This window comes from Puma concolor, chromosome A3 (assembly GCF_028749965.1).
Source record: "Puma concolor isolate L17-30 chromosome A3, mPumCon1.1.hap2, whole genome shotgun sequence".
In the NCBI taxonomy this organism is placed as follows: domain Eukaryota; kingdom Metazoa; phylum Chordata; class Mammalia; order Carnivora; family Felidae; genus Puma; species Puma concolor.
Window position 1 is genome coordinate 22063388 of NC_141669.1, and position 1062024 is coordinate 23125411.

General features: G+C 43.8%; 25 protein-coding genes, 2 long non-coding RNA genes and 1 other non-coding gene across 64 annotated transcripts; 14 read left to right on the plus strand and 14 right to left on the minus strand.

Moving 5' to 3' along the window:
• Nucleotides 1-596: 596 nt before the first annotated feature.
• Nucleotides 597-18772, minus strand: SLC30A3 (solute carrier family 30 member 3). 4 transcript variants are annotated; one of them, XM_086700230.1, is made up of 8 exons: nucleotides 9016-9300; nucleotides 4894-5075; nucleotides 4035-4181; nucleotides 3786-3939; nucleotides 2991-3189; nucleotides 2654-2759; nucleotides 2262-2396; nucleotides 818-1106 (listed from the first exon to the last, which is right to left on the minus strand). In XM_086700230.1, exons 1-8 carry the CDS (start codon nucleotides 9108-9110, stop codon nucleotides 958-960), a joined length of 1167 nt encoding a protein of 388 aa, XP_086556356.1. In that variant the 5' UTR covers nucleotides 9111-9300; the 3' UTR covers nucleotides 818-957. The 4 variants fall into 4 exon arrangements, with proteins under 4 accessions (XP_086556357.1, XP_086556358.1, XP_086556355.1 ...); XM_086700231.1 differs by lacking the exons at nucleotides 3786-3939; nucleotides 9016-9300 and adding an exon at nucleotides 18666-18772 and having other exon boundaries at nucleotides 597-1106; XM_086700232.1 differs by lacking the exons at nucleotides 3786-3939; nucleotides 9016-9300 and adding an exon at nucleotides 10226-10360 and having other exon boundaries at nucleotides 597-1106.
• A 136-nt stretch (nucleotides 18773-18908) lies between these two features.
• On the plus strand, nucleotides 18909-22792 carry DNAJC5G (DnaJ heat shock protein family (Hsp40) member C5 gamma). Of its 4 annotated transcripts, none has more exons than XM_086700237.1 (5): nucleotides 18909-19020; nucleotides 19819-19934; nucleotides 20237-20450; nucleotides 20877-21018; nucleotides 21791-22792. In XM_086700237.1, the coding sequence occupies exons 2-5, from the start codon at nucleotides 19822-19824 to the stop codon at nucleotides 21856-21858; spliced, it is 537 nt and encodes a 178-aa protein (XP_086556363.1). In that variant the 5' UTR covers nucleotides 18909-19020; nucleotides 19819-19821; the 3' UTR covers nucleotides 21859-22792. The 4 variants fall into 4 exon arrangements, with proteins under 4 accessions (XP_086556363.1, XP_086556360.1, XP_086556361.1 ...); XM_086700234.1 differs by having other exon boundaries at nucleotides 20153-20450; nucleotides 21518-21856; XM_086700235.1 differs by having other exon boundaries at nucleotides 20153-20450; nucleotides 20877-21013; nucleotides 21518-21856.
• Nucleotides 22793-23735: 943 nt separating this feature from the next.
• Nucleotides 23736-46176, plus strand: TRIM54 (tripartite motif containing 54). The gene is made up of 9 exons (XM_086700233.1): nucleotides 23736-24248; nucleotides 40515-40687; nucleotides 41209-41380; nucleotides 44205-44300; nucleotides 44739-44972; nucleotides 45247-45269; nucleotides 45382-45506; nucleotides 45636-45728; nucleotides 46022-46176. The coding sequence occupies exons 1-9, from the start codon at nucleotides 24081-24083 to the stop codon at nucleotides 46036-46038; spliced, it is 1101 nt and encodes a 366-aa protein (XP_086556359.1). The 5' UTR covers nucleotides 23736-24080; the 3' UTR covers nucleotides 46039-46176.
• A 344-nt stretch (nucleotides 46177-46520) lies between these two features.
• On the minus strand, nucleotides 46521-48752 carry UCN (urocortin). The gene is made up of 2 exons (XM_086700238.1): nucleotides 47332-48752; nucleotides 46521-47078 (listed from the first exon to the last, which is right to left on the minus strand). Exon 2 carries the CDS (start codon nucleotides 47063-47065, stop codon nucleotides 46685-46687), a length of 381 nt encoding a protein of 126 aa, XP_086556364.1. The 5' UTR covers nucleotides 47066-47078; nucleotides 47332-48752; the 3' UTR covers nucleotides 46521-46684.
• A 129-nt stretch (nucleotides 48753-48881) lies between these two features.
• On the minus strand, nucleotides 48882-58498 carry MPV17 (mitochondrial inner membrane protein MPV17). 3 transcript variants are annotated; one of them, XM_025927264.2, is made up of 8 exons: nucleotides 58407-58492; nucleotides 57833-57907; nucleotides 51232-51347; nucleotides 50919-51011; nucleotides 50729-50824; nucleotides 50439-50471; nucleotides 50148-50200; nucleotides 48882-49158 (listed from the first exon to the last, which is right to left on the minus strand). In XM_025927264.2, the coding sequence occupies exons 2-8, from the start codon at nucleotides 57900-57902 to the stop codon at nucleotides 49089-49091; spliced, it is 531 nt and encodes a 176-aa protein (XP_025783049.1). In that variant the 5' UTR covers nucleotides 57903-57907; nucleotides 58407-58492; the 3' UTR covers nucleotides 48882-49088. The 3 variants fall into 3 exon arrangements, 1 of the variants encoding a protein (XP_025783049.1); XR_015248963.1 differs by lacking the exon at nucleotides 50148-50200 and having other exon boundaries at nucleotides 50262-50471; nucleotides 58407-58498; XR_015248962.1 differs by lacking the exons at nucleotides 48882-49158; nucleotides 50148-50200 and adding an exon at nucleotides 49165-50147 and having other exon boundaries at nucleotides 50262-50471; nucleotides 58407-58498.
• Nucleotides 58499-61162: 2664 nt separating this feature from the next.
• On the minus strand, nucleotides 61163-83995 carry GTF3C2 (general transcription factor IIIC subunit 2). The gene is made up of 19 exons (XM_025927298.2): nucleotides 83898-83995; nucleotides 74788-75058; nucleotides 74303-74624; nucleotides 73428-73713; nucleotides 70678-70772; nucleotides 70187-70264; nucleotides 69967-70065; nucleotides 68661-68888; nucleotides 68376-68487; nucleotides 68062-68170; nucleotides 66948-66973; nucleotides 66635-66764; nucleotides 64354-64498; nucleotides 64087-64248; nucleotides 63798-63885; nucleotides 63419-63547; nucleotides 62766-62915; nucleotides 62508-62615; nucleotides 61163-62209 (listed from the first exon to the last, which is right to left on the minus strand). Exons 2-19 carry the CDS (start codon nucleotides 75032-75034, stop codon nucleotides 61991-61993), a joined length of 2733 nt encoding a protein of 910 aa, XP_025783083.2. The 5' UTR covers nucleotides 75035-75058; nucleotides 83898-83995; the 3' UTR covers nucleotides 61163-61990.
• Nucleotides 83996-89246: 5251 nt separating this feature from the next.
• Nucleotides 89247-94699, minus strand: EIF2B4 (eukaryotic translation initiation factor 2B subunit delta). Of its 6 annotated transcripts, none has more exons than XM_025927419.2 (13): nucleotides 94577-94699; nucleotides 94152-94195; nucleotides 93695-93830; nucleotides 93292-93495; nucleotides 92936-93018; nucleotides 92678-92769; nucleotides 92327-92441; nucleotides 92044-92120; nucleotides 90888-90990; nucleotides 90519-90646; nucleotides 90203-90380; nucleotides 89616-89796; nucleotides 89247-89494 (listed from the first exon to the last, which is right to left on the minus strand). In XM_025927419.2, the coding sequence occupies exons 1-13, from the start codon at nucleotides 94605-94607 to the stop codon at nucleotides 89295-89297; spliced, it is 1572 nt and encodes a 523-aa protein (XP_025783204.1). In that variant the 5' UTR covers nucleotides 94608-94699; the 3' UTR covers nucleotides 89247-89294. The 6 variants fall into 6 exon arrangements, with proteins under 6 accessions (XP_025783204.1, XP_025783203.1, XP_025783200.1 ...); XM_025927418.2 differs by having other exon boundaries at nucleotides 93292-93498; XM_025927415.2 differs by lacking the exon at nucleotides 94577-94699 and having other exon boundaries at nucleotides 94152-94480.
• Nucleotides 94700-94866: 167 nt separating this feature from the next.
• SNX17 (sorting nexin 17) lies at nucleotides 94867-100535 on the plus strand. The gene is made up of 15 exons (XM_086700242.1): nucleotides 94867-95060; nucleotides 95529-95603; nucleotides 96614-96731; nucleotides 97255-97319; nucleotides 97596-97706; nucleotides 97813-97903; nucleotides 98069-98156; nucleotides 98397-98466; nucleotides 98730-98822; nucleotides 98918-99121; nucleotides 99244-99369; nucleotides 99533-99610; nucleotides 99739-99813; nucleotides 99905-99946; nucleotides 100040-100535. Exons 1-15 carry the CDS (start codon nucleotides 94998-95000, stop codon nucleotides 100151-100153), a joined length of 1413 nt encoding a protein of 470 aa, XP_086556368.1. The 5' UTR covers nucleotides 94867-94997; the 3' UTR covers nucleotides 100154-100535.
• A 106-nt stretch (nucleotides 100536-100641) lies between these two features.
• On the minus strand, nucleotides 100642-104434 carry ZNF513 (zinc finger protein 513). 2 transcript variants are annotated; one of them, XM_086700241.1, is made up of 4 exons: nucleotides 104170-104434; nucleotides 103477-103638; nucleotides 101908-102495; nucleotides 100642-101812 (listed from the first exon to the last, which is right to left on the minus strand). In XM_086700241.1, exons 2-4 carry the CDS (start codon nucleotides 103499-103501, stop codon nucleotides 100986-100988), a joined length of 1440 nt encoding a protein of 479 aa, XP_086556367.1. In that variant the 5' UTR covers nucleotides 103502-103638; nucleotides 104170-104434; the 3' UTR covers nucleotides 100642-100985. The 2 variants fall into 2 exon arrangements, with proteins under 2 accessions (XP_086556367.1, XP_086556366.1); XM_086700240.1 differs by lacking the exon at nucleotides 104170-104434 and adding an exon at nucleotides 103881-104121.
• A 310-nt stretch (nucleotides 104435-104744) lies between these two features.
• On the minus strand, nucleotides 104745-124369 carry PPM1G (protein phosphatase, Mg2+/Mn2+ dependent 1G). The gene is made up of 10 exons (XM_025927233.2): nucleotides 124047-124369; nucleotides 110614-110683; nucleotides 110016-110101; nucleotides 109313-109445; nucleotides 108248-108663; nucleotides 107169-107303; nucleotides 106589-106823; nucleotides 106076-106205; nucleotides 105676-105778; nucleotides 104745-105354 (listed from the first exon to the last, which is right to left on the minus strand). Exons 1-10 carry the CDS (start codon nucleotides 124164-124166, stop codon nucleotides 105148-105150), a joined length of 1635 nt encoding a protein of 544 aa, XP_025783018.1. The 5' UTR covers nucleotides 124167-124369; the 3' UTR covers nucleotides 104745-105147.
• A 14805-nt stretch (nucleotides 124370-139174) lies between these two features.
• NRBP1 (nuclear receptor binding protein 1) lies at nucleotides 139175-150188 on the plus strand. 2 transcript variants are annotated; one of them, XM_025927385.2, is made up of 19 exons: nucleotides 139175-139361; nucleotides 142769-142998; nucleotides 143155-143277; nucleotides 143468-143569; nucleotides 143950-144039; nucleotides 144180-144220; nucleotides 144587-144681; nucleotides 145159-145182; nucleotides 146185-146268; nucleotides 146458-146516; nucleotides 146671-146769; nucleotides 147989-148121; nucleotides 148303-148408; nucleotides 148556-148606; nucleotides 148694-148829; nucleotides 149032-149085; nucleotides 149170-149233; nucleotides 149498-149553; nucleotides 149638-150188. In XM_025927385.2, exons 1-19 carry the CDS (start codon nucleotides 139190-139192, stop codon nucleotides 149740-149742), a joined length of 1824 nt encoding a protein of 607 aa, XP_025783170.2. In that variant the 5' UTR covers nucleotides 139175-139189; the 3' UTR covers nucleotides 149743-150188. The 2 variants fall into 2 exon arrangements, with proteins under 2 accessions (XP_025783170.2, XP_025783169.2); XM_025927384.2 differs by lacking the exon at nucleotides 145159-145182.
• A 69-nt stretch (nucleotides 150189-150257) lies between these two features.
• On the plus strand, nucleotides 150258-151893 carry KRTCAP3 (keratinocyte associated protein 3). The gene is made up of 7 exons (XM_086700243.1): nucleotides 150258-150382; nucleotides 150519-150703; nucleotides 150791-150850; nucleotides 151021-151227; nucleotides 151355-151489; nucleotides 151575-151687; nucleotides 151808-151893. The coding sequence occupies exons 1-6, from the start codon at nucleotides 150355-150357 to the stop codon at nucleotides 151680-151682; spliced, it is 723 nt and encodes a 240-aa protein (XP_086556369.1). The 5' UTR covers nucleotides 150258-150354; the 3' UTR covers nucleotides 151683-151687; nucleotides 151808-151893.
• A 77-nt stretch (nucleotides 151894-151970) lies between these two features.
• Nucleotides 151971-186523, minus strand: IFT172 (intraflagellar transport 172). The gene is made up of 48 exons (XM_025927245.2): nucleotides 186329-186523; nucleotides 183704-183847; nucleotides 183345-183457; nucleotides 182865-182904; nucleotides 182507-182572; nucleotides 182219-182298; nucleotides 181919-182006; nucleotides 180799-181013; nucleotides 179772-179895; nucleotides 179276-179371; nucleotides 178226-178387; nucleotides 177806-177859; nucleotides 177460-177563; nucleotides 177199-177284; nucleotides 173219-173331; nucleotides 172214-172381; nucleotides 168022-168158; nucleotides 167679-167786; nucleotides 166235-166319; nucleotides 165839-165931; nucleotides 165265-165342; nucleotides 164791-165039; nucleotides 164533-164611; nucleotides 164215-164335; nucleotides 163914-164058; nucleotides 163102-163191; nucleotides 162412-162509; nucleotides 162106-162241; nucleotides 161904-162020; nucleotides 161440-161582; nucleotides 160276-160369; nucleotides 160098-160162; nucleotides 159722-159902; nucleotides 159378-159487; nucleotides 159139-159268; nucleotides 157052-157150; nucleotides 156775-156884; nucleotides 156588-156651; nucleotides 156382-156468; nucleotides 155975-156091; nucleotides 155031-155141; nucleotides 154509-154628; nucleotides 153902-153997; nucleotides 153621-153680; nucleotides 153438-153536; nucleotides 152961-153114; nucleotides 152336-152427; nucleotides 151971-152128 (listed from the first exon to the last, which is right to left on the minus strand). Exons 1-48 carry the CDS (start codon nucleotides 186365-186367, stop codon nucleotides 152039-152041), a joined length of 5250 nt encoding a protein of 1749 aa, XP_025783030.2. The 5' UTR covers nucleotides 186368-186523; the 3' UTR covers nucleotides 151971-152038.
• Nucleotides 186524-188344: 1821 nt separating this feature from the next.
• FNDC4 (fibronectin type III domain containing 4) lies at nucleotides 188345-191426 on the minus strand. The gene is made up of 7 exons (XM_025927394.2): nucleotides 191031-191426; nucleotides 190706-190850; nucleotides 190513-190628; nucleotides 190079-190283; nucleotides 189538-189627; nucleotides 189119-189243; nucleotides 188345-188955 (listed from the first exon to the last, which is right to left on the minus strand). Exons 2-7 carry the CDS (start codon nucleotides 190824-190826, stop codon nucleotides 188920-188922), a joined length of 693 nt encoding a protein of 230 aa, XP_025783179.1. The 5' UTR covers nucleotides 190827-190850; nucleotides 191031-191426; the 3' UTR covers nucleotides 188345-188919.
• A 1592-nt stretch (nucleotides 191427-193018) lies between these two features.
• GCKR (glucokinase regulator) lies at nucleotides 193019-203874 on the plus strand. The gene is given in 18 exon segments (XM_086700245.1): nucleotides 193019-193127; nucleotides 193461-193481; nucleotides 193483-193617; nucleotides 193808-193875; nucleotides 194510-194579; nucleotides 194881-194957; nucleotides 195313-195379; nucleotides 195559-195612; nucleotides 196590-196684; nucleotides 198962-199067; nucleotide 200148; nucleotides 200257-200362; nucleotides 201030-201140; nucleotides 201394-201491; nucleotides 201876-201952; nucleotides 202326-202422; nucleotides 202615-202712; nucleotides 202812-203874. Coding segments are annotated over 18 exon segments (1482 nt in total). The 5' UTR covers nucleotides 193019-193040; the 3' UTR covers nucleotides 202926-203874.
• A 33445-nt stretch (nucleotides 203875-237319) lies between these two features.
• SPATA31H1 (SPATA31 subfamily H member 1) lies at nucleotides 237320-256780 on the plus strand. The gene is made up of 2 exons (XM_086700246.1): nucleotides 237320-237595; nucleotides 238158-256780. Exons 1-2 carry the CDS (start codon nucleotides 237549-237551, stop codon nucleotides 256477-256479), a joined length of 18369 nt encoding a protein of 6122 aa, XP_086556372.1. The 5' UTR covers nucleotides 237320-237548; the 3' UTR covers nucleotides 256480-256780.
• Nucleotides 256781-256912: 132 nt separating this feature from the next.
• ZNF512 (zinc finger protein 512) lies at nucleotides 256913-291198 on the plus strand. Of its 2 annotated transcripts, none has more exons than XM_025927296.2 (14): nucleotides 256913-257064; nucleotides 257587-257645; nucleotides 267708-267892; nucleotides 269081-269176; nucleotides 269855-269938; nucleotides 270586-270710; nucleotides 271233-271319; nucleotides 271735-271833; nucleotides 272446-272613; nucleotides 275792-275986; nucleotides 282899-283000; nucleotides 283932-283994; nucleotides 285165-285263; nucleotides 289213-291198. In XM_025927296.2, exons 1-14 carry the CDS (start codon nucleotides 257035-257037, stop codon nucleotides 289519-289521), a joined length of 1701 nt encoding a protein of 566 aa, XP_025783081.1. In that variant the 5' UTR covers nucleotides 256913-257034; the 3' UTR covers nucleotides 289522-291198. The 2 variants fall into 2 exon arrangements, with proteins under 2 accessions (XP_025783081.1, XP_086556373.1); XM_086700247.1 differs by having other exon boundaries at nucleotides 267711-267892.
• Nucleotides 291199-294083: 2885 nt separating this feature from the next.
• CCDC121 (coiled-coil domain containing 121) lies at nucleotides 294084-297658 on the minus strand. The gene is made up of 2 exons (XM_086700248.1): nucleotides 297094-297658; nucleotides 294084-296401 (listed from the first exon to the last, which is right to left on the minus strand). Exons 1-2 carry the CDS (start codon nucleotides 297636-297638, stop codon nucleotides 295432-295434), a joined length of 1515 nt encoding a protein of 504 aa, XP_086556374.1. The 5' UTR covers nucleotides 297639-297658; the 3' UTR covers nucleotides 294084-295431.
• Nucleotides 297659-297710: 52 nt separating this feature from the next.
• Nucleotides 297711-319296, plus strand: GPN1 (GPN-loop GTPase 1). 2 transcript variants are annotated; one of them, XM_086700254.1, is made up of 14 exons: nucleotides 297711-297864; nucleotides 298565-298658; nucleotides 300739-300778; nucleotides 302235-302301; nucleotides 303175-303212; nucleotides 305664-305742; nucleotides 305954-306048; nucleotides 306990-307035; nucleotides 307675-307821; nucleotides 308913-308995; nucleotides 310502-310541; nucleotides 311192-311282; nucleotides 315564-315671; nucleotides 317174-319296. In XM_086700254.1, exons 1-14 carry the CDS (start codon nucleotides 297754-297756, stop codon nucleotides 317257-317259), a joined length of 1125 nt encoding a protein of 374 aa, XP_086556380.1. In that variant the 5' UTR covers nucleotides 297711-297753; the 3' UTR covers nucleotides 317260-319296. The 2 variants fall into 2 exon arrangements, with proteins under 2 accessions (XP_086556380.1, XP_025782921.1); XM_025927136.2 differs by lacking the exons at nucleotides 300739-300778; nucleotides 302235-302301 and having other exon boundaries at nucleotides 297712-297864.
• Nucleotides 319297-320785: 1489 nt separating this feature from the next.
• On the minus strand, nucleotides 320786-333909 carry SUPT7L (SPT7 like, STAGA complex subunit gamma). 4 transcript variants are annotated; one of them, XM_086700251.1, is made up of 6 exons: nucleotides 333635-333909; nucleotides 332525-332625; nucleotides 331293-331894; nucleotides 324127-324451; nucleotides 322863-323100; nucleotides 320786-321445 (listed from the first exon to the last, which is right to left on the minus strand). In XM_086700251.1, exons 3-6 carry the CDS (start codon nucleotides 331703-331705, stop codon nucleotides 321183-321185), a joined length of 1239 nt encoding a protein of 412 aa, XP_086556377.1. In that variant the 5' UTR covers nucleotides 331706-331894; nucleotides 332525-332625; nucleotides 333635-333909; the 3' UTR covers nucleotides 320786-321182. The 4 variants fall into 4 exon arrangements, with proteins under 4 accessions (XP_086556377.1, XP_086556376.1, XP_086556378.1 ...); XM_086700250.1 differs by having other exon boundaries at nucleotides 333610-333909; XM_086700252.1 differs by lacking the exon at nucleotides 332525-332625.
• Nucleotides 333910-333973: 64 nt separating this feature from the next.
• SLC4A1AP (solute carrier family 4 member 1 adaptor protein) lies at nucleotides 333974-369577 on the plus strand. 2 transcript variants are annotated; one of them, XR_015248965.1, is made up of 15 exons: nucleotides 333974-334869; nucleotides 335326-335521; nucleotides 337595-337717; nucleotides 339124-339184; nucleotides 339516-339655; nucleotides 345971-346131; nucleotides 346933-347002; nucleotides 347370-347556; nucleotides 351570-351681; nucleotides 353651-353897; nucleotides 357094-357180; nucleotides 358425-358492; nucleotides 360159-360228; nucleotides 362289-362431; nucleotides 363215-369577. XR_015248965.1 is itself a non-coding variant. In XM_025927315.2 (14 exons), the coding sequence occupies exons 1-14, from the start codon at nucleotides 334207-334209 to the stop codon at nucleotides 362336-362338; spliced, it is 2235 nt and encodes a 744-aa protein (XP_025783100.1). In that variant the 5' UTR covers nucleotides 333974-334206; the 3' UTR covers nucleotides 362339-362632. The 2 variants fall into 2 exon arrangements, 1 of the variants encoding a protein (XP_025783100.1); XM_025927315.2 differs by lacking the exon at nucleotides 363215-369577 and having other exon boundaries at nucleotides 362289-362632.
• A 59572-nt stretch (nucleotides 369578-429149) lies between these two features.
• MRPL33 (mitochondrial ribosomal protein L33) lies at nucleotides 429150-440131 on the plus strand. 3 transcript variants are annotated; one of them, XM_025927300.2, is made up of 4 exons: nucleotides 429150-429245; nucleotides 430096-430114; nucleotides 432802-432908; nucleotides 439824-440131. In XM_025927300.2, the coding sequence occupies exons 1-4, from the start codon at nucleotides 429224-429226 to the stop codon at nucleotides 439871-439873; spliced, it is 198 nt and encodes a 65-aa protein (XP_025783085.2). In that variant the 5' UTR covers nucleotides 429150-429223; the 3' UTR covers nucleotides 439874-440131. The 3 variants fall into 3 exon arrangements, with proteins under 3 accessions (XP_025783085.2, XP_086556391.1, XP_086556390.1); XM_086700265.1 differs by lacking the exon at nucleotides 439824-440131 and adding an exon at nucleotides 434429-435876; XM_086700264.1 differs by lacking the exons at nucleotides 429150-429245; nucleotides 439824-440131 and adding exons at nucleotides 429252-429427; nucleotides 434429-435876.
• On the minus strand, nucleotides 434871-533716 carry RBKS (ribokinase). 5 transcript variants are annotated; one of them, XM_086700259.1, is made up of 8 exons: nucleotides 533223-533716; nucleotides 518792-518924; nucleotides 506571-506634; nucleotides 505578-505640; nucleotides 502067-502231; nucleotides 494226-494317; nucleotides 487142-487330; nucleotides 434871-434998 (listed from the first exon to the last, which is right to left on the minus strand). In XM_086700259.1, exons 1-8 carry the CDS (start codon nucleotides 533705-533707, stop codon nucleotides 434969-434971), a joined length of 1221 nt encoding a protein of 406 aa, XP_086556385.1. In that variant the 5' UTR covers nucleotides 533708-533716; the 3' UTR covers nucleotides 434871-434968. The 5 variants fall into 5 exon arrangements, with proteins under 5 accessions (XP_086556385.1, XP_086556381.1, XP_025783142.2 ...); XM_086700255.1 differs by having other exon boundaries at nucleotides 434887-435003; XM_025927357.2 differs by lacking the exon at nucleotides 434871-434998 and adding an exon at nucleotides 442569-442856.
• Nucleotides 529906-933206, plus strand: BABAM2 (BRISC and BRCA1 A complex member 2). Of its 4 annotated transcripts, none has more exons than XM_086700261.1 (12): nucleotides 529906-530016; nucleotides 537108-537259; nucleotides 573236-573312; nucleotides 620294-620388; nucleotides 654590-654784; nucleotides 674853-674927; nucleotides 751005-751114; nucleotides 846004-846103; nucleotides 849399-849469; nucleotides 852019-852101; nucleotides 899518-899671; nucleotides 930262-931278. In XM_086700261.1, the coding sequence occupies exons 2-12, from the start codon at nucleotides 537132-537134 to the stop codon at nucleotides 930449-930451; spliced, it is 1278 nt and encodes a 425-aa protein (XP_086556387.1). In that variant the 5' UTR covers nucleotides 529906-530016; nucleotides 537108-537131; the 3' UTR covers nucleotides 930452-931278. The 4 variants fall into 4 exon arrangements, with proteins under 4 accessions (XP_086556387.1, XP_086556389.1, XP_086556388.1 ...); XM_086700263.1 differs by lacking the exons at nucleotides 529906-530016; nucleotides 930262-931278 and adding exons at nucleotides 533681-533808; nucleotides 932777-933206; XM_086700262.1 differs by lacking the exons at nucleotides 529906-530016; nucleotides 930262-931278 and adding exons at nucleotides 533681-533808; nucleotides 932415-932693.
• Nucleotides 655281-655385, minus strand: LOC112864421 (U6 spliceosomal RNA). The gene has a single exon (XR_003223967.1). It is a non-coding gene; the product is annotated as a U6 spliceosomal RNA (small nuclear RNA).
• A 51588-nt stretch (nucleotides 933207-984794) lies between the features above and the next one.
• FOSL2 (FOS like 2, AP-1 transcription factor subunit) lies at nucleotides 984795-1009041 on the plus strand. 3 transcript variants are annotated; one of them, XM_086700266.1, is made up of 4 exons: nucleotides 984795-985728; nucleotides 995789-996040; nucleotides 1001724-1001831; nucleotides 1004257-1009041. In XM_086700266.1, the coding sequence occupies exons 1-4, from the start codon at nucleotides 985630-985632 to the stop codon at nucleotides 1004773-1004775; spliced, it is 978 nt and encodes a 325-aa protein (XP_086556392.1). In that variant the 5' UTR covers nucleotides 984795-985629; the 3' UTR covers nucleotides 1004776-1009041. The 3 variants fall into 3 exon arrangements, with proteins under 3 accessions (XP_086556392.1, XP_086556393.1, XP_086556394.1); XM_086700267.1 differs by lacking the exon at nucleotides 984795-985728 and adding an exon at nucleotides 985742-986944; XM_086700268.1 differs by lacking the exon at nucleotides 984795-985728 and adding an exon at nucleotides 986968-987690.
• Nucleotides 991804-998765, minus strand: LOC147582316 (uncharacterized). The gene is made up of 2 exons (XR_015248966.1): nucleotides 998391-998765; nucleotides 991804-995863 (listed from the first exon to the last, which is right to left on the minus strand). It is a non-coding gene; the product is annotated as an uncharacterized LOC147582316 (long non-coding RNA).
• Nucleotides 1009042-1021487: 12446 nt separating the features above from the next.
• LOC147582317 (uncharacterized) lies at nucleotides 1021488-1040830 on the plus strand. 5 transcript variants are annotated; one of them, XR_015248969.1, is made up of 4 exons: nucleotides 1021488-1024615; nucleotides 1024753-1026859; nucleotides 1034614-1036747; nucleotides 1038392-1040830. It is a non-coding gene; the product is annotated as an uncharacterized LOC147582317 (long non-coding RNA). The 5 variants fall into 5 exon arrangements; XR_015248970.1 differs by lacking the exon at nucleotides 1038392-1040830 and having other exon boundaries at nucleotides 1034614-1034657; nucleotides 1036459-1037468; XR_015248968.1 differs by lacking the exon at nucleotides 1038392-1040830 and having other exon boundaries at nucleotides 1024753-1024915; nucleotides 1026693-1026859; nucleotides 1034614-1037468.
• Nucleotides 1040831-1062024: the final 21194 nt, after the last annotated feature.

A 1062024-nucleotide genomic window follows, 5' to 3' on the forward strand; every position in this document is an offset into this window, starting at 1 on the left:
GAGTCTCCAAGATCCCTTGGCTCCCTGCCTCCCAACTTTCTCCTGCAACCAAGCCCGTGGTGTGTGGGGCCTCTCCCTGAGCCAGCGACCCAGGCTGTGAAGTCAGGGAAGGTAATAAAAGGACTGGAGGGTTTTAGCCTACATGGGAATGGATATTGGAGGGTAGAGAGGGTGGAGGGGCTGGGTAGGAGGTGGGAGGGCTGTGGAAGGAAGGTCACTGTGGCTTCATGATTCCTTTAACCCCTCCTGAGGAGTCAGTACAAGGGCTGAGAGATGCAGTTAGACACAAGTTTATTGGTGGAGCTGCAGCGGAGTCCTCCCTCTCTCTGGGATAGCCGAGGGCACAGCACCAACAGAGGGATGGACAGACAGACCCCCAGAAGGACACATGGATGGTGCAGACTCAGAGAGACTATAGCACAGCCACATAGGCACAGAGACACACAGGCCACAGCACCAAGAAACACACACACACGGAGACAAAACCACAGGGCTAGAACACACGGACAAAGTGCGGGCTTTGGGGCTCCTGCATAGACAGAGCGAGGGCCACATGGGGAGGGGGCCCCTGCTGACCTCCCCCAGGCATAGGCACACCAACAGCACACAGACAGGCAGATGCCCCCAGCCAGCCAGCCAGCCAGCCAGCCTGCCACACAGACAAATGAACTGCATGGAGAGGACGCTTGTGCTCCCCAGACCATAGAGTGGGGACTGAGGGCCTTCTACACACCCCCACCAATTGATTCCCATTCAGCCTGACTCCTGCCTGCCCCCCACACCCACTTTGGTCTTGCCCACTGGGGCTGGGGGCTGGGGCGCCGGCAGGTGGAAGGAGGGAGAGAGGAAGGGGTATGGGCCCAGTTCTGTCCCTTTTCGGAGAGCGGGGAGGCAGGTACTGAGAGTACCTCAGGGCTGAGCCAGGGCCTGGCAGTGGGGTGAGGGCAGGGCCTCGGCTCAGGCCTGGGGGGGCTCCCGGCAGCGCAGGCACTGGGCCATCTCGGGCTGGTACTGCTCAACCTGCAGGGTACAGCTGGAGAATCCAAACCGGGAGTGGAGCTGGGATGTGGCTTCAGCCAGGACAGCTTCAGGGTCAGCCGTGGAGTCTGTGGGAGAGTGATAAGAGGCAGCAGGTTCCCAGGGGAGTCGGGAATCAGGCAGGGGCCAAGATAAGGCCGGGTGAAGGGGGACCCAATGGCTTGCACAGCATTAAAGCCAGGTTTGAATGAGAAGCTTTATTTTCTTTCTGTATTGTATGAACAGCATAAAAATGCCAAAGAAAAGGTTGGGGAGACTCACCCCCTAATCAACCATGCTACCAGGCTAAAACACCAAACCATTCTTATTTTTCTATTCTCTTCTGCTCTTTGACTATTAACACGCAGCTGTATGTTTCAGCAGCCATAGTACCCGACTTTCCAAGACAATCCAGATGTTAAATATTTTCTCCCATTGTCCCTCTAGAGTTACCATCAACTATCCTACAAAGTATAATATTTTTGGCATCCAAATTGCATGTCTCTGATTGCTTCTTGCATCTGGAAGAAACTCAAAAATCCTTTGTCAGCTTGTGAGTCACCATATATATTTTTAATAGTTGAATCATAATGTAGATATAATTTTACATTCAGCTTTTTTCTCTTAGCTTTATACCATAAACATTTCTCCTAGTTGCCATACAGTGTTCATAATCATCATTTTGAATAGTTCCATGTTACCCTGTTGTCATAACTTACCTAACTGTGCCCCATCACTAGACCTATTGGTACTAGTAATCTGTTTTTTTTTTAAGTTTATGTATTTGTTTTGAGAGAGAGAGAGAGAGAGAGAGAGAGAGAGAGAGAAAATGTGTGTGTGTGTGCATGAGCAGGGAGAGGGGTAGAGAGAAAGGGAGAGAGAATCCCAAGCAGGCTCCATGTTCTCATTGTGGAGCCCCACACAGGGCTCAATCTCAAGAACCGTTAGATCATGACCTGAGCCGAAATCAAGAGTCGGACGCAGAGCCACCCAGGTACTAGTGATCTTTTAAAGGGTTGCTGATTCTCTGCACTACCTCAGACAGGGGGAAACCTCCCCTCCAGAACACCCTGTCCAGGGTTCCTTGTCTCCAACATGCATGTGTGTGTGAGAGAGATCAAGAAAGAGACAGAAACAGCAATTCAGGCTACCTCCCTAGGTTTGGAAGGGGAGTGTGGGGGGTGGGGTTGGGAGATGGGGGACTGTTTCTAGGAGGTAACTGGCTAGGGCCAGTGAGGACTCACCGATAGCCAGGTGTGCGGAGGCAACATGGTAAGTGAGCGTAAGGGACCACAGGTGCAGCTCATGAGTTGCCCGGACTCCTGGCACCGACAACAGTGTGTCCCGCACGGGCTCAAACCCCACACTTCGGGGGGAACCTGCAAACAGCACCCGCCATGCTTACTGCCAGGGCCACTCCTGCCCAAAGGCAGCCCCCCCACCAGACTCTACCTCTCCTACCCTGTACATGCTTACCATTAACCCCCACAATTCCCCCTGTGCCTGAATCCTCCTTCTAGCAATAGGCCCCAGGACCCAGACCTTCTCCCAACATTCTCTTCAGGGAAGAGAGGTGGCTCAGAGCTGGAGGGAGATCAGAGAGGGCCCTGGGCAGGGAGAGTGGCATCTGATTTACCTTCCATAAGGACACGAAGAACATCTCGGAGGGTGGGAGCTGTGGATCCAAGGGCACAGATGGAGAAGAGGAAGGTGCTGATGGGGTCAGCTGCCTTGTACTGAGGCTATAGAGAAAGAGATCTCTAAGCCCAGGAAGCAGGAATATTCCAGTGGAAGATCTAGGGGTGTCTTGGAAAGACAGGACCCGAGAGGCCCCTGAGAGCCCTGCTAAAGGGGAATGGACCGTGACCTGGGGAGCTGGGAGTCGGCGGGGAGGGAGGCCAAGGGTCCTAGGAAGGAGGGGCCGGATGTGGAGCTGGGGAAGGAAGGCTGGGGCAGGCTTGCGTGCACAGTACCTTGAAGTAGATGAGGACAGAGGCGGCCAGTACCCCAAGGCTCTGCAGGAGGTCCCCCAGCACATGCACAAAGGCTGCCCGGACGCTGGTGTTCCCCAGGGGCAGGGGCTCCCCCGGCCCCTCCTCCAGCGGTGCATACTCTGCCCCCCTAGACCCGTGGCTGTGGGGGGGCCCGGCCTGGTGCAGCACAAAGGCCATTCTGAGGGGGAAGCAGAGCAGCTCAGCCCAGGTGGCCTGTTTCTGGCCTCCTCTGCCCTATTTCCATGGCTCTCCAACTCACCTCCCCAGGAGCCCTTTCTCCACCTATTGTCTCCCTGTTTTCCCAACCCGGGGGAAAAAGACAGCATTGGATAAGAGAGACAAATCGTGCAGCCTGGGGGGAAAAATACCGTACATGGTGCAGGAGACAGGGATTCAGATCCTGACCCTGCTACTTGAACAGCTGTGTGGCCTGGGCAAGTCACCCGACCACTTCTTGGGACCTATTTCATTAACTGTACGCTAAGGGCGACACAGTCTACCTCATAGGGTGGTTGTGGGCCTTAAAGGAGACAGTACTGGATGAAACCCCCCCACAGAGCAGCTGGCACACAGTAGGCCCTTCATAAATGTCCGCTGACTCTGACGTCTAGGTCTCTCTCCTGTCTGTTCTCAGGCAGCCCTGGAGCAGACAGTTGAGAACCGTGTGTGTGTGTTGCATGCCTGTTGGGGAGGGGAGAGAGCCAGCTCTCCCACCCTGGAGGAGGACCCCTTGCCCTGAACCCCGCATGGTGCCTGCTCCATGCTGGAACGTACAGCAGATTGGCACAGACTGCGATGCTGGCGGTCAGCAGCATTGCACCCCCCTCGATGTGGTAGTCGCTGTGCAGCAGGCGGATGAAGGCCAGGTACAGGAGGATGCCAGTGACCATCCAGAGGGAGACCACGGAGGCCAAAGCCCCCAGAGTCTCTGCAGGGGGAGACAAGCTATCAGAGACCCGCCCGGGACCCTAGGAGGTACCTTCTGGTAAGATCAGAGGCTCACTGGGCCACGCAGGGCCTTACCTGAGCGGTGCCAGCCAAAGGTCATGGTGCGGGTGGCTGGACGGGTTGAGAGCCAAAGGGAGAAGAGGCTGCCCATCATGCTGCCCACATCCGCCAGGAGGTGGGCTGCATCCGTCATGATGGCCAGGCTGTGCGCCAAATACCCACCTGCAAGGGCAAAGCAATGGACGGTCTGGGTCCAGTTGGAAGATATCATGCTCCGTGGTAGTGTGTGTACAAGCATGGAAAGATACTGCGGGGACGTGCACCAAAATGTGAACCGTGTTTTTCCCTGGGGATGAGATTACAGGGAGTTTTTATTTCCTTCTTTTCACTCACCCACGTTTTCTAGTTTTCCTATAATGACACATTTTGATATCAAGAAAATAGGACTTTTGGGGCGCCTGGGTGGCGCAGTCGGTTAAGCGTCCGACTTCAGCCAGGTCACGATCTCGCGGTCCGTGAGTTCGAGCCCCACGTCAGGCTCTGGGCTGATGGCTCAGAGCCTGGAGCCTGTTTCCGATTCTGTGTCTCCCTCTCTCTCTGCCCCTCCCCCGTTCATGCTCTGTCTCTCTCTGTCCCAAAAATAAATAAAACGTTGAAAAAAAAAAAAAAAGAAAGAAAATAGGACTTTAAAAAGACTAGCTAATGCCGAGAGGCCAGCCCTGGCCCTCTGCCCCCAGACCTCGCCCTAAATACCCCTCGGTGCTATCCCTCACCCTCTCCCACTTCCTGAGCCCCGGGCACCCAACTCCCCACCCCAGCCATCCCTTCCTCTGCTTGTCTACCCAGGAATATTGTTGGGATGCTCTCTCTGGGTGGAGAGCGGCCGAGGCAGGTGTCGAGAGGATGGGGTCGGAGGAGCTGCTCTCCAACTTACCGACCACCTCCCCGGCCATGAAGACGCAGCACACAGCACAGGCCGCACACAGCTGCCTCTGCGCCTGCAGCCTCTCGGGGGTGAGGCCCGGCGGGGGCAGGGGGTCCCTGTGGCAATGGTGGAAGGGCATCTCCTCAGGTTTAGGTTCCTCAGGGAGGGGCTCCGAGGGCTCTGTGAAGAGACTGAGGCAGGCAGCACAATTCAACCTGGGGCTTGGCTACAGTTGAATCTGTTCCTCACTCCCAGGCCCTCGGTCCCCCAGACGGCCTTCATCAGCTATGGCCCCGCACTCCCTCTGTCTGTCCCCAGGCTTGCTCAAACCCGGGAGCCTTGGGGACAGAGGGCCACATGAGAGATGGGGGCTAAGCAAACAGCTCGGATCCCAGCTGCCCTTTTCCTTTCATACGCAGAGCCACAGAATCTCACAGCTGCAAAGCACCACAGAGGTAGTCTAGTCTAACATTTTGTTACAGAAATTACAAGTCTGAGGCTCAGAGAGGGGGAGGACGCATGGAGGCCACACAGCTAGTTCATGGTAGAGAGCCGACTCCACCATAACCAATTGATAGGCACCATAAGGCACACAAAGTCAGCAGGATCATGCTGATCTCTGGGAGCTTTTGGTGAACAAATGTGTACCTAAGTACTATGATATGTAGCTGAAGGTAGCTATCGCCATCAGAGCAGTTAAAACAAAGTGCTATCAGCGCTCAGAGGATAGAGGGGTAGAGGAGTCCAAGAGAAACCAGGGAAACAACTGAAGGAGGCACCAAGAGAAGGGCCTTGAAGGATGGGGAAGGTGTTGATAGAGACAGGGTGAACATGCCAAGCAGAGGCAATATGACCAGGTGGTGTCAAAGTGTGAGGCCAGACGAAGCACGTGATCCTGGTCTGAGTGCCTCTCTCCCAGACCCATCGCCTCGTGCCTTCACTCCAGATCCTTCACCGTCTCTATCTAGACATGCAGCTGAAATGTGGCCACTTAAGAGAGGAGTGGAGGGCCGCCTGGGTGGCTCAGGCGGTTGAGTGTCTGACTTCAGCTCAGGTCATGATCTCACAGTTTGTGAGTTCGAGGCTGTCAGTGTGGAGCCCGCTTTGGATCCCCTCTCCCCCTTTCTCTGCCCCTCCCCTACTCACACTCTCTTTCTCAAAAATAAATAAACATAGAAAGAAAGAAAGAAAGAAAGAAAGAAAGAAAGAAAGAAAGAAAGAAAGAAAGAAAGAAAGAAACAGAGAGGAGGTGGAATGTTGGGACCCAAAAAGTCTGAGGATCCAGGCACAGAGAACTAGTGGCCGGATTCCACACTGAGGTTGTCATGGGGAGGACGAAGGACAGACTTGGGGATGGGGAGGCAGTGGTAGGAGCAGTGGATCTGGAGTCTGCTACATGTTAGCTGGACCTCAGTCTGACCATAAATGCCCAGTGGAGGCCGCCTTAACTGTACTGTGCCATAAGCCTCCCTTGATAAGTGAATGGGGCTGGGTCCTCACCTGGGATGCCAGAGCTTGAGCTCAGGCTGAGTTTTAGGCTCATTCTGGCCCAATTCTCAACCCTAGTACTACCCAACCTGAACCCCAACAAGGCCAGAACCTTCCACAGAACAAAGAACCTAACTGGAAAACACAGTCCTAGAAATACTCATGGAGGTGTGACAAAAATACCCATGAGTGAAAATGAAGGCTCCAGATAGAAATGTGATCACAGCAGTAAAGTGAGGAGGGATGCCTGGGGCCTTCTGGCTAGGGAGAGCTCTGCCAAGTGGGTGAACTGAGGTGTGAGGGAGGTGGGGGGGACATTTGGTGCTTGTAGGGAAAACTCAAGTGCTGGCAGGTAGATTCGTTTCTCGGAATTTTCTTCCAAGACTTAGAATCTTGGTGTGTATGATTCTGGGTGTGTTTCCAGAGGAGACAAGGAGGTGAGGGTGGCTTTGAAATCCATCCTCATTCTTCAATGAGGTAGACTTATAGTTGGGTGCCCAGGACTCAGGTGGCCAGGCAGTGCACACATAGCGAAGCCCAGTCTAGTGGGGGAGATAGATGCGTCACAAATGACTTACTAGGCAAGGAGGGGTTTGGGCCAGGGGGATTTATGAACAAAGGACTTCGGAGCACCAGGCAGGGAATGATGGACTGTAATGGGGGTGAGGAGAACGTCACAGAGGGAGAGATGTCTAACACGAGACCTAGGTGAAGAAGGGGCTCCGGACACATGGAATGCCAATGACAAGATAAGTGGCTGGGAGTTTTAAGCGTCAGGAGCCAGGGCAAGGGCTGAGGAGGAAAGTGAGGGCTCAAAGGAACATCAAGGGAGATATACTGATTGATTTCATATATCCTTCCCTAGCCCTGAGATGACCTTGCTGGTGTATATTAGCCTGGGAGGGAGAGAGGAGAGGAGATGGAAGGATCCAGAATAGATCAAGCCACAGAGCCCCTCCAGAGAACTTTAGGGGAGGGGCAGGTAGGTAGGGAAGAGCCTCTTTCAGAAAATACTGCAGGATTTGGTGACTAATGGTCATATGAGAATGAAAATGAGCTGGGAGTCCAAGATGCGGGTCTGGATAGCAAGCAGAGGCTGCGTGGCTTTGGGGCAGTGGGCAAGATGCCTTTTTTGTAAGGCACAGAGTAGCTAGTCATCAAGGTAGCCACCCATCAACAGGCTGCTCCCTTTTGTTATGCATGAATTGGGGACTAAAGAAGCCTCATTGTTGGGGTGCCTGGCTGGCTCTCTCGTTAGAGCATGCGACTCTTAATCTCAGGGTCATGAGTTCAAGCCCCACATTAGGCGTGGAGCCTACTTAAAAAAAATACATTAAAAAAAAAAAAGAAGCTTCATTGTTGGTGTGGGTGTTGGGGGGGGGGGTTGTCTACATGCTGTTTAGAGAGTAGGAAAGGCAAGGCAGTTTTCTCTTGCTGGCCCTCTGAAACCCCCAACAAACAACAAATAATAGTGGGGTAGAGGGGAGGGTCAGAGGGGGCGGGTGTGGGCAGGGGACAAAGGCCTGAAGCAGAATCAGAAGGATAGGTGAAGAGACGCCAGTGCCTGGGCTGGAGCCCCCACAGCTGCCCACGTCTGCAGGCCCCTGCAGGAAGGAGTCAGACGGGAAGTCTGTCCTCCCTTCTGTTCATCCACTCCCCCACCCACTCAGGTTTATGGCCCCCACCCAGGGAAAGAGCGAGAAACACACAGAGGCATCACATCAGAGACAAAGGGAAAGGTGCTCGGAGGGAAACAGAACGATTATGAGAAATGAAGAAAGAGGAAAAGCCGGAGAGCCTGTCAAATTTCCGAGACAAACGGACGGTCAGCCAACAGACAAAATGGCCAGTGGAGGTGGCCAGGATGGGCCTGGCGCGGCCGCTCTGAGGGACAAGGCGGACAGAGCTGGCGGGCGCCCGGCGCGGGTGGCCGGCGGGACGCGGAGGAGGTTCTCCGGCCGCCCCCGGCCCGCTGTCCCGGCCGCTCCGCGCGCCTCATTTCACACCTCGCCGCCCCCGGCCCCGTCTGTGCGGAGCCGGGAATACCCCCTGCCGCCCAGACCGCACCTGCTCCTTCCCTGCCACCCCCTCGCTTCCCGGCGGCCGCCGCCCCCCAGGGGCCGGGAAGAACCGCCGTGGAGCCCGGGCCCATGGCCCGGGTGCGCACAGCTGGCCATGGCTGGAGGGGGCGCCCCGAGGCGCACGGAGGGAAGGGACAGGGGCCTGCAGCGGGGGCTCCGAAGCCTGGGAGGCGAGGTGCTCCCACTGCCAGGGCCCTGGAGCAATGCAGACATCGGGGCACCTGGCGCGGATTCCAGCCCGACGGAGGAGCAGTTACTCGCGGAGAAGTCAGATGCGGCGAGGGCGGCAGAGAGGTCCGGAGGCTTAGGGGACCGGCCGGGGAGCCGTTTTGCGGGACCGAGAAAAAGAAGGTGGCCGGGAGGAGGCAAAGCAGGCTGCTGGGAGGGTCGGGGGGTGCTGGCTATGTAGCCGGAGAGGACAGAGCCGGGCGCCGAGAAGCTGAGGGAGTTGCGGTGCGCCCGGGCGGCCAGCCGGGGCCGCGCCGAGAAAGAGACAAACGAAATGGACGGATGGCATGAGGGTGGCGCCCCCGGGCCGAGGGCCGGCCCAGGTCTGTCCTACCTCTTCAAGCGCAGGCCGCCACCGGCGCCGCCGCGGTCCCGGGGGCTCACCAGGCGAGTGGTCTCCGAGCCCCCTGTGGCAGGAGAGGGCTCCATGTCACCGCGGCCCCGACCGTCTAGGCCCCACTGAAGAAGCGAGAGGCGGGGCCGGCTCTGCACCAAGTCCGAGCGTCCAGCCGACCCCCGGACTCCCCGCAGGGCCGCGGGGCCACCACAGTGGAGGGAACTGCAGCGGCTGTGGCGCTGGGAGTCCGAACTGCAGATCCCGCGGCCTTTGGAGCCCCGCCCCGCGTGGGGCGAGCTCCCCAAGCCCCGCCTCCAGGCTCCCGGGCCTCTCCCCCAAGCCTAAGCCTCACCCCCCGGAGCCCCGCCCCATTGCCAAGGCCCCATTTCCCGGCGCCAGAGCCAGGTGGGGGCGACGCGAGCCCTCTGCGCCCCCGCAGGGTTCTAGAGAACGCCTTATCTCTATAGCCCCACCCCCTGGGTAAACTAGCCCCGCCCCCACCCAAGCTCCGCCTGCCGGCTCCGAGCGGTGTTCCACAAGCCTAGGCACCTCCAGAACAACCGTCTTCTAAGGAACATCCCCCCTTGCAAGCCTGCACGCGGTCGTCGCTCAGCCCCCCACACGGAGGTAGAAACAGGTGTGGGTCCATTATTACCCAGCTCGAGAGAACCAGAAAGTGTGGGGTGAGCAGTGACACATCCGGGAGAACTCCAGGGACTGCGGCCAGAAACCCCTCTGTGGAGGATGTGGGGTCGGAATTTGTAAGCAAAATCTGCTGCCAAGCACTGTACCGCTCATTATCATTTATTTTTATAGAGACATTGGGTGACAAGCTTCCTGCTCTCCTCCAATCCATTACTATCCCTATTTTTCGGATGAGTAAACTGAGTTGCCGAGGAAGAAGCATCTAAGGTCATGCAGCTGGTGAATAAAAGGCTGGGACTGGAGCCCCCTCCTCTTTCCCTCTCCAGTTCTGGGCGCTGCGCTGGCGACTGAAGAGAGCGCGCGTCACAGTCTTGTCACTCAGGCTGGGGCAACCGGAGGAGGAAGGAGCCATGCCACCTCTCTGGTCACAAGCCACTGTTCTTGGAGGGAAGCTGCAGCTTATCAGCAGGTGATTCTTTACCTCTGAATCCCTAGCACCTGGCTGGGCATTACCTCATTTTGCCTCATTTTAACGGAAGCCCCAGGGGAAGGAGTGACTTACAGCAAAGTGGGTGGCCAAGCCTGGAGTCAAACCTTCAAACGTTCAATGCTCTCTGCCCCTCACACCTGCGGCCACTGTAGGATGAAATGGGGGTGCGGATTGCAGTGTGCCCCCCAAGCTGTGACACTCTGTGAAGAGTCTGGAGGAGGAGGGAGAAAAGTGAGCTTGGAAGGGGAAGCGTGGAGGGTGGGAGTGGTTGGTGAGTCCGGCAGAGAAACCAATTAATCAATGGGCACCCTTCATGAAGAACACACTGGGGGGTCCGTCATGTAGGGTTCTGGGAATAGACACCTAGCCCCGTTATTATCCCAAACATTGCGACCGCGTGTACACCCCCAAATAAACCATCAAACAAACATCAGGAGCACGTGCCAGATAGAGTGGTTGGAAGAGATGGGGTTAACCCGGGAGAGCTTCGCGGAGGAGGTGAGGCTTGAACGGATTAGGCAAGCTGGGCGGCGGGCTGGCTGTTCGGGCGGGGGAGAGTGAGGCCCTTGCCAAGGTTTGCGGGCGGCGTGCGCTAAGGGAGCGTAGTGCTCCGGGGAACGGTGCGGAACGTTAGAATCAAAGGGTCTGCACTAGCCCTCAGCGCCGCGTCTCCACCCACGCCGCGCCGAGGGCCAGAGCATCCTCCCCCAGACTCCCCACGGAAGGCCCAGGCCAAAGCCCACGAGTGAGGGTGGGGGGTCCTTTCTCCCTCCAACCTCCCCTAGAGGAGTGGGGCCTCAGCTCTTTCCTAGGGTCGTGGGGGTGCAAACTGAGATAGCAAGAGGGGAAGCCACCAGCCAAGGTCACCTTGTAGGTCCTTGTTAGAGCGGGGTGGAACTCAAGCCCAGCCCGCCTGGGTCAGGGCCCTGGCACGTCCCTCTTGGCGCCGTCGGTTTTCAAAACTCTGAATCGGGCCTGGGGCTTCCCCATTTCTGAGACACTCCCCCCCCCCCCCCGGAAGTAGGATGCGGAGAGGCCACCGCGCACTCCAGGGCTGGGATGCTGTAGTCTCACCCGAAGCAGCCGGGGCAGGCAAGCTCGAGAATGGAGAGAAACAGCGGACCCCTGGGCGGGGAAGGGGCTTCTTCTAGCCGTGCCTCAGCAGATGACGACAACAGGGGACCTAACAACAATGGCTTCCTCTGGGGGATTTCCCTTCCTGGGCAGCCCACAGTGCGCAGACAGCAGTCCCGGGTTCCCGAGAGGGGGCGCAGACGCCGGCACACGCCCGCCCCGCCACGGGGCAGGGAGCGAGCAGGCGGCGGGGAAAGAAGCGTGGGAGCAGGTGGATTACAGGGCTGCCCTCTGCCGCGCGGCTCCCTAGGTGTTGGGCCTTGGAACGTGCCGCCTCCAGAAACCGAGGGCACCAGCGGGGAGAATACCAACAGTTGCCTGTGCTTGGAAATTTATGCAAGAAAAGCCTGGCAGCGAAAGAGACTGCTTGCACCTGTTTCTCAAAGAGCCACCAAGTGGCCCTATGAAAATCTTTGCAAAGGGTCCTCTTGAATGCCAGGTCTGAGAAAGGCATTCTACACCTGGTTAGGAGCTACGAAAATTATGCAGGAGTAGAAGGGCAGCTTAGGGCTGGCCGTAAGGTACTGAAATCTTGTAAGAACTATTCATTCAACATTTACTGAACACTTATTTCTTGCCATGTACTTTGTTAGGATAACTGAGGAGTCCTGGTGAACAAGATAGGTGCATTTCCTCCCCCTCCTGGCTTTAACGTGATTGCAAGAGATTTCTATTCTGCAGTCTTTGGTTACTGATTTACCCACATGTTCTTAATGTCTGTCCTGTCCTGCCTCAGGTATCAATTTTCTCTAAGGAGATTCCTTAGGCCACTTTGAGTCCCAAAGGGCTGAAGGAGACAGGAACCCCTGGAACTTCCCAGGAGGATAGGTCAGTGGTAGAGCAGAGGGTGGGAGAATGGGTCAGAAGGCGGCTTCAGGGAACCCAGCCTGGACCAGTTCATACTGAGAGAGAAAGAGAGCAAAGTCCAGCCCTGAAGCCAGGATTTAGGCTGGGCTTGAGATCTCAGACGAGATTTGGAATCCAAGCACGCAGGCAAGGGGTTAATTAACACTTGAAAGGTCCAAGCCAGGCTGAAAGGTATGGGCAGAGGTAAAGAGGGCATCCAAATTCTGCTCAGGTGTTACCTCCAGGAAGCCTTTCGGGCTTCCCCACCAGGCTGAGTTATGTGCTGTTTTCTGGTGCTCTCAAGGGCTGCTGTGCTTCTGTGCTGGCAGCACTCAGCACATTGAAACAAAATGATTTTCTCCTCCGTCTCCTCACTAGAATACAAGCTCCCTAAAGGCAGGAATTATCTTTCTCATCACGGTGTCCCAAGCGCCCCCTAGTGGCTGACACACAGTCCTTGATAAAGCCATCCCAGGAAAAAGGAGCTGGTTGTTGGGAGTGGAAGAAAGCTGGAGAAAGCAGGATTTTAGTTGAAGATAGACAGGATGAATGAGGGCTGCAGCTTAAATGTCACCTCCTCCGGGGGGACTTTCCTGACCCCCAGCCTAGGTTAGTTCTCATGTTACACATTCTCACTGCACACTTCGTTTTCTTCCTCAGCATTGATCAGACTGTAATTACATCTTTATTTGGGAATTGTTTCTTCACTTGGCTTCCAGCGTACCCTAATCTGGTTTTTCTCCTATGTCACTGGCTGTTTATTTTCAGTCTCCTTTGCTTGTTCCTCATCTTCTCAACCCTTTAATGCTGGAGTGGTCCAGGACTTGGTCACCCTCTTCTCTTTCTACACTCTCATAGAGATATCTAGTCTCAAGCCTTAAAAATACTATCTAGAAACCACAGAAAGCAATGGTTGTTGAAGCTCAATGGTAGGTAGATGGGGGATCACTGTGCCATTCTGGTTTTTTTTTTTTTTTTTTTTTTTTGAAATTTTCTATTTCAAAGAACTTAAAAAGGGGGCACCTGGGTGTCTCAGTTGGTTGAGCATCAGACTTCAGCTCAGGTCATGATCTCGCCATTCCTGGGTTCAAGCCCCATGTCTGGCTCTGTGCTGACAGCTCAGGGCCTGGAGCCTGTTTTGGATTCTGTATCTCCCTCTCTGTCTCTGCCCCTCCCCTACTCGTGCTCTGTCTCTGTCTCTCTCTGTCTCTCAAAAATAAGTAAACATTAAAGTTTTTAAATTAAAAGACCTTAAAAAAATAAAATGGCATCTATACGATGATCCCCAGATCTCTCATTGAACTTCAAACTCAAATACCCAAATGTCAACTTGACCTTACCTCCTTAACATCTAATAGGCATCTCCAGTTTCATTGGTCTAAAACCAAATTCCTGATTGTCACCCCATCCCAAATCTTTTCTTTCAGCTGTCCTCCCATGTCTGAACATGGTGGCTCTGTCCTTTCATTTGCTTAGGCCAGAAACCTTAGAATCACCGTTGATGCCTCTATTTTCACCCCACATCCAATCTGTCAGCAAATCCTGCACCCACCCTGGTCCAAACCACCATCATCTATCTTCTTGATTATTGCAGTAGCCTCTTTGGTTGTCTTCCTTTTTCCACCTTTATTGCCCTACAATCTAGTCTCAATCCAGTGACTAGGCACCTAGGCCAGATCCATCACCTCCTCACGTCACTCAGTACCAGCCAAAGGTTTTCCAATTGCCTACAAAGCCCTATAGGCCCCTTGTCTCATTTCATATTACTCCCACCTCCCTCCCCAGCCACTGTGGCGTTCACGCAGGTCCTACAATATACCAGGCATTCTTCCACCTCAGGACCTTTGCATTTCCTCATCTATATGTAATGCAATCTGTCAGATGTCTTTATGACCCACCTGAGGACCTGCTTTAGGTCTTGATTCAAATATCACCTTTACCACCTCTCTCTGCTTATCCATTTAAAAACTGCAATCTTGGGGTGCCTGAGTGGCTCAGTCGGTTAAGTGCCTGACTTCGGCTCAGGTCATGATCTCACAGTTCATGAGTTCAAGCCCCGCATCAGCTCTCTGCTGTCAGTGTAAAGCCTGCTTCAGATCCTCTGCCCCCTTTCCCTTCCCCTACCTATGCTCTCTCTCTCTCAAAAATAAAATAAACATTAAAAAAAAAGATTTTATTTTTAAGTAATCTCTACACCCAACATGAGGCTCGAACCTACAACCCCAAGATCAAGAGTTGCCTGCTCCACCGACTGAGCCAGGCAGGCACCGCTGAATTATAGTATTTTAATCAGACTGCTTTCCACCTAGCCCTTAGGGATGAGCTCATTTTATGGAGGTAATAGTTTTTATTAGAAATACTGAAGGAGAAGAAGTGAGACAGATAATTTCAGAGTTCTGACTGTTTAGGGAGCCCTGGCAGGGATATTTTGGATAGTGAGAGGGCATCATGAGGGTACTGCGTAGGGAAACAAGGAAATGGGGTTCTAAGAGGCTGAGAGAAGGATATAGAAAGGGGATAGAATGACAATTTGCAAATCTTCCTAGAGGAAGGATCTTGAGTTTTCCCTTCTTCCCAGAAACAAAATGAAAACCAGCTTCTCTCTTTACAAAATTGGGAGGTGATTAGATGGAAAGGATGATGATGATGGTGGTGACAATGACAACACAGCACTTACCATGTGCCAAGCACTGTTCAAATTAAATATTTAGTCCTCCTAACAACTCTAAGAGGTACACACTACTATCAAAGTTGTAGAGGTGAGGTGGCTGTGCTCTGTCAGTCTGCCCTTAGGTCTGCAGTCTGGGCACAGAGGACAGGGGTATGCAGCAGCCTCTCTGGCTGGAAGCCCTCCACCTCCCACCCCGGGCTGTCTGCCCCAGGGACAACAGGAAAACAAACTGGGCCAATGATGTTTCTGGGCACTTGAAGTGAGCAAGCCTCCAACTGGAGGGAGGTAAAGAAGGACATTACCTGACATCATGAAAGGAGGTGAATGTCAACTACAACTTTGATCTCTCTCTAGACCTCAGTTTTAAAGTGAGAAGGGAGCTGGTGTGTATAAGGAGCAGTCACAGCACAGACACTTAACTTAGAAGACTTAGGTTAGGTCTGGACCTTACTGGTTGACTCTGAGCAAGTCAATCCTTCTCTCTGGGCCACACTTCCCTCAATTACAAAATGAAGGCATTAGATGGGAGTTAAGACTCGAGGTCTTTTCCAGCTCAAAAACTATACAATTCTAGAACCTAGTGGCTGGGTATGACAAATGATGATCTCTCTCTCCCACTGCATATGCTCAAGAGCATGATATTTTGGGTATAAATATGCCAATGTCTGCTGTCTGTCTGTATATGGGTATTCCAGCTATATGACTAAAACTTTAGCTGTTTGTGGGTAAATAAGGGATGGTTCTTGGTTTTCTCCAGGAGAGACCAAATGGCTCTGTGAGATAGTAAACTATAAGATCAGTGACTCAAGGGCAAATGATTCCAGAAAAGGTTTTAGTTTGAAATCATTCTTTAGCATAGTTATTTTTTGTTTTTGTTTTTTCGGTTCTTTTTACAGCAAGTCTAATTTGGTTTTGACATCAACCCTGTGGAGGCACAGGTTTTAACAGAAGAGGGAAAAGAATCTCAGAGATTAAGTAAGTGACTTGTTCAAGATCACACGGCTCACTGGAGCCAGAGCCAAAAGGTCTAAGGCTTCTGATTCTGGGATTGTGTGTTCTTCCTGGTACTGTGCTGGGTGTTAGAAGAGACCATGTGCAGAGAAAAAGAGCCACAAGGGGTCTGTTTCTAGGTGAAGGCAAAGTGAAGAGGCGAAGGATGCCAGGCTGACTTACCTGCTTTATTCCCATTTCTGCAGCCTGCTGGCTGCAGTGTCTTTTCATTCAGAGGAGAGGCTCAGAAGACTTAAAGATAATGGCTATTTCAAGAGCCAGCAAACTATGATTAGAATTAATTAGAATGTCAGAGGGCAATGATAAGAAGTAATAACATTCTGGAGCCTCTGGCAAGATCTGGAAGATATTTACTAACTCTTCTCAGAACCTAATTTGCCCTCTTTCTCCGGGCTCACTTCTACTATGGAGCAGGGATGTGATCACAGCACCTCTCATGGTTGCTGTGAGAATCAAAAGATATTATTAGGTTAAAGTACCTCTGAAAAGACACACAACATTTGCTTATTCATTCAACCTACCGACATTCATTGAGCACCTACAATATCCCAGGAACTGTGTTAGAAACTGGAGGAAGACTAAGACAAACAAGGAGCTCAGAATCACCAATACTATCTCCCCTGCTGCCTTATTTTTCTTAACTCCTTATGTCTCTTCTTGTTCAGGATCATATGAGGAAAAGAGGCACTGAGTCTTCCAATTCCCCAGCTAAGTGCTTCTGCCCTAGGGAATTCTTGCTATGGCTCAACCTCTAGGCCGACATTGCACCAGCAGAGGGCTCCCCCTACTGTAGCTCATCCAACAAATCATTAACTCACTTGCTGTGAACCTTGCATGGCTCTAGGTGCTGGGGAGACAACGGTGAACAAACATAAGGTCCCTGCCTTCATAGAGTTGTATTTTGTACTAGGGAAGGCAGACCTTAAACAAATGAACACACAAATAAACATACATTCACAAATCATGGTGAAGGTATTATGAGGTAGGGAGAGAGAAGTGGAACTCAATTTAGAAGGCCTGAGGATGGCATGCCTGGGTAGCTCAGTCAGTTCAATGTCCGACTATTGATCTCAGCTCAGGTCTTGATCTCAAGAGTTGTGAGTTTAGGCCCAACCAGTTCTGCAATAGGCATGAAGCCTACTTTAAAAAAAAAAGGGGGGTGGGTGGGGGGTGTCTGGGTGGCTCAGTCGGTTAAGTGTCGGACTTCAGCTCAGGTCATGATCTCACAGTCTGTGAGTTCGAGCCCCACGTTGGGCTCTGTGCTGACAGCTCGGAGCCTGGAGCCTGCTTCAGATTCTGTGTCTCCCTCTCTCTCTGCCCCTCCCCTACTCATGCTCTGTCTCTCTCCGTCTCAAAAATAAATAAAAATATTAAAAAAAAAAAAAAAAAAGCCTATCTGAGGATACATGAAGCTGAGATCCTAGAAGGATGAGAACTCAGCTAGCAAATAGCCGGAGGAGGAATCCTCCAGGCAGACTTAGGCCTTGATGTGGGAAGGAACATGGTGCCTTCAAAGAACTGACAGAAAAGCAGTGCAGCAGAGACCAGAGCAAGCACAACAGTGATGCTTAACAGTGCTTACCAGAGCTAGAGTAAGAGGTGGGGGCCAGACCACGCGGGGCCTGGAAAGTAAGTGTTCTGCACTTCTGGTGCCTTCTCCTGTCTCCCCAGTATAAAGAAACAGCCTGGGTTGGTCTGCTAGTCCTGACAACCATGATGGTGATGAAAGGCTGGAAGTTAGCTAGGGAAATGTATCATAGTACGAACCACCAAAAAAAAAAAAAAAATTGTCAGCTTCAGCTCCTTTGCTTTAGGTGATTAACCTATAAACTCCTCTTACCCAGAATCTATCAACTGGGTAACTGGGTGGTTGATGCCAAAGATTTTCATCCCCACCCCATACGCTGATCACAGATCTACAGAAATAAATTTGTTAATTCACTGGTCATTGTGCCTATAGCATATGGACTCCTTAGTTGACTTGGATGGCTCACATCTCTTGGGATGGATACTGATTTACCACTTAAAACCTAGAAGAGGATGTAAATGTGCACAGAAGACCGTATAAAGGGAAGAGAGTGATAAAAGCCACATGAGGTATAACAGAGAAGTATTATTGAAATAACAAAGCTCTTTCAATCACATGTAATGGAAGCCATTGAGTGCTCCTCTGTAAAGAACACCAAAATTAAGAAGTCGTAAATTATAAGTGGTGGAAAGACTGCCTCCTATAGGAGATCACAGGAAGTGAAGTCAGGTGGAGATTGGTGCTCTCAAGCCCTGCCTGTGGGGATGTAAATTGGTACCTGTGGTACCTTTCTGGGAAGAAAGTTGGCAACAAGGACTAAGAGTCTCAAAAAATTTTGCTTTGACCTATTAATTTCCCTTCCAGGAATCCACCTCAAAGGAGCAGGGAAGAGATTTATTTGAAGATTTATAGATAAGAATTTTCATTATAAGGTTTTTACACTAGCAAATGGCTAGGAACAATTTAAGTATCCAAGCTGGATTATATAAATACATTATGGCACATCCTCATGATATAATAGTATTTATAAATGAAGTTTTTGAAGAACAGTAGTGACTTTTGGAAATGTTCAAGCTATCGTTTTAAGGGAACGTGCAAATTAGTAATTACAATACAGTAATTGCTTTGACAGAGCAAGGTGGGAACAACTGGGGGAATGAAGGAAGGATTCCCAGGAATACCGACCTTCAAGTGGGTCTTAAAGGATGTGTAGGAGTTTCCACGTAGAAGGGAAAGAAAGGACGAAGTGGAGGCCCCTAAATTCTGCCAAAAAAGACTGGGAAGTGAATACACCTCTTGAGAAAGGATTGCAGGAGCCATACCTCTCACACAGCCACAGCGAGCAAGCCCATCATCTTAACCGAGTCGTTAAGCTGATCAGGACTGGTGATCCCCTCCCACGGGAGAAGGGATGGCCCTGGAGGCCACGCCCACCGGAAGAACTGGGGGGCGTCGCGGCCCGCGGGGCTGATCCCTACGCCCAGGCTTCCTTGTGAGTGAAATAAGTCCCAGCCTCCACGCAGCCTCACCTTCCAGATTTTCCGGCGGAGTCAAAAAGCGACCCAGAAGGTTGGCGCGGCGCACAAGCGCGGTTGTCCACTGGATTCGGCGGTGTGAAGTTTCACACCCGGATGGAGGTTGTGCGAGGCCTCGCCAGCCGAGGAGGGCGACTCTGAGGTAGAAGTAGAGCGCCAGGCCGGGTACGGAGTCCACACAGAGCCAGAGGGCTCTGGGAACCAGAGCATTACCTTCCGAGCCTGTGGCCTTGGCTGCCTCCCACCCTCTGGGGCCCTGCTCCCTGGTCCCTGTCTGGTCGGCCCCCGCAGCTACTCCTTTCGCTTGGGTCTTCATCCCTGGAGTCACCCCTGTGTTCTCCCCGCTGCCCGCGCTCCGAGGTTTGAGAGGGGAGGCTAGGGAGAAGAAGGCCTCTGGCCTAGCTGCAGCAGCGTCCTCCGGCCTGGCTTTTGGGACACCTGACTGCTCAGGTGGCTCAGGCTTTGGTCTGAATTGTTTCTCTCTTGGGAATTGTGCATCTCCCCGATTCCAGACCCAGCCTGCACGATGACTGGGCTGCCGTGGTCTTTCCAACGCCGCAGTGAGCTTGGACAGGGCGTCTCTTCCGGGACTAGTCGTTCTGGACAAAATCCGCTTCTTCCCGTGGTTTGGGCCTTCCCTTGCTTACACCTCTCCGCGACGCGGGGGTGTCTGGAGGGCTGTGTCGCTGAAGGGAAAGGGCTGTGGCTGGGAAATGTGAGGAGCCGTTTCTTCTTTAAAATTTGAATTTGGATGTCCTTTCTGGTCACCTGCACTCTCCTGCTAGTCACAGAGCCCGCTCACTGTTGTCTTGCGCTTGTCCCTTTGTAGTCATTTTACTTGACTGGCCAATGAAGGCATTGGGTTTCCTGTCACTAGGAGTCTCACTTCTCCGTGGCCTCCCCTGTGGCAGTTCTCACAAATGCATCTCCTCTGACCCAGATCATGGCTCATTTGGATGAAGCGGCCCACCGGCTGTCCAAAAGTGGCACAACCCTCTATGCGGTGCTGGAGCTTAAGAAGGGCGCCTCACCCGAAGACATCAAAAAGGCCTACAGGTTTAGACTTCAGCCTCTTTCTAAGCCCTGGGATTTCCCCCCTTAAACCCTTCTCTTTCTACCTTGCTTTCTGACCCATTTTTAAACCCTCAAGCCCTCACTTTGGGTCAGACAGGGCCATCATCCTTTTCATTGTGGCGTGGGACAGAATTTAGACCTGGGTTGCTTGCCTCCATCCTTGGCACCACATCTCATGCATTCTTTCTTCACATCCAAAGGCCTGTCCCTGTCGTTCATCCTGCCCTCCCTCCCCAGCCATTCCCTAGCCATCCTCTCCCTCCTTTTGCGTATTGCCTGGGTAGGAACCTGGCCTTGAAGTATCATCCAGACAAGAATCCAGGGGACGCTCAAGCAACAGAAATATTCAAAGAGATCAACACAGCCCACTCCATACTGAGTGACCCCAAGAAGCGGAAAATCTACGACCGGCATGGCTCGTTGGGAATATATATATATGATCACTTTGGCGAAGAAGGCGTCACTTACTATTTTACACTGAATAGTTGTTGGTTCAAGGTATACAATTCTTCTAGTCCTTTAAGAATAAGGAAGGGGGCGCCTGGGTGGCTCAGTTGGTTAAGCGTCCGACTTCAGCTCAGGTCACGATCTTACAGTCTGTGAGTTCGAGCCCCGTGTCGGGCTCTGTGCTGACAGCTCAGAGCCTGGAGCCTGCTTCAGATTCTGTGTCTCCCTCTCTCTCTGCCCCTTCCCCACTCATGCTCTGTCTCTCTCTGTCTCAAAAATAAATAAAAACATTAAAAAAAAAAAAAGAATAAGGAAGGAGGGGTGACCCTCCTCTTCTTGGAGAGCTAAGCCTCCTCTCCTAGGACAAATGCTTCTGCTCTCTCTTATTTTCTGGGTGCTGGGGGGATTCAGGGAGGGGAACTGGAATGGAAATCTAGAAGAACTGCTGGGTCAAGGCCATTCTTTCCCACCTTTCAGACACTTGTCCTCCTGTGTGCTCTGCTCACCTGCTGCTGTTGCTGCTGCTGTTGCTGCTTTTGCTGTGGAACACTTAAGCCACCATCTGAGGACGTTGCTGGAAGATATCAGCAGAATGTCCAGAATCAGCCTCTCAGGTCAGGTGAGGACCATAGACAGGGCCTGAGGTAAGAACTGGATTAGGAATGAAAGAATAGTTGGGAGTGAAACCGTGAACCCCTAATATGGGAGACTCAGGTCAGTATTGAGGCAAAGTGAAGAAAGAGAAGGGGATACACCCGGTTTCTGAGGGGCTTTTGCCACCGACTGACAATTTGAATGTAATATCGGCCTCTCATGACCGTTAGGCTAAGGAACTGGGAGTCGGGGGGAGTTAAGGTAAGGAATGGGTGGGAGAGTGCCTAGAAAAGGCAATAGTTGGAGAAGAGCTAGAGGATGAAGTTTACTGCCTTTACTCTAAAGGAAGATGACGTGCCAGATTATCCCCACCCCAAGCAGTTAACTTTGTGTGGCTTGACTGAAGTTTACTGTAGTGCCACCTAGTGATGCTGATGAGTAACTGCAAAGTGATGCTTTTCTCACCCCGGGACTAAAAATTGTTATTAATTGTTGATATATGTGGTTTTCAAATTCCACCATAGGAAACAAGAGAAATTTTAGAAGAGAGGACGATGATAATTAATTTCATGGCTAAAAGATTAAGAGGAATGAGGTACCTATGAAAACTGAAATGCAGCCAGAATCAAGGGATAAGAAAAGAAACATAGCCTAACTTCTGATGAGTCATTAGTAGAAAGTTTATATTTTATACTGTGGATTTCATGTGTTTATATCCTTACCCACAGAGGGCTTGCTTTAAATTCTGGATCATCATTCCTTCTTGTTAGTAAGATGCCAACTTCTTTTGCCCCCAGGTGCTGACCCAGTGAGGGTGCCTTCTGCCACCCAATCCACTGGACACACCGAAGAGAGGAGCAAGTAGCCCTGTCCTGACATTGACCCTGATTTGCCCCCTCTTCTTATAAGAATCCAAACTTCAGAAGCATTGATGGCATCTATCCTAGTGACGATGCCACCTCTGTCCTTGATGGTATCACTGACCCTGGCAATACAGGGTCACCCAGCCACTCTTCTTTTTAGCTCCAGTCCCAATTTTAATCTGTTTAGAGAGCAGCCTTCCCGTCCCTACCCTTATGAGGTCTCAGGCAGTGGTGACAGACTTTTCCCCAGCATTCTTTTTCCTGTGCCTTCCTTGGGATTTGAGCCAATTTCAGCCGGTAGGGTCCCTTAGCTGCTTGCAATATCTCCACCAAGATCCTGATAACTGAGCAGGGTGGATCCTTTCCCAGAGCTACTATAGCAGCTAACCTCCTTTGTTGCACCTCTGCACCAAGAACTCTAACCATCATCCTCATTCCTATGCCAGCACACCTTTCTGGGGCTGGTCTCACGTTCTTCGGGTGCCCATGCACTTGTCGTTGTCAGCCTTATTCCATGCCACCATGAATCAACCCGGGCAAAGTATGAATGCATTTGAGATGTAGGGGTAGTTATCCCACCTTTGGATTCTCCCTGGACTATACCACAGCACAGCATGCCTTAGCATGGGTCCTATGAGTTAGCTGAAGCTCACATATCAGTGCCTGCTTGCCTTCATCCTTTTTACCATGTCTTGTGCAGGCTGATCCTCATATATTTTGTTCTTAAAACAGGGGTGTGAAACATGTGATAGGGAGAAGATTATACTTTTCCAGACCCTTTTACCACTCATGCCTCTTCACACTGCCTGTTTGGTATACTCTCCACACCATTTATTTTCCTGTCCACCCAAGGTCAAAGCTAGTAACTCCTCAAACCTCTCTCCTGACTGGGAGAAGGGGTAAAGAGTGTCAATAAATAAAAGAGCTTTTGTCCAATCCCAGTGCATCTGTTGGGCCTAAGAAAGACTAATTGTGCCTGGGATCGAGCAAAAGGCCCGGGGAGAAAAAGACAGAGGGCCAGTGCTCACATCTGAGACCAGCCTGCCTTGGAGAGGAGGAGGCCAGGACAACTGTAGAGTTGGGGCAGAGACTTCCCGGAGCCTTGTGATTATGATTTTGTCAGTGCTCTAAAATTTCCCCAGACACCAATTCCCCTGGTACCCAAAATAGGTTCCTGGCACTCAGGTCCCTTCTGCTCAGCTCAACTTCTCTCGATTTCCTAACAAATTTAAAGTCCTTGGAGTGGCTCCAGTGATGTGTTCATGGACCAAATTCCCACACTTTTTCAGAGGCACGCTCATGAGGTCGTTCCAGGCCCTGGTGCGACTGCCAGCTCTTGCCTCCTTAGCTTTTTTTTTTCCTAGGGTGGTATAAGAAGGTTCTTTGCAAGAACAACAATGGACCAGAAGTGTTGGACCAGAGCCTTTCTCTCTAGTCGCCAGTGCCCCTGTTCTGATTTATAGGGATCAGCAGAAGAAGGTAAAGGTCACTGGCTATGCCTTGGAGGCAGAAACTTTCACTGACTGTAGGTCTGGTGAGATCTTTCCTGCCACCCTGAGTCATGTATGGCTCCTCTCATCCAGGCCAGTTTAGATTGTGTATCACTGCCATGGAAGAAGAGCCCAAGGCAGAGCATGGGGGTCAGGGGCTCATAGGAGCCTTCTGAGTGTGAGCGCCTGGCACCTTTGCAGACCCACCTTTCACCATAAACAGTGAAGCTCACCCCTGCTCTTGCTTAAGGGAGTCACCCATTCCCGAGTGAGTCAGGGTCACTCACTTGGTGACAGCTGTGGCTCGCCTTACATGAGCTAAATTGGGAGTTGGAATGTCATGCAGATGCCCCTTGTTCCCTACCCCCATGTTAAAATTAATCTCCTCTCTGGGAAGTAAGGGACAAACAGTGCTGCCCATAGAGGGAACAAGAGTCATTTGGGGAACAAAAGAAATTTCCAGGGACAGAGTCATTCAGGGAGGGAGGGATAGATAAAGCTACATGTGTCTGGCTGGGTTACAGAGCAAAGAATAGAGAAGTGTCTGAAAACAGCTATCTGAGGACGAGGTGAATTGTTGGAGGAGGGGACAGGAGAGATAGCAGAGCTATTTCAAGAGTGAGCAGTAGAAGGGAACAAGAATCCACGGACGGTCTAAGCGAGGAAGGGTCCAGAGGCAGTGAGGGAAGGCCAGGACCAGGGCCGAGGCCAGGGCAGGCACGATCGCTGAGGGGATGAACTTCACAGTGGGTTTCAAGCCGCTGCTAGGGGATGCACACAGCATGGACAACCTGGAGAAGCAGCTCATCTGCCCCATCTGCCTGGAGATGTTCTCCAAACCAGTGGTGATCCTGCCCTGCCAGCACAACCTGTGCCGCAAGTGTGCCAACGACGTCTTCCAGGTGGGCCAGGGATGGGGAGGGGGGAGGGCAGGGCCAGGTGACGCAGTGCGGATTTGCGGGAGACTTGTCATCAGGTCAGAGCTGAGACCCCAGAAGGGGATGGGCAGAGTGCTCCGTGAGGTGGGTGCTGGCTGTCCTGGTAGAAGAGCGGAAGATTTGGGGTCCTAGTAGATCACAATGTAAGCATGAGTCAGCAGTGGCTCTGCAGGCTGGCTGACAGCCTGTGTGCACAGACCGCGGCTGGAATGCTGGCATCTGCAGAGGAGAGAAGACCCCCATAGAAACTACAAACTGGGAGGGAGGTGATCCTACACCAGGCTGTGTAATAGTCTGTGCTAGACTCTGCACTCCAGTTTGGAGTTTCAGATTTTGAGAATGGTAGGGAAGATTTGGAGAAAATATCACTGAGATAATGAAACATTAAAAAATAAGCCCTGTGAGAAAAGCTCAGGTTGAAACTATTTGTATTTGAGACAAAGCTCAGCACATCCTCTTTTGGGGCAGAGTTAGTGGGCAGGAGATTGGGAATTCTCCCCAACTAAAAGTTCACACCAGTGCCCCACTCCAGATTGGTTAATAAAAGGGCCTGCTGGTTAGAAAGGATTGTGGTCACTTAAGCAGAAAGAATGCAGAGAAATGCAACCACCTTTGGTTTATGTGAGGTCATGGGGCAAAGCATACGTAGCTAACCGAATTCACAAATGTCATTTTAGCTACTGGTTTCAAAAAGAAAAGCAGCATTTATCAAAATCGTTTATAAACGCGTTTTCTTTCTTGCCTTGTGCCACTGAAACAAGGATCACAAATCGTAAAGAGATCATAAAGGGGAAAGTTGTGTGCTCTTCCACGCACGTGCGCGTGCACATGCACACACACACCTTGCAAGTGAAATAAAATCTTTGAATAGAGCAGAGCTGGCTAGCTTAGTAGGCATGGCAGTGAGAAGGAACATTTGAACACATATCCTTCAACCATATCAGAATTCAGAAGGAAATAATGTTGAACACAAATGCTTTTTAACCTAATCAAGACTTTTTTGGTTCTTTCGGGGTAGTGTGTTTGGGAAAAACCAATGGGCTAAGTCAGCCATTCCACAGCTATGCTCTGTGACCCACCCTTTGCTGTATGCCATCTTCCCATTGAGGCCCATTCTCATCTCCTATTCTGTGTGTCTAAACCTGCCATTACATTATTTGGCCCCAGAGTATCTCAAAGCCAGTGATTGTCTGTCTCTGGGAAAGGCTGACTGCTCTCTGTCTGCTCATCTTGGACATCAAGTCATGTACTAGAGGCTTCGCCTTGCCCACCATCTTAGTTTTCCCCTTGGTCTGAGTACCTTTCCTCCAGGCTGAGATGCCTAGGAGGGAATGGCAACAAGATTTTGCCATCCCTTCTCATTAATTTGTAGTGAAACATCCTGCCATTAAATCTTGAGATACATGAAAGCAAAGAGGAATTTCGAAAGTGAAGGTAATCTGTCCTATGAAAAAAAGTGGTCAGAATACTAAGGTGGGAGGCATATAGTATCAGGCAGAGGGACCCAGAGACAAGTTCCCTATCTATAGGGAGGCTAGATGATGTTTAAGTGACCTCTCTTGTTCAAGTCAGTGCTCTGTACTCAGGCACACTGTTTTGGTTCCTTGAAGCTCTGGAATACCGGGACGCCTGGGTGGCTCAGTCGGTTGAGCGACCGACTTCAGCTCAGGTCATGATCTCATGGTTTGTGAGTTCGAGCCCCATGTTGGGCCCTGTGCTGACAGCTCAGAGCCTGCAGCCTGCTTCTGATTCTGTGTCTCCCTCTCTCTCTGCCCCTCCCCCCACTCATGCTCTGTCTCTCAGAAATAAATAAACATTAAAAAAAAAAAAAAAAGGAGAAGCTCTGGAATACTGATTGGGCCCAGAGAGGAAGGGACTGAGTCAAATCCGATGCAGAATATTTAGGAAACAACAGGATTCCCAGAGGTTTGGGATGGTTCTGTGGATCTGGACTGATGTGTCTCTTTTTAAAGTGCAGAGCACCCCTGGGCACCCCCCCGCCACCACCACCAAGGAGAAGAGTGAACAGCTCATTTCCTTGCTCTGCTTTATTTGGGGCAGCCTGGTGGGAGGCTGACCCAGTTCTTTGGCTGCACTTCTGTATATACATCTCAGTAGATCTCCCTCTGAAAGATGAGCATATTTAGTTTTTTCTCACATTGCCTCCACATTTTGACAACTGTAGGCATAATCAGATTGTCTGTTTTCTAAGTATGGGAACAAGCTTAGGACTTTTGGTAATTCTGTCTTAAAACCACTTAAGAAGAATACCCTGAGAACATTGCCTAGAAAGTTAATAGAACTTATAAAAGTTATACCGGTATCTCTCTCTCTCTCTCTCTCCCTCTCTCTCTCTCTCACACACGCACGCGCGCGCACACACACACACACACACACTTTTCTTTCAAATAGGAGTTTGTATCATGAAAAGTGACAACCCCAGGCCCTCAGTTCCCTTCTCCAAATGGAGGTAGCCATTTCCAACTTTCTTGGGTATCCTTCCAGAAATTTTCCATGGATAGCTACATCCGAGTGTGGGGTGTGTGTGTGTTTAGACTCACTGTCCTACATCTGCCTTTGTTTGCTTTCTCTTGGTGGTTGTTCCATCTCTACACATTCAGATACATTCATTTTTAAATGGCTGAATAGTGCTCTGCTCCATTGTTCTGACTGGACCACAGTCTGTTTCATTGGTCCTCTAAAACATTTAGATGGTGTCCAGTGTTTTGCTGTCTTAACAACTGCTGTGATGAACAACAAACAAGAATTTCAGGGAACTGTGGCGCACCTGGCTGGCTCAGTCTGTGGAGCAGGCGATTCCCGATCCCGGGGTCATAAATTTGAGCAGCAATTTGGGCATAGAGATTACTTAAAAATGTTAAAAAAAAAAAAAAAAAAGAACTTAGGGAATTGTGACTTTATAACATCAGGTTAACTAGAGAGTCAGGAAGCAAATTTGAAAAACTAAAACATGTCATTGAAAACGTTGAATAGTATTAAAGGTTTGGGAGAAAGTCTTCCATTATCGTACTTTCCCAGCACAGTTACTTTTTCCTTTGCATATTACTTTCAAGCCCCTGTTGACATACGTATCTTTACATAGTTGCCATCACAATTTAACTAGTTTCCTTTAGAGCTGTAATACATCTCTCCTTCACCCTGACTTTAAAGAGAAAAGACACCAAAATACCACATTAACCCCCTCTAATTTCTCCCTCCCTCTTTCTCCACACTTGCACCCACTCAACTACCAAGCACTTTGACTAGAGGAAAGCTGTTGGTGTGGGAATTTGACACAAACATCTTCCCATGCGTTTCTGTATTTGTAAACTCTAGTCACTTCTAAACTCCTTTAAGCAGGCCTTCAGTTTATTTTTGTACCTGCCCCCACTTCACTGTGGGCACTCGTTTATGAGCTGCAACCTGTTGTAATTTAACAGACAACCAGAAGGTTGTTGAGGAACAGAGTTTCTGGAGGGTGTCCATTTAGGGAGAGATTTGCAGATACGGGAATATGAAGAAAGGGACCGCCGCCGCCTTCTGTAATAAAGGGCAGTCCAGGAAAGACATGCCCTCTGGTTCACTCCACCTTGAAAGCCAGTTCGTTACCAGTTTGTTGTGAGGACCCGCTGTCAGGCCTGCCTCCTCCACCACTTCCCCTGCTCCCGAGGGACCTCCCCAGCCCAACCATGGGTGGGTCTCCTTTGTGAGAAATTGGTTCACTGCAAGTTTGTGAACGGCATTTACCTTATGGCAGTGTTAGGGGTCTTGCTTACTTGACGGGAGAAACTGGGTTAGTGGAGAGCAAAAACCTAGACCGAGACTCGGCTCCCTAGTTCTAGTCCCACCAGCCTCTTCCTTGATTTGCTGTGTGGTGTCAATCAGGCTATTTTACCTCTTCAAGCCTGTTTACACATACATGGGTTAATAGGATGCTTTAAACTGATCTTTTTTTTTTTAATTTTTATTTTATTATAGAGAGAGAAGCGGGGTGGGGGGGACACAGAGGATCTGAGGCGGGCTCTGCGCTGACAGCAGAGAGCCTGACGTGGGGCTTGAACTCACAAACCATGAGATCGTGACCTTAGCTGAAGTCAGATGCTTAACTGACTGAGCCACCCAGGTACCCCTAAACTGACCTTCAATATCCTTATAATTCTAACAATCTGATTTCACAAATTCAGGAAATTTTACTATGGATTTCCATTTTTTAAGTGTTTTCTATTTTGTTACGTTACCAGTGTTCTGACTTGTCTCACTCTTCTGATTTTTGATCTTCCTTCCAGCCAGTCTCCTGCCACAGACCCCTTGTGCCAGGCTCTTTGCTAAGTTCCGTCAGGCAAAGCTAACCCTCCACTCAGAATCCCTCTCCCACCCACTGGTGGCCAATATCTGGATTCTTCTAAGGTCTTCAACATTTCTCCAAATATCTGATCTTCTGTCTACCGTTTTGCCATGGTTTCTCCAGTATATTGTGAAGGTGTGGCTCAAGGGACGTGCATGGTCTGCTATTCCTCATTGACGAGGTCACCATTTTGGGGGAAATAGCCTCCAGCAACCCTCTTGAACTCACAGAGCGTCTTTCTAGACAGAACATTTCTATTAGATGCTATGGAATATTACAAAGAAAGGAAGCACCATACAGCCTAAAAGAGATAGCTCATGGAATGTATGCCATACAAAAGCCTGGAACATAGCCTAGAATTAAATTCCATTTATTTATTGCATTCCATTGTATCCTCCACAGTGAAGAAGGAACAGTTGTTTCATGACCTGTGGTTCTATGTGGTCATATACTTTTAGGATTGTTAACCATTCTTTGTGAAACGCTCTATAATTTATAAAGTACCTTCACATTCATGATTCCATTTGAGTTAGATAGAATGGATGTTTCTTCCATTTTACAGGGACAACCCAAGAAACAGGTTATAGTCTTACAAAGGGACAGAGTAGGGACATAAATGTAGGTCTTCTGTTTCCTAGAGTGATGGAATTTTCTCTACACATCACCTTATTGGCACATGAAATTTTGCTTTATGGGGCTGGCTTTCTTGTGTAAAGGTAAGATTTAAGGAAAGAACAAAATTTAAGTGTGTAATAAAGCCTGTCAGTTATTTTCAGTTGTATTTTTAGTCTTTTTAAAGTACAGGTCTATTGCCATATGCTTCTACACAATTGTTTACAAAAGCTTGTATCTTAAGATATTAATTCAAAGATGCATTATATACAGTGTAGTTTCATTGAGTTAAGAACAGGCCTATTCCCATATGCTTCTACAACAATTGTCTACAAAAACTTGCATCTTTTTTTAGTGTTTTTTTTTTTAATTCCACTTAGTTAACATACAGTGTTATTTCTTAGTCTTGAAATACAAAGATAGAAGCAGAAGATAGGATTTTGCTATCTGGATATTAGTCAGCTGAGAAATCTTTAGTCCAATGTAGAGACTGTCAGCTATGGAAATGTATTAAGAAAGTTGCCATCTACACCTTAGTGTATAAAATTCCTGTCTGTCATGAGACCATGTAGGACTCACAATCAGGGCAGGAAGTAATCTCTTTTTGGACCATCGACCCCTTTGTCAGTTTGTGAAGCCTGTGGACTCTAAGGGCAATGTGTGTGGTTTATGTGAGAAAAATGCTTTTATTTATTTATATTTTTAATGTTTATTTGTTTCTCTTGCAAGAGCATGAGAGCAGGGAAGGAGCAGAAAGAGAGGGAAAGAGAGAATCTAAAGAGGCTCCATCTCACGAACAGAACTGTGAGATCATGACCTGAGCCGAAATCAAGAGTCAGACGCTTAATCAACTGAGCCACCCAGATGCCCCCCAAAAATGTTTTTAAATGCATATGTACTACAAAAAATTATATGTACTATATATGATTATAAAGAAAACGGATTGCATTAGAACACAGCATGCATTCTCATACATTCTCAACGGGGGTGATATTGCCCCAAGAATATCCATGGTATTAAAATTTTTTATTGTGATTGTATTTTAAAATTTTTATTTAGTTTTTGCTTTCACGTAAAACTTTTTCCCCCAGCTTCACTGAGATATAATTGACAAAAATTAGACATATTTAAGGTGTGCAACGTGATGATTTGATACTGTGAAATGATTACCACGAACTAGTTAACACATCCATCACTTCACGATTACCATTGTGTGCTACTCTCTTAGCAATTGCCAAGTATAAAATATATAACTAACTATTAACTATAGTCACCATACTGGACATCAGCTCCCTAGAATGAACTCATCTTAGAATTGAAAGTTTGTGCCCTTGACCAGCATCTCCTCATTTCCCACACCCCCCACCCCTGGCAACCACCTTTCTACTTTCTGCTTCTATGAGTTTCACTTTTGTCGATTTTGGGTACTTAAGTTTAATGGGGAAGGGATGGCTATTAGGGGCAAAAATGTCTTAAAAGCTTCCTGGAAGGAGCAGTCATGAAAAAAGCCTCAGAAACACTGGAATATAATTACCAAAGTAATTAGAACATGTCTGACAGATCTCTGTCTCTCTCAAATCAATCAATCAGTCAATAATAAAGAACACGTTGGATAGAGTAATGTATGTGCTCCTTGATTAACACATTAAATAATGAGATCAAGCAGTGGGCCTAGTAACTACTATAGTTCAGAAGTAGTGATAAGCGTAAATTATTTTTGGATATTCGATCAACAACAATACTGTGATGTGAAAATACCTGTGATTTCTGTTGGTGGCAAAGTGCTCTAAAATTGTGGTTTGTTGCCTACATGTGTAATTGAGGGAAATGTCCAATTTATGCTATTTAATGAAAATAAAAATAAGATTTTTTTTCCTCATCTGAGTTCACAGAATTCTGGTCATGGATCTTTTGGGGCTGTGGTCCCCAGATTAAATACTTCTTCATTACAGGCACCAGCATCTTCCCAAGCATCCAGGCTTGAAATGCTAGAATAGTCTTTGACTTTCTCCTCTCCCCACAGCCCACCCACATTTAAGTGATTGGCCAGTCCTACTGATTCCACCTCCGGCATCCCCAGTCTTCCCAAGATTTCTGCCACCACCTGACGGCAGGCAGGTGACTTGCACTGACTACTGCACTTGCTTCCCAGTTGATCTGTGCCTTTAACCTCTCTCTCCCCTCCCATCTATGCAAATTACCTGTGAGATTAATATTCACTTTTTTTTTTCATGTTTATTTTTGAGAGAGAGAGAAAGAGAGAGAGCAGGGGAGGGGCAGAGAGAGGGAGACACAGAACTTGAAGAGGGCTTCAGGCTCGGAGCTGTGAGCACAGAGCCTGATGCAGGGCTCGAACTCACAAACTGTGAAATCATGACCTGAGTGAGCAAAAGTTGGACTCTTTGCCACCCAAGCGCCCCGAGATTAATATTTACTCTTTTCTCTCCTAGTTCAGAAACCTTGGCTACAAAATTAAGTTCAGATCCTTACCCTTAAATTCAAAGCCCTCTGTGATTTTACCACAATTAAAAAAAAAAAAATTTAAAAGCCCTTCATGGTAAAACCCACCTTTCTAGCCCCCCCCCCACCCCCCACCATGACTCCCCTATTTGTAACCTAAAATCCTATAGTCTCTCTGGTCTCCTGAAACTCTTTCCTACCTAACTGCCTGCTACCTGTCTACCCTGTCTTCAAATGGTATCTTCTTGGGGGCACCCGAGTGGTTCAGTCAGTTAAACATCCAACTTCAGGTCATGATCTCCCAGTCTGTGGGTTCGAGTCCCACATCAGCCTCTGTGCTGACAGCTCAGAGCCTGGACCCTGCTCAGGATTCTGTGTGTCCCTCCCTGTCTGCCATTTTTTAAAAATGGTATCTTCTTAAACATCCCCTCCTCTGAACTAACAAAGTTTTTTGCCGCACTCCTGCTGGTTTATCTTCCTGGCGTTTATGGCACTCCAGCGCCCCCTCTCCATTTATGTCAGTACTGAGCATTGCAATTTTAAAAGGTAAAGTTTTTTTCCAAACTCCAAAATCTTTGTACAAAATTTGGAATTTATTTAAAAAAAAAAAAGAACCGAAAAATCCAAAATTCTATCAGCCAATGACAGTTACTGCAAAAATATTTAACTTTTATATTTATGCATTTTAAAGGTAATTCAGAGTCTATAGAAATTTGGGAAATGTAAATGACTACAAAGAAAACTTTTAAATTACCTGTGAATCCCATCACCCATTCCTAAATTAGGATCCTACTGTCTATATTGATTTATGTCTTGCTTTTTTTCATCTAAAATCATAACATGAGGGGTCCCTTGGTGGCTCAATTGGTTAAGCTTCCAACTCTTGGTTTCTGCTCAGGTCATGATCTCACAGTTTGTGGGTTCAAGCCCCACATCGGGCTCTCTGCTGTCAGCACGGAGCCCGCTTCAGATCCTCTGTCTCCTGGTCTCTCTGCCCCTACCCTGCTCACACTCTCTTTTTCTCTCTCAAAAATAAACAAACATTAAAAATAATAATGAAATTGTAACATGAGTATCTCTCCATGTTACAAAGAACTCTAAGATAATTACATAATAATTCCATTATAACTCATTTAATTGCTCCTCTGCTGTCAAGCAACCAGAATGTTTCCTATACGAAAAAGAAATTTTATTGTTTATTATGATTACAAAAACAATACAGGTACATTATATAAAATTCAAACCTCATAGATAATGCAAATGATAGAACGTGTAAATCCATCTAAACACCCTAGAACTAGGGGCTCCTAGCAGCTCATTCGGTAATGTGGCTTTTTTTTTTTTTTTTTTTTTAGGTAAATTCCACCCCAAATGTGGGGCTTGAACTCACAGAGCACTTGACTCTTGATCTCAAGGTTGTGAGTTTGAGCCTCATGTGGAATGTGGAGATTACTTAAAAATAAAATCTTTTTAGGGGCATCTGGGTGGCTCGGTTAAGCACCTGGCTCTTGACTGGTTCAGTTCACGATCTCATGGTTCGTGGGTTCGAGCCCCGCATTGGGCTCTGTGTTGGCAGTGCAGAGACTCCTTGGGATTCTCTCTCTCTGCCCCTTCCCCACTTGTGTGTCTGTCTCTCTCGAAGTAAATAAATAAACTTAAAAAAAATAAACTTTTTTAAAATGTAAAAACAAACAAACACACTAGGACTATTTCAGAGATGGGATTTCAGGAACTGTTTATATCAGGCAGGAAGAGGGCGCTCCAGGGCCAGCTGGGGGAGGCACAGACAAGTGAGATACTGAATCACAGGAGTCAAAGTTAAAGAGGGGGATGGTGGCCTACATGGTGTGAGAGGGGAAGGTTGTCATAAAAACCACCAGCTCCCTTGGGGCGCCTGGGTGGCGCAGTCGGTTAAGCGTCTGACTTCAGCCAGGTCACGATCTCGCGGTCCGGGAGTTCGAGCCCCGCGTCGGGCTCTGGGCTGATGGCTCAGAGCCTGGAGCCTGTTTCCGATTCTGTGTCTCCCTCTCTCTCTGCCCCTCCCCCGTTCATGCTCTGTCTCTCTCTGTCCCAAAAATAAATAAACGTTGAAAAAAAAAAAAATTTAAAAAAAAACCACCAGCTCCCTTCCTCGTCCGATTAGGGTGTCTGAAACTCTTACCATATTATATCAGTCAATGCCCATTGCTCACAGAACATCAGCCCTTGAAGGGAGCAAGTGCTAAGTACAGATCCCTCTTTTTAGATCTGAGGAAATTGAGGCCCTGAGAGAAATTATTTTCCTAAGGTCATAAATGGCAAATCCCAAACCAGATCTTCAGATCATTGCTACTTTCCCTATATAGTGCTGCATTAAATGCCTTCTGTTAAAATGCAGAGATATTACCAAGAAGGGGTAACCTTTTTTTTAAATGTTTATTTGTTTGTTTTGAGAGAGAACATGAACAGGGGAAGGGCAGAGAGAGAGGGAGAAAGAATCCCAAGCAGGCCCCACATTCAGCACAAAGCCCATGTGAGGCTTTATCTCATGACCATGAGATCGTGACCTGAGCTGAAATCAGAGTCAGACGTTTAAGTGACTGAGCCAGCCAGGTGCCCCAAGGGGTAACCATTTTATCCACATATCCAGTACAGGTGATTTTCTCAAAGTAGCCACCCAACATTTGCAAAAGGTTTGGGACACAAGACAAATAAGTTTCAATTGAGGAGGGCGTCAGGAAAAGAGAGTGACTCCTCAGACTTCCTCTCATTTAGCCTTCCTGATTTTTGCCATAGCTGGGTACCACCTGTGCAATGGTTGATTATTTCCTTTAAAGGGGCTCACTTTTAAAGCTTAAATATTTACTTTATCTTCATTCTAAATGACATAATCCTTGAAAAATCCCTAGTTATATAGGCTGGTTATTTTTTCTAATACGCATTAAAATCAACACACAAAAATTGAAAAAAAAAATTTTTAATGTTTATTTTTCAGAGAGAGAGAGAGAGACAGAGTGTGAGCAGGCGAGGGGTAGAGAGAGAGGGAGACACAGAATCCAAAGCAGGCTCCGGGCTCCAAGCTTTCAGCACAGAGCCTGACGCAGGGCTCGAACCTACAAATCACAAGATCATGATCTGAGCCAAAGTCGGATGCTTAACCGACTGAGCCACCCAGGTGCCCCAACGCACAAAAATTTTAAATGTCCATCCTCATACCACCTGAAATCATCATGCCTTCATCAGTATGTATACCGTATTTAGGGAGACACTGAGTTAGCTCATGAGGAACACAGAGAGGGCCTCTAAGCAGCATGAGTGCGCCATGAGTTAAAGAGCCTGGGAAATCCAAAAGAAACTTAACTATTTCATTACTAGAAATTTAGCCCTAGTACCAAAGGGCACCTTTGATACATATACCACAGACTGACTAGCAAAGGATATGGGGTGTGGAGTTGGAGGCGGGGGCATGGCTGAAGCAGTCACAGAAAAGAGGGGATGCCCTGGAGGTTAAGAGGAAACCCAGCCAGCCAGAGGTAGGATGTGGCAGAAGGAACTGAGCTTTGGGAGAGGGAGGAGACCATGGGACCAGTGGACGACTGGGAAATCTGCTGTCAGCTGCGGTACCTGCGTCAGCACCAGCCCTTAGCCAAACTGCAAAGAAGGCAGACGTGCAACCCTTCCCTCCCACCTGCCTGCCGGTGTCCTCTCCCCAGAAAGGTGCTCTTCAGACAAAGGATTTAGGGGAGACTGCCTGATACTGCTTGCCTCTCAGACCCCTGGGGCCCAGGAGAATGGCAGTGATTAGCCAATGGGATGAGCTGCTAAAATGTCTTTACCTGGTGAGGAAGTGGTGAAGAGGTAGTGGGCTTCCCGGTCCACCCAAATCTGCTTCCTTGGCCCAGATGTCCCAAGTCATGATTGCTTTTTTTTTTTTTTTTAACTTTTTATATTGTGGTAAAATGCACATAATATAAATTTGTCATCTTAACCATTCTTTTTTTTTTTTTTAAGTTTATTTATTTTGAGACAGCACGAGTTGGGGAGGGGCAGAGAGAGAGGGAGAGAGAATCTCAAGTAGGGTCTGTGCTGCCAGTGCAGAGCCCGACATGGTGCTTGAACTCAAGAAATCACAATATTATGACCTGAGCCAAAACCAAGTCCGATGCTTAACCGATTGAACCACCCAGGCACCCCAATTATCTTAACCATTCTTACGTGTGCAGTTCAGTGTCATTAAGTATATTCACACTGTTGTGTATCCAGAACTTTTCATCATTCCAAATGGAAATTGTGTACCCATTAAATAATAACCTTCCGCTTCCCTGCCCCTCAGCCCCTGGTAACCACCATTCTACTTTTTATCTCTATGAATTTGACTATTTCAGGTACTTCATATAGAGGGATCATACAGTATTTGTACTTTCGCAGCAGGCTAATTTCAGCTAGCACAAAGTCCTCAAGGTTGATCCACGTTGTAGCACGTAGTCCTGATTGCTTTTACCCTGTTATTTTCCACTATGATCTATGTGACTTCCGCCAGTGTCTCCATTCTACTTCCTGCTGTAGTGTCATAAGTGAATTTCGCTTCTATGTTCGTAACATATTTTACTTGATTTCTTAATTCTGCCATTTCCCTTCACTTCTCCCAGCTTTGATCACTTATATCTCTTCTTTAATCAAAGAGACTATGTTTTCTTTCTTTAAAAAAATTTTTTTTTAATGTTTATTTATTTTTGAGAGAGACAGAGACAGGATGTGAGTGGGTTAGGGGCAGAGAGAGAGGGAGACATAGAATCCGAAGCAGGCTCCGGGCTCTGAGCTGTCAGCACAGAGCCCGACGCGGGGCTCGAACCCACAAGCTGTAGATCATGACCCGAGCCGAAGTCGGACGCTCAACCGACTGAACCACCCAGGTGCCCCTGTTTTCTTTAAAAGTGTTAGATTGAAATACTGTGTCTAGAAGCAGTTCTTCTCACAAAGCATATTCTTCGTCTGTCCGTTGCTTGTCATGCTTTCTTTTTCCTTTTTTATTATGTCCGTTTACATCTCCCTTTGGATCCCTTCTGCTTACCATTCCTCTTTGAATCAGGGCAGTTTTATCTGAGGCTGAGGATGAATTCGTTAGTCAACCCCCCGTCTACCTTGGCTTTCTTCCACGGTCCACTTAACTGTAAACTGGCTAGCTGGATGTTCCCATCGGTTTGCATCTCTGTTGCAAGCCCAGTCCTTTGGCTTCTGTGGTGAATTAGACCCAGATTAGCAGGCAGCTGAGTGGCTCAATTTGGTTATATCGCCTCAGTATGTTTTTCACACAGAATCTGGTGAACTAGCTAGTCTGAGGGCATGTGGAGATCCATGGGCGCAGGTCTCCCTGAGATTTGAGCGATTTCCTTTCCTTTTCGCAGAGACACAGGTTATTCTGGTTGCAAGCCGGACCCTTGTATTGCTTCATGGCACAAGGGGTTTTGGGTTGATGGGTCATGTTTTGTTTACCTCAGCTCAAATAACATCAATCCACAGTTGCACAGCTCACTTTTAGGTTGTTGTTTCCTTTGTGAAGGGTTGATGTGTGGCCTTTTACGACTCTAACTAAAATCTGTTTTACCTGCGATTCAGAGGGGCGAATGTTAGCTCTGGGCATCATCCTTCAGGTGGCCTAAATTCTACTCCATCTGACAATGTACTATATTGATTTTTTTTAATGTTTTTTCAATTTTGGGAGACAGAGAGAGACAGAGCACGAGCAGGGGAAGGGCAGAGGAGACACAGAATCCTAAGCAGGCTCCAGGCTCCGAGCTGTCAGCACACGGGGCTCAAACTCACGAACTGTGAGATCATGACCTGAGCTGGTTGGATGCTTAACTGACCAAGCCACCCAGGCACTTCTAGCATATTGATATTTAGAATGGACCCTGGGGTTAGAGTGCCTGAGTTCAAATATTGGTTCTGCCATCTATTATCTGATGACCCCGTACAATTTATTTAACACCTTTGGGCTGCAATTTCGTATCTTTGAAATGGGGCTAATAGTAGTACCTATTTCAAGGGTCGATAAGAGGTTTAAATGAGTTAATACAGATAAAAGAGCTTAGAGAAGAACCTGGCATAAAGTATGTGTCCGGTTAGCCATTGTCACTATACTTCCTGTAGTCTTAGTTAGGGGGTTAATGTTCATGTCCTCCACCATATTTACAAGAAGTTCTTGAGGGTTAAATTCAATAATGTCTGGGAAGCCCATATAGCATGGTGCTTGACACATAATTGGCCCTCAAAACATGAGTTGAATGTTAAATAATGAGTATAGAGGAAGGGGGGGCTGTGAGGGAGGAAGGTGGAGGAGAGAGGCTAACTCAGAAGTTTGTGCTCTGGGCTAAGACTTTAGCCCATTCAAACATTCAAACCCATTTCCACCCATTCAACCATTTCCTGAGCACTTTTATATGCTAGCCACTAGCGAATCAAAGAGAAGTAAGATCCCTCCAGGAGTTTGCAGGCTTGGAGTTCTCCCAACACCTCCTTGCTCACTTGGATTCTAAGTAATGAAAGGTCATTGTATTAAGTAAGCAAAAGCCCAGTGGTCTTACACTTTAACCCACACCCTAAACTCAGCAGGATTTATATACAATTGCAGCTACTGAGAAAGACAAAGGCACAAACGCAGCCTTGGATAATCTCAAAGTAATCGGTTCTGGCCTAATGTGTTAACTTCTTAGGATTCACAAGAAATTCCCCCCAAATGTGAGATTTGTGACATGCCAGTCACTTTCCCCAGTATAGGCTTGCCCACTTCCCAGAGGCCACATTTCCTGCCTTGCCTACATCTGTTGCTTCTAAAGGTTCAAAGAAGACTGCGGACTTGGATGCCCTCTGTGTATCCTGGGTGCTGTTGCACACATAAGGGTCCCTCTGGCTGATGTCCAGCGTGAGGATTTGGAGAATTTCATCAAACTCACCTTCAGGAAATACATCTAAGTTTTCAAAGTCACAGGTGACTATTCTCTTCATTAGTCTCTAGGAGTTCATGGCCTTGCAGCCAGCTAGGACTAAGTTGTGCTTAAGTGACAGAAAACCCAAAATAGTAATGGCTTAAAGAAGGTAAAAAAATGTGTTCTTTCTCTCAAGCCAAAGTATAGGTAGGCAGTCCAGAGACTCCCTCCTTTTATCTTGTTGCCATTCTCATCCTGTGACTACCTCATGGAGCCACATGGCTGCTTCAGCTGGAGCTACTCCATCTTCATTGTAGCCAACAGGAAGGAGAAAAGAGTAGGGCATATGCCCCTTCCATTAAAGATACTTCCTAGAAGTTGCATAAAACATTTCTGTCTACATCCTGTTGGCCAGAATGTAGCCACCTGGTCATACTCAGTCGGAAGGGAGACTTGACACAGAGTCTTGTTTGTTTTATTTATTTATTTATTTATTTTATTTGAGAGTGAGAGTGAGCGAGTGAGAGAGAGCACAAGCAGGGGAGGAACAGGTTGAGAGAAGGACAGAGGATCCAAAGTGGGCTCTATGCTGACAGCAGTGAGTGCAGGGCTTGAACTCAGGAACCGTGAGATCGTGACCTGAGCCGAAGTCGGAAGCTTAACCAGCTAGGCGCCCCAGACGCACAGTCTTTATTCCATGTGTCTTGCTAAAAACTCAGAGGCTCTGTTACTGAAGAAGAGAAGGTGAATACTGAGGAACTTCAAACAGTCTCTGCCAGTTTTTTCTCTCTGCTGCTGTCCACAAGTTGACTTTGTGGTCTTCTCCGAAGACAAGCCTTCCTGTTCATACTTTCTGACCCCTTGGGCTTTCCACTTCCACTTGCACAAGACTGTGTCTTTGCAGTGTCTCCACAATGTCAGCTCTCTGCCCAACTCCACAGGTCTTTTCAGTTTCAGAGCCGCAGGTGGTCTAGCCACCCCCACCTCTGTGTCTCAGTTCTAAATTCCTGGAGAGAAAATGTGATTGGTTCTGCTTGGGTCAGGTGATCACCTCCTCAACTCTGAGCCAGTCATCTGTGGCCTGGCCATAGTGGGGTTCTCCCTTTTAGGATGGGAAGGAGCAAGTTCTCTAAGAGGTATAAGTGATGACCATCTCTCGTACGTCTGCCTTCCAAGCTTGACTCTTGTCATAACCCTGCCTGCCAAATGTAGTTGTCAGTTTGCTTGTCCTTAGGGCAGGGTGGCTTTTGTTCATCTTATCCCCAGAGCCTCGAAATTACCTGGCACCCTCAATATTTGTTGTAGAATGAATAATCCAGTGTAGTCCTTAGTTTTCCAGACATCGAATGCTTGCTCGAATTTACATGGTAGAACAGTATGAAGGGCAGCACAAGAACACAGAACTCCTGGCTCCCAGGCTCTAGAATGGTTTCCTAGGAATTGCCCGGCACGATGTGGCCTGTGTGCCCCATTATTCAGCACTTGTCTGGGCTTCCCTGCTGAGGGTTACAGAGAATCTCCCCTAGCTGTGGTCCGTGAAAGCCCCAGGAGGACATTGGCTGCACCACACAGAGTCCATTTCCAACCTTAACCTTCCTGCCATTGCCAATGTCTCCCCACACCTGCAAGTTGGGCCCCATTAGGGAGACCATCCTGACTGGGCCTTGACCAAAGTTGGGTTCTGGATGCAGGGACACTTAAGGAGTAATGAGTCAAAAGTGGGAAAGAAGATCTCCATGGCCACCCACCGTTTTCAGAGGAGGAGGACCTCCCCAAGGAACGGAGCTGATGCCTCCCCTTCCACCATTCTCCTACATTTTATTTCAGCCCCACAACCTTTCCCCCTGCCTACTCCCCGTTCCTCCATGCCTCACCGTGCGTGTTCTCTCATGCTACTTGTCCCTACAGGCCTCGAACCCTCTGTGGCAATCCCGGGGCTCCACCACTGTGTCTTCCGGAGGCCGTTTCCGTTGCCCATCTTGCAGGCATGAGGTTGTCCTGGACAGACATGGCGTCTATGGCCTGCAGAGAAACCTACTAGTGGAGAACATTATCGACATTTACAAACAAGAGTCTTCCCGGTGAGCTGTCAAGACCTCTTGTCTCTCAAAGGAGCAGGGCCTGGGACACAGAACAGAGAGGGGAACCAATCAGCCAGAAGGGAAGGGCTGAAAGGATCAGCCTCTTTAGTGATTAGAGGACTGGACCCTGGGAGGGGGAGGAATTTGCCCCAGGTCACCCAGCTGAGGCATCTCAGATCCTGGGCAGGGCTTCACCTGCACCCTCTCCACCTGGCGGAGGGGCTGGCAGTCCACCAGCAAGGCCCTTGACAACCTTCTATGGCTTCCTGCCCTGTGGGACTTCCCTGGCCCCCTGGAACAGATGCTGTTCTTGGATCTAGGCCTCCTCTACCCCTTAGCTCTCTGTATTCCTCGAATGAAGGGCACTGTGGAAGTCGCTCACCTGCCCAGCCCAGCTCCAACTGTGATTGGTGGTTGGTGAGGGCTGAAGAGAAGGTGTTCATGGGGACCTGCACTTGTGGGGCCCACCTCCCCCCAGCCTGGCCCCTGACCCTTCCGCCACCCTGCCCACTCCCCTCCAGACCACTGCACTCCAAGGCTGAGCAGCACCTTATGTGCGAGGAGCATGAAGAGGAGAAGATCAATATCTACTGCCTGAGCTGTGAAGTGCCCACCTGCTCTCTCTGTAAGGTCTTCGGTGCCCACAAGGACTGTGAGGTGGCCCCCCTGCCCACCATTTACAAACGCCAGAAGGTATCAAGCAGCAGAGGGAGCAGGCATGTGGGACCAGAGACAGGACAGCCTCTCAGACTTCCATCCTGTCACTCCACTTGGGTTTAAAAGTCACTGCACTTGGTTTTAAAGGCAGGCAGATCAGGGGGCGCCTGGGCGGCTCAGTTGGGCAACTGACTATTGATTTTGGCTTAGGTCATGATCGCAGGGTCACGGGATGGAGTCCTCCCTCATGCAGCCTGCTTGGGATTCTCTCTCTCTCTCTTTCTCCCTCTCTCTCCCTCTCCCTTTCTCCACCCCCTGCTTCTCCCCTATTTGCTCACATGGCACTCAAGCCGTCTCCTCTCTCTCTCAAAAAAAAATTATACACACACACACACACACACATGTAAAGGCAGGCAGATCAGGGCTACAGTCCCAGCTCTATGCATGACTCAGTGTGACCTTAGGTAAGTCACTTGACCTCTCTGGCCCTGACTTTCCTTGCTTGTAAAATGGGGATGAAAATGCCTGCTTCTGAGAGTCGCTGTAAGGACACAATTAGATCATGGAAGATGTGAGCAACTTCAGTTTGGTGGCCTAGATGCTCTCCGGGCCCTCTCACGGACACACAGCTAGATTCGACATAAAACATAATTTAAAAATTATATCAGTGGGCACATAGAAAGTAAAGGAAATCTCCAAGTGGGGGTGGAGTGGGGTGAGGAAGGGGCAGTAAGCTGACCACAGAACCCGGGGTGGTAAGCACAGAAAAGGCCAGACTTCCCACGGGGTAAATGCTGGCAGTATTGCTGAGCCAGAGGGATGAGACTACGTTGGGATGAGACTGTGTCTCCAGACCTCTGTAAGGTGGACACCTGAACTGAAGAAACCCAGGTTAAACTGGAATCCCAGGAACTAAGGTAGTCGGTCATGCCACCTGACTTTTGACAAAAGCGAAAGCAGATTCTGCCTGGAGGAAAACACCCTCAATTTAGGTATTTGGGTTTTCCTTAGATTAAGAACAACAAAATATCAATTCAAAAGTGAAGATACAGAAATAAATGTACCGCATAAGTGCAGGCGGTAGAAACAAAGTACAGATCAGACCCCTGAGGAATTCAGATATTGGAATTATTGTTTTTAATTTTTAAAAATTTTTATTTAAGGGCGCCTGGGTGGCTCAGGGGGCGCCTGGGTGTCTCAGTCGGTTAAGCGTCTGACTTCGGCTCAGGTCGTGATCTCCTGGTTGACAAGTTTGAGCCCTGCATCAGGCTCTGTGCTGACAGCTCGGAGCCTGGAGCCTGCTTCGGATTCTGTGTCTCCCTCTCTTTCTGCCCCTCCCCTGCTCAAGCTCTGTCTCTCTGTGTCTCAAAAATAAACATTAAAAAAAATGGAAAAAAATAGTTAAAAAATTTTTTTTAAATTTATTTTGAGAAAGAGAGAGTGGGGAGGGGCAGAGAGAGAGGAAGAGAGAGAGAATTCCAAGCAAGCTTCACACTGTCAGCTCAGAGCCCAATGCGGGGCTCAAACCCATGAACTGTGAGATTATGCCCTGAGCCGAAATCAAGAGTCAGACGCTTAACTGACTGAGCCACCCAGGCACCCCTCAGATATTGGAATTATTAAAGAATAGAGTATCACTGTGTATAAAATGCTTTTTTAAAAACATGGAATAAAAAGGGTGCCTGGGGTGGCTCAATCGTTTGAGCATCCAACTTTGCCTCGGGTCATGATCTCCCAGTTTGTGGGTTTGAGCCCTGCATCCGGCTCTGTGCTGACAGATCCGAGCCTGGAGCCTCCTTTGGATTCTGTGTCTCCCTCTCTCTCAGCTCCTCCCCTACTCTCTCTCTCAAAAATAAACATTTAAAAAATGGAATAAATAGAACAGGCAATAATAGATTATCAAAAATGCTTATTTAACAAAGAACCAAATAGAGATTTTAAAAATGAAATTCTAGGGGCACATGGGTGGTTCAGCTGTTAAGTGTCCAACTCTTGGTTTCAGCTCAGGTCATGATCTCCTGGTTCGTGGGTTTGAGCCCCATGATGAGCTCCAAGCTAACAGCACAGAGCCTGCTTGGGATTCTCTCTCTCCTTCTCTCGCTCTGCCCCTTTCCTGTTCGCTCTCTCTGTCTCTCAAAATAAATAAAAATATTTTTTTAAAAAGGAATTGCTTTAAGAAATGAAAATATAGGGGTGCCTGGGTGGCTCAGTCAGTTAAGTGTCCAATTCTTGATTTCATCTCAGGTCTTGATCTCACTGTGCATGGGATGGAGCCCCACATCAGGCTCTGTGCTAACAGCATGGAGCTTGCTTGGGATTCTCTCTCTCTCTCTCTCTCTCTCTCTCTTTCAAAATAAATAAATAAACTTAAAAAAATGAAAATATAATTGTTGAAATTTCACTGAAGAGAGAATTAGCAAACAGGAAGAGAGGCCTAAAAAAATAGCCCAGGATGCAACACCGGGAGATGAGGATGAGAAGCTCTGACACATGCCTCCTCAGAGTCACAGAAGGAGAAAATAAAAAGAATGGAGAAGAGGCAATAGTATCCTAACAGATCATTACAAAGAATATTTCCAAATTGATGGAAGACACGAATCTACAGATAAAGCACTTAGCCCGAGGCCTGAATGTTTGGCAAATGTCTGCTCCTTTCTCATTTGGTGGTGGAGGGGCTCCTCTCTCCGCCTCCTTCCAGAACCCATGAATGTGCTTCCACACTTCTTAGATGGTTCCAAGCCATCTAGATCTCTGGAATAGCCCTGATGGTGGGGTGGAGGGGGCGCCCTGGCCGGGATGGGAGGGGTACGGCTCTAGGCAGGGCCCCCCAGTTCTAAGTGCTGGCCTGTGTGTGTGGCAGAGTGAGCTCAGCGATGGAATCGCAATGCTGGTGGCCGGCAACGACCGCGTGCAGGCAGTGATCACACAGATGGAGGAGGTGTGCCAGACCATAGAGGTGAGCCTGGGATGGGAGGAGGGGAGATTTCTGGGTTCCTGGGGGGTGAGTCACAAGTGGTGGGATATGCTTAGCCAAGCTGCTAGGTTTGAGTCCCAGCTGTGCCCCTTGCTAGCTCTGTGACTTTGGCCCAGTCACTTCACTTCTCTGTGCTTTGTAACTATAGTGACGGATGGTAACTAGACTTGTGATCCCTTCACAATATATACAGATGCCGAATCACTACATTGTACACCCGAAACTAATGTAATGTTAAAAGTCAATTATATCTCAATTTTTAAAAATCTTGTAACGGTTATTACTGAGAAGACCCTGCCCTTGGCTGCACCTGTAGGTCTGCTGCTATGTGGGGTACTTTCTTGGCCTCGGTGGCTTCCCTTTGGCGGGGAGTGCTCTCCCGACCAAGAAGGAGGTCTCACCCTTGCTCCCCTCTTTCAGGACAATAGCCGGCGGCAGAAGCAGTTACTAACCCAGAGGTTCGAGGCCCTGTGCGCGGTGCTGGAAGAACGCAAGGCTGAGTTGCTGCAGGCGCTGGCCCGCGAGCAGGAGCAGAAGCTGCAGCGCGTGCGGGGCCTCATCCGCCAGTACGGAGACCACCTGGAGGCTTCCTCTAAGCTCGTGGAGTCGGCCATCCAGTCCATGGAGGAGCCACAGATGGCGCTCTACCTCCAGGTGGGCCCCGGGGGAGGGAGGCAGGCCGCAGAGTGGCTGCCGTGGGGGCCCGGGCACCTGGAGGGCACCACCTGGAGGGCGGGGCTCCCGTCTTACCTCCGGCACCCGTCTGCCCCACTTTGCCTCGGGCGAGTCACCCCCGTCTGAGTCCACCTGCTCCTCAACGAATTGGGATACGCATCCCCGCCCACCCCGCGGGACTGTGGGCACCAGAAACGGGACTTTGCCAGCGCTTGGCACGATGCTTACGCTCCCCCTCCTTTCTTCCCTGCAGCAGGCCAAGGAGCTGATCAATAAGTGAGTAGGCCGAGCGGGAAGGGCAAGGAAGGGGCTGCCGGGGCTCCGCCGCCGCGCGGAGGGGGTTGCGGGTGCGGGGGGCGTTTCCAGCTGAGCGGCTGCCGCGCCGCAGGGTCGGGACAATGTCGAAAGTGGAGCTGGCAGGACGGCCAGAGCCGGGCTATGAAAGCATGGATCAGTTCACCGTGAGCGTGGAGCACGTGGCCGAAATGCTGAGGACCATCGACTTCCAGGCGGGTGAGGGACGCAGGATGGGAGGGGGCGGCAGGCCGCGGGGACCGGGGGTCCAGAGGGGCGCGGTGGGGGGGGGGGGGTCACGACCAGAGAAGCGGGGCTCCCACCTCACCGCGCTTTCCTTGGGGCCAGGCGCTTCCGGGGAGGAAGAGGATGAGGAGGTGGCGTTGGAGGGGGAAGAGGGCAGCGCGGGGCCAGAGGAAGAGCGGCCGGATGGGCCGGAAGGTGAGTGTGGCCTGAAGGGCCTGGCGGGGCTGGCCCTACGCTCCGGTCCCCTCTTCGATGATGGCCTTCCTGTGGCACGGGGATCTCTGGGAGCCTCCCAACCCCGGCAGGAGGGGCGCGCCCCCTAGCGCGCGTGCAGAAGTACACTTTCCCACCAGCCTTTACTCTGGGGCTTGGGAAGACCGAGTTGGGTCGGGAGGTAGAGGAGAAACCCACTGGGGAAAGTGGGTGAGCTGGGGTCCGGAGCCGCCAAGTACCTTCGGAGCGCCTGCCCACCGAGCTTTCTTTCCCAGGCACCGGCGGGCACTGACCCGCCCCCGCTTTGGGGAGCCCGCGCACCTGGGGCCTGGCGCTCGGGTCGCGGAGGACCTGCGCAGAGACCACCGCGCCACACAGCTCGGCGCCCCGCCGCGGGGGAGGGACTCAATAAAGGGCTAACGAGTCCAAACCCGCAGCTCCTTTCACTGCTCACTCTCAGCCTCGGCTTCGGAGGCGACCCCACCATCATCCCGCCCTTCTCCCGATCTGGGATCATTTGGGGGGGCGGAAGTGGAATGACCCCTGTAGGGCACGGGTTCGCTAGCCCAGTGCCAAGGGAGGAGTGTCGGGGTGGTGCGACGGCACCAGGACTTGAGTTCCTGGGGGCGTTGGGGATATGGGGCCCTGGCTGAAAGCCGTTCTGCGGGAGCCCTCATGCAGCATCTGGTTCCCTCCCGCCGGCATAGGAGGCCGCACTTTCCCCCGGGCTCCCATCCTGCCGTGGCTCCCTGCGCCCCACAACCGAGGCCAAAGGCTCTTCAGCACTTTTATTAAAAACTGGTGACGCACAGAGTGCTCAGGGCATCCCTGGGCCGCTATAGCCCGGCGGGACTGGGTCAGTTCCAGTCGCGCACGTCCCGGCCCAGGGGGTGGAGGACGGGGGTCGAGGTTCTCGTGACCGCAGACTCCCCCGAAGATCACTTGCCCACGGACTCGAATATAATGCGGTTCTGCTCGGCGCGCTCCCGCTGACTCTGCGTCCGCGCCAGCTCCAGCAGGGTCCGCAGCAGGTGGAAGGTGAGGTCAATGGATAGCGGAGGGTCGTCCCGTCTCGGCCGCTCTCCCGCAGTCCGGGGTCCCCATCCTCCCGGCCCCGCGCGGCGCGGGAAGCGCTCGGCCAGCAGCAAGAGTAGCGCGCGGGCCCCGCCGTCCTGGTTCCGCGCCCCAGGGCTCCAGCGCAGACTCGGGTCCCGGACCCCCGCGACCGCCGCTTCCGGGCTCCACTGGCTGCTCCCCGGGCGCAGCGCCGCCAGGAGCAGCAGCGCCGCCAGCAGCGCCGCGCGTCCCACCTGCCTCATGGTGCCGCCGGCCCTGGACACACAGGCGTAGCGCAGGGTGAGGTGCGCCCGGGGCAGGTGGCGCCACTCCCCTTCCCGCGCTCATCCAGCTCCCCCGCCGGGCCCCTGCGGCTGCCGCCCGTGCCCACAGCCTTCCCTCCAGCCGCAGCCCAGCCCAGCGCCACCCTGTCCTCCCTCCGTCCCGCTGAGCGAGTCGCGATGGGTGAGCTATGCGACGAGTCCGGGTGCTGAGGGAGTCAGGGCGGATGCTCCTCCGAGCCACTCACAGGTTGCCGGAGAGCGTCTGCACGTTGCAGGACGGCGCTCCAGTCTCTGTCCCCCGGGCGGGCTGAGGGCGCCTTGGGGAACACGGGGTCTGTCCCGGGACCGCCGCCAGCCTTATATAGCTCCCGGACAGCTCCTACTGACGTCAGCGAGGAACATGCACTGATTGTAGAAGCAATGACGGTCGCAGCCTCGAGTCCGGCCGCTTGCGAGACCCGGAGGGGCGCACCTCAGAACCAGAGACTCTGCGTTCTGGCGCCAGGGCTGGAAGCGGCCCCAGATTTAGGAGAGCGAGAAGCCGGTGGGGCTTAACGACTGCGCTGGGAGCCATGAGAGAGAGAGAGAGAGTCCTCTACCTGCCGGCAGGGACTAGGGCGATCCCCAGATCAGACCAGTCAGGTAGCCAGTCTCCCGTGACACACAAAAGAGAGGCTGGACCGCTGGGCTGTCAGTGGCGCCCACCCTGCTGTTTGCCTCTAGAAGGGGCCGGAGGCACTGAGAGGTTGTGCTGCTCAGACCTAGCCCCTAGCCTGGCTAGCAGCTCCACAACCTAAGGCGATCAGGAGCACAGCTGGCTCCCAGCTAGGACTCTGGTTACCACCCCAGAGGCAGCAAGGCAGGCGGGATTCTTGATCTTATTCCAGCCCCGTGGTCTAAATTCTAGAGCAGTCTAGGTGAGGCACCATTAAAAGGAGGGTCTCTGGCCTCTGGGTGCTTTCAGACCACAAAGGTGGGTCCATCTACTGAGTTTGCCCCAAAGTGGTATTTTAGCCATGTGAGTTTTTCTTCTGGGAATCACAGCCACAGTATTACTATACCTTTGACCTCCAGTTAAGATCACTTAGGAAGTCGGGGAACCTGTCTCAGTCTCTTCACATTGCTACAACAAAAATATCAACTCGGCGTCTTATAAACAAACATTTATTTGTCACAGTTCTAGAAGCTGGGAGGTCCAAGCTGACGGCGCTGGTTCTCTAGTGAGAACCCACTTGCTGACCTGCAGAAAAAGTACCTTCTCATTGTGTCCTCACATGGTGGAAGGGGTGAGGGATCTCTCTGGGGCTGCTTTAGAAGGACATTAATCCCTCATGTCCTAATCACCTCCCAAAGGCCCTACCACCTAATGCCATCACTTTGGGCATTAGGTCTTTAACATGAATTTTGGAGGGTATACAAACATTCACCTATAGCATGTGGGTTCAAGTTTCCACTCTGCCACTGGTTGGTGGTACGGACAGGTCACCTCACTTATATGGACCTCGGTGTGCTCATCTGTAAAAGAAGATCAGGGTTGGTGTCTCTAGACTTCTTTCCGGCTCTAGAAATTCTTACTGCCCCATAGGTTTCTGCTGCGTCCTACTCACCGCTTTTGCAGGTTTCAGACTACATATTTAATAGCATACTTCTGGAGGCACCACATAAAGGGTCTGTGGCCCCCAAAGAGCTGGAGTTACTGTAGGGCTGGGAAGGTTAGAGAACAGACGTGTCTCTGAAGAGTGGGGGGTGAGTGGCACTGCTGGGATATGAGTATAAACGAAGGTTGACAAGACCATACAGTACAACGAACGTTTATGGTGGTGGTTGTACAAAACGATTAGAAGGGTTTTAATGGTTTCAAGAGGAGACAGGTGCAAAGCCCATTAAGTTCTGAGTGGCACGGAACCCCAGGAAAGCTGATGTGCCCACTCTGAGGAGGCTGTCTGGTGGCTCCAGGGTCAAGCGGCATCCCCACAAGTGCAGGCAATGGAGTGAGGCGGGCCTAGAGCCGGTGAGCCTTCCAGGACAGGTAGGAATTCCAGAGAACAGCCACACACTGGACAACGGCCAGTCTACGGGACAGGAGGGGCGGCGTGAGGATGGTGAAGAATGGGGAGCAAGGAAGGGGGTGGGGAGAGCTAGGAAAGTGCAACAGAAAAGGAGGGCTTGTCTCTGAGAACGTCCACATTCAGGTCTTCCTTCAGCCCTGGAGGGACGTGTGGCTCAGACCGGAGGACAAGCAGGTTGGGGTCTGGCACTGCCCCAGAGCTCTGTCTGCTGGACAAGAGCCTCAAAGTTGAACACCCTCATCTTGCCAAGTGTGGCTCTGATTCACTCCTGTCCAGGCTCCTTCTGACTACACGTGTCTGTCTGTCTTATACCAGCTGCGATTTTATCTTCCAAAACTGCGCTGCCTGCCATGTAAAGTGGCACCTCCTTCTCCTTATTGTAAATTTACCTTCCTCTAGTTTCAAAGAGTGTTGCAAAGACTCTAATGTTGAGAATCTGCTCCCCAATTCTTCCTTTAAGCTATGCTATTCATGTCAATGTCGACTCTGTCCCCTCTGAAGAGTTCATATTTTTCCCTGTTCCCCAAATCCCTTCATCCCCAATAGTTTCAACTACTCACCTTGAGTTCCACTATATTTTTACTGTGGTTTCAGCAACTACCTTTATTACTAGGGTAAAGTAATACTCTGCAGTGGACTAACCTGGCCAGGTTCCCACTTGGCTCTTCCGTCTACCCTTCTGTCTAACCTAGGCTGTTGCCTCCCACCCCCACCCCAGGCACTGTCCCTGCAGATATGCCATCAAAGGTGGGAGCTCAGGTGGGACGGAGACAGGGCTGTGGAGCAAGAGCCTCTCCAGGAAGATGAAAGAAGGTCAGTGGGCAGGTGCTGGGACAGGCTCTATAATGGATAAGAGGTTCTGAATAAAATGCTTGAGAGTGTGAGGCGCTGCGGCTGGGGCAGTGTTCTGGGAGGCTCTAACGTGATTCGAGGTTGAAAGGAGAATCGCCTTATGCATCTTCTTTGATGGGTGGGGGTAGAACCTGTCTTACCTGTAATGAAGGGGGACCAGGTAGAAGTTGGCTAACTGCACAGCAGGCCAGAGCTAGAAGAGAACGAAGGTAAAGGTTGGGGGGCTGCCTCCATCACCCGACCCCTGGACTCACTGCCTGGTCTCACTCCGACTTCTGCAGACAAGAACAAGGTGAGCAGCTGAGTGAGTGCTTCCCTGAGTGTGGTGCCCACTCATCCCAACGGAGGGGCTTCTATGTCAGGAGGACCCCCATCCCGGGCACGTCTGGACTCAAGAAAGCAGGATGGGCAGGGGCGGTGTCATCGCTTACATAGTAGTTGGTGATGAGGGCATCAGGATAGTCCTGAGGAGACAAAGAAGGAACAAACTGACCCTCGCACTTACTTCCAAGCCGCCCCCGCCTCCTGGTCTGCGTGTCACACCCCACACTGACTTCTGTTCGAGGAAGTCTGTGCCACACCCCTCAGCTCCTCTTCTCCAGAGCCTGGGACTCGGCCCGGACTCGCACCTGGCTCGTCCCCATGAAACCTGCCTCGTTCCCCTGGGACTGGCGGGCTGCCGGCCAGAGACCAGAGGCCGCCCCACACCTGCCCAGCTCACCCGCCGTAGCTTGGCCCAGTTGTCCTGGGCTGACAGTCCGTTGAGTGCTCCTACCAGTGGGAGGAAACAGCCTAGAAAACAAGGGGCAAAGCCCCCCTAGGGGAGAAGAATTAAAGGTCTGTGAGCACCTCAACCCCCGCCCTCCCCCAGCACCGCTCACCCCTCCTGAGCCCCTTCTCCTTCGGCTCACCTGATCCAACAGCATCTTCTTCAGCGCATCTACCTTGGTGGTGCCAGGGACGAGCCGGTCCAAAACCCTGTACCAGCCTCCCACTACGGGGCCCTGAAAGTGAACCCCGGGGAGAAGAGAGGGTGTGCAGTGAGGGAAGCACTTGGCTTTTGCATCACAAAGCTCCTCTCTTCAAGGATTAGAAACCAAATCCCAGTGGAAGCACACACTCAAGGTTGGCTTAGATGGAGAGAGGCCAAGGGAAACTAAAGGATGACATGGAACTAAGGCCACCGTCCGATCCTCCAGCAGCCCGGCTGTGGGCAGAACTTACCACAAAGCCACAGCCCACAGAGACCATGGTCAGGGTCCGGCCAGTCTGGTGTTCCCGCAGACCTTGCCTCTCCACCAGCTGCTGTGAGATAATGTCACCCAGGCCCATCAGGGACCCTGTGCAGGGTACACGGGTATTGTCAGGACACTCCTGGACATGGGCTGCCATTCCAGGTAGGGAAGTGAGTCCCTGAATGAGGCTCTGACACTCTGAGCCCAAGAGACTAATTCTGGGGCAAAGAGCCAGTCGTTCACTGCTGCTTCGAAACTCTCCTCTCCCAAAGATGGTGACATCTCCCCTGTGTCCTGTTAGAAACTGGGACGAGCAGCCTTGATCAGGCCAGGGCCCATGGACTCTGCACAGAGTAATAAAGGGAAGTCCCAGTCAGAGACTGCAGCTAGAGGAAGGAGAATTTAAGGTGCTTGGGGCTGAGAACCAAGGACGATCAGAATTGGAAAGGCCTTCCAGATAATCCCATCCAAACTCCTGCTTTACAAGGTATGGAAATGAAGGCCTGGGACCTCCTATAACCAGTAAGGGGCAGAACCAAGGCAAGAACCAGGTGGCCTGATTCCCTAGACAGTGATTTTTCCAGGACTCCACAATACGAAGAGATCATGTGTAGAATGGTAAGGAACCCTGGTTTCTTCCCCCCAGTCCAAGGCAAGACCCTGGACAATGTCCGTCCCCTGGGTCTTGAGGTCTCTACTTATGGATAACAGCAAAAATAATTCTTTTTCTAAAACATGAGTGTTTAAATGGTCCCATGCGGGAAGATGAGTGGCTGAGCTGGTAAGAGTCCCCACAAGGAGGAGTCCTGGCTACCTCCTAGCACAATCAGGTAAACCCAGGCACCCGCATTCACAACCTCAGACTGAGCTGACAATAGATATTATAGCCATTTCTCTCCCAGGCCTTTGTACCTGCTTCCCCTTCCGGCACTCACACAGACACCCCGCTCCAAGCAGCCTTAGTCAGACACCCACACCCAGAAACTGAGACAGAAATCATCACTGTTTACAGAGCCCCCGTCAGTTATGGTGGCGTGATGGTTCCTAGCGAACACACACACATAGGGTCACTCGGGAGTGACCGTATGACCTCCAGCTTGCCCGTCCATCTCACTGAGTAATGAGGGCCCCCCCTCCAGTCCCATAGCTACCACTGTCCCTGTGCCCTCAATCAGCACTGGGCAAACACATCCTTTAACCCTATTCCTTGGTCCAGAGCTGGCTCTGACGTCCACACCAGCTGCACCCTCACTACTCTTCCTCTGCACCCTCTGCAAAACCCTGCCCCTGAGCAGTGTCGTCAGAGGCAGCTGAAGAAGGCGGAGGGCCGGGGCTGTGATCCGCACTCCACCCCCCATCCCACGGGTGACGGCACTCCCAGGCCCGTGGAGCAGCTCTGGGACCCCCGACAAAACCATCAAGGCAACCTCTCCCAGAAACTCTCAAAGTGGTGGAGGCTCTTCCCAGAACATGGCTAGCCACAACCTCCCAGAGGCCAAGGACAGAATCCTAGACATCTCTGTTCTCTTATCCCCTGCCACACCTAACCAACAGGTCCGCTCTGGGAAAGGCATGAAGAACTCCAAGTGTGAGTGCTCCCCAGAGTAGCCCAGCCCGCAGGACCACGTGTCAGGCTCAAGGTGTGAGGACAGGTGGAACTGAAGGCTTGCTCCCCTCTCCCTGCTCCGCGCAGTTAGCACTTATCTCCCTACGCCCTCGCTCACACCCCCCCAGGGAGGGGTTGCTGCTGTGGCCATGCAGAAAGGGAAGGGGACCCTGAGAAGCCCCGGAGAGGGTGGAACAGAAGGCAGTCACTTCTTAAATGAAGAGAGTAACAGTCTGACCTTCTTGGGCAAGCTGTTTAACTTACAAACGGCTCTCGCATATTCGATCCTCACGAAAGGTCTGGGATGTAGACTCACACCTCCATTTACCATCTTTGAGAGCTGAGGTGATTTGGTAAGGAGCGGAGTTGGGCTGAACCCAGGCCTTCTCTCAAGAAGGAGCAGGAAGCCAGGGAATCACGGCAGGGGCTGAGACTTGGGCTCAGGGGTCAGTGGGTGCCAAGAGGCCCCTTCGGCTGCTCTGCTACTCGCAGGGGGTTCCTGCCCAAACAAGGCCCCAAAGGCTGCACATCAAAGAGACTTCCTAGACTAATGCACTTCCTTTCTGTCTTCTACTCCCCAGGAGCTGACCCTCTCTGTTCCTTGTCCCCTTGTGGGGAGGGCAAGCAGCAATCTTCCTGGGTCACAAGAGCCACAAAGAGATGAAGGTGTGTGTTTCATTCTTCGTGGCTTGTCAACAGTCACCCAACAAGCTAACGGCAGAGCAGGAATGAAAACCACAGTCCTGGGAGCCAGCAGGACTTTGAGAAAGATGGCTTCCAGGCCCCCAGACCACGCTCATGGAACCCGAGGGACTCCTGAGCAAAGGGCAGCGGCGAGAGGCAGTGGGCACGTAGCTCTGTAGCCCATGCCAGCTTTGTCCATTTCAGACAAAAAACCGTGCCCAGCAGTTCCTCCTCTGCCCACACATCAGAAGGACTCTGGGCCTGCAGCAACTCCAGGGAGGTGCAAGGCTTTGGTCTGAGCACAGAACAAGGCCTGGTCTCTGGGCCGAGGGAATTTGAGCAAGAAGAGCTGACATTCAGGTTCCTCATTCCACCTTCCCCAGTGCAGAGCCCAAGCAGGCCCCCACCAGGTTCCGGGAGGCCTCCTGGACATACTTGGTTGATCTAGATCTTTCCGTGCTCTGGCTCCCCTTTCCTTGGATTTATTTCCAGAGGGTCAGGGCAGAGATGTGAAGCCCGAGCCCTGATGGGGCAGGGTGAGGGGCTGCTGGGCAGTGATGCCCCAATGCCAGGCTGGGCGTGGAGCCCAGCAGGCAGACGCTGGCGCAGGTGTGACATCATGCCCCTGGGTAGGTGCCAGTTCTCATGCCGTCACTCACCACCGGATTCAGCGGACTGAGGGGGTTGGGGAGAGGCTGCCTCTGAGCAGAGATCTGTTTGGGACCACCCCCTGCCCACTAGTGGAAAAGCCCCAACTTCTACACCCTCGTCTTAATTCCCCACTTGCCCCACTTTGTACCCCTCCTGACTTTGTGTATGGGGTCTTAGAGGCAAGAAAATAAAGCACTAATGGAAGATGAGAAGGCTAAGTGAGGGGCAGGAAGCTGGAGTGAGGAGCAGGAAACGTGTCCTTGAGCGCAGAAGGCCTGGGGCAGCAGGTAGGGCTCCCGGCATGGGGCCCGAGGTGCTGTAGATTCACTCCTCCCCAGAAGTCTTCCACAATTAAATTGCTGCCTGGGCCAGGGGCTTGGTCTGATAGAGCCCAGAGGCAACTGAAGCTGGGCAGAGAGAGGGGAGAGTGTGTCCTCTGGGACTGGGCTGAATGCTCTCCCCACGCCTGGCCCGAAGCCATCCTACTGCTAGAAAACGAGACAAAATGGAGGGTTCTGCAGCTTTGTCAGGTATGGAAGCCCAGACCAGCTGGGGCTACGCTCCGCAGTCTAAGGCCCCAGCGGTCTTGAGTGCAGAGCACTGCATTGGGAAGCACCTTACGTTCCAATGCCAGCTCTACCACCGGCCATGGGGACCTCGGTGCACATCACCCCTGCCCCCTGCCTGCTCTGTGGTATCAGGGGCTGGACTGGATGCTCCAATGCCTTTTGAGCCCTCACATCCTGGTGGAATTCAGATTCTAGGGAAACCAGGGTCTGTAGAAGCTTGGCTGTCTCCATAGCAGGACTAGAGTGGCCGGAGATGGATGGAGCTGGGCCCCGGGCCCACTGGAGACTGGAAGGGCCCTCCAGAAAGGACGGGAAAAGGCTGACTCAGACTCTGCACAACACGCTTCCCAGGCTGCTCTGTTCGTGACTCTGGCTTGGCCAACGCTGGGGGGTATCAGACACTTCTTTTGAACCATTTCAGATCTTGATTCACTTATCCCTTACTCCGGCCACTACTGCGGCTCAACCTGATCGATCCTGCCTCAGGCCTAAGTCATATCTGGGGCTGTGCTGTTGATGCTTTACCTGGGACCACGCACATGTGATCCGGGGGCACACAGGCGTTGACATCCCGTGTGGCAAACATTTGACCAATGTGGGGTGAGAGCTGGTGGGTAAAGGATTCTTCTTGTCTCCAGAAAAGACTATTCTCCCATATAGTTCTAAGAGGCATTTCAAAGAGCTTCTCGGTCCGTTTTAAGGGATGAGGAGACACACGTCCTAAGCAGTATGCAATATGATCTTTGTACTGGCTCTCCCTCTTCCCCTGCAGGATTAATTGCTACTCCCTTACAAAGTACCTGCATCAAAACCCCAGGCTCTGCTATTTGGAGAGCCAAGGGTAAGATAGTCACCCATGATCAAATTTAAGGCAAATGGAACAAACTCAGCTGAAAAACCACTCTAAAAAGAATAGCTTGTCATTTAGGGTTGACAACACTCACGGAAAGGGCCAAGTCCAGGAGGCTTTATGTCTATTGAACTTTTTTTTTTTTCCTTCAAATTTCTAAAGCCTTTTCACAGAGATAACTCCTACACTGACTCTGTGAGGTCATATAACTAAACTCAATTCCTAAATAAGGAAACCGAGGCTCCAAGAGATTTACTGATTTACTTGCCTGGTTCACGCAGCTACTGAGTGCTATGGCTGAGATTCAAAACCTGGTCTTGGGGCGCCTGGGTGGCTCAGTCGGTTAAGCATCTGGCTTTGGCTCAGGTCATGATCTCACAGTTTGTGGGTTCTAGCCCCACATAGGGCTCTGTGCTGACAGCTCAGAGCCTGGAGCCTGCTTCCGACTCTGTGTCTCTCTCATTGCCCCTCCCTTGCTCACGCTTTCTTTCTCAAAAATAAACATTACCAAAAAAAAAAATTTTTTTTTAAACAAAAACAAAACCTGGTCTTCTAAGTCCAAGTCTGAAATCTCTCTTCTGTCTTCCAGTGTGATGAGCTACCCCATGGGACCTTAGGAAGCACTGTGCAAGGATCTAAAAACAGCTCGATGAGCTAAACCCACCTCTTCCCTTCATTTGTAGTTTGATCCAAACACGTTAGCAGCAGGGAAGGAGATGTCTGAGAAAAGTGCTACCTACAAGGTGCTTCAGGGCTGTGCGGAGACGATGCAGGTATAGAGCCACACACCCAGACGGAGATACAGGGCTCCAGCACCCCAGTCCAGTCACACATATGCACTTGGGCCCCTCTGAACTCTAGCTCCTCCCCTTGTCAATTGCACATCCCTTGGGACGGGAAACACAGGGACTATCCCTCCCTCTCTATTCTTGATGGCCAGGAGGGGGAACCTTCCTTCTGGCCGTTAAGGGCCCTGAGGGAGTCTGAGACTGGCAAAGGGCCCAGCGTGTCAGTCCCCATCACAGCCACACAGTCCAGCATGAGTCACCACGCGCGCAACCAGGTGAGTCATGCAGGCTGACGGACGCTCTGAGGACAGGACATGGGGTGGTTGGGCACAGAGGTTGGAGAAGGGCCCGGGGAGGGGCAAAAGCGTCCAACCCTTGGCCAGTCACCCGGTGAACTTTCTAGTGCTGATGTGGGGCTATTCCAGTAACAAGACTGCTGTTCCTCCCTGGCTTTCATAGCTTGCCACTCCTCCTGACAGTCTTCGTTCCAGAAGCCCATGGTCCTCACTAGAATCCTGTTCCCTTCCTCTAAACATAGGCAAGACCCCATCTTAACCTGCTCACTCTTGCACTGCTCCAAGAGTCATAGACCTTCTAGTCCCCTCCCCCCACCCCCGCCACTATAAAACTTACTTATCTCTGTGCCATCTCTGGATTTCTTAGCTAATGTGCAAAATAAAGATGGTAACAAATGCAGGTTAAGTCACTGGGTTGCCTTTGTGAGGTTGTTATCCAGTCACTGGATTTGGAGTAAACATAAATCCTTGATTAGTATATGGTTTGGGGATATATAAATAGGTAGTAAAACTATAAGAAAAGCAAAAGAGTTGTATAAACAAAACTCATGAAAATTGTCCTCTCGGCTATACAAGTTAGGGATAGGTGCTCAAGGGGTCTCGAGCTGGGTACTGATACAAAAGTAATCAATTTTAATACTATTTAAACTGTACACACGTCTTAACTATTCTTTTGTATGCTAAGATACATTTTACCAAAAAAAAAAAAAAAATACCACAAAGAAAATAAACTGGGGTAAAAGTCCTGATCCCAGCACTTATTAGGTGATTTAATGCAGACTCTCAGATCTTTGTGACGACCCTATGAGATAAATGTGTCTTGAAAGTGTTTTGCACACTGTAAGATGTTAGAGGAGCGTTTGCTATTGTTTTCTAAGTTAAGGCCTCCTGGAGCAATGCCTTTATCCCAAAGGGATGACTCCTCAGCTTTCTGAGGACTTTCAGATCCTACTTTACAACTAGGCATACCCTTTCCTTAAGAACAGCCTTGGGGACCCACCTTCCCAAAGACTGGGGACAACTTGGGATGACAGACAGCTAACCCTTCAAGGGGGCTGAATAGAAGCAACTGAGGGAGGTGTGGTGGGGCGAGCTTTTGCCTCCCAAATCAGCCTGCTCTGGCTCCACTCAGGTCTATTCACTCACCAGCTGTCAGGACCTGTACTTTCCACGGGTGAACAGTCAGGGCTCGCTGGTATGCCCGCCAGAGTGCCATGATTCCTGTCAAACCAAGAGGAGAGGGGGGTTACCCTCATGGCCTCTCCCCACAATTAAAGAGACGCTTGACTTTCCGTTGTGCCCACTCCCTCTCCCCCTCCCGCTTCCAATATGTCCTAGAGGGGCAGAGGCCTCAGGAGAGATGCTTCCTGGACAACTTCCTGTTATAGGGATCGTCTTAGGCAATCAGGTAATAGAGGAGGGCTGTAAGCGGCTACTGAATGTCAGTGGCAGCTACCAGCCACCCCATCCCCCGCCCTGAAGCAAGGCCACCTGGGGACCTCCTTCCGTACCGAGACACGTAAGGACAGTTTGCTCAGGCTTTTACCCAGAGCTTGGTTGGTCCCCTGGGTCACTCTCGGTTGGAACCAGCCCGCATCCTTCCTGAGTCCAACCGGAAATAGGGCCTATCATTCCCTGGCCTGGAAGAGGTCACAGGCGCTTTAGGCGCTCTCAGCACGCGACGCTTTGAGCCCGGGACGGAGGATCACCAGCCACTCACCTGCTCTCGCGTCCAGCCCCTCACGTGACCCGACAGGAGGCGGGACTTCCGCCGCAAGCCACGCCCTTCCGCCCGGCTGGCCTCCAAGCTTAAGCCGGCTCCCGGGGCTGGAGTGGGAGTGGACTGAGCCACAAATACCCGTGGAGAACGGCTCAGCTCTCAGTCTGTGAGCAAACCCTTTTCCAAGTGTGCGCCCGGTCTCGGTGAGGGCCCCTCCTGCCATGCTTCCCACCTGACCTCTGCCTCCTCCTGACCCCTCTCCCCGTGGCCCGGGCTTCTCAACCTGGGTAGACCCTCACTGCTCCCGCGCCCCGGAACTGGCCAAGGTGCTGACGCCTTGCTCAATCTCGGGCATTAGTTTGGAAACATAGTTAAGTGCGTGTGTTATTTTTTCAGTGTCCTTGGGTTCTTCACTAGCCTTGATTGTGAGCTCCTGAATAGGTGAAACTGCGTCGTTTGTATTTGCCATCCTCTTAGCACCTAGTTCAGTTTTTGTCCACGACGGGCCTTTAGAAATGCTGCGCAGGGGCACCTGGGTGGCTCAGTCATTCTGGTCAGGTTGTGATCTCACGGTTGGTGAGTGGTTGGTGAGTTCCAGCCCTGCATGGGGATCTCTGCTGTCAGCGCGAAGCTCTTTGCGGATCATCTGTCCCCTTTCTCTCTGCCCCTCCCCCACCTACACTCTCTCTCAAAAATAAAAAATAAACATTAAAAAAAAAGAAAAAGAAAAAGAAAAGCTGCGCAAAGAGGACTCCTCCCTGGAAAGCACAGGATTCCAGAACCTCAGAAGGTCCTTACTGGTTCCATAACTAGTGGTCTCTGCAGCCTTGGTCAGTACTAGAATGTAAGATTCCTCATCTGTTTAACTGTTTTTCAAACCCCTCAGTTTTAGGGGTTTATAAGGAGACGTTTTGGGGGATATCACCACAGGTTCTTCTTTACCTCAGCTTTTAAAATGTATTTCTAGGAAAAGCCATTTTTAAACAAAGGGGCCCACAACTAAAAGTGTTTGGAAATCAATAGGTTCGGTGATTTCTTAATCCCTTTCCAGCTCTAACATTCTAAAATTTTGTGAATCTAGTGAAACATCCTTTCTAGGGTGGTGGAAACTATGACCAGGTCCCTGGCAGTACATTTGTCAGGCTGGCAGCCTTTAACTATATCCAGGGAGCCCACACTTCAGGGAGCAGCCATACGGGACTCTTTCAGGCTATCTGGCTAGCTCTAGCCCCAGTTTACTCAATTCCTATATGATTAAGGCAGGGAGAATCCTGTCACAGCTACTGGAGAAACACAATGAGGAAGCAAGATAATTGGGTGTCACAAATATTTAACTAAAGGCTCCTATATACAAAACACTGTGCTAGAGTGAATTTACACTGGTAAATATAATAGACCAAATGAGGTTAGGTTGGAAACAATTGTCCTCTGAAGTCAGGCTGTCTACATTCAAATCCCAGCATCACTACTTAGTAAACTGACCTTATTCAGACTGCTCAAACTCCCAATAATAGCAAGTAAAATGGGGCAGTACCTACCTCATATGATTAGGTAACATGCAAAATACCTGAAATAGACCAAGTGCTTAATAAACACTTGTTTATCCTTTTTTCTTCCTTTCCTCTTGAGAACACATGGGAGGGAGAATATTTACTAGAGAAATCTATGAAACTCCTTGATGAAAGGTGAGATTTGCATTGGGACCTTGAAGGATGAATAGGGTTTTTGTGGAGATGATGAAAAAGGATGCTCCTGGAGCGGGGAAGTGTGAGCAAATGCACAAAGAAAGAAAAGCACAGGCATCCATGGATAGTATAAAGTGTACACATTGGGAGGGGAGGTTGAAGTGGAACAGCCTGGGGAGAAGAGGGTTTATGGTGAAGAAAGACAGCAAGGGCTGAAAGCAACCTCCTGATTTTCTTTTGGAGGTGGAGACCAAGGCTAGAGTCCACAGGAGGAGCAAGGCTGCCAGCACCGACCTCTAGCCTCAACAGCAAGGGGCCCCAGGTCCCATCTTTTCTGCCACTGAAAGTGGAATCCCATGAGGCAGTGTTAAGGGGCTGCTGTGTAGAATGAACAAAGCTTCTCTGCAATGGAAGGCATTTCCCTGTCAGCTCAAAAACAAAAGTGGCACAACCAGAGCCCGATCACAATGGGACGGTAGAAGACTGGACTCTTTGCACCGACATGGGTTGTGGTCCCTCTGCTGCTAATAGTCTGGTTGCCTCCAGCTTGTTTCCTCTTCTGTACAGGAAGGAAATTGGAACTGCTTGATTCCTTTCTTCTTCTTGACATACAATAAATTCCCAAATCCAAGAGGCAGAAAGCTATTCACAGATATTTGGCCAACCAGTCTACAGTGCCAGAGGGTTTTGTTCCAGGTAGGTGGTAAACTAATCTCCACTCCCTTCAGTTGGAGCTGGCTGTGTACTTCTTTCTGTCTTCCGAGGTCATCTGACTCCTCCCTCCCCTCCACCCCAAACTTGATTGTACTCCTATACATTCCAAGACTGTGGTTTGCCTATTTCTCATTGCTGGGGTCTGTCTCTGCTTAGGAGGCAGTACTGCAGTCCCTAGGAGTCTGCAGCATCCCACAAGAGGACTCTAACAAGAGGAGATACAACAACACATTACTGTATTTGGGTTCTAAACACCTCCTATCTGGAGAGTTGAAATAAAAGCAGCTAGACATGTTTAATAACTCAATGATATGCCAGGATCATGAAGGACCAAAAATGATGACGTGTAAAGAATGGTTAAAGTAACTGAAGATATTTAATCTAGAGAAGAAAAGACTTGGGAAACACATGATAGCTATTTTTTAAATATTTAAAAGGGCAATCACAGGGAAGAATGACTAGATTTCCTAATAATCATGGTGAAATGTATAGAAGTATACTCTTTGACTTGATATAAAGGAAGATTTTTTTTAAAACATGACTGCCTAGGAGTGTTCGAGTAAGGTCAGACGACCAGTGATTGGGAATATTTCATAAGCAGGAGCAAGTAAGATCTGAGCCACTGTTCTACTGGTAGGGCGTTTGTGGTGTTCCTCAGTTAAAGAAGTACTATAAGCCGCTTCAATCCAATAAATTACTGTCACCCCTCATGGGCCTGTGTGTTGGTTACTTTGAAGAGGAAGTTGAGAAGGCAGTAATACTGGATCCTGGAATATAGTCAGACAGGAGCCTTCATACAGATACCCTTTCCAGTTCTCCAAACACCCACTCACGTGTGGTCTCAAAAACACCCAGTACCTTTACTCAGCTTTACCCACTTCACAATATGCTCAATATGAGCAATTTGACTCCCAAGCCTAGGTCAGGCCTGAGTGTTTCTCATGAGCCATAGTTTTAGGTGGAGGAGCCTTGAGAGTTTGTGGAGGGAGAGCCCCCCTGCCCGCAGGGGCCTGTGATGACAGAGTCTGTGGAAGGAGAGGTATCTAAGGAGTCCTGGCAAGGCAGGTCTAAAGGTCCAGGTCTGGCAGCGTCACTATCCAGGAAGACCCCAGTTCCTATGGCCCTGTGGTTGGGGGCCATTTGTTCCTGGCAGATTTCATTCCAAAGGTCCTGTGTGGACCACGACTAGGGACTGGGCAGAAGGCGATGGCTAGTTGGAGGGAAGCCAGGCCCTTTAATAGGGGAGGACGGCTGGAACATAGCAGTGAAGTGGGCTCGGCTTTCAAGCTGCATACGGTGGCCCAGTGGTGAGGTGAGTCCACGGACAAAATGGATCCGAACCAGCCCTGACTGTCCCCCAGATACCAGCCATCCATAGGAATCCAGGTTTGGGCTGAAGCGGACCTGTGCAGAGAACAGAAAACAAAAGAGAGATGCTCACAGTTGGTGCTTTAGGGTGAGTTGTAGCTGTAAGAGGAGGAAAAAAAAAAGGGCCACAATCTGAAAGGATAAGACCACGATGGGGTAAGAGAGGTAGAAATGAGGAATGTCTATCATGCTTTGCAGAATGAGGTCGCCAGAGCTGTTTTCCCTTCTCAGCTGTCTCTGTTATGTGTTCATTGCCCATTTCATTGATCCTATGTCCAGAGTTGGGACGAAACGAGAGTGAAGAAAGGTGGAGAAGATGAGACCAGGCTTTTACCTTGTGGATAGCCTCCAGCTGCAGCCTGTCCAGGCAGAGCTGCGAATGCCCCTCTCCTTCCTGCATGCGCAGCATTGGCTCTCTGTGGAGCAGATCGTGGAAGGAACCCTGGGGAGGGGAGTACAACAAGAGAGAGAAAGCCAGGGGCTTCTCAGTCTTGCATCTTTGGGCTACAACTCCTTAGAAAGCCCTACTATACCAGGACTAACATTTTCTACTTTTTCAAATGCCACACCCATTCTCTTGGCCTCAATTTACCAAATCTGTGTCTTGAAAGAGCAAGTAGTGATGGCTGACAGTTTCAGCATAAGTTCGAGCCTTGGGAGGGTTGGGGGCCTCCGATGAAGCAGAACGGTCTCGACCTTCAGGGCTGTCCTGATATGGCATCAGATCTGCTTTATATATAGGCTAGAAAGGAGACCCTGACATTAGGTTCCATAATACTGAAGACGGAATAAAAGTAAAAGAGAAAATTGATTTTGGGTAGGAGAGACTTAAAAGATGGAAGAAGGTAGTATGTTTGAACATATGCTCAGATGCACTAAGGTAGAGAAGATTATGTACAACTCTGTGCTGAGATTTCCAGGGACCAGGCACCTGGGTGGCTGAGTCGGTTAAGCATCTGACTTCGGCTCGGGTCATGATCTCACGGCTTGTGAGCTCGAGCCCCGCGTCAGGCTCTGTGCTGACAGCTCAGAGACTGGAGTCTGCTTCAGATTCTGTGTCTCTCCCTCCCCCTCCCCCCCACCTCTCTCAAAAATAAACATTAAAAAAGACTTCCAGAGACAATTTCAGGTCTGGGAGACCTCATACAAATTTGTACCCTATTGTTAATTTATAGTTCTAATTTAGGAGATCACGTGGATGAGGACCCAACAGATGGTGCTGCCATTAAATATTCATATACGTACGAATCTTCGCTCTACAGGTCGCTTGACATTTATTGGGTTCAGTGCCATGTCTGGCAATATAGCTGCAATGAGCTCCCCGGATATATCTCCCGCGGCTATTGTCCCAAGCCAGTCGGATCCTGAAAGACTCTAATAAGAAGAGACAGATGTCTTTCATTCATTCATTCACTCATTGTTTCAGTTCTGTGAACTGGTAACAACTGCACACAGTCTGAGGTGGGCACACACACACATACAAATGAGCTTATGCATAACCCTTATCCCTGATGATACAGTTACCATACATCTCTCTTTTTCTATCCAAAACTACTGCCTCTTCCTGACCACCAGCAGGTGAGTAAAGTAATCGTTTTCCTGTGTAATGAAGACGGGGGCTCACCCAGACAGTGCCTTTTCGAGGAGCAGTGAAATAGGCCTTGAAACCAAGGTAACCAGCATCAATATAATGAATTCCACAGAGTCCATAACTGTAAGAGGAAGAAAAAAACACTTTCCTTTTTCCAAGACTGGATTCATTTCCCTTCCCCAGTTCCTTCCAGAATGCAGATTACCTCAGTGTTTCCTTCAGTGCCCAACTCTGAACTCCCCTCTCCCCACAACAACCTGGCACACTTTGCACCCCAACCCTTAGGGCCTGTCCCAGAGCCCCTATGTGTATCCTGCCGTACGAGGCATAGCAGTTGTCCTGAGCCACAGTGACACCATTGTAGGGGAGCAGCCAGGCCAGCTCTGTACTCAAGAAGCGCTTGATAGAGTTTATGGGTTCATAAGGTCGTCGAAGGTCCCAGAATTTGATTTTGCGGTCACTTCCCGCAGAGACGAGGAAATGACTGTGGAAAGAGGGGAGAAAAGGGAGCAGATCAAATCTGAGCAAGGCTGGGAGCGCCAGCCTGCCCAGGCTTCACCTCCCACGCCACAGCTCTCCTGTCCCGTACCTGTTAGCTTTGCACCACTGAAGGGCACGCACAGCCTGGTCATGGGCTAGGAAACACTGGAAAGGGTAGAGTTTCAAGGAACCGTCAGAGAGCCGTATCCGCTGCAGGGGTGAGCTGGTGGGAAGGTTCCAGAAAACCACCATGCCTGAGGTAGGGATAGAATGTGTAGGTAATAAAGGCAAGTTCTCCCTTCTTTGCTCTAATGTTTTCCTCTGGGTTCCTAGGACCTTTGCCTTTTACCCTCAGATGTGACCCCCTTATGAAAGGATATGTGGATCATGATGATCTAGGCAACATTCCCTCCATGATATTTTAGCTCCAACACTCATCAACAAAAAAATAATAGCTTAGTGTGGCATTGCAGTTGAAAGCTGGACTGAATACACCCAGTAGCCTGGACTCCCTACTAAATAAAAGCAAAGGGCTTTTTAAAAGGCATAAACCCTCTAGGACAAGGGTTGACGAACTACAGCCCTTGGGCCAAATACAGCCTGCTGCCTGCTTTGGTAAATAAAGTCTGACTGGAACACGGTCACACCCATTCGTTTACCTCATGTATGGCTGCCTTCAGTTTTCAATGGCAGAGTTGAGCAGTTCCAACAATGGTCAAACAGCCCACAAGACATAAAATATTCACTATCTGGACCTTTAGAGAAATGTCTGCCAACTCTGCTCTAAGACAAAGAGAATAGGCAAGGAGCCAAAAGCAACAAGATGTGGAGAAACATAAAACAAACGAAGAAATAGAAACCAACTCTGCTGACCCAAAAAGCTGCCCCCGACCGGGCTGGCGGAGGAGGAGGTAATCAAAAGTAGAACTCTGATAAAAAGAAAAGAAATTAAGGAACAGTAAGAATTTAATCAACAAAAGCTGGGGAAAATATTTGTAGCTAAAAACTCAGGAAACGTAGCACCTCTGAACCTTTTTGGAAAAAGCTCATTGGCAGGGGCACCTGGGTGGCTCGGTTCAGCGTCCGGCTTCGGCTCAGGTCATGATCTCATGGTCCGTGAGTTCGAGCCCCACGTCGGGCTCTGTGCTGACAGCTCAGAGCCTGGAGCCTGTTTCAGATTCTGTGTCTCCCTCTCTCTCTGCCCCTCCCCTGTTCATGCTCTGTCTCTCCCTGTCTCAAAAATAAATAAATGTTAAAAAAAAATTTTTTTTAAAAAAGAAAAAGCTCATTGGCAGTGAACTCCAGCCGAGCCGTATCAATAATTTGGCAACAACGGCAGCCTGAGGTGAACGGACGGTGGACACACATGATCATTTCAATACAGAATTAAGGTTAAATAACTGGGAATCAAGACAGCAAAACAGCATCAACAATGACAGCATGCAAATGATGAAAAATCACAGTACCAAAAGAAACACTGAGAAGACCGAGAGGGCCAGGAAGAAGCGTGAGAGTGCTAATTTCCTGACTTCTGTAGGCTGAGGCTACTGATGAGGTCTGACCATGAAATTGTCACCTGATAACTCCAACTACTGGACTGCTCTTTATCATTCTTTCCCCCTCTTTTTAACCTCAAGAGGATCCTAAGGAATGGATGTCTCTGTGGTGAAGGAACATTTATGGGAAGCTTAGCCCATCTTTCAGTTTCCAGTCTTTTTCTTTTATAAAATTAAAGTGTAATTAAATTTCATACATTTTCATTTAAAATAGCTTATAGAGGGGTGCCTGGCTGGCTCAGGGGGTAAAGTGTGTGACTCTTGCTCTCAGGGTTGTGAGTCTGAGCCCCACACTGGGTGTGGAGATTACTTAAAAACAAAATCTTTAAAACAGCTTATATAGGGGGCGCCTGGGTGGCTCAGTCGGTTAAGCGTCCGACTTCAGCTCAGGTCATTGTCTCATGGTTCATGAGCTCAAGACCCACACTGGGATCTCTGTCGTCAGCATGGAGTCCACTTCAGATCCTGTCTCCCTCTCTCTGCCCCTCTGCCACTTGTGCTCTCTTTCTTTGTCTCTCAAATATAAAAAACATTAAAAAATATTTTTAAAATACATAGAATGATCCCACGGTCATAGATTTCTTTCTCTCGCCATCTGATCTTTTTATCTTTATATATGCATACAGAACTCCATGAAATGATCTTCACCGACTCTTAATTATGGTTTTTTGAAAAGAAGATTTCTAGTGACTTTCTTCTTCCTTCTTTGTATTTTTTTTACACTGCTTGAACATAATGCCCAAAACTGAACCAAAAAAGAAACAACCAAAAAACAACAAGCATATATAAACTTTAAATAGCAACATCCCCTTATGTTTTGTTTTGTTTTGTTACCATTATAGTAGCCAGCAGCCAGGTGGTGGTGGGGCCGGGTGGGCATCCAGGCCAGGCTAAGGCACTGACCACACTCAGAGGGGTCCGAAGCTTGCATAGACCCCACCTGAAGGGTCGCCACACATTGTACCTGCAGAGACAGAAGAGCCGGGCCTAGGGTTAGGAATACCTACCATTTGCCACAAAGGCTCAAATCAGTGTTTAATCCAGCAGGATGGGGGTTTTTCAGTGGCAGAAGGAGACTCACTGTGGAATCAGTAAGGGAGGCTCGAGAAGATGGAGCCTTGGCTAAGGTAGCAGATTCCTCACTCACCTTATAGATGGCGGGCTTCACTGCATCTATGAGGGAAGAAGAGCGATGCTCTGAGAACAGAGGACTAAAGTCCTGATCTGCCTTGCTCTTACATCAGCACCCCTAATCTGACAATGACCTTCCCTTACGCTCATTTCTCCACCAGCACATTGATGAATCTACCTCTATCTGGCCCCATCCCCTTCCCCCACCCCCTTATAGTGAGCGTGTCCTTCCTCCTATCAGAATGACTAATTGCTCCACTCTGCTCTCTCCCCACTCTCTCACCTTTTCCAGAACTTTGCTCATCTGGTTATCTTTCGTTTCTCCTGAGCGATCTGCTTTCTCTCCCTAATGGATCGTTCTCATATGCATACGTAAACATGCACTATAGTCTCCTAACTCAATAAAACAAACACACAAACAAAACCTTTCCTTTGCCCCTTATTCGCCTCCAGCCACCACCCTCATCCATGTGTTCCTCTTCACGGCCAACCTACTTGAAAGAATCGTCTACACATCTGTCTTCACTTCCTCACTGCCTATTCCCTCCTCAGCCCACTCCTCCACCAAACCACCAAGTATGGCATTTCTCGGGGCTCAAAACTGGGTGCCCTCTTCTTTAAATACTCGGGACAGTTGAAAATCAAGTTTGACAAATAGGAGATGTCTTTCCCTAACCTCTTCCTCTTCTTGCTCATCTTTAGCTCTATATTCTCTCCCTCTCTTCCCAATGAAGAGAGGGTGTTTATGTGTACACGGAGAGGCAAGCGTTTATGTGAAGAAAGGAGAGGTGAGTACGGGACTGAGGGAAGGAGAAGAGTGTGGCAGAGGAGATCAGGGGAGATCACGCTCAGCACATAAGCTGTGGCAGCAGGAGGGGAGGGCCTGAGGGCACACAGCAGGCAAGGGGGAGAAAGGGGGTATGCTCAAAGAACTCAGTGAGAAGACTGCAGGAGAGAGTACCCCTTTTGCAGACTGCTAAAGAGACAGGTGGAGAACAAAAGGTGTGAAGTCAGAGTGGGTAGGATGCCGAGTAAGGCTTGGTCCTAGAGGCTGGGCCAGGAGGGGCTTCAGGGGAGATGGACAGACCCTGCTGCAGCAGCACCACCCCCTCGCCTGCTGCACTACTCACCTGGGGGCTGTTGAGCCAGCAGGGCCTCCGGATGGGGCAGACTGAACAGCAGCACCTTCCCATCTGAGCAGGCAAGAGCCAAGAGGCCCAATCGGGGCAGAAGAGGAGCCTAGAGGGGGAGCCCAGATCTGTGGGCTCTGAGGGCTTGCTGCCTTCAGAGCCTCTCAGAAAACTTTTGAGGTTTTGGCCCCTGGAAACGATATGGGGTTGCCGGGAAAACTCCATCCACCGCTCTCTGTCCCCTCTGAGAACTCGCAGGGCCTCTCTGTTCTGACTCTGAGTCCTAAAGCATCCCACAACCAACAGGGAGGTACCTTCCGAGGGGTGCCTGGAAGTTCCCATGCTCCACTGGGGCAGAACTTGAGGTCCCAGATGCAGCCATGGTCACAAGCAATCCCATAGACAAAGTGGGCCCTGTTGCCAGGACTGAGGAGAGAAAGCATATGGGGAGAATGGGTAGGGAGAAGGGGCCTGGGGCTGCCAGAGCCTGTGCTCTGCCCCATCTCAACCCAATCCAAGCGCCCCAGCGCCCCTGCCCAGCCCCATCCTTCTCTCCTCCTCAACCACCCTCCCACAGCAGCGTTCCAGCCCCACCTCACCAGCTTTCTTGCTGCAAGGTCCCGAGGCCCCAGAGTTGGAGCAGCCCGGGACCCGAATGAAGCTGGCTCAGTGCGTGTGTCTCATTCATGTCAGGGCTGGAGAAAAGGGCCACATACTGCGAGGCTGATGCCCCCTCTGGCACTGGGCACCAATCCAGAGCCCAGAGGGGTCCCCCTGTGAAGAAGGACACATCCCAGCGCTCTGGGTGTGCTGTGATCGAGCTAAATCTAGAGAAAAGTCAAAGATGGGATGAAGAAAGGAATTAATAAAAGGTAATAAGGACTTCATTAGGTGAGCGGATAAGCATCCAAACAATGGAATATTATATGGCACTAAAAATAAATGAGCTATCAAACAATGAAAAGGCATGGAGGAACCTTAAATGCATGTTTAAGTGAAAGAAACCCACCTGAAAAAGGCTACACGCTGTATGAACCCAACTATGTAGCATTTTGGAAAAGGCAAAACTATACAGTCAAAAGATCAGTGATAGCCAGGGATTAGAGGGGAGGATGAGTAGCTAGAACACATAGGATTTTTAGGGCAGCAAAACTACTCTGTATGATCCCATCATGACAGAGACATGTCATTATACATTTGTCCAAACCCAAAGAATGTACAACACCAAGAGTGAATCCTGACGTACACTATGGACTTTGAGTGATGATGTGTCAATGTAGGCTCATTCATCGTAACAAATGTACCCTCTGGTGGGGGATGTTGATAATGGGGCAGCTGTATATGTATGGGGGCAGGGGAGTATATGGGAGATCTCTGCACCTTCCTCTCAATTTTGAACCTAAAACTGCTCCAAAAAATTAAGCCTTTAAAAAAAAAAAAAAAAAGGTAATGAGGACAGAATGGGAGCTCCACCTGGAGCTGGTATGAACTAGCTTAAGCAAGGGCCAGAATATCAAGAACATTCTACAGGTGACAATAGTCCTTAGCCACCATCTGTCTTCCTCCTTTCCTTCCAAAGCCTGTCTAGCTCTAGTTCACCTTCAAAGATGACAGGCTGTGCATTCTGGTTTACCACAGGGCTCTCCAGGGCCAGTGTGCCCAGGTCTATCTGAGTAGATGTGACCTTGTAAACGGGTTTGACCTTCCATCTCCGTAGCTGCCCTCAGTCTGGCCAGCAGTGATGAGCACTGCAAACTACCTGGGTTGACCAGGTCTAGCAAGGCCTCCCACCCTGGGACCAATTGGAACAGCATCAGGGGAAGAAGAGGGCCAATATGTCATCCCTTTCAACACTCATTTGTCCTGTTTCTATCTCCTAGAACCAGAAAGAGATGCAATCTTCACCTGTTTATTCGGTAGAGTGTGCCATCTTCAGGAAGTCCTTCACGCTGTACAGAGAACAGTGGAGACTTCTCCTGCTGGGGCAGGTAGGGCGCCGCCTCACTGGGGGCAGGCAAAGGAAAGAGCATGAATGTGGAAGACTTTCACCCACCCCAGGATTCCCTGTCCCTCTTCTGATCCCAGGAGTGTCACCCCCTCCTCGGCTTCAGAATGTCTAACTTACAGTTCAGACAACAAGTGCCACTTCCAGGCTAACGGAATCCACTCTGCAAACTCCCAGTACGAGTGCTTCTGTTCTCGGCTGGAGGGACAGAAGCAGCGTTAGTGAAGGAGGAGAGAAATTCTTGGGCAGCTCTGTCCAGTAACCTGTGTGCAGTGATGGGAGGGATCTATTATGTGTGCTGTCCAACGGATACATTAGCCGCTAGCTGTAAGTGGCTATTAAAATGTGGCTAGTGCAGCTGTGAAACTGGACTTTTAATTTCATTTTAATTAATTTGAAATTACATTTAAATGGCCACACACACAGCTAGTGGCTTATGTCAGACAGCATGGCTCTGGAGCTCTTGCCTTTAGAGCGGTACCTTTTAGTTATGAATGTCTTCAGTGTCCTGCCCTGTGAGTGCCTTCCCTCTTTCCCATGGCCCCACTTCTAGAAGGTCCTCTGCACGCCAACACCACCCCCGCATCCCCAGCCCCCTCCTCAAGCCTCACAGGTCCTTGGTGAGATGGAGGCACTTCCAAACTGGAGCCATGATGTGATTTGGTAAGCCGTTGGGAGCCATTCCCCGGCAGTGTGGCTTCTGTTTCTGAGGATCAAATGGAAAAAAAAAAACATAAGCGAGAGAACTTTACAGACTGGAGAAAGTCCCCGGAAGATAGCTTTCCCAGCTTTTACTTTTCTTGGTACTACCTCCTCTCTAGCCTCTGACCTGTCAGTGTCTTAAAAGATTGATGTTTCCACCATTACTAGGACTTCACCTTCTGCAAAACCTGTTATGTATTTTCTTATTTATTTTTTGAAGTTTATTTATTTTGAGAGAGTGGGGGGTGGGGGGGAGAGACAGCATGCACCAGTGTACACGAGGGAGGGGCAGAGAGAGAGGGAGAGAAAGAAAATCCCAAGCAGGCTCTGTGCTATCAGCGCGAAGCCCAACCCCACAAACCGTGAGATCGTGACTGGAGCCGAAATCAAGAATTGGGCCACTCAACCAACTGAGCCACCCAGGTTCCTGGAACCCGTTACGTATTTTCTGTTCACCTTCCTCAGTGTCTCCATGGCATTTGGTTCAGAGGACTCACATTCGCTTCCTCAAACTCCTGCCTTATGGAATAGTGTCTCCTTGTTTCTTCCTGCCTTTCTAATATTCCTCTGCAGGCTCTCCCTCCTCTGACAGGTTTAGTTGATGATGGTATTTCCCCGAGTCCCTCTGTCTTCTCCTCAACCCTCCATACACATACTCCAGGTAATCTCACCCCATGCCCACAGCTTTGACTTCCATCATTATGCCTGATTATCAAGTCTATATCTTAGAAAATGTAAGTTTTACTCAGTTTCAGCTTCTCTACAAATTCTAGACTTTTACAGTGATCCCAAGCCATATTACAGAGCCTAAAGCAAAAGGAAAAATCAGTAATACAGTTCCTGTCTTTTTAAAGCCTTGATATTTTTGTTTATCATAAATCTGTTGCATCAATTTTTATTTTTATTTTTTTTATTAAAAAAATTTTTTTAATGTTCTTATTTATTTTTGAGACAGAGAGAGACAGAGCATGAGCAGGGGAGGGGGAGAGAGAGAGGGAAACACAGAATCCGAAGCAGGCTCCAGGCTCTGAGCTGTCAGCACAGAGCCCGACGCGGGGCTTGAACTCACAGACTGTGAGATCATGACCTGAGCTGAAGTCGGACGCTTAACCGACTGAGCCACCCAGGCACCCCTCAATTTTTATTTTTTAAAATGTTGCATCAAAATATTTTTCTTGATTACTGAGGGTTTGGGACTCCCTTAAATGTTGCACTTGAGACAAGGCAGGCAGTGATCCCACATACATGACTGGCTACCAGACATCTCTAGTAGGATGGCCCATGGCCCACAGGCCAATTCAACATGTCAGAAAGTGAGTTCATCATGGGGGGTTATATGTAAATATGAATCACAATTCCACTCCTGAAATCATTATTATACTATATGTTAACTAACTTGGATTTGAATAAAATTTAAAAATTAAGGGATGCCTGGGTGGTTCAGTTGGTTGGGCATCCGACTTTTGGTTTTGGCTCAGGTCATGATCTCACAGTTCATGGGTTCAAGCCCCATGTTGGGCTCTGTGCTGGCAGTGTGGGGCCTGCTTAGGATTCTGTCTCTCCTCTCTCATTGCCCCTCCCCCAACTCGCGCTCGCTCTTTCTCTCTCTTAAAATAAATTTTGAAAACTTAAAAATAAATTTCAAAAGAAAAGGAAGTGAGCTCATCACCTCACTGCTCCCCCACCCCCCTCCCCCACCCCCACTGCTCCTCTGTCCTGAAGTCCAGCACAAGAAAGCACCATCTAAGTTAGAAACTCCTACTCCTTCCTTTCCTGTGACTGCCAAGTGCTGTTAACTGTCTCAAACGTCTCTTGCATCCGTCCCCCACCTTCGCTTGCTTCATGGCTTGATTCAGACGCTCCCTATTACTACCTGGATACCTGAAGCTGTCTTCTAATTGTCCACTGCTGACTGACCTATTGTCCTAACTAATTATATTTCTACTTAAAAACCTTTGTTGTATAGATTTTCTGTGTGTGATGATGAAAACATTTGGGAAATGGGTGGTGGTGATGGCTGTACAACACCAAGGACAAGCTAACACTACTCAATCGTACATTTTTAAATGGCAAATTTTATGTGGTATATTTTACCACAATTCAACAAACGTACAAACACCTGTGTTGGCTCCCTCCAGTGGTTGTCCGGCCATCCTCCCGAGTTTGATCCCACCACTCTCCCCTAGACCCTCCGAGGTCCCGCTGGGCACTTCTGCACCCTTGGGAACTTGCTGAGAGCTCTCAATAGCCCTGCCTGCTCTAGTGTCCTGTCCCAGGAATTTCTGGGAAAAACAATCCCTCTGGCAAACTGCCACTCACCTCTCAAGACCTAGCCCAACCATCACTTCTCTGGGAAGCCTGAGTAGTTTACTGCCTTCCTCTACACGCCCAAAGAACTGTGTTCAGTCCCGGTGAAGCACCTATCACACTGTGGACTTAGGCAGAATGCTGTTGCAGTCACATGTGTTTCCTAGTGCAGAGTAGATGCTCGGTATCTAAATGAGTAATCTCATGTACTTACACCCGCAGCCCCCCCGTGCCCCAATGTTTTTGAGGGTGTCCCTTTCTTCCTTTACCTACTTTGGCCATCAGTTACTAGGCACCCTGCAGACCCCCTAATAATCCTCCTATTTCCCCACTTTCTTATTCATTCAGTTACCCCGGAAGTGGATCCTCGTGGGGTGCTCCGAGGCACCGCAGGCTCGGGGTCAGATGAGATCTCGCTTGGAGCCTCGCTTTCATTTCCATCTTCAGCCTCAACCTGGAGAACAAAGTCTTCATCCCGTGCAGTGTTATTCTCTTCTTCTCCACCTTGACAGGCTGCCTGTGGCTGGCTTTTATTTGGTTGGGCAGGGCTGCTCACTTTGGGGCTCTCGGGACGGGGCACTGGAGCAGGCAGGGTTGTTGAGAGCTCTTCAGCCAGTTCCTGAAGGTACAGAAGTGCCCTGTGGCACAGGGCAGAGTCAGAGCCATACTCACAGACACTTAACTGAGAGCCCCTTTTCCAGATACTTAGCTGATTCTTATCTCACTGGATCCTCCCAAGGACCCCTGCAAAGCAGCTATTAATTTTCCCTTCCCCTTTGATAAAGAACCAGAGATCCAGGGAAGTTACGGACTTGGCCAAGGTAAGACTCAGATCATGTTTGTGGAATGTGAACCCAGATCTGCCAACTCTAAGTCCAAAAGCACTTTCACTCTACCACAGAGATCAGTAAGAGCCAAGGGAAGAATGGAAGGACACAGAGAGACTGATATATACTGGGTGGTAAAATTGCAACGAAGACCTGGAGGAAACTGAAAAAGGTGACAGGATACAAGGCACAAAAAGCAACCTCCTAGACAGACAACCTTAGCAACAGGTAGAAGTTGCTGCGGTAAGAGCTAGAAGATGGCTCAAGTCCCCAGAACCCAGACGTTACCCCTGCTTACCTGACGCCTCACCACAGCCTCTCAGCTCTCCAACATCTGTCCCACCCTGATTCCCTTCACCCCGGCCCCCCCCTCCACCGAGCTGCGCCCCACAATCCTTACACTTGGGCAGCCCTTCGGCGGGGTCGTTCCCCAGGAGGGGTCTCAAAGTCCTCAGGGGGCCTCTTTGGAGGTGGAGACTCTGGCTGATCTAGGTCTTTGGACAACTTCAGCAGTAGCAGCTCTGCCTTGGACCTTCGACCTCGTTTCTTAGGCATGGGGGCAGATAGAGGGCTGGATTGATCTAAGAGACCAGGAACCAGAGGGGCTGACGGAGGATTAGGTTGTTGGGGCCTTTTGGGGCCTTTCCGTGTCCTACCACCTCTCTTCCGGCCAGGCTTTGAGGCCCTAGGTTTTGAGACCTTTGACATCTCTGAAGAAAGATCTGTAGAGAAGAATATGGGTCTGTGAGACGGGACCAGAGCTCAAATCTCTTTGGCAGAGATTATACCATACCCAGGTTGGTAAGATCCTGTGAGCTCACCCTGCTCTCTGTCATCTGAAGCTAAACATGGGGAGATTAAAAGATTAAAGGACAAGGTACATACCTTGCTGTTCAAGTCTGGAGAAGCTTTCTTGTTCTGGAGGGAGCCTGCTCTCATCAAGAGAATCCTCAAATCCAGGCAAAGGTGGAGGTAAAGACATCTCTATGGAAGCCTCAGCACTGGTTATTTCTGAAGAGGCCGTGACATCAAACTGGTTTAGCACCTCTTGTCCAGGAGAGTCTACCACAGTCATGTTCCTCACGGGGCCGGCCTCCCCCAGGGCAACACAGCCGACCCCGCAGGTATCCATCAGCACCCCCTAAAATGGCTGTCCCTGCACAGAGACATACATGTGAGGAGAAGGCAAAAGCTATTTGCACTGGCTCAGATTTTTCTACTTTCCTGTCTTTTCTCTTCCCATCCCACCCACCGCCTCCCACTTCCCCGGGGGAACTATTTAATAATAATTACTAAACATCTTCTGTGTTAGGCACTATTCTAGGAATTGGGAGTATGACAATAAGCAAGACAGCTAAGGGCCCTGCTCTCATGGAACCTACACACTAGTGGAGCTGGCAATGAACAGATAATAAGAAAGTTACCATTTATTTATTAAATGCTTACTATGTGCCAAGCACTATATTGCTTAGCCAACTTAAAGCTCTTACATTTTCTTGTAAGGATAATGCAGTGAATGAACAATTATCCAACTCCTTTCCCTAAAGCCCAATGAAATAAATCACCCCTTTCCCATCAAAAAATTAAAAAAAAAAAAAAAAAAAAAAAAAGAAAGAAAGAAAGAAATCACCTGTTATGAATCCAGGGAAGGGCCACAACTTCCTAAAACAGACTATAAAGAATAGTTGCCAAATACATAAAATTTAGACCGCATTGAAGGAGGATGCCCAGAGCTAATCCATGTTTGTGAATACTAGTTAAGGAACAAATTTATTTTATAAGTAAGAGTTATCTAGTGGCCTGCCATCAATCTTTCACCTGAATAGGGGAGGCGGATGGCTATGAGACAATTAAGGAACATCCTACTATATTAAGAGACCTTTCCCACATTGAAGAATGGGCTAAAGGTGCTCCTGGCTGGCTCAGTAGGTAAGAGCATGTGACTCTTGCTCTCAGGGGTTGTGAGTTCGAGCCCTATGTTGGGTGTAGAGATTATTTAAGAATAAAATCTTAAAAAAAAAAAAAAGAATGAACTACATAATTGTCACAAATCTTCATTTTTTTTAAACTCAGAAAATCAATTGTGTAACCATGGACCAAAGTAAACTGACAGAGATAAACAAAGCATTGGCCACCAAACCAAAAAGCTGAGCAACACAGAACTCTGCAAGGGCCCAGGTTTTGGTTAGAATAACATACCTTTTTATGACAAAAAGGGAGAAATACCTCAAATCCCAGGAGGAACCCCCCCCATACGTCTGTACGTGCCTTAAGAATAAATAATTCATTGGCCTCAGCTGAAAAGTGTGTTAATACAAAGACCATAGGAAATATACAAATTAAACTTCCCAATTGTCTCTCTTAAAGAAGCTACAGTCTAAACATATTAGAAACATATTAGAAATAGCCAATCCTCTAACTCAGGTGCTAAGGAACACTGTGCTAAAGACACAGTGTTATATCGCCAACGTAAATAGAGGTCAATGAGAATCCATCTACCCTGTTCTTTAGTAAATAGCAAGCCCTGAGAGAACTACTCCATTCAAAATTAGTAATAAAAAGGATCCACACGAAATCTATGCATAGATACTACAGAAAGAATCAAAAGGACACAAACAAATGAAAAAAGATGGAAAGTATCCTTTCGAAGAAAGCCTCCAGAAAACAGAAGAAAATTTGCAACAAAAAATGTCTGTATAATACTTTAAAAAAAAAAAAAAGATACTGTGGAATCCAAGAAGAGATAAAAGAAGACAATGGGGAGGTGGAGACTGAGCAGTCATAAGGAAAGAAACTGAGTAAAATGGATAAGATCATCATGAAATGAAATGAAAACCAGGGGAGAAGCAAAATGTTGAAAACTGTACTGCTATAAAGAGATAAAAGTGATTAGTGAGATGATATAGATGAAAAAGAGGATGGAGGGAGTCAACACATGAATAACTGATGTTCCTAAACAAGAGAGAAGGAAAGGCGAACAGAAGTATTAAAAAAAGAAAGAAAGAAAAGGAAAAAAAAAAAAAAAAAACACTTAACAGAAGAAAATTTCCTGAAATAAAAAATAGAATACTTTCCTGAAATAAATGAAGACCCTGGTCTATCAATCAGAAGAGCTAAGGTGTAAAAGGCAAGTAAAAGTCAATAAAGAATCATCAAGGCCAAGAAATACTTGAGTGAAGATACTAAATTTCTCCCACAAAGAGAAAAGTAAACATCAGGTCAGCCTCAGAGTTCTCGGAAACATTTGATGCCAGAAGATAAAGAAACACAAAGGGGGTCAAGAGATTTCTTTACTTAACTGAGACATCATTCACATAAAGGCAACAGGATGGTATTCTCAATATGCAAGTCTCTAGGAATTATAGTTTTAAAAAAATCAACTTGAAGACCTACTTCAGCCAATGAAAGACAAATCAATACAAAGAACTTTCTAAGGTTTTAAAATTTTTATTTAAGTTTATTTATTTGAGAGAGAGAACACAAGTGGGGGAGAACGGCAGAGAGGGACAGAGAATCGCAAGCAGGCTCCATGCTTAGAGGCAGGGCTCAATTTCACCAACTGTGAGATCATGATCTGAGCCAAAATCAAGAGTCAAATGCTTAACCAACTGAGCTACCCAGGCAACACAACAACTTTCTGATGGAGAAGCTGTGGTATAAAGATTGCAGTAAGCATTTAACCCAGTGACACATTGAGTTTAAACAACTGTGGTAACTACCACTATAAAACAGACTCTAATTTAAAATTTTGAAAGGCCCTGCAATGTAAAAATAAGAATTTTCTGACTGTAGTAGACCAAGACAAAGAAGTATCCTGCTTTTGCTTGTAAGATCGGTAACTGGAGAAGTAAAGGGCTATTAATACCATTTAGATATTTAACAGAACTAAAGGCAGTATACTCTGTTGCTTCCAAAATACCCAGCAGACCACAGAAACCAGAAAAAAAAATTGTTTTAAAGGCTGTACAATAAGAGATTGAAAATAAAAGAAACACAAAAAAGAAAAGAAAAAAAAACCTACAAAGAAGATAAAGATACGTATAACAATGACCAAAAATCAATCCATTCATTTAAAAAAAAAAAAAAAAAGAATAAAGATTTGGATTGATTTTAAAAAGTCAAACTATATGCTTTGAAGGAGTGTCTAACACAGGGCCACCTGAGTGGCTCAGTCAGTTAAGCATTCAACTCTTGATTTCAGCTCAGGTCATGTTCTTGCAGTTTGTGAGTTCCAGACCCGCACTGGGGTCTACGCGGACAGTGCGAAGACTGCTTGGGATTCTCTCTCTCTCCTTTCTCTCTGTCCCTCCCCCACTTGCTCTCTCTTTCTCTCTCTCAAAATAAATAAATAAACTTAACAAAAAAAGATGTCTAATACAAAGGAACTCAAAAGAGCTGTAAGTCAAAAGATACATTAAAATACATAGGGCAAATGTAAGCACAAAGAAAATAGGAGTTTTGGTAATAGCAGAGCTGAGTTCAGGGGGAAAGTATTAAATGAGACAAAGAGGGAATACTTTGTCATAAAACTTCAAATTATATAAAAGATAAATGTCATGAACTGTTAGACGTCAAATGACAGCATTAAAATAAAGCAAAATCTTCAGGAAATACAAGAACTACTTCTTTTAACCATTGACAGATCAAGTAGATAAGGACAGGAAGACATGAATAAAATGATTATTTGACCTCTCTATTGGTCCTGCTTCACCTGCACAGAACAGAATCCTCTCTAGCCAGTTCAGCTAAAAGGAATTCATTATAGGGTATTACATGGTTCACACCAGTGGTTCCTAAATTGTGGTGGTCCAGGCAGCATCAACATCACTTGGAAATTTGTTAGAGTGCAGATTTCCAGTCCTATCCCAGACCTATTGAATCAGAAACTCTGGGATGGGGCCAGCACTTTGCGTCTTCACAAAGCCCTTCAGATTACGAGGAGGCACCCACAAATCACAAAGCTCCTGCCACAGCTGATGGCTCCATGAATTGCCTCTGCAATGATCAGAAAGTGACCTAACTGAACAGGAAAGACCCTTCTCTGGCTCCCAGATCCAGAATCATACCACTGCCACAATCTGAACCAATAATATGTATTGCCTCCTAGCCTGGCTCTCTCCTCTCTAAACTGAAGTTCAAATTTGAGTTCTTCAAGAGCACATTTAATTGGCAAGACCTAAATCATATTCAAAATCTTGGATGGAAAAAAATTCCAGGAAGTGAAATTTCTAGCTTTCCAGGCTCTCAGTGGAGGTTTTTCCTTCTCTCATGTCCCACTTACCCCATAGTAGAAAGTGGGATCAGCGTCTTGTCAATTCGTCTCCAATGCCACTTCTAGACGAAGAGTTCTCCCTGTCTTGTAAAAACTGTTCTTGAAGCTCAGAACATTCAGCTAAACCATTGCTACTCACTTGCTGTCTCACAATGGACCCTGTCATCACACAAAACCTTTTAACCTCCAAAATCACAAAGACATCCCACTATCTGATCACAACCTCCCATCTTTATAGCCAGACTGCTCAACTACAATCTATATCTATTCTCCAACCATATCAAGTCACTATCTATTGATCTCTCCAATTTCTCCCTGTGTTGGCCACATCCTATCTAGCTTAGATTCCTTTATTTGAATCAGATTCTTGTTGATATTGTGAAGTTCCTTTCTTATCTTTTTGCTCTGCAAAATTGGCAAAATTTAAGCCCTGGATGAACCAACCATCCTTCTTTTCCATGTGTGCATCTAAGGTGCCGAGTGCTACCACTTACACGTTCTCTCTAGTCAGCCCCCACATTACCTCTCCCCCAGTATCTGATGCCCTGGTTCTCAGCAGGTATTTTGTCTCTGATTCCCAAAACAAAACCCAGAAAGTCACTATGTGGGAAATACTTCAATGTCTGGTCAAGAAGCCTACTCTCTCCATCTGAACCCTTTATCTACTTTCTAAGCCCAACCTTCCACCTGTGTTCTAGTTCCATCACCCTACCTCCTAGGGACACTGGAATTGTTTATCATTTTCCTTTCCATTGGCTATTGTCCAGTTGGTTGCTTCCTTCCTTCATTTATTTATAAAGATTTTATTTTTAAGTAATCTCTACACCCAACATGGGGCTCAAACTCACAACCCTGAAAACAAGAGTCGCATGCCCCACTGAAACAGCCAGGTGCCTCCCCAACTGCATTTAAATGTCTGTAATTACTGGGATGCCTGGGTGGCTCAGTTAGTTAAGTGTCTGACTTCGGCTCAGGTCCTGATCTCACAGTTCGTGAGTTTGAGCCCCACATTGGGCTCTGTGCTGACAGCTCACAGCCTGGAGCCTGTTTCTGATTCTGTGTCTCCCTCTCTCTCTGTCCCTACCCCACATGCCCATGTGCACTCTCTCTCTCAAAAATAAACATTAAAAAAAGTAATGTCAATAATTCTCATCTTAACACACATACAACTACCCTTTAACCCATATTCCTCCTCCCTCTCACAGTCAAACTTTTAAAGAGTTCTCTGCACGTGATGTTTTAATTACCCTGCTTCATTCTGACTAGGATTTTGCCTTCCAACTCATCACTGAAGCTAAAGCCTCCAATAACTGCTGTCAACTAATTCAGTGGACACTTCTGTTTCCTTTAACTTGATCTCTTAGCAGCACTGATGCTATTGATCACTCCTTTCTTGAAACATTGTCTTTTCTTGAGAAGCAATTCAAGTGCAATAAAGTTTCAGATCTTTACAAAATTTCCTCAGTCTTTTAGAGTTGTCTCACCCACACCCATACGCTTCTTTGTTTCTTTGCAAATGTACCTCTTTTGCCTTTCCCAAGGGATCAACTTAGTTTCCTTTCTTTTCTGAGTTGTCTTTATAATACTTTTAGTTGAAGTAGAATACTTGTAAATATGTGTAGAATATAAAGAATAACAATAAAGCACCTGTTTATCTGCCACATTACAACTTAGTTTTAATAGAAACAGTAATTCTTTCATACTCAAAATCTTTAAAATTTAAATATATATCACAATTATATAAATATAATGACAAATTAACTGACATAAAAAATGTTGAGGACCATCACAATGACTCTTGGCAAGCATTCAACTCCACCAGTGAGAACAGTGACCAGGCCTATAGGAGAAAAGCCTATAGGCTTCAGGTATGCAGAGTGCCATGAACATCAGTTTGTATGCTTTACAGAGGAAATGGGGAATGTCAGTTAACACAGGGAGCTAGTTAAATAGGTATCAGTTGGGGCACCTGGGTGGCTCAGTCGGTTACGCGGCCGACTTCAGCTCAGGTCATGATCTCAGGGTCTGCGAGTTCGAGCCCCGCGTCGGGCTCTGTGCTGACAGCTCGGAGCCTGGAACCTGTTTCAGATTCTGTGTCTCCCTCTCTCTGACCCTCCCCCGTTCATGCTCTGTCTCTCTCTGTCTCAATAAATAAATAAATAAATAAACGTTAAAAAAAATAAAAAAAAAATAGGTATCAGTTAAGAGAACTTCTATGTATGTCTTAAAGAATTTCCACATCAGTGCACAAATACCTATCTCATTCTTCTTAGTTACTATCCAGTGTTCCATAGAATTATAGTTCATTCGGATACTCCCCATTTGATGCACAACTGAATCACAACACTATTACAGACAATACTGCAATAAATATCTAAGTACAGATCTCTTCGTTAATGAGAAATTATTTTCCAGAATAATGATATGAAGTGGAATTATTGTACTGGATTAAAGGATATACACATTTCAAAATTTAATAGATACTGCAAACAGCTCACCAAAACAAAAGTCAATTTGTAATCCCACTAACCATATATCAGTACCCATTTTGCCACACCCTTGCCAATCTGATGGATGAAAGAATTCTTCCCTATTGTATTTATTTGCATTGTCCTGATAATGATTGAGGTTAGCAACTTCTTTTTATATATTGGACATCTATTTTTTTTTTATGAATTGCCTGTACTTATAATTTGCCCATATTTCTACAGTACAAAGCAATCTTTTCCTTATTGATCTGTGAAATTATTTATGTTGCAAATACTGTGTCTCTACTTTTTAAAAAAAACTTTGTTTAGGGGCACCTGGGTGGCTCGGTTGGTGGAGAGTGAAAATCTTGATATCAGGGTTGTGAGTTCAAGCCCCACACTGGATGTGAAGCCTACTTAAAATAAAATAAGTAAAATAAAAATAAAATATATTCTTAAAATGTTTATTTATTTTTGAGAGAGACAGAGCACGAGAGGTGGCAGGTTGGAGACAGAGAGACATAGAATCCAAAACAGGTTCCAGGCTCGGAGCTGCCAGCACAGAGCCCGACGTGGGCTCAAACCCACGAACCCTTAAATTATGACCTGAGGCGAAGTCGGCCGCTTAACCAACTGAGCCACCCAGGTGCCCCATAAAATATTTTTTAAAAAACCTTTGTTTATAATGTTTCTTGCTAAACTGAAATTATATTTACTGAGTTAATTTTTTTCTTTACGACTTTTCCTTTATGACTTGTTTGTGTCTTAAAAAGGCACCTCCTACCCCACTGATATAAACATACCTTATTTTATGTTCTTCTAATACTTTTTCTAGTTTTGAAGCTTAAATGTAGCTCTTTAGTCCATGTGGTATTTTCTTATGATAATAAGAGGTATGGGTATTAACTTACTCCATATGTATCTTCCCTGAAAGTTTCATAAGGATCTTGCCTGATTCACTACTGAATCCAGAACCTGGTACATGGTAAGTGCAATAATTAAACTTTGTTAATTGAATGACCACCTTCTCAAGGTGCAAAAATCCCTTCAAGAATTCATTTCTCTAGAAGGCAGCAGTAGGGTATGGTGGTTAATTTCCATTTATGATTTTATAATACAAATCCTAGACATAAGTAAAGGAAGGGATGTTTAATAAATTTTGCTAGAGTTTATAAAAGTTTACATTTGCACCTCAACTTGTTTGGAATGCTGCTTCAAGGCTGCCAGGATTTCCCTAATCAAGGAAAATGATTAGTTAACACAGTTCCTCAACTATGGAATTACTTTAAACACACTGTTTGGTCTAATACCAAAGTGTTCCTATGGTACAGTTGGTGGTATGCAAGATTATTTTAATGATACAAAAATGAGTTTTATTTTGATTGTGTTTTTAACTTGTATAAAAAACTCTAGTCCATGAAACCCATGGTTTCATCTTTCTTGCTTAGATTGAGACTAAAGCACTTAAATTTTAAAAATAAGCCAATTTTAAAAAACTACTAAGAAAACAATACATTTGATAAGAAGGGATGGCAAAAAGTAACCAAGGCACAGGAATGGCTGAAGTGTGTGTAACGATATGCCACTAGGGCGAAGAGGCTTCGCCAAACACTACACCTCTCTAACAAAGTGAGTTACTAGGGTGGGGCTGAAGTCGCCACCTCTGCCTTCCCCAGCAGTCAGCCAACTTGCTGCGGGATAAAAGGACTAGAAGGGAAACATAACTGGCCCTTGGCTGCGCCAATGGGGTTGCAGCGCGCGGGGCACAACCCCGGGGTTAAAAGAGCCTCATCGAGGAAGATGAGACACAGCCGAATGAGAATGACCCGCTACCACTCTAGGGGTGACCGTCTGCCCTTCCTCAGTCATGGGCGTGAAGGCAGCTTCCATTCCTAGCCTGGGCTGGGGGCGAGCCCTGAGTTTTCTGAGGCCGAGGACTACTGTAGGTTTGCTGAGTCCGAGGAATGCAATGTTACCAACGACGCGGCCAGAGCACAGGATGCCGTGTTACCCGCACCGCGTCGAGAAAGAAGGCAAGAGCCATGGTTAGCAGGGATAAGGGATGTCCGGTTGCACTACAGGGAAGGAGGTGGGGAGCGTGATGGTTTCTGCAGCAGCGCGGGGGCTGGAAATCGCGATGCTGTGCAGAGGGAAGAGAGGAGCCGGGAGCTGGTTCCCATTATCTTAGTGCTATGGGAAAAGGAGGAGGAGGAGGAATCGTGGGGCCCCCGCACACCCCGCTGCGGTACACTCACCCTCACCAAAGTCCTTCCGGAAGTCCAAGTTCGAAGATGGCGCCGCCTGTCTGGTCGCGGTTTTATGACGAAATCTGGTAGCTACTCTTTATTGTCCCCCCTCCCCCTCCCCCTCCCCCCGCCTCCGCCCCTCCGGCCGCCAGTGCACAAGGTAAACACGTGAGCTTGGTGGGGACTTTGTGCCCGAAGACGTTTTCTCAGACTATGTATTCCACAATGCAGTGCGGCGAGAGTCCCGCGCCCTTTCTGAGCGGTTGAAGCTCCTGGGCTTTAGCCGCGCAGGGGACGCTGCGTGGCCTTCTGGGAATTGCAGTGTCAAGAAAGGAAGATTGACGCCTGCGCGGTGATAGTCGTCGCGCCCCGCGGATTCCCAAGGGGCCGGTACTAGAGCCTCGAGTGTGCGGCGCGCCCAGGCCTGGTTGCTGTTCCTGAGCACTGGAAGCCTGCCTAACGGTCAAGGCTGCCTGCCGCGTGGCGAGCCGGGCCAGGCTGGAGTGAAAGTAACTATGCGGCGCAGTCCCAGACGAAGACACAGACTGAGAGATGAGGAATCCCTGCCGCGGCCTGCCAGAGGATGACTGGGGCCTACGCGAAGGGCAGCCACTTGTGAAGTCAAGGATGGGCCCTACTAAAACACATTAAGGGGGACTGGGCAAAGGACAGGGAAGGGGAGCCAGTAGAAAAGTCTGGCGTGGGGACGCTGCTCTCGCCTCAGCCTCAGGCTTGGACCTTGGCCTTGGTTGGGCATAGGCCTTGCCGCATTCCCGGGATGTGGGATGCTGGTAAAGCGCCGCTCTTCGGTTCAGGTCATGATCTCAGGTTTGTGAGTTCAAGGCCCGAAAGAGGCTTTCTGCTGTCAGCAGAGTTGGCTTCAGAACACCTCCCCCCCACGCCCCTATCATGCTTTCTCTCTCAAAAATACACCTTAAAAAAAACAAAAATGGGGGAGGTGGGATGCTGGTGGACAAAGAAAAAAAGGTAACAAATTTCTGCCCTTTCCTGAGACCTTAAAAGCCATATAAACTTAACAGGTCTCCACCTATCAACTGGGGAATTCAAGATTTATAAATAGGGACCAGAAGAGGTGGAGTAAACCAGCCTTTCTCTTCCCCCAAAATCTCACCTATTACATTCCCTTGGTTACACAAAACATTTAAGAAAAACGTGGGAGGAGCTAGCTAAGATTTAAAAGCAGGAGTACAGGGACTCTTATCCCAACCCTCTTAGCATCCTAAAGGCAAAGTAAGGCTGCTCTGTGGCTTAGGACTAACTTTATGAGAACGCAAAATTGGGTGCAGCCAAGGCTACGGTTCCCCGAGTAAATTACATCTGAAATGCTTGTCGGATGGACAGCTCTCAGCTCAACACTTCTGTAATCAACGAATGTCTCTCCACTCCTGTTGCCTCAGTTAGGCTATATTTGACTTTACTGCAAAATCTTTTATATTAGTTGTATTCATTTTTGGAGTAAGATATTCGCATGGCTCAAAATTCAAAGGATACATAGGGTGTAAAGTGAAGGCCTCCACCTGTCTCTACATCCACACAAGCAGTTCCTTGTTACAGATTCAAAATATTTTATATATTCATGCACATATGCAAATGCATATATATCTTTCCCCTTTTAATTCAAACAGCAATTACACACTGTCCTGTATCTGGCTTCTCTTAACTCAGTATACTTTGGAGATTGTTTCATTTCTGTACATAAAACCTTCCTCATTCTTTATCATGACTGCTTAGTAATGATATGAATGTAGTATTATCATTGACCTTGAACACAGGGGTTAGGGGTGCCAACACCAGTGTAGTGGTGGAAAAATCTACATGTTACTTTTTTCTCCCCCCAAAACTTAACTACTAAATAGCCTACTGTTGACTGGAAGTCCATACACCATCAATTAACGTGTATTTTTTTTTTTAATTTTTTTTAATGTTTATTTATTTTTGAGACAGAGAGAGACAGAGCATGAACGGGGGAGGGTCAGAGAGAGAGGGAGACACAGAATCTGAAACAGGCTCCAGGCTCTGAGCAGTCAGCACAGAGCCCGACGCGGGGCTCGAACTCACGGACCATGAGATCATGACCTGAGCCGAAGTCGGACGCTCAACCGACTGAGCCACCCAGGCGCCCCAACTGATGTGTATTTTGTATGTTAATATGTATTATATACTGTATTACAGTAAAGTAAGCTAGAAAAAGGAAAATGTTAAGAAAATCATAAGAAAATCATTTTATAGTTCTGTACTGTAATGAAGAAAACCCATATATAAGTGGACCCACACAGTTCAAAACTGTGTTGTTCAAAGGTCAACTTGCTAATATTATTGGATATTTAGGTGGTTTCTAGTCAATGCTGCTATAAATAACCTTGTTACTTCAAACATGAGCAACTATATGGGTGGGTAGCATAAATTCCTAAAGGCAGAGTTGCTGGACCAAAAGTTTAGGTGCAATTGTAATTTTGATTGACAGGCCATCTTTCAACTGATCTGTTCCTCTACCTCTAATCTCTTATCAGTTACCTTTCTAAAGTACAGAGTTGACCCTGTGGATCTTCTGCTTAATTTTAATGATTAAGATGCTCAATAAGTAAAAAACCCACGAGTTAATAATCCTTTAAAAAAGGGAGAGGAGGGAGACGTAGAGAAAGCCAACTAACCAAAAAGTACTCATTGTATGCCACTGGAAATAGTGATCAATTTTTTGAAACAAGCAAATAAAAGGAAAGAAACATTTGTCTTTCCAAGAACTATAATTCAGGATAACCACTGAGAAGGAATTCTTTTTAGATTACCAGCTAGGAAATATAGAAAGAAGGATAGAATTGGGGGGGAAAGTCATTTTGCAGCCCCTAATGAAATAATTCAGGCAATAACCACCAGTAGATAAAACCACTAAGTGAAAACTTGAGAAATTTTAATATTTAAAACTTTAAAAATGGGGGGTCTCAGTTAAGCGTCCAACTTTGGCTTAGGTCAGGATCTCATGGTTCATGAGTTCAAGCCCCACATCAGACTCTCTTGTTGTCAGTGCAGAGACCGCTTGGGATCCTCTGTTCCCCTCTGTCCCCCCTCCCCCCACCCCCACTCTCTCTCTCACAAAATAAACTTAAAGGGAAAAAAAAAAAGACTAAAACTGGACCTACTCATCACTGAACATGGAACAGCTATTTGCCTCCTGATGTGAGGCAGTATGAAACACAGAACCACTTAAGTATTCTTGCCCAAAAAGTTGAATGGAAATTGAGGGGTTAGAGGAATGAATTAAATGACACCACATGGAAACCAATAGTCAAATCCAGAGTAGGGAATATTTTATAAGATGATCTGATATCTGAACAAGTCAATGTCCTAAGAAGGGAGGTTGAAGAGACTGCTTTTGATTACAAGAAATTGAAGACATAATAACCAAATGTAATGTGTAGATTTGTTTGGATCCTGATTCAAACAAACCAACTGTAAAAAATCCAGTTTTTGAGACAATCAAGGAAATCTGATTATAGACTGGACAATACTAAATAATTCAGTAAGTGTAACAATACCATGGTAAACTTCCATATTTTTTTTAGAGACACATACTGAGGTTTGTAGGAGTGAATCCCAGATACAATATCTGGGATTTTTGACACAATCAAGTTTTTGAGACAATCAAGGAAATCTGATTATAGACTGGACAATACTAAATAATTCAGTAAGTGTAACAATACCATGGTAAACTTCCATATTTTTTTTAGAGACACATACTGAGGTTTGTAGGAGTGAATCCCAGATACAATATCTGGGATTTACTGTAAAGGAACTTCAGCAAGGATAAAAAAGGAAAAAGAAAGCAAATGTGGCAAATCTTGGTAATTGTATCTGGGACGGGGATTCTTAGTATGGTTTACTCTATTGCGGAGCTATCTGAAATTTCTCAATAAAACACATGTACACACAAAATGGGTGACTCTCCATTTTTTTAGGCTAACCACAATGGTTAGGCTCACAATCCGGCCCTAACCCAACCTCCTTTGCAGCTTTATCATTCACTCTCCACATAAACCTCAGGTCTAGCCTCACCACACCACCTGACACATTGGAATTGGCCACGCATTTAAAATTTTTTTTTAGTATTTACTTCTTGGGAGAGAGAGAGACAGAGTGCAAGCAGGGGAGGGGCAGAGAGAGAGGGAGACACAGAATCTGAAGCAGACTCCAGGCTCCGAGCTGTCAGCACAGAACCTGACGCGGGGCTCAAACTCACAAGCCAGGAGATCATGACCTGAGCGCAAGTCAGAAGCCCAACCCACTGAGCCACCCTGGCACCCCTTGGCCACGCATTTTAAAGCCTATTCTGTTTTTGTGTTCAAGCTATTCCCTTTGCTGATCTGCCTTCCCATTGTTTTTCAACTGGGAAACTCCCTACCCTCACAGGTCAGATGCTCCCTGTGAAGTCTTCAACCTTATTAGGTCTCTGGGTGTCATCCATGGTTGCCTCCTAGAAACTCTGTTCATGCAACTAGTAGAATTTCTGTCACACTGCAGATACTGTCTGTCTGCCTCCACCATGAGTGCCCCTCAATGGCAGACAGCATAAAAGTTAGGGGCAGTTTCTCCATCCAGAATGCCTGAAATCACAAGCTGCTTTTGTGTTACCCTGGACAGTAACTTAGCCTCTCTGTGCCTTAGCTATATTGCCTAGGCAGGTAACCTTTCTGTGTCTCAGTTTTCTCACCTATAAAATTTCTCTTCATAGAGCTATCTTAACCTTCCTAAATGGATCATAAAGGATTAGAGCAGTTTCTGACACAGAACAAGTACTCAATGCTGAGAATATGAAATACTTAATATGTAATTATTTAAAACATACTAAAATACTAAAGATAACTCTCTAATCTGTCTCTATATTCCTCCTTATATCTAGTTCAGTGTCTGGCATGTACATGCTTGATAAATGGTTGATGACTTGGATCGGTTTTGGTGTCCATACTGACCTTCACTTTGGCCCCAAACTACTGACCTGGAACTAGTTACTGAAGAGGTTCATAAAGGTCTGAGATTGGTACAGGTCGTAAGAGGGGTTACAGCGGCACCTGCGTGGTTCAGTTGGTTAAGTGTCCAACTCTTGATTTTGGCTCAAATCATGATCTCAAGGTTCAAGGGATTGAGCCCTGCGTCAGGCTCTGCACTGACAGCATGGAGCCTGCCTGGGATTCTGTCCCCCTCTCTCTCTGCCCCTCCCCGACTCACACACATGCTCTTTCTCTCTCAAAATAAATAAATAAAAGAAAATAAAAGAGGGGTTGAAGAGCCTGGACTTCTAACCTAAGTGATGACGATACTAAAATAGATACAAACGCAGCAAAGTTGCTGAATGTAGGGAGCATGTCATTTATTGACCCTGTGTTCCCCCACTCACTGGTCGCTACTCTTGACTCGTAGAACAACAGGTACAGAACTGCAAGGAATCATTCCCAGCTCCGTGATCACCAGATCCACCAGTTCCGGGGGGGTCACATCATAGACTAGATTCAACAACCGTAGGGACGGGTGGTTCTGCCAGTTAGCCAGGGCCACATGTTCTCCTCGCTCACACAGTAGATCGTCAGGGTCATCTGCAATGGGAGATGTATCCATTTATGTCTTTTTAGAGAACAAATCATAGTTCAACCCTCCCTCTCCCTCCCAAGTCTCAAATCTCTAGAATCTTCTCTCCTGCCCTCCTGGGCTCCTTACCTAGCTCATTAGAGACAAAGGCATCAGTCTGCACACGCTCACAGAACTTGTATGTTTCACAGCAGACCAGCACTGGCACATTATGGGCTCGTGCCACCAGGGCCAGCTGGGCTGTCCCTACCCGTGACATCACGGACCCATTGGCCAGGAGTGCATGAGCTCCCAATAGCACCTTAGAAACCTATTTGTTTTGAACAGTGGAGAGGGGGAGAAAATGCGGTAAGTGATTAATGCGGAAAAAGGTTCCCCACTCCTGCCCAGGACAGCAATATTGAGTCAGTAACAAAACTTAGTAATGTTTCTTCTTGGAAAACATCTGACCATTGAGGCATGCACCTCCCACAGGAAAACGAAACTCCAAAGTTACTTTTGTCCTGATTCTTCTTGGTGGCTGCTAGTTTAATATAATGTTCTTACAACAGCTATACTATTAACATGCTGTAGGTGTTTTTCCTATTAAATATAAACAGGGCTATAAAAACAGGGCTAGTATTTTTAAATAATTGTCACCCTAGGAAGATGGGATTAGGTCTATACAACTACACCCTTTTACCTCCAACTTTGGAATCCCTTTCATCTGCCCTCACCTCTGGGAGCACATAGGAGGCTGCAGGAATCAGCAGGTAGGAGGCAGGGACCCCAGCACGGACCAGAGAACGTAGTGTGTGCCTTCCCTCCAGCCGTGGCCGGCTGTCCACCACTACCACCCGAAACCGCCGGCCCCTAGCCCAAGCCTCCTGAAGAATTCGTGATACCAGAGATGAGCTGGAGTGAATGGAGAGGAGGATTCAGTTACAGATTTCACTAACAACCAACCACCTCATTCCTAAAGGGCAAAGGGGCACTCCCTTGTTCAGACTGTTTCACTCCCCAATTTTCTCAGTCATAGGGTCTGGACCATACCATCCATACACAAGGATCACATCTCCGGTATTGATCTTCTCATAAGCAAAGCGGGAAATTGCCTGAGCTGCAAGCACAATCTTCTCTTGCACATACCGGTCAATGGCTGCTTGAAGTTCTGACTTGGCCTAAATGGATTAAGATGTTTAGGGAACAAGAAATGGACATATTTCTTCCTCTGATCATTGTGCTAGATGCTTGAATATGTGTATGATGATGGGTTCCAAGGGAGCCCAAGTCAGACAACCCAACCACTTCCTTAACCCTTGACCAGGGCAGAATGACAGCACTGTTCCTCCTGGGAGTCCTGAATGTCTTTCTCAGCTGGACCCTCAGGTGCATGCCTTGCTCATTCCTCATATTCATCACCTCCTCTTCCCGCTTAGAGCTGCTCACACCCGTGATCTCCTTGTTCAGGAACTTGATGGCGTTGTACATGCTTGCTGACAGGGGACGGCACTGAGTCAGGAAGCTACAAAGATAATACCTCACGTTTATGTGACTTTTTACACCTTACATTCACGTTTAAAAAGAAGACAGAAATAGGAATGCAAACTGGGGCAGCTACTCTAGAAAACAGTGTGGAGGTTCCTCAAAAAATTAAAAATAGAACTGCCCTATAACCCAGTAATTGCACTACTAGGTATTTATCCAAGGGATACAGGTATGCTGTTTGGAAGGGATACATGCTCCCCAATGTTTATAGCAGCACTATCCACAATAGCCAAAAAGCCCACATGTCCACTGGTAGGATGAATGGATAAAGAAGATGTGTTACATAAATTCAATGGAGTATTACTGGGCAATCAAAAAGAACACAAGGAAAGCAAAAAATAATACAAAAACAGGAAGGGGAACAAAATTATCATAAGAGACACTTAGATCCAGAGAACAAACAGAAGGTTGCTGGAGGGGTTGTGTGGGGAGGGGGAGTGGGCTAAATGGGTAAGGGGCTTAAGGAATCTACTCCTTGCACCATGTGCTAACTAACTTGGATGTAAATTATAAAAAAATAAACTGCAGAAAGAAAAAAAGAAAAGAAAGAGAACAAGAGAAGATATAAAAGAAAAAAAAGCAATAAAAGAAAAAAAAGCAATAAAAGAAAAGGGCTTGTCAAGAGGCTTTTGGATGAAAAATAATAATATCAGGACACATGGCTCACTTATTACAATTGTATATGCTTAGGAGACTATGGGCACAGTGTCAGAAATAAGAATTGACCTAAAACATCTCAGATCTGTGATTACTATTTACGATATACAGCTTTGACAAAACACTCAGAACATTAGACTATTATAGTTCAGAGACCAAAGTGTCACTTTACGTAGTATGTTTTTTCTTCTGTATGTTAACAGAGGTCTTATGTCAAAATCCCACAATTTATTTGGTTTATAACATTCCCTTTGCGATTTACTTTACAAAATAAAGGTTGGACAGAAAAATGAAACGAGGTAAAAGAGCAAGAGAAAAGGTACAAGAAGAGGACTTGATGACATGGGAGTGGGCTTATAGTGGTCCTTCTTACCTGAAGTAGGGCTTTAGCTTATTCACTAGGTCCCTTGAGAGTTCTTCATTGGGAGGTGTTGTATAATCCTGAATCACCTACAGGGTACACAGGGTGATCAGCAAAACGTCCCCTAATAAAGGTCTCTGAAGGAGGGGCAGGAGGGGAGGGCAAGCTTCACTGGGGAAAGTGTTCTGAGGATGCAGTCATCCCCTCTGTCCCCCAGAGATTACTTTGGGTGACAGAAGCGAACACAGTGTTGGGGAAGGTGGGATTGGGTCCTAGAGGGGACAGGACAACATACCTGCTGCAAGGCACGAAGCAGGGCAATACACCGGGCATTTGAGCCACTGACCAGGCCCTGGGAGTACTGCAGGCCGAGTCGCACCATGGCTGGGTGGATCACAGAGGATGGGATGCTGATGGGATGGCGGTGTCACACACTTTGCAAGGGAGCCTGAGCACCTACTGCCCACCTGCCCCTGACAAAAAGGAACTTCCTTCACTAGCACAGACATCCCCATTTCCTCGAGAATTTTGCCTTGTGTGCACGCTTCCTCCCACAGACCCCCATCTCAAAGTTTCAGTCACTTTCAATCCTAAGTTACCAAAATTCCTAGAACTTAAAAGTTGTGACAATTTCACAGGATCTTACCTCATATACTGAGTCAAAGAATTCTGTCTGCTATACTGGGGTAGGTGAGAGAAGAGACTGACTTTGGATCCATAATCATTTCGTGTAGGAACCTTGACAAAATAGGGGAACAGGACAGTGGAAAAAAGTAAACAGTGAGGCTACCTTGACCCAAATATCCATTCTTCCCCAGGGTCTCACTTCCACCTGAGGACCTTTTCCCCCTCTTTCCCATCTTCCTTAGGCAATTCCTGGCCACACACCGAGACCACTTCCTACCTGTTGTTGCTCTGGTTTTTTAGCAAGCCTTCTCAGAAGTGTGAGGTCATCAACCTGAGTGTGCTCAGGGAGACGCTTCACTCCTAAAAGATAATGATTATGTCTTCAAGATGCTGTACGTGGTAACGAGAAATCTGCTTTTAAGGTATGAGGCACATCAAGAAAAACTGGACAGGGGGAGGGGAAAAATGGGACAAAAGGATAGATGAAATAGAGACAGGATGAGGTTGAGAGGAAATTTTTGAGCTCTTGGCCCCAAGGCAAAGAATGGGAGAGGAGAGCTGTCTTACCATGGGGAAGCCTGAGCTAACATAAGAATTCGCATCAACAAAGGTCTTGAAATGAAGGGAAGGTACCTGGGAGGGTTTCTCCAGCTGTACTGGGGCAGGCCCTGGGAGGTGGCCCTCCTTGTTCGCCTTTCCTTGCCTGTTTCAGGGCCCGATCCGCCTCCTGCTTAGCCCGCCGTTCAGCACGAAGTTCGGCTTTACTTCGACCAGTTGGAACTTTCCCCCCAGCAGTGGCCTGCTGACTGCCAGGTCCTGCGGGTTCTTTGGTCGGGCCTACTAAAGATAGAATGAAGAGGTGCCCAAGCCCCAGGCAGGTAGTATCTATCTATGCCGCACCCAGTCAAAGCTCCTGTTTATCTAAACTTTTTCGCTCTTCACTTGCTCAAACCAACTTTGTCTTATCTCCCCCTCTTGTCTCCCACACATCCCTCTACCAGTTCCACACCCCAGCCCTTTAAACAAGCTTCGGCACCTTGACACTGGGCTGCAGGTACAGCAGAGCCAGTTTCTGGTTCTGCCCCCTTTTCCTCCTTCCGTTTCTTCTTCTGCTGTTTCTTTTCCTTCCGAAGCTGCAACTTCTCTTCTTGGGTCATCTCCCTTCCTCCTGCCTGAGACACAGACATAGAATATTGCTCTTCCCCAACAATTCCAAAGATGAAAAAACACTACTGGAGTCTTCCAAGATTCCCATAAAGTAAAGCCCCTAATCCTAACTCTAACCAGCTAGCTGTTACAAGTTTTCATCCCATAGGGATCGAAGCTTCTCCTTCAGGATCACAGTCTCATACTGTTAGGGGTTGAAGAATTCTGTAAAATCTGGCTTTCCCGAGAAATAGAGTGAAACGCGGACGGAAGCTGGGTTAGAATGAAGCTGACACAGCCTGCTGCGTAGCGCTTGACAGGGGTTTTGGAAGGGCACTCTCACTTACCCCAGGTCGAGTAGAAAGCTCCGCCTTCATCCTAGACCCCGAGTCTGCATCAGAAAACAGGTCACAAAGTGAGCCAGAGAGGGTCCGGGAGGGTTTGGGGGGACCCGTACTCGGCGCGGCTGGCTGCTGGGTCGGCATGAGCAAGGCTCCGCCGCCAGGCGGGAGGCTAGCCAGGGATCCGCGTGGGGACGCAGTGCGCGGCAGGATCAAAAGGAAGGCGGGGGAGGCGGCCGGGAGGGGCCCCTACCCCTCTCGCCAGAGCCAGCCGGTGCGCGGCGCGGGAATGCGCCCCAGGCAGCGCGCACCAGGGCCCGGAGAGGCGCCGGAACGGAACGACAGGACCCAGAGGGACTCAGGGCTCAGTCGCGGGCGTCCAGCGCCCGGAGGCTCGCGTACCTGTTAGTGCGCCCCCGCCCTTCACTCACCCTCGCGAACAGCCACAGCCACGGCAGCCATCACCCTCCGTTCTAGGCTCCGCCCGCCGCGGTCCCTAGGCCTATAGCGCCACCTGGGCCGACACCCGCGGCGCGCAGCTCCCAGCGGACTACAATCTCCAACGTGCACTGGAGCTCCGCCCTGGGCTACGGGCACCGATGAGGGCCCTCTCACCTCGGGGCGCCCAGTCCTGGCAGTCGGCTCTTGCTCTTTAGACTACAGTTCCCAGCATGCCGGGGGTGCCGCGCCCTAGAGCGGACGTCCCACCACCCTTCCACCTCCGATCCCAGCCCCCCCCCCCCCCAAAATGGCGAGTGAGACAGCGGGGACGCGCTGAGCGGCGGAGGCGAGCGTGTAAAGCCGCTGCAGCCCTGTCAGTCCGGAGCCCGGCTGGGCCCTGCCGCAGGGAACATGCACTTTTCCATTCCTGAAACCGAGTCCCGCAGCGGGGACAGCGGCGGCTCCGCCTACGTGGTGAGGAGCGGCCGGAGCCGGGCCGGGCAGGGGCGGGGATAACGGGCCGGAGCCCTCTCCGAGCGGCCTCTGAGGCCTGGCCGCCACCCTTGGGGCCTGTTCCCAGGCAGCCGACTCCTGACGGCCTCGCTGGGAGCTTATATCCCGTCTCAGATTCGTCCAAAGGTCGCCCCAGCTCCTTCAGGTCTTTTGTTCGCCTGCGTCGCCTCCCCGCTGGCTGGGCCGCGACTGCTCTGGTGGGCGTCACTGGCCTCTTGGGGAGGGAGACTGCGGCACCAGCGCCCCAGTTGCCCTCGGGCTGGTCCTTCTGCTTTGGGACCTGGCCCTGGGGAGAACAGACGAATAAGCCCTCGGAAGATCTCGGTGCGTTACTCAGGCGGAGTTATGCCAGGCAACTTCTGGCCAGGGTTTTCAAGGGGGTCGCCCAGACTGCGACCCTAAAATGCTTGCCTGCTTTTGTGTCCTCAGGCCTATAATATCCACGTGAATGGAGTCCTTCATTGCCGGGTGCGCTACAGCCAGCTCCTGGGGCTGCATGAGCAGGTGGGACCAGCACCCCTGCCTTGAGGCAGCTTTCAAGCCCTTTCCTACAATTGGGCATCAGTGTCTCCGTTTTTCCCCCCTCGTCGCTTCCTCTAGGCCGTGTAGTTCCCCTTTAACTACTGCCACTGGGGAGGATCTGGTGTTTCATCTTATCGATTGACATTTCCGGGGAACTCCCTAAGAAGCTTACTGTCTGTTACTCTAACTGCTCCTCCTTATACTCACATCCGCCTTTTTGCTTCCTTGTGCCCCGTCTTACTTCAGCCTTTGCCTGTGCATGGAAAAACCGACCTCCCCCCTCTGCTGCTGAAGCACATTCCTTCCGTCATCTGAGCTGCAACTTGAAATTCTCTTCCCTGCTCATACAAACCATTCACCAATACCTCCTGTGCTCTTTAACAACTTTCAGTGGGCCTAGCTGTTCAGTTATCCTTATGTATCTGTGACGCAATGTTTCTATGTTCTCCTCACCAGATTGCAAGCTCTTTTCAACTCAGTACAGAGTCCTGATTCCACTGATAACTAACTGTGCAACCCTGACTAAGTTACCTAATTTCTTTGGGCCTTAGTTTCTAAGACTGAAAAATGGAGTTGTTGCTCTGCAAAGTCCCTTTAAGTTCTAAGACATTTTGTGTGCATATTTGGCTATATTTAACCAGGCACATAAATTTTCCTTGTAAAGCCCTTTGCTTCTTGTGAGGGTTCAATGAACAGTCTTGCTAAATAATTAGGGGGCTCCCCAGGCCCCAGACCTATACAAACCGTACCCGCACTGTGAAGGGGCTGACTTGTACATAGCAAGATAGGACACAACTTATATTTAGAACAGAGGAACACAGCTCTGTTGGTATGCTACCTTCACCACAGGAATTATTTCTTGGATGACCAGGCTAAATGGGGGAGCAGGGACTAAGGGAAGGGAAGGGAGACCAAGAGAACATTGTGAGTGTGGATTACCTCTTCTCATTTGCTGTGTTTATGTGAAGGGTTGTATCTCTTTCTCCAAATAGCTTCGGAAAGAGTATGGGGCCAATGTTCTTCCTGCATTTCCCCCAAAGAAGCTTTTCTCTCTGACACCTGCTGAGGTAGAACAGAGGAGAGAGCAGTTAGAGAAGTACATGCAAGCCGGTGAGTGGTTGGAGGGAACTTTAAGCTAACAGTTGAGAACTATGGGAAGAGACCCAAAACAGCTGGTTCTGTAGACTGTCCTGAATTACTTTCTGGATCTGGGGAGCCTTTTGTTTCATCTGTTACTTAATTAAGAAAAGTAAATAGCATACAAGGATGTTGTAGGTATTAACAAAGCAATTTGGTCAATATACTAATACAGTTTGGAAATACTAACATAATGTTAAATAGTCTTAAAGCAGTTCAGATTGGTGGGGAGAGCTTAATTTGTATCTGACGCGCTTTAGATTAACATCATTGTTATTTCCCTAGTTCTATAGACTGGACTCAACTAGATGGCAGCCAAGGGTGGGGCAGGTGAAGAATTTATGCAAACAGTGAGTGAGGTGAGGCCAGCTGGGGGATGTGACAGGCCATCACCAGCCCAGGAAATGGGGTAGGGGGGAAACCTACCAAAAAAAGAACTGGGGGGAGTCAAGAGGGAGCCCAAAGTTACTGCAACATCGTCTTCTTGTCCCCACAGTTCGGCAAGACCCGCTGCTTGGGAGCAGTGAGACCTTCAATAGCTTTCTGCGTCGGGCACAACAGGTGAGGCTCTGGGTGCCACCAAGATTTAAGGGAAGGACTTTTCTGTAGGGCCATGTCATTTTAAGGCAGTGGCTACAAGAGTCATCCAGGCACCTTTTTTTATGAGGTAGGGCTTCTGCTATACTAATGAAATCAAGGAAACTCAGCCTGTAATTAAGCAACTGAGAATAAAGATGCTAGAAGGATCTAGAAATAGAGAGTTTAGGATGGGTCAGAGCTAGACACTGGGCAGGTATTAACGGCAGTGCCTCCATTCTCATGTATATTCACGACCAGGAGACACAGCAGGTCCCCACAGAGGAAGTTTCCTTGGAAGTGCTGCTCAGCAACGGGCAGAAAGTTCTCGTCAATGTGCTAACTTCAGATCAGACTGAAGATGTCCTAGAGGTGAGGCACTTGTGCTGCCCCTCCTCCCCGGCACCTCAGGGTCCCAGGTTTCGGGGTGATTGGAACCAGCCAGTATGATGAGCTGTACTTCCTTCCCTCTCCCAAGGCTGTGGCTGCAAAGCTGGATCTTCCAGATGACTTGATCGGATACTTCAGTCTCTTTCTAGTTCGAGAGAAAGAGGATGGAACCTTTTCTTGTGAGTTTCTGTGGAGTTGACTGCTTCCCTGTGCATCTAGTAGTGAATTTGCCCCCCTAATTCCTCCCAGAATGTAACATTTCCTTACGGTTTCTCTCTTGGCTTTTCTCCCCTTGAGTCTCATGGCATTTTCCTTTTTTTTTTTTTTTTTTTTTAAACCCACAGTCGTACGGAAGTTGCAAGAGTTTGAGCTGCCTTACGTATCTGTCACCAGTCTTCGGAGTCAAGAGTATAAGATTGTGCTAAGGAAGAGGTCAGGGCTGGGTTTGGAGGAGGGGGAAGGGTGCTGGATTAGATTACTGGGCCATGTACTGAGATAGAATAACCTGGACAAGGGAGTAGCGTTGGGTGTTTTCTACCAGGCCTTCCTAGCTTCCTCCCATTGTACCACCATTTGCCCACAAATTCCAGATTGCTCCTGTTTTCTATTCTACCTCTCTTGCCTTACCCCAGCTTAGCCCCATTATCCCCTCTCCACCCCTTGGCCTCACAGTTACTGGGACTCTGCCTATGACGACGATGTCATGGAGAACCGGGTTGGCCTGAACCTGCTTTATGCTCAGGTGAGCTTGGAGCTGCCTCAGAACCCTTCCCCCGAAATGACTACTGGTGTCTCACTCTGCCAAGAAAACTCCGTGTCTTTACTCCCAGTTCACAGGGAAGTTCCTAGAATACTATCAGGGCACCTGGCACAATCTAGTCTCCTTATTTTGTAAGCTGCAAAGAGGTCACTGCTAAGGGTCAGGATGGACAGAAGTAATTGGACACTTTCCTTGGACCTCTGATTGGGAGCCCCGAACCCCCCCACCCCTTGTCTCTACTATAGACGGTATCAGACATTGAGCGTGGGTGGATCCTGGTCACCAAGGAGCAGCACCGGCAGCTCAAATCTCTGCAAGAGAAGGTCTCCAAGAAGGAGGTAAGCCTGCTTCCCTGTTTTATTTCAAGGGGGGTTGTTTTCTGACTCACCCCACTTCCCTTCCTGACCTGCCCCCTGTGGTGACTGGGTTTCAGTTCCTGCGGCTGGCTCAGACACTGCGGCACTATGGCTACTTGCGCTTCGATGCCTGTGTGGCTGACTTCCCAGAGAAGGACTGTCCCGTGGTAGTGAGTGCAGGCAACAGTGAGCTTAGCCTCCAGCTCCGCCTGCCTGGCCAGCAACTCCGAGAAGGCTCCTTCCGGGTCACCCGCATGCGGTGCTGGCGGGTCACCTCCTCTGTGAGTTGGGGTAGGCCTTTGAGATGGTGCTCTGGCAAGCCTTGAGCTTCAGGAATGGGTGGGTCAAGGACGGAGGCAGACTGGTCAGAATGATCTCAGCCTAACTCCCCTTTCTCTCCCAGGTGCCACTGCCCAGTGGAGGCACAAGCAGCCCAGGCCGGGGCCGGGGTGAGGTGCGCCTGGAACTGGCTTTTGAATACCTCATGAGCAAGGACCGGCTACAGTGGGTCACCATCACCAGCCCCCAGGTGTGAGCCCACCCTCATGCCTCCTCTGGAGCCCATTGCACCGCTCTCTTAAATACCCAAGTCTAGGGCTTCCAGGACTCCATGTGAGTGGGAGCCCTTGTCTTACGGGTGCTGGGCTCAGGATGACCACTCTAGTCAGGCTGAGCTCTCTTCTTGCCCTCAGGCTATCATGATGAGTATCTGCTTGCAGTCTATGGTAGATGAACTGATGGTGAAGAAATCTGGTGGCAGCATCAGGAAGGTAAGCGAGAGGTGTGGAGCAAGCAGCTGAGTGGTTATGCTCTCCCTGCCTTTTGTCCTAGGTGGGAGGGAGGGGAAGTGATGGGGATTCCGAAGGGATTCTGCCCTTATCAGCGTCTCCATCCCCAGATGCTGCGTCGGCGAGTAGGGGGCACCCTGAGACGCTCAGACAGCCAGCAAGCAGTGAAGTCCCCACCCCTGCTTGTAAGTATCACTTTCTGATCAGTACCCCACCTCCTAGCCTTGCCATACCTCCCCAGTGAGCTCTCTGACACCTCTGCCTCCTCTTCCCCAGGAGTCACCCGATGCCAGCCGGGAGTCCATGGTCAAACTCTCAGTGAGTTTCCCATGAGGGTTGGTGAGGTTGGTGTTGGTAGGGGAACCTCAGGGAGGCTTGAGCCCTCTGACGCCAACCCTGCCTTTGTTACAGAGCAAGCTGAGTGCCGTGAGCTTGCGGGGGATTGGCAGTCCCAGCACAGATGCCAGTGCCAGTGATGTCCACGGCAATTTTGCCTTCGAGGGCATTGGAGATGAGGATCTGTGATCTCCAGTGCTCAGATGTCTGCCCTCTGCCCCGGAGGAATGTTCAGAAACTTGCCCTGTGCCTGTATCCCCCAAGCCAGGGGGTCTCTTCCTTCCTTCCCTTCTCTCGGCCAGGGGCTTCCTAACCCACCTTCCTTTCCACTCCCCGGGCTGGCTGCACAAAGGATTGTTCTCTCTTTTCAAAGCCGGCCCTTAATGCCAAATTAGCATTTAGTATTTTGCACAAAGTCCAAGGGACCATGGCTACCTGCCTTGGGGAAGAACTACATCTTCCCCTGGGGCTGCTTCTGGCTTCTCGGGGCCATGGGCCAAGGGGATGGGCAGAGGTCTGTGTATCATCTGGCCCAGCTCCCCATCATTAAACTCAGCCTGATTGCTGCCTACCTCTGTTTCCCTTCACTGCCCCTGCTCCCCCATCACAGCACAGACTGCTGTGCTAAGGGTGAGGCGGAGCTGTGCTTGCCACTGCCAACTCAGCATAGACATGGCTTTGTTAGTGTTTCCTTTATTATAAAGCACTGAAATAAGTTAAATAAACAGGTGGGAGGCTGGGCAGTCCCCCAGCCAGTTCCTCTACTGCCCCTGGGAGCAGTGGAGGTGAATACAGGGCCCTTATCACTGAGCTCATGAAGTGCATCAGTCAAGGCAAGGCCCCCTGGTCCATATGGGCCCCCCGCCCACAGGGTTTGGGCTGGTCCATATAGCGCCTAGGTTAGTCTGTGGAGCCCCTGGCCAGCGGGGGAGGAAGTAGAAGGTGGCTTCTGGTCCATCTGTATAAAACGTACAGGACAGTCAGGGCTAATCCGTAGGGCCCTGAGGGAGAAGGACCTGGTTCAGGGTGAGTCTGTATGGAGAGCCCGGCTACCAGCGGCACTCAAAGCTGTCGGACCCCGAGGGCTCAACACAGAGGAGGGGCTGTGCGGTGGGGCCCAGCCCTCAGAGGCAGAGAGGCCAGGCCCTCCTGCCCCACCATGGCCATGCACCTTCTGGTGGCGTTTGTAGTTGTCCCAGTGGCCTGTGGTGTAGGCGCAGGTGGCACAGCGGAAGGGCTTCTCGCCTGTGTGCCGCAGCATGTGGCGTTTGAGGTTCATGCTCTGATTGCAGCTGTAGTTGCAAAGGCTACACCGAAAAGGTTTGTCCCCAGAGTGGATGCGACCGTGACGCTTGAGGTTGGCCAGGTTGCCACAGGCATAAGGGCAGAGGGGGCACTTGTAGGGCTTCTCTCCCGTGTGGACGCGCTGGTGCCGTTTCAGATTATCCAGATGAGCAGAGGCATAGGGACAGCGGGCACAGCGAAAGGGCTTCTCGCCACTGTGCGTCTTCATATGCCGGGCCAGGTGGTTGGGATAATGAGTGGCAAAGGGGCAGAGGCTACAGGCAAAGCCTTTGTCACTGGGGCCCTGGGGCCCCCCACTGGCACCCCCTCCAGCCTCTCCTCGCATGCAGCGCCCACACATGGCAGCTCCCAGCCGACCACCCTCCCCCTCCTCCAGCTCTCGTCCACAGTTCCGGCAGGTCCAAGGGAACAGCAGCTCTGGCAGTGGTTCTGATCCAGTCCCACAAAGACCCTCTCCTTCACCCCGCAGCTGCCCACAGTCTGGCAGGAAACTGGCACCACCTGGTGGCACATGGAGGCTCAAATCTGGAAGCAGCAGAGCATCTGTGGGGACAATGAGGCCTGGTGTATGAATCCCACCAAGTATCCCTAAAGCCACCCACCCATGTCCCAGGTTCTTTTGGTCTCTGGCTTTTTACCTTCAGGTCGCCGGGGCACTGCCCCCTCCTGCTCTGTGGGACTGGGAGGCCGGGTTGGACGTGGAGCACAGCAGCGGAAGCCACAGGTCGGGCAGGGAGGAGTGGGGGGCCCCGCGTGGGTGCGCTGATGCCGCCTCAGGTTGCCCAGGCTGCTGCAGGCAAAGGGGCAGTGGGGACAGCGGTAGGGCTTCTCGCCAGTGTGGGTGCGGGTATGTCGCGTCAGGTTGACGAGCTGGGCTGAGGCGTAGGGGCAGCGGCCACAGCGGAACGGCTTCTCCCCGCTGTGTGTCTGCATGTGCCGCTTCAGGTGGCTCGAGTAGTGGGACACGAAGGCGCAGAGGCGGCATGAGTATAATAGCCGTGGGGGCAGCGGGGGCCCCCCACCCGGCCCTCCTGCCCCACAACACGGCCCCTCACCTGTCGGCCCCCCACACAGCTGGCAGGCTGGGCCTGGCCTCTCACCCCTGGCCTCCCCTGGACCCCTGGCTGGCTCCTCAACTTCACTCTCAGCACTTAGTGGCCGGCCGCCCCCAGACTCGTCATCGCTCAGCCCATAGGGAAGCCCAGGCCTGGCCCCCAGAGAGTCTCCTGGTAAGACAAACGTGAGAAGAAACATCAACATGGAGTACAATCAGGCTCCAAACTTGCTTTCTCACTGGTGTCTCCCCACTTGTTTGGCCCCACTCTTCACTTCAGTGATCCTGAAAATTCAATGTGCATGATCTGCTTCTGAGCCTGGACTAACCTAGTGATGACAGCTGTACCTAATTCCACTGCATGGAAAAGGATCAAAGGCTTACAGTGGACCACAGACTGAAATGAAGAATGTAATTAGGTGATTCTTGGGATAAAAAAAAAAGTAAAAGTACACAAGGCAGAGGCCTGACATCTTATTCTAAGCTCTGTTTTAGTAAGGTCCGTTTTAGTACAGAGCTGATTATAAAATAAAAACTCAAGAGTGAAGCAAAATCTGGAGAGAAGTGAAAACAAAGTAATGTCCCTAAAGGATGAATTATTTTTTACATGGATTCCCCTCAATGACGTTCAGAAACATCCTTAGTATAGGTAGCATTAAGTGGGTAAGTGGTGCAGCAAATTAGGGTGGAGTGATGTTAACATCACAGGGGAAAGGAATGTGCAAGAATACTTGAGGATAGAGACCAAAACCTCAATACAAAAGGTTTATGCTGCAGGTGAAAGGAGTTAGATTAGACATAACTTAATTTGAAATAAGTTGTTTTGCTGAACCTTTTCAAGTGAACTTCACATAAGGAATGTGCTAGGCAGAAGGACAAGGTTATTAAAAGGGCATTAACTTTAACCAGTTGCTCTGTCATCCACTGTGCTATTCATGCCGCCTTTGGACCAGGCCGCAAAACTTCACCTCAACAAAGTGATGGAGCTCATCGAACAACTGGGCAAATGAAATCCAGCTCAAATCTAAACTAAATCATCCCTGGGTTGTGGCACTGTTTCGAGTTTAGCTCACTGGCACTAAATCCTAACCTGGATCCTGAAGGGCCGAGGTTCCAGCGGTCACTAATCTTTAATCAAGTCCCTCAAACCCACCTTCAGAGTCTCTCTCGAAGCCCATGAGCTGGTCGCTGTTGCCGTCACCTTCCTCCTCTTCCTCTTCCTCTTCCTCCTCAAACTCCAGATCTTGGCCTAGTAGTAAGTCACTCTCCAATACCAGGGCCCCGGGTCCTTCGTCGAGGGAGTCTTCGGTATCCACTGAAGAGGGGAGGGGGCTTGTAGATTCTCCCTCAGGAACCGTGCCCATCATCCGCACCCCGGGAGCTAGCCCTGGCAGCCCGTACTTCCCGTACTCTCAGACCCTCTCGGGTTCTCTTAGTAGAAGCTAGGAGTCCAGATCGCCCACCCCATCCCTCAGGAGTCCCCCTCTACCCCGACCTGAACCCACTCCACTGACCCCACCCCCGTTCCTCCCCCCCTTGCGGCCCCTGACCCCTGACCTTTGACCCCCTCGCATTTCACGGGCTGCGGGTGGCTCTGCTTCCTTCGGGGCATCGTGACCGGCTCCAGCCCGACGCGCCTCCGGCCTGCGGCCGCCCGGCCCCGCCCCTCCCAGTCCGGCCCGCCCGCCCTTCCTTTCAGGGCCCGCGGGCCGCCCCCATGCAGCGGCGCGGGCCCCGGGCAGCCCCCGGCCCTGGCCCCGGCGCCCAGCTCAGGCCGCTCCCGCCGCCGCCGCCGCGTCCATTCATGGAGCCCCCTACCCCCCCCCCTACGGAGACCAGCTGGTACCTCCGTCCTCGCTTCCGCTTCCGCTGCCGCAGAGTCACACGGGACGCGTAGTCCGTGGAAAGCAGAAGCGGCGAAAACGTCCATAGCATGACCAGGAAGTGATTGTGACGAAAGAAAGCGGCCGAGCCAATCACAGATCAGATAGAAAGCAGGCCGGTGAGGAGGGCAGGAGAAGCCTCGGCCTTGCTTTCAGTCTTACTTGCCGCCTGGCTTATCCTAACCACCCCCTGCAGTAGCTAGTAAACTATTCCTGACACCAGGAGGGGGTGAGGATGAGCCATGACGCTACGCCAGCCTGCCAGCAGCTCAGGGAGTTGCAATACCTGGGCCCCCTCTGCCCCATATTCTTGGGACGGACAAACGGACGGACACACACACACACACACACACACACACACACACACACACACGGACGTGGGGCACATGCACCGTGGAGGGCGCGCGCACACACACGCACGCACACGAATACGCAGAGGGGCTTGGTAGAGCCATCAATGAGGTCGAGTCTGGGGCTAGGGAACTCTGGGTGGGCCGGACAGAACAGCAGTATTGAAAAAAGGACACCACGGGCACAATTAGGTTTTGGCCTTTAGTCTGAAAAAGTGTTGATTGAAAGTGTACAACAGAGAGCGGGTGCAAGCGGCTGGGGGCCATGGAGCCGCCAATAAAAAAGAATGTCCTTAAATAAAGTTCACAGAGTAAAAACCAGAACCGCCAGTCTTCCCTCCAACACAACAGAGCACAGGCACAGAACCGGTGATGAGCCCCAAGGAGCAAGGAGAAGGCCAGGGAAGACAGCAGAGGCTCCCAGGCTGCTGTGTGGAGGGAGAGCCCTCTTTGGAATGGACTGAGTAAAGCCACCCAGCTCCCCCTGCACACCTCATAACCACTGCTAAGGCTAAAGGAAAAAGACAAAACTCAGTCTCAGGTCCAGAGGGCTCAGAAAACAGTCTAGGTGGGCAGGGGTCTGGACAACCGTTAGTCCCGCTTGGCTTTCTTCTTATTGTCACTGTTGCCATTTTCTTCAGCCCCCTCAGAAGAGAGCACCTCCTCCAGTTTCCGCTTGCCACTCTCTGGCTGAAGTTCTGCTGTGTTTCGGGGCTTGAAGCAAATGATGATGCAGGTCATGTTGTCACACCCTGTACCGTCCCCAGAAGTATCTGGTGCCAGGCACTGATCCAGCAGCTACAAAAGGGACAGGGCAGCTCAGCTTCAGGGTTTGAATACCCTCCTAGGAACCTAAGCCCCCACAAGAGGGCTGACTGTGCTGAGACAGGGTGGCAGAAGGAGGGGAACAGGCAACAGATGTCCCAAAACAGGCCACTTGCTAGCGTAAGAGGCATGAGGATATGTTAGGAAAATGAAGGAAGGTGGAACTTTCTAGTCAGGGTTTGGCATCAGTCGGTAATTAAGGATACTTCCCAGCTCTGGTCTTAGCTCTGGTCCAAAGACAAAACCTTGGCTATGCAGACCAGACACCCTCTTCTCCTCCACCCTGGCACTCACCTCTTCCACAATGGATGACAATAACCGAAGCTCCCCATTTTCATCACGCTGACTGATCTTTGATTGAATAAAGTCTATAACTTCCTGGCTGCTCATCACATTCCTGGGGTCAAAAACAATACTCTTCTTTAGTCCCAACAAAGCAGAATAGAGGAGTGTAGAGAGAGGTGATAGCCCCCCAGGGCCAATGCAAATACCTACAAAGATATCCTTAGCTCTGCCTTAGGCTTGGGGGTTTTGACACCAAGGTGTCTGCCTAGACTCTAATTCTAGAGCAGCTTGAGAAAAGGTGCTGAATGCAGCCATTAGAGGGATGATAAAACCAAACCAGCTCAGAGACCTGTAAGAGAAGTAATGCTGCATAAAAGAGGGAATTTTAGGGCATTCCGCTGGTGCTCACCATATGCCATCACAGGCAATGACCATGAATTCGTGGTCGTCAGTGAGAGTCAGCACCTTGATGTCAGGAAGGGCTGAAATCATCTGTTCCTCAGGTGGCAAGTTCTTATTTCTCTTGTAGAAGTGGTCTCCTGAAGTAAAGGAACGGCTGGTTGATGAGTAGTTTAGGCACTCCCCACAGACCTGTGCTTAGGGCTGGTCAAGCCTTGCCATTCATTTCCCTTCTTGGCAAAGTTCCATAATCTAAGTGAACGAAAAACTGTGTTCCAGTTTTTCTAGTTGCAGCCCTATTTTCAGGTTGCTAAACCTTAGGTAGGCCACTCACCTTTTTCATCATCCAAAAATGACAGCTATCTTACCTATCTCACGGAGATGTTTTAAGGACAGAGGTAATAATAGATACCAAAGTACTTGGCAAGGTACATGGGCCTATTAAGATTAAAGTTTGCTACTAGGTAGTCTGAAAGAGAGAGTAAGACCCCAGAAGTCTTTCCCATGCTTTCCTGGCCCTTACCAATGGCTCTGGAGAGGTTGAGGCCCCCGTTGACTCGCCCATCCATGGTGACCTTGCCACCAGCATTCTTGATGCGTGCTAGCTCCACTTCATCCTCTGGTTTGTGGTCATAGGACATGTCTAAAGCTTTGCCAGCCTCAGACACCACACAACGAGAGTCTCCCGCATTGGCTACAATCAACTGCTTCCCTCGTATCAGGGCCACCACCGCTGTTGTGCCGCTGTCAGAGCCAGGCTTAAGAGGAAGAAAGGAAGCATCATGGGAGATTCTGGACACAAGCTCCTCATTGGTGCTCCCCAACCATTCACTTATGCTTTCTTCTCTCACTGGGACCACCAAGAGAGCTTTAACAAACAGGAGAGGCATGAACTTATAATCTTTCCAAAGACCAGAGCATGCTCTTTCTTTTCTGAGCTAATTTTACCCTGAAGACCTAGTTCCACTTGTAGCATAAATCGCTGCATCACCAGGACTTCAGTACTAAGGCAGCAAGGAGATCCCCTGTCACCAAATAACAATCAGGGGAATTACATTTGCCTCTTGGCTTTTCCAGACTCATTGCTCCCCTTCCCTACACACCTCCTCTTTGCCTTCCATGCCAGGCACCATCATCTCCTCTTCTTCCTCGTCTTCTTCAGCCTCCTCAGTGTCATCCTCATCTTCCTCATTCTCTGCTTCTTCACTGCTGTAGCCATCCTCTTCCTCACTGCATTCCTGCCAGAGGGATGATCCCAGGCTGCTGAGACTGGGATGACCCCCTGCCCCCCTCCCCCCAACTTGTACTCAGAACCAAGAGCCCGGCCTGAACACGGATTCTGAGAACAATGAAAGATGCAACTATATGATCATGATAGAAAAATCCAGGGGAGGGGAGAGGGCCAGATGGGTATAACTGATATCCTAAACTGGGTTCGGAAGTCACGAATAGTAAGTCCTGCAAAAGGCCAGGGCTCTCAGCCAAAAGCGCCTTTCAGGCAACATGGCCAGAAAATAAGTGGCTCAGAGAAGGAAATATCCAAATATCTAAAGTAACAATCCCTACCTTCCTGTTCTCTCTTGGAGACAGACTCTGGGGCGCCTGGGGTGGCTCAGTCGGTTAAGCATCCGACTTCAGCTCAGGTCATGATCTCACGGTTCGTGAGTTTGAGCCCTGCACTGAGCTCTATGCTGACAGCTCAGAGCCTGGAGCCTGCTTCAGATTCTGTGTCTCCCTCTCTCTCCACCCTTCCTCTGCTCGCTCGCTCTCTCTCTCTCTCTCTCTCTCTCTCTCTCAAAAATAAACATTAAAAAAAAATAATAATATAATAAAAGACAGACTCTGAAAAGCTAGAACTAGATCTGTATGTTATAGTATCGACAAAGGAAGAGGTTAGAGGGCTAATGGTTCCTATGTTGGTGGAGATAATGAATTCAAGAAAAACCTGGAATATAGGCCTTGGGGGTTGCTGTAAAAATAGGAGAAGATGGTAGGCACCAAGCTTAGTAGAGCATGCAACTCTTGATCTTGGGGTTGTGAGTTTAAGCCCCACGGTGGGTGTAGCAATTACTTAAAAAAAAAGAGAGAGAGAGAGAGAAGGAAAGGAGTTGAAAGCTATGTATGGTAACCAAACAGGCCTTTTCTGCAAATTCAGTATCTGTCTGCTCCCACTGGCCCTTACCTCACTGTCTTCCTCTTCCTCCTCTGCCTCATCTGACTCATCCTCACTGTCCTCAAAGAACTTGGACTTAGCAATTCGAGGCAGCTTGTCAGAGGCTGAAGAGCAGGAAGGCCCAGCCTCACCAGTGGGAGTGCCAGGTTCGCCACCTTGGCCTGCCTCAGTCCCACGTTCTGAGTTGGAGGAAAGGCCTGTGTGGGCCTTGGCTGTGGGGCCATTTTCCTCTGAAGAAGTTTCCCTAGATGGGTCCTCAGGTCCGGCTTCCCCATTGAGGCCCTGGGACCCTGGTTCCTCGCCTGTCCCAGCTCCAGATTTGCTGTGGGGAGCACCCTTGTGACAGTTCTGCCCGTAGCGTGTGAGCAGCTCTTCAATAGTCATGGTAGCCTCTTCATGCAGCAGCGCAGCTTCCTCATTGTCCACTGCAGGGAAGAGGCTGAATCAGTACCCCCACACCAGACTCTTCATAGGACCAGTCCTTTTTCCTGCCTCCCAGCCTTTGGAGGCCTGAGTTCCAACTTCCCCACTCCCTGGGGTCTCAGAAGACCCCTTTGGTTTCTTCTCAGATAACGTCTGCCTGCATAGACTTCCTTTAGTCTTTGAGTTTCACCCTCTTCTTAGTCAAAGGAACACTAGTTACTATAGTTCTCTTATCACCTCTTATTTTTGAGTGATAAGTAGAAAGCTCATTATGGCTGAGGACCCAGGAAGCCCACAATGCTAGTCTTAGGCCTACAGCCCAGGCTTAAGGACTGGCTGCTGAGGCTAATGACAACTCCTGTCTAGAAAAAAAAGGTCATATAAACATTAACAGGAACCAGAGAGACCCTACCACAATGACAAAATATATATAAAATGCTTACAACTATGGACACTAGGCACACAGGTTAATTTTTTCTCCCTTCATAACCTCATGTAGTGTAGCAGAACATAAGGTTCTCTAATGTGGGGACTCCCCAAGTCCCTATGAAGTCATCCTCTCTTAGAATTGACACTGAAGTAATATATATTAAAGAAGAGTTCTTTAAAATGCAGATTTCCTCTCAAACAAGGGATGCCAGCAACACTCACCATCATCTTCATCAGCTACTTTTTCTTTTTCATCCTCATCCTCAGTGGGTCGCCCTGCAATCTGTGCCAACTCCTTTATGACTTCCTCAGTGGTCAGTTTGGCATCAATAGCCAAGAAGGCATCTTCTAATGCCTGGATGTAAGCAAAAGAGTATAAGGCAAGTGTCAGAAAAAGTACAGGAGGTACAAAATAAATTGCCTATATACAATCTGGGTACAAAAATGGCATGCAAGTTACAGGGTGATCTGCCACATGAGGAGACACTCACATATAAATAAAAACCAGTTCAGAGACCTGGGAATAATGAGGCAACTCTAAGAAGGCTCAAGTGAGGATAAGCTTGTTTGGGGCATAGAATTCTTTAAGAAATGCAGTAAGCAGGGGCGCCTGGGTGGCTCAGTCGGTTGGCGGCTGACTTCGGCTCAGGTCATGATCTCGCGGTCCGTGAGTTCGAGCCCCGCGTCGGACTCTGTGCTGACAGCTCAGAGCCTGGAGCCTGTTTCAGATTCTGTGTCTCCCTCTCTCTGACCCTCCCCCGTTCATGCTCTGTCTCTCTCTGTCTCAAAAATAAATAAACGTTAAAAAAAAAAAAAGAAATGCAGTAAGCAGCAGCTTACCGGCAACAAGAAAGGAAAAACCACAGGACTGGAAAATAAGGGAGAGCCTACAGAAGTAGAGAAGGAGCATTACAATAAGACAGACCTTTTGTAGCTTGCCTTCTTTGTAGGCCTTCTGATCTTTGATGATATCAGGAAGATATTTGGCACAGTACAAGGCAACTTCCTCCCCTAGGAAACAGGTAAGGTCACCCAGAGCACTGCTTCCCACATATAAAGTTATATAATATTTACATGCCATACTGGACTGAATCCCAAGGGTTGAAGAAATGAATATCGTATACAACTGAAAGACAACTACACTTTTAACTTATACAATTTGAAAGACAACTGTTTAGGAAGTTCTGATCCAGAAAATGGATTTCACCATCAACTCTCTCAGGGCTATGTTAATATACCTTTTGTCTTTTCTTACCTGCATACTTAATTCTCAGTGGAAAAAAGATAAATTGTAATATAGGAAGAGGCTTTTCAGATTAAAACAAGGTCTGGTGAGATTATAAACCAATACAATATCCAGTTAGGAAGGTAGAATGACAGAATAGAGAAAAACAGCACTAGGAATGGAAACGATATCTTACAACCAGAACCTTGGAAAGGAAAAGAACAAAGGACCTGTTCTTGCCCTCTAAAGTCTAGAACTAGGGTTCAAGAATGTCACCAATATGATCTGCTACCATTACCTCCATGTCCATCATAGACAGAAAACATTGCTGTCTCACTGTCCAGCTCAGGAATACAGTTGTGAGCATCCTAGGAAAAAGAGAGTATAATTAGCATTTCTCAAGATCAAAGGATGTTCTTCCTTGTGCCACCTCACTCAGGTCATGAGGATTTCCTTCACACCTTAATCTCACTAACCCTTCCCTGGCTGAACTACATGGCCTAGAAATAAGAAAGGAAACGGGATGATAAAATAAGAAAAGAAATACAGGGGAGGGAGAAAGGAAGCAAGGCAAGGGAGGGAAGTAGAGGAGGAAAGGAAGGGAGAGAAATGAATCAGTTCACTTTCTCTGCAGTCTAGCAGCCTCAGCCTAGGAGATCTCGGAGTCCAGATGGCAGAATGTTTGACTGTTGGAACTCTAGACCTGACCCGTTTGGTTTGCGGCAACTATGGGAAGAACCAGAATAAAGGCTTTAAAGTCTCTTCCAGACCCATTCTATGAATCCATGAACTTCAAGGAAGAAAATCCTAGGGAAGATAGCAAAAAGAGACCTGAGGGCATTACCAATCTGAAAAGTTTCTGGGAGAATCCTAAAACAGCCTAAGAGAAAGCACTAGGAATTTGTAAAACTATATACACTTATACTGCCACTTTCCCAAAGCACCATCTAAATAAATTATTCCCTCTTCTAAGTTTAACTCACTCATGAAGTTGCCCTCAGGCTAGGCAGAGGATATATTTACAAAAGAATCTTCCCAATAAATAATATTCTTAAAACTATACTGTGCTTAGATTTTGTTAACTAAAATTTACAATGTCCCATATGATCAGCCTTCCCACCTCCTACCCCCAGATGGAAATGACATATCATTCAACACTGATGGCATAGTACACCTGAAGAGAAGTCTGCAATGGCCCTGCTGCAACAACATCATGGTTGGAAGGCTGGAACTGATCAAATTCTTCTAATCACAAAACTCTGCCACCCCAAACAAATATTCTAGTCTGTGCCATAGTTCAAGCCAAGACCACTGAACCTCGGTGAGCATGTGCTGCAGCTTACTCTGCCCCATCTGGGAAAACAACCCCACCTCTCTTTTAGGTACTTTCTACAAACAAAAAGAATGCAATCAGCTATTTACTTTGATTGATTATCCCTGTGTAAGTCAATGGTTCTCCTCCTCTTTCTGGCATTTAAAATTTTTCTAGTTGTGTCAATACTTAGGAAATCAGTGCAGTGGTTCTTCTGTTGTCCCTGAAATAAGACTATGCCTTCGTTATACAAACCTAGAAAATAAAAGCTACTGTTCTTAAGTTTATTTATTTTAAGAGAGAGAGAGAGGGCATGCGTAGGAGAGGGGCAGAGAGAGAATCCCAAGCAGGCTCTGCGCTGTCAGCACAGAGCCCGATGCGGGAGCTCAAACTCCCAAACCGTGAGATCATGACCTGAGCCGAAATCAAGAGTCAGACACTTAACCGACTGAGCCACCCAGGCACCCTAAAAATAAAAGCTATTTTAAGGTAGTAAATGAGAGAATGGAAAAATAGCTATTTTGTATTTCCCTCTCATTGATTCCAGGAAAAAGTGTCCCAGAATCTAACGGGCTGCCATGGAGGGCACACAATGGCCTATCTAAGGTTGTCAATAACTGCCTCTGAGTCTCATCCCCAGGATCCAGAGAGCACTACCAACCACACATCATCTTCACCCTCTCCCAACCACTCCACCACCAGCCACACTGCCCTCCCTTCCGTCTAAGCCAGGGTTAGACCTTACTGAACCTACTTCTTCTCTCCATCTTTTGACCTACATGACTATCTATTGCTCCAACATCCTCCACCAGTGGTTCTCAGACTTCATTTGTTCATTCACTCATTTCTTCACCAAATATCTGACTATCCGCTATGTGCCAGGATCAGTTCTGGGTATTTGGAATATATCAGTGAATAAAATGAAGATCTGCACTTCATAAAAAACCTTACATTCTCATGAGGGAAATACACATAAACACAATAAATAGGTAAATCATATAGCGTTACGATATAACACTTACAGAAAGAGGATGGTTGCTATGGAATAAAGAAAAGGCAGAACGGAGGAGGACCGGGTTGGATTATAGAAAAGTGACGGGAGAACTGAATTGGCAAAGGCATGAGTGTGTAAAGGCTTGCTAAAGCCATAAGAAACTATACCTCAGCAGTCACTACCTAAGTCGTGCTGTGAGTATCTAATGAGTTTTGGCAAAACAGTTGTGTCATATTGACGTTGACTTTAATTCTGATGATTTTGTAGTATGGTTTGTTGGCATGGAAGTTATGCCCAGTTCTGTTTGTACACATTTAGGTAACATTAAATTAAAATTGTTTTAGTGAAATCTGGAGTTCCACAAGTATTGTTTTCCTTAAAAAAAAAAAAAAAAAAAAAAAAATTCATGGAAGATCTCCAAGATATTTTGTTAAATAAAGAAAACAAAGTGCAGAAGGAAAGCAAGTACAGAATGCTATATTTAGTAAACTGCTTTTGTGTAAGAAGAGGGAGCATGGAATAGATATTTGTCTTCTCACACTGTAATACCATACAGATATACAGAAAACTAAGAAAAGCAGGTTAACTGTGGGATGGGAGCAAGACTGAGCCATGGGAATGGTTAGCTTTTTCAAAAGTAAATTAAATATTTTTAGGAGACTCAATATTTCACTGAAATTTGAGAAATTAGTCCAACTAATTCCACTTTTTTTTTTTTTTAATTTTTTTTTCAACATTTATTTATTTTTGGGACAGAGAGAGACAGAGCATGAACGGGGGAGGGGCAGAGAGAGAGAGGGAGACACAGAATCGGAAACAGGCTCCAGGCTCTGAGCCATCAGCCCAGAGCCTGACGCGGGGCTCGAACTCACGGACCGCGAGATCGTGACCTGGCTGAAGTCGGACGCTTAACCAACTGCGCCACCCAGGCGCCCCCCACTTTTTTGATAGGGGAGGGAAGAGCAGTCTTCTTGTCCACTGCTTCCCAGTGGAATAGGACAATCAATCGGTCTTTCTCTGTCCTGCAATGCCACTCTAAGTCAAAGCTGCACCATCTCTTTTGAACCCACAACTCTATTCAAATTACCTTTTTCACTTCCTCATCTACTTCTCACAAAAGCATTGAAGTAGATCTAATCTCAGTGAACATATGAAAAAATACTTAACCTCAACAGCAAAGAAACGAACATTAAAAACAAGGAAATATCCTTTTGTGCAAATTAAAATAATGGAAAAGATTAATAATAACCAGTGGTAATGAGTGAAGTAGGGGCGCCTGGGTGGCTCAGCTGGTTGAGCGTCCGACTTCAGCTCAGGTCACGATCTCACAGTCTGTGAGTTCAAGCCTCGCATCGGGCTCTGTGCTGACAGCTCAGAGCCTGGAGCCTGCTTCGGATTCTGTGTCTCCCTCTCTCTCTGCCCCTCCCCTGCTCACGCTCTGTCTCTCTCTCTCTCTCTCAAAAATAAACATTAAAAAAAAAAAAGAGTTAAATAAAAACACATTCTCATATCCTGATCAGCAAGAATATAAATAGTACAGCCTTCCTGGAGCACAATTTGGTAATATGTATCAAAATTTCAAATGTGCATGCCCTTTGATACAGTAATTGGACTTCTAAAAGTTTATTTTATGGAAGTAATAAGACAAGGGTACAAGAATATGTATAATAATGTTCATTACAGCATTATTTATAGTAAAGAACAACTATAAACATTGAAATATCCATGAAGAGATTAGATTACAAGTAGTACATCCTTCCAAAAGAATACATGCAGTTATTAGAAACAAATATGCGTTGGGGTGCCTGAGTGGCTCAGTCGGTTAAGCATCCGACTTCAGCTCAGGTCATGATCTCACGGTTTGTGAGTTCGAGCCCCATGTCTGGCTCTGGGCTGACAGCTCAAAGCCTGGAGCCCACTTCGGATTCTGTGTCTCCCTGTCTGCCCCTCTGCTGCTTGCACTCTGTCTCTTGCATTGTTTCAAAAATAAATAAACGTTAGAAATAAATATGCGTTAATTTAGAAATAATTCCACAATATACTAAGTGACAAAAAGACAGGAAAAAAAACACACATATGCTAGAAATCTGGAAGACCACATTATGTATCAAACTGCATGGAGAGTAAGAGTTGGGTAATAATTATTCTGCTTTTCTACATTTAAAATTTTTGTACAATATGCCATATTATTCCAGTTTGAATGCTTATGACAGTAAAACGAACCTATGAACTGTCTTCTAAATTGCCACGCTGCTGAATTGCCACATGATCACTGGCCAGTTATCTCTTGGTGTGCCTCCATTTTCTCTTCAATGATAGAGGAATCATCCATAGATGATGCCCAACATAGATTCACCTTATACCTTGAGGTGTCAGTTCCTAGAACTACTCCACATTACCTTCCCTTCTACTGCCTGGTGAGTCTTTGGATCTATATTATCACCTGGAACTACCTTCTCTAAGCACTTTCATTTCCCCTTTTGCATCTCTGTTCATTGCCTCCATACCTTCACCTACCCTTGCTTTTCTTTCTCTCTGACCCTTTCTGAGCCAGAGCCAAGTATTTCAACACTGTCTCTTAACAATCTAGAAAAACTCATCCAACCTCGTATAACCCGACCAACTGCTTTCTTTACACCTGAAATCAGAGCCACTAAGTATTGCTAGTCATAAAATGTCATGAAATCATGTTGGTTGTTTGTGCACCTACTTCCATCATTCAGCATTTTTTTAGTGTTTTGCATTGACACTTAAATATATTGACTGCAGCCAGTCATAAACCTTTCCCACACTGTTCAAGTTCTCAATGCTCTTCTTTCACTCTTAGCAGATGAGCTAACCTCCTGCTTTACTTAGATCAAGGTCACATATCAAGAACTACTTCATCATCTCTATTCTACCTCAAAATTTTTCTACAGCTTTACTTAACCTCTCCTTCACTTCTGCCTCCAAAGCAGTGCTTCTCCCCCCCTTTTTTTTTTAATTCAACAAAGCATCCATTAAACCATTTATTGGAAACTGGTTAAAATGATCTCTCTTCTTATTTTTTATTTATGTATTTATTTTTTTTTTAAATGATCTTTTTAGATTTACATGCTTAAACTCCTGATCTCAAAACCTTTTCCTTCAAGATCTTACTACACAGAGCAGGCAATAACCATAACAGCAACCCAAATAGCTATTTTGCAGGCTTCATTTTTCCCAACTATTGTATATAATTAAATAGTAAAAACCGTGTCAGCTTTCTTGAAAGTTCTCGTGGGTTCTGTGAAGTTCCAGTTACCTGTTTCTATAGGATGCCTTTCTCCACTTCAAACTTAACATATATAAACAGAAACTCAGCAGTCTTCAAACACTCAGAACTTCCCCTACAGGTCTTATTTCTGTTCATGGAATCTTTCCTAGGCAACACTTAATACCAGACCTCCTTGACTTCCTGGCTCTCTTCCACCATCCATCACCAAGTCCTACTAAGTTTTCCTTCATGACTTTGTTCATGAATTACTTTACTCTTAATAGCATTTTATCTTCTCTCCTGCCTCTACTCTCTGCCCCTGTAGTCCAACCTACATACATCCAGATACCAGATTATACTTCCCAATATTTTACTGCTAGAAGCTTCAGTGGATTCTACTGCATATCAGATTAATTCCACATAACTTACAAGCAGTTAAAGGCACTCCTTTAACTCCTCATCATTCCTACACATCTCTATAACCTAATCTCTTACCTTTCATACCATTCCCCAAAAGAAACTACTCCACTCTTGAACTGATCACCCCAACCTAGCAAGGTAGCAAGCATGCCTCAGTCTTCCCTCTTTCTAATATCCTTCTTCTTCTCCTTCCACTTTCCTCCTTTCCTTTTGTCCCATTTTATAAACTCTCCGTAAGGTCCGGTTAGTCTTACCAGCTCTAAGAAATCTTTCTCAGTCACACCAATACTCTGATCATTCCCCTCTCTAAACTCAGAATATACCATCTTGTATTATTATCCAGCATTCCATGGGGGAAAAGAGACTCTTAGGTCCCAAACTAGATTGTAAACCAGCATGAAAGCAAGGGTGGTCTTAAATGTTTTTTATAGCTTAAAAATAAATAAATAAATAAAAAGTCTTTACAGCTTTTGGGCCTAAAAGTAGGTTCTGCAACATCATAGGACTTCCATGTCTGTTTTTGACAGTGAGTCCCCAGTTGCCTCAGGACAAATACCTTATGGATGCCTCCTCCTTCATTTCCTACTCTAAACCCAGAGATGTATCATAAAACAATAACCACTGATAGTCTGGAGGAAATGACTCAGAACACACAGGTCACCTGAGTCAGGACTCTTAGGCCTTGCCTTACTTAAATCATGTATCACACAGAACCTTTTGACCTTCTAGACAACCAATGGATCTGTATGAATAAAAGCCTGGTTATCCTGCCTGATGTCAATCTCCTAAGGTTATAAATACATCCACAAAAGTTCCTGTTTTCATGGATGACCAGCCATTTAGATTTATGATGCATAAATTTATCTAAATCTTTACAAACTAAGATTAAAAGGTTGAAGGTGGTTGGGAACTACATTTTTGGTTTTAAAAAGTCATGTATTACTATCTGACTTTTAAAATTATATGCATATATTACTTCAGTGCTACAGAATGAATGTTTTGTGTCTCCCTACAATTCCTATGTTGAAATGTAATCCCCAATGTGATGCTGTCTGGAGGTGGGGTGTTTGGGAGGTAATTAGGTCATGAGGGAGGAGCCCTCATGAATGAGATTAGTGCCCTTATAAAGAGACCCCAGAGAGCTCCCTTGCCTTGAAAATACATCTAGAAGGCAGCTATCTAGGAACCTGAAAGTGGGTCCTCAGCAGACACCTTAGTCTTGGATTTTGCAGCAGGATCTTGAAGATGTGTTTGTATATCCATGTTCACAGCAGCTTTATCCCTAATAGCTAAAAGGTAGAAACAACCTAAGTGTCCACCAACAGATGAATGGATAAAGAAAATGTGGTATACTCATACAATGGATACTATTCGGCCCTAAAAAGGAAGGACATTTTGACACATGCTATAACATGGATGAACCTTGAGGACATTATGCTAAGTGAAACAAACCAGTCACAAAATAACAAATGTGTCTTTCTATGAGGTACCTAGGATAGTCAAATTCATAGAAACCGGAAGTAGAATGGTTGCCAGGAGCTGGTGGCAAGGGGAATGGGGAGCTGTTTAACTGGTATAGAGTTTCAGTTTTGCAAGATGAAAACACTTCTGGAGACTGGTTGCCCAACAGTGTGAATACACTTAACACTACTGAACTGTACAATTTTTAAATGGTTAAGATAATAAATGTTGTTATTTTATCACAACTTAACATAAAATAATTAAACACACACACACACACACACACACACACACACACACACACACAAACTTCCCACAAAGAAAAGCCCAGTCTCAGATGGCTTCACTGGTAAATTCTACCAGCTATTTTTTTTTTTAATTTTTTTTTCAATGTTTATTTATTTTTGGGACAGAGAGAGACAGAGCATGAATGGGGGAGGGGCAGAGAGAGAGGGAGACACAGAATCAGAAACAGGCTCCAGGCTCTGAGCCATCCACCCAGAGCCTGACGCGGGGCTCGAACTCACGGACCGCGAGATCGTGACCTGGCTGAAGTCGGACGCTTAACCGACTGCGCCACCCAGGCGCCCCAACTACCAGCTATTTTTAAAAGAATGATACCAACTCTTCACAAACTCTTCCAATGTATAGAAAAGGAGGCAACACTTCCCAACTCATTCTATAAGGCCAGTGTTATCCCGATACCAAAGCCACACAGACATTACAAGAAAACTACAGACTTAATATCGTAAAACGTAGCAATACTCCTCAACTGATTCTACAGATTCAGCACGAGCCCAATCAAAATTCCAAGTGCCTTTTGCACAGAAACTGACAAGCTGATCCTAAATTCATACAGAAATACAAGGGACCCAGAAAAGAAGAAACGATAAAAAGAACAAAGTTGGAAAACTCACACTCCTTAACTTTCCTAACTTCAAAACTTAACACAAAGCAATGGTAACCAAGAGAGTGTGGTACTGGCATAATAAGTAGATAGATCAATGAAACAGAATTAAGAGTCCAGAAATAAATTCCCATTATTTGTAGTCAAATGATCTTAACAATGATGCCAAGATAATTTAATGAGGGAAAAGAATGACTTTTAAAAAATAGTTTATGTTTATTTGTTTTTGAAGAGTGGGGGGAGCAGGCAGGGGCAGATAGAGAGGGGAAGACAGAGAATCTGAAGTAGGCTCTGTGCTGAGTCCAACAAAGGCTTGAACTCACAAACCATGGAATCATGACCTGAGCCAAAGTGGGCCGCTTAACCGACTGGACCACCCCGGCACCCAAAAGAATGACCTTTTTAACAAATGATGCTGGGACAAGTATATATCCATATGCAAAAGCATGAAACTGGACCTCTTCTTTACACCATTCACAAAAATTAATCTAAAATGGATGTAAGAGCTAAAATTATAAAACTCTTAATAGAGAAACTGGACTTCATCAAAATTGAAAGTTATCGTGCTTCAAAGGACACTAACAAGAAAGCAAAAAGGCACCCCACAGGAGAAAATCATATCTGATAAGGAAATTGTATCTAAAATATATAAAGAACTCTTACATCTCAATAAAAAGACAACCCAATAAAAATAGACAAAAGGATCTGAATAAACATTTCTCAAAAGATATATAAGTGGCAATTAAGACAAGAAAAGATGCTCAAACATAATAAGCTACCAGGGAAATACAATAACAACCACAATGAGATACCATTTCACACCCACTAAAATGGCTATAATAAAAAAGATGATAACAAGTGTAGGGAGGATGTAGAGAAATTGACACCCTCCTTCCTAGATTGCTGGTAAAAATGTAAAAGGGTGCAACCACTTTGCCAAAGAGTTAGGTAGGCATCTCCTCAAAATGTTAAACATGGAGTTACTGTATGATGCAGCAATTCCACTCCTAGTATATATTCAAGAGAAATAAAAACTTATTTCCACGCAAAAAAATTGTAAATGTAAGTTCATACCATCATTATTCATCATAGCCAAAATATGAAAATACAAATATCCATCAACTGATGAATGGATAAACAAAATGTCCACACAATGGAATATTATTCAGTAAAAAGAATGAAGTACCGATTCATGATACAACATGGATGACTCTTAGAAATATTGTTTAGTAAAAGAAGGCAGACATAAAAGGAGACATATGCCTAATTCCATTTATGTGAAATGTTAAAAATAGATAAATATATAGAATATCATGTAAATTAGTGGTTGCTAGGGATTAAAGGAAGGGAGATACGGAGTGACTGGTAATAGTTAAATTGTTTCTTCTTGGGGTGATAAAACTGTTCTAAGATTGATAGTGGTAATGGTTGTACAACTCTGAATATATTAACCATTGAAATGTACACTTTAAAGGGATATGGCATGTGAATTACATCTCAATAAGATTCTTAAAAAAGAAGTCTGCATATAATTTTTTAAAGTTTATTTATTTTGAGAGAGCGTGCGTGTGCAAGTGGAGGAAGGGCAGAGAGAGGGAAAGAGAATCCCAAGCAGGATTCTCCACACTGTCAGCGTGGAGCCCCAATGTGGGGCTCAAACTCACACACTGTGAGATCATGACCTAAGCCAAAGTCGAATGCTTAACCAACTGTGCCACCCAGACACCCATATATACATTTTCAAGTACTATATATGATTAAAAGTTGATAGCCTGCATCTTTGAACAGGATCTAAAGGGAAACCAAAAACTCCATTGAAATCAGTACTCCGTTTAAAGCATGTCATTACACATCAGTGATGCTTCAAGTTCAGTTCTAAAGGTTTATGCTTCCAGACAGCACAATTTTAAATAACAGCTCACAATGGCAAGAACTACTGACCAGATCTATTAAACTTCCACACTCGAATTCAAAGCACAGTTCCTTACCTTACCTCTCAAAGTACAATTCCAAGATGATAACCCAATAGAGGATCAGGGTGGAGAAGCAGTAGTAACATCTGCTATGTGATTGGGCGATAGAAATAACTTATGTAAAATATTCTTGAAATCTTGAGGAATAAAATCTGTAACTTCCTGTTGCTTAAGAACTTACAAAGGAATCATATAGTAGAAAACAATTTCTCCATATGCGTGGATATGTATTTGATTTCATGTCATACTATCTCTGAATTGTGAAGAATAGTTACGACATGCTAATCAAATGCCCTTTTACAAAAGTTGCTTAACTGCATCCTAGACAAAGGAATTCTGATCTGGTTCAGTAAATAAAAAGTGCTTTAAGATACAGAGATGAGGCACTAATCTAAGAATCAAACAATACATGTTCTTCAGCCTCAGATACCCTCTCTTAAGTGGAACCCCACAGCATTCTTGTGGTATCCCATTTTATATTTTGTCCCATTAATACAATTATTGAAACAGTCATGTAGGTATCTTAAGAATTTTCTGCTTAACACGCTCTACATTCAATTCTAGGTGACCCCTGTATGACCACTAATAAGCCAGTTTCTATATGGCAATAAACAGCTAGTCTACTCAAAAGTGTATCCTAGGTATTGATAGTGCCTTTTAAAGAAGGCAAATATATTTCACAGAATTAAAAAGAAAAAAATTTAACTCCCCATAGAAAGCAGTTTTGTCACTTCCAGAGAACCTCACAACCCAAAAGTATCCATGTCCCTTAAAACTACATCAACTCAAACTATTTTCAGATTTGATTTCTCATTAGCCACCAAAAACTCAGAGCCTTTCCAAATATATTTCTCAGGCACCCTTCCACAACCTACCTGTTAACCCCCAAAATACATACCTCAACCAGCTTGAGGATCCCTCCAAACCATGAAGAAGGAAGAAGGGAAGGGAACATCAACTGTGGTATTTTGTTTACCCCTCCTCAAAACACCCTGGTTCCACAGCAAGAGGGGCTGGAGAGAGGCAGAAAGTATAAAATGCCAGCTATTGATAGTTGCCATCCTTGCCTCAAGAGAAGGGGTAAAATAGTACTAAGACTGAATCTATTCGTCAATCAGGATTTGAGCAACCTCTTGTAATGTGTATTGGCATGAAAAACTTACCTCAAAGGAATCATTAGGACCAAGCAATTAAGGTCAACATACTTAATAAACTGGTGGAATTGAGTCCTAAAGCTTAAGAGGAACAGGTGTGTACACTTTCTGAAAAGATAAGATTCACTAAGAGGCTACAGGTCATAGTTATTTTCTTGCCATAGCAAAGAAACTATGTTATAGTTTGGACAGAAAGGAATCAAAGTCAGAAGGAAAACTACTGATGTAGCACAAAACTACTTGATATAGCCCCATGCAGGGCTTCAAGAGGGTCTAGTTAAGTATATTTAACCATTCAAACGAAGGTAAATTCAGAAATAGCTTAATAGGAAGATTTTAAAACCCGAACTGGTTACCTCTCAGGAAGACTAGGATCTAAGGAATAGTCTAACAAGATCTCTACAAACCAAACAGCTGGTGATGAAAAAAGTCCTTTTCTAATTACCAGAAGAGAAACCAAAAATAAAGGGAAATACCCTGCAGAGAAACAAACAGCACAGAACCACTGAGCAAACAACTTTGAAAACTAAATATCCAAACAACTCAGTTTGTAAAGAAAACTAGAAAGAAGGGTACCCCCAAAACAGAAAAACTGCAGCAGAGAGTGGAAAACAAGGACTGAGAAACCTGCCAGAAAAGCCTTTTCACAGTAACATGAGAAGAAAGTCACCTCAAATCTTACAATAGTAACAGAAAATGCCATAGAAATGGGACCTCCAGACTAGCAACTAACCCAAACCCCAACCTTACATTAAGGTTTTCCTTTTGAAGCTATATCCAAATATTTCTAACACTCAGACAATTACATTCACCAAGGACCCAGTAAGCTCAATGCTGAGCACCACACTGGAATATGAACGCTATGCTTCCGGTTGACACAGACGATAACAGTGTCCAATAAGTGTCTTGAACAGTTTCATCCCACAGATTCTTTCCACCAAGAAATAAATGTCCTAACTTTTCTGGGCCTCAGTTTCTGAGCTGTAAAATGCGGGAGCCAAATTAGATGAGCTGAACCATAGGATCCCCTTCCTTCTTGAAATGTTATAGCTACTGACAGAATTGTTTAAAGTCTGCTGTGGGTATGAAAGTGGAGTCTGAGAACAAACCATTTAAGTTTATACTGTCATTCCAGAGCTAACCACAGGGAGGAGCGAGGGATTTGAAGACATTCCCGAGGGAGACACTATTAGGCTGTTAAACTGAAGCCCACCTAGTAAGTGGATAAACCCTTAATCCCAGAAATAATTAGAGCATTTCCCTGGCCCTTCTGCCTAGCTCTCACAACACTCTTCACAGAGACATGTCTTACACATGTCTTTCTACCTTTCCTTTCTACCATGGTTTTTCCTGTTCTCCTTGTAGTGTCACATCCATTTTGCCCAATATTACTCCTTTTTATCCAGAAAATTTCCACCTTTCCCTTTTATCCAGAAGAAATTTTCTAGAAAAGAAAAGTCAGTTCTTTACAGGTTAAAGTTCTTTATAGATTATGATGAAATGATTACAAATCAAGGAAACTATAAACTACAGTCAGCACAGGCAAATGACAATTACAGAGTAAGTTTCAGAAAAATCCCGAGGAAAAAAATATCAAGCATAATAAAAAAGTAATGATACCGAATGACAAAACTCAAGTTTTCCAAAGGTCGTAAAAGGCCCTGAAGAGAATACAAACGAGTGACAATTCTTAGGGGTCAGGATGAGCTTCTGAAATTAACATTCGGTGCCCAGAGCCAAGTAACTAGGTGTTGAGAATTTCAAACAGACTACTTGCCTAGGCTTCCTTTCGCTGTCAAACTCCTCGTCTAAAAAGGCCTCTCACATCACATATTTAAGGCGGGGGGGGGGGGGGGGGAGTAGTCATTCCCGTCTATTCTCTTCGTCCTCGCAAAAGTAAATGAATAAATCGTCCCTCTTTTCATCTTAACTCCCACACTACACCTTACACCGTTTATGAGCCCGGAGGGCTGGGCTGGCAGAATAGGATGGCGCGAAGGCACGAGGAGAGGGCGGTCAGTGGGCGGAAGGTGCTTCTCCCCACATGGCCGAGCTCTCGCCGCCAAACTGGCCACCGGCACACGGTCCCCAAGCACCGGCAGTTCCCTCTCGGCCCCGGGCCCACTCTCGCTGCCGCCCGTCAAACTGCCGCCGCAGCCAAAGCTGCACGCTCCCGATAAGGACCCTTCCCTGGGGATGACCCCATCCCCCCGCTCCCTTTCTCCGTCAGGTTCCCGCCCTGCAGCGGCCCGCCTCTGGGCCTCTCCCGCCTCACCTCCATGGAGACGCGCCAGCCTTGCATGGCGGAGAAACCGTAGGGCAGCGGCAGGCGCGAGGCGCCGACCCCGTCCCCAGAGCACTTCACCGTGTTGGGTTGGGAGAGGTAGGCACCCATGGCGGCTGCTGGCCAGCGGCCTCAGGAGCAGGCGAGCGGGACGCGACCCGTGCCGGCGCCGGAGCCCCGGGGGCACGCGTGGCAGGAGCGGGCCCGGCAGTACGGCCGACACAAGGTGCCGGTGAAAGGCGCGAGGCCGGCCAGGAGGCGGTAACGGGACGGGAGCAGAGACGGAGCGGAAGCGGAAACGGCGCCGCTCCAGACCCCGCCCGGCCGGCGCGGCGCGGCACGGCGCGGCGCTGCGGGAAGTCATTTCCTTAGCAACTCGCCCCGCCCGCGGGGACAACGGCCCGCCCAACGGCCGCTCCCGCGAGACTGGCGCGGTCACGCCTACCAACGGTGGCTCAGCCTGCCACCCGCGGTTTCGCCAGAGTTTGGCCCCCCGGAGCTGTCCCCTGCTGTCTCCCGCTATCCCCGCCCCACCTTCGCTGCCCTACCCTGGTCTGTCGCGTGTTTGTCTGAAGCTCTTTTGTGTCGGACCCGGCGCTCCGGATCCATCCTCCAGTGTGTCAGCTCCCTCTCCCCATCGCGGGCTCAGACTCCGCAAACCTGCCGGATTGGGCTCAATTAAAGTTTACTAGCATTTGCTCTGAGCGCTTGAAGTACCTGACCCGGCCTTATGAGAGTCTTTTGTGACAAAAGACAATGAAAACCTCGATTTGTAACACCATTCGAGTTAATACAATGCAGAAATGTTTGGCACAGTCTGCAGGGTGAGAAGAAACCGAAGGAGAGGAGACCGAGCTGTTGCTTGACGTCCTCAGGATGCCCCAGGAGTGCATTATGCGGGGGAGAAGAGAATAATGTTACAAGATTGCAGGGGTGAGAAAAGAATGTAAACTGCATTTGGGAGGATTTTTGAGGAAGCTGACTGGTCTCTTTGGAAAGGGGTTTTAAGTAGTAATGTTACATAGAGTAGAGATGGTCGTAAGCGCCAAGATGGGTGATTTGGGCTTTACTGCTATTCTGGCATAGCATTTTAGGACTTTTGGTGTAGTCTTTGTGTGCAGTGTGGATTGGAGGAAGGAAGTCTGGAGACTAACTGGTTAAAGGGCTCTTAATCTAAGGATGAGATGAGAAGGGCTGGAACTAAGGTGGTGGCAGTGGTAATAGAGATGAACAAATGAGACAATAAGAAATCAGGATTTATTAATAGATTGGGTTCAGAGGATGAAAGAGAAAGGGGAAATTGGCCAAACTATGAGCAGATTGGTTCTTTTAAAATACAAAACTAATTATGCTTCTTTCTGCTCTTCAGGTAGTCCAAATTCCTTAACATAGTTTACCAGACCCTTCATGCTTGAACTGGCATATCTGTCCCACTTTCTCTCCATTTCCACTACTGCTCAAAGCCTCAGTAGTACATCTTTGTGTTCCTCCAAAGCCATGCTTTCTCCTCCTATGCCTTTACCTGTGAAACACACCTCCGCACCCACCCATCTTCATCCTCCTCCAAGACGTCTTCTCTAATATCCATATATTAGCATGGGTTCCCCATTTGTTTCTCCCTTCATAAAGGCAGAAACCTCATCAAACCTAACCATTGTATACCCCAGCATCCCTAGCACAATTCTTGTATTTGTTCAATATTTTTGTTGAGTAACACCAAGGTTTCGACCCTGAATGACAAAAATTGGTGGAGCCATTAATAGAAAATGGTGTGGCATGGGTGGGTGTGTGCTAGTTTGGGGAGAAAATGGTGGGTTCAGTTTAAGGGGACAACTAGATATCTAAACATTGAAAACATTGAAGTTGGACTATGAGGGTAGAGGATGTTAACTAGGCCCATAGGTCATAGTGAACCTAATGAGATCTCTGTACAAGGCAGTGTAACAGGAACACGAAATTGCTCAGCCTCTTTTTTCCCCCCTAAGAATGGAATGTGACATTGAGGGGGGGAAAATGAGTTTTGAAATATATTAACCTATGAGGTCTTTCACAAGTTGTTATTCTCTCTCAGGCTCAGTTCTTCAAGGAAAACATACAATATCTACTTTTTCAGATTGCTTTAAGGATAAGAGGAGCTGAATACAAAGTGCTGAGTTTGCATAAATGCTGTATTATTCAACCACAGACTACATTTATTAAGTATCCATATACACATGCTAAATATGTGATGCAAATGACATTAAGTTATTTGAAACTATTTTTTATTTGGATTAAAAATGATCTGAAACAAAATGAATAACAGACAAGGAAAAAAGTGGAAAAAATATGACTGAAGGAAAAATCAAGGTACTGGGAAGGTGGTGGTGTCTTAGGGGAAATGGAGATCGTAAAGGGTCTCATGGAAAGACCTGGGAAAACAATATGAAGATCATCTTCTCCCTATTCCATCCCCATATCCCCCCAAACCACTAAAGTACACTAAGAAAGACACAAAGATTTTGTGCTCTAATAGGGAGAGGAAAAAATGGTTTTAACTAAAAATTCCACCCAAATGTTATATTAGTAGATTGATCTTCCTGAGTCTCTAACCTATGAGCTTCAGAAATGTGACTAATCGGGGCGCCTGGGTTGCTCAGTCAGTTAAGCGTCAGACCTCAGCTCAGGTCATGATCTCACGGTTAGTGAGTTGGAGCCCTGCTTCAGGCTCTGCACTGACAACTGGAAGCCTGGAGCCTGCTTTGGATTCTGTGTTTCCCTCTCTCTCTGCCCCTCCCCCACCAGCCCTCTGTCTCTTGAAAATAAATGTTTAAAAAAAATTAAATAAAGAAAGAAATGTGACCAATCAAACATAATAACAAGAGCTGAAGATGTACTTTAATGGCTGGCCTAAATGATAAAAACTGTCTCTAAAATATATACCAAGTTTATTCAACAACAAGGGATAAAGGCATGGGATTGATTTGCTGTGGATAGAAAAAAACTCTAAGTATTTGGTAATTCCTACACATATTCACTATTATATGTCCCAGTATCATCTTTGCTTTTTTTTTTTTTAAGTTTATTTTAGTAATCTCTAGGGGCTTGAACCCATGACCCCAAGATCAAGAGTCACAGGCTCTTCTGACTGGGCCAGCCAGATGCCCCACCTTTGCTTTATTTAAAAAATCACTAGATTCCTTGTATTATCTCTCAAATTGGTCAAGCATTGAAGATAAACAAATACTAGTCATTTTTTAAAGTTTTTGTTTCTTTTAGCCTCTCAGCCTCTTTCCAGTTACCTCTCATGAGAGAAAGAAGAGGAGAAGGTGGTTTAAGCCAGTGTTTTTCAAACATGAGAAATTGTGAACCACTGAGACATACTTCTGCAGGTCCCAAGGGATTCAAGGGACCACCCCTGCCCTCCCTTGTCCAAGGCCAGGCAACGTTGCCTTAAAATTAAAAGGCTAACTTCAGAGTATAATGTGACACCAGTTCAATTGTTAAACATAAACTCACGATCACTCAAAATATAAAATGTTAATCCAGATAATCCCAAATAGGTTTAACATGCTTATATTATAAAACTAAAAGCACAAAGCTTTAAAATGCGCAAAGTTTTAAAAATGCATAGTGCCTTGGAAATACAAGACCCCCAGAGGGTAGCAGACCACAGGCTGAGAAACTCAACCTGCATATGGAGGATGTTAAATGAGAGAATGAGAGAAGGGTGAGAAGTTGGGAAGTAGGTCTTCCCGGGCTTCCCTGCCCTTCCCAGGAGCTCCTAACTCTGTTTTTGACTCTTTATGTACTTCCTTCAAATCCTGTTTCTGATTATATTTTACTATTCATAAGATATTGTCTTTAGAAGCTCAGCAGTTTTGATGTAGGATTTTATTTTTAAGTCCTCTCCACAACGAACGTGGGGCTTGCAAACCCAAGATCAAGAGTTGCATGCTATACCAGCTGAGCCAGCCAGTCATCCCAGAAGCTCAGCAGGTTTTTTTTTTTTTTTAACTTTTAAATGTTTTTATTTATTTTTGAGAGACAGAGTGTGAGTGGGGGAGGGGCAGAGAGGGAGACACAGAATCTGAAGCAGGCTCCAGGCTCTGAGCTGGCAGCACAGACCCTGATGTGGGGCTCGAACCCATGAACCATGAGACCAGGACCTGAGCCAAAGTCAGACACTTAACCAACTGAGCCACCCAGGTGCCCCTCAGAAGTTTTGATACATTCTTTCCCATGTGTGATTAAAGCTAGAAGAATGATCCAAGGGAAGGAAAAAAAAAAGTGTGGGCCAAGATTTAGAGCTATGAAAGAAGGAATGAAGATATTTTGAAGTTATTAGAAAAAAGAGGGGAAAGAGTCCATTTCTGAGGTTCTGGGCCAACCCATAGTCCTCTTTGTATTGTTTTAAAAGGTGCCCAATGGGGTGTGTGAGTGGCTCAGTCAGTTGAGGGGACAACTCTGATTTCGGCTCAGGTCATGATCCAAGGGTTGTGGGATCCAGCTCATGCTCAGCATGGAGCCTACTTAAGATTATCTCTCTCTCTTTCTCTCTCTCTCTCTCCCTTTCCCTTGCTTGCACTGTCTCTCTCTAAAATAAAAAATAAAAAGCTGCCCAATAAATGCATTTTTTAATGTCAAAGAAGTGTTATATTTTAAGTTGGAGTCTTATATTTCTAGAAGGCCAGACATAAGTTCATCTTGCAGCTGTCTACCTTTACTCAGGGAAATCACCACAATGAGCCCTCTACACATGCATAAAGGAAATACCTTATCCTAAAGAAAATCCTGTAATGACATTAACCAAAATTCAGATGTTTCAGACTGAGATGCTGGAGTTAATTTATTTATTAGTAATATAAAATGTTTTGCAGGACTATGCCCTTACAGAGAAAAAGAGATTATTTTTCCCCTAAATAAGAATATGGACTGGAATGTCTCTTAAAATCCTTACTTGTTCTTTGGAGACCTATGCATGTTTTTGTCCAACTGTTTGCTCATAGATGATCACAAAACTGGAGCCACTCTGAGGAGTATACAAATCTTACCTCTGCACCTCATATAAGAGGACAGGCTGGCCTGAACCACTGGCGTATCAAAAAATTATGTTAGGGGCGCCCGGGTGGCGCAGTCGGTTAAGCGTCCGACTTCAGCCAGGTCACGATCTCGCGGTCCGTGAGTTCGAGCCCCGCGTCGGGCTCTGGGCTGATGGCTCAGAGCCTGGAGCCTGTTTCCGATTCTGTGTCTACCTCTCTCTCTGCCCCTCCCCCGTTCATGCTCTGTCTCTCTCTGTCCCAAAAATAAATAAACGTTGAAAAAAAAAAATTATGTTATATATACCCAGATTATCCAAAGTCTGGAAAATGTCAGTGGCTCCTGGAATTGTGTTAAGCAGGCCAGCATTGAGCTTTTTCCCCCTAAGGAAAAGGATAGTCCCTCAGTCAAATATTCTAGAGTGGAAATATGCAGGCCTTAAAGTGGAAAAGAATGATTCTCTTTGGACCCATCCCTGTTGCTGGCATTAGGATTCTAGGAAGTGGCATAGCCTGGAGATAACTGCAAGGGGAAATGGGCCAGCTGAGCTGGCTCTGTCTTATCAGGAATCTGAAGAACAGCCACTTCTAGTGGCAGCTGAGGGCTCCTCTTTGTTTCTAATGTCTGACTCTGTGTCTTGTTACATAGTTTGGACTGAGCTAAACTTTAGGGAATAAAGTGAAGAGATCTTCGGTCCAGTGGGTGGAACCACGGGGAGAGCCCAAAGGAGGTGGTGGCAAAGTTCAAGAGCAGCAGTGGTTGGGAGCAGGGACAGCTGGCAAAAGTAGTTTCCAGAGAAGATCTGTGGCACACTTACCCATTCCTTAGGGATTCCTCAAAATCCTTTAGTAAAAGATCTCCTTAGCTATATTGGCTATTGAGAATGGAGGACACAAGTTGAGTCTGACAAATTGGCACGTGAAAACCACAATGTTACTTAGAAAAACCCTGCTGCTTCTTGCAGTCACCATGGGGGTAAACATTCTTAACTGAGGCTCACATGCAAAGAAATGAATGACCTCACATTTGTAATCCCTCGGCTCTACAGTCTGCTAGGGACAGACAGCAGTAATAGGAAACCTGCCAGCTGGAATCCTATCATGTCCACCAAAATGGCTTTCTTTCCACTGGTCTGCCTACTCCTCCCAAATGGTTGTTTCCTCAACCCCGAGAGTTTCCTCATGTATGTTTAGCTCAGTTCACAGACAAAATCTTGAGAGGATTCTTCTACAAAGCTCCGTAGTTATTTCTCTGTGTAACTCCATCCTTTCCGGCTCTCTGCCCTGGAAATGTTAACCACCTTGGCCTCCCTGAACTCTCAACTCTGTCTTCTCAATGCAATGAGATTGTTAGGCTCTGTGTGGGTTTCCTCTCTCCACAATGTGGCCTGAAAACTCTTTCTAGGTAATAAGCTGGGGGTACTCATAGGATTTACTTAATTTGTTTCCCTTCTCTCAGGGGCTATTATCCTGTGCTGCCTGTTATCCAATATCTGAAAACTGTTGCTTTATATATTTGATCCAGTGTTCTAGATTGCTAAGGCAGTGATAAATTTGGTTCCTCTTATACCATCACGGCCATGTTTAAAAATAGGTCTTTCAGTGAGATTGTGTGTGTGGGTTTCTTTTAATCCCTTAACTGTTAACTGTTTCTGGCATATCAAAATGTATTTTGCCTTCACTCTTTAATGACAATTTGGCTGGAGATAAAATTCTAGGTTTATAGGGAAGTGTTTTATCAGCCTTACTGTTGTTCTGTAGGTAATCTGTTTCTTTCTCATATTTCTAATAGCTTTTACATTTTTCTCTGTATCCTTGATATTTTGTAAATATCCCTCTGATATGTCTCCACGTGAGTTTATTTTATTTGTACTAAAAGCTTTTTTTTTTTAAGCATCTGACTCTTTTTTTTTTTTTATGTTTATTTTTGAAGGAGAGAGAGAGAGACAGATGTGAGTGGGGAGGAGCAGAGAGAGAGGGAGACACAGAATCTGAAGCAGGCTCCAGGCTCTGAGCTTTCTTTTTTTTTTTTTTTTTTTTTTAATGTTTATTTATTTTTGGGACAGAGAGAGACAGAGCATGAACGGGGGAGGGGCAGAGAGAGAGGGAGACACAGAATCGGAAACAGGCTCCAGGCTCTGAGCCATCAGCCCAGAGCCTGACGCGGGGCTCGAACTCACAGACCGCGAGATCGTGACCTGGCTGAAGTCGGACGCTTAACCGACTGCGCCACCCAGGCGCCCCAAGGCTCTGAGCTTTCAGCACAGAACCTGATGAGGGGCTCAAACTCACAAACTGTGAGATCATTGCCTGAGCCCAAGTCCGATGTTTAACCAACTGAACCACCCAGGCATCCCAAGGTTGGGTTTTTTTGTTTTCTTTTAGAGTTTATTTTGAGAAAGAGTGAGTGGGGGAGCACATACACACAGGCAGATGAGGGGAAGAGAGAGACAGAATCCCAAGTAGGCTCTGCACTCTTAGCACATAGCCCTACACAGGGCTCGAACTCACAAACTGTGATACTACAACCTGAGCAGAAATCAAGAGTCAGACACTTAACCAACTGAGCACCCAGGAGCCACTAAAAGCTTGGGTTTTTTTTGTTTTGTTTTGTTTTTTGTTTTTTAAAAAATTTTTTTAAAATGTTCTTATTTATTTTTGAGACAGAGAGAGAGAGACAGAGCATGAACAGGGGAGGGGCAGAGAGAGAGGGAGACACAGAATCCCAAACAGGCTCCAGGCTCTGAGATGTCAGCACAGAGCCCAACGATGCGGGGTTCAAACTCGCAGACTGTGAGATCATGACCCCAGCTGAAGTCAGATGCTTAACCGACTTTGCCACCCAGGTGCCCCTGTTTTTTCTTTTTTTTTTTTTTTTAAATTTGAGGACGAATGTCTCATCAAAACTTAAAAATTTTTATGTTTTCTGGAGCACCTGGGTGGCTCAGTTTGTTGAGCGTCCAATATCGGCTCAGGTCATGATCTCACGGTTTGTGGGTTCCAGCCCTGCGTTGGGCTCTGTGCTGACAGCTCAGAGCCTAGAGCCTGCTTCAGATTCTCTCTCTCTCTCTCTCTCTCTCTCTCTCTGCTTCTCCCCACTCGTGCTCTGTCTCTCAAAAATAAATAAATAAATAAACGTTAAAAAAAAATTAATAAAAGGGGCACCTGGGTGGCTTAGTCAGTTGAGCGTCCAACTTCGGCTCAGGTCATGATCTCACAGTCTGTGAGTTCGAGCCCTGCATCGGGCTCTGTGCTGACAGCTCAGAGCCTGGAGCCTGCTTCGGATTCTGTGTCTCCCTCTCTCTCTGCCTCTCCCCTGCACATGCTCTGACTCTCTCTGTCTCAAAAATGAATAAAAACATTAAATAAATTTTTTTTAATTAAAAAAAAATTTATGTTTTCAGGGGCACCTGGGTGGCTCAGTTGGTTAAGTGTCTGAGTTGGGCTCGGGTCATGATCTCATGGTTCATGGATTTGAGTCCCATGTTGGGCTCTGAGCTGATAGCTTGGAACCTGCTTCAGATTCTCTGTCTCCCTCTTTTTCTGCCCCTCTCCTGCTCATGCTGTCTCTCTCAAAAATAAATAAACATTAAAAAAAATTCTTATGTTTTCAAACACTGTTTAACCATCAATCTCATTATATTTTTCTATATTTTTCTAGAACTCTCATCATACGTGTTGGGGCTTTCAATCCAGCCTCCCTCTTTTAATTATATCTGTCTTTGCACTATATTCTGAGTGAATTAACTTATTCTGTCTTCAGTTATACCTGGTTTAGAGCTCTTATTTTTAAAATATTTTATTTATTTATTTATTTATTTATTTATTTATTTATAGCACAAGAAGGAGAGAGAGAGAGAGAGAGAGAGAGAGAGAGAGAGAGAGAGAGAGAGAATCATAAGCAAGCTCCATCCCCGGCACAGACCCTGATGCTGGGTTCCATGTCACTGTCATGAGACCATGACCTGAGTCAAAATTAAGAGTTGGACGCTTACCTGACTGAGCCACCCAGGCACCCCTAGAGCTCTTACTTTTTATTTTCACGATTTTATTTCTTTTAGTCCCAAGCAAATCAAGCCAGGAGTTCCTTTACTTGTTTTTGGAGAAGGTTTCGTCATTCTCTGTTCCAAGCATGCTCCAATAATAAACAAGTGTCCTTATCAGATTCTCTCTCTAGTTTTCTCATTTACTTTCTTAAGAATGTTCTCCCTGGAGAGATTTTTCTTCTTTCCCAGATGTAAGAAACTTTGTAAAAACAAAGGTCAAATTTCAAAGTGAAAAGCCAGAGGTGAGGTAAAGGGGAAAAAAAATAACACTTACATTGGAAATCTTCAACTCATGACTGCTAAAATGTGAGGCAGATGTCACAAAACTTGGAATGGAAAATCATAGGTTTTATGGTCTAATTCATATCTTCTGAGTCTGGAGAGTCAGAGAAAGGGAGAGTTCAGTCTTCTCTGGACTATTCTTCTCTCCTTTAACTCCAAGTTCAACTCCTATTCCTTTTTTTTTTTTTTTTTTAATTTTTTTTTTTTCAACGTTTATTTATTTTTGGGACAGAGAGAGACAGAGCATGAACGGGCGAGGGGCAGAGAGAGAGGGAGACACAGAATCGGAAACAGGCTCCAGGCTCTGAGCCATCAGCCCAGAGCCCGACGCGGGGCTCGAACTCACGGACCGCGAGATCGTGACCTGGCTGAAGTCGGACGCTTAACCGACTGCGCCACCCAGGCGCCCCTCCTTTTTTTTTTTTTTACATTTATTTATTTTTGAGAAACAGAGTGAGACAAAGCGTGACCGCGGAGGGGCAGACAGAGAAGGAGACACAGAATCTGAAGCAGGCTCCAGGTTCTGAGCAAGCGGTCAGCCCACAGCCTGATGCAGGGCTCAAACCCGCAAGCTGTGAGATCATGACCTGAGCCTAAGTCGGATGGATGCTCAACCAACTGAGCCACCCAGGTGCCCCTCCTGTTCCTTCTTTAAAACCCAGGTCAGACAGATATTAGTCTTATTTCTGGGAAACCTTATATTAGTTTCCTATGACTGCCTTAACAAATTACCACAAACTTGGTGACTTAAAACACCACAAATTAATTTACTTACAGTTCTGGAGACCAGATACCTGAAATCAGTTTCACTAGTTTAAAGTTAAGCTATCAGTAATCCTGGTTCCTTCGGGGGACTCTAAGGAAGAATCCATTTCCTTGCCTTTTCTAGCTTCAGGAGGCTGCCTGCCGTTCTTTAGTGTCACTCCAACATCTTGCTTCTGTGGTTACATTTCTTTCAGTTCTGTAGTCACATCTCCTTCTGCCTCCCTCTTTTATGAGCACTCATGATTATTTAGTACCTATCCTGATAATCCAGGATAATTTTCCCATCTCAAAATCCGTAATCACATCTGCAAAGTCCTTTTTGCTATATGAGGTAACATTTGAAAATTCCAGGGATTAGGATGTGGATATCTTTGGGGGCTATTTACTCAGCCTGCCACATCTTCCCAGGTATTTTTCTTCCATGGAGTCAGTCATGTCCTTCTCTCTTCAGCCTGTGGAACTTTATACATATTTCTGTCGTTGCCCTGGTTAAGTGTTATGAACGTTTTTGTTTATGCAGATATCTTTCCAAATAAATAGGAGCTCTTTGAAGACTGGAACTTTGTCTTATTCATTTGTTATCCTACTGCCTAGCATGGTGCCTGGCACATAGTAAGCACTAAATAAATATTTAATTAAATTGAATTTTATTCTCAGATTCAAGCCTGGCAGTACAACTATAAGCTATAAAATAATGGAGTCTTAAACTATCAGCGCTAAAAGGGATGTCAAGTCCTTTCCTTATAGTCTGAATCTATATTTTATCAGGAAATAAGTTTACGTTTAGGAGAGTTGTCTTTTTTACTACAACAAAGATAAAACAAAACAAAACAGAAAAGGTTACATTAGGGTTTTAGCCCAGAAAAAACTATGGAATGACTTGATAATTATTTTATTTTCAAATTTTATTTGTTTTGTAAGAGTGAGTGGGAGGGGCAGAGAGAGAGACAGAGGCAGAATCCCAAGCAGGCAGAGCCCAATTTGGGGCTTGAACTCAGGAGCCATGAGATCATAACCTGAGCCAAAATCAAGAGTCCAACGCTTAACTGACCAAGCCACCCAGGTGCCCCTTGATAATTATTTTAAACTCACAACATTCCTGGGAGATAAGGCAGATAATTACCTTTAGGTCAGTAAAACATGGAGCAAAATATATGACAGATGAATTTGATTTGAGCATAATTGAATACCATTGTGGAAATCAAATAATCTCAGGTGAATTATTAATTTACATGGGATGTCTGGGTTTTTTATTCCCCAGTGCCCCTACTTAATCCATTATGTTTATCTTAGAAGTTGATTCAATTTCTTATGACATGACATAGAGGTAGAGTTAAATAATAATTCCTACTTAATTAGCTCAGAGGCCTAAGTTATGAGGCAATGACCCAAGGAATCATTCCTGGACAGGGATAAGGTTTGAGCTATGGTGATAGTTTTTACCCTTCAGCCTAATGACAGGTCAGGCTACTTGCATCAGAATCACCTGGGAAGATTCTTAAACATACAGATATCCAAATTCTCCTCCTCCCCCCAAATTTGGATCCAGTTGATTCAAGGAAGGTCCTGGGAATGTGTATGTTTTAAAGTACCTCAGATAATTCACAATTATCAAGAAATCTAGGCTTAGTTTTGAGGTCCTTAATTTGAGGTCCTAAAGAAATGTAAATGTCAAGCTTGGAAGAAAGGATCCATATGACCTGAGCCAAAACCAACAGTCGGATGCTTAACCAACAGAGCCAACCAGGCATCCTCAGCCAGGTAGTTTCTTATAAAACTAAAATAATCTTAACAATCCAGAAATTTCACTCCTTGGTATTTATCCAAAGGAGTTGAAAACTTACGTCCACACAAAAATTTGCACACAGATATTTACGGGAGCTTTATTCATAATTGCCAAAAGTTAGAAGCAACCAAGATGTTCTTTGGTAGGTGAACAGATAAAATGAACTGTGGTACATCTAGACCATGGCATATTATTCAGCGCTAAGAAGAAACGAGCTATCAAGTCATGAAAACATACGAAGAATTCTTAAATGCATGTATCATTAAGTTAAAGTAGCCAATCTAAAAAGGCTGCATACTATAGGATTCCACCTACATGACATTCTGGAAAAGGCAAAATTATGGAGACAATATTAGTGGTTTCTTGGGATGGGAAGGCAGAGCACAGAGGATTTTCAGGGTATGCTCTGTATGATATAATGCTCTATATGATATATGCCATTATATGACGATCCAAACCTATAGAATGTAAAATACCAAGAGCAAACCTTAAGGTAAACTATGGATTTGGGGTGATTATGATAGGGCACTCTACACTCATCCTTAATAAAATGTATACAGTTCTGGTGAGTGATGTTGATAATGGGGGAGAGGCTATGCACATGGGGTGCAGTAAATAATACGGGAAATCTCTGTACCTTTTTCTAAATTTTGTTGTAAACCTACAATTGCTCTTAAAAAGTCTTAACTTTACTCCTAACTAAATGTAAATTAAAATATCTTTTTTTTTCTTAATGTATCACCAATGTTGAAAAGATTGATAATATCCAGTGTTAGTAAGACTGTTGGGAAGCAGAAACCTAACATATCTTTTTTATTTTTAACCCTAACATACTCTTGATAGTATTGTTATTTGATATATTTTTGAAGAGTAACTTGGCAATACCTATTCAAGTTAAAATGGTTTTAGCCCTTGACTTAGCAATTCCACTTTTAAGAATGTATAAAAGTATTTTTCACAAATAGCCAAAGATGTGTGCAACAGGATTTTATTATAGCTTTGTTTATAATAATGTTGGAAATAATCCTGATGCCTCCTGGTAGTTATTAATTAAATGTTGGATAATGGAATACTCTATAGTGGTTAAAAAATTAAAGCAGTGCTGTATGAACTATGGAAAAAAGCAACAAAGTAAATTGAAAAAGGTTGTGAAGTATCGGCTTGCTTTCATTTTAAATTACATACTCATATATTAATATATGTATAGAAAAAATGGAGAAATATACATCAAAGTCTTAATTATTTTATTGAAGTAAGATTATTTATTTTTGAGACAGAGAATGAATGGGGGGAGGGTCAGAGAGAGAGGGAGACAGAATCTAAGCAGGCTCCAGGCTCCGAGCTGTCAGCACAGAGCCCGATGCGGGGCTCGAACTCACAAACCGTGAGATCATGACCTGAGCCGAAGTCAGACGCTTAACCGACTGAGCCACCCAGGCGCCCCGAGATTTTCACATTCTATAGCGATTGTTAATTCACAATATTTCATAGGATTCTTGTGAGGATTAAATGAGTTAATATGCCTAAGGCAATTCAAACAGTGGACCATAGCACATAGAAGCTATTAGATAAATATTGTTATGCTAAATACGTTTATTTTTTTAAAGCAGAAAAAAAATAAATGAGGTTGCAAAATGCAGTATTTGAGCATTTCAAACATGAAAAGTTAAAAATAAAATAAAAGCCAGAGGAGGCCAATGGGTTCTCTATGCATATTTGAAAGAAAGAGCTAGTTGAAAAGCAAAGGTGATAATGGTAAGGATCAGACAGAAGAGAATGGTAAACTATAATGATAATATCAATCAATATTTAATGAAAGTTTATAGTGGACCAGGTGCTCCAATTGATTCTGAACCCCCAAGGAAAAAAAGCTAACCTGGACAGGAGGGGGTACATCTTTCCTCTGAAGATCAGAACAAAAAATTTTAACCTCAATTCTTCTGAAATTATATGCTAAATTTGGTGGACAAAATAATTTTTTAAATAACCAAAACAAGATTCATAACTTTCCTCAGATTTCTGAGAGTGTGTGAGCCCTCTCAAAGGTAAAAACAAACAAACAAACAAAAACAAAGAAGGATGAAAGATTGGTTTTAAAAATAAGTTATCTTGAGGGGTGCCTGGGTGCCTCAGTCGGTTAAGCGCTTGACTTCAGCTCAGGTCATGATCTCACAGTTTGTGAGTTCGAGCCCAACAACAGGCTCGATGCTGACAGCTCAGAGCCTGGAGCTGGCTTCTGTCTCCCTCTCTCTGCCACTCGCCCGGTCATGCTCTCTTTCTCTCTCTCAAAAATAAATAAACGTAAAAAAAAAAAAAAAAGTATTTTGAGATGAAGAGATGAGAAAATGAGGCTTTTGCCATATACAGTATTCTTCTTTGTATTAAGATTAGAGATTCCCTTTAAGGACAGTGAAATTTCATGATTATGACATTCCCAAGTTCTGATGATTAATTCATCTTCCTCCCTTCATATTGTACGTACAATGGCAGAGTTAACTTCTTACCGCTCAGATTCAGCGTTTAGTTTTCGAAGATCAATGTGTTCACCCAGAATCTATCCTCTTTTCTTTCCACTTCCTTTAAGTCAATCCAAATTCTTTCCAAACATCTTTTCAAGTAAGTCTTTGATAAATCTTCCTGTTTAGGGATGCTAGATCTGGCCCTTATCAACTTTTAGTGAATAGCTTATGCCTCTGATTCAGGTTTTTTTGTTTGTTTGTTTGTTTTGCATTTGTCAACTAGCATTGGCATTAGTAATTTCAATTTCTTAGGAGGATCAAAGGAGTTATCTGTGAAAACCTCTTGCAAAGTTTGGGCAAATACCAGTGCTATGCAATCACGAAGCGTTAACTATTAATTTTTAGAATGTGTTCAGGGAATTTTTTACGCTTTTTGAAGAACTGATGTCCTGCGCAGTCTCACCCCCAAATAATGAAAGTGGGTGGGCGCTCCTCTCAGATTGAGGCTACGTCTCTCTCTCCTTTTGTCTCTTAGTCGGACTAGAACTGTCATGGCGCCTTCAAGAAGAGAGGGAAGGCCGGCCTTTCGCCTAGCAGAATCATCGGAGGCACCTGGACTGGACGGAGGGGTGGACAGAGAGACCACCCCCAGTTGAGATCCAACACACCGAAGCCTCCAAGAGGTCTCGGCCGGACACGGTGAAGACAAGGAGACCGTGTTGAAGACTGCCTGCGAGCGACCGTCTCCCCAGGGCACCGCCCATCGTGACCGCCTTATCCAATGGAAACCCAACGGCAGTGCGGCACCGCCCATCTGTTGGTCGGGACGCCGCGAGGGCGGGGCCCGCAGTTCGGTTGCGCTGCGGAGCGCAGCTGTGAGGGAGTCTCTCTGGTCCGCGGCCCCGAATCCGAGCTGGAGCTGAAGCACAGGCTGCGGGGAGCGGAGTCGGGAGGTGAGCACCGAGGGGAATGAGCGGGAGGGAGGGGTTCGGCGAGAAGGCGGAAGGGTCGGCCTCCGCGGCGCAGGGCGCTGGGACCCCGGCCGGCGGGTGTCTGGAGGCGGCCCTGCTCGGTCGGCGGCCCAGGCCCGGCCCGCGGGAGCCGAGGGACCACCTCGGCCCCACGGCCCCTGCCCGGCCCTCCCAGCCTGCCCTGAGTGGCGGCGACCCGGAATTCTGCCGGCGCGGGGCGCGAGGCCCTAGCGTTCGTGTCGAACTGGGGCTGACGAGAGGCGGGGCCGGCGGCGGGGGCGGGGGCGGGGGCGGCGGTGGCGGGCCCCGCGGCCTGCGGAAGCGCAGCGTCGGGGCCGCGCCTGCTGGCTGAGGCCGGCGCGCTGACTGCGCGGGGGCGTGGCCTGCGCCCCTGACGGCGCCGCGGGGCTGGCCTTTGATGAGGTGGCCGCCGCTGGCTCCGGGGCCTGCGGGACTGCCCCCGCTCCCTTGCGGACAGCGGGCTGGGCGACCTGTTGGAGCGTGAAGCCATCCCCTGCGCTTGCTTGATGTCTGAAGGGACACTCCTGTAGGTCCCAGAGGCCCTTTGGTCTGAACCGGGTGCGGGCAGCCTAGAGGCCTGTGGCCTGAGATCTTTTGCTGAGGAGTTGAAATGCAGAGGGACTGCAGCCCAATAAATGAAAGTCTCGGAGAGAAACTTTGCGCGACGATCTACCCAACTTGCTCTGAAGTGAACACACTATATTTCTCGGGTGGCTGGAGGTGGCGAGGAGGTTCTCTTTTAGGGGCGTACATGGCCTTTTCCTTCTGTGATCTCTTAAACCTCTGAACGACCCTGAGGCAAAACTCCCAGCAAAGATCTCTTCATCAGTAGGGGAAGTGCTGGGGGATTTTGGGCATTATCTTCATTTTGCCTGCTGGGGAAAGATTGGGAAGGGAGAAGACAAGCACATTCCAAGGACATGCCTATGACTGGTAAAGGTTTGGCTTCTCTTGTGGTGCTCTACTCTCTGTGCCTGGGTCCAGAAATTTCCTTAGAGCCCATTGGCTATATAGGCTTCCTGTATTAAAACTTTACTGGTATTTCCTATTGTAATCTATCTGGAAATTACACTTAGCTGTTCAGGTTCAAGATGCATCCTATAAATGTAGCTGCTCTAGAGAGTAATCCATATGAACTTTATTACCATTTTCTTAGCTACTTTTCAGGGAAACAAAAAGGAAAACAGTCTCTAACTTGTTTTCTGGTATATTACTAAGACATACAGATAGTAGCTTTCTTGGCTGGTTGAATAAAATCTATTGATAGGCAGGACCTAGAAAATAACAGGGAAAGGAGTACCTGAGTGGTTCAGTTGGTTAAGCATCTGACTCTTGATTTTGGCTCAGGTCATACATGATCTCACGGTTCCTGAGTTTGAGCCCCAGGTTGGACTCCGCGCTGACAGTGTGGAGCCTGCTTGGGATTCTCTTTCTCCCTCCCCTTCCCCTGCTTATGCTCTTCTCTCTCTCTCTCTCTCTCTCAAAATAAATAAACATTAAAAAAAAAATAACAGGAAAGAATATCTTGCCAGATTTTCTCTTGTGCTTTGTTGTCCTCTGGTATCGACTAGAATGTCATCTAATAAGAATCTCCTGATTCAGGTTAAACATAGTATAGGTTGAGAGCAGAGATGGGCAGAAGTGGGTATCCAAGAGCTGTAAAATAAGGGCTTTTCAGAGGCTTCTGTATTCTGAACTGACTTAGAGGAGCAAATCTACTTTCCAGGATGTCACTTCTTACTGGAACACCCCCTTGAGCCCAGCACACACAGGTTTCAACTCCTTCCCGCCCTTTGTTTTTAGACACATGGCATAACATTCAGTGACTGTCCTGTGACTGGACATGTTAGTGATGTTTAACTTTTGAGAATTTTTTTCTTCCAAATAGTCATGTGCCTTGAAAAAAATGTTATATAGTACTTTTTCCTGTAACGGCTGTTATCTTGAGTTATTTGTACTTGAGGGAAAATCTCTGTCAGATCTAGTACCTCAGAGGGTGGAGCCTTTGAGCCATGTGAATGAAATGAAAGCTGGAAGCTTAAAGTCCTAGATCTGTTGTTTTTTTTTTTAATTTTTTTAAAGCTTTATTTATTTTTGAGAGAGAGAGAGCGTGAGTGGGGGAGGAACAGAGAGAGAGAGGGAGACACAGAATCCGAAGCAGGCTCCAGGCTCCGAGCTGTCAGCACAGAGTCCAACGTGGGGCTCAAATCCACGAGCTGTGAGATCATGACCTGAGCTGAAGTTGGACACTTAACCAACTGAGCTACTCAGGTGCCCCCTAGATCTGTTTTTAATTTGTGGCTCCATGAATGTGGGCATCTTATTTATTTTATTCACTATTATATCTCAAGTACCTAGCTCAGTACATGTGACATACGGTAAGTGCTTAATAAACATTTGTTGAATGAGTGAATGAAAAAAAAAGTGTTGCTAACCAATACCCATTTGCACGCTTACATCACAGGGAAGGTGAAGTCGTCAGGGATGAAGTCACTAATCACTGCCAGTCACCTGGCCCAAGGGTAGCCTCAGCATGGACTGGCAGACTTGATCTGTGTATAGAAGGGCTGGATAGTGAATGCCAGAATTAGTTCTAGTGATATAAATCAGCTGAGAGTTTCGGCTAGATAAATTGGGTGAGAGTGCTACAGGTCCAGCACTGATTTAGGGCTAAATCAGTAGAACATTTTGGGGTCTGGAGTCATCTGTTCTGAACAGGGCCCATGTAGGTTAGTTCTTGAACACAGTGGAAATAGGGGCAGGTAAGGATTCAAAGGGAAGGCTATTGGGTGAGTATTGCTGAGAAGGAATGGTGTCCCTGATTTTGGGGCGTTCATTTGTTCATTTGGACTTTACCAAGGAGGGGGGTTTCATTGTCCTAAATCTTAGGTTGGCCATTCTTGGGTGGGTCATCTTCAACCAAGATAGCTTCCCTTCTCTAGGGGCACCTGGGTGGCTCTTGTTGGTTAAGCATCCAACTCTTGATTTTGGCTCAGGTCATGATCTCACAGTTTGTGAATTCAAGCCTCATGTCAGGATCCGAGCTGACAGTATGGAGCCTGCTTGAGACTCTCTTTCCCTCTCTCTCTGCCACTCCCCAGCTCGTGTTTGCACACGCACGTTCTCTCTCTCTCTCAAAATAAGTAAGTTTTAAAAAACAAAATATTAAAAAAAAAAAGATACTTTCTCTTCTCTAGATTAAGAGAGTAGTTAATGATTCATTTTTCAGACAGGATTAATTTGATTTTGGATTTAAAAGAAACCTGTTTTATTTTCTTTTTAACCCCAGATGAGGTTATTAGGGTTAAATCTTTGTAGATGTATCCTGACCCACTCTACCTTCTCCAACTTTGCCCCAACCAATGCAGGCCTGAGTGTTCGTTCCAGCATGTCGGAAGGGGAGTCCCAGACAGTAGTCAGCAGTGGCTCAGACCCCAAGGTAGAATCCTCATCATCAGCTCCTGGCCTGACGTCAGTGTCACCTCCTGTGACCTCCACAACCTCAGCTGCTTCCCCAGAGGAAGAAGAAGAAAGTGAAGATGAGTCTGAGATCTTGGAAGAGTCACCATGTGGACGCTGGCAGAAGAGGCGAGAAGAGGTAAGGTGGTGGTAATGTTATTCTTGTGGGAGTGAATTCTGAGAAGTGGAAGGGGAAAGTCTCAGAGGGCAGCCCAAACTTTAACAGATATGTGGAGTATTAAAATGGAGGACTTTTAAGGAAACTTTAATTATTCCTTTTCATTTGAATTCTCAGGTGAATCAGCGGAATGTACCAGGTATTGACAGTGCATACCTGGCCATGGATACAGAGGAGGGTGTAGAGGTTGTGTGGAATGAGGTCCAGTTCTCTGAGCGCAAGAACTACAAGCTGCAGGAGGTAGGTAGTGCTGAAAGGATGTAGCCTGTAGGATGTGACAATGCACGTGTTAAAGAGGGATTGGTGGTGGGAAGCTGCTGAGGAGGAGAGTACGTTGGGGTTAGATCATTTCTGGGGAGGGATAGGAATGCCTTTTCAGGATTACAGTGATTTATGAACCCTGTCATCTGACTGTCTCCCCTGCTTTCAGGAAAAGGTCCGCGCTGTGTTTGATAATCTGATTCAGTTGGAACATCTCAACATTGTTAAGTTTCACAAGTATTGGGCTGACATTAAAGAGAACAAGGCCAGGGTAAGAACTTTTACTTGAGTTTACTGCAGAGAGTCTAGCTACATTTATTGTTCTTTTTACATTTAGAGATGAAAACAAGGTAGTTTTGAAACAAAACTGGAATTAGCTGTTAGGGAGATGAGAGTAGGACATTGCCTACAAACTGTGTCTTTTGTCTTGTTACAGAAGGGGCAGAAATGAGCGAACTTTTGTTTCCTTCCCATAGTTCTAATTGTTCATAGTTTTCTTTGTCTTGTTAAATCTAAGGAAGTGGTACCAACAACCATAGGAGGGAAACTTAAAACAATAGCCACCACCACCCAGCTTCCAATGGTGTCTATGTCACCACATAGGGGATCATTTCTACTGTAAGGCCTTATTTGAGTGCTTTGCCTCTCCAGGTCATTTTTATCACAGAATACATGTCATCTGGGAGTCTTAAGCAATTTCTGAAGAAGACCAAAAAGAACCACAAGACTATGAATGAAAAGGTATGGAGGGAGAGCAGACAAAGCTTTAGGCCGGTTTGGGGGTTTTAAAAAGATTATATTAATTATGAAGCTAATCAGGGGAACTGCTTGGAGGGTTAAGAGAGGGAATTACTGCTGACCTTTTGATCAAACTGTTCCAGGCTTGGAAACGCTGGTGCACGCAAATCCTCTCTGCCCTTAGGTAAGTAGGATCTGGTTAGTGTTTTTCCCCTATTTCCTGATTTAGTTCCTCCAAACAGATTTTAGGGCACTACTCTGCTGTTCTTTTCTGCCTCTGCCCACTTTTTTTGAGTCATATACTTTCAAGATTAGGCCCCTATGGTCTTTTAAAGGGTCTATCCTAATGCCCTAACCACGAAATATCTCCCACCTCTTTCTCCCAGTGCTTATCTGGCTATTTAACTCATCAGGCATAATGGAGATTCAGAGTGTGGGGATTATCTTTGTGGTGACCAGCAGGAGACCAGGCCCTTGCTCCTCTTAACCCTTGGGTTCCCCCTGCCCTTAATTTCCCAGTGGCCCCTCTAACAGCCCAGTGCCCCCACAGCTACCTGCACTCCTGTGACCCCCCCATCATCCATGGGAACCTGACCTGTGACACCATCTTCATCCAGCACAACGGACTCATCAAGATTGGCTCTGGTGAGGGGAGGGAGAGGTTCTGGGCAGGGGAGCCTCGGGAATTTGGGAACCATGGGGGTAAGATGAAAGGAGTGGGGAGAATAGGGCAAAATTCTGAGGTGTGGGCTGGTGGTAAGAGTTAGGACTTTGCTAGGGGTAATTCACAGGGAGAGGCCATTCAATTAGGGGGCAGGGTCTAAGACCTTTTTGGAGGGAAGTGGGTTAATTTAGAGATCTTGATAGGTTGGGAAAGGGCAAGAGATGGGTCTAAGATCTGACTTGAGCCCCTGGGGCCAGACCCTACCAAAGGAGGTTCCAGGCTGTGCCTGCTGTGAGTGCTTTCATTTGCCGTGTATCTGTGTGCAGTGTATAACATTTCTGTGTGCCGTGTCTGTGTGCGGTTTGTGTGTCCATTTGTCTGGGGCTTGGCTGCTCCATCGCTCACAACTTTTCTCTGTTTTCCTCCCTCCCGCTTACGGGCTGCTCTGTTCCCAACAGTCTTTCATAGGATTTTTGCTAATGGTGAGAGCTCCCTGTTGCCCCACTTGGGGCTCTGTTTGTGCTCCCTCTGCTCCCCTTTGCGGCTGCCCAGTGCATGCAGTCGTGGGAGCAAGCCCTGTTGCCTCTCTCCCCTGCCTACTTATGCCTGCTTGGCTTCTCCCTACCAGCCCTCCACCTGCTTGCCCTTCCATAACTTGCTTGTTTCCTGTGGATTCTGCCTGGCTGGCCACTTATGTCCTGGATTCTTATTCCCCTTCATCATCAGGCTGGTTCCCTGAATCATACTGTGCTCCCAGACTCTCTGTGATTTGTAGTCATTGTTTATGACCTGAGTGAGTCCAAACTGGGCCCGGCCCTGGTTCCTCGTTCAGCCCTGTAACAGCAATGTTGAAGAATAAGGGAGTAGAGCAGGAGTCTAAAATTTTGGTAGATCAAAAGTGAGACTGATTCAAGGGTATTGGTTCAACTATGAGCTGTTTTTGAGTTTCAGTCAGCAAAGGTGGGGAAGAAGGAGGTTGTCTAGTTGGTTGTATGTTAATCCTTCTTATTCTTCTTTATCCAAGTTTCTGTATCCAAGGTCTGTAATTGTTGCAGATTAGGAAGAACTGTCTGGGTCTTTATGCTATTTTGCAGGGTGGCTGAAAGAACTAGACCAAACATATTCATGTGTTCAGGGATTAGATATTCCATTCCTGAGCTTTGGGGAAGGTGAACAGGACACAAGCAAAAGTGTTACTTTAGCCTTTATTGCTCTTTCGCCAGCTTCCCCTATATACTCGTTAGTTTAGTCTGGAGTGTTCGTTGGTTCAGAATTCAGGACTTTAAATGAGAAGCGATAGACCTGAGAAAGGCGAAGTAGGTGGTATTCATGTTTAGTCTGTGGTTCATGATGGGAAAGGGACAGTTTTGCGCCTTGAGGGTTAGAGACTTCAGGAGAGAATTTGGCTTTTGGGGACCTCTCTCTGGAGTGAGACTATGCTTTGTTGATGGTGGTCAGATTGTGGGTATCTCCCCTACTCCCAGTGGCTCCTGACACTATCAACAATCATGTGAAGACTTGTCGGGAAGAGCAGAAGAATCTACACTTCTTTGCACCAGAGTACGGAGGTAAGGCATCTCAGTTTTCTCTGCCCTCTCCCTGTTCCCCAGGTTTCCCACCTTATAACCTGAGGCACAGAGGTAATATAACAAACTTCCAGTCCTTCTCTGCTGGCGTACAAAAAGTTTTTAAAAGGTATTTCTGCCACTCCCTACCCCCATCCTTTGATTCACCAGAACCTTCTCTGTTTTCCCTAGAAGTCACTAATGTGACAACGGCAGTAGACATCTACTCCTTTGGCATGTGTGCACTGGAGGTGAGGAAACCACAAGCAGTGGTGATGGAAAGGGATCAAATTAGAAGACAGAAGGGGGTGATGGAGGGATGACAAGTAAGTTCTTGAGGGAGTGATTCTGGAGCGCTGAAGTTCTGAAGTTTCTACTTGTCTTCTCTGTTCCCCCTTGCTGCAGATGGCAGTGCTGGAGATTCAGGGCAATGGAGAGTCCTCATATGTGCCACAAGAAGCTATCAGCAGTGCCATCCAGCTTCTAGAAGACCCATTACAGAGGGTAAGAATCTTCTGGATCACTCCCTCCTTAACAGACTTTGAAACGTCTTTACGTTTTTATTCCGTTTTATTTACTGGTTAATATTTTTTTTTCTAAGAACAAGAGAACAGAAAGCAGAAAGGACAGGCAAAAGCAGTGAATGTTTCCCTAGGTGGTGCCTACTTTGTGTTTTGTATACACACACACACACAGGTTAGGGGTTTAAGATGGGTAGCATTGGGGGTAAAGGTTGTGTGGTAAAGGTTATGTGTTAATTTAGGTGTGTCTGCCTAGAAGTAAACTAACTTAATGTTACCTCAGGTAATTGGTATATGTTCTTCAGACAACCATCTTGATATTTTTAAACAAATTGATCAGTTTTAATTAAATCCATTATCTGGGGTTTTATATTTATATAGTTTTAGATAGGGAAAGTGCCCTAAAAAAACAAGCTAAGGTTTAAAGGGTATAAAGTTATGAATCAGTAGATGGAGTATAGTAAGTAGAGGTTGGACAGGAATGTCCAAAGGATAGTTTGTAAATTATTAGATAGTGTGACAGGAAGACTAGTGTGAAGTCCTGAGGCTAGTGTGGATTGAATTTCTAGTTCAGCGTTAGGTTGGGGCATTCAAGTAACAGATTAGGTATATGACCTTGCTGGCTTTTAAGTTTCTAAGTAGGAAAAGCAGGTTAATTGTCATAGGACCTACAGGAGGTGGGAAGGAGGGGTGAGGCTTGGGGAAAACCAGTGAATTTAATAGATGATTATAGGAGACAAAGGAAATTGTAGGGTTGGGAAATAAAGGAATTTAATAAATGACTAATGAATTTAATAAATATAGGAGATAAGGAAATTGTAGGGCTGGGAAATAAAAAGATGGTGAATATTGTTGATCACAACAGAGAAGGTAACTTTGGTGAGAGTTGAGGAGCGTGTGGGCTAATAAAGCAGAGAAGTAGAAAATAAGGGAAAAGAATTCATAAGTTTGAATAGTAAAAGAAGTTTGTGGTTGGGGAACAGAAAAATAATTAAAACCAAAAAAACAGTGAACAATAGCTTTCATGTTAATACCTTAGAGTTTTCAAAGCCCTTTCATATACATTTAATAGTTTGCCCCCTTAGTCCGTGCAAACCACCTAGTATGTACAAAGTCTGTGCTAAGTATAGTGAGCGAGATAAAGATGAACCCAGTGGACTGGTTGCCAGATGTCTGTTCTACTTCCTTGTTCCTTTTTCTAGGAGTTCATTCAAAAGTGCCTGCATTCTGAGCCTGCTCGCAGACCAACAGCCAGAGAACTTCTGTTCCACCCAGCACTGTTTGAAGTGCCCTCGCTCAAACTCCTTGCTGCCCACTGCATTGTGGGACACCAGCGTGAGTCCCCTTGGCCCTGCTAGGAATTTTCTTCCCATCTGGAGCCTTAATAACTATCACGAGCATGCTCTTTTCTCTTCCACTTCCAAAAGAATTCTTTATCCCCCTGGGACCCCTGTGCCTTTCTATGACATTAATCTGACTATCCTTCTATAACTTCCCATTTCTTTATGCCCTCCAGACATGATCCCAGAGAATGCTCTGGAGGAGATCACCAAAAACATGGATACCAGTGCTGTACTGGCTGAAATCCCTGCAGGACCAGGAAGAGAACCAGTTCAGACTTTGTGAGTAACTAACTGAGAGGGTCTGAAAGGGACAGATTGGTCACTACAACCCTGAGGGTTGTCAACTGTCCATTCTTTGGTAATTGTTGAATCTGCTATTTTGCTTATTTCCTTCCTTTCACCTGCTTTCTCTCTTTTCTCTTGCAGGTACTCTCAGTCACCAGCTCTGGAATTGGATAAATTCCTTGAAGATGTCAGGTGAGAGGAAAGGCTTGCTTGAGGAAGCGGGGGTGGCTGTACTGGGGCATTCACAGAGCCCATGTGACCTGTCTGATCTCCCTCCAGGAATGGGATCTACCCTCTGACAGCCTTTGGGCTACCTAGGCCCCAGCAGCCACAGCAGGAGGAGGTGACATCACCTGTTGTGCCCCCCTCTGTCAAGACTCCAACACCTGAACCAGCTGAGGTGGAGACCCGCAAGGTGGGGCTTTGTGGGTGTGGATGTCTCCATGGTCATGGTAGAAGGGAGAGAGGACATGTCAAATAAGGCTTTGTCCTTTAGAGAAAAGAGGGTGTTTCTGTCTTAGCAGGCTTGTCCTGTGGACTGGAAAGCCTTCCAGCTGTTGGGGGCTTTTTATTGACTGGTGTCTACTATAGGGACCCTCTCTGTGCCCTCTCTCTAGGTGGTGCTGATGCAGTGCAACATCGAGTCAGTGGAGGAGGGAGTCAAACACCATGTAAGGCTCAGGGCCAGGGCTGCATAGGGCTGGGTGGGCAGGAGGTGAAGAAGAGCCTCATTTTTTGACTGTCCTGTTTTTCAGCTGACGCTTCTTCTGAAGCTGGAGGACAAACTCAACCGGCACCTGAGCTGTGACCTGATGCCAAGTGAGTGTCTTCTTTCCCTCAGACGATGAGAGTCTGTGAGCCTCATCCGTGAGAAACCTTCATGGGGGTGGGGAAGGTTACAGGGCAGTAACACATGGGCGCACAGAACGAATATCTTAAATAGCTCCTAATACTAGAGGGTGGATCTGACACCATTGCTTTGTGGTGTTCTTTCCCAGCCGGGGTAACCCAACTGGGGCTGTTGGAAGGGCTCTGGGCCCCTTGCTCCCACACTGTGCTCACCCTCTCCCGTTTCTCTGTCAGATGAGAACATCCCTGAGTTGGCAGCTGAGCTGGTGCAGCTGGGCTTCATTAGCGAGGTGAGGTTTCTGCCTTCAGCTGCTCTGGCTGCCTCCATTCTTCTCTCCTCTCTCGCCCTGTCTCACCGAGCTCTTCTCTCCCAGGCTGACCAGAGCCGACTGACTTCTCTGCTAGAGGAGACCCTGAACAAGTTCAATTTTGCCAGGAACAGCACCCTCAACTCAGCCGCTGTCACCGTCTCCTCTTAGAGCTCACTCGGGCCAGGCCCCTGATCAGAGCTGTGGCCGTCGCTAGATGTGCAACAGCCTTTCTGCCCCTTCCCCCCAGTCAGTATTACCCTGTGAAGCCCCTTCTCTCCTTTATTATTCAGGAGGGCTTTGGGGCTCCCTGGTTCTGAGCATCACCCTCCCCCTTCCCCCCTCTTCCTCCCCTCTGCACTTTGTTTACTTGTTTTGCACAGACGTGGGCCTGGGCCTTCTCAGCAGCCGCCTTCTAGTTGGGGGCTAGTAGCTGATCTGCCGGCTCCCGCCCAGCCTGTGTGGAAGGAGGCCCACGGGCACTGGGGGAGCTGAATTCTACAATCCCGCTGGGGCGGACGGGGCGGGAGAGAAGGGTGGTGCTGCAGTGGTGGCCCTGGGGGGCCATTCGATTCGCCTCAGTTGCTGCTGTAATAAAAGTCTACTTTTTGCTACAAGCGTCGTGTGTGTGTGCGCCTTCCCCGCTAGGGGGAGCGAGCTCGGAGCCCCGCCCGGGGCGTGGGGTTGGGCCTCCAGGTGGCAGCCGGGCGGAACTGGTAGGGAGAGCGAGGGAGGGGCCGGGGCCAGGTAGAGCTGCCCTGCGGCGGGGCGACGAGGGCCGAGATGAGGTGCTGCCGCCTCTGCAGATTCGGTAACTTCCGGCCCCGGTCTCGTTCCCCTGCGTCCGCCGACGACCCTTCCTACAGCCCCCCCGTTCACGGGGCGGCCACGAGGGCCCCTCCGGTTCCTTTCCCGGCTCAGGCCTGCCCCTCCCCCGTGCTTTGCAGACGCGGCCCGCGGCCCCCGGCGGCTTATGCGCGTGGGCCTGGCGCTGATCCTGGTGGGCCACGTGAACCTGCTCCTGGGGGCCGTGCTGCACGGCACCGTCCTGCGACACGTGGCCAATCCCCGCGGCGCCGTCACCCCGGAGTACACCACGGCCAATGTCATCTCCGTGGGCTCGGGGCTGCTGGTGAGCGCGGCGGGGGGCGGGGCCGCGGCTGTGAGGGAGGGGGGCGGGGCGGAGAGAGGCGCGGGCCTCAGGCATTGTATCTTCCAGAGTGTTTCCGTGGGACTTGTGGCCCTCTTGGCATCCAGGAACCTTCTGCGCCCAAGACTGGTGAGGGGATTTTTGGAGCTTTCATGAGGTCTTGAGTCAGGGAAATGAGGACCTGACTCAGCTTCACCTTCAGGTGGGAGGAGGAGCCTCAAATAGAGAAACCAAGGTGTCTTAGCAGTGGGAGAGTCCGCCACTCACAGCTGCTCAGCCTGATCTTCTGCCCCTGCCAGCACTGGGCTCTCCTGGCACTAGCTCTGGTGAACCTCCTCTTGTCTGCTGCCTGCTCCCTGGGCATCCTCCTTGCTGTGTCACTCACTGTGGCCAACGGTGGCCGCCGTCTTATTGCTGACTGCCATCCAGGGCTGCTGGATCCTTTGCTACCGATGGACAAGGGGTCTGGACGCACTGACTGCCCGTTTGACCCTACAAGAATCTATGTGAGTGCATGTTTTTTTCAGCCTTTTTGCAGTCTACAGGGCCTTGGTCCTGCCTTTTCAACCACCCCTACTTGCCACTCCTGCCCTGCTCCCTCTCAGTTCCCCACCCTCCCTCTTCACCTTTTAGGATACAGCCTTGGCTCTCTGGATCCCTTCTTTGGTCATGTCTGCAGGAGAGGCTGCTCTATCTGGTTACTGCTGTGTGGCTGCACTCACCTTACGTGGGGTTGGGCCCTGCAGGAAGGAAGGGCTTCAGGAGCAGGTAAGGAAGAAGAACAGGAAGGGCTCATTCAAAACAGACTGCCTGTAATTCAGGGCAGGAGTACTAACTCCATCCTCCCCTATAGCTGGAGCAACTGACAGAGCTTGAACTTCCTAAGTGTAAAAGACAGGAAAATGAACAGCTACTGGATCAAAATCAAGAAATCCAGGCATCACAGAAAAGCTGGGCTTAGGACAGGTAATCTATGGAGACTGTGGCCTGGGAAGGCGTGGAGGCAGGGAACCACTCTTAGAACTGGGTCATGTCCCCTGCCAGGCTGCTTGCCCTCTGACCCAGGTTCTCCCTTCTGTGGAACAGGTGCTGATCCAGAGGTTCAGTACACAAGGTTTTCCACCTCCCCAGGATGACATAAACAGTTATAATAAAATAACTCTTTTCTTCTACTTGATTATGGTTCCTTTTGGGGGTTAAAGGGCAATGGGCTGATATTGGGGATGACCTTGATCGAAGAACACAATGGTTTGGTCTGTTATCTACAAGTCTTTAATGAGGGAGAGAACCCAATAACTCTTCCTTGAATTCTATCAGTTACTGAAAGGAAAAGCTGGTGCTAGGTAACCCTCCACACCACTGACTAATGAATTTCAGCACATCCTGGCACACTGGGCTGTGGGAGGTCTGTGGACAAACAGAAGAACAGGAGAGGAACTCAGTGCTAAGAAAAAGCATTCCTTCTGTAAGGAAAATCAACCCTATCTTAGTATGGGGAGCAGAGTTCAGGGTTGCACCTGCCTTGTTGACATTCCCACCCACCCTTCTAGTGGTTTCTTATTTTCCTTCAGTGCTATTCTCCCTGCCCCGACCCTTCAAGTCTCCCTCTCTAACCTTGATCGCCATAAGGAACTTATTCCAGTTGTCCTTGTTAGCTGCCTTCCCTGGCCGCTTAAATTCAATTTTGTTCCTCAGAATGGGGTATCCTGTGGGGGAAGAAAAAAAGATGAACTGGCATTTGAGGGGGAAAACAAAGAACAATTTAGGAGCAGGAAGTAGAATGTTCATGGCACCTGGCTGGCTCAATTGGTTGAGCATCTGAGTCTTGATTTTGGTCCAGGTCATGATTTAAGGGTCATGGGGTCGAGCCCCATGTCAGGCTCCATGCTGGCCATGGAGCCTGCTTAAGATTCTCTTTCTCCCTCTCCCTCTGCTCTTCTCCCCTGTGCATACTCTCTCTCAAAGGAAAAAAAAAAAAGTTCTGCCTCCTTTACTGAATCACAATAAGATGTTTTTTTTTTATTTTTTATTTATTTTTTTAACATTTATTCATTTTTTGAAAGACAGAAAGAGACAGAGCACGAGCAGGGGAGGGGCAGAGAGAGGGAGACAAAGAATCCGAAGCAGGCTCCAGGCTCTGAGCTGTCAGCACAGAGTCTGGGAAAACACTTTCTTGAACCTGCTGTTTGCCCCTCCTTTCCACCCACCACAGAACGTTGGGTGCTGTAGGGTTCTGTACCTGTAATGAGGCAGGGTAGTGCCCGAACTCCAGTGCTCGCTGCCACCAGGGAAGCCTCATAGGCACCGCGCTCATCTCGAGGCAGAACCTGCTCCAGCCGCTGGTCCATTGAGACTGTGAGTACCCAGTCTCGAACCTCTTCTCTCTGAGCCTCCTGGGAAGGACAGGGAGCAGCAGCCTCCTCAGCACCAGGTTCCACAGCAGGCAAGTGGAAGGCGGCGAGTTTTACTAAGCTGCTGTCCTGTGCATCATGTTTTACCCATACATGATCCTCCTTGGATGGCGTTCATGACCACCACCTTAGTTTTTTTTCTCTGCTTCTACTTTCGTTGGAGGAACAGTGAGGGCAGAAGCCCTTCCAAAGATGTTGCTAACTCATGGCCATTATAAAGGTTAGGAGGGCCAATATAAAGTGTCCTCCATTCACAACGTCCTAATACCAGTGAGGCCTCCCATTCTCCAATCTTGTGCCCTTACCGGTACGTGCTGCTTGGCTGGGAGTGGCACCTCAAAGGGAATGTCTGTATCCTGAAAGTCACAGTGGTCAAGGGCATCCAGAGTCCCTTCTTCGATTGCCTGTGGAAGAGTGGGCAGCCATGAGATAGACACAACTTGTGACAGGCAAAACTTCCCACCCTCTGGGCACAACTTTATGCTCACATCAGTCAGATCCAGAAAGCGGTTGAGGAAGATGAATGCCATGTTCTCCCAGCCAACTGCCTGCAACAGAGGAAAGTTGCAGGTGGGAGCCAGCAGCTGGGCTTGGATGCTGCTTTTCCAGGATGCAGGGGGAGGAATTCGGGAAGTCACAGGAAAGCGATATCCTCCATAACATCAGCCCCACCCTCAGCTTTGCTCTACCAGAGCACACGGGATAGTCTATCTTCCTTCCTTTTGATTTCCTTAATTCCTTGGCCACACCCTCCCTTGTCCCAGCTCACCTTGGCAGCAATGCCAGCTTCATAGAAGGCCTTGTCTGCAGGTAGTAACTGGGTGTGGCGTAAGAGTGAAACAGAAAGCTGGGCAGCCACAGTTTCCTACAGAGTAAAGTCAAAGCATTATGATCCTGGTATGGAAGGGACTGAGCTACCAGGCCAGTGATCTTATAACTAAGGCAGAACCAGAACCAGAAAACCAACAATCCGTATTAAATTGGTCTGGATCTCAAGTGGTTCTGGGTCTTAGTTTTTTTTCATATGCACAAGAGAACTGGGCCTAGATTATTTCTATTATTCAAGTACACACAATAAATATACAATATACTATCATGAGTAGGCCAAAGGTATGTGTATATTGTAAGAGATCAACACAGAAGTTGTGGGATTTGAATGTTTAAGCATAATGAAGGTGGAACTGTGTGGGTAGAGAGCCCTGAGAAGGTCAAAGGAGGAGTCAGGAAGAAAACCATCTCAGCAAGGGTTAAAGATTTCTTTAAACAAGAGAAAGTAGGAAAGAAGTGGATCAAGCCTGAGAATCCAGAATTTGAATTCATTCAACTTCATGCATCTAAAGATGTGTCCATAAGACTGGGCGCTACCCCCATCTCACCAGCTGTTTGACACTCTGGGCTGCCGAACGAGTGGCATAGTAGTGAGCAATCAACAGCATCGTCTCAAACTCCTCATGGGCTGGAGAATTTGCCTCACTAGACTTCACCAGGTTTTCACACTAGAGTAGGAAGACAGCACAGCCTGGGTCAGGGGTCAGAGGAGTGCCAGAGCCACCTGGACAAAGGTGTAGGCCATCTGAAGGTAAAGGTATATGTTATTTATTTATTTTTTATAAATTTTTTTAACGTTTATTTTTGAGAGAGAAAGCCAGAGTGTGGGCGGGGGAGGGGCAGAGAGAGAGGGAGACAGTATCTGAAGTAGGCTCCAGGCTCTGAGCTGTCAGCACAGAGCCCGACGCAGGGCTCGAACTCACGGACCGCAAGAACATGATGTGAGCCGAAGTCGGTCGCTTAACCGACTGAGCCACCCAGGCGCCCCTAAAGGTATATGTTATAAAAGACGTGAGGACAGGGACAGGCAGAGTCGTTTTTTCACTCTGTTGTAGACCCGACTTCCTCACCAAGTTGAAGAGCACATCCCGAAGATCAGCCCAGTTGTGATAGGCCTCAGCACTGTTGGTCCCTGGTGAGCTCACCATGTCTGTGAAGATCCTTTTGTAGATGTTGAAATTCTAGAGGTAATGGCGAAAGGAGAGCTGAGTGAGAAGGGATAACTAGAAGAGAAAGTACACATGGGCCCAAAAAGGAAACCAGGCTTTAAGTGTGTGGGGGGGAGCGGGGGTGGAGCTAGGGGACAGTGATGAAGAAAGTCGATCATTTTCAGAGAAAAGAAGAAGAAGAAAATGACTTTCTTACCAATTGGTGCTTTGAGTGTGGGCAAACAGGTGAATGTGAATGCAGTCACGGTGTTAATGGGCTGATATTCTAGAGAGCTGGGATGCTCAGACAGGAGAGCAATGTTTAGTCTCTTTAGGAAGTTAATGAGGCCCCAGAGGTGTGTCCAGGATTCATCTCTGAAAGACTGTTCCTGCATTAGCTAATAGTATGAGGATGCTGTTGAATGCTTCCTCAGATGGTAAATCCTGCGAGGCTGTACATTTCAGAAGAGGCTGGCGGGAGAAGGGGGGCTGTCTCTGAGCATGATGCTTTCAAGTTTGTTTGTTTGTTTGTTTTAATGTTTATTTTTGAAAGAGACAGAGACAGCATGCAAGTGGGTTAGGGGCAGAGAGAGAAGGAGACACAGAATCCAAAGCGAGCTCCAGGCTCTGAGCTGTCAGCACAGAGCCCGATGTGGGGCTCGAACTCACGAGCTGTGAGATCATGACCTGAGCCAAAGTCGGGGCGCTCAACCCCTCAACCGACTGAGCCACCCAGGTGCCCCAAGGGCATGACGCTCTCTTAAAAGAATCCTTTGAGAAGACCATTCCTAAGGGAATGGGTGGTTCTGAGGAGAAGGTAACAACTTCCTTGAGGAGAACATTCACCCCAAGAAGCAGGCGGGTACCTGTGGGTTAGCAGGGGCTCCGTGCTGCACATACAGGGCCAGTGCCTGGCCATAGTCACCCTCTCGGATCAGGTGAGTCGCATACAAAGCCACATACTTGTGCAGAATCTTGTAGTTCTGTCCCGGGGATGGAGGAAAAGCATGGGGAAGTTGGGATCAGTAAGAGCAGGCAGTGAGGGTGGGGTGGTGACTTGAGGCCATGGATTTGTTTAGGAGGCCAAGGCATATGCAAGCCAGGCCCAGCTAGGCCTCTGACCCCAGTATCAAGAGTGTGGAAGACTGACTCTCTGATGCTGGTTAGGGATCTCTGGGGTTGGGCTTTGGAGGAATTAAGAGAGAGACAGCTCTGGGCAAGTGGAGCCAAGGGAAATGTCTAGAAGGGCTGGGGATGGGAGAAAGAGCAGTACCTGCTTGGTGGCCGTTTCAATGCACTTGTCCCATTGGCCCTGCTCCACATACAGGTCCAAAGCAGCTACCACATCCACACCCACCAGCTAGGGATCAGTGGAAAAGACAGAGTTAAGAGGCCAGATGACATGAGCGGGGAAAGGAGGGAGAGAATCTCTTGAGTCTCCATGCATTCTCCCTCTTGCTAACTCTCTGCCAGTCTCACCGAGTCCACTTTGCCCTGGTTCTTGAGGAACTCTTTATAATGCTCGTCCACATAGTCTTCGTACCTGTGAAGATGTGCAGAGATCTAGCACTGCATGGTCCCGGGATGCACACCCTTCCCATGAGAACTTCCTCTCTTTACAAAAGGAAGTAAAAGAATTTCCCAGTAGAAGGGGTCAGAAGCTTACCGGGGATCTAACTCCTTGGCCACACGCTTGGCCTTGTTCCACTCCTCACCCTCAATGAAAGCATCGATCGCTTCCTTGACTAAGTCCAAGTTCAGATAGAGCTCTGCAGCCTGCACAGTGGGGAAAATGGAGCTCGGAGACCAGCTTTCTCCTCTGTTTCTGCAGAACTGCATGGGACACTGCCAGGAGCCCACCTCACACACCCTCCTGGGTGTAGCTGGTACTGTTCCACCCCTCTCTGTGGAATCTACTTCTTCAGTCCCAGCACTCTACTTACTGCACTGTACTTTCTGATTCCAGTCAGCTGGGGTCCCACAGCCCGAACTACTTCCAGACTGCGCTGAGGAGGCAGAAACTTGATGGCGAGTTCAGCTGCCTGAGCGGTTGAACGGAAGATGACAATGGGTAGGAGAGACAAATACTGCTGGGCGCCCTCAGCCTGATCTGTTTTTTCCTTCCAGTTGTTGAAGGTCTCTCTAGCACTCGCCTTCACCTTCTACCCTCCTGGGCAAAGCCTGTCTCACGGTCCATCAGAGCCTTTAAATGACCATCAGTGGACCTATTTGTTCCTCTCAGCTCCTGCTCTGTCACATACTCCCTTTGATGTCTGAGGTCACTGCATTTGGTCCTGCCATGTCTGACAAACTGGTTTCTTGAGTTTTGTCACAAACAGAATCTTGGTGGTGCAGGTATAGCGAAAGAAGGAATTCTGCAACTGTTTGTGCTGGGCTTTTCTAAGACTCAGTTTCTTCACCCATAAGAGTGATGGTTGGTCCAGATTGGTATTGTCCAGAACAGAAGCCACTAGTCACATGTGGCTAGTCCCAATTTAGATGTGCTGTCAGCTTAAATACACACTGGGTTTCAAAGACTTAGTATGAAAGAAAGAATGTAAAATATCTCAATAAATTGAGATAAATAAATATCAATAATATAAGCAATCAATAAAATATTGAGTTGAAATGAGTTTAATGTTGAAATGAGTTTAGATATATTTGGTTAGGTAAAATATAATTATTTTCTTGTATTTCTTTTTACTTGAGTATGGCTACTAGGAAATTTTTTTTTTTTAAACTTTATTCACTTTTGAGAGACAGAGTGAGCATGAGAGGGGGAGGGGCAGAGAGAGAGGGGGACACAGAATCCAAAGCAGGCTACAGGCTCTGAGCATTTGGAACAGAGCCTGACGCAGGGCTTGAACCCACAAACCATGAGATCATGACCTGGGCCGAAGTCAGATGCTCAACCGACTGAGCCACCCAGGCGCCCCGGCTACTAGGAAATTTTAAATTTACATGTGTGATTTACCTTTGTGACTTGCATTTTATTTCTATTGGACAGTGATGCTCTAGATGATTGTGGAGACACCTTCCAACCCTAAAACTCAGTAATTCTACAAATCCGAGCGTTCTATACGTTTACTCTATTTCCACTGTGATGCTGACGTCCTCACCAGATTTTAATTTCCATGTACATAGTCCAGTTTTAGGTACAGTCTATGCTAATCCTCCTGGTCTTTCCCCCACCTATATATGCCTCACTTCACCTGCCAAACCCTTCAAAACTTAAAGTGCCCCATCCAGGAAGCTAATTTGCAGAAGGTATAGCCATGCACAGATGCCAATAAACAATGCTCCAGGGTAAAATATAGCAGATGCTTAATAAACACTTGCTGGTTAAATCTGCTAAATTTTGCATAACCAACCATCAGTCCTTTCTACTCCCCCCATCTCCCCCCGCCAACGTCTAGGGGCTATTCAATTACAAGTCCTCAGAAACCAGAGGGAAATTCTGCAGGAGAATCATCACACCAATTTTATTTAGGAAGCTGAATCAATCTCACCCCATTCACAACTCTGAATCTACAATGCATCATTTAAAACTTCACACGTACCCCAATTTCTAAGATATTAAAATGCAATTATATATGTTTTAGAGTTGATGAAACATACTGGTTTGACTTAATCTGCTAGACGCTTCTCTTCAGGAGCTCCTGGGTAGAGGAGGAGCCTCTGCTTTCTTCATGGCCTCCATCCTCCCTCACAGAGCCTACCTGACCCCTCCCAGCCCAGAGGTCCCATCCTTCTCTGAACCCCAACTTGGATCGCACCCTTTAAGTCTTCACTGAGATACACAATTGAGCCGCGTTAGTCTGATTTCCCCAATTTCTGGCCATTAGGGTTCTGCCTTAGAACCCCCCCTTTTACAGCTTTCATTGCTCTAGCATCTCATAAGCACTCAGATCTCTGCTGCTTGAGTAAAAACGAAAGACACAGAAGGAGAAAGAGGAATGTCCGAGGGGGAATGCTGAGTGTGAGGGCGGCCCGGGAAACGGAAGGCCAGGAAGGGTGTAGTAGGTCTTACCTTCATCCAGCACTTTTCCATCAGGCTGCTGCTTCCTGAGTCCCGCACCTTGAGGTAGCAGTCGACGGCACGGCTATACTCTCCAGCCTGTTCCCACTGTCGAGCTTGTTCCACTAGCCCCTCCATACCCCTGATGAGATGAGAATACACATGACCAGGAACAGGACAGGCAGTGTGGCCTACCCTGTGCATACTGTGTGACCCACCCTGCCAACACTTGCTGCCTCCCGCCTTCATACCTGGCCCCCTTCTTGGTAGCTTCCCGCTCATACTCTTCCTGCAGAGCCTCCAGCTGGCCCGGCACATAATCCTTGCAGATCCGCAGGGCATCGCTCCATAATCCAGCCTCCTGCTCAGATTTCCAGGTATCAGGGAAGCAGAGGCAGGCATGACAGCTTCCCACTGCCACACAGGTGCTATGGGCCACTGATCCCTGGGTCCTTGGACCTCTCTTCTCCTTGTCTCCTTCTTCCTCCCCAGTGCTAACTTCCTGGATCTCTCCTAGTAGCAGGGATCGGTGTAGTACTCTCTGGGTTCTCATACCCTCTCCCCTTCCCTCATGGCTCTGAATCCAGTGCCCCACCTTATAAAAATTGAGGGCCAGGCCCGGTCTCTGGGCCCGAAGCAGCAGCCCTTCTGCTTTCTGAAAGTCCTTCTCCTCCAATGCCCCCCGGGCCTGCCCCACGAGCACCTCGGCGACACTGTCTGGATCGTGGGCCTCGGCCACACGCTGTGCTGCCTCCCAATCCTGGTTATGGACAAACCTGCTCCCAGATGAGGACACAGGAGAGGCTAAGTGTAGGACTGAGGCCTCAACAGTGGGAGGCAAACAGCCATGTCACTGAGGGGAGGATAGAAGATTTATCGGTACGCAGTTCAGAGGAAGGTGAAGGGGACCATGCAAGGTCCTGGGACTGCGCCTGGGAGGTCAGGATTAAAGAATTTATGGGGTAACTCACATGAGAACTGCTTCCTTGGGTTTACCAGCCCTGATGAATTCAGCTTCAGCCTCTTCAAATTTACCCTGTAGGGACAGAAGGGCAGCTGTACATGATGAGAAGCAGATTGCCATCACAGGCAGCCACGAGAGGGGAGGAGGTCAGGGTCAAAAGCAATGGAGAGGGATCACATCCATACCTCATCCTCCAGGTACATAGCATATCGGAGATGAATCTCAGGGGTTTTGTGCTTGAGGGCCAGCCGAGAGAGTTCAAAAGCAAATTCAAAGGAGCTGAAATGGAAGGTGCAAATAAGGTCTGCCTACTCAGTACTTCATTTTATAAGAGAAGAAGACAAACAGGGCAAGAGAAAACAGAAAGGGCAAGGATGGGGGGAGGAAAAAGGACAAATGAAGAAAGGTAATCCATATGAAGTGATAGAGAAGCACAGAGAAATGTAAAGGAAGACGTGGATCAGGAGACACTTGGAAAAGCCTGTGTGTCCCGAGACCAGCTGATGTTAGGAGCACGGGACTGGCACGAGGCAGGGGACAGGAGTGAGCTTCACAGCACAACAGCTGCCAGGGTAGCAAGGGCTCCTCGTTCTCCCACCACCTCCTCCCGAGCCACAACTTCATTAGCAGAAAAACAGTCTCTCAAGAATGAGTAAGACGAGGGGCGCCTGGGTGGCGCAGTCGGTTAAGCGTCCGACTTCAGCCAGGTCACGATCTCGCGGTCCGTGAGTTCGAGCCCCGCGTCGGGCTCTGGGCTGATGGCTCGGAGCCTGGAGCCTGTTTCTGATTCTGTGTCTCCCTCTCTCTCTGCCCCTCCCCCGTTCATGCTCTGTGTCTCTCTCTGTCCCAAAAATAAATAAACGTTGAAAAAAAAAAAAAAAATTTAAAAAAAAAAAAAAAAAGAATGAGTAAGACGACCCTCAGCAATCTGATTTGATACAGGATTATTACTGGCCTTCCGTAACATTTGCTTAAGAAAAGCGTTTTGCATTTAATAGAATCATACTTCCATTCCTCAAGTAAATTACTGGCTTAGTGCACTTTAGCTTTAAAAGCTGTTCTCTCTGGGGCACCTGGCTGGCTCAGACAGTAGAGTGAGAGACTCTTGATCTCGGGGTTGTGAGACTGAGCCCCATGTTTAGAACAGTTAAACAAATGCTCATCTGGGCCCCCAAGAAATAGGAGCAGAGCTACCAATTCATTCTTGCCTCTCCATCAAGTTCTACCAAGGATCTCTTCGCTCTTGCCTCAGTTTTTAGAAATGCTTCTCAGTTATACAACAACTTTTCTTGTCTATACAGAGGATCTGACTGGAATGGGGCCAGTGGAGAGAAGACTTTGGGCCTCACCAGTTGTCAGCAGCGTGGTCAATAGCAGCTTCCAGGAGTCCCAGCTTATTAAGCAGTCTAACTGCAGACTCTCCTCCCAGGCTCTTTGCCCACAGATAGGCCACGTGTTTGTGGGCATTAGTGCCTCCATGAGCCTTGGCCACCTGTGAAGCAAAGCCACTTGGCAATCCTCCCATGCAGGGACACATGGCTGCTCCCTGCTCACCTCTGACCTGACTTCAGCTTTGACAAGGATCAAGTATTTCTACTAGAACAGCAGGGAGAGGCCTAAGTTTCAGGGTCTATTAACCTGCTTAGGGTCCAAGGATGAGTTTTAGGTAGTCTACAAACCCTTCATATTACATGTGAAATTTTGCCGACAGGTGTGGACATTTTTCAAAGATACCCACTACTAGTTCAGAATTAGTCACCTGAGAGTGGGAAAGAGGGGTGGCCATATCCCCAATGTGAACTGGACTCCTTACCCGGTAGGCCTCCTCCCAAAGCCCATTGGAGCGGTACATGTTCACTGTTGCCTTCCACTCCTGAGCCTCGAGGTAGTGATACTCAGCCTCCTGCAGTCGGCCTTCAGCCTCCAGCTCCTGGGGAAAGGTAGGTCAGGATGGAGAGAGGGGGCCATGGAGCCTGTTTGGGGGAGATATGGGCAGAGACAAGAGAAGGGCTCACCTTGCCCAGGTGGAGGTGTGTGTCACTGAGGAGATCTGGGTGGTGCTTCCCTACCAGGCGGATCATATCATCATACAACTTGTGCTTTTTGAACATGGTGATGGCAAGATCAGGCTCTTCCACTGTCACGTAGAGCCTGGGGATGGGAGATACACCTGGGGCCTCCTAGACCCAGATTCCTGCCGCCAGAGTCATTCCTAAGAGACCCTGTCACTGCCTTCTAGGCAGAGGGCACTTATCCTCAGACACCTTCCTCCCTGCAGCCCTGAAGCCTCCTCCCACACACGCTCTGGGGCCGCAGCTCACCTTTCAGCCTCACGGTACTTGCCCTGCTTCTCCATCTCCTGAGCCTGGGTGATGTACAGCACTGACACGTCTTCTGGTCTCATGCACTTCATCGCCAGCTGTGCAGACACACAGAGCCAGAGTAGCCTCTGGTGCCAGTTTCCAAGGGAAGCAGAGGGATATGCAGAGCAGCCCGGGAAGCCGGACTCTGGGGCAACGAGTCTTCTCAGGAACTCTGAACTTTCCCAACAACCACAGGAGTTTGGTTACTGTTGCTTTCCTAGTCATTCCAGGGAACTCCAAGTCCATAAGGAGCAAAGTAAGAACTATATTCTGCTCAGGCAGAAGGGTCAGAGATGCCCTGTGCTGGGGGCATCCATCCCCATTCCCATATTCCCACTGTATCCACCGGGTTCAGGAAACAGATGCGAAACAAAGTCGTATCTGTGACCAGGGCTTGGGGAGTGGTGTTTCAGATGCCCCAGCTCCTGAGCCCGTCATGCCCGCTTCAGAATTACAGGTTTGGGAACAAGGGCCTCTTCATCCTTGCCTTTGCCTGTGGCTAGGGATCAAGGTTCTCCAGACTTCATTCTGGTACTCTTTCTCAGCTTTCAGGGAACCCAGTGAAGGAGGAGGAGATCAGAGACCAAAGAAAGTGGCAACAGACGCTGAGAGGTGGGATTCTCTGATGAACGCTACCCCTCCCTCTACCTTGTGGGCTTGCTCCCAGCGGCCAGCCTGAGTGTACATGTCGATTGCATCTTTTGTCCGGTCTCCTTTGATGTAGAGCTCCTCGGCAATCTGTGGTTGAGAGAGGTAGACACAAAAGGCCAAGAGCAACAGAGTTAAAGCAGCCTGCGAGGGAAGGAAAGAACAAGCCTCAGCTGGGATGGAGGAGAGCTGGGGATACTACTATTGTATAGTAACAGAGAAGAAAAGATGACAATGGGGGTCTCACACCTTCTACTGTTTTGAAAAAAAACAAGACTAGCCCAAACCAGAATGGGGAAGATGGGAGCTTAAAGGGCTGTCGGTTAAGCATCCAACTCTTGATTTCAGCTCTGGTCATGATCTCATGGTTCGTGAGATGAGCCCCGCATCCGGCTCTGTGCTCCCAGCACGGAACCTGCTTGGAATTCTCTCTCTTCTCTTTCTGCCCCTCCCCTGCTCTCTGTCTCTCAAAATAAATGAATAAACATTAAAAAAAATAAATAAAAGGGTCTCCCATTTCTGCAATGTAAGGCAATTCTACACTGTAACTATGATGGAGTTACCATGAAGAATCACTCATGCTAGCATAGGAAGAGAGCTGGACACTAGCTTTATATATTTGGGAGAGGAGTCTGTGTCATGATGGAATGAAGGAAGGGCAGTAAACTGCTTTCTTCCCACTCAGGTGGCTGATGCGGCTGGGACCCAGGAAGAAGGACATGGTGAGGTAGCCCCCACTTCCTGTTCTGGGTTCTCTCTTTGTTAATCCCGTACTGCGTTGCCTCAGGCTGAAGGAAGGGACTCTTCCTCACCTCATACTCCTGCAGAGATGCATAGTGCTGGGCCACACGGGGATAGTATTTGGATGCAGTGTTCTGGTCCTGTAGATCTAATATATAAATTGCCTTCTTCCACTGGCGGGCACCCAGGGCAGCCTCAATTGCTTTAATGGAGCACCTGGCATAGTTGGGAAAGGCACACGTATGTATGAGAAAAGAGGAAGACAGATGGAGGTAGGGAGACACCTCAAGCATACTCCAACCTACACTTTGTGATCTCTCTCCTTCTAGGCCCGGGCACCCTTACTTGCCCCATCACCTTGCACCCCTTTACCTGGCTTCAATGTAGTGATTAATGGCTGCATCAAGCTGCTTCTGCTGCACCAAGTGATCCCCCCATGCCTCTTCCAGTCGCACCACTTCCACTGGGAATGCCAATCGAGCCAGCTCCACCGCTGCCAGAGACAGTGTGCTCGGTTAAGACTTCTGGGGATGGGACTCAGGAAAAGAAAGACAGGAAAATGGGGTGTGGAAAACAGGTGAAGTGGAGGAATGGAGAACTGAGCCGGTCAACCTGAACAGATGCACAAAATAGGTGCCAGGGGACTGTCTGAGCAAGTAACACTGAAGACTGGATTGGTGGTGGTAGTACCTTTCATGAATGCATTGCCTTTACAGTAGCACTCCAGGGCCCGCTGTGGATTTCGAATCTTCTCAAAGAGATCACCTGCCTAGTAACACATACCACATTACTACAATGATAGCCCTACCACCCAAAGAATCAAGTATCAGCCCCCAAAGGAGGAGAATCTGCAACCAGTCACAGAGGGCTATGTACTCCAGGACTCCTTGGGTAGGAGGGGGCACTGGGCCCTGGAGATAAGGGACAGGAATGGGAAGCCAGCCATACCCTTTCATACAGTTCCCCCTTGATAAGGGCTGCAGTGATATGTTCTACCAGCTCCGTGTTGGCTAACAGTTCCTCCCGGGTCAGCACCAGTCGAGCAGCTTTGGCAGGGAGCCCAGCTTTGAGGTAGAGGCTGATGGCTGCTAGTCCATCCCCTTGGCTCTCCTGTAGTTCACCTGCTCGCTCCTCTTGCTGAGTGTCCATCAGCCACTGGTAGTAACCCCGGCGCAGCTTCTCCAGGGCTGGGTGCCCCTGGACATGCAACAGAGAGGCAAGAGGAGTCACATCCCTCCTTCCTGCCCTGCTGCTTCCCATGCTTCTACAATCCCACTGTGACAACGGAAATCCTCCTGGTCACCAATGTCCTAACTTCCAGCCCCAACCTTGTTCCAGTTGCTATAGCCTCCTTGATGAGAGGTTTCTGATATTGGTGGAAGTGAGTTGTGGGCACTGTGGAGAAGACACAGTTGGTAGTACCTTGGCCTGAGCCACTGCGATACACTCATCCCAACGATGTAGCTCCTGGTACATGTCCATGGCCTCCTCAACGGCATTCTAGGGGAACCCGGGCAGAGCAAAGAGGGGCACCAGGAAGACATGAGGATCAGAAATAACAGGCTCTCCTTAGCCTCGCTAAGATGCCAGCCCATGTGGATTAAAAGCCTCATCCTCTACTTATGCACAAGTGGAGGTGGGTTTATTATGAAATTAAGAGACGCTTAATGCCTCAGGGCACCTTAGTTGCAGAGCCCCCATTCCCAGGTATTTTTTCTTAAAGAGGGCTCCTCAAATTGTGTAAGCTTCAGGCCCCACAAAACTGGATCTACCTCTGTGCGCTAGAATTGCCAGGACAGGCTCTGGAGTATAGGGGGAGATGGCAGACAGTCAATGAAAGAAAAACGTAATTGTAAGGACTAACGCAGAGGGGTAAGTAAGCATTTAACCGTACAAACCTGTCTAAGTGCTCTCCCCCAGTGCTCTTCCCTCAGTTTGTTTTGCTTCCCCCCGACCCTGGTCCCCTCTTCAATCTGGTCCCCCTTCTCCCCATCACCTGTTCCAAGAAGATCATTTCAGCCAGCTTGTAGTTCTTTTCCAGCATGGCTAGGCGTGCTCGGACCTGGTAGAAGTCTGTTCCTTCTCCACCCTATGGGGAGGAAGAAGGTTCTGGTTATTCTGCTGCTGCAGAAGCCATTCTGTCTGCGTGAGCCTAGACAGGAAGGCTAGAGAGATGAGGAAGCTGAAAGATTTAGAAGCTGAAAAACTTCATGGGGCTTAGTGGAAGAGGTCTGGCAAGCAATTCCAGAGTGGTCCGACTCGAGGGTGGAGGTGGGATGGCCGGCCAGAACAGAGGAAAAGAGCCATGGCTGGAAAGCTAGGGATCAGGGTGCTGAGCATGAAGAGAAATCTCAGCTTGAGAGACTGAATGATTCAGGAGGATAATACTTGCATATTCCCGAGACACTTGATCTGCAATCTCATTGGTCTTGTGCAGGAATCGAGCTTTTGCTACATGGCCCAAAGCAGAAAAGCACCTGTAGTATGGAAGCAATAATGGTAATAAGCAGTATTAGTACAGAATCATCATGAATTCACTGGCTCAGCAGATATATACTGAACATTGATTATGTGCCAGACACTATTTTTGCCACTTGAGACACAAGAGGGTAAGATAGATGAGGGCCTTACTCTCAGGGAATTTAGTTTCTAGTGGAAACAAATAATTAGCAAACAAACAAAGATATTTCAAAGAATGAAAAGGAAAATAAAGTAGTGTGATATCACATATAGACAGTTAAGCTGGTAGTCGGAGAAGGCCTGGGGAGCCGACATTTGAGCTGAGACCTACTATAAGAAAAAGTCAGTCACGGTGAGATGGGGAAAAACTATTCCAGGCAGAGGGAACAGTGAGTGTAAAGGTGCGATGGCCGGAGTGAGTTTGGTGTGCTCAACGGGCGGCTGGAGACTAATGAGCAAATAGGTACCTGGTACAAGAAGGAAGCAGAAGCCATATACTGTTGGGCCTTAGGACACGGCAAAGAGTATGGGTCTTATACTAAGTACAACTGGAAGGTTCTGAGCAAAAAAAAAAAAAAAAGAGATATAATCTAATTTGTGGTTTAAAAAGTCACCTGAGCTCTCATGGGATGATGAACGGATGGTAGGGGTGTAAGAACAGTATCAGTGACACTAATTAAGAGGCGTCTGTGACACTGCAGGTAGGAGAGGTGTGGTCTGTTCTAGGGTGGAGACAGTAGAGCTGGACAGTGAGAGATCCAGGGTATGTTCTGAAGATGCTGGGTCAGAGCCCCTGGGACTAGCTGGCAGCCTAGCTGGGAAAGAAGGGATACAGGACTCCCACACAAAATGGCAGCAACAGACATTTACTGTGCACTTTGCACAGATTCTCTTACTTTCTTCACTGCCACCATGGTTTTCTTTACCACTCAATGAGGTAAATTCTATTATTACCCCCATTTTACATACAGGAAATTGAGAAACCAAGGCTTGGAAAGGATAACTGAACTGCAGGTTATACAAGCTGGTAAATGGAGACAAGACAACTCGAAGTCTGGAGACCCAAGTCTGTCCTACTAACTACACTCCTAATCCATGTTTGTAAATACACAGTGATGCATGGATTGGAGGATATGGGTGTTAAAACTCTGAAAGGGCACCTAGTTACAAGAAGGGGGAGCAAAAGCAGTAAAAGACATACTCTTAGAACCCAGGACAGAAGAATGTTTGGAGTAACTACATGCAAGGGTTCTAGGATGACACTGTTGGCACGGGATGGAAGTGGTGTCTTGGTGCTTGGAGGAGCGGCCCACAGGCAAAATGCCCACTGGCCATCCTTCCTAGTTGCCCAGCACCTCAGTTCTGGTCTACCTCACCTCTCAGCAATGTGGAGCTGCCTTGCCTCTAGTGCCAGTTTGCTCAAGGTTTTCCACATTGCCTCTGTTTCTGGGGTCATTTCCAGAGTCTCCAAGAAGGCTGTTGCCCTGAAGAGAGAAGGAAGCAAAGCAACAGTCCAGGGTCAGCAAGACACAGAAGAAGGCTGGTGAGGGGGCAGAGGGAAAGGGGTAGGGAGGGTCAGGCAATTGTTTGCCCTTTTTGTCTAATCTCCTCCCACCAGGTTCTTTTTAGATGTGGCCGGTTTTACCACCCATTCCAAGTCCTCCTGCCTCAGAACCAGATTCTCCCACCACCTGGCAGGTTATTAGCCCAGACCCTCACCGGGTGTAGTTGCCGTCATCAATGGCTGTTCCAAACTCGATAAGGCCCTCATCCAGTGTGTAGGCGACTGTAGTCACACCTTCAGTCACCATCACCTCGGTCTTCCCCCCGCCTCGCTCCAGGCCTATGACCTCACCCTGTAAAATTTCAACGTTCCCCCCCACCCAATTCCAGGTTGGTGTTTCCACCGCCTCCACTGCAGAACAGACCCACCCTAACCCAACCCCCCTGCTCACACGTCGAGGGAATTACAGTGGCCCTTGTTTGCCTAACATTTAGTTTCTTTAAAGCAGGTAAAAATTCCTGATCTATGGTAATATCCTTGGGTTAAAGTACACTCATAGCTGTGCCAGCACTAATGCCTGGAGGTAAACTGACAAAATGCGCATCCCCTTCTGCTTCTAGCTTGAATCCTCTTGTTAAAATACAACTTCAACCTGGGACATACTTTATAATGCATTAGTTGCTGAGTTCATCTGAAGAAATCACTAGGCATGCTTCCTACCCCATCTCCTACTGGAAGGAAGGAGGGAAAGAAGGAAGGGAACAGGGGAGAAAACAGAGGGAAGGGAAGGAGCAAAGGGAAGAACAGAAAGAAAAGAAGGAAAGAAAAGAAATAAAGAAAGAGATCAGTGTGCTAAAACCTGAGCAGGAAAAAACAGAAGCTGAGCAAGTACAGCTGCCCTGAAGGCACACACTTATGGAGAGAATAAATCATGGGTCCTCCAGCAGGATAGGGAGGCTGAATCTGAGACTCCCTCATGAATACTGGGAGCCTCTCTTCAATAAAGGGAACAAAAGTTATTAATATGCCTGATTCTTGCAGAAGCAAACAAATCATCTCTGCAGGAAAACAAATCCATTTTAGGCCCTTAAGATTCTAAAAGTTTATATTCAACATAACATGAGCTCAATAAAAAAAAGTACCAAAATACAAGTTAGCCACTATAAAGGAGGAAATAGTAACTACAGCAGTTTTGGACCTCCAAGGATTTCTGACATTAAAAATAATAGTCATGATGGGGTGCCTGGGTGGCTCAGTCAGTTAAGCATCCAACTTCGGCTCAGGTCATGATCTTGTGGTTTGTGGGTTCAAGCCTTGAATCAGGCTCTGCACTGACAGCATGGAGCTTGCTTGGGATTCTCTCTGTCCCTCTCTCTCTCTGCCCCTCCCCAACTCGTGTGCATGCATGCTCGCTCTCTCTCAAAATAAATAAAAATTTAAAAACTTGAAAAAAGATAGTTACGGGAAAAAGTTACGGAATATAAAATACGTGTAAAACGTTTAAAGACCTAAAAAATGAAATGATAAGTTAAGCAATAAATAAGAGATTATCAAAAATGGCCATGTTGGGCTCATTTTGGTAGTGTATATACTAAAAAAAAAAATGGCCAGGCAGCCTGGAGAAAGAAACAAATAAAACCTTACGAAAAACTTAATATTTGAAGTAAAAAAACTCAATGGGTGGTTTAAATAGTAAATTAGACAATGATGCAAGTGAATTACTGAACTTTTTTTTTTAAAGTTTATTTATTTGGGGGAGAGAGAGAGTGAGCAGGGGAGGTGCAAAGAGAGAGGGAGAATCCCAAGCTGTCAGCACAGAACCCAACGTGGGACTCAAACCCACAAAACTGTGAGATCATGACTTTAGCTGAAATCAAGAGTTGGATGCTTAACCAACTGAGCCATTCAGGCGCCCCTGAAAGATTTATCTTAAGAAATAATCAGGAATGTAGCCTGGAGTGAGAAAAAGAAAGGGAAATGAAAGAGAGGTTACAGAGGCACAAAGACAGGACACGAAATTGAACATATGCCTAATTAGAGTCCTGAGGGCAAGACTAGACGGAGCAAGAGAAAAAGCAACTTCTGAAGAGATCACGGTTGAGAAACTGCCAAGCTTGATGCAAATACGTGTACTCACAAATATGCCACATACCACACAAATATATGAAGCAGGCTAAGTAAAAGGAAATAGTGAGACATTGTAATGAAACTTCAGAACACTGATGAAAGAAAAGACTTTAAAAGCAACAAGAGAGAAAAGACAGAAAGGGCTATTAATAAACTTCTCAGAAGAAAGGAAATCAGTCAGTGGGATGGTATTTGCCAAAGGCTAAGAAAAACGAACTGTCAATCGGGAATCGGGTACTAAGTCCGAGTATCTTTCAAGAACAGGCCAAATAAATACATTTTCATATAGGGTTGCCTGGGTGGTTGCCCAGGGAATATATCTGAACCCTGGGTTTCAGATCCAGGGTTGCCTTGGATCAAGCATCCAAGTCTTGATCTCAGGGTCTGAGTTCAAGCCCTGTCTTTGGCTCCATGCTGGGTGTGAAGCCTATTAAAAAAAAAAAAAAAAAAAAAAATTCAGGGATGCCTGGGTGGCTCAGTCGGTTAAGTGACTTCAGCTCAGGTCATGATCTCGCAGTTCGTGAGTTTGAGCCCTGCACCAGGCTCTGCACTGGTGAAGAGTATTCTCTCTCTCTCTCAAAATAAACTTAACAAAAAATTTAGATAATTACATTTCAGTAATTTTCAGAAACTGAGCATTTATCTTAAAAACACTTTCTTTCAGGGGCGCCTGGGTGGCTCAGTCGGTTGAGCGTCCAACTTCAGCTCAGGTCACGATCTCGCGGTCCGTGAGTTCGAGCCCCGCGTCGGGCTCTGGGCTGATGGCTCAGAGCCTGGAGCCTGCTTCCGATTCTGTGTCTCCCTCTCTCTCTGCCCCTCCCCTGTTCATGCTCTGTCTCAAAAATAAATAAATGTTAAAAAAAAAAAATTAAAAAAAAAAAACAAAAAACAAGAAACACTTTCTTTCAGGGGCTCCTGGGTGGCTCAGTCAGTTAAGCATCTGACTTCAGCTCAGGTCATGATCTCCCAGTTTATGAGTTCGAGCCCTGCATCAGGCTCTGTGCTGACAGCTCAGAGCCTGGAGCCTGCTCTGGATTCTGTGTCTCCCTCTCTCTCTGCCCCTCCCCCACTCACACTCTGTCTCTCTCAAAAATAAATAAGCATTAAAAAAATAAAAATAGGGGCGCCTGGGTGGCTCAGTCGGTTAAGCGGCCGACTTCGGCTCAGGTCACGATTCCCAGTCCGTGAGTTCGAGCCCCGCGTCGGGCTCTGTGCTGACAGCTCGGAGCCTGGAGCCTGTTTCAGATTCTGTGTCTCCCTCTCTCTCTGCCCCTCCCCTGTTCATGCTCTGTCTCTCTCTGTCTCAAAAATAAATAAATGTTAAAAAAAAAATTAAAAATAAAAATAAAAATAAAACGAAACAAAAGAAAAACCACTGTCTTTCAAGAAGAAGAAAAGTAACTCCAGAGGGAAGATCAGCAATGCAAAAAGAAAAAGTGAACAGAGAAACTGGTGCCATGATGGCAAATCTAAACAAATTACGGCTGTGTTAAACAAAGTAATGTCTAACTTTGGGGATGACAAAATACTGGACAATAATGGCAGAGGGGAGGTAATCAAAGTTAGGGGCCCTGTATTGTTTGCAGGGGGGGTTTAGATGCTAGATAACTTTAGACTGTTAGTTATATAGCCAACTTCTAAGGGTAACCACTATAGGAATAAAATGTATAACCTCCAAAGCAAAACAGTAAAAAACAAGTGTTTAAAAAAGGACAAAACAACCTAAAAAACCCCAAACTTAATTAGTCTAAAACGGCAAGAAAGGAGTAAAAAGAACAAAAGAGTGTTCTATCCATACCTATACCAATCATCCTAGCCTCACACAGGGGCCTCTTTGGTTTTCACAGGTTCCTCCCAGGTGTTGGGATATCACTGGAATGTGTGTGATGCTGGTGGGATAGGAAGGAGGGTCTGATCTTCAGTCTGATAAAAAAGAAGTTCTTCCTGGCTTACAACAGAGAATCAGCACACAGGAACTGCCCAGAACTGCCCCTCTTATTGGGGCTCTTCCAGCTTAAGAGAACTCCTCATTATGACCTGGTGAATTCCCAGGGCTGTAATAGACAGCCATACTCCAAGGACCTCATATAATGTCAGGAATCTGAACAAGGATGGTTTTGGGGCCTGGCCCACTGTGGGGGAGTCTAAGCTTTACTTGCCAACTCCATCACAGAGATTATGGGTGGTGGGCCAGAGAAAACCAAATAACCTTTGGAGCTTCCTCAGGGCTCTAATCAGTCAGTCTGACATTATGCCTGAGGTGTCCTGGTGTCGACATACCCTAATAGAGGACATGGTGACCCTCTCGGGTGCCTCAATGTTGTACCACACACACAAGCTGTTTCGGTTCTGAGCTACCAGCACATCACTTCCTGGGACCCACTGCACGTACGAGCAGAAGTTGAGAATCATTGTCTTAGAGCAACCTTCAATATCATATAGATGTAACTGAAGGAGAAAGAGGTAGACAGCACAATTAGAAGGGGATATGGGGTATCTTCTGACCTTGACCATTTCCCTAATGGTGAAACATGGTGAACTAACCCACCAATCAGGTACATTCTGAATTTCAAAGCATTCTAATCTGCTACCCTTGAAGTTTATATTGACTTGGTACATCATCACTCTGACAAGTAAGAGATTACCAAATGAGCAAAGATCTACACCCAGAAATTTAAGTTAGGTGATGGTTGGACTTTCAATCTTAAGAGTAACTCTGGACCAGAGTTGCCACACTGGATCACAAAAGTGAGGCTATCAGGCAAATTAAATGGCCTGGATATTTGTGGTGTGGCTTTCACATAACAATGGAAATGAAATTAAAAATCACCAGATTGTCTCTTTGCCCCGGATGTTGAACTCTTTGGTGGTACCATATTGAGATTAGAGTCAATAAGGGGTTGAGGGGAGACTATCCTTGAGCCAGTTTCAATGCTGTCAGGTAAGAGTAGCTGAAAAACACTGCAGCAGGTGTGGGTAAAGGTCAGCTAGGCATGCATGGGTGAGGCAGTTTCATGAGGGCATTAGACTTGTAAACAGTAAGAGAAAAAGCAGCTCCCAAATTCCTCTTGACTTTGGTGCCATCATGATACAATCTCATGGGTAATACAGGATGGGCTGTGATATCAGACATAATGTTGATTCTTCTGTGCCTTTTGCTATGTTAATGGCATAGCACCAAGGAACTATGTCCCATCCTGCCCCCCACAATCCCTGGTGGCAGGCAGGCAGCACTACATCCTCTATGGACCACTCAATGGTTAAGGCCTTAGTAAACCTCCTCACACGAAGTTTCCGGTCTCTGAAGAGAAGCTTGTGTCCAGTTTCATTAAGTTCCAGCCAATCCACACGGCTCTCATGGCTGATGGTGCCAATGTTGTAGCCACCAATCAGATCCACTACAAAGCAAAGGAGATAGGGTTAAGCGAATAGATTCCATATAATCCTACACAGGACATGAGGCAGCCTGCAAAGGTCTTGCCTTCACTCGTCTGTTGGGCTTTACGAACGTTGCATCAGCCTAGAATATGAGGAACGCAAATGGCCAATGCAACATAATTTTGCGAAGATGCTTAAGATGCTAGATTCCTTCTAAAATTGTAGAGGTTTTGTTTAACTCTGTGGTTAACTCAAAGGTCTAGATCCATCAAGAAATGTGATTCTTCTCTGGGACTCCTGGAGTTGTCTCCTAGCAGATCAGATCAGAGCAACTGGCTTCCATTACTCACAAAATCCTCTGGAAGGCAGCACTGAGCACATTAAGGAAGAGCCCCAATTCTAGCACCCCAGTGAGGCAAAACTGATGGATGAAATGACCTTGATGATCCTATTTGCTCCAAGGAGTTACCTGCACTTTGAGTGCCTATGATGTAAGAGCACTAAGGGGCAAACAGCAGTGAGGGCACACATACAAACCAGGAGGAACCTCTGACTACAGTTAGGCTGACCACACTGGGGATGGATGTTTGTTCGGTGTGAAGTCTGCAGACAATATGAGAAATGATCACATTTAGCACAGACCACTCAGGATTGACTAGGATGCTTTCAGAGACTCTCCTGAACACAGCCCACTCACAACTCTTATTTATGTATATTAACAACGAGCAACATCCTGTCTTAGTTATACCTGCTGAAGCTAAAGACAAATATCAGCTAATGTCTACAGCTGAGAAGACCAACTTGAAAATGAAATTTGCAGGGGTACCTGGGTGGCTCACTAGGTTAAGTGACAGACTCTTGATTTTGGCTCAGGTCATGATCTCATGGTTCGTGGGTTTGAGCCCCACATTGGACTCTGTGCTGACAGTACAGAGTCTGCTTGGGATTCTCTCTCTCCCTCTCTTTCTACTCCTCCCACATGCATGCTTTGTCTCAAAATAAATAAACTTAAAAAAATGAAATTTCTTTTAATTAAACAAACAGCAAAATCATAAGGCCATGTTTTAATGTCCCAATTTACATGTAAAATCATAGAACGCTAGAGCTGTGGGGGCCCTATGTCGGTGAACACCCTGAAATTATACACAAAATTATGTGTTTATATATATTCTTCTGGGAAAGGATCTATGATTTTAATTAGATACTCAAAGGGGTCAGGGACCAAAAAAGGTTAAGAGAAGAACTCTGTCATTTTATACACATTGAAGATGAGCCCTACGGAGTGCGGTGACTTGTCCAAAGTTTCATGGCTCACAGGCCACTGGACTATATTATTATTTCCATTACAGTTACTTGCATTTCTGAGGTCAATAATCTGATGTGAAATACAAAATTGATGAGATGTAAAAGTCTCCTAAGAACAGACCCATACATTGGGAATGCAAGCTGGTGCAGCCACTCTGGAAAACAGTATGGAGGTTCCTCAAAAAACTAAAAATAGAACTACCTTACGACCCAGCAACTGCACTACTAGGCATTTATCCAAGGGATACAGGTGTGCTGTTTCAAAGGGACACATGCATCCCCATGTTTATAGCAGCACTATCAACAATAGCCTAAGTATGGAAAGAGCCCAAATGTCCATCGATGGATGAATGGATAAAGAAGATGCGGCATATATATATATATATATATAAAATGGAGTATTACTCAGCAATCAAAAAGAAGGAAATCTTGCCATTTGCCATGACGTGGATGGAACTGGAGGGTGTTATGCTAAGTGAAATTAGTCAGTCAGAGAAAGACAAAAATCCTATGACTTCACTCATATGAGGACTTTAAGAGACAAAACAGATGAACATAAGGGAAGGGAAACAAAAATAATATAAAAACAGGGAGGGGGACAAAACAGAAGAGACTCATAAACATGGAGAACAAACTGAGGGTTGCTGGAGGGGTTGTGGGAGGGGGGGTGGGCTAAATGGGTCAGGGGCATTAAGGAATATACTCCTGAAATCATTGCTTCACTATGCTAACTGATTTGGATGTAAATTTTAAAAAATAAAAAATAAAGTTAAAAAAAAAGAACAGACCCATACATATATGGAAACTCAATTTATGAGAAGTGATGGTACAAATTAGTGAGTACAGGATGGACTTCCAATAAGTGGTTAAACATGGAAAAAGTAAAATATGATCTATACCCACATTATGTACAAAAGTTAATTCCAGGTGAAAAGCAAAATATAGGAGGGAGTTAGAACCTTAAAAAATTTTTTTTTTCAATGTTTGTTTATTTTTGAGAGAGAGAAAGACACAGAGCACAAGCAGGGGAGGGGCAGAGAGAGAGGGAGACACAGAATCGGAAGCAGGCTCCAGGCTCTGAGCTGTCAGCACACAGCCCGACATGGGGCTCGAACCCACAAACTGTGACATCATGTCCTGAGCCGAAGTCGGAGGCTTAACTGACTGAGCCACCCAGCGCCCCAGGAGTAAGAAACTTTTTAAATAAGACCTCAAAAATCAACTATTTCTTAAAAAGTGATTAAATGAACTACATTAAAATTAAAGAAGTCTGAACACTAAAAGATGCTGAGACAAAGTATCTACAATACAAATGATAAGGTTATCTACACACATACACAGGACTCCTTCAAGTCAAGGAAAAGACAACCTGATTTTAAAAATAGGCAAGGGATAAGAACTGGCAATATGCAGAAGGAGAAATCCAAACAGCCAATAAACAAATGAACAACAAAAAATTAATACGATGAGATATTATTTCATATAAACAGATTGAGCCAAATTATGGAGTCAGGCAATTTCAAGTATTGGAGAGGATGAAGAACACTGGGACCTCTAACTGCTGGTGGGAATGTAAATTGGTACAATCTCTTTGGAGAGAAATTTGGAAATATTTAGTGAAATTGCAGATGTACCTCTTCTATGATTCAGCAATTCTACTCTAGGTATAAACCTCAGAGAACAGAAACACTGGAGACAGTGAAAAACCAACAACTTAAATGTCCCTCAATAAGACAAGAGATAAAAGATCCAAAGTAAATACAATGAGAGGTCAGGACATGACAGAACTGGGTGTGGGTACACATGTAATAATATTAATAGCTAACATTTATGAAGTGCTTATTATGTGCCAGACACTAGTCTAAGTGCTCTCCATATGAGGTAGGTACTATTCTGATCCCCATTTTGTGGATGAGGAAATATGAGATACAGAAAAGTTATGAAACTTACCTAAGATCACACAGGTACTAGGTACAGAAATGGGGAGGTTTGACTCCAGACCCTTGTTCTTAACAACTATAGTTCTTAACACTATACGGATATGCTATTCTCTATACTTCTTAGGGAATACTATGCTATTCTATACACATTTTCCTATGCTTGAAACATTTTATAATGCAGAGTTAATTATTAATATGTAGAATAAACTTTATGTGAACATTTGTGAAATCCAAATAAAGTCTGTCATCACTAGTTACTAATGACAAAATATGCAGAAAACAAGCCCCCTTCCGGTTCTAATAGTCTATTACCCTATGAAGTCTAGACAGGAAGATTCATAAATTTGCTAATGGTTCGTCTCTACAATTCACAATTTCCAGCCCTAAGATACGTGCCTAGAGAACATGAATAATTATATGGGCAGTACTATATATGTAGCAGTGTATCTGTATGCAGATATCCACATACAGACACACACACACATACACCTGAACATTTCACATATCCTCTGTAAGAGCGGGGTCACACATTTACCTGGTGCCTCTTAGATTCCTATATTCTCCACTGCACACAATCCTGTGATATGGAAGTGTATATAAATATCTATTCTGTTATTAGAATTATGAGAAAGTCTTACTCACCTATAGCGATAGTCTTTATATCAATAAGATAAGCCAATTTCTTATTATCTTCAATTCCTCGTTGACGTCTCTCATTAATACGGACACTGAAACATGAAGGGTGAGGTAAGGCAAAATGGGCTTAGGCCACTGTAATATTTACCAAGGGCCCTGAAGTACCATACAGAATGAAGTTTTTAGATTAACCCGAGGTTATACGAGTTAGACGTCAAAAAGGAATTCTTTGGGGTTTCAAAAATTTAGAGAACCTTGTGGGGTTACCTGATGAGGTGGGGGTTCATGAATTCGGTACGTACAGAACCCAGGGTATCATTACTCCCGTATTCCACCAGGGTTAGCTCTCCAGCATTGAAGATCATGCACACCTGGGGATGAATGGAATTGTCATATGGTGGAAAGTTTGCAAGAAGAAAGGGACAAACAGTAGAGGGAGGTGTACTGTCAGTTCAAAGTGACTCCCACTTTTCTCTTTATTCTGTTCTTCTGCCTATTTCACCCTCCCCCTTTATCTGCTGTCTCCTCAACCCCTTGCCCCTTTCCATCCTTCTGACACAGGAGCTAGAAGGAGGTTTATTGAGATGGTGATGGTTCGTCAAGTTCTACTCACATTTTCATTTTCAAAGAAATACTTCTCATTGCCACCAGATCCCTGCCAAGCTACCTGTCAAGGAGGGAGGAGGGAGAAGACATAAGGAACAACGTGGGTGAGTATCCAAGACCATGCTGAGAGAAAGGGTAGGAGGCAGAGAAATCGAGTTTAGGAAGGCTTTGACATTGCACAAAAGAGGTGCTCAGAAACCCTAGTCTCTAGGTTTCTGAGAGAGAGCATAAGAACGGTCCAAGAGTCCAATAGTGAGGATTCATATTCCAGGATTCTGGACTTCCTGAGTCTCACTCCCGGATTATCAGTTCCCCAGCACCAGAATGGTAGAGCTTTCCCCAGAGATCTTCCCTCTGGGGACCCTGGCTCACCTGAAGTAGCAACTCAAGATGCTCCATTCCCCACCCCTCCATTTTTGGTTCTTACCTCACTAAGGCGATTAGTGTTCAGGTCCCCCAGCAGCAGTGTGTCTGATGTGTGGGCCACCAGGTAACGTTCCTTTCCCAGGATTTTCACCTCTTCCACCTCATAGCCATAGTGTGACTTGAGTACCACTCGGGTCCCCGATGACAGGTTCTTCACAATCACCTTGGTAAGGAACAAGTCTTGGTAAGTAACTGGCCTCTTCCAACCCAAACATGCCGTGCCCTTGGCCCACCTCCAGTGTTAAACAAAGCTAACATCTTATTTCTTCATCTGGCCTAGGATATTGTTGGTAAAAATGAAATCTCACATTCACACAGTGCTTTACTATTTATGAAATGCTTTCATATGTTATCTCTTTAGGTGCTCACAATACCTATGACTCTGTAAGTTCCATGGGGTAAAACCAATCACTCTACGTTCCTGTACCTCTTTGTAAAAACCTCTATGATGACTTCAACCATGGTGTACTATATTGTTGTTTCATGTGTCTGTCTCCCTTGCTAGAATGATCTTCATTAAGGGACAATGTATTACAAATAATTATCTTGGTGTTCTCAATACCTAATAGTGCTCACACACAGAGAATGGAGAGAAAATAAAAGAATGAAGGAACCAATGAATAATAAATGAAAGGAAAAGGGTATAGAGATAGTGAAAAATGAGCTCAGGGACTAGGAAATTAGCTTGTAACGTCATACACGGTGAGTTCAGAGGCCCTGAAGCAATGTGACATACCCGTGTAATCTTATTGATCATATTCCCCAGTTGACAGCATACAGGTAGTAAAGTTTTAAACCAGGAAGATGTAAGTAGCAATCTCTGTACCTCTTAGGCTCTTAGATATGTTGTTTATAAATATTTTCTTGTAATAAGCTGGAAGAACTACAGCATAAAAGTTGCCAAGCAGTTGCCCTGACACATTCTGTTCTCCAGAACAGTTCTGCCAGGGATTAAGGTTGACACTGTGCCTATGTCCAGAAGGCAGGAAAGCATCACAAGGATGAATGAGCGCAGGCAAGACTGCGGTGAGGCAGGCCATCAGCTGCTTACCTGGCTAGGTCCCACATATGTCAACTCAAACTTGTTCTTGTAAATGCTCCTCCGGAGGCAGCAGTCAAACTGTTCCACTCCACCACAGAGTGTGCCCTAGGAGGAAGAATGACAGCATAAAAGGTAACAGGCCTGGGGAGAGTATCTAGAGACACCCTCAAAACCTAGGTTCTAGAATCTAGAGAAGAGTTGGCAGTAAAAGGGCTGGCAGTTTTTGGAAGAACCAGATGGAAAGAGGGCAATCACAGGGCTCAAGGGTATCACACAATGATGGGATGAAAGAGAGAAATCAGCTCTGCCTACAGAACTCTGTCTCTTTTGGCTTCTAATAAAGTGTGAATTTCTCTTTCCTGCCTTTAATGTCATATTTTTAGGTTGGAGTCAAAATGGAAGAGGAGATTCTCTAGTTTCAGGAGAGAGTACTTTAGGTAAAGGCAAGATTTTTCCTAGTTTGGAGAAAGTCACCCATGCAGAAAGGGATTACTAGTAAACACACCGCACAGAGTCGTGAGCCATCCCGTTTCCAGGCCAAGGCAGTGACGGTGTATAAGTTGGCAATCTCCTTTGGCTTTGCCTCTTCCCAGATGCTTCTTCGAGGGCTCCAGTTGAGCACCCGAAGTCTGAAATTAAGTAGGTGGCTTTTAGAACAGAGGGAGGCTGAGCAAAAGAGTGGAAATGGGTGGGTAACTGAAGGAAATGAGTCTTGCTGTATCAGAGAATAAAAGAAGTAAAAAAGAACACACAGTCTAGGGAGTCTTGTAGCAGAGGACAGAAAGGTTCAATGGAAGGAAGTTGGGAAAATCAAGTCAAAAGTAAAGTGGGGTGAGTGATGGGAGTGGAGACAACAAAAGGAGATCGTGGCTGGTGAGCAAAATGAGCTGTCAGTAGCAGAGAAATAAGGAAAAAGGAAAGAGAAATGGTAGGAAACAAAGAAGGAAGAAAGAGATATACATGATATTGGAGGGGATAGAAAGGTAGGACCGACAAAGCTGAGGTTAAAAGTGTTCTAGGGATATGAGGGGACCCAGACCCAGGGTGTTTATTTACTGTTACATCATTCATTCATTCATTCATTCATTCACCAAACATTTAGGCATGTATTATATACTAGATGCTAATCTAAGCACTGGAGATTTAAAAAGAATTTTTTTGAATAGGCTCCTCTTCTCAAGGGCGTTTCAATTTAGCCAGACAGCTACAAATATCAAAGTGTAATATAGTGTGACAAACACTAAGTTGGTCTGAAAAGGGGCAATGGTAACACAAAGAAAGTAGAGATGAATTCTACTGTGGAGTCCCAGGGAGAGGCACAGAGACACAACAAGATGCTGGTGCATTCTGGAACTGCCAGAGTGCCAACGGATGGTGAGAGCAGGAAGAGGGAAGTGTATGAATTAAAACCTAAGGATCTCTTTCAACATACTCTTGATTCTCATCCAGTCTCCCACTCTGGTTGAGAATAACTGGGCTAAAGCAGGGTGTACACGGAAAGTGTGCTGGAGTGCATGTGAAAGGGGACCCACCTGTCATAACTTCCCAGCACAACAGACTGGCCCCCAGGACTTGCTGCAGCTGTGGTGAACTCCCGCTCCTGAGGGTCACGGCTGTAATCAAAAGTTTGTAGCACATGGCCTTCCTTTCCATAGGCCACAATCCTCCGATCACAGCCTGCAGCCACGATGCTGTTGGTTGCCCAAGCCAAGGCATAGGGTGGGCATGGGTGGTTAACCAACTTCCCCTAAGACAGAAGTAGACGGTTTCAATCACTCTGACCCTGACAGCTCCAGCACTCTGACCATCCTACTCTGCATAAATCTTCCTCCCAACATTTTCCCACCCTAATAACATCCTAATCTGGAGGACTTCACAAACTTTCTTTTTTTTTTCCACAAACTGTCTTTCTGTTGTATACTCTCACACACATACATATGACATATATACACACTTACTGACCTCGTGCTCAAGAGGAAACCTCAAAACACTTGTATGTAGGAGGTCTTAAAACACCTAGAAGGCCCTCCAAAGGGAGATGACCTACACATTAATCAACACTGGGTAGGCCCACAGGGAGCATATGACTTTCTTTTTAGGAGATGTAAATTTAATTATTACAAAAGTACAGTAATTCTTTTTTTTTCTTTAAGTTTTAATTACTTAAGTAATCTCTACCTCCAACGTGGGATTTGAACTCATGACTCTGAAATCAAGACTCACATGTTCTATTGATTGAGATAGCCAGGTGTCCCTACACAAGTAATTCTTAACGTAAGTAATTCAAGCAACAGAGAATTATATACAGTAAAATGTGAACATTTCTTTTATCTCCCATCTTTTTCCTTTTCCCTCTTGAGGGTGAACGGCTTTTTTCCCCCTGTGAATTTATACACATAAATATATCTTTTACATAAATGAAAATAATCTCCTTACCCTCAGAATCAATCAACTTGACTCCCCGTTTCCCACAAACACTAAGCTCTGGCCTCCTGAACACAAACCCTGTCTGTGGCTATATCCAAATGCCTCTCTCAGAAGTCTTGCTCCTATAGCCACATCCCTTGGGCATCTCAATCTGAATGTTCCACTTCCTCTGGGACGGATCTTGGGTTTCCTTACCCCCTATCCCAGAGCCTCCTTTAGTTATACCTGTGACTCTCCAGAGCCTTCATCATCAAAGAAATACCTAACAATGGTGCCATCTGCATGACCAGAGAGAATTCCTTTCCCAGAGCAACTAAAAAAGGAGAAAAGGAGGAAAGAAAAGAAATACAGGAAGAGATTATCGTTTCTCACCAAGAAACTCCCCTTCCCTGTCCCACACTACCCTGCCTGGGGTGCCTGCTACCAGTCCTCCCCAGCTTCCATATTATAGTCTCCCAGTCCTGACATCCCCAATGCTTCTTCATACATTTCCAAGCTCTTGGGGTACCGCTCTTCCTTACTCACTTTGTTGTCAGTGATACAACGTAGGAATCTGTCCCATAGATGGTAGATGACTTATTAGTTTTAGTGTTTGCTAAACGAACCTGAAAATGGGAAAATGGACACAAATCTGGTTAGGCTACTTTCAATCTCACCCAGGTCCTAAGGGAAGAAAAAGAAAAAACAAAACACTGGTCTTTCTGTATTCTCCCCCAACACACAACTTGACCTTAAAGGAGAAGTTTAACCATATTTCTCTCTCCAGAACCATTATCCCCACCCACAACCTCTCCTGTGTTTCTCTTCCTTTACCTTCCCTTCAGCCAGCCCAAAGACAATGATGTGCTCTGCTGGCCATTGCAGACAAGTAACAGCACTCTGTAGGAAGCAAATCATGGAAAGGATAACCTTGTCTATGTAGCTCAGCACAATTACAACAACCTGAACCTCCCTGCCACATGCTACCACCCCAGTTGCCTATAAGGAAGGAGAGGACACAACTAGGCTTTACTGGGGAAAGCAGATGGGGATGAGCAGCCTGGCAGCACCATCCTTGCAGTACAAAGACAGATTCAATGTTAAAAAATACAACACTTGGTTACATTTATAAGTAGATATACTGATACACGTTTGTGTGTTCTAATCTCCCAGAGATTGGTCTGAACTTTACCGTCTGGATGAACTTGTTACAGATGACTTTCTTGTCACCCCTGCCAAACAAAAGGAGGGAAAGCATATTAAAAACACTTTCATAAAAATAAATTGCCACACAAGATGCTGGGGGAAGGGAAGAAAGAGCAGATACTTTCCCTGGCCCCGTAGTGTTCCCTACCATTCCACAGGAGCCCTGAAAGGAGGTATAAGAGGGAGCCTGAACAGCTTTGGAACAATAACAAAGATGCTGTATCACCAGGGCTCCCAGGATCTCACAGGGCCTCACGTTGACTTTAGGCTGATTCCTCCAGGGATGTGATGTCAGAACACATGGGGCAAGCAAAGGCAGGAAAGCAACAACAGTCTCTGGAAGGCCTTTGCTTTCCATGTCTCAGCCTGGATCATCATCTTTTCTACTCCCCCTCCCTGGTAAGGCATTTCTTCCTGCCTCCCCCTTCTTTTCCAGGTCACCCCACATCCCAGTCTCTATCCTCACCAATCTTCTCCAATCTTGTAAACATAGATGATGTTGTCGGTCTGTCCTATGGCAATTTTAGTGGAATCAGGAGAAAAAGCCATGCCCTTCACCATATAGCTCTTCCTGCCATACTAAGAGTTCAAAAAAAAAAAAAAAAAAAAAGAAAGAAAGAAAAGGAAAAGAAATAATGAGTACACATGGAAGAGAAAAGAGAAGAAAAGGGGAACACGTGACCATAATGGGCTTGAGGGATTTATCCTGAGAAAAGACGAGGCAGGCCACTTCCCATGCTTATGGCTGGAGAGTCCGTTAGGAAGAATGCCAGGTTTGCAAGGCCCCAGTAACAGGTTAAGGTACACACAGAGTACTCTCTTCACCTTCATGTCAGCTGGTTTGGTGGAGAATTTATCTCTCCGCTCTCCGTGTTCATCATACAGCAACACCACTCGGTCCACTGTGCAGACAGCAAATTTGGCATTGTTCTGGGACCAAGCCATACAGGTCACCTTTGCAGCTCCATCCTGCAGAGGCAGCGGGGGCAAAAACAAACCCAGGCGCTCATTTAGAATGGCAGAAGCATTTCTAGTTCCTTTAGTTCTAGGGTGACTTTGGTCAATTTTCCTCACCATAGTACTTAAAACAAAGAGATGCCTGTGACGCATCCTGGTCTCCAAGGCTATAAAACCCTGGACCAGGAGAACAGGTGCTTCCAGAAACCCATAATGCAAATACACTAAGAGGTGACAATGCTAAATCAATTGTACCAATTTGCCCTGCAATGGCCTTGCTTCCTCATATTCCAGGTCTGCTGCTTAAGTAAATTCAATTGGTCCGATAAGTTTTGGTCTTTAGCCATTTTTTCAATATTTTGTTTGAATACTGAGAAAGGTGCTTGGTCAGGGGCTGAAAAGGAGACAAAGAGCAAAATCTGATTCCTGCCCCAGGCTAAATAATATGGTGCAAAAACAGGAAGAGTCCCATAAAAGCAGCATGTACAAAGCACAATAATAGTTTGGAGAAGTTTGAGATAATTTTATGTTTAAAAGATCAACTTTAAGCTCTGAGGAATGGATCCACAAATGGGGAACTTATGACCAAAGGCAAGTCTAGTCAAGAAACAGTAATTTAATTTAGCTGAAACTATCTTGCAAATAGAATAGAGGAGATAAGGCAAGAAAAACAGAGCAAGGCCAGCTCAGGAAAGGTCTTTGAAGCCTGGCCAAGGAGTGTGGGCTTATTTGGTAGGAAAAGGAGATATGGTGAAAGTTCCAGAATGAGGAGTAAGATAGATAATCAGAGTTGAGACTTAGGATGAACAATGCCACCTGGTTAGTTTTTTGCATTTCTACCCTTCTCCCGTCCCTTAACAGAAGCCCAGGTTAGAAGTGATCATCTCCCAGTGACTTATTCTTGCCACATCTGTCCACCACGAGTGCTGGTCCTCAATGGTTCTGCACTAGGGACTTCCCTCCTTGAAATAAAAAATTTAGTTTCTGCTCCAATTGTGTGATGAATTACTTGGGTTCTAGAAGTCTGGTTTAAAACTTTGGTACTTTTCACTCCTATCCCACCTACTTCCAAAATCAGAGGTAAAGGGTTATAAAAAAAAAAAAAGGCCCCCTTTCATCAAGGTCCTCAAACCAGAGGCAGAAAATAGCCATACCACCACTTTTGCCGCCCTCCAACTCTTGCTTAAATTCGGTTCCAAGGGTGGAGGATGCCTCAACAACCACGGCTCATCATCTTCATCATTTTGCCCAATCCTGGGCCTTTGCCCTTCCCGGCATCATGACATCTTATTCTGAAAGACTGAGGGAGGTTTTCATTTCCAATTATTCCACTAGGCTAAAGGAATTTTTAAATTACAGTTTTGGGGGCAGTTTACTGAGCAATGAGCACCTCTCTCTTTCATCCCAATTTCCTTCTATCCTCCTAATGCCACATCCTCTGTGAAGCCTTCCTGATTCCTTACAGCACCGTCATGAGGATTAAATGGGGCAGGAAACAATAATAATAGCTAACCTTCAACAAGATCTTACCATAGACTAGGCATTTTGACAAGCACCCGATATGCGTTACCTCATTTTACCCCGTAAAGCTGACATAGATGCCATTATTATGCATATTTTACAAATGGGGAACCTGAGGTTCAGAAAGGTTAAGTAATTTGCTCAAGCTTACCTACACAGTTAGTAAGTGGCAGAACCATGATTTAAATCCATGTATGCTGGACTCCACAAACCACAATCCTAACTTAACTTAAGCTGCCTTGCATAATAAACATATTAAACATACACGGTGGCAGGTATTATTATTAGCTTTGTATAATTTTGTTCTTTGAATTTTGAAAGTTCTCCTCTCTTGTCTATCAGTTTTTACACTGCTTTTCGGTTCACAGTGGACTTTGTGTACATTACTTCAACTCTTCCATCATATCCCCTAAGGTTGTTATTATTGTTACTTCCATTTTCCCAATGAAGTCGTTGGGTGAGTGCTCAGAGAGACTGTGGCCTGGGCTAAAGTCAGCGGTATTGGGTCATGTATTAAAAGTACAGCTGCCACTAGGATTTAAATTCTGGTCTCCTAGCTCCAAAACCCAGCCTTTCTTCAGTATGGTTTAGGCTTTCTCCCTCAGTGCCCCGCCTCTTCTGAGTCTGAGATCTGCATCATCAGAAGGAACGTAAGGTCTCCTACACTCCCTCTTTTGGGCCTGCACCTAAAGCGCTGGTTTATTTGGGTGCAGATTTATGTTCGTTGTTTACGTGTGCGCCCAACACAGGGCCCCGTACACAACTGATGTTAAAGGAAACGGAATGAAAGCTACCGAGGTTAGCGGTCCGTCTCGCCTACTGAACACTATCGGCCGCACACAGTCGGGATCATCGCTAGAGCCTTCGGTCTTCCGCATACAGTAGGCGCTCAACATCATTAAATTTCCGTTCCCTCACTTTTCTTGGAACGTGAAGGCGGGTGGGGGTGGGAAGAGGCACGCAACTCCTCACCTGAGGGCTCAGCAGGGTCCTCAGGTGCTTCAACTGCATGACGAACACCTGTCTCTCAGATGCCACCAGTCAGCGACAACTCCCGTGGTTACCTGGACAACCCGCCACGCAGCCGCAGCGACTGCCGCTGACGCAGATGCGACCAGAGCGCCACACACTTCGCAAGGTCACCACGTAGGTTCGCGGCGAAGCAAACAGAACGTGCGCAGGCGCAGTGAGATCTAGGGCGGGACTGCGAGTGGAATTGAATCCTCTCAACCAATCCCGTCGTTGCCTGCAAGTCCAGGCTCAAGCCACGCCCACAAGCCCTCAGCAAGTCGGGGAGCTATGTAATCACAGTCTTTCTCGCGCCTTGATGTGAGTAAGTGTACCTGAATGCATTCTTTTAATCATCATAACCCTGATGGAAAGCAGGGCAATTGCTTTCATAGACGTTTTTGCAGCTGATGGAATTCAGCCCAAATACGTTATGTGACTTGCACGGGATCAAAAGGCTAATAATGATAGCTAACAGTGAATGCTCAGCATGTTATCTGCCAGGTACTGTGCAAAGTGCTGTACATGCATTATCTCATTTAATCTCAAAGACACTTTTTGAAGGCGATGACATTATTAGTCCCATTTTACATAATAGGAGGCTCGGGATTAGAAGGGTCATGGACCCAAACTAACAGCCAGTAAAGGATGTAACTGGGATTCAACCCAGAGCTGGTGCATTTAAACACCCTTTATATCCCTTCTGAACTCCTGTCTCTCCATCTCCATGCCATGCTTCTATACCCTGTGCCACCCCCATCCCAAGAAATGATGTGTCCAGAGTCTGAGAGATGAGTGTTTTGGAACCCGTAGCCAGTGAGAGAGGTAAGGTACCCTACTTCAGAATTGGGGGGCAGTGGATTAAAGACAGCTGCCCAGATCAGGATGCTTCTATGGTTCAAGGTAGAGGGCAAACCGGAGCTTGGCTCACCTGATAGGTTAAGGTTAAGTCTTGTGATACCTGGGGTTGGAGCTTGTTTGAGTAGAAAGGATATTGACTTCTTGATCTCTCTTTGGATTGGGGCCCATTTCAGAATTATTGGTCTAAATTCTTGTAACATACCAGAGAGACTGAGATGCAGAGAAGGAGAGTTATTTATATACCTCTTCTGGAAAGATCCGAAGTTGAGAAGACCTGTACGTCTCCAGAAAATGTAGCATATGCTGTCTACACCAGTTCTGGGTTCTGAATCCTTTCCCCCACAGTGGATGCAAACGTCAACAGCTATTTCTCTCACTGGCACCACACCCCCCCTTGGAATTTAGGAAAGAGTAGAGGACAGCCCCTATTTTCACAGGAAACAAGTCGCCCCAGAGCCCAAAGTAGAAGTCTTTTGACAGGGGGGATTCCAACCCCTCAGTTTTATTTCCATAATCCTCCTCTGAACATAGTGGCGGAGAGTGAATATAAACTCATTTGTACTTTACAGTTATTATTGACTTTCGACAGAATGAACAGAGACAGAGACGGAGACAAAAGGGAAAGTGAGGGCAGGGAAGAATAGGTACAGGAATGCACAGGATAGGAGCATGTGGCACCAAGGGATCCATTAGTGTAGCTGCTCTTTCATTTGTCCCAAGACACTGTTCAGTCCTTTTCTGAAAATCAACTCGGGGTGATGGAGGAATCAGAGGGATAAATGGTGAAGAGCTTGGGTGTCAACGTGGGCAGCGAACATAAAAAGGTTACTGGCCTTCTCGTGTGGTATAACCTTAGTTTCCACTGGTACGGGAGAACTTATATCCCCCTCTTCACCTTCTCCCCCTTCTCACTGAACAAAACAAAAGGAACTAGGGCTTTAGTTTTCTACACCCATTTCTGGCCTCTCTCCACCCATCCCAGGCTAGAGAATCAAAACAAACACCTAAAAATGATAGTGCTCCTGTCGAGTTGGTGGTGGTGTGAGAGGCCCTTATAGTCAGGGGAGAGGCAGTGGGGAAATGTCTTCAGCATACTATACAGTATACCATACAGTCAGCTCCAGTTTGTCCAAGAACCTTTATTGGAAAAATGTCCAAGGGGTGAGGTCACCAGCAGCTGGAGGGGCTACCGGGTGAGAGGGGGAGCACCCGAGGCTCCATGGAAGACATTGGAGTAGTGCAGTGCGGCATCTGCCTCCAGACCCAGACATTTCCTTTTATTTGCTGGGGGAGGGGGATTCCCCAAAGAAACACCCCTCTCTGAGACCCAGAGGCAAGATGTGGGGGCAGCTGGGGATGCCAAGAGTCCTGACGCAGGTGAAATGGGGGTCCCGTTTGGGACCTAATGGGATACAGTTGAGTAAGTGACTCTCCCCTGGACCTGGGGGATGGAAGGACGTATCCCATCTGATAGCCATTCCCCAGGTCCAGGGGTGCAGACCCTAAGACCTACCTTCTGGCCCTGCTCACAGTGGAAAGAGGACGGGTACCAGGCCTGAGGTTGTGGGAGTGTCATTACCCTCTAGGAAACTGGGATCCTTCAGTCTTGGGCAGATCACCAGCTGGGGCTCTCCCTGACCCCATCCCCATCCCCAGGTTGCTAGTGCATCTGTTTTCTGGTTCTGTTTCTTCATTCATACATCGATGGTGTTGATGGATGGGGACTTTTTCTGTAAAAGAAAATGGCTTGAGTCTCTAATTGTGGCAAAGTTGTAGCCTTCTCCATCCCAAATATCCATTCTCCTTCTTTTCCTGCCCCTCCTTGCTCTTCTCCCTTTCCATGGCTGCTCCTAGAAGCAAAATCACCTTTCCCTCCCTCAGACCCCACATCACCTGTCTTGTCCCCACTGGCCTTCCCTGAGGACTCTGTTCCGGCCCCTTTCCCTTCTCCTTGGGGTTGTTGTTGGAGTCATTATCCTTGATGATATCATACTGGCGGCAGAATAGCCCAATTACAGCTGAAACACAACAATACAATCTGAGCCTTGATCTTGACCTCCCCACTCACAGCCTTGAAGGGCAGTGAGATAATCATACAGTTTCTAGAAAATCCTTGAATTTCTGGTGCCCATGTACAAGCATCACCCTCTTAATCTTCCTCTCCTCCAACTTCTGCTCACCTCCCTCAACTAAGTATCTCCCCACTCCATTTCTCTCCCTGCCTTTTCTCCCAACAACCTTTACCATGTCCCGCCTTCACTGAGCTCCCCACCCCCCAATCCTTGGCCCCCCCGGTCCAGCTGCTTACTCACCAGCCCACATGAGCAACACCACCACAATGATGACCACTTCCCCTGTCTGCAGTGGTCGCTCTCCATCCAGACCCTCCACTGTGATGTCACCTAAGAGGGAGGAGATAGACTCCAGGTTATGGGGGAGCAGCTACAGAGTTCTTCTATGATTCTGGACACTAGTGTCAGGGTAGACTTATCACAGGGTTGCCCCCGGTAGCCGCTCTCTAGGAAGCTATTGGTGGGCAGGTAGTTAGCGACCAAAAAGCAGGAGGGCTGCATGCGAGTACTCACGCAGGCTGCTGTGGAGGCTGTGAACTGAGGATGGGTAAAAGGAAGCTTAAAAGCCCTTCCCCCAAACAATTCATTATCAGCCTGTCTATATCCAGTCCCCTGCCAACCTTTTTCCTTCCTTTCTTGGCAGTATGATGAATTAAATCATCCTTTTATTCATCTAAGCTAGAGTGTTGCCGGTTTTGGGGAAATTAACAAGAGGCTAAAGGCCAGGTAAAAAGCCAGAGAATCCAAAGTTTAGGGAATGGAGAATAGCTGAGACCCTCACCTGGGCTTGAGCTGTTTGAGGGTAGCCGGTCAGAACCCTTGAGAGTTCGGAAGTGCACCCGAGGCCCTGGGGGGCTCTCTCCCCGCAGGCCGATGCTCCTGACCTGCACTGTGTAGTCACTGTCTTCGGCCAGGCCCCAGAGGGCACAGGCCCGAGTGGTGGTGTTCACCTCCCGGATCACACGCTGTCCAGGGCCATTCTGTCTCTGCAGGGAGATGATGGGACAGGAAGGCAGTCTCACACCAGTCCCAGGACTCTTGAACATCCAAGCACTCCACGGAGTAGGGTGAAAAAGGCAGCCTGAGACTGAGGGAACACCAGGTCCCAGCTTCCTCCACCATTGGGAGGGGAGCTTAGTTCTGGGGTGGGGGTAACTGAAGGAATGTTCAGAGATCCAAGGACACAGGTTGAGGGAGCAGAAGGGTGATTCATACTTGCTGGGAAATGGAGTAGCCAATGACGATGTTGCCTTCTGGGACGTCCCAGGACACAGTGGCCGAGTTGGCTCTGAGGTGAGTGACTGTCACATTCACAGGAGAGGGAGGCCGGTCTGTGGGTGCCAGTGAGTTAACAGGTTAACAGGTACCATCCACAAGCTCTGGTTAACCCCACGCCCCCTTTACTCACCTGCTCGCACAAAGCCCAGGTCACAACTGACCAGCAGGAGGACCGTGGGGCTTAAATATGGGGAGAGGGGCATCAGCGAAGCCATGGTCCCCACCGAGTCCGCTGGGAGGCACTGGGGCATCCGCTTGACATCCAGGCGGGGCTCCTGGAGGTGGCAGGAGTTGGGGGGGGGGGGTCAAGGACTGCCCAGAACGCACGGTGGCAGCAGCTCTCCCGGGCTCCCCACCGCCCACAGCATCCCGGGAGCCCCCCTTCCCTCCACGTCTTCTCCGCCCCCGCATCACCCGGGCACCCGGGTGCGCGGCTCTGCCCTGCCCACACCCACCTCCGCCGGTCCTCGCGATCGGTCAGGCCTCGGGGGGCTGCTCGGTGCCCAGAGGGCGGCCCATCGCCCGACTCCGTGGCGCTGCCCCTACCCCATCCCGGCGCGGGCCCGGCGCGGGGGGCAGCGCGGGACCGAGCTGCGGGCAGAGGGCGAGCGGAGGCGTAGCGGGAGCCGGCCGCGGGGCTGCGGGGCCCCCAGAGCTCGGACGGGCCGCGTAGTCTGTCCTCGAGCAGGGGGCGGTGCCGGCGCGGCCTGGCCGCTGGCCTGAGTCCGGGTGCGGGAGGCAGTGCGGCTGCTCCGCCGGCCCCTGCAGCGGGATGTGACCGTCCCGGCCAGCCAGCCGCCGCCTTCTGCAGAGCTGGCCCCGCTCGCTCCGCCGCAGCCCGACCGGGACGTGCCGGCCCGCCCCGCCCCGCTGGGGTTCTCGCAGCCGTCATCCCCCTCCTGCCCCCCCCTTCGACCCCGTTCTCCCGGGGCTCCTCCCACGACCCTCCCACTGGCGGCCTCCCGGGTCCCCATCCCTCCGATCCCGGCTCCGGCCCTGGAGCCTGCGGGGGGCGTGGGGAGAGGCGCAGGTGCAAGGGTCTCCTGCACCTGGGAGGGCCCCTCCCTCCCGCGCTGGAATTAGCCTAGTTGGGAGAAGGAATTGCACCTCCCGTGCGGGAGGGATAGCGTGGCGGAGATAATTGTTTTAACAATCTTCTACTTGTAGACTGCGTCAGCTTTTAAATCTCTTCCCCATTCATAATCTGATATTGATTCTCTTCACTCTCTCATTCATTCTTTCACTTATTAAACAAATATTTATTGAGCGTCACCTATGTGTTCTGGCATGTTAAGAGCTGGAGATACAGTGATTATTAAGATTGCTGGGTGTATAGGGGGAAATCTAAAGAGCAGCGAGCGACCTATGGTTCTTGTCTTAGCTCTGCCACTTACTGCTTGGCATGGAGAAATTGGTCACCTAAGTCTCAGGTTTCCTACCTGCAAATCAGAGGGTCCAGAACTTCATAGGGCTGTTGGGAAGATCGAATGAGAAAATGTTGGGAAATGTCTTTATAAATCTTACAACACTATGTGAGTGAGAGATTATCAGTAATTTGTACTTAATCTGTTAGTTACTTCATTCATTCAACAAACATGTAAATCCTTAAGTTATTTCATGAGATCTGGAGTGACAACCTGGGTGTGAGTTCCAATTGTGTCAGCTATGTGATCTTTAGCAAAACACTTATCTGAGCCTCAGTTTCACCATCTGAAAAATGAGGGTGTCAATACAATCTTCTTAGTGTTAATGTATCCAATGAGATAAGATATGTGAAAAGTGCATTGTTCAGTGTAAATAAATGTTGGCTAATGTATTTAGGGCAGATACTTTGGTTTCTAATTCTCATTGCAGCATTTCTATTTCTGTGGCACTTTCTCCTGTAATATCCAGTTCAGTGTGTGTCCCCCTGGGGCTCTGAAGCTTCTGTTGCCTTCCTTCTGAGATGAAAGAGTGAAATGGGGCAAGAGGGAGGACTGGGTGTTCTGAGCATGTGATCAAGCTATGGTCCTGGTCCTCTGACCTCCACTGTCCCTGAAGATCCTGATCTCTGGCCTCCTGATGCATCCTGGTCCCAGAGCACTCTTGCTCAGGGATTCTCACTGCCCTGGGCTTGAGCCTGAGCCTGAGTACTGTCCTGCACTTCCAGCCTCCAGGTCATCCAGAGAAGAGGTCATTGTGTCCAAAGGGCAAAGGTAATGAACCTCAGGTTTCCTCTTTAGGGGCAAAGCAGAGGCTGGGCAGTCTGCATGCATGCAAAGAAGGACCCCAGGAGCTCCCCTGAGGTGACGAGTGGGCTGGGGGCCTACTGACCAGGAAAGGGTGCAGGAAGAGGTGCTCAGAGGGGGTGGTACTCAGAGAGGCCAGGGTACTTGGGTTAATCATCACTGTGGCTCAGATAAGGCCCTGCCAGCTGGAAGCTGAGTTAGTGTGACAGAAAGGTTTGCGTGGCTGAAGAGGCAGGCATGACAGGGTGTCCACAGCGTGCGACCATGCCGGGCACAAAACGTTTTCAACATGTGATTGAGACCCCAGAGCCTGGCAAGTGGGAGGTGAGACCCCCTTCTCCATGTTGGTCTTCTGCATTGATTCCTAGAATCATTTCTTTTCTGGACTTTCCTCCACCCTTGGTTTCTGTTCTCTCCCTCCTCCTTCCCATCTTCCTTCCTGATCTTTTTTCCCTTATAGGCCCAGAGTACCAAGTGCAGGCTAAATCCTTGGGTGATGTGTGTGTGCATGTGTGTGTGTGTGTGTGTGTGTGTGTGTGTGTGTGTGTGTGTGTCCGTGTCCAAGTACTGCGCCTGCTGCCACTCCCACCTCTGGATCAGCAGGCATGAATGAAGCTTCGGCTTCCTGCCTGTATCTTTGTGCCCCCTTCCCTCTAGTTGTCTGGGTATGAGGCAGCCCCTGCCAATCACAGAGAAGTCAAACCCACTGACCCAGGACCTGGACAGAGCAGATGCTGAACAAATTGTTCGATTGCTGGGGCAATGTGATGCTGAGATCTTCCAGGAGAAGGGGCAAGTCATGCCCATGTACCAGGTGACCCAGACCCATTCCCTGGACACTGAAAATAGAGATGCCAACCCCAACTGCACCTTAACCTCTGCTCTCTGAGACCATAGTCCTTAATATTTGAAACCCTGAGAGCCCCTCCACTGCAACATTCATTCTCCCCCACCCCAATCCACTCTCTTTTTCTTGGCTTCTGATTCCTGCGTGTTCCCTATAGTGACTGTATAGTGAATCAGTTCTGACCACCATGGTACAAGTGGCTGGAAAAGTTCAGGAAGTGCTGAACATACTGACTCTTCATCTGCTCCCACCTGAACTTCTGTTCTCTCCACCTTTCTCTTTTTTTTTTGGCCTCCACTTCTCATTTTGCTAGATCTCAGTTCTCCTTTCTCCCAGTCCTCCCCCTGGGATCTTTATTGTCATGTTATTAATCCACAGTAATTAAAATAACTATTATCTGCATAATACTTTATAATTGACCATGTACTTTCACACTCATTACCTTTGCAAAAACCTGTGAAATTAGTGTGATTGTCTCCTTTTTTTTTTCAGATAGGAAAACAAAGAATAATCACAGTAGCTTGCCCAAATATATCCAGCTAATAATTGCTGGCTAGTGCTGCGTTATTGATTGATTGATTGATTGATTGGTTGATGACCAAGCTGCTCGGTCCTTTCTGGAATAAGTAAGGGTTTGAATAAGTAGCTAAGCCAGAGTTAGGAGCAGACTGAAGTTTCTTTCTCAAATCCAGGATTTTTTCTGCCACATTGTACTGCTTATGTTCTGTTTACTTTTGTCATAAGAAGCTTAAGAAGACTCCCTAATTCCTGTTCTGCTACTGACAAAGAAAAGAACATGCTTCCCCCAACCTGAGCTAGGCCATGACGACGTAGGCATTTTTCCTTTCTCAGGAGCCTGGGGGGGGGGGGGGGGGCTGGTGGTGTTGAGTGGAGGGGGCATCTCTGGCAGGATGGCATTCTTCATGTCGGTGAGTGCCCCTATCCCTGATTTTCCTCCCTCTGCCTTCTTGGGGTGACCCTCAGGACCACAAAGCTAATCATAGCTAAGCTCCTAGGTGGACCCCTCTATCCCTGGCTCCCTCTCTTCCAAACTGGATCTCACTCCATATGGAGCCCCATATCTTCTGTCTCTACAGCCCATTCCCCCCACCCCCAATCAATCATCTGCAAGTAGCGTTTTAAGTGCCAGCTTCCAGGCAGTACTGGCTTAAGCACTGGCCTGAGAGAATCCTTACACAGTCTCTACTGTCTAGGTGTCGAAAATCCAAGATAATTGCTCCTTTGCTTTGTCAGAAAGGTTTAGGACAGAAACCTCTTTATACCTACCTCATTGCAGGAGGTGACAGGTAAGCCAAATTGGTCTATGTTGGTCTATGAATATTTTGCTTGGCCTGGATAGTGTTTTTTAGAAATTTAATTTTAAGGCTTTTAGATGGAGAGTGTATCCAGTTTGCTTTGGTCCCCATTGTTTCTTATTGCCTTACACTTATTGCCTTCACATACTTAAATTATATGACTTGCCTTTGTAGGTATTTGAGTTTTTCAGCCCTATAGAGTATCTGTTATGGTGCCAAGCAAATAGTAGGTGTTCAGTCAATGGTAGCTTTCCCTTCATTCCCTTCTCTCAAAGCAGCCTGCCCTAATATACCATAGGCTTCTACTTCCAAACCAGTGCCACTGACCTTGAGTCTGTCCTCTTAGGTCTGTGGTGGCATCTAGGGAGGGGACAGAAGATAGTGCTCTGCACAGGATTGAGGAACTAAAGAAGGTCTGTGTCTTCCACTAAGAGTCAACCAGAGACCTCTGTTCCTTCTCGTGATGACACGAAAGCCCCTATCTAGCCAATGCCCATTCCCTTCCCCAGTCCTGCCCCTGACATTCCCACACGATAGGTTTGCATCCTAGAATCCTCCTGGTGGCACTGCTTCACCCATCCTCCTCTCCTAGGTGGCTGCTGGGAAGAAGAGGGTGATTGTCACTGGTATTTTGGTGAGACTCTTTGTGAGTGTGAAGACAGGCTGGGTGGATCTATCCTATGGGGAGAAAGGAAGTGGGAATAGAATAGCATGGAAAATAGATTGATGAAGTGGGTGCTAGACAACAGAGAGGGTTTGCATAAGGAATTTTGATTTTACTCTCACTAATTAAGATCCAGTTGTATGAATGTGGGACAATGGGAAAAGGATCCTATTTCAGAATACCTGTGTATCAATCTGTTCAATAACCAAGATAGATGGACTAGTCCCAGGGTCAGCAGACTACACTGGCAGGTCAATCCTGCCACTGCTTGTTTTTGTAAGTAAAGTTTTATTGAAACACAGCTGTTTGTGTTTACGTAATATCTATGACTACTTCACCTTACAACGGTAGGGTTGAGTATTGCACAGAGATCATAGGGCCCACAAAGCCTAAAATACTTACTCTCTCACTCTTTATAGAAAGAGCTGACCCCTGGACCAGTCCCTTGCTACTTAAGTATGGTCTTCACACAGCGACATCAGTATCTCCTGGGATTTGCTAGAAATGCAGAATCTCAGGTCCCACCCCAGACCTACTGCATCTGACTCTGCATTTTAACAAGATTCCCAGGTAGCCTGTTTGAGAAGCACTGGACTAGGTGACCCAAATTTTCCCTCACAACTGCAGCTCTGTGATTCTAACAATTCACTAAACAGAAACGAGTTCAGCGATGCCAGATGTGGAAGGAGGCACACAAGGAGGGCAGGACACTGACCTTAAGGAGCATACAATTTAGTTGAGTCGTTTTCAAAATTTACCGTGCAGAGGACATCCTTGGGGGATCTTGTTAAAAATACAGGCCCTGGGCTCTCCCTTCAAATGTGGATCCAGTAGATCTTAACTGGGCCTGGGAATATGCGTTTCTAACAAGCATTCTGGGGGATTCTGATGCACATGGGCCTTGGGCAACACTAGAGTAACCCCTCTCATCATGCCTATTTTTCTCTCCCTACCATCAGGCTCCCTTTGTGGCAGGCCAGATGGACTACTGCATGGATAACCCAACCATCTTCTTGCCAGTCCTGGTCGGTTTCAACCCCGTGAACATGGCCAGGTGAGCCTGCCGTGATGAATGGTGATGATTGGCCAACCCCCCAGGGGGAGGCAGAGAGGAACCCTGCCAAAATCCACAAAGGTGAGGGCACGGTTTTTATGGTCTCATTAATCACATCTCAGAATATTAAAGTAAATATAGACTGTCCCTAAGCTTATGAATTTTGGTTTTTATTTTTGTGTTTTTGGTCAGTTGGTTGATTTATTCTCTTGTTTCAGAAAAGATTAAAAGCAGCTTACAAAGACCACATAAAATTCAATAAAGGATACATTCAAAACAGGGAGGGAAGAGACAAGGAAAACAAGGGCTAGAAGATAGAATAGGGTCAGGGAAATGCGTACCACAAAGTTCTGTACTTTCTTTCAAGTGTCTTTTCAAAGGAGTGTTGGGTACTGACTCCCTTTGCCCAGCTCCCTTATTTTAGCATCCATTCTCTTTTGTCATTCTGGGCACCCCTTCAGTCCCCTCTGGCTACTCAAATCCCTCACCCGGTTCCCCTTTCCTGAGAACTCTGTGCCACCAAATCACCTCCCTCTTATTCTCTAGGTGAATGGTCACTTTGATCTCAGAGAAGGTCAGCATAGGAAACCAATAGTGCTCAGGTGGTTCTGTGAATGTGCTGCCTTGAGAGTGTTAAAGCAATAAGAAAGTAGATTCTTAGCCCCTTGTGTGAGAGCTCTGATGTTGTTGGTTTGGGGTAAGGCCCCGAAATATCTATTTTTTAAAAACATCCCTGGAGATTTTGGTGCACAGGCAGGTTTGGGGAACTCTGTAAATTAACCTTTGGAGTGGACGCCCTGATGAAGCTGAAGGCTTCCTTCTCTGGAGCATTCCAGAGAAGGCTTGTTGATTCCTCAAAAGCAGCTTTGCACATTCAATGGTGGTCTTGGAGGGAGGGACAGCTGGGTTCTTTCTGAGGCCCTTTTCTCAACTCCTAGATTCCAGGCTTGTAGTGTAATTCGTATGAACATATAAATGAGTCTGAGATACTTTTAACCCTGATCCTTTTAATGGAGGACTCTCCTTCACCAAAAATGTATCTGCGGCAAATGATGCTAATTTCAGGCACTGTGACTAAGTGAAATGAAGGATTTCAAACAATGTAGGCGTGGAGATCTTCCAGTTGTTCCTTAAATCAGTGGCTCCCAAACTTGGCTGATCTTCAGAATCGTCTGGGAAGCATTTTAAAAATACAGATTTTTGGGCTCCTCTCCAGAACTCCTGAAGCTGATTCTCAGGGTGGGCGTGGTACTCAGAAATGGGTAGTTTAAAAAACAAACAAACAAAACTCCCCAGGTGATTTTGATGACTAGCCAAGTTTAAGAATCTCGGTTTTAAACCACCCAGTGAACACTGTCTCCTCTCTCTGGGAGAGGAGTTTCAGAAGTAGTTTGAGGACAAATGATAGGAAACACTTAACACAATGGGTATGTAATATGTGAAACTTGTTTGCCCTCGAAGAAATACATATGAAAAAATGTAAAAATAGTTCAAGAACGGGTAGAACTTTTGCAGGGATGGGATGATTAGGGGTGGTTAGGGAGAACTCAAAGGTAACTCTTTGAGCTCCTGCCACAATAGGTGATTTGCTAATTATCCCCTAGCAGAATTGACAAGCAGAGATCAACTACAGAAGATCCCCATTCTTCAGAGATTCCATGGTTACACCTACGCAGCCAACAAGATTGTTACTCTCTTGTCCCATTAGCACATTGTTTTCCTCAGGATTCATTTATTAAAGGTATGTTTGCCAACTGTTAGGTGCTATGCCTCATACCTTGTAATTGGGTTCCTTCAGGAGGAACTGTTGTCTTGTCCCTCATGTAGTGAGGGGTTTGCTATTTGGGGAGATTTCCCTAATATATTTCCGGGAATGGGAAGGGCTTCTGATGGACCCTACGACTGAAAATAAGGTGGCAATTTTGACATTCTGATGATAGGTACTCCTCCAGGGGCCTACAGAGAGTGTGGGTAGTATGGTCATGACAGTGGAACATGTGCAAGGACCAGGATACAAGAAAGTTCTGGTCTCAGGCTGGAGTTTTAGGTTTGAGAGTTGGCTATGCTCTGGGATTAAATCGCTGAATGTTTTACAAACCCTTGTCCTTGGGGTTCAGGGACACAGCGCCCCTAAGAGCTCTAAAGCACACCTCTCTAGGAGGTTGTTGTCCTTGGACCCCAATCTCAATGTGGTCTTTGATCCTGACTCCCATCTGAAGCCCTTCGTTGAGATCCTCACAGATTATCTCCCCACCTCTGTCTCTCTGTGGGCCCCAGAAATGACCCCATTGAAGACTGGCGTTCGACATTCTGACAAGTAGCAGAATGGATGCAGAAACTGCAAGAGAAACAGGAAGCTTTTGTGCTCAATCCTGCAATTGGGGTAGGATCCTCCCCACCCCCACCTAGGGAATGCTTGCCTCTTCCCAAATGCCTCCAATTTTAGGTTGTTACATCTGGTCTGAATTCCTGGCATTGTGTGTCAACTAAAATGTTGTAAAGCAAATCCTATTTTCCCCTTTCCTTGTTCACCTTAAGATGTGTTTCCATCCTGACCCTGCCTCTTAAATCAGTCATCATCAAATACCTAAGCCATCTAGGGCAGTTTCCTGTTTGAAGAACCTCTTCTTCATCTATCAGTAGAAAGAGTTGTTCTTTTGTGTTTTAATTTCAAAGATGGGCTTTAAAAAATATGGCATTCAGTTTCATTCTTCTGCTTTCTAATCTTCTCCAAAACTGAGTGGGCCTTCCAAGCCTCCTGTGCTCCTGTGCCTTTTTCTCTGCATCGAGGATGCATGGCACCGGCATCGTCTATACTCACTTTGACTTGGCAGGAGCCTTGGCTGAATCGCTGTCGCTGCTCCTCCCTGCCTGTGACGGCACGGCTCTTCCTTTGGTGAGATGGGAAGGCAGGAACCCCACGTCACATGTGAGTGCCATATCTTTCATCTCTCAGGAGCTCCCCTCTCCCGCCTGCAGTTGATTGCTTTTAATCTCCTTTTCTCAGACACTGCCTTTGTCCTGCTTTTTGCAATAATCTCTTTATGTTTGGTGTGTGGTGTTACCTACCTGGACCATTACAATGGCTGCTTCATTGATCTGTCCAAAGAACATGAAATGTGGTGTTTGCATTGAAAAACTGCTCTTTAAAAAATGGGGCCTTGAGTGGGGAGAAAGTTCTTGGGGGAAAAAAAGACCCTCAGTGAAAAACGCTTATCTCCAGCTAGCAGGACATCCAGTCCCTGTGGCTTCCTCCTCAGAGTCCTGAATGTACCATAGAAACGACCAGAGGTGGCCCTTACTCTCTCTCTTCTCCTTCTCTCAGTTAAGCCCTCAACCCAGCACTCCTCATAGCATACTGAGCACCACCAGTACTGCCATATGCATGCCGAGTGGCCTCTAACCAGACTGCATTCCCAAGAGTCACCACCTAGACTCCATGCCCAAGGGCCACTAACCAGAGCGCATGCCCGGGAGTCACTAACCAGACTGCGTGCCCAGTGATCACTAACTAGTGAGCTTGGGGATTCTCCTTCCTCCCCAATTCATCCTGGGTGTCATCACCTCCTCAGCCCCGGGCCTCAGTGGCTCATCCTGGACGAAAGGTAGAAACGCTACCAAGATCCTGTTGGAAACCCTGTTACTGGCAGCGCAAAAGACTGTGGACCGGGGGGCATTGCAGCGTCAGAGAGGTAGGGAAGATCTGGACAAGAGAAAGCTCAGAGTCAGGCAGGGAGTGGGATGGTACAGGTTGGGGGGTGGCAGGTCCGGACTCAGAGACTGGTTAGTGGCAGCAAGGGTGAGAGGCGCCAGCAATCCTCCCATGGGAAAAGAGCTGGCCTGGGGATGCCACTGTTCCCACCACGCAGTCCTAGAGTCTCGATTGTTTCCAGTGGACCCTGGATTCCTCAGGGCCTGTCCTCAGGGCCCACTAATCCCTGTGCCCACCTGGAGCACCTAATCCCTGAACCCATCTGGGACATCCAAAACTAACCTAGCTTCGGAGAGTCTGTGACTTAGGGATGATCCAGATCAGGCAGGAAGAGCTCATTCTGCTGGGGGCTTCTTCCCTTACCAGGGTTTCTGGCCTGGCTCCCAGACTCTCCACCTACCTTCTCACCAACTCTGATCCTATCCTTCTCCCATGTCCTTGTCCTTCTGTCTGGCCTTTGTTTTCTGCTCACTGAAACTTTTTCTGCCCTTCTGGAATGCTATCAGGGTCCACTCACTGTACGTCCATGAAGGGCCAGTAGAACTTAGTTTTAAGGGAATTGTGCCTTCCCCTGGGCAGGGGTGATACTCATACTTTCTGAGGGGGCACTGGGCCCACCCTGGGAACTGCTAGCCTTTCTCCCAGATGCCTTCTGGAAATCCTGCGGACATTTGAGCGGGCTCATCAGGTGACCTATAGCCAAAGCCCTAAGAGCGCCACCCTGATGAAGCAAGCCAGCACCAGGTGTGTGGAAATGTGTTTGGAGGGGGGAAGTGGTGTGGATGGGGAATGTCCTTAGAACACATGTTAACATGGTGAGGGTAGCAGATCCGCATGGTGGAGGGTCATGGCAGGCTTTCTGTTGGTTTATTCCTGTGCTCTGACATACGCATCTTTCTCTGATCCCTGGTTTTTCTTTCTTTCTTTCTTTCTTTTTTTTTTTTTTTTTTTTTTTTTACTGTGATCTCTCATGTCTTGACCTCTGGCCCATTCTCAGCCTGGAGAAAAAAGGCTGAGTGTACCTGGTTGGTTGGCAGACCCTTGGCATCATTGCCATCATGGATGGAGTGGAGTGCATCCACACCTTTGGTGCTGGTGGAACCCCAGGCCAGACTCTCTTCCTGGTTCCTCCTGATGCAAACCAGTTGGTCTGCTATCAAAACACTTTCCTACTCCCAACCCATGAGGGTTCCTCATTCAATGTCCATTCTTTTCTATCTGAATAGGCATTTCAGTCAAATACTCTTTCCTTTGAGCCCCTACTCCGGCCTTGGTCCCTCAGTTCCCAGCCCTGCTTTAGTTGTGGCCTCTCATGTGTGCTACACCTCACCCTACACCCCACTTGCCACTTTCCTCCAAGCCCCATTAACATCTGCCCCCCCCAAGTCTGGGACCTTTCTTTCCCATAAAGCCCATTACTCCTCTCTTACTTTCCTTAAACTTACTCCTTAAACTTTCCTTACTCCTTAAACTTTCCAGATTTCCGAGATGTCCGTGGCTTTCTCATTGGTGATCACAGTGATATGTTTAACCAGAAGGCTGAGCTCATCAACCAGGTGGGAGGATGATGGGATGTGGGAGAGGTTGTGAAGGTGACTGGTGAGCAGGGAGTGGGAGGTAAGGAATGGTGGAGACAGGTCGGGGAGTACAACATGGTAGTCATCCAGAGAAGAGAATATGGGTTAGAGGTCAGGAGTCTTTGGGGAAGCACAGGGAGGGTGGAAGGCTCTGGATTCGCCCTCTAAAGCTGGCTCTAGTCCCATGCTCTTCCCTCAACTTGCTGCATCATCTTGGGCAAAACACTACCTCCTTGAACCTTTCATCTATATACAAGAACACTGTATTAAAGGTTCTCTGAGGCTCTCTGCAGTCTCCAAGCCAATGTGCTGGAGTTTTTCATGGGGGGATCTCTCATCTTCCTCTGCGCAGGATCCCCAGTTCTCCTTCTCCCAGGAGGACTTCCTGACTTCCATCTTGCCATCCCTCACAGAAATTGACACTGTGGTCTTCATTTTTACCCTGGATGGTAAGAGGGAAGATGGGAGCAGTGGGGTGAGTAGATGGAGGCAGTGGAGTGACTCAGGAACTGTCGTTTTTCTGGGTCTTAAGGCACTTGCTCAGAGGCAGGGACAGGGGCATATATCCTGACTGGACCCCAGGGTAACAGGAAGAACAGCTGAATAGCCAGCCTTTCAACTCCGGTGCCCTCCCCTTCTAGACAACCTCATGGAGGTGCAGACGCTGGTGGAGCAGGTGAAAGAGAAGACTGCCAACATCCAGGCCTTGGCACACAGCACTGTGGGGCAGTCCCTGCCGGTGAGGGTCCAGCCTTTAGGAGGGAACCTTGGGTGGCAGTTACAGCAAGGCCTTCCTGGAGATCTTCTTCTGTTCCTCTTTCTGTCTCTCTTTCTCCAGACCCCTCTGAAGAAACTCTTCCCCTCCATCATCAGTATCATGGGGCCACTGCTTTTCTTCGAATATGAAGGGCACTTTATCCAGGTATGGAGCATGAGAAAGTATTATCTATAGAAAAGAACTCAGAGGAGGAGGGATTCCAGAAATTAGAAAACTCAAGGCTAGTGGGTAGAAAGCTTTGTTGGACTTCCACAAAGCCAGCTGGGCAAGTTCTTGGGCTACCAGGTCACTGGTCAGAGTTTCCAAGGCAGTGGCTCAGTTTTCTCCAGAAATATGCAAAAAAGAAAAATGCAAAAAAGGCCAGACCACCAATCACTTGACAGATACTCATTGGTCCTTTGTTACAGGTTCACTGTCAATACCATAGTCATCCTCACTATACAAAAGTCTTTATGGTATAGGTTTGCAAGTTTACTATGCTGAATTCACTGCAGGCAATATTACACTGATACGGATCCTGTTTACCAGTAAAATTATAATCTGGTACACCCATGATGATAACCACAGAAATAATAATCACCCTGGGTGCACTTTGCAGTTTAGAGTTTGAAGTGGACATCAGGACATCTGGGTGTCAGTTCAGCTGTGCTTTGTAGCCCAAGAAAGAAAGCAGTTTTATGTCTCTGGCCCTCAGTTTTCTCACTCAACACCTGTTTACCATCCACAGGGCCCAACGAGGGCCCTGAAGGTTTGCCCTAGAGAGCCATGGTCTCATCCATTATTCAGATCACCTCCTCCAGAAAGTTTCCTAACTCGAGCAGACAACAGCTGGAATGTTGCCTTACCTGTACTCAGAGCTCACCAGAAGCCCTTCTCCCCCTGAGCCAGGGGATCCATGCTCCTTCCAACATGTATCTTTATCTTCTTTCCAAATGCTCTTCATTCGTCAAAACTTTACTTTTTGGCATACCTTCCACATTCATTGTCTCCTTTGAGATCTCACATCTTCTAAGAAGTCTTCTCTGATTAAACCCACATTGTCTAGGCTCCTCCTTTATGTGATATACCTCTCCACACTTACAGGGTTTATTATACAGTCATCATACCTAATACACATGTAGGCCTCTGCACTTTGCAAGGTATTTCATTTATAATATCAGTTCTTATAACAGTCTCCTAAAGGATGTATGTTTAATGTCCCCCATATCTCAAATAAGGAAGTTGAAACTAAGAGATTAAGGGATTATAATCATGGCCACACAACTAAAGCAGGAGTCAGGACTGGAACCCCAGCCTTGTGACTCTAAGCCCGTGGTTGATTTTGCTGTAAAATATACACTTTGGCCATACCTGTGAGTTGAGCCAGATTCTTTTATTATTCATTCAACAAATATTTTTTATACACATATCACATGCCAGGTACTATTCCAGGGTTAGGGGATACAGTAGAGAGTGTTAACCTGTGATCTTTTGAAAGATATCTGTATTTTTAAAGAAAATTGTAATTATAATAGCAATATTTTCATTGTAAAAACTTTAGAAAATACAGAAATCAAAAGAAGGAAAAAAGTATCCATAACAGCCTTCTTCCCAAAAACCACTTAGACAAATTATGGAGAATGTCCCTCTAGACTTTTTATGCAAATGTAAGTATATTTATACAAAAATAGGACCATATTTGACATGCTGTTTTTAACTTGCTTCTCTTCATTGAAAATTATGAGCACCTTTCTGCACAATTATATCCACATCATCGTTTTTAATGTTAATGTAGTATCCTGCTGTATGGATGTACCATAATTTGTTCACTTTTCCCTCCATTGTTAGACATTGTAGATAGTTTCGATATCATGGCTTTAATCAAAATACAGCACTGAACATCCTTCTACATGTATTTGACTGTTTCGTGAGGATAAGCCCTGGGATGAACCTCAAAAGTGGAATCACTGGGCCAAAAGGTGTGTAAAATGTTAAGGCTTTTTTTTTAATTAAAAATTTTTTAATGTTTATTTTTTGAGAGAGAGAGAGAGAGCACAAGCAGGGGAGGGGTGGAGAGAGAGAGAGAGAGACAGAATCTGAAGCAGGCATCAGGCACTGACCTGTCAGCACAGGGCCTGACCCCAGGCTTGACTCGGGGCTCCATGGGACTCGAGCTCTTGGACCTCCTCAAGATCATGACCTGAGCCAGGGTCAGATGCATAACCGACTGAGCCACCCAGGTGCTCCAAGGCTTTTGGATACAGGTTGTCAAAGTGATCTAAAAGGTTTGTAAACAAAGTAGAAAATTGCTTGTTCCCCCATACCCTTTGAATACTGGGTAGCATTGTTCTTTTTAATCTTCACTAATCATCAAAGAAAGCGAAACAGAACAAAAAGCACTCAGTGTTGTTTTAATTCATATTCCTTTGATGACTATGGAAAAGTGTGTGATGGGCATTGAAGAGGGCACTTGTTGGGATGAGCACTGGGTGTTGTATGTAAGCCAATTTGACAATAAATTATATTAAAAAAAAAAAGATTAAAGGGCGCCTGGGGGACTCAGTCAGTTGAGCTTCTGAGTCAGAAGCTCAGTCAGTTGAGCTTCTGAGCTGGGGTCATGATCTCATGGTTCTTAGGTGCTAGTTCCGTGTCAGGCTCTGTGCTGCCGGTGGGGATCCTGCTGGGGATCCTGTCTCTCTTTCTCTCTCTTTGTCCTTCCCTGCTTGCTCTCTGTCTCTGTCTCCAAAAAAAAAAAAAAAAAGAGTATATATTGGCCATTGAATTTTTTTCTTTATTGAATTACTTCTTCATACCTTTTGGGAATATTCACCCATTCTTTTAGAAGTGTCTATTTTTCTTACTAATTATAAGAGGGAGTGTATATAGCAAGGATAGCAGCCATTTTTTCCTGTTCTATATTTTCCCCTAGTTTATTACTATTTTTTATTTCTATGTTTTTGATGTAGAGATGATTTACATTTTTCGATAGTCACATCTAGCAATATTTTGTGTGTGTGTCTATGGCTTCTGTCTTTTGCTTGAATCCAGTTTGTATCTTTCTAAATGTATAGCAATTGTTTGAAATAAGGAGGTTTCCATTAGTAAATCTTTAGTTGCAGAAATATTTTTGATGTAAACTCCCACACATTTTTTCCTCCCACACTTTTATTTTGAAAATTTTCCACCCTACAGAAAAATTGCAAAAATAGGACTGTGAACACCCATACACTTTTCCCTAGATTAACCAGTCTTTAACATTTACCACATCTGTTTCATCCCTCTTTTCCTCTGAATTATTTAAAAGATACTTGGAGATATGATGACAATTGACATAAATTACTGTGTCCCCTAAGAACAAGGACATTTGCATACGTAACTGCAATATAATTATCACACTCAGGAAAATGACAGTGAATACTATTATCTAACATGCAGACTGTATTAAAACTTCCCCAATTCTCCCTGTATTATTTTTATTTCCAGGCCTAGGATTCAATCAGAGATAATGCATTGCATTTAGTCATCAGGTCTCTTTAGTTTCCTTTATTCTACGTGAGTTCTTTAGCTGCTTTTTGTGTCCCTTATGACATTGATAGCATAGAAATCTGGACCAATTTGATTTTAGAATGTGCTTCACCTTGGATTTGCCTGATTGTTTCTTCATTATATTCAGGTGAAGTTTTTTGGCAGGAGTACTGCATAGGAGTACTGATATCCTTTATCAGCCTATCACATTAGGAGGCACCTGATATCAGTTAGTCCCTTTATTGGTGATGCTATGTTTGATCAGTTACTCAAGGTAGTATCAGATTTCTTTGTATCCTGTTCCTTAGCAATGTTTCACCCAATGGTTTTAGCATGCACTGGTGGTTCTTGGTTGAATCAATTATTACTATGGTGGTTTTAAAATGGTGATTTTCTATTTCTATCCTTACTTCTACATTCTTCTGGAAAGAAAATCTTTCTCTTCTCTTCCCACTCATCTATATTTGTTTAGACTCTGTATGGACTCATTAATTTTTTGTTGTTGTTAAATGTGTTTTAATCCATTCCTGTCATTATTGATTATAATGTTCAAAATGAGAGTTTATTCAAGCTGGCCCCTGTGTCCTTGTGACATATCCCCATTAGTGTTTGAACACTCTTTGCTGTGTTTTGTTTAAAAAAATTTTTTTGAGAGAGAGAGAGAAAGAGACAGAGTGTGAGCGGGGGAGGGGCAGAGAGAGAGAGGGAGACACAGAATCTGAAGCAGGTTCCAGTCTCTGAGCTATGTCAGCACAGAGCCTGACACGGGGCTCAAACTCAAAGGTCGTGAGATCATGATCTGAGCTGAATTCGGACACTTAACCGACTCAGCCACCCAGGCTCCCCATCTATGTTTCTTTTTGGAAAAAAAAATTACCTTTCTCTTATGCAAAGGGTAGCATATTATAGTCTTCTGTGCCTTGTGTTTTTGCTTAACAAGGCATTTTGGAAATCACTTCAGTTTCTAAATCTCTTAATTATTATTTATGTGTGTGTGTGTATGGACAATTGTGTACCCAATCTATGTAGGAGTACAGAAATGTCCCAGGTTCAGCCTGTACTTTCCTTGGTTCCAGCCCTGGCTGGAATCAGTAATTTTCAAGGAGCCCTGGTGGTTGTCAGTGGGGATTGGTACAGCAGTCCCCCCTTCTCCATGGTTTTGCTTTCCACGGTTTCCTTTGCCCTAATCAAATAGAGTTCAGAAGCAGATGATCCCGCTGACGGATTGCCAGGAGGTCAGTAGTAGCCTAACGCTATGTTACAATGCCTGGGTGATTCCCCTCTCATCTACATCTCATCACGTAGCCATTTTATCATCTCACATTGTCATAAGAAGGGGGAAGGATGAGTATAGTACAGTAAGATATTTTGAGAGAGAGAGGGAGACCACATTCACATAACTTTTATTAGAGTATATTACAATTGTTCTATTTTGTTATTAGTTTTTGTTAATCTCTTACTGTGACTAATGTATAAACTAAATTTTATCATAGGTATGTATGTATAGGAAAAAACATAGTATGCATATGGTTCGGTACTATCCATGGTGTCAGGCATCCACTGGGGGTTCTGGAACTTATCCTGTGGATAAGTGGGTACTGCTGTATTTAGAAACCTAGGTGCTGGGTAGGCTCACTGCTACTGATGACTTTGCCTCTTGGCCTTTTCAGTAGAAAGAACAAGGAAATACAGTTGACCCTTGAACAATGTGGGAGTTAGGGACACTGACACCCCATGCAGTTGAAAATCTCTATATAACTTTTGACTCCTCAGAAACTTTTCACTAATAGCCTACTGTTCACCAGAAACCTTGCTGATGATATAAACAGTCAATTAACCCATATTTTTTATGTTATATGTATTATATACTGTATTCTTATAATAATGTAAGCTAGAGAAAAGAATATTAAGAAAATCATATGGAAAATACATTTACAGTACCACAGTGTATTTAAAGAAAAGAATCTACATATAAGCGGAACTGTGCAGTTCAAACCCTTGTTCAAGGGTTAACTGTATATGTTCTTTTCACATATGTACTTATATATACACATAGGAGAATATACATACGGCCTTCTTCTCCTTCCTGTTTTCCCTTGGTGAGAATGTTGATTTCCAACATCATCAAGCCTAGAGCCTGCCCTTCAGTGAACTGGTGTTTCTGGGCAAGTGAAGTGAAGCTCACGGAGGCTTGTTGGGCTAGCAGCACTTGTGGTGGGAGAAGAGGCCCAATTCCAGGGCCACCCGCAGCCCAGGGTGGGAAAGTTTGGGGGTAGTTCTTGCTTTTGACCCAGTGGTCCCCACTTTCACTGGCATGTTCTGATTCTAGAAATAAAACTAAATGTCTTGTTTTGGAAAGTTAATCTTCCAAGCTCAGTAGATCCGAGTTAATAAATTAGAGGTGGGACAAGATGGGTGGCATGGGTTGGTCTCAAGAGCAGGTTTGTTTCTTTACTTCCCCCTGCCCCCCAAGCCCATTTCATTGGCCACTAATCCAGACCTTACTCCAGCATCTCTGTATCCACCCCCACCCCCAACACACATGTAGGCGCGTATGTGCACGCACACGCACGGACGCGCTGCTCCCGCATAGAATCACACAAACGGGGAGAGGTGGGAATTTAGCTAATTCCAGAGGAAAAGGGAAGAAGTTGTGCCCCCAACATAGGCCACTCAGAAAAAGAGTCCCTGTTAGGCATGACAGGATCTTTGTCACTAGAATGCAAACTACATCCACACATTAGACCCTGAAGTGAGAGTTGCATCCCCTGTCCAAGTTTGTAAGGGCAACGAACATAAGGAACCCTGGGGGTGCTGAACAGCCTTTGGTGGCAGGACGCGACAGACACTGGAAACCTCTGTCTGTCCATTTTACACCTCCGCTGTCATCTGTTTTGACAAATCAAAGGCACCCTTGCTCATCACAGACCCATACCAGCTCTTCAGTGGCTAGACATAAGACTCTGATAGTAGACAGTGGGCTCCCCCTTGTGCCTGAGAAGTACCCAACTAAAACCTCTGAAGCTCACTGGAACTTTCAGGCAGTAAGGTAACTTTTAAGAGCCAGATTTGTTTTTTTTTTTTTTTTAAGTTTATTTATTTTGAGAGAGAGAGAGAGAGCACACACAAATGGGGCAGGAGCAGAGAGAGAGAGAGAGAGAGAATCCGAGCAGCCTCTGCCCTGTCAGCACAGAGCCTGATGCAGGGCTTGAACTCACGCAACTATGAGTCAGACATCTAACCGATTGAGCTACCCACGTGCACCCAGATTTTGGTTTTAGGATAAAGTAATCAACCTTTTAAAGGTAGCCATAAATGCCCTCGAATTATCTGTGGGCCTCTATCTGAGCTCTCTTTTCCTGTTGTACATCGACATGTACCTTGTACCTTAGATCCTTAACCGGTACCGCTTTCCTCAACCACCACTCCCATGGTGCCTTCTCAGCGTCATCCTTTTGGTTTTCATCCTCCACAAATGCTTCTTTCTAAGTCTGCAGCTCAAGATGCGTAAAGTGAGGAAAGGGTCCTTCAGAGGCTCTCTGCTTCTCTTTACCCAGAACTCTCTCCCTTGTGTTTTCATTGGGTAAATTCCTCTCTCTTCTTGGCACCGTGAACAGGATCAAGTCAGAGAAGATACCCTGCTTTTGAGCACTGGAGAGGGCAGAGTACCCCCATGATCCTGTTGATGATGCCAACATGTGCAGTAGCCTCACTCCCACATGTGAAATGGATATGGTGTAAGGTCAGATTTCTCCAAGGTTGGATGCAGGACGGTTCTAGAAGTCCAGAGGTTGTTTTGTTTTGTTTTGTTTTGTTTTGTTTTGTTTTGTTTTACTTGCCAAGTTCTTGGATGGTACAAAGATAGTGAGTGAATTCAATTCTTGTACAGTTGTGTATGATATTCAGCTGTTATGAACAAGGTGGAGGAGAGGCTGGATGCAGTCTGACATTATGGAGGTCACAAAGATGGCTATGGTCTGAATCCCCACCCGCTAGGAATTCACAAGCACATATGAGCAATTCCCAAACAAGACAGAGAGAGTCGAAGTAGATTAGAACAGCAGGCTAGGTACAGATTGCTTCCAGAATTATTTGGGGGGAGATTACAGAGTAGGCCAACAGTTAGGAAAATTTTGGGGAAAAGGAGGTCGGGGTGGGGTGAAGGAACATCCAAAGAAAACCTGGGCATGTTTGGAAACTGGTACTTGTGTGTGGTTCCAGTATCAGAGAGTCAGATCATTGTCAATGGAATATGACCTCAAGGCAGAACTAAAGAGGTTTAAAGATATTTTTTTAGAATTATCCAGATACAGGGGTGCCTGGGTAGCTCAGTCGGTTGAGTATCCGACTTCGGCTCAGGTCATGATCTCACGGTTCATGAGTTGGGGCCCCACATCAGGCTCTGTGCTGACAGCTCAGAGCCTGGAGCCTGCTTCGGATTCTGTGTCTCCCTCTCTCTCTGCCCCTCCACCACACACTCTCTGCCTCTCAAAAATAAAGAAAACTAATAAAAAAAAATTTAGAATTATCCAGAGACAAATGGTTGGGTAACAACACTTACCATTATTTTGGAGAAAGCAAACTTCTGAAGGTAAGAAAGCTAGAGAGTAATCTATTATCAACACAACACAGTAATTCTGTTGAAATGACTAAAGGTCAGTTCAGAAGACGGGGTTGGATTGTGGAAGATGAAGGAAACAATTTCCTGCTACACTCATTTGCTGGATCAAAAGTAAGAGAGAAAGGGTACAAGATATTTGGCTATTGCATGTACTTCAAACTTAATATATTAAAAATTGAAACCCAGGATCTTCCATCCAAATCAGCTGATCTTTCATGAATGGTCTTGAATATTAGACAGGTTGGGTCCGGACACATGGAACAGTAAGGCTGAAGGAAGATGTTGGGACTAGGTAGGAGATAGAGGGGCCCCAAATCTGGCTCCAGGGATGGGCCCTAGGAGTACAGCAAAATGTCTAAGATCCAATCCAGACTCAGCTCTGGTATGGACAAGTGGGTCAAATCCTAGGCACTGCATGCATCTAGGTAGTGGGAAATGCTTCCATCTTGGAAGAGAGAAGAACTGGGCTTACCTGTCAACTAGTAGCTGTGGTGCTACGACTTGGGTGGAAGAGACAGGAAGGGGAGCCGGGAGCATCTTGTAGTGCCAGAAAGTAAAGAAATGCTCGTAAAAACAAAGGGATGAGGTCATATCAAAGGGACACAAGACCCAACCTAAGAGAGCCTCCCAATGGGCAAAGCTGGAACAATTTGAGCACCAGAATAAATAATACAGTATTGGACTGTAACACAAAGTACAAGATAAGTATGCATGAGTTCATTCGGATATAACAAGATAATTGAATAAATAAGAGGAAGAAACAAATCTTCCCTATACAAGAATTCCGAACAATGCATGTCGATATACCCTACTCCGAGAGATGAAGCTTAACACCCCTCACTCCCTCCATCCCCACTGTGGGCTACACATAGGGGCTTGCTTCCAAAGAACAGCATATGGAAAGAGAAAAATAGTAGCAACATGGAATACATGTTGTTACAGGTGGGAGAATCTGTGTTGTATGAATGGAGGTCTTGGTTCTTGGAATCCCCACGAAAGATTTACATGGGGATCTGTGCTTGAATAAAGATAGAAGGAAAGTAGCAAGCACAAAGCAGCGTATCAAGGACAGTACACGCTGAAAGTGGGAGAGCAGGCAGGCCCCCAGGTAGCAACTGCCCTGAGGCTACAGGGATCTTTTCTTTCTATGGGGGGCCAGGGTCTTGGGTCGTGGACAGGGTGAGGTGGTCTCTGAAGGAGGCTGCTTGCAATCTTTTGGGGGACTCTTCCCACAGGTTGGGAGGGGGAGTTTTTGACCCTACAAGGTTTGTACCATAACAGTTAGGGCAGCCTTCCCCTGTGTTTGGGGTGGAGGGAAGGCTAAAACCACAATGCAAATACATTATAATGAGTCTAGGGGTTACCTTGGGGCAGAGGTAGAAGAGGAGAGGGGCCTGTGCTGCACCTGTGGCTCTTGATCTGTTAGCACAGAGGTCTTGGAAGCCACAAAGTCAGGATATTGTTTCTCTAGGTTTCTAATGTGTAACCTATTTATCACAGTCCTTGCCCCTAGCACATGTCTAACTAACTGCCTACTCTATCAATGCTCCAGTTAGAATCTAATTGTTTTAGTGTTTTTTTTTTTAATATTTGAGAGAGAGAGACAGAGAGAGAGAACATGAGTGAGGGAGAGGGGCAGAGGGAGAGAGAATCTCAGGCAAGCTCCATGCTGAGCGCAGAGCCTGACATGGGACTGGATCTCATGAACCTGGGATCATGACCTGAGCTGAAATCAAGAGTCAGACGCTCAACTGACTGAGCACCCAGGTGCCCCCAAAACCTATTTGTTTTAGATGTGTCTCTTGAAAATAACATATATTTAGATTTTGTTTATTTATCCAGTATTAAAACGAAAAGATATAGAAAGGTTGAAGGTAAAAGAATGGGAAAAGATATACTATGCAAATATCAAACAAAAGAAAATTGCTACAGCAATATCAGTATCGGACAAAAGAACTAAAGGCAAAAAGTATTGTTAGAGATAAGGAGGGTCTTCATAGTAATACAAGATTTAATTCACCAGGAATAACTTATGATTTTAAATAACATTTAAAAATATACAAAGCAGGGGCGCCTGGGTGGCTCATTCGGTTAAGCGTCCGACTTCGGCTCAGGTCATCAACTTGCTGTTCATGAGTTTGAGCCCCACGTCTGGCTCTGTGCTGACAGCTCAGAGCCTAGAGCCTGTTTCAGATTCTGTGTCTCCCTCCCTGTTCCTCCCCAGCTCGCACTGTATCTCTCTCAAAAATAAAGAATAAAAAAAAAATTTTTTTTAAATACATAAGGTGAGTATCCTCAGTAGTCACAGGAGAAATAAACAAATCCCCAATCATTATGAGAAATTTTACATACTTAGTAATTGGTGGAAAAAGCAGACAAAAGTTTAGGGAATAATATAGATTTGAACATCAAGATGAGCAGAATTGGGATGCCTGGGTGGCTCAGCCGGTTGAGCAACCAACTTTTGGTTTCAGCTCAGGTCATGATCCCAGTTTTGTGGGATCCAAACCCATGTTGGTCTGGATAAATAAATAAGTAAATAAATAATGTGCAGAATTGATCAGTCATAGAGACACTTCTGCCCAACCCCTCCCCCGACCCGACACAGGTAGAAGGGAAAACTCTGAAAAGACTATTTTTAACACCTGCAGAATATATTTTATGTTTAAGCACATGAAGAATTTTTTAAATTTATTTTTTATAAGCATTTTAAAAAATATTTACTTATTTTTGAGAGAGAGAGACAGAGACAGAGACAGAGACAGAGTGTGAGCAGGAGAAGGCAGAGAAAGAGGGAGACACAGAATCTGAAGAGAGTTCAGGCTCCGAGCTGTCAGCGCAGAGCCTGACGCAGGGCTCGAACCTATGAACCGTGAGATCATGAACTGAGCCAAGGTTGGATGTTTAACCAACTGAGCCACCCAGGTGCCCGAAGAATTTTTTAAAATAGGATTTATTTTTTTTAAGTTAGTTTGTTTATTTACTTATTTATTTTTGAGAGAGAAAAAGAGAGTGTGTATGAGCAGTGGAGGGGCAGAGACAGAGGGAGAGAGAGAGAATCCCAAGCAGGTTCCACTGTCAATGCCAAGCCCGACATGGGGCCCGATCCTATGAACTGTGAGATCGTGACCTGAGTCGAAAACCAGAGTCATAGGCTTAACCAACTGAGCCACCCCTATTTGTTTTGTTTTGTTTTTTTGTTTTTGTTTTTGTTTTTGTTTTCGAGAGACAGCTCAAGCAGGGGAGAGGGGCAGAGGGAGAGAGAGAGTAAGAATCTTGAGTAGGCTCTTACTCTCAAGAGTAAGAATCTTGAGGCGCCCAATGTGGAGCTTGATCCCATAACCCTGGGATCATGATCTGAGCTGAAATCAAGAGTTGGACATTCAACCAACTGAACTACCCAGGCATCTCCACAAATAAGCTTTAAAATATTTTTAAAAGTTTATTTCTTTTGAGAGAGACAGAGAGCATGTGAGTGTAGAAGGGACAGAGAAAGAGGGAGAGAATCCCAAGCAGACTCTGCGCTGTCAGTGCCCCAAGAATTTTTTTAACTGACCAGAAACTAGGAATACTAGGATTTTGTGAACAGTTTGGGCCACAGTGCAACTTTGTTAAATAACTAGAAAATCCCCACGTCTCTGATAAAGGGTTAATATCCAAAATCTGTAAAGAACTTATCAAACTCAACACCCCTCCCCCAAAATAATCCAGTGAAGAATTGGGCAGAAGACATGAATAGACACTTTTCCAAAGAAGACATTCAGATGGCTAACAGACATATGAAGAGATGGTCAAGGGGCACGTAGGTGGCTCAGTTGGTTAAGTGTCCAACTCTTGATTTCGGCTCAGATCATGATCTCATGGTTCGTGGGATCGAGCCCTGAGTCAGGCTCTGTGCTGACAGTGAGAGATTCTCTCTCTGTGCCCCCCACCCTCAAAATAATAAATAAATAAACTTAAAAAAAAAGATGCTCAATATCACTCATCATCAGGGAAATACAAATCAAAACCACCATGAGATACCACCTCACACCTGTCAGAATGGCTAAAATTAACAAACCAGGCAACAACAGATATTGACGAGGATGCAGAGAAAGGGGAACCCTCTTGCACTCTTGGTGGAATGCCAACTGGTGCAGCCACTCTGGAGAACAGTATGAAGGTTTGTCAAAAAGTTAAAACTAGAACTACCCTATGATCTAGCAATTGCACTACTAGGTATTTATTCAAAGGATACAAAATACAGATTTGAAAGGGTACATGCACCCCAATGTTTATAATAGCACTATCAGCAATAGCCAAACTATGGAGAGAGACTGAATGTCTATTGACTGATGAATGGATAAAGAAAACACACACACATACACACACACACACACACACACGCATGCACATGCACACACATGCACAACACAATGGAATATTACTCAGCCATCAAAAAGAATGAAATCTCGCCATTTGCAATGACGTGGATGGAGCTACAGTGTATTATGCGAGGTGAAATAAGTCAGAGAAAGACAAATACTACATGATTTCACTAATATGCAGAATTTTAGAAACAAAACAGATGAACATATGGGAGGAGGGAAAAAAAAGAGAAAGGGAAACAAACCATAAGAGACCTTTAAAGACAGAGAACAAACAGGGTCGATGGAGGGAAGGGGGTGGGAGATGGGCTAGATTAGATGGTTGATGGGTATTAAGGAGGGCACTTGTTGTGATGAGTTCTGGGTGTTTTATGTAAGTGATGAATCACTGAATTCTACTTCTGAAGCCAATATTGCACTGTATGTTAACTGACTAGAATTTAAATAAAAATTTGAAAAGGAAAAAAAAAAAAGAAAATTCCCCATATGTCTTGAAACTTAAAATGAACTACCAAATAACCCATGAATCAAAGAAAAAAATCATCCTGGAAATTAGAAAATAGTTGGAACAGAATGATAAAAATGCTACATATCAGGGGCCGCTGGGTGGCTCAGTCGGTTAAGTGTCCAACTTCGGCTCAGGTCATTATCTCACAGTTTGTGGGTTTGAGCCCTGCGTCAGGCTCTGTGTTGACAGCCCCAGAGTCTGGAGCCTGCTTTGGATTCTGTATCTCCCTCTCTCTCTGTCTCTCCCCTGCTTGTGCTCTGTCTCTCTCTGTCTCTCAAAAATAAATAAACATTAAAAAATTTTTAAAAATTCTACATAACTTGCAGGATGAAACTAAAGTAGTACTTAAGAGGAAATTTATACTTTCAAATGCATATATTAGGGAAAAAGGGTTAAAAGTGCATTTATCTCAGGAAGTTAGAAAAAAAGGCAAAGTAAATCCAAAGAAGGTAGAATTGTCAATTATATCTCAATAAAACTGGGACAAGGGAGAAAGTAGAAGTAAGGAAATAATTAAGGCAAAGGGAGAAATTATTGAAATAGAAAGTAAACATACAGAAAGTTGGCTCTTTGAAATAATTAAAATGGACAAATGTCTAGCAAGATAGATCAAGGATAGGGAAAAAAGGAAAGACGAAAGACAAATAACTAATATAAAAACAAGGAGACAGTACTGCATTTGAGTAATTTTATATTGATAATTTGAAAATGTAGATTAAATGGAAAAATTACTAGAAAATATAACTCACCATAGAAGACTCAAAAAAAATTTACAAATTCTCAATAGTATTATAACCTTCAAATAAATAGAATATTTAGCCAAAAACCTTCACTCAAAGAAAACTCCAGGCTTTTATGGCTTTGGTGACAAGTTGTACCAAATGTTGAAGAATCAGATAGTTCCAATTTTATGCAAACTTTTTCATAACAATAAAAAAAAAAAAGAGGGAACATTCCTCAACTCATGAGTCTAGCATGACCTTGATACCGAAAGCCTGACAAAAAACAAGAGAGAAAAATTACAGGATGGTCTCGCTCATGAAAAGAGGTAACAAAAATCCCCAACAAAATATTAGAAACTGGAATGCAGCATTGTGTCTAAAAACAAAATGCCCAATTAACTTATGAAAATGTGTTCACAAGTTAGTAGTTTAGTAATCAGAGGACTTTAAGTTAAGCAATGAAATACCATTTCCACATATACCAGATTGGCTAAAATTAAACAGCCTGAAAATACCACATGCTGGCATGCAAATGGAACAGGAAGACCTGCCATTCACCACTGGTGGAAATGTTGACGTAACCACTCGGGAAAAAGCAGTTTAGCACTATCTACTAAAGTTTAAGTTACACATGCTCCATAACCTAGCTACTCCACTCCTTGGTAAATGCCCTAGAGCAGAGAACCTTAAAATGTAGTCGTTGGTCCAGCAGCATCAGCAACGTCTGGAAACTAATTAGAAATGCCAAATTCCAGAGTTCTATTCCAAACTTACTCAACAACTCTAGGGATAGAGACAGCAATCTGTGTTTTAACAAGCCCTTCACATGATTCTGATGCATGTTAAAGCTTGAGAACCACTGCCGTAGAGAAATAGGAACAAAGGTGCACCAAGATACATGGACAAGGATGTTTTTAACAGCATTGTTTATAAAAGCCAAACTTGGAAAACAAGCCAAATGTCCATCAATATTGTAATGGATAAATAAGTTATGCAGTGGTTATACAATCCAATGAAATGATAAAAATGAATCTCAGCTGTTGAAAATAGCAGATGACTCAAACATAATGGTGAGTAAATCTTCAAGACACGAAGAACTTTTATGTACATATAGAAAAAGGTGCTTGTAAAACCGTGCAAACGTGTTTTAAGAACCAAATCAGGGGCTCCTGGGTGGCTCAGTCGTTAAGGGTCTGACTTCATCTCAGGTCATGATCTCACAGTTTGTGAGTTCGAGCCCCATGTCGGGCTCTGTGCTAACAGCTCAGAGCCTGGAGCCTGCTTCGGATTGTGTCTCCCTCTCTCTCTGCCCCTCCCCGCTCACACTCTGTCTCTGTCTCTGTCTCTCTCTGTGTCTCAAAAATAAATAAATTAAAAAAAAAATTTTAAAGAAAGAAAGGAAAAAAGGAAAAAAGAACCAAAACAGTATCTCCATCCCTAACCTTAGAACTCTAGGCTGGCATATACTAGCACCTGCCATATAGTATGTGCTCAGCATGACAAGTATAATTCTTTATAATTATGATTTTTATAGTGACTGCAAAGTATTTCATAATATGGACATAGCATGTGTATTTAACCACTTCCTTATTGATGGACTTTTTGAGAATATTACTTTGGCTGCCCCAGTAGACTGAAAATTCTATAAGGTGAGAGACTGAGAGACCATGATTGTCTTTAAAAAAATTTTTTTAAATGTTTTTATTTATTTTTGAGACAGAGAGAGACAGAGCATGAGCGGGGAAGGGGCAGAGAGGGAGGGAGACACAGAATCCGAAACAGGCTCTAGGCTCTGAGCTGTCAGCACAGAGCCTGACGTGGGGCTTGAACTCACAGACTGTGAGATCATGACCTGAGCTGAAGTCAGACGCTTAACTGACTGAGCCACCCAGGTGGCCCGCATGATTGTCTTTTTCTAAAACAGTGTCTTTTATTCAGTAGTTATTTAATTGAATTGATTTTCCAGATTAACTTTCCTATAAGAAAAAAAATGTCCTGGCCAGTTTTATTTCTCTTGATTATAGCACAAGTTAATTCCTTATAAATTTTGTTTACAGTGAATTAACCATAGAGAATCCAGTTAACTCTGGGTGTAATGACATAATATATGTTCTAGACTTGGAAAATGAGACCATGGATTCTGGAATACAGCAATCCTCTAAGGTGATTTAATTTCCCTATGTGACATCTCTTCTCTGTTTCAATGCTATAGCAACTAAGAAATGTGTCAAACCTTGGAGTTGGGAAACCATATATATCAGATTTTCTGAGAGTATCTACTGAAGATATCCTAGATTTCTTAAATGTACTTGACCCTCTATTCTAATTTGTAACTGGGAACATATGACACCATACCTGGACTCTAGGGAATGACTAGTTCCAGAGAAGATGCTTATAGGGCAAGACAGGCCACATGGAAGGCCTTCTTTAAAATTTTGCTTCCATACTCTTTATGCCAAGTTGTCCAGCCCAATCTTAGTGGGATTGTAAAGGAGGTCTTCCCTGAGCATTGGCTGTCAGGACAGAGCCTCTGAGCAGCTGCAAAAAAGGAGCAGCAGATGGGCATGGCTCAGAAGAGACACTTGGGCAGTGTGCACATTGGCTGGGCCCTGTCAGGTTTACCTTGGAATGTCCATTGTGATGTCATATATAGTCACAACCTTGAGGGAGAACACTGTTTGGCTGAGAGGGGCATGGGGTTGAGTAATGGCGCCGATTTGGGGGCTGGCCATCCCACTGCCATCATATGTCAGCCTTCCACTATTATTTGGCTTCCTTGTTTGGGGGCTTTGGGGGCTGTTTTCTTGGAAACAAAGCACAGAGCATGTGGCAGTCAAGGCAGACTCAGAGGTATGTAATGCAACAGTCCCTTGAAATTCACTGCTCCCTGTCCCTGCCCCTGAAGCCGTGGAAACCCCTACGTCTTGGACCATGGGAGGAATTAGGTGGGGGGAAGAGGGGAGTTGAGATAGGGCCTATGGATGTCTTCCTATAAGTCATGCTCAATCCTGTTCCCTTCAGTTTATTTCTTTTTCTTTTAGATATTTATTTATTTTGAGAGAGTGAACACGCATGCATGAGTGGGGGACGGGAAGAGAGAGGGTGAGAGGGAATCCCAAGCAAGCTCTGCGATGTCACTGCAGAGCCCAGTTTGGGACTCCCATCTCACTAACTGTGAGATCATGACCTGAGCCAAGATCAAGAGTCGGATGCTTAATCAGCTGAGCTACCCAGGTGCACCCCCTGCTTCAGTTTATTTCAACAAACCTTGAACACCATTTATATATGGCGGTGTACTAGACATTGAGGAAGAATAAAACACCATCCCCACCTTCTAGGAGCTCGAGGTGAAGTGGGGGAGACAGTCAGTCAGATATGTACATAACACAAGGAAAGAGGAAATGATGAATTAATAGAAGTATAAATATTGCTGAAGAGGTGGGAGGTAAAGAGAGTCTTTTGAAGCAGGGTGATCTATAAAATGCCTCTGGGATAGCTCAGGTTTGAGTTGTGCTTCAGAGGAAGGGTAGGGCTTTGAGGTGGATAGTGTGGATGAAGGAGAGTAGTGAAGACCTTCCAGATGGAAGGAATAGATGGGGGAAAAGCATGGGAAGCTGAAGAGTGTTGGATGTGTTTGAAGAGATGTGCTTGAACTTAAATGGATGGGAGTGTAGAAGTATATATAGGGAGCACAGTGAGAGAAAAGTTTGGAAAATTGATAGCGATGACATTGTGGAGGGCTTTGAATGCCAAGCTGAACACTGAATTAAATATTAATTCTGTATGCAGTGGAAAGATGCCGAAGATCTTAGAGCCGGGTAAAAATGTGCTTAGATCCGTGCTTTAGAGCAGTGCTTCTCAAACTGTTAACGTGCATATGAATCAATCAGCTGGGGGTCTTGTTAAAAAGTAGAATGGGGGGGTGGTGCCCGGCTCTCAGTTAAGCATCTGACTCTGGATTTCGGCTCAGGTCATGCTCTACCGGTTTGTGAATTTGAGCCCCGCATCGGGCTCTGCACTGACAGTATGAAGCCTGCTTGGGATTCTCTCTCTCTCTGCCTCTCTCCTACTCATTCTCTCTCTCTCTCTCTCTCTCTCTCTCTCTCTCTCTCTCTCTCTCTCTCAAAATAAATAAATAAATAAACTTAAATTAAAAAAAAAAGTAGATTCTGATTTAGTAGCTGTGGGGTAGGGATTGAGATTCTGCCTTTGTAACAAGCTCCCAGGTGATGCTACTGCTGTTGGACCAAGGACGACACTTTTTTTCTTTTAAGGAAGAAACATTTTATTTTATTTTATTTTATTTTATTTTATTTTATTTTATTTTATTTTAGTTAGTTTAGTTTAGTTTAGTTTTAAATTTTAATTCCAGTATAGTTAACATACAGTATTATATTAGTTTCAAGTATACAATGTAATGATTCAACAATTTTATACATTACCCAGTGCTCATCATGATAAGCGTACTCTTAATCCCTTTCACCTATTTCACCCATCCCCTCCCCACACCTCCCCTCTGATAATCATCTATTTGTTCTCTATAGTTAAGAGTCTGGGGGGGGGGGGGGCGCCTGGGTGGATCAATCCGTTAAGCATTGGACTTTGGCTCAGGTCATGATCTTGGGGTTCACGAGTTCGAGCTCCATGTGGGGCTGTGTGCTGACAGCTCAGAGCCTGGAGCCTGCTTCAGATTCTGTGTCTCCCTCTCTCTCTGCCTCTCCCCTGCTCACACTCTGTCCCCCCTCTCTCTAAAAAATAAACATTAAAAAAAAAAAACCTCTATACTTGGGTCTGTTTTTTTGGTTTGTCCTTTTTTTTTTTTTTTCCCCAAAATGTTTATTTATTTTTGGGAGCAGGGTGAGGGGCAGAGAGAGGGAGACAGAGGATCTGAAGCAGGCTCTGCGCTGTCAGTACAGAGCCCAATGTGGGGCTTGAACTCACAAACTCTGAGATGATGACCTGAACTGAAGTGGGACGCTTAACCAACTGAGCCACTCAAGTGCCCATGGTTTGTCTTTTTATTTTTCCTTTGTTCTTTTGTTTTGTTTCTTAAGTTCCACATATGAGTGAAATCATGTAGAATTTGTCTTTCTCTGCCTGCTTTATTTCACCTAGCATTATACTCTCTAGATCCATCCATGTTGTTGCAAATGGCATCATTTCATTCTTTTTTATGCCTGAATTCCATTGTATCTGTATACCACATATTCTTTACTGATTCATCTTTCAATGGACACTTGAGCTGCTTTCGTAATTTGCCTATAGTAAATAATGTTGCTATAAACATAGTGTGCATATACCCTTTCAAATTAGCATTTTCATAGTTTTGGGGTAAATACTCAATAGTACAATTACTGGTTTATATGTTAATTCTATTTTTAATTTTTTGAGAGACCTTCATACTGTTTTTCATAGTGGCTGCACCTGTTTGGATTCCCACCATCGGTGCGTGAGAGTTCCTTTTTCTCCACATCCTTGCCAATACTTGTTTCTTGTGTTACTGATTTTAGCCATTCTGACAGGTGTGAAGTGATAGCTCATAGTAGTTTTGATTTTCATTTCCCTGATGATGAGTGATTTTGACCATCTTTTCATGTGTCTACTGGCCATCTGTATGTCATCTTTGGAGAAATGTCTATTCATCTCTTCTGCCCGTTTTTAATTGGATTATTTGTGGGTTTTGGTGTTGCGTTTTGTAAGCTCTTTATGAATTTTAGATACACTTTATCGGATATGTCATTTGCAAATATCTTCTCCCATTCAGTAGGTTGTCTTTTAGTTTCATTGATTGTTTCCTTCACTGTGCAGAAGCTTTTTGTTTTGATGTAGTCCCAATAGTTTATTTTTGCTTTTCTTTCCCTTGCCTCAGGAGACATATCTAGAAAAATGTTGCTGTGGCCAATGTCAAATTACTGCCTGTGCTTTCTTCAAGGATTTTTTTGGTTTCAGGTTTCACATTCAGGTCCTTAATCCATTTTGAGTTTATTTTTGTGTATGGTGTAAGAAAATGGTCCAGTTTCATTCTTTTGCATGTAAATGTCCAGTTTTCCCAACACCATTTGTTTAACAGACTGTCTTTTCCCCACTGCATATTCTTGCCTCCTTTGTTGAAGATTACTTGACCATATAATGATGGGTTTATTTCTGAGCTTTCTATTCTGTTCCTTTGATCTCTGTGTCTGTTTTTGGTGCCAATACCACACTGTTTTGATTACTATAGCTTTTTAGTATATCTTGAAATGTGGAATTGTGGTATCTCTAGATTTGTGGGTATGTGGATGTGTGTGTTTTCAAGATTGCTTTGGCTGTTCGTGGTCTTTTGTGGTTCCATATACATTATATGATTGTTTATTCTAGTTTTGTGAAAAATGCTATTGGTATTTTGATAGGGATTGCATGAAATCTGTAGATTGCTTTGGGTAGTATGGACATTTTAACAATATTTGTTCTTCTGAGCCATGAGCATGGAATGCCTTTCCATTTGTGCCATCTCCAGTTTTTTCATCAGTGTTTTATAGTTTTCTGAGTGCAGGTCTTTGACCTCCTAAGTTTAATCCTAGGTATTCTATTATTTTTGGTGCAATCATAAATGGGATTGTTTTCTTAATTTCTCTTTCTATGGTTCATTATTCGTGTATATAAATGTAGTGGATTTCTGTACGGTGATTTTGTATCCTGTAACCTGACTGACTCAGGACCACATTCTGAGAGGAAAGCTTTAAAATAACTCCAGGAAGCATCTATGGCAGTTGCCTGGGTAGCTAAGCCAATCGGAGGCTCTATTAATGATGTAGTGGGAAGAAGGGGAAAGGGAGTTAAAGAATTAGAGCAGAAAGGTAGGAGAGAGGTCTGGATACATTCCTCAAATGTTTATCACCCACTACCACCATATACAAGGTGCTACTGTAGGCACAATGGATACAGCAGTAAATGCAAGGGACAAAAATCTTTGCCCTCAGGGAGGTATTGTGGTGAAAGTTTGGATGTGGAAAGTAAAGCAGAAAGAGAGAGAAGGGAGTGAATCTTTTTTTCCTGATTGGATCTCAAATCCAACAAAGAGTTAATTATGAATATTATCATTGTTTTCCTACAAGGACCGTACTTATCTTTGTATCCCCTGTGCCTAGTATGCTGCGTGGCATTTAGTAAGTGCTCCCTATATGTTGGTGAAATGAATAAATGACTTCTCAACTTTAACCCTGAGTGAATGGCAAGATGATGGCATTTTGAACGATGTAGGAAACATTAGACAGAAGTTGTGAGTGTGGTAGGAGGCGGAACATGAACTATTACGTTTGAAGTGCTTGTAAAATTTATGTGGAGATATTCATCTAGCCACTCAAATTAATGGTATAGACCTGTGCTTTCCAATCTGGTATCCACTGACCACCTGTGGCCATTTAAATTTAAATTAATCAAATCACATAAAATTTAAAATTCAGTTCCTTCATTGCCCTATTGACATTTCACTATCACATGTGGCTAGAGATTATCATATTGGACAGAGCGGAAATAGAATATGTCCATCATCAGAGAAAAAAATCTATTGGACAGCACTAGCCTACCTTCCAGATCTTGGAGATAGATATAGCTGTCAATGTATTTGGCCACAAAGTCTTTTCAGTTTTTTTTCTCAGAAACATCTCTCAGATAAAACAATCCAGATTATTATTACCTTAACTAGGACTTCATGTATTTACAGTATGCTAGCTTGTCTCCTGCAAACTTTTTCCAGCCTAGTGCATAAAGAGACCCTGACTCTACAAGACAAAAACCGCCTACACAAAACTTCCCGCAGCTGATTGCGTCACTCTGCCAAAAGTAACTAACTAAATGAATAAAATCTCTCAGCATTCTCTGCCTGCAACAACATTTCCCAACCTGGTTTGACCCTCAGACTTCTTTCATTGTCAAAAATTTGTCAACCCCCTTGGGAATTTAAACATCATTTTTATCTCTTTTTCATCATATATGGTAAATGACTTTAGGTAAATAATATTTCATTTTAGACGAGATTGGGCGCGTTCAGGGTGGTATGGCCGTAGACAATAATATTTCATTTTAAAACAGCATGGTTTTTAAAATTGCAAAGTTCACTTTAATACCATCTTTAAGAGAAAGAGAAAAGACAAATGTCCACTTTTTCCCCATGTAACAAGTGATGCATGATATCTAATTGACTTGGACAGGTATGAATTGTTCCACAACAATTAGGTATAAAAAAAAGGGCAAATATATTTCCTTGTCTGTTATCAAGTTTAATCTAGTTTAAACCTCCTATCACCTAGGTTGGCAAAAAAGTCCAGTATCAGTTTTAACTCCCCAACCTTTTTATTGTATAAGAACTTTGGAGTTTGTTTTTGTTTTTAATTTTTTTAAATGTTTGTGTATTTTTGAGAGAGAGAGAGAGAGAGAGAGAGAGAGAGAGAGAGAGAAAACGTGAGTGGGGGAGGGGCAGAGAGAGAGGGAGACACAGAATCTGAAGCAGGTTCCAGACTCTGAGCTGTCAGCACACAGCCTCACTTAGGGCTTGAACTCATGAACCCCAAGACTATGACCTGAGCCAAAGTCTGAAGCTTAACCGACTGAGCCACCCAGGTGCCCTAAGAACTCTGGAGTTTGTGCCATTTGTCCAAAATGGCAGAGGATCAGGTCCTTAAACCATGGGAATAAGTGTTGCTTTTTTCCTTGCCATCTGAAGGCAAAAACTGTGGCTCAACGCCTTTGTGCCAAGCTTGGTCACAGAGATGTTTGCTAAAGTCCTCAGTATACTACATCTGAGATGTTAACACCAGGAGGGCTAAATCCCACCATGCTCAGGGCCTCACTATTCCGGTGTATCAGCAGCCTCAGTGTTGTTTCCATTTCAGGGAGCCAGCTTCCTTTTCTTCTCAACCCTGAAAGCACTAAACACTAAGCCTCTGGCACAATTCAGCTTAAAACCCCCCCACAGATCTAGTCTTAGATGAGGGGTGTCTCTTACATTCCTGCTAATTTTTTCAGCATGTGAAACTTAACTCCCTGCCATGGATTAGGGGAACCAAGACCTTAAGAACAAAGGCCTAGCTGCCCTCTTTGGTGAGGGGAAACAGCAGTTTGTTTCCCAGAAGGATGTAGCAAGAAAACAAAGTGTAGTGTAAATTACTCAGTGTCACCTTGCTACATAATTAATAAACTTTCTTAGTACCTATGTATGTAAGAAAAAGCTTTTTTGTCAAATATACTTTTCAGTCAAGCATGATGATATACAGCAAAATGCACAGATCTTATGTGTACAGTTTGATGAGTTTTGATAAATTTATATACCCATTAACTAGCACCCCAATCAAGCTTATAATATTGCTATAATCATGGAGAGTTCCTTCATGATCTTTTCTAGTCTGTTCTCCTCCCACTCAGAGGCAACCTCTATTCTGATGTCTATGGTCATGGATTAATTTGCCTCTTCTTGAACCTTGTAAAAATAAAATTATACATCTATTGGTACGTGAATGAATCAAGAACATATGTATATACACACTTAACTGACTGAACCACCCCAGACACCCCTGCTATGTTTAATTTTAGTAGATGATAGCAAACAGTTCTCTAAAGTAATTATACCAGTTTATACTTCCATTAATAGAGTATGAGAGTTCTAGTTTTTCCGCATTCTTGTTAACACCAGCCATAAAACCCCCAAAACCTTGCCATTTGCAACAACATGGATGGATCTAGAGAGTATAATACCTAGTGAAATAAGTCAGTGAGAGTGAGGCGCCTGGGTGACCCAGTCGCTTAGGCGTCCGGCTTCAGATCAGGTCATGATCTCGCGGTCTGTGGGTTTGAGCCCTGCATCAGGCTCTGTGCTGACAGGCCAGATCCTGGTGCCTGCTTCGGATTCTGTGTCTCCCTTTTCTCTCTCTCTCTGCCCCTCCCTGCTCACACTCTGTCTCTCAAAAATAAATAAAAATGTTTAATAAAAACAAATTTAAAAAACCAGAGAAAGACAGATACCTTATGATTTCATTCATATGTGGAATTTAAGAAACAAAACAAAGGAACAAAAAAAAAAAAAAAAGAAAAAAGAAAAGAGAGACAAACTGCAAAACAGACTCTTAACCATAGAGAACAAACCCCGAGGGGAGGTGGGAGGGGATAGGTGAAATAGGTGAAGGGTATTAAGAGTATACTACCTTTTGTTTTGTTTTAAGACTCTATTTCTTTTTCTTTCTTTCTTTCTTCCTTTCTTCCTTTCTTTCTTAAGTAATCTCTACACCCAACATGGGGCTTGAACCTACAACCCCAAGATTAAGAGTCGTATACTCTACCTACAGAGCCAGCCATACATCCTAAGAGTATACTATCTTGGTGAGCACTGAATAATATACGGAAGTGTTGAATCTCTATACTGTACACCTGAAAGTAATATAACACTGTATATTAACTACACTGGACTTAAAATTTTTTAAATAAGAATAAAAAATAGAGTAATACAGCATATATTGTTTTGTATCTGGCTTCTTTTGTTGAACATAATGTTTTTGAGATTCACACGTTGTTGACAACAAATTCTTTTTTTTTTCTTTTTCTTTTCTTTTTCTTTAATTTGAGAGAGAGAGATTGAGTATGTGAGTGGGGAAAAGGAGCAGAGGGAGAGAGAGAGAGAATCCCAAGCAGGCCTGACTCAGGACCAATCCCACAACCCTTGGATCATGACCTGAACCAAAACCAAGAGTCAGATGCTCAACTGACTGAGCCACCCAGGCACCCTAGGTGACAACAAATTTAATTTAATTAATTAATTAATTTATTTATTTGACAACAAATTTTAAAGTGACATTAGGTCATGCTTGTTAGTTTGGGACCACAATGTATAAATAAATGTAGAATGAAATTTAACTGCCTGTTGTGGCATAAAAAATAGACAAAAAATTGCCTTTATGACCCAGTGGCTGGCATTCTTGCATACTGCCTTTCAAAAAGTCAGGTATTTTTTATAATTAAAAATGTACATACCTGTATGACAAGATAAAGTCTCAAGATGTTAATTGTAAATGATACATTGTTGGTGTGGAACCCTATTTCTAATAGGATAGGAATTGCTTGGCCATATACTATGTTTAATTAAATTAATTAACTAATTAATTAATTTATAAACTTTATTTATTTTGAGAGAGACAGCATGAGCAGGGGAGGAGCAGAGAGAGAGGGAGAGAGAGAATCCGAAGCAGGCTCTGTGCTGACAGCATGAGGCTCAGCGCAGGGCTCGGTCCCGCAAACCTTGAGATCATGACCTGAGCTGAAATCAAGAGTCCGTCACTTAACTGACTGAACCACCCCAGACGCCCCTGCTGTGTTTAATTTTAGTAGATGATAGCAAACAGTTCTCTAAAGTAATTATACCAGTTTACACTTCCATTAATAGAGTATGAGAGTTCTAGTTTTTCCACATTCTTGTTAACCCTTGACTTTGTCGACCTTATTAATTTTAGACACTCCAGGTATTATGCTTGCGTTGTGGTTTTAATGCACATTTCCCTGATTGCTAATGATATTGAGAAACTTCCTATGTTTTTTGGCCATTTGAAAATCCTCTTTTGTGATCTGCCTGTCCAATTTTTTGCCCATTTTTAATGATTGGGTTGTCAGCCTTTTACTTATTAATTTGTGGGAATTCTTTAAATATTGTAGATATGAGTTGTTTGTCGGCTATAGGTATGAAAAACAAACACTCCCACTCTGTGGCTTATCTTTTCACTCACAATGGTGTATTAATGAACAGAAGTTCTTAATTTTAATGAAATCCAGTGTATCAGTTTTTACTTTTACGGTGAGGCCTTTTTTGTTGTTGTTTCCAATGTAAGAAATCTTTGCCAGTCCCCAGGCTATGATGATAGTCTTCTAGGTTTCTTTCTTTCTTTTTTTTCTTTTACATTAAGGTCTATGATCCATCTCAAGTTACTTTTTGTGTATGGTGTAATTTGTCTATGGTATAATGTATTGAAGTTCTTTTTTTTTTTTTTTTTTAAACTCTAGAGAAATATCCAATTCCTTCAGTGGGGCAGGAAGTAGGGTGAGATGAGTGAGGCATTCGCCTTGGGCACACAATTGAAGGGGCACCAAAAAAAACCCTTAGTAATCAAGGTAATATTTAATACAATGTTATTTACAAATCAAAATTAATGTGGAAAACCTATGATGAACAAAATACCAGAATTTTTAAATCTGACCCTCCACTTGTATGACTCTGCCTCATCAGCCCACTCTAAATCCTAGTACTTTCTCCCAGCAGCATTTATTGAAAATACCATCAATTTTTTTCCTTGCATTGTATTAGTACACATAAATCAGGTAAATGTATACATGTGTGGGTCTGTTTCAGGACTCTTCATTTTGCTACGTTAGTCTATCTTTGCACAATACCTCACTGTATTTATTAATGTGGCTTTGTGGTAAGTCTTGAAATTTGGTTGTGTCTTACCACTTTTATCTTCTTCACAACTGTCTTAGTTATTCTCAGTCATTGGCATTTCTATATAAATGTTTGAATCATCCTGTTAATTGTCACGCAAAAACATGCAGGATTTTGATTGGAATTGCATCAAATTTATGGGTCAGGTTAAAGATAATTGACATACTAAAAATAATGAGTCTTCTGTTCACAAATGTGTGTGTCTCTCCATTTATTTAAGCCTTCCTAATTTCTCTTAATAAAATTTAGTTTTCAATAAAGAGGGTTTTATGAAGCTATAGTAAATGATTCTTTTCATCTTTATTAGGGAAATTTTTAAACAAATCAAAAGCATGTAGAAGTGTATAATGAATAGGGGTGCCTGGGTGGCTTAGTTGGTTGATTGTCTGACTGGATTTCGACTCAGGTCATGATCTCACGGTTTGTAAGTTCAAGCCCCACATCAGGCTTCATGTTGACAACATGGTGCTTGCTTGGGATTCTTTCTCTCCCCATCCCTCTACCCCTCCCCAGCTGATGCTCACATGGTCTCTCAAAATAAATAAATAAACTTAAAAAAAAAGAGAAGTGTATAATGAATTTGATGGAATCATGATCCCATCACCCAGCTTCAACTCTGACATTATTTTCAAGCAAATCTCAGATAATATAATTTTATTCATAATTAAATATGTATACCTAAAAGGTAAGGACTCTTTAAAAAGAAATAATCACAATATTTTAATCACAATGTTATTATTATGTCTAAAAACTTAACAATAATCTTTGAATACCATCAAATATCCATCAGTATTCAAATTCCAATTGTCTCATAAATGATATAAATTATTTTTTATAGTTTGTTTGACTCAAGATCTAAATAAGGTTCACATATTGAGATTGGTTGCTGTGTTTATTATTTTTAAAAATTTTTAAATTTAATTTAATTTAAAATTTAAATTTAAAAACAAATTTATTTATTTTTGAGAGACAGAGAAAGACAGAGCGCGAGAGGGGGAGGGGCAGAGAAAGAGGGAGACACAGAGTCCAAAGCAGGCTCCAGGCTCCCAGCTGTCAACTTAGAGCCTGATGCCAGGCTGGAACCCACGAACCCGTGAGATCATGACCTGAGCCGAAGTCGGAGGTTTAACCAACTGAGGCACTGAGGCACCCCTAGAAAATTTTTTTTTTAATGTTTATTTATTTATTTTGAGAGAGAGAAAAAGAGAGTACAAGCGGGGAGGAGCAGAGAGAGGGAGAGAGAATCCCATCTTACAAAACCCGAGCTGAAATCAAGTCAGATGCTTAACCAACTGAGCCACACAGGTGCCTCTGTCCTCTAGAGTTTTGTAGGCAGATTTTTACTGATTAAATACCCATGTTGTTATTTAACATGTTCCATTGTCTTCTGTATTTCCTGTAGATGGAGAAGTTGGATCTAAGACTTATCAGAATTACTTTTTTTTGGGGGGGGTGGGATTATTTCATAGGTAATGATGATCATCAGGAGGCACATAATGTCGGCTTTGTATGGTATTTTATTTTATTTTATTTATTAAAAAAATTTTTTTTAATGTTTATTTTTGAGAGAGAGAGAGAGAGAAACAGAGCTCGAGAGGGAAAGGGCCAGAGAGAGAGGGAGACACAGAATCTGAAGCAGGCTCCAGGCTCCGAGCTGTCAGCACAGAGCCTGATGCGGGGCTCGAACTCATGAACCACGAGATCATGACCTGAGCCGAAGTTGGACGCTTAACCGACTGAGCCACCCAGGTGCCCCTATGGTATTTTAAATTTTTTTTTTTTTTCAACGTTTATTTATTTTTGGGACAGAGAGAGACAGAGCATGAACGGGGGAGGGGCAGAGAGAGAGGGAGACACAGAATCGGAAACAGGCTCCAGGCTCCGAGCCATCAGCCCGGAGCCCGACGCGGGGCTCGAACTCACGGACCGCAAGATCGTGACCTGGCTGAAGTCGGCTGCTTAACCGACTGCGCCACCCAGGCGCCCCCCCTATGGTATTTTAAATGTCATTTTCTAGGGGCACATGCCTGGCTCACTCATTAGAGCATGTGACTTTTGATTTCAGAGTTGTAAATTCAAGCTCCATGTTGGGTGTAGAGATTACTTAAAAATGAAATCTTTAAATAATAAAAAATGTCATTTGCTAAATAATATCAATAGTTGGAAATAAAATAGATCTTTCGGGGCACCTGGGTGGCTCAGTCAGTTGAGTGTCCAACTCTTGATTTCAGCTTAGGTTATGATTTCCAGGTTGTGGGATGGAGCCCCATGTTGGGCTACACACTGAGGGTGGATCCTGCTTAAGATTCTCTTCTCTCTCTCTCTCTGCCCCTCTGCCTCTCTCCCCCACTCAAGCTCTCTCTCTCTTAAATAAAAAATAAATATTTCTATATTGACCTTTTGCCTAAAAATCTTGCTAAATTTGCTTATCAATCCTAAAAATTTATCAGTAGATGCTTTTCCAAAAGCATACTGTGATATTCTACACAATCATATTGTCTGCATATGATAGCTTTATTCCTTTCTTTCTAAGCCTTATGAATTTTATTTCTTTTCTTTGCTCTATTGTACAGGCTAGGATTCCCAGTACGATGTTCAATGGATAATGGGGATTTTTATCTTCTTCTTTTTTTTTTTTTTTTAACGTAGAGGAAAGTTTTATTTATGTGTAATATTTACTGTGTGGTTTTTGCTAATATTGTTTAGCAGATGAAGGAAGTTCCCTTTTATTTCTGGTTTGCTAAGAATTTTAGCATGAATGCGTATTGGATTTTATCAAGTGCTTTTTCTGCCTCTATTAAGATGTTCAAGGGGTGCCTGGGTGGTTCATTTGGTTAAGTGTCTGACTTCGGCTCAGGTTGTGAGTTCCAGCCCTGCATTGGATTCTCTGCTGTCAGCACAGAGCCTGCTTCAGATCTGTGTCTGTCTCTGTCTGTCTCTCTCTCTCCCCCCTGCCCCTCCCCCACTCACACTGTGTGTGTGTGTGTGTGTGTGTGTGTCTCTCTCTCTCTCTCTCTCAAAAATAAATAAACATTAAAAAAATGTTTGTATGGGGGTACCTGGGTGGCTCAGTCAGTTAAGCATCTGACTCGTGATTTTTGCTCAGGTCATGATCTCCAGGTTTGTGAGATGGGACCTCATGTTGAGCTCTGCTCTGACAGCAATGGCCCTGCTTGGGATTCTCTCTCTCTCCCTCTCTGCCCCTTCCCCCTATCCTGTCTCTCTCTCTCTCTCAAAAATAATTAAACTTCAGAAAAAAAGAGATGTTCCTATGGTTCTTCTTGTTTATTCTATTAAAGTGCTGAATTACAATGAATTTTTAAAATATTAAGGCAACTGTGAATTCCTGAAATAAACATAACAGGTTTGTGATATTGTTCATGATCCTTTTTATATATTGTTTGATTAAGTTTGCTGGTATTAAGTTTAGGATTTTTGCATCTGTGTTCTTGAAAGAGATTGGTCTGTAATTTTCCTTCCTAGTAATGTCTTTATCAGATTTTAGAAGCAAGTTTATTTCAGTTTCCTAAAGTAAAGGGAGAAGTAACCTTTCTACCTCATTAGTATAACCAAGGCATTCCTATCACTCAGGAAATTCCAAGGGTTTTTAAAGCTCTATGTCAGGACTCTGGGACAAACACCAGTTATGTTCTTTACTATAACAGCACACAGAGACACGCATGCACATGAGAGAGAGAGAGGGAGAGAGAGAGAAAAGAGAGAAGAGATTTTGAAGAATTGGCTGATATACTGTGAGAGCTGACAAATCCAAAATCCTTGGGGCAGGCTAGGAACTCAGGCAGGGTTTGTATGTTTTGATCTTTTAAAATAATTAATTAAATTAAATTAAATTAAATTTTAACTGAAGTATAGTTGACACACAATGTTACGTTAGTTTCAGGTATACAGCATAGTTATTCAACATATGTTTCAATCTTGAGGCAGAATTCCTTCCTTTTCAGAAAACCTCACACAATCTGCTCTAAGGCCAACAACTGATTGGAAGATGCCCGCCTACATTATGGAGGGTAATCTGCTTTGCTTAAAGTCTACTGATTTTGGATGTTAATCACATCTAGGGGCTCTTGGCTGGCTCAGTAGGTAGAGCCTATGACTCTTGATCTTGGGGTTGTGAGTCTGAGCCCCATGTTGTGTGTAGAGTTTACTTAAAAATAAAATCTTTATTTTTATTTATTTATTATTATTATTTTTTAATGTTTATTTTTTTTTTTCAATGTTTATTTATTTTTGGGACAGAGAGAGACAGAGCATGAACGGGGGAGGGGCAGAGAGAGAGGGAGACACAGAATCAGAAGCAGGCTCCAGGCTCCGAGCCATCAGCCCAGAGCCTGACGCGGGGCTCGAACTCCCGGACTGCGAGATCGTGACCTGGCTGAAGTCGGACGCTTAACCGACTGCGCCACCCAGGCGCCCCAAAGTTTATTTTTTTTTAATTTTTTTTTTTAATTTTTTTTTCAACGTTTTTATTTATTTTTGGGACAGAGAGAGACAGAGCATAAACGGGGGAGGGGCAGAGAGAGAGGGAGACACAGAATCGGAAACAGGCTCCAGGCTCCGAGCCACCAGCCCAGAGCCCGACGCGGGGCTCGAACTCACGGACCGCGAGATCGTGACCTGGCTGAAGTCGGACGCTTAACCGACTGCGCCACCCAGGCGCCCCTTAATGTTTATTTTTGAGAGACAGAGAGAGACACAGCATGAATGGGGGAGGAACAGAGAGAGAGACAAAGAGTCCAAGCTCCAAGCTTAACTGACTGAGCCACCCAGGCGCCCCTAAAAATAAAATCTTTTAAAAAATGTTAATCGCATCGATGGGGCGCCTTGGTGGCTCAGTTGGTTGAGCGTCCGACTTTGGCTCAGGTCATGATCTCACCGTTTGTGAGTTTGAGCCCCTAATCGGGCTCCGTGCTGACAGCTCAGAGCCTTGGGGCCTGCTTTGGATTCTGGGCCTCCCTCTCCCTCTACCCCTCCCCTGCTCACGCTCTGTCTCTCTCTGTCTCTCAAAAATAAACATCAAAAAAAATGTTAATCACATCTAAAAAATATGTTCATAGCAACATCTAGACTAGTATTTGGCCACAACTGAATACCATAGCCTCGTACATAAAATTAACTACCACAATGTAAAATTAACATAAAACCAATGATCACATCCCTATAAAACTATAGTTTTAGCTCTTTGGTTTAGCTATTTGATACTTTTTGACTTAATTTTTGTATATAATGCGAAATAAGGGTTCAAATTCATTGTTTTGCATGTGGCTATTCAGGTGTCCCAGCACCATTTGTTGAAAAGACTATTCTTTCCCCATTGAATGGTCTTGATACCCATGAAAATCAATTGATTGCAAATTTGAGGATTTATTTCTATTCTCAATTCTATTCCATTGATCTATATGTCTATCCTTATGCTAGTACGCATGATTTTGATTATTGTAGCTTTACCGAAAGTTTTAAAATCAGGAAGTGTGAGTCCTCTAACTTTATTCTTCTTTTTCAGGATTGTTTTTGTTATTCAAGTCCCTTAGAGTTCCATATGAATATTAAGAACAGCTTTTCCATTTCTACAAAAGAGGACATTGGGATTTTGATGGGATTAAACTGAATCTACAAATTGCTTTAGGAATATAACCATCTTAACAACGTTAAATCTTCTAATCCGTTGTTAAGAGATGTCTTCATTTATTTAGGTCTTCTTTAATCTCTTCAACAATGCTTTATAGTTTTTAGGGTACAAGCCTTACATTTCTTTGATTAAATTTATTTCGAAGTAAAACACAATTTATTCCTAAGTATTTTATTCTTTTTGATACTAAAAAAATGGAATTATTTTCTTAAGTTCCTTTTCAGATTATCCACTGTTTGTGTATAGAAATACAACTGATTTTTTATGTGCAGATATTGTATTCTGTAACTTTGCTAAATTCTTTTATTAGCTCTAAAAGAATTGTGTATGTGTGTTTATGTGTATTTTTTAGGATTTTCTGTAAATAAGATTATGTTATCTGTGAAGAGAGATTGTTTAACATTTTCCTTTCCCATTTAGATGACTTTTATTTTTATTATTAATTGCTTTGGCTAGAGTTTCCAGTACAATGTTAAAGAGAAGTAGTGAAAATGAGCATCATTGTCTGTTCCCCACCTTGAAGGGAAACCTTTCAATCTTTTATTATTGAGAATGATATTACTTATGGGTTTTTCATAAATGCCCTTTACTATATTGAAGAAGTTTTCTTCTATCCCTAGTTTTGTTGAGTGTTTTCATTTTTAAAAAAATCATGAATGAGCGTTGGATTTTGCCAATGCTTTTTCTCCATCAATTGAGACAATCATTCAGTTTTTCCCCCTTCATATTATTAATGTGGTATATCTCATTTATTTACTTTCTTATGTTGAACCACTCTAGCATTCTTGGAAGAAATCTTGCTTTCAACACTTCCGTCCAACACTGCTTAGCTGAACCATTTGGCAATACTGTGGATCATATTGTGTATGCTCTTCTAATACACTCTCAGAGACTGATGTCCTGATTCAAAAGGAAGAAATAAAAATCGTTTTATTTGAAATGGTAACAAATGTCATTTATGCCTTTAAAATGACCTGGAACACCCTTGCAAAACAAAACAAAACAAAACAAAACAAAACAAAACAAAACAAAACAACCCCAGGAGTTTACAAACTACTGATTGGGAAATTCTGACCTACAGGATAAAAGAAAAATGCCACTGTTTGGCAAAATCTGGCTTCCATCTACATTTTCAGCTTTGCCTCTCACTACTTAGCAAAAGGGCACCTGACAATCATTACTTTATAATCTTCTTGATGATGTTCCCACTTGTTTGGAATGCTCTTTCTTTATCCAAAAATCTTCTGCTGATTCTTCAAACTCCAGTACAAATGGCAACTTCTTGAGTAATTTTTCCCTTCTCTCGCAGGCAGTTAATTACTGTCCTCTTTATTCCCTAACACTTATATTTCTTTCTTTTTTTTTTTTAGCATTTCTTTTTTGTTTTGTTTATTTATTTATTTTGAAAGGGAGAGAGAGAATGAGTGTGCACATGCACACACACACACACACACACACACACACACACACACACGGGGGAGGGGCAGAGAGAGGGAGAGAATCCCAAGCAGGGTCTGGCTCTGTGCTGTTAGTGTGGAGTCTGGAGCCTGCCTCATGGCTCAATCTCATGAATCATGAGATCATGACCTGAGCTGAAATCAAGAGTCAGATGCTTAACCGACTGAGCCACCTAGGCGCCCCTAACACTTATATTTCTGTTACAGCATTTACCACACAATATTGTAACTTGACTGTTTAGACATCTGTTTTCCCTATTAGTGTGAGTTCTCAGAATACAGGAATTATGTTTATCTTTGTTGTCCCAGCACTGGATATAATACCTAGAACTTAGTAAGTACTCATGAAATGATTCATGAATAAATGAATGGGGTCATAATTGTTGCTGTGGTTATGGATACCCACTGTATTAATATTTGTGTCTATAAGATGGACTGTGCTGTTGATAAATTCTCTAACCTAGAACGTTTTCTGATTTTATTTTTTCTTTTTGTGCCTCTCTAGACTTCAAAGCAGCATAAATTGAAAAAGATCAAGAAATTCACAGGTCAGAAAGATTCTATCCTTTATTCTTCAGCTCAAGGCTCATGACATCAACTGTGGGTCTGCTTTAAGATTCTAGCCTTTAATAGTAGGTGGAGAGAAGGAGGTTGAAAGATTATGTAAATGAAAGAAATGTGCCTATTCTTTCCAACGTCTCTAAAGATGCTAGATTCTTTCTAGCAACTTCCAAAGAGATGTAAACAGCTTTATAATTCTATGCTTCCTTTCCTAATCTCCTTTTGTACACAACTCAAAGCACCAGGAAAGAAATTTGGTGAAATTAGAGAATACAGAAGGGGTAACTACCAAGAGTTTGGTGCAGGAAGTTTCAATACCTTTTTTCCCTGTCATGGACACTGGATAGACTCTCTTGGAGTAAAAGATATGTATTATGAATTTTATTTCCCCTACTCCAACTCCCTACTACCATGATTGTTCCTGCTCATTCCAATGGCTTCCATCTACTACATGGTGAAGGCAACATAGTATAGTTTAAAATAGAAAAACCTGAGACCTAGGTTAAGTCTGAACTCTACCACTAATTAATTTTATGATCCTGGACATCATTTCACCATTGTTTCCTTATTTGTAAAACAAGGGGGCTGAACAAGGTAGTATCAATAATTGTGATGCTGATAGACTCTTTACCCCTACTCCCAGCTTCCCAGTGGGAAGAAAATCTCAGAATGGGTTGCCCTGAAGCTAACCTGACATGGTGAGTAAAGCTGATCTTCACTGTCTATTCTTTCTCTCTTCAGCCTACCCTACTGATAAACTCTGTAAAATTAGGAGTAAGCTAGGACTATTTTACTTCACTCACTATGATAGCTGTTTCCTTTACAAGTTAAGTCACTCTTCTTAATGGTTTCTTTACTAGTACTTTAATATCACTTCAACTACACTGATACACTCTCTTATATCCAGTGTTTCAGCACTCCCTGTGGGATGGGCCCAGGAATATATACTCTGGTCAATGGAGAGAAGTCTTCAACAGATCTTCCAACACCTGGAATGTGCAAGGTCAGGGAAAGTAGTAGTTTCTAGGTGGGAACTGCAGCAGGTGGTAGAGCCCCCCACCCCCTTTTTTTAAGTAAACTCTTTGGGGCTTGAACTCAACCCTGAGATCAACAGTCACATGCTCTACGGACTGAGCCAGTCAGCTGCCCCAAAGGTGGTAAACTTTTAAGAGGGGGGAAGGAAGGAACTGAAGGAGGGAGAGTAGGAGAGAGGGAAGGAGGGAGGGAAAGAGAGAGGGAAACGGAAGATTGCTAGTTGGTTGGTTGGTTAGTTAGTTGGTTTGTTTGTTTGGCAGTGGGGATAAATTCTGGGTCCAAAGGACATTTAAGAACAACTGGTCTGTGGATCATTTCTGAATGGAATGGAGACAAATGCTCCCTTTCCTCCTGGTGGAGGAATTCTTTCCATAAGTAAATGATGTTGGGGAAAGCAGCCTCTTTTGCTGTTGTAGTTCTCCTTCAGGCCAAAATATTTTGCATTTGAAATAGCCATTATTTTTCCCTTTTCCTACTTTTCCTACCTTTTTCTGCTTCAAAGCAAATGGAAACTTTTCTTTATTTCTCAGATCAAGTCTTTTGGAATTGTGTTTGCCTGAACCACAAGATAAGATTTCTTCCTCCACCTCCTCTGTGTTTGTGGCTCAGGAGCCTGTTCTACCCTGTTGTGGCTGTAAGAAGGCAAAACATTCTACTGACCACAGCATCTCCTCTGGATCATTAAGCAACAACTCCAGCCTGTCACACTTTCCTGTCTTTTCTGAAGAAACAACCTGGCAACTCCAGAGCCATAGTTTACCTATTTTACCCAAGAAACAGCCTTCTGTGTTCAGGAGCCAAGGCACATTGCTGTCTACTTTTAGGCTCTCAGAGTTTGGGAAATCAAAACTTTTTCAGAATTTTACAGCACTTTCACCCTTAGGATCTCAAAGTTCTTTTATCAACTCTGTTCTTGAATCCCCAGCTCTCTGCCACCAAGAGAAAACAAAGAATGGCAGGAGGAGCAAGAGTCATTTGACATTGGATCATGGGCCAAATTCTGGCTCCAGGGAGAGACCACGATTCTCAGGGTGGGCTCCAATCCGTCTCTCTCCTTTGGCTAGGTGGGAGTTAGAGGGACATATGGCTTGGAAGGTTTGTACTTTGAGGGAACAAACAGTACCTCTGCCTGTGAAGGAATCGTGGGCAATGCTGAATTATTTAATCGATGCACAAGGAGGAGTCCCTGAACCAGAGAAACCTCAAATCCAGGTATCTATGCCCATTCATCAAAGCAGTAAACAAAGTATCAACAATAAATCCCCAAACTGTCCATCATTTCAGCTCCATGTGAATATTGGAGTGGAATCTAGATTAAAGAGAACAGAAACAAAAATTTCACAGTCACTTATCCCAGGTAAGCAGTCACAACCAGGGGATGGCCCCCAAATTCTTGAATCCAGGCCCTTAGTTACATCACTGGGCACTCCACCTCCCAAAAGTTTAGGAGTTGACATAAATCAAGAGGAAACCACTTTACTGCAGAAGGAGCCAAAACATGTCCTAGAGCTTAGTATAGAGCAGAGAGTCATAGGCCTTCCAGAAAAAAGGATACAGCAGCATAAGACCCAAGTGACTAATGTGGAATTGACCCCAAGGCTACCATACCAAGTTACAGATAACATAAAGGTAACTCCATTGGCATTACTTCAAGTCATGGATTTGATGGGGATGATCCCAGAATCACATTCAGAAGTGATAGAATCTGTGGGTTTGTTCCCACAGCCACCAGATGAAGTTGGGAAACCAATGGAAACCGTGAAAAAAGTGAGAGTAAGCCCCAAACCATCATATCAAGTCACTAAATCAGTGGAGGTAATACCAAGTCCTCAGCATCAAGCTATGGAATCAAAGATGACCTCAAGACCACAGAATCAAGTCACAGATAATGTGAAGGTAACTCCTATAGTATTGCTTCAAGTCATGGATTCTATGGGGATGATTAAAAAATCACATCCACATATCACAGAATCAGTGGGAATAACCCCAAGAACACAATATCAAGCCATGAAGTCAGCAGAAATAAACACATCACTAGACCATCAAGTCATACCACCAGGAAAGATGAGTCCAAAGGCAAAACATGCAGTTGTAGAAACTGTGGAAGTGACTGAAGGGCCACAGCATGAAGTTACTGAATCAGTGGACATAACCTCAAAGCCACAAAGTCAAGTCATAGAACTGTTGAAGTTTCTTCCAGAGCCAATATGTCAAAAAACAAGATCATTGGAAATGATCTCCAGTCCATCTCATCAAGTTATGGATTACATGAAAGTAACTCCAGTGGCACTATTACAAGCTATGGATTTCATGGGGATAATTCCACCAGCACAGCCACATGTTGTAGAACCTGGAAATTCGCAGTCTCAAATCGCAAATTTGACCCCAGGAGCAACTCAGCCAAATGGTTTGACTTCTAGCTCTCCTACTACTATTGGTCCACCTGAGGTTGTAGAATATGTGGGTTTACCCTCAGAGCCATCACCTAAAGTCAAAGAATCAGTAGGGATAGTTCCAATGTCATCACATCAATCCATACATTCTCTAAAGGTAACTCCAATAACACCGGGGTCACCAATTGGAATGATCATAGCACCACAGTCACAAGTTGTAGAAACTCAGGATTTGACCTCAAGGCCAATATCTCAAGTCAAGGAACCTCTTGAGTTGACTCCTGGTTCATGGATTCAAGTGCTAGACCCTGTGGGGATGACTCCACAACCATATCATGAAGGCACAGAAACTATGGCATTAATCCCAGGGCCACCTCATCAAGTCATGGAATCTTCAAGGTTGACTCCATGGCTTCAAACCCTAGAATCTTCAGAGGTGAGCCCAAGGCAAAGCCATCAAATTACAGAAAATATGGGGTTGGCCTCTGACACATGGTTACAAATGAAGAAATCTGTAGAGTTAACACCATCACATCATCAAATAATGGAATCTTTAGGGACAGTCCCAAGGTCGCTGGGTCAAAGTACAGCATCTAAGGGAGTGAGCCAAAAGCCACTGCATCAAGTCACAGAATCTACAGCAAAGACTACTGCATCACTACTTCCAAGTGTAGAGTATTTGGGGGTGCAGCCAATGCCACAACTTAAGGTTGTGGATTCTGTGAAGTTATCCTCAGGATTGCAAAATGCAAAATCTGAGAAACTGACCTTGGGACCAAGAATGCAAAATATAAAATCTATAGATATAACCACAGGTTTAGTCCCACAAGTGGTAAAATATGGAGAGCTGATCCCAACTGTGAATTCTATAGAATTGGTCCCAGAACTTCAACAGCAGACTGTAAAATCTGATGAGTTGGCCCCCATTCCACAGACGAAAAGTAGGAATTCTGTGCAGGTAGCCCCAGGGTCTCAGCTTCAAGGTGTGCAATTTATTCATTTAACCCTAGGAACACAACAACAAAGTAGAAAATCCACTGAGTTAGCCCCAGCACCACAGTTGCAAAATGGGAAATTGAAAGATTTGACCTCCAGTTCACAGTTGCAAGGTCTGGAATATGTTCATTTGGCCCTACCGCCAGAGTTTCCAGATATAAAAGGTGTGGAGTTGACCCTAAGACAATTACAGAAAGATAGGAAATCTGTGGATTTGGCCCCCAAACCATGGTTACAAGATAAAAGATCTGAGGAGATAGTCCCGGTACTATTGCTTAAAGATGTGAAAATTCCTCAAATGGTAGAATGTAGAAGGTTGATTCCTGAAACACAGGTAGAAGATATGAAATATGAGGAACCAATCTCAGGGGCACACATTCAAGCAGTAAAATCTGTAGAGTTGAACCTCAAGCCAAATCATCAAGCCACAGAACCTGAAGGATCTACCCCATGGCATCAAACTTTAGAATCTTTAGGAATGATTGTACAGCCAAGATATCCAGGAACAGAAGCAGAGTTGACTTCTGACAATTGTCACTACAGGAAAGAATCTGTGGAGTTGAAACAGTCATCTTTAGGAAATACTCCAGGACCATTGAGTCAAACTTCAGGATCTATTCAGATGAACTCAGTGCCATTACAAGGTACCCGTGAGACAATGCTCCAGGGTGTAAAAGCCTTGGAGACTCCAGTGTCTCAACACTTAATACAAGAATCTCCAGAGTTGGTATCAGGATCAGAGATGCAAGGTATGAACCCACAAATATTGAACCCAGAGTCCCAAGGTATGAAGTTTGTTCATTTGAATCTAGGACCATATTCAGAATTTACGAACTATAAGGAGTTGATCTCAGAACCACAATTTCAAAGTATGAGATATGTCCCATTGACCCCAGAACCACAGCCCAACAGTACAAAACCTGAGGAGTTGACTCTAGGTCCATTAATGCATGGTAATAAATTTGTGGATTTAACCGCACCACTGGAAGAATCTAGAAGGTTAATTCCTGACACACACTTACATGAAGAATCAAGGAAACTGACCATGGAACCACATTTACAAGCAATTAAATCTGTGGGTCCAACTTCTAGACCATGGCATCAAGACACAGTATCTACAGAGTTAGCTTCTGAGATCTGGCCACAAGAGGAGGAATCAGTGAAGTTAATCCCACAGCAAGTCATGGAAACTGCTGAGATGATGGCCAGGCCACATTTTAAAAAAATTTCAGAGATGACTCCAGGGCCAGGCTATCAAGACACAGAAGCCATGAGGCTGACTTCTGAGGCATTAACACAAAAACCAACAGGTCAAGTTATAGAATCTGCAGGAATGACTCTAAAACCACATCTTCAAGTTACTGAGCCTTCAGAGATACCTCTAAGGTCAGAAAAGACAGAAACTATGGGGTTGGCATCGTTTCAAGTTGAAAACACCCAAGAGACAATGCCATATTTTAAAAAAGGATCTCTGGAATTTACTTTAGGACCAGGGATGCAATATGAGAAATCAGAGCCACCACTACAAAATTTGAAATCTATGAAGTTAACCCCTGAGTCATCCCCATTAGTGGTAGGATCTAAACAATTTATCACAGGACCAAAACCACATGTTATGGAGTTGACCCCAGGGCCACAGCTCCAGGGAGTAAAGTCTATGCAGTTGGATCCAGAGCCACAATTACAAGACATGAAATATGTTAATTTAATCCAACAGCCAGCTACTACTGGAGTGGTAGAATTTGAGGAGCTGGTACAAGAACCAGTACTACAAAGTGTAGTATCAGAGGAATTGACTAAGGGGACCCAGCCTCAAGGTGTGAAATTGACCCTAGGGCCACATTTGCAAAGTGTCAGATTTTCAGAGTTATCCCAAGGGCCACTTCTTCAAGGAGAAAAACCTATAGATTTAATTTCAGGGTCTCCACATCATGGTATGAAATGTGATGAACTGACCCCTGGTTCCCCAGTGCAAGAAATCAAATTATCTATCCCAGGGCCAAAGCATCAAAGTGTTATACCCATAAAATTGACTTCAAAACCACAAACTCCAGGTGTGAAATTTGTGGAACAAAACTCAGGACCATGCTTGCAAGATGTCAAATTTTCTGATTTGACCTCAGAACCAAAGCGTCAAGGTTTCAAACATTTGCAGTGTATACCAGGAACACAGCTTCAAGATATGAAGTCTACAGGATTTGTAACAGAATCATCTTTGCAGTCAAGCCAAAGACCCTTGGGTGAAAATACAAAATCTCTTCTGTCTACTGAAGGACTACAGTTTCCTAGCACGAAATCCAATGAATTAACCTCAGAACTACAGTTGCAAGGTGTGAAATCTCAGGAACTAAACCTAGGGCCAAGGCAGCAAGATGTCAAATTTTCTGAATTGACTTCAGGGCCAAAGCTTCAAGGTGTCAAATTTGGGAAGCAAACCCCAGGATCTAAGTTTCATGGTGTGAATTCTGTGGAGGAGACTCCAGAGTTAGGGTTTCAAGATTCTAAATTAGCAAAGATGTCACCAGGGCTGCAGGGTATAAAACAAGTGGGGCTTAACCCAGGGCCATGTCTACAAGATGTCAAATTTTGTGATCTGATATCAGGAACTCAACCTCAAGGAGCGAAATCTTCAGAGTTAAACTTGGGACCACAACTACAGTGTGTGAATTTTTTTGAGTTGACCCCAAAGCCAAAGATACAAGGAGTAAGATCTATGAGGTTCACCCCACAACCTGGAAAGCAAGTGGTCACGCCTGAGATGTTAGTACCAGAGACACTATTTCAAGGTGTAAAACATTTAGTGATAGACCAAATGTCAAGCTTTGAAGGTAACATTTCTTATAAATTTGTCTCAGAGCCACAGAAACCATATGCAAAACCTATGGAGTTGACTCCCGGGTCACAGTTGCCAAGTGTGAAATATTCTGAGTTGATTAGAAGACCAGAGTTACAAGGTATAAAATCTCCTAAATTGATCCAAGGACCACAGTTGCAAGATATAAAACCTGTGGAGTGGACCCCAATCTCAAAGCTTCGAGGTTTAAAATCTAAGGCACAGCTGGAAGATAGGAAATCTGAGGAGTTAACCCCAGGGCTGCATTTGGGAGGTATGAAATCTATGCAAACACCAAAGCCACAAATGAGAGATGTCAAGTCTATGGTGTTAACCTCCGGGCCACAGGTGGAAGGTGTGAAACCAATGGAGCTGATCCCAGGCTCAAAACTTCAAGGTTTAAAATCTGAGTTGTTAATCTCAGAGTCAGAGCTGAAAGATATGAAATCTGTGGCCTTAATTCCAGGACAGTATCTAAAAGGTATGGAATCCATGTTGCTAACCTCCAGTCCACAGCTGGAAGGTGAGAAATCTGTGGAGATAACCTCAGGGGTTGAAATAGAAGATGTCAAATCTGTGAAAGATACCGCAAATAATAAGCTTCAAGGTGAGAAATCTGAGTTGACTATGCATGCAAGAATTCAAGAATTCAAAACTGTGGAGTTGGTCCCAAGAACACAGCTGCAAGATGTGAAAACTGTGGAATTGAAATTTGGGCCAAAGATGCAAGGTGAGAAATCTGTGTCTTTTGCACAAGGGCCATTGCTCCAAGGATCTGAACTGCAAGTTGTGAAACCTGAGGAATTGACTTTAGAGCCACAAATGCAAGATAAGGAACTTGTTGAGAGTACCCCATGTTTAAAGTATCAAAGTTTAAAATCTGTAGAGGAAACTCCAGATTCAGTGCTGCAATGTATAAAATCTGGGAAGTTGATCCCAAGGCCAAAGAAGCAGGAAGTAAAATCTGCGAATGTGACCAGAAGACCAAAGTTTCAAGGAGTAAAATCTGTGGATTTAGCCCCAAGGCAACACTTTCAAGGGATGGCACTTATGAATTTAACTTCTGGGCCAGAACAGGGTGGCGAGATATCTGTACTCTCACCAAAGCAGCAATGTGTGAATTCAGAGCAATTGAAGAGAGGGTCTAAGTCAGAAGGTGAGATGTCTTTGGAATTAATTCCAGGGCTAAAATTTAAAGATGGAAAATTAGTAGACTTCAATTTTGAGTTACAGTTTGAAGGTATGAAACCATGTGAACTGACTCCAGAATCAAATATCCAAGGTTTAAAACCTAAAGAGTTTAAACCTGAACCACAGTTGCAAAGCATAGTATCTCCTGAGTTGATCCCAGGACCTCAGCTGCACCAAGTGAAACCCTCGACATCAGCTTCAGAGCCACAACTCTGTGTAAAAACTGTTGAGTTAAATCAAGAGCAACTGCTTGAAAGTATGAAATGTATTCAGTGGATACCGGGACCTAAGTTCCAAGCTGTAAAATCTGTAGATTTAAATCTTGGGTCACGATCTCAAGGTGCTAAATCCGGAGGGTTGAAATCTTCAGTACAGTTAAGAGATGTGAAGTCATCTGAATTGACTTTCGGGACAAAAACTCAAGGTGCAACGTATGCAGATTTCAACCGTGGGCCACAGTTGCAGAATGTGAAAACTCCTGAGTTGTTCCCAGGACCACAGCTGCAAAAAGGGAAGACTTTGGCATCAACCTCAGAGCCACAGCTTCAAGATATAAAAACTATGGAGTTTAAACAAGAGCCACAGCTAGAAAGTATGAGATGTGTTCAGTGGGTACCAGGACCTGAATTCCAAGCTGTGAAGTCTGTAGAGTTAAATCTTGGATTACAGTCTCAAGGTGTCAAGTCTGTAGAGTTGAAACCTTTAATACAGTTAAGAGATACAAAGTCATCTGCATTGACTCCAAGGCCAAAGCTCCAAGATACACCATCTTTAGCATCACTCCAGGAACATCAGCCTCAAGGTTTCAATTTGAAACCTTTTCTACAGGTTAGAAGTATGAAATCATGTGACCTGACACCAAGATCAAAGCTCTGTGGTATAAAATCTATGACACTGAAATCTAGGCTTTCCTTGCATGATAGGAAATCTACTAAATTGACTGCAGGACCAAAGCTTCAAGAAGTGAAACCCTTACAGTCATCCCCAGGAGCACAACCTCAAGGTGTCAATTCTCTAGTGCTTACACAAGAGCCACAGCTTCCTGAGGTGAAATCTGGGGTATTAAGCCAAGGGTCACAATTACAAAGTGATAAAACTATAGAGTTGAACGCTCCACTACACTTGAAAAGTAGGAAGTCATCTGAATTGACTCTTCAGACAAAACTTCAAGGTGTGAAATCTGAGAATTTCAACTCTGGGTTACAGTGGCAAGGTCTAAAATCTTCTAAGTTGTCACCTGGGATAAAGTCCCACGATATGACATTTACTGAATTAAATCCAAGTTCACAATTGGAAGGTACAACATTTTCTAAACTGACTGTAGGGACAGAAATTCAAGGTTCCAAATCTACAGATTTCAACCATGGACCATTGTTACAAGGTGTGAATTCTTCTGAAGGGACCTCAAAGACAAAACTTCAAAATGTAAAACGTAAAGAAAGCAGCCCCAGTCCCCAGGTGCAAGTTGTGAAATCTTCTGACCTGATCCTGGGATCAAAGCTTCAAAATGTGAAATTGGTATTCAACCCTGAGCCACAATTTCAAGGAGTGAATTGTTCTAAGTTACTCTCAGAAACAAAGTTTCAAGATGTGGAATCTGCAAAGTTCAAACCTGGGTCACAGTTGAGTGGTGTGAAATCTTCTGAATTGATACTAGGGACAAAGCTTCAAAAAGTGGAATCAGTGGATTTCAAGTCAGGCCCACAGTTTCAAGATACGAAATCTTCTAGGTTGATCATGGGTGTAAAGCTTCCAGATGTAAAATCTACGAATTCCAGGTCTGGGCCACAGTTGCAGGATGTGAAATCTCGAGTGATCACAAGGGAAAAGCTGCAAGGAGTGAAATCTGTAGAATTGAAACCTAGTTCAAAGTTACAAGGTGAGAAATCTTCTGATATGACCCTGGGGAGGAAGTTTTCAGGTGTGAAATCCAGCCCAAAGTTACAAGATATGCAATGTTCAGAGCTGATTATGGGTATAAAGCTTCGAGATATAAAATCTACAGGGTCCAATTCTAGATCACACTTTCAAGGTATGAAATCTTCTGAAATGATCCCGGAGTCAAAGCTTCAAGAAGTGAAATCCTTTGGGTTCAACCATGGTCCAAAGCTACAAGGCGGGAAATCTGATTTAACCCAGAAGAGGAAGCTTCAAGGAGTGAAATCTGTGGAATTCAACCCTAGACCACAGAGACGAGGTGAGAAATCTGATTTGACGCTAGAGTGGAGGCTTCAAGATTTGAAATCTGTTGAGTTAAAACCTGTTCCACAGTTACAAGGTGTGACATCTTCTGAGTTAACACCAGAAACAAAGCTTCAAAGTGGAGGATCTGTGGAATTCATCACCAGGCCCACGTGGCAAGATACGAAATCTCTTGAATTGAATCTAGGTACAAAGGTACAAGATGTGAAATCTTTGGGGTTCAAGTCAGCCCTACAGTTACAAAATAGGAAATTGTCTATGCTGACACCAGGGGCACACTTTCAAGGTATGAAATCTGTGGAATTCAACCCTGGGGCAAAGTTGCAAGGTGCAAAATCTCCTGAGTCCATAAAGCTTCAAATAGTGAAAACTACAGAAGTCAATCATGACCCAGAATTTCGGGTTGCAAACCCCTCTGAGTTAGCCTTGGAATCAAAGATTCACAGTGTGGTATCTTCTGAGTTCAGTGCTGGGAAGCAGTGGCAAGAAGAGAAATCATATAAGGTGAACCCACGGCCAGAGCTTCAAAGTGTAAAATTTATGGTATACAATCCTGGATCACATTTGCAACATAGAAAATCTTCAGAATTATGCAAAGGGACACAGATTCAAGATGTGAAATCTATGGAATTCAATCCTGAGCAACAGTTGCAAGATGTGAAATCTTCTGAGCTGTGCCAGGGAACAAGTGTTCAAGGTATGCAGTCTTTCCAGTTCAATCCTGGGCCACAGTTACAAGTGATAAAATCTGAGTTGTGCAAAGACATGAAGCTTCCATATGAGCAATTTCCGGAATTCAATCATGAGCCTAAATTACAAGGTGGGAAATGCTCTGAGTTGAACCCAGGGCCACAGCTTCAGTGTATAAATGTTATGGCATTCAACACGGGGCCTCAATTGAAAGGTGTAAAATCTTTTGAGTTGAATCCTAGGCCAGAGCTTCAAGGTATAAAATCTAAGTTGTTCTGCCTTGGGCCACATTTGCAGGGTATGAATTCGTCTGCATTTATTTCAAAACCCAACCTTCAGTGTGTAAATGCTGTTGGATGCAGCCCTGAGTCACACTTGCAAGGTGTAAACTCTTCTGAATTAACTTCAGTTTCAAAACTTCAAAGTAGGAAGTCTTCTGAGTTGAATTCAGGGACAGAGTTTCCAAGGGAGACATCTGTAGTGGTCAACCCTGGAATACATTTGCAAGATTTGAAATCTGAACTGATTCCAGGGCCAAAGTTTCTAGGTGTAGCACCTATGGGATGCAACCCTGGGCCACAGATGAACTGTATAAATCCTTCTGAGTTGAATCCAGAGCCAAAATTACAATGTGTAAATTCTGTGGGGTGCAAACTGGGGCCACCTTTGCAAAGTGTACCATCTTTTGAGTTGACTTCAGGGACAAAATGTCAAGGTATGGGATCTGAGGTGAATCCAGGGACCAAGAGTCACAGTGAGACATCTGTGGTGTTCAACCCTGAACCACATTTGCAATGTTTGAAATCTGAATTGATTCCCGGGCCAAAGTTTCTAGGTGTAGCACCTATGGGATGCAAACCTGGGCCACAGACGAACTGTGTAAATTCTTCTGAGTTGAGTCCAGAGGCAAAATTACAATGTGTAAACGCTGTGGAGTACAAATTTGAGCCACCTTTGCAAGGTATACAATCTTTTGGGTTGACTTCAGAGATAAAATGTCAAGGTATGGGATCTTTTGATTTGAATCTGGGGTCAGAATTTCAAGGTATAAAATCTGTTTTGTTCAACCCTGTGCAACATTCACAAAATATGAAATGTGAATTGACTCCAGGGACAAAGTTTCCAGGTGTAACATCACAGGAGTTCAACTGTGGCCCACAGCCGCAAGGTGTGAATTCTTCTGATTTGAATTCAGGGTCAGAATTTCAGTGCATGAATTCTGTAAAGTTTAATCCAGGGCCACAGATGCAAAGCACAAAACCCTCTGAATTGAATCCTGGGTTAGAATCTCAAGGTACAAAATCTATTCTGTTCAACCCTGGACAATATTTGCAAGGTATAAAATCTTCTGAGTTAATACCAGGGGCAAAGTTTCCAGAAATCCAGTTTTGGGAGAATCACTGTGGGTCACAGCAACAAGTTGTGCAGTCAGTGTTCACTGTAGGCTCTCCGTTAAATGGTATGAAATCTGTCTTATTTTTACCAGAGCCATTGCTTGAAGATGTAAAATCTATGAAGATGAGCAAAGAGCCATTGCTTTGTGGTGCAAATTCTGTGAAACGGATTTCAGGCTCTGAGCTGCAGGACTTGAAATGTGAGATGTTTGCACGAGAGCCATGTTTTAAAATAATGAAATCTGTGGATGTAAATTCAGGGCCACATCCTCAAGGTATGAATTCTGAGGAGTTGCCCTCACACCTCAGGCAGCATAATGTGAGATCCGTGGTGTTTTCACCGCATTTTCAAGATGTGAAATCTTTGAAGTCAAACCCATTGCCACAGCCTCAAAGTGCTAATTCTTTAGGGTTGTCATCATGCCTCAGGTCACCATGTGTTAATTCTGAGGTCTTTGCACCAGAGTCATGTTTTCAAGATGTCAAATCCGTGGAGTTGACACCAGGGTCCCAACAGCAAGGTATGAATTGCCAAGAGTTGACTTCAGGATGGCAAGGTATGAAATCAGTGGTGTTGGCACCAGAGCCAGTTAAGAAGTTCATACCAGGACTGATGTTGGCTAGTGTTAAATTTTCAAGTTTGTCTCCAGAATCACAGCAACAAGGTGAGAAATCTTTGGAGTTTACTCCAGAACCAAAGTTGCAAAGTATAAAACATGTGAAATTGTCTTCAGCATCTCTGCAACAAGATATAAAACCTGTAGAGTTACCACCAGGGTCACTGCTTCCAAGAACAAAATCTGAGGAGCTAACTCCAAAAAGAAGGTATCCAATTACAAACTCCTCTGAGATAATCCCTAGGCCAGAGCATCAGTTTGTAGAACATGTGGAGATGATCCCAACGCCAATGCATCAGGTCCCTAAATCTGTGAGTTTGATTTCAATACCAATTTATCACATCACAGAATCTTCAGCAATGGCACAAAGGTTGGCACACCAAGGCAAAGAAACCATAGAAAAATCTGTAGGGTTGACCCCAAAGCCAACAAGTAAAGCCATGGAATCTTCAGGAATGCCTCTAGGGCTAGATCTCCAAGTACCAGAATCTGTTGATGTGACTCCAGTGCTAAGAAATCGAGGCTCTAAATCCTTAGAATTAACCCTAAAGGAAAGCTACCAAATCCCAAAAACTCTGGAGTTGCTCTCTCAGTCACAGACTCAAGTTAAGGATTTGGAGGAATTACATACAAGGCTACTGCAGCAAGCTGTAGGATCTGAAGAGATGACCCCAGAGCCCAAGCATCACACTACAGAAACTATGGGCTTGACCTCCAAGGCAAGGCCAAAAAGGAAGGAATTCCTTGGAATGACCCCAAAGCCAATACGTAAAACCACTGGATATGCAGAGAGATTTCCAAGGCCCTATCCTCAAGCACTAGAATTTGCGGAGGTGATCTCTGAGAAAAGGCTGCAGAGGGAAGACTCTGAAGCATTGATTACACAGTCATTACATCATGTCCCAGGGCCTTCAGAGATGACACCAGGACTAGGATATCAAGTTCCTGAATCTATGGGTTTCACTTCTAAGCAACGGCTTCAAAGGGAGGAATCTTTAGAGTTGCCCCCAAAGCCGACAGATCAAGTTGCAGGATGTGCAGAATCTGTAAAGCTCATACCCGAGACATGGCAGCAAGGGGATGGATCAGTGGGATTATCATTGTCACAGAATCAAAGGATGAAATATTCAGAGATAGGTCCAGGACTACAAGGTCGAATTACAGAATATATGAGGATTAGTCCAAAGCCACCAGATCAGGTCACAGAATCTACAAAGACACAGCTTCATGTTGCTCAAGGGGTAACCCCGGTAGTTCCCCAAAAAGTTATTGACTATGTGAAAGTGACTTCTGGGCCACCACCTCAAGTTGTAAAATCTGTGGCATTAACACCAGGGCCAATCTCTCAAATGGTAGACTGTCTTGAGTTGACTCCAAAACTGCAAGATGTGAGATCTTCTGAGTTTACCTCAGGGCTATGGTTGCAAAATGTGAAATCTAAGAAATTAGCCACAGAGCCAACACACCAAATTTTGGAAACAATGAAGTTGACAGGGTTTCAAATCGTAAAGACTGTGTTAATCCCAGGGCCACCACTTCAAATTGTAAAATCTGAGGAATTAGCACCAGGACCAATTCCTCAGGTTGTAGAACCAATAGGAGTAGCCTTAGGGTCAGCGATTGAAGCACTGGATTGTTTGGATTTATTCCCAAAGCCACAGCTTCAAGAAATGGTAGAACCTGTAGAATTAACTCCAAGGCCAAATACTAAAGTGAAATCTGCAGAATTACTCTCACAGCCAACATCTCCATTTGAGAAACCTACAATGTTCACTCGTGAACAAGGGCTTCAGGCCATGAAATCAGTAGGGACAAAAATAGGGTCTTCTCAAATCAGGGAATCTGAGGATTTGAATCTAGGACAGGTATATCAGATTAGGGAATCTGAGGATTTTACATCAAGAGAGGAGTTACAAATAGATAATTATATCTCTAGATTTCTGCACAACTCTTCAAACTCGCTTATCTCAAGCTCGGCCGAAACATCTGAATTAGGAAGCCTTTGGGATTTTGAGCTGCCGGAAGTATCAAGGACTTTGGATGTAAAAAACCTTGGGACAGATATTTTGGAGCCTGAAGAGTCCTTTATAGACTCTACTATGATACGGTCTTCAACCCTTACCTTGTCCCTTCATAATCAACTGTCTGATAAAATAACTAACATTGTAGAAACCCCACATTTTGAGATCCCAAGAGTGGGTGTCATATCTAAGGAGAGGACTAATAAGAAGCAGGTGGAAGAGCTAGAGAACTTACTCCACGACCTATCCCAACATCCACCACAAAGCTGGAGATCACCATCTAGGACGTTTCAGTCAGGATCGGGAACTCAAAGAGGCCTTACCTGGTCTGTCCTGGGGAGACAACAGAATGTCTGGGAGAATCACTCCTGGAGACAGCGACTACCTAGAAAATATCTCTCCAATATGCTAACGCTGGGGAATGTCTTGGGAGCCACTATGAAAAGGAAGCTCTATTCTCGAACATCTTTAACAGAGAGAGCCACTGCAGATGTCTGTCAGTCTATTCAGAATTTATTTGGGGTTCCAGCTGAACTGATGAAATTTTCCCAGAGTTTGCTAGAGAAGGGTCGAGGTACTATCTCTCAGCCTTCAGTGGTCAAAAACTACATTCAAAGACATACTTCATGTCATGATCATGAGCAAAGAATGGCCTTAAAGATGTGGACACGTGGTTCCATGTCCTCTATAATACAGCAATACTCTGGGACTAGAATGAGAATAAAGAAAGTAAATTCAAAGCTCAATGATATATCCAAGGAAGTCATTCAGCCCATTCCTGCTTCATGTACAGGGGGCCAGCCTCCTGCCCCAGTAAAGTTAGAGTCCTCCTTCGATATAGTTTTCACTAGGAAAGATTCTGTTCCAGTGGAAGAGAGTGAGAACTCACAGAGTAATTCACAGACAAGGATTTTTGAATCCCAACACTCTCTCAAGCCAAGTTTTCTTCCCCAGGCCAAAACTGACTTCTCAGAACAGTTCCAGCTGTTACAAGATCTGCAGCTAAAAATAGCAGCAAAACTGTTAAGGAGTCAAATACCCCCAAATGTTCCTCCACCTCTAACTTCAGGTCTGGTTTTAAAATACCCTATCTGCCTACAGTGTGGCCGATGTGCAGGATTTAGTTGCTGTCATAAATTACAGGGCACTCTTGGGCCTTACCTTCTTATTTATCCACAGCTCCACCTTGTAAGCACTCCTAAAGGCCATGGAGAGATTAGGTTGCATCTTGGCTTTAGGCTGCGAACTGGGAAAAGACCCCAAGTTTCAAAGTATCACAGAAGAGACAGACCCATCACACCAAGGAGTCCTATGTCACCATCACTAAGGAAAGCTAATGTCTACACTCGAGCTTCCAAGAGTCCTACTTCTACGATAGATTTCCAGTCTGGATCTTCCCAGGCTCCTGCTTCTCCTGTACAAGTGCACATCAGGCGAAGGCAGTATAGGAGCCCTGACCTAGTAGGAAAGACAGAAATTAGAGACCCTGGGCAATATGAATTTACTCAAGTTCACTCTTTACCAGATAGTGACTCTGAAGATGTTCAGGATGAAAAATGGGCTAACAGGAGAACCCAAAAGACCCATGATTCAAAATATCCAATGAAAGGAACCAAGGGAGGCAGAACACAAAGCGCAGAGTTCTACACAAATGGTAGAGCCATGACACAGAGTCCTTCTAGGGAATTACCAGCCCAGTTTAGAAGGAAGAGGAATGGAGCATCTCAGACAATGACTGCCTCGTTAAAAAGACAACCTAAGAAATCCTCCCAACCCAAATTCATTCAACTGCTTTTTCAAGGCCTAAGGCAAGCATTCCAGATGGCACACAGAATTATGGCTTTTGTTGGGCAGAAGCCTGAGGACAGATCAAGGCCAGACCATTTGTGGTCAAGCAAAAACCAGCATCCAAAACGAAAAGCCAGAGACTATTACTTATCAAGAGATATCAAAAGTGACGGGATGCCAGTTGTCAAGCTAAAGCCAACAGACCTAACCACTAAGCAGGAGAGCACATTAAGGGAAGAAACAGAGCAACTCAGATCAGTTCAAGAACCAAAATGGGATAGCTCTTTCAAACCCAGACATACCCAACTGCCCAAGCGCATAGTTTCCCAAAGAAGTACCACTTTCAAAACCACTTCAAGCAGACGGTCTATGGGTGTTGTTCAAAATGACAGTAGCAGCAGAGCTAAGAAAAACTTTGGCAGAAGTGAAATCTCCATCCAGGAGTCCAAGAACTCCAAATCGGGAACCAGAGTTCAGGACCGAGGGAGAATTCTACAAGATTCACTTAAGAGAAACTCACACAGTCACTTTAAAGAGAAACTGACACCCAAGAAACGAAACCACAAAAGCTTCTTAAGCCAGAGAACCCCATGTAATTCCTCTGAAAGGAGCCATGGTAGTCCCTCTCAGAGGAGCCATCACAGTCTCTCTCAAAGGGGCCACCAAAGTCCCTCTGAGAGGAGATGTCGTAGCCCTTCCGAGAGGAGCCATCGAAGTCCTTCTCAGAGAAGTCATCACAGTATCTCCGGAAGGAGCCACCAAAGTGCCTCTGAGAGGAGCCACCGAAGTCCTTCTCAGAGGAGCCATCGCAGTCTCTCCGGAAGGAGCCGTCAAAGTCCCTCTGAGAGAAGCCACCGAAGTCCTTCTCAAAGGAGCCATCGCAGTCTCTCCGGAAGGAGCCGTCAAAGTCCCTCTGAGAGGAGCCACCAAAGTCCTTCTCAGAGGAGCCATCGCAGTCTCTCCGGAAGGAGCCGTCAAAGTCCCTCTGAGAGGAGCCACCGAAGTCCTTCTCAGAGGAGCCATCGCAGTCTCTCCGGAAGGAGCCGTCAAAGTCCCTCTGAGAGGAGCCACCGAAGTCCTTCTCAGAGGAGCCATCGCGGTCTCTCCAGAAGGAGCCGTCAAAGTCCCTCTGAGAGGAGCCACCGAAGTCCTTCTCAGAGGAGCCATCGCGGTCTCTCTGGAAGGAGCCATCAAAGTCCCTCTGAGAGGAGCCACCGAAGTCCTTCTCAGAGGAGCCATTGCGGTCTCTCTGGAAGGAGCCATCAAAGTCCCTCTGAGAGGAGCCACCGAAGTCCTTCTCAGAGGAGCCATCACAGTATCTCCAGAAGGAGCCATCAAAGTCCCTCTGAGAGGAGCCACCGAAGTCCTTCTCAGAGAAGCCATCGCGGTCTCTCCGGAAGGAGCCGTCAAAGTCCCTCTGAGAGGAGCCACCGAAGTCCTTCTCAGAGGAACCATCACAGTATCTCTGGAAGGAGCCATCAAAGTCCCTCTGAGAGGAGCCACCAAAGTCCTTCTCAGAGGAGCCATCACAGTATCTCCGGAAAGAGCCATCAAAGTCCCTCTGAGAGGAACCACCAAAGTCCTTCTCAGAGGAGCCATCACAGTATCTCCGGAAAGAGCCATCAAAGTCCCTCTGAGAGGAACCACCGAAGTCCTTCTCAGAGGAGCCATCACAGTATCTCCAGAAGGAGCCACCAAAGTCCTTCTCAGAGGAGTCATTGCAGTATCTCCAGAAGGAGCCATCAGAGTCCCTCTGAGAGGATCCATCGAAGTCCTTCTCAGAAGAGCCATCTCGGTCTCTCTGGAAGGAGCCATTGGAGTCCCTCTGAGAGGAGCCACCAAAGTCCTTCTCAGAGGAGTCATCACAGTATCTCCAGAAGGAGCCACCAAAGTCCTTCTCAGAGGAGTCATTGCAGTATCTCCAGAAGGAGCCATCAGAGTCCCTCTGAGAGGATCCATCGAAGTCCTTCTCAGAAGAGCCATCTCGGTCTCTCTGGAAGGAGCCATTGGAGTCCCTCTGAGAGGAGCCACCAAAGTCCTTCTCAGAGGAGCCATCACAGTATCTCCAGAAGGAGCCACCAAAGTCCTTCTCAGAGGAGTCATTGCAGTATCTCCAGAAGGAGCCATCAGAGTCCCTCTGAGAGGATCCATCGAAGTTCTTCTCAGAGGAGCCATCGCGGTCTCTCTGGAAGGAGACATCAGAGTCCCTCTGAGAGGAGATGTCGCAGTCCCTCTGAGAGGAGACATCACAGTCCTTCTCAGAAGAGCCATCGCAGTCTCTCTGAAAGGAGCAATCAAAGTCCTTCTCAGAGGAGCCATCATAGTGTCTCCAAAAGGAGCTGCCAGAGTCCCTCTGAGAGGAGATGTCGCAGTCCTTCTGAGAGGAGATGTCGCAGTCCCTTTCAGAAAATTCATCACAGTCCCTTAGGGAGGAGAGGACACAGCCCTTTTGGGAGAAGACAGCACAGACCCCCTGTGAGGGGTGGTTGCGGTTCCTCAGAGAGAACTCACTGCAGTTCCTCTGAGAGGAGCAGACACAGTCACTTGGACAGAGCAAACACAGTCATTTTAAGAGGGGTCAACACAGTTGGTCTGAGAAAACCCATCACAGTCCCCCTAAGGAGAGACTCAAGCGCAGCTACCCTAGGGAGAGGCTCAGACATAGTGTGTCTAAAGATTTCAAGGGCTACTCAAACACACAAAATACCCAAAGCTGGGCAAGTTTAGAGTCCTGAAGCTAACAGATGAGAAGAGATCCGCCCCCCTTATTCACTGACTGGCTCAAGTCTTCACCAAGCTGCCCTTTCCTGGCTTCTTTCCTGCTAAGCCACTGCCTCCAATACCTGCGCCCTCAGCAAAGAGCGTCTCTGCCACTCTTCCTGGGGGAGGGAGGGCGGGAATGGGTCTGTAATATCTCTAAGATAAATAAAGGGGCAATAATTGATCTCCATCCAGAAACACCACTCGTCGTGCTGGGTGGGGAATGGAGGGTGGAGGGATATTTGGTGTCGCGCAAAAGGATGGAACGACAGGAAGGGGTTCTGAGGCCGTGTTGAGGTCCAAACCCCACCTACAGCCTCCTGGGGCGGGGTCTCAGAGGAGGGAGGCACGTCATGTGACTCACTCCAGCCGCAGCCCCCTCGGAAGCCGCCAGGCGGAAGTAGACGTTCAGATCTGGACTCGGCGGCGCCGACTCCACATCCGGGAGAGGAGAGGAGAGCGGAAGTGGCGTTGGTCTGGCCGGAGCCCTTGGGTGGATTTGTTAGGCGTGGAGAGGGAGTGATGTCTTCCAGGCTCGGTGCAGTACCCGCCGTGAGTTTCTCGGTTTGACCGTTATGTTTTAGGGGTAGCGCTGTCGAGCCCGCAACACGCGGTCCCTCGCTTTTGTGCCATGCTCAGAGTTGGTTTTATCAGAGCCCATCGTAGGCCCCACCCTTCTAGGTCAGATCTACCTGTCTCCCTTTTTCCCCCCAGTTACCGCTGACTGTTCCCACCTCCTTGGACTCAGTTCTTCGCTAGATTGCCATTAGTTTCTATTTCTTTTATATCCCCAGTACCTCCCATATCCGTTGTCCTCTCTTTTCGCCTCCCTTTTAGAGCCTCTATCTGGGACGGGGCTTTGAGAATGGGGGAGATGAAGGCTATGGTGTTGTCACCTGCCTTGGCTGGGTAGGAAGACAGGACGACACGCTTTTCCAAAAAAGTCTTGCTTTCTTCCGTTGGAGGTGGTTGCCCCGGGAGAGCTTCATTTCTTCTGGGCACAGGGGGATTCGTCTTTTTGTGGTCAAGGTTCAGCGGTCCCTAGCATTCACTCATGTGCTTGCGATTTGCTAGACTCCGGAACCCACATCCTTTAAGCACCAGAGGAGCACGAAGATCGTGGGAGCTAAGAAGTAAGTGAGATTTTCTGGGGTCCATTTATAATTGTGTCGCCAGCGCTGTCCAATGGAACTTTTGTGATGATGAAAATGTTCTGTATTCCCGCTGTAAAGGACCGTAGCCACGTATGGCTTTTGAGCACTTGAAATGTGGCCAGTGTGATTGAGGAACTGAATTTTAAATTGTATTTGATCTTAACTTAAATTTAAATAGCCACCTATAGTTAGTGCCTACCTTGATTGGACAGTGCGGGTCTAAACCTAATGTAGGGGAGAAGAACCTAGCTTGCAAAGAAAAGCACGAATTATATTAAAAATGGAAGGTATGACCTAGTGTAGCCTCGCATATCCTCAGACATCAAGTATGTACTCATGAATACATTGATGAACATGGGAAGGATTGATAAAAATGCCTGGAAGAAATCCTTTTCTTTTCAGACTGCTTGGCTTTAAGACTGGTTTATTACTTTGTAGACCGAATGTGCTAACCTTTTTCATATTTGTTATTACAAAATAGATTCTTATTAACTAGATATTCACTGAAAGTGTTAATTCATTCAGATAACATTTACTAAATATCTGGTATGTGCCAGCTCTGTAGTAGGTTAGATATACAGGCAAGAAAAACACAGAACTAATAATCTAAAAGGGAAGATAGGCAAGTACATCAACATGATACAGTGTAATTAAATATTTTTAAACAGGAATTTAATATAGCATTTAGGGAGGGGGAGTGATAGTTCAGAAGGGAAGAGTTGCCAGAGCAAATCACTTCTAAACAGACTTGAAAGTCAAGAAATAATGCAGTTAGCCATAAGGAAAAGGTATTTTTCATAGAGAACAGAATGTGAACAGGTGAAAGCATTTAATGGAATAACAAGTGGGTAATTGCTAAGAGATATAAAGAATAATAGGCCCTCATCTATTAATCTGAGTCAGAATCATTGGAGTTAGGGTATAGGAATCCTTATTTTTAACTGACTTTGTAGGAGAAAGTTTGAGAACCATTGGGGAGAAGTGAGACTAGAAGAGACTACGGGATGAAACCCTGGAGAATGTCAGCATTTAAGGATTGGGTAGAATGAAGGGAGGCTGCAAAAGAAACTGAGATGAACCAAAATAATTTTCTAATGAAATCTAAGTAGTTGCACCTAGAGAATGAACTACGGTCTTGTAAAAATTTTTGGTAGATCAGAGGGGAGTCAAAAATAGGTTAAACTTTTCTTCCTTGTGATTAGAAGCTGAGACTGAAAAGTAATGCCACAGACAACAAATTATAAAGTACTACAATTATGATCATACTGTTTGAACTTTTTCTTGCCATAGTTATGGTAAGGGAAGTTTGAGATTAATTGGAGTTTTTGCAAGTAACCAAATACCCTCATTGGACAAGTATTGTAAAATACTTGATAATTGGTTTTGGTGAGTCCTCTAAAAATAAAAGAGGCCTAGAGGGAGGGGTTCTCTAACCACATTGACTTAATTCCCAAGATGCTAATCATGCTGATCATGTGCTTGTACTTATTCGTGAGACGGGATATGCGTCTGAGTCCTACGCTGACCGTAAAGAAATTCCTATGAGGACAGTTTACTAAGAGGAGTCACATGGGACTTGACTCTTAATGGCTTGTTGATACTTTCAAGTCTTCCTGGTAGAGATTGGTCCCATTGTTTTGGAGGGTGGGTTTTGGCGCAGAGGACTGCCAATTCTTATTAAAAAAAATTTTTTTTAATACTTTTATTGAGGTATCATTGAAGTACAAGATACCATACATTTACATATTACATACCCACAGTTTACATATTTAAAGTAGACAGTGTGATCAACGTTGACATTTGTAAATAACCGTAACACTGTCAGCACAATCAAGATAACATTTCCATTTCTCCCAGAAGTTTTTGTGTAATCCGTTCCTTCCTCTGCTCCTGTTCTGGACACCACCGACCTTTTTCTGTCACCGTACAGTGGTTTGCATGTATAAATGCAAATCATATAGTATGTTTTTTATATAAATGAAATTTTATATGTTATTTTATATAAATGAAATCATATAGTATGTTTTCTTTTTGCATGATTTCTTTCACTCAATATAATAATTTTTGACTGAAAATTAGTTTTTATTGCTGAATAGAATTCCATTATGGATATACCATGATTTGTTTAGCTATCTACCTTGATGGACATTTGGCTAATTTTATTTTGGGGGTATTAAAGCTGCTGTGAACATCCACATACAAGTCTCTGTGGAAAAATGTTTTTTCTCTCTTGATCAATGCCTACGATGGTATTTATTTACTAAGATATACCATTTTAGGTTGGTTGGGCCATATGTCAGGATTATGTTTACCTTTTTAAGAAATTACCTGTTTTCCAAATTGGTGGTATTATTTTATATACCAGCAGTATATGGGAATAAGCCTTAAATTTTGGCCAATTTTATGGGTGTAGAGTGGTGTTTCATTGTGATTTTGATTTGCATTTTCCTGATGAATAATGATGTAGAACATCTGTTCATGTGCTTATTAGCCATTCATGTATCTTCTGCAAAGTGCCTGTTCGTATCTTTTGCCCATTTAAAAAGTTGAGTTGTTTGTCTTACTATGGAATTGTAGTATTTTTAAAAATTCTGTTCCGAGTACAGTTCCTTTATCTGATAGATGTATCTTGAATATTTCCTTCCAGTCTCTGGTTTGCATTTCATTTTTTAATTGTGTCTTTTGAAGACCAAAAATTATAAATTTATCATTAAAAATGATTAAAATGTGGGGCGCCTGGGTGGAGCAGTCGGTTAAGCATCCGACTTCAGCCAGGTCACGATCTCGCGGTCCGTGAGTTCGAGCCCCGCGTCAGGCTCTGGGCTGATGGCTCAGAGCCTGGAGCCTGTTTCCGATTCTGAGTCTCCCTCTCTCTCTGCCCCTCTCCCGTTCATGCTCTGTCTCTCTCTGTCCCAAAAATAAATAAACGTTGAAAAAAAATTAAAAAAAAAATAAATTAAATAAAAAAAAATGATTAAAATGTTATTATTTTTTCCCTTACCCTTCCTGCTTTTTGTATTCTATTGAGGAAACTTTGCCATCCCTAATTGCAAAGATTTTCTCCTTTGTTTTTTCTAGAAGTTTTCTAGGTTTTACATTTAGGTCTGTGATACATTTAGAGCTAATTTTTTGTGCATGGTGTGTCATAAGAATCAATGTTAATTTCTTTTTATTATTTATCCTGTTGTTAATACTTCCCTTTCCCTATTCAATTACATTGGCACCTTTGTCAGAAATTATTTGAATATATATATGTGTGGGTCTGTTTCTGGACTCCTTATTCTGTTCCACTGATGTATGTATCTATATTTTTGCCAATACTAAAGTGTCTTGTAGGATTAGAGTAAATCTTGAAATTAGAGAAGTCATCTAACTTTATTGTTCTTTTTTAAAATTTTTTTTTAGCTATTCTAGGTTCTTTGTCTTTTTATATAAATTCTAGAGTCAGTTTATCGATTTCTATAAAAAGAAGCATGCTGAAGTATTGATTGGTATTATATGGAATCAGTAGACCAATTGGAGAGAGTTGCCATTTTAACAATACTGAGATTTCTGATTTATGAACATGGTATATTTTTCCGTTTATTTAGATCTTTAACTTCTCTCACCAACATGATACAGTTTTCATTATAAAATCTTGGTTATCTTTTGTTAGATTTGTTCTTAGGTATTTTATGTGTTTTTCATGTTATTATAAATGATACTATTTTTGTAAGTTCATTTCTAGTTTGTTGTTGCTGGTATCTAAGAATACGATTGATTTTATGTGTTAACCTTGTGTCCTGACACTTGCTTAATTCATTTTTAGTTCTAGTAGTTTTTCTATTTTTTGAGATTTTCTTTGTAAACAAACATATAATCTGCAAAAAGGGGCAGTTTTCTTTTCTCCTTTTTTGGTCTTTATGTCTCCTCCTCCCCTTTAAAAAGGTTAAAAGGGTGCCTAGGTGTCTCAGTCGATTAAGTGTCCGGCTGGTGATTTCTGCTCACGTCATGATCTCAGAGGTTCCAGATATTGAGCCCTGAGTTGGGCTCTGTGCTGATAGCAAGGAGCCTGCCTGGGATCCTCTCTCTCACTCTCTCTCTGCTCCCCCCTCCCCCAATAAACAAATAAACTTAAAAAATAAAAAATATATATATAAAGGAAAAAACCTTATTGCAGTGGTATTCAACAGTGGAATCAACCATTCTGGGTCTAGGGGTTTCTTTTTGGGAAATTCTAATGATAAATTAAATTTCTTTAATAGATCTAGAGCTTTTTAGAGTTCCAGTTTCATGTTATGTCAGGCTCGATGCAGGGCTCAACCTCACAAACCGAGATCATGACCTGAGCCAAAATCAAGAGTTGGGTGCTTAACTGACTGAGCGACCCAGGTGCCCCAACAATCTGACTTTAATTGGAGTGTTGAGACCATAAACATTTATTTATTTATTTATCCATCTATTTACTTATTTTTAAAGTTTATTTATTTATTTATTTGAGCAATCTCTACACCCAGTGGTTAGAACTCATGACCCGAAAATCAAGAGTTGCATGCTCTTCTGACTGAGCCAGCCAGGTGTCCTGACCATAAACATTTAAATTAATTATTGATATGGTTAGATTTAGGTTTGTTATTTTATTATTTGTTCTCTGTACCCTATTTTTTTGTTCCTTTATACATTATTTTGTTTTTAATTTTTTTTTTAGTCTTTATTTATTTTTGAGAGAGAGAGAGAGAGAGAGAGAAAGAGAGAGAGAGACAGAGGGCAAGCAGGAGAGGAACAGAGAGAGAAGGAGACACAGAATCTGAAGCAGGCTCCAGGCTCTGAGCTGTCAGCACAGAGCCCAATGCGGGGCTTGAACTCACAAACTGTGAGATCATGACCTGAACCGAAGTCAGATGCTTAACCGACTGAGCCACCCAGGCACCCCTATACCTTATTTTGGATTATTTAAATATTTACTGTCTGATTTTAGTTTATATATTTAATTTTTGCTGTTTTCTTTCTTTTTTCTCTTTCTTTCTCTTGTGTGTAGTACTTGCTTTAGGATTTACAGTATACATACCTGTCGTTTCATAGGCTACTTAGAGTTTGCGTACTACCACCTTGCTTAAATGTAAAGGCCTTATAACCATGTAGATTCCTTGACCCGGTCTGCTGACCATTAAGTTATAGCTGTCATATGTATTACATCTACCTATGTTGAAAACCTTGCCAGATAATGTTAAAGTTTTGTTTTAAAGAGGGTTTTTGGGTTTTTTTTTTTTTTAAATATGTTTACCCATTTCTTTTGTTCTTTCTTCATTCTTAAAAACTTAGCTTTCTGGTATCATTTTCCTTCAGCTAGAATAATCTCCTTTAGCATTTCTCATAGAGCAGGTCTGCTGACAACAAATTTTCTTTTCTTTTTTTTTTTTTTTTCATCTGAAGAAGTATGCCTAAAGGATATTTTCATGGAATACAGAATTTCAGATTGAGAAATTTTTTCTCTCAAGATTTTATTTTTTTTATTTTTTATTTTTTTTATTTTTTTTTAACATTTATTTATTTTTGAGACAGAGAGTGGCAGAGTATGAATGGGGGAGGGTCAGAGAGAGAGGGAGACACAGAATCTGAAACAGGCTCCAGGCTCTGAGCTGTCAGCACAGAGCCCGATGCAGGGCTCGAACTCACGGACCGCGAGATCATGACCTGAGCCGAAGTCGGACACTTAACCCTGAGCCACCCTGGGGCCCCAAGATTTTAAAGATGTTACACTGTTTTCTGTTCTCTTTGGTTTCTTTCTTTTTTTTTTTTTTTTAAGTTAAAAAAAAAATCTTTTTAATGTTTATTTATTTTTGGGAGAGAGAGAGCGCACTAGCAGGGGAGAGGCAGAGGGAGTGGGGGACAGAGTATCAGAAGCAGGCTTTGTACTGACAAGCAGAGAGCCTGATGCAGGGCTTGAACTCACAAACCATGAGATCATGACCTGAGCTGAAGTTGGACACTTAACCAACTGAGCCACTCAGGCGTGCCTGTTCTCTTTGGTTTCTATTCAAAGTTTTGTGGTCATTCAAATCATTGATGTATATATATACACACACATACATATGTATACATATGTACATATGCATATACAGAAATATAATGTTATTTTTTTAAACTGCTTTCTAGATTTTTTTTTAACATTCGGTTTTGAAATTTTTCATTAAGGTGTATCTGGGTGTATTTTTCTTCGAGTTTATTTTCTTGAGTGTTTGTTGAGCTCCTAGGATCTGTAAATTAATGTCTCATTAATTTTGGGTGATTTTCCACCATTATTTTTTTCAAATGTATTTTCATGCCACAGACTTTTTTCCTTTCCTTTTGGGATTATGGCTACACTTAAGTTAGACATTTTGATGTTGACCCACAGGTTGTTGGGGCTCTGCTGAGTGTTTTTCAGTCTTTTTTCTCTTTGTTCTTCGGATCGGTTAATTTCTTTTTTTTTTTTTTTTTTTTTTAAATTTTTTTTTTTTTCAACGTTTATTTATTTTTGGGACAGAGAGAGACAGAGCATGAACGGGGGAGGGGCAGAGAGAGAGGGAGACACAGAATCGGAAACAGGCTCCAGGCTCTGAGCCATCGGCCCAGAGCCCGACGCGGGGCTCGAACTCACGGACCGCGAGATCGTGACCTGGCTGAAGTCGGACGCTTAACCGACTGCGCCACCCAGGCGCCCCCAGATCGGTTAATTTCTATTGATCTGTCTTCAAGTTCACAGGCTCTTTCCTTTTTCATCTCCATTCTGTTATTGAGCCCATTCTGTTTTTATTTCAGATATTGTATTTTTAGTTCTAAAATTTCAGTTTTTTTTTTTTTTTTTTTGGTTTCTGTTTTCTGCTGATAATTCCTATCTTTTCCTTCACTTCAAGTGTGTTTTCCTTTATTTCATGAAACATAGTTATAATAGCGTCTTTAAATCTTTGGTAGTTCTAACTTCTGGATCATCTTGGGGTGACATTTGTTTGTTATCTGTTCCTTTCAGAATTATTCACATTTTACTGGTTCTTTGTGTATTGCATAATTTTGGAATTTATTCCTAATATTGCGAATGTTATTTGTATAGACTTTGGGTCCTTTTAGAATCTTCTGGGAGATCATTGCTGTTTTGTTTTATTGAAAAAAAATTTTTTAATGTTTATTTTTGAGAGAGAGACAGAATACTAGCAGGGGAGGGGCAAAGAGAAAAGGAGACAGAATCCAAAGCAGGCTCCAGGCTCTGAGCTATCAGCACAGAACCCGATGCAGGGCTCGAACTTATGAACTGTGAGACCATGACCTGAGCTGAAGTCGGACACCCGACTAACTGAGTCACCCAGGTGCCCCATCATTGCTGTTTTTATTTTAGCAAGTAACCTGTTTACTGTTCAGACCATAAATTCTGTCTTGTCTTCTGAGGGTATTGGTTCAATCTTAGTTCCATTATTAAAAAAAAAAAATTTTTTTTTAATGTTTAATTTTGAGGGAGGGGAGGGGCAGAGAGAGAGACACACACAAGAATATGAAGCAGGCTCCAGGCTCTGAGCTGTCGGCACAGAGCCTGATGCAGGGCTCAAATTTAAGAACTGTGAAATCATGACCTAAGCCGAAGTTGGACGCTCAACCAACTGAGCCACCCAGGTGCCCCTTAGTTCCACTCTTCTAAGTCTTTGCTATGATAGTTGAAGTCTGTTTTGAATAGTTTAGTGGTTTGTTGGAGACTTTTTCAGGTGTTTCAAGTCTTGTTTCATTTCTCCAAGCTTTTGCTACATTGGATTGGGTCTGTCTTTCACTAGTAGCTCAGGGGTTAGTCTGAGGCTTGTGCAATTTGTTAAAATCTTATTTCACCTTTTGAAGCCTTTGCTAAACTGGCTTGGGTATGCTCCACACATACATGGCTCAGATTAAGCTGTGATTTGTATGAATTCAGACAGAATTATGCGATTACCTTCTTTGCATGTCTCTTCTTCACAGCTCTCTCACACCTTCTGGTCTATAGAGAACCCTTTTCCTGGTTTCACTGGTCAGAAAGATAGTTTTTGTTGGAATGTAGGCCGCCCATGCTACTCTACAAATGGGCCCACCCTTATTGCAGAGCCACCTGTGAGGGAAAACAAAAAAAAAGAGCGGGGGTGGGGTGGGGTGGGGAACACATCCCATGGGAGTCACTTCTCCCAGTTTTGACTTCTCTCCACAATCCACCTGCTTTGTTTTCTTTTCAGAATCTAGGATTTTTAGTTGTAATAAGCAGGAGGGATGGGCTGTAGAGGGCTTATGCACCATGGCTGAATCAAGACTTCGTTGTATTAAATTTGTAATTTTGGATCTCATGTGCAGAGAAGTGAAAATCATTCTTCCCTGCTCAGAGTATACTGACATCATCAGTCCCTATTATTTTTTGTTTTACCTGTTTCCATTTCCATCTCCTTCCAGAGACAACCATGTTAGCAAGTGTGACATCTGTCCTTAAATATTTATGAATCTTTGTAAAATAGCTAGTGCTGTTTACACGTATATTTGTTTTTAATTTACCAAATTGACATTAGTCTTGTTCTGTTTCTTCTGTCATTCAACAGTATGCTTTTTGGTTATGTTCATGTCTCTATGTGTAGAAATGGTTTATTGCTTCTAACAACTACATAGTATTCCATAGTAGACATGTATCACATTTTACTTACATATTTCTTTTTTTTTTTCAACGTTTATTTATTTTTGGGACAGAGAGAGACAGAGCATGAACGGGGGAGGGGCAGAGAGAGAGAGGGAAACACAGAATCGGAAACAGGCTCCAGGCTCTGAGCCATCAGCCCAGAGCCCGACGCGGGGCTCGAACTCACGGACCGCGAGATCGAGACCTGGCTGAAGTCGGACGCTTAACCGACTGCGCCACCCAGGCGCCCCAGACATATTTCTTAAGAATGGTCACCTAGGGGCACCTGGGTGGCTTAGTAGGTTAAGCGGCCAACTCTTGATTTTGGCTGAGGTCATGATCTCACAGTTCACGAGATTGAGCCCCACATCGGTCTCTGTGCTGACGGCGCGCCTGCTTGGGATTCTTTCTCTCCCCCTCTCTCTCAGGACCGCTTTTGTGCCTATGTGCACACTCTCTCTTTCGAAATAAATAAGTAAGCATTTAAAGTATTGTATTGAATCTGCCAATTTACGTCTACTATAAGACCTTAGTTCAAGTCCTTATCATCTCTTATCTATTCTGTTACAATAAACTGCTACCTCTTCTCCCTTTATTCACTTTTCCTCCATGGGTCATCTAATGTATAGCATCCAGAGTGATCTTTCTGAACCATAAGCCTAACACATGCCTCACACAGATCTTTAGCTGGAGAAGGATGTCTCAGAGGTTCTTGGACCACACTTTTGAGAACTGCTGCTCCTCTGTGCATTCTGAGCCTCCTAGAAGATAACTTTGTAATTACTCAGTCATGTTTGTTAACTACATAGTGACTGGTCTTAAATTTGGGAATTTGGATCCAGCTGTGTATCAGACTTGTCTGGCCAGCTTACCTCAGACAAGACAGCACCCTTCCTTTAACTGTGGGAACTAAGAATCATATTGCCTAAATAAGACAGGACAGCCCTGACACCAGGTTTAGGGAGGAGGCTAAGGGAGAGGGAAGATGGAGCAGACTAGAGCCCTACAAACTGTTTTTTTCCTTCTTTATTCTCAGGGGTACTGTTTAGTTACTGTCCCTCTCTCAGAGAAATAGAGGTGCCTGGTTACAGATCCATGGGATCTTCTGAAGGGTTGTAGAACAACCTATTATTTTGACTACTTTCTTTTCTTGGATCAATCTAGGAAAGAATGCCTACTTGGACTGCAGAGTGAGCACTAATGTGTACTGCTTTCTCTTATCACAATAAAGTATAATAATAATTTTATATGTTGCCTTTGGTCAACCATTGTAATTGTTAGATTACAACCTAATCCTGTTTTTATTATCAGGCTTCTTAGGTTTTGCATCGGTTACCAACTTCTTATGATACAAAATAATTAATAGGAACTTTACTCTTGTGGTATATATATTTGTGTCATATTAATAGCAGGACCCAGTGCTCCATAAAGGATAATAGTTTCCAGTACACTATTCCTCACGATGACTCCTTAAGCGGCTCGTCGTCTGCTTCTTCATGTGAGCCAGTGAGTGATTTTCCAGCATCCTTCCGAAAGTCTACCTACTGGATGAAGATGAGAAGGGTCAAGGCAGCTGCTGCTTCGCGTGTTGAAGGTACCAGTATCTCTGCTTTATTTCAAAGACAGAGCATTCTCTAGGTAGCTGTTGTAAATGGTTCTTAAAAGTATTAAGCATCACATATGTTTCTCACATCTGTGTTAGGCTGTCACACACTGTTAAGCTTTGTGAACTGTCCTTTTATTTTATTTTTTTAGTTTATTATTTTTTTTAATTTACATCCAAATTAGTTAGTATATAGTGCAACACTGATTTCAGGAGTAGATTCCTTAGTGCCCCTTATCCATTTAGCCCATCCCCCCTCCCACCACCCCTCCAGTAACCCTCAGTTTGTTCTCCATATTTATGAGTCTCTTCTGTTTTGTCCCCCTCCCTGTTTTTATATGATTTTTGTTTCCCTTCCCTTATGTTCATCTGTTTTGTCTCTTAAAGTCCTCATATGAGTGAAGTCATATGATTTTTGTCTTTCTTTGACTAATTTCACTTAGCATAACACCCTCCAGTTCCATCCACGGAGTTGCATGGCAAGATTTCATTCTTTTTGATTGCCGAGTAAAACTCCATTGTATATATATACCACATCTTCTTTATCCATTCATCCATCGATGGACATTTGGGCTGTTTCCATACTTTGGCTATTGTTGGTAGTGCTGCTATAAACATGGGGGTGCATGTGTCCCTTCGAAACAGCACACCTGTATCCCTTGGATAAATGCCTAGTAGTGCAATTGCTGGGTTGTAGGGTGGTTCTATTTTTAGTTTTTTGAGGAACCTCCATACTGTTTTCCAGAGTGGCTGCACCAGCTTGCATTCCCAACTGTCCTTTTATTTTAGAGTGAAATTCTTACTCCTCTAGGTTATACGGGTATCAGCCTTTCCTCTTCAAATGATTTGAACTTCTTTCCCATTATACCAATCTCATCCTCTGTTGACGTTTAGAGGCCTTTATTATTCATGGGGAACAATTGATCAGTTGGGATGGAGAACAGTAAAAAAATGAAATGGGGAGGTCGAATGAGTTAGTGACGTTTTACCAACTTCCCTAAAACTGTCACAGACACTTCTGTGGGGCTTGTGTTTGCTGATGATCTCTCCTGTGATGACCTTGTGAATGTGTTTTTTTGTTTTTTTTTTTTGGTGAGTGATATTTTGAAGGCTGGCCAGTCTGTTCACTTGTAAGCCATACTGAGGGTTTTGTTTGTTTGTTTTTGTGTGGTATTTCAGGGTCAGGTGGAGTATCAACCAAAGGAAAAAGGAAACCCAGGCAGGAAGAAGATGAAGACTATCGAGAATTTCCTCAGAAGAAGCATAAGCTTTATGGTGAGGGAGTAACTTTGCTAATTCTTTTCCCTTGGGTACCTTGGCTTTATTCTTCAGGGGTAAAAGGGAGAGAGACCTGAGGTTTTGGCCCTTGGAGCACTGCTGAACCCTTTGATTTTTTGGCAAGGAATGGCTTTCATCCTACCTGACTTTTTTGTTTTTTTCCTGTCATAACTTTTTTTTTTTTCACATTTACTCATTTTTGAGAGACAGAGAGAGACAGAGCACAAATGGGGGAGGGGCAGAGAGAGGAGGAGACACAGAATCCGAAGCAGGCTCCAGGCTCCGAGCTATCAGCACAGAGCCCAATGTGGGGCTCGAACCCACGAACTGCGAGATCATGACCTGAGCCGAAGTCGGATGCTTAACTGGCTGAGCCACCCAGGCGCCCCTATTATTTTTATTTTATTTTTTTAAAATATGGAATGCTTATATGTGCTGCCGAAGCGAGCACTTTTTTTTTTAATTTTTTTTTACATTTATTCATTTTTGAGAGACAGAGATAGAGCACAAATGGGGGAGGGGCAGAGAGAGAGGGACCCTGTCATAACTTAAGGGAGACGGTTGGTTGAGGGAGTGGGACATAGGGTGTTGAGAAGAGATGGGAGGAAATTTTGATAGTAACAGATTGGATAGCAAAGGTGATATGTTGGGCTTCAAGTTTCTGTCTTGTGTCAGGGAGGAAGCAACGGCCTAAAACTCAACCTAATCCTAAATCCCAGGCTCGTCGTATTCGGAAGGAACCACCAGCTTACGCAGCAGGTATGTTTTCTGTTGGAAGCTTTGGGGTATCAAGGTCTTGCACTCTGTTTTTTGTTGTTGTTGTTGGTCAAGGAGTGATGTTATAAAGAGTTTCTTTAAGGAGGCAGTTATTAAGGGTATGGGTTTGGAGGCCAGTCAGACCCGCCTTTAAGTTTTGGCTCTTAACTCATTTTCTGGTCTGCCTTCATCTAGTTAACTTCTGCAGGCTTCAGTTACCTTGTCTCTAAATAGGGATAATGAAGGTAGTCAGAATTTTCATGGAGACTAAATGGGGATAAAAACATTTAAGAACATCTCAGACACACAGGAAACAGGAAATTGGCTGTTATATATCTAAGTATCCCATTATTATATGCTGCTGTGAAAATGTTGCCCCATTGTTGGTTATACCTCAGTAAAGCTAGAAAAAAAAATGTTGCCCCGTTCTTTAAGCTGCTGGGCTTTTGAATGGTTCTCAGATGGTTTTGGTCGTGGAGGACTGAGTAGGAGTATCAGAAACTCCTCATTGTCTGAAAAAAAATTACTTCTAGAAAGAGTCTTTTCCCCAGGAAGGAAAAAAAATGATACTTTTACTAAATTCCAGGAATACGTTTTCTGTTTCTAGAGAATTCTGCAAATTATGAAGTGTTTCTTTCTCTGCTTTGTAGGCAGTTTGGAGGAACAATGGTACCTAGAAATTGTGGATAAAGGCAGTGTCTCCTGTCCTACCTGCCAGGCGGTGGGGAGGAAGACCATAGAGGGCTTAAAGAAACACATGGAGACTTGCAAACAGGTTAGAGATTTTGTGGCGTTTCATAAGGGTTATGACCTTTTCCCATACCTCAGACAACTATCGCTGTGTCAGTGTGCTGATTACTGTGGAGAAGCAGCAGCATTGTGTTACAAGGAAAACAGAGGCTTTAGAGTCTGACAGACTTGGGTTTGAATCTTCATTTAGCCACTTACTGGTTGTGTCATTTAGCTTTTTATGTGTGGACCTTGGTTTTCTCATTTATATTACAAATTATACAAATAATTTTATGTAGTCCCTGAGGGGATAAGAAAGAATACATGCTGAGTGCCCACCCCGTTACTCGGCAAATGTTGGCGCTCAGTAAATGGTAATTCTTACTCCTTTAAAAATGAGTTACTTTTACTTCTTTACCCTTGAGGATGTGACACTGAGGTTGTGGGGTTTTGAGGTTCTTTGGGTTTGGAAATAAAGGAGACACAGACGAGAGCATCCGGGTAGGACTTTGTTACATTCTGTTTCTCTGTTGAACAACCTGACACTAAGCAGTATTTCTTCCTGTAGGAAATGTTTACTTGTCATCATTGTGGGAAACAACTTCGTTCACTGGCAGGGATGAAGTATCACGTGATGGCAAATCATAATAGCTTGGTAAGAGTATCTTCTGTCCTGTGTGAGCCTGTGTGTGTTTGGATGTCTTTCGTTAGATGAGTGCGGATAACCCAGTGGAGGTGTCTAAGGCTCTGGGGCTTTATAGGGGTGTGAGTAAGAATACCTTTTTGATAGAAGAGTCATGCACATGAAACCTTTGCGGTGGGTATTTGTGTGTTTAGGTTAGCCCCAAAGGTTCGTCTCCTGGAAGATAGAGGCTCTGAGCTCTTATTTGCATTACATTTGCTTCCTTGTCTGTCTAGGAGAAGATGGAGAAAGCCAGGAGTCAGATAACTAAGCTTCATGGGCATCGGCTTAGGTGCTAGTCCAGTCCTTGATTCTCCTATGATACAATTTTTTTCTGTATCTGTCTTTTCCATGAATCATCTGCTTGTTTGCTTGTCTTGCTTTCTAGCCCATTTTGAAGGCTGGAGATGAAATAGACGAACCAAGTGAGAGAGAACGGCTCCGAACAGTTTTAAAGAGACTGGGAAAGCTCAGGTGCATGCGCGAGGTAAGAGCCCAGGGACAGTGTCTCCTTCTGCCTGGAGTCTTGAATCAATGTCTTTCTGTTATTTTGTTCCATTTCTTCTCTCTTGTAGACCTGGTTCTGTGTCATCGTACAGCGTAAGAGTGGCTCCTGCTTTTCCAGCTGTTTTGAATTCATTAGTAGCTCTTTATTTTCTTTCCCATCTCCATAAACTTATTTCCCCCCTCTTTCCCTTTGTTCAAAGGAGTTTCTTTACCATCCTTTTTTAGTGTGATGAAAAGGATCTTAGTATTCTCACTGTGAGGAGCTTTGCCATTGCTGGGTGTATGATACTGGGGTGGAGTCGAGTCACAGACCAGAGAGGAAGCTCTGCCACAGGGGAGACACACAGATCCAGTTTACTGAATGCCAACTAAACTGGTTGACTGTCACGGTTGGTGGTGGACAGGACAGGCGTTCGGCCAGGCACAAGGGCCAAGGAAAGGTTGTGCCAACGGGAAGTGTTGGAGAGGGTCTAGTGATACCAGAGGATCTATTTACGTGAGGTGGTGGTTGAATGCTTTGTGGCTGTTGAGAAATTGAGAAATCATGTCAAAAGATGTAAGATTATAGTTCAGGCCTTTCTCCTGTGTTCAGAGTTGCTCTAGTAGCTTCACCAGCATCATGGGATATCTGTACCATGTCAGAAAATGTGGCAAAGGGGCTGCAGAGCTGGAGGAGATGACCCTGAAATGTCACCACTGTGGAAAGCCATATAAATCGAAGGCTGGACTTGCGTATCACCTGAGGTCAGAGCATGGGCCTGTGAGTACTGATTACTTTCCAGACCCTGTTTGGGGATCTGTTTTTTGGGGACTCCTTACTCCGACATCTTCCCATACATCCGCTGTTCCTTATTTGTATCCCCTTTTAATCTTTGAATGCTTTTGTTTTCCTTTCCTTATTTTTCCTTGGTTCTCTTATTTCTGCCTTTTGAACATAATTAGGTTAGAGAAATCAAAGTTCAGCGTGTAATCTGTGCAGAAGTAAACTCATTATTACACTTTTAAAGCTTAAGGCATTCCGATTTAGCTAGAAATTTTGTGGAAATTTCTGTCCGGCTGGTTCTTCCATTCCAATTTTTTTGTCTTGATTTTTTTCCCCCTTGATTACATTTCTAGGCTTCCCCCACCTCATGTTTCTTTTTAGAATTCAGTTTCAAGGTATAATTTACATATGATAATTAATGTTCACCCTTTTAATTTTTTAATTTTTTATTTTTTTTAATGTTTATTTTTTGAGAGCGAAGACAGTATGGGGGGGTGGGCGGAGAGAGAGAAGGAGGCACAGAATCCGAAGCAGGCTCCAGGCTCTGAGCTGTCAGCACAGAGCCTGATGCGGGGCTCAAACCGACGAACCGTGAGATCATGACTTGAGCCGAGGTTGGACGCTTAACCGCCTGAGCCACCTAGGCGCCCCAATATTCACCCTTTTTAGTGTGCAGTTACGAGTTTTGACAAATACATAGTCATGTAGTCACCACCACAATCAAGATATAGAACGATTTGACCACTGATTTATTTTCTGTCCCTATAGTTTTGCTTTTTTCACAATGTCCTATAAATGGAGTCATACAATATGTAGCCTTCCTTTTGAGTCTGGCTTCTTTCACTTAGCATAATACATTTGAGACTCATCCATGTGTTGCATGTATCATTAATTTATTTCTTTTTATTTCTGTCTAGGATTCCATTGTATGGATGTTTCACAGTTTCTTTATCCATTCATCAGTTGGAGAACATTTGGGTTGTTCCCATATTTTGGCAATTATGAATAAAGTTACTATAAACATTCACATAAAAGGCTTTTGTGTGAAAATAAATTTTAATTTCTCTTGGGTAAATACTTAGGAATGGGATAGCTAGGTCATATGATAAATGTATGTTTAACTTTATGAGAAACTGCCAAACTCTTTTTCAGAATGGCTGTACCATTTTGCATTCTCACTAATAAAATATGAGAATTCCAGTTGCTTTGTATCCTTGTTAGGATTTGCTATTGTTAATTTCATTTTTTTCTTAGTCCATTCTATTAGGTATGCAGTGGTATTTCACTGAAGTTTAAATTTGCATCTCCCTAGTGACTAATGACATTGACCATCTTTTCATTTGTTTATTGGCAATGTCAGTTGTTAGTGAAGTGTCTTCTTTTTTGAAGTGGCCATTGAAATCCTTTATTACTGGAGTTTTGTTGTCTTACTAGGAAGTTTTGAGAATATTCTGAGTTTTTTATATATTTTGGACAGAAGCCCTTCATCAGATACATGTTTTGCAAATATTTTCTCCCAGTCTATAGTTTGTCTTTTCATTTATTTACAGTGTTCTAAATTTTTTTATAAGTTTATTTATCTTGAGAGGGAGAGAGAGCACCCAAGCAAGGGAGGGGGAGAGGGAGAGAGAGAAGCCCAAGCAGTCTCTGCTTAGTGTGGAGCTTGATGTGGGGCTTGATCTCACAGCTGTGAGATCATGACCTGAGCTGATATCAAGAGTCAGATAGATGCTCAACCGACTGAGACACCCAGGCACCCCTATACTGTTTTTCAAAGAGCATAGTTCTTAAGTTCGATTTATCATTTTTTCCTTTTATGGGTAATGCTTTTTTTGTTGTTGTTTCTAATATCTCTTTGCCCAACCCAGTTTTCTTTTCTTTTCTTTTTTTTTAAAATGTTTTTATTTATTTTTGAGAGAGACAGAGTGTGAGTGGCAGAGGGGCAGAGAGAGAGAGAGAGAGGGAGACACAGAATCTGAAACAAGCTCCAGGCTCTGAGCTGTCAGCACAGGGCCAGATACGGGGCTTGAACTCATGAACTGTGAGATCATGAACTGAGCCACCCAGGCACCCCCCAACCCAATTTTCTATTGCTGCTATAAAAAATCACAAGGGGGCCTGGGTGGCTCAGTCGGTTGAGTGTCTGACTTTGGCTCATGTCATGATCTCACAGTTCTTGGGTTCCAGCCCTGCATCTGAGCTGTCAGCACAGAGCCTGGAGCCTGCTTCTGATTCTGTGTCTTCCTCTCTCTCTGCCCCTTCCCCACTCACACTCTTGTCTCTCTCTCAGAAAATAAAACATTTAAAAAAAATCACCACAGAATTAATGGCCTAAATAACACAACTGTATTGTTTCAGTGTATTAGGCCCGAAGTCCAGGGATAGCACAGCTCAGCTGGCTCCCCTGTGTAGGATCTCACCAGGCTGGCATCAAAATGTCAGTAGGACTGTTCCTTTTTGGAGGCTCAAGGGGAGAATCTGTTTTGAGGCTCATTAAAATTAAGACTTGAGTTCCATGCAGTTAGTTGTAGGACCTCATTTCCTTGCTTGCTGTAGGCCGAGAGTTGTTCTCTGGTTCTGAAGGCCACCTATGTTCCCTGGCTTGTGGCCCCTTCCTCTTCAAGTCAGCAGCAGTATCGAGTCTCTCTCACACTCTGAATCTCTCCTGCCTTTTCTTCTGTCGCACCTCTCTTACTTAAAGTCAACTGATTCTGGACTTTAATTAGATCTACAAAGTACCTTCACAGCAGCACATAGATTAGCGTTTAATTGAATAATTGATGACTGTAGCCTAGCCAGGGTGACACATAAAAAACCATTACACCCAGGATTACAAAAATGTCCTCCTTTGTTTCTTCTAGAAGTTTTATAGTTACATGGTTTACATTTCATTTTGAGTTAATTTTTATATGTAGTATGAGACAGGAATGGGTTGAGGTTCATGTCTTTGCACATGGCTATGTCTTGACCTTTACTTATTAAAATAGAACAGACTTTACCCTAAGAAATTTTTTATATCAGCAAAATACGCATGAAGGTGGTAGAGCTTTATGCTAGTGGTTAGCAAGCAAGTGAAGAGCTTTTGATACTTAGAGCAGGAAGGATAGCCCTTAATCATTGGCTTTGATGGAAGCCACTTCTCAGGCCTGTGTTTTGCTATGTCTCATTCTTGCAGATCTCATTCTTTCCAGAGTCAGGACAGCCAGAGTGCTTAAAGGAGATGAGCCTGGAGCCAAAGAGTGGGGGTCGAGTTCAGAGGCGTTCTGCCAAGATAGCTGTGTACCACCTGCAGGAGCTGGCTTCTGCTGAACTGGCCAAGGAATGGCCTAAGAGGAAGGTGCTTCAGGATTTGGTGCCTGATGATCGGAAGGTAAAGTAGAAACTTGCGTTAATTTTGAACCATGTCTGATGTTGTGCTTAGTACATACGGAAAAGTAAATGCACTTGAGTACGTGATAAACAGTATGTTGCTTTTTTTTAAATTAATTAATTAATTTTATTTTTTAAAAAATATATGAAATTTATCGTCAAATTGGTTTCCATACAACACCCAGTGCATCCCAAAAGATGCCCTCTTCAATACCCATCACCCACCTTCCCCTCCCTCCCACCCCCCATTAGCCCTGTTTGTTCTCATTTTTTTTTTTTTTTTAAATTTTTTTTTCAATGTTTATTTATTTTTGGGACAGAGAGAGACAGAGCATGAACGGGGGAGGGTCAGAGAGAGAGGGAGACACAGAATCGGAAACAGGCTCCAGGCTCTGAGCCATCAGCCCAGAGCCCGACGCGGGGCTCGAACTCACGGACCGCGAGATCGTGACCTGGCTGAAGTCGGACGCTCAACCGACTGCGCCACCCAGGCGCCCCTGTTCTCATTTTTTAAGAGTCTCTTATGCTTTGGCTCTCTCCCACTCTAACCTCTCTTTTTTTTTTTTTTTTTTTCCTTCCCCTCCCCATGGGTTCCTGTTAAGTTTCTCAGGATCCACATAAGAGTGAAAACATATGGTATCTGTCTTTCTCTGTATGGCTTATTTCACTTAGCATCACACTCTCCAGTTCCGTCCACCTTGCTACAAAGGGCCATATTTCATTCTTTCTCATTGCCACATAGTACTCCATTGTGTATATAAACTACAATTTCTTCATCAGTATGTTGCTTCTTAATCCTTAGAGATGGAGTATGTCTGATCCAGCTTCAGTGTTTGGATTCATATGGGTCCTAGAGAGACCGTCTGTTTCAGAAGTTCCTTAAGGAACCCTCTTAATTTTGAACTGCTTCTGGAGGGAATCCGAATTCCCAGATTAGTCTTTTTTGTTAGTCTTTGTTTCCACTTTGTTAGTTTTTTGTTAGTCTTTTGTTAGTCTCTGTTTCCACTTTGTTAATTTGTATGTAGTAGTTTATATTTAGTTTAGATAAATGATTTCAGTTTGTTTTTCTAGCAACAGAACTCCTCTCCTCACCCACTCTTTTTTTCCAAATGAAAATTATATAAAACACCAATATGTAGAATAACTTAAAATAGAGTCGCTGGGGTGCCTAGGTGGCTCAGCTGGGTAAGTGTCCAACTTCAGCCAAGGTCATGATCTTGCAGTTTGTGAGTTTGAGTCCCATGTTGGGCTATCTGCTGATAGCTCAGAGCTTGGAGCTGCTTCGGATTCTGTGTCTCATTCTCTCTCTGCCTCTCCCCTGCTCATGCTCTGTCTCTCTCTCTCTCTCTCTCTCTCTCTCTCTCTCTCAAAAATAAATATTAAAAAAAAATTAAAAATGGAGTTTCTCTATGTAACTAGGGGTAGTGAGCCCAAAACTTTGCCTACTTGGCCTTCTCCTTGATACTTTTATCATTCCTTCCATGGCCCCAAGTGTACTTCTCAGGGTTACAGAATCTAGCTTAGAAGCCTTTGGTTTAAAATAGATCATAGACCAAAGGAACATATTTGGCCAAGAGGAGATAAGGAGTATATGACTATGGGGTAGTCATGGGAAGGGCTTGGGAGGATATATGAGTAAAGATTAAGGTTAGAGCTAAGGACCTATTACTCTCCATGGTATCAAGAAAGATAGTTTAGATTTGGCCTAGGGCTTTGACTCATGAGGGGAATGTCATATATTATAAGAAAATGTCAATTCATGGAAGTGGATACCTTTTATTTGGTCTAAAAATCAGTCCTACTGGTGTCCAAGGAGTTGGATCCTGTTCTTGAGTATCAGAGCATCCTTTTTTGTTTCAGACTCATTGCTACTTTTTTCCTGCCACACAGGCTAAAGTATGTGGTTATCTAAATTCAGTTTAAATGTGAATTTTGTACAGTGGTATGTATCTTACGATATTGTAGTCCGTTTGCTTTCACTGTGTTGATCGGTGGTAGGGAATTAGACATAAATATTTGTTAACTGATTGATAAGGTTTGCTAGTCTTATCTAGCAGATACTCTCCTAAAATCATCAGTTTTATAGTTTGACATTGTGTAGGTTAAAGGTATTATTATTTTGTTTTGTTTTAAACTAAAAATTTAATTGGAATAGATAATATATTCTTGTTCAGAAGTCAAAATGATAATAAACATTGAGATATCTCAGTCTCACCCCATCCTTGTTCTAGCCTGTATCCATGGTAACCATTCTTACTGGTTTCTTGTGTGTCCTTCCAGTGTTTTTTAATGCAAATACAAGCAATATGTTCTAGGAAAAACTCTTGTGTTTTCTTTTACTCACATACTACTACACACTTAACACTTCTGACATCAGATGTGTGGTTTTTTTCCCACACAGACTAATTTTCTAACACCACCTGCGTGTCCTACAATTTAATTCAGTCCTGACACTATCTACCTGGAGTTAGTGTCAGGTCCACAAGTTAAGGGCTCAGTCTCACAGGACTGTTCCAATTTCAGTTGCCAGTCACAAGTCCCAGGTTGTCATCTGTACTTCTGACTGACTGGGCTAAAAATTGGGGTTCCCATGCTCCCCTCCTTGGTTTCGGTAATTTGCTAGCATGGCTCACAGAACTCAGGGCAACGTGTTTACTGGTTTGTTATAAAGGATATAATAAAATCTGCAGATGAACAACCAGATGAAGAAATACAGAGTGAGGTCTAGAAGAGTCCCCAGCATAGGAGCTCCTATCCCTGTGGAGTTGGAGGTGTATCACCCTCTTGGCGCATATATATACTCTCTGAACCCCATAATTTTGGGATTTTTATAGAAGCTTCATCACATAGGCATGATTGATTAACTATCCCTAGCCCCTTTCCCTCTCTAGAGAATGGGGAATGTGTCTGAAAGTTCAAAGCTTCTAATCAAGGCTTGGTTTTGCCAGTGGCTAGCCCACCGAGGAGCCCACAGAGTATTACCTCATCAAAACAAAAGATACTACTCCTATCACCCAGGAAATTCCAAGGGATTTATGAACTCTGTCCAAATACTGGTATTACTCAGAAAATTAGTAGGTGTTTTAGGAACTCTCTATCAGGAACCAGGTTCAGAGACTGAGTATTAGCAGGAACTGAGGGCAGAGACCAATAAATATTTTTTCTTGTTTCACAAATATATATTCCTTTCTTTTAAATGTTTCCATTTATTTTGAGAGAGAGAGCACATAAGCAGGGCAAGGGCAGAGAGAGGGAGAGACAGAATCCAACACAGGGCTCGAACTCACAAACCGTGAGACCATGACCTGAGCTGAAATCAAGAGTCAGAAGCTTAACTGACTGAGCCACCGAGACGCCCCTATATTCCTTTTTCAAAAATCTTTTTATTTGGAAATAATTTTAGACTTACCGAGTCTTTGCAAAATTAGTACAGAGTTCCCATATGCTCTTTACCTGGCTTCCCCTAATGCCAACATCTTACATAACCAATAACATAGGATCCCATCAAGATCTCACATTTAATTCTCTTTACTGTGTCTCCTTAGTCTCCTCCCATCTGTTATCATCCTTCTGGCTTTATTGATCTTTTGTGCTCTTGACACTTTTGAAGAGAACAGGCTCGTTGTTTTGTAGAATATCCCTAATATGGATTTGTCTAGTGCCTGCTCAAGATTAGATTGAAAGTTATGTGTTTTTGTCAAGATTACCACTGAAGCAGTGTTTGCCTTTCTCAATGTACCATATTAGGAGGTATATGATGTTGATGTGTCTTTTTTACCAGTGATCACTTTGATCACTTGATTAGGGTGTATTGTCCAGTTTTCTCCAAGGCAAAATTACAGTTTTCCTCTCTGTAATTAGTGAACATTTTGTGGGGATAGTGACGCTGTGCAACTACCCTGTGTCTTATCATACCTCTGCCCGCTTGCTGTAGCATCCGTCAGTGATTCTTTCCTGCAACAGTTATTATTATGGTTGTTTGCCTAATGATGGTTTGTGTTTCCATTACTGCTTCCATAAATTATTAATTGAAATTCTGTGAGAAAATACGTCTTTTTTTTCTCTTAATCTATTTATATCAGTATGGACTCAAGGATATTTTATTGTAGGTGTATAATCCAGTGCTATTATTATTATTCATTTTTTGGCTCAAATTGTTCCAGATTTGGCCATCAAGAGCTCTTTGCAGTGGGCACCTGTGCCTTTTTGACATGCTTCTATCATTTTTTTGAGTACTCTTTGACAACATAAGGTGCTGTAGAGTCATCTTGTGTATTCCCTTCCCCCGCTCTGGAATCAACCATTTCTCTAAAGAATGCTGGTTTCTTTTATTGGAGAATATACTTAAAAAACAAGATTTGAATGCTGGGTGTACTCATTCCTGCTGGGGTGTCATTGCTTCTGGGCCCTCTTGGTGGCTAGAACTAGGATATATATGTATTTCTACTCGTAGATGAAAACACACACTCTGTGTTCATTTTTATGTCTGTCTGTATACATATTTAAAGCCATGATACCTTCACTTCCAGTCCAACACCACAAGTTTCATTCTTGCCTTCCTTTGTGCTTATTTGTAACTCCTTTCTCTAACAGTAAGAAAACCTAGCTCTCACTGTTTGTAATATATTTATTTATTTGCTTAGTCCTAGTATAACATAAAGTAGTTTTACAATTATTAAGCCATACCCCTGTAAAAACAGGTTTATTAGCTGTAGAAGAATATTTGTATATCGTTCTTTACATCTTCAGCCTTACAGTATATAGTCAAAGTACTGTTTTATTTTATTTTTTTAACTTACCTATTTATTTTGAGAGAGGGAGAGAGAGAGAGAGTGAGGGAGGGGCAGAGAGAGAGGGAGAAAGAGAATTCCAAGCAGGCTCCACACTAACGTGAACTGTGAGATCACGACCTGAGCCAAAGTCAGATGCTCCACTGACTGAGCTTCCCGGGCGTCCCTCAAAGTATTATTTTACGGTTATTTAGATTGGCTTTCTCCCTCGCTCCCGTCATTATGCTTCTCATTTGTAATCCTTAGGTTCATGTGTTACTTTTCTTTACATTTTGAGTTCCCCTACATCCTGTTTAATTGAAACTAGTCATTTCTCTTGGGGGGTATGTGAAACATTACCATAGTTCTAAAAGTCAGACCCCATACAAAAGGTCATCTTATAGAAGGGTCACTGCCCTCTTCCCAGCTTTCCCATTCTGAATACCCTTTTGTTTCCATCCTGTCCCCACCCTGCTCCCTGCAGAGACCACCACACTCAGTTTCTGCTTTGTCCTTCCTGTATTTTTATGGGCTAGATGACCAGATACATGCATATTTTCGTACATCTTTTTCTTTCTCACATAGATACTCTTTTGTAATTTGCTTTATTTCACTTAAAAGTGTATCCTGGAAATCACTCCATATGTGTTCTTAGAGATTATCCTTTCTTTTTTTCACAGCTGCGTAAACATGATAGTTTATTATATGAATATAATAGTTTATGCAAATATTCTCTTATCACTGTAAAAGGATTTTAGATGGACCTGTATACCCTAGCTGCAGAAGAGAGGGGTGCTTATAAATAAAGCCAGCTCTGTGCTCTGATTCCTCTTATAGATTTAGCAGAGTTCCTTTAGGCTGCCTTCCTTATTTCCCCTTACCTCTGGGTTTTGGTTCTGTTTTTCTGTCTCAGAAAGAGCATCAGCTTCTTTTCAGATACTTCCATTTTCCAAGCAGGAGGATTGTTTACTCACTGGAAATACAGCTATTACTTGTGGTGGACTTTGTAAGAACTGTCTCTACAGGTGCTAGCTGTCTCTTTTCTGGAAACTATAGTAGTTGTAAGAAGAGACTAACTTAGGGGCACCTGGCTGGCTCAATTGGTGGAGCATGTAACTCTTGATCTTGGGGTTGTGAGTTCGAGCCCCACGTCGGGCTCTAAATAAATAAATAAATAAATAAATAAATAAATAAATCTAAAGAAAAGAGAGAGAGAGACTAACTTGGGTTAAGCATGTGAAGGCAAGTGTGAGGAATAATTTTGCTTGCGCAGTATAAGTAAAAATCATGTGTTCCATCCCCAAGTTCTCTCACATCTTTGTTTTAGGTTGAACCTTAATTTCTTTGTTTGAGTTTTTTTTAAATGTTTATTTTTGAGAGAGAAAATAGAGAGAGACAGAACATGAGCAGGGGAGGGGCAGAGGGAGACAGAAGGGAGACAGAATACAAAGCAGGCTCCAGGCTCTGATGAGCTGTCAGCACAGAGCCTGATACGGGGCTCGAACTCACAAACCACGAGATCACGACCTGAGCCGAAGTCGGATGCTCAATTGACTGAGCCACCCAGGTGCCCCTGAATTTTTTAAATACCAAAAATTAACATGACACCTTTGAAGAAAAAGGAGAAATGCAGATAAGCAGGGAAAAATCATTAAAGCTACTCAAAATTCTACCACCCAGAGAGGACTACTGTTAACATTTTGATGTATAGCCTTCTAGCTTTTCCCCCATCTACATATATTTCTGTTGCATATGTTGTATATATATGTACCATATTTATAAGTATACCTATATTTTACAGTACATATTTGTATCTTTGTCTTTTTCGTAATGAGTATTTTAACTGTGTAAATGCTCTGTCACTAGCTTTTTAAAACTGTAGATGAAGTGCTATATCTGAAAGTCTCTTCTCCTGCCCTCTGTTAAAAATCAAAACTATTCTAAGATTAAAAAACAGACAGTTATACTTACCAGTTTCAGATAAATTTGTATTTAAAGGGTCTTACATACTACAATATTTTTGGCACATGAAAATATGTTTGTCAGACTCCAGAATTACATAACCTAAAGAGTTGGGTATGAACCTTTTGGGGTATTTTGGTTGGAAGTTGGATTCCTCCAATAAAATATTTCTTGTCTTGTAGTTAAAATATACTCGCCCTGGGCTTCCTACCTTCAGCCAGGAAGTACTACACAAATGGAAGTCAGATATCAAGAAATATCATCGCATTCAGTGCCCTAACCAGGTGGTTCTTTCTCATTCATTTTTTCAGTAAATGTTTATCAAGTTTATCAAACTTCTGTCTCAGTTACTGATTCCTTCATGACAAAGTTATCTGAACCTTAGTGGCTTAAAACATTAGTTATTTTATTTGTTCAGAATTCTGTGAGTCAGTAATTCTGTCAGGGCTCAGAGAGCCTTCTCCCGCTAAACATGGCGTCAGCTGGGATCACTCATGGGTTGTATTCAGCTGCAAGCTCAGATGGGACCTGAACGTCCAAGATAGCTTCTGTGCAGCTAATTGAGCTGGGAGCTTCGCTCTCCACGTGGCCTCTCTGTCCATGAGGTTGTAGTGGGTTACCAGCAGGGTCCATGGCAACTGACTTCTTAGAGTGTTCCAAGAACATGCAGATGGAGGCTGTAGATCTCTCAGGCCTAGCTTCAGAATTTGTTCAGCAATATTTCCATGGCATTCTATTGGTCAAAGGAATCACAGGGTTAACCCAGATTCAAAGGGAGGGTGAATAGACTCCTCTTCTTACAGGGAAGAGTGGCAGAGAATTTCCATTATTTCTTTAATCCACCACAGCTGTATATGCAGTACTTTGGGAAGGAGGATATCTACCAGAAACAGGAGACATATTTATACTGAAGAAGGCAGATTAAAAAAAAAAAAAAAAAATCCAACCATGCAATTTTCTGTTTCTCTAAAAGTCAGAGAAAAAGTATCAGGGAAGGGAATATCTTAAGCCCTTCTTTTTTTAAAAAAATACCTTTTCATGGTTTTCCTTTTTCCTTTTGTGGCTTGTGTGTGAATTTTTTTCTGTTTGGTTTGCAGTACAATTTATTGGGCTTCTTCCTCTAAATGTAGGGTTGGTCAGTGTGAACGGCTAGATTGCTAAGAGAAGGATGAGGTTTGGTATAATCTTCACATTATTTCTTCTTCTCTCTTTCAGGGTTGTGAGGCTGTCTACAGTAGTGTATCAGGCCTTAAGGCTCACCTGGGCTCTTGTACCTTGGTTTGTAACTTTCTGAATGCTTTATCTTAATGTGATCTCTCAAACAAAAGTCTGACATGGAAGAGAATTCAGTTTAGGCGAACAGCTAGTCACCCTGTTTACTGTTAAGTTCAGAGGCTTGTTTAGTTTTTTATGTCCTAAAGATTCTTGATCTGGTATTGGATGGTATTGAATGTCCTGATATGTCCAAGATATAGAAGAAGCCAACATAGCCTTAAGTCTTATCAATTAAAAAAGTTGGAGGAAAAGTATTATTATTAGTTTTGAGTCTATATCAGGGAGGTGACTTTTTCTACCTGAGCCTGTCCTGCCCTGGACCTGCCCTGTTTATTGGGCCTTAAAATTTCTAGAATCAGTTTACATGTGCTTATCTGGATGATGAAGATCCTCTAATCCCACGTGAATTATATAGCCTCTGGGGATGGGAGGTAGACGCTAGCCCTGGGTGTCAGGCAAACAGATATTCACCTCACTGCATCTTTTCTGTGTTGACCCAGGTGCCCTCTGACTCACAGACATGGGGACTGCTGCCACTTTTTAATTCCATTCAGAAATATCTCCTCACACAAAATTAGCACCATGGACACTCAGAGCTTCAGGAGGGAAGAGAAATCTCAGTTCAAAGCAGCAAGGGAGTGTAGGCATCCAACCCAGATCTGGCCACAAGTGCTTAGGAGTTTGTCATCATGATCTTAGTTTCTGAGTCCTTAAACTAGGCATTATGGACAATACACCTCTAATTCTGGATTTGCAAGGCACTCTTTGGAGCAGTGGATTATGGTGGGAAGAATTAATTATACATTGGTGCCTCTGGTGAACTTCAGGAGTTTGATCATGTGGGAAGAGGAACCAAGAGAATCTGGAAGTGAAGTGACAGAAACTAGGGAAGATAGAAAAGGGTGATTTGTTACATAATAAAAGTAGGAATACTTTAGGTTGTGTTGAGGCGGTGGGGGTATTATGTATAGAACTATACTAGGATAGATTTCTAGTGGTAATAGTCTGCCTAAATCTGGTTTTCCCAAGTATATTGCTGTATTGGATTTTCTTCCTTCTTACCTTTGCTGAAGTAAAATCCCCTCTTTTCATCTCTAACAATCCCCACACACGGCCCAGGTACGTGTTCCTGAATTTACCAGTAATTCCCTTTTCTTTCTCTCTTGAAAACAGGGAAACTTTGTGGCTGGAAAATACAAGTGTCTTCTGTGTCAAAAAGAATTTGTGTCAGAGAGTGGTGTCAAGTATCACATCAACTCTGTCCATGCCGAGGTGAGGTCCCTGCTTTTCCCATCATGTTTTTGTAATCCCTGGAACCCATACATGTGCCCCCAAGAAAGGTGGAATTTGTGTGTTGTGTTGGGCTAGGACTGCCAAGGAAAGTAGCTTGAAAGTGGTTACTGGAGACATTGGAGTTAAAATACTTTGTAAAATTAGATGCATAATTATATTTTCTATGAAAGCATTTGTAGTCAGTATAAGTCTGAGCATCCTTGAGCTCTTCTTTTAAATTCAGTTAAATCAGGCATGTGGGCAGTAGGCTGAGTTTACACCTTTGCAATTCTTGTTTCCTAGCGTTCTCCATACTTCCGTTTTCTAGTATTCTAATTAATGTCGTGGAGCAACCTGTTTTTAAGGTTGTTTAAAATACCGCAAAGAGGGGCACCTGGGTGGCTCAGTCGGTTGGGCGACCGACTTCGGCTCAGGTCATGATTTCATGGTCCGTGAGTTGGAGGCCCTCATCGGGCTCTGTGCTGACAGCTCAGAGCCTGGAGCCTGTTTCAGATTCTGTGTCTCCCTCTCTCTCTGACCCTCCCCCGTTCATGCTCTGTCTCTCTCTGTCTCAAAAATAAATAAACGTAAAAAAAAAAAAAATACCGCAAAGAAACAACTATGAAAGACATTAATGAGACAGCTGGAGTCATTGGAATACGACTCTATTAAATAATCGTAATGAGTCGATGTTAATGTTCCCAAATGTGATCATTGTATTGTTTTGCAGGGGAATGCCCTTGTTCTTAGGTAGATATATGCTGAAATTTTTAGGGATGAAATACGCCTGAAAATAAATTGCAAATGGAAGAAGGAAGAAAGGAAAGAGAGGTTAACGATGGTAAATCTAGGGTTCATTGAACTATTATAACTTTTCTGAAGGTTTGTACATTTTGACAATTAAAAAATAAATTCTGTGTAAAAGTGTTCTAAAGTTCAGGGGTGCCTGGGTGGTTCAGTTGGTTGAGTGTCCGACTTCGGCTTAGGTCATGATCTCTCAGTCTGTGAGTTTGGGCCCCACGTCGGGCTCTGTGCTGACAGCTTAGAGCCTGGAGCCTGCTTCAGATTCTGTGTCTCCCTCTCTCTCTGCCCCTCCCCTGCTCACGCTCTCTCTCTCTTTCTATCTCTCTCTCTCTCAAAAATAAACATTTGAAAGAAAAATTTTTAAAAATGCTTTAAAGTTCAGAAAGCTGAATCTTTTTTTTCTCTTAGGGCAAGTTTTTAGTAATATAGGTGAGTAGAGAAATTGTTTCCTGTATAATTAAATACCCGTATTGCAAAAGCTAAAGGAGTAGAGTGCATTCTCTTGGAATATCTGACTGCAGAAACTATTGTTGCCTGATAAGGAAAAATAGCAAACACCTTCAGCTGTTCTCTGCCCTCACATTTAATAGTTTTTAACAATGTGGGCTGTAGTTAGTGTCATCAAATGTTGTTCTTGTTGTTTTACCAGTTTAAGCTTTGGGAGGCCCTTTCCATGTCTGAGATTTCTTCTAGAATGCAGTCCTATCTTTTTTTATAATAATAGTGTACCTTTTTATGCTTCAGGAAGTACTTAAAAGATAATTATCTCGAGGTCCCTGGGTGGCTCAGTTGGTTAAGTGCCTGATTGTTGATTTTGGCTCAGGTCATGATCTCATGGTTCCTTAGTTTGAGACCCGTGTCAGGTTCTACACTGACAGCTCAGAGCCTGAAGCCTGTTTCGGATTCTGTGTCCTCCTCTCTCTCTCTGCCTCTTCCCCGCTTGTGTACGTGCTCTCCCTCTGTCTCAAAAATAAATAAATAAACATTAAAAAAAAAAAATTATCTCCTGACAAAATCTGGCCTTTATGTAGTTAACCAGTTTTCTCCAGTTTCCTCTTAAAAAGTTGGAACCAACAAATTTCACTTAGTTTGGGACTTGTTCCCCAGGCATTTGTTCAATGATTTGTGCCTGTGTTTATGAATTATATGTGGTGGTAAAACATTTTTATTCTGTTCCTCCCTTTCTGCCTCGCATGTTCTTACACTACTTTTTTTTTTAAACAGGAATTTTCAAATACATGAAAACGGACAAAATAGTGTAATGAATAGCATTAACAGATATGAATAGCTTTAACAGATTGGCCAACAAGTTTATGGCCAATCTTGTTTTCGTTTATAACCACACCTACTTCTCTTGTTCCTTAAAGGCTTATTTTTTTTTTTAAGTTTATTTATTTTGAGAGAGAGTGTGCATGTGCACACAAGCGGGGGAGGGGCAGGGAGAGCAAGAGGGAGAGAGAAACCCAAGCAGGCTCCAAGCTGTTAAAGCAGAGCCTGACTCTTGATCCCACCATCCTTGAGATCATGACCTGAGCCAAAATCAATAGTCAGGCACTTAACTGACTGTGCCACCCAGGTGCTCCTTAAAGGCTTATTTTGAACAAATTTCACATACCCTGTCACTGTCACTGCTTCTTTCACTGTGTCTAAAATATAGGGACTTTTAAAAGTATATGACCGCAACCATCATTACACCTAAAAAAAATTAACAATGATTCTTGCATATCATTATATACCTACTTATTATTTAAATTATTTAAATTTCCCTGATTGCCTCATAATTTTTTTTCAGAGTTGGCTTGTTCAAATCAGGAGCAAAAATAAAAAAAGGTCCATATACTGTATGTTTTAATCTAGAGTGCTATCCAATAGAAATGTAATGTGAGTCATGTATGTAATTTAAAATTTTCTAGTAACCACATTTCAAAAGTATAAAGAAGAACAGGTGATATTAATGTTGATAATATATTTTATTTAATCCAGTATACTATCTTTTGAACATGTGGTCAGTAAAAAATTATTGAGATACTTTATATTTTTTCATACTAAATCTTTGAAATTTCATGTCTATTTGTTATATATTGAAAGCGTAACAGGACGCCTGAGTGGCTCAGTCGGTTGAGCGTCCAACTTCAGCTCGGGTCACGATGTCATAGTCTGTGGGTTCGAGCCCCGCGTCGGGCTCTGTGCTGACAGCTCAGAGCCTGGAGCCTGCTTCCGATTCTGTGTCTCCCTCTCTCTCTGCCCCTTCCCCACTCATGCTCTGTCTCTCTCTGTCTCAAAAATAAAAATAAAAACATTAAAAAAAAAATTTAGAAAGCGCATCTCATTTTGGATTAGTCATTTTTCAAGAGCTCATTAGCCACATGTGGCTAGCGACTATCTCATTGGACAATGCAGGTCTAGAAGTTTCCCTTTCCTCTCCCCCCACACCAAATTTATTTGTTGAAGAAACAAGGTCATATATGCACATTTTGGATTTTGTTGATTACATTCCTGTGGTGGTGGTCCTCTAGCAGAGTATTTCCTATAAACTGGTTGTTAGACCTAGAAGACTGATCAGATCACTTGATTTAGATTGAAGTCTTTCTTTCTTTCTTTCTTTCTTTCTTTCTTTCTTTCTTTCTCTCTTTCTTTTTTCCTTTCTTTCTTTTTTTCTGCAAGAATATTTCATAGTTGGAGTCCATGTTCCTTAACTCTTAATTTTTTAAACTGAGTCTTAGAGAAATTAAGTAATTTCCCCATGGTCACAGAGACAGAAACAGAGTTGAGATTTGCACCCAGGTGGTCTGGCTGCATGCAAATACTATCATGAAGTAAAAATCTCCTATGACCCAATGCTTTATATCTCATGAGAGTTTTACAAAGGAGATAGATGAGTGGGATGATGCTAAGTGATCAGACTTTGTGGATCACTTATTGAAGTACCCTAAATCATGTCTTACACAATAAATGCTTATAATGACTGCTCATGATGAATTTCTTCAGTTTCAAGTACAGAGTTCTAAGCTATGGTTCCCTATCTGTTTCCTCCTTACTGTGTTCTGCCCTAACCGTGCCTTTTAGAGATTCTTCCCACACCCATTCTTTATGTTCTCTACTGTGTATTGATTGACTGGATGATTTTTCCATTTTGCCTCTGTAGGACTGGTTCGTTGTAAACCCAACCACAACCAAAAGCTTTGAAAAGCTAATGAAGATAAAGCAGCGGCAGCAAGAAGAAGAAAAGCGGAGGCAGCAGCACAGGAGCAGAAGGTCTCTGCGAAGGCTGCAGCAGCCTGGCATCGAGCTTCCTGAGGCAGAGCTGAGTCTTAGAGTAGGGAAGGATCAGAGGAGGAGTAACGAGGAATTGCTAGTGTCGACCTCCTGTAAGGAACCGGAGCAGGAGCCAGTGCCAGCACAATTCCAGAAAGTAAAGGCCCCAAAGACTAATCATAAACGAGGAAGGAAATAGGCAGGCAGTGTGAAAGCTCCTAGGAAAGCGGACATGACGCCATTGTCACGGGGGCCTGTGCTGGGAGGACTGAGTCACGGGGGCTGAGTGAGGAGAAATGCACTCTCTCAGCTGTTTGTGTAAGGCTGTGACTTTCTCAGCTCCTTCCTCCTGTGTAAATTTCACCGTTCTCCCTATTTATTCACTTTGACCCCCCCCACCCCCTTTTTGGTAGGTTTTCCTGCTATTCCTCATTGGAGTCCTCTTGTTTTTCTCTTATCTTGCCCAAAGAGCTCCCTCTTAAGGCCAACTGTGGGCCCCTCTTGCCCTGTACAAAACTGAGAAACCTGTTTGGTTGTCCTTTTCCTTCCTGGGCTATAGAATGTTCTTGGAAGCTCCACTGATTAGTAGTCATTCCATCATCTTGCTTATAAAACAATTCCAAATTAATTTTTTAAAACCATACTGATTTACCATTTTGTATTTGTGATTTAACAATCCTAGAAGCTAGAACTGTTGTCACTCATGTAAAAAGCTTATCCTGTCTCCTTGGGAAGCAGATTTTATGGAGGCTGTTTGTTCTCTCAATATGTAAGAAAATGGATGTAGGATGAAAAAGCTAGAACCTCGCTACACTGGTTTTACTGGGAAATGTTTTGTTTATCCCAAGTAGCAGTGACTGACTAGACCCACAGGCATGAAAAGCAGCCCAAACATTAAAATGTCGCAAACATTAAGATGATTGGAAAGAAGGAAGTAGAAGAAGCAATAAATACTGCCTCATCTTTCCTGGGGCTTGAGGCCTCATTGGTTGCTATGATCAGTGCCCTCCTAAAGCTTGTTTTCTCCCCCAGTTTTATGGATTGAGAAATACCACATTGCACTTGATGTTTTGACACAGAATCCTAGTGTTCCTGGTAATGCCACTAAGACTGGCAGCCAAGGTGCACATTCCTTCTCCCCTGGACTTGACCTTACCTGTTAGTCTATGCCGTGCTAAGTCTATTCCTCCCTTTAGCCAACCTCTGTCTCTTGGAATTCTCTGAGAATATTGTCCTCTATCCTCTTTTATATGTGGAGTCCTATCCTCTTTATATCTTGAGACTTTGTCACCAGATGTAGATATTTATCTGGAGTTGGAAAGAAAAATTCCTTTTCTGTACCTCATGCCTACCTGCTAATGTCTAGTGGGCTACTTCTCTTCAAGGCTGGCTTTCTCTGGAACATTGTTTAGACCAGCTCTGTTGTTGTGTTTCCACATTCTCTTCCCCTTTTCCATAAATATTGGTCTTATATATTCTTGCCAATTTTTGTGGCATATGCCACATAAAAAGCAAGGACCCTTAACCCTGATATGGATAAACACTACCTTTTCAAATTCTGAAAGGCTGTTACTACTCTTTAACTCTGTATTTTGTGCTGCTCCACATAGCTTTAAAATGTGGGCTTTTGTGAAGACCACTTTCAAACGGGAGCATTGAAACCAGATTTGGAGACTGCCAAAATAGATAGTTGTGAAACAAGTGAAGGACATGGTATGTCCACTCTACATTTTCATTGGCAGTTGCACCCTTAAAACCCTTTCAGTAGATGAGGATTGTCAGGGAGGAGAAATGAAGAAGCTATATTAATTTCTGGTGAGTAAGACTTGGGGAATGTTGGGCAATGACAAAAGAAATAAATGACTGTCGGTTAGAATGATGTTTCCAGTTCATTGACTCCAACCTGCTATTTGACTCCTTGCTGACAAAGTGTATGGGGGTAAGAAAACAGCTGAACGTGGGAGTGGGTTTGAAATAAGTTCCAAATGCGGTGTCTTAGTAGTTCTTTAGCTCCTGAAGTCTGCTGGTTAGTGAATAAATTTGTTTGAGATTAAAGTGAATTAGTGTAGAAAACTTGTCCAGTCTCATCCAGGACCCTCGCAGGCACTTTTAAAATTTTTCCTTCCTGAGGCCAGGTCTCACTCAGCAGGAGTATCCTAATCATACTATTGAGTTTTTAAGTTTTTTAAACAAAATTCATTTGAATAACAAATTTGACAATATCAGGTATAGCCAGGTTGTGTGGAATGTGAACTCTCATGCACGGTTTGGAATTTAAATTGGTATAATTACTTTGGAAACAATTTGGCAGTATCTAGTAGAGCTGAAAATATGCCCCTAAGACTCGACAGTTTTACTCCTGGGTATATACAGAGAAAATCCTCTTGCCCAGGTGTACCAGGAGACATAAACAAGAATGATGTAGCAGAGTCTACTAACTGTCTGCCAAAATCTGCTCTCACTTTGCAGACCCCTAGGATTATAGGACAAATGGCTAAATTATGTTCCCGGCCCTCCAATCCCCTGCCCCTGTAGTGAAGGGTAGCTAACTAACTTCTCTCCAGTAGAATGTGAATGGGAGTGATGTGTGATACCTCCAGGGTAGAAGTTTTAAGAAAGGGCACCTCTGTGCTTTCTTTTCCCTTCATCGGGCCATATGAAGATAATAAAATGGCTTTAGGGGGTGGTAGAGCACAAAATGGAAAATGGTTGATGCCCTGAATCACCCCATGAAGGACTAATTGCTAGCCAGGAACATCTGAGACTATTAAAGAGAAAAAAAAAATCTGTTTTTTGAGACATTATACATGCTTGGGTCTCTTTGTTAGCTTACTCTACTATATAATTTAATTGTCTATCATCAGAAGAGGTAAATACAGTGGAATACTGTATAGCTGTGAAATTAACTAGGGCTTGTATCATGAATACATCTTAAAAATGGGAAAAGCAGGTTACAATACATCAAGCGTACCATTTATGTGAGGTTTAAAAACATGTAAAAATATTCCATATTGTTTATGGAAATGTATATGTTATATAATATATATTTAGTGTACGTTTATAGTTTAATATATATTAATATATATGTGTATATATATATGTACATATATATGTATATATAGCATGAAAGCATGCACAGAAATGATAAACACCATATTTAGGACAGTGCTTCTGGGATTCAGAGGGACTACAGTGAATTTGTAAGTTCTTATTTCTTAAGGTGGATAGTGAGTTTGTTGTAGTTTTCTATATCGTGTGTCTGAAATACTTCATTTTATGTATTTCTTTTGAAAGACTTCATTTGAAAAATCAGCTCTCACAAATTATTGCTCCTCTCCTTTTTAAAAGGGATCACTTTAGAAATTTTACTTGTGCTTCATTCTTTTTTAAAATGTTTATTTATTTGAGAGAGAGGAAGCACAAGTGTGTGGGGGAGGGGCAGAGAGAGAGGGAGAGAGAGAATCCCAACCAGGCTCCAGCACAGATACCAGACTGTGAGTTCATGACCTGAGCCGAAATCAGGAGTCAGATGCTTAACCCACTGAGCCACCCAGGCGCCCCATTTGTGCCTCATTCTTAACCTTTCATTTTCCTCTCCCCTGTAGTCTGCTCTTACCCCTGTCTCCTGTTCACTTTCTATTTCAACCACCCCAGTTCCAACCATCATCACCTCTTGCCTAGACGACAATAGCTTCCTAATTGTTTCCTGCTGATTTTTACTGGCTTGGCTACACTTCCCAGAACAGCTGTAGTGAGTTTTTAAAATTGTCAATCAGACCTCATTCAAGGGCTAAAAGCCTGATAATTTCCCAGTGCTCTTAGAATTCAAGCCACTCCCTTTCCTTGTCCCACAGGGCCTGCCACTCCCACTGCTAACCCGTTTAGCTTCCTCTCCCTCCCCTCCACCTAAATTCTCTGATCATTCCCCAGCTACACCTGAGCCACAATGACCTTTCTCTTCCTGGAGCCTGCTAAGCTCATTCCCATTTTAGGGCCTTTGCACTCACTGTTCCGTTGCCTGAAATGGCTTCTTCCCTGGTTTTTGTCCAGTAGACTTCACTGAATCATTTAGGTCTTAACATAAATTTCCCCTTGGGGGTCTTTTCCATCTAAGTGCACTTTCTGTAACATCACCCTGTTTTAATTTTCTTCATAGCAAAGCAGACAAAAAGTAGACTGACATGGTACCTGGCCAAGCTATGCTCACTTGCAGGTATGGATTTCAAAATACCTTTATCAGATGATTCACCCTCGAAAGTCTTCAAGCCCTTAAGAGAGGCCTCACTCTGAAAGGGACAGCCATAAAGCAATACACCAGATCCGTTATCTGGGATGATAGGAATTAAAAATAAACATAGGAGATGGAAGTTATCCACTTCCCAATTTGATCATCGGAACAGTAAAGGCAGGAGGGAAATTAACAGCAGAGTAAGATTCTAGATCACTCCTACTTTCCCAACCCCTTTTCAGCCTTAGTATATATTTTTCTGTGGTTTTTTGCATCCACAGAGAATAGGGCTTCAAATTTGTCTTGGTTACCATGTTTTTCAAGTTGAGTCTTTCTGTATTTTCAGCTCAAGAACTGAAGTATTCAAGTTAAGGAACCTGCATACTATCTAAAATATTACTCTTCTGTGTTGAAATTGTGGTTTTGTTATGTGCACATTTGTAAGAATAAGACTTGCAGAAGTAGTAGTAAGAGAGAGGAGTGGAGTAGAAAATACATTACATTGGAAAAATAAAAAAGTCAACAGATATATTAATATACATTTTATTTTTAATAACCATACACATTTAACAAAATTGTGAAAGCTAGAGGTAAAAGGCATTGAGGGAGAAAAAATTTTTAAGCCAATTTTAAGTTCATTTTACATAGGAATAAAACAAAATTCATGAAAATTATTTTGTAGTTTCTTATCACTGACAATTTCTAGAAAACATAAGGTTGGATTATATTTCCCCATAGAGGAGTGATGTTAAAATATGGGGTTATATCCCTGTACTAGGATTTAGCATTCAAATAGTCTAATCATAAGTTGTAAGTGTAAAAAATGTTTATTTTATATTTTTTAGTGCAAAAAAATTTCAAAAACTAAACGTCTGTACTAATTAAAAATCTTGTTTCCAGTTCTAAATAGACATAAATACAAGGCACATATTAATTACAAAAGGCATTTCATGTACTATCAAGTGCACACAGAATAAGAAAATGTAATAAGTGACCTAAAATTGAAGTACCTATTATAGTTAACTTAATTAAGTGATCTTGTTATCTTAGAATTTAGAATGTTAGGGAAATAGATATAGAAGACTCTTTAAAAAAAGTCTTCCAAATATTTTAACACTTTTCTTGATATCTTTTCCTAAAACAAGCAGAGGCATTCAGTCACCTCATTAATGCCAGAAGTGTTTCTTCACAGAAAAGACTGTCAAAAGTAGTTGACCGAATATACATCCCCTTTCTGCTCTTCCCTTCTCAATTTACCCAGTTGAGGGGCAGAGCATCAGACAAAAGGTTGTTCTGCCCAGTGCTTTTTTTTCTTCCTAGCTCTTCTCCGACTTGCAGTTTACTTTTTCACTCTTGACAAAACTGGGGGAAGTGCTTGGCCACTGCTTGTGAACTTGAAAAAGCTTAAAAAACACTTTGCCTTTGTGTGGAGCTGGTCAAGAGGCATGAGGATAATTGGTTGTTTAAAGAGCAGAAGGCACTATATAAAGTCAATCTGAAATGCTATTCTTAAAAGGTGTTTTTTATATAAAGAAATCTAATTTAGCTAAATGAAGTCACACAACCCTTTTCCTTTCATTTCCTCAAGGTGGTTTCCTTGAGCTAGTTTGAAGTACAGGTGTTTAGGGAATGGTATCAGGTTATCTGGAGATTTGAGGAACATCCTGTTCATCAACAAGATTAATTAAAGGAAAATCTAATTAAGGCATGCCAGTCACACAAATACCTAGCAGTACTATTGGAAAAAAAAATCTTTCTTTCACACCTAATCTTTCACACTAACACATCATGATGGATGTTTTACCATAGCAGTCAGATCCCAAAGCCTTCCTAACCAGGTCTATATAGCACGTGAGAATTCTTACTCCAGTCCTTATATAATCAGTGTTGTTTTGGGAATTGCTTTGGATTAATATTTGATTTGGTGATTAGGAGAGGTGTTATTGTGGTCTTTGGAGCACCCTGTCCTGGGCACGGGTTATGCCTTCTCTGTAGTCGGTTCCTCCCCCGGACTAAGCAGTCCATATACCACTGTTCCTGCTGGAGCTGCCGCTTTTGATTTTTGAGCCAGCTCCTAATAGCCTCCAACTCCTGGCAGTGCTGAGTTTGCTGCTGTAATTCCTTCTTTAACTGCTCGTTCTCTCTCCTCATGTCATGGTAGAACTCAAAAGTATACTGCTTTGCTCCTGCCTCCAAGGCCTGGGCCTTCCTTTCAAGCTCTTCTCTTTTTCTTTTTCCCAACTGCCTCGGGTCTGGCTCACTCAGTTGTTTTTCCAGTAATGCTTTTTCCTGGACCATCTGGAGCTGGACTTCCAATTTCTTTGCATCGATCTCAGCTTGGGCTTCCTTTTTCTTCTCCTGTAACATCTGTATTTCTCTCTCCTGTTTCTCCTTTACAAGGGAAACATCCCTCAGTGCCTGCAACTGCTGCTTTAAATTGGATTGGAGGTTTTCCTTCTGCAAGAGCTCCCCTTTAAACACTGAGGTTTGTTTTGCATATCTGGAGGCTGATTCTTGTCTCCTTTGTTCAATCTCCTCACTTTTTTGTAAATAATGTTCCCATAGCTCTTCAGGCTTCCTTCTGTACTCCTCAATTTCCTTGTCTAGGTATTCCAGAAAGAATTGGTTTTCAGTCTGGACAAGTAACTTTTCATCGTATAGCTGCTCGGTTTCCTGCATTACTGATTCTTGCTGCATTCGAGTTTGTTTTATTCGGCTGTTCACCTTCCTCAGCTCTGTCATGGTCTTTTCTTTAAAGGTCGTCTCTGACTTTGTTAGCATCTGTGGCTTGAAAATTATATTTATTAAACTAACAGACGGTGCAGTGGAACTCCCAGAGTCCTTGGCAAACCTGGAGGAAGAACAAGTGAGGCATTCTCGTATCAATTCTTTTTGTTTTTAATTTTAATTTATTTTTGAGAGAGAGACAGTGCGAGCGGGGAAGGAACAGAGAGAGAGGGAGACACAGAATCTTGGGCAGGCTCCAGGCTCTGAGCTAGCAGCACAGAGCCGGACGCGGGGCTTGAACTCATGAACCATGAGATCATGCCCTGAGCCGAAGTCGGACCCTTAACCGACTGAGCCACCCAGGCGCCCCTCTCCTATCAATTCTTAATGAAAATTTAGTAAATACAAAATGCACAATTGTACTTTAATTCATACAAGAAAATATTTTTGCGTACCTATTATGTTCCTGACACTATGCACGGCAGGAGGGATACAGTTTATGGTAAAGGTAAATGAGTGTCGTTTACAATTTAAGTACACAGTCACTACAACCCTGTCAGGTATCACCTCCATTTTAAAGAGGAGAAAACCGGTTCAGAGACTTTAAATGACGTGGCTACGATTTACACCGCCAGCAAGTGGCAGAGCGTGGGTGGGAAACCCAACCTTGGGAGTTCCTGAACACTATAGCGGCTACGAGGGGGGCCACAGGCACAGTTGGGGTGGTCGGGAGTAACAATAAATTTCCCGGCTTTTCTACCACCTTTCCTGTTTCATGGACACTTCCGTCGAGGGCAGCGCCCCTTCAGTACCTACTTGCTCTGGGAATCCAAGAGTTCATCTCCAAGGTCCCCGTGTGATTCACAGAGGTTGACTGCCGAGGCGGCAGCGCTAGTAGTGCTAGGGTCCTGCGCCACGCGGAAATGGCGTCCCCTTGCGGAAGGTTTTCCCAATTTCTCTATTTTGTGCTCCTTGGGTCTCGGCGCTGCCCAGCAACTCTGGGGGTCGCACCTCACCACAGCCCCGGCCGGTCCAACCTGGATCGGCTGAACCTTGCCGGTTGCCGAATAAGCCCTAGCTGCCGGTTCCCTTTCGGCTCCCTTCCTCGCTCCTTGGGGGTCCAAAGAGAAATGCACTGTCTTCATTTTCGAATTCCGGGGGCCCCGCTCTGGGGACCTCATTTCGGCTCGCTTTGGGGACAGGAACTCTGCTCTTCCCAGGCCCTTCCCTACAACGGTGAGTGCCTCTCTTTCTGGCCACCTCCTGCCGTCCTCCGAGCCCATCATTTCCCCCCTCCTGTCCCAACTTGGCGCCCAGCCTGGCCGGGAGGGAAGGAATCGCTTGCGCCCGCCCCACCCCATCGCCTTCCCCTTTCGCACTGGTTGGGTTCTAGCCTCTATCTCTGCCCCTCGCGTCACAGAAGCCTTTCTAAGCGCGTAGCGTCACTACGGTAGAGTGGGCGGAGCCAGGAGAAAGATGGCGGAGCCCGTAGGTGAAGCTGAGTCGCAGGCTTCTGGGGGTCTTCGGCCCCCAGTGTGTCTGTTGGTGTTGGGAATGGCGGGATCTGGGAAAACCACCTTTGTACAGGTGACGTACAGGGCGCGGGCGTAATAGGTGCGCGCGAGAGGTTGACAGTGGCAGGCGAAAGGCCAGGGAGAACGGGAGGAAGGTCTCAGGGAGTTGGAGGGGACCCGCGTGCGGCTTTCGAGAACTTGCCAGCAACTCCGGTTCCTTCTTAGGCTAGCCTTTTCGACTCTAGTCTGGTTTAATTAGGGCTAGGGCTCTCATCTGCACACCCTCAGTTCGTGGTTGGTACAACTTACCGCGTTCTGGAATTGTCTTACCGACAAAGTTGTCAGCTCCTCGAAGACAGTCTTACGAGTAACTGGCAATTAATTAATACAGTGCCAACACACGGACTTTTTGTTAAATAATTATTTCTTGCACAGCTGTCATGTTTCAACCACCGCGGACGCAGCGAAATTGAGTTTACTAGGTTCCCGCTTTTTGGAGCTAATGTTTTAGTGGGAGTGCTGGAAAAAAAACACACAAATCAAGTAGATAAGTGATCGAGAGTAGGGGGAGGCTGTTAGGTGGGTGATAAAAGGTAGCGTTTCATCTGAGTTGAATGTTGGAGGTGGATATTGGGGGCGAATATTTCAAGTACTGAGAAGGGTAAGTGCAGAAGTCTTCAGGTATGATCATCCATAAAGGAATGGAAGTTCTCTCTTGGCCCCTATCATTCCCTCTTTGTCTCACTACATCCCTCTCCCCATCACCTCTGCAGAGGCTTACGGGACATCTGCATAGCCAAGGGTCTCCACCTTATGTGATTAATCTGGACCCAGCTGTACATGAAGTACCCTTTCCTGCCAATATTGGTGAGTAAACTGTACCAGAACTGGGTGAAGTCCCTCAGAAAATGGAAAACTTCCAGCTTGCCAGACTTCAATGCTTTCGTTGCTCATTTTTCAAAACTGCCAATTTTCATTTTCTGTGAATTTGCTAGAATCTCTAAACAAGTCTTCTCCCTTATGCACATTCTTTTATTTGTTCCCTAACTAAATTTGCTTCCTTCACACTGTTATCTCTCCCCTCTTTCTGACCCTAGGGTGTCAGGCTATTGTTACTTGGGATAGCGAAATGACAGAAAGTCAGTCCTCTCACTTCCAGGTCACTTCAGCAGGCTCTGGTACATAAACCTGTTTTATTTAGTTTCTTTTATCAAAAGTTGAGAGTTTAAGGGTTCTTGTGTGGTAGTTCATGTACTGATCTATAGGAACCTTGCTTCCACTCCCAACGTTACATGGGAAAATGTGTGTGTGTGTGTATATATATATATATGTGTGTATATACACACATATATATATATATATGCATATACGCATTGCTTTGGAGAGGGGTTTCCAGTTATCATCAGGCTTTCAGAGGAATCTGTGGCTATGAAAAAAATTAAGAGTGGATATGATTCAGTGTCATAATTCTTGATGGGACCTGCAGGTCTCCTGATTTCTAGGCTGTCACTGTGCTAATTTTCTCTCTCCGTGTCTCTTAATCTTGTTAAGCTGCTCGTACCCTAGTTAAACTAATAAAGGAAAACCTTGTATTAAGCAGAGATCATTTTGGGAAGGGTTTGGGAAAAAATTGACATCTTCTCACTTAAAGGATGGACTTCGGTTGATAGATGAATGGTTCGACAAGATACAGTGTATGTGTGTATATATATACATGCACCGTGGAAAATGACTCAACCATAAAATAGAATGAAATCTTACCATTCGTGACAACATGGATGGATCTAGAGGGTGTTATGTTAAGGGAGATAAATCAAGACAGAAAGACAAATACATTATGATTTCACTTATATGTAGAATCTAAAAAACAAAACAAAGGAACAAACAAAACAAAGCAGCAACAGACTCCGATACAGGAAACAAACTGTTGGTTACCAGAGACAGGAGGATTTAGGAGGTGGGTGAAGTAGGTGAAGGGGATTAAGAGGTACAAATGTCCAGTTACACAATAAATTACAGGGATATAACGTACAGCCTAATATAATAACTTTGGTGACAGATGGTAACTGCACTTACTGTGGAGATCATTTTGAAATATGTAAAAATATCTAATCATTATGATATAAACCTGAAACTAAGATACTCTGTCAATTATACTTAAATTTAGAAAAAGATGGAATTCTAATAGTTGGTGGGGTCTACAGGCTGATAGTTAGATTTAGTTAGATATTACTGGATGCATTAATTTTCCCTTTGAAAAATCATGTCTGCATTACCCTGTTACTAGTAGGCAGTAAGAAAACTTTTTGTTGATTTAGCTTTCTTTCTTTCTTGCTTTCTTGCTTTCTTTCTACTTTTAATTCCAGTATGGTTCAAATATAATGTTACATTAGTTTCAGGTGTACAATATAGTAACTCAACAATTTCATATTTTTTTACCTCTCTTTTTCTATGCATATGGTCACTGATAAGGTATTTAAGTTGTACAGAACTTTTCTCCTTATTTCAGACCATGTCTACCTTAACTTCCAAGCTCCTAGTCTTTGTCATGTGTGCCTTGCCAGTTATCCTTTGTAAGGAAGAAAAGCAGTGTGGAGCCGGAGGTTAGTAGAAGAGAACGCAGGCAAGAGAAGCCTGAAAAGCTGCTTTCAGCTTCTTGCTGGTAGAGAAGGTACTTGCAGGGTGCCTTCTCCCTTTTTGTTCTCTTCATGATCTTGCTTTTTTCCCTATCACAGTTCATTGACCTTAGCTTGAAAATTCAGAAAACAGATTTGAAAACTAACTGAGATACCAAGAGAGAAACTTATTTCTTCTCCTCAGAGGAAGCAGAGGTGACCTGAGAGGCCTATTGGCTGAGGCTATGATAGGTGGAGGGTCTCAAACTTATTGTTTCTTATGTGTTAAATTCCAGTGAATTCTTTCCCCCCCTCCTCCCCCCCCCCCCCAGATATTCGTGACACCGTCAAGTATAAAGAAGTCATGAAACAGTATCCTTTTCTGCATCTGCCTCCTGTGCTGACTCATCACTGGATAGTTATTGTCCATATTTTGTGGCTTTGAGAGAGTGTTTTTGTATCTTTGTAAAACAATACTAGCAAAAGCATTTAATTGCTTTAAAGTAATTTTTTAAAAGATTTTTTTAAAGTTTATTTATTTATTTTGAGAGAGAGTGCCCATACGCACATGCAAGCAGGGGAAGGGTGGGAGAGAGGGAGAAACAGAGAATTCCTAGCAAGCTCGGAGCTCAATGTAGGGCTTGAACCCATGAATTGTGAGATAATGACCTGAGTTGAAATCAAGAGTCAGACGCAACTGAGCCACCCAGACTCCCGTTTCAAAGTAATTGAACTAAGAGGATGGAAAGATGAATGTGAGGAAAGGTATTGTAGGTGATTAGAAATACTATTTCAGCTTGTGATTTCAGTTTTCTTACCATTTTCCTAGAATTATAGGCTGTGGTAAGGAGAGAGCACAGAGTGAGAGAGGCTAGCTGGTGCTGTGCCTGGGTTCCACAAAGTAGTATTTCCTTGGAGGCCACTACCTCCTCTGACTGGGAAACTCAGAAATGAGTAGGTTTAGTAGTAGGATCAACTCATAGTACATTGCTGTGTGAAATGTGTACTTTGAGTGTAGGCAGGTCTAAGTGGGTTAACTAATTATAATCAGGTTGCTTGATCAGTAAAGATCAGAGCAAGCAGTGTGATATAGATGGTCTTAATGGCTAATGCCATTAGGCTGTCACTGCCTGATGCATCTGTTACATTTTGGTCTCTTTATTTATGTATTTATGTATTTATTTAAAATGTTTATTTATTTTTGAGAGAAAGAGAGCGTGCAGGGAAGGGGCCGAGAGAGAAGAAGACAGAGGGTGTGAAGCAGGCTCTGTGCTGACTGCAGAGAGCCCGATGTGGAGCTTGAACCCATGAACCATGAGATCATGACCTGAGCCGAAGTTGGATGCTTAACTGACTGAGCCACCCAGGCACCTTTATTTATTTATTTTTAATGTCTGTTTATTTTTGAGGGAGAGAGAATACAAGCAGGGGAGGGGCAGAGAGGGAGACAGAGGATTTGAAGCAGGTTCTGCACTGACAGCAGAGAGCCCGATGCAGGGCTTGGACTCAAGAACTGTGAGATTATGACCTGAGCCAAAGTTGGACGCTTAACTGACTGAGCCATCCAGGTGCCCCACATTTTGGTCACTTTAATTACTTCATTTTGCCTAGCCATCCCTAAAATGACAAATGGATGGGGAAGATGTTGATAATGAATATTTCCTTGTGACGTTAGGGTTGTGTGGTATGTACTAGTCAAGGATTAGCTGCCAGTGTCCATTCATGGAACACTTAGTTATAATGCTGTTTGTGTGAATGATACCCTAAGTATGAACTTCATCATCTAAATTGATCTGTAAGTAATTTAAATCCTCAACTTAGTGTCCAGGTATGGACTTGGGCCCAATGGTGGTATAGTGACTTCACTCAATCTCTTTGCTACCAGATTTGATCAGGTATGTCTGTTTCTACTTTTATGACATGGCTGTGTAAAAACCTGTGACTTCTAAATGCTGTAGCTTGCTCACACTGGGAAAGAAGAGCAATAAGCCTGCGTATGCATATAGAAAATAAGTGTTTTGGTAGACAGAGAAGTGGGTAATGACAATGATCAGTGATGTGAGATGCTTCATAGCCAGTAAAACAAAAATCCAAGAGATGTAGGTTCTTTTCTTGATCATGTCTTGGACGTTACCTTGAGGATGGAGTGGAGGGTTGGGGAGTGGGATGGGCTAGTGGGTGTGGAATGGAAAGATAATGGGGCTTTTTACATGTGACATAATTGTCATTGGTTAGCTTTTTCTCTATTTCTATAAAAGTGTTTTGTAGTTACTAATTAAAAAAAAATTTTTTTAACGTTTATTTGTTATTGAGCGACAGAGCATGAGCATGGGAGGGGCAGAGAGAGGAGGAGACACAGAATCCGACGCAGGCTCCAGGCTCTGAGCTGTCAGCACAGAGCCTGACGCAGGGCTTGAAGTCACGAACCATAAGATCATGACATGAACCAAAGTCGGACGCTTAACTGACTGAGCTACCCAGGTGCCTCATGTAGTTACTAATTTTTTACCCTGATGTCACTCCATGAGACAGGCTATTAATATTTTACCAAAGCACCAAGAGATATGACCTGACAGTGACAGATCATCTTCAGCTTCTCAGGACCTTGCTTGCTGCTGATGTGGCTGTGTTTCTTCAGTTCATTGAGTTCATTAGTTGGTGTCCTAATCGAGAACACAGAGATTGAATAGTTGATAGTGCCTAAAAGGCAGGCCTCCCTGCAGAGGGATTTGTGATTATCTGTTGTAATTGGCATCTTTCTCTTTTAGGTCATGAAATTTATTGAGAAGGCCCAGAACATGTCTAAGTAAGTGATTTCAGTTTAACACCTATTTATTACTCTGTAATTGACACATCTCTAGAATTTCAGGGTACCATCAGGCTCTGAAAGAGTGTAGGTTGGGATAAAACCATTAGAAGTGAAGAAAAAAAGTGGGCTAAAAATCATTAAGATGCTATATAGTGTAAAGCTAAATTTAATAGTATCCTCCCACCGATCACTGTCATATAAGCCCACCACTTCCTAGGAGGCATTGAGACTTTGTCCAAATTCAGTCATCTGCCTGCCTTCTCTTGGGAGACCACACTTGCTGGCATGAAAGTCTCTGAAACACCTTTTTAACTCTCGTTTTAAATGAATATAATTTACGTGATTCAGAGAGAATAATTATTTCTTTAAATTTAAATAGTATCAAAATGTAAAATAAAATAACACTGTTATTATCTACATTTAACTGTCATTAGATCATGATAGGTTCACTTTTTAAAAAAAAAGATGATTCATTATTTTTGTTAAAAAAAAGACTATCTGCTCACTGTAGAGAATTCAAACCACACGTAATATTTAAAAGATGAAACTATCGGGGCGCCTGGGTGGCTCAGTCGGTTGGGCGTCCGACTTTGGCTCAGGTCAGGATCTCGCGGTCCGTGAGTTCGAGCCCTGCGTCAGGCTCTGTGCTGACAGCTCAGAGCCTGGAGCCTGCTCTGGACTCTGTGTCTCCCTCTCTCTCTGCCTCTCCCCTGCTCATGCTCTGTCTCTCTCTGTCTCAAAAATGAATAAACGTTAAAAAAAAATTTAAAAGATGAAACTATCACCCTGATTCCCACTAGAAGTAACTATCATTATTATTAACTATTACATATTATTTTTTAGTATTTATAGTGTATGATACATATAAAACATTATTACATAATATTATATATGTTGTCATTGCTATCAGTGACTATCATTCCACATGTTTCCATGCATATATACATAGAAGGATGGATGGATAAGGTGTTTTTACAGAAATGGGATCGTACTAGAGGTAAAAAATAATGGCTTTATTGAGATACAAATACACAAAGTGCACTCTAATTTTAAAGTATACAATGTGGTGGTTTTCAGTGTATTCGTAATGTTATGCATTGATCACCACTATCTAATTCCAGACCTTTTTCTTCATCCTCAAAAGAAATTCCATACTCAGTAGCAGTTCCTGTTGTTCCCCCTTCCCACCCCCAGCTCCTGGTGGCTGCACCATTTTCCGTTCTCACCAGCACTGTGTGACGGTTCCTTGTCCACGTCCTTGCCAATTCTTGTTGCTGTACTTGTTTTTGTTATAGCCATGTCAGTGGGCGTGAAGTGGCATGTGATTGTGGTATCACATTTGGTTTGTATTTCCTCAATGATTAGTGATGTTGAACATCATTTTATATACATTTTAGCCATTGGTGTATATTTGGAGAAATGTCTATTGAAAATTCTTTGCTCATTTTTAAAAATAGCTTTATTTAGATATGTAATTCATATACCATGTAAAGTGTTCATTTCAGTGGCTTTAACAGAATTATGCAACCATAACTACAGTCAATTTTAGAATATTTCTATCACCTCAAGAAGAAACACTCTATTCTTTAGCTGTCACTTCCTTATCCCTCTATTTCTCCTTCCCCTCCACCTTTACCCCATGGCTACCCCAAGAAACCAGATGGTTTCCCAGGATATTTCCCTTCTGGTTTTGCTTATCTCTCATTTTTTTAAAAGGTTTATTTATTTAGTTTGAGAGAGAGCATACGCGTGAGAGAGAGAGAGCGGTGGAGTAGCAGAGGGAGAGGGAGAATCCCAAGCAGGCTCCGAGCTGTCGGTGTGGAGCCTGACACGGGGCTCAAAATCATGAGCCTGTGAAATCATGACCTGAGCCGAAATCAGGAGTCAGATGCTTATCCAACTGAGCCACCCAGACGCCCCTGCTTCTCTCTTCTTTTAATGCAGTGTGTTTCTAAAACTATCACAGTTTCCTCTGTGATCATTTGCCGCAATTTGAGGACCGCTGCTCCTGCTGCCTGGTAGCGTGAATACTGGACATTGAGCAAAGCCTGGGGGAATGTAGTATGCATTTTAAGGGCAATGGGAGGAAGTTACACTTGATAGTGTGAAGAGGTTATTCCAGTCTTGGATGATCAGATGTTCAGTGTCTTGTGTGATGGAATCTCTTTCAGCATTGCACAAGTGTAATACTTCTTTAATGGTCTTTTTTTTTTTTTTAACTTATTTATTTACTTCAAATGTTTATTAAGAGAGAGAGAGAGCGAGCAGGGGTAGGTGTAGAGAGAGTGGGAGAGACTCCCAAGCAGACCCTGCACTGTCAGAGCAGGCCCTGACACAGGGCTTGATCTCATCAATGGTGAGATTATGACTTGAGCCAAAATCCAGAGTTGGATGCCTAACTGACTGAGCCACCCAGGTGCCCCCCTTTAATGGTCTTTCTTGGCACAGATATGTCTTGATTGACACACCTGGACAGATTGAGGTGTTCACGTGGTCAGCTTCTGGGACAATCATCACTGAGGCCCTGGTGAGTATTCTAGGACTTGTTACTTAGAGTAACTAGAGAACTAGACTGGTTAAGCATCTCTTTATTGCCTGGGACCTTAATGTGGGAGGGAGTCATGGAAGCTCTGTACACCCTGCTTCAAATGACTTTCCCTTGCTAAGGAAGGTTGGGGGGAGTTTGGGGATAGGTTAGGAGCCCTTTGACTAAGGCTGTGGTTATTTTGTGGCTTTAGGCATCTTCATTTCCAACAGTTGTCATTTATGTCATGGACACATCAAGAAGTACCAACCCAGTAACCTTCATGTCCAATATGCTCTATGCCTGCAGGTAATTGATTATTGGTGGGCATGGTATTACAGCAAGGTATGAAGCCTTCTCTCTCTCTCTTTTTTTTTTTTTTTTTTTTTGTATTTGAGTCCTGAGTGCTTACCAACCTGGATTTGTGCTCATCCAAATTTGCCCCTCAGTTTAGTGGTTATGAGTTGGGGAGGGGTTAGAAGGGAAAAGAGGCACATGTGTTGGCATTCTCTACGGGCAACTTATCTTCCTCCCTTGCTTGTTACAGAAATAGGTGGAGTTTCTGGTAGTTGCTCCCAATTGAATGAAAGAAGTCTAAATAGAATAGAGTTCCCTGGTGTAAGTGCTCCTTTTCTGTGTTATGACAGGTAGAGTTAAATTATAATATGAGGGATCATGAACAAAGAGATTCATCTATAATTCCAAAAAGCACAAGTTTGCTCCAGGAATGGTGTCATTAGAGGCAGAAGGACATGCCTCACTCGAGTATGTGAATGCATTAGACATAGGAGCAAGGCCAACCATTATTAAATCTGAGAGAGTTTGATTTTGGGAGTATACAGAAGCCACTGCCAGTATTCATGCCTCCTAATGTGACTAGGGATGTCCCTTCTAGTTAGACACAAGAAATCCTAATCGAAATAGAAATCGGATGACAGTACTTTTTGTTTGCATATTTATTGTTTAAAAGACAATTATTTGGTAAAAACAAACAACCAGGCAAAAAACATACACAAAAACCAAAATCAGTATTAAAGCATTATTACTCCAAGAAAGTGTGTGTGGTGTTTGCTTGATGGTGGTGATGGTTTTTCCTCTTGGGAGAGGAGAATGTGAGTGCTGTGCAAGAGTGGATACCTGTATGTAGAGTCTGAACCCATCCCCCTTCTCTTTACTCCATTCCAACAGAGTGACACAAGGCAAGCAAGAGCTTAAGTGCTTTTACTAATGTCTTGATGTTTGATTTTCAGCATCTTGTACAAAACCAAGCTGCCTTTCATTGTGGTTATGAATAAAGTAAGTGGATCCTTCCTTTTGTGATTCAGTATTTCTTTTTCATCAGAACCTTGTGTTAATGGAAGGTTTGGGTAGGTGAGAAGGATTTTCACATGCTGGAGAACAGATTCAGACTTAGCGGAAACAAAGTCATGAGCACTTCTAGGAAGACGATTCAGTCAGATTATATAAATATATGAATATGTATCACTGACTCTCATCAAAGTAGTTTTAAGCCAGATAGAGTAGCCCCTCAAGCATAGTGTGTGTTATCCCTCAGAATTGTGACTGTGCACGTGGGGGTGGAAGTAGCAATTAAAACAGATACTAAACTTCCCTGTTGTAGGGTTGATGACTAGTATTCAAAAGACCGTATCACTTCAGAGCTTAGAATGTGCTGGCATCCACTGTGGCCATGGTCACTTGGCTGTGGATAGTGGAGGGTCTGCGTCCATCAAGAGAACGCCTATCTTCATTTAATTATTTACAACAGTCTTGGCTCTTTGTGATTTGTTGTAGTGGAGAAGGAAATGGGGGAAACAGAAAGGAACTATATGAATAATTGTTCTTTGTTATTATCACTTAATTAAAATTTTTTTAGCATTGTTTGATGTCTGAACTCATCTCTGGTTGCTGATAGTTGACTTCTTTCTGGTACAGACTGACATCATCGATCACAGCTTTGCAGTGGAATGGATGCAAGATTTTGAGGCTTTCCAAGATGCCCTGAATCAAGAGACTACATACGTCAGTAACCTCACTCGTTCAATGAGCCTGGTGTTAGATGAGTTCTACAGCTCACTTAGGGTAAACTTTCTCTTCTGGTTATACTGACAGTCCCTTCAGACAACCTCTTAACCCATAGGGCTGGCTTTGAACATATCTTAGAAAAGTTCATTACCTTCATAAAAAAAGCATTTAAAGCATTACTTATTGAAAACTGGTGGTTTGAAAGATAAATAAGCCTGGCTGGTTCAATTGGTAGGGCATATGATTCTTAATTTTGGGATCATGAGTTTCAGCCCCATGTTGATTATAGAGATTACTTTTAAAAAAAGAGGAAAAAAGATAAGTGAGGTAAAGACCCTGCCTTCAGAGTTTATGGTCTAGTTTGAAGAGAAGGCTACACACATAATTGAAACATGATATATTGTGGTAAGGACGTTACAAAAGATTAGAGGTTGGGCCTGATGCTGGTGAGGGGCACATCACTCTTGAAATGAGGGATTTTGGAGGATATAGCATTAGAGGTGTGCTTTGAAGGAAGGTTAAGATTTATATAAGCAAAAGAGGGGTAGGTGTGGCAAGCAGTATGGTAATTGTCCAACAAAGACATAATTAACATCAGATAATTAACATGAGATACTAATTTTTGTAGAGAACAGTGGTTGAAATTGACAGGGAATAGTGGAGAAGTCTTCCTACTGTTCCTGCTAATTCTCTTTCTTTTCCAGTCCTCTCTTTTTCATAGACTTATTTCCATGGTTTTTGAGTATGCATGCTGTTTTGCTTTGTTTTAGCTTTACTCTTTGTAAGAGATATCTTGAAGTATCTAAACTTTTGTGAAGATTTTATGACGTTCGAACAAAGTAATGTATACCATTTAAAAATGTACACTTGTGGGGTGCCTGGGTGGCTCCGTTGGTTGAGTGCTGACTTCAGCTCAGATCATGATCTCGCAGTCTGTGAGTTCGAGCTCTGCGTCAGGCTCTGTGCTGACAGGTCAGAGCCTGGAGCCTGCTTCGGATCCTGTGTCTCCCTCTCTCTCTCTGCCCCTCCCCCACTTGTGATGTCCGTCTGTCTGTCTGTCTCTGTCTCTCAAAAATAAAATAAACATAAAAAATGTTTTTTTAAATATACCCTTATTTCCTCAGTGGCATTAATGATGCTTTTGGCAGGTGGTGGGTGTGTCTGCTGTTCTGGGTACAGGCTTAGATGAACTCTTCATGCAAGTCACCAGTGCTGCAGAAGAGTATGAAAGGTGAGGATAAAGGAAAATCCTGTAGATGACATTCTTAGCAACACACAATCTGATACAACAGCAGTTTTACCGGGCAAAGCATTTTGGTTTTCATAGTGTAAGTATTCTATTTACCATGTGTTACGTGTACTGGATCTGTATGTGTACACTTAGGGATAACAAGTTCCATTAACTTTTTTAAAAATAGGAGTATAAGACCTTCACTATATTGAAAGATGAAGAGCAAGAATCATCAGACCTTTTTGTAAAAAGCCAGATAGTAAATATTTTAGGCTTTGTGGGCCATACAATCTTTGTTGCAACTGCTCAGCTGTCACTGTAGGGCAAAGGTGTCCACAGACAGTTTGTAAACAAATGGGTATGGTTGTGTTCCAATAAAGCTTTATTTACAAAAATACGCAGTGGGCTTGATTTGGCCTATTTGCCACATTGGCTGACCCTGGATTAAGAACGTAGACTTTGGAGGGGCACCTGGCTGGCTCAGAGCATGTGACTCTTGATCTCAGGGTCATGAGTTCAAGCCCCCCTCTGGGCGTAGAGCTTACTTAAAAAAAGAATTACGAACATAGACTTTGGAGTCATACAGGCATGGGTTGGATTTCTGTTTCCCCCACTTAATAAATGAGTAGCCTTAGCAAGTTTTCATCATTTGTAGATCAGGGATAATAGCACTTACTGTTAAGGTTGTTGTGAGGATTATTTGTGAAAATACATCTGAAGCACCTAGCACACTTGCTGACACGTAGCAAGCATACTTCATGATAAATGGTTGTTACTACTATTGTGGTAAATACTGGAATTCTGTCTACCTAAAGGAAAGTGTCATCAGAGCACCTTTCCTTGGGCTCCTGGCATGATCATTGGCTGCTTACTAGTATGTTCCTCTTGGCTTCATACTTAGCAAGATTCTAACAACCACATGGTGGTTCTTATATACATTATTTTGATTTTGATTCATCAGACAAGGGGTCTTTTTGTGTGTTATCAAAGCCTCAGGATGAAGTCTTTTCTGTATCCTGTTGTTGCCCAGATTAGCCACATAATTATATATTGGGCTACCTGAGCCCTATAATAGGCCTTCCTTCTTTTATTCATTTCAAATGTTTACCCAAATGAGGCATGAGCTTGGGGCACAAGGCTGGCTCAGTCTGTAGGCATCTGACTCTTGATCTCGGGCTTGTGAGTTTAAGCCCCATGTCAGATGTAGCGATTACTGAAAAAAAAAAAAAAAAAACTTAAAAAAAAAAAGATGAGCTCCTGAGTCATGGATGCCAGAGTTCATCTTTCCAGCCCTGCAGTCAGTCTTTTGTATCTTTGCTGGTTACAGGGTGGAGACAAGCACCTTGACTTTAATTCCAAAGGGTTAGAATCTAAGTGACTGAGACTTGTTACATCTAATGTTCAGTGAGGTCAGATCTTCTGTTATTGTCAGAGACCTAGGAAGATAGAGGAGAGATAGGACAGATTAATAAGCAAAAGAATTAAGAAAGCGTTTTCTCTTTCCAGGGAATATCGTCCTGAATATGAACGTCTGAAGAAATCACTGGTAAGAGAGGAGGGTTAGTGTATATTTTGGGCCACTAAAAAAAATAACTTCAAACCATGTACTAATAATTCTGCCATAAATGCTTTTGTTTTGGCTATCAGGGTATGTTTTAGGTATTTGTTATTTTAAATTAGTAAATGTGTATGTGTGCTGTCTGGATGCAGAAGTGCCCCTTAATTATTTTCCTTCTCTTTATTTGAATTTTTAAAAATCTGATTTTTCTGTTACATTTGCTAAGCACTTCTTATGCCCTACTTCACTTCTCCAAGGCTCATTTAAAGGCTGGTTATAGAATTTTAAGACAAAAGAGGTGGTTCACAGTGTTGATTCCAAATAATTACTTGGCCTGCCCCCTTTGGCTGCACAGGGCCCCTTATCACTGCTGTGTCTGCTTGAGGGTTCTTTTGATGTGTTTTTGTGTCCTATTTCTGAAACCTCTAAATCAGTCTGCAGAGCCCTTCAGTCTGAATTTGTGCTAATCTGGGCCCATGGTATTTAGTGTTTCTGTCCCCGTATCAGCCATCTCTTACCTGCCTCAATGTCTAAATAGTCTTTAGTATTTGTATACTTAATTGTCTCCTGTTAGAAGTCTGGCATCTAACTCGGGGGCTCCTTTTTTAATATGAGGATATTTTTCTCTGTATGTACAGGCCAGTGCACAGAGCCAGCAACAGAAAGAACAACTGGAACGCCTTCGGCAAGATATGGGCTCCGTAGCCTTGGACACAGGGACTGCCACTGGTAATGGGGGGGTCTCTTGGTGTTAGGAACTAAAAGCAGAATGTGCTTATTTCCACTGAGCAGGAAGATACTCACATTTAAGAGAGATAAAGAGAAAAGGATGAACATAATGTGGTGTTTTAGATAGATCAATTGATCTGTCACATTTACTTTGTGTGTATATATATACATAAAATGGTTTGGAAAGATAAACTCCTGAAAGTTGTATATATAACTATACGACTTTGAATTCTTCCTCTTAAGGTAGTTTTTGCTTTACTTTGGCAAGATACTTGATATCTTCTCTATTTTCTTAAATACTTTTCACCCTCTACCCCCCTCTTTTTTTTTTTCCTTTTCTGTTTATTTTGGCCTGATTTCAGATTAACAGAAAAATTGTGTGGTTAGCATAGGAATTGCTATATGCCATTCAACCAGATTCCAAAAATGTTTATGTTCTACCACATTTACTTTATTCTTTCTTTCTCAATAGGTATGCAGTTATATTTCATATAAGCATATAAGTGTATTTGTAAACAAAATGTTTATACATTATATATATATTCCCCCTTTTTGGACTCATTTAAGAATAAGTTACGGATTTACTCTTGAATATTGTTCTTGAATACTTTAACATATATTTCCTAACAATAATATTATTTTATAGAACTCCATTATAGTTAACTAAAAATTAGGAAATTAACACTGATACTGTTGTCTAACGTGTAGTCCTCATTTAGAGGTAGCTGTTTGCCCTGTGTAGCAGGAGAAAATCCTGGATCTGCATTGCATTTAGTTGTCCAGTCTCTTGTTCTCCTTTAATTTGGAATAGTTCTGTAGCCATTTCTTGTATTTCGTGGCAGTGACAATTCTGAAATGTATGGGACAGATGTTTTATAGAATGATGCTCAGTTTGGGTTTGTCTGATGTTCCCTCAGTATTCAATTCAGGTGGCAGAACTTTACACAAGTGAAGTTGAGTTTTTTCCACGCAGAACATCTGGAGGCACACAGTGTAGATTTGTCCCATTACTGGTGATGTTAATTTTGATTACTTGGCTTAAGTTGGTGTCTGCCAGATTTTTTTCATTATAAAGTTATTTTTCCCTTTATGATAAGTATTTTGTTGGGTGATGCTTTGAGACCATATGAATATCCTTTTAATTTTCACATGTTTACTCACTAGTTTTAATACCCATTAATGTAATAGGGGTAATATCCATTTTTCTGTGATGCAAGTTGGAAGTATTTTCTTCCTAGTTGTCAGGTTTTTTTAAAATGTTTATTTATTTTTGACAGAGAGAGAGCGAGTGCGAGGGAGATGGGCAGGGGCACAGAGAGAGAGGGACAGAGGATCTAAAGTAGGCTCTGGCTGAGAGCAGTGAGCCCGATGTGGTGTTTGAACTCACGAACAGTGAGATCATGGCCTGAGCTGAAGTCAGATGCTCAACTGACTGAGCCACCCAGGTGCTCCTTATCAGTTGTTTTTTTTTTTAAATTTTTTTAAATGTTTATTTATTTCTGAGACAGAGAGAGACAGAGCATGAGCGGGGAAGGGGCAGAGAGAGGAGATACAAAATCCGAAGCAGACTCCAGACTCTAAGCTGTCAGCACAGAGCCCGACACGGGGCTCGAACTCACAAACCGCAAGATCATGACCTGAGCCGAAGTGGGTCGCTCAACAGACTGAGCTACCCAGGCGCCCGGTTATCAGTTGTTTTTTGACTTTGTTCATGGTGTTATTTTGCCAGGCGAAAGTTTTTATTTTGTTTTGATATAGTCAAATTTACTTGCTTTCTCTTTTACTGCATCTGGATTTTGTGTCGTAATTGTGAATCCCTTACCCATACTGTGTTAAAGAGGAATTTACTTATGTTTTATTGTAGTTCTTGTATGGTTTCACTGTCTATGTTTACAAAAATTTTTTTAATGTTTATTTTTGAGAGAGAGAGAGAGAGCGAGTGAGCAGGGAAAGGGCAGAGAGAGATGGAGACACAGAATCCAGAGCAGGCTCCAGGCTCTGAGCTGTCAACACAGAGCCCAACGCAGGGCTTGAACTCCCTAGTTGTGAGATCACGACCTGAGCCGAAGTCGGACGCTTAATCGACTTACCCACTCAGGTGCCCCTCAGTGTCTACATTTAGATCCCTGATCCATTTAGTTTATTCCTGGATATAGTGTGAAGTATAGCTCTGTATTACCTTTTTCATAAACAATTGTACCACAGTTTCTTTTTTAAAAAAAAAATTTTTTTTTTTAACATTTATTTTTGAGACAGAGAGAGAGCATGAACAGGGGAGGGTCAGAGAAAGAGGGAGACACAGAATCTGAAACAGGCTCCAGGCTCTGAGCTGTCAGCACAGAGCCCGACGCGGGGCGCGAACCCATGGACTGCGAGATCATGACCTGAGCCGAAGTCGGACGCTTTACCGACTGAGCCACCCAGGCGCCCCCACACTGTTTCTTAAAAAGACTACCTTTGCCTCAGCAATCTGAGATGCCACCTGTATCGTATACTAAAGTTCCATGTGTACTTGGGTATATTTCTGGACTTCTGTTTTATTCTTCTGGATTGTCTGTGTCTTTACCACACTGTTATAATTACGTAGAGCCTGTATAAAATGTTTTAATGTCTGACAGGGCTAGTCCCTTTTCATATTTTTCTTTTGTAGTGTTTCCCTGGCTCTTCCTGTCTGTTTGTTTTTCTGTATGAACTTTAGCGTCAACTTATTTAGCTTGCTAAAACAGCTCTTTGGTGTTTTTATTGACATTGCATTATGTTCTTTAATATAGGGCAAACTGACAACTGTCACGTTGAGTCTTCCTGTCCAAGAGCAAGGAGTGTGTTTATATTTGTCAAATGTAACTTGATTTTTCAGGAGTGTTTTCCTCATGTGGTTTTTGCATAGTTCTTGTTAAAATTTTCTAAGAATTTTATCTTCTTTGTTAGTGTTGAAAATGGGATTTTCTGAACCATATCTTCTAACTGGTTATGTTTGTGTATATGAAGGCTTCTAATTTCCATATGTTAGTCTTTTTATGCTGCTACTTTATTGAATTTTTTATTTTTTGAATTAATGTTGTTATTGATTCTTAGGGGTTTCTAGGTTGGTGCTCATATTTAGAATATATGCACCCCCACCCAACCACACTTTTGAGTGGTATGGACTGGACTGGCCTTTAAAAGATTGAAGTTCTGTTGATGAAAGCTATTGCTGTATCTTTAGTAGAGAACAAAGCCACTTGGAGGAGGAAATGCTGGGTTTACCAGGAAACTGCCTAGGTTTACCATTTCAGTGAACTTGCCTGGCCATCCTTGTTGCACACCTTAGCAACGTAAATTTGTGTGCTGTGCTCCTTTGGAATCGCTCATGAATATGTGAATCAGCAAATGTGAATTAAATCTGCTGCCATATGCTGATAACCTGTTAAAGGTTGGGGACTTTCAAGAAGTTATTTGGGAAAATCCCAAGTATAGTTGGACACAGAATGAAGCATGGACTGTTAGCATGCCACGTTGTCATCCTTTTTCAGGGCCACAGGCCTGTTGAAATTTGTGTCCCTTGATGTTGCTGCTGATGGCCACCTTTATTCCCCAGCTGATTTCTCTGAGACCAAGCTCCTGAAGAGAGTGGTCATGTCCTCCCATAGCTCTATGATACTTAGCATGGTTTTAGGTTCTCATAGAGCCCAACTCTCTCAGGCTGAATCCCCTCACAGGAATTACTTGATTAGACGTTTTCCTGATGATTGGCACTTAGTCCTTATTCAGTTTCCCTGAGTAGGGAATTTGGCTCTAAAAATAGATTCGATTTTCCGTTTTCCTCCCTCCCTCTTTTTCTTGAATCATATCCTGGCTCCTTTACTGTGTCATTTCACCCTCTTGATCTCTTCAGACCCTCTGAACTTAAATTTCCACCAGGAAACTTCCTTAGTGCTGTACACTTTTACCCTGACTCTCCAGCACATGGCATCTGCTTAAATGTCTTTAGTCTTTGTAGGAAAAACTATAGCCTCTTCTAAGCTGGAAGCTAGTAAAAAGGAATGATGTGACTACCAGGAATTTTTCTTAAGCTTAAAAACAGCACCTTTTAGATTCATGAAACATTGTGTGAACTAAACCACTGTAGAAATGTTAAGTGGTATTAACAATACATTTAGAAGAGGTAAGATTCTGCATTTATATTTATTGTGACTACTTTCATCCTGCCAGTTTATAATCCTACTTACTCATGGATTGAAAATCACCTTTTTGAGGAGGCATAGGTTCATTACATGGTACTCACAGGTGTTTTCTCTGTAGACAGCTTATCTCCTGCACTCGACCCTTCTGACTTGATCCTGACTCGGGGAACTTTGGATGAAGAGGATGAGGAAGCAGACAGTGATACTGATGATATTGACCACAGAGGTGAGAGGTGGCCCATGAAAAGAGAACAGCTGCTTATCCTCACATTGTTTGTTCAGGAGCTTTTTGTTATTGAGAGACACCTTATGTATGCAGCCAGTGACAGGGGAGAGAAGAGATGGCACTGGATACAGCAGCAGGCAAGAGTTCAGCATATTGAGAGTTCCTGGCCTTTCTACTGAGTAGTTAATATTGAACTCATTACAGGCTTTTTTATTTATTAATCTCAGGTCTTCTCATCTTTAGGTCGTAACTCTGAGGAATCCAGGATTTTTGTTTGGTTGCAGTTATTGTTTTAAGAATACATGAGAGGAAGGGGCACCTGGGTGGCTCAGTCAGTTAAGGGTCTGACTCTTCATGATTTTGGCTCAGGTCATGATCTCACAGTTTGCGAGATCGAGCCCTACTTCAGGCTCTATCTTGACAGCACGGGGCCTGCTTGAGATTCTCTCTCTCCCTTTCTGCCCCTCCCCCACTCATGTGCATGTGTGTGCACTCTCCCCTTTCTCTTAAATAAACTTAAAAAAATAAAAGACTACCGGGGGGGGGGGGCGGGGGCGGGGGAAACAAAGAGTACATAAGGAGAGGCCTCGGCAGACTGAAACCAGTTAGAAGGGACTGTACCAGAGGATAGAATGGCCCTGGAAACCCAAAAGGGCTCTCCACCTGGCATAGATTTAGGGACTGTGAACAGAATCGATTTCTTGAAACAACTCTTTGAGGTCAAATCAGTGACCAAGAGCAAACCTCTCTTTACCATCCAGTGTACCTCACTGACTCAGATTTATTGAGGTGTAATTTACAAACCATAAAGTCCAACCTTTTTACGTGTCTGGTTTGATGAGTTCTAACAAATATATGTGCACTTGTAACAGGCATCATAATCAAGATACAGAACACTTCCATCACCCCCAAAAGTTCCTTATGCTCGTTTGTTCCTTATTCCTTATTCAGTCCTCTTTCTGAACACTTGGTTTTTGGCAATCAGTAATCTGATTTCTGTTCCTATAATTTTGCTTTTTCCAGAGTGTTGTATAATTGGAATCATAGTATTTAATAGCTTGCTGCATTTGACTTTTTTCAGTCAGTGTAATGCTTTTGGGATCCATCCATGTATCAGAAATACGTTCTTTTATTGCTGAATAATGTTCTATTATGTGGCCATACCACAATTTGTTCATTCATTAGCTGATTGACTTTTGGGTTATTTCCAGATTTTAGTTATTAATAAAGCTGCTATATATATTTCTCTTGGTTAAAAATACCTAGGAATGGGACCTCATTCTAGTTACTTTATGAATGAGGTATTCTCATTTACAGATGAGAGAAATTGTGCATTTGGGCAACATGATAAATAGAGCATGCTTCTGGGAGGTATTTCCTTACTGGGATTAGTGAACACTTAGTTTATTAGAAACAGTACTATTTCTGATGGACTGGTGACAGCAGCTCTAACCACCTATATAATGGGAAAGCTAAAAAGAATTGACCTTTTTTCCTTGCAGTTACGGAGGAAAGCCGTGAAGAGCCAGCATTCCAGAATTTTATGCAAGAATCAATGGCACAATACTGGAAGAGAAACAACAAATAGTTTCTAGAAGTTCAAACGTTTGGAACTCTGTGAAGGAACTATTCTTACCTTTGATTGGGGGCTACCATAAAGGACAATTTTGTTCAGAGTAGCAGAGTTTCTCTAATAGGGAAATTTGACTCAGATGAAGCCAGGGTTAGGAGACTCTTGGACCTGGCAGGTAGATGCCAATTCCCCTTGGCCTTTTCCTTGGATTTATGCAAGGAAGGATATGGACTGTCCTCGGATGCTGATACCCCTTCAAGCCTAAAGCTTCCAGTTTTATTGTTTGAACTTACGTACTTTTGCTGCTGATGGATGAAACAGAACCTAAAATTCACTTCAAATCTCTATTAGGCTGGATCTATACTTTACTTTCCCTGTATCTTGCCCTTGATCCTACACCATGAGTTCCCCTCCTTTTAGCAGAAAGGGAGAGAGAAAACATGAGCTTGCCCACAGTGGCAGTGGAAGTCTCCTTGGCAACCAATCAATGTTGGGTATGAAATGTGTCTCACGTGGGGTAGCTAACATTTTAGGATACCAGTTCGTTGAAGAAATTGAGCAAAACATAAGATTAATGAGTAAGAATCTTGCTTTTGATGGTGACTTGGATAAAGAGTTTTTAATTTTAATTTTGTTGTAACCCTATCATAATTTCAAATAAGAAAATTATATAATTGCACATAGGTTCACTTTTGTTCAACACAGAGGTTTAAAGCCACCTGTGCAAACCGGTCTCAGTAAAGAGGGATGTTTACTAAAGCCTCCTGTGTATACATACCTAGTAACCAGGTACAGAGCCAGGCTGTTTGTATTGTACTTTATTTTTAAAATTTATATATTTTTTAAAGTAGGTTTAGTGCACAGCACGGAGCCCAGTGCGAGGCTTGAACTCCCAACCCAGAGATTAAGACCTGAACTGAGATCAAGAGTAGGACTCTTAACCAGCTGAGCCACCCAGGTGCCCCTGTATTGTACTTTAAACTTAAAGTATCCTTGGTGATTTCATCAAAGGCCATGGATTTGGGTCAGGTGCACATTCCATACATAGTAGCCATGGTAAGGTTTGCCCTGCTTGCACATTCTTCCTATTAATATAAAACATAGTGCATTTCCTTTAAGGAATTTTATCCCTGCCTAATCTGCATTCTGATTCAGTGGTTCTCAAGTGTGGCCAGTGGACCAGAAGCATCAGCATTACCTGGGAAATTGTTAGAAATACAACACTCAAGACCTCAATCAGAAACTGTGGGGGTGGGACCCAGAAATCTGTTTTAATAAGTCCTCCAGGGGATTCCCATGCATTTAAGGTTGAGAACCACTGCTCTAACTCAAATAGCCTGTGACAGTTCTAGGCCAGGAAAATCTCAGGTATCCACAAAATGACCTGCTTTATTAAGAGTACCCTAACCTTGACCATCTGGTGCTTATTCTCCAATTTAAACGTTCTAAAAGTAAAAATATTTTATTTTGCCATTAAGTATCAATTTCAGTATTCTATACCTATAGATTATAGACCTATATAGGTCTATAATTTGAACATAGCAGAACTGCCATCTTCCAGTAATTTTCAAAATGACCAACACAAAGGGAAAGAGGAGTGGTACCTGCCATATGTTCTCTAGGCCTTTTAGAAAGCATGGAGTTGTTCTTTCGCCACATAACATGCAAATCTATGAGAAAGGTGATATTGTGGACCTCAGGGGAATAGGCACTATTCAAAAAGGAACGCCCCACAAATTTTAGCATGGCAAAACTGGAAAAGTCTACAGTGTTGCCCAGTATGCTGCTGCCATTGTTGTAAACAAGGGCAAGGTTCTTGCGAAAGGGGATTGTACATATTAATTCTTCAGAGAGCTTCCTGAAACGTGCGAAGGAAAATGATCAGGAAAAGAAGGAAGCCAAAGAAAAAGGTATTTGGATTCAGCTGAAGTGCCAGCCTGCCCCACCCAGAGAAGTACACTTTGAACCAATGGAAAGAAGCATGAGCTGCTGGAGCCCATTCCCTATGAATTCGTGGCATGATAAATGTAAAAAATAAAACGTTAAAAAATTTTTTTGAACCTGTTCAAGAGGAAAACATTTACAAAGCAAACTGAATGTATTTGGTTTTTCTGCTTAGTGCCTTTGAATACTTCTTTAAAAAATAACTTGTCTGAAAGCTCCATAAGGACAGGGACACAGTCTTACCTCTGTATCTCTTGCACAGGAACCAGTACAGAACAGTTGCTCAATAAATGCCTGCTAATTGAATGGATTAAATACTAGATGGCTACTTTATGGAAACTGCTTGATGTCTACTTTCATAAATAGGGGAAAGTGAAGGTAACTGAGTCTGGAATAGGAGTTTAGATAAGCATGCTAAGGGTTGTACAGTTAGCAAATTTGTAAGTTACCTGATAGTTTATAACCTCATTTTACTGCTGTTGCATTCATTTTTATTCTCAGCACCTGGGACATTTAAGGCATTCAATAATGTATTAATTAAAGCCATGCCTTGGTTTTGGTCCCTATTAAAAGAATGTGGTAAATTTCAAAAGACTGTACCCAAAAAACAAATTTCAGCAGGATTTAACATACCAGCACCCATTACCAAGGCAAAAACCACACATTTGCCAATTACTCCTAATTATTCCAGTGCTAATCATTCACTTAATAAATACTGAGACTTTTAGATGCCAGGCAGGGCAATACTGTGATGGGTGAGTAATAATGTAAAGTTGAGGACATGATGTAAAGGAGAAAGATGTGTATACTATTGTTATTTTGGAGGCTGCACGTCCAGTAGCAACACAATGCAGATGTGGAATTCTGGCAAAGGAAGGACTGCTGTCCTCTGATGGCCAAGTAGATGCAACAAATGGAATCCGTGCAAGTCTGTCCTTGGACAGGTCATGTTTACTTCATTCCCAATAAAGATAAGAAAACAACTGAAAAGTACATGGTGAAATATTTTTAAAAGCTGCATGGAAATGAGAAAATGACAAAAAAAGGATGAGGTAGATGGAGTAAGTCTAAAGAAGGAGAAGGGTGCCTGCTTTTGGTAGAGCATACGACCCGTGATCTTGGGGTCGTGAGTTCGAGCCCCATTTTGGGGGCAGAGATTAAAAGGAAAAAGGAGGGGTACCTGGGTGGCTCAGTCGGTTGAGCATCTGGCTTTGGGTTGGGTCATGATCTTGTGGTTTGTGAGTTCGAGCCCTGTGTTGGGCTCTGTGCTGACAGCTTGGAGCCTGGAGCCTGCTTTGGATTCTGTCTCTCCCCCTCTCTCTGCCCCTTCCATACTCATGCTCTATCTTTCTCTGTCTCTCAATAATAAATAAATGTTAAAAAAATTTTTTTTTCTCTAAAGGAAAAAAAAAAAGCAATGTGGATGAAACACGGCTGCCAAAGAAGCACCACACACCCCTGGGTTCAGGAGACCTCATGGGCAGCAAAAACTGTTCAAAAAAGACCACTAAAAAGGGGATTAGCTATTTTCTCTTAGGTTTTAGTACCGGGTTCCCACTGATTCGACCCCAAAGTGAAGCAAGTTCAGTGAAAAAACTGATATATCAGCATATATTTACTTGTGAGTCTTTGCAAGCACAGCTTGGAGGTCTGATAACAATCTCAATCTGTACAATATCCGTGCAGTACAGGGCCAACCAGTATGTACTTCTTAGCTGTGCAATGGTAAGGATGACAGGGACAGTGCTCTGTCTCCTGATTATCATCCCAGTGTCATGAACGGTCTGTAAAAGATGGCTTCGTTGTGGAAAACTACAAAACTGGATGTAAAAGTAAAATGCAAACTTGTTTCGTTAAATCCATCTCCACTGAAATCCAGAAATGGCTCTGTGGTTGAGAGTAAGAGTCAAATCACCTTTTATGGAAATATTTGAATACATCAAGGTTTTCTGTTGGGTCTTATGGATCTGGACAGAACATCTCCCCTTTTCCTTTTATATTTTCCTCATCCTCTTCTTGCAACGCTGGTTGAAAACAGGGGAGGACCCCATGAGGCTATCAGTGGAGTGGGAACCATAGCTGCTGTCTGAGTCATCGGGGCTCTGGGGGATTCCAGCTTCACTCATCCCGGACATGGGCTCCTCGAAGACATCACTGCCCAGCACACCATGCCCAGAGACGTTGCCTTCTTCACTCTCTTGAGGCTCCATTTTCACATGGGCCAGATTCCAAAGAGGGGAAGCATTTACCTCCGTGCCTAGCAATGGAAGAACACACAACTAGTAGTAAGCCAAGGCTGGAACACAGCAAAACAAATATTTTACCCAGGGCAGCCTTTAAGCTCAGTTTGTACTCTGATTCTGCCTGGCTGGAGAATATGGTTGTTATCTTCTGTTCAAAAAGCTACCAGCTCCAGGGGTGCCTGGGTGGTGGCTTAGTCAGTTAAGTGGCTGACTCTTAATTTTGGCTCAGGTCATGATCTCATGATTTGTGGGTTCGAGCCCCACATTGAGCCTGCTTAGGATTCTCTCTCTCCCTCTCTCTATCCCTCCCCAATCACCTTCTAGCTTGCTCTCTCTCTCAAAAATAAAAGTTAAAAAACAAACTACCAATTCTGAATATTTTCCTTTCCACTTCCTCTACTCTCCTTTACCCCACCTCACCCACCCTCCCATTTCCCCTAAGCCAGGGAAGTAAAACTACACAGGTACAAAGATTCCCTGTCTCATGGCCCAAAGGCAGGCACAATCATGGTTTCTTGTTCAGATTGTTTCTTTCCTTCCTTCTATAAAGCTGTCCTATTTTCCTGCCTTTTGAGTCCCTGGTCCTCTCTCATATTATGAACTTAATGATCACTACAAAATGCTGGCAGCAGTTCCCAGAATGCTGAAGAGACATGGTTCCTAAGTCTGCAACAATTTCTCTTCGGCCCTCCTGTCTGTGTTCTAGCAACACTGTTTGTGGTTATTACTTCTTCCATGGTGAAAGGTTCTCTGCTCAACACTTAAAACGATGTGGCCTAATTCTGTTTAGGATTTGTGCATTGATGAAATGGCCATTTATATTTGTAAAAAAAAAAAACAACAACACTGAGTATCTCGACTAATTTGCAATCTACCTAACTTAAGAATTGCTCATCCTGGTTCCTAAGGTGATCACAGAGTCTGGAAGAAGAAGCAGGCACCTCTAACTGGATAGCCCTATTTCAATCCCTTTCAGCTACAATTTATTGGGAGCACTCTAGCAAGGAAGCCCAACTATTCAAACAGCCTTGAGCAATTAACATTCCTCTATTTAATCTGGGCGTTGTCTAATGAGTAGAAGCATCAGGAAAAAACAGTACAGCATACTAAGTGATAAAGGGGGCATCTGCCCACCCATATGGGTCAGCTAAATTAACTCTGGCAATCAACAGGATAACACATACTGAATCTATATCCTAACTTGGAATGATTTTAAATAATGCCTGTACAGTTGTGTTAGTCCTCCCTTCACTGATTACAAAGAAAAGAATGTTGGTATCACTAGATCAATGAGGCTGTATTTGTTTTTAGACTTTCCAATCTCCTGCCACCCACACTTTTTTTTCCTCTCATCTCCAGAGTTTGATTCCAAAATGTAGAGTGCTGAGATTGGCAGATCTCCCAGAATCAGAGTCGGTTGATTTCTCTTACTTGAAGCCTGTGGCGAAGCCTCGACCTCCAGGTTAGATGGGAAGCGCTCACTCTGTGCCCCGAGGACTCCCATGGGCAGTGACTGGTCTCCAGAAGTAAGGTCAGCCTCCAGCTCCTCACTGACGGGGAAGGTGATGTCACTTACAGGTTCTTCCTTGATCTTTACAGGTTTAGTGTCCTCTGTGGCCTTCTCAGGATTGACAATCCTTTCATACTCCTCAGATAGTTGCTTACTAATCTGTTGGCAAGCAAGAGTCATTTTTCAAAGGAATGTTAAAAGCAAGGTGGATAGTCAGCTTGTGGCATCCCATGGAAAAAACAACATCATGTGAATATGAATAAAGCAACCACTGCCAATGGAAGGAAATTTTTTTTTACTTTTTTTTTTTTTTGAGCATAGTTGGCACATGGAAGGAATTTGTGTAGGGTGTTTGCATTTGTAAATGACAGAGACATGTAAAGAAAAGTTATTTGCAGAGACTTTGTGTGTCATTAATTAAGCTACACAAAGGCAAAAGAGGCTTTGTTAGAGACAAATCAGAATGGGGACAAAAGATTATATTTTTGTCTGTAAAAACTGTTGACATATGCACCCTAGGTGGATAATGAATGGTGTAGGAAATCTGAATCGCTTAGCAAAGACTTTTTTTGTTGGGTGTTAAAAAGTCCTTATCATATTTTAGATTTGGGAAAAACAAAACAGTGAACAAATGACTTAAGGCCACATAGGTTAAAGAGATTAGGTATTTCTGGTTCTAACCCAAAATGGTATCTCTGCCCCCTCTTCCACCCTTGGGCAGTATCATCTCATTCTGTTTGGTTCTGTTTTTCACAGCACTTAACGCCAGCTGAAATTGTTTTGATCATTATTTATTTACTTGTTTTTGTTTCCGTCTCAAGAATACAAGCTGAAAGAACTTGTTCACTGTTGTATCCCACAGTGCCTGACTCAAAATAGGACTCAATAAATATCTGTTGAATAAAGCATGCTAACCACATTCTCTCAGACTCTACATACCCGTGTATAATTTCTTCCAGAGGAAGTGTGATCAATAAATGGAGCCACTCATTGGCTAAAGAAGGCCCCTGGCTCTGGCCAGGTCAGTGATGAGGCCGATGGAACACAGCCAGGGCCAGGAGGAGAGCATGTCAAGTCCACTCTGTTCCAAGACCCTGTACCCTGCTCTCTAGGGTGAGTGTTGTGGGATCCTGCTAACACCCCTACATTACACACTTTTACCCACTTCTCATGGGGTCACCTCACCTGTAGCATGTAACTGTGATAGTCCTTGATGCGGTGCTGCCAGAACTTCTGGAGGGAGAGCACACTGCCAATGCCCACTTCATGGAATACTTGCTCCATAACGTCAGGGAAAGGAGTCTGCCCCAGCCGGGCCTCCCGATCCACAGCGAAGCGCAGCAACTTGGTGAATTTAAGGCAGTACTCGTGTGCCACATCAGTGAGGGTCTCCAGGACACTTTCATTAGCACACTCAAAGCCTGCGTGGGCCAGGATTGTGGCCACTGCCTGGTAAAGGAGCTGCCGACAGGAGTGCCAGCTGAGTTCCGTCACAGGTTCCCCCTTCCCACTGAAAGGGGACATATGGCAATGTTATCAGTGCTCTCGCACAGGGGTCACCTGTCCTGTTTCCCTAGGAGTTTTATAATTTCGGTCAAGCCGCTGGCCCAGCTTTCTAGGGGATTCTATGCAGATTACAGAGCCCAGTTTCATCTTGCTGCGGCCAGCGCAGGTCTCAACAACTCACAGTCATCTCTGAGCTCCTCCAAGTACACAAAGCTTTAATAGGCAATACATGTCTATAACAAACAATATAAAAGAGTGTGAGGTAAATAGGAAGCTTCCTTTTACCATCTTGATATTGATCATTTGTAGGAGATAATAAAATTTAACACTAGAGCTGAGATACTGCTCAGTGGTGCTCTAGTTATTTCCCCACAACATAGTTTCCTCATATGCTGGGTGATAAATGGACTTTCAGAAATTCACAGTCCCAATTAGGAGATTCTTCTACAACTAAAATAGACCATTTGTGAAACTGGCAAAGCAACTCAATTTTATAAAAACAATTTAAAATACAGTCTCCAAAGCATTTTTATCCTACCCTGTGTAAAGAAATGGGTAGGGTCCCTATTATTCCCATTTGGCAGGTGAGGAAATTGAGGTTCAGAGGGGCTGACCTGCCAGAAGTTGTACAGGTATTATCAAGAGGTTGAGCTTCTAACTTCAGATCCTATGTTCTTCATAATACTGTGCTTGCTTTGGCAGCATATAGAATATGTTCTTCATAATACACCATTTTGTCCTAATCACTGCTGTAGAAATCTTTTTTAAATTAAATTAAATTAAGTAATTGTCTGAGAGAGAGAGCGAGACAGCGAGAGCGAGAGCACGAGTGAGGGAGAAGGGCAGGGGGAGAAAGAGAGAATACCAAGCAGCCTACACATTTAGCATGGAGCCCAATGCGGGGCTCGATCCCACGACTCTAGGATCGTGACATGAGTCAAAATCCAGGGTCGGATGCTTCACCCACTGAGCCACCCAGGCACCCCTGTAGAGATCTTAATCTGAAAACAAAACAAAACAAAACAAAACAAAAAAAACAACTTAAAAAAGCTGCCTGGTCTCCTAAAAATAACGTCTAGCAAACTTCTAATTACTTAGAAAAATTTAAAATTCCTGTTTTCTGTCTCCCTCTGACAAAGGAAGTAAATGGATAAAATAAGGTACATACTTGGCATGTGTCCCCATGTGCTGTACAAGGGGGCTTGAGGAGCTATCCACCCACTTTACTATCATCTGCTCAGAAGCAACTACTGCAATCCACATAATAGCTGGAAAATAAAACCAACTGCGAAATAACTTTTCATTTACTATTTCCACCATCATTTCCCATGGCCAGGCTCCCTAGGCCAAAAGCTAAAGGCTCAGAAGGACCTAATAAATAGCTAAACCAGTATTGCTTTATTTGAGTAACGCATGGACTTATTTCAAAGGACAATAATTTTTTTAGCACCCCCATAGCTGATGCAAATTATTTCTGTTAAACAGTTTCTTAAGTATGTATAAAACAAACTAGTTATAAGCTTCTGATGGTTACAGCTCTTCCTAACAATTAAAATCAGAAGTTTGAGATTGGAAGAACAAATATTATTAAAATGCCTATACTACGCTAAGCAAACTACACATTGAATGCAATCAAAATACCACCAGCATTTTTCACAGAGCTAGAACAAAATAATTCTAAAATCCTAAAAAAGACCCTCAATAGCCAAAGCAATCTTCAAAAAGAAAAGCAAAGCCAAGCCAGAGGATCACAATTCCAGACTTCAAGTTATATTACAAAGATGTAGTGATGAAGACAGTATGGTACTGGCACAAAAATGGAAACGGAGATCAATGGAACTGAACAGAAAACCCAGAAATGGATCCACAACTAGATGGTCAACGAATCTTTGACAAAACATGAATGAATATCCAATGGAAAAAAAGACAGTGTCTTCAACAAATGGTGTTGGGAAAACTGGACCACTTTCTTACACCATATACAAAAATAAATTCAAAATGGATGAAAAGACCTAACTGAGACAGGAAACCATCAAAATCCTAAAGGAGAACACAGGCAGTATAACATCTTTGACATTGGCCATAGCAACTTCTTAATAGATACGTCTCCTGAGGCAAAGAAACAAAAGCAAAAATAAACTATTGGGACATCATCAAGATAAAAAGCTGCTGTACAACAACAAGAAACAACAAAACTAAAAGGCAACCTTCAGAATGGGAGAATATTTCAGAATATTGCATATTTGCAAATGACATCTGATAAAGGGTTAGTATCCATCCAAAATCTATATAAAGAACTTATAAAACTCAACACCCAAAAACCAAACAATCCAGTTAAAAATCGGCAGAGGACATGAATAGACATTTTTCCCAAGAAGACATACAGACGGCTAACAGACACATGAAAAGATGCTCAACGTCAGTCATCATCAGGGAAATACAAATCAAAAGTACAATGAGATATCACCTCACACCTGTCAGAACGGCTAAAATTAACAACACAGAAAACAAGAGATGTTGGCGAGGATATGGAGAAAAGGGAACACTCTTAACACTGTTGATGGGAATGCAAACTGGTGCAGCCCGCTTTGGAAGATAGTATAGAGGTTCCTCAGTAAGTTAAAAATAGAATTACCCTACGACCTAGCAATTGCACTACTAGGTATTTACCCAAAGGATACAAAAATACTGATTTGAAGAGTTAAAAGGATACATGCACCCTGATGTTTATAGCAGAATTATCAACAATAGCCAAATTATGGAAAGAGCCCAAATGTCCATTGACTGAGGAATGGATAAAGAAGACATATATATATATATAATCTATAATATATACACATAATATATATGTATTATATACATACATAATATATATATATTACATATCTATAGTGTACTATTTCTCAGCCATAAAAAATGAAATCTTGCCGTTTGCAATGACATGAATAGTACTAGAGAGTATTATGCTGAGCGAAAGAGGTCACAAATACCGTATGATTTCACTCATATGTGGAATTTACGAAACATATAGATGAATATAGGGGAAAAAAAGAGAGGCAAACCAGAAAACAGACTCTTAACTATGGAGAACAAACTGAGGGTTGCTGGAGGAGAGGTGGGCAGGGGGATGGGTTAAATGGGTGATGGGTATTAAGGAGGGCACTTGTGATGAGCACGGGGTGTTGTATGTAAGTGATGAATCACTAAATCCTACACCTGAAACTAATATTACCCTGTATGTTAACTAACTGGAATTTAAATAAAAACTTGAGGGATACCTGGGTGGCTAGTCGGTTAGGCGTCTGACTTTGGCTCAGGTCATGATCTCACGGTTAGTGAGTTCAAGACCCACATTGGGCTCTGGGCTAACAGCTGGGAGCCTGATCCTACTTCGGATTTTGTGTGTCCCTCTCTCTCTGCCTCTCTCTGCTCATACTCTGTCTCTCTCTCAAAACTAAATAAATATTTAAAAATTAAAAAAAAAAAACTTGAAAAAGAAAAAAAAATTAGAAGTTTTACACACAACTACAGAATTCTAAATAATAGCATCGGGCACCTGAGTGGTTCAGTCAGTTGAACATCCGAGTCTTGATTTCAGGTCAGGTCATGGTCTCAGGGGATTGAGTCCTGCATCAGGCTCTGTGCTGAGTGTGGAGCCTATGTGAGATTCTCTATCTCTTTCTCTCTCCCTTTGTCCCACCCCCCTACTCTCTCTCTCTCTCTCTCTCTCTCTCTCTCTCACTCTCTAAATTAAAAAAAAAATGTTAAGTTAAAAATAAGTAACAGCATCAATTTAATAGGATGAACAACATAATTTTGTTAAAGCTAAACTGCCTTCAAAATGTCAATAGGGTACTGATCACCACAGAGCAAGTTTTCTTGTGCCATGCATGTAATGACACAGTTTTCACTATTCCTAGGATTTTAGAACCTTCGATTATACAGTGCCCCAGGACATCATCTGGTCTCCATCTGGCCCAACTGCAACCCTTACTTATTAAGCCTATTTCTGTTCTTTTCTCATTAATTTGGGACAATTAAAATAGTAGTAACTATTATCATCAATAAGCACATGCAATGAATAATATGCAGTATTATTTATGGGGTTGGTTTTTTTTTTTTTTGGCTAAACACATATTTAACCTGAATCTAATCTCGAGGTAATAATCAGCAAATCCAGTGAGTGGGACATTCTATATTCTAAATGACCTGAACTCTTAAAAAAGATTTATATTGTTGTTGTTTTTTTTTTTTAAAGAGGAAGCTATTCTGGTTTAAAAGACACTAAACAACCAAAGGCAGGGGCGCCTGGGTGGCTTGGTCGGTTAAGCGTCCGACTTCGGCTCAGGTCATGATCTCACGGCCCGTGAGTTCGAGCCCCGCGTCGGGCTCTGTGCTGACCGCTCGGAGCCTGCAGCCTGTTTCAGATTCTGTGTCTCCCTCTGTCTCTGCCCCTCCCCTGTTCATGCTCTGTCTCTCTCTGTCTCAAAAATAAATAAACGTTGAAAAAAAAATTTTTTTTAAATAAAAAAAAATAAAAAAAAACAACCAAAGGCAATGCATGAATCTTTGTTAGGTTCTGGATTAGGGAAAAATATATCTACAAAAGGTATTTTGGAGAACTGGAGTAATCTAAACTGGGCTTATATTATTTACTTAGTGTTCATTTGCTTTGGTGTGATAATAGTATTGAAATCACATAGGAAATTTTCCTTATTCTTAGGATAAGGTGAAGAATTTAAAGGTGAAAGAATGCTTAAGAATTAAGGGGTGAAATATTGGGATATGTGCAGCTTTAAAATATTTGACAAAAAAAGTGTGTATGTGTATATGTTACATATATATTTATATGTGTATACACACTTATACATATGTGAGAGAAAATAAATGTAGCAAAATGTTAACAATTGGTAAATCCTGGTAAGGAGTACTTGGGCATTTTTTGTACTATTTAAAATTTTTTTCATGTTTATTTATATTTGAGAGAGGGAGACAGTCAGAGTGTGAGTGGGGGAGGGGCAGAGGGAGAGGGAGACACAAAATCGGAAGCAGGCTCCAGGCTCTGAGCTGTCAGCACAGAGTCTGCTGTGGGGTTCAAACCCACAAACAATGAGATCATGACCTGAGCCGAAGTCGGATGCTTAACCAACTGACCTACCCAGGCACCCCTCCTGTACTATTATTTAAACTTTTCTTTGGTCTGACAAACTTCAAAATGAAAACAAAAAGTAATTACTTCGCGCCAAATGCAAACTTACACACTGAAACCTAGTAGTAGCATTAGGTTATAAGGCAGTCATTCAGAGGACTTGGAATAGGGCTTCTCAAACTTAAATATACACACGAATCTTCTGGAGATCTTGTTAAAATGAAGATTCTGATTCAGCAGGCTATGTAGGCCCTGAGACTCTGAACTTCTAACAAGCTCCCAGGTGATGTTGATGCTGTTAGTCTCTGCCCAGGTTTTGAATAACAAGGATCAAGAACATTTTTATATTATTTCTTAAATGATGTTATCAAAATGAAAATACAGTTGATCCATGAACAATGTGGGAGTTAGGGGTGCCAGCCCCCCCGCCCCCGCCATGAAGTAGAGAATCTGCATATAGCTTTGACTCCCCCAAAAGTTAATGATTAATGGTTTACTATTTTTTTTATATTTGTTTATTAACTTCTTTTTAGTAATCTCTATACCCAACACAGAGTTCAAACTCACGACCCTGAGATCAAGAGTCACATGCTCTTCTGACTAGGCCAACCAGGCACCCCAATGACTAATAGCCTGCTGTTAACTGGAAGCCTTAGTGATAACATAGAGTCAATTAACACATATTTTGTATATGTATTATATACTATGTTCTTACAATAAAGTAAGCTACAGAAAAGAAAATGTTACTAAGAAAACCATAAGGAAGAGAAAATACATCTACAGTACTGTTCTGTAAAAACATCCGCATGTAAGTGGGCCTGCACGGTTCAAACTGGTGTTGTTCAAGGGTCAACTGTACACAATTTAAACATCTTACATAAAACTTAATGGATTTCTGAGAATATGAGAATAAGTCCATGAACCTAAATTTTAAGACACTGAGCTAAATCCATAATATACATTAAAAAAATTTTTTTTTCAACGTTTATTTATTTTTGGGACAGAGAGAGACAGAGCATGAACGGGGGAGGGGCAGAGAGAGAGGGAGACACAGAATTGGAACCAGGCTCCAGGCTCTGAGCCATCAGCCCAGAGCCTGACGCGGGGCTCGAACTCCCGGACTGCGAGATCATGACCTGGCTGAAGTCGGACGCTTAACCGACTGCGCCACCCAGGCGCCCCCATAATATACATTTTAAATGAAATAGAAAGACTACACTCTGTGGATTGTGAGGCCATGGCTTCTTTCACATACCGGGGTAGTTCCTTGCTCCTAGCAAAGTGGTTGGTGTAGAATAAGCACTCAATAAATATTTGTTACCTCAAAAATAAAAGATGCAGGGGAGGCTGTGTGGCTCAGTCGGTTAAACTCAAATTCTTGAATTTGAGCCCCGTTGTCGGGCTCTGTACACTGACTGCATGAAGTCTACCTAGGATTCTCTCTCTGCTCCTCCCCTGCATGTGCTCTGTCTTTCTCAAAATAAATAAATAAATAAACTTAAAAAAAATAAATAAAAGATACAGATTCTGGATTTGAAGATCAGTTCAAGTCTTAGACTTCCTACTAATTACCTGAGCAACTTTGGCCATGTCAATTACTCTTATCCTCAGTTTCTTCACAGGAATGTTATTACATGCTGAACAGTGTTGTGCAGATGTTTTGAGAAAAGTAAGATAGAGCAAAGCCTTGTCTTACCGGTAAAAGTCACTCTCTGGATCACTGTGCCGAATCTGGAATGGTGCATTGGGATTCTTACAGTCTAAAGGCAGGAGGTCATCAGGAATAGGAGGTGACCCAGGGCAAGAGGGAAGAGGTTCATTCTCTTCAGTCTTTACACCTTCTGTCTGCTGCTGACTCTGGGCCTGAGCTGTGGCAATGAGGTTGCGCAGACGTCGGTTGTGCTGGATCAGCTGAATGGTATGGATGGTGAGGCTGCATGGCTCTGAGGGGATGTCCAGCATAGTGGGGGGCTTGGGCTTATTGGCTGAGGGTTGATGCAGGGGTGGGTCATGGACTTCCACAAGACGGAACTCCCGTGGGAGCAAATCAAAGGAACTCCTGTTGGTCTGGCTTGATGAGATTGGTATCTCTCCCCAGTATCTCAACATTTTGGAATAAGAAAGAACTTTCACGTTAAATGTAGTGATAACCGAAACAGTGTTCTTAAATCTCTAGGTTATAGGCTTCTGTGGTGAAAAATATGAAGTCTGGCCAGTTATTGACATAAAAAGTAGGCTGTTTAACACGACTTAGAAAATATCAGTGTCAGCAACGCTGTAGGACCAAAGATATTCTCCCTGAAGAAATTAAGAGAGATACAACTGTTAGATGCCAGTCACCACAGTCACACACAATGACAATTCCTACTGGACTGAGCCATAGGTGGCATTTGGGTCATTAGGAGACTAACAGCTGCAATAGTATTGGCAGCTCTAGTGTCCGTGTTTTCCATCTCACCCCACTAACTCATTACTAGAACTATCATCGTGCCCAATCTTGAGCAATTTGCAAGGCAAGATACTTAAATGACACCTGGAATATTTCTCAGAGTATCTTGACACATCTGTCCTGAATCAGTAGGAGAAAAGGGAGTAAAGATAGGAAGAGGTGGTTCTTATTCTGTGTATGTCAAAAACATGAGCAATATTTCAATGGATCCTGGTGGAAAAATTTATTGACCAGTAATCTAAATGGTCTTAGGCATTGAACTTCTGACATACACAGGGAAGAATCTGAGTGATTTCTGCTGCCTCCTAATTGGCATCCCTTACTCCAGTCTCTCCTTGTGTCTAATCTATTCTCCAGTGCTGCTAGACTTACTCTTATTACAACTCAGATCTAATGGCTTCTCATTGCCTATTGGAAAAAGTCAGCCAGAATTCTTTGGTCTACCATTGATCAAAATTTGCAATCTGACTTCAACCCACCTTTCCAGATTCATTGCCCATATGTCTCTTCAAGTTGAACAAATGTTTACCAAATGCCACACATTATGGAAGAAGACAAAGACCACAGCCAGATCCCCGACCTGAGGTGAAGGAGAGAAATATAAACAGACTATTTCGATACAAAAATGTGCAGAAAGGGCTGCTCTAGAGACACAGACCTGGTGCAGTGGAATAACAAAGAGGGAGCTTCCTGGAGGAAATTACTACCCTAGTTCTAACATACATCATTCTACTCAGTTTCTTGAGAATGCCATGTATTTCCACAAATTGACCCTTTAAGTTGTGATCTGCCAGAAATGCCCTGCCACCCACTACATTCTTGGCAGACTTTTATTCATTCTTAAGTATAGGTTAAGTTACCACTCCCCATCATCTCCCCAGTAAATCTCCCTTTATTATATTCTCACAGCACTTCTGGTGTTTCCATCACAGCATTTACGCATGGATTTAAACTAGTACTTGTCTCAATCAATTTTATTCTTTCATCTATCTCCCACAACCATGATCTTTGTACCGTGTCTGGCACACAGTATACCCGGCATTTAGTGAGCGCTTACTATGTGCCAGGCTATGCCTTTATTGTTTGATTCGGTTTTCCCAACTACCTCAGTTTTTAAAGGTGGAAGCTAAGGCCCACTGTCTTTCCCAATATCACAAATGACCGAGGGAGACAATCCAGATAGTCAGGCTCTTAACCACTACATTATGCAGTCTCAATAACTGGTTTTGGAAAACAAACAAAAGAATGAACAAAGAAACGGATCGATTATGGGGCGCCTGGGTGGCGCAGTCGGTTAAGCGTCCGACTTCAGCCAGGTCACGATCTCGCGGTCCGTGAGTTCGAGCCCCGCGTCGGGCTCTGGGCTGATGGCTCAGAGCCTGGAGCCTGTTTCCGATTCTGTGTCTCCCTCTCTCTCTGCCCCTCCCCCGTTCATGCTCTGTCTCTCTCTGTCCGAAAAATAAATAAAAAACGTTGAAAAAAAAAAATTAAAAAAAAAAAAAAAAAAAAAGGAAACGGATCAATGAGGGGACACACAAAAAATCGCCCTCTTCCTTAATTTCACCGAAAAGAGGACGAAGAACAGGCACCAAGCTCAAGGAACGTCCAGGTCCCTCGGGGCTCCTCGGTCACGGTCAGCAGGCACAGGCGCCAATCACAGGATCCTGGGGTCTCCTGATGCCCGGAGCAGCCGGGAGACGAGGAGGTCTGGACCTGGACGGAGGCACTATTCACTGCCGCTTCGCAGGAGCTGGGCTGCGCGACTATACGACTCGGAAAGGCCCGAGGCGAGGGTCGCGCCAGGCCCGGAAGACTGGCTTTCGGATTAGTGGTCCCAGGCTGCCGGAAGCGCTTCTGCTCAATCTGGCTGTGCCACAGGAAGTCATTACTATCCGGTTGCAACCTCTAAAGATGTCCCCGTGCTGACAGCTCCTCGGCCGCCTTTTACTGTTTTGTTTTTTGTTTTTTGTTTTTGTTTTTCTTATTATGACCTGCCCTTGATATTCATCTCTTCGTAACGTGGCAGGTGGTGAAGGAACAAATCCGCCATCGGGGTTCAGAGAAGCCACCGGGAGCTGGGAGAGCGAGGCGTGGAGAGGAACCTAGAGACCGAAGGGGGAGGTTTCCCAGGAACAGATTCCGAGACCGCACCCGATTGAGGATGGCCGATAGCTCCTTTAAGTCCGAGCCTCAGGCTTTGCAAGAGCTCAATGACGATTTCAAGAAACCAACCCTGCCGGTGCCCCCGGCTGTGCGGGGCAGGGCCCCCGCCACCAGTCCTTCAGACCCTGAGGAGGTGAAGAAGGAAGGGCCCACGGCGCTGCTAGACCCCGATTCCGTGGAGCCTGACGTCCCGCCAGTGCGGCCGGACAGCGGGGACACCAGGAGTCCACCGGAGGAGCAGCCGCGGCCGCCCACAGCGGCTCCATCCCCTGGCGGTCCGGCCCGGGCTCCACCGTACCGAGAGCCGCCGTGGGGCGGCCCCGCCACGGCCCCCTACAGCCTAGAGACACTGAAGAGCGGCACCATCCTTGGCACCTGGAGCTTGAAAGGGACAAGCTACTGCCTTTTCGGGAGGCTGTCTAGCTGCGACGTGTGCCTGGAGCACCCTTCGGTGTCTCGGTACCACGCCGTGCTGCAGCACAGGGTGTCCGGCCTCGAAGGAGAATGCGACGGCCACGGGCCTGGCTTCTACCTTTACGATCTGGGAAGCACCCATGGCACTTTTCTTAACAAAACCCGCATCCCACCCCGCACCTATTGTCGCGTCCACGTCGGGCATGTTCTTCGCTTTGGAGGCAGCACCCGGCTGTTTCTTCTTCAGGTAAGTAGAAAAACCTAGGACTGAAATCTCCGGAGCGCACCGGGCTGGGTTCCAGAGCTCCTTAAGCTTTAGCGGAGGAAGGAGATTCTCCCAGTAAGCGATTACAAAAGTGGGAGAATCTGGCCCCTTTCCAGGCCTCTGTACACATTGCCGTAATTTTTTCTTTTATTTTACTTTAATGTTTATTTATTTTTGCGAGAGAGCGAGAGCTTGAGCAGGGGAGGAGCATAGAGAGAGGGAGACACAGACTCCGAAGCAGGCTCCAGGCTCCGAGCTGTCAGCACACAGCCCCACGCGGGACCCGAAGCCACGAACTGAGAGGTTATGACCTGAGAGGAAGTCGGACGCTTAGTCGACTGAGCCACCCAGGCGCCCCCACATTGCCATATTTCTGAAAGTGAGATATGAATTCAGCGATCCTGAACTCTGAAAGAATTCTTTCTCTTGGTTCATCAGGGACCAGAGGAAGACCGAGAAGCAGAATCCGAGTTGACAGTAACGCAATTGAAAGAATTGCGCAAGCAGCAACAAATGATGTTGGAGAAGAAGATGCTAGGAGAAGACTCGGATGAGGAAGAAGAAATGGATACCAATGAAAGGAAGAGAAATACTAGTAGTCAAGATGATGAAATGGGCTGCACCTGGGGAATGGGTAAGAAATTAAAATTGCTGCCAGAGGTTAATATTTTAAATTCATTACTGGTGGTATCTTTAATTGTTTTCTATCATACACCTTTCATGACTATTTGAGATAGATGGGACAAATACAATTTGCACACGAGACTACCAAAACCCACAGAGATTCATTAACTTTTCTGATGTCAAAAAGGTGAATTACAGGCACTATGGATTTCTTTTCTTTCTTTCTTTTTTTTTTTTTTTTTAAGATTTTACTTTTAAGTAATCTCTACACTCAGAGTGGGCCTCAAACTTACAACCCAGAGATCAAGAGTTGCCTGCTTTGTGGACTGAGCCAGCCAGGAGCCCAGTCTTTTAATGCATTTTACAGTCCACTCCCTTGTTGTAAACTCTTCCTCAGCATACAACTAATTTATTATTTTTACCATTTAAATGGTACTGGCCTTGACTATTATCATTGGAGAGGATGGAACTATATTCAGTCAAGTAACATGGAATGTTCAATATAGGATAGTCCTTCGAATTTTTGTACTTTGTGTAAATTCCCTGAAATGCAAAATAGCTAATCAGGGAAACCTCATCCTTTAGCCAGAGGAATAAATTGAACTTCCCATAATACCAGACATTTTGGACAATGGGTATTCAGGGGCTAGGAATATAAAAAAAAGAATGCCTTAATATGTTGTTGGGAAGACTGGATAAATATTATGAAATTACTTTTGTAAGTGCCAAACAAAAGCTATAGAAACCATAAGTATGCTAGAGTAAGGGTTCAGAGAAGGGAGTGATCACTAAGGACTTAGACCCACACTGTCCAGTATTGTAGCCACTACCCACATGTGGTTATTGAACACTTACAGTCTGGTTGGTCCAAGCTGACTTGTTTTATAAATGTAAAATACTCACTGGATTTCAAAGACTTAGTGTGAAAAAAGAATATAAAATACCACATTCATAGTATTTTTATACTGATTACATGATAATTTTACTGGTTGCTCCTTTTTAATGTGGCTACTAGAAAATGAAAACTTTCATGTATGGCTTTCATTATATTTCTTTTGAGCAACACTGACTTAAAATTTGGGAAAGTTTTTAAGTCTACAAACAGACGGGTCTTGAGTTGGAACTTGAAGGAAAGAAAAATTAGCACTTAGGAAGCTGAATATCGAATATTCAGGGTAGGGATTGATGATTTTATTTATTTATTTATTTATTCATTCATTTATTTATTTTTTTTAATGTTTATTTTTGAGAGAGACAGAGACAGTGTGAACAAGGGAGGGGCAGAGAGAGGGAGACACAATCCGAAACAGGCTCCGGGCTCTGAGCTATCAGCCCAGAGCCCGACGCGGGGCTCGAACTCACAAGCCATGAGGTCATGACCTGAACCGAAGTCAGACACTTAACCGACTGAGCCACCCAGGCGCCCCATATTATTTTTAAATGTTTATTTATATTTGAGATTGAGAGAGAGAGAGAGAGAGAGAAAGAGAGAGAGAGAGGCAGTGCATGAGCAGGGGAGGGGCAGAGAGAGATGGAGACAGAATCCGAAGCAGGTTCTAGGCTCTGAGCTGTCAGCACAGAGCCTAACGTGGGGCTCAAACTTACAAGCTGTGAGATCATGACCTGAGCCAAAGCTGGACTCTTAACTGACTGAGCCACCCAGGTGCCCCTAGAGATTGATGATTTTAAAGGGGTAATGAGAAGGCCAGTCCATCTGGCAGATATGGTAAATATTAAGAAATTATATCGGAGACAGAGTATTAGACCCAGGTGATAGAGAATGAGAATGCCAGGCCAAGAAGCTTAGATTTCTTCCCATGGACAATGTGGTAGGTAATTTTGTTTTTGAAATATAGTGATGGGGGATAAACAAAAGATGCCATGAAAACAAGTTTTAATTTGTCACACGATTTAGGAAAACTAAAGATATTTATATTGGTGGTTTTGTATGCCCCCTTGTCCCCCACCCCCCACCTTTCTTTTCATTGATAACTGTGTCTTTATGCAGGCTAAATGAAAAGTGGGTGTCATTCAGATAGTCTCTTCTTATGTCTGTCTTTTCTTTCTTTACCGTATCCTGTAGGAGAAGATGCTGTAGAGGACGAGGCTGAAGAGAACCCCATTGTCTTAGAGTTTCAGCAGGAAAGGGAGGCCTTCTATATAAAGGATCCAAAAAAGGCTCTCCAAGGTTTTTTTGACCGAGAAGGTATGTAAACAGATTCTGACCCTGCCAGTGGAAGGTTTCCACAGCAGCATTGTCTTGTAGATCTTCAAGGTACTTAGAAATGCTGTGTTTTATCTGCTGCTCTCCTTGCTCAGTTCTTGCCCTTGTGGTCAGTTGCTTCAGGTTTATTTTGAAAACAGTAAAAATCTCGTTAGTCTTTCTTGGAAAGTTGGAAAAAAGGGACTACTTTTTTCCGACTCGTCTGGTCTCATTATTCTCAGAAGATCCTAGACTTGGGGGTGGTGGGGAGATTGACCTAACTTCTTAAAATTCTTTGTTTCTACTTCATCTGATCTTTTATAATTTTTTTTTTTTAATATTTATTTATTTATTTTGAGAGAAAGAGCATGCACACAGGCAGGTGAGGGGCAGAGAGAAGGAGACGCAGAATCCCAAGCTGGCTGTATGCCATCAGCATAGAGCCCAATGCGGGGCTTGAACCCACAAACCACAAGATCATGACCTGAGCTGAGATCAAGAGGCGGAAGCTTAACAAATTGAGCCACCCATGCGCCCCTCATCTTTTGTAATTCTTAACATGGATGTTCACCTTATATAATTTAAAGAATGTTTCCACAGAGGACTGTTTCAGTAGAAATGCTTTGAGAGAACGTGTGTGTGTGTGTGTGTGAATATATATATGAACTGGTTGCATTCTGCCCTTGATATTTGTGCTTCTAAAAATTTTTTTTTAATGTTTATTCATTTTTTGAGAGACAGAGACAAAACATGAGCAGGGGAGGGGGAGAGAGAGAGGGAGACACAGAATCCAAAGCAGGCTCCAGACTCTGAGCTGTCAGCACAGAGCCTGATGTGGGGCTCAAACTCACAAACTGCGAGATCATGACCTGAGCTCAGGTCAGATGCTTAGCCAACTGAGCCACCCAGGCACCCCAATATTTGTGCTTCTAAAAACCAAAGTGACAACTTACATCTGCACTTATAATAAGTGTAAAAGTTGCTATGTAGTGGACAAAGCTATTTATGGCAAGCTGATTGTTCTGGTCTGAGTTTGCTTTTCTTTGCCTCAAGTTCCCCCTTATTTTATTATCAGATAATAATTCCTGGAAATAAGAAGTGAAATGCTTTGAAATTTAGTGTTAAATGAGGTATGGGAACTTGATATTCTATTTTTTTTAAATGTTTATTTATTTTGAGAGAGAGAATCCCAAACAGGGACAGCTCAGAGCCTGATGTGGGGCTCAGTCTCATGAATCGTGGGATCATGACCTGAGCTGACATCAAGAGTCAGACACTTAAACTGACTGAGCCACCCAGGTGCCCTGGAACTTGATATTCTTTTATCAACCTTTCCTCTCTTTTCCCTTTGTCTTAACTAGTAATTTTCATATACTGTTAAAATTGTTTTGTCTTTCTTCCTCCCACAGGAGAAGAATTAGAATATGAATTTGATGAACAGGGGCACAGCACTTGGCTCTGTAGGGTGAGGTATGTTCTGTTCTCATTAATGTCCTTTTGTGAAAAGTGGCCAATTTTAGGTAATAGACAGTAGACCCAAAGAATAACTTTAGTCTTATTTTTAGGCTACTCCTGAATTTGGGCCTTGATAGTTTAATAACATATATCATTGGCAGGTGGGGTGGGATGGGTCAGAGGCATTAGGAAAAGATTTAAGGTCCAACCTTGGCAAGATATAACAAAATGAACGGAGAGATTAAAAAGCCATGTCAAAAGAAATGACTATTTTCACCGCATATTAGTTTTTTTCATGAGAATTGGAGCTTAGTACTATGCTATGATTCACTCCAAACCAATACAGATTACCTGTGGATGATTCAACTGGAAAACAACTGGTAGCTGAGGCCATTCATTCGGGAAAGAAAAAAGAAGCAATGATCCAGTGTTCACTGGAGGCTTGTCGAATCCTTGATACTTTGGGGTTGCTGCGGCAGGAGGCAGGTGAGTATATGGGAACACTTTGTTTTTGGAAGGAAGGAAGGAAGGGACAGAGAGAGAAAAAGGGAGAGAGAAAAAGAGAAAGAAAGAAGAAAGGAAGGAAGAATTTAACACAAAAGGCAACGAAATGACTTTTTTTTTTTTTAATTTTGTTTTTTTTAACGTTTATTTATTTTTGAGACAGAGAGAGACAGAGCATGAACGGGGGAGGGTCAGAGAGAGGGAGACACAGAATCTGAAACAGGCTCCAGGCTCTGAGCTGTCTGCACAGAGCCTGACACGGGGCTCGAACTCAGGGACCGCGAAATCATGACCTGAGCCGAAGTTGGCCGCTTAACCGACTGAGCCACCCAGGCGCCCCATGAAATGACTTTTTAGGGAGAAAATGTAAAATTGCGTGAAATTCTATGAGCTGAAAAGAAAATATTCCATATCTCAGTACCCAAAGGAAGGCATATTTTCTTTTATTAAAAAAAAAAATTTTTTTTTTTATGCATTTTATTTTTTGGAGACAGAGACAGAGCATGAGCAGGGGAGGGGCAGAAAGAGAGGGAGACACAGAATCTGAAGCAGGCTCCAGGCTCCAAGGCATCAGCACGGAGCCAGATGCGGGACTTGAACTCAAGAACCGTGAGATCATGACCGGAGCCAAAGACAGACACTCAACCGACTAAGCCACCCAGGCGCCCCTTAGAAGCCATATTTTCTTAGAAATTTTTTATGAGTATAGATTTGTGTTCGGAACTAGATACTTTAATAAAAAGCAAACTTCATACACAAATGCATTTATTTATATTATACTCTTTCATGACTTAGAATTTTAATGTAAGAATGTATCATGGATATTGTCTATATAATTGCATAAAATTTATCTCTTTTTTTTTTTAATTTTTTTTTCAACGTTTATTTATTTTTGGGACAGAGAGAGACAGAGCATGAACGGGGGAGGGGCAGAGAGAGAGGGAGACACAGAATCGGAAACAGGCTCCAGGCTCTGAGCCATCAGCTCAGAGCCTGACGCGGGGCTCGAACTCCCGGACCGCGAGATCGTGACCTGGCTGAAGTCGGACGCTTAACCGACTGCGCCACCCAGGCGCCCCAAATTTATCTCATTTTTAGAAGCCTGTCAGGGACACCTGGGTGCCTTAGTCAGTTAAGCATCTGACTCTTGATTTCGGTTCAGGTCATGGTCTCATGGTTCTTTATGGGATCAAGCCCCATGTCGGGCTCTGCACTGACAGCATGGAGCCTGCTTGGGATTCTCTCTCACTCTCCATCTCTCTCTGCCCTGCTCCCTTGCGTTCATTCCCTCTCTCTCTCTCTCTTTCAAAAATAAACTTCAAAAATAAATAAAAATAAAAAGCCCTTCTGGCTATATCATTTATTAATAAAGGCTTATGTTATATTTGTGTTTATTCTAAAATTAGTTTGTATTATCGCAAAGTAACTTATGTATTATTTAAAACTACCAAAGGCTTGGGGCACCTGGGTGGTTCAATCAATTGATCATTCGACTTTTGATTTCAGCTCAGGTCATGATCCCAGGGTCATGGGATCAAGCCCCATATTAGGCTGTGCACTAATAGCCTGGAGCCTGCTTGAGATTCTCTCTCCTTCTCTCTCTGCCCTTCCACACTCACGTTCTTTCTCTCTCTTTCTCAAAATAAATAAAAATTAAAAAAAACCCAAAAAACTACCAAAGGCTTACACAAAATATACCTGTTCCTTGCCCTGCCTCTCCCCAGTCTTCAATCTTAGAAGGCTTTTAACTCTTTTAATTATTTTTTCTGGCATTTAAAAATATCCGTATTTCCCAAAAGGAAGAGTATGCTGTTTTATTTTGAATATTTTATTTTATTTTATGACTGAACTTTTTATAAGTTTATTTATTTTGAGAGAGTGCGCAAGCAGGGGAGGAGTAGAGAGAATGGGAATCCCAAGCAGGCTTCTTGCTGTCAGCGTGGAGCCGGATGTGGGACTCAAACCCACTAACCGTGAGATCATGACCTGAACCAAAATCAAGAGTTGGACACTTAACCAACTGAGCCACCCAGGTGCAACTGAATCACTTATTTTAAACATTATGTACTGACTCTGTTAAATCAGTATTTAATATTTACACGATTATGTTTATGCAAATATTAGTTAAACTGAGGAGTTTTTTCTTTTTGTTTTTCCTAAAGTTAATAATTGTTTGTTTTTCATGTGTGTGGATTTTTTGTAGCTCTGTTCATTCTTTCCACATCTTTCAAGAGCCTTTCAGTATATTTTTCCACATGGTCAATCACATCAAGGAATTGATCAGTTCTGATTTTTTTTGGAAACATTTCTCCTGAAGAGCAATGTGCTTTCAGGGCTCACTATTCTCTGAACCTACTGGAGCACTGTCATCTGGGACCTCATTTTGCTGTCATCCTTGACATTTCCTTTGTCTTTCTCCAGGGTTGGATTTTCTGTTTCTTGATTCCCAGATTCTCATGTTTCTTGGTTTATTCCCTTGTTTTAGTGGAGCACATCTTTCTGTAGTTTTGCAGATTAAAAAGCTGGTACAACAATAGAGGTCATGGATGATGATAGTCTCCAGTGGATTTCACTTCTTTCGTTGTTCCTGGTCTACTCTTTCATTTTGGTGGACATGTAGTGAATTCTTGAGAAAGGATGTATAGCAAGTAAACTATATTAAATTCCCCACTCTGAAAATACAATTATTCTAGCTTTACTCTTGGTTAATTGTTTGGCTAGGAATAGAATTCTAAATGGGAAATAATTTTCCTTCACAGCTTTGAAGGTATTACCGTTACCACCTTATATTCAGTGTTGCTCTTGCAGTCCTAACGGGTTCAGAATCCTTATCTAGTGTATGTCATTTCCCATCCCCTACACACACACTAGGAGTTCGTAGGAGCTTCCCTTTGTTCTCAAGCTTCTGAAACTTAACTATGATGTACCTTTCTGTGGGTCTATTTTCATCCATTTTTCTAGGTACTTGTTGGGTCCTTTTGATCTGGAAATCTTTGATAGTTAGAAACATTTCTGGAATTATGCCATTAATCATTTCATCCTTCTGTTTTCTCTTTCTCTCTTGAATTTTGTTATTTTGATATTGAACATCTTAGACTGACCATTTAAGTTTCTTACCCTTTTTTTCTTTCTTTTTTTTTTTTCAACGTTTATTTGTTTTTGAGCCAGAGAGAGACAGAGCATGAACAGGGGAGGGGCAGAGAGAGAGGGAGACACAGAATCTGAAACAGGCTGCAGGCTCTGAGCGGTCAGCACAGAGCCCGATGCGGGGCTCGAACTCACAGGCCGTGAGATCATGACCTGAGCCGAAGTCAGACGCTCAACCGACCAAGCCACCCAGGCGCCCCTCTTTTTTTTAATCTCTATGTCTTTTTATTCTTTCTGGGAGATTTCTGCAGCTTTATCTTTACATTTTGCAATCAAGATTTTAATTTCCAAGACTCATTTTTGTCCTTTGGGTATTCATTTTTAAAATATAATATGCTATTGTTGTTTCCTGGATTTTAAGTATCTCATCTTGCTGCTAATCTCTGCCTTTTCTTTTTTGTGTAGTCTCGGTCCTGCATGTTAGAGGTGTTTCCCAGTTTTTGTGTAGTCCTTGGGTGTAGATTCTTATTTGGGGACAAAAAAGGTGATTGACAGCTTGGAATATATAGGTGGGGCTTATTACCTTTGAGTAACACTATAGATTAATGTGGGCCTTTTGTTGGGGAACTCCTCATGTAAGAATCGTTAGGTTTTTTCCTCTTCTGCTGGCGGGATTCCTCAGAGAGTACTCTTCTGACTTCCTGCATGAAATTCCTGAAATTCTTCCTTCCTGAAATTCTTAGAGCTAAGTGCTGGAAGATGGCTGAGCAGATTCTCAAAATTCAGCTATTTTCAGGACAGTACTATTTTTAGAATAAATAAATACATATTTAATATGTGGAATATAGAACATAAACTGGGCAGTCCACAATGCAAAGACTTTTTATCTTACCCTTTCTAGGGATTAACCTCTGGATTTTTTTCTGGGGATGAGGAGGTAAGTAGTCAGGGAGGAGGATCTTTTTCTCAACCAGCTTTTACTCAGTTCTTTTTATTTTAGCACTACTATCTATCCCCGGTTCCAGATCCTTTTGAGGATTCTGCAGTATCATCAGATTGGTTCTCATCTTTCCCCACTGTTGTTTTAGGATTCATCTTTTTTAGTTCTGCTAAGTTAAGTTTCCACTTGTCTGTCTGTTTTATAATTTCCAAAAAGTAGGTATTGCTATTCCTTCTCCTGTTCTGTCTTTGTAGATTAATGTTTATTTATTTATTTGTTTGTTTGTTTAATTATTTTTAAGTAAGCTCTGTACCTAACATGGGACCCAAACTCACAACCCCAGGATCAAGAGTCCCATGCTGTGCCAGCTAAGCCAGCCAGGTGCCCCAGTAGATTAATGTTTTTAAAACAGATCTCTTTACCACAGCTTTAGTGGGATATGGGGAGAGAGTGAAATTACATATGTATGTTCAGTGTACCATCTTAACCTGGAAATCATGAAGTTTTTTCAATAAGGACTGTTTTGGTTGTAAATAATAGAAACCCAATTCAGACTAGCTTAGGGAGAAAAGTTATTGGCTCCATCTCCACTATTGTCCATCTCTTCTCCAGGTTGAGAAGAATTGCTTACAGGATTGAAGGAGGAACTGTATGAACTAGGACCTTAAGTTCTGGTCCTATCAAACCAGAAGTCTCAGTGTCACAGGACACCATAAAAGCTGTGTGTGTGTATGTGTGTGAGTCTGTCACATGAGCATATGGTTTTATTTTGCAGACAGATTCTTACCCCATGCAAAAGAGCTGGCTGCTCACTGCTTAGATTTGTATCTTCCCTCTTTCATAATCTCATTGGAAAGAGAGCCCTTTTTTGCACGTATCTAAATATAAATATGAGGGAAGGATTCTTACCGATTTGGCTTTGGTCACATGATGGCCCCTAATCCAGATGGAATGGAGGAGGAGTATTCTAGAAGAAAAGGGGTACTTTTAGCATAACAAGAGGAGTAACATGGCATAGGGTGGACAAAAAAGTAATAGCTAACATAGTTCCCTATTGATGGGCTTTCCAGATTTTCACTGTTACAAATAACAGGGCATTGATACCCATAGGATAATTTCCTATAAGTAGAATTGTTAGATCAATTGCATTTGACAGATATTGTGAGGTTGACCATCAAAAAGATTGTGTAACAGGGCACCTGGGTGGCTCAGTCGGTTGAGCATCTGACGTCGGCTCAGGTCATGATCTTGAGGTTAGTGAGTTCGAGCCCCGCATTGGGCTCTGTGCTGACAGCTCAGAGCCTGGAGCCTGCTTCAGATTCTGTGTCCCCCTCTCTCTCCACCTCACCCCTGCTTGTGCTCTGTCTCTCTATGTCTTTCAAAAATGAATAAACATAAAAAAAAAAAGAAGATTGTGTATCAATGTAAATTCCCATCAGATGTTTGAGAGTCCATTTCCCTGTACCCTTGCCAAATTGGGCATTATTAACATCTTATAAAATGTTTTGGCCATTGTATTTCTTTCTCTGTGAACTGCTTTGATTATTCTTTCCCAAATTTTCTTTTAGATTATTGAACTTCTCCTCATTTATCTTTTTCCTTTTTTACTCATTGATTTTTGAGAGCCTTTTGTTCATTAAATAAATTAGCCCTTTGTTTAATTTTTCTTAATGTGGTAAAACATACATATCATAAAATTCACCATTGTGAGCATTAAGTGTATTAAATACATTCACATTGTTGTGCAACCATTGCTATGTCCATCTCATTACTTTCTCATCTTCCCATATTGAAACTTTGTACCCATTAAACACTAATTTCTCATTCTTCCTTCCACTAGTCCCTGATGATTACCATTCTACCTTCTGTTTCTCTGAATTTGACTATTCTAGTTAACTCATGTAAGTGGAATCGTGTGTCTGGCTTATTTCACTTAGCATAATGTCTTCCAGGTTTAACGCTTTGTTGTTGTTGTTTTTAAGTTTGTTCATTTACTTATTTATTTATGAGAGGGAACCAGAGTGCAAGCAGGGGAGGGGAAGAGAGAGAGGGGGAGAGAGAGAATCCCAAGCAGGCTCTGCACTGCCAGCATGGGAGATCATGACCTGTGCTGAAATCAAGAATTGGATGCTTTACCGACTAAGCCACACAGGCACCCTAACCCTTTGTTTTTATATGTAGTTTGACAGCTTGTTGAATCTTTCAATAATTGAAAGATTCTTTTTCTTTTTAACTTATTTCATTACCACTTTTTTTTTATCTCCTTCTAGTATCTCGGAAAAGGAAAGCCAAGAACTGGGAGGATGAAGACTTTTATGATAGTGATGATGACACATTTCTTGATCGGACCGGCCTGGTTGAAAAGAAGCGTCTGAACCGTATGAAGAAGGCTGGGAAGATTGATGAGAAGCCAGAGACGTTTGAATCATTGGCAAGTTTTATTTATAGAAGTAGCTGTGGTAGTTTAATTTTTTAATAAGATAATATATTATTTAAATTTGTTTTATAATTACAATTTTTAAAGCAGTGGTGTTGAAATCTGGTACTCAAGTATAACTTTCTTGATCTGTAAATTTGATAGTAACAAACAACTAGTCTTACACAAGTTGGAGAAAAGTTTGGCTTGCTGCTAGAGACTCTGTCTGCCTCACAGTGGATCTTGATCCATTCATAAGCATTCTTTGGGTATGATGTTAATCTCATAAAAAGAAAGGAAAAAGTTCCAGATTTGGACATTCTGAGGTGAAATCAACTTTAGACTTCTGGCAGTCAAGAATTGTGAAAGGAATTTTGAGGAATGTAGTTTGGTAATAGTCTTAAGTAGTATATCCTTCATGAAATCATTATAAGATAGCATGTCTTTTCACTATAATTAGTAGTATTCAGAGCTTAAAACATTACCCAACATCTGTTGTTTTTTTGTTTTGTTTTGTTTTGCTTTGTTCTTTGATTCATCAGTGAAAAGAAATGACTTGAGTTCTTTCTTCTGAGTAAAGTCAAGTCTATGTTCTGTACTTTCATTCTGTTAAATTCTGAATTCAGAAATTAACTCAGCTTGAATCATATAAACACATGAAAATGTTAACTCCATAAAGAGCACATTTAATTACACTTCTGATTGAATCCTCTTAAACTTGTAACAATAGTGGAAATAAAATGAGGAAAACAGGAAAGCTACCATATTTTGAAAGAAGAAAAACATTTGTTAACCCTGTTAATCTGGGCATTACAGGTTGCAAAGTTAAATGATGCTGAAAGGGAACTCTCTGAAATTTCTGAGAAACTGAAAGCGTCAAGCAAAGGTAAGTTAATGACCCATGAAACAAATATGTATAAGGCATCTCCCATAAGTATTGCACTCTTCCAAGCTAGTTAGTAAGATGTACAGAATATGGAGCCTTTCTAAGGAACAACAGAACATCTTAGAACTATAAGGAACATTATAAATTATTTGGTTTAAACTTTCTATGTAATAGATGAGGGGAATGAAGTGCATTAAGGCAAAGTGATGTCCCAAGGTCTCCAAGCTATAACCTGTTTTCTTATTCCTAATACCAGTAATGTCCTCTGTCCAACTTTAAGTTACTGACTTTTCTACAGAAACTTTGGCTGAGTTTTAAAATATTTGAGGCAATTTTTCTAAACATGTATTATCTTTTTCTTGGACAGCTTTATCAGAGTCACCATCTCAGGACTCCTTAGATGCGTTCATGTCAGAAATGAAATCAGGGAGTGCATTGGATGGTGTGTCCCGGAAGAAACTTCACCTGAGAACTTTTGAACTGAGGAAAGAACTACAGAGACTTAAAGGGTTGATAAAAATTGTAAAACCAGCAGAGATTCCAGAACTAAAAAAGTAAGTCTTAGTTATACTTGAAATTTTAAATAAGCATGTTTGCACAGATAACATTTTGAATTATATCTTTCTTTTTTTTAAATTGTTTTTAAGTTTATTTATTTTGAGAGAGAGAGAAGGTATGAGTGGGGGGTGGGGGCAGAGAACAAGGGAGAGAGAATCCCAAGCAAGGCTCTCTACTGTAAGCGTAGAGCCCGACTCATGGCTTGAACTCACAAGCTGTGAGATCATGACCTGAGCCAAAGTTGGATGCTTACCGACTAAGCTACCCAGGAGTCCCATTATATCTTTATTTTCTTAGATAATCATTACAGAATAAAAATAGACTGTAGGGAACCCTTTAAAGCACAGAAGGCAGTGATTTCATAGAGTAAAAAGCCATTTCATTTGTGAAATATAGACTGCTGTAGGATTTTTAGAGAAAACTATATTGATTCCTTTTTCATTGGAAAGCTCTGATTTTTTTCTTAATTTTTAATGCAGAGTAAACTTCTTTATTTTTTATTTTTTTATTAAAAAGATTTTTTTTTTTAATGTTTATTTTTGAGAAAGAGAGAGAAAGTCAGAGCATGAGAAGGGGAGGGGCAGAGAGAGAGGGAGATAGATTGTGAAGCAGGCTCCAGGCTCCGTGCTGTCAGCACAGAGCCTGACGCAGGACTTGAACTCATGAGCCGTGAGATCATGACCTGAGCTGAAGTCAGATGCTCAACTGGCTGAGCCACCCAGGTGCCCCCAGAGTAAATTTTAAAGAGCAACATGCACAAAAGGCTAATTTCCCTAATCTATAAAGACCTTCCAATAAGTAGACAACCATCTACCAAAGAGAAAAATGGGAAAAGGATATCAACTGACAGGCCACTGAAAAAGAAATACAAATAGCTATATAACTATATAAAATGATGCTCAATCTTGCTCATAAGAGAAAGAGAAAGACAAGTACAACAACGTAATACCATTTTTTTATCTATGATTTTAAAACCACAGATTGTCATTTTAACACCTGATTTGTCATTCCTAAGAACCAGTTGACAATTTTAATGTATTTAAATACTTTTAAAGTGGAATTTCTTCCTTTAAAATGGGGGAAGGCATAATCCCCTAAAGTTGATTTTGGGGAAATTTTTGGAAGAAAATCCATTTGTAGAAATCGAGAAGGTTTTTTAGTAATTTGTGAACAAAATTTTTTTTTTTAAATTTTTTTTTAATTTTTTTTTTTTTTTTAACGTTTATTTATTTTTGAGACAGAGAGAGACAGAGCATGAACCGGGGAGGGTCAGAGAGAGAGGGAGACACAGAATCTGAAACAGGCTCCGGGCTCTGAGCGGTCAGCACAGAGCCCGACGCGGGGCTCAAACTCACGGACCGCGAGATCATGACCTGAGCCGAAGTTGGCCACTTACCTGACTGAGCCACCCCGGCGCCCCTGTGAACAAAATTTTGGGAATAATTTTTCCCAGACTTGACTAGTATTCATGAGTGTATGAATGTGTGTGTGTGTGTGTGTGAGAGAGAGAGAGAGAGAGAGAGAGAGAGAGAGAGAGAGAGAGAATAAGGTCCAGTCTTTCAACTTGACAATATTTTCAAATTTTGTTCTATGTGGTCTCAACAAATTTTGAAAATGTTGAGTAGGTTGTTGTAGAAATAAGCCACTTTAAGTGAGCACAATCCAGGACAATCCAGGTGGGCATCTCAAAAAGTGGCATTGCCCAGATGGGTACACACACTTAAGAAGGTAATTAATTCTAGAAAGTTTCTCATTTTCTTTTGATCTGTGATGTCCTTCCTATATAGCACCCATTAGTCTTATGTGATATTAAAATGAAATGACATTGCAAATTCAGTTCTTCAGACAACTAGCCACAATTTAACTCCTCAGTAGCCACATGTGGATAGTGGCTACTATATTGGACAGTGCAGATGCAGAGCGTTTCCATAATTGCAGAAAATTCTGTTGGACGGCACTGCTTTAGATTGTCAGTATGCGGCGCCTTACCCCTGTGTACAAAACCTGTGACTTGATGCTGGGGGCATTGTATAGATAAACATCTAGGTACTGGGGGACAATTTTTATGTCGAGATGTAAAGATAAAATGTATTTATGTATCTGGAGCCCTTGATTGTACAGAAAATTTGTCCCTAAATTACTAGCAGTTTTGTTAAAAGATTTATGTGTAGTTTGGTTATTTAACGCAGTGATTGATAGGTCAGTCCACAAAGGTTTGTTTGACCCTGGTGGCACTTGATTTACTGATAGTGAGGAGGGGGGTTAGCACTCAAGTTAGACTCCCTGGCTTTCATTCTCAACTCTATCAATTACTTTTTGGGCATTTTGAGGCAAATTATGCAACTTCTTTGACCTTCGCCTTCCTCGTCTGTCAATTAGAAGTACTGGTGATGTTGCAAAGATGACTCGAACAGCACTTGACAAAGTGTCTGTATCATCATTGTGATCATTGTCCTGTTTCTGTTATACCTAGCAGTTATTTGTAACATTGTGTTTGTAGAGAAAGGGTAAAAACTCTGGAGGTATAGCTGAGGGTAAACAAATTAACAGTGAATTTTAATTCCAGCTCTGAAATCCTTTCCCTTGCTAAGTCATCCCTTCCAGAGAAGGTATGCCAGTCTCCTCCACAGCCTCCCTTCCTGCTGTCTGTGTGTCTGCTTAGTTTCTCCTCCCTCTCCTACTTTATATCCTGGACTTCAGATGTGTGTACCTTGTGCTCACTTCAGCAGCACATGTACAGATGTGTGTACCTTCTCCCTCTTCTTCTCACTTTGGTTGACCTTCCAACCTTTCTACCTAACACCCCTCCTGCCCCTGCCCAAGCAGCTCTTGATTGGGATCCCGTCTTCTGCCATTTTGTCTCCTAGGGGTGACTTTGCCCATCTTCCAGACAAGCCAAGCTATTTAATGGAGCTGAAGAATATCTGGGTTGCTCTTGCTTTTGTCTTCTATGCTAGAACCTTCCCGAGACCTGTAGGGAGGGGCTGTGAAGGATAGTATTTGATGAAAAGTCTTTATAGACAAACAGGCAGGATTTTTCTGGTGGCCTTAGCAAGGCAATGGGTCTGTCCATGGTAGAGAGCAAGGTGGTGAGGCTAGGCCCAAGAGCACCACTGAGGGGGTAAGACTTAGGTAGAAGAAGGTAGTAGTGACAAATGGGGCTTCATTATAGAGCAGCAAGGTCATTTTCTCATATGGCTCACTGTGTGTCTTGAGTGCCAGTGCTGTCCCTGTATTCCAGAATGCAGGCCTGCCCTTCCCTATGTCTCCTCATGCTATCTTGTCATCGTCACCTCTGCCTACTCTCTGAATGTCTTGTCAGCTCAACTACATCCTTTTTGTTTTTGCTGTGTCCTTTTTTTTGCCCCTGCTGTTTCCCAATTTCTATAATCTCTTCTTTTTGCTCTTCCTTAGCTTTACCCTGGTGGGCTTAGCTGTTATAACTCTCTCCAGCCAGTGAGATGCTGACAAACTCACCAGTTGTAAGGTCTCTCATTATGTCCTTGTCATTACTCACCACACAGCGTAGCCCCTTCACAGAGGTTTTTTGTTTTTGTTTTTTTAACTTCTGTGATCAGAGCCTTTGTCCATGGTTATGATAAGTGTGGACTCCAGGCAAGACACTGTGGGTCCTCTTGCGAGGTTGGTGGAAAATAGGGCTTTACTTTGTGGACCCGTCTCCTGCCACTTAGTGGGAATGGGATCTTGCCCCATTTGCCAGTGACCTTCGTACTGTTAGCATCATTTTATGAAGGTGAAGTCATGTAGCATGTTGGGACTTACTGAAGTTAAGAACCTCATCTCACCCTTAATAGTCCTGTGTCTGTGACAGTCAGCAGTATCATTGTCCATTCAGACTCTGTTGGCCTTTTCCTGTTGGTATATGCTTAGATATTCATTTTGGGGAAATTTTTGTTTCCCAGAAGTTTCTTTGTCAGAGTTCAGAGTGTTTTTAGATAAAATTTTGGCCTCACTGGAATAGACATGTACAATTACTCTTTCTTCTTAGGACTGAAAGTCAGACTACAGATGTGGAAAACAAAGCTAAAAAGCTTACGTTGCCTCTCTTTGGTGCCATGAAAGGAGGAAGCAAATTCAAATTAAAAACGGGAACAGTAGGGGTAAGTTGTGGGTCACGGTGTTAAACTTTTAGCCCTCAAGTCAATTTGCATATAACTGATTTGTACATTGAACATCAGTGTATTAATTTGTGATGGATGTTGCATTTCAGAAGTGTCTCTTTTCCTGGTGGGACTCAACATTTGTTAGTTATATAGTCACTGCACCCGGCTCTGCCATGTGGTGTTCCTTACTTCATTTAATCCCTTCAACACTTGCTGACTTGTGGGAATTATTACCTCTCGCAGGTGAGGAAACAGGGTCAGAGAAGTTAATTACGGGACACATCATCATCATCATCATTAAGTGACTAGACTGGCAATCAAATCCAGGTCCTCTCTTTTTTGAGTTTTGTGATCTCTCTGTTATCCTCTAACACTTCACTGGTGAATGTTTTTGTTTTATATACATCCCTGTTTACAGGTCCAGCTTTTAGAAGGTTTTCATCACCCCAAAGAGCTGAATCTTGTGTATTAGTGTGCAAGGGCTGCCCTAACCAAATACCACGGACTGAGTGGCTTAGAGGACAGAAATTTATTTTCTTACAGTTCCAAGATCAGCATGCCAGCAGGGTTGGTTTCCCCTGAGGTCTCTTTCCTAGGCTTGGGGATGGCTGCCCTCTTCCTGCATCTTCACGTGGTCACCTGTCTGTGCACTTGCACCTGTGGTGTCTCCCCTCTCCTCCTCCTCTTATAAGAGTACCAGTCATAGTGGGATACCTGGGTGACTCGGTTAAGCGTCTGAATCTAGATTTTGGCTCAGGTCACTATCAAGGTTCGTGAGATCGAGCCCCAGGTGGGGCTGACAGTGCGGAGCCTGCTTGGGAGTCTCTCCCTCCCTCTCTCTCTGCCCCTCCCCTGTTCTTTCGTTCCGTGCATGCTCTCTCTCTCTCTTTCTCTCTCTCACCCTCTCAAAAAAAAACAAAAAACAAAAAACCAGCCACATTGGATTAGGGTCCTACTCTAACTGCTTTGTTTTAACTTACCTCCTTAAAGATTTTATCTCTAAATATGGTTACTTCTGAGGTACTAAGGATTGGGACTTCAACGTATGAATTTTGTGGGGACAGAATTCAGCCCCCAGCACCTTCAATTAGGGTAAACTGCCATCTGGGGGAAGAAGCCTGAAGTCCCAGCCATATGTTGTGAGTGAGTATGTGGTTGACCTGAGATGGAGGTTTTTCTGTGAGGATGGGGGTACTGGAAGTACTTGTGTTTTAGTTAGTGGAAAAACTCTACTTAAAAACTCTCTTTAGGGGTGCCTGGATGGCTCAGTCAGCAGAGCATACAACTCTTAATCTCAGGGTCATAAGTTCAAGGCCCATGTTGGGCGTGGAGCCTACTTAAAATAAAATTAAAAAAATCAAATAAAAAGCTCCCTTGAAAGGATTACTGAATTAAATCCTTTATTTAAAAAATGATATGCCCAACGTACACTTTGGTACTTTCTATTTCTTAAGCTGCAATCAACTTTTTCTAATAATTACTTTTATTGAGAGGTCTTGATCAGAATGTTTGACTTTATTCTTCAAGGAATGTCTTTTCTTCAGGATCTGTTTTACTGATTTACATGTCTTATTTCCTTAAATTGAGTTAAATCTAAAGTGAAAAATCTAGGCAAATAATCTGTTTCTTAGATTTTGTGATGAAGATCCTTTAACCCCCTGAGGGGTAACAGGACAGAATTCCTGCAGCAGGTACTCGCCTGGAATAAATGTTTTCATTCCCTACAAGCTGTTTCAAGTGTTTTGTACTTAATATTCTTTGGACCCTAGAAACTAATAAAGATATGTGTTAAGGGTCCACAGATGGATAAAAGCTCATGTGCAGGTCCTCCTTCCAGCAGACTTCTGCAGGGTTCATCAACCTGGAGGGGTTAGACATTCTCCACATTTAGCTTAACCTCCTTGAGGAGAGTTGTCTCTTTCTCATTATGTGGAACTCTTCATTCATGGTTTTGTTTCCTTTATAGAAGTTACCTCCCAAACGTCCAGAACTCCCTCCAGCTCTAATGAGAATGAAGGATGAGCCTGAAGTAGAAGAGGAGGAGGAAGAAGAAGAAGAAGAAGAAGATGTGGAGAAGGAAAAGGAGGAGGATGAAAAGAAAAAAATGGAGGCTGAGAGCAGTAGGTTACAGGCGGAGATAGAGCCAGAAGAAGCAGTACAGGAAGCGAGGCCTCCCACTGATCTCACATGTTCTAAAGAAACAAAAAACCATGGTAAATCTTTCTTCTCCTTTCTATGCTGTTCAGTGGGGCATTTGCATTAATTGTGCAGAGGTCTAAAAAGCAAAGCCAGTTCTTGCTTGTGCATTTTGACTTTGTGGCACTTTATGATATATAACACAGCTGACTCTGTGGAAACATATTTTCTTGGTCTTTCTTTGACTGTCAGTCATTATTTATCCTCGTTGCAAAATAGGGGCAGGCATTTCCAGTGTATTCCAGAGTTGTGAAACTTTGAAAGCTGTGGAATCTGAAACCACAGTTGCTATGAAATAACCCTGAGCAGCTGCCACTATGTGATTGGAGGGCAGTGGACTAGGTTCATGATGAGGCCTGATTAGGTGGTTTAAGGATAAACCTCCTCTTGCTCATTTTTTTCCCTATCCCTAAAACAGAGGCTAAGCATAATTGTACCCACTGTGCATACTGCTCAGGAAGCATAATGCCTTATTCATCTTTTTGTCCGTGGTACCTAGCAGAACACCTAGCAGAGACCCACCTCAGCAAAGGCCTGATGAAAAAAAGGGAATTGATTGGCTTTTGAATATGTTTTCTTCTGATTATAAGAGGAAGATAAATTCATTTTAGAAACTTCTGATCATACATCAAAGTCCAAAGAAGAAAAGAGAGATCTACTGCAGTCTCACCCCTAGAGATAATTGTTTATCATTTTAGTATCTTTCTCTCCTTGTCCACTGCAGGAGTTACTTTCCTGCAGGGTGGCCAAACTGTCTGGCAATATTAAGACTTCACAGAAAATAGAGAGCTTGACGAAAAACAAAACAAAAACTGACATTAAATATGTGTGGGAAAGTTTGCATGTCTACTTCCAAAACAAACCAGGCTTATCTACATAAAACAACAGGCCTGGTATGTAGACATTCTCTTGAATCATCCTCAGTTGTTTGAGAAAAGAAAAGTTACTGTTTTTTCATCTGTGAGAGATCTTTTGTTTTTGCATTCTCCTTTTGTTTAGTTATTGGCAAAATGCTTAGCCTTTTCAAACAAGGTACGAAATACATGCTTTTTTAATGAGTCTAGTCTCTGATCCATATATTGTGAGGGTGGCATATAAGCAGGCCAGCAGGAAGGGGAGCAATAAGTATTGTATTTTTTCTTTAAAGGAGCAAAGGAAATATGTGTGTGTATAAAAATAGAAGATTTTAAAATTTGGTAAAGATACATTAATTAGTAAATTTGCAGCTGATTAGGGATTACTCTAGGCCTCTTTTTTTTTCACTATTAGGATTATGTTGTACATGCTATTTTATAATCTGTTTTTTTCTCTGTTTTGACATGTTCTTTTATTTTTTTTTTTAAATTTTTTTTTTTTTCAACGTTTATTTATTTTTGGGACAGAGAGAGACAGAGCATGAACGGGGGAGGGGCAGAGAGAGAGGGAGTCACAGAATCGGAAACAGGCTCCAGGCTCTGAGCCATCAGCCCAGAGCCTGACGCGGGGCTCGAACTCACGGACCGCGAGATCGTGACCTGGCTGAAGTCGGACGCTTAACCGACTGCGCCACCCAGGCGCCCCTCTTTTATTTTTTTAATTAATTTTTTTAATTAATTTTTTTGTTTTTAATTTTATTATTAAACAAAATTTTTTTTAAAATTTACATCCAAATTAGTTAGCATATAGTGCAACAATGATTTCAGGAGTAAAGTCCTTTTGTTTTTTTTTTAGTTTTTATTTTTTTAATGTTTGTTTATTTATTTTTTTTTTTTTTAATTTTTTTTTTCAACGTTTATTTATTTTTGGGATAGAGAGACACAGAGCATGAACGGGGGAGGGGCAGAGAGAGAGGGAGACACAGAATCGGAAACAGGCTCCAGGCTCTGAGCCATCAGCCCAGAGCCTGACGCGGGGCTCGAACTCACGGACCGCGAGATCGTGACCTGGCTGAAGTCGGACGCTTAACCGACTGCGCCACCCAGGCGCCCCAATGTTTGTTTATTTTTGAGAGAGACAGAGACAGAATGCGAGTGGGTTGGGGCAGAGAGGGAGACACAGAATCGGAAGCAGGCTCCAGGCTCTGAGCTGTCAGCACAGAGCCCAACGTGGGGTGCAAACTCACGAGCTGCGAGATCATGACCTGAGCTGAAGTCGGATGCTCAACTAACTGAGCCACCCAGGCGCCCCTTCAGGAGTAGATTCCTTAATGCCCCTGACCCATTTAGCCCATCTCCCTCCCATAATCCCTCCAGTAACCCTCTGTTTGTTCTTCATATGTAAGAGTCTCTTATGTTTTGTCCCTCTCCCTGTTTTTATATTATTTTTGCTTCCCTTCCCTTATGTTCATCTGTTTTGTCTCTTAAAGTCCTCATATGAGTGAAATCATATGCTATTTGTCTTTCTCTGACTAATTTCACTTAGCACAATACCCTCCAGTTCCATCCATGTAGCTGCAAATGGCAAGATTTCATTCTTTTTGATTGCCGAGTAATACTCTATTGTATATATATACACCACATCTTCTTTATCCATTCATCTGTCAATGGACATTTGGGCTCTTTCCATACTTTGGCTATTGTTGATAGTGCTGCTATAAACATTGGGGTGCATGTGTCCCTTCGAAACAGCACACCGGTATCCCTTGGATAAATACCTAGTAGTGCAATTGCTGGGTCATAAGGTAGTTCTACTTTTAATTTTTTGAGGAATCTCCATACTGTTTTCCAGAGTGGCTGCACCAGCTTGCATTCCCATGTCTTAAAATGTTCTTTTAAAATGTGACTTCAATAAGCATAGTGGTCCATCATATGCATGTGCCACGATTGATTTAATCAACTCCATATTGTTAGACCTGTACATTATTTGTTAATTTTTGCTATTATAAACATACTGTATGTAATAAATCTTGGTATTCATCTCTGATTATTTTCTTTGAATCTGTTCCTGGAAGTAGAATTTCTAGGCCAAGGAATATGTACATTTTTAAGGGTTTTGGTAAGTACTGCTGAAAAGTTTTAGCTCAGAGTTGGCCAGTTTTTAAAGTGGAAAATTGGTTTCTCTGTTAGACATATGGAGGTACTTTTTTTTGAAAATCTAATTAAGGTTATTGAAGCTAATGATGGTAAGGCTGGATGATTCTGTGTTTACTTAGCTTTTCTTGCTTTTGCCTTTGTTTTCTTGGTTCCCTCCTATGAATTAAATAATAACAGTACACTCTGGTTCTGCATTTTATAGAAAACATGTCTCAACTCAGCCAAGTGCAACAGAATAAAGATTATCAAGAGATTAGTGAAACAGCTGCATCATGTGAGGAACCCTCAGGCAAGTAGTGTAGCCGCCTCCTTAGCTGCTCTGCACATAAGCAACCAGCTGGTGTCAGAGGAGGGGTTGGAGTCGAGCTGAACCAGCACAGAGCGTGGCCTTTCACAGAGCATGCTGGGGGGAGACGCTGCTGGAACATATGAGAGGTTATGTTTGCTGCCATCCCATTTGCCTTTCTTTATTCCTTTTCTGCCTCTTGGGTTCCATTTTCCTGACCTGCAGAATACCTGATGCCTTCACTCTTCCCATGGCCATGCATAGCCCTCCACAATTTTCCATCTCCCAGAGATGAGTCTGTGCCTATCATGGGAGTGATTCCAAAACTATTAAAAGAAATTGGTTGAAAAGTTGGCCTTTTAATAAAAAGGACTGGTTTTCTACTGCCTTTTTTTTTTTTTTTTTTTTTTTAATGTTTATTGGGGTGCCTGGGTGGCTCAGTCGTTTGAGCGTTGACTTCAGCTCAGGTCATCATCTTACCGTTTGTTGTTTTTCATGTTTAATAAACATTAAAAAAAATAAATAAACATTTATTTTAATGTTTATTTATTTTTGAGAGAGAGAAAGAGAGAGAGAACGCATGAGCAGGGGAGGGGCAGAGAGAGGGAGAACAGAGAGGATACCAAGCAGGCTTGACACCAGCCACCCAGCACAGAGCCTGATGTGGGGCTCGAACCCACAAACCGTGAGATCATGACCTGAGCCGAAACCAAGAGTCAGACACTTAACCAGCTGAGCCATCCAGGCACCCCTGCTTTTTTTTTTTAAAAAAAGGTTTATTTATTTATTTTTGAGAGAGTGGGGAAGGGACAGAGAGAGAATTTCAAGCAGGCTCTGCACTAACAGTACAGATATGGGCTCAAACCCACAAACCGGGAGATCATGACTTGAGCCGAAATCAAAAGTTGGATGCTCACTGACTGAGCCACCTAGGCACCCCTCTACTGCTTTTAACTGTAATGGTTGAACTGTAGAATAGTAAAATCAGCCCATTTTCCTTTCCTTTTTCAAATAGTGCGATTATATTCAAGCTCTAGAACAGCGTTTGGATTTGAAAGCTAGGGTTATTAGCAGAGGGAAAATTCTCTCTTTAATAGAATCTTGACAGTAGAGGGAATTTTTAAGAATTTGATTGTTACATGTTTTCTTCAATTTTTTTAATGTTCTCTAAGGAGGAATTTTTCTTTTCTATTTTACTTATTCTGAAATAGCTATTGCCTCTTTTTTTTTTCTTTTTCTCAAATTAGCATCAAAGAATGAATATGAGAAAAACAGAAATGAATTGAAGAAAAAGAAAGCTCCCGGTCCAGGCAAAGTAAGTACCTTAGTCGTAATCTTCACGTCTCTAGGAGTAAAAATGAATCCCCTTGTCATGGACCACATTCAGAAGAGTGAATTTTTAGGGATCACCTTAGCAGAGTTCCCTACTGCGTAATACCTCCTCTTCTAGAAGTCTGGGCTCTCTTATTTTTGAATTTTTGTTTTCTGAATTCTCTGTTGTCTCCATCCACACTGTTCCCTATAACTGTGCATATACCTCTTTTATTAATTTGTGAATCTTTGTTCATATCCTTTTACGCCATACAAAGACATTTGAATAATATATTCTTATTTGACCTTTTATTACAAGAAAAATAGAATGTAATGTACTGCATTGTACATCTTTTTTTTTTTTTTTAACCTATTGTGGAAATCATAATAGGTATTGGTATACCAAGGGCTTCCTACTGTATGGATGTACTATACTTAACCATTTCTCCATAGATTGATGCTGGGTTGTTTCTTTTGTTTTCTTTTTAATTTTTAAAAATGTTTATTTTTGAGAAAGAGATAGAGCACGAGCAGAGAAGGGGCAGAGAGGGAGGGAGGGAGAGAGAGAGAGAGAGAGAGAGAGAGAAGGAGACAGAGAATCCAAAGCAGGCTCCAGGCTCTGAGCTGTCAGCACAGAGCCCGACATGGGGCTCGAATCCACAAACTGTGAGATCATCACCTGAGTCGAAGTCAGACACTCAACCGAATGAGCCACCCAGGCGCCCTGACGCTGGGTTGTTTCTAGTCTTTTATTATAACAGTGCTATAAGGACTAATCTTGTGTGTACAAAATTTTGTATGGATACAGTAAGTTTCCAAAAGTGGGATTGCTAGTTGTGTTAGGAGGTCCGTAAGACCACCCTCAGGCTAGATAATTCATAGGAGGCCTCACAGGACTCAGCATGTAGTTGTACTCACAGCTGTGATTTACTACAGTAAAGGATACCAAGCACAGTCAACAGAGGGAAAAGGCACATGGGGCAAAGTCTGAGGAAACCAGGCTAAGCTTCCAAGAGTCCTTTTTCAGTGGAGTCACACAGGATGTGCTTAATTCCCTTAGCAGTGAGTTGTGACATCTTGTGAAATGTTGCTAACCAGCGAGGCCCATTAGAGACTCAGTGCCCACTGGGGACTGATCATATGGGTACCTCCTGCCTGGCATGTACTCCAGTTTCATTCTCCAAGAAGGAAAGTAGATGTTCAGCATGAACCCTATTGTTTTTTACAGACAGTTTAGGCATAGTGAGCCACTTTTATCAGGGTAGTAGGAACCCTCCTGAAATCCAAGTCCCCAGAAACTAGGCGAGGGCCAACCTTGCAAATAGGCTTTTCAAAGGATAGCAGTCAGGCTTGCTCTGTTAACTCTTTTCTCCACCTAGATCAAAAGACAAATACCAAAATTCCCTGTATGGAGATCATACCATTAGAACTCATATCTCTGTTAACTGCCTCTTTTAAAAAACCTCACTCACTCTCACTGGCTGAAAATCAGCTTGTTGAGGCTTTACAGGAAAAAGTCAAGGTTCAGAGATGTTCTGCCATTTTTTGGTTACTTATGCGAAGGTAATTAATGGAAGCTGCTCTTAGTTTTTGTTTGCTGACAGGCATAGGGATAATAGTTCTTAGAGTTAAAATTATTTTCAGTAAAATAACTTATGTTTTCTTTGCAGCTTCCAGCAACACTTTCCTCCAGATATCCAGAAGATGACCCAGACTACTGTGTATGGGTCCCACCTGAAGGTAGATTGTATTTACTTTTCTTCTCTTCTGAGACTTATTCTCCTTAAGACTTATTTATATTTCTGAGTAGGTAATGTATGTTTAAGGTTCAAAATGTGAAGTTTTTATAAGAGTATGAAGTGGGAAAATTCTCCCTTCTAGGGGAACAGGTAGAGTAAAAGATCTAAAGAGATATATCAACCAAGTATAATTTGTGGATTCTGCTTGGATCCTTATTGGAACAAACCACTATTTTTTTTTTTAATTTTTAACGTTTATTTATTTTTGAGAGACAGAGATAGAGCACAACTAGGGGAGGGACAGGGAGAGAGGGAGACACAGAATCCAAAGCAGGCTCCAGGCTCTGAGCTGTCAGCACAGAGCCTGATGCAGGGACTCAAACTCACGAGCCATGAGGTCATGACCTGAGCCGAAGTCAGACGCTTAACGACTGAGCCACCCAGGCGCCCCTGGAACAAACAACTATTAAAAAAGTTACATACAAGTTGGATAATTTTGCATACTAGCCAGATGTTTGATACTATTAGGAAATTATTAATTATTTCAAAGTGTGAATTATGTTTTTTAGGAAAAGTTCTTCTAGGACTGTGTACAGAATGTTCACAGGTGGAATGATAATTGAGATTTGCCTTAAGATAATGCCTGGGTGGCTCAGTCGGTTAAGTGTCTGACTTTGGCTCAGGTCATGATCTCGTTCATGAGTTTGAGCTCCATGTTGAGCTCTGTGCTGGCAGCTCAGAGCCTGGAGCCTGCTTTGGATTCTGTGTCTCCGCCTCTCTCTGCCCCTCCCTCCCTCCCTCTCTTTCTCTCTCTCTCAAAAATAAATAAACATTAAAAAAAAAAAAGATAATCCAGTAGAAGCAGAGGATGAGGGAGTAGTAGACAAAGCAGGATTTGCCACATATTGATAATTGTTTTAGCTGGGTGATGAGTACATGGAGGTTCATTGTATTTTTCTCTTCTGCATGTATTTTAAAATTTCTTTCAAGTTAAAAAACAACAACTTCTAGTTCTACCTCAGCTACTCAGTATTTTCCATTAAAGCCAACAAAATATCACTTTCTTATGACTTAAAAAAAAAATGTTTATTTACTTATTTTGAGGGAAGGGTAGGGAGAAAGAGAATCCCAAGCAGGCTCCACACTGTCAGCACAGAGCCTGACTCAGGGCTCAATCTCACTGTGAGCTCATGACCTGAGCCGAAATCAAGAGTCAGATGCTTGATAGACAGAGCCACCCAGGAGCCCCTCTGTGGCTTCTTATATGTGTCACGTGAAATGCCTGTGTAAACAATAAAATACATGATATTTCACCACCTTTTTTACACAAATAGAAGCATATTCTGTACCTTTTTGTTTTGTACTTATCACTCTATGGATATCCTTCCATATCTATTTATAGATTTCTTTCTTTCTTTCTTTCTTTCTTTCTTTCTTTCTTTCTTTCTTTCTTTCTTTCTTTCTTTCTTTCTTCTTGTAGCATAGTTCTTTTTTATGGTATAGATATACCTTTACTTATTTAACCAGTTCCCTCAGTGAATATTTGCTGTTTTCCAGTTTTGCTATTATAAACAACTCTGCAGTAAGTAGTCTCTAACATAACATAATTTTGCAAGTGTAGAGTTGTGTGTGTAGAAAAAAAAAGTTGTAAAAGTTAACATACTGGATGAGAGACTATAAACATTTTTGAGATTGTGAATTGCATTCTATAGAGAGTATACAGCTTATGTTCATACACACGCACTTAAGGCAGTATATGAGGTGCTTGCTCCCCATAAGCTTATCACAGGTTGCTTTTTCTATGGATCAAGTTTCTCATACACTAGTAGTTAACAGAAATTTTGGTACTAGAAATGTTTGCTTTTTATCAGCTAATAAATGTGAAGGTAGACATGAAAAGACGACCATGTTTTGAAATCATATGCCAAAGGGCAGAGTTCTGGAATAGAAGAAACCTCTTTGTCTGTTTTACTTTTTCGGACACTAATGTCTGGGTATCTTTTCCCTCCTGAGTTTGGAGAAGTGAATGTATTTCTTTTTTTTCTTTATACTTTGATCTAGGCCAAAGTGGAGATGGCAGGACCCATCTTAATGACAAGTATGGCTATTGACTGCTTCAGAATCCTAAAGGAAGACTTGTGGACCATGTGACATGGGATATTTAGGATAATATATCAAGTTGAATGTCCAGAGAAGGAGTTCAGGTGATCTTTTGTAAAATCTGGTGACTGGCCTTTTCTCCCATTCTGTGGCTCCATAAATTTATCTACTCCTCTGCTTCTTTTGAATTTGGCATTTATGTTTAAAAGTGTTTGTGTATGTATGTAAAGAGAAACCATATATTTTGAGAATTGGTAAAGTGAGAGACATGACTCTATTAAAAGAGAAGGTGAAGATGTCTCATGTTTAAGGCCACAGTGTCTTTCATTCGTTAAGTTTTAGGAACTGTGCTTCTGAGGAATAGGGTGCTTCTGGCAGTTGGGCTCTAGGATTCACTGATATGGCCTCCTCCTCCAATAAGTGTTGAGATAGGAGGTCATGCCATGGTGTGACCCTGGGTGTCCCTGTCATTCCTGGAACTGAAAGTAGACACAGAGGGAGAGCTTCCTACCCCCTCACACTGCCAGGTTTGAGGACAGACCCTGATTTATCAGGATGCAGTCCAGGACCGTGGCACACCTTGTGCACTCAGGCACCAGTCCTGATAAAAACTCAGTCCTTTGAATGTCCTGGACTCAGATCAATCAGATTAGTTTCTCTTCCTCCTGTGGAAAGGTGCAAATAAGGTCATAGAATGGAAAGCTGGGTGTGTTCTGTCCAGTATGGGGCTTCTCACTTCTGTGGAGAGGAGAATAAAAGTTCCTTCCTCTCTGGAAACACAGAGAAATGCGAGAAGATGTCTTCTCTCCCCCAGTGCATCCCCTGCCCCCGACCACCGCCCCCCCCCCCCCCCGCCCCCGACATTAACGAATGCCTCACTTCCACAGGAAGGAAAAGCCTCAGAGTGGAAGCAAGGTGGAGAGTTGGTGGATTAGGCTGGAAGCAGACCCAGTGAGTAGTCAGGAGAAACACTGTGACCGAGCAAGAGAGTGGATGAGGGTGATATTTTCCTTTTTTTATACAGTATATATTATATATTTTGCATTATATGATATGTGTGAGTGAGGCAGGGAGCAGTAACAAGAAACGTCAGTTACCCTGTCAGATGTGGGAAGTCTGGTCTGCTGAAAGTAATGCCTTTCATTTCTTAAAAAACAGTACCTATATTGATATTATGAGAAACTATTCTTTTGGACTTCGTTAAGACCAACAGGGAAGAACTTGATGTAAGAAGTGACAGGAATTTGGGGGCAGAGTGACCTTGCTATCTTGGATTGAAACGGTAAGCAAAGGTCCGAGCCATGTCAGTGGTCTTCAAAGGTGGAACTCTTTATTCATACAATTGTATGTGGGATCCTAATGCTTGAACAGGTAAAAATACACCTGCTCTGGTTTAAGTGAGGGCACGGAGATGGGATCTATAGATATACGCCTACATGCATCCTCTCCCCTGACCTGCATCCTTACCCTCTTACTCTACCCTGACAGTGACCATGACGAATCCTAGGGGCTCTGCAGAGCATAGTCTGTTTAGGAAGGTAGGTTTCTAAATGCTCTGGAGACCCTGACAGCAAATAGGACTCCATATGCCAAAATAAGTCATAAATACGTAACTTGTACAATGAGCATCGGTAATTCAGAAGACATGCACGTGAGTCTTAGCTCCCTCTACTAAATAGGAGACTTAGGGGGACATGACTTAAATCTCCTGAGCCTCAGTTCTGTTATGTGTGAAGCAGGGACAGAAGTGCTTCCTGCTCTTTGAACCTCAGATTTGTCCTAAGAATCAAATGAGAGGGGTGCCTGGGTGGCGCAGTCAGTTAAGCATCTGACTTCGGCTCAGGTCATGATCTCACAGTCTGTGGGTTCAAGCCATGCATTGGACTCTGTGCTGACAGCTCAGAGTCTGGAGCCTGCTTTGGATTCTGTGTCTCCCTCTCTTTCTGCCCCTCCCCTGCTCTCTTTCTCTCTCTCTCTCTTTCTCTCTCTCTCTCTCAAAAATAAATAAATATTAAAAAAAAAAAAAGAGTCAAGTGAGATAATATAGAGGGATGTGCTGTATAGGGCTTTGTAGATATTAGTAGTTGTTACTCATCACAAACAGGAGACAAATCCTGGCCTATAGGCTTGACTCCTCATCTATGAGACAGGAGACTAGATCAAATCAGTGATTCTCAACTGTGGCTGCATATTAGAGTCACTGAGGGAAATTTTTTGTTTCTAAGTTTTTAATATTAGTGCTTAGATTCCACCTCAAATCAGTTTAATCAGAACCTCTGATGTGAGCCCTTTTAAAAAGCACTCCAGGTGACTTTCACGTGCAGCCCAACCTTTGGAGCATAGTCAGCAAAACTTTTCTGTTAACGGCCAGGTACTTTAAGCTGTGCAAGCCATGCAGTCTCTGTCACAAGCATTTGACTCTGCCATTGGAGTGCAGACAGCATAGTCAGGACACAAACGGGTGAGTGTGACTGTGTTCCAGTAAATATTTATGAAAACAGGTGGCAGGCCTGATTTGGCCCTCAGGCCGTTGTTGGCCAACCCCTGCTCTAGGCTAATTCATCTTCAAGGTTCCATCTGGCTCAGGGTGTTCCTTACAGGAAATTTAAGAAGTAAATATCTCAGTTCATGGATATTTGAAGTTTCTATTCGAAAGGCTAGTTATCCCTTCCTGAACTGGGAGGTTGTAGTTTTTTGGTTACTGGGAATCAAGGTGACCCAGTCTCCTTATCATAGAAAGGAAAATAAGGTTATTAGTCATTACAAAAAATACTGTTACAGCAAGGACACAATAGGTTAATTAAAAGCAAAGTATCCCTGGTCAGCTGTCCTGGCCTCCCCAGGAGTTCTGTATCACATCTGCCTTTATATTTAAAAGGCAGCGGGAAGCCATTTGGGTGTTAGTGATGGTGAAATGAGCAGATTTGGGTTTTTATTTTATTATTTTTTTAAATGTTTATTTATTTATTTTTAAGAATAGGAGAGTGAGAGCATGCATGAGAGCAGGTGAGCCGGGGAGGGGCAGAGAGAGAGGGAAAGAGAATCCCAAGCAGGCTCTGTGCTGTTAGCACAAAGCCCGACGCAGAGCTCGAACTCACAATCCATGAGATAATGACTTGAGCAGAAATCAAGAATCTGACACTTAACTAACTGAGCCACTCAGGCACCCCCAGACTTTTTTTTTTTTTTTTTAATGTTTATTTATTTTTTTTTTTTTAATTTTTTTTTTTTTTTTTTAACGTTTATTTATTTTTGGGACAGAGAGAGACAGAGCATGAACGGGGGAGGGGCAGAGAGAGAGGGAGACACAGAATCGGAAACAGGCTCCAGGCTCCGAGCCATCAGCCCAGAGCCCGACGCGGGGCTCGAACTCCCGGACCGCGAGATCGTGACCTGGCTGAAGTCGGACGCTTAACCGACTGCGCCACCCAGGCGCCCCAATGTTTATTTATTTTTGAGAGACACAGAGACAGAGCTTGAGCGGGGCAGGCAGAGAGAGAGGGAGACACAGAATCCGAAGCAGGCTCTAGGCTCTGAGCTGTCAGCACAGAACCCGACGCGGGGCTTGAGCCCACAAACTGTGAGATCATGACCTGAGCCGAAGTCGGGCGCCCAACCTACTGAGCCACCCAGGCACCCCCAGATTTGGGTTTTTAAAAGAACACCCAAGCTACAGTGTGGAGGAAGGAGGGAAGAGATCAAGAGGATGCAGGAAGCCAGGTTAGAAGCCTGCTACAGAACACCAGGGAGAGATTATGGGAGTTTGTACTAAGTAGAGATTGAAATGCAGAGAGGTAAATGGGTCTTAGCAATATTTTGAAAAGTGCAGTAGCTGAGACTGAGTGACGGGTTGCTGGGAGGAGGGGGTAGAGCCAGAGGAGAATAAAAGTTCAGTTTTGGACAAGTTGAGCTTGATGTCCCATTGAGACATCTAAGTAAAGATGTCAGGAAAGTAGTTAGATCTAGAAGTCTGCATCTTAGTAGGAGAGGCTGGAAAACAATTGCAGTCTTCCACTAGATGGACCTAAAAGTCAGGGGGCACCAGCAGCAGGTGGGGTTAAAGACCAGGTGGCAGGTGGGAATTTTGCAGGCAGACCCCAGTCTTGAACAGCGAGTTGCCCTTTCTTTGGTATTGGGAGCACTTTTTTGTGGTATGGGGCCTCACTTATTGGAAGAAAAAGATAAAGTAGTGCCATAGTGAGCAGGATTCTGGAGAGAAAAAAAGGGTATATAGTTAACATTAAAACAAGTCTCTTTCTTTGCTTTAGGAAATTTCTAAGGAGCTTGCCCAGTGCCTGGTACATTCAAATGTTTGTTGAGTGGCTGCTATAAATATTTTCCCTGGAACTTCCCCAATCTAGGATAGGAATTATGAAGCCTCACTGTCTCCTTGTAGCCTAAGCCTTTACCCGTTACCACTTCTGGAACTGGATGGAGTTAGCTCTTTTGGGAAATATGACACAATTCTCAACAAACTTTGAAGCTGTTAGCCAGGGCCTCGGCATCTGTTGCTTTACCATTGAAATGCTGCCACCTTCCGGATATGGTGTGACAAGGAGCCAGCAGCTGTGGCCGGCTTCCTGAGAGTGGGAGCCAGAGGGAAGCCTGCCAGCCCAGCCCCATGGTAGTCAAAAGCAGGAATCCAAGCCCCTTGGGCAGGGGGCGGGGGTGGTATTCCCATACAGGGTTTGATCCAACCCTGTTTGGACCCAACCAGGTTTGACAGACTGCTGGGAAATGACATAAAACTCTCCCTGACCTTTGGGAAGTAGGTCACAGCATCAAACTGGCATGGTCTCTTCTGTGACAGGCTGCTCTTTGATCCTGAGATTCTTCACTTGATGTGGGCATTGAGAATAATTTTCAAGATTTCTTCTCTGGTCTTGGAGTGACTTTGGCCTGCTTGGTCTTAGAGGTTTGGCACAACCATGGTCCAGGGTGGAACTGAGGCTTCCATTCCATGGGAGACCAGAAGTTTCCCTTCTTCCAGTAAGACCTGGTGTTGAGAGGTGGGTTGGAGAGCTCAGCATGGGAGGGGACAAGGGTTCCCACCAAAGGCAGTTCCATTTTCTTCATTCCCCCAAGTCAGTCTTAACAATTTCTGGATGTAGAGGTTTTAAGATTCATCTCTTTGCCCTGACCACTGCCCTGACCCCAGCTCCCCTTACCCCATGACTCTTCACAGAGCTCCCTTCCTCTTATCCCCGTATCACCAAGCTCTCCTTCATACATCTGAGTTATCTTAAAATGCATCCCTGAGCAGAATCCTGTGCTCTGAAATCTCAAATGTTCTTCAGTATCCAAAAGCTGAGGTCTAAATTCATTTGAGGCTTTAAAAACCCTTATTACAGGGTTGGTGTACTTTCTAATCATATACCCCATATGCCCTTATCCCTTCCTTTCTGCCACCTGACCCGGTGTACCTGATACTATAGTAATAATAGACTATTTCCTCAAGTGCACCTTTTGCTTTTATTTCTTCCTATATTTTCTGTCAGTTTTGCTATACATGGTCTTAAGCCTCGGTTTCCTTGTCTATCAAATTGAGAAAATAATGCCTCATAGTCTTGTGGAGATTAAATAACAGATATCTATAAAACCCTTTAGCTGCGCTTGACACATAATCAGCTCCCCCCAGATGTAGCTGTTGTTAGTTTCATTGTGGTTTTCCTTGCTCATGTCTGCTTATGCCCGTCATTTTTATTTTATTTTATTTTTTTAAATTTATTTTTTTTTTAAATTTATTTTATTTTATTTTATTTTTTTTTGAGACAGAGAGAGAGCATGAACAGGGGAGGGTCAGAGAAAGAGGGAGACACAGAATCCGAAACAGGCCCCAGGCTCTGAGCTGTCAGCACAGAGCCTGACACGGGGCTCGAACCCACGGACTGCGAGATCATGACCTGAGCCGAAGTCGGACGCTTAACCAACTGAGCCACCCAGGCGCCCCTATGCCAGTCATTTTTAAAAAGTCCAGCTTGAGTCCAACTTCAGCTCAGGGCATGATCTCATAGTTTGTGAGTTCCAGCCCCGCGTCGGGCCCTGTGCTGACAGCTCAGAGCCTGGAGCCTGCTTCAGACTCTGTGTCTCCCCTCTCTCTCTCTGCCCTTTCCCTGCTTGTACTCTGTCTCTCCTTCTCTCTCAAAAATAAACATTAAAAAAAAAAAAGTCCAGCTTGAGTCTCACTACCTTCAGAAAACCCTGATCCCCATGGTCGTAATGAATCTCTCCTTCCCTCAGCAGCCTTGTACACGACCCTTACTCCAGTGCCCCAGTGTCTGTTAATTATATGTGTGCTTTGAGTTATTTACATGTGTAAGCTTTATGAGCTTTTGAGAACAGGAATTCTCTATTTTATTTTATACCTCCCCCCTCCCCCCAAACCCCGTGGCACCTACTCACGAAATGAGGACTCAGTTATCTGTTGCTTTAAATGAGTGGAGTTTGGAAGTTCTAGTCCTGGCCCTTTCTATTCTTGGATCATCTGGGCAGAGAAGGTGATTCAGAGCTGCCTTCATTTCCAACATCTTGCTTCAGACAAACTGGACAATCTAGGAACTGATGGTTTTAGTAGGGTTAATGCAGACAGACCGCCTGGATTCCTGTCCTGTTTGGGGCAAAACCAGGCAGAACTACCCTTTCCCGTCAAGGAGCTCTGGGTTCCAGCAGCTGGCTTTAATTTGGGCTTTAAGTCCTCTGCTGGCCCTGGAAAATCTTGATCTTGAGGGTTGGCTCTGGTTTCCTCAGGCTGTCACGCACACCCCTTCAAAAGTCAATGCAGCTGTGTCTGAGAACAACCACAAGAGGGCAGTAGAGACCCATTACTATGCAGTCAACTTGCACGCTGGGCAGAAAGCCAGAAGAAAATGTTTCAAAGCAGAAGAAAGAGTACAAATCAGAGAAGAAAATAAAGATTCTGCAAGAGATATGCGCAGTGAGCTGGTTCAGTTCACTAATGTTTTCCTGGGCCCATGATCTGAGAGCAGGAAGTCAGGGATGCTGGTAAGGCTCAAAGGGTGCTCTCCAAATCTCTTCCCCACCTGTCGTTGCTGGTGCTTCACTTCACCTTGAGAAAGTCATTCTCCAGCAAGTGATGCCAATTCTATGGAGGAGTTTGGGCATTGTCTATTTAGTACTTACACGTTATATTACAGCTTTACGGTTTGTTTTTTTTAACAGAGGACTTTTCACACCCGTTTCCCCCATCTTTATTGAAGTATAATTGACAAAATTTGTATATGATTAAGGGGCACAGCTTGATGTTTTGATGTGTTTTAAAAAAAATGAATCTCCTGTTAGTCTTAAGAGGTAAAAAGAAGAGATGTTATCATCTCTGTTTAAGGAAATTGAGGCTCAGAAACAAGAAGTGACTTGCCCAAAGGCATGCCAAGTTCATGGTGGAACCAAATCTAGAGTTTCTCTGATTCTAGATCCTTTGCTTATTCCTTCTAGTTTTCGGTTGTTTATGTTTGTCAGCTCTGAGTTTTTAAGAGCAAGGACCGGGGCGCCTGGGTTTCTCAGTTGGTTAAACATCTGATTTCGGCTCAGGTCATGATCTCATAGTTCGTGGATTTGAGTCCCCCGCCGGGCTCTGTGCTGTCAGCATGCGGGGCCCGCTTCGGATCCTCTATCCCCCTGTCTCTCTGCTACTGCCCAGCTTGTGATCCCTCTCTCTCTCTCTCTCTCAAAAATAAACATTAAAATTTTTTTTTAACAGTCAGGACTACCTCTGATTCATCTTTATGTCTCTGAATGGTGCCCCCTTTCATCTTTAGAGCTGTGACTGGCAGAAGGCCCTGCCCCTTGGGAGTTGGATTCCATGATCTCTTTCTTATCCTCCATGATTTAGTAACTCTGTGATTTTGAGGCATGGCTCTAACAACAGTGTGAGCCCTGAGCCATCCCACTGGTGGGGCACTTCAACAAGGGCAGCCACTTGGCTGCCAGCCTGTGAAGATCCGTCCTTAGTAATGCAAGGTTGATGGAAGACAGTTGGACAGTTTCTCAAAGAGTGCACTGGCATCCCTGGTGTTATCTAGGAGTTGACTTTCGGGGATGAGGATAAAAATGTTTAATTTTAGCAGTTAACACATACAAATATATACATATATTATTTATACATATATACAGGTGCATACATACTGTTGCTTAGAAGGAAGTCCATTTTTTGAGTTTATCTAAAGAAAATTGTTAAGTAAATAATAGTATGGTGGCATGCAATAGCCAAAAAGCATGAAGCAGGTGTACCAATGACTGAAGGTCAAGGAATTGTCATGAGGTGGGAAGATGGAACTAGAGTCATAAAATTCATTTCAAGTCTGGCTCTGTGACCCTCAAGCCATGTAGCCCTGATTAACTTGCCGACCTTAAATGAGTTTTCTCATCTGCAAAGTCGGAGAAGTATTGCTTTCCATAACTCAGATGAGAATAGATGAGAGCACACTGAAGCCTGGGAAACGTCTGTGCAAATGTCCAGTGGTGCTAATATCCCAGTTCCCTGTTTTACTGAGGTTTCTCCAGGACCTTCTGTTGACTACTGTAGAAGATGCTTCCTAACTAGCACCCATTTCCCAGGATCCCAAGGACTGAGTTTAGTTCAGTTAGTTGTCCACACCTAGGGCTGCCATTCTGAAGACTGGGAGGAGGGAGGGGCTGGAGAAGCCTGGAATCAGGGCAGGAACAAGTCCTAACACATGTCACTGTTTGCTTTGTCATCCTGATTCAATGACCTCATACAAGGAAGGGAGGGAGCAGAAGGAGCTGTTCTCTTCCAGATACCTAAGGAGGCTTCTGACATCTACTGTTTTCCTTGGCATGGAAGGAGCAGGCGCCGTGCTGTGATTTTTAAGGTCTGAGCTAATCTTGGAAGTGAAGGAGAACAGCACCTCCCACAGCTGGCCAGACTCTGCTTCTTGGGGAGCTGCCTGGAGTAAAAGGGCAGAAGGGGAATGATCCCAGGGGCCAGGGAGTGTCATCATCCTCACACACTCATACATTCAATGAATACTTTCTGAGTATCTACTATGTACCAGGCCTTCGGGGGAAATGAGGCAGCCATGTGTATCAAAGGGCTGCATAGGACCTTAGGGTCACCTTTTTACCATCCGGACTCCTTTTGTCATCCTAGCCCCATCCCCTCTCCCACCCTAGGCTTAATTAAGGTTTCAATAAATTATGTTGTCAGCCAAAAAAGCCCCTGCATTTATTAATTATTCACTTCTAAGTTTTTGGTAATTGATTATTTATGTAACTGCAAATGAATGCTTTTGATAAACACAAGATAAGAACTAGCATTACGACACCGAGTAGGTATCCAGTCAGACAAAAGCAAAGAAATCAGCATCTCGGCTATCTCGTTTGCCGCGGTTGGGCTTTTTAAAATTTGGGAAGTGGCTAGCAGACTATGTCGGGAGTCAGTTCGTTTTAGAGATGGTGGCATGACTGCTGCATTTGGAAGGATAAGCTAGACTCCCCAAGCAGAGAGAAAGAGGACACTGCAGGCAGAGGGGGCAGGTCAGTGCCACTACTGTGCACCTCCTCCATCCTTGGGCTGATCGGGTGCATCAGGCTGTGGCATGAACTCAGTGGGTGGAAGCTGGGTTTTGGAATGGAGCTAATGAGGGTGGAGGTGAGAACTGGAAATGTTATGGTCGAATGTTCTAGTCTTCCCACATCATGGTCCTGGAGAAACTGAGGCAGGAAATCCCACTGGAGTCCCTTTGGTTCCCAAGGCAGAAGGGAAAAAGACAGCAAAGGATAAGCCAGAACTCTGCCCCAGAGCTGGCCTGAAACCTGTCTCCCACCCTGGCTGCCCCGCCCCTTAGCTCCAAGAGCAGACCATTTTTCTGTGATTTTTTGGCTCATCTCATAAATGTTCCAGTGTCAGAACAGGCTGTGCCATGGCTGAAACAAACTTGTTGAACAAATAAACAAGGCAGGCTGAGGGGCTGGGGAAGGCACCAGAACTGGGCCCCCAACCGGGTCTACGGGTTCTGGCAAGTCTGTCCTGAGTCTGGACCTCTGCTCCTTCCTTCCAACTCGAGAGGTGGGAGCATGGGATTTTTGGGGTCCCTTCCAGCTCTGTGATCTAAGCAAATTGCCCACAGAGGGGTAAATGCCAGAGCTGCAAGTTCAAAAGAAACCTTCCTTTCTGTTACAGGGTGCTGCGAAGGGCTGGGAAAGGGTAGATCTCCTTATGGCAAATATTGAAACCAAGGGATCCCCATCAAACACTAATGGAGATCCAATCTGTGCCGCGTGCTCCACTGCCCCTCACCTCAAGGAGCTTTCAAGGAGTTCTAAATGCTCTCACAGAGGAGAGAATGTCACAGTTCCTTGCCTGCACTGAGTTCTTGCCCACTCAGGGCCTCTGCCCTTGCTGCTCCCACCACTGACTGTCAACCCCTCCCTCTTAGTTCATCAGTCTTAGCTGAAGTGCCATTTCCTCAATAAGGCTTTCCCTAACCCCGCACCCCCATATGCGGTACGGTCCCCCAGTTCTCCTGCCACAACTCCATGACCCCCATAGAATGTATGGCAACGTGTAATTATATGTCTGCCTGTTTTGGTTATTTATTTGCCACCTTTTTGACGACAGTAAAAGCTGTGTAGGGGTAAGAATTCTGCTTGTATTTATCACTTCAGGACCCTTAGCAGCATATACTTGTAGAATATGAGAATAATACATTGGCATGCGCCAGATTTTCATAGACTGCCTCATTTAGTCCTCTCAATAACCCTAAGAGCAAGGCATTATTATTACATACGTTTTGGAGTGAAGAGACAGAGTCAAGGGATTTTAAGTACCTTGCAGTTGGTAGAGCTGGGTTTGAACCTCGTCTCCAAGTCACGGCTCTTTCTACTTCACCATGTAAGGCTCTGTACCTGGCACCCCCCGCCTCTGGCTGTTTTCTCTTTCTTACATTTTATTTTAAAATAATTTCAGCTGATCAAAACCTGCAAGACTAGTACAGAGGACTCCTGTGTACTGTTTTCTCAAGTTCACCGGATGTGAGCATTTGTTTTAATATTCCGTCTTTCTCCTGGCTTGCGTTTTTCCATGTTCATACTGATTTTCTTTTCTTTCTTTCTTTCTTTTTTTTTTTTTTTGAGCGATTTTAGAGTGGGTTGCACACTTTGTACATATTTACCCTTAAATACTTCAGTGTGAATTTCTTTTTTGTTTTTTTTCTTTATTTGAGAGAGAGAGAGAGAGAGAGAGTGTGTGTGTGTGTGTGTGTGCATGCGCAGGTGTGCACGAGCAAGGGAGAGGGAGGGAGAGAGCCCAAACAGGCTCCATGCTGTTAGCGCAGAGCCCAACGTGGGGAACCATGAGATCACAAACCATGAGATCATGACCTGAGCCGAAATCCAGAGTTGGAGGTTTAACTGGCTAAGCCACCCAGGTGCCCCAACTGTGAATTTCCTAAGAACGAGGATATTCTTTTACACAAAATCAAAATCAGGAAATTTACATCAATACTTAAGGTACAATATGTATTAAATTTATCCAATTGTTCCAATAATATTCTTTATAATACTTCTTTAGTTTAAGATCCAACCCAGGATCACACATTCCTCTTTAACTATCATATCCCCTTGGTTTTAAATTCAGAACGGTTCCTCAGCCTTTCTTTCTCTTCCATGACATAGATACTTCTCCAGAGTATAGGCCATTTTGTAGAATGTCCATCAGCTTTGTGTGGTGTGATGTCTTCTCATGATTAGATTCAGGTTAGGTGTTTGTGGACAGGAGTTTCAGAGAAGTGATGCTTTATCCTTCTTAGTGCATCCTACTGGGAACCATGTGATGTCTGCTTGTTCCAGTATTGGTGACATTAACTTCAAAAACTTGGTTAAGGAGGTGTCTGCCAGGTTTCTCCACTGTAAAGTTACTGTTTTTTTCCCTTTATCATTAACAAGTAATGTAAGGAGAGATACTTTAAGCCTGTGAATACACTGCTCTCACCAAACTTTTCCATCCATTGATGTTCTTGACTGAACGAGTGATTAGTATGGTGGCTGCAAGATGGAAGTGTTGGTTCTGATTGTAAGGCTGGTGTCACTATTTCAGGATGACAGGGCAGGATGGAAGGGAGGAGGGAGCTAGAGACAACATCTAATCTTGTAAACAGTTGGCTTCTCAAATGTCTGTTGTGGAAAGTAGAAGGTGACTGGTATTTACTTTCTAACCCTACTAAGAAAAAAACTAAAGAATCAGAGTGGATTTGAAATGATAAAATGTGTTACTTCCTAATAGAATAATGATTTCCATTTAACTAGCACTTAGTAAACTTCAAACACCACGTGAGCCACTTAGCGGACGCTATTTCCCTAGTCCTGTAACAACTCTAGGAGAGGCTGTTGTTCTCTTCAATTTATAGATGAAGAAACTAAGGCTCAGAAAGGTTAAGGTGTTTGCCTGAAGTCATACAGCTAAGAACTGGAACTCTGGATTCCAACTAAGATCTGTTGGGCTGCAAAGCTCTTACTGTTTTTGGTGGGAAGGAGCTCATGACATTCAGCCTCGACATACATTCCAGGCAGGGCCAATTTTCAACTAAATCCCAGCTTACAGCTGCGGTCTGCTCCCAAAGTGGATGTTAAACTCAGGAGTCCGAGTTTTGCAAAGAAGCTGTGAGGCTTCAGTGTAGTTATCTTCCGGCCTCAGCCACTGGTCCTTGAGCACTAGCAGCTCCTTGGCTGGGAGTGGCCTGAGAGACCTCCCAGCCTGCTCAGCTGCCGCCCGCATGAGCCCAGGTGGCAGAGTCGCCCCCAGCCATTGACTCATCAGTTCCCCTCACCCAGCATTGCTGCGTCTCCTGTGCTTAGAAAGGCAGGAAACTGGAGGCCAGTACTTTAGAAAGTCTTACAACAATAAGCTTGATTAAAAGGGGATTTTCCAGTTAACCTTGGAGAATCTCTGTTAACCAATGCCTTATTGTATTCTAGTTCTGTCAAATGTGGTAATCTATGTTCAGTGTGTATTTATGGTAAATCTCATAACCAGACGATTTACTTCAATGGCATTTCCCCCACCATTCAGGATGAACTGAGGAACCACGGAATTACCAAGTTGAAAAGGCTTTGGGGATCATTTAATAGGATCCTTCGTGTACAGATGAGGAAACTGAGGCCCAGACAAAGGAGGTAACTTACCCAAGGTCACACAGCTTCTTACCGACTCAACTGTAACTAGATGCTCCCAGTCCAAAGTGCTTTCTGCCATGTCAAGAATAATTACGATGCAGAAAACCTTTATGTCCAGGGTTACCTACAGGCCGAATTTAGCCTGCGGTGGTGTTGTGTTTGGCTTGCACAGTGTTTTAAAAGTTGGGAAATTTCCCATAAAAATCCACATTTGTTTCTTTTGAAAAGCTGGAAAATCTAGTTATACCTGGCCCAATGGCAATGAAGGAGGACCGAGTAGCAGCCAACCCTCCAACTGGGGACACGGGACCTAGATGCCATCTCCCATCACCCCGTCATTGTATACTTGGCCTGTCTTCATGACCTGCTGGTCCCTCTGGGCATTGGAATTTAGGTTCTCTGCTTTATGGTGAAGGGCATTCCTTGGTTCATAAAAAAGAGGGCTGAAGTGACCCAGACCAAATAGGGGACACACTGAGGAGTCAGAAGCACTCGTGTTAAGTGCCAGGGTGCAAAACCAGGGGTCCTGGCTGGTCCTGGGAGAGCTCAGATCAGGGGCTGAGAAAGAGCTCTAGGGGCTTCCAATTTAGGTGAAAAATGTGAGATGCTAAATAACAATAGGAGAGATACCTGGCAAGATCAGATGCCCTGGCAAAGTGACTGGAACAGGCAAGATGAACTAAAGCAGTTCAGATGGTTGAGAAAGCTATAATGGAGATGGGTCTTGACTCAGAAGTTAACCTACTTAAAAAATTTTTTTTTAATATTTATTTTTGAGAGAGAGACAGAGTGCAAGCAGGGGAGGGGCAGAGAGAGAGAGGGAGACACAGAAATCTGAAGCAGGCTCCAGGCTCTGAGCTGTCAGCCCAGAGCCCGACGTGGGGCTAGAACCCACGAACCGCAAGGTCATGATCTTGCAGACACTTAACCGACTCTGCCACCCAGGTGCCTCAAAGTTGACCTATTTTAAAGAATGGAGAACCTATGGGTAGAAAAAGTAGCCAGGAAGCTACTACAGCCATCAGAGCTGAGAGCTAGTGAACGGAGGTGGGAAAGGGAAGGAAGGGATGGATGCCAGAGAGATCCCAAAGGGATGGACCAGATTTGGCGCTGGTGTGGAGGTGGGAGGAGAAGGCAGAAGAGTCAAAGTTGATGGCACCTTTGTGCCTGGGTGACCAGGGGGATGTCATACCCCAAACAGAAAAGGGAAGCCAGGAGGGGAAAGCTGACTTGGGCGAAGATGAAGAATTCATTTCTAGATGTGTTGATTTTGAGATGACAACGGCAGGTGAAGCTGGGATTGCAACTCAAGCTGGCAGCACAGATGAGATAGCTGAAACCACTAGCATCACTGCCACCAAAGGGCAGAGGGCAAAGGGTGGGGGAACTGATGGCAATGTGATGAGCCCTGGGCATAGCCACCCTCAGAAAGGTGCAGAGGAGAAAGAGAGCCAAGGTAGAGAAAGAGCAATCAGAGAGGCAGAAAGAGAACCGAGTTGGGGTATCGCTGTCGAAGCTCAGGAGAAGAGAGCTTGAGAAGAGCCGTGTCTAATGTCAGGAAACAGGTCCAGAAGTCAAGAGAGCAGGGAACTGAGAAAAGGTCCTTGAACTGGACACTGAGGAGGGCATCACATTGAGAACGCATATTTAGGAAGTAGAGGTGACTCTGGCACTGTAGAGGCATCTCACAGGGCTGGGGGAAGGAACTAAGACAATCGATAGTGGGCACCTTAGGGACCAAGGAAGGGGGGGTAGGGAGGTGGGTCTGTAGGTGGTAGGGAAGGCTTCCGTAGACAGAGGAAGAGAACGAGGGGCCCTTTTAACAGGTGTGGGAAAAGGAGAGCTTCTGAATCCAGAGCCAGATTACAAAGGCTGATTTCCATGTTGGCTGCTCCATTTGCTTGGGGATGGGCTCTTGACTTCTCACTCATCATTCTGGAGCTATCTCACGTCACTTCCTTATTTAGGACTCATTTTTCCCATCGGTATTAAAAACGAAAACAAAAACTTTATTGGGTGCTGCCTACTCTGCAGGGCAGCCAACGAGGTCTGAGTGACTGAGAAGTAAACTGGACCCCGCCCCTCCCTTAACAGAGAAATACCTTTGAGAGCTGCCTCCCTGTGCACCGCCTCACTTAGTCCTGTGAGGGAAACTTTATTAATGGAGTTCCCACTGTGCAAATGAAATGGAGGCTCAGGGACGTCAAGGTACAAAGCTACCAGGTGTTGGATTCCAGTGCAAATCTGCTCAAGTCCAAGTGCCACGTCTCTCCTACCACCACTTAGGACCCAGGAAATAAACTAGACCGGAGATGAGAGGCGAGTCCACTACCCCAAGTAAGCACTTTATAATCTGACCTCCCTTAGCCCATTTGGGGGTGAAATCTTTGCACAGACAAAGCCGCCTTTAAAAACACACCTTGATTAAATATAAAGAAGCAGATCACCGAGGAGGAGAGGAAAGGAAGAAGGGAGAAGTGACTCTGGTTGGGAGGAAACTGGCAAGAGGAGCTGCTCTGTGAGATGCTCTATGGGGGCCTCTGAGCTGGGCTGTTGACCTAGGGTCCTTGGACACCTAGAGTGGCATATAGCACCCTGACATTATGAGAGAATTTCAGGGTCTGTGTGGGGGTGGGGTGGGGGGGGGTGGGGTTGCATTGTGGATACCTTCTGGGGAAAGGGTGCATAGCTTTCATCAGATTCTCAAAGGGGCTTTTGTCCAAAAAAGATTTGAAAACCACCGATTCCCAAGCATCTACCGAGACCCCGTGGCATAATTTATACCTGGTCCCTGTCATTTTTTTCTAAACCCTTGCCTAGAGATCTATTCTAGCGAGCCTTTCATCGGTCCCGGGGTGGGGAGGAGGGGGGTGTAAAGCCCTCCTCATAAAGCCTCCTTTGGGGCCGTTGTGGCTGAGTGACTCCCTGAAGTCCCCGGTGCTGCGCAGCGCGGGGCGCAGGGGTGGCCGCCCAGGGAAGGGTCGCATCGCCGCTTCCAGGGGGCGGGAGGGGGGAGGCTGCGGGAGCCGGAGCGGATGTCACGGCTTACCTCAGAGCCCGAATTAGAAGGCTGAAAAAATCACAGCAGGAAATAATGTGGTGCCTAAAATAGAAGCATCAACTGGGAGAGAGGCCGGGGAGTAGGTGGCATTTGAGGCTCCTGCCGAGTCCTCCCCAGCGGCTGCCTGACTAGTGCGTCGGAGGCGCGTGTGGATGCAATCAGGACAGAAAAGGCCAGAATAGGCCAGAAAGGCCGAGGCTGCCTTTCTGCTGAGGAAGGGGGGCTGCTCAGTAAACAGACACTCAGATGGGACGGCGGGGCCGCCCTTTCTGGCCCGCTTGCCTCCCTGCTGGTTCCTTCTCACCTCCTCCTCCTCCTTCCCTCCCCCCTCTCAATATCCCCTCCCCCACGTTGGTCTCCTGCCTTCCCCGCTGCCTCCAGCCTCCTCCTCCACCCACTGCCTTCCTCTTAACCCTCCCTTTTTCCCCCCTCCCCCTCTGTTTTTTCCCACACGAGCCCCTCCATCGCTCCCCTTTCCCCCAAAGCCCTGCCTGCTTTCCTCCTGGTCTCTGGATTGCCAGCAGCTTGACCTCCACACCGGAAGCTGCCGGGAGGCCCTTAGTGCCTTCCTAGGCAATCCAATCAGAGGTCGTTCTAGGAGCAATAACCCTCAAGGTCAGCCTCCCTGGGCCAGACTGCAAGACCCCCTCCACCACCCCTGACCCAGTCACCACCCCCCATCTCTGTGAGACTGTCAAAGCCTGGCGCCTGCAAAAAGGCCAGCAGGGTGGGTGTTCCTTCACCGGACCACTCTCTCCAGAGGGGTTGAGCGGAAGCAAAAACTCTGCCTACAGATGGGGGCTGGCCCTCCTTCCGTGGACACCTCCACGGATGGGAACCCTCACAGAGGTTCCCTGACTGGCCATAGCGTTGGCCAGGCAGGGGGCCGGCTGCTGCAGTAGGGGCTGAGACACACAGCCACATACAAAAATAGTACCTGGCCAGCCTTTACATATTAACTCTCTTAATCCTCACAACAACCCCCTACTAGAAAAGTAGGTACTTTTATTATCCCCATTTTCCACGTGAGGAAACTGAGACACACAAAAATAAATTAAGTTGGCCATGTTCACAGAGCTAGGCCAGTGGAAGGGCCAGGATTTGGGCCCCCGGTGGTCTGACTGCAGGGTCCCTTCTGCTGAACTTCACCGGCTGTTATTGCCTCTTAGCTTAGTGCCCTTCTACTCAGCTTTTCTTTCTAAAAATGATTTTTGTTTTGTTATTTTTTTTTCCCTGAAAGTAAGCATAAGATATTTGAGATTCTAAGCGTTATGGGTGCCTTGAGATTTCAGTTCTTAAAAAAATCAGATACTCTTAATTTTTACTTCTCTGGGTGTTTTTCCCCCCAGCTGTTGCTCTACTGAAAATAAGTGCTCTCATTTTTGCCATTTGCAAATGCTGTGCGTCCTTGTCACCATCTGGAATGGAATGGGCATTCATTCGTGCTCAAGTGCGCTGCCCACACACGTACATGCGCCTCTGGTTCCCTCCCTCATTATGCCTTTGCACTGCTCCTGGGTTAATGGCTTATGATTTGCCAAACAGAATTCTCAGGAAAGGTATGTGGCTAATGTGGCTTTAAATGGGCTTTGTTCCCTGGGGCCTGGGAGCTAAGTGGGAATAAGTGGTAAGAAGTGTGGCTAAGGTTGTGGGTTAGGGGACTAAAAGACAAGTCAGAATAAAATAATAATATATAGTTAACATTTATTAATACTTACTAAATGCAAGGCATTGTGCTAAGCAGTCTTACAGGGATGATCTCATTGAAGTGACACAATAGCCTATGTTATTAGTAGTGTCACCCTGCGGCATTCATTAATAGTATCACCACCATTTGACAGAAAAGTCAAGGTTGGGTAAGGCTTAGCATGTACTGAACCGGCACTGGTTCAGCAGATTAAAAGGAGGTGCTAGTTTTTGCAAGCTTTTTTCCTCTCCGAAATATCCGGAAAGATCTTTGTCATCATGCTGATTATACAAGTACTATGCTCCCTGTGAAGAATTAAAGCAACAGAGAAGTGTGCAAAGTAAAATATAGAAGTCCTTCCCCATGGCGTGCCTCTGCATAGACTCTGGCACACTTGTACATATCACACTGTCATGCTCTTCAGGGGACATCTTTGTGTGTGTCCCTACACACTTGATTGTCATTTCCAAAAGTCAGCGGGGAGTTGGTGGGCCAGAAGCTTGGAACGCTTATGTTTTGGTCATTCGTTGAAATGGACAAGTTATGATTTCACTTTAAGCCATGATGTGCAATGAAAGGCGAGGATGCAGTGTAAGTAGACCCTTGTGTTAATGAGTACGGTCTTAGAAAAAGCGATTTGTTATTATGTCCTGGGAGACTTACCAATGTTCATGCTTTTTGCCTCAGAGCAATTCCGCTTATGGGAGTGTGTGTCTGACCCAAGCAAATAAATAAGTGAAAAAGTAATATTTAGCATTAGGAGAGTGAAACTTTGGGCGTAACTTAAATGCCTTTCAGTAAAGAAACGGTTACGTAGTAAGTGGGAAAAAATGACGACCATCTTTTTTTTTGAGGGAATATTATATGCTCACTAAAAATGATGGTTATGAAGACTCTAGTAACATGGTGAAAATGCTTAGAAGGTAAAGTCTAATGAAAAAAGTAGTTCGCACAGTTATATGCACGTATGATTACATTTGTCTAAAAAGAAACTGTAAAGAAATAGCAGCAAAATGATACCAATGGTTATATTATAGTGTTGGGATTAATGTGGTTTTCTTTGTCATTCTTTCTGTAATGTGGTTTATTTTTGTAGCAAAAATTATGTTTGTTTAAAGACTGGAAAATGTATGGAAATTGTCAAAGAACTCCGCTTCCTTTCTCCTCCCTGGATTTGAGTTTCAATTTCTGTAAAAGAAGCAGTTAGACTAGAAGGAGAGGACTTCTAACTCCTCCCAGTTCTGATATTGTAGATTCTCTGATATAAGCAGGTGGCTCTTTCTATTACAGACTCAAAGCCAAAATTCAGTCTTCACACTGAAAACGGACAGATCAGACAAGAACCTGTTTTGTAGCAGTTAGCTTAGGCTATGCTTGCGTGTGTAAATGTCTCCATGTTAACTGGGAGAAGAAGAATGTTGTTTAAATCTGTGTAGATGCATCCTTAGGCCGATTGCTTTCATTGGGAGATAGAGGGCCCCAGACTTGGGAGTCCTGGGACTGGATGGTGAGCAGTCATTTCCTGGCTCATCCCAACATTGAGGGGCTGTGTCGGGGCCCAGCTCCCTCATTCCCCCTCCTCTGCAGTGCAGGGCCTGAATGGACACTGTTTCCCCTGCCTGGTAAAGAGGTCCTTTAAGACAAGAACTGGGTTTTTATCCCTGGTATCTGAACTATGAATGAATGAATGAATGAATGAACGAATGAACGAATGAATGAATGGGAGAGAGATAGAGTGAAGAAGGCCCATTATATGGGAGACCCAGGATTTCACTGCAACTTTGAAATAAGTGAGGCTAGCAGTCAGGGGAAGCATGTTATGAGTTCATGTATCTGGAGTAGTGTGTGTGTGTGTGTGTGTGTGTGTGTGTGTGTGTGTGTGTGTGTAGTGTTTGGAAAGGGGCAAGGCTAGAAGAATACCTCTCTGCTGGCACAGCCTTCGTCAGAGCCCTGAAAAGGGCTGAGTGGGCTCTGACTCAGCTCTGTGACTCACTTTCTGCAGTGCTGTCTCCACACTCTGGGCACATCCTCTGGACCATTTCTGCTCAGCCTCGAGTGGAGGAGGGTGAGATTTGGGCCGGTACATTCGGATGACTCATCCTGCTAAGCTGGAAGGAAGGGGCCAAAGCCCCCCTATCCTGCACTCCCATCACCAACCCTGCCTCTCCAGGGGTTCCTCTGAAGCCCAGACCTCATGCATGGGTTATGGCTATTCCACCCAGACACTACGCACCACCCACCCACACCTCCCCGCTTAGATTGCCATAATTTCCTTGGTGCCTTCACTTGGTTGTCCCCTGTGCTTCTTGTGGGCGTCCAAAGTCAGCCTGCAAGGCTCTTCCACACCACCCAACTGCCATTCTGTTCTTTACCTCTCACAAAACTTTCTAGCTCACAAGATAGTTTTACATCCCTCTTCTCACTTGATTCTCTCCAAGACCCTATGAAGCCTGGAAGGGTGACGAGTATCACCACTGTACAGGGAGAGACATTGTAAAAGGATGAGTGAGGGGCATTGAGGGCTGGGGTGGACTGGGGCATGCCGAGGGAGGGGCGGAGCTGGCAAGGGCACTGCCAGGCATTTGGTTGGACAGTGAGCTGGGGAAGAGGGACGGTGCTGGCTGGTTTGTAGTACAACAAGAAATACATCTACATGGGGGCAGAAGATAGACAAGGTATCTTGACTTTATCTTGAGACCAATGGGAAACCCTTGAGAGATTTTAAGCAGGGGACCCTGGTTTTGGTGTGGCAGGGAATTGGAGCAGGGCAGCTAGGAGGCTCTCTCTGCAGTTCAGTTGAGAGCGGATGGTCCGCCTGTGGACAGCAGCTCCTGGGGTGGCGTCACCTCTGAGTAAATTGTTTATGCTAATTCTATGGTAAAGGGGGCCAGAAGTCTTGATAGACAGTGACCGGAGCAGGGCAGTAGATGAGTGGCTCAGGGAAGAGGGAGGCACACTGGGGCCCCCTACATCTGCTGAGCAAAGGCAGGTGCGGCCCCTGCGACAGTAGTCTCACAGGAGGAGGGCATGGTGTAATGTTAGGGCACCTGCCTGCCCGTGACAAGGCCCTGTGAAGGAGACATGTTACTCTTGTCTCACGGAAGTTCACAGGTAAAAGGACCTGAGGGGACCCTTGGGTCTTCCCTCTGTCGTGATCCTTCTGCCACCCAATGCTGGGCTGCACAGGTCGCCACTCAGGAAGTGAGGACACGGTCTTGGAAGTGGCGTCTCAGTAGAGTTCCCAGAGCAGCCAGGGGGCTGTAGCTGCAGGCTCTGGGGAGGGACTGGACTCCCTGAGCCCTTTTAGCCCTGGGGAATTCAGAGAGGGTAATGTTTCCAGGTAAAATATGGGATGCCCAGTTGAATTTGAAAGTCAGAAAAATAACAAATAATTTTTAGTATATCTCAAACATTCCATGGGACATACTTACATTTTAAAAGTATGTGATTCTTATCTGAAATTCAAGTCTAACTGGATGTCTGCCCTATATTTTTATTTGCTAAATTTGGCAACCCTTGGGGTGTCCCACTGCTGCAGCCTACCAGGGCCTGGGGATTTTCCTCTGTCTGAGACCATGTTAAGAACAGTCTCTGCATCCCTCACCCTGCCCTGGGACCTCACCTGGGGCTCAGGTCGCCTGGGGAGATAAGCTCTGTCCCTGATTGCCCTCAGCTTCTGGCTCAGGCCAGCAGGTGTCTAACCCAAGCTAGTGTGGCCTTCCACATGCTAGTGGCTCTCCGCCTGGGTGGGGACAGGCTGCTGCTTCTGATCGTGAGACCTAGCTAATGAGGTACCAGGGCTGTCCTCTGGTCAGCAGCGTCTGCCAGGGTGTCACATCCAGGCCCAGCAGGTAGCCCAAGGGGCCTGGGACTAGAGGACTGGAGGAAAAGGGAGATGTCAGCTCTGCCCTGGGTCTATGAATTAAAGGTAGTTGTTTAAAAATGGCAACACCGTGGGGCACCTGGGGGGTTCAGTCAGTTAAGCGTCCGGTATCGGCTGGGGTCGTGATCTTAGCGGTTTGTGAGTTCGAACCCTGCTGTGCTGACAGCTCAGAGCCTGGAGCCTGCTTTGGATTCTGTGTGTTTCTCTCTCTTTCTCTGCCCCTCCCCTGCTTGTACTCTGTCTCTCTCTCTCTCTCTCTCTCTCAAAAATAAGTAAACATTAAAAAAAAATTTTTTTTTTAAATTTTTTTAACATTTTATTTATTTTTGAGACAGTGAGAGACAGAGCATGAACAGGGAAGGGGCAGAGAGAGGGAGACACAGAATCCGAAACAGGCTCCAGGCTCTGAGCTGTCAGCACAGAGCCCGACGCGGGGCTCGAACTCACAGACTGCGAGATCATGACCTGAGCCGAAGTCGGCCGCTTAACCGACTGAGCCACCCAGGCGCCCCCCAAAAAAAAAAAAAAATTTTTTTTTAAACGGCAATGCCACACCTGGCCTGGGCTTTACAGAGTTCAAGAGGCTTTCACATGTCTGACCTCATTTGACTTTTACCATGTCCTTGTCAAGTGAGCAAGGAGGGTATTTGTAGCCACTTTCTCCTTTGTAGGTGAACAAACAGGCTGAGAAAGTCTGCCCGGAATGCTGAGGCTCCCTGCTAGCCCAGAGCAAGGTGATCAGCCAGGCTGCTGCTCTGAGAAGTATGGGAGTTGGTGCTCTGGGTGAAGTTTCTCCATTCCCACAGCAGGGGGCAGACCTGAGGCCATGCTTTGATGGATGGATGGTTGGGGCCACGGCTCTGCCCCCGGCCACAGGCAGAAGGGGCAGGCAGGCAGCTCTCACTGGAGGAGCTTGGAGAACTTTCTTAGGACACATCTTTTCGGTACCCCTTCCCTGAGCACGGAGTGGACAGCGGAGATGACCTCCCTGGGGCAGCAGAACCCCGGTGCTGAGTGCTGGGAGTGAGGATGTGGGTCAGTCACAGCAGAGTCTCTGTGAATGTTGAACCAGACTTTGAAGGAGGACGACACAGTGGTGGGTGTGGCTGAAATTGTGCATGTGAGGAGTTGAGTTGTATGTGTTTATTCCAGAAATATTTTCTGAGCATCCACTACATGCCAGACAGTATTCTAGATCTGGGGATACTGCAGGATAGAATAGATGTGATGCCTAGAATACACAGATTATCTTCTCTCGCTCGTGAGTTGGCTATTTTGACCCCAGCAAATGCAATGCAAAATTTAGCCCCTTTACCAGCTTCCAGAAAAAAAAAAAAATCCTTTCCTAGCAAATGTAGAGTAGGGGGCTAATTTTACTGAAGATTTCCTGGGATGGGGTGAGAAGCGATGTGGCTCTTCTCGCAGCCTCTCATTCTGTGAATCCTTCTCCCATGTTTCCTTTTGACCCTGCAGTTGTCCTGGGGGCACAGGTCTCTCTCTCCACTCCCAGAGCAGCACTCCCGTCTGGCCAGCCTTTCTCCCGCAGTTTTGCACAGGCTTGGGAGGGAAGGCTTTTTGTCTCATTTCTGTCTCATTGTTTGACCTTGAAGGACACAGCCTTGATCTGCAGGGCTCCTGCTTTCTGACATGGTGGTGTCGTCTCTATCCCATTTCCACTTCTCAGAATTGTTCCAGGGTGAAGTGAGCTCGTATCTGAAAGGACTTTTGCTCAGATCTCTAGCACCATGGGTCATGTCAACCAGAGACACACTTGATGGCGTCTTGCTTTCAGTGTTAGTTCAGGCAGGGGAAGACCAGGCCCTAGAGTTTTACAAACTTGGGAGATGATGTCCCTGTGGGAGTAAAGGTTCCATTTTATTTTATTTTATTTTATTTTATTTTATTTTATTTTATTTTATTTTATTTTATTTTATTTATTTTTAAAGTTTACTCATTTTAAGAGAGAGAGAGTGTGCAAGCAGGAGAGGGGCAAAGAGACAGGCAGAGAGAGAATCCCACCAGGCTCCACACTGTCAGCGCGGAGCCCAATGCAGGGCTTGAACTCAGGGATCATGACCTGAGCTGAAACCAGAAGTCCGACGCTTAATTGACTGAGCCACCCAGGCGCCCCCCTTTTATTTTAGATTGGATATAGTTTAGCACTTTGTTCTCACTCTTGTTAATAAAATAAAACAATAAACACTCGCTACCATCAAAAGAACATTGACAGCCTGTGTTTATGTGTTTGTGTTGTGTCTGTCACTAAAACTGTAACTGCAATGTAGATTTTTAACAAAATGGTTTTCATTCAGTGCTGGGGAGTATGATAATTAAAAACAAAAAGGAGGGCAGATTCTTCTACTGCATCTTTTCAATCCTGCTTTCGCTTCCTTTTCCTCTTTTTCATTTCTCCCTTAAAACAGAGGAGTTGATCCCTCTGTTAACATTGACCTTGGCCATCTCTGACAAGACCAAAGCAGAGAAACTGGGTACTAAGAGTGCCTGTGCTCATTCTGTGAAGAGTCCAAGTAGGAAGCCAGGCAAATGCTCTCCTTCATTCCACTGTTGCCTGTTGCCTGTTGCGGGTGGGTTTGTTTGCTGCTCTGCTCTGCCCTCCCCTCAAAAGTCTGCACTGTGAGCTGGACCGCTGAATGTGGTGCCTCTGGTGAGCGATGTGTGAATGAGGAGAGCAAGGAAAGAGAAGAGGAAAGAAGAGAAAAGGCAAGGAGCAAAGAGAGACTTCTCAGTTGCCTTGTGAGCTCAGGGGCAAAGATGACAGACACAACAGTCATGACACATCTTTTTTTTTTTTTTTTTTTAATTTTTTTTTTTTCAACGTTTATTTATTTTTGGGACAGAGAGAGACAGAGCATGAACGGGGGAGGGGCAGAGAGAGAGGGAGACACAGAATCGGAAACAGGCTCCAGGCTCTGAGCCATCAGCCCAGAGCCCAACGCGGGGCTCGAACTCACGGACCGTGAGATCGTGACCTGGTTGAAGTCGGACGCTTAACCGACTGTGCCACCCAGGCGCCCCTGACACATCTTAATCAGGAGTTCAGTTTATTGGCTGAAAGTAACAGGAACAATTCTAATTAGCTTGAGCCTCCAAGGGGAAAGTGTTGGTCTCATAAGCTGACGGTGGAGACAGCAGAGAGGGAACAACTGGGTTCTGGGAGTGGCCACCCTGGGGACTCACCTTCCCCTCTTGGGTGTTAGTACATCCGCAGCTCTCAGGGCTGTGCCAGAAAGAAGAGAGATCTTCCCACCAGCTTCCAGTAGAAGGCTCTGACAAACAGCAACATACCATTTTTTAGTCGTCAGATTTCAAAAATGTTAGACTTCATTAATCTCAACTATCGGCGAAGGGATGGGAAAATAGCGACCTTAACGCTCTGATACACTGCTGGGGGGTGGGGTAAGTTGTCCCTTTGGAGGAAAATGTGACACTTGTATTATGATTTTAAGTGTGGGTACTATTGATCTGATGGTGCCACTTCTTCTCAAAATCCAGATTAGTAAATCTCACACATGCGCATACAGAAATATAGGCAAAGATGTTATTTGAAATGTTCTTTGTAGAACAAAATTGGGAATCACTTAAATGTTCATCTTTAAACCACGATATGTATATTTTATACTCTGAGTATATGGAAACTGTTAAAAAAATGAAGTATGTACTGACATAAACTCCTAACTTGTCTTGGTAAATGAAAAAAGTAATGTGCAGAATGATGCATACAATATTGCTATTCACTTGAGCATAAACAAAAACAGAAACAAAACCTTGAAATAATCGATATGTCTATGTGTATGTGTATCACATATATTTCAAAGTATATCCAAATGCTTAGAAAAAAATTTGATGAGGGGGGCACCTGGGTGGCTCAGTCCGTTAAATGTCTGACTTCAGCTCAGGTCACGATCTCACCACACCACTTGTGAGTTCGAGCCCCACCTCGGGCTCTGTGCTGACAGCTCAGAGCCTGGAGCCTGCTTCGGATTCTGTGTCTCCCTCTCTCTCTGCCCCTCCCCTGCTCATGCTCTGTCTCTCTCTGTCTTTCAATAATAAACAAACGTTAACAAAAATTAAAAAAAGAAATAAGTTTGATGAGGAATTAAGGAATGGGAATTGAAGGAGACTGTCACGTTTGAATTTTTTTGATGATAACATATCCATGTATGATTTATGTATTTAGATTTAAGATTGAAGAGGAAAAAATAATGGGAGCATTCTGATTGCTTCAACTTGGGTCATGTGACTATTCCTTGGCCATCAGTGACCAAGGGGCTCCCAGGGCTCTGACTGGCCGTGCCTGGGTTACACATTCACCCCTATGAACACTGGAACAATAATCATGATCGGCAGTTCCTTCCATAATTACACGTTGTTGTGGGGAAGGAGCTGTTCCCTCAAAAAAGGGAGGTGCTGTTCTGGGCAGACAAAATGATACATCTCTGTAGTGAAAATATTTGGGCCCGCATCATCTGTATGGGTTTATGTATGTGTCGTCCAAGGCTGAATGCTTTGTTCAATATGTTTTTATTACAGTACAGGATAAGGATTTGTTTTGCTCACTGCTATATCCCCAGAACCCGTGAAGGTTCAGGGTATATAGTAGTTGCTTGGCTTAGCAGATATTGGTTGAATGGAGACACCACTATTTTCATCTATGGTTATTTTAATAGTAATCTACAAATGGGCCTGCTGACAGAGGCAACTCTTCCCAGATGCTCTCAGTAGGGGCAGTACAGAGAAAGGAAGAGGAAGTCGAATCACCAGCTCAGGACTCCTCCCAAGGCCGGGGAGTCACCAGGACCCACACCTGGGACAGTTTGACAATGACTTGGCCGAGGCATGGGGTTGGGCAGGGGGAGTATCTGCAGCCCAGTCTCTCACACTCCTCATGACTAAGTGATTCTTCCTTTCTGGGCTACTCATTTGCAAATGCTCCCTTAGTCCGTGTTATAGACTCACCAGCTGTGGAAGATGGAGCCACAGAGGAAGAGAAGGTGGCAAAATGGGCCAGGTCACCTAGGGTGGGTGACCCTTGGGTGAGTCACCTAAGTCGTCTGAATTCTTTCCTTATCTGTAAAGTGAGAATGATATAAAGAATCTCTCCCTTAGCCAGTGGTGAACATGGCCCTCCATTATCCATTGGTAAACACAGAGATATCAACTAAAACCCTGAGATGGCTCATTTTCCTGAGAGCCTACCACAGAGAAAGAAGTCCCAGTCCCAAGGATTGAGCCTTGGGGGTGCCCCCAGCAGGAAAGGGAGGACTTGTAAAGGGCACAGGGAAGTAAGAATAGGTGGTTTTAGAACAACCAGGAGCTTGAGGTCAGGAAAGCTAACAAGGCAGAGGGTTCCAGGAAGGGGGTCACCAGCAGTGTTAACACTGGTACTGTTGGAAGGAGGCCTATGGGATTCTGGCAAGAGAATGGTTCCAGAAAACGGGTGAGGCTGGAAGCCAGCCTGCAGAAGGGAAAGAAGGAAATAGCCTCCAATTATATTCTCCTCCACACTTCCTGAGAGGGAGTAGTCCTTCCCCCTCTCTCTTCCCCCTCCTGGGTGCTGGCCTCTGCCTGGGGAAAGAGCTGATCTGCCCCACTTCTGCAGGGAGGGAAGGCTTAGCTCCAGGTCCCAGGCCTGACCCAGACCTTGTCACTCCCTCTGGAAAGGAACTGGATTCTGCTTCATCCTGCACTCACCAACACCCCCGCCCCCCTACTCCCAATGGGCTGAGACCCTTCCTGGAAGGGACTGACCACTGGAAGCTTTCTTCCCATGCATGACCTCCCTGGGCCCAGTGGCAGAAGAGATTTCTTTAGCCAGGTCCAGGGTATGTCTGCTCCCAGTCCTCTGTGTCTTGGACCATGCGTTTATCCTCCTTGGGTCTCCCCTACCATGCAGATAACCCCAAGCCCTGTGTCTCCTGTGCTACAGAGTTCCCAGAATGCCTTTCACCTGAGCACATTTACTGAGTGGAGAAATAGGATGTTCTTAAGGCAGCAGACATTATAGCATTATATAAATATATACATAAATGTATAACTTATAAATGGTATAATATAATATACATATTTCTTTTATATTTGGGGGTTGAGGCTTTACTGTAGTGATACAATTTTGTATTCCCTTCCCCCCCCCTTTTTTTTCACAGAATGCCAAATCACAAGCACTCTTCCAGGTCATAAAAAACGTGTGAAGGCATTTTAATTAAGGCCAGGAGAGACCAGCATGGAAATCCGTGTATGTTTGCTGGCAAAGGAGGAGGTGTGAGTGGAGAGAGAGACTCAAAGATGGTACAGGGTGACGGAGGTCAGCCAGGAGCCCAAGTGGGGCCAGGGCCAGGAGTGGGGGGTGGCGCTGGGGCAGTTAGGGCTGGAGGTGTTCTGGATGGGGAGGCAAACTGCCCCTTGCTTTCACTCTCACTCCTGTACTAGCTCCAGTGACCCCCAGAGACCAGGCAGTGAGTCCACATTCTTCAGGTTCAGTGGATTTTCTGGTTGGAGAAATGTGAGAATTTAAATTGTGGGGCACCTGGGTGGCTCAGTCGGTTAAGTGTCCGACTTCAGCTCAGGTCATGACTCATGGTTTGTGGGTTCGAGCCCCGCGTCGGGCTCTGTGCTGACAGCCCGGAGCCTGGAGCCCGCTTCAGATTCTGTCTCCCTCTCTCTCTGCCCCTCTGCCACTCATGCTGTCTTTCTCTCAAAAATAAACATTAAAAAAATTTAAAAAGAAAATTAAATTGTTGCCACCAAACGATCTAGTTGCTGAACCTTTGAACCTTGAGCTGAGTTTGGCCTGACTGAGTCGTCCATGAGAACCCAAGGGGAGCTAGAGGTGTGCGTGTCTGGTGGAGACTAGAAATGCAAGCCGGACAGTTCAAAACCGGAATAGATTCCGGGACACATTTCAGACATCTTTCCTTCACCCCCAGGGCCCTGTCCCCTCATCAGCCCCGTAACCATTGGCCACCTTGACTCCCACCGGCAAATGCCTCCACCCTTTCCTATGGTCATTACCTACCATTTATATTTATTGAGTACCTACTGTGTGCCAGATACTACAAGACACTGATGTTACAAGATATATCCTTGTCCTTAAGAGACTTCCGTGTAACCCGCAGCTTGCTCAGGGGGCCCCAGAGATCCCCAAAACTTTTGTCTGTGTGATAGACCTTTCTGTGAACTGATGACGGCTTTGCACAGCTCCCCAGAAAAACACAGCCTGCGTGGAAATTTGCATACAGTTGAAGGTGGTACCAATTTCCTGGAAGCCCGTTTATGACCTAAGTGTCTGTGTTCCCCAAGTCGCAAATGTTTTATCTAATTTAACCCTCTCATTCTGTAGATCAGGAAACTCAGACCTGAGAGAGAGAAATGACTTGTCCAGGGTCACACAGTGGGTTAGGGACTGAGTCAGACCTTGACACCAGGACTACTGGCTCCCCCAGGCACTGCTCCACCAGGCTTCCTCTGCTTTCCCTGTTGGCTTGGAGAACCTGGCTGAAGAGGGGTCCTGGGCCAGTTCCCTTTTCAGCTGTCAAGTCTGGGGCTGCCCAGCCTACAGGCCTCCTTCTCCACCACCCTACTGTCCCCTCAGGAATGCAGGACCAGTGGTCAGGAGTTCCCTGAACAGTTGCTCTGGCCCTGGCCGCCCCACTGGTTCCCCCCAGACGTCAGGGGAAATGTTCTGTAGAGAACAGGATGTGTTTTCCTGCAAAATCGTTTGTCTCACAAGATGATTTGCATACTGGTAGGGACACAAATGTCATTCCCTGCCCATTTCCTCCCTAGGGAGAAGTGTTCCCATCACAGCTTTCCCCTCAAAGGACAGGCGGCTGTGTGGGCCCAGCCCCAGCCCCAAGGGACAACTTCCTGATAGGAGGGAATCAGATAATAGTGAGGACTCCCAGAAGTAAGGAGCCTCCTTTGTTGCCTTCTCACTTCCAGGGCTTGGCTAGAAGGGGGCTCCAGGCTCCAGCTCTGATAAATGGCCTGCTCCTGTGATCCCCAGGGCTCTGGGCATCTACCTTTATAACACATTCTTGGAGGCAAATTACTGGAAATTCAGCTGCTAGAAGGGAGGCTTGAGGTGCTGTTAGGTGAAAAATAATAACAAATACGTAGTGCTTATTACATGCCAGCATTGCTCTGAGCAACTTACTGTAAATTCATGTAATTCTCACAACATAGTGAGCTCGGTTCTATAATTTTTTTCCATTGTCCATGTGAGAGATCAAGGTTCAGAGAGGTTAAGGGCACAAAGCTGGTAAGCAACACAACCAGAATTTGAACACAGCCAATCTGCCTCCTAAGTTGGGATTTTAAGTACTATATTACAAGAGGGAGAATTAGAAGATTGGAGGTCTAGTCTAACCCTTGGAGGCTGTGCCGTAGTCCAGAAGCATTGGCATGGAATTCAGGTTCCCTTATGATCTGGTCTCAGCCCTACTGCTATCCCTCCTTGCCTCCTACCACCATGATCCACTGCCTCAACAGTCCATGAACATGCCCCAGCTGGTCTGCACATATCTTTCACTCTACCCAGACAGTACTTACCCATTTCTGTCTGAAATGTCTCTTTTTCTACCGAGAACCTCTGAAAAACCCTCCCTGTAGACTGGGGTTAGGCGGGCCTTTCTCTTTTTAAAACTTTTATTATTATTATTACTTACGGTGGCTTTCGTCAGTTTGTCTTCTAATTATTGGCTAATACGTCTCTTTTGCTTCTAGACTTCACTCCTAAGGACTGGATATCTGTCATATCCATTTCAGAATCCTCAGCACTCAATCCAGTACCTTATATGTAGTAAATACTCAGCAGATGTCTGTTATGTACAGTGAACAAAGGATGTTACAAAATAATATGTGCAGTGTGCTAAATATTGTATTATGTATACTATAAATATATCACCACCCAGAACATCCCAAATGTTAACAATTTTCACAGAATTTGGGGGTTACAGGTGATTTTTCTTTCTTTGCATGTCTGCATTTCCCAAAGTTTCCGTAATGATCATGTGTTACTTTTGTAATACAAATGGAAAAATAAATTATTAGAAAACTGGTTTCGAAAGGATAATCACTAATATTTCTTGAGCACTTACCACATAAATTAAGAACTATACACAAAATGAGCTGTATATATACTGTCTCTAATATTCACAACGGTTCTCTTTGATAAATACTATTGACAGAATTACCATTTTACAGATGAGAAAACTGAGGTCCAGAGAGGTCAAATAATTCACTTACAGTGACACAATTAGTAAACAGTGAACTTGAACTTGGAACCCAGGTTGTTGGACTTCAGAACCCGAACTGCCACCTCTTTGCACTCAGCTTCTAGATGGGTAACTGGGTAAGCTTCTCTAAAAATCCAACCTTTTACTTTGAAATATGTTCAAACTCAGAACAGATGCAAGAATAATACCATGGGGGCATCTGGCTGGCTCTGTACGTCAAGCATGTAACTCTTCGTCTCAGGGTTGTGAGTTCAAGCCCCATGTTGGGCATGGAGACTACTGAGAAAAAAAAATACCATGAACTTTTGAATAGCGTTCTCCCAGATTCAGCAGTCATTAATGTTTTGCCACATTTACTCTTATCACTCATTTTCTCTCTCTTTACATGTATACATATTATTATTATTTTTAAGATTTTAGTTTTAAGCAATCTCTTCAGCCAACATGGGCCTCAAACTCAACCCCGACATTAAGAGTCACATACTGCCCCAAATGAGCCAGCTAGGCACTCCTACATATTATTATTTTCGTAACGGTTTTATTGAGGTATAATTTATATCCCATACAATTCACCCATGTAAGTTGTACAAGTCAGTGGCTTTTGCTGTATTCACAGATATATGCAGCCATCACCGCGATTTTAGAATACTTTTATCACCTCAGAAAGGAAGCTCTGTACCCTTTAGCTGTCTCCACCCCCTCAAACCCACTCACCCCAGCCCTAAGAAATCATGAATCTTCTCTGTCTCTATAGATTCATTTGCCTATTCTGGACATAGCATATAAATGGAATCATGTGTGTCATTTCTGTGACTTGCTTTTTTTAAATGTTTATTTATTTTGAGAAAGAGAGAGAGAATCCGAAGCAGGCTCCATGCTGTCAGTGCAGAGCCCCACTCAGAGCTCCAACACATGAACCATGAGATCACGACCCCAGCAGAAATTAAGAGTCAGGCACTCAACCGACTGAGCCAGCCAGGTAACCCTGTGGCTTGCTTCTTTGGCTCAGCATAACCTTTTCAAGACTCATGCATATTGTAGTATATATCAGTACTTCATTCCTTTTTATAGCCAAATAACATTCCAGTATATTAGATACATACTACTTTTTATTTACCCACTTACCACTTGAGAGTTCAGTTTCTACATTGTAGCTATTAGGAATAACGCTGCTGTGAACATTGGTGTACAAGTTTCTGTGTGGACATATGTTTTCATTTCTCTTGGGCATATACCTAGGAGTGGAATCGCTGGGCCTATTCTAACTGTATGTTTTGTTTGAGGAATAATAATGCAATTATTATTATTATTATTATTACTTCTGAACCTTTTGAGAATAAGTTGCAGATATGCCCCTTTATCCCTAAATACTTCAGAGAAAACAAACTAAGGACATTTTTGTTTTCATTTTTTTTCAATACTCAAGTTTAACGCCAATATAACATTACCGTCTATTATTTAAATGTTGCCAATGGGGTCCTTTATGGCAGTTCCCCCCTGCCGGCCCCCTCCCCCCCAACGCTGTCCAGAGTCACCCATTGCATTTAATGATCATTCTCTTTAGTCTCCTCTAGTCTGGAACAGTCCCTCAGCGCTGTTATCTTTCTGTTGCTCTGTAAAGAGCCCTCAGTTTAATTGTATCTGATGTTTGGGTGGATGAGTTTCCACTGTCCCTTTGGTGGGCGCTGAGGTCAAGTCATGTAGCTGCAGAAGGGAGGAGATGTGGCTGGGCACAGACCTGCCCCTTCTGGCCCCGGGGAGGCTCAGGGGCACGCTGAAGCTGAAGTGACCTAGTCAGACCTGGACACTGGGAGGGGGAACCCTGTGGAAAATTCCTCCCCTGGTGGTTCTGCTGGGAAGTAACACTGGAAAGAAAAGAGGCTCTGTGGGGGCTTCTAACTCAGCCTTTTCCAGGAGCAGGAGAGAGAGTGAGGGGTGTGGTTCGGGACCTCGTGCGAACGCGTGGCTTCACCGCGGGCTCCAGAGGGCCCACCAGGCCGAGCTCCCTGCCTGGGAAAGACTGCAGTGAGGGACACCGGCATGGCATGTCCGGGAAAGGGCGGGCGGGGGAGACCAGCAGGCCCAGTGCTAGGAAAGACCTGCCCCTTCTGGGAAGGACCCTGATGCAAGTGCCCACCCCCTTCCCTACCCCCTCAGCCTCGCCCTGCACTCCTGCTTCCGGCAGCCCCAGCTAGATTCTCTGGAAGGCTCTGGGGGAGGAGATTGAGGCCTGATTCTAATCAGAACACGAGATGGAGATCAGGAGCTGGAAGGCAGTTTGCTTCACTTGGCTCTGAGCCTGCTTGCTCCACAAGGACTCCTAGCCAAAGGCCCCACCAACCTTTGCAAGAGGCCTTCTCAAAGCTCTGTCAACATTATCGAGAAGAGCATAATCTTCAATCCTGCCCCACAGCTGCCAAGCAAAATTCTGTCTGAGGCAGCCCTGGCTCTTTCATTTGTGCTTAGTTCATGCATTCACTCATTCATTCATTCACTCATTCATTTGTTTTGTGATTGAAGATCCCTGTTCCTCATCCTTCCCTTTCCCTCTTGGGAAGGAGGCTTGGTGGGGCTTTATAGTGGCCTGAACCCAGCCTGCTTCTGTTGAGAATGTTTGTCCTCTCTCAGCCCCACCCGTGGCCTTGAGTTCAGGCCCCTCCACAGCTGAACTAACCCCGGCTGTTTACAATGTGGGTGACAGACACGACTAGGGGAAAAGCAGAGCCTCAGGGAACCAGGAAGAAAGGAGGAAAACAGGGAGAGGAGGAAGGACACTCATACTTTGAGCACAGTGTGCCGGGAGACCTGTAGGAATGTCATTGCCCTCTGAGTTCGCACTCAGCCTGCAGACATGTTCTGTTCTGTCCTCACAGGCTTTTGAAAATTGGGAAAGTTCACATGAAAATCCAGATTTCTGATTTTACTGACAAATAAAAAGATCTGGCAACCCCGAGCCTGTGTTCCACGTGGCAGCCGTGGCTGAATCAGGAAAACTTGTTGTGGAACTTCTCTTCACTAACAGTTCCATTACCTGCCTGTTCTCCAAGGGCACCTGTGATCTCATTCAGGCCTCCCCAGACTCCTGTGAGGAGCATTAACCCCATTTTATACATGAAAAAAAACAAGGGGAGAGGTCAATGGCCTCTGACCCAGCATCATAGCCAGGGAGAGGCAGAGCTGGGAGTCTCACCCAGCTTTTTCCTCATCAGAGAACCGGTACTCCCAGCAGCAGCTGCATGGACTGCAGATGGAGACAGCAAATGAGAACCTTCTGGCCACCCAGGTCTGGGGCCTCCCAGGCCACTGCAGAGTCCTGAGCTGGGCTAAACAGCTCCTGGCTGAGGCTCTGCAGAGGCAACACTTCAGCAGAGCATGGAGCGATAAGGGGTTGGTCAATGGTCCCACAGAGAATGTGGGCAGGCAGGAGGCCCCAGGTACCTTGGCTTGGGGGCACTGACCTCTCTCTAGTCAGTCTAGGTGGTAGTGTCCTTCCTGGCTTCACTCTCTTCCCTGGAAGCAGGCACCCTCTGGCAGCACTTCGCTGCATTTGGCCTTTCTGCCATGCATGGTGCATCCTGATGGCACAACAGTGCCAGAACCACCGCAGTCTGTAAATCACAGCACAGTCCAGTCCACTCAGGCTTCCTCAAGCAAAGCGCTCTTGCTGCTTCATTGTATGTTCTTCTCTGGAAAGGCTGGCTGACCCTTTTCTTAGACGGGCTTGGCCAGGACTCCCTAGCAGCTTCTAGGAATGAATGGAGGGGCAGCCCCTCAGGGTCACAGGGCATTGGAGGCGGGGTGACTGCTGATAAGAATAGTTCAGCTGCGTATGGCACTCTACAGTTTATAAAAAACCCTTGCACATCCACGTGTATTATTTTTTTCTCATAACTGTATGAGCCAGACAGAGCAGAACTGGCAAATATGGATCATCTAAGAAAAGGGCACGGAATATTGAGTTACATTCTCTATCCTGCCACTTACCTTGGGCAAGTTCACTTCATCTCTTTTAGCTTTTATTTACTCATTGAATAAAAAAGATACTAATCTCTCCCAGGCAAGGCTACTGTGTTTCCTAACTCCAGGGAGTGCTGTCTAGCCACATGGAGGACCAACACGAGGGGTCCCCTTGCCATTGTTCACGGGGTGGAACTCTTCCCGTGTGTGACGTGTGGATGAAATGTCATAATTTGTGTACTAGTAGCACGAGGCCTGGGAGATGGTGATTGTCAATGCTTGTCAATGCTTGTCAAGTGAATGAACTGCTCACTCAGTCATGATGGCTTCTGAGAGGAGCTCGCAGGAAGAAGGAAGTAGTCCTGGCTCCCTGAGGCTGGCGTTGGATTTCCTGCCTATTTTTCTGTGACTCTTGCCAAGTTGCCCTTTGTCCTAGGCCTCTGGGCTCCCAGCCGGCTGGAGGGGCTGGAGGCACAGACTTATCTGTGGGGCCTGGAGAGCTGGGCCTGGGCTGGGTAATGACCAGCCTTCCGCTCACTTGAAGTTTCCGTTGGGGGGCTGGAAGCCACAGCATCCAGATGGCTAATTGCTTTGTGCCTGTTTCTGCAAATCACAGTGATTCACTGTCCCTGCCGAAAACATGCTCTCTTTTCAGAGATTTAATGGTTTCCAAAATTAATTTAGCCTCATCTGTTATCCCCCTGCCCTTGTGCACTGTCCCCTCCTCCCAACACACTCTCCCCACCCCAGGATGGAGCTTTCTGCTCCAGAAAGCCAGCTTTCACCCTGCACGGTATAGTGGAAAGGCTTGGGGAGCACAGAACACTTTCCAGGGTCACCTGAGCACATGCTGAGTGTGGAGTTTTGGGGTAGAAGCCCAGGAGGGAAGGGCTGGTGTGAGGGTCACTTTTCTCATCATCCTCCATGCTTTTGGCCACCCATTCCAGGTATGACTGACACTCTAGGATCAGGAGCTCCGAAAAGCTCCCATTTGCACTGCTTTGCTTATCAAACTCCCAGATACCACTTGTGTTTTACATGTGAGGGACACAGTCAGTTTTGTTTGTTTTAGACAGCTCATTATGGGTCCATGAGATCTTGAAGCCAGAGCCTTGGCTAAGAGACCAAAAGTTGAGGGAGTTTACCTCCAACTGATTCTGACTTGTTTCTTGACCATCTTTGGGCCTTTGTTCTCCTCCGGTAACATAAATCTAATATAATTCCTACCTCTGCCCACTGTTCATTTATTTAATAAACCTTGAGCCTTTTGGGGCAGCTGGGTGGCTCAGTTGGTTATGTGTCTGACTTTGGCTCAGGTCATGATCTCACGGTCTGTGGGTTCAAGGTTTGCGTCAGACTCTGCTGACAGCTCAGAGCCTGGAGCCTGCTTCGGATTCTGTGTCTCCCTTTCTCTCTGCCCCTCCCCTGTTCTCTCTCTCTCTCTCTAATAAACATTAAAAAAAAAAAGTCTTTCTATATATTAGGCATGTACTAGGGACTGGGGGTACAGTGGTTAAAAAGTACCACAACCCTGCCCTTTCAGGAACTCCATTCACAATCTAGATGGAGAAAGGCCCAAGGCCAGCGGGTGAATACACGGTGTTAGGGAATGTCGGGCATCTAAGGAAGCACCCAGTTTGGTGGAGCCAGAAAGGCTGGTGCCTGAGCTGAATCCTAAATGATTAGAAGGAATTATCTTGAAGAAGAAAGAGGAGGAGGAGAAGGAAAAGGAAAGGAAAAGATGAGCAGTGTTCTAGGCAGAGGAAATAACATATGCAAAAGCCCCAAGGCCGGGGACACCATGGTCCGTACTAAGGATCTACAAACCAGTTTAGTGTGACCAGCTTTAAGACAGTGAGAGTGGGAGTGTGGAGAAGGTGGCCAGTGACAAATGTGGGGCCAGAGCAGCAGGGCCTTTTAGCACCTTTTAGCACAGAATCATTGCCGGGTTTTAAGCATGCTCCAGTACATGTTTTAGAGAAATCACTCTGCCTTCAGTATGGAGAATTGATTGCATGAGGGAAGACAGAAATAGGAAGGTCAGGTATGCAATGGCTGCATCTAAGAAGTATTCTGACATTCCGGGTGGGATATTGCTAACCATTTTCTATGAAACAAATGAACAAAATATCTTTATGGATGTGTAAAATTCCCTTGGTAACTTTTGGATTTTATCTATTTCAAGGCTGCATTGTTAAATACATTCAAATTCCCAATTATTTTATCTTCTTGGTGAATTGTTCCTTTTATCAGTGTGAAACGTACCACTTTGACCCTTACAATACTTTTTACCTTAATTTTTATTTTATTTTGCCCTTAAATAAAGGACCACTTGAATCAATTTGGTATATCTACACAATGGAGTACCACGTAGTTGTGAAAAAGAATGAGTGACATCTTCATATGCTTCTATAGAGTGATTTCTAACTTATATTGTTAAGATGAAAAAGCAGACAGGAGGAAATATATATTGTATGCTACTGTTTATCTAAAAAAAATTATGTGTTTGCCTATATTTTAAAAAGCAGAATGAACCATAACATAAAAAAACAAACTAAAAAATAAAATAGTTCTCTCTGGGAGAGAGACTGAGCAGAGGGGTCATTGATAGATGCCAGACTTCTTTGAATAGGTGATTTTATGGACTTTGACTTCAGAGCCATACACATATTTACATACTTATAAAACAATTAAAATAGAAGAAAGCAATTTTTAAAAAAGAAATGATATCATGTATCAAACTGGTCATGAGGCACTTGGGTAGCTCAGTTGGTTAAGCGTCCAACTCTTGATTTCAGCTCGTGTGATGATCTCATGGTTCATGAGTTCAAGCCCTGTGTCGAGTCCATGTTGACAGTGGGAAGTCTGCTTGCGATTCTCTCTCTCTGCCCCTCCCCCGTCTCTCTCTCTCTCTCTCAAAATAAATAAGCCAAATTTAAAAAATTGGTTACAAAACTCAGGGAATTGTTTCAAGAGACCTTAAAGCACAGTAATTTGAGGATGTGACTATAGAAGAATGCACCCTATGAAATAATAAAAGAAAACACTATAACCCTATAAATATTAAACTTTTGCTAATCATATTGTTAGTAATATTAATATTATTATTATTAAACTACTATACCTAGGTAAAATGAAGAAAATAAGTGATTGTGTTAACACTATTAGAATCCAAGATTTTCCAAGTAAGAGAAAGAAGACAGATACAAATATAAAAATCAGACAAATTAAGCAAAAATCCAAAATTTGCATTGGAAATGTAAGTATGGATTTACATTCAATTTGAAATGATCTCCCAGTGGGGTCACCTGAGAAGTCCTAGAAACAATAACCAACCCAGTAACAATGAGTACCTCTACTTCCCAGACTGTGATTTCTAAATACCACATTTTACAAAGACCGGGCCTCCTTGGGGGAAATGGCTGATTATAGGATAGGGATAATGTACAGTGTGGAAAAATTTGTCAAACCAAATAGAAGGAAGCTGTCAAAGACTATTAGGGTCTTGTCAAAAGAGCTGTAGCAACAACTTGAAGAGGCTCCCACTGGCCCCAAATGGGGTAATTTAAGTGTCAATAAGAATGATAACTTCACTAAGTTAAAACACAGGAAATATCTTAAACCCCGAACTAATATTATTATTTAAAAAATAGTCATCTTTGGAGGATGTTATGAGCACAGCTCATAATTCTGAAAACTGGCAAAAGGAAAAGATTAAGCAGTTAGCCTCCTTCCTATATGAACTATCTCAGGCTGACTAAAAGGTTGAAGAAGTATTCCAGCTAATAAAAAAGGAGTAACATTTAGAATATCATCATTTTGAAAAACACTGAGATAGCAATGCCCATTATCAATGGCCAATAAAATCACAGAGAGAGACATCAGATATAACATGAGTCCTGATGGATGTATACAACACAATCTATTATTCTTGCCAAAAGCTGAACCTGAATCAATAAAAATGCTACGTATTTATCAATTCACAGGAAATACAGGGTATAAAGAAAGATGTAAACAACACGTAAGTTTGAAGATCTAACTGGCTTTATTAAGTCTTTCAGTGAATTGGGCAGCATCCCATTTAGCAATTAGAGGAGAGCTTCCAGGAGTTGTACAAAATGGAAGGTTTCTTAATTTTATTTTAAAGTTTATTTATTTATTTTGAGATTGAGAGAGTGAGTGAGTGGGGCAGGGGCAGAGAGAGAAGGAGAGAGAGAGAGAATCCCAAGTCAGACATGGGGCTTGAATTCATGAACCATGAGATCTTGACCTGGAGCCAAAACCAAGAGTCAGACACTTAACCGACTGAGCCGCTCAGGTGCCCCCCATAATGGAAGGTTTTTATAAGGAACATGGGGCAACCAGTTATTAGCAAAAGAAAAGAAAAGCTTGTTTCAGGCAAGGTCACCTTCCCTTAGGGTGAGGTTGGGGAGAGGTCTTATCTTGCACATTACCTCATCTTCCTTTGGAGGATGGACAGGGCCCATGTGACAGATTACCTCATTGGTGCTGACCAGAAAATTCCAGATTGATTGGTTTAAAATTCCACTCCTGGAGAGGTTGAAACTGCAGTAAGTCTTGGTTTGCTGTCCTGGGGGCAAGTTACTCCATCTTGGGCCTGTGGTTTTCTTTCTAACACTACACAGAGGCAATCAGCAAAATCCAGACTATGGGAAATTCTATTAAAAAATGACAGTTTCATATATACATATCATATAAAAATATAATTTAAGATTTTATATTTACTGTATAATATTTAATATGTACAAAGTATATATAAATATTTATATAGAGAATAAAAAGGGAGGGATCATTTAAGTCTTAAATGAGACTTAAAAGATATATCAAGCAAATATGTTATTAAAAAACTGTTAAGAATTTTTAAGTGTGATATGGTAGCCAAGAAGTAGAAGCAACCCAAATGTCCATCAATGGATGAATAATGGATAAACAAAATATGATATATACATACAATGGAACTATTCAGCCTTAAAAAGGAAGGAAATCCTGTCACATGCTATATGGATGAATCTTGAAGACATTATTTTCAGTCAAATATGGCAGTCTCAAAAGGACAAATACTGCATCTAAAGTAGTCAAATTCATAGAAACAGAATGTAGACTGATGGTTACCAGGGACTGGGGTGGGGGTGGGGCAGGAAGCAGAGGTGTTTTAATGAGTATAGAGTTTCGGTTTTGCAAAATGAAAAAGTTTTGGAGATCTGTTTCATAACAGTGTGAATATACATAACACTACTGAACTGTATGCTTAAAAATGGTTAAGATGGTAAATTTTATGTTATGTATTTTTTACCACAATTTAAAAAAATAGGTTCAAGGCAAAAAAAAATTTAAGTGTGATAATGACATTGTGGTTATTTTTAAAGAGAATCTCTTAGCTGTTAGAGACATATACTGAAATATTCACAGTTGAAATGATAAAGAGATCTTGGATTTGCTTCAAAATAATCCAAGACAAAGATGGGGGAATGGGTTGAAATAACATTCCCTAATTATTGAAGTTGAATAATGGCTACAGGGAGTTTCATTATACTATTTTCTCTATTTTGCTATGTTAGAAAATTTCTATAAGGTCAGCTTTTCTGTGTGGATAATTCTCCAAATCTCATTAACAGAATTTAGGGAGGTACTCACTCTCAGGTATGGGACAGTGGCTCAAAGTTCATTTCACATCTCAAGATGCCACAGTTTCTTTTAGCACAGGTTGGTGGCTCTTGTGACAATGCAATTCTTTCAAAACTTTTTTCTTTTTCTTTTTCTTTTTTTTAACTATTTGATTTCAGGAGCTTTGTGTGTTCATAGCTGTACCCATAATTCTTTTGGAGAATTGCCTCCTTCTAGACTTCATTGCAAGTATTTTGAGTTAATCTGCTTCTGTGGAAACCTGTTATACTCTTTTTGTGTTCAATTGAAAGAATTTACTGGGGGCTATCTTATTCTGTTTAGAGGTAGTTGTTTGTTTGTGGGTTTGGTTTTTTTGGTTTTGTTTTTGTTATTTTTTGCCTTTTCTTTTAAACAAGTTAGTTGCTTTAGTGTTGTTTCTTCCTCTCTAACTCTAAATGACTCGGGGGCAGAGGTCATGTTATTTATTGCATGTTTCCAATGTGCTATGTGGCCCATGAGAAGGTCTCAGGAAATACTTGCTGTTGAACTAATGACCAGATAAATGAAAACCTGCTCAGGTAACCAATTTTACCCTTAGATTGTGAATTTTCTTTTAAAATTAAAATATCCTATAGTTAGCTCAGTACTCAGTGAGGTAGGGGAGCACTTCTTAACCCAAGTCTTTGTTTTGCATGGCAATGTTGGTGGAACAAGATGGGTGGGGATGGCAGGGAGATGATTGTGAAAACGTGGTAGCTATTCAGGATGGTCATGTCCAAACCCATGGCTGTTGTCTCCTAGTCCCAGGCACAAAGATTATCTCTGAGTTTGATATCTCCTGGCCTACCTTCCATGTTAGGATTTCATCCACCCATTCATCTCTCTGCCATCCCCACCCCATCCCCATCTGCTGGTTTATTCTGAGACTTCCTATGTGAATAGGTGCTTTGCATCTCTGTAGCTTCTCTTAGTGCTTTGCCTGTGTTCCTCCATGCTCTCTCTATAGGTCTGCCTCAGTTACCAGCATTGCTTCTCACCCTGATGCAGAGCCATGCACTCTGGCACCGTGGAGCAGGAAGCAAAACAGGCAGAGCAGACCATCAACTGGTGTGGTGGGGTCTCCATCTTCCTCATCCTCCATCTTGGCCTATTGGGCCCAGATGTGGCCTTCAACTCAGGTTGAGATCTTGGGGAGTCTCAGAAGGTGGGAGAATGGGTCTGAATACACACTCCTGAACAGTGGCATCAGTTCAGTAGGTGACTTCTGTGACAACTGGGACTCTTCTGTGCCTCCCTTGAGAGAGTAGCTTCTCATGGGGGAGCACACACAGGGCAAGAGCCAGATCCACTGCACACTCTCTTTGGCAGGGTGGGCTCTTGGTCTAGTTCTATTTAGCAGTTTTAACAAAAATGTTTACCCCAAAGCTGTGTTTTAATTGACCTTGTTGCATGCAGCATTTCTCTGCTTTTCCACTGATCTTTCAACCCTGCAAGTCCCTGAATTCTGAATTCCCTGTTAATCTTTCATCCTTTCTTGAAAACCAGCCAATTATTTTCTAAACCTTCTTCCGTCTTGTAGAACATTGTCAAATGCAGGTAGTACTAACCAGGATACACTACTAAAAATTCTGTTTCAAGTCCTCTTCACTTAAGTCTACAAGTTCAGGGGCGCCTGGGTGGCTCAGACAGTTGAGTGTTTGACTTCGGCTCAGGTCATGATCTCATAGTCTGTGAGTTTAGACCCGCATCGGGCTCTGTGCTGACAGCTCAGAGCCTGGAGCCTGCTCTGGGTTCTGTGTCTCCCTCTCTCTCTGCCCCTCCCCTGCTCATGCTCTGTCTCTCTCTGTCTCAAAAATAAGTAAAAACATTAAAAAAAATTAAAAAAAATCTACAAGCTCATTAGGTACCTAAGTCTTTCAAATGATCACACACAAGTTTTTCAAATGTTGCACCACTGCAACACATTGGTCACCATTTTTTCAGCTTCCAGTAAAACTTTCCTCACTACCCTCTGCCCAGCTCCAAAGCCATTACCACATGCTGTACTGTTTTCTTTTTCCTTTCCCTTTTTCCTTTGGTATGGCAGAGCCTCAATTCTATGTAGCAATTTCTGTGTCGGCTTTATTGGAGTAATAAACATACCACACATAATAAAGAACTAAAGAAAAGAAAGCTCAAAATTATGTTTTATTTTACTTTAACTTTGAATTAAAACTAGCTTTTTATTGGTTAATATTTGCTTGGTATATCTTTTTCTGTGTCTTTATTTGCATGTGTTTTATATTATTGTTTCAAAGCTTGTTCCTCTCTTACCGAGTAGCTGGATTTTGATTAAAAGATCTAATTGGAAGTATTAATTTTAATTAATGTATATTTATTAAGATTCATGGTATAGTGATATACTTGGGCTTTTTTTTCCTGACATTTTGTTTTTCTATCCCAGAATTCTCATTATAGGAGTTGTGCTAATTATTTTTTTAATGCTATCTCTTTGATCTTTCTGGCTATGATCTAGGAGACTTCCTCACTCCTATTTTCCAAACCATTAAAGCATACCTAAGACTAGAGCTGCAGAACATGTAACTGCTTAGCCACAGTCTAGAATTGGCCCCTCAACAACAGGTTTCCTACCGCTCATGTTTTAGTCATCCTGACCCTTTGTTTTAGTGTCATCCTTTTTGGTGTCTGGGACAAGGACCATAGGGAACTGGCACCTTTGGCTTCTTTTTGTTTTCTATGTGAGTGATTGTCTAAATCTAAGAGTGGCCCATTATATATATATTTTTTTTATTTATTTTTTATTTTTTTTTTTAAATTTTTTTTTTTCAACGTTTTTTATTTTATTTTTGGGACAGAGAGAAACAGAGCATGAACGGGGGAGGGGCAGAGAGAGAGAGAGAGATACAGCATCGGAAACAGGTTCCAAGCTCCGAGCCATCAGCCCAGAGCCTGACGCGGGGCTCGAACTCACGGACCGCGAGATCGTGACCTGGCTGAAGTCGGACGCTTAACCGACTGCGCCACCCAGGCGCCCCTATATTTTACTGGTTGTATCAGTCAGGCATTTGTCTTGCCTTGTCTTCCTATGCATAGCTTGACACTATCTGTCAATTTCCTCCATGGTAATTAAAGTTATTAGTTTTCTTACATTTTCCTTTCTCCAATGTTCCCATGTAAATGTAATACAATTTAAAAAAATTAAGTCAATAGTCAATGTCTATTTTGACTCTGTAAATTGTATTTACTGCTGAACAATATTATAAATTACATTCCCTCCAACTTTGTGTTTTCCTTGTAGTTAACTGTTGCCATAGTTTTTTTTCTTTTTTTTGCCATAGTTTTTCTTTTGCTTAGTTTCTTTTTTAATAACTATTGCTGACATTTAAAAAAAATGTTTTCTATGCATCTGTTAAACATCTAGTGATGTTTCTTTCCAAATGTCCAAATGTATCAAATAATCTATCACTATCTTTCCTGCCCTCCACCCGTGGAGGCCTCCCTTTTATTCCTTCTTTCATCTTACTTCAATTTGGATGGGTTGCCCTTTATACCTGGGGCTCAGGTGTCATCTTAGTACTTCATTTTATCAGTCTTATCCTTTGGATTGTTTCTCTGTTTTCTGGCATCCCTTTGTTTCTTGTTCTTGGCTTAGTCTTTCATTTCACTGAATCATATCCTTCACTATCTTCCTAAGAAAAGATGTGTGGGAGGAAAAAATTTTGAGTTCTTACATATCTGAAAATATCTTTATTTCACACTTATACTTATCCTTTATTTGGATAAGTATAGAATTATAGGATAGAAATAATTTCCACTCAAAACTTTGGGTGTCCAGCACTACTGTCCTCTCGCATCCTGTACTGCTAAGATGTCTGATGCCACAGCTTTTTACACCTTCACACATGGCATGATTTTTCTCTCTAGAAACTGTTAGGTTATGTCTTTTATCCTGGCATTCTGAAGTGTAAAATTATTGCTTTGGTATTTTCCTTCTGTTCCACTGGACATTCATAGGGTACTTTTAGTTTGGGGATTTATTTCCTTTACTTCTGGGAAATTTTTTTACATTATTATTACTAAAAAATAATGATTTCCTATCTTTTGTTTTCTGAAACTGAATACAGATGTCTGAACACCTTGGATAATTCTCTAAAAGTCTTTCCTCTAAAACTAACTTTCACTGATGTTTTTATTCTACTCTCTTAGATATTTCTTCAACTTTGTTTTTCTGTTATTTTGTTGAATCTTCGAGCTATCACATTTTAAATTTCAAATTGCTCTTGCTCTTCCTTTGATTATTCCTTTTTCAAACCATCCTGTTCTTTCTCATGGAAGTGCATCTTCTTTTAGATCTGAGACCATTAATTAAACAGATACAAAAAATTTTTTTTCTTCATCTCTGTTTCCTTTGAGTTCATTTTCTGTTTTAAATGTTTGTTTTCTTTGGTCTCTCTTTCATGTGGGATACCTTCTGCAAATCTCTGGTGATCCTGGGCTATCCAGTCCTATAAACAATGAGGCATCAATGTGGTTGGCAACTATGTATGTGCAATGTAGAGAGGTAACAGGATTTGACTGGTGAACTTCACTCTCAGGCCATTTCGTTGGGAGATCATGAATAGTCATTGCTTAGAGGATTTCTCTTTGGAGCTAGTACATGTTTTCCAGTGAAGAATCTTCTAATCTTCTACCCAGGGAACATATACCTGACAGTCCCTTTATGGGAATTGGGTAGTGGAAGGTGTCTGGCAGAGGACCCTAATATTAACATGTGAACTTACACTTGATCTCCCTATTTTCAGCCTGTCAACTTCTCCTCTATTGTTGCTGGAATCCCTGAATTTGGAGGTGCTCTGTTTCAATTTCTCTAGAGAAAAAAACTTCTAGTCTCTTGTAGGGACATAGTTGCCTGATTATGGGATTTAGAAGGCATTTGTCCATATATCTTTTTTAAAAATGTTTATTTATTTATTTTGAGAGGAAGGAGGGGCAGAGAGAGAGGAGAGAGAGAATCCCAAGCAGGCTCCATGCTGTTGTTGTGGAGCTGACACAGGACCTGATCCCACAAACCATGAGATCATGACATAAGCTGAAATCAAGGGTCAGATGCTTAACAGATTGAGACACCCAGGGGCCCCTGTCTATATGTCTTTTTCAACCAATTCCCTAGTGTTTAACCCATGCTTCCAACCCATTTCTTGCAACACCCACTGCCTCTGATTTCCCCATCTCTCTGGAATCTATTGGTAGAATCTCTTCTCTCATCACCATCAGTTTCTTCTCCAGGCCCTTCTGAGTCTTAGTTTTACCTACTCTACTAATTCAGTTACCTCTCCTCCAGCCACTTTTAATCATTCCCAAATTGCTTAACTAACTCTCTTGTTCACTAATGTCCTCATTTCTATTCTCTGTATTCCCAGAAAAGTGAGAGAGAGAGAGAGAGAGAGAGAGAGAGAGAGAGAGAGAGAGAAAGAGAAAGAGAGAGAGAGTGTGTGTGAACACAGGGGAGGGGCAGAGAGAGAAGGAGAGAGAGAATCCCAAGCAGGTTCAGCATTGCCAGCGCAGAGCCTGACACAGGGCTTGATCTCATGAATGATGCGATCATGACCTGAGTGAAATGGAGTCAGACGCTTAACTGACTGAACTGCCCAGGTACCCCTATACTTTCAAAAAAATGTTGTGGGCATGTGGAGGGAAAGAAGATAAAGCTATATGATCAATTTTTTGTCTCTAACTAGAAGTTCATACTTACTTAAAAAAAATGTTTCCAAGGGTGCCTTGGTGGCTCAGTTGGTTGAGCATCTAGCTTTGGCTCAGGTCATGGTCTCGCTGCTCATAAGTTCAAGCCCTACATGGGACTCTGTGCTGACAGCTCAGAGCCTGGAGCCTGCTTCAGACTCTGTGTCTCCTTCTCTCTCTGCCCCTCCTTCCCCACTCACACTCAGTCTTTCTCAAAAATAAAACATTAAAAAAATTTTTTTTTAAATGTTTCCAGATTTTATAAACAGTACATTGTAGAAAATTTAAGCAGCACATTAAAGCAAGCACTCATGATCATACTACCCAGAAATAATCAAATATTAACATTTGGGTGCATGATACAATCACCTACTTTTTAAAAAAATAATCCTTTTATTTTAGAATAGTTTTAGATTTACAGAAAAATTGCCGTGATGGGACAGAATTCTCCACACCCAATTTCTCCTATTACTAATATCTTACATTAGTATGATACATAATAAATGAACCAATATTGACTCATTATTATTAACTAAGTGCAAACTTTATTTAGATTTTTTTAGTTTTTCCCTAATGTCCTTTTTCTGTTGCAGGGTCACATCCAGGATACTATATTATTTAGTTGTCATGTCTCCTTAGGTTCCTCAAGGCTGTGACAGTTTCTCAGATTTTCTTTGTTGTTGATGACTTTAATAGTGTCAGAGTATTGGTCAGATATTTTGTAGAATGTGCCTTAGCTGGGATTCATCTGATGCCTTTCTCATAATGAAACTTGAGTTATGGATTTTTTTGGAGGAAGACCACTGAGGTGAAGTGCCATTCTTGTCCCATCATATCAAAGGTGCATACCTATCAACATGACTTATTACTGTTGGTGTCGACCTTGATTACCTGGCTAAGCTGGCATTTGATAGGTATCTGCACTGTAGAGTTACTTCCACCCCCATTCCTTTCCAAATTTTCCTCTTTTTAAGGAAGTCACTATGGGCAGCCCACAAACACCTAAGGAGTAGGGAGTTATACCACATAGCAACATAAATTATTTGGAATTCTTCTGTGAGATTTACCTATTCTTCCTCATTTATTTATTTATTGATATCAGTATAGACTCACAGATATTTATTTTATACTTTGGATTATAATATAATACTACTTTATTTTCTTGCTCAAATTGTTCCAGTTTTGGCCAGTGGGAGCCCTTTCAGTTGGCTCCTGTGTCCCTCTGTGTCCCCCTCTCCCAATCATTGTGAACTTTGGGGGCACTTCCTTATTTTCTGGTACTATTAGATGCTCATGGGTCAGCCTGTATATTTCCTGCCCCAGTTCTAGAATCAACCATTTCTCCAAGGTGGCCTAGTCTTTTCACCGGAGAATGGTGTTAGAAACCAAGATCTGGGTACTAGATGTGCTTGTTTCTAGTGGGATGTCATTCACTCTAGGTCTTTTCTTCTGACATAATAAGGAAATAGTATCTATAAATATTTCCAATATCTATATTTCTATATCTATATGGAAATCTAGATTTCCATATCTATATTAAGTTAAGCATGGGTTCCCATTGATGTCTTCAACTCTAATTTATTAATACAGAGATCATTCTAGCCTTCTCCCCTTCTTTGTAAATATAAACTAAAAGAAAGAAAGAAAGAAAGAAAGAAAGAAAGAAAGAAAGAAAGAAAGAAAGAAAAAGAAAGAAAGAAAGAAAGAAAGAAAGAAAGAAAGAAAGAAAGAAAGAAAGAAATCTGGCTCTCACTATCTGCCAGCCATTGACTTAATCATTCCCAGTATATGTGTATTGTCAATTGCTCACTTTTTAAAGTAGGAATTTGTTTCAATTTTTCTGAAACTGTTTACTTCAAGTGTCTAAAATTCTATGAAGGACTTTATGTCATTTTGTTCTTACAGTCCCTGATCTGTTCCCAGCCTTCGATCTGCCAAACTAAAATGCCAGTTCTCACGTAGATACCCTCTCCAGGCTTTGGGTCATGTTGGTTGTTTTTCTCTAACTTCCCTCCAGTTGAAATATCCTTCTGGAGGTTCGCTGACAAGAAATGTATCCATCTCAGAAAGTCCTTGAGTGACAAACTCTTATTCTGCCAGAATCTGTGGCCTAAACTGTTGAGCAGACAGTGTGTAAAAGGCAGGGCTTGCCTTTGCTGTGGGAGAGGAGTGTGTTCTCCACATATTTCCTCACTCTAGACTCAGTTATCAGAAGCCACTTTGGCTGCAGTGAGAGAGGGAAGTATCCCTTTAATGGTGTGTTCCCATATCACCACACACCACACTGCCCACGGAAACGCTGCTATAAATAGTACTTGGTCTCCTCACCAGTCCACCACAGCCTAGTTAACCCAGATGCAACAGGGACTTGGTGGGATGAGGAGAAAGCAGAAAAACAGATAAAGCAAGGAGAAGAGAAAAAGAAGGATGCCGGGGGGGGGGGGGGGGCGGGGGTGGGGTGGGGGGGGGGAAGGGCGGTGATATTGATAATAATGTTAATAATCATTGATTTTCATAATGACATTTGCAAAGAGCTTCCACACGCATGGTCTCATTTATCCATTAATTATAAAAACTCAAAAAAGTATACACTAACTTAAACTATCGTGGACATTAAATGGGCTTTTGTGGGTTCTAGACTCTAGACACATGACCCGAGCTGGGCCAGTCAGAGTTGGCCTTGGGATTATTGCTAGAACTATTGAAAAAGGAGCATGTTCTCTTTCTATTTGGATTGTAAAATAAGTGTGGGTGGATGTTCAGTATATCTAGTTATTTGTTGATATGCATAGAGGAAGCTCTGAAGGAGTATCCTAAAATGTTAACATCAATTAATTTTTGGTGGTGGGATAACTGGTGATATTTATGGCTTTTACCATTGATGCATTATTTATATTTTCTATAAAGTGGTGTATTACATTTATATTAACATGGATTTTTCTGTTAGAAATGATTGTTTTTAATTATTTTATAATATATTTATGCTATAAAATAATATAAACATATAGTAATATATTTATAATCTTTATATTATTATATAAATAATAGATTAGTGTAATTTTTACACTAATATAAGGCAGAAGTGATTTAACCCCCAAATGGCCCTTTATTCCTGCCTTTGGTTATTGCCTTAAACCCAGTTCTGTATGCCTGGCAGGACATGCATCCCTAATCCTGCGAGGATCCAGTTTCCCAGAACTTTTTTCAAAATACAGTATTTTACCTTATCAAACTATAGTGTTGAGGCAAAAAGAAATTTTTCAAAGGAAAACATTTAGCAATTCAAAGGTACTACTGGTTTTGTCCATATCCCACCAGACCTGGGGGCCCCTCACGGAACAGAGTTGAAAGAAAGGGAGGTTGTGCTCTCACAGAGGGGCTCCTACTCCACTCTGGGTGGGCTGTGGCAGGGGAACTGGGAGGTGGAGGTGCCAGTTTTACATGTCTCTGTGGTCTTTTCAGAAAGAGCTCAGTGGTTTGGGACTGGCTTTGATGGTCTCAATAGCCCTGCCAGAGAGAGGAACAGATCACAACCCGCAACGAAGAGGAACAACCCAGGGCCTGGCTCAGCCCTTTCCTGGGTTCCCTCCTCCCGTGTTTGTGAGGCCTCCTGGGAATCCCACTGGGACTGGGATGCCCTCCCTGCCGACCACCAGCTCAGTCCTCCTCTCTTCTGAAGCCAAGAGGGGTCCCTCCCGCAAGTCCTCAAAGCACAGCTAAGGCCAGGCTACAGCATTTAAGAAAATTCCCTCCTAAACCCTGAAGAGATGCCATTCATTCCGAAGGAAACCTACCCTCTACAATTATGATGCAGGGCCTGTAGCTTCACATTGTTCCGAGTTGCTTTGTCTCATTTCCAGAATAGGTTGAAATTTTATCCTTGCATAACCCAAAGACCTATTAAAATGTTTTCCAAAAAACAAAAGGGATTATTCCCGCCAGAGCAATCTGCATCCACCTCCACAGGAGACAGAGGAACTGGCATAAAAACCCAAACCCATGCAGTTCAGAATAGCAGTTTGTCCCCTTTTCTTGCCATTGCCGGTTTCAGAAACAGCAGCGCCCACTTTCCGGGCACACCGCTGTATGCCTATTTGGAAACAGAAGACTGACTCTAAAAGAGGGGCAGGGATCTGGCTGGCCGGGGACTATGCGAGAGACTCAGGAGAGGGGCAGGAGGTCAGTGAGTGGATAAAGAGACCACCAGTTTCCGAAAGACTGGGGCTTTAAATCTTGGTGGGGAGAGGGCTACGAGGTGTCAGCTGGCCAGGATCTCCAGGATCTCAGGCGGCTCACTTGACTGCTGAGTGTAAAGGAGGAATCTGGAGCAGATGACCTTTCAGGGCTCTACCAGCTCCAAATCTGTCCGTAGTTCAGAGAGGTCAGTGAGGCAAGGGGCTTGCTCCCCAGGTGTAGGTTCCCACTGGGCTCTTCCCGGATTGCGTCAGTGCACCGCCACCGCCAGGGTGCTGTTCTCCCACCCCAAGGGCGCCTGCACCTCCCTCCTCCCCTCCCAAGGCTTCTCAGTTTAAGATAACAGTCTTTTGTTCTCCCAGTGATTCCACACCCAAGGGGAGAGGGAATGAGGAAACCTTCGGAAAGTGCCGCCTATCTGATGAAGGTAAGAGGTTAGAGGCTGCTCCTGTGCTCCTGTGCCTTCCAGGGAAGCTCATTCCCAAGGGCCCGCACCCAGTTCAGGAGGCGTTTCTGGGCTTGGCTTCCTGGCAGAGGAGGCTCAGAGGCACTGGGGGTGCAGAGGAGGGTGGTGAAGTACCTTGGCTCATAAATTTTCATCTTGGGGATACGTTAGGGTTTTTTTTTTTTTTTTTTTCCAAAGAATCCTCCAAGGAGTAGGTGGGTGTCTTCTAGTGGCTTCCCACCAGACCCATGATCAGGTCCAAACTTCTTAGCGCGGCATCCAGGACTCTGCAGAATCTTGCCTCAGCCTTCTTTGCCAATCCCCTCTTCTGCTATCTCTCCCCAGACCTGGCTGGGCTCTAGCTACATAAAACTACTGTTATCGCCCTGAATATGTTATGCATTTTCACGCCTCTGTGACCTCTTTGCATATGCTTTTCCCTCTGCCTGGAGTGCCCCCTGCCATTTCCCTTTCTTAAAGAACTCCTATTTGTTCTTCAAGACCCTATTCAAAAGTCAGATGCCTCTTCAAATCTTGCTTGACTCCCCAGACAGGGTTGGTTGCTCTGTGCTCCAGGCACAGGGTTCCTTCCCTGGCTCATCACCCAGTAAGTAGTTATTAGGATTTGCATGTTTATCTTCCCCTTAGTCGCTCCTCCAGGGCAGGGACTGTGTCAGTCACCTTTGTAAATCCAGTGCAGGGCCCTAATAATTCCCCAGGCAATATTTGTGTAAGAATGAACCCCATTTCTGCTGGATTTGTGGTATTTTTGAGTGGCATTAAAAGAACACGCTGTCACCGTGGGCATTCCCTGGTCCACAGTGCCATCTTTCCAGACAAGGGTAACGTATTTGTGAATCTGTGTTCACACAGCATCAGTACAGCAATCCTCAGGTAGTTTTACATCTGATTTATTTGTTTTCTACATTAATTCTCTGGGTGGTTATTACAGTTACCATCATAAGATGAAGAGACCGAGATGCCAAGACATTAAGTAACACTGTGTTCAAGGTTACAGCACATCCATAGCAAAGATGGGACTTGAACCCAGGTATTCTGGTGCCAAGATAGAAAAGATCTCTGCCTGCACCATCCTCAGTAAGTGGTTTTTGAATCGGCAGATCAACATCACCTGGGATCTTGTTGGAGATGCAAATTATTGGGCCCTGGCCCAGACCTACTGAATCAGAGACTCCTAGGATAGGCCCAGCAATCTGTTTTCAGCAGCCATGAGGGTGAATCTGTTGCAGAGTTCAAGGTTCAAGGTCAAGAACCCGGGCCTAGGCAGTAACTGCTCCAGCAGCCCAGAGCCAGAGGAGGGCGCTCCAAGGCAAACTTTCACCTCTAAGCAGTCTGGGCAGCTGGGATGGGAAGGGGTAGTGGGCAGGGTAGAAGGGAAGAAAAGGCACAGACTGAGTTAGGAGACAGAGTTCTAATCCCACCAGTTCTGCAATTCCTGGCTGAGTGATTTTGAGCACTTCTCTAGTTCTCAGTTTTCTCATCTGCAAAATGAGGATGTTGACTAGCTGATTTCAAATTTCCCTTTATGTTCTGTTATCCAACTCTCCTTCTTTGGAATAATATGTTGTCTATGCAAGGAATGAAATGAAGACAGAGTACCAAGTGCTCGTTTTGAATGGATTTTTCCCATACTTGGAAATTAGCAGCCCCCAATTCCAAATCCTTGGACTAGCTACCTTCTTCCTCATTAGGGGTGAAGAAAGAGAGAAAATATTTGAGTTGACTCGTGAAACTTTGTGAGGTGAGAAAATAAAAAACTGTCTGATAGGATTGGTTTGGATCCTCCCTCCACTGTCTGAGGCTCCTCCTGTCACGTGCTCCTCCACTGTGACTCTGCCCAACCCCCTCGCTCACAGGACCATCTCCCTGTCCTCTCCCTCTGCCCAACTCATAGGCTCTGGCTTATCCAACATTCTTTTGAGGAAGGGTGACGTATGACGTGTCAGGATGACTTACTAGGTGTGCCAGGGGTTACATGGCCTAATGGGGGAGCCCCACAGTCACACTGAAGCCCTATCTTCATGGTTTCATATGGACCTGAGGGCCCTCCCTGGACCCCCCGCATAGCGGGTAGGGCCATACCCATAGGATACCTGGTGGGTACCACAGGTACCAGCATTTACTGGCAGCTGGAAACTGTCTACATCAGGCTGAAAAGAAGATGCTTCTTGCCCCTTTGAGATGATTATGAAAATTTGAGACAAGTAATTACATTAAAAAAGTAGAGCCCTGAATCAGAAAGGTGGTTGGTCAGCGGGAGAACATGGCTGAACTCTCAAGTCCAGAGGGGCTATGAGAAGGTGGGCAGGGCTTTTTTTTTTTTAATGTCTATTTATTTTTGAGAGAGAGAGAGAGAGAGAGAGAGAGAGAGAGAGAGAGAGAAAGGGGAGGGGTATAGAGATAGAGAAACAGAGAATCCCAAGCAGGTGCCACCCTGCCAGCCCAGATCCTGACCTGGGGCTCGAACCCACACACTGTGAGATCATGACCTGAGCTGAAACCAAGAGTCAGACCCTCATCCGACTGAGCTGCCCAGGTGCCCTGAGATGGTGGGCAGTTTAAAAATCAGTCAAATAATATGTCGTCTTCAGCAAAATCACGTGCCACATAAACAGCCCGAGTGTCTATCAAATCAGTATCATGCTCCAAGAGAGACTTTCAGTGCGAGAGCTTAAAATGCAGGACGTCAGGTGTTGCCAGAGCCCTTAGGTTAAAAGCCAAAGAAGGTGGTTATTACGCAGACCACAGAAAGAACAGGCGCTCACCGAGGCTGCCCTCCTCAGCTGCAAGTAGCTCGGGGAAGCTGGCTACCTCAGACTGAGCATCAGTGTAATTACAGGTTAATACAGAATATGTGTGTTCACCAAACTCATCAAGTATACATTAAATATTTTCAGCTTGTTATATGTCAATCATACCTAAATAAAGTATTTTTTTAATGTTTATTTTTGACAGAGAGAGAGAGAGAGAGAGAGCAAGCACGAGCGAGCAAGTGTGAGTGGGGGAGGGGTAGAGAGAGGGGGACAGAGAATGTGAAATAGGCTCTGCACGGACAGCAGTGAGCCTGATGTGGGGCTCGAACTCATGAACCATGAGATCATGACCTGAGCTGAAGTCGGACACTCAACTGACTGAGTCACCCAGGTGCCCCAATAAAGTGTTTGTTTTTTTTTTAAAGAATACATGCATGAATTTGTGTGTGGTTATAGCTTCTAATGTACCCTTTAAATCAGCATACATCATCTGTAGTTACTGATCTCCACCCAATACTCTGGCGTCCCATGTTAATACCTTCTGGTGATGGCTGATCTTTTCGCGAGCTCTGAGCCCTGCCAAAGTCGGCCTCGTAGTTGAAGGGCAACCTGGAATGTGCCAATCTGCCTCAGTGGCCCTGGCCCTTCCCAGGATCCAGGGGGCTTGAGGCCTGGGCAGAGCCAGGCATAGGTTAATCTCACCGAGACTGCTCCAGAATGGGTCCCTCTTCTCCCTCACAATCTCTTTTGCCTGTGCTCAGCCTGATATTGGCCTGTTCTCATGTGAGCTCCCCCCCCCTCCTCTTCTGCATAATGTGCACAATATATGTCAACCTCATTCCTCAGAATCTTCTAAGCATCCTACTTGCCAGTTTATGTGACTTCTGAACATTCATGTCTGGCGCTGTCTTCCATCCGAAGATTGGCCAAGTCTGAACACTGTGGTTCTTTAGCTGTTCCTGAGGTTATGCAGGAGAGAGGAGGTGTGGGCCGTAGTCAGAGCAAGCAGATGCAATCTAGCTGTGGGCCCCCAGCAAATCACGTTACTTCCCCGGGCCTCACTTTGATCGTCTGTGAAAGGAAAGTGTTGATTCAGCTGCCCTATGGAGCCCACCCTGGCTCAAACAGAAGGCTCAGAGATCCTGCCCACGACCCCGCATATGCCCAAGTGGAGGTAGAAGGGAGCCCATGCAGTTTCAGGCCAGTGGGGAGGACTCTGCACCAGTTGAGTACTTTCCCTTCGTGGGCTTAGGTTTAAGGATCACCCGTTGGGTGGGGCCTGGCTGGAAAGAATGAGCCAGCCTCCCCCAGGTTTCCCCCTGCCTGAGTGGTTGCCTCACAGGCTGTTACTTAACCCTCCTCACCACTTCCCAGGGTGGGGAAGGGAAGGGCAGATGGTAGCAGCTGATGCAATAGCCAGACGCAAGCCCGTGTTGTTCTTCGAAGACTAAGCAAAGGTCAGCTGGGCTGGGCTAGCCCGGGCTGCAGCTGCCAGGCCCTGTTCTTTACAGAGTTTTAGCTTCCTCTTCTTCCTTGACTCTTTCTCCTGGAATGGAGTTTACTCTGTGGTCGTCAGAATCAATAGTTGATACTGTTGTGTTAGAACCTGCTCACATCTATTCTCTCGTGGTACCCTAACCTGCAGAGAACATCCTTGCCTGCCAGGAGTGTGCACGATACGGGTGTACACACACACCCAGTGGGGGCATCTGGACATGAGATAGATGTTCTGAGAATGTGCTCCCAGTGCTCCTCTGAGGAAGTGGGTTCAGTCAGAAAGATCAGAGAATGTCAGAAGACCTAGAAATTTCCTGTATAGCCAAAGGCTCAAAATATGGCACAGGGAATGCTATTTCTATTCAAGGCCCCATCTATCAAATATAAATGATGGGCTACTTGCCCATCTCCCAGGGATCTGCATGCCTCAGACATAATATAATTCTTTTAATCTTTAAAGTTAAAACAAAGGCGTGGGAGGGGGAGAAAAGAAGGTGCATCAAGTCCTTTGTCAAGTCCTTGACAAAAGGAAATTGCTAAATATTGCACTCAAACTAGCTTGAAATTTTTTTTTTCAATTTTTTTTTTTTTTTATTTTATTTTTGGGACAGAGAGAGACACAGCATGAACGGGGGAGGGGCAGAGAGAGAGGGAGACACAGAATCAGAAACAGGCTCCAGGCTCCGAGCCATCAGCCCAGAGCCCGACGCGGGGCTCGAACTCACGGACCGCGAGATCGTGACCTGGCTGAAGTCGGACGCTTAACCGACTGCGCCACCCAGGTGCCCCTCAAACTAGCTTGATAATGAGTAACTATACCTTCACGATAAATTGCAAAGAACTTTGTCTTACTAAATTCATGCTTCAAGACTGAACATTCTGTGCAATGGGCTCAAGAAGTAAAGTCCAGGTACAGTTAGGCCCTATGTCACTCATAATCATCAATTTAATTTCCATTTACTATGTGCCAGGCCCTGTGCTAAGTGATATACATGAGTTTTCACATTTTGTCCTCAAATCCTATGAGATAGAGTCTGTTATTATCCCCTTTTACAGATTCAGAAACCGAGGCACAGATGTGTAAGTAACTTGCTTAAGGACATAGAACTAGTAAGTGGTCGAGCTAAGATGTTAGCCTGGTTACCCTGACTCTGAGCTGCTTTCTCTTTTCCTCTTTCTTTCTTTCTTTCTTTCTTTCTTTCTTTCTTTCTTTCTTTCTTTCTTTCTTTCTTTTCTCTTTCTTTCTTCTTCTTCTTCTTCTTCTTCTTCTTCTTCTTCTTCTTCTTCTTCTCCTTCTTCTCCTTCTCCTCCTCCTCCTCCTCCTCCTCCTCCTCCTCCTCCTCCTCCTCCTTCTTCCTCTTCTTCTTCTTCTTCTTTTGGTTAAATGCATCTGACAAACTCACATATACAAACAGAGGATTTAAATGGAATAGAATCCTTCAGATTACAAAAGTTACAAAAGGATTCTCCAGAATGGTCTCTAAACCCCAAATTCCCCTGTAACTTCAGTCAGCAAAATCCATGGTTTTATTTTCTGGGTTGGTTTGATTCCCAAGTTTTAAGGAAAATAGTTTTTGAATATAACAGACTTTTGCTCTTTGGGAAGGGTCACTACTAAACCTCTCATCAAATTAGTTAATTCCAATACGATTAATTCTGGTGCTTGTTAACGATTGACTTATTTTTTTATGGGTATTGAACAGCTAAATGTAGAAAGGAGCTTTGGGCAAGGTAGTTTATAATTTAAGTATGAATTTTATAATTATACATTTGTATATCTTCACACATAATCAAGGTTAATCAAATAGATAGCCTGAAAGAGTGAAATTATAGTGTTATGGTGTAGCAGGAGTTGGGGGCTTTCTTCTTGAATCAGCCATCAACTTGATTTATAGATGTTTTATCTCATTAACCTTTATGTTGTGGAGCTAATTAGTGATGCTGGGAACCGCAAAACACACTTGAAGCAGTCACATAGCTCTTTAACTCCATCGTGCACCCAATTAAGCCGGACCCAATAATTCTGAATCATAGAAGACATCTTTGGAAAGACGTTGCCTCCTTCGTTTCAAATGGCTTACTGAAATGAAAACCCAACTTGATGTAAACCCTGTTTTTCTCTTTTGGCTGCACATCCTTTTGCATCAAATCCTTCTGAAGCCTTCAAAAGCTCTTCCCAGAGGCAAGCACATGCAGATTGTTCTGACTATCCCTGTTTGGGTTAAGTTGTCCCAGGACCCCATGGAAGGTCCTGAGGATTTCACTGCCAGCCTCCCGTGTGCTGGTGAGCACCAGGGCAGCCACATCAGAACCCAGCCCCAGTCAGAAGGCTGCCATCTTGAGGATGGAAAAGGTCCCTCAGGTTCTCACAGTGCTATTGGCATCCTTTTGCTCCTATTCCCCATTCCTACTTCTGGAACTAAGCCCCTGAGGCAGGGGTGGTTACAGTCTTTCTTCCCTTGGCTTCTATGGGAGGATTCTGAGGTTGTTGGCCTTCCATTCTTGTGGCTGGGTTAAGGGGCCAGCTAGAATGGAGGGTTGATGGGAATCAAATAGGCTGCATTGATTTACATAGGAAAAGTGTGGAGCTACTCTCTGGAGAGAGAGAATAGGCTGGGTGTGTAGCTCTTGAGTGTGACTTCGAGAAAAATGGGCACTTCTTCAAGAAGCTTAGCAAAGATTCATATTATGTTTAAGACATTGGGGATCCAACTTGTGTTTCTTTTGAATAGGACGCCACGTGAAGGTGGACCTTCATTAAGGGAGGAAGAAGGCTTACATTTATTCACATTGCATTTCAAGTAATTTTCTGGGTGAGGGAAGTGGTTTGGGTAGAAAAATCTAGGACAATGGCTTACAGTGGGGTTTTCTGAATTTGCATGGTCTTAGGACAGGACTGTGCGGTGTGGGCAGTCGTAGAGAGGGGCCCATGGGAGGTTATATTATCAGGTGGAGGCCCTTCACCTCCCTTAGATTTTCAGGTGAAGCTGAGGTTTCTTTTGGGGTTGATTTCACACGAAGAGTAAACTCCAGTGCTGGAGTAAGGTGACACCAAACTTCAATTTCTTTTCTTAGTTTGCTTTAAAAATGGACTAGATGGTTAACATACAGAAGAATTTTTGTGTGGGTTCTTGCTCCTTAAATGCCAAACTGATGTTCTAATGCCGTTTGACATGTCTCTTGGGTGAATGACTCAGCCCTGGCCTCATGGACCCTCCACAGGCTCTCCCTCCCTCAGGGGTGCAGGTGTGTCCCCACCTCAGTTGGAGGCCAGGAAACTAACCACAATCTCCTGGCTATGAGACTGTAGGCTCCTGCCTTGGAGGCAAAACAGGGTGAAACACAGGCAGGCAGGATCCCAAACCACAGAAGCTCAAGTTAGGTCATCTTTGTGAACATGACAACTTGCTGTCTCTCTTAGTCAACAAAAAGAAACATAGACCCATTCAAAAATGGCTTTAAAAGACAGAATTTGCATGACTGTGGCGACTTGCATTGAGTGCTGTTCCAAAGCGGTGGAGAATGAATTCGCCAATCTTCTTCACAAGCCAAGAAAGGTGCCAGGGTACATTCACACCAGTTTATAGAAGGACCGTTGAGTACAGGGGTTTAAATCATTTGTCTGGTAGCCAGTGAGTATGTTGTCTGATTTCCTGGTCCCTCCTCACATGCAGCTAACAACTTGGGGGACTGTGTGCTGGGCAGGAACCATCTTTCAAAGCCCTTGGAGACATTCATGGGATTGTCCCTCTGTGGGACCAGGCTCATTGGAGCAGTTAGAAATTAGGTTGAGGATCAGGTTAGTGAGGAGGAAGCAGTGACGGAAAATTATTACTCATGGGAACAATAGTTACCAATAACCATGAAAATAGTTATTCGTGGGAACTTTGCCATGATTGGTATGGCCATTAACATGGTCATTTCATTTTGCCTTAAACGTAGGATCTAGTCCAAGGTGGAGGTAGATGAACCCTTAGGAATGCATAGTGACTATTTACCCAGTTTACCTGTGGGAATCAAGCACATGAAATTGCCTGAGTGAAACAACACTGCTTTGAAAAGAATTCTCTCACATTCACAGTGGATTTAAAATAATCAGTAGGAAAAAGGGCCTGGTGTTTTGAGGAATCTATCAGAAATCTTCAGCTCAGTTTGTTCCTAGGGCAGAGTGACAATGGATTTACTTTGCTGAAGTCCTAACTGCTACTGTCAGGGTTATCCAGAAAGTCTAGATAATGCTACACATAGGAAACACAGAAACATTTTCTTTTCTAGACGGGCACCCCTGAAGACTAGAGATAAGAATCACTTTAAATATGAATTATTGATCCATTCCTCTAAGGCTGGGTAATAACGAACACTGTTTGTTCTTTGTAGAATTTAACATCTGCCCAACCCACTTATAGCACATGGAGTTTGGCCTTACCTCACACAGCCATACTGGTTGCTTTTGACCCTGGCATGTATCTTACTGAGATCTATCTTGAGTGGAGGGAAAAGATTAATAGAATTGATTTTGAGTGCACTAAATTCTACCCGTGACAGACATGTTTCAGGCAGCTTCATGGAATTACTCATAGAGACCAAAACAGTTATTTCTGGACCTGGGGCTTCTTTGGTCACCTACTTCCCCACTGGTTGGCCCAGTCCCTGATTCCTATAACAGACCTACTTAGGAAGGCTGGTGTATTTTCTTGGTTGCATTTTTCTGTAGCCTTTTAATCTCCACAGATGAGACAACTTAACATGCTTTTGCCACATGTGGCCAGAGATCTGCTTTGTGACAGCATCAGGACCAATCTTGTCTTGGACAGAGGGCTAGAAAAGACCTTGGACCTAATGTTAGTATCAGGTCATGGTGGTTCCTGGCTCCACCCTGGCTCCAGAAACTGGACTCTTATCTTGTCCGTTCACTTTATAAATGTTGATTGAGCATCTGCTATGTGCCAGGCCCACAAATATGGCAGTAACTAAAATAGATAGAAATCCCTGCCCCTCTTTAACTTCTGTTTCATTTTAAGAAACTACCATTTTGTCCTAAATTTCAATTGTCATTCCCTGGTCAGTAAGTCACTTCTTCTAGAACAGTATTTCTTTTTTCTTTCTTTTTTTTTCAGAGAGAGAGAGGGTGCAAGTGAGGGAGGGGCAGAGAGAGAGAGAGAGAGAGAGAGAGAGAGAGAGAGAGAGAGAGAGAATCCCATGAGGGGCAGAGAGAGAGAGAGAAGCAGGGGTCACCTGAAGCGGGGTTCATGTTCACTTAAAGTGGGACTTGAACTCAGAAACTGTGAGATCATGACCTGAGGCAAAGTCAGATGCTTAACGACTGAGCCACCCAGGTGCCCTAGAACAATATTTCTTAAACTTCAGTGTGCATTCAAATCACTTGGGTAAATGCACATGTTAGATTCTGCACATCTAACAAGCTCCCAAACGATACTGTGAGGATGCTGCCTGGCTTACGTGTTGAGTAGCAAGTATGGGCACCCAGCAGCATTAGCACCACCCATGAATTTGTTAGAAATGCAGATCCTTGGGCCTTGCTTCAGACCTACTGGCTCAGAATCTATCCTTCAACAGGATCCCCAGGAGTTGAGAAACATGTAGAGCACTGATTCCCAAAGCACATGCAACATCAGAAGCTATAGGTGACAGTCACAAAATACCTGTGGGTCTCATTCCCCCTTCCACAGAATTGGATTACCTGGCAGCGAGCACCCCAGGTGATTCTGATGGATACCAGGTCTGAAAACTCACAAGAGCATTTTCGGAGGACAATTTCTGAGCTTTGTGGCACTTCCCCATGGAAATAGCCTTAGAGACGACTTCATGATAGTCATCTGAGATTGTGTGCTCCTCTGAAGTTATCCTCACACGAGTCCCAGATAAGAAACTGAGGCCAGGTTCTTGTCCAGAGTCACATGGTTATAAATGGCGAAGTCTGGCCTGCAACACACGTGCAGTTCTTCCACCACAGTCCTGCTTCCTACCCACCACAGGAATGACTCTCCTTGACTGTGACCCAAATCTTTCCCTCCTCCAGCAGAGTTTCAGCCCATTACCTCTAAGCCTCCACACCCTCACAAATTCTTTACTGCTATCCTCTCCCCACCCACATCACCTACCAGCCAAACCACACATTTAATTGGTTGACTTTCCCCAAAGACTGTTTCTGTCAGCCTTTGATGATCGTGGCTCTTCTTGGGGCAGGTGAAATATGTGGGTGGGAAGGGTGTTGCCCTCTGGACTTCCATCCATCTTTCAGGAAGGCTGTTCAACTTTCTGCTCTTTGTCTTCTGTTCTGGCGTCTCTCTCAATAAGTGTTCTGCAGCCTTCTGGAATGTATGTGAGCACCTCCTCTCTTTGCTCTCAGCTTCAAGAGTTCCTCACTCTTTCAGATTGGCCACTTTCTTCCCTCCCTATCCTATTCGGGGAGGTGCTGCTCACCAGTGAAGTTCAATGGACACACTTGGAACTTACGGTCTAAGATAGGGGTCCTAGCTTGGCAACCACATATTCTAACCCAGTACTTTTCAATCTTGAGTGTACCTTAGAGTCTCTTAGGGAGTTTAAAAAACCCCATGTCATGGGGCGCCTGGGTGGCTCAGTCGGTTAAGCGTCCAACTTCAGCTCAGGTCATGATCTCGTGGTTCGTGAGTTCAAGCCCCGCGTCGGGCTCTGTGCTGACAGCTCGGAGCCTGGAGCCTGTTTCAGATTCTGTGTCTCCCTCTCTCTCTCTCTGACCCTCCCCCGTTCATGCTCTGTCTCTCTCTGTCTCAAAAATAAATAAACGTTAAAAAAAAAAAAAAACCCCGATGTCTGGACTGCACTCAGATTGATTAATTTAAAAACTCATGTGGGAGATAGGCATCAGTGGTTTATAAAGCTCCCCAGGTGGTTCCAATGTGCAGCCAAGGTTGAGGGCCACTGGAAAATCCAGGTAAAATTGCTTCTGGATAAGCATATGTGCACTTCCTGGCAAAGCTAAGCCATAGCTTTTAGCAGATTCTTAAAGGTGTCCATGGCACCTTCCTCCTTCCCTTTCCCCACCTCAAAAAGGGCTCAGTGACTGGTCTAAGATAATAAATAAGCAGGGAAAACTTGCCAATTTTTAAGGAAACACCAAATACATGTGTTAATTAAATAAGTTAGGCATTAGCATGTAGAGCAGAGAAAGTACCTGTTGTTGCTTCTTGGGAATGTTCTGTTTGGTGGGATGGGAGAGTCCCTATCTCTCCCAATTAGCCGGGAAAACTGTGTGATTTCAGATGCTGCCCCTACACAGGTCTGATCACATCACCTAACTGTCCCACGGCTACGGGACCACAACATCCTGGTTTCTTCATGACCTAGCTCCAGCCACCCTTTCTAGCTCATCTCCCTCACTTCTTCACACACTTGAGCCCCAAGAGGATGCTCACTGTTCAGTTTTCACACACCGTGCCTTTGCTGTTATTCTTTCCCAGGCTCCACCTCCTTCCCCAACTCTGCCTGCCTTGGGATGGGCCTAGGAGGGGAGGAAGATAGAAGAGAATGGCTGGAGGTGGGTTCTCTGGGGACAGAAGGTACTCAGTTACATTTGTCAAAGTGAGTAGGGCAGCGACCTCAGGAGTTCCTGCTTGGGGAGTAGGGGGATGATGTACAGAGATTCAGAGAAGTTCTGGCCTTCGAGAGACTAAGATGCCAGTGTCGGGGAGGTGGACCAGTGATTTGAGGAGTGCAGGGAAGCATACTAGGTGCTCTGAGAGGAATATGTGGAGGGGACCTGTGGGGTGGGAGGAGGAGTGGAGGGTCTGGAAAGACTTCATCTAGAAAGGGACTGATTCCCAGTGTCCCAGAAAGGACCCCCGTGGAGAGAGATGGGCCTAATCAGGAGGCTGAGACTAGATTATAGAGGGCATTGAATGCCAACCTGAGGACACTCACCACACGACATACTGAGCCCAGCTGGTGCCCCCAGGTCTTGCCAGCTTTTAGTCTTGCTCCCTCAGGAAGTCTTTGCTATATGAAGCTGTTGAGGCATAGGAGCTAATTTTGAAGCTGTGTCTTCTGCTTAGGGGTGTCTAAACTTGGGAAGGTGCTAGCTTTTTGCAGGGAGCCTCGGCCTTCTGTAGAGTCTCCTTTCCCACACTGCCCATGTTCCCAGGCCCCTAGAACAAGTCAGGGAGCCAGGATCTCTGACCCTATAGATAAGAACAATGACTGTACTTCCCAACCATAAGTCAGGTGGGACATAGGTATGAAAGTGGACTGGAAAATGGGCAGTTAGAGGCCTCTCAGAATAGCAGAGGAGGAGTGGAGTAACCTCCAGATCCTTGGGTTTGAAACCCCGTGCTAAGTGCTGGGAATTCAGTGTTGACTGACACCACACAGACACTGCATCTAAAGCTCTGCAAGAGAAGATGTTCAATAAATGTTGAACATCTGCTTTCCTGGGCTGAGAATCCAGGTTAAACAGTTGTACCTCCCCCCCCCACCTCCCCCTGCAAAGAGGTGGATGCCCCTCCCCTAAGGCCTTCACCCCTTCCACTTGGGCTACCAGGATTCTCTAATTGTTCTACACTTTAATAAGGCACAGAGGGCTCATTATGTATATCCGGGAAATCCTCCCCTCCAATCCAAATCAGGAATTACATCTGTATTAATAAACATTTTAATTAACACTTACCAACTGCCAACAAAGTGTTAGGTGTAAATAACAGGTGGGTGCAGGTTGAAGTAATGAGACTAGACAGTCGCTGCTTCCTTTCTATTCCATTCAGAAATTTCAAGAAATAATTCATATGCTATCTCTTTTTAGAAACAAGCTTATAAATTCTCCTGAACCCCGAAACTATTAATACACAAATACTTATCATTGTTTGCCATTTAAACATAAATATTAATAATTTAACTTTGGCATGGTGCCTCTCATCTCGGATTCATTTATTCTTTCACTCAGCAGACAGTCAAAAGGTGTCGGAGGCACTGTTCTTGGTGCCAGGATACAGCAGTGAGTGAATAAGACAAAGTTCCTGATCTTAAGAAGTTTACATTGTGGTAGGCAAAGACAGATAATAAGGAAGTCAACAAATACACCAAAAAATACTAAATGGTGAGACGTGCGGTAGGAAAATGTAAAGTGGGGTAAGGAGAATAGGGAGGGTGTGTGTGTGTGTGTGTGTGTGTGTGTGTGTGTGTGTGTGTGTTACTTTCTTTCTGTGGCCAGGGAAGGCTTCACTGATTAGGTAACATTCAAATGACACAATTTACTGGTTTATTACATATAGGTCATGAGAGAACGAGGTGTCTGGTTGGCTCCTGGGCTTTTTACTTGAGCAACTGGAAACATGGAATTGCCACATACTGAGATGGGGGATGCCTTACGGGTACAGACCAAGTTCGGGAAGTTGATTTTGGTCATGTGATATCAAGTAGGCAGTTAAATACACCAATCTGGAATCCAGAGGAAAGGTTGAGACTGGAGATATAAATTTGGAAATCTTCAGCTCCTGGGTGTTTCAAAACCCAAGCTAGGTGTGACCACCAAGGGGATAAGTGTGGACAGAGGAGATTCGAGGACTGAGCCCTGGGCATGCCTCCACTGAAGGGTGAAAATGGTGAGGTGAAAATGGAGAAAGAATTGTTGATGAGGAAGGAGGGAAACCAAGAGAGCGGATACCTGGACACCAAGTGAAGATAGTTTTTCACGAGGAGGGAGTGAGCAACTGTGTAAAAACAATACTGATAGATGCTGAGTATAATGAGGCTCAAGAATTGACCATGAGATTTGGTTGTGTAGGGGTCAAGGCCCTCACCAGAACAGGTTCTATGGAGAGGAGGAAGGAGGGGAGGCAAAAGTTTGATGCCAGATTCTGAGGGAGACAGAGATGTTGTCTTAGTCATTGGGTACTGTTTTTGAAGAAACCAGCTATAAAAGACAGTTTGAATATGGACTAGATACTAGGAAACTATTGTTAATCTTTTAGAAGTGAAAATAGTAGTATAGTTATAGTAATCTTAGTCTTGACAGATACCTACTTAAATGTGTAGGGGTGAAGGTTTGTGACGTCTGCAATTTATTTTCACACAGCTTAGCAAAAAAACCATATATAAAAATATATTTATTTATTCAAATAGTATACAGAGAGAGTAGAATGTTAACATTGATTGCATTGGGTATATGATGTGTTCATTGCACTATTCTTTCAACTTTTTGATATGTTTGAAATGCCTCTTTATAGAAAATTTGGGAGAAAATACAGATTCTGGGCCTCACTGGTGGCAAATGGAGCTTTTAAAAGGCCACAGGTGACTCTGCTATACCATCTAGGGATGAGATCCACTGATCCAATGCCCCACTGAGCATAAAACCGAGGTGTAAATAGTTGAAAGACTTTCCAAAGGACAGAACAAAGGCTGAAATTCATGCTTGTTGGCTTCCAGTCCTGTGTTCTTTCTTATATATCCTTTAAAGGAATTTCCTAGATAAGAAACCTTACCCTCTTAAACACCTAAAACTATTTGTCAGCAAACTGCACAAGGTAAGGAAGGATTTGGGCACCTACAGGGTACTCAGTTGTTAAAGTCAGATTATCAAGAGGACTGAAAATTATTAGAGGGTGAAAAAACTATAAGGTACGAAGGGCAAGGGCAGTCCTAATTTTTACAAACTTGAATTGTATTGAAAAGCTAAATTTTCTCTTTTAAATAATTTTATTACTTTTAGTGAATATAATCCATGATATTGAATTTTATTTCAGACATTTGTTAAGATTTAATATATAGACAAAATCATAGATGAGGAAAAAATCTGAAAGTCTTGATTGTTAGTTGGGGAATGGGGTTACAGATGAAGTTCCTAGTGTTGAAGGAGTTCCTTGCAGAGAGAAGTGAAGAACTGAAGATGCAGATTAGGTCCCAATGTTTAGTGGGAAAGGCATGAGTCTTGGCAGTCAGACAAAATCTGGGTTCGAATTCTGACTCTGCCATTTACTAGTTTTGTCACATTAGGCAACGTATGTGAGCACTCCTGATGAGTTATTCAGTCCCTCTTGCAGGCAACTGTGCTGGGTTAACATAAGATACGCAAGGTCGTGCCCTCCTAGAAATCCAACAGATAATTAAGGAACCGGGGATATTCAGGTGGAGGTTCTAACCCTGAAGGGACTAAGAGCAGCTCTTAACCAGGAGGGGATGAAGTTGGGCCGGAAGAAGCAAAAGAAGGCAACATTTTAAGGAAATATGCAGGAGCCTGGTAGTCTGGAGCAGCTGAGAAACACATACATAGCCTGTGGCTTTAATGCAGGTGGCTGCGATTATTTAGTGAAAACAAGTATGGAAAGACCTAACTCTGCCCCGGAAGTAAGAGGCAAGGGTTGGAGCGCGAACCCTGAGCGCTTTTAAACTCCCTCTCTAGTAGAGAAAGGGAGTTCAGCCTCCACCACTACAAAGATAAAACAACTAGCTCATATTGAACACAAGCAAGAGACAGCGTCGGGTCTGGAGGTTTATTTGGGAGGGGTGGGGGGCGGCGTGGGGCGTGGCCTGGAGCAAATCATCACGTTCTCTTCCGGAACAGGCCTGTGCCCCGGAAGAAGTTGCTTGTTGAGTGCTTTTGGGCCGATTTCGGAGACTGTTGGGGGAGTTGTCGCCATGTTCCTGTCCGCGGTCACCTGTAAGTGGGAATGGAGGAGGCGGCAGGGACTGCGGCAAGGGCGGGAGGCCGTGACAGGCAGGCTTCGGGACGGTGCGGGTTTGAGGGCGCGCGCCGGTCGGGAACCTGCCGCTGCGACTTGCCAGGCCTTCAGGACTACAGCGTCCGGCATGCTCCGCGGCACTCCTCCGTGGGGCTTGGAGGTCTCTAGTGCTAGTTCTTCATCCCTTTGCGGTCGCAGGGACGGTCGTGTCTGGTCAGCAGGAGTGGGGTGCTTTCCCTGTCCTTCGTAGGGACGTGTCAGCAGAATCTCTGCACGTCCGAACTGGGGGGGAAAAAAACCCTCAGAATTTTTATTCCACTCGTTTCAAACTCTGAAGACGAGGAAATGGCTTGAGAGAGGCAGTGACTAGGTCAATACAGCTGGGCTGGGAAAGAAGTGTTCTGGCTTCCCAATTCTGCACCAGGCCAACTGTTCGATGAGATTTAGTTTCCCTCCTCCACCTCATGTGGTTGCTGAAATTTGCATGGGTTAACTTGTCAAACCAGAGGCTTGTTCCAGTGCAAATATTTGCACCTAGAAGAGGAACATGTGGAGCAGATCTTAGAGCGATTTGAAAAGTAACCAGCCCCACTGAAAAGGGATTGTGCAAAGCATTACATCCAGAATTGTGTTGGTTTCATTGGATCTTTGTCTTCTTTCCAGAATCTTAGCGAGATCCCTACAAGCTAGGGAGTAGTTACTTGAGTGACAACCCATGGCATACTTCTATAACTTACATTATTTATTACAGACATATGAACTTTGCATAAGAAAGATAATAAATTGATATTTTCTTTTCTCTTTCAACCTTTCCTCTCTGCGAAAAAGTTGCCAAGAGCAAGTCAAAGTAAGTAAGGTTTTTCTTTCTTTTTTTTTTTTTTAACTTGTTTATGTTAGATTTGTTTTTCCAGCCCCTGCCAATACATCCTTATATTAATTAAACTAAGCATTTGGTTTCAATTTTCTGAAAGTTGATTTGAGGATTACTTGGTGAATCGTTTTGGGTCTATGAACGCTTTCAGAAAATATTTTTCCCCCTGCCCAACTGATCTACTTAAGTGAGCCATTCAGATAATTAAAGGAGCTCTTGCTCCCTTGTTCCTGAACAAACCATCAGGGTTCCCATGCTCTCTTTGGAATACTACCATATTTCTGTTTCTTCAAAGTCAGGTCGAAGGGCCATTTGTTTGGAGGCCACTACAGGAATCTAGCTGAACAAGCTGTGATTTGATTGAACTACAGAGTCAGTTTTGATGAGTTGTGTGATCCTTTGCATTCATAGAATAAGCATTTCAAAAATAGCAAAGATTAAAGATTCCATGCTGTACCAGAGAGACTATAAATACCAAACTGGCATCTCAAAATAAAATTTGTAGACAATAACTGCAGTAAGATTTTCTGTGTTAAAAATAGGAGAATTATTTTCCAGAAAAAAAAAAAAAAAAGGAAAATTCTAAAGCAGGCTTTACTTACAACCCAAGACATATCACAAATCTTAAAACTAGGTTTTTGGATTAAAGTTAATGGAAAACATATAAGTTAGTGCTTTCTACCAAATAGCTTTTATTCATACAGCTTTTCCCACAATCCAGTTTATTTATGTTAGAATTCCCACGTCTAGGGCGCCTGGGTGGCGCAGTCGGTTAAGCGTCCGACTTCAGCCAGGTCACGATCTCACGGTCCGTGAGTTCGAGCCCCGCATCAGGCTCTGGGCTGATGGCTCAGAGCCTGGAGCCTGTTTCCCATTCTGTGTCTCCCTCTTTCTCTGCCCCTCCCCCGTTCATGCTCTGTCTCTCTCTGTCCCAAAAATAAATAAACGTTGAAAAAAAAAATTTAAAAAAAAAAAAAAAAAAGAATTCCCACGTCTAAATTATGTAGGAATCTCCAGTGCCTCTGGTTTCTTTAGAAACCCTGCCTCTCACGTTCTTTGTATCCTTCTTATGACATCTGCCAAATATGTCTTACCTTATAGACTTTGTGTTCACCACTCACCTTCCATACTATACTGTTGGTTCCTGGAAGGGGCAGTTGCAGCCTTATAGAGCTTTGCATTTCCCACAGTGCTTTCCACAGAGTAAGCGCTTAATAGGTATTTGTTAAATCTTTTTGAATGAAGGACTAATTATTGTCTTTCTTTTTTTTTTATGTTTATTTTTGAGAAAGAGCGTGAGTGGGGGAGGGGCAGAGCAAGGGAGACACAGAATCTGAAGCAGGTTCCAGGCTCTGAGTTGTTGGCACAGAGCCCGACTTGGGGCTCGAACTCATGAACTGTGAGATCATGACCTGAGCTGAAGTCGGACGCTCAACCGACTGAGCCACCCAGGTGCCCCTATGGCCTTTCTTTTTTTTTTTTTTTTTCAATGTTTATTTATTTTTGGGACAGAGAGAGACAGAGCATGAACAGGGGAGGGGCAGAGAGAGAGGGAGACACAGAATCGGAAACAGGCTCCAGGCTCTGAGCCATCAGCCCAGAGCCTGATGCGGGGCTCGAACTCACGGACCGCGAGATCGTGACCTGGCTGAAGTTGGACGCTTAACCGACTGCGCCACCCAGGCGCCCCCCCATGGCCTTTCTTAATTAACAAATATTGTGTACCTTTTATGTGTGAGGCACTGTGCTAGACATTGAAAGGGATGCAAAGATGTGTACTGTATTTTTTTTTCATTTTACTTTTTTTTTTACATTTATTTATTTTTGAGAGACAGGGAGAGACAGAGTGTGAGCAGGGGAGGGGCAGAGAGAGAGGGAGACACAGAATCAGAAGCAGGCTCCAGGTTCTGAGCTGTCAGCACAGAGCCCGACACGGGGCTTGAATCCACGAACCATGAGATCATGACCTGAGCCAAAGTCGGACACTTAACCGACTGAGCCACCCAGGCGCCCGATGTGTAATGTATTATAGATGCTACAGATTCTCTTTGGAATAGTTAAGAAATAAGATAGCATGGTCTACATAGGGAAGCCAGACACACAAACAAGTAACAGTACAAGGGATTAGAAGGTCTAGTGAGGCAAAACATGAACTTTATGCTTTGGATGACTATAACTTAAACACAATATGAGGGAGAACAAGATTTTGCATGTTAATAGTGTAAAAGTTACCATCCTTTTATTTTGTCCCTGTCTAATTTTACTCCAATTACACACATCCTGGAAGATAGGGCTCTTTTGTGATAGCCAGCTTTATGATTTCTTGACTAGCCAGCTAGAGTTACCAGCACTTTTGTATTCCCCCCCCACCCCTTCCTGACTTCTCCTTCTAAGAGGTGAGTGTCTGAGTCTGTTCCACAACGTGGTTTGATTGTTCTTGTTGCTTGGTTAGTTGATTGCCAAGGTATTCTATAATAGAACAGACCTTGGAAATCAGAACCATTGAAATTGTGATTTATGGAAAATGTAGGCTGTCTTAGAACTGAACCTTTTTGGGTTGATATCCCACAGCTAACACTACAGAGTTCTCAAAAGGTGTCGTCCTCCCACGACTGATTTTAGTTTATTTCCTCAGCTTATAATAGCTTATTTTTAAATCTTAGAACCATTCTGGTGAAAATGCTAAGCCAAGCTGGGACAGGTTACTCCTTCAACACTAAGAGAAGCCGACTACGGGAGAAACTGACTCTCTTACATTATGATCCAATTGGTAAGATTCAGATAAATTACTCCACAGTAAATTCAGATGCTTTCAAGGCCTGTTGCCCTTTCCAGACTGATGCTGAACGTCTTTTGGCCATTTTTGTGGCCCCTCTGACACTGTAGCATTCAGTCAGCAAGTATATGTTGAGTGTTTACTATGGTGCCACTTACTATCCCAAGTGGTGGGATACACCAGGACACCTTCAGGCCCAGTCCCTGCACTCTTGGTACATACAGTCTGTTTTGGAAGGGAGAGAAAAAAAAAAGAAAAAAAAATGACGTTCTGCTGAGTTCTTTGAGAGACACAAGCAGGATGCTGAGATACACGATAAAGTTGGGGAGAGGCAGATTCCACCTTTGTCTTATTCTTGAATAGGATAGATCTGGTAAAGAAACCAGCTATGTAAACAGAATAGGTGATACTGTTCTGGAAACGGAAAGAAAAGAGTGTCTTCAGAAGGGGAGGGAATATTCTCCTGGGATCATTTAACAGTGGCAGGCAGTTAGGTCCCGATTTGAATTAAAGGAGTATGGTATCTATATATTGATGGAGGAAGTTAAGAAATGTCATTTGTACTCTCTGCTAAAATGCCATAATAAATGGTAACTTTAAATAGTCTCGGTAGGTAGAAGTATTTGTCTAGAAGAGACAAGTGTTTCCAAGGCAAGATTGCCTGCTTACAAAAGACAGCAGCTGATTGCTATTGGTAGAAGCCCAGTTTTGTTTTTGGGTTTTGTGAGCAGAGTTATGTGAAGTAAACTAGCAAACCAATGATTTATTTTAAAAATTTTTTTTTTTTTTTAACATTTATTTATTTTTGGGACAGAGAGAGACAGAGCATGAACGGGGGAGGGGCAGAGAGAGAGGGAGACACAGAATTGGAAACAGGCTCCAGGCTCTGAGCCATCAGCCCAGAGCCCGACGCGGGGCCCGAACTCACGGACCGCGAGATCGTGACCTGGCTGAAGTCGGATGCTTAACCAACTGCGCCACCCAGGCGCCCCACCAATGATTTATTTTAAAACTCCAGGCCATTTGCTTAATTTTTGTGCCCTTGATTCTGAACAGCCTCTTTATAAATGTTTCTTAGTAAGAACTGTACTGGAGCTTCTGGGTTGGTGAACACGTATTGACTATGGGAGAGTGACCTGTGCGCCCCTTGCCCACACCTATGCGTCACTTCCATCTGACTGTTCCTGAGTTACTAATAACTGGTAGATCATGTCAGAATTTTCCTTCTTTTTTTAATCATGCTGTATTATCTTTAATTAAGTATAAAGACTTCCAATCATATCACCTACAGACCATTTTATCCACTGCTCTGGCCACCAGTCTCTTGTTTCTCTCTTCAGCAATGGTGAGGCAGACACCCTTTCCAAGGGGGAGAGAAAGCCACGGTTTGTTGCCTTTGCCAATAACAAAGATGTTGGAGAGCCAAGTGGCAAAGCTCTTGCATTGGCATCTTTCACGTCAGCTACATCAAAAGAACCAGGGTGTCTCTCTCTCTCTGTTGGTGATTATACCAATTCTTCCCAGGTTGGCATCCCTGGTCACCACTCACAGATTACCAGTGCCAAACTTGATGAAAGCAGTAACCTTTCCAGTCTCCACCATCAGTCTGAATGGTGTCCTTCACCTTGATGAGGGGATCAGCATAGCAGATGATGCAAGCGTAATGGGTGACCAGGTGAGGGATTCCTTTTGTTCCCACAAAGATCTTTTTCACTTTGCACAACTGATACTTGGCCTCCTCAGGTGCAATATTATGAACAGCAAAGCAGCTCTTGGTGTCACAGATCAGACAGAAATTCTCCCCAGTCTTGTCAATGTTGATGTCATCCATAAAACCAGCAGGGTAGGTTGTTATCAGTTGGGATCTTGCCATCAATCTTGGTAAAATGCTGCATACTGATCTTTACTTTATGTGCTGTGAGGGCATACTCAAGTCTGTTCCTTAGGAAAATGATGAGAGAGAGATATTCTCTCAGCTTATGGGGACCAGTAGATGGACAAGGGGCAAACACATCAGTTTATCCAGCATCCAGTCTTTGGAGCTGCTACGTGCTTCAGATGCTTCTTGGGACCACAAGCCGTGGCTGTACTGGGCATGAAAAGAGAGCAGAATTGAGCTGAATTGTAAGACACCCACTTGGTGATCAAGATTGAATTGGTACCAGAATCTTATTTCCCAAAATTAATCCATTATATAATGAAAGATACTTAACCTCATAATCAACTTTTTCATTAACTAAGAATAAGACTCTCACTTCTGGCCAAGATGGAATAATAGGAATCAAATTTCCCTTCCCACTGGAAACAACAACAAAAGGACAATATTTGCAATAAAAGACCATGAGCCCTGAAAGAAAGGAAACAGACTAGTGCTTGTGAATAACCAGACAAAATGGAAATTTCTGTCTTCTTTGCTTACCTACACAAGTCTCCTATCTTCAGATGTCATGAACACAAGCACCTATACTCTCCAGGCGATCTCCATGTTCTAGATGAAGAATTTTATGCAAAGGATTTTAATCAAGGACACAAAGCTAAAGTACGTTTCAGAACAAAGATTTGAACTGAAGACTCTCTGACTCTAAACCCCGGGCCCTAAATTATTCTGTGTAGGGACCTATGAATGGGAGGTTTTACGGGAGGCTAAAACCTACCTACCATTGCATGACTTCTGGGCAGGCATTAGTGCCAATCCTGACTAGCAGCTACATTCACAGCTGCCTTCAGAGTTTGTACAGAAGGTCTCATGACCGCTGTTGTACCATTCATTATGCTGCATTCATTCATCAATGTCTAAGAAAAATAAAAATAGTATCGCCTGCAAAAAAAACCCACAAGGGCCCTTACCAGTGTGAGGAGCATATAAAAAAGACTCTTGAGAAGCCCAGTTGTCAGCTTAAAATTGGATGATTTCCATTCTTTAACGGAAATAGAATTCTCTGCCGTTTTTACAGTGTTAAAATTTCTGGTCATTCTTTGTCATAATATAAAAGGAGTTCTAGGTTTGTACCTGATGATTGGGAGTCTGAATTCTAGGATGTGACCACATATGGTAGAAAAATTATTACAATGGTAAGGTATGTCTCTTAGTCCTTTTGGGTTGCTATAACAAAATACCACAGACTAGGTGGCTTATAAACAACAGAAATTTATTACTCAGAGTTCTGGGGCCTGGGAAGTCCTAAGTTCAAGGTGCCAGCATGGCTGCTTTCTGGTGAAGGCCCTCTTCCTGGTTCACAGCCTGTGTCGTCATCTTGTCCTCACATGGAGGACAAGGGCAAGCAAGTATTGTGGGGTCTCCTAATAAAGCATTAATCCTGGTCATGAAAACTCTACCCTCATGACCAAAGCACCTACCAGAGGCCTTGCTTCCTAATGCCATTGTATTGGGGGTTTAGGATTTCAACATATGAATTTGAGGGGGGGGGTACACAAATATTCAGACTATAGCTATATGATAGAGTTGGTGTGATTTTTTTTTCTCCTGATTTCTTTGTATCAGCTGGTAAAAGCTCAAAGTGATGAACTTTACAGAAAGTAATTGTTTTTCTAGCATTTAGCTCTTTTAGAATTTATATTTAGGAACATGCACAACATTAATAAATGTTAGTTGAATAACCTTTTATGATATTTTCAGCATGAGAATGTATTGGGATTTTCATCCTTAGTACGGAGGTGTTAGGAACTTATTTGTCAAATTGATTTTAAGTTTTGAGATTGGGAAAGAATACTACAATAAACAGTTCTGATCATAAGTTGAAAGTAGGAGAAAACATCCATAAAAGACTGTTAGAACTTTTCTGATAAGGAATGGTCTAAACCTTCACAGCACAACTTTGTCCTTTTCTGAAGAAGAGAATGTTCCGGGATAGTGGACTGCCTGGCTTTCTGCCCATCTACTGAATGCCCTGCAGGCTAGCATGATGATGTTTGCCTTGGGGCCTGCCCCATTGCCCAAGGTACCAAATAGCTTGGCAGTTCTCCCAACATATTTTACTGCAGTGAATAAATGACTAGTTTAAGGGTAATGTTTTGTTAGTCTGCTTTATAAAGGAAATCAGTAAGGAAACAGAAAAATTCCCAATTATTTGAACATTTCACAGTATACTCTGGCTAGAACCAGCCTGTCTTTTCAGACTCTTTTTCTTCATATAAAACCAGATGCTAATTTCCAAGGAGGAAGGACCAAATGCTGAGGCATAAGCTTATTAAACTTTGTTGAATATATGAAGGCTTATCGTAAAGAAAATGAAAACTTGTCATTTTTGATTCCTTGGATGACTAAACAAGACAATATAGACTTTAATTGAAGCAGAGTTGATTTAGGTTAGACGTAAGGAAAGAACTTGACAGATTCATTCTTCTATGAATTCAGCAGCAAATATTTTGACAGAAAATTAATTTTTGTTTATGATCATGGACAGCAGTGTATTATTTCAGCTCAACTGTGTATCTAGCAGCAACCCTGTGAGGGAGATGGACTTATCCCCCACACAGGGAAGCAAACTGAAAGCAGAACATTTTGAGAAATTTGTCCATGGACTCCCAGCAGATATAAGTGGTAGAGCCAAGGTTGGAACCCAATCTTTCCGACGCCAGGCTCCCTATTTTTTCTAGTACATGGAGCCAAAGTAATCTTCCTAATTTTTTTTTTTTTTTTTAATTAGGATCTTCCACTGGGGTCAGCCTAGCATTCAAGGCTATGGAGCCCTACTGTCCTCTTACCTCTTACCACTGTTCCTTGGTACCAGATGTGTATTCCTTTTGTAGTTCATCCAAAGGCTGCTCTTTCGGGGACCAAACTTTCCCTGTCCGTGAGGTGTTCCCTTACCGGTCCAGTCCCTTTGATCTTTAGGGTCCTACTTCCTGGACACTCAGGGGCTCTGCTCATACTTCTATAAACTCCACATTGCTTAGCACAGTTCTGTGGACTGAAATATTTATTCTTTGGAGTAAGAGAATGAATTCAGTGAGTGAATCCGAAATTTTTCATGAATAAAGCCTTGCTTTACTGATCTTAGTCACTCCTATTCTGGGTAATTTAAATAGTCTCCTGATTGGTTACCAGTGAGATGGGTTCTGGTTTTCTTTTTAGCCATTTTTTTAGTTCCATGTAGAAAAACATGGAAACATTTTCTGCAGTGAATCATATTGTTTGATGGGAAACTATTGTGGTTTACCATTTTATAATGCTTTGTAGTCCCTCTTAGACTTTGAAGGAGCATCAATTTTTAAAATATTAGATATTTTTACTACACTTTACTACTTTTAAAATATTAGATAATTCAGAATATATTAAAAATACCTCTGTACAGTGTAATAATATATTTTGTTTTTTTTTTATTAACATAGATAAAATTCTGTTGACCGGTTAATAGTTTTTTTATTTTTTTATTTTTTAATGTTTGTTTATTTTCTTTTTTTTTAAATTAAAAAAAAATTTTTTTTTAACGTTTTATTTATTTTTGAGACAGAGAGAGACAGAGCATGAACGGGGGAGGGGCAGAGAGAGAGGGAGACACAGAATCGGAAACAGGCTCCAGGCTCCGAGCCATCAGCCCAGAGCCCGACGCGGGGCTCGAACTCACGGACCGCGAGATCGTGACCTGAGCCGAAGTCGGCCGCCCAACCGACTGAGCCACCCAGGCGCCCCAATGTTTGTTTATTTTCGATAGAGAGTGCAAGTGGGGGAGAGGCAGAGAGAGAGGGAGACACAGAATCTGAAGCAGGCTCCAGGTTCTGAACTGTCAGCAGAGTCTGATGCGGGGCTCGAACTCACGAACCGTGAGATCATGACCTGAGCTGAAGACTGACGCTTAACCGACTGAGCCACCCAGGTGCCCCCTGGCTAATAGTTTTTAAATCTGGCTGACCATCAGGATCATCTGAGGTTTTGTAAAAATGTAGATGTTCAGTCCTCACTCTAGATGTATTAGACCAGAATTAGGGTAGGGGTGGAGGTGAGAAGTAGGAACGTATTTTAATTAAGCTCCCTAGCCTATTCTTAATCATAGAGAGCTTGGGAATCTCATGTATACAGTATCCATATTGATTATAGAAGAAGAAGAAAAACCGTAGTGAAATGTCTGTGTGATCGGGATAAGTGAGGGGTGTTGTGTTGTAGTCCTTTGAGTTCCTGGATCTTCCTGGGTGCATTGTTTGCTTTTGGATTTTTGGCCAGGAATAAGTAGGTGGTGAGAGACCGAGAGACAGAGGGAGAGAGATATGTTGGAAGTTAATGGAGTACTATAAAGCATTATTACATGAACAGTGAAAACCTTACTGCCCAGCATCCAGTCTCTAGTCTTTCATCTGGGCAGTTAGTACTTTTGTGTTGGCTTTCTTTCAGAGAACTGTACTGTTTTGATATTTTCAGTAATGAGATTTTGGTTATAATTTTCATTCTTTTACCATACAAGAAAATCAGTTTTTGGGTATATTAAACCATCTCTGGAAAGTACAAGGTTTAATGTATATTTACTCTTCTGGCCAGACTGCCTTTTGCTTGGTCTGCTCAGTTCTTGCTGCTTTTTTTTCCTCAGTCCAGCTCTTAGTCTCTCTCCTGGAAGAGTGTTCATTAATTGGGTGAAGACATTGGATGTTTTCCATTTTTTGCTCCTAGTTTTGTTTGTTAATGTGGATATTTCACATTGAGTGAGATATGACCTTGTGGTGTCCCAGAGATGCCACTGATTGGCTGGCGAACCTTCCCTTGATTTCCTTACCATTTTCTCTAGGTTTCTTTGGCCTCTGGGATTGAGGAACCGAGTTTGCAAATCTGCTCCATCCTCATGTGAAAGGAATAGTAAAATAAGAGAAAAGAGAGTGCTTGTGGTCTGACACATATTTTTATTTAAAAATGATGATGATGCTTTTAGTTTTCTGCTACAACCCATTTTTCTCTTACAGTGAAAACAAAAGTCCTCTTTGTGGAACAGAAAAAAATACGCTCCCTCTAAACAATGGATTGAAAATGAATTTGATTTATAAATGAGAAGACTGAGGGCGGGATACTGATTCAGAAATTCTGCAGCGTGTAATAAAAGAAGAGGAAATGGCACGGAATCACTGCCTCCTGTGATTTGAAGGCCATTGTGAAGGAAAACAATGGACTGAAAGAAAGTTCTTCATATTAGGACATATATCATTGCATCACATTTATTTATCTTTCTGGATATTTTTATAGCCCTTAATAAAAAATATTAAAATAGCGTGTACTATTGTCTCTTAGTGATGTTTTCCCCCACTCTTTGAAATAAAAAAAACAACTACATTACTAAAGAATAAGCATTGTTTCATATAAAAGAAAGTTTCCATAATGAAACTTGTGCAAGACTTTCCAGTCTGCTCGTCTTTGTACTTCATAGGAAAGGCAGAGTCATTCTCCAGAGTGATCTTGAAAAAACTGTGTAATAACAGAGGTGGTAAGGGTGAACAGGAATAAGAAGGGGGCCAGCCTTGTAACATAAAAGGAATCATGAGAACTTTCATTTTGTTTTGTGCTTATATAATTAGGAAAAATGCCATTGGTCCATATTCTCAAACTCTGGTCACTGAAACAGTAGTTAGGAGTTTCTAGGAATGCTTTGGACTCCCTTTATCTCCTAGATTTCCTTTTTAAAAAAAATTATTTGTTTTTATTTGTTTTAATAAGAAAAGCTAGAGTGTATTTCCACAGAGCTATGACTGGGGCTTCTGGGGCTTGGTACCACACAGCTAACCAGCTTGGAAGTTCCACTGATAATCCCTGACATTCACGTAAGGACCCCTGCCCTACCCAGATCCATATACTTTCTCACTCAAGCTATTGTTTCCTACAGATTTTCAGTAAGAAATCTGAGTTGAAATCTGCATTCTTTTCTAGAGATTATTTAGTTTTCTCCTTTATATATCAAATTTCTGACTGTGAGAAGGATCAGCTTTTATTTTGAGCTCTGCTGGTTCATAATCTTACCCCATGTAAAGCATTTATCTAGGAGAATGATAGCGTGCCCACCATGGCCTCAAGCATGACAAAGCCAATGCTATTCCAAAATAACAGGTGTGTCCCCCCCCACCGCCCCCCACCCCCACCATGGCTCAGTCTGTGGAGGACGTGCAGGAGTAGCTTTCTGAAAATGGAATTAGATGTAGACAGTTGTTGAGCCTTCGTGGCTTGTGGCATTAAAGTCAATAAACTATTTTCTGGCATCTTTTGTTAAAACTTTCGTTCAAAGCAATAATAGGTGAGATCTTGGCTATTTGTAGGTTGAAACTATATGTAGTGATTTTGGGTTACAAGAAAAATCCTTCACCTGATCCTAGCTAAGTCAGATGTAAAGGGTCTGTGACATGTATGAATCGCCTTTTTTTTTTAAACCCAAAACAACATAAAATCTGGCTTAACAGATGACTTATCTATTCAGCACATGAGCTGAACACAGGTGGTGAGCTGAACACAGGAGCTGAACACAGGTTCAGCACATGAGCTGAACACAGGCCCACAGGTGGTGTTTACATTTTTAAGTTTTTTTTTGTGAGAGAGAGAGGGTGCAAGTGAGCAAGGGGCAGAGAGAGAGAGAGAGAGAGAGAGAGAATCCCAAGAGAGGCAGAGGGAGAGAGAGAGAGAAGCAGCACTCACTGGAAGCGGGCTCATGCTAACCCCAAGCAGGGCTCGAGTTCACCTGATGTGGGACTCAAACTCACAAATTGTGAGATCATGACCTGAACTGAAGTCAGATGCTTAACGACTGAGCTACCCAGGTGCCCCCATGTTTATGTTTTTTTAAAAGTATGTTTTGTTTTGTTTTTAAGTTTATTTGTTTATTTTGAGAGAGAACAAGTGGGGTAGGGGCAAAGAGAGAGGGGAGAGCGAGAATCCCATGCAGGCTCCGCACCATCAGTACGGAGCCTGATGCGGGGGCTCGAACTCAGAAACTGTGAGACCATGACCTAAGCTGAAATCGACTCAGACGCTTAACCGACTGAGCCACCCAGGCATTCCCCCATGTTTACATTTTTAAAAAAATCAGTTGCTGACCCTTAAACATTGAAAAGATTTCAATAAACATCCAGACTTCTGGCTTCTCTTGCAAAACAGAAGCTTTGACAACTCTAACACTGAATGTCAGCTGTCCTTCTTAGGAACTGCTCGAGGTCCAATTTCTTGTGCCCTCTTCCCTCATGTAACATTCTCTGCTCTGGAGCTTAAGTTCTGGAGAGACAAATGAACAAACAGGTGGGTAATAACTGATACGCACAACAATGAAGCAGGTGGAGAGAAAGAGGGAGTTGTTGGTGTTGGGTAAAGGGTGTCTAAGGGAGGCCTTTGATAGTAACATTTGCACACGTGAGGGAGTAAGGCACATCAACTTGTGGGGAAAGAGTGTTCTAGGCAGAGGGCACAGTAAGTGCGGAGGCCCTGAAGTGGTTTGAGTTGGGTAAGGAGGCCAGTGTGAAATGAACGTAGAGGGGAGAATGGGCGGAAATGGCATGGGAAGGGAGAGGGGTGTAGGATATAGATCACATAGGACCTTGTATACTGACTCTATGCTGACCGTTCGTGGAGCCTGGAGCCTGCTTCAGATTCTGTCTCTCTCTCTCTCCCAAAAATAAACATTAGAAAAATAATTTAAAAATAATGAAAGCTTGAGTATGACTTCATAAATGAACATATTTGCAAAGAACAGAGAAGAGGATATTTTATAGTAAGCTGCTAGCTAAGAGTGGCCACCCCCTCCCCCAAGTACATTTTATTTCCAAGTACATTTATTTTAGGGTTAGTAGCAATCAAAACAGATCAAGTGGCAGGTCTTTTTTGTATGGATAAGATGACTGTGTTCCTGCAGCCTGGACACTGACTGCTGCGATGAAATTGGCTCTCTTGAGCATTTCTTCCAAGGACAGATTGGGGTAGTAAGCCAGGTAGAAGGCCAGAGCCCCCACAAAACTGTCACCAGCACCCTGTAATTAAAAGCATAGTTGTGGAGATAAGCATGTAGTCACCTGTTGCCCAAACTGTATTTTAACAATATTTAAGTACACTTTTTGATGTAGAAGATTTTTAGGTAAAAGGATAGTACAGAGGTTTCCATACGCCCCATATCCAGTTCTGTTGTTTGGTAACATCTAGTATTATGGTACATCTGTCATAATGAATGAAATGGTATTGATATTAGCTGAACTCCATACTTGATTTGGATTTCACTAGTTATGCTTAATGTCCTTTTTCTGTCCCAGGATCTCCTCCAGGGTACCCTATTACATTTAGTTGTCATTTCCTTAGACTCTTGTAGGCTGTGACAGTTTCTTGGACAGTGTTTATTTCTGTTTTGAGTCTCTACTTTCTAGAATTGTTTCTAGTTTGTTTCTGTTTTGAGTTTTGAGGACTGGTCAGATGTTTTGTAGAATATACCTCAGCTGGGACTGGTCTGTTTTTCTTACAGTTAGACTGTGGTTATGGTTTTTGGGAGGAAGACCACAAAGGTGAAGTATCATTCTCTCATCACATTGTATCAAGGGTATATACTGTCAATGTGACTTGCCTCTGATCATGTTAATCTCAATTACTTGGCTAAGGCAGTCTTTGCCAGGTTTCTCCACTGTAAAGTTACTTTCCTCCCTCTTTTCATACTGCACCCTTTGGAAGCAAGTCACTAAGTATAGTCCACATGTAAGGGGTAGGGTAGAGTGTTATTTGGAATGCTTCTCTGTGGGAATTTTGTCTTCTCCCCCCAATTCATTACATAATTATATCTGTATAAAAAACCCATGAACTCATGGGTCTTTTGAAAATTTTTAAAAATTTATTCTTTGGGCTATAATCTAGTATTGCATTACTTCTTTGCTCAAATTGTAAGGGACTCTTTCAGTTGGCTCCTGTGTCCCTTTAACATACCCCATTGTTTTGTCTTTTGGGTGCTTTACTTTCTGATACTATAAGATGCTCCAGGCGCATCTTGTATATTCCCTGCTTTAGTTCTAGAATTAGCCATTTCTCCATTAAATGGATGCAGAAAAGTGGTGAGAGCTATGCAGATATTATTTTCAAACTAAATATAGGGACAAGACATTTTCTTTCCAGTTTCTCTGAAGCTCCAAAGATCTGATTTGGTAAAGTACATTTACGGACCCACAGAAATAGAAAACACCAAAGAAAGTCTTGACTTCCACCTTCAGGCAGGGTAATACCTAGTCATGTGTTCATCTAACAAATGTATTTAAGATAACTTAAATATGATTATACAGTCTCGCTTGGAAAACCATTCTGAAATAGCTTTCAGGGTCATTTCCCAGTTTTTTCCCAGTTTGTTGTTCCTTAACACCCAAGAGTTTTCACGACAGATCTTGAGGCTATACTTCAGCCTTTGTAAAGAGCCTTGGCATGCAAGATTGTTCCAGATGCATATGCCCAGAACAGTGATGGACACTAGTAAAGGGGTAAAATCCACTGTGGATTAAATGCTAAGTAGTGTGGCAGAATCCATAAATGCTATTGGATGCTAAGAAAGAGTGTGAAGAAAGCCTCCCTGAAGAAGGGAGTTCTTATAGATGACACAGATTTATAGAGAAAGAAGGCCTCAAGGAACAAAGACACAGAGGAGGAAGGAACAGAATGAGCTCATGAGACAGTGAATGGCTTTAAGGAGAATGACATTTCCCCTTGTTTACATAGATAAAGCAGGCAGTATTCAACTTGCCAAGCAGTCATAGTAATGCAGGTGTGAATTCGACACTTCCCTTCCTCCCATAAATGTTTTCTGAGTGCCCAAAATGTGTCAGGGGCCATGCTAGACGCTTTGCAATTGTTTATGTCAGTCCTTCCTGACGGAAACAATGGAGAGAGATATGCTTTTTGCCTTCCCTTAGTTTATAGCATAGCAATGCAATGGTGTTGATATTTGGTTTTCTTATTTACAAATAATGGAGGCAGCCTTTATGTAACTTTTATATTATTGCTTAAGCTTATTGTTACAAGCTTATAATATTTTTCCAAAAAAATTTCATGGATAGTTAAGTCATGTTTCTATACCTCCCTCACCTTTAACTTATGTAGCCTGACCAAAGAAAGCAAAGGCACAGGGCTGAGGGGAAACATTCTAGCAACACTGACAGAAATCAGTTATATGTATTCCTGTTGGCTGGTGGGGTATTTAGCTGCAGACCAGATAAGTTTAAGAAAGTATAAAAAGCATTGTTCTTATATCTGAAAAGACTATTGAAATAATTTAAATTGCTTCCCAGTATAAAAAAGCCAGGGAAACACAGTGTCTAGTAGAACCGTGTGTGTTGGAAGCATTATTTAGGTAACAGTGATTTTCAGAACTTGATTTCCTTTCATTCTTAGAGCTACACTGTGTTGGTAGAGACTGCAAAGGTAAGCTGTTCCTGTATTAAAAATAGTTTCCCCACAAAGAAAACTCTCAGCTAGATAGCTTCATTGGGAATTCTAGCAAATGTTTAAGTAAGAAATAACACTAATTCTGTCCAAATTCTTTCAGAAAATAGAAGAGTCAAGGAAACACTTTCCAAGTCATTTTGTAGGGCCAGCATTAGTGTGATACCAAAACCTGACAATGACAATTCAAGAAAAAAAACAAACAAAACAGATCAATACTCTGCAAAACCTTAAAAAATTTTAGTAAACTGTGTGTGTGTGTGTATCTCATGAACAATAGGGTCTATCCCAGGAATGCAAGATTAGTTTGACATTAAAACTACTTACATTTAAAACTAATTAACATTTAAATAATCAGTGTAGTTCACTTTTTAAAAAAAAAAAACTTATAATTTTAGTAGCAGCAGAAGCATTTGACAAAATTATACATCAATTTATAACAGAAATTCAGCAAATTTAGAATAGAAGGTATAACTTGATCTTCTTGGTAAAGGGCATTTATGAAAACTCTATAGTCAACATCATACTTAATGAGAAAGACTGATGCTTTCCCCTTGATATTGGAAACAAATCAAGGATGTCTATATTCATTACTTCTATTCAGCATCATACTGGATTGCCAGCCAGTGCAGTAAGACAAGAAAAAGAAAAGAAAAGGCATGCAGATATGAAAGAAGTAAAACTCTTTCTTAGCAGATGCCATAATCACCTATGTAGAAAATCCTAAGACATCCAGCAAAAAAGTAGATTCAGCAAGGTAACAGGACACAGGATCAATTAAAAAAAATCAACAGTGGGGCGCCCAAGTGGCTCAGTGGTTAAGCGTCCAACTTCGGCTCAGGTCGTGATCTCAGGGTTCATGGGTTCAAGTTCTGTGTCAGGCTTTGCGCTGACAGTTCAGAGCCTGGAGCCTCCTTCAAATTCTGTTTCCCTCTCTTTCTCTGCCCCTCCCCCGCTTGTGCTTTCTGTCTCTCTCAAAAATAAATAAACGTTAAAAAATCAATTGTATTTCTTTCTTTTTTAAAAATTTACATCCAAGTTAGTTAGCATATAGTGCTCTAATGATTTCAGGAGTAGATTCCAGTGATTCATCCCTTACGTATAACACCCAGTTCTCATCCCAACAAGTGTCCTCCTTAATGCCCCTTCCCCATTTAGCGCATCTTCCCACCCACAGCCCCTCCGGCAACCCTCAGTTTGTTCTCTGTGTTTAAGAGTCTCTTCTGTTTTGTCCCCCTCCCTGTTTTAATATTTGTTTTGCTTCCCTTCCCTTATGTTCATCTGTTTTATATCTTAAATTCCTCATATGAGTGAAGTCATATGATATTTGTCTTTCTCTAATTTCACTTAGCATCATACCTTCTAGTTCTAGCCATGTACTTGCAAATGGCAAGATTTCATTCTTCTTGATTGCCGAGTAATACTCCATTATACACACACACACACACACACACACACACACACACACATCTTCTTTATTCATTCAACCATGGATGGACATTGGGTTCTTTCCATAATTTGGCTATTGTTGATAGTCCTGCTGTAAACATTGGGGTGCATGTGCCCCTTCGAAACAGCACACCGGAATCCCTTGGATAAATACCTAGTAGTGCAATTGCACTAGGGTAGTAGGGTAGTTCTATTTTTTATTTTTTGAGGAACCTGCATATTGTTTTCCAGAGTGGCCGCACCAGTTTGCATTCCCATCAGCAGTGCAAAAGAGATCTTCTTTCTTCCTATCCTTGCCAACATCTGTTGTTGCCTGAGTTGTTTATTTTAGCTATTCTGACAGGTGTGAGGTGGTATCTCGTGGTTTTGATTTGTAGTTCCCTGATGATGAGTGATGTTGAGCATTTTTTTCATGTGTCTGTTAGCCATCTGGATGTCTTCTTTGGAGAAGTGTCTATTCCTGTCTTTTGCCCATTTTTTCACTGGATTATTTATTTTTTGGGTGTTGAGTTTGGTAAGTTCTTTATAGATTTTGGATACTAACCCTATATCTGATATGTCTTTTGCAAGTATCTTCTCCCATTCTGTCGGTTGCCTTTTAGTATTGCTGATTTTTTCCTTTGCTGTGCAGAAGCTTTTTATCTTGATGAGGTCCCAATAGTTCATTTTTGCTTTTGTTTCCCTTGACTTTGGGGACATGTTGAGTAAGAAGTTGCTGCGGTCAAGGTCAAAGAGATTTTTGCCTGCTTTCTCCTTGAGGATTTTGATGGCTTCCTGTCTTACATTTAGGTCTTTCATCCATTTTGAGTTTATGTTTGTGTATGGTGTAAGGAAGTGGTCCAGTTTCATTCTTCTGCATGTCGCTGTCCAGTTTTCCTAGCACTATTTGCTGAAGAGACTGTCTTTATTCCATTGGATGTTCTTCCCTGCTTTGTCAAAGATTAGTTGGCCATATGTTTGTGGGTCCATTTCTGGGTTCTCTATTCTGTTCCATTGATCTGAGTGTCTGTTTTTGTGCCAAATTATATTTCTATAGAGTAGCAATGAAGAATAAGGAATTTGAATTATCCAGACATACTACTACAATGGCATAAAAAATATGAAGTAATTAGGGTTAAATGAATCTGTGCAAAATGAATGAATATGTGCAAGATTTATACACTCTTCCTGTCGAAAGCAAAAGAGATTAAAGAAAACAAATGGTGAGATCAACCATGTTCATAAATTGGAAAACTCATCATTGTTAACATGCTAGTCCTTCCTAAAATGATACATAGATTCAGTGTAATTCCAATAAAAATCCCACTTGGCAATTTTTAGAAATTGGTAAACTGATTCTAAAATTTATATGGAAATACAAAGGACTTACAATAGATAAAACAATTTTGAAGAAGAACAAAGTTGGAGGATGTAAACTATCTGATTTCAAGACTTACCATAAGATATAGTATCAGACATATCAGAATAAGATATCAGACAGGGAGATATTGATGCAAAGATAGACATGTAGATGACTTGAACAGAAAAGAGAATCTGTAAACAAACCAGCAACTTATTTTTAACAAGGTAATTCAATGGAGGAGAGGACAGTCTTTTCAACAAATGGTGCTGGAAGAAATGGATATCCATATGGAAAAACATGACACTTCACACAATACACAAAAATTAACTCCAAATGGGCCACAGACCCAAATATAAGAATTAAGCAACAAAACATCTAGAAGTAAATAGAGGAGAAAAATCTTTGTAACCCCGTGTTAGGTAGATTTCTTAGGATACCAAAAGCATAAGACATTTAACAAATTGATAAATTGGACTTTATTAAAATTTAAAACATTTGTCCTTTAAAAGAATACCAAAAGACAAACCCACAGACTGGGAGAAAATATTTTTAAAACATATATGTGATAAAGCATTCTAATATTTCAATAGTACAACCCGAAAAGACAAAAACCCCAATAAAAATGGGCAAAATATTTGAATAGAGACTTTATCAAAGAAGATTCACAGATGGCAAATAAGCATATAAGAAGATGCTCAACATCATTAGACCTAGGGAAATGCAGATTAAAAACACAATGAGGGCGTGCGTGGGTGGCCTCAGTCGGTTAAGTGTCTGACTTTGGCTCAGGTCATGATCTCATGGTTCAAGGGTTCGGTCCCTGCGTCAGGCTCTGTGCTGTCAGCTGTCACAGAGCCTGTTTTGGATTCTCTGTCTGTCTCTCTCTGCCCCTTCCCTCCACCTCCCTCTTTATCAAAAATAATCATTAAAAAACAAAATAAAACACAATGAGATAATACTAAATACCCATTAGAAAGACTACATTAAAAAGACTGAAAATACTGGCTTTAGTTCCAGTACTCTTATTTGTTGTGGGAATTCTTATTTGTTGTGGGAATGAAAAATGATACACTTTGAAAAATAGTTTGGCCATTATTCAACATATACTTATCCTATAGCCTAGCAGTTCTATTCTTAGCTATTGAAGATAAATGAAAGCATATATGCACATAAAGATTTATATGTGACTGTTTATAGCAGCATTATTTATAACTGCTCCATTTGGCAATTTTCCATTTGGAAACAATCCAGATGTCCTTGAACTAATGAATGGGTAAAAAAATTGTGGTACGTCCATGTAGTGGAACACTACTTAGCAACAGAAAGGAGCAAACTGCTAACACAACATGGGAAGAATCTCAGATACATTATCCTAAGTGAAAGAAGCCAGCCACAAAAGACTACATACCATATTGTATGATTTCATTTATATGAAATTCTAGAAAAGGCAAAAGTATACCAACAAAAAGTGGCCAGGGGCTGGAGAATATCACCTCCACAGGGGCTGCACGGGGAACTTTCTGGAGTGTTAGAAGGTTCTATAGTTATGATTGGTGGTTAAATGAGTCTACATTGTCAAAACTCATTGAATCATACACTTAAAATGGGTGAAATCTTATGTATGAAAATGATATTTCAATCAAGTTGATTTTTTAAAAGGCAGGGTTGGGGGAGTGGGGGCACTGAGTCATGCAAGAGTATAACGCAAAGTTTGAAAACTTTGGCAATATTTAAGTGCTCTGGGCTTACTACGGATTTACACTCAAGTGCATGGTTGGGATCATTATTGAGACTTACTGTGGGTCAGGATTAATTAAGTGTTATAATTGGCATATTGGAACCTATGCGGCCTTATACTGTGAGCCCTAATTCTACCTCTGTTCTTTCACTATAAATGTTTCTCTTCTAGTGATATGGCTTTGAAGTCACATAGATTTGTATATGAATCTTGACTTTACCACTTACTAGCTCTGTGACCTTGGGAAAATGAATGTAAATTCTCTGTGACTTAGTTTTCTCATAAATAATGAAATGATTAACATCTCGTAGGGATTTTTTGAGTCTGTCATTCCTTGCCTCTCAGTTTTCTTACCCAATATCAATTTACAGACCTCTCAACACATGTTGCTGCTTTACCTTTCCACCCTAGTCCCCTGACCTCTATGCTCTTCTGCATGCCCATTGTATTTCCCTGCCCTCCCCGCACCCCACTTTGTTCTGCCACATCCCTGTTCCTCTGTGTCTACTTTGAAAGCACAATTGTGCCAGTCTTCTCTATCTTCTCATGGCTTTCTGCAAAACCCCTTTCCTTCCTTTCTTTAGAAGGGCCTGCTCCCTTATGTTTTCTCAGGGTAGCCCATTTTGCCACAGCTACTCAAAAACACCTTGATAACCTATGTGTTCAACCCAAAATCCCCATAAAAATTCAGTTTTCTATTTCCTGTTTGTCTCTGTAAATAGTGAGGTATAGATTAAATGTTCAAGTCCACATCAAAAAAGAAATCTGCTTGCAATTAGGTTGACCCATCCACAAATGCAGAAGTGTATAATTTATAGAAGGGATGGATAATGGATGTTAACGATCACTTGAAAATTTATTAAAGAATCCACGAGTCTATACTGGTTTTATTTTATTTTTAAAAATTTTTTAGTATTTATTTTTTGAGGAGAGAGAGGGGGTGGGAGGGTCAGAGAGAGACGGAGACACAGACTCTGAGGCAGGCTCCAGGCTCTGAGCTGTCAGCACAGAGCCCGACTCAGGGATCGAACTCACGAACTGCAAGATCATGACCTGAGCTGAAGTCAGACGTTTAACTGCCTGAGCCACCCAAGTGCCCCTATACTGATTTTAAACAGATAAATGAAAAAATAAATAATGAAGAAGGGAGAACTTCCTTAAAATAGAATGCCAATTAGTAAATATAGAAGTTTGAAAAATCACCGCTTTGCAACTGTCATAGTAATAACTGATTCAGGCAAGAATCATCAATGGATGCATTAAAACTGCTGGAGTAAGGTTTGATGAGGAATCAATATTTACAAGTTTGAAAGTATCTCCATACAGATTACCTATTAATAACAAATAGCTCTTTAGTGGAGAAACCTGGTGGACGCCACCTTGATGAAGACAGCAACAAACCAATATGACAAACTGCCATCACATACTCCTGAGTGTGGGGCCTCAACAAGGATGTAATGTCACTTGTGCAGTGTTTCTGCCTACAAGATTTACTAACTCGGATCATGGGGAAGTGCTGGATAAACCTATATTGAGAAAAATTCCACAAAACAACGAGCCTGTGCTTTTCAAAACTGATCAACATCATGAAAGACAAGGTTGAGGACCTGTTTCATATTAAAGGAGCCTAAAACAGCATGGCAATTAAATTCCTTAAATAATCTTGGATTGTCTCCTGGACTGAAAAAAAATTATAAAAAACACTACTGAGACATTATTGGATTGTGCATATAGGATTATTTCAGTGTTAAGTGTCTTGACTTTGATAATTATATTGTAGTTTTATTATGTCATTGTTCCAAGGAGATATATCCTGAATTAGTAAGAGGTAAAGAGTCATGATGTCTGCAACTTATTCTCAAATGGTTCATCCAAAAATAAAAAAGCATATTTATGTACTTTGAGAGGCAGCAATAAAACAAATGTGACAAGGGGTGCCTGGGTGGCTCAGTCAGTTGAGCGTCCGACTCTTGATTTCGACTCAGGTCATGATCTCATGGTCATGAGCTCGAGCTCTGTGTCGGGTTCTGTGCTGGGTGTGAAGCCTGCTTAAGATCTCTCTCTCCCTCTCTCTCTGCCCGTCCCCCTCTCACAAGCTCAGTCTCTCAAAAAACAATGACAAAAACAAATGTGACAAAATGCTAATAACTGGTGAAACTCTGTAGAGTATATAGGAGTGCTATAGCTTTTCTGTAAGTAAGCAAACATTTCATTCAAATGTTTGTTTTTTTTTTTTTTAATTTTTTTTTTAACGTTTTTATTTATTTTTGGGACGGAGAGAGACAGAGCATGAACGAGGGAGGGGCAGAGAGAGAGGGAGACACAGAATCGGAAACAGGCTCCAGGCTCCGAGCCATCAGCTCAGAGCCTGACGCGGGGCTCGAACTCCCGGACCGCGAGATCGTGACCTGGCTGAAGTCGGACGCTTAACCGACTGCGCCACCCAGGCGCCCCTCAAATGTTTTTTAAAAAATTTTTTTTTAACGTTTATTTATTTATTTATTTTTTTTTTATTTTTTTTTTTAAATTTTTTTTTTTTCAACATTTATTTATTTTTGGGACAGAGAGAGACAGAGCATGAACGGGGGAGGGGCAGAGAGAGAGGGAGACACAGAATAGGAAGCAGGCTCCAGGCTCTGAGCCATCAGCCCAGAGCCCGACGCGGGGCTCGAACTCACGGACCGCGAGATCGTGACCTGGCTGAAGTCGGACGCTTAACCGACTGCGCCACCCAGGCGCCCCTAACGTTTATTTTTGAGACAGAGAGAGACAGAGCATGAACGGGGGAGGGGCAGAGAGAGAGGGAGACACAGAATCGGAAACAGGCTCCAGGCTCTGAGCCATCAGCACAGAGCCCGACGCGGGGCTCGAACTCACATACCGCGAGATCGTGACCTGAGCCGAAGTCGGACACCCAACCGACTGAGCCATCTGGGCGCCCCAAAATGTTTTTAATAAAATAAATTTTACTAAAGAAGTTTTAAAACTCCACATCAGCCACTCTTTATGAATTTACAAATGAGCCAATTTCAGCCTGTGAATAGTTTCCCTTTTTCTTAATTAAATGGACATCTACTCCAAGCCAGGGTGAACTGAATTGAGAGGTGCTCCTTCCTGTATTGAGAATACTCATCTCATCAAGGCAGTTTCCCTTGCAACTAAGGCCTAGGCAGTGACATCCACCTGAATGCCAAGGGGACTGATAGGAACTTTCTGGCTGTGACAATGGCCGCAGAAAAACTGAGTTCCAAGATGTGAGTGGCAGCACTGTGGTGACAGCATCCAGGGCCTTATCCCAGTACCACAACTGGTCTGTTGTTTTCAACCAAGAACCTTGATTGAGGTGATACCCATATGTTAAAGTCTGATGAGAGGTCAGAAATCTTGTCTAGTTCTTTCCTTGACTCCTCAGAGTTCTATAATCCTTAAAAGCATTATATGCTCAATTAATGACTGCTGATGGGCCAGATCTCAGCTACCTTCTCACCAGAAGGGACATGGCAGGTGTGTGTGTGGGGGGGTGTTTCATGTTCTTCTTTACAAAGAGGGCAGCAGCTGGCTCTCTGTCTCCCCAGACACAAAGAAGGAGGGAAATTCTTGGAGGACAGGGGCCATGAACTCAAAAGACATGAAGACCAGCAAATACTACCTTGAAAATCACGTTATATCCAATGATGGAAAAGCTCTTAGAAATGTAAGCATGAAAGGGGCACAAAAGTGAGTACTACTTAACCTTCACAGAGGAGAAGGGTAGGGAAGGGAGTGATCTTTTATCGTTTGCTCTGCCTCAGGACGCAGCAAAGCTGGGTGCTTCCATACACACACGACTGGCCTCATCTCATCTTTACAACAACAGCCTCCTGCCCCCTGTCACACTTGATGGGACAGAATCTTAGAGACATTAGATAATTTGTCCAGGGTCACACAGCTAGTACGTGGCAGAGTGGCAGCTTACATCCGGCCCCAGTGGACTCCGTGCTCTGTTCCCGTTACACCACAGAGTAACCGTTTGTGGAGGCAGGGAGAGAAGGAAGGAAATCACCAAGTTCAAAAGAATCTCTCTCCCTACTATCTCCTGTTCCTTTGTCCTTCTCTTAGGACACAGTACTGGTGGCTGTTTTGTGTATAGGCCCACAGTCTGGGGCAGTCTGAAAACTCTTTGAGGACAGAGACCACATCGCTGTCCCCTCCGTCTCCCCCACTGCCTCACCCTGTGCTTTGAGTTGACCTGGCCTGTTGGACCTAGTTCCATTGTGTTCTTTTCCTGTGATCTCTTCCAAGGTGGCCAGATGACTCACTGAACTACATGTGACTTTCTTTCGTGTCAGTGAAAATGGAGGTTAGGTTGCCACAGCCCAGAGTTATTTGAGATTCATTCTCATTGTTGAATCTATTTATATCACAAGGCTTTCAAGTGCCAATAAATTCCTCGGCTGTTGATTCACATCTTCAGTATAACTATTTTTATACACTGGTATGATTTTTTTTTTAATGGAAAGTACTTTAAAAGTGGAAGCTGCATTGTATCACTTTGATTTTCCTGTAAGTAAAGTACTTTCCAATCAATCATTCTTGGAATAATGGAACAGTTCTCATTGATACAACATGACGGTTTTAACCTTTTACTGAAAATTATTTTTGTGCTAGAAGGGGTCATGGCATAATTCGTCTTTCTTCAACAAAAATACCCAGGTGGCTACCGTTCGTTGCCTTCTCGCAGCGATTTCCTCCTGAAGAGCTGCTCTTACAGGATGGATGTGGCATTCCGAGGTTCCTGCTCTCCTGAGGGCCTTTGCACTCCTGGGTCTGGAGAAGTCCTGGTCTGTGGTACCCATGGAGGCAGTGCAGTGAAAAGAGAGCCAGACATGACTTGTGGCGCACCCGACCTTCCAGTGGGGTGGGCGGGTGCAGGGGCCCAGGCAATCTGCGGGGCTGGTGGGGTAGGTAGCAGGACACTCCTGAGCAGCTAGTAAGAGGTCCCCAAGTGAGAGGTGGGAGCCAAGGGCGGCACCCCAGAGTTGGGGTGTGGGGTTGGGGTGGGCAGCCTTTGCCCCTAGTGCCTGAGGCGCTGTTGCCTTCAGGAGGTTGCTGCTCATTTCCCTTCTGCTCCCCTTCAGACCATCCTCTCTGTCTGTCTGTCCCAACTCTCTCTTCCCTCCCACTGCCCCTTGCCCACCTGGAGCCCTTGGCTATGACCAAGGGTCTGTTCCCTCACCTACCAGCTCCCATCCAGTCTCTGAGGGCCCTGCACTCCCTCTCTCTCTCTTTTCTTTAATGTTTACTTATTTTGAGAGAGAGTGAGTGAGAGAGTGGAGGAGGGGCAGAGAGAGAGGGAGAGAGAATTCCCGCTGCCAGCGCAGAGCCTGATGCAGGGCTCCGATTCACGAACCCTGAGATCAGGACCTGAGCTGGAATCAAGAGTCGGACTCTCAACTGACTGAGCACCCCGGGGCCCCAGGGCTCTGCTCTCTTGACGAGAGATGGGGGCGGGCTGATAGCTCCAGCTCATGGAGCTGGCAGAAGTGCCTGAAAGTGGCGGATGGTGCCACCACAGCAGAGCACACCCGCATGTTGAGCCACGTCCAGGTGGTCAACGTTAGCTCCTTTGTCCCAAGTTCTGCTCAGTCAGGCTCTTGGCTGTGCGCTGTGCGAATCATTGCCTTTCTTTCACCAGAGCCTGTAGAGAGGTAGGCGTGGTTGGGGCTGCAGTGTATGGTGATGCAAGGTGGCACTACACAAGGGCGTCCAGGTGAGGGGGCGACCATGGGTCCACAGGCCGTGCTCTGCTCATCAAGCTGTGTGCCTGGCCAAAGGGGCACCTTCTAATTTGCACAAAGTGCCATGGAGGTTGGCAGTGACACTGGAGGGTCCTTATTTGAAAACTGAGGAAACTCGGATTCAAGGAGGTTAAATAACTTGCCCAAGGGAAAAATAAAGGTGGTAAAGGGCAGTCAGGAGTTGTTCCAAGGACATCTGTGTGGACATCCAGCAACAGAGCAGGTGCGGAAGCTATTTTGGGAGAGAGAGATTGGGCTTTTGGCTACTGCTTGAATTTTCCTATTTCCCCACGGGAAGGCTTAGGTTTTCTACTGCAGTGAAGAATGACAGGGAGGGGAGAGTGGAGACGGTGAATCTCTAATGACGTCCCTCTGTCTAGGATCCCACTTTCCTCAGTGTTCTTGGGGCAGGAGCCGGTAAGAGAATGGGACCTTGAGTTGCCCTGGGCAGGTGTGGGGGAAAGAATTTCAGGAAAGACCATCTCAGATGAACAACCAGATAGTCTAACCTGGCTAAGGAAGGAGGGGAGGTCAGGAGGGAGTCAGCAGGTCAGAAGAAAACAGAGGGAACTAGGAGGACAGTGAGAACAAGGGCAGGAGAAGAGGTGAGAGAGCTGGTTGTGGTCAGAGCGTGGGACGTGAGGCTTATTCCCACATAATGGGAGTGGTGCAGGTATTGGCCATTTCCTGGGAGTCTCGTGGAGGTGGGAGGCTGGCGTGGAGGTGAAGAGTCACTGGAAGTGAGGGCATCCTCATGGCACTGGAGTCATCTGATAGGATGACTGTAGGATGGGGTGGAGGGAAGAATGGTGATGGAGATGAACGGAATGATCAGGAAAGGAGGTCCAGGCATCGTAAGTAAAGTGCACGGGCCTTGCCGATGCAGTACTCTCTACAGGAGGGTCGAGGAGGGAAGGCTGGAAGCTGCGGCCAACGGGCTTTGGGATCAGGAGCAGCTTTCACCTGCAAAGGCCGAATGGGAGTCAAGGATGTAAAGGAGCTTATTTAGGAGGAATGGCAGCCGTAGGGCTTCCGTGGAAGGTTTAGGAGGGGGAGAAGCACAGGGTGGCAAGGGATCCTCCTGGGTCCCGTGTCTCTCTGACCCTCCCTTGTCTCTGTCATGGGGCCCTTTTCCTTCTCCTGCACTAACAATATTGGTGTTCCCTTGCCTTCTGTCCCCGGCCCGCCATCCCTCTCATTCCCCACAATTTCCAGGGTGCCTCTACTGCTGTGTGGTTAGTTTCAACTGCTATGATCACGATGCGTCCTAAGTCAGTACCTTTAGCGCATCCTCCTCCGTCTCCAGATTCGCATATCTAACTACCCTTGAGTCTGCTTAGCCAGCCTCAGTCCCCTGCAGGCAACTCTAACTCAACAGGCCCAAACTGCGCTCACACCTCTGCCGGAACACAGGCCCCTTCTTGTCTCTTCCGCACTGCCAGTTTGGGGGTCTTCTGCATGTCTCCTCCCATATAACTAATGAGTCACAGGTTGCCAAGTTTAAATCCTAGATGTTTCTCAAGTCTATCCGCTCATCTCCACCCTCTCCTCCCATCATCCTACTTCCTGCTCCCATCACCTCTAGAGGACCACACGACTCCCTGACTAGTCTCCCTGCCTCCAGGCCGGCCCCTTCCAACCCAGCCTCCACACTGCTGTAGTCCTTGGAATGTTTCTCATCTTTCTTAGGATAAAATTTCAGCTCTTCAGCATGGCACGTGAGGTTCTCTAGCACACTTGCCCGGTTTCACGTCTTACACTTTCCTGTTCACCTTTGGCATCTTTGGTCTTCATTCATGGAAATATCTCACTTGGACTCTTCCCTAGATTAACTCCTACTCATCTTCTAAGACTCCGACAAGGTATTAACTTAGTCATCACGTAGTTACTGACTGGCACCACATATACAGCCCTGTGTTTTCCTCCTGCATGCTCCTGCCCTCCTCCTTAGTCTTCATCCCCTCAAACCTCCATCCCCTCAGACCAGCACAATGCGGGTTCACCGCTGAAAAACGTGTTGACCGAATGGAGGACTGTCTGGAGGGCGGGTGCTGAGTGATCAGGCGAGGAACACACACTGTCCCAAGAATGCCCTGTAGGAGGGATGACAATGAGACAGACTTGTGAAAGTCCTGGTTTGCCAAATTCTAGTTGATAGAAAAGTGGACGAGTTAGAAGGCATGACGGCTATTAAGTGTGGTTGGGAAAAAACCCCATGTGATGAAAATCCCCAAGGTACAAACTTGTCAGGCGGCTCCAACAGATCCCAGACAATCTTGCAACAATGATGTCATCACGAGGCTTCATTTGTTAGGAATCCGTACCCACGCTGGATGACTCATCACCCAAACTGCTGAGGGACCCTAACAGTTAAAACCCTCACATTCCTCCTTGATGTCTTAACACATTCCATCTGACAAGTAGATACCACTTTCCTTTCTTTGCAAAACCTCTCCCTACACAAAGCTATTCAAAGCCCACACTGTGGACCCAAATTCCTCAGCCAGGCTTGTGGTTTGAGAGGCCAGGGAAAAGGCAAATGGGATGAACCATGACTAACTCCCAAGTCAATGCACTGTTTCTTCACAAAAACAGAATACTGCAAAGGGTTCAGGAAGGGGAGGGAGAACCGTGTAAACCCACCAGGGTTCCTGTCACCTTCCTCCCCCACACAGACAGGGCTGCACCAAAGCCGAGGTGGCTCCCCCTCGGGCTAGCCTGGCGGCAAGTCTTGCTCTGCTCTTGCTGCCAGGTTCTAAGAATGGGGCTTCTGCCACGTTCCTGTCTGCAGGAGGTTGAGGCATGAACATCTGGTTGGGCCCGGGAAGCAGGCGTCATTCTTTCTCCTGAAAGGGCTCATGGTGCACTGGCAGGAGACACAGTGTCATGACCCTCCAGGAAGCAGCACGGAGGGAACAAACAAACCTGATTTTAAATCCTGCCTTCTCGCCTTTTTATTAGCTGTGTGTCATCTTTTAAATATGGTAAATCCACTATTTTTATACCTATAGTGGAGCCCCTCTGGCCACAGCTGGGAAAAATGTTTTTCTCAACTGGGAACATGCTTTCTCAGCTGGGACAATGCAGTAAATGGTTTGGAACCAGATGGGCCTGATTAAGTCCTGATTTCACCACTCTGGCAAGTGACTCAACCTCTCTGTGTCTATCTGTAAAATGGGAACCTACCCCATAGGGCTCCTGTAAACACTGAATTAGATAACGTACGTGAAAAGGCCCAGTACAGAGCCTGGAGGAGAGCAGGTGCCCAACAAGAGTGGGATGCACTAGATGGTATCATCTCAGAGGCCCCTTCATTTGTGAACGTTTTTGGAAATGAAAGCCCATGACCTAGGTCAGGAGGGACCAGACAAGGGTTCTAAGGAACAAAGAGGGTCGTGATCCTAGGGCATGTCCCTAAGGGTCGTAGGGGAAGGAGTTTATGCTGTGACTGGCTTTATTTTCAGGAATGCTCTCTCAGCCAGAAACAGACAGAAGCCAGTGTCCTGGAGCTCTTAATGACAAGGGAGGCCAGGCTCCAGAGAGTTCTAGAAGTGACCTCCTGTATGTGCTGGGGCCTGGGACAGCCATTCCTCTGTGGGGGCAGGGAGATGCTTTATGAGACCTCTAAAGAGGCTGTGAGTAGGAGATTAAAGAAATGTACAGTGAAGAGTATAAAGGTCCCTCTAGTCAGTGTAAGACTGGGGAAACCTGGTAAATCTTATGCTTTCCTTTGAGCTGAAGGAACACAGGGAGAGCGATGAGTGAGGCTTGTGTGAGTGGCCTGCAGCTGGGAGGGGCTGGAGGACAGCACGGGAAGAGGCTGGCCCGTTGGCGGGGAAAGCTGCGCACATCGGCCCGCACTGCCACTCTGAGGGAGGGCCGTGTTTTCCCTCACGGCCGAGCCAGCCACTGGGCCGAGGGCTGCTCCCCGGGAGGGGGAGGTGGCGGCAGAGTCTGGAGGATGGCAGGCAGGCCGAACAGACGGTGCAGGGACCACCCTGGAGTATGTTCCTCTGGCTGTGCTGGAGTCTGCAGTCGGGGCCCATCCTGCTTAGTGACGGACACTGGGTCACCTAATCCATCTTCCCTATGTGACTGCCCTCACCACTCAAGGTGTGAACAGAAAGAGAGAGGCCCGCCTAGACCCTTCCCTCCATTCGGGGCGTGCATTCTCAACTGGGGCAGTATCTCCCGACAGGGGGGAAATTCCTGCTTGCATGGTGGGGAGGGGTTGTGGTGAAAAATTTTTTTGACATAGTACAATGATATGTGGTTCTCCAAAGGCACAGTATGGAAACGTATCTATCTAGAAAGAGAGAGTATCTGTGGTACTAAAATTTCACAAGGGGAGATGACAAATAGGAAAAAAAAAAATCTTAAAAGGCTCCTTTTAAAGAAAAGAAAGTTGAGAAACCCTGAAGTAGGGCCTGTTGTTCCAAAGAACTGCCAGTGGCCTGACCAGGATCTTCTGGTGCATTAAGAAGCCCTGACCAGCGATCTCCAAGTTCCCTGGCACACGAGGCAGGTGTTGGTAGCTCCCTGCCTTCTTTCTGCTGAGCCAGAAACCCCTGCATCTCCCAGCCAGCTCCTCTCCTGCTGGCCTCAGTCAAGTCTCCATGGCCACCAGTGAGCCATGGATGGGCAAGCCCCGACTCCCGGACTGAGGACTTCACAAGGAGATTAGAACCAGGGTTGCCTGGCCTATCTTCCCAAGGCAGGAAAGTGCAAAGGTTCTCTCCTAGGCAGGCAAGAGTGAGTCTGATAAACATACCACGAGATAGGATGCTGCTTACACAAGAGCCCCGTTTCACAGCTCAAATCTGAATATCCCTATTTTCTCTTATCAGTACATATTGACATCAGAAGGATGAGATCACATCCTTTCCAACCTCAACCTTCTGGCTGCCCTAACCAGATCAGCTTAGGAGCATCATGATGGACAATGAGAATCTAGTTTTCTTATCACTATTGTGTAAGGGCTGCTGATTTTTATTCTAAATAAACCTGTAGGGAACATGGACAAATCATTATGTCAGAAACATCCATGACCGTGGCTTCAACTATTAGCTCTCTTCGTTTATTACATTTAAATTTCAATTATTAGGCTGAGAGTAGTCAGATTTTAAAACACAGTGTGATTAAAAGAAAAAGTAAATATTTCCTGCCTTAATATATTTCAAACGATTATTATTTCCGATTAATCAAGTACGAAACTGCATGCAGCAAAGTACTGATGTGATTTTTGTTCCTGCCTCTCAAATAGGCAGTGTTTTCCCAGCTCTACACTTTATTAGCTATTTGATTTAAAAAAAAAAAAAAAGCAAAAGCTTTTCTTTTTTTTTTTTTAAGTCAACTATAGGCCCAACATGGGGCTCAAACTCACAACCCTGGGACTAAGAGTTGCATACTCCACTGACTGCGCCAGCCAGGTGCCCCTGCCAAAACAGCTTGAGATATAATTCATGTACTATATAATCTGCCCACTTAAAGTATACAATTCGGTGTTCTTTAATATAGTCACAGTGTTGAACAACCATCACCACAGTCTAATGGTAGAAGTTTTTGTCCCCCCTAAAAGAAACCTCCTACCCACTGACAACCACACTTCCTACCTTCCTGAAAAACTCCAGGCTTAGGAACCACTGATTTACTTTTGTCTCTATAGATTTGTTAAATAGGCACATGTTTTTGAGCAAAGTCATTTCATATTCTAATTCCATAATTAACCAACAGCTTATTCTAATCAGACAATAATTTCGTCACATTTAACCAATTAGAGTCATACCTAATCTCTTGATTTTGTGTAAAAAGTGAAGCTGACATTGGCCTACTGAGAACTGCCCTGTGTTACTAAAACTACATTCCCAATGGGCACCGAGGCAACAGATTTAGCTTCTTTCCTGTCCAGATATGTTCACCGAACAGTCAGTAAAGATTCCAAGTGAAATAATAAATATACCAGGAGCTTGCCATTAAAGAATTCCTACGGTGAAGGTGTTTGTAAAGGCTAATCTCTAAGGTAAAATCCGTCTACACTGTCTCCAGCACAGGCACGTTGACTGGTCGGGTTTTTAACTCATGGTTTCTATAGGTTTGGTTTGCTTGAAGAAGTTTCTTTTTGGTCCTCTCTCCAATGATTACCATGTGGCAATGGACACTTAGCTTCCTTCTTGAAGGTCATGACTCCCTTGCATAGGGCCAAAATGGGTGGTTTTAGTACAGACCCTTCCACTGCCAGTATGTGACAAGTTCCAGTCATGAGAGCTTCAGTGCCTATGTACAGAGTCTGTCCTTACCAATCATCACAAAGCTTTCCATAGAAAACAGCGTGTCTGAAAATGGATATATTTTTCTAGACCTTGCAGCCATTTATCGGGCAGTGGTTTTCCTCTCTTAGCACCAGATAAACTGCTAGGCTGAGTTGGCAGAATCTGAGACACATCCACCAAGACGACGAATCAGTCATTATGTAGGAAAAAAGGTGGATCTGGCCAAGGAAATTAGAACTTTTTCCAAGTCTTTGCCCTGGTATAATGCTCATATTACCAGAATCCTGTCTGCAGAATGACAATGACTTTCACTTTTTCATAGTTCTGTCATGAACATGCATTACAGAGCATGTTTGCAGATGTGATTCATTTGAATCTCATTACAATCCTGTGACATAGGTAGGATGGGTCTTTCATTTTCCAGATGAGAAGCCAAGTGTGAGAACTTGGTCAAGGTCAAATAGCTTGGTGGCAGAAGTGGATGCTTCAGTTGAAGGCCAGGGTCTGTTGAAGCAATCCTCTGGAGAGGCCATCCATGTACTCTAACTTCGCTCAAAAAGATTTTGAAAGCTTCTCTTTGGAGTACTTTACAAATCTGCAGCACATCTTTGAATACCCTCAGTGGAGGCAATATTTCATCTTCTATGTCAGTTGTTCTCAAACCAGAGCGAGCATCAGAATTACCTGAGGGGCTTGTCAAAACGCAGATTGCTGGGCTTACCCCCAAAGTTTTGGATCCATTAAATCTGAGGTAGGGCCCAGATGACTCTCCCAGGTGATGGTGATGTAGCTAGTCCAGGGATGCACTTTGAGAACCATTATCCTAAGGAATTTATTTCTGGAAAAGGTGAATCGTTCAAAAACAAGTGTTGTGACCAGAGTGGAGACCAAGCTGGGGAACTCTGCCACTGGCCAAGAACGGTGGACAGCGGGAAAGACCACCACCAGTTCTGAGGGAAATTCGAATAAAGAGAAAGGTGCTACATAATGGCAGTTTGGTTGAACTAAACGTGGAGCTTGTTACTTAGATTTTTTTTTAAGCTTACTTATTTTTGAGAGAGAGAGTGAGCGAGGGAGGGGCAGAGAGAGAGGGAGAGAGGGTATCCCAAGCAGGCTCCATGCTATCAGTGTGGAGCCTGATGTGGGGCTTGAACCCATGAACTGTGAAATCATGACCTGAGCTGAAATCAAGAGTTGGATGCTTAACCGACTGAACCACCCAGGCATTCCAATATGAAGCCTTTTAATATTACTACTTTAAAGGGGATTTCACTCTTTCAGATGTGTGCTAAAGAATTTTTCTCATGCACAGTAGTACATGTATGAGATGTACTCTTTTATTTCCCAGCTTTAGAAAAAGGAAAGAAACCATGGAGGTGACACCCACATTAGGGAGAATCAGTATTAGGAGAGAATTAATAGCTATTTACAGCAGCTGACTAGTCAGGCTGGTAAAGCGGGGGTCCTTTCTAGGCCGAAAGCATGATGGGTGTGGATGATGAGGGGAAAGCTTGGACTCTTCCTAGCCTGGCTGTTCTGTCCAGATTAGAATGGAAAAAGGTGAAAAGATCTAATTTTGGATGCCAAAGATAAACATGCAACATTTTATGGGGAAAGAAAATTCTAGCAGGAAAGAAGAATGAACTACATTAGGTATTTAAGCTGAGAGTCAATCCTTCGTGTCACAGAAGGGGAAAAGAAAAGAGGCGGAGGACTGCCTAAATATTCATTCTAATTTTATTTTCAATTCTACATTACATTAAACTCTCCTTGTACTCTTTAATTTACAGCAACTGCTGACACAAATTGGTGTGCCTTCTCTTCTTTGACATCAGTATTTCTCTTGAATTATGCATTTCCATCTGGAATGAGGTTTATGGGGCTAAAGCCGTCTTTATTTTAGATAGATGAAGACAGAGAGGGATCAATCGGGGGTTGAGCACAAAACCAAAGTAAGGTGAGGCCGATATATGTTCAAGGCAGCATCTCGCTGTAAGTGGTATTTGAAAATGACACCAGTGTTTCAAATTTCAATATATTAAAATTCATCTACTAGTGGGGTGTCTGGGTGGCTCAGTGGTTTAAGCATCCGACTTTGGCTCAGGTCGTGATCTCACGGTTGGTGAGTTCGAGTTCCGCATTGGGCTCTGTGCTGACAGCTCAGAGCCTGGAGCCTGCTTTGGATTCTGTGTCTTCCTCTCTCTGCCCTTCCCTTGCTCTCTCTCTCTCTCTCTCTCTCTCTCTCTCTCTCTGTCTCTATTAAAAATAAATAAACATTAAAAAAAATTCAACTACTAGAGAACAAGAAAAACTCTATCAACCTTCATCCCAGGACTTCCAGATTCTTCATTTATTCGTACCCTACAAGTATTTGGTAGCCATTTCTAAGAGGACGGATGATCATAATAACTGTATCACTTCTATTTGATCTAAAATTGAGTTGAAGGCAAAATAAACCACCAGCCTGATGCCGTGTGTTTCGCTCATATGAGTGTCCACGGTTGTGGTGTTCAACCTCAGAGGTCAGCACCGTGGACTCCACTTTTGGTGATAAATGGCTCCTGGTCCAAGTCAACAATTGGTCCACATTGAAGAGGTCATTTGTTGGTTTCAACTGGGGCCTGACTCAGTGTCCACTCTCAGCTTCTGGTTTGTGAGGGTTCTGGGCTGGCCAGTCATACCAGTATTGAAATGGGGCATTTTGATGAAGCCATTCTGAGTTAGCACTTGCATCAAAATGACTATATGAAACATGCAGACACACTGTCTCATATTACCAAGTAACATACGCAACAGACATCCCTGACCCCACACCCTTTCTGCCACCCATGCCACTCTCAGCCTAAGCCTGGGGTCTACCTGAAAAACAATCCTCAGCCATCTCAGAAAAGTCTCCAGTTTTAATTTTTACCCATCACACATTCCAGCTGAGGAATGGGAATTGGGGATAAAGTGAAGGTCTTTGTTTTGTACACTGCTCGATAGTTCAGAAAAAAGGAGCATTTTATGTTTAATTTTAATAGCTTAATATTCTTGAATCAGTATGGTCACATGAAAACAGCTCGGTCTTAATACTCTTTGGCTAAAACTGGCTGTGCCAAGTAGCCTCGGCATGAAGTCACTTCCTCTCTAGAACAGCCTAATTTGACCAGTGGTTGGCCAGCCTGAAGAACATGTGAGGGTCTGTTGTGAACCTGGGATGTGGCCCTGCTGTGGCAACCTGGAGTGGGTGGGCCACGAGTGCAGGGAGCCAATGGCTGCCCTTGCCCCTCTTCAGGTTCAGGGGCAGGGCCGGCACGTGGTCAGCAGGTGCTGCTGAGTCACAGCCCTCACTGTTCTTCTGTCCGGCTGGCCACAGAGAATGGCCTGTGGAGACTTGCAACTGGTAAAAAAAACAAAAAACCCTTCTGGCCAAAATGTCTGTGGTGGCTTAATTTATTCTATAATTTAAAGAATTCCATTATTGGAAAGGATTAATGAAAGAGAAGTAGAATCCCGACCATGAGCTAAAACTGGAATAAAAAAGGCCCATTCTTCGGGCAATATTAATGGAAGCTTTGTATAAATAACTTTGTATATTGATGAGTAAATGGCACTTAGAACTAAACTGTCTGTTAGTGATTCACTGGGTTCTAAAGGCTGGCCTTGCCTTCTGTGCTCCGCAATCCTTTTTCTTTGTGACTCCGCTCTTCTAGACAGAAAACAGTTAATCCAATAGGATTTAGTCTCTCACAAAAGATTATGCTAGAACATCTTCTGCCAAATGTTCATCTTCTAGCAGCTGCTTTTTCATTTCGGTGAGAGGTACTTGAAATACAATCATTGTTCTCTGGGAAAATTGCACGCTAAATAGTATAGAGCTCCCAGATTATTAAACAGCAAAGACATCTGATAATATTAGCACCAACCACAGGTTCCACTTCTGCTGATGCACAAAATTTTGAGTAGTTAGTCATTGCACAATATCATATTTATATCCTTTTTTGCTTGAGCTGTTAGGCCACAGAATCCGTAGGCAGTTGCTGTTATAAAAGGGTTCTCTGGGTTATTTATAACGTTTCTGGTTCCTTACGAGTTGCTGGTTCACTCTTGGGTCTTGGGTCGGTTGTACACTGGGAGAATGAAGGGTGGAACTGAACCATCTTTCTGGGAATCTCACTGCTGAAGGCTGGTGTGGATGATTCACAACAACCTGTACGCCTGGGCCCGAATACCTGCTTTGTCTACACAACCAAATTCATCACATACTGGCTGATTTGTCACTTCATCAGGGGGGCAGTGTGTAGTTATGTGAAGGCTGTGTTTGCACCTGCAGAAAGCTAGTGTCTCAGGCACAGATGGTAGGGGAGATATCTCAACTAGCATTGTGTTGCAAAAGAGTTTCCTTCACATGCTATTTACTTTAAATGAAGGATACATTTCTGCTCCAAATGCTACTCTGTTGCACAGATCAGTGATTTCCCCGAAATGGGGGTGGCAGGCAGCCAGACATGCCCAATGGAAGGGCGTATAGGGATCACCTGAGCATTTCATTTGATTTTCTGTAAACGACACAGGCATCTTCCTGTGCTATCTGCAGAGAATCACCGATGATATGGATTGTTTCCTTAAAAAAATTTTTTTTTAGTCTTTATTTATTTTTGAGAGAGCAAGTAGGGGAGGAACAGAGAGAGAGGGAGACACAGAATCCGAGGCAGGCTCCAGGTTCTGAGCTGTCAACACAGAGCCCGACGTGGGGCTTGAATCCACGAGCCGTGAGGTCACGACCTGAGTTGAAGTTGGATGCTTAACTGACTGAGCCACCCAGGCGCCCCTGATGTGGATTGTTTCTAATGGGAGTAGGTCTTACTCCTTAGGTGAGTCAAGGCCCCCAAAATGCTGACAACCACCACGACTGAGAGAATGATCTAGTGGTGTTGACCATGAACTAAGCATCTTACTTGGTCCCCCCACCCTTTTATTTTAAAGGAAATGAACTACCATTCTGTCCTCTGAATTCTTGAGTTCCTAAACTCCCTCTCAGTATCCCCACTGCCACCTCCCTAGTCCAGGCTGCCATAATTTGTTACTAGATAGATCAAGACAACAGTCTTTGGGTGGTTCTCCCTGCCTCTGGTATTGTAATCTGCAATTTAGTCTTTATAAGGAGCCATTTAAATTTTTTAATAGAGTACAAATCTGATAAAATCTATTCCTGCTTAAACTCTTCAGTGGCTCCCCATTGCCCTCAGGAGAACATGCAGATTTCCAGTTGTGGCAAATGAAGCCCTTCACAGCCTGTCCCTGTTAGAGCCACACCTCATCCTGTTCTGTTCTTCCTTGTATCATAAACTCCACACAGAACTACTTAAATTAGAGGCACAAACCTGATACACTCTCTTAGTCCTGCACCTTTCATGAGCTGCTGCCTCTGCCTGGGTGACCCTTCCCCAAGCTGACTTATCCTGTAGCTCGCCCTCCCTTGCCCTCTCAAAAGCAGGGTCACGGGCCCCTCAGGCCAGGTGGGCTCCTCATCTGCTCTCCCACCACACCTGTTTTTTCACTGACGCTGGAACAAGAATAAGGTGACAGGGGCCTCCCCATCATGGTACTCCTCATTCTGAACGTGGGTTACAGACTCTTCCAGACTTAAGCTCTTTGTGGCCAGGGACTGTCTTTTAAGTTTATTTATTTTGGGGCACCTGGGTGGCTCAGTCGGTTAAGCGTCTGACTTCAGCTCAGGTCACGATCTCGCGGTCCGTGAGTTCGAGCCCCGCGTCGGGCTCTGGGCTGATGGCTCAGAGCCTGGAGCCTGCTTCCGATTCTATGTCTCCCTCTCTCTCTGCCCCTCCCCCGTTCATGCTCTGTCGCTCTCTGTCTCAAAAAGAAATAAACGTTAAAAAAAAAAATTAAAAAAAAATAAGTTTATTTATTTTGAGAGAGAGCACACGTGCACAAGTGGGGGAGGGGCAGAGGGAGAGAGAGAATCCCCAGCAGGTTCCATGTTCAGCTCGGAGCCTGACCCAGGGCTCAATCTCACAACTGGGGGATCGTGACTCAAACCGAGAGTGGGCTGGCCAACTGACTGAACCACCCAGGCGCCCCGCCAGGGACTATCTTATTACATGAGTGTCCCTAATTATACCAGTGCACAGCTGCTGTTTAGCATGCAGAAAATTAAAATACAGTGTGCTGAATAAACGTATGCTCAGTGGGGTGCTCCTCACCTCCTTTTGCCAGAACTTCCCACAGGGATCTTTTCTGTTTCTTAAAGGACAGTGACTTTCTGTGTTTAAGGACTGTGTTTTCTGTTCTAGAGGTCACTTTTGTTTCATCAACATTGGAACAAGAATAAGGTGACAGGAAGCCTCTGGATTCCAGGCATCTCTCCCTAGCAATTTTATTTTATTTTATTTTTATTTTTTTTTATTTTTTTATTTTTTTTATTTATTTTTGCGACAGAGAGAGACAGAGCATGAACGGGGGAGGGGCAGAGAGAGAGGGAGACACAGAATCGGAAACAGGCTCCAGGCTCTGAGCCATCAGCCCAGAGCCCGACGCGGGGCTCGAACTCACGGACCGCGAGATCGTGACCTGAGCTGAAGTCGGACGCTTAACCGACTGCGCCACCCAGGCGCCCCTCTCCCTAGCAATTTTAAAAGACACAAAGAATAGAAAAGAGAAGGTCAAATATATACCTTATAGGGGTTCTAGAATGAGGGGATTGAGGATGTGGAGGGGAGGCAATAATGACAGAGAGAATGGTTAAGAATTTTTCAGAATTGATGAGAAACACAAATACTGATGTTTATATTTATAGCAGCATTGTTAACAACAGCCCAATTATGGAAACAGCCCAAGTGATGAATGGATAAAGATGTGATGTATATATACAATGGACTATTACTCAGCCATAAAAATAGTGAAATACTGCCATTTGCAATGACCTGGATAGAACTGCAGTGTACTATGGTAAGCGAAATAAGTCAATCAGAGAAAGACAACTACCGTATAGTTCCACTCAAGAAACAAAACAGATGACCATATGGGGGGAAAAAAGAGAGAGAGGCAAACCAGGAAACAGATTCTTAACTACAGAGAACATGGTTACCAGAGGGGAGGTAGGTGGGGGAATGGGTTAAATAGGTGATGGGGAGGGGTGCCCACGTGGCTCAGTCGGTTGAGCATCCGACTTCGGCTCAGGTCATGATCTCGCCATCTGTGAGTTCGAGCCCCACGTTGGGCTCTGTGCTGACAGCTCAGAGCCTGGAGCCTGCTTCGGATTCTGTGTCTCCCTCTCTCTCTCTGCCCCTCCCCCACTCATGCTCTGTCTCTCTCTCTCTCTCTGTCAAAAATAAACAAACATTAAGAATAGGTGATGGGGATTAAGGAGTCCACCTGTTGTGATGAACACTGGTGTTGTAATTAAGTAATGAGTCACTAAATTCTACACCTGAAACTAATATTACACTGCACGTTAACTAACTTGAGTTTCTTTTCTTTTCTTTTCTTTTCTTTTCTTTTCTTTTCTTTTCTCTTTTCTTTTCTTTTCTTTTCCTTTTCTTTTCAATACAAAAGTTTTATTGATGTACTTTAAGGACGGGATATAAAGCTATTTAACTTTTAAAATGTGAGACTAGTCTCATGTGCTTTTAAAAAAATTATTTAACTTATTTTTTAAATTTACATCTAAGCATATGGTACAACAGTGATTTCAGGAGTAGATTCCTTAGTGCCCCTTACCCATTTAGCCCATCCCCCTCCCACGATCCCTCCAGTAACCCTCTGTTTGTTCTCCATATTTAAGAGTCTCTTATGTTTTGTCCCCCTCCCTGTTTTTATATTATTTTTGCTTCCCTTCCTTTATGTTCATCTGTTGTGTCTTTAAGTCCTCATATGAGTGAAGTCATATATCTTTCTCTAATTTCGCTTAGCATCATACCCTCTAGTTCCATCCACGTAGCTGTGAATGGCAAGATTTCATTCTTTTTGATTGCTGAGTAATACTCCATTGTGTGTGTGTCTGTGTGTACATATATGTACACATCTTTATCCATTCATCCATCAATGGACATTTGGGCTCTTTCCATACTTTGGCTATTGTCAATAGTGTTGCTATAAACATTGGGGTGCATGTGCCCCTTTGAAACAGCACACCCGTATCCCTTGGATAAATACCTAGTGGTGCAGTTGCTGGGTCGTAGGGTAGTTGTATTCTTAATTTTTTGAGGAACCTCCATACTGCTTTCCAGAGTGGCTGCACCAGTTTGCATTCTCACCAGCAGTGCAAAAGAGATCCTCTTTCTCCACATCCTCGCCAACATCTGTTGTTGCCTGAGTTGTTCATGTTAGCCATTCTGACAGGTGTGAGGTGGTATCTCATTGTGGTTTCGATTTGTATTTCCCTGATGATGAGTGATGTGGAGCATGTTTTCACGTGTCGGTTGGCCATCTGGATGTCTTTTTTGAAGAAGTGTCTATTCCTGTCTTTTGCCCATTTCTTCACTGGATTATTTGTTTTTTGGGTGTTGAGTTTGATAAGTTCTTTATAGACCTTGGATACTAACCCTATATCTGATATGTCATTTGCAAATATGTTCTCCCATTCTGTTGGTTGCCTTTTAGTTTTGCTGATTGTTTCCTTCGCTGTGCAGAAGCTTTTTATTTTGATGAGGTTAGTTCATTTCTGCTTTTATTTCCCTTGCCTCTGGAGACGTGTTGAGTTAGAGGTTGCTGCAGCCAAGGACAAAGAGGTTTTTGCTTGCTTTCTCCTCTAGGATTTTGATGGCTTCCTGTCTTACATTTAATTAGGTCTTTCATCTACTTTGAGTTTATTTTTGTGTATAGTGTAAGAAAGTGGTCCAGGTTCATTTTTCTGCATGTCACTGTCCAGTTTTCCCAGCACCACTTGCTGAAGAGACTGTCTTTATTCCACTCTTTCCCACTGGATATTGTTTCCTGCTTTGTCAAAGATTAGTTGGCCATACGTCTGTGGGTCCATTTCTGGGTTCTCTATTCTGTTCCATTGATCTGAGTGTCTGTTTTTGTGCCAGTACCATACTGTTTTGATGATTACAGCTTTGTAATACAACTTGAAGTCTGCGATTGTGATGCCTCCTGCTTTGGTTTTCTTTTTCAGGATTGTTTTGCCTATTTGGGGTCTTTTCTGATTCCATACAAATTTTAGGATTGTTTGTTCTAGGTCTGTGAAGAATGCTGGTGTTATTTTGATAGGGATTGCATTGAATATGTAGATTGCTTTGGGTAGTATTGGCATTTTAACAATCTTTGTTCTTCCTAACTAACTTGAATTTTAATAAAAACTTGAAGAAAAAAAATAGAGCATTAGAGTCCCTCCCAGCCCCCCCAAAAAGCTTCAGGAAAAACAGAGTCATGAGCAGTATAAATAAGAATAGGGGCACCTGGGTGGTTCAGTTGGTTAAGTGTCTGACTTTTGATTTCAGCTGAGGTCATGATCTCACCATTCTTGGATACAAGCCCCACATCAGGCTCTGTGCTGACAGTGCAGAGCCTGCTTGGGATTCTCTTTCTCCTTCTCTCTCCGTCCCTCCCCTGCTCACTCTTTCTCTCTCTCTCTCTCAAAATAAATTAAAAAAGTAAAAAAAAAATACATAAGAATAAATTCAGATCTGGGCTCATTGTAGTAAAACTGCAGAATGGCAAAGACCAAGAAAAGTTCTTACAAAATCCTACTGTTTTTCTGTTCAAATGTGTTTTTAAAAGCTAGGTCCTGATATAGGTTGCATCTTCATAGCACTAAGCATCTGAAAGCAAAGAGGTCACACTGTGTTTCTAACGTTTTTACCTCTTAAAAACCACCTGAAGCAAAAATAGCAAAATAACAAATTATCCGGCTCTCTATACTTTTCAGTATAATTGAAATATTTCACAATTTACAAAGAAGGAAGGAAGGGAGGGCGGCAGGCAATCTGACTGGCCTTGGGATGACTGAGGGAAGTTAGTAAATGTAAATATTTGATGCAAATTATATTTCACATACAACTGAATCCACACAATTAGATACCCACATGCTAAAGCAGACTAAGGAAAGGAAGACAGTTTTCTTAACAGGGAACAGGACAGTCACGGGAAGTCACTTAGCAAATATAACCATGATCTTTCTTTCTCTAATTTTCATTTGTTTTGACCAGGGAAAGAAAAGGATATACAATTTTCAGTTTTCAGAGACTCTTTCAGGGGAGATGTGATTCACCTAACCTCTGGACGCCCTCTATCCCCAAATCACATCGCATTTGTAGGGATGTACCACAGTATAGAGCCCTCCTGTAGTTTTAAAAGGAGGAAAGTGTGAATGATGAATCATGCCTTTACCTTCTGTCCCACTGCAGTACATTTTACTGACACGCACATGCATGCATGACATTCATGCCACCAACAATTTATTCACACAGAGCATACGTCCTCAGCACTGAAAATACACAAAGTATCCACACCGTTAAACTACACCACACACGTTTTCACATGAAGGCAGACAGGTGTTTAGCAAGCTATGAACCACACACACCTTCTTCATTTCCTTGTTCACCTCTCTCAGCAGTGATGGGCACTGAGGGCGCTGGGCATGGCTCCAACTCACTGGGCTCTACAGCTTGGCTCCAGATGGTTTCTTCACCTCCTCACAATTTCAGGTCTACCCAAGCAACATCTTCACATACTGGAAGCCACTTTAGAAGCACTATGGTGTAGTCCTGACTGCCACCTCCCAGCCAAGTTATCACCCTGCTATCAAGGACACAAGACACCACGCTGCTCTCCAGGAGCGGGGAGAAGTGGAGGGTAGGGGTAGGACGCGAGAAGTCTTCCTTGTGGCTGGATAAGCAAGCTTATACACCCTGAAATTGCCCCTTCCTACCGGGACAGGGACTGTCTCCTGTCCTTTCAGTCAGGGAGCATCGAGGCCCACAGAACACTCTACATCTAGATTTAGAGTTTGCTCTCTTGACTTTTGCTGATGTTTTAACATTATTTTTTCCTCTACATCTTCCTTCCACCTCCGTGCCCCTGTTCTCCACTACCATTGCTCTTTTCAATCTCTGGCTGTATTTGAGTTCTGAAGCAGGGCCAGGGATCCCAGCTTCCTGCTCGGGAGCCCCTAAGATGTCTGGCACTAGGCACATGTGCATGCGTGTCCAGGTCCAGCCGTGGGACAGGTGGGACAGTACTTTAGGAAAACGGAAAAGACAGCCTCGTAGTTGGCCCTGGTTCAGTTCCTCCAAGTGAAGATGACATTTCTGGTAAGCAGTTACAATTAGATTTTTAGAGCCCTGTGTTTTCAACGGATCCCATGCAGGATTAAGAAAGATAATTTAAAATATTTAATTCTGCCTGATTAGCCAGTAAATGAGGTGATCTGCTGATATGGAAGTAATGTAATAGAGCTAATATGGACCCCCCGGGCGTGACGGATGTCTTGTGCCTTGTCAATCAGTGTCTTTAGCAATTATCTTGTCCTCTGTCCTTTCTTCATATCCAGTCAACTTTTTTTTTTCATTTTCATCTTTTCTGGCAGCCAGAGTTGGCAGAGTGGTTCAGATATCATGCCCATTTATTGATATCATTCCTAAGATTAAGATGGGTATTTGGGAGCCTCACCTGGGTTTTCTGTATTCTATGATGCTGATTTCAGAGATGCCATTTACTTCTGTAACTTCATTTTTTTTTTGGCCTGGCCTTTCTATCCCTGCAGGTAAAATAATCTAAAGATAGGTTTTAAAATGGGCACCTGGGTACTTTGTTTTCATAACATTAGAAAAGAGCATTTGTGTCTGAGATTTATTCTTTCCCTTGACATATTCAAGGTAGAACTTAAGGACTATAAGGAATCCTGTCGATCCTCTAGTCCCCTGAGAACACTCAGTGGCTCAGTGAGACCAAGCGGCCCTAATACACACACTACTTACTTTCCCACAAGGAACTAGAACTCTTTTTTTTTTTTTTAAATTTTTTTTTTTCAACATTTTTTTATTTTTGGGACAGAGAGAGACAGAGCATGAATGGGGGAGGGGCAGAGAGAGAGGGAGACACAGAATCGGAAACAGGCTCCAGGCTCTGAGCCATCAGCCCAGAGCCTGACGCGGGGCTCGAACTCACGGACCGCGAGATCGTGACCTGGCTGAAGTCGGACGCTTAACCGACTGCGCCACCCAGGCGCCCCAAGGAACTAGAACTCTTTCGTTTTTTCAGGAAGGCCTGTTATTATGTGCCAAGCATATAGTAAGCACTGGGATTTCCCAAGAAGAACTCTCTGAGCTGGACCTTGAGGATGGATAGGAGTTTGCTAGGCAGGGAAGGAGTGTTTTTGTCTTTCCTTAAACTAAAGAGCTAGTTTGGGAATGTTAAAAAAGAGGAACTCTATTTTCCCTAGCCTCTCTAGTTAGCAGTTCAGGCCTCTATTTAAAGAAGCCTCACGGAAAGATGATTTGGTTATACTCACTGGGAGTGGTGCACCTCTCCTTCAGAGTTAGTCATTCAATGACAAGAATGAATGGAAGTGATCTATCTGTGCCCAAAACTTTGCAATCTGGACAGGATGATCCTGCCACACACTACTAGCCGTGCAGTCCAGCTCCTTGTATTGTACAGGAAGATGCTGGAACTGAATGGCAGTGGCACTTGGGTTTCTTTTCAGTAACGTACAGAGCCAAGGTTATGTCCACTCTGTGTACTGGAGAGTGATGCAAGCACCTGGCGCATACGTGATCCAGGTTCAATGAACAGACACATGGGGACCTACTAATGAGCACTAAAAGGTACTGAGTGCTCACGTGTGCCAGGAACTGTTCTTAGAGCCATACATGGGTTACTGCGTTTAAAAACTTTTTTACATTTATTTATTTATTTATTTTTGAGAGAGAGAGAGAGAGAGAGAGAGAGAGAGAGAGGAAAGAGAGAGGAGGGGCGGGGGGCAGAGAGAGAAGGAGACATACAATCTGAAGCAGCCTCCAGGCTCTGAGAGAGCTGTCAGCACAGAGCCTGACGCGGGCTGGAACCCACGAACCGTGAGATCATGACCTGAGCCGAAGTCAGATGCTCAACCGACTGAGCCACCCAGGCGCCCCTGGGTTACTGCATTTAAGTGAGGCTGCACCGTACGCAGCAGTGCCTTTGCAGGATCTGGTAGCTCCCGAACATCTAGAGGAATGGAGTGATTACAGAAGCCTGTATCTTAACAAGTGACAAGGAAAGTCAGTGCTGGAAGGTCAACTAGGAGGGACTGAAGGCTAGGCAGACTGCCACAAAATCAAGAGGAAGAGGGGTGCAGTAGAGAGTACGTGGATGTTAGAGTCGGACAGACAGACCGGCAAGCAATTCCTGGCGCTGCCAACTTACCAGCTGTATGACCAGGCAGGCTGTTTGCCTTTGGGAGCATTACCTTCCTCCTGTCTAAAATGGGCATTAACCTTGTCTTGCAGGGTTGTTCTGAGCATATGGAGTCCAGCACAAAGCCCAGCACAGCGTGGTGCCTGGATTCCAGATTAGCCTAAGAATCCTCATGTTCCCAAGAATCTGTAAGAATCATGGAATGTCAGAGGTCTAAGATACCTCAGAGATCACCCACCCCAGACATGTCATGTTTGGACTCACAACCTGAGCCCAAACATAATGAGTCCTTTGCCCAAAGCAGCCTGCTAGTTACTGGCTAGATTAGGGTCTGAGCTCAAGACATCACCTGGCCTTACCCACTGGGACCGATTATTACACTTGAACCATAAGCAAAACACTCAAGATGTTTTTCACCAAGAGGGTGATTTAGGATGATCCTGTTAGTTCAATTCAGATTATTTCCTCCTCACAAAACAGCTGACTTTTCAGTTTTTGCTTTAGATCACTTCTGAAGTACATTCATTTGCTTTCCTGTTAGTCCTGCTTGGGCCACTGTACAAAAAAAGCCACAGGCTGAGTGGCTTGAACAACAGAAATTTACTTCTCACAGTTCTGGAGGCTGGAAGTCCAAGATCAAGGTGCTCACAAGGTAGGTTTCATTCTGAGGCTTCTTCTCCTTGGCTTGCAGGGTGCCACCATCTTTTTTTCTTTTAATTTTTTAAAATTAATTTTTAAAATTTACATCCAAGTTAGCATATAGTGCAACAATGATTTCAGGAGTAGATTCCTTAGTGTCCCTTACCCATTTAGCCCATCCCCCCTCCCACAACCCCGCTAGTAACCCTCTGTTTGTTCTCCATATTTAAGAGTCTCTTATGTTTTGTCCCCCTCCCTGTTTTTGTATTATTTTTGCTTCCCTTCCCTTATGTTCATCTGTTTTGTCTGTTAAAGTCCTCCTATGAGGGAAGTCATAGGATTTTTGTCTTTCTCTGACTAATTTCACTTAGCATAATACCCTCCAGTTCCATCCACGTAGTTGCAAATGGCAAGATTTCATTCTTTTTGACTGCCGAGTCATACTCCATTGTATACATATACCACATCTTCTTTATCTGTTCATCCATCGATGGACATTTGCGCTCTTTCCATACTTTGGCTATTGTTGATAGTGCTGCTATAAACATGGGGGTGCATGTGCCCCTTTGACACAGCACACCCGTATCCCTTGGCTAAATGCCTAGTGGTACAGTTGCTGGGTCGCAGAGTAGTTCTATTTTTAATTTTTTGAGGAACCTCCATCCTGTTTTTCCAGAGTGGCTGCACCAGTTTGCATTCTCACCAGCAATGCAAAAGAGATCCTCTTTCTCCGCATCCTTGCCAACATCTGTTGCTGCCTGAGTTGTTCATGTTAGCCATTCTGACAGGTGTGAGGTGGTATCTCATTGTGGTTTTGATTTGTATTTCCCTGATGATGAGTGATGTGGAGCATGTTTTCATGTGTCGGTTGGCCATCTGGATGTCTTCTTTGGAGACGTGTCTATTCCTGTCTTTTGCCCATTTCTTCACTGGATTATTTGTTTTTTGGGTGTTGAGTCTGGTAAGTTCTTTATAGACTTTGGATACTAACCCTATATCTGATATATCACTTGCAAATATGTTCTCCCATTCTGTTGGTTGCCTTTTAGTTTTGCTGATTGTTTCCTTCACTGTGCAGAAGCTTTTTATTTTGATGAGGTCCCAATAGTTCATTTCTGCTTTTATTTCCTTTGTCTCTGGAGACGTGTTGAGTAAGAGATTGCTGCGGCCAAGGACAAAGAGGTTTTTGCCTGCTTTCTCCTCTAGGATTTTGATGGCTTCCTGTCTTACATTTAGGTCTTTCATCCACTTTGAGTTTATTTTTGTGTATAGTGTAAGAAAGTGGTCCAGGTTCATTTTTCTGCATGTCGCTGTCCAGCTTTCCCAGCACCACTTGCTGAAGAGACTGTCTTTATTCCACTGGATATTGCTTCCTGCTTTGTCAAAGATTAGTTGGCCATACGTCTGTGGGTCCATTTCTGGGTTCTCTATTCTGTTCCATTGATCTGAGTGTCTGTTTTTGTGCCAGTACTATACTGTTTTGATGATTACATCTTTGTAATACAGCTTGAAGTCTGCAATTGTGATGCCTCCTGCTTTGGTTTTCTTTTTCAGGATTGCTTTGGCTATTTGGGGTCTTTTCTGATTCCATACAAATTTTAGGATTGTTTGTTCTAGGTCTGTGAAGAATGCTGGTGTTATTTTGATAGGGATCGCACTGGATATGTAGATTGCTTTGGGTGGTATCGACATTTTAACAATATTTGTTCTTCCTATCCAGGAGCATGGAATCTTTTTCCATTTTTTGTGTCTTCTTCAATTTCTTTCATAAACTTTCTATAGTTTTCAGTGTATAGATTTTTGACCTCTTTGGTTAGATTTACTCCTAGGTATTTTATGGGTTTTGGTGCAATTGTAAATGGGACCGATTCCTTGATTTCTCTTTCTATTGCTTCATTGTTGGCGTATAGGAATGCAACCGATTTCTGTGCATTGATTGTATATCCTACAACTTTGCCGAATTCATGAATCAGTGCTAGCAGTTTTTTGGTGGAATCTTTTGGGTTTTCCATATAGAGTATCATGTCATCTGTGAAGAGTGAAAGTTTGACTTCCTCCTGGCTGATTTGGATGCCTTTTATTTCTTTGCGTTGTCTGATGGCTGAGGCTAAGACTTCTGATACTATGTTGAATAACAGTGGCGAGAGTGGACATCCCTGTCTTGTACCTGACCTTAGGGGGAAAGCTCTCAGTTTTTCCCCAGGATGCCACCATCTTGCTGTGTGCTCTAACCTCTGAGCAGACACAGATAGACAGCAAGCTCTCTGGTGTCTTTTCCTAAAAGAACATTAATCCTATGGGATCTAGGCTCCATCCTTATGACCTCGTTCACCCTTAATTACCTCCTTACTTCAGCATATGAATTTTAGAGGGGACATGCTTCAGTCCAAAGGACTGTGTTACCTATGTTCCTCCTCCCCCCAGGAGCCATTCCACTCAGGTGTGTTTCAAACCGGAGGTACAGGAATGGTGAAGTATGTGAACTATTAAGTACCTAAACATGAGGTATCACCTATGGCCTGGCCCCTTTTACAACTCCTTCAGGTCATCGATTAATAGAGACCAAGAGCTGTGGCAAGGCCAAAGTCTAGATCATTCAACCTATTGTTAATTGTGGGAATAAGGCTTGAAGAGTTTAAGACATGTAAGCAGACACATTCAGAAAGAAAACCTGATGCTGAGTAAAGCTTCTCTGAAGATAGGCTATGCATTTGAGTGAGGAACAGAAAAATGCAGCTTTGACATTTATTCTGTGATTTCCAAAGGAAACTGTATAAACTAACATATTTTTGAGAGAGATTGTTTCTTTAGAAAGATTAAGGGGAAAAAAGCCTGTCAAAAATGTGTAGTGAAATATCTAGACTTAAAGAGGCTCCAGGGCCTGGATGAGAAGGCAATGCAGATCATTTCCTTGGCATCAAGTGTCTATCCATTCAGAAGTTATTTTAAGTCAAAGTGTTACTCAGCCTACTTACACAGAGATCTTGGGATGGTTGAGAGGTTCTTTAGGAGGCCAAGAGTGAACTTGGCCAATTACTGGCTCCTTTGGGAAGGTAGTGGCAAGTTTTTTTTTTTTTTTTTTTAAAGGTTCAGGCCTCTTAAAAAAAAAACAATGACTTTTAAAAATGTTTATTTAGTTGAGACAGAGAGAGAGAGAGAGAGAGAGAGAGAGAGAGATGGAGAGATGGAGAGATGGAGTGTGAGTGGGGTAAGGGTGGAGAGGGAGGGAGGCACCGAATCCAAAGCAGGCTCTGAGCTGCCAGCGCAGAGCCCGACATGGGGCTCAAATGTATGAACCAAGAGATCATGGCCTGAGAAGTCAGACACTCAACTGATTGAACCACCCAGCCCCCCCCCCCCCAGTACACCCTTTGAGAAATGATATCACCTCTCTTATTTGCTAGATGTGGCTCCAAATAGCTTTTTGATGTGTCTCCAAATTGTATTTTCTTCCAAATTTCAAAGTAATGCATGAAAAATAAAGGGTCATGGAAAAACTCAAACAATTCAGAAGAACATGGAGTAGAATGTAGAAGTCCTCCTTTACAACACCTGCCTCCCATCCCCTGGCCCTCCCCATGAGCAATAGTTTGGTGGGTTATTTTTTTCCCAGATTTTTAGAATATGCTATGCTTTTATTTATGGATAGCTACAGTTATTTTTAAATAAATGGCACCATATCATTATAATTTGACTTTCTCCTACTGATGATTATATAGATATGTCTGATCCACTTTTGATTATTACAAAGTTGGAATATTCTTATACAAATATTTGTATATATGAGCAGTTCTGCAAGATAGATTCTTAGAAGAGTTACTGGGCCAAATTTAAAAACTGTTAGTCAAATTTCCCTCTGAAAACATTGCACAAATTTACACTCCTACCAGAATTATATGAAAGCATGTGTTTTCCAATTTATTGGGACTTTGACATTATCAGTCTTTACTTTTTGCCAAACTGATGGGCAGTAAAGGGGGATCTCACTGTTATTTTCATTTAAATATTCTTGATTTCTTGTGAGGTTGAACATTATCACATTTCTTTCTTTTTTTGTCTTTCTTTCCTTTTTTTTTTTTTTTTTTTTTGAGAGAGAGTGCACTCAAGCAAGCAGGGAGGGGCAGAAGTGGGGGTGGGGGGGGGTGAGAATCTTAAGCAGGCTTCATGCCCAGAGCAGAGCCCGAGGTGAGGTTCAATCTCACAACTGTGAGATTATGACCTGAGCTGAAATCAAGAATCAGATGCTTAATAGACTGAGCCACCCAGGTGCCCACACATTTATTTTTTTGCATTTCTTCTTCAGTGAATTGTCCATTTACATTATTCTAGAGAAATGGTTGATATTTTTGAGTTGTAGAGGCTTCCCATAATTACACATATTAATCTCTGCAGGGGCAAATACTCAAATTTTCTGTTAAAAGATATTCAAGAGTGCATGAATTGGTATGGAAAAAAAAAATGGAAGGATTTATATTAAAAGGATAATAGTAGACGGGGTGCCTTGCTGGCTTGGCCGGTAGAGCGTGTGAGTCTTGATCTTGGGGTTATAGGTTTGAGCCCCATGTGGGCTCAAAAAAAAGTCTTATTTAAAAATTACTTAAAAATAAAATCTTTAAAAGGATAACAGTAGTTACATTTGAGTGGTAGACTCATGGGTATTTGACTTTCTTTTTTATACTTTTCTACGTTTTCTGCTTTTTTTCTACTCTTGAACGCTAAGTATGTATTAATTTTATGAATAGAAAGAAAAAACCCAAGTAGACTGGAAAGTAGGGTAAAGGTGCTCTCAAAGCAGTTCCAAAAAAATTTTCCAAGACACTTTGAGTAGCGGCAGTATCAGTAGATATTAATTTTCCTAAGGTCAAAATGTGAAGGAAACAACAATTACTTCTTGCATAATAACTTGATATGGCAGTTGAAGTTAGCCTTATTATGTAATAATTACCTGTTCAGCACCCCCGATTCTATCATTCTTTACCCACAGTGTTTTATTCTCCCAACCCTTCTTCAAGTACTGGCAATCAACAGTGAGGGGAGCTCAAACTATCTTTGGAGCAGGAAATACCTCAGTTTGCCTGGGCTGAGAAACATCTCTTAAGAGCACCTAAATCCATTTGTTCTAATGACATCTGGCAATGTTGGCTTGGCCTTCCACTGGCTAGGGGGTGAGAGTGGGAAGAGGGTGCAGGTGTAGGATGGGGGTGGGGAAGTCATACCACGATGGGAAAAATGGGTTCAAATCTGGGTTTTCAAAGGCTGAACTGTCATTCTGGATGGTGCCTCAGAGGTAAGTTAATGGGAGCCAACCCTTAAGAACAGCCTGGATGGCCGAAGGCCAGGCCCCAGGATGAGGGGAATACACTGAGGAGAAGTGACCTCGGAAAGCTGTGGGTAACCCACCAGCCGCAGCAATCACGGTACCTTTAGGAGTGCTTCCATGCAAACTTGAAAAGAAACTATCACCACTTCCTACTGGTGCAATTTCTAGTTCAGAGCTGAGTCTCCAAGCCCTGAGTCATCTGTTGGGGGCATCCATGCAGCTGGGCTGACATTGCCTAGTGCCACACCTGCAACTTTGAGCACTACAGGACTCAAATATAATGGATAGAAAGAAAGGGGAATAAGGAAGAGGTAAGAGAATCCCCATGCTCCTGGCTTTTGATTACTCTTAGCTTACTTATATACCCTGAATTATAATGACTTATTAGAAGGTGAAGGTTTGGAAAGATGGATTTAGCCTATAGGCTAAATTCTTAAGAGTACCAATGCAGATTCTAGGACTCAACCATTTACGTGTAGAAAAACAATTTCTGTGTCAAGAATTTTATACAGCCTGTAGGCCAAGGATAATTAATGATATATCATAGTAGCACAATAACCTAGAAGATGACAGTGCTTAAATGTGTGTGACTCTCGACTACGGGGTGATTATGTAGTGCAATCGACACAAGACGGCAAAGCCCCCTGACCTTCAGGTTGGAGGACTGCACCGAGGACACGAGTGCCGTGGCATTTTGAGGCTGAGATTCAGGTAACACAGAGATGGGAAGAGCGACACGTCTGTCATGTCTTCCCAACTGAGCCGAGGACATCTGCACTACTGCCACCATCTCACGGTCGTACAGCAGGAAAAATGGATGTACAAATAGAAGCGATACAGCAACTATCAACACGGAGGCAAATGAATGTAGCAGCCTGCGGGAGTACTGATGCGGAGCGGGACTGGCCCCTTCCAGGGCGGGCTGGAAAATGTGCAATCCAATCCAACTAAAGGTGTTTCCACCACCCATGCCATCCCTGACTGACTGATTTTATCTTGGCCAGCTTTGTTGAGGTTAAGGTTGACAAAAATTGTATCCGCTGAGGTTGCACGACATGATTTTTTTTTTTTTTTTTTGAAGGTGTGCCTCGTAAGGGATTAGGAGAAGGGGAAATGTGAGGTCATAAACCTCCTGAGGGCAAGTAATGCCCTCCTGACAGAAAAGTGAAGAAGCCCATTTGTTCAGAAGAAAATGCCTCCCTGGGAGTTCCTCACCTCGCCATGTGAATTATCTCCTCTTTATTAGACCTATGAAGAGGCCGAACAGGTACGTGCAGAACAGGCAAGGATTTTAATAATGAGAGTGCAGGATGAGAGGACAAAGAGCATAAAAAAGGCTGAGGGAGACTTGACCCCCAGAAAATAACCACCCTTGTTTCCCGTGTCACCCCTGCTCCGCTGGGGGATGTTGAGAGCCCATTCAGTAGATTCAGTAGAGCAATGAAGTGGAAGATTCTTTATCACAAGAGTATCCATCCACGGGTGAAGTGCCTAGGTGGATCTTTTTGTTATTATTTGACCTTTGTTTTCTAAATTGATCTAATTCTAACCTACCACAAAACTCACCCTTTAAAAGTGAACAATTCACTGGTTTTCAGGGTATCCACAAGGTTGTCTATGTATCACCACTATCTAATTCCAGAATGTCTTCCTCACCCCAGAGAGGAACCCCCATACCCATTCATTAGTCTCCTGACCCCGTCTCCCCAGCTGCCAGTGGCCATCCATCTACCTTCCATTTCTATAGATTTATCTATTCTGGACATGGCATATACTTGGAAGCATAAAATATGTGGCCTTTAGGTTTGTCTTCTTTCACTTAGCATAATGTTCTGGATGTTCATCCACACTGTTGCCTGTATCAATATTCCATTTTATGGCTGAACAGCAGTCTATTATATGTAGGTGCCTCAATCTGTCTATCCAGTCATCTGCTGTTCAAAGTCAGGTTGTTTCCGATTTGGGGCTATCGGGAACAATGCTGCCAGAAACATTCGTGTACAGGTTTTTGTGTGGGCACGTGTTTTCATTTCTCTTGGGTGGAGACCTAGAAGGACAATTGCTGGGTCCTATGGTAACTAGAAAATTAACTTTTCGCAGCCCTTCCAGACTGTTTCCCAAAACGACTACACTATTTTACCTTCCCACTGGCATCGTTTGAGGGTTCTAATTTTTCCATGTCCTAGGTACGCTTATTATTGTTTTTGATTCTAGCGGGTGACAAGTGGTATCTCATCGTGTTTTGTCATTTAGGAAAAAAATCAAAGCCATCCATATACATAGTGTAAAAAGACAACGCTTAAGAAGTAAACGCCCCATCTCTTGAACCATTTCCATGAGGCAAATACTTTAAATTCCCTTTAAGTTTCTTCTGGTATTCATCTTCTCCCTCTGGTAATATGCTTATACTGCTGTTTTTAAAAATCAGTTTCCGATATTCTCTCTTGACTCCCAACTCTGGAGAAGGAGCATTCAACTCTCTTCTCTTCCCCCAGGTGCACACAGACCACACACTTACTTTATCCTTCCATCTTCAAAACGGGATTCTAATCTCTATTTTTGGTTAAATCAAGAATCGGCACTTGCACTGTTAGGACTATGTCTTTACAGCCACGTGGCGTGCGAATATTTACTTAATCATACTTTTACCCTGAGACTGCAGATGACGTAGAGCAAAAATATTTCCCCCCCTTTTTTTTTTCATTTCCACAGTTTTCAACATAATTAATTGCTACTTCATCCTCAAATTCTGCAAGAAAACTAAAAATCTTTGGTCATATGCCAACACATGGGTATTCTGCTATTTCCTTCTTTGTCCTTTCCTGTTTTTGCTTTTGTTTCTGGGAGTCGCTCCTCCAGGGCTCTCCGCTCTCCTGCTCTCTTGGGGACTGGGACCCGCCTGGTTGCGGGCCTGCTGCATAGGTGCTGCCCTGGGACTTCCCTTCACCACTCCGGCTTCTCTCCTCTGTGGCACCGTCTGCTTCCTGGATCCCTTATCTCCCTCCGGCCTAGTTTTATCCCTCAGTTTACAACAACATAATCTTCCAGTACCTTCTTTATTCCTCCATTCCTGCCCTCTTTTGTGTTAATTTTTTTTTGTTTTTGAGAGAGAGAGAGACAGGGGGGTGGGGAGAGAGAGAGAGAGAGAGAGAGAGCGAGCGAATCCCAGAAGGGGCAGAGAGAGAGGGATTAAGAGAGGGAGAGAGAGAGAAGTGGAGCTCGAGTTCGCCCGATGCAGGGCTTGAACTCACAAACTGTGTGATCATGACCTGAGCAGAAGTCAGATGCTTAACGAATGAGCCAGCCACGTGCCCGTTAAATAGATATTTTGAAGTGTACCATGGTAATTCTTTTGTTTCTTTCAGGTTTAAAAAAAATTTTTTTTTAATGTTTATTTATTTTTGAGAGATAGAGACAGAGAGCAAGCAGGGTATGGGCAGGAGAGAGGGAGACACAGAATCCAAAGCAGTCTCCAGGCTCTGAGCTGTCAGCATAGAACCTGACGCGGGACTTGAATCCATGAACCATGTGATCATGACCTGAGTCGAAGTCTTTCGCTTAACCGACTGAGCCACCCAGGCGCCTTTTTTTTCTTCTTCTTTTTTTAGTGATTGCACTGGTGATTCTGGTTAACATCTTAACTTAAAACAGTCTAGTTTGGATTAATACCAACTTCATTTTGGATAGCATACAAAGTTGTTTATGGCTGCTTTCATGCTACAATGGCAGAGGTGAGCAGTTGTGACAGAGCGTGTATGCATAAGGTCCGTGAAACCTAAAACTTTACTGTCCGGCCCTTGACGGAAAAATTCACTGATCCCAATCCAGTGCCCCGATTTTCGTGATCCCGTGCTCTACCTCCTGCCTCCAAGTGTTTAAGTAATCTTTTCTCCTCTGAGCTCTCACTGTGTTTCAACTTTCCTGAAACCAAAAACTTAAGGGCACAAAACAGTATCAGCAAAGTGTGAAAACCTCCTTGTGCACCCTGCTGTATTTAAGATGCTCAAGACGCAACCCATCACTATCTAGGAAATCCAATCCTTCAACATGAAATGGCTCTGAGGATAATGACTATCGATTCGAATCTGAACATTTCCAAGGCTGGTGTCTTCATCACTTTGTCCCATGCCCAGGCAGGGCATTTCCACATGCGTGTTCTGTGACGTTCCCCATTCCAGGCGGGGCCTGTTTTTGTATGACCAGCATCCACTTCCCATCCTCTGATGAGAGTTCTTTGATTTTTATTTGACACCAGGGATGGAGACACGACATGGGGCACTGTGTGGGCAGACAGCTGCCTGGGACCACTCCCAGGAGTGGGCCCGCCTGAGCTCAAAGCCCAGCACCGCAAGGCAGGCAGAGCCAACAGGGAGGGGGTGAGTGGGCCCCCATGACATGGCTTCACTTCTGCCCTCGGCCGTACCTTCGGACTCTCAGCCAGGTGCACCGAATACATCCCTGTTCCTGTGTAGGCCCATTCCAGTTGTGCTTTGGTGCTTGTGGGCAAAGGAGCTGTGGCTGACACAGACACCCGAAGCAGAGGCTGAGTCTCTTTCGGGGTAGATACGTAGGCCCAGTATCTTCATGAGGGTCCTTCATTTTTAGCAACGGAAGAGTAAACTTTTCTGCTCTAGTTCAGGAGCTGGACTCGTTTTAGTCTCATGCAGGGTCGATTTCAGAACTAAGAAGGAACCTCTCAAGTTCAGGCGACTGTCCGTGACAGAACAGGAAAAAAACTCATGGTTTCCAAAATGACTAACTATGAAGAGAATGACACCACCGAGTGCAACTGATCAAATATCTGATCAGCACATTGTGAAAGGCAATCAGGGTGTGATTTCACGTGATAAAAAGCAGTCCTTGTACTTATCTATCTTTCAGAGCGTATTTGCATCCATGACTTCATTACATTTGCTTAGGCTCCTTTTTGATAAATGACCCACATTTTATTTTATTTATTTTATTTTATTTTATTTTATTTTATTTTATTTATTTAATGACCCACCTTTTAAAGCCTTTTCTAAGCATAAAAACCAAAATATATTTTATAAATAATTACACATTAATTTCTTATAAATAAAAACTCTAAAATGTTTACTCTTCCCCAACTCTAGTTTTAGGCTCCTGGTATTTATCGATTTTGTTCGCTCTTCTCAATTCTAGGTCATAAACAATAATTCTTATTTTCCCAGATTTAGAGGACCTCTGAGCTTTTTTTTCTAGCTTGTCTTCCCTTCCACCCCCTTCTGGGCTGTGACTCGTCTATGTAACCTGCTTGTCCTTAATGCATGCCTTACACAAGAAGTATCTGGAGTTCACAGGCCAAGTTTTGAACCCCCCAGCTCTGTTACTTCCTAGCATTATGGTCCTAAGCAAGTGTCTAAATCTGTAAAATGAAGATAATATAGCTCATGTCATTGTTGTAAAGATCACATGAGATGTATGCCAAAGAGACACAGTAAGCGCATAGTAGATGATAGTGGGCATCATCTGATGGACAAAAGAATGAGTTTTGCCAGCCAGTGATCCTTGCACTTTCATTCCACACAGGAGGCTTGTAAGAACCAGCAGCTGGGCATACTGTCTAAAATCTAAGCCCCATGAGGGCAGAGACTATGTCTTGTTCATCACGATAGCCCCAGAACTTAATAGATGATAGGCATATAACAGGTATTCAATACATATTTACTGGATGAATCAATGAATGAATATAGGTGATACAAGTATAGTTTTACTGATATTCTGTTTTTATGGATGAGGAAACTGAGGCTCAGAGAGGTTAAGTGACTTGTAGAAAGTCCCACAGTGGGTTGGGGAAGGATTAAGATATAGTGCTCCTGCCTGGTTTTTCTTCCCTTCTATCGTATCACCTCCTTGGGCCCTTACCTTATGATCCAAAAACTCAGGTGTAGTATCTTTGTTATAAATGATGATTCTCAAGGGGGGCAGAAATGATTCTGAAATTTTAAAACCTACCGTGGTATCCACAGCCTTGACCTTCTCTGTGGGGATGTGCTTTGGGACAGGTTCTGTCTGTGACAGCATCACACAGCCTTCAGCACCTAAGGTGATGATTACGACCTGGCACCCCCTTTCCAAGAGCACCTGTGCAGCCTTCCCAGTGTCTGCAGGGCTGTTGACCGTGAGGCCAGTTAGGATCTCAGCCTGGAATACAAAAAAGTGAAAGGAAACAGCGGTGAGAAAAGTAAGCTGGGTCTATTTCCAGATTAGATTTGGTTTTCTAGAAAAATGTCCCCCTTCTTTTGCATAACAACCAATGCAGTGGGGAACTTTGATGGATACTGGCTCAGGAAAATAAATTAAAAACCCTATAACAATGACAAAAACTCACTATCAATGACATTTTGGGGACAACAGGGGAAATGTGAATGTGGCCTGGATATTAGATGACAGCACAGAATCACTAATAATTTTCTTAGGTGTGAAAATGGTGTTGTGGCTCCTCTTAGGAGATGCACACTGAAGTATTTAGGGGTGAGGTTTCATGTTATGTGCAGCTTTTTTTGAAATGACTCAACAAAAACAAAAAGAAATACACACAGTGGAGAGGGGAAGCATATAGCAAATGTTAACAACTGTTTAGGTGGAGAGTATGTCACTCTTCGTTGTGTTGCCCTTCCAGCATTTCTGTGTGTATGTATGATAATTTTCATCATAAAGAGTTAGGGGGAACAAAGAATTCTACAAAAGAAAGGAAGAGGGGAGGGAAGAAAGGAGTAAGGGAGGGGCCGCTGCCAATGACTTTGATATATAAGTCGTGTCTGTAAATTTTACCCCTAAGGTTGTATTTCTTCTAGGCTCCTCTTGGGTCATAATGCCTTTCTCTTATTACTGGTTATAGCTTTCCATATTTGCACAACACCCATTTCTTTTGTTTGTTTTTGCTCAAGAAATTGGAAGCAGGGTAGGAGGGACACTGACATGGAGCAGAGAAAGCAACGTGCTGATATATTCAGGAGATGTCCACCATTTACTAACTCTGGGACTTTTTCCAAGTCACGTATAAAATGAGGGGCTTGCACAGGACCACAGTTCTCTCCCAGAATATAAAAAGGGCTCTGGCTGAGGTAGGGATGAAGGGCTGTAGCCCTGCTTCCTCACCCCCTAGGTACCCCTCTAGCTTCTCTGGGGACCCTCTATGGTTCTGAAATTAGTGGCTGAAAATTCACTGGACCAGATGAATTATATGATACTTTATGACTCAAAAAGTTTATAACCAAATTCTGTCTTTTCTATATCCTATTTCTTCCTAAGAATGGGTCTATCTCTTCCTGTGCTTGCTCTGAACATGCCCAGATTAACCCTTTTTGTTGCCTATAAGTCACCCCACAGTGTCTGCTCCTTCTGGGGTTTGGTCTTCCCTGGCAGCAAAGGTTTTGTTAACTTGACCATGTGTCCTTCCTGAACCATCTTTTCCACACCCTGTCTGAGTTGGCTATGCCTTAAGGCCACCTTCTGTTTTCTTTTTATAAGTTTTTCACTGATCTTCATTACTGAGATCACTTACATCTGTTGAGTTAGTTGGGTCTATTTTCAGAAACACTGAATTCTTGTGGTTTCTAAAAACCTGTTAAAAAACGATTCTTTGATGAAAGATCCTGAACGTAAAAATAATGCAATAAACACCCATGTACCTACCACCCACTTTAAAAAAAAAATTTTTTTTTTTACGTTTATTCATTTTTGAAAGACACAGAGAGATAGAGCACAAGCAGGGGTGGGTCGGAGAGAAAGGGGGACACAGAATCCGAAGCAGGCTCCAGGCTCTGAGCTGTCAGCACCAGAGCCTGACATGGGGCTTGAACTCACGAACTGCGAGATCATGACCTGAGCTGGAGTCGGATGCTTAACCGACTGAGCCACCCAGGCACCCCACCTACCACCCACTTTTAATAAGTCTTAACATTTTATTTTATTTGCTTCAGTTATTTTTCTCTAAAGGAGGTAAATGATGTAGTGCCTGGGTGGCTCAGTTGGTTAAGCATTCAACTTTGGCTCAGGTCATGATCTCAGGGTTCGTGGGTTGAGCCCCATGTCAGGCTTTGTGCTGACAGCTCAGAGCCTGGAGCGTGCTTCTGATTCTGTGTCTCCCTCTCGCTCTGCCCCTCCTCTTCTCACGCTCTGTTTATCTCTCTCTCAAAAATAAAATAAACAACGGGGCACCTGGGTGGCTCAGTTGGTTAAGTGTCCAACTTCGGCTCAGGTCATGATCTCACGGTTCATAAGTTCAAGCCCTGCGTCGGGCTCTGTGCTGACAGCTCGGAGCCCGGAGCCTGTTTCAGATTCTGTGTCTCCCCCTCTCTCTGCCCCTCCCATGCTCATGCTCTGTCTCTCAATAATAAATAAACATTAAGAAAACATTAAAAAAAGATAATGTCCTCCATAGATATTATGTATTAATGTGCTTTTCCCCTTAACATTATTTCATTTGTGTTTATATATGTAGCATTCCATATACTGCAAAAATACTGCAAATATATTACAGTTTAAAAAAAATTTATTCTCCTTTTCATGGACACTCATTTTTCCATTTTCCCCTTTTACAAACAATGAAGTATTGGATATTCTTATCATGTATATAAAATCTGTTTTTTTTTTCCTCTGGCCATTTAAAAATATTTTTGTTTTGACTTTGGATTTTATGCAGTTCCACTAAAATGTATGTTAGTAGACAGTTGTATCTTTGTATCTCAAGTGGTACTTTTAATACGCTTTTGACCTGAAGACTTGTGCCTTTCTTCAGTTCTAGAAAACAACTTGCAGTTTTTTCTCCAATATGGCTTCTCTCCAGTTCTCTCCTTTCTCTTCTTTCGCTTCCATTAGATGTATGTTAGAGCCTCTCAACCTATCTTTCTTTTCTCCAATTTCCTCTTTAGTATTAAAAACAAAGTTTCTGTGATATTTCTAGGTGAATTGAGCTTTTCACTTCTGGGTGAATTGATCAAGATTCTTTTTCAATTCACTAATTCTTTGATTCCAGTTTGTTTACCTTCCTAATGAGTATTTTGTAGAAAGATTTTAATTAGTGTTTTTCATCCATTTTGAGTTTGTTTTTTGTGTGTGGTGTAAGAAAGTGGTCCAGGTTCATTCTTCTGCATGTCACCGTCCAGTCTTGCCAACACCATTTGCTGAAGAGACTTTTTTCCATTGGATATTCTTTCTTGCTTTGTCAAAGATTAGTTGGCCATACGTTTGTGGGTCCACTTCTGGGTTCTCTATTCTGTTCCGTTGATTAGAGTGTCTGTTCTTGTGCCACTGCCATACTGTCTTGATGATTATAGCTTTGTAATCTAGCTCAAAGTCTCGAGTTGTAATGCCTCCAGCTTTGGTTTTCTTTTTCAACATTACTTTGGCTATTCAAAGTCTTTTCTGGTTCCATACAAATTTTAGAATTGTTTGTTCTTGCTCTGTGAAGAATGCTGGTGTTATTTTGATAGGGATTGCGTTGAATATGTAGATTGCTTTGGGTAGTATCGACATTTTAACAGTATTTCCTCTTCCAATCCATGAGCATGGAATGTTTTTCCATTTCTTTGTGTCTTCTTCATTTCTTTCATAAGCTTTCTATAGTTTTCAGTGTCATTTTCAAATTTCTAATTGACTGATTTTTATATTCACATATTGTTGCTTTGATTCTGTTTCTCTTTCTCTTTTTTTAATGAATGAGAATCTCAATCATATCTATCTATTTATTGAGAGTGAGTGGGGGGAGGGGAGAGAGAGAGAAGGAGAGTCCTAAGCAACTCCAGGCTCAGCACAGAGCCCAATGTGGGGCTTGATCCCAACAACCCTGGGATCATGACCTGAGCTGAACTCAAGAGTTGGATGCTCAACTGACTGAGCCACCTGGCATCCCTCAATCATTCTTATTTTAATGTCTTTTTTGCACTGCTTCACTATTTGGATTTCACCCTGGGAAAATTCATCTTGGATTGTTGATTTTATTGGATAACTCTTGAGCATTATGTTTTGTCATCTGAAGGCTCACTTTGCTTTCTGAGAGTTGGAGAATCCCACACTTCAGCTCCCGCTAGGCTTCTTCCTGCCTTTCCAGTGGTTTTATGGTTGCATCCATCAGGCCCCAAGGGTCTCTAAACCAGAGCCAGGTGTTATATCGGCAATACGGAGTTCCTGTTCTGCTGTCATTGGCGATATTGCCAATCTCGTCACATTCACGGTCACCACGTTAGCATTGGCTTAATTCATTCCTGATCAGAGGCAGTACCTCTGTCCTCCTATCTCCTCAGTTTGGGAGCCTTACATATGCTGTAGTCCTGGGCAGCAGGCTTAACAGCTTCCTCTAACATTTTTGGTCAGCAAGGGAGCCTTAGCCCAGCATCTCTGGGTTTGAGCAGGGGGCATTGCCGCAGTCTTCCATGAGTGGCACATTTCTAGTGCTCGTTACCCATTAGAGGTCCCTACCACTTACACCTGCCTCTGGGACTGAACTATAGCACACGCAGGGCTGAATGCTCTAGGATTCTGCTCCCTTTCTGATTTGTGGAGTTATCTTGTTTTTGAGCTTGTGAGTACCTTTTCATTGTCTCTTTGTATCTTTATATATCAATGGTTTGTGTATGAGCAGAGAGAGTGTCTTAAAGCATGAATTTACATTATTATCGAGATTAGAAGTCATCCATAAAGGGGCGCCTGGGTGGCTCAGCATCTGACTTTGGCTCAGGTCATGATCTCGTGGTTTGCAAGTTCGAGCCCCACATCGGACTCTGTGCCGACAGCTCGGAGCCTGGAGCCTGCTTCAGATTCTGTGTCTCCCTCTCTCTCTGCCCCTCCTTCACTTGCACTCTCTCTCTCTCTCTCAAAAATAAATAAACATTAAAAAAATTAAGACGTCATCCTTAAGAATGTTAGGTTTTTAAAGCTTTTCTTTTTTCCATTATGTGTTTGAGATCAATTTTCTTAAAGACTAGAGTTTGTTCATTTGTTCATCCATTTAAAAAGCATTTACTAGGTGCCAACTATGTGCCAGGTACAACGTAATAGATGGTAATTTCCAAAGATAACTGTATCAATATTTGTCACAGTGTATATGCTCTTTTCACACTGTGCAATGGCAATCTTCTACTGAGAGGTGGAGTGTGAGGGCAGAGTTTCCTGCCTCAGTCAATAGAATGGGCCAGAAGAAATACTGCGTGACTTCCAAAGCTAAGTCATAAAAGCCAACTCTTCTGCTGGGCTCCCCCTCCCTCTCCCTCTGGATAGTGTTTCTCGGAACCCAGCTTCTACATTGTGAGGAAGCCCGGGTTACAAGGAGAGGCCTTGTGTAAGTCTGGTCAACAGCCAGCATCAACTAGCAGACATGAGTGAAGTAGGCTTCCCATGATTCCAGCTCTCTGCCTTTGAGTCTTCCAGGCCCCAGACATCACCGAGAGAGACAAGCCATGCTGTGCCCCGTCTCAATTCCTGATGCACAGAAACCATGAAGGACAAGAAATAATTACAGCAGGTTCCCTGTATCTGCAGTTTCACTTTCCGTGGTTTTAATTACTCATGGTCAGCCGCAGTCAGTAGGTGATCCTCCTCCTGTCGTATCGTTGGAAGGTTAACAGCAGTTTAACGCTATGTCACGGTGCCTGTGTTGCTGACCTCACTTCATCCCATCACGCAGGCATTTTATCATCTCACACCATCTCGTAGGGGAGGGGTGGGTACAGTACAGCAAGATATTGAGAGAGAGGGAATGTGATCATTCACAAAACTTCTATGACAGTATATTGTTATAACTGCTCTCTTTTATTATTATTGTTGTTAATCTCTTACTGTGCCTACTTTAGGAATACAACAGTGAATAAGACAGATGTCCCTGGCCTCACAAGACTAGTAATTCAATGGAGAAGACAGAAGTACTGAGTAAGTCATTTGAGCTGTGATGAGTGTTTGAAGAATAGTGTTCTGCAAGTATCTAGCAGGGAAATCTACGCCAGTTGGCCGTGGAGGGTAATCTAATTTCTTACTATAAAATGGTTATTACTTCCCACAATTCCTTCCTCCCAGCACAAGGCCTGGCCATAATGGGTGCTCAAAAATACTGCACAGCTTATTGTGATTGGTTAAAATTAGTTTCCTTGCGGCAGTCTTTTTGTTTTTGTTTTAGTTTTTATTTACTTCATGTTCTGAGAGATGAAATTAACAAAAAGGCAGGTCAGGAAATCCTGGAAACATGCATTCAGCCTCTGAACCACATGGAAAATTACTATTACAGTTCTTTAACTACTAACGTTCTCTCTGCATGTTGCATCGTATAGTATGTCTTTGCCTCCCAACATCGAGAGAGAGAGCTCTGGTCTAAAACTGTCTGACCTATATAAGGGAAAAATATTGAAATTTTCTTCCTAAAATGGTTCAGAATGAATGGGACGATCTGAATGTAACTGAGAGATATTTTACTCAGCTCTATACATTAGGACGCTCAGATGGACTGAGAGAGCCCTCTCGTAACAGAGTGGCCCCTGAAGTCCTTCTTGTGGCATCATGGAGAACCTATGTCTGTTCCCTAAGGCAGTCACAGCATCTTCACAAGAGAATGTAGCAAATGTTCCAGGGGTTGCATATTAATTAGGGTCGTTAGACCAGTTGAATTTGAATTTCAGATAAATAACAAACTTTGTAGCATAAGTCCATTTCGTATATTATTTGCTGTTTGTTTGAAATTCAAATTTAACTAGGCATCCTGTATTTTTATTCACTAAATTTGGCAACTCTAATACTAATTATTCCATAGAATGTGGAATAATTAAAAAAGAAAACAAAACACCAATAGTGCGAAGGTAGGGAGGGGACTAAAATTAGCTGAGGTTTGAGAAGTGCCAGATTATGGAGATGACTCAGGGAACCTTTTTCTCCACCTAGGATTCACTAATTTCCTTTTCTCCACACCCCAGTTGGCTGAAAAATGTGTTTTCACGGGGCTCAAGAATTCACATGCAATCAAACTGACACGATTAGTCCTGCCTCTTTGCTTTACCCGTTTGTATGAAAGTCTTTGGTTTCTCACGGAATGAGCAAAACCTTCCATCCTTACCTCAGTTTCATTGCAGCAGAACACATCTGAGAGGGCGTAGAAGCGAGGATCCAGGTCAGCAATGGCAGGAGCTGGATTGAACAATGTTTTCACTGTAAAGGAACGGAAAGGGGCTTCAGTGGTCCTCATTTTTAACACGGTGTGTTGACAGACATTGGGTAAAGGCAATCCCCGAGTGTGACCACTTTCCCCATGAAATGAAAAATCAACTTAGTTACGGGTGTAGAAGTCTAAAATCTCAGTCTCTATGATGGCCTAGTACCAGCCCCTTCTTATTTCTATTTGCTCTATTTTTCACTCTGCAACACTTCAGCTTCAAGGGCAAGCGTCGGTATTACAGTCAAGATGATTACAAAGTTGTGGCAAAGCGCAAGAATATTAAAGAAAATTTTAAGTGCTGTGGCCTGAAAGGACATGCATGAATGTGAACATTCAGGCTGGTGAACATTTTTGTTCCTAAGTCCATTTTCCAGGAAAGAAAAGAAGTTAGAAAAGAAATAATGAAGAGGTCAAAAATTTCCTGGTAAGAATAGTCAAATAGGAAGTTTATGTACATATGCAGGTTTTGAACATCTATGCATGTATTCCAGATATATCACAAGTACTCATGCAAACATAAGCTTTTTTCTAAGATTTTGTTTTTAAGTAATCTCTACACCCAAGGTGGGGCTAGAAACCACAACCCTGAGAGCAGGAGTTACACGCTCCACCGACTAAGCCAGCCAGGCTCCCCAAACATACATTTTCACAGAAGCTTACGTTCTTGGCTTCAGTGAAGAATCTGGGAACATAAAGGAAAGCTTGATTGAGAAAGGAGGAGAAATTCAATCTGAGACTGAGAGCTAGCTCAGACTAGGGACCTACAAGAGAAGGATGGATAGGGATAGCAGAGACAGGGAGAATGAGAATGTCAGAGCTAATACAGCATCAGAAGAATTTCTGCATTTTTCAGAGGAGGAACGTGAACCTCAGAGAGATGAGGTCACAGTCTAAGGTCATATGCTGGGACATGGTTAAGCTGGGTGCCCATGTGGGGGCCTCCAGCTTTAAGTCCAGTATTTGGTCATCTCTCTAGGCCAGGACTCTGTTTATAGCAACACAAGCCTCCATTCCAATTTACAGTGTATTTAAAACAGCCTCTGGTGTGGAACTTGGCAAATAAATTTATTTATTTATTTATTTATTTATTTATTTATTTATTTATTTATTCATTCATTCATTCATTCATTATTTATTTACTATTTTTAAAGAAGTCTTCAGAAATCACAATGACAGGAAGCTTCCCCTTTATCAAAACACTTATCCACCAGAGTACCCAACTAGATTGGCTGGTTTCTTTTTCTCTGCCCAGGTCCAATGACTTATGTGTTTAGTAGCCCCACTGGACCCACAGAGTAAACAACTCTAGCTGCACTTCTCAGAGACCCGTCTAGAACAGTGACCCACAAACTTCCTTGCACATCAGCATCACTAGGAGAGCTCATTAAAGTGCATGACTTCTGGTCTCCCCCTCGAACCCACTCATCAGAATCTCTTGGGGTAGGAACAGGAACGTGCACATTGAGGAGTTCTTCAGGTGGCTCTTCTGTAGCTGTTGTGGCATCGATCCGTTCCACATTCTTGGGGAGATGCTTCTCAGCACGTGGCTAATGGAAACTATCCACTACTTCTGCCTGATAAAGCTAGCTAGTTTGCTTCCATACCTTCCTTGGTCTTAACAGTTTGGTTTGGTCAATGGATCTTGTCCAGTGGTCTACAGACTAATGCTATTCCCACAGTTTCATTATTTTAGAATTCAGAATGTCCACCCACAGAGATCCTATGGTATATTTTTGGCTGCTCATATTTTTGCACAGGTTATTGTGCAGCTTAAGTTAGAAAATGGGTGTAAAAGCCCTATGTAAACTGTAGAGTGTTGTACAAACGTAAGGGATTATTACTGTTATTATATTGTCCTTTACACACAGCTCAACACCCCCGCCCATCCACCCATCTCTTTTGCCTTCTGTTGAAGTTTGTAGCCTGGCAACAGTCTCTCTCATTGGTTTTGTCGCTTCTGCAAGGTCTTAAGAGATGTCAGTTATGCATAAAGGCCCTCAACGCCCAGCATTCCAACACACCCATTTACTTTTTACCGCTGTAGAACAAATATATTGCTCCTTATTTTCCTTGAAGGGTAAATTGCAAAAGCATTGCTCACATATTATGATCTCTAAATCTGCATGCATCTGAGCACAGGTTAGAGGGAAGTACCAGGATGGAACAACAGCTTTGAGCCATTCTTATAAAAGTGCCATTTCATCTCAAAAGATCCCTGACCCAGCAGTTCCTTTTCCAAACCTATCCTACAGAAATACACAGGCAGGCAAAGATGAGGTACAGCGAGGTTCAGGATGTACAGTGATGTACAGCTCTTTTTTTAACAGAAAAAGAGAAAAAGACAAAAAGAAACCTAAGCTTCTATCAGAGAGGACTGGTTAGGAAAAAAAAAACAAAACCTCTAATGGAATGTTCTCCTGCTGTTAAAAAGAACGAAGCAGATTTCTGTTTAGCCACAGAAAGATTTCTATAATTTGTGAGTAAAAAAAAGGAAGTTTTGTAATAAAATCCATAGTATGACCCTCTCTCTCTTTTTTAAATCAAACAAAGCATACTTATATGCGTATTTACATTTATACACTTGCACAGAAGAGAACAAAGTCTGAGAAGTTACTCACTAAACTAATAAGGGATTAGTTCCAAAGGGTGATTGATGGGCATCAATCTGACCACAGATTACCTGCTATACACCAGGCAAAGACATCATTCTTAAAACATGTATAATATCTTACATCAAAAACCAAGTACATTGTAAATGAAATGATATAATGTCTGGCTGTTGCTTCCAAGGTTGCGGGGTGGGGGGAGGTGGGGGAGCAGTGAGTTGGGGTATAGATTCAACAGGATTGGCCATGTGTTGAGAATTATTGAAGCTTAACGACAGTAAATATGGGTTTACTGTACTATTCTCTGTATGTCCAGATAGATTTGAAGTTTTCCATCATAAAAAACAAATTTTAAAGAAACCATTACATTGCGTTTTAAGCAATAAAAAGAGTTGCTGGAATGAGACATTCTACAATTTGATCTGACCATAAATATTGTATAAAAACCAATCCAATCTTATTTGCTTGTATTTTGCTGAAGGAAAGCATTCTTACCAAGGCCGGATGGTAACAGGCTGGATATGTAGGCTTAGAGTCTGACTAGTAACTAAATTTAGGGGAAAAAATGAAAATACCATAAAGCAAAGGACTCTCTTTGGCTCGTGCTACCATGAATTAGCATAAATATTTTACCAGGGTGAAAAAACTGTGAAGAATCAGTAGATGTAGTTAATCAAATAAGAACGCACCTTTGTGATAGTTTAGGTGGGAAAAAATAATGTCATCCCGGAACCACACAAAAGCAGAGGACACAAAATGTACCATGGAGTAACTTGGACCTGGAGGGGTGACTGACAGCCCCCAACATAGACGGGCTAAGCTCCCGGTTGTCTTAACAGCATGCCAGTGGCTGGCACAGTGATGCCAGTGAGGAACGGGTGAGCCCTGTGAGGGGGAACGCATAGGTGCAAAGCCAGGAAAACGAGGGGGAAGCGCTTCATGGTGTCACCATGGAGGGCAGGAGCCAGACAGTTAAGAAGGCCTTAATAACAAGCTTGGGGGTGCCTGGGTGGCTCAGTCGGTTAGGCGTCTGACTTTGGCTCAGGTCATGATCTTGGGGTTCATGAGTTCGAGCCCCACCTAGGACTCTGTGTTGACACCTCAGAGCCTGGAGCCTGCTTCGGGTTCTGTATCTCCCTCTCTGCCCCTCCCCCGCTCACACTCTGTCTCTTTCTCTCTCAAAAATAAACATGAAAAAATTTTGGAAAAAAACAACTAGCCTGGAGAAATAGGAAGAAAGTCACCCTAAGTAAAGAAACTGGGAGAAGGTTGGGGTAACCAAACACTGGCTTGGCGGCCTCCCTCTAGGGGTTGTTTACTGTGAGTTGATCAGCAGAAACGCTCAAAAGTTGGGCTCTGTGCTCGTGGCTGTGAAAGTCAAGGTGGCCGGCCAAGAAGTTTGCTTTGCCAAATGGAAAAGGACTAAAGTGGCATTATAAGATATTTTGTGTCCTACCTAGAATTTAATCTTGGCGATCTTACAATCTCAATTATTTATAATTGTTCCTGTAATGTTCCATTTGCTTTGAAATGGATGTAAAGACCAGACCCGGCATGCCTAATTTCATCCCGAGCAGCTGCAGCACCAGCTCTCTGCTGTGGGCCTGCCTCGCAGCGTCCTGACCCACGGAGGAGGGGGCCGGAGGACGCCACTGGCTCATTTCTGGTGCTGCAGGTGCTGTTTAAGACCAATGCTCTCTTCTTGGTGAAGACACAAAGAGATTTCTGAGATAATCTATTCAAAGATGGAAGGGGGCCTTTTTCCTCTGTATTTTAACAACTATCCCTAATCCAGTTATACAGTGTGTTTAATTCAGAGCTCGTTACTTGTGAGAAGCAAAGATAAGGCGGCTGTGATAAACCCACAGAGAAGGGGGAGGGGGATTTTACCACCTTTCTTGCAGGTGGAATACTGCTGATGACCACACAGGCGATCTCACAGGGCGATGGACAGGACGCCAGGTGCTCACCGCATCTCTAAGACTGCCCGCTCTGCTCTGCCATCAGGACGCTCACACGTCCTGACGTTAAACAACCTTGAGAGCTCTAGGCCCAGTTCTCTTGCTTCACCGAGGAAGAAAGTGAGGCCCAGAACAAAGAGCTGACAGACTTGCATGCGGTCCTCCATTTACTAAGGGATGGATTCTGAATTCAGAGCCAAGCTTCATGACTCCCAAACCAGTGCTCTTTTCATTGTATCGCTCTTTTATGTGAGAAGGAAGACATTAAGTTCACACACACACACACACACACACACCTCATGGTATAGTAGCTAAGCTGCTCTGGCTGGTAATTACCAATCGAGGACCAGCTGAGTTCTGGATAGAGGAGTACGTGTGCACGTGTGCTGGTGTGTTTGTGTTTTGTGGGAGCGCGCAAGGGACGCAGTGCAGAAAGCACTCTGGGATCCGGGAGACGGGAGCAGTGAAAACACTGAGAGCTTAGGCTACAGGATGAACAATGTTACAGTTCGTGGATTTTACTTTTCTTCACAAAGGCTCAGTTCCTTGAAATCAACGGGATGTGCAGTTTCTTTATTTAAGTGTGCTCCAGGACACAGAACTTGGGTCCTGGCATCTGCAATCCGGGTTTCTACGCTGACCTTGGTTGAACTAAGTACTTAACCTCCCCAAGTCTGTCCCCTCACCGCCAATTTGGGAGAACAACGCCTGCCATATCTTTGTCACAGGTTTTCCTGAGGATCAGATATATTTGAAAGTGCTTTATAAACTATACAGTACATAACAAAGGTAAGGCATTACTCCTTCCAAAATCACCATATGGGGAAGACCACGTGGAATTGATCCTTAGGCAGGCTGGCTCTTAGTAAAAATGCCAACTTGGCCAGTGCTCTTTGGCCTGCCGTCACCTACCCCTGCCCGTCCCTGATGCCCCGGGTCCTCCAGCTCCTCAGCGGGCACAGCTGCCAGGCAGGTGACGGAGGAAGCAGTTTTGGACCCCATCCAAATGACATCCTGAGGTCAGGCTGCCCGCCCTTCTAGATAACTCTAGATCCTCCACCGTGGTACCCTTCTCTGCTCCACACACTGGGTAGGTAATGGGGAACCAGAGCAGGACAGAAGAAACCGTGATCCCTGAGAAGCAAGGGAGGGTAGGAACAGAAGGTGCGTGAGGATATGCCTTGACCTATATAAGGAAAGACAGGAGCACGAATGAGGTGGCACGTCGTGTTCACATCACCCGATTCGGATGCGTGGCGTGCAGGCGACGCTTACCACAGGCACGAGACTCTCTCTGTGACACCCCTGAGAAAAGGCAACCAAATGGGTTTTGGCTTGGAATTCTCTCTGACAGCTTCGAGTCCATTAAAAGTACATTAAATGTCAGTGAGAATTTGCCACGGCGTGTTGTTTTGCCAAGAGAAAGATTTGTTAAATCAGGACATACATTTAAAAATTCTCCACAAAAATCATTTCAAGTAACTTACTTTCCATTTACTGCTATTTAAAATGGTGTAGACTTTGGGGAGAAATCACTTATGCAAACACACACACACATACACTTACTGTTCTTTTTCTTCTTTTCTTTTTAGTTTTGTATCTTGATGAGAACGTTTCATGTGGAAAAGTCAATGTAAATCACAGAACTATGGTCACAATATCAAAAGGAAGCTACTGTCTTGGAGTGGCTACTTTTTATTTTGCTATATATATTTTTGACCAAATGGTGCTGAGATCAGGATATGACCCTAAATTTACTTTCAATTAAAAAATTTTTTTTTAATATTTTTATTTTTGAGAGAGCAAGAGTGAGCAGGGGAGGGGCTGAGAGAGAGGGAGACAGAGGATCTGAAGCAGGCTCTGTGCTGACAGCACAGAGCCCTATGTGGGGCTTGAACCCATGAATCGTGAGATCATGACACAACCTGAAGTTGGATGCTTAATCAGCTAAGCCACCCAGATGCCCTGGATATGACCCTGATTTTACTTTATTTATTTAGTTTTTAAAGTATTTATTCATTTTTGAGAGAGAGAAAGAGAGAGCGAGCAAGTGAGCACGAGAGGGGGGGAGGGGCAGAGAGGGAGACAGAATCTGAAGCAGGCCCCAGGCTCTGAGCTGTCAGCACAGTGGGGCTCGAACTCATGAACTGCGAGATCATAACCCGAGCCAAAGTCGGACACTTAACCGACTGAGCCACCCAGGCTCAGCACCCCAATCCTGATTTTACTTTAAAGAGAAAAGTGAAAAGGGGAAGACATTTGGAATTTACTGAGATTCATGACACCAGGCTTGGCATCATGTTTTATTTTATTTTGTTTCATTATTAGAACAATTCTGTCGGGGGGTATTTCTAGATGTGTTTGACAGATAAGGCTCAGAAACATCAGATGGTTCTGGAAAGACCACAAAGCTAACAAGGAACAGACATGGAGTCTAAATAAGAAGATGCTTTGCCTACAAGTCAACGGTGAAACAGAAGCAAACAGAAAGAAACCATTTGGATTTTTAAAGAGTTTGTTCTTGGCTGGGGGTGGAGTGGGGGGAGTGAGCATGAGGGCAGATGAATCAACGTTAGCCATGTGTTGATAACCGCTGAAGCCAAGTGAAGGGTTTCATTATGCAGTTCTCCCTACCTTTGTATGTTTGAAAATTTCCAAAAGCTAAGGTCAAATGAAACCAAAGACTTAAAAGACCTTGACAACATAGAGAATATTACATACAAATAATCTTCTGTTGTTTATAGAACAGGAATGGAGTTTTACGAAAATGAGAAAGAACGAATCTTCAGCTCCTAGAGACGTTTATCAAAATATACCTAGCTGGGCAGTCATCATACAGGACACGCAGCTTGACCTCGCTTCTCGGAAAAGCGATCATTCCACTGTGGGACCATGGGCTGCTTCTGAGGTACTAGTCGCTACTTGTATTATTTCTGCTAACTAGATTGAAGATTTATATCGCTGGATATCAGAAATGCTACTCAGGTTATTTTGTACCCAATTTATAAGCTTTTCTAACCTTTTGAAGAACTATAAGAAGACCGTGAATCTTACAGGCTGGAGAGAGGATATTTTACTACAGGAAAAGTACTGCATTGCTTAACTTGAAAGGTTACCTTTCATTAAAACACGGATAAACGCTTTTCTAGGAAGAAGAATAAATATGTAAAATCACCTCCATTGCTGTGGGCCATGGTCAGGGCTTCCAAAGAAGTTTCTGGAGTTACTTCTAGCTGGCAGATCATTACTTTGGCTCTGCTGATGGCCTTGGCTGCTTCCCTCAGGTCTTCAGTATTCAAAAGTAAATTTGCTCCGGCCACTATTATGATGATATTCTGGCCTATAAAGAATTCCTGCATATTTATATTAAAATCCAAGCAAAGCCAAGCAATGATATTCTGCAATGTTACAATCCCTTACAAAGTCACTATGTTAAACGTGTTGTAAGTATTAATTTTAACATTTCTAGGCAATTTAGGTGAAGTTCTGTATTCCTACTGTATCTTTTTTTACACTATTCCTGCTCTGTGAGATCAATATTATTCTGATAATTTTGAAAAATCTAAAAAATATTTCCCCATTAATATTCTCATATACAAAGAATACTAGCTGGGAAGTGATATATAACATACTTAAAAATGGCTGGTACGATGTATGTGGTAAAGATTCTGAATCCTAGATGACAGATGTGGTAATGATGTGTATAAATAGGAATAAACTTGCCTAACACTAAAAACTAAGGCTCAATAGTATGCAGTCAGTTCATGTACATAACCTAGGGTATCTCCGAAAAGTGATTCTGAAGGTCAAAACATAGTTTATAATAGCTAACAGATGGAAAGCTGTACCAGCTAAGGCAGAGAGAGGATATTTGGCCTATCCAGCACCAGATCAAACAGAAGCAGGGGTAAAGGATCTTGAATACTCATCACTTGGACCCACAGTCTATAATCCCACCTAAATGGGGAAGGGCTGGGGGTGCATTTATGTTAGTGAACTCTCCAGAGCTGTGCTTTCCATGAGTGTAAGCCACAGGTGGCTGTTGAGCACTTGAAATGTGTCTTGTCTAAATTGACACGTGCTTCAATTGTACAATGAATAGCAGATTTTAAAGACTGAGTACAAAGACGAGAAGGTCAAATCTCTTATTACTTTTTAAGAACATTTTGATTCCATGTTGAAAAGATAATATTTGAGAGATAATGGGTTAAGCGAGTATATTAAGATTAATCTTACCTGTTTCTTTTTACTTTTTACTTTGTAAAAAAATTTTTTTCTAATGTTTATTTTTGAGAGAGAGAGACAGAGTGTGAGTGGGGGAGGGGCAGAGAGAAAGAGACACAGAATCCGAAGCAGGCTCCAGGCTCTGAGCTGTCAGCGCAGAGCCCAAAACAGGGCTTGAACCCACGAACCGTGAGATCATGACCCGAGCCGAAGTCGGACACTTAACTGACTGAGCCACCCAGGTGCCCCCTACTTTTAATTTTTTTTAAAGCTTATTTATTTACTTTTTGAGAGAGACAGAGACAGCGTGAGTGGGGGAGGGGCAGAGAGAGAGCACGAGAGAGAATCCCAGGCAGGCTCTGTGCTGTCAGCACGGAGCCTGATGCAGGGCTTGAACTCATGAAACCCTGAGACCATGACCTGAGCCAAAACCGAGAGTTGGATGCTTAACCGACTGAGCCACCCAGGCACCCCTCTTTTTATTTCTTAAAATGTGCCTCATGGAAAACTTAAAATTATGTATGTGGCTTGCATTATATTTCTTTTGGACAGCATGGACCTAGAGAGATGAGTTGTAGCAGCCATTTCTTTGCACTCCAGGCTGCTCGTGCTGATCCTGTATAGACATGACCTAAAATTACCTCTGAACACAGAACACATGCTAGCCTATCATCTTACCACAGATGTGTCTGTTGGCCACAAGGAGGACTTAAAAAAGTGGGGATGGTTCAGCATAAACCCAGTCTTGGGACTGGAAAAATTCAAAGTACCCACACACACTGAGAGACAACATATCTCCTTCCTTTTCTCCTTCGGTGACCTCATTCTCTCTGCTAGCACCAACTGCTGCTTCTGGGTTGCTGACTCCCAAATCTACGTTTCTGGCCTGGCCTTGGCTGATGAGCAGCAGGACTTAGGCTACAGCTGTCTGACAGACACTGCCATTTGGCTGGATCGTTCCGGCCTCAAACTCAACTTGTCAAGACTGCACTCCTGACTTCACCTTGCTATTCATTCCTTCACTTATGGGAGCCGACTGTCCCCTCTCTGGGTATTTGTGTTAGCTCCTCTAAGGCAATCTGTATCCTCAAGGGTATAACCGTATCCTATACGCAAATCTGACAAGTTCTATCATAACAGGCACTCAATACGTCATATAAAACTGTATCTTTGTATGGGAAAGGCAGGAACTTGTTCCATGGATAGGCTAGAAATGGAACTCAAAGATATCCCTAGAACACAAAAGAGAGGTTTAAGACAGAGGTTTAAGACAGGTGGCAATAATTACTTAAGACGTAGCTTAAAGTAATGAACACAGGCTATTGTTAGAATGACAAATTTTATCTTCTTTAAGTGGGATACATTATCTTCTTTAAGTGGGATACATTTTTTCATTGTTATTGCAACTTGGGGATCACTGGAGTAGAGCTGAATATTCTGTATCTTCTGTGAGAAATGATTGTGTGAAACTATCCTACATCAAAGACCTAATTATGACAGGGGCCGGGCATGGGCCTGGGTGGCTCAGTCGGTTGAGTGGCTCTTGATCTCGGCTCAGGTCATGGTCTCACGGTTCATGAGATTGAGCCCCACAATGCACTCTGGGCTAGCAGCAGGGAGCCTGCTTGGGATTCTCTCTCTCCCTCTCTCTACCCATCCCCGCTCCCAACCTTTCTTTCTCTCAAAGTAAATAAACTTTAAACAAAAAAAGGATGTTACTTTGACAAATTCTAATTTCACACAGTGCACACTGCCCGCAATGCACTAGGTTCTGTCCTAGGTGCCCCTTGGAATGCTGGGTCATTCTGAATTCAAGAATCTTATGCAGGTTTTTTTATACTTAAAATAGTGGGAAGAAATTATGAAAACTTTACTTGAGGGTAAAGGGAAGTTACTGTTTTTAAAGACAAATGTTTCAACTGTCGCAAGGCCCTGTGACAGACAGACATGGTTGTATATATAGACTTTTAAGATTTGATTGCCGTTTAAAGAGCAGACAAAATTGAATGCTAATGATAAGTTGGAAGTAATTAGTTGCTGCCATTTGCTCAGTAAATATTCTATAAATATGATTCATCAACTTCCTTGTGCACCTATCTATTTACATTTATTTACCTAGTATAACTGAAATGATGGATGAATACTTAACTGCTTTTAGAGACAAATACCAATTCTGAGTTCACGTGAAGGGTAATGGGACATTATAGGATATAAATATTATTTTGAGGCAACTGTAACACTTCATATGTATTGGATGGACAATTTTATATTTAAATGATCAACCTGGGAAGTATAAATAAAGGGAAACACTCATTTTTTAAACTAGAAAGACCACACTTTAGGCCTTAGACTGGTGGGCATAGTAAGAAATCCATAGGATTAGGGTAAAAACTGATGCTTCAGTTCTAGTTCTGGACACGAACTGCTTCCTGAAATGACACTCTAATATGCGAAACACGTACCTTCATTATTGACAATTATAGAAGCAGTTCCTGTAGCAGCATCTTGAGTCTGATATGTAAATTCTAAAAGAAAAAAGAAATTACAATCATGTATATACAGCCTGGCACGGACAATCTATTTTAGCGATTTCAATGCACCACTAATCGCTGGAAAAGCTTTTTAACCTTTAGCCATCTGGGATGATAAAAGAAATAACTAATTGCCGCTAATTTATACCCATCACCTATACAACAAGGAAGACAGAAGTCTTTACTTTGTCGCACCTTCGTTCTGCATTAGTAACAACCCAGCAGACCCCCCCGCCACTGCCAAATCACCCAAATTACTCATAGCATATCCACATGCATTTTTCTAGACCACCATTTTTTTTTCTTCAGTGAAAGAAATGATAGGCTTCAGATGAGAGATTAAAGTCAAACCTATGCAATGCACTTGTTTGTGTTTCTTCATAAACTTTGTGTCTCATGAAGCATTATGGTCTGGAGCGTAAATGGAAATGTTGATCAGGCAGCCTCTGGCAGCGGCAAAAAGCCTTGAAATGGAGCCAAAGACCTGCATTCTACTCCTGGCTCTAGCTCCAACTAGCTGTGTGCTCTTGGACAAATTGAGAACTGATCTGGCCTTCGTTTCTCTTTTGTGCAACAATGGTATCGGCTTCAGCGGTTTCTAAGATCATTTCCAGCCATGACATTCAATGACCTTTCTCAAAATATCTTTTGTGAACGTAGCACCTGTTTTCTCTTGTCACCTGCTTTAGAAACATTTCCATGAGATGAAGGTTTGTAATCTCCTATCATTTTATTCCCGTCTGGAGGAATGTACATGAAAGAATTAACCAAACGACATTTAAGCAAGATGAGACAGAGCTGTGCATAAAAATTCTCTGGCCACCAGAGGAGGATCTAATAATTCTATTCTATATTCAACTTTTCTTGTAACCAGATCCCAGAGGAAAGTCATAAAAACTAACTTTAAAAAAGATGAAATTTTACCTGTAGAAATATCATTCTGTTTTAAGTTTTCTATATAATCGTTGCCAAAAGAATCTTTGCCAACCTGTACCAAAGAAATGATGAATGTTAGATCTTTTACGTTTAGTAAAATGCTACAATGTAGTTTTTAGAATACTTAGCATTTTAAAAGGGCATATCTGCACAGTACTTTATAAACATTAGCTAATTAATCTTCTTAATGTAAGATGCTAGACTTGATTTCAGCCCAAATAATTGTTATATATTAATGTTCCACTTGCATCCAACCTAAAACGTGAAGCCTTAAATGACTGTCCCAAGTTCAATCACTTTGCTCTCATTTTGATCTGTTCCTGTGGAAATCACCACTGTGCTGTCCACCATCAACGGCCCTCAATATTTATGAAGAATCTCAGTTGTTTGTACTTCACTATAAATGAGGGCATCTTTGTCATGACTTGCCTGGTGTTTTAGAGTCTTCTTTGACACGGGATGGGGGTAGAGAAGGGGGGATTTAAAGGATTTTTTTTTTTTTCAACGTTTATTTATTTTTGCGACAGAGAGAGACAGAGCATGAACGGGGGAGGGGCAGAGAGAGAGGGAGACACAGAATCGGAAACAGGCTCCAGGCTCTGAGCCATCAGCCCAGAGCCTGACGCGGGGCTCGAACTCACGGACCGCGAGATCGTGACCTGGCTGAAGTCGGATGCTTAACCGACTGCGCCACCCAGGCGCCCCGAGAAGGGGGAATTTAAAAAGCTGTCGCTAACTTGGGTAACTTGGTGTAGTGAAAGTCTGTCATTCTTGAGTCCCAGCATGCATTCTTCTAGTGATCCTTCAGTTTTTCCTTGGACACTCACTCCTCTTCCATTCATAGGCAACATAATTAGGGTGGCAGATTTGTTACAACCATTGATCCTATGTTGGCACATCATTATCACCCAAACTCCATAGTTTACATTAGGGTTTGCTCTGGTGTTGTACATTCTATGGGTTCTGACAAATGTATAGACACTTATCCACCATTACAATCTTATCCGGATGGATTCACTGCCCTGAAAACCTTTCGTGCTCTGCCTATTCATCCCTCTCTCCCTCCAAGTCCTTGGCAACCACTGATCTTTCTACTGTCTCCATAATTTTGTCTGTTCCAGAATGCCATATCATTGGAATCATATAATATGTAACCTTTTAAGACGGGCTTCTTTCACTTAGTAAATATATCTGAGTTTCCTGCATGTCTTTTTTATGGCTTGATCACTCATTTCTTTTTAGTGCTGAAAAATATTCCATGGTATGGACGTTCTGCACTTTATCCATTCACCCACCGAAGGACATCTTGGGTTGCTTCCAAATTTTGGTAATTATAAATTTAGGCTCCTGTGAATATTCATGTGCAGGTTTTTGTGTGGATGCCCTCCTATTTTTATAATTTTAATTCCAGTATAGTTGACATACAGTGTTATAGTTGTTTTCTCCTATTGTATTTTAAATTTTAATCAGCTGTCACCATTTAAGTATCAGGAGGCTTCACAAAAACAAGTTTCCAGGAGGTCCTGAAAATTCAGATGTTCTGGTAACGCTGGGCCCACATTCCTGCAAGGGAACCCAGCTGGATCTGCCCCAATGGTGTGTCCATGCTGTCTAGTTGACCACAGTCCCTACCAGGCCTATTGCAATTTATGTTACCTTCTTGGCACCCGTAGGCTTTTAGGCTTCACTCCGGAACTACTTTTTTGTCCTGCAGGTGAGCACTGTGTCATTGGATCATGTATCTGTCTGGGTCTCAGCCACTCCTGGTGAGTTCTGCCTTTCCACAGAAAATTGTTCCCCTCTGGATATATCGATAGAAAGAAACCTAGGAGGTTACTTGGGTCAAGTTCCTCAATGAGTGAAGATACAATTTCCTGGTAAGATTTTGGATGGTCTAGATCAGGGGTTGGAAAATTTTTTTTTCCATAAAAGGCCAGATGGGTAATAGTTCGGACACTGTTGGTCAGACGGTCTCTTTTGCAGCGATTCAGCTCTGCTGTTGCAGTGTGAAAGCAGCCGAAGAAAATCTGTAAACAAATGGATGTAGCTGTGTTCCAGTAAAACTTTATAAAAACACATGGTAGGCAAGATTTGCTCCATGGGCGGTAGTTTGCTGACCCAATTTAAATGCCTCCTTCGAGAGCTTCTTTCTCAAAGAACACTTTTCCCTGTGCTTTTCTGGTAGAAATGCTGAGTAGGCAATAATCTCAAATAATATATAATAATTTCTTATGAGCAGCATTTCTGTCTCTACAAAGAAGAGTGTCCACTATAAAGCACTGCTGTGGGGGAGAGTGCCCAGTGGAGGGAGGTCATTTGTCAAAGGTTTTCTTGGTGGGAGGCTGGCCATTTATCTACCAAAGCATCCCATTTCTTAGGTCAAAGATTCATACCAGAAACAAACTGTTTTCTCATCTGTTTTTAAACATTATTTAACTCTCTCCCATGGGCAATGAAGATGTGATATAGTTGGGAGGGACGCCTGGGTGGCTCAGTCGGTTAAGCATCTAACTCTTGATTTCAGCTCAGGTCATGATCTCACAGTTCATGGGATCGAGCCCTGCGTCAGGCCCTGTGTTGACTGTGAGGAGCCTGCTTGGGATTCTCTCTCTCCCTCTCTCTCTGCTCCTCCCTGCTCTCTGTCTCTAAAGATAAATAAACATTAAAAAAAAAGATGTGATACAATTGGGGAAAGCATCACTACAAGAATATTGTAGGGATTAAAGGAAGGCCATTCCTCAGCATGTGGGGCCCGGTACAAATTAGAGCAAAGAAACTTCTTTCTCCCCTTTCCTATCAGTTTAATACAGGCAAAATCTGTTTAAGGTGAACACCAAAGGCATGTCTGATAAATGGTGGTGATGATATAAACATTTGGAAGTGCAGGGATTAGGGAGAATTGTTGGAGAGGAGGAGGCAACCCCAAAACATTTGGCTTTGCCTTCAAGAAACTGATAATACTGCAGGGAAAAGAAGGCGTACAGAGACACCCGTCACACCAAGTGGAATATCAGGCGCATCTGAGGCATAATGAGGAAGGGACGGCCTGCTCAGACTTGCCGCAGTGGTATTTTAGTGGCTGCAGTAGCTGTCTTCTTCTGCTTGGGGAATCACCTGATGGGCTGCGTCCCTTGCTGACGGTTATGGTTCCAGATTTGTTCCAATAGTGACTTCCTGGCAAACCTGTTGGCTGGTGTTCTAAGCTCTACGTGAGAGGTGAAACAACATACTTTGCTTCTGCCTTCTTCGATATTCCCATGACAAAAATAAAAATCTCGTAACTAAAAAATAATGGAAAAGTAACAGCACTGCTGAGGATTTACAGAAGTCAACCTTAGCCCCGTTAACTTTGCATCTGGGTTGTGGAGATACATTACAAAGTAAAAGGAGTGATAAGAAGCCTGAGAACAGGAAGACGACCTTTGCACTTGTGTCATGGAAGTCAGAAGTGCCCTCACACCTCCTGTGTGGTTTTGGGCAAGCCACATTTTTAAAAAAAAATGTTTATTTTTGAGAGAGAGAGAGAGAGAGAGAGAGAAACAGAGAGAGTGTGAGCTGGGTTGGGGCAGCGAGAGGATGGAGGGGACAGAGGATCCAAAGTGGGCTGTGTGCTGACAGCAGAGAGCCCCATGCAGGACTCGAGCTCACGAATCATTGAGACCATGACCTGAGCCAAAGTTGGACGCTCAACTGACTTAGCCACCGAAGCGCCCCTGGGAAGGTTGCTTTTAACTGCCTCTTGGCCTCAGTTTCCTTATCTGGAAAGTCACAGCACCTGTGAGGATAAAATAACATGCATGAAGTGTGCTTAAAACCGTAAAGGATTAAATAATGGCTTGGTGCTATCACTGTCATTATCATTGTCATCGTCATCCTCATCATCACCATGGCAGTTACTGCTGCTACCAGGGCGGCTTCCCTTGCGGGGAGGGGCAGGGCTCCTGCTTCTTGGATTCAATCTTATAAACTGCTTTCCTGTCCATCTGGTTCTCCCTGATGCTTCCAATTCTTCCTGTTGCTCCCTATTTTCAAACAGAAGAGCACTTGATCATGGAAGCAAGCCTGTGGGTGCATTAAAGTATTTAAAAAATAAGACTGTATTACTATTATTATAATAAAAACGTAACATCTCCATTAATGGTGTAACTAATGCTGTTTAATGTAACCATGTATCCTGTTGCTTCCACAAGAATAACAGAGCCAACTGGGAGGATGTCTGTGTCTTAGACATACATATTACATCGAAATGTAGACAAAAAGGCAACAGAGATCTGAGTCCTTTCTTTCTGCATTACAGAGTCACACAGATGCCTTGTGCTATGTAATACTAAAAGAACGCCATTTTCCTGATTTCCCCATCCTCGAACCTCTTACACAATCATTTATTCTGCTGGATTTCCTTTAAAAAAGGTGGAGCGAAGTGAACACTTTCCCATCCCCTGTGCTTACTTCTGACTCGAATGTAAGCCTCTTCCCCAGTCTCTGGACACTGATAACCAGGAGTCACAGGAACAGAACCCAAGCAGGTGTCCTGCAATGACTACCACTGACAGCTGAGTGAAGCTACCTTGAAAATCACAGTGAATGATGCAAAGGGAAGGTCCTTGAAATAAAAACGACATGAAATAATGTCATAAAGGAACCTTCATAGGTGTCTCTGGAGTCTTCCCTGTTTTCCCGGTCACATCTTGCTTATCAACCTGGCAAGAGAACTTGACGTGTAAGTATCTTGGCTGTGAAGCAAAATAGTGCGTGTGGAAGTCAGGAAACTTGGAATCGAATTTCAGTTTCTGCCATTATCGAGCTAATTAAAATTCTTTATATTTTGCTGCAAATTGTTCCACCTGAGCTAGGTAGGGTGGGACGGGCTGAGTTCTCTCTGGCAAGTAGGAAACCGATAGTTCTCAGCCTTCGCTGTGCATCGGTAGCTCCCGAGGAGTTTACAGACATCCGGGTGCTCGGGTTACAGGCCACATCAATTGAACCAGGCCCTGTGCAGGTGAGACCGAGGCAGGTGCACCAGGTGATTGCAATGACTCCAGCCTCGGCCCGCTGGGACAGTGTGCGTAAAGCTTTGCGTGGAAGAAATGAAAAGGGAGAGCACAGTCCTGCCTGGCGCTGGGGTGGGAAGTCCGCTAAGTGGGAACACGGAGGAGTGTCGCCTACAGAATCTGCTGGGGGCGAGGGGCCCATCGGGGTCCAACACTGGGATCAAGGTATCGTAAAGCTACAAAGATTGCTGCGCTTGTGTTTGCTGACTCTGGTCTCATTTTCACGTGGCTAGGCTCGCTCCCCCTTGCTTTGCTGGCTTCTCTTTCTAACACTCTTATTTGGCAAAAGTAGTTGGATTTCTCTGTTCTACAGAGTGGTCAGTAGAAAAGCACTGTTAACTTGGTATGATCATTTGTGTTAAAACACAAGGTGAATACAATTCAGTCGTGTCTATTTCCTTGCCTTCTGAGAACTTGGAAGTCCTTTCCTCTCTCCACCTAATCAAACCTTACCTGTTTTTCAAGCACAACTTAAAGCCTACCTTCCCTCTTCTAGCCCTTCTTAATGCTCTCATTTCCTAAACTCCTAGAGCATTCCTAATAGATACCATTAAACATTTAATTGAATATCATCTTATGTTGTTTGCCTAAACAATCTCCCTAAAGGTCTAGCCTTCCTAAAGCTTCTTGGAGACTCTAGCTTAGCAAGACTCAAGCCCTGTACGTGAAATGTGTTCATAAGTATTTGGTCATCTTAGTTGCCTGTTTATTTTCTTGGGCCTATTTTATCATTCTTAAAAATTTTTTTAATGTTTGTTTATTTTTGAGAGAGAGAGAGAGAGAGCAGGGGAGGGGTAGAGAGAGAGAGGAAGACACAGAATCCGAAGCAGGCTCTAGGCTCTGAGCTGTGAGCGCAGGCTGACAGTGGGGGAGGCTCAAACTCACGAACCGCAAGATCATGACCTGAGCCGAAGTCAGATGCTTAGCCAACTGAGCCACCCAGGCGCCCCTATCTTATCATTCTTAAAGGGATGTGACCACAGGCACTCAGACTCTCCTAGCAGTGGCTGCCAAAAGGGTCTATAGAAGGTTTTGCTCCTAAACAGCCCTCTTGAAGGCACTCCTACACTCCTACACTATCCTTTCAGATAGTAGCAGTGAAATACTTTCGGGTAAAAGGGTTCTGGGAAAACCACTTTTGGGTGGAAGGATTCTGGGAAAACCATAGTCTGAGGGAGCCTGTTCCAGGTGAAAGAAGCCAGGTCATTGGCAATTATGGACAACTACTTGCACTTATGCTAAGGCAACTCCTAGAACCCGAGAGGCTCTTCAGGAAATCCCAGGCTTAGCTCTACCCTGAAGACTGTAGAGCAATGCAGTTGAATACAACTTTTTGCAAGGATGAAACGTTCTCTAACTGTGCTGCCCAAAACAGGCACTTGAAATGCAGCCAGTATGATTGAGCAACTCAATTTACACTTTTATTTTAATTACATTTAAATCTAGCTGCACGTGGCTAGTGGCTACCATCTTGGATAATGCAGTTATAGGGAGATGTAAATTAGAATCACGGAAAACAAAAGGGCTGGGTGTATCAGGAGCAAGAACATTTCCTCCAGCTAAGGCTACTGAGATACTTCCTTCACTCTTACCACCAAGAAGGCTCTCTGCATTGAGGGAGAGCCAGTCATGGCTTCCATAGTTTAGAACCGGGACCTAATGCTGAGGAAGGTAACTTCAGTTAGCACTACATTTATAACAAACAAACACCCACGTTTCAAAATGGCTGAGAAATGGGCTTCTTGGAACCCTTGAATGGTAGAAAACATCTAGTAATTCTATCCATCAACACATAGTTGAGGAAAATAAAACCTAGAGGACCAAGATACCGTACTCAAGGTCACATGAAGTTGAATATTCTGCTAAGAAATTTATCACATATATTAAAACAGATTGCCAACTTTCAAAGGTAGAGTGCACAAAAACATAATTAACACTCAAGTTGAACACAATTTAATATTTGTGACTCAAGACATTCTGTGACATTGCAGTCCCAAAAGTCCTAATGAACAGCAGGTTAGGGATACTAACATGCATTTGTTGTCCTATGACAAAACCTGGCAGTTGCTTTTTTGAATAGGTCCCTCAGAATATTATTTTTTTTTAACTTGTTACTTGTGGCTTTGCCTAAAAGAGGAAAGAAGAATATATACGATTCCACTTGTTTAAGCTAGCTGGTGGTTTAAATCCTATCTAAATGGGTGTTTAGCTTCATAATGGCCCTTAACATACAAAATTAATGCTACAATCAGTATTGCGAGGCCTGCTTATCCAAGAGTGGAGGTGAGTTGGTGGTAACCCAATTATTTCTTCCATTCTTCCTATACGAGACACACATTATTTGGTTAGGGTCATAGGGTACCCTGTGTTTGGACATGTGGCCAAGCATTCCAATCAATATAACCATTAGTTCTAGCCAGTTGTCCTACAGCAGAGCTCAGGAAAGGATAAATTTCACTTCATTCCTGGAATGGGATTACTTGGAAAGGGATGGTGACTAATTTTTGATCTTTGAAAACTAAATCTTACTGCACAGTTGACTGTCCCACAGTAATCTAACTGACAAGGCACCTTTTTGGTTAAGATGATGAGTACTCTAATATACTGCTTTTCAAACCATCTGTAGTGAAGGCTCAGTTTTTTTTTTCTTTTTTCATTTTCAATCCATTGTGGACTAATAATTCCATAAAATATAACAAATAAAAACAGAAAAAAATCCTACAAAATACAAGGCTTAATTTATTATTACTATTATATTCAACAGCTATAAAATTCCTCTGTAAAATTGCTATAAATATTTCTAATTGCTTATTCTCAATTTCTGTAATGTCCAGACCACTGACAGTTTGCAGAATGCCTGAGGGTCAGACCTTGAATGCGTGGCTCTAATATACTGCTTCTGTCACAGAGCTTAATATCTGCCCATTCCTCAGGGAAAACACACAGCTGTTTTTATTAGTTTTTTTTTTTCTTTTACCTTTTTATTTTCATTAAATTTTTTTTAATATTTATTTTCTTTTTGAGGGAGAGAGAGAGAGCGTGAGTTGGGGAGGGGCAGAGAGAGAGGGAGACACAGGATCTGAAGTAGGCTGTAGGCTCTGAGCTGTCAGCACAGAGCCCGATGTGGGGCTTGAACTCACAAACTGTGAGATCATGACCTGAACTGAAGTCAGCGCTCAACTGACTGAGCTACCCAGGTGCCCTGTCTTTTTTTTTTTTTTTTAAGTAAGCATTATGCCCAATGTGGGGCTTGAAGTCATGACACCAAGATCAAGAGTCACATGCTCTACCAAATCAGCCAGCCAGATGGACCTAGTGAGTTTTGATAATGTCATGTTTGAGGAAAGCAAGACCAGGGTCCTTGAGGGTCCTCCCAGTTGGCTGATTTGAGATCGGGGTTATTTGGGTCCTTGCCTGCTCAGGGTTCCTTTCCACCGCACAAGAAGCAGGGTCTTTGGGCTCATTCCAGGCAACCACAACTTGAACTCTTTATTCTCCCAAGGTCCTCCCTAGCAGCCAGTTTTGGATATCTAGAAACAACTTCCTCCTCCAACATTTATCTTCAATGGAATGGTGGAAGAGGAAACACAAAAATCAGGTATTATGAAAGGTATTCTAACAGACTCTTTGCCCTGCCAAGAAGACTTTCGTTTTCTATGATATCTGCCTAGATTTTTAATCTGAAAATATCATTTCCAGTTATCCTTTGACTGTGGCCTTGGGCCCACGACTCAGTTGAGTACTGACTGTACAACTCTTAACAACTTGAAGTGTTTCATTATTACACGTTGCCCTGGATACATATCGATGGACTCTTGCTTAATAGTCCTCATCACAGTATCTTGGCAAATAATTCCCCTGAGCTCAAAAGAAGATGTTTTGCATGTGCCATCAGTCTTACTTCACCAGAGCTTGAATTTTAGTTTGTTGCAGGGTAGTAGTAGGTAAGTTAATGTCGCTAAGAAAACTGTAGGAAATTTTCTACCTGTTTTTCTTTTGCTCCATCTGTTCATTTTTATCTGGAGTAATGTCATGATTTTGGTTTCCACTTGAAAGTCGTCATCTTTAAAAAACTGCTATACAGCAGGTTGGCTAATTTACTTAATAAGAAAATACTTCAATGGAAAAAAATATCAAGATTAATGGATAATGATACCTTCTATAAAAGATATTTTTCTTAAAAAAATTTTTTTTAATGTTTATTTTTGAGAGAGAGAGAGAGAGACAGACAGACAGACAGACATAGCGTGAGCGGGGAAGGGGCACAGAGACAGGGAGGCACAGAATCTGAAGCAGGCTCCAGGCTCTGAGCTGTCAGCACAGAGCCTGATGTGGGGCTCGAATTCACGAACTGTGAGATTATGACCTGAGCTGAAGTTGGACACTTAACCGACTGAGCCACCCAGGCGCACCAATTTTTCTTAAAAAAAATTTTTTTTAATGTTTGTTTATTTTTAAGAGAAAGAGCACGAGCAGGGGAGGGGCAGAGAGAGAGATGGAGACACAGGGACCAAAGCAGGCTTCAGGCTCTGAGCTGTCAGCACAGAGCTTGAGGAAGGGCTCAAACCCACAAGCTGTGAGATCATGACCTGAGTTGAAGTTGGATGCCCAACCAACTGAGCCACCCAGGCACCCCTAAGATATTTTTCTCTTTAACAGGTCTAAGAATACTGCAAAGTCAGTTAAGTGTCTGACTCTTGGTCTCAGCTCAGGTCTTGATCTCAGAGTTGTGAGTTCAAGCCCCACGTTGGGCTCCACGCTGGGCATGAAATCTACTTAAAAAAATGTCTATATCTATATATATATCTATATCCATATCTATACCTATATGAAATACATCACCTATCTATCTACATATATCTATAGACATCTACAGATATATAAAGAAGTCTAAGAACATTAAGCTAAAGAAATATGTGTCTAAAGGTTCCAGGTTATCTAAGCAAAGGCACCCCGTATGGGTTTTGGCTGAAGCCATGCTTTCTTATCCTCTCTGTACAGATACCCATGCTGAAGCCTTGCACGGGGCTGGACAGCAGATGACTGCATCAGGGGCACAGTAGATACAAAGCACTTTCCAAACTGCACAGGTGTTAACACAAACTGTCATACACGGACTGGAATAAAACAGCACCACTGCTTTATCAAACTCCTAACTGTAACATTTCCCCAAATACAGCCCTCTGCTGTCTATTCCTCTCACATCCACTCCTGATGGTTGCATGATTCACTTCCCAAGTTCACTTCCACAACTCAAATATTTCTATTTTGCGTTTCTCTTTGCCTCAAATTCAACAGACCCAAAATAACACCAATCTCAATCTTCGAGTTGGATGAGATCCCAGGGGACATCCAATTTTGACTTTCATGGCTACATGAATAGCATTTATGAAGCTTCCAAGAGGGGTTCTCTAATCTCTCCTTTTACGGCTCCGCTCTAGGGAACTCCTCTCTTCCCAGAGCAGCCATTTTTGGTACTTTGCTTCCCATACCCACTCTCTGTCCACGTTTTCCCAGCCAGGAAATATTGTCCTCTTTCCAGTTCCCAAGCCCCCGTTAAGTCAGCACCATCTGATGACTCCCCAAACCCTTCATTTCTAATCAAGTACAGGAGAGGTCAGGCCTACAGCTCCCTCTCCTCGCCGCACAATTCCTAGCATGTAATGGGTCATCAATAATTCATGGATGATTGACACTTAAAATCTATCAAGAGTTCAACCTTAGCAAACGAGGGTTTCTTACTTTGAATCCTGCGCTTCATGTGATGTTTTTGACCAAACAGCCAGATGAGAATTATATTGTGTTAATCATAAATTAGAAATAAAACTGCAATTCATTAGCAGATGAAATGATAATTGCTTATCGTTTGTACATCATTTAAAGACTCCCATGGAGAGAAGAGTGCTGTGTGCACTGGGAAGTGACATTTCAGAGACATTTTGGTAAAAATGACCCAGCCTACAGGAGAGGGCTCATTCTTTTAAATTTCTCAGATTCCTCTTATCTTTTACTGTGTAGACCGAGGCTAGCTTTTCTAAAGTAAATTATCTTTTTTGTTACACCAGTGATGCAAGCACCTTAAAATTTCACTAAACATGCAAACATTGAACCTCTGGCAGCCAATTTTGTCTTATTTTCAAATAATTTCAGACAGATGGATAGAAATAGGGGATATTTTACATATCATTTCCTTATATTCCTGCAAAAAGAATTATGCCTAAAAATTAGTTATGGGTAGTTCAGTAAAGCCCAGATTCCTTTCTGATCCAAGGGCTAGCATTAGAAGAAATAACTTAAGAGCTATACGAGTGAATCACAAGTTATTACACCGACTTTCCAAGAGCTGTGTTGCAGCGAAAACTGCTAAAAGCAGGATTAACTTCTGTCGTTCAGAAGCTGGCATACAGAAACTCAGTGGGGCAGGCGAATTCCTCTCACTTCTCATCCTTCACTTGGAAGCCCAGCAAGTGAAAGACGTGCATAATTAAGTTATTTGAGGACTGCTACTTGCCAGAGGACACACTGAGGTAGAAAGCAATCTAAAGGACAAGGAAGATTATCCTCTCCTATTTAAATCTTTAACAAGGAACTACCAAAAAAAAAAGAACAAACCAGATACTCAAAAGCAAGTACATGTAAATGCATGTTTCCAGCAGCATATTCACAATAGTCAAGAAGTGGAAACAGCTCAAGTGTCCATCCACAGACAAATGGATAGACAGATAATGGTATGTACAATGGGATATTATTCCGCCACAAAAGGAAAAAAAAATAGTACAAGCTATAAGGTAGATGGACTTTGAAAATATTACATTAGGTGAAATAAGCCAGACACAAAATGTTGCGTATCCTAGGATTCCATTTCTAGGAAATATCCAAATAGATAAATCCACAGAGACAGATGGTGGTTGTGAGGGTCTGGGGGTGGGAGTGGGGTGGGGGGGGGGATGGGGAGAAACTGCTTAATGGTAAGGAACTTTACTTTGGAATGATAGAATTGTTCTGGAACTAAAGAGAATAGTGGTTGTCCAACAACACTGGGAATGTACCAAATGGCACTGAATTGTTCACTTTCAAACGGTTAAAAAATAAAAACAACTCAAATCTTAAAAACAGACTCTTGCCTCTAGGAGCCTCTCCACTGTAGTCTACACTTACCTTGCATACCATGGATGTCTTTGCTCCGAGCCTAGCAGCTTGGACACACTGGTTGGCACCTTTCCCTCCAAAGCCAATAAAAAACTTATGTCCATGAATGGTTTCACCAGTTTTGGGCAAACGAGAAGTAAGGCTATCATAATTTAAAAAGAGAAGGAAAAAAAAGGCACATTGGTAACTGCAATCACTTTAAGTTCTTCAGAAGAGAGAAGGAAGGTTCTCTGAAGGAGCTCTAGTCTTAGCAATCAGAAGCAGAGATGATCTTTTCCTTTAAGGTAACATTCAGGGCGCCTGGGTGGCTCAGTCGGTTCGGTGTCTGACTTCAGCTCACGTCATGATCTCATGGTTCATGAGTTCAAGACCCACACTGGGTTCTCTGCTGTCAGCGCAGAGCCCGCTTCGGATCCTCTGTCTCCCTCTCTCCCTGCCCCTCCCCTGGCTTGCCCTCCCTCTGTCTTTCCCTCTCAAAAATAAACAAACATAAAAAAGCGATAGCACTCAGTGGTTGGCATCACCTTCTAGAACGCATCTGCTGATGGGATTCTTTACTTCCCTACAGCCCCACAGCCACGCTACTGAAGCTCCACTTCAGATGACAGTTCCTAGTGTCTGTACTGCATCAGGGGTGTTCGTAGGTGCCTTTGTTTTCCATGATGGGGAGCTTTTGGAGGGAGGTAACTTCAGATTCCTGCTTCTCCGTGCCCCCAGCACAGACCTTAATTCACCATGGGACTTGATAAATGAGACCAAGTTAATGTGTGTTTCTGTACAGATTGATCTGGTCACTTTAACAAGAGGTAGGAAGTGTAGCAGGATTCTGGTACCCATGTTCAGGACCTACGGAGAAGGAGGAAGTTCCAATTCTAGGCACTAAGGAATCACACTTGTTTCCTTGCAGGTGGGGTGGGAGTGGGGCATTTCAGTGACAGGATCAGGTGTTAGCCCCAGTCCCTCCTGTTTACCGCCCATTTCATGTACTGACTCAAAAATAGCATCTATTAAAAAAAAACAAACAAAAAACGGAGTCTAAAGAACCTAGTTTAAAATTTTTACTATAGGAAATTTCAAACATACAAAACTAGAGAAAACAGTATATTAACTTCTCTACCCCCATGCACTCATCACCCAGATTCAACTAGTGTCAACTCCTAGCCAATCTTGTTTCCGTCTGCATTTTTAGGGACTTCTCCAAGAGCTAAGGATTTTTTTTACTGACCTGTTACTGCCTAATGAGGGTAGTACTAAAGGAGACAAAAAGTCAGGGTAAAAGGTTTTCTCCAGGATATGATTTTCGTAACATCAAAGTGGAAAATGTGAAGAAACAAATCTTTGAAGGACAGAAGACTTGAGAATGGAAAGAGCCCTTGGTATAAGGGCAAGTGAAGAAGATGGGCACCAGTGGCATGAGGACCGGGTGGCCACAGAGAGGTGGGCTAGACGGACCAGATGGGAGGATGGCAGGTGTGACCAAAAAGGTTAATTAGCTTTCGATGGGAAAGAAAGGCCAAGAGAGCAGTTCACGACAGCAAATCAATTGAGAACCTACTCTGTCCTGGCAGATTTGCAATTTATATTCATTTCCCACCTAGGCTGTGATCTTTCTCAAACCAGTTCTCATTCCTGATTATAGAGTAACAGAACAATGCCAATTCCTACAGGTCACTAACAGCCTGTTTGCAATGGAATGACTGATGGCTAATGCCAAGAACACGTGACTGTGTCGAGAACGACCAAGTTCAACCTGTGCACCTCCTTTATGTGGTTCTAAAAAATCTCAATAAACTGGGCTAAATGACTCCATTCCCAAGCAGTGCAGTGTCAAATATGGTTATTTGAGATTCAAAAGAGACTCATCAATAATTTGAAAACATTCTATTCCACTCCTCCCCTTTCAATTCTATTTTTATCTCCTATTCTAAATGCATTTATAGTACTGATGAAAAAAATCCATCTACAGGGTTCACTTCTGAAAAAGGTACTCAATCAAGAGAAAAATGGTTTTAATGTAATGTTATTATCCTGTCATTTAATTTAGCAATGACAAGTGATGATGAGATTTTGATTTGCATCAGAAATCTTAAACATTTTAGGATTCTGTTATGAACAGGCAATGATGAGTAATCTGTGCGACTGAGTATGTGAATTCTTGGCTTATTGATGCTGCTACAAACAACATCCATAACAACCTCAAAAAGAAAAAAAATATCCAATGTGGCTAAAAACAGGCAAATAACTTAATTAGTAAGACTGTCGGTAAAGAAACTTATGATTTCCACTATATTCATAGTTAGAGCTGGGTCACAATTCACTGGTTTGAATCAGGTATATTTTTTTATTATTGACTGTGGGAAATCATGAAAAATATATCAGCAGATGATTATTGGGATGTATATATATGGGACGGAGGAGTGAAATCGGGGGTACAGTGTGTATGTGTTTGACGTGAGAGCAGATGGCTGGGATTTAAACTCCTTTCTAAACAACTTATATTAACACAAGCACTGTACTAATTTAGCCATCACTGAAATTTCTCACTCCTTTGGAACCCTACCCTTCTCTTTCTGCATCTATGCCCTACTCTTCTTTCTTTCTTCCTTTAACTGTGGACTTTCCCTGTGTGAGGACAAGGACCAAGTCTGTCATGTTCTCCATTTTATCCGGAGGGCTCGCCACTTAGCATGGGGCTGATAAAATATTTGACTTAGTGAATTTTTAAAAGAGTTTTCCCTTGTCTCTGAAGGGTGGCAGGAAATGCCACCCCAAAATACGACTGGGGGACAAGACATGCTGCCCAAATACGCCACTTCGGTATATTGATTATGTTGAGCGGTAGGCACGTGAAAAGTAGCAAATGGAGGGAGAGGCTTTCTCTGAACTGCCCTTATCTGCCTACAGACCAGTCCCCCGAAAGGACTCAATGGCCATGAATCCCCTCCCCAGGAGTTTCATCCACCAGCAAGGATGGACTCCTGTCACAGGAGAGGAGGCTAGAAGTCAACATCACACCCGGATAAACGTTGTCACAAATGTTGTCTTATCTATTTGTTCTACTGAGGGCTAGTTCGTCTTTCCTAAGCCATTTGCTCTCCCCCTAAGAAGCCTCCTTCCTTCCTCCCCCTTTCCTATTAAGAATCCTGAATTCCTAATCGCCTTGGGGAGTTACTCATTTTCCTCTGGGTATTTCCCATGTATACCTGGGGGATGCAGGCCAGTAAACTTGTTTTTCTCCTGTTAATCTTTTATTCCTGGGGTCTCAGCCAAGAACTGAAAAGGGTAGAGGGAAAACTATTTTTCCTCCCCTACATCTCTTTTCTGTCTCCCCTGTGTAGCATCCATTCTTACTTCTGAACTGCGGACGTGGAGGTGTTGATGAAAGGGAAGGAGACCGGCAGGGATGTTCAATTGTCTGGCAATGACAATTTCATGTTCTACCAGACCTCGCCCACTGCATTCCCAATATTAGCAGCCACTCCTGTCCTCTAAGCAGGAACTGTAACTAGAACTCATAGTATCATTCCTTCATTCATGCATTCATTCAACAAATGTTCTATTTAAAAAAAAAAAATCTTTTTTAGATTTATTTATTTTTGAGAGACAGAGCACAAGCGGGGGATGGGCAGAGAGAAAAGGAGACACAGAATCCGAGCTGTCAGCACCAAGCCCGACACGGGGCTCGAACTCATGAACCGCGAGATCATGACCTGAGCTGAAGTCGGAAGCTCAATCGACGGAGCCACCCCGGCACCCCTCAACAAATGTTCTACTGGTATTTTCCAGTATACCTCTACAGGACAAAATCAACTTCCTGACAATGTAGTAAGACCTAACCCTGATGCAAGTAATACATGAGTGAAAACAAACAAACAAAAACCTGTCGGAGCACGAGGTTAGTATGATCTGATTCATGTTTGTTTGTTTTTTTAAGATCGAATTGGCTTTATTAAGCGATTCATGAATCAGGGCAGCATCTAGCAAGTAGAGGGGACCTCCCCAACTCACGATTTTTTAAAATAAAAAGATGTATGCACATGTTCTTACAGGATATGTAAATGCGCAGAAAATGAAATGTTAATGACAAGCATCCATGAAAAGGGTGGAGAGAGGGAGCAAAAGTTCATGTTTTACTTTATATACTTCAACAGAGAGGTATGTGCAACAAGAATATATCTGTGCATTATGGGAGGCCACTGATTACTACTTCAGATTCATCTGGCGTCCCTGCATCCCTGCCACCACTTCTTCCTGGGCTCCCGCTGGCTTCTTGCGGGTGCCACCTGCCCAACTGAGCCTTGCCCAATGCCAGTCTTTCCATTCCAGGGGTTTCTGTTTCTTTGTTATGGTTCCCCAGGCTGTCCCGCAGCATCGAGCGACCGCTTGAACACATCAGGTATCTTTGTATAGGCTTTTCTTGCTCCCTGGATTACAGACCCGCACAGTTTATGTGCACTGAAGCCTTTGTCTTGTGCCCAGACTAAGACAGTTTACTGCTTATTTTTTTAAGGGTAAAGGAACTGGAGTGGAAAGCAGTAGAAAGTTAGTTACAGTTGCCGATAGGCAGAAGCATTTCTGAATTATAAATCCTCATTTACCTTGGATTAGGCTTTCCTCTCTCTTATGAAATATCATGAAATTAAGGTCTGGTTCAAGAAAGGATCTACACAAGGCACCATCCCCTCGATGAAAGCATTGCTATGATTCGCCCCAATTCAAACCTAAGGTTTAGCAGGGCGCCAAAGACAAATTAAATTGCTCAAAGGAAACTAAAGAGGGAGCAGTACTGGTAGTTAGTACACCATTGCTACCATTTAAAAATTAAGAACGGTGTATTTCTGAATGGGGGAGAAAACCCAAACAGAGAAAACCAGTCATAAGAAATATATTTGAATTTAAAACAAATTAGTAGCTTTAAAAATGTCACATTTTGGGGCGCCTGGGTGGCGCAGTCGGCTAAGCGTCCGACTTCAGCCAGGTCACGATCTCGCGGTCCGTGAGTTCGAGCCCCGCGTCGGGCTCTGGGCTGATGGCTCGGAGCCTGGAGCCTGTTTCCGATCCTGTGTCTCCCTCTCTCTCTGCCCCTCCCCCGTTCATGCTCTGTCTCTCTCTGTCCCAAAAATAAATAAACGTTTGGAAAAAAAAAAAATGTCACATTTTAAAGTTGCACAGGAGAAAACACTGCTAACTGTTCAGAGATGGCCCCTCAGTCTTCTGGGCCTTGAGAGGCCATGAGGTTAGAGCCTCGTTGTGCAAGGCAGCAGGCCTGAGCCGCTTACTGATGTATTACCTTTGACAGCTTTTCCCTCTTTGAACCAGCTTCTTCTCTTGCAAAACAGGTTTAATAATACTTGTCAACTCCTTAAATGCCTGGGTTTTGTGCTCTGAGTTATTTCAGTGACAGGTGTTATCAGAACAACTAATCAATTGCTTTTAGCTTCTTGACAATGATGTGTTTGTTAGATTCTCAGAGATGATTCATACCAAGGGAAGGAATGACTTAGTGAAACAGGGATGAGAAGTCTTTTGACCAAAGAGGTCACCCTAGCCGGGCTCCAGCCAAAAGTCAAGGAATATGTCGCTTTTTGGCTTTTTCCGTTCCATCCTTTCGTCTTTTGGCTGCAAGCTTCTGACACACTGGATGCCTATTGTACTATTGTTGCCCAATTAAATAATTGTACTATTATTGCCCAATTAAAATTCATTATTTATTCCTACTGCCTGTATTCTTCAACCGTATCTGTTCTTCTCAGCATTTGTGTGGGTCACATTTACAGAAATGAGAGTCATTTCCAAACCAACTTAGTGATATCTCTTTCCAGCTCTGTAAAAAGAACTTAGCCTCCCAACTAAAACTTCATTATGTGGTTCCCAACCCTAAATTTGCAGACAAAGGGCTTATTTAAGGGAATGAAAGCTGAATTATGCTTGAAACGGTTTTTTTTTTTTTTTTAAACTGATTTTGGCTACTAATCCTATCTTTTCCTGGTAAACCAGTCTGTGGCTAAAAAGTAGTTTTGCCTGAAGATGTAACTATTCTTGAACGTATAGGATACATATGAAGAATATTGGCCACAAGTGGCCAGCCTTCCAGAATGTCATATTCTTGAACCTTATTTATTTAAATTTTGCTGACGTATGACAAAGTGTGCCAGGTACTAGGGGAACCAATGAAGAGAGTATGGTCTCCTGTGTTCTGGTCTTGTGTGGCTTCCTTCCTTCCCATCTCTGCTCAGATGTTTCCTCCTCAGAGAGGTCTTCCCACACCACCTTACAGGAGATGTCCCCATTCCCAATTTTTGTTAAGTACATATTCATTCTGACAAAGAATACTATGTTCCTGGATCAGAGACCCAGCTTTTTAATTACTCACAATTACATTAGTTCTCCGTGTCCCAATCTCCCCCAGGGTGACACGAGAGGAACTTCCAAATGATGAATTATTGGGAGTCTATATAGGAGCCCATACAGCTGCTGTCCCTCCTCCCCCCTGGGGTGGGGGAGGGGGAGAGGGAGAAAACACGACCTAGTGACCTTTGCATTGTAATGTAAATGGATCCTCGCAGGGGGAGCAGGGAGGTCTCTAGATTTACAGTCCCCAGAATGTAAATAAATGTGTCCAAGGGAGAAGTCCCTAAATCTCTCCAGAGGTCTCGGACTTGCAAGGTTTGTTTGCCATTCAAACATTCTTTAATCCTGGCGCTAGAGAGCTTTGCTCAGAAAGTCCCGATCACGCAGAGACGTGAGAACATTTATGGAGCATTGATTTCCAATGATTTTCTTCAGATCAGTATCACTATCTGACATTATAATACTCATTAATTTCTTTCCTCTTTCCCTATCTTGTTTTGGATTAACTGTATTCTACTTCATACTCACTACCGATGTGTTAACTCTCTTTTGTCTATTTTTTAAAAGATTTTAAAGTAATCTTTACACCCAACGTGGGGCTCAAACTTACAACTCTGAGATGCTTAGGAGTTGCATGCTCTCTACCACTTGGGCCAGCCAGGAGCACCCCCCCCCCCGTTTTTCTGTTTTTAAAAGTGACAATGAGCATCTTTTAACTTATCACAGCTTATTTTCATTTTTTTTCTTTCTTTTTTTTTTTTTTAATTTATTTTTGGGACAGAGAGAGACAGAGCATGAACGGGGGAGGGGGCAGAGAGAGAGGGAGACACAGAATCGGAAACAGGCTCCAGGCTCTGAGCCGTCAGCCCAGAGCCCGACGCGGGGCTCGAACTCACGGACCGCGAGATCGCGACCTGGCTGAAGTCGGACGCTTAACTGACTGCGCCACCCAGGCGCCCCATAAAAACATCATTTAAAAATTAAAATGCCATCTGATGTCAAGTAGTCTTTTTGGACAATTACACACAGACCTCCTTACTCCCGGGTGAGCAAAGTTCTGGAGAGAGAATAGAAGCTTGGCTAGAGAGGTACAGAAAGACGTAATCCTGGAGCTAGAACCTGTGAGAGGAGAGGGCAGGAGAACTATGTGTGTGGACGGGGGATTAGTGGGGACGGGACAACTATAGGACGGCGTAAGGTATGTAGGAAAAGCAGGATGCGGAACAACAGAGCAGAAAAGGAACTGGCGAAGCTAAAGCGTTTATCAGAGTTCCTGATGGAAAACATTTTACTTCACTGAAGAAGACAAGCAAAGTATGAATAGTGATAAATAACTACACAACCGGTATTTTGTTTTCTATTTTGCCAATTAGTTATAGTAAACTTTAAATTTCAAAATGACTTCTGTCACCACATTGTAATTATCCAGGCTACTTCTTCCTGCCATCTGCTGGTGTAGGTTAAAGGAATACAAATGGAATTAATTTTATCCTAAGTGAAATATAATTAGAAAGATAAATCAGCGCACAAAAAAAAAAAAATGTATTCTGGAATCAATTATTAAAAATTTTAACTTATCTACTATTTTTGGGTTTTGGTGCTCATGCTTCTCCCACATTCCCATCATCGTGAATAATCAAGAATGGATTATGCTCGAACTTGACAATACATTTGTGAGCTAGGTTAGAATAGGCATTATCCTCCCCTTTGGCAGCAAGTGAGCTATAGGAAGACAAATCTGACCATGTTGTTCCTGTCCTTTGGGCCCTTTGCTAGTTCCCAGGGCCTACAGATAAAAACCCTAGCACTTTAGCATGGCTGATGAGTCCTTTCATCTTTTTTTTTTTTTTTTTAAGTTTATTTATTCTGCGCGTGAGAGAGAGACAGTGGGGAAGGGGCAGAGAGAGAAGGGGAGAATCCCAAGCAGGCTCTGTGCTGACATCAGACAGCCCAATGTGGGGCTTGAACTCATGAACCATGAGATGGCCTGAGCCGAAGTCAGACACTTAGCCAACTGAGCCACCCAGGCGCCCCTACATCAACATCTTACATGTGACTCTTCATAGCCCAGTAGCCGCTGTCCTCAGCACACCCACATATACCCACATCTGTGACTTGACTTCTGTGTGTTATCCCAGCTGGCCAGAATGTACTTAATCCTTTCCTCTTTTTTGCTGGGTTAGAACCTGCTTCTTTTCTTTTTTTTTAAAGTTTATTTTCAGAGAGAAAACACATGTGTCTGTGCACGAGTGGGGGAAGGGCAGAGGAGAGAGTGACTCCCAACCAGGCTCTGGGCTGTCAGCGCAGAGCCCGATGACGGTTCCGTCTCACAAATCGTGAGATTATGATCTGAGCTGCAATCAAAAGCTGGACGCTTAACTGACTGAGCCACCCAGGCGCTCCTGCGTATTTTCTAAAACTTGGCTCAGGAGGCATCCCATCCAGGCGCTTTTCCCTCTGCTCCTGTAGAAGCTGCGGGCACTTAACCACATCACACTACAGTGATCGATCTTTGTGTCTGCCTTCAGGAGCAATGACCATGTTTTACTAATTGCAGTATCCTTAGCACTTAGCACAGTCTCAGTCTTTGAATGCTGTACACAAGTGACCAAACTTCCGGAGCAACATTCGTCATGAAGCCTGCCCGACCTTCCTTTCCCTAGAATACAGACACTAGGGCATGAAGAGCTGACAAAGGAACGGATGACTAAAGGGACTTCTTGGTAATACCACATGGGAGGTGGGCTTGCTTTGTCATATGTAATTTACTTTTTAATGCATGTTTTCCTCGAAGGGACCAGAATTAGCAAATTTCCGATGAAAGATTTATTTTGATGTTAGGGAATTTGGTTGACAGAAACATTTACCAAAATACTAACTTTAAAGTTGGTAACTAATAAGCAACTTTCAAGACCAATTTAAGGAGCAGAAGGAATAATAAAGGATATTCTATTGCTTTAACATTGGACATGCAGGGTATTCCTCAGGCTTTTACTTTACTGAAAATGTGATGCACAGGAGAGTTTTCTGTTCTAAACATGACAGTCAAGAGGCTTCTGGGGGAATGCAGGTTAGAGGTTACTGTAATACGTTAAACACGTGTAACCTTTTCTAGGTATGGCATACATTTTTGGCTTTTTTTTTTTTCCCTAAGTAATACATGTCCAACGTTTCATCCACTTTGGATCAAAAAGCTTCTAAATTCACTTATTCTGCCATCCAATTAAAATCTTTTGAGAATTAAGCAATCATTTCCTGACTTGCCAAGGATTAAATTTAGATGCTTGGTTGAACATGAGCCTTATCTCTCAAGCCATCGCCTTTAATTGGAGCATGTAAAAGGATAACATAGGGTTTTAGTTGACATCATAGTCTATTGCCATGGAAATGTAAACATGGGTTTGTATTCAACTTGTCTCAAAGCAAGTTTTAGGGGTACGGAGAGACTGGGAGACAGGAGATAAATTATGTAAAAAAATGTATGCTCTACATGTTTGAGTGCCCTCGGAGCTCAGACCCTCAGTGATCTCATCCTGCCTCACGGCCTCAAATATCATCAATACACTGATGACTCTCAAATTTGTATTTCCAGCTGGACCTATCCTCTGAACTCCAAACTCCTGTATCTGTCTTGACAGTCTCAGTTGGATGTCTAACAGGCACCTCGAATCTCACACGTCCACCCTGAGCTCCAGATACTGCCCTCTCCGTACCCAGTTGGCTCTGCTCACAATCTTCTGTATCTCGGCAAAGGTCAGCTTCCCTTTCTACTTGCAAAGGCCACAGAACCTGGGAATAATCCTTGACCTATCTCTAGTCCTCAGCAAATCCTGTCAGCTCTGCCTTCAAAATAGAATCAAAAGATGCTCATTTCTTCCCATTGGCACTGCTTTCAAGCTACCATCATTTCTCACCAGGATTCTTCTGACTCTGAACTGGTCTCCTCTTTTCTGCCCTTGCCTTCCTTTGGTTTATTCTCACACAGTCTCCATAGTGATGATATTAAAATGCAAATCATATTAGGTCATCTCTCTGCTCATCCTCCAGTGGCTTTTCATCTTATTCAGGGTATGACCCAACATCCTTTAATCATTAATTGCCCTCTCCCCTCCTGTTTTTCCTTCTTCAGCCACACTGGACTCGTTGTTGGTCACTGATCATAAGAGGCATGCTCCCACCTCAGGACCTTTGCATATGCTCTTCCCCTGAGTATCTGTATGGCTTGCTTCCTTTCCTCTAGGTTTTGACTCAAAACCACCTCCTCAGTGAGGCTTTCTGTGGGCAATGGTCTAGAATAATTACTACTTCCATCTCCCTTTCATGCTTTATTTTCCTCCTTAGCATTTACCTAACATACTATGCATTTTACTTATTTCTATTGATACTGTCTTTTTCATTGGAATGTAAGCTCCATGAGGGGCACATGGCTGGGTTAGTCAGTAGAACATGTAACTCTTAATTTCGGGGTTGTGAGTTCAAGCCCCACATTGGCTGATGGACTGATGGACTGTGGGGCCTACTTAAAAAAAAGAATGTAAGCTCCACAAGGCAGGGGTTTTTGGCTGTGTTTTTCATCCCTGCATCCTCTGCACTTAGGGAAATACCTGACTTAGTATAAAGTCAGGAAGTATTTGTTGAATGCACAATTTAAAAATGGGTGATTCATGTAATAAGAAATAAAGGTTATTAGTGAGAAAGCATGATTAACGAAGATCTCTAAGCTTAATGACTAAAATCATTCATTCGTTACTGGGTTTTCATGGAAATCTGTCTTTGGAGAAACTCTGACTTAATTTTCCACAAGGACAAGCTTGATATCTCTTAACTTTGCATTGTGGAACTTCAGAGATGACTGTTCAAGAAGAGAATAATGATACACATAGGTGGGTATTAAATAATGTTCATTGTTTACCATGTTGGATGAGCTAATGATATTTTAAAATTATTAGTACACAGAACTTACTATTCATAGCAAACTGAAATTAGACATGAAAAAAAAAGTGGCTCATTGATTGAATTAGCAGTGTCTGGCACACAGTAATGTAATATACAAAGTGAGTTGGACTTGGATGCCGTCCAAGAGGGATTAGTTACTGAAGGAGTCTTATTTCCGAAGTGATTCTACGGTATACGCACAGGTGTCTGGGTTGGCTCCAGTTAAACTAAGACATCAAGTAAGGAACTGTCATGAAGATACTATCTTTAGGCCCGAAAATTAAAAATCCTTGGTTGTTCTTCACCCGCTTACAAAGTAAACAATGAATGCAGAGACTACAAGCCTTCGAGTGAACTGCAGATGGAAAGGGCTATCAATATCAGCCAGAATTACAGGCAGAATGATATAATGGAAGGATAAAGCTTGGGAAACATGGGTTCCAGCTTTCACTGTGCCACTAACTGGCTATGTGAGTTGGGGTGAGTCCTCGAAGCTTAGTTACCTCACCTGTTAAATGTGGAGGATGGACTGATGGGCTTCAATGATTCCCCAAGCTCTATTATAAGATTTTTTGACTTTAAGCTTAATCAATGTGGTAGACAGAATAATGTCCCCCCCCCCCCCCCGGTTCCCCTCCCACCTTACCCCAAAGGCATTCACATCCTAAACCCTGAAACTTGTGAATGTTATGTGGCAAGGGAAATTAAGGTTCCTGATAAGCTAACTTAAAATAAGGACATTATCCAGAATTATCCATTTGGGCTCACTATAATCACAAGGGTTCTTACAATGTAGAAGAGGAAGGCAGAAAGTAAGCCTCAGAGTGATGCCATGTGAGAAAGACTTGACTGACCATTGCTTGCTTTGAAGATGTTGGAAGGGGCCATGAGCCAAGGAATGTGGGCAGCCTCTAGAAGCTGGAAAACGCAAGAAAACAGATTTCCCTTAGGGCCTCCAGGAACGCAGCCCTACAGACACCTGGATTTTAGCTCAGTGAGATCTGTGTCAGACTTCTGACTTGGAGAACTGTATTACATTTGTATTATTTAAGCCACTAAGTTTGTTAATTTGTTGCAGCAGCCATAGGAACTAACACAATCATGATAAGTACCATAACTAGCAAAGTTGGAGCCAAGTTATCACAGATGCAGGGTTTAAATGAAAATTCTATACTCAGGTATTTTGTAAAGATCTTCAGAGGCAGGAGTAATCAGAAACCATAAAAAGTTTGCAGAAAAGTCATGAGAATAGTCTCTAAGGGAATAAAATTTTTACTAGTGATTCATGGGAAGGGTAGAAACCTGGTTGTTTTATAAAGGAAAGAAAATGATGAGAGAAATTAGAAAAGTTATACACCACATAAGAGTTTCTTCTCTGGACCTCACTTTACTCTTTTATGAACTGAAGCGCGGGGATAAATAATCTCTAAATTCTTCTAGCACTTAAAAAAGATTTTAAAATCCTGACGGAGGCTAACATGAGATGACAGGTGCCTTTGACACTCCCCCCTCTCCAAAGTATGAAGAGCCCCCATTTTATAAAGTATAATTATCTTTAATATCTGATGGTCAAGCTTCACAGAAAACTCTTAGTTCAAGAAGAAAGTGGCTCTGAATTTTAACCCTGACATTTATTCAGGTCGAGTGCATGGGAAAATTGTTTAGCTTTCTTACTCTTCTGCTACTGCACCTATAAAAGTATTGGCTTTGGGGGGCCCCCAGGTGGCTGATTCGGTTAAGCATCTGACTCTTGGTTTTGGCTGGTCATGATCTCACCATTCGTGAGCTCAAGCCCCACATCAGGCTCTGCACTGATGGTGCAGAGCCTGCTTGGGATTCTCTCCCCCTCTCTCTCTGCCCTTCCTGTACTCTCTCTCTCTCAAAATAAACAAACAACAACATAAAATAAAAGTATGGGTTTTGGCAATCACTACATCTGCCCCTAGCAGTCTCTCCCCCTTTCTACTCTTGGTCTGGAAATTTGATGACCTAGTTTATAAACATTTTAAGCAGTGTAAGACTAAATTGGTTATGTAAAGACCCTAGAACTATTTTCTAAGCAAAACACAGGTTGTGCAGAGATTTGGTGACTTCTTTTGATTGTCCCAAGGCCTTTCTGTTAATTTTCAGGCTCTCTGCTATTGTCTGGAAAAGGAAGGTTGCAGGACAGATGAGGTCTTACTGTTGTATGCGTGACCGTTTTTGATCTTTATAATGTAAAAAATATCATACCTGAAAAGCTATTCACAAAAATGTTAAATGGGAGCAATCTGAATTGGAGGATATTCTTGGGCTATCTGCTTTTTTAAAAACAATGAACATGTAGTGTTTTTAATAATCAGAGGTTGGATTTTTTTTCTCTCTTCCTTCCTTCCTTCCTTTCTTTGAGTAGGTTCTACGCCCAAGGTGAACTTGAACCCACAACCCCAAGATCAAGAGTAGCGTGCTCTAAGCAATAAATTAACCAGGTACTCCGCCATTTTCATTTCAAATAATGAAAAATTAGAAGGCTCTCTCCATCCTATTTTCATTCAGCATATTTTCATGATCTGATCATTGTTTTTTTAAATGGTTGTAAACACTGTGTTTGTAGGTTTTTGGTTCCCATTTGGGCTATCGTAAGGTAACCTATATACTGACACAAATAATACTAAAAGGCAAGGTGTCAATATGAACTGCAGGAATGCCAACGATCAATACGGTGAAAGGTGACTGATGGACTTTTGACCTCTCTGCTCCACTCATTCAAGTTCAGGCGAATAATATCCAACCTGGTTAATGTCACTGTACAGAAAAGACTTTCCTTCACCTAGTCCTTACAAAAACCCTGCGAGATAGGCACGATCTGAGAGATAAAATGACTTAACCATTACTTAGACTAGGCAGGGGACAGGTTCAGCAGCCTGGTCAAGAAAACAGGAGCAGCTCTAAAGTAACAGTAAGAGATTTCATTACGTCCTGGCCTCTATGTTCCCCGACCTAAGAGTTACCTTTACAAACTCAAATTCTGCCTCTTCAGCGTCAGGAAGGCAGGCTGCGGGCTGGGGAAACCTGTAGCTCACTCCAAAAGCGAACACGATCGCCAAAGCCCCTGTGCCACGCACGGTCCGCCCCCTCCCGCGACCTCAGACTCGGTGTCCTGAGCCGGACTAACCTGACCAGGTCGGTCATGCAGGAGCCCACCACTACCACCGCCGCCACCTCCTCCTGCCACTGCCGGCCGGGTTCCCCAGACGCCGCCATGGCAAAAAGGAGGTGCTCTCCAACCAGGAGGCTGACCTTTGCCCTTTGTCCGACCCCGTAACCAGAAACGCCGCTCCTACGCTCCCTAACGACGCGGGCCTTCCAGACGCCCCTGCGGGTCGCCCACCTGACTGCCCGAAATAACCCCAGCCCCCCATCTGCCCTCCGTTCTTTCCGGGATGGTCTCCCTGCACCGCCTCTCGTAACAGGGCGCTTCTGATAGTTCCAGACTCCACGCCACTCGCCACCCACGAGGCCCGCGCGGAGTAAAGACCTTTCAGGCACCGCGGGGACGCCTTTCCGAGTGCCCGGCTCGGTGCGTCCGGGGGCGCGCACGCCTCCCGGCTCGCGGGCGGCAGAGGGGGCGGGGCGGGACGTCCGGGGGCGCGCACGCATCCGGCCCGCGGTGCGCGCGCAGGTCGGTGCGTCAGTCGGGGGCGCGCTCGGGTAACCTGTACCCCACGTAGTCGCCGGTTACCGATCGGACTAAGTTCCAGGTACCTGGACTGGGGCTGGTGCGGGGAGGTTGGATCCCGAGTCGCACAGGTGGCGCTGAGGACCGTGGTTTAAGCATGCCCGGGGCTCGCGGCCTCTTCCTGTAGAGAAGGCCCCCCGTTCTAAAAGATGCCCTGCTCATCCCTATCACGCTGGTCCCCGCAAGAACGCGCCCCCAAGGCCAGAGGCTGCTCTTTTTGCATATTTAGCCCGCCCCTTGGTCCCTCATTAAACTCAGACTCCTTCCTCCTGCCGGCCTGGTGAGGGGATCATACAGTTTGGGAGAGGGAGAGTATCCCTTTTTAGATGGCCCCTAGAATGGGGTGGTCCTTCTTTGGGTCTGAGCCGACTTGTTTTTCTTGAATGTTGCCCCTGGACAAATTGCTTCCCCACTTAACTTCCCTCGTGCGCTGTATGACGTTGAGGTGACGCAGCAGGACGCCACCCCTTTCCGTTCCATGACGTCAGCAGGGCACATGTTTCCGTGTTTGTCATCCCATCTTAATTGCGAGATACTGGACGGTGCTTTAGACGTCTTTGTAGTCTACAGCCTGCCCATCGGAGGACCTTGTGTGACCCTATTTTGGGCAGCAGGCCCTGTAAAAATTGTATTGCTGCATTTTCCTCCTGTCAACATCAGGAAATACACATTGCACAACTAGCGTTCAGAGGAGGCTGGCCACTGTAAATTTTTTGCCTACCTGGGATCTATTATGAGACTATGATGTGAAAAAGCTCATATTGGGGATTATTCCCCATCCATGCTCCTGGCTCAAAAGGATCACACCAAAGAACCATCATCTTTGGCTCTTTGGTGACGTCTGGTTTTGGAGTGTTTATTTCCCTTCTTAGAGAAGTCACTACACCTACGGTTGAAACATTTTAATGCTGCAGGAAATCTTGCACTGTCAAAAAAAAAAAAAGTGGCATTGTAACTGTTCTGAAACAAATTCATTCCTTCAGGTATTAGTCTGAGGTCATGACAGTTGCTGAATTGGGATGCACTGTTGTCACCTTAAGTATAGTTTGGCTTCTGGTGTAGGTTTGTTCCCTGTAGGATTTGACTAGTAGATGACTCAGGCCATCTTCCACAGCTGACCAGCCTGTAGTCAAACCTGTTTCTAGTTGTCAAGCAACCATTAGTTCAAATTCGTGACTTTTTTGTCTGTTCAGATTTTTTAAGGTGTATACTTAAATAGCTCTGATGCTTTTCTCTTGGTGATTGCAATTGTACATTGTTATTTGAGGGGAGATTGGGTATAGTGACTTTGAGGGAGATCTGGATTTGAATTCTGATCTTTATGCTTGCTAGGTTTGTAACTTTGAACAAGTTACTTAGTCTTGCTGAGCCTTAGTTTTCCAATAATAATCAGGGAACAGGGTTGTTGTGGGGCGGTAAATGAGATTACATAGTCGTGGGTAATATAGTGCCTGATGCTCAGCAGAGTTTTCAGCATGTGCTGATTGTTTCCATTTTTCATAGAAATGAGAGGTAAAATAATGATAGGTATTATGGGGAAAAGCATGGAAGAATAATTTTGTAATGTAGGTGAGATCCTTTTGCTTTTTTTCCAGATGAGTATTTCTTTGCTTTGCATATGATCTAGATAAGCATCCTTTCAAGAACTGTGACATCAGTGGGTAGAAGTAACAGTGGAAATGTTGCAAAATAGGAAAAAAATTAAGTGTCAAGATGATAATATGGGTTAGTAGACTGTTCAAGGACAAATCACAGAGGTTATTCCTGTCACCTGCAGAGTGGGGATTCTAATACCTGCCTTCCTGCCCAGGATTGTGAAGATCAACTGTAATAATGTATTTGGAAGCTCCTTACAAGTAGTAGTGTTATAAAAATGTACAACATGATTTTTATGGTTGAAAATAGAGTGCGTTAGATGTTTATTCCTACTTTGTGGGGACATTGAAATGGTGGAGGGAGGTCATCTCCCACCCATAAGTGGCTGGTAGGGGAGCTTGTTTTATATTTGCAGAAAGGATGATTTGAGTACAGAAGTATAAAGCCTTTACTGTCTCAAAGGTACTTCTGGGTGTCATCGCTAAATTAAGGTCACCATGTTACTATTTTTTGAAAGATCACTGCAGTCCTTCCCTTTATTACCATCTGAAGTGATTAAGACAGGTACTGGTTTTCAACATTTATTTTGTCAGAGACCTGTAAGTCCTCATATGGTAAAGCAGATGAAAACTAGAACCAGAACATCATTTCCTTGTAGTTGTAACTTGCAGGAAATTAATTTGCCTTTGATGTGGGATCATCCTTTCAGATAGAGGAAGAAAGTGATTATTTAAATGGACTTATTCACCTCTGAAAGTAGAGGTTCTCATTTAGAAATCTATTTAGAGGAATTCATGCATTCCCTTTCCCTTGCCCCCTGGGTTTCCAAATAATTTAGATATGATTTATTGGTTTTACTTTTGCATTTTCAGGTGTAAGTACTTCTTAGTGCCTGAAAGTCAAAGTCTTTTAGATCCATGTGAGTTTGTGTTGCTTAATATCTGGATAAGTGGATATTTTCGTGATTTAATTGTTAAGTAGCTTTTTGCTGCATATGTTCCTCAGATACATTATCCTCTACCAATTTTTTTGAGGGCATATTCTCTTCTTTCCATGCCTTAATATTTCTCTAGTTTTTATCTCTTCACTCATTTACTTATTAAAAGATTTCTATTGGTGCTTAGCGCATGCCAGGTACTTTTGTTAAACACTGGGGATTCAAGACGGTCCCTGCAGGGGGGAGATCACAAAGCAGGTGGTTAGAACACTGTGGAGGACAGTGGATCAGAAGTAAATAATTTCTAGTAAGTAACAAGTAGGTTATGCTTAGTCACCAATTTTATACAGTTTTATCAAGCCCTTCTTCTCATGGGGACACAGAGGGAGCAATTCCTAACTTAATGGTGTGTACCTTTTGTGTGTCAGGGGAGAGGATTGTCAGTGAAGGCTTCTTAAGGCCTCAACTGAAGTGAGAAGCGGCTGATTGTAAGATAGCTTTAAGGAGTATGTGGCAGTGTAGAAATCAGCTTTGGAAAGGAGGAGGGAATTGGATTTGAAGGCTTGCTTCTGTTCCTGAAAAGCATTGATGTAGTCTCTGCGCTGGGGAAGGGAGCAACAGGGGGTTGGTTTCTTCTGGAGGGTCATTAAAAGAGGCTGCTGTATGACAGGAAATGAAGTATTCATTCAAGAGACTGAATACTGTGTGTACTGTGCCAGTTTTTGGGAAACTTGTTATATCTAGTTCCTTTGGATACCCTGACCGCTGTTCTTTCCTTCTGCTTTCAGTGGTGATTTGCAAATCAAGTTAAAATGTCCCCAGAAGTGGCCTTGAACCGAATTTCTCCAATGCTCTCTCCATTCATATCTAGTGTGGTCCGCAATGGAAAAGTGGGACTGGATGCTACAAACTGTTTGAGGATAACTGACTTGAAATCTGGGTATGTACCAGAACTGATTCAACTAATGTATCAGAACCAGTCCAGCCTTTACCTAATAATAAACTTTTACCACCAGATTCATAAAAATTGAACACCATCAATTCATCAAGTCATGGCCTTATCGCATGTTGATGCAGTTGGTTTTGTCCAGTTCTTGACATTTTATGTTTCAAGTTGTTTTATTTGTGTTGCGGACCATTACTTTATGATCAGAACGTTCATGTCTGGTTTTTTTGTTTGTTTCTTTGTTCTGGGGCATGTCTCTTTGTTAACAGTGTGCCATGTGGTTTTTCATGCATTGACTTGTTTTCTTGTTATGTCTGCTGCAATCCAGAAGGTACTGTAAGAGTTGGGTTTTGGGATTCTGAATATGACATCATTTGATAATCTCTCCTAATAGGAAAATTATAATAGCTAGCTGGCATGAGTCATTTTTCACAGTGGGCTTAGAACAGTTGACTCTCACACCTGGAAATGTTGCATTAAAAAGCCCCAACTTGTTATTTAGAAATAAATTTAGATTTATAGAGAATTTACAAAATAATCACAGAAAATTAGTGGTGCTATAATGCTGTTAGTTGTTCTACAATCCTTGTTTGGATTTTTCCAGTTTTCCCACCTGTGCACGTCCTTTTTTTTGGTCCAGGATCCAATCCAGGATACAAACAATTTAGTTGTCACTTCTTCTTTTTAACCTGTGACTGTCTTTGTCCTTCATGATTTTGACACCTTTGAAGATAGCACTGGCTAGTTGTTTTATAAAATGTTGCTCAGTATGGGTTTGTCTGCTGTTATCCCTTGATTGTGTAATCCCCTTCCTCCCCCGCTCAGGAATACTACAGAATTGTACGATTTTCAGTGCATTAGGTCAGGAAGTACATGATGTTCATATGTGCTGTTACTGGTATGTTAACATTGACCGCTCAGGTAAGGTTGTATCTGCCAAGAGTTTCTCCACTGTAAAGTTAACTTGATCTTCCCTTTGTCATTGGTAAGTATCTTGGGGAGTGATGCCTTGAGACTGTGCACATGTTCACTTCCTCATCATACTTTTGCCACTAATTTCTGTGTCTACTGATGGTTCTTGCCTGCAAACGTTATTACTGTGGTGCTGGTTTAAGAGTGATTTTCTATTTTCTTTACTCCCCCCACATTTATTAATTTGAATTCTGCTGTAAGGAAGCACTATCCCATCTCCCTCACTTACATATTTATTCACTTATTAATTATGTCAGTATGAATTTTTAGGTGTTTATTTTATTCTGTGGGTCATAGCCAAAGATTGTCTTCATTTATTTTGTTCCTCAGTTGTTCTAGCGTTGTCATTGGGAGCTTTGTCAAGTTGACTTTTGTGTCTTTTTGACATACCCCCATCAGTTTTTGTGCACTTTCTCACTAGAAATGTTGCATTCTTGATTCTCTTTAAGCTTTTCTTTTTTGGCCCTTTTACCTTCTCTTAAGTCTTGCTGTCTTTTGAGTAAGCCGAAGACTTAGATACAAGGGTATATACTTACATTCTTCAGTAGTCAGATAAAGAAGACTGAATTGGATACTTTATTGGAACAGTAGGATGCTTTTTAAAAGATCTGGTATTCTCTTCAATTTAATCATTGGGTATGGGGTTTCTTTTGGAAGTGACAAAAATGTCCTAAAATTGGATAGTGTGATGGTTACACAATTCTATAAATATGTGAAAAATGACTGAATTGTGCACCTTATAAGGGCGGTTTTTGTGGTATGTTAATTATAGCTTAGAAAAGCTGTCCTCAAAAGAAGCCAGACCCATGAACCAGAGATGTTTACTGTCCCGAATGGGTAAGACATGGAGATAGGTCTTTCTTCTTCATTTGATCACAAATATTATTTTAGAGGTGGTGAGGACCTGATAGAGGACTGGGGACTGACTTATGTAAGGTGATGTGATCTGAATTTTTTACTCCTTGTGTCAGTATCCTGAGAGAACAGTTGGGTTCATCAACAGAAAGTCACTTTGCTTCTTTTCTGCAGACTCCCTCTCCAGTGCTTCCCAATTACTGAATGTTTAGTTGAGTGTTTAAATGCAAATGGTGGATATGATGATACATTGAAATGAATCCACTAGACCTGGCCTGGTCTGGACTAGCTCTGTGAAAAATATTTGAAATGACATTAATGGCATTTAGTACTTAAGGAATGTACTTTCTTTAGATTTAAACAAGGAATGCAAATACCTCTCCCTACATTAACAAAGTTGCTATGTGTAAAATGATGTGGAAAGCCTTAGTAATCTAGAGCATTAGTGATGCCTTTTATGTAGTACTTGTCTGAAAGATTCATGAAAACTCTTTGGAATCTCGTTAACAATTCTTTCTTCAATACTGACATCAGACTAAGTATGCATTCCTTAAGTTTCCATAGCAGAACAGTGGCAGGGTTTGGGAAGAGAATGGCTTTTTAATTTTTTTTTTAATTTTTTTTTTTTTTTTTAGTGTGTCACTTTATGGCATTTCCCTTTCTTTTAGATCAGCAGCACTCATGGGTACAAGAAATGGGGTACACATTTGTGATTTCTGTGAACTCAAAAGGGTATACCCTGTAGGACACAGCATATGCAAAAGTTATAAAATGAGGAGACTTGATTTCTAGAGGTGACAAGAACTAGTCTTCTATGTATGGCTACTTGCCCTTGAAGAGATGAGGTCTGGGTATCTATATTCTAGATCTGCCTCATAGGAGAAATAGATAGGTAAACACTATTGAAAGTAAGATTTAAAAAAAAAAATAGAAATTCATCTTTATTTCTCTTATGGCACCTAAATCTTTCTACCTAGTGTGTACCTATGTATGTATGTACGTTTCTAAGTTCCATTGCTAGACTGTCACGATCTTAGGACAGGGTTCTTATTGAATTTTTTAGGTCTCCTTAAGGTCTGCCATAGTACCTTTCGCATATAGTGTAGCAAGTAGAGGTTGAATGAGTGAATAAGTAAGATGTTTTCCTAGAGAAGTTGTCTGGTTTGGGGATCATAGTGGTTTGGATTTCTGGTTTGGAAACATGTTTTATTGGTCTGGTAGTTTATTGCTTAAATTTTGTTATACGTAATCCTTTAAAACATCATTCCTTGACAGATAGGTGGACATTTTTGAAATGATAGTAAAGTGTTTTATAGTACTGGGTTTACTCTTCTAGGTAGAGGGGGAAAATTTTTATTTTAGGGACTTATTCCATGAGGCTTCTGGATGTTTATTAGCTCTTTGTTCTGTTACTTTGATCACAAGCATGTGCTATTTGTAAGATGCCATATTTTGTCATTTTTAGTGATTTACTAATCTTGAAGATATCTAAATGTTCAGCGTTCTGGAATGATGCCTGGCAAATGTAAGAGAGAGGAAAGCAGAGGGCTCACTGCAACCTGTGGCAGCCAAGCCTTATTATCTTTTTTCAGCATATCACAGTGACTCAACCTTACTGGCACATGGCTGTGTTTGGGGCATCTGCTATGACATCTCATCCGCCCACAACTACCTGTTGCATTTTTTGTTCATGTTCTGAATTTCATTACTTAATTAAAAATAGATGCTCAGTGTACTTGGTTACTAAATAGAACGATTTTAAAAGATGAGTGCTGTAAGCTTTGAAGACTGATCTCCGTTTGCTGCCTTAGTCCCTCTAGCTGGCAGGCTGAGCCTTTATTATTAGCCTTGTGCCTGGAAGGAAGGTGCTGTGCAGGAGGCATTAGTTTAATTTTGAGGATGGGTGACTTTTAACCATTTAGTATCTGGCTGTTCACTGGGCTTTTCCATTTCACTTTCTTTTCTGTATTCTTTTGTGATCTTTTTCCTTTCTTCATATGCATATCTTTGTACATTCATTATATGAAAATATATCTCTAAACCATATATAGTATTATTTTGTATATTTAAAAGGTTCATACAAATGGTGTCATCCTGTGTGTGTGTGTGTGTGTGTGTGTGCGCGCGCGCGCGCGTAGTTTTTTTTCTTTTTTTCCCCTGCAGCTTGCTTGTTTTGTTTAGTAGGAAGTTCATGAGATTTACCTGTTAATACCTATGGTTCAAGTTCTTCGGACTGCATTGCTGTATCATATTCCATTGCATAAATATGCCTCCCAATTTTTTATTCATTCTCCTGATTGTCTTACATGTTGTTTTAAGTTTCTTTTGTTGAAGAATGCATGCCATAATGAACATTCTCTCCCACCTTTGTGCAAGAAGATATATATGAGAATATTTTCTGGGGCTTCCTTTTTTTGTATTGGGTGTGTTCATCCATTAGTGGTTATAAAATCAGTTGAGTGAGTCATTCCAACATCTAAAAAATGAATGAGAATAGAATGGAAACTACCAGAATGTGTCACACATAATAAAAATAAGCACTGTTTTGTGGATTTTGCTTTCAGTTAAATAAGTAAGTATGTGGGTACTGGGTCACAATGCAAAATATGTGTGTTTTGATAAAAAAAAGTTTGAAAGCAAAAAAAAAAAAAAGTTTGAAAGCAAGCTACCCCTCTAGGGTATATTCCTAGGAATAAAATTGCTGGCTCTTAAGGTATATGCATCTTCCATTTTATTAGATATTGCTAGATTGTATCAATTCCCTTTCACCAGAATTGAATGAGAGTTCCCATTGTTCTGTAGCCTTAACAATACTCTGTGTTGTCAGACTTAAATTTTTGTCAAGCTAATGGGTGTGAAAGAGAATCTCATTATGTTTTTAATTTGTATTTTCATGATTATTAGCGTAGTGAAGAATATTTTGCTAATTCAGGTGTTTTTCTTTTAGGAATATCCTTTACCCATCTTTTAAGTGGGTTGTTTGTAGTTTTATATAGATTTTATTTTATTTTTGAAAAAAAGTTTTTACTAAAAGATTTTTTTCTAATGTTGATTTTTAAGAGAGAGAGAGCGAGAGTGAGAGAGCGTGCACGTAAGTGAGGGAGAGGCAGAGAGAGAGATAGGGAGACTACAGAATTTGAAGCAGGCTCCAGACTCCAATCTGTCAGCACCGAGTTGGACGTGGGGCTTGATCTTATAAACTGTGAGGTCGTGACCTGAGCCAAAATCAAGAGTGAGGTGCTTAACCAACAGAGCCACCCAGGAACCTCTGTATAGATTTTAAATCATTCTTTATGTATTTTGGAAACTAATCTTTTAGCAGTTATATGTATTACAAATATCTTCATGCAGTCTGTGGCTTACATTCTTTTTTAAAAAAGTATATGTTATCTATTTTGAGAGAGAGAGCAAGAGAAAGCGAGAGAGTACGGTAGCGGCAGAGAGAGAGGGAAAGAGAGAAAATCCCAAGCAGGTTGCACCCTGTCAGTGGGGCTCAATCTCATGAACCGTGAGATCGTGACTTGAGCCAAAATCAAGAGTCAGACATTTAACCACCTGACCTACCCAGGCACCCCAGTATTCTTAATTTCATGCTATTGATGTCCAGAAGTTTTAATTTTAATGAAGTCAAATTCATCAGTATTTTCCTTTTTAGATTTGTGCTGTGCGTGTGTGTGTGTGTGTGTGTGTGTGTGTGTGTGTGTATGTTTGTGAAAGAGAGGGAGAATTTCAGGAAATTCTGTCACACTCAAAAGTCATACATCTTCCTCCAAGAATTTTAAAGTTTTCCTTTTTGCTCTTCAAATGGAAATTTATTTTTTTCTATAAAACATGATGTGAGAGATATAGTTTTTTTCTTCAGATGGATAATTGGTTATCCAGCATCATTTATTGAAAAGTCATCCTTTGCCTGTGGATCTACAATGCTACCTCTCTTATTATGTGAAATTTACATCATACATGGATCTGTTTCTAGGCTTTCTGTCAGCCTCATTGTCCTTATGCCAATTGCACACAGTGTTAATGATTACAGTTTTATAGTATGTCATAATATCTGGTAGGAAAACTTTCATCCATCTTGTTCTGATTCTTAAAAATTGCCTTGCTTAACCATATATTCTAGAGACTTTTATGATAACCTCATTTAAATAGTTGCATACTGTTCTATTAGACCATCCCCAAATTCACTTAACAAAGCTCCTCTTCTTAACTCATTGAGAAAAGAAAATAAAGGGAAAATGACCTGGTGAGAAGGGCTAATTGAGAATTAATTGTCGGGAAAGCTCTCTGAGGAAATGGCATTTAAGTTTAATCACGAAAGATAAGAATAATTCGATGTGAAGAGCTGGGGAAGTTGATGTAAAAAGGGAATACTGGGTATAAAGGCAGGAGAAAGCTTTGCATGTTCAAGGATCTGCAAGGCCACTGAAAGTTGAAATGTAGTGAGAAAGTGTAAGAGGGAAATGAGATGAGATTCTAAAGATAGTCGGGGGCCCGATTATGGAGAGCCTGGTGGGCTATATTAGGAAACTTGGGTTTTATTCTGGGTGGAATAAGGAGTTACTGAAGAATTTTAAGCCGAGTGACATGATCTAATTTATATTAAAAAATCATTGGTTGTTATATAGAAAGAGGCTTGTGCAGGATAAGGTAGTCTAGTTAGCTGTCCATTTGTACAATAGACCAGGTGACAGATGATGGAATGTTAAGAATATGGTGGTGGCAGTGGAGATGGAAGGAGGTGAATAGATTATAAGCTGTTTAGAAGGTAAAAACATGAGGATGTTGAATTTGGGATTTGATAGAGAATCAAGAATGACTTCTTCCTTCTAAATTTGAGCTAGTGAGTAAGATGGTTATGCCATCTGCCGAGATGAGAAAGATTGGTGGAGGAACGACTTTAATTTTGATTGATTGTTGTCTATGTCTGCCATGCAGTTATCATTGTAGGTTTCCTTTTGCTTCTTTCCTGTGTTGAATCTCTTATCTTACTTTCTTGTTTTACCCTCTTGTTTTGTTGGAGCGTGCACTTCAGTAGCATACTAAGAAACGGAGAAGAGGAGGTTTATTTTTGAGTTCTTGAAAGTCTGAAAATGTATTTATTCTACGTTTAAACTTGATTGATAATTTGGGCAGGTACAGAAGTCTGTTGTAAATTATCTTCCCTTCAGATTTTGAAGGCCTTGGTCTGTAATGTTGGGAACCCTTGACACATATTGTTGTAGTTTCATGGATGCGGTGTCTTCTCTGTAAGGATATTAATTATTGTTTGTTTTTAAAATTGAGGTATAATTGACCATAGTTTTAAAACAGCATTTTTTCTGTACCTTTCACTATCTCAGTTTTGCTCTCTGTCTTTAGTGTTGGTGGCTTTCCTCAAACTGTTGATTCTTGGCTGTCCATGTCTATTAAGGAGAGAAGAAGAAAAATGTGAATTTGAAGATGTTGTACATGGGTGGACTTCTCAGCTACCGAACTTCACTGTAGCGTGATGAGGCAGCACCCTGGCCTCTTTATTAGCTGATAGTCGGATTCATTATTTGCAGATCTTTTCTCTAGGGCTATAAAAAATAAAAGTTTCTCTATTGGGGCGCCTGGGTGGCTCAGTTGGTTAAGCGGCTGACTTCGGCTCAGGTCATGATCTCACGGTCCATGAGTTCAAGCCTGGTGTCAGGCTCTGTGCTAACAGCTGGGAGCCTGGAGCCTGCTTCAGAATCTGTCTCCCTCTCTCTCTGCCCCTCCTCCGCTCATGCTCTGTTTCTGTCTCTCAAAAAATGAATAAAAACGTTAAAAAAATAAAAAAAAGTGTCTATATGGATGTGTGCCAGCAAAATTCTAACTATTGGGCCAGAGTATGTAAATATTTAGACTTCTGACGTATTTGGTGTATTGTTATATTTATATGTAAGGATATTTAAATATATATATAATTATATGTCTCTTCAGAAATGTATTATCAATATATATTTTCACTAGCAGTATATGAACATGCCAGTTCCTGTACAGTTTTGATAAAATCGGTATTATAAATTCTGTACAGTTATTGCTAATTCAATAGATGCAAATGGTATTTAATTGCTCTTATATTTTGCTTTATTTATTGATATGCGTGTGTGTAAATTACCACTTCATGATGTCTGTCCCCTTTTCTGATGTGGTATTTGTCTTTTTTGATTTATAAAACTTTTATATATATTATGAAGATTAACCCTTTGTCAGAGATGTTATAGATGTTTTTTCCCCAGATTTTCATTGTCTTTCAATTAAATTAACTTATTCAGTATGCAGAAGCTCTTAAATATTGCTCATTTTTTGAAGCAATAATAAATGTACAGCACATAAAAAGTAGAAGGGTGTTAAGTAGAAAATAAGTCACTTTCCTATTCCTTTCTCTTAATTTTATTCTCTGGAGGTAACTACTCTCAGCAGTTTCTTTTCTTTCTTTCTAGGGGTGTTCTTTGTAGATGTAAGCTCCCCCCCACCTTTTTTCCATTTCTGTCTAAATAGTAGATGTGGCAGAGTGTTATGGTAATGGCCCCGAATAAATCATGCCTCTCTTTATCTGGTCTTCTCTGAAGATGATTTTACTCCCCCTTTCATCAACAGGTAGAGAGTCTGTTTCCTCACCCCAGAATCCGGGCTGCCTTTGTGACTTATCGTTACCAGTGGAATGTGGCAAAAATGTCATGTGACTTCTGAGCGTAGGCTCTACCAGGTCTTGTGGTTCTGTTCTCGTGTGGAATACTGCCATCACCATGTTCAGGGGGCTTGGGTCTGGTCTCCTTGAGAGAGACCGGCCCACGGAGCCCAGCTGCCCCGGTTCTGCCTGGCCCCACAGCCAGCCTGTCAGCCAAATGCAGCTGCATGTGCGAGCCATCCAGGGGCTGGCAGAACTGACCAGCCCACTGACGCAGTGATGGGAGATAACAAGTTGTTTCCTGAAGCCATGAAGTGTTGGGGTAGTTTGTTATGCAGCCATAGATAATTGAGAGAGTAGCGTATTATGTATTCATCTGACCTGTATATTTTGAAGACTGTTCTGTATTAGTACTGATATAGCTGCTGCCCCTTTTAAATGTCTGCATAATATTCCAGCATCTGAGCGTACTCTAATTTAATCATTTGTTACTGAGACAGGTTCAGTGTCTATCTTTTGTTATAACGTGGGGCTGTAAAGAATCTCCTTTACATTTATCTTTGATGTGCCAAAATGTTTACTTTTTATGTTGTCATCAAATCTATTTCCTTCGTGAGTTCGTTTAACATTTTGCAAGATTAATGCCTTTTCCACTTTGAGACACCTGTATTTTTTCCTGAGATACCTATGCTTTCTTGTATTGTAGTTTCATTTTTACTTGAAATTAATCTGGAATTTATTTTGGCATATGATACAATGTAGGAATGGGATATTATTTTTCTAAATAATCGTCTGGTTGTCCTAGCACTATTTATAGAATAAATCTTTCACTTATTCACTATTTTGAAATGCCATCTCATGTGCTAAATTCCTGTATTTATTTCTGACTTTATTTTCAGTGATCTGTATTTGCTTTGTGCAGTTATACAGCTTTTCAATTATTATAGCTGCATACTATGTTTAAATCTCATCATCTCACCTGCTGGGAGTTTGAATAGAACCTTTTTGTTTGCAGAGAATGGATGTCTTTACAACAGGGGTCAGCAAACTTTCTGTGGGGTCAGTTTGTATTTTAGGCATGTAAGTCTTACGGTCTATGTTACAACTATTCAGCTCTTGTAGCATGGGATCTATGACAAAACACAAATGAATATGCGTGTTCCAATAAGATTTGATTTACAAAGAGAAGCAAGCAGCCCTTGGATTGTAGTTTTACAATACTGAGTATACCTGCTTTTAATATTGATACCTCTTCAGGAATGTGGTCAGTCTGTCCTATTTATGCCCACTTCTCTGTCTGTCAGTAAAGGTTTGTGTTTTCTTCATTTTGTTCCTGCACATTTACCGTTCACTTTATTCCTAGGTGGTTTATTCTTTGGCTGCTTTCAAGTGGAGATTTTTAGTGGTTTATTGGCATAGATGAAAGCTAATTTAGAAGTTAGATTGAAGTAGAAGGAAAAGATGTATCGGAAAATTTAATAGTTCAATGATCTGTTATCCGAATCACTAAGAATATTTAAGAAGAGTTTGAAGAAAGGAAAAATAGCCAGAACCAGAAGATCTAAAGCAATACTGGGGGAAGGGGCTGGGGTGGCATAAGCCAGAAGTCAAGGTAGACAAAGGATGGAACCCAGTGAGCCGCCTTTAGGGGTGTTGGATGGTAGCATGATATAGTGGTAAGCAGGTATAGGGTTTTTAGTCAGTGAGTGTGAATCCTGATTTTGACATTTAATAGCTTAATAAGCTTTGGCAAATTGCATACCCTTTCTGTGCCTCGGTTTTCTCTTACTTGGGGATATTGATAATTGTCTTATTGAGTAGTTAGGGGGAGGAAAGGATATAACTCAATATAAAGTACTTAGAATATTTGTATTCTAACAATACATTTAGTGTATTGTATGTATGTAATGTAATGTATGTATGCATGTAATGTATGTAATGTAATATAATAATACATTTAGTGTGCAATAAATGGTAGCTATTTTTATCTACGACAATAAAAATGCTATTATCATCATATTATGTGTCTTATATAATATATTTTGCATGGCATCATACATATCATTATTTCACTGTAACTGTTGTTAGGCAGTTGGTAGAATCACTTTGGCATTTCAGAATCAGGGACTCTTTAAAGAGTGAGTGTCCATGCAGGCGGTATAAGGGAGCTGTCTAAATAAGACTAAGGCAAGCAGAGCAAGATAAGAGGTCACACACGTATAACAAAAGTTAGAAATCATAGAGCAGATAAGGACAGGAGAGCCAGAGACTTCTGTTTCTGGGGTAGCTTTCTGTCTTTGTTCATCGCCTTTTGGAGATCCATGGAAGCAGAAAAAAATATCGGTGTAGCTAACTCAGACCCTCAGGTGGATGTACTTTGAAATATTTGAGTAGGTTGAAGAATGAATGGGCTTGGCGATGCCAACTTCTATTTTAGCAGACAGAACCTAACTGTTTTCAGCAGGTGTTTGAGATTGAACATTGGCTGTCTTGAGCAGAGACATGCAGTTCTCTACACAGGGTTGAAGAAGCTTTCCTGCCAGGGCCTCAGAAGATGGTGTACAGACTAATGTGGGGAGCTCTGTGGGAGGGTGGGGAGCTAGTGTGGGCAGTGCGTGGGTGGGGTTGTGGATGTTACAGGGCAGAATTTTGGCTAGGGCTCAAGGTGCTTATCTGGGCACCCGAGCATCTAGAAACACAGTGAATGGTGCATAGTGTTGATATTTTGAGTGGTATTACCATTCCTAGGTTGTCCTCTGGGAATTACTGTGTGTGTGTGTGTGTGTGTGTGTGTGTGTGTGTGTGTGTGTGTGTGTGTGTTTTAACTTGGAGAAACACAAGTTCCCCTACTCCTCGTGCTCTAGGCTTTTCTTCTCTTAGATCTTTGACTTGGGTAGCTGCCTGTCTAGCCTTCTTCTGATTATAATAGTATGATACAGTAATGTAAATTTTCATAGGGTGATACAGTAATGTAAATAATGTCAAACAGTTAAATTTTTTTTTTTTTTTTAACATTTCAGAGGGCTTTCACTTGTTTTATTTTGTACGTAGGATTTTTGGGAGAAGAAGTCAAAGGATGGTATTGGCTTTGGCCCAGTGAACTCTGACATCATTGACCTTAGGAACTTGTGCTAGGGTTTCACAGTCTTCCTACAGAGACTAGGGTGGTCAATGCTGGGAGAAACCTGGGTCTCGAGGTTAATGATTTTGATTATGAATTATGAATCATATGGGCTTTTCATGCCCTACAGTGACTTGATTTCAGAGTGACTTCATTTGGTATGGAAGTTTGGGTAGGGGAAGAGGTAAAGAGAAGTTGCCAGTCTGATGTGTAAAGGAAAGGAGGTAGAAGATTGATTTAATTTATTCCTAACTCTACTTTGTACTGTTCAGGGGAACAAAAAAATCACTCTTACTGTTATCTTTTGTCCCCTCTATTCTGTGCGATTTTAAGATGGTATTTTTTGACTGGTTTCTGTTTCATTAGAATGACAAATTTGCAGAGTTCTTTAGAAGATGAGTGGGACTCTTTTAGTTCACATTCATGGGCACATGATAATAAGTTTGTTTCAAGACTGCAAATTAGGGGCACCTGGGTGGCTGTCAGTTAAGTGGCTGACTTTGGCTCAAGTCATGATCTCGGGGTTCTCAGGTACAAGGCCTGTGTCGGGCTCTGTGCTGACAGCTCAGAGTCTGGAGCCTGCTTCAGATTCTGTGTCTCCCTCTCTCTCTGCCCCTCCCCTTGCACTCTATCTCTCTGACTCTATCTGTCTCTTTAAAAAAAAATTAAAAAAAAGTGCAAATTAACTAGTCCTGTGCTCTCACTTATATGTTAAAGGACTCTAAGGAATCCATGTAGATAGCCCCCTTTTTAACTTACATGATCCCTGAATAATCTTGCTTTCTGGTGCCATATTCTTGAGAAACAATTTTGTAATCTTCCTTTCAGGGCCACATTTCCTGAGTAATTTGGTTATCTTTCTAATGGCATGTTATGAAAGTTGTTTTTCCCATTGACCTTGCTTCTCTTGACTTTTTGAAAAATGTATCCTTTTTTGTTTTCTGAAATAGTTTTCATCTCAACCTTTGCTCTTGCCAACTTATTGATAAGAGCTCTTGAGTCAAGTGGAAGTTTTGGGAGAACGTTTTAAAGTTCCACTGTGAAGTAGGTATAATGCCCTCAGAAGGATTGTTTGTTGTTGTCGTTTTTTTAATCTGTGGACTCCTTAGACTTTTTAATTTAAAAACAGCATTTAAAAATTTTGTGCTTCAGTAAATTCTTTTTTTTTTTTTAATTTTTTTTTTTCAACGTATTTATTTATTTTTGGGACAGAGAGAGAGACAGAGCATGAGCGGGGGAGGGGCAGAGAGAGAGGGAGACACAGAATCGGAAACAGGCTCCAGGCTCCGAGCCATCAGCCCAGAGCCTGACGCGGGGCTCGAACTCACGGACCGCGAGATTGTGACCTGGCTGAAGTCGGACGCTTAACCGACTGCGCCACCCAGGCGCCCCTGCAGTAAATTCTTAATAGGTAAATTCAGTTTGGGGCTTGGCACACACTTTGCTTTTAATGTGTTAAAATATACACACCATTTACCACTTTTCACCGTTTTTATGTGTACAGTTGAGTGGCATTGAGCACAATGTAGTGCAGCGGCCACCGCCACCCCTCTCCAGAGCTTCATCTTCCCAAACTGAAACCCTGTGCCCGTGAAATGATAACTTCCTGTTCCCCTCTGCCTCCATTTTATTTTATTTTCTGTTTATGAATCCGACTGCTTTTGGTACCTCATAGAAGTGGAATTAGGCAGTACTTTTTCCTTTATGAGTGGATTATTTTACTTTGAGTAATGTCTTCAAGGTTTTTCCTGTAGCACAGCTCAAAATTTCCTTCCTTTTTAATAAGGCTGAGTAATATTCCATTGTGTGTATATAACACATTTGTTTATCCACTTATCCATCTAGATCCAACCATTTGACTATTGTGAATAATGCTGCTATAATCATAGGTGTACAGATATCTGTTGGGAGTCCTGTTTTCAGTTCTTTTGGGGGTATACCCAGAAGTGGAATTAAACATATGGTAATTCTACCTTTAATTTTTTCAGGAGTCACCATATCCACTTCCACAGTGGCTGCATCGTTTTATATTGCCATCAGCAATGCGTGGGCTTCCAAATTTTCCACATCCCCACCAGCACTTGCTGTTTGTTAAATTTTTTCTTTGTTTTTAAATTAAAAAAAAATTAGTACTCATCCTAATGGTATATCCTAATGAAGTGGTATATCATTGTGGTTTTGCATTTTCCTGATGACCATTGACATTGAGCATCTTTTCATGTGCTTAGGGGCAAGTTGCATATATGCTTTGGAGAAATGTCTATTCAAGGTTTTTGCCCATTTTTTAATTGTGTTGCTGGTGGTGAGTTGTAGGAGTTCTTTATATATATATTCTAGATTCTTTATATATTCTAGATAATCAATTCCTTATAAGATATATGATTTGAAAATATCTTTTCCCATTCCATAGGTTGCCTTTTGTTTCTGTTCATAGTATCCTTTGATGCACAATGTTTTTACTTTTTTTTTTTCAACGTTTATTTATTTTTGGGACAGAGAGAGACAGAGCATGAACGGGGGAGGGGCAGAGAGAGAGGGAGACACAGAATCGGAAACAGGCTCCAGGCTCCGAGCCATCAGCCCAGAGCCCGACGCGGGGCTCGAACTCACGGACCGCGAGATCGTGACCTGGCTGAAGTCGGACTCTTAACCGACTGCGCCACCCAGGCGCCCCCACAATGTTTTTACTTTTGATGAAGTATATGTGGTATAAGAGTTCGACTTTTTTTTTTTTTTTTTTTTGCGTGTGGATATCCAGTTTTCACAACACTATTTGTTGAAAAGACAATCTTTCCCTCCATTAAATGGGTTTGGCACTATTGCTGAAATTATTTGACCATATATTTGAGGGTTTATTTGTGGGATCTGTATTCTATTCACTTGGTCTGTATGTCTGTCTTTATGCCAGTACCACATTCTTCTGTTTAGCTTTGTAGTAAGTTTTGAAATTGGGAAGTTTGAGACCTCCACCATTGTTCTTTTTTTTGCAAGATTGCTTTGGCTCTTCAGTATTCAGGATCCCTTGAGCTTCCATATGGATTTTAGGATGGCTTTTTCCGTTTCTGCAAAGATTGTTGTAGAGATTTTGATAGGGATTGCTTTGAATTGATAGATTGTTTTTGGGTGGTATCGACATTTGAACAGTATTGAGTCATCAGTGAACACAGGATGTCTTCCCATTTATCTGTGTCCTCTTTAATTTCTTTTGGCAATATTTTGTAGGTTTGAGTACAGTAGTCCCTCCTTTTCTGTGGTTTTGCTTTTCATGGTTTCAGTTACCCATGGTCAAGTATGGTCCAGAAGCAGGTGGTCCTCCTCCTGACACATCATCAGAAGGTCAGTAGTAGCCTAATGCTACCTCATGATGCCTACCTCCTTCACCTCCCTTCATCTCATCGTGCAGGCATTTTATCATCTCCCATGGTCACAAGAAGAGTGAGTACAGTATAGTAAGATACTACGAGAGAGAGAGAGACCACATTCGCATAACTTTTATTATAGTATACCATTACAATTGTTCCATTTACTTAATAGTTGTTGTTGTTAATCTCTTACTGTGCCTACTTTATAAACTAAACTTTATCATAGGTATGTATAGGGAAAAACAGAATATACATAGGGTTTGGTACTGTCTGCGGTTTTAGGCATCTGTTGGGGGTCTTGGAATGTGTTTCCTGTGGATAAGTGGGGGACTGCTATATTCAACCCTTGCCTCCTTCGTTAAGTTTATTCCTAAGTATTTTATTCTTTTTAATACTATTATAAATGGGATTGTTTTTTATAATTTCCTTTCCAGATTGTCCATTGTTAGGGTATAAAAATGCAGCTGATTTTTGCATGATCATGTATCCTGCAATTTTGCTGAACTTATTAGTTCTAATAGTTGTGTGTGCGTGTGTGTGTGTGTGTGTGTGTGTGTGTGTGTGTGTGTAATCTTCAGGATTTTCTATATATAAGATCATGTCCTCTGCAAACATATTTTTTCTTCTTCCTTTTGGATGCCTTTTATTTCTTTTTCTTGCCTCATTGGTCTGGTTAGGAGTTCTAGAACCGTTTTAAGTAGAAATGGTGAAAGCGGGCATTCTTGTCTTATTCCTGACCTTAGAGAAGAGGCTAGCAATCTTTCACATTTGAGTTTTTTTTCCCCCCCAATTCATGCTTTGATTTAAGCCTTTGGCTGAGGAGGCAAACTAGTTAAGTGAGAAAAGTTAAAATAGTACTGCAATTGTGAACTTATTTTTGAACTGTAAATTCTTATGAAATTAGCTTCTGTAAAGGAGGCTGCCCAAAGGTTTAAGCCAGAATAAATGGGTGGAGCACCTTCATGGTTTTAGAAAAAGTTGAGGGTCTTAAAAGTCAAAGAGGTTTTTTTACCTTTTCAGGCCGTGCAAGCACATAGATTTGCATTTACACTTTATTTTTACCCTTATACTGTAAATATATCTGAATATATACTGTTTGGTGTAGGGCTGAGGGAATAGCAGTTGGGGAGAACAGAGGGAACCAATATCTGTAGACAGTTTGGGGTATATGTTAGTTGCTTTTATTGGGCTTCTGCCTGTAAAGTAATCACAATAATGACAGCAGTAACAGCTACTGCACCAGATCCTGCCCCAGCCATATTAGACATATTACCTCCTAAAGCCTCTCATTACTATATGAGGTGTAGTCTTTAGTATCGTCTTGTTACAGGCGAGGAATCAGTCCTCAGAGGTCAAGGTGAGGGTCCTAAGCTATCATGTGGCAGTGCCAGGGTTTGAAACCAAACCTGATTGTATAGCTCTGCAACTTTCCCCTAATTTGTTGTTTTTGTTTTGTTTGTTTGATTTTAATTCTGCAACCATATCTTAAGCTTCTTTATTTTTTAAAGTTTTTTTTAAAGATTATTTATTTTTGAGAGAGAGAGAGAGCGAGAGAGAGCAAGTGCACGTGAGCATGAGGGGGAGGGACAGAGATACAGGAAGAAAGAGAATCCCAAGTAGGCTCCATGCTGTCATCACAGAGCCCGACATGGAGCTTGATCCCATGAACCCTGAGATCGTGACCTGAGCCAAAACCAAGAGTTGGACGCTTTGCTGACTGAGCCATCCAGGCATCCCTTAAGCTCCTTTAAATACGGACCTACAGGTGTCTGGATGGCTCAGTCAGTTGAGCGTCTGACTTAAGCTCAGATCATGATCTCACGGTTCTTGAGTTTGGGCCCTGCGTTGGGCTCTGTGCTGACAGTTCAGAGCCTGGAGCCTGCTTGATTCTGTGTCTCCTTGTCTGTCTTTCTCTCTGCCCCTTCCCCACTCACACTGTTTCTCTGTCTCTTAAAAATAAATAAACGTTAAAAAAATTTAAATATAGGCCTAGACTCATCGTTGTCAGTACAAGGAAAGTGCTGATCATCTAATACATTAAGGTAGAATCCTTCACATATATTTTTTGGTTGGTTAATTTGATCTCTGAGATGCTGATATCACTTCTCTGGCCAGCCTCTCTCTTAGCACCATCTCTTTGTGCTTGATTTTCTTTAAAGGCAAGAGAGGGCTGTGCTGAAATTGAGCCAGGACTTTGTATCATTAACACCCCTTTAAAGGGAGAGGAGAGCCGTTTATGGGTAGATCTTCTACCCAGAGTAGAAGCCTTTTAATTGAGAATTAGTGACCATTAAATATTACTCATTTTTACTATTACTGTGTTAGTGCATAGATCATGCTGACATTTGGTTAACTCAAGCAACTCTATATTAAGCAGTAAGAACAATAATAGTTATTGTCGTGCATAATGCTATCATTGTAATATGATTGCTTTGAAAGATATTATCACATTTGATCCTAAGCAGATGAGATAGCTGAGACTCAAGTAAGTTAAGTGACTTGTTCAGGGTTGCCTTGCTAGACCATTCCATCAAAAGCAGGGCTCTCATGTTTTTCTCCATCTCAGGATCTGTCCTTTTGTCGCATATACATACATACATGCAGATGTATATATTTGTTTGTTTCCTCAAAGAAGGCAGGGGCCCCATCTGACATCACAGCTGTATCTTTAGTGCCTCGCATAGAACCTGGTACATAGTAGAAGCACAGTAAGCATAAAGCTGGGAATCTGGAAGTAGATTGTATGGTTCCAAGTTCAGGGCTGTATCACAGTTGTCTTTTGGGGTTAAAAAAAATTAGAGGGCACCAGGGAAAAAAAGACGTGGTTAGATGTTGCTACTCCCTTAACTTGGACATTAAATGTTTAAACTCATTCATTAAAAACATCTTTTTACGGGGCACGTGGGTGGCTCAGTCATTCAAGCATCTGACTTTGGCTCAGGTCATGATCTCACGGTTTGTGAGTTCCAGCCCTGCGTTGGGTTTGCTGCTGTCAGCCCAGAGCCAGCTTCAGGACCCTCTGCCCGCCCCCTCCCTCCCCTGCTCACACACACTCTCTCAAAGAATAAAAAAATAAAACCGACAAAAACCTCTTTACCTTTTTATTGAAGTAGAGTATATGTTTATTATTTTTTTTAAAGTTTATTTATTTGGGAGAGAGAGAGTGAGCGAGAGAGAGTGCCCAGGTGTGTGCATGTGCACAGGGGAGGGGCAGAGAGAGGGAGAGAAGGAGGCCCAAGTAGGCTCTGCACTGTTAGTGCGCGGAGTCCAACACAGGCCTGAACCCACGAACCCTGTGAGTTCATGACTTGAGCCAAAATCAAGAGTCAGATGCTTAACCGACTGAGCCACCTAGGCGCCTTTGGAAGTATAGTATACATTTAGAAAAGTGCACCCAATCATATGTATATTATTCAGAGGATTTCCAGAAACTGAATCCATTTGTGTAATTGGGACCTAAAAAAACCTGAACGTTATTAGCACCTCACACATCCTCCGGTGCTCTCCCCTTCCCATCACACACGCACAGAGTAACCACCATCCTGCCTTCTAAAAGCAGAAGTTGGGTTTTCCTTTTTAAAAAAAACTTAACATAAGTGGAATTTGTAACCCACAAACTGGCATTTTGTGTCTGGCTTCTTTGGTTCCGGCATTGTGTTTGTGAATTTCTGTATTGTTGCGGATATATTCATTTTCCTGGCTGAGCAAGGACTGTTCCATTATGTGAACATACCAGTTTGTCTGTTGTGCTGTTGAAAGACATTTGGGTAATTCCGACTTTTTGTCTAATATGAACAGTGCTGCTGTGAATATTCTAGTACATGTCTTTTGGTGAATGTTATGTATACGTGTCCGAACCCTCTGGATTTTAAATTAAGAATAGGATAAATAAATATTTAAAAATTATTTTAGTTCCATATTGTAATTAAAGGAGAAAGCTGAGGATGGAAGACAGAAGAGGGTAAAGAGGGATAGAAGGGAGGCAGAAGGACAGTGTGACGGGGAGATACAATTAAGGAAGAAGAAAAGAATATAGAGAAGAAAGGATGAAGAGAAACAGAGGCAAACATACAGCCATTGACAGGGGCCCCTAAATTCAATGTCCTAAAAAACTCTGTCCCAGTCTTGAGGATTGGCTTCAAGGTATTATCATTTCCTGAAATGTGCCTCTCTCTACACCCCATCAGCACCTCTCTGAGGCTCTCTGACTTCCAGTCTACTCATTTACCTCCGTCTGTGCGGTGGACTCAGGTCTCCAAACAGACGACAATTGTATATACTTTGTTCTTTTTTTTTCTTAAAATTTTTAATGTTTATTTTATTTTTGAAAGAGAGACAGAGCATGAGCAGGGGAGGGGCAGAGAGAGAGGGAGACACAGAATCTGAAGCAGGCTCCAGGCTCTAAGCTGTCAGCACAGAGCCGGACGTGGGGCTTGAACCCACGAACCGTGAGATCATGACCCGAGCCGAAGTCGGATGCTTAACTGACTGAGCCACCCAGGCTCCCATGTACTTTTTTCTATAAAGAAATGAGCAGTAAATGAATGTAGCTTTTGTGAATAGTATAAAGCTCTTTTTTCATAGGCTGTCTTTGCCCTTAGTAGATCTGTGAGGAATATTTTTATAACCTCTCCTTAAAAATTGTTTTAAACACATGAGACAACATAAGTCTCAGAGAGACTGAGCATCTCATCCAGGGTTACTTAGCTGACAAGTGGTGGAGGCCAGGACTGGATCCCAGGACTGGATCCCAAGTCTATTCTACCAGACGTTATGTATTTTTTCTAGAGGGCATTGGCCAGGAAAAGATAGGAGTCACTTGTTAATACAGTATACTGTGGAATGGGTTTTCTAGCCATGTTTATGCAACATCTTTAGATACGGACATAAAAAAAGCCTCGGTTACTGGCTAGAATTCAGACAGAAATTTGTTAGGCGATTGAGACTAAAACTTAAACATCAGGAATAGTTCAGTTTTAGAGCTCATTCAGAAAAAGTAGCTATCTAAAATAGCAGTATTTTCTAGGCAATAATTTACTACAAATGGGCTAGATCCCAGATCATTTGACAGGAGTTTGTAGATGCCTGCAAATTAAAGACTGAGGGGGAGGGAATCCAATTTCGTAGTGGGTACTGGGACAGAAATTCAACATGTATTTATTTTATGGTCTCTCACTGAATAACTCTTTGACCTAAATTATCAGACTCCATTTATATATATATTTTTTACATTATTTAAGTCATTGAAGAGTTGGAAGCTTGGATGATGTTGCAAATCTTAACTAAAAGTGTATAATTATTGGCATTGTGGAATAATTTCTTATAGCACATCACTGTGTATTTAATTTTTCCTAAGAATATTACATAATGCTTTTGTGTAATAAAAATATGTTTAGGAATTGTTTATTGGCAGGTTTTTACAAATATATTTATTAAGTCCCTCTTTATACATGTTATGTAAGAAATAAAAGAATATGTAAGTCTGAAGACAATTCTGCTGACCAAAATAGTTCAAATGGAGAATTGAAAGTATAGGGGGGTTGGCAGAATTGCTGAGATAAATTATTTTTAATTTTTTAAAAATTTTTTCAAAGTTTATTTATTTTTGAGAGACAAGAGAGCGAGTGGGGGAGGGGTAGAGAGAGAGAGACACAGAATCTGAAGTAGGCTCCAGGCTCCGATCTGTCATCACAGAGCCTGATGTGGGGCTTGAACCCATGAAGCATGAGATCATGATCTGAGCTGAAGTCGGACACTTAACTGACTGAGCCGCCCAGGTGCCCCTGAGATTGGCAGTCTTTATGCACGAGTGGAGGCCTGGCATTTAAATCTGTGCTGTACTATCTCTAGACTTTCTTAAAAATTATGACTGACTGCCATGGATTATGCCAGCTGTCATGTTGCAAGATTGGGTGACCCCTCCCAACTAGATCATCAAATTAGTTAATATCTTCTTACGAGGAATGAGTCCAAGAACATGTTGGAGCTACATCTGGGTGCAGATGAAGTAGTGTTGCAAATTCTGAGCAGTCAGATAATCTGATGATAAATTTTAAGCAGTGAACTGTGTTGATATTACTGACAATTTAGCAGAGATATCAAAAGAACACTTGAACAAATTAGTAGGGCTTGTTACTGTGATGGGGAAACCAAGGTGAATAGGGAGAATGGGGGACATCAAAGTAAAGCAATTTATCTTCCTATCCAAGGACCTTCAGCATTTAAAGGATCTTTTGAGAAGTTTTCTCAAATCGCCTATGGTGAAAGATAAGAGTTTAAAGATTTTTTGAGTCTGTAACCAACTGATACTTTTGTAAAATATAATAGAAATGAATTACTAGAAAAATGAAGTAAAAAAGACATGAGGTACAAGGCCGGGTTTTTTTTTTTTTTAAATTTTTTTTTTAACGTTTATTTATTTTTTTGGGACAGAGAGAGACAGACCATGAATGGGGGAGGGGCAGAGAGAGAGGGAGACACAGAATCAGAAACAGGCTCCAGGCTCTGAGCCATCAGCCCAGAGCCCGACGCGGGGCTCGAACTCATGGACCGCGAGATCGTGACCTGGCTGAAGTCGGACGCTTAACCGACTGCGCCACCCAGGCGCCCCAAGGCCGGGTTTTAAAATACTGGATTCATCAGACTTAGTACTGGTCTTACATATTGCTGTGAAAGTTTCTTATTCTCAGCTTCTCTGTTTATCTTATTACAGATTACTAACAGTTTATAGTGTAGCACTAGCCCATGAATCCTACTTTGAGCGGCATTGTTCTAGAAGGATTTCTGCATTCTAACAATCCAGAAGTTGGCCTTCGTGGAATTCTGTTTGAGAGTAGAGATAGTTACATTATTTAAGTCATTGAAGACTTAAATAATCACTAGTACATTAGTGATAAGTAATTCCTAACTATACATTAGATAATCTAGGCTATTGCTGTTTTTTTTCTTTTTAAACAAATATGGTAGAACAAATATGGTGGATGGTTGTAAGAATGAAGACTTCTCTCAAAATTACTAAACTTTTCAGTTAGTTGGGACAGTAAAAACTGAGAGAGCATCATTGCTTTGTTTATGTAATTTGCTTGTATTATTTATTTTTGAGAGAGAGAGAGAGAGAGAGAGAGAGAGCACGAGCAGGGGAGGGACAGAGAGAAAGGGAGACACAGAATTGGAAGCAGGCTCCAGGCTCTGAGCTGTCAGCACAGAGCCTGACTTGGGGCTTGAACCCACAAACTGTGAGATCATGACCTGAGCCGAAGTCGGAGGCTTAACTGACTGAACCACCCAGGCGCTCCTATTCACGCACTTTTTAAAGTTCAAACATTGTTTTGCTATTTGCTTATTAGAGTTGTATGTAGATTTATATTTTCTAAGTTGGTGAGCATCTTATATCAGGTCAGTGACTTGGGTGGCATTTCAGTTTTCCTGAAATTGTAACTGATGAAGATTTAGTGACTGTGCTAGGCACATTAGGTCAACTTTTCTTAGGTTGTTTTTGTTAAAATGTTGTCACCTGCCCTTTCAAGTTGGTTTTATGTAGTTCATGGTAGAGTTCATTTCTTTTTAAAAATTTAATAAAGAATTGGTGTTGGCTTTAGAATTCATATTATAGTATAATGTTGTCTTAATCTAGTTGAGGATTATAGAATTTCAGGATTAGAGGCATTAAACTCTAACGACTACCATGTGTTAAATGAACCCCTTTTAGGCTTCCCTGACAAGTGACTGTTGAGGCTGCTCCAGAGTATCTTGTCCCAGGGAAGCCCCCTGAAGCCCAAGGCTGCTCGTTGGGCCACTGATACTGTTAGAAACGGCTTTCCTATGTTGACTGAAACCTTATTGTGTCACTTCTACCTCGTGGTGCGATGTAGAACAAGCTTAATCAATCCCCCTTGTGATAACACTTCAGTAAATAAAGATAGCTATCGTCTTGTATTTTTCTCTTCCGCAGGCTAACATGGAGTCTTTGCTTATAACCATGTAGTTTGTGTCCTTTCAACATCCCTGCTGGCTTCTCAGTGAGATCCAGTCAGTCTCTGTCCTTCTTAAAGTGTAACACCTAGAACTGAATGAAGTGAAAAGAAAGAATAAATAAAAAAGGAGAGGATCTGTATGGTTTACTTGCAGAAATGTTAGTAATCAGAAAAGCAAATAGCAGGCTACTGCGTATATTCTGGAAAAAAAGAATAAAGAACATTTCCCATTACATGCAAAAAAAAAAAATCTAGAATTCTACGTATTTTGTAGAAGATCCCAAGAACAAATTAGATTGAGAGTATCATTTTAAAGAACAATAAGCTTTATGCCAGCTCACCATCACAAAACATTGACCTGCTTCCAGTCTCTTCTTGCCCTGTCTCACACTTGGATAACCCATTGTGATACTATTCTCTTTGTTCTCCTGGGGGTCTCCTGCTCTGTAACATGAGGAGCATTATCAGCTCCATTAGATTTGCTTTAGAACCTAGAAAAATCATTTTACTGCCAGATTCAGTCTCTTATTGGTTGGACTACCTCTGAGAATTTTTGTCTGTGGAATGAAGAAGGTATAGTAGTATGGTGAGGGGGTCAATTGAAGTTCTTTTTGTTTTTTTTTAATATTGGAAATTATTGCCCAAGTGAATTAAGGGTTTCATGAACATAGTATTTGAGATGGACTCTCCATCATATTTTTGACTTTGCAATTTATGCTTTTGAATAATCATAATAGAACGTACTTACTATGTGCTAGGCACTCTTCTAAATACTTTATGTGTACCAAGTCACTGGATCCTTATAACAACTCCATGAAGTGGGGCTGTTACCTCCATTTTGTGGATGAGGAAACCAAAGAAGAGACAATTTATTTGCCTTGCACAAGGCTAGAAAATTCATAGTGTATAACAATAGTATCTCAAGGAGCAATCGAAGAAAAAAATCCCCCCAAACCATTGAAAAACCGAAAATACATGGATACATTTATTTAAAATTTTTTTTTAACGTTTATTTATTTTTGAGACAGAGAGAGACAGAGCATGAACGGGGGAGGGGCAGAGAGAGAGGGAGACACAGAATCGGAAACAGGCTCCAGGCGCTGAGCTGTCAGCACAGAGCCCGACACGGGGCTCGAACTCACGGACCGTGAGATCATGACCTGAGCCGAAGTCAGACGCTTAACCGACCAAGCCACCCAGGCGCCCCGGATACGTTTATTTATCCCATTACCCTGTAGTTCCAGGTATGCTCATGTAGCAGATGTCCTTTCGTAATCACTTAAGTAGAAAAATTTGAGGATTTCAAAAATGTTTCTTCCATCTTTAGACAGCACCTTTCACCAAAAGGAAAGAGAATCTATTAATTCCCTTCTTCCCTTCTTTTCCACTCCTCCATTCTCTCTTTCCCATTTTACCTCCACCTTCTCATGTTTCCACTACAGCTCATTCTTCCACTTTTTTTCTTCTTCTCCCTGTTCTTTCCCTCCACCTCTACCAGTTTTCCATCTACTCTTTTCTGTGCCCTGTGCCTTTGTACTGTTCATATTCACTCGAATATATTTTTCGTAAGAAAAGCATATGCTGATGGGCAGCTTAGTCCATTAAGTGTCTGACTTTGGCTCAGGTCAGGATCTTGCCGTCTGTGGGTTCCAGCCCCGCTTTGGGCTCTGTACTGACAGGTCAGAGCCTGGAGCCTGCTTTGGCCCCTCTCCTGCTTGTGCTCTGTCTCTGTTCCTCAAAAGTAAACATTAAGCAAATTTAAAAAAGGAAAAAAGAAAAGCATACAACTGAGCTTTTAGTGTGAGGCATTGTGGAGGTACAAACATAAATGCAGCAAGTAACATGAAAGCCAGTAAGAGAATGATCACAGCTCTGCTAGTTCATTCCCTTGAGTGTCTGTGCTACATGCCAAGATACTTTCCAGTCCTTCCCTGTAAGGAGCAGGAATTGAGATTGGGATTTAGATATATAATATCTAAATAATATACAAGTGGTATAAAATATAAAGCTCCCAGAATGCACAGATTTGGGAATACATCCATTTAGGATATGTTTTGGGTCAAGGAATGAAAATGGTGACCTAAAAAGTTTACAGGAATATTTTTACGGAACAAATTCAAAGAGTTTAGCATAAAAATTACCTTTTATGAAATTGTGTTTCTCCTTAAATGTATAGAAATAGTATGTAAGTTGGCCTTGTCCTTGGAGATTTCTCATACTATTTATTAATGAAAGAACTAGGGGGCGCTTGGGTGGTTGTTGCTTGGGCGTCCGACTCTTGATTTCGGCGCAGGTCATAATCCCAGGGTCATGGGATCCAGCCCCATGTTGGGCTCTGTGCCACATGTGGAGCCTGCTTAAGATTCTCTCTCTCTACCTCTCTCCCTCTGCCCCTCTCCCCTGCATGCGTGTGCTCTTTCTCTTAAAAAAAAAAAAAAAAAAAAAGTAGTAAGAGTTACCAACATTCCCACAGTTGAGATAGGAATCAGTCCAGAATATTTATGTAATTTGTTTTGACTTTGACATGACCTTGGAGTGTGCTTGTCATCCCCAGCTCCACTTGTTCACCTGTACTATTTATGAGGCAGTTATCAGGTGCTGCTGTGTGCCAGGAGGTGGGCTATGGGGCACTGGATCCAAGGTTTCATATACTCTGTTTCATTACATAGCTTTCAGTCTAGCTGAGTATCTGTCTCCTTGGTTTTTGTCCCCATTTGAGGACAATTGTAGGTAAATATTTTCATTCCCCTACCTACCAGATCTAACTCATTCTTAGAGGCCAGCTGTATTCCAGTGAACCTTCCTTGATTACCCCAGCTAAAAGTGGTTTCTCCGCTCTGGCAACTTCTATTGTGCTTTTTTTCTTTAACCACTAATTTGGCAATTAATCATGTTAATTGCTTTGTGACTTGTATCTATTGTTGTCTTGAATTGTTATTTAAATTGTGCTTATTTGACTTTCATAGGTTTGATTTTTGTCTTCTGATTTATAGTTGCAGGTTCTTAAGAGTAGGGACTCCTTTCTATACTCTTATAGCAGTGATTGCTAAACTTTTTTTGATTATACACTTCAATTTAATTATGAACCCTCAATACATGCATACTTATTTAATTATAACCTATATTTATAGGTTATAAAACATATATAGGATATAAATTAAAAATCATGAGATAAGATAAATAAACAATATTGTAACAGTAATTCTTATTACATATAACAGGGTATTTTCACCTGTCATTCCTGAAAAAGAAATTTGCAAAAATATATGGATACTAATGAAAGAAGTGCAGCATTGACTGTATACACAATGCCACAAGACCAGTTTTTAATTCCACTTGGTCGTGTCAGTTTGATTTTAACCACCCTGATGGGTGTGTGGTGGGGCCTCATCGTAGATTTAAATTGCGTTTCTCTAGTGACTAATTAGGCTAAGCACCTTTTCACTTTTATTGGCCATTTGGATCCCTTTTTATGAAGTATTTCTTCAGGTCTACTAACATGTCTTTTTCCTATCAATTTATAGGAGTTCTTTATATATTTTAATATCAGTGTTATGTGTTGCGAATATCTCGTCTCACCCCATGGTTTGTCTTTTCACTCTTTAATGTTTTTTTTTGTTGTTGTTGAACAGAAAATCTGATAATAATATAATCCGATTACCCATCTTTTCTTTCATAGTAGTACTTTTGGAATTTTCATGGTTTTTTTTTTTAATGTTTATTTTTTATTTTTGAGAGAGAGATATAGTGTGAGTGGGGGAGGAGCAGAGAGAGAGGGAGACACAGAATCTGAAGCAGGCTCCAGGCTCCAGGCTCTGAGCTGTCAGCACAGAGGCTGATGCAGGGCTCGAACTTGAGAACTGTGAGATTATGACCAGAGCCAAAGTTGGACGCTTAACTGACTGAGGCACCCAGGCATCCCTGTCCACCAAGTTCTTGAACATATTCTGTTTACCCAATTAACCCTCCCCCATTTTCTTTTAAAAATATTTTGCTTTTGGGGCGCCTGGGTGGCTCAGTCGGTTGAGCGTCCGACTTCAGCTCAGGTCATGATCTCACGGTTCGTGAGTTCGAGCCCCGCGTCAGGCTCAGGGCTGATGGCTCAGAGCCTGGAGCCTGCTTCTGATTCTGTGTCTCCCTCTCTCTCTCTGCCCCTCCCCCATTCATGCTCTGTCTCTCTCTGTCTCAAAAATAAATAAATAAAAAAAAAAAAAAAAAAAATATTTTGCTTTTGCTTTTCCCCTTCAGAGCTTCAATTCACTTGGACTTGATGTTGTGAATGGTATGAGGTAGGGCTCAGGTTTCATATTTTTCCCATAAGTATGTCTAGTTGACTCAGCACCATTTATTGAAAACAGTTGCCTTTCCTTAGTGCTGTGCAGAGATGCCTCTGTCATAAATTAAGTGTCCAGATGTGTGGGAATCTGTCTCTCAACTCTATTCTTTGTCTATCTTTGTATCAATATTAATATTTTAATTACTAAGATTGATAATAATTTTTGATATTCAGTAGAATAATTTCTCCTATTAAGCTTTTTTCTTACTGTGATAAAATATACATAAAATTTATAATTTTAGCCAACTTTAAGTGTTCATCTCCGGGCATTAAGTCCATTCACATTGTTGTGTAACCATCACCATTTATCTCCAGAACTTTTCCTCTTGCAAAATCGAGACTCTGTACCCCTTAATTACCATTTCTTCCACTGTCCCTTCAGCCCTTGGCAACTACCATTCCACTTTCTGTCTCTGTGAATTTGATAACTCCAGGTACCTCACATGGATGGAATTGTACAGTGCTTGTCCTTTCGTGACCGGCTTATTTCACTTAGCATACTATCTTCACGGTTTATCCATGGTGTAGTGTGCAGCAGAATTTCTTTCTTTTTTAAGGCTATTGAATAATATCCCGTTATACATGTATGTCACATTTTGTTTATCCATTTGTCAGTCTCTGTTGACCCTGGGTTACTACCAGTTTTTGGCTATTGTGTATAATCCTATCAAGCTTTTCTTCTTCAAGAGAATATGGTCTGTTTTTGGTTCTTGGCATTCCATTTACATTTTGAAATCTACTTTCAGGTTCTGTATCAATTAAGGAGAACTGACATCTTTTTCATTATGTATCTTTTCATTTATGAACATACCTATGTTCATTTATTCGTTTTATTTTCTTCTAATAACAATTTTCTACACAGGGATCTTGCACATCTTTTGTGACACTTATTTCTATGTATTTGATAGTTTGATGTTACTTTTGATGGCATCTTTCTAAAAGTTTTTATTTTTTAACTGGCTGTTGATGGTGTGCAGATATATGTATACAGTCTACAGTTGATGTTTGTGTATGTCCTTTGTTTAGCAACTTTGCTAAGCTCACATATTTCCAATAATGCCTATGAAGGTTTCCAAAGCTTTCTGTATGCACAGTCATATTATCTTCATGCAAGTGTAGTTTTATTTCTTCCTTTCCCATATATATCCCCTTATTTCCCCGTGCTACTCTGTACTTGATAGGACTGTTGGTATAATGTTGAATTAAAGTGGTAAGAGTGGGTGTCCTTTCATTCTGTCTCAAAGGGAACAATGTAACATTTTGTTATTAAATGCAATATTGTTGCAGGTTTTTTTGTAGATGGCCTTTATCATAGTAAGGAAGCTACTTTTTATCCTTATTTGCGAAGTTTTTAAAATCATGAATGGATGTTTAATTTTATCAAACACGTATCCAGCACTAATTGAGATAATCCTATTAATTTTCTCTTTTATTCTGTTAACAGAGTGAATTAAAAGCACCTATTAGAAAAGAAGAAAGGTTGAACATTAATAAGCGAAGCATCATCTCAAAATATTAAGATTTCCCCCCCTCCTAGTTAACTGTTGAAAATAGTGGGTGAGCCTATCATTCCTACTGGAATCATATTGTACTTTAAATCACATTTTTTGTTATAGGAACACCTACTAACATTTAAAAATACTTCCTCCTTTAGAGTTGAAATCTGTCATTTACAAATGGAGATACAGCATATAAACTGGGAACAGCAACTGATGCCACATGAACTGGCAAATACATGTTTTTCTGAATATTTTAATTTTATAATTTTTAAAGCATTCTGAGCTGAGTCACATATTTTGGTGATGGCGTTTTGGAATCCTCTGCTAAGAATTGGATCCATCACTTTCTAGTAGGATCTAGAAATAGATTTCAGGCTTTAGAGACGTAGAGTGGTGTATCGGGAACATCATATGTCATCAAGCACATAGTGCCATTCTTCTGAATGATGTAAAAAATCTATCTCAGTGTAACTTTATTGCCTCCTTTTACCAATTTTAATTCATGAGTCTCCTTGTAGAAAGGCCCCAACTTGACCTGGTGAGTTTTGATGTAGTCAACTAGATGGGCCGTAATTCCCTTTTAAGGCGGAGGGTGTAAAAATCTGTGAATCAGAAGGTCACATGCCTTTGTGGATAAAATGCCTATTTTATAGGTTACTTAGTAGCTGTTCACATAGCCTGTGGCAGTCTCCTAGCTTCTTTGCTGCTGCCTTTCAGTCTGTAAACCATGATAATTTTGAAATTGCTTTGGTCTGAGTGGAATCATTGATGATAGGGTTAATTCGGGGAAAATAAATTCTGTATAATGAAAAGGTGGTGAATATGAACTAACAAGAATTCACTCTAACTTATGACTTGAGAGTCATTTACCAGGCAGTTATTGGTCTTTGAGCCTATTTTATTTCACAGTCACCTGTGATTTTAGATTGCCAGAGCTGAAGACTTCCTTCTCAGCTGATGTTGAATATTGTTGGTTAAGCACAAACGTCATTATCAAGAAAACAGGAAGCTATGTAGGAGAACGTGCCAAATGGTAAATTAATAGTGTAAAGGAAACTGACGCAGACTCAGGGAAGGAACCCTGGACTCATCTACTTTGTTCTTTTTAGGTGGCTTGGAGAGTAGAAATGGTTTAAATCATTCTTTTTTAATTTTTTTTTCCCAGAAAGCTGATCAAATAATAGGTTTAGTATTAAATTGCAAAGCATATGCTTTACTTATATTTTGCATGATCTTAAAAATGCTAATGTCTTCAAGGTTGTAGAGTATCTTTGTATAACTTTGTTAATCCAGATTAGTTGGCTGTCACTAAAATCATACAAACTGTAGGGAAATTGTCAACTTTTCCTGTTTATAGTGATACCTTAATAATTGGAGATCTCAGGGGCTATGAGCAAGTAATAAGTTAAAAAGGATTCAAATCCAAATTTACTTTCACTGTTTATTTAAAGAGTTTGCTAAATAAGTCAATAGTGTTACCATTGTAGAGCCTTTTAAAATCAATTTAGGAGGGCCTGTTCCCTCTTTTGCATCATTGATTTACATGTATATAGTTCTTATGCTAATTACTGCTAAATCATTTTCTTTTCACTAAAGCTGGTAGGGGAGAACACTGTTTTTGGCAACAGTTTGTTAGCCTTTACTTTTTATTATTTTGGGTACTTAATAAAATGGCATTTATTGACAGATTTATAATTCACATTTTTTTTTTTTTACTAATTCTGATGGTTTCCCCTTTAAATATTGAGGGATGATTTGGAGTGGTGTTTAAGAAAATGGGCCCTGGAGCCAGACATCCTGGGTTTGGATCCAAGTTCTGTCACTAACTAGCAAGATGCCCATCTTCCCTGTGCCTCAGTTGCCTCATCTGTAAAATGGAAACAATAATAGCATTTATTTCTGAAGATTGCTGTGGGTTTAAATAGTTCAATCTAATTAAATAATTTAGAATAGTACCTGCCACATAGCAAATGCTCAGCAAATGTTAGTGCCTGTTGTTATTATTTATTGTGAAAACAGTAATTTTAGGAAGTGACTTTAAATATAAATTCTGAGTTACATGTACAGCTCTTCAAAGGGAGGACCTCTTACAAATAATCACACTTTTATCTCAGAGGTGAGGATAAGAGTATCTTCTTAATTCCAGTTAAAGCATTAGTTTTTGTCACGAAAAGAGCACAAGACTGGGAGTCAGTTTATGCATTAATTCGGCAAATCTTTATCTCCATACGTAGTTGTTGGAGTATCTGCATCCTGGACACCAGCTATCTATATGCTGGAGATTTGCAGATGATTGAAGGATGCCTGTGTCAGGGAGACCAAGGTGTGGCCAGAGTGCTCTGGGAGTGCTTTCCAGTCCCAGTGCTCTCACTGAGTGACTCTGAGATCCTTGGCCTTCACTGTCATCGTCTGTAAAATGACAGTTGCTGACTTTAGTTTATGACGATAAGTCTGTACTAAAATGTCATCAGTGCTGGATGCTTAGTACTATGCTAGATGCTATACTAGGACATTTAAAAAAGTATAGAACAGTTTTAGCACCCAGAATCTTATGACATGGTTGGGAAGATAAACCACAGTTGGAAACTAGATAAATAATAATCTTGGGAATCACATGATTAGATGTAAGCTAAGAGATGGATGCGAGTATGTGGGGGTTGTTATGCTTAGCGTTTTACTGTGTGTGTAGTTAGCTGGCTATAGTTCTGTAATGAGGCACTACAGTCAACTGCCTGGCCTGATGCCTTCGGGAATTCCGACTTGGTAATTCCCACGTGCATAACCTGCAGAAGGTGGTTGTTTAACTCCCTTTGTTCTCCTGTTTGTTAAACTTTAAAATAGTGCATTCCCAGCACATTGAGGTGATTAGAATTTAGTAAAAGATACATTTTTAAGGCATAGTTCTTCATCTAAAAACTTTTTTTTTCAATATAATGCCAAGATGTTTTTTTTGTTGTTCTCATTACTGCTGTGTTCTGTGCACCTAGCACAGTGCCTGACAAATGGTAAGCACTCAGGAAATACAGTTGAGGGACAAATTTGAAATTACATTTAGTTGCCAACAATTTTTAAATCATTCAAAATTATCTTGTTATTAAAAGATACTCAGTTTGGAATACTGTTTTTTTGTTTTTACGTTTATTTGTGTTGAGGACGAAGCAGGGAGAGAGAGAGAGAGAGAGAGAGAGACAGAGACAGAGAGAGAGACAGAGAGAGCAAGCATGGGGACACAGAGAGAGAATCCCAAGCAGGCTCCACACTGTCAGCGTGGAGCCCAATGTGGGGCTTGAACCCACAGAACCGTGAGATCATGACCTGAGTCCACGTCAAGAGCAGGTCACGCAACTGACTGAGCCACACAGGCACCCCTGGAATTTTGGGTTTTAAACCTCAGATCTAACTGTTAGGACAAGTTGCCATTATAAAAATAGAATTTTAATGAAGCCAGCAGCCTTTTAGTAGCTTTTTCATATTCCTAAAAGGAAATGATTTTCTAGATGAATGAACTTCTCCACTGTATTAGTTATCTGTTACTGACATCTGACTGCAACATCCTGCAGGACTCTATGCAACAGCTGCCTAGCCAGGCCATTCCTAAAACCTGACACAGAGAAACTGTGAGGGATAATAAATATTAGCAGTGTGAAGTTTTGTGATATCATAATATAAAGACTTTCATATCTATTTTACTTGAAGACTGTTCATCAGTAGATACCCTGCAGTTTTTCAAATATAAAAAGGATCTACTTTTTAAAATATTTATGTAATTATAAAATAGTTCATGTTCATCACAAAAATCAAAATAATGCAGAAAGGTAATCAAAGTTGTAAAAATTACTCCAAATCCTGCCACATTTTGGTGTCTCTCCTGAAATCTGTTTCTATGTGTAGACATACATACACATAGGTCTGTCTTTTCCATAAGTGGAAGCATACTATTCATGTGTGTTTTTCCATCTTTTTAAACTCATGCCCTTGTTTGAGTAACAGAAAAGCTAATGCCCTCCTTGAATGCGATTTGAAATTTCATAGTAAATTAAGTAACATGACCAAAACTGATTTTAGACAGAGGTAATTTAAGAAAGGGAAATATTTTTAGTTTAATCTTAAAAGAACTCTCAGGTAACATGACCTTGACTTGTTTTCCATAAAGCTGTTGATCCTAGGTAAGTTGGAAGATAGGGCACAGTAGATATTTTAAATAATTTGCTCAACATTTCGTTGGAGAAACTGAGCACTGTTGAGGAGAGAGGCCTGGTAACGACAGCTTAGTCTTCCCCTGTTGCCTTGAATGGTTAAGTTCTTGGCCCACATTTGTATATTCCTCTTAGCAAAGCAGAAACCCTGCAGTTCACTGGAGATTAACCATTTTAACTTGGGAATGCTCTTTGGGGAGTGTGACCCCTGCCCTCGTCCCCACTCCAAGTAAGTGATTTTTCCGACAATATACAGCACTCTAAAATGAGTTTTGGCAAATTTTTCTTCTGTCTTTTCCGTGATGTTTCCATGGCCCTTATGGATTGGCTAGCCCCCCCCCCCCCCCCCCCCGTTACTCAGGCTGTTTCTGCATATGATTTGGCTGTTGTCTCACACTGTACACTCTCGATTCCCCTTCTTCCTAAACTTGCTCTCCTTCTAGTCGTCCCTAGTCAGTAAATCCATGCCTCCATTGACACCGTGGCTCCCCTAGTCCAAGTATCATCTTTCTTTCCTGAAGTTGGTTTCTGTTTGACTTCTTTACAGTCTCTTTTTCCACACAGTAGACAGGATGATCTCTTAAAAAGCATAGAATCAGATAATATTACTCTTCTTAAAACCCTCCTTTGAGCTTGGAATAAAACCTGAATTAATTGCCACCACCTACAAGGCTCTGCGCGATCTGTCCCTTGCTTACCCCTGTCCTAATCTTTCTCTGTTCTCTCCCTCATTCACTCTGCTCTGGCTGCATCGCCCAGACATGTCAAGATTTCTTCCCCCAGATATATGCAGCTCGTTCCTGCCTTCACGCCTTTGCACCAGCTGCTTCCCCTGCCTGGAGTGCTCTGCCCCAGAACTCGCCTGGGTAGGCCCTAAGCCCGCGGTGTCCTGCAGGTTTCGGATTTCACCTCCTCCGAGGTCTTCCCCAGTCTTCCAGCGTAATGTAGCCCCCGATTCGCTGCCACGCTACTTTATTTCCTTCATAACATGTAGCAGTTTCGAACCATCTTTATATCTTTCTCTCTTGTTTATCGCTTCTTTTTCTTTTGCCAGAATTTTAAGTTCCATGGGACTGTAGATCTTGTCTGCCTTGTCCACCCTGTATTCCTAACACATAGAACAATGCTCAGTAAATCTTACCTAAGTAAAAAAAACAAAACAAAAAAAAAAACAAATGGGGAGGGAATCACTCAGATGGAGAAATGTGCTTTTTAACACCCTAGGGTGGCTGGAGCCAAGCTGTTCACGTAGGAAGGGAAGAAGGAGGGACAGAGCACAAAGCACTGTTTTAGCCCGAGTTAAAGCATAAAGTAAATAATACAAAATGTGGCCCAACAGTGAATGTAACAATTGAGAAACTAATTTCACGTTGAAGAAGGACTAGTTATTCAGACAATCTAGAATCCGATTAATCCTCAGGATTTCCTGTGCTGTTAATAACTTCAGTTGCTAGGCTATATAAGATAATATAAGATATTTTGATCTAATATAAGATAATTTGATCTTCATGCCTCAAAGAGGCATTGATTGTGAATGTTTATTATATTTTGTTATTTATTAAAAAATAATTTTAAGGCATCGTTCATGGAATATGTGCAAGAGAAGAAATTCTTAGTGTTGCTTGTAGGACCAATTCTGTCATTAGACTATATTTTGTAATGCTTTAATTTATGTGTTTTCCATAAGTTTTCAAATAACTGCTGTGCTATGGTCTAGAAAAGATTGTACTGTAAGGGAAATATTTTAGTACCTTTAATAAAATATACTCTGGAGATTTTTTTTTTTTAAATTGAACAGTAAAGGAAAATGTGTTCTTAAAACCTATAAGAAATTAAAATCGTTTTACTCTGCAATTACTAGTTTAGCTTTGTTGTTTAGTTTATAAACTGTTGTTTTTTGTTGTCCCCTAAAGATAAGAGGAGAAATCAACCTAGTGATTTATGATTAAATACATCTGAGTTAAGCTTTCTGTCTGGTTCTTTTCTCTGTTTACATTTTGGGAAAAAGTTATGGTAAATCTAATATGAGATCTGAGTTAGCTTTTTTAGAGTCCACTTTTCTCAAATTTATTTTCACATGACTGTTGCCTTCAAAGTTGCCATCCAGGGAAGTTGTACATTTATTCCAACAATGCTTCCATTCCTTAAAATAACTCTTTTCAGAGATGCTTCATAGTCAGTTTTGGAATTATGAAAGAAACTTAGCATTTTTTGCTTTATTTTATTATTGAAAAACCTCAACTTTTAAAACTAAATGAAGACATATAATTTCCTCAGTTGACTTTGTATTAATATTAATTAATGAAGCCAGTGCTGCTGTCATGCAGTTGAAGTTATGACCTGTGAGATCATGAACGATATCTTGTAAATTTGTTTAAAGAACGAAGAACATTGTTTAACTTTGTGAAGTAATAGATTGAAAAGAAACCAAACACCTGAGTGACCAGTTCACCTCCTTTTAAATTTACACTTTATCTGAAACTGAGGGCAGTGCCTTGTGCCCCTCTGTAGAGGGAAGACAAGGGGGTGCCAAATCTGAGAGGAAGCACCTCCCCTTTGGGGAGAAAGAGGAAATGACCTGGTGTCAGGAAAAAAGGCCAAAGTGGGCTCTTTTTAGTACTGAGTGAAATCTAAGAGTCTATATTTAAAATCTGCCCCTAAAACTACTCTTCTTTTACAATTCTTGGCATCAAAGAGTACAGACCTGTTTTGGAAGATACACCTACTTTGAAAGCCCAGATACACGTATTTGAGAGGAGTAGCTGGAGCTTTGTTGGTGTTTGTTGTTAGAAGGCATTTAAGTTCTACTGTGAGATAAACGGATCATGTGTTTCAGGGCAGGTCTTAATGTCTTGGCCTCTGTGACCATCAAGGGCTTTTATTTTGTTTTATAAGCCAGTGCTTTAATCTTTTATCTATAAAGATCACTTTTTTATTTACTTTATTAAATATCATAAATGTGTGGGTTTTTTATAAAAAAAAATCTTTTCTTATCTTTCTTTTTTTTTTTTTTCTAAAGCTGCACGTCATTGACTCCTGGACCTAACTGTGACCGATTTAAACTGCACATACCATATGCTGGAGAGACATTAAAATGTAAGTAAATGATGACTATTTTATTGAAAATGTACATTACAGTGCTAGTTATCAGACTTTGTGCTTCAGTTTTTATTTCTGGCTATTAGGTATTATCACTAGGATTTACCACTTAAAAAATAATTTTTTTTAATGTTTATTATTTATTTTTGAGAGACGGAGAGACAGTGTGAGCAGGGGAGGGGCAGAGAGAGAGGGAGACACAATCCAAAGCAGGCTCCAGGCTCTGAGCTGGCAGCACAGAGCCCGACACAGGGCTTGAACTCACGAGCTGTTGAGATCACGACCTGAGCTGAAGTCGGATGCTTAACTGACTGAGCCACCCAGGCACTCCTAGGATTTACCACTTTTAAAAAATTTGTCTTTTAATTTGAGTTCTATTCAAAGTAAGGCAGTTGGCAGGGAATAAGCGGTGGTCAAATAGGCATACACTGAAATTCTTAGTTTTTAGGCCTATGCAGTAATTCTTGCATTTTTTTCCCTCTACTGACAGATCTTATGTAATTTGTCAATAAAGAGAGTCCATTGCTTTAAAATACCTGACTATTTAGAAACAGCTTTTAGGTAGGAATGGCTTCTAACTCCCTTCTGGAAGTATTGCTGCCAAGAACCAACTCCTGATTGCCACCTGAGCATCAGAGTCTTCCCTCAGAGACTCTTGGCATAGATTAGGATTGTCAACAGGTTACCTCTTTTATAGCAAGGGTTGGAAATGCAAATGGCTACCGTGGCCAGACTAGTCACAGAAATGAGGGGGACAGGCTAGGTGTGACAATTGGGCACACCTACCGTCTTGAAGGGACTGCCTCTGTTGAGAGGTGGAAATCTGAACTTTTGTATAAATTCTTTCATTTTAGGGTCCCAACTACTTTTTCAAAAATTAGAAACATAGTGTGGGCCAACATAAAGTGGGTCAGACCAAATGTGTGTGGGGCCTGGCTCGAGCTCTTCGACCACTGATTTGTGATCTTGATGAAGAGCAGTCAAGACCTACTGTTGCGTTTAGTCCACCGTCTACAACATCTGCCTACATTGTATCAACCCTTCCCCGCTGTTATTACCAGTGCTGACCCCCTAGTGCAGCATGGAAATGATGGTGGCTTTGGTGGGTTAGTCCCAATCTCATCAGGAATTTTCTCTCTGGAGCCTATTCTTGTGGCAAAGAAGGTATTGAAGTCTCTCTGGTCTTGAACAGAGGAATAAGGAACATAAATGTTAAAGATGGGACAGATGAGTAAATAGTGCCTTTCAGGCTGTGGACTATTTATTTATTTATATGAAATTTATTGTCAGATTGGTTTCCATACAACACCCAGTGCTCATTCCAACAAGTGCCCTCCTCAATGCCCCTCACCCACCCTCCCCTCCCTCCCACCCCCCATCAACCCTCAGTTTGTTCTCAGTTTTTAAGAGTCTCTTATGTTTTGGCTCCCTCCCTCTCTAACTTTTTTTTTTCCTTCCCCTCCCTCATGGTCTTCTGTTAAGTTTCCCAGGATTGTGGACTCTTTTTAAATTATAGGCCACCAGGGGCTACATCTTAATATTCTGTAGCATCACAAATGCAACATTAAGCAAAAAATATAGGACATGCTGACTTGTTAACCTGGCGTTACTATTAGATCATTCTCTGGAAACCATTAAAATACATAAGAATTTCACCTGCCTGAGGTAGTGGGACATTCTAGATTGTTTCTGAAAAAATGATTAACTAAATTTAGAAGAAATGATCAAACTAAATCATTCACGTGGCTAAAAATGTAAAAAAGTCCAGAAATTTTTTACACGTGAAAGCTGTAGTCCTCTGTTAGGTTTCTTCCCAAGCCCGGTCCTGTTTCCCGAGGGAGTCACTTACATTTTTTTTTTTTGTAAAACTGTTTCAGTATGTAGTTCTTCTGGGGCTGCTCTCCATATGTCTAAATAATGTTTATGCCTCTGTTTCTTGACATCAATTGTAGATATTATTATCTTTTGACTCTCTGCTCTGATACATAAAGCATTGGCCTGTCTTCATTGAACTCTGTGTCTTTCTTCTTTCTTCCTCTTCAGTGCAATTATATCGCCACGATTGGTTCCTGTGTTGGTTACTCTGTAGCTTGAACATTTTTCCTTTCTTTCTTAAGGACCACTGTCAGCATTGTATGGCACAGTTAAATGAACAGCTCCTAAAACGTTCGTAGCACGTGCCTGGCACGCAGTTAGCATCTCTGCACACTCGTGACAGCTACTTGGTATACTTTTTTTTACTTTCCCCTTAACCATAGAGAGTGTCTTTTGGCTCCCCACTTTGTGAGATGAAGGTATTAGCTCCTGCCCTTCCCTCCATGCCTCTTCTTTCACCTCCCAAGTTTTGTATTCTTTTCCTTTTGCATCGTCAAAATTAATAACTTATCGTTTGTTCTAAACCTAGAGTTGTCTTCTGTGCTTCGTTTATAAATTGCTTGAATGCTCCTGTACAGTTATCTCTATGGGATTTGCCTGTAGCCTTCTCTTCCTTTTTCTGTAGTGTGTGTATTGAAAATTCTCTCTTTTGGTAGAATTAAAACATAATTGCTGGAACACAGTAAAATACCTTGTTTAGATTCCACTTCTCTCTCTGCTCTCCTCCCTTTGCTGTAGCCCTTCCTGATCAGTTTTATTTACCATAGTCATAACTAGGTATCTTAATTTCGAAGAGCTCTCTCTTGCTTTTGCTTTCTGTTCCTCTTTCACAACATTTTGTTTTTATTTTATGAATATGGTATCTTGAAAGCTTTCAAAGAATGTGGATTTTTAAAAAAGCTTTCTTAATTATTTTAATTTTCCCCAGGGATTGTATTTTTGTTTGTTTATCATCTTTTCCCCTCTTTACTATTCTGGAGTCTTTCCTTAAATAACAGATGGGTTTCAGTTATCTATGTATGTTTATGACAGACAATAAAACATTGAATAGGACTTCTTTATGGGTAAACCGAGCTTACTGAGTGGTGGATTAATCATGGACGAGCTGTTAGTATGAGGAACTCCTATGTGTCATATTATGGAGTTCAGCTGTTCTGGCTATCCCCCAAATTGTCCTATTTTTTTTTAGTAAATCCCCTATCTTTTTTCAAGGGGGCATACACATCTGGCCACCATACCAGTTTTGGGGGATGGGTATCATAGACTCTTCCTCATGGAGCTTGTAGTTAATTTCCCCATCCTTAGCCCCAGTTTTCATTTTTCCCTTTCCTCAAACTCACCCTGGATGACTACAAGTTTTTATGGGTCCACCAGGACAGAGGGCTTCCCTCTCAGCAGTAGCCTCTTCCTCACATTCCTGCAGCCAAAGCTTTCTCTGCCCTGTCTCATCAGTTTCTACTCTTCCATTTGCATTCTGCCTTCTAGGAATTTGCGGAAATTGCTATCTACTGATTGCTATTCTCTTCCCTTCCTCTTCACTTAATGTTGTTTTGAATTCTTATTTTCTGTGTTTCATTATCGTTTAATGGAAGGGTGGGTCTTAGGAGGGAGAAGAAATAAATGTGCATGGTTAGTCCACAGCCTTTTTGCCAAAAATGATGGAACCTCACAAAGATCTTACTAGCTGTATGAGTTTATGCTAGAAAGCATTTACTAATCTATACCCTTTCATTACTATAAGATTTTCCCAGGGAATCTCTTATAATACTGATGATTAGGGTATTTGCCTGGAATACCCCATATAAGTTAATTATGTCCTCTTAAGCTGCTGCTTTATATAATTATTATATACCAGGGACTTAATTTAGGCTGTAGAATGCTCTATAATGAATAAAAAATGAACTTTGTGTATTGAGGTTCTTCCACATTAAGGTGAGTCAAGGTTCTAGCCTGAAACAGCCCACAGCCAAATAAAAGGAAAAGACAATTGATAACGAACTACGTTTATAAAAGTTCATTGAATTTGAAGAATGAGCTTTTTTTTTTTTTCTTCTGCAATTCTTGACATTATTTAGGAAGGCTTTCTGAAGGATGTTGGTCTTATGATCAAGCTAATGTTAGAATCCCTTGCTTTAAAAAAATTATCTGTTAAACTTGAAAAGTGGCATACACTTTGAGGTACCGCAGTATTTCTGCATGGAAGCCAAACTACAAACCTTTTAAAACTTCCAGATGGAAATTGTTTTTTGATAGCTGTTGAAAATGTGATAGAATTGTCAAAAATAAATCAACTACATAAATTATGAAACATAAGTCACTGTTCTCCTGACAGTACAAAAATGGAAAAATTTACACGAAGAAAATCAAAACAAACCTTTTGAGATAGTTAAAACTTAAGTGATGATCAGCAGAACCATCTTTACTGGACTGGTGTTTTGTAAATCTCCCCACATAAATTTGTTCATGTCAGTGATTACACAGCAAGGTTATTTTACTTTCCTTAGTTTGTATAATATTTAGGTTATAGTTAAAGTGTCTTTCTACAAAACAGATGAACATAGGGGAAGTGAAGGAAAAATAAGATAAAAACAGGGAGGGAGGCAAACCATAAGAGACTTTTAAATACAGGGAACAAACTGAGGGTTGCTGGAGGGGACGTGGGTGGGACGATGGGCTAGATGGGTGATGGGCATTAAGGAGGGCACTTGTTGGGATGAGCACTGGGTGTTGTTGTATGTAAGTGATGAATCATTGGGTTCTACTCCTGAAATTAATACTATGCTGTATGTTAACTAACTTGAATTTAAATAAATAAATTTAAAAAAATGAAAAAAGTATCTTTCTTTGTGACTATACTTACTTTAAAATTACAGTATTCCAAAATTAATTGTTTCTAGCTTTTTTTTTTATATATATAAATGTTTCTGAGAGGAGTTTGTTGAGACATGATGTGTTGGTAGAAGTAGTAATGTAGAACACTGAGATATTTTATTAACCTTGATAATTAGTATAGGTTTATTCTGTGTGCTTTGAAGTTCATGGAAATAGATAATTTACTGTATCAACCAAATTTATTGTAAAAGAATAAATCATTCAAAGCAAATCATGAATTTGCAAAGAATCTTTTTCCCTCTTGGAGAACACTAAGATTTTGCATTGCTTTAAAATTAATGTTACACTCCGTTTTCTTTTCTTTCTTTCTTTTTTTTTTTTAACTCCTTCATTTTACTTTTAAAAAACCTGGCAAGGCCAAACACTTTCTACATATGTTTTTACTCCATCCATTTTTATAACCTCAAATATATTATATCCAAGATCAGTAAGGTCATAGTGGTTAGTTATCACAAGACCTGTGATTGAGTTCCACATTCTACAACCAACACAGTGTTCATCTTTACATAATTAGCTATTATTCTGTACAACCAATATTTTAACAAAAGTAGTTTTCTAAAACAAATACATACCACTGAAGAGTTACGTAGTTTAATAGTCCTTGGAAAATAACTGTCATTGCAAACAGAAAAGCTCTTTGCCTTGTTGGGGAAACAGACCCAGAATGAAACTTAATTTCGTGGTAGCAAGAGATGAATAAGTATAGATTTAAATTATATTCTGTGGTAACTACTAAATAAATATTGTTTAACTCATACCTTTATCTTTCTAAGCACAGGGCAATGTCTAACCCAGGGCTTTACAGTCTCAAAGCCATTTGTGTAAACAACTTTATCTGAAGTTTCTCATTAAATCCTATTGAAAACTTGCGGTGGGTGGTTTCAAGAATAATTTTAACCAAGGCTGACTCGAGGTATTTGGAGCTTATAGTGATTTTATTTCATAACTTTAAATTCAGTGAAGTTAGAGATGGACACTGCGTTGTTTATAAATGATATCTCCAGGCCCCAGCATGGTAAAGATACTCAGTTCAATATTTGTTGAAGGAATGGAGTAAATGCATGCATGCAGGAATTAATGAAGCTTAACGTTCAGATTTTTATTGGTTGAAGTATCATGTTATAAAGAATGTGGCATTCTGTCACTTGTATCTGTCTTTTGCCAAAAGAAACTCAGTCTTTAGAAGTTATTGATTATACAAAGAATTTTTAAATTGGAACAGTGCTGTTAACAATTCAGAAAAAAGCGAGGATCATAGAATACTCCGTAGATTTGGAGTCTGTATCAATTTTGTCTTTATATATTTCACTTTGTCCTCAAAGTAGATTAATGAGAAAAGCATGTAACTCAAATTTATATTTCAGAATATTTTATATATTAGAAAACAGTTATTCTATAAATGTTCCCTCTGTGAACAAAGGAAACTGTGCAGTTAATGATAATGAAAGACAAGGGAGAGGACGTATTTCTCCCACGAATTCGTGCATTGATTCCTACAGAATTACCCACATTCAAAATTAAATCACTGAAATAAAAAAGACCAGAAGATGACAGTACATTAGGAGTGGTGTTCTTGTTTCTTCAGCTCTTTTAATGTGAAGAGACAACCGTTGGTCAGTGCAAGAATTGCCAGTTTGTGTAAGATTCTCCTGCAAGATCTCAAAAGATGTCTGAATTAAAGAGAAGTCCTTGAATTTCACGATGGTAGAAGAGACAGCCGGTACTTACTCGAACAGGATTGGAAAAGTGAATCTTCAGTGATCGAGACTGATTTTTTTTTTTTTTAATTTTTTTTTTTCAACGTTTATTTATTTTTGGGACAGAGAGAGACAGAGCATGAACGGGGGAGGGGCAGAGAGAGAGGGAGACACAGAATCGGAAACAGGCTCCAGGCTCCGAGCCATCAGCCCAGAGCCTGACGCGGGGCTCGAACTCACGGACCGTGAGATCGTGACCTGGCTGAAGTCGGACGCTTAACCGACTGCGCCACCCAGGCGCCCCAATTGAGACTGATTTAAATAAAATACAGGTTAAGGGCTAGGATGATGCCACTAAACTGAGTGAAAATCTACCAATTATAACAAAACTCAGAGGAAGATTGATGAGCTTCCTATAAACACATATTTGTAAATATAGCGGCTCTAGTCACTCTGTTTAACACTCTTGAAGAAATTATTGTGTTTGTGTTTTTGTGGACCCAATGAATAGGGCAGGGAGGGAGGCTGTTTTGCTATTTTATTTCCTTTCCTTAGCTTATTGCCTGGCATTTAGAAGGGCTCCTTTAATAGATGTTAGTGGAATGCATTAACTGTGTTCATTCTTTGGATCTGACCACGGTGAGGTTTGATGAAGAAGTGAGAGAACTTTGAAGTATTCTCACTTTTACAAGTTCTTTGAATGGCACTACTTATGTAACTATATAAAGAGATTATTGAAACGTTTTAAGTATATTGAGCAAGTCTGTGGCCAGTACCAAACTGTTTGCTAGCATTGGTTTCAAATTTGAAATTATCTTTTGTTTAAAATTTGTATTTTTCATACTAACAATTTTTTCTTAATCAGGGACTGTTTGCTTATAAGAAACCCATTGAAAGAAACATAAAGAGGGTGTTTGTCTTTATGAGGAATTAAATGAATTCCATGGTGCCCAAGGGCAGGAAGCACAGCCCAGGCCTCAGAGGGGCTGGAACCTGGGACTAGCTGGAGGTGGACACTATAGAGGCAGTCGACATTTGTCCTTGTTTGTCTGTCTGTCTCTCCTGCAACATGCTCTGTTGTCACTTGATTCCCATTATTGTTTTTCCCAAGATTTCTCTGTTTCTCCTCACATCGAGTGGAATGGGCTGAGCCCCCTGTGTGGTGACTCAGTTCAGGGCCACCAGAGACAGCCTATGGTCTTTGAGTCTAAATTCCTGGGAGAGAAGGTTTGATTGGCAGCTTGGACTGGGTGCCCACTCTTGATCCAGTGGTTTGGCCAAGAGTTTTGGGTGATGGTTACCAGGGGACAGTTTTAGCACAAGGGAAGCATGAGCTGGGCAGGTACCCTGAGAGGCATCAATTACATTGTTACAGGAATTCTTTCTAAAGAGGTTCCAAATGAAACTATAGACATTTGCCGTTTGTCTTTAACAATCGGAGCAATACAGTTGTTTATCATTTGAGAGGAATGATGAACTTTTCAAAGCCGTTTGCAACAGAGTGAAGAAGTCATGCCAAAAAATTACCCCCAAAGGTTTTGAACTGGAAAGACTTTCTTAGAGGAAAATCCTTATTTTCAGAGGAGAAAGTGAAAAAAAGGATTATGATTTGGATACTTCATTCTCTCCCATGTCCTCAGAGGAACATTGTAAAATTACTGTTCATTTCCAAGGCTTTCATACGACATCACTGAATTTAAATTTGTATTTTTTGGGGAATGATTGCAATGAAATGAAACCAACCTTAGAACTGCTCTTTCAATGGAATGTTTTATTAAACAGTGGTGAAACATATACAAAGATTTTTGCAGACACGTTGCAAATAGTGTTCCAGAACTTCTACTTCACTGGATCTTGAAACTCAACTTCATTTTTTTTTTTTTTTAATTTTTTTTTCAACGTTTATTTATTTTTGGGACAGAGAGAGACAGAGCATGAACGGGGGAGGGGCAGAGAGAGAGGGAGACACAGAATCGGAAACAGGCTCCAGGTTCTGAGCCATCAGCCCAGAGCCTGACGCGGGGCTCGAACTCACGGACCGCGAGATCGTGACCTGGCTGAAGTCGGATGCTTAACCGACTGCGCCACCCAGGCGCCCCTCAACTTCATTTTTGATTCCATCCCTTTAAGTGGCTTGCATTTACACAGCACTTCTTGCACTGCAGGTCTGTTACATACTGTTTTGTAGCCAGCTGCATTGTAAACTCAGAATGCTCATTTTTTCCTGTTCTTCATCCTATAAGATCTTTCTTATGCAGCACTGTGTAGAGACACTCTGGGTCCTGACACTGATGGCTGTCAAACAGAAACTAAACACCAGAGAGGTAGTACCTGAAGGTCCCAGCGGTGTTGTGGCGAATGTTGCACCAGCTGAGAAAGATATTTAGGTCCTGTTGATTTAATCTTATCTGTAAGAATTTTGCACTTTGTTTGGTTTGGTACTATACCTTGTATTTTGAATTTTTACCAGGAGGTCCAGAAGCTGGCTGCAGTGGCTATAGCTGTTGGCCCTTTTGTTGGGATGGCAGTGTGATTTCTTTCTTACTTTTTTTTTTTTTTCTTTTTAAGTTTATTTATTTATTTTGAGTGTGTGCGTGAGCGCGAGAGAGAAAGAGAGAGAGAGAGAGCGAGCAGGGGAGGGGCAGAGAGAGGGAGAGAGAGAGAGAATCCCAAGCAGCGTAGAGCCTGCCTTGGGGCTTGAACCCACGAACTGTGAGATGATGACCTGAGCCGAAACCAAGAGTTGGATGCCTAACCGACTGAGCCACCCAGGCATCCGTTTTTCTTACACTGACAAAAATAATCGGTTTGGAAAATGTTAACCGAGTAATCTTTCTGTGTTAACCCTGTCCTCCTCCCCTACAGTATTTTAGTGACTGAATCCCTCAGCCTGGCATTCAGGACTGTCAACAGCCTGCCATTACCGCCTCTCTGTACCCCCTTGTTGGAGCTCAGCTGACAGCAATCCAAGTCAAAAGCCTACACAACCAATTTGTTCATTGAACTTCTCAAATACCCCACCTTTCCAGTTTCAGCTTTTGTTCACACAGTTTAGTTTGGCTTTAGTAGGATGGACCAAGGAAATAATAAAGCATCCTGAGTGTTTTTGTGGCATATTTGGTTCTTCATTTGCACTCACAAATCTGCTACTCTACTGGATGCGCTGTCTATGAGTTTCCTTGGCCAGCTCTCTTCTTGCCTCCGAGATCACCTGCAGGGAGAGGAGGCGTTAACCATCTTCATTCTGACTTTTAACAGTTGAGCTAAGTAAAAAGTTGGACACTCTGTCCAGGGACTTAGTATTTTGCATCATGCTGAGGGGCATTATAATTTGCCTTGGTAGCATAGTTCATTTTACTTTTATTTTTATCCTTTTAAGAGATTCATTTACTTAAAGAATATTATTATCTAGCATTCAGGATATTTTTAGAGGCTAATTAGGGAGGCAGGTCACCTTTGATGTAGTGAATGTTCTAAAAAATGCTCATGAAAGGCAAGTAAGAAGTGCTAATTTTGTGGATTAGACATTATCTCTCCCTTAGATTTTGAGGATTCCTTTGTCCTGGTATTTCGGAACATCTTATTTTCTTGGAATTCATGGAATGTTAGAAAAATTTCTGGTTATAGTTTATTAAAAATAGCTGATAGATAGAATTGCTAAAATAACTTATTGAACATTTATTTTGTAGAGCATTTGTTTTGTGGCTTATTTATATATGTGATGTCATTTAATCACATGGCACCTCTGAGGTGGAAATGTATATTCCTTTTTTAAATATTAACTTTATTGAGGTATAACTTACATATAATAAAATGTGCGCACACTTCAACACATTTTGTCAGTTGTAAACACTCGAGTAACTAAACCATAGTCAAGATACAGAACATTTCCATCCCCCCAAGATGTAGAACATTTCATTCCGTCTACAGATTGATCTCCTCCATCACCATCCCCACAAACCCTGAGCCTTCTCTCTGAAACCGTAAACCAGTTGTTCCTGTTTGAGAATTTCATAGAAATGGAATCATATACTATGTAGTTTTTGGTACATGGCTTCTTTCATTAAGCATAATGTTTGGAGAGTCATCCATATTTTCCCTTGTATCAGTACTTTGTTTCTTTTATTGCTGCGTAGTATTGCATTGTATCTGTACAAGTGCCACAGTTTTTTGTATACATTCATCTGTTGAGGACATTTGAGTTTCCAGTTTTTGACTGTTATGAATAAAGCTATCACATTTTTGTACATGTCTTTTGTGGAGATATGTCTTGATTTTCTTGGGTACATAACCTAGGAGTGGTGTTGCTGTGTTGTAAGCTAAGTGTATGTTCATAAATAATTACTAAACTGTTTCCCAAAGTGGTTGTACTGTTTTACATTCCTATTAGCAATTTATGAGCAGTTGAGGTATTCTGTGTTTTTGTCCACACTTGGTATTGTTATTATTTTTAGCTATATTCCTTCTAGTGGATGCGTACTGGTGTCTCATTGTGGTTTTAATTTGCATTTTTGTATGCTTATTGGCTATCCATATATCTTTTGTTGTGAAATACCTATTCACATCTGTTGCTCAACGTTTTGATTGGATTGTTGGGCTTTTTGTTGAGTTGTAGGTAGTCTTTACATAGCCTAGAAAGAAGTTGTTTGTTGCTTTGTCAATATTTTCTTCCAGTCTGTGGCTTCCCTTTTTCTTTTCTTTTTTTTTTTTTCCCTTTTTATTTTCTTAATGATGTCTTTCCAAGAACAGAAGTTTTTAACATTGATGAAGTCCAGTTTGACAGTTTTTTCTTTTATAGTTTATGCTTTTGACTTTTTGTTTACGGAATCTTTTCCTACCTGAAGATCTTGAAGATTTTCTTCTAGAAGTTTTATATTTTTACCTCAGGCATTTTGGTCTATGATTTATTTTGAGTTGATTTTGACCACATATATGTTCATTAACCATTTAAGTGTGAGTCTGTTTCTGGATTTCATATTGTATTCCACTGATATGTCTATCCTCACGTGACTGTAACACCGCCTTTATTATTATAGCTTTAGAGTAAGTCTTTAATCAGTGTTAAGTCCTACAACTTAATTTTTCAAAGCTCTTTTGGCTATTCTAGGTCCTTAGTATATTCATAGAAATTTTAGAATCAGCTTGTCAAATGTCTGCAGAAGTCCTGCTTGGAATTGCATTCAGTCTGAAGATCAGTTTGTAGAGAATTCACATCTTAATATCACTATTAGGTGAAAATGGTAGCCTCTCCATTATTAGGTCTTCTTTAATTTCTTCCAGTATCTTGTAGTTTTTTTTTGTGAACAGGTCTTGACAATTTTTCTTAAATCTATCTCAAAGTATTTCATATTTTTGAGGCTAACTTATAGCATATATAGTTTTTTTTGGAACTTTAATTCTTTGTTGCTGATCTTGTGAAATATCATTGATTTTAGTACCTTGACCTTGTGTGCTTCTGCATCCTTATAGTCACTTACTAGTTCTAGTAACTTTTGTTTAGGTTCCTTGTATATTTTCTTCAGAAACAATCATATCACTCGTGAAAAAGAGTGTTGCTTCCTCCTTTCCAATCTGTCGAATTTATATTTCTTATTCTAGCTTTATTGCACTGAATGGGCTCTGCAGCACAGTGTTTAAGTAGAAGTGATGAAATCAGATATCCTTGCCTTATTTCCAGTCCTAAGGGGAAGGTGTTTAGTGTTTCATCATTAAGCATAATTGTCAACCGTGGTTTCCCTCCGTCAGTTTGAGAAAGTTGCCATCTCTTTAAACGTGCTGAGGGTTTTTATTACGAAAAGAATGTTAATACGTTAGATGCTTTTTCTCTATTAGGATGATCACATGCTTTATCTCTTTTATCCTATTAATATGATGAATAAACTGACGTTCAAATGAACCATGTTGCATTCCTGGGATTAATCCCACTCGATCATTATGTATTATCCTATGTATTATCCTTCTTATATATTGTTGGATTTGGTTCATTAATATTCTTTTAAGGATGTTTGTGTCTATAGTTGTTGCTATTATTTCTGTACTTCTCTCATAGTACACTATACTACAGTATAGTATAATATATATAAAATAGTGTGTGTGTATGTATATATATATACATATATATATATATAATAGTATAATAAATGCTGTATTGCATATTTGAGAAAATACAAAAAGAAAGCCAGTAGTGGCTTTACCCTTCGTATTTCTCTTTTGATACCACTCACATTAATACCGTTAGTAACAACCCCACCAAGATAAAACAAAACAAAACAAAATAAAAAAATCCTTGTTTTTCTTCTGCCTTTGGCTACAGGACTAGGTTGTAAAAGGAAGAGAACAAAATGTTTTAGTAAGATCGTGTCGTTACTGAGGGGGAATTAGAGCCATTAAAAAAAAATAAACAACTTAACCAAAAATATGGCAAAAGAGGAAAGTGGTGGCTAGAGGGCTTAGGACATTCCAGGGAGTTTTGTAGATTTGGGATTTCAGATGAAGACCAGATACCTCTAATTTGTGAGGGGAATGAAGGACCAAGGGACGGAATAGCATTAGCTTGAGGAGAAAGAGAATTGTCTTAAAAAAAATTCTTCTGCAGTCTGAATCAAATTAGTGTTTTTCCCTTGTTTGGGCCTTAGAAATTAGAATCTTCTCCTAGTGCTGTCATGCTATGTGGTAAAGCCTGTTTGATCGTGGTGCTGTAAGCCTAAGTTGATGTGGTTGCGTTCAGTGTATAGAAAAGTTACATACAACTCCTCTCCAGTTAGTTCTTCTCTTGTACTTATGCCGAAACCTCTCCATCTGGAGAAGTGCCAATTTGCCACTAAATTTAAATAAATAAGAACATTTCTCATCAATAGGGGTGGCAAATTTAGCCCCTCTTTAGAGCACTGAGCAATTTATGACCATATGTTAAATACCATAAAACAGCTTTAAAGACTTGGTCCCTGGCCATTGCCAGATTGCACCGTAGGAGTAGAGCCGTGCTGCGAGGGACTGGGAATTCTTCCTCCGGCCCTTGGAGGCCTCAGTAACTCACTGATGTCACAGCCAAAGAGGCCTGTTTTCAAACATTCCCTTTATAAAGGTGAAATACTAAAAGATTCCATTTTGGCATTTGGGTGCAAAGAAGGCAAGACTTCTTTTCGATTCTTAGGGGTCAAAATTAATATGGAAAGTGTTGTGTGGGAGAATGAGTAACTTGGCAGCAGTGAGTCCAGAAGGCAAGTCTAGGAATAGGTAGTAGAGATCCTACTCATTCTTTTTCTTGGAGCATGAACTGGACTTTTATAAGGCATAAGCAAACCAAATATCACATGTTTCGAAATTGTTTTCTTTTCGCCAACTTTTATGGCATTAATATTAATGTTAAAAATGGTTATTAAAATTTCGTCCCATAGGGCTGCCAATAGTAAGTCTTTCTTTTCTTCCAGGAGGATGAGTCATTATTTGGTGAACTCCAAATATTAGTTTTTCTCTTTTCCATCATCACAGGCTGTGAATCATTTATGGCATCCAGGGGGCTCATGGCTGAGGGAATGAAGGGACGTGCGAACATGTGATTTTTTGGTCAAGTAGTGCTGTAGGACCTCAGCTGGACTTTCAGCACATGTTAAACCGCTGGTTCAGGCAGGGGGCAGTGTGATTAAATGGGAGTAGGCATCCCAAAGCTTTGTACGAGATTTTTCTGATTGTTCTCTCTGAAGGATAACTCTTCCTACAGAGGAAGATGATGAAATTTGGCTGTCAGAGGTCCAGGATTCCTAGCCTTCTTGAATGTGTAAGTGCCAGCCTGAAGGCTGATTTCCTGTCAGTTCCTGTGTGGTTTGCACTACATCCTCTTTGCAACAGATCAGTATTTTAGGTCATCTATCGTAACTGCTATCCTGTAAATTCTTGGCAATTTGATCTCAGTTTACAGAAGGCAGCTGGCATACTTCTCTAGGAAGTGCAGCTGGGGAGTCCTGTCTCCCTCTTCCTAAGGCCGGGAAGTGTACCATTGTTATTCGTTTGCTGCTTTCTTCCTTTGAAAGAGCAAAAATCTTCAAAATTTGGCAGATTCTGAAAGTGCCCCGAATGGTTTGAAATTACCTTTTCCATTTCATTGATCTAGGGGAAAAACTTGAGTGACCTTTGACATCATTTGTAAATCTTGTCTCGTTTTTCCATAACACAGATCGGTGTATTAGTTTTCCCCCCACTGCAAATGAAGTCATGCTGAAATCTTCAGAGAGTCACATCAGGGTAATTTGTTTTGTTTTGGGTTTTGATTTTCAAGGGTAGTCTAATTACTTAGGCCATGCTGTTGCCTTAGTTATTTCTTCTGTGTTTCTGTCCCTTAACAGTGGGATTTTTCTGGGGTGCCTGGGTGGCTTAATCGGTTAAGTTCCCGATTTTGGCTCAGGTCACCATCTCGTGGTTCGCGAATTCAAGCCCCTCTTGGGGCTCTGTGCTGACAGCTCAGAGCCTGGAGCATGCCTCGGATTCTGTGTCTCCCTCTCTCTCTGTCCCCCCCACCCCCCGCCAAAAATAAATAAACATTAAAAAAATAAAAAAAATTTAAAAAGAGGGATTTTTTTCTCTTTCTGTAATCAGCAGCCATTAAGACTATTTACTTTGGGTATGACTTGAGTATTTGCATTGGATTTTTAAACCTCATGGAATACAGAGGTATTTCAGTCACATTTCTTCACTCTTTAATATTTTTTTTTTTAATTTTTTTTTTTCAACGTTTATTTATTTTTGGGACAGAGAGAGACAGAGCATGAACAGGCGAGGGGCAGAGAGAGAGGGAGACACAGAATTGGAAACAGGCTCCAGGCTCTGAGCCATCAGCCCAGAGCCTGACGCGGGGCTCGAACTCACGGACCGTGAGATCGTGACCTGGCTGAAGTCGGACGCTTAACCGACTGCGCCACCCAGGCGCCCCATTCACTCTTTAATATTAAGATCAAAGTGTCAGTTTCGCTTTTCCAAGTTATCATGCCAGAGGGTGAACTGTGTTGTAGAATTTAGAAAGGGAGCAATTTTCCTCTTTTCTTATGACTCAGCAGTCACATTTTGGTAATTTGATTTTATGTACGTAGAACAAGAATTCCTTTAGCCCAGTTCTCCCCTTCATCTGGGAGAAGAACCTGTTTGTAAAGAGAATGCAAACTCATGCACGAGGTATTTTCCATGGTACCCTTAACAATCTATTGTGGCACAGATCATTTCTACTACTGATTCTTTTTTCATCTTTATAAAAACCCCATCTTTGGTGAAGTTCAACAACATGGTTAGTGCAGCTCTTGGTTTCCTTTGTGTTCTGGTTCTTAAGATGAATGAAGGGAAAGGAAAGATAAATTGTGCTGCGTTACAGAAAAAAGTGAACGTCGTGAAGATGGAGTTGATGTCCGATTTATGGGCATTAGGCAATATCATCAGAGAAGCAGCCCAGATCCTGCTAGTGCACTGAGGATGGCGTGAAGAAAGAAATTGGGATTCAAGATACGGGAGAATTGGGTATGCAGATAATTTGTGTCAAATCGGATCTGTAGTTCCCGAGCTAGTATATTGTTAAACTCTAGGGGTGGGAATCCCTTTGATCTCTAAGGTCTGTATGACCCATGGAGTAGTTGATCAGGAAATGCTTGCTTATTAAGTGCATAAAACCAGGGCACTGAAAGATTATGTCTTATGGGGAAAGTCTGACTTGGAAGGATACTAATTTTTGCGACCTGTCAGTGGGACAAGGGGATATCTGAAGATCTGAGGAAGAGCAGCATGGCTTCCTTATTGAAGAAAGGGAGAAATAACTATGAAATATTATATAGATCCACCAGGTTGTTACACATATTTAGAAATAACCCGGAAAAAGACTCACAAGAGTAGTTTAGCCCTACTTGGTCTAGAATAGGACTAACCAATTTTACTTTGTAAAGAACAAATCTTAAAAGGTTTATGTCTTATTATAGAAGGGTGAGTATAGTACTAAACCGAGAAGAAACAAATAAGTTGACTCTGTCCCAGGAGTAGCAGGGCTTTTGGTTCTGTCTTTGAAATGGATCCAATAAGCAGATCATGAAATGATTCATTAGACATAAAATGTGTTGCTTGACAGAATGCTCCAAGTGTCACCACTGAAGAATGAATGCTGCTTAAGGTGGAAATCGGAGAATTCGGTCGTCTTAAAGTAGAGCAGTGCAGATGTAGAGCCATTGTAGAGCAATTGTTCTTCTCCAGTTATTTATTTATTTTTAGTGTTCTTATTCTTGCGTTTTTCCTTCCTGTAATTTCAGTATACTTGGGTAAGACCAGTTCCAGGCAATTGTACTCAGACATCAGATTTTTTTTTTTTTTTTTTAACCTGCTTTAGCAGGGTTGGCTGTCTTCCGCAGAAAGGGAAGAAAAGAATCCACAAACGTCAGAACACTTATCACTTCTCCACCCCACCCATCCAGTCGTGGAGCACCTACCCAGTCCAAATTCTGGAGCACGGTATCGCAGGGCCTCCATTGTTTGGCACCATCAAAACCCTTCTGGCATCCTCTCTTCTACCAAATCAGAGTCTTTTGACAGTCTGTTCCCTAACCTTTGTTTTCAACTCTGTCTGCTATTCTCCCTTCTGAACATCTTGTTCCTATCATGCCGTCTACTCGTCGTTCCTGGGGCACATGATTTTCTGCCCCCTAAGTTTTGCTAATTCTTTTACCCTTGCCTGTAATTACCTTCTCCTGTTTCTTTATCTCAGCCTCCTATGGACAGCACAAAGAGTGGACATTTTAAAAAAGAATTGATTAGCCCACACGTGATTTTAGATGAAGTATTCGGTGGAGTAGGAGACTGTGACGGATTGTCCAGAGGTGGCCGCAGCCAAATCTCCTGTCCCACGTGCTCTGCTGTACGGAGTGTGACCTTCCCACTGCCCCTTCAGGAGTTGAGTATAGTTTTCCTCGCCTTGCACCTGGGTGGGCTCGTGACGATTTTGACCAGTAGAGTGTCACGCACATGATGTTGCATGACTTCTGAGGCTGTCCAGCTTCTGACTTCTTAGCAGGAACACCTGTGCGTAGAGCCCTGAGCCTCTGCATGAGGATATGCCCGGCTGCCGTGAGCTTGCCATTCTGCCAGGTAGCTGTGCCACGTGGAGGGGCCACGTGTAGGCATGCGGTTGGCAGTTCTTGGCTTTGAGTTATCTAGCTCAGGTACCAGACACGTGAGTGGAACCATATTGAATCCTGTCCACCAGCTGAATGCCCCTTAGTGCTCTCAGTGCTGTGAGGAGCAACAAAATCACCTGTCTGTGCTCCGCCTGTATCTCTAACCTACAGAATCTGCGAGTATTATAAAATGGATGTTGTTTTTCTAGTTTTGAGGTAGTTTGATAGGTAGCATTAGTAATTAGCACATAGACACTGGAGAACAGGAGTGGAACAGGAGCCCGTAGGAGGGTGGAAGAGATGGCTGTAGGAGCAGACAACTGCTCTGTCTCTGTCTTTCTCAATAATAAATAAATGTTAAAAAAATAAAAAAATTTTTTTTAATGTTTGTTTATCTTTGAGAGACAGAGACAGAATGCCAGCGGGGGAGGGGCAGAGAGAGAGGGAGACACAGAATCTGAAGCAGGCTCCAGGCTTTGAGCTGTCAGTACAGGGCCCGATGTGGGGCTCGAACTCACGAACCGTGAGATCATGACCTGACGAAGTTGGACGCTTCACCGACTGAGCCACCCAGGTGCCCCCTGATGATTAATTAACTATATATATATATATATATATATATGAATATATACTTGAATATATTTGTATTTATTTTTGTATGGAGCTGGGTTGACGTCACCTACCTAGAGGCAGAAGGTCTGGAAAGGGCCTGGTTGCCTGGTAGAGAATGTTGAAGACGATAGATATTATTGGCTTTCAGCTCCTTGCCTTTAGCAAATACTCTTGTGAGGAGAGAGAGAGGTGTGGCATTTTACTGTTATGGTCTCCTTTCCTCAAGAGAGCATAGCATACACCCACAGTGTGAAACACTCTGAGCCCTTCAGAAGAAGTAAAAGTGATTTTTCGCGGACGAGCGCCTCAGACTACCGTGGCTCTCTGTTTATGAGTTCTGAATCTCAACACGACCCTTAAGGGTTCGGGTAACCAAAGCTGCTTGTGGTTTTGGGAAATGGAAGGGTTCCTACCTTTTAGAGTGGGGAGTTTGATAAGTAGCAGCTTTCTTGAGGCGGGAGAGAGAACAAATCTCTAGTTCTAGCTATGGCGCTTCAGAGGGCTTTTACCCACATTGAGGACTCAGCAAGTGTTGTTAATTGAATGGTGGAATGGCTTCTATAAAAGAATTGTTTTCTGGAGCATCCAGGGGTCTGGCCACCAGCCACATGCAAGTCAGTTTGTTTCTGTGAAGGATTACATGCTCCACATCTCAGTGTACTCTGAAGAGTCTGGGAATCCTGCAAATCTCAGATGTTTTTAACCATTTAGTAGAATATCTGATTGGCTGTTGACATCTTTTCGTTGATGCTGTACTGAGGAGAGCTGCTCTCGAACCTCACTGAAATACTGTTACTGGATAAAAGATCACTACTTTCATGACAGGGTAACTGTGACGGACCGAACCTTTCCTTCATGTATTAAAGGCAGAATATAATTAAATTCTATATTACTGCAGAGTTTGTCCTTGTGCTGTAAGAGATTCTACTGTGTTTCACTTGGTCTCTGTTAGATGCTTTTATTTTCCCTTTCCTTAATACTTTATTATTATTATTTTTTTTACTGTGTTGGAGTGACCTTGGCACTTCTGAGCTGTTATGACTTGTATTTTGCGTATTTCTCCACCCCTTCCCTGAAAATTGCGGTACACGTAGATGACTTGCTCTTACAGACGCTGCTTGATTTGTTTCTTTCTGACTTGCGTAATTTTCCTGGCAGGAGCAGGACTGTCTTTGTCCTTTGTTATCACCAACTTACATTTAAATTATCAAACAGAAAAAGTTGCCATTGTGATACCGTTGCTTTTAAAAAACGGCTGATTTGGTGTTGCTTGGGTTTTGATTTTTTTCATATTTTCAGTGAACGTTGGCTAGAGTTTGTGTACCTTTAACTGTTTTCACTCTGGTAGTAGTTTTATTTGTAAAAATTTTTTCATTTACTGTTTCTGAAAAGCATTTTCTGATACCCACTTTTGAAGAAATTTAGTTTATTTACCCTTATTTTTCAGCATCCTCAATTTTCATTCATTTCCATCGATTCCCCCCCCCCCCCGCCCGCCCCCCACTTTAGCTTCTGTGGATTATGGGACTTGCTTTTGTTCATTGTTAGACTTGTTTAGCTCTGTCGTGTGTGAACTCAAAGGATCCTTCATACTTATTTATTTATTTTTTTTAAACATCTTTCTTGGTCCAGCTGCTGGGCATTTCAGAATTACTTGACAGTAGGAAGTATTATTCAGTGTTTTTTTTTTTTTTTTTTTTTGCATGAATTCCGCAGGCTAAAGCTTGGTTTTCACAGAGTTTCTGAAAGTTTATGAGCGGGCTTTTGCACGCTCTTCCAAGCACTGTTTCTGTGGGAGCTGGAGGACCGAGTCTGGTCTGAGATTGTTCTTTGTGCACCAGTTTGATTCTGCTGCTGGTGCTCTGGCTTGTGCCTTGGTCAGCAGAAGTCACATTGTTCAACAATGAACTCAGAATTGAAAGAAAGATTGGTGTGGTTTCTTTCCCCCCATCTTGCATTCTGTGGTTATTTCTCCTGATTTTTTGGCAAGTGTTAACTTGTCTGTGTCAAGCTGTGCCACATCAGCCTTAAATTTCTGCTTTGTATAATTCAGCTAGGAATTAGAAAGAAGTATTTACAGTCGTATAGCTGTCCGTATTTTCCAAAGTATTTTTACTTAAATGATCTCATTCTAAGCTTCCATATAAGGGAGAGCCCATAGAGTCTAAACGACTAAGCAGCCTGAGGTCGCATAACTGGGAAGTCAGGGACTCAGAACTCAAATCCAGGACTTCGGAGTATAAACCCAATGTTTTTCCCACCGTAACATGCTGGGAAATAAATATTGTTCTTTATTACCGTTATAGTAACAATTCGCTTCTCAGCAGAAGCAGGTAAGAGCAAGTCAACAGGAATAATCCGCTGCGCACACTGAGAAAGTTAGGCAGGAAGTAAAAACAAGCAGTGGCATCCCTGAGTAGGAAGTAGACACAACATCAAATGCTACTGCCGTCTGCCCGACATCTCTAGGAAAGGTGGTGGTCCGATGACTAATATCTGATGGGGACATAAACTGACAAACTTCCACTTTTGTGTGCGAATTACCACTTGGACGCTTGAGGAGTAACAACTTGTGGTTGGTTGTTTTTTTCTGAGGGCAGGATTCACAAGAAGTTCATGAAAATAGGGCGAGAAGCGAATCAGGTTTACGAGAGGCAGAGGCTCAGTTTCAGCTTTGAGAGGTAGGGGCTAGTCTTAAATGCTGTATTTTACTGTATGTGTCTTTAAGAGGAGTTAGCCTGTGATCTTAAGTTACCGTGTAGGCCCTGACCTAGTAGCATTGGCTTTATGATTCCGGTTTGTTATCTTGTCTGATGCATCCTTAATTGTCTTAATTGTGTCTTTCTGATATAATACAAGCTATTGTTTAATTTATAGTCAGATTGTAAATTAAACGACATTTTGAACCACTTTGTAAAATCACTTGGATGATTTTTCTTTAATGTGGGAAAGATGAGGGAGGAAAACCTAACGGGCCAGGTAATAAGGTAGATCAGATTATAGAGCTAAATTCTTTGGGCATTTGTGAGCGAAAAAATTGGGTTTTCAGTGAAAAATGTACTTAAAATTTACTTACAAATGAAATTATCAGAGGATTTTAACCTTAGCCTATACTTCAGCATAGAGCCTTAAGTGTCTAGCAGATTAAATAGCCAGTTTTGTTTTTATGAAACAGAAGGGATCTGAAAGAAATTAGATAGGATCAAAAGTAAATGTAATTAAAAGAGAATGTTCTCCCCTCAGCCTGTTAGTCTTGCTACATTTCCTCTTAAGAGACATGGGTTTGTCAGAACGTATGTCATCCTAATAATTAACTGAAGCCAAGGGACTCTAATTTTAGAGCTAAAGAGCCTTTGATGCCCACTACTCTACCACCCGTTGTAGCGGCTTCTTTGGTAGTGTCCTTGGTAAGTGGATAGATAGCCACTGTCGTTAATTCAAATCTTACTATTCATGAGACAACATTACAGTGCTCATTCAAAAGATATTTTTGTTTTAGGGACAAAACAACTTTATTTCCTCATCCACATGATAGTTTCATGGTACCGAGAGGAGAGCTCAGCAGAATTCTTGTTTGGGTTAATTAGCCCATACCCATATTCTTTTTATAGTGGTGATCTTTTTGAAAAATGGAATTGCTAGAATTGCCAAATAGCCATGAAGGTGGAGAAATCGTGGATGGTGGCAGCAGACTACGGATGAAGAAAACCATGGTCCCTGTATTTAAAGAAATGGAAGGAGAGATGTGTTCTTAAAATTACAGTCTAATTTATTCTATTGATGTTGGGTAGGATTCAAGAGCTGATTATTACACAAATGGGTTGAGAGCATTTAAAACATGTTATGTCATCGGTAGCCAACAGATTTACTTGGAAGGAAGTTACGTCAAATTAACCTCATTTCTTTTTGGATGATTGATCAGCTGACATAGCAAATCATTTCAGCAGAAAATCTGATCATTTCTCTGTGTTGTTTGCTGGCTATTTTATGCTTTTGAACCAAAAAATGCTAAATTGATTAATCATTGAAAAGTTTTTAGGGTCATGTGTTTTACTGTGTTTTATTTAGCATGTTTCTGAATAATACGGCCATATGTGTTCAATTTGTGGAAGAGCACACGTTTAAAGACATTGATACTATGGTATGTGACAAAACTTGAATTTATCCCATCGGAGTAGTACATTGGATCAGAAACAACAGGATGAAATTTAACAGGGAAAGTGTAAAGTCCCTTATTTAGATTTTAAAAATTAGTTGCGTAGGTAGAGGAAAGCAGTTACATGAGGAAAGATCTGGGATGTATAGTATGAACCACTAATGTGATCTAGAAAAAACTAACCATCTTGTGCTGTGTTAGAAACATCCTGTCTGCAGATTGGAGTGAGGTTCCTGTGCTGTGCCTGTGGCATAGCAGACCAAATGTGAGTGCTGTGTTGACATTTGTGCACCATGGTGTAGGAGAAACAGTATCAAACTAGTGTGTGCTTGACACATAATTAGTGCTTGAAGAATCCAGGGCTACTAGTTTTTAAAGATAGAAAGGATTGGAAGTGGAGTAAGGATTGGAAGGTTAAGTCAGTTGTCCAAGATGGTATTAACCAATGGCAGATCTAGTTTTCTACTCTTAGTACAGGATTCTTTCTACTCATCACACTTTGCTTTTCCAGAAAGTAAAACCAGGACTACCAGGGAGAGGTGATTAGGGAGCAGCTTTTGACTCTGCACAGAGTTTTTAATAATTGGTGTTGTCCTGGGTACCTGGCTGGCTCAGTTGGTTAAAATTTTGGTTGATTAAAAAAAAAAAGACTGTAGTTAAGAAAAATTGGTGTTGTCCTATAATATAAGGAGCTGCTTTGAGAAATAATGAGTTCTTTGCTATTGGAAGAATTGATATAGATACCATATGACTTCTTTATTGGAGATATTATGTGTTTTAGAGGATAATTCAGAGTTGTCAGGAACTGAGCTGGATATCATATGTATGCACAAAGCAATCAACCATGTTCCTCTTTACATCTCTTGTCCTGGCTAATTGTTAATAATGCCCCCTTTCCCATTCTAAGGTGCCCCAGTTTGGATAATAAATTATATGATTGCCTTCATTGTAAGTTCTCTTCCAACTCTGGAAGTCTGCTGAATGAGAATTATTTTAACATGAATTATCTTGGGGAGCCTGGGTGGCTCAGTTGGTTAAGCGTCCAACTTCGGCTCAGGTCATGATCTCGCGGTTCATGGGTTTGAGCCCTGCATTGGGCTCTGTGCTGACAGCCCAGAGCCTGGAGCCTGCTTTAGATCCTGTGTGTCTCTCTCTCTGCCCTGCTCCTGCTTGCGCTCTGTCTCTGTCTCTCTCTCAAAAAGAAACACTAAAAAAAACCAAACATGTATTATCTTGGTTTGCCATCTGAAATCAAGTCCTGGTGGTATTATGTGGAGTCTCTAAGAAAGTTATCTGAAAAAAAATTTTTAATGGAAAATTTCAAACATTAAAGTAGAGAGAATGGTATATTGAATTCTTAGGTACTTGTCACCCAGCTTCACGATTATCAGCTCATGGTCAATCGTGTTATTTGTGTCCTCTGCCAACTTTTTTCCTGATGATTTTGAAGGCAATCCAAAGTGTCGTAACATCTATAAATATTTCAGTATGTATCACTATGAGAAAATGACTTTCTTTCTCTCTTTCTTTCTCTTTTTAAATTTACATCCAAGTTAGTTAGCATATAGAGCAATAATGATTTCAGGAGTAGATTCCAGTGATTCATCCCCTGTGTGTAACACCCAGTGCTCATCCTAACAGGTGTCTTTCTTAATGCCCCTCACCCACTTAGCCCATCCACCCCACCCAAAACCCCTCCAGCAACCCTCAGTTTGTCCTCTATATTTAAGAGTCTCTTATGTTTGTCCTCTCCCTGTTTTTATATTATTTTTGCTTCCCTTCCCTTATGTTCATCTGTTTTGTATCTTAAATTCCACATATGAGTGAAATCATATGATATTTGTCTTTCTCTGACTGACTTATTTCACTTAGCATAATACCCTCCAGTTCTATCGACGTTGTTGCAAATGGCAAGATTTCATTCTTTTTGATTGCCGAGGAATACTCAGTTGTATATGTATATACCACATCTTCTTTGTCCATTCGTCTGTTGATGGACATTTGGACTCTTTCCATACTTTGGCTGTTGTCGATAGCACTGCTATAAACATGGGGGTGCATGTGCCCCTTCGAAACAGCACACCTGTATCCCCTGGATAAAGACCTAGTAGTGCAATTGCTGGGTCGTAGGGTAGTTTTATTTTTGATTTTTTGAGGAACCTCCATACTGTATTCCAGAGTGGCTGCACCAGTTTGCATTCCCAACAGCAGTGAGAAAGAGATCCTCTTTCTCTGCATCCTTGCCAACATCTGTTGCTGCTTGAGTTGTTAATTTTAGCCATTCTGACTGGTGTGAGGTGGTATCTCATTGTGGTTTTGATTTGTATTTCCCTGATGATGAGCGTTGTTGAACATTTTTTCATGTGTCTGTTAGCCATCTGGATGGGTAGTGACTCTTTTTTAAAACGTAGCTTTAATATCACTGTCACACTTCAGAAGTTAACATTTTTTTTAATGTTTGTTTTTGAGAGAAGGGGGGCGGAGGGGCAGAGAGAGACACACAGAATCCGAAGCGGGCTCCAGGCTCTGAGCTGTCAGCACAGAGCCCAACATGGGGCTGGAACTCACGAACCACGAGATCATGACCTGAGTTGAAGTCGGTGGCCTGAGTCACCTGGGCGCCCCAACACTAATTCTTTTTTTTTTAATTTTTATTATTCTATTTATTAAAAAAAATTTTTTTAATGTTTACTTTTGAGACAGAAACAGCATGAACGGGGGAGGGTCAGAGAGAGAGGGAGACACAGAATCTGAAGCAGGCTCCAGGCTCTGAGCTGTCAGCACCGAGCCCGACGCGGGGCTCGAACTCACGGACCGTGAGATTATGACCTGAGCCGAGGTTGGACGCTTACCCGACTGAGCCACCCAGGTGCCCCCCAACACTAATTCTTAAATCTATCATTACCAGTCAGTGTTCAGAATTCCCTGGTTGACATATACACACACATACACACATACATATGTAAAACGTGTGGGTGCACACGTGTGTGTGTGTGTGTGTGTTTTACAGTGTATTTCAATATGCATAGTGTGTACATTGTAATAGATTGATGTATTACTTAGGTCTCCTATTTATAGTTATCTCAACCCCCTGTGCTCCCTTCTTTTGTTTGAACTTTTCTTTCTACTCTTCTTCCTTTTCCTCCTCATATTCTTTTTCCTCCTTTTCTCCTCTTCCTCCTTCATTCTTTTCTCTCTCCTTTTTCTTCTTTGTTTTCAATTTATTTGGGAAGAAACTGGGCCGTTTGTCCTATAGTGTTTCTCCCAGTTTGAATTTTGATGATTTTCACCCCGTGGCGTGATTTTATATCTTGCATGATATAAATATCCTGTATGGTATTCTGTATAACCTGTATGAATTGGTAATTTGATCTAGAGGCTTAATCAGATTTAGGGTTTTTTTTTTGGCAAGAATATTTCACGGGGTAACATATTCTTCCATTAGGAGGCCTATAATGTCTGGTTGTCTTGATGTAGCAACCTTTAATGGTCCTTGCTGATATCCATTAATTTGTTAAGAGTTACAAAATGGTGATATTCTATTATCCCTTCTTTACTTTTTGGTTGAAATACTTCTGTAAAAAGAAGTTTTTCCGGGCTCCTGGATGGCTCAGTTGGCTAAGCATCTGACTTGATCTTGGCTCAGGTCATGATCTCATGGTTTATGAGATTGAGCCCTGTGTTGGGCTCTGTGCTGACAGTGTGGAGGCTGCTTGGGATTCTCTCTCCCCTGTCTCTGTCCCCCTTTCTCCACTCATGCATGCTCTCACTCTCTCAAAATAAAAAAAATAAACTAAAAAAAAAAAAAAAAAAAAAAAGAAAGGATGTTTTTCCTGATTAACTGTTTGGTAATCCTGAGTACAATTCCTTTAGAAGGAGTGAATGAATGCTTGATTCTTTTTTTTTTTTTTTTTCTGGTTTTCAAAATATTGAGTATGTTTCTTTGCATATTCCAAAGATAACTATTGACTTTTTAGAGTATTGTTGTTAACTCCTGGGTTTAAAATTTGATGTGTTTTAGCCCATCCCACTTACTATTGTTATTGATGTTTGAAGTGACCCATCTTTGGCCAGGGAGCGCCTCTTCCTGATGTTCCGGAGTCTTGTTTGTTGCTCTGACCCCAAAAGCCTTTGATAGCTTTCGTGCTTTCTGGTGTGACCAGATGTTCCTGGCTCATCTTGTGCTTTTTTCATTCTGGGCCTCAGGCCAGCCCCATCAGTCTTCCTCACCCTCCAGGGAACAGGTGGGGAAACAGTTTCTTGTATGACATTGTTGCATTTTGCAAAGTTGTACGTCTGTGTTTAGTGAGTTGCTCAACCAGATTCTCTCAGGTCTCAAGCTAATGCTTTGGTTTGACCAAGTTGGTACATCAGGCAGCTTTAATAGCTTGACCCATTCTCCTCTCTTTGAAATAATTTTGTTTGTTCCATTTTTTCTTCCTTTTTCTTGCCTTTTGGGTGCTATATTTCTTTATTGTTGGTGGGATAGAAATGGGATTACTGAAGGCCCGTCTCGTGACACTGACCTTAAGTGGCCGATACTGAGTGCTGCCGTCTTGTGAGGTCATCGCTGAATGGGCAGAACTGTCAGAGATAAGATTTTGGAAAATCACACACAGCCATGGTTCGATATTAGATGTATCATTTCTTCAGGAGCAGCATTTATTTCTTCATTCAGAAGCCACACTTTTGCGTTAGTTTGGATCCTAAACACAGAGCTTGAGACAAGGATTTGGGTACATACAACTTATTTGGGGGGTGATCCCTGGAAGCACAGTGAGGGAGTAGGTTAGAGAGACAAGGGAGGGAGAAAAGCCAAAAAAGGGTACATCAATGAGTGGGTTATTAATGTGGTCAGAGAGGTTAAACCCTACTTCCGACTTCCCAACTGTGTGTACCTCGTCTCAGGATTGCCTCAAGGAAGGCAAAGAAATGATTTATATGTTCACTCTCATCGTTTGCTCTTAGTGTCATTCACTTTCAGGTCCTCAGGCTCTTTTTCTCCCCGCTCCATGCTGACCAAACTCTTTTAGACCAGGTAGATAAAGTTATTTGAGCTGGGTGGGTGGTCACTGGTTTATAGCTATGGCCAGGATAGGGATGGGGGTGCATAGGGGTGAGGTAGGCTATAGCAGGATGAGGAGTTGAGGTAGGGGAATGGGAATGGGGAGGTTTTGTTGTTCCCCAGAGATCATTTGTCAGTGTCTGGGGAAAGTTTTGTCACAACTGAGGGAGGAGGAGAGTGTTACTGGCTGGTATCTAGCAGGTCGAAGCCAGGGATACTGGTAAACATTGTACAATCCATAGGGCAGCCCCTTGTGACAATTATCCAGTGTCATATGTCAATAGTACTGATTTTGAGAAGCTCTGATGTCCAGGAATCCAAGGCTGCAGACCACTGGGATGGGTGGACCAAGGGAAAATGGCTGGGGCGCCAATGGCATCTGCTGTTCTTCCATAGATATGTTTTATGTCTCCTGCCACTCTGCTTTTGTTCATAATGTTCCCTTCGTATCCTCATTTCTGGTTTTTTAAACATTTTTTTTACTAAAAAAAAATATTTTTTTAAACTGTATTTATTTTTGAGAGAGAGAGAGACAGAGTGTGAGCAGGGGAGGGGCAGATAGAGAGGGAATCGGAAGCAGGCTCCAGGCTCTGAGCTGTCAACAGAGCCCAATGCAGGGCTCGAATTCTGGACTGTGAGATCATGACCTGAGCGGAAGTCGGACACTTAACCGACTGAGCCACCCAGGTACCCCTCTGCTTTTTTTTTTTTTAAATGTTATTTGTTTTGAGAGAGAGAGAGAGGGAGAGAGAAAGAGAGAATGAATCCCAAACAGGCTCCATGCCATCACCGCAGAGCCTGATGTGGTGCTTGATCCCATGAACCATGAGACCTAAGCTAAAAATCGAGTCAGATGCTCAACAGACTGAGCGACCCAGACATGCCTCACATCCTCATTTCTAAATCCTTTTTATTCTTTAATTTTGGGGGGTATATATTCTATATTGTTTCACTTTTTATAAAAGAGTATCAATATATTTTATACAATTTTTTTCTTTCAGAATTGGTTGTGTTGACTAACCCCTAACTCAAGTGCTGCTTCTTTGATGAAGCTGTCTCTTATATTCCTTACTGATTCTTCCATTTTCAGAATTACCATGGCATTTTATTTGTGACATTTCTTGTGGCACTAATCAATTTTTACCTTGTACTATTTTTTCTCTCAAGTTGTTATTTTTAAAAATAACATTTCTCTGATAAAATTTTTGAAAAATTATATATATACCAAGTATCCGTAAACCCATTATCTAGTTTATTGGTTGTTAAAATTTTGCCAGTTTATTTATCTCTCTGTACTCAACACATATGTGCATATGTATGCCGATAGATATTTTTATCCCTATATCAAAATATTTTTGCTGAACCATTTCAAAGTTAGTTGCAAACATTTTGATACTTCACCTTGAATACTTCAGTATATATTTCCCAAGTAAAGAATATTTTTCTTCTGTAGAATCTCAATTCCATTATCACACTCAAGCAATTTAACATTGATAGAATAAGATGATTTAATAAGTGGCCCATATTTATATTTCCACCATTGTCTGTTAATGTCCTTTTAGCACTTTTCCCCTGGTCTGTGATCCGGTGAAAGATCATGCACTGTATTTCCTGTTCATATCTATTGAATTTTCTTTAATCTAGAACAGTTCTCTTAGCCTGTTTTTGGGTGTTGTTTTGTTTTGTCACTCATGGTATCAATGGTTTTGAATGAAGAGTGCAGGCTGTTTTGTAGAATGTCCCACAACTTGTTCTGTCTGATTACCTCTTCTCGATTGTATTTAGGCCAAACATGTCTGTCAAACTTTCTAAATAAGTGATGTTCTGTCCTCTGTGTAGTCAACAGAGGGTCCGTGATGTCCATTTGGTCCATTGTTGGTGCTGCTAAGTTTGACCCTGTGGTGAAATTAAGGTGATATTTGCCAGAGTTCTCCATTGTAAAGATACCTTTTTGTACTGTGGTGATTGTATTATTGTAGTAATACTATTGTAGTAATAATATTTATGTTATTAATAATCTGTCGGGTGATACTTTGAGACTGTAGCCTGCTCCCCAATAACCAAATATTTTTAGTATCCTTTGGCAATTCCTATCCCAAATCAATTATTCATTAGTGCTTGTAGTTATTTTTTATAAATGTCTTACCTCGGGGTGCCCGGGTGGCTCAGCCAGTTAAGTGTCTCCCTCTTGATTTCGGCTCAGGTAATGATCTCAAGGTTGTGGGATCCAGCCCTGCCTTGGGTTCTGTGCTGACAGTGCAGAGGCTGTGTGGGATTCTATTCTCTCTTTCTCTCTCACTCTCTCTCTGCCCTTCACCTGCTTGCATGCTCCCTCCTTCTCTCTCAAAATAAAGAAGTAAACTTAAAAAAAAAAAAAGATGTAAGCTTATAAAAATGTTTTAATAAAAAAATCTAACTGTCTTACCTCTGACATGATATCTCTTAGATGGCAAGCTTTATTGGTGGCAGAATCTCTTCATTCTTTTTCTGTTACTGACACGATGTGGAGTGTTGTATATGCTTCATATTTCCTGAGGTATTGGAAGAATTAATAAGTGAAGATTATCTCTGTATAAAAGGAAAGAAGTCTTCTTTTATCATGTCACCTGAACCCAAATCTTTATAGTCACATACTCCTTTCTGAAGCTTCCTCAAGTGCACAGTAACTGTTACCATTTTGTTTGCATTGCTTCACATTTCCTTTTTCCGCTTTCTGCAGCATCCTCTAAAGGACAGTCTCCTTTTCTTCTCTGTAAATGCAAAGCTGCTTACTCTGTTCACTTAAACCAGCCTTTTTATCCATCTCACTGTCAGTTACTTCCCAGACCGTGAAATGTAAATAAATACATGGCTATCCCTGCATTAATGATGTGTATATGAAAATCAAGCTTATCTGCTGAGTTTTCCTTTCCTACTGTTTTCCCAGTTTCTCATAACTTCTTGACGCTCATCATTACTGATTTGCTTTCAAATTATATTTAGTTCCTAACTACTTTTTAAAACTACAAAAAAAAAAATCACAGGAAGGTTGGGAAAGCTTGCCTTCTTTTTATGGTGTCAGATACATTACAGTCATTAAAAAGGAATTGGTAATAAATTGTATTAATGAAACAGTTTGTGAATATGCATTAGAAAATTATTAAGACTAAAGTTTTCTGCAGTAGAATATTTATTACTCAATAACGTAATGCTAATTCATAGCATTTGGCTTAAAATATTGTTATTTTATGCACTGAAATCAGTATACAAAAATACAAGGTTAAAGGTTCATTTAAAACATATTATAACATCTGAAGATGGGACTTTTATGCCCCTTTCCTAATAAGTCCAGATTTCTAAGTATCAGCAACATGGCAAATTCCCTGGTGTACACTTAAGTCATGTAGCTTAATTTCCTGAGAACTGTCTCTTATTATAAACCACTGAAATAACTGGGGATGTTTAACTTGCAGAAGACTAAAAGAAAGGTCATTTGCAGATGAATCTGAGGACTGCTGTGTAGAATAATGCTTAGGATTAGGACCACCCTTAATAGGTAAAAGTGATTTGTAGGCATATGTTGTTTTCATCATAGAAAAGAGCTTTTCCCATCAACTGTTAATTGCCCAGCCACAGAAAGTGCTGCCCAATGAAGTAGTGAGTGCATTTTTACCAGGAAGGAGCCATGGAGGGTTGCATGACATTTCCTTCATTCTATCTGTGCTCTTCTTTCGTTTGTCCCTCTAGATCTGTGCTGCCTAACATGGTCAGTACTAGCCTCCTGTGGCTATGTAGTAGCTGAAATATGGTGAGTCTGAATTGAGCTGTGCTGTGTGACACATCAGATTCTGAACTCTTCATTCTGAAAATAATTTAAAAAACCTCACTAATTACTTAGATACTGATTACGTGTTGAAATGATGTTATTTTAATCTATTGGCTAAATTAATGTATTAATTACTTTTACATATGATATTTATTAAATATTTACTTATTAAGAATAATGATCAGTTCTAGATAAGAAGATGTAAAGGCTCTCCACCCTATCTATCTCTCAGCAGTTACGGTGGAAAACCCTAGAATACTTAAAGAATACATAGAGCGAATATGTGAGGACTCTTGAAAGCAATACCAGGCATACTAAGAACAAAAATTTGAACTCGAAGCATGACTCATAGAGAGGTTAGTTTTCTGTATTGCCCCTCCCCTTTTTTTTCTTTCATTTCTCCTGGTTTAGACCATAGGGCACCCTAGATCCTGGAACTGTGTAGTAAGCATGGACAGAAAAAGCTGTAGTGAAACCCTTTGTCTTAGGTCAGAAGACCAAAAAGAGGGGGGAGGAGGCTTTAGGATGGAGCTTTTTAAATTTACTCTTGGCCCAAACTCAGCCAAGTTCTGGTGATGCAAATAGACTTCTGCAGCAGCGTCTCAAACTTTTCTTTTGCTATTTTACTGCTAGGTGGGCATAGTTATGGGAAGTGTAGCATGGGGAGGCTAAAACTTCCACCTTCTGGCCAGAATTCCAGGAAAAGACACCCCTGGGAGCCAGAAAATATAGGCAGAAATCCTGGGGAGGAGGGAGCTGGACAAAAGGATCCTTTAATTTGTGTATGAAGTCTCAGGCTTATCCTCAAGCTGCACATGTATGGAACCAGACAGAATCAATGTAGCAAAGGCTTTGAGAATTGATCTGTGGTGTAGCCCAGTGCCAAGATCTCAGACTGGTCCCTGGGTAACATATACTTGGGAAAAATCGGAATAGCCTTAAGCGGCTTTGAAAACTATCCTGACATTTGAATCAAGTTTGCAGAAGATGGCTCAGCATTTTCAGTTTGAACCTAATTGTATGGCAATTCATTCAGCAACTTATTTATTTATTTATTTATTTATTTATTTATTTATTTATTTAATTTAATTTGAGAGAGAGATCAGAGGAGGAGGGGGCAGAGAGAGAGAGAGAGAGAATCTTAAGCTCCACACTCGGTGTGGAGTCTGATGTAGGGCTCGATCCCATGAACCTGGGATCATGACCCGAGCCACAATCAAGAGTCGGCTGCTCTAACTACTGAGCCACCCAGGTGCCCTCATTCTTAATGAAATGGATAAATTCCTTAAAAGACACAAACCGTCACAAGTCTTTCAAGAAGAAACAGATAATCTGAATAGATTTATATCTGTTAGAACAATTGAGTTCATAGTTAAAAACAGGCTTTCAAAAATAAAAATGCTGGCCCATATGATCTCAGATGAATTTTACTAAAGAAAATGGCACCATTTCTATGCAGTCTCTTCCAGAAATTGAAGTGGACACAAAATTTCTGAATGCATTTTACAAGGTCAGCATCCTCCTGCTGTCAAAACCAGTGAAAGAAAGTACCAGAAAAACAAAATAAGCTATAGATAAATATCCGTCATTTGAAGAGAGGAGCAAAACTCTTCAAAAAATATTAAGAAATTGAATCTAAGAGAAAAAAATTCATAGGAAATGCATTATGGCCAAGCAGGTTTTATTCTGGGAATAAACCACAGCTAACCTCATACATGGTAAAAGACTAAATGCTTTCCTCCTAAGATTGAGAACAAGGCAAGGGTGTTCACGTTTATGACTATATCCCATTATACTGGAAGTCATAGATAGTGTACTGTGGCAAGAAAAAGAAATACAAGATATACATGTTGGAAAGGAAGAGATAAAACTGCCTTTATTCACTTACCACATGTTTGTCTACATAGAAAATCCCAAGGAATTTCCAAGAAACTTCCTGACCCATTGAGTCCAAAGGTATAGGATATAAGGTCAGCATAGGAAAATCAATCCTATTTCTTTATACTAGCAAGAACGATCAGAAACAACATTTAAAAGTAGTGCCCTTATAATAGCTACCCTACCAAAAAAAAAAAAAGGGAAAAGAAAAAAATACTCAGTTGTGAATCTATTAAGATATGTTCAGGATCTCTATGTAGGTGAAAGGAATCAAAGACCTCAGTAAATGGAAAGATACCATATTCATGGATTGGAAGACTCAGTATACTTGTTATTTTTTCTAAATTGATCTACAGTTTTAGTGCAATCCCCATCAGGATTCCAATAGGATTTTGTAGATATTAAAAACATTATTTTAAAATTTATTTTAAAAGACGAATCAGAATAGCCAAAAATTTTTGGAAAGAACCAAGTTGGAGGAATCAGACGATTCAGTTTTAAGACTGATTATCAGGGGCAGTGTGGTATTGGCAAAATAATAGATACCACTCAATAAAACAAAATAGTCCAATAATTAAGCCACATAAATATGGTCAATTGATTTTTCACAATTAGGCAAGAGAACTTCGGTGGAAAAAGGATAGTCTTCTCGACAAATAGTGCTAGGACAATTGGGCATTCGTATGCTCTCCCCGCCCCCAAAGAAGGATCTTGACCTATATCTTAAGCAATGTACAAAATATAACTCAAATTACATTCTGAAATGTCAAATTCCAAACTATAAAACTCCGAGAAGAAAACATAGCAGGAAGTCTTGGTGATTTGAGGTAGGCAATGAATTCTTAGATACAACACCAAAAACAGTCCTTAAAAAAAGTTGATGGGGCACCTGGGGTGGCTCAGTCCGTTAAGCCTCCAGCTTCGGCTCAGGTCATGACCTCACAGTCTGTGGGTTCAAGCCCCACGCCAGGCTGTGCTGACAGCTCAGAGCCTGGAGCCTGCTTCGGATTCTGTCTCTTTCTCAAAAGTAAAGAAACGTTAAACAAAAAAAATATATTTTTTTAAGTTGATAAATTGGATTTTTACCAAAATTAAAAACTTTAGTTCTGCAAATGCTTTTGAGACAATGAACAGATAAGACACAGTGGGAGAAAATATTTGCAAATCCCTTATCTGACAGAAGACAAATTTCACCAAAGAAGATATACAGAAAGCAAGTAAGCACATGAAAAGATTTTCACTTCATTGGTCATTAGGGAAATGCAAGTTAAAACCATTGAGAAGCCGTGACATGCCTATTAGAAGGACTAAAAACAACACGGACAGTGACAACAGCTACAAACTGACCACATCAAGTGTTGGTGAGAATGTGTGGCAGTTGAAACTCTCTCTCATGCCTCGTTTGTACTACTGTTAAATAGCCCTTCCGGAAAAGCAGTTTGGTAGTATGTTTTTGGGTGAAAGATACACTTTTTCACATGGCCTACTGATCTCACTTTTAACTATTTGTCTAGAAATTATGATAATAATTTCTGTAGAAATGAACATTTTATGTTCACACAAAACCCTGTACATTGATATTCGTAGTAGCATTGTTCATGATCATCAAAAACTGGAACTATGTCCTTCATTGGGTAAATGGATAAACAAACTGTGTATCCTTAGAATGGAACACTAGTCAGCTATAAAAAGGAACGGACTGTTGATACGTGCACTTAAGTGTATCAGTACATTTGGCCTGATCTCCAATAGCTATGCTAAGTGAAAAACCTTCTAAAAGGTTACAGACTATGTGATTCCTTTGTATAACATTCTGGACAATGTGAAACTGAAGTGACAGAGAACAGATCAGAGGTTGCCAGGGCTGAGGGATGGTGGGAAAGTTTAACTACAAAAGGATAGCACGAGGACATTTTGGAGGATGATAGAATTGTTCTGTATCCTAGTTTTGGTGGTTTACACAGATCTGTGTATGTGAATCTATGCATGTGATAAAAAAAACTCATGTAATTAAACACAAAAAAGGAGAACTGTGCTGTATGTAAAAATTTTTTAAATAGTTTAAAATTTAATTTCACCCTTTTCATGTGGTTACTAATAAGTTAAAATTAGGCACATTGCTTGTATTATATTTCTGTTGTACAGCACAGCTTTAGAAATGCAAAGAAGGATAAGATGTGGTCTCAGTCTAGAGAGAGGGATCTCTAGATAGAAGGAAGTCTCATGAGGAAAGGTGGCCAATTTAAATTACCTGCTCAGGGGTGCCTGGGTGGCTCAGTTGGTTAGGCATCTGACTTAGGCTCAGGTCATGACTTCATGGTTCAAGCCCCATGTCGAGTTCTGTGCTGACAGCTCAGAGCCTGGAGCCTGCAGCCTGCTTCAGATTCTGTGTCTCCCTCTCCCCTGCTCACACTCTGTCTCTCTCTCTCTCTCAAAAATAAATAAACATTAACATTAAGAAAAAAATAAATAAATTACCTGTTTAATCTGTCTCCACTTTCATTGTTTCTTCTACAGGTAGTTTTTGAGGACATGTTTCATGCAAATTATGCCAACTTTTGGATATGATAATTCTTTACATAGTCTCTTTTCCTTGAGGAAAAGAAATTCTACCTCTCAAAACAAAATGTGTGCTATACAATGGAATCATTGACACTGTCTCTGAATTTGTAGGACAAACGGTGTATCTTTGAGGCACTTGATCAATTTTTTCATGATATCCTTGTGCTGAATGTTTAAGCTTATAGTGTTATTGGGTAAATATTATTTAAATGATCGTACCCAAGAGGTACTGATTAATGGAACTGTGGCTGCCAGAGAGGGAGTTTTCCAGAAGCATGCTTATATCTGTTTATAACGCAGAACTGGGAGTGCCAACCCAAAATTGGAATAGAATCTAAGAATATTATAACGGGCTGTAAATAGATAAATCTAACAAGATTGAAATATAATAGGGATAAATTTAAAATCCTGAAATGGATTCCGAAATTCAGCTGTCCAAATTAAGAATGAGAGATATGTGGCTTAGTGTATATATGAAAGTCTTGGGGCTTTTAGTTGTTAAGAAGCATAATACAAGTCAACACTGATGTGGCTGCCAAAAAAAGTTTCAATTTGCAGTGGTATTTATTAATAAAAGCTTATCTGAAATGAAGGCATGGATTTTTTTTTTTTTTTACTTGATTCTGTGTTCTTTAGAACACACTTGTTATCTTATGTGTAGTTCTGGGTTATTATTTTCTAAGAGGGCTATGGACAAACTGATACACATGCAGAGAAGAGAGAGGAGAGGACGATAAAGGAAATTGAAGCCAAGTTATATGAGGAGTAGTGAAAGCAGCTGGGGTATTTAGCCTGGTCAAGAGGTGACTCATGGTGGGGTTGACAGAGAGGTCATAAGAACTGCCTGCAAATAATTGAAGGGCTATGATATTAAAGTGAAACTAGAATTGTTCCATAAATTTTTAAGATCCAGTGGATGAAATTTTTGGAGAGAAAGAGAATTAAATTTAAGTGTAAGGAAACATTATCAAGAGTTGGAGCTAACCGTTGGAAATGAGTCACCTCTCCAAAGTCTTTTGTAAAACTATTGCTTGAACCTACCTTTCTATTGAAAATCTCCATTACCTTGGCATTCCCACAAGACGTGTTTGACTCTTACTTCCTATACTTGGAGTTTCAGTAAATTAGCATTTTATGCAGCAACTGGTAGCAATAATTCTTTGATCATTGACAAAACTCCACTTATTTACCGTTTGAATTGTGTCTTTGGCAACCCAGCATGATACTATTTCAGTGGTTTAAGAATAAGGAAAGGAGCCTGTGGACAAGCTGTGTTCTTTCTGTAACTGGGGAGCAGGACATCTGGTCCACCCTGCAGATCTAAGTAACTGGGCCTTCCGGAGATGGTGCTGATATCTTGTAAAGATTGTCAGCTGCATAGGCATGTGAATAAAAACTGTCTTGCACCTGGAATTTATGTGATTTCATGTATATGTAATATTATGAGCCATGGTAGATAATGTATTTTCAAAGGGAGGAACTTCTGCCCCATTGGTCCCATTAGGGACCAATATGGTAGCCTGGCAATTTTTAGGGAGTCATAAAAATAAGACTTGAAACTACCATTTTGTTGTTAGGTGGTCATAACACTTCTAGCCATTCTGTGTGTTTTGTTTCTTTACTTTGTCCTTCTTTTTTTTAACCTCACCTTGTATCACCTCTGATCCTATTTTTATTTCTTTTTCCTCTTACCTACTCTTCCCCCTTTATGAAAAGTTGAACTAAGCAGTATTCAAGTAATGTGTACTCTGTGTTCGTATCATCTTCTCCAGGGTGAAATAAAGGAAATACAGTGTTATTGCTCTCCTATATGATTTGTGTTGGTCTTTTCTTCACCATCCCAGCCTTGAGGTCAGGTACTATGTTTTCGACTTCCTGTATAACTCCCCAGGTGTCCAATATGTGCATCTGTGCGTGGTGGGTTTTTAATAAAAGTCTTTGACTGATTTACTGACTATTCACCCTAGCAAGAAAACAATGCTGCATTTTATTCCAAAGAGGCTATAGAGTATTGAGGCAGAGTGTTTCATGAGTTCTTTGAGGTCGAAGGTAAAGTGTTTGAGAAATTCTGAAATGTAAGAGTGTGAGATTCTGAAAGATGTTTAAATTACTTCCGTGTTTTGAAAAATATTTGTATAATGTTTTTACTGTATGCAATATAGTAATCTTTCTCTCTCTCTCTCTCAAAAGATTTTCTTTAGTTGAGGGTATGGTAATTTGGTATGCATTGTTTCTTTAAAAAATTATTGTATATTCAAATACTTTTGTCTCTTTAACAATTTTTAAAAATCACCAAAAGTTAAAAAAAAAATCAGTATTCCCCAGTATTTTCCTTTAGAAGGAGACATTTGAGGGGCGCCTGGGTGGCGCAGTCGGTTAAGCGTCCGACTTCAGCCAGGTCACGATCTCGCGGTCTGTGAGTTCGAGCCCCGCATCGGGCTCTGGGCTGATGGCTCAGAGCCTGGAGCCTGTTTCCGATTCTGTGTCTCCCTCTCTCTCTGCCCCTTCCCCGTTCATGCTCTGTCTCTCTCTGTCCCAAAAATAAATAAACGTTGAAAAAAAAAATTTATAGAAGGAGACATTTGGGAAACTTTTTGAAAAATACAGATCTTTGTTAGTACTTACCTTAATAAAAGTATTCTTTGCTTTTAAAAAGGGCTCATTGTAGAGTTACTTTAAATGGAAAACTCCCCAACTACATTTTCAAGATGATTTTATTTATAAAAATTAAATTTACTCATAACCATTGAGTAAACACTTTTTTTTTTAATGTTTATTTATTTTGAGGGAGAGAGAGAGAGGAGTAGGGGGAGGGCAGAGAGAGAAGGAGACACAGAATCCGAAGAAGGCTTCAGGCTCCGAGTTATCAGCACAGAGCCCGATATGGAACTTGAACCCACAAACCGCAAGATCACGACCTGAGCCGAAGTTGGATGCTTAACTGACTGAGCCACCCAGGCGCCCTGAGTAAACACTTTCTAATTTATTTGTGTTTAAGTTAAGATTAAAGTGGAACAGATTTTTACATCAGATTAAAAAACAGCGTTATTGAGATTTAATTCACGTACCATCCAGTTCACTCTTGGAAGTGGATACAATTCATTGGTTTTTAATACATTCACAAGGCTGTACAACCATCAGTATTAATTCTAACATTAATTTTCATCATCACTAAAAGAATCTTTGCACTCATTATCATTAGTGTTCCCTCCCTCTTCCTCTCATCCTGGCCTCTGGTAACTGATAATCTGCTCTCTGTCTCTTTGGATTTACATATTATGGACATTGCATGTAAATGGAATTATACAGTAATCGTATACTATACGTGGCCTTTTGTGTCTGTTTTCATTTAGCATAAAGTTTTCAAGGTCATTCATATTGTAACATATATCAGTGCTTCTTTCTTTGTAGTTGAATGATACTCCATTGTATGTATATACCACATTTTATTTCCACATTGATCAGTTGATGGCCTTTGGGCTGTTCCACTTTTTGGCTGTTTTCCACTGCTGCTGCAAACATTCATGTACAAGCTTTTGTGTGGACATACATTTTCATTTTTCTTAGGTATGTACCTAGCAGTGGAATTGGTGGGTTATAAGTTAACTCTAAATTTAACATTTGGAGGAACTGCCAACCTGCTTTCCAAAGTGATGGCACTGTTTTATATTCCCACCAGCAGAGTGTGAGGGTTCCAGTTTTTCCACATCCTCACCAGCACTTACTTTTTGATTCATACCAATCACAGTTGGTATGAAGGGGTATCAAATTGTGGTTTTGGTTTTCATTTCCTTAATGACTAATGATGTTGAGCATGTTTTCATACACTTATTAATATTAATCTTTTCTGTATCTTCTTTGGAGAAATGTCTATTCAAATATTTTGTCCATTTTCATTTTCAATTACTTAATTTATTAAAGTTAACTTTCTTTCTTTTTTAAAAATTTTAATTCCAGTATAGTTAACATACAGTGTTATATTAGTTTCAGGTGTACAGTGTAGTGATTCAACACCTTGATGCCTCACTCAGTGATCATCTTAAGTGTCCTCTTAATCCCCTTCACCTATTTCACCCATCCCCTACCCACTTTCCCTGTGGTAACCATCTGATTGTTCTCTATGGTTAAGTTCTGTTTTTTGTTTGTCTTCCTTTTCCCCCCTTTGTTTGTTTGTTTTGCTTCTTAAATTCCACATGAGTGAAAGCATATGGTGTTTGTCTTTCCCGACTTATTTCATTTAGCATCATACTCCTCAGCTCCATTCATGTTGTTGCAAATGGCAAGATTCCTTTCTTTTTTATGGCTGAGTAGTATCCCGTTGTATGTATACACTACTTCTTCCTTAGCCATTTATCTGTCACTGGACACTTGGGCTGCTTCCAGAGTTTGGCTATTGTAAATAATGCTGCTTTTGCCCGTTTTTAAATTGGGTTATTTGTCTTTTTATTGTTGAGGTATAAGAGTTCTTTGTATTCTAGATGGAAGTCCTTTATCAGATATATGATTTACCAAATCGTGTATTTCCCCTCTTCAGATTGTCTTTTCACTTTCTAGACAACGAACTTTGAAGGACAAAGTTTAAAATTTTTTGGAGGTTCAGTTTACCTAGTCTTTCTTCTGTTGTGTGGGCTTTTGATTTCATATCTAAGTAAACATTCTTGTTATGAAGGTTTATTCTTATGTTTTCCTCAAAAAGTTTTCTTTTTTTTTTTTTTCAAACGTTTATTTATTTTTGGGACAGAGAGAGACAGAGCATGAACGGGGGAGGGGCAGAGAGAGAGGGAGACACAGAATCGGAAACAGGCTCCAGGCTCTGAGCCATCAGCCCAGAGCCTAACGCGGGGCTCGAACTCACGGACCGCGAGATCGTGACCTGGTTGAAGTCGGACGCTTAACCGACTGTGCCACCCAGGCGCCCCTCAAAAAGTTTTATAGTTTTTTCTCTTACACTTAGGTCTTTGATCCATTTTGAGTTAATTTTTGTGTATGATGTGAATTAGGGACTCATTCATCCTTTTACATGTGGTTATCCAGTTGGCACAGCACCATTTGTTAAAAAAGACCATCTTAGTCTGTTCAGGCTGTTCTAACAAATTACCCTACATTGGATGACTTAAACAACAATATTTCCTACAGTTCTAGAGCTGGGAAGTCTGAGATGAAGGTGCTGTCCTATTCAGTGTCTGGTAGGTCTGCTTCCTGGTTCATGGTCTGTCTTTTTCACTGTAACCTCACATAGCAGAATGGGGCAAGGGAGGTCTCTTGGGTCTTTTTTAAAGGGGATTAATCTCGTTCACGAGGGCTCTGCCCTTATGACCTAATCACCTATCAAAGGCCTTACCTCTGAATACCATCACATTGGGGATTGGGTTTCAACATATGACTTTTAAGGGGGATACATTCAGTCAATAGCAGACTCTTTAATTTAAAAAAATTTTAATTTGTGGTAAAAATAACAAAATTTACCATCTTAATAATTTTTTGTGTATATTTCAGTAGTGTAAACAATATTTAGTTGTACAACTAATCTACATAACTTTTTTCATCTTTAAAAACTGAAATTCTGTATCAATTAAACAGCTCCCAAGTCTCTCCTTCTCCCCCCGCCCTCCTTGCCCCCCAGCTCCTGCTAACCACCATTCTTTCTGTGTCTATGAATTTGACTACTCTTGGTACCTCGTAAAAGTGGACTCATAAACTATTTGTCTTTTTGTGACTGGCTTATTTTCACTTACCATACTATCCTCAAGTTTCATCCATATTATAGCATGTGTCAGAATGTTCTTTTTAAGGGCCGAAGAATATTCCATTGTATGTGTATACCATATTTTGTTTGTCCATTGATGGACACTTGTGTTGTTTCCATTAGGCTATTGTGAATCATGCTGCTGTGAACATGGGTGTACAAATATTTGTTTGAAACACTGATTTCACTTCTTTTAAGTATATACCCCAAAGAGTGGAATTGCTTAGTCATAAGGCAATTCTATTTTTAAATTTTTGAGGTACTGCCATATTGTTTTCCATAGCAGCTGTACCATTTTACATTCTTATCAGTGGTATACAAGGGTTCCCATTTCTCCACACCCTCTCCAACACTTGATATGTTATCTTTCTCTCTTTTTTTTTTATAGTAGTCATCTCTTTTTTTAAATAGTAATACTTTTTATGAGTGTGAGGTGGTGAGAACACTCTTTTTGCCTCACTGAATTCTCTTGGCACTCTTGGCAAAAATCAATTGATTATAATAAAATAAGTCACAGGGATGAAAAGTATAATATAGGCAATACAGTCAATAATATTGTAATACACTTATCGTGGTGAGCATTTTGTAATGTGTGTAATGTATATAGTGATTGTTGAATCACTGTGTTGTACACCTGAAACTAATTTAATATACGTCGAGAATACTTCAATTAAAAATAAAAAAAATCAGTTGACTACAAATGTCAGAGCATTTCCAGACTCTGAATTTTATTCCATTGATCAGTATGTCTGTTCTTATGTCAGTACCACACTGTCTTGATTAGCGTGTCTCCATGATAAGTTTTGAAATTGGGGAGCAGGTCTTCCAACTTGTTTTTTTCCAAGATTGCTTTTGGGCCATCCTGGAACCCTTACATTTCTGTATGACATTTAGGATTGGTTTGTCAATTTCTGCAAAAAAAGAGCCAGGACGGATTTTGACAGGGATTGCATGAAATTTGTGGATTAATTTAGGAAGTATTGTCATCTTAACAATATTGAGGCTTCTGATCCATGAACATGAGATGTCTTTCCATTTATGTAGTCCTTCTTCCATATCTTTCCATTGTTTTATAGTTGTCAGTGTACAAGTTTTGCTGGTTTTGCTAAATTTATTCCTAAGTATATTATTCTTTTTGATGCTGTTGTAAATGGATTTAAGAAAAAATTCATTTCTGGATTTTTCATTGCTAGTGTTATAAAAATGTAATTCTATACATTAATTTTGTCTCTTGCAACCTTGTTGAACTTGTTTATTTTGGTGTGTTTGGATGTGTATTCCTTAGGATTTTCTATATGCAAAATCATGTCATCTGTGTATAGAGATAATGTTTTTTTTTAAAATCTGGATGCCATTCATTTCTTTTTCTTGCCTAATTGCCCTGGCTAGAACCTCCAGTCAAATGTTGAGTAGAATTGGCAAGAGTGGATTTCCTTGGATCAGATTTTTAATGTTTAGTGGTTTGGAAATACGTATTACGGACAGTGATACTTTGGGAACTTGAAAATCCAGCTTTATGTCCTCTTGTAGTAACAAAAGTAGTAAAATCTTTTATTTTAAGTTTATTTATTTTGAGAGCGAGTGGGGAAGGGGCAGAGAGAGAGGGAGAGACAGAATTCTAAGCAGGCTCTGTGCTGCGAGCACAGAGCCCGACACGAGGCTTGAACCCATGAAGTGTGAGATCATGACCTGAGCCAAAATCGGATGCTTAGCCCACTGAGCCACCCAGGTGCCCCAAAACTTCTGTTGGAATTTAGCATGCTGTTTATTTTTTGAATATTAATATGCACAATAGAGTCTAGCTTGGCTTTTTCCAAAACTTCAGTGCCTCTGCTTTGTTAGCCTTATGAATTTGTTTTCTAAATGTCACTGAAGTAGGCCAACTGTGGGACTTCTAAAAACATTATCTCTAATGTATATGTCCTAAGGAATTGTGTGTACTGAGTAGAGTTGAATAAGAATGAGTAATCAGGATGTTCATATTGTCTCTATTAGTGCTACTTAGTCTTAGTTTGGGTTAATAATGCTTTACAGTTAGCACATTTGAAGTAAGTTTATAATTTGTGATAGATACAGTTGACAAGCAGAGATAATGATAGTGGGTAAGGTGATGAGGAGGTAGTGATTATACTACTTTTGATAATTTAATTCTACATCCAACTTCTGAAAAGCATATTTTCCTTTTTAACCCTTTTAAAAAATTCCAGTATAATTAATATGCAGTGTTATATTAGTTTCAGGTGTACAGTGTAATAATTCAATAATTCTATACATTTCTCAGTGCTCATCAAAATAAGTGCATTCTAGGGGCGGCTCGGTGACTCAGTTGGTTAAGTGTTCGACTCTTGATTGTGGCTCAGGTCATGATCTCACAGTTTGTCAGTTTGAGAATCCCTCCTCAGGAGTCTTTCTCCCTCCTTCTCTCTCTGCCCCTCCCCCGTTCATGCACACACACGTGCTTTCTCTCTGTCTCTCTCTCTAAGTAAAAAACTTAAAAAAATAAGTGTACTCTTAATCTCCTTTATCTATTTCCCCCATCTGCCCAGCCACCTCCCCTCTGGCAACCACCAGTTTGTTCTCTAATTTGTTCTCTGTATTTAAGAATGTGGTTTTTTTTTTTTTGTCTCTTTTTTTCTTTGTTTTGTTTCTTAAATTCCACACATAAGTGAAATCATATGATATTTGTCTTTCTCTGACTAACTTATTTCACTTAGCATTATAACGTCTAGGTCTATCCATGTTGTTGCATATCGCATTCTTTTTTATGGCCGAGTCATAATTCATCATGTGTATATACCACATCTTCTTTTTTTTTTTTTTAAAAATTTCTTAACGTTTATTTATTATTGAGGGACAGAGAGAGACAGAGCATGAGCATGGGAGGGGCAGAGAGAGGGGGAGACACAGAATCTGAAGCAGGCTCCAGGTTCTGAGCTGTCAGCACAGAGCCTGATGCGGGGCTCAAACTCACAAACCACGAGATGATGACCTGAGCTGAAGTTGGACGCTTAACCGACTGAGCCACCCAGGTACCCCTATATACCACATCTTCTTTATCCATTTATCTATCGATGGGCACTTGTGTTGCTTCTTTATCTTCGCTTTATAAATAATGCTACAGTAAACATAGGGGTGCATATAGCATTCTGAAGTAGTGTTTTTGTTCTCTTTGAGTAAATATGAAGGGTATATTTTCTTGCTCATATTTATTCTCTATAGAAAGAGGTGGAAGTAACTCTTCTGTACTTTATTCCTTATTATAGATTGTTAGTACTTAGATATCCAATTCAGAAAATAGAATTTTGTTAAATATATTGAACATTTCTTGAATATGTTCTGTATGTTACTCTTTGCCCCATTGGAAACACCAAATAAGTACAAGCCTGTTCATTCTCTGAATGCTTGCAAGATATTTAGGAAAAGCAAATGTTTGTCCTTGTACTGCTCTGTATTTGTGGTTCTCTGTGTATATCCTGTCTCCCTGACTAAATGTAAGCTCCTTGAGGAGAACCATCCTTATATTGACACAGTGTGTATCACAGTGCCTCACATATACCATGTGTTTATTATGAATTTTTGAAATCAGTAGAACAGGAAAAAAACAATATAATACTACAACTAAATACTCAAGTGAATGGTGTCACTAGTCAGTATTGTTGAATGTGAGGCAATGATGATTGGCGTGTACTGGATTTATCAGGAAAGTCTTCATGCAAGGCAGGATTATTAAGTGGACTTATAAAGTCCACTTATAAAGGATAGGTAAGAACTGAGCAAGGCAAAAGGGCATTTCAAGTAGGTGTCATAGTTTGGAGGTCAGTAAGCAGATCATATCGACTGGAATGGAAGGTTGGTATTGGCTTGTAGATAGAAGGGTGAACCAATAAGTAGGATCGTCATATTTCAGAGGCCTTTAAGGCTAGTTTGAAAGATTTGCCCTTTACTCCATTTGACATTAGCAAATCATTGAAGTTTTTGGAGCTAGAAGGTTTTGGGGCAAAGCATTACTTTAAGAATGTTTACTTGGTGATAGCATATATTATGGGCTGGAGGGAAACTTGTACCAGGAGACCACTTAGGAGGGTATGAAAATAATTGAGTTCTTCTAGTCTGTCGATTCTTAAAGAGCAGAGTTTTTTCTTTTATCTTTAGTGGCTAGCATAGTGGCTACAGCAGAATTCAATTTTACTTTTTTTTGTTGGATGCATGAATGCATGAACTAGGTCATCTGGGCCTGGAGAGAGCTGTTAGCAGCAGGAAATACCCATGTGAGAAACATTTTGGAGGGAGAATTGAGGTGACTTGTTTTCTAATAGTATAAAGAGTGCGTAAGGTCAAAGAGGACACTCAAGTCACAGCATGGAGGATTAAGGAATCTCTAGAAATAGGAAAATCAGCTAGGGGAAGTGAGGAGCGAGAAAAGGGAGAGTCAGAGCATGTTTTTAGACTTGCAGAGTTTGAGACTGAAACACATAGTGCGTAGAGGTAGAGAGGCTCAAGTGAGAACTGAAGTCTAAGTGTATTAATTTGGATATTACTATGAAGATCCTGTCTGAGCAGGAAAAATGATTGGACTGATGAAACTCTGTGCGTGGGTACAGAGGTTGTATGCACGTGCACATGCATACACACTCATATGCTAGAACCCGGTACGTGTGTTCAATTGTCCGTACATTAATGTGCTGGTTGGTATTAGCAGAATGATGAGTACTGGTTCTTGGGGTGAGCAGAGGGGCAAAAAAAAAAAAAAATGCTAAAGAAGGAGACAGGAAAGGAACAGAGGTGGAAGAACTTAGCAACACAAATTTGTTAAGGAGACTTTGTAATTTGTCTTGTGTTTCAAGACGGTGTCAGCTAATAAATAATTAGGATACATTGTAGATATAAACCTGACCTTTTTGATTCCAAGCCAAATATTCTTTCCATTATACCAAAAGTTTGCGTGTTTAATTTTTTCAAGGCAAGGTCCTTATCTTTAGAGAAACCGTCTTCAGGAAAGGCTTCTTAATTAGCAGGCAATGATTGGACGGTAACATTTCTTATAGAAAAATCTTCATGTGCTTTGGATGTGGATGCTTCCACTTTTCTGCTTGGGTATTTATATTTGTAGTGTGGTAGGAGACAAAACTTCTGATTGCATGTTGTAGATAGGAATTTAAAAGAGGATATCATTTCTTCCATTTGAAGAATTAATCATTTAGAAGATGCTTTTCAAAAATTTATTCATTTATTTATTTATTTTGAGAGAGAGAGAGAACGCTCGGTAGGGGCAGAGAGAGAGGTGAGAGAGAATCCCAAGCAGAGAGAATCTGACAGCGCAGAGCCTGATGCGAGGCTTGAACTCATGAACCGTGAGATCATGACCTGAATCGGAATCAAGAGTCAGACGCTTAGCTGACAGTCACCCAGGCGTCCCTCAGAATTTTTTCTTTTTGTTAAAGTAAATGTAAACTCCTTTCTTTTTTTTTTCAGAAGTGTTTTTGATGCATTCCTCAGAACATTCATAAATTAGCAAGGAAATACAAAAGGCCTGATGTTTTCTTTTCTTTCAGGGGATATCATTTTCAATGCCCAATACCCAGAGCTGCCCCCTGATTTTATCTTTGGAGAAGATGCTGAATTCCTGCCAGATCCCTCGGCTCTGCATGTGAGTACTGCAGGCTCGTTTTGGATGATCTTTATTTGTTGAAGGAAAATAAAATTAGCTTTTGACAATCGCTTGACAGATAAATTTGCCAAACATGTGGGGTTTTTTCCACCCCTTTTTCCCTCTGTCCTCTGAAATAAGTACAACTCTTCATGTGCCAACATAGTTTAAAGATTTTTTTTTTCATTGCAGTTTTACTTGCAGACTATTTTGAATTAAAATCTGTAGCATATCGGTTAAAATATTTTTACTTCAGCTTAAAGAGACATGTTGAAGAGATTTCTTTATTTTAACTTAATATTTCATGCCTGCAATCAATTTTCTAATGTTTACTAACACTTCATCACAGAGCTTGTTAGGGGAGTGTTTCTTGGCTCTTCAAGAGGCCTTTTTTGTATAGAAGTGAAAGTGGCAAATTTGGACTTGTATCCATATTATCTCAGTATTATTATCAGAAGGGTAAAGATCAGATTAAGTGTTCTTTATTAAGCAAGACCAGAAACTTTGTAGTTAAAGTAAAATATTTCTGGGGTTAAAGCAGGGAAAGGAGCTGTGGTACTTGTCAGAGCACATGTGGTTTACATAAAAAATTGTGTGTTTCACATTGCTCGTGGAGAAAAACATGTGCCATTTTGTTTAAAAGGTCTGACCAGACAAGATGTCTCTTTCTTTCCCTTCTCAAGTTCAGTTTTGCCATGATGCCTATACTATAAGAGGGTTTTATTGTTCAAAACTATGTCCTTTGTTTGGTCTTTTTTGTCTCAAAGTTTTGTAATTAAAAATTTTGATGACTTTGAAATCTTGTGCCCCCCCCTCCCTTTTTAAAAAGGGAAGTGTTAAACAGGAAGTTTTAACCCAAACCTAAAGAATTATCTTAAATTTTGGAACACAGCCGTAAAAATGTGATTGGCAAGAGTAGGCTGGGTTTGTTGCAAAATTTCTAATAATTACACTCAAACTGCTAGTTGATTTTCAAAAATGTGTAGTTTAAGCATGGTCCCTTTGGATGCTACGTGTTACACATTGACCCCATATTGAAGCGGAGGGGCTTACCTGGAGTTAAAGAGTCAGAAGTATCTCTACAGACCTCTTCTGTGTTAAATCTGCCCAGTGGAGGGTAACATATGCGAAATGCCAAAGATGTATTACAGGCTAAGTGCTCCAGGAATTTAAAGAAGGTTGTCAGAAAAGGCTTTGTAGTAGAGGTGACACTTGGACTCACTCTCAAAGAATGGAGCCTAAGTAGGGAGTATGGCAGAGAGAATTTCAAACAGGGGGCATGACATAAGCAAATGAAATGTATAATGTATTGTAGCGCTACAGACAGGCTTGCTGAAGTGTAAGTTAATATAAGGAAGGGCTGGAAAAGGTTAGAGAGGGAAGTTGGGACAAGATTGTGGAGAACATTGAATGCTAGGTTAAGAGCCACTGAAGGAAATGATAATAACAGAATCATTCAGTAGCAATGTGGTCAGTATAATGGATCAAGGAAAGGGTAAGGAGCAGAACTGAGGACTGTTGCCAAAATCTGGGGGAGGGCGAAGAAAGGGGCTTTGAGCTAGGATGATACAAGAGGGAATACCATGAAGGAAAGGATAAGAAATATTTACAACTTCTTTTTTGGGAATTGCCTTTAAAATTTGCAAGGCACATCTTCTATATTGAAAAGTATTGTGAGAGTGTAGAATTTAAAACCCAAAAGGACCTCGAGGTTCAGCTTATTCCACTTTTCTGTTTTATTTTATTTTTTATGGGTTTTGAAATTCTTTTTATTTTAGTATTTTTTGAGAGAGAGAGCGCCTGTGCAAGGGTGAGTGTGCAAGCAGGGGAGGGGCAGAGAGGGAGGGAGAGAGAATCCCAAGCAGACTGCACACCCAGTGCCTAGTGTGAGGTGGGGCTCGATCTCACCACCCTGAGATCATGACCTAAGCCAGAATCCAGAGTCAGATGCTTAACCGACTGAGCCACCCAGGCACCCCGCTATTTTTCTATTCTAATACTGAGAAAATGGACCTAGAATTGTATAATTGTGTCAGAGTTGATACTATAACTCTACTCTTCTTATATTTAGTCCCTGAGTGAAGTTTTTGCAGGTGTTTTTGAGAAATTAGCTGAAGAGGAACAGCCAAAAAAAAAATCAAAGCACTATGTCTAAGAGGACAATTACAAATCTAGGGGAATGCTTTCTTCAGCTATAGTCAATCTGAGGACTCAGGCAGGCTACCCAGTGCTTCTTCCGGCACCAGTGGTTTAGGCAAGTCTAGAAAAGCAACCAAGGGACACCATCTACCAGCTGGTGAGGTCCACCCAGCCCTAGAGGTACTCTGGATGTTCATTGTCATCTGGCTAAAACACTAGGACAGGATAAATGTCAGCAGACGTCTCCCTGAGCATAGCATGCCTCCAAAGGACTTTTCCCTCACCTGTTAACAGGTTATGGTTTAATTCTTCAATTCAGGTCAGCCTTTTTTCCTTCCTTCCTGCAGTGTGCAGAACACAGTCACTAATAACCTGATTAGTCCGTATGAAGTTCTGAATGAAGGAGGGATTACATATTTCATCACCTATGGAGCGGAGAACAGAATGTCTAGAGTTTTTGGATTTTCCCCTTGAAGTACTAATTGCAGGAGGGAATGAATAGGTACCCTTAGATTCTGGGAGTGTAGTCCAAAGTAGTCGCTGTGGCAAATATGGAATTTCCCTGAAGTTACTGGGTTTTATCTTCAAAATTAATAAAAATTATTTTGCGTTTGATTCCATAATATGCTTGTGCTCTTTAATAAAAAGTGTATTAAATTACAAATATTTGAGAAAAAAATGTGTTCCACCTTGAGAAATACAGTTTTTGAGAATATTTTATTTATTCAATTTGTTTAAACTGGCTTCTTTCCATGAAAGGATTTGAAGTAAATTAAATAAAGGATGCACATAAAGTCAATAAAAATATGTGAGGTGCTCTAATCCATCAGATGAAGTCACCTCTTTCCACACTCAAGCTCTTCATTCACAGAGATGAGTTTCATTAAGGACTTTGAGATCCTCAGATGAATGCAAAATACTAGATAGAGATACCAGATCCAGATAAATACTAGATAGACACCAGAGACAAGTATCTCATGGACACCAGAGTCATAAAATCATGGAGTTATAAATGTAGTTGTCCAGTGGTTCCCACTTCTGGCTATCCATTAGAATAATTTAGGAAGCCTGTTAAAAATACAGATTCCTGGATCCCACTGGAATAGCGAATTACACCTGTTAGGGAGCTGAAGAGTCATTAAATTCTCTGGGCCATTTCTATGTATTAGTTTGTGAACTGCTATTGGGAATCACTCATTGAACCCATCTTTTATAGTAACGTCTCCAACAGAAGGTCATTTGTCTTTGCTTGACATTGTTTCCAGTGAGGTATCATTTTCCATTTTGGGGACAGCTTCATTTCTTTTCTTTTCTTTTTTTTTTTAATTACCAGCTTTATTGAGACATAGTTTATGTGCCATGCAATCCGCCCATTTAAAGTGTATAATTCAGTGGTTTTTAGTATATTGACAGAGTTGTGTAACCATTGCCAGAGTTGAATTTACATTTTTAAAAACTGAAGTATAATTGACATTTTAACATTATTTGCTTTCAAGGGTACAACATAATGATTTGATATTTGTATTTATTGCGAAGTGATCACCACAGTGTCTAGTTAACATCTGTTATTATCAAAGTCAAATTTAAACATTAGCAGTCACTTCCCTATCCTCCCCACTCCTACCTGTATCCACTCTAAGCAGTAACTATTCTGCATTCTGTCTCTGTGGATTTGCCTGTTCTGGACAGTTCCTATAAATGGAATCGTACAGTATGTGATCCTTTGTGACTGACCAGTTTCATCAGCATACAGTTTTCAACGTGTCATGTATCACTACTTCATTATTTATTGCTAAATAATATTACATTGTGTGCATATACCACATTTTATGTATCCATCATCAGTTGATAAACATTTGGGTTGTTTTTATGTTTTGGCTATTATAAGGACTGTTTTAATTGTTCTTGGATATATCCCTAGGAGTAGAATTGCTGTGTCAAATGGTGACTATGTTTAGCTTCTTGAGAAACTCCCAGGCTGCTTTCCAAAGTGGCTATACCATTTTACATGCCCACCAGCAGTATATAAGTGTTCCAGTTTCTCCACACCCAAATAACCAAAATTTGTTATTATCTGTGTTTTTGATTATAGCCTGTGAAGTGGTATCTCATTGTGGTTGTGGTTTGTGTTTTGCTGATGGCTAATGGCGTTTTGCATCTTTTCATGTCCTTATTGGCCATTTTTATAACTTCTTTGGAGAAGTGTCTGTTCAAATCCTTTGCCCATTTTTTAAATTGAGTTATTTGCCTTCTGTTGTTGAGGTGTAAGAGTTCATTGTATATTCTGGATATAAGGTATATGACTTGTCACAATTTTCTTCCATTCTGTGGATTGTCTTTTAAGTTTCTAGGTAGCATTGTTTGAAGGACAAAAAATATTTAAGTCTAACTTCTCTGCATTTTATTTTGTTGTGTGTGCTTTCGATTTCACATCTAAGAAACCATTGCCTAGTCCAAGGTTATGAAGTCTTACTATTATCTTTTCCTTAAAAACTTCTGGAATTTTTTTGCTGACATTTAGGTATTTGATCCATTTGGGGTTAATTTTTGTGTATTGTGTGAGATAGGGGCCCTATTTCATTGTTTTATAAGTGGAGATCCAGATGTTTAAATATGATTTATTGGAAAAACTGTTTTTTCCTGTTGAGTTCTTTTGGTATTCTTGTTGAAACTCAGTTGACTATAAATGTGAGGGTATATTTCTGAACTTGCCTTTCTATTGATTTGATCTGTATTTTAACCTTATACAGTACCACACTGTCTTAACTGCTGTGACTTTGTAATAAGTTTTGAAGTGTGAAATATGAGTTTTCCAACTTTGTTCTTCTTTTCCAAGAATCCTTTGACTGTTGTGGGTCCCTTGCATTTCCTAGGATCAGCTTGTCAGTTTCTTCTGAGAGTCCAGCTGGGATTTTGATAGGAATTGCGTTGAATCTAGATTCAGCTAGAGAATTGCTATTCACCGCTTTCATTCATAACTCTCTTCCCCCATTTATCTGAATGGCTTGCTTCCCTCCTATTTTCAAATGTCATTATATCGGAGAGGCCTTTCCTGGTGTCCTTATACAAAGTAGTAGTAACACCCTCCCCATTAGGCTGTCATTTTTATTTTATTTTATTTTATTTTATTTTATTTTATTTTATTTTATTTTAAATTTTTTTAACGTTTATTTATTTTTGAGACAGAGAGATACAGAGCGTGAACAGGGGAGGGGCAGAGAGAGAGGGAGACACAGAATCTGAAACAGGCTCCAGGCTCTGAGCTGTCAAGCACAGAGCCCGACGCGGGGCTCGAGCTCACAGACCATGAGATCATGACCTGAGCCGAAGTCGGACGCTTAACCGACCAGGCCACCCAGGCGCCCCTACGCTGTCATTTTTAAATCATGCTTTGTTTTCTTCTTTGCACTTAACTATTTGATAAATTTTTGGTTGCTGATTTGTTTGGTACCTCTGTCCCAGGGTGACCAATAGCCCTGGTGTGCCTGAGGCTGATGGGTTTTCTGGAATGTAGTGCCTTCAGTGCTGAAACTGGGTAGTCGCGGGCAAATTAGGATAGAGGGTTCCCCTTGTTTCTTCACTGGAATGGAAGCCTCATGAGAGAATGAATTCATTTTCTTCACTGCCGTGTCCTAGTATCTAGAAAAGTGTCTGGTGTGTGGAGGTGCACGATATACGTTTGTTAGATGAACAGGTCTCCCCTAAGTTTGTGTATTTCTTAAGGGACTTGTTGGTTTCCAAGACTCGAAAAGATGTTTTAGACGAAAATTTCAAAATAGAAGAAGAGATTCAGTTTTAGAGAAACTGGGAGATAAAAATCAGTTAGCAGAATCTCTGAGGCAGTGATTTTCAGCCTCAGTTTTGCAATGCCCTGTGGTATGTTTGGCTACCCAGAGGGCATTGTGAAATTCTTTCCCCAAAAGTAATAATGATAATTCCCTTTAATTTAAAATAAAATTGCACCAAGGAGGAAGGGTGGTTCAGAAGTTTAAATGAGAAGGACATGTTGCAATTATAGCAAAAGTGGAAGCCACTGATATCTGACTTCCTAGTTTGAAGAAGGTAAGAGCGGTCTTGGGTTTGGGACAAGCACCTTCACGGTAGGGAATCTAATGTTCTCATTCCTTCACTGATTTTTCTGCTCATATGGAATGTAAGTGTAGAAAGAAGGATTGTGCTCACACCTTGTCACTGCTCCCCTGCTCGCTCTTCACTGTGCCTTCTGAAGGACATCTTTTGAATGTGTCCTTGCAAAACAGTGCCCGTCCCGTGTGTACATGAAATGTATGTGAAGAATGCGCTTTGCTGAGATGGACTGCGTGGCCCATGGCTGCAAAATGCCGTCCAGGTGTGTGGTGCTCCTACGCCGAGACACTTCCCTGTGCCATGGCCTACAGCACATTTTAAAACCGCAATCTCTTTCATTTTTCAAATATTTATTTACTGCCTCATTTGAGACCCTTAAAAGACTCCTCTTTAGCCCTAAGGCTGGACATAATGCTCAAGACAGAGAAGTGAATGAAACTGCAGCCTGAGGCAATAGGTGCAGGGATGGGGGTGTGTGCCCATGATGCCGTGGGGATAATTGGAGGAGTGCTCTACCAGTTCCGAGCACAGGCAGTGTTGAGACTAAGGAACAGATTCTTTGATCATTTATAAAAGATCCACATTTTTATATAACTTATAGAAGAAGGATGTATCTACAGGAGAGTGTGCAAATCACAAGTGTCTTACATGGAGAATTTCCAAAAAATAAACATACCATGTAACCAGCACTTAGATCAGGATCGGTTCGATGCGGGGCTCAAATTCATGAACTATGAGATCGTGACCTGAGCCGAAATCAGGAGTCGGATGCTTAACCTACTGAGCCACCTGGGCGCCCCATCACCCCACATTTATTTGTGAGCTTCACCCCTGTAGTTTGTTATTGTTGTTTGCTCATTCCATTGCATGAGCGCAGAGCAGTTTATTTATTCATTCTAGTATTGATCGACATTTGGATTCTTTTTAGGATTTCGCTGTTGTGAATAGTGCTATCATGAATATCCTTGTGCCTGTCTCAGTGAATATGTGTGTGCATTTCTGAGGGGTATATACGGAAGGGCTATCTTGCTGGGCCACGTGGTGTAGAGGGTTAAGGAGAGGATTAATAAACACGCGTGCGCGCGCACATGTTTAATTTTGAAGGTATGTGTTATAACTAGGCTTTAAAAGCCCAGTTGTAGGAAAACAGAACATCTTGAAAGTACAAACAAGGTACCCTTAAAAGGAAACTTGACCAGTTTATCATTCGGAGTTTAGTCAGGAGCAGAAACCATACCAGTAACTCAAATAGGGAAAATTGAGTAACGAGAATTATTAGCTACTTAAATGGAGTAGAAGAGCACTCTAGAGAATGCAAAGCACAGCGGTTGTAGAAAGCAGCTATTCCGTGGCTGAGAGAGAATACCCAAGAGGGAACAAACTCGGAAGGCTCCTTCCCTGGGTCTCTGTTCCCTGCCCCGGGCTGACATTCTGTCCTCCTTGTTGGAGAGGGTGTGACCGCAGCCCACTGGATTATGGAGATTTGCACTTGGGGGTGCCGCAGACCAGAACTGGTGTGGCCTACTGGGTGCTGGTGGGCGAGGGTGGCGAGTGGAGATGGGCTGGGTGCCGGTTAAACAGGCTGGAGGGTGGCACTACTGGGTCTCCTGCATGCCTCTGGCAGTGGCACCATAGGGGCAACTATGAAAAGTACCTCAGAACTGGGATTAGAAGCTCCTCCCTCTGTTATGCCTTGCGCTGTCCCTCCATCACTTTCTACTGACAAGCTAAACATTGCACCAGCTGGCAAAGAAAAAGTGTTTGCGGGGTCCAGTCCCAGTTTCATAAACAGGACAAACGAGTAGATTGGGAAGAGGAGTGGCAGTAAATGAATAGCACAACTAGACAATGCCAAACTTCTCTTCCAGTGTATTGTTTTCTGTTGTGTCTACTCTACTGTTAAGTCCACTTGATGAGTTCTTATTTTTAGTAATATGTTTTTCAATTCCGCAATGCTTTGGTGAATTTATCTTTTTATCTATAGTTTTGCCATTTTATTGCACATGCTAATCCTATTTATTTTCCAGTCCTGTAAGCCAGTTGTAATATCTGGACTATCCTAGGGCCTAGGGTCTATTTATTTTGCCTGCTTCTTTCTTTAGTTATCAGTCACGTGGTTCTGTATTTGCTGTCTTTCGTAGTTTTGAGTGAATGTCAGACATTCCTGTTTAAAAAAAAAAAAAAAAGCAACCATAGAGGCTTCAGATGATGTGATCATCTTATAGAGAGAGGGTTCATTGTCCCCTCTCCTAGGCAGAGAGTGTTGATTGATCACCTGAAGCTATATAGGACTCTGCTGGGTTGAGGCTGGTCTATGTCTTTGGTAAGGGTCGTCTACCTGTGGTTCACTATGATTTCTGAGGTAGAGTTCTTCAGGGCTTTTTTGTGAAAGTCTGGAGTGGTCAGTGTTCTAAGACACTTCTAAGATCCTTGGCTTATGAAATATTTTAAAGTAGAATTCCACATCATTTACCAAATATTCAAATACCTAGCATGGATCTTTGCCCCAATAGATTTGAAATTCTAAATTTTCGATTATAAGACTGTTGATAGCTCGGCTCTGTTTTTCAGAGGTACTTGCTTAATTTTAGCTTCTTGCCCATGGGCGGCCACAGAATTCATCAAATATCTTGAGGGTAACTGGCTACATGTTTGATGTCTCTAAAGGCTCTGCCAAAAGTTCTAAATGATTTTTCTGAGTCCAGCAGCAGATTTGTGACTGTGCAAAGCCTGGATTCTCAGCCTCCCTCTTGTGCCTGGAATTTGCAAATGTCTCCAGGGTAAAAGCAGAAGTCAGTTGTTTTGCATTTTTGAGAACATATAATTTTACCCTTTACTTTCATAGCAAAAACACACAAAACTTTAGTGGACCATAAAATACTACTCGCTTTGTTGGCAAGAATACAGAATTAATACAAAGTATTAATTAAAAATATTTGACGTTAATAAAAATGTTAAGTAACATTAATTAGTAAAATGTTTGAAAACAGTGTACTTCTTCCTTTTTTATGAAAACCTAGACTTTAAGTTCCAGTAGGTTTTTCTAAGGTAGAAATACGGGTGAATGTTATTTAGAGGTGGCATCTCATGCTCTCTCGAGTTGAATGCAGCTTGGATTCAAAGGATGCATTTATGTATGATCCAAGTGAATACGAGAGAAGTACTAGAAATTTTGATGCAAAATTGGTTTATGTGCTGATGAGTTAAAAACTCAATTTGTACTTCTACCCAATATCACTGTTTTTACTTATCAGCCATGGAAACATTTTATGAGGTAGGAGGGATGTCAATGTTATTCTTTGTAAAATGTACCTCCTAAGGGGAGATGGTGGAAGGCTTTGGTTTAAAAACGTTGATTTGTGGGGCGCCTGGGTGGCGCAGTCGGTTAAGCGTCCGACTTCAGCCAGGTCACGATCTCGTGGTCTGTGAGTTCGAGCCCCGCGTCAGGCTCTGGGCTGATGGCTCAGAGCCTGGAGCCTGTTTCCGATTCTGTGTCTCCCCCTCTCTCTGCCCCTCCCCCGTTCATGCTCTGTCTCTCTCTGTCCCAAAAATAAATAAACATTGAAAAAAAAAATTTTAAAAACGTTGATTTGTGATTTCATCTATTTTTCCAAAGGCATTGCTGTTACAACTAACTGTAGATTAAGGAGTGGAGTATTAACATATACACATGTCTATATACACGTATAATTTTGAAGGCATGTGTTATAAACAGGGCTTTAAAAGCACAGTTGTAGAAAAACAGAGCATCTTGAAAGTACAAACAAGGGACATTTAAGATGTTCACTCTCATAAGACAAATGAAAAAAAAAAAGGCAAACCAAGTTATTTTTTGAAATCCAACGGCAAATATAACATTTAGCAGATGTTACCAGTTTTGATTTACTCGATTGAATTTGCAAAAATGCTTTTGGGAAAATGAGGTACTGAGTTGCATGTGACGCATTTCAGCTTAAGAATTTGCTCTCCCAGAGCAAGAGGAGTTAGTTCATGATCAGTGTTTGGAGATTGCTCATTGTCGTTGGTTGTTTGATTTCCTTTGTTATCCTCTCTTTATCACCTTCTACCCTCTCCAGCATTGTCCTCTGAGAGTTGGGTTTTAAAGTTATGATAACATATTTTTATTATTATTAACATATAAAATATAGGCAAGTGCCAAGAAAACAAATCTATAATTGTGCACAATTTAGAGACGAGTGTTAATGTATAATGAAGTTAATGTCTTTACTCCTAGTGTTTTTCTGCATCTGTGTCACCTGTACGTATGTCCTCCACAGTTGTCAGTGATTTTTACTTTATATATTATCGTAAGCATGTCTCTGATGACATTACAGATTGATCTGAAACATCTTTTAAAATTGGCTTCTATTCTTTTGACCTGTTCTGATGGTTAGTACTTACCCAGGCAAATAAAAGGTGTATCGGAAACCAGTCCTTTTTCTTTAAATTTCTCATAAAAAACTCTGACTGCCTGCCGCTTAAGGCTGTTAACTAAGTGAAATGATAATTTGTGAATTCTTAGTAACTAATAGTAGTTTATGGGTAATAACTTAACTAAAAACAGTCTTAATTCATCGTTGTAAGTCTTATGGCTATGAACAGGGATTCTGCCCATGTTTCTCTTAAGAAAATAAGAGCGGAACGAAAGTTTTAGTGAAACTGCATCAGAATTGTTTCTGGCTAGCATACACACAACATTTAGTTGGAGATGAAGAACTCTGCCTTTCAAGAGGACCTTGGCTTGTTTGGAGAAACAGGACTTAAACTTAAAAAGAGAAATATTATAGCAAATTGTAGTATACTGTCATGGCACCGTAATACTATCTCTGGAGCACTACTATTTTGTCCAGTAATTGTGCGTTTCCATTTTTGTCTTTTCTACCATTCCCTGAGCACCTTGAAGCAGAGACCGTATCTTATTCATCTTTAATTTCTAACACTTACGTGTGGTAAAGGGACTTAGTAAGTACACACCAATACATATATTTTTTTAAATGCATCGATATGCTAAGTACCACATTAATGGCACCGGAGTTCTGATGGGGTAGTGATTGTGGAGTCTGTGGTGATCTGAGGCTTCATGGAGGTAGGAGGGTTTTACCTGGGTCTTCAAGCGGAGGATAGGATTTAGAAAATGCACAGAGGGGATGGCGCTGTGGGCAGGGGGACAGAGCTTCCAGAGAAGCATCACGAACCAAGGATAACATATTGGAAGCACTGAGCAGCAAACCGGTTTTATTGGGGGAGAGTTTGCATGGGCAAATATTAGAAAATACAGTTACAGAGGTAGATTGAGGTGAAATTGTAAGGGGTTTGGAATCCAAAGCTAAAGATTATTCATTACTAGCATAGCCTCTGATTTTAAGGAACTACTGCAGACTTATTAGGTTTTGTTTTCCTTTTTAGAAAAAGACATTGAAGCTTTTGTGAGATGTTCATGATCTAGGTAATTTTTTTCCCCCTGTGGTATTGAGGATTACAGGAATTTTTGATATCTTTACTTTGTAGCCACCTGCTGTTAAGTGCACTTCTGGAAATTGTTATGAACTTCATGTACGCGCATTAGTTTTTCAGAGGAGTCAAATTTTTATTATATATTTTTAAAGAAAAATGTGCGGTTAACTGTTGATTATATTCCTTCAGAATCTTGAAATTGATTATTTCACATTCTCCACTTGTTTCAGAGGCTGGTCTTCCAATTTGCTTGATTTGTGTGCTTTTGGTATACAGGGCCTGATGAGTGAATAAACCCTAACAAACTTTTAATTTTAGAACTTTTAGGATTTTTATGTTTAGATTTACGGAATTATTGCAAAGATAGTGCAGTGTTTCTGCATGCCCCACATTCAGTTTCCTCTGGTGTTATTAACATCTTACATTACTGTGATTCATATGTGAACATTAATGAACCAATATTGATACAGTATTATTAACTAAAGCCCTTACTTTATTCAGATTCTCTTAGTTTTTTGTTTTTTTTTTTGTTTTTTGCTTTTTTTTTTAAATAATGTTCTTTTTCTGTTCAGGATCCCGTCCAAGATGCCACATTACGTTAGTCTTGCATAATCTTCATGTCTGTTTAGGTTGTGGCAGGTTCTCAGACTTGCCTTGTTTTTGATGGCCTTGACAGTTTGGATGAGTACTGGTCAGCTCTGTTGATCACGGGATGGATTATGCTGGCCAAGGCACCTAGTACCTATGCCTATATTTATTGATAAAACTGTTAATATTATTCCCAGTGTCACAAGGCTGTTGTGGGAGTAAGGAAAGTAATATTTGAGTGGAAAAATAGAAATAAAATTGTGGGTGTGGAAACCAAAATGACCAAGGGCAACATAATAATGATAAGTACAGAGAGCTTGGCAAATATTTGTATTTTCAAAGAAGTCCCCTTGTTTCCCTATATAATTGGAAGCAGCTTATTCTGCTTTTTGAGCTTACATTTAAACTCATATAAATGTGAGGTTTTGTACTTTATTTGAAAGTCTTTAGGTTTGGGATTATTTTGCTGTACTTGGGTTATCTATGGGGATGGGAACATTTTAAAAAGGAGAAGAGCCTCATAAATTTGAACCTGGTTCTAATGTATGCTTTCTCCAACATTTTAAAAAAGCTAAAAAAAAAAAAAAAACCAACAAAAAAAAAACCTCTTAGCCATTTAAAAACATTTTTCGGAGAAATTATCTGCATCCGGCTGAGAATTTTATGCCAAACTGCAGCCCCCACACAGGCTTTGGAGAGCCAAGATATTTAAACCTGCAAAGTGCCAGCTCAACCCTTACGCTGGTCTGATGTAATCAGTTAACCACAGAGTGGTTTGTAGCCTTGAACTGACAATGACTCAGTAGACCTTGTATACATTAAAAAATGTTTTTAAGTTATTGGGATTATGAAAATACCATAGAAGCACAATATTATTATAAGCAAAACATTCAACACATTTATAATGTAGTTTCTTGACTGTATTTCAAGAACATTTATGAAGAAGCCATATTGAAAAGTAAAAAGTCTGGATTATTATAGATTTTTTAAAAGAAAGGAAGCAAATTACTTATAGTATCTAAAATTGTCTACCAGAGATCATCACTCATTTGAAATCAAAGGGGTCCTTTAGGAGATTTGAAAAAATTCATCGGTAAGGACTAATATAACAATTGTATATCATTTGTATGTTCAAAGGACATTTTAAAAGGATTTATTTATTTTATTGATTTGGAGGTACTTGGAAGGTTACCATGGACTTTAGCTCAGTAAGCCCCTGTAGGAAGTATTTTAAAAATGCAAAATTTGTCCCAAGGAAGTTTGATTTTAATTTAAAAACTAATATATTAAAAGTGTAAGTTAATCATTTGTTTTACTTTCGACCCTACCTCAGTACTGCTCCTGAGCCCAAATTCACTAAATCCACTCATATTAAGTTAAAAGCATTTTAGAGTCAGGAAAAGATGAAATAACTATTTTAGACATTTGGGTTTGTGTGTTTGTATTGATACATGAATAGAACTGAACAGAAATGACTTTGAGATATTAGCTGTAGATTTATGTTGAAAATGTATCTTTTCTGGGGCGCCTTGGTGGCGTCTGACTTTGCCTCAGGTCATGATCTCATGGTCCCTGAGTTCGAGCCCCACGTCGGGCTGTGTGCTGACAGCTCAGAGCCTGGAGCCTGCTTTGGATTCTGTGTCTCCCTCTCTCTCTGTTCCTCCCCTGCTCATGCTCTGTCTCTCTCTGTCTCAAAAATAAATAAAAACATTAAAAAAATTTTAAAAAACTGTGCCTTTTCTAGCTTAAAGTGAATAAATTGACACCCTTAATATATTTTGAATGAGAAAATCTATTAATAGTAATTTGCAAACTTTGAAGACTAAAAATAAATCCATTAACATGACTTTAACTTCCTGAAGAGAGGCTAGGCACCATTTCTTTTGTTAGTACTTTTTAGACCTTTTTATTTATAATCATTAAAGTTGTAATGTAAATGTGCTGTTTTACAGCATGTCCTGTGAGAATTTTGTTTTCTAAGAAAATAATGCAATAGAAGATGTTTATAAAATCTAAGGTAGGGGCACCTGGGTGGCCCAGTCAGTTACGCATCTGACTCTTGATTTCAGCTTAGGTCATGATCTCACGATTGTGAGATCGACTCCCACGTTGGGCTCCATGCTGAGCATAGAGCCTGCTTGAGACTCTCTCTCTCTCTCTCTCTCTCTCTCTCTCTCTCTCTCTGTCTCTCTCTCTCTCTCTCTCTCTCCCCCTCTCCCTCTCTCTCCCTCTCTCCCTCCCCCCTCCCCTTTCCCTCCCCCTCTCCCCCACCCTCTTTCTCTCTCCCACTCCCTCTCCCTTCCTCTGCTCCTCCCCATGTGCGCTCTCTTTCCACAAAAAAAAAAGAAAGAAATTAAGGAAAAGGATTAATGAGAAGTTTGAAAATTGAGAAACCTTAGTCGATTAAAAAATTAAGATCAGTTTAATGATAGAGCTTTTTAAAATGTTTAACATCAATTTATGACTGTAAATTTGTAACTAGCCATTTTTAGACACAAAAACATAATTCTTAGATAGTTTTTAGAAATCAGAGCGAAACAATATTCTTTGTAACCATAGAATTGATTCATTTTTAAAGACTTTGTATTATGGAGAATTTCAAACATATATAAAAGTAAACAGTATTGTATAATGAGTCTTCATGGCTCTGTCACTTAGCTTCAAGAATTGTCAACTCATATTCTGTCTTGTTTCATCTGTATCTACATTCACTTATCTCTTACCATATTATTTTGAAGCAAATCCCATACATTATGTCATTTCATCTGTAAATACTTTTGTATTTACTCAAAAAGATAAGGAATCTTTGGGGTGCCTGCGTGGCTCAGTCTGTTGAACGTCCGACTTTGGCTCAGGTCATGATCTCATGGTTCGTGAGTTCGAGCCCTGAGTCGGGCTCTGGGCTGACAGCTCAGAGCCTGGAGCCTGCTTCAGATTCTGTGTCTCCCTCTCTCTCTGTCTCTCCCCTCCTTGCACTCTTGTCTCTGTCTCTCTCAAAAATAAATAAACATTAAAAAAAATTAATAAAAAGATAAGGAATCATTATTTATTATAGTTATTATCTTATCATTAACATACCGTGTTTTATTAGTTTCAGGTTAGTTAACATACAGTGTAATATTAGTTTCAGGTGTACAATGTAGTGATTCAACACTTTCATACATCACCCAGTACTCATCACAACAAGTGCACTCCTGAATCCCCATCACCAAATTTAACCTGTCTCCCACCCACCTCATCTCTGGTAGCCATCAGTTTGTGGTTAGACTCTATAATTAAGAGTCTGTTTCTTGGTTTGTTTCTCTTTCTCTTTTTTTTTCTCGCCCTTTGCTTGTTTGCTCTGTTTCTTAAATTCCACATATGAGTGAAATCATACAGTACTCGTCTTTCTCTGACTGACTTATCTCGCTTAGCATAATACTCTCTAGGTCTATCCATGTCATTGCAAATAGCAAGATTTCGTTCTTTTTTATGGCTGAATAATATTCCGTTGTGTGTGTGTATATGTACACACACAGACACACATATGTATACACCACATCTTCTTTATCCGTGCATTCATTCGTTGATGGACACTTGCGCTGCTTTCATAATTGTATTTTCATAAATAATGCTGCTATAAACATAGGGGTGCAGCTATCCCTTTGAATTAGCGTTTCTGTATCATTTGGGTAAATACTCACTAGTGTGATTGCTGGATCATAAGGTAACTCTATTTTTAACTTCCTGAGGAACTTCTGCACAGTCTGCCACAGTGGCTGCGCCAGTTTGCATTCCCACCGGCAGTGCACGAGTGTTTGTTTTTCTCCACATCCTCGCCCACACCTGTTGTGTCTAGTGTTTTTAATTTCAGCCATTCTGACAGGTGTGAGGTGATAAGAAGTCTTTTAAGAGACATAGCCAAAATACTGTTATCTTGCCTAAAAACATTGCCAGGAATTCCCTAGCATCACCAATAACCAGTGTTCAAATTTCAAATTGTTTGAGCCAAAATCTACACGCTGTGATTAATTGTTAGGTCTTTTAGCTGCTAAGTTTCTTTTAGCTGATAAGTTTTCTCCATCTTCATTTTCTCCCACGTGCAGTTTGTGGTTGAAGAAGTAGGGCCATTGTCTTTTGAAATTACCACAGACTGGATTTTGTTGATTGTATGCCTGTGGCATAGTTTAACATGTTCCTTTGTTCCTCTGAATTTCCTGTAAATTGGTAGGTAGATACATGTCTCAGATTTCATGTACCTTTAACCATTTGGTCATAGTCACAAACCAAAAATAAGCCCCACCCCTCAAAAAAATAAGAGGTTCTTAATTTTGTAACAGCCGTCATAGGGACTATGTGCTCTATTTTATACATGAGATATATAAAGGCATTTTAGTTTTTACTTAGGTAATTGTATATAATGCATGACTAAAGATTAAGATTGATAATGACACAGGATATAGCAAAATGAGACAAATATCGTGTATAGTAATTTGAAGAGAACTGTCAGAAACAACAGAAGGATTATAAAGATGCATTATCGTAGAGTTATTTAAAGACAGATAACCCTATTCACTTAACCCCCTACTGATACCATTTTTTTAAAAAGGCAGCATTATAATACATTCTCATAATAATGACCTTGATGCATCAAGAAAGGTGAATTATATTTAATGTGGCTTAGTTTTAAAGAATAACAACAACTAGAGAGTCAACAGTTTGGCACTTCAAGGATTGAAGAATTATAGATCATAGTTGTAAAATGTGATGTGGTTAATCTGTAATCCCTGTTAATAGTACATAATATGTGCACTTTAAATATAGGAGCCATATGTTAAAAATCACAGAAATTCTACTTGATCAAGAATAACTGGGAAATAAGGTATACTGATTAATCAAATATTTAGACTCTAAAAGTTTACTGGATAAGCCATATATGGGTCACCAATTCTTTTAAATTAATTGAATTTTGATAAAATACCCTTTACTCTAAAAGTAGAACATAATGTGATCTTTCTTTAATGATTCAGAAAATTTTAAGGGACTATTTATCACATCAGCATTATTATTATTAACCTTGATTATCATTATGTTGTAGCTGCATAGTAGAATTGATTAATGCAGATTTACAAAGTAATGTTAGTTACCAGAGAATTGTTACTGGATCAAGGAAGTCTGAATGGGCTTTGTGACTGTGGTATTCACAGAGCATCAAATAGAGAGATGTATAGGAATCGGTATGCATGGATATGTATGTGTGACTGCATGTGTGGGTACGTCCAACTGTGTGCACATGTGTACATATTACTATTAAATTTGTAATGTATATTGTTACACACACACACACACACACACACACACACACACACACACACTAACTTGTGACATGTGCAGCCATTACCAGTACTAAGGAAGTTGCAAATTGAAGGAATTTGATCAAAATTTACCAAAAGGAAATTGGCTCCAAGGCATTATGATTTTGGCTAGAGAAGATAGTGATCCTGGCACAGTATACTCTCTATTTCCTTGTGAGAGCTCCAAGATTAAATGAATTAGCTACATAGAGGCAGATGCTTGGTAGTTTTCTGGAAGCGCAATTATAAGGTTTATGAAAAACAGGAAGATCAACATCTCATGCAGGTTTTTTTTTTTTTTTTTTTTTGAACTGGGAACTGATTTAATGTGCTATTTTGTATCCCTTAGACCTTGTCTATTGAGGCATGATAATTTGATTTTGTTTTTATAGCTGTTTTTTTTTTTACGTTCTTATTTTAAGTGTGCTAACCTTTGGAAAGAAATTCTATCTGGAAATGCTTTTAAGATAATATTTTTCAGACTGTTCAAACTTTTAATGATTGATGACTATAATTAGTCATATTGCAATATTGTATTTTCAGAATTGCTGTTCAGTTTCCCTTGTCTACTTCTGCTTATAACCGCAGATTAGTTTAGCTCCCAGTAGCTAGTATCTTTCTGGACCCTGGAAAAGTTTTGAATCCTTTAATATATTTAACGTAGTTTATAATTAATTGAATAGTAGTGATCATTCACTTGACAAATAGTTGGAGTGTCCACGTTGAATAGCCGGTGTCCAGCCCAGCCCTTGCACAAAGAGGAATGGTACCACTGTCCCTGTTCTCATACCGTTTATGGTCTAATAGAGGGAAGGTAATGTGAAGTAACTATATCACCCAGACAGTCATTTGCTTTACAAACATTAGTGGGCACATTGAATAGGAGAATTTTCTTTTTATCTTTCATTTTCAGTGCCTGAGAAACTTTAGCCATTTTTTTTTTCTGTTGCATTTTGCTTACACTAATAAACACCTTATGTATCTACCACAAATGAAGGAACTGTGGAGGGAACTAAAAATATCTTGAGGAAATGCCCTAAAATCTTAATTCAGGTGTTGCAAACTCAGATGCCTAAAGGAGCCAGCCAAGTAATAAAAATGAGTGAAAAAGATAGGTCCAAAGGCACTTGTAATTGGTGGGGATTGTGACCTCTGAAGTGTGTATGCTTTGTCTGAAGGTTTTAAAGTAAAAAATGTGTGTGGCTTGAAGAAAGCATGCCTGCACTCTGAGGCTGCCGATTGCAGCCCCTCTTTGATTCCTTCATATTAATGGAAGCATCACAAAAACATTTAAGGGAAAAGTTGGTGATTTAAAGTTAAATATGTCCAATTTAAGAATGATCATACAATTTAGTAAGCTATTTGGTGCTTTTTTTTCTGGATCATAGGTGACATTAAATTAGGGATGATGGTATTCTAGGAGGAGCCTGGAATATACTATTGATCTAGGCGGGTGAGGGGATCAAGTTTAGAAGAATTATTAGTGCAGGAGAAACAGAAATTAGTAAGAATGATGTTGACTCCTCATTTCTGAAGACTTTTTTTTTCTGGATATAGAGTGCCCTGAATTCCACGTGTTAATTACTAGAGGTAGGCAGAGGTCTGGAGACCATTCTGTTACTACCTGGGAAATGTGTGAGGCAACTTGAATGGAAAACTTTAGTGGATGGAGCATTTTGCCATCATTTAGGCAGTGGATCTTATGTGAAGGCCTAATGAGTTTATGTGAAATTACTTGGGTCTTTGATCTCAGGGAGAGAACTCATCAGAAAGATGATCAGATTTTCTGGTTTCTGCCTTGCATTGGAATGCCTGAATGTGGCTCCAAAAATCACGAAACAAATTTTCTAGGGCCAGGGAGTATGTATCATTCCAGGTCTGCTGAATCAGTGTCTCAGCGGGTAGGACCCAAGAATCTGTCTTTTTCAGATGCCTCCATGGTTACTCTGATGATAACCAGGATGAGAGCTACAGCTGTAGGTAGATATCAGGCTTTCTTGGTCAATGAAGATTGTGTATTGATAGCCCTCTGTTAAAGGAATTTTTAAAAATGGTATTTAGGGGTAAAAAGAGCCTCATTCTGTTGGATGGTAGTGAGCTGTTGGCATTAGAAATTGGTAGCTCTGTATGTTAGGGCTTTGTTAAGATTCTTGAGGCATTTCATTGGAGGGGTACACGTGATTAAATAATTGAGGTCCAGGGATGGCTGTTTGGATGGCACATTTGAAACATGCTTTTCTTTGGTTGGCTGTGAGGGGCACCACAGCTCTGAAAGGACTGATGAGGAATGGCTTTGGGGGCTAGAGAGGGATGGTGAATTTAAGAAAGGGAAAATTGATACAACTGAGTAATTGCTGTGTATTGCTCAGTTTACAAATGGTTCAAAGGCAGTCACTATGGCTGCTTTGTGGGGGCCCTGTTTTTGTGTCTCTGGAGAGAGAACGTGTGCAAAAGATGTCAAGGCTTACTGGTCAAAGGTGCACATTTCAAGCTTGGCACGGAGCCAGCATTCATGAGCTGCCATAGTACAGTTGGTACGTGCTGGTTATGTTTCAGTCAACTGGAGGGAAGGTAGAAATATCTCCTGGGCACAGGACCATGAAGCCAGAGAAGACCTCCTCAGTGCTGAGGAAGTGACATGCTGCTGCTTGTCAGATACAACCTCTGAATACATGTCAGTAACCAGAGCGTCTTTATCTGGTCTAGAACAGTTGCTCATTTTTCTCTTCTATGCCCTTCAGCGGGACTGTTGGCTTCTACAAGAAGTCTCACTTTATTCCCCCCTCCCCCCGCCCCCCCCCCCCCCCAATCCAATACCTGACTGGTGTGTGAAAAGCTCTACCTCAGGTCTATTTTAACTTGATTTCTTTGAATGAGTTGTAATATACAAGGGTAGAGTCTTCCATCTTTCCCTCCTTCCTTCCCTTTTATTATTTTTCCCCTAAGAGAAATGATTGTAATCATTATTGGCTTAGTGGAAATAGATTAAACCCTCTGCATAGATTTTTCTGCAAATAACATAAGGAGCTACTTAACTTTTTTCTCTGGCAGAAAACATCAGACCCAAACTGAGTCAATACTTTGGGGTTAAAGATCTCTTGAATAGTTATATGGCCTCATAAGAGTTCATGTACCTCTTCCTCTGTTCTTTTCTCCTGGAGGAGGTAAGATGGAGATACGGTGTTATGATGTATCAGCTTTCTTTTATTCCTCCCCCCTCTTCTCACTTTTTCCTTCTCTTCTTGCTCTCTCACAGAAAATCTGATTGAAGCTGGCTTAAACAATAAAGGGAATCCATTGGCTTACAGAACTTAAAAGACCAAAGGTGGGCTTCAGATAAGGCTTGGTCCAATGGCTGAAATAATGTAATTTCAGGACCTAGTTTCTTTCTGTTTCTGTTTCTTTTCTGCTCTGCCTTTCACTGTGCTGACTTTATTCTTAGTCTCCATCTCCATCCAGCAGCTCAGTCCCTTCCCTTGTGAATACAGAGTTGTTACTCCGGTTCAGACTTTATATTCTCCTACTGCGGAAGGAAAGAACGCTTTTATTTCTCGGAAGTCTCAACTGATGTCTTCATTTATCTCACTGGGTTTGATTGGATATGTGCCCATAGTTGAATCAAATGTAGGTGCTAAGTGCGTAGGAAATGTTGATAGGGTTAGGCGGTCAGGACCCATGGAGCTTGGAGTGGAGGTTCTTACTCAAAACCCATGCCTGAGAATGGGGAGGAGTGGTTTCCCAAAGGAAACTTGTGTTACCAAAAGGAGGGAAATGGGTGTTGGACATCAAGCAATACATGTCTTCTAAATGTGGATTTAGAACAAGGACATTATATGGACCTGGGGCTAAGAGGTAGAGTTTTTAGGGGGAAGGATAAAGATACTGAAAGCTTCTCCTACCCCATGTATTATATTTTGTGGCTATCTTTTCATTTGGTCGGTGTTACTTTGAATCGTTTTTTTCTTTCTTTTAGCTGCTTGTGGCTGGTATAAGAAGAAGAGCTTGGGGTAGCTTCTTTTTTAGCTGACGTTTCCTCTAGTCTTTTACACAAAAATTGTGTTACTAGGACAACTGGTGACTTTAAGACCACTGGCCAGGAAGGTCCAAGACTGGGATTTTGACTAAGAAGAGGAGTATCTGGCAAGTCCGTAGGTCTGGAATTCAGTCCTGGAAGCTCAACTAAGGTCAGGAGAAACAGTTGTGTAATATAAATCATTGTAGCCCAGAGGCCAAGTCCAGCTAGGGAAATCCTCTAGGGCAGGGGTCAGAAACCAGGTGTCAGAGCCTGCAGGTGTTTCTCTAGTTAAAAATAACTTGGTTGAAGCTCTTTGTTCTGTTTTTGTTCCATACTGCCCATTCCTATGGGTCTCCTTGTGATTATCATAGCTGGAAAGAAATGAGAATTGACCCCGAGGTCTGGTTCTGGCTGAGGCAGGCAAAGGATTACTGTTTTGATTTGGGAGAATGGATAGGACTCCTAGGATATTGTGGCTCACGTATGGGTAAAAAACACAGTGCCACAAAGGATCACTAGGCTTGAATGATCTTTCCCTGTGATGTAAATAATTTGCTTCAAGCTTAAAATCTACAAGCAGAAGTTGGGATTCTTAATCTTCTAAGTTTAAAAGACTCCTGAAGACATTTTCTGATGAAAAACGAAACCCTAACAAAGTGTTTGCTTTAACTAAATGATTGCAGTTAATTTCTTGTAAAGAAACACAGAAGCACACATTAACTTAAAATAAGCTCACACTGTTGTTTCTTGTAGTACAGCCAGGAAAACCAGTAACAAGCTGTCTCCTTCAAAATCACATCCCTGGATGATATTCGAGCAACCTGGACAATTTAAATACATCCCCAGGAAAAACAATTTGAATTAAGTTAGAAATCACATTTGCCAATTTTCTTTCTGCCATTGTGGTGTTGCCTTTTATTCTTAGAATTAAGTAACATCGATTAAGAAGGGGTGTGGTGTTAGTGACTCAGGTAAATAGCAACATTCATTTCAGGGGCACAACTAATTTGGGCCACAGAGGATTGTGTGTGTGTGTGTGTGTGTGTGTGTGAGATTGTTGGGGTCTTGGTGAGCTGGATGTGTGCTCAGCTTAAAGGAATTTAAATTTAAATTCTTTAAAACACTTTGTTGGCCACACAAAAGGATTTTTAGTGCTTAGGGTTTATTTACACTGGCATTTTATGCAAAATTGAACTTAATAATAATATTACTTATTCATACTTTTTTGATCAACAGTGGGTATAAAACTTGAGCATATTAGCTCCCAATAGATTTGATTTTATATTTAAAGGTAGCACCTTGCTAGAGTGGATTTAGTTATTATTCAAGTCCGTATTCTCCAAAGTGCTTCTATTCAGTGATGTTAGTGTTCCCAGTCTTAGCTCTTTATATTCAAGATGTCAGGGAAAAGCTACCATTACTATTCTTTAAGTGATTATACTATTGAGAGAACAAAGGCTGGGAAAGGTTCTGTGGACAGTACTCTGTCCCTTCTTTTCAACTCTATTGCACCTAAGGGGGTTTCTAAGCTAGAAAGGAATCTGCTCTCTGTTTTCTTCCTTTTAATAAAAAGGAAGGCTGGGCCAAGGGATGTGGCTTGAGATTCCTTCCCTCCCCTGTTCCCTCCAACCCTTGTTTCCTATCATCTATCTACCTCCAATTCCAAAGAAACAGTACTTTCTTTCCAAAGAAACAGAACTTAGAAGTGTGTGGGCTGGCCATAGAAACCTATGTGAGGGGATACTTCAACATGACCTGGGCCTGCATGCTGGTCACCTTTTAAGAAAAGTTGACAGGTAATTTTACAGTAATTTCTGATGGGCAAGAAGGGATAATTTTTTGAATTTTCTAAATGGAGCCAAATATCTAATTTTAGATATTTTTGTATATTTTAGATTAAAAGCATGTTTACCTGTGGAAGAAACTAAATAAGTCAAGTGCACCATTTTGACACCCAAGCACAAAATTGGGATGATAGAAAATTCTGGTGTGATGCACTGATAGGTCATTTCGTTGTAGATGTTGGAAGATTCCCCAGACGTCCTCTGTTAATTGGAAGTTTTGCTTACCTATCAACTGTGGGTGGGGCTGCCTACTGAATGGCATTTCAAAGTTCAGATTTAAGATTCCTCGTTTTGTTTTTTTTTTCTATTATGAGTCTGGTAATTCTATCATTGGGGAAATCACATGGAAAAGTGATTTTTCAGCTACTAAGGTTAATTGTGGATTTTGTTCAGGACTTTACCTTTGTCCTTCTTAAAGATACGTATTGGCCCTGTTCTGTACTGATGTACAGTCAGGATCACTTTACCATTAGTAGCCAGGAGGTTTTATTGATTGTAAGCCAGGGAATGGACTGCTGTATTTTATCCTGCAGGGCAACAAAAAAGCCCTTTTAGAAAGATCCTAGGTCACAAAAAGTTAAAAAAAAAAAAAAAAAGAATTCGGGGAAGTTGGATTTTGGTTGAGAGGCAGGTCAGAACCTTGGAGAGCTCTAGAGAAAGCTGAGGGAGAAATCACAGCCAGAAGCTTTCATGGATGACCCAAATAGATTAGAGTTTTTGAGAAGATACCAATTCCATTTTGCTTATTATCAAGATATGTATGGTTTAAGGTGACAAATCCCTAAGCATGAGCTGTGTGTTTGTACATTAATTGAGACCTGGGGCTGCTGTCTTAAACTAGAGAAAATGCTTTTCTTCAGCACCTCTTCTTGTGGGTCCTCCAAGTCATCTAATGGGTCTGGCTTCCCTGGCTTCCTCTTATCAGGGATTCTGGTATCAAGACGAAGATGGTCACAGATAGGAAGGGCAAAAGGAGCATGAGATTTCACTAAAGTATTTACTGTGTATTAGATGAGACCCATTTTCCCAGCAGTATTGTTTTCAGATGATGTCTTAGGTAAAACTTCAACAAAACCAAAGCCAGAGCCAAACCCAACCCAACCCAACCCAACCCAACCAAACAAAAACCAGAATGGCAGCGGTGTTCTGGTTAAAGCAGGATTTAAAAGGTCTGGAGTGCCTTCTCCTCCTCCCTCAGTAGCCCCTGAACACAGGCGGCACCGTCACCTTGTTTCACCAGTGTATATTCAATTTACTTGTCATATACAGTTCCTAAGTAGATAAGAAGATTTAATCTAACTGTTTCTAGGAGTATCTTTTAAAGCTCATATTAACTCCAGAAATGGTCTTATATTGGTTGTCTCCTTACCTGTTCATTTGGGTGTCAGAGATTTGTATCTTTTCAGTTAGCTCTTCTGTACTTCCCAGAACCCATTGAGTTTTCAGAGACCGTCATTAACAACAACTTCAAATATCATGGCAACAATCTCCGATCTCAGACTCAATAGGCCCTGCTTATAAGGATGAAGATAATTATTAGAGTATTTGAAAATAAAGCCACTGAGGATTACAAAATGACTCTATTTAATTTTTTGCCTTACCAATATTTATTTTTGTGGTACCCTACAAATTTTAGTGGAACAGAATGCAACTGCGGGGTACTCTCCCCTACCACCTACCCCATTTTGTTCTTAACGTGTGAATTTTCTCAAAAGATAGAAGTTAAATAGGAACTACAAGTTAACTGTAAGGGATATGCTTGTGAGTGCTGTGTTGTCTTTTTTGTTAGCCGCATGACTATAAATGTGTGGAGGGTAGTTCTGTGCAGGTAGAAGTAGACTTGCTCTGTGTAGTCCCAGAGTTAGCTTCTCTTAATTCAGCTTCCCTGTCACCCACCCTTAAACGTCATGCTATGTTAACTCTACTTTAAGAAGTTGCTGTATTTTAAAAAAAGTATAAAAAAAGTTTAAAATAATTTCATTTAAGTCATTTTAGGTGATGTTTTAGAGGAGCTATTGTACATAGTGTAGACATTCATTTTTGATAATATGTGGTCCTCTTACAAATAGGTCAGTTAGAAGACTTATTTCTATCTTTTGTATCCCCTAGATGAAATGATATTTTAAAAATTCATGCTGTCCAGTTACAGTTCTTGTTAGAAATGTAAAATGTCACCGGTCATTTCCTAAGACTTCCATTCAGAGGAATGTTAACACAAAAGAGTTTTGGTTGAGAGAAGCATAATGAATTCCTACAACTGTTGCCATTACATTATAGCATATTGCAGTAGCTTTCTGGAAATGTTGTGTGAGGTTTGGAATTTAAGAAACAGTTCAAGGTTACTTAAAGCATATTTATCTAGGGTTAAGTGATGCAAGATTTGTTCTCCAGAAGGCTGTGGAACTGGGTAACTTTGAGTTGATAAAAAGAGACAATTGAAGTCTGACCTCATAAAATTTGTAAATGGCAAGTGGATTTTCTTCAACTTGAGATTGGAAGACAGTATGAAATGAGACATTTGAAGTATATTAATCTATTTTTTTTAATGTTTAGTTATTTAATTTGAGTAAGAGAGGGATAGTGAGCAAGCAGGGGAGGAGCAGAGAGAGAGGGAGACAGAGAATAATCCCAAGCAGGCTCTGCACTGTCAGCATGGAGCTTGACGGAAAGCTCGAACCCATGAACCGTGAGATCATGACCTGACCTGGAACCACGAGTCAGACCCCTTAACCGACTGAGCCACGTGGGCGCCCCTACTATTTCAAATTTGTAGTTTTCCAGTATGAAAATACGTGCATGTGTTATTTATGTGCACATACACACATTTATTTATTTTGTTTTTTTATTTTTTTAACGTTTATTTATTAAAAAAAATTTTTTTTAATGTTTATTTATTTTTGAGACAGAGAGAGACAGAGCATGAACAGGGGAGGGGCAGAGAGAGAGGGAGACACAGAATCTGAAACAGGCTCCAGGCTCTGAGCTGTCAGCACAGAGCCTGACGCGGGGCTCGAACTCACGGACCGCGAGATCATGACCTGAGCTGAAGTTGGCAGCTTAACCGACTGAGCCACCAAGGCGCCCCATTTACACACATTTATATAAATTTGGAAAGTATAGAACATTTAGAAGAAGGAAAAAAGAACTCTTCTAAATAGCTCCCAACTGTAGACATCAGTTGTTAACATTTCTTCTAAATAATTTTTTTTATGCACAGGTGGTTTTTGGTGTGTAGGGGCTTAGGAGGGGATGGGGACAATCAAGTCAAGATCTTAATGTATATGTAGTTTTGTATCTGCCTTCATTTAATATTTTGCCAGTATTTAATAGTATTTTCTGTGCTCTTGCACCGTATTTGTAAACATACTGGCTGCGTATTCCTTTGAATGACTATAACAGTTTTTCAACTGTTATTATCAGGCATGTAGGTTATTTGCAGTTGCATGATATTTTAAATGACTGTACATTTTTTGTCTATGATACTTTCCCCTTATTTTTTTTTTTTCTTAGATAGATTCCCAGAAATAGGACTTCTAGGGGGTTTTGAGAATGAAACTGCTTATATCAATTTTCACTCTCATGTGTGAAAGTGTCCATTAAACTGCATCCTCACTAGCATTAGCTGGTTGCTTAAAAAGTGATGGGCTGGCTGAATCATGAGTCCCGTGAGAGAGCAAGAAACACTTTATGGGACCAAGGACCCATCTTGGAGTAAAAGTCAGGCTACTGAGTTCACATTGACACCTGATTCAAGGGAAGCTCGTTGAACCAGGGGAGCTAGGGTATGTAGCCTAAGAGAGTGGGGGAGAAGGTGCAGCGGTAGCAGAGCTAGAGGTGATCTAGAAATACCCAGGAAGGGCCAAATGTTGGTGCCTTACACAGTCCCAGTGTTGCTTTTTCTGGGGGATAAGAGTAGTCTACTTGGGGAATGAGGAAATCTACTTGGGGAAATCTATAAGTTGTGAGGGAGACTTAACTTTTGTTGTTGATACTTTTTTATGCTATTGGAAAAGTGCTGTTTCTTTTACCACGTGTATATATTATTTTTTTCAACGAAAAGTTAGTTAACAAAAAAGAACCCAGGAATATTACATTTCTTTGATTATTAATAAGGTTGCATGCTTTTCATTTGCTGTCAATCAGTTTTGATTTCCATTTTATCTGATTGCCAGACAGCGCAAAATTTTGTAGTATAAAGTGTCAGGTAATTCCTTTATTAATGGAAATTTTTCGTTAATAAGATTTTTGTTTTTAAAGAAAAAAATCCCCCTTCAATTTCTTTTCTCTCCATTATTTGGCAGTGATGGGCCCCAGGGCTCATTTGCTAATTTGCTTATTTTTCTCCTTTATCCCCCCAAAGATATGAACTTTAGTACATCGTTTCCCAACTTTTTTCATTGATTGATGTGTCTAAATTTGCCTCAGTATGGCTGAGAAGCCATGTTTTCAGTGAGATGTGAATTGAGGGTGAGCTAGGCCTCCGAAAACAGTATCCATCACTGTGTTGCTGACATAAGGAAGCTGACAAGGAACTGAGGATTTGTTGGGCATGTTCAAGGTCGTGGAGCCATTGGTTTGGGAGTATACATGTGCGGTGGAGTGTGTTGATGAGAGAGAAATGTGAGATGGTTGAGGGTCCCATGAGCAGGAACATCTCTCACATCTGGCAGCCCCAGCAGGGGAGCCAAAGTAGGGAGTCCAGAATTAGCACCAGGTGTGAGATGGGTCACGGCTATAGACAGGCAGGTGCGAACTGTTTGGTTAGCAGCCGATGTTTCAGGGAACTGAAGAGAGGATTGGCAGATTTACATTCTGCACTGTCGCTGTCCGCCCCTGAGTATTACCAGAGTTAGCCAGCCTCTCTGGTTAACCTGTCTTTAAATTTTTTTTTTTTTAACGTTTTATTTATTTTTGAGACAGAGAGAGACAGAGCATGAACGGGGAAGGGGCAGAGAGAGAGGGAGACACAGAATCAGAAGCAGGCTCCAGGCTCTGAGCCATCAGCCCAGAGCCTGACCCGGGGCACGAACCCACGGACCGCAAGATCGTGACCTGAGCCAAAGTCGGACGCTTAACCGACTGAGCCACCCAGGCGCCCCAACCTGTCTTTAAAAAGAACTGACATCACACCTTCCCTGAGCTGCTTCATCAGTGTTTAGTGAGAGTGAATAAAGTGTCATAATAGTAGTTAATTCTCTGCTTTTGTCTGTTTACTTTCATTGTATTTTATTGCTTTTTTCTAATGGGGTTTTCATTCCTCATTTTTTAAAAGTTTGTTTGTTTGTTTGTTTATTTAGAGCGTGAGCAGGGGAGGGGCATAGAGAGAGGGAGAGAGAGAATCCCAAGCTGGCTCTGTGCTGTCAGCGCACAGGCGGATGTGAGGCTCGAACTACGATGAGATTGTGACCTGAGCCAAAATCAAGAGTTGTTTGTTTAACGGGCTAAGCCACCCAGGCACCCCTCATTCCTCATTTTTGATATCTCTTTTCTCTTTTCTTTGGTAGTATGTGTCCTATGCTTACTCTTCATGACCATCCTCATTTCAGATTTTTTCTTTCATGCATTACCAAAAGTAAGTAGAATAAGAACTTAGTATACATAGAATTATACATATTATATATACATATTATAGATATATATACATATACATATGTATATATATAGACATACCTATTTCTCTTTTTTCTAAAGAGGCCTCTTAATTTATGCCTTGACTGCACCATCCCCCTAGCCCCTGTTCCCAAGTGCTGGCCTGCACACTTCCCTGAAGAAACCTTTGGACATCTAACTTGACTCAAGAGAGTGGAAAGCGCCAACATCTTCCATTGTTAGACCATTTAAAAAATATGTCCTAGAGTTAGGAAGTGATCACAATCTTGTAATATTTTCTGTGTTCTCCTCTTCTAAACAGAGTGGTTCTAACCACAAATTACCTAAGTAAAAATGGTCATATAGCAATAATGGGAGGATTTTTATCTTGTTGAGCCTATCTTTACCTTCCCTGATGAGGATGTTTTTTGGCTAAGTCATTTCACGGTGAAGTATGCACTGAATGGCCAAAGAGGTCAAATGCATTTCCATGCATTGGGAGATTATATTTTAATGGAAAGGGACTTGTTGGCATATCTTTATGCATTTAACAATTAGGTTGAATTACTGGACATGAATTCAAATTGGTAAGAGATGTTTGCCAGTTTAGATGCTTTTAGAATTTTTCTTTCTTTCTTCTTCTTCTTCTTCTTCTTCTTCTTCTTCGTCTTCTTCTTCTTCTTCTTCTCTTCTTTCTTCTTCTTCTTTCTTCTTCTTCTTCTTCATTGTGGGATATAGGCTTGTAACTTGCCAAACAGCTAAAGAAAATGATAGAATTGAAAAAAATAGAAGTTGAAGTAACTGAGGTTTTTTCTTTTTGTCCTTGAATAGGGACTTGACTACTTGACCAAATGGAAGGTTGCATATTTTTCCTATTAATGTTTTATGATAATCTCTGGAGGAAATGCATAGCAAGCTACATACTGATCATTTTAAGTTTTATACTGTGTTGTTTTATCCTATTGGTACTTTGTGTTCCTGAGTAGCTCAAAAGGAATTTTCAGAATCTTGAAGTCAAGAGATTTGCCAGTGAAGACTTTGTACTCTTCTTATCAAATCAGTTCATAGTTAGGGCTGCCTTTCATTCACTGTATGATGCTGAAGATCTTACTTTTCTTCTGTTCATCAAGTCTTTATTTGAACTTCCCTTAAGACCTATCTATCCTGTAAATAAAAGAGCATTTTGTGATTTCCCCATTGTCATTTAGTGCCTGTAAATCAACCCATTTAGTAGACCAGAATAATTGCTATCCATTTAAAGGATGCATTTCTTTACTTTTTGTTTGTTTTCTTTTGATAGACTTTTCTGGTGAGATTAGTTATGGTATTAATGAATGTGACCGTTTGGTATTATATAAATGAAACGTGTCACAGTTTGGAAGATTTACGTAACTCAGTGAATCAGTATTTTCTAAATGACCACATCATGATGGTACAAAATCATATATAAGTAAATGATATGTTTAAAGTGCAGGATAGATGGATGGAATTTGATGTAGGAGTATGAAACATTTATGAATATAGTTTCAGATTCCACATTGTAACTAACCTTTAAGAAACTACCACTTGTTGAGTTTCGGTATAGTATCCAAGAAGAATATATCCAGAATTATTTGTCAAGGCTATTAAAATACTCCTCTCTTTTTAAAGTACATATTTGAGTGAGGTTGGATTTTTTTCATATATTTCAGCCAAAACAACATATCGCAACATTGAATGTAAAAGCAGGTATGAGAATTCAGCTCTTTTATTAAGCCAGACATTAAAGAGATTTGCAAGAATATAAAACAATGCCATGCTCTGTTTTTTTTTTGAAATCATAGTGATTTCACTAAAAATGTTTTTTTATGTTTACATGTAGTAGGTTTGTTATTTTAACATGAATTAATAAACATTTTTAAAATTTCTTGGTTTTCATATTTAATATAGTAAATGTGATCCCTATAACTCATATAACCAAAAGCTCTTTGGTGTTCTCAGGACTTTTTTTTTTTTTTTTTTTTTTAATTTTTTTTTTTTCAACGTTTTTTTTATTTTATTTTTGGGACAGAGAGAGACAGAGCATGAACGGGGGAGGGGCAGAGAGAGAGGGAGACACAGAATCGGAAACAGGCTCCAGGCTCCGAGCCATCAGCCCAGAGCCTGATGCGGGGCTCGAACTCACGGACCGCGAGATCGTGACCTGGCTGAAGTCGGACGCTTAACCGACTGCGCCACCCAGGCGCCCCAGGACTTTTTTTTTAAAGAGTGTAAAAGGTTTCCAAGACCAAAATGTGTAAGGACCTCTGGTATAGTACTTAAGCAGGGACTTGGAGCCAAATTGCTTAAGTTTGAAATTCAACTTGATTTATTGTTTAATAGCTCTTTGACCTTGGACAAGATATTAAACTACTTTTTGCCTCATGTGTAAAGTGGTTAATATAACTTGTAAGGTTGTGATGTGGATTAACTTGAACGTATGAAAAGTTCTTAGAATTTATATAGCACTTGGCAAGCTATATAATTATCACTTATTGAACATTCATAGTATAATATGTATTCTCTTTCTTGATGCTAAATTTCTAGATTTCTGGAGATTGAGTGTTTTGGGGGTATTAACATGGTCTGTTATCAGTAGAGTCCTAGATACCTGCAACCTCTTCTGTAATTCTTTTTCCTCCAAGTCAGTGGTTCTCAGCCTTTCGTGTGCATTCGAATCACCTGGGAAGCTGTAATTAAAACAAACACCCCAATACCCCAGACACACCTCAGATTATCCCACTTGAAACAGAATCTGGAGGTACGGGAGGTGTTTTTCTTGCTCTTCAGTGCTGCTACCAATACCAAGGAAATTTGTAGCATTCCCTTTTCCCCCAATTCCCCAAATATATGATTTAATATTCACATAAATGATTCTTCGAGCCAGGCGCACTCTCGGTAGTACTCCATACCTTGTCAGTACCAGTTAACAGATTCATCTCTGTTCTCCCAGTTGCAACCATCCTATCCTCTGACCATACCTCCCATCCTTCCAGTTCAATCTTTTTAGTGTTTCATCTCCAGCAACTCTTCTATTCTACTCGTTCCTATGTTAGTAGGTATCAAGACCGTTAGTGTTCATTCAGCCAGTAGCACCGGCTGTGGGATTAACTGCCAGTGTTACTGCCGGACACCTACTGATTGACCTAATTGGAGGAGCAAACCTCACCCTAATGAGCACCAGCCTACCAGGCTTTTATTTCATCTGTCATTCTCATTCTGCTTACTGTCCTTGGAGTTGCAGTAGCCCTAGTTCAAGCTTATGTATCTTCCCTATTTATTAGTAAGCCTTTCCCCGTGTGATGATACCTAATGACCCACGAAACGCAGGACCGTTGGTCCTGCCACCCTTTCACTAACCCACCTCCCTTACAGACTTGCTTGGCCTTTTCCTGACTTAACAGCCATGGTCCATAATTGTGATCATTCTTTTGCAAACCCTCTCAGATCTTTTGCCTCTCTTCCTTTCTATTGTGCTTTTCTGGCAAGGTCCCAAGCTTTGTTAAATCCAAATTCCTCTCACTCCACCTTTGCACCCAGGCAACGAAATTTATGCTAATTTGTCTCACTTAAAAACTGTACCTCTAACCCCAGTGGGGCTTTTAGTGCTGTCTGGAATTCCTCCTACATTTTTCCAGTCCATTTATTCTTCTGAATGACTCTTCCAAGTGACTGGTTCACACTTCCTTCTCAAACTTCCAATATCATTTCCTTCTTCCTAACTCCCAGCTGATGACCATCCTTCGTGTTTCAAGGAGAACATATAAGCTCTAAGGAGAGAAGGTGGCCCCAAGCTCCTGTCACCTCACGCAACAACCTACCTGTGCTCCTCCTCCTTCACTAGTCTTTTCCTCCTGTTCCTATGGATGGGCTCTCTGTGCTCATCTCTAAAGCCAGCCCTCTTAGAGATCCCATCCTTATCTACCTGTTGGCTTTCTTTCCTCTTGCTCTTCTGCACCCAGCCCCTTAATGCCCCCCCTCTTTTTCTACATGGACATTCCAGCAGGCTACAAACATCTGAGCAGAACTTTCCCTTGACCCCACACTCCTCCCTAGTTAACCGTTTGAATTGTCTATACTAGCTATGTGCACTTTCTACCCATTCTCTCTTAAATGCTTGACAGTCATGCTTTACCTCACCAAAGAGTGCTTTTTGAGGACGCTGTTGATGGCTGTGTCACTGGACCTAGCAGTCAACTCTCAGACCTCCTTACTCACCGTGTCAACACCATTTCACACAAGCTGATCACCTCTTTCTCCTTGTGCCACTCCCTTCACTAGGCTTCTGAGATACATGCTGTTTGGTCCTCAGTAGCATTTATTACTATCTGATGTAGTTCATTGTTTGTTGCTTATTTTGGCCCTCTACAATGTAAGCTTCTGGGGAGCAAGGGCTTGGTTTGTTTTCTTTACTGCCTAGAACAGTGGCTGAAGCTTAATAATAGGCATCTGATAGCTGTTGTTGAATGAATGAATGAATGAATGAATGTGAGCTTAACAAGGACTGCATGCTTACCAAATCTCTCCCCATTCCCAGCTCCTTTCCTTGTTGTCAGCTCTCACAGCCATTTCCTTCCTCTCTCTCAACCTTGTATGTCCTAACTTATTTTCCCTCTTCCCTACTCCGTTCCTATTATTTCCAGACCAAACCATCATCGGTGTGCTTGTGTTTCTGTGGGGTTCCAGTGTTTACGGAACATTTATTTATATCTGGTATAGGTGCGGATGGTCTATGGATCTGGGTTGAATGATGTTAGCATATAATGCTGAATTTATGTGCAGATTGAAAAAAATTAAAATTGTAAAAGAATAAGAGGAAATAAAGTCTCCCAGGGCTAAAATGATGATCTTCTAGGGTATCAAGTTTTCTCATTTTGTTACTACCCGGCTTCACACTTTACTGTCTCTGCCTCCTTCTAATGGAATTTCTCCTTCATTTTCTGCAAGGATTTTTAGAAGACAAGGAGAAGTCACCAAGCTCAAAAGACCCTTGTCACTTCAATTCTGAGTTTATGGCTAATTAAGAGTAATCTTAGATTTTCATCACGGTTTTCCTCTGTGTCGATGTGCTGATGGGATGCTGGATGTGTATGAAAATGCCTTTTCAGCTGGTCTTTTATTTATGGCTTCTACAGAACCTTGCCTCCTGGAATCCTTCAAATCCTGAATGTCTGTTGCTTGTGGTGAAGGAGCTTGTGCAACAGTATCACCAGTTCCAGTGCAGCCGCCTTCGTGAGAGCTCCCGCCTCATGTTTGAGTATCAGACGTTACTGGAAGAGCCGCAGTATGGAGAGAACATGGAAATTTATGCTGGGAAAAAAAACAACTGGGTAAGGATTTTCGAGAATGGGGGAAAAAAGGCACTTCATCTGTAATAAAATAATCAATTCAGCTATTCATTTATAGTAAACCCCAGCCATTTCCCTAGACAAGCGTGGTTTTAGTTGCCTGTATACTTTCTCATAATTTAGAGTTTGAAGGGACTTGAATGTTCCTCTGGTTCATTGTGTTTCTCAAAAGTCATCTCCTGGGAAGTGTGTAAAATTCCGTCTCCCGTCCTCAGAGCCAGGTGTTCACACATCAGAGGTGGAACTTCAGGACCTGCCTGTATAACAGGCCCCCCTGGATTGGGGTCTGGTGCGGGTCACAGAGGCCACATTTTGAGACACAAGCGTCCCCTCCTTTTCAGTGTAGAACGTGTCAGTATCCCAGTCAGATCAGAGAGGTCAGTAACTCTGGCGGTAGCTAGCTTGTATGGAGCCTTTTATCATCTCTTTTTATAATTTTCCTACTTTGTAGGATCTTTTCATTTTTATATTTAGTTATAAAAATAGGGACCGCTTCAGGAGCTTGTGTCATCCTTGCCCGGGGGCCATGCTAATCTTCTCTGTATCGTTCCGGTTTTAGTGTTTGTGCTGCCCAGGCGTGCCCTGTAGGATCTTTTTAAAATGCAAGTCAGGTCACATCTCTCCTCGGCGCACAACTTTCATCTCTTCTCCCTTTCTCGCGTCGCAAAAGCCCACGTCTTTCCCGTGGACGTGCAGAGGCCCTACGTGCTGCCGTCACCACCGTCCTCTGCCCATCCTTGCTTCTCCCGCTTCGTCTCTCACTCTCCCACCTAAAACTTTCCAAGTCCAGCCACACTGACACCCTTGCTGTGCTGCGCACACGCAGGTGCGCTGCTGCCCTGGGGTCTTTGTGTACTTTTCCCTCCTCTGCCTTCTTTCCCCTGCATGTTCTCACGGCTGAACCCTTCCTTTTCGTTTTTCCCCTTGTGTCCTATTCTCTGCATGCCTGTTTTTTTGAAAAGCAGCTTTCTTGAGGTACAGTTTCCTTAACCATAAATTCACCTGTTTTAAGCGTACAATTCACTGATTTATAATACGTTTACCGAGTTGAGCAACCACGGTCTGGTTTGAGACTGGTTCCTTCACCCCGGTAAGATCCCTCACACCCATTTATGGGTAGTCCTTTTCCTACCCCAACCCCAGGAACCACTAAACTACTTTGTTTCTGTATAGACTTTCTTTTCATACAGTGGGTATCGCACAATATGTAGACTTTTGTGACTGGCTTTTTAGGATGATATGTTTGGGATTCTTCCATATATCACTGGTTCATGTCTGTTTATGGCTAAGTAATTTTCCATTTTAGACATGCCGCGTTATGTTTATCCATTCACCCGTTGATGGACATTTGAGTCGTTGCCACTTTTTGACTGTTATTATTATTATTTTGGATGCAAAAAGGTGGTTGTATTAAAGCATGGGGACAGGACCCGTGGGCAGAAAGAGCTGCTCCACTTTTTGACCATTATGAATAATGCTGCCATAAACATTCACATGCAAGTTTTTGTAACACCCCATTTTTAAATCACATCTCACACACCCCCACCTTTACTCTGCTCTACTTTTTTTTTTTTTGCAACTCTTTTTAACATACCACGTGATTAACATGTTGTGTTAATATATGTTGCTGCATAAAGTAATCGTTCCAGAATTTAGTGGCTTAAAGCAACCTCATTTATTATCGTAGTCTTTGTTTGTCAGGAATCTGTGTAGACCCTGTGCTTCAGGGTCTCTCAGAAGCTGAACCCAAGGTGGTGGTCAGGGCTGCAGTCACCTCGAGGCTCAACTGGAGATGGATCCATTCTGAGTTCACTCATGTGGCCGTTGGTACCATTCAGTTCCTTGCAGGCCGTTGGATTGAGGGTCTCGGTTCAGTGCTGGCTGTTGGCCGGGACCGCCCTCAGTTCCTCACCTCTTCTCAAGGCCTGTCCACAGGGCAGCTCATAAGGTGGCAGCTGGCTTCACTGGAGCAAGCAAGCAGGAGAGATCAAGAGTATGTGAGCAAGACAGACGTCATAGTCTTTATAACCTGATCTTGGAAGTGACATCTTATCATGTTTTCTATGTTCTGTTAAGTCCAGTCCACACACAGGGAAGGAATCACCCGAGAGTGTGAATACCCGGAACCATTGGGAGACACTTAGAAATAGTCTACCGCACTCATTTATTACGCTTATTGTTTGTGCGTCTTTCCCCACCGACATGTAGAATTTCATGAAGGCAAGGATCTTTGCTCTGTTCACTGTTGTATCAGAAACACCTGGAACAGTGCGGACCACATTGTTTACATTCTATAAACATTGTTGAATGAGTGAGTTAATAAAGTCGGTTTAGTTAAGCATAAAATAACTTGCAGGTTCCCTTCTCCGCGTTTGTTCTTTTAGGTTTCACTTAGCCTTCCTTTTCTTATTAAATATGGCTCCTCCCCTTTTATTCTTCAGCCTTTTCTTAAAGGACGTGTTTCCCAAGGTCTTATGCCATGAGTATTACCTTTGAATCAGTAGGTCTAAAATTTATTCTTGTTGCAAACCATCTTTTTTGTTCTGTCCAAAGTTTAATAAAAAACCTATTTTGCTTATTTTATTGTGGTAAAAGACACATCAAATTTAATTTACCATCTTCACCATTTCTAAGTATACGGTTTAACAGTGTGGAGTATATTTGCCTTGTTTTGCAACGGATTTCTAGAACTTTTTCATCTTATAAAACTGAAACTCTGTACTCATTAAGTACCAGTTTCCTTTCCTTCTAGCCCTTGGCAACTGCCTTTCTACTTTCTGTTTCTATCATTCTGAGTCTTTTAGATTCTTTAAATAAGTGGAGTCATGCAGCATGTGTCCTTTTGTGACTGGCTTATTTCATTTAGCATGGTGTCTCTGAGGTTCATGCAGCTTGTAGTATGTTTAAATTGCATCCCTTTTTAAGATCGAATAGTGTTCCATTGTAAGTATGTACACATTTTGTTTATCCATATACCCGTTGATGGACGTTTATGTTGCTTCCACCCCTTGGCTATTGTGAATAAAGCTGTATTGTATAAGGGCGTGCTCATATCTTTTCACTGCTTTGAATTCTTTTGATTATATCCCCAAGGGTGGCATTGCTGGACCATCTTGCTAATGTTATCTTTAAGTCTTGAAAAACCTCCTTACTGTTTTTCATAAAGGCTGCACTGTTTTCAGTTTCCATCAACATTGCGGAGTTTAAGGTTTTAAACTATCGGTTATTTTGAAATTTGAATCTGTTCACGTGGATAGTAAGGAAAACTTTGTTGAAGTTAGTTTATCCTCTAGTCCTAGCATTTCTTCTTATTGAGTAATCATCATATTTCTCTTCTCAAAAACAGATGTTAGGTTAATTTGGCATGACTTCTTGGTGAACCTGTGTTGTCTTTAGTGCTGATAGACTCATTTGAAAATGAGAATCACTTCAGACTTTAGTTTTTTTTAGTCTTTGGTTTTTAGGATTTTCCTTCCCACCCAATTCACCCTTTGAATATTAACGCTGAATTTAAATATATCTAGTTTTATGGCACCTTTTCTGATCCAAAAAGTTTTTAAATTATAGTTGACCTTTAAACAACACGTAGTTAGGGTCACCGTCTTTCTTCCCCTCCCCCCATGCAGTCACAAATCTGTGTGTAACTTTGGACTCCTCCAGAACTTAACTACTAATAGCCTCCTGTTGACCAGAAGCCTCACTGCTAACATAAACAGTCGATTAACACATACTTTGTATGTTATATGTATTATGTACTGTATTCTTACGATGAAGTAAGCTAGAAAAAAGAAGATATTAAGAAAATCATAAGGAAGAGAAAATACATTTATAGTCCTGTACTGTATTTATTGAGAAGTATCTCCATGTAAGTGGACCCATGCAGTTCAAACCTGTGTTCAAGGGTCAACTGTGTATTCACTGGCTCAGCTAATACTCGACTTGTAGTCCATGTAGCTCTTGGAGTTTAAATTCATTTAAAGCAGCTAGACAGTTTGAATTTATAGTGTTTTAAAAACTTTGTATTTAATGTTACTGATTCTCCATTCTTCACTTAAAAAACCTACTACTGCTCTACTCACCGCAGTTTATTTTGATTTATTATTGAGTACTTTGTAAGCATTAGGGCAATGGGTATGGATTTAGGGAAAGTAAAGAAACTGAGAGTCCCATGACAAGGCAAGGTGGGTAGTTAGAGGTCAAGCTTACAGCAGAGCAGACCTAGAGAAGGCCTAGTAGAAGTGGGAGCTGAGACTATAAAATAAATATATAGGCATATGAGTTAGTTACTGGTCAAGGAACAGAATATAAGGTGTCTTGAGGGATGAAACACACTGAAGTTTGGCATACTGGTTCAGGAATGCTTTAAAGGACAGTCTGCTAATGGAATCCAAAACTAGACCAAGAATCTGGACAATAAACACAAGGCCCTGGCAGAAAGAAAGGAACTTGATTTTGAGCCAAGATTTTTTGAATCAGGGATTGTATGAGTTTCCTATTGCTACTGTAAAAAATTTCTATAAACTTGGTGGCTTAAAACTACACAAATGTATTATGTTCTAGTTCTGGAGGTCAAAAATAGGAAATGGGTCTCCATGGGCTAAAGTCAAGGTATTGGCAAGGCTGTGTTCCATTTGGAGATGGAACACAGTCTCTACAGGAGACTGTTTCAGGGTACTTAAGAAACTGGCAGATGTGCTCTCAGAGATATCTCTGAGATACTATGGAGAAGCAGAAAGATCTTAGAAGACTGCAGAAAGAAAAAACATTCTGGTGATTTTTGAAAGAAATGACACTCAGGTCTTTAATGACACTCAGGATGATTTGCAGACATTTACATAAGAACGCGATAGTCCCTTGGAACAAAAGTTGGGTAACCAAGAAATAGTCATGGCAATTTGTTTTACCCTTTTAAGGAAGGTGGATGTCATTGACTTAGATTATCTCATTTTTCTTTTTTTTTTAATTTTTTCAATGTTTGTTTATTTTTAAGAGACAGGGACACAACATGAGTGGGGGAGGGGCAGAGAGAGATGGAGACACAGAATCTGAAGCAGGCTCCAGGCTCTGAGCCCAGCTCGCGGGGCTCGAACTCACAAGCCGTGAGATCATGACCTGAGCCAAAGTCGGACGCTCAACCAAATGAGCCACCCAGGTGCCCTTCATTTTTCATTCTCCCTTAACATTCTACTGACAGTATGTTCCTTTCTTAGGCATTTGAATATGTGGAAGAACTATACCTAAAAGATTGGATATAACTCTTGTCAGCCATCAGGTGTCTTGCGGAATGTCACAGGGATTCTCTTTTGGGCCTATTTTCTCACTGTTTTATTAGGACATTGAGAGGCACGCTTTTCAGGCTTTCTCATAACACAGAGTTTGAAAAGGTGGTTGCTCTGAAAGACTACAGAATCTATTTAAAATTATTTTTAGGCACTGAATGCTGTACTGGCCCCACAAGATGCAATTTTAATAGGGCTAAGCCAGTGCAGGACTGATGTACATTTATGGAAAGTCTGCTCTGCTAGTTTTGGGCTACAAGGGCCGTCTACCAGCCACAGCTTTTGCTCTTGAAGGTGTTAAAATCCAATTGAGAAGGCTCCGTACATATTTGTGAAAAATGAAGGGGCAGTGCCGGGTAGATGGCCTCAAGTGGAAGTAGAGCCTGTGTAAGAATTTAGAAGACCCGACCACTGAGGAGTGGAGTGACTGTGGGAAGCTGTCACTGATGAACTGGAACTGGCCAAGCCCACAAGGGCAGTGGGCACAGCATGATAGGTAGAGGAGGTCAGTGAATGGTTGGAGAACTTAGGGGCATGACATACATGGGGAACAAGAATTGTAAGCACACGTTCTGGTTTACTGGTCAGTAAATCTGATCTATTATCGCTTAGTGCAATACTGAAGCGTGAAGATTTTGTATGAAATACATTGATGTTTATTAATTAAAACATTAATATTAATGTGCTCTCTAAACCACCATAAGATTGATATATTCTTCCTGGCCTAAATGTAAGTCTATTTATTTTGGTTCTCCTGATCCAACTGTCCATCTGATAAGTACCCTCTGTAATGAATCCAAGAGTATATGTAAGTATTTAATACCTTTGGATTACAAGATCCTGTATTCTTTTGAGAGGATGGTGACTGCTTGCCTTCACCGTTGTCATCATTGAATTTTTCTTTCTGCCACATAATTTACATCCTTAACTTTCCATTTCTGTTCTTAAAGTGTGAGGCTCTTAAAAACCTGAGATGCCTCCTCCATTTTATTGTCATCTGGCAAAAAAGAAAATTTCAGTAGCCATGTAGAAGAGGGAGAGGGTTCTAATCTCTCATCAACATTCTGGCAAGTCTGATAATTTGAAATACAGTGTTCCCTCCATATCACCTCAAAGATGGTCTCCCCCCCCCATACTTCCATTCAGAAGGTTTCAGCAAGTGCACACTTGGAAGTAAATATTTGAAAGAAAACCAACAAAAACCCTCTGCTCTTTGCCTTTGTCTTTTTATGAAGCTGTTTCTCTTATTGCCTTGCCCATCTCCTTTAATGAATGAGTAGATGTTAGTTTTGAACATTGCATTCTTTGTCTATGGTGGTTTTGTAATTTTTAGTAAACACTTTTTTTAAATCTGGAGAAAACAGAGGATACATTGGAATGTAAGCTTATGTGTTCAGAATAAACAATTCTTTTTTTAAAAAAGTTTATTTACTTATTAGAGAGAGGGGTGGGGGGAGGGACAGAGAGGATGAGAGAGAGTCCCAAGCAGCTCTGCACTGTCAGCACGGAGCCCAGCGTGGGGCTTGAACTCACAAACCATGAGATCATGACCTGAGCCGATATCAAGAGTCAGATGCTTAACTGACTGAGCCACCCAAGCATCCCCAGAATAAACAACTCTTGTATGTGCCTGCATGGTCAGAGTTTTTTTTAAAGGTTTGTTTGTTTGTTTGTTTATTTATGACTATAAGTTCACAAGAGGGTATAAAATAGTAGAGAGATCTTGCATACCCTTCACTGAGTTTCCTCCAGTGGTTACATTTTACATAATGAGAGTAAAGTATGGAAACTAAGAAATTGACATTGGTACAATGTATGTGTTTGCCATTTTACCACATGCATCATTTCCTGTAACTACCACTGCAGTCCAGAGGCAAAACTATTCCTCACCACAAAGATCTCCCTCTGCTACCTCTTTAAGCAGAGTTAGTGTTAAGATTAGAATTTTAATTTTGATGAATGCCACAACATAAGCCACAGGTATAAAATCATATATACTGTTTTGATACAGTATATCAAAATAAAGGTACATTATACATTTTCTCATTGGGTAAGGCCTAAGGTCTCATTTTAAATTATGTATATTGACTGCCTTGTCAGTATTTCCTGCATGGGTCTGTTGTGTCTAAAGAACCAGTGTTTGTTAACTTTAACAAAGCACCATAAAGAAGTTTGTGAATTTTTCTTTGACTTCTAATTCCCAGAACTCAAAGTTAGTTATCGTACCTCATATTTTTATCAAAGACATTTTTCTTTCCTGCTATGAAATGAATGTTTTGAGATGTTCTGCAACCACTTATTTTCACATAGTTTACATATTAAAGGATACCAGTGGGTGATCTGTGAGATAAAAGTTTTTTGGCAACAGATTTTTTTTCCTTTTGTGGGTATTTTCTTAATAATGGCATATACTTACATAATGGAGAATGTGAAGCAATTATTTTTTTTTTTTTTCGTTATTATAGTTGACCCCAAATGCCAGTAAGATTTTAGGAATCTATGGCTTATAAATTAAACTCTGGCAGCATTTAAAACTACCGTGCAGAAAAGAAAGGAGCTGTTCTAGGAGGAGCTCCTCATTTGAGTTAATGACCTAGGCTTCTGTCATCTCATCCTGCTGTGATGTTACATTTGAAGGGAAAGTATGTGAGCAGTGTTAAAAAATAAACAGGGATATTAAAACTTTTGAGAGTTTATTTGAGTAAACATCAACTCGACGTGGTTAGGAGCATTCTACTGACAAAAGCTAGGGGCAGGGTTTTTGTAGAGAAGACACTGAAGCAAAGCAGGGAATTTGGCTATAGCCTAAGTGCTCGCATTATCTGGGAAAGCCTAGTTGGCTGTTTGTGACTGATTGTTCCTTATAATTTTGAGGCATTTCTAGGAAATGACTGGCTGAGATTTCAGTTTGCTTAAGTCACCTACCAAGGTGTTAGAACCACCTCAGTCTAATGGCCTCCTTGTTTGGTTACTTTTATAGCAGTATGTGTTGGAGTTTCAGGTCCTTCTGGGCAGAGGCCATTTGGAAGTGTGTTGGAGAGAGAGTGATCTGGGAGGTGGGAGCTTCAGATTCTAATCCTGTTGTTAGTTTTGTGTACGTGTGACTATAGATTTTCTCTTTGTCACTTTCCTGGAGTAACTTCCCTGTCACCCAGCCTTGGGACAAAGGTAAATTAGATCCTGTGCGTAGGAAGCAAACAGAATTGAGCAAACATGGGGTTATGTAATACAAAGTATTGTTATTATTAGCCTTCTTTTGTAAATAGTTGAAATGAATTATGATAGTAGGGGCTCAATACATTCTAGGTTAGTGATTGTTCCTGTATTATCTCTGAATACGCTGTTCATCATAAAGTACCATATGTGGACCAGTAGAAGTTGATGCCACTAAGATGCAGGTAAGGAATGGAAAGTAAGGTGAGAGGGAAAATTAGTTTAAAAAAAATTTTTTTTTAACGTTTGTTTATTATCGAGAGACAGAGAGACACAGAGCGTGAGCAGAGGAGGGGCAGAGAGAGGGGGAGACACAGAATCCGAAGCAGGCTCCAGGCTCTGAGCCGTCAGCACAGAGCCCGATGTGGGGCTCGAACTCACAAACTGCGAGATCATGACCTGAGCCGAAGTTGGTCTCTCAACCAACTGAGCCACCCAGGTGCCCCCAAAATTAGTTTTTTTTTTTTTTTAACGTTTTATTTATTTTTTTGGGACAGAGAGAGACAGAGCATGAACGGGGGAGGGGCAGAGAGAGAGGGAGACACAGAATCAGAAACAGGCTCCAGGCTCTGAGCCATCAGCCCAGAGCCCGACGCGGGGCTCGAACTTACGGACCGCAAGATTGTGACCTGGCTGAAGTCGGACGCTTAACCGACTGCGCCACCCAGGCGCCCCCAAAATTAGTTTTTAATAGAGACAGAGGTGCTTATGTTTCCGGGAGCAGTTCTGATGGCATTCGGAGCAGAGGAGAGAGCACATTGCAGGGTGTCAGGAATGCAGGTGGAGAAAACGAAGTAGGGACAGTAGGTTTAGGCAGCATTTGGTGGAGGAAAAAACGAATCATCTGGAAGAGGCAGTGGGGTCCCATGATCACTCCCCACTGACCAGACGACAGGTGTCAGCCTTCCTGTTAGGAACGTTTGGTGGCTCAAGCAGATCTTCAGGTATTTGTGACAGAGAGAATCTAACTTAACGTGGAGGTTAGTATCGGAAAAATGTCTAGAACGGTTTGGCCCAACACAAGAGCTGCCAGCCAGCCATACACATATGGCTGTTGAGCACCTGCAGTGTTTTTCGGAACTGGGATGGAAGCAGATGCAAGGTATAAACCAGAATTTGAAGAATTTCCTACCCCAAAATGATCTCATTACCAATTTTTATATTGATTGCATGTGGAAATGGGAGTATTTTAGATATATTGGGATATGGCATTAAAATTGATCTCGCTTGTTTCTTTACCTTTTTATTTTTATTATTTTATTTTATTTTATTAAAAAAATTTTTTTTAACGTTTATTTATTTTTGAGACAGAGAGAGACAGAGCATGAACGGGGGAGGGTCAGAGAGAGGGAGACACAGAATCCGAAACAGGCTCCAGGCTCTGAGCTGTCAGCACAGAGCCCGACGCGGGGCTCGAACTCACGGAGTGCGAGATCATGACCTGAGCCGAAGTCGGCCGCTTAACCGACTGAGCCACCCAGGCGCCCCTCTCTTACCTTTTTAAATGTGGCTATTAGAAAATACTAAAAATCTTACACATGCATGTGTAGCTTACATTTGTGTGTTATGTCTCCCTTCTCTTGGATAGCACTGGTCTAGAATGGTGGAAGAGGAGGGCCAGAGTGCTCCGAGGGGGATCAAAATATCTGGAGGGTCAGAAAGCGTGTGGCCCTTTTACCTTGGCCATGAGGATGGAGTAGGTGTTCTGGTGATGCTCGTCAGCAGGGGATCCTTCTCTCATAATCGTCTTTCAATTTATTCTGCTTGGGAGTTATGCCCTGGCGGCACTTGACTTGGAGACAGGGATAAACTTGTGCTCCTTTGGAAAGGGTGTGGTGTGGGTATCAGCTGTGTTACACACACTTCTAGGAAGTGACAGATTTGTTTGTTTTTGTTTTTAACCACATGGAACTATTATGAGTTGAACATTATTTAAAATAAATGAACCCATGACCAGGGCTCACATTTTTATTGTTTTTGTAATGGATTTGTTATATCGAATTCTGACCTGGATGTCAGTAGGAGTACTTGGGATCTTGCCCTCAGTAGTGTTCTTGCCCTCTATCTGATCTTGCCCTCAGATTTTGACTTGATTCCTAAGAAGTGGTATGTGTGTGCCTCTAAATTACTTTATACCTGTAGACATTAAAGGTGAGTGTGAATAGCTTTTTCAGTTTTACTGACATTTGAAAGGAATTTTATTTTATTTTTTAAATAATAGAACTGTCAGTAGGAAGTTCACATTTCTTTTAGCAGCAGGATGCATTAAGTGGAGAAAACCTGGTTTTATGGAAGCAGATGAAGCACAGAGGAAATCCTTTCCATTTCCTTTGCCTGTACCTTGGAGAGCAGCGTGTGAGGAAGGACGGGGATCGTGCCACGTGCCTCTGTTTGGGAGGCCACTTGTTTGTTCTGAAATCTTGGGTGCCTTGCCCGTTTCCTAGGTGGCCACTTAGATGTAGGGAGCACCCTTTGCACAGATTTCTCAGCATAAAGGAGTCTGCAGGGGACATCAGAGAACCAGCTGCCCCGGATTTTTTTTTTTTTTTTTTTTTTTTTTTTTGAGTAGGCTTCACGCCCAGCGTGGAGCCCAGCACAGGGCTTGAACTCACAAGGCTGAGATCAAGACCTTGGCTGAGATCAAGGGTACGACGCTTAACTGACTGAGCCACCCAGGCGACCCTTCCCGAGTTTTTAATGCTTTTTTTCCATGTAATAAAAGGGAAAAGGTGAAGGATCCTGTGTTCGAAGTGTTCTGTGAGACAATCCCTCAGATCGTCTTATGGCTTTGGGGGAGAGTGCACATAACTTAATCCCCCCACTCCTAAAAGGTTTCCTAGTTTTTCAGTTATTTCTAGTGAATTTATGGTGTCCCTAGCTGTTTTACTGTGAAGAACTCTGGAGGTAGTGCTGATTAGTTCAGAAGGCACATAAACCAAGCAGAAATCTTGCCTGGGAATGTGGAGATGGCACTGAGAGAGTGAGCTTAGCCTCCTTGTGAGTAACTGGGTGTCACATGTAAATTTTTTCTCATATTATCTAGTCAAAGGAATGAGAAAGTGGTAGTTGGAGAGAAAGATGAAGCACAGAGTAGAGATAAGACCAGGACAAACAGCTCAAGGTGTTCAAGTCTTTCGAACTGAGGCTGGGCTGCGTTTTAGCTTTAGATTCCATGAGAAACCTCAGATCCTTGTAAGAAATTATCTTTCATTTGCTCAGTGAATTTGAAATGGAATTCTGTTACCTAAAATGAGGAGTCCTAACTCCATGACTTCCACAGGATCCAGTGAATATCTGTCAGAACATCACATCGTAATATTTTGTTTGTCTAGTCAAAATAGACTTTAAGCTCCATGAGGACAGAGACTGTATTTTGTCTTAAGATCTCCATCACCTAACCTGGCACTTGGCACAGTAGGTGTTCAGGAAATGTTTGTTGAATGAATGAATGAATGGATGGATGGATGGATGGATGGATGAGTGAAGGCATGAATTAGGAGCATCTCATTATGCACACTTTGGACTGTAAATTTCTTTTTAAAAGTTTTTGAGTGAATAATATATTCATATTGTTGAAACATCAAAATCTGTTAAAAGATATGTAGGGAAAAGTCTCTCTCCCATCATTGTCCAACATCCACCCAAATTAGGACCGTCTTCCTTTCCTTTCCCATCCCACGTAAGCACTGCTATAGCTTTCTTCTAGTGTACCTTTTCAGAGTTCCTTTATGCGCGTAGAAGCAAATACAAATATAGACACTTGTATATATGTGTGTATGTGTGTATATATATGTGTATATATGTGTGTATGTGTGTATATATGTGTGTGTATATATGTGTATATATGTGTGTGTGTGTATATATGTGTGTATATATATGTGTATATATGTGTGTATGTGTGTATATATGTGTGTATATATATGTGTATATATGTGTGTATGTGTGTATATATGGGTGTATATATATGTGTATATACACACACATTCCCCCCTTTCAATGCAAGTGGTAACATGTATCACACACCGTGCTTGGCAGCTTTGCTTTTGACTTGATACAGCTCCGAGTTTCTTTCCTGAATAAGCACACAGAGAGCGCCTTCATCCTTGTACCCGTCATCCTTGTACCTGCCGTTTTGTGTGTGTCCAAGTATGTCTGTAAGATAAATAATTAGAAGAGGAATGGCTGGATCCAGGTTTATGTGTGTTTATAATTTTGTCTGTAAAATGCCCTCCATGCAGTTCATTCTAGTTTATTAACCCAGCAGCAGTACATAACGGTGGTTGTTTCTCCACACTGTTGCCAACAGTGTATTAACATATTCGAAGATTTCTGTCAAGCTCCACTTTGCAGAATGGCCTGGTAGCTCCTCTTGGACTCACCCTTCCACAAGTAGCAGCTGTAAGCTCTGGGCAGAACATAAAGCCATGTGCGTCAAGGTGCTGGGTAGTGATTGAAAGCAGTCAGATACCGGATGGGGGTTGATACTTGGAAGAGGCAAAGGCAGAGCTAACAGGACAAAATCAAAACATCGAACATACATGAATGTGGAGTCCCGGAAGGAGAGGAGAGGAGAAAAAGAGGGAGCAGGGAAATATTTGATGAAATAATGCCTAGGTATATCCAAGTATGGCAAAAGACATACATTTAGAGATTCAAGAATCTCAACAAACCCTAACTAACCAAGACAAATGCAAGTCAGAATACTGAAAACCACACATAAAGGGAAAATCTTAAGTGGTCACAGAAAACTGGCACTTTATTTGTAGGTGAGTAGTTAACTTGAGTCAACGCTGACTTTTCATCAAAAACAGCGGAGGTGAGAACACAGTGCAGCGACATCTATGAAGTGCTGATGGATTTCTGCCAAGCTGTTTGGTAAAAAATGATAATTTGTATTCCTTTTGTTATGAATAAGGGTATGCATTTTTTCATGTTTCAGACTGTATTTCTTTTCTGTATATTCTTTGCTTGTTTTTCTTGGGGTTTTCATCTTTTTTCTTCATTAAGGTCATTAGCTTTTTGTGGTAGAGTCACAAAGACATTTTCCTCCGTCAGTTGTCTTTTGACTTCGCTGATGGTGGTTATTTGCCATCCACGAAATCTTTCTATTCAGGCTGTCAAGCTTATTTGTCTTTTCCCTTTTGGCTTCTGAATTTGGAGTCGGATTTGAAAGGCATTCCCTACTGCAAGGTTATAAAGATACTCATCAGTGTTTTCCTCCTTAAGGTTTCAGCTTTTACACTGAAATTCTTAATCTACTTGGGCTTTATCCTCATATATGATATGAGATGTGGATCTAACTTTATTCCTAGATGGTGATGCAGTTGTCCCACATCACCAATCATAACACTAAATGTATTTGGCTTATTTCTGGACTTATTTTCTGTTTGATTTAGCTACAGTATTACCCTGCTGTAATTACTGTGTTCTCAGTCTCCGGTGTAGTTAGCCCTTCTGCTTTGCTTCTTTGAAGTTTTCCTAGCTGGTATTAATTGCTTATTTTTCTGTGGGGTCTAAGGGCCTGGCTTTCTAAGAGTTCCCTCAGAGTAATGAGCCCCAAAGTGTAGACAGAGTTTTCACAGGTTGTAATTTATAAGAGCATTATTTTGATGAGTTTCTGAGTCGCTCCCTAGATGATAAGCTATAAGAGGGCAGGGGCCATGTCTCTTTTCCTCATTATATTTGCAGTACCTAATATAGGGCCTGACACATTTTAGGCTCTTAACCCATAGTGATGAATGGGGAATGAATCTTGAGCTCTGACTCTTTATTGCTCTCTCAAAGGCTGTAGGCAAGTTTCTTGACTGTTTTAGGCCTAAATTTTCTCATTTCTAAAATAGGAACAAGTGAATTATATCTATAGAACAGGGTTTTGGGATAATTAAATAAGATAGCTTAGAAAACATTTGGTAAAGAATGAGATGTTATGAAATCCTCGTTAGACTGGCTTTGGCTTTCCTTTTCACGTGCAATGAGTAATTACGCATTTGCCAAGGAATAGTCTCCAGACTTAGGCTATTGGTTGTCAGAGTCCATTTGAAGAATCACCATCAGACTGTCATCCTGTTAAAGTTGTAGTCCTTCTCCTCCTCCTCCTCTTCCTCTTCTTCCTCCCTCTCCTCTTCCCCTCCTCCTCCTTCTTCTTGTTTGATGTTTATTTATTTATTTTGAGAGACAGAGAACACAAGCAGGGGAGGAGCAGAGAGAGGGGGAGAGAGAATTTCAAGAAGGATCTGTCCATCAGCGCAGTGCCCGATGCAGGGCTCAATCTCATGACCCATGAGATCATGACCTGAGCTGAAATCAAGAGTTGGGCGCCCAACTGACTGAGCCATCCGGGTGCTCCAAAGTCATAGTCCTTCTTGAGTGTTTCTTAGCTTTTAGCTGTCTAAGTGATAGAAGCAGTCAATTTCAGATGACAGCTTGTTTGTTGACAAAGGAACAACCTCTAAGAAAGGAAGTCAAATTTCCCTTTACATAGCAACCTGGGTTTGGAGCCCATTCTGCACAAGATGTCTGCCTGTCACTACCTGTCACATGACATAGCCGCTATTACCAGAAGAAAAGTTAGATTTAATAAATTGCCAAAACTCAGGGTCTTATTAGTTTAAGTTACTTGCCAGTGTACTACAACTTGAAAAAAAAGGAAGGATGCACATATTTATTGCTAAGCTGGGGAAATTGCCATGAAGGCAGTTGGCAGAACGGCTGACATTTTCACAGTCAGAGGTCAGATAATTTTCTACATCTATCCAAGAGAAGGTTTGACCAAGGACTGACAAAAAAATCAAATTATTCTGTTCACTTGGCTGCATCTAAATGTCTCATTTTCAGCTTACAGGAAAGATTGCTATGGAAGCAATCTTTGACGTGACAACAGCGTGACCGTAAATTGCTTGAATAACTGTTGGAACTTCGAATATAAAAACACAGAAAAAGTCATCTGAGGTAGAACTCAGAAAGGATTTTTCACTTATGGTTTACTCCTTATGTAATTTATGGTTCAAATTTTATATTAAGGTATGTTTTAAATCAGCATTTACTTAGTTACACAGAAAGAGATGACGTCCAGGTCACAAGGAAAATCAGTGGCAGAACTGAAAGCTGAATTCTTGAGTTGTAGTTTCCAGCACTTCCAACACTGTGAGAAACAAGTGCTAAGCTTTCTTTATTCTCTCAATGGCAAAATAAAGACTGTACGGTCAGCTTGAAAGTTGGAGATCAAAAAACACTTCCTGCGGTTTCCGGAGAACCAAATTTCCTTTCACAGTCTTGAGTTTCTCGTGTTACGAGTTTAGTTGTGCAAATCAGCCCATTGCTGATAAACACAAACTCCTCTTAGTCCTTGGATCCACATGCCTTTTATTATTAATTTAGTCGTGTAAATCAGTCTTTTGCCAATAAACATAAATTTATATTAGCTCTGGGATCAACATTTTGAGAGGGGATAAAGTAGGGATTGTCTGAGTGTTTTAAAAGGAATGTTGGTCTAAAATAGCTGGTAGAATAAAAATATATTGTACAAACTAAAATAGGGCAAAAGAGCTAAAATGCAGTGGATGGACTAAAATAACTAGCAGTTCACATGAGTCCAAGTGCTAAATACGTAATTATATTTCCCATTACCTTATATGTACAAGACTTGTTTTAATTTTTAAATCGTACATTTTATTCCTTTCATTGTTTTTTTTCCCCTAAATATAGATGAGCCATTGGGTGTAACAATGAGAACATTTTGAGATCGCCATTTTAACTTGGCTATCGCCATTTTAACAATGGCTATTTATTGATTGGTTTGCCTCTCTAAACTGAAAATGAAGATGAATTGAGTTTGACTTATTATTGTCTATCCAGCCACCTCCCTTCCCCAACCTCTTCTAATCCCTTAGTACTTCTAAAAAACCTCTCTCAGCATCCCCAGAAATGACTTACCCAGTGTTCCACATAGATGAAGTAGTCACTTTAGTGTTCACTAATTTTATGAGCGATTGTTGCACGTCCTACTGGGGTTAGGAAAAGAGAGTTTCTGCATGAGCTTTGATCAGTATTAGTACTTGTTTGCTCCAGTAACATTGTCCTTCTTGTTCTTTCTTGAACATCTAGGGCCGCATCACCCCTTTTTATACTTCCTGTTTCCCTTGCCTGGGATGTTTTTCCCCCACATCCCACATGATTTTCGTCCTCACCTCTTTCACGGCTCTGCTCAGTTGTTACCTTGTCAGATTATTCTATTAAGAAGCTATACTTAACCATCTGAGAGTTTTGAGCAAAGGGGGATCGTGATCTGACTGATGTGTTAAAAGGGTTGCTGTGTGTATGGCGATGGAAGCAGACTGCTGGCAAACAAGGGCTGAGCCAGTTGGGGGTGATTGCAACCGTCTAGGCTAGAGGTAGCTGTGGCTCAGATCACGTGGTTGTGTGGTGGCGAGAAGGGGTTGGGGCTGAGGATCTCTTTTGAAGGTAGAATCAGCAGGATTTGCTGCCACCTTGGATGTAGGACAAGCAAGAAAGAGAGGAGTCAAGATCTTGAGGTTTTTTGGCCTGAGGGATTGAGAGAATGGAATTGCCGTTTACTAAAATGAAGAATAAATATCAAAGGAAGGAAACCAAGGGTTTGGTTTTACTCACGATCGTTGGATACATGAAACAAGTTAGGAAAAGGTCTGGGCAGAGATAGAAAATTTGGGAATCATCAGCATATAAAAGGTATTGAAAATCTTGAGCCTGGATGAGATCGCCAAGGAAGTGTCAAGGAACGGGAGAGATCTTGATCTGAGCTGTGGTGGTGTGCACCAGAGTTCAGAGGCCAGGAGACCGTAGGGGAGGCCAGTGAAGTAAAGAAGAACCAAGAGCGTGGGATCCTGGAAACAAAGGGAAGAATGTAAGGAGTAATAATCAGCTATGTCAAAATGCCGCAGAGAGAACAAGTAATAAAATGAGGACAGAGAGATGACCATTGGGTTTGGCAGTGGGGAGGTCATTGGTGACCCTGATGGGCTGTGGGGGTTGGCTGGTGGGGAGAAAGGGCTGACAGGAGAGGGTTCCAGAGAGCATAGTAAAAGAAGAAATGTGTACGTTGAGTATAGACCAGTTCTTTACAGGAGATTGTTTTGTGAAGTTCAACAGAGAAATGAGATGGGACCTGAAGTGAGGTATGAAGTTAAGAAAGATTTTTTTTTTTTTCAGAGAGAGGGCGCAAGTGAGCAGGGGGCAGAGAGAGGGAGAGAGAATCCCATGAGGGGCAGAGAGAGAGAGAGGGAGAGAGAGAAGCGGGGCTCACCGGAAGCAGGGCTTGGGCTCATCCAGTGCAGGGCCCAAACTCACAAGCTGCGAGACCATGACTGCGAGATCATGATGTTAGCTGAAGTTGGATGCTGAACTGACTGAGCCACCCAGGCACCCCCGGAAAAACTTTTTAAATGATGTTTGCATGCTGGTGGGAGTGAGTGGGTAAAGAGGGGAGAATTGCTTATATAGGAGAAAGAATGGGGATAGTGGTTGGGAATTTGTCTTCTTTGATGAATGTCCCTTACCCTGTGGCACTCTACCAGCACCAAAGGAAGACTTTTCATTCTTCCCATACCCCCAAATTCCCACTGGGCCAGATACCCCTCTAATAAGCTCTCGTAGAAATCTGTAGTGTTACATGTTATCCCTATACTCACCTCTTTCAATGTAGGAGCCCCTGTGCTTAGGTCCAAAGAATCCCACTGACCAGGTGGTATTAATTGTAGAGTCCTCCAGTTGCTTAACAAAACACCAAGACCATACCTTTCTGGTCATCTTGGACTCTGATAAAATGTAAGAGTTTTAATAGGCTCTTTCACAAACCTTTTCCTTTCACCTACTGTGATGCAAGCTGTTTATAGATCCTTAGGTGACTCTTAACTATTCTTTCAAGTAGCCTGCGTGTATTGGCATTGGGTACTGAGGATAGCTGCTCAGCACCAATGATTTTCCTTGTTTCTCACCACTGACATTTCTGGCGGCACAGTGGCTGCTGTGAGTCTATCTGGCTTGCCTCAGCTTTGAGTCTGTCCATTCAGTTCTCTCATTTCTGCTTTTTGTGTCATGGGGTTAGGCTTGTGGCAATGAGGAAGTGCTCCGTCCTTAGCTGGAGGTTGATGTAAGTTAAAAGATGTTATAAGCGGCAAAACAACAACTCCCATGTAGATGGTAGTTATTGCTTTTATCTTTTGAGCTCAAGGTTTATATTTCTGTTTGCATTTTCAAAGTTTTAGGTCAGAGTTTAAAAATTGCACCCAGTTGCTAGGGTCATTATAGAAAGGTGTGGTGACTGATGTGCAGTCTTCTGTAAGAGCTGTGCATGTGTGCTTGTGTGCCTTCATTCACTGATCCATAAAAAAATATTTGTAAGTGCTTGCTATGTCTAAAGATATGTTTTAGTAACCTGAGGTGCTTTTTTTTTTTTTTAAGGGGGAAGGCAGTGGAGACATCGGGAGCTGTTTAGTGTTCACAAAATATAAAAAGGATAGAGACCCACTCTTTAGAGTAGTTCTAGATCATCCCTGGAGTTCTTTGTTCAAACAAGTTGTTATAGTGAAACCCAGTATGTCAAAATCCCAAGCTGAACTGCAGGCGTGTAGTGAGAGAGGTTGAAAGACCCAGGATACCACCAGCTCAGCACCCTTCCTTGTGACCTTTGCACACAGGTTCCTTGGAACCCCGAGGTGTCAGCCCAACTGGAAAGACCCTTCTCCATACTGTGACAAAGTGTTTTTAAAAAAATGTGATGCCTTAGACTTTCCCGTCGTAAACAAAACAAAACAAAACAAACAAACAAAAAACCCAAAAAAGAAAAAAACAACAACTTTGATTTCCCATCATCACACAGTGAGAGGAAAACTTTTTTCTTTTACATGAATTTTTTTTCTTTAAAGAAAAGTAAAAGCTATTTTTAGGCTTGGCTAAATGTTTTAATTCTATAAACCTCTGTACATCTTTCCTATGGAAAGAGAATTGAGAGAATTACTGAAAAGTTATTAGTTGATGATGGATGCTAATAGACTGTCCAGGAGATTAGAATCTTATTTGGGGTACCTACTGATAGATTGCTTTATATTATAAGGGTAGAAGTTTGACCTATGTATGTATTTCCAGACATACTATAAGGCATGGTGATACATGTCAGTCATCTGTGAGTTATAAATCTTAGCGAATTGGTCTGAATGCTTTAGTAAAAAGAAATGAATCAAAGGGACAGGTCTGTCTTTATTGCTTGGATTAAAAAAAATCATATATTCATGTATTTTTTTTTACACTTAAAAAAACCAAAAAGGTAATGCTACCTTATAATTGTATTGCACATGAAAAATGCAGATTTAAAAAATTCTGATTGTGCTTTTAGTAGCTAATAATTTAATAATTCTTTTTGATCTTTCCCTACTTTTCCAACCTTCTTTTCTTGCTTGATGTTAGGAAACCCAAACTGAAAATGCCTCCAGTTTGAACAGTTTGAACTTGTGGCCTTGGTGATAATTGTTACTTTACAATCAATTTTTTATTTTAATCTTATTATTATACCTTTTGTCCTACAGACTGGTGAATTTTCAGCTCGTTTCCTCTTGAAATTGCCAGTGGATTTCAGCAATATTCCCACCTACCTTCTCAAGGTAAAAATATACGATATCAGTGTGAGAATGTAAATGAGCTTTTAAAGTAATTATTTGACTCTGAATATTTGTATGATTGGCTTGCCTGCATTTTGTTCAGATGATGAATTTATTAAAAATATTTACTATACAAAGATTACTGAGTTTGTTATCAAAAAGCTAAAATAGTAGCCCTAAAAGTAATTTCAAAATGAATTTTCCTTACAAAATAAAATCCATAATAAGTAAACTAAATTTGGGGAAAACAATCACTGTTAGTAATCTTATTGGGAGGAGAGACTCTCATGGAAGTTGTCTAAAAGGCATTCTTTGGGTAGGATTGCATATTAATTATTGTGTGCTAAAGGGCATCTCATTTTCCTTATTTATGTCAGTAGTTCATCTTAGGCACCTTCATTGTTGGGCTGTCCAGAATTGATTTAGACCAGTGTATATGGCATTCTTTTTTTTTTTTTTTTAATGTTTTTATTTATTTTTGAGAGACAGAGAGACAGCACAAGTCGGGGAGGGGCAGAGAGAGGGAGACACAGAATCCGAAGCAGGCTCCAGGCTCTGAGCTGTCAGCACAGAGCCCAGTGTGGGGCTAGAATGCGTGAACTGTGAGAACATGACCCGAGCCTAAGTCAGATGCTTAACTGACTGAGCCACCCAGGTGCCCCTATATGGCGTTCTTTAAAATGTGTTGCAGGCAAGGTGTGGCTGGGGGAGAGTCACTTTGGGCTGGGGTCTGCAGATGCTTTGCACATAAGAGGCAGAATCCCAGTGACTAGGCTGTGGTTAGCATGAAAGAAACCAAATGGACCAGGGAGCAGGTTTGAACAGAAAGTCGTAACACAAGGCCTAGGTTCATCACAAATGAGGATCTGGGTTGGGATTTAAGATATAGCTAGCTGCCCTCAGCCCTGTATTTCAACGTGTAGTTGTATAGCTTTAGTCTAATGGAAGAGAAATGTCTGCCTTCCTAATTTGATGTTGTGCAGAGAGTTAATGGTATTTACAATCATTTAGAGAGAAAGAAACCTTGTACAAGTTTCCTGGTATATTGTAGCCATAAATAATACTAGATACTAATCTTGATTGGAAGTATGGTTTGGTGGAATATAAGCTATAGACCATAGAAAAGATTACAGAACACTTTTTATTTTTTATTTTTGAGAGAGAGACAGACTATGAGCAGGGGGTGGGGGCAGGGTGGGCAGGCAGGAGAGAGGGAAACACAGAACCCAAAGCAAGTTCCAGGCTCTGAGCTGTCAGCACATAGCCCTACACGGGACTCGAACTCATGAACTGTGAGATTGTGACCTGAGCTGAAGTCAGATGCTTAACCGACTGAGCCACCCAGGTGCCCCAAGGGAACGCTTTTTAAAATACATTCTACTTGGGGCGCCTGGATGGCTCAGTCAGTTGAGCGTCTGACTTGGGCTCGGGTCACGATTTCATGATTCACGAGTTTCAGCCCTGCGTAGGGCTCTGTGCTGACAGCTCAGAGCCTGGAACCAGCTTTGGATTCTGTGTCTCCCTCTCTGTCTGCCCCCACCTCCCTGCTTGTACTCTGTCTCTCTCTCTCTCAAAAATAAATGAAACATTAAAAAAAATACCTTTCACTCAAGGTGGGGAAATTATTTTCTTTCACCCTAAGTAAAACATGGGAGTTTTGTGCTTCATTAAACTTTTGTTTTTAATTTCTCATTGACTAGTTTTCCACTCTGTGTCTAAGGGTTATGAAGTCCAAGTAAGAATGGAAGTCAGCAATTTATATCAGTTTCTCCACACTCCTGTTGTGGAAAATATGCATATTATATCTGTGATTACCAAGCATAATTAATTTGGTTTTAGCAATTACTATGCTCTATTCGAGTAGCAAGCAGTCTCCTTGGAAACTTAGATCACAGACTCATCGACCTGCGTGGATTCCAGTTAAAACTCTATTTCAGCTCATTTAAAGCCAAATTCAATAGTATATGAGAGAACTTTATTTCTAGAATCACGTCAATCCATTATTTATAGTGACAGTATCTGTTTTGATTTGTTGGGCCTTATCAGTTGGATGGGTTGTCTTGTTTATTTGAATCTAATGTTGCTCCTGCTCATGTTCTTGAGGGTCAAGGCAAAAAATATATCTTGTATTATAATCTAATTTTTTTCTTTTCAAAATCAAATTTCCATATTTTCTACTCCAAGAGTCCTAACTTTGTATTATTATGTCCTTACTTTCCTTGCCAGTCAGATAGGAAAAAGGTGGAAACTATTTGGCAAAACCGGAAAGCTTCCCCCCAACCCCCCACACCCCCAAGGTACTATGAAATGACATTTCTACCATAGATGAAATGCCTACATTGCAGCACTGATGTCTTTCTGGATCTTTAATCCATTCAAAAAGAATAAAGCCACAAGGACAGAAAAAGGAAGGAAAGAAGGAAGGAAGGAAGGAAGAAAAGGAGGGAAGGAAGGAAAGAAAGAAAAAAAAAGAAAGAAAGAAAGAAAAAACTTTCTTGTATAACACAAAACAACCAGGAAAAAAAAATACCTGCCTAGCAGAAGTAATCCAGAATGCCCACTGAAGGTTTTAAAATCTAAGTTCCTAAAGTTTTTGTATCATAACCTTGGGACATTTGGCTGTACTACTCTAAAAACTGAGTTTGCGTTAGGAACTGATTTACATATTATTAGCATTTGGATGTTCCTAATCTGATTACCAGGCTGCTATCTGATAGTCTTAGTCCCAAAATAAAGTCTTCAGATTCTTAGGATGAGGATACTGTTCAGCATCAATGTAGTTTTGCCTCACCATCCCAAAGAAATGAAAAGTGAAGTAGAATTTTAAAAATTGAAATAACATGGAGTTTGACGACGTACTGATTTGCTACAGTGAAATTTCTTTGTACCATGATGAAGCCATCATCCACGTAATAAGTTTATATTTCCAAGCGTACTTCTTTTACCCATGAAAAGAATTTTTTCATGTGAGAATGAAAAATCCATTAAATATTCGATGATATGATTTTACTTAATATACTTTCGGCATATATGGTTCTTACGTGGACTAGAGTGAATTTATTGTGAGAATGAGTCCTGACTTCAATGTCTAAATTTTATCCTTGGATGAGGTAAGTCAGTGGGTCAGATAAATCACTTACATAAAAACTCAGGAAAAAAAATACTTCTGTATTAATTAGGATTCTTTATTTGTGGGTGGTGGAAATCCAGCACAAACTACCAGAAATGAAATGGGAGATGTAGTACAAATCCCGTTTCTGTAGTCCACATAGCAGGATAATCTACAGATAGACATAGATCAGCTTTCCCGTGTCCGTCCCACTTGGGCCAGGTATGCACCCTTGAACTTCTCAACTGGTGTGTTTATGTTGAGAAATTGTGGTCCCAGAATAAAGGGCAGATTACTGAAATGACAAAAGTGTAAGAGTCACTCTAGTTACTAAACCAGAGAAGGTTGTGTTATCTCACTATGGAGTATGGCTTCCCTGAAAAAGAAAAACTGCTTTCCAGCCTCATATACTCAGGTTTAATAATTCTCAGACCCAAGAATAAAGACAAGAACATACACAAGTCAGTTTTCACCACATCCTAAAGGAAATCAAGAGCAGCAACTTCTAATGACTAGGATTCAGCCTCGTGACCTGTTCTTTGAGAAAAAACATACACTAAAAATTCATTTTATGGCAGTTGTGTAAGCGGTTACTGGAGTGTCTCTACACTAGGTTCCATTGAGCCCTAGCCCAGCCCAGAGGTAGTACCATAACCAACTTACTGCGACTGAAGTACTTGGACTTCTGGTTTCGACAGTAATCTTCTCAGCATCATTTAACTTGACACAGTCTGAAGGATTGCTTGCTACAGTAGTTTAGTCCCACTGTGGTGTCTGAATCATAACGCTGTATGGAAATGAATTGAAGGTGAAAAAGCTGCATTGGGCCGTGTGTGTTGGGAGATGAGGTGCTCAACCTTCTTACCCTTCAGAAGCCACCATGGCTGATCAGCCAGGGCACAGTCAGCGCAGGGTAGTGGAACACAGGTCACTCTGCCAAACAGAGGCAGACAGCAGGAATTAAGGTCAGGATATCCAGACAGCTTCCAGGGCCCAGGACAGGTAGAGAGTCTCAGGCAGATATCCAGACTGAAATCCTACATGGTGTAAGAAGGTCATTAACATGGGGGAGAGTCCAAGACTACTTGTGTGGGAAGGAGCTGCCTCCTCAGCCTGACATTGACTGGCGGGTTCACCTGCTTAGCCATCCTTTTCTCTTATCACATGTAGGTTAGCAACTGCAGGTGCTCTCAGGGCCAGGCATGTACTGAGGAGGCATGAATCTGGCTGGATGTATATAACACAGTAAGAAATGGTGAGAGCCGTAGAGAGCCGGCACGTGTGTGCTTCATGTAGAGCAGCAGCTGCTACTCAGCTACAGAGTTGTTGCCTGTGAAAGTGTGGGCCTCCTGCTGCCAGATATACAGATGTTATGAAAAGGAGCCTAGATTCTCAGGGGTTTTTATCTGGAAAAAAATGGCTGCTTTTTAAGTGATGGCAACGGATAAATATTTTTTTTAAACACTGCTGGCCAAACAGAATACTTTGTGTGTTGGCCATGGCAGTCTGATATAGCCAGGTAGGCTGTGGAAGGGTGTTCTGGAGAAAATCTCAGGCAGATAAGGCACCACGCCCCAGGGCATAGGGTGGTCATCCGTTGCCGGACTATGAGAGCAGTAGATGGATTGGCACCACGTTTCGCCTTCAGATGTACAGACACCGATTCTGAACTAGGGAACCATTTTGTGTTTGTCAGTGTTCTCCAGAGAAACAGAAAAAACAGAACACTTATGAGAGGATATTTATTACACGAATTGGTTTACAAGGTCACGGAGGCCAAGAAGTCCACAGTGTGCCGTCTGCAAGCTAGAGAACCAGGGGAGGAGAGGAGGCCCTGGTGTAAATCATGGAGTGTGAAGGCGAGCGAGCCAGGAGTTCTCATGTCAAGGGCAGGAGAAAATGGACTTTCTGGCTCAAGGGAGGAAAGGAAGAAGGGGAAAGGAGGAGAGCAGGAGGAGAGGGGAGGAGACAGAGACAGAGATGGAGACAAAGAGGGAGAGAGAGAATTCATCCTCACCCTTTGTGTTCTGTTGGGGCCCTCAAGGAGTGGACGATGCCCTCCCTCGTTGGTGAGCGTGGATCTTCTTGACGAAGTCTCCTGGTTCAGATGCTAATCTCTTCCCGAAATGCCCTCAAAGAAACACCCAGAGATCGTGTTTCAGGAGCTATCTGGGCACTACTTAGCCCTGTCAAGTTGACACATAGATTTAACCATCACACACGCACCCTGTTCATAAGGCTGGTGAATTTGTGACTGGAGCCACTAACTAAAATATAACTAATGTATAATTTCATAGAGAAAGCAGTTTAGACCTAGAATTTTGGGTATTCTAGGGCATAGAAAGTACATTTTAAAATTATCTCCTGAGGTGTGTATTGTGTTTTCCTTTGGGATATGTGGTACACCAAAATTCTATTGCATATTTATTGGATACTTTTCCACTTTGATTGATATCATACTACATGACAGAGATCCATATGAAGCGGCTTGGTACCCTGAGATTATTTTAGGAGCCTACGGAACCAAAGTAAATTTGGGGAGATTGCATCTGTTCAGCATGGTCTTGTCTGGGAGAACTTATAGAAGTGGGCATGAAGTTCCAAGGGTCCTTGGATTCCATTTAACTCCAGATGATGCCAGTTAGTTTTAGTCAGTGGTTCTCATGCTGGGCTGCACTGATTGCTGGCCCTCCTCAGGCCAATGAAACTGGAATTTTTGGAGGTGAAGCCCAAATATTATATTTTAAAAGTTCCCCAGGTAATCCCGATGTGCACCCAGGGTTAAGAGCTACTGCTCTAAGTAAGAGCTATGGATTTCTATTTTGGCTTAATAGACTCAGACGTAAATGGATTTATTGGCACAGTGATGGCATGACTCCGGCCCTCCTTGGTGCCTCCAGCCTCGTTTATTAATGGGCTGGCAGTGATAAGCTTAGAATGGTGGGAGTGAGGAGAGGGAACCAATTGGTATTGAATAAATACTGTTTGTAAGAACTGGACTAGGTACTTTATATATATGATCTCATTTAATATTCTCACCAACTCTGCAAGGTAACTTTTTCCCTTCATGTTTTTAAATAGATAAGGACTCTGGAGGCAACATTATATAAGTGATCCAGGTAGCAATTTGTGGAACTGGGATTTGGATGCAGGTTCCTTGGCTCTAAAGCCAGTGGTCTTTCCAGCATACCACACTGCAGCAAGAAACACTTTGTATTGCTAGATTATTTTCACTTTAGCTGTCAGAATGGGAAGCTAGGCCTCCTGACATCTGTCTTGCAGTAGAAAGAATAAATGAGACTGAGGAAGGACGCTAAAGTGAGAGCTGCAGTGGTCTGTGTTCCAAGGTAAATCTATCCGGAGTGGTTTTCAGAGGTGAGATGTTGATGTGCTCTGTGAAGCCCTAAAATGGGCAGGACAAAGGAGGAGAGTGACATGGGTGTCCCTGGATAAGATGAAGGTGGGAGATGCAGTGCACAGGGACTCCGGGGACACCATGAAGAAGAGAAAAGGTAGTCAGAAAGGGCTTAAATGGAAGTGACAGTGGAAAAGAGGTGAGACATGGGGGAGCCCAAGACAGCCTTTTGTTCTTTGTGATGTGGAGTTAAGGTGGTTGGAGATCTGACCTGCAGGGATGCTGAAACTCCCTGCCACTGGGGAGAGTTTAATTGTGTTAACACATGAATCATTTTGTTTTAACTCAGGAGGTCAGGCCGACTTGGAAATGGGAATGATGTTGGATCAGGTAGAGTCTGAGAAGTTAGTGAGGAGGAAGAGATGGGATCCAGGCCCTTCTTCTCTTTCCTTGACTTACACCATAGAGTGACGTTAGGGGGATCTTAGTGGGACCCAGCAGGTGACAGAAGGAAGACCTGGAACTGGGGTAGCTCCAGAACCCCTCTACCCTCCTCCCTAGTGTCCTCAGCTGCTTATAACAACTGAAGCAGAGTGTACAGAATGGGCGTGGCTTCACTCTATCTATCTATCTATCTATCCATCCTTCTCTCTGTCTCTCCATCCTGTAACCCTGACCCTGACCCGGACCCTGACCCAGACCATATTGACTTGGCTTGTTTGGTCTTCAGTGCAATACTACTGTGCAGAACCCTGAAGTATTGATTTTGACTTAAAGTGATTTTGATTTAAAGTGATACTGGAATCTGTAGAGGATTAGACAAGCCAAAAAAAAAAAAAAGAAAAAAAAGGAATACAAGGATAATTATGGTTCCCAAATATCTTATACTATAGTTGGTAAAATATAGTTAAAAACATTAATTAAAAAAAATTAAGCACTAAAAAATAAAATAAAAAAATAAGCACTAATTTGCATGCTACATGTACAGTAGGCCTTTAAAGATGTACAGATTGTTACAGGTTGGAATTGTTAGAGTTTAGGCATAAACTAGACCCTGAAAGAGGCATAGCTTTTAAAGACTGGAAAGGGAAGAGAGACAGCTAAGATGTCGTTGATCAAGTCATTCTTGGTGGGACAGTGGGCACACTTGATTTAGGGAGCAGGGAATAATAATCTAGGCTGGAAGAGAAATTTCTTGCAGAGCATGAGAGAGAAAACTGGAAAGATGCCTTGGAAAGATCTTGAATGCTTGAAGAATGATTTCAGACGTCATTAAGCAGGTAGTCCTAATCTCTTTACCCGTGGATTATCATGGTAATGGCTTCCTATTTTATTTCTTTGGCTTCATTCCCTCCCTTGTCCAATTTCTCTGCAATATTACTGCTAGGGTAGTCTCCTTTAATCTTCCCTTGAAACAAATAATGGTTTCTTGGATCCTGCTTCCAGAGCCTAGCCATGCGTGCAGTGCTATTTTATACTATTCCCCAACTGTGCTATTAATCTGAGATGGGAGGCTCCCCTCCTTGTCCTGCCAGTGTTGTGAGAATTCACAGTACTGTCACTTTGCCTATATTCCCCCTCACAGCTCTGAAACCCCTCCTCTAATCTTTTCCTAGGGAATTTACTTAATTGACATAAGAATAAAGTGAGGCCCTAAGAAGTTTCATTTACTTGCCCAAGACTGTTAAGTGTTTATTTGGAGCTGTTGACAGAATATCTAGTCTTCATTATTGACAGCTGGGACTAGAGAGGAGCTAAGTGATCAAAGTAGAGAAGAGGATCATGAAACCAAAATGAGGAAGTGTAACATACAACTATGGGGAAGCCAAGGCCTGAACTTGGAGGGCCCAATGGAAGAGAGTTGTCATCTAGGTGGAAGCCCAGAGTTGTGTAAGCCAAAGATTTAAAAATGTTAAATGAAGAAGGGAATGCTCAAATGCCATTGAATGAACAAGATTAGACCCAAGAAAAAAACATTTGCTTTGCCTGGAGCCATAGGGAGGGTGAGAATAGAGAACACTGCAGGATAATGGTCAGGGAGAGACCAGATTGTTGGTGGTCATGAGAGTGCAGGTGAGTAGGAAATATACCCAGTGGGTATTTGGCAAAATGAGTTTGGGAGATGGGATGGAAACTTGAAAAACTGAAAAGACCAAGTGAAATTGTCAAGAAGAAACAACTGAAATGATAGCATACTAGCCAAAACAGTCATGGAGAAGGCTTTTCAGGCAACAGCTTTAATTCATGACAGACTTGAATATGATAATCTTACTGGTGTTCTCTCTGGAAAGTTTCAAGGGAATATGGCTGGGGAAACCAATTTTAAGTGGTACTCTCGTTCTTTCATATAGTCAGGGAAAATAGGTAATGGCATGCATGTCAAAAAAGTGTGTGTGACAGTCACATTTTGTGACTTATCAAAGATTGGGTTTTAGTAAATTTGCAGTTTTGAAATTTCTCATTCTTCTCACCTTCCCTTAGAAACAGGGGAGGATTTTACATTCTGTGCACCCATAAGAAGAGTTAGACCAATGAATTTCTCTGGGATTTTTTTTTTTTTTTTGATGAATTCTTGCACTGTCCTTTGTTATTTGGAATTGTGTGAAAGTTTATTTAGTTTTACGTATTTTCTGGGAAGGAAACTGATAAGTTCCCCAAAATATTCTCTTTATTTGAAATCCAGCAAGCTTGTTAGGGTGATATATATTGACTATAGTCATTTCTCTGCAAGCATAAGATAGCAAACATTAAAAAGGTTTCTGATCCTGATAAATGACTATAAATTCAAAGGATGACCTCACAAAGATTTTTCTCTAAACCACAGATTAAATGATGCCTCAGAATTTGAGACCTTTTAGTTTAGGGAATTTCTTGGATCCAGTAAAGTCACGCTTTTAGAAATAAAGATTGCTTTAACTCATTCTTGTGAAATCTGGTTTTAAGGCAAAACAGTTGTCTGGTGCTTGAAAGGCCATAAAGAATTCATAGGGAACCCTCATCTTATCTCAAAGGAAACAGTTTCTGTCTAGTCAAATAGGAGAGGGCATTCTTTTATAAAAGTGGGAGTGTGTACCTGGAAGAAAGTACCATAAAAGCAGGGTGCTGTTTATTCTTGTAATGAGTCTGATTTATCATTGCTAAATTTGAGCCAAATTTAGCATTTGAGACTTAATCGCAAAGAAGGTAGTGAGAAGATCTGAAAACTTACTCTTCAGGGAACTTCCCTTTCTTTCTTCATGAAGTAGGGGACCCATGGCTGCTTTTAGTTCATTGTCCTTGTTCCACCTCCCTCCTCTAGAGAGAGAAGCGGGGCTTAGAGAAAAATACACTCTAAATCAGGGGCCCCAAACGTCTTCTCTAAAGGGCAAGATAGTAAAATTTTAGGCTTGCAGGCCATATGGTCTCTTTCACAACTACTCAGTTCTGCTGTCACAGCATGAAAGCAGCTACAGACAATATGTGAATGAATGAGTGTGGCTGGGTTCCAATAAAACTTTATTTTCAACAACAGGCACTGGGCTGGATTTGGCCTGTCGGCAGTTGTTTGCCAATCCCTTTTCTAGACTATGGAGGGGAATATTTCTTCACAAAACCTTGGGGACATCACAGAAAGATAAGTAAAGGGATTTGGTTCAGTGAGGTTGAGTGGTTTTTAATACCATGATCTCTCAGTTTATATTACGAGAATCTTCAGTGCGGTTGAAGACTCCCTCCTCTTCCTTCCTCCTTGTTTCCTTTCCTTCCTTGTTTTCATCCTTCCTTTATTCCATCTACTCTTTTATTTTTAAATAATCTGTTAGTAACATGTACTTTACTAAATTCTCTTCTGAGTCTTAGTCTCCCTGTTAAAATGTGGTCAGGCTCTCCCTCCAATATTATTAATGAGATAATGAATATGATGGTACTTAATATATGTCTGAGCTTGCAGTAGACAAGGAATAGAAATGGTTTTGATTTTATTTAGTCATTTAATTTGTATTTCAAAGTATCGAATTTATTGTGGACCAGGAAGAAAGTAAGTATTCTGTTGAAAGTAAGATAAACTGTATTTGTTGCTTCTTGTTTCTTCTGTCCTGACTTCCCCCATCTAGAATTCAAAGCCCAAATTTACACTTGCCCTAGATTTCCAGATATAATGTATGGTAATTCTGACAGCAATATATTTTCCTACTAAAAATGAAGAACAATCACAGGTAGTTTCTGTGAACTTCCTTTTTTTGGGGTGTTCTTTCATTTTATTTTGCTCTTATTTTTTATGGCATGCTTGTGTTTTCATTTTCTAAGTGAGAATTTTAGAATATAGATGTGTCTCAAATGACGGTTAGCTGACCTGCTTTGCTACGCTGTCCCCGTATATGGTGATAGTCCTTCAAGTACAGTCTGCTCTTCGAAACAGCATGCTTCAATAACATGAAACAATTCGTGCATGATTGGTAGTGGACACATGTCAGTATCATACAAAAGTTACCATGGTTTATAGTTGAGTTTTCCTATCACGTTAATTTTTTTTTTTTAATTTTTTTTTTCAACGTTTATTTATTTTTGGGACAGAGAGAGACAGAGCATGAACGGGGGAGGGACGGAGAGAGAGGGAGACACAGAATCGGAAACAGGCTCCAGGCTCTGAGCCATCAGCCCAGAGCCCGACGCGGGGCTCGAACTCACGGACCGCGAGATCGTGACCTGGCCGAAGTCGGACGCTTAACCGACTGCGCCACCCAGGCGCCCCAGTTAATTTTTGACCATTAAATAACATCAGCTGAATCCAAAGTATACTAATACCAATGAACGTAGCAAGCTGTGGAGGGACATTGTGTTGCACAAAATGTCCATTCATTCACTCCATATCCTTCCATTTGGCTCAGTTTTGCCATACGACTTGTATTTAAATATTTATTGCATGATTTCCCCTGATCTTTGTGAAAAGAAACAAACTCAAGACAATGAGCCAGAGCTATCCCTATTTGGTGTCATTACTTTGTCCCCAGCCTGCTTCTCCACTGTAACTTGTGATGCTGTCCCCTCTCCCCTGCACCCGACTCTTCCCAATAACTCAGCCATCCAACCTCCTTGTAGCACCTTTCATTAAGCTATCTCTGTGTTTTCAGAAGTCTTATATTTACTGTAATAATTCCTTATTTATTAGGAATATGGCATGGCAGTTTAAGTACGTTAATATTTTTAACTGGAGTTACTTTGGTCATTTTGCTAATGCTCTGGTTACAGAGTTATACAGGCCTTACCATATTTTTCTCATAAACCTCTTATTCTTAATATGTAATTTACTAGAATTCAGTTTTTTTTTTTTTAAGGAATGCATATGTCACATTGTAACAGAAACACCTGTATTTTCAACTAGAGATTCTCTTCTTTATAGGTTATGCATTCTTATTCCTTTACACTTTAAATATCTATTATAAGTTTTAAATCCTTCTCTATCCTCATGCTTTTCTTCAAGAAATGTTCCAGATTGCCAGCATCTCTCTTAAACTGTGGTGCCCAGAAATAAGCACAAAACTTCAGATAGGATTGATCAGGTCAGTTTTCCATTAGAACCCTTCACCATTAGTTAGTATACACCGAATTTGTAAACAACCCAACCTCCTTGTTTTACTAATCTTAGTTTGTTTTTAAAGGCAAACTATAGACTAATTCCGTCATGTTGTCTTTTTGAATTTGCCTGCATCTGGGGAGGTATTGCCACCTTTGACCACAAAGTGGGGAGGTAGAGGTTGGAACCAAGTAGCCCAGAGATTATAGGATGTGATCATTATAGGTGACCGTTTCTTAATGTGGAGCTTCTTTTCTCTATGATGACATTTTCTCCACCCACATCATAAAGGCACCACTTGGCACCTGACAGAGGTCAGTTTAGCACTGCCCTCTGTTCTCGTTAAACCGTTTGCATCAATTAGCAAACTTATACTTCAGAATAAAAGTAAAATCCGGTTAGGAGCATAAGATGACTACACAGACAACAGTAATGCAGTTCATAATAAGTCTGGTACCACAAGAGAAGCACCAGGTTCTTTAGTGGGTTGGTGAGAGATTACATCTGGTTAGGAAAGATCTTTATAAAGGAGGTGACATTTGGGATGGGCCCTGGAAGAGTGTTAGTATCGATAGGAGCTAGAGACAAAGAATGAGCATGATTTTGGCTAGCAATAGTAGCACATTTGGAGAACAATAGAACAGTGCAGTTTGTCTAAATCATAGACCGTGTGTACGAAGTAGGAGGAGATAAGTAAGTGAAGGCGTTTTAAAGATACAGTGATACAGGTAGAGCCTTATATATTCAGCTGAGAAGTTTATTGTTTTTAGTAGCGCTATGATTGGGTTTGTATTTAGGAAAAGAAATCTGCCAGGAAACAATATATAAAATGACTGGAGGGAAGAAGAAGGGAAAAGGGTCTGACTGGGTTCAAAGGATGTGAAACCGAATATTAAAGCTCTAGGTGACCCATGTTTCAGACTGGCTGAAGTTTTCACACGTGTAGCTAATGTGCTTGCTCATCTAGCTCAGTGATCAACCTGGGAAAATGAGGGAGAGGAAAGGGGGCAGTCAGAACCTTCTTCTAGTCAGTGCTACCCAAAGTGTATCTCTTCAGTTAATGGTAAGTTCAGAATTGAGAGTCTTCAGAAACATTTAAAGCAGTTTGACAGAATAATCCTATGCCTCTTGTCTTGTATTGATAAAAATATTGGTTTGCATTTTGATGTTGGGCTCTGTGCTGTCAACACAGAGCCTGCTTGGGATTCTCTGTCTCCCTCTCTCTGCCCCTTCCCCACTCATGCGCTGTCTCTCTCTCTCTCTCTCTCTCTCTCAATACATAAATAAATAAATAAATAAATAAATAAATAAATAAATAAAACTAAAAAGCATCTTCAAACAATGAGTTATTAGAAATAGAAAAAAGTTTTTTAAATGCTTATTTATTACTTTGAGAGAGAGAGAGAGAGAATCCTAAGCATGCTTCACCCCCCAGTGTGGGTCTGACATGGGGCTCGATCTCACAACCATGAAATCATGACCTGAGCTGAAATCAAGAGTTGGATGCTAGACCAACTGAGCCACCCAGGTGACCCTCTAATAACTCATTTTTAATGTTTTGTATGAAATCATAAATCTATGAAGGATTAGGAAAAACAAAACCAAAGAAACAGTAACTGCTCTTTCACTGTAGATAGTTTGAAAAGCCATGTTATAGCCTACTCTCTGTTTTCTGTGGCCCCTGGGTGCTGTTGCTTCCCCTATCCTGGAATACAGTAGACTTTTAAGTATCTTTGGGGTTTTTCAGTTTTGTTCTTTTTGCTGAGCTGGGTTTTGTATTCACTGTTACCTTGCCCTTTTTCTTACTATAAATACATTCCTAGGATTTGGAGTAGGGGAAATAACCTGCAGCCCTTGATTAGAATGACATTTAATATAGACCCAGAAGAGAGGGATTTTTCCTTTTAAAAATATTTTAAACATATTTTAGCAACATAGGTATATTTTGATCTAGTTTCATGATAAAATAATGTCACAATCATTTCCATCCTCTTTCTCCCGTTTTTTCTGGACCCACTTCCTTTCTTTTAAAAAATTTTTTTAGGTTTATTTATTTTGAGAGAGAGAGAGTGAGAGAGCAGGAGTGGGGTAGGGGCAGAGAGAGAGAAAGAGAGAGAATTCTAAGCAGGCTCCGTGCTGTCAGCACAGATCCTGATGTGGGACTCAAACTCACAAACCATAAGATCATGACTTGAGCCGAGATCAAGAGTCGGACACTTAACCAACTGAGCCACCCTGGTGCTCCATGACCCCCGACCCCCGCCATTTCGTTTCTTGAATCCACTTGCTATAGCTTTGTTTTTACATTCAGACCATATTGTTGGAAGGGGTGATACCCAGAAGTAACGTTGGTGTCATTGTCTGTTCTAGGGTTGCTCATAAAAGGTTTTAGCTCTCTTGAAACAGGATGAAAGGATGATTTAGGATTTTCAAGCTTTGTGCTAACTCTAAAAGTAGTCTACAATAGCTTGAATGTCTGTTCAGTATGTGGGTACTTCATACACATTAGCATAATAAGGTCCTGGAATACTGCTAATGATGGTATTCTTAATCTCTGTTCCATAGACCAGCGCTTCACAGAGTTTGGTCCTGGCACTCCAGTATGTCCAAGACCCTTTCAGAGTGTCCATAAAGTAAAGACTATTTGCAAAATCAAGTTAAGAGTTTATTTACCTTAGAAGTGAATGGGGGAATTTTCCAGAGGCTACACGGTGTGTTAGTATGTTATCGTCACACTGATAGCCAATCACATGTTTGCTTGTGTGTTCTCATATTTTAGAAATTTCTCACTTTTTACCTTAGTGTGTTCAAGAAGAAACAGATAGCTTGAATAGTCTTCTATTCCTCATAGTTAAATACTTTCCCAGAAAGAAAACTCCTGGCACAGATGACTTCATTGGTAAGTTTTACCAATCCTTTAAGGAAGAAATAATACACAAATCCTACATACATTCTTTGGAAAATCAAAAAAGAGGGAATACTTTTCTGACTGATTCTATGAGGACAGCATTACCTTACACAAAACCCAGACAATTCTAAGAATGCTACAGATGAGTCTCTCTTGAGTATACATGTAAAATTCAAAATGAAGTCTTAACAAATTCAGTACAATATTATATAAAAGGGATGATACTTCATGATGAAGTGGATTTATCTTAGGGATGCAAGGTGACTGAATATTAAAAATCAATATGATTCACCAAATTAACAAATTAAAAGGAAAGATCACATGATCATCTTAATAGACACAGAGAAAACATTTGACACTTGATAAAAACTCTCAGCAAACTAGAACTGGAAAGGAACTTCCTCAACCTGATGACATGCATCTGTGAAAATCCTGTGGCTAATATCATACTTAATGATGAAGACCAGGCTTTATCTCTACGGTTAATAGCTGTTGACTCTCGGGGTGCCTGGGTGGCTCAGTTGGTTGAGTCCGACTTCGGGTCAGGTCGTGATCTCACACTCTGTGAGTTTGAGCCCTGTGTTGGGCTCTGTGCTGACAGCTCAGAGCCTGGAGCCTGCTTCAGATTCTGTGTCTCTCTGTCTGCCTCTCCCCTGCTCATGCTCTGTCTCTCTCTGTCGAAAATAAATAAACATTAAAAAAAAATAGATGTTTACTCTCATCAATTCTATTCAATACTGGAGGTTCTGGCCAGTGCAGTAAGGCAAGAAAAAGGAATAAAAGGCACTCAGAGCAGAAAGAAAGAAGCAAAACTGTTTTTATTCACAGATGGTATAATGATTTATGTAGAAAAGCCCAATGAATCTACAGAAAACCTTTTGGAATTTATAAGTGAGTGTTTTTAATGTTGCAGGATACAAGGTCAATAATTAAAAACAGCTGTATTTTTATATGCTAACAACAAATAATTTGAAATTGAAATTTTAAAAATATCATTTATAATAGCATCAAAAATAGGCAATACTTAGGGATAAGTCTAATAAAAGATATGAAAGACCTGTATGCTAAAAACTACAAAACCTTGCTGAGGGACACTAAAGGAGACCTAAACTGATAGGTATACCATGTTTATTTGTTAGAAGTCTCAATATTGTAAGGCATCAGTTTCTTCCCAAATGGATATATGTATCTGACCCAATCCTAGCAGGTCAAAACTCAGCCAGCTTTTTTTTTTTTTTTCCAGTAGAGATTAATAAAATCTGATTCTAAAATTTATTTTGAAATACCAAGGACCTAGAATAGCCAAAACAATTTTGAAAGAGAAGAACAAAATTAGAAGACTTACAGTGCCTGATTTCAAGACTTATGATGAAACTGCAGTAATTAAGACAGGTGATAATGGTTTTAAAAAGACACATAGATCAGTATATATCAATGTAACAGAATAGAGTATCCAGAAATAGACTTACACCTGCATAGACAACTGATTTTTGACAAATGTGGAAAGATAATTCAGAAGAAAAAGAATGGTCTTTGCAACAAATGGTGCTAGAACAATTGAACATCTATACCAAAAAGGAACTTCAGTCCATACCTTTGAATGATACAAAATTTGACTCCAAATGGATCAACTTAAATGTAAAACCTAAAACTCAGAATTTCTAGAGGAAAACATATGATAAAACCACAAGAAAGCTGCTTTTTTTTTTATCTCAGTTTTAATTTCTGATACATGAAGTATCAAAATAGATAACCTACATAAACAAGAGCTGTTTGGAGTTCTCAATACATGAGAAAAAAGGGTCCTGAGACCAAAATGTTTGAGAGCTGCTGCTATATACTTTATAGCCTGTTGGATTTCCGAGTGGATTCACAGCATAATATAAATATTCTTCATAAAACTTCTGCATTATCAGTCAAGATACTTGTACTAAAAAGTATTATAAGCTCATAGCAATGTAGAGTAAACCTGAGATTGTTGCAAATTGCTCTTTAAAATCAATCCTACACATAAGCTGCCAGCTTCTAGGGTTTAGCAAAAGTATGGTCGATTTAGGTACATTTAATGAATACTCAAGTGTAGAAATCCAGAGTGCTTATCCTCTTAATTTTCTATGTCTGCCATTCTGTGTTATGACTCACAGCCACCTATTTATTCAGAGAGTATGTGGTTTAATGTTACAGTCAGCCTTCAGAGAGGGATTTTGGTCAGAATCTTGCCATTGGTAGAGAGGGCAGTGCTACATATGTTTATATTTAATCCTCCCTGCTTCCATACAAGGTGGCATAGTGGAGATCTGTTGTTATCTGCCTAGCATGTCTCTTCCCCTTCTTGTAATAGTATTCCATGTTCTTCTTTTCCCCGTGCCATCCCTGTGATTCTGGTGGGCTGTACATTATAGTTCCTCTGCTGCCTGGAAGGGATTAGTCCAAGGGGTAGATAAATCATCCATTCTGGCTCAGTCAGAGTCTTCCCTAGAACATTTGAAAATTGAAGTAGGAAGAGGAGAACTTTTTCTGTGCTGTGATGTTTGTAGGCTGGGATGAATTGAGTCCAGAACTGTAGGCAGCCATGTTCCTCCCCATGTGGAAAAGCTCTAGATCAGCACTGCCCAGGAGAAATATAATGCAAGCCACAAATGTGAGCCACATGTAATTTCTAGTAGCTACATTTTAAAAGCTAAGAAGAAACAGGTGAAATTAGTTTTAATGATGTTTTATCTAACTTATTGTATTCAATATGTTTCAATATGTAATAAAAATTAATGAGATCTTATACAGATGCATATTTTTTTGTACCAGAGATATTTTTTATACTAAGTCTTTGATACTGGTGTGTATTTTACTCTGTACCACCTCTCAGTTTAGACTTTTCCTATTTGAAGTGCTCTATAGCCATATTTGGTTAATGGCTACCATGTTGGACAGCACAGCTCTACACAGTGGGAGTGAGGAAAGCCAACACGGAAAAAGAGGTAAAGATGAGAGATGAAGACTTAGAAAGAATGTTGTCAATGGTCAGGTTTTGGTTTCAGTTCTTGAGTTTTGAGGAGGTGTCTTGGCTTTAACTCCTACTATAAGCTGTCTTTTGGAGTCTGAGCTTCTCTCATAGTTTCCCAAGAAATAATCTTTTTAGCTTAAGTGACTATGATTTGGGTTTTTGTCATTTATCATTGGAAAAATCTTGACTCCTACAGGAAGGCATGTTATCTCCATTTTTTCCTTCCTTCCTTCCTTCCTTCCTTCCTTCCTTCCTTCCTTCTTCTTCTTCTTCTTCTTCTTCTTCCTTCCTTCCTTCCTTCCTTCCTTCCTTCCTTCCTTCCTTCCTTCTCCTTCCTTCCTTCCTTCCTTCCTTCCTTCCTTCCTTCCTTCCTTCCTCCCTCCCTCCCTCCCTCCCTCCCTCCCTCCCTCCCTCCTTCCCTCCCTCCCTCCCTTCCTTCCTAAATGAGTTGAGAGAAGTTAAATGTGTCCTGCAGGATTATCTTGACTATGTACAGCAGCACACAGGCTTCAGTACAGGTTTGTCTCTCTCAAAAGCACATGCGCTTTCCACCACAACAGATTGCCGTGGAAGTTAGGTGTAGAGCAGGTCCTTTGCTTTGGGGAAAGGGATGGAACTTTATTCTTACACATGCAGTGCCCAACATAGTTCTTTCTAGCTTCTGGTATAATGGAATTATGAAATTACTTCTTTTTTTGAGAGGAACTTCTTGGTGGGAATGCATAGTAGTCTTGTCAACACATTCTACCTCCACCCGTTTCTAAAAAGTGACTTCAGCAAGTCACTTGGCAGTGAGTGGAACCTACTTCAGCCCTGCATATCCTGTGATCACATCCATGCTGCCTTGTAGATTGGTGGAGTAATACAATCTTGTTTCTTTTGAAATATATTGTAGCCTGTCCAGGAAACTTTATTAGCACCGGTAAATAACTACGTCAATGAAGAGCAGGACATATGAGCCCTGTTAAGGCCAGATCTGTTTTCCACCCTGAATAAAATTAAGCAAGTTTTCATAATAATTTTAGAATGATTCAGTCTTCTCTAGTTGCTATAACTGATGTTGAAAAAAACTGGAAATCAACAAGAGGGTCTTCTTTTCTGTATTTGAGTCATTCTTCCGAATGATTACAATACTCTGATGACTGAGTTAATAGCTGATCCATTTTAGCAAATTGTCACAAACCCATATACTGAGAAGTAACATGACTGAGGCTTGAGGTTTTATGCTAGGACACCCAGGCAATCCATAATTGCAGTAAAAAATTTGTACTTGATAGCACATAGCTAAAAGTTCAAGTTAGTTTATTCGCCTCATTAGCACACTGTCAAATGTTTCGTTATTAGACAATAACATAACGATTCAAGGAAGTTTAACTCAATAGGGCAGCATAACGTAAAGCTGCCCCACATTAAGATCTACAAAGCAAGTGTGTCGCCTGGTCTACAAGGCTGAGGTGTGAGCCTGCCATCTTCCTCACACTTCTCACTCAGACATTCCATCCATGCTTCTTTTATGCCATGTATTAAAAGAAAAAAAAATGATGCCTTCATATTGAGAGTCTTCCCATTCATGATCCTGTTGTACTGTTCTTGCTTCTCACCCACAGTTGCCACAGCTGGCAGCCAGTTCTTCGTGTCCTAGGAAATCTGCTCATGAGGTCCTGCCGTAACAAGAGTCCCCTTCAAAATTGGTTCTCGTTTAGTCTCCGATTTTCTAGGGCTACATAGTCGGTTCTTTCCTTTCTTAGTTGTAGGGCATAGGAAGGGAAACTACATCTCCACATATACCAGTTTGGAGGGGCTTCTAAAATTATTATTTTAAATAATAAAAATAAAAGCAATATATTGATTATAGAGAGTTTTAAGGAATTATATTTTTCTATTTATTTTGCCTTAGTCTTGTCTTTTGCTAAGAAACCCAAGGCTGTGATAGCTGTACTATTGTAAGAAAATATCCTTCAGAGCCATCCTTAGAAGTCCATTCATCCAGCCAACAAATATTTATTGAGTTGTTACTATGAATCAGGGACTGTAATTGATGCCAAAGATATATATGGTGTATATATTTATATTTGGTAAACATGATAAATATGATCTGTGTCCTTACTGTGCTTTTTAATTATGTCAGTGATACCACAAGTTGAAAGGCTATTTATTCTTTAGTATACTGTTTGGGAATATTGTCATGATGATTTATATTTATATCTGAAGCCATCGACATTCTTGGTAGACATTTATTGATAGGTAGCATGGTAGTTATCTACTGCTGCATAATAAATTAACTACAAAAACTTTTAGAGGCTTAGAACAGTAAATATTCCTTATGTCATAGTTTCTCTGGGTGAGGAATTTAGGAGTGACTTAGCTGGGGGCGTTCCAGCTCAGTTTTTCACGTGGTTGTAGTCAGGATATTGGCAGTGACTATGGTCATCTGAAGGTTTAGCTGGGCTGGAGGATCCAAGATGGCTTCCCCTATGGCTGTTGGCAGGAGGGCTTAATTCCTTATCACATGGGCCTTTCTAGAGGCTGCTTGAGTATCCTCAAAACATGGCACCTGACTTTCCAGAGCAAGCAGTCTGGGAGCATGAGTATAAAGGAAGCCGTATTGCTTTTTAAGATCTAGATTCTGAAGGCTTTACACTGCCACTTCCTTTTATTTACTTCGTTAGAAGTGGCTTAAGTCCTGTGCACACTTAAGGGAAAGAGAATTAGGCTTTACTTCTTAAAGGCAGGAGTATCAAAGAATTTGTAGACATATTTTAAAAACCATTACAGGTAGTAAGTAGGTAAATGGGTAGAGAGATAGATAAACACTAGGGTCTAAAAGCTTATGAGCATTATATTGTCTTTGTATCCCTCTCCTTACTAGAAAATTAGTCTAAACATTTCTTACTCTTTCTGGTTTTGTGTCTCCCTCCATCTGGAATACTTTACATTATAATTTCTGTTAAAGTCTTACCCATCATATGTGGCTTTCTACTGCTATCATGTCTGGGGGGAGTGAATATTTGAGGGAAGGCCTAGGGTGGTCAAGTTTGAATTCTGTTCAAGGAAAAACAAGATTGTTGAATAGGGATTGGCAGATTAAAGGACTTGAACTTCATTTAGTTCATAATGAAAAACCACTTGAAGTTTGAAAACAGAGGCAAGATACAGTCAAGATTTCACTGGGGGTGGCACAGGGAGGCAAGGGGCCTAGGTTAAAGGAGACTGCAGTAGTCTAGAAGCGAAATGATACAGATGGAAAGGCTAATGTTTGTAAGAGTTTGAGTTCCTTCTGGCAGAATTAGTCTAATTCACCTCTGAATTTCCCTATGTTGTAGCACAGTGCCCTGAACAGAATACATGCCCAATAAGATTTCACTTGGACTGTGTGTGTGTGTGTGTGTGTGTGTGTGTGTGTGTGTCTGTGGATATAGGACATATAAAATGATTGAATGATAATATGGATGAGTTCTTATATTTTTCAAGCGAGCCCTACTTTTTGAACTGATTTTTAAAAAAGAAACATGGTCCATAATTACAGCCATTAAAATCCCAAATCTAAAGAAAACATAAAAGGAAATACAATTCTAGAAGTCATTCTATTTTTATTCAGAGCCTATATTTTATTTGGTGTGATGAGACTAACCTAATAAAGAATAGAAACAGACTTCTGATTATGTAATAGCCTGCAATTATTTTTATGGCTATTGCATTCCAATCTTCTTATGCAATATTTACAATGTACATGTGTAGCAAGGGCACAAAATACAAGTTCTAACAATCTTAACAGTAAATCAGAATCAAGTCACGCAATGTAACATTTGTGAACTTGCTTGGCTGATGCAGACAACCTTTGTTAAGAGTGCATAAAATACCAAGTTATAACTCTGTGGCAAATTGGAGTTTTAAGTTTTAAGTTCTAAAATTTAATTATCCCCCCACCCCATAATTAATTCTGCCAAGACATTTTGATATTGTTTTAATTGTGAAGATGGGGGAAAACTCACATTTTGAAAAAAAAAAAAAAACAAAATGTTTTAAATATTATATGAATGTGATGAGAATTTCAACAGATTATGGCTACAAAAGATTATGATTCAGCCTGAAAACATAACCTATGGAGAATCATCAACTGTTCAGAATGAGCTCTTCCAGATGACAGATCTTACGAAGAAAACCTGCCAATAAAAGAGAGAATGCTAGAAGAAAAAGAATCCCGTTGACTTTCAACATATGGCCCCGACACTGACATATTTTATAGTTTTTAGTGAATAGCAACCCAAAATAACTAGGTTGATAAAAACCAAAAAAAAAAAAAAAAAAAAAAAAAAAAAAAAAAAAAAAAAATGAATGCGTGAATAAAAAAAATCTGCTCTGATTTTTTTTTTTCACTTTTATTTTAGAGGATGTTTTTAATGGAGTGTGTATGTGTCTGTGTACAGGGTTAATGAAGGGGCACCTCTTAATTATATTTTCACCTTTCAGGATAATAAAGCCTCCTAGCAAACTGAAAATAAAGACAGATATCCATGTAAATTTATGCATTAGTGAGAAAATTGCCATCACTGTCTATTATCCTCATTCTTGGTTCTCTCAGCTACATAGTCCCTGCATTTGTTCATGTCTTCTCCCCTATTCTCTCCAGAGACCCCTCGTCTTATCCCTTTCTTTAGTGAAACCTTTCAACTGCTACTTAGAAAGGGACCACTAGAGATTATCTGGTTTACTTCCTTGGTGTCAGGTAGATTATATAGCATGTCTGCATGCTCTGTGATGTGATCTCATGTGTTCATTTTTACTTTCATTTGATAAATATTGGGTACCTGCTATGTGCCAGGCACTGTACTAGAGAAACTTAGAGTTTACTGTCTGAATCCTGTCTGATGTATTTCCAGATGTCTTTGGAATATAATGGGTCATAGAATTATGGTGAGTGTAATTTGTAGGTCAAGTTTGCAGGTAAAGTTTATTTCTACTATTTCCTTTCCTGAAATGGAACGGATTCAGATAGATGCTCCCTCTTCAGAGCTCTTAGTTTCTCCCAGATTCCCCTAAGATGGCCCCATGGGAACTGTGATGCTAACTTTGAGCAGGATTGGCCAAACAGGGAGACTAACTGCCAAGTAACTGCAAAGCAGCAGATAAATGCAAACACACCAAAATATCACTGCTTACTAGTTCTGTGCCTTGCTTCCTTCATCAGGAAAAAAAAAAAAAAAAAAATGAGCCTTATACCTACCTCTTTCTGAGTGTTCCTGGGAAGATTAAGTGAGTTAATACATGTAACCCGTTAGTCCAGTGACTATCACAGAGCACTCTGTAAATGATACCTGTTATTGTTCCTGTTACCATGATTGTTATCAAAATTAACCTTTAAATTTTTTCTTAATGTTTATTTATTTTTGAGAGTGAGAGAGCGTGAGCAGGGGAGGGGCAGAGGGAGAGGGAGACACAAAATCTGAAGCAAGTTCCAGGCTCTGAGCTGTCAGCACAGAGCCCGATGCGAGGCTTGAACCCACGAACCATGAGATCATGACCTGAGCCGAAATGGGACGCTTAACCGACGGAGCTGCCCAGGTGCCCCCCAAATTAATCCTTAAAATAACAGGACAGGTATATTCTAATTGCCATTACTAATGATTACAATTTACAAAACAAATCCAAGTCTAGATGTTACATGGAATAAACTTAAAAGGGCTGCACTTTAAGGCATGTTTTCAAACAGCTTCATTAAACCTAACATCGTCAAATTACTTTCTTTATTGCTTTAAAAAAATCTTTCAGTTCCCACAAAACTTTTAATGTCTTCTTCTGCCTGGTCTGGGGTGCTCTGCAAGCTTTCCCCTTTGTTAGCTTCTCTGACAGGTTTCATCTACAGGGAGCTCCCATTCTAATTCACCCTCACACGCATCTCTTTTTCTTTGGAGAGGGGCTCCTTCGTCGTCATCTCCCACCTCCAGTGGCCATACCTTAGCTGCCTTCAAAAATCCCAATGGAAGTTTTTATTTTGGTCAGTAGAAAAAGAAAACTAAAGCACTAGATCACGATAAGAAGCGTCATTCCTGATTGTCCTATCCTCAGTTCCAGGAAAGCCTCGCTTACTACTGCAGCCTTTGAAGTACCTTCCTTATCAGTCTTAAGTTGCCAACAAATGGGCTTGGCATGAAGATGTTATCTTAAAGAGATGATGCATTTCTCTCTTTATATGGGCATTTAAAACCATCAGAGCAAAACAGTGTTTCACATATGAAGTTTGTGGAACTTTACACCTATGTAAAGTTACACTCAAGATTTGTGCATTACTTTTTGTGACTTATACCTCAAGGGAAAAAAGGTGTTAAATCTGAGTTAAAATCTGGGTAAGAGCTTGAGCTTGTAGTCAGATTGCTTATGTCTGGACACACCCACCATTTGTTGTGTAGCTTTGGCAAATTACTCAAACCCTCCAAGCCTCAGTTTTCTTAACTATAAAATGAAAAGAGTAATCTCTGCCTAAATGTCACCGTGTCAGTGCTCTCTCTTGACTTCACCTGCCCCATCCTACTCACAGCCACCTTTCTCCCAAAGTCACCACTACCCTGAAAGGTTTTAGAAAGAAACCCTGAGATTTTTTCTAGATTCATCACCCAAGTGTGCATCCCTTAACTATAACTGAGTCTTACCTATTGTTTTAAAATTTGATGTGTCTTTTAAGTATCTTTCCATCTACAGGTCCTTCCTTCCTTCCTTCCTTCCTTCCTTCCTTCCTTCCTTCCTTCCTTCCTTCCTTCCTTCCTTCCTTCCTTCCTTCCTTCCTTCTTTCTTCCCCTTACCATTATATGTTGAAGAACCTGGGTTATTTACTTGAGTTTTCCCTAGTCTAGATTTTGCTGATTGCACACTTATTGTGAAGTTCAGCGTGTTCCTATGTATTTCCTGCTAACTGGCAGCTGAATGGAAAGGCTTAATCAGATCTGGGTTCAGTGCCTTTGGCAAGATTATAGGTAGTGGTGTGTTCTTTGATCACGAGGCAGGTAAATGTCTGGTTGTTGCTCTTTCCATGATGTCAGCAGGCATTGGTGCTTAATGTGCAGATCCCTTAATTCATTGGGAGCTACGAAATGGTGATGCTATAATTTTATCATTCTATTTTTATTTATTGGCTGGGATAATTTTATAAGAAGAGGATTTCTCTCATCTTCTATTTGGTTATTCAGTGGTACGGTACATATAGGAAAGGCAGGATAAATACTTAATTCTTTCCTATTATTTGCCTAGCCTTTAAGATAATGAATTGGTCTGTCACTCTTAGAAGTTGACTAATTAATTGTCTATATTCAAATTCATTTTGAACTCATGACTTTAAATATTTTTGTTGGGTTGAAATTAAAATGGTCCCATCTTTGGTCAGCAGTAACCTTTTCAAGTGGGCTCCTGAGTCCTTTTGATATGACCCTAGTATGATGTAACAAGATGTTTGAAACTCATCTTGAATATTTCCTGACCCACATCTTAAGTCAACCATTTTTTTTTAAGAGACTCTGATTTCATTTAGCGGGAAATATTTCACTCTCGTGTTAGGCTCTTGGGATGTTCATTGCTACGGGGTTGATTGTAGATTTTAGGCCTTTTTGTGTGTGTGTGGTACAGAGCTAAGACATACATATTCAACATGCCTAAGGAAGTTTGGTTATAAAAATTTCAAATGTATACAAAGGTAGAGAGGATACTATATTGCATCATCATGTAACCCATTACCTAGTTTCAATAATCATAAACAGAAAGCTAATCTATTTTAATTATATTTTTCTCCTTTCCTGTCCCCCACATTGGACACAAATTCCATACGTCATGTAATTTTACTTACAAATGCTGTTGAATTCATGTTTGTTTTTTTTCTGGTGTCCTCTGTCTCTCCTTCTCTTCACCTTTCTTACTGACTTGGCTCTGCCACTTAGCAGGTGGGACTTAAACTCTCTAATCTTTCATCTTCTCAGAAAAGCCATGATTTAACTAATGGCCCAGTGCTAAGCATAAGATTGTTTTCATCTTTTTCAGGGTGAGTAAGGGGTGGGACTCTTAGTGCTTCTGTGAAAATCTCTGAACACATGTGCATGTAATCTAATTGCTAATGTAGGATAAAGTCTTAGAAGCTAGCTCAAGGAATAGAGAGAGAGAAAGGGAATCTCTCTATATTTTTAATATTTAATATTTATTTATATTTATATTTACTTTGTATTATATGTGTTTTTTTCTTCCAGAAGATTATATCAATTTACTCTCCCTCTAATTTTTATGATTGGTGCTCTAAGGCATGGTTACACTTGGGAGCAAATTGCTGGGACCATTAGGAGTTGGGACAATTACTAAGAGTAGACATGGACTTATGGGGACAGCTTGCCATTTAGCGTTCTTCAACCCCAGCACTACTGACATTTTTGTCAGACGGTTCTTTTTTGTGAGGGGCTGTCTTACGTATTGTAGGATGTTTAGGGATGTTTAGTAGCCTCCCTGGCCTCCACCCACTGAATGCCAGTAGAACTTTCCTCCTGTCCCCCCCACCCCCACCCCCACCCCTGGTTGTCACAACCAGAAATTTCTGTAGATATTGCCAAATGTCCCCTGGAGGGCAAACTTGCTCCCAGTTGGAAAAACCACTGCAGTCCCCCCCCCCCAATTTTGTTTCTATAATGGAAATCTGTTCGTTAAATTTAATTCATCATCCCTGCATACCAATAATTAAATTCCTATAAAGTAGTTAAGAAGTATTTTCTCTTTTTTGTTACAGTAGATTGAGGGGGGGAAACAGTCTGGGTACAGTTCCTTTGGTAAAACTGTGGGTGTTCTTGCCTTATTCCTTTGACAATAAAGAAAATTTGTGGGAAATGGAATATATTGAAGACTTGCTTGTGAATCACAGTATTTTTTGTTCCATTTTGGTCATTCACACTTTCTCTAACCATGGCAGTGTTGCCCTGCTGTGTCCTGCCCATGCCTTCTCTCTGTGAAGCTGCCTGACAGGGTTTGCCATCCTCCCTGGTCCTTTTTAGTGCACTGAGGACCTGTTTTACCCCAGCGGTGATGGCCCTTTGCTTCTTCTTTATCTGACCATCATTTTGCTTAAGAGTTTAACACCCTCCCCCTCTCCCCTCCCAGTCATAAATGAATTCAAAGTGCATTATCTTGGAACTTTATTTTAGCTTTTAGAAAATTGCATTTGTGGTGTTTCCATTGGAGGTGAAGCTGGTGAGTTTGATAGAGACCAGATCTGAAATGTTGCAGGGAGCAGACTGCATTCTGCCAGTTTTACTTTTTAAACCTGTTTGAAGTAGTATGTAAATAAATCAGAATCATTTGTTAACAGGGCTGTACTTTTGTGACGGGAGCCCTGACAACAGAGCCCTTCTCTGACCCTGATTTCCTCTCCAGGACTCTACCCTCTGCTTTAACTCTGTTCTTTATGTGGGATTTAGGATTGCAAATGCATCTTCTAATGAACAGCCACTTACAGACTCGGGGAGGTGCTTGAACTGGGTGAAAGGCTATGCCTTCAGTCCTATGGTGTTCCCAAATGATCAAGCCCCCTTGACCTTCAGATTCTTCCTTGCACTCACTGTAAGAAAACTTGATAGTCAGCTGTGCTTTGAAGTTTGTGTTTCTCTTTATTGATTTATGCATAAACTCAAATTTAGAACTTTTTGTTATTGTTGTTAGGTTAGCATCTCTTGGTTCACACCGAGTTTTCTCTAGTCTGTTCTAATATCAGATGCCACTGGTATCATTTATATTCCTTCGTTCAGCGGATATAGAGTGCTGTAATTCTCAGAGCAAAGGCTAGGGTTAGGGCTTCTGGAGCAAATCCAGTTAGCCCTTTGTAGCTTCATGTGTATGTTCATGAATAAAACAGGATTTTGGATTTCCTAACTCTTCCTAAGAAACATTGCATTATACTATTGGTAAATCTTCAGGAGACTGATTTCCCTTTCTGTGGACTTTTTAATCCTCTGTTTTCTTTACTTTCTCCTTGTTATTAGTAGGGGTGAGGGAAGATGAAAAGCGTGGAGAACTTACTGGAGGGAATGGTCACCCCAGCCATGGTCACACCTAGTCCCATGGAAGGTACCTGTTCACTGCCCAGAATCTCTCCATTGATTTGGATTAATTTGGAATTTCAGTCTCTTGTTTGAGATGTAAATTTTCCTTGAATAGTAAACTTTTCTTTACACTTTTAGTGTACATTTGACTAAATAGATATTTGAGACCATGCTTCTGTCAAGATTTTTTTGGGGAATAGGAGGTTTGATACAGACCGGGGGAAAGGACAGCAAGTTTTAAAGAAATCCCCCAGGGATCTACCTAAGGCAGTCACAGATTTTCTCAATTCGTGGACTCTTGGGACAACACCTGCATTGAACCCTGAAGATTTTCCACATCACTGAATTAAGAAGCCAGCTGTTGCCTTTGCCTGCGTCCACTTTTAATACAAAGTGCACCCAATACAGCTAATACAAGTTCTAACAAGTAAGCCTTTTTCTTGATCACAACGGAAACTGTTTGGATCTAGCAGAGGATTGCTGGGACAATTGTCTGGATTGGACCACACCTCTGCTTGAAAGCTGAGAGGGCTGTTTTTTTGTTTTTTTGGTTGTTTGTTTTTTTTTTTTTTAAATGCAGATTAACTTGGCCTTCAAGCTCCTAACAAGTCGAAATGGAGCTGTACCATGGTGGGCCCCACCCCTGTAGTAAACAGTGGTTCCGGATTCATAATGGCTTTCCCTTCTAGGCAGGGAAAATTTGTACTTAGTTAAAAAAGGATAAAAGTAAGGTTAAATTTGAAAGAACGTTATACCTTCCTATTACCATTTCAAATTATAGCTACTGTCAAAGACTGCGTGTGTGTGCGTGCATGTGTGCACAGGGTATCTATTTAGGGGCTACCCCCTGCTTTTCTATACTGTACAGGTCTTTGTGTTCTGAAGTTTCTGGCAGGTATGGACAATCCTTTTAACTAATTATTTGAATGTAGGGTACAGTGTTTGCTATTTGTACTTCAGATCTCTAGTAGGCACCTACCTCAAATAGAAAGTTCTTTAGCATTTCTGATTGCTGTAATATGATAAAATCATTATTTTTACTTCATTTGAATAAGACTATTTCCATATCGCCTCATGTACTTTCCCTCATTTACTGTATACATTTTATATTTATATATTTATTTTATGTTGTGTAAATTGTATAATGTAGATTATTAAATATAATTAAATTTATTTGAGGCAGAAAATTTCATCCCTGTTTTTATAAAATTTGAGATTAAAAACGTTTGTGGAGGGGCGCCTGGGTGGCTCAGTCAGTTAAGCGTCTGACTTCGGCTCAGGTAGTGATCAGGCAGTTTGTGGGTTCGAGCCTTGCGTCGGGCTCTGTGCTGACAGCTCAGAGCCTGGAGCCTGCTTCGGATTCTGTGTCTCCCTCTCTCTCTCTGCCCCTCCCCTATTTGCATTCTCTCACTCTCTCTCTCAAAAATAAATAAACATTAAAAAAGTTTTTAAAAATGTTTGTGCAAACAACTCCTGTTTCAGTAATTTAATGTATAGTTTGAGGTCATTTAAATCCTATTTGACCACTTAAACACTTTTTTTTTTTAAAATTTTTTTTTTTTTTTTTTCAACGTTTATTTATTTTTGGGACAGAGAGAGACAGAGCATGAACGGGGGAGGGGCAGAGAGAGAGGGAGACACAGAATCGGAAACAGGCTCCAGGCTCTGAGCCATCAGCCCAGAGCCTGATGCGGGGCTCGAACTCACGGACCGCGAGATCGTGACCTGGCTGAAGTCGGACGCTTAACCGACTGCGCCACCCAGGCGCCCCAGACCACTTAAACACTTTTAATAGAGAGTTTGTCATCTCAAATTTTTTGTTTTGTTTTGTTTTGTTTTTTACTTTGTACGAAGGTTTGCCTATACTATTGAGCTCCTCAAAGACAGATTCAGTGTCTTATTCATCTTTGTATCATCAATACTTAACTTTAGGTGATCAATAATGTTAATCACCTTGACATTTTTTCATTAATTGGAAATTGGTAGTGGGAGAAATGACTTAGCAAATCTCTAAGTATTCTCTCAAATGCTTTCATTTTGAGAGGCTAAGCAGACCACCAAGCCTTTAGGTTTTAGAGACAAACTCTAAAATTATCCAGAGTTTTGCCGACTTACTGGCAATGGAATTAAATATAATTAATGGGGGTGGAGAGACTGGCTAGTTATAAAAGGACATAAATGTTTGTAACAACAAAGCACGACCTTCTATATTTGAATATCTTCTTACAGCATGTGTAAGTAAAGTTTTTCCTCTTTAGGGACTGAAGCTTTAAGAGAAGACTGCTGCTCTTTGTTCCTATGTGTTTTATGAATTTAAAATATTTTTATAGAGTGTATAAGATGCTATTAAAATTGTAGTAACTTTGGGCTTTTATTCCATAGTATAATTATCCTTGATTACAGACTTCAGAAAAGGTAATGTACGGAAGAGCTGTTTATCTCACAAAAAAATTCACATAAGATTCTAGAACTTACATTCTAAGAATAAAGACTGTTCTTTTTGAGGTAATTGAAGCTTTTGGTTTTTTGTTTTTTTGGGTTTTTTTTTTTTTGGACAACAGTCTTTGGTTTTGAAGAATAAATATTCTTTAGCAATTCTTCAGCATGGTTTATTGTGAACACACAGAATGTCTAGTAGTATCTTATTTGATCGTATCACTTCAGTTCCTTTCTTAAGCTCCCTCCCACTCCTTCAACCCCACCCCAAAGCTAGTGCTTAGGAAACACAACAAAGGCACCATATTATGTTATCAGATTTCCTTTCTGTAGTTCTCTAGAGTGCCAATATCTTGGGAAGATAGAACAATGTTAAATGTAGTTTTCAAGAAAGCCATTTCATGTCAAGAAAATTAAATACTAACAGGTTGATGACTTGAGTAACTGGATAGATGGTGGGGCTGTTTACTTAGATGGGGAGGATGGGGACTGGAGAAGGATACGTGTTTGGGATGAGGGAGCAGGTTGAAGGGTTGATCAAGAATTCCAATTTGGACATGTTAACTTGGAGCTATCTGGTAGACATTTAGGTGGAAATGTCCAGTAGATAAGATATGAAAGTCTGCAGTTCAGAAAAGGGTTGATGTAGAAATGTAAACTTGGAAATGTTTATCATGAAGGCATTTTTCATATCCATTGGAATGCCTGAAGTTGCCCGAGGAGAAGGTAGAGAGTGAAGAGCCCCAAGTCCTGGAGGAATATTTATTTATTTAAAAAAAAAATTTTTTTTTTTCAACGTTTATTTATTTTTGGGACAGAGAGAGACAGAGCATGAACGGGGGAGGGGCAGAGAGAGAGGGAGACACAGAATCGGAAACGGGCTCCAGGCTCTGAGCCATCAGCCCAGAGCCCGACGCGGGGCTGGAACTCACGGACCGCGAGATCGTGACCTGGCTGAAGTCGGACGCTTAACCGACTGCGCCACCCAGGCGCCCCATGGAGGAATATTTAGACGTCAGGTAGAGATGAAGCAGTCAGTAAAGGAGCCTGACAAAGATGCTTGTTAAAATAGTATTAAAACCAGGAGAGAGTAGCTTTGCAGAAGCCAAGAGAGATGTTCCAGAAGAGAGCATGGTCAGCTGTGTCTCAGGCTGCTGTGCGCTGAGAGGAAAACAGTGTTAAAAGTGTGGTGGCTAAACTTGTTTTTCTTCATTCGTTCCTTCATTTGTTTGTTCTGTATTAGTTATTCATTAAACAAGTGGTTCTCAGCTTAGATCTTACAGTTAATTAATATTTTGTAGCATGGACCGATTTTTCTCATTTTTATGTCAATTGAATATGCAAATTAAGAGCCTCTCAAATAACTTGGGGGATATTGATTTCAGCTTTTCTAAATAAGAGAAATGTGCAAAGAGGGAAAATATGACAATAAAAAGCATTTCTCAAAAAGCCATCAAGTGTGCCAAATTAGTATCAGAACAGAAATTTCAGGATGGTGGATAATTGGGAAGGGGGTGTAATGCAGTAGGGAACCCACAGACACTTCTTTTGTATTTAATGTATTTCTTTATCTGCATGGTGAATAGGTTGGTATTAATTATATCTGTCTGGACTAAACCTATCTCTTGAGAAAGTTGTCAGAGTTTGATGACTCCAGTGAGAGTGTTTCTTAATTTTCTTTTTGTTGGATTACAAGTAAGGCAGGAATTGGAAAGAGGTAAAATAAAACTCTTTGCTTTCTTTAATAGGAAATGTAGCTTACTACAGAAAGGTTTTATGATTAATTATGGAATTGCAGTATTATTTATGTAAATTTATTCTATGTAGTGAATTAATATATTACTGTTGATAGGTACGGCCACTGTATATGTTTTTAAATAAAATTTTGATCTCTAGGCCCTTGGTTAGGTATTTTTCCTTCAAAATTCTTTTCATGGGAAATTCAGAGTCTCATTATATTATTTGGATTTACAGTGCTTATTATATAGTTCTTTGTAAATGTAAGCATTACCTTTGATTTAAAGTAAAGGTGGGTGGATTTTATTTTATTGATTGAAACAGTGTCTCAAAGTCATTAGAACGTAAACTGTTTACATTTTTGTTCTCAAATGGACCTTTTTTGAAGAAGGCAGAATTATCCTAAAGTTTTATTGATAGTGGGCATAAACAGTAAAAGTTACTTTATACTGTTTTACAAATATGTTATCTAAAAATCAGTCATGAATTCAGGCTTCTAGTGAACTTTTAATGCTACAGATATATTTCCACAGATTTTTTTTTCAAGTTGTTATTTAAATTCCAGTTCCTTAACATACAGTGTAACATTAGTTTCAGGTGCAGAATCTAGTGATTCATCACTTACATACAAAAAAAAAAAAAAAGATGTATTTCTACAAATTTAGTATACATTATTTTGCATAAGGTAAACTATGGGAGCTCATTATTTAAGAAACTGTTCAACCAACCCTTTTATTTATGTACTTTAAAAATTTATTTATTTTGAGAGAGAGAGAGAGAGAGAATGTGCAGGAAAGAGAGCAGGAGAGGGGCAGAGAGAGAGGGAGAGAAGAAAATCTCTGTCAGCACAGAGCCCCATGTGGGACTCGAATTCATGAACCCTGAGATCATGACCTGAGCTGAAATCAAGAGTTGGTCACTTAACTGACTCAGCCACCCAGGTGACCCAGCCAATCCTTTTATAAAGCAAATAACTTGTTGTAAGTTGAAATTTTTAGATTAGATTTTTCAAAGTAGTTAATTTTGGGTATCCTTTATTTGTCCTTAAGTAATGGTGTGACTCCAGAGAAGTTAAGAGACCTCTCTGAGTTTCAGCCTTCTTATCTTTGATTCCAGAATTAGGTTAGCTTAGTCCCTGAGGTTCAGCCTTGAAATTCTGTGATGCTCATCTTAAAAATACCTGTACCATACAGCATTAAAAAAAAAAATGATTAAGGGTTTGTGTATCCTCTAAAGAAAGCAGTATTATTAGACTATTGGGAAATTTTTTTAAAAAGTGGGATTGATCTCAGTCACATAGATTTGTCTGTTGGGCAGACTACTTGAGTAAGGCAGAAGAACCCACAGACCACTTGCCTCAACCTGAGGAGAAAAACATGTCCAGAAATAATGGGGAAGATAGTACCACTTTAGATAAGCTACCCGTCGGCTGATGGGTTTTTTAAAAAATGGTACTAAAAAGCATATAACATAAAATTTACCATCTTAAACCACTTTCAAATGGTGGTTTAAATACATAGACGTTGTTATGCAACCATCACCACCGTCCATCTTCATAACTCTTTACATCTTGTTAAACTGAAACTCTGTACCCATTAATCAACAGCTCCCCATCCTCCCCTCACTCCAGCACCTGGAAACCACCATTGTACTTTCTGTCTATGTGATTTTGATTATTCTAATACGTCATATACATGCAAGCATATAATATTTATCTTTTTGCGATTGGCTTGTGTCACGTAGCATGATGTCATCAGGGTTCATCTGTATTGTAGCATTTGCAGAATTTCCTTTCATTTTAAGGCTGAATAGGATTCCATTATATGCATATATCGTATTTTGCTCATCCATTCATCTGTCGATGGACACTTGGGTTGCCTCCACGTTTTAGTTATTGTGGATAATGCTGCTATAAACATAGGTGTACATGTATCTTCTCAAGACCTTGCTTTCAGTTCTTTTCGATATATACCCAGAAGTGGAATTGCTTTATCATATGGTAATACTGTTTTGAATTTTTTGAGGAACTGTCACACTGTTTTGCACAGTGGCTGTACTGTTTTGCATTCCTGCTAACAGTGTACAAGGGTTTCTAATGGGTAAGAGGTGGTGGTATCTCATTGCTTTGATTGGCATTTCACTAGTGATGAGTGCTTATTGGCCTTTCATAGATCTTTGGAGAAACGTCTATTCATTCAAGTCCTTTGCACGTTTTTGAATTGGGTTGTTAATTTTGTTGTTGCTGAGTTTGGGGAGTTCTTTATATAGTCTAGACATGAACCCCTGAGTAGATGTATGATTTGCAACTATTTTTTTTCCTTCTGTGGGCTGCCTTTTTACTCAGTTGATACTGTCTTTTGATGCACAAAATTTTAAAATTTTTATTAAGTCCAACTTATCTATTTTTGTTGTTGTTGTTGTTGTTACCAGTGCCTTTGGTATCATAGCCAAGAAATCACTGCCAAATCTAACGTTGTAAAGCTTTTGCCCTGTGTTTTCTTCTAAGTTTTATTGAACGGTCTTACATTTATGTCCTTGATCCATGTTGAGTTAACTTTTGTATATGGTATTAGGTAAGGGTCCAGCTTCATTCTTTTGCATGTGAATATCCAATTTCCCCAGCACTTTTTGTGGTGATGGTTGTTGAATACAGTGAACAAAACAAGTAATCATGCTGTGAGAGACCAACCCATGCCCTTAAGTGTTTAGGGCTTTATAGACCACATTGTTCAGAGCATGGTGCAAATAGAAAGAAAGTTGCTTTTAAAAGCATGTAAAATTACCTTGACATTCTCATTTTAAGTAGCCCTCTATAAGCCTATTAATTTCATTGAACTCCTTATTTGATTAACTAGTGACCTGATTTAGTAAACATTTGTCAAGATAAGGCTTCCCTGGAGATATATTAAGCCTGGAGCACGTAAGGCATCTTTTCCCCTTCAGTGTTAAGTTAGGGAGGTATTGCGGTGATACTGTGATTACAATTGTCTAGGAACATTAAGAACCTTAGTCTGGATCTTTTGTAACCATAAAAGGCAATGTGTCATGCTTTCCTGTTTTGCATGGATGAGAAGGGAGTAAAAAACACCAAAAGAATTTTTATTGCATAGAAATATTTCCTTCCTAGCAGTGTGTGAAGCAATAACGAGCCTAAAAAACAATCTTCTATAGTGGTGGGAGAGGAAAGCGGGGAAACACGGTGCAGTCACACTGACTGGAGGGCTGGCCATGCAGCGCCGGATTCCGGCCAGGTTCGCGTCTCCATCTCTGCACAGCACTTTCTCCTGGGCGCGGTGCCGCCAGGTGCTCCTCCTCACGGCCCGCTGAGAGGGGGAGGGCAAGTAATAGCTTCCTCTCTTCTAGAAGAGGAACTTGTCAAAGTCTGTGGTACAGATAATTGGTGAAGACAAGCTACAGCCACACTTCCCTAATTGCCAATCCGTGGCTAAGACCAGAGACATAGCCATTGTGTTGGGATATTTTTGGTGAGGCACATTACTCCGAACAGAAAATGTGGCCTTTAGCGTACCCAGTGGTAACTTGAACATGGTCGACCATCACCGCCACGTAAGGTTGATGCGTCTGCGCTGTGGATTTGAGAACAGCCTACGGTGGTTGTCAAACTTCAGCACATCTTAAGAGCCCACGTTTTCCACCAGCCTAATTTACCTTGGGCCCTCTCACATTTTTAATACCATCCCACCCCTATTTCTTTTCCCAGCAACTCCCTCTGCCATCCCTAAAACAATCTAGATTGCTGAACAGAAATGGAACAGAAACAGAACAGAAACTTTTTAAGCCAGATTAAAAGAGACCCACCATTTCTTTAGTTTGTGTCCCACACCTGCTTCATTCGCTGGTGTGGACATGATACTGCTACCGAAAAGGCACAGCAATATGTTTCATCAAATGCTCTTCTAAAGATGTTTTTACATGCAGTTTCATTTTTAAACTGTTCTGTGCAATGTATAAGAATTAAATTAGTAATGCATAATATGTCTTGTGCTTTTTAGTAATGGGTTAATAGTGACAATGTGGAGACAGCCTAGAGTTGTGCATTTTCTTCAGAGGCGAGGAAACGGATATCGAGACAAAACAACAGCTGCGTGAGATTTCACGATGTGACCGTGGCCCATTGCTGCCGAGGGAAGGAGAACCCAAGCCATTCACTGGGATATCGGTGATCTGAAAGTGAAGGGCAGTTGTTCTTCAGCCAGATGCATTTTTCGTTTTTCGTTTTTCGCTTGTAGGTGAAAAGTGTTGCATTCCTGGGAAGACGCCACAGGGCGTTCTGGGTACAACACAAATGAATGTGTGGCGCTAGGTCTTTGATGTGGTGGAGAATTGGTATTGCATAGCTTTAGATGAAATGATTTAAAGATGAAAGGATGAAGAGCAGAAATGCAGGAGGAGGGAATCCTTTATACCATCTGAAGTCCATCAGTGGTTAAGAATAGGAAGGGCTGGGGCGCCTGGGTGGCGCAGTCGGTTAAGCGTCCGACTTCAGCCAGGTCACGATCTCGCGGTCCGGGAGTTCGAGCCCCGCGTCGGGCTCTGGGCTGATGGCTCAGAGCCTGGAGCCCGTTTCCGATTCTGTGTCTCCCTCTCTCTCTGCCCCTCCCCCGTTCATGCTCTGTCTCTCTCTGTCCCAAAAATAAAATAAATAAACGTTGAAAAAAAAATTTTTTTTTGGGGCGCCTGGGTGGTGCAGTCGGTTAAGCGTCCGACTTCAGCCAGGTCACGATCTCGCGCTCTGTGAGTTCGAGCCCCGCGTCGGGCTCTGGGCTGATGGCCCAGAGCCTGGAGCCTGTTTCCAATTCTGTGTCTCCCTCTCTCTCTGCCCCTCCCCCGTTCATGCTCTGTCTCTCTCTGTCCCAAAAATAAATAAACGTTGAAAAAAAAAATTAAAAAAAAAAAATTTTTTTTTTAAAAAGAATACGAAGGGCTGTCACATCACTGCTAGCTTCCAGTCCCAGCTTTGTCGCCGACTCTGACCTTGGACTGGCGTTTGACTCGTTTATGCCTCAGCATCCTCTTCTCAAAAATGAGTACAACACCTTTCTCATGGTCTAGTGTAAGGATGAAATAAAATAATGCATGTACCATTTCACGCAGTGCCTACTGTTTAATACAAAGGCCTCAGAAAATAATAGCCAAGGAATTTGACAGTGGTCATTTTTGTGGTAGCTTTCAAAGACTTCCAGAGTATTTTACTAATAGTCTCTAAGCTTGATTAATTAATCCAACCAACATTACAGGCGTACTTAAATGCTTTTCTAAAGATGTTTTTATATATAGTTTAATTTTTAAACAATTCTGTACTATGTATAAGAATTAAAGTAACGCGTAATACGTTTTGTGCTTTTTAGTAATGTTGATAATAACAACATGGAGACACCCCAGAGTTGCTTATGTTCTTTGTTAGTTTTTCATTTGGACACATACCTCCTCAGTCTTGAGTCATTTCTCTACTCCTTTATATAGTTTCTTCTCCTGTTCTTAATGAAAATTGGTTCTTCCCTCTTCTGTGAAGGCCTCACCTTTTCCCACTTCTTCCGATTCACTGAGAAAATATGAAAACGTAATCCTTTGTCTGCTTGCATCATGGTCTTCAAGTAAATCATTGCTCTCTCCACCCTAGGACCCATTCTTACTTTACTCGTGACCTTAGTACCTGGGACACACATTTTCTCCATCCCCTGCCCTCCTTACAGATTCTGGGCTGATCCTGCGACTCGAGGGTCCATTCATTACTCTTCAGCCTGCTGGGCTCTTTCCACCTCCATCTCTATTCTCCACCTCCCCCTGGGGGTACCTTGTACTTCATCAGCACTGCTCTGCTTTTTTATTTTTTTTTAATGAAATTTATTGTCAAATTGGTTTCCATACAACACCCAATGTTCATCCCAACAGGTGCCCTCCTCAATACCCATCACCCACCCCCCCATAAACCCTCAGTTCTCAGTTTTTAGGAGTCTCTTTTTAAGATGGCAGTACTCTCCTTTGTTTGCAAAGTCCTGCACTTTGCATCCAGATCTGTGGATCTGGGTCTTTGCCGTGGGCCATTCACTCCTAGACACTGCAGATTCCCTATTCAGCTTGTCCCAAAAACCCGCTGCTTCAGCACCACCTCAGTGGCCCTCCTAACACGCTTGGTCCTCTGCCATAGCCACAACATGCTTTTTCTCTTTTGGCAATCTGATGGTAGGACCTTTTAGAAGAAATTCCTGGAACCATACTGATTTGGTCCACTACAAATTTGTGATTCTGATTGCATTTTAGGCCCTTATTATGACTTAACGGTAGTATCTTATCAGTCCTTTAGCACATTTTCTTTAATGACTAATAAATATTTTCTATTCTCCCTATGCTTCCAGGCCTAACTAGGCCACCCTCCCTCTTGGGAGGTGATCTTCCCTCTTACTTTACTGAGATTAGTGATGTTTTTTGCTGCTGTGCATGTACTTGCGTTGTCCCTGGGAACTTGATGAACAAAATGTTACACAGCAGCACTGTGTCCCTGAGGTCTGATCAAGTTTTTAAGTAACCATATAGTAAGGAAAATAAGAGAGTAAAACACATAGCCCATCCTCTCTGTCTCTGAATTGATAATGAAGGAGACAAACCTACCTAATTTAAGTAAAACCTCATTAATATGCACTTGACTCTCGCCATAAGTTTGGTTACCTTCAAGGTGTCCTCTGCCTTGTGGTGTAGGGTAGAGCAGGATGTGACTTAATGGGCAGCATGGCTGTCTTTTTCTGCTTCCAGGGCTATGATAGAGACGCACTAACAATCATTCAGAATTTGTACACCTGTGCTAAAGAAAGACTCAGAGGGTCTAAAGGCAGGAAAGTAGTAGCAGTTATAAAATTGATTAGAGTAATAGGCCCGGGAAGGCCTCCATAGGGTGTGTTTAGAGGGAAAGCAGAGCCAGGCTCGGAGGGGAGAGGTATCATTTGATGAGGTAGTGTGCAATGAACATCTCAGGGATGCAAGTGGTGATCTTGGCTGCAACAGTCAGAGAGTTGGCCTTGACTCTGACGAGAGATGAGGGAATAGGGCATTTCTCCAGAGTGAAATGTAAATGTCAACCATCATAGAAGATCATGGATACAATTTACCCATCATTTTATTTTTGTGTTGAAGTGTATTTGAAAGTAGAGCTTGGATGGGATCTATAACTCAGGTGACTTCTTTCCTCCTTTTTGTAGTCATGGGTCTTGAAGGAGCCAGTGGGTATGTGGAAGGAAAGAGTTTTATCATGCAAGAGGCCGTGTATGTCTCCTTTTTTGGTAGTTTCCTGAAGAGATAGTGCTGATGCCTTGTACATGTGCTGTAGACATTTTAGTCTGTTGCCAGAGAGAATGATCCTAGAGATTTCATTCATTGGAGGAATCCAGGGGGCCAAGTTGTGGCCTCTGACAGGTCTGGGACAATAGTTTAGGGGCCATGGTCCATGGTCCATCAAAACGTGGCCTGAGAAGCCCTTCTTCCTTCTTATAGATGGTTAGGACATCACAATAAAGAGAGAAACCTAACGTAACCTTAAGTGTTCCTATTTTTTGACACTTCCCCAGTCCCGTGTAATTTACTTAAAAGGTCAGAATGTGCATTCAGGCACTCCCCAGTGTCACTTTACGTAGTGCAGTGTTAGAAGCAAATGGAACTAATTTCTTCTTTATTTTTATTAAAAAAAAAAAAAAAACAGAAAGAAGATTGCTCTTAGAGAATGAAGGATAACAGTAGAAACAATACAAGGAAATATTAACCAATCCATTTTTACAAGAAGTAACACTTTTCAGCCTCTCCCCTTTGTGTGTTTCCTAACTCGAATACTGCTTTTAAATGTCATTTATAATCAGACATAACATAAGGAATGTTTTAAATACCAAATTTCAGAACATTATTTGTGTTGTGTCAACAAATACAGAAATATAAATTGTTTTAAGGTGCATATTAAGCTTTATTGGGCAAAGAGATAAATATTTTGTCTCTGTTATTGCTTAGCTCAAGTAACAGTAAATCTTTTAAGTCCACCAAAACATGAATCATTGCACAATGCATGGTACATTATAAGTGTATTCTTCAGAAGAGATTTATGCATCTGACTTTTATGGCACTGAATTTCAAAACCTCATAAAGAAGTCATTTTAGAGAAATGTCATGCTGACCTGTGTTGAGGGAGAGGTAAAACTTGCCCATGTGACCAACTTCATTCCAACTTGACTTGCAGAGTTATAGATATGGTTGAAAATTTACACACTGCAGATACTCTGTAAATGTTTGCTACATGAATATTTAACACATGATTTGAGTTATGTATTAGCGATTCCTCTAAAATTCTACATTTTTAGTTCCATTGACTGAAACTTTATTTCTTGTGTATCTTGTTATCAATACTTCCTTTTGGGCTACCAAAGAGGACTTTAATTTTTCGAGGACATTGCCCCAGCAGCATCACAAACTACTTGTATTTGCTTTAAAAATTCATATGATAGCATCTTTAATATATGGCAGTTTTAATATTTTGGCATCTCCTACACATTGACTTATCAAGGAAGATTATGTCTTTATTTTACTTTAAATGAAGTACTGTTTTCAGAGATGATTTCCTTAAATCCATCTGCACTGAAAAAATGTAATTAATCTGACATTTTGTAAAGGTTTCATTGAATTATATTCTTGTCTTATGCTGTACAAGGATAAGCACATATACATTTTCAACTAAGATTAGCTTTAGGATGTGTTAAGGGAAAAAGATAACAGTACATATTTTATGATCAATATATTTTAATTAGTCAATTTTCAAATGAGCGTGTCCATCTGTAAATTGTAGATGGGATATGCCCAAGTGCAGAGAAGAAAAAAAAAGATTTAGAGCTTAGACAAATAGAAGAAAGAATTTTGAATCTGTGTAAAAGCTCATATCTAAGAATAGGCTGGTTGGTATGTGACCCACTGTACTAATACATTGACACAGTCCCCAAGTATAGGGAAAAACTTGACTAGGGTTTTGAAACCCTTTTGAGTCTATAGAACAGGTCTTATTTTTTATTAATTAATTTAATTGTTTTATTATTTCTTAACCATAGTGAGTTAATTTAGACCCCAAAGTAAACATGCCTCATGTTGGATAAGTTTATCTATAAATATTTGTTTCATGCATGCGGACATGTGTTTCCAGGTTAATTTTTTTTTTTTTTTTTGATCTAGCATGGCATATCGCTACTTTTGTGGCCAAGTAAGGTGTTCTTTTTCCTAAAAAAAGGAGAATGTTGAAATATGTTTTCAAGGGCCTTATGTATTTTTCTAGTCCTACGATTCTGTTATTTAACTAGTGTAAAACTTCACTTAGAAATAGCAATATAAGAACTTTTTTAAGGTGTATTTTTCCCTCTTCAAATTAATAATTTCAAAAAGGTTCTTAAGATCAGCACAAAAATGTTGCTGTAAGTCTCCAATAAATGTATCTTCCTTGATTAGAAAATAGTTTCCTGAATTGTTTCTAAGGGCTTTCATATATCTTCAAAATATCTGTAAGGGTCAACTCTTAAATCACCTCCCTTCTCAATTAGGAAAAAACAAATGTTTACCTTGACTTGGTTGTCCTCTGCTCTGTCACCATACTTCAGCAGCCTCCTGATAGGTTTTAGTTTTAAGAATACAAAATTAGTGTTTGCTTCGGCAGCATATACACTAAGAATACAAAATTAATCTTAATATCAGTTGAAGCAAATCTTAATTATCAGGGAAGCAACCCTGCTGTTAAAAAAAAACACAACTACTCATATAATTCATTATAGTCTATTGACCTGTTAATTTTTTTCTTCTTTAGTGTGAATCAACAGAAGGTGACTGTGTAGATCGATGGTTTGGATCCTTTCAATATGGAGACTCCTGCCTTTCAGTTCTAGGACATTATCATATATTTTTCCTTTGAAAATTTACTCCGTTCCATTTTCATTGCTCTCTTTCTTTAGAACTCCATTTTGTCTATGATATTGGACTACTGGATTTGATTTTTTTTTCCCTTTGTTTTCTTATATGTCCCCTAGTTCTCTTTGCTTATTGATGCTGCTCTCTGGAATATTTCTTTGACTTTATCTTCAATTTTTCCATTGGATTTTTAAATTTTGCTATCATTTTTAATACATCAACTCAGTTTTTTAATTTTAATTTTTCTCTGTTTTCGAGTTTCTTCTTTTTGTGTGTGTTGGAGGCTTTCCTCAAAAGCCTGATGGTTCTTTTATTTTTATTTATTTATTTATTTATTTATTTTTTTATATATGAAATTTATTGTCAAATTGGTTTCCATACAACACCCAGTGCTCATCCCAAAAGGTGCCCTCCTCAATACCCATCACCCACCCTCTCCTCCCTCCCACCCCCCATCAACCCTTAGTTTGTTCTCAGTTCTCAACAGTCTCTTATGCTTTGGCTCTCTCCCACTCTAACCTCTTTTTTTTTTTTTTTTTCCTTCCCCTCCCCCATGGGTTCCTGTTAAGTTTCTCAGGATCCACATAAGAGTGAAATCATATGGTATCTGTCTTTCTCTGTATGGCTTATTTCACTTAGCATCACACTCTCCAGTTCCATCCACGTTGCTACAAAAGGCCATATTTCATTTTTTCTCATTGCCACGTAGTATTCCATTGTGTATATAAACCACAATTTCTTTATCCATTCATCAGTTGATGGACATTTAGGCTCTTTCCATAATTTGGCTATTGTTGAGAGTGCTGCTATGAACATTGGGGTACAAGTGCCCCTATGCATCAGTACTCCTGTGTCCCTTGGATAAATTCCTAGCAGTGCTATTGCTGGGTCATAGGGTAGGTCTATTTTTAATTTTCTGAGGAACCCTCCACACTGCTTTCCAGAGCGGCTGCACCAATTTGCATTCCCACCAACAGTGCAAGAGGGTTCCCGTTTCTCCACATCCTCTCCAGCATCTATAGTCTCCTGATTTGTTCATTTTGGCCACTCTGACTGGCGTGAGGTGATACCTGAGTGTGGTTTTGATTTGTATTTCCCTGATAAGGAGCGACGAAAAGCCTGATGGTTCTTTTATATCTAGGAGTGAGATACTGAAAGTCTGAATAGAGGCTGCGTGTGCGCACGCGCGTGTGTGTGTGTGATAGAAGGAGCAAGATTGTGTGTTCGTGGAGAATGCTTGTTAACTGAGGGTTTAACTATGGAAAGATTAGGCAGTGAGCTGTCTTTTTCATTGGGAGACCCTCAACTAGCAGTATCAGGTCTTTTGTGGGGGGGAATTCTAAAAGTCTCCAGAGAATAAGTTTTTGGTCTCTTGCCTGGGGGTGGAGAGTGGAGTATAATAAGATATATAGGCCTGGCTGCTTATATCCTAGGAGTGAATTTCTGGCATCAGCTCTGTGATGTGAAGAGCTGGAACAACATAAGTCCCATCCTTACCACAGGAAAACAGCTGGATAGACAGATTTTTGTGAACTCATCAAAGAACTGAAGTCACAGAACAAAAGGGCCATCCCAAAGTCCGGAAAGAGACAGAGGCCCTTAGTGAGACCCATGACATAAGCATTTGCTTACCTGAAATAGAATTGCTGGATGCTTGTAGAAGATTCAACTAGAAGTGTTGGTGAATTGCTGGAGGCCAAGGCTCTTGAGAACATCAGGGGGCTCTCACTCTTTTGTGGTTTATACACACAGAGATCCTGCCCCTCACCTCAACTGCCATGGAACCGAGTACCTCTGTCTTGCCCTTGGTGGCTTTCTCTGTGCGAAAAAGTGAATCGGAACTTCTCATCCATATCCCCTTCTGTGGTTTAATCTGTCATGTAAGCTGGAAGTCTCCATCATGGTATGTTATTACTTGAAAATGGCCCGTGATTAAGGAGAAGACACAGTATGGATCTCCCTTTCTAAAACAAGTATGACTTCCATATACATAGGTCATAGACTGCGTGTGATGTTTTTCTTCTATTTCTATTTAAATTTTTTTCTGAAATGCTACAAATAAATATTTAAGAGAATGCAGCCAACAGAAATATGTACTGTAATTACTCCTACTTTAAAGACTGTCTTTTGTTTGTTTTCTCCTAGCTTGCTCTCCTCTAAGTGTCTAGAATAGTAAACACCTAGCGTTCCAGTGAAACTTGCCATTTGGATGTAGGAGGTGGTGACATCAGTAGTTCTTTATAGCAGGACTCACTGTTAGGGTCCCCTGCTTCACCCCAGGGCTTTCAGTTGAATCACTCTGGAGCTGCAGGTGTGGATGAAGATAGTCCTTGGGCTTGTACACTTATTCTGTTCTCCCGGGTGAGGAGACTTTTGTAGGACAAGGTGGTTACTGAATTCCCAGGAAATTCTGAGCTGCTCTCAACCATGGCTGTACTTGGGGAACTTTAAAAACTCCCGGCACTTAGGTTGCACTCCATGCCAATTAAATCAGAATCTCTGGGGAAGGGACCCAGGCATCTATAGTTTTTAAAACTCTCTAGATGATTACAGCTAATATTTGCAAGTCACTGCTCTAAAGGGCAGATTAAACGTTTTCATTCCTAAGTAGCCATCTGGATGTTCAGGACCAGCCTGAAAAAGTAATCTCTGTGCTTACTGTAATCAGAATGTATACCTTGTGGGATTCTATAGACGCTTTCTGGTCTTTGACTAGCAGGGCACCCTTGTGTGTGCATCTGCCTTAATGGGACAAATCTTAAGTACTAAGAGGAAAAGCAGTCTTTTTCTTTTGTTTATCATTGTATCCCAAGTGTCTAGAACAGTCCCTGATGTTCTAGTAGATTATCAAAAGATATTTGTACAATTAATGACTTCAGCTCTCTTTTTACTGAAAAGGGACAGAGTATTAAATTGTCGAAACGTCATTCCACATTCCTTGCTTTTTAAGAACTCCACCAGCCCCAAGTGTCTGACATTCTTCTTTCCTTTAATGTGTGTATAGAGGATACTCATGGTTTGCACAGGCACTGCGCCTAGATAGACGTAAAGCCTGGAGAGCCATACCTACGGAGAAATCACAAATGTCTCAATACAAAAGTGCAAACCACTGTATTCACTTTTCCATTTCATGCAGGTGGCTTGGCCGGTCACTGTTCTTAGTGCAGGAAGCCCCAAGATGAGTTTCACACATTCCCTGATATTGTGAAGTCATTTTCAAGAACAACTTTAGGGCCTGATTTTCACTTTTTTCACATTTAGATTTTTGGCCGGAGCCCAAGTGATAGATTTCTAGGTATTATAACAGATGACAAAATCCATAATTACATTTGAGGTTTACAGTAAACAACCTGATGGGGAAAAAAAGGGAGAGTTATTTTTATTGCACTTATTTTACAGATGAGGAAACACTTTTAATCACTTTGAGCAGTTTGCTCATAACTGGTAGTCGCTCAGCTGGGACTTTGTTCTGGGTCCTCTGACTTCAAATCTTATGAGTAAGAAGGGTTAATATTCCGCTTGTTAAGTAATGGCGGACTGGGTTGATTTTGTACTTAGTGCCGTGAGGCACTGTTAAAAACTTTAGTCACAATAAATTAGTTTAATGCCATTTTGTTTTAAAGTTACCTGCCAGTTACCATTGTTAAATTAAAAAAAATTTTTTTTAACATGTATTTATTTTTGAGAGACAGAGAGACAGAGCACGAGTGGGGGAGGGGCAGAGAGCGAGGGGGACACAGAATCCAAAGCAGGCTCCAGGCTCTGAGCTGTCAGCACAGAGCCCAATGCGGGGCTTGAACCCCACGAACCGTGAGATCATGACCTGAGTTGAAGTCAGCTCCTTAACTGACTGAGCCACCCAGGCACCCTCTAAACTCTGGGTTTTTAAAATTTGTTTGTTTAATTTTGTTTTTGGTGTGCGTGTATATGTGGGGTGTGTGTGTGTGTGTGTGTGTGTGTGTGTGTGTGTGTGTGTGTGTGTTTAATGGGTTAGCATTATTTTATAGAAAGATATGGGGACTTGGGGCTTAGATGAGTTGGCAGAGCCTCACATATTACACATTAGGCTGGGTTTTTCAGTCTCCAGTTTTCAGATAATCTTAGAATAATTTTTACCTGTCTTTGTTAATAGGAATTATACTTATAGCTTCTCAACTCCTAATGCATGAGTAAAAGGTAGTAATCAAGAGATGGCCAGATGACAGAGTGCTTATTGCTATGTCCTGTACTAAGAACATAGATCCTTGAGAAAAGGAAATTATCTCTTGTAATTCTATTCTAGCTCTTATTTTCATGTCTTTTTTGTCTTTCCTGTGGATATCACCTATCGGGATATTTAATTTTGGGCTTGAAATAGATAGGTTTGCTTCCAGTTCAGGGTCACTCCAAGGGGGTTCTACTTCTTTAAGGTCTCATTTGTTAAGATAGATTTATCTTCTGGTTTACCTCTGGACTTATTCATGTGTAAATTATATGTATAGCCAATCAAAGGGACCATGGCAGAGTAGGGTGATTTTGTTATCTGGAATTATAGGACAGCGTTACAGTCCAGATTTGCCATTTGCCATTAGCTTTCTGAACTTGTTTTCTCACCATGAAAATCAGGGTAGTACAATTTATCTTTCTAGTTTCCTGGGTTTGGAAGGAAGACTCAAATGAGACATGTGTAAAACATATTCTTAACTGCCAAGTGCTTATATAAATAATAGATATCATTGTTTTTTCATTTACCATAATGATGTTATTTTCCTCATTCTTGAGCCTTAATAATATATTTTGCCCTTGTACTACTTTTATAAGTTTAATTTTCCAGCATCATATTTTATGTGAAGATAGGAAAGTCAGTTTATTTTCACATTACCTTTAACATCCATCAGAACCTCTTGTTTTCCAACCCTAAAACAATTAAAATGGAGGCTTATGCCAATCAGGACCTTGCTTTGATTAAAAGTGGTGTGGAAAAAAAATACTAGCTCCTTTAATGCAGAATCTTTTAACCAAATGGATACGTGATGCTTAGATGTTACTGGCTCAGGGTTTCACAGTGTTTCCCATTGAACTTGCGTGGGAAAGTAGGAGTGCCTGTCCTGGTAGGGGTATCCCTGGGGCAGGGAGAGCAGAGTATTTGGATGATTCTAGGATGGGAAGGAGTAGAGATCTCAGTTCCATCTCTGCTTGTGTTGTATATGGTCTGGATGATGTAGGAAAAGTCATTTCTCACTTTGGGGCCTAATGACCCATCTTTTAAAATTTGAAGATGTTAAAATTGATGATCCCCAAAGCTCCTTTCAGCTTTAGACTTCATTGAGTATGTGACTCAGTTCAGGGAAGTGAACTGAAAATAATAATGAACTTGGGGTAGTTTTCCTTCTCAGAATCAGGGAAATAATAAAGATGTAAAAGATAAATATAAATATTTGATGTTTAACACCACCCGAAATAATTACCTCCTTGTCTCTGAAAGGTAAATGATTAGCACCAGGGAATAGGGAGTTAAAGTGAAATATGGCCTAATTTTCTCCTCATGCTAAATAATATTTTGTCAATCAATACTTTGCATATAATGTGCTTATATAATAGTTTCTCCAGTTTTCTTATACATAAAATTTAGCAACCATTCTCTGGGCTGGGCATTTGCAGTATAGACATTGCTAAAATCAGCTATAAATTTCAGCCCATCAGAGTAGTTCAGTAGAACTGATTAGTATGAGGTCAGGATAACTCTAATACCAAACATACCTAGGATAGTGAAAGAATAGAAAATTACAAACCATTATCCCTCATGTATGAACATAGATGTAGAAAGCTTTAATAAAATATTAGCAAATAAAATTGAATGTTATATGTAAAAAGGTAAATAATACATCATGAGCAAGTGGAGTTTTGCCCTGGAATGCAAAGTTGGTTTAATTTTCTTTTAAACTTTATTTTTTGTGTGTTAAAGTTGATTTAATTTTCAAAAATGAATGTAACTACATTAGTAAAAAGGAAAAATCGTATGATCACCTCAGAAGAAATGGGAAAAACATTTGATGAAATTCAACACCCCTACTCACAGTATAAGAAAAGAGAAACTCTAAGCAAACTGTAAATAGAAGTGAATGTTCTCAACTTGATTAAGGGCATCTGCAGTAAACCCAAAATGATCATCGTACATAATGATGACATATTGATCACCTTTTCCCTAAGGTCAGGACAAAGGCAAAGATCTGTCTGCTCTATTTGTATTCCGGGCTGTACTGGATGTGCTAATGAGTGCAGCAGGGCAAGAAAAATAAATAAAAGACAATGATTGGCAAGGAAGAAGTAAAACTGTCTTTACAGACATTATAATTGTATATGTAGAAAATCAAACGAAATCTACTAAAAGGCTATTAGAACAAAGGGTAAATTTTGTATAGGCACAGGATGCAAGGTTACTATTAGAAATAATTTATTATATTTATATATACCAACAGAAAAACTGGAAAATGTAACTAAGAGCAATACCATTTAAAATAGCATCAAAAAACATAAAATATTTAGGAACACATATAATAAAAGATGTGGAAGATCTCTACACTGAAATCTACAATGTATTACTGAGAGAAATTATAGACATAAGTAAATAGATATACCATGGCGTGGAGCCTAGGAATCGTCAGAATACCCCCAGGATGGTTTGAAACAGGGGCCTGGTTAAAGAATAGGATAGAATGGGTTTGTAATTCTCCTGTAGTATTTCATACCTAATTAATCCGTTTGAATAATTATATCAAATATCCCTCCCTCCCTTTTTTCCTTTCCTTCTTTTCTTTTATACACACACACACACACACACACACACACACACACACACACACACAGGACCCTGATCACTTGTTCTTATTTCTGCCACCTTCACTAGACTGTGAGTCCTCTTAGGGACAGGATCATAGGATCACGTCTTTGTGTTCATGTTCTCAACATCTGGCATAGTCTCTGTCTGGCACATGGACACTGAGTAGGCTATATAGGACCATTGCCTTTTTGTGGGTTTTATCTTTGGGTCATTCCTTATGGTTACCATCAAAGTATGAAAAGGTAACTTTGGAGGAACTGACACTTTAGTTAAGATATAATTTTTCCTTATTATATTTTGTCTCATTGAGTTTTAGTCATTAACAAATCTTTGATCCAGATTTGAAGAATAATCAGTCTTGTCCTTTCAATTTGTGTACTGTCACAAAACTCTCATGAAGAGTGTTTTATTTGGTCACCCCAACAATTCCATGTAGTATATATATTTACATATATATATATGTAATATACATATATGTAATATGTGTATATATGTGTATATATATATATATACATACATATACACACACGTATACACACACATATATTTCCCTGCCCCCCCCCTTTCTTAGAGGAGGAAATTGTGTCAGAAATATTAAGCAGCTTGCTCAGGGTCTTATAGCTAGTAAGTAAAGCTGGGGCCTGAACCCCTGTCTTTCTATTTCAATCTTATTTTTCTTTACCACATCACTCACTGCCTTCTTGGTTGAGACGTTTGCCTCTCTTTGGGAGACAGCATGTTATCAGCATAGCGTGGGCATTCTGCCACCACTGTTCTCTGAATGGCCACACCCTGCCTTTGGGGCAAAGAGCTGGCTACCACGTATACTTGTAATGGGAATAAATATAGAACATTAATTTCTTTTTGGTTTCTTTGTTCCTTTTCAGTTTTTAATTTGCCCTTAATTTAGTTTTGTGGTGATTCCTTCGTTCACTTGTTCATTCTTTTATTCCTCTAGCAAGTGTTTATTGACCATCTACTATGAATAAGACTGAATAGGCACTGAATAAGACTGGGACTGAGCTCTCAAAGTGCTCACAGTTAGTGGGGAAACAGATAAGAAATCAGTTATTATGATAATTAAGGCAAAAGTACATACTATCTTGTATGTTTCTCTGTAGTTTCAGAGGGGAGGACTGGAGCTAGTAAGTCAAGACTTAGAGATTTGCAGATTTTGACTCAATTATAATTGAGTCCAAAAGGGAATGCACTGCCTTGTGAAATGTCACAAAAGTTTGGCCTTTGGATTTTCTTCATGAGGAAGACCAAGTCAAGACTTGTGCAGAGTGGGGACCAGCCCAGCTAACACGAGGACTGTACCCCCCTTAAGACAGAGACCTCTTTTCCAGGGAGAGACTACCAGAAGCATAGTGTTGATTTCTTTGAAGTCCATTCCAAGGGATTGCAACATCAGGGAAGAGTTTCTGAGGAAATGCAAGAGATGTTGGAGATAGGGTCAGGTTCTGTGAGTGAAGAATTCAGCACCCCTGTCCATGATTGGAGGTTCAGAGCTAGGTTTTAGTTTCAGGAGCTAATTAGCGTGAGAACCAGTCATACTCTTGGCCACATATGTGAAAGGTTGCACAGAATAAGTATAGTCTGATGCCCATGTGGATATTGAAGGCTGAATCCATATTGAATACTGGATGCAAATAATAAGAACAGTAATTAAGAAAGAATATCACTTATTGAGCATTTATTATATGCTAGGCACTTAATGCTCTCAATAGTCCAAAGAAGTAGATATTAGTGTTCCCTTTTTATAGATAAGGAATCTGTGCATCAAGAAATCAAAATAATTTGTTAGAGTTAGATATCAAGTGGTGGAGTCTGGATTCAAACCCAGATCTGTCCTCTTGCTCTCTGCACTCATTGCCTTTCCCTACATTGTTCACTGCCTGGGGAAGGACCTCCGAATATGCCAGGGCAGGCGCCCATTGATTCAGGCGCCCTGAGTGGGTTTGAACCTTTCCTACCAGGAGAGTATTTGGGCAAACCAGAGGTTGAATGTCTGACATCTGTCAAAAATACCACTGTTTTAAAAATTGCACTGTGCAAATCTTGGAAACCTAATTGATGTAAGTTTAGATACTCGTTTAGAAGCAGGGGACTTACAACAATTTTAAGGTATTGTTGATCTGAAAAAAAAATAAACTGCAGTGGGAAAAAGAAAACCTTTTTCTCCTCGGTGGGGGTGGAGGGAGGGTACAGAAAGACTCCTAGATAGTCTAAGCTTTGGGGTGAGCATGGGGGTTCAGGCAACCAATTTCTAAGGCCTTTCACTTCTAATATTGCTGAACCATTCCTCCAACTGTTTCCATGTACATATGGTTTACATAGTTGCCATTTTAAAGTAGTTCTAGCACATTCCATTATGTTAATTCATGGTTTTATCAGCCATTCTGCTCATAACAGATATTTAAATTCTCTTTCCTTCTTCCCTACTTCCTCTTCCTCCATCTCACTCACTTCTTCTTTCTTCCCTTCCTTTGCTTTCTCTCTCTTATTTTTCATAATACTGCCTTGAACATTTTGTACTAATTTCTGTTATTTTCTTTTGGATTATTTCCTTGGAATAATTCCCAAAAATAGAGTTATTGGGTTAAAGGATAAGCACAGTTTGTTACATATTTCCAGGATACATTCAAGAAAGACTATACCAATCTATAGTATAGATGACCCTTGAACAACATGGCTTTGAACTGTGCAGGTCACTTACATGCAGATGTTTTCCTGATAAATACAGGACAGTACTGTAGATGTATTTTCTTTTCCTTACGATTTTCTCAGTAACATTTTCTTTTCTCTAGCTTACTGTATTATAAGAATACAGTTTGTAAGAGATATATAACATACAAAATACATATTAACTGACTATGTTGTCAGTAGTCTTCTGGTCAACAATAGGTTATTAGTAGTTACTGTTTGGGGGAGTCAAGGTTATACATACATGGATTTTTGACCACGGAAGGGCTTGGCACCCTAACCCCTGTGTGGTTCGAGGGTCAACTGTATTTCTACCAGTGTGGAAATTATCTCCATGATTCATTAAGATTCTGTTTTCTGTGGGATGGGTCAGGCCTTGGAAACTAAACTGATCCATTGGGTGGGATGGTAATCCAGGAGTTTAGCAGTCTCAGGTAACCGCAAGGCATTCAAGGTGGCAGAAAGAGAGACCAGTTACAATAATTGAGCTTTTATTTCATTTCCTGAGAGCATGGGCAAGAGCATGGTAGGGCCATAGATGTACAAGATCTGTGATGCCTGGCAGCAAAGCACCTAGGGACAGGAAAGTAAAACCTCAGATTCACTTACTGGAATGCATAGAAAGTAAATTGTTGATCATGTAACCAGATAAATCTCACAAAAATAACCAGAAAATCTGAAACTAGCTGGGGAGATGGGTGGGATTATTGGAATAGGAGGCAAAGCTTTGTGTACTCCAACCCTGGCCTAATTGGATGTCTGTCATTTTTACTTATTCTTGCTAAGTTAATAGTTACATGATAATGCCTTAGAATGATTTTTCATTGCCTTCTCAAGTTGTACATTTTTCTAGGGTTCATGTTCTTGGACCACTTTTTCAAGTAAAATGTGGTTATTGATTTTTTTTACTTATATGCCATGGATAGTAACATTATATCACATTAACTATTCTGCTCTGTTAGTTATATATTATATTGGTATATTTGATATATTTGGGGTGATAGATGTTTTTTAATATTTGAAAACATCTTGCCTCTGATGATATTCTACCTTTTTTGACTTCCATAGTTGGAATAAATATATTGTCCTATTTTCTTGTATGTATATATCCTCACTCTTTGGCCTGCACGTATGGCATGAGCTTAAACTCTTAATTTATTTTTTTGCATCGCTGTTCACTCTTCAGTTGTTCGCTTGCACTCTTTCTTCAGCAATAAGATTGCTTCTGGCTTATCATGTACTAACACTTTGTATTTATTTATGAATTCTGTTTTGAGTTTCTTCTATTTCAGTCAATACCGTTATCTTTTTTAAAAAGTAATTTTTCTTTCGTTACAATTTAAAATTTGATAGTTTGAAACCAGTGTCATGACTTCATTGTTTTTGGTATTTTTCTACTTTTCACACACTTTTTTTTTTTTAAGCCTTGAGTAGTTGTATATTTCCTTTTGCCAGGATATATGTTTCTCATCACACCATCAAAGCAGGAAATTACAAGGGATGGGGTGAGTTGCCATTTGACTCGAGCACCCTAATTGCTGCGCACACACACGCTTAAAAATGTTGCTCTGAAATTCTCAGTGTTGATTCCATTTCATGCTGATCACGTGATGGCACAGAATTGAAGGCAACTAGAAATTATTGTTTTTCATCATCGCTTTCACACTTCTCTGAGAAACCTTGTGAGACTGTTAAAGAATTAATCTGATGATAATGATGATGGTGGTGGTGATAGTGGTGCTGGTAATAGCTCTCTCCACTTTCTTTTGGATAGAATTCACTATTCAGCATTCAAACATGGAAGTGTATCATTTGTGTTTCTCAAAGGAAGACAATATCAGGTTCTGTAAAATCAGTACTTTATTTAATCTACATAATAATTTAGGGAATGTTGTCATCTTTACTATATTTAGTTTCCCCAGCATGGAGCAAATTCTATTTCTCCATTTATCCATCTTTCTGCCATCAGACTTTATGTCATCTTTGAATAAGCCTCTAATTTTCTGATTTAAATTAATACCCACTTAGAGGATTTTTTGTCAGCATTGTACATGGGGTCTCTTCCACTATATTTCCTAGCTGAGGGCCATAGGCTGGTAGTAGTTTGAAATGGATTTTTATCCTGTGACTTTGCTGAAGTCATTTAATATTAGTTATTGAAAATTGATTTTATGGGGGTGCCTGGGTAGCTCAGTCGGGTAAGTGGCAGACTTTGGCTCAGGTCGTGATCTCCCGGTTCATGAGTTCGAGCCCCACATCAGGCTCTGTCCTGACAGCTCAGAGCCTGGAGCCTGCTTCGGATTCTGTGTCTCCCTCTCTCTCTGTCCCTCCCCTGCTCACGCTCTGTGTCTCTCTCTCTCAAAAAAATGAATACACATTAAAAAAAATTAATTAAAAAAAAAAGAAAATTGATTTTATGGAGTTGTATAAGTATGTAACTTTTTAACTTAATGACATAGAGATATGTCATATATAAAATGTTTTTTTCTGTCCTTTCTGTGGTCATACTTTTTAATTCTTTTCCTTTCAAATACCTGCTGGCCCATTCAGTGAAGGAACGTCTCTTGCTTTCCTAAGAACTAGGTAAAAAGGCAGCCAGATTACCCTGTGAAAGTTGAAGCCAGCACATAATGGCTAAAGATATATATCTATCTATATCTATATATCTATATCTATATCTATATCTATAAAAATATATATCTATCTTAGTTTGTCAGTTTCTTTTTTTTAAGATTTATTTATTATTAAAATTATTATTAAAAACGTTAAATTTTTTTAACGTTTATTCATTTTTGAGAGATAGATAGCGAGCAGGGGAGGAACGGAGAGAGAGAGAGGGAGCCCCACGAGGGCTCGAACACGAGGGCCCCACAGAGCCCCACATGGGGCTCGAACCCATGAACCGTGAGATCATGACCTGAGCTGAAGTCGGATGTTTAACTGACTGAGCCACCGAGACACCCCTAAGATTTATTTATTTTTGAGAGAGAGAGAGAGAAAGAGAGAGAGAGCAAGGGAGGGGCAGAGAGAGAGAGACAGAAGATCTGAAGCAGGCTCTGTGCTGACAGCAGTGAGCCCCATGTGGGCTCACTTGCGAGATCATGACCTGAGCTCAAGTCAAACACTCAATCAACTGAGCCACCGAGGTCCCCCCCATAAATGGCTAAAGATATTATCGTGTGGTTTTCTCTTTGGGAGAGAAAATGGGTCCCAGGTGATTAATATTAGGTCTGTTTGAATGTGCTCATGTACCTGAAGAAAGAAAGTGTCAAACCCAAACCAGGGAAAGAATAGAAGAAAGAATGTTAAAGTTTGTCGGTAGCTATTCCAGCATTACCCAGAATAAAGGATGGGTTAGCCAGTTACAAAGTTATCCCAAGAGTGAGATTGGCATATCAGCCTTTATTAAAATGCACTTCTTCTAACTCCCTTCCTCTGACCCCTTTGCTCACCTAGCAACCCAGGTGGATTGTCCTCATAGAAAGAGAAGGCACAGATCTTAGGGGCTTGGACTAGTCCTTTCCCTGTGACTATGATCTGTCATTATAATGTAATAGACTGACATTATGAGAAAGAATGCACTAACCATCTGAACTTAGAATATTTTAGTACCTAATTAATTTCCCATAGTACACTAATGAGTTAGCATTCTGGTTGTATGTCACCTACCCTTGGGGAGTGGCTGTGCAGTTGGTGTGCACACAGAATTGTTTCTGAGCTCAGAAGGCTCACCAAGAAAGTCAGCTACACTCCTGAGGCCTCTTGGAGAGAGCCTGACAACCTGATTGTAGTGTTTGCATTGCCAAAGGGCTTAACAATGGGAATTTTAGTTTTCTGTTAGCACTTACTGCAATAATAATAATAATAATAATAATAATAATAATAATATTCTTACTACTTCTCCTCTGAAGTATTAGGATGAAGTATTAGTATTAGGATGAATTATATTGTGTTATGTCTAGTCATGCAGTCAAGTATAAATTCTGCCTCTTCATATTGGAAAATTATTTAAATGTGATTTTGTGTTTTATTTATTAAGATTTTTTTTTTTATTTATCAGAGCCATACTTCTAAAAAACCATTTATGGGGGGCACATGGCTGGTTTGGTCGGTGGAGCGTGCAACTCTTGATTTTGGGATTGTGGGTTCAAGCCCTACATTGGGGGATTACTTAAAAATAAAAAATCTTTAAAAAAAACATTGTGAATGTTTGTGTGTTTATGGAAAATAAAACTATATTTGCCTAACAAAGTAGGCAAAGTAGCTTGAAAAGCACAACATTCTTATCTATTTTTGGAAAGTTTAGAAACATTCTTCCAACAAACTTACTGGCTATAGGCATTTTTTAAAAAACAGTAATTCTTAATAAAATAGCATTTCTTTTTGTTGTAAGTTGTTAGTTTAATTTTGCTATTTCCTGATACTTCTCTTTTATTCTCTTATAATTTTGAATTTTTATCTATTTCTGTTTAATTACTAAATTTATTAGCAGACATCTAAAATTTATAATGCCCTAATTTAAAAAAAAACCCTATTTTCTAACTAATAGTTCTGATTTAATAATATAGATTTTTCTCTCTTTTGGATTAGTTGCAGGTGCTAAACTCGTTTGTTATGTTTTTCCTCCTCCTAGTTTTATTTTTTGCCCTTTCTAATTTTAGTTTGATATTGCCTCTTTGCTATTTGTAAAAATTCTTTCAGAGAGATTCTTGATTGTTTTGTTTTTCTTTCCTTAGTAATCTAGGCAGTTGGAAAATCTTTTAAGAGACCTGATTTCCTTAAGATGGCTGCCTGACTTTTAAAAGCCTTATTAGTTATCATTTAAATAAAGATGCTTGCCAAAATATCTTTAAAAAAAAAAAAAAAGGTCCTATTAGTTGAAAACATCTCCTTATGAGGGTATGTGTATGGCTACTCCAGCAGTCAGGAGTAATCATTTGAGTATTGCCTTTTGATCTTCAAACTCGGATGATTTCATGCCGTGAAACTATTTGAATAGTAATCATAGGAAGCACGAGAAGATGCTGGCATGGAGACCGTGCCTGGAAGAGAGAAGCTATTACCTGTTAGGATTTTGTGCCAGCAGAGAAACAGCCAGGAAATTAGTTGCCAAAGGAAAGGGCACATGTTGTCTGTTGGTCTGTGAAGTGTGACACTGAATTCAGAGTCCAGAGGCCGTGTGTAGGCCTGGCCGAGCAGGGTGTGGGTTCTAAGGGGGTGACAGCTGTGGTGCCACTCATTCATCACAGTCAGGAGGGACCAAACGAGAAACTGACTCTGCATAGACAGGTCAGGATTTGCCAACAAAGAGTTCACACACAGAGATGGCAATAGACCGCTACCGTTTCCAGGGAAGTGGGCCAGGCTCAGTGTGCATAGAGAACAGGACACAGGTGGGCTAGATATCCCAAGGTGATGTGAGATTACAGCGACAATAATGGTAGCCCTAGTGACTGCTACCCTTTACACATGTTGTTACTGATACAATAGTTTTATAACGTTTCCCATTTTACAGTTGAGGAAACAGAAGCTCATCCCGGTTTTAAATGATTCACCCAGGCAAGTCGACATAGCGCGTAAGCAGTGGAGCCATGATCCTGACTAGTCTGACTCCAAAGCCTGTGATCTCTCTACTGTACCACATTGCCTGGGATCTAATGTGCAGAAACGCATTCACACATGATTCTCACAACTGCTGCACCTAGGACGGAGCTTATACATTTCCCAGGTCTGGTTTTTCCATACTTTATTTAGTGTGTGTTAACAAGAACTGGCAGGTCTATGTTAGCAGGTCAAGTGAGGCAGGATCTCCCGAATTCCTGTCACTGAGATGATTATAAATCTCATGCTCCTCTGCCTAATTCTCTCACCTGTGCTAGAAGTGATATTTTTTGCAAGCTGATGGAACAGAGTGAGGGCTGGGATAAAGTCTGCCTCCCCAGGCTGTGAATCACGGGGCCTCCCCTGTGGTTGTCCTGCTTGCTCATCCATATGAGGAACCTGTAAGCCTCCTGGAGTGCTCCATGTAGTGAGCAACAGCCTGGGCAGGCAGCCACCGGATTGGGACAAATATTTGTTTTTCTCCCACCCTCTTAGAATTTCTGCAGTTAGCGCGTGTTTCATGATACTCAACAGTTATTAGTGTAGAGGTTCATGTGTAGGGCTTATAAGTAAATCCATACAGACATATTGACTTGGAGCTCAGTGTTTACTGATGGGATGTGGTTTTATTTTATTTTATGTTTTTAATGTTTATTTTTGAGAGAGAGAGAGAGTGTGTGTGAATGGGGGAGGGGCAGAGAAAGAGGGAGGGAGGGGATGTGATTTTAAACATTGGAGATCAGTACTCTAGGGCAATAGACCCCAAAGCTCGCTGGGCAGCTCAGTCTCACGGTATGTTAAAAAAAGCTCAGAATTCCTTGACCCACCCACACTTACTGAAGCCTGATCTCCAGGGGTAGGGTCCAGGAATATGATTTTGAACAAATGTCAGAACTTGAACCACTCTTCTAGGGTATGGTCCCTCAAAACTAGTAGTTGCTGGAACAAATCTTGGGGCCCACTGTTACAAATAGACTTTTGGAAATTGGAAATGCTTTGGCTTATTTGTTTATTAGTCCTGTTGAAAGATAAGCTCCAGGAGGAGGGGCCGCTACCAGCTTGGTCACCACTTGTTCCTAGAATAGTGTCTGACGTACAGAAGTGCTCAGGAAATATTTGTCAAATGAATGAATGAATGAATGAATGAATGGTGAAACCCTTTTGCCACTGTGTTTGGGCAATACATGTCGCTCCTTTCCTCAAGTAGCAAAGAAAGAATTAGTTTCAGCTGTGCTGCTGTAAATGTGAATGCTCTGATGACGTCTTTGGTCATTCCACTGAGCTGACTACAATTGTTTACTGTTCAAAAATTATATTAATTCTCTTACGAATTGTATTTTAATACCATCAGAGAAAGTAGTGGAAGTTGGAAGATGATGTAGAGATCTGCTTGTATTTCATTTCTCATTTCAAGTCCCTGTGTCTTTAAGGAAAGGGCCAAGCTACAACTTGGTCATTCTCCAGGTCCAAGAGGAAATGGATTGTAGCAGTTGTGCCTTTGTAGAGCAGATGTTTTGGTTGGAAAGGCTATCAACCATCTGACTCATAATAAATCTTCAATTCCAGTAAATTCCCAGTTTTTAGTTACAGTAGGTAGGATGCAGGAAAACAACATCTTCCACTTTGGGATCTTTGAACTTGTCTCACACATTACCACTATTCCCCGTGCATCACTCTGTGTGAAAGGATGGAATTCTAGGGGAAGTTAGAGCAATTCCAGGAATAGGCTCTGTCAGTTTTTAGGAGAGACCGTTGGAGGTGAACTAAAGCCACTGCCCTCCTTGACATGGTATCGACGACAAGAAACACAACGGTATTGAGTTTTTCTAGAACTTTTGGTGTTCAAATCATTTCTGAGTTAATTGGAGTAATCTGTAAACAAGCCTATAGTTTTGTTTTGTTCGTTTTATGGAGAGGGTTTCCTTTTTCCTTTTCCCTAAACTTTGAAAGTAATTATAAGGTCCTTGTATGATGTCTTTCATTTTAGAATATTTGTTGTATGGGGAAAATTTACTCAGTACATGTAAACTTCTCAAAATTCTAGCAAGACCTTATGCCCAGTGTTCCATCCAGTCTTATATCAAGTGCTCCAGGTGGATAAATCAGAGTTACAGAAATATTAAATATATCATATTTTGTGTTGTGATCTTGGCTGAGAATGTTCATTATTGACCTGGTAAAGTGCCATCTTACTCTCCTTCCTCTGCCTTTATCTGGTGCTCAGCTTCTTTTTAACCATCATGGAACCATAATCTGCACTGAGATGATTAAAACCTTTGAGGCTTCAGAGGGCAGCAGTTCCACTGCTTCTAGTCAGGGGCCTGGCTCTGATTGTGGAGAGATTCTCAGAGACATGTTCCACCAAGTGGAACATTGGAGGTTTGAGAGTAAGCAGTTCACTGGCCAGTACTCCTAACATTTCCTGGGTTGGTCTTTGGCTTTCTTGTCCAACATCAGATCATTCAGAAATAATACTATTCTCTGTATACTCCTTCTATGTCATTTGTTCTTTCCAATTTTAGTTAATGAAATGGTCAATATATACTCAGTAAGCTCATTTAGCCCAGCACATTAAGAGAGCATCTTTTTACCCTCATATTCTAAGGCACATTTGTACATCTTCAGAATTGCTGTAATGTCTCTTCACTGAGGGAAAAGGTAGAATAAATAGTGTCCCTGAGTTCATCACGTATTACATTCAGTTTGATGAAAACCGCGGTGTAGGAGAGTCGTGGCAGGAGGTGAGAGGTAGAAGATTCCGACTACAGCATAAAAGGGGGAGGGCAGCGGGGCACCTTGGTGGCTCAGTCGGTTGAGCGAACGACTTCGGCTCAGGTCACGATCTCGCGGTCCATGAGTTCGAGCCCTGCGTCGGGCTCTGTGCTGACAGCTCAGAGCCTGGAGCCTGTTTCATATTCTGTGTCTCCCTCTCTCTGACACTCCCCCGTTCATGCTCTGTCTCTCTCTGTCTCAAAAATAAATAAACGTTAAAAAAAAATTTTTTTTTTTTAAAAAGGGGAGGGCAGGAATGGTCGGTTCTCTGAAAATGGGTCTCATTCTCCTTGTCATTCCCAATGGCATGGTGCCATGTGTCTAGGGAGCTCCTGGATCCCAGTGGGAAAAGCATGGGCTTTGAGTTAGGACAGAATTTGTGTCCTAATGCTCCATTTTCTAGTTGAAGACTCTGGATATTCTGCTTAATCTCTTTTAGAAACCTTTAGATCTGCAAAGTGGAGATGATAACAGTGTCTATCTTAAAGGGTTGTTGGTGATGTCAGTTTTGGTGTGATGCACAGCACCCAGACGCAAGCCTTATTAAGACATTTTCTGTAAGGAGCACTGCTAACCTAGGTTCAACTATTTTAGACATCAGATCTCGACTCCAGATCAGGTGGAGGCCAGCCATTCCAGATAGATAGCTGTAGACAAATCTAGCAAGATTCCTTAACTTGGTGAAAATAGTAATACTGGGGGAAGATAGCGGTTTTGGGTGAATTACTAAACCCATGTTATGATTTGAGAATTATGCACATTTTATTACGCAATTAAGTATAAATATGTACCATAAAAATTTGAAGTATATATAATGGGTTTCTGATTTAAAATTCCAGCTTCTCTCTTCCCTTTTGTTCCTGAGTAAGAGAACAGGGTCTTTATATAGTCCAGTCTGGATTTTATCATCTTCTAATTCTTTCCTTTCCTTTTTTTTTTTTTCAATTTTGAAACAATATCAAATTTATAATAGAAATATAAGAACAGTACAAATCTCTTTTTTTAAATCATTTCAGGGTGAGCTGTTGATGTGATGCCCTTCACCTCCAAATACTTTAGTGTCTATTTCTTGTAAGTAAGGACATTCTCTGACAGAATTATAATATTTGCCGTAATTATAATGTAGTCCTACAAATCAGGAAGACATTGCTACGCAACTACTTACCATCCAATTCTGAGACCCCAGTGAAATTTCACCGATTTTTCCAGTGGTTTCCTGATAGCAGACACATTCCATTTGGAATCATGTGTTCCATTCAGTTATAGCTCTTTAGTCTCTAATATTTCCTAGGTTTTCCCTTGATGTTTACAACATTTTTGCAGATTATAGGCAAATTGCCTTATAAAATGTCTCTCAATTTGTGTTTGGCTGATGTTCCATCGTGATTGGATTTTGCTTGTGCGTCTGTGGCGGGAACATCACCGAAGCGATGCTGTCTCTGTCTCATGGCCCCCGAAGGTGGCACAGCCTGTCTGACTCGTCAGTGATGATGTGTTCATGTGCACTGCCTGTTTCAGGAGGTGTCTGTAAGGTTCACTCTGAAGCTACTTTTTCCCCCTTTGTAATTGGTACCTACTTTGTGGGGCAGTCCGTTGATATGAATAAGTATCCCATTTTCATCAAACTTTATGTATTTGTAGCAGTATGGAGTTGTAATTTCTGTATTTAATGGACTATAGTCAGTTGCTATCATTTATTTTGATGTTCAGTATTCTCTCTCTGTCTGTATCTATTGAACAACCATGTTCGTATAGACACCTGCGATTCCAGTTCGGTACCCTGGATTTATTGTTTTTCTCTTCACACATACTTATAACTTCCTTCTCTGACTGCAATAGAGCCAGTTCCCGTTATTTTTAATATTCCTTAATATATTACATATGTTACATGTATTATAATGCACAACATATGTATTATATCCATCCCGCTGCATGTGACCAATCTCCTGTTGTTGCTGCCACCACTCCCCTGTGTGGGCACCCTCCTCACTCTGCTCAGGCTCTGACACCTGCGCCAATTGCCTTTCTATGAGGACATCCTCCTCGCTCTTGTTCTGGACCACTGTAGACCTCCCTGCCCCTCCCCTGCATTCAGCCTTGCCCCTTTCAATCCATCTTTCTCAGGCTATTAGAGTACTCTAAAATGATCTGATTGTGTCATTAACCTGTTTGCAATCCCTTCTCACATTCCTCTTAAAACAAGCTCCTTGCCTTAAACGCATCAGGGTTGTTTATGATTGGGCCTCCAAACCTGTCCAGCCTCATCTTTAACCTCTCCTCACAAGTGCCACTATTTCAGCCTCCTGGAACAGTGCCCTGAATGGGCCACATGCTCTTATTCTTTTATCCTTTCAGTCACTTGGAGTCCTTCCAACGAAAAACATCTTCTGCTTGAAACGTCTTCTGTAACCATGATCAGTTCTGCCTTCTCTTTAGGACCCCTCTGTTATCCTGCCAAAGGTGCTCACCTCTCTTTTAACATACCTCTATTGTAACCATATTAACATAATGGTCAGGTTGCTCATTTATTTTTTTACACTCGACTGTCAAAGTTTTGATGGCTGTTTTTCCTGGTGCCTCCTAGGTGGCACCTAACACGTAGGGGGGTGTTAACGCATGTTTGTAGAATGAATGATTGAATGAATCCCGAGGTTAGTTGCAAAAATACACTCAGTATAGTAGTGAAATGGAAGTAGTTGAAGACAGAAGGAAATTTTTAAAAAATCTGTAGCGTATTTTGTCCACACTGCAGAGGCAGCAGGTCCAGCCATGGCCTGTCTGTTTGGGAGGAAAGCCTAGTTTTATTGAGGCATTGGGTAGTTTTTTTGCTCTTGTTTTGGTTTTTTTAGCATAGTTCATGGAACCTGTTTTGGATAGTTACATTTTCTCGTACATTGCCAACATTTAATTCAGTAAGTAATAGACCCAAGAAACCCAAGGAGGGAAAGGTCCCCAACCCAGTCCACTATCTTAATTGCATTCTTTCATGCTTATTTAGTATAAACTTTTTTCAGTAAGTTGAATCCACATTCCAATGCGAGCTAAAATGTTAAGCTGTTAATAGCTTCCCTGGAGAATTGCAACTTGCTAGAACGCTTCAGTACTTTCATCATCATTTATGCATCGTGAAATGTCACAATTTCTGTTCATAAGCACCAAACTGTAAATGTTCGTTAATTGGTCTGTCGTAAACCTGTTATTAGTTTAGAAATTAAAGAATATTCCTCACTAACTCAAGTCAATGATAAAGGCTAACTCAATTTAGAGTTCCTGTAAATCTGGTCATCAGCACTTCTATAATTAGTAAAGTTCTTACAAAGCCACCTACTCAATAGTTATGCTAAATCCAACATTTATAGTTTTACATTTTGGGAACTTTTAATATAACATATTCTTCCTCATAGGAATCTTTCCACTCTTCATAACTCCCTCCTCTTTGGGATCTTACAGTTCCTTTTTAGTTCACACAAGCTTCATTTAGTAAGTGACAAAGAGTTTTCAAAGCAAATTTGGATATAGCAGAATGACGGAGTGAAAAAAGGCATGATGCACAAATCAGCAGTCATGGGTTTTGGTTTCAGCCCTGTGACTAATTAGCTCTGCACATTAGACAAATCACTTCCCTTATCTCAGTTTCTCCATTTGTAAATCTGTGAGGTGTGGGTGTTGAAATCAAAGGTTACATTTTTAATATGTTGGAAACATTGTTACAAATGCAGTCTTCCTCCCACTGCCCAGTATACAAAACAGAGAATTAGTAGCTGCTCTTCAGACAGAGAGTCTTAAGGTACACACGATCTCTAGTTCTTCCTAGAACACAGAGTAACGACCACTGGAACGTATCTCTAAGGGGCTTTTTACCTTTAATGTTTTCTGATTTGTTTACCGTCCACCCATATCATCATACCTAAGCACATTTTGCCATAATCATTGCCCCAAAGGGACCAGGCTCAGCAGTGCCGGCTCTCTCCTGCATGTGTGGCCAGTATGGATGTGGCCAGTTAGAAGAATGTTTGTACTTTTCAGCTTCTTCTATCATTCATTGTTCCATTTAGCCCTGGGTTTTTGGAATATGTCTAGATACTTTTTTTAAGTCCTAAACTTCGTCTGAGAGACCTTCCATTCTCCTTGTCCAGCGGAAACATCACAGGGTGTGCTCTCCTCCTGTTTAATCACAGGATGGCTCTCTCTGCATTGCTTTTCTGTTCTTCCTTCATCTTCTGATGCATTTTCTTTTCCTTAAGTGCCACTTCCCTTAGCCAGTGCTTCTTAAACTCAAACTGCATAGAAATCACCTAGGAATTTAAGTGTCCCCTAGGTGAAGCTGATGTCCTTGGCCTGAGTGGCAAGGCTCCCTTCATTCAGGCTTCAGCTGCCTGCTGTTCACAAATGTTATGCCTCATCTGCATGTCCGGTGTGGTACTGGCCCTCTGTCCCTATGCATTTTGAACTAGGTAGTTGGAAATATGGGAGAGGGAGAACTGTCTTTGTTGAAAAACATCCAAAGCTGCAGGCTGGGAAAGTTACCACTGAGCCACTTCTAGAAGTTTTGCCTTTTTCCTGTTGGTGTACCCATTACTTTCCTGCTTTCCCTATCTCCTCTCTTGTAAAAGCCTAATGCCAGGAAGGATGGAGTCATTCTTGATACATAGAAACAACTGATGAGTTTTTCTGCCTTTCCTTATAGGGCTTTTGAGGATTAGTCACGCACTACCTTATAGGATCTCTTATTGAAGGAGAAGAAAAAAACTTTTCTTACCTTTGTGTGTTTACATCTGCCTCTTTGAGTGGAGGACTGATTCTTGCAATTCCCCCCCCCCCCCTTATTGTGTTACCAAAGTGTCTTGCACATGCTAAGTACATCACAAATGAGTATTGGCTTAGTGACAGCACACAGTATATTGTTCGGAAATTTATTAGAAATGCCAAAAGTATTTTTCTTGCCTTCTCTGTTCTGTAGAGTTTGATCTCTCTGCTTAGTGTTTGAACTTGAATTTTCCTCTTATTCCTGAGGTGATCCTGAACTCAGCAGTTAACGGCTCATTCTGCCCAAACGTACTTCCACTGATGAATATTGGAAAGTCAAGTTAATAATTATCTACGTAGGCTTTTTGACTAGGGAAATCTACTTGGGAACCCATGTTTGGATCAGTGGCACGCATACGTAGTTACTCTTTCATATATGTATTCATTTGTTCATCAGATATTTATTGGGTGCCTGTTTTTGTGGTATGCACTGTACTAGGCACTGGGAATACAAAAAGGAATGGCAGTCATTGCTCTTAAAGAACTCAATCAGTTAAATAACAGCACATATGTATATAACTTTAAAATACAAAAGAAACAGCAGAATGTTACCATATAAAGGGGGTAGCTTAAAGACCTGTAGGATTTCAGAGGAGAATCCATTACATCGGAGGGTGGGATTAAGGACATCTCAGGGCAGGATATGGCATTCCAATGGGACTTTAAGGAATAGGTAGAGTTGGAAAAGTTGGGAGTTAGAAAAAGGCATCCAGGATCAAGAGGCAGAGGAGAGACAGGATGGAGAGACAGGATGGAGTATGGGCACCCGCTGCAGTTAGGGTGTATCAGCAGGGATGGGGGAAGAGAGCTTGGAGGGGCTTGAATGCCAGGCCACTGTAGACACGAGCCAGCTTTGGAGGCTGGGAGAAGGTGCACCATTTACTCTGCTTCTCAGAGCTCTGCTTCCTCCCTGAACCTTTCCTCTGGCCAGTTCTAGAGGGGTAGGGCTCCAGACTTTTCCCAAGTGTTTTACAGAGCTCCTCTGCCCTTTAGATTCTGTGGATAACACCAATATGCCCATCAGAAGATCTCTGATTACTTCGCCAGTAGGCTCCATTCTCTGTTTTAACACCTGTGGTTTGTGATTGTCTTCAGTTAATGAGGGTGTGGTGCCAGGTGGCTGAAAGAACTTGGAAGTAACCACTTGCCTAGTTGCCATGGGCACCAGGCAGTTTGAGCCAAGTGACTTGCTGGGTGGGTGGGTGCAAAGGTGTTATGCACGTCTAGGGTGTCTTTTCCTTCTGTCTGCTATGCAGAACCACCTGGGAGGAATCTCTAAACCCTATAACTCAAAGCAACTTGGAGAGAGAGGAAGGGGTAGGGTGTAGCTTTAATAGTAGGAAGAATAGCATGGTAATGGTAACGGTAATGGAAATGACATCAGGCCAAGAGTCTGGAAGGAGTAAGGAAAGTGCAAGTAACATTTATTGAGCACCTTCCTCACGCCTCCGTCTGAGCGTGGCACTTCCACATATACTTGCCAAAGCTGTGCAAACCTGTTGCTTTCCATAATGCCTACATTTAGCATATCGTACGGAGAAAACAAAAACATGTAAACTCATTGCAAAAAAATTTTTATTTCTATCGCTAAAAACAGTCACCATTTTTATGTAGTTCAGTTGCCTGCCACACTTGCAAAGCGTTCCATGTATTCAAATGGCAGGCCGCTGTGGATTTTCCGCCTTTAGAATTGGCACGTCCAGTACCTTCTGTTCACTGGTGAGGTCCAGGGGTCTGTAGAGCAGGGAGTGCATGACCCAGGATGGGTTAACGGGACTGTTTCAAGTCCACCAGGATGGGAAGCGTTAAATCCGGAGAAGTAGCCTCACTGCAACCAGAGCCTGGTGCGGCTGGCAGACTGCTGTAGCAGAGCTTTCTTCCGGCATGTATGGAGGCATGCCACTCAGCTTTGTCCTAAGAGGCTTTGTCCTAAGAGGCTTTGTCCTAAAGGGGTTCTGATTAGGGCCTGGCATTCCAAGGTATGTAACAAGCATTCCAATAAGCCAGGGATGAGAGTCTCCTTTTAGCACTTAATTCTGTAGCTATTGATTTGCCCGTGGTTATCATCTATATTAGCTTCATAATTGACAAGAGAAAATGTTAGTTATAAGTCAAGGAAAGCCACTTCAAACCGGCTTAAGGAGATCAGGCAATTTTGTTAGCTTTCCAAAGCTGGAAGAAAGTTGAGTAGCCAAAGCACAGTAGAGCAGGACACAGCTGGACCAAGAGCCTGGGACCTAGGGGTGTGAATACCATGCCAGGACTCTCTTGTCGTTCGTCCCTACTTCTTTCCACACGTTGGCTTTTTTCTCTCACACTGCAGCCTCGCCTCGTCCGCGTACGGGGAACATGACTGCTGACAGCTTCTTTTGCCTCTGCAGAGGGACTGGCCTGCATTTGGCTCCCAAGTTCACAATTTTTTAAAAAAATTTATTTATTTATTTTTGAGAGAGAGAGAGAGACCGAGAGAGAAAGAAAGAAAGTGAACTCAGGGGGGTGGCAGAGAGAGGGAGAGAATCCCAATGCAGGGCTTGATTCCGTGAACCGTGGGATCATGACCTGAGCCTAAATCAAGAGTCAGATGCTTAACCGACTGAGCCATGCAGGTGTCCCCCAGGCTTACAACTCTGGAGACAAGAACCAGACCCTCCCTGGACCCATCAGCTGTTCCAGGGGGTAGGAACAGGCTGCTTGGTCAGGAGCACTAAGGGTTGGTTCTAGAAGAGAGAGGGTCTTCCCAGGAGAAGAGACGGTGCCAGGCAAGCATTATCGTGGATGTCCGCTGTATCAGCTACCACTTTAAATCTGTGCTTCTCTCTCTTAGAAAGAGCTATGTAGAGGCACCTGGGTGGCTCAGTCGGATGAGCGTCCGACTTCGGCTCAGGTAATGATCTTGTGGTCTGTGAGTTCGAGCCCCACGTTGGGCTCTGTGCTGACAGCTCAGAGCCCGGAGCCTGCTTCGGATTCTGTGTCTCCCTCTCTCTCTGCCCCTCCCCTGCTCATGATCTGTCTGTGTCAAAAATAAAGAAACATTAAAAAAAATTAAAAAAAAAGAGCTATGTAACCTATGTAAAAGCTGTATCTACCTTTTCCTTAAGGTATGGAGACATACAGGGGATGTGGTGTTCATATTTGTTCCACACGTGCTTTAGTAAAACTCACTATTATTTTTAACTTGTTTTCTTGGGCTCTTGGATAAAAGTCTGGCACAAGGTTTATATCAGCAGGTGTGTGCAAAATCACAACTCAGGGGATGTTTGAATATGTGGTTCAGTATGATTTGTAAAATAGTTGCAAAAATGGATGTTTATTTAAATGAGCTCAGCTTCTTATTAGGCTCATTAAGAATACAGTTGTGAGGACAACAGAGGAAATCCCATACTCCAGATTCTTTCTCTGAAAATGTTGGTGGGGAGAGAAGGAGGCGGAAGGAAGCAAGGAAACATCGGTTGCTTCAAGTGAGGACCCTGGCTGTCCTGGAGAGGCTCTCCTCCACCTCTGTGGCCTATTCTGGAGAAAAGGCTTTATTTCACACACCTTTTAGAGTGACACTGTGGCTATTCAGAGAAAGTTGGTGGATCTCAAGGCTGTATTTGTTAGGTATAGTAACTGATGGGATGGTACTTGACCAGTGAAATCTTGATCATTATTCTTTTAAAAGAGTCAGGACTTTTTTCTCCCAAAGTTTATTTGTACAACATGTGTTTCAACTTAGCTTTATAAACAGAAGCTATAACCAACATGTTAAGGATAAGTACAGCTTTGCAAGCAGATTCCTGCATAAATGAGAGCAGTGAAATGGTCTTTGTTTATGAAAATAATAAGCAAGATATAAATTAAAAAAAAAAAAAACCCTAACCCCATACTGTATCATGACATCTAGTAGTAATGAACTCAAGATGTCACTTTTAGAAAACATGGGTAGGTGACAGCAGCTCTGTCCTGGTGTCCTGGGCTCACCCTCTACAAGCTGGCTATTTCCAGAACATTGCAGTTTTCCTTTCCTGACCTGACAATCAGCTCTTCCTATTTTCACCGAGTATAGTTAGTTAATCATAGAATGTGCCTAACCATACATAATTGAAGGAAGGTTGATATTATGGCCTAGAAATCCACAGGCCTCATCTGTGTTCTTAGAGAAGGCATCCTTCCTTCTTAACCGGGTCTGTGTAAAGATGTCAAATGAATACATTTTATTTGGCATAGTGACCTTTATAGCTTTTAGTTTTTATCCTCTTAAGGATTTTAATGTCTTGCTCCATAGTTTTTAAAAGTAAACATTAAAACACATAAAGCATATACTCCTTAAATTCTTTAAATGTTTGTTTATTTATTTTGAAAGAGGGAGAGAGTGCATGAGCAGGGAAGGGGCAGAGAGAAGGAATGAGAGAATCCTCGCTGTCAGTGCAGAGCCTGATGTGGGGCTCGATCCCGTGAACCGTGAGATCATGACCTGAGCTGAAATCAAGAGTGGGACACTTAACCAGCTGAGCCACCCAGGTGCCCCTTTCTTAGTTTGTTTTGAATACCCATTATGTGCCTGGTGTAGGTGGGGTAGTCTATTTGGGTAAAAAAGGCATAATGGTTCCTTGAGATGCTCATGTTCTTTTGGAACATACAGGATTTAGACACTAAATAGAGAACAAGTGTTTAGTGGATCTCTGATATCTTTTCTGCATATAGATTTTCGAGTTTTTCATACCTTTCTCTGGGCATTGATACGAGTCCATTCTTTGTGCCCAGCAACATGCCAGGGGGTGTAGCACTGTGATTAAGAGTCCAGGTTTTAAGTCAATAAACACGGGTTCAAAACTCATCTTCTGCATTTAATCTTCCTCAGTCCCAGTTTCTTTATTTGCAAATATATAGTAATAGTACCTACCTTTCAAGGTTGGTATGATGATTATGTGAGGTCATGCATATAAAGTACTAAACAAAATGAGTAATCAATGAATAAATATCAGGTCTTAATATTATGCATAATAGGAAGTGGGAGATCTCTACCCTGCCCTCAGGAAATTCACAATCTATTTGCAAAATAAACTACATGTGGCTTAAATCACATGGGAAGTTCATGAAGCAACCTGGTGAAATTGCCAAGGGCAGACATAGATTACATTGCTGTTGAAAGGATTCTTAATGGAGCAAGTGAATTTACAATGAGAGTTAAATTAAAACTGTGTCAATTAAAAGGAGAGAAAGAGCTTTTCCATAAAGGAATGGCTAATGTCAAAGTGTCAGTCAAGATCTGGTAAAATAGGAGTGCCTGGGCGTCTCAGTCAGTTAAGCAGCCAACTCTTGATTTTGGCTCAGGTCACCATCTCACCGTTTGTTAAGTTCGAGCCCCACGATGGGCTCCATGCTGACTGCATGGAGCCTGCTTGGGATTCTCTCTGCCCCTCTCCTGCTTGCGTGTGTGCGTGCTCTCTCTGTCTCTCAAAATGAATAAATAAACATTAAAAAAAAAGGTTTAATTAAAGATCTGGCAAAATATATGGGAAGTGGCCCAGTTTGACTGGACTATGCAGGGAGAGTCTTTTTACTCCCATTTCCATTTGGAGAAACCAAATCAGAAATAACTCTCTTAAGTGCTACCTTCATCAGAGATATCAAAATATCAAGGGAGTTTTTAGCCAGGAACTCAGAATTTGGTGGAGATAGGCTGTAACGAGGCTCTCAGAACCTCTACCTGGGTTCTGCACCCCCCGCCATCTGGAAAGGAGGAGGCTCAGGCTTGGGAGATACACGAAAGGCCAAAGGGGCAGACATGGCCCCACGTCTTCCTCTTCCTCATCTATTTGGCTTGGCTTCCTCACTCTGGCAACACTAAGACTCTGCGTGGGATTCTCTCTCTTCCCCTCACTTTCTGCCTCTCCCCTGGTTGTGCTCTCTGTCTCTCTCTCTCTTAAAAAGAAATAGGCTGAAAAGAAATAAACTGAACTCAAAATGGTTCTTATCTGGGTTTTGACTTGCTGTATAATGGCTTATTTATAGTCCTTATGACTGCAAACTGGTTTTGCTAGTAATAGTTACAGCTTTGCTTTATGCCTTTTTGAATTGAGAAATGCAGTGGCTTTTTTTACAGTCTTCCTATGTGACGTATAGTTTGTAGTATTTATTGTTCGGCTGATGTCTATCAGCAATAGTTAATTGGTAGTTTGTACCTATACTGACCTTCAACATACAGGGGCTTGTTTCATGGCTGCTAGATTCACTTGGAAATTAGTGCATCAAAGGGGTACCGCATAATGACAAATTGTGCTTGTGTTTACGTTCATTTCCAAGGTGAATTGTTTTTTTTTTCTTCCCCCTTCTGATATTTGCAAAGAGCCCCAGTTGAGAACAGTTATGTGAATAAATCATCATGACCTAAACAAAATGTTAACTCTTATTAGTAGGTGCATCTTTTGCTTAATGTATGGTTCAGATTTGAGTTTTCTTTACCAAAATCTTAAGTAGTCATAGATTTACGGAAAAGTGAGATAAATATTGAGAGTCTAACTAAAAGTACTTTCTATTTAACTCCGTCATTTACTTATTCATCCTTATAGTCTTTCCTGCATTAACTCAGTTTTTTTTCTAACCAGTTTGCCATGTATGTGCAGTTTCCAACATTGGGTATATAAAAACAAATAGGAAGAGCTCCCAGCCTGCGAGGAACTCACTACCTAGTGAATATTCACTATAAGCCATAAGAACCCCTTTCTGTTCTATAGCCAAATGTTGAGCCAAATCTATTGCTAAATCTCAGCAAAATAGCATGGCCATTATTGCCTCGCCATATGTATGTCAGCGCCTGACACGCTTTTATAAAAGGTAGGAGGCAATTCTCTTTTTTGCTTCAGCAGATTTGACATCTTTCCCCCCATTTTAGCCTGCTGCAGATTCAGATGGTACAGATAGAAAGCCCTGAAAGTGTATACTTGTGCATTTTTAAATGTCCCCTACTACACTCTAACCTCCCCCTGCTTTCCAAATGTTGCCATTAGTGGTTACAATAATCATCTGTAATGTTAGCTTCTAAGAACCACAGTACAAGAGCTTCTTTTCTAATTCCCCAGATGGGAAGGAACACATGTACAAGCCTGTTAGAGTTGCAGAAACTAGAAACAGTACTGTGTGGATTTGTATTTTTGGAACTCTTTGGGCTTATTTAAGCACTCCAAGTCAAACTTAGATATCCATTAGGAATCAAATACCAATTCAGGGGAAACTCATGTGGCACACCAAGGCAAGTAAATTATATTAAAAGTAGTCCATAAAAGGAACTCCTGGAAACAACTATTTTCCTATTCAGACTACAGTTTCATGTACTGCTTGCAGGATGCCAGATGATAAATGTTGATTATATAAACCGGGGTCATTCCATTTGTTTAGAGGACTGTCTCCGAGCATTTTTGTTTTTTGCTTAAATAGAGCAGTGAAATGAGAAGTTAGAGAGTAGGAAAGAGAAATAATTATAAATTATCCATAGGTGTATGGAGTGAAGCTGCTAATTAAAAAGGGTTTCAGTTGTCCCTAGTTTTTTGCAGTGTCTTGTTTTGTTTTGTTTTGTTTTGTTTTGTTTTTTAACCAGGTTTTGTGACTTGTAGTTAGAGCCTTGACCTTTAACAGGGAAATGCAGTCACTGAGGGAAGATATCTGACAATCAATGTTAGTTCTTTTTTTATCATCTTACTTTGAGGTGAACAATCTAACTCTAAAGAGAACTACTCGTATACTTAGATCATAAAATGAATGTCTCTCTGAATGTGAATTTTTTCAGCTTCAACTTTAGTTTTAGATATTTTATGAGTTTTAGGGTTGTATTATATAATTACATCATTTCTGTTTGTTGCGACTGTATTTTTTAAAATTTCCATCCTCATTTTACAGAAAGGAGTATTCAAGGTTGAATACTTTATCATCTGTAAAAGAGTAAGTAATGATAGATAATTTCAGATTCCCAATCTTGGTTTTCCTTTTGAAACCACTAGTTCTAGGGACCTCGGTATATTATGGGGGACAGGAGCAGGGAGTCAGTACTGAGTTTCCAGATATCACTGGTGAAACATTTGTAAAGCTGGTTCTTGAAAACCGCTAGGTGTGGAGAATAAAGGTTAGAAGTTAACATTAATTTGTTTACTGCTGTACTCATTTAGCAAACATCGAGTGATTTCTATGTTCTAGGCACTGTGCTAAGGTCCTCCTCTTACATACTTCCTAAGTCATACTACCTAAAACTACATTCCAGAGGTATTACAAATCTACATGTAAAAATACAATGTTAGATGAAATGCTAGGGAAATAGTTATATAACCTCAGAGTTACTGACCAGATTTAACTCTGTAGAAAGCTCAGTTTTCTCAGGGGCGCCTGCGTGGCTTAGTCAGTTAAGCATCTGACTTCAGCTCAGGTCACAATCTCACAGTCTGTGAGTTTGAGCCCCGTGTCGGGCTCGTGCTGACAGCTTGGAGCCTGGAACCTGCTTCAGATTCTGTGTCTCCCCCTCTCTCTCTGCCCCTGCCCCACTCATGCTGTCTCTCTCTGTCTCAAAAATAATAAACATTAAAGAAAAAAATTTAAAAAAAAGAAAGCTATATTTTCTGTGCTGTTGTGAGTCCCTAGACAAAGTAAAATGTCAAAAGCTGGGCTGAGAGAAAATATTTATAACACATGTGATAGACAAGGGTTAACGAACCTAACAGACACCAATAACAAGAAAAGTCCAAGAGTCTTTAAGCAAAATGGGCAAAGGATTTGATCAGAAAAGTTACAGAAGAAATGACCAGTAAGCAAGTAAAAAGTTGCTCATCTTTAGTCATTGAATCTCAGCTGAGCTACCATTTTCTGGCAGTCAGACCGCCAACATTAAATTGAAGAGTGACAACAGCTAGTATTATCAGGTTATTCAGGATGAGCAGAAACAGGTTCTCTCTCTCATGCTGATGCAAATTCCTGGTCCAAATGTAAATTGCTGTACAGTTTTTAGAAAAATAACCCTACACTGTTAAAGTGTAAAATGTTCATAACCTTTGATCCAACAAGCTCGGTTTTAGTTCTTAATTCAGAAATATATGTCCCACTGGAAAAGAATATACGTATCTTTATCCGAGGATATTTATTGTAACACTGTCAAATGGCTAAGAAGTACAGACAACCTGAATGTCTGTTGCTAGGGGAATGGTTAAAAAAAAAAAGAACGAAATCCATGCCATGGAATATTATGTGGCTATTTGGGAAGCAGTTGGTAGAGTGATAGGTGTAATACAATTCCATTAAGGGAAACAAAACAGAAGGTTAAAGAGCTATTTATTTGCACGTGTATGTATGGGTGTATGTTTTTGTGCGCCTAGAAAAAGCTGTTTGAGGCCACATACACAGCTAGTATCGGTCACCTTTAAAAGGGAGGGTAGAAGAGCTTTCTTCTTTCTAAACTTCTGTATGGCTTGACTTGTTACAACAAGCCTAAATTTTGTAATGTAAAACCAAAAAACAACTGGGAAGTAAAAGAGGAAAAAAAAAAAAAGAAGAATGAAAAGGGAGGGGGGCGTGTCACAGAGATAGAAAATCAGGAGAGCATAGTTTCTTACAAGTAAGAAACTGAGTATTTCCAGAGGAAAAGACATCATCCATGTCAAATACTGTTTGGAGATCAAGTAAGATAAGGACAGAGAAGCATTTGCTGTGTTTCGTGGATGCCTTGGTGGGGGCAGTCTTGATGGGCTGGGGGGTGGGGGGAGGTCAGAAGGTTAATCTCATGTGCTAAGGGATGAGTGGGAGGGAAGGGAGTAGAGACCAGGAGTGCAGACCATTCCTTCAAGCGGTCTGTGATGGAGAGGAGAGAGGAGAGAGAGGAGAGAATGCAAGGGGTTGTGTAGAGACCAGCACGGTTCTTTTCTTTCTTTTTTAAAATTCTTATTCTAAATGGGAGAGACTTCTGGTTCTTGTCCCTTTGTATCCCTGCCACACGTGCATACTGTAGGCACAATAAAAGGCAGAGCAAGGATGATGTCAGAGCTGAGCTGGCTGGGTGAGATGACCAGCTCCCCACGATGCAGGAAAGGAAGGGGTAAGGTTAGTTTAGGACCGAAGGAAGGACATCATATCTGAGGTTCTCAATGCTCATGGGCAGTAATTCTTGAAGTCTAGATTGGGACCCTCCTAGGATGGCTGCTGAGCCCTCCAGAGGACCTTGAACCAATCCAGAAATACAGGCCAGTTCTTACCAGTCCTTATGGGTGAAAGATGTGTAATCCTATTAAGTTTTTAAAAAATTTGTATTTGACTTAGAGCCAATACCAACCAAAAGTAAAATTGTCAAGGGTTACTAAAATCTGATATTCACAAAGTAAAACCAGCATGCTACTAGAGTTTATTCTAATTCAGTAGTTTATTCAGAAGTCTGGCAAACACTTGGTGCTTGGCAATAATCGCAAATATGTAAAACCCACAGTTTTGAGTCAGGACACTTCATCAGTGTTGGATTGAGTTGGTTATGACATTCAATTATCACTATTCTTGCTTTTTGATTATAAATTACAGGAAGTTTAGCTTTATCATTATCAGTTTTGTTTATTGTGGGTTGTTAACCTCTCAGTGTTTCTTGGTGCATATTTGGATCAACAGTGTTTTTGTCTTATATTATTCTTATAACCAGGCTTTTAAAATATGCAAGTCTCGTAGTTCATGTATGAATCATCCATAATCGTTTTGCAAAGGAGATGCGTATGTAACCCCTGCCACTTGCTTGTATGGCGGCACAGTTCATAGCGATGTGTTTCTTGGGAACTTTTGCTATTTAAATAACTTACGACATACTATCAAGGTATATACAATAAAATTACTGGGCATTTTAAGATTTTGTTGTGGTCTTATGATATAAATCATGTTCATCACTCCTGTTTTTCCTATAAAAAGAAAATTACAAGCCATCTACGTGTATTGTAGGAATTATGAGCTGTTACACATATTTTTAGCAAAATGTTTACTATGACTTTTTAGCTATGTTTTTGACTAATTCTTGGTTATCACCAGATTCACTTTTCCCCTCTTGGAATGTGGGAACAAATGAGAAGGTGGGAGTCTTTTGCTCACCATGATGGGCTTTGATCAGAAAGGCTGAGAGCCATCACTCTAGGGGAGTGACTGGCACATGGTGAAGGATGTACAAAGCTGCTTAATCCGAATCCAGGTAACCCACACGCTGTGGCCTCGATGCCAGTGGACTGTGAGCTCAGCACCAGGAAGATGTTCCAAGAGTAGGCACTGATGACATCGTGTTTTTCACTCCCTACTCAAGGATGTAAACGAAGACCCTGGAGAAGATGTGGCCCTCCTTTCTGTCAGTTTTGAGGACACTGAAGCCACTCAGGTGTATCCCAAGCTGTACTTGTCACCCCGAATTGAACAGTAAGTATCAATGTCATTAATTTTCTGCAGCCTGGTGTTTCTCCCTGTTAGCCAAACATGTCTCGCTAATTCTTTTGCCCCTTTGGAACTCTTAAAATGATTTCTCTTTACTGACTTCTGTTTCCTTAAACATGACTCGTATCAGGAGGTTAGATTGCAGAGTAAATGTAGTCAGTATCTGCCACTGCAATCTTTGGATGAGTCTTAGTTGTGCAACTTGTGATATGAATACTGTACCTTTGTAGAGAGAGATGAGTAGGCAGACTGAATCCGAAATTGCGACTCCTTCCAAATGTTCCCTGGGTACATATGGTTATAGCCTAAAGAGGACTACTGAACAGCATCCTATCCAGTTTCTTACGTTTTTGTAACTAATATAGTTATTGGTAAAAATGTAACTCGTCTCCCGAAAATATTAAGCAAAAACATATTCAGAAGTTAATAAAGGTAATACTAAAAGCAGATAGCTTAAGAAGATGACACGTTTGAATTACTTTTCTGTGTCTAAATAGCGCTGTGTCATTTTACACAACTTTTAGGCTCTGTGGTACAAGTAGTTTGATAGCACATTTGTGTTTTAACTAAGTAACTTTACTCGTCGGGAATGAATTTTACAAGGACTGGCCTCACAATGTGCTTATTGTTGGCTCACATGCTTCAGAAGCTTATTCTACTTCAAAGGAAGCTGAGGCTCATTGAAAATAGATTGTAAGCAGATTTGGTTGGAAACTTCTGACAGGATAGATTTCTCATCAGCAGAGAGAGTTTTTAACAGACTCTGATTGAAATGTATTATTAAAAGTCAGTCAGGGTTGGCAGATTTCTGTCTGTGAGATGTGGTCGCCATCCAGCATTCATATACTGAGTCATTTTTACCCCTCTGGCCCTCGTTGCTCTACTTCATGAATCATGGCCATCCTATCTTACACACTGATACAAGATACAGGTGTTTCTACTCAAATACGGATGACTGTGAGCATCAGGCATGCTCTCATTTATTTATATACCGCTGAGAGCACCTAAGACAGGATTTTACAGTAGCAGGTGTTCACTGAATGTTTTAACTTGTAATCTAAAATACTAACCCACGTTGGTAAGAGGCCAAAGAATGTTGGAGGCAGTACAGTGAACTGCCAATAGGCAAGGGCTCTCGAGTCAAGCATACCTGCTTTAAACCCAGGTCCTGCCCCTTACCAGTTGTCAGAATATGTCGCACCTTTGAACTTGTCTCAATTTAGGGATGGCGATACCTATTTCAGAGTGATATTTTGAGGATTATATTAAACACTGTTCTTAAGGCATTAATTGCAGTGCCTGGCACTATAGCAAGTGGGAGTTATTAATGTTATTATGATTATCAATACAGTTCACAAGAGAAGAATGAGTGAGTGAGAGTGCGTGGTTAGGACAAGTTGGGGCCGAAAAGGAGAGGATGGGTAATAAATGAGCAGATACCAGCTATAAAGTAGTCACTCTGTATGTACATGCTAAGTTAAATTCAGAAGGTATTTTGGTGATGAGAAAAGAGAGATCTCAATGAAACAATCGCAAGATGTAAGTAATAAGAATCTATCAGTTAAGCTGCAGACAGGAATTTGCCAGCTCAGAAGAATGATTTTCCCAACACCTACATTACTTTTCTTTTAAGTTACTGTACCCGTTTGCAAATAAACTTGCTAATAAAATATTTCTCCCTCTAAAATCTAAGATATGATGTGATGAATTATCAGTGAAGGTTATATTTTAAAAGTTAATTCCTCTAAAATCTAGCTTTCTGCATGTGTGAGTGGGGGAGGGGCAGAGAGAGAGAGAGAGAGAGAGAGAGAGAGAGAGAGAGAGAGAATCCCAAGGAGGCTCTGCACCATCAGTGCACAGCCCGATGTGGGCTCGAACTCACAGAACTGTGAGATCATGACATCGGCCGAAATCGAGAGTCAGACGCTCAACTGACTGAGCCACCCAGGTGCCCCTCACTTGAACTTCTCTTAGCTTACTGTGCACTCCCGGCCATGTGCCTTTGCTAAAGCTATTACCTCCATGTACAGTGTCTTCTCTAACACCCTTTTTCTGTTGAAATAGACCTCTCCAAATGCCGTCTGTACCATTTTTCCTGAGCACCATTGGGCTGCCTTCTCTGGCCATTCCCTGAACTCTTAGAATACTGAATTTATACCCATTAGAATCTGCTCAACACAGATTTAGTTAGTGATGTGTATTTGTTTTCCCATCTTTTGCTAAACTGCAAGTTACTCAAGGGCAGGAACAAGTCTTTTCGTTTCATTAATGGTTTTACAGAAAGGTGGCACATGGGGAACAGTAGCCTGGTTGGCAGTATTTTAAAGGCTCAACACGTAATTCTTACAAGAAAAATGGAAAATGCTACACTGAGAGCTCTTACATTTTTTTCCAGTTGATACATATTAACTTAGTAGAACTGCCTTCGTAATACCATTGAAAACTGCCAAAAGTTCTGACATCCTTGAGTAGAAGTTTTAAAAATGAGTTTTTTAGAAAAAGGTTAAAATGGAAAGTGGTCAAATTGTGGTATGACTTTCTGAGGGCTTCCATAGTTACTTAAAGTTTTTAATATCTTTGGTTAACTCTTGCAGAGTTGAGAGTACACGTAGAACAGAAGTGGTGTCATTTCAGTAAGGCCAGCATCGTAGGATAGATTTTAAGAACTGAACGAGGAGAGGTTGGTACTGGTCTTTGATACTGTGTGAAGCTCTCGTTAGTTTTCCATGGTTCGTACCATCCTGTCAACTCTGAGCCGTCCAAACATGAAGTATGGCCTCGGACTTGGAGAGTGCTCTCAGGAGTCATGAGGAAAGCATCCCGTGTGGACCCGCCCAGAACCGGTGCCAGACGCTCGCCCTGAGCTGAGGTTTGTTACTCCTTTTGGCTGCTGCTATGGTTCTTTCTAGGAAGTCCCAAGCCCCATGCAGTGCATGTGACAGACACGGATCTGGGCAGGACCAGTGGCCTGGTCCACATTAGGTAAAAATTGGCAAGAAGAGACTTGCATTCTTACCACTCTGTGGGCCTGGAAAGATACGTTGAGCCTGGGACATAGTGCCTTTCAGTCTGGCTGATGTCCCTCTGCCCCTGCATGCAATGGGCAGGGACACTGTGCTTACACTAACTAGTCTTAGAAAAGGGAAAGGCCTCTTTGGGTCTTGTCTTCATATGTGCGAAAAGGGATCAGTTTGCTGTACCCTAAAGATTTCTAGGGACATGGTTCCCAAATGTCCCCACATTAGACAATCCCCACAAAAGGGAACATATGTCAGAGACATCGGGTGGAAAACTTCCTGAGTGTATTATAATTAATGAGGCTCTGAAATGCAATCCCGCTTCAGAAGCCTGTCTTTTTGCCCAAGGCCTGGAAGAGAGGTCTGGTGTTTCTGGCAGCACTGGAACATGACTGCACGCCTTTATGGTGTTTAGATGTATGTTGTTTCCTGATCTCCCACCGCGCACGTATATGTTGTTTCCTGATCTCTCACCGCGCACGTATATGGCTTGCAAAAGTAAACCTTCCGAGAACTTCGTGTGCTTCTCGCACACAGGACATTTATGAAATACGCATATTTCAGGCTCTGTATCTATACATTTGTTTTCCCAGGAACCCAGACCAATCAGTTAAATGAGACCCTAAGTACTGTTCCTTAAACAAAACAGAACAAAAAAGCTAGTGGTCAGTTATGCAAGGTAGACTTTGGTTGAAGATGAAGAGAGGGGAAGGAACGTGCTTTCTAAACCAGTTGCCTTTTTTTCCTGGCAGAAAAGCTGGACGTGTGAAGTTACATCCTCAGAGCTGGCACCAGTCTGTTCCACCTTTCCCTCCTCCTCACGCTGCCGGCTCCCAGCAGCGACAGCAAGGGTTAAACGGGCGGCAGAGGCTGCCCGATTCTCTTTGCCGAAAGGTGTGGGCCCATTTTTTGGCTTGAGCCAGTTGGTGGGAGTGGTTTGAAGAAAACCAGCTTGTCACTCCCTGTGCTGTTCCCACTCGGTGCATAAAAAGAGGATTTCAGCCCCTGAGGCAGACCAGGTGGCATCTTTCACAAGTACAGAATTTGTTTTTAGAACTTTTTGTTGTTAAGTTACAGTCCGCCTTAGAAGTAAGTACTCAAAGCTTACCAGCCCACAAACAGTCCCCATTAGGGAGGCCTGTGTGCCTGCAAGGATCCACGCATTGATTCTTTCAGGCCGCGAAAGCACGGTGAGGACTTGACCAGGCGTAAGGCCCTTGGCTGGGTGCTTCAGAGGATACCAAGATAAGTGAGATGTGGCTCGTCCCTTCGTTTGCTTACAGATTATAAGGGAAATAAGAACAAATACGGCAAGTTCCAGCATGTGTTTTAGTAGAAAAGGCACGATGCAATTTGGCATCAGAAGCTCTCGGTTCCTCTACTTACTAGCTGGTGGCCTGGCTCAAGATACTTAGCCTTTTTGAGCCTCACTCATTTCCTCCTCTGCAAAGGCAGGTAACTCCTAACTTTCTGTTTCGTCTCCTCCAAGGGGGCGTGTATGAAAGCAGCTCTCGTAGTGTTGGCACATGGGGGGTGCCCAGGTCATGCTGCTGGAATGTCTAAATACCAGAAATAGAGTTTTTAAGTACTGTGAGAGTCCAAGGCGGGAGGAGGGCACATTTCCATTGGACTTGGTGGAGAGGGGACTTTGTGGAAGATTTTGGGAAGCCTGGCTCTTCTGACGTAATATGGCTTTTCTAGAGGTTAAACACATGCTACTGTAACAATAATAAAAATGTATTTGTTTAGTACTTTAAAATGTTTAAACCACTTTCACTGTACCATCCCATCAGATCCTGATGATAATATTGCTAACGTGTTCTAGAATACATCTCTTTTCCTCTATATTATATTCCTCCATATCCCGTGATTTCATCCCCAGAGCCTTACCTCTCTGTGGATGTTCCCCTAAGTCCCCATTTCTTTCTTTTTTTTTTTTTTTTAAAGTTTATTTATTTTACGAGAGAGTGTGCGCGCAAGCTGGTGAGGAGTAGAGAGAGAGAGGGAGAGAGAGAATCCCGAGCAGGATCCGCACTGCCAGTGCAGAGCCCAACGTGGGGCTCAATCCCATGTACCGTGAGATCATGACCTGAGCCGAGATCAAGAGTTGGATGCTTAACCACCTGAGCCACCCGGACTCCCCTCAGTCCCCATTTCTAATCCCAGCTCTTCTCCCTGTTTGCAGATTTGCCTTCCCAGCCACTTGATAGACATATCTGTCTGTGTGTTCAGTTGACTCTGAAATTGGAAGTGTCTGCAGCCAGACTCCTCATTCCTCCAGTGAACTCAGGTTCCTTCCTCACAGCCCTGCTTCTGTTCAGGACATTCTGTTTCTGAGGTGCCCAGATGCTGCTTCTGAAAGGCATCAGCCAACCCCTGTTTTGTACTGGAAATCCTCTCTCCGTTGTATCTGTCCTTCTTGTCATTCCTACTGGCGTTTCCTAGTTCAGTCCTTCAGTTGCTATGTCTCCTGATGGCCTTTTAACCTTTCTTCCTATGTTAGTTTATCCAGCACAGAGCTGTCACTGTCTTCCTGAAGAAAGTTCTGATAATGTAATGTTCTTTCCTTGCTCATCACCATCAGTGGCCCCTGTCACCAACTGAATTAAGTACACATCTCTCAATTTGACATCCAAAGCATTTTCTGTTGTCATCCCAGCTGACCTTTCTGCCCCAATCTGGGTTCTGTATGTATCCTGTTGTTCAAGCCAAACCGTTTTCTGGGATTTCCTGTGACACACCTTATTTCACTTCCATACCTTTGCTTGGGCTGCTTCTTCTATGAGATCATTGAATTCTATTTCCTCTCCTGTAGAATCTGTCACAGTTTTGTCTATCGTCATATATCTTCTCAGTCCCGAAAGTCACCACCACCTGCCTCCCCAGCAAGACTGCACTTTTCCTTCTTATGTTTTTGCCTCTGTTGTTATATTGTTGCCCTGGACTGTAAACTCCTTAAGGCTGCGTCTCTGCTTCCATCCGTTGAGGGCTGGTGAGCCACAGCCCATGTTCTGCCAAGCTCGCCCTGCCCTCAGGCCATGCCAGAGCTCAGCCACAGTTCCCTCTTACTGGACTCCCTGGTGGGTCAGAAGGCTTTGAACTTGTTGAATCCCTGTGCTACAGATGCGAGTGGTCTCCTAAGGCCATGTGTCTTCTGGCCCAGCCAGCAGGCTTGTTTCCCTTATGGACCCCTGTTTCCTAGAGGTGGAGCTTTATTTCGTAGGAGTGGCTTAACAGCTGAGTCCTGAAGGTGGTAAATGTGCTTTTGATCTTATGTGCCCTGTCATCTACTCCTGTTGTGGCCTTTCCAGCCTCCTTTTTCCCTGCCTTTACCCCACAGTGAGCCTGGCCACAGACATGGTCATTTGGAACATTTGGATAGCTTGGAATCCACAAAGGCTGGGCTAAACTGAAACTTGGCTAAAGGGCCTAGGGAAAGGGTAGGGAAGAGCTGAAAATTACAATACTACTACTTAGAATTATGGGTGACATTTAATGAAATTATGGATTAAATTCAAATAAATCAGGGGGGCCTGGGTGGCTCAGTCGGTTGAGCATCTGACTTTAGATCGGGTTGTGATCTTGCGGTTCGTGGTTTTGGGCCCCACATCAGGCTCTGTGCTGACGACTCAGAGCCTGGGGCCTGCTTTGGATTCTGTGTCTCCCTCTCTCTCTGCCCCTCCCCTGCGTGCGCTCTGTCTCTCTCCGTCTCTCAAAAATAAATAAACGTTAAAAAAAAATGTTTTTTTTTTAACGTTTATTTATTTTTGAGAGACGGAGAGAGACAGAGCATGAATGGGGGAGGGTCAGAGAGAGGGAGACACAGAATCCGAAACAGGCTCCAGGCTCTGAGCCATCAGCCCAGAGCCCGACACGGGGCTCGAACTCACGGACCGTGAGATCGTGACCTGAGCTGAAGTCGGACGCTTAACCGACTGAGCCACCCAGGCGCCCCAAACATTAAAAAATTTTTTAAAAATTCAGATAAATCAGATAAAGTTTTTAGAGCAATGAGCAAATTCAATAATTTGTGATTTTATTTAAATTAAATACTGAATTCAGTATCATAACAGGATGGAAAATTTTTGTTTTAGGTGTTCAAGAGATTTTTTTCTAGAATAATTAGAAAAATTGTGTAACTAAACACAGATTTGAAAGAAGAGATAGTTGCCTTTTTTTTTTTTTTTTAAACCTGTATCAATTGTCTTAATAAATAAGACCCCAAATCTCTTCGGGTGATTTTGTGTCAGGATTTAAGTAATAGAACATCATAGTAAACATGGTTTAATTTAGCCTTACTCATGTTTACTTGAGTCACTGAGATAATCCTATAATAAATATTGTGCTTCTACAGTTTTTTTTTTTTTTCCTTTGATAAATATATAGTCCTGAGTATGCTAAGACAACCAGCTGTCAGGAGAAGATGTGTATTTGGTTTTAGTGGAACGAGCTATCTTAGCCTCTAGGGATTTGAGATGTTCGTTTTACTAGTCTGGGAGCAGGGCCAAAAGGGTTCTTCGTGACTTCGGCTGGAATTCTGAAAAGTAAGTTCAGCAAGTTTTCATTAGTGAGTTTGGCCCTTTGTTTTGCCTGTGCCTCCCAAAAGATCAAGAGCTCAGCCTGCACTTTGAAACATTACCAAAAAGAACCAGAACGGAATTTAGTTGGGGGAGAAAATCAATCAGCCCCCAAATAGCACATTTTTGGAAACATTCTGGTGTAGAACTCCCACCTCCCCAGCTGCCTGAGTTGGTGGTGTATCAATGTTTTTATCTAGCTTTCTTTTTAGGCAGAAAATATACATTTAGAAAGAAGATGTATATAATAAGTCTGTGATAAATCTCACTGGTACATGTTTCTTAAACTTGTTTGACCCTTAAGCTCTAGTCTTGGATTTATTTTGTGTCTGTGGGCAGTTCTGTGCCTTGTTTCTCTTAAGCACTATTCTCCTGACTACAGCATACTGATTAGCTTTCGACTGTAAGATATAATGTGTCTCCGTTTAAAAAAATCAACCTAGCACCTTTCTGCTAAACATCTCGAGGATTATGTGCAGTGTTTTTTCTGCAGTGAAGATGAGAAGTTCATGGTTTTCAGTTTTACCCTATATTTCGGCAGCAAAGCTCTGTGCTATTTTATGCAGTGTTCATTTGTATTTATTCACAAGTAGGAAGATATTCCTCAATGGAAGGTCTGCAATGAAAGAGTGATAGTTAACACAAACATTAGGCTGTATTATAGGTAGGAGCAGAGAAATTAGAAAATGGAAGAGAAGATGTCATAGAATGTTCCAGAACTGATGGAAGATACCAATCCTCAGATAGAGGAAATACAGCAAGTCTCAAACAGGCTAAATAAAAAGAAGTTGACACCTAGTCATATCATCTGAAACTGCAGAACACCAAAAATTAAAATAGCCATAGTTGACACATTATGTTTAAAGGAATAGTCGGTTGACACAGACCTCTTTGGAAATCTGATGACAGCCACGGACCTTCCCCCAGAAAAATATACAGATTTAATATTTATAGAGGAAATTATAATCCAATACTACCCATCTCCCCTTCCCCCAAATCTACCGCTGCCTTGTGTTCTTTATTTTCATTAATTGTTTGACTAGCGTAGTGCCTCCTGGCCATGGAACCTAAGCATACTGTTTTTGACCTTCCTTTGACCATTGTTGCCCATACGTACTCAACTGCTGGTTAATTTTGCCTGCATGGTGTCTCACATTCATCTGCTCACCCTTTCCCTACCCCTGTTTCAAACCTCTGTATTTTACCATTTGCCACATTAATCTTTTGAAAGCAGAGCCGGATCCATGTCAGTCCCTTGCTTAAACACTCTCAGTGTCACTTTTCAAGATGGGGAAGAAAACTGCATGTTATGCTGTCCTGTCTGAGAAGCCTCAGTGCTCAGCACACTCGTAGCCACCTGTATACCATGTATCTAACAACTTTATCCAACATGTTTAAGCGTTTTATAGCAGGAGGACTCTGGGTTATCGCGTTGGTCACATTGTGAGATATGCTGCACTATATCTTGATCGTTTCAGTTTTCTATAAGGATTGACTGTGATTGTAGCTGTTCTTTGAATGATATTCCAGTAATATTCCACTGCATTTTCCTGTTCTTTACCTTTTGTGGTTTTTAGTAAACCTCTCCCTTTGAGATAACTTATCTGAGCTACTGTTGTCTCTCAGCTGGACTATTGAAATACTCTTCTAACTGGTCTCCCACGCCCACTCTTTCCCCTACTCCTTAACTAGTTGCCAAACTGCAGGCAGAGTGGGCTTTCTAAATAAATCGGATCTCATCACTTAAAAAAAATTCATTCCCTTTGATCACCAACGATCACTTACCAGCTTTATCTCACTCAAGGCTTTTTCCTGTATCTCCCAGCATATATATGTATGTGTGTGTGTGTGTGTATGTGTGTGTGTGTGTGTGTGTGTGTGTATATATATATATATATATTATAAAATCTATGTATATACATACATAAACATATGTATATAATACAACCCATTATAGTCTGTCATCAAGTTCTAGCATTTTTTCCTTCATACTGGCTTGAAGTCTGAACTCTTCTAAGTCTCTGTTTCCTCCTATCCTGTTATTTCAGTTTCCTTCCCCTTTAATCCTTATTTTTGTCAAACACTGGGTGGAGGTAGAAACAGATGTGTAAAAAAAGGTGGCCTTCGATGCTCTGGGGTAGTTCTTCCTATCTCTTTCAAGTATGAGGACCAGTTTTCAGTCAAAACCTTTTCTATGAGTGTGGAAGGAGGGCTTGACTACAAGGGGGCAGCACAAGGGGATTTTTTAGGATTATTTTAGAATGATGGAATTGTTCTGTATCATAGTTGTGGTGGTGGATACACAACTCTGCATATTTGTCAAAATTTAGAGAACGGTGCATTGTAAAGAGTACATTTTACCATGGTCAAAAAGTAAATTGAAAAACGTTTCACAGATCCGTACAGATAAAAAATAATACTTTTTAGTATTTCTTGTGAATTAATGATGAATTCACATACCTCTTAAATGAACCTGCATTCTATTAATCACAAGAGCGTGTGCACATATTTGAAAAAATGGATACATATACATGCTTCTCTGTGCTGTAGGTATGTGTATGCATATATGTATACACACGTTCCTGTATCTGTTCTTATATGTATGATATATTACACGCACAACATTTATTTGGTCTTCAGATGCTTGGTATCCAATAAATTAGGAAAGCTGTTATATCATAGTGTCCTGAAGACAGCAGATTGGGAACATTAGTAATAAGGGATGTTTAATAAATGACCATTTTCCCACAAATTCTGTTGTTTATATGTATTGATATTTGTTTAAAGAGCACATTTTAACTTCTTGCTCTCAAAATAGCTAACATAATTACTACGTTTGGAAGCAGTTTTTAACCTTATTGTTTTGTCTCATAGTGGAATGATGGATTCACCAAGAGCCTTGCCATTCTGGCTCTTCTCTGCCCAACACAAACACCTGGGTTTCTTAGTTTAGCTCATGGTGGGGACGGAGGAACTCCAGAAGGAACAAGTCTTCAGGGTATTGAAACCAACACTTGGGAGCTCTCCTCTTGTGCTTGGGCCTTGGCCTGTGTGCAGCTCCCATGGCTCACAGCGCTTCTTTTTCTAGGGCTCCCAGCTCTCAGCTGTTCCATGTTTTTCTCAGACCAGTATGCTAGCTACACAGTGATCTCTGAATTGGTCCATTACATTCAAATAACATCTTCCACTTAGTGTTCAGAGCAGTGTGTGGATGTAGATAGGGAAATAGGGCAGTTGGGTTATAAAAGAAATCATCTTGCCTCATTTTCTTCTTAAAAAAGTGTACGGTTTGTTACGTCCACAACATAACAAAGGGTACTTATTTAGTCCCGAAAGTAATGGCTTGGTTCTTGGCTACAAGTGTTTGGTGTAAGTAGGTAATGACTAAGGCTCTTAATGTATAAAATTCACATATAAAGTGGAACCCCTTATACTGTTGTTGGAGGAAAGGTCCAACAGCAATGATGTTGTCAGATTTTACTGTGTGAAGTTGTATTAAAGAGCATGTAATTTGATCCTGGTATGTCTGATTTTGATTCTCATAATATAGGGCTCATAATTATGTTGGAGTTTTTCTGTACTTGTTAAAATTCAGACACGCTGTCTTTCGCTAATGACTTTAATGAATGGAGAAGCCTTTAGTTTAAAACAAAACAAATGATGAGTTAACATAATATTGTAAATAGGACCATAACAGGGAATGAACATCCTGTCTATGAACATTATCTTTTACAGACAGCTTCAACAAAATAGAGGCCATTCTTGAAAAAGACTAAAATCTGCTACCTTGCCAGATTTTAGCTAAACCAAACCATTAATTTGAAGAACTTATGCATCAGTGGAAAACTTACTTTACTGACAGCCTTTCTCTCTTTTTTTCCTACATGCGAAGAACTTTCCCCTCCTACTTTTTAATCCCTCCCTTCCCTACTCCACCCCAACCTTTAAAAAGAATGATGTAAGATTGGGTTGTTTTGTGCCAAGTTTTCATCCTGGAACAGATTTTTATTGCCATGTTTCTCTGAGAAGAGGAGTTTATGACCAAATGGTGATAACAGTTCCGTGTTTTCATTGCCTCCTCTGACCTAGTACTATTTTCCCAGTTTTGTTGGAGTTTAACGTGATCAATCCAATATGTGTGTTAAAGCCAAAGGAAATTATTTTGAAAGCTTTTAAATTTTCATTAACTATAATATCATATATGATTCTCTGGAAAAAAAACATATTATGGAGCATATGATTATTTTTAAATTTTAGATTTTTCTGTTCATACCATAAGGAAACCCTTCAAAATATTTGTGGATATTATTTGTTTTGGTGACTGATCTTTATTATTCCACTCTGTTAGGGGTATTGACCAGTGGCTGTTCATTTACTCTTGGAATACTCTTCCTCAAAAACACAGATAAACTTGTGCCTGTTTGGTTCTGGTCAGTGGAGAATTTAACTTTGGGAGTCCAAATAGTAGAAACGACTGAAATTATGCTCACTAGGGATATGACTTGAAATGCTTTGGCATAGAATGAAGCTATAAAGAAGTAGATAGATTTCTCTGTTCTCCATGGAAAGGTTTCTGAGTTGAAGAAAAGGGGTAAATATCAGAAAGATGAGCAGAAGTCTACATTTTTATGTTAAAATAAAAAGCTAGGCCTCAACCCTATAGGATATATTTTCTACAGGAGAGAGAGAGAGAGAGAGATTGAGAGAGAGAGAGAGAGAGAGTGTGTGTGTGTGTGCGCGCTGGGTACTAGCAATAGCAAACACTTGATGAGCACTTAAGTCACATGTTTTAAGTACACTCTACCCATTAACTCATTCGGTCCTCACAACAACCCTTTAATCGAAATTGGTTACTACTGTTGTCCCTATTTTATAGATGATGAGGCTGAAATTCAGAGAGGGCCAGAAACTTGCCTGAGTCACTTCCCCAGTGAGTGGTGGCACCGCCATTTGCATCTGGGTGGTTTGACTCCAACAAGATTTAGGGTAGAGATCAAAGGGAACTTTAGCTTCCTGGTAGTGTTTTAATTTTTTTCAGGGTGAATTTAGGCATTTTAATTATGAAATTAAAATTCATAAAAAAATTGAAAAGAATCTGATTGGAAATAAATATCCTGGAGATTTGATGACCTACATACTTTTCGGTGGAACCTGTGTTCTGTGTGTGATAAATGCTATTATTCGTGGGGCTTCTGAACATGTGGTGATTGTCTGATACTATGCTGTAATCCCTCTCATCTACTACAGGGTCTCCCAGCTTTGGCACTGTTGACATTTTGAGCTGGATGGTTCTTTTCTGTAGGGGACTTTCCTGTTCAACATATTTAGCAGCATCCCTGACCTCTACACACAAGATGTCAGTAGTATCCACCAACCCCCCCCCCCCCATCTTGACAGCCAACAATGTCTGTAGTGTCCCCTGGAGAAAAGGTGGCGGGGGATACAAAATCATCCCCAGTTGAGAACCACCTGTCTACTATCAGTGCCCTTCAGGAACCTTCCAGGAGTCTATTTGTACCCGTGCTGCTAAGCTTTAGTAATACCTTTCTTTCATATCGTCAAACTGTTTTCCTTTAGTGTGTGTAATGATTGTCATACCAAGGTCATGCAGAACAATTAGAAGTTGAAATAATGGACCCTTCAGTACTGTTCATATTACCCTATTCCTGCCTTACCCCTAAACTCGTAGCCTCTAGTCTTTCCATATGTCCTGTGTGATGTACAGCCAGCTGACTTTTAGAGTCTCTCCAATTCACTGTCTGCCTCCTATCCTCCCTTAATCTCAGGAAGGAAGGCCACAGCTCTCCACTTGGTACCATATTTAAGGTGTGTTTTTCCATTTGTATCTTTGATTTTTTCCCCTCCTTTCCATTCCACAGATGAGTATTTCCTAGTCAAGTTCTCGGTTTTCTCGCAGACTTTGGTGACAGAGCACTTCTGCATGTTTACACTTTTGGGCTGGTTTTTATAACCTTTTTGGAAGGGTCACTCAGCATCTTAGTTCGAAAGGGCAAATGTATCTCAAAGATCAACAGGACACAAAGCTCAATTCTGCCTTTTGCCCAAATTCCCAACATTCGGGAGATAAATGTAGTGAAGCCAGAAGCAGAGTCTTCACCTCTGTTGTCAATAGCTGCTTTACCCTTCATCCTGGCCCACTAGGCCCTCCCATCAAGATTAAGTATTTAGTGAAATACAGAGGTAGGTATTGGCTAAGAGTACTGCTTCGCAATAAGACAGATTTGGGATTAAGCCTGACTGCCACTCTCTGGTATGTGAGCCAGTGTCAGTTGCTTAACCTGTGTGACAGTTTCTTCATCTATAATCCTCAGAGTTTTTGTCAGGATTGAATGAGAGAATGTGTACAAAGTGCTCAGCATAGTGCCTGGCACTTCATAAACCCCAGACACGTGGTAAGTTGCTGTACTTATTATTACATTGTCATTGTCATCAACATCAACCTCATCTTCCTCCTCCTCCTGAAATGTTCAGAGACCCCAGTTTTTGAAAATTCCACTGTAGGTGCCATGCACCAGGACCTTGAGGTATTGTCAGTCCCCTGAATTCATTTAGGGTAAGCTAGTGGGGAAAACGTAAGAACAGACATCTGAAGTTGGAGACAGAAATGAACTAAAGATTTCTATAAGGGAGCAGCTTTTGACTTTTTTGGGCTACCACCCTCCTCCAAACTTGAGAACCCCATGATAACTATGACAGCCCAGCCTCTGCTACTACAGATAGTTGCACCTATTCTTTTTCTTTTTAATTTTTTTAGTGTTTTTTATTTATTTTTGAGAGACCGAGAGGGACAGAGCACGAGTGGGGCAGAGAGAGAGGGAGACACAGAATCCGAGGCAGGCTCCAGGCTCTGAGCTGTCAGCACAGAGTCCGATGCGGGGCTCGAACCCACAAACCGTGAGATCGTGACCTGAGCCGCTCAGGCACCCCCTAATTTTGCATATTCTTCAGAGGATTCACAGACTTCTTATATACAAGCCCAGGCCCTTTAGGGATCCACTACTCTCAATTAAGAATCCTTTCCCTAAAGTTTCTTCCTGAGATACCATCCAGTGAGATGTCCACTGGCCACTGCAGTGGGTCAGCCGGCTAAGGACAAAAATCAGACAAGAGCAGTCCAGCAGCCCCTGAGCACCGGCTGTGACAGACACCGTGCTGAACACATTGCAAACATTACTTTACTCAATTTGCATGACAGGAATTGCTGGCTCACAATTATACGTGTGGATTTTGAGTCACGGAAGGGTTAAGTAACTGCCAAAGGTCAACAATGAGTATGTGGCGGCAAGACGACTCCAACTCTGATCTGTCATTTTCCACAGCCTTTGCTCATACACCCTACCTACTGCTTCATTAAAGGGGGCCACAGTCCACTGCGGGCGGTGAGTGCTGTGCTTCAGAGTGTGGTCCTCGGAACGCCTGCGTCAGGGAGGTGATGAGTTTGGGAGGTGGTGAGCTTGGGAGTTAGTTAAAATTGGATTCCTGAGGTCACTCACATTCTAAACCTAAGGTCTGGGAGTGGGTTCAGGAACCTGTGCTTTTAGCAAGTACCAGAGGATTCTTATGCCTACGAAATATTTTGGGAGTCACTGGTCATTCTGATGTGATGTGGCTTAGAGTGTTGGACAGAACGGAAATGAAGGACTATGAAGGGCAGACAGAAAGAGCTAAGAGTTTGCCCTGTATGTGCCCATATCTTTGAATACATACTGCTTTTGTTTTAGCTTGACCCTGACTGTTTTAATCTGGACCCATTTAATTGTCAATTAATTTAATCCAGCCTTTCTTTTGCTGGAAGTTTGGCTTCCTACACTAGCTTCTCTTCCTGACTTTTATCACTTCTTTTTTTTTTTTAATGTTTATTATTTTTGAGAGTGAGAGAGCACGTGCAGAGTGGGGGAGGGGCAGGGAGAGAGGGGGACAGAGGATCTGAAGTAGGCTCTGTGCTGATAGCAGAGAGCCCGATGTGGGGCTTGAACTCACAAACCATGATATCATGATCTGAGCCAAAGTCAGATGCTTAACTGACTGAGCCACCCAGGAGCCCCAGGGACTTTCATGACTTCTTAAAAGTTGTGTGTTTCTACCCACTTCTTAATGGTACTTACCTCTCCTAAGGCCCACAGGAGAATGCACCATGACTGAAGCCTGGAAGTGTCACTCTGAGTTTCAGGCATTCTGTCATTCTTTTCTTCTACTTTGCCTTGCTATTTTTAATTTTTTTTTAATTTTTATTTTTTAAAATTTATTTATCTTGAGAGAGAGAGAAAGATAGAGCACACACATGCAAGCTGGGGAGGGGCAGAAAGAGAGGGAGAGACAGAATCTCAAGCAGGCTCTGCACTGTGAGTGCAGAGCTCCACGTGGGGCTTGATCCCACAGACCAGGAGGTCATGACCTGAGCTGAAATCAAGAGTCAGGCACTTAACTGACTAAGCCACCCAGGCACGCCTGCCTGCCTTGCTATTTTTTAAATAACAGCTTTGTTGACATATAATTTATATACCATACAGTTCATCTATTTAAAATACTTAAGCGTTTTTTATTTTTTTTTTTTTTTATTTTTTTATTTTTTTTAAATTTTTTTTTTTTTCAACGTTTATTTATTTTTGGGACAGAGAGAGACAGAGCATGAACAGGGGAGGGGCAGAGAGAGAGGGAGACACAGAATCGGAAACAGGCTCCAGGCTCTGAGCCATCAGCCCAGAGCCCGACGCGGGGCTCGAACTCACGGACCGCGAGATCGTGACCTGGCTGAAGTCGGACGCTTAACCGACTGCGCCACCCAGGCGCCCCTAAGCGTTTTTTAGTATATTTACAGAGCTGTGCAACCATCACCGCAATTTTAGAACATTTTTATCACCTAAAAGAAACTCCATACCTGTTAGCAATTACTCCCCATTTCCCCCAGCCCCCAGCAGCCACCGATCTCCACCAAATCTCTGTAGATTTGCCTCTTCTGGACATTTCATATAAATGGAATCACGTAATATGTGCTGTTTTGTGACTGATTTCTTTCACTTAGCATAATGTCTTCAGGGTTCATCTGTGTTTATCATGTACCAGAACGTCATTCCTTTTTATTGATTAATAACACTCCATTGTATGGACTCATTTTATTTATCCATCCTTCAGTTAATGGGCATTTGGGTTGTATTTACCTTTTGTCTATTATGAGTGATGCTGCTGCAAACATTCGTATTACAAATTTTTGTGTGGACGAATGTTTTTGAACCCCTTGGGAAGAACGTTTACTCAGGTCTTTCCTCCATTTCTTAATTGGGTTATTTTTCTTTTAATTATTGAATTGTAAGAATTCTTTGTATTCTGGATACTAGACCCTTATCAGATGTATGATTTACAAATATTTTCTCCCATTCAGTGGGTTGTCTTTTCACTTTCCTGTTGGTGTCCTTTGAATTCAGCCACTTATTGAAGTTCTTTTGGCTGGTATTTTTATCTATTTCCTACTATAATCGTATTTTATAATTTTCCCATGTGCATATTTTAACCTTTTCTACATTAGATCATTTATTTCCCTGGTTGAAGATCCAAATAGCCATTTCTTCATTTTATAACATTTAAATATATAAATTATAAACCTAAAATAATGGATTTGAGCTTCATATCCAGAATAAGAAACTTAAGAAGAAGATGGGGAAAAAAATCTTATAGAAAAATGGGCAAAAAGCATGAACAGTTACTTCACAGACAAGGAAACATGACTAATAAAATATGAACAGATATCTCATCAGTAGGCCACTGTAGATTGTTGAATGGCTGGAACTATTGAGTGACTCTGGACTTTGCTCAGCCTCTGAGATCTTAAGGCTGAATTGGGCTTTTGGTCAGAATTAAAGGCCTGGAAACTTTTCAATGCTTTAGTGGAGGCATCCTGATCCTGGTTTGGAACCTAATCTTAGGAACTCTTAACATGGATTAAATTCCTAGCTTTTCGAGGAATTTTAAGAAAACCAATATAGGTATTTAAATTCAGTTTTAAAGGTGTTCAGGACCTCCCTGGAGGGAGTTCTAGGATTAAGGAAGCCTTCCCATTTTAGCAGATTGTCTTGGACTTGAAATTGGACCAGCAGCAGAATATAGTAACATCTGAAGGGTCTGCTCATCCCAGACCTAAACATGTTGATCATTTCTGGAGATCTGAAAGGAGGGATTTTGCATTTAATGACTGTCGTTTACATTGTCACTAACTGCTCCTTTGCAAGATAACTAGAAAGTCTCAGTCAGCTGCAGGGTAAAAAGAAGACCTATGTAGACCTTACCCTTGGGACACAGGGTTCTGCAGATTTACCCTACAGAGCTGAGCCCGCCTGGAGCCTCTGCTCCCACCTGTTTTTTGGAGGATTGTCCTTTCTTAGAAATTAAAGTTGCTTTCTTTTTCATTTTAACAAACCATTTAAACATTTTCTTTTATGTCATTTGCTTAAGTTCCCATCTTTGTGATACAACATCCTCATTAAACAGATTAAGAACTTTAAAAATATTATTTTGTTTGCCCGCTCCCTTTTTATTTTTTGTTTTTAAAGAATAAAGACAAGTGGCAGTGCATTAAAAATTGATCATTTTTCCCATTAGGGAATTCTTTTGGTAATAGGACATATTTTCCAACATAAACTCCTTTTGTTGTGTGGTGCTGTCCTGTGCAGCGTAGGCCATTTAATGTTCTTGGTCCCTACGTCCTGCATGAATAATCCCCTCAGTAATGGAGGCCACTTAACACGTTCCCATACATTTCCAAATACCCCCTGAGGGGGTGCTGTCACCCTAGTTGAGAAATAAAATAATAGCTTTTTTCCCTCTGAGTGCCAGATGATAAACTGAACACCTCGATAGGTTGTTTATTTGAGAATCGTATTCCTGTTCTTAGAAGAGATTTCTAGGAATCCCAGAAGTACTTTGCTCTTATTCTGTAGTTGTCTGGCCTGTTGGTTTCAGATCAGGATCTCATTCCTTGGAGCCCAGTTCACTGCAGAAAATGTCACATGGCTCGAGCTGGCTCTTCATGCCCTGGCCGTTCCTCAGTAGAGTGCCCTTCGGATCTGGCTGCATAGACACACCTGCTTTGGTACCTCAGTCAGGTTGTCGGGGCTGTTCTCTAAGCTTACTGAGTTTTCCAAGTGTGGGCAATCCCCCCCTACTAATCAGTTACATTTCAAATTGTACGTGTATGTTGATCATTTAGACTTCGGAATGTGTTTTGCCATGGAAACCATTCAGTACATAGTTAGGTTACCAAGGAAACTGGAGGTACCGAAGGAGTCCTTCAAGCCATAGTGCCTGCCATGTATATCACCACATTTTGAGGGACAGAACCCAGCCCTTTTGCTTTCTCTTCATTGGCTGTCAGTTGTCCAGCTTCCTTGTTGGGGGATGGCAGGGAGCCAGCAGCGATCCAGCCATGGCCGATTGGGCAGGCTTGGTTCACCCAACAGAAGTCCATAGAGCAAGAGGTCCCCAAAGCCCAGGCATATCTTCTTTCTGTAAAGTGTAAGTGCAGAGCAAACAGCACCTGAGCTGTCCCTTGGTTCTGGGTTTCATCTGGAACAGTGCTAAGCAGTTTTCCCTCATTGCTTATGAAACCCACTCCATGTCCGAGAGCCAGGAGAGCTGGAGCCAGAGTGAGCACAGAGTGGGTGGCATACTTTGCTTTTCTTCCTTATGTTTTCCGGTGCCCTTGCAATACACAGTTGTCTCTATGAGTCGCCTGTGTGGACCCTGTGTCACCCAGAGAAGGCCAGCCAGCCTAAACCGGATAGGAGGCCTTTCCACAAATGCTTATTACCCCACGATCTAGGTTCTTGAGGATTAATTGCAAAGCATTTCCCTGTTATATGTCACTTATTATAGTAAAGATAGGAATTGAGAGAACAGTAGGCCCATTGTACTGTTCTAAAGACAGGAATGGGAACAGCATTATTGCTGCTGTGTTCTTACTGTCTTTGTTGAAATGAGGGTGAGTATAACCTAAATGTTAATCGAGCCTGTTTCTCACCTGGCCTGTCCCCTGGCTTGGTGGGTTACCATCGGCCTGCCAAGCACTGGATACGTGGCACTCAGCCTTTCGGTGTTACTTCCTTGGAATTTTCACCCAGTACCCTCCAGGTCAGGGTGATGGCTTCCAGCTCCTGTCTGGTCCTCACCCTTCGGGGGCATCCTTATTTTCATCTTTCCTTGCCCATCTCTGTGTGCTGGTTAGTGGCAGTCATTTAACTTCCATGCCTTTTGCACTCCCTACTTTAGAAGCGTGCCCTCCACTCTTACTTTTGCAAGCTGCGGAGCGCTGGTAACGTCACTCCTGTTTTCCAGGGTTAAAGTCAACGCTCCGGTACCTTACACGCCCTGCCCAGCTCTGGCAGCCCTCCCGGCAGGTCTGCAGCCCAAGCGCAGCCCTGCGCCTGATCTTTCCGTGGCGCCTCACTGCACGCCGCGCCCTGGCTGCCTCCTTTAGCTCTGCTTGTTCTTTGCTGGTGGCTCTCTTCAGACGTCTTTCCCCCCAGTGTGAGCCATCTCTAGCAGAGACCTAAGCTCCCCGCTCTGGCTGTTCCAGTCAGTGTTCTTGGCACTTGGGCCCTAGTCTGCCTCGTACTTCAGCAAATTGGCACCTTAGGACAAGCTCCTGCTGTAGCATATTTATTAGTGAATTGGCACCTTTGCATATTTTATAAAGTGAATTAATGCCTTCAGGTGTTCATCTTGGTGTTTAATAATCATACTTTGTTTTATATAGTGTCTTTTCATCAGAAGCCTGTATTATCTTCCATTATAAGGAAGTTAACTAGTTAAATTGCTTGTCTAAAATCTTAACAGTAACAGCAGAAAAGGGAAGAAGGCAACTAATTTCTCTGAGAAGCTCATGTGAACTAGACACTGTAGTAGGGGCTTTAAATATATGATCTCATTTCATCCTGGCTGTGAGGCAGGTAGTGTGTTTTGCAGGTGAAGAAACCATAGTTCAGACAAGCGGAGTGACTTACACTGCAAATAAAAAGCAGAGGGAATATTAAAATCTGGCCTTCTCTGGTTGCAAGGCTTGTGTTCCATCTGCTTGGCCACACACCTTCCCTTGGGCAAAGAGCACCGTTTGCGAGCCTTATAGTAACAGAGGTGCGCCTTGGACATACGGTGATACGGTGGCAGGGAGAAGCTGAGCTACAGGCCTTTCCTGACCACCGCCAGAAAGGAGCCAACTCCCTCCTTCCTCTTTCCTCTAAAGATCATGGGTCTGTTGACAGATGCTCTCATATAAGTTTGAACTTGTAACTTAGTTGAATAAGGTAAACCAACCGAGGGCAATCTGTAAGTATTTGAGTGGTGGTTAAGGGAGCGCCCTTCATAGACATCACCCATGCTGAGCAGCTAGAAGTTGCTTGGAGAGGCAGTGAGATCCGGGAAGGAGGAGCGGCTGGAAGCAGGGGGTGGGGGTGGGGTGGGGTGGGTGCTGTGTTCTGGCCCCGCTTTTCTGCCTCTAACACTAGCTGTGTGACCTCCCTGGGTTCCAGTTCCTTCACCTGTAAAACAGGGGGACTGAGCACCCAGCAACTGCAGCTTTAGCCTCATCCATGGAAAATTCTTTGTCACGTTAGTAGGAAAACCATCCTTGGAAGACAAGACCGTGAGAATGATGGCAAACTCAGACTGCTCGGTGTCTTTGCCAATTACAGCTCCTGAAAGGGCACCGAGTGTGAATGACTCCTAGAGGTTTGAGTCTTTTAGGGGAAATAGAGGCTGTAGAAGGTAGTGTTGTAATCAGATCGGTGAGTAAGATAGTTATTGATCAGTGAGTGAATGAGTGGTGAATAGCGTTGAAGGTATTTAAAGGTACCTCAGATTTTTTGGTTTTATTGTTGCCTGCATGCTTCAGGCAGATTGGCTGCTTTTGAGGCAATGGCAAATGTTTCCATCATACAGACTTTGCTGTGATAGTACTTAAGTAGTGAGCTCAAGCTAATAACTATATTTATATAATAAAATGAGAAAAACTGTAGTTTAGAGCAAGATAGTTTTAAAATACTTTGATGCAATTTTGTCCCTTCCTTAATACACTAAAATTCTAAACATTTGCTACTTCCATCTACCTCTGGATCTCCCCAGGTAGAGTATTCAATTTAAATCTTTTCTTGGAGAGAGCTTCCAGGTCTTTCTCAGGACACCAGTCCCATTTTCGGTGTCAGTGGTTTTCACACACAGAGTTTTCTCCCTTCTCATGAGCGCTGAACACCTCAAGACAGCGGGCAGGTTTGTGCGGTGTGACGACCAGATTATTTGCACAGCCTGTAAATAAGCGATAAACCTAATCCTTCCAGGGGCTGTTTCTATTTTAAAAGAATGATTTTAGAAGGAGTAACCCAAATGAATCTATCATGCTAGAACATATAAGAGCTTTCTGAGTAGGTGTGTTTTCCTGAAGCATTTTCGCTGTAACATACTGCCCGTGGCATCACTCCTCTGTGTGCTCAGAAGACCCGCACTTACGTACAGCAACTCGCCTCTTAAAGGATTTAAACTTTTGCTTTCAACAGTTTAGATTGAAGATCCATGGGCCCCTAGGGTTTTGACTCCAGCCCCTTTGCCCTGGCATCAAGTCACATGCATAGGGCTTTGGGACTTTCTTGCCATGTTTTTTTTTTTTTTTTTTTTTTTAATTTTTTTTTTTCAACGTTTATTTATTTTTGGGACAGAGAGAGACAGAGCATGAACGGGGGAGGGGCAGAGAGAGAGGGAGACACAGAATTGGAAACAGGCTCCAGGCTCTGAGCCATCAGCCCAGAGCCCGACGCGGGGCTCGAACTCACGGAGCGCGAGATCGTGACCTGGCTGAAGTCGGACGCTTAACCGACTGCGCCACCCAGGCGCCCCTCTTGCCATGTTTTAAGTGCCTCTGAGTGGACCTTTCAGGAACCCCACCGTACACTGGGCAGCTTCCCAGCTCTGGCCAGTGGCCTCGATACCAGCTTCGATTGCTCTTGAGGCCAGCCCTTGCCCAGGGAAGAGCTCTCTCAACTTTAGGGGATCTTCCCCCTTCCCAGTGTCTAGTTTGAGCCTTTTTGTTTGGGGCAAGAAGTGGGAAATTGCAGGAGCTGGATGGTAAGGAGGAACGGGGAGGCTTTACCTGCTTCACAATGAAGGTGTCTGGAGTGAGTGGCTGGGGAAGGCAGGAGTGGGGGCGGGGCAACAGCAGCTGGAGAGAACCGACAATTGGAGAGAGCCCAGGGTGAATGAAGCTGGTCCCCCAGTCTGAAGTCATGCTATTACACCAACAGAAATATCAGTATTTTGGTTTGTGAAAATAGTATGATACCAGAATGCCAAAGACCAGTATTATAATCACTAATAAGTTTCTCTTGCTAGGGTGAGGAAGGGGTGTGATTTGAGCTGCCTTAGACAGTCACCAGCTACTAGTTACTGAGCCCTAATTACAGATCCAGTTGATTTGGCTGGTGGCTATACCAGGAGTTTAGCATAAAGTTTATGCATTATCTTTGCTGATAGTTCAGTCTGTAATTTAGTAGGGGGGTGGGGTGTATAGATAGTTCTGTTGTTCTGCAAAGCCATTCTTTGCTTCATTCAGCTACATCTCTTCTACCCCTACTTGTCTTTGTAATAAAAGCTTCCAGGAATCACTTGAGCAGTTTTGTGTGTTATTCTTAGTGGGTAACACTGTGAAACATTAACACCTCATAACATTTCACTGGGAGTTGTTTTTTTTTTTTTTTCTCCCCCATGACTTTAGCATTTAAGAATGTAAAGACACATTAGGATTTTGGATCCTGTTTCTTGGATGCTCCTCCTTACAGAGGCTTATTCACAAATGGCTTTTTTCCCCCCGTCATGTTTTTCTTTTAATGGGCATTAAACTGGTCCATTGTTAGTCACACCTGTTCCCTAAGCTGCTGGTTGGTGGTTTTGAAAATACAAAGTGTATAACAATCACTTTCGCTATCTAAAAGGTTTTTTTTTTTTTTCTCTGTTCCTTTACACGTGGATTTCTTGATACTGCATTTTTGGAACAGTTTCTCAATTCAGCTTTTTTATTCAAGACTTCAGAGTGAGTGGAATAAATCTTAGCCACTTAAATTGCTGTTTAATTGAAACTGTGTTAAAAAATTGATTGATAGGTTCCACTCTGTGCTGCCATCTTTGAGACTTCTATCTAAATCTTTGTTGAATGTGTTGAATCAGAATTTTGTTGTTTTATCAGATGCCTTTCTGGAACCCCAAAGCAGTGCTTCTCAAGTGTGTGGTCAGCAGACCACCTGCACCAGCCTTGGAACTTGTTAGCAGTGTAGATTCCTTGAACCCATTCCAGACCTACCAAGTCAGAATCTTCAGGCTGAGAAACCTGCATTTTTATGAACTTTATAGGTGGCTATGTGCACACAAAGTTGGAGAACTTCTGCCTTGAAGTTGGCTCAGCACTCACTTATTTGGGATGTACTACCTAAATTTCTTCAAGACATACACGATTGGGTTTTGGTTTTTGTACAGTCTCGCTTTGGTTTGAATTCTATGAAGAACAGTCTTAGGAAGGAGCAGGGTCATCCTTTCCCTGGTATTCAGTAGAGTTGCAGAGATTAGGTTCCAACACTATTGTCAATGCCCAAGTTCAGCTGGACCCTCTTAGACCTATTGTGTGCGGTGGTTTGGAGGTACACAAGAGCAATGGACCTACACGTGATGCTTGGACATCGCCTGCCTGGGCCATAGAGGACTACTTAGTACGTTAGATATTAGACTGTAGCTAATCTAAGTTCTGGAGCCTTATAATAATAGTAATTCACATAATGACCCTTTGTATTTCTCTAGTGCCTTTAAGCTGAAGGCCTTAAAGTGCCATATTAAACACAGTGTACAGCCCGCAACTGAATACAGAAGTTCTGCTTAGACATTTGGATAATGGCACGGCCGACTTGGAGAAATGGGAATGTTTCAAAGGAAACATTTGTGATTTTCATGGGAGGTGAGGTGGTGGTAGTGGTAGGGTGGTAGCTATTTTGACATTCCAGGCTCTGTCCTGGGTGAAAATAACCATTTTTGGTTACTTTAATTAGTGCCTCTAATAATAAGAGGTGTTGAGCTAGAAAACACCATCATTTTTCTTGTTAGCATTTCTGTGCATATTCCTTCTGGCTCCTTCATCTGCCTTTCCTTTCCTTGGCCCTCTTGGTTTTTTAATCATTTGTAAGGTCAGAGAATGTTAAAACAACAACAACAATAACCACCACCGTACAGCCTTCTAGAGGGGACATTAAAGATCTTATCATCAGACCCCTTTATTTTACAGGGCAAGCTAATTAAGACTGGAAAAAATGAAGTGAAAGACTCACCCAAAATGGCCCAGAAAGTGTGGGTAGGAAGATGTGAGCATTTAAGTTCTACTCTCTTAGCAAATTAAAGTTGTGCAATACAGTGTTAACATCTATGCAGCACCGTGGTTTTCATTAGATCCTCAGACCTTACTTATCCTTCAGCGTGAGTCTGGGCCCTTTTACCAGTCTCTCCACATTTCCTCTACCTCTCAGCCCCTGGCACCTTTTTTGGTCTGCTTTCAGAGTTCTTACAAACATTTGTGTGTTTATTTGTGTGTCTTTTCTCAACCGAGCTGGAGTATATATTAAATGAATACAGTTTAAAGTTGAGACTCGGTTTGGGTCTTTTAGAGACCCTGTTTCATTGTTACCATTTTGTCTTTCCATTTTTCTTTCTTTTGTATTCTTTTTTTTTAAAAAAAGTTTATTCATTTTGAGAGTGAGAGAGAGACAGCAGGCACTCACAAGTGGGGAAGGGGCAGAGAGAGAGAGGGAGAGAGAGAGTCTGAAGCAGGATCCACGCTGGTAGCACAGAGCCCACTGTGGGGCTGGATCTCATGAGCTGTGAGATCATGACCTGAGCCCGAATTGAGAGTCGGATGCTTACCCAGACTGAGCCAGCCAGGTGCCCCTATATTCTTTTTTTTTAACCTCCACTTTTGACCCTAGGTATTTCCTTGCTATTACTGCCTTTTAATTTGGCTTACATTTGCTCTTTCTGTATGCTTCCTAATCCTTCTTCTCTCCTTCTGCTTTTCATAAACTAATCCTGTTGGAACCTAGTAATTAAGTATCCCTGAAAAATAAAATTGAATAAGTTTTTAAAAATCCTACAGATCACCATTTTAGAAAAGGCAGACTTAATTAGAAGATAAAGAAAAAGAAACTGGGGCGCCTGGGTGGCGCAGTCGGTTAAGCGTCCGACTTCAGCCAGGTCACAATCTCGCGGTCCGTGAGTTCGAGCCCCGCATCGGGCTCTGGGCTGATGGCTCAGAGCCTGGAGCCTGTTTCTGATTCTGTGTCTCCCTCTCTCTCTGCCCCTCCCCCGTTCATGCTCTGTCTCTCTCTGTCCCAAAAAAAATAAATAAATGTTAAAAAAAAAAAAAAAAAAAAAAAGAAAAAGAAACTGGTAGACTTCTGGAATATTTGAAATTTTTTTTTATACAGACTCCAACAGCTCTATGGAAATAGAGAATTCTTTATTATCACAATCTTCAGCCTCCATTTGCTCAGCCTTAAGTGCATGCATAACCAGCACTGTTCTTATCGGTGGTTTGTGGTGACCTTTGCCTTACAAATAAAATGAAAAACAGTTTCTAAGATAACAGATGAAGAATTCGAGGATAGAAAATTTAATCATTTCTTCATCAAACAATTAATTAATAGAAAGGGATCATCTCCTTATAGGTTACACTGTATCTTAATTCTTAATGCAGGCTGATGAGAATCCTGGTGGTTTATGCGACACTGTTCTTCATAGTAAGATGACTGAGGTAAAGGTACATGTGACAGTGCTGGGGAAGCACTGGAAGATGGAAGGGGCTATACAAAGCCTTGTGATTTCTTATTCAAAACAGCTCAGTTCTGTAAATATTTACCGGGAATCTAGAAAACAACCATTTGTGTACTAAAGGCCAGGTGCTGGAGGTACTGAGCTATAGAGAGAAAGGTCGACACAGTAGGGGAACATAGCATATTCATTCATTTCTCTGGGGAAGAAAAGTAGAGTGACAGAAACACTAACCATGTAGTTCCCCATACTAACCACCAGATGGGGCTGTCAGCCATAGGCAGCTCAGTTGCTCTTCCAGTGGGCTTCCTGTTGGATAATAGAGGAAGGAAGAAGTAGGAAACTGGTTGTTGGATATGTGGGTAATTCATAACATGAGGCACCTGTATGGCTGGCAAAATATTTATTGTTTTTACCCTTCTATCTGAGAAGAAAATTAGAGTAATCAGATTAGATTTGTTTATGAAATGATGCTAGTTACTTTTCTGATATTTACAAATTTAGTTCTGGCGCAAATACAGATACGTTTTTCTGAGTATATGTATCCAGAGTTAAGAGAGCACGAGAAAAGTTATTTTCTATCTTCTCTGCCTGTAATCTTGCCTTTCTAGTTAAGACCTATTCCTTTAAGGCTCAGCTCAAATGTCCTCTCTTCTCCAAAACCTTTCTTGGCAACTTTTTACCAAAAAGAGTAAAGAATGCTCCCTTTTGTACTCCTGCATGGCTGTTTTGCTTTATAACAGTTCTTATCTCATTGAATTATTTTTTTAATGATATTATCTTTGCCACTAATTAGGAGAGTCCTGAGACCATTTATTATTTCTATTTCTATATCCACTGCTGAGTACAAACCTGAGTGCAAAACCTGGCAGGTAGTAGTCACAAAATAACCGGGTTTTAAATATTTGTAAACTATAGTTATTTCAGACCATTTAAAGAATATTAAGCTATTAAGTGTTACTGAGAAGTCTTCCCCAGGATTATAAATAGGCTGTCAGGAGTCAGCTTACAAAATAATTGATTTTAGAAGACTTTTAGAAAGAAGCATTTATCTTCAGAGGGAAAGGGTTAGAGGATTAGTTCTAAGGACCATGCAATACAAAAGGCTAAAAGCAGACTTTTGGGTCTGCTCCTCATGCAGCAGATGTATGGAATTTTAAGACTTATTTGGAATTTTAATTTTGTGGCTTATTTGGAATGCATTTTCTTATTACTTTAATTGAAAAAAAAATAGGTCTTTTCCTTAAATGAGTTTAAGTAGTTCAGGGACATCTTTGAGTGATAGGCCAAATTTGATTCTATATTATAAATTTTTAAGAGGAACTTAATGGGAAAATGTGATTCACTCCAATCAATTCAATTGATACAAATCTGTTTCACAGCCGACTCTTCTTTAAAGTGAACTATGTATTTCTCTTTAGAAAACAAACATATTGGCCTATAATTTTTAGAACTCTGTGAGAATGAAAATAGCTCTTTAACTTAAAGAAAACTGTAAGATTTTTCCTTATAAAAATAACATCCCAATTATTTCCCTGTGTATGGAAAATTTCCATTTCTCTAATCTCGCCTGGAAAAGTTTCTCCAGGGCAATTTAGAAAACTAAAGAAAAAAGTATTTCATCATCTTCAGCAAACATTTATCAAGTGCCTGCTATGGGAAAGTCATATTACCAGTTCCTTGGAAAAACCCCACTATCCAAAGGTGAGACTCCTGGCAATTCCCTGGAAAAGAGCCTTGATCCCTGAGCTCAGAGAAGGGGAGTCTGAGCATCTAGAGAACCTAGCTGAAAAATACACACAGCTGTTTTGTTTTATACTGACCTGGAGACTTGGTTAATCTATTTTTAAACCCATAGTATATACGAAACAACCGCTCAGAAGGTAGGTAGGCTGCTATGGGTAGATATGCTGTGATAACAGCAAAAAGGACGGCTATACGAAGCAAAAACAAACAAACAAACAAAAAACAAAACAAACCCAGAATACAATATGGTAGCTGACAATATGGTTAACTATACGGTAGCCTCAGCAGTGGCTCCACACCATTGATAGAGTTTGTACTAAAATTCCTGAATTCTGTTAAGCAAATTATTTAAGGATGTGGGTTGTGGGACCAGACAGGCCTGGGTTCTAGTCTCAGATACACTACCTATTGATGACACAATCATGAGTAATTTACCCACCATTTGAACCAAGCTTTTCTTCTGTGTCAAAAATATCACAAAACCAATTAACAAACAAACCAGAACGATATCTATTACACATGTAACAAAAGCTAACATTTTTTTGTGTGTAATAATTGGTCAGAAGAACACTCTATCCTTTTGAAAAAGGGTACAGAATAATGCCATTTCGTTTACAAAAGAAGAAATAAAGCAACTAATGAATATGGAACATTCACCCTCATCCAATGACCCAAGAATGCAAAATGTAAAGGACACAATACTTGCATCAGGTTTAAATCAGCAGGACAGTAAAACTATACATTAGCCCTAAATGAAGAAGCTTAGTTGGGAAGAAAAGACAGAGATCCAAAGGAAAAACAAAAATGGCTGCTTGTATAACAGGAAAGTTAACAAATGCTGACATACACACTATTCTCCAAATAAGGTAGCTCCTGCTTTATGGCTCACAGTGGCCCTAAAGCTGTATCTGTAGCAAAGATGGTTCCCGGTAAGGGACTCCCATCACCGTTCTGGATCTCTGTGTTACCACTGTTTGACCCCCATTAAAGCTTCCAGGAGCAGTCCTCTCTCAGGACTGAGAGTCTTCACACTTAGATTTGTGTTCTCCATTTCTTGGACCTTTTTGTTCTATCTCCATTATTCAGAAGCCAAATTCTTACTCCTTCAACCTTATAAAAAGGCAGTAGAACATGGCTTGAGACTTTCACCTCACATCTTGATTCTACTTGCCTAATGTAGCTTTTGCCTGCGTTACTCTTGCCGCATGATTTATACTTTGAATTTTTACATAGGGATCGTGGGAGGTTTTTTAAATGGAAAAAAAAACAAAAGTTGGCAGAGTAGGACACTTTTGTTTATTTTCATTAATGCCTTTGTCATTTCTTGCTCTGTTTCAAGTTATCACCTGTGGCTTAAGCTGTCTGGCAGACTCAGTTCTGTTTTAGTTCATGCCTGGAAATCACACAGGTTTGGAAAGCAATTTGTGGAGCTTTCGAATCATCAGTAAGATTCTCTCTTCACTTGAATGGCTGGAGGAGAAAGCATTTGACCTGAAATTCCTATATTCCGAGGGAATTGATCTGTGTCTGAGCATTTCAGGAGTTTGTTATGAAAAAACGTAAAGTAGAATTCTTCATTCATTCAACCAACATTTTTTGAGTGCCCGTGACATGCCAGGCACTCTCCTAACACTGTTTGGGTGGAGGTAGGGAGCCGTGGAATAAGGATAAAGACGTCCAACCCTCAAGAAGAATGCAGTCTACTGGTAGAGACAAGCACAGGAGTTACTAGCTGGAACAGTGGTGAATTCTGTGCTGGAGGTGTGCCCACAGAACCAGAGGAACCCAGCTGACAGTGCTACTAAAGGGTCTAAGGACTCATACAAGGGGTATTGAAAGAAGAGTAACGTTTTTCCAGGAGGTGAAGGAGAGGACAGGCATTCTAGGCAGAAAGGACCTGTTGAACTAGGCCCAGAGGGAAGCGTGTGCCCACCGTTTGTGGATGTGGTGATTGGAGCAGCGTGGATGTTTAATCATGAGTGATCCTGGCTGTGGTTCAGTCATGTGCTGGAATTTAGTTCAGTAAAAGGTAATGATCCGGAAGGATTTCGTATCATCCAGAAAAACAAAACCCAAACAGAAAGTTGTTGGGTTTTCGTATGCTCTTTGTTGCTGGATCCTGTGCACAGAGCTTACCGTGTGTTTAAGTGACAGTGGCTGCCCCTCTGGGTCCCTCAGCTCCCCCTAGCCAGCTTTGTTCATGTCAACCTTCACGTGTTATATCGAGAACATTTCCCTGTTCCCTCAGCCACCGTGCTGGGCTGCAGAGGCAGCGATTTAAAGGAGCCCGTACCTGTGCACCTCTGTGTGATTACCACCCGCACACAGTCACACAACTGTGCTCTTTTGCCTTTCCTTCCATTATTCCTAATAAAAAGTTGAGCCTGCAAGTCACTCTCTTAAGTATTTGATGGCTTTGGGGGCACAAGCACTAGCATGTAGCGCAAGCAAATATTACAGGCACGTTTATCAAGAGAACTGAATTAAGTGAACGTGGAAAGGGACACAATAAATTGCTTTCTTAAAAAAAAAATGTAGGTAGGTGGGACCTCCTGTGCAACAGTGTGGGCAAGTGAGCAAAGGCTGTGATTCGGTGGGTGTTAGAAAGTGACAGTGGTGAATCAGGGAGTTTGGAAAGTGGGGAGACTTGTGGTCTGAGCGTGTCAGAATTGGGCACATGAAAAATCTCTACCGTCCATGTTTTGTTTTGTTTTTTTCTTTTAATGTAATGTTACTTAGTCAAAGTTTTGGAGACTACTACAAAGTTAAAATTATTAGAGTGGTTCTCTTTGAATTTGTTAATGGTGGTTTATAATCATGATGATCCCCAATTTTCCAGTTGTGAAGAGCCAGAGCCAGCTTTCCAACAGATTCCCATTAGAGGGAAGGCTCATAACTGAGGAATTGTTTCAACCGTCTGGACATCGTCAGGGAATCATGGGTAGGCAGTTTCCTTTTCAAGTGGCTTATAAAGCATTTGAAAAATGCCATTATGGGGCAGAGAGCACACATCCAACCGTTGTCCTTTTTTGGGGAGGGACACTAGTTGGCACATTCTTATTTTAAATCGCCTGACCCCCAGGGCTTCTGTATGTCCCCTCGGGGGCTTGGGATGGCTCCCGGGATCTGGGCTGCTGCTGGAGGAAGCCAGTAATCTTATCAGGGCCTGGAGGTTTAGAGTGCCGGTGACTCTAGAGCTTGGGCATGAGGATGGGGACCAGATTGGGCTGGGGGCCGGTGGAAAGCAGAAATTACATGTAGATCAGATAAGGATGGACCATTTATTTTCTCATTCTCAGGGAGTTTCTGGTTTGGGCCAACCTCCCAAAGTGTCTCGGAGGGCCCTTCCTTTTCTTTTCTGTTTTTCTTTAAAGCTTATTTATTTATTTTTGGGCCGGGGGAGAGAGAAGGAGAGAGAGAAAGCATGAGTGAGGGGAAGAGCAGAAAGCGGGGGGGTAGGGGAGGGGAGGGGGTGGTGGGGAGAGAATCCCAAGCAGGCTCCACATTGCCAGCGCACAGCCTGATGCGAGGCTCGAACTCACGAATCTGGAGTTCATGACCTGAGCCGAAACCAAGAGTCGGACGCTTAACTGACTCAGGCGCCCCAGGCCTTCTTCCTTTAACTCTGGAACTACTTGGCACCCGAACTCTCCTACTTTTCAAACAAGGCTTAGCCAGAGCTCTGCAGCAGACCTGCCCAGGATCTTATCCTGAAGCCCCGTGAGCAGTGCTGAGCCCTGCATTCAGAGTATAAAAGGGAACACAAGTGGGGTGTGTTCTTTTTGGCACTGCTCCCCCTCCAGTTTGCTCTTTTGTGGTCAGAGAACCTTGCACAGCAGTTACACAATGTCAGGCTGGCACAGCTGCGGCGAATTTAACCACGCATCTGTTGAGTGGGGTACTCTTTCCATTTTGCAGTTGAGGTAAACTGAGGGACGAGATCTTTAATTATTTGATTTAAAGCTAGAGATAGACTCCGGTGGAACCAGGACTGCACATTTGGACGTCCTTCCTTTGCTTTCAACTTCAAGCATAGTTCGCTAGATCATTCCGTTTCCTGTACCCTTGATTAGCGTAAATGTAAATTTTAGCTCTTGCGACCATCTCTTCAGGCCAATTACCAATTCCTAAAATGAGTACCAATTCAACTGAGGCCTTTTGAACTTACGGTCAAGTGCCTAGGAGTTGCAGTTGTTTAAAGATAAATTATTTAGAAATGTGAAACGTCATACTTTACCTTTTTTCACGCTCCGTCCGGGAGGTGTTTAGGCCCTGATGAAGAAAGTCCCATCTTTGGGCTGTGAGGGCAGGAGTCACACCTGGCGGGTAAAGATAAAGGGCACAGGAGACCGACTCCACTCTGCAGAAGGACGCACGTGAGAAACGGGAACTTGCATAATGGTTAAAGGATAGGCCTCAGAGCCTGACAGAACCGGCTTTGAATCCCGCCCACCACACTTTTTAGCTGGGTCATAACCGAACACGCTCCTCAAGTTCTCTGTGTGTCAGTTTGTCCCCCGTGAACTGGGCCTGAGGACAGTTGTGAGGATTCAGTGAGTTACTGCTCGTGAAGCCCTGCACGGTGGCCGGCAGGCACTGCTGCACGTGGGACGCACCCAGGGATCGAGCACTCTGCCCGGTGTGGCCTCCTCATGGGCCCAGCTGCTCACCAGGTGCTGGTACGCACACTCCTCATTTTATTTTCCCCACCAGCCAGCCAGGTAATCCTTTTCCTTTCACGGCTAGAACAGTGGTAGTCAAACATGTGATTTTTAAGCATCTTGACTGAATATGACACTGCATTGGTGACATTTTGATAGCTGTCATTGCATGGTTTAGTTCCAGCATCTTTCAGCACATTCAGAAGCATCAACCTTTACATGTTGGGGCTTCTCCAGCAGCAATTATAGCCACAAATGAAGAAAAGCTATACATGTTCCCATCAAATATCATTGAGATTTGTGTCACAGGCCTCTAGTGACAAAGACTTATTTAGCTGCTAGATGTCAGCTCTTTTTTCCTCCAGATAAAATTAAACTGTGGGGTAACCATTCAATCCATGAGAATAAATTGGCTTTTCAATCACAGCTCTGTAGAAAATCAGAGCTGGTACCAAATATCTTTATTTATATACGTGTTTCAAATTGTGAGTATACGGACAGATAGGGTGGGATTGCCCCAAAGAGAAGATGTCCGAATTGTGTTCTTTGACCAGCTGATGGCATTCTCCTGTGGTGAAATCCTTGATCTCACCCGCATGCCTTCTCAGCCCGTGGCTTGCTCTGTTTTCTCAATGACCTTCATCTGAATGTGAAGTTCTGGATGCTGGCACTTGTTCCAGCCAACCCAGTAGGTGGACGAGGATAAGTTTTATAATTAGTTTCCTTAACAGCCCCAACCGGCCACTCTCAAAATAATTCTGTTAAATGTGGCCTCTTGTGTTATATGGGATACGTCAATAGCTGGCTATCTGGGAGGCTTTAGAGATGTAGAGAGGTATAGAAGAAAGCATTTTTCTGGACTTGAGGCAGGTCACAAAAAATGTACATCTGGAAAATAATCACATGTGACTTAGATGATCAAGGCACCCGTTATCTCGACTTAAACCCCTTGTGTAGATCACACAGAGCTAGGAACAGAGGTCTGGGAAAGGCACATAAGGCAGTCACCCCTGCCTGGTAGTTAGTAAAATGCCAGATTTAGACTTTAATGACAGGAGAATAATGAAACACTGAGATGCTGGGCCTTCGAAAGGGAAAAGCAAAGTGAATCAGAGGACAGAGCAAGAGGAATTTTGATCACAGCTACAAAGAAGGATGAAGGGAGTGGCAGAGTCTGTTCCCCGCCCTCCTCCCCCACCCCCAGCCCCACCCCACCCCCACCCCCGATATGGTACACTCCTAGGAGTGGGACTTGGGTTTGGACTGTCTGGGCTGATGGCTCCCAGGCCTCTAAGGTAAGGTGGTCTAGAGCCATGAGAATGAGAATTAAGGCCACCCACCCCTTGGGGATGTTTCCCTCAGGGACACTGCCCATTGAAAATTGCTAGATCATTCCCACCTAGCTTCATCTCCAGGCCCACAGCTGCTCACCTTTGTGCAGTCAGGGAGGCCTGAGATTGGAGCAGAATTTTCCCTGGAGATCTCTTCTTTTTTTTTTTTTTCTTAATGTTTATTTTTGAGAGAGAAAGAGAGAGAGAGGGAGGGAGGGAGGGACAGAGAGAGAGGGAGACACAGAATCCTGAGGCAGGCTCCAGGCTCTGAGCTGTCAGCACAGAGCCCAACAGGGGGCTCAAACTCAGGGACCACAAGACCATGACCTGAGCCGAAGTTGGAAGCTTAACCGACTGAGCCACCCAGGCGCCCCCCTGGAGATCTCTTCTTAACAGAAAGTCCTGGGCTCAGTGACAGATTGCAAGGGCACGTCTGGCACAAGGACGCAGATGCTTTCAAACTATTGTACTTCCTGTCTTATACTAAACATCGTAGGGATGGGACACAAATGCGAATCTCTCTTGATATGACATGTCTGACCACTTTCACGCAAGCAGTAAAAATACAGTGTTGGTGGAAACGTGGGCAAATAGAGCAAGGTGGGTCTGCATGTCTGGACGATTGGTATTTACTCTGCTCCTCTATGTGGTTTTTGTTGTGTCAGACACAGCAGAATGAGGGGTACCTCTCACAGCCCCAACTGGAGTTAGCGCAGTGCACCCTGGCCTAGAATAGGCCTCTTTCTGGGCCACTTTCTGGGCTGCCTGCGCACTGGAAGCACAAATATAAACCTCGGGCACATAAGGACACGCACAGGCCACAGACCCTGTCAAGGGCTCTGTCATGTTCCGAACGAACAGATGTTTATCCCACAACATTTTTCTTCTTGGGGTTTGTCCAATGCATTAAAAAAAAAAAAAACTGTTTACACTAATTATTCCCTTTTGCTGCCTTTGCTTGTTTTGCTTTGCTCTTTTCTTTTTCCCATACATTAAGGACTATTCGTGTGAGGAAATTCTGCCCAGCTGCTTTCTGGAACAGGCCATTCCATAGCTTAAACCAGGAACCCTTTGTTCTTGGATCGGAGTGGAGCTCAGATTGCCTTGTCACATGTAGCTTGGCGTGTCTTTCCTGCAGTTTATAGGCTTTTTAAAATCCATTTCCTTTCTGCCCCAAGATGATCAGCTTCCATAACTTTTCTGAATGTAAGTATCTCCAGATCCCTTCCTTGTTTCAGGTTTTCTCCTCTGGCTCAGTCAGTATCTTAATCAGCTCTTTATTAAGCACATACCAAGTTTCTGAATACATTGGCACTGTACTGGGTATTAAACGAGAAATTAAGGGCACCTGGTGGCTCAGTTGGTTAAGTGTCCAACTCTTGATTTCGGCTCAGGTCATGATTTCATGGTTCGTGAGATCGAGCCCCACTTTGGGATTCTCTCTCTCCCTCTCTATCACCGCTCCCTGCTTATGCTCCCCCCACCTCAAAAGAAATAAGTAAACATTTAGAAAAATAAAAGAGAAATTAAATTCTTTTCTCATTCATTGGTTTGTTTGTATTTCCACTTATTTATTTGTTTCCTTTATTCAAGAAATGTTTTTTTAGCTCCTACTATGTACCAGGTGTGTGCTGGGCACAGAGGAGTCAGCAATGAGCAAAACACACATGGTCCTTGCCTTCAGGGATTAACCAGTATATATAGTGGGGAAGACATGTAAAGAAGTAATTGCAACTCAGGGAGATACATGCTATAAAAGTAGGGTGTTCAAGGTGCTTTGAAGAGTGGGAAGAGTGTGCTTGGCCCTGCCTCAGGCATCAAAAATAACTTCACAGAGTACCTGACATGTGAGAGTGTTCTGGACAGAGAGAGCCGCATGCCCAGAGACAAGGAGATACGAAAGTGTGTTTGGAAAATGATAGTTGGTTCAGCGGGCTCAGTGTCTAGAGTGCAAAAAGAGAGGATAGAGGAGCTGGGGCTGGAAAAGTAACACGGGCAGCCAGGAGGTGCTGAAGGTCATGTGGCATCTAGAGTTTGTCTTACAGAAAATGGGAGCGTTGGGGGATAGTGAAGGCTTTTAAGCAGAGAAACTACATACTTAGTGTTAGGAGTTGAATTGTGTTCACCCCAAATTCATATGTTGAAGACCTAACCCCTAAGATGTCAGAAGGCGACTATATTTGGAAATAGGGTTTTTAAAACAAAGTTTACTTATTTTGTGTGCACATGCGTGTGCAAGAGAGAATGAGCAGGGTGGGTGCAGAGAGAGGGGGAGAGAGAGGATTCCAAGCAGGCTCCATGCTGAAGAGCACAAAGCTCAATCTCATGAAGTGTGAGATCACGACCTGAGCCGAAGTCAAGAGTCAGATGCTTAACTGGCTGAGCCACCCGTGTGCCCTGGAAATAGGGTTTTTAAAGAAGTTAATTCAGTTAAAATGAGGTCCTGAGGGTAGGCCAATCCAATATGACTGTTGTCCTTCTAAAAAAGAGGAGATCGGGACACAGACAACACAGAGGGAAGACCCATGTGAAGACACAGGGAGAGGAAGGCCATCTACCAGCCAAGAAGAGAGGCTTCAGAGACAGCCAGCCGTATGTACGGCATCTTGAGCTCAGACTTCTTTCCTCCAGAACTGTGAGAAAATGAAGTTCTGTTGTTTAAGCCAGTGATTAATGAGATAATTTTAAAGAGAATATTTAAGCTATATCCTTAAGGACCTCAGAAATACATTTGTTTACAAGTAATCTGTGTTATTTAACGACAGGCCACTTTTATCTGTTAACCAGTTTGCTGAGTCCTTTTGGTAGACAGCACTTTGTTGGCTGAGATTCCAAAGTAGTTAAACTGCAGTACCTATAAAATCAAGACGATAATAAGGGGCACCTGGGTGGCTCAGCCAGTTAGGCTTCCGACTTCCGCTCAGGTTATGATCTCCTGGCTCATGAGTTGGAGCCCCGCATCAGGCTCTGTGCTGACAGCTCGGAACCTGGATCCTGCTTCGGATTCCGTGTCTTCCTCTCTCTCCCTCTTCCCCTCCCCTGCTTGCACTCTGTCTCTGTCTCAAAAATAAGTAAACATTAAAAACAAAATTAAAAAAAAGAATAATGTTCAGATGGTTTTTCCTGCACTGTCTCATGTAACCTGCATTTCTGCCCCATGAAGTGGGTACCATTAATAATCTTCCTCATTGCCAATGGTGAAATAGAGACTTAGAGAAGTTGCTAATTTTCTCAAGACCACACGGTTAGTAAACGTCAGAGCCAAATTCTACTATTTATCTGAATAAATGAGAATTTTCATTAATACTTGAAAAGACCTTCTTGGACCCCATTCTAGGGCTTTTTGTTACAGAAGAACTCCAGGAACCCAGTGTGACACGCTTGCATCTAAAAGGTGTGTTTCTGCGGTCTGGACTCAGGAAGATATCTTTAAAGAAGGTCCGAATTAAAAATAATAATAATAAAAAAATAAAGAAGGTCCAGCACAGAGTTGAACCGTTTTATTATAGAGGGCCGGAATTGCCCAGGCAGTATGGATAAAATACATCCTTTCTATCTTTGGCTAGTATAAAAGTTATATCCCTTGTAACAAATTAAATAATTTCACCACAGTCTGATTTCCTTGGAAGGCTGTCGTCAGTCACAGGCATGCATATGTGTAATCAGAGTGCACTTAGTACTTGTATAAGCTGTGGCCTCCTACTTCTGGGAGTCTGCACGTGGTTTGGTGTGGTCCCATGGGAGTTTACCAGTCTGCTTTGTACAGGTAATGATCACCCCTAGCGGCTATGAGTTTTTTCATTTCACTTATTTAAAATTCTCCCACCCCCCTCTTGAGGTTTTGAAAGTTTTGGGGGCATGCATAAATGAAATGGCTTATGGCCCAAGGTTCGTGCTACCTTTTTGTGCAGTGCGTGGTTGAAAATGGTCAGTATGTTTTATGATTCTTAGGATAAGAAGCGTAGTTCTGAACAAGTGTCTAATCTCTGAAGCTAGTATCTTAAACGGATTTGAAGAATTTCTCTAAAAGTTGAATGGTTTCAAGTCAGACCTGAAATGGAGACAGGAAGATGTTAGTATCTTCACGTTTCTTTTCGTTATGTCCTATCTTGGCAGAGACCTGGTAGCTTTCCCTATGGTCCAGGATAGTCTCAGTTTTGCTCCTCAAATCCGTCAATTCAACCAGCCTTTCAGAAAGACAGTGACATTTAGAGTGTACGTTCTGAGCAAACTGATGAAAGATTTAGCTTAACTTCAGTATGTGGGGTTCTAGCCATCTTACTACTCATATTGAAGACCTGCCTAACTGTATTTTATTATGGTTTTATCTTATTTAAAACTTTATTTCTTTTTAAACCCCAGTAAGGATTGTGGGTCATTTTTTAAGGGCTCTTTGGCACAATATTAAATGAAATTTTATTTCAAGCTGTGGTAACAAAGTAAACCTGAAACCTATTACTTTAATTATTATTGTAGATATCTTTGGGTGAGCGGGGAAAATCACTTCTATTTTTCAAGACATTTTTATTTTACTCTAAGTGTGCCCAATATCAATGACATTGTTGCTTGTTACCCATTCTGGAAGATAACTTGACAATATGTGTTAAGAACTTCTAAAAGATACGTACCTATTACTCGAGGATTTCAGTATATTAATAGAATTCTAACCTGGGTGGGCCCTTTTTGGCTTAAGGCATTTAGTCACCTAACTTTATGAGCTCTTCAAAGAAACAGTCTAAATATCCAATAACAAGGGGTCAGAGAATTGTATTATGACATATCAGTATAACAGAATCCTGTCAGCCATTTTTAAAAATAACTAATGGCATGGAGATATATTTATAATACAGGGCATTCCAGAAGTCCTGGTGCAGTGTTAAGCTTTAATAACTTCAGAAGTACAAATGCCTCAAATTTTCAAAAAAGCCATTATTTGAAAATAAGATTCTTCAAATTTCTTTTATGCTTCACTTTGGGAATTTGAAGTGATTTTTATTTTTTTATTTTTATTTTTTATTTGTTTTTTGGTTTCAATTAACATTTGTCAGAGAGGATGAAATAAAAAAATTAAAAATTTATCTGTTTGAAATTTTGTAAGTAATGTATATTTTATAATCATAAGCACAAAAATTATAAAACAAAACATAAGTAGGGTGATAATTTATAAAGCAGACTTTTAATACAGTATGTGCAGCTTAATTCCAGTTTTGTAAAAAAAAATTTACATGTATACATTGGAAATAAAAAAGGAATAAAATTAAAATTAATAGAGGTTTTCTCTGGGGTGGTGGGATAATGAATTGATTTAATTTTCATCTGTGCTTTTCTCTACTTTTCAAGTTTTCTACAACGAACATGCATTACTTTTTATTCAGAAAAATTATTTAAATACTTTAGGCTCTGGGCTGATGGCTCAGAGCCTGGAGCCTGTTTCCGATTCTGTGTCTCCCTCTCTCTCTGCCCCTCCCCCGTTCATGCTCTGTCTCTCTCTGTCCCAAAAATAAATAAACGTTGAAAAAAAAAAATTAAAAAAAAAAATAAATACTTTAAAGAAGAGCCGGTATCTTGACTTTGCTGATACCCAAAGTCTCAGAATTAGTGTGTATAAAAACCTAGGAATATTAAGTCCATCCAATTGCCATTAAAGTAATTAACTTAGCTATTAATACTGAAAATGAAGAACAATTAAAATATAAGAAATATTCCTCCCTATACCTAAAAGTTATGTTTCTGTTTGATAGTATCACATTTTTTAGAAGTTATTTTGAGACGTTTGTAAAGTACAACAGAATCATAAGATCTTCAACAGAATTATATAAATGTAAAAGGGAGATTAGAGGGCTTTTTTGTTATTATTGTTTTGTATTTTATGATTCTAAGCAATTAAACAAAGATTCATGAGTAGAAGTAATAAAAGAATTTAACTTTATAGGAAATTTGATTCTCCCTCACAATTTATTTATTTGTTTATTTTTAAATGTTTATTTATTTATTATGAGAGGGAGAGAGAGAATGCACAAACAGGGGAAGGGCAGAGAGAGAGGGAGAGAGAATCCCAACCAGGCTCTATGCAGAGCCTGATGCAGGGCTCAATCTCACACACCATGAGATCATGACCTGAGCTGAAGTCAGGAGTCAGGAGCTTAACCAACTGAGCCACCCAGGCGCCCCTGTCCCTCACAATTTTAAAACATTGTTAAAAGAAAAACCAGACTGTATATCCATTAAAGGATATATGAATTAGAAAAAAATTAAGTGAAGTAAAAGATATAAAGGGATTTACAATGGAGAGTACATTTGTACAACCCCATATCCCCTAGATTTGTAGTCCCTCACCCCCAAAATAGCCAGTCTCTGTGCCCTTCAGGAATATACAGGGTACACAAATGTACCCTGTTACTTATATGGCATCCAGCTATGCACAGTATACTGTAGCCTTCCCTTTTTCATTAATTGAAAAATATATCGTCATAAAGGTCATATACATGAGATCCACAGCTAATATCATCCTCAATGGGGAAAAAATGAGAGCCTTTCCTCTGTGGTCAGGAACAAGACAAGGATGTCCACTCTCACCATTTGTATTTAACATAGTACTGGAAGTCTCAGCCTCCCACAGTAATCAGACAGCAAAAGGAAATAAAGGGAATACAGATCAGCAAGGAAGAAGTCAGGCTTTCACTATTTGCAGATGGCATGATACTCTATACAGAAAATCTAGAAGATTCCACCAAAGAATTGCTAGAACTAGTTAGATGAATTCAGCAAAGTCGCAGGATATAAAATCAATATGCAGAAATCTCTTACATTTCTATATACCAATAACGAAGCAGCAGTAAAAAGAAATCAAGGAATCAATCCCATTTGCAACTGCACCAAAAATAGTAAGATACCTAGGAATAAACCTAACTAAAGAGGAAGAAGATCCTGTACTCTGAAAACTTAGAAGACTTATAAAGGAAATTGAAGAGGACACAAAGAAATGGAAAAGCATTCCATGCTCATGGATTAGAAGAACAAACATTACTAAAATGTCTGTACTACTCAAAACAATCTACACATTTAATGCAATCCCTGTCAAAATACCACTAGCATTCTTCACAGAGCTAGATCAAACAATTCTAAAATTTGTGTGGAGCCACAAAGACCCCAAATAGCCAAAGGAATACTGAAAAAGAAAAAAAAAACTGGAGGCATCACAAAATTCTGGATTTCAAGTTATATTACAAAGCTGTAGTCATCAAACAATATGGTACTGGCATTAAAACAGGCACATAGATCAATGGAACAGAATAGAAAATGGACCCACAACCATATGGTCAACTCATCTACAACAAAGCAGAAAAGAATATCCAATGGAAAAAGACAGTCTCTTCAACAAATGGTATTGGGAAACTTGGCAGCAATATGCAGAAGAATGAAACTGGATTACTTTCTTACACCATACACAAAAATAAATTCAAAATGGATGAAAGACCTAAATCTGACACAGGAAGCCATCAAAATCCTAGAGGAGAACACAGTCAACAACCTCTTTGACCTTGGCCGGAGCAACTTCTTACTAGACACGTTGTCAAAGGCAAGCAAAATGAAAGCAAACATGAACTATTGAGACCTCATCAAGATAAAAAGCTGCCGCACAGTGAAGGAAACAATCAACAAAACTAAAGGCAGCCTATGGGATGGGAGAAGATATTTGCAAATGACCTATCTGATACAGGGTTAGTATCCAAAATCTGTAATAAAAGAACTTATCAAACTCAACACCCAAAAACAAACAACCCAGTTAAGAAATGGGCAGAAGGCATGAATAGACACTTTTCCAAAGAAGACATCCAATGGCTAACAGACACATAAAACGATGTGCAACATCACTCTTCATTAGGGAAATACAAATCAAAACCATGATGAGATACCACCTCACACCTTCTAGAATAGCTAAAAGTAACAACACAGAAAACAACAGGTGTTGGTGAGAATGTGGAGAAAGGGGAGCCCTCTTCCACTGCTGGTGGGAATGCAAACTGGTACAGCCACTCTGGAGAGCAGTATGGAGGTTCCTCAAAAAACTAAAAATAGAACTACCCTATGATCCAGCAACTGCACTACTAGGTGTTTACCCAAAGGATACAAAAATACAGATTCAGAGGGGTACATGCACCCCAATATTTATAGCAGCATTATCAACAATAGCCAAACTATGGAGAGAGCCTGAATGTCCATTGACTGATGAGTGGATAAAGAAGATGTGATTGATACGTGTGTGTGTGTGTGTGTGTGTGTGTGTGTGTGTGTGTGTGAGAGAGAGAGAGAGAGAGAGAGAGAGAGAGAGAGTTTAGACCTAGGGTTTAGGGCTAGGTCTAGGGGTTAGTGGTTAGAGTTGGGGTTGGGGTTAGGGTTTAGGGTTTAGGATTAGTGGTTAGAGTTAGGGGTTAGGGTTAGTTTAGGTTAGTGGGATGGATACATATACACACATATAAATATGTGTTTACCCTTTATGTATATACACACGTATATATGCAATGGAATATTACTCAGCCATCAAAAGGAATGAAATCTTGCCATTTGCAAGGATTTGGATGGAGTAAAATGTATTATGCTAAGTGAAATAAGTCAGAGAAGACAAATACCATATTATTTCAATCATTGTGGAATTTAAGAAACAAAACAGATGAACCTACGGTAAGGATAGAAAGAAAGGAAAGGGAAACAAACTACAAGATACTCTTAATGATAGAGAACAAACTGAGGGTTCATGGAGGGAGGTGGGGGATGGGCTAGATTGGTGCTGGGTACTAAAGAGGGCACTTGTGATGAGCACTGGATGTTGTATGTAACTGATCAATTACCGAATTCTACTTCTGAAACTAGTATTGCACCATATGGTAACTACCTAAAATTTATGTTAAAGTGTATCATGGAATTGTTTCATATTAAGCCTGGTAGGTCCATTGGATGGTTAGAGCATAAAATATTTAACTCAGTTGTTGGTGATGGATATATGAGTTTTTGTTTCCAGTCTCTTGCCACTGTCACTAGACAGAAATAACTCTGTGCTTACACTGAGGAGTACTATTACAATTGTCACATCTCTCAAATGATCAGAGATGTTGGTGGGCCTCTCAGATTCCTGTAGTGCTTGATAGTTTTTAAAGCTTTTCTTCTGCGTACCTTATTTGCCTCTTTTGTTTGCCTTCACAAATGGTTACTTCTCGCTGTTCGAGGTGATCAACCATCAGAGGCATTTGCAAGGTTGCTGTGGAGACAGAGCCATTCACTTAATGGTCTGGGGTGCCTTGTGGCCAGGGAGCAGAGAGGTGAGACAGTCCATTCCTGCTTTCCTGTCCAATAGGTCTTTCCATAATAAAGGGGTGTGTGTGTGTGTGTGTGTATGTGTGTGTGTGTGTGTGTGTGTGTGTGTGTGTGTATTTTTAGCAGTTTCAGTTTTCTTACTAATACTGACTGAGAATGGGAAAGAGGAGGGAAATCTCATTGTATTCCAGTTTTTTTTTCACATTTCATGCCCTATGCTCATTTTTATTGGACTGCTGTGGTTAAGAATTTATTCACCCCTTGCTTGGGGCGTTTCTCATTTCCCTTTTAATTAATAAATTATGTCATTGATAACATTGCTGGCTTTCCAGGGCTATGTGCAACACACGGACTGTCTACTGATTTTTAAGAGGCATGTCAGGGAAATCTGTAGATTGGGACCTTGTTTTCTTCAGATTTTAGAGTTAATTTCATTTTCTTCTCTTCAGCTTCAGGTAGGAAACAATGGCTACCTGATTTGTTTTGTGTGTCTAATTTTAGAACAAAGGACCTTCTTAACAAGTTATATGCTCTTCAGAGTTTAGTTTAGGAATGTGATCAAAGGGAATGGAAAAGTCAGAGAAACTCAAGGAATGAAACACTGCTAAAAATTACCTACCTTTTCTGTATTTGTTTTATTTTGCTTTGAGGTGCGTGTGCGTGTGTGTGTGTGTGTGTGTGTGTGTGTGTGTATGTGTTTACATTATCCAACATACTATCCTTAATGGAATTGACCATTCCTTTTCTTTCTGGCATCTGATGGTATGATCAGATGAGTACATTTGTTCGGGGCTTTGGAGAACAACATCTGTGATAATATTCATGGATATATTCTATTTTTAGTTGTTTGATATCCATTGCATTAATTTTTCTTATCAAAAAGACAGTAACAGAGGTGCCTACGCGGCTCAGTCACTTAAGTGTCCGACTTTGGCTCAGGTCATGATTTCATGGTTTGTCGGTTTGAGCCCATGTCAGGCTCTGTGCTGACAGCTCAGAGCCTGAAGCTGCTTTGGATTATGTGACTTCCTCTCTCTCTGCCCCTCCCCTGCTCACGCTCTGTCTCTCTCTCTGTCAAAAATAAATAGACATTAAAAAAGAAAGACAAAAACAGGTTTTTATAAGAGTTTGGAGGATCTCCTCTGAATGGTTATAGAACAGGGAAGATGGGTAGTATTTCATGGCCTCCGCCCACATTTAGCCCCAACACACCTACACTGCATGTGTCTGCTTCCCTGTTCTGCTTCGTTGGCTCCTTTGGACAGGAAGAACACTGGAAGGGGACTGGGCCAGAAGTCCGGGGCTGTGGTACTCTGCTTTGACATGTCTTTTTTCCCCAGGACATCTTGGGTCTGTTCTTTCTATCAGCATATACTTCCTTGCAAAGAAAACCTTGTCTCAGCAAGGTGTGGCTGCTCTCAGAGTACTGTGTGTGTGTGTGTGTGTGTGTGTGTGTGTGTGTGTGTGTGTGATGGGGATGGACAAATGTTCCTGTATTCTCGTGTTGAGTAGAAGAAGAAATCAAGTTTAGAGTATTATCAACAGAGCATTCCAACTATGCTTTCTGGGACTTGACAATTTAAATCAACTTTTAAAATCCAAATCTTCATGTATTAGCTCAGGCTGCCATAACAAAATGATACAGAATGGATGCCTTAAACAACAGAAATTAATTTATCACAGTTCTGGAGGCTGGGAAGTCCAAGTTCAGTGCGGTTGGGTCTCTTTCTGGCAAGGACTCTTCTTGACTTGCAGACAGCTACCTTCTTGCCATCTTCCTCACATGACAGAGAACAAGCTCTCCAGATCTCTTTTTTAGGGCACTAATCCCATTGGACCTGGGCTTTGCCCTCATAACTTCATCTCATCAAATTACCTCCCAAAGACCCCATCTCCAAATACCATCACTTTGAGAGTTAGAGCTTCAACCCATGAATTGGAGGGGGACACAGACATTCAGTTCCCCCTTGAGTGAGCTTTGTTTTTCTTGGTACAGGTTACCATGTACATATTACAAGGCCCTAATTGAGCAACAACTAATGATATATAAACATGTGACTCTGTTTACTTTTACCCCCTTTGGTGTGTACATTTCACAAGCCTGTAGGCCTCATAAGACTTCAGGTGAAGAGCAGGTAGAAGACCAGACCCTCCAGATCTAAACAGCCCCAGGAAGGGGTGAGACTTTTTAAAATTAGCTATCTGAGATGTGCTAGTGTTCAGAACAGCAGGAGGGTGTACTTGAGTCATTAAAAGCAGCCACAGTGACCCAGCCCAGCTCTGGTGATCTGCTCCCAGGTCATTGAGTGCAGCAGGGAGCAAGGCTTTCGGGTCACGCTGTGTGGCTTTAATGTGTGCAGACTGACTTCATGCTGAGACCACGGTGTCCCTGGTCTTTTCTTGCTGGTTTTAGATTTTTTAACTCAGGTCTAGCTGTTGGATTGCCGTGATATTGTCATTTCTGTTTGATTTATAAGTGCATCATTTGATGATGTACTGCCAAGAAATCAATCACAGCGCTGTATTGCCAATGAAAATTCTTGGCAGCTGAAAGCATTCTGTGGTGCAGGTTGGTACATGACCTTTGGGTTTGCAAGTCTTGGATATAATCCAGGAGAAACGAAAACTGAGGACAAGATTGAGAAATAGAATTTATAAAGGTTAAGAGAATTGGGAGGATGCAGAGAAAGATGAACAATAAACTCCCTTGCATACAGGTATTTGAGTGAAAAACAAATAAATTATTAAGAAACAGGATCCCTTGCTTTAGATTAGAATGGTACCTTCCAACCAATTTGTCTATGAAGCACATTTCACTAAGGAGTTTTTAATTTTCCCATTAAATCTTCATATTGAAATCAGAAGTGTGGTTTTCCATAGGATTGTATTCTAAGGCCATTTAAAGTCTTGACACTGGATGAGCTTATGTAGCAAGCAAGTGCAAGGTGGAGAAGACTCAATCTGAGCCCTGGAGTTCCCGCATGAACCAGCTCAGAGCAAAAGTGAATGTCTAAGTCAGGGGCCAGCAAACTTTTGCTGTAAAGGACTGTATAGTAAATACTTTATGCTTTGTGAGCCAACTATTCAACTCTGCCAGTGTAGTGCAAAGTAACCGTAGACAATGTATAAACTAATGAACATGCCTATGCTCAGTAAACCTTTACAGATACAGGAAGCAGGCTGGATTTGGCCCATAGGCCATAATTTGTTGACCATTGGTGTATTCCAGAACTTACCTTTGTGCTGAGACTTTTCCTACCTTCTTAGACTGTAGGACTATCTTTTATTCTAGCTGTCTCTTTTGATTAGATAGCCATAGCATGTGATAGAGCCAGTATGTAACCTGATATATTAAATTGGTCTGGCCTGATCCGAGCAGAGAAGTCCTATATTTCAAGATTTTACTTTAAGTTCTGTTTCTTACTATATTGTAACTCACTTATATGGGGAGAATGCATAACAATTACTGGAGATAGGAACACATATAATCAACACAGGTCAGTAAAGAGGCCGGTTTGCAGCAAGATAGATTTAGGTTGAATATAAGTAATAACTTGATGGTCACAGGTGTTAAATATTTTGCCCAAGATAGTTCATGGGATAACTGCCTTAAAAGGTGTTAGTTTTCTTTTGATTTGGGGTTTTTTAAAGGTTATTTCTATAATTTGGGGGTAACTTGTGTGCATTTTATAGTCTGAGGACAAAGGCATAAATACGTGGCACTGAGTTCTCTTTTCAACCATCGATAGCAAGTATCCCTTCACTTAGGAATATGCCTTTAGGTTTCTTCATGTCTTGTCATGGCCTGATCATTTTGTTTTATTGCTAACTAATATTCCATAGTCTGGATGTACTACAGTTTATTTATCCATTCCCATACTTAAGAACGTCTTAGTTGCCTCCAAGTTTTGGCAATTATGAATAAAGCTACTATAGAGAGCTGTGTGCAGGTATTTGTGTGGACACCAGCTTTCAACTCTTTTGGATTAATACCAAGGAGAGTTGCGGGATTGTATGGTTAACAGTATGTTTAGTTTATAAGACATTGCCGAACTCTTTACTAGAATGGCTGTACTATTTTCATTCCCACCAGCAATAGTATTGTCGGTGCTCTAGACTTGGGGTCTTCTAATAGGTATGTAGTGGTGTCCCTTTCTCTGATGACATGTCACATGGAACATCTTTTCATATGCTTATTTTCGGGCTCATCTCTTCTTTGGTGAGGTATCTGTTAAGGTCTTTGGCCCACTTTTTTATTTGAGTGGTTGGTTGGCTGGTTGGTTGGTGGAAAGGGTGGGATCAGGAATGTACTTCCAAAGAATTGTCATTGAAGTATAGAGGAGCCTTGAAACTATCTAAAGAACTTTGAGTAATAGTAATAGATGTTGAGTAGTAGAAGTTTGCTGAGGGCAAAAAGATTCTGTTTATGCAGCCTTGCCTTGTGTCATTTTTGAGAAATTGGTCTGTTAAGATGGCTTTAGCATAACTGTATTTGTCTCTGTGTATTGCTTGTCAGCAAATATGTATCCATTGACAGTTAGTATCTAGATATACTGATGCCAATAATAAAGTTCCCAAGGACTGTGAAGGCCATCTGGGTTGATCTGGGATTCTACTTCTGGCCTCATTATTCTAGGGCCTCAAAAGATTCAGTGATACCAGGAACCTTAGAATCTCTTTTGAACTGTTGGAGAAAGAACCATTGTAAACCTGCTTTGTGTTTTATAACCACTTCCTCACTCCTCCCTTCAGCTTTTTCTGTTTTACCCAGAGCTCCAGCTTTTCTGGAGTGTGGTGCCCCGAGATGTTGTCTCAGGTTCAGAGAGATTGTCCTCCCAGAATCTGTCTCTCTTTGCTTTAGGGGAAGGTAGGATTTGTGGGAGTGTGTCAGAACTGATGGCCTCCCACTTGGGAACAGGGATTCATTCCAGAGTCTGTGTAGAAGCACATTCCAGGGCCCTGGAAGAGTTGGGTGATTATGTTACATTTTAGTAGGGCTTCTCTCCTGGGGGTCTCTAGGTTTCTGCTAAAACATGACACACATCGAATGATGGTTCACAGTGCCATGTGACCCATACGGCACCCTCCTCACCCCCACACAGGTGAGAAAACTCTGGAACAGAAACATCTTTCCTATGTCCAGAGTCACAGTGCATACAAAATGTCAGTGGTAGGACTAGAATTATGGCGAGCCAGTGTCAGAAAGGATTTGGAGCCTCTGTATTTTAGTTCAGGGTTCCCAGCTTTTAAACAGAGGACCAAGTTGAGATAAGGGGATCTGCTATGGAGTTATCACAAAGACTGCAAACTCATACGTACCCCAACTGCTGTTTACAGACTAAATAAATGCCTAACATCTGCGTACCATTACTGTAAAAATCAATGCAGACTCTGCTGTGATTAATAAATTGGAATTTTATTTTCAACCGTCACTGCATCAAAAGTATCTTTTTTATCATTGTATATTTTTAATTGCACACATTCTTAAAATATAACTGCTGTTATTTGATTAGGCTGAGAGAGGTTTTGATGTGTTAAAACGTCCCTTACGCTTGAAAAGGTTGGGAAACGCAAATCTAGCACAACCCTCCAACTTACTTTATGGGCTGGGGCACTGAAATCCAGGGGAAATGGTCAGTAATAAAGTAGGGACCAGATCCTAGTTCTTATAGATCCAAAAGTGAGTGTTGTTTTGGTGGTGGTTTTTTTTATGTTTATTTATTTTTGAAAGAGAGAGAGACAGAGACAGAGGACGAGTTGGGAGGGGCAGAAAGAAGGAGACACAGAATCTGAAGCAGGCTCCAGGCTCCCAGCTGTCAGTGCAGACCCCGACACGGGGCTCGAACCCACGAACTGTGAGATCATGACCTGAGCCAAAGTCAGACGCTCAACCAACTGAGCCACCCTGGCGCCCCATTGTGTTGGTTTTTTAAAAAAGTATGTCATTTATGGTTCCCACTAATCCAAAACATTCCTAAGAACTAGGAAAGTTCCTAAAATACACTTCTTCCCTCAGCAGAAGTGGAGGTCATATAATAAGGCACAAAGCAAGGAAGCAGTAGCAACACATCATGACAAATGATGGTGCCTGGCTTTACTGTAGAGACACTGAACATTTCTCCAGCCCAGCAGCTGCCTTATCATGGAGCCAATCACCGGTTCAGACAGCAGCTAAACAAGCCTGACAGGTGTTTGCTCCGTTATAATTCTTACACGGATTCTGCAGACACACTGTCAACCTGGCCACACAGCTTTTCATGTTACTTTTGGATAGAAGATGCTACACAAAAATAAAGTACATTGATTTGTTTGTGAGAGTTGAGGGTAGATGCCAACATCTGTTAACCAAATGGTGGTGGTGTACAAAATGCGTGCGTGTGTGTGTGTGTGTGTGTGTGTGTGTGTGTGTGTGTGTGTGTTTTAAAGAAAGGATTTGTTTTTCTTGGGAAGGCCTAATCTCAGAGAGTTACAATATAGTTATTTGCTCACAGAGACACACACATAACTCTCTTTCCCTTGTGCTCTTAATCACACAAAACTTAACTCCTAGTCTGTTGAGCCCTGGGTTGCATCTGGGTTCAGGAGATAAGTGCACGCTTGCTCCGTTGAATAGTAACTCCTTTATTCTTTTGTAAATGAAATAAATCTCCGGTTTACTGAGAACCTCAACCAACAATCCAGGGCCATGACTTGTGAAGATTACCTGGACTCACTTCTATTCAATTCATCCCACTCCCCTTATTGTAAGTAGTTTCAAGCTTCATGAAACAATTAGTGTGTAATGTCTTACATATAAGAGACGTTGAATATTCAATCGATCATTCGATGTATTGCACACACTACTTTGTGAGGTGGCTTTGATTAAGTCACTTATTTTCTTAAGACTTTATTTGGATAATTTTCTTTTGTGCTTCATAACGAGTTGGAAGAGATTTATGCCTCTACTGTCCTAAAGCTTTTGTGCTACTCTCTTATGTTTATTTAGGCTGAAAAGGATAAGGCTATTTAAATCATGGGTGACTGACTACAATTCATTTATGTTGAGAAATGGGTCTCAACATTTATGTTGAGAAATAGGATAAAAAAGAACATAAAGACAGGTGTGTAAGGTGCTTGTCAGCTAAAAAGACCCACCCAGTTTAAGATAACATTAATGTATCAAAATTTCATTTCTTATCAGAACATAATTATATTAGAACAAAACTCCAGAGATAAATTCATCTGCCTGCAGACAGAGCCATACACCTGAGCCCCAGGTGGGTGTTTGTGTTTGGGTCTGTTTCTAGGTGCAATGATCTCATGTTCTGCTCTTACCGCAGAATTGTGCAACACTGACACACACCTGTGTTTTGATCTTTAAAATCTGTCGTGGTTACATGTCAAGCAATTTTAAATAGCTTCATGGATGCTCCAGAATGCACGTCTGCCAGAAACCTCATTAGGCACAGTTTTGTAACTGACTTGGGCATATTAAACTTTACGTATTTAAATATGAAACCTGTAATATTAAACTTCAGTTATATTGACAATATAGTCGGTCTCTAATTCCATTCATATGCCTGGGACTTTTGTCTGAATGCATATTGGTACCCAATAATCCCCTGGGCAGGGGTCAGTGCGTGAGGTCTTTCCAGTTATTATTAAAGAGTGGACAAGCTACTTAGGAAGTAAAGCAGATTATGTGGATCACCACATTTCTTGTATTTTCAATACTTAAATATTTGAAGCATTCTTTTGCCCCTTTAAACATATCTTTTTCATAAAACTTATTTTAGAATGGGACAGTATACAGTGCCCACTAGATGAGTCACTCTTACGTGGAATATCACTGATTTCTTTCTTTAAAGGCTAGTACATACCTCAAGGTGGGGTCGTGTGGGAAATGCTAAAGAGGAATGAAAGAGGGAGAGCCCAAGACAGGGCCTCCTTTCTTTCAAAGGGGGTGAGTCATGAATGCAAATTAAGGCATTTCTGTCTTGTCTGCACATCCATGGTTAATTCCTGCCTTAACCTCCCACCATATTTTTAAGGTAAAATGTTGATGTGGTTAAGTGTTTGAAAAATTATCTGTTTTACTTTCACTCTTTTGGGGCAATTTCAAACATATACAAAAGTAGAGTAGTATCATGAACCTCAGGTGCCCGTCAGGCTGCTGCTTCTGTCTGTGGGCAGTCTTGTACCCCACTCACTTCCCAGTCCCAGCTTTCCCTCCCCCACTGGATTCTTTTGAAACAAATCCAAACATGTGTGGTAAAAATGTTTGTCTACAGGAACATTTTGGAAGACATTATTGTCACACAGAGAGAGCAAAAGGGAGATGAGACTGGAGAAAAGAGTGGAAAGAAGAGAGGAAGAGAGGCAGATCAAATTGGAACAGTAGTGAGGAGACGTGGCAGCCTATGTATCCCATTATTCTGTACTATTTATTGTAACATCGTGGATCATGAGGACTTCAACATTTTCAAGATGGGGAAATAGGTTTTGACTGTGCGTGTCACTGGCTCTCTGGTAGGTGAGCCTTGACTGTTGACTGTTTTCCTCTCTCTCATGAGTACACTGCATCTCAGCCCAAGTCCTGCCTAAGAAAGTGGCAGTGCAAAGTTCCTAAAGGCCTGTGGAGAATGGCCACTACACTGGGAATCTTGGGGGCAGGAGCCATGACTGTTTTGTGTGGCACTGTTGTGGCTTCCACAGTGCCTGGAAGGTATCTGTTGAATGAGTGAATTCTTCCATCTGGAGAGCCCTTTCCACATACAGTTCCCCTTTACAATGCTTTAAACACAGCCGAGTCCCAGGAACAGGTTGTGGGATTCTTTGTGCTTTGAGTCTTTTAGTGTAAAGTTCTATCTATCCTATCCATTTATCTGTCTATCTGAAATCTAAAAAAATTCTAGATGATGGCCTCTGGCTTTTACCAACAGTACTGAAACACACATTCATTATATAGTTACAACCATTCTTATAGAACAGGACCATTGGGATTATTTTTAAAGATACTTCTTTACTACTTTTGTAATTTAAAAGGACATCCTTCCTTCCTCCACATCCCTACCCCAGGCAGTAGACATGTATGGATTCTTTGGGATTGAACCTGAAAGTTGCTTGGTAACAGAAATAAAATGCAAATCCACCATTGATCATTCATGTCATTGGGTCCATAAATATCAGCAGATTTTATAATGAGGCTTGGTGGATGTTGAACTAATATTTCTTAATTAACTTAGTGACACTGTTTATTTCTCCCATTTACACCTGTTTATTACTATATATTTGTATTCCTGTTTTGCAGAGAATACTAGATGGGATACCCCTAGCACTCTTTACTGAGCTTGAGTTAGGCAGTGGTCCGTCAGATGCAGCATTACGTGTAACTGCCACAGCCCTTCAGTTACACAGTCTGTTATCTGCAGCTTGTAATGTGGACTGAGATGGTTGACATGGAGAAACTCAGAAAAGTTAAGACTTGCAGAAGACAGTAAATTGCAAACACAGACCAGATTCTAAGTATCTTATTTGCAAATTTGATGTTTTAATCTCTGGACGACACGAACTCTGAGACATAAGTCACTGTAGGGTCCGCAACACAATGCCTGCCTCATATATGTGCTCCTCATGCCTCTCACGCTATCATTTCTGGGCATATATCACTTTCTCCGTTCTACCTACACATCTCTGTAACAGCAGCAAAACATCCCAGTCATCTGACTGGCTTGCCACTCAAAATATACTGTTGATGCCTTCCTTAAACTATCTTCTATTCTTTGTGGTGAATAAGCTTGAAAGTGATTTCTTTGGAGGAGAGAGAGGAACACTACAGTTGGGAGCTTGAAAACAAGTTAGTTACAGTCTTATATTATACTGAAAAATGGTTAGTGCCAGAATCCAGAATCCAATAATGGACCTGAAATCACTGAAAATAATTCTTGGATATGGATAGGTAGAACTTGGCTAGTGTCTTATAAATAGCCGCCTGTATCTTGTAAACAGATTCAATCAAATGCCAACAGCTATTTGCCAGAATTGCACATACCAAGAGACTGAAATGGAAAGTGGACAGAAGCCATCATGGAACTAGGCTTCCCCTACTAACAGGCCCTGGGCTCTTTGACAGTTGCCAGTTAGATCTGTAGGAGACGGTCTCTGTCTTGCTTTCCCTCCTTATGAGCTCCCTAAGGACAGAGAAGCAAATCCACAGTTCCTTGAACTCCTTACTCCCCAGGCTACAGTTGAACACATAAACACATATTTAATATTTGTTTTTTTTAAATTAATTCCGAGTTAGTACTGAATGCAGACAGACTAGAGTTTCAAACAGGTTTTATTTGCTGAACTTTGAGTCCTTTTATTAAAAAAAGATTTCTTTCCTGTTTGTTTATCAATATTCTAAGCATTGTGGATTTACAAATCCAGTTTTTACTGGATTACAGTTTTTACTCCCAAGGGCTTGCAAATTAGATGGACAGATAAGACACAAACAAGAAACAATAAAAGGACACAGCAGCATATGTGATGTTAAGTTGTATGATACAGTCAGAGTAGATGTGCTGGTTAAGTATTACAGTCAGTGAGAGCGAAGGGGGAAGAGATCGTCATGGGCCAGAGTCTTCAGATCCTGGCATACGGTAGTTACACAGAAAATGCCGGATGACAGATGGCCAACAGACATATGGAAAGATGCTCAACGTCACTCATCATCAGGGAAATACAAATCAAAGCCACACTGAGATACCACCTCACACTGGTCAGAGTGGCTAAAATGAACAAATCAGGAAACTACAGATGCTGGTGAGGATGTGGGGAAATGGGAACCGTCTTGCACTGTTGGTGGGAATGCAAACTGGTGCACCGCTCTAGAAAACATTTCCTCAAAAAATTAAAAATAGAACTACCCTACAACCCAGCAATAGCACTACTAGGAATTTACCCTAGGGATACAGGAGTGCTGATGCATAGGGGCATATGTACCCTAATGTTTATAGGAGCGCCTTCAACAATAGCCAAATCATGGAAAGAGCCTAAATGTTCATCAACTGATGAATGGATAAAGATGATGTGGTTTATATATACAATGGCATACTAATTGGCAACGAGAAAGAATGAAATCATGCCATTTGCAGCAACGTGGATGGAACTGGAAGGTATTACGCTGAGTGAAATAAGTCAGTCAGAGAAGGACAGATATCATATGTTTTCACTCATATGTGGATCTTGAGAAACTTAACAGAAGTCCATGGGGGAAGGGAAGGGGAAAAAATAGTTACAAACAGAGAGGGAGGGAGGCAAACCACAAGAGACTCTTAAATACAGAGAACAAACAGAGGGTGGATGAGGGGAAGGTGGGGAGAGGTAAAAATGGGTGATGGGCATTGAGGAGGGCACTGGTTGGGATGAGCACTGGGTGCTGTATGGAAGCCAATTTGACAATAAATCATATATAGAAAATAAATAAAAAGGAAATTAAAAAAAAAGAAAATGCTGGATGAACAGAAGATTCACTAGGAGATTAGAGATAGAACAGAAGGAAAAGTTCACAGCTTTCCTTTGAAAAAGGATCATTTTCATTAATGCCACGTATGATAGCATCAAAAATAGGAAGTGCTCAAGGAGTGTTTGGCAAAAGAGGCACAAAACCCATGTGCCAAAAACTGTACAAGAGAAATGAAAGGAGACCTAAATAAGTGGGGAATATATTGTCCATGGATTATAAGGTTCAATAGGAAGATGTTAGTTCTTTCCCAATTGATCTAGAGTCAAGGCAATCCCAGTCAAAATCTCAGCAGACTTTTTTTTTTAATAGGAATTGACAAGTTCGTCCTAAAATAGGTGTGTAAATGCAACAGACCAAGAATAGCCATAACAGTTTTTAAGAAGTGCATAGTTGGAGTAGGGACTTCCACTACCTGATTCCAAGACTTAGTAGAATGTTATAATAATTGAGGCAGGGTGATATTCATATAAAGAGATAAAAATAGATCAATGGAATAGAACATTGAGTCCAGAAATAGATCCACATATATATGGACAATTGATTTTTGAAAAAGGTGCTATGGTGGTCCAAGAGTGAAAGGGTAATCATTTCAAAAAGTGATGTGGAACAGCTGGATAGCATGAGCAAAAAGATGAAACTCGATCGTTTCCCCATACCATGTGCAGAATTAACTCAAAATAGATTGTAGACCAAAATGTAAGAGTGAAAACTACAGAACATCTAGAAGGAAAAAAACATAGGGAAAAAAAATCTTACAGACTTTGGGCTTGACAAAGATTTCTTGAGTAGGATACACAAAAGTACAAAATGGAAGATAAAAAAAAAATCAATAAATTGGGCTGCACCAGAATGTTTGCTCTTTAAAGGCACTGTTATGAAGACAAAATGGCAAACCAACAGACTCGAGAGAAAACAGTTTCAAAATGTGTATGACAAAACTTTTATCCAGGGTATATAGAGATCTCTTACAACTGAAGAATAAGAAGACAGCTCAATAAAATACAGGCTAAAAAGATCTGAACAGGTATGCAGTCATTAGGGAAATGCAAATTAGAACCACAATAATATAGCACTACCCGCCCACTGTAATGACTGAAATTAAAAAGACAGACCAGACCAAGTGTTGACAAGGATATAGAGGAATTGGAACATTAATGAGAATATAAAATGGTACATCCACTTTGCAAGGCAGTTTGGCAGTTTCTTACAGAATTAAACATACACCTGCCATGTGACCCAGTCATTCTCTTCCCAGGTACTTAGCCAAAATAAATGGAAGCATATGTCCACACAAGTTTTTGCAGATGCATTTTCATAGCAGCTTTATTTATAATAGTCATAGGTGGAAACAATCCAAATGTCCATCCATAGGTGATTGGATAAATAAATTGTGTTATATATATACAGTGGAATACTACTTACTCAGCAATAAAAATGAGAGTATTTTTTTTTTTTCAACGTTTATTTACTTTTGGGACAGAGAGAGACAGAGCATGAACGGGCGAGGGGCAGAGAGAGAGGGAGACACAGAATCGGAAACAGGCTCCAGGCTCTGAGCCATCAGCCCAGAGCCCGACGCGGGGCTCGAACTCACGGACCGTGAGATCGTGACCTGGTTGAAGTCGGACGCTTAACCGACTGCGCCACCCAGGCGCCCCGAGAGTATTTTTGATACACACAACAGTGGATGATTCTCCAAATAATCATGTTGAGGGAAAGAAACTAGACAAAGAAGAGTACATGCCTTTTATATAAAATGTAAAGAATGCAAACTAATCTCTAATGGCAGAAAGCAGATCAGTGGTTGCCTGGGGGTAGGAGTGGTAGAGTTGGTGGAGGGAGAGATGACAAAGTGTAAGAGGAAACTTTTGGGAATGATGGATATGGTCATTATCTTGATTTTGGTGATGGTTTGTTGGGTGTATACATATGTCAAAAGTCATTAACATTGTTCACTTTAAAGATGTGCGGTTTATTGTATGTCAGTTACTCCTCAAAGCTATAAAAAAAAGTATTGATAGCTTATTATGGTCATTTTCATTTGTCTGATAACATCAATCAAAGAGATACTTCCAACAGGAGCTCAATGTCCCATTGATGTTGGCAGCAGATTATACATTAAGCCAGGTACAAAGCTAGAGCAATCACAATTTGTGAGTCGTTGTTAGCTCGACTGTGTTTCTAGTTCCTGTTTTTCACTTGTGTTTGCCTTTGTTTTGAAGAAACTGCTCTAGAGCAATAGTTTTGTTTATGGTACCTGTGGAGAATGAATTAGGCACATAATAAAATTACACTTTGATTAGATTTAATTTGTTCAAGATAGAAGTTAATAATCATGCACTCTTAAGCCCCTGGCCCTCAGGTGTTAGGCAAGAGGCTCTGTGCTAAGTGGATTTATGCCCTGTGCTGAGTGGACCCAAGTCAACTCCTCAGCGAGGAGTCTGAAGGCCTGGTCTCTGGCTCTGGCTCTGCCATTTAAAAAACTAATGACATTGGCAAGTCATGTGTTGCAGAGTCCCGGTTTCCTCATGCGCAAAATGAGGGTACTAATAATGCTTGTCTTGCCTGCCTTCCAGAATTGATATGAGAGTTACATGACCACTCTTTAAAAGCTGTAAAATGGCATAAAAATGCAAAAGGTTTTTGTTACCTCTGTTGTTATCTTGCCTAGGATCTCAATGTCTGCCTATTCATTGCTCAAGGAAACCATATTACATAATCTTTGTAATTAACAAGAAGGAAAAGAATGCTATGTCATAATATATGTTCTGTGTGGAAACAGATGACGTCACTCACACGTATGACACTATTGCAATGGACACTCCACCCTGTTCCTTCAAAAGCAATTCTTTCTCATGTCCCTTTTTTCTCTTCCCTCCTCTGCTTCCTTCGTTTAGTCAACAGATATTTGCTAAGCACCTGCCAGGTGTCAGGTCTTGTAGGCAATTGAAATAAAACAAGGAAGAAAACAGATGAGTCACTGCCTTCAAGAAGCAGACATTCCAGTGAGGGGCTGTGGTGCAGTGTGATGAGTGCTGTGACAGGAAAAACAGGGGGTGCTCAGGAGCACTTGAGAGGACTTCTTACCCAAATCTGGGGAGTCAGGGGAAGGGATGTCTAAGTTGAGACCTGAGGATAAGTGAGGATTAGCCATGCGAAGAATGAGAAGGAGCGCCCTACTCAAAAGGAACAGCATGTGCAAAGGCGTAGGGGAGAACACTGGTGTGAATGGAGATTAGAGGGGAAGGAGGGTGGTCAAGAGATGGAGTCAAGGGCTTCCTGGGGACAGATTGGGTTGGGGCCTGGAAACCCATGGTAAGAGCCGCCGGGAGCCTCCTTCCCGGTCTCTGTGGGAGGCTCCCAGCTCCCAGGTTCCCTGGGAAGTCCTGCTGGTTGGTGCTCCTCAAGATTAAGGAGGCCATGAACCTCTGTCTGGGCGAGGTTTTCTTGGACCAAACTGACTTGTTCACCTTCCAAGAAAACAGAAACCTCCCCAAATAAGTAGTGACTGTTTCTTATACTGGTTACCAAAACATACTTTTCAGGGTTTCCCTCACAATTTGTTGTGTGGTTGCGACAGAGACGTTTTAAATGGGAATTCTCTACCAGAGAGAAAACTGCTCTAGCAGAGAAGACCAGAAAGATTTGAATATAGGGGAAACACTCTGAGGTCAAATGCAATGAGATTTTATTTTAACGGTAGGATGATTAATTCTGTTCCCTTTGCCTCAAATGTCACATTGGCATTTTTAAAACAACTTGGGGAAAGTGTGCTGGCTTTTGCAGGCCTCAGGGATACTATTAAGAATGTGTTGTCTGCAGTTCTTGCTTATTTGGACCTATGTTGGTCTTCCTTTTGTCTTTCTGTTTTATAGCTGTAGGTTTCTTTGGACAAGAACTTTTCAGATTCCTTGGTCTCTTATAGCTAATAATAACATGTAATCTTTGCAGAATTTTCCCCCGGTGCCAGGATAGCTTATTGCTTATTGCTTATTTGTTTTTATATTCAGAAAAAAATCTCTATAACATGAGAATTCCAAAGGACAAAGGGCTTGGGCCCTATTAGCGTGGGAGCACAGTTTCCCTCCTTTTGGGTCGAGGGCGTCCATCAAGAAGGCTGGAGTCTTCAGGGACACCAGTGAATTGTTATTGAACAAAATGTTGGTATCTGTTTAATATATGTGTGTATTTGTGTATATATGCATGTGTGTGTAGAGATACAGACGTGGATAGTACAGTTCAGACGTGAACAGTCTGTGTGTGTAAAAGGGCTGTCATTGGATATAAGGTCTCAGGAAGCATATTTGACACAGGCCATTAGTTAACGTAGCAGCAGAAATGGAAGTGCCAGCTTGAACGTAACACACTTTTTACACAAAATAGTTGAAAATTCAAGTCTGGATTGTATGGAAGTAGCTTTGGGCAAGTCTAACAACACACGTAAAATGTTAGCTTGAGCAAGCGAAAAACAGTATCCCATGTTGTATCCCAAATATACTGCTGGGGCCGCCACTGATGCCTAACGAGTTGGAAGATGGTTCACTGTAAGCTTTCATCCTTTATAGTGTCAGCCTCCACCATGGTGAGCATTGTGCTCCTCACAAGAGCGAATGGTCCAAAATTAAGACATTTTCACACAAAAAGTTTTTAAATTTTTTAAGGTTAAGCATGCTCACTGTCTACTCTGCCATTAACTTGACCAGTGTTTGTGAGGTTGTCATCAGCTATTTTTTTTAACCCCATTTTCTTCATCTCTGAATTAGCTCCAGGGGGACATGAGCTGTATTCTGTACTTCTGAGAAACAGCCTTGTAGATAGAGGAGAAAAAAAAATTTGAGTCACGCTGACTTTTGATTCAAAGCTTCAGTGCATATGGGTCCTTGACCAATTTATTTAGCCTCTCTGAGCTTATGATGTTATTGTAAAAGTACAGCTTATAAAACCTAATTTACTAGGCAGAAAGAAGTAAATAGTGTGTGTGAAATCACAAAACCGAGGACTTTGTGCTTTTCAAGTACCAAAAACACTTGTTATGGAAAACGGGCTTGGTGCATCAGCGTAGAACATTTCTTTTTTACAGTTATTTGCATGCCCTACCCTTAAACCTACACGGGAGGCAAAGATGGGGTAAAAGAGATTAATTAGCTAAGTGCTGTGTTTGTTAGAAGGAATCAGGAAACCATGTCTACTACAGTCATCGTTTTAGAGCACTAGTAACCAAACTTGATTCCATATCAGAATCATGTGAGGAACTTGCTCATGAAAAATGTATGTTCCAACTTCTGTTTCTCTTAGTAGGTAAGATTAAGTACCTAAACAAAAGCTCTGTGACTAAAAACTCTGGAAATGAAGTAAGAGAAAATTAAAGCCAAAAGAAAGTAACACAGCCTCAAAGGCCAGAAATATGTTTAGGCAGGAGTCCAGTGGAATAGGTTAGCACTAAAGTCAGCTTTCAACCCAAAGACATTTACTTAACCATGATGTCCTTGGACTTAGGTTCTGATAACTTACTGGATGTTGAGAACAGAAGCCAAATACAAGGTTTTGCCCAAGGTGAGGAATCTAATAAAAAGAATTCATGTAAAATTGGGACCCTAAAATGCAATACCCTCCATGTAAGGTATAAATTGGAAAGGAAGCTGTACTACAGAAGGGGATGGCAAAGAAACATGCCTGCCTTGACCTTGGTGTTGGGTAGAAGGGAGCAAAAGCTCTCTCCTAAAAATTAATAGCCACAGGCAGCCTTCCAACAAGTGTATAGCCTGCGTTCATACTCTCTGAGAGTCTGAAAACCTTCAACCAGAGTCTTCTTTAGCATAGTTTTGGAATGTCGGTACCCATGCTGACTTTTTGCTCCACATCCAAGCAACTGCCCCCTCCTTACCTTCTTTGCCTTAGTTTTAGTGACTGAATACCAGGAAAGCCAAAGACTGGGTCTTCTTTCTTTCAACCTTCAGTTATTAGAGTTTATAATTGGTTGAAATATTCTTCATTAATACCACTTTTAGCTCGGGCCATTAGGTAAGCAGAGACCCAATACGGCATCCACAATCTTTGTTCTTGACCTACAGAATATGTGTGGGAAGGGGGGAAGAAAAGAACTTTTTAATGCCCTAACTGTATTAAAAATCAATCCTAACCATAATAAGTCCCCCCCCCACCTCCCCAAAAGCAATCCTAAATAAAGCAAGCCCTTTGTGGGCTTTGAAAGTGGAAGTCAGAGGGTGTGGATTAAGAGTGTGGTGATTTTGGCAACAGGACTGAGAGGAGAGCATCTGACCAAGGTGAGACCCATAGGGCAGCCAAAGAGAAAGTAGGTAACTGGGCTGTGGAGTTCCCTACAGGGCCTGTCACACCAAGTACCCTGGGATTGCAGGCTTAGGAAGGCCACTGCTTGGGTAAGATTATTAAAAGGTAGAATTTGTGGTTGGTTGGCTTGAATCTGTGTACCTGTTTCCATAGTTCTGTCCCAGCATATTTTTTAGTGCCTTCCTTGTTTTTGTGCTTCTTGGGTTCATTTTTGTAATGCAATGCTAATCCCTGTGCTGGGTCAGCATCGAGGGCAGACAATTGATTTTGGAATCATTGTGCCAATTGGTGTAATCCCAGAAGCAAGGTGACGTGTGTTACATTACATGCTGAATTGACGTCTTGGCCGACACACAACCCCTGCTCTTTTATTACGCGCTTGTAGCAAGTTGCATGTTTTACGTGCATATTCTTGGCTAGGATGGCACAGATAAGTGTCACCCAGCTCTTCCCTTTCCTGAGCCTGTATTTGCTGTTTGTTTGGCTGTGGGTTTTCCTACTAGATGACAGTCTTCATTTCTAAATTTAAAAATGTCACAAATGACTTTGTTCACTACTACACACCCAACCCCTAGAATTGTGTTTGGCAAATAGTAGATGCTCAGTAAATTTTTTGAATGGATTATTATTTTGTACAGACTATAGTTAACGTCTAGAAGATAAAACTGAGAGTCGGTGTTAGCTAAGAAGAGAAGGAAGGTTAAGCCAAGGTTGTGTAAGCCAAGGTTATAGAAGGGTTCAGGAGTTGTGTTGTCCGTTTAGTTGGCAGTAAAGCAGGTGAGGAGCAGAGAGCTGACTAGTGTGTTGGGTTGGTGTCCACAGACTCGTCTGTAGGAAGGCAGCAGTTGACATTTGAAGAACCTGCAGATCGAGTTTCTGGCCAGGATTTGGGAGCCATCGTCAGTAGGTATAGAACCAGATACCATGGGCTGTAAGACCTAAGTTAAGTGCTCTTGATCTGGGATTGACACGAATGCAGAGTGTGGGTAGAGCCGGACAGTCCCTAACACCCTGTTATTTTGCAAAGGAAATATTAGGAAACTCCTGTTTATTCTATCTGTGTTAATAAAAGCGAACTGCTAATCACAGTTTGCACTGGTATCTTCTCTCCTAAATGTGTGAAATGTGCCTTTTAGGGAAATGCAAAACACATCTCACTCTCTTTGACCTTCATAGTTGATTTAGTATCTACTTTCCAAACAACCTTTCCTAGCTACTGTGCTGTTGACAGTGAGCAATACTTAGAGGAGAAGGCAGGACCAAAGATTGGATCTTCACACTAAATTTCTTACCCTCATTAGTCATCGCTCAGTCTTCTGTATTCCTTTTACATGGATCATCATTGGCCATTGGCCTCTCACTAAGTCCAAGTGTCTCTGTTGAATATGTTTGTACCTTATTACCCTCTACTAATGGAAGGCTAACAAGATTAATTTGTTAGAGAAGTGAACGAAATATAATGTTATCTATAGATATTAACCCTCTTCTTTACTCCTGTTGATAATAGCACTATGTCATTTCAGATGGAAGAAAGCACCACGAGCTTCCCATTTGTGACTATAGTGTGCACACGCTCAGTCAGCCATAGGGTCAAGTGCATGTTCGTAGGCGGCTGGGAGTTTGCTGAAGCAATTAATCAGCCTCGTCATCTATAAATAATAGTTTAAATAACTTCTTCTCTCACTTGACTGAAACATCCCATCAAATTCAAACAATAGATAACATGCTTGACCTTTCCAAAAATAGACTGAGACTACAAAGTTTGTCTTTCCAGATTGAAAACTCTAAGCTGTTTACATGTTTACCAAGTTTGTGGGTTTTTTTTTTTTTTTTTTATGGGACAGGGAGTAGATTTCTGTAATAACCAAGGAGCTATGTCTTATGTCCCAATGAAAAAAAAAAGCAGCATGCTATTTCATATTAAAGTGTCATCTTTTTTTTAAATTTTGTTTTTGAGGATTTAACGATAAGGAAAGAAGTCCTAGTATACAACACGATAGCAGAAATAAACAAGATGCCAGATTTTAGAGATGAATTTGAATTTCATATTCTTTGGTCCTAATATCACATAATGATTGTTTTTACCAAAAAATACCATATGGCTAATGTGGACTTCATCTCCTCAACATTTGTTTGCTGCCTTACGCACACATTTTCATTTATATTGCTTTTTTTTTTTTTTTTTTTTTTTTTTTTAATGTATGGAGCTTCGAATAAGATGCCAAGAGAGATGATATGTTTGCGGAAGCCAGTGCCCACTCAAAGAGGATGTGATGTTGGCCTGGGTGTTACATGGCACTCCGAATCTCTCTGTGCATAAGGAGCAGGCTTTCATTTATGGCTGTAGTTGTCACCAAGAGATCACTGTTAATTTTCCTTAAAAACTCTTCTGTTGCAAATTTTCAATATGAAGAGAAGGAAAAAAAAAATCATCACGGACAAATGTGGCCAAACTTTTAAGATTTGGCTGTATCAGGAATTTCATCTCCAGTTTGTAGCCTCAACTAATCCTCCACAGTTTCTTGCCAGGGATTTCTTAAGTCTTAAGACTTCCAAAGAAGCTGGCAAGCAAGTGCCGTGCATCAGCAGGAACAGGTTGCAAAATGAAGACAAAGCTTCTGGCAAGGCACAGAGGATTGATAGAGGCCAGGCCACAAAATGGAGCTGGAGCCCCGGGTGATGAAAGATCACTGTGGTCACCATACAGATGCAGAGACGGGTTGTCCCTTCATCTGGGTGGTCATGTGGGGTGAGCCGTCATGCCCAGGCGGCCAGGGGAACAATTGGGAACAGCAGGCCAGGGGCATCCTTTGCCAGAGGAAGTGAAAAGCTTTTAGAATTGAGGGTGCTCAGAAGTCTGTGGGTGCAGTTCTCACCTCTGCTCTGATAAGGATTGTAAGACCAGCTGGAAGAGCACTGCAGGGTCAGAAGATGAAAATAAATCCTAGAGAAGAAAACAGGGAGATTTGGATCCATACTACTGTATGGAGTACAATTCGTGACCAGGGTACTTACACTATCCCTAATAATTGGAATAACTACGTTAGCCTTGCTCTGTCAGTAGTCCTCAGCTTGGATCCTCCTCCGTTCATCCCTGTGTCCTCCCTCACACCTGCCCCCTGCTTCCTGGTGCCTCCTCTCCCTCCATCCTTCCCTTTCCCATTTGTGCCCCCTCCTTCCCTTGTCTTCCTCTTCCCTGTCCCCTCTCCCTTCTCCTCTGATTTAAGAAGTAACTTCTCTCAGTAGCTTTATCAAGGACTGCTTATATTCTTGCAAGGCTGAGTACAAAGTTCCTCAGAGGACAGAAAATTCTGCTGTAATTCCAGCATCTGGTTGCATCAAAAACACCAGGGTGAATTGGATTTGTCAAAGCAGGACTTGGTAATGTTGCCCTAGTTTATGTGATGGGACCATTTTAGTTGGGACTTTTGTTAGTTTCATACATGCAGCTGGGAGGAGAGAGAATAGGACGTGCACTAGTTGACTTGCCCATAACATTATGTTTATCTGCCCCCAGAATTGAACATGTGAATACAAATAATCAGGACTTTCATCCTTTCTTAAGATGTGATGAAAAAAGGAGAGCAAGAGAGAAAATAAAAGAAAAAGAATAAAAAGGGACAAATACAGTAAAAAATCTTCAACGGGTAACATATAATAAAGTCTGTGAAACACACAACACAAATATATATGCTGTTAGTGCTTTAAACATGGGAGAAAACTACTCCCATTTTTTATTGCAGTCAATTATGGCAAAGTATCAGCATGTATTTTGTACCTTCACCTCACCCGTGTCCTTACACCCCCACAGAGAGAATACATTCTTATTGATGAATCACTGTGGGACACATCCTGTCTCATGTGTAGGGTAATGATGTGCCAAAATTAACATGTACCAAAATTGGGAAAGTCAGAACGGAATAACAGAGTGAGCTTAGGTGACAGGTAGTACTTTGACCTTTATAACGAATTCACTGAATTTCCCTCTTTTTAAGTCTCTGACTGTGTTCCACCAGGGCTGCCTTATATTTTAGGATCCGGGTTTCTTGCTTTGGAAGATTTATCAATTAATTCTGCACAAAAAGGGCTCACTTCTTCCTTTTAAAGCCTCCTCTGGAGCAATTTTGATCTACTCTGGCAGTTAAACAACAAGGAACAACATCAGTATTTTTTATTTGCTTCGAAGTCTTTTCTGTTTAGATCCCTGTCTAAACAGGGATAGCTTATTTGATCCCATTTGTCTACATACATTAGTTGGTAACTTTAGGAAGAACTTCATGGATGAATAACAACTAATTCCTGCCATTGCTTCTCTACCTTTTTGTGTGGGTGTAAGTATCTGTGGAACCTTGGGGTAGAGACTTCAATTCTTCATACCGGTTAGTTAATAGAGGGCATAATCATCACCACTAGTTGGAGGAAGGCCCTGCTTTTGCTTTTGTCTTTTCTTTCTTCACCTCCCTATCTCTGTTCTGTTTCCATTCTCCTTGATAATGTTGTTGATATGCCCTTAAAAATATATAGTGCTGTTTTGGGGACTTTACATAAGTGATGTTTTTCATTGACATAGATGATGTACTCAGGTTCTCATTCTGTTTCTCACGTTGGCTAGGCTTTATGCTTTTCAGGTCTTTCCTCTATGTACAGAGGTGGTTGAACCTTGTTGCCATGTGGGGTTCCATCCCAGGCATGCATTACATTTTTCTTTTCATTCCCATCGTGATAAACAGCTAAATTGTCTCAGCGTGCTGTGCGAGACACCCTCACAGCACGAACGGATGCCCTTCTGGAAAGGAAGGCCAGTTTAGAATCTCAGTGGAGATGCTTGGGGAGGCTCATTTTCCCAAGTCCCTGCCAACACTTTGCATTATACAAATTTTTCATTTTTGTCAATCTTTATGGCATCGCTAATTTTTATTTCTCTGATAACTAGTAGGCTGCTCATCACTTTATTTGCTTTTACCTATTTAAGTTCCCCCTTCTATGAATTGCCTGTTCATATATTCTGCCCACTTCTACCTTTTTTCTTATTGATTTGCTGGAGTTCCTGATATATGTTAGATATTAATTCCCTGATTTAGTCCTTGCTATTATCTTCTCCTTGTAAGTTACCTGTACGTTCATTTTGTCTGTTATACCCATCTTTGAGCAGAAATCCTATGTATCTACTTAAAATTTTGCAGCTTTTTCAGAAAAAAATTTTTTTGTGTTAGCTTGGAGCTAGCGATTGGCAGTAGATGGTATGAAAATTACAAAGTTGAGGCCAACGTTTAGAGAACTCAAGAACCAGCCTGATCTTTGAGACTGAAGCAGTGTGCAGAGTGCATTCCCCAAGAACTTTCCAGGAAGCATGAGCACGGGGAGTGCTCAGCAGTCACTTACGGTGCACACCAGCATTGAGTCATCTGTGGGGATTCCTGGCTCTTTGGAGTATCTTTCCTCGGCGTACTCAGGAACAGGATCATTTCAAATACCAATATAAGTAAGTACAGAGTGATCAGTCATTAAATTCTAACTCAGACTGAATTTCCACTCTGTAAGAAATTTTTAAATATAAAGATCTTTTGTTCATTGGCCTGGACCATGTAACTACTTCTTGCCAGTCACATATGAGCAGAGTCGACAGTGCCTCTTCCAGGTTGGGTTGGTAAAAAAACAAAAACAAAACCTCTTTTTTTTTCTACCAAATTCTCCCGTGCCTCTCTTCTTCGGTCAACCTGGATCACTGAGCTTTGAAGTGAAGATAGATGTCCGGGACAGTCACTCGTGCATGGAGCCAACTTCCCATGAGCTTTTGCTGCGATAAGACACTAACATGTGCAGATTATAACATGTGCAGCATTTCCTACTTCACCCTAACCAAGTATGGTAATAGTATTATCCCTCACTTTGTAGGTGAAGAAGGCACCAGAAATTAGCTTGTCCAGGTTTCTCACGTAGTCAGTCTCTGACTCCAAAGCTCAACATCTTAGTTTCAGTGCAGTTCTTGTTGTGAAGTGAATGTCTTATTGTGAAATTAATGTGTGCCGAGCACAGTACTCAGTGCTGTCCATACATCATCACCTGACCCTCAGGCTCCCCGTGGGGCAAGTGCTAATACTATCTCTCTAAGTGCAGAATGGGGGCCGAAGCCCATCTTTCTGACTCCAGACCTGAGGGCTGACCCACTATATTAGATCTCCCCTGAGTACTTAAGGATGAAGTAACTCAGAAAACAAAATCGCTGTCCTGTTAGATATCAAGTAAAACAGCAACAACAGCAACAACAACAGATTTTTAAAGCAACAAACGAGCAGGGGATAGCATTAGGCCAGCAGTCTGCCGTGGCAGGTGCTCAGCAAACGTTTCCCATGGTTTGTGCACACTACTATTCTTGAATGCTGGCACTTGAGGCGGGGGAAGAGGTTAAATTAGAGGACAGTGTAAATGTAGCTAAAGATTGTTGTGAACATTCTAATGGTGGTTTCTTGACACTCCCAAGAGAACTTAAGTTTGATGGGATTGTCTGACTGTTAATCAGATCTAATTTCACTTCCTTTTCTGTACCATGAGTATGTGTCTGGTTCATTACTAATTCCTGGTAGGCCTCTCGTCAGTGATTTAGGTCCCTGGTTTCTGCTGCTACTGTTTTGCATTTCTGTTTTGTCTTGTTTCTTTGCTTCACAATGGGACAAGAAGAGAGAATACATTTTTTCCTGAGACAGTTCATCAGAAATTCATCAGTCGGTGAGGGGGAAAGGTGTTTAAGGCCGTGCACACACATCCCTGTGAGAATGGGATCGCTCAGCGGCAGCAGACCTCACTGGGCTGTGATAGGAAGGTACTTGTAGGCAGGTGGTTAGCCCCGGGGACTGCTTCCTGGGGTTAGCGGCAGTCCAGAAGAGCCAGCTGTCATCATCAGTACAAGACTCAGAGTGTGAGAGGGAGTCCGGCTCAAGGTGCCATGTCTGTAGCAGGCCATTTATACTTATGAAACATTTCCTAACTGGGTGTTGCTATTCAAAAAGAAGAAGAAGAAGAAGCAGCAGCAGCAGCAGCTAAATCATTGAATTGGGTTTTTAAGTACTGTAGGGCAATGGTTTTGAGACCTTTAAAAATTTTTGTAAGTTAGCAGAAACACCCCCCTTGGCAATCCCAGGTGGTACAACTTAGAATCAGAAGCCATCTTGGTGGACCTCTGTTTGCTTATTCAGTCTTTCTGACGTCCAGAAGGGGCCCCTGAGGCACCGCCTTGTAGACAAATCTTTCTCTTAGTGTACCTTTCCTACACTTTCGGTTCCTTTTTCTCCTTGTGTACCTGCTTGAGGGCTCTCCCTGTCTCTGATTCTTCAGGCCATTTTCTAAGTTCTTGAGCAGTTCTGTCCAGCCGACGGCTTTCCCCTCTCAGTACTTGCATAGGGTTCGGTAGAACTGCCCGGGTGTGCAGGGCTCTGGGGTGATGGGCTCACAGCCTCTGACCAGGTGTATTAACTGCATCAGCTCCCAATGAACTGATTATTCACTCCTTGTGTTTCTCTTTGCCTCTTGGTCCCCTTTCTTTGCTGGGAGACCAGAAACACAAAGTAGATGGTTCTAGTCACAGCTGCTTTCACTGGCTGTGTTCTCAGGCAGGTCTTTTACTGTGTCTGGCCTCGGTTTCCTGTACAGTGAGGCTAAATTAGGTCTGAGGATCCCTAGTAAGTTCTTTGCAATAAGAAGTTTTGAGATTCAAAGCCAGTTGAGTTGGTCACAGTTTCTGTCACACCCCATGCCCGCAACTCAGAGATTCTTTTCTGGCCCAAAGTGGGCACCAGAGCAAGAAGTCAGCATTCTCTCCTGGCTCTTCCTCAGAGTGGAGGTACGGTTTGCGGGGGGAGGTGGTGGTTACTTTATCTATCTCCGAGACCGTGCTGTTTTCTGTAGTAGCCTCATTGGGTGGAGAAGGTTCTGATTACCTATTAGCAATCTGCTAAGATTGGCATCCCACAAATTGGGGGTGGGGACTTTGCCAATAATAGAAACTTTGGACTTTAGCCGATGTTCAGATTCCTTGTAGAAGGTGTGGCCTGGGGGAAAAGGATTAACTTGATAAGGAACAGTAAAAATTGTTAAGTTTCTAGACACTAAATTATAAGCATTGCCAACTGGGAGAAAGGAGGGAAGGCCTGCCAGATGAATAGAAGATGATGTATGTGCTCTAACTGTATTGTTATTATTGTCACGTTACTCATTGATTCATTCATTCAACATGCATTCACTGAAGAGCCATGTATCGGATACTTGACTAGCCACTACGGGTTCTTTATTCCTTAGGGCCGCTACTGAAGACTGTTCTCAGACTTTTGGCCTAAGTTAGAGTTGCCTGCCATTAGAAGCTAGTGACTTTAAAAAAAAAATTTTTTTTAACATTTATTCATCTTTTGAGAGACAGAGAGAGACAGGGTGTGAGTGGGGGAGGGGCAGAGAGAGAGGGAGACACAGAATCCGATGCAGGCTCCAGGCTCTGAACTGACAGCACAGAGCCCAACGTGGGGCTCGAACTCATGGACCATGAGATCATAACCTGAGCCGAAGTCAGATACTTAACCGACTGAGCCACCCAGGTGCCCCAGAAGCTAGTGACTTTTTTGATCATACTACATAGTCCAGTCCTAGGGGTTGAGATATAGACATAGTTTTCTTGAGGTAAACATTCTGATGTGACTTTCCTTTATAGAAATATAATTATTTCTTAACATAAATTAATCTTAAATTCTAAGGGTACATATCTGTATTTCAAATTAATTGATATAGAGAAATCCAGAAGAAAGCAGAAGTCTCGGTATAATTAATTACCTTCTTCACATACTTTTAACTGTTCTAATTGTTAACCCTGTGGTTTCATTTCTGTAATGTCACCATTCTTTTCTTGTACTCCCTTCCTTAGCTGTAGAAATCTCTGGGCTTATCCATGGCTCACTGGCTCTGCAGCCTCCCACAATGTCATTCCATCTCCTTAACATTAAAGTCTCTTGAAAAAGAAAAGCCTGCAGGGGGAGCTGGGGTAGGGGAAAGCCTGTCTGGTGCTTTCCTGCTTTCCTGTCTTTTATTAATGTATAAGGTATTCAGTACCTAGTACGTGCCTGGGCTGGAGCCAAGTCCTGTAGCTACAAAGATAAATAAGAAAGATGTGTTTCCACCCTTGAGCTGCTCACAGTCTAGGGAGGGAGAACAGCATATGAAATAGTAAATTATACTATACTGTGGAAAGTGCTGGGTCTGAGTTATGAACAAAGTACACTAGAAGAATACAAGAGAGTGCTATGCTAGTAACTTCCCAAAAGGGCGTAGGGGTTTCACCAAGATATGATGATGGTTGAGCTAGGTATCAAAGAAAGCTGTAGAATTTGCCAGGTGGCAAAGGTGGCAGCAGGAGATAGTATTTCACCTTTATACCACAAGGAAACAGAAGGATAGCATATGCTACAGTGACTTTTTTCCCAATAAAAAACGGAATTATTTTGCTTTTTCCCTTAAGAGAGAGAGGGAAGGCAGGGAGGAAGAATGCAAGAGAAAGGAAGAGCAAGGCAAGCAAGCCTCCCTCTTCCTACCAGTGTCAGTTAAAGCTCCTGGATTAGGTGTTCCATGAAACTGAAGTACAGTAGCAAAGCTCAGTCATTAAATAATTTTGGCCAGTCCCTTTGAAATGAATATCTAAAAGGAAAGGAAAAACAAAGAAACTTCCTCAGAGCAGATTTCTTGAAATAATTATGTTTCTTCTAAACAAAGCATTTTAAACATGCAAGCAGAACACTTAGCAGAGATTTTGGATCAGAGATATAAAGTGATTCCATCTCAGTGTTAACTCTTAATTCCTTATACAAATGGAGGACAGTGGTATAAGACAATTCAGGTATTTTTAATCTGTTTTCAGAATGCAGCCTATATCATTTGCAGCTCCAAGTTTACCATGATACGTTTCTTGGATCAATGATAGAATGATTTTGCATCTCCTCAGCATATAGTAGCTAAAACCTTCAAGAGGGTACCACAGACTTTTATGCTAATGTCTTCTGAATTTCCTATTGGTCATCAAAAAGGAGAGTCATCAGATTGGTTCTGGAAACTGCTGTCTTTATGTTGAGTTAGGTTGGGACTTCAAAATACTTTTTTAAGAAAGTTCTCAAGCATACACAAAGCCAGGAAAACATAGTATAATGGACTCCAGATAATCATCCTTCATATTTAACAACATTTTGTTATATACTACATTCATCTATTTCTCTTCAGCATCTTTTGAACCTGCATTCATTTGCATGTTTTTATGCATGTGTGTGTATAGCTCTATGTGATTTTATCTTATGTAGTTTCATGTAACCACCACCACAATCATGAGCCAGGGCTGTTGTATCACTGCAAAACAACGTGTTTGTATGGTCTCTTTGTTTTTGCATTATACTTAGGAAGGTAGGTGGGTTTTCATTTATTTTGAGGGAGTCATTATAAATGGTACCATGCTTTTAATTTTGGTTTGCATATGTTTGTTGCTAGCAGATAGTAATATGATTAATTTTTGTGTGGTGATCTTGTATCCTACAATCTTGCGAAATTGGCCTATTAGTTCTACTGGCTTTTTGTAGTTCCTTGGGATTTTCTACCTAGACTATCATGACATCTGCAAATAAGGACAGTTTTATTTTTTCTTTCTGATATATATGCCTATTATTTTATTTTCTTGCCTTATTGCATTGGCTAGGACTTCTACTTCTATGTTGAATAAGGGTGGTGAGCAGCAACATTCTTGCCTTGTTCCTGATCCTAGGTGGGAAGGCATTCAGTCTTTTACTTCTAAGTATGATGTTAGGATTTTTGTAGATATTCTTTATCAAATTGAGGAGGTTCCCCTTTATTCTTAGTTTTCTAGGAGTTTTTATCATGAATGATTGTTGGACATGGTAAAATATTTTTTCTGCATCTATTGATGTGCTTATTTGGTTTAGCAATTGATATCTGTCCTGAACTGCTGCCTTCCCCAAACACTCATGGCAGGCCCCTTATTGCCAGTGGTAAAATAATCTAAAGAAGAAGAATATTCCAGAGAAAGCAATTTGGGATATGAATGCATGTTACTGATAGATCTACACTGATGAATATCAAAAGGAATTGATCAGATACTTGTTGAAAATCTGGCTTTTGAAGTTCTTTCCTTTCTTAGCATTGCTGTAATATATACTGAGGCAGGTACAGAGCAGAGCAGAGAGGTTAAGAATAAGACTTTGTTCTTTTTTTTTTTTTTTTTTAACTTTATTTTTTATTTTTTAAACTTTACATCCAAATTAGTTAGTATATAGTGAAGCAATGATTTCAGTAGATTCCTTAATGCCCCTTACCCATTTAGCCCATCCCCTCTCCCACAACCCCTCCAGCAGCCCTCAGTTTGTTCTCCATATTTATGAGTCTCTTTTGTTTTGTCCCTCTCCATGTTTTTATATTATTCTTGTTTCCCTTCCCTTATGTTCATCTGCTTTGTCTCTTAAAGTCCTCATATGAGTGAAGTCATATGATTTTTGTCTTTCTCTGACTAATTTCACTTAGCATAATACCCTCCAGTTCTATCCACGTAGTTGCAGATGGCAAGGTTTCATTCTTTTTGATTGCCGAGTAATACTCCATTGTATATATTTACCACATTTTCTTTATCCATTCATCCATCGATGGACATTTGGGCTCTTTCCATACTTCGGCTATGGTGCATAGTGCTGCCATTAACATGGGGGTGCACGTGTCCCTTCGATACAGCACACCCGCATCCCTTATATAAATACCTAGTGGTGCAATTGCTGGGTCGTAGGGTAGTTCTATTCTTAATTTTTTGAGGAACCTCCATCCTGTTTTTCCAGAGTGGCTGCACCAGTTTGCATTCTCACCAGCAATGCAAAAGAGATCCTCTTTCTCCGCATCCTTGCCAACATCTGTTGCTGCCTGAGTTGTTCATGTTAGCCATTCTGACAGGTGTGAGGTGGTGTCTCGTTGTGGTTTTGATTTGTATTTCCCTGATGATGAGTGATGTGGAGCATTTTTTCATGTGTAAGACTTTGTTCTAAAGCGGCCTTCATCATTTACTAACTATATGTGACTTTAAGCAAACCACTTACCTTACCTAAGCCTCAGCTTCCTCATCTGTAAAATAGGGCTGATAACTATCTCATGTTGTTGTGAGGATTAAACAAGATGGCACATATAAAATGCTTAACATGTAATAGGCATTTAATAGGTATCAGCTGCTGCTGTTGTAGTTGTTGCAGTATTCACGTATTTAACAAGAATTTATTAAACTCTCTCACATACAAAGCGTTGTGCTGTATTTTGGTTGAGACACAGTTATATGAAGTGCAGATTCAATCTTAGAAGAATGTGCCATTCAATTTTCACACATCCCATATTGTTTGAGTAAGTGAATGAAAACTTTCCTCTCTTGCACCCATCCAAGACCAGTCAGTCTTTGGTCCTTAACTTCCCACCCCTGCCCCTTGGCGCCTGTCCTGTCTTTCTCACTCTCCCCCTTTTCCTCTCTCCTCCTCACCTCACTGGTTTTTGGTAGCAATCAAGCTGTTTTAGGTGAACCAGTTTCTGTTGCTGACTCTCGTGGGGATTCCTTTTTTCTTTCTCCCTCATTTTACTTTTCCAGTTTTTCAGAGCTTCCCTAATTATGTTTGGGGCCATCTTTCTCTTAAATCTTTCTATTTCCTTAGAGAATCTTGGGACAGCTGAAAACCTCAGGGCAGCCCCTCTTCACAGGTTATTCTTGTATTTCTAAGCCCAAAATGCCCATGATTATGACTAAGCTGAGAGACGCCTGAATCCAAAGTAATAATAATGAAAAAATTAGTGACATTAACCTCTAAAAGCCTTGATGGCGCCCAGAATTCCTTAATAGAATCTGCACTGAATTTCCCACTTCTCTCCTCATTTTATTCTGATTAAACCTTCTTTTCCTCAGATAAGAGCATGAAGATAAATTAAAAGCTCCAACCTAATTTTTGTTTAATTGCTACATTTCAAAAGAACTCACTTCTATTATTTTCTCATTGCAGATCTACAGTATTTCTGCTACTCTGTGGATTTGTAAAAGCTTTAGTGGGTTGGCCTAAGAGTATCACCTCCTTCACAACATTATTTCTAAAGGAAAATGCATCCCCTGAATTCGCAAACAAGCTGACTTTGGGAACCCGCTTTGTTGGTACACGGGGCACTCCCTGTGCTAAGTGTTCCAACTTGTAGAGGGTTGCAGTCCTTTCAGATATTTTAGAGAGCCAAACCAGCCTGTAAGTGCAGCATTTGGTTCATCCTCCTTGGAAAGAAAACCACCTAATTAGGGTTGCCATGACAACTCTGTTTTCCTGCAGTATAACAGACCTATTGACCTGAAGTTAAGGTTGATGGAGCACATGTGCATGTTGATGACAGAAAGCATCATCCAAAATCTAAGAATATTGGCTCCATTTCCCTGCTAGCTTCTTTTGTAATTTATGCCCCTAGCAAGCATTTATTAAGCACCTTTTGTGTGGAGAGCTTATATAAACCCATGAAATATCTACACAAGAAGAAAGAAATGGTAAAAAACCCTCTCATGGAGATTGAATAAAATCCAGACACCTGCCCATCACCTTCATAAGCTGGCCCCTGCCAGCACATTTAGCCCCTCTCCTCCCACCCGCCCCGGAGGCTCTCTGTTTTGGCCACATCGACCTCTTCCTGATCTGCAAGCACTCCAGGCTCATTGCCACCTTTGGGCTTTTGCACGTGCTGTTCCCTCTACCACAAAGATGTTGCTGCCATGTGTTTACTTATTTGGCTCCACTCCACCTTTAGGGTCTATTTGAATATATTTCCCCAAGAGAGGCTTTTCCTGATTGCTGTAAAGTTGCCTCCCACTACCTTCCCACGTAACCTAATTAAGCTCTTTGGCATTATATTTTGTTTCCTTCTTAAGTGCTTTTTGTTCTTTTCGGTTATTTTGTTATCATTTCATTATTGCATTGTCTGTATTTTATTAGAATGTCTCTTATTAGAAACTCTATGAGAGCAAGAATGGTATTTGTCTTGTTTCCTGTCACACCTATTAATATTTGTTGAGTGAATGAAGAGGAGAGTGATGGACCATCATGGTAGTCAAGAACGGCTCCAGATCACCTCTGGTATGCAGCAAGTGAAAGAGCATAGTTGTTTGTTTGTTTTTAATTATCCTTCTCTATTTTTAATAGATTAAGAGCAAATCGCTGGTTTATTATACAGTTCTCTAATGAGCCCCCCCCCCCAAATGAATGCATTACTGAAAAATGCAAACAGAATAAGGTGATTAAAAAGGAAAAAGAAAGAAAAGAAAGACTTCATGGACTGGCACTCATGTAAGTGTTTTGGATGATGGACATGGTTGGGTAGGAACAATGGCCAGAAGGCATTTTATGTGTGAGGAATGCCCTATATTCATAAGTGCTGTGTTGAGGTCAAATAGGCATTAAGATAATCGATAAGAGCATGTTTGAGTGACCAGCTGAACTGTAGGCAAGGCACCACTTGGAGAGGAAGCATGAAAGAAGCAGACACGTGGAATTCAGAATGTTTAGGAAGCGGTTCAGTTGGCCCGAGCGTTACAGGGGCCATCCTGCATTCAGAAAAATAAACAGTGGGCCTGAAGTAGAAAAAACAGAATGTCTACCATGAGGAAGCAATTCTCTATTTGAAGAAACATGTCTAAAGTTGTAGAGTCTCGGGTTGGGGGCGGGCAGGGGGCTGGATAGGGAGAAGGAAAGTTTAAAAGGGCCCTTTAGCTGCCCTTTTACTTTAGCTGTGCTTTAACTTTCGTCCAGGGCAAATTTGTTTCTTAGGTGCATTAAAAGTGTGGCTTTTCAAGCATTTGACAGTAGATACCCACTAAATGAATTTATTTTTTAGTTTGGTTTGAATGTTGATTCTCTTTCTTGTAAGAGAAACAAACGAGTACCTAAGTATTAGAACCCAATGGTAGTAAGAAGTAACATTTAAAACTATGTGTGAGCCACTTGCTAAATACCTCACATAATTCTTTAATTCACTTTTCACAGTAGCCCTGGGAGCTTTGTTATGGTCCCCATTTCATAGATGAGCAAACTGAGGCTCAGGGAAGTTTTAAACAGCTTGTCCCAAGGTCATTATTCTGTGTGGCCAAGTTGGCTCTCAGATGCTCATGGTCCATCTGATTCCAGAGCAAGGGCTCTTAACCACCTCATTTTTCTGGCTCATTCACACTTCAGTCTAGCTTTTGTTATGTTTTTATTTCGTATCATGTTATACATCTCCATGCTTTTATTTGAGATGCTGACCTGTTCAAACTAAATTACTTGATGCTCGTTGCACAGTTATTTATTACTTGCCTACGATACACAAGGTATTATATAGCATATTAATAACATTAATTGAAAAATCACCTAGCCAGTTATATATTGCATTACATTAAAGAAAATTAAACTCATCAAAGTCATATTTTCTTTCCCTGAAATTCTCTTTGTGTGTCATATAGCAGTGGATCAAATATGAGCATAACAATTGAAAGGATAATTATTAGGGCTTCTTGGGTAACTTTCTATGTTGATATTTAAATGGAAGAAGGAAAGTTACAAGAATAGAATGGTGAGCTGCCTTCTATCTTTTACCCAGTTTCACCCATTATTTACATTTTGCCCCATTTGCCTTGTCATTCTGTATAATTTATAGTTGTATATTATGATTATTTTTTAACTCAGCCAGTGAAGAGTTGGGCACACGAGGCACTTTACCCTAACTGCTTCAGAAAGTATTTCCTAAGAGCACGGACATTCTCTCCCACCACTGCGGTGCAGGTCTCAAATCAGGAAATGTATCGGTGACACAGTACGATTATCTAATCCACAATCTGTATTCTAATTCTGTCAATTGTTCCGCTAATATCCCTGTTCGCTATTTTTTACCCTGGTCCAGGACCCAAGCCAGGATCACACATGGTCTTTAGTCGTCGTGTCTATTTTTCTTTAGTCTAGAGCGGTTTCTCATCTTTCTTTATCTTTCTTAACCTTGACACTTTTGAGGAGTTCAGGCCAATTATTTTGTTGCTCAACTTGGGTTCGTTTGATGCTTCCTCATGATTAGATTCAGGTTAATGGATTTTTGGCAGCGGTGCACGTACCTGGTGTGTGTCCCGAGGGCACGTGATGCCAGCGTGATCACTTGGCTAAGGTAGTGTCCACAAGGTTTCTTTAACGTTACTAATTTTCTCTTTGTAATTAATGAAAAACTTATGGGGAGATATGTTGAGACTATTAAAACATCCTCATCAGACTTCTACCCGCTAGTTTTAACATCCATTGATGATTTTTCTAGCTCCTTTCCTTCTACATTTATTAGTTGGCTTTCTATTACAAAGAAGAGCTGCCCTTGTGTGTTTATTTACCCATTTACCTCTTTGTATCAGAAAATTTGTATTTGTCTATTTGTATCTATTTGTATTACTGATTCTGTTTTATTCAGTGGGGCATATGCCATTGCTATCATTATTTTGTTGCATAAAGAAAGATAACCCCGTCTCCAAAAAAAGGATTGTTCTTTGGAGTGCTGTATTAGATTTCTGTTACTGCTGTAACAGATCACTGCAATTTTAGCAGCTTAAAACAACACAGATTTATTGTCCTACAGTTCTGTAGGTCAGAAGTTCAGTGTAAGTTTCACTGGGTTAAAATCAAGGTGGTAGGGAGCCATATTCCTTTCTGGAGAATCTAGTGGAGAATCTGCCCCTGTGTTCACTCGGGTTGTTGGAAGAATCCGGTGTCCTTGCTGGAGATCACCCAATGATCTTTCCCGGCTTCTGTGGGCCGCCTGCCTCCCTTGGCTTGTGGCCATCTTCCTCCATCTTCAGGGCCAGCAACAGATCCCTCTTGCTTCCAGTGTTTCCTGTCTCTTCTGGTGGCACGTCTCTTATTTACTCCTCTGTTTCCTTCTTCTGCTTTTAAGGACTCGTGTGATTAGATCAAGCCCAGCCAGGTAATGCAAGATAATTATGTCAAGGTCTTTAACCTTCTGGGAAGTCCGTTTTACCATGTAAGGTAACATATTCACAGGTTCTGAAGACTATTCTGCCTATTATTCTGCCATTATCCTGCCTGTCACAAATGCCTAACCCTGTTCAAGGCTGGTGCTAGGAACTTGCTTCTGTTTAATCAGAAAAAGACATCAGGCAGAGAATTACAAGCAAAAAAACTGTTCAGTGAGAGATTGTTTCATATTTTGTTAAAAGGAATAGGCTTATAGTCAGGAGCAGGGGCTGAGAAGAACATAGAGTATTAACAGGGCCTCAGTCACAGTTCCTGAAGGGTTGGGCAGGCTGCGGAGAAACCATGCAAGCATGGAGGGCTTAGTGTCCAGGTGTCCCTGTTGCAAACTGAAACTGTGGTAATATTGGCTGTAGAACTTCCATGCATGCAGGGCTGGTGAGAAAGCACATATGGGGGACAGGCATGGCTCAGAGTTCCTACTTCCCGCATGGAGCACCCTCCCTTTTCACAGCACCTAGCACGCCTGTCTCTTAATCATGTGCTTTCACTATTTTTTTAATTTTGTGCCAAGAAAGTTTATGTGCTGAGATTGGATCTCTCAGTTGTTCCAGGATTTCTAAAGCTTTCTTTAATAAGACAGGCTTCTAGGGTTCTGAACCCAAAAAAACTACCTTCCTGTCTACATCACTGCACTAGACCAGGGGATAACGAGAGAACCAAAGGGGATTTGAGAGTGGTTGACCCCATCCTAACTGTGCCTATAAGAAGACAATACCAAGAAAGCTAAGTGATCACTAGAGCCCCCACAGCCAGATGGTCTGTGGTGCGAGGCAGGGTTTCGAGCAATGGTGAAATACATGGCTTCAGGAATTGAATGGTTCGATTCAACCCAGTGTCTTTCATTTACTGGATGAGATAACGGAGTCAGTTACCCAACCTGCCATGCCTTACTGTGTGTATCTGTAGAACATGTCAACCTCATAGGTCTCTTATAAGGAGTAAAGAAAGCTAATGAATGAAAGCTTTCAGTACAATGCCTGGCGCATGGAAAGTGCTCAGTATGTGGTACCTGTCGTTACTGATCTTCTGACGGTAGTAGAATCTAGATCAATAATGTAGAATCCCAAAGCCCTTGGGATTTTAGGGTCCCAACCCTGGAACTAAACTATGTAAATACTCTGCACACCTCTCAGGTACTTCATCCATTTGGTTGGCCATTGCCCTTCCCATTACGCCTTTGCTTACCAAGTTCAACACCTTCTATGCTTTGCATTCACTTATTTTTATACCTTGGCTTCTCTGTCTTTCTTTCTTTTTCTCCCTACTACTGAGGTAGTATGTGCCAGTTATAGCCACCAATACCAATTCCAGTACCACCAAAGAACAAAGTATACAAGGTAAAATGTCTTCATTTTGTCCTACAATAGCTCCCCCTTACCCTGGAAGTTACTCGACGTCATGATCTCCTCATTCCCAAGTGGACAGCGGAATTAAAAACCCCTGTCGGTTGGATTTCCCTCCGTTAATCTAGAATTTCTGTCTCTCCACCACCACTGGTTTGTGTTCTCGCTCTATTGCTCTCTGTCGCCTCTGAGGCCCAAAGAAGGCCTCTGAGATGCTCCGGAAGCCCCTGTTCATTCTGACTCTGTCCCCTTTCTGCCTCTGTGTCTTTCCATTCCTGTCTGGGGGATGTGCTCCCCAGTGATGTGTCCACCCTTCTTCTTCCCCATGCTGGGGCCAACGCTGACCTATGTGGGACCACACTCTTCCTCGGGACAGTGAGCCTCAAGCTTTCACCTCGATGAAAAAGGAGAGGGGAAATATGACTTACTAGGAAATGCACGATATGTGGATGTAGTGTTTTCAAACTGTTGTCCCCATTAGCTCAGCTTGGGGTTTTGTTGTTGCTGTTTTAATTTAGATGTAAAAGTGGTGTCATCTATTACATACCATTCTGCAACTTGCTTCTTCTTTTAACAATATATCATGGTCATTTTTCTAAACCGTGACCTATAGGTCACTGTCATTCTTCCCAGTGGGTACGTTGTACTCCACTGGAAGGTTCTCTCCAATATATTCAGCTCCTCGGTCGGCAGATGTTTCCCTTTGAAACCTGTTTACGTTTGTGATTTGGTTCTACCTGTGTGAACGAGCCATACATTCTCTCTGAGCACTGGCTCAGTCCTCACCCTTCTAAGGAGGCTCCTGTCTCTGAATATGCCCAAGTCATGTGTTGAGTCTGGAGGACAGTTAGAGCGTTTGCTGCTCAGGTGATGAGCATGGCTGCAGCTCGAGTTTGAGGAGGTGATGTGAGTGAGCTTCAGGGCTCCCCCTGCTCTGAAGTGACCCTGAGCCCCTGTTCATTCCTAGCGAAATGAGGAAGCACACACGGAAGTGAGTTGTCCTCCATTTGCCACAGCTCATACTGAGAAAGCTTCTCGGTCTTATTGAGAGAGAGGGACGCTGATGTGAGCCTGGGGCCTTTCCTCTGAGTGGCCGAGTGGCAGGGGTGGACTGCTGAGCCCTGCAGACTTCGATGCTCAGGGTTTGCCAGACGGCCTGGAAGTTGTGGACCCCTCCCTGCCTTTCTCCTCAAAGACTGTAAATGTCCACAGACATCTGTGGGATTATTAGCTGGGGAAAGTACCAGGACTCCTGAGAGTTAAGAGTGTCTGCACCTGCCTCCTTACACCAAGAGGTCTGGTCAGCATGTTCTTCTTCCATGTGAGTCTGGGTGAAATTGCTTCGGGTCCGTCGATGCCAGTGATGCAATTATGCTACAGAGTCAGGACTCGGTGGCTGTGGTTCAGCCACCCAACTTTTTAAGTAAGTTGTGTTTGCATTCCCCTGTCTGCTATTAATATTGCTCTTTTAATAATGTTTCAGTTTTGAAAGCAGAAGAAAATCATAATTCTGCAGCAGTCACGAACGTTTCAATAAACAAATTATTAGGCCAAACTCAATTATATTTGGCCAACTAAGTTGGCGTTCTCCTTGTCTGCGTTTACCAGAACCCATTCCCTGCCTGACTAAACCTTTCTCCTTGTGTTGTGTCTGTGCCACGGGGTTGAAGAAAGCAAACGCACCTGCCTTGTGGGGTAAGCAAGCACCCCACAAGCCCAGACTTCCCAGAGCTGCCTGGGCCCCTGCGTGCCTCCTGGGCCCCCTGCTGCTTCTCCTCAGTCCTGCCCCACAGTCTTGGCCCAGGAGTGTGCAGGCCCTTGTTGACTGGCATGGCTGTTTTGAATAATCTATTTCAGAGAATTTGATAAAAATAGTGCTTAAACCAATGTATATATACATTTTTTTTTTTTTTAAGTGAAAGACACAGGTGAGTAAATTGTGATACTCAGAAACAGGCTCCCGGTTCTGCCAGATGGGTATTAACAGAACTGAACTCCCACTTTCTCCATTAGTACGTAAACAATTTATTTAGTAAGATAAAATGCTTTTTACATGATGAGCATCTACTGAATGCGTGTTGTTTCTGTTAGAATTCCGATGGTGCGCATAGCCTGCTCAACCCTCATGTCTGCAGATTCCCTCCTCCGTCATCTTTTCCGTCCTCCCTGTCCCCAGTGTGCTCCAGAAAATGGCTCCCTCTGCTTCCCAGGTGACTTCCGGAGCCTGCCGCCCTGGGGGCGGGGAGGATGGAGGGTTCTGGGGAGGGGGACAGTACTCCCATCGGGTGTCTGTGTCCTGCTTTGGTGCGCTGGTGACATCCTGTGCGCACACCTGTGGGCATTTCCTGGGGCAGTAGCTGGCAGCGGGGCCAGGCATCTCTGCCGTGGCAGCGGAGTAGAGGGCGTGCTTCTCAGCAAGCAGTGGCCTGCGGTTCCCGCCCCTCTGCATCCACTGCCTTGATTTTATCATACTCTCGGTCACGGCGGGCAGCCGTGGCATTGCGGTGGGGAGGAGGAGCTAGAAAGGCAGCGAGAAAATCGGTGGACGTCCGGAATGACGTGGGTGATTTGGCTCGTAAAGGTGGAGCCGGGGCTGGGCCGGACGCTGCCAGCATTGGAAGACCAATGTGATTTTGCCCGCAAGCTGAGATCTTCCACTCCTAAGGATAGAAGACTTCTCCTTCTGTGTGTTCAGTACAGTGATTCTCATGTTGGGTTGGGGGCAGTTGGCAAATCTGTGCTGTTAGTTCATATCAGAAGCAGCTGCAAGGTGTTTTGTTTTGTTTTATTCAAATCACACATTTCTTCACCCTGAGATTCTAGATTCTAGATTCTACCCTAGAATGGGGATGAGAGAAGAGATATTTTTTTCTTCTCCCCCTTCCCTTCTCCCCAAGAGAATCGCTAGAGGGACACCACAGTATGTGTGTGTGCTGGGGCGGATGAAGGTGGAGAATCACTGCCTACTGGCTTGTCTGTCGACTGTTTATATATGCTGTAGAGGGTGTTCAAGAATAAGCTGATTTCTTGGGGTGTCTGGGTGGCTCAGCTGTTTAAGCATCCAACTCTTGTTGTGGGCACAGGTCATGATCTCAGGGTCGTGGGATCAAGTCCCACATCGGGCTCTGTGCTGACAGCATGGAGCCTGCTTGGGATTCTCTGTCTCCCTCTCTCTCTGCCCCTCCCCCCTCAAAATAAATAAATAAACTTAAAAAAAAAAAAAGGAATAAGCTAATTTCCAACATTAGCCAAAATGGCATGTGCCTTTTCCATGTGAACCAAACCAAAATAACAACCGAAATACTTACTTACCTGCATGCTATGGACAATTTAGTTTACCAAGTTAGTCACAAAAGATAAAATCACTACATGAAAAGTATTCAGCCTCTAACTGGTGTTTTCATTTATGGTGAATATTATTCACCGGCTGTTGTTAAACATTAACTATAACACATATATCCTGAGGGAATGAAATAGTGACTCGCAAAAGTTTTGGAATTGTGGCATCTCATTGTTATCCGTAAATAGTTTATGTGTTGGACACGTGTTTTTAATTACTTAATTGATTTATTTTTAATGTTTATTTATTTTTGAGACAGAGACAGAGTGAGAGCGGGGGAGGGGCAGAGAGCCAGGGAGACACAGAATCCGAAACAGGCTCCAGGCTCCGAGCTGTCAGCACAGAGCCCAACATGGGGCTTGAACTCATGAACCGTGAGCTCATGACCTGAGCCCCAGTCAGATGCTTAACCGACTGAGCCACCCAGGCACCCCACATGTGTTTTTAATTTAAAACAAGAACAAAACAACACTTGAACTTTACACAATCCCTTTTATGATAACTCTGGACGTGAGCGTGTCCCAGAGCCAGACCCAGGAGTTGCTGCCACTCAGCTCAACAGGTCATTTATTTGTTGAGATTGACTATCTTGTTACTTTTTATTCCTAAATCGTAGGTCCATTTCATCTACCCAGACTATTCTCCTGCCTCTCCCTGCCCCCGCCAAATGCCTTTTAAATCCCTGCAGGTGAATTCCATCTAAACTTTGTCTGGCTTACAAAAATTGGGGGTGTTTCATGCTTCAGTCAGTGTACTCGGAGTGGGTGTCCCTCTTGTGATGGCAGAAGCATGCCCATACAATGCCCAAGACGCTGGCTTAGGCCTCTGCCGACAACCCTGAGCTCTCACAAAGCGTTGAAGGTTTGGCCCGCATACCGTCAAGAAGCCAACATCCCCATCCTGAGTACAGGCCAGGCCTAAGGTTAGCAGTAAGACCAGCATTTCATTGCTTCATTTTCCTATTAAGCTCTGGGTTGCTGATGGAAGCAAAATTCCAATGTATTGACACACTACCACATTGTTAACACGATAGGGAGGATTTGATTATGGGAGAACAAGTCCAAAAACGGTAAATTGACAAAAAAAAAAAAAAAATCCGAGGCCTTCCCTCTCCAGGCAGCTTTTGCGGTTGCATTCCTTTATTTGATGTGGTCCCTCCTTCTCGTGTGCCAAACGGTGCAGTGTGTAAAAGTGATGATGTTGCAGAAAAGGGCAAGGGAGGGGCCAGGAGGAGATAGGGAGTGAGCTGTTTAGTAACAAGAGAAAGAAAGCAGAGCTTAGGGATCAAAGACAGAAATACCTGTTTCTCCAAGCAGGAAGAAGAAAGAAACGTGGGATTCCTTGCCCTGTACTTGGGTCCAGACTGAGCCCGCTGTCAGCTGGCACCTCTCGGGCCAACCCAGAGCAGGAGACAGGGAGGCCACAAGCTGCCTGTAGGTGAGAAGAACGGCACAAGTCCGAGCTGAGTGCCGGGGGTTACCAAGGGCAGCAGCGTTAGCCGGGGAGGGCCCCAGGGAAGAGGGGTGGAGAACAAAGGCTGCCTTCCATCATCAGATTATGGGACTGAACACGTTTTAACACCAGCCAACCTTGGAGGCAAGTCCTAAGACAAGCATTGGAATCTAAATGAGGAAAATGTTTCCATGCAAGAACAGGATTTTATTTATTTACAATTTTCAGGCTGGGCAGCTTTTCTAATTGTACGGTTTGTGACTACCCAAAGTGACATTTTCTGAGTTTTAAAATTATCTCTTTTTGCGCTGTGAAAAGAGCATATATGATTCATCTTAATATTTCTGAGGATCAGTCACCAACTAACAGCTAGTATTTTGGGTGGGAGGAAGGCTTTTGTAGGCAGCTTTTTCACCTAGCATAGATGTAGAAAGCACCAGAATATGCCTCAAGCTTCATTTGAGATCATATAAATAGCTCTCTTGCACAGTGTTCCAATCCAGTGTCATTATGAAACTCCCACAGCGCACGAGTTGCTGCTTAACGTCCACCTCACCCTCGCCTGAGAAAGACTAATGCTTGTGGTTTCCCTGCTGGTCGAATATGGTTTGTAAGAGGTTTGACCAAAGGGGCTTCTTTTCAATTTTGCTAACCTGATCCAGGTCTCTTTGGCTCTATTTCTTCTTGGATAGATATACTTCTCCTCAGCACCCCTAGAACTGTCAAATGACCTAGGATCCTAGATCAAGAGTCCGCAAACTACAGCCTACTTTGTCTGGCTCGTGAGCTAAGAAAGATGGTTTACATTTCTAAAATGGCTAGAGAAGCACTTAAAGAATAATATTTTGTACTTTGTAAAAATGGTATGAAATCCACATTTCAGTGGCTCTGAATAATTTCGTTGGAGCACAGCTGCGTCATTCGTTTACAAATTGTCAACGGCTGCTTTCGTGCCGTGGCGTCAGAGTTGAGTAGTTGCAACAGAGATGTTATGGACACAGAGCCGACACCATTTACTGCCTGACCCTTTACTGACCAAGTTTGGCGACCCGTGTCCCGGACCCTTGAAACCTTCCTTTTCATAATGATTATTTCAGAAAATATGTATACGTTTTACTGACTTTTAATGTCCATTTTGGAAATTTGACTCCTGTATCTTTCCCTACATTCATTTGACTTTAATACCACAGATATTTATTGAGTGCCTACTAGGAACTTGGCACTATTCTTTGTTTCTGGTGTAACAGCAGGGACCAAAACAGACCAAAACAGACAGAAGTCCCCATTCTAGTGAAGGGTGGTGGGGGGAGACGGTAAACAGATACAGTATGTAGAACGTTTTATGGACATATAGGTCATAGAGCAGGTAAAATAAAGACGAGGAGATACCCGGGCTGGAGGTGGCTTGTTTTAAATAGGTTGTTCCAGAAGCCTTACTAAGAAGGTGATATCTGAGTAAGACCTGAAGCGGGTGAGGAAGCAGGCCCTGCAGACGGCTGGGAAGAGTGTTCCAGGCAGAGAAAAGACCAGAAGGACTGGCCATGTGTCCGAGGCAGAAACACTGAGGTAGGAGCAGCCCCGGCTTACCCATGGGGGCAGGAATCCAGATGAGAAGGTACGGGAGATTGGACAAGGCTGACTGAATGTGGAATGTGAGGGAGAAGAGTCAAGGATGACTGGGGAGCCAGTAGGCTGGAGCTGCCATTGGCTGCAAAGGGCTGAGGGCAGGAGCAGGAGGTTTGCAGGCAGGGTTTGCTTGTGCGGGTTGAGTTGGAAGTGCCCTTGAGACATCCAGGCAGAGGCATGGAGTAAGCGGTCGGCTGAGTCCCTAGTTGAGGAAAGGTCTGGGCTAGAGTATAAATTTGGAAGTTGTCAGTGTAAAAGAGTTACGTTAAGCAATGAGGTTCATTATCCAACCTCAGACGTTTCCTTATCTCCAGGACATCTCTCACTCTGTGACTAAACAGAACTTCTTTTCTAACCTCTAATTTTCTTTCCTGCCCAGGTCACCACTGGCATGCACCAGGATCTACTCTTGTCTCTTCTTACCTCCTCCAGACAGATGCCCTTTCAGCAGTAGCTGAAGTATGAAATACGCTTTTCTCATAGGGGCAGAAGCTGTTCGCTGTGGTCCAGGCCCCACGGTCTGCTGTCTGCACAGTCCCTGGCCTTTGATCTTGTGCTTTGCCTTCTTGTAAAGTAGAATCTCTGTCCTTACTTCCGGCCCAGTCCTGATTTCACTGCTCCTCTGCCTTGCCTTCTGGTTACCTGCAGGTAACTACACTGCCTTTTGTCCATGTGTAAACTCAGTGCTAATCACCCTTTTCTAGTTGTTTCCAGAAACATATTCTACTTCCACGCTAAGCCTTAAAGTCCTTGAGAGCATGTCTAGGTTTTCTTCACCTTCTTGTCCGCGGTGCCTTTCAAATTGTCAGTGACCTAATGCACCAGGGATGGGGTGCAAGTTTGCTTTTCCTGCACCTTCCACATTCTCAGTCCCAGTTGTGCATCCTCAGCATCATGTACAGAGCAGTGGTGTGAGGACCGCCTGCACCTACATCCGTTAGAGAATCTTAAAATGCAGATTCCAAGGTCTCATCTCAGACCTGCTGAACCTAATAAATCAGCTTCTCTGGGGTGATGCCTGGGTATCTGAGTTTTTAACAGGCTCCCCAGATTATTCTCACACAATCATGACAACTACTAGTGCAGAGAAAAGATCGCGATCCCATTTTCACGGTTTCCAGCTTTAAGACCTTGAGCAAGTCCCCCATCTCAAGTCGTAGTCTTCTTATGTCTATAATGGGTATAACAACACTTGCTACCTACTTTGTAAGGCTGTTGTAAAAAAAAAAAAAAAATGAGCACTTTGGAAACAAATTGTAAAGTGTTATGTTCTGGCACCCTGGCTAATCTCATCTTCTGGTATCTCTGCTTGATTTTGTGTGGGCAAGCCCAGCTGCAGCTTCTACAGATTAGCTATTTGAGCACAGAGACCAGTAATGTGCACATGAAGTTGCCTAATGCTGTTTATGTGCCTGAGCCTTTAGTGACTAACAGTAAACAGGAATCAGGTGGATACCCTTCTCTGCCCTGGCCAGGCAGAGGCATTGTTCCCCCCTCGTTCTCTGTGTCTGCCATTGACCATCATTAAAACCAGCGTGCCATGAGGGAGTTGTAAAAATGCTTGTGGGTTTAGTCGAGGGTATAGTCGAGGGTAACTGTGGTGTGCGCTGATGTTTTACTAGCTTTATTGATGTATACTTGACAAAATTGTAAGATATTCAAAGCATACAGTGTCACGATGTGATACACGTAGGTATTGAACTTTTCGCAGTAAATATGTTATAAAAGTACGCCATAGGAAGAGGAACCTCTGCCTGTGTAATAGCAGAGCGGTAAAGCCATTCAGTGGAACCTCAGGGTTGTAAATTTATAACAAACTCATAGTCACTTTACACATTCCTGATGACTGGTCTTTGAAAACAGTTCCATTTCTTAAAGAGGTTGTGGTGGAGTCAACTGCAGATACGCGGCGAGGGATCAAAAGGCAAGAGGGAGAAAGCTTTTCTTTTGCCCGGTCTGTTCATGTCTCGTGTGGCCAGGCATCACTGTAAGTAGTTCAGACCAAATCTTAATACAACATCTGCCGAGTCCGTTGTTGTTTTGGGGGATTTACTTTAAATGCTTTTCCACATGCTAACAGAATCCTGATGGTGGACAGCTGTTAAGATTACCGTCCCTTGAAGGCTTTTTTAAAGATGTTAACAAACTTAAAAAACACATTTCTGAACAAAAACTTGGTTAGCTTTCATGTCGTGAGACATGTTCTGTCTGCAATCACCATATTCCATCTTTTGTATTTTTGTAAGCGTGAAGTCTCTTGGCTTGCATGCCACCTCCTATCTGCTGAAACTGCCCATCGTGTCCTCCGGCCCTCAGAGTGCTTCTGGATTTCCTGGGGCTCGCTTGCCTACAGTGAGAAAGGCCTTAATTGCTTCTTCAGGTACCTAAAGCAGTTGAATAAATGTTCCTGGAAGCAGCCTCAGTGGCTCAGTCAACCCAGGCATCTGCCTGAACCACCCAAGCCAGAAAGAGCCCGATAAAGCTGATACACGTGGAACCGATACCCGGTCTGCAGACAGGGATTCAGAAATCACAGAAGTGATAACCTGAGGGTGGGGTAGATTTAGGTCAGAGACGCCTGGATTTAGTTGACTCTGCCATTTACTATATATGTGACCTTGGAGAGGTTCCGGAACTTCTCTGAGCTCCAGCCTTCCCGTCTGTAAAATGGGATAACGCTTCTGGCGCAGCTTGGTGTGAAGCAGAGTTGATGTCATATAGGAGGGCACTGAGTATAGTGCCTGACACCTACCGCTTCTCAGATGGACCTATTATTCCCTCTTCATCCTGTGGAAAATTCACTCACTGTACCAACGAAATCCGTCATATTTTAAACTCTTCGTGTATACGGTGCCCAAGCAAGGAACCACTGATTCAAATTGTCCATATAGTATGTCTTCACATTCTTAAGTTACTCTAGTTAATAATTCTGTAACCTTCTAAATAATTTTACTTAACAATTTCAGCTTCTTTTTAGACTTTTCCTCCAGAGGAACATTTTCTAAGTATTCAGTCATATTTGTCATTGTCTCAGAACATTTCCATTTTCGTATGTCCCTCCAAAAATGGGAAACAAGAAATGGAATACAGTACTCTAATAAAGACCTGATTTATGCTGAATAGAAACATTGGGTTAGTCACAAATGTAGTGTGGCCAGCCCTCCATCGGTGCTCAGTGAACCCTTCATCCAGTTTGACTCCCCATGTTTTCTTCTACTTGTAAACTTGTCTCTGTGATCTCTTTATTTTCTCCTCTTATACTTGCTGAGATTTTTTTTTTTTTGAATTATACCCTGATTTTGTTTAACTGAGGTATCCAGAGATTCTTGAGACGGCTCAGAGTTGAATCTATGAAATGAGACAAGAACTAACAATAGCACTAGAAAATGCTTTGGTAGGAAAAAAGAAAATCCCGTTGGGAACAACAAACAAACAAATAAACCAGGGTCTCTCCTTAATGTACTATTTGTGTGCTTGTGGGTTTTCAGAAGCTATATGTGACTGTTTTTCTCTATCCTGCAAGTTAACTTGTTGTGACATATGATATCTTAAGAACAAGTGAGACGGCACAGTGATGAGTTTCATGGATCCAAGCTTTTTTGAGGATAATTTCAGCCACTTACACCGCTGTTTCAGGACATAGGAGGGTGAGAGTTTCAAATTTCTCACACCTCTTTCTATGAAAGAATTTCTGATGAAAAAGGACGTAGACTTTGGAACCAAGAAGACTGAAGCTCGCTCGCCTGGGTAACCTTGGAAAGATACTTAGACCCTAAGACCCTTGGTTTCCCCTTCTGTAAATTGGACTCATTAGGTCCACTTGGCTGGGTTGTTATGAGGTTTAGAGATAGTGAAGTGCCTGGTAGGGTGCCTGGCAAAAGTGGATACTCAATAAATACCAGTGACTTCTGTTTTGCTGTAATGGCCCTCCTGGCGGGCCACCAGGAAACATACTCTGGCATTATAGAGTGCTCCAGATTCTTGAGGTTCCCTGGCATCCCTCTACCGTGAAGGGAATTAGCAGTGGTGCCCTAATCACATATCCAGAATGGGAAACTAAAGTCCTTAAACACAGTTAGGCATACAGTTAGTGTTTGTTGAATTGAATTGAAGGCTCACCTTTCCTTAGGATGTCTCTTAGCCTTGGGGCTTAGTGGCAGCTTGTGTCCGTCTGACATCCTGGAAGTTCCCCATGTCAGTGCTTGACCCTCCAACACTCCCCAGAATCATATTGTGGAGGAGGCAATGTCCTCTCCCTCGGAATCCCATCCAAAGGCAAAAGCTGGATGATAACGCTGAGCCAAGTGTCTCTGAAGGGCCTTGACATAACCCTTGACCACAGCATGCTCCAAGAGGAGGCGGTTTAGAATGAAGTCTCTCTTGGAGTGCTTGGTGCTATTTTAATATTAACGTGATTGTGATTGTTATTTCTCCCTTGAGAGAGATGGGTCTTTTTGGGAGGAGTGTTACCCCACTGCACTGATGGGAGCATTGAGTAGAGCCAAGCAGAACAAACTTGGCAGAAGCAAGAATTATAATTGAAAACCACTGGCCCTTCTTGCTTTCTCCAGTGCCAAGTCATGCTTTGCTCGGGCCAGTAAGGTAAAACGCCACCTGGAGAGGAAGAGTTACTGTTCCATAATGGGTTAAAATCAAACCCCATTGTCCCAAGTCAGGCCTTCAGACAGGCTGACTCCCTGCATTTTTCCATGTCAAAATGCTCAAAAGTATTTCCTTTGTGTTGTTGCACTGTAGCCAAGTCAAGTCTTCAGTATTAGAAGTGCTCTGAGTATTTGCAGACAGAGCCAGGTTCGCAAAGGGCTCTCTTGGCTGTATTTGCATGGAAAACCATTGTATCAATACATTTAACACAGACAGTTCTTGTATTTGACTTTTACATCCAGTGAAACGGACCTGGAAATGCTTTTCTGGCTACCTTTTGGTTTGTTCAACTCCATTGTTGGACAGATTTCTCAGACTCTGGTCTTGTCCTTCTAATTTGTATCCACAGATTCAGTTTCAGTTCTAAGAATTACCAGCTAATTTCATGGCGCATTTCAGTCAATAAAGAGATAGATGGTATTTTCTCATCAGAACAGCCTCTTCACCTCTTTCTCCTCCTAATTTCAACCTGAGATGCCCCCCTGGTAGTTGATTTTCCATCACTTTGTACCCCGCTTCCTCACCTCACCGGTCTGAAGATCAGAAGAATCAACAGCAGTGGTCCCCTCCACCCCCTTCTCACCCTGTCCTCAGCCCCTTCCCGCCGCTAAGCCAACCGGTCCAGCCCTGCCTTCTCCAGCCAGACCTGCATTCCTGGGAAGAGCTCTGTGAGCCCTGGAATCTGCACAGGCTGAGCCTTCTGTTGTACGTGCTCAACCCAGTAGTTTTTGATTCATGAATATTAAATAATTAGACATCACAAGGCCTTACCTCCATCTTGCACCTTTTAAAAACATAATAGCTTTTTTATTTCATGGCACTTGACTTTGTTTATTGAGCATGATCAGGGCAGCATTCAGGCTATAGCAAACCTGTTAAATATTTACCCACGAGGCGGATATTTATACATGAATCAGCAGCACTTATCAGTGTGTGACGCTGGAAGTCAGGTTCAGTACGCTCACAAGCTAAGGAACTCCCGAGTTAAAGAAAGGGTGCAGTAAGTGCCATTTTAAAAATAAACTCTCACTTAAAGCAATCCTTCGTAGTATCGGAAGCACTTCACTCACTGAGGCTCACCCTGTGCAGCCAACTCGGTCACCCACAGTGAGACATGGCAGAGAGGTTGGCTCCTCGCATCTGAGATCCAGTGAATCTGGTTGTTTGGTGGTTGGGGTGGGAGAGACTGAAGTATGAACGAAATCGACAGGAATGCTTGCTCAGCTGCTGTGTGGAGGAACGTCAGGAGAGATGGTGGGCTGTACAACACAGTGCCTGCTTCAGGGGAAGTCGGAGTGCTTCTGGAAGCCCTACAGCATCCCTGGAATCCTGGTCCCACTCACTGGTAGCCAGACCCACTGTTTCTTCCCGTCCCTGCAGCCCTTTCAAGAGTAAAAGCCGCCTGCTCTCAGGGAGGCATGGAATTCAGCAGTAACAGCCTGGACTCTGGCAGTAGGCAGGCCTGAGCTCAGATCTTGACTTTATCATTTTCTGGCTGTGTGAATGAACCCAAGGAAATTTCTTCTGCTCTCTGAGCCTCAGTTTCTTCACCTGTAAAATTACACTGATAATTGTCACCTCATTGAATTGTGGGGAGGATTAAGTTCGATCATGAGAAAGCACCTAGCAACAAGTGTTAGTTCCCGATGATCACAGAAGCAGAGTGGAGAGAGACGGGCCTGGCGGCCAAGCAGACGGCCTTTGGATTTCTCCACACCTCTGCTTCTTTCCATCATCACAGGTAATTTTGGTTTAATGGCTGTATTTCAGAAGCAGAGAGAGTCTCAAGTTTAGAGGATTACCCACAGACTATTTTCATTTTTTGTATTCAATTTAATGAATGATTAAGAACTTATCCTGTAATATTTTATACAGGTCAAACCCCACTATAATCAATTCCAGGAAACTGTCCAAATTATTTTTTGGAATTTTATCATGCCAAAGATTGTTCCCCTAAGCAATGAGAAGCTGGACCTTGGTATTTTCTGTGTTACACAGATATTTCCCCCAGTAACTACAGGATATAAATATTGGATTTGTTACTCGTGCTACAGAATTTTCTTCTGGATCAGTTTCCATTCTAATGGAACCAGTGGAACCTTCCGGTTTGAAGTGTGCCCTCTGTGTACATTTGCATACAAAAGAGGGGACAAAAAGCCTTCTTCCAGTTCACCAGAAGTCATAGGAATTTTCCTAGCCTTCTTCAGAGTTTAGAGTAAATCTAAGCCAGTGTCTGCTCTGAGAGTAGCAAACGGAAATGATGTTCTTGCTGATTCTGTGCAGTTGCAGGCTGTAGATGATTCATTAATGTCATACTTAGTCAAATGCTGTCTCATAATTTTCTCAGTTGTCAGAGTTGTTGTGCTTTTTAGGTATCATCTGAATAGAAAAAAGTCAACAGCAAATATTTCCACAGATGTTGACTTCCTCATATCACCTGGGGTTTTATTTGTGTGTTGGGACGTTTTCATTCCATAAATAAATAAACAAAATATTCATTCCTACCAGAAAAATTAATTTCAGAAATCTGTAGTCAATAGGGAGACAGGCTGGGTCTGGAACCCTTTCAGTAGTTCTATGTATTGTTCTCTGTATCGCAAACCCTCGGCTAAGTCTTTCTGCTCTAAACTATTTAGGAATGATTTTCTAGACTGTTATTGTGAAGCACTTTGCTTCCGTTTACTGCCTTGTAACTGTGGGGACTTGGTTAACGAATTATCACAGCATTAACAGATCTTAGGGGTCTTTTTACACCCCATCATATTACAGAGATGGTTCAAGGGGCTTACAGCAGAAAACCTACACATTAAGCTAAAATTCAAATAAGAAAAACAAATTAGGACCAAAGGAAACTGAGAGAGGAAAGAAGATAAAATCAAGATTGGATGATTGCGAGAGGCGCCTGCTTGGGTGGCTCAGTCGGTTAAGTGTCCAATTTCAACTCAGGTCATGATCTCAGTTCGTGAGTTCGATCCCCGCATCGGGCTCTGCACTCACAGCTCAGAACCTGGAGCCTGCCTTGGATTCTGTGTGTATCTCTCTCTCTCTGCCCCTGCCCCACTCGCACTCTGTTTCACTCTCTCTCTCAAAAATAAATAAACATTAAAAAAATAAAATAAAAACAGTTTAAAAGAATGAGATACGAACTGTATACTGCTCAGGACCTGGAAACTATTTCTGGATCGGTGTTGTGTCGTAGTGCTTGGTTTGGTGATTTTTGACTGTACCTTCTTGTTTAGATGGATTGGATGTCAGTGTTGACTTGGACTAGTTACAAACTTCCCACCCATATTGGTCCAGAGACACAGGACCGGGCGGCATGGTGTTCCAGAAGGTGTTTAATTAGTTGCCGCCGTTTAAAACTTGAGATGTTAAATATTCTGGATTTCTGGCTTCACGTGAAAAATTGAGCTCCTATAAGACCGGGCCTGTGTTCCCACGTGGCAGAGATCAGCTGAAGAGAAGAGGTGGAGGGCCCTTTCCACTGGGCAGAAACTCCAGTTCTCTGTGCTCGTTTCCATCACCTACCTGGGCCGGGTAGATCCTGGAGTCTGTAGCCCCTGTCCTAGACCACCTGCCTCACACTAAACATGAGGACGCTAAAGCCCAAGGAGGCTTCCCAGGGCCCCCAAGCTGGTGAGGGCAGAACTGGTCCCTCTGGTACACTGTTGGGAGCGCTGCAGCAACTCAGTTCGGTTCAATTCAGGGGATTAAGGAATGACTTCTGACTTCTCTTTGCCTGGCACGTAACGAAGGGGATGAAAAAAATGTGTTTCCATACTAGGTCCAAGCCATTACTATTGGTAGGACATTTACCCCTGCCAATCAGAATGTGCTAATTTGTACTCTTATGTGACAGAATCATTCGTTGTTATTCATCGGTAACACGAACACGCTGAATTAACAAAGTGGATTAAAATAAATCTAATCATAGAGTGAAGCCCATATTCCCGTTGTCATCATTCCAAGCGGTTCGTGGGCAGACCTTGGTAAGAGAAGCCAAGTCTGTGAGGGTACCACTTCTACCTTGTTGGAGCCCTAAGACAAGTGTCCCTTGTCCTCTTGTCCTTTCAGTGCGCTTGGAGGCTCCTCAGCTCTTCATATCCCAGCTTTCCCAGGAGGAGGATGTCTCATTGATTATGTGCCTCAAGTATGCCACCTGCTCACCAACAAGGTAAAAGCAAGTCTCCTGACCCTCCCCTCGCCCCTTGTAAGGCTCCTCTCTCCAGCGTGGCACCTACACGACGTTGTATGCAGGCGCCAGCTTCTTCACCCCATCTTAGAGTCAGTCGGCCTTTCTTACTGTGAATTACAGCTCATCCGTTTCTCTCCCTAGTTCTTCGCCCTCCTTCCTTTTCTAAGGATTCTGACCTCCTGCTCCAGCCTTCTCTTCATCTTTTAAACTTCTGTCTCCTTCTTCTGAAATTTCCTTTGTGTCCTGAGTTTTTGCTAGATCGTTCACCTTTGAACTCCTCCATTTCCCAGTTATCTGATGCATGCATGCATGGCTTTGCGGGGGGGGGGGGGGGGGGGGGGGTGTTGCCACTGGCTAGCATCAAGGTAATTCACTAGAGCTGCCTTCAGCTCTTTCTGTTTTTCTGTACCTCACTTTTTAGTAGTGAGTTCCTGATTGTTCGTGTCCTGTCCAGGAGCAGTTTGCCAGAGCCCCGCTCCTCAGGGCGAGATCTCCAGGTCAGCCGGTCCGATAACCCAGCACATCAGATTATCGAAAGCTTTCCCTGAGCTGCATTTATGAGCCATTACACTGCCAAGTAGCTGAGTTTACGTTAATGGCTATTGTTAGATACTTTTAAAAAAGCATAAGAATATGCTCGTTCATGTCCAGCCAGTGCATTTAGCTAAATACTGGACGTGTTAATCCACAGGCAATACTGATTTACTCTCTTCTTCTACATGGACTGACTCAGTTCACTTAACTTCAAAAGTACTGTTTTCTATGCCCCTATTGACTTGTTCACATAGGCTTGGAAAATAAATCTTTTGTTTGTCTCTTTCTTTCAAAAGATGGCTCATCTCTATATAGAAAATATTTTAAAAGTACAATAATATTTCAGAGTCTTCAGTATTAGTTTTTAAATGTCAGAGAACCTAAAATCTGGCGACTCTGCAGTCTGTGGGCTTGGCACAGATTCCAGGGCATCTAACTCTCGTGAAGTGGACGCTTCTCATTGGACCAAATTCCCCCAGCCACTGCCCTCCTTGAGGACTGATCGGAGGATAGAATTCTTATTTACATTGTGGGACTTTACACTGCCTTCAAATCTGTGTCCCAGTATTTTAGAGAAACATGCAAATTTGGTCTTCCAGAATTGAGAAGAAAAGCCTTTTTTTAAAGCTCTCCAATTGAGATTAATTTCTAGTCATACATTTTTCTCCAAAAAATTGTATTACCATTTTCCCAGAAATACAAGAATCGGTTTGTTTTTCTTATCTGGTTCCCTTTCATTAATTTTACTTGTCTTTTAAAATTGATGTTCTTATGCTTGCTACAAACGAGGACAGTATGGGCTGCTTTTAGAAACAATCTCTTCAAATGAATTTCCATAATTACATGGGAATCTATCTTTATAGCCAGTTTTGTTGTGGGTTTCTGTTAAAATGGTTTTCTGTTTTTAAAATCAAGTACACAGAACTGTTTTCATCCCCTTTTTAAACAAAGCCACTTAAGCAAACTTATCATCTGTTTTTCTTTTCCCAAAATAACATTTCTGATCCTGCATTAAGCCTGCAAAGTAAGCACTGTTTTTATAAATTGACATAAACCCCTATTATATAAATAGAATTGTTTTACTTTTAAAGGGTACAAAATGGCTATCACTACCAATTGTGTCAAGGTTATTTCAAGCACTTTATCTCGAGCTTTTGTTAGCCATGGAAACTCATTGTGGCTATAGCCAATAAAAACAATTTGGGGGGCCGCTTCCCCCCGCCCCGCCCCATTTCTTTGAGCCGTTGTGAGGACATTATAAGGAATGAATTTTTGTGTTAGTAGCTGATGGGTAAATGACTAACTTTCAGATGCCCAGCTTAATAAGTTCACAATTTTTTAAAAAATAAAAACGGTCATTTGGTGATAATAAGGAAATCTGAAAAGGCAAAATAAAATCTATTGTAACACTCCTTCTTCTGAATACTAGGAATTTGAAAAGAAAGAATTAAGCATTATCCTGCCTTTTCAATAGGAGTCGTAATTCAGGATAAAATAGCCCCCATTAGATGTGAGGAAACTCTTCTTTACAGAGAATTCCAGATGGTAAGTACACAAGGAGGGTTAGAATTTTTAAAAATCACCACTTTTCGGCTCCTAATGAAAAATCTGATTCAGACAAGGATCTCCAACAGGTCGAAACCGTGAGGTAAAAGATCGAGAGGGGACTAGGTCTTCTCATGCCTCGAGAGGTATACCCAGGGGTCACTGCCAGCGGCAGCAAAGGGGGAACCTCCCTTTACGATGGATTAGTCCTGCTGTCATCCTGCTGTCGTCACCTAAATCAGTGATCAAGCCCACCATCACTTATGGAGTTGTTTTGCCAAAAATATTTAACCTGAATCTAGTCTAGACACATTATTTTTTAAGTTTATTTATTTTGAGAGAGAGGGAGGGAGGGAGAGAGAGAATGCACAGGCACATGTGATTAGGGAAGGGGCAGAGAGAGAGGGAGCAAGAGAATCCCAAGCAGACCTCATGCTGTCAGTGCAGAGCCCTACACGGGGCTCAGTCTCATGGCCCTGAGATCATGACCTGAGCCAAAATCAAGAGTTGGACGCTTAGCCAACTGAGCCACCCAGGCACCCCCAATCTAGTCACACCTTTAGTCTAACTTCCAATTAATAGGAAATACAGGGAGTAGAGGACAAATACAGGGAGTAAGGAAACAATCAGAGAGTCTAGAATGCAGAACATTCTATAAGACAACTAGCCCAATCTCTTTGAAAAGTCAGAATCATATATGTGCATGCAGGCATGGACACATGCACACACGGTCCTACTAATCTACATTAATAGACTTTCTAGATTAAATGCCTGATCCTTGAGTATGCCCTGTCTTTTAAAAGAACATTTTGGGGACAATTGGGATATTTTGAAAACGCCCGGGGCACTAGATGAAGTCAGAAAATGGCTGATAATTTGTTGGGTACGATCATAACATTGTGGCTATGTAGGAAAATATCTTATTTTTTGGAGGTACATGCCCAAGTATCTAGGGAGAAACTTCCATGGTGTCTCTAAGTTCCTTTGAAATGTTTCAGCAAGATTGACTGATAGCTTGTTAGGGAGGTAGATGGCTGGATGAAGCAACCAGACAAAATACTCATAGTTGTTGAATACAGGTGGCAGGAATATGGGCATTCATTTAACCATTCTTTCTACTCCCTGAATCTTCGAAATGCTTTGTAAAATAGCATTTGAAAACTCCCTATTCCTCAGCTTTGGGTTCCTGTTTCAGGTGCAGTATGTGATTCAAGGATACCACAAAAGAAGGGAGTATATCGCTGCCTTCCTCAGTCACTTCGGCACGTAAGTTCCTCTGTGCTTAAACCATGTACCAGCAATGTCCTCCCGTCCTGATGGCCCTAACGCGAGAGCTTGATTGAGAAAATAGCAGCTTGCTCTTGTACGGAATAGCTTTTCAGTGCCACTTTGATTCTTTTTGGTATGTTGCTTAAGCTAAAGCTCCCAGGAAGACATTTTTTAGGATTTTGCTACGTATCAGAATCGCGTTATTGATTGTGGAGCAGAATTTGGATCAGCCTCACGACTAACCCCAAGCCCAGCAGTAACGAGGGCAGCGAGGCCTGCTTGTTCTTGAGCTCTCTGCAGTGTGCACAGCACACACCTCCAGCTGCTCCCTGGAGTTGTGAGGGAGGGAGCCACGTGGGCATTATTGGCACGTTTGACTGAAGAAAGCCCTGGACCTTTGAGAAGTCTTGTGACCTGCCCGGAAGAGACAGGGCCAGGGCGGGAACCCTGGTTCTCGGGACTCAGGCAGGCTTTCCTCAGGGAGGAAAGCCGGCGTTAGACAATGCAAAAGCAGCGACTCACACTCGGGATTAGGGGTTGGCAGAAGGCACAGAGAGGGGAAAGCAGGCGTGGGGCTGGGGAGTGCGTCTCCTCCTGCTGCCGCCCCTGTGGCTGGCCCCCTCCTTCAGGTTGCCGGTGGCCTGATGTTCTGCAGCTCTGTTTTCCTAAATGGCGTCTGAGGCCTGGTTGAGCTTCTGCCCAGGGCTTAGCTCAAGGGCAGAGGGACCGTGTTTTCCCCACAGTCTTCTTCAAAAGATGGAACGCTCTACCCATTCAGGGGGGCTGAGCACTAAGGGTGTTAGCGATCTGCTTATAGCCCACCTTGTTCCAGAGAAGGTTTATAAAGATAGAAAGATATATATAGTCACACAAAGTTAAGATTTTAAACAAGGAAGTGAAGAAATTGGGACCAAAAAAATTGGGACTAGGCAGGAGCGGGCAAAACAAAGAATAAGGTTGGCCATTCCCAGGGATATAATTTTATAAACTGTAGCATAATTATAGGCAAAATTTCTGACTCCTCAAAACAATTTTAAGAAATTTTCTCATTATACATAGTGGAATTTTTTATGCCTCCAAAATAGAACTGTCAATATCTAAACAGTGTGACTGTCTCTCACATAAGCCTTTAATACTCAACGATTTTTTTTCAGCTTTACTTATGAACATTTTGAAAAAGTTCTTATTATACAAACAGTGGTTAGTAAATGGCACCATTGGACTTCTAATTTTTGAGGAAATTATCTTCAGAATATAGAATGAAAAATGAAGGAGCTAACACAGTAACCTCCCAAGTAGGGGGCACACACCCCACCTCACTCATAACCATTCGCGCCCAAGAAAAATCGGAAAATTCGCATTTACATCTTTTTTGAAAATCTCTTTTTTAATATACATTTTGTGTATGTTTTATTATGCATATAATACAGTAATATAGTAGTACTTGTATACAACTACTAAATCCTGGGCAAATACTATTCTATTACTGTACTGTATGCATAATGGAAAGGATTCTGTGCTTGTTTTTACGTACAGCATGGCGGATCTAAAAAGCTTAGATAGCGGTGTTTAACATGTTGAGTTGATTAGAAATTCACGAAAAGAAATATAAACTGGTGACTAAAATTATTGACCTAAGTCATCTGAATGATGTGCCAACAGTCTTTGAGCAAATCACTCAGTCTTTAGTGTCCTAATTCCCTTTGCCCTTATGATGAGTTCACCCTTCCTACTGAAACTGGCAGGCCATTGGTATCGACAGTCTGATTGGCCTGACTCAGCCAGGGAGATAGCACACACCACAGAGAAGATTATGCCTGTCCTCTGTGTGGCTAGTATTGTCACCTTATGGTCACGTCTCCCAAGCACTCAGCTCTTGAGGGGAACGGGGGAGGCTAGCCTATCAGGATTCTGGCCAGGCCCTTAGCAGTCGGGGGCTGTTCTCCTTGACACCCGTCCTGTGCATCTCCCACCTGAACCAGTGTCCACCCAGCTAACGTGGCTACTTTGTCTTGAGCCCGGTGGGGAGGACAGGGGACACAAGTGAAAGGGTTCCAAGTACTTTGGAAGAAACTAACATAGACTCCCAGACTTAGTAACGTTGTCACTGCTCATTGCTTTTTAGTGCCTGAGTGAAAGTGGGTCTTAATCACCATCCAGACAGCAGTGTCCCTGTTGACCTGATTGCTTAATTTGTCCTTTTACTCATAACCAGCATTTGCGTAGCATTGTATGGTCTATCTTACTTGTTTTTCACGACCCTGTAACGAAGCTCGAAAATATTGTTCTATTTGTCTTACAGATGAGGAAATTGAGGCTCCAAAGGTTAAGTGATTTGCCTGGAGTCGTGATAGGTAGTAAATGGCAAAGCTGTAACATAAATGTAGATGCTGCCATTCCAAATCCCACGTCCTTTCTGTGGTAACACTCACCTTAAATGCCTCTTGGATTCAGTCACCGTGACTCTAGGAATCTATTCTTTACATCTCTTTTCTGCCTTGTTTTTATGAGGGTTTCTTCTTTGTGTGTGTGTTCTTATCACCCAGAGGTGTCGTGGAATATGATGCAGAAGGCTTTACAAAACTCACTCTGCTGCTGATGTGGAAAGATTTCTGTTTTCTTGTACACAGTGAGTATACTTTTGCTATGAGCACGTCAGCCTACATTCATTTGCATGTACATCCATGTACTAAACCGTATGTAATAATGGCTGTGAAAACCTTTAGTGCCCTGCTGTGATCCCTTTTACTTTAGTATATTTACCGCGTGGTCTTAAAGAGAAAATATCTCTAGACCAGTGGTTCTCAACCACGTATAATTTGCCCCTCGGCAGATGTTTGGCGGTGTCCGTAGACATTTTTGATTGTCACGATTGAGCAGGAGGGGAGTGGGGATGGTGGTTGTTGCTACTGGCATTTCGTGGGTAGAGAGCTGGGAGGTTGCCTAAACATCCTACAATGCACAGAACAGCACTCCAACAACAACAAAATCATTTGGGTATAAACTGTCAATAGTGCTGAGTTTGAGAAACCCGGAGTTTAAGAACTCAGGGTTCCAGATTCCTATTTCAAAGCATCTTTCCAGCATGAGGTTCCAAAACTTTCAGGATTATTCAAAACATACTTGTTTTGGTCATGTGGTTATCATCCTTGTTAAGGGAAAAGACTACATCTTTGATAACACATAATAGATATGTAAAAGGTGAGACAAGTTGGAATGTATCCCCGGTGTCACTTTTCATTTTTATTCCACAGATAGCCATATTTAAATGCTTATTGTGTTACATTAATCAGCGAGTCAGTAAACTTTGGTCCACCTTTCTCCTGATGGATAATTTGAAGTCTCTCTCATTTATTTTTGGTTATATAAAAATTATTAACCCATGGTGCCAGGTTTGCTCTGCAAAATGCCCAGTCTTTAAGCCGAAGACACGTAGTTCCAGCTCTCACAAATCAAATTACAGAAAAGCAGCGGGCTTGGCTTGACTTCATTCAGTGGATAAAACTACCGTAGACCTTAATAAACTATTCCAGGAAGAGGAGCCTTGGCCCTATTTAACCAGGCCATCAGACAGTATAAAGCCATTGACTTGGGGATTTTTGTTTCCCCAGCAGACGGACATTCTTGGTTGCGATTTGCTTAGACTAAAAAAATAGTTTTTAAATTCCTTTGTCTTACCCACTTCACACCAACAGACAGTAAGAGACAGAGACAGAAAGCCTCGAATACCATGGTATAATCTGCATAGAGATAACTGAGCCTTGGCTCTGATTTTGAGGTGTTTCCCAATGATAAACACCTCGTCATGAAGTGCTTCACATTGGGCTTCTACTCTATAGCTAGTCCTGCATTGGGATCATCTCTTTAAATGCACCTGAGGAATGCAAGCATATCGCAGTGTATTCATTCTATGCACAGATAAAAAGAGATTTTAATCTTGGGTGTTCCTCCAACTAGTTACATGATGTTCAGATCACTGGGACGAGCCTCCCTCTGCTTTCTTTCCTCATATGTACCCTGGGGATCTGGTTGTTAAGTCCTGTGGAGACATTCGCATATGGAGCTTAACCCGTAATACAGGGCGAGGTGGAAGAGGAAGCCTCACAGTCAAGGCCTCCTGGCAATCTCCTCTCTGCTGGTCATCTTACGTGGCCCTACTGGTTCTTCCAGCCACCACTTTTGATTCTCACCTTATGTGTTGCCGTTTTGTTTTTTTCATTCTGAGTCCTAATTCCCTTGTGAGATCCCATTTCCTATTTGCCACATTCACTTTGCACACCATCTTGATCCCAGCGAGTCTGCTTCTAGCCTGGTAACCCGACCCCAGATCCTGATTACATTCTTGGTTCATCTCTCATGACCCTGGACAGGTGCCTGGGTGATTTGGTTGGCGCAGTTCCCCTAGCCCAGACCAGCAAGAGGGGCCTGTACCCTGCCTCGAATGGTGGTGCTGACAGTCAAAAGCCACCCAGAGTGGCTGTGAGAGAAGGACACAGAAGGAGGGACACACAGGAGGATAATTGCAAACGTGAAATTAGAGGAACGCTCAACCGCAGTGGCATGAAATCTCAGCTCTTTAAATGAAACTTATTTCGGTTTTCCAGCCATGATTCTACTTCCCAAAATCTTGATGTCAGATCCTATCAGATATGAAAGGACAAAAGATACTCTTGCCATTGTTCATTCTCACCTGTGTCTTCCTCATGCGACTCAACAATGACTCTTCTGGTGGCAGCGAGCAGGAGGGCTGCACGGGGCTGAGGGAGAACTCACCTGCCAGCTCCTGCCCTCCCTCCTCTGTACACGTGGTGTTAGAGCGGTTCCTGTTCCTTTGGAAGGTCTGTTCCCCAAAGAATATTTCCCCTGGTACAGCGGGTCCGGTGTTTCTTACAGCTCCTTCTCCACCTTCCTGTCTTCGCTTTTCCCAGTCAGATGTGCAACATGAAGCCCCAGAGTCACATTTCCACTTAGTTGTGGTTCTCTTCTTCAGAAATGTAGAACCCACAGGCACTCTTTACAACAGCTACTAGGGCTTTGGGATTCGTTCAGTTTACTTTTTCCGGAGTGTTTTCCTCAGGCCGTTACTCTCTTCCTCCCCAGGCTGCTTGCCCCTTGTCTCTTAGCATTACTGCCTGCACTCGTGGCTCCTTGGCGGATATGACCTCGTCTGTGAATCATGGGGCTAGATGCTGTTTCCTGCTCCATCATCAACATGCAGCCTGCCTTTACATATATTATTCTCACCCTTCTGCTTCTTTCTTGTGTCTAAAACAAACATAGGACTTGCTGCATCAAAGTGAAGCTTGTTTGGACAATGTGTTTTGTTCTGTCACGCAGTTAAGCATCTGACACTCACCTTTTTTCAGTGTCTGCCTGCTTGGTTACAGCACCCAAGGGGCCACTTGTTCCCTTGTTTCTTTCCGTGAAGACAGGGAAGCGAATACAGGGTGGCAGAGACTTACTGAAAGAACATTGCAGTGAATTATTCAGAGATCTCAAGAACATGAACAAGGAAGGAAGTGCCTAGGGATGGAGCCAGTCTTCCATGGCTGGCCCTGCTGCTCCATGGAGGGTGAGCACCTGGCAGCACACCGGATGACATCCCTGCTCTCCTTCCTTTCTCCCCCTTTCCCAGGCCCGGGAAGAACTCGGTCACTAGGGCAGGTGCTGGTAATAATTCTGAGCATTTTGGATGCCAGAGGAAAGAGGCGCTTCTCTCTCGAGGCAGGCGGCTCTGACCTCACACTTTGCTTGAGTGTGCGGAAGCAAGAATGTCCTCGGGGAAAACATTGTACATATTCTGGGTTCTCTCAGGAGCCTCTGCAACCTCCCAGCATTCTGACGGTTTCAGGAGTGGGGACGGGGCCATGATCATGGCTGTGGAGAGTTTTTGTCCACTTCTTCCTTCTTTCTTTCCTTCCTTCATCCATTATCAACATACTGCAAGACTTGGAACCATGCAAGAATCAGGGAGTGCTCCCATCCAAAAACTGTTCAGGAAGGTTTCCCGGCCAACATGTGAGAATTATCTGTAGTGGTTATGGAGGTAATTCCGTGTTTGCCTAGCTCTGGAGGGACATGTCACCTTTAAGCCAGCACCTTCTGAGAATGCTGGGTGACAAGAGAACCAGACAGCAAAGCACGGTAACACAGAATAAAAGCAACCACTGGGAAAAACATCAGCTCTTCTTCATGGTCCCAGGCAGTGGCACTCTAAGTAGATATGAGAGGAGGCACCGGCCCACGGTAGTAGGATCGCTGCTCGGAAGTGGAGGGTATCGAGGTCTGTGACTCCCAAGGCAAGCGAGGGAGCGTGTGATCGTATGAGAAGCTGTCTTTTCTCATTAGCCGTAAATCCTTGGTAAGCGACCCTTTGAGTCATCCGGCCTGGACCGCAAGCCAGGTCTCCGTGGCAAAATATCTGTTGCTCTAAATCTGACCATTTGGGCTGTTCCATTTAATTTTTTATCTTCTCTGCCCCTGACCTAATCACTTTAACCCAATGCAACTGAGTTCTGGGTTTATTGAGAACCTGTATGTGCTTAGGATTATGATAGGTCCCAGGGGACAGAAATGGGTCCATAACTCAGGCTTGCTCTGAAGACACTTAGAGCCTGGCATAAGAGTTGGCAAATGCTACCCTGCAGGCCAAATCCCACCCTCAGCCTGTTTTCATACGGCCCTAAGCTAAAAGTGGTTTTTGTGTTTTTAAAGAGTTATTGGAAGTGGGAGGAGAAAGAATAGGCAACAGAGGTGGTAAAGCCTAAAATATTGACTCGTTGACCCTGTACCAAAAATGTGTGCAACCCCTGGTCTGGTCAATGAGAAAGGAGGTCAGATAATGGTGAATCACGGTGGTGTATCTTTTTAAGACAACTAGCTTGTGAGCGTGCCTACCATATGCCAGGCACAAAGAGTGGCCAGGGAGAGAGCTTCATACGTTTTATACGTAAGAGAGAGATGTAGAAAAAGAGAGACCCTCCCTAATCAAGTCTGGTGAGAGAGACAGACAATAAAGAACTAAAACTATCAACTGTATAAATTTCAAATGCTGACAAGTGATATAACGGAACAAAGCAGGGGGCTGCAAAAGAGACCGAGGGAAGGTGGTGTTAGGCCGGTCGGGAAAGACTAGTTCCTCGGCAAAGCGGGGTGGGCTCATGTCCTCGCCACAGAATCAACATCGTGTCTTTATAGCGACAAGCGAGATGGCTACTAATTCGGTAAAAACCAACATCGTGCGGTTTTTCAAAACTTGCTTACTTTTTGGATACAAGTCACATTGTTATATAAATAAATAGATTTGAAGAACAAATCAGAATCACTGAAGTGATTAAAATTGGAACCACAATGTTAGAATTCATTTTAGTGTTAGAATTCATTTCAAAGTGAATCTAGAGAAAGTGTAATATTATTATAGAATTAATATGATTACCTCATATTATGATTATGAGGCATCTATGAAGATTTGTGGCTTAATTTTCTCATTTCTAGTAGGAATGATAGCTATCAAAGTAGCAGGAGCTAAAATTGATTATGAATAAAAAGTAAAATTAACCAGTTCTCTATTGTTCAAAGAGATAAAAGAATATGGAAAAAGATAAAAGAAAATCTACTTTCTAAATGCCTTTTTGCTTTGATTAAGAGAACTATTGGTCCTTCAGATACTTTAAACATTTTGGTTAATTTTTTTCCCGGACTTCCTTGAAAGTGGTTAGCTGTGGTGGGTAAAGCGGTTTTCATCTTTTGATTATATACAGAAGCACACCCTGTTCACAGTTTACAACCTGAAAACTCTAGAACTTTAGCGACCACTGTCACCATTTTGATTCAAATTGAAAGTCCGGTTTCATCTTCAGAGTCTACTTCTTTCTAGAAAAGTCTTTTTCTGTAATTTCTGGCTCTGGTTTGAGCATTTATTTCATTAATCTTTAAAATATTCTTGGGAATATCCTTTTCATTCTAATACCTCGGATTTATGTGACTCCTTTTTAATGACCTTGAAGGACATCTCGTAAGGAAGGAGGTTGAAATCGGATGCACGATCACCATGCGGTGATTTCTTTCCCTATTCTCTCTCATATATATTGTGTGAGTCCTCTCAGTTGTAATTGTTGGATTAAAGTAATTGCTAAGGTGAGTTTATCTAGTCGGAGAAAGGGCATTAAAATTCAGTGATTTTGACTTAAAATTGTATGCAGCTGCTTTGAAATGAACACATGGTAACCCAAGAAGGCATGTAACTCAGTGAAAGGAAGTGGTTTACAAAGAATAACTTTTAGAGTATTGATCCAGCTCAGTATCATCTTTTCTTAGAATTAATTTTAAAGTATTACTGACATTGGTGAAACAGGGGCATTATTTTGGGGGTAAAACTTTTGCTGTTGTTAAAGATAATATTTACAGTAATAACAGTTAGCAAGTGTTGAGCATATACCATGCTCCAGACACTTCTCTCAGTGTTTTGCATATATGGTATCATGTGGCTTAATCCACATAGCACTGTTCTGAGGATAATTACAAGTATTACTGCATTTTACAAATGACAAAACTGTGGCACAGAAGGAGTAAATACACTCACTGTGACAGAGCTAGGGTTTGAAATCCAGGCATTGATTCCAGAGCCCACGTGCTAGACTGCATTACTGTACTATTTCAGATGATTGGTTGGCAGTATCCCCAAGTATGTGTTGAATTTTGAAAGCTTTTGGAGCTTCCCGGAGAACCTGTAAGCTCCAGGAACAGAAGTGTTCACCCAGGCATGGGGAGATACGTGTAGACAGTGGACATCGCACCAAAGACAGTGCCGATCTGAAGGCAGCAAGGCAGCAAGCTGGTGTCGCTCCTCAGTGGTGATGACGGTTTGTCCAGCTGTAAACCCCTGGCCAGTGGCGCAAACATGCCGGCTTGAGTAGGGTTTCGCTCTGTGGCTATAGAAAGACATAACTAATGAGTTAATTAGAGAATTAACCGGCTATTGGCTATCAAAGACTAGATTTAACCTGCTTTTAGATATAGTTAATGCGGTCAGTTATAATGGCTGATTATACAAAGTCCTGCAAATGCAAACCTACAGGGTTGGAGCCAAATGGGCACTGGAAGTATGAGAGCAGCTCAGGTTCTAAGACAAGAAGGAGTGATAGGAACTCCATGCTCCTTTGCAGGATTTTTCTTTTTTTAAACAGAGTACAATCCAAACATTGCTGTGGCCAGGATTTATCCTGATGGCTTATGAATCTTCTTTTAAAAAACACTTTTGGGGCACCTGGGTGGCTCAGTCAGTTAAGCTTCTGACTCTTGGTTTCAGCTCAGGTCATGATCCCACGGGTTTTTAAGTTCGAGCCCCACGTCGGGCTCTGCGCTGGCAGTGCTGAGCCTGCTTAGGGTTCTCTGTCTCCCTCTCTCTCTGCCCTCCCCCACTCATGCTGTCTCTGTCTCTCTCAAAATAAATAAATAAACTTAAAAAAAAACTTTTTATTATAAAAATTTCAAACACAGGGGCACCTGGGTGGCTCAGTCAGTTAAGCATCCAACTTTGGCTCAGGTCATGATCTTGCAGTTTCTGAGTTCAGGCCTCACATCTGTGTGCTGATAGCTCAGAGCCTGGATCCTGCTTCAGATTCTGTGTCTCCCTCTCTCTCTGCTCCTCCCCTGCTCACACACACACCCACACACACACTCTCTCTCTCTCAAAAATAAACATTAAAAAAATTTCAAACACAAAAATAGAAAAATATCATAAACCCCTATGTGCCCATCACCCATGTTGCATCTTTGTCTATCTTGTTTCATTGATCCCTTCCTCCTTTTTAATTTAATTTAAAATTTTTTCTGGAATATTTTGAAGCAAATGTGAAATGTCATTTCACCTATAAATACTTCAGTGTGTATCTCGAACAGTTAAGGATTTTTTAAAAATTGTTTTTTAAGTTTATTTATTTATTTTTAGAGAGACAGAGAGAGCACAAGCAGGGGAGGGGCAGAGAGAGGGAGAGAGAATACCACGCAGGCTCCTCACTGTCAGCACACAGCCCGATGCGGGGCTTGAACTCACGAACCGTGAGGTCATGACCTGAGCCTAAATCGAGTCAGATGCCCAACTGAGCCACCCAGGTGCCCCAGGAGTTTTGAGAAGATGTATCCAAAACAACAATATTAGAATGTTACAATACAGTAACAAATTATAATGTTGTTTAATATCATCTAATAACAGTCTGTGTTCAAATTTCCCCATTTGTCTCATATATGTTTTTTTTTTTCTTTTCCAATTGGTTTGTTCAAATTAGAATCCAAATAAGTCAGGACCCATGAATCTTGAAAATCCCTGGAAAAGAAGAGATGTGGACCCAAATAATGGATATCACCACCCATTTTCTTTCCCCATAATTTAGCTAAGAAAATACGGAGTGAAATTATTAAAACATCACTTCACCCATGGGCCTGTAGAAGATAAGGTCTGACATTTGCTTATCACCTTCATTTCAAAGTGCTTTTAATTATCGCATTTAGAATATGAGTCATTGAGTCTCTCTGTCAGTTTTGAATAGAATTCTTAGCACTAGAACGAATGGTTAGAGATCATCTAGCCCAGGGAGGGACTTTTAACACTTTTGTGCCAAAGACCCCTTTGAAAAACCCTGTGGATCCATTCTTCAAACAGTGTTTTAAAATGTATAAAATAAAATATATAGTACTGCAAAGGAAGCTGACTCTATTAAAAAATATTATCAAGTCATTAAAAGTGATTTAATCATACACTGAAAAACGTAGGACACAGAATATGAGCTTCTTTGATAACAACCTTAAATAACAATATCCAGTGGCAAATCTAATAACCCTTGTAATTTGGAAATAGTGATGAGCATTGAAGAACACTTTAAGATCTGGGCAACACCTGCCATGTGATATAAAAGTATCTGCAATGTCTTATGACAACAAAGGCAAGGTACTGCTAATACTGCTGTAGATTGTTACCTGCATTCATAACTGGAGGAAACGCTAAATTTCAGTTCAAGGCAGTGAGTGTAGAGATCCATATTCTTCCTGTGCAAGTTCCCAGATACCCAAATTCGATCCAAGACCTTGCGGAGTGGGAGGTGAAGGGAGGTGTACAGATCTCTGACTGAGAATCTCGGAAAACTCCGTGGTACAGAGCTCAGATGTGTCTGAGTACCTCACCCTCAGCCATGCGTAACGTCAGGGGAGAATAGGACTAGAAGCCAGGTTTCTGCAATCCAATTAAGTATTTTTCCTATGTTTGAATGGCTGAATTCTAAGACTCCTAGGCAAGGGAAATACTTTTGCAGCAATATGTGTGAACGCTGGCCTGAAGAACTGTTCAACATAAGGAAAATACCGGAAAACAGTGCTCAGATTTAAGGATTAATGACCTGTCTTTTGCATATTATATGCTCCCTGATAAACACAAGTTCAACTCTCATAAGTCCATGAGTCATTTTTTCCCTGTCTTTTCTGAGGTATCACTTACTATAACTTTACTATAACTTACAGTAGAACTCACCCTTATTAAGTGAATAATAAATTTTGGCAACCACATAGAGACGCAGAACTAGCGCCACAGTCAGGACGTGACACATTTTTCATCACCCTAAAAAGTGTTTCATCTTTAAAACGTTTTTGCAGCGGATCCCCCCTGTTGACCTTCAGCCCCAGGTAGTCACTGACCATTTTCTGTTACTGTAGCTTATTCTTTCATAGAATGTATAGAGTTCATAAAAATGGAATCAAGTTGTATTTGACCGCTTTCACTTAACGTAATGTTTTTGAGAGCCATCCATGTTGTGCATGTGCCGGTACTTCATTCTTGTTTATTGCTGAGTAGTATTCCATTTTCCCATTCTACTATTTATCCATTTACCATGCAGTGGACATTTTATGTGTTTCCGGTTTCTGGCCAGTAAGAATAATGCTTCCGGCTCAGTCAGTTGAGGGTCCAACTCTTGATTTTTGGCTCAGGTCACAATCTCGTACTTCATGAGATCGAGCCCCACATCAGGCTCTGTGCTGTGTGGAGCCTGCTCGGGTTTCTCTTCTCCCTCTCTCTCTGCCCCTCCCCCTGCTCATGTTCTCGCTCTGTCTCTCTCTCTCTCTCTCTCTCTCTCTCAAAAAAATCAACATTAAAAAAAAAAGAATACTCCTATGAACATAATTTAAGTGCAAGTCTTTGTGTGGACATAATATTTTGTTTCTCTTGGGTAAAAAGAATACTGGATCATATAGTAAATATGTGTTTAACTCAGTTTTGTAGTACTATATTGCTTTACAGAGGGCGGTAACTTGTTACATTCTCACTAACAACGTATGAGAGTTCTGGTTCTTCCACATCCTCTCCAGCCCTTGCCATTATCAATCCTTTTAATTTCAGCCATTGTAAGGTACGTAGTATTATCTCATTGTGGTTTTAAATTTTTTTTTTTTTAACGTTTTTATTTATTTTTGGGACAGAGAGAGACAGAGCATGAACGGGGGAGGGGCAGAGAGAGAGGGAGACACAGAATCGGAAACAGGCTCCAGGCTCTGAGCCGTCAGCCCAGAGCCCGGCGCGGGGCTCGAACTCACGGACCGCGAGATCGTGACCTGGCTGAAGTCGGACGCTTAACCGACTGCGCCACCCAGGCGCCCCTCATTGTGGTTTTAATGTACAATGAAACTATGGCTCAACATCACTCATGACTAGTGATGCTGGGCACCACCTTTTCATGTGCTTATTTGCCAAGTAAGTTATTTTGTGAAATGTCTGTTCAAATCTTTTTCCTGATTTTAAATGGGTTGTTATCTTCTATTTGAGTCATGAATTCTTTATACATATTAGATGCCAGCCCTTTGTCAGTTATATGCTCTACACATTTTTTTTTCCAGCCTGTGGCTTGCCTTTTCATTTTCTCAACTGTTTTTTTCCAAAGAGCAAAAAGTCTTAATTTTGATGAAGTTCATTTTGTTACTTTTTAATTTATGGATGTACTTTTTAAAAAAATTTTAATTCCAGTATAGTTAACATATCATGTTATATTAGTTTCAGGTGTGTAATATAGTGATTGAACAATTCTGTACATTACTCAGTGCTCCTCGTGATAAGGGTACTCTTAATACCCTGCACCTGTTTCACTCATCCCACCACCCCCCCAACCCATCTCCCATCTGGTAACTTATACTTTAAGAGTCTGTTTATTGGTTTGTTTCTTTTTTGTTTTCTTAATTCCACATATGAATGAAATCATATGGTATTTATCTTTCTCTGACTGACTTATTTCACTTAGCATTATATACTCTAGATCCATCCATGTTGTTACACATGGCAAGATTTCATTCTTTTTTATGGCTGAGTAGTATTCCAGTGTGTGTGTGTGTGTGTGTGTGTGTGTGTGTGTGTGTGTTACATCTTTATCCATTCATCTATCGATGGGCACTTGGGCTGCTTCCATAATTTGGCTATTGTAAATAATACTGCAGTAAACATAGGGGTGCATATATCTTTTTGAATTAGTGTTTCCGTATTCTTTGGGTAAATACCTATAGTGGAATTGTTGGATCATATGATAATTCTGTTTTTAATTTTCTGAGGAAACTCCATAATGTTTTCCACAGTGGCTGCACCACTTTGCATTCTTACAGGCTGTACTTTTAGTGTCCTGCTTGAGATATTTTTGCCTGATCTAGTTCAGGAAGAATTTCTACATTGTTTTCTTCTGTACGTTCATAGTTTTAGCTCTTAAATGTAGGTCTCTGGTCCATTTCAAGTTAATTTTTGTGTATGGTGTGAGGTAAGGGAGGTATTTTTGTGTATGGTGTGAGGTAAGGTAATATATAATGGTTTATATATTTTTTCTATGCTAATATCCATTTGTTCCTGCACCATTTGTTGAAAAGACTATCCTTTCCTCTTTGAATTACCTTGGCACCTTTGTCAAAAATCAGCTGAACATGTAAGTGTAGATCTGTTTCTGTACCTATACTCTGCTCCATTGATCTGCATGTCTGTGCCTTCACTTTATAGTAAGTCTTGAATTCAGAGAGTATAAGTCCTTTAATCTTACAGATATTTATTTGGAATTGTTTTTTCTGTTTAGGTCCTTTGCCTTTCCATATACATTTTAATTAGGTTGTCAATTATTTTCACTAAAAACTTGATTAAGGTTGCATTCAAACTGTGACTTAATTTGGAGGGAATTGCCATGTTAGAAATATTGAATCCCCCGATTCATGAACATGTTTTATGTTCTCATTTATTTAGATCTTCTTTAGTTTCCCATAGCAGTGTTTTATAGTTTTCAGTATACAGGTCTTATACATCTCTTGTTAAATTAATTCCTAAGTATATTTTAAGCTATTATGAATGGAGTTCTTTTAAAATTTTTCATTTTCTACTTGTTTATTGTTAGTATATAGAAATACCACTGATTTTTGCATATTGACCTTTAGTGGATTTCTTAGAATTTTTATTTACATGATCATGTCATCTGCAAATAAAAACGGTTTTACTTCTTCCTTTCCAACATGTATTTCCTTCCTACCCCCCCTTCCTTCCTCCCTTCCTTCCTTCCTTCCTTCGTTCCTCCTTCCCTCCCTCCCTCTTTTCCTTCCTTCCTTCCTTCCTTCCTTCCTTCCTTCCTTCCTTCCTTCCTTCCTTCCTTCCTTCCAGTGGCCTCCAGATCTGACCTATGCAATAATTTGTTGATTTAATTCTTCATGTACCATATGTTGAGTACCTGCTCTGGTTGAGGCAGTCAAGACTCAAGGGATAACAAGAGGAATGCCACCCACTCTAAAATGCCTCACAGTCTATTAAGGAAGATGAACATAGAAAAAGAACAATGCAACATTTCAAATGTAATGCTAGGCAACCACCCAGTGTTATGGGAACACAGAGAAGGGGCACCCAGCCCAGTAGCACAGGAGGGCTGCAAGAGCATTTCAGGCAAGGGGCTCGCATCAACAAATGCACCGAGGGGAAAAACAGAGCGAGGAGCAGTAAGCCGTTTAGAATTTCTCAAATGTGTATTGGATCCTGGGGAGTTGTGAGAGATTGAGTTAGAGGCAGTCAGAGACCAGAACTCAGAGAGTTGTATACTAGGCTAATGAATATGGACTCTCTCCTGAGGATAGCTAGGAGTTATTGAAGTGTGCTCAGTAGAGAAGTGGCATAATTTGCTTTTTAAAGAAAGGGACTATTTTGGTATTATGTTGAAGATGATTTGGAATGGGGACCAGGACACCTAAAAAGATATTTTAGGCAAAAGATGATTAGACCTGAATGAGAACAATCATAACAGGGATGGAGGGAAAGGAACTGTTTCAAGAAATACTTTGGAAGTGGAACTGGCAAAATTTAGTGATTGATCCCAACCAAGGTGAAGGTCTAAGGAAAATTAGGATGATTCCCAGGTTTGTTGATTAGGCATCCAGACTGCTAATGATGCCATCATTTGAAGTAGGGACTGCATTAGGAGGAACAGATTTGGAAATGTTGAGCCCAGTTTGGGATACGTTGAGTTGTATGAGCCAATGGAAATCCAAGCGAAGAATGAGTGAATGAACATTCACACAGAACAAATGTGTGGTAGAGGCTGTCATCAAACAGCTTATTGGCCTGGAGTCTATTCCTGGAGTCTGTACAAACCCCCAGCCATCCCCAGTTCAGATGATTCAGAACTATTTGGCCCAACTGAACCTTTAACAAAAGGATTCAGTCATGCTTCACAGTGGACAGGATCTGGTTTGGAACTTGGACCTTATTGATACAGTTTTCCTCCCATAAATATGGTTCAGATTCTTGACATGGCCTGACCTAGGATGTCCTGAAAGAGGCTTTTGGGCTTCTGGACTGAGAATGACCCTTGGCTAAAGTTAAGCCATTGCCTTCAGTCAGGTGAGGGCAAAGGGAATGTCAAAACACGTCATAAAAGGACAAATACTGTGTGATTCCACGTATTTGAGGTACCTAGAGTAGTGAAATTCATAGAGACAGAAAGTAGAATAGAGGTGACTAGGGGCTGAGGAGACAAGGAGTGGGGAATTGTTGGTTCATGGGGACAGAGTTTCCATTTGGGAAGATGAGACAGTTCTGGAGATAGATGATGGTGATGGTTGCACAACAAAGGAATGTACTTAATACTTCTCAACTGTACACTTAAAAATGGTTTAAATAGTAATTTTTATGTTACTGTATACTTTACCACAATAAAAAAAAAAAGACACAATTCATTTGTAGGCAGGCATCTTATTGGCAAACTTTCGTCAGTCTCAGTCAACCTGGTGTTTTTCTCTAATTCATTGTCAATCAGAGGTTACTGGTGATAAGAAGTGACCTCTAATAAATAATAGGTAGCAATAATAATAGTAGTGCCATTGTTGAATATATTATTTGCTGAGTGATCATTGTGTGCAAATTACTGTGTTAAGTACATTCATAATTCCGTAGAATTCTCTCAGCCACCCTATAAAACAGATCCCTGTTTTACACTAAAGGAAACTAGTTGCCAGGTGTCCCATAGCTAGTAGTTGAAGGAAACAGCATTGGAACGAAGACCTTTTCATTCCAAACTCTCATTCTCAACAGTTCACTAGAGCTTCCCAGTCTACGTGCTGGGGCACACCACTGGCTTGGGAAGAGGCTACTAATCACTGTAGTTCTTATGGAAGCTGGATCCCATGTCGGCAACCTCTGCTGGCCTCACTCATTTTTCCCAGCGTGCCAAAACATCACACCATTTCTCTGATGATGCCATGATTTGAAAGAAGTGGGGAAATGGTGGGACACTATATTGCGTTTTCTAAAACAATTAGAAGACCCTAGATAGGCATACGACCAGTCTACATGATGGGGAGGGATCCTAATTCCTAGTTCCTTTCTGCACACGAGGTCCTACAGGGTTCTCCCGGTGTTACTTCTGATGTGCCCAGCTGTGAATCTGTCTCTTTGTACTCTGAGTCTTTTGAGCTCTCCGGGGTGTTGAAAAGGTGGATTAGGATTCCCTGTCTCCAGGGAAACCATAGTGCCTGCCAGCAATCGGCAAACTTTGCATACAGGTGAGCCTAGTGAAGATAATTGCAGAAAGGAATCTGAGTGTGATTGAGGCCAGGGAACTAACACTCACTTTTTAAACAACCCCTGCAATTTCTGACCTAAACCATTGTTCCCACTCGGTTTGTTTCCCAGTGAAGAGACAAATTTAGTTCCTTGCATTTTCCCAGTTAGCCTTTCAAGTTAGACGCAGAGTCTCATTCAGCTTTATAGTCCTGAACATTTGTAGGAATGGGGTTTGCCTTTTTATGTACTCCCAGGTGACAGGTGCATTTGACTCCAATGAGCGTTTAAGCATATTCTTTGTGCCAGGCACCATGCTGAATACTAAAGATATAGGGCCGAATGGGACATGTTCTTTTTCTAAAGAAACTTACAGTCTAGTGTACTCAGATTCCAGGAGGCTTTTCCCAGTGAACATTGTCTTTAAAGAAAAATCTCTTTAGCTATGCTTAAATTTCCTATTTTTCATTTGGCTGCAGCTTGGAAACCTCACATGTATTGTAAACTGTCTTCTGTGTCAGACAAATTAAAAAGAATTTGCAAAGTTTATCCTTAAGCTCTTGTTTGATTGAGACCTCAGAAATGAACTGTGGTCTGAACAAAGCATCTCCAAATGGTGCATAGCCTTTGTTTTATGTCGGAAGAATAGAGTGGGCCAGAACCCTCAGTTCAGACTGTTCCACCACAGTCGGTCAATGAGAAGGTAGAACCTATTTGATGGGAAGCACTTGAACACTGTATTTACAAGAAGATGAAAACATGCTCAGCTGGCCTCCACCCAAGAGGACAGAATACTTCAAAAGACCCATTATTCTGGGAGATGAACAGCCCAAGATCGCAGACTCCGTGGACTCCACAGAGAGTAAACAAAAAGAGACTGTATGCTGTAACGTTCAGAGACCGTTTACTCCAGCATCATTCACTGTTTCCATTATTCCAGAGATCATGGGGGCTGCAGAAAACCAACACAGTCAGAAAGAGTGGCTTCTTGATTGCAGTTTTCCAAACGTGGTGATTTTAACAACTACAAAGTACTTCAAAACAACCCAGATTTCACTTTGGTGCCTTGAGAACGTTAGTTTTTTTAAGCCACGTAGGAACCAAGGCAGTACTGGCCAGTGGCTGTAGTGCAGAAGTGGGGGTGAAGACCTCAGTGTCTATTTCGGACCCCATCTTGTCCTGTCCAGTGAGTTAGGTCCGCTTCAATCTCCCCATGTAAGGTAATAATATAATTAAATTGGTGGTTCTTAAAGTGAGCTAAGGGACACACAATTGGAAAGCAGGGGGTAGCTGCTGTGGTGATTCACCTTCCACGATCCTTGGGTATTTCCAGTTTGGGAGAACAGGAAGCAGGTAGGGCTTGGCCAAAATTTTCAAGCATGTGCAGGCTTGTTCTTGCACACACGCACATACACACACCCTTCAGTGATAACACTCAGCCACCCTAACACTCCTGGAACTACTAAGGCTTCGAGAAAAACCAAAAGTGTCCCTCCCACACACAAAATAGAGGGACTCTCCCTAAGAATCTTCCCTTTAAAATTTTTTTTAATGTTTATTTTTGAGAGAGACAGAGAGAGAGAGAGAGATGGAGAGCTAGCGGGGGAGGGGCGGAGAACGAGAGAGACACAGAATCTGAAGCGGGCTCCAGGCTCTGAGCTGTCAGCACAGAGCCTGACACGGGGCCCAAACCCACAAACCAACTGAGCCACCCAGGCACCCCCTCCTTTTAAAATTTTTTATTTTATTGTTTGAATAGGCAGTATATTCACCTAATTTTTTAAAAAAATGCACACTGTGAAAAAAATCTCTTTCACCCCTGCTCAATCCGTTTCTCTTCTTATCACTTCTTTTTGAAGTATAATTGACATACAGTGTTAAAGTCATTTCAGGTGTGTGACATATTCTTGTCACTTTTGTTAGTTTTTCAGTTCAGCCTTTCAGAGTTTCTTCAGGTGGATACAATAAATATAAGAATATATTCTTAATTTTCCTCCGTCTTACATGAAAAGAAGCACATGCCACACCTTATCTGCACCTAAAACAAGAAATTTTGATGTCTTGTTGCCACGGATGTGCAATTCCTAACCTCCCCTCAGTCATGGTTACTGAGTTAACACAAAGGCTGAGAACGTACAGCTTTCCAGCTATTGTAAATTTAGGTGGGATTTATATAATGCCTCTGTCACTCCCAAGTTGTTATTAGAAATGTCTCTTCAATATCCAGTATAAGACTTCACAATATTTCAAAGTACTTTCTCATTTATCATCTCCTTTGAGTCTCCCAAAACCTCATGGAGTTGGGAGGGCAAGTATTATCCTTGTTTTTAAAGTGAGGAAGGTAAGGGTAAAGGGTTTGCGTTGGGTCACACATCTGGGTCTAGGGCCGTCCTCTATGCCTTACGCCACTTTCCTGTTTTCCAAAACAAGGGAGAAACCGCCTTTCCTAGTTCTGTTTATACTTCTCCATATCTACCACATAGTCTTTCATGGTTTCTCAACACTTCTTGTTCTGAGATAATTGTATAGTCACGCATCAGTGTAACAAATAATACGGAGAGATCCTGTGTCCCTTCTACCCAGTTTCCTCCAGTGGCGACATCTTGAACAACCTTAGCACAGTAGCAACAACCAGGATATTCACATTGGCACTGTCAAGATGCAGAACATTCCCATCACCATGAGGATCCCCGGTGCCCAGCTCAGAACCCGTCTTGCTCTCCTGCAGTTTTCGTGAATTTCCCCTGCAGTTCCCACTAAATCAGTCACGCTCGCCCACTGACTCCGTGGTCTTCATACTCGTCAGTGAGTAATGTGACTTGATGTCTCCTGTGGAGATAACTCCCCGCAGAGAAATCCTGCAAAGTTATACCTTGATCCTTCCCCACAGAGGGCAAGTTTTGTGTATCTAAATGTACTAAATACCGTTCCTTTAAAAGTATCTCAGACCTACAAAGAGGTGACCAGGTCCAGCATTTCAGCAAACAAAAGCTGAGGCTTGTAACAAGCAGGAGTCATTGCCATACATTTATCGCCACAGGTACATACTCAACTTCCAGGGCAACCAAAGTACTTAATAAACATGCCACCTCTTCTTTATCTTAAAATGAGAGACCTAAAGGAAGCACCACAGTAATAGTTGCCAGCCAGGATCCACCCCTTATCTGGCTGCTGTCAAACAGTCTGTAAATGATCAATCCAGAACAGTCCTCTGGGTTGTTGTTTTCTCTCCCACTTCTCTTCTTCTGAACATTTCGCCTTTGCAGTCTCTGCCTTCTGGACGGGATCCTGTGCTCTTTCCACCTGGAAGGAGTCAGTATATGGAAACACACCTGCATTTCCAGGGAAATGGACTGAGGTTATCAAAAAAAAAAAAAAAAAAAAAACCATCTGTCCAACCCTAGATCAAGATCAAGGCATTTTATAGCAACCCAAAGAGCCACACTCTGGAACACACAGTACAGCTCCTTTGGGAAATACCTGACTGGGGAGTGACTTTTGGTCTCCCGGGCAAAATGTTCACTTCTCAGACAGCAAATCCTTTGTAGAAGGGCAACAGACTCAAACCTGGGTGGTGACCAGATAAAGGCAGGCCACTCCTGTTTGAATGTTTGTCGTCTTGGTGGGGAGTGTGTTTAACAAGGTTTCTGCCTTATCTGTCTTCTTTTAGATTTATAGCTACAGAGCCCACGAACGGGAGGCCACAGATGTGAACACAGGCTATGGAAAGATTAAAAACAAACCTGGGCTGCCCGATAAAAAGAATCTTGAGATATTTTGGATTTTGTTCTTTGTGTTGTCATTTTGTTACAGGAAGAGCACGTTAGAGGCTCTAACAGAGCCTGAGAGTACTTAGCAGTACTTGGCTAAGTGTACATATTACAGAATGCTGGAAGGAATGTTGCCTTGGCATTATGTGTAGTAAGTATACTATTTCCCATTACTCGGTCCCTGGAAAACAGGGTTCAACCCAGTATTTTAATTCCATTAAAAACTATTGAACCCTCGTCTTGGACCATCCACTATATCGGGGACGTGAATAAGATGTGGTCCCTCCCCTATGGAGCTTAAAATGAGGAGATCATCAATATATCCTGCTGTTCCAGAAATTAACATTAAAGTCTCTAAGAAAGGGCCAGACTGAAGAACAAGCCCTTTAGGAGGTGGTGTGTGGCACCTGCTTTGTGGCCTTTGTGCCGTGGAGGGGGTCTTGGCCACCACTGCTGTCGGTTGTGTATTTCCTTGTACCTAAACCACCTTTGCCTTCTACTCCTGAACAAAGAGTCAACCCGCTGTCCACCCAGATGGCATGATTATTCCTTCAGTCTGTTGATACCTTCTGCTGTTTCTGTGGAAGAGAAAGTGTCTGGGCCCTCAATTCAAATCAACACTAGTCATTGTCATTTGTGGAACACTCACTGTGAGATAATCACTGCACTAGACGGCTTATGTGTATTATCTCATGTATTCCTTACAATCCTACCAGATAAAAATCATGATTGCCATTCTACAGATGGGAAAGTAGAGAGCAGAGAGGCAGTAACCTGCCTGAGATCCCACCAGTGATAAATGCAGAATGATTTCAATGAGTCCCATGTGTTCAAACTCTGAGCCCTTTCTGCTCTGCCTTCCTTCCTTGCTTTATTTTTCACAATGATAAAATGGTATTATTTCTTGATTAATTGAAAATAATTTTTTAAAGTTTATTTCTTTTGTGAGAGAGAGAGAGCATGGGGAAGGGGCAGAGAGAGAGAGAGAGAGAGAGAGAGAATCCCAAGCAGGTTAGGCGCTGTCAGTGCTGAGCCCTGTGCAGGGTTTGAACTCACGGACCATGAGATCATGATCTGAGCCGAAACCACGAGCTGGATGCTTAACTGACTGAGCTACACAGGCGCCCCCTTGATTCTTACAGTGATGTGATGTGGGAGTCTGTTGTGCAGAGGGTGCACGAATAAGGGCTCAACGTACACACATTATGTTCCAGAGCCTCGGGTGCAAAAAAGGATGGAGAACATCTTATTTGGCTTTTCCAGTTGAAAGATGGGAAGGATAGAAGATGGCCATCTACAGCCGGGTTGCAGTGGAGTGCTTAACTTGTCTGATAGTGTTTGAGATGAAAGGAGGCTACTTCACATGTATAGAATTCTTCAGAAGAACACAGACCCAGGGGCTTAGAGTTTTCACCCATCACCCATCACCTAACGTTTTGTAAACGCAAGGTGGTTGCATGTGTTTAATTTGGTTGGGCCTCAAGCTGGACCAGAGCCACCACCTGCCACCAGGGCCACTTCTGCTGCATCCGGAAGATCGTTCTTTCAAGGTCTCCCCTACCCAGGCAGTGCCCCAGCATGACCTCCTCCTCTCATGATATGGGCCCCATGGGGATAGCTGTCCTTCCAAATGCAGTGATGTGACCTCAGATAGTTCCTGGTTTTCTTTCTTTCTTTCTTTTTATTTTTTTTATTTATTTTTTTATTTTTTTTTCAACGTTTATTTATTTTTGGGGGGACAGAGAGAGACAGAGCATGAACAGGGGAGGGGCAGAGAGAGAGGGAGACACAGAATCGGAAACAGGCACCAGGGTCTGAGCCATCAGCCCAGAGCCCGACGCGGGGCTCGAACTCACGGACCGCGAGATTGTGACCTGGCTGAAGTCGGACGCTTAACCGACTGCGCCACTCAGGCGCCCCTCTTTCTTTTTTTTTAAACCAATCAAAAAAAATTTTTTTTAAGATTTATTTATTTTTGAGAGAGACAGAGCATGACTGGGGAAGGGGCAGAGAGAGAGAGGGAGACATAGAATCCAAAGCAGGCTCCAGGTTCCAAGCTGTCGGCACAGAGCCCAACGCGGGGCTCAAACTCATGAACTGCCAGATCATGACCTGAGCTGAAGTCAGACACTCAACTGACTGAGCCACCCAGGCACCCCTCTGGTTTCCTTTTTCAAAGAAAGAGAGATCAACCTGTCAATACACTGTGAAGGAAACAAGCCTCTTAAATGTCCTGCCCTTCTTCCAGCTTGGTTGAGCTATAATTGAATATTTAAAGTTTCATATACATTGGACCCTTGAGCCATGTTGGGTCAGTGGTGCTGACCCCCCCTGTGGTCAAAAATCCACGCAGAACTTTTGACTCCTCCAGAACTTAACAATGAATAGCCTACTGTTGAGCAGAAGCCTTATTGACATTATAAACAATTAACATATTTAGTATGTTTTATGTATTGTATACTGTATTCTTATAATAAATTAAGCTAGAAAAAGAAAATGTTATTAAGAAAATCATAAGAGAAAGTACATTTGCAGTACTATACTGTATTTATTGAAAAAAATCTGCATATAAGTGAATTCACACAGTTCGAACCCATGTTGTTCAGGGGTCAGCTATATTTAAGGTGTACAACTTGATGTTTAGATATACATATGCATTGTGAAATCACAAGCAAGCTAATTGATCACATACTCATCACACCACAGTGACCATTTTTTTCTCTGTGTGTGTGTGTGTGTGTGTGTGTGTGTGTGTGTGTGTGTGTGGTGAGAACACAAGATGGACTCTTCTGGCAGGTTTCAAGTATATACTTTTGTTAACTGTAATCACCATGCTGTACATTAGATCTCCAGAACTTATTTATCTTGCATAACTGAAGATTTGTGCTCTTTGGCGAGCATCTCCCTATTTCCTACCCTCCCCACCCTAGTCCCTGGCAACCACCATTCTACTTTCTGCCTCTATGAGTTTGACTATTTTAGGTTCCTCATATAAGACATATTTGTCTTTCCATATCTGACTTATTTCAGGTAGCCTAGTGTCCTCTGGGCTCATTCATTTAGTCACAAATGGCAGGATTTCCTTCTTTTCGAAGGTTGAATAATATTCCATTGTGTGTATGTGTGCGTGTGTGTGTGTGTGTGTGTGTGTGTGTGTGTATACTAAATTTTCTTGATCCATTCACCTATTAACAGATATTTAGATTGTCTGTCTCGGCCAATGTGAATGATGCTACAGTGAACATGGGGGTGCAGACCCCTCTTCAAGGTACTGCTTTCATTTCCTTTGCATATATCCACAGAGGTGAGATTGCTGGATCCTGTGGTAGTTCTGTTTTTAATTTTCTGATACAATCCCACTTGTCTATTTTTTCTTTAGTTACCTGTACTTTTGGTGTCACATCTAAAAATATTGCCCAGACCAGTGTCAGGAAGATTTTCCCTTATGTTTTCTTGTAGCAGTTTTACAGTTTTCTGGTCATACATTCAGGTCTTTAATCCATTTTGAGTTGATTTTTGTGTATGATTTGATAAAAGTCCAATTTCATTCTTCTGCATGTGGATGTCCAGTTTTCCCAGCAGCATTTATTAAAGAGACTGGCCTTTCCTCGTTGTATGTTGTTGGTAACCTTGTCAAGTACCAGTTGACTGTAAATGGGTGGATTTATTTCTAGGCTCTCTATTCTGTTCCATCGGTCCATGTGTCTGTTTTTATGTTAGTACCATACTATTTTGATTACTAGAGCTTTGTAATATATTTTGAAATCAGGATGTGTGATGCCCCCAGCTTTGTTCTTCTGGCTCAAGATTGCTTCAACTATTCAGGGTCTTCTGTGGTTTCATATGAATTTTAGGATTTTAAAACATTTCTGTGAAGAGTGCCATTGTGATTTTGATAGGAATTGCATTGAATTTCTAGATCACTTTGGGTAGTATGGTAAATGTCCATGCCCTTACGGCAAGAATTCCACTAACATATTGAAACTGAAACAACGCTATGGTATTGGAAAAGATTGTAGATAAATACAAAAAGCACGTGTCACCCCAAATCTGTCCTTTCTGGGGCCACTGGTTACAAGGGAAGCAGCCAACCTTGTAGGTTACCTAAAAAATGTAATACTGGAAGATTCTGCTTGTCACTTTGAAAATGGCAGGTTTGAAATGGGTTTTCAAGCTTCACAAATGTGTGCTCGGGCTTGGTGATTACCCATAGCTTATGACATTTGTGTTAATCGGTAACATTTAATAATCTTAGATGATCGCTCATCCTGTTCTAAGAACATGGTAGATGTTGGAGGTGATTCCTATCGTTAAAGGCATTAACTTTCAGTAGGCATGTGTGCAGAGAGTGTACAGAAAGCATAGGTACAAATATATTTTAAGAGGGGAAGAGAAGGCAGAATTGGGAGCATTCTTTTGGGAAAACATGTGGAGGTTTCAAGATTCTCCTTTGAAGGAAGGGTGTCGTGTGATGAGCAGGAGACCAAGAGATTCTTTCTAATAGTTGGTCCAGTTTACTTTTCACAAAAGCGGCGATGGAGGTCTATGACCGAACTGTGCTCAGAGCTGTAAATCACAAAGCTTGATAGAAATCAAACTTTTGTCCCTGATAAAATCGTACAAGCTAAATGAAATACTAAAATTTTTGCTTTGGTCTAGAATTGTGTCACCTTGGTTTAGTAATGTGGATATCTCCTGGGGAAACGGCCGTTAAGGCAAAATCTTTTAAAACTTGTAGCTTTGGGGAGGAAAGTGGAGTAGAGCGTGAACCCCACATAACAAAGAGGTGAACTGTTGCTTAGGCAAAGGCTCAGAGATCAGGGGAAAGCTGACCGGGCTCAACTCCAGGATTCTGGCCTCAGTGTAAGTCAGAATAGTCAAGTGAAGGTGTGGCTTGATAGAAGTTTACTTTTAGTCCAGAGGATGGTTAGGGGTTATAAAAAGCTGAGACTTGGACAGAGGTTTATTCAGTTTGGTTCAGATTCAGTGGCCACCACACAGAGTAAACAAATAGGTACTGAGCCTCTCAGACTTGGGAGTCCGAAATGGTACTCCGTGGTGCCTGCCGTCAAGTTGCTCGCTGTCTAGTGCCGAAGTCTGTGAGACCAAGAAAGCCCGCAGTGGGATAGAGACTGCCAAGTTCTGTGGAACACTGAAGAAGATTCTGAGGAAGCTTGGAGAAGGCTTCACAAAGACGCACGAAGCGGGGACCAGCATGGCTGAGGCAGCACGTGGAGTAATGAGAGCTTTGGAGACGGGAGACCGGGAAGGCCCAGCAGCACCCATGCCCACTCCGAGCGGGGAGAGCAATGGTCCCCAGCACAGGAAGTCATCTTCACAGCGACTGCTCTCAGCACGGTCTCCTGGAATGCTGCAAAACTTCTTTTACTCTGGCTGGCGAAGATAAAAGATAGCTGATACGACACCCCAGTGTAGGAGAGTTTTCACCAGATTCCCGGGATTGAACATCTGCTTCACCCAGCTTTTAAGGGAAGAACCAGACGTGTGAACTGAGGCTCCAAACCATGGAATGGTGTGTGATTTCTTCTTCTCTTTTACCCCCTTTGTCCACTTGGGCCCCACGTAATGCAGCACAGTGTAGCCTGTGGTTCCAGCCCTGACCCTGCATCCAAACCCCTCCAGAACCTTGAAAAGGTCTGCCGTCTCCACACCTCCCTGCCTTTCTCTTCTCCCAGCCCCTCTCCGTTATTGCGTCAGAATTAGAGGGAGGGGCATGGTTGCTGAACTTGTGTATTTTTTTTTTTGGTGTTGTTTATTTATTTTGAGAGAGAGAGAGCAGGGGAGGGGCAGAGAGAGAGGCGGGGAGAGAGAACCCCAAGCAGGTTCCTTGCTGTCATCACAGAGCCCGACCCTGGGCTCAATCTCACAAACCCTGAGATCATGACCTGAGCCAAAATCAAGAGTTGGACGCTTAACCGATTGAGCCCCACCCCCCACCGACCCCCGCCCAGTGCCCCTGAACTGTTGTATTTTAAAAACAGCTTCCTTGGAAAGTCTGAGGCACAGCTAGTCTTGCTTGACAGCTGCACGGATAGTGGAAGGAGCCCACCTCACAGCCAGAAAATCTGGCTTGCGTTTCCACATTCACCACATACTGGCCCCCAGACTGTTCTGCATCTGTGAAATGGGATTGGTGCTTATCCCACACTTCACAGGGATTTTGTGAGGATTAAATCACATGGGCGCAAATTAGAAACCATCATTGCTATAAAAATGTAAGGGGTGATTTATCCCTGTGTTTGCCACTCCCATGCCCCCACCCTAGATTATATAACCACTCCACGCCAGGACTGTTTCATTGGCCAGCTGGTTTGTCTCTTGCCCTCACACCCTGCCACCAAGTTATCGTATTGAAATACCACTTCCGTTTTGTTTCTTCTCTGCTCAGATGCACCCGCTAGTCTCTCCAGTAGACAGGCTCCCTTTGTCCATCAGACTTTCTCTTCCCTCAGCCTTGGCCTGTTTGTTGTCCCTTTTTGTGGTCTCTCCTTGACCTCCATGTCTTTCTTACACCATTTCTTTTTTAAAAAATAATTTTTTCTAAGTTTATTTTTATTTATTTTGAGAGGTAGATAGCAAGCAGGGGAGGGGCAGAAGAGAGACGGAGACAGAATCCCAAGCAGGCTCCGTGCTGTCAGCAGAGTCTGATACAGGGCTTGAACTCACAAACTGTGAGGTCATGACCTGAGCCAAAATCAAGAGTCGTTCGCTCAAATAACTGAACCACCCAGGTGCCCCATCTTGCACCACCTCTCAAAAACTGTCCTTAGTTTTCTCTCTAAACTGATCACCCCCATCTTAGATCCAAATAATATAATTATGAGACTTTAACATATATTTTCTAGGATGATTCTGTAATTGTCACATGTATTTGCTTTATTATTCTAGTTAATTTTCTTGCCAAGGCCCAAGACTACACCTAAGTGATGTTTGACATTGTGATGCAGTTGTGCCCAGTGCCCCTCAAGGTATTAGGCATGTGGTAGGGCTCAGCGGCCGTGTGCTGAGGCTGAGGGGGCAGAGGTGGAGGCAGGGACCTGGTAGTCAGAGCACGCTTGCAGCCTGTGGCACACTTTCACTTCCAGGGTCACTTTTCATCATCACTACCCTGGAAGGCAGTGGTTATTCACCCCGTTTCACATGAGAGAAGAGAGCCTCAGGTTAAGTAACATCAGTTTTGCGGGGTGAAAGGAAGACGAGGGGCACTGTGTCCTAGAGAGGAGCCAGGGTGTAGCAGAGCCCATAGGTGGTGTGGAGGTGAAGGAGAGCTCCTGCAGGTTGTGGTCAGGTCTCAGCCGGGCCGGGACCGAGGCCGAATTAGTGAAGACCTAGCAGGAGTGACCGGAGCAGACAGGCCTCAGTGGGCCCTCTGCGGGGCTGGCCGCTCACCAGGGGGAAGAGCAGAGTCAGGATGACTCCAGCTGGCCCCCTGATCGGGAGGGATGTAGGTGACTCAGCCTCTGCCCTGGTCGGAGCCAGGCAGTGGGCTTAGCAGGCCATTTCCTGGGGACTTTTCAAATGGACCAGTGATTTCATCTTTCTCTTCTAAAGCTCCTCCATTCCCTGGGAGCTGTTATTTATGGGGTCAAGGGACTGAGGCCACGTGGTCTGATTTCTTAAAGGAGAAGCTGAAATAGCTCTGGAAACTTTCTAGGCCTAGAGCTTTCAGTAATTCCATTCCTGACCAACACTGATGAGAAACCCTTCCAGTCTTCTCTGGCTTCAGCCGGCGTGTAGATAAATAGTGCTTTGACATTTCAGTATTGCTGCCTAATTTATGAAGGCATGAGCTCCACGCAGGTAACTGGCTCCTGCCTCTGGTTGAAGTCATTGTACTTACTGCCTAACTGGGACAGGCCTGGGGCAGGGCTGGGGAGGGCTGGCAACACCAGGCCCAGAAAGGCAAGCCGAAGACCAGCAGGCAGGCCTGAGGGTTGGACAGCCACCCAGCAGATGGGTGGAGACCAAAGCTGAGTTACATAGCTAGAGAATCCAGGGCGTGGTGAGGGAAATCAGCCACTGCGACAGTAAAAATTAATGTTGAATACGTATGCGTTTATTAGCGTGGCTGTACTTTCGTCAGAAATGTCATAAATTCACAGTTCGGGATTTTAAGGTAAATAAGATCACTGATACTTCTCTCTCAACAGTCAACAGCACCCCTCACTAAGAGAAAAGTGCAGAGTGTTCGATTAATCTTTAACCTGAAATATTAAAACTTTTGTTTTTATAAGCTGTTAGAAATGGCTTCCAAAGAATTCCTTCCCCCCTCCACCTCAAACCCCTGCCCATGTCGAAGGTTAAGAGCAAACCATATTTTCTTTAAAACATTTGATGAAACCCTCCTTCCTTCCCTAAGTCTACCAAATTTTGATCTTAAAAAAAAAAGAAAGAAAGAAAAAATGGGGCTAATATGACAGTAAGATTTGTCCCTTCGCAAGTAAATATTACAATTTAGCTGGGTAACTTGTGGAAGCTTGTCAGGTCGAAGTGACTCACTTGCATAGATGAAGTTATTTTTAGAGATGTAATTTGTACTGTTTAGAAAAGAATAAAGAGATGGTAAAAGGCTAGATCACTCATTATAGTTTACAGAGCTCATGAACCCAGCATCCATGCAAAAGATGACTCAGCAACGGGTCGGTTGGTACTTTCTCTCAGAATTTTACAGATGTGAGTCACCCACATTAGACTGCAGACACAGCATTGAGGTACCTGTGACTCAGCTCCCATTTAGAAAGAGCACTCGAATTCAATTCTGATACATTTTTATAGTTAAGTACCAAGGAAATTACATACCAGAGCAAAATACGTCTTTGTACCACACAGTCATCGGATGTTTTTAGCAAGGATTGATGTATCTTTGTCTCTGGCCTTTGAAAGAATCCGTTTGTGGTCCACGCTGGCTAATGTGCCCCTTCAGTCTGTTGCTGTCCATTGCTGTGCACCTTGATGTTTGGGTCCCTTACTCTGGTGCACGACTGTCCTCAGTAGAAATCTCGGCCTCCCCCTTTCCGCACTATCATGTCCGGCATTCTGGCCCACGTTCCTTTAACCAAATGTTTGTGAGTGAGTGAGTGAGTGAGTGAGTGAGTGAGTGAGTGAAATCTCTAGCCTACCGTATTAAAAATCTGGTTTTTATGAACTGGCAGAACTTTCACAGGCTTGCTCCCAGCCACACTGTGCCCATGGCAGGGATTAGAAGAAATAAAATCACATTTTCTTGAAGTGTGTTCTTAGGGTTTTTCTTTTAATACCCTACACACATGTGTGGACACACGTTGATAAAAATAATCTCTATATGTAGACACACGTGTTGAAGCAAATGCCTTGTTCTCTCTACAGGGCTGCCTAGTGGTTCTCGGTGCCGGGCTTTGCTGGCCAGGTGCCCCTGCAGGTGCCCCAGCACAGCAGGCTTACCCCCCAGTTGTTGGCACATGCTGATTATGCAGCCCGATTGGAGTTAAGCCCTCAGAACATGACCTGTCCCTTCAAATATACAGAAAATACAGTTTGTGGCTTGTAGACATTATCAATAGACTGTTCCTAACCAACAAAGAGCCTTGTATTTATTATGTTTATCAAAGAAACACGAACATGGTTACAAAAGCAAATACTCCAGAAAGACCTATAATGAAAAGCAAAAGTACTCTGCCCCACACCTGCTTAATAACCATCACTTTTAACTCCTTCGGTCAACTGGCGTTTACCTCTGTAACTGCCTTCATTCCTCACCTGCTGTGCATGTAGCACTATTACTAAGAACATCAGGGCAGGCAGAGGTTAAAAACCGTGTTCTGTTGTCAAAGAGAAAAGCCGTGTTTACACTCAAGTCAGCAAACATTTGAGTATCTACACACCGACTCCTGTGTTAGGCCCCGTAGTCCCATAAACGGGTAGGTGCACTAAGGAGTTTGCAGTCAGGTCAGGGAGCCAGGTACGCAGATACGTGAAGGTGACGACTGTGTGGAAGCCGTGTCATACGGATGTATGATGCAGGTGTGTCAGACCCCTGTGTTTTACAGAAATGTCCTGGAGCTGGGTCTGTACGTGCTAGTAGAAATCTTCTAGGGAGAAAACAAGGAAGAGATATCCCAGACGGAGAGGACAGTGAGCTCATGCACCGATGGCGGCACACTCAGAAGACAGGGAATGATAATGAAGTCGCATTTGCAGGGTAGTTGAGTGAAGGGAGTAGTGGGAGATGAGGTGGGAAAGAATGTGCCTGGTTAAGAAGGGCTGTGTGTGTGAGGAGTTCAGAGTGCATCCTATTACTATTCGAGAGCCTTGGGAGGATTTTAAATATGTGACATTATCTCAGTGATGTTACAGGTCTGATGGCGGAGGGGAGGATGAATTCAAGTGGGAGAAAGCCGGGGAGAGCAAAACCATTTGGGATAACCAGTCCAGACAGGGGAATGTGAGGTGCTGAAACAGGGGGAGGCAAGAGGGAGAGGAAGGCCAGACCCTAGAACGACTTCAGAGGTAGAATCAGCAGGCCTCAGTGAACACACAGATTTAAGGAGGGAGGGAGGAGGAATTGTAATTCCTGGCTGGGCTAGCTGAGTGGTGAGCAGACACTTAAGAAGAGGACCAGAATGTAAGGGGAAAGACAATGAGTTTGAATATATTGAGTTTGAGGTGTTAATAGGATAAGCAGGTGGAGATATTCAAAATATTCAGCCTCCAAAAATGTGAGGCTGAAGTTCAGAAGAGCCATCCTGGCGAATGCAGGCGTGTGGGCCACGTGGCTGGGGGCTGGTGGGCCGCTCCAGGCGGTGTCTGTAATGCGAGGGGACCGGGTGGAGGCCGAGGAGCAGCCCGGAGGGAGGATGAGAACTGGCTGAGAGGGGCACCGGGAAGGCAGGGTGGTGGGGGAGCCAAGGATGAAAAGCATCTGCTTTGGTAATTAATGTCCCGGTGCACAGTGTTCGACTAGTAAAGGAAACATCCACACGTTAGTGTAGGCGGAAGCTGGGTGTCAGTGGGTTAGGGGATTCATCGACAATGAAGGAGTTGAGCCAGTTCTCTTACAGAGTTTGGAAAAAGAGAGAAGAGCAAACGGGAAGTAGGCGGCCCAGGTGGTGGCCAGGGGAGTGCTTTGCGGGATAAGGGATTCTGCAGCATAGTGAGATGGAACCAGTGGAAGAGGTTGAAATTTAGAAAGAAGAGAGAGTTGAAAGAGCGAAACCCTATGTGACTTAAGAGTATGGAGCATGGGGGCGCCTGGGTGGCTCAGTCGGTTGAGCTTCCGGCTTCGGCTCAGGTCATGATCTCATGGTTTGTGAGTTCGAGCCCCGCGTCGGGCGCTGTGCTGACAGCTCAGAGCCTGGAGCCTGTTTCAGATTCTGTATGTCTCTCTCTCTGTGCTCCTCCCCTGCTTGTGTGCTCTCTCTCTCTCTGTCTCTCTCTCTCTCTCTCAAAAATAAATAAACATTAAAAAAATAAAAAAAAGCATGGAGCATGGGACACAGTCAAGGAATAAGCTTTGCGCAAAAAGGAACTCGCCTCCTCTGAGACAGGAGGAAAGAGTGCAGACAGATATTGCTAAATAAGAGGTGTGGGAAGGGAGGAAGGGCCAGAAATGGAGATATTTACCCCGAGTGTCCATTTTCTCTAAGTAGTTGGAAGCAGGCGTGTCTCCTGAGTGAAGGTGTCAGAGGAGGGATTAACGTCTTTGAAGAGACAGGAAGTTGTGGCAAAGCCATCAGAGCCAACAGCGCAGCAAACCAAGAGGTGTTTCATTCATCTCACTATTACTAGCACCTGACAGTACCTGGAACCTAATCGGCACACACAACTGTCTCTGAATCAGTGAATTTTTAAATTGGGTCAGAGGCGAGGGTTTCAGAAGTTATAATTTTGTGACTAGAGCACGGATAGATGATGAGAAGGTTCAGGGTGTGGTCCCAGGGAAGCGGGTGCTGGGTGGGTTGCCCTTGCACGTGATGAAGTTACACTGGATGATTACGGAGATCAGAACGGAGAGGAGTCTTGGAGCAGGTGGAGAGATTCTCAAGAGCATTAGCGTGTAACCAGGAGCCCGAGTAGGTAACAGCAAAGGGGATCGACAGAGGTCATGTAGCCAAATGGTAGGAGCTTCGAATGGGGATGCTTTTCTCGGAGGTGAGGCTTGAGTATGTAGGCAAGTCTGGGAAGACCAGTGGCTTCTATCCAGGCGGTGGTCACGAGAGAAAGCCAGGTTTCACTTGAGATAGGAGGTGGCAAGAACGCTCTGAGAAGAAGTGAGAAGGTGACTCCTGGAGCAGAAGCAGAGGGTGTGGTACAGACTGTTTGTCCTATGAGGTGACAGACGGCATTAGGCAGAGTCATGAGGACAGGTGGTTTTTTTAGCAGAAAATGAGCCTCACTGAAAGGAACTGGTCAGCTAGGGAGGAGAAAAGAGGTATCTAAGGTCTGCACAGGGCCAGCTCCAGCCACACGGAAAGGTGTGGTGGACAGCTCGTTACCATTCAGACAGCCCCTCAGGGAGCCACGGTTAGCCTGGTGGCCAGATGCCCAGTGGGCGGGTAGCACAAGCAAAAGCGTGCCAGGAGACCTGCTCCAGAGGCTCAAAGTGTGGGCTACGGATTGTTGCTCTTGACCCGACTGTGAAGAGACACAGAGAAATAGAGAGGAAACATTTACAAACTTGTATAGCAGTTTGACATTGCTGTGACATCCCAACACATAATTGTTTTTTCAGTTACTCAGTTTTATTTTATCAGTGACATACTGGAAATGAAAACAGAATAAAACGGGTCATTCACCTCAGCAAATTTATGAGGCACAGGAATGCTCTACAGCATTCCTACCTCAGCCTGAGCCCTGATACAGAAACACCCACTCCTCAGATCAGGCCCCGTGGCCTGTCACCCTGATCTGGTCCTGCAGGTCCCAATGACCAGCACAGCCTGTTTAACCACGAGATTTCTTGGCCATAGAGTCTGGCCGCTCATGAGCAAAATATATAGACAAGAGTAATACACTGAGCTGGCACCCCTCATTCTCCTGCCCGAGTGCCCCTCAGAGCCACTGAAGGGTTTGCACCTTGTTTCTCTGCCATGGCCAGGTGAACAGGCAGCTTGAGAAGTAAAATCGAGTTGTCCCTGGACCTGAGGTTTAGTCCACCAGAAACCTCAGCGCAATTCAGCAGGGATGCATGTCAGCAAAGCCAAGCCATCGGTCTCTTGCTTTACTTTTTATTGTCTGGTAAAGAAAGATGGCGCGTTTTGAGGCAAAAAGAAAACAAAGCCTGAGTAGCAGGTAGTTCATCTAGAGTCTCTTCATCTGAACTCCAGACCATGTAATGCAGCCTCCTACTTCAGACTTCTCACACTGTATTGTGAATACTTGGTTTACTGACCTTTCCCAGTGATGAACTTTTTAGGGCAGAGGTCATTTCTCTTTCGTCTCAAAATCCCCTTCCCTTAGCGTAGGAGTTAGGGCAGCTCAGACACTTGATAAATCAATGTACAAACTCACATACTCTTTCCTTATTTGACTAATAATAATGCATTTGGTCCTACTCTCATACCAAATCATAACTGATTTTTTTTTTTAATCATTAAAACGCCATAGGTGGTACTATCCTAAAAGATGCCTTAACTCCCACTGGCCAGGACCAGTCCCATGGTCAAGAATGCTCATGGTCACTGTCTCTGAGGTTCAGACAAGAAGCTCTCCCACCTCTTTTTGTACAAGTCTGAAATTGTCCTGCTGCTTAAACCAAATACACACACATATACACAAAGGTGTAAACTTAGATAGCAGTGTGTGTGGGTGTGTGTGTGCATGTGTGCACGCGCACATGTGTGTGCACACACGCACACGAGATACGCCACCACTTGTTACAGCATTCGTCTAGACCTGGGATTCCCACACCTCTCCTCCGAAGCCATATTGGGGCCTGCTCACACACTCCTTTGCAGATTTCCATTTCACTTTCCCACGAGCTAAGATTGGTTGAGTGATAACTTAGTAAGTTGAACATTTAAAGACTCAAACCTGTTTTTCCATGGAACCAATTAATGATATACCTCAAGTGAGCCACTCGGCTTATAGAAACAGAGCGTTTTCCATCACACAGAGTGCTGGTAAGGGGTTCTGAATAAGAGGGGAGCAGGTTAGAAGAGCTGTTTCATTGTAAGGGCAGCAGGCAGGCTCAGCGAGAAGGGGCTGACTGTTGAGTCCATGTCAGGCTCTGCCGAGGCGTGACCAGGTTTAAGGCACTTTATTTTAAAGCTCTTTGGAACTTCCCTCTCTTTTTTATTCCTATCTGATTCTTTTCATCTGTTCTTAAATGCTCTGGGTATATGAGTTTCAACTTTCAGGTCTCAGTGTTTTAACCAGAAGCTGATGGCCGTCCCATGCCTTCTTTAGGAGGAACAGCTAGATAGGCGTCATCTGAGCTGCTCCCCAGTAGCATTCAAAAATTCTATTTTTATCCAAGAGACCTTGGTTAGTCCCCATGGGCTAGAACAAGGGGTGGAATTAAGGTAATTAAGCTGGCATCACTGTGTAGGACAGGCAGAAAAGCGATTCCTGGAGGCAGAGAAAGCATAGTGAATGACTTCAGGTGTGAATGATGAGTATTTGCAGCAGACCTAAATTGGTGGGCACGGGAAGCCTAATACAAAGTGTATTCAGCTGTGTAAAGTGGGGTGCTGTTTTTTAATGTATATGCCCACTTGTGTTTGTCCACGTTGGGAGTAGACATAGCCCCCGGCCCTCTCCTGTCCCCTCTCGATAGTACCGTGCCTTGTGGACAGTCCTCTACAGGATACGCTGTCAACGGCGAGGCTCTCCAGAGATGGAAACAGAATAAAGAGTCTCGGGTGACAGAATATGGGTGGAATATCAGACCCAACCTGGATGCGAGTGAATGGGGAGCATGCAGTGGCTTTTGTTTCACATGTGTGGTATGATTCTTCCCCAGTCGATAGCAGAACATCCTAATGGCATCAAGACCACTGGGTTCGGAACCTGAAGGCCTGAATTTGAGGTCCAGCTCCGTCCTATAACTGTTATTCTGAACAGACTGCTTTCTGTTTCCGAGTGGCCGTGTTCTGACCTATAAATGGAGTTATATGCCCAGCTTAAAAAGTACACGTGAGACGGTATATGTGAAAACATATTTAAGCCATAAAACTTCTGTTCCGACATCCAGTAGGCATCTGGAATTATCAGACTGAAGTGCAGGTGAGCAGTCAGGGAACAATATGGAGATTTTGAAGTCATCAGAGGGTATCAATAAATGAGACTTTTCTGCAGCTTTCTAAAGGAGGAAAACTGAGGGCCACACCTTCAGGGTTAACAAGTCCCTCAGTTGAGCTTTGGGAATGAGGGGCTGTTAAGCAGACAGAGAAAAGGCAGTAAACATTTTAAAAGGAAAGGAAGTAGCAGATCAATACAGTGTTATGGAAACCATGGGAGAAGAACAGAAATGAGTAACAATGTCAGATGCCATTAAAACCCCATAGATATGAACATAAAATGCTTTCCCAGTCAAAAGGAAGAAAACAAGGAGATTGAAACGTCAAAAATAAAAATCCACGAAAGCCTGAGATCGTTGTACCCTTGAGAATAATTCTTAAGGTCTGAAAGACAAACACTTCCTGTTCCTCCTCTAGGTCTGTTGTGACTGTGCATGCCAGTCTCTCGTCTTCCTTTCTTGCACACTTTCTTGATCAATGGCCAGAGAACTTACTTGCCAGTAGCCACCCCTGGCTGAGATGGCAGATGAGCCAAAATGGCCCTGAGGAGAAACTCCTTCCAGAATGTCAGAAACAAGCAGTAAATATAATCTGTAGCCTTTGCAGTGGAAGAAACATGGACTCTAGACCCAGATGGGCTGGGAGTAGCCCGTCTTCTTCATGGCTGCAAGCAAGTTCTCGTGCTTGCCCCAGGGACAGGCTTGTTCCCTGGGGACAATGGGCAAGAGAGAATCGTGTGGCACAAAGTACCCAGCACATTGTAGGCATTCAATAAATGTTAATTTCCTTCCTGTTTCTTAGCATTCTTAGCATAAATATATTTATTTAGGAATGCCTGGATGGCTCAGTCAGTTAAGCATCCGACTTTGACTCAGGTCATGATCTCACAGTTCATGGGTTCGAACCCCACATCGGGCTCTGTGCTGACAGCTCAGAGCCTGGAGCCTGCTCCGAGGTCTGGGTCTCCCTATCTCTCTGCCCCTCCCCACCCCCCCCCCCCACGCTTTGTCTCTCTCTCTCTCAAAAATAAATAAACATTAAAAAAAATTTTATTTATTTATTTATTTATTTATTTGTTTGTTTGTTTATTTATTTATTAGAATGAGACACAAAACAAAAAACCACCACAAAAACAAAAGACTGCCTACGCCTAACTGTTGTCTGTAGCAAGAGATTTTTCCGAGCTGGGGTAATGAAGAACCCAAAGTCTTAACTACTGTAAAAGCACCTGCTGGGAGATGCACCAGGTTGTAAGTGGCACACACAGTAACGTGTGGCTTGCTGGATGTGGGGGTCCGTCCTCAGTGTGGCTGCTCAAGCAGTTCACCCCTCTATACTGCAGGCTGCTCAGTTATCACCCGCATAGATGATTCCCAAGACCCCTTTCTGTACTGTTGTTTAACGAGTGTGTCCTCTATTTGACAAGACATGGAGATTTTAAAAATTTTTTTTTCAACGTTTATTTATTTTTGGGACAGAGAGAGACAGAGCATGAACGGGGAAGGGGCAGAGAGAGAGGGAGACACAGAATCGGAAACAGGCTCCAGGCTCTGAGCCATCAGCCCAGAGCCCGACGCGGGGCTCGAACTCACGGACCGCGAGATCGTGACCTGGCTGAAGTCGGACGCTTAACCGACTGCGCCACCCAGGCGCCCCAAGACATGGAGATTTTAAAGTAAATATCTCACCTATCTGCAGCTCAGCTCTACCCTGTGAGCACACCTGTCAAAACATAGCCGAGAGGAAGGGAGTTGGCTAAAGAGGGGTCACAAAGTCTGTGTATTTTACTCACAAAGAGCCTTCCAGGCCTGGCTCTTATCCCTTGTAATAAGCTGGCATGCTAGTTCCCAAGTCCCTAGCAGCCTAACTGCCCATAGACGGTCTATAGCATATAGATGTACAAACGAAATAGCCCGAGCTAGGAGGTAGGGGTGGAGGGAACCAAGAAATGCAGGTGACAGATACCAATTAGTGTAGGGGCTGGTGTGATGTCATGACCATATATACAGTCCACTCTAAGAGTTGATATTTATAATTTTCACTTTGAGTCATTTAAAAAGGGATATGAGAGAAGTAAATGTGAAGTCTACTTTAGAAAGATTCCTATCAAATCAGTAAAAAGGAAGAAAGTTTTGGAGCTTCCAAGAAAAAACCCTCAGCTTGAGTGTGAATATGCTTGTCTTCCTTAGGTAACACGCCTCTAAGTACCTTTGCTTGAAAATTACCTTATCCTTTAAGTTTGAATGTACTGTCCAAGCAACTCACTTGAGGTCTTGCCTCCACATGATCACCTCTGTTTACATAGTTACTCTCTTTGAAGTCATTAGATAGGAGAACAGGACCACTTAAAAACATCATTTTAGATGTTTTAGATGGCAATCATACCTTCTTCTCAGATGAAATTCCTAATTAGAACTGCTATCAAGGAAGAATTTGTTTCCGTTCCCCTACTGTCTCCCCCACCAATTCTCACAGAAGAAATAATGACCTAGGAGCTGGGCCCAAAACGATAACCACTAAACAAAAACTTGGAAATTCACAGACCAAATATAATCTCTAAATATATGAAGACTGGTTATATTTCTGATCTTTTTTTTTCCTTTTTTTTCTTTTCCCCAAAGAGCAAAACCACTCATGAATAGTTTAGCAAGAAAATAAAAAAGCCTTTAACTTACAGGAAGCACCTATGAGAATAAAGAGTATCTCAGTATCCAAGCACAAAAGAAAACCGTCTGGCCAACTTTTCTTCAGGCTTCCTCCCTCTTTCCTCCCTCTTTCGCTGTTCTCTGGTCCGTGGTCAACTTTTGCTGCAAAACCCCATTTGACCTTAGATTCTCCAGATTTTTTTTTTTTTTTTGAAGGAAGGAGATTATGGAATTCAAAATGAAGAGTTCCTAAGGACTCCTGAATTTGCCTCAAATATAAATAGTGGCAGAACTAAGTTGGAAGCTTACCTGAAAGAATTTGGCTACTTTTAATCTATAGGTTGTATTTTCTCAGCTGAAAGTCCAGTTGGAAAAGGAATTCTATAGACTCAGGTTTGTTTGGTTTTTTTTAATTGCTTCTAAGGAAAAGGTGAGTAATCATAGGTCTCATTTATGGATGTCTCCTATGTGGCAAGTATTCCGTATATATTTATTATATCATGTAAACCACTCAAAAGTCTTGCAAGGTAGGTATTATCCCATTTTAAAGATTAGGAAACCTAGGCTCAGGGAGTTCAGTAAATTGCCTGAGGGCACCCACGGTGTAACTGGGAAAGTAGAAATCAAGCCCAGATCTGTCAAATTCCAAAGATCGCATACTTTCCTGTTCTTGATTCCTTTTAGGCTCCAACCTGTATTTATCAAGCACTTCCTATGTGCCAGCTACTGCGCTTCATGCTTTATTTCCAACCCAGAGGTTAGAGTTTTTCTTGTTTGGTAGATAAGGAGAGAGGCTCGGAGGGACCAGTTAATATGCCAGAATTGTACAGCTACTAAGTAGAGGCTGGTTCACCACATACAGAACACGTGTCTTCTTCACCTGAACCTTCAACTTCACCTAGATAAGCAATTTCCTGTCCTTCTCACCAGACAGAACTGAACCAACAGCAACCCAAGAATGCAGTGGCTTATGTTTGAACATTTCCAGGGAAAATACCCCATAGCACCAAATCTAGTGGGTCACACATTCTCCTGTAATTTTAACATCCTAGCACAATATAAATCTGTAGTGGAGAATGCTGGGAAAGTGCAATACACAAATAAAAATAGGCAAGTGGAGGTTTCTGTAGAGCAGAATGACATGGTGACCCGAGCTTCTGCCCCATCTTACAAGGAAGCACATAGCCACTCTTGAGGGGCATGGTTTCCAACATGGTCAGATATTTGACTTCAACTATTCCCATCACAATCTTAAATCCAGTACCAAATCTTAGGCCCTGCTGTATGGATTGTCCATATAGGAAGTCAGAGTTGTTTGAGAGAAAATGGAGGACTCCCATAAATGGCCAACAGCCCGTTACCATCAGCCTTTTCCTTCAGAGCCTCCTGTGACTATAAAGGATGCACAAGTAAGTTTTAAGAGAGGTTTTATAAAGAGGAATCAATCCCCATACTGAGGAGTACATGACAGCTCTCTTCTAAGAAGAAATAAAATTTATTCTTGATTTGTGTATTATACTCTCCATTCTGGAGGATTTATACTATGCTGGGGGTACTTATTTTTTTTTTTTTATTATTTATTTTTGAGAAAGAGACAGAGCGTGAGCAGGGGAGGGCAGAGAGAGAAGGAGACACAGAATTCCAAGCAGGCTCCGAACTGTCAGCACCGAGCCTGACGTGGGGCTTGAACTCACAAACTGTGAGTTCATGACCCGAGCCAAAGTCGGATGCCTAACAGACTGAGCCACCCAGGCCCTCCTATGCTGGGGGTATTTAAATTATAGGAAAACTTCTGACCCACTGGAATGGGTGGTATGGGATATTTCCCCTAGGAATGTTCAAGGCTAACACTGCTCATAGAAAAGTGTCCACACTTCTTTGCTTTGTGTTTACAACTCTCCACAGTTTGCCATCTTGATCCAGAGCCCCTCTGCACCAGCATGCTGTCCTCCAGGCCTGTCTTCCCTTTACCCTGACCACCCCTCATTCCCTCACTCTTCTCTGTTCTGACTGCTCAATACTGTTCCCTCTGCCTGGCATCCCCTCTGTTCCCCCTCCCAGTCAAAATCCCCCTGCCGCACCCGCCTGTCAGAATCCCACTTGTCTTTCAAGGCCCTGCCCATCTACTAAGCCTTCTGGAATAGAGCTTCTCTTTCCAACACATACCCCATGGTGGTTACTACCTCTACTATAGCTCTCATCACCATCTCCCTTCCTGAGAACAGTGAGAGTCAAGGGCATGCTGCCACTGTCACAAGGAGGACCCAGCTTTGGTCACCGTGGCCTCCCAGAGCTGGCTCATAGTAAATGCTCGAGAAATTCCTGTCAAATTGGATACTTATTGCTGTTTTCTCTAGAGTATAAAGCTCATAACTAGATCCTTTAAGAAAATGAGATTAGGGGCGCGTGGGTGGCTCAGTCAGTTGAGCATCTGACTCTTGATTTGGGTTCAGGTCATGATCTCACAGTTCATGGGTTTGAGCCCTGGGTCGGGCTTTGTGCTCACAGTGCCTAGCCTGCTTGGGATTCTCCCTCTCTCTGCTCCTCCCCCATATTCTCTCTGGCTTTGGCTTTTTTATGAAATAAAATAAGATGAGGTTAGTTTCAGACTTTTTTTTTCTTCATAAAACTACATGAGTCATCCGCTGTGGCACAGTCACAGTACTTGCAGATTCGTACCTGGCAGCATGTTCCGATTTTTCAAGACTGGAACTTAAACTGACCAGTGTCAGTCCCTCTACTTTAACTATTTTAAATGTATCCTTTTTCTTCTAATCATCTACATTTGGTACTGTGTCCGTGAGTTTTTAAAATTAAAACCTTACAGGGGTGCCTGGGTGGCTCAGTCAGTTAAACGTCCAACTTCGGCTTAGTCATGCTCACGGTTTATGAGTTCAAGCCCCGCGTCCGGCTCTGTGCCGACAGCTCAGAGCCTGGAGCCTGCTTCGGACTCTGTGTCTCCCTCTCTCTCTGCCTCTACCCCACTTGTGCATGCACGTGCACTCACTCTCTCTCTCTCCCTTGCCCTCTCTCTCAAAAATAAACATAAAAAGGTTTTAAAAAATCTTTAAAATTAAAATTAATTTTCAATTAATTTTAAAATTAAAATTAAAACATCTTTAAAGACTTTGCCTAGTTTTTAAGTGCCAACACCTTTGCATTTGAATACATTTTAACTTCTTTAAGGATTCTTTTCATCATATTCTTCCCTGATGTAGCCAGGTTTCTTTTTTAATCCTCCCAGGCCAGGAATTTATTGTGACTAAGTTCTTTTAAAGATAGAAGTTAAAACAGGGGCGCCTGGGTGGCTCAGTTGCGCTCGCATCAGGCTCCCTGCTGTCAGTCAGCACAGAGCCTGCGTCAGATACTCTGCTGGCCTCCTCTGCCCCTCCCCTCTTCTCTCTCTCCCTCAAAATTAAATAAACATTTTAAAAAATTGAGAAAAAAAAGTTAAAGCAGTATTAAATGCTACTTTTGATGTTCTCTGTTGCTTGATTTCTTTCTGCCTCTCATAAAAACATGTTTCCTTTTTTATACATCTAGTGCAATCAACATTTCCTCACTTTCATGATCTATGCCAGTCAGTCACTGGTTATATATCAACTAACTACTGTGTCCAGCCCAGTGTTACACGTGTGGAGGATATAAAATAACAAGTACACTGAATTATTAGCAGTTCAGCTACAACTCGATTACGTGGCCACGGAGGATGGAGAAATCACTGAGGGACAGAGCAGGCAAGAAAAGCTTCCTGCAAAAAGGTGGGGACTTGGACTGTGTCACAGAAGCAAGAGATAGTTGAGGGATTGAACAAGGAGCCAGGCCTGAGAAAATGGTGGTTTTTTTTTTCTTAATGTTTATTTTTGAGAGAGAGAGAGAGAGAGAGGCAGAGCATGAGCAGGGGAGGGGCAGAGAGAGGGGGAGATACAGAATCCGAAGCAGGCTCCAAGCTCTGAGCTGTTGGCACAGAGCCCGACATGGGGCTCGAGCTCACGAACTGCAAGATCATGACCTGAGCTGAAGTCGGACGCTTAAACCCACTGAGCCACCCAGGCGCCCCAAGGAAATGCTTTTCTGAATTGAATGTAAATGCTATAGGGTATTCCATTGAAGAACATAGGACAATGTATTGATCTAATCTCGTGTTGCTGGACACTTCACATGTTTCCAGTTTCTGTTACCACAAAGAATGCTGTAGCAAACTTTCTCCTATGTGTCTTCTCATGCACAGGTGATAATATTTTAGGAGTGGAATTGCTGAGTCTTGAAGTATGTACATCTTTACTTTTATTGTACAAGAGGTTATAGAAATTTATAGTCTCATCCGTGAATGAGAATTCCCACCACCTTGACAACACTTGAGCTTTGTTGGGTTTTAAAATGTTTGTCCATCTAATGGGTATGAAATGGGATCTCCTTGAGGTTTTAATTTGCAGTTCCCTTACATGCCCCTTTCCTGTAGTTCAACAAGCATCTATTAAGAGTCTCTCCTATGTCACAAACTGTTCCGAATACTAGGAATACTGAGATAGCTAATCCCTGGCCCCTACCCTTAGCAGCTTACAGTCTGAGCGATTCTTTCCTGGGGAGACCTATCAGAATCATTTAAGGTGCATTTTCGAAAATGAGAGGTCTGAGGCAGGGCTCACATAGCCGCACTATGTGATTCCACGGTGATGCCGATGCTTACTTCCAGTTCGGAACCTCTGATCTCGTGGGAGGAGAAGCCTACTGTATTCAGTCTGGGCTCGTCTGTGTGGGCAGGGTGAGAGAGCCCAGCTCTTCGCCGGCCAGCACTATGGCATCCCTTTCATCCTGAGGTTCTTCTTACAATTTTATGTGAATGTCTCACTGGGTGTTGGAATGATTCATTTGTATCTATAAAGTACCTCAAAAGCAAACGCTAAACAAAATATAAGCAGAGACCAGATTTCCTGTAACTCCCAACTACCTGGGACAGCCGTAAACCTGGAAGGAAACAAACACAGAAACAAAAGGAGGGGGAGATGCTCACTGAGCGGTGCTGGAGGAAGGCACCCCGGGACTCCACACCACATCACCTCCCTCCCGTTAGTGCAGCCCCTGCCCCGTGCCGCATTCTGGTCTCAGGATGGATAGTCGGCTGGACCCGACTTTTCAGAGGCTGACACACAACACACGTGGAATGAAGTAGACAAAGAAAGAGAAGAGGGAAGATAGAGAGAGGACATTGAGAGTGGGCCTTGATGAGAAGTGGCAAAGGGGGAAAAAGGAAACAAAGTAGAGAAAGTTTGCGATCAGGGGGCAGAGAGCATGTCATAGCGCGGTAGTCCTGGGGGCCTCCGTGTGCCGCTCTAAGAGCACATCACCTCTTACAAGTGGACAGTTGAGGAGGCGTGGCCCTTGTGTAGGAGGCATTGGGAAAGGGCGAACTAAATCTTCCTTAACCCTGGAGGCCGTCATGTGTAATGGGTTTTTGGTGTGTTTTCTGTCATCAAGAAAAGGCTAGCCTATTTTCAGTGTACTATACACTGGGATGTGAAGGTATGTGCAAGGTTTAGAAGGTTTCATCAAAGTAGTTAAAACTTAAGCACTGTGAACATTTCTGCTCTAGTTAGAAATTTCGCATGTACGGGACAGTGTATAAAGCCAGATTGAAAACAAAACAAAGAAGAAAGGAGGAAGGGGAAGGGAATTCATATTTATTTATTACCTGCTCTGTTTTTGTCCAGTCCTGTCAGCAGTGCTGAGCTAAAAATTATCCTCATTTTGCAGATGAGAACATCAGGATTTACAGAGCTAAAATATTTTGCCTATGGCCTCACCACTAATAAATGGTGGGGCTAGGAATTAAACCCATTTTTATCTGACTCCAAAGGCTGCGCTTTTTTCCACCATACCATACTGTCCTCTACCGTGTTAGAATGTTTAGAATTTACAGCAAAATTCAAGAATCTCCAGGCTTTATTTTGGTAAGATTAAAACCCCCAAAGTAATCTGTCTACCTGGTCAGATCTACAAAAGACAATGAAAATTTGAAGGCAGTTCAACAAAATCTGGTAAGGCAGGGATGGTAAGCGGAGATACCATTCTATTTTTAACGCCTTAAGTAGGGGGGTACTTCTGAATTGGAAAACTTTGCTTTTATATTTCTTGTAGGCAAGTCCTTTGGATGTGTGGTGTTTCACTTTCTAGTGGTTAGAATCCATGTGTCTCAAGGGTTTTGTGTGTAGTTAGTAAGATGGTGTAAGTAAGGGGTGGTCCAGTAATAAATGGCAGACTTCCCTAGGTGGTTGGTATGCTCACTGTGGGGGCAGCCTGGGAATGAGATGTGAGCAAAATGCTTTTAGGAAGGGTTGACCTCAAATGGAGTCATCGTTGGAGGGGGAGTTTTCAGCAAGTCGACATGGAGTTAAGACTCTCTGCTAATAAGGCTTCTAGGAACTGGAGAGTCTGCAGAGGACTGAAAATGGAAACACAACTGTAACCACCACGAAGCCAAGGCGTGAGTATCTTCCCTACTAACCCAAGGACACAGCAATATATCGTTTGGAAGGTTCGGAGAAATGAAGTAATGGCTGACTGGTGAATAAGGATGAAAATATCTGATGATGTGACTCCCAGAGAAGCAATTATGGTTAACCCCTCATTTGTTTGGCATTTTCAAGGATTGAACTGTCCCACATAACTGAATTTTCCTGACAACTAAAACTTTCCTATTTATGTGCCTTGAATGTTTTCAACCATGCTTGGTGGAAATACTTCTGAAATTGGTTATCCAATTATCCTGCCTTCTTGAACAGAAGCTGCAAGAAATAACATTTCTTTAGATGCCTCTGAGTGCAAGTCTGAGGAGACCTGATTAAAAGAAGTTTAAGTAGTTAGGACCTGTAACGGTCTCACATAGCAAGGACTCCAGAGCTGGGCATTCCAGGGCTGATGAATTCAACAGCTCAGTGTTGCCAGGCTGACTTTCCCCTTATGGTCACAAGGTGGGGTGCACAGCTCCAAGCCTCGAGATCTCACATGATAAGATCTAGGCACGAATGCAACGGGGGCTTCTCCTTACACGTGTCTTTACTCAGAGAGGAAAATATTTCTCAGAAGACCCCTAGCCGACTTCCCCCTTGGGCCTCATTGGCAGGACTGAGTCACATTTCTATGCCTTGGTCTCATGGAAGGCTGAGAGAGCAAATACCCAGCACTTTTGGGCTCTAGAGTGGGAGGAGGGCTCTGCCCATGGAGAATGGCTGTTGGTAGGGAACCAAGAGTGTCTGCCAGGTTACCAAGATGGGGAGTGAACGTCACTTACAGTATGGTAATAGCTTGAGGGATGGCTGGGCTTTTTGTTCTATGCTGAATGGCCCCAGGCTGGGATTATTTTTTATTTTCTAAGTCTGTTTATATTTATTATTCTCTCTCCTTCCTTTGTGCCAGACTGCTAGTTATCATTACTTGCTGTCAGTATACCTTGTCCTAATCTTGCCATAATTAGGGGTTTTTTTTCTGGAAAGGTCATATAATCAAACTTGTTAGAACTATGCCTGAAATGTTCTGAATGAGTATCTGGCAGCTGTCTTATGGATCCCATACATGGTGTGGCATCGCTTTGGCCGTTCAAGGTCATTCTTCCATCGTGGAGGTCTTTGGAGAAGTGACAGATTTCTAGAGAGGCTTAGGAATTCAGATGCAACTTTAGTGAAGTCATCTTATGTGAAAGGATGAGCACTTGGGGACACTTAACGCTTGTTTACTAGGGAAAGCGAAACTGCATCTGTCCCGTGTGAACCCCAGGATGGTTTGGAGAGAGGCAGCAAAAAATTTACTGATGCATATTCAGCTCCCTCTCCACGCCGCATGGCTGCCGGGCGCTTGGAGAACACCACTAGCTCTGGGACTGTATGCAGTGGAGCTCATCACGGCAGTGACTATCCACCATGAAGCAAGCTGGCACAGAGCCTCATGGTGCCTTCCTGCGCTCTGGCAGGGGGTGCCCTGTGAATGAATCCTGTGAAATGCCCAGGTTGTACAGAATTGGAAGTGTTTGGCAGTGACTTGTTTCAACAAGTTCTTGAAGAAAGCAATGCTTTGGAAAGTGGTTATTGACATTATACTGAACAAGCGAGGGCCATCCTTTCCGTGGTTAGAGAGCTGACCAAAATTCAGTCTCTGTATACAGGAAGAAGGAAATAGGCAGCAGTTGTCCAACTAATACTGACGAGTAACTGAACCAAATGGAGGGGTTCTACCCTGGGAATCAAACTTGAGCCGGTAGGTGGGTTGGGTTCAAAGGAAGCCAATAGTTAAAATATTCAATTCCAATATAGCTAATATGAGCCCAAACTGCGTAGAGCCCTGGGAGTACCTTCAGAACAAGTTAGCTGTGCGAAGGCCTGCCGTCATTATTTTACTATGTGTCAGAAAATCACGAGTGAGGGGTGCCTACCTGGCTCAGTCAGTAGAGCATGTGACTCTTGATCTCAGGGTTGTGAGTTCAAGCCCCACGTTGGGTGCGGAGATTACTTAAACGTGAAATCTTTAAAAAATCATGAGTTAGCCTATAGGCAAGTGTTAAGTGAGAAGAACATTTGGAGATAAGGAAAACAAACTTGTTGTGTTTTTTTTTAATTCTGACTGATTTGTACCATCCAAAACATTCTTTCAAGAAAAATGCAAAGCATTTCTCATAAATATTTTAGTTATTAACTCCTTCTTATGCATAGAACATTTTCAAAGAATCCATCCTTTTATTGATTCCTGACCGATACAGGCAGGGTATGGTTTAGTTCAGTTGAGCAAGATAATTATATTTTTTGATTTTATTTTCTCATGTGGATTATCGATTTTATGTCTCAGGTACTCTGACCATTCCTGCTTCACTGTTCATCTAGCTGCTGTGTTCAGATTTCAATATTGGCTTCAACTATACTTTTTTAGAAAAAGCTCCATGGAGAAATAATCATGCAATCAGTGTTGTTTTTTCTGGGAATCGCGGTACATATCAGCATATAGCTGGCTGGAAATTTTTTTTTTTTTTTTTAAATCAGAACAATTCACTTGCCTGGGTAGATAAATTTACATTCACATTTTGAATTGTTTCTGATCTTAATTGGGCATTTAGGGGGTCAAAGTGGATGGTTCAGAACTAGGTGGGAAAATCATTTTTCAGCATGTCAAAATACCAGCAACTCATTTTCTACAAAACAAAATAACAGGAACAAAAAATATAACGTTTTCCAAAGCCCAGTAAGCTGATAGCTTGACAATCATGAAACCTGTGGTATTCTCTGTATTACTTTGATACGAAATATGACTATACTTACTTTAAATTGGTAAATTATTGCCATTGAATTCGGTTATTCACAATCACTGCATTTCTTAAGGGAGGCTCATGCATGTTAAATACTTTTCACCGGTGCTGTTGGTGATTGCTTTGGGGGTTAATGTGAATCTCGTTTTATACTTGGAAATGTATATGTAATATAAACAATTGAAGCCAAATTAAACTATGTGTAAATAGGCATGCTTTCTAAAATTAGAGGAGATGAAATGAGTAATCAGAAAAGATATAAACTTAATTTTAGAAAGCAATATTTATTCAAAATGACTGAAGATGTTACAAATCGTGCTTTGTAATATAAAGGGACTCAAAGGGGCTTTCTGAATCAAATTATTTATAATTTAAGTTTGTTTTTCCTATTTTGTATTGTTTCCTATACGTTACTAAATCTCTGCTTTGGCACAAACAGGCATGTGCTGGCACCACACGGAGGCCCATGGAAAATGTGACTAACGAGTGGACATTCAAAGTCTTGCCACTTTTCTTGGGTTGTGGTGATTCATATGTAGAAACCCCCTGCAGCACTGAGTCAGAGTCAAATATATGCAGTGGTCTAAGACACTGAACAATTTTTTTTTTTGTTTCTTGTTTTCTGGGTTTTTTAAAAAGTTTGCTGCAAACCTGACTTTTCCTTCATGAAATCATTTTGGATGCTTAGAGGGCCTAGCCCAAGTCAAATGTCACCCTACACCGGCATGGTGACAGATGTGTAGCTATCTAGTATGTGTTTTCTTTTCATATATTTGCCTCGTGTAGCCAGAAAGATGAATCTTGTACGTTCTTCACAGTAGAGACTTCAGAGAATGGTAACCGTGACACAATGAATGTGTTGTGAGCAGGTTGCACCAGTGTCATTAAGAGCAGGAGGCAATGGGGCCCAGTAGAGAGAGCTCAGGATTTACACCATGGGACTAGATTCGAGCCCCACCTCCACCTAGCTGGGGCGTGAGCAAGTTAATAAACCTCTTGGAGTCTCAAGTTTGTCTGTCTGCTAAATGCACATGGTAAAAATAATGTCTCCTACATGGAATTATAACTCTCAAATGAGATAAAGTATATAAAAGTACTCTGTGAAGCTAGGAAATTCTATACACATTTTTTCTCATTATCGTATTTTCGTAAGTTGATGTCCCTGTCTGTTCTTTGCCCTAGAAGTGGTAACATTCATACAAATACACATTATATGCCTTGAGGAATGTGCTGCTGAAACAGTCTGTGTTTATAATGTTGCTTTGCCTCAAACTAAAAAGGAGTCATTTTATTTTTAAAAATTGAGTTAAAGGACCCTAAAATGAACAGACAAAGCACATAATACTTGTTAGCAGCAAACACTGGAATCAGGCTACCCTCAGTAGACATATGCAGTGTTCAGATTAGTCCCTGTTGCGTTCCATTAAGGAGCCCCCACTGGTTTAGGAACTATATGTGGTAACACATCTGGAGATGCTTCAAACTGCTGAGTAGCAGAATTCACTGCTTGATTGGAAGTAAAGTGATAACTTTATTTTTTCTGGTAGTCCAGTGGCCGTATCCTATAAAATATAAAGATTATCACCTGCCCCTCCTGCTCCCCATTCCAAATCCATTTTTTAAGGACAGCCTCCATCCCACCCCCTCCATCAAATTCTAGATGAGGAAGATACTGCCTGACCTTTGAAGAGTTTGTGATTTAATAGAGACTTTAAAAAAATAATCAACTAACTTCCCTACTAAATACTAGACAAGGTAAATGCCATAGGAGGAATTCACATGGCTGGGAGTGCCCAGCTTCTGTGACCATTTCATAGCAGCAGCCACACATCATGCCTCATATTGGTTAAATTTATTTTTATGTGTGATTTTCACTTATGTGCCTAGATTGTAAACTCCTTGAAGTCAGGGAAGGCACTTTGGTATTTCTTGGCCCCTCCCTCCATATGTTTTACCTAAATCTCAAACCGTTTGTAGTTCAGATAGAGTCCTGTACCCAACATTCAAGTTTAACCCATACGTTGAAACCATAACTTTTTTTCCTTTCTTTTGTCTTTGCAGTCGACCTGCCCCTGTTTTTCCCTCGAGACCAGCCGACTCTCACATTCCAGTCTGTCTATCACTTTACCAACAGTGGACAGCTTTATTCCCAGGCCCAAAAAAATTATCCATACAGCCCCAGATGGGATGGAAATGAGATGGCCAAAAGAGCAAAGTAAGTGAATCCGTTGCTATTTCCTATAAATAGGAGCATTTTGTTTATCTAGTCCAGGGGTTGGCAAACTATTGCTTACAGGCTAAATTCTGTCCTATGCCTGTTTTTGTAAATAAAGTTTTATTGAAACATTGCCATGCCCATTTCTTTACTTATTTTTGCGTGGCTGTTCGCATGGCTGCTAACGTGGCAGAGTGAGAAATTACAACAGATCACATAGGACCTGCAAAGCAAAAAGTATTTGCTATTTGTCCCTTTACAGAAAAAGTTTGCCAACCCTTATCTAGCCTCATCAGGTAGATTGTTTTTCTTTTTTTTAATGGGTTACAGGATGTTTCTGAAATCTGTCTGTTTAGATTGGAGAAAAAGTACTAGATAGAAGTTAGAATAGCGGATAAATGATGTCGATGATGAAAATGTTAGCAACTACTTTCATATATTTTTTTTAAATGGAAAATTTCACCTGATGGTAAACAAATAGGATTTTTGCAGTGAATACATGAATCCAATACTGAGTTTTTCACGTGGAACTGTAATGTCTGAAGGAACAAAGTGATTATATACCTCATTGTGTCTCTACAGCCATTGCCCAAAATAGGGCCTGTGTGTTCCTCGACTCAATAAATGGCTACACAAATAGCTTAGAACTATTAGAATCCACAGGGATGGAAGTAAGTTGGAAATTCGATAGAGGTTGAAGTTAGCTAGAGTTTGGAGTTTAGGGATTTAAGTACTGCACATGAACCTATCTGTGGAAAGCATTCACGAGTCATATGGAATACGTAAATGTAAAAGTATGTTGAGTGTTCCTTGTGGATAAGACTTCAGTGTCTGGAACCCCAGTCTTGTTGAACCATGGCCTCCTAGACTGAAGCAACAGTGGCTTAAAATCATAGTTTCCAAGAATCAATCATGGTTAGAGTGGCAGGTGGCTATTACTTTATCACTCACTCTGAACCACCATATGATCATACCTGTGAGCCCAGCTGAAGGATGATGAAATTCACAGAATCACACAAATGAAGAATACTTATTAAGCATCCTTTTCCTTCACTCCTTCTCTGTTTATTGAGCATCCCCCATGGCAGTGAGCTCCATGCTGGGGATACAGCGATAAACAAATTGAAAGTTGTCCACGTCTTCATGGAATTTGTAGCCCAGCAAGAGAGATCAAAGTCTTTATCATACCAAACTTCTGACAGTTTTAAGTACTGACAAAACCTGGCCTTCCAGACCTAGAATGTTCCCGATTAGTAGGACTTGTCGCTCTTGCTTCCCCTCCCTGACACCCTCCCCAGGGTGCCTACTGGCATCCCCTGTACTTTCTGTAGTACAAAGCCTCCACCTAATCAGGATTGGGGCTCTGTTAAATAATGACAGGGCTGCTTTCTGTAGAAACACACACCTTCCCAGACTCATGTGGAATCCAGAATTGTTGTTATCTGAAACTTCAGTGTGCCCTTTCTCCCTGTATTTTCCCTTTTTATCCATGATGTCCAAGTCTGAAATTGTGTTTAAGGAAAACAACAGACATAATCAAATGTACCTAAGAACAATCATTGAGACTTTGGTATCTTGAAATAGACTTGAAGAAAGGGATTAAAAAGTAAGCTTTATGTTTGAGGTATTGCAGTTGTTTAATTGTCTGGGCTTTCCCTGTGTATATACAAGATCTGCCCTTAGAAGATGGGCTGTTATTTGTGGTACGTGCTATGGACTCTGAACCAGACATGTCCTTGTGGTTTCCATGGCAAAGCTGTGTGTGTGTGTGTGTGTGTGTGTGTGTGTGTGTGTGTGTGTGTGTGTCTCTGAACTAGACCTTTTAGCATGTATGAATTGAGTCTTTAAGGAGTTGCAGACCACGAGCCTATGATTTCAGTATAGGAATATCGTAAGTGAAGCCTGTTTATCTTAACAGATTGGTTCAGAGATGCAAGAGACATTTGCTTTATGTTAACACCAGTCTAAAGAAAACATCTGAAGTAACATTAAAAAAATCTGCTTTCTACTGTAGGGAAGATGGATTCATTTTAAATGTAATAAAAGAGAAAGCCAGCCACTCATCCTAGGAAGAAGAAATAGTTTAAAAGCTCGCTTCTTAAATTGAAGTGAGTAACTTTCCTGGGTTGTGTCAGAAAGGCAGGTAATGGATAAACACAATCAGAGAACTGTCCATGCAGGATAGGCTTAAGATTGCTGGAGAAGGTTGGAGAGAAAGGACAGAAAGAGAGAAAGGTCAACTGTAGCATTCCTTCCACGCCCTGTTTCTTTGTCCTCTGAAAATATTGTATGTGCTCAGTGCGTAAAAGGCTATAATTCACTTGGAGAGCTCTGCCCATGACATAAACACTCTCACGGTTTATGAACAGCAGTAGAGCTCTCTGAGTGGAGTCAGCTGTTTATTCCCTCCTGTAGAGCAAAGTTCTAAACATGTGAACTCAGAAAGGACGCTTTCTGGCACTGATCCGAGCTTTTCCTATGACCTGTGCTTCTTGCGCATGGCTGTCCGGCAAATTCTGTCCTCACAAGAAAAATGCCCTCTAATGACGGCGCACAGGCTCTGGGGTCACGCATGCCCAGCTCCTATCACAGGTTCTAATCGAATAAGCTCTGCGGCCTTGGGCAGGGCCATTAATCTTTCTGAACTTCATCCTGTAAAAGAAGACTGTACTCCTCCCTATTGGATGGACTTGATATGAAGGGTCAGTCAACGAGTGGACATATGAAAGACTCTTGTGTTTAGCTTCTGCTTTGTCCCACTGGTGCCTTTGCTCACCCCTTCCCCTCGCCCTCTTTCTTCTCCTTCAGATCCTTCAGTGTTCTTCCCTATGGTTTTCCCCATCCATGCTAATACACAGGCAGCTTCTTCTACTCTTCCTAGTCTCAGTTGACTGTTGGTCATGTACAGATCTTCCTTAACTTACGAAAGGGTCATGTCCCTATAAACCCATCGTTATAGTTGAAAATATCATTCGTAAATAGAAAATGCATTTACTACGCCTAACCTACCCAACATCCTAGCTTAGCCCTGCACTTCCTTCAATGTGCTCAGGACACTTATATTAGCCACGGTTGGGCAAGATCATTGAACGCAAAGCTTATTTCATAATATAGTGTTGAATATATCACATAATTTACTGAATACTGTACTGAAAGTGAAAGACAATATGGTTGTGTGAGGACAGAATGCTCGTATAAGTGTATCAGTTGTTCACCTTCGTGATCGAGGGGTGGACTTGGTGCTACAGCTCACTGCCTCTGCCCAGCATCACAAGAATCCTACCACCTGTCACTAGCCTGGGAAGAGATCAAAATTCAGAACTCAAAAGTACGGTTTCTACTGAATGCATGTTGCTTTTGCACCATCGTAAAGTCAAAAGATTGTTAAGTGGAACCATTGTAAGTCAGGGACCAGGTGTACTGCTGTGAAATCTCTTTTGTATTATCCTTTGATTTTTCACATCTTTATATTGTTTCATTTCCTTAAATTGTGAGTTCCTTGAAGGCAGGGGCTTTGCGTATATATCTTTTGAAAGATATTTATTGCAGTGTAATTTACATACAGTGTCATGTACATGCAACAAAGTGGACAGGTTTAAGACTGTCTTTTGATGGAGTTTTGACAAAGTTACCTTCTATCCTTTCCAATTAGTCTCCTCATCGCCAGGACAGACACTGTCTGATTTCTATCACGTCGTAGTTTTTTCTTTTCTAGATACTTCTTATAAATGGAATAGTACAGATCATACTCTTTTGTGTGTTTTTTTGTATTTAGCATAATTATTTTAAAATTATCGGTTATGGCATTCCTTTTTTACTGCTGAGGAATTTCCATTATAGAAATATATCATAATTTGTTAATCCATTCGTCTGCATATATATATTTGGGTTGTTTCCAGTTTGGGGACTTTATGAATTAAGCTGCTAAAGAACATTCTTATATAAGCCTTTTTCATAGACATACGGTTTCAATTCTTGAGTAAATAACTGGGATTGGGAGTATGTGTATGACTAACTTTATAAGAAACTGACAAATTTTTTATGAAGTCTTTATACCACTTTACACTCCCATGGGCAATATACAGGGTTCCATTTGTTCCATATCCTCTCCAACACTTGGTATTGTCAGTCTTTTTATTTTTGGCTATTCCAGAGGGGATGAAATGAGATTTCATTGTGTTTTTTTAATCTTGATTTCCTGATGATTAATGATGTTGATCATCTTTTCATGTGCTTATTGGTATGCCTTCTTTTAAGTAGCATCTGTTCAAATTTTGCCTATATTTAATAGGGTTGTTGGTCTTTTTATTATTGAGTTTTAGGAGTTATTTATATATTTGTCAGATTTATGTATTACAAGTATTTTCTCCCAATCTGTAGCTTGCCTTTTCATTTTCTTAATGATGTCTTTTGATGACAAGAAAGGTTTTATTTTTAATGAAATTTATTTTATTAGTGTTTTCTTTTTATGTTAATGCTTTTCCTAGCCTCATAATTATTTGTCTACCACGAGGTCATGAAGAGATTCTTCAACATTTTTTTCTTAGAAGCTTTCATTTTGGCTTGATATTGAGGTCTCTGATCCATCTCATCCCAAATTAAGTTCTGTGTATGGTATGAGGTAAAGGCTGAAGTTAATTGTTTATATATATCCAGGTATTCCAGCAACATGTGTCGAAAAAAACTTTTCTTTCTCTATTGAATCACCTTCATGCTTTTGTCAAAATAAATTGACTACATATGAGTGGGTCTATTTCTGGATACTCTGTTCTGTTTCATTGGTCTGTTTTTCTGTTTGGATACCAATACCAATATTTCTTAAAATCAGGAAACGTAAATTCTTCAACTTTGTTCTTTTTGAAGATTGTTTTGGCTATTCTGGGTTCTTTGCATTTCCACATACGTTTTAAAATTAGTTTGCCAATTCCAACTCCATTTTCCCCTCAAAAAAAAAAAAAAAAAAAAACCCCACTGAGATTTTGGTTGAGATGGTGTTAAATCTATAGATCAACCAGGGGAAAATTGGCGTTTTAGCAATATTGAATCTTCCAGTCAATGAATAGGGTTTTATTTAGGTCTTCTTTAATTTTTCTGAAAAGTGTTTTGAGATTTCAGTGTAGAAAGCTTGTGTATTTTTTTAGTGATTTTACTTTTATTGCAAATGATAGTTTTTTTAGATTTTATTTCTGTCTTACTGCTAGTATATAGGAATACAGACAATTTTTCTGTGTTGACCTGGTGTCCTGTCACATTGCTAAATTCACAATTAGTACTAAATTCTAGTAGCTTTTTTGTAGTTTTCTTAGCATTTTTTACATAAACAATCATATCACTTCTTACAACTTTACTTTTTATTTTCAATCTTTATAATTTTTATGGCTTTAAATTTCTTTTCCTTACCTAATTGCACTGGCTGGGATCTGCAGTTTAGTACACAGTGGTAAGATCAGATATCTGGCCTTATGTCTCCACATTAGGGCTGATGTTAGCAGTAAGTTTTATATAGATGTCTCTATCACACGAAGAAGTCCTCTTATATTCCCACTTTGCTAAGAGTTTTTATCATGAATGGGGTGTTGAATTCTGTAGAATGCTTTTTCTGTATCTATTGGCCTGATCCTATGGTTTTGCTTTATTCTATTAAAGTGATAAATTACCTTAATTAGTTTTTGAATATTGGACCAACCTTGCATTCCAGGGGTAAATAAGCCTTCTCAGTCATGATATTTTATCCTTTTTTAGATTATTAGATTTGATTTGCTAACAGTGTGTTAAAATTTTTTACATGTTCGTGAGTGATACTGATTTGAAATTTCTTCTGTTGTCCTTGTCAGATTTTGATAAAAGCACCATGCTGGCTTCATAAAATGAACTGGCAATTTTTCCTTCCACCTTTGTTTGCTGAAAGAGTCTGTGTAGGTTTGGCACTGATTTTTTTTTTTTTAATGTTTAATAGAGTTTTATTTATGGGAAGAAATTCAAAGAAATCCTTACTAAATACAGGGATATTCACCATTTTTTCTTGTGTTGGTTTTAGCAAGTAGTGTTTCCTTTAAGTAAGTTGTCTAAGTTGTTGAAATGATTGGCGTGAGATTGTTGATAATATTCCCTCATTTTTCTTTTAATATCTGTGGGCTCTAGTGATAGAACTTCTTTCAGTCCTTATAGTGAAAGTTTCTATTCTTTTCTCTCCCCTTTTCTTAGAACAGTCTAGCTAGGGATTTATCATTTTTACTGATCTTTACAAAGAAAGCTATTTATTTTATTAATCTATGCTTTTCTCTTGGTTACTTCTACTATTTATTTTCAGTTTAATTTGTTCTCCTTTTCCAAGCTTCTTAAGATGGAAGCTGAAGTCAAAGCTGTGCCTGCATATGCCATTCGGGCACCTTTGCCTGCCCTGTGGACCTCACCATTCTCAGTGCACCCTCACACACCTTCATGGGATCATCTCAGCAGCCCCTTGGGGGGGGGGGTACAGTGTAGAAATCCTCACTGTCCTTCATGCAGATAAAGAAACTTAGGCTCAGAGTGATTAAGTGTCTTTCCTGAGGGCACACAGCTAGCTTCTAATAGAGTCAGGGCTCAACACAGGGCCTCTGACTTTCTGTACATCTGTCCCCAGGCAGACAGATACAGTTCCCCTTTCTCTTTACCACTTGTCTGACTCAACAAGGCCTGGCACTTGAATAACATAAATACAGAGAGGAAATGCATGTGGCAATTAAGAGCACTGACCCTGAAGTCAGGACAGCTGGGTTGAAACCTGTCTCTGCCACTCACTATCTGTGTGACTTTGGGCAAATTCATTATCTCCCTGAAGTCTGTCCCCTTATCTATTAAATGGGGAATCTAGTTTTAGAGGGTGATTATGAGTATCAAATGGTGTGTATGGTGTTCCATTATTAACTAAGAGATTACCACACACTTAACAACTTAGAACAGCACAAATTATTATCTCATAGTTTCTATGGATTAGGAGTCTGGTACAACCTTCCTGGGTCTCTTTTCAGGGTCCCAAATGACTAAAGTCAAGGTGTTGGCTGGGGCTGCTTTCTCATGTGAGGCCCAGGGCCTCTTCCAAGCGCATTCAGGTTGCTGGCAGAGTTTAGTTCCTTGTGGTTGTAGGACTGAGGTGCTGGTTGCTTTACAGGCTGTCAGCCATTTCCTGCCATGTGGCCCCTCCACATCATCAAGCCAGCAGTGGTGCATCAACTCCTGCTGTTTCTAATCTCTGACTTTGGTGTCACTGACTTCTGGACTCAGATCATTCGAAGGGTTCATTTGATTAGGTCAGTCCTACTGTTAATCTCCCTTTCTTAAAGTCATCTGTTTCATGTAGCATAACATGAAACCATAGAAATGAAATCCAACATTTTCATAGTCCTGGGGATTATTATACAAGGGGTGAGAAATCTCAGGGGCCATCTTAGAATTCTGCTTCCCACACAGGGTAGTGTAGGTGAGTTGTCCAGCGTAGGGTCTGGCATGTCATGAGCATTCAGTCGATATTCACTATTAATGTCACTATCCCTGTAGGGAAAAAGATTTTTAATTAAAGGATAGCAGAGTCAGCACTGCACCCAACTAAACAGTCCCCTGGCCTCAGTGACTTGGCCAGAGATTCTTAGATTCTAGGCTGCCCCGTCTATGCACACCATCACCTATGGCTGTATCTTCTTGGTGCCAGCCAGGCCAGCTTAGAAAGTTGGCAAAATCCATACTTCAGTTGTTTAATCTACATAAAACCAACTGTCACTTTAAAAAAAACAAACAAACTGAACTTACTAGTTACCTACATTGGTATCTTGTATACAGCTTTAGATCTGTCTAGATGAATGAATCAGATGATTTTTTTTTGTAATCCTTTCTAGTCTGATAAATCTGTGAGTAGATGGAGTGAGTTTTCCATGAGCTTCATTGTGTAAAACATCAGGTTGATTCTAGAGGCCTAAGTAGTATCTGAGAATAGGATTTAACCCCAAACCACTCACTGCAATGGCTTGTCACAAATAAAACCCGTTATATAAATGGAATCACTTAAAGAATATTTCAAAAAATAGCTTCTCAGTCAACACATGGGAGTAATTCATGAACCTCCTAAAACCATTTGTTGTTTCCCTTCTTGCCTCAAGGTCAGAGAGTTGTTATTTTCTTATTTAGAAACCTATCCAAATGGTCCCAAAGCAGTCCGTAATTCACCATATGTTCTTCGCCATGCACACTTTTATAATTTGTCATCCAGTTGTCTTTGCAGAATAATTTTCTCTTTCAAGGGTTTTTAAAAGATTGTACATTCTGGACTATTTCAGGAATATTTCACTGTTAATACCTATATATTCCCAAAGACACAGTTTTCTCCAAACTTGTCATTAGCTGCCAAATGCTTCAATCAGTCTTGGGCATCCGTCCTCTAAATACACCCAATAAAAATAGATCTCCTCTCCTTGATTCAAGAGAAGGGGGTTAGATGTCCCCACCTGATTTGCTGCCCATCCCCACCCTTACTGTGGCTTGAGGCCCCTTCGGGTCCCTCAGATGCTATGGAACTCAGTGTGGAAACCCCAGTTCAAAGAGGTTAGTACATGGTGTGGTCGCAGGAGCCCTGAGGCCTGAGAATTCTTTGGGACTAGGGGAAGACTCAGGGAGGGGTGTTGGTGAAGTATAAGTGGTTATAATGTCAGCCTGTTATATGTGTTTGTCTTTCCAGAAATTAATCACTTACTTCTTTGCTTCCTTGTGGGTAGCTCCTTAAGGCAGCTCAAATTATGCTTTGTTCCTATTGAGATTTCATTGCAGAGTCAGGCCTCTCTCTGCAGTCCCCGTGCTTGGTCGGCTGGCCAGAGGGACACCCTGACATGTGTGATACCCATCAGTGTTACGGAAAACCCTGATGGGGACATTGCCACCCTCCCTCTCCCTGGACCACTACCTCCCTTTCTTCCCCCTACCTCCCTGGGCCCCATCCCTCCTCCTGTTTATAGCCATATTTCTGGAACCCCCATCTGCACGCAAGGGTAGGGAGATGACCAGAACGGTAAGGGTTGTGCCCAATTGTGATTGCTCACCCCCACAGCCCTTCTGCAAGGGGGAGCAGCTACAGAAGCGAGCTGCTCTGGGCTGAAAGAGTCATTGGCAGAAGGGAGGGCACCGAGGCAGGCAAAGCTACCAGGTTCGGCCTCTCAGGGTGCTGTGCCACAGTGATAGAACCTGTAGTTCCAATGTTGCTATGATTCATGGGTTTTCTTTATTCTTTTATTTTGCCTTAAGTTCCCTTGGAAGAATTCCCTTTAAAAAATCCCAAACCCAGTCTCATCTTAGCTGAACTCTCCTCTGAAGAGAAGAGGGAATTTTCTGGTCCAGCCAGCACAGCTTGGGCCATCAGAGTGCCCTGGGAAGACAGGAACAGAACCAGGCTGGAACTGAGGAAGGCCGAGGTCCCCGAGCCTTCCCCTCACCCACATGCCCTGGGTTCCTGCGTGGGCAAGCACGCCTTTCCCTCCAGGGGTTTAGAAACACAGACGCTGTGAAGAGAGAAGTAAAGCAAATAAATAACATGGAATTATTGGATCCTTGAACTCTCAGAGAGAATCATTTTGAAAAGTATCTTCAAGGGATTTGGTTTGTTTTTCCTTTCAGAAGAGAGAGCAACGGAGATGGAGAGGAATCCAGATCTGCCTGACGTCCAGGCATCCTCTCCAAATTGCGTAGGTCAGAGAGAACATGTTATTTATTAGAACCTGACATCTGTTGCTGTGAAATGATAAGCTCCCTTAAAAATCCTGGCCATCAATTACTGCTAATACAGCCCTCATCCCGACGGAGCTGTTTTACCATCCTTCCAGCCTTCACGAACCAGGCCGTACCAGGAACAGAGCAATTACAGCCCAGCTCAGCCTCCTTACTCCCCTCGGGCAGGACCCCTCAGGCCATCTTTTACAGGCCCTGCATCTGTGTCCCTGGCTTCTTTTGATTCCACTCTTTGGCCCTTCTGAGGTCTGCTTTAAGGACTGAACCCCACCCCACCCCCTTCGGATCCGTCCTTCCATCCTGCTTTCTCAGTGGAAAACAGGGTTAGGGTTTACTTTCTGGTCTCATCGTGTAAGCCAGAAGAAACTGCACATGAGAAGAATAGCTGGAAGATCAGTTCATCTTTGTCATGGACGTGAACTTTGTTATACTGTTCGAATGCTACCAAGCGCTCAGGCGAGGATTCTGATGATCCCACCCAGCCATTGTGAAAATCTGATAACCAAGGACAGCTACCTCCTTGTTTGTGAGTTATGGTCACGTATTTTTCTTCCTTGGAAAAATAGATGTCTTACAGAGCTGAAAGCAAAGGATAGGAGAATTGGTTTGGGATTTTTATAGAATATCAAAGTAGAAACATACACTTAGCACTGGAAGCAGAGTTGCCTTTGAACTGTTGGAAGAAGAAATGTAACAGTAAGTAAAGACCATGCAAAAAAAGAGTGGCCTGGGAGCTAGGAGACCTGGGTCTGATCTGGGCACTCTCATCAATTGCCCGTGTGATCTTGGGAAGAAAACTTCACCTTGGCCTCAGTACCCTCATCTAAAAGCACTGGGCTGGTAACTGATGGTCACCAAGTTCCAGCATATTTTTGGGATTTTAAGTGAAAATTGTGTGCAAATTATGTGCTTAGCATACTTTTTTATTCATGTTGAGAAAATTCCACCTCTGTTGCCAAAGGTCAGACACAAATTGAAAACATTACTAAATGGAATTAAGTACGCTCTGTACGTGATGCTTTTTTCTACAACCCATATCTGGTATTTATAGAACACCTCAGTTGCTGAACGTGCACACATATGCCCTGAACACACACCCAGTAAAATACTTCTAGATGTAATACATTTTCGGATGTCAAGTTAAAACAGCTTCTTGGGAATTAGGCCTGACTGTTCAGATGTGTGTGTTGGTTTCTGACAGGTGCCGCCAGGGCCTCTCAGGGCTGTCACGTGTGATGTGGAGTCCAGCCAAGGCAGGAGGGCCAAGCTGCTTGTTTCTATCACTTCACATTAAGGCATGAGTTCTAGAAAAAAAAAAAGGAAGCAGCAAAGAACAGTCAGGACCATCCATTCTGGGCACATCGTTAATGACAAGCAGAGGCCTTGTTTCTTCAGAAGTGGGATTCTGTCTTGTCTGTTGTCAGATCATTCTGGACGGGGGCCACCTGTGAAAATAATACTCATGACTTGTTGAAGTAGCAGATTTATAGAGGTGAGCAGAAACAAGGAGCAGATATTGGGGCAGTCACCACTGCTCCGAGACTGGCAAAATTGCCAAGAGTGGAGCAAAGTTGGGCAGCCAAGCAGAAGTGTATCCAGGAAGGTAGGTGTGACAGTGGGGACCAGTCTCGGCACACGGAGCTTGGAAGGAACCTTAGAAACCATCTCGTACAGCTAAGGTTGAGTACAGTAGGCATTAACCACTGTGCTGGGAATTAAATGAAATAATTGGCATAAAACGCTTGGCACAGCAGTGGGCATAGACTTGGCAGTTCAGTTCATCTTTCTCATTTCCTGGAAGCAGTTGTTCAAGACCATACAGTACCATGATTAGAACGCTGTGCCCCAAGCCACCTCTGACCTCTCAACTTTACTCAGTCTGTTTCCTGCTTCCTTGCTCACAGGAGCCGTATAGTGACATCAAGGGCTGGAGGTTAACATGCCTGCATGCACACACCCAGCCACCTACCCTGTGTGTGGCCTGGCCTTTTTCCTCACGGCTCACTTGGGGGCTGAGAGATGCTGTGGCCATGGGGAAAGCCTAGGGTATTCTTTTTCTGGGTTTTTTTTTTTTTTTTAAGGTTTACTTAGTTTTGAGAGATAGAGAGAGAGAGACAGAGCATGAGCAGGGGAGGGGCAGAGAGAGAGGGAGACACAGAATCCAAAGCAGGCTCCAGGCTCTGAGCTGTCAGCACACAGCCCCATGTGGGGCCCAAACTCATGAACCACGAGATCATGACCTGAGCTGCTGTTGGACGCTTAACCGACTGAGCCACCCAAGTGCTCCAGAAAGCCCAGGGTATTCTTGAGCAGAAATAGTTCTTCTGGGAGGATAAAGACCTGGCACTGAGTACCTTTAAGGGAACTAAATATTCCTGTGGCCAAACATATCACGAGAATCAGTGGACGAAAGAAGAAAGGGGGTGTCTTAATGGAGCGGGCCAAAGAATAGATGCTGCTTCTTGGCCTCCAAACTAGCAGGAAGGCTGCACATGGAGAAGAGGATGAAAAATTCCAGTGACTCTTATCTTCCCAGACAGACAGAACTGCTGGCACTTAGTCATGCCTAATGGAAAATGGAAGCCAAGAAAGCAGAAGCGAAGCTGGAGTGATCGAGGGTCGCCCTTAATCCAGAGTCTCTTCTGAGGAGAAAAGGGGGCTTGTCTCCTTGTGTGCCCTGGATGGTCAGGGCGGGGCTTCCAGGTGGAGATGCTGTGGCTGTCAGGAGAGCAGGCTTCAGAGTAGCCATGATTGTAAGAACCCAGCGTAACAGTGGTTTCTGCCGTTAAGTTATTGCTGGTACTTCATTTGGAAAACACTTAGGAGTTATATATATGACATACAGAGTACGTGCAAAGCACAAGAGACACACAACACACCCAGTTTGAAGAGCCCCAACTACAAAGCCTGCTGATCAATCTTGGAGCGGTTCATCACCAGTTGAGATTCCATTCTGGCAGTGGGGCCACCCGTGGCATTAACTACTTAGCACACTGAGTATGAGTCAGAATTGCAAAGCAGGAAGCTCTGTCACTCTTCTACAAATCAAAAATCAAAATTTAGGAGACCAGAATTTTCCATTATTGATCATTTTAAGGAGCATATCATCTTTAAATGGTCATTATTTTTGTCGTCCAAAAAAAAGTGAAATTTACAAGAACATATATGTAAACGCATGACTGTTGTTGTCTCAGCATAAATGATAGCGGATCACGCAGTTTCTTCTGATCATCTTATAGATGATGAGGAGGAGGATAAATGTGTACTGGCTGCCTACACTGTACCAGCATAACTCCAAATGCTTCATATATGTTAATTCCTATAATTCTCTTAACAACCCTGTGAGATCAATACTGCCATTATACCTAGTTGATAGAGTATGAAGCTGAGGCCCTGCAACGTGAAAATGACTCATCCAAGGTCACAGGGTAACATGGTATGGGAACTGAGACTTCACCTCGGGTTTCCTGACTTTTCGACTACATTCTGGCCTCTAATACTACCCTGCCTCTCTTCCTCAGATTGACTGCCTGAGTTATCCCAAATCTGCCAGGCAGCTGAGCTCAGCATTCTGTTTAGAACTGTAGAGTCTCTAGGCTGTCAGCCTTGGTTGACGCTCAGGTTCGGTATGCCCCAGTGTGGATTTATAGTGGCAGATGATCTGATTCGGTTCTCTCCAGATCACCGGTGCCCTTTGATTCATTCATTCATTCATCCAGCAAATATTTACTGAACTCAAAGTAGGTATCATGCACCTTGATAAGTGATGTGTGGGACTCAATCCCTGCCTTCACTGAACCGAGGTAAGGTGGAAATTCTACATAAATAGCTGTCTTATAAGGCAGCAACACGTGCAATGTGCAGGTGGAATGCAGTAGGAGAGGGAAGGATTTCTGTTGCCCAAGATCGAGGAGGCTGACATTGGAGTATGGGTAACAGTGCGACAAAGGGAGGACGTTCCTGCCAGAGGGAACAGACTTGCCAGAGGCCAGGAAGCAGGCGGGTTCGGGGTAGCATGTAGCACCATATACACCAGTACACCCCGTATACACTGTATACACAGAAGAGGGTAGCAGTAGATGAGGCAGGAGAGAAAGAAAGAAAGAAAGAAAGAAAGAAAGAAAGAAAGAAAGAGAGAGAGAGAGAGAGAGAAAGAAAGAAAAGAGGCAGAGTTCTGCAGGGTGGAGGGAACATGTGCTCTGGAATCAGACCCACCAGGATTCAAATCCTGGTTCTACCACATTGTAGTAGTATTTTCTTACCGCTGTAGATGGTTTTCTCATCTGTACATTAAGGTTAACAGTTCTCTCTCACAGAGGAATGTGAATGTTAAACGGGAGCCCGATTATAGAATGGCTGGAATATTGTTGGTGTTCACCTAATGATAACCGTTGTTATTAACCACCCTAAGACAGGTAACTCTTTGTACAGTGGTCTGCCTTGGTGTAGATGTAGAAGTCATAATAGAACCTTCTTGGTCTTGGAAACAATAACAAAGGCAGTAGACCCTAAGCTCTATGGTCACGTTGGAGGAACACAGTAGAGGAATGTTTGTCTTGGGTCTTTGCACCCCTTCTTTGCCACTTCAGTGCCCAGGGATTTCAGAGACCAAATAATTTAGTGTTAAGTGGATCCTGTGCAGTATTTAGGACACACTTATACTAAAAAGTTATTTGTTGCTTATCTGAAATTTAAATCCCATTGGCCATCCTGTGTGGAGGGACAGCCCAAGAACCAGTCAGAACAGGCTGTGTGCCTTATTGGGGAAAGGGAATCCACTGGTCTTCTAGGCTTCTCTCTTGGGTAGCGTAGGCTTGCGCAGCAGGCTGTAGGCAGTGCCTTCAAGTCGCTTCCTGGGTAGAGATGTTAAATGTTGGCAGGTGTCCCTGTGTGTGTTCGGGGGTGGGAGTAGGGGTGATGTGGGGAAAGGTGTCTTGGACCAGTCTTCTCATATTCCCACCCTCTTTCTTCAGAACATTCTCGAGGACAGTTGGCAGAGTGAAGACTGCCTCCGTGGTCTGAGAACTTGTCTCACCAAATAAGAGCAAGCCCTCTTTTAGAGAGTTTTTCTTCCAGGAGCATTGCTAAAAGTGGGAACTTCAGCTGTCCCTTGTGGTGTGACTTGAGATGGCCCTGGCATGTGTGATGGTAACTGACCAAATACTCCCTGCTCTGGTGAGTCTGAGGACCACAGCATTGGAGCTGGAAGGCAATCCAGCTGCCTGGCTTTGAAAGTGAAGCAAGGAAGACCCAAGAAAGGAAGCCCAAGGTCACACAAATATTCAGAATTTGAGTCTAAACTTAAGTCTGGGTCTGTGCTCCTGGGCTCTTCAGGAATAATTTAGGGGATGTGAAATTCCCAGCAGACTTGTTTAGTTGAACATTTGCTCTGGGTACTTGATCACAGTCGTGTCCAGGTCTCCATCTGGCTGTGTGTCCTTTGGTGCTGCCAAAGCCAGCTTTATGCTTGACTCATTCTCTCCTTGAGGCAGAGTTTGTTAAGCCCCTAAGAGCAAGATCACCACTGGTAGGGAGTTAGTGGCACTATCTTAGGCCAGTTTGATCTTGGCCCTCCCCGTTGGTGCCTCCTTGCTGATCTCTTTGCCCCACCCTTGCCAAGTGTTCTGTGGTTGAGATGGAAAAATCCACCTTAGAGCAGATGGCTTTTAACCTCAGTTTCAGAAGAATAATTTGTCCACGGAACATGAGGTGAAATTTAAAACAACGCAGGGCGTAGGTTTGAGCAGAACAGCACCCTTGGGCTTAAGAGTGACTTTGACCTATTCCTCCCAGACTAGAATGATTATCCAGCTGCCAGAGAGTTCTTAGAGGAATCACTTTATTAAATGGTGTCACTGGTGAAGTGGTATTAGCCCTAAGACCAGCTTTATCTGCACACTCTAAAAGCAAACCTGACCGTGCAGGCTGAGCTTGCCCACGTGGAAGCTGGGAGCAGCGATCATGGGATCTTCCACTCTTTTTATTTTCTTGTTCTTGCCACAACCTGTCATGAGACCAAGAAAACTTGTTTTGAAAATGCTTGACAGCCAAAACAACCTGTTCCCAAGCCCTGGACCAGAGGGTTTGCCCTCTCTGACCATTTATGTACTGTTAGAGGTTTGACTAGCTGCTGCCTGGAAAAAATGAATATGCTGTTTTCTTCTCGTATTGTTCACAGACAAGTGCCAGTGGCTTCACGGGTCCTTTTTTCCCTTTTTTTCCAGCCCTTCACCAGAGACATTTTAAAACTGTGCCTGAGTCTCACTGATGAATGAACCTTAGCAGCATATACTTATGAGGATATAACCAATGGTTACCTGTCTGCAAGCCGAGCTTGATATGTGGGTTGTGTTTCCCAGTCCTATTAGACTTTAACCTGTGATTTTCCACTTGCATTTTGGTCCTCTTTGGAGTTAAATGTGAGAGTCAGACTCTCCAGTTACCCCAGGGGCTAGTTTGTCCTTTCACACTGGTGACTCTAAGGCCTGCAGGACCATCTCTGTTCCTCCCCACAAACCGTGCAGGTCTTGGTCTTGGATGGTCTTGGGTAGGTCCTGTGACTGTGAAGGAGTCACGTCACTCCTCCTCTGAAAATACAGGGGTGGGACTAGAACAAGAATTGGCAGACGACAGCCAGCTGCCTGTTTTTACAAATAAAGTTTTATTGGAACACAGCCACACCCATTCATTTACATATCGTCCGGGGCTCCTATCACTACAAGGGCAGAGGCAGACTGTAGAAACAGAGCATATGGCCTGCAAAACAAACTTTTTACTATCTGGCCCTTTACAGGAAAAGTTTGCTGGTCCCTGGACTAGACGATCTTTAGGGTTTTCAAATCCAACTCCCTATGACTTTTGAACTTGTGGCAGGCAGTGCTTTTATAGCATGAGCTGCTGAAGTAACTAATAAGGGTCTTAACTCTCTCTTCCCTGTAGTAGTTAAAAGCATGTTTTGAGATTGTTGAAATCTACAACGGGTGGGGACTCATTCTGTTTATTTTTACAGTTTATTTTGCTGTACGTCTGAGTTTGCTTATTGGTCTGATGTCTCTGGCACCCACGGTGTTCACCAATTTTGGAAAAAGACACCCAGCTGCAGGTCTGACTGCATTCAGTGGCATGGTTCAAGGTGGGCCATCTGTACCCCATGGAAAGGAACACAGATTCGTCAACTTGATAACCATGACAGAAAAAGGGAGCCAGACACTGCCTTGAGAGCCTGTGTGGCTGCCCAAACCCACCCACCTGTGTTCTGTCCCTGAGTCTGAGCTGTAGGATGGGGTGGGAATAGCCCGGAGTGGTGGGGTAGGTTGGTGGCTGTGGTAAGAAAAACAGAAATGAGTCCTGAAGATGCCTTAAAAAATTCAGAGACCAGGGAAAAACTACATCTTCTTCCCCCATTAGCAGTCCAAACAAGATTCTCTTTTTTTTTATGTTGATTTATTTTTGAGAGAAAGAGAGCACGTAAGCAGGGGAGGGGCAGAGAGAGAGGGAGACAGAGAATCCCAAGCAGGCTCCATGCTGTCAGCAAAGAGCCTCGTACATGGCTCAAACTCACAAACCGTGAGATCATGACCTGAGCCGAAATCAAGAGTTGGATGCTTAACCGACTGAGCCACCCAGGCGCCCCAAGATCCTAATTTATAAAATTTGTGTCCCAGTGACATGCATCCCCTATGCACATGCCAGATGCACAAGAGAGAACCCAAAGTACAGAAATGAATGGTACTCTTCTCAGGGCCACTCTGGTCTATAAAGAACTTTTGTGCAGACTAGAAAAGGTGTCCCCTTTGCGTTGGTTCAGAGCAGAGTTCGACTAATAGCTTTGAGTTAAAAACAAACAGACAAACAAAAAAAAACCCCACAGCAGTCTGTTTCTCTGGGCACATAGCCCCTGGAGCACACAGCTTACAAGTAGAGCAGGAGTGAACTTCCAGTCCCCACTTGCTCGCTCAGCTAGATGCCTTTATGCAGAGTAGAAGCTGTACTCCCAAATGCATCAGCCACTCCTGATCCCTGGTATCCTAGAAGTCTGCGGGGTCTTCTCCCAGGGGCCTTGCTGGCCAGTGACACATTCATGCTGCTTGGCGTTGGTTTCTGAGACCACAGCGGCCTCAGCTGGCCCCTAGCCTGCCCATTAATACCTGTCCCTGTCAGCAGTGCCCAGGCCAAGGGTGGTTCAGAGTCTCGGAGCTGGCAGAGGGGCGCCCCACGGCCAGAGGCACTAAGACTTGGTCTCCTCCCAACAGACACCAGAGACCCTGATCTATGTTAGGCGCTGCTTTTGGAGAGCCCACGTCCTGGCTCTTCTTTGGCAATTTCTGACCCGAAACTGGCCGTCAACTTCAGGAATGCACATGATTTTCCAGAGCTATAGCTCACAGGTGATACGCCAGCAGCACAAATGGGTGAGGCGGTCCAGAATAGACAAGCTCACAGTGGTGGGAGCTGACCTCACTCCCGAGGCATTGGGTTACGCGTTGCCCAGTGTGCGCGGTGACGCTGTTCCGGGACACCCCTCCTGCAGAGGGTGTGCTGTCAGAGTGGTTTTCAGTAGGCTGTTATGAACTCCCCATGGGTGAGACGGCTTTGTGGTCAGATATGATTTCCAGCTCTCAGCTCACAGTGGGAATTGCATTTGGGCCAGCTGTGTGGGCAAATTTTGAAAGATTCCTAACCTACCCTTTTCATTTCATATCTAGCAGCGGCCCCCAGCAGTTTGGAGGCTGGAGGATTGGGAAGAAAGAGAGGCTGGGAGCCCACAGTAGCCAAGAACTTAATATCTACTTCCTGCCCCCTTTCTTGGTTCTGAAAGGCCACTGGGAACAAGAGGAAATGTAGTTTGTCAGTGTTCTGAGCCCCTAAAGCGTGCAGAGCACCGTGCTAAGGAGCAGAGGCCTGCGTACAAGGGCACTTCTCTCTGTGCCCTAGAAAGATGCCCTAGGGAGGAAAAGGGTGGGGTGTGGGCATCAGTGCCATCACTCCTTGCGGGGAAGGGTGATGGTAGCCCAGTGAAGCCGGCACTGAGGAAGAGCCCTGTAGTTACCTTGGGACCAGAGGCCTGGGAACTGAGAAGAAGAAAGCTGGCAGTTAGCAAATGTTTTTGATTTTTAAAACATACTGCTTCAAATCACCAGGCACACGATGATGCCCCTCACTTTTCGCTACAGATGCTGTGGGTAAACATAGGGCCCTTCCAGTGGACTGTGAGTGCCTCAGAGCCGTGGCCATCCTGCTCCAAGCCTGTGGGCACACAAAGCGCAGGAGACCTCCCAGGGAAAGCGCTGCGCTGCCACAGGGCACTAGCTTGTGTCCACATCCCCCTCCGCCTTGACCACACAGCTGACCTTGGGCCAGCTACCTGTTCTCTCCAAGTCTGTTTCTTCATGTATCCAGTGGCAGGAGAGCAGTGGTATCTATTTTCATACACTTGATTGTTGCTTGCATTAAAATGAAGTGTTCTTTTTTTTAATGTTTATTTAGTTAGTTTTGAGAGAAAGACAGCGTGAGCAGGGTTGGGCAGAGAGGGGGAGAATCCCAAGCAGGTCAGCGCAGATCCTGACGCGGGGCTCAATCCCACAAACCACAAGATCGTGACCTGAGCCGAAATCAAGAGTCAGACACTTAACCGACTGAACCACCCAGGCACCCAAAATGAGGTTATTTTAAAAGCATATTATAAACTAGAAAATACCAAGCATCAAGTTAGTTCATTCATTTATTCAACAAATATTAAATGCCTACTAGGTACAGGCACTATGTAGTCAATAGTCCCAGGTATTCCAGACCCTCTTATAAACAGAAGCTGTTCCATCGATGTTTCTTTTTTTTTATTTTTATCTTTTTAACATTTACTATTGAGAGACAGAGCATGAGCATGGGAGGGGTAGAGAGAGGAGGAGACACAGAATCTGAAGGAGGCTCCAGGCCTTGTGCCGTTGGCACAGAGCCCGACGCGGGGCTCGAACTCAAAAACCGCGAGATCATGACCTGAGCCAAAGTCAGACGCTTAACCGACTGAGCCACCCAGGCGCCCCTATCGATGTTTCTTGAATTAAAGTGAAGCAGGAGTTGCCTGGAGTGTGTTCATGCAGCCGTGTGGTGGGAGCAGAGGGCAGGTGGAAAGGAAACTAAGATGGTTTGAGTTCTTACCACGTGCCTGGCACGGGTTCCTCACAACAGCCACGTGAGTCCTATGGGAACTCCATGGAGACCCAGGATGGTTAAGTAGCTTCCCCAGAGACACACAGGTACTAAGTGACAGATGCATATTTAAACTCAGTTCTGACTCCAAAATCTACCTCTTCCCTCTGGGCAGTAAGAGTGGTTGCAGAGTGCTCTTCTTGCCACAGAATGAGACCAGCCTGTTCCCTCTCTAACCTCTCTGATTTTCCTTCTTCCAAATATCCCCCAGATCAATGACTCAGGCCAGATCCTAGCCAAAAATGGTCACTCTTGCCTCTAGTCCAGAAAGTGGGACTCGTGTGAAAGCAAAGCAGGGTGGGGCTCTGTGACCACAGGCCAAAACCTCATGTTCACAAGGGCACAGGTTTTAGGAAAACAATAGCCTTTGATGCCTGCTCAGGATTCCTTCAATGGTAAGGCCCCAGGAGGCAACTCTCACCCAAACAACGTACTCTTGGCAAAGGGACGGTGGGTGTCTTTTCAGGCATAAAGCTACCAGCAAGGACCCAGAAATCACTCAAGGGAGTTGTTGATTTCCCCAGGGGATCTAGCTTTTGGAAATAAACTTAGCAAAGGATTCCATTGGCCTCCATCCTGAGGCCTGTCTTGCCTCTAACACCTTGGAGGGGAGGGAGATCATGGAACTTTTGTCCTTATGTAGGTTACCAGCTCAGCAACTGAGGCGTCCTTTTCTCAAGTTTAGCACCAGCTATTTATTCTGATAAAGAATTGGTAAAACAAAACAAAACAAAACAAAACTAGTGAGGTTACTGTTTGGCTTGGTTTCCAAAACCAGTCCCTGCAATTGGCAGTTATTTCCTAGACTTAATAGGTGTAGGAAAAAAGGACCTTTGTTGATGGTCAAGCGTTTGACAGAAAATGAGAGTATTTCTGTGTTACTGAGGTACAGCTCCCAAAAATAAACACAGAGGCATCCAGGTGGGGTGGATCGTCAGAAGGATAGGGAATCTACAAGGCTGCGTTCAAAGCTGGGCAGACCCAGGGCTCCAGAGCCAGCAACACCAGAGAACTCCTGCCCACAGTGCTCAGGAAGGCAGCCTGACCTTGGGGTCCGGGGCACGTGGTAGAGGCCTCGGCTGCCCCCACCATTCAGTTCACAAGGCCTCAAACATCTCCTCCCCCTGAGAGTGATCACAGAGGCAGACAATGACATGGCTACAAGAGACATCAACCTGCAACCCCAACACAGTTTAGGTAGGGTGTTTTGTTCCAGAAGACACAAGTAGCACCCATGGGCGGGGGTTCCCAGGGGGTAGATTTCAGTTTAGAATAAGGCAAAACACTGTAACTATTAGACATGCCTTTAGGTAATGTGCTCTCCCTCATGAAAGGTATTCAGGCCAGCACTAGAGGGTCACCTCCTCAGAAGTACTGTTAGGGCAAGCCCTGCCTTGCGCAGGATCCTAAGATCTCCTCCACTGTGTCTCTGGTTAGTACCGAATGAGCGGCTCCACAGTTGGAGCTTTAGAGACCGGACACATGGCGTGGCTGGGGGTGGCAGCGGCAGGCTTTGTGGAGGGCCTGATGCTTATGCCAGGCCTTGAGGGCAGGTGGGTAGGTTTGGGTAGGAAGGGAGGGCTCCAGCATGTTGCAGCGTCCAGGAAAGTTCCCTTTACCTGCAAAGCAAATGCACTCCTACTTAACTGGCTCCCAGAGTTGCAAAGGGGAATTAATTATTGTTTGTGATACACTTTAAGATTCCCCGATGAAAGACCTTGTATAAATGCAAATTATTATTATTGTCATTAAAGGTGCTAGACGTCTGGCCTGCTGGCTAATGCCCTGGTATAGCTCTGAGAAGAAAAGAAAGCAAACTCCGGGCAGAACATTTGCTCTGGTTGCTCCAGAGCGCTAGAAGTGAGGAGGAGCAGGTCAAGGAGGGCTTGGCCCACGACTGCGAAAGTGAAGCCATCCAACCCTGACCAGAATTAGCATGCAGCTCTCTGCTCTAAGAGTCAAGTGTCTGTGTACCTCCAAGGGCCAGGGCCCTGCTCAGATTCATTCCCTGATCGCCGCAGGATCCGGCCTGTTACTAGAGCAGGAGCTATCCATGACTGAGTGTTTGCTTGTCTACTGGTCTGAAGGATGGAAGGAAGGTGGCCAGGATAGATGCTGGCCACCCAGTGTTGGGGTCCTATGTCAGATCTAGAGACAAAGGGAGAGATCTAGAAACCTCAGACATGTGTGATATCCCTGACAATACTTATTAAGGCTTTGAGAGAACCCCTCTAGCAAAGCACAGGGAGAGGTCATTCATTAATTACTGTTTCCACGTAAGCCACTGTCTCTGGCTAAAGTGGTTGGATTGCTACCAAAGTAATAATAATAATAATAATAATAATAATAATAAGTGGATAGTAGTGTTTTAGACCTGGAAGTGAACTCAGAAGCCATCCCTTCACTTTCCAGATGAGGCAGTGTGGGGTGCGGAGAGGTGAGGTGGCCCATCCCAAGTCACATAGCCAGTAAGAAGCAGAGCCAGGATCACACTTCAGGCCTCCCCATTCCTAGTCTACAGCTCAATTATGTCAAGATAATAATACCTCCCATTTTATAGCACTTTCCAGACATCGTACTTCTCAACAACCCTGGAGATTTTAAGATCCCAAATGACCTTACTATTAAAGGACCTTCTGCCCTCTGCTCTTCTGGGGCTCATTATTTGGAGAACATTTATGATGCCTCTTATGCGCACCTGGGTAGATTGCACATGTCCTCCCCGTACTTTCTTTTCCTTCTCGCGGACATTCAGAGTAGGCCTTCTTCACGCAGGTGCTTTAGTACTTCCGGGAACCCGAGGGACAAGTGAGAGGGAGGCCAAGCTCATCCCTTTGTCCCTTGTCATTGCAGTCATGATTCTACTGAAAAGCCACCCGATGCAGGTCCCTAGAGGGGGACTAAAGATACCAGTCAACACCTCTAGACACATAAACCTACAAGAGGGAGGGCCATTTAGCAGGGGTTTGTAAGAACGAATGTGAGCTGGCAGTAAGTAACTCTCTGAATTCATTCCTGGGCTGTCGGCCGTTCGGTGTTAATGGAGGAGACCCAAATGTAGCTAACCTGGTGCTTGGGAGGGGAGGATCGCCAAAGCAGAGCACTGGAGAAATCCCCGAACACAAAGAGGAGTCCGAGTGACTCGGTGTCACACGGCAGCCCCAGAGGTAGGGCCCCGGCCTCCACACGGCATCTCCAGCTCTCTCTCCTCTGGAAACCATGGCGGTGTGGAAAAAACGTGTCCTTTGGAGTCCAGCAGCTAGCAGCTCTGGATTTATAAATAGCATTGCCACCAGTTACCTGCGTGATCTTAGAAAGCTGCTTTGCGTCTCTGAATCATAGATTTCTCATTGGCAGAAACAGAGATAATAATACCTCCCCGGCAGTAGGCCCATCAGGAGAAGTAAATGTAAATAATATAGATGGAAACAAATAGCATGAAGTCTAGCACGTAGCAGGCACCCTCCCTCCTTTATACTTATGGCTTCCAGGTTTTTTGTTTTTGTTTTTTTTTCCTAACCGCAATCCACGGGAAGATATTTATTTTATAACCTAATTCTGTCTTTATAACTAAAACAAAAGTTTCGTGAAAAACTGTTTCCCCTCGCCACATGTGATACACTCTGACTTTATTTTGTTTCATGTTAATGCTGCTTGGGACCCACTAAATTGATTTCACAACGCACTGCAACCGTGATACCAATCATTTGAACCAGCCCGTTTGATACCACGTGTGGCTCTCATTTACCCACGTTGTGTGTCCTTCATTTCCTTCCAGCCCTGGCTCTCTGTAACTGGCACACGGGGCCAGAGCTGCCTGTGCACAGCATGCACAGGGCCCCGGGCTTGGTGCAGGGTGCAAAGAGCCCTAAGGAGCAGGTGGGCTCTTCCCCCGTGCTCCTCCCCACCCTCCGCGGTGCCCCTCAGAATGATTGAGAGGACCCATAAGGCTCCCCACCTGCCACGGTTCTGCCTCCTGCCAGCCTGCTGGAGAAGTTCGCTACACTCCCAGCCCAGCATAGCCCACCTGAAGTTTCTGTCAAGGCCCCTGGAGCCCAGCAGGGAGGGTGGGTCTCGGGCAGCCTCTCCCATTGAATAGTTCCTTCCTTTGGAATCGCTGCTCTCCCATCTGTGAGCCCCGAGAGCCAGATGTCTGCGGATCTTATTTCAGCTGCCAGGCAGAGGGATTAGAATAGAAAGAAGAGGGACCCTGGCCATCCTTGCTGCCCCTCCCCTCGGTCTGCAAGGGGTACCTGTGAACACCCAGCTTTTGGGGGGGGGGGGCGAATACTCAGCTGGAGCGACGAAAAGCTGGGCCCAGAAGCAGCAGGCAGGGGCCCGGGCATCCACGGAAGACATGAGCTGCAGCCTCCAGATGCCGAGTCTAAGTGGAGAACCCAAATTCACAGCCAGGCAAACACCACTTTAAAGCTCCAGGGAGACTCTCTAGGGAGGACAGGATTGTTTATGCCCCAAAGAGTCCATCTCCTAAGTGTTTCCCTGGCACTGTGGGGGTCTGGCACTCTCCTGCGGAGGTTGATGCCTGGCAGTGCTGAGCGGGAGCCTTGAGGCACAATCCCCACTGGAATGTGACTTGGGGCCTCGGACACACATTCCCACTCCACACGGCCAGCTCGGCTGGGACCCTGAGCACTTCCTCTTCGAGGTCTATCCTTTGGTTTTTCCCCCTTCGCTGACTAAGAAGGGGAGAGTAATCTGTGACCTTGGCAGTGACTCACTGCCATCAAATGGGCGGTCAGCGTCTCCCCAGCACAGGTGAGCGTAGGAGTAGCTCTCGTCCTGGCCAGGCCTGTGGAGGGATCCCGACACCCTTCACGGGCATCCACACAGCCATCTGCGGGAGCAGTGCTCAGCTCCTATTCATGCAGCCCTGGGCAGAGGGAGCAGAAGACCGGTGCCCGCCACCGAGGCACCTGCCATCTGAGGCACAGTGAGGGAAACAGGATGAGCACAGGACTGTGGCTCTGCTCTGGGTCCCCAGGCAGTGCCACACTCCCTAGCCGCCCCCCCACCGCCCCCAACACCCGCTGTCCAGCTTCAGCCCAACCAGGTGCACCCCTTCATCTCAGCCCCCTCCCCACCCAGAGGTCAGGCCTTTCTCAGTGGCCACAAGGTACCCCCTCCTCCCAGCCTCTCATCGAATAGGTTCAGGATGCAAACAGCATCAGGCTGAGAGGAATGCGAGCACTGCCCCTAGCTCCAGGGCCTCCAGCTGGCCGTGGGCACTTCTTCACTCATGCACCAAGTTAGCATTCACTTGCTGTGAGGCCCGAAGGAAGGTGAGCACTACTGGGCAGTAAGGACGAACCATCCCTAAATTCTGCTGTCCAGAGACTTACAGAGAAAACCTATACTAACAGCCATGACTGTCGTGTGCTGTGTTAGAGGAGCCACCATTTTCTCCGGCTCTCAGTTTTCCCTTCCCTGTAGTGATTGGACTATATGACCTCTGAGATTTCCTTTTGTTCCAAAATGTTATAATTCTAAAGTACGTCTTTAAGCCAAATGTCTACATTCATTAGAAATATTTATTGCATTGTTGTGTGTTGAGCCCCACACCAAACCTGGGATGCCAAGGCGGTTGAATATGACCATCTTGCTGTCGAGGAGTGTGTGGTGGCTATGGAAGAACGGTTGGAATGTGACAGATGTGTGCCCCCAGAGATGGGGCCCAGTGGAGGATGGGAGCCCTGTGGCTGGGGGAGGCTCAGGAGCCCATAAGGACTACCCGTCCCTCCCTCTCGTTTGGCCAGCTGACCTCTGCTGTCCTCCTTGGCCGCCTTCTCATGCACTGTGCCAGAGGGTTCCAAGGGGGCAGACATACCTGCAGCCCTGGGGACAAGGCCTCACTCCTGCAGTTGCAGAAGCTGGCTGCAAGCTTCTGTAGCCCAAAGGAACTGGCCAGGCTCCAGAGGGCCTCCTTGGAGGGCCTCAGAAGGAGAGAGAACCACTAGGTAATTTTGATCATTTTAGTAAGCATTTAAAAATACCCTGTGATTTAGAAGGAGCCAGATTCCATCCCAATACTTTGATGTCTAGAAATGGATCTCGGTTGGTTGGTTGTCGAAGTCCTCCTAAAACAGCATTTGATTTAATTCAACACATACTGAGACTACAGTCTCAGCCCGTCGGCAGTCTCACAGGCGAGGAGCCCGAGCTGCACAAGACATCGTCTAGACACCAATCTAAACATTCCAGACTCGAGTCAGACCATGGCTGGGCCTGAGGTTGGAGGCCCGGTGTGCCGTGGAATCCAGCGGAGGGGAGATTGCTTCCAGCTGGGGGTGGGGGCTGCCGCCCGAAGCTGTGAGCTCGTGATTCTGTGTTCCCAGCAAGATATCAAGCCTTTGCATCTCAAGCGTGTTGATTTTCTTGTTTTGCGAGTTCGGACCCCCTAAAAACGAGGCAGCCGTGCTCAAGGATCGACACATTTAGGGAGATTGTGTGAACCAGTTACAACCACTTGTTTGTTCCTAGAGCCCACGCCAGAGAGCCAGGCGGACATCGCCTGGGGCGCAGCTACAAAATAAGCTTCCATTGTGCCAGTCACTTGCCCACCAAGGCTCCCGGAGTCGGATGGGCAGACTTCACAGGGGCCTTTGGAGGGTTTGGGGTGAAGGGCATTGGAGTAGACGCAGGTCTCTTTGTAGAGATCCTATTTTAAGGTTGACTCCTCTGACACGAGGAGAGTAACCTCAGATGAGTCAGTATTTACAGTGGCCCGTCCAGGACAATGAGGACCAGGCAAGACCACGAGAAATGATTAGCAGGACTTTGTCTCACTATTTACAGGACTGCTTTGATTTTCAGACCACAATCGGTTTTCATATGACTGATTAAAAACATGTGCCAGTTGAAGTCACAGCTGCAGCAGAAAAGTGGGGAAAGAAATGGGCCTTAGATGTTTTGGAACTTGCCTCTCTTTGCAAAAATGCATTCTGACTTGATTTATATTTCCTTGATTTCCTGACAACGAGGGTCGTGTCCCCAAACCACTTCTCCCACCCCGCCCCTCTCCACCACCACGTTGGCCTGACTCTGGCAGACATCCTAAGGCTCATCTCATGATTGCCCAGAGAAAAAAGATTTTCGAATTCCAAAAAGAGACTACCAAGCCCTGTTTTGGAAGAAGATAATCGTTTAGGCTTTTATACAATACAAAGTCCCAAGTAAGCAAGGCTGAAGGCAGCAAGACCCCAGGGTCTCCGGCCTGTGGGAAGATGTGCCCCAGTGGCACCAGGATCAGGGCACCACTGGGCACGTGAACTCACTAAGCCTGCGTTTTCCTGCCTGCAGACAGAGAGCGGGGCTTCCTGCCACACTGACAGCCATGCTTCACCCGCTCCATGGGGCCCCTTTCCCTTCTCCAGAGTCCCCAACCCGTTTGGGCCTTGTTTTCTGTTTCTGTTAGAATTTTCTTAAAGCCATATCAGTTCACACGTTCAAATGTGGATTTTTATTCGTTTGAAAATATCCATTGAATAAATACAGAACTGCAATTCCCGTAGGGAAAACCCCTATAGATGAGCCCTTTTTGGACACAGTTCCTAAATGCCTTCACCCGAAGGCGTCTGCAGATTTCCCTAATGGTCCCTGTCATAACTTTCCAGAACCCCTTCCCCAGAACACGCCGGTTACTAACAACCTGCTGTGGAGCCTCCCCTCGGTGGGACGGCACAGGGACGGCTGGGGAACTGGTCTTCCGTCCCTGTCGTGCGCTGCCTGTGGTGCCACTAAACGTCTCCTCAGGACCCTGCAGTGTTCATCGCTGACCCTGTCTTGTTTGTGAAAAGGCGCCGCGGATGGTAACAGCCACCACTACCGCCTTTCCGCACTGCCACCACCTGTGACACGCTGGGCCCCGGGCTTGGCCGGGGCCCTCACTTAACAGGTGAAGGATCAAGACCCAAAGAAGTTAAATGGCTTGCTCAAGGTCACGTGGGCGTCTCAGAACCATAAGTAGGTGGCACTAAGAGACCATCAGGTATAAATCTTCCTGCTCTGGGTGAGGACACTGAGTCCCGGTTCTGGATGACACAACAAGCCAAGGCCTGCACTAGAACCCATGTCTCCGTGGTTCGGTTCTCTTTCCACCTGACCCACGGACTGCCCCTTACGATACCTGGTGACCTGAACAGAAGGCCTGTGTGGGGACCCAGCCAACTTGGGCGCCCCCATCACGGGCCGCCAGAGCCCTGTGATTCTTAAACATCCCTCTAGTTCACGGCTGCAGCTTCCTCCCCGACCAAGCCTTTGACCAGAGCTACACACAGGAACACAGCCAGCAGCTCGGGCAGAAGACAAAGAGGGTGCCGGTGGCTGTGACCGCACAGCCCATCCTCAGATAACCCAAGCGTGCCGCTGGCACCTCCGGACTGGATTTTAAGAGATGCGCCGTGTCCTGAAAAGTTTGGCTGGGTGTCCCCCCGCCGAGACTGGCCATCTCTGTCCCTCCGACTGCCCCGCTCAATGTGATAAGCGAGAGATCATCCAACAAGCCGTGACAGAAAGGATGAACCGAGGGCAAGGACCCTATGTCCTCTTCTTCCACACAGGGGCTCCCTCTTCTGCTGTCCCCACAGACTCAGAGCCTCTCCCCTCGGACCCAGCTTCGTCCCCACGGTAACCGTTGACATCTACTGATCATCTATGACGCCAGGCACCAGGCCAAGCGCTCACTTGGGCCATCTCATTGAACCCTCACGAGGATTACCCTTTAAGGCAACTGAAGGTTACTTTTCCCCTTTTGTAGTTGAAGAAATTAAAGCCGGAGAGGTGAGTCACTTGCCCAAGCGATAGAGCCAGTAAAGAGCAGCGTCGGCCCTCAAGCCCAGGTGTGCTGGCTCCGGAGCGCACACGACACTCACCCCCGCGGCCTTCACAGCCCACGGCCTACAGGGCTCTGCTCTGTAGATGAAGGATCTGACTATCCAAGAAGGGAAGAGATTTCCTGCCGAGCGCCCGCTCCCTGACTCCTGGACCGAGGGGTCTGTCTGCCGCACTCCCTGTCGGGCCCGGGAGCCGAGGCCTGGCCGGTAGCCACTCCTGCTCTGAATTCATGGAAAACCTACCCAGCCGCAGCCTGGGGTCCGTTCTTTAAGCTTCATTCTTCCTACTTGAGACTCTGGGATTGGACCGAGCTGTGATTTTATAAAACCCGGAGCAGAGGGACTGAGACCAGTGAAGAAGGTCAGAACCTTACTTTGTCCTAAGGCATATTCAGCTCGAATTTGGTCTAAAAATAAATTCCCTTCCAGCGTGAATAGAAATGATGAGTTTGACTGACTCAAGGCCTCTCTCCCCACGGGTCCTCCCGGCCAGTTAGCGCGGAGGTGAGGAGACCTCCCCTCCCCCACCCTGCCGCACACTTACACTTTAAAGCGTGCCATACGTTTTGTCTTTGGGTCAAAGAGTTTTTCAAAAGGTGATAGATGACTAGTGCCTTTGGCAAGCTATACCCTGGGCACTTCTCCATTTTCTCTGATAAGAAGTGAAATAAATGAAAACAGCACTTTAAAAAAAATAAATCTGTAAATGGGTGGGAGCCAGTTGTCATTTTCCCCTTCCTCCTCCTCCCTCTCCCTGAACTGGCTTCGTGAGGAGCCCGGTGGGGCAGCGCCCGCTGACAACAGCCGGGAGCCTCATGCCTTTAAATAGCCCTTCTCCACACTGCTTCCCCTTCGCGCCACACAGCTCGCCCTGGAGGGAAAGCCCAGGACAGAACAGGAAACTTTAGAACTTTCTGAAGAAGGAAAGAACTTAACTCTAAAGCTTGCTCCCTCTTGCCAAGACCTTTTGGTCTAAGGAGCTGGTAGTGTTGCAGCCCCTACCCCAGAAGTTTCCGAGGAAGAACAGCCGATCAGATTTGTTTGGGGACCCGTGGGACTCTGGACCTGAAGCGAGAGGGAGGGAGGGGGCAGGCCCCAGGCCCAGCCAGTGTCGTCCACTCATCGTGTGCCTTTCGGGGGGCCGACTTGTAACTTGGGGAGGGGGCACCACCCTGCCCAGTGGTTCTGGGGTCGGCCGTTCTCCACAGGACACCTCAGGCAGCAAAGCAAGTGCAGTGGACGTCGGCAGCAGCCTGTCAATCGCTGACTGTCGAGGATGGGCCACCAGGCTGTCCTCCAGTGAACACATGCATGTCGCTGGGCAAACAGCAGCAAATGAAACATGGGTGGGGAAGGAGTGGCCCGCACACTGGGTGGCTGCAGACAGTTGACAAGATCCCTTCCTACACTGTCCCGTGCAAGCGTCACGTGGGGTTGGACTCGTCACCCCTGCTCGTGGTGGGAGACACAGCCCAGGGCCTTGCGTGCCCTGCCAGCCTCGCTCTAGGTCTGGGCTCTCTGGACCCCACGCAACCCCTCCTGTCCATCAGGACAACTGTGGTGGTGCAACTGGCTGGAAAGGGCTTTGAGGTCACGGGTCCCAGAGACGGTGACAGCGTGGCCGGCTCAGGCCCGTGTTAAGCAGGATGTGGATGGAGGAGGCTGCTCTATCCTTCAAAGTGTTGGCATAATTGGAAGTCTGAGAACGGACTGCAGCCTCTTCTTCAGTGCCTACGTGTCACATTTGTCTGCCTTCTGAGGCTACTCTCTCACCTTCTTGAACAGCGTGCAATGGACATGCGTTAACGCCTCCTGCAACCCGGTGGCCATCCATAGTTACCTTAATTACAGCCGTGAAGGTCTCGCTGAGGGGCCAGCTGAGGATGCTGTCGACGGGATGGCCTGTGGGGTCACTGAAAGATGTGCTCCCTGCTTTCCAGGGCCCACTGCGCAGCCCGGCAAGTATGACATGTAGCGTACATGAAAGATGCTGGGAGAAGTGCAAAGGGAGAGAACCTCTTGGTAGCCAGGGAGGACTTGACATTTGACCTGAGCACAAGTAAAGCCCAGAGGTGGAAAATGGCATGTGTGAGGAAGAGCAGGGGGCCAGATTGGAGCGGGGGGCTTGCGTCCTGGACCATGCGTGGGCGTCGGGGAGTCTGTGACCTCCCCCAATTCCAGGAGGCTGGAGGGCATACCTGCAATTTTTCTGGAAGAGGATCCTTAGCTTTCTTAGCTTCCCAGGGGAGGGGTGCATGCGCCCCAAAATGGAAGGGTAAACACAGCTTTTTTAACATGTCGGAGCCAGATAGTGACAATCGTGGAGTGCTAGGCTGCAAGTCCGGGGAACATGCAGGGTCATGGTTGGGGTAGCGACAGGGATGCGCACTCGAAGAAAAGGTCTCTACTTGCAGCAGAAGGGTGAAGCAAGCCCATGCCCGGGGGGAAAAACAGCCTTGTGCAGCAGCTCCGTTGAAAGGTAGTAAGACCTGGAGCCAGGGGGTGTCACAAAGGACGGAGGGACGTTGTGGAGGAGGAGGAAGAACATCAGGATGAATTCACCGCAGGGCTTTAGGGAGCCATGGGAGCCGTGGAAACAGGGTTCTGTTACGGAAGCACAGATGGGCCAAAGGAAGTTCAAAGATCTAATATTGGGGAGTCCTTCATTTGGAGCACACTGGTTTGAATTACAGAGACATCCAGATCGCAGTGTCCCGCAGGTGGCTGGAACGTGGGGCCGGAAGTCTGGGAGGGAAATGAGGGCGGAGGGGCCCAGATTGCGTGCTTCTGTGCTAAGGAGGCCGAGGCTGAGAACGGCGCCGGGTGTGAGGGGCTGGGGCGGTGAGGGGGGCGGGGGGGCCCAAGATGGGAGGGTCCCGGTGAGAGAGCTCATCCGGGGAGCACGGCAAGGAGAAGGGAGGTAGGAGACCTAGGATGTGGGATGTCACGCCGGAGAAGAGCTTCCTGAGAGAGGAGGCAGCACATAAAGGCCACACTGAGGCCGCGGAGGCCAGGCCTGCAAAAGCCAGACACAGTGGCGACATTGGAAAGAAGTTTCAGTTGACTTGGTATTGGGGCAGCGGGAGGGCAGTCGGGCGTCATTGTAACTGCACTGTGGGACCCCAGGGCCTGTTGAATCGTGTAGGGCCACTCACCTCTGCACCGTCGGAGCCCTGTTTGCGGCCTTTGTGGTACTGGTGGTGACAGGGCCTCTCGGTGGCCCGTCCTAGTTCATGTTGTGATTCTGAATGAGCCGCTCTGGATAAGTAAGGTGTGACTACCCTGCCCTCATGTGAGCCGGGGGTGGGGAGAGAGAAGTAGGAGGCAAGCCTGGGTGACCAGGGGCCGAGGGCGCCTACCCCGCCCCTCCACTTCCTACCTCACCTTTTGTCTTACGGCAGAGCTTTGCGTTTCCCAGCTCACAGCAAGCCACCCCTCGCCCCCTGTCCCTGCCCCGGCTGTTTCTTGCCTAGAACACCCCTAATGCCTACTCCCCCTCCACCATCACTGACGGTGCGAGCCTGGTGCCTCACGGTGCCTCCACAGGAGCCCTTACCGCCTCGGCTGGCACTGATTATGTGTTTGTCTTCTCTAAACTGGGATCTCCTGTGCGGCAGGGGCCGTCTAGGTCACCTCGAAGCCCCTTGCACCGCATACCGTGCCTGGCAGGGTGGGCCCATGTAGGACGTGGAGCCTGTCTCTACAGGTTCGAATCTGGGTTCCAGAAAGGCCAGACGGTCTGCCCCAGATCCCGTCGCCAGTCTGTGACTGACCAAGGAACATTCTCTTGGTACCCAGCCTGGCTTTCTTTCCAGTAGACCAAACTGCACATATATTTGGAAATAAGTGGAGACCATGGAACGCTTAGAAATCCATTTTCTTAGACCCTCTTTGTCTCATCCAACTGAATGAAGAGTACAATTCTCTTTATGCTTCAGGTCACAGAAACGACTGGGTGGCTGGCTTGGCCACTGTCTGGCTTGTCGCGGGGATCAGGCCCGTCTTTGGCCCGGGAAAAGCAGAGGGAGACTGAGCACTGATGTCTAATAGGAACTGGCCGCCAGGAAGGTCTGCATACGGGCCCTTGAAATGTCCACACAAGATAGCACAGTAGTGAACTGTGTGTACCTCCCTTGGAAAAATCCAGAGGGCTTTGCATCAGCAGGGAAGGGAAATCCAACCCCAGATGCACGAACAATAAATAACAACTGTTCTGAGTTAGGTTGAAAGCTCTGAGTTGCACTTTTTTTCAAGTTGTTTGTGCTAACCACAACTTTTTTCTCCCCCTCTTTCCCACCAGGGCTTATTTCAAAACCTTTGTCCCTCAGTTCCAGGAGGCAGCGTTTGCCAATGGAAAGCTCTAGGAAACACCAGTCTTGAGAAGCGGCCAGCCAGACTGCTCTGTCCACATGCGTGTCAGCACATATGGCGGCTTCCTGGAAGCCACTTGGAATGCCTTCATGGCAGCGTTTTGCTCACACAGCGGCTTTGCACGCCCCGCCTGGGACCCAAACTGAAGCTGGCTGGCGGCAACCTGGCCCCCACCTCCGGCTGCTCCCTCTTTGTTTCCTTCAGTATATTTCTAGTTGGAAGAAATAAAATCACAAATTATGACAAACTATTTTTCCGGGGAAAGGAAGACACCACAAATGCACACACCCTTATTCCAGGAAAGCCTTTGTCTGCAAGACCTTGTTTAAGTTTTAACATTAAACCCCCCTTTGCTTTTATTTGTCCCTAAAACTAGTGTCATGAGTGTGTGTGTGTGTGTGTGTGTGTGTGTGTGTGTGTGTGTGTGTTTTACACCCAACATTTCCCACTTGGGGCAGTTCTCCATCGAGAAAGGTGCTGCCTGAATGAATCTGACCACCCTGCGTGGTTTCAGCCACCCAGCAAGCCAGGCCCAAGACTGGGGCTCAGGAACAACTGGGTCCAGCACCCCCACCCCCACCCCTCCAGCTCCCTGAGTGGGCTCCCTGTGCAGAGTTTGCTGAATCAGCCAGTGAATCCGTCCTTCCCTCTCTCACGTCACCCGTCCCTAGGCTGATAGGAGGCCTACTTGGGCTCATGCGGCCTGGTGTAAATCCCACCAGGAAGACAAAGGTTGGGTGCTGTGGGCCATCACTGGCGTATGTGTGATACCCAGGCTCAGGCCTGGCAGCTGGGGAAGATACCCTGAGCAAGTTCCGTTTTTCCTATATTTATGGATTATGGATTGTCAGGACTCCTCTTGTTTCCACCCCCAGCCCCTCACCCCTGCCGCCCCCTTAAGTACACAGAGAGAACTATGACCCAAGAGCTACAGAAACTCTCCCAGCAAACTGGGATGGGAGCAAGCCTGGAGTTGGGGGCCAGGCCTCTCCATACCATCACACGACTTCTCTTAGCTCCCTCACAAGTTGAGTACAGCCACCCTGACCACTTTATAAGATTGCCACTTTCGCTTAGCATTGTCCCATCCCGAAGGCTTTCAACACGGGACGTCGGACCTACGCACCGAGGTGAGAGAAGCCAGCAGCTGGCCTGCAGGGCCTGTACCCTTACTTCACCCCCCTGCCTTCCCAGGCGAAGGGGAAGCCCCAGCCCACCTGTAGGGTTTCACGGGGCCTCGCACTGTTCCCCTTGGTTCCCCTTTTATCATGTGAGCCTGAAAGGGGACCAGCCCAGGGCCCTCGTGGGGGCCCGTGAGGGATCTCTCTCCTTCCTGTATTCTCCAGCTCCCAGGAGGGAGGGGAATGGCTGGGACAGAGCCCCCGCCCCGGCCAGCCACCAGCTGGAGGACCGCCCAGCTCCGGGTTCTTACACCGCATGGGTGCTTTGCCCCCTGCCCTGAAACCTTGGGAACTCCCATGACAGAGAAGAGCCCAGTGCCCTGTGTCCACACCCCAGCTCTGCCAGCAGCTGGCTGTGTAACCTTGAGTAAGTCCCTTCTCTACGTAATACAAAGACTTGGCTCATCAGGACCCCCCGGGGAGCTTTTTTCAGAGCCGCTGCTCTGGACGCCACTGCAGTTCTGGATCAGTTCTCACCCATCGGGGCCGGGACACCTGGATTGTGATAAAACTCCCCTGATGATTATTCTGAGCCCAAAGCCAGCCGACCACTCTGGAGCCTCTTCTGCCCCTGGCCGGCCGACAGTCCACTCTACCTCCGTGCGACCGGGGGCCAAGCCTCATTCTCTCTGCTCCGTGACGCTGTCGCCCAGGATTGCTGTGGCTGTGTCCCCCCCCGTGGAGGGGCATGGGTAGGGCTCACTGCCCACAGAGCCAAGAGTCGACTGAGTCAGGGCTTCAGACCCAGTTGGGGGATTCAGCGCCGGTTCCAGCAGAGGGTGGTTGGTAGTTGTGGGGCGGGGTCAGGTCACGTGGCCTGGACCCAAGGCACTTCAAGCGGCCAGTCAGCAGTGACACCAGCCGGTAGCGGGCCGTGTGATCTGGGAATGGCCCTCCCGCCCCTGCCAACCTCTAGGGGTGCATATCTGCTCAGGCCCACCAGGCTGCTGACGATACACCCACACGCCTGCCAAGCAAGGCACGGCGTGCCTGGGAAGTGCTGTCACACACTTGGTCTCAGCATCTCCACCGCAGACCTGTGAAGTAAGCCCCTGAGTAGAGGTTTCCACAGATGAGGAAACAAGAACAGAGAGGTTCGGTGAGTTGCCCACAGCCACCAGCCAGTCAGTGCCAGGGTCAGGATTCGACCCAGGCTCCCGGCTCTGGACCCGCAGTGCCGTGTCTCACGTATGTCCCCATCTCTCTCGTAGAACAAACACACTTTTTTCTTTCCCAGACAGAGAAGGATGATGTGCCATGTAGAGGTCTGTGAGCACGAGGAGTATATGAATCTTAAAAAGGCTTGCGTCTCAGGGGGAGGGTTTGGGCTGATTTTCTTAGGAGGAACCAAACAACCGAAGGTGACAATAGCCACTTCGTGTGGCAAATGCTAAGGATTCAAAACCAGCGTCTGTGAGTTTCCCCTCTGCCCTGACAGCAACAGGAGCAAGCGGTGCTTGTAAATGGATGACAGTCACCTGTGTGTTTTTAAACACTTCTTGCTAGTTCAGCCAATCGTCACGCGTTGTACGTGCGTCCAGAGTACAGCCCGGGACTAATTAGTAAATGGCCATAAAACGCTTTGAAGAAGAAAAGTGCCATTTATAAGAGCACATTATTATTACCTCATAAAACCCGTCTCCAGCTTAGTCAGCCCTTGTCATTTCGGTTGAATCTTTAGCTCCGCACGGACAAGGAAAAGGACTCCGATGTGTTGACTAGCAATACCCGGGCTTCTCCCGGGAGGTCCGGGACGGAGGTGCAAGAGACCTGGGCTGTCCGTGTTCAGCCTTCTCTCAGCCGCTCGGCTTCCTGAGGACCCACTGCCTCCAGCCTGATGTCATGGGGCTCCATGACAGAGCCCGTTTGCTCGTGGGAATGAATTGGAAAGAGCGTGAACTTGAGGAGAGACACTTTTTTTTTTTATATTTATATTTGAGAGAGAGAGACAGTGTGTGTGTATGTGTGTCAACAGGAGAGGAACAGAAAGAGAGGGAGACACAGAATCAGAAGCAGGCTCCAGGCTCTGAGCTGTCAGCACAGAGCCCGACACGGAGCTCGAATTCATGAACCGCAAGATCATGACCTGAGCCGAAGTCGACGCTTAACCTACTGAGCCACCCAGGCACCCCGAGGAGAGAGACTTCTATTTGACTCCTGGCTCTGCCCACTTGGTGGCTGGCAAATATTTGACAGGTAGTTCTTCAGCAGTTTTTAAAAGGACGAGAAAAACAGGAGGGGCGTGACTTGCACTGTTTGCCAGTTTCCATGGTGTAAATACCCCTACTGTGATCGATTTCAAGCTACCAACCTGAGGTCCCTGGATGCAGATGGGGGAGAAGCAGGAAGGGTGCTTGTGGGAGCCTCGGCCGGGGTAAACAGACCCCAGGGTGGGTCTTCCCTTAATCTCTGGGAGTTCTGTTTTCTCATCTGTAAAATGGGAGTAAACACCTGCCTCCTAGGGTTGTGAAGACACAATGTACCTAAAGCACCACTACGGTGCTCCGCCCACGGAAAGGTTTGATAAAAAGCGGCTATTATTATTATTGCAGACCAGAAAGATAATTTTCTGATGTTGACTTTGGCCTTTTTCTGAAAAGTCAGAATGCCCCTGTTGAGCAGTCCTGCCCAACGAATGTGGCCTTCGGAAGAGTGGCCCTGTCTGGATCACCGGGAAGACAAAATCATGAGTCCTCTTAATCGTAACGAGCGAGCGATGGGAAGTGTCTTTGGGCACCCCCACCCCCGCCACGCTGGGTCAGCGTGCTGCTCTGCGTAGCGCTTGAGAACAAACACCCGCGTGACCTGCTTATCCGCCCTGAAGCCTGCTCTGTCACAGGCAGGAAAATCAGAGCAGCACAGGTCACTTTTGCTTCTGACTCAGTTTCGGTTCCTGACGGCCAGACTCTTGTTTTGCAGGCACGGCCTTGGTAGACAAATCACCACATTCGGCTCGCCTCTTGCTTGAGCCTATAAATAGTGCCAGCCCCAGAAACTGCCCCAGTTCACGGGGACTGGCCCGTCCCACGTTCTCCTTCACGCGAATGTTAAAAACACCATCTCACGGTCAGATGGCGTCTCACGCTATTCATGGCATCATAACCAAGTCGTTGATGCTTTTTGAAATGAAAGCAAGAGAAGAAGCCTCACCTTTTTGTTTATGCATCTGTAGTAATTATGCACAGTGAGTAAAGGAGAGGGGACCAGATGCCAAGTAGAAATGGGTCCTGGGCAGGGGGTAATGGTGGTGGCTATCCCCATAGAGCTATAAATAACATTCCGTGCTAGCTACTTTTTGTACATTGTCTTTTTTAATCCTCAAAACAAGTAAATGAGGTAGGCGTTCTTATCCCCATTTCGTAGATCCAGAAACTGAGCCTCAAGGAAGCTAAATAACTCACCTGAGGACAGGAAGCTGGTATATTTACCTATTCATTCATCCCTGCTGCTTTCTGTCCCTCCTTCCCTCCTTCCTTCCCTTTCTCCCCCTCTCCCTGTCCATCCCCGGTCCTCATTACACAAAGGCAATGAGCCCAGGGCTTGGTTTCTTTCCACTTCCCTTATCAAGCTTCTCCACATGGAGAGAGATTTATTGAGCATCTATTGTATACGAGACGTTCATATCCTGGTTTCTGCCATTTTCCGCAGGAGGAGAGGGGCTTGGGGTGGTCGGGCCTGGGCCAGGTCAGGTGGAAGCCGGGGTTGGCCCTAGGTCTGCTGGTTCCAAGGCTTCACCACCGGGGGTTCTGTGTGTCCGTGTGCCCTCTACTGCAGGATGCTCTGAAGCAGTCCTTGTGCAGGCAGATGGGCCTGTGTGGCTACAGAAATCCATAGAAATACCAACTGACTTGCAGATGACTGAGCCAGGGCCAGCCCACTGTTGGAAAAAAATCTGAGTTTGTGCCACATTCTCAGGTTAAAGCCCAGGACACACTTGGTTGAAACGATGGCGTGACATCTGGGGAAAACTAGATGGGAATGGTTGTGGCAGTTATTAAGGAAGGGCAGGGGCGCCTGGGTGGCGCAGTCGGTTAGGCGTCCGACTTCAGCCAGGTCACGATCTCGCGGTCCGTGAGTTCGAGCCCCGCGTCGGGCTCTGGGCTGATGGCTCGGAGCCTGGAGCCTGTTTCCGATTCTGTGTCTCCCTCTCTCTCTGCCCCTTCCCGTTCATGCTCTGCCTCTCTCTGTCCCAAAAGTAAATAAAAGTTGAAAAAAAAATAAAAAAAAAAAAAAAAAGGAAGGGCACCAGGCTACTTCCAAAAGCACAGGATCCTAGGGCAAGTAAGAAAGAACTCCAAGGATTATTTCCTAACATAACTCGTGTTCTCCTGCTTCAGGGCTCCCATGTCACTCCTCCATTCATCTCTGACCCTTTTGGAAGAGCCACGCTTTATAAGTCTGAGAGGTCAAGCTTGGGGTTATGATGAATTATGACTAATTGTAGCAATAAAAGTAACCCCACAGGCAACCCAGGAATGACCAGAATGACCCTCCCCGGGCTGGGCCAGTTGCCATGTTGGGATGAGCCGCATGGCATGTGGAAGGTGTGACAGATACGTGTTCCTCCAGAATAGAGCCCATCACCCACTTCTTCAACGCCAGCTAGGAGCTGTCCCTCTACAGAAGTCTCCTCACTCTATCCCCTGTGAGCCCAGTTAGGAGTCACCCAAGAGAACTCATCCCTTTCGACTCCGTGATCATACTTTTGCTGCAAAATAGGACTCCCCAGCTGGCAATGACCTTTGGCTGTCTGAGCAGGTGGTGGGGGGGTATTAATAGTGACGAAAGCCCTCTCGAGCATCATGCATGAGATCCTAGGCCCTGTTCTGGGTCCTTTGCATCCATTGCCTTCTTGGCCCTTCAGAGAGCTGATAGGCCACCACTGCAGAGAGCCGAAGGCAGGCATCGGGGCTCTGAGGGCAATTCCTGGGCAGGCCAGAAACCATTTGGGTATAACAGTGCCTGCAGAATAAGAGTGCCACCTCCCCAGGGTACAGCTTTGGAGTCAGTCGTCATCTGGGTGCATAAGTTCAAGTAGGTTGACGGAGGGATTTTACCTTGGGCTCATTTCATAGCCCAGCTAGGGGCCGGTGTCACGCCTGGGGACACTAGGCCTGGGGGCAAGGGTCGGCCCAGGGGGGCCAGATTGACTTGGGGGAAGACTCCTCAGGGGCTCATTCCTTCACTCCCACACACAGCCCGGGCTTCAGATGACTCCGCTGCCCCTTGTCCTGCCTCAGTGTCCCCTCCTGATGCTCAAGCACAGGCTCAGGTGGGGTAAGGAGTCCTCCGCACACCCGGGCCGTCAGCCTGCGTGGGCTGGCGGATTGCCCAACCCGGACAGCTGCCTCCACCCGTCTCCTCGACCTTTCCACCCGCACGGCACCGACACCTCAGGCTGCCCCCTGGGGCACCTCCTCTGCTTTCCCTTCTGTCACCCCAGGACCAGCAGCCCCCCAACCTTGCCCATTCCAGGTGCCGGCAGTCAGCAGTCGGCAGCCATAGGGGAATCACAGAAATGGCGCAGAACTCTCCCGACGGGAGCATGCTTCGGTGAACCCAAGCCCTTGGCTAATTGGCTTGTTGTGGGAGATGAGGCCCGTGGGCTTTGGAGCCAGTCAGCCTGAGTCAAATGCCGTTTCCACCACTTAGTAGAGGCATGAACTTGAGCAAGCCACTTGACCTCAGTTTTTTTCTCTGCAAAATGGGACTCCTGCCTCCATCGCAGGCCTGGCAGAAGGGCTCCGTCAATTGGGACATGTGAAATGCTTAGACCAGCACTGCCAGGTAGTGAGTGCTCAGAAAGGTCTGAAGTCTCTCTTGTCACTCAGATTTTGCCCAGGTTAAGCCTTGCCTGTTCTTTAGTCCTTCTTTCCCTTTCCCATCCCTGCTCTTAAGCTTCAGCTGACTACAAAAATAATCCTTTTCTGCCCCTGCCTTACAGGCATTCAGATGACACCCCCTCCGTGTATTTGACACTCCTGGGGCCAGCGGTCACGGTCACCGCCTCTGCCGGCCCCACCAGGCCCACAGCCCTCCTCCTGTACTCCCTCCTCCCCTTCTCCCCTTCCCCCTCCTTTTCTTCCCTATTCCTCCTCTCCCCTTCTCCCCTTCCCCTCCTCCCCTCCTCCCCTCCTCCTCCCCCTCCTCCCCTCCCCCTTCCTTGCCCCTCCCTCTCCCTCCCCTTCTCCCCTCAGTGAGCCCATGCTGAGCACCTTGGCCTGCAGTTCCCAACTCTTCACTTCTGTCAAGACCCCTGCTTTCAGAAGGTTTTGTTTATTAAACTGCAGTTATTAAGTAATCATTTATTTCCCCCCCCCTTTTGACCAATGACATATGCTTGCTTGCTAGAGATTCCAGAGAATACTAGGGACTGGAAATTACCTCACTGAATGGGCACGTTTCCAGACAAAACTAGAACAGTTTATTAGCCGGGGGTTCCTCCTCTGTGGTAAACATACAATAAACATTAGCCTCCCTTAAAATCTTGACTGTCGGTCACGGACCCCCTTGACGGCTTTCTAGGCCCCTGGTTAGAAAGCCTGGTCTGCCCAAGCCAGACCCTGGGCTGAGGGCCGGGGGGGCGTTCGCAGCTGATCTGGAGAAGCAGGATGAAGGCCCAGAGTTAACCATCTGCAGCTGTGGAGAGACACGAAGCCCCTTCTCAGTACCTCTGCCTCCCACGTGCCCACACGTGAGCTACCCCGGTCGTGAAGGGCGGCCCTGAGAGCGAGAAGCAGGTTTCCAGGGCTGGAGAGGGTAGCGTCATCCAGAAACCTTGCGTGTCCCACACCCCTGGGAGGGTGGCCAGGCCTGCAGAGACTGCAGGAAGAGACACCGGAGCCATCCTAAGCCAGAAGGCCTTGACCGAGGCGGGTCTAGCGTGAACAGGACACAGGTGAGCCCACGTGTCTGGGCTCAAACAGGTGGGGCCAGACCAAACAGGTGGAAAACAGCGGAACAGCAGTACCGAACCAGGCAGGCCTCCGGCCTTTCCACGTGTTTTTTGAGCACTTTCTGTGTGCCTGGATGTGGGAGCTGCTCCCAGGGAGAAGCAGGGATTGAACCCCACTTAGGCATTCGACAGACATCTGTTGAGCACCCTCTCTTCCTGGCCCCGGGACTGTACAGATGATAAGACCAACCCTGCCCCCAAAGAGCCGGAAAGATAAGCCGGAAAGATAACACTGCTCACAGGGGAGGCGGTGATATGCCCTGCGGGAGAGCAGCAGATCCACACTGCTTACCAGGCAAATCAGGGAGGGCTTCCTAGAGGAGGGGTCAGCTGGGCCCAGATTCAGCCTCTTGGCCCTCAAAATATTTTATCCCTTTGCCTCGTCGTGGTGGTTGGGCTTCCTGGTGGGGTCTGCGGCTGGGCTGAGGAGAACAGGATGCCTAGTTCACAGGCGTTCAGTTATTTACTGAGCACCTACTTGGTGCCAGGCACTGTCCCAGGCACTGGAGATGGCGGCAGTGAATAAGGCATAAGGACGCCTGCCTTCGTGGAGCTTCCATTCCCGCCGGAGAGAGACAGCATGAACAGGACGCACAGTGAGTACACTGGGGGGTGTAAAGCAGGGAGGAGTGGGGGGGGGGGCACCGCGACCAGGGCACTCAGGGAAGACCGGAAGGAGGCAAGGCACACTTGTCCTCCTTCCCCTTCCAGAACCTGCTTCATTCCCAGGCCCCAGTGTGGGCTTGCCTCTGGCCCCTGGAGACCGCCCTGCCCCCCCCCGCCCACCCGAGTGGCGTCGGTCGCTGACCCCAGAGCTTCCAGACGGGGCAGGCGAAAATCATGAAGCGGGAAGGCAGGGCTGAGTCCTGGCCCGCCGCCCTCTGACCACTCAGGGCGTTAACTGTCCCTCATCTGTGCAACAGGAGCCCTCCTCACGGGCTGCTCATGAGAACAAGGCAGACAGGGCTTGGGGATAGCACAGCTGTGTGAGCAGTCTGCCACTGCCACCACCTAATGGAGAGTCGATGTTGCCGCCAGGCAGGGGCCCGTGGTTGGGGGGGGCGGGGGGGGGGGTTGCCCCGAGGACGTGGTGAAATGGGTGCCGGTGGCCGTGCCGCCTACACTCCCCCGGGGTCCGCCCACCCCCACCCCCAGAGCCGCCCTGGCTGGCCGCCTGCTCCTCCCATTCAGTTCCAGAGGACCCAAGGTGGGCGAACAGGGTCCCGTGGGGTGCCCGAGATGAGTCCTGTCTGAAAGCCCTGCGTTCTGGCTCCTGGATCCTTCCGAGGTGGGTGTGACCTGGAAGGCGGGCACCTGGACGGGTGTCATAGCCAAACCTCCCCGTCATTGCCATCAAAACTGCTTGTATCGACGCCTTTTTCCCATTATGAGAGGAGCAAGGCACAGAAATGATCCACAACCCATCCTCCTGACATAACTGCGTTTAGCGTGGTGTTTAACAGCGGGCAACGCGTACCGTGCGCCGATTCTGTGATGGGGAATGCTATCCCAGCCATTCGGTTGTCACAGGTTCAGAACCAAGATAATACAGTTTTGCGTCCGGTTTTGCTTTTTACTTAACATTATTTCCTAAGTCTCAGCCATCTTGCCACGGTCTTCACAGCCATCTTTGGAAGATCTCCCTCCTGTTTCTCCGGGGTTCGCATAGCGCCTCCCCTTTTGGCCATTTGAATTAGCTCATGAGTTTCCCTATTATAAGTATATTCCGTGAAACATACTTCATGGCAATGGACCAGTTCATGCAGTGGGAAATGGGAGAGTGTGCTAGAATATTGTGGCAGGGGAGGAGGAAGCCCTGAGGTAGGTAAGACAATGAGGAGGGTGTTGGGCCTCCAGGCTGAGCTGAGGTGGGGTGTGAGGAGAAGTAAGACAGAGAAACGGTCAGCTCAGGAAGGGCTTCCCAGGAAGTGAGGTGTCTAGCTGCTGCAGGAGGAAGAGGGAGCCCTTGAAGGCTTGTGAGCAGGGGAGGGACAGGATCAAAGTGATATTTAAGGAGGTTCCCGGAGTGGTGGCTGGAGGCCAAAGGGTAGAGGCAGCCTAAGGTGGAACTTGTAAAGGCATCGGACCCTCAGGTGGGGCAGGGGAGGGCCCTGGGGCAGGAAGCGGTGAACTAGAAGAGCTGGAAAATGGGAAAACACCCCCTCAAGTTTTGACAGCAGTGGGCACAGAGCGTGAGAAGCAAGGGTGCTGATGCTCAGGCCGCAGCGGGGAGCCTGAGTCCTGCCTTCCCCACGTGGCCTCAAGCCCTGGGAATGGAAGCAGCCTGGGGAGGTGGCATTGGGCAGGCCTGGGTGGGGGCCCCAGGGAGAGCCTGAAACCTGCATCTGTCCAGACATGTGTGGGCGTGGAGGTGGGAGGAAGCCTGAGACCAAAGGGAAGGTGTCAGCGCCTCAGAGAATGCTGGAGCTGCCCTCCTCTGCCAGCCTCCCACCAGCCAGGGCTGGTGGGAGGCGCGGGGGCCTGAACACGGCCCGGAACCCCCCAGTTGGGGCTAGAAGCCCAGGTCTGGAGCCAGAAATAAAAATCCTCACTAAGCTACTTAGTGGTTACCTGACCTTCACCTCTCCGAACCTCAGTTTCTTTGTCTATGAAATGGGATGATAATAGCACCTACTTAACAGGCTGGTTATGCCGATCTGGCGAGTGATGGACATAACATGCCTGCGATATAATAAGCAGCCACGGATGGGAGCTGCTGTTACTATTATTACTGTCATTAAGGAGCCCTCAGCCCACCGCAAGTCTAGCCCAGCCACACCTGGCCAGTGTGGGAGGCTGCAGGGGGCGGCTTGCCTCGCCGCTGGCCGGCTCACTCGGGGCCAGGGCACCATCCGCGGGCCCAGACCCTTGGCCAGCTTTCCCTGAGCTTCCCCTGTGAAGGGCCCGGCCACAGGCCTCAATGTTAGGGCATTCCACACTGTCTTCTAGAACACCTACTATGTGCCAGCCTCTGTGAGAAATCACCTCCAAGAGGCCTCACGCCCAGCCTGTCTCCAACGCCCACACACTATGTTCCAAGGATGTTCTGAAAGACGGAGTGTCCGTGGTGGAGGTGAAAGGGGCTCTTGAGACATACTCCGGCTAGGGGATCGGAAAGTGTTACTTGGGAGAGGTGGCACCTGCCTGCCCCACGGGCTCTGAGTGGCAGGAGCCAGGAAGGGCATCCCAGGGGGAGAGAATGGCAGGGGACTCATCTGCGCTAAGGAATGGCACCTGGCCAAGCGCCGGGACGGTGGTGACGATTCCCGTCTGGTGAACGTTCTCCGCTGTGCCAGCCCCGGGGTCAGACCCTTGCCCTCACGTCAACCCTAAGAGGCCAAAGTTTTTATCCCCATTTCACAGGCAAGAAAATGGGAGCCCCAAAGGGTGACCACCCGGCTCGTAATAGGTGCTAGTAGAACTCCGATCTGCAGCCCTCCAACGTGAGGATGCTAGGCTCCCTCTCGCAGGCCACAGGTTAGGAGTGTGTGAGCGGGACGGGTCTGAGTGCAAGAGGAGAGGAGCTGAATGGGGAGGTTTGGGGCCACACCCACACGATCCAGGGCTGTCGTCCACTCCTGGAAGGGTCATGGTGTCCCCACAGCATGAGACATCACCCTGGGACACAGGAGACCCAGGCAGTGGGTCTGGCCTGTAGCCCAGCCCTCCCCACACTCCCCACACCTTCAACCCCACTTCTTGCCCCTCCCCTGGTCAGTGCTCAGACCCCTGGGTCTCTGCTCCTGCCATTCTGTGGGAAAGGCTGGTGGCAGAGAGCCTTACCAGGGACAATGGACAACCTTTACTCTGGCACTTATCAGAGGACCACCCAATGTTCAGGCTTCAAGGGCCATCGAGACCATGCGGTCCAATGCTAATACAGGTGGGAAAACTGAGGCCCAGAGAGGGACAGGGATCCAGGATGGGGCTAAAACCTGATCTGATTCACAAATCAGTGTTTTTTCATCTGCCTCTGACTCAGTCAAGGGCCATCAGGGACCAGGGTGAGGGGTGAGGTGGGAAGGAAGACCTCAAAGGCCCCATAACAGCAGAAGCATCCTGGATTGGCAGGGGACCATCCAGGTGAGGGTCACTCTGTATAGTCAGGAAAGGGGATGGGGTTAAAATGTAGCCCCAGCCGCCATCTACGCAGCAAACCTGTACCTAGGGCTACAGCTGCCCAGATGGGGGCATCTTTTTACCATTTGCTCACAGGCCCCATAGGGACCACCTGCAACCTTGATGCACATCACTTGCCCCAGTTCTGGAAAGGATCACTGGCCAGCTGGGGTAGTGGCCGCAGCACAGACTGCTGGAGAGACACCCCCACCACCACCCCTCGCTTAGGGGCAGGTGGGGGGCTTTGGCACCCAGAGCACTGGCCCTGCTCTGGGCTGATTTCCTCTTCCCTCCCACCTGGTCTGGGAGCTGAGATTCTGTTTTTGTTTCCAGAGGCTGGTCTGCCCTCCTGGACTGTTTCCTCACATTGTGCTCATTCCTGGGAGGGCCACTGGCACCTACTTTGGGCTCCTGCATCTTCCCACCTGGTCCTTGGCCCTGGTCCATGCAGAGCCCCCCCCCCTCCCCCCCGCACTGGGGCTGCTCTTACCCTATGTGGGGGGTGGCCACACCTGTTCAGCCACAGTGAGCCAGGGCTCACCTCCCAGGATCCTGTCCTGGCTCTGAGCCCCCGTGGACCTGAGAGCCTCCTCACCATGCTGTTTGTGCATCGTGTTCCAGGGCCTGGAGGCCAGCGAGACGCCACATACTTGGCCTCCTGCTTTTCTGTCTGTGTGGCAGTTCACTTGTGTTAATGGCCACCCTTCTTGCTCACAGGATGCCATGAGCTATGGACATGGCAAGTGTCACGGCATGTCTTCTGCCCAGTATGCCTGGACACCCCCTCCACCTCCTCCCCTCTCTCCCCTTCCCCTTCCCTCCCTCCTCCATTGTGAGGCTCAAAGCCTCCCTGGCCACCTGACAGTGACCGAAGGCTAGGGAATGAAGCTTCGTGTTTGGTGTCTCCTTTCTTCAGGGGCTCAAAGCACTTTTATAAGCATTAGTCTCCTTAATCCACCCCTGCTGTTGTCTTGTTTGCTCTTTATATTTTATTAGCTGAGGTGTTGTGTTTAACCCTCGGGAGCAGACAGAGGATGCCTCCCCTGCCAGTGTGGCCAGGACGCGGGGGCCAGGTCCCCCCGGGGCCGGGGCCCAACTCTTCGCCGGCACCTGCCTTTGGCCAGGAATTTGCCCCCGGCACCCACTATAGCCAGCAGGGAAGCCATCTCGGGAAGGCCGCAGACCAGCTGTGAGGTGGGGGCCCAGAGGCACTGAGGTGTGGCACGGAAAACACTAAACAGGCAGGAAATATGGGCTCCGCCAACTGCTGCCATGTGACCTTGGGCCAGTCACTTCGCCTCTGAACCTGGCTTTATTGAGACGTGAGACAGGGGTAATGAATGGTCCTTGTGAATATCAGATTGGAGTCTATGGAAGGGATCTGGAAATGCTAACGCTCTGTGCAAATGTCCAGGGCATTGCTCCCACCTCTAGGACAGGGGCCTGATGACCCCATGGGGACGTCAGCCCAGGATTTTCACTCGGATTCTGAGATGAAAGGAACTCATTCCCTCTTCCCTGCAGAGCCCTGAGCCTGTGACTCTTGGCCCAAGCGGCCCAAGTTGGCACGGTGGGGGGGGGGGGGCGCGGAGAGGGGCAGATGAGTCAGAAATCAACTTCCAGTGCCTGAGGATAGATGGCCTGATCTGAAGGAGCTCCTTCCACTGCTCCACTCTATGGGCAGCTTGTGTTCTTCGTGACCTCTCAGGCCTTCAGAGCACGTCCACATGGGGTCAGGAGGGTGCCAGCTGCCCATCAGCTGCAGGGCCACCCTGCGAGGCTGGTGCTTTGCTCGTCTGGTGTCAGCCTGCCCAGAGGAAGAGATGCCTTTCCCGTGCAGAGTTGCTCTCTAGTTGCCAAGCTTTATCTCCAGGTGCTGAGGCTGCGAGGAGCCTGCCTTATTCTAATTCATACAAAGGCGCTGGGTGGAGGCCCTCTGTGCCGGGGACACTGTGCAGGGCGGGCCCCGGTGGGCAGCCCAGAGGGGCAGGAGGAGGCGCCCAGCCACCCTTCTCCACAGTGGGCTCGCAAGGGGAACCATTTCCGTACTCCCTCCTAAACAAGTGTTGCAATAACAATCCCAGCTCCCCAGTTCCTTGTCCGCAAGTCCAAACTTCCCAAAGTCCTAAAACCCCCAACATTTTGGAGTAACTTAATTGGCAGCAAAACATGGCCTGATCACACATGAGGCTGCCTGTGGTCTTTCCTTTTCCCGCTTAGGGTGACTACTCGTAGCTGTGAGTGAGGAAATACTAATACGTTTGGCCATGGCAAGCTGCCAAGACCTCGCTGGATCACATGTGCTATCGGAACACGCATATTACGTTTCTAAAAATTGAAAGACATATAAACATAAACTCTGAGATGCGAAAGGCCAAAGGTTTCAGATAAGAAATTACGGCTGTGTAATAACCGGTGCTTAGTAGGGGCCTTGCAATATATCCCAGACACTGTGCTAAGCACTTTACAGGTGTTGACTCCTGCAATCCCAACAGCTCAACTTATTTCCATTTTATAGATGAAGAATGGGAGGTCCGGTAACTTTGCCAAAGTGACATAGTTTACTACGGGTGGTGCCAGGATTTGCACGCAGGCAGTCTGGTTGCCTGGCATTAGCCCTGCTCTGTGTAGATGAGGAGATACAGGCCCAGAAGGAAAAAAGGAACAGGCTCAGGGTGCCCCCTCGCAAGCCTGAGGGGGGGATGGGTCTGAATTCCGCAGCTGCCCCAGCAACGCTTGCTCCTGCTGACGGGCCGGCTGGGGGCGGCGACTCCCCAGCCGCTGCTCAGGAGCTCACAGCCTGCTCGGAGTTAGTCCATCCAGCCCATCCGGGAGGAGTTCAAAATAGAAGAAGTTCCCGTGGAAAGTTTTAAGATTTCACTGGATTGAAACCAGATGACCATGTGCAAACAGACCCCACCAGCAGGCGCGGGGTCTGGGCATGCGCTGAGCTCCCCATGCGTGTTTCCAGCCTGACCCGGGGAGGGAAACTGCCCTGGGGGCGTTCAGAGAGCCAGTGACACGGGACACTAGACAGCTCAGGCCTCACTGATGGGAAGGGGCAGGAGATCCTCTGCTCTGCTGGGAGAGAAGCGGCCCCACCACTCGCTGGCTCCAACTGTTCTCCAGCTTCTGAAGATGGACGGAGGGCTCTGGGAGAGCACCCCCCATTCCCATGTGTTCCCAGCTGTTTCTCTGTTCTTCCACCAGCCGGTTCTCCTTCGAATTCCCTCCTTCACTTGCACACCCAGGTCATACAACAAGCATACAGGAATATCCCAATGTGGAGGGCTGGCTGTGTATGGAACACTAGGGACCCAGTCCTGCCCTTTGGAAAACCCCAGACACACGAAACAGTCATTACAGCAGGGACGGGAGTTTATGCTGGGAACACAGGAGCAACCCTGGGCTGGTCACAGAAGAGGCACTGAGCAGGAGCCTGGAGGGAGGGAGGGAGAAAAAGAGACATTCCGGGCCAAGGGACAGGATTGGTCATTCCAGCAGGCTGGTGCATAGGCACATGGAAACGGGGGTGGGAGGAAATGGAGAGAAAGAGACCAGGGGTAGGCATGGGCCTTGGGAAAGGGCCTCTGAGCCTCATGAATTGATTCCAAGGATTCTGGGAGGCAGGAGAGGATTTCGTGTCTTCCTGGATCCAGGCTGGTCTAGAAGACTCTTCTACTGGCAGTGGCCACGTTGAGCTCCTGTGTGACAGGGCCTGTCTCTGTCACCTATGTAGCTTAGCCCCTGGCACGGGGCTGAGAGCTTTAGGAAGAGCTTGCTGAGCCAAGCTGACCTGAAGGCTATGATGTGACCTGCTGTGACAATCTCCCCTGTCTTAGGAATCGGTGTGCTGGCACTAGAAGGATGAGGCCACCAGAGAAATGGGAGCCTGAGCGGGGTTTTATGTGACACTCCGTTAACTTTTACCAACAGTTGCTAAGACTCGGCCTTGTGGTTATGTAAAACAGACACACTCAATCTGTTGGAGATAAAAACTGCAGTATTTATGGGAAAAATTGTCTGATGTCTGGTATTGTTTTAAAATACAAAAAAAAGGCGGGGGGGATGGGAAATAGGAAAGATTAGAAAAGGCTGATGAGTGTGGAGGCTGAGTGGTGGGATCCTCAGGGGTTGTGAGACTCTTTTGTTCTCCCTTTAGTGTGTTTGGACTTTTTCATAATTCTCATGACAAGCAGAGAGAGTGTGAGTTTCTAGAGCAGTTGAGCCAGGCAGACATGAGCTCACTGCTCCTGCCTTGGCGGTGGACGGGGTCGGGGATCCTCTGCCTCTGGGAGGTAAGAGCACGGGCCCAAGTTGACAGAACCCCGAGTTGCCCGAGACTCAACCCAACACTCTTTCTAATCCCCACATCCAGCCAGTCACTGCTCTGGTTTGTTCCCCCTCCAAATCCTGCCTACTGGCCGCATCCTCTCTGCCACCCCCACTGCAGTCCCTGGCCCTGCCCGCTCCGCCCTCGTCCACCCCAGGCCCACACTTGGCAAAGTCAACAAACGGACACTTAGCCAGTCTGTAGGCTTGCCACTTTGGAGGGCGATGAGGTGAACAGATGAGGCCCAGGCCCCGGGGCTCCCAGGTTGAAAGATGGGACAGTGGAGCTGCGAGCGATGCCGGGGGATGTGGCTCCACAGGGGAGCTCATGCTCTTTGAGAGCAGATCTCAGGCAGCAGTCCTGCCAGGATGCAGAACACTGGGTGGCTTTCGGAGCAGTCAAGGGGCTGATCGTTGGTGGCCGTCTTGGCCACCTAGGGGTGTCACTGCAGCCACAGCAGCCGTGGCGCATAAGCCACGATGGCCACATCTCTGGCTCCTCTGTTACCCATGCTCGGCTTGGGAGCTGGCCCAGAGCAGGGATGCTGACTGTATCCTGGGACCTTGCTCATCCCAGGTTCCAGAGCCAGGGGCAGCAGCGGGCAGGTGGATGGCAGGGCAGTATGGAAAACACCGCCCACCGCCCCTGAGCAGCCCTGATTAATTACCACTCCAGAAGGAAGAGCAAGGGGCATTGGAAAGGACTGAGGGAGTCAAACCTGCTTCCCCTGGGGCCCGGCCACCAGCCCGAGTCTGGATAATTGGCAAGGCATTCCTGCTGATTCCTGCAATCTCCACCCAGATGCTTAATGAACAAAATGGCTTTCCCGGGCCTCCTGAGCCGCCACACACAGCCTGGGCAGGCCCCACAGGGCCACGAAGGCCCAACAACTTGGTTTTCCCAGGCCCCTCCCACCTAGAGCAGGGCCCAGGAGGCAGTTTCTCAGTCACGAATCAGCCTGTGAGGCCGGCTCTGAGCCTGGGCCTCCTGCCAGGAGCGTGAGCAAGGGGGAGCTGGGCTCACAAACCGTGTCCCCGGCGCCTTTGCTCAAGGCTCACTGCCCTTGGCCTGGCCCCTTCTCCACCTCTGAGCCACCCTCAGGCCTGGCAGCCCAGCTCAGGGTCCTGCCTGCCTCCACTCTGGGGCCCCAGAGAGCCACTTAGTGGAGACCCACCTCCTGATGGTAAAGGAGCAGAAGATGAGTGGATGAGAGAAGAAAGGAGGTGAGGCCAGAGGCAGAAGGCAGCTGCCAGAATTCTGACTGTGGAATGGAACCCAGGAGTGCAGGAAAGGTCCCGCCACCCCGCCAGGGGGCACAGGCAGAGTGGGCGGGCAGGCAGCTGTGGCCGCCATGATGCCCGGTGATGGCTTTGGGGACAGTGTCTGGGGCCTCTGGAGGCCTGTAACCAGCCCAGCATGCAACATGGACGCCAAGCCTATTCTGACTGAGTTGCCGGTGTCCAGGCCAGGGACAGAGCCAGCCCCGTTGGCTCCCTCCCAGGCTCTAGGGGAGACCACCCACACGGGCTCTATCAGTTCAGATCATTCTCCAGGTCTCAGGCTCCGCCCACAAACCCAGCCGTCTCTGAGCTGCTCAGGCCTCTCTGGAACTGCTTGGTCTCAACAGCTGATGAAGGAAGGCATCCGGACCGGACCGCAGGGAGGGGTGCGAAGTTGATGTAGAGAGCAGAGGGGTGGGGCACGGTGCTGGAGAAGCTCTGGCCTGAACAGGCCTTTGACCTCAAGGACACGGCCTTCCGTGAGGAGCCCAAGGCTAAACAAAGATGGAAGCTCTCACCCAGCACCAGTTTGCCCCACTCTGGCCTTGATCTCTGTTTCCCAAAGCGCCCCCTTCCCAAGGGCCTGGCCTCTGTCCCAAAGGAACTACTGGCTGCTCCTCACGAGGCTTATGTGCTCCATGAGCCCCACCCGTCAGCCCTGGCTGGCACTGGTGCCCTTTGCCCCGTCCCTGCCCGCCGAACACTGCCTACCTTCCACAGGGCTCCGGGTTCCCCTGCATCCCTTTTCTGCACACTCAGCACAGTTGTGTGGAATGTGTGTCCTTCTGCCTTGGGTCCAAGTTATTGGTGTTCTGTGGTCAGGACCACGGTCCTGTAGTCTGACAGTCCCAGATTCAAATCCCAGCTTTGCCACTTCCTACCTCGTCACCTTGGGCAAGGGACCAAAACTCAGTTGCCTCATCTATAAAATGGGAACGATGGCCACTTCACAGGTTGTTTTTAACAGGCATTAAATGAGACATATGTGTGACACGCTTTATGGGGCTTGGTACGTAGTAATGCTGGATAAATACAGTGATTAAAACACTGGGGTGGTGGTGGTGGCCATTGTTCCTGTCATCATTCCTAAAGAGAGTGTAGGTTCCCTGAGGACAGGAACCCTGTCATTTTGTCTCTGTTTTATTTCCCCTCTGGCCAGGCTATCTGATCCCCAAAGGGCCCTGCAGAGTGAGCCCGATTGGCACGGGTAGTGGCCCAATAAGAATTTGGATCAAGTCGAAGGAGATGGAGCCCCACTGCGAAGGCAGAGGGCCATCACGTTCTCCAGCATTGGATGGATCTGGATTGAGTTGGGTCTGTGATGCTCTGGCCATCCACAGCCCCAGCCTGACATTCACGCTCCTGAGGAGGCCCTGGCCCAGTCAGGGCTCCTTCACTGGGGGGTGTCAACTCCCTCAGAACAGAAACAGTCTTGTCCCGTGCGCCCTGAGAATTCTGCTTCTCTGAGAAAAGGTAGCATCTTGGCCCCTCTCTACGTGACAAACATTCCTGAACACCGACCACATGCAAGACCTAATGCTAACTGGGTCCTCAGGCAAATCCCAAACGTCTTTGAGCCTTGGGTCTGTCATCGGTCAACTGAGCACTCTGTGAATTACCTACTTCAAAGAGTCGTTGGAACCTTAAATGAGATAATAAAGCACAGAGCCTGGGACAGGCATAAGCTACCCCTTCCCATTCCCCAGCCCTGGCATACCCACCCCTTCTGGGCTGGCAGCAAGAGAGACTGGGGAGGGGGTACGACCCTGATCTGACAAAGGGGGTCTGTTCTGTCTTCCTGCTCTGTGTGGATAGTGGCTTGGAGTCGGGTGCTGTGTCACGTGGGACCCATGAGGTCCAGCGCCTGACCTGTGCCTGATTCCCACGTTTAGAGAGCCCTGCCTGAGCCTACACTAACCAGAGACCTTCGAGAGGTACCAGAAGACCCCCTGCAGCCAACCCTGAGCCTAGGCACCCTGCAGATGCCTTCCCTGGTGGAGCCACTACCCAGCTGCCCTCTCTGAACCTTCAAATGGCGAGTTGGAGCAGGCACCATTTCCAACCCCCCCCCCCCCCCCCCGGGGACCTGTGACACTTGGAGCAGTGAAGTCTCTTCTGGTTTATCTGGAGGAAGGAAGATGACGTCATGAGGTAAACCACACAGCCTGAAACCACGAGGCCGGGTGCCCCAGTGATGTTTGCTTTTCAGCAAAAGTCACTCTTGTGCACAGAGGGGCAGAGAGCCTGGACCTTTCTGGTCAGAGGGTGGCCGGGAAGACAGAGGGAGATTTTTGAACACGGAACCACAAGAAAGGAGAGGGCTCCCAGACAGGACGAACGTCAGAGCCCAGGCAGGGCGGTTTCCTGGGTCCTGTGGGAAGGTCACCCGCTGGGTGGGGCTGCTCTGCCGGCCTCTCATGAGGTCCCGGGCTTGACACCTGAAGTTCTGAGGATCCTGTTTACTGTGGTGGTCGTCCTAAGTGACAACAGCATTGAAGATAAGTCCCGTCAATGTGGGTCCCTCACCCTGTTAGCTCAACAGCACGGCATGAGATGAGCCCCCATGAGGGTGGCCCGATCCCCAAGCGCAGATGAGCGAGAGGAGGCTGGCAGGCCTCTGCTCTCTACTTTTAACCTCACAGCCATAAAGCTTATAGGCCAACAGGCTGGCTGTTTGTCTGCCCCGAGGCCCTGGTTTAAGCCCCAGCCCCACCTTCTGGGACCTGGAGGAAGCCCCTTACCCTCTGTAAGCCTCCGTTTCTTCATCTACCCAATATCCTGACTCACAGTTAAGGGATTTCCTAAAGGGAACCCTATTCTTCACCCATGCCATTATTTTATCAATGCTTTGAGCAGTTTTCTCTGAGGAACCTGGCTCCGGCATAGGTCTGGGCACTGGTTCTGGTGGGTTGGTGGCTGGGGCTGGAGGGGTGTCCTCAGTATAGTCGGGGCCAGTGGACAGCTTGAATGGGGACAGACAGCCATCTGTGGAGACCGGAAGACTTGATTCTCTCAAGAATTAAGGGCTGCGTGAGTCGGTGGGGGTGGGGGTGCCTGAAGGAAATTCTCTGTGTGTCCGGGTGGGACTGTAAGGACAGATGTGATGCCCACAGGGCTGGGCGAGATCCTTGATCCTACAGCCAAAGCTACCCGTGTACTGTGCGCGCGCTGACCTGCCCCAGGCCCTGGCCCCTCAGCTCAGCGACGGGCCCGCGGCTCCAGTGGTGACCGGCCCCGAGGGCCCACAGAGCCTGCGGGACTCAGTGCGGGTTGTGGGCCCAACTCCTCCCCCCCACAGGCCTCCTGATGCCTGACGGCACAACCGTTTGGGTTGAGGCTTGCCCTTTTTAGTTCTTTTCTTGATGATATGGGTACCCCGTGGAGAGGCAGCACCTTGTAATCCTCTCAGGGTGCAGAGAAACCTAGAGACACCCAACACAAGCCTCTCATTTTACAGAGCAGAAAACGGAGACCAGAGAGAGGAAAGGATTTGTTCACGGCCACATGATTAGCTGACAGCAGTGCAGGAACAAGAACGCAGGTTGTCCTCGCTCTGCTCTGGGGTTTCCCCTCCCCGCACTGCTGTACCCATCCTCCTATGAACTCCCATCAGAGGCTTTCCCAGATGTCACCGGCTGCAAGCAGAGGGCAAGCTTGGGGTTGGGGAGCACTGGTATGTGGGTATGGAGTTGAGGGAGGGCCCCGCGGGGCCAAGGGAGGCTTCTAAAGACACTTGGCCTCTTTTGCCACTTTCCCAGGGCCGACTTGGCACCTTGTGTGTGAGGATTAGTCATGAGCAACTGCTTGACCCCAAAAGTCATAGTTCACTGGGTTGGTGTCACAATGAAACTTTTCTGACTCATGGCCTAGGACAACACAAAGCCCTAAGGGACCAGCTAGCAATCCTGCTGGCCCCACCGGATGCTCTGGGGGTCCCTCTTGCCTGGTGGCTGGGACTTTAAGGAAGGAGAGCAATAGGCAGGCCGAGAGGCAGGCAGGCAAGCGGGCTCCAGCCTTTCATGCGCCCCAGGCCTCTCTCTCCTTCCCCACCTCTGTTTCCTTGTCCATAAGGTGGAAGGTCGGATCGGATGATCTCTGAGTTTCTTCCCAGTCCGGTTCAGCCTCAGCTGTTCTTGGGGAGGACAGGGGGTTTGGCCAGGGGGTTTGCACCCGGCCCCTGGCCCGAAGAACTTCCGGAGCTTGGGGCTCTCCCACCCTGACTTCTCATGCCCTCTGAGGCTCCCTGGGCCCCAGCTGCCCGCCCCGCCAAGCTTTTGTGCACCATCAGCAGCAGAGCAACCCAAATCCCCAGATCCCACTGACTCGGTCCCGAATGAGCAGAGCGAGGCCAGGGGAGGGCAAGGGACTTATCCATGGCCACAAAAGAGCCAGGGACCGGGACCTTCCCAGCGCACCAGCTGCCTCAGTGCCTGAAGGAACCCTCTCATAGGGGAGCTGGAAGTCACCAGCTGAGGACTCCTCAGCACCCCCTGCCCTGTCACCTTCACCCCATGGGCACCGGCATCAGCCCTGACCCTCCAGCACCTGGCTTTCGTCCTCTTTCTTGGCGCTTGTGGGCTTTTCTCACTCACTCGTTCCCAGAGGCAGCCAGCAGAGAGGAAGCTAGAGGCCGGCAGCCTGCGTGACCTGGGCTAAACTTTTATTCTTGTTGTGCTTTCGTCTCTTGGCAGGAAAGTGGGGATGCTAGTAAGGCTTCTCGCAGGGTTGTTGGGAGGCTTCAATGCATTGATATGATAACGTGCTTGGACCACGGCCTGGCACGAGAGTACTCAGTAAATGCTATCATTCATTCATGCACTCATTCATTCAGTGATCCTATCCTGTCTGTTTCTAAAAAGCTTTGCGATGACTCACAATGGCAAAGACAGATATTATAGGCCTTTGAAGTAGGGTTTTATTTTTATTTATTTTTAAAATTTTTTAACACTTATTCATTTTTGAGAGACAGAGACAGGGTGGGCGTGGCGGAAGGGCAGAGAGAGAGGCAGACACAGAATCCGAAGCAGGCTCCAGGCTCTGAGCTGTCAGCACAGGGCCCGATGTGGGGCTTGAACCCACGAACCCGCGAGATCATGACCTGAACCGAAGTCGGATGCTTAACCGACTGAGCCACCCAGGCGCCCCTAAGGTAGGGTTTTAAAAATATGAGCCTAGACGTGAGGAGGAGAGAGTTGTCCCAGAACGTTGGGCTGATGGTGCTATTGCCTCTGAACACAACTTCCTGGTAGTCTTATCCAAAACATAATGCTGGTGGTTATCAAGCTCTCCTTTTCTGATAAAAGGGAGCATATCAGCTCTTCGCAAGAACAGATTTTTCCGATCCAAACTTTGTAAATACATTAAACGAGCTTTGGTCAGAGTTCTCCCCCTCCCTACCCCGTGCTCTTGAACTGATCTCTGAGGAACTCAGAGTCTCCTCATCAATTACATGCCCACCTCTAGGACCTGCGGAGCCTGCGACCTGGGGAGGCAGAGCCACCGTGCGGGAGCCAAGCTCTGTGCTGGCCCGGGAGAAGTGGGGGCCAGAGGTGGCCGTTTCTGGCACCAGTGGGAACTCTGGGAAAAAGCCAGGTCGCTGAGACACGAGGGGCCTTCCCTCTGATGCAAGTGAGCCCCCTCCCAGGGGCCACTTCCCAGCAGCCAGAGCAGCAAGTGCCCCGGGAGGGGGCCTGGGAATGGTTACTGAGAAATCCCTGGGCTGCCCACACACTTCCCCTTCTGTCAAATGCCAGGAGGATTCCTCCCGCAGGCGAGGGGAAAGGTGAGCAAGGTTCACCCCATACTGAGTCACTGGAAAGATTAGGGGACCCAGTGGAGAAGGGTGTCATTCCATCTCCTCTAGAACTCCTGAGGGGGACCGTAATTCCAGGCTTGGTCTGAGAGACGATCTCCACAGACTTAGGGAGCACTGGAGAATGGAGCCTTGAAGCCTCCCCCTCCCCTGCTTCCTGCAAGGGCACTGCGGCCTGGTTCCTGGGACAGTGGGAATCTCCTTCCTGTCCTTGTCCCATTATGCTCTGCCTCACCGGCCAAAGACTTGTGGAACCCACACTCTCACCCACCTCTTAGGCCTGGGATTCCACCTGAGGGACCCCCACAGCGCCCTTCCCAGTCCAGGCCCCTGGGGTGTTTTCCCAGCGGCCTGTCGGCTTCCATCCTTAGCTGTGGGCCTTGGCGCAGTGGGAGGAATCTCCCTGCTTGCATGCCTCACTGCAGAGAGCAGGCCAAGGAGCCCACTGCAAAGTGCACCCCTCCTGAGACCACCGTCCACTGGAACTCTGGGGTGCAGCTGCCCCCAGCCCCCCAGCCCTGTTCCCCAAGTCAGCTGGAGGAAGCAGAGAAGCTGGCCCAGGGCTGGCCTGGTAGTCCGCTCCCCCACCTCCACCCCCCTCCATCGTTGTGGAGATGCCTTTGGCAGCAGAATTGGAACCAGCCGGGATGTGATGATTCGCCCACGAGGAGGTCTGCCCATACGCTAGTCATGAGAACAGTTTGCCCAGAGGGGTTTTTGAGGGCCCAGGCCAGACATGAATGTGAGGGAAGTCCCAGCTGGTCCTTGAACCCATCTTTTAAGGCTGGTATCACCAGGCAAGGCCGTAATGGGGCAGGGGTGGGGACCAGGTTGGGACAGGGTTGGACTTGGTCTTGGGGCTAGTTACGGAGGGAGGTGGGTGGAGTCACCAATCCCTCCTGTCCAGCCCCAGGTGGTCCTTATCACCGCTTACCTGGACCATGGCAACAGTCTCCTCAGGACCTCCCTGCCCAAGCCTTGCGCCTCTAATCCTTCCCCCCGAAGGACCCTTAGACCTGCCCTGTGAGCTGATCAAGGGCCAAGTCTCTCTGTGGCTCATAAATCTTCAATGGCTCCCAATAGCTAGTGGGAAGCAGAAGACTCTCAAGGCCTTGCAGTTGACTTCAGCCATACTTCCAACCACCCTTCTCACCATGCCCTGAGAGAACGTTGTGCCTCAACCAAAGAGAGAACCATGCCTCTTCAGGCTCCAGGCATCACCTTCCCCTGGACAGTCTTCCTTTCCCTCTCTTCAAGGTACAGCCCAAGTCCCACTGCCTCCACAAGGCTTTGCCTGACTATCCCATTGTGATAGAGAACATTCTTTGAACTCTTGGCCTTTGTTTGTTGGGGAAAGAGCTCATTTTTGGAGCCATAAAGGCCTGGGTTAGGGTGTCAGCTCAGTACTAATCCCATTAGCTAGCTGCAAGTCATTTAACTTTTCTGAGCTCCCATCCTTCTCTCAGTAAATCATAATGCAGCCCTTCAGGACACCTGGGAGTACACAGGGCTGAGGACCCTCTGTCATTTGGGTCTTCTCAATGCCCATTCCTCTTTCTTTTGGTGCTATTATTTGGATTTGCTGTTGGACATGTGATCCAGGTAGGTCTGACCTTACTTTCTGGTTTCAGTGTGAGCTCATGACCCAGGCCCGGCCACTGAGAATATTCCATTGGCCAGGCCATAGAAACAGGTTCCCAGAAATGGGGCATGTGACTCAGAGCAGGCCAGTGGGAATCCTACTTGGGAGTTTAGCTGGAGTCACTAAGACTTTCTTTCCATCAGAGTTACTAGTTGGAACGTTTAGCCACCGTGTGGGTTGAACTGTGTCCTCCAAAAAGGTATGTTCAAATCCTAACCCCCTTCGAATGTGATCTTATTTGGACATAGGGTCTTTGCAGATGCAAGCAAGTTAAGACAAAGCCACACTACATTAGGGTGGACCCTGATCCAATGACTGGTGTCTTTATCAAAAGAGGGAACGGACACACAAAGGGCAAGGGTCACGTGGAAACAGAAGCGGAGGTGAGAGTGATGCATCCATAAGCCAAGGAGCCAAGGATTTTGCCAGTCACTGCGGGGAGCCGGGCAAGAAGCACGGGACCCTTTCTCCCTCAGAGCCCCCAGAAGGAACCGACCTTCCAACACCATGATTTCTGGCCTCCACACCTGGGAGAGAATAACTTTCTGTGTGGTAAGCCACCCAAATTTGTGGTGATTTGTTATGGCAGCCCCAGGAAACTAATACAGCCCCCGAACAGAGAGACTGCCTGCGATGGAAGCCAACACTGGGGAAATGAGGGCCATGGACTTGGACTCTTGGCACTCTGACAACACTTGGATCCAGTGGTGGCTGAAGCAAGGGGTCTACATGAGCTGATATGTTCTCAATTTTACTTACGCCATTTTGGCTGAGTTTCTGTCTGGTTCAACAGAGAGAGGCCTGACTAATACAGAGATAATGAATGTAAAATGCGTAGCTTGGTGCCTGACCAATGGGAAGTGCCATGTAGTGATTATTGCTGTTGTTTCTATCCCCAACTGGACCAAACGGTCTTGAGAGCAAGGACCACTGTCTTGTTTGTGTCGCAGGCTGGGTTCCCTGGAAGTGGATTCGAGATGGAGCTAGCACTCAGGTGTTTCTTAGGAAGTGGCCTTGCGATCAAGCCCTGTGGACAAGGGGACAAGAAAGCAGGATGGGGCAGAGGGAAGCTGAATTGGGATGCCCAACGGCAGCCTCAGCCAGCATCATGACAGTTCTGGAACTAGATCTGCTCTCAGAGTCATCCACTTGGGTCTTTAAGCTCTCGATTCCATCTGTCACCGAATCGGCCCTGCCCTGGTAAAGAGCAAGACCATGGGAGAGGCGGGTCCCTGCAGCTGAGGCCATCAGTGGAGGGGCAGATGGCTGACCAGCACTGCCCGCGGCCAGGGCAACAAGTCCTTCACCAAAGGGGACCTGGGTGGTCATCACAGAGCCCATCACACTCGGGGCATAACTCATAGCCCAGCACCCAATATCTATTCATTATTGAAAACATTCATTCACTCATTCATTGATTCATTCATTCATGCAAAACCCAAGGTTGATGTGGGGCAGTCAGGTGGCCTGGTGGTCTGAGTTGATGGAGTCCTTCAGGAGGAGGGTCCTGGCAGTGGTTAGGATGGGGTCAGAGCATGATGGAAACACCATGATAGCACTGGAGGGGCCATAGTCAGGTTGGGTGTGATCGGTGTGGCCTTGCCTAATGCCTGGCACTGGGCATATCCAAGTCACTGGGGAACAAACTAGTGGCTGATTAGGGTGCTGTGGGCAACCGTTTCAGTACCTTCTCCTAAGAAGTTTAGGCTCCTGAGGCCACAAAGTTTCTTTTTGATGTTGATTTCTGGAGGAGGCTGGCTAACCCTTTAAAGTCTCCTTTCTTGAGTCTCTCCTGCCTCCCCAGTCAGCTCTTCCTACAGCTGTGGTGTCCCCCCCCCCCGTGCCAGCCCCAAATAGGGGTTCCTGCACATTGCTGCCCAGACCCAGGGCCCAGGGATCTGTGCTGGCTCCTACCCTGGCTGGGCCAGCCCCCAGCCCCACCCACCCGAGAAGTCAGGCCCTCCCTCTTATAGGATGAGAAACCAAGATTCATCGAGAGGAAGCTCGTTGTTCAAAGTAACAGTCAGTGGTTGAGCCAGGAAGCGGGACCCACTTCTCCCTCCTCAGCCTTCCTCGTGTGCAGTGTAAACCGCAGCTCAGAGCATACTGCTCTAAGGAGTGCCCGGCCTCTCTGCCTGCAGCTGCCCCGTGCACAGGGTCGCCTGGGCATCCGAGAGCCAGCGAGCCAGCAGGTGCCACAGGGGTTAGTGCAGTTGCCCCTCCCAGGGCTTCTCCAGGAAGCAGAGGAGGAGGAGCCGGAGGGCCTTCCGTGTTATCTTGCCCCGCCCCTTCCCCCTCTCGCAGGTGAGTGGAAAGTGGAGGCCACACAGCCAGTGGGGGTGGAGCCCGGTGGCTGGCCTCTGTTCTCTAAATTGCTCCCCTCCCTGAGTTTACAAAAAGCCCTTAACTGTATTTGATTTTGTCTTCTTTCCAAATGGTCTTCACAAAGAACAACACAAGGATCGGTTTTATTACACCGCTTGACCATAAACTTCTTAGGGGCACGTTTCCAGCCAGGAAGGATGCTGGTGATGGGAAAGGCAAATCACTTCACCTGGACCCACCCCCCACCTTTTAAGATAATCCAGACTGCTATTTAAGAAGGTAGTTCCATTAGAAGAAGGGCATTTTGTTCTGTGAGCACCTGGCTGACTTGGGTGTGCAGAGAAGGGTCTAGAAGAAGTCAGGCAGGAGGAAATGGGGAGCTGATTGGACTACCTAACAGAAGGAGAGGACTGGAGAGGGCCAACAGGGAGCAGGGAGGGGGCACAGAGGGAGAGGGGAGGGGAGAGGGTACATAGGGTCGGAGGAGGGGAGGAGGGGAGAGGGGCTGGAGAAGCCTTGAGAACCTGTGAAGCTAAGGCCTGGGAGTCTGGGGCCGGCAGGGGGGAGGGCAGGTGCAAGTCTCCCAACAGTGGGGTGACTGAGGGGCATTTGAAGAAACTCAGTGTGCTGCGTTCAAGGTGAAGCTGTTTGCTCCTCTGTCCTCCCGTCCACTAGGCAGTAAGAACCTCCACGTGCTGCCCCCAGACCCTGGGAATGAGAGAGGGATTTGGATGGAAAGAGAGGAAGGGGCAGGTGCCAGGCCTGGGTTATCCCAGGGTGGCGGGAGACAGAAACGAGGGGCAGGGCCAGAGGCCGAAGGGTCCCCCCATCTCACCTTGCTCTGGGTGGTCTGCAGGAATCCTGGGGAGGGCTCTGCATTCCTTGGGGCCCGGTGTGGGGGTTCCCACTGCTCCCGTGTAGACTTTGGGGGCTGGAGCACCCAGCTGACTCTGGGGCACACCTGTTTTCTGGTTTGCTCTTTTGTTTGTTTGTTTTTGTATCTCCCCTTGGGGACTACTATTACCCTCATTTGCCACCAGAAGCACCTGGGGCCCAGAGTGGTGAAAGTAACTCACATCAGACCCCAGACGGTTTGGTCAAACTGGGATTGACTCCAGAGCCCCTGGAGTCCAGGCTCTGCACTCAGCTGCCTGACCTCATCCCTGGCCGACGCTGGGCTCACCTTAGCTGCTCACTACTCTGCTCTGCATGGGGAGTGGGGCGGTGGGGGCGGGGAACCATCACAAAGCACTGAGGTGCCATAGGTTTGGGTTCAAATCCTGCCCTGTGATTCTGCTACTTTAGGTAAATCAGACTCTGAGCTTGTCTACTCATCTGTACAATGGGGGTTTTGATGCAGGTACATGCTGGATGCTGAAGGAGTCTTCATATCATCATCGTTATCACTCACCAATCAGAGCCCCCACGGAAGCCCTCCCCTAGGAAAGGCTCATCGTGCTGGGATCGCCCACTTCCTACCCTCCCTTCCTTCCCTCTCTCCCCCAGCTCTGTGATAAGGGGCTTTTAGAATAAAGCTCCAAGTTCACCCTGGCTTTTCCTGCATGCCCTGTCCCTTGAGGAGGGAGGGTCCCTCCCAAGGGGAGAGGCAGCCCTGGCAAGGACCCCGGGAAGGACCTGTGACCACACCAGCATCCAGGAGGGCCCTTTGGGGTGAGGACCTCGGCCGGAAATGGGCGGGTCGAAGGCATGTGGTAGCGCTGGTGGCTTGGTTCCCAGTGTAAATGGGGAACTGCAGAGACCACCCACCTAACCACACGCCAAGGACCTGCGCCTTCCTGCTTTCCATGCTCTTCGGCCACAAAGTTCCCAGGGTCTGGATAGTGTTTCCGGATCTTAGATGGCTAATTACAGCCTGTACGGACTGAAAAATCCAGCTCTCCACCCCCTTTTCCTTCTTGGTCCTCTGTCTGGGCCATAGGAACCCAGGCCCCGACTGAGGACCCCTTGCTTATCCCCTTTCTGCCCCGGGATCCGCTCAGTTTCTATGCAGTCACCCTGCTGCACGGTCCAGGCTGAGCTCGCCAGCAGGAATTCGGCCAGGCCTGTGGCTTCAGCACTGATGCCCTTCTCCGCCTCCGGGAGGCGTGGCTACCCATTTCACAGACAGGCCCAAGTTTGCCTGAGTCCGTGCAGCTTGACAGTGGGCACGGGACTCGGAGCCCGGACGCTGGCTGATGCCAAAGACTGCCTGAAGGATCTGGAAATGAGGGAGAGGGAGGAAGGGGGGAAAGATACCCAGTTCTGCCTATAAGCAGAAAATGTGTCAATCACGTTTCTTGGGCAGTGTCTGCAAACACCCTTCAGCGTCACTTGAAAAGCTTTAATTACTTGGGACAAATAAGAATAACAGTAGTGCCTCTATTGGGCTCACTTTGTGCCAGGCACGGCTAGTAACTCATTGAATGGAATTGGTCCTCAGGTTGGGATTAGAGAAGCCCCCCCCCCCCCCCCCCCCCCGTCGCTCTAGCAGCAGTCTGGGTCATCCCATCGCCCTGCATGCCCACCAGCCTCTCCAGGCCACGACCCTGCTGGCCCTGGCACTGACTCTTTGCCCTCTGCTTGGCCCCCACCTGGGGATATTTCAACACCCAGGTGGGCAGTCCATCCAGATCCTTGCCTCACACTTTGTAGACCTCGTCAACCCCTGGGACTGTCAGCTCGTCTTCAGTAAGCCAAAATCTGAGCCCGGATCCTTCCTGGAAGGGCTCTGTTCTTGAAAATCCCCCTTTAGACTGCAATTTGCTGTGCATCTCCCTCTCCCATGCGCCTCACTGGGGACCCCCTCTACCTCCTTGTCTCCTACTTCTCCTCCCTTCTCCAGGGAGCTCCAGAACCCCTCACTTCTGACACACACTCCCTTGTACTCTGTTTCCAGCCCACGGACACTGCAAGCATCCAACCAAGATCATAAAACAGGGGAATTCCAGGTTCTTCTCACTTATGAATATTGATATACCATTTCAAAACAAAATATTAGCACGTTGAATCGAGGACTATATTGTAAAAAGCACATCTTGACCAAATAGAGTTTATTCAGGGAGAGTGATATGGCTTAATACTGTTAAATTTTATACTATAACTCATATTACATATCTAAAGAGGAAAAGCAGCTTGGCTGTTTAGATGGATGCCAAACAAATGTATTTTATAAAATACAATATCTATACCTGCTTAAAGAAATGAGGCCTTATAAAAACTGAAATAGACCAGTCCTTCCTTGATATGGTTTTAAAATATCTATGTGAAATCAGTAGCCAGAACCACGTGTGATTCAGAAACCCCAGAGATATTGCTACTAAAGGCAGGCTCAAGAAGAGGGTGCCAGGCTGTGCCACTTTTCAGTATCACTCTGGAACTAACAATCAGTGCTATGGTTAGAGGCAATGATACCCCAGTAGCAATAAGGCATCGAGAGAAAAAAAATCAGGCATCAAGAGCCCAGATCCGAGTTTTAAGATACCATTCTCCACTCTAAGGAACCAGAATAATGGCTGATCCCGGGGCTACGACAGGGAAAATACAAGATGATAAAGAAACATCTTTTGGTGCAAGAAAGGATAATGGGGACATAGCACAACAACACAGGAGTCTGCCTGAAGGCTGAATCTGGGGCAGTGTGAGGATCAAAATAAATAATTATGGTAACCGATCATAACCTTTTGATTAAAATAGGAATCCATGAGTCCATACTGATACGAGTGAATGGGTGACAGAAGGAAGGAAAACTCTTCTGTACAGTAGAATCCCGGCTAATAAACACAGGATGAATGGTAGAAATAGATACCATTTGGCAACCATCGTAGCTGTGGTTGAAGAAAGCTGGAGTCATCAGAGAACGCTAAGACCGGTGGGCAGAGATTTGACAAGGAGCAGCATATTGGTGTAGCCTCAGAGTGTCCCCTACCACGTACTTATCTAAGACAAAGGAAGACATAGTGAGTTCATGGTGCAGAAAGCTGACAGGCACCAACCTGACCTGGTCATCAGGGTTACCATCATTATTGGTAGGACCGGTCAGGAACGCGTGCCCAGATGTGACGCCCCGAGAAGAGCTCAGCATCATTTCGGTTGTATTCTTGCCAAGGACACACAGCCTGAGAGTGGACGCGAGGAGACACTGGAGAGACCCCGGTTAAGGGACATCCTAAGACAGTCAAGGTCGATAAAGACAGGGAATGATTGAAGACTTGTTCCAGACTGAAGGAAACTAATGAGGCATGACAACTAAATGCAGCTAGGAATCCCGACTTGGATCCTGGACCAGAAAGGCAAAGGAGGCATTGTTGGGACAGTTGGAGAAGTTTGGAGGACTGAATGATAGTAATGATGAGAGGGTGCCGTTTGGGGAGAATACACACTGGGGCATTTAGGGGTCATGGGGCATTCTAGATCTACAATTTATTCTCAAATGGTTCAGGGGAAAAAAGGTATGTCTATATATACGTTTATAGAGACACAGAGAGATGGTGCAAATATGCTAACATATTAACAGAGAATCTGGGTGACGGGATATAGAAGTTCCTTGCAACTGTTTTCGGAATATTCCGGTAAGTTTGAGGTTATTTCAAAATAAATCATTAGTGAATGAACCCAACACCCCGGACACGGCTTTCACACAGCTCTGCCAACAGGTGGCCAGCAAATGCATGGCACTGATTCTCAGGTGTTCTTGACTTCCTGTTAACTGCTCCTTTCATTCTGAGACACAATTGCCAAACTTGCACCACGGGGACTCAGGCCTCTGGCTGTCTGTTTCCCCTCCCCTTTTGTCAGATGATCTATCCCCCCCACCCCCTTCGTTAGAGAGATTACAGGCCCTCACGAAGAGTCTCTTCAATTCCCCTAACTTATCACTTCTTTTCACCACTGACTTGTTTAGATCTCTGCTTTCCTAGATTCCCCCCCCCTTTTCCCTTTGTTTTTGGGGGAAGTACACTAAATAACAGCTTCTAGGGAATCCTTTTTTTTTGAGATCGGGCATGTCTGAGATTCTGCATCTATTTTTCTACCCTCACACTCAGTTGTTAGTTTTCCTGAGTAGAGGCTGGAGATCATTTCCCTTCGTAATTAAAAAAAATTTTTTAATGTTTATTTATTTTTGAGAGACAGAGAGAGACAGCATGAGCAGGGGAGGGGCAGAGGGAGAGAGAGACACAGAATCTGAAGCAGGCTCCAGGCTCTGAGCTGTCAGCACAGAGCCCGATGCGGGACTCAAGCTCACGAGCCGTGAGATCATGACCTGAGCCGAGGTCGGGCGCTTAACCGACTGAGCCACCCAGGCGCCCCTCCCTTCATAATTTTAAAAACATAACTTCCATTGTCCCTCTTGCATTTGGCATTCTTGTTGAGAAGTCTGATTTCATTCTAATTCCAGATCCTTGGCATGGGTCTGTTTTCTTTCCATTTGGGAAGTTTTTCGGTACTTCTCTTTGTGTCCATTCTGAAATTTCACCATCATGTTCCCTGGTGCCGGCCTTGTTTAATTTACCATGCGAGGCACTTGGCGAGGGCAGGCGGGTCCTTTTATGTTGGCCACTCATGTCATTAGTCCTAGGGAATTTTTCTTGTGTTACTTATTTCTTTGACTATTTGTCCCTTACAATTTCTCCAGTCTTTTTCTGGAATTATAGGCAGATGTTGGAACTTTGGGATTCATTCTCTAATTTTTTAATCTTTTGATTTTCCCTCTTTTCTGACTTTTTGCCTTTTCATTCAGTTTTCTGGGCAAGTTCCCCAACTTTATCTTCTGACTTTTCTATTGGATTTTTAAGGATTGTCTAGTACCTTAATTTCAAAGAGCTCTTCCTGGTTTTCCGATGGCCCCTCTTGATATCATCTCGTTCTTATTTCGTGGATGCAGTAGCCTCTGTCATTTTTTTTGAATATGATAGGTCATTTGACAAAGGTTTCTGGTCCTCCCTGAATAGCTTGGGGTTTTTCTCTTGTTAGGCTGAGAATGGGACAGGCTTCAAGCCAGGCTTCAAGCCAGAGCCTCTGTCCTGTGGCCTCTCACTTTGACCTACCTGGCTTATGCCCCTTTCCTTAACAACCTGCTGCCACTTCTCAAGGAAACCTCCAGAGAAAGATTCATACAGATCCAATTCTTGGAGCAGGGAACTCTTTCCGTCCATGTCAGGGTTCTGTTACACACAAGGTTCCTTAGGAATTTCTGGTGACCGAGAAAAACCAATGAAGCAAGTACTTTGGGGGAGACAGCTCCCTCTCTATGATACCGGGTACCCCTCTCTCCTTGGAGAAACAGGTCTCAGGGGAGAGCAATGTGCAGGAGCTGGCTTGAACCAGCTTACGAGAGCCACCTGTCAGAGTTTCAAGAATTTGGTGAGTCAGTTGACGCCACATGGATAGCTCGAAGTCAGCCATGGTAAGAGTATTTCCACCATGGAAATTGGCAATGCTGCCTGTGAGGGCTTTTTTTGGTTTCGTTTTGTTTTTTGAGAGCTTGTTATTAAACATACCAGCACACCACTGAATATCGGTGTTCCTCATTTGGTGCTCTGGTTCCTAGCGAGTGGGGTTGAGAAGCAGGACAAGCACCTGGAATTGCACAATCTGGTAGCCTTGCTGGGGATTCATGCTCTGAGGTTGGGTTTGCTATCGAACACGTCTGCAGCTTGCTACATTAATGCATTGATTTTTACTTTATGTACTCGGAACCATGCCTTATTATGCAAACAATTGCAACCTATCCTCAAATTACGAGCTCTGTGGCCCTTTTAAAAAAATAATAAGCACAGTATCCACATAGCAGAGCACTAGGGAGCCAACCACAAGCACCAGGGGCTCCTGATTGTCCCCAGAGAGATAATAGACCTCATCCAGAAAAGGCAGGCTGTGGACTGTCCATCGAGCCCTAAATGGGTCTGACCACCTGGCACCATCCACCTTGTGGGTGTTGGAGCCTTGTGCTTCTTCCCCCTCTTGAAGGTCCCTGTAGGAATAGCTTGGCAGGCTGGGTTAGTCTTGGTTACCCCAGCCTGAATGTGATCCTGCCCCCAAGGGGACAAGAGGAGCTTGGGAAGCTAAGGAAGAAAGGGAGAGTGTGTGCCTAGCGCCCCATAGCAATGAGCTGCTCTGGGTCTTGACTTTCCTCCCTGTCCCTTCATGTCCTCTCTTTCATCTCCTACTGCTGTCCTCCTTCCAGCCCTGACTCCCTGCCCAGTGCCAGCTTCTGCTGCCCAGCCAGACTGGAGATGGGCTGCCCTGGGCACCCTCCCTGGGGACAGCACTCCAGGGAGGGAAGAGTTGGGGAAACAGGCGATGAGGTGCCAGCTCTGACCCCCACCAGCCCCCGGAGACCCTGGCTGCCTGGTGTAAAGGAAGATGGCCAAGTGTACCCTGTGGGGCCTGAGGGTACAAGGGCCAGGGTGGCAACAGATTCTAGGAATAGTGAGCTGGTTCTTACCCCTCCTGCCCTGCTCTGACTTAACTACTCTCTGTGTCTTGGTTTTCCCATATGTGAAATGGGACTAATCACCCTCAAAACACCCCTGCAAGGTACTAATTACTGTCTGTAAGAGACTTTGAGATCTTTGGATGGAATATAACAGTACTAATAATGGATAATAACACTCTGTCCTTCTCCAGTGCCTTTCATCCCTGGATCTCAAAGCCTTTTACAAACCTTAATTAATTCTCACAACACCCCGGTGCAGGAGGCTGATGGTCATTAGCCCTCTTTTACTGGTGGGGAAACCGAGAGAACCCAGGAGATTGGCTTGGGGCCACACAATAAGTTGGCAGCCCCACGGGGGTTGGAACTCACAGCCCCTGGCTGCTCGGAGAAGCTCAGACATCATGCGCTTCCACCCCGCCCGGCAAGGAGGCTGATGGGGCAGCAGCCGAGCCTCCGGGTCCACCAGGCCATAGAGTGGCTGCCGGAGGGAGTCTGGGCCACTGAGCTCTGGAGAGACTTGGGAAAATCGAGGGAGGCCCATAGGCATGGTTTTGCCGGTTTGACCTAGTGATTTGGGAAGAGAAGTAATATTTATAGGGCACCCAGTGTATACAAGGCACTTTGGCTATTTAGTCTCATCCTAAATCTGAGGGAAATGTGAGGTAGGGCATATTTGTTCCCATTTCACAGGTGAGGACACTGGCTTGTTGAAGAAGCCACCATTTCTTCTCCTCCGCCATGGTCGAAGCAACATGCTTCCGCCTTCTTTGTCACTGATTATGCCGAGTCATCCAGGTAACATTAGGTATTACTGGTCACCATTTTAGAGACGAGGAAACTGATGTACCCAGAGGAAAACTGACTTGCTCAAGTGTGTGACCTTCGACAAGTTCTTCCACAACTTCTCCCTTCCCCCACCCACCCCCAAGTCCAGAGTCCCTGAAGCCCTGACTCCCTCCCAACCCACTGTGGGCAGGTGAGGTTGAATGAGATCATGTCAGGAAGGGCTTTGAAGGCTGGAGGCAGCAGCCCAGGGGAAGATGAAAAGCCTCCTGTCCTGGGTTCTGTGCCATCCCACAGGGAAGTTCTCAGAATGGAAACAGCAGGTCACCTGGGATGACAGGGTATCATCTGGGGACAGTGGCCCCTTAGACTTCCCTCCAGGCTCTGGGGCAGCCTCCCATGTCCGCCCTGGGGGTCTCTCTGGAAAGGACCATGCTTCTTGGGACAGAGGGCTGAGCGGTGAACCTCCCCACCAGTAGAGGACAGGGAGAGGTTGAGGCCAGGTCATGTGACTGAGCAGCTCATCCCTGTCCTGGGACCAGTTCTCAAGGGGGTTACCATAAAGACCTCTGAGGTCCCTTCCAGTTCTGACAGTTCCCTGTGCCCTGACTCGGTGCCACACTCCCCAGAATCTTGTCTGTTTTCCATGATTGCCCCTGCGCGAGCTCAAAGAATTCGTTAGAAAGCAGATTCATTCCAGTGACAGCGGCAGACCTTTGGGATAGAGCAGGGGGTCGAGAAACCTAGCTCTGGCTCCTGGCCCTCACAAACCTGCTGTGTGGTCTAGACAAGGGCCTCAGTTTCCCTGTTGGTAAAAACAGCAGTAAGGAATGCCAATGAAGTAACACCTGTGGGGGCTCTTGGAGCCTGAGGAAAGAGATGCAGGGAACGGCAAGATCGGCTTCTGTCTTGGCAAGGGGGTGAGCGTGCAGAGAACACGGTGCTCGTGGAATAGACCGGGTGGGGTGCAGGACATAGGGGAGAGGAGGATGAAGCGATCTTCAGGAGGAAATGCTAAAAGCTCCATTAGTGGTTTTGCTCACAGCCTGCTTAACCTCGACAGAAACCCTGTCTAAGATGTGTATAACCTTTTACCTAACTTATCAAAAAGCTTTTGCTTCTATGTTGTCTCTTTTAACCCCCTCCACACCTGTGGGAGAGGTCTAGCACTCCCAATTTACAGATGAGGAAACAGAGGCTTGGAAAGATGAAATAATCTGCTCAAGGACACATGGGTAGTAAGGGGGCAGACCCAGGCCTTTAACCCAGGTATCTCGCTGAGATTCTCTAGAAATTTCTAGAATTCTCTAGAAATTTCTGTACCATGGGGCCCCTTCTGGAATCAGTGCAAGGCAGGCCCATCCTAGGGGTTGAGGGCCTAGATCTCAGAGCCCACTTCTGGAGCTCTCCCTCCCGCTGAGGCTCTTTGGGGTGGGGGCCTGGCCCCTTTGGAGGAATCTCAGATGGTGAGTTCAGGGTGCGGCTAGCAGTGGGTGGGAGGTGCTGGAGGCTGCTGGCTGGGCAGGGCAGGGCGGGCACGGAGAACAGTGTGACCTGGACAGTGTGACCTGTGATAATTGAGTGGCAAGCAGTGGCAGCGGCAGCAGGGAAGCCCCTCTGCCTGCGGGCAGCCTCACCGAGGCTGGGGGGCCTCCGTGCCTCCTGCTCTGCTGGTTCCCCTTTGGCCACTATTCTGCAGCTTCTAGAAGGCGATGTTCTTTCTCCCTCCCAGCAGATCTTTACCCGGGAGCCTGCTCAGACCTGCCCTCCTCGAAAAGCACGGTAGCAACTCCCTGGGGCAGAAAATGTCTCTTCTGAAAGCAAGACAAGAGTTTAATTAAGCCCTAAATGTGCACAGTTGAGCCTGAAATTAGGGTGGTGAAGGGGGGGGCGAAGGCAATTGAGGACAGGGGGGCTTCAGCCCAACCTTGCCCCAGCTGAGCAAAACAACCCTGCAAGCAAACATTTACAGAGCCCAAGGGCTTGGTTACAAAACATTTCTGACCTAGAAAGGGGAGAACACCACGTTCCCTTCCCCCCTGAACTTAGATATTGGGGTCTGGAGAGTTTGGAAAGTGGAGAAGAGGAACCAGGAAGTAAAGAGAGGCCACCTCGGGGACCATCCGGGGTCTGGGGTGTGGGGGTGGGGGCTTTCAGGGGCTCTGCTGTGACCAGAACCGGGCAGGTGGGAACCCTTCCCACCCCTGAGGGCCAGCTGGGCTCTGGGCGAGCCAGTCAGACCACACCTGCAGGTGTTCCAGGTGGGCAGAGCCCATTGCGCTCCCCAAGGAGGAGGGTAGAGCCGCCAGCCCTGATGTGCCCAGCTGGCTGGGCTCTTGGCTTTGGGGACAAAGCAGCTGAGACTTGCTTTATAAACGACTACAGGCGTTTGAGCAGTCAGTAGCTTTGAGGCAGACACTGGCTTCAGCTCCTCTCCTGTCCTCAGATCTCCCCAGATTGCTGCTGAGACAGTCAAACGTAGCCTCCTCCAACTTTACCTGGCAACTGGTCCTCCTTTGCCCTGCAACTTGGGTTTGGCCTCACTCTGCCAGGGACTGAAGGCAAGATGAGCCGGGCAGACGGGCGTGTTCTCGCTTGTCTCAGGGCACAGGCAGTTGCGACAGAGCCCCTGAGTGCATGTAAAAGTGCACGAGTGTAGCAGAGTGAGGGAACAGGCTGTACGTGGGGCTGCGTGCCTGGCCCTCCTTCCGTGTGTGTGTGTGTGTATGTGTGTGTGTGTGTGTGTGTTGGGGGGAGCATCAGGCTGATTTCTGTCACCGAGGCAGAGGACCAAAGGGCAGAGGGCACAGCCAGCTTGGTTGACTCGGAAGCTGCTCTCATGATCCTGCTTGTTAGGCCATCTGATCACTTAGTGGAGATGGCCTGACTTACGAGGGTTTGGAGGCTGCTCACAGGTTCCTTGACTTTAAGGGACACTCTGCTTAAGAGGCCAAAGTGGGAGCCGTAGCTGGTGACCACAGGAAGCACCAGCCAGGGTTCGGCCACTAAACTGCCTCCATTTGCTTTTCCTAACTTGGGTCTTATACCCTGGTGGCTTCCCCTTCCTGGGACAGATGGGAAACCCTGGCACAGCCTTCCTAGTACGAAATCACAGGTACCACGGGGGGTGATGACCCGTGGGCAGAGGGTCAAGAGAGACCCTATCCTGAGGATCGTTCAGTGAAGCATCCCTCACCCATCTGTGCCAATATCCCCTCGATGGCATCCTCACCTCTATTAGTCTCCTGCGGCTGCTGCAACAAATGACCACAAACGTGGTGGTCTTACACAATATCAGTTCTGCAGATCTGAAGTCCGAAAGCAAAATGGCGGCATGGCCTCTTCCTGCTTCGGGTGGCCATGGCATTCCTTAGCTTTGGTGACTTCATATCACCTTCTCCCCTGTGTGTGTATGATCTCCCTCTGCCTCACTCTTGTAAGGACAGTTGTCATTGGATTTCAAGTCCCCCCGGATACTCTTGGATGACCTCCTTATCTTGAGGTCCTAAACTTCATTCATTACTTTTTCCAAGTAAGACCACATTCACAGGCTCCAGGGATTCAGTTATGGACATTTCTTTGGGAGGGGCAGAGGAAGGGTACCACTCAACCCTCTACACCATCCAGTGGCCAGTTGGCTATGGATGGCTTGCACACCTCCAGTGGTGGGAAGCTCACTACCTCATGAGTTGGCTCAATTCACATCCAGACAGGTCTAATGACCCTAAAGTTCTTACTAGGTGGAGGTGAAATTCTACTCAGCAGGAACCTCTACCCGTTGGCCCTAGCTCTGGCATTTGGAGCACATAAAATACATCTAAATAAATTCACTTACTATTCCCATTACCTCCTGCCCCCAATTGCAGTGTAAGAACAAAAATCAGACAAACTGTAAGCTAGCTTAGTCTTGATGTCAGGGGCAGTTATACAGACTCTGGGGTCAGGACACCTTGACTCACTGGTGGCTCTGTCCCTAGGGCCTTGTGCCTCAGTTTCCTCACCATAATGCCAGAGGGCTGGCTGAATCACTCCTTCCACAGGACACTTTTGGGAAATGCATCCCGGCTATTCACAATTCACACTGGCATATTAAAGGTTCTGAGAAGCCCTGAGTAGAGATACCCTAATTTAAGTCAGTATTTTCCAAACTTCTTTGAAAATGGAGTCCCTTTATCGACTACCATCTTCTTTTATCACCCTGCAGAACTTCCGTGCTGCCTTGTGGTCTCTATGATGCCTGGGGGTCTTTTCCAGCTTTCACCGTCTGTGGAGGTCAAACTAAATGGTTGAGTTCAAGTTCATGGTCTTTGGTTCCCATCCCCAGAATTGTTGCTAAGCGTTTTGCTGGAGGTAACAAACGATCCATTACAGGATGAGAGGCAAGAATCTGGAACATGAGAGGCCCCTCCCTCAAGCCGCAGACAGCTGGCCGAGGTTGTGGGTCATGGCTTCCTCCCAGGGGCCCCAGGCCTCTCCTGCCGCTGCCTGGCTCCGCAGAGATGGGGCCTGTGGGAGGAAGCCAGGGGAGGAAGAAGCACTTCTGTTGCTCTGCCTTGCAGGACCTGCTTATCCCCAGGATCCAGATCTCACCTGACCTCAGACTTCACCTGCTCAGCTCTCCCTCTCTATTTAGGTGACTACCTCTGAACCTAGCTCTGCCAGAAGCTTCTGCTGAAGGTCCCAGCTAAATCCCTCCTAACTTGGCTGGAGGGAAAACAAAATCTCAAAGAAGTTGGATCTTATGAAATGGGAGCAAAAAGTAAATCTGGGCCTTCCCAGGAAAAGATGCTGCTGGTCAGGGAAGAGAAGAGCCTGAAGGAGGTGTCCCCAGGGAAACGGTGGAGACGGGATGGGTGGGGACAGGGAGCTCCAACTCCGGGCCCAAGAGAAAGACAGAAACGTTGACATGGAAGCTAAAGAATTGGGTGAATAAGGTGGACGGAAAAGACCACCAGGTTTATTCCCCTGTCTCCAGGTGAGATACACCTGGGCCTCTAACCTCTCCTGTTTTTAAGACCCCAGAAGGGGCAGCCTGGCTTGGATCCACCTTGTACAGAGCCCTTTAGCTGACAGGTTCGCTGTATTCTCACACACAGCTTCGGGACTGCTTATTAAGTACCCATGTATTAGCCACTCTGCTAACTACTTTCACACGTATATGATTTAATCCTCACAACCTCAAAAATTCTACAGGTGTAAATACTGGGCCCCAGGGAGGTTTAGGAGGTTGCCAAAAGTCAAGAGGCAAAGCGAGAAACAGGCCCAGCTCTGTCTAGCTCCCAGTCCCACCCCACAGCTTTTGACATTATTTAGTAACACAGCCTCTGGATCCTGATGGTGTGCCCAGTTCTCCCTACCCTCGCCTGGAGTTGGATTCCATGGAAGGACCTTGTAAGTATGTTGGGTCTGCTCCCAGCCCAGCCTGGAGAGACATCGTCTGTCCTCTGGTACAGGTAGTAGCCTTCCAGTTACTGGGGTGGGGAATGTTTGCCTTCTGTTAATGAAAAGAAATAGATGTGATAATAAATAAATGCCCAACCCAGTGCAGTAATCAGTGTCCCTAACAATAAGGCTCTGTGTTTGCTCTCAGCTGTGGGTTATACTCATTGGCTACAGTCCCTTCTCAGGAGCCCCTGCACACGTCATCCAGGGCAGGTCCCCAGGCACTCTTACCAGAGGAGGGGAGCAAGTCTTCCTGTCTTAAGCTCCTAGAATCCATCCTGGGTAGTGACACTCGTGCAGACCAGCTTCGGGGAGCCCTAGACCAGAGCGAGGGAAATGCACCAGGCTCCAGAGCTCCTGGGGCAGTGACCATGGTGCCTTCCACTTGGCAGCAGAAAATGAGTCTGGTCCCAGCTCTGCCTCTGCTGCCCTGGGTGACCTGAGGCAAGCCTGTTTCCCTCTCTGGAACCTCAGTTTCCATATCTGTGTAATGGTGGCTGCCAGGGAGGGGTGAGTGGAGCAAATGATCTCTCACGTTCCTTCCAGCTCTGACATTACAGGACCCTGCAGCCGTAGGTCGTTAAAGCTTTGCGCTTTAAGTGTACGGGTGCCTAGCCGGTTCTGGGCACCAAGAACTCAAGCTCTTCTTCTGTTGGTGGCTGGATGTCCATTCCTGCCTCGGTTTCCCCAAAACCTTCTCTTTTTTTCCCCACTTTCTCTAGCTCCCACATGTATGGAAATTCCCAGTTTGTGAGACATTTTCAGAGACATTATCCCATTTGAGCCTCACCACAGCCCTGCGAGACTGACATAGAAAGGAATGCTCTGCTTCCAGCATTAACCATGAGCCAGGCCCTTCCCGTGCTGTTTCACTGAATCTCCCCCATAGCCTCGGAAACGCTTTTGGGAGTAAGGCAGAGCATAAATAAATAGACGGCGGATGGATATTTATGTAAATGCATACACGCATAACCCTCACCATGGCCCTGAGGTTATTACCGTCACCACATCACAAGGGAGGAAAGTGAGGCTCAGAGGGGATTCAGTTACTCCCAGGGCCCCTTGGCTCTAGAAGAATCAGGACTCGAACCCACGTTTCTTTGATCTAAGCCCATGGCCTTTTCTGTCACCTTGAGCTAGGCACAAATCAGCAGCCATCCCCCCACTTTGCAGATGAGTGAATTAGCTGTCTAGCGACAAAGAGACTCTGTCAAGTTGTGGCAGCTCCGTGTAGCAGAGGCAAGAATCAAACCCTGCCTTTTGTCTAAAAACCTAGGGCTGTTTCTGGAAACATCACAGCTGCCTCAAAACAAACCTCCCTCATTTCCTTCCTTCCTTCCTTCCTTCCTTCCTCCCTCGACTCCTTCTTTCCAGGAACATCTCCTACCCTCTTAAGTGCTTTCATGTCCCAGGCAGGAAATTGCATGCCGTGCTCACGTGTACAGAGAGCAGAGCCACCACTCCCCAGGCTCCGTGTGTCCTTAGAGACACAGGTCCCACGAGGCAGCCCATGTGTCCAGTGACTCACAGCAGCTACTCTGCGAGCACCAGGGTGACATGCGCTGACACCCACGGGGGGTGCCCAGTAGGGGCTCTGGCAGCACGTGGCCCCTTCTGTATGTGTTGTTCTCAGGGTATCTGGCTGAGTCTGTGGGGTTTCTGGCCTCTCCATGTGAGCGCACCCCAGATAGCTGGAGCAGTGGGCACTGCCCAGCTGGGAGCATTGAACTTGGGCTCTGCCTTCCCATCCCCTGACCTGCTGCGGTCCCTTCCTAGCTCTCTCTCGTTGGTCTCCACCCTGGGTCCTTCCTGCCCCCTTTCATCTTCTCTCCCCTGCCATCAGGGTGATCAGCTTTGTTAGATTTTTCAAATTCAAGGCTGCAGCCCATGATGTGGGTCCCTTGATTCATGGGGGACAAAAGTGCTACCCTGACAGGGGCATTCAAAATTGTTTGAAAGACCCATGCTTAAGGCATAGCTTAGATCATGTCTTCTCTCTCTTCTCAAGAAACTGCCAGCGGAGGAGTCATGAGTGCTTCAGATTGTTCTCCGTCTCACATGTATATCACTATTCATTCTCTCTCCCTCTCATACGTGCGCGCGCGTGTGTGTAGGAGGTGGCATTTTGGGGTAAATTTACTGAAGTAGAAGACATACATCCAGTAGAGTGCACGCATGGTACGCACAGCTCACTGAGTTTTTGCAAAGGGAACACACCTTTGTAAGTCCGCTGCGGCCAAGAGACAGAACTGGGCCAGAGCCAGGGGCCCTCATGCCCCTCCAGCCTGCCTGACCCTGTGAGGACAACCACTGTCTTGACTTCTAACATCACAGACTCATTTTGCCTTAAAAAAAATTTTTTTTTTTAAATAATGGAGCCATACAGTATCATTTTGTGTCTGGTTTCTTTTGACCAACATTATATTTGCCAACTATGTATATTTGTGTAGTATACGTATACACACACAGAGATGTATGTGTGTATATATATACATAAATCTGTGTGCGAAAAATATATAATTGCCCTTTTCTTGCTGAAATATTGTAAGAATTTTTAACTGAAGTACAGTTGACATGCAAGGTTATGTTACTTTCAAGCGTACCCCACGGCGAGTGGTTCTATACGTTTCGCTATACTCACCACTAGTGTCTTGCTGAAATACTTTAAATCAAAACGCAAACATCATGCCAATCATCCCTGTGTTCTTCAATATGCATCTAAAACCTCTGGATATTCTCTTACATAAGCACAGTGGATGCCATTATCCCACCTAAACATTTTTTATAAAAATCCTAGGCACCGTCCACTATCCAGTCTATATTAAATTCCCAAAATGTGTACTTATAAAAGAAACTCAGACATGCAGGGGAAGCTCTGACCCCATCACGGCTCCTGCCCCCTTTCCTCACTCTTCAAGTTGTTGTGTATCAGCCCTGCTTTTGGAATGAAATCCAAACCCCTCCAAGGCCGGCCACAGGACATTTCCAAGTCTGGCGTGGAACTCACAGAATCATCAGGGTCCGCTGATTCACACTCCCATCTGGTTTGTGAATCCCTTTTACAACACCCACCAAGTCCCAGTCTCTTTCTGAACATCTCTCCCAAACTTCCCGTGCTATTTTCAGGCAGTGCTGCTTCCTGAAGCTGAGGTCAACTCTGCCTCCCCCAGTACTAGCCCTTAGCCCTAGCCGTACCCTTTGGGGCCATAGGGAACAGCCACAAGCCTGGGTCCTTTTCCACAGGGAATACCTGCAGATATTTGGAGCACATGCCCCAGGTCTCAGTCAACCCCATAAATTTATTCCTGCTCCTGCACACATGTACTTTCCCGAACCTGGACCCTTCGCATGCTGTCTGCTCTGCACGCTCCCTGGCCTTGGCCTTGGCAACATCCCACCAGACTCCTGTGGGCAGTGTCACTGCCACCACCTTCATGAGAGCTTTTCTTATTGTTTCTATCCGGTGTGTTCGCACCCTCGGCATTAACTAGAGAACCCTGGGAGCTCCCTTGTGGCGTTTATTGTGTTATGACTTGTCGTAAAGCTATTCGAGAATCTTTCTCATCCCTCACCAGACTCCAAACTCTTTGAAGACAGCCACTTCCTTACCTGTCTCCGTTTTTCTTGAAGTGTCTAGCAAACGGTGAGTGCTAACTGTCAGGTGTTCTCTGTGTGCTCACTGCCGCGTGAGTCCACTCTCTTAGTTGCAAGATACAGATCCCCAACTCAGTTGCCCTGGAAAAGCAACTAGGCCTCCTGTTCCTGGTCTCTCAATGGACTCCACTTATGTCCTCTGCGGGCCCAGTATACAGAAGAGAAAAGCAGAAAGCCCGGCACACGGGAGTCAGGAGACCTGGGGACACCCCTGCTCCGCATCAAGGTTGGTGCGACCTTGAGCCCATGACTTACCTTACCTGAACCTCAGTTTCTTTTTTTGGAAGGTAGGACCGGTAATGTGGGCCCTGTCTGCCGCACAGACTGTTGAGAAGATCAGATAAAACCCTACTGGGTGACGCATCTGTGTGTGTAGAGATGGCCTGTAATGGCCCAGCACCATGCTAATGGGAAGATTCATTTAATACCTTCGGTACCAAGAGTCTGTGGCCTGGGTGCACATGTTCAAATCCCAGCTCTGTTTCTGTTTTTCTCTGGAAATCCGGGTGAGTTTACCCCTCTTGACTTCAAGTTTCCTCATCTGTTGATTGGGAATAATAATTGTAACTGCCTCATAGAGTACTTGTGAATATTAACTGAGTTCATATAAAGGACTCCATTAAAAGACTGTCTGGTACAAGGTAAGGCCTATAAAAGGTTTTTATGGGTGTCACTATTGTTCCTGCCTCATGCCCCCACTAATGTGTGTGTTAGTTCTTATTCTTCTAGCTAGATTGTAAGCCGCCTGAGGGCAGGGCCCATCCACGCTTCAGGTTTCTCTGATGCTCTCCTTTTCCCAGCACAGGCTAGGCGAATCCTGGGGCCAGCTGATGGATGGCTGTGACAGACAGCCTGGCAGGGTCCTGGGCTCTGACTGAATTAGAAGTGGGTGGAACTTGCCTGGAGCTCCCGGCCTGGGCAGGGCACAGCAGGGCAAAAGATCACGCTGGGGCCAAATCGCCCCTTTCCCCTGGACTTCTGGGTCCTTAGAACCCAGAAGGGGACACCATGGAGACCTATGTTTCCAAGAAGAACTTGAAGATGCCTGACGGGAGTCTCATCTCGGACAGAGGAGTGGCAGGGAAAGAGTTTCTTCTATACCTCCTTTTGCCCTAAGACAGACCCTATGTTCAGTCCAGTTTCTTGGTAGCAGATGAGGAAGCGGAGGCCTGGAGATGTCAAGCACCTTACTCCAGTCACACAGCCAGCCATAGCAGGGTCATCCTTGGATCTCGAACTGGAAGGCCAACCCTGAGCCATCTCTCCTAGTGCAGTTCTGAGACCCAGAAGGAGAAGTGAGGGAAGTTGTCCCGTTCCTCCTCTGCAGACCCCACAAACATTCCTACCCGGGGTAACTTCTGTTCTAACTCATAAAGATATTTCTGAATAATAGCGCTGGGCACTTATCTCTGGAATGTATCCGGCTTAAAAAAAAAAAAAAAAGAAAAAAAAAGAAAAAGAAAACAGCTGGGGAAGTACCCTCTTCCTGCCCAAAGCTTTCTGGGGCATTGACTATTCAGAGTCTCCCAGTGGCCGAAAGCAGGTGGCCAGAAAGCCACCAACTTGCTGAAAAATCTCATACAAACTTCAATAGAACTCTAAATGTGGTCTAAGGCAACAAAAAGCTTTTGTTGTTGTGGTTGTTTGCTTTTTTTGTGTCATTGAAAGCAAAATACAGTAAAAAAAAAAAAAAAAAAAAAAAGTGCCCCAATCTTAGGGTAGAGCTTGATGAATTTTTAACACGTGACCATCAGCTTGATGCAAGACATTCAGGGTTTTCTGTTTGTCTTTTGTTTTTTTTCTTTTTTTAGAGAGAGAGATAGAGCAGAGCACTAGCATGCACAAGCAGGGGAGGGGCAGGGGGAGAAGGAGAGAGAGAATCCAAGCGAGCTCCATGCTGTCAGCGCAGAGCCCGACGCAGGACTCCATCCCATGAACCATGATATCATGACCTGAGCCGAAACCAAGAGTCAGACGCTTAACCAACTGAGCCACCCAGGCGCCCTTATTTCTTGTCTTTTTTAGGCAGGCTTCACACCCGGCAAGGAGCCCAAGTCAAGGCTTGAACTCACGCCCCTGAGACCAAGACCTGAGCTGAGATCAAGAATCAGATGTTTAACCAGCTGAGCCACCCAGGTGCCCCAAACATTGTTTTAATATTATTATGATGATTGCCTCTAGAGTGAGGGTTTCTGTAACTCCTTGTTTTCATTTCTTCTCATTCGTGTATGTCCTACACCTGAAACAGGCATCATGGTGGGCAGAGGTACAGGCCACATCTCAGAACACTTTAGCTGGGAGGGTCGCCCTTGGAATTTAAAGGAGACAACAGGGGAGGGAGTCAGCATCGCTTATTCACTCAGCTCTCTCCCCTGGATCCTGATATCTTTTGATTTGTGGTTCCCAACTTGTCTTCTGCTCCCACACCTGAGGGATAGGACACATTCCCTTGGGATTAGTGGCTCAGCGTGTCCGTAAAGTTTAAAGGGAGGGCAAGTGCAATTTGAAAAAGATGCGCAGGTTATTCTGACACTCACCCCCACTCAGGTGTGAGACCCACTGACTGAGTCACATTTCCCCCCTTCCTGAAATGTCACCCATGAGAAGATGCAGCTATACTAGCTCCTGCCCAATACGCTGGGCGTGCCTCCCCCACCCCCACCAAATCCACTGTTCGCCCTTCTTTGCCCTTCTGTATGTCCTGGAGGGGCTGACCTCAGTAGGCTGCCTTTAGCTAGAGATGGGGAGAGGGGATGAGAGATGGGTCTGGCATCCCTCCCCAGCCCCACCCCCTCTAGCACTCACTGGCCGTGGCTCCTTCTGTCTGTCCTGCTCCATGGCCCTTTTCCATGGCCCTCTTCCATGGCCCCAGTGCACACCAGGCTCTAATAACACTGTTTCCTCCCCTTCGCAATCTTAGGGGTGGTCACAGTTTCCAGCTGTTGCTAGGTCCTGGGTGCCAAGGTCCCTTGTTCTCTTAGCCATGCCCCCATCTCTGTATGGAGATTCTCCATTAAAGCCTCTTCCTTTGAGCCAGCTGGGCTGAAGTCTGGTTCCTGGTTGACTCCTGACTGATCCAGAGATCTCTGGGCAAACACCAACACTTCCATATTAGTCACTGGTGATAAGATGCAGTGGCTTTCAGAAGTGTTCAAAGATTATCAAAACGTGTGGCTTCCTACAGAGAAATGATGGCAGATTTGCTTAGGCAGGATGCAGAGAGGACCATTTATCACTGAGACGTGGAGTTTGCTTCTGGCCTGTCAAGGCGGGGAGCATAGGTGATGGGGAAGAGCACTGGGTGCAAAGTCAGATGGCATGGCTCTGAGCTCAGGCTCTGACACCCACAGTCTGGGAAATCTTGAGTAGGCTGCCTTGCCATTCTGTTCTTTGGTCTCGTCTTTGGCAATCCAGAGTCACCTCCACTGCTGTCACATCCGTGGCAGGGAGGTTGTGTGAGGGCAAGTGAGGCTATGTATATGAAAGGCTTCATGCACTTTCCAGCGCTCAGATGTGTGGGCCAGTGCAGCCCAGAGCAGGCAGCCATTCTGGGATTCAAGTAAGGGACCAAACATTGGGCTGAAGGGACAAAGGAGGAGACACAACTGCCAGGCAGACCCAGAGAGGCAGAAAGAAAAAAGTCCTAAGCTATCCTTTTCTTCCCCAACCCTTTTCTTCTCTCCTCTGTTCCCTTCACCTGACATGACCTTTCCCTAAGCTGAGCCGTGATGCCAGGCTGTTTATTTATTCAGCTGAGAATTTAGGAGCACCTCTAAGTGTAGGACAAAGTCACGCACAAAATGAAGTCCATGCTTTCTGGAGACCAGTAAGAGAGAAACAAGGACCTTCCAGTAGGAGGCAGGTCATCCAGTGTCCTGGATAAGAGGAAGAACCTGGTGTCATAGAGGTCCAGCTGCATTTCCAACTGGATCACCAACCCACCAACCAAATCTCCTAGACAAGCTACTTAATCTCACTTTCTTGATCTGCAACCAGGGGATAATATCCACCTCAAACGTTTGTTGGGAGGACTGCATGAGACAATGCGTGTAATCAGCCTGACTCTTGGTAAGCACTCCGTGAAGGTTGGCCTCTATTCTTCTTAGTCTATTATTCCAGGGAGCCAGGGGACCCTTTCTAACTGGGATCGGAAATGATTCCCCAAGAAGCAGGCAAGAAACTGGGCCTAGAGGCTGAATCCTCGGCTTGGCATTCACAGTCTGGCGGAGGCACCAGCATACGGCCGGTCACCGCAGCACCAGGCGCAGCTCTGTGCGTCTGGCGCTTCGGGAAACCGAAAGGTGAGGGCCGGCCGCAGAACGCAGGCCTCCCGGCGGGCAGAGGGAGCCAACACAAGTTCTGGAGCTGGGGAAGACCGGGATCAAAGCGCTCCGAGGCAGGCCGGGCGCACCAAAGGGAGGCTAGCGACTTGCATCAGCACAGATTCCGTGGTGCTCTGCAGACGTCTCGGTGCTGCTGGGCTTTACGGGAACCCACAAGAAAGGAAAAGGCCGGGGAGCAGGCAGGGCGGGGGCGGGAGAGGGCGCGAGGGTGCGCTCGCCCGCCCGCGCGCTCCCGGCGGCGCCGGCCGGGGCCTGGGCGCGCCCGGGACGGCGGAGGCAGCGCAGGAAGCTCCCTCTCCTTTCCCCCTCCTCCTTTCCCCTCGCATTACTGGAAGAACTGTGTGGGAGAGACCCAGAAGCACCCGGATTTTCGAACGCGGGGTGGGGGAGGGCCAGGCAGCCGCTGGTGCTCAAAGGAAAACCAAAAGTGCATCTGTTCGCGCCGCTTCAACACGCGGCTGTCCTCGGGAGGGTCTTGGGTGCCCCAGCCGCGCCTCCCCTTGCAGCCCCCCAAGATCTCGCTAAGGCACCCGGGGGGCCGTGTGGCGCAGGAGGGGACGGAGAGGCGAGTGAGAAAGTGTCACGATTTCTTTTCCTGCGCTCTCCCCGACACCGCCCCCGCCCCCAGTTTTCTGGTTTTGCCACTGCCGCTGGGGAAAGGGCTGATGGGTTTTGCGTCAAAGAACTGCATTTACTCAGTCCTGCTGGGAGAGGCACGTAAACACCCAGGCAGACAGGACTCAGGGATGAAACAACAACAAAACAAAAACCCCCAGTCCCCGGCGGCCTGGGTGCACATCCGCCGGCCGCACACCTCGCCCGGGCCGGCGGAGTTAAGGACTCTGCCCGGAGGGCGGCGGCGGAGGTGCGAGGGGTCGGGCCCGCCTCGCCTCGCTGCGCGCGTCCTTGGGGATGGAGCTCAGGACAGAATGTGTTTTATAGCTGTAAACAATGACCCCGAGTATTGTTTGGGATTACCGTATCTTGGGGCCATTGGGGCGGCCAGATGCCGCCAGCCGTCCCGGAAACGCCAGCGCTTTATATAGTGCCCCGGGAAAGCTTTGAGTTCCCAGCTCTATTTTTCTTTCCTAGCAACTCCCCCCACTTTACAGATAAGGAAACTGAGGACCGGATCTGTGACGTGTTGCAACGCACAGCGCTTCACAGCGTACGCAGCCTTCACATAGCTTCCCGTTGGGTCCTCACAAGGACCCTGTGCGGGTACAGATGGTGCCGCTTAAAAGTTGGGCAAACCGAGACTAAAGCAGAGCCTGGACCAGAACCCAGGTTCCTTGACTCCTAGTACAGTGCTCCTCCGGATCGTCTTTGCACAACAATTGAAGTACCAGAGCTGGCAAGGGCCTTAGAAGGTCATCCGTCCCAACCCCTTCATTTTATAGGAAGAAACCGAAGCCCAGAATGGTTAAGGGACTCGCCCAAAGTCTTACAGCTCGTAAATAGCACAGCCTGGCGTTCGTACTCCGAGGTCTGTGCTCTTTACCCCGGGCGAGGCGGGAAGACCCAGGAGTACAGACTCCTTGCTCCCCGAACTTCCCTCCAAAACAGCTGAAGACTTGGTTGGGGCACACCCTCGCCCGGTCTTCCCTCCCTCTCTATTTTTTAAAAAATTCTTAACAGTCGAGTTTGCTTCTAACGCCCGATTACTATTAGATGCATCCTAATTGTCCCGCACGGAGGGCGGCCGGAATATCCTGACTGGTTAATTTTTTGTCTTCAGGGCTACCCCTAACAGATTAATTGTAGGGCCGAAAACAAAACCCCCAAAAAAACAAACAAACAAAAACCAAGAAGCGTATTGGGGGTGGGGGAAAGCAGTGGGCAGCCAGCCAGGCCGGGAAAAATAGGCTGGTCGGCCCCGCCGGGCGGCGCCGCGCCCCGCCAAGGCCTGGCCGCAGGGCGGCGCGGGCACCCCGCGCGCCCAGGGCTCCCGCTGCACCGGGCGGCGCCGCGGAGTGCGCCGACGACCGCGCTTGGCCGCGCCCTCCCTGAGAGCCGCTCTGCGCGCCCGGCTCCCGGCCTCGCGGTGGCGCCTCACTGAACCGCCCGTCTCGCTCTTCAGGCTGTGATTATTTTGTAAAACCCGGCGCCGAGGCCCGAGCGGCCGCTCTCCGGGGCCCCGCCCCGCGCCCCTTCCCAGGGCGGTGGAGGGAGGAGGCCGCGGCGCGCTCGGGAGCCGGCGAGGGAATCCCTCTCCCTCCACGTCACCCGAAAGCGAGGGAACCCGCACTCGCGTCCTCTAACGCAAATGACCATCTTTGGCAACGTGCGCCAATGGAACAGACCAAGGGCGCTGGGCTCGGGGGTGCGCGGGGGTAGAGAAAGGCCAGGGCCAGGGCCGCCTCGGCGCCCCCAAGCAGCGCCCGCGGTCCGCTCCTGCCCAGCCACCGCCTTTCTTCCCCGCGCGGGGAGTGCGGCTGGCGTCAGCGCCGCCGGGAGCCTGGGCACCGAGGGGAGCGCTGTGCCCGCCTCCTCCCGCGCCTCTTCCTCCTCCTCCTCCTCCTCCTCCTCCTCCTCCTCCTCCTCCTCCCCCCGCCTCCCCGCGCGCTCCTCCCCGCAAGGTGGAGTCTGGGGTTGACGTGAGTGAATCCACATGGTACAGGGGCTGGAGAATAAAGAGTGGAGTTGAACTCGTGCCATTGTAGTGACTCATCTCGGGCAGAGCGCAGGGGCTCCGAGCGAAGCGACGAGCAAGTGAGCGGCGCTCGGCGGGCCCGGGAGCGAGGGAGAGAGGCGCGGCCGGGCGAGGCGGCCCGTCCGGGAGCGGGCGCCGGGGAAGGGGTGCAGTCGGGCGCCGGAGCGGCGGCACGGGCAGCGGGGCCGCGTCCCTCTCAGCGCCGGCTCAGCTGGAGCCCCGCGGGCCCCCCCCTCCCCCGGGCGCAGGCTGCTTTCTCCCGGCAAGTGTCCGAGCCGCTCCGAAACTCCGGCGGCGAGTCGACCACAGGAAGTTTATTCTCAGCTCCTTTTCTAAAAGGAGGAAATAGAAGTTTCTCCCAGCCGGCAGTCTTTTCTTTTCGCCTTTTTCGCCCTGTCTGAAATCGGGGGGCCCCCGGACCTGGCAGGCGTGACCCGCCGGGCTCCTGCTCTTTTTTAATTTCCAGTTTTTGATCCGGCCAGCCGTCCCGGCCGGGCTCCGGCTGCGCGCGGGAGCGGGAGGGCGCGCGCAGGGGAGGGACAGAGGGACGCGCGGACTTTTAGAGGGAGGGACTGGGTGGCCCGCCGGTCCCGCGGCGCTCGCAGAGCAGGAAAGAAGTGCGGCGCGAGGCGCTCGGGAGGCACCGTCCCCGGGCTGTCGCCGCCCCCCGTCCGCGCCCGCCACAGTCGGGGAGAAGCCCGGGAGTGAAGATTAGAGCCCGAGGCGCGGCCGGCAGGGAGCGAGCGCGCAGCAGCCGGTGCGCGGCCGCGGCGAGGGCGGGGGAAGAAAAACACCCTGTTTCCTCTCGGGCCCCCACCGCGGATCATGTACCAGGATTATCCCGGGAACTTTGACACCTCGTCCCGGGGCAGCAGCGGCTCACCTGCGCACGCCGAGTCCTACACCAGCGGCGGCGGCCAGCAGGTAGGTGCGAGCCCTGGGTGCACCTGGCGGCGCGGGTGGACCCCCGCCCTCCTCTCTCCGCCACTGCCTCTTTTGCTTTCTTTTCCCATTTTTGGCTTGGCGAGAAAATTCCTACGGGGTCACCGTTGTAGGTTCTGGATTTTCGTGTTGTCCGCCCACCGTTCTCCCCCGTCACTTAAAAAACAAACCAACAAACAAAACTGGAGCGGGGAGTGGGCTTGAAGAGCCGGCCAACCTTTTCCCTCACGCTACACCTTATCCAGACGAGCTCCTGGAATTGCAGCCCTCCTTCCCGGGAGCCTGTTAACTCCTCTCCCAGAAATCGTTCCCCTCTCCCCCTTCACTTCTCCGTGGTGGGTAAAAAAAAAAAAAAAAAAAAAATCTTTGCACTCACTGGCCCCTCCCGACATCCAAGGACTCTTCCTGTGGGAAAGCCCTCTCCCTCTCTGCCCCTGCTCCCCATCAGTCTTAATTTCTGAAAGAGGTTGGGGATTCGGAAACATGGTTGGGCTCCTTCAAGTAATCCAGAGTGAGAGCGAGGGTTGTCGCCCTGGGAATAGGGTGCGAAGGTCAGGAAGGAGGAGGTCAGCCTTGATAGGCTCCGGGCCTGCGCCTTTGTGCCCCCGTGCCCATCCATCTTCCGTTCGGGTCAGAGAAGGAGCTTGTACTGCCACCAGAAGGGGCGCCTTGAGGGTCTGGGAGGGTACCTGGGGCAAGGACGCCTGCAGAGAAAAGTGGGGGTGGGGGAAGAAGAGGCCTTGCTTAGGCTCTTGGGTGGTTCTGGAAGCGGAAAAACAACTTGTTTCTAAAGCAGCCGGACTGGTTTGCGCTGGAAGGATTGTGCCTGCGATCTGTGTCTATAAATACCAGAAAGGTGCTGCTGGGGTGGGGGTGCCAGTGGGGTGCCTGCATTGGGCAGCAGCCACTCCCCTCCCCCAGCCCACCCCCAGGCTTCACAGGGAGCTGGCTTAACAAACAAGGCCACTACTACCTGAAGCCCATCTCCCTCAGGATCTGTGGAGTCTCTAGCCAAGTTGGCTGCAGCCAAGAGTTGGTCCCGTAAGGCAGTGGCCTTGGCCTCCAGAAGCCAGCCAGCCAGGAGGGGCTGGGGTTGGCTCCTGGGAGGGGTGGACCCTGCCAGAAAATAAAATGGAAACATGGCTCTCTTTAGGATCTGAAGAGGGATACCTTGTTCCAAAGTGATCCCCAATACTTGGTGAGTCCCCCAAATGGCTTTTCTGTGTCTTTCCTCTACCTCCCCTGGTGTCTCCCTAAGCACCGGCTGAAGAAGACCTAGTCTGTGCATTGAGGGCACATTCAGTGCACCTTTAATAATGAGCACCAAGGCGATGAGTTTTCAGTCTTGTCCTGAAAGTGATTTTGTTTGCTTTCCCTTCCCAGCAGTGGTTTTTATTGAATCCAAGTAGCATTAAGCCACGGTTTGGAGTCCTGTATGCCCATTGCCTCACTCTTTAATTCAACAAACGCCAAAACATCCCTCTCCTCCTCCCGGAATCCCAAAGAGCTCTTTTGATATCTTGTCTGTTCCTTTTGCTGCTGTTTTCGTGGCGGTCATCGCTGCAATATTACAATCTCGCCGCCTGGCTTTGCTCAGACCCTGGGGCCTGAATGGGAAGTCAGACCGGACATCAGTGCCCCGACTGAATAATCTGTGTCACTAGGGCTTTGAGCCCAGGATGTGAGCAGAGGCAATTCCCTGTTTTGGAAGAAAATCAGACAGGAAACCAGTGCGAGGAAGAAGGAAGAGAACTCGGTCCGGCAGGGTGTAATGGGGCCTCATTACTGAAGCAAAAAGCAGCTGTTGGCTAATTCCTAGCATGCTGTAACACATGAGAATGTTGCAATTAGTAATAACTAGTGCATGGGTTCTCGCATATACGCCTGCCTGTTTGGCCCGGCAGCTTGAGTCGAAGTGCCTTTCAAACCAGAGGGATTGGCAAGGTAATGCCGCTTTGGACAAGTCTTTCAGCCTGTCCGCCTCTGGGGGGAGGGGGGGAGAGAGGGGTCTTGTGGAGGGGGGAGGTTTTTCCACCATCTCTCCAACTTGGAGCAAAGCTGTTCTGTGGTCCTCAGGACTGACTTGAGAGGCTTTTGTTACTTCACAAGTCTGTGCTATGACCCTACGGGCTCAAGGTAACTTTATTACATACCAGATACAACTTGTAATCACTTTATTTCCCTCAGCTTCCTTTATGGGGAGGCTTTCCTGGCATTTAGTGGGGTCTTCCTCCTTTGTGGTATCTCAGTAGACCACTCAGTAGAAGAGGGTTCTCTGGTTTTCCTTTGGGCAAGTGAATATTATTTTTTCCTGCTCTGTTTGTGGGGTCTAATATTCCTGATAAGTTTGTTGCTGTCTTTTCAACCCAGAACCTTATCTCTGGCTTCATAAAGCTTGATTTTAACACATGGCCATGAGTTCCAGGGACTTCAGAGGGGTGGGGGGCAGATAATTCTTTGTTAAAACCACTCTTCGTGTATATGGCAGGAACTCGAAGCATGAAAAATATTTCCTGTTCCAGTTATAGTTTTAATCTCAAAACATTGGTGATTTTGTTTTGTCAATAATAGTTGCACATGCCTCCCCCTCCTGGCCTTTTCTTTTTATTGTTGTTGTTTTCTCTCTCCCCTAACTTTCCTAGGAAAACACCTCCCAGATATATGCCCTGCCTGGCTGCTCGACTATTACGGTTTCAGGACCTGAGCATTACGCAATCAGCCAGTTACACAAACATAGGTCATTTCATAACTTGTTTTCATCAGCTGGGCCCCCTTTTAATGAAAAAACAAAACAAAACAAAACAAAACAAAAACAAGATCTAGGACTTTTCCAAGGCTGCCATTTGTCTGTTCCTCAGATAATGTGAAAATAAACCAAGAGGGACAGTTCCTCTTTGGAATCAAGGAATACCAGACTTGCTCTCTTCTTTGGCAACCGCCCTTTCCCAAGAGACAGACAGACAGACACACATACACGCACACATGCACACACACAAAATTCCCCGGAGTGAACTTTTGCCAACTGTACCAGGCTGGGACATTCCTCACATCAAAGAACTTTTACCAGAAATGACTGTGATTCCCAAGTCAGTCCCAATCACACCTCTCTACTGCCCCCTACGGGACATTCTTAGAAGAACTGTCTGGGGAATGTATTTTTCCAGCCCCAGACAGTGTTAACTTGGTGAGTCTTCGGAATTCTTAGGATTTTTTTCTTTTTCATTCAGGACAAATAAATGCCATATATTTAAAAGTGGTTAACTAGGAACTGCCTGACTTTGACATGCAGTTTTCTTAAGAAATTTTGTTTTGTTCTAAATAAAACCTGGTTGAAAAAGGAGTGCATTTTTTTCTTTCCCTGTCTTGATGTTTGTCTGATCTTTTGGGTAACCAGGAACAATGTCTTCAAATTCCCAAGGCCTGCTTTCTTGCTGTGTTTGTATCAGGACACTGGGAATTTTGGGGGGGGAGGTGGTCTTCAGAATTGGCTGGAAGGTGGGAGGTCTATATATGAAGGGTTTGGTGGCCCCCCCCCCCTTTGTCTTTGATCCTGTAGATGTTGTAGATTAGGATCAAACGAAATGTTATCCCAGGAATTTGTCTGTTCTACTGATTCTTGATGGTGGAAGTCAGCGTCAGTTTTTCATCAAAGCGAACGGGGTGAAATAGCAGTCATGTATTGTCTGAGAGGGTAGCTGAATTTTTCTGTCCAGGCCCCTGAGTGCATTGCCATTACTTTATTTCTGCCTGCCTTATTATTCAAAGTGAGTGTAAAGTTAGGGGCCTCATTTTCTTTTTTTCGTTTGTATCTTGATGCAAACACACCAGAAGTACACATCCAAATCCTGTGGTCCCCTTCATAATTACTCACTGAGGAGACTAAATACTTCTTTGAGTGCCATGGCTCTTAGACTCACGTTTTACAATGCCCCTCTTTTGTTTTGTTTTTTTTTTTCAACATTTATTTATTTTTGGGACAGAGAGAGACAGAGCATGAACGGGGGAGGGGCAGAGAGAGAGGGAGACACAGAATCGGAAACAGGCTCCAGGCTCTGAGCCATCAGCCCAGAGCCCGACGCGGGGCTCGAACTCCCGGACCGCGAGATCATGACCTGGCTGAAGTCGGACGCTCAACCGACTGCACCACCCAGGCGCCCCAGAATGCCCCTCTTTTGGAATTGCCTTCAGCAAATCCTTTTGAAAACCCTCCCTGCTAACAAATCTTTGTCCTTTGAGGGTGAGCTTGATATTTGGAAGTTAGCAAAAGACGTGACATATAAGGAATCAAGTCTGACATAGAAGGTTGGGTGATCCAGCTGGGTCCAAAGCACAGTATGACCCAGAGTTGTCTCGATCTTGATCTCAAGAGTCTTCCTGTGAGAGCAGGCACCAAGAGAGGGCACACCAAAGTAGGCACTTTGGCCATCTATCACTTTAGGTTTTCTTCCCCTCTGTTAAACAGGAATAAGGTGTTGGTTTTTGAGAACTCAGGAAGCTAACTTTGTGGTCTATTTGTTGAAAGAAAGAAAAAAAATAGCATCATTACTTTGTGGACATGTCTCATCCATGTTGCATGTGGTATCTTTTGATGGCCACAGCATTTCAACATGACGGCAGCTGCTCTGATTGAGGCAAATAGATCTGTTCCAAACCCCACTTGGTAACTCTATCCCTCTTCAACTCATTGGGCCAAAAAGAGAAGATATGCGTTCTCTTGCCCAGCACCATCTCACTGGCAGTGACTTGGCCATACTCACCCTGCTGGAGTCAAAGGGAATATCAGATGCCATGTCCTTCCACTGAGTGCAGAAGGGGTACATGGAATAGTGGGCATTACCCTTCCCACCCTCACCCGGTGCTTTGGAGTGGGGGGTTCTGGCCAGAAGGGCCCTGGGAGGAAAGAAACTGGGGACGCTGACAGGTAACTCGGCATCAGTCGCTCTCTCCTGTCCCTTGTTTTTCTTCTCTCCCTTGTTTGCTTCACCCTGGCAGTTCAGAGGAGGAAGGGGAGAGTGGTTCCTTTGAGCGAGCCTGGGGAAGAGAGGAAGCTGACGGGAGGCAAATCACCTGAGAGAGTGTTCATGTAAAATGTGGGGAAATCATGAGTTATTAGCAACCATTTCCATCGTGACACAAATGGCTTTCTTCAGAGAGGAAAGGTCAAAGTGATACCAAATGCAGAATCTGTGAAGATTGATTGAATTCCATATAGAAGGCTTTGGAGAAAATGACACGTTTAATAAAAATAGAGAGCATTTGGGTCCAGCCGGACCTCAGTTGTGCTCTGGGGTGTATGAGGTAACATTTGCCCTCACTCTGTCCTCTTCCCCTGAGCCAGTCTCTGGAGATTTTGGAATTTTTCTTTTCCCATGCTGGGGATGTAAAGAAAAGAAAAAGGGGGAGGGTGGTTCTTAAGAGAAAGAACCCAGTCCATTTCCAGGTATGCACAGTCCTACCTGTCTGCCTGCTGAGACAGGTCACAGGTATTCATGGGCTTCGTGGCTTCAGTGGTTGGGGGCCCAGTTGAGAATCAATGTGATGGTGGAATACCTGGCCGACAACACCGCCCCTGACTTCCATCTCAAATGCCATTTGTGCCCAGCTCACGAGTTTCTGAGATAAGCTCAACCCCATCCGTGTCTTCAGGAAAATGGGAATCCACACCCTGCTTCCTAGATCCTAGACTGCTCTTGACCCTCATTTCTGAATCCAAGGCCTAGCTGTAAAATTCAGGAAGGTCATTTTCCCAAATCAGAAAGTGCTAGGCTGCAGGGACCCCTCTGACCCGACGAAGCTTGGTGGCCGTAGGGCGCTGTGTTCTGAACTGTCTTTCTTAAACAGGCGGGACTGTGGGAGCGGGACTGAACAGCCCCGTGGCATCCTTAAATATAGGTGCTTCGGGATAAAGAAGGGTCTTTATGATGCCAGAGACACACAACAAATCTTGTAAGGGCTCGAACTTCAGCTTCAGGGTCTGAGTGAGACTCCCTGGGTTAAAGGAAGAGTTCTAATTGTGTTTGGCTTTTTGTGTTCCCTCTCTTTATTCTTGCCCCCCCCCCCCACCCCGCCGAGCATTTGGAGAGGGAATGGGCCTCTAGAACAGGGGGCGCCAAACTATGACCCACGTGTCTTTGTAAATAAGGTTTAATGGAATATGGGCGCACCTATTTGTTTACATATCGTCTGTGACTGCTTCCACGCTATAATGGCAGAGTTGAGTAGTTGCGACAGAGACCGCATGACCCACAAAGCCTAAAATATTTACTATCTGGCCTTTTACAGCAAACGTTCGTCAGACTCTGCTCTAGGAGGTCGGTGGGGGCCAGTTTGTCCTTTTATAGGCATTCTTGCCCACCCAGAAGTCAACAGAATGACACAGTCAAATAAAGCATCTGGAGGCTTTGCCAGGCTGGAATGCCACACAGCCGTCCAGCATCTTTGATCCCGTCCCTGGAGGAGGAGCTCCCAAGGGGGCTGGAGAGCCCCCCTCCCCCCCGGGGACTCAAGTGACGTCCTGGGTTCCCTGCTGTATCCCCCACCCCTCCCAGCACACGCTTGGTGCTGCAGCAGGGCTCGTGGTGTTCCAGTGCTCACAGCTGGGAAACCCCGTGTTGGTTTCTGCTCAGTATTAACCCTTCCAGAGAGCACCATGACTTATCCCCAACATGATGTTTGACTGATGGTCGGGTCTGCTGGCAGAGAAGACTGTCAGGCTGACTTCTGGGACCACGGACCCCCTAGCCTCACCTCATCTCTCCTACTCCGGTGTTGCTTTCTGAGTAATACCTTTGGAGCTGAGACAAGTCACATCGGCCAGAACCCATTTAAACTTGTGTGAGTGTCTCAGAGAGGCTCCTCTAGGAGACAAAAGCCTTCTTTATCACAGCCCCAGTCCCCTGTGGGGATGGGACATTGTTTTCCTAGGGCCAGTGTGTTATCCAGATGGCTTTACCTCCCTCTGAAACAAGTTGTACATGCGTTTCGAGGCAGTCATTACCTAGTGCCTTGTTTTTATGGCTGTCTTGTTTTGTCTAGACCAAGCCATTGCTGCAAGCAATCTGGCTGTTGGCCGGGGAGCACATTCTGTAGAACCAGAGCGAGGGGACCGAGAGCCCCCAGAGGGGCTGAGAGTCGTCCACTTACTCCCAAGGAGTCTTAGTCTCCGAGCTGTGCTTTAGGGTTTTTGCTTGCTTCCCATGGGCTGAGAGAGGAGCTTTTTGTGTGTCTGTTGGAATGAGGAGTGGATTTCTTGGATGCCATCCGGAAAGAGAAGCTGACAGTTCCCTCACAGAGGTGGAGGGTCCCATCGAACCATCATGCTGGATGCCTCAGGTGCCCTTCAGACCCAGAACCTGACCTGAAGAGAGACATGGAATAAAAATGCCGGGTGCCTCCCAGGAGTGGGAAGCTGACCGTCTTTCCCGGAGCCGCCCCAAGCAGAGTGCACGGGCACCGTGGTGATGCGTGACCGCGGCGGCGGTGCTGCTCGTGATGACGATGCCCTTCCATTGGTTCAGAGCGGCGGTTCTCCACCCTGGCTGCACGCTAGAATCTCCCCAGGCATTTAAAAAAAACACCTTATCAGAACCCCACCCCGGACGTGTTATTTTAGAACCCTAATGGCGAGGCTGGCTCCGGCCTTGGTGTTTTTAGAAAGCTCCCCAGAATGTTCTAACGCGCAGCCTTGGTGGAGAACACCGGAGTGCCTTTTATAGCCAGCGATTCTAAGGAGCTACTTGTTTAATCGTGACAGTGATTTGCGAGTTTGGTGTTCAGATTCTTCTTCACAGACAGGAGAACTAAGTCCTCAGTGATTTCGCGAAGGTGTCCGCCCGGGCCTCCTGGCTCCAGGTGGAGGGTTTCCTGCCACCACCTTCCTCTCCCCCCCCGCCCCCCCCCCCCCCCTGCCAGCTCCCCTCCAGCAGCCCAAGAGAAGCGTAGCTGTCTGGGCCTTGCGTGCCTCTGCGCACGCTCAGCCACGCGCACGCGTTCTCCATCCTCTGCCTCCTCAGAGGCCCAGCTGAGTTGTCCATTTTCTTCTCCTTGAAGATCATTTCCTACTTGGAGTCTTCCGTGTTCACTGCATCCTTCCTTCCTTCACACACACACACACACACACACACACACACACGCACACCCAGCTCAGGCAGCTCCTGATAAAAAGCCGAATCGTCTTTGCCTTCCAAGGTGACTCAGAATCCATTGTACTGGACAGCTCTTCTCATAGTATCCCAGAATCCACTGGTAACTTCACCGAGTCTCACGATTCATCCCACTGGGGCTCTCCTCGCCCAATCCCAGAATCCATCGTGCTGGGTCATGCTTTCTTCACAAAACGCCCTTGCCCCGGGGCCCCAGGGCAGTCTGGGAAGGGAGGCAGAGACGTGCCACCACCCAGACTGGGGTCAGGCAGCTGGCAGGGGAGTGAGCAAGGAGGGGTCCCCAGCTCCCCCAGTTACAGTGAGGTGCTCTAAGCTCCACTTACTTGTATAACAGGAACCCAGGTGTCATCACCGGGGACAAAGGCAACGGTGGTGGCAGCCGCCATTGCTGCTAATACTTGTACTCCTGGTTGGTCTGACCAGGCCAAGATAGGAAGGGAAGCTATAGCACCTGTGCCAGCGATAGCACGATTTCATCTGGGATCGGACCTGTGGGGCCTCCTGGGTGAGAGGGGCGGTCGACAGGGATGAGCTGACACCCTGAGGGCAGCAGGGGTGGCTACGGCACTTAGGTCTGGATTTCAAGGAAGAAAAAAGCAACACTACGGAAGCTTGCGTAGCACCGTGTTTGAGAGCCTCTTTGAATCCTGACCCCCCCTGCGTACGAGCCATGTGGCCTTGGATAAGTTACTCAATCTCTCTAAGCCTAAATTTCTGCCTCCAAAGTGGAGATAATGGTCGTTCTTACCTCAGAGGGAGAATGAAGGAGATAATTTAGGTCAAACACTACCATGGTGCCTGTCGTTTAGTAAGTGCTCAGCAGGTGCTCTTATTGCTTTCATCTCGTCACCCACCAGATTAGGGAAGGAAGGAGCTGCAGAACTCCTTTGTGTGGAGATGGGGGTCACCCGAGGATGACGGCTTCATTAGGGGAGATTTCCCCTGAGGAGCTGGAAGCCATGGGCTGCGGGGGCAGGGAGGCCCTTCCTTTCTCCCCTCACTTTCTAATAGTCGCTCTGAAGAAAGAGGAGCTTGACCCATTTTAGTGTTTGTACTCTGTCATCATCTTATATTCTAAATAGGATGCTTCCTGCAGCACGTTCCAGAGAGTTCTGCAACTTGGTCTGGGCATGAATTAAGAGACAGGGAGAAAACGCTGAGCTAGCAGCACGAGAGTTTCCCACAGACACAAACATGAACACAGATAGATATGTAGGTAGGTAGGTAGAGACGCAGTGTGTCTGCCCCAAGCAAGATGGCGGTTAAGGGCGAGGAGAAGGAAGGTCTGGCCACAGATGCTCACCCTTGCAGTCTCATTAGTTGGAGGACACCTTTTCCTGGACCTGGTCTCACCCTGATGGGGTCACAGCCCCATCCTGAACCTATTCAGAAAGTAACAAAAGCAGGCACAATAAGTTTCCTGGTGATCTTTGTTGCCCCCCCAACCCACCCAACCTGTGGGTGCGCCAATGTCCTCAGAGGGTCCCGAGCCCCAGTACCCTGGGGACTAATTGGAGGTGACCCAGAGGCTCATGAGGCTGGGTAGGAGGCCTGCGCTCCTGCAGGTGCAGGCAGAGCTAGCCTGCTGAGTGTTGAGTAGCTAGGGGCCGCATCTGTCCTCGAAGTCATTTGGGGTATGACCACATCCTTACGAGCCACCTGGGGAGCGAGTTGCCAGGACCTCCGGGGAGCGGATCTGACGTGGGGCCTCAGGAGTAGTTAGGATCCCACTGATTCTTGGGTTGTTGGGTGTCCAGGGAAGCCCACCCAGTGTTCCGACCTTGGCCCCCCCAAGCACTGACTCTGCTTCGCCTCCTGGCTCCGCTTGTCCTGTTCCATTATGCACCTGTTGGCTCAATACTGTTTTTTCCTCATTTCAGAAGTTCCGGGTAGATATGCCTGGCTCAGGCAGCGCCTTCATCCCCACCATCAACGCCATCACCACCAGCCAGGACCTGCAGTGGATGGTACAGCCCACAGTGATCACCTCCATGTCCAACCCGTACCCCCGCTCGCACCCCTACAGCCCCCTGCCGGGCCTGGCCTCCGTCCCTGGGCACATGGCGCTCCCGAGACCTGGCGTGATCAAGACCATTGGCACCACCGTGGGCCGCAGGAGGAGAGATGAGCAGGTACGGCTCAGATCAGTGTAAGGGAGCCTCGTCAGTGGCTTTCTGGGCCTCAAAACGCACAGTGTTTTTCTGTGGAATGGTGGGGAGCTGGGGGAGCGGTCTGGGAGCGAGCACTGGGGAGAAGACGGAGCTGGGGACCGGGGGCACACGACCCTCACCATTGGAAGCAGAGCTGGGGGCCGGGGAGTCAGGCCCGGCTCTGTCATCTTGCTCATGTCCCTTAGAATCTCCGAGTCTCCGTTTCTTCTGTTGCAAAATGGGGATCATGGTACCTGCCAGCCAGGACTTGTTGCCATGCAAATGAGATCACAATTGTGAAAACACATTGCATGTGGTAAGGTATCAGCAAATGGGAAGGACTGTTAGGACCTGCCTACAGTGGTGTCCTTCCCTGATCCTTGGCAGCGAAGCCACAGGACAAGCAGCCAACGAAACTCTGGCCGGGAGCTTTTTTTGGATTAGCCCTTGATCGTCCCCTAGGGTCTGTGGCAGGTGAAACACTCAGCCGACCTGCAGGGTCGCCCTCCAGGCCCACTCGGTGTCCGGGGCCTCCGGTTCGCAGCAGGAGCCCATTTCGGGTGCCTAGAATCCCCGTCCCAGGAGCGCAGGGACGCTGGGGTCTTTGGAGTTTGCTCAGCTGCTTTAGCTGACTGCGTGTGAGAGGAGGAAGTCAGGCATCAGCTTTTTTTATTCTCAAAGGGTTCAGCTTTGAGAAGGAGTCAGCCTGGCAGGGAGGGACACCAGAAAGTGTTGGGCCCGTGCTCTCTAGACACCATCTACCCATACCGAAAAGGCATGTCGTCCTTATCAATAGTGAACCAGGGTAGTGATGGGCCCCCCGATTCCCCAAAGAGAGGTCAGAATCATGCATAAAAAGAGGGAGTGAGCCTTCCAAGAGCCCCATCAGTCCCCCTTCACAGATGACACAACCGAAGCCTCAGACAAACATGCCTGGGGCCATTTGGCAAGAGAATAGGGAAGTCTGGACAGGAACCCATTCCCTGGATTCCCTGTGCAGTGCTCTCTTACCAATACCATGCCACCATGGATCCAGGGAAGGGAAGATACTTTAGCGGTGAAATCCCTTTTTCAAATGAGATATTAGCCTGGAGGATCAATCCTATCCATTTCCATCACTGTCCACCTCCACTCTGAGACCCCAGGTCCACAGTGTTCCAATACAAGGACCTTCAAACATGGTGCCCTGTGGATAATCATGGATCCAGTTCCAGCAGTCCCCAGGGTACTTAGAATTACAAGGGTCGCCACTCCGAGACACTGGAAGCATTCATGGGCTCTCTGTTCCTCTGAGGACAAAGCGGGGCCTTGCGTCCACTACACGCTGGTTTGTTCTGCTAATGGTAGGAGTCCGCGCAGGGCGACATGGAGAGTAATAGACACTGTAATAGATGCAGCTCTCCGTTGCTGTGGGGGCAGATGGCCAATATCCCCCTCACTGTTGCTTTCCGTAATTGTAGATATTGCAGTAGCAGTGATCATAATGTCCTTTATGAAATACGCTTCCTTCAGGAGCCCAAGGTGTCAAGCTTTCTAGTCACCGATGAGTTGGATCCCCCCTTATGTAAGTGACCCCGAAGTAAGAGCTGGTCTTGCGAGGGATTCCTGAACTAGCAGGACACAAAGCAAGATGTGCTGAGCACTCTTCCTTCTTTTCTGGGCCTCACCCACACTAAATTTAGAAGCTTCTATCTGGAAGGGACTTTGGAGACCAGCTTTTCCAGTTTCCCCTCTGTCCCCATTTTACAGATGAGGAAACAGAAGTCCAGAAAGGAGAAGGGCCCTGTCTCCTCTCACTAAAGTGAGTTAGTGGCAGAGCCAGGACTGGAATCTACCTCCTTTGACCTTCAGCCCTGTGGTTTTCCCACCGCACTACCCTAGGCATGCCTTTAGGACAATCTGTCTGGAGGATTTCCTTCCTTTTCGGCGAGGGAGGGAGAGAGCCAGGAGCATTTTGTCCCACATCAGTTAGGAATTCAGACAATCATCTGGCAGCTTGGAGGAAGCCTGGGGAGTAGCATCCTAGAACCGTGGCTCTTTGGGTTCCTAGCCCTTAGGGTCTTTTCTCCGAAGCTGATTTCCTCCTTCCTGACTTCCCCCAGGGGGAGGAGCCTGTGACCCAGAGCCAACATGGTGCCTCACTGCCCTGCTCCAAGCCTGCCCAGAGGCTGCCTCTTAGGCCAGTGGCGGTGACCCGAGGAGGCCGGGAGCAGAGGGTGTGTGGCTTGTGGGTGGGAACTTGGTGGTGCTGACACACTCAAGCTTTAACCGCGTTGAAGTCACCACCCCTGAACACTTCCTATGCTGACAGCTCCCCCACGTTGCCCCATACCTTACAGATAGCGGAGAGACTTCTGGGCTAATCAGGAGGCCAAAAGCGGTCCGGAAGCAGCCAAAGGGGGAGGGAGGCTGAAATGTACCACAACAAGCTCTTCATCTTTTCTGCCCCTCGTCAGTGAGGGATGAAGGCCTTATCTGGGCCTCAGGAGGAGCCTGGTAGCCCTTTGCGTGATGAATCCTGAACGCCGGGCTGCGGCGGGGCCAGCAGGCCCTCGGTAACTCTGCTGGGCTCAGGTTGAGACAAGTTTAGAAGCAGCAAGTATTCAGAGCCGCAGCCAAGTGGCCTCATGACCTCAGCTGGGCAGCCAGTCCCCACACAGGGCCAAGGTGCCAGGTTTGTGCACTATGGATCTCCGGTTCATCTGGATTCTTCCAGGGCTCAGAAAAAGCTTCAGAGAGGAACTTCGGAATTCCATCTTCTTTCTAGCACTTTCTAGGTTAGAGAGGGCACTCACACTGAATCTTTTTGTTTGTTTTTATTTTATTTTATTTTTTTTTAATTTTTTTTTTCAACGTTTATTTATTTTTGGGACAGAGAGAGACAGAGCATGAACGGGGGAGGGGCAGAGAGAGAGGGAGACACAGAATCGGAAACAGGCTCCAGGCTCTGAGCCATCAGCCCAGAGCCCGACGCGGGGCTCGAACTCACAGACCGTGAGATCGTGACCTGGCTGAAGTCGGACGCTTAACTGACTGCGCCACCCAGGTGCCCCTTTTTGTTTGTTTTTAATTCTTTTTTGTTTTTATTTATTTTTGAGAGAGAGAGAGAGAGAGAGAGAGAGACAGAGCACGAGTAGGGAAGGGACAGAGAGAGAGGGAGACACAGAATCCAAAGACAGGCTCCAGGCTCTGAGCTGTCAGCACAGAGCCCAACACAGGGCTCAAACCCATGAACCGTGTGACCTGAGTCGAAGTCCGACCCTTAACTGACTGAGCCACCCAGGCGCCCCTCACACAGAGTCTTCATCTGATCACCACAGAAACTTTTTGGAAGGCAGGGCAGGTCCCAATAATTCCATTTTCTAAATGGGAAATCTGAGGCTTAGAAGGTTTGGTGATTTGTCCATGGCAACACAGAAATGTCACATCAGGGTTTTGTGGTTTTTTTTTTTTTTTTTTAAGTTTATTTATTTAGAGAGACAGCGTGAGCGGGGGAGGGCCAGAGAGAGGGTGAGAGGGAGAATCCCAAGCAGGCTCTGCACCAACAGCACAGAGCCCGACGCGGGGCTCCAACTCACCAACTGGGAGATCATGACCTGAGCTGAAACCAAGAGTCGGATGCTTAACCAACTGAGCCACCCGAGCGCCCCCATATCCGTGTTTTGCTTCCAGTCTGCCTTAGACCTCTCAGAAGAGAGAATATGGAGCCTTTGGCTCTCTAGGGGAGGCAGAGGATTTCAGAGGCCGGGGCTGAAGACAGGGCGTGAGGACGGAGGTGGAGGCGGGACGAGGTATGGGACCCTGAGACCAGGTCTTTGGAAGGGGCCTGGGGACTCCCAGAGGCAGACCCTGTGCTCTCTGTACCCCACCTGGAGACCACTGCAGGGGGCAGAGGCACAATGAGGGTGGGGCTGATGCGGGAGTGGAGCTGGGTCTGGTTCTTAAACGCGTGAGGTGAGGTCGTGGAGGAGGTGAAGGAACATGAAGAGGATATCCCAGGTGTGAAGAAGGTCCCCGGGGCAGATGCAGGACGAGGCGGGGCTCAGCCGAAGCCCTGGGAGATCTGAGGTGCCAGGAGGCTGGTAGGTCTCCCTAGTGTGCCAGGCTTCCTGCCTCCCCCCTGAGCCACACACCTTGACTGCTAGAGGGTGGGGAGTGGATTTGAAAGTTGAGAAGGTGTGACGAGCCTCTCTGTGCTCAGGTGGCCTGATGCCTCAGAGGGACTTCGTGTCCAAGGAGTTGACTGGCACGTTTTCATGCCAACGTTTGGAGAATTTGATGTGGGGCTCTGGCACCTTGGTTGGGCCCATAGGGTTACCTCAGTGTAGACAGAGATGGGATTGTCCTCTCCGATGCTGTGCCCTGCTTTGCTGTTCAGGATATCACAGCAACAGACCTGCAGGGTTGTGGGGAGCCCTGGGGACTCTGACCTGGGCCCAGTCAGGTCCGTGACTCCCTCCCTCTCTCAGTGGGGACAGTTTCTCTCACCCCTCCAAAAGTGGCTTTGGCTTTTTTCCCATGTTGTCCCTTAGGGTAGGACCCAGATCTTACTCCTCTAAGAATCTTCTAAGCCTTCAGTACTGAGCTTGGCACGTAGTAGGTGTGCTATCAGTGTCTGAGAACTGCGCAGAATGGTCTTTCTTTCGGAATTACTTTCGGCCTTGGCCCACAGCCATCTCCTCCTGTCACCTCTGCCTGCACTGAGGGGCACTGGGGTCACAGGAAGGGCTGTATGTAAACAGAGTCTCAGCCCTATGTAGTGGAGCGGAGTTCTTGCCCAGGGGGCATGAGTCACAGGCCCCCAACCAGCCTCCTTGCAAGAAGCTAGATGAAACGCTCTGCAGAGGGATTTTTGTTCATTTCGTTTTCTGATAAATCTCCAACCTCTCAAACCACGCCCGGCACATGGAAGGTTCTCATTTGTTGAATGAATGCGGGTGGTGGGCAGCAGGATTTAATGTGCCTGGGGGGTCCCTTCTCCTTTTTGCCTGTCCTGTCCAGCCTAGCATTGTGCCAGGCACACTAGTGAGCCCTCCAGGTTGAATTGTGAGCCACTGGCACGCTGGGGCTGGTAGAGGAATTGGAAGCCAGGTGGTATCCATGGCCCACCTTCTGGCAATAGAACATTCCCCCCCCCCCCCCCCCCCCCCCCCCCCCCCCCCGCCATGGTTCTTACTCTGGGCCGAGCTACTTAACCAAATGGGGATAATGAGGCTTGCAGAGTAGGCAGAGTGGTGGGGAGGAGTAATTGGCCAGGGTTTGGGAGAAGCTGTGTAAGTGGGTGGGGCCAGGCCTGGCTGGTATGAAGGGACTCTGGGAGGAGCAACCCCAGCTTCTCCTCTCTGGCCTTAGCACTGGATCAGGGCTGACATGATAAATGCTACCATCTTGTCTGGGCTGTTGAGTCCTTGACACGTTGCTGTCCTGTTCTCCCCCTCAAACCTGGGACTGTCACTTTCCAGGGTGGGCTCAGCTCTAAGTGTCCTCCCGGGTGGCCACAGCAGGGAGCGCATATTCTAGAATTGCTGAGCCCAACCACACTCCTCCCGCCTCTCTCCCTTCCCCCCATACCTATCCCAGAAGAGTTTCTTAAAATGTAGTTAGGAAACAAAGCTAGGGAACCATTTACCCAAACCTAATCATGATCCTTGACCTTGGCCTCTAGCTGTCCCCGGAAGAGGAGGAGAAACGTCGAATCCGAAGGGAGAGGAACAAGCTGGCTGCAGCCAAGTGCAGAAACCGACGCCGGGAGCTGACGGAGAAGCTGCAGGCGGTAAGGAGCTCCGCAGGGGCCGGGGGCCCTTCTGGGTGGGCACGTGCTAGGGCCCCAGGCCTCCTGGCCTCCCACCCTCTCCTTGCCCACCAGTGGCCTGTATAGATGAGTCAGTGCAGACAGAAACATTCCTTCCTTTGAGCACATAGGTTTAGCATTGCCCTGATTAAAGTAGAGATTGGGGGAGAGTGCTGGCCTTTGGCACCAGCCTGGGCCCAGAGAGGGAGTTCAACAGCCTGCAGGGACCCAACACCTGTGCGTCTCCTGCTCTCAGACCTGCTGGGGCCCCTGGGTGAGGGATGGCACAGAGTGTTGGTATTGCTAGGCCCTGAGAGCCCGCACAGGCCCAGACCTGCCCCCTCTGGGGCTACTTCCCAGCCTTCCAGCCGCCCCCATGCCTACCACCAGCAGGAATGATCCAAGCTAGCTGGTGTGGACAGGGGGAGACTGCAGTCTGAGGGGGTCTCGAAGCTCTCTGGGTCTCATGGAGATGGTCATGTGCCAGCTGAGTCGTACTGTCTTGGGGTTTTCTCGTATCCTTCATGGGCAGGAGGATTCCTAATCTCTGCTATGAGCCTGAAGCTGTCACCTTGGTACCTCATTCTGCCCTGTGAGTCACTCTCCCCTGCTGCCTAATTGCCCACACCTGGGGGCTGTGGCCCTGCCCTTCCCTCTCAAAAGCCTGACCTGACCAACGTCACGTAACTCCCTCCAGAGCCTAGCCCTGCAAGATGGGCTGAATGGCATGTGGAGGAAGCCCCAAGTCAGGACTAACTCTCCTGAGCAGAATGTTAGAGGGAGACTGTTGGCAGTCCTTAACAATGACCAGCCAGGGACGGGCTCTGGAAATCACAAATTACCTTACACATCCCATGACGTTCTCGAATGCTCCCAGGTACCATCCACCCGCTTCAGGTCCCCTTTGTCCAAGAGTGAGAGCTCTTGGGGATTGAATGTGTACTGTGTGAATTCCACGTAGCCTGTAGTGATGTCCCGTGGAGGTGTGTGTGAGCATCGGGAGGGAGACCGGGAGCTCTCCGTCACTAGGTGAAGAGATCCCTTAGTGATCTGTACTCCCTGGGTAGACTCCCCCAGGAGAGTCCTCCCTACCACTAACCTTCTAAGGGGCCAGGTCCTCTTGAGTCTACCCTGGGTGCTCCCTACCACTAGCCCCAGAATAGCCCCTCCTCCTCCGGGCCGCCTGCTTTCCTCCCCTCCCTCCCTCCCCCAGAAGCCTCACGCCCTACTCCCCCGCCGCCCCACCCACCCCAGCCACCCAGGCCCCTGAGCCACATCCTCCACAGGAAACCTCTCATAAGCTCATGACGTTCGTCAGACCCTTGAGACAGATGGAAACTTTTTTTCACTGTGGAATATGCTGTACTCTGCTCAGCGAAGCTCTGGCCCACATCATCTCATTCTTGAACGGGAATCTGTGTTAGGGGAAAAGTGGGGAGGAGGCTGTGACACACACCTTTTCACCTTTCATACCTGCTCCTTCCATGTGCTTTGCTGCTTCTCTGGCTTTGTACCAAAGGGAGGGGGCCGAGCTCCTCGCCACGGGACCCTGCCACCCTCCTCGCCTGCTCAGGCTGTCAGGGTCCTCATCTGTTAAAGCACAGGGACTGAACGGAATATTCTCCCAGGGTTCTGTGAGTCCCGAAGCACGTGCTTCAGAAATTAGAGTAAAAAAGGGAAGTGGGGCGGTGACGATTTAGCGGGGACTAATGGAGAACTTCCTGCCAGGCTGGCACTGTCCAAAGCTTGTGTGTGCAGCGTAGAGTTTAGTGTTTATGCATCCACAGGCAGGCTGGACAGGGGTGAAGGGGTATGAGAAGGACTGTGGGGGGGGGGGGTGCGGTGCAGGGAACTGCATGCTGCTCTCCCTTCCCCTCCAGACCTCACTGTTCCCCCCTCCTGGGAAACTGCAGTCCTGGCAGGGGGGCAGTAGAGCCTGGTATCATATGGACTCTGGAGTAGATACATCAGGGTCAAGTCTGGGCTACCCTGTAACCTGCTTGCTCTGTGACACTGGGCAAATGACAAGACCTCTCTGAATCTCAGTTTCCTCATCTGCAAAGTGAGGTGACTGATGATGCCTGCTTTAGAAATCTCCTGGAGGATTGATCTGCAGTGCCTGGCACAAAGTAAGCCCTCGGTCGTGGTGTCATTTCAGCCTTCCTCCGAGCCTACTTTCCTCCTTTCTCAGGAGCTTTGGACATAAAAGGAATCTTGAGCCACCAGGTGACTCAGAGCCAGTGGGGTCCGTGGCCAGGGGTGTGAGCGGGCTGCTTTCACAGTTGGTCCTCTGGGGACAGCTCTGGTTTTCCTTTTCTCACCTGGATTGGAAGCCAACCCCACCCCCACCCCAAGCAGGTCTCCCCGGCAGGCTCCTATCCCTCACACACCTCTCTTCCCCCTGCAGGAGACAGAGGAGCTGGAGGAGGAGAAGTCAGGCCTGCAGAAGGAGATCGCTGAGCTGCAGAAGGAGAAGGAAAAGCTGGAGTTCATGTTAGTGGCCCACGGGCCCGTGTGCAAGATCAGCCCCGAGGAGCGCCGATCCCCCCCAGCCTCTGGGCTCCAGCCCCTGCGCGGTGGAGGCGGCGGAGTGGGTGCCGTCGTGGTGAAGCAGGAGCCCCTGGAAGAGGACAGCCCCTCATCCTCATCGGCCGGGCTGGACAAGGGCCAGCGCTCTGTCATCAAGCCCATCAGCATTGCTGGGGGCTTCTACGGGGAGGAGCCCCTGCACACCCCCATCGTGGTGACCTCCACGCCTGCCATCACTCCGGGCACCTCGAACCTCGTCTTCACCTACCCCAGCGTCCTGGAGCAGGAGTCGCCTGCGTCACCCTCCGAGTCCTGCTCCAAGGCACACCGCAGAAGCAGTAGCAGTGGGGACCAGTCATCAGACTCCTTGAACTCCCCCACTCTGCTGGCTCTGTAACCCAGCTCCCAGGGGGTCCTCGTCACTGCCTCCTTCCCAGGGACCAGCACCTTCAAGCACTCCAGGGCCGTGAGGGCAAGAGGGGGACCCTACCCGAGAAGAGAGCTTCCCGGCTCTGGGGACACCCAGGTGGGATTTGGTGGTGAGGTGTTGAGGACTTTTGGTGATCTCTTAGAACTCACGGGACCTCCTCCCTCGTTCATCTTGCAAAGTGAATCCTGTGTCTTGAAAAGCCTTGGAGAACTTGGTTCAGTGGACTCAGGCATCTCTCTGGCTTCTGAAGAGCCTGAAGCTGGTGTGGACCGTTCCTGTCCCTTTGTTACGATCTGTCTCTGGAGTGATGGTGTCCTTCCCCGCCCCACCAAGCATGCTCAGTGCCTTTTGGTTTCACCTTCCCTCTATTCGCCCCTTCCTCTCCCCAGTGTCGATTTTACTTCCTCTTGGTTTTTATCAAAGTTGCCATGACATTTCATCGGGGTGGTCTGAATATTAAAGCTCTTCATTTCTGGAGATGGGGCAGCAGGTGACTGACTCTTCTGCTGGGGCCGACTTGTCCAGAAGGGGACAGTCAATGTGCAATACAGAACCTTCCCTCCCTTGACACTCCCCGGTCCACCACCATCTCCAGAACCACCAGCAGGGCTCCCTGAGCTCTCAAGGAGATGCTGCCATCACTGGGAGGCCTAGAGGACCCTTCCTGCCCATCCTTGGAGACAACTTTTGGAGGAGCGGCTTGGCCAGAAGACAGGGTGTGAGTGAGACAGCCGGGGCACAGGTTGGGTTTGCCAAATGCCTAATTACCAGGCCAGGAATAGTGCCAACAAGCCACACAGGTGTGTCCCAGCCAGCTTCCCTTGACCTGGTGTCTTGAGCAGGACGTCTCCTGTAATTACTGCCTCGCCATCCTGCCCCTGGACCCTTCTACTAGACCAGGGAGGTGTCCCTCCCTGGGAACCGCACAGCACTCCCAAGTCTCTATTGGCTCTGCCATCCCCGGTCTGGCTCTCAGGGTGACGCCACCCACAGAAATTTAATGAGCGTGGGCCTGGGCCCTCCCCAGATTGCTGCCCGGGGCAGGGAGTGGGGGGCACCTCCCCAAGCCTTGAAGGCACCTTTGCTGTGAAGGGAAAGGTAGGGGAGGAAGGAGGGGAGGCAGAGTGGGATTCGCCTCTCAGTGAGATGTCAGGCCTTTTCTGCCCTCTGTGGTCATCATCTGCTACCTGATGGAGTGCTTTCTCCCTTCCACACCGTGTCCTCCCAGTGTGCTCCTCAGGTCCAGCCAGCCAGCTGTGAACCTCTGGCCCAGAGCTGTTGCTAAGGCTTGGGGCTTTCATGCCCTTCCTGGGGGCTGCTGAAATCAGAGATGAGATGTATTGCTTCCCACTGCAGGGGGCGGGGCGTGGGGGCAGGGGTCCTCCTGGCCTCTTGCAAGAGCACAGCTGAGCGAGGGCCCTGCCTCCCACCCCTCTGAGCCTTTTTCTCCCTAAGGCAAAGCTCTGGCTGATCTTCTAGAATTGGCCTCTGCTGGGCTAGTGCTTTGGGGGAGACCCCACTGTTGTGATTCAGCTCTAGAGATCATTGTATGATAATTTAAAATTATATAGATATTATTTAAATCAAACCCAGTGGGGGTTAAATTTCAAAGTTAGTCTCGGGAGAGAAAGAGAGAGAGAGAGAGCTGTGACACATTAGCTCACTTGTTCCTTTCACACACCCAGGCCTCGAGGGCGGGTCCTTACTTAATGCCCCTGACCCTCCTCTGTGCACTAAAATGGAACACGCAGAATGGAGCCGCCAAATGCTTAAAACATGCAGCCCGCTCTGACTCGAAGTGATGTGGGGAAGGATAAGCCATGCAGAGAATGGAGTTTAAAAGAAAAATGATTTTTTTCCCCCAAAAAACCTTAAAAACGTTATTTCCCACATTCCTTGGCTATGATGCTGCCCTCCCGATTTCCCAGAGGTTCTGGGCGGGGCATTAGATTGGGCAATTGAGTTTCTGGCTTTGGATTAACCAAAGAAATAGCAGTCAGCCAGGAAACGCAGGAGGTGGGCAAAGAAAACTGGGGTGCGCTCTGCTCCGAAGGGCTTAATCATCTCAAGTGGTATTTGTGGCCAATTGGGAGCTATTTGCTTCTTTTTGCATATATATATATATATATATATATATAATATACATATATTATATATATTTCCTAAATGAAGCTGCTTTTTGGTGTTTTATTTCTGAAAGTCCCTTTGTGCCCCCCTTTGCACAGCACTGATCCCGAGGCAGGCCGTAATCTGTGACTTGGGGCCAGGCTGGACATTCCTGAGATAGCGTTTGGCCTTAGTACACAGATTTCAAGCTGTGTTGGCTTTGGGACCAGCAGAAGGGAAAAACCACCACCTCACAGGGCTTTAGAGGCCTCTAAGCTGCGTTCCCATTCAGGACCCCCGGCTTTGTTCTTGGAGGTGGTTTGGCTTCCCCAAAGCCAGAGGTTATTTGGGGGAAGGCTGACCATTCACACCTAACTCATGAGCATATCCTCAGTTAGCTGAGGCTTCTTCTGGCTTGTTCTTGAAGTTCCTGCACACACACCATTGTTCCAGAATCACCGGACTCCAGGCCTGCTTTCTCCTCCCGTGGCTCCGACTAAAGGAACAGCTGCAGTGGGGGCGCCTTGGTGCTTAAGCTGGGAACTGCTGGGCCTCCCCTGTGTCCCCAGCCGCGAGGCAGCTGGTGTGGACTCCAGTTGGGCTGCAGGCAGCTCTGGGACGGCATAGGGCAGGCGCGCCTCGACAGGCTAGTGTGAAACACACGGTCCTCATGGCCACCTGGCTGGCCTCTCTGGGATCCGTCCTCTTCCTGGCTGAGTGGAGGGACACAGCTGCTGACACAGGAAAGAGAGGAGATCCCAGGTGAAGCTTAGGAAATAGCCGGGGCCAGCTGCACGCAGAGCTTTCGTGGGGAAGTTTGCAGAAAGACATCATTGTTCTGCCTGTGAGAAAGGCCAGGTGCGCCCACTGGCCAGTCACACAAGCATCTCGGCCAGGAGCCATCAGAGGCTATGGCTTCCTTTCCTCAGGCTTTGGGGACAAGAGTCTCTTCTCTGCTCCCACTGGGCTCTGAGTCTAAGGGAGGGCTCGACGCCATAGGCAAAGGAAATTTCCTCCCCTTGATGGACCAACAAATGTTCCTGCAATCTCATGTTTACCTTTCAGGTTGATCTCCTTTCCTGATCAGATATCACACAGCCCCTTGAAGAAGGAAAAGAATAAGCACCTACTATGTGCCAGGCACTGTATTAGGCACTTTTATAAATATACCCTCTTTAGGATGAGACTAAGGGGCGAGGGTATCCCCTGTTAAAGGCCCCCAAGTAATGGATAAACAAAAACACTTAGAGGTGAGAAGGTCCGTCTTCAAAGATCTCAGGCAAGGTTTCCCTCAGTCGGAGGTTTGTTCTCAAAGACCCATCCCCCACAGTGCCCTCCCACCTCCAAACTTCTTTTCCCTCTCCCTTGTCATGTGCTCCTTTGCACTCCTCAGATGGTTGGAGGGGTAACCTGAGTCCTTCTAGAATTTGTGGACCAATAGGATACGTGATGTGTGTAACTTCCTTTAAAAACTTAAGTAAAAGGGTCTTGCTACTTTCTGCTTGTTGAGTCTTCTTGGCATTTATCTTAAAAGCCAGCATCTCACTATTTATTGACAGGTTGGGTGTGTGTGTGTGTGTGTGTGTGTGTGCACGTGCACACGTGCGTGCGTGCCTACATTTCCAAGTGTGCCTCCTGCAGCTTTTAAAAAGAAAACTCAGTCATCCCACTACTAATTTGACATCTCATGCTTCTAGTGTTTGGGCCATACATTAACAGAGGGTTTTAATTGGCCAGTGCTGATGTGTTCAGGAAAGGCTGGGTCAATTTGAGCGGAGCATGGGAAGGGGAGGGGGAGAAGAAATTGACGTTTATTTTATTATTTATTTAAAATGTTTACATCTTTGTGTTGTACCAAGCCTGAATAGAAACAGCATTAAAGTACTCAGTTCCTCTCTCCCTCTCTTTCTTCATTTTTGTTTTTAAATTTAGGCTAATGATGCTTTTTTTTTTGTTTCTAAAATGACTTGTGACATGTGCTGTATAAACTGTATAAAAAGGTTCTGTTCTTAAAGACGGATGGTCATTCCTCTGGGGACAGTGGTCACCAAGAAGTCTATATTGTAAGAGAATACAACGTTCCTCAAAAATTATTTTCTCTGTGTGATTAAACGTTTATTCCATTTATTTTAGTTTGTGGTTACTTGATATCGAGGAAGAAATTATTTGCCTTTGTATAAAGAATAGGTGTCAGGGTGTCTTCTGCAGCGAGAGATGTATATATCGTATTTTGGTATATAGTGGAAAACCATAAATTTCGTGCATCTGTATTTGAGATCTGTCAATGATGTGGAGTAAAGTCTGCTATAAGATCCTGGAGGAAACAGGTTGTACAAGAGTCATAGCTCTATGGGGAATTTAATTACCTTTCTGAGCATCCTTTTTTTTTTTCTTTTTCTTTTTCTTTTGTTTTTCTTTTCTTTTTTTTCTTTTTCTTTTTTTTTTTTTTTTTTTTTGTTTAAGTATTGGTGAAATGGTCCCATTGGAAAGGCTTCTAAATAGGCCTCTCCAGGCAGGACTGCGAGCTCAAAAATCTTTGTATAGTTTTGAAAATTGAGGAGTAGTTCTGCTCTGAAGCATCTCTGGTGGTGTTTTCTGTTGTTTTGTTATTTTACTGTAATCCAAGCCTACAGTATTTGCACTAAAGAAAGCTTGTTAGAAAAAGCTTGCTGCTATGGAAGAAAGAACATATTAAACTTTTTTTTTTTTTTTTTTTTTTGGTTAGCTTTCCCACTTTCAATTGAGTAGTTTTTGTAGAATAAAATGATTAAGATTGAAGAGCCTCTGATGGTTGGTTTATTCCATCTTTTCTTCCCGTCTCTCCTGTCCCTTCTCTTTTTCTTCTAGACTTTTCTACCTTTGGCCTTGGGGTAGAATTGGTCTCTCTGGTGGGTGGGCACGGCGGGGAAATGGCCCTCCTAGGACCTCTTTCTGCAAAACGGTGAGGTGGGCCTCTGGCCCTGGCTCACAGCTGCCCCCATTTCCTTTCTCCTGCTTCTCCTCTTGAACCTCCCCCAACTCCTCCCAATCCTGTTCCCCTTTCTCAGGGCCTGATTCTCAGCTAGCTGCCAACTACTGCCAAGGTGTGAGCCAATAAAAGTTCAAGGTGCTGTCCCTTCCTGGAGGTAGTTTGTTTGAACAGGTTGGTCCTGGAAACCCACGAATCTTCAAAGAACCAATTAAACGTGTCGCGAACATTGTCCAGGTGGTCGAATGAGATCACGTGTGGGAAAGGCCTCGGAAAACAACTGAGGGGTGCGCCTAAGTGGATGATCACATCTCCAGATTTTCTCCCTGAAAAGACACAGGTTGTTAGGTGTGAAACTGAGAAGCGTCAGCCCAGACCCCATTGCCCTGTAGACCAGGAAACCCCGGGGTCAATGGGCAACATCTGTTTGGGGCTGCTTATGCCTTGCAGCATAAGTGCTAGGGTGGCCAGGCTGTCATTAGTTAGTGCTTGTGGTTGGCAGCTGGCTGAGAATTAGCCCCTGAAATTACACCAGGCACTGCAAGTCTGCTTCCGACAAGCTCCGCATGCAGGCTCCCTTCTCTGGAGGACCCGAGAGCAGCGGACCGTGAGTCAGAAGGGCCTGCCCTCACTACTCAGTGGCTGCTGAGTTCTGGAGGAAGCCATGTAACCTCTCTGAGCCTTAGTCTCCTCCTCTGTAGAGGGGGAGGGTCATGATAGTATACTCAGAGCACCCACACCACAAGGATTAGGGTAGCTCCCCCTTTCCGTTTTGAGAGGGCCCGCGGCATTAGGGGACGGGGCACTCCCAAGTCTCAGCGTGGGACCTCCCGGGGACCTCCTCTGCCCCAGCAGACACCACAGAAAAGAGGTGTCTTCCTGAACAGCGAATGTGTCCCTTGGCGGTGTTAAGTGTCGGATGCTGGGAGTGTTCACACGGGCTTCTGTAGGCTCTGGGGACTGTGCCGCCCAGAGAGAAGCCTGTGCTCACGTGTCTACACGCACCTCTCATGCCCAGGCACTTCCGTAACACCTTTCATCTTTCAATAACACTTGGAAATCTACTTCGTTTAAATTCCACCTCTTCGCCCACATGGCAATTAGAGAGGTCGATGATTGCCGGGCACTTAGGAGATGGAGTCGTAAGCAGTCCTGCCTCTTTGGGCGCCTCTAAATGCCTTAAAAGCATCCGGACAGATCTTCAGTCTCTTGTTTGTTTTTTGTTTTTGTTTTTGTTTTGAGAAAAACCAAAAGGGGCTGCCACGGGTGGGTCCCTAGACCTACCTCTCTCAGGGAACTTTTCAGTCATTGCTAAGTCTAGGCTATCCTGGTCCAAACCCGTTGGAGTGGCCTGGGTTATGGCAAATTGTACTGATGACATCTCCAACAAAGTTGGAGTTTCAAGGGTTAGGTAGAGGAAGGATGTGTTGGCAAGAGATTCCTGGGACTCCCCTCTTTTGTTGGACCTAGAGTTCTCCAGGTGCACAGAACTTTGTCACCAGGCTTTCTTTGTTCATTGCACTGCCACTGCGTGAGAGAGAAGGAATTTTTCCGGAGTCAGTATTTTCCAAGACGTTCGGCAGCATTTGTCCCTTGGGCTACTGAATGACACCCTGTATATGAAGGCATGTGACAAGGTACGAAGTACTAAAATCAGGAGGAGACGTAAGTGGTTAAAACCCATAGACCTTGGTTATAAAGTTGACTAAGGCAATCTGATTATAGTTCAGCCACTGGGCTCTGGGCTCCGGTGCCATGTTTGAAATGGAAAGGTGTGATTTCCCTTTGGGCCCCACGAATTTAAAGGACGGATGGGATATTTGTGCATGGGCAGCTCAGCCCTCGCTGGCCCAGGGCCCCAGCAAGGAGGAGGGCTGATGGCCTCCCCTCCGGGTCCGCCTCACTCCTGATCCGCGACGCTGTTCTTACATCCTGGCAGTAGGTTCCTCCTTGGACAAGACAATGAAAGGACTGTTTCCTGAGAAACCGTGAGCTGTTAGGACAAGTCCACCCACCCCTTTTATAGTCAGCCCTTGCCTTTGCAGAACCTGCCCCAAGTGGAGGGAAACTGTTAGCCCACGACTCTGCCCCGTGGGCAGGCTCCTCCCCCTTCCTCTCCTCTGGGCGCTGGTGGACAGATGGCCCAGCAAAGTGTCCGGGGCTTGATCCACCGTCTGTGGGTTGTTGTCACTGGAAAATTCCACTCGTTTAAAGGAAAAAATAAAATCTGCTTTGGGCTCCACCTCTGGAGCTAGAAAACTCCTTAATCAAACTAAACACCTTAACAAGCCCCAGTGTCAGCCAAAGGAGAAACAGATGAAAATACAAACCTTCAGCAGCATTTGGCCTGGTTTGTAGTGGCATCTGTACCGGTGCTCTGCAGCATGTCTCCGAGGACGCTTTGAGGATGTGGCCCTGCTTGTACACGGCGGGACCCCATTCCTTATCCAGAGGTGAGGTACAGGGTGCTACGGAGCCTTCCATCTGGGGCTGTTCTAGAATACAGCACTGCCTTCTCTTGTAGGACCTTCAGAAAAATATTCAGTATTATGTAAGTGAAATGTGACTTTTGTATTAAAGTGGAGTCCACATAACCTAAAAGTAACCCTTTTATTTAAACAAATTTTTTTAATAGTTTGTTCATTTTTTAGAGACAGAGCATGAGTGGGGGAGGGGCAGAGGGAGAGAGGGAGACATAGGATCGGAAGCAGGCTCCAGGCTCTGAGCTGTCAGCACAGAGCCCGACGTGGGGCTCGAGCTCACAAACCTTGAGATCATGACCTGAGCTGAAGTTGGACGCTTAACCAACTGAGCTACCCAGACACCCCTCTTTTAAAATTTTTTAATGTTTTTGAGAGAGAGAGAGAGAGACGAAGAGTGAGTGGGGGAGGGGCAGAGAGAGGGAGACCCAGAATCCGAAGCAGGCTCCAGGCTCTGAGCTGTCAGCACACAGCCTGACATGGGGCTTGAACACACAAACCATGAGATCATGACCTGAGCCGAAGTCAGACGCTTAACTGACAGAGCCACTCAGACACCCCTAAAAGTAACCCTTTTATTTAAAAAAAAATTTTTTTTTAACATTTATTTATTTTTGAGACAGAGACAGAGCACGACGGGAGAGGGTCAGAGAGAGGGAGACACAGAATCTGAAACAGGCTCCAGGTTCTGAGCCATCAGCCCAGAGCCCGACACAGGGCTCGAACTCACGGACCGTGAGATCATGACCTGAGCCGAAGTCGGCCGCTTAACTGAGCCACCCAGGCGCCCCTAAAAGTAACCCTTTTAGAGTGAACAATTCAGTTGCATGTAGTACCTTCACCGTGTTGTGCAACACGGATTCCTGTCTAGTTCCAAAACATTTCATCAGCCCAAAAGGAAACCCTGACCCATCAAGCAATTGCTCCCTGTTCCCTCCCCCCCCCCCCCCCCCCGTTCCTGGCAAGCACCAATCTGCTTTCTGTCTCCATGGATTTATAGCTAGGCAGTACTTTTCAGAATCCCAATGAGTCCGTTTTCTGAACTAAAAAAACCATCCTGAAACATCAGCACAGAAAATAAGCTCATATATATGGATAGCAATATAGTTTCCCCCTTATTTTAGTGTTTTGTAGATTTCAGGCACCTACACATTCATGGTCTCGTTCAGAAGCCCGAGAGACAAACGTTACTGAACGTGTTGGAAATTATCAGCTCTGGGAGAAATTCCTTTTCCCTTACGCAGTGGTGTGTCTGGTATACTGGTGAATACAGTCACTACCTTGATCCGCTGCACAAGGCATGCGTTTGTTTCTCAAGTAAAGATGGAATAAACCTGAAAAGACAGACTTTGTTCCCTGATGAAAACAGACATCCTTTTCACGTTGTAAACACGGGACACCTGCGTTTAAATTAATTTTCAAAATGAATGCGTAGGTGGAGACTGTCGCCACCATATTCCTACACATATGAGGGAGAAAATATCATCTGCATTTAAGAATATTTTTGTGTCCCTACTAAGTGTGTGGCACCATGAAAGTCACCATCGGGGACAGAGTTGCATAGGACACTAGTTAGACGAGTGTTTTGTAGAAGATGGCTCTTAGCTTCACAAGCAAACGTTTTCATTGTTCATGTGTTATCGATTAACTACAAACTGGAAGCTTCCCTCAAGGTTCGAGTCTGGTGGGGGTGAAATGTTGACGAAGGCAGGCATTCCAGGAGCTGACGTTCTGGGGTTCAGCCTGTGGCGGGTGGGGGTTTCAGAGAAGATTCTGCAGTGGAATCCGCAGTGGAAGGGCCCTGGGCCAGAAGGAGGGCATGTCTGTACGAGAGGGAGCAGTTGGAGCAAAGACCCCTGGTGAGGGACGAAAGTGGGAGGCAGCTTCGGGGACTAGGAAGGAGTCCCCAGTGTCTGGAGCATGGATTGACTTATGGGGCGATGGAAATTTAACCTGAGACCCCCAGGGCCTTACTGACAGGCTCGGTTCTTTTTATCAGTCATCAGGCAGGCAATGTGCTCGTGCTGGGGAGATAGAGGTGATAAGGGAGCATGTGCCTGTGCACGCGCGTGCACGCACACGCGCTCACACTCCTTGCCATCGTTAATGAGGGGAGGATCAAGTAATTATGGAGTGTCTCAGAGAAGACTTATAAGGTGTCGCAGGTGCAGGGACCACTGACACTTTCTCTAGTCTAGGAAGGCTTCCCAGAACTAGGGGCTTTCAAGCCAAGATCCCAAAAGTAAGCGGAAATGAGAGCTTTTATTTTGAAGTATCGGGAGCTGCAGAGTGGTTTTGAATGGGGAGTGACACAGTGACAGTCACACTCAGAAGTTGAAATGCATTAGAATGCGGGACAGGGGTGGGTGGTGAAGGGGAGAAAGGAAGCCGAGACAGGGGGGTCCCTGAGGAGGCCCTGCCCACAGCCCAGGAGACGGCCAGAGCTTGCAGTGAGGTCAGAGAGGCAAGAAGGTGCTCCTGGGGATCCAAGACCTCTGGTTGCAGGAATAAAAACCAGAGGAGCAAGAGGGCAAGCGGAGGAGCTGGGCGGGGAGGCGTGTTAATTCGAGGAGGGTCCGGGATTTGCAGGTGCACACGCTCTGCTGAGTGCGAAGCCAGATTCGGGATTTCCTTCTGGAGAAAACCAGCCAGGCTTGCAGATTGGTGCCGCCACCAGTTCATGGCTCCAGCCCGGCCGGAGCCTCGACCCTTTGTGCTCCTGGCCAGTTCTCTCTCTTGTTTCCCAGATGTTCTCTCTTGCTGCCTCCTGTCTCTCCCAAATCTTCTCCTACCACCACACTTACCACGGATGACATCACGGCCACTTGGCAGAAAGCGTATGGGCCATCCATAGGGGATCTCCTCGCCCTGCCATCGCTAAATCGACAGCCTGCCTGCCACCTTCCCTCCTCTGCCTGCTTTCACAGAGAAGCCCCAGGCTCCCCCAGGCTCCCTGTAGTGCCAGCTCCGGGTCTTACATGGTCCTTGTGCTCGGGGAACCTCGTGAGCCAGTGTCCTCCCCTTCCTCTTCTGTCCTGGACCTTTACCTCTCCAAGGGGCCCTTCCTTTCCCATCAGCGTTCAACGAGGTTAAGTCTCACCCATCTTAAAAGTGCCAAGAATCAGGGGCATCTGGGTGACTCAGTCGGTTAAGCGTCTGACTCTTGATTTCGGCTCAGGTCATGACCTCACGGTCGGGAGATCAAGCCTCATGTCCGGCTCTGCGCTGGACATGGAGCCTGATTGAGATTCTCTCTCTCCTTTTCCCTCTGCCCTTCCCCAGCTTCTGTACACACACACTCTCTCTCTTAAAAAAAAAAAAAATGCCAAGAACCTTCCTAGACCCCTCCTCCAGTTTTAGCTTCCTAGTCAAGGAGAGCCTCGGAGGAATTCTCTCCACTCGCTGGGCCACTTCCTCCCCAACTCACCCCCTGCAGCTGGCTGCCACCCCCACGTCCCTGACACCACTTCCCTGTGACCAAATCCCACACATCACAGCCTGCATCTCCTTGCCCACTGCACAGCGGCCAGCACCGCTAACTGCTCCTTGGACGTGCCATTTTCTTTGCTTCCCTCTTCCTGCCCATGACCCTCATCTCTGCCTCACCGCCCGTCTCAGTGCAGGGCACTGCCTCACCTCCTAACTATGTTTCAAATCTGAATGTTCTATCCAGCCCCACTGCCACCATCCTGGTCCCCGCCCCATCACCCCTCCCCGGTGACAACTGTGGCCACCTCCCCTACCCCCACGCTGCTGCCCAGACTGCTTTTGTATGTTCAACACTCTGCTTCCTGCTGCTGCAGGTTCTGGGGCCCTACCCCCAGACGGATTATGTTAGCCTCCTGCTCAAAGCCCACCCTAGAGATAGATCAGTTAGGATTCCTTTCAGCTGCCTGTGACAGAAAATCCAAACGAACAGAACCTTAAACACACCGGGTTTTATTCTCTCCTATAAAAGTCTGGAGCTGGAGTTTAAGGGCTCGTCTCATGGTTTCATGAGGTTGTCAGGGGCCAGGGCCCTCGAGCCGTTCTTTCTTGTCCGATCCCAAAGTGTGACCCTAAATCCCATGACCCAATTTTCAGCAACCCCAGGCCATTACATTTGCTTTCCAAGAAGCAGGATAGAGGAATGGCCGCTTTTATTTTGACTCCTTCCCTGAAAAATCTTAGGACGCTTCTGTTTCTATTTTATTAGCTAGAACTTACAATCCTGAGGCCAGAGCTAGGTAGCTGCAAGGGAGTCTGAGATACACAATCTTAAATACAGTCTTAGTAAGAAAACGAGGGGTTATGTTCGTAAGGAAAAAGGGGAGAATGGATACTGGAGTAAACAACTAGCTGTTTCTGCTGGAGTCGGCCCTTTGGCCACCCAAAAATTCATGTGCTCCCCTCTTCCCATGTACTGAATTATCTCCTCCCCTCCCAGGGGAGACCATCCCAAAACCTCATGCGGATCTGAGCCCAGGATCATCAGGCGATGTGCAGTCCTCTCCGTGGGCTTCAAGTTTAGCTCCACGCGAAAACAATAAGCTCAAAGACGCCACCCTACACCAGGTGGAAGAGGGACGTGGTAATTGCAGCGAAGACCTCCATTCAGAAGAGGGAAGCATGGGAACACATCAGGCCCTGGTTTGTAGCAAGCATCCAGTGCTAATAGGCCGGAGGAGTAAAGGCCTCCCTCCTGAGCAGTGGAGTTAAATTCTTGGTTAGCCCCCTCCGGCAGCCCCTTTTCTGTTCACTGGGAAGAATTCTTTTCATTCACTGTCTGTCTCTGGGCTTTTCCTTCCGGGAGGTTCTTCCTGATCCATCACCCCTCAAGCTATGCTTGAAATGGGCATTGGGAGCTTCAGGGGGTTCGTAGTCTACTTCCTGCTGTTCTGGGGCCCAAGCATTTTACTAGGAAATAGCTGTTAAGTGACAGGACTTTGTCAATGCTTGTTGTTCAATGCATTTTTTTTTTTTTTTTTTTAATCTTAGGCTTTCGAACTATCCGCTTCTGGTTAGTTTCTTATGCAAAACCCACAGCTAAAGCTCTAGTGTTGCCATCATTTTAACACCATATGGGAACCAGAGTGGCTTGAGAAGGTGACATTTACCCAACATGGGGCTCGAACTCACAACTCCAAGAGAGAAGGCTAAATTCAAACCTTCCCTGTGCCTAACCACACTGATGTGTACTTTGGTGTGATGACCTCTAGAGAGAGATGTACAGAAATCGCCTCTCAGGGCCTGAGAAACCACCACCCCCTCCCCCATCAAACACACCTCCACTTGGGACTTGCACGATGGATGATTAGGACACACACCTGACTTCCTTCCACACCTCCTTCCTCTCTTGCCTCCTCCCCAATATTTTCCAAACCTAAGAGCGGGGCTTTCTCCTCGGTTTTCTTCCTGAAGTAAAGCTCTACCAGCAGGCGTACTTCTTGATATCTTTTAAAGAGGAAGTTACAGACATCTAGAATACCCCATTTCCTAACAATGATGGACTTTCAAGACTACTGTCTGGCTGAAAAAAAAAAATTCTGTCGTGGATGTCAGAAGCTAAACATTACTTATCTTCCCAGCATTTTTTGTCTTCGATAATCCTAACTTCACTTCCAAAGCAAGCAGATAATCGCAGTGACCAGGAAGAAGGTCACATGCACAGAAACACAAAAGAGAAATGCCAGTTATTCCATTTTTCAAAATAGGATCCTGCTTACATCATTCAAGACTTCCTATTTGACTTAGGGTAAGTCCAAAATGTGTAAGACTGTTCTTTGGGGTCTGAGCCTCACGTATCCCTTAGCCTCAGCTGATCAAACTCCCAGCCTCACACCATGCACGGCAAACACACTAGACCTTTCTCAGTCCTCTTAGCACATTTTGCTCAGGACCTTCCTAATAGCTTCCGGGTGGTCTGGAAAGCTCTTTGCCTCTCTCTTGAATTGACCAAATCTTGTTCATTTCTCAGGTTTCGATTTAAAGGTCACTGTCTTCAAGAGGAATTCCCTGACCCATGGCATCCCTCAGAACACCTTGTGCCCTTATGACTTTTGAATTAATTATTTTATATGATGTATCAAGTACCTCTGTTTCCCATGGAAACATCAGCTGGAGGAGGGCGAGAACGATGTCTGTCTGTCCTGGCACATCATCACATCATCCTAATCTCTAATCTGGATTAAAAAGATGAGTTCCTAAGGGTGCCTGGGTGGCTCTGTTGGTTAAGCGTCTGACTGGATTTTGGTCACCATCAGGTCACCATCTCGCGGTTTGTGAGTTCGAGCCCCACATGGGGCTCTGCGCTATCCATGCGGAGCCTGCTTGGGATTCTCTCTCCCTTTCTCTCTTCCTCTCCCTCTCTGTCAAAAAAAGATAAATTAAAAAAAAAAAGAAAGATGAGTTTCTAAAATGCAAGTGTGCTTAAAATTCTTCCTCTTCACACTCAGGTTAAAGTCAAGCTACTCCATGTAGCCTCCAAGGCCCTGCATGCTCTGGCCCCATCTCCCACCTGCCTCCCCTTCAGTGTCCATCTAGAGACTATGTCTTTCAGAGTATTAAAGCGGCTGAACCTTTGCCTCCAAGGTTTCAGATATGAAATGATGAAATGATATGCTTTGCAGATTTGAAAAATTTTTTTTTTCAACGTTTATTTATTTTTGGGACAGAGAGAGACAGAGCATGAACGGGGGAGGGGCAGAGAGAGAGGGAGACACAGAATCGGAAACAGGCTCCAGGCTCTGAGCCATCAGCCCAGAGCCCGACGCGGGGCTGGAACTCACGGACCGCGAGATCGTGACCTGGCTGAAATCAGACGCTTAACCGACTGCGCCACCCAGGCGCCCCTATGCTTTGCAGATTTGTATCCATCCTTCAGCTCTTAGCTGAGAGCTCTATTGATTGGTTGACTGGCTTGTTCATTCATCCTGGTTCTATGTGCCAGGAACTCTCTTAAGTCCTAAGGAAACAGTTGGATCAGACAGATGCGGGTCCCCGTCCCCCTGGTCTCTTCCCTGACCACCCAAACCCTGAGGCTCGGTGATGTGTCTCTTCTATGGCTCCCCTGCCTCTCTGAAAAATCCACAGTATTGCCTGATCACACGTCATAATGACGGTTCCCCTGTCTCCCCTGCTAGCTCATGAGCTATTCGTTGAATGAATTTATGAACCAAGTCCTTTGCTCACAATAGTTCAAAGAAATAGGAAATGCCATAGAGTAGATTCGCTGGACCACAAATACCGTGAGCAGGAGGCACAGGGCACCATGGACAAGGGGGTGGGGCCAGAGGCAAAGTCAGCAAGAGAGGTCTCTCCTCCTCCTCCTTCCTCAGGAAGTTACAGAAAGTGTGGTCTGAGAAATGTGTGTGGAACCGGACACAGATTCTGTTTATTCTATAACCAGAATAGGTAAACCCAAAGAGGCTGAATGGTTGGCGGTTGCCAGGGGCGAGGGAGAAAGAGGAAAGGGGAGTGATAGCTTCGTGGGGTTTTCTTTGGGGATAATGCAAATGTTTCAAAAGTAGGTACAGGTAGTGGTTACACAACATCGTGAATGTACTGAATGCCACTGAACTCTATACACTTTTAAGATGATTAATGCTGTTCTGTGAATTTCACCTCAGGAAGGAAGGAAGGAAGGACAGGCAGACGTGTAGCTGGAGTGAGAGGTGGGTGTGTGGGGGCAGTTTCTCTTCCTCTGCCAGTCCCTGATGGGGGCACAGTGACGCCTAGGACTCTGGGGCTGGCTGAGTCGGCTCTGAAAGGAGGAAGGGCTTCCCAGAGCCACCTGGTTCTCCTCCAGGTCCAGGTAAGCGTGGGACACCTGGACACTGGCCCCTGTACGCACCTGGGCACTGAGCAAGAGCATCACAAGCCTCTCAGCTGCAGGGACCAGATGGCGGCCTTTCCCAGATGGGGCGGGAAAGGAATGCTTTGGGACACATCCGCACCAAGAATCAGTTCTCAAAAGCAATGGCGAGTAAGTGTGAATGTGTTTGTGAGGGCCTGTCTAGCGGATGGGCAATGCCGCCAGAGGAAACCGCCCATAATTTGGAACCAGAAGGATTGCTTGTTGGTCCCTGCTCTGCCAACTAATGGCTACGTAGTCATAAGTTAGGCACTTTTTAGTTCTGAGTAAAAAAATTAAAGCCACACGATTACTGGTGGAGAGACAAAATGGTATAGCCACTTTGGAAGACAATTTGACAGTTTCTCACAAAACTAAACCTGCTCTTTATAAACCTGCAATGGTGTTCCTAGGTATTCATCCAAAAGAGTTGAAAACCCTGCACGCAGATGTTTATAGCGGCTTTATTCATAAATGCCAACCAAGACGTCCTTCAGTGGATGGATGGGTAAATGAACCGTGGTCCATCCGGACACTGGAATATTCTTCAGCACTAAAGAAATGAGCTGCCAAGCCATGAAAAGATATGGAAGAACCTTACATGCCTATTACTCTGTGGAAAGAAGCCAAACCACAAAGGCTACAGCACTGTACGATTCCAACTACGTGACATTCTGGAAGAGGAAAAACTACAGAGACAATAAAAAGATCAGTTGCCAAGGGTTAGAGGGGAGGGAGGGCTGAATGGGCAGAGCACAGAGGATTTCTAGGCGGTGAAACTACTCTGTACGATACCACAATGATGGAGAGAGGGCGTTCGTTATGCATTTGCTCGAGCCCACAGAATGTACGACACCCGGAGTGAGCGCTAATATAAATGATGGGCTTTGGGTGATAATGACGGGTCGTTGGTGGGCCCACATGACTGAATTCAGGTTCGTGGACCGTCAGCTGTACGGCTCTGGTGGGGATGTGGACAGTGAGGGGCTGTGGGCTTATATGGGAAATCTTTGCATACTCCTCTCAATGTTGCTGTTATCCTAACGCTGCTCTAAAAAAAAAAAGTTTATTTAAAGAAAAAGGGACTGGAGGGGTGCCTGGGTGGCTCAATCGGTTAAGCATCCGACTTCGGCTCAGGTCATGATCTCACGGTTTGTGGGTTTGAGCCCCGCGTCAGGCTCTGAGAGGACAGCTCAGAGCCTAGACCCTGCTTCGGATTCTGTGTCTTCCTCTCTCTCTCTCTCTCTCTCTCTCTCTCTCTCGGCCCTTCCCTGCTCACACTGTGTCTCTCTCTCAAAAATAAATAAACATTTAAAAAAATAATTTAAAAAAATAAAAAAGGGACTTGAACAAAAAAAGCTCTCACTGTCGAGGGCTCGCTCTTCAGGAGCAGGGCTCTGAGCATTGCACATCCATGTGGCATTTAGTCCTTATAACCATCAGATGGCTGACGTGTCCAAGGCCAACCAGCTGGTCATTGAAGAGCCACAAGTGACTCTGAAGCACCCGCTCTTGGCCACCTCTCTGCCCCAGCTGAGTGTGGAAATGATGATGATGCCCTCCCCTGCCTGGGTGGTTATGAGCAGTAAATGGGCCTGGGTGGAAAGGTCCTTTGGAGAGGCTTCCAGAGAAGCTATTATTTGATGGAGTGGAAGAGGAGGAAGTTGCTGTGTAAAGGGTATGCGTGGAAGGCTCTTGGAAAGAGGAGCTCAGTTTAAACTCAAGGCAGTCGCCGTTCTCAGGCCTGTGAGAACCAAGCATGTGGATTGTTGGGGTGCCAGGCTCTGGCCTCTTACCCTGGCACTCCGGGGTCCTGGGGGCAGGCCGGGGCCATCCCCACCCATCCCCTGCACTCCTGGCCGGGAGCCCGGTCCTCGTGGCCTCTCCGGCCTGGCAGTGAGGCGGAGTGTAACGAAACCCTGGTGGCTTCCCCTGATTTTTCCCTCTGAGGATGGAGTGCAGAGCAGACCCGGAGGGGTCTAGAGCCGCGTTAGCGGCCATTCAAGGCTTTCAGTTGCGCCGGGTCACTCGTTAGCTGCATGGCCTTGGACAAATGGAAAATGGAATTTCCAAAATGAGGATTCAAATACCAACCGCGCAGGGTTGTTGTAGGATTACATGAGATAATGTGCGTAAGGTGACTCAGATGCAGTAAACCTTGCATAATGATTAATGCTATCATTAGGCAGCCGTCCTTCCTTATTACAACATGAGGGACAGGGACCCAGACGAGGGATGGGGACCCAGAGATTAGAAGCAAGTCATTCAAGGCCTCGCAGCCAGTTCGCGGCAGGTCTGGGCTTCCTCTGCAATCGTCTCCACCCCTGCCTTGGTCAAGCCTTTTCTGAGAATCCCTCACCCAGGGGTGAATTGACAGGGGTGCATTTCACACCTGAACGATGCCCCCTCGCTCGCTCGCTTGGGCAATGGGATTACAAAGCTGCAGGCTGTTACTGTTTCCCAGCTCTGCCACTGATTTGCAAACCGGGATGATTTGGTTGAGCTCCTCTGGACTGAGGCTCTACCCGGCTTCCTGGGAGACGGGCCTCCTGTGGGAGACAGCTGGGCTCCAAGGGATCAGCACATCTCTCTCTCTCTCTCTCTCTCTCTCTCTCTCTCTCTCTTTCCCCTTCCTTGAGTGAGTTTAGCATTCCAGAGCCCCCGGCCTGCAGCCGGAATCAGTATCCAGATACCTCCCACTCCCAGCTCTCCCGAATGGACCCGGACTCATCAACATTTCTCTGACTTGGTGACACTTAGCCCCGCCTCTGAAAAGTGCAGCCTGGGATACAGATCTTCTGTCCAGTTAAAGTGACTTAAAAGTAATTCTTTTTGGAAATCTTCACAGCCATTCCAGAGATCATGACGGACACCTCGGCCCCGTGAAACAGAGCTGAGGAGTTCTGGCTCCTATAAAGCTGTCTCTGACACCCCAAAGCCAGGCATTGACTGACCAACAGTCTTTGCCCCCCGGGACAAACCTTCCCGCTGGTGTCTCCGCCCCTCTGGAACCCCCGCTTCCTCCTTGTCCTCCTCCCACCCGGGAGGCCATGGCTACTGTCATTCCCCACTCCCCAGAGCCAGCTCTCCTTTGGCGTCCCTGTGCCCTGCTCCCAGAGCCACCCCAGGAGCAGGGGTGAGGTTAGAGACATGGTAGCATGGGACCCTGAAGGGGCCCTCTGCTTGCCAAGCCCAGCTGGGGCATCCATGGAGAGTCCACACGAATGACCCCCAGCACTTAAGCAGCGGGCCTCCAATGCTCCAGCTGTTCCAAACACTTACCAGATGGTAATCTATCATAGCAGATACTATCATTACTCCCCTTTAGAGATGGGGAGATTGAGACCCAGAGAGGCGAAGTAACTTGTCCAATGCCACACAGCTTGAAACTGGCAGATTTGAGATTTGAGCCCATCATCTGGGCCAGTGTGCCACTGGAACACCGGAGACGGCCACCCCCTTACTTAATTCCACTCACCCGTCACCTCTTCCCTCGGCCACTGACAGGTGCCTTCTGTCATGTCTCCAGCCACATCCTCGGGACACGGCTGTGTTCTTGATGTAAGAAAGGACAAGTGCCCGGGGCGGAGGGCCCCAGGTTGAAGCCCCTCTGCCTGCTTTCCCTGCCCCGCGGGCCCAGTCTCCTCCCCACCTGGGAACCCTTCAGGGATGCTATGATCTGAACGTTTGTGTCCCCCTGCCAAATTCGTGTGTTGAAAGCTAACCCCCAAGGTGATGGCATTAGGAACTGGGGCCTTTTGGAGGTGATTAGGTCATACATGGGCTTAGCGCCTTTATAAAAATGGCCCCGGAGAGATCCCTCGCCCCGCTTCTAGCATGTGAAGACACAACAAGAAATCAGCAGCCTGCAATCCAGAGGACCCTCAGCCGGCCATACTGCCACCCTGACCTTGGACTTCCAGCCTCCAGCCTCCAGAAATGTGACAAATAAATTCTCGGGTTTATAAGCCACTGACCTGGTCTGTGCCATTTTGTTATAGTGGCCCCAAAGGACTAAGAGAAGTGGCTTAGTGTGGCCACCTCGCTACCAGGACGACCTGAGGCAGCAGGTCTGGGGGCAGGTCTGGAAGCACTCTCAGCTCGGAGGGGCCGCCTGAGACGGTGGCCTGCAAACCTGCACCTGCTTCCGGGCTGAGGATGTGAATGGGACACCCAGAAGTGGGGGGCAGGAGGGGGTGAGGGAAGGAATTGCCTCCAGCGCCAGCCCTACCTGTCTCCTTCTTCACCCCTCCTTGTCTGCATCAGCTGCTCTAGGAGCAGACCCTGCCCAGCCCCCTGCCACCTTCTCCTTGCCTTTTCTCCTCCAGCCCGGACCCTCTCTTCCATCAACACACACAGCCTTGGTTCACTTCCATCCAATGAGGAAATGCCCACAACACCGCTCGGCACAGGGCCCGGCAGGTAGGGGCTCAATAGGTGCGAGCTTCCTTTCCTTTTGCCCGTCAGCTCCCCTGGGCCTGGCCGCGGCCATGCAGCCGGGTCATTCGCCTTTAGGCCTGCTGTCATGGGTGATGCTCTTCTCCCTCCTCTCCACCTAGGAAACTCTTTCTCCTCCTTCAGAACTCAACAGAGGTGTCGCTTCAGGCAGTGAGGGGCCCCCACCCCGGCTGCCACAGTGCTCTGCTCATGCTTCTCAGAAAACTTTCCTGGAGGTTCTGATGCTGTGGGTTTGTTTGGTGTCTCTAGACCCAGCTCCAAAGGGTGAGTACACATCTCTTCCTTTTGTCTTTGACTTACTTAAAATTCCTAAAAATTGCACAAGTAATTCATGAGTGTGTGCATACTGTAAAAAAAAAAAAAAAAGGCACAATGCACAAAAATATAAGCCCCAATCCCTCCCCAGAAAATACCATAGTTAATAGCTTTGTGAGTATAAATCTGTATAAATTGATTTAGTATCTTCTTACATAAATGAGATTAACCTACGTACATTGTTCTATGGCTTGCTTTTGTCATTTAATAATAGATTGTATGGTGGCGCCTGGGCGGCTTAGTCCGTTGAGCGTCTGACTTCGGTTCAGGTCGTGATATCCCAGTTCGTGAGTTCAAGCCTGGCATCAGGCTCGCTGCTGTCAGCACAGAGCCAGCTTTGTATCCTCTGTCCCCCTCTCTGCTCCTCCCCCTCTAGTGCTCTCTCAAAAAAAATTTTTTTTTAAATAATAGATTGTATGTGTGGTAGGCAGAATAATGCCCCTTCTCCCAAAAATGTACATGTTCTAATCCCCCAAATCTGTGAATATGTGACCTTGTATGGTAAAAGGGACTTTGCAGAAAAGTCCTGAGGAAAAAGAGGTTGTTTATGCTGGATCATCTGGACGGTCTCAATGTAAGCATAAGGATCTTTGTAAGAGGGAGGTAGGAGGGTCAGAAAAAGACAGATTTGAAGATGCTACTCTGTTGGCTTCAAAATGAAGAAGCAGTGGGGGTGCTGGGTGCTCAGGTGGTTAAGCGTCCGACTCTTGGTTTCAGCTCAGGTCGTGATGTCACAGTTCATGAGTTTGAGCTACGCATTGGGCTCTGAGCTGACAGCGTGGAGCCTGCTTGGGATTCTCTCTTTCCCTCTCTCTCTCTACCCCTCCTGTGCTCATTCTCTCTCTCTCTCTCTCTCAAAATAAATAAATAAACTTAAAAAAAATAAAATAAAATGAAGGAAAAGGACACAGACAAGGAAGGCGGGTATCTTCTAAAAGCTGGAGAAGGCAAGGAAATGGATTCTCTGGAGCCCTCAGAAGGGAATACAGCTCAGCAGACCCCATGTTTTTAGCCCGGTGGGATTTTTGACCTATGGAACCGTAAGATAATAAATTTGTGTTATCTTAAGCCAATAAATTTGTGGTAACTTGTTACAGCAGCAACAGAAAACTAATGTGCGCTTGAGGTGGTGTATTAGATTGCCAGGGATGCCATAGCAAAATGGCACAGACTGGATGGCTTAAAACAACAGAAATTTATTTTCTCATAGCCCCAGAGGCTAGGAGTCCAAGATCAGGTGCCCACAAAGTTAGTTTCTCCAGACGCCTCTCTCCTTCTCATGCGGATGGCCATCTTCTTGTTATCTCTTCACGTGTTCCTTTCTCTGTGTGCCCATCTTTTTGTCTCTTCCTTTTATAAGGATGCCAGCCAGATTGGATTAGAGTCCCACCCTAATGGCCTCCTTTTAACTTAATCACTCCATTAAAGGCCTTATTTCCAAGTAAATTCCAATTCTGAGGGATTGGGAACTAGGCTTCCGCAGTATGAATTTGCAAGAGACGCAATTCCACCCATAATGTGTGTACAATCTCATTCACTTTCCAAAGTCACCCAGTGAATTAGAACCATGATTATCATAATTTTATAGGTAAGGAAACAGGCACAGAAAGGTTAAGTTACTCACCCAAATTTACACAGCAAGTAAGTGGCAAGGCCAGTCTGGGAATTGACTGTTTATATACTTCACCCATTTTTCTATGAGGTGATTTTTCTTTTTGGTTTGCAGGTGCACAGGTGTTCAGTAAGCATTGATTGATTGAAGGAATGAGTGGGAGCAGTTCCCAGGACTCCTAGAAGAACATGGGCCAGGCTGGGCCAAGCTTGGGTTTCCCTTCCTACCTCTCCAGGTTAGCAATACTTACCTCCAGGAGAAAACCAAAAGACAAGCAGGAGGTGGGTGTCCACAGAGGATGGTGGGAGTGGGAAGGTACCACCCTCTATTCATCAACTGAACACAATCCCGGGAGACTTTCTGGAGGAGGGCGATGGTCTGGTGTCTCCTAACCCTCGGGGAACCATGGCAGACAATTTTGTAGCTTGGGGTATCCCATGGACAGTCCTGGGGTTCTAGTGCCGAATCTCTCCACCTCCAATTCCACATTCCAGGTTCCAGGTACTCAGGTGTCTCAAGAGAGCTCTTCCTCAATATGAAAAATCTAGGCCAGCTGCAAAGAAGAGATGGTAGATGTCTCTGCCAGCTGTCTCCTGGACATTGGCAGGTGGCCAACACTCACAACCCAGGCAGGGCTTGCCTTGACCTGGCCTGACAATTCATTCTGGTCACTGTGGCAAAGGGGATAGCTACCCAGGAGGCTTAGGCAGGTCTGTGGCTAGCTGCCCAAATCAATGGGAATGCCCCAGTTACCTCTCAGGGAGGGCAAATAATGATGGCCTCAACACACTCAGCCCTCAGATCAGAGCTCCAGAAGAACTTCCCATGTCAGACCTTGCAATGGTTCGGGGGCTACTATACTCACCCACAGCCCTGCTTCTTGACCCCTTCTCTCTACTCCAACCTAGTCTGACATGGATTAGATAGTAGAGACACTCAGCAAAAACTCTGTCTTGATCCAATATGGCGCTCAGAGTGGGGAATCTGGGGTCCAAATAGAAGCTGGATAATTCCCATTTCTTCATAGGCTCTTGGTGTGAAGAAGTGTCAATATCTCCATTCTTCCTACTTGGTATTCTAAGGGTTGAGTTTCCTCTATAACACTTCCAGAGCAGAGTGGTTACTCAGTCTTTGCGTGAACTCCTCCAGTGATAGGGACCTTACCACCTTACAAAGCAGCTAGTTTCATCCCCCGGCAGTTCTCATTGCTGGAGAGTTCACCCTTACATGATCCTTCCTTACACCGTGTTGCATCTGTTTCCTGCTCTCTCCGTCTATGGTCCCCACAGAAGATGGCCATTCCCTGTTCTTCATGGCTTTTCAGAGATTTGAAGGTAGCTACTGGGTCACTTCCTCTAAGAAAGAACATCATGGGGATTAACAGGAGGAAAATCCAGTCCTTTCAGACCTCAGGGAGGGTTTGCCCTGCTACAGAGAAACTGCTTTTCTATCCTTCTCTGTGGGCCTGTGCACGGGCCTAGGGCAACAATATGGTGAGTCTCTAGGCTCTTTGGACTACAGACACATAGCAAGCACATAGCCTTGCTAGGTGGGAGAACCTCAGCCTACTGTCTTCGTCCCAGGGGAGTGTTTCTGGGTCCCGGGAACCTGGCGATAAGGACATGGTGTCCTAGAGAGAGAGAGCTCTGTACTCAGAATTTGACCACAAGGCCCCCAGTCTTGGTTCCACCCCTTCCTGGTTGGGATCCTATAAGCAGGTTGCTTAAATTCTGAGCTTTAGTTTTGCCCTTTGTAAAATGGGAAAATATCTCATTGTGTTGCTATGAGGATCAAATGACATCATATATAGGAAGATGCTTTGTCAACCAAAACATACTCTACAAATGATTAGCCAATTCAAGTGGTTAGTAAAAGGGCTTGCAGAGCTTAGAGCTTCTTTGGTCTGGGCCTTCCTAGCGGATGAGTGTCTGGAGCACAGCTGGTTTTAAGAAGGCTTCTGACTCCTTCTCAAACCCCATGGCTGGTCTGTGGCACCTGGAGGGGCTCTCTACTGAGGGTTCATGGCCTCATCCTGTATGACTCCTGCAGGGCCGCTGTGCCCACATCTCCAGAGAGGACTCTGGCCCAAGTACCTTACCCCAGGCTTTGGAGACCCGGAAAGAGTGGGTAAGCGTCACAAAGTCAAGGTTTGGGGTTGGGACTGGGCAGGAGGTGCAAGGCAGGGTCTCTGGGCTTGTAACTGGCTCTTCATTCTTCTCAGAGGCCCCAGGGCTGCCTGCCCAGAGCTGTGTCTGCCCAGCCTCTGCCATCACTCCCTGCCTAGCCTTTAATTTAGACAGAGTTTAATTCTAACCCCCCAAACTTGAATGGGTTTTATTGAGACCAGCAGTGGAGGGACTGAGAGTCAGGGAACACAGCCTAATGACAGTGGAGGAATTACAAAGCGAGAGGGTCTCATTTAATCCAACCCCCTCATTGGGCAGATGAGGCCCCAGGAGGGGAAGGCTGCCCCAGGCGGGTGGTGGCCAGGTCGGGTTTTTTGTGTTTCTGCATGGGGTCTCCTTTGTCCCAAGCCAGGGATCTTTCCTGAAAGCTTTCTTGGCTCTGTGCAGACTCTGTGCCTCCAGCCTGTGGCCCGTGACTCCATCTGGGCTCCCTGACAGACCTGAGTCCATGACCGGGCAAAGATGGATGCCGCCCTCACTCTCCCAGTGTCATGGGAGCAGAAAGGCCAGGAGCCTCCACAAATAGCAGCATGTTGCCACCTGCCTAACCCCAATCCGGTTTATCCTGAGTTAGCAGAAGCCCGTGAGGTGTACTTCCCAGGTGGGGCTGGGCTGGGCAGCCCATCCTTCCTCATGCCACACGGGGCCCCGAGGGTGGCAGTGCTGCAAATGGGGGGAGGGGGGGATCCTGGAGGAAGGGGAGCCAGGTCTGGATTATCTAGGGGGTGCAAGCTGAGGTGGGGCTGGGGGGCAGGCAGACTGTTTCAGGGGGCACGTCCCTACCCACAGGGGGCAGCACCTACCCCAGGGGGCAGGAACATGGGCCAGTGGGGGCATTTGCCCAGCTGTAGTCACATACTGGGCAGGCTAGGCTATGCCGGAGTCCTCCTCTCTCTGGCTGCCCATCCTCTCTGCTTGGGCTCCCAGCTATAAAGCAGGAACAAGTCCCATCCCTTACCTGCCTGGGGGGACATTGAGCAGGAGTGAGATAATGTCTGCAGGCTCAGCCTTCCACGGAGGGAGGCAGCCTCTAAACACAGGTCTACTTTTACTGCCTAGAGCTCTGCCTGGCTCCCTCTGGGGGCCCCTGCTGCTCCCTGACCCCCAAGGAGACAGGAGCCTGGCCAGTGTGTAGGCCCCATGGACCCATCCTAGACATAGTGGAGGGAGCCCCCGAGCTCCAGCACCCAGTTCTTAGAGCCGTGGGCCTGGATTAACTCCTCACAGCCCATTGTTCAGGGTTCAAGGAGCCACCACCCCCTCCTGGCATTCTGGTTCGACCAGGAGTCTGGGCGGCTGGGCGTGGCTGGGGCCTAATGAGCAGGGTGTGCCCCGAGGACTTGTTAGGAGCTGGGTGACAGCTGTAGGCAGGTCCCCACCCACGGTCGGTGGGCGGGCCGTCTTGCACAACCGTCACCTGCGCGAGGCACCACATGGCATCTTTGCCAAGGGTTTATTTTTAAAAAACAAACGCTCGTCTTTGGTGGTAGGGCTGGGAAATATTTCTAAATACTTAAAAGACATCTCACTAACACTTTTTAACACCCAAATCTACTGTTCAGGAAAGTGATGCAAGTTCATAGGGTTTCCAGCCCATTACAGAGACGCTAGAATGCCCAAGCCATAACTGGGTTCTTGTCTCCTCCAGCTAAGCCCTTGCCTGGGACTTTCAAAAGCAAGAAGCTTCTGCAGTCACTGGGGAATCATGGGCAGGGGCCTCACACCTTGGCCATCCCCCATGTCTGTGTCAGGATGAGTTCCCTGCTCCCTGGCTCTGTGTGGGCAGACACAGCTGCTGCTGGGCCACCTTGTCCTTTCAAGGGCTGAGCGTCATTGGCAGGAGACAGGGCTTCCTGCGCCTGCCTGGTTTCCAGAAGCAGCGCCGTCACCTAAGATCTCCAGCAGACCATGGAGTTCTGGACGAAATCAGTCCTCCAAGGAACGACCAGCCAGATGCAAGGGGCTGTCCATTTGCTACTGAGAGTCTTTAGGGGACACTGCACTGTTGTTGAGATGTTGTCCCGTGCCTTTCAGCACAGGTTGGTTTTGTGGGTATGTGGGAGTGGGTCCGTCGAGGACCATTGCTGAAATACCTGCACATTTCACCATTGCGTGTGCACCTGGAGTCTTGCCTTCCGGGTTCTGCCTGTCGCTGGGAGGCCTCCAGTTTAGAAATGGGGTTGGGGGATCAGAGGCCTCCAGGGGAAGGCTACGGAGAAGACAAGGACAGGCAGGCCTGAGGAGCAGTGGTGCTAAGAACGTGCTCTGGGACCTCTGGTGGATGCTGCTGGGTCTAGCAACACAGGGTGAGCATCTGGGGACACCAGACTTGTGGGAAGTGTGCGGCAGGGCCCAGAATCAAGGTTGTTCCTCTGGACTCTCTTTCCCATATCACAAGCGCCCAGCTTTGCAGTTCGCTGTGGCAGGCTCTGAGGTATTGAGATCAAACCTCCTTTGGGGGAGCTCTTGTCAGCCCAACTTCTGATCTAGCTCCAGCCCAGTTCTCTCTTCCGAGTCCCAGACCCGGTAGAGCTGACTTCTCTTGCCTCGTCTTCTCAGGGCCATGGGTGGGCACCATTGCCCCTAAGGAAAATGCCCATGGAATACAATGCATACCTCTTCCCTGTCTGCGCCCCATGCCCCAGTCCCTGTACTCCAGACACAATGGCCCCCTGGGCTTCTAGGACAGTCTATGTTCATTCTGCCAGATATCTCTGCCATTCATGGTAGTTGCTGTTCTTACCTCTATTTTTCCAATTTATTTCAGAAAGATTAAAATCCCACCTTCCCTCTTCTGGGGAGTACTCTTCATCTAGGCCATTAAAAGCTGTCTCTGTGGAGGAAGTTTCCATTTCCAGCAAGGGAAGGGGATTGTTGGAAAGACTCAGAGGCTGATTCTTAGGGCAGGTGACAGCCATAATTGGAGGCGTCGAGAATAGAAAATCTAGAAGTATCTTCAGTCTTACAAGTAAGACAGTTCTATATTGTGATGAAAGCAATGAGGTGATGGGGGAAGAGGCTATGCCTAATTTAGTAGGAGAACTTGGGCAAGTCCACTCTCCATTCTGAGCCTCAATTTCCCCATCTGCAAAGTGAGAATGATGAATCCCACCTCTCAGGGTATTGTGACGACCAAATGAGGTATAACCCTTGCGAAAACTTTAACACAGACCCAGCATGCGGGGGATGCTTAATAAATGCCAGCTCTCTTTCCCCTTCTCACAAGGCAGCCATCCATGCCAAGCACCCCGAAAGCATGTACTTCCCCCCGGGCACGCAGGACCGGTGAGAAGGTAGGGGACCCCATCAGCAGGATGATGGGGATGGTAAAAACTGGGGCCCTCATGCTTGCCTCCTAATAAGCCTGAGTTAATGAACAGCATGATTCACGATTCGCTGCTTCTCCAGGGTGCCCTTTCTGTGTGCCTTCCTCCCATCTGGGCTCCACAGCTGCTGCCACCCCCATTCCACTGACAACATCACTCCTCAGCCACGCAGTGGGCCTGGACGTTAGCCACATGTGGGGGGTCGACTCTCGTTCGGCCCTGCCCCAGCCTGGCTCCCAGACAGGCAGAGCCAGAGGGGAGTCCTAGCCAGTGCTGAGGACCTCAGCACAAAAAGCCCTGTGCTCGTGTCTGCCATACATATATGTATATTTTTTTAACAGATGACAGACTTGGCCAAGGCCACGTAGGGTGTTACCTGTGGAGTCCAGGCTCATCACGCCCCCTCACCTTCTTCCTTCCTTGGGCCCTGCCACAGACGACACACACCCGAGGCAGGGCCTGCTCCTCTTGGCACACGCAAACCTCTAGGATACTGACTGGGCTTGTGGGGCCAGCTTCTCAGGAAATGGATTCATAGGAGAGGTCTCCTGAACCTTCCAGCTAATTCTCTCTCTGTCCCCTGGGGAGTCAAGGTGGGCAGAGACTGAAATTTAAACGGTCCATGATGTTCTTTAGCCCCAGAGCCAGGCAGCCCTACAGAGAGGACTTCACGTCCACAGGGGCACCCGCTCACTTCTCCACTGTCCCCAGCACACCGCCCATGTCTGCCACCATGACACTGGGCTGATGGAGAAGATGCATGCTGAGTGCAGAGGCATAGCAATGACGGAAGTAGAGAGCAAGGTCACGACCTCTGGAATATTTGAGACCCCCTCCCCCAACCACACTTTCTCCTGAATGTCTGCCAAGTGAGCAGGATGTTGGGCATTGAGGCCAGGCTTGCAGAGTGACCTCGTCCTCTGCCTGGGACAGAGGGGAGGATGGGCAGGACCCTCGCCATCCGGGAGGATGGCAAGCATGTCACATGATAAGCATGGACCACAGGGCTTCAGGGCTCAGGGTCCCCACCAGCCAGCCCCACCACTGAGCAGGCCTGCAGGGCCCAGAGGGCAGGATGTGGGAGGAGCCCAGTCACCTTGACCAACCCTCCCTGACTGTGTGAGGTGGGGTCTGGGCCCAGGGAGTGGGGTGGGAATGAGAGAGACCCTAAAGACCCAATATGAAGACACAAGAAATGAGGCTCTTTAGGGTAGGATTCATCAGAAAGTTGTTCCGGAACTTCTCTTCCCTAGTAGTACGAGCAATATCAGCATTTGAGACCTTCCCTTCAAAACCCATCATGGTGCAATCTGGAAAGCCAGGACACTGTTGGGGGACACTCACTGCCAACAGTCAGATAGCAGGTGCCCCGAGAGCAGCATCATGGCAATACTTGCATGTTATATTTTATTTCCTATTGTACTGTTTTGTGATCCAATGTAACCTGTGATTTACCTTGGCCCTTCTGTTTCAAGAGGCCACATAAATATTATATTAAGAAGTTAAGGGGCTCCTGGGTGGCTCAGTCGGTTAAGTCATGATCTCATGGTTCGTGGGTTCTAGCCCCGCGTCGGGCTCTCTGTGTTCTGTCGGCTCGGAGCCAGCTTTGGATCTTCTGTCCACCTCTCTCTCTGCCCCTCCTATGCTTGTTCTCTCCCCACCCCCCAAAATAAATAATACTTTTAAAAAGAAAGAAAGAAATTAAGCTGTGTGTGTTTGAATCTTCATGAACAAGGTTTGCTAGGTTGTGGTAGCATGTTGTGTTCATTTTTATTGTAAAATACACATAACATAAAATTTACCTTATTAAGTTCAGTCGTGTTAGGTATATTCATATTGTTGTCCAACTGATCTCTATAATTTTTCGTTTTGCAAAACTGAAACTCCATACCCATTAAACACAACTCCCCAATTCACCCGCTCCCTGGCCCCTGGCAACTGTTTTTTTTTTTTTTTATTGAGGTGTAGTCTACATACTGTGAATGCATAGATCTTAAGTGTAAAACCTGATGAGTTTTGACAGATGACCATACATACCTATGTAATCATGTATCTAATCAAGGTACAGCATATTTCCATCATCACACAAAGTTGCCATATTTCTCATTTTTTGTTTTTCAGTCTTAATTATAATCAGTCACCTTGTGATAATGATTTCCAGAACATTAGATCCCCAGAACTTTTCTGTCAACACCCACCCCCCTGTCTCAAGGCCACCAATGTCTTGATTTCTATCTTCATGGATTGGCTTTGCCTGTTCTAGATCTCATAAAAATGGAATCACCCCATATGTATGCTTTGTGCTTCTCTTTCTTTCAACATAATATTGAGGTTCAGCCATGTAGCATCTATCAGTAGTTTATTCATTTCTACTGCTGAGTAGCATACCATTATATGAAGATAACATAATTTGTTTATGTGCCCACCTGTGGATGGACATTTGGGTCATTTCTAGTGTTTTGCTGCTATGAACAAAACTGCTATGAAACTTTTTGGACAATTTTTGTGAATATGCATTTTCAGGTTTCTTGGATAAATACTTGGGAATGGCATCAGTGAATCATAAGGTAGGTGTATATTTCACTTTGTAAGAAACTGCTAGTTTTCCAAGATGGTTGTACCATTTTATGCTCCCGCCGACAATGTATGAGTTCCAGTTGCTCCATGTCCTTACCAGCGTTAGGTACTGTTGCTCTTTTTAAGTGTGGCCATTCCAGTGGGTGTGAAATGTTATTGCACATTTCCTAACACAAAGATGTTGAGCAATTTTCATTTGGTTATTGGCTACTTGTAATCTTTTGTGACCTGTCAGGTCAAGTCTTTTGCTCTCTTTCATTTATTGGGTTGATTTTTTTAAAAAAAATCTTTTTATTATTGATTTGTTGGCATTCTTTATATATTCTGGATACCAGCACTTTGTCAGATATATATATTGTGAATATTTCTTTGCAGACTGGCTTGTCTGTTTTCTTAACAGAGTCTTTAGATTGCAAAAACAATTTTTTTTGATGAAGTCCAATTGATTTTTTTGTAATAGTTTGTGATTTTTATGACCTGTTTAAGAAAACTTGGCCTTCTGTCAGGTCATGAAAATTTTTGTCTCTGTTCCCTTTTAGAAGCTTTATAGTTTTAGTTTGTGTGTTTAGGTCTGTGATCCACCTTAAAGAAATTTTTGAGTATGATGTGAGGTAAGGGTGATTGCTCATTTTTAAATATATGACTATCAAATTGTTCTAGCACCATGTAAAATTTAAAACTTTGCTTTACCCATTGAATTACTATGGTGTCTTTGTTGACAATCAGTTGGCCACACCTGTGTGCGTCTACTTCTGGACTCTTCCCTTGATCCCATTGTCCATTCTTATGCCAATACTGTATGTACTACCTTGATTGCTGTAGCTTAACTGCAGGTCCTAAATCATGTAGTGAAAATCCTCTATGGGGTAGCAAGTTTTTGAAATACCAACTCATTCCTTCCAGTATTTATCCTTCGCGCTTTTCACCACTCAAGCAATTATTTGCTGACTGCCAAGGGGAAGTGAGCACAATCCCAAGACACAGGGAAGGAATAAAGGGAGACTTTTTGGCTTTGGTTCTGAAAATCTAAGTCCTTAGGGGAATAGAGACATAAAGTTTGGGGAAAACAGCATGCTAGAGAGCACCACCCCCCATCCCTACCCTCTACTTCCAGTTAATAGCACTTCTAAGACTACAGAAAAATCCCCTAGGCTGTGTAGAAGGAATTAGAGCAATTACACACCCTTAAATCTGGGGTTAGGATCTCAGGAGCCATGGAGACCTCAAGGAGGCATGGGGCAGCCTTGTAGAGCCCCCCATCTCTGATGGCCCAGGAACAGCAGAATGAATGCTGGACCCTCAATGTGGCCTGGGGAGAGCTGCACCCGGAAGGGGCTGTGGGTCAGAATGATGACCCTCCCAGGAGAGGTTTGGACAGGTGGCCCTGCAGGAAGTCACCCCAGTGCTTTGACTCTCTGTAAAACTCTAGAACATCAGTCTTGATGCTAAGAAAAGGGGGAGGGGTCACGAATCCACGGCAATTAATGTTTTGCCACTCTGGTGGCAAAGATGTTTCAGCTGAGAAGAAAGAAATGTCTCTTAAACATCTCTGAGTTTACTGCTGAAGGCTTATTCTGGCTTTATATGGATCTTCTAACAAACTGTATTTAAATGACTAAGTCTAATGTTAATAAAAAGTGGGGAGGGGGCAGAAGACCCATCCTTTCTGATGGGAGAGGAGCTGGCTGAGAAGGATCGGGCGCCTGCCTCACTTGTGTTCCAGCCCCTGCCTTTAGGATCTCAGACTTCATCAAACAAATCATCCTCACAGTATGTTCTTCTGCGTTCTAGTTTCTCCATCCTGAAACACCCTAATAAAGTCCTTACATGTAATGCATCACTCTTGAGCAATCTGAAGGACATCACGGTGGATCCCAAGCAACATGTTGATATCCTCACGGAGCCAAGCTCGAGGGTGAGCCCTGCTCCCCACACAGGAGTGATCGTCTGGCAGCAGAGGCTCAGGGTGAGGACGCCATCTTGCCCTGGTTGCAAAGGACATTGAGGTGAGGCTGCCTCAGCCTTCACTGTCCTGGCCTTCCTTTCCACGCCATCCGTGCCCCGACTCCACCCGTATTAGGTATGGGGAAACTGATGCTTCAGCCCTATTTATTAAGTGCCAGGACAGTCCAGTTTGTGTGCTGCTTTGCTTATATTAGAATGTTGAGCCCTTACCTTAACTCCAAGAATGTGAAAATTGGCATTTCAAGACGCGTTGAGTTAACACACCCCTTTGCTGTGATCCCATTTCCACCAAAGGCTCAGAAGTGGGACACACGGAAAATGGAAAACAGACCAAAAATGCCTGCTTGACTGGCACCACGGATTAGGGTGTGCAGGAAAGAATAAACACACAAGCACACTGTAGGTCGGGCCCTGGATTAGGGCCCTTTCAAAGCAGTCCAGGCTAGGCTGCCAAGTTCAGGTTGCCCTGGGCCATGCTGTGCTGTGGTGAGGCCAGGGGTGCTTGGGTCAGAGAAACACAGTGTCCTAGAGCTCAGTGTGAGCCTCTGCCCCCACTGCCCAGGCCTCCCAGAGAGGCATTGGGGCAGTCACCCCAAGCTGAGAAGGCGGTCATCACTCAGGGGTTGGAAACAGGGAAATCGGTCAAAGGACTTCTGGCTCATTGCTAAATCAAGCCGAGCTGCTCTTAGGGTCCCGTGACCCCTTTCCCCCAGAATGGACTCTTGGCACATGTCTAAGTGGCCCTGCTCAAGGGAGCACTGAACTCATTTACCCTGCCAGCAGTTGGGCCATGACGTGCTCGGCCTCTTACTCATCCTGAAGTCATCAGTCATGTTTCCAGGAGTGTGAGTAATTTGGGGAGGGTGGGGGAGGGGGAGAGGGCTCCCAGGTGGGGGTGGGAGATGTCGAAGCGGCCATGTGGCCCAGATGAGCCCTCAGCCCTCTTACTCTGAAGCTGGATATGCATCCTTAATCTGCTTTCATGTGTGGAGTGTGTGTGTGTAAATGTGGGCAGTTTAAGGAAACTAGAAACCAGAGCAACAGGGACTTCCCCCTTCAGCCCCAGGCAGCTGAGAAAGTGTGGTAGCCCAGAGGAGGGTGCCGGTTCAGTGCCTTTTGGACTTCTTAATAATATATAAACTCACATCAGTCTAACACTCTATTCCATTTGTCCCTCTGTGGGGACTGAAGCTCAGAGAGTTCTGGTGGGTGCAAATGTCCCACCACTGGGAAATATCAGAGATGGGAGTAGAATCCAGATGACTCGACTGGTCTAGACGCTACACCTCTGGACCGTGAAGGCTTCCTTTGACCAGAGGGCTTTGTCAGCCTTTGGGCTTTGTTGTTTTCTGCAAGATCAGTTTTCCATAGCCAGGCTCAGCCTGGACCTGATATTTGTCCCCTGCTACTTTCCGACACCACATTCTCACAGAGGTCCCAGCAGTGGGGGTTACGGGTGAGGTCCAATCCCGGATCGTTTCTCCCTCCTGCTCTCAGGTTTGGCTGTCTTAAGGGTGGAATGTGTTCCAAGGCAGTGACAACCCTGTGCCCGAGTTTCTTACATTTCCTGGCATACTCCGCCTGCCTGAGAATGGTTGTGATATATCCTTCATTCTCTGGTAGAAGAAACCTGGCAGAAAACACACCTGGAAAAGAAACTTCCATTTTGTGAGCACCTACTATGCTCCTGGACATGGTGCTATGTTTTCCATGTATTATCTTTTTGGATCTTCACAAAAATTCCCTGTATACTACACAGGTAATATTATCCACGTTACACAAATGAGGAAACTGAGGCTTCAGAGGTTTATAACTTGGGCTCCATCACCCGACTAGTGAGCGAGGGAGGCAAACTTCGAATCCAGATCTGACAGCTGGCTCCATGCTCTCCACTGGATCATCCTGCCGCGGAAAGTCTACACCAGCCTGGGGATTACAGCCTAGAACACCTCATCTGGGCTGCTAACCTCAGATAGAGATCAAAGAGACATTGTCATGGGAGAATGGCTTTTTGAGATCAGAGCCTCTTATCAGCTGAATTGTATTTCACCCCCCTTCCCCAAATTCATATGTTGAAGTCCTAATGTGACTGAATTCGGAGACAGGGTCTTTAAAGAGCTAATTAAGTTAAAACGAGGTCATCTGGGCCCTAATCCCATGTGACCGGTATCCTTATAAGAAGAGATCAGAACACAGCCACAGGGAAGGCCATGTGAAGACACAGAGAGAAGGCAGCCATAGGGAAAACCAAGGGGAGAGCCTTCAAAACTCCTGAAGACACCTTGATCTTGGGCATCTCTCTCCAGAACTGTGAGAAAATAAATATCTGTGTTTAAGCCATCCGGTCGGTTATGGCAGCCCTTCAAATTAACTCAGAGCCCCTTTTAAAAATCATCTTTGTGGGGCGCCTGGGTGGCTCAGTTAAGCGTCCAACTTCAGCTTGGGTCATGAACTCGCAGTTCGTGAGTTTGAGCCCCACGTCGGACTCTGCTGATAGCTCAGAGCCTGGAACCTGCTTTGGATTCTCTGTCTCCCTCTCTCTCTGTTCCTCCCCTACTTGTACTCTGTCTCTCTCTCAAAAACAAAGATTTAAAAAAACTTTTTAAAAATCATCTTTGTGTTCCTAGCTGCTGCACACAGCAGGCATCGAATCCATGTGTGTTGATTGGCTGAAGGAAGGAAATGCCATGAACCCTGTGCCTCTCCAATAGTCAGAAAGAATTCAAATTTTGATTTTTGTACCAGCCTCTGTCCTCCTGTTGAAACTTCCTGTTTCTGAGGAACAGAGATTTTTACAGATCCCAGAGGACATCCAGTAAACCCAACAGCTATTACCAAATAATTCTGGTTTTGATGAGCTCAGCGGGTATGAATCAGAAACAGGCAGAGTGGCGTTTCCTTTGAAATATACCCAAGGTTTAACGTTAGAGGGGAGAAGCAAAAATATATTTGGGAATTTATTGCCAGCAAGGAAATATTGGCAATGTTGGCACCCCAGGCCAGCTGGAAATGGTCTTTCCTTCCTTCTGTGTGGACAGGAACCACCATGGGCCTGAACAAGGGAGATGTGGCTATTGCTCACACACAAACAATCCCTTGGTATCCGGGGGCCCATCCTCATGGTTCTTACCTGGATCTCCTTTTTTCAAAAGAGAATTCCAATGGGGACGGTCCTTCCTGGGAGCCCTCATCATCTTGGTGGGCTGTGGCCTCACAGGAGGACGTGGCCTCACTTTCCTCAGGAGGACCCCCCCCCCCCCCGTAGCTTCCCCCCCAGACATGGAGGTTCAAGACAGTGAGGGAGCACACAGCTAGGAGCTGCCCAGCCCTTGACTAGGGAGCCAGGATTTCTGGATCTGTGATGGGAGCAGATAGGGCATGGCTGAGAGGGCCCAGGCTGAGTGGACCCTACATCACAGGGAAGCCTAGCTTAAGGGCACCCTGTGAAACTGGCTGTGGCCCAGAAGGAGCTGTAAAATATCCTGGAAAGTGAGTTCAACCAGGAGGTCGTAAGGAGGCCTCATGGTGGCCAGCTTCGGAAGCTGTGACAGCCCTGGCTTCTGATCCTGGCTCTGCCCGCTTCTTGGCTGAGAAGCCAGGGCCAGCTCATTGCCTCAAGTGCCTCAGCCTTTCCGTCCGGCCACTGGGGGACACCTCCGAGGGTCGCTGGAGGTGGTGTGGGGGATGCTTGGTGGCACCTCCAGCACAGGCCAGACCCCTGTAAGAGGTCCATCCCTGAAACCCGTCCTGTCTCCTGAGCAAGCCAGGCATCGGTCTATCAGTCACTTGCGGAACTGCATGAAGAGTCTCCTCTCCCAAGGAGGGGGATCTGACCACACTCTCCCAGGTTTTCCCCGTCAGGGGGCCTCGCCACCTGGAGACGGCCTCTGAACTCCTTTAGGACTTCTTACCTCTTCCTTCTTACCTCTTCAAGCTCATTTCTCGCTGCCTCTCCCTTCACCCTCTCAGGAACTACTTACAGTTCCCCAAACCTTCCCTCCCACCCTCCGTGCCTTCAAGCACGAATCTCCTTCCTGTGCCTGAAACTCCCTGCCTCTCCCTCCTTCCCCTTCCTCCGTCTGGCTTCTGCCTACTCCTCCCACGGGGACTTATCCCAGCCGGCTGGCCCTTCCCTGGCCACTCCCTCTGAGAGGAGACTTGCCTCCCCCCACCTCCCTGCATACCTACACCCTGCAGGGGAACTTCCCTTCCTGCCAGGCCTGGATCCCCCAGCACCACCCCCCCCTCCCGCCCCCCATCAGCTCACTCTCCCTCCCTGCTGCCTAGTCCAGTGTCTCAAACATAATAACAGCTCCATAAACGTGTGTTGACAGAATTAATGACTTACTAAATGAAGGACTTCTGGATACAGGGGCCAGGCTCATAACTGAGTCACAGGGCTCCAGTCACCATGCTTTGCCCCCACCCACTGACCTGGGTGAAACACTCCCCGTGGTGACGTCACTAGCTACCCTCAATTCTCAGAATCACCTATGCCTTCTTTCTTCTCCTTTCACTCCCGTCTGCTTCTCAGCCCCCTCCCCCTCCTTCCGCCTCTTCCTCCTCTGGGGGCGGCACATCTAAATAAGGCCACACTCCCCCAGGATCCGTGAATTGTCATGATTTTCACCCAGTCACGACTCTCGGGTAATGGGGACGTAGAGCCATGAGATGTATCCCCAGATGAGAGATGGGACAGATAGGATTGCTGTGGGACACCTACGGTTGGACAGACACAGACCCCGTTGTAAACATGGGGCTCTCGTGCTCTCCGGCTAACGGAGGGGGCACCCAGGAGGACATAGGTGGGGGAAGGAGGAGGATGTTTGACATGGGGTGTGGCCTCTTAAAGCCTCCACATTCCAAGGCATGTTTGGTTCTGGCATGGGTGTGGGGGGGCACCACCCTCGCCCACACACTCACGCCTGGCTGCCTACTGCCCCTCGGGGAGGGCGGCCACCCTGCCCCAACACCACACAGATGATCAGGCAGGAGCCCAGAGGTGACTGCTCCGGCCACGGGCCCCAGCCATCCTGGGGAGACATCTGTCTCTTTCATTTCCTTTTGCCCCTCCTTTCCTTTTCCTTAAGACTCCCCCCATTTCATAAAATATTGGGTTGTGTTTTTATGTTTATTTAGTTTTGAGGTAGAGAGCATGAGTGGGGGGGGGATAGAGAGAGAGTGGAACAGAGGATTCGAAGCAGGCTCTACGCTGATAGCAGAGAGCCTGACACGGGGCTCGAACTCACAGACCGTGAGATCACGAGCTGAGCCAAAGTCGGACGCTCAATCGACTGAGCCACCCAGCCCCACTTTTCACACTGCATTCCAGAGTCTCCGTGGAGGGAGCCCTGGAGGGCAGGGGGAGTGCCCATCATCCCTCTCCCAATCTCCAGTGCCTAGCACAGGATCTGGCCAAGTAGGGCGATCACATAATTTATCATCCAAACTGGGACACTTCAAGAATGAAAGGAGGCTATTAATAATTATGTCAGGACAACAGTTGTAATCTGGGACGAAAGAATGGGTGAATGAATGAATGAATGAATGATCTTTTTCTTTTTGAAATGCTTCTTTATTTTCAGAGGGAGAGGGAGGAAGAAAGAGAATCTCAAGCAGGCTCCATTCTGTCAGCACGGAAACCGATGCGGGGCTCCGTCCCACAAACTGTGAGATCATGACCTGAGCCGAAATCAAGAATTGGATGCTTAACCGACTGAGCCACCCAGACGCCCCTGAATGAGTGATTCTTGAAAAGGTTGAAACTGTTGGCATGGAGGCATCCATGGCTGCCAACTTCCATCAATGTCACTGTCAAACAGAAGGTTCAGCCGTGTGTATCATGCATACCATATTGCATTGCAAGGTCCGTCTTTGTTCTTCTCTCACGGACAAGGACTCCTGTGACAGAGGGAAAGCTGGGCTGGGGCTATAGGGCCACGCTGGCACTGCTCTGGGCGTCCTCCACTGTGAGCACTGCTCGCTGTTCACTTGGGTGCCAGGCCCTGAGCGGTGCACTTTATGTTCATCATTGCATTTAATCTTACACCAGCCTTACGAAATAGATCCTCTGAGTACCTTTTGCAGGTGAGTCATCTGAGGCTTAGAGAAGTTAAATGACTTGCCAACCGTCACCCAGCTACCAACATCAGAGCTGCAACCCATGCCCAAGTCTGTTGGGCACCAAAGCACTTCTAACATTCCCCAGGCCTGCCCTTGGTGCAGCCTTCTCAGGGAGAGGACTGAAGATAGATGCCTGGGGGTGTCCTGTTTAAGGAAGCAGACATGCTCGCCCCTGCTCTGGGCCTCGGTGCCCCAGCAATCTCAGACCCACTGCTGGAGAGGAGTCATCTGGGCCGGGGCCAGGGTTTTGTCTGAACAGGAACAGTTTGTCCCCCTGGAGACGAGTCTTGCGTCTGATTGTGATTGCAGGGCAGAGTGCTGGGTGGGGCAGTGGCCAGGCCAGGATGGTGAGATGTGGGCTGTTTGTGGGCCACAGCCTTCTGACCCCTCCAAGGGAGAGGACACTGAGGCCTGAGCATTGTGCCTGAGTTCTCAAGGCTAGTGAGAGTGGGTTAAGGAGGAGAAGGCCGGTCCCACCACCGCCCCCCCCCCCCCCACACACACAACCAACCAAGTGCTCTATCAGCCCTTCTACCTCCTGTCCCCTGTCCTCCTCACTCCCACACCCACCCCTTGGAGGGCTGAGGAGTTTCCTTGATACCTGGCCTGCTCGTTATTTTTTCCAGAACGACCACCTGCAGCCCAGTCCCAGGCCTCATGGTCTGAGGCCTCCAGCCCAGGGTGAACCATACTGGATCCGACATCCTGGGGAAGAGGCTGGCGGGGGCCTGGCCAGGCTGAAATGGAAGAGACGGAAACAGTGCCAGGACCCCTCCTCCCTCATAGGATTCCCAGGTCCCTGGAGGGAGAGGGCTCTGTCTGCTCAGGAGCTGGGCTGGGTGGATGGGGGGTGGAAGAGGAGGTGGGCCAGGCTGGATCTAGGCCAGGAAGGGGCTCAGCCAGGGCTCTGTTGGGTACTCTCCCAGCTCACCCCCCACCTGCCGCCTCTGCTTTCCCAAGACTGGCCTTGCAGGGCTGCTGGGCCCTCTGGAGATGCGAAGGCCAAGCACAACTGACTGGCGCCCTCTAGTGTCCGCCTGGCAACGCCCGGGTGGCTCTCTGGGGAACAGGTGCATCTCACACACAGCTCCCCGGCGCCAGGCCAGGGAGAGTCCCCCAAACCCATCATTTATCTCCTCATCAGTTCACTTCTGAGAGTGAGAGGTGGCTCTGTTGATGGTGATACTGGGACAACAGACATATAATGGGACTGGCCAGGGCAAGTCAGGGCATCTGGTCACCCCACCCAGGTTGGATTCGCCCCCTCCCCACAGGAGCCACCAGAATCATCTGTGGGAGCCACCCCACTAAGTAAATGAGAATGCATGAGAAGTCCTTAGCATGAGGCCTGGGAGAGTAGGCAATCAACGAACATGTGATCAATAAATAACTATTAGCTACACTTGGCGGTAATAACCGTCTGTTTGGTGGAGCTCCGGCGCCCATTTCCAGAGCGGCAGGCAGGGAAAGCTGTGTCCCAAGCTCCATCTGAAGCCAGAAGGTAGAATCTAAGTTCTAGGGTCTGGCACACAGCAGGAGGGGAGGCCACGGGGCCCAGCCCATATTGACTGATGGAGCAAACCCAAAGTATAGCCTGTGATTGATCAAGACATCCTCTTCTTGCTATTTCGAGTCTTACTGTGGAGTCCGGAAGGAGAACTGTCCCTCCCGCAAGAGAAGGACATTTTGACCCAGTGCGTCTTCCCACCGGTTTTGCAGATGGGCCCTCCCTCTTCCCACCTGTCCTGCTTGCACCAGCTTTAGAGATGACTTCGGCTCGGCTGCATGCCCTCGGTGACTAACACAGGCAGGTGTGTGGGCTCCCATTTGTTCCGGCCTCTACCCCACCTCCCATTTCCTCATCGCTGCCTGGTGGCTTCTGGGGAAAAGTCCTCAGGGATGTGTGATGGCCTCTGACCCCCCCCCCCCCCCGCCCCGGGGCTCCCTGCCGTGGGCTGGTGCAAGGTGACCGCTTCTGTGACCCCTGTGCCAGGTCGGGCCCAGCCCGGGGGCTTGAGTTTTACCCACGGGCGTTGGGGGAGTTGGGGGGTTGGGTTGACAGCTGCGGAGGGGAAGTAGTCACACATATGCATTAACGATGTGGAAGGCTCCAGTGGTAGGAGCCAGGGCAGAGGGCCTGCCGCAGGCTTTGGCATACAGGAGAGGGCAGGCACTTTAGGCCCAGAAAGCAGAGAAGATTCTGCAGGATGAGGCCAGACGGCTTCCACAGGTGGAGGTGGGTGAGGGCAGGACAGGGCTGTGCTTGGGGGCCCCCATGGGGAGCAGTCTGGGCGGCTGTGTGTGTAGGTATGACTCGGGGTGACACGAGAGTGATTTTGGCAAAGTCAGATTTGAAGATGGGTAAATGTCATTTTGAAGAGTTCTCCTTGGCATAGGGGTGAGGGGCAGGTACGTGCATCGTGCGGGAAAGGGAAGAAGCTTTGAGTTGGCTTTTGTGTGCCTCAAACCAGTTTGCCCACATCCTTGGCTTCTGTGCCCTGTGAAGGACCTTTCTGGAGCCGTGCGTGTCTGGGCCTGAGGGGCAGTGGAGCCTACGTGAGGCTAGCAGTCTCTCTAGCAGCTCCCTGCATGGGGTCATCGGCCTCTGTTGGAGGGGGGTCTCTGCCCCGCCCCCCTGCTGCTCACTTAGCCTCCACCCCAGCCAGCACACCGTGGGCTCAGCCCTATGAACTCTCCAGGGCTCATAGCACTTTTCTCTGTTCCTCTTTTTCTCTCTTCAGGGCCTGGCTGTAACACCAGGCTTCCTTCTCCTGCTCACACTCAGGGCTTTGCGTGACCAGCAACACACCCAAGCACTGGGTCCGGAACAAAAGAAAGCCTGGGTCCGAGATCAGGCTCTGCCATTTACCAGCTATGTGGCCTTGAGCAGGTCAAATTCCTTGAGCCTCAGTTAGCTCATCCGTAAATTGGGGATAATAACACTTAATGGGACTAATCTCGTGGGGTTGTCATGAGGCACACATGAGATGATGCAGGTGCAAACACTTTGCAGAGGGCTCCGCCAATGGGAGGGACGATCATTGCTATTTTCATCCCACACATGACCCAGACAATACTCGCCCGGGAAGGGAAACACCTGCACTGTGTGTGCTTCACTCACCCACTATGGAGGCTACTGTGTGCCAGGCGCTGTTCTCGGCACGTGGGATAGACAAACACAAGATCCTTGCTGTTTTGGAGTTTATGTTCTAGGGGACTCCTAGAATGTACTTCTAGGGACTCCCCCGAGCCCCAATTCATCCGGCACCCCTTTTTTAAAAAACTATTTATATTTGAAAGAGAGTGCGCAAGCACAAGCAGGGGAGCAGCAGAAAGAGGTGGGGGGAGAGAGAGAGAATCGCAAGCAGGCCCCGTGCTGTCAGCGCAGAGTCCAACACGGGGCTCAATCCCACAACTGTGAAATCACGACCTGAGCCAAAATAGTCAGATGCTTAACTGACTGAGCCACCCAGGCGCCCCCACCCAGCACACATTTGGACCTCTCCACCCACACACCTAGCCGGGGAGGTCAGGCAACGTTGGGTCGCTAGGAATTCTCTCCCTAAATACCTCGCAGTCACCCCGTGGCCTGGCAGAAGCCCTCAAGTGGAATAACAAGGTCATTCTGACGCTTGCTGGAATGCTCAGAGCACTGCAGCAAGAAGAGATGATGATCATTAAGTCTAATTGCCCATTTTACAGACGACTGGGGTCCGGAGAAGTTTAACTGCCTTGCCCCAGGTTATGCAGCTGGTCGGTAACACAATTATTCAGTCCGTCAACAAGTCTTTTTGAGCTCTTACTCTGTGCCACCCACTGTTCTGAGCACTAGGGACAGTGCCTGCCTTGGTGGGGCTTATATTCTGTCATGGGGCAATATAAAAGTAATGTGTAAGCAAGTAGCTAATTTCAGGTAGTGATGAGGGCTGGGCCCAAAACCAGATGGGATGGGCAGAGGCTGGGGGTCAGGGTGGTCAAGGAAGACCTCATGAGGAGGTGACATTTAAGCTGGAATAGAACAGAGGACTTGAAGCGACTCTAGAGAGCTTCTTCCTACACTTCGCGAGAAAGGTGAAGGAGTGGCTGTTGTTCCTGCCCATGGGGAAAAGGCACCAGGAGAGAGAGAGGGGCTGTGAGGGCTCCTGGGGGACAGCAGGGCTTTCTGAGCTGGAACTGAGTGACTGACTGCTGTGAGGATCAAAGTGGCCCTCCTTGTGACACAGCACAGAGTTTGGTTTTGTAGACTTTATATTTTAGAGCGGTTTCAGGTTCACAACAAAACTGAACAGCTAGTACAGAGAGTTCCCATATCCCCCCCCCTCCCCACCCCAACCCCCGGCCTCTAGCACCACCAACACCCGCCTCTAGAGGGGAGCATCGGTTCCAGTCCGTGAGCCTACACTGACACATCACAATCACCCCGAGTCCATTGTTTTCATTAAGGATCACTCCTAGTGTTGCACATTCCCTGGGTTTTGACAAATGTATGACAGCATGTATCCACCATTATAGTACCCTACCGACTGGTCTCACTGCTCCAGAAATGCCCTGTGCTCAGCCTACTCATTCTTCTCTCCCTCCCTGCCCCCACAACCCCTGGCTACAACTGATCTTTTTATTGTCTCCAGTTTTACCTTTGCCAGAATGTTCTATCTTTGGAATCGCACAGTATGTAGCCTCTTCAGATTGGCTGCCTTCACTTAGCAATTTGCATTTAAGTTTCCTGTGTCTTTTTAAGCTTGATCTCTCATTTCTTTTTTAGCGCTGAATTAAATTCCATTGTCTGGATGTAGGGGCTGCTTTTGTTTTTTATTTTTGCTTTTTATCTAGCTTCTCCAGAAACAATTTCAGCCTGCAAGCCCTTTCCTTCCCCAGTGATGGCGTCGAGCAGGGATCCCTGTGTGGACCTTGTGGCCTCTCTGGGCCCCAAGGCTGCACCACCCCCGGTGCCCAACAGGTGGCCACACCACCCTGTTCTGGCATTTAGTGGGCAGTGGCTACGCAGGATGGAGGGTTCTTGGGAGATTGTGTGAGGGAACAGGGGAAAAACTGTGACTGTTCCCCACGGGCCACCTTTCTCTCACTCCCTGGCCCAGGCAATTTGAGCAGCTGGGCTACATTTCTGAGTTTGGGGAAGGAAGAGGAACTGGAATATTTTGCCATTTCTATTCTTCAAGGAAAGGGAAGTTCTAGTGCCTGACCCTTGCACAGTACTGTCTTCTAGAAGAGTAGAAACTCCTAGGAAGTCTGGTCCTCACAATGGGATCTGATCCCAAGTAGGTAATTCTCTGTGCAAATAGCCCTGCTTGCATGGGGGGTGGGGGGTAGGAGGGGCTTCCCTGGGGTAAGGAGATAGTATGCTGGTATATTTCGATCTTAGGACTGGCAGCCTAAAGAAAAATATTTCTGATGAAGGAGGCTGCGGTCTTTTGTCAGCAAGACTGAACCATGGCAACAATGAAAAAATACCAAAATGTGGTAAAAATATATGATGAATATCATTCAGGCTTAAAAAGGAGTGAAATTCTGATAAATGCCACAAAACATTTTGCCAAGTGAATTAAGCCAGACACAAGAGGACAAATATTGTATTCGTACTCTTACGAGGTACCCAGAATAGTTACATTCATAGAGACAGAAAGTAGAATGATAGTTTTCAGGAGAACGGAGAGTTATTGTTTAATGGGTACAGAGTTTTAGTTTGGGATGACAAAAAAAATTCTGAAAACAGTGGTGATGGTTGCACAACATTGTGAATGCACTTAATGTCACTGAACTGTACATTTAAAAATGATTACTGGGGCGCCTGGGTGGCTCAGTCGGTTAAGCATCCGACTTCGGCTCAGGTCATGATCTCGCGGTCTGCGAGTTTGAGCCCCGTGTCAGACTCTGTGCTGACAGCTCAGAGCCTGGAGCCTGTTTCAGATTCTGTGTCTCCCTCTCTTTCTGACCCTCCCGCGTTCATGCTGTCTCTCCCTGTCTCAAAAATAAATAAATGTTAAACATTTTTTTTTTAATGATTACAATGTTAAATTTTATGTTACACAGATCTTCCTCTGTTCGCAATCAGATTATGTTCTGACAGACTCACCATAAATTAAAAATGTCGTAAGGTGGGGCACCTGGGTGGCTCAGTCGGTTGAGCGTCTCTTGATTTCTGCTCAGGTCATGATCCCAGGGTCATGGGATCGAGCCCCATGTCAGACTCTGCACTGAGCATGGAGCCTGCTTAAGATTCTCTCTTTCTCTCCCTCTGCCCCTCTCCCTTGCTCGTGCACGCTCTCTCAAGCATATGCTTGAAAAAATAAAATTAAAAAATTAAAGAAAATATCGCAAGTTGAAAATGCTGAATATCATAGCTTAGCCTAGCTGAGCTTAAATGTGCTGAGAACACTTATGTGAGCCTACAGTTGGGCAAAATCATCGAACACAGAAACGATTTCGTAACAGTGTTGAATATCTTATGTAATTTATTGAATGCTATACTGAAGGTCAAAAACAGAACAGGTGTATGGTTACAGAGGACTGTAAGTGTGTTGACTGTTCATCTCATGATCACGTGGCTGACTGGGAGCTGTAGCTTGATGCCAGTGCTCAGGGTCAGAAGAGGGTATGTGCATATCACTGGCCTGGGAAAAGACCAATATTCAAAACTCGAAGTACAATGTCTACTGTGTATCACTTTCACACCATCATAAAGTAGGAAAATCATAAACCGTCGTAAGTCTGGGACCATCTGTATATATTTTATCATAAATACTTGTTTATAAAACTGATTGAACCAGGATCACGAAGTCCACAGAGTTTGTCTTGTTCTTTTACCATTATTCACACACACACACACACACACACACACACACACACACACACACACCCCAATCTGACATGGAGTCCTGTGTCTTCCACCAAACACTTCAAGGCTGGAGATCTCACTACCTTGAAAGAGCACTGACCCTCAAGTGGAAAGACCTGTGTTGGTGTCTAATAACTGAGCCTTCACTTCCTCATATATGAAATGGGGAAAATAATACTTGCCCTATCCTAGTTACAGAACTGTCATAGGATCAATGAGGTAGTATATGTGAAAGTACTTTGTAAACTCTAAAGCAATCTATAAGGATAAGAGATCATTAGATTATCATCCTGTTGACCTTAGAAGTAAAACAGCCAGGGGGCACCTGGGTGGCTCAGTCGGTTGAGTGTTGACTTCAGCTCAGGTCATGATCTCCTGGTCCGTGAGTTCAAGGCCTGCATCGGGCTCTGTGCTGACTGCTCAGAGCCTAAAGCCTGCCCCAGATTCTGTGTCTCCTTCTCACTCTGCTTCTCCCCTGTTCATGCTCTGTCTCTCTCAAAATAATAAATAAACATTAAAACAAACTAACAAAAAAAGGAAGTGAAACAGCCAGTCTTTTTCCCAGCAAAACGGGTTTATTCAGGAATCACAGAGGAATTGCAATTTGGGACAAGCCAGCTACAGCAAAAGCCATAGGCAAGTGGGGAGCACAAAGGAGAGGAACACTGCTATACAGAGTAGAAGGGGGAAGTTGGGAGGGGCTGTTGTAAATGAAAAGTCCATTGGAGTAAAATGGGAGTTGTAGTGGCTTTTCATTGGCTGAGTTGTGAGTCTCTCATTGGCTGGTTTGTTGCCAGGCAAGGAGAAAATCTTCCTTTCTCTTTCTGAGTCAGTAAAATAGGCTTTTCCTGGTTGGGTTGCGAATTCAAGATACAACTCTATCTGTTGGGTCTGAGAAGTGCTGTGAGTAGTACAGTGTGAGAGCTCCCCCTTCTGGCCTCCTGGCTCCACTTTATTCAGTTTCACAATCCTTACTGTCTAGGTCACTGGCTCAACTGTAATTGTTGAGAAATTTAGGCAGAATTGTGAAGCAGAAAGGGTTGCTCTCGGTATCACCTCATCTCTTACATAATATGTCTTAGAACGTCCCTTTCCTTTTAGCAAATTTATACTCTATCCAACTCCTTGTAAGCGTGAGCAATGCTAACCTCTTGCCTATACCTAATCCCTTGGAACTATGTTAGGAGAAACTTTCCTATGTGTCTCCTTTACTCATACTACTATCACACTTGCAACACTTCTGACACCAGATGTGTGGGGTTTTCCCCACACCTAGCAATTCTGAGACATCAGCTGGGTGTCCTAACTTAATTCAGACGTTGTCTACCTGGAGGTAGCATCAGATCCCACAGGTTAAGGGCTCAGTCCTACAAGACTGTCCCCCACCCCTTCACTTCAGATTCCAGTTGAAAGTCCAGGTTGTCACCCATGCTTCTAACTGATCAGCTATAAATTGGAGGTTCCCACAACCCCCTTTTCAAGTTTGATTAATTTGCTAGAGTGGCCCACAAAACTCAGGAAAACAGTTTAATTAATGCTTATATTTATTTTAAATGGATATGATAGAGGTTACAGATGAACATCCAGATGGAAGAGATGTATCGGGCAGGATACATGGGAAAGGATGAGGAGCTTCCATGCCCTCTCTGAGCACTCCACTCTCCCAGCACCTCCACATGTTTACCAACCTGGAAGCTCTCCAAACCCCATACAATTGGGATTTTATGGAAGCTTCATCATGTAGGTGTAATCAAGTTATTAAGTCCATTTCCAGCCCGTCCTCCCTCTCTGGAGAATGGGGGCATAGGGCTGAAAATTCCAAGCTTCTCATTATGGCTTTGTCGTTCTGGTGACCGGCCCTCATCCAGAAGCCCACCAAGAGTCACCTCAATAGAACAAAAGATACTGCTGTCATCCAGGAAATTCCAAGGGATTTAGAAGCCCTGTGTCAGGAACTAGGGTCAAAGACTAAATATTAGAACAAAAGATGCTTCTAGTGCTCTTATCACTTAGGGAATTACAAGGGTTTTAGCAGTTCTGTGCTAGGAACCAGGGACAGACTAATAGATACTTTTTTTATTATCTCACAGGAACCAAGGTGCCACCTCTTCCAGGAAACTGTTCCAGATACTTCCTCCCTCTTCCCTCACCTGCACCAGATACGGTTTGGGGAGCTGAGTTATGAAATGAATATCTAAGTGAAATTATAAAGATCTAGGTTTGAATTCTGCCACCATTTACTATGCACGTAACCTTGGCAATCTCTTTACTTCTCTGGGCCTCAATATCTCTCTCTAAATTAATGACAACAAATTAGTTAACAGGATGGTCATGAAGATCAAATGATATAACTTAGCCAACAGTGCTAGAAACGGGTGATGCTCAATAAATACTTGTTTCCTCCTTTGAGCTCTCTTAGGCCTTTATCTGAGCCTTCAGCCTTGTATTCTAGGTATTTGGGCCATTCATTTGTTCAACAAACATTTAAATATGAAGACAATAAGTGTTATGCAGAAAACTAACATAAGACACGGGAGGAAGAGAATGTATGTTGTATCGTTGGTTTATTTAGGATGGTTAGGATGGATAAGGCATCATGTAGACAGAGAAGTGAAGGAATGAGCCTGCTCTTACATATCAGAAAAGAGTAATGGGGAGAGAAGTGAGTCCCGGAGGCAGGAGTATGCTAATGTGTTTGTGGAACAGCAAGGAAGCCAAGGTGGCCAGATCAGAGTAAGCAAGGAGAGGGGGTGGGGGAAGAAGGGCAGAGAAGTGGCAGGGGTCATACCACATGGGGACTTTGTAGACTGTGACAAGAATTCTGTTCTTTTCTGCGCGAGGTGGGAAGCCAATGGAGAGTGTTGACCAGCAGAGTGACTGTGTCATGTGCCATTTACTGTATGGTAGCAAGGGTAAATTAGGGAGGATTGATGAACAGACTATTGCAGTAATCCAGGTGAGAGATAGCAGGGGCTTGGACCAGGAAGGTAAATAGGGATAAAAAAGAACGGTCAGATTCTGAATATATATTGATTGGAAAGTAGAGCCAAGAACACTTGCTGGGGTGTGAGAGGAAGAAGAGCTCATGCCAAGGCTTTGTTTTTGTTTTTTTGCCTGGGAAACTGTGAAAATGGAGTTTTAATCACTGAGATAAGTAAACCTACTGGAAAAGCAGGCTTGGGTGGAGCAGAGTGGGGATGAGAGATTTGATTTTGTATTTACCTAGCTGTTTACCATTTCCTATCCTCTTCCTTTGTTTCTAATGATCCAAATTTCCCCTCTTACATTATTTGGCTTCAGCCTGAGAACTTTAACATTTTTTGCACTAAGATCTGCTAATGGTGAATTTTTTAAGTTTCCCTTTATCTGGAAATACCTTTATTTTACCTTTGTTTTTAAAGGATAGTTTTGCTGGATATAGAATGCTGGTTTGAAAAGTTTTTACTTTCAGTTCTTTAGAGATGTTGGCCCACTGGTTTCTGGCCTCAATTATTTTCTTTCTTTCAGTTTTATTGAGGTATAATTGACAACATTGATAAGGTATTTAAAGTGTACAACATGTGATTTTATACACACACACACACACACACACACACACACACACACACACACATTGTGAAAGGATTCCCCCCATTGAGTTAATTAACACATCCATCACCTCATATATTTACCTTTTGTGGGGGTGGGTGATGAGAACATTTAAATTCTACTCTTTTAGAAACATTCAATTATACAATGCAGTGTTCTCAACTATAGTTACTGTGCTACACATGAGATCCTCAGACCTTATTCATCTTATAGCTGAAGTTTGTAGTCTTTAACCAACCTATTTTCCTTATCCTCTAGCCCCCTGGCAACCACTTTTCTCCTCTGTTTCTATACATTTGACTTTTTTTTTTTTTAAGATTCCACATATAAGTGATACCATGCAGTATTTGTCTTTCTCTCTTTCTCTGATTTATTTCACTTAGCATAATGCCCTCAAGGTCCATCCATGTTGTTGTAAGTGACAGGATTTCCTCTCTAAGACTGAATGGCATCTCATTGTATAAATATATCACATTTTCTTGATTCACCTGTTGTCGGACACTTAGGTTGTTTCCATGCTTTGGCTATTGTAAACAGTGCTACAATGAACATGGAAGTACAGATACCTCTTTGAGATAATGGTTTCACTTCCTTTGGACATACACCCAGAAGTGGGACTTACAGATCGTATGGTGATTCTATCTTTAATTTCTTGAGAAAGCTTCAGACTGTTTTCCATAGTGGTCATACCACTTTACTTCCACCAACAGTGTACGAGCATTCCCTTTTCTCCACATCCTCACTAACATTTTTCTCTTGTCTTTTTGATAGTAGCCATTCTAACAAGCATGAGGTGATATCTCATTGTGGTTTTGATTTGCATCTAATTGATGATCAGTTATGTTGAACACCTTTTCATGTACCAGTATGTCTTTTTCAGAAAAATGTCTATTTAGGTCCTTTACCCATTTTTTAATTGGGTTGTTTTTCTACTATTGAGTTTATGAGTTCCTTGTATAGTTTGAATATTAACCCTTTATCAGATATTGGCCTCCATTGTTTCTGATGAGAATTCAGGATCATTTGAGTTATTCCTCCTATTCTCATATGAAATGTAATTTTTTTTTCTGGCTACTTTCAAGATTTTCCCTTTATCTTTGATTTTCAGCAGTTTGACTACAGTGTGTCTAAGGGAAGTTTTCTTTGTATTTATGCTACTTGGAATATACTGGGCTACTTGAATCTGCAAATGCATGTCTTTTACTAAATTTGGGCTATTGTTTCTTCAAAAAAATTTTATTCTCCTTGGTAGTTTCTCCCCTTCAAGAGAAGAGTCAGTTACATGTGTTAGACATTTTGGGATTGTTTCATAGCTTTCTGAGTCTCTGTTCATTTTTTTTTTCTCAAGCTTTTTTCTCTTTGTTCTTCAGATTAGATACTTTCTACTGATCTAACTTCAAGGTCTTTGACTTTTTTTAATGTTTATTCTTGAGAGAGAGAGAGACATACACACAGAATGTGAGTGGGGGAGGGGCAGAAAGATCGAGACACAGAATCCAAAGCAGGCTCCAGGCTCTGAGCCGTCAGCACAGAGCCTGACGTGGGGCTTAAACTCATGAACCGTGAGATCATGATATCAGCTGAAGTCAGACGCTCAACTGACTGAGCCACCCAGGTGCCCCAAGGTCTTTGATTTTTTTCCTTTGGTGTCTTCATTCTGTTGTTAAGCCTACCCACTAAATTTTTAATTTCAAATATTAATTTTTTTTTCTGTTCTAGAATTGCCATTTAGTTTTTTAAAATAGTTTATTTCTCTTTTCATTTATTATAAACATTTAATCCCTTACTTCATGAAGCATAGTTATAACAGCCACTTTAAAATTATGATCTGCGGGGCGCCTGGGTGGCGCAGTCGGTTAAGCATCCGACTTCAGCCAGGTCACGATCTCGCGCTCCGTGAGTTCGAGCCCCGCGTCGGGCTCTGGGCTGATGGCTCGGAGCCTGGAGCCTGTTTCCGATTCTGTGTCTCCCTCTCTCTCTGCCCCTCCCCCGTTCATGCTCTGTCTCTCTCTGTCCCAAAAATAAATAAACGTTGAAAAAAAAATTAAAAAAAAAATAAAATTATGATCTGCTATGGGAAGAGTTAAGATGGTGAAGAAATAGGGGGACCCTGGACTTTCCTCATTTCTCAAACACAGCTGTAGTGCAGTCAGATCACTTTGAATATCCAGGAAATTGATCTGTAGAGTGGCAGAAGTATTTCCAAGGTTGGAGGGAGACAGTGTGGCAGGTGCAAGGTGCATGGAAGTGAGCTGAGGGAGAGAAAACAGCAGTGCTGCAGAGAGGAGGGAACCCTTTCCATGAAGAGACAAAAGGGAGAGAAAAAGAGAGGAATGTGAGAATGTGGCATTGGATTCACACAAAAGGAAAACTTCTCTGACCATGAACTGGGGAGTGAGAGATACTGAGTGTGGCAGGGGTTTTTTTGCAGACCGCTTGTAGAGCTCATGCTGAGGTTTTGGAAGTGCACGACTTTCTCCAGAGTGGAGCTGTGGTGCATGCTCCTGGGGAAGAGGGTGCTGGCCCTGGAGTACATAACATGGTGTAGGAATATCCAGACACAGTGGCAGAGAACATTCCCCTTCCTGGAGTACTTTTGGAAGAGGGTATATTGCCTCTCCAAGGACAAAAGATCCCATAGGCACCAGCAAAAGACCTATCATCAGCAGGGGACAGAGGCACACACAGAGGGCATATAACCTTTTTGCTGCTCTTAGATGTGCTACACCATAGATTCCACACACTGTGCAGGGTTAGGATTGTTTTTCTGGGACAAAGGACATCAGATGCAGAGTGGAGAGGCTCTACTCTGGAGAAGGGGGCAGGTCTGCATGATGCCGGGCCCCTTAAGACTTTGAGTTTTGAATCCCAGCAGCATGCCAAAGAAAAAATACAGGAGAGCTATGGTGCAGGGCAAGCTGACTGCCCTTCCTATCTGTGAGGGCTAGCTGAACAGTAGGGGCATGTGAGATCCCCTGTCTAGGGCCGAGAGATTAGAGTTGCAACATTTCCCCCCTAACACTAGCATGTTGGGATTTCAGAGAGCAACACAGTGGCTCCAGTGGAGGCAGACCAACTTACACCAACTCTCCCCTCTTCCCAACCCTGTGCCTGGCAAACAAAAACTAAAGCAGTTTATGACCCTAATCCAGTCCTGCAAGACTATTTTTAGGGGGACTCTTTGAGTGGAGGAAAAAAAAAAGACCAAAGCAACAAAGGCTACAAAGGACCAGAGAACATTACCAGAAACACCATCTCAACAGATAACACAATGGCACTAAATTCATATCTTTCAATAATCACTCTGAATGTAAATGGACTAAATGCTCCAATCAAAAGACATAGGGTATCAGAATGGATAAAAAAAAAAACCCACATCCATCTATATGCTGCATACAAGAGACTCGTTTTAGACCTAAAGACACTTGCAGATTGAAAGAGAACCATTTATCATGCTAATGGATGTCAAAAGAAATCCAGAGTAGCCATACTTCTATCAGGCAAACTAGATTTTAAAACAAAGAATGTAACAAGAGATGAAAAAGGGCATTATATCATAATTAAAGGGTCTATCCACCAAGAAGATCTAACAATTGTAAATATTTATGCCCCCAATTTGGCACACTCAAATATATAAATCATTTAATCACAAACATGAAGAAACTCATTGACAATAATGCCATAATAGTAGGGGACTGTAACACTCCACTTACAGCAATGGACAGATCATCTAAGCAGAGAATCAACAAGGAAACAACGCTCTGAGTGACACAGTGGACCAGATAGGCTTAACATTTTATCCTAAAGTAGCAGAATACACATTCTTCTCAAGTGCACATGGAACATTCCCCAGAATAGATCACATACTGGGTCACAGCGCAGCCCTCAACAGGTACCAAAAGATCAAGATCATACCATGCATATTTTCAGATCACGATGAAAATGCTATGAAACTTGAAATCAACCACAAGAAAAAAATTGGAAAGACCACAAATACTTGGAGGTTAAAGAAAATTCTAAGGAATGAATGAGTTAACCAAAAAATTAAAGGGTAAATAAAAAAGTACATGGAAGCCAATGAAATGAAAACATGGCAGTGCAAACCCTTTGGGTTGCAGCAAAGGCAGTCATAAGAGGGAAGTATATAGCAATCCAGGCCTTCCTAAGGAAGGAAGAAATGTCTCAAATAAAAAACCTAATCGTAGACCTAAAAGAGCTGGAAAAATAACAGCAAATAAAGCCCCAAACCAGCAAAGTTTAGAGCAGAAATCAATGATATTAACATAAAATTAAAAAACAGTAGAACAGATCAATGAAATTAGGAGCTGGTTCTTTGAAAGAATTAGCAAAATTGACAACCCCCTAGTCACACTTACCAAAGAGGAAAAGGGGAGCACCTAGGGTGGCTCTGTCCGTTAAGTGTTGGACTTTGGCTCAGGTCATGATCTTACAGTTCATGAGTTTGTGCCCCATGTTGGGCTCTGTGCTGACAGCTCAGAGCCTGAAGCCTACTTTAGATTCTGTGTCTCCCTCTCTCTCTGCCTCTCCCCTACTCACACTCTATCTCAAAAATAAATAAACTTTAAAAAAGAAAAGAAAAGGAAAAGGAAAGGACCCAAATAAATAAAGCCACGAATGAAAGGAGAGATCACAACCAACACCACAGAAATTCAAAATTATAGAGAATACTATGAAAAATTCTATGCCAGCAAACTAGGCAATCTGGGGGAAATGGACAAATTCCTAGAAACTCACAAACTACCAAAACTGAAACAGGAAGAAATAGAAAATTTGAACAGATCCATAACCTCCAAAGAAATTGAATCAGTAATCAAAAATCTCCCAACAAACAAGAGTCCTGGGCCAGATGACTTGCCAGGGGAATTCTACCAGACATTTAAAGTTAATATCTATCCTTCTCAAATTGTTCCAAAAAATAGAAATAGAAGGAAAACTTCCAAACTCATTCTGTGAAGACACCATTACCTTGATTCCAAAACCAGACTAAGACCCCACTAAAAAGGAGAATTATGGACCAATATCCTTGATTAATCTGGATGCAAAAATTTTCAACAAGATACTAGCAAATCAAATTCAACAATACATTAAAAGAACTATTCATCATGATCAAGTGGGATTTATTCCTGGACTGTAGGGCTGGTTCAATATTTGCAAATCAATCAACATGATACTCCACATTAATGAAAGAAAGAAATATATGACCCATGGGATGCCTGAGTGGCTCAGTCACTTATGCTGCTGACTTTGGTGTAGGTCATGGCCTCACAGCTTGTGAGTTGGAGCCCTGCATTGGGCTCTGTGCTGACAGCTTAAAGCCTGGAGCCTGCTTCAGATTCTGTGTCCCCATCTCTCTCTGCCCGTCCCCTGCTTGTGCATTCTCTCTCTCTCTCTCTGTGTGTGTGTCTCAAATATAAACATTTTTTAAAAAGAACCATATTATCCTGTCAATAGATTCAGAAAAAACATTTGACAAAATATAGCATCCATTCTTGATAAAAACCCTCAACAAAATAGGGATAGATGGAACATACCTCAACATCATAAAGGCTATATATGAAACACTCACAGCTAATATTATCCTAAGTGAGGAAAAACTAAGAGCCTTTCCCCTATGGTCAGGAACAAGACAAGGGTACCCATTCTCACCATTACTATTTAACATAGTACTAAAAGTCTTAGCCTTAGCAATAAGACAACAAAAAGAAATAAAGGGCATACAAATCAACAAAGAAGTAAAACTTTCACTATTTGCAGAAGACAAGATACTCTATGTAGAAAACCTGAAAGACTCTGCAAATAATAATTTCTAGAACTAATACATGAATTCAACAAAGTCACAGGATATAAAATCAACATGCAGAAATCTGTTGCATTTCTATACACCAATAACAAAGCAGCAGAAAAATAAGGAATCAATCCCATTTACATTTGCACCAAAACCAAGAAGATACCTAGGAATAAATGTAAATAAAGAGGTAAAAGATCTGTACTCTGAATATTATAGAAAACTTATGAAATAAATTGAAGAGGACACCAAGAAATAGAAAAACATTTCATGCTCATGGATTGTAGGAACAAATATTATTAAAATGTGTATACTACCCAAAGCTTAAGCTTTGTGTATGCTACACATTTAACGCAATCCCTATCAAAATGCTACCCGCATTCTTCACAGAGCTAATTTTAAAATTTGTATGTAACTACAAAAGACCCCAGATGGCCAAAGCAATCCTGAAAAAGAAAAACAAAATTGGAGACGTCACGATTCTGGATTTCAAGCTACATTACAAAGCTATAGTCATCAAGACACTATGGTACTGGCACAAAAATAGACAAGTAGATTAATGGCACAGAATAGAAAACCCAGAAGTGGACCCACAACTATATGGTCAACTCTTCTTCAACAAAACAGGGAAGAATATCCAACGGAAAAAGACAGTTTCTTCAACAAATGGTGTTGGGAAACTGGGTGGTGACATGCAAAAGAATGAAACTGGACCACTTTCTTACACCACACATGATAATAAATTCAAAATGGATGAAAGACGTAAATGTGAGACAGGAAACCATCAAAATCCTAGAGGAGAGCACAGGCAGCAACCTCTTTGACCTTGGCCGGAGCAACTTCTTACTAAACATGTCACCGAAGGCAAGGGAAATGAAAGCAAACATGAGCTATTGGGACCTCATCAAGATAAAAAGCTTCTGCACAGCAAAGGAAACAATCAACAAAAGTAAAAGGCAGTCTATAGAATAGCAGAAATTGTTTGCAAATGACATATCTGATAAAGATTTAGTATCCAAAATCTATAATAAAAGAACTTATCAAACCCAACACCCAAAAAACAACCCAGTTAAGAAGTGAACAGAAGACATGAATAGACACCTTTCCAAAGAAGACATCCAGATGGCCAACAGACACATGAAAATATGGTCAACATCACTCATCATCAGGGAAACACAAATCAAAACCATGATGAGATACTACCTCACACTTGTTAGAATGGCTAAAAATTAACAACACAAGAAACAACCGGCATTGGCAAGGATGCGGAGAATGGGAAACCCTCTTGCACTTCTGGTGGGAATGCAAACTGGTGCAGCCACTCCAGAGAACAGTATGGAGTTTCCTCAAAAGACTAAAAATAGAATTACCCCATGATCCAGCAATTGCACTACTAGGTATTTACCCAAAGGATACAAAAATACTGATTTGAAGGAGTAAATGCATCCCAATGTTTATAGCAGCATTATTGCCAATAGTCAAACTATGGAGACAGCTCAAATGTCCATTGACTGATGAATGGATAAAGATGTGGTGTATATACACAATGGAATATTACTCATCCATCAAAAAGAATGGAATCTTGTCAGTTGCAATGATGTGGATGGAACTAGAATGTATTATTCTAAGTGAAATAAGTCAATAAGAGAAAGACAAATACCATATTATTTCATTCATGTGGAATTTAAGAAACAAAGAAGATGAACCTATGGGAAGGGGGGAAAGAGAAGAAACCACAAGAGACTCTTAACAATAGAGAACAAACTGAGGGTTGTTGGAGGGAGGTGGGTGGGAGATGGGCTGTATGAGTGATGGATATTAAAGAGGGCACTTGTTGTGATGAGCACTGGGTGTTGTGTGTAAATGATGAATCAGTGAATTCTACAGAACAAATATTGTACTGTGTATTAACTAAAATTTTAAAAATAAAATTATGATCTGCTAATTCTAACATCTGGGTCATCTCATGGTCAGTCTCTGTCGATTATCTTTTCTCTTGAGAATGGATCACAAATTCCATTGTCTTCATATGGTGAGCAATTTGGGGTATTTTTGACATTGTAATTGTTAAGTTATAGAGGCTCTGGATTCTGTTTTATAGTTTCCCTCCAAATGCTGAATTTGGGGTCGGTTATTTGTTTGTTTGAGACAGCAATAAACTTGGTTGGATAAAACTATAACTCGTCTCTTGGGACACAGCTCAAACCTCAGCTTAGTACTTTTGTTCTTATCTGGGTTGCTGGAGCCTGACTTATGTGTGCACAGTTCAGAGGTTGACCAGAGATTTGGACAGAGTTTATTTTTTTTAAATTTTTTTTTTCAACGTTTATTTATTTTTGGGACAGAGAGAGACAGAGCATGAACGGGGGAGGGGCAGAGAGAGAGGGAGACACAGAATCGGAAACAGGCTCCAGGCTCTGAGCCATCAGCCCAGAGCCCGACGCGGGGCTCGAACTCACGGACCGCGAGATCGTGACCTGGCTGAAGTCGGACGCTCAACCGACTGCGCCACCCAGGCGCCCCTTGGACAGAGTTTATATACAGAGTGTGTGGTTCTTCCTTTCTGGCTCTCTTTTCCTGGATTCCTCCCCTCACTTTCCAAAGGCTATGGTTGCCTCAAACTCTATCCTTTGATTCTTCAGGCCAGAAGGACTGTAGGTTTTCTATCATTTTATCTGCCCTGTATGAACCTACTGTGGCAGCATTTAATACAGTAACCTTCAGGTTAAAAGCCATAAAAAAAAAAGGAAAGTCATCCTGTGCATTCATTTTTACAAGTATTGACTCCTCTCCAGAAATCCCATGTTGTTGTTCACTCTCTAGGGCCTTCAGGTAGTTGTGTTTTTTAATGTTTTGTTTTGTTTTGTTTAAATGTTCATCATTGTTATCTGCAGGAGTTTGTCTAATTGAAGCTTACTGAGCTACCCTGGAACCAGAACTGTTAGTATTTTTGTTTCAGACACATCAAGTTTGAGGTGTCCATTAGACACCCAAGTGGAAATGTTCACTAGCCAGTTGGATA

Excerpts from the sequence above, each read along its gene's own strand:
- DNAJC5G (XM_086700234.1), top strand. The coding sequence starts at position 19,822 with ATGGCTCATTTGGATGAAGCGGCCCACCGGCTGTCCAAAAGTGGCACA. Across the intron at positions 19,935-20,152 it reads GACATCAAAAAGGCCTACAG|GCCTGTCCCTGTCGTTCATC; the intron begins GTTTAGACTTCA and ends TCACATCCAAAG. Across the intron at positions 21,019-21,517 it reads GAATCAGCCTCTCAGGTCAG|GAAACAAGAGAAATTTTAGA; the intron begins GTGAGGACCATA and ends ATTCCACCATAG.
- FOSL2 (XM_086700266.1), top strand. The coding sequence starts at position 985,630 with ATGTACCAGGATTATCCCGGGAACTTTGACACCTCGTCCCGGGGCAGC. Across the intron at positions 985,729-995,788 it reads CCAGCGGCGGCGGCCAGCAG|AAGTTCCGGGTAGATATGCC; the intron begins GTAGGTGCGAGC and ends TCCTCATTTCAG. Across the intron at positions 1,001,832-1,004,256 it reads TGACGGAGAAGCTGCAGGCG|GAGACAGAGGAGCTGGAGGA; the intron begins GTAAGGAGCTCC and ends TTCCCCCTGCAG.
- GTF3C2 (XM_025927298.2), bottom strand. The coding sequence starts at position 75,034 with ATGGATACCTGCGGGGTCGGCTGTGTTGCCCTGGGGGAGGCCGGCCCC. Across the intron at positions 70,066-70,186 it reads TGGCACTTGTTGTCTGAACT|TGAGGCGGCGCCCTACCTGC; the intron begins GTAAGTTAGACA and ends GCCTGCCCCCAG. Across the intron at positions 64,499-66,634 it reads GGCTGCTGGCTACTATAATG|GCATGGTGGTTTTCTGGAAC; the intron begins GTAACAAAACAA and ends TCCCTACCTCAG.
- TRIM54 (XM_086700233.1), top strand. The coding sequence starts at position 24,081 with ATGAACTTCACAGTGGGTTTCAAGCCGCTGCTAGGGGATGCACACAGC. Across the intron at positions 40,688-41,208 it reads TACAAACAAGAGTCTTCCCG|ACCACTGCACTCCAAGGCTG; the intron begins GTGAGCTGTCAA and ends ACTCCCCTCCAG. Across the intron at positions 44,301-44,738 it reads AGGTGTGCCAGACCATAGAG|GACAATAGCCGGCGGCAGAA; the intron begins GTGAGCCTGGGA and ends CCCCTCTTTCAG.
- UCN (XM_086700238.1), bottom strand. The coding sequence starts at position 47,065 with ATGAGGCAGGTGGGACGCGCGGCGCTGCTGGCGGCGCTGCTGCTCCTG.
- MPV17 (XM_025927264.2), bottom strand. The coding sequence starts at position 57,902 with ATGGCACTCTGGCGGGCATACCAGCGAGCCCTGACTGTTCACCCGTGG. Across the intron at positions 51,348-57,832 it reads AGTACAGGTCCTGACAGCTG|GGTCCCTGATGGGCCTGGGT; the intron begins GTGAGTGAATAG and ends TACCCTGCACAG. Across the intron at positions 51,012-51,231 it reads CTGTGGGCTGTGGCTTTGTG|GGCCCCGTAGTGGGAGGCTG; the intron begins GTAAGTTCTGCC and ends GTTCACTTTCAG.
- BABAM2 (XM_086700261.1), top strand. The coding sequence starts at position 537,132 with ATGTCCCCAGAAGTGGCCTTGAACCGAATTTCTCCAATGCTCTCTCCA. Across the intron at positions 620,389-654,589 it reads CAGATCCCTCGGCTCTGCAT|AACCTTGCCTCCTGGAATCC; the intron begins GTGAGTACTGCA and ends TGGCTTCTACAG. Across the intron at positions 674,928-751,004 it reads TTCCCACCTACCTTCTCAAG|GATGTAAACGAAGACCCTGG; the intron begins GTAAAAATATAC and ends TCCCTACTCAAG.
- EIF2B4 (XM_025927414.2), bottom strand. The coding sequence starts at position 94,289 with ATGCCGACCCAGCAGCCAGCCGCGCCGAGTACGGGTCCCCCCAAACCC. Across the intron at positions 93,499-93,694 it reads ACCTGCAGCCCAGTGTCAAG|TAGGCCCGACCAAAGAACCC; the intron begins GTGCCGAAGCTT and ends TTCTATCTTTAG. Across the intron at positions 89,495-89,615 it reads CTTTGTCTCTAATGAGCTAG|ATGACCCTGACGATCTACTG; the intron begins GTAAGGAGCCCA and ends CTCCCATTGCAG.
- PPM1G (XM_025927233.2), bottom strand. The coding sequence starts at position 124,166 with ATGGGTGCCTACCTCTCCCAACCCAACACGGTGAAGTGCTCTGGGGAC. Across the intron at positions 110,684-124,046 it reads GCTGGCGCGTCTCCATGGAG|GATGCTCACAACTGTATTCC; the intron begins GTGAGGCGGGAG and ends TCTTTTTCCTAG. Across the intron at positions 106,824-107,168 it reads GCATGGAAGGCAAAGAGGAG|CCTGGCTCTGACAGCGGCAC; the intron begins GTGTGTAGGGAA and ends CTTCCTCTTAAG.
- NRBP1 (XM_025927385.2), top strand. The coding sequence starts at position 139,190 with ATGGAAACCCAACGGCAGTGCGGCACCGCCCATCTGTTGGTCGGGACG. Across the intron at positions 146,517-146,670 it reads TTGGCATGTGTGCACTGGAG|ATGGCAGTGCTGGAGATTCA; the intron begins GTGAGGAAACCA and ends CCCTTGCTGCAG. Across the intron at positions 149,554-149,637 it reads AGCTGGGCTTCATTAGCGAG|GCTGACCAGAGCCGACTGAC; the intron begins GTGAGGTTTCTG and ends CTTCTCTCCCAG.
- ZNF512 (XM_025927296.2), top strand. The coding sequence starts at position 257,035 with ATGTCTTCCAGGCTCGGTGCAGTACCCGCC. Across the intron at positions 272,614-275,791 it reads TGAGGTCAGAGCATGGGCCT|ATCTCATTCTTTCCAGAGTC; the intron begins GTGAGTACTGAT and ends TCATTCTTGCAG. Across the intron at positions 285,264-289,212 it reads TCAACTCTGTCCATGCCGAG|GACTGGTTCGTTGTAAACCC; the intron begins GTGAGGTCCCTG and ends TTGCCTCTGTAG.
- SPATA31H1 (XM_086700246.1), top strand. The coding sequence starts at position 237,549 with ATGGAGAGAAGTCTTCAACAGATCTTCCAACACCTGGAATGTGCAAG. Across the intron at positions 237,596-238,157 it reads CAACACCTGGAATGTGCAAG|ATCAAGTCTTTTGGAATTGT; the intron begins GTCAGGGAAAGT and ends TTTATTTCTCAG.
- SUPT7L (XM_086700252.1), bottom strand. The coding sequence starts at position 331,705 with ATGTTGAGATACTGGGGAGAGATACCAATCTCATCAAGCCAGACCAAC. Across the intron at positions 324,452-331,292 it reads CCAGAGAGTGACTTTTACCG|TGGGAAGGGGGAACCTGTGA; the intron begins GTAAGACAAGGC and ends GTCCCCTTTCAG. Across the intron at positions 323,101-324,126 it reads ATCACAGTTACATGCTACAG|ATTAGTAAGCAACTATCTGA; the intron begins GTGAGGTGACCC and ends GCTTGCCAACAG.
- SNX17 (XM_086700242.1), top strand. The coding sequence starts at position 94,998 with ATGCACTTTTCCATTCCTGAAACCGAGTCCCGCAGCGGGGACAGCGGC. Across the intron at positions 95,604-96,613 it reads TCCTGGGGCTGCATGAGCAG|CTTCGGAAAGAGTATGGGGC; the intron begins GTGGGACCAGCA and ends TTCTCCAAATAG. Across the intron at positions 98,157-98,396 it reads AAGATTGTGCTAAGGAAGAG|TTACTGGGACTCTGCCTATG; the intron begins GTCAGGGCTGGG and ends TTGGCCTCACAG.
- GPN1 (XM_086700254.1), top strand. The coding sequence starts at position 297,754 with ATGGCGGAGCCCGTAGGTGAAGCTGAGTCGCAGGCTTCTGGGGGTCTT. Across the intron at positions 303,213-305,663 it reads AAGGCCCAGAACATGTCTAA|ATATGTCTTGATTGACACAC; the intron begins GTAAGTGATTTC and ends TTCTTGGCACAG. Across the intron at positions 307,036-307,674 it reads TCATTGTGGTTATGAATAAA|ACTGACATCATCGATCACAG; the intron begins GTAAGTGGATCC and ends TTTCTGGTACAG.
- IFT172 (XM_025927245.2), bottom strand. The coding sequence starts at position 186,367 with ATGCAGTTGAAGCACCTGAGGACCCTGCTGAGCCCTCAG. Across the intron at positions 179,896-180,798 it reads GTGCTGGGAAGTTATGACAG|ACTTCGGGTGCTCAACTGGA; the intron begins GTGGGTCCCCTT and ends ACTTAATTTCAG. Across the intron at positions 177,860-178,225 it reads ACACTAATCGCCTTAGTGAG|GTAGCTTGGCAGGGATCTGG; the intron begins GTAAGAACCAAA and ends CCTCCTTGACAG.
- MRPL33 (XM_086700264.1), top strand. The coding sequence starts at position 429,256 with ATGGAGGAGGCGGCAGGGACTGCGGCAAGGGCGGGAGGCCGTGACAGG. Across the intron at positions 432,909-434,428 it reads CTTACATTATGATCCAATTG|TTCTTCCCAGGTTGGCATCC; the intron begins GTAAGATTCAGA and ends TGATTATACCAA.
- SLC30A3 (XM_086700229.1), bottom strand. The coding sequence starts at position 9,110 with ATGGAGCCCTCTCCTGCCACAGGGGGCTCGGAGACCACTCGCCTGGTG. Across the intron at positions 5,076-9,015 it reads GGCGGCCTGCGCTTGAAGAG|TCTCTTCACAGAGCCCTCGG; the intron begins GTAGGACAGACC and ends TGCCTGCCTCAG. Across the intron at positions 1,107-2,261 it reads CTCCGCACACCTGGCTATCG|ACTCCACGGCTGACCCTGAA; the intron begins GTGAGTCCTCAC and ends ACTCTCCCACAG.
- SLC4A1AP (XM_025927315.2), top strand. The coding sequence starts at position 334,207 with ATGGCCGATAGCTCCTTTAAGTCCGAGCCTCAGGCTTTGCAAGAGCTC. Across the intron at positions 353,898-357,093 it reads TAAAGAAACAAAAAACCATG|AAAACATGTCTCAACTCAGC; the intron begins GTAAATCTTTCT and ends TGCATTTTATAG. Across the intron at positions 357,181-358,424 it reads ATCATGTGAGGAACCCTCAG|CATCAAAGAATGAATATGAG; the intron begins GCAAGTAGTGTA and ends TTCTCAAATTAG.
- RBKS (XM_025927357.2), bottom strand. The coding sequence starts at position 533,707 with ATGCGTGCGCGCCCCCGGACGTCCCGCCCCGCCCCCTCTGCCGCCCGC. Across the intron at positions 502,232-505,577 it reads TATAATTGTCAATAATGAAG|GCCAGAATATCATCATAATA; the intron begins GTACGTGTTTCG and ends AATTCTTTATAG. Across the intron at positions 442,857-487,141 it reads TCAAGGCTGTGGATACCACG|GGTGCTGGTGACAGTTTTGT; the intron begins GTAGGTTTTAAA and ends TTTTAATTACAG.
- FNDC4 (XM_025927394.2), bottom strand. The coding sequence starts at position 190,826 with ATGCCCCAGTGCCTCCCAGCGGACTCGGTGGGGACCATGGCTTCGCTG. Across the intron at positions 190,629-190,705 it reads CCTGGGCTTTGTGCGAGCAG|ACCGGCCTCCCTCTCCTGTG; the intron begins GTGAGTAAAGGG and ends TGGCACCCACAG. Across the intron at positions 190,284-190,512 it reads GCTACTCCATTTCCCAGCAA|AGACAGAATGGCCCTGGACA; the intron begins GTATGAATCACC and ends ATCTCCCTGCAG.
- CCDC121 (XM_086700248.1), bottom strand. The coding sequence starts at position 297,638 with ATGGGGTGGGGCGGGCGCAAGCGATTCCTTCCCTCCCGGCCAGGCTGG. Across the intron at positions 296,402-297,093 it reads CTCTTGGATTCCCAGAGCAA|GTTTGCCAAGGACTCTGGGA; the intron begins GTAGGTACTGAA and ends TTCTTCCTCCAG.
- ZNF513 (XM_086700240.1), bottom strand. The coding sequence starts at position 103,935 with ATGCCCCGAAGGAAGCAGAGCCACCCGCAGCCCGTGAAATGCGAGGGG. Across the intron at positions 103,639-103,880 it reads GAAATGCGAGGGGGTCAAAG|TGGATACCGAAGACTCCCTC; the intron begins GTCAGGGGTCAG and ends TCCCCTCTTCAG. Across the intron at positions 101,813-101,907 it reads AGTGCCCCGGCGACCTGAAG|ATGCTCTGCTGCTTCCAGAT; the intron begins GTAAAAAGCCAG and ends TTGTCCCCACAG.
- KRTCAP3 (XM_086700243.1), top strand. The coding sequence starts at position 150,355 with ATGAGGTGCTGCCGCCTCTGCAGATTCG. Across the intron at positions 150,851-151,020 it reads ACCTTCTGCGCCCAAGACTG|CACTGGGCTCTCCTGGCACT; the intron begins GTGAGGGGATTT and ends TGCCCCTGCCAG. Across the intron at positions 151,490-151,574 it reads AGGAAGGGCTTCAGGAGCAG|CTGGAGCAACTGACAGAGCT; the intron begins GTAAGGAAGAAG and ends CCTCCCCTATAG.